This window comes from Plecotus auritus (assembly GCF_963455305.1).
Source record: "Plecotus auritus genome assembly, chromosome: 2".
NCBI classification, from domain to species: domain Eukaryota; kingdom Metazoa; phylum Chordata; class Mammalia; order Chiroptera; family Vespertilionidae; genus Plecotus; species Plecotus auritus.
In genome coordinates, this window is record NC_137771.1 from 94,101,622 (window position 1) to 95,150,308 (window position 1,048,687).

General features: G+C 42.7%; 4 protein-coding genes and 3 pseudogenes across 14 annotated transcripts; 4 read left to right on the top strand and 3 right to left on the bottom strand.

Moving 5' to 3' along the window:
- Positions 1-46,736: 46,736 nt before the first annotated feature.
- Positions 46,737-672,730, bottom strand: FARS2 (phenylalanyl-tRNA synthetase 2, mitochondrial). 7 transcript variants are annotated; one of them, XM_080657447.1, is made up of 7 exons: positions 672,446-672,730; positions 517,333-517,967; positions 479,880-480,039; positions 448,403-448,534; positions 296,989-297,149; positions 216,674-216,825; positions 46,737-46,995 (listed from the first exon to the last, which is right to left on the bottom strand). In XM_080657447.1, the coding sequence occupies exons 2-7, from the start codon at positions 517,960-517,962 to the stop codon at positions 46,857-46,859; spliced, it is 1,374 nt and encodes a 457-aa protein (XP_080513573.1). In that variant the 5' UTR covers positions 517,963-517,967; positions 672,446-672,730; the 3' UTR covers positions 46,737-46,856. The 7 variants fall into 7 exon arrangements, with proteins under 7 accessions (XP_080513573.1, XP_080513575.1, XP_080513574.1 ...); XM_080657449.1 differs by having other exon boundaries at positions 672,355-672,650; XM_080657448.1 differs by having other exon boundaries at positions 672,380-672,507.
- On the top strand, positions 604,567-605,614 carry LOC308242826 (GA-binding protein subunit beta-1-like; annotated as a pseudogene). Its single transcript has one exon. The product of its transcript is annotated as a GA-binding protein subunit beta-1-like (transcript).
- Positions 672,731-672,788: 58 nt separating the features above from the next.
- Positions 672,789-839,569, top strand: LYRM4 (LYR motif containing 4). Its single transcript, XM_080657457.1, has 3 exons — positions 672,789-673,441; positions 711,301-711,421; positions 839,254-839,569. Exons 1-3 carry the CDS (start codon positions 673,356-673,358, stop codon positions 839,320-839,322), a joined length of 276 nt encoding a protein of 91 aa, XP_080513583.1. The 5' UTR covers positions 672,789-673,355; the 3' UTR covers positions 839,323-839,569.
- Positions 839,570-860,780: 21,211 nt separating this feature from the next.
- Positions 860,781-864,958, bottom strand: PPP1R3G (protein phosphatase 1 regulatory subunit 3G). The gene has a single exon (XM_080657456.1). It carries the CDS (start codon positions 864,211-864,213, stop codon positions 863,149-863,151), a length of 1,065 nt encoding a protein of 354 aa, XP_080513582.1. The 5' UTR covers positions 864,214-864,958; the 3' UTR covers positions 860,781-863,148.
- A 123,477-nt stretch (positions 864,959-988,435) lies between these two features.
- Positions 988,436-1,001,127, top strand: RPP40 (ribonuclease P/MRP subunit p40). 2 transcript variants are annotated; one of them, XM_080657454.1, is made up of 8 exons: positions 988,436-988,621; positions 992,058-992,202; positions 993,855-993,923; positions 994,535-994,630; positions 996,437-996,562; positions 998,325-998,523; positions 998,632-998,766; positions 1,000,191-1,001,127. In XM_080657454.1, exons 1-8 carry the CDS (start codon positions 988,499-988,501, stop codon positions 1,000,387-1,000,389), a joined length of 1,092 nt encoding a protein of 363 aa, XP_080513580.1. In that variant the 5' UTR covers positions 988,436-988,498; the 3' UTR covers positions 1,000,390-1,001,127. The 2 variants fall into 2 exon arrangements, with proteins under 2 accessions (XP_080513580.1, XP_080513581.1); XM_080657455.1 differs by lacking the exon at positions 988,436-988,621 and adding an exon at positions 990,508-990,819 and having other exon boundaries at positions 1,000,191-1,000,410.
- A 3,878-nt stretch (positions 1,001,128-1,005,005) lies between these two features.
- LOC308241143 (U1 small nuclear ribonucleoprotein C-like) lies at positions 1,005,006-1,005,595 on the top strand (annotated as a pseudogene). The gene has a single exon. The product of its transcript is annotated as a U1 small nuclear ribonucleoprotein C-like (transcript).
- A 34,402-nt stretch (positions 1,005,596-1,039,997) lies between these two features.
- LOC308242827 (histone H3.3A-like) lies at positions 1,039,998-1,040,567 on the bottom strand (annotated as a pseudogene). The gene has a single exon. The product of its transcript is annotated as a histone H3.3A-like (transcript).
- Between the last annotated feature and the right edge of the window lie 8,120 nt (positions 1,040,568-1,048,687).

A 1,048,687-nucleotide genomic window follows, 5' to 3' on the forward strand; every position in this document is an offset into this window, starting at 1 on the left:
TCATTGGCCACCTCTCTTTCTGGGCTCAAACTGTTTATTAGTTTTTTAAGAAATTGCAATTAGGCATAAACAGAACACAGCGGAGGAGACAGACTGCCTGGGCCTGGGTGGGTGGGAGAGCACGTCCTGAGACAGAAGGGACAGGCCCCGGGCTTTATCTCCTCGCACAGGCCCTGGGGAGCCAGGGCTTCCCTGCCCAGGCACCTGCTTCACGTCAGGGTCAGCAGAGGGATGTCTCCATTATTTATTTTTTGTCTACAGCTTTACAATTCACGCTTCTTAATGCAGGGTTGCTGGGCCTTTAGCACACTGCAGCACTGACGCACAAGGAGTGTCTGTGAGTAGGAGCATTTCCCAGACCTGCAGGGCTGCAGAACCTGCTACTGCCAGAGCATCCAAGGCTCCCGCAGTGTGCCCACGAGCACAACGCTCCTATAAGGGACAGGTCACTCCACAATCCCCAGTGTCAGTCCTGCTCCGAGAGCCTCCTCATGCGGCTGTTATCTGCCCTCACCCCTACCTTGGGTTCTGCCTGACCAGGCTCTTGTTGGCTGGAGGGTTGTGACATACAAGGCATGAGTGCTTCCCCTGGTGACCCATGGCCCTAACTGGGGTTGGGAGCTGGGAGGTGGAGGTGAGAAGTTTAGGGCTGAGGGAGCCCTGATCTGTCTCCCATCCTCCCCATTGCACCAAAGTTTGGATCCCAGTGATCAGGAGCCTCTCCAGGCAACAATGACTGAGGCCCTTCTCAGCACCAGCTTCCGTGGGTGCTAGAGACAGACTCTGCCCTCAAGCTGGTCTCCGGAGGACCAAGAGATAGAACTAAGAAAGTCACTGCAACACAGGGTGCTGGGTACAGGAGTAGAAGTCACACCAGGCATGGTGGTGACTCAAAAGAAGAAAGCGACCTTTGCTTTGGAGAGGAAGATGAGAGGAGGCGAGGCACCAGGGAGAAAGGGAACAGGAGATGCTAAAGACAGATGTCCATGCTGGAGCTTGTCAACAAAACCCACACAGCCCAGCAGCCTCACAATTGTTTCTGTCTCAAGGAACCAGGTCTGGAATCTGAGAACCAGCTTCTCATTTTCATGGGACAAGGGCCAGACTGACCAGTGCACTGGGGTGAGTGAATGCCCAGTGCCTGTGGAGAGGGCCTGGTCTCCCTATTACAGCTCCTAAAAGCGGCCTGTGCCACAGAGGGAGCTCGGGTCAGGCAATGTCCCCATGGACAGAGGCCAGCAGGCCCTCAGCTCCCAGCAGGTTAAACACACTGTGCGGTGGCGGGCAGGGGCCCGGGGTTGGTGGTGCAGCGGGTGTCCCTACAGCTGTGGCACAGGGCTGAAGTGGAGAGAAGAGGCTGGGACAAGATGGAGCAGAAACGAGGGATAAAAGGAGGAAGAGAGAGGACAAAAGGGGGGCAGCAAGGTGCAGTGCAGTGCTCTGGGACTAAGAGCTCTGCATTCCAGCCCCAGCTCACTTCTTACTGCCAGTGTGACCTTGGGCTGGTCATCTCTGCTCTGAACCAGGTCCCTCACCTGTAAAAGGAGGTGGGAGAGGAGCCATGATTTCTAAGACCCCTTTGTCCTCAAGGGTCATAACATTCTTTTCTGGAAGGTCCCTTACCAACTGCAGTTGTCACCACTGTGAGGAGGAGTGGGCAGGTGGGTGCAGATGGGACACAGTGTGCTGTTGGGGTGAGTGGGGTGCTGGCAGCTGGGCTGACTCCAAGACAGTGCAGCATGCAGCCCCCTCCCTTCCCCTCTCCACCCGCTGCCTGCTGAACCCCCAGGACCAGCAGCTATGTAATCAGCTCCTCCATCGCCCCATAATGGCCCTGCAGCAGCATCTGCAGTCCCCACCTCTCTGCTGAGAGCAGGGTGTGGGCTGGCGGGGAGGGGGGCGTGGCGGGGAGCGGGATGAGCTCTGTGCTCTCAGTGTCATCCTAGGACAGAGGCCTTCTGCAGCCTCGGACAGGATGCAGGATGCGAGGCCTGGACACAGCCGAGCGCACTTGCTCCTCCCACACTGAATCCCACCGGGCAAGGATCCCCCTTTGCTCCTCATCTGATAGGATGCCCCCTCCTGCAGTTGTTTCAAATTGTGTTTAACTAAGACGCCCTTCTTTAAAGGCAATCTTATGTGGAATAGTAAACAACACATTATCCAATCATTGTTTCTTGAAATATGTGTGTGTGGTGTTGAGAACTGGGTACACGATAGGGCCCAAATAGCCTTGTCTCTGCCTTCCTAGAGCTTGGCTTGGCGAGTGAGGCTGACCATTAACCAGTAACTCCTTAATGAACTCTTGGGATCAATGCGACAAAGGAGAAGAATTGCAGGATGCCTTTAGGCTGCATGGTCGGGAAGGAGTTCCTGGGAAGGGATGTTCCTGCCCCCAGCTGGACCTGTCAGTGTGAGAGCGGGGACCATGCCAGGTGGAGCCCTTGGTAGCTGATGCACCCGGGAGGAACCAGCAGCCCCCGCACGCAGAGGGGACAATGAGACCTCGCCTGGCGGCAGGTGCTGACCCTCCTCATAGTGCAAGCCTAGGCAACAGTTCCACCCATGTGCCCACAAAGGCCAAATGTTTAATAAGATGTAGCAAAGACAGCTGAATGGATTGGAAAGATGTGAGTTGTGGCATACACACACATGCATATACACACACACGCATATACACACACATGCACACATGCATACACACACATATAATGGAATACTATTCAAACATAAAAAAAGGTGAAATATTGCCATTTGTAACAACATGGATGGGTTATGGGAGTGCTATACTAAGTGAAATAAGTCAGATGAAAAAGAACAAAAACCATATGACTTCACTTACATGTGGAATATAAAACAGAAAAGAAACAAACAAAACAAAAACAGATAGATTCAGAGAACAGATGAGTGGTGACCAGAGGGGTAAAAGCAGGAGGGAGGGCCATGTGGGTAAAGGAGTCAAATATATGGTGACAGATGAAAACTAGACTTTTGGTGGTGAGCAGGCTATAGTGCAGGGGTGGGCAAACTTTTTGACTCGAGGGCCACAATGGGTTCTTAAACTGGACCGGAGGGCCGGAACAAAAGCATGGATGGAGTGTTTGTGTGAACTAATATAAATTCAAAGTAAAGGAGCGGAGGGGAGAGCAAGAGAACCCTCCGCTCTTTTGGCTCCGCGGGCCGAATAGAACAGCCGAATGGGCCAGATCCAGCCCGCGGGCCGTAGTTTGCCCACGGCTGCTATAGTGTATACAGATGTCAAATACATCTGAAACTTATATAATGTTATTTTTTAAATTTAATAAATCTTTATTGTTCAGATTATTACAATTGTTCCTCTTTTTTCCCCCATAGCTCCCCTCCACCCAGTTCCCACCCCACCCTCTGCCTTTACCCGCCCCCCCCCCCCCCACGGCACTGTCCTCATCCATAGGTGTACGATTTTTGTCCAGTCTCTTCCCACACCACCACACCCCTTTCCCCCCAGAGAATTGTCAGTTCACTCCCTTTCTATGCCCCTAATTCTATTATATTCACCAGTTTATTCTGTTCATCAGATTTTTTTATTCACTTGATTTTTAGATTCACTTGTTGATAGATATGTATTTGTTGTTCATAATTTTTATCTTTACCTTTTTCTTCTTCTTCCTCTTCTTAATGAATACCTTTCAGCATTTCATATAATACTGGTTTGGTGGTGTTGAACTCCTTTAGCTTTTTTTTTTTTTATTGTGAAGCTCTTTATCTGACCTTCAATTCTAAATGATAGCTTTGCTGGGTAGAGTAATCTTGGTTGTAGGTTCTTGCTATTCATCACTTTGAATATTTCTTGCCACTCCCGTCTGGCCTGCATAGTTTCTGTTGAGAAATCAGCTGTCAATCGTATGGGTGCTCCTTGTAGGTAACTGTTTTTCTCTTGCTGTTTTTAATAGTCTCTCTTTGTCTTTTGCCCTTGGCATTTTAATTATGATGTGTCTTGGTGTGGTCCTCTTTGGATTCCTTTTGTTTGGGGTTCTCTGCACTTCCTGGACTTGTAAGTCTATTTCTTTTACCAGGTGGGGGAAGTTTTCAGTCATTATTTCTTCAAATAGGTTTTCAGTATCTTGCTCTCTCTCTTCTTCTGGCACCCCCATAATTCTGATGCTGGTACACTTGAAGTTGTCCCAGAGGCTCCTTACACTATCTTCATATTTTTGGATTCTTTTTTCTTTTTGCTTTTCCAGTTGAGTGTTTTTTGCTTCTTTGCATTTCAAATCTTTGACTTGATTCTTGTGATCCTCTTCTGCTGTTAGATCTCTGTATAATATTTTTTATTTCAGTCAGTGTATGCTTAATTTCTAGTTGTTGTTTTTTTCATATTCTCGAGGATCTCACTAAATTTATCGGCCTTTTCTAAAAAATTATTGAAAAACCTTATAACCATGGTTTTTGAACTCTATATCCAATCATTTGCTTTCCTCCATTTCTTTCATTTGTGATCTGTTTCTTTGTCACTGCATTTTGGCTGCTTCCCTGAGATGATAGAGTGGCTTTGTGTGCTAGGTGTCCCATAGAGCCCAGTGGCTCAGCCTCCCCAGTTACCTGAGGTGGACACTCTTGGTGCACCCCTTTGTGGACTGTGTGCACAGTCTTGTAGTTAAGCCTTGATTGTTGTTAGTATCACTGGGAGGAACTGACCTCCAGGCCAGTTGGCTGTGAGGATCTACGCTGGGAGAACTTCTGTGCTGGAGATACCCTTATGAGACAAGACTTTGAAAAGCCTCTGTGCTCAGCTTGGATGGGGCGGAGTCTCAGGGCAGAGCGGACAGCATTGGTTTTCCATCAGCTCTGCCCTAATAGGTCCCTGTGTCTCAGTGTCCCGTGGTAATCGCTGCGAGCACCTCTGGGAGAAAGCCGCCCTCGAGATTCCCCCGCTACCAGACAATCCAGTTTCTCCCCGAATGAGTCTGGGTCCCCAGAATCTCACCCAGAACTGGAGTTCAGTGCAGTCGGAGCTTTTGTCTCCCTCCCGATTGAGAAAGCTTGTCACGTACTCAGTTGCCCGCCTTCTCCATGTGTACGCCTTGGTACCTCTGCCTTCCGCAGTTCTTCTGAGTCTCAGTGTACTTTTTTCTTTCCTGACAGTCCAGTTTTACCCCGTATGAGTCTGGGTCCACAGAATCTTGCCCGGAACTGGAGTTCAGCGCAGTCTGGAGCTTTTGTCTCCCTCCCGCTTGAGAAAGCCAGCCGCGCACTCAGTTACCAGTCCTCTTTGTGTGCGCGTCTCAGTACCTCTGCCTCCTGCAACTCCTCTGAGTCTCAGTGTGCTTTTCTCTTTCCTTCTAGTTGTAGAATTTCCACTCATCCAGCCTTCCTGTGGTTCTGGATGATGTCCGTTTTGTCTTTTGGTTGTAGTTTTGAAATTGTTCTGCAAGGCAGCAGTTAAGGTGTTTACCTATGCCGCCATCTTGGTTTCTCCTGAAACTTATATAATGTTATTAACCAATGCTACTCAATTAGAAAAAAGAAGCAAAAGCAAAACCTTTCCTCCTTCACAGAAACTGGCAAATAAAGAATGTATGTACACATACGCACACGCTCGCAAGTGCATGTGCGCGCGCGCGCACACACACACACACACACACACGAGGAAGATGACCAACCCCATAAAAGAGCATTAACACATTTAACAAAAGAACTTACAACTAAGAAAATCAAGCTACAAGTATAATAATAAGAGACATTTTAAATCCATATATTTAATATATTCAGACATATAAAGGACGGTATCTATGTATCAAATGAGAAAAGATGGTTATGAATTAAGAGCTGGCAATTATGAAAGAATCAAGGAGAGATCTTAGAAATGACTCTGATCACAGTGTGCAGAGTGAATTGCAGGGGCAATATGCATATGACTAGGTAAGAGATGGCCATGGTTTGGTCAGGGTGGAGCAGAGAAGAGGGAGAGTAGTAGAGGGATTTAAAATAGATTTTGAATGATGTGTCTGGAGGTGTGAATGTGAGCATGGAGAAGAGGGAGGACTTGGTGGCAATGCTTTGTAAAGGGATGACGAATGTTTCCATAGGTGAGAATAGAAAGGGGGAAAAAGCTCACTTTTCTAACATTAATTAATTCACACAAGGTCACATTTTACATTATTTTAATTAACTTTTTTGAGTTCATGTTCAAAATGGGAAATAATATTCATTAAAATAGTCATGAGGACCCTGGGTAGAACAGCATGGAGTATTTAATCAGGATAGAAAATGGGAAATCTTTTTATTCTGCTCTGATGCATGGTGGGTTTCATAAATTCCTAACCTTTCTCAATCCTATCCCCTTTGCAGATGACAGGAAGAAATAGACTTGAAGGTCTTAACTCTTTCAGGAAGTCTTGCCCAAGACTTTTCACCCATTTCCCCCTGTGCAGCCCCTGGTTAGGTCCCTTTCCTGGCTAACACTCTACAAACATCTGTCTCTCAACCACTCCATTATCTTGGCATCATTTACTTTTTTATTTCCCCACTAGTGGCCCGGTGCACGAATTCATGCACATTGAAAGGAAATTAATTAGAAGAAATATTTTAATATTGCTATTCACCCTTTCTCTATAACAGAAGTGTCAACCAAATTCATGATTGACAATGACAGATCAAAACACACGCATGTGATTGGTGCCAGCAAGAGCTTTATATGTATCGCGTATGTGCTAGTCAACTTAGCCTTTTATATATATGGAATAAACTTGCTTAATTAAACTTGATTTAGCTAAACTTTTTCCAGCCCAGTGAAGCACCCCATCTTCCCTTTCAGGAAATTGTCAGCAACACAGCAGTAAATATAAACATGAAGCAGATTATTATTGTAGATCACAAAGGGAGAACAAAGGATAAAATATTTAACTGTAACAGTGTTTGACTATATTCTGTGCAGTGAGAAAACCTGAAGTCATTTTCAAGTCCACTATTTCTTACTTCTTTTCAGTCAGGTCAAGTTTCTAAGCTTTCTAAATCTCCGTTTTCTGGCTAATGAAAAAAAAAAAAAAGGATTCTACTGAGTCTCCTATCTACCTACTCCAGGACTTCTGTGAGGATCAAATGAGATGAGGCACGTGAAAACACTTCACAGACATTTGATTAAAGTGTGAAATGTTTCCACCTAGCTATAAAGCAAGTCATGGTCCTGGGCTGAAGAAACTGCAAGGAGATGTTGCTACTGACATCATTACCTGGCACCTACAGCCACTGTTTCCGGGCTAGGCTGGGCTCTGGGCCGCATTTTGCACCATGGGGTCTTGGCAGCATCAGCTACGATTTGGTGGGGTATCGCTCCGGGGTGGTGGGGCGCCTGTGTCCCACTTGGGGGAAGCTGAGTGTTGCTTTGTCAGTGCCAGGTCCACAGTGCCATTTCTTTGTAAATGGCCAGTGCGTGTCACTGCAGCTCCTGCATTGAGCATCTGCCCCCTGGTAGTCAGTGCGCATCATAGTGACTGGTTGGATGGTCAGACACTTAGCATATTAGCCTTTTATATATATAGATAATATTGTGAGCTTCTTGAGGGAAAAACCTTGTGTCATTTATTTCTCTATGTTCTAGTATGATACCTGACATACAGTAGGTACTCAGAATATGTTTATTGAATGAATGAAAGCCAAGAAAATTTTTCCTGGGTTTCATTTAAATTTAACAAAGGACATAAATGTCTATATTCCACTGTGTGAAATGAAAATTTAAAGGGCAAGTCCTTTTATAGTGGCATACATGGGCTGCAGGACCTGCTGCATGGGACAGGGTGGCTGGTGCAACACAGCGGGTGGCTGGGTCGTTCTCTAAAGTGTGGACTTAGAAGGAGTGCCAGTCCTGTGCTCCACACCTAGGAATGTAGGAGCAAAGTCTTAACACACACCCAGTGGCACCTCTACACTAACGAGGGGGCCACCAGAGGGACTTTTGTTTCATGTTTCAATAGCTCAGATTGTCTCCAAATTAAGCAAAAGCATTTTTCTTAGCTGAGCTGACATTGATTTTCCAGATACCTGCCCTATTTACTCATAAGCCCTCTGCCATTCATTTTCCTTTTCTCAATAAGCCCCTGTCAGAGGAAATTTCACCCATGAGTTCTTGTTGAGCATGTGGATATGCCCAGTTATGTAACAAGTCCAATTGGAGGACAGCAAATCCTTTCTGGCTGCCCCATTCAAGTCCTTCCTACTGTCCACCAGCCACTTGACTCACTGTCCTCTTTATTCCAACCTCCCTTAGGAATGGCCTTGCCCGTCCCCACTTGCCAAACCAGCATGAAATGAATGAGAGGAAAAAGCAACCGTCTTCTTATTTTTCAAGAGGAGACATATAGAAGGCAAGTTTGAGGCTGAATTTTACTTCCCTGTTGAAATTTGTAAGTACTTTTGTGACTTACTTCTGAGAAAACCCAATATTTTGAATTCTAAATATAAACTCACACACTATTCATACCACAAAAGGATTGTCCCATTTTCAAGAGAATTGCCCTATTTGAATTCCTGCAAATCAATTAGAGAATAAGACAGATAACCAAATTGAAAAATAAACAAGATGTTTAAACAAGCATTTCCTTTGAGTGTTTATCTAAATGGCCAATAACATAGAAAAATATGCTCAATTTTATTAGTCACGAGGCAAATTCAAATTAAAAGCATAATACTAATAGACACCCATCAGCATGGCTAAAATAAAATTAAAAAAAAAAAAACAGAAAATAGTGTTGATAAGGTTGTGGAGCAATTAGAACTCCCATACACTGCTAGTGAGAGGGGGGAATTAGTGCACCATTATAGAAATCTGTTCGACAATATTTATAAAACTGAAGTACACATAACCTCTTACTCAATTAAGTAAGATTCTACTCTCAGGTGTACACCCCAAATAAATGCATATATATCCACCAATACACATGTACTAGAAAGTATATATCTGGTTATTATACAAATATCAATTAAAAGTAGAATGGATACAAAAAATTGTAATGCGTTCACATAATGAAATATTCTACAGCAAGAGAATGAATCCACACTACATGCAACAACATGGATGACATTTACAAATACAATGTTAAGCAAAAGAAGATAGACACAAAAGAGGATACACTACAGCAATCCCTTTAAATAGGGAAAACCTGGCAAAATTAACCTATGTTCTTACAAGTCAGGATAGTGGTTATCCTACGGGGTAAGTGATGGGAGGGGAACACAGGGAGAGAGCTTCTAAAGTTTTGTTAATGTTTTACTTCTTGGTCTGGGTACTGGTTACATAGATGTACTCACTTTTCAGCATGTGTATTACACATCAATAAAAAGCTTTTTCTTAGAGTATGATTCAATTACAGATTTTCCATGCCACAGGAAACTTTTTAGAAACGTATCTGCTGTCCGGCATAACATGTACCACCTATATTCAATTAGATGGAATAATTTCCCTCCCACCCTATCTTCACTGTTGACGGATTCTGCAGGGACAGGGAATTGGGCTAGGGTTTCTGCGTGCATGGCCCTGGGTCGTGTGTTCTTGGTGTTACTCTCTACTCGCACCCGGCCCGTGCACCCAGTTGAGACCAGAGGACAGGGACCACTGTGCTTTCTCCTTCTTCTGCACGCCGCCCCGTCCTCAATGCCCCGCTCACCAGAGGGTTCTTCAGAGGACACAGGGCCGGCTGCAGAGGACTCCTCATTCCTCTGGCTCATTCCTCAAACAAGCTCTGAGGCCTGTTCTCTGAAGGAGCATCTATTATGTGCCCACAATCCCCTCTGTTCACCCCACCCACTCCCTCACCCATGCCCATTTCTCAGAGGAACTAAGAAGCACCACCCAAAAGAGCACTCCTGGGAAGAGACCAGCTGGCGCCAGGACCTAGCTGGCCTCCAGCACCACATTGTACCAAATGGTGTTTCCTACAGAAGCCCTGCGCTGTGATTATCGTTTCTCCAAGTGGTTACCTTCCTTCTGCAAGGAACAGCCTGGGCCACCTGCCATCCAGGGAAGGCTCTGATGTCCTCTCTTCCACCCAAGGCGTGGGGACAGTCTATCAGGACTCACCAGCTAGAGACTCTGGTTCTCCCAGACCTCAACGGGGCCCAGGACAGTGTCATCAGCCTCCACCTGTTCTTTCTCTGCAGGAGAGAGAGGAGGCCGCAGCACATGGTCGGCTTCAGGACGCTGCTTGCTGGTCAGTTCCTGGGGAGGCTTTGCTCTGGACGTAGACCCCGCCGGCGCTGTCAGATCACCCTGTTTACAGACAATGACTGGCCGCCCAAGTTCCCCCAGGCAGCCTGATTGCTGCTGTCCATCCCAGCCGGCTGTGCAGAACTGTCTGTATTGATCACACCAGCTTGCCACTGCAGACGCAAAGCCTCTGTGTGATACGCTGGGAAGGCACAGTGCCACCCGGTGATGTGATTACAGCTCAGCTTTGGGAAATGAGCTGTTGTTCCAAGCTCAGCCCAGCAGCATTTCTTCAACCCCCAGAGGCGCTTGCCCGGGCCTGCTGACCTCTCCCTCCCCAGTGCTCCAGGGTTGTCATGGAAATCAGTAAAGGCAGCCTTGCAGACAGTGTCCAAACTGGCATGTCTGGGGTGAGAGCAGGGACACCCATGGTCTCTGTATCCAGGGTCCCCAGACTCCAGTCTTTGGCCAGCCTCTGGTGCCCACTTCCTGTGCTTCATGCATCCCGCCCCCTTGGGAGAAAAACTCCTGCAAGACCTCATCCTCGCTTTGGCCAGGGCCCTAGAGGCCACCTGAGAGGTGCTCATTTTACCGATGAGGAAACCAGCCCAGAGAAGTTAGGTGACCTGCCTGTGGACACACAGCTGTGCAGGTGGAAGAGATATGAAGAGAGTCCAGGCCTCCTGAGTCCACGACCCCACACCTTCCCAGCTGGTTTCTTTGAAATGAAGGGACTCTGCTAAGCCCTGCGTGGTTTCAGGTTGCAGCTTCAGAGTGTCTGCAGTTCATCTCTTTCAACTGGGGATCTGAAAGGGACCCCCAGCGACTAGGACTCAAGAGGACAGCAAGACACTTGAAGAAAAGTGTTTGGGCAGCAGCAGGAACCAGTGTGGCTGAAGAGCTGCACCAGAGTCGGTGGCTGGCTGCCCTCGGGCACCAGGACGTCCAATCCAAGGTTCTTCTAGGGAGAGCAGCACACACCGGCTTCCCACGGCGTCTGACGTTCACGCCATCCCTGCTGTTCCGTCAATGCGTCACTTGAAACTGGAAATCCACCCCTCTCCTGGACATGTTGACAACTGAGGCAGGAAAGGTGGGCATCGGGCAGTGAGTAGCCACTGTGCAGCCTCTGTGGCCACTCCCACTGTTCAAAGATGTCCAGGGAAGGGTCACACACTGGCTGGACGGCTGATCCCAGCTTGCATCAGGTGTAATTCCTTCTCTCTTCCCGTCGGCCCCAAGCAAGGCCCACAGCCCTGTTCCCTTTAGCCTCCACTTTGCTCTGCTTTCTAGAGCTTCTTCCCTGTGAAGATGGTCCTCAGGGCAGAACGCAGGTTCCTCTCGCACCGCAATGTGGGGCTGGGCCGCAGCCAATGCCCGGGCCTGTGCTGAGGCTGTAGGAGGGACACAGAACCCAGGGGCAGCCGGGTGGCTTGTTCTCAGGTTCCACAGTCTCAGTGGCTCCTCAGCCATCCTTCTGCCTCTCCCTCAGGGCCCTTACCTGCCCTCTAGCTGCTTGGGGAGGGGGGAGGCCTGGGCCTCAGCTTTTTCTCCTCCCCCCGCCTCGCCCCCCGCCTTGCCCCATCCAGACTTCCCAGGCCTGAGCCCCACTTTCTCAGGACCTGATGTGAGGTGACTGGCTGGGGACCTGGGCCACTACATAAGACTGGTAATGGTGGCTGGTGATTTTCATTGCTTTCCAATAACTCCCCAAAGCGTACACCAGTGTGACCCACTCTGGCCAGGCTGCTGGCCTCTCGGGTCCTTTGTTTCCACATCTGAAGCTCCAGGTCTTTTTAAACAAGAGCCACCAGGCCTCCCATGAGTTTACTGCTATTGCTCTTTCAAAAATGTTCTTGCCTTAATACATTTGTGCTCTGAATGCAGACAAAACAGACCCGAGCCCGGCTTTGGCCCGTCCTCACTGCCGTGCGCTCTTCCTCAGTGTCCTCATCTGTGTTATGGGCACAATAACAACGTCAGCCTCATCTTTTGTGTGAAGGATCGAGGGAGATGGTGCACAGGGAGTGCCCATCCCAGCGCTGGGCCCTGTGTGACCCTCAACAAATGTGACAGATATTCACATCAGCGCCCCGTGAAGCAGAGGGCATGTTCTAGCACAAACGCCTAGAGTCAGAGGGGTGTAGGCCGTACCCAGGTAGGAACTGCAGAGGGCCGCTCCTCCACACCCCTGTTGCTAACGTGCTGTCCTGCACTCTTCCTGGTGGGTCTGGGAGGGGCAGAGTGAGGCCTTCTCATCACTCTCATAGCCCCGACTACATACAAGAATCCCAGAGTAAACTCTCCGTGTTGCACATTCTCAGAGTTCGCCCTAATGACTTAGCTTATAGGCGAAGACGTCAAGGCCCAGAGAGGTTAAGCGATATACCTGGAATCACACAGCCTATTCTCCCACCCTCCATGCCTAGATGTGCTGGCCCTTCTCATGTCTCAGGGCTTCATCTAGATTGTCCTTGGCTCACTCACTCACAGGCCCTGAAGAGGGGTTGCGGGGCTTGGCAGTCCAGAACCCTCCAGGCACAAGAAGCCCCTGCTGACCCAGCCTCCTCCTTCCTCCTCTCGAGGTGACAGGCTTCTCCTGGTCACACTTTGCCCCTTTCACACACATCTCCTGTTGTCCAGTGGCTATTCCTCTGCTCAGGACAAAACGGGCCTTTCAGTCAACAACTGCTGGGAGCCCTGGGGTAGGAAGAGGCCCCAGAGAGGGCCACGGGGAGAGCAGTGGGACCAGCTCACTTGAGTGGCACACGGGCCAGCAAGGGCCGTGCAAACCTCAGGGTGGATGAGCCCAAGCAGTCGCTCCTGCAGTGAGCCAAGTGCCCAGTTCTTGTCTTTTCTGCTTCCTGAGAGGCAAATGTTCTAACAAAGATGTGATGCTGGAATGAGGCATTCATTTCAATATCACGTAAAAGCAATCGCCTGGGAAACACCTCATTTTCCTTAAACACCGCAGAGCCGAAGCCTTGAATTCTCCTCCTCCCCACACTCCCCCTCCGAGCCAGCCCTCCCCTCCGCCAGCAGCTCACTGTACCCTGCGGATTAGCTTCACTTCCTGGCCTAAAACTATGCCCTGGGTAGCCCAGTGATTCTCTTTGGCTGATAAACAGCCTCTAGACAGCACGTGTCCAGCAGGCAACTGACTCCGAAGGCGTTGCAGCAGAGGGCATAGCTGTCAGACAGGGTCCTCCAGGAGCCCAGGGCAGGTGGCCAATCCCCTTCCAGTTTCTCCAACACTGCATTCAGGGTGCTGGTGGGGCTGGCGGCACCCGGGCAGTGCCCTCTGAGCTCTTCCCTTCATAATGGGACCGAGGCTAATGCCAGGTTAACGTGAAGACAGAGACAGGGACAAAAACAACCCTCTCAGGGCCTTCCGGGGAGGTGTAACCCGCCCGTGGGAGCCTGGCAGCCTGCTTAACTCTCCCGGTTGGGAGAGAAGTGACTGCCCCTCTTCCTCCAGCCCAAGGCCCGGCCTGCAGAACCAGAGGCTGGGGAGGCCAGTATTGGACCCCCCTCTTCCTACGCCCCCACTCCGGCTGCCCACCCCGTGCTTGTCTTCCTACTGGCTCCCCTGACTCTGCTACTGCAGGGCATCATCTCACCTAAGCTCCCTCAACAATATTCACCACATGCTCCACCCAGGGCTGTTTGCTCTCCCCCAGACATTCCAATTCTTATTATCGAAAATAACAGCTGCCTGTTACAGAGCCCCTTAGGTGTGACAGGCATCGCAGGCGCCACTCCACCCATCCTCTCTGTGGCCAGGTGTGTGGTACCCCAGCCCCAGTTCACAGAAGAGCTGAGGCCCAGAAAAGTTTCGTCGTGTACCCTAGGGTCACCCAGTCGGGCTCTGAGGACTTGAGCCCAGATCCTCTTGGGGCCTGAGTAATTGATCTCATGGCCATACTGTCCACCCAGCCTGCAAGACTCAAGGAAAGCCATGTCCAGGAGGGAGTTCCAAGCCCTGGAGGTGGCGGTGAGGAGCTCGGGCAGGGAACCGTGACCTTCTGGGTTCAGCTGCCTGCACCTGCAGCCACTTCACCCTAAATGACAAGAGACCAAGAGCCTATAGCCGCCCTAAACAACACTATGGAGGGTCCTCAAGAGCTTAAACAAGCACTGCCATATGACCCAGCAATCCCACTTCTGGGAAAGCATTCAAAGGAAACAAAATCAGTATCTCAGAGAGCTGCCTGCATCCCCACGCCCACTGCAGCATTACTCAGAACAGCCGAGACATGGAAACAACCTAAACATCTTTCGAGGGATGAATGGATGAAGAAAGAGTGGTGTACACATACAGTGGAACATTATCCAGCCTTAAAAATGAAGGAAACCTCTCCCATTACAACATGGTTGAACCTGGAGGACATTATGCTAAATGAAATAAGCCAGACACAGAACAACAAATACTGCATGATACTGTTAGACATGTGGGATCTAAAATAGTCAAACTCCTAGAAGCACAGAGTAGAATGGCGGTCGCAAAAGTTAGGGGAGGGGAGAAATGGGAAGATGGTGATCAGGGGTACAAAGTTCAGTTATGCAAGACAAATATGGTAAGTTCGGGGATCTGACACACAGCGTGGTGACTCTAAGTAAAATACTGTATTGTACTTGAAATTTGCTAAGAAGATAGTATTCTGACCACATGAAAAAGAGAGAGAGAGAGAGAGAGAGAGAGAGAGAGAGAGAGAGAAAGAGAGAGAGAGAGAGAGAGGAAAAAAAGAAAGGTAATTAACTGAAGTGATGGATTTGTTAGTTTGATTATAGTAATTATTTCACAACTAGAGGCCCGGTGCACAAAATCGTGCACGAGGGGGGGGTGTGTCCCTCAGCCCAGCCTGCACCCTCTCCAATATGGGACTCCTTAGGGATGTCAGACTGCCCCGGTGGGATTGGGCCTAAACAGGCAGTCGGATATCCCTCTCACAATGCAGGACTGCTGGCTCCCAACTGCTCACCTGCCTGCCTTCCTGATTGCCCCTAACCACTTCTGCCTGCCAGCCTGGTCAACCCCTAACCACTCCCCTACCAGCCTGATTGATGCCTAACTGCTCCCCTGCCAGCCTGTTGGCCCCTAACTGCCCTCCCCTGCAGGCCTGGTCACCCCTAACTGCCCTCCCCTGCAGGCCTGGTCCCCCCCAACTGCTCTCCCCTGCAGGCCTGGGTCCCCCCCAATTGCCCTTCCCTGCAGGCCTGGGTCCCCCCCAACTGCCCTCCCCTGCTGGCCTGATCGCCCACAACTGCCCTCCCTTGCAGGCCTGGTCACCCCGAACTGCCCTCCCCTGCTGGCCATCTTGTGGCGGCCATCTTGTGTCCACATGGGGGCAGGATCTTTGACCACATGGGGCAGCCATCTTGTGTGTTGGAGTGATGGTCAATCTGCATATTACTCTTTTATTAGATAGGATAGAGGCCTGGTGCATGGGTGGGGGCTGGCTGGTTTGCCCTGAAGGGTGTCCCGGATCAGGGTGGGGGTTCCCTTGGGGTGTGGGGCAGCCTGGGCAAGGGGCCTGTGGTGGTTTGCAGGCCGGCCACGCCCCCCGGAGACCCAACCGGAGGCCCTGGTATCTGGGGTTTATTTATCTTCTACAATTGAAACTTTGTAGCCTGGAGCAGAGCCAAGCCTTCTGCTTGCTCTGTGGTGGCAGCCATTTCTGTTGGAATTTATGTATCTTCTATAATTGAAACTTTGTAGCCTTAAGTGGAGGCCAAAGCAGGCCAGCGCTGCAGAAACTTGGCTTCCTCCATCGCCGGGGGCAACCCTAGCCTCCTGCTCTCTCCAGCTCTGTGGCTGCCGCCATTTCTGTTGGGATTTATATATCTTCTGTAATTGAAACTTTGTAGCCTGGAGTGGGGGCCTGGGCCAGCAAGGGCAGGTGGAAAGCTTGGCTTCCTCCATTGCCGGGGAAACCCAAGCCTCCCTCCTGCTCTCTGTGGCCGCAGCCATCTTGGTTGGGTTTATTTGCATATTCACTCCTGATTGGCTGGTGGGCATGACTTGTGGGTGTAGCAGAGGTACAGTCAATTTGAATATTACTCTTTTATTAGATGGGATGTACATATATGTGAATATGTCAAGTTGAATACCTTGAATATATATAATTTTTATTTGTCACTTCTACCTCAATAAAGCTGCATGTGAGAAAAAGAAAAACATTGATTTGTTGTTCCACTTATTTATGCATTCATTGGTTGATTCTTGTATGTGCCCTGACTGGGCATTGAATCCACAACTTTGGCATATTGGGACATCTCTAACCAACTGAGCTACCTGGGGAGGCCCTGATTCTCACTTTAAGAATGTGAAGCTGAGATTCAGGCTGAATCAAATGGCAAAGTCACACAGCTTTAAAAGTTTCTTCTCTGCTGCTGGACAATAAATGGGCTGTCTTCTCCCCCGCCCCGCCCCCCTGTTCTTGGAAGCCTCCTGAGTTGCTCTTCTTGGGCTTTGGGTCAGGTTTTATACAAGTGTGAACTCAGAGCCAGAATGCTGTCATCCTCCTGCTCGCACACAGTCTATCCTAGCACTGGGGTGTGACATGGTGAGAGAATGGGCCTTGGGGTCCTGGTGCAGCTGGCCATGTCTGCGGAGGGCCACAGTGAGGTCAGGACGTTGCCCAGGGCTGGGCCACGGCACACAGTGTGGCTCAAGTCAGCAGCCTGCTTCCTGACGTCACGCACACATGGAGGCAGCTGCTCGCTCCAGGCCCCCTGCCGCCTCGGGAGCCCGCAGCTGCTGGTCTGTCTGGGTTCAGGTGGAGCCTCCAGGGCCCCCAGAGCAGGACTGGCCTTTCCTTCAGGGCAGAAATTCAAAGCACGTACGGAAACCCCGCGAAGCACTCACTTTTCTCCCTGAGTTCCTGGGCTGGCTTCTGGCAGGGTGCTTGGAGGATTGACTTTTAGAGTAAAATAATGTGCCTGGCAAGAAGTGATGGCTTCCTCCCTTCATGCTGCCTGGCTCTCGAATGCCACCTCACTGGTGGAGTGGCAAGAAAGAGCGATTGAATTCGTGATCGGAGGGATCCTGGGCACCCAAGACAGCAGGAGAAACACAACGTTTGGAGAACCCCATTCTATGCCTCCCATGGCCTCCTCGGTCTTGAGTCCGATCACACAGCAGTGCCCTGCGGGCCGCCAGGCCCGGCAGCGTGGGGCCAGTGGGTGGTGTAGGAGAGCGAGCCGCGGAGGCAGAGAGACCTGGCTCCGTGTGCTCTGTGCAGTCTCTGGGAAAGTCACTCCGCCACTCTACACCTCAATTTCTTCACCTGTTCAAAGGGACAGAAGCGTCAACTTTGCATGGCTAGTGTGACAATTAAATGAGAATTATCATAGGAGCCGGAAATTATCAAACTGACGGCAGTTCTGCACCACCCATGACTGGCACTTGCTGGGCACTCAGGGTAGACTGAGCTCTGGGCTGGGCACTTCGCATTGATTGTCCCAGTTAGTCCTTCTGAAAATTGAACGAGGTTGGTATTTTCACTTCCCCCATTTTACTGATGAGAAAACTGAGACTCAAAAAGGCTAAATTGGTTACATGGAGCCACCGCACGAGGGTCCGCAGAGAGAGGCATCGAGAAGCAGGAGCCTTGGCTAACCACTGTCCTGCCCAGCTTTCCCCACCCGCTCGCTCGCTCAGATGGCGGTTGTTCTTTCAGCAGAATGCTGTGCCTGTGGTTTCAGACCCACTGGCCATTCTGATGTCCGTAGCACATTTCACTTGCACATACACTGTGAAGCGTGACAGGCATCTTTTTTCCTTTTCAAAATGAGGAAACAGAGGCAGTGCGGTCAGGTCGCACGCCGCTAGCGAGTGGCAGGAAAGCAGCATGTGAGGGCCCGCTGGGTGCCTGTGCTGCGCCTCTCTCAGCTCCTCCTGTCCCATAACCCGCCAGGGAGCCTCAGTAGATATTGGAATTGCACTGACGTTCCATGACTACCCTGTAAGCAGGTCTGAGTACTTCGCTTCTTTTCAGACAAGGAAACGGAGGCCCAGAGCATTTAGTTAGTCTCTGAAACCTGTTAATGAAGCTTCTAAGGAAGGTGTGACAACTCTGGTTCCCATCTGAGGACCCCATAGATGTGAGCTCTGTGTCCACCCCAGGTACCCCTCCCCAATGCACCCCAAACCCACAGGTCAGTCAGGGGCCATTCCTGAGATGGGCTTCACAAACGGGGCATCAATTTGGGCCATCCCTTCAGTGCTTCTGTGGGTAGCCAGTAGGACCTAAAGGTGTGTGTTCTTCACTCACCCTTGCCCATCCCCCTCCCATGTCTCAGTAGTGCCCACTGAGGGGACCAAATGCTGCGGACAGGACACTGCTGCAGACCAGGGTCTCCTGCTCTCTAGGTCTGGTAGAAGCAGCTTTCCTTTTGTAGGAGTGCACGGAGCTACCGAGAAGGTGGGTGTTGAATGGTGCCCAGAAGGATCCCGAGGACAAACAAAACAGCCGGTGAAGGTCAAGGCTGTCCGGGGGGAGCCATCCTCTCTGGCCCGGAGGGGCCCCAGCGTGGACTCTGGTCACTACCTCCCACATTAAACTTCATCTTTTTGCTCACTTCCAATATCAGTAAAATAATTTTAGGCATCCCCCCAATATGTGAGTGTTTATTGATTTACAAATTCTATAAATACTAGAGGCCCGGTGCATGAAATTTGTGCATGAGGGGGGTGGGTCCCCACAGCCCAGCCTGCACCCTCTCCAATCTGGGACCCTGAACCACTGGCTCCTAATTGCTCACCTGCCTGCCTGCCTGGTCGCCCTTAACTGCCCCCCCACCAGCCTAGTCACCCCTCACTGCCCCCACTGCCAGCCTAATTGCCCCCAACTGCAAGCTCCCTGCACCCGCCGGCCTCATCGCCCTTAAGTGGGTGTCAAAGGTCAGCCCTGAGGATGAAGTTTAAATGGGGAGGCCCTCCACGCACTGGCCTGGTTGCCTCTTACTGCCCCCACCCAGCTGGCCTGGTCGCCCATAACTGCCCCCCTATGGCCTGGTTGTCCCCAACTGCCCCCCCTGCCAGCCTGGTCTCCCCACACAGCCTGCTGTTCAGTCGTTTGGTCGTCCCTAACTAACCCCCCTGCCGGCCTGGTCATAGGCAGCCATTTGTGAGGGTGTGAGGGTCAATTTTCATATTACCTCTTTATTATATAGGATGCTACTGAGCTCATGAAAGCCTCACAAAGGAGATAAAAACGTTGACGTTTTAGGGGATTTTTGATGTTTTCTCCTGCACACCCCACAGGTCCTGGCATGGCCCTCTGGGCTGGAGGCCACTGCCTCCCACGGGTGGGGGGGTGGAGAGCTTGCTGGGGGCCTGTCCCCGGGCTCGGGCTGCAAGAGGCCACTGAGTGAGGTGACTGAGAGCATGGGCTTTGGGGTCAAACACACGTGGATTCTGAGCCCAGCTCCACCTCTGAGGAGCCCTGTGGCCTAGGAAGTGACTTGCCTTCTCTGAACATTAAGGTAGACCACCCTCCTGTGCAGAGGGGATGAGGCAATAACAGGGCACAGCAGGTGGGTGGCACGTAGAAGGGTTACCCAGCTCTCTGCCCGCCCCCCCCCCTGCCCCACTGGAGAGGCGGGCAAGTGGCCTGGGTGTCAAAGGTCAGCCCTGAGGATGAAGTCTAAATGGGGAGGCCTGGTGGTCTGGAAAGTGCCGAGTCCCTGGGCTCTGGGCCAGCTTCCCACTGGGCAGCATGCTGGCACCACTCCAGGCAGAATTCTACAAACAGAAACACACACAGAATTTTGATTTAATCCTGCTTGTGGCATCTTCCCAGATTTACTCACAAATGCTTGTAAGTCCCTTTGGCAACTTAGAAAGCAGAGTAAAACCACGAAAATAATTCTGGAGCAGTAGGAATTTGTTTTTGGCCTGGAATAGCCCCATGCATGTGACCCCGGTATTCTCCCCAGTCAAGGCAGACCCCTCCCCGCTCGCCCCCCCCTCCTCCCCCCCCCCCCACCGCCATTTAGCATGACTCACACCCCTCTCCTGAGGCCACCAAAGAGCTGGGATGGGACACCTCCTAAGCACCAAGCTGCAGGCTGAATGCGAGCTGAATGCGCTCTTCCTCTGGCACAGTGGGGCTCTCCTGGGTACTGAGTGCACAGTGGGGCTCTCCTGGGTACTGAGTGCACAGTGGGGCTCTCCTGGGTACTGAGTGCACAGTGGGGCTCTCCTGGGTACTGAGTGCACAGTGGGGCTCTCCTGGGTACTGAGTGCACAGTGGGGCTCTCCTGGGTACTGAGTGCACAGTGGGGCTCTCCTGGGTACTGAGTGCACAGTGGGGCTCTCCTGGGTACTGAGTGCACAGTGGGCCTCTCCTGGGTACTGAGTGCACAGTGGGCCTCTCCTGGGTACTGAGTGCACAGTGGGGCTCTCCTGGGTACTGAGTGCACAGTGGGGCTCTCCTGGGTACTGAGTGCACAGTGGGGCTCTCCTGGGTACTGAGTGCACAGTGGGGCTCTCCTGGGTACTGAGTGCACAGTGGGGCTCTCCTGGGTACTGAGTGCACAGTGGGGCTCTCCTGGGTACTGAGTGCACAGTGGGGCTCTCCTGGGTACTGAGTGCACAGTGGGGCTCTCCTGGGTACTGAGTGCACAGTGGGGCTCTCCTGGGTACTGAGTGCACAGTGGGCCTCTCCTGGGTACTGAGTGCACAGTGGGGCTCTCCTGGGTACTGAGTGCACAGTGGGCCTCTCCTGGGTACTGAGTGCACAGTGGGGCTCTCCTGGGTACTGAGTGCACAGTGGGGCTCTCCTGGGTACTGAGTGCACAGTGGGCTTCTCCTGGGTACTGAGTGCACAGTGGGGCTCTCCTGGGTACTGAGTGCACAGTGGGCCTCTCCTGGGTACTGAGTGCACAGTGGGGCTCTCCTGGGTACTGAGTGCACAGTGGGGCTCTCCTGGGTACTGAGTGCACAGTGGGGCTCTCCTGGGTACTGAGTGCACAGTGGGGCTCTCCTGGGTACTGAGTGCACAGTGGGGCTCTCCTGGGTACTGAGTGCACAGTGGGGCTCTCCTGGGTACTGAGTGCACAGTGGGCCTCTCCTGGGTACTGAGTGCACAGTGGGCCTCTCCTGGGTACTGAGTGCACAGTGGGGCTCTCCTGGGTACTGAGTGCACAGTGGGCCTCTCCTGGGTACTGAGTGCACAGTGGGCCTCTCCTGGGTACTGAGTGCACAGTGGGGCTCTCCTGGGTACTGAGTGCACAGTGGGGCTCTCCTGGGTACTGAGTGCACAGTGGGGCTCTCCTGGGTACTGAGTGCACAGTGGGGCTCTCCTGGGTACTGAGTGCACAGTGGGCCTCTCCTGGGTACTGAGTGCACAGTGGGGCTCTCCTGGGTACTGAGTGCACAGTGGGCCTCTCCTGGGTACTGAGTGCACAGTGGGGCTCTCCTGGGTACTGAGTGCACAGTGGGCCTCTCCTGGGTACTGAGTGCACAGTGGGGCTCTCCTGGGTACTGAGTGCACAGTGGGGCTCTCCTGGGTACTGAGTGCACAGTGGGCTTCTCCTGGGTACTGAGTGCACAGTGGGGCTCTCCTGGGTACTGAGTGCACAGTGGGCCTCTCCTGGGTACTGAGTGCACAGTGGGGCTCTCCTGGGTACTGAGTGCACAGTGGGGCTCTCCTGGGTACTGAGTGCACAGTGGGGCTCTCCTGGGTACTGAGTGCACAGTGGGGCTCTCCTGGGTACTGAGTGCACAGTGGGCCTCTCCTGGGTACTGAGTGCACAGTGGGGCTCTCCTGGGTACTGAGTGCACAGTGGGGCTCTCCTGGGTACTGAGTGCACAGTGGGCCTCTCCTGGGTACTGAGTGCACAGTGGGGCTCTCCTGGGTACTGAGTGCACAGTGGGGCTCTCCTGGGTACTGAGTGCACAGTGGGCCTCTCCTGGGTACTGAGTGCACAGTGGGGCTCTCCTGGGTACTGAGTGCACAGTGGGGCTCTCCTGGGTACTGAGTGCACAGTGGGGCTCTCCTGGGTACTGAGTGCACAGTGGGGCTCTCCTGGGTACTGAGTGCACAGTGGGGCTCTCCTGGGTACTGAGTGCACAGTGGGGCTCTCCTGGGTACTGAGTGCACAGTGGGGCTCTCCTGGGTACTGAGTGCACAGTGGGGCTCTCCTGGGTACTGAGTGCACAGTGGGGCTCTCCTGGGTACTGAGTGCACAGTGGGCCTCTCCTGGGTACTGAGTGCACAGTGGGGCTCTCCTGGGTACTGAGTGCACAGTGGGCCTCTCCTGGGTACTGAGTGCACAGTGGGGCTCTCCTGGGTACTGAGTGCACAGTGGGGCTCTCCTGGGTACTGAGTGCACAGTGGGGCTCTCTGGGCACTGAGTGCACAGTGGGGCTCTCCTGGGTACTGAGTGCACAGTGGGGCTCTTCTGGGTACTGAGTGCACAGTGGGCCTCTCCTGGGTACTGAGTGCACAGTGGGGCTCTCCTGGGTACTGAGTGCACAGTGGGGCTCTCCTGGGTACTGAGTGCACAGTGGGGCTCTCTGGGCACTGAGCCACCAGAGCCGTGCAGCCTGGAGCAGGACCAGGAAGACCGCCCTGACCAGGCCCCGAGCAGCCTGAGGCGCTCCTGTGGCCAGGGACGCGCAATCACAGGACATCTCCCCTGGAAGAGCTGCTTTCAAACAGCCTCTCAGCAGCGGAGGGAAGCGGTGTGGAGGTGGGACAAGGAGGCTGTGCTCACTCCCCTGGGACCCGAAGCTCGGATCCCCTCATGTGAGTTATGCACAAGTATTAGAGTCCATGGCCGCCGCAGCAGCCATGTTGATAGAGGGCCCAGCTGGGCTTCAAGGACATGAGTGTGTGTGTGTGTGTGTGTATGTGTGTGTGTGTGTGTGTGTGTGTATGTGTGTGTGACAGGACTGGGCCGCCTAATTACCGTGCTCCCTACCAGCTACTTAGAGCCATCGCCCTGCCTGCTCCTCAGAGTGGAAGGCCTGGTGCCCCTCACTGTCCTTACAGCGCATTTAGCACAAAGTTGCGTAATCTCACTTTCCCCAGCCCAGCCTGCTGGTCCTGCTCCAGCCACTGTGAGGACAGGATGAATTCATTTGCAAAGGACAAGCACAAACCTCCTGTGGAAAACAAATGCAATGTACCGCAGTAAAAGGGAGCAGCTTAAAAAAAAAAAGAGCGCAATCCATTGGGGACCCCGTTGCCATAGGAACTGGCGTTCCAGCTTGCCTCTGATAATTAATGGAGGGCTTTGCTATTACAGTATTCTCGAAACTTCGCTCTCCCCTGTGCTGCACTGCAGACTGCAGCATCCTCTCCCCATTCATAAATATTTCATTACCACCGGCTGCTGCGCTTCATCACCGGACGAGGCTCCGCCTCAGCCTCTCTGCCAAATTCCTGTTGTCCTGTCAGAGCGCAGCCCACTTGCCCTCTCCCCCCACAGGGGCAATCTACCTGGGCCGGGGTTCCACGCTCCCTAACGAGGAGGGTGCCTTTCCCTGCGGCTTTGATTCAGAGCCAGACACCTCGTCCTGTGCCTCGTCTTCCCTTCCTAAAGGCCAGGCTGGCTCCCCCAGCCAGGGTCCAGCTCCGGTATTCCCTTTGATGGAGTACGGGAGGCTTTTGGGTTCTGGTTCTGCAATGTGCTGGCTGAGCTTCGGTTCCATCCGTCCATCCGTCCATCCATCCGTCCATAGTGGAGAGACTGCCCGGCCTGCAGGGCTGGAGAGGGGGTGAACCACTGCAAAGCCTCAGCCCGCTGGCCAGAGGGGGTGCTCTGAGGCGGGCGCCGCTCAGTTACTGGTGCTGGTGCTCTCAGGTTTCCTGCGTTTAATCCAGATGGAATAACATCCCCATTTCTGTTTTAACTTTAAAAAAGCACTTGCTCCTCCTGACTGCCCTGGCTAAGGAGCTGCTCTGGACAGCGTGTGTGGACTCTGTGGCAAGGATGGGTCCAGGGAGGGCCCCTCACAGGACACTGGAGAGAGGCAGGACCCCCACCCTGCAGACAAGAACTGGAGAGGGTGCTGTCTGAGCGACAGGGAGGGGTCAGGAGCTGGAGGGACCAACTGGGGAGATCGAGTCCTCACTCATGCCCCAGTGACACCCCAAATGGCAAGTTGGAACCCTCCTCACGGGTTCTTATCCTACAAAGTTTGAAGAATAAAATTTTGGACTAAAAAATTTAAGCTAAAGTGAGGAAGTTTACTGGAAGCATATACAGACTCCCCCTGGAGAGGGGTCCCCAAATGGGAACCACCCTGGGGAGGGGTCTCCAAAATGAAGAACCCTCTTTTTCTCTCTAAAATGGGGGGGGGCAGTCCTCTGAGTTTCTTTGTCCACGGGTTTATAAATGCTGGAAGCTTCTTTGTCTTAACATGATACTTTCTAATTGAACCCTTCCTTGTTTATTGTCCCCCATGCTTTACTAACTGCCACTTCCCCCCTTTCCCTGCCTGGTATCCGTTTCAGAGTTCACCCAGAGCCCCTTCTTCCTCTTCCTCTTGTAACTTCCTTGCAGACAATCCAGCGGCTGGGAACCGCCTCTGCCCATCACATGTGCATTCTTCTCCCATGGACCCCCTTCCCTAACTGCCTCTTCTGGCTCTAAAACCCTTCCACCATGAAAGAGCTCAGGAAAAAAGACAGAAGATGAGGCCGAGAGGTTTAGAAATGGTGGGATTTCTGCATGAAACGGTGAACAGGAAGCAGAGAGCCAGGAGGAACTGAGCCCAAGGGGCTGGCCAACAGCAGGCAGGGAGACCTGCATGCGTCGCTGAGGTGGTCTCTGTTGTGGGGCCCGAGTGGGTCAGTCCGGGGCAAAGTGTGAATGTGGGGTGATCTCAGCCATGTGACCGCATTTCTCTGACTGCTCTGCATGCCTTCTCCAAACCCTGCCCTAGTCATAGCTGCTGCAGGGGGAGGTGCTGCCCAGTCCCAGCACCTCCTCCCCCGGGACCAGCTCTCCTCCAATTCCCTGGCGATATCAGCAGGGGCTGGGGTGAAGCCCCAGCTTGTGCCGGAAGTGACAGCCTACTGGAAGAAAACCTGGACCCTCCTTGCTGGGGGGAGAACCTTGAAGTGTGGTGAGAAAAGCTTCAGGTTTGGAGTCAAGAGACCTTCCATTTACAACTCTATGGTTTCGCTCCCTGAGAACTCAGTTTCTTCATCTCTAAGCTAGTGCGAATGCCTGCCACCGCCTGCCATCCCAGAAAGCTGTAACTTTCAGAGGGGGTTGAAACCCCTTAAAACTGCATAGCGCTTTCTGAATAGAAGGGGTAACTGTTTGCATCATCTACTACTATTCCTTTGGGGGTGGGGGGGAGGTGAAGATCAGTGTTCAATCAAACACACCTTGCAGCAGAGTCGGGACACAGGGCATTGGTTATAAAGGCCGCCTATGCCCAGCTCTCCTGTCACAGATGCAATGAATCTCTGGGGTTACATGATACGTGCCTTAATGCAAGCATGTCAAACTCCTGGCCCGCGGGCTGCATGTGTCCCACAACAAATATTTTTTGTGGCCCAGCCAATATAATGGCGTGTAAGGAACATTTTAAAAACATTTCATAACTTAATTTTTACAATATCCTGTTATACATGATTATTAATAACGAACTACAACGTTGGCTAATGACTGATTACTATAATTGTGTTGCATTCATTTCCCTTACACGCCTTACGCACAGGCGCACCATTTCTCTCCACTAATACTAGCAGTGAATATTTTAGCAGCTGATTGACACGTCATTAGTCTTGGACTGACTTGTTTGGTGTGTGCAACAGGGAATATTTTGCTTTCGGAGAACAGAAAAATCCTAGTAGGTTTATTTGCATTACGCTTATTAATTTGTGCAGTTATTCAGTGTCTGGTAAGCTAATGTTCAATAAAAAATATTAATTTTTATTAAAATGTTCTATTATTTTATGTTAATGACTAGAGGCCCAGCGCACAAAATCGTGTGGATAGGGTCCCTAGGGCCTAGCCTCCTGCAATCACGGCCATCTTTTGCCCATTCGTCAGTCCCCAGGCTGAACGCTGCCTAAGCTCTGGGCTGTCAGGCCCTTGGGATCACCAGCTCATCCCTGGCTGCTCAGGGGCTCAGGCCTGCAGGAAAGCAGGCGCCGGTGACTTCACCTCCATGTGCGTGCACCAGGCCGGCCGCCTATGGAACAGGCTGCCCGCTCAGGGCCACTCACGCAGGTGCTGCCGCCACCGCCGCCGCTGCTGCTGCTGCTGCTGCTGGGGCTTGAGGCGCTGACAGAAGCTGCAGAGCATGCCCACAACTTACCCGCCCTGGCATGAGCGGCCCCAAGCAGGCAGCATGTTCTATCAGCGGCTGGACTGGAGCACACGCATGGAGGTGAAGTAGCCAGCACCTGAGCCTCCGAGCAGTCGGGGATGAGCTGGTGATCCCAACAGCCTGACAGCCATCCCGGTCCTCCTGCCACCCACCCCGATTCCCCTGTTCACCATCGCTGATCAATCGGAGCCTGCAGGCTGGGAGCAGAGACCAAGCGGTCAGCTGTTCAGCCTGCTTGCCAGTCCCCAGTCCCACCCTGCCCTGCTCACGGGCTTGGGAGGCCGGGGGGGGGGGTGAAGGACCACCTCATGGTGACCAGTTGTTTGGTCATGATGGTGGTCACGTACACTGGCTTTTTATATATAGATTGCTCATTTATTTCAGCCCTTTGTATTCAGTATGTCTGTATTGAAAGAAACCTACGTTTCTATGAAAATTGAAACTTTTGTTTTTTTGTGGCCCACATAAACTTAAACCTTGTTTATTTGGCCCGTGTTAGCCTTTGAGTTTGACATGCTTGCCTTAGTGGCTTCCGAAACAACTAATTCTTTGATTATATATTTAAATTTCTCATCAGAGTTCCCTGGGATAGAAAGGTTTTTTTGTTTTGTTTTGTTTTCAATGCTTCTTTTTGCAGAGGTCAATTAATAGTAATGATATAATAATACTTTAAAAAACCACACACACCTGGTCCTATGGTTAGACCCACTGTCTAGAAGGCCATGGGCTGCAGGGCCGGAGGAGCTGCCACCCTCCAGAGGGAGCCCTGCCCCTTGACCGCCCCTGGTCTGCCCAGGGGACCAGCCGCCTGCTTGAGAGAAAACTGGGGCCCAGACGGTTTGGCCCTCAAGTCCAAAGGGCCGGCCTTCTGGACAGCTCCCTTTGCTTCTGCTCTCGTCCTCTTGTCTCCCCCAGAACACACCTGACAACAATGGCCTTTGTAAATAGTCTCCTCCAGCTCAGAGTTAACAGTTTCAAGAAATTCGTTACAAAAACAGCCAGCTTTGCAACCCTGGCAACGTTCTAGGGTCTTTCTTTCCTTTCCCCACTTTAACTGTTAAAATTCATCTCCGACATCACACACATGAATGAAATCAACAGTCTTATCAGATCCCAGATCTGTCAGCTGATGTCTACCAGCCGCCTGGAGCCAAACGCCTCTGAGCACATGTGAGCTGCAGAGGGACTGGGCCAGCAGCACAGGCAGCTTTGCTCTGGCACCTCGTTCCCAAACACTTGCTCATTTAGAGCAGGAAGCAGGGACGCCTCATCTCCTGTCTCAGCGCCATGGGCTTCCAGACGGTGCAGTCCTCTCCCTGCCCTGCCCTGGTCTCCTCTGCTGGCACCAGCACCAGCGTTGGCTGTGGCACCGGTGACCTAACTTGCTGCTCTTCTAACATTCTCGAGAGCCCAGGTCTCCTCGGGGCGGATGAAGTGGCCTAGCCAGTGGGTTAGTCCAGGGAGAGGGAAAAGGCAGCCATCCCCAGGGAAGGTTCACCCACCACCCTGGGCCAAGCAAGAGCTCTGAGCGCCTGGTGCCTTGGACACAGGTCCTTGGGCAGCACCCCTGGCTGGACCAGGTTGAGCTGGACTCTGGACAGAACCCAGGTGCCTCTCCAATACACGTCTGTTCCCACCATACCTGCTGGGAGGACATGGAAGACTGAAGAGAATCTAAGATTCCAGGGATAAACCCAACTTGGTTTTATTTTTATAAATTATGGGATCCGGTTTGAAACTAATACGAATGTCTGCAGTGTGAGTGACAGGTGGCCACTCTCAGAGGCAGGACAATCTTTGCAGGACCTTATGTAACTCAGGGCAGGGAAGCACAGCCAGCTCCTTCCTGACCGCTTCAGGCCCCCAGCCCAAACCTCCCAAAGGGCTCCCTCCCCCTCAGAGACATCCCCCTGCCAGCCCCTGCTGATGCTTGCTCACCTTAAGGAACAGAGAAGGAGGGCAGGCCCTCCCCTTCCAGCTGGTTCCCTTGCCAGGGGCAGGCCTGCCACTCCTCCTGCCCCTCCTGGCATCCTCTGCTCCAGCCAAATCCACCCAGTGTCCACGCTCACTCAGTCCCCCGGGCCCCCGAGGGAATGCCTGCTACACAGACAGAGGCTGCTTTGCAGGTGGCAGGTGTTAATACTGGAGCGCTCCATGTGGGAAAGACACAGGTCCCACCTTATTGCGAGATGATGGGACACTGGGTTTTGTTTATGAGGACACAGGACTAGGACTTGCAAGGAGGAACGTTGGGTAGAGTGCTCTTGGAGACTGAGGAGAGAGAGGAGCAGAGAGAGGGGTTGGGGTGGTCCCAGGACCTGCCTCTTTTCCTGTCTAGGGGAAACCTGTGATGGGCTCTACAGCAGGAGTAACACTTCTGGCTGTTTGTAGGAAACCCTAAATACTTGGGGAAAGGGAAGTCAGAGCACCTCAAGGAAGAAGCTCACAGGCTTAAAAGAAATACGCCTGCCACTTCCGCCACCCTAAGACCCAGGGCTGCTTCTCAGAGAGAACAAACCCAGAAAGGCGCGAGCGGCCTGCGTGTCTAGCTGATGGGCCCACAGGCCGCTGCACGAGGTTCCCTTGCCCTGGGCCCGGGGCAGCACTGCACGCCCTCCAGGGGCTTCTCAGCGGCAGCCTGTGTGTGTGTATGCCCAGGACCCATTAGCCCGAGCTGGAAGGGAGGAGCCCCAGGAAAAGCCGGGGGCACTTCCCGCCTGAAGGGCAGAGCTAGAGAAAATGTGGCACACTTTCTGCATCAGGTGGGGGCCCTGCCACCGTGTCTCACAGCCAGGGCTGCCGCTATGGCTGGTCCTGGCCGTGACTGCCAATGCGGAGGGCGCCTTGGGAAGCAGCAGCAGCCTGGCCTCTGGGCTCAGGACCGCAATCCCAGCAGCAGGCAGTGACCTGCCTGGGGACCAGCTCTGAGGTTCCGTGAGGCTGGGGAAGAGGTGGAGCCTCTGAGCTTCCCCTGATCAGCCAGGAGCGACGTGTCCCCAGGTCCTGAGAATCCCCCCTATGGCAAGTCTGGTGGCAATGGGGTCTTGGGGGAGACTGGACCCCGGGCTTGTAGGACCATAATCCTCGTCCTACGAGGCTCCGCGCCTCCCACTGGGCACGGCACTCATGTGGCAGGGACATACCACACCCCACAGGCTGGATATGCCTGAATGCAATGGAACTGCTGGTGGTTCTGTTTTATTAAAGACAAATGGAAACAAATTCAGTTCAGAGCAAAGATCAAACTGTGGAGTCACACAGAAAAGGAACAGGCCAGGTGCTCTGCACTGTGCTTCCTGCTGGTTCCTGGGTTAACGGCTACATTGTCTTGTACAGCATTGTTCTTTGCCTGCCTCTTTGAACTAATTATATTCAGCCATCCAGCACAGACTCAGAACTGTTAACCTGGAAAAGAGGGGCAATGGGAAGGTCGTCTTGGTAACTGGCTCTGCCTGCAGCCGGCTCGCTGCCTGGGAGGATCTGAGCGGGGTCCTGGTGCTTTGGGGGCGCAGCTCTGTGTCTCTGCCAGGCGTGGAGAAGGGCAGGGATGGTGAGCACCATCAGGGGACCTGCTACGCCCCGGGCGCAAACCCCTGCTTCTCCAGCAAGATTTCTAAATTTGCTTTTAAACAGAACTTTTTAAAATGTGCTGCGGCGACGTTGGTTAATGAGAGCCGGTAGGGCCTGAGCGTGCAGCTCTGCAGCACACCATCTATGTCTGCACTGAAGCATCCACCTCATATAAAAACTGCTGTTTGAAATTCTAACCCTGCTATTTTGGCTTCTGTAAATGCTTGCTTGCTTAAATAATAAGGAAATAAGACTACTCCCATTCCAGAGAGGCCATAACCCTTCCCCAGATGAAGTTATCAGTGCTGGCGCCAGGCCAAGCCTTTGGTCTCAAAGTCCCAGCACATAGGGCTCTTTAAGAACTTGCAAAGGGGACCGGAAAACCCCATATTTGGGAGACAAAGAAGGTAAAAACATATACTGAATAGGGAAAGTTCCTCCATGTTGGGGCCGGAATTTGAGAGACATTTTCTTCTGGGCCCGCAGGTAATAATAATAATAAATGTAACTCCATCTCTCTAAGCGTTGCTTAGTTCTTCTCCAGTTTTCTGTAACAGCACCACGTGCTCTTCAGTGTCTGTCAAACCGGCCTTTTCCCGTTTTATCCTCTGTCTCTGTTTAGATCTCCAGAAACGTTGTTTTGAAACGAGAGAGTACCCTTTGGCACAGAAACTCCCACCTGGGAGCCTAAGCAAACACACTAATCTGCGAGAGGAAAACCGCTGCTCGCCGGAAGATGTCCACGCAGCAGTTTCTGGCCGGTGAGGACCAGACAGCAGCTGACATGGGAACAGTGGGTGGAGGATTATGTAACTCGTGGTATTTACAAGAAATAGACGACTATGCAATCAACAAATCACAGGTGACCCTGGCAAGACAGGAAACACAGCTTACAGTCTCAAGTTTTACAAAAGTACATTATACATACAGTAGGTAAAGTATGCACAGGGCAAAAGGGAATGTACAGAATGATATTAGTTACCGTGTTAAGTGAGCAGCTTTAAGCATGATTTCCCACCTGCTTTCATAATTAAAAAAATAAATAGCACCCAGGAAAGTGAGTCAAGAAAGATTAAAAGCTGAGCTTTTTCAAATTTGGAAAAAGACCTCTTTCACCAGCACAGTAAAACTGCTCTTTCTACCCCCATTTTATTTTTGTCTCTTTAGGTACAACGTTTGCTTTTTATTATCTGTTGATCTCATTTAATACTCTCTCTCATGCAGTCTTTGCATCTCTAGATAACGATTATTTCTTCAGTTTACTTTGAGGTGACAATTGTATAATAGCTATAAGCCTAAGGCATTTGCACTTAGTTGTATAATTATATATATATTTAAGTATCATTTCAACAGCCATTTCAGTCAACGCTGGGGAGCATGAGCCTTTCCTTCTCTATAAGGGCCAGTCCTTTTGAAGCGTTCAGCTCCTCCAGGTGGCAAGCACCCACGTCCAAGGAAGGGGCGTGCCAGGTTGCTCCCTCTGGGGTGGGGGCTGGAGCCTGTCAGGTGGTGACTCCCTCGCTCAGGTCAGACGCCACAGCGCAGGCCTGAGAGCTCAGCAGTTGTGTAGCTTCCCACTACTGTCCACAGAGAGAGGGTCACATTTTTATATCAAACTGAGACCTCTCCTCCTGATGGGGAAAATGAGACATTTTTTTTTTGGGGGGGGGTAGCAATCTGAATCTGTGCCAGTAACCTAATGCACATTCTTGTTAGCCTATAGTCTAGTCACTGTCCCTTCTTTAATTATCTGGTCCTGCAAGACCTGTTTACCTAAGTACTACTCCCATTTTAGAGAGGCCATAAACCATGAACAATACACAACCCCCAGACGGAGTTATCAGCGCTGGCGCCAGGCCAGGCCTTTGGTCTCAAGGCCCCCATCCCAACACACGGGGCTTTTTGCAAAGCCCATGAAAGGTCCGGAAGTCCCGTCCCACATTTGGGGGACAAAGAAACCAAAGGGTGTAAAGGGAGAGCTTCCTCCAGATTGGCTTGCTCAGGATTTGGAGGAAAAAAGCAGTCTCCCCTGAGTCACTGTACCGGTACATGGGAAACACCTGAAAATAAATGGGTTTTTCCTGCACTCCTGCCTATTTTTGGTCACCTGGTAAACTCTGTGACACTCCAAGCTCCAGGTTTACATACTGAGTTATACCTCTGACCTCTCCTCCTGGTGTCTCAGCCTTGATGCAGCCAAACAGCTCTTTCCCATGGACAAGGCCCTCCTTCTGCGCCGCACGCAGTCAGGCCTGAGCCCTCTTCTCAACCAGTTCATCCTGAATCTGCCCCTCTCCCTCCCTCCTCACCACCCTAGTCCTAGTCCATGACCTGTAGCCTCCATGACTGCAACCTCCTCCAGCTGGTCTCCCACTTCCACTTCGGCCCCCCCGCCCCCCCCCCCCCCCCCCGCAGTCCCTCTACACCAGGCGGCAGGAGTGAGCTTCCCATGGGGTAAATCAGGTCAGGGCACGCTCCTGCTTAACCCATCCAAGGGTTTCTCACCCCTGTGAGCTGAAAACCAGAATCCTACTGGGCTACAAATGCATGTAAGATTGGCTCAAGCCCGTCTCCTCAGCCTCATCTCATTGTCATACATTTATTTTTCTGTTTATCTGTCTTCATGTTTCCCTTCCAATGGAATGTAGGCGCTGCGAGGGCAGGACCACCATCCTCGTTTCACTGTCATCTTCGCACACCTATGACTGTGCCTGGCATTATGCATTCACAGCCACAGTTTGTTAAATGACATAATTAACCTTGTGCTAACACTGACTTTCACATAAGCTCTCAGTAACCTGCTCCATACTACATTCACACACAAACCAAGGAGCCTGGTCTTCCTGAAGGTCCCAGGGTCTTGTCCAAACAGCTCCTGGGCCTCCACCTTGCCACAGCCAAATGAGGCTGTGCTATAACCAGGAAACACATATATTTTATGTTCGCCTGAAAGCAGCACCAAGAATCTTTAACAATGGCCCAAAGTGGGGCGAAAAGTGGGGTGGGGTCACATAACATGGACAGGGTGTGGGCCATGGGCAGATGGTCTCGCAACCAAGAGTTCTGAGAAGTTAAATCCACCCAAAGAGACATTTGAGAGATTTGATACCTTTTCAACCCATCAGCAGAGAATTCTGTTTTATCTCCATTGAAAAAGGTCACTAGGAATAGAATGAAACATAAAAAGAAGGATTTTTTTTCAGCTTGTGACTAAAAGGCTTTTAATTAGGCGATGGCTTTTTGCTGAAAATGGTGCTTTATGTGTATCTGGCCTTGGGGGTCCCCTGCATAGTCTTCTCCCACAGACCCACCAGAAGTGGGGCAGGATCCTCAGGCAACGTTACACCTTCAAAGCATGGCCTCAGTCACCTCTTTAGATTAAACAGTTTTGGAATGTGGACATGTCGGGCTTACTAAACTGATGGTAGGGGAGAGGGGACAAGGGCCAAGTGAAGTCCTTGAGTGGGTGAGAGAGGACACAGGCTTACTTGAGTGGGCATGTGGACGACTGGTCTACAAAACAGGAGTAAGGCAGGTGGGGTGCAGGAACCCGCATGCAGGGTGGGCAGGGCAGTGGGAGCATAGAGAAGCTCTCTTCTGGTTGCTCCGTGTCCAGGTGAGTAGGGGGTTGAGGTCAGCTCCCGAGCGTTAGTAGGGGGAAAGTCTGTTGGAGGTGGAAGAGGGGGGTGAGGAATGGCTGTCTAGGAGAGAGAGAGGGGTGCTGCCTGCAAAACCTAGTAGGCTGGGTCGGCAGCTCTGAGGGGCCCCTGAGGTGCGTGGTCCTGAATGGAGATGACGTCTGTTGGCAGTGGTTGGCCTTTCCCTCCAGGAACGGAGACTGTGCCTGCAGACCAGGTGGGCTGAGGCGGACACCAGGGAGGGGTTTGCCAAGCAAGCATAATGAAGACAGGGTGGGCAAGTGAGTTATAATATTTGCCAGGCACTGACTAAAATGATGAGATATGGGGTCTTTTCATCCTAAGTTTATTTTGGTGTCATGTGATTAGTTACCATGTCCATAATTGCTAATATTTTTAATTAGAAAAAAAGAGTTGGTCAGATAAGAATGAAGCAGAGCAAAGAAATGTGCATAGAAGCAACTGCAAGTCTGTCCTCCATGCCTGTCAGGTGCTCTCCCCTCTCACTCTCCTGGGGACGGGCACCACCAGAACATGGGGACTGAGGAGCCCACCCCAGAGCTTCAGGGCCTTTGAATGGGTTTCCTTGTCAGAGTGTGTCTAGTTTTCTAGGGCCTGGCTTCCTCCCTCTCTCTATACTTTTAAAAATATGTTTTTATTGATTTTAGAGAGAATGGAAGGGAGAGGAAGAGAGAGAGAAACATCGAAGTGAGAGAGAAACATTGATCAGTTGTCTTCTGCACAGGCCTTGTGTCCTGACTGGAAATGGAACCAAAAACCTTTTGGTGCATGGCAAGATGCTCAACCAACTGAGCCACATCAGCCACGGCCTGGCTTTCTCTCTTTTAAGATCAAGTACACTCTATGGTGCTCTTCATAGGTAAGATGTGTGTTAAAATACCAAGGGTAGGAAGGCTGCGTAGGCTGTCCATCTGTCATAAGTTAAACTGTGTCCCCACCAACCCAATTCTTATATTGAGTTCTAGCCCCCAGTATCTCCAAATGTGCCTGTATTTTGAGCTAGGGGCCTTTAAAGAGGTGATTAAGTTAGAATAAGGTCATGAAGATGGGTCCTAATCTAGTATGACCGGTGTTTTTATAAGGAGAGGAGACTAGGGCACAGACACACACAGAGGGAAGATCTGAGAGTCATAGAGAGAAAACGGCCATCTGCAAGCCACGGAGAGAGGCCTCAGAAAACACCAACCCTGCCAACACCTTGCTCTTAAGCTTCCAACTTCCAGAACTATGAGAAGCACATTGCTGCTCTTCAGGCCCCCGCCTGTGCACCCTGTCCTGGCAGCCCGAGAAAACCATTACGCTGTCCAAACCAGGCAGACTCTTTTTCCAGGATATTACTAAGCTGTGTCAAATATTTAAAAACTGTTTTATAAAGTACAAGCTGAAATGTTTCAGAAATATTTCCTCCTTAGCATGCTCATGCATAATCAAATTACTGGTGTGTGTATTCGTAGGCTTAAGCATATAGTATCTGGCTTATTTCATATGTGTTTCGTCCTGTCTGACTGAATTCTTTTGTTATTTATATTAGCTTCCAAAAGAAGTTCTTCATGTAAAGTTAAGGAGAAATTATTAAATCCATCAGACAAATAAGTGATTGAATCAGTGAAGCCACTTGACCTAGGTGGGTGTGGTCATGCTGGGCCAGGCTGTGCACAGTGAGAGGACACATTGTGAGGTGGGGCGCAAAGGTGGCAGTCCTGTGCGTGCATGTGCATAAGCTCTGGGCAAAATATTTCAAGAACCAACCACCTGAAGGCGCTGGATGTGTGTGGATGTGAGCAGCAGCACCTGGAAGGGCTCTGACTCTGGGAACGGGCTTTGTCTGGCTCCCGGGTTGGCCGCTGGGATGGCCGGGCTGAGGCAGAGGGGAAGTCAGAGGGTGGGGGGGCTGCCCCAATGGCTGGGAAAGGAAGGAGGAGCTAGGCAGGGAGCCCTAAAATCTGCATGTAAGTCCCCAGGTCCATGACTGACATCTGGATGCCCACACCTGGAGAGAGTCCAGGGAGGTAGTGGGTGCTGAGGGAGGAACATAAAATAAGATGCAGTAAAATTCAAAAGATTGACCTCTGACCACATGTTCTGTGACCACAATGCAATTAAAGTAGAAATCCACATCTTGGAAACCCCTGAGTAACTATAATTGACATTATTGAGACAATTAATGAACTCTGAACATGGACTGAGGATTCAGCAATAATATTGTATCAATGTAGTGTCCAGATTGCGATAACTGCACTGTGGTTATGTAAAAGATTGTCCGTCTTCTCAGGAAATAGACACTGGATTGTTTACAGGTAAAATGGAGGAGAGAGAGAGAGAGAGAGAGGAGAGGGAAGTGGAAAGGGGGAAGGAGAGGGGGAGGGGAGGGAGAGAGGGAAGAATAAGGCAAATGGGTATATGTAAAGAAGTGGTGAATCTGAGCAGAGCTATATTGGAGTTCCTTATACTATTTTTGTAACTTTTCTGTAAGTTTAAAATTACATAGAAATAAAAATACTTATAAAAACCTACCTCCGGTCCTATTTCCTTATTTGTTTGTATCAGAGATTTGAGGCAGGGCTCCCCATAGCATATACACTGAGTGGCCAGATTATTATGATCTCTGAACGCAGAATAAACTGGCCACTCCGTGTATATCCTATATAATAAAAGGCTAATATGCAAATTGTCCCCTCGACCAGGAGTTCGACCAGCAGGCAGGCCGGCCAACCGCCCATGTCCCCTCCCCCTGGCCAGGCTGGCCGGACCCCACCCATGCACGAATTCATGCAACAGGCCTCTAATACACACACACACACACACACACACACACACACACACACACTGAGTGGCCAGATTATTATGTGTTCAGAGATCATAATAATCTGGCCACTCAGTGTATGTCTCCTCCCTTGGCGGTGCGGTGAATGGCGAGGATGGAGCTGTGCGCCGAGGCAGGGGCCTGCCCCCGGCATGGAGGACACAGCCGGTCCCCACTGCAGCCTTGCTCCTGTGCGTCCTCTCTCTGTTATTTGCCTCCTAAGTGGCTGGCCCTTGTGTTAAATGGCAAAGTGAACACAGAACGCCCTAGGCAAGGATTAGTGTCCACTAGATAAACAGCCAGCTGCTGGTGTCATCTTGTCCTGAGGGTAGAAACCTCCAGGTCGGAAAGTGAGAGAGCAGTTTCCCTGCAAAGCGAACTGTGGGGTGGCTGATGGGGGGTGAAGAGAATCAAGAGGGAAGGGGAAGGGTGCCTCACACAGTTCCTCCATGATCTGCTTCTATCCTGAATCTTGCAGGAGGAAGGGCGGGAGCACCAGCATTTCCCACACACCTAGCACGTCTGGCCCTTTCTCCCTGTCCTCCTGTCTGGGAAGTAGGCATTGGCTCCCCGCACTTGTCATTATAACCCACCTCTCACCTGCCTTCCGTGTGCGGGAGAAGATCTCCTCGTGGGTCTCTGCGAGCCTGACCCCGCCCTGGCACGGAGATGCCAAGGACTCTCTTGCTCACCCTGCTCTGCCTGGGAGGGTGGGACCCGGCCTCCCAGTCAGCCTCGCCTGCTGCAGGAGACCCCGGCGCTGGGCCCGCAGGGCAAGGACCGCGTCTGCAGGGCTGTGATGGGTGGTCATGGAGGCCTCACGGGGAGGGTGTGGGTTCCAGCGCACCCAGCCACCTGTGATTACCTAGCACCATTTTTTTTTCATTTTACTGTATGTGCATTTTTATATTGTGATAAAATATACATAATATAAAACTTACCATTTTAAGATTTCATGTGTATAATCAGTGACATCAAGCACCTTCTCAGTGTTGTGCAACCATTGCCACGATCTAGTTCTAGAACTTTTCATCCCCTCAGATGGAAAGCCTGCACCCATCAAGCAACTACTCTCCACTCCTCACCCCCCCAGGCCCCGCCCCACTGATCTGCACTTGGCCTCAATGGATTTGCTTGTTCTGGACACTTCGTACGAATGACTCACACACTGTGTGGTCTTTTGTGTCCGTCTCTTTTACTCAGCATAGCGTTTGAAGGAGCATCCATATCGCAGCAGCACGTTATCCGAACTGAATCATATCCCACTGTGTATATTACCCAATTAAGTTTATCCACTCATCTGTCAGTGGGCAGTTTTGTTGTTTCTCCAACTTTTGGCTGTTGTAATAGAGCTGTGGTGAATATTTGTGCACAAGCTTTTGTTTGAGTATTTGTTTTCAATTATTCTGGGTATAGACCTGGGAGTGGAATTGCTGGGCCATCTGTGAGGAGCAGCCCCGCTGTCTTCCCCAGCATCCTTTAATACATGCTTCTCTGCTTCATGGGGGCAGGGCTTGTTTCTGTTGCTTGCAGCTAAGAACCCTAATACCTCATTCCCATGTTACTGGTGGAAAACTGGGGCTCAGGGAGGTTGAGTGGTTTGGCCAGGGCTCTGGCAGCTAGGAGATTGGTCTGGCTACAAATACTTTAACAGTTTGGTGGCAGGACCCTGGGATAGTGAGATTTTTCTTTCCGTCTCACTGCCTACATGATATGGTGCAGTGGTTCCCCAGAGGGGTCTCCAGAGGCCAAGGTCTTCATGAATTAGTGACGGGGGTCTGGGAGCTATTTTGAATATTTCACAAAGCTTAATGGAAAACTTCCATTTCCCCATAATGAAGCCACTCAGGCTCTCTAAAATGTCAAGTTTCTTTGCTTTTGGCAGGAATTAAATCAACCCAGGGTGGTAATAAGGGTTGTCTCCTGCTGATCAGAGACTCTGGCTGGCAGTTATGTATATCTTTGATTAATTTAAAAAATGGGAAAATGAATAAATTATTACTTGATAAATGCAGTTGTTTAGCAGATGAAAATCTCTTAAAACATGGGTCCTTGGGGCATGTGAGGAGTTGAGAATCACAAAGGAGTTTCTTGATGATAAAACAAATCCATGAAAACACTGGGTTAGTAGCATCCTAGGCTGGGCCCCTGGAGCGCTGGGCCGGTCTCGGTCCTGCCACTGACAGCTGGGCCTCAGCTGGGACTGCACGTGCGGGCCCCTGTCTCCGCTCTGGCACCAGCGTGCCTTCCTGTGGCATCCTGCAGTCTGACCCCTGGCGAAGGAAGGAGCAACAAAAAGCAGGAGATTTCTTTTCTTCTAGACGCCTGCATGCAGTCTGCCTCCCCAGGACCTCAGCAGGGTCAGAAACAAGAAGTCCTGCAATAGGACACCTGAAGGCAAAGGAGGCCACCCTCTCGCTCAGACCCTGTCCTGCTATGGCCTCCGTCCAGCCAGCCCACAGCCCTCTGTCCCCACTCTGTGTCAGCCCACGGGGACCGCTGCCGGTCCTCATGGCCACTGCCCACCTGCCTCCTCCTCACGGCTGTGCTGCCCTCTCCGGCACACGGCCCACCACCCTCTGAGGCCTGGGCCCAGACACGGGAGCCACAGGCCGCCCTGAGGGGCCTGGCTGTGCATGGCCTCCAAGCCTTTGGGTCAGCCATACCCTTCTTGGCATTTAGCTGGGAAAGTGACAAAGGACTCAGCATTTTGATTTCTGTGACGCCAATGCAGAAAGCCCCCGGGAGTCAGAATGTTGGTTCTGTGTGATTCTGAAGCAGCCCCTCCTCCTGTCTGGGTAGAGCCACCCCTGGGAAGAGTGCAGACCATCTCCCTAATGCATTACGGGCGGGCGTAAACCAACCAGCACCGTGAAGAGCTGGGAAATACTAGAATGAAAGGCACCTGGCATAGTAAACACACCCTGTAGGCAGGGGTGGGCAAACTTTTTGACTCGAGGGCCACAATGGGTTCTTAAACTGGACCGGAGGGCTGGAACAAAAGCATGGATGGAGTGTTTGTGTGAACTAATATAAATTCAAAGTAAAGGAGCAGAGGGGAGAGCAAGAGAACCGGATAGAACAGCCGGATCCGGCCCGCGGGCCGTAGTTTGCCCAAGGCTGCGTAGAGTCAGTCCAGAGGGCGAGCCTTTGTGTCCTGAATACCAGCGTCCTTGCCATTGACCCCCAGGCCCGCCAGTGCCCTCTCTGGCCCACGTTCTGGCAGAAAGGCCGTGAGGGTGGCCGGTGGGAAGCCATCGGAGCTCTCAGGTGAGCACTGTCCGCACAGCCCCGCAGACACCCACACCCTCACCTGGCCTGGCCTCGAAGCTTGCTCGGTCCACTTTGGCCTTCACTAGTCCTCTGGCTGGGGACAAATTCCCCTCCGCCTGCCCTTCACCACCATCCCCCCCCCCCCACCCCAGCCGTCGTTAAGGCCCCACTCAGAGACAAGGCAGCAAAATACAGGAGGAGAGATCTGGAAATGGCACCCATGGCACCGAGAGAAATGGGCTCCAGTCGGGTCGCTGCAGCCCCTGGTTGCCAAGGAGCAGAACGCTTTGGGGCCAGTCTGGGAGGCACTGCTGGGAGCCTGTAAAATAGCATTTCCCGCTCCCCGTAGTTTCTCTGGTAGAGCCCTTCGCCACCCCAGAGGCTGGAAATGCTAGAATAATAGTCCCTCTCCGGGTGTCCCTGAAGCTGGTGTGTGGGCAGGTGAACAGTCCCAGCCAACGAGACTTAAGGAAGGCTGAGGAACGTCTCCCTGCGGTAAGAAGAACTTTGTGAAGAGCCACCAATACCGCCTGCGCTCTCCTTCCTGCTGGGACGGTTGTGTGGCCATGTGCCGGCTGATGCTTTTGCAGCCACTGCAGCCGCGAGGGAAAACTCGCCGCACACCGCAGCTGGCAGAGCACAACGCCAAGGCGAGCCTGGGTGTCGGTAACAGCGCTAAGCCACGAGCAGCTGTCTGCCCGACGTCTCTAGTTCTGCGGGGTTAAATCATCAGCGCAGGTTGGGTGTTCTGCCACTTATAGTTGAAATCATTCAAACACAGCAGGTCATTGACTTCTCTGAGCCCCACCGGTTCATCTCCCAAATGGGGCTCTGGACGAATGAACTCTGAGGTTCCTCTGCATTCAGGCTCTGGGTACCTCTCGGTGCCACAGGCAATTCCCAGACCTCACAATCCTTTCTGCTGGGACTGTGGCCTCCCTGACCCACAGCTGACTTCCGTCTCCCTTTCCTGGTCTCCTTCCAGGCCAATGGGCAGCTCCCGCGCCACGCCACCTGGTCCTCTCAGGAGTCCGGGTCCCAGCCTGCAGCTGCGGCTCAGCGAGGGGAGAGGCCAAGCGCCCAAGGAGCCACATTGGAACGTGCACCTGTCTGACTCCAAGGCCTGCGCCACCTTGAGAACGTGCATGAGGCAACTCCACTAACAGCATTCTTTAGGCCCTGGAAACTCCGAGAGTTAACAAAGGATCCTGGGCTCACCAGCACACACCACTGGGAGCTGCGAGGGGCTGGCACAGAGAAGGTGGCCAACCGGGTGCCTGGCCCAGGCCAGACAGCCTGGGCATGAGGCAGGGCAGCCGGCGTGGCTGTGCCTCCCCTTTGCAGTTCTGTTGGCCTCTGTACTGGGCCAGAGAAGCTCAGGGAGCTGGTTCTTTTCGTGCGTTACAAGGCGCTGCTGCTGTGCTGGCCTGGGCCTCTGGGCATGGGGTGAGCAATGCACAGACAGGCGAGCTGGCTGGGGGTGAGCAGCTGAGCATGCTCACTTCTCTCCCTCTGGTGGGGCGGTGGCTCCATGCCCATCATCCAGGTCTGAGTCCCTCCACAGTGGCCTTCTCTCCACTGGGAGGGCTGGGCAGGGGCAGGTGGGTGGGGAGGGGAGAAAGGGAGGGGCGCTGCCTGAGGCCATGGCTTCGAGGGCAGACAAAGGAGACAGGGATCGAAGGTGCCACTTGGATTACTCCCAATTCCCTTTAACAATCAGGACTTCCTTTGCCTGGCAGACCCGGGGAAGCGATGACTGATGACTGGGGTTCAGTGAAACCCCTTCACAGACCACCCACGACCACCTGCCCACAGGGCTGGCACGCGGGCCAGGCTGGGCCCCGAAGTCAGAACTGGATTTGCTATGCGTTTCTCCGTGAGGGCAGACCCTCAGGGAGCCCAGCAGACTAGCACCCAGAGCACAGGGAGGACCTCCTCTCCCTCCTGTCCTGTGTTGTGGACAGTCGTGCCCTGTCTCTTGCGTCCTGCGGGCTGCACGTGCCAAGGTCATGGCCTGGCAGAATCTGTGGTCTGGTTGTCTCGCATGAAAGGCCCCTTAGCTGGGGAACCCGAGTCTTGCTCACGAGTCCTGGTCCTGAGGCTCACCCACTGTCTCTCAGCTCAGATGCCCTCCCAGTGTCCCCCTGAAGGGGCTGCCCCAACGTCGGGGTCCATGGAGGCTAGGGGGAGGGAGGGACTCTGGGAAAGCACACTCCACAGCTCCCTCCACCAAACACACCGCAGCCCGGCCTCCGGGCGTGGCCACTCCCTCACAGATGGCCCCCTCTGCTCAGAGGCCTAAAGAGAAGGGGGCAGCCCTTCTGTCGTGGGGTCTGTGTTAATTCCCTCAGGCTTCTGTAACAGAATACACAGGTTGAGTGGCTTAAACAGGAAGTTGACTGTCTCACAGTTCTGGAGGCTGGAAGTCCAAGATCAAGAGGTCAGCCGGGCCAGAGTAGACAAAGACGAAGACACACACACGCACAGGCCCTTGTTTGGGGGAGTGGGCTGAGGAGGCGCCCCTTTTCCCAATGGAGGCTGCTGAGGATGCGCCCGTCACCCCGTCGTCATGTGTCTCCCCTTGTGGCACGGTGGGGAGACCAAGGTGCTGAGTTCCAGCTCTGCACCCCCGACTGCTAGCCCTGGGCCTGTTACTCCTCAGGAGATGCAATGTGCTGGTCAGCTGTCGTGGAGATGCTGTGAGGCTCACAGATGCTGGAATTTTACACACGGTTTGCTCACTCTTTACTGAGCCGCTCACACTCGTCCGAGGTAGGATGGGCAGGACCATCACCTCCGCGCGTTAGAGTGAAGGAAATAAAACCTTGGGGATTCCAAATGCCTCGCCTGTGGCACAACCGGGTTTAGACTTGGACCTCAGCTCGGCCTTGGGCTTGGTCCAGGGCTCCACAGGGCTTCCTGCTCCCCTCTCCTCCTGAGAACAGTCTCTGGCTCAGGACTGGGCAGAAGAGGGACCAGAGGAGGGAGTCCTGTCTTGGAACAGGGTACTGGCTGGTGGCTTGCCTTTTTTTTTTTTTTTGCTTTTAAGGCAATGGGGCATTTCTGGGCCCAGGAGCCACCTAGAAACCTAAGAGCCAACACCACCGTGAGTTGTTGAGTCAGGACACATCTCTGGAACATGGGTCCCCTTGCAGGAGCCTAGACATTCATTCAACGTCCCTCTGTCACTCAGCAGCCGACTTGCCATCCCGAGCCGCTGTGGCTGCAAGTGGAAATCTGTTACTACGTTGAGCATCAGGCAATAAAGAAGAGCTCTGATGGCTCTGACCTAGAACCCACGCAACATGCCTTCGCGCCTTACTGTGAGGGCCTGTGGCTGCTGCTGCTCGCTGGAGGTGGGAGCCCACGCCCTTTGCCTTTGCTGCGTCCAGAATGAAATCCCTGCATTGACTGCAGTAGGCCCAGTGCCCAGGCACGGGCAGGGGAGGACTGGAGGCAACGTAAGAGTGCAGGCTGGAAGCAAAAGGACCTCCTCCAGCTCTGACTTCACAACCTACTTGAGCCTGGCGATCTCACACCTGGGGAATGGAGATCCTAATGGTACCAGCCCGGGGTTTGGAGGATTGGATGAGATGATGGATGTAAACTCCATGAAGGCTGACTTCTCACGTGGAACAGTGGCCCCCATGCTAGGTGACTGAAGAATGTGCAGCGCAGCGCCCAGCACGCCGTAAGCGTTAGCTCCACCATCCCTCCCACACTTCACTTTACTGCACTTTGCAGATACTGACTTTTCACCAACACTGATCCAGACCCTCCAGCAGCAAAAAACTGTGGTGCTCTGAAGCTCAGATGATCATTAGCCTTTTTAAGCAATAAAGTATTTTTTAAAATGTGTCTTCATTTATTTTAGAGAGAGAGGAAGGGAGAGGGAGAGAGAGAAACATCGATGTGAGACATCAATTGGTGCCTCCTGCATGCCCACAACCCCAGCATGTGACCGGACCTGGAACTCGACCAGTGACCTCTTGGTGCATGAACCCATACTCAACCACTGAGCCACACCAGCCAGGCACAACAAAGCATTTTTAAATTAAGTATGCACTTTTTTAAAGACCTATTCCATTGCTTATACTTAATAGACGACAGTATAGTTTAAACATAATTTTTATATGCAGTGGGAAACCAAATATTCCCGTGAATCACTTTATGGCGATACTGTACTAGTATTTGCTTTATTGTGACATTCACTCTATTGCGGTATTTGCCTTCCAGCGGTGGCTGCGACTGGACCTGAAATGTCTCTGAGGTCTGCCTGTCTGTGCCGTGGACGGGAGCGGGCAGACGGCTCTGCTGGTAGTTGCTAAGCACTATTTCAGGGATCATGGCCAGACTGGAGAGCTCCTGCGTGGGGACAGAGGACACAGGTGCCCGCTGAGGGGTCTGGGTGGGTAAAGCCTGCCGTGTGGGCGTTTCAAGGCTACCGTACGCTCTTTGAATTCACTCACTAGCTTCAGTGTTAAAGAGGTTGTTTTCCATGTCCTGATGCTGGACCACCACTGTCCAGGGGTGAGCTGTGCTGATGGCTTCTGGGGCTGACAAGCCAGAGGGCACAGCTCAGGGATCAGTGTATCAGGGTCCCCCTCAGCAGGGAGGGAGGCAGCAGGGGACACATGTGCGAATGGCCATGGAGCCCACGAGGCCCCTGCCCACCCCGAGGCTGCAGCTGGTCACAGAATTTATTGCTATGACATTCAGAGCAGCCAGTGCCTGCTGACCTCAGTCTGGCTGGTGTTGTGACAGCCTGGTCACAGGGGCAGTCACACCTGTGCTGGGAGGGTCCCTGATCCTCAGGGGCAGTCACACCTGTGCTGGGAGGGTCCCTGGTCCTCAGGGGCAGTCACACCTGTGCTGGGAGGGTCCCTGGTCACAGCGGCAGTCACACTTGTGCTGGGAGGGTCCCTGGTCCTCAGGGGCAGTCACACCTGTGCTGGAAGGGTCCCTGGTCCTCAGGGGCAGTCACACTTGTGCTGGGAGGGTCCCTGGTCCTCAGGGGCAGTCACACCTGTGCTGGAAGGGTCCCTGGTCCTCAGCTCCAGGATGTAGCTGCAACCGCAGCTACACCTTCTGGACCCTCACGAGTGACCAGGCTCAGTGGGCCTGGCACCGAAAGACACACTCCGGTGTCTAATGCAGTGGCTGTGACGGGACCAGCTCTGCGGTAAGGAGCTGTGTTGTCCTCAGTCAGGCATTTTGTGGCTCTGGACTCAGTGTCCTGTGTGAGGATGGGAACTGTGGCTTCTCTCCAGGACGCGACTGAGGCCTGCAGTTCACGCTCTGCCTTCCCCACCCCAACAATCCTCAGAGCAGCCATCACCTGCTGCTTCTCTGTAGGTCCTGGGTTCCCTGCCAAGTGCAGCCCCTGCAATGTCCCATTCTGTCCTCACCCCACGCTGGGCAGGCGTGGCCATTGTCCTCACCCACAGAGGAGGGGCTGAGGGACCGCAGGGGCTGCCCACCCTACTCTGCTTGAGGAGTTGGACGTCCTCGGTCTGCAAAGTGATGGATTAAATGACCTTTCCATATTTTTCTTTCTCATTACTGATTGTCCTGTGGGAATGACATGAAAAAGTCAAGAGCTGGTGTTCATTGGGCTCCCTGCTGGGCGGGCCATTTTGGGCAGGAGTGCCAGGCACAGCCGTAGAAGTACCCACAGGCACCGAGACAGGAGTCCTGAATGGGAGGCCGCCAGCGGGGGTGCTCCTGCTCAAGTCCCCTGCTTCTTTTGGCTCAGCTCCTCAGCTGTAAAATATAGCCCACAGCTGGTTCTACAGCACGGAGGAACGCTCCGGAAAGCCCACTGTGAACTCCCCGGTGTTAGCCTGCCCTGCCCGGCATCCCCGGCTGGCACAAGCATAGTGTTTGATCCTGGATGTTACCCTTGCTCATTCTGTTGGAGAATACCAACACAAGCCTACCTGGCCTTGGGACGCAGAGGTCTCCAGAGATGCAGCCACAGCTGGGTCAGGGATGGTCAGCCATGCCAGCAAAGGCTGCAGAAGAAGAGACACGAATGACCCTGGTTCCCATGCAGACCCGCCCACTCGAGAAGATGCGTCCAGGGGGCCCCAAATGCTGGGCAGCGGTTTGGATCCAGGCTTGGGTGTGGGACTCGGGGTACGGCTGCCTTAATTCCCATGACAACCCAAGGGAAAAGCCCAGGTGGAGAATACCCTAAATGACATGCAGGCCCATTCCTTCCCTTTGGAAGCAGCTGCCTGCCCCCACACCGCTGGCTGCTAATGGCCACCGCTCATCAAATATTTATCCAGCCCTCGCAGCTCCCACACAGGCCAGGGAGGGGTCCGATGATTAGAACTGCTCAGGAGTGAAGCAGGCAGACTACTAAGTGTCTGGGATGGAAAGGGAAACATCAAAGCCCACATCCTTCCGTAAAGGTCGCCCCTGGAAGCGGAGGCCTCCCATGAGAACATGAAACTTTCAGGGGGGCGAGGACGGCCCCTGCGGGCCTGCAGACCGCTGGGTGCGCTCCTGTCTTTCCTCGCTGGGGGCAGAGGCAGCAAAGCTCAGCCAGGGCCAGAGGCCTGACTCCAAGCCACGGGTTATGAAAAGCAAGTGGATATCTCGCCAGCACAGAGCTGTGACTCCCTCACTTTCAAGGGGGCCCTGGCATTTCATCAGTGCCCTGCCTGAGGCCTGGCCTTTGCGAGCAGAAAGGGGAGAGAAGGAAGAAAGGAACGGAAGCTGATTCAGAAAAGCTTCCAGCGCCCGGAGTTCCGATGTCCTGTGGCTTTGCTGTGACCTGGGGGAGCCCTTCCGCAAGACTTCCTCCTGGAGATTGCAGGCAATGGGGCCAGGGCCAAGGCACCCAGCGCATGCCACGCCTTCTGGAGGAGAAGCTCTGCCTCTGCTCCTTTCTCACCTCGCCCCAAAACAAAAGACAAATGCAGTATCAGCAGTTTCTCAAAAGCGATCCTTTATTGCCTGAAAGTCCTAAAACTGACCCTTTTATCAAAACAATATCCTTTTCTTTTCTTCAGCGAATCCGAGAGACCCGAGGGCCGCATCCCCGGTGCCGCTGCGCCATCAAAACCTGCCCTCCACGGCCAACAGCTGCACCGCGGCCTCCTGCACGGCCTGGTGGACGCGAGTCACCTCCCTCTGGGACAGCGTCCGCTCCATGTGGCGGTAGGTGATGCGGTAGCAGTGGCTGGTCTTGTGTGTCCTAGAGAATAAAAGAGAAAGGTGGTGAGTGAAGAGCACGCATGCTTGCCTCCACCGGCTCTGACCGGATCTTCCCAACCCCAGGAGAATGGAGACGAGCTGCAGGGACTCCTGCTGGCAGCTGCTTCTGTTACAGCCACTGGGAAGGACGTGGGTAGGGCATCCTTGGCCCCATTGGACCAGGTGCATCCAAAACCCCTGGGAGGAAGCTGGTTAGGAATGTGATCGTGGGCCAAGCCCTGGAAACTGTGGTTCAGTGGGTGGGAGGTGGCCCTGGGCTCGCGGGAGGGACTCTGAGAACAGACAGGGCCAGGGACCAGCGCCAGCACCCCTGCACCTTCCTCACGTCCGAGGAAATGGCCATGTTGGAAGGCCCACTGCAGTCTCTGGAGGCCCAAGACCGGCCCCAGGGCTCGGGCTGCCCGGAGAGCCGGGGCATGCCACAGTAACTGTCAGCAGCCCTGCGGGCAGTGGGAAGCACAGACAATGTGCCATATAGACCGCGTATCATCTCTGTGCCACGCAAACAACCACTCTAATCCTCTGCTTCTGCCGGGGTGGGGAGTTGATTTTCACGGAACAGCCAGTGGTTCTGGACGGGTAGACGTGGTGGCAGCAATGCCTTCTGCTTGCACCACAGCTGCTGGGCATCAGCACGGTCTCGCAGGAAGAGCTCGCCACCAGCCAGCAGAGCGCCTGTCCCAGCGGCCTCCTCCTGGCCATGCGACTGGGGGTCTGAGCTGCCCTCTTCTTCCGAGCCACGCACATTCCTCTTTCGCAGTCCCAGCTGCGGGCAAGCCAGTCCATGCCCTTCTCTCTGCAGGTGGAGCAGCCGGGCCGTTCTCTCTGGCAGGGGAGGCGTGCTGGGCCTCCAATAATGCTGGACCCTGGTGGGTTCCCTCCCTAGCTGCCACCTGGGTCTTTGCTGCCAGGGGACTCCTTCACAGGTTTGCTCTCAGGGGCTCTCCCCTCCTTCCTCTCCTGCCTGTTTTCCTGCCAGGCCCCTTGGCTGAGTGGAATATACCAGATCAATGAGGGCCGAGCCTTCCCATTTGCTGCTTTGCCTCCTCTAGTGTTTCCTGGACCGAGGAGGCCCGGCTGTCAGAGGCCCCGTGTAAGGCTGGAGGATGCTTTCCCTCAGGGCAGGGCCCTGCCGCGCCAGCTGGGCACATGGCAGGACTCCTTCACCAGCTGGGCACCCGGCAGGACTCCTCCACCAGCTGGGCCAGATCATTTCCTGCTCATCCCCTGTCGCTGGGAGCCATGCCTGACCCACACGCAGCTGCTGGGAGTTCGCAGCAGCCCAGCGCTCCTGTCCGGGCTGCTCCACGTGCTGGCCACCACACCCGTCCCAAGTCTCAGTGTCTTCTCCAATGACAGAGTCAACAGCACTTACCCAACGGCCTTTCCAAACGGGGCAGAGACCTGTCTGGACAGGGACTGCAAATTATAAAGTGCCAGACGAGTGCCAGGTGCCACTGTGGTAACTGTATTTTTTCACTGGCTCACCCTGAGCTGAAATGTTGGTAATAGGGCCACCTATGAGCTGAGATTTCCAGCCAAAGAAGAATGGGGAGCAAAGTATCTTCTTGTTTCTATGTCTTTCAAGGAAGACTCCTGAAAGGATTCTTGGGGTTCAAACAGCTTCTACAAAACCGTTGGGTGAGTTAGATGTACATGAATCATAAGCATATGGATTAATTTTATAAGTTGAGAGGATAGTATTTGGTGATAATTCAGAAGATTTGGCTGAAAATCAACCAGGTGTGCCTTTTCTGAACATCACTGAAGAGAGAAGGAGACTGCCCTTTCTTGTTTTCTAAAAGTTTCTGTGTGGGGCTTTCCTGTGGTGGGACGTGCTCCTGTCCTTTTGCTGGCTGAGAGCTGAAGGGGGCGAGCTGGCAGCTGGCCGTGAGGGGGACTCGGGACTCCCTGTGCTGAGAAGTGAGTGGTCTGCCCACGAAGACCACGGGGCCATGAGTGGAGGGACAGTGCTCATCACTGAACAAGAAGACCGATTCCTCAACAGGAGGGAAGTCCTCCGTGCCCAGCCCCACCTGTCTGGATTAGGGCTCAATTGATTCTTTTTATATCACCTGTGCAGCCTCTTTTAGGCCCAAAGCTTCTCAATCTTTCATCTGCCACGACCCCACTGTCCCTCAATAATAGTAGCGGCAGCAATATTTATGTAGCTTGTTACATACCAGGCACTGCTCTATGCCCTTTGCACATGTCGACTCATTTAAGCTTCACAACTCCATTGGGTAAATAGATTATTGTTCCTATGAGACAGATGAGGAAACCGAGGCACAGAGAGCAGAAGCAACCTGCCAAGGTCATGCAGCTGGTACGTGGCAGGGCTGGATTCCCAACGGGGCGCTCTGGTGGGGATGTGAAACGGTGCAGCCGCTGTGGGAAACCGTGTGGTGGTGCCTTGAAAACTTAAACGTAGAGTTACCATGTGACCCTGAAATTTCACTCCTGGGAACATACCCAGGAGGGCTGAAAGTAGGTGTTCAGGTAAACACCTGTACGAGAATTCTCAGCAGCACTGCTCACGACAGTAAAACGGAGGAGGCATCCCCGCCCTCCCCCGCCCCAGGGTGAGTGGCAGACATCGGATGTGCCCGCCGCAATGCCTCCCATCACTGAGCTGAGGCAGTGCTGCCCGTGCTTCAATGTGCACGAGCCTCAACACATGCCAAGTGAACCAAGCCAGACACAGCCCACCGTCACTGTGGGACCCCATTTATATGACATTCCAGACAGGGAATGCGTGCCAATGGGAAGGAAACTGGTGGTTGCCATGGGTCGGGGGAGAACTGTCTAATGGCACAGGGTTTCTTTGGGGGTGATGAAAACATTTTGGAACTAGATGGACGTGGTAATTGCACAACATTGTGAATGTACTAAATGCCACTGAATTGTGCACTTTAAACATAATTAATTTTATGGGAATTTTACCTCAATTAATAAAGCTAGAGGATTTCATTTCAGAGCCCAACTATCAACTATGACACTGGACTGCTCGACCACATTCCTCATCTGTTCCCTTTCTCAGCTCTGACCTCTTCCTCTACCTCAACCTCCCGAGGAAGTGGTAAGGTTTGCAAAGGATTGTTCTGTTCAAGGAGATGAACCGAGGCCAGGTTCCCCTCCAGCTCTGCCCTTTGGCTAACGGAGAGGGCACAAGCTGGAGAGGGGGCATCACAGGGACGCGGGGTGGGAAGTGCCTAAAGGGGGTGCGTTAATGAGGTCTTTCCTGCTACTGGGCCACTAAAGGTGGCTGGGAAGACACAGCTGCAGGGATGGAGATGCACCTGCCACAGCCCTCAGTGGCCACAACCTTTAGGACAAGAAATCTTCCCTGAAGGAGATAACAGTCTGCATGACAATCTGGGGTTTTTTAAAGGCAAATAAAAGTTGTTTTTGTTAGTTTGGTTTTTAATGTACTTCACAGCTTCTACTCATAGGCAAAGTAAATGAGAATAGTCATGCTGAGTGTGAAGGTCAAATCCTATCTAATAAAAGAGCAATATGCAAATTAACCACTACTCAGTTACACTCACAAAGCCACGCCCACCAGCCAATCAGGAGCGAGTATGCAAATTAACCCAACTAAGATGGCTGAAGCCACAGAGAGAGCAGGAGGGAGACTTGGGTTTCCCCGGTGATGGAAGAAGCCAAGCTTTCCGCACACCCTGGCCGGCCCAGGCCTCCACTCCAGGCTACAAAGTTTCAATTACAGAAGATAAATAAATCCCAACAGAAATGGCTGCCTTCAGGGAGCGAGCACAAGGCTTGGCTCCACTCCAGGCTACAAAGTTTCAATTGTAGAAGATAAATAAATCCCAGAGCCCAGGGCCTCCGGTTGGGTCACCAGGGGGCATGACCGGCCTGCAAACCATCACAGGCCCCTCGCCCAGGCCGCCCCATGCCCCAAGGGAACCCCCACCCTGATCCGGGAGACACCCTTCAGGGCAAACCAGCTGGCCCCCACCTGTGCACCAGGCCTCTATCCTATCTAATAAAAGAGTAATATGCAAATTGACCAGCACTCCAACTCACAAGATGGCTGCCCCCATGTGGTCAAAGATCCTGGCCCCTTGTGGATACAAGATGGCCACCACAAGATGGCAAGCAGGGGAGGGCAGTTGGGAGGGACCAGGCCTGCAAGGGAGAGCAGTTGTGGGCGATCAGGCCAGCAGGGGAGGGTAGTTGGGAGGGACCAGGCCAGCAAGGGAGGGCAGTTAGGGGTGACCAGGCCAGCAGAGGAGGGAAGTTGGGGGTGACCGGGCCTGCAGGGAAGGGCAGTTGGGGGGGACCCAGGCCTGCAGGGGAGGGCAGTTAGGGGCCAAGAGGCTTGCAGGGGAGCAGTTAGGCATCAATCAGGCTGGCAGGGGAGTGGTTAGGGGGTGATCAGACTGGCAGGCAGAAGCGGTTAGGGGCAATCAGGAAGGCAGGCAGGCGAGCAGTTGGGAGCCAGCAGTCCTGGATTGTGAGAGGGATGTCCGACTGCCCATTTAGGCCCAGTCCTACCAGGATCAGGCCTAAACGGGCAGTCAGTCATCCCTTGAGGGGTCCCAGATTGGAGAGGGTGCAGGCTGGGCTGAGGGACATCCCCCCCCCCGCCCCGTGCATGAATTTCGTGCACTGGGCCTCTAGTTATATATATAAAAAGCCAGCGACCGTAACGGCCATAATGACCATAACAACCAGTCACTATGATGCCCACTGTGGCCAGCGAACCGGCCTAATCAAGGGGTGGGGCTGCCGGCCAACCTCGTGGCCCCTCCCCCATGCCAGACTGCCCCTGATCGGACTCTCCCACCCTGATCAAGAAAGGGCTGCTGGCCAAACATCCCCTCCCTTGCCCCCAGCCAGCCCCACCCCTGATCAGCCCGCCCCACCACAATAGGCCCTCACCTCTCCCCCCCGGCCAGCCTACCCCTGATCGCACTCCCCCACCCCAATAGGGGGCGGGGCCAGCCAGCCAATTTCCTGCAGCTCCTCCCCCCACCTGGCCTCACCCCAGATAGGCCCCCCACCCTGATCAGGGGTAGGGCTGGCTGGCTCACTGCCCACAGCCCCTCCCCATGGCTGGCTCTGCCCCCAATCTGCCCCCCAACCCCAATAGGGGGCAGGGCCTTCTGGCCAATCACCCGCAGCCCCTTCCCCTAGCTGGCCCAGCCCTGATTGGGCCCTGATCAGGGTGGGCTGGCCAGCCAACCTCCCACCATCTCCTCCTCCTGATAGGCCCAGCCCCAATCTGCCTTGATTTGGGCTGGACTGGCCGGACTACACCTGTGCACGAATTTGTGCACTGGGCCTCTAGTTTCAGTATAATGAGTTTGAAGAGAGTCTAAACTTCTTTGTGTGTGTGTTGGAATTTCATTACTTTGAGATATTGGCTAAAACGAATTGGTCAGTAACAAAAGCTTGAATTTTTAACAGAGATTTTAGTGTCAGAATCTTAGAATGTTTGAGCTTCCAGGGCTTCAACTATCACTAGTTCACTCACAGATTCATTTAGTCATTCAGCGAACAGCAGGCTCCAGGCACCGTGCTGGGCACCCACCTGGGGCTGGGGCAGCACCCAGGGAGGACAGGTGTGGGCCTGCACGCCACACCATGACGGCTCACAGGGAAGCCAGCGTGCCCACCCAGCCTCCTGGACCCGAGGTTTGCTCCTTTAGCAAATGACTTTCCCTCAGTGCTTCCCCATAAGCATTACCTGGTGTGATTTGTCTAGCACAGTATGGGTGCTACAGAGCCTGCCAAAGGGAGTCAGCCCATGCCGCCCATTAGAGGCTCACTTACCTCCAGTGAGGAGAACACAGGGCAGGACAGCCCACGCTTGCCTGTGAGCAGCAGGGTATGAGTGATGCATGGCACTCTGCCCCGCCACCCCCACCTCTTCTGCTCCCCCTGGCCTAACATCAGTTCTCATTTGAGAGTCAGCCTGGCTCACGAAACTGGAAACATGACTCACACTCCTGAAATTTACTTCCACTTGGATCCCATTCCCTGCTCCGCCGTAATCATCAATGTCCACCGGACTCCATCATTGGGTGCATGCCCAGCTGCTCCCGTAGTGAGGGGAGCCATGGCCGAGGGGCGGCCGGGTGGGACGGAGGGTGGGCAGGGCAGCAGGCAGGCATTCTGTATTTTAGTGCCTCTCCTTCCAAAGCCCTAACCTTAGAGCCAAAGAAAAAGATGCTTAAGTGCAGCACATAGTTAAGTCTGGGTTAGCACGGGATCGCCAACATTTTAGATGTTTAAAGGGAAGCTGTCCCAGGTCTACCCTTTTTTCCCGAGCAACTAAGAGATGAACTTAACAAGTTTCAAAAGTACAGCTGCTCTCTAGTTCTCAGTGTGCCAATGAGACTTCCCGAAAGGACTCAGGGCTTTGGGAAGTGTCACTGGAGAGAAGGAACAGGGGGCAGAGTGATAGGAGGGCTGGAGTACTTCTTTCACACAACCACTTGGTTCACTCAGCAACCACACAGCTCTGAACTCGAAATAAAACCTTCCATGGGATGCAGCCCACACCCAGCTCCTGCACCATTCATGAGGGTCTGCTTTCCCATCTGTGGCAAGAGCAGTGAATTCACATTCTTGGGGGTGCACTGGCACCTCCCAGAGCAGACGGTCCATGACCAGCAGTCCCTGTAGTCATCACCTACTCATGCGGGACTCCTTGGCCGGAGAAAGTGCTCAGAGTCCTGAGGATGAGATGCCCTGACTCTCCTGTGCAGAAGCTGTCGGAAGCTCGCAGGCTATGCCCTGTGCCCGTCAAGAGGGTAAGACCTGGCATGCTTTCCCAGGCAGGGTTTCAGTCAGCCAGAGGAGCAATGTGGCAGGAAAAGGACGAGGGAGTGAACCATTTGTTCATGGCCAGCCCAGAAAATGCAGACTGGAAGGAGGCATGGTGGTGTGGAGAAGAACCCGATTTTGTAGCCAGAGACCTGGGCTCCCTCCCTGCTCTCACCCTTTGCTCCCTGTGTGATCCGGGCAGCTCACTGACTCCTGGAAGTGAGGATAGGAACATTTGCTTCCAGGGTTTGTGTTGATGCCGTGAGGGATGCCTGAAGAATGCTAATTCAGAGCCTGGCTGCCCAGAATGGGTGCTTAATAGCTACTGGCTTGTCCCATCTCCCCCCTTTACTCATGGAGCTCACTGGGGGAGGAATGACACTATTTCCTATGAGTTTCTTAAAACCTCCCTTAGTGGGCTTGGCATCTGACCTGGGCCGGGAGCAGTGTCCCTCCTGGAGAGCATGCGCACCGTGGCTGTGGCTGTGAGAGCCAGGAATGGAGTTAGGGACAGCGATGAAGTATCCTCAGCATTGGGCATGACTTACACAAGTGGTCTGGAAATTAAGCAAAATTTCCCTTCTTACCTTCCTGTATTAAAAAAATAAAAGAGGAGAGAATGAAGGTCTGACAAGACCTGAGCCAGGGTCTCTATACCCCCTTTTCCAACAAACTGCCTTGAGGTTTCCTAGGACAGAGGCACCCCTGGTGTCATGTAGGGAAATAACAGGCCAGGGAGGCAGGAGCCTGGGGTCCCAGTCCAGCCCGGCAATGTCATTTAAGCTCTCCCACAAGAGGGCTGCACTAAACAGGCTCCAAGGCTCCTTCCAGCTCTAACACCCCAGCGTCAGCCGAGAGAACAGAGATTTCTGAAGTCAATGTCCCTCGGCAGGAACGAGCCAGCCAGTCGGCCACCATTTGCAAAGCCTGCACAGGATGGAAGGGAAGAGGGCTGAGATGGAGAGGAATTTTCAGGCAGGCTAAAGCACAGATGCGAGATGCATTAGTGATGAAAGCAAGAAGAAAGTGAGTTGGCCTGCGCTCCCCAGTGGGCCGTGCTGAGTGCCCCCTTCCCCCACTTCCCAGCCATGAACCTCGGAGTTGCCTCCCCTGCTGCTGCTGTGGTTGCAGTTTCTTCCCTGAGGGATTGCTGTTTCCTGGAGTCAGTCACAAGAAACCCAGCCAGGTGGTTCCCTGACAGTCACTGCCTTGGGAAAGGCAGCCCCAGTGGCGGCCTTGGTGGAGGGAGAGCCAGCACGGGAAGGAGAAACTGGCTGGGCGCAGCTTGCATGGTCCTGCGGCCACACCGCCCCCGGCCCGGCCCAGCCCAGCCCATCCGTCTGTCACCACAACACTGGCAGCTTCAGAGCTCCTTAAAGACGCACAGTTTATAGGCAGGAGATGCTTTTTCACATCAAGCTCTTGCCAAGTCCTCAGGGAGGTTTCAAAGCCTCCCCCCTCCCCCCACCCGTTCTATTCCCATCAACCCCAGTAACATTTCCTGTATTTCGGAGTTAGCGTCTCACGCCAAGCACTGGAGAGTGGGCCAGTGTTCCCGGTCTCTACATGCACGTGCACATGACAATAACTGCTCTGGGGAGATCTTCTAATAGCATCTCCCACGGAGAGGTGCAGGGACACGGCTGGCCCAGTGCTACCGCTTCCCAGCCACAGGCCACTGGCCCAATTCCCATTCTCTCATCCCTGTTCTTATTCTAAGATATGGACGCTGAACTCACGGGATTTCTGAAGGAACTGAATGAAAAAATATATATGTAAAGTGTTTAGCACAGTTCAGGCTTATAGTGAACACCTGGTGTTGCCATTTCCATAGCCAGAGATTATAGGCTTCTGCTTTGGGCCACACAGGAAGGCCCGAATGACCTGCGACAAACCACCTGAACTTCAACTTCCTCGTCTCTAAAAAATGATTACTAATATAATACTACAACGTGGAGAAAACTTGAAGACATTATTAAACAACATAGGCCAGTCACAAAGGTTGAACATTACATAATTCCACTTATATGAGGTATTTAGAGCAAATTTATAGAGACAGAGAGTAGAATGACGGGTGCCAGGGCCAGGGGGTGGGGACGGGGAGTTGGTATTTAATGGGGACAGAGTTTCAGTTTGGGAAGATGAAAAAATTCTGGAGGTGGAAGGTGGTGATGATTGCACAACAATGTGAATGTACTTAATGCCACTGAACTGTATCTACCCTTAAAATGGTTACTATGGTGAATTTTGTTACATATTTTTTATCACAATAGAAAAAATTTGAGGATAGTTGATCCAAATAACTGAGTTGACTATTACTAGAAATGCAAATTTAGACTCACACGTATATTAAAAACAAACCAATGAAAACAGCAACAATGAACCCCAGGTCACTGGTCACTGACACACTGTTGGGGCCGGGGGTGGGGGGCGGGGGACTGGCTCCATCCTCCCAGATAGCTGTTCTCCCTGATTTCATGAACCTCGCAACTAAGCTGCCCTTCAGATCATGCAGGTCATTTTTAAGATCCCTCCTTGTAATGCTAACAGGGTTTGGCCAAATTTGAAAGTCTTTTCAGCTGTTCCATTATCTTCTCAACCATCCTCTTAACATTTCTAACAACTTGAAGCAACCAACGTCTCACGTTGCACAGATTTTCAAAGCTCTGTGCTTTCTGGTTGTGTAGAAAATTTGGAAGAGATTTTATTTTTCTCCCTGGCCTAGTGAACGAAGTCAAAGTCAACAGCACTAACTTTAGCTCCGCAGTCTCTGCAGCTTCCCCCCACGGCACGCTGACACTTGGGTGGACGAGTCAGCTTACACCAGAAGACTGTGGTAGCTGAAGTGCTACCTTTGGTCAGCAATTATTTATTCTGTGCTGAGGTAGACTTTGTGGGGTATGTAAAATAGGGACACAATTTGCTTGATCAATACATAAATATTCATGAAGTGGCTGTTCTGTGCATAGCACAGTGGCAGTGTGAGGAGAAAGAAGTCTAAAAAAATAATACAAAGAAGGATTAGGTTAGATAACCCCCTATTTGGGGGTTAAGACATTCAAGCATGAAAATATAGCTAATAGGACAAAGCTATTAACACTAAATATTAAACTGATTATAAAGATTGTAAATAACATCAGTCAGAAAAGACTTAACGGAGATGAGACTAGATCTTAAGGTATGCGTAGGATCTTAAAGTATGAAGGGCAAGGGGTGCATTTGAGCTGGCAAAATAACATAAGCGGTACTGGCGGTGGGTGCATTCATTGCATTTCCCCTCTTCCATTTCAACAAGGAGTTGCTGAGTGTATGTTCTATAAATGGTCCAATGAGAAGCTGTCCACAGGATGCATGACCTGCCAGAGAGGGTGACGTACAATGACATCAGGAAGTTGGTTCTGGGCATGGCGGGAAAAGGAAGTGACTTACTCTGCCTGGGAGAGAGCAGACAGTCTTACACACTGGTGACAACTGAACTGGGGCGGGGAGTATGAGACATAAATTTGGCACATGCATAAGTGGTAAAGGAGAAACGCCATTTCTGTAAAGGCACAGATGGAATTGTGAGCACACATGGACAGGCTGAAGGAGAGATGAGTGGTTCAGAGTGTCTGGCTGGGTGTATAGAGGATAGACTACAGAAATGGTTGGCAGGAGGCTGTGGGGTAGGGTGGGCTCACAGAGGAGGGCCTTACACACCTGGTTCTAAGAAGCCTCAACTGAAAATCCATCAGTAAGCAATCAACCACAGCAGAGTCGAGGACCAGGTCCCTGCAGAATCCTATGGCTGGTAGGACTTGGCTCTGACAGTTTCCCTGCATCTAGAAGCTAGCCCTCAGTTACTTTTACATCTCACTCCTCCCAAAATGACAGAGGGCTGATGAAACATTATGGCATCTGGTACTAACAACCACCCAACCAAGGAGCATGCTGTGTCTATCCTCTACCCATTATACATGAGTAGAATTACCCATGACTGCGTTATGTTGTATCGCGTTTATTTCTTTAGTGAGTGATGGGTGAAAAAGGCTAATTACTTTAAGAAAGACTCAGTGTCCAGTTAATTATAAATGAATTACATATTAGTGAGGAGAAATTTACATACATTTCCAATGACATCTTTATTTTGCAAATGCTGTAGTGAAGGGTCTAATTAATAGAACCATCTCTCAACAAATAGTGAGAGAGAGAGTAACAAAATAGGGGCTTGGCTGGCATGCTGAGTTTCCTCTCTCTATAATGTTCCGGGCTGGAGTATGGCAGTGATATATTGATTAAGTATTCATCATGCAAGCAACATGTTTCATGGATGCAATGAATCCAAGATAAAGGACCCTAAAGATTTTCTGGTCTATGCTTGAGTGTTTTCTATAAAGCCTATGCTGATTGCTTCTGGGGCCATTCCGGTGGAGAGGGAGTGCCATTCTCACTGAGCCCACCAGTGCTTCTGTGTTTCTACTCCTTGGTCCTGTTTCACTCCAGTCCTTCTTCCCCATGACAGCCCTTCAAACCCCTCAACTCACTGTCAGCAGCAAAGCAGCAGGAGGGCCTTTACTGGGGACTCTCAAGACCACTGGTGGTCAGAGTGGGAAAGGGCCTTTGAGGCAGAAAATGTCATGTTTAACATCACTGCCTCCAAGTTTAGATAGCCTTCTGTCTGTCTATCTGTCCATCACCCACCCATTCCATTCATTGATCTGTTCGTTCATTCAACAAATGAAGTGAACATGTACTATATGCCATGTATTCGACTAGGTGCTGAAAATCTGATGATGGAACAAAACAAAACAAAATAAAACAAAATGACCTGACTTCCTGAAACTCACATTCTAGCATAAGAGACAGGCATTAATGAAAGAATTACAAGGAATTGTAAATTGCAACTCCACTAAAAGGGTTTGAAAAGGAGGTACAAGGAGCTGTGAGGCTCCATAAAGGGTAATTAACTTAGATGGGTAGGTCAGAGAAGGTTCCCTGTGCAGGTGTCAGTGAGCTGAGATCCGCAGAGGGTAGGGTTTAGTGAGGTGAAAGGTGAGTGGGTTAATGGTGGGCAGAATTCCTGGTAGAAAGAACGGTATGGTCAAAGGCCTGTGATCTGAGCTCAAATCCTAATTTCTCCTCCTCTAAACTCTATATCTTGGTCACAATGCTTACCTTTGCTGGGTCTCGGTTTCCTCAATTATAACTTGGAGAAAATAATTCTGCATTAATGCAGGGGAAGCCTTTGTAAGCTCAATCTAGATTAGTTACTATGAGCTCCATCCCTGACCTGAGGGTCTCATGGTTTAGGTCTTTTTTTTTTTTTCTCCAAAGCAACAGAATCCCAATCTCCCACATGACACCCTTCAAATGTGTTCCCTCTGAATCATTCAGTATGTACAGTTCAAGGTAAAGCTGCTTAGCAGAGGACAGAGAAGACCCCACCCACTCGGCCTCTACTTCCTGCCCAAGGCAGTGCCCCCGCCCCCGCTCCCCCCCCCACCCGCCCACCCTCCAGCAGCTCCTCAGAATCCCCAGGCCTCCCAAGAAGGCAATTTAAAAACCACCCCATATTCTGCAATAGAGAAAAGCAAAGCTCAGAGAGGCAATGATTTGCCTGAATTTGCCTCAAAATGTACAAATGCAAGTGAAATTTGCTTCAAATATGATTGGGGCTCACTTGGAAGAACACATTTCTCTAAATAAAGAGAAATCCTGGCTCCCATAGAGCTTACGTAAAGGCAGCCAGATGCAGCAGAGAGCAGGCAGCCTCCGAGATCAGGAATGGAATCTTACCCCACAAGTCCCCTTTAGAGGGCAAGTGACTTAGGAGAAGTCCCTTAATGGCTCTGAGCCTCAGTTTCCCTATTTTACAGGGGGGGTTGTAATTGCCTTGCAGTGTTATTGAGAATTAGTAGGTTTTTAAAGCATTTTGCAATTAATATGACTATTTAAATTTATCATGCTAAAAGAGAGATTTTAATTTTTCAAATAGCCAAACAACATTTAGGGCTAAAATTGGTAAGGAAATAACCTAATTGAATAATATTCCATATATGTTAAAGGAAAGCACAGCATAAAATATAAACAAACAAGAAACAAAGAAACAGAGAGGTCCAGACAGCCTTTGAGACAAAACAGCATCACACAGCCCTCACCTCAGAAGCAGCTGGAATGACTGCACTCCCTGCTTCATAGTCAGACCAGTATTTGGGCTCAGTCCTAAGGGTCCGCTTTTGCCACCTAGAGAAGGACACGACTACTCCAGGCCACCTCTGCCCCTGAAGGGCTAACACGAGGAAACCACGCCGACAGAAACCTGCCCCAGAACCTTGTACATATATATGGAAACACTTTCTAAATTCCAAATATTGATAAAATTTTAAAAAGCTCTTGGCCCTGCCATCGCACAGTCTGTGTAAAATTGAAGACACTTTGTTAATAATGTGAGCGACAATAGGAAAATGAAGTTGTAAGTTATGCAGTTTCCAGAACGTTGCGCCCACATGCTCTCCTGGTTATGGCCCACATGGCAGACCTGAGAGGTAGACACTGTCACCTCCCACAGCGGGGACAGGCCCGGAAGATGAGGTGACTTGGGAAGACCCCAGCTAGAATGTGACCTGGCTGGGACTTCCCTCGCCTCCTTTCACTAGACTCTGCTCATCTTTGTCCTCGGTGCACTCACTTCAATTCATTAATGTCCACTGTGGTCACAATTGCTTTTAAACAGCGATATCACAGTAAACAATTATTATTTACCAATTAGATTATAGGATGCTTTTAGAAATACGACATTGACTTTATCACGAAAAGGAGAATAAATTTAGTAGTAAATATTACTTGGCAAAGGAAGTGTAGAAAGTATAAACAAAGCAAAGCAAAGATGAAAGAAGAAAAGAAAAAGTAAAAAGAATAAAGAATTATGTGTTTAATGCTAGGCCCTTAACTCTATCTCATTTTATCCTCATCATTAGTAGAGAATATTTTTAAAAAGCCAGGATGAGAAAAGAATAAGGTTGTTGAAGAGAAAGTTAGACCTGGCAAACATAGAACCCAGTCCTGCAGGTTGGGAGTGAACTAGTGGGTAAAAACTTGACTTAGGTCTGCAACTAGAGTGAGAGGAAAGCCTGATCATGTTCATGGTTTGCCCTGCCTGAGAGGGAAAGACCACAGTTGTTCAGGGAGCAGAACTTACCAAATATAACATTATAAAAGAAATTCTCAGGTGCGGCGTCATACGGGAATTCTAGGTTAATAATGGCTATGAGCCTTGGCCACTGTGTCTCAGTGGTGGAAGGGTCGTGGGTTTGATTTCTGGTCAAGGGCACATACCTGGGTTGCAGGTTCAATCCCCATCCCTGGTCGGGGTGAGTGAGGGAGGTAACCAATTGATGTGTGTCTCACACCGATGTGTCTCTCTCTCTCTCTCTCTTCGCTCTCTCTAAAAATCAATGGAAAACATATCCTTGGGTGAGAATTAACCCCCCCACCCCAAATAATAAAAATGGCTATGATTTATGGGTCATTTACGATGTCTCTGAGGTGCTGAGAGGAATCTAGATGCACATCTCACTTAATTCTTATTGCAATCCTATCATAATAGGAATTATGTCCTATATTTTGCAGGTGAGAAAGCCATAGCTCACAGAGCTTAAAAGTGACGTGCCAGATCACTCAAATAGCAAGTAACAGAGGTGTGATCCCAATTAGGTGTCCACCTGCCTCCAAAGCTATGCTTTTAAACCTGGGCTGGGGATAGTGCCTGATACTAGTGGCCTTATCACTCAACCATATCACTATTTCAAGGCAGTAGTTGGTTTCACAAGGCTGTTCCCTTGATGAAACTTGAGGGAATAGCCCTGAAATGCATTTCCATGAGAAAGCAATTTTGCCTAGGGCCGGGGTTCAAGCCCACAGCCCCTTTGGTGGTCTGGCTTTGTTACTCGGATAAATCTGTTGAACTCTCCAGTTCTCAATAAAACAGAAGTAATGGATTTTGGTCTTAACTAGTCCCTCAGTTAGGAAAAAAGTGAAGTTATGCCAGCAAAGCATTGTCAGCAACTTGGGAGAAAGTGCCAATAAAGTAAAGGTCAGAGTCAATAAACCATTTCAAATATTATTGAGTTGTACTGGTCCATTTTCAAACTCAGTGAAAAGAATCTCTTTTCGGTATTTTTCCTACTTCAAAAAAGAAACCAAGTTTACATTTCTGGTGTCTGGAGAAAACAATTAGCTTTCTGAAGTTATACCCAGTCCATTATAAATGTTTAGGCAAGATTCAGTAAGACTGCCCATTGATTAATTTCAAAGGCAAAGTGTCCAGACACTCAATCATTGGCTCGACGGGCAATGTGACACATTGTCCTGCCTTGAAGAAACTACTGGTGTGGTCCAACACCTTGAGACTCCCTTACTTCATGCTAAATTTTTAACTGGGCAAAGGAATGGCTGCAGAGTTGGGCACAGTATGTCCTTTGGACAGATTGCCAGGACAGGTGATCAAAAAGTATGTCTGTCTCTTTCCCTACCATGATCTATTCCATGTATGACCAATTAGCTCAGAATAAGAAAGTAGTGAGCTAAGAAGGTTCCAGAATGATGGCAGAATAAGATAAACTGGAGATCCTACTGCTATATACTCCCAGATATGCTGAATTACATATGTGAATATTGGCTTAAAAAAAAAAAAAAAAGGAGATACCCCAGCCAGTGTGGCTCAGTTAGTTGAGTGTTGTCCCATGCACCAAGAGGTTGCCGGTTCAATTCCAGGTCAGGGCACATGCCTGGGTTGCGGGCTCGATCCCCAGTAGGGGGTGTGTAGGAAGCAGCTGATCAATGTTTCTTTCTCATCAATATTTCTATCTTTCTCTTCCTCTCTCTGAAATAAATAACAACATGTTTCTTAAAAGTAGATAACTGAATAGAGAATATGAAAGCAAGGGGAAATGTCCAGATGAAAAAAGAAAAAAGTTGCAACAGTAAGTGCCCAGTGCTTCAGCTGCCTAGAGTAAGAAACAGCACCAGACACTGTAACTTAGAATTTAGAGTTTAACAGCCACCTGAGAATAGAAGGCTTTGGTCCACATGAAGTCAGGAGTGGCAACTGTGATTCCTGCACAAAAATGGTATCCTAAAGGGCTGCATCCTTGATGTAACAGTAGATATATATCACAGAGAGGAGAAAAAGAGTCTTATCTCTCCCTGATCCTGAGAACATTGAAAAGGAGTCTACCCTGAGGTTCAAAATCCAGATCTGTGTTGCAGGTGGATCTGGGTTCCAAATGTACAGCACCTCAGACCCTTAAGCTGAGAAATCAATGTAAAACCAGTCCTAGAGTTGTGCTAGCCCTATGTTGTCTAAAATACCTGGCAGAAAAAAATGCAGAACAGCCTTGGAGAGAAGGCTGGCCACATGGGATTACCCCACAATCAAAAAGTACATGACACATGAGGAAAGAATCCACTATATGCCAGTTATCTATATACTAGAGGCCCGGTGCACGAATTTGTGTATGAGGGGGGAACCATGAGAGGTTGGTTGGCTGGGGAGGGGGGATGGTGAGGGACTGCGGGAGGTTGGCCACCAGCCCCAAGGAAGGAGCTGCCCCTCGGCCCCCCTGGAAAAGGGGCCGCATCCACCGCCATCCACCCCTGGTTCCCTGTCCCAGACCAGGCCAGAAGGCCCCAGCGGGGTCGAGAGAGAAGGCAATGGTCGCTGGGCCAGGCATGGAACAAATGTACGCTGTATGCTGATGCTGCCCCACCACTGGCGGTTCCCTGCCTCCCTCCTCCTCCTTCCCTCACCACTGCAGCAGGTGGTTGGCCCCTGGGGAAGGGAGAGGACGGGAGTGAGACAAACCCTTGTGTTGAGAGCTGACTTTCAATAGATCACAGTGAGGGAGCTGCTCTGCTATGTATGAAACCTTGACCCAGAAACAGGTCTTTACAAATGGTTTAGCACTAGGGGCTGATGGGGGCCAGCTGGCCAAGGGGAGAGGCCACAGGAGGTTGGCTGTGGGAGCACACTGACCACCAGGGGGCAGCTCCTGCATTGAGTGCTTCCCCCCTGGTGGTCAGTGCACATCATAGCAACTGGCTGACCAGTCATTCTGGTCATTCGGTCCTAATGGTAGCTTAGGCTTTTATATCTATAAACTAGATATTAAAGGCTAATATGCTAAGTGTCCAACTGTCCGACCGGTAGCTATGACATGCAATGACCACCAGGGGGCAGATGCTCAATGCAGGAGCTGCTGAGCTGTGGTGACTTGGCAGCAGCAGTTCTCAGGTGACGTACCCTGGAACCACAGAGGAGAAAGCCCGATTCTGGGGTGGTCACCTGAGAACTACCATCTCACAATCAGGGGATGTCGGAGAGCCGGTTTTGGCTGATCCCTGCAGGCCAGGCCAAGGGACCCCACCTGCTGGAGGGACCCCGCTCACTCTACAGAGCCTTTAGAGCCAAGGCGACACCCCAGGTGTGGCCAGCTGAAAAGGGAATGCAGGAGGTTGGCTCCAGGGTGTGTCCAGCCCGTCTTGACAGTCCTGCCCCACTGGCCACCTTCTAATTAATTTCCTTTCAATATGCATGAATCTGTGCACCAGGGCACTAGTTATATATAAAAGACAAAGAATTAGTACACCAAGAATTTTGGATGCAAGAATAATCTAAAAAGTGTTTAAAATGATTAAGTATTAATTTAAAACAGTTAAAGAAATAAAAGGACCATGTGAAATAACAATATAATTAAAAAGAGCAGGTCTGAAAAAGACCTACATAAAAATGCATAGAAATAAAAATATAGTATAATTTGCAAATGAATGGAAGGGTTATACAACAGATTAGACACAGATCAATGGATAATTAGTAAACCGGAAGATAGATCTGAGGAACTGTTTAGAATGCAGTAGAGAGAAATACAGAAATGGATAACATGAGAGAGGATAAAAAATAAAGAATAGAATATGAGTACCAGGAGAAGAATATAGAAAGAAGTAAGAGAAGCACTATCTGAAAGTATAATGGCTGAAAAATTTCCATAATTAATGAAATACTCAGACTCAGGAAAGCACAAAAGTTCTAAACAAGATAAAAGAAAAAATGTCTGCACTGGACACATTGTAATTAAACTACAGAACACCTAAGACAAATAGATGACCCTGAAAACAACTAGAAAGGAAAATTAGAGATCTGTGTTTTCCGATGGTCTTAGGCGACCCTGCTAAGCAGTTGTCAACCTGTGGGTTGCGACCCACAGGTTGAGAACTGCTGCTGTAGAGCCTAAGACCACCGGAAAACACAGATATTTACATTACGATTCATAACAGTAGCAAAATTACAGTTATGAAGTAGCAACGAAAATAATTTTATGGTTGGGGGTCACCATGACATGAGGAACTGTATTACAGGGTCGCGGCATTAGAAAGGTTGAGAACAACTGCCTTAAATGAAGGACTGATGAGAGGTATATTTCAGGAAAGAAAGTGAACTCAAAAAGGATTGGATGTAGAAGCCAGCACTGATAATATGATGGTTCAGACCATAACCCAGTGAAAGCTAGACTCACTCTGCATCAGAACTATTTTTAAAGCTATGGTTTCAGATGTCCCAGTTTTCCAGAGATAGTCTCCATCTTAGATGCTATTCCCAGAATTACCCTAAATTGGAGTAAAGAGCTCAGGGGAGCTGATCTCCTGTCCTTGTTATTACCACCAGTCCCAGGCATCCCATGGAAACTGACCACTCACTGAAACACACTGTGAAGCAGGACAGCAGGAATACAGCCCGGGATCCAGGTCACACAGCCTGCTCTCAGCACATACTAGGTGCGATTTGTTTCTGGCAAGTTACTCTCTCTAAGCTTAATTTTTGACACCTTTAAGTGGGGCTAATAAAACATACTTTATAGATATATGTGCATAAGATCTTAACACAATGCCTGGCACAAAATAAATTCACAATAAAAGTTAGCAGTTACTATAATTAGGTATAAGCATTATAAGCTTTGCTAATTAATTTGTTTAATGAGCAATGCATACATTTATTTAGAATAACAAAAGGTTAAGTGTCCCCAGATTTACTTAAAAAGAAAAAATAAACAAAAGCATTAATATTAACTGAAAACTTACTGGGTGCTGGTGCTAATCACACTCTCCCTGATCTGTAAGTACTTCTAACGCATGACACCTAAACAGGGCCGCTATCAGCACCACCACCGTGGGGTCCTGGCTCAAGCTGGACTGCTGGTGTTTATTAAAACTACAGGGAAGTGGCTGGTGATTGACTGAAGATATATCCTGGTTGATTTTGTTTCTTAAATCATTCTCTGCAGGTACCTCTGGTCACAGGAAAAATCAAAATAGAGCAGAAAAGACATCTGCTATTCCCTTTTCATCAGATAAAACAAAGCCACAAAACTTACACGCATGTTAGCATGAAGAGGTGATGGGTGGCAAAAGAAAGACCTGATTACTGATGGCTTTATGCCATAGTTGATCATTTTTATAATTCAATTTAAAAAACCACACACCTCATTCACCTTAGCCTCTAGGTATAGGTATAGGCCTATTTCAGTGACAAAAACAACAGCTCACAAAACATAGACAAATGTCCAAGGAGCAAAGCTGTAGAGGGATCTACTCTTTGTTGGCAGTCATTGAGCCAAGTTCTACAGCTGCAATAGAAGTGAACATTCCGGTCCCTCAAGAAATATGCCAGAGAGGGCACCCTTTCTCTTTGTTATCAAGGAATAAGTTGATGTCCACAGCAGGGTCCCCTCTGGCCTTCTTTTTTCAGTGTTTGTGGAAGTGACTTTGATTCATAATGCTTTCACACAGCACATGTTCTCTCTCTCCCTGTCTCCCTTTCCCTCCCTCGGCCTCAATGCCCCCAAATCAGGATTGAAAGGACTTTTAGTGCTGAGTTTCTACTTTGTTTTGGGCAGTTTCATTAAACTCTCTTACATAGAAACCATCTTCTTACATAGGAACTATCTTCCTCAAAACTCTCTTACATGGTATTACTCCCATGGTAACAATAGGAAAATTGAGAGCCAGAGGGGTTGTGTGACCTGCCCACCTCACCTGGCCCACTAGTTGGGGTAGCGCCTGCAGGGACATCTCCAGGACACCCATTACCTGCCTCCTAAGATGTGGCTCTGGGTGAGAGATGCACGGCAAGGAGGAACATGTGGAGCAGGTGTCCTCAAACTACGGCCTGCGGGTCACATGCGGCTCGCCGAGGACATTTATCTGGCCCGCCAGGTGCCGCTGCCTGTCCTGCTTAGCAGCCGACTAGTCCCGGGCCCACAGTGCGCATAGGAATTTGTTCATAGTTTTTTGTTTAAACTATAGTCCGGCCCTCCAACGGTCTGAGGGACAGTGAACTGGCCCCGTTTAAAAAGTTTGAGGACCCCTGATGTGGAGTATCAGGAGGTTTGGGTTCCTGTGATGCTGGACTTCCCCTAACCACCTGGGAACTCGTGAGCAAACACCAGCCTCAGTTCCTTTATGTGGACTAGATGGTTGCTAAGATCTCTGGTCCCTCCATTCCATAAGTTTCCAAATGCTTCCAGTCAATCACAGGTAAAGACAGATGAAAAGCTGGGACCGGGGAAGCATGTTTCCAACGCACCATGCACCTGCTGTCTGTCCTATCCCATCCTGGCTGTGATAACTGCTGGGAGCAAGCAGGTCACGGGCTGGGCAAGTTGGCTGTTTGCGGGTCTGAGCGCAGACTTTACTAGAGCCGTTCTGAGTAAGTAGCTACAAAGCTGCTAATTGGATTTGGTAAGTTGCTGAGTCACTGTCGGGTAAGATCAAGTTGCTGGCACGATAATGAAGCCCATCCTGTCAGCAGCTGAGAACATGTTCTTTGTGATCAGGAAGAACAGGAGTGAGCAAAGATGTGCCCTGGATTAGCTTTCACAGTTCACGACGAGTAATTAAAATCTAACAGACCACAATTAGAAAGCACCCACCACAACCTTATTTTGCCATTTGTCTTTTAATTAAATGTGTCCCACAGTTTAGCTTTATCTCTACACAGATTTCTGAGGGGGCTGGGGAGAAACACAGAGCTCTTGGAGCCCTGATGTGTTGGTTACGACATCTCCTTGGAGAAGGATGGTAGACAGAAGATGCTCAAGTGTTTCATATAAATCACTAATCTTTCCCTCCTTGAGATCTTCATATCACCACAGAGATATTAATCGGCCCAGCCCTTCCCAAAACTACCTCAGGCACACAAGGGGTTCAGGAGCACCCTGAAAAGAGGAGACAGGGAAGAGCTGGTGGAAGGACTTCCCCGCTCCACCCACCCCCAGCATTGATAGGGTGGTAAGTGGGAGAAATGTACATTATGCCAAAAAAGAAATGTCTGATAGGGCACTCTGGCGCAAATGTGGTGGAAGTAATTTTTCAATGGAAGAAATTCAGGGAGTCCCTTTTTGTGATTCCAATGGCTTATCACAAATGAGCAGTAACTTAGTGTGGCACGCCCAAGGTCTGTGTGGAATCAGGGCCATGGAACAAGGGCAAGGGGCAGTGAGGATCCTGGGGGTGCAAACTGTCTTCTGGGCACAGCCTGGGTAGTGCTCCAGGCCTGCTCAGGCTGCCACCAGGCTCACCCCAGAGCCCTACACAGGCCAGGGAGAAGCCTTCAGTCCTGCCACATGGAGTTGAATGTGGGGAAGATATTCTACTTTAAAGATTCAGAAGGATCCATGATGGAATTAGATTTACAGACTCCGTCAGAGGATTTCTCACTGAAATGAAGTTTGGTGAGGCAGAGTTGAAGGCAGTTCACATGATGGATCATTAAGTTTGCTTTGCTCAATAGAAACAGTTGCCAGTTTCTTGCTCAGAACTGCTGCATTTTTGTTACGCACCCAGTGTCCAGAACAGCGGCACCTGATCGCAGGCTGGAAGCGGCCATTTGCCTAGTAAACTGGAGACTGAAAGCCACGTCCACAACTAGTCACGTCATTGGCTACTCCTGGCTTTTCTCCCCAGCTTGACACATCAAGGAGGGCCACCTTCTATGATTCCCTGAAATAGTTAAAAACAGGGAGGGAGGGCCCTCTATGCAGAGTCATGTTCCCAAGTACCATTTATCAGAGCAGTGAACTGGTACCTAGAATGCATGTTCCAACCCAGAGGCAACACTGTATGCGGTGTTAGGTATCCAGCCGGCCTCTCCAAATACGCCTACCTTATCGTGTTTACGAAGTTTACCTCAGCATGGAAAATAAAGCGAAAACTCTAGGTTGAGTTCTAGGTTGAGTTAATAGGGTGTCTAGCAAAGCAATATCCAAATGGTGAAGAAAGACTTAGAAATCCTATAAGAATGGGTTGACCAAGAGAGACGCTTAGAGATGAGTTGGAAAGTTGAAAGAGAGCCTCTTACTAGTCATCTTTTCAATGTCTTCCTTCCCTGACAGAAATAAGAAGTCACCAAGAAACCCCCTTAAAATGTCCTGCCACCAAATCTACAACTCCACAGCAGTCATACTTGTCCTTTTCTCCTCCCTTCCCGTCCCTCCTCCTGCCTAAGGCTGGCCCCAGCAGGGAGATGTGGGATCCTCTACTGGGACGTGTCTACCAGCGATGCATTGTCTCTCCCGTATCTGCAATCCTCCTCTCTCTGGGCCCTCCCACCACTGTTCCGACAAGCCTAAGTCTAGTCTATCTTAAAGGAACCTAAAGGGACTCTCTTTCAACTGGGCCTCATCTCTGGTTATCATTTTATCTCTTGTCTGTCCTTCACAGCCAAATGTCTGAAAATGTCTATCTCACTGCTCCATGTCCTCCTGCCCCACTGCAATCTTGTCCGAGCAAGAGGACAAGAAGGGCAGAGGTCCAGCTGGTGCTGCAGACACCACACAGGCTGGGTCTGCATCCAGGAGAGAGAAGGGCAACTGGCCACCAACTCCTGTGAGGGGACCTTACAGGCTGCTGAGAACACTCTTCTTCTTCCCTCCAGGGACCCTCTCCCGCCCAAACTTCCATTTCACTAATTTCCACTCATTCTGCAGGTTTCTGTTCGGCAGTTACTCCATCAGGAAGTTTTCCCTCCCTTTTTGCATGCTGCCCTGGCATCACTGTGCTGCTGTGTTGTGATGGTCTGTCACTCATTTGTGCCCCAACCCCGGCCCTCACTACCTCTGAGAGGCAGCGGCTATCTCTCTCCTTTCAGTATTGGATCCTGAGCACCAAGCATGATGCTCGGCCCATAGAAGGGGCTCAAGATATTTGTCAAATGATAAAAGAACACACTTCCTTGCCATTGGAGCACCTGTAGGGGGTAAGAGAGGAGTGTTGGGCCCATAGCAAAACTCACTGCACACCCACTACCCTCAGCCTAGACCACATTTATGCTGGCGTTAAGGGGGAGTCCACATCAAATGAGGGCCCCATGTACCTTCTGGCCTCCCATTAGCACAGTCACATCTTCCCAGCCTGCAACCTGCCAACAGCAGCGCCTCTATGGCCTGTTTGCTGGTAATGAAGCTTGCAGAAAACACCTTACACAAGGCCTTCACAATACTTAGTGCATAGTCTCAGGGCAAGGCGCAGTGCGGTTGGTCTCAGGGCTCTGACAGAGCCCAGCCGCCTACTTCTCACTGTCAGCTGCATTTGCCCCAACTGCAGTCAGAACAGGCCTGAGAGGGAAACCATAGCAGGAGGTAAGAGCAGAGGACTCTTGCCGGCCTCCACCCTCACCAGTCTCCCTGTGTCTGGTCCTCCCTCCTCCTCCCTTCTCCCCTTCACATCCCATGTGATCTTTTAAAAACATAAACCTGACAATGTCACACCCCTGCTTACAGTGCTTAATTAGCCTGCCACCACCCTTGGGATGAAGATGAAGATGTCCTTGCAGGCCTGGCCTGGCCCATGCCTTCACTCTTCTCACCCCTCCCCTTGCTCTTGCAGTTGGAGTCACCAGCCTTCTGTTGGGTTTCCCTTCAAGGCATGCTCACAGGCTGCCTCTGCCCCGGATGCTTCCCAGAGGAGGGATTAGTGTGAAGGAGAGATAAGGTGGGGCTTGGCACTCTTGGGGCTCCCCTTTTCCACCAGCCTCTCCTCCAGATGTATGCCCACCCACAAGGTGGGGAGTAGAGGTGATTTCAGGGAAGGTAAGTCAGGGAGCATGACTGTGCCTATAGATTGAGCCATACCCTCACATTTCACTGTATCCTATCTAATAAAAGGGTAATATGCAAATTAAAGATGGCAGCACCCAGTCCTCTCAGTCCCGGCTGAGTCCTCCAGTCCTGGGGGAAATGGGGGGGTGGCAGCCGCTGAGCGCGGACAGTGTGAGCGGCCTGGCAGAATGCTTGCTTCATTGCTGCAGCGACAAGGCAAGTGTTCTGCGCCCAGTCGCAGATGGGCCTCTGGCCAGGCCGGGGCGCGGATGGGCCTCTGGGCCGCGGAGAGCCTCTGGGCAGCAGGCGTAGAGAGGCCAGGCCCCACAGAGAGCTACTGGTGCATGAATTCGTGCCCAGGGCTACCAGTCTATAATAAGACTGTATTTTGATCTTCACCTGTCTGATTCCTGCATCTACTCCTCAATTACATCTGAACTCTGTGAAGAGGAGGATGCCACTTATTGGTTCTTCTCAAGATAGTAACAAACGCAGGCTGACCATGTAAGTTAAAAAGCACAGTCAGGATCCACAGTGTTGGCCCATAGGCGAGTTTGCATTTGTTGAAGGGGTGAATGAAAAGTATTCAGGACTGGAGGCAATAGCTGGACTAACTCATTTCTGGGTTACTGTTCCAGGCTGTCGATGACTAGCAGTGTGTCTTGGAATAAGTTACTCAACCTCTCTAAGCCTCAGTCATGTTATTAAGAGAACATGATGTGTGGCATGCAAAGCATTTAGCAACATGTCTGGCGCACAATAATAATTGAAGCTAGCTAGCTCTTTTCATTTTCAGTTTTACTCTTATTCCTGAGCCCCGCCGTGCCCAAGAAAGTTGTGCCAGACCCTGCCTGCCCTCACCGTTCTTAGAGAGGAAAAGGCTCAGGTTCTTACAGCACATTAGCCATGAGGACAGTTACTCCCAATGCTCTCAAGATTATTTTCTCTTTACGGTTTCTGCCCTTTGTTCTAAACATACCATCCTTTTCACTAGAAATGAGGCCCTGAAACATACTCATTTCTTCCTTTTGTTCAAAACGGGATGCATCATTGCCTCCCTTGGTCAACTATGAAAAAGAGGCTCCAGAATGTCAACAGTAGAAGTTTGAGGGAGAGAAGGCCAAACCTCTGGGAGGATGGATGCCTGCTATCCTAGCAGGATGAGGATGGGGAGACACAGGCAGGGTTGGGGAGCGGAGGCAGGAGAGGAAGGCAGAGAGGGGCTTTCATGAGTATTTTCTTGGGGTAGGGATGGAGATGCTTAGGGGAAGATTTTGAATAAAACTATTTGCTAAAGTCATTTCAGATAAACTCTTGGTCTTAAGAAGTGGTTCAGGGTAAAGCACAGATAGTAAAGAAAGAAATGAGCTTAGAATGCAAGAAAATGGAGGCTTTAGATAAAGGTTTTAAGGTAATCTATCTGTAAATTTGCTAACTGAAAACAAGTGTCATCTTTGGAATCTAAAATGGGATAATAACCCCACATATTTCAGTAATCAATGAGAAAAGATAATTCAGTAGCAAAGTGAAGGCTGATGGTGACTGCAGACCAACTCTGTCCTTTTGACTCTCATGTCTCATAGTAGGGCCACTGGGGGTGGCCTCTCCAGCACCCACTCCACCATCCCACACTGTGGTCCAGCCTCTGATCCTGCAGACCGCATTCTCGCTGTGTAATCCCTGCCCCCATCACAGCAGAGTTGACCTGTGTGACCAACAGAGCATGGCAGACACGACCGTGTCACTTACTTTCATACCCCATGTCTAACTCAGAAGCAGGCTCTAGCTTCAGTACATAGCCAGAATATGACCACTTCTCACCACCTCCGTCACTACCATCTAAACCACTGCCAAGTCTGGCTGGTCTTCCTGCTTCCACCATTGCCACTTAGAGTAGCCAAAATAATGCTGGTAAAACAAGTCACAGCATGTCATCTCTGCTCAGAATCTTCTAAAATCTGCCCACTTCATTCAGAGTAAAAGCCAATGTGCTTTCAATGGCCCACCAGACTGCGTGACTGGCCCCACAACTCTCATCATTCCTGCTGCTCTAACTGCTGTGGCCTCTATGGGTTGGTGCCCATGGCACCACCTGTTCCTCAAACTTGGGCCATGCTCCTGCCTTAGCATCCATCTTACTTCCCTACTTTTTCTCCCAGCATATATCACAATTTAAAATAGTCTATATGTTATTCATTTTATTATGCCTCTCCTCACTAGAATATAAGGTGTCTGTGGACAGTGCTTTCTCTTTGATTTTGTTCACTGCTGTAGTCTCTAAGCCTGACACATAGCAAGGGATTAACACATACAGGCATGCCTGAGGTTATTCTGATCACTATAATAAAGTGAGTGTCGCAATAAAGCGAGTCATATGAATTTTGTTTCCCAGTGAATATAAAAGTTATGTTTACATTATATTGTAGTCTATTAAGTGTGCAATAGCATTATGTATAAGATAGTGTACATACCCTAGTTGAAAAGTACTTTATTGCTAAAAAATGGTAACCATCATCTGAGCCTGTTGGAAAAATGGCGGCGATAGACTTGTTTGATGCATAGTTGCCACAAACCTTCGATTTATAAAAATTGCAGTATTTGCCAAGTACAATCAAGCAAAGAACAATGAAACAAGGTCTTCCTGGATTCACAGATATTAATTACTATTAAGTGATATGCAAAATTGAGGGGACAAAGATGAGTAAGACTGTGCCTGCCAGAAGGACACCTCCTCAACCAGGTATTTGGCCAGCTTCCTCCTGGAAGCCATCAGTCTAACCAGACAAATAAGGCTTCTACCCAGGGGCTGGGCCACTATTCACTAAAGCCTCAGGTCTGAGTAGGTGCTGTGTGTAAAGAACTTTGGTTTGAAAAACAAACAGCACTTTGCCACCCGACTTGGCAGGGGGACTTTGAATGTCAGGAGCTAACTGATAAGGGGCACAAGAAAGCCACTGTCTGGATTATTCAGGCTGGAGCAAAAGTAGGTTTACAGTTGTTTATATGGAAAAGAATACAGACCTTGACCAGGTAGCTCAGTTGGTTAGAGTGTTGTCTGTCCCAATTCCCCAAGGTTTTGGATTCAATCCCAGGTCAGGACACATACAAGAATCAATCAATGAATACATAAATAAGTGGAATAATAAATAGATGTTTCTCTCTCTCTCTCTCTCTCTCTCTCTCTCTCTCTCTCTCTCTCTCTCTCTCTCTCTCTCTCTCTCTCCCCTCTTCTAAAATCAATGAATAACAAGAAAGAAAATAATACAATAATTAATAAATAATAATACAAGAATAAACTTGGTGTTTTGTACACTCACAACTCTAAACCAATTTTTACTCCACCCTGTACTCAATGTGAGAATCAACACACAGCAAGCAGACAAGAACTTGCCACTGTTAAACACATGAATTAGATACCATTGGTATGGAGGACATGCACATGTGTGTGTGTGTGCATGTACATCACCTCTTCCATGGCCATCTAACAAGCCCTGTCTTTGCTCACAGGTTGGGCTCTGACTTCTAGATGAAAGCCTGCCGGGCTTTGGGCTGGTCTCAGCAGTGCAACACGATAATTATCTGCTGGCTGCCTGGGAGTGTAAGGTAGCAAATAGATTACTTTAGTAATTAAAATATGCAAGGAGTCATCAGGGCTGGAAGATACTTTTTGTCTTTTTAATTGAGGACTTTAAATAAGGGTTAAGATATGAATTGGAGAGGATCCTCCTGATTAATCTAGCTCATAATTAAAGGGCATGTGGTTGGAGGCTTGTCTCCTCATCACAGGTTTTGGGGTTCGTTACAGTGTGAGCTTTTGTCAATGTTCTCTGACTACCACACAGTGTCAAAGGGCTCACGTTGGTGTAAAAGATAGCTGCAAAGACCCACTGACATGTTTATTTTACTTGCAGCAACAGACCTTCTGTGCTTTATTCAAACAGACCTTTTTATTCTCTTGTCTTTGAGAAGAAGCAATAAAGAATCAATTACAAGAAATTTACACTAACAGAAATTGCTATTTTACCTATGTGGGACATCTGCTGAAAATAAAAAGATCATTAGACCACAGGCATACACAATGAAGTGTGTCTACTTTAGATCACCACTACAAATGTGAGTGTGCCCCTCGAAGGAAAGGCTCAACCCTCACCCATAGGGGGAAAAGGAGCAAAGGGAGGCGGTGGCTATTACTTTTTCCCAAGAACGCTGGAAACCACTCTGTAACTTTGGATTTCCAGAAAATCTCTTTAGATGCCTCCCCCCCGCCCCCCCGAGAATTTGGCACCAAAAGAGCCAGAGAGTGGAAGAGGGCTAATAATAACAGTATGGCTGCTATAGTTCCTAATTCAGAAATGGAGTTTTATTTTTTTAATGGTTCTTTTCTAGGATACCATTTTGTTGGGTATATTCATGGATGTTAATCCTATATAATAAAGAGGTAATATGCAAATTGACCGCCACTCCAACCCACAAGATGGCCACCCCAAGATGGCCAGCAGGGGAGGGCAGTTGTGGACGATCAGGCCAGCAGGGGAGGGCAGTTGGGAGGGACCAGGCCTGCAAGGGAGGGCAGTTAGGGGTGACCAGGCCAGCAGGGGAGGGCAGTTAGGGGCAACCAGGCCTGCAGGGGAGGGCAGTTGGGAGGGACCAGGCCTGCAAGGCAGGGAAGTTAGAGGCAAACAGGCCTGCAGGGGAGGGCAGTTGGGGGCAACCAGGCCAGCAGGGGAGGGCAATTAGGGGCAATCGGGCTGGCAGGAGAGCAATTAGGCGTCAATCAGGCTGGCAGGGGAGTGGTTAGGGGGTGATCATGCTGGCAGGCAGAAGCGGTTAGGGGCAATCAGGCAGGCAGGCAGGTGAGCAGGTGGGAGCCAGCAGTCCTGAATTGTGAGAGGGATCCCAGATTGGAGAGGGTGCAGGCTGGGCTGAGAGACACCCCGCACCCCTGTGCATGAATTTCATGCACCGGGCCTCTAGTTATGGCATAAATGCTGATGGAGATTACTATATCTATTTCCTTTGTCATCAACATTTAGTTACCAAATCCAAATAGGTCTGACTAGAGTATATTTCTTATGATTGTTCATTATATCATACATTTATGTTTTATGCACTTTTCTGCATGTATCCTAATATATAAAAAGCCAGGGTCAGTCATGACCGAAACAACTGGACGGAAGATTGAACAGCAGGCTTCATGGGGTGATCAGGCGGCAGGGGGGTTTAGTGAGGGATGGCCAAACGACTGAACAGCAGGCTGCATGGGGTGACCAGGCCAGCAGAAGGGGGCAGTTGGGAGTGACCAGGCTGGCAGGGGGGTCAGTAAGGGGCAATCAGGCCAGCAGGCAGAGGTGGTTAGGGGTGATCAGGCTGGCAGGGGGGACAGTTAGGGGCAATCAGTCAGGCAGGCAGGTGAGCAGTTAGGAGCCAGAGGTCCCGGATTGTGAGAGGGATGTCCCGTGAGGGGTCCCAGATTGGAGATGGTACAGGCTGGGCTGAGGGGATCCCCCTACCCCGTGCATGAATTTTATGCGCCGGGCCTCTAGTTCGGTAATAAAAAGGTAAAGCAATTTAATGTGCTGCCTACCAAGAATTTTCTGCGGCTCTGGCCTAATGATACTTTCCATGCTAAAACCACAGGACCCCCTGAGCTCTGGGGGTGGTGTGGGGTCACTGAGCACTTGCCCTAGGCTCTGGCCTTGATTCATTTTGGTTCAAAGGCAGAGAAATGGTGGGCTTCCTACTGCCCCTCAGAAAAGTGAGTGCTTTCCTGATGAAAGGCTGGATATGGCATGGAAGGGAAATCATGACAGGAGAGCACAGCTGAGGAATCAGGTAGAACTGGGTTTGCATCCCAGCCCTGCTGCTTACAGTCCTGTGACTGGGTAAGCTACTTACCCCCAACCCTGCCTTTGCTTCCTCACCTACAAACAGATACATGAATACAGTAGTATCAATCTCAGAGAATTGCTGCAAGGGGTAATTTGCGAACATACTGATTCAGTCGGGATGGTGATGGCTGTGGGTATCATAATCCCCAATTTGAATAGGCTTGAATAATTCAGCAACGTGTTGGATTTCATTGTTTTGTTCCAAGAAGGACAGGTGCGTCCTGTCTCACAGCAGGGTTGGTTCCCTAGCCTCTTTCTCAGCTCCCCTCACCTATGTATACCAGCTTCACTCCAGATTGCATGGTCAACACCGAAAGACCTCTCATTCATACAGGAAAATGTCCTCCCTGAGTCTGTTCCTAAGAATGAAGAGACACTCCCAGAAACCCAAGATGTCTCACACCTCCCCTCACAAGTCACCGGTCCCAAGTGGGTTAGCCCCTGTTCCTTTGCCAATCCCTGTGACATGGGAGGTACCACACACTGATTGGCTTAGAAATGGGGGGAGGGGAGAGAAATGCAATGACCACCATGAGCTGAGATTAGTTAGGGGACTCCCCAGAGCAGAAGTCAATGCCCCAGGCAGAAGGGCTGCCATATAATCTGTAAAGGTAGAAAGATGGTGAGGAGAAGTCTAGTGATGTTACATAAACATAAATGTTCCTAGCCTGTAACCAGCCCTCAAGGAATAGAAACCATTATTACAGTAGTTGTGTTATTAATAGACATGTATTAAATTCCTGTTCGTGAAATAAGTTTGTTTTTTACTTCCTCAAAGGAGACTGAAACAACTAACTTTAAACTCAGCGTGTGTTCAATGGGATGCTTTCTCGACCTCCATTCAGCCACTCCTCCAGCTCCTCCAGATATGGTCCCTACCAACAGTGGGTCTCTCTCATGAAGCTGCCCTGACAAGAAAGTAATTTCAGTGAAATGTGAGCCTTCAGTATCAGCATTAGAAACGTGTTTTTGTTTTAAGCCAGGCTTGTTACTGATCAAACGCTACCATAAAACTTTCATAAGGCTATTACAGAGCATGGCTCTCACCTTCTAATATTCAAGTTGTTTTGCACAGCTGAAATGAAACAACAGAACTGGGAGCATTGATTAAGTGCTTCTGTAGATCAATACAAATGCTAGCCTTTCAGCTGCTGTAAGAAAGGGAATGCATGATCTTGGCCTCATCTGCTGCCCTTAGAGCTTACGGTCAACACCCCTACATGAGGGATTGCTGCTGTGGATTTCAGTCTTAGGATTGGGTGGACAAAAGAAGGTCTCCATGGTTTCCAATGTGATGGATCAGGTTAAAAGGTTAAAGTTACCAATTTAAGTCTGTCCCATCCAGGGAATTTTAGAGATGAGAAAAGTGAAAGTTTCAAAAGGGAGTGTAAGTTGCCATTTAATAAGATATTGGAATTTCTAAAGGACTTTTCTAAAGGTTCTCAAGTGGGCTCAATTATAGCCAGGAGACTTCTCAAAGCTCAAATAACGAGATAAAGCCTAAATTGATAATGTTACTGATCTATTGGATTATATAGCTGTACTCCCAGCCCCACCCCTACACAAACACATATGCACCTGCTGACACCTCACTGGCTCTCAGGCAAAAGCATAACTTTTCTTGGAGGCACTTGTGAGCCCATTTCTAGGCAGGGCTGTGGACTTCTGTTTCTCTCCATCTGCACCCAAGAATCCTTTCAAAGATCATGGCATTTTTTTTTCTGTCTAAAGAAACCCTTATGGAATAGGAAGTTTATCTGTTTGGAATAATATTACCAGATTCCTTTTTCTTATTTTCAATACCCTCAAACATATAATTTTCCCTGTGGCCACTCCAAAAGCATGAGGCAAGTAAGGAGGGGGAAGTGGTGGTAGGGGTTGTGACAGGGCAAGCAGCAACCAGCCAATCAAACAAGCCAAAAAATGAAACACAAAACAACAGAAAGAAAATTCTGCCAAATAAAAAATAAGAGGCAATATTGTACAGGTAAAGGAAAAATCTCCAACTCATCTAAAGGCTTTCAACCAGCAGATTTCTCATTGAGGTGAATGCTTAGAAGGCACTGCGTATGATGGGAAATAATAAAATACACTTCACAAAAAATGGGCTACTAGTTTTTTGAGATTTTCATCCTTCTCCTCATCCTCACCCCTTAAACCACCAGTGGTCCGTGGGCACAGAAAGGTTGGCGACCACTGTAGGCTAACTTACTTGGTTTTTTTGTAAAACTATGTTTAGAATAATAATAATAAAAAAGAAATATGGGAAGAGCAGCAATACAGGGAGAAGGGATAAAACAAGAGTTAAGATGATAATTAAAAGCAAAGTTGTAGGAGGGTAAAAACCTGTACCAAATTTGATCTGTGGGATGTGAGGCACCAGCCGACTCCCCAGGAGCCCCCTGCATGGGGTACATGCTGGTACAAAATAATGAGACGATTTTGGAACAAGCCAACCTGGACCTTCAAGTAAACTCAGGGGAAAACCTGGCTCCAAAATGCTCATTAATCTTAAAATTGAAAAAGTCAGTCTGTCTTTCTCCAGATCAAATCTACACAGAAACTTTCTGTCTCAAGCAGACTAAAAAAGTGGTGGCCAAGGCTGAGTTCAAACGTACAGATACCTAGCAAATATCCCCGGAGGCGGTTGACCCCGGGGGCACCTATAACTAAAGAGAAGTCGCTCAGTGGAGCTGGCCAAGAAGCTGTTCAATGGGTCCAGCTGCCAGTGAGTATAAACGGATAGCCTGAAGGTGAAGAGTAGGGGCATGAGCGAATGGGCTCATCAAGGACGTCAGATGGACGGTTCAGGAATTAGTGGGCCCCAGCGGTCCCAGAGAAATGCTCCCAGCTGCTTGGCATGCTGACCTATGCATATGCTGAAGAATCACAGGAAACCAGGCAACAGAAGCAAAAGCTGTAAAGGGGGCGGGTCAAAGTCACGGCCGACCCTGCTGTGCCGCAAGTCCTCTTATCAGTGTCCATGCGTGCAGCGGCGGGCCAGTGTACAGAGACAGTTGGAAGCATGAAAGCTGAAAGTGGGAATATGGTCTTATTAGAATCTGGTTAAACTCTTCCTCTTCAAACTTAAATGAACTTTTGTCCTAAAAGTGAGGAATTGTGATGCCCGTGGGCTGTTTTACAGATGTGCATAGGGGCTGGTGTGGACAGGGAGGCAGCGCTGAGGCCCTGCTGTGGCCCCGGGATGACCTCAATGAAAGGTGGGGTGGTCAGAAGCTAGTCCACGTTATTCTGCCCAGCTTCTGCCTCAGGGAGGCTCCTGGTAAGGAGTGCAGGGCATGGAGGGCAGAGTGCACAGACATTTATTTTGCTCAAGGCACTGCCTACAGAAGACGGAGCCAGTGAATAAAATGCAGCCCAAACCCTGGAGGGCCAATCCCCAGGAGTGCTGCTCCCCACAGGTGACACTGCAGAGTTGTTTCCTGCCTTAATTTCTCAGGTCACTTGTCTGTCTGGTTAGTGGGGATAAAAGGCAGGTCTTCCAGAGAGTTTCCTTGCCCAGGTGAGGTGTGAAGATGCTGCTGTGTCTTCCTGCAGGTAAGTGGCGATATTCTGCAGCACAGCATGGGGAAATGGAGGTCCCTTGTAGCACCATGACAGTCCTGGGGTTGCTTAAACCAGTCAGCGTTGTTGCTTAAACCAAGATGAAGGTTTTGCATTTTCAAAAAAAGCAAATGATAGAAAATAAAGGAGAAAGATTTTTTAAAAAAAATTTAATGCTTTGCTTTAAACTGGAGCCACTAATTTTTTGTTTTGTTAATCCTCACCCAAGGATACTTTTTCCCATTGATTTTTAGAGAGAGTGGAAGGAAGAAAGGGAGAGAGAGAGAAACATTGATGTGAGAGAGACACATCAACTGGCTGCCTGCTGAAAGCTGCAGCTGTTTCTCCTAACCAACTTTTAATATATTGTAATGTAAAAGGTAACACTTTGGTTTTTAAGTATTGCCTCCGAGGGAGGGATCAACCTATAGGCCAAGGTCCCGATTTTGTCAATGTTGGAAATGGCTGAGTTAAAAGGTAGGATTCTTGTTGTTTTCACCCATGCAATAACTTGCAAGGATCTCTAGGGCATTATGCTGAATGAAAAAGGGCCATCTCAAAAGGTCACATACTGCATGACTCCATCTATGTAATAGTCTTAGGATGACAACATTACAGAGATGGAAAGCAGATCAGTGGTTGCTAGAGGCTCAAGGTGGGGCAAGGAGTGGGTGAGGCTGTAAAGGAGAGTGGGTCTGTATCAGATGGTGGCAGTAGTCACACAAATGTACACAGCAACACCAACACTCTCATGCACACACACCCACACAGCCAACCTACTGCTTTCGTTAACATCTTAGAAGTTGGAAATACTGATCTGGGGTTAGTTTTATGTTTCTGTTGTAGTTGCTTTTTGTGGGTGATGAGATGGGTGAGGCTATCTTCATAGTGTCTAAAATCAAGGCATGGCTGGTGTGGCTTAGTGATTGAGCATCAACCTGTGAACCAGGAGGTCATGGTTCAATTCCTGATCAGGGAACATGCCCAGGTTGTGAGCTCAATTCCCAATAGGGGGTGTACAGGAGGCAGCTGATCAATGATTCTCTCTCATCATTGATGTTTCTCTCTCTCTCTCCCTCCTCCCCTCCTCTCTGAAATCAATAAAAATACATTTAAAAATAAATAAATTGATTAATAAAATCAAGGCATTATCCTATTTAATAAAAGAGTAATATGCAAATTGACCACACCTCCGCTATACCACAAGCCACACCCACCAGCCACGCCCACCAGCCAATCAGGAGCAAATATGCAAATAAACCCAACCAAGATGGCTGCGGCCACACAGAGCAGGAGGGAGGCTTGGGTTTCCCCGGAAATGAAGGAAGCCAAGCTTTCCGCCTGCCCTTGCTGGCCTAGGCCTCCACTCCAGGCTACAAAGTTTCAATGATTGAAGATACATAAATCCCAACAGAAATGGCTGCTGCCATGGAGCAAGCAGAAGGCTTGGCTCTGCTCCAGGCTACGAAGTTTCATTTGTAGAAGATAAATAAATCCCAGATACCAGGGCCTCTGGTTGGGTCGCCGGGGGGGGCGTGGCCAGCCTGCAAACCACCACAGGCCTCTCGCCCAGGCCGCCCCATGCCCCAAGGGAACCCCCACCCTGATCCAGGACACCCTTTAGGGCAAACCAGCTGGCCCCACCCATGCACCAGACCTCTATCCTATCTAATAAAAGAGTAATATGCAGATTGACCATCACTCCAACACACAAGATGGCTGCCCCATGTGGTCAAAGATCCTGCCCCCATTAAGACACAAGATGACCACCACAAGATGGCCTGCAGGGAAGGGCAGTTGGGGGGGACCCAGGCCTGGAGGGGAGGGCAGTTAGGGGAGACCAGGCCTGCAGGGGAGGGCAGTTAGGGGCAAACAGGCTGGCAGGGGAGCAGTTAGGCATCAATCAGGCTGGCAGGGGAGTGGTTAGGGGGTGATCAGGCTGGCAGGCAGAAGCGGTTAGGGGCAATCAGGAAGGCAGGCAGGCGAGCAGTTGGGAGCCAGCAGTCTTGGATTGTGAGAGGGATGTCCGACTGCCCATTTAGGCCCGATCCCACCGGGCCTAAACGGGCAGACATCCCTTGAGGGGTCCCAGATTGGAGTGGATGCAGGCTGGGCTGAGGGACACCCCCCACCCCGTGCACGAGTTTCGTGCACCGGGCCTCTAGTCTATCTATATAATAGAGGAATATGCAAATTAACCAGGACGCTATAACATCACGACTGAACAGCAGGGACCTGAGGCTGCATGGTGCCTAGTTGGGGCGAGGGAGCTCAGGCCGTGCCCCCAGCCCCACGGGGCTTGACAGCGGACCTCAGGCTGTGCCCCCCACCTGGCAGGGCTTGACAGGGGACCTCAGGCCACGCCCGTCAACCAGCAGGGCTTGATGGGGACCTCAGACCAAGCCCCTTGCCTGGCAGGGCTTGACGGGGGACCTGAGACTGCACCCCCGACCCGGAGCCAGGCTGTGTGACCTGAGGCTGTGCCTTCCGCTCAGAATGGCTTGACGGGGGTGGGGGCTGGCCAGGTCTGGGTCTCCTGTGCTTTTGAAGCGCATGCGGGTGGTGGGCAGGGACTTGACTCTAGGTCCCACAGCGCGCCCCAGACTCTGACAGTGGGAGATTTTCATATACATTTTACTAATTTTATTTCATCTCTGACACTTCTATTATAGAGAAAGGGCAAATAGCAGTATTAAAATATTTCCTCTAATTAATTCCCTTATAATGTGCATGAATTTTGTGCACCGGGCCACTAGTAGTAGTATAAAAACCAAACTAAAGCAGTGCAGAGATAGAAACCACTCAATGCTGGTGCATTAGCATCCTGCCAGTTCCACGGAGACAAGGCTGTAATGATCACAAACAGGATATATAGGATGGAAATACGTCAGCATCATACACACAATGTCCCCCTGCCTGAGGTTTCCCAAGGCAGATGTTTAAGACTTTGCACCAAGCCCAACCACACCTGTGGCTGTGGCCAACATCCCTTCCATCAATGCACAGACTGTGTGGGTTGTTAAATATTTTGAATATAAGTCTTGGTCTTATATGACTTTATTTTATATCTTAGAGAATGAAAAAAAAAAAAAAAACCAAACAAATGCACAACTCTGATGAAAGTTTTATACTTACAGGAGTCTTGAAACTTGCAAATTTTTTTCTAAATGTAGGGTCTGTGGTGTTTTTGAATTTACTGTTGGAAAGAAATCTGTGACTAGCTTCGTGACTTGTAACTAACTCTTCTGGCTGTTACCATATGGCGTTTCCTTTAATAAAAACATTTTGCAGAAATAATGATAAAAATTACTTTAAGCTTTTATAAAAGTTAGTTGTTTCTGGCAATAAAAATACTCCTTATAATTATGTAGATAACTATGTATCTAGTAAACAGGAAACACTGCTGTCCTTTTACTTCATTTCTGAGTTAACATGATGCACTGTACTGTGTCATTCAACCTTAGGCATTTCCTCAATATTGTATTCAGCAGCTTCTCTTTAGACTACAGCAATGTATATTCAAGGACCCTGTTCTCTTTGCATATCCTTCGTGTATCTCTTTGCAAAGGACCCCATTCCTATGACTATTTGCAACAGAACAATACTTCATCTCTTCAGAGCTCTGAGTTCCACTGATGAGTTCAGCTACATGCAACAACAGAAGCTGCCCTGGCTTAAACACATTGAAAAACATCTTGAGGTGTGCAGACCCAGCAGCTGTCTGGACCCTTTCTTTCTTTTTTCTGTCCCACTGTCCTGAGCAAGCAGGCTGCTGTCTTAGTGTGACATTCCTAATGGTTGCAAGATGGCTGCTCCAAGCCTCATGTCAGCGTTGCAGACAGATAGATGGAAGAAAGGCCTTCAGGAAACCTCATCCAGAAATTTCTGCTTATTCTTTGGCCAGAACTGGGTTAAACAGTCACTTCTAAGGCAGGGATAAGAGAGTTATGGATGAGGGTTAGGTCAGCCAACCAATACCATCTGCTACCCACTCTATTGCAGAAAGGGAATAGGGGCTTGCTTGCCTTCCTATGGGATCTTACTTCTGAACTGGATTCTATTTCTTGTTTCCCCCACTATCTTTTAGATCCCTCTGAGTGGTTCTGAGTATATATAGATGAAGTTTGGTTGCTCAGTTTTACCTTTATAAGAATTAACTGTGTGATTTTCTGTTCTGTGAGCTTGAGTGTTTTGCTAAGGCATGGTACCTATGGGGTTTGATTTCATTTCCTTACATCAATTCATAGGGCAAAGTAAAAGTAGAGAATGTTAAAATCAGTGTCTGCACCCAAACTTACCTGATTTAGTGTGGAGGGAGGGTACAGCCTCATGTACTAATGGCAATCAGAGGGACAGAAAAGAGATCAAGAATGCAAATTATTCTATGCTACAGATGCTGAAGCAGTAAATTGATTTGCTATGTACTTAACCATCAGTCTTGCATAACTCTCCCCTCTGGATTGAAAAAGGAGTATTCTGTAACTATGATAGTTTTAGATTTATAAGACCTGAGCTCATGTTAGTCTATATTTAAGGTTCTGCAGCTATCTCTATAGTAGCCAGGGGTACATATAGTGTAAAAAAAAATCCCTTGAGATTAAACTGGAAATATGTTTCTTACTTTGTTTCAATGCTAACATTATCAGGTGGGCTTCTGCATTTCAACATAATCTTCAAAATACCCAGGCGACGTGTCTAGGAATAACGGTGGATTCAATCTTCTGAAAGGCTTCTGACTATACTGTGATGGTCATTTTTAGGCAACAGTGTGAGGAGGAGGAGAAGAATTATCTACCTATAGATAGACAGAGTGTACTGTGCTATAGATAGATATAGTGTTCTATTCATCCATCCTCTTTATTTGTAGAGGAATTCTCCAGGCTGTAATTATTTATCCTCATTTTGCGTCCATTTCCCTACGTATAAAGTGACATAATTGCAAGGGTTAGTATGAAGATTAAATGAGATAATGCTGGACTTGCAGCCACAACACGCAATGCAATGCACGATTTTGTGTTGTTTCCTGTGATAGCTATCCCACAAATATTGGAAGATTTTGAGGCTGGAGATAATCTCTTCACTTAAAAAACAAAACAAAACACAAAACCTTTCCTTGCTCACTACTCAACTTGTTGATTAACTTTCCTTATTTAAATACTAGAGGCCTGGTGCATGAAACTCATGCACCGGGGTGGGGGGGGTGTTCCTCAGCCCAGCCTGCACCCTCTCCAATCTGGGACCCCTCGAGGGATGTCCGACTGCCCGTTTAACCCGGTGTGATCAGGCCTAAACGGGCAGTCGGACATCCCTCTCACAATCCAAGACTGCTGGCTCCCAACTGCTCGCCTACCTGCCTTCCTGATTGCCCCTAACCGCTTCTGCCTGCCAGCCTGATCACCCCCTAACCACTCCCCTGCCAGCCTGATTGATGCCTAACTGCTCCCCTGCCAGCCTGTTTGCCCCTAACTGCCCTCCCCTGCAGGCCTGGTCTCCCCTAACTGCCCTCCCCTGCAGGCCTGGGTCCCCCCCAACTGCCCTTCCCTGCAGGCCCGGTGACCCCCAACTTCCCTCCTCTGCCGGCCTGGTCACCCTTAACTGCCCTGCCCTGCAGGCTTGATCACCCCCAACTGCCCTCCCTTGCAGGCCTGGTCCTTCCCAACTGCCCTCCCTTGCTGGCCTGATTGCCCACAACTGCCCTCCCTTGCAGGCCTGGTCCCTCCCAACTGCCCTCCCCTGCTGGCCATCTTGTGGTGGCCATCTTGTGTCCACATGGGGGCAGGATCTTTGACCACATGGGACAGCCATCTTGTGTGTTGGAGTGATGGTCAATCTGCATATTACTCTTTTATTAGATAGGATAGAGGTCTGGTGCACAGGTGGGGGCCAGTGGTTTGCCCTGAAGGGTGTCCTGGATCAGGGTGGGGTTCCCTTGGGGCATGGGGTGGCCTGGGCGAGGGGCATTTGGTGGTTTGCAGGCCAGCCACGCCTCCCGGCGACCCAACCAGAGGCCCTGGTATCTGGGATTTATTTATCTTCTACAATTGAAACTTTGTAGCCTGGAGCAGAGCCAAGCCTTCTGCTTGCTCCGTGGCAGCAGCCATTTCTGTTGGGATTTATGTATCTTCAATCATTGAAACTTTGTAGCCTTGAGTGGAGGCCTAGGCCGGCAAGGGCAGGTGGAAAGATTGGCTTCCTCCATTGCCGGGGAAACCCAAGCCTCCCTCCTGCTCCCTGTGGCTGCAGCCATCTTTGTTGGATTTGCATATTCCCTCCTGATTGGCTGGTGGGCGTGGCTTGTGGGTGTAGTGGAGGTACGGTCAATTTGCATATTACTCTTTTATTAGCTAGGACTAGAGGCCCGATGCACGAAATTCGTGCAAGAGTAGGCCTTCGCAGCTGCAGCAGCTGCCTGGATCCGTCCCGTGGCTCCATCCTGCAGCTGCAGCCCCGGCTTCATCCAGAAGGACGTCCGGTCTAATTAGTATATTATGCTCTTATTCTTATAGATTGGCATTTATGTTTTCAACATTTATACCACCCATTCATTTTCATGTGATGCTAACTGTCACTAAGATTACTGTCATTTTAGCCACCACCGGATATTTACTAACATCTCTAGCTTCTGTAAAACTAGATTGAAAAGCAAACGTGTTTTTGGTAGGTGCCTGCATGCTTTGCACCTTCAGAGCACTCATACTCACTCTGGAGTGATTCCAGAGGCTCCCACCCTGGGAGGGGCCCTCTGGAGACAGTCCGGAGCTTCTGGTGGGAAGGAGATGGAGACAGTTCCCAGGGGGGCACTGAGAACTACTTGGTGCAAGGAGATACCTTAGTGATTATTTTTCTTATCAAGCCTCATTATTGTTGGTAGAAATTATACGGACTTGGAGCTAATTATTTTTATTCCATTTTCACTTTCTTCTTTCTTCAGAAATGTTTCAAAGTCCTGTTTTACTTTATCTGCTATCAACACTGAACCAGCAACACCATGATAAGATCCAAGAGAAGTTGGTCAGGCAGGTCAGGCAGTTTCCTTGTTGGTTTAAAATTCTACGGTAATTTAGAGGCAGTTGTGAAAATATAATGACAAGATTCTTTCAGAAACAATTCCAAAAAGAAATTTATCCAGAAACACACTTCCAAAAAGAAAAAAAAAGATAATTTATACAAAGCATTTAAAGTATTATCTGGCTATATTAAGTGCTATGTAAGTGTTCATAGCTGTAGTTATCACCTTTGTTACCGTCATCATCATCATTATCACAGTCATCTCCTTGCTGTCCCTTTAAGGAGAGGGATTCTGATCTGATGGGTCCAATTCCAGGACACAGCTGAACAGATGAGACTTCACTCTGAGGTATGGCTCTTCCTGACACCCTTCTTGCTTTGATCTCTGTGTGAAGAAGGTGAGAGGCCCAAGGCCTGCTTCCAATTTCCAAGTACTTGAAGTCCTAAAGAGGGCCAGCTCCTTTTCCTGCTTTGTCTGCCTCTTCGCATATTCTTTTCTCAGGAGAACTTGTATTCAGGACCTTTAGTCTCTTGCCCTCCAGTGGTACAGCCCTGAGATATGGTCTGGGGGTGAAAGGGCTCTCTTGGACCTCTAAGACAGGCCTCCTGCTCCAGCCCAGCTTTCCAAATTCCAAGACAAATGATATCAGACTATGTCTCCCACTGCTCGTAATATTTAAATCTGCCACTGGGACTTGCTAAGAAGTGATGGCCACTGTGATTCTGATAATCCCAAATCCCTTAGTTATGATACCAGCTTAGCATTCTTGAATCCCATGATCATTTCTAATGACAGTAACATGTGATTATGACAGCTGGTGTTTCTTGTGGACTTACTATGCACTAGACATTGCTATATCAACTCACTAATTCTCACACCTCTGATGAGGAGGCTATTACAATCCCTATTCTATACATGCAAAGGAGCTCAGGAAGGTAACTGACTTCACGGGTGACTTGGCAGGAAGTAGTCTGGGACCAGCACCTCGGTCTCTGACCCACTGCTGTAGGGGCCCATCAGTGTGCAGCAAGTATGGGTGCCTGGCTTGCACCATAATATTGAGGAAAAATCAGATCTGGAGTACAGTGTGGACTCTACAGTTTTGACAAGTCCGGCCCTGGGCTACTAATCTTTATATGTTCTTGGGCAAAGGTGGTTGGTTATATTAAAGATGGGGGAATTGGTGTGATTACGAAAATTAAGGCGTGGCTGTCAGGAGGAGAGAAAAGAAAATAGATTATGACCCCACTTGGGTCTACAAAATAATTCTGATATTTTAGAAAGAGAATCAATGGTTAGGATGGAAAAAAGAAACATCTTTTTAGGGTAAAAAAAATCTGCTTTTTTAGGCCATGGTACTACAAAGGTTAAAGAAAATACTCAATGAGATTCCCTGCTAGAATTTGAAAAAATTCAGGACACACTTCCCTTAGATTGGGAAATGAACACCATGTGACTGGCAGAGCTTCAGTTTCCTGTGTTGAAAATCAAATCCCATTTTCACTTGTGGGTATTTCATTCATCTTTGCTTTTTTAATTACATAGCAGAAAGTGCTACTGTAATTTCCTCCCTGTGTAACGACAGCATTATTCATCAAAAAGCTTTTAATTCTATACAAGAACTGCTTCTCTTCAAAAATTTGCTTTCAGTCTCTTCAGAGGCACAGGGTGTGAGTTTTTGACCTCAGGGTTAACTATCTGCAAGGAAGTTAAAATCACACAAAACCTCATCCTGGGAAAGGGAGCCTGAGCAGGACCCTCCTATTAACCTGTCTTATTGTTAGTGGTGGGCAGAAAGCAAGGTGGCTCGGGCACCCCACACCCTGTCCTGTTAGATTGAGTTCCTCGAGGGGGGCGGGGGGCAGGGTTGACTCATTCCCAGCTGTATTTTCAGAGCCTAGTCCAGTATCTCCAGAACCCGAACCCTGAACCTGAACCCTGAACAACGCGGGACGTGGGCTGGGGGGTACACTCGCACTGGCACACAGAAAAAACTTGGTAAATCTTTGCAAAAGTGATTTAAAATTGAGGGGAGAGTGAATGGAGAATTGGCTTTGAAATATTCCTGATTAAAAAAACAAAAAACCAAAGTGTATGAAAAGGTCCTATTTATGCTCATTTATTTCTCTTTGGAAAGTATAGGCTATATCAGAATACTCTGTATTCCTCTATATTCGGAGTTCTGTTTCTGTCCTCAGCGTTTTTCTCCTTTCCCCTGAGGGATGGGCTTGTCATTCTCTCACAGGTGCCTGTGCCTCCTCCACTAAAGCAAGGCTCCCTGCTGTTTTTTGATTTCTGTTTGCTTTTTGTTTTTTAGGGGCACAGGTTTTCAAATATGAAATTACTCACTGTATTCTTTCATTTACCCTCAAAAACCTGTCTGTTTCCCAAGGGATTGACCTAAATCCCTCTAAAGCTGGGTTCTCAGCCTTAGCACTATTGACATCTTGGACCAGATGATTCTTTATTGTGGTGCTGGCCCGTGCTTTGTAGAATGTTTGCAGCATCCCTGGCCTCTACCCACTAGATGCCAGGAGCCCTGAACACCCACCCCCCTTCAGATTGTGGCAGTCAAAAATGTTGCCAGACATTGCCAAGGGTCACCGAGGAACAAAACTCCCCAGTTAAGAGCCACTGCTCTACAGGAGTCATGCCAGGCAGCCCACCAGTTTTAAACATGTACCCATCCATATAGCGGGATGGGTCCTTCTTAACACTCAGCTCTGTTATTTGTTCATTTACTCACCTATTTACCCATTGATTCATCCATCTATCTACCCAGCTAACCAGCCAATAAACCATTGATCCAATTCATGGAACAGTATTGTCTGTGGAGCTGGATCATTTGAACGTAAATCTGGCTGCACTGCATACTGACCGCATGGCCTTAGACTTCACTTCCCTGAGCCTCCCTCTTGTCATCTGCAGAAGAGGAGAAAACAGGGCCGCTCTCATGAGCAGGGCTGGCATTAGACTGGGCTTCCTGGAGAGGGCAGTAGGCTGCTGGACCAGGAGAAAGACTGGGAGCAGAGATTCCGAATAGAAGGGTGAGGGGGTTGGAGGAGGGGGCAGAGCCCAGGAAGGAGCCATTAGCGCTGGCTAAGATCTCCAGGAGTCAGTGTGGGGGAAGGCTGGGAGAAGGAGCATCAACGAGGAGGACGGGTCAACTGTATCATGCTCAGAAAGGTCTGGATGGTAAATATGGAGCAACAGGTGACAAACCTGTGTCACGAAGGACAGGTTATACAGGAGTTGGCCATCTTTCAGAGGCCGAGCTAGGTCTTCACTCTCTCACTATTATTGAATGGTTCGCGTTAGCAGTAATTTTGCCTCCCCTACTCATTGTGAATTAGTCATTTTATTATGTGCTTATTATGTTTTAAGAGCTTCACATGGATTCATTCAATTAATTCTATCAGCCCTATGAGGTAGTTTAAGGATGAAGAAACTGAAACACAGCAAGGTTAAGTAACTTGCTCCATGACACACAGCTCCTGAGTGCTGGAGCTGGAATATGGTCTGAGCAATCTGGCCCTGAAAGCACAGGCGCCAAGACTACACAGTCATTGTGTGAAGAAAACAGAACCCTGGGCATGTGAGTGTGACTATGCCCAGATTCTCAGGAAATTTGGCTGATCTGAGAAGGTAACAAACCTTGGGCTTTTAAGAGAATCTGGAATTTGATATGTTTTTTTAAAGGAACGAAGAAGCTGGGATATGAGACTGCACTGGTTGGACAGACCATAGGGACCACCACCCAGGGGAAGAGAGCTCTCATTTTGAGAAATATACATAGTTGGATGCATGTTGCCTTTTCTGAACAACCTTCTCTGCTCTAAAAGCATGTGCCTCCTCCTTTCTCCTCCCCCCACTTCCTTTGAGGATCCTGCTCCAGTCTGCTCATGCCTGCACTCTCTGCCAAGTCCATGCCCAGCCCCAGGGCAGGCTCTGTGGCCTGACACGGCTGGTGCCTGGCCCAGTCAATGGGCCTCACTGGGCACTGTCAGAGACTGATGGGCTCTGGGTACACCTCTCCGTTAGCATTGGCGATTCATTTCAGCCACCCTGAGAGGAAGCTGCATCAACATACACTCAAACCAAGTCCAAACACCAGCTGCACGGCCCGGCTCTTCCCGAAGCAGGAAGATTGATTCTGTCTGGGACTAAATGCCTGCTTCACTTAAGTGCCGTCTCAGTGAAGTTGTTAGAGACGGGAATAATGGTCCTCTGCGGCAGGAGTGAGCACGCAGATGCTGAGAGCCGTGGGGATTGATTGCCGGAGTCCAGGCTGGCTGCGGCATCACCACTGCCCTAAAATGTGCTGGAGACAAAGGACATTCCCCTTTGCACCACCTTTCAAAGTTAATGAAAGGAGCACTGCTGAACCCAGGCCAGGTTTTGGCGGTTTCAGGTGGGACAGTTTCGACACAGCAGGCTCGGCAACCCCAACAATGCAGGGTCCCTGGATGGAGAGCTCCGGCAGCGGCAGAAAATGAAAAATGTTACCCAAAAGCACAGCTCATGTTGGGCAAGTACCTGGATACTTCCCGAGGAAACCCAACCACAGGAGGCTCAGGACGGCCGGACATTTGCTGTCACGGAGCCTCCATTCCCTGCCTCCAGCTGGGTTCCCTGGTAGCACAGTGAGAGGCGCACACTGGGCCTTTCTTTAGGACTTAAACCAGTCCGCTGCCATTGCAGCTCTCCACACAGGCAAGGCGCTTCTCCTGCCACTCCCTGCAGGGGGCAGTCACGTGAGCATGTTCTCTGCTTTGCCAACAGCAAAACTCATTTTGAAGACAGCATTCTTTCTAGATGAGAGGAATTATTACTCCCTATACCTCACTGTCCCCTCCCATCATGCAGTCATTTCAGCTTCACTTCAAAACTAGACAAAGCAAAGAAACAATAAAGCTGTGATACTCTGAAATCCATAACCCCCCTCCACATGTCAGTGTGAAAGCTGCTGAGTCCCCTCTAAGCACATTAGCAGCCAATACAAGGCCATTCCCAGCTAACAGACTATTTTGAAATAAACCCAAATTATTGGGTAGAAGAGCAGGCCAAACATAATTCCTCTATTTAAGTTTCTCATGAAACTATCCCTGTGATTGGAAACTCCTGCTACAATTCAAAATTAACAAAGGATGCAGACAGTGTTGATGAAACATTAATGACCAATTTGCAAATGCTCTAGGATCCCCTGAGTTCACCACGGGTTCATCAATGCAGCATTCACCCTCTTACTTTATTCTTTCAATTATTTAGCATCCATTAAGCGCCCACAGTAATCTGAGCTCCAGCAACCTTTCACCCCATTCCTTCCCCTGACAGCTTCATTCACCTGGTGTCCTTCTAACTGCATAGGCCAATCGACCTTTGCCTTAGGCAGGAAGCTCATTTAGAAATCACTCTCTGTGGGCATCCCTTGCATTACATTTCCAAGTGCTGAGGACACATGACAATGACCAGGATATGACAGAAGCTCGAAGAACTTTTCCAGCATCAGAGGGAACCACCCAAGCTGTTTGCAGTGGCTTTTCCATGTGAATGGCCTGTCTTGGCTCAGGCATCAGACTTACCTAAAATCTCTCAAACAAGCAGCAGTTTGGCATCACCGTGCCCCATACCTATCAATAAGAGTCCTCACCCGGGCACATCTAAGTCCAATACAAGTAGCAGCCATCTGCAGATTGCTTTGTAGCTCCTGCCAGGTGGCCCTAGGCAGTGGCTGACTTTGGACCTCCCAGGAGGCCCCAGAGCCAGTGCACCCAGTGGACAGCTTCAAACCATACCATATTACAACTTTACACATCCACGAGGTATACATTCAAGGGGCAGACTCAGTGAGCACCAAAGCCCCACTGAAGCAAGTCCTGCTCCATAGGGGTGTCTCCTGCACAGCAGTTCTTCCACTGTAGTTGCAGCTGTTCCTCACAGTCAATTGGCCTGGAAGTCAATTCCTCTTAGTGACGCCAACAGCAATCAAGGTTCAACTACAAGAAGACGGTGCATACAGCACACACAGGGGCGCACCCAGAGTGCCCAGATCAGATGACAGGGGAGGCTAAGCCACCGGGCCATAAAGGACACCTACTATACAAGGCAACTCTACCAATTCCAGCAGACATAGAAGCTCTGCCTAATACATAGAAACAAACACAGGAAGCAGCCAAAATGTGGAGACAAAGAAACAAGTCACAAATGAAAGAACAGAAGAAATCTTCAGAAAAAGAACTAAATGAAATGGAATTAAGCAAATTACTATATACAGAGTTCAAAACAATGGTTATAAGGTTGTTCAAGGATCTTAATGAGAGCTTCAAGGGACTTAGTGAGACTTTCAAGGACCTTAGTGAGAATTTCAAAGACATGAAAAAGGATCAGTCAGAAATTAAGCATACACTAACTGAAATAAAGAATAATTTATAGGAATTCAACAGTAGAGTAGAGGATTCAGAGAATCAAATCAATGTTTTGGAATATGAGGAAGCAAAAAACACCCAATCTAAAGACCAAAAGGAGTGCTCACTTCAGCAGCACATGTACTAAAATTGGAATGATACAGAGATTAGTATGGCCCCTGTGCAAGGATGACATGCAAATTCATGAAGCGTTCCATATTTTAAAAAAAGAAAGAAAGAAGACCAAAAAGAAAAAAGATTCCAAAAATATGAAGATAGTGTAAGGAGCCCCTGGGACAATTTCAAATGTACCAATATTCACATTATGGGGGTGCAGGAAGAAAAGAGAGAGCAAGATATTGAAAACCTATTTGAAGAAATAATGGCAGAAAACTTCCCTGATGAAAGAAATAGAAGCACAGAAAGTTCCAAACAACAGGAACCCAAAGAGGTCCACACCAAGACACATTATAAAACCCAAGATTTAAAGAAAAAGAGAGACTCTTAAAAGCAGCAAGAGAATAGCCATTACTTACCTACAAGGGAGCGCCCATACGACTGTCAGGTGATTTCTCAATAGAAGCTTTGCAGGCCAGAAGAGAGTGGCAAGAAATATTCAAAGTGATGAATAGCAAGGACCTACAATCAAGATTATTCTACCTAGCAAAATTCTCATTTAGAATGGAAGGTCAGATAAAGAGCTTCAGAGAGGGAAAAAAAAGCTAAAGTAGTTTATCACCATCAAACCAGTATTACATAAAATGTTGAAAGGTATTTTTAAGGAGAGGAAGAAGCAGAAGGAAAAAAAAATAAAAAATATGAACAATAAAATGGCAATAAATACATATCTATCAACAATTGAATCTAAAAAGCAAAATAAATGAACAAAATATCTAATGAACAAAATGAACTGATGAATAAAACAGAATCAGAGGCACGGAAACATGCAACAGGCTGACGAATCTCAGAGGGAAGGAGAAAGTGGGGGTGGGAAGAGATTAACCAAAGATCTTATATGCGTACTAGAGGCCCAGTGCACGAAATTCGTGCATGGGGGGTTTGAAGGGGCCCCTCAGTGAGGCCTGCACCCTCTCGCAATCTGGGACCTTTTGGGGGATGTCAGACTGCCGGTTTAGGCCCGATCCCTGCGGGATCCCTGCAGATCAGGCCTAAACTGGCAGTTGGACATCCCTCTCACAATCTGGGACCGCTGGCTCCTAACTGCTTGCCTGCCTGCCTGACTGCCCCTAATCGCTCGCCTGCCTGCCTGATTGCCCCTAACCACTCACCTGCCTGTCTGATCCCTAACTGCTTCTTCCTGCCTGCCTGATCACCCTAACCACTCACCTGCCTGCCTGATTGCCCCTAACCACTCTGCATGCCTGTCTGATTACCCCTAACTGCTCCCTGGGGGGCAGGATCAGCCGGGGCGAGTGGCTGTGGTGTTCTGGTCTCTAGTTGTTCTGGTAGTTCCACCGTTTCAGTAGCCGGGCTTTTATTATATAGGATATGCATCACCTATGGACACAGACAATAGGGTGGTGAAGGCCTGGAGTGGGGTGGGAATCGGGTGGAGGGGGGGCAATAAGGGGAAAAAAGGGTGACATCTGTAATACTCTCAACAGTAAAGATTAAAAAAAAACAAAAAGAAAGGCTCAATAGTATTTGATGTCAATTCTTCTCAGTTGAATCTATATATTTAACACAATTCTAATTAAAATTTGAGCAGAAGTATTTGTAGAAATCTACAAGCTGAGTTTAAATTTTTATGGAAAAGCACAGGAATACCCTAAGCAATTCTGAAAAAGAACATTCCTTGATTTCAAGGTTTACTATAAAGAAATAGTAACTGAGCCAGTGTAGGATTAAAGAAAGGATACAAGTAGATAACATGAGTAGAGAGACATCCAAAATATGACATATGTGTCAGTTGATTTTTGAAACAGGTAAAAAATTCAATTCTGTTGAGAAAGGAGAGTCTGATATTCAACAGTTACTGGAACAGTTGGATATCCATAAGAAAAAAGAGTAAAAAAGGAACTTCAATCCACATCTTTCACCTACTGTAAAAATGAACTCAAACTGAATTTAAGTGTAAAATCTGAAACTATAAAACATTTAGAAGATAAACTTTGTGATTTAGGATTAGGTAAATATTTCTCAGATACAAACCAAACATACGATCCATAAAAGAAAAAGCGATACATTGGATCTTAATAAAAAGGAAACAACTCAATTTAAAAATGGATAAAAGATAAGAATAGACAATTCAACAATATAGATGGCAAATAAACACGTGAATGATATTTAGTCAATATCACTTGAAATGAGCAAAATGGAGGTTAAAAGCACAATAATTTATCACTACATCTATTACACAAGCTAAATAACAAATGAACCAGCCAACAAACAAAAATTCTGACAATACCAAGTGCTGGTGAGGATGCTGAGCAACTGAAACTATTATACATTGCTGGTGGGAATGTGAAATGGTTCAGCCATTTTACAAAACAGCCTGGCAGTTTCTTATGAAGTGAAATGTACACTTATCATATGACCTAGCAATCCCATTCTTGGGTATTTACCAAAGTAAAAGGAAAACTTGTGTTCACACAAACACCTGCATGTAAATGTTTATTTATATTTGCCTGAAACTGTAACAACCCAAATATCTGTCAAATAGGAAATGGATAAACAAACAGTAGTTCATTCACACAATGGAATATTACTCAGCAACAAAAAGGAACAAACTACTAATAAACAACAACATGGATGACTCTCAAGGGCATCATGTTAGATGAAAGAAATCAGGTTCAAAAAGTTATATATCATTTGATTCCACTTATATAACATTGTGGTGAAGACATCGGTACAGGGGCAGAAAGCATCAGTGGATGCCACAGGCTGAGAGTGGGAGGCCAGGTTGGCTAAGGAAGCACAAGGGAGAAGGGAATTTCGGGCAGATGGTGGGACTGTTATATATCATGGTTGGCAGTGATTATGTGACTGTATGCATTTGTGAAAACTTATAGAAACTGTCCACAAAAGGATGATTTTTATTGTATGTAAATATATCTTAATTTAAAATATAAAAGTTAAAGAAAATTTTAAGTTCACTGGATACTTAAGAAAGCAGACTATTTTATGTCTTGGCATTGGTCCACCTGGTAATTTTAGAAAAATGTGCTTTTTTTTAGTTACCTAAGCCCTGCTTTTTGGCAGCATTTATGGAAACTACCCAAGGAAATTCACTGAACTAGTCTCTTCTGTTTGTCCATTACACACACTGACAACTCCCCACCTGACTCTGGCTATCATCCTCCCCTCTGCAGCCCCCAAAACTGCACCCTAAGATCACCCCATTCGTATCCACAGCAGCAGCTGGTGTAGCCTCCCTGGTCAGCAGTTTGACTTGATTACCTTACCTTTGAATCCCCACTGCCCTGTGAGACCTTGGGCATCACATTCTGCCTAAGAAGCACCCATGGTCCCACCTCAAGGTCTGTGTTTACTAAGAATCCTATATAATAAAAGGTTAATATGCAAATTGTCCCCTTGACTGGGAGTTCAACCATAGGGCAGGGCCAGTCAGCCAACTGCCCATGGCCTCTCCCCCTGGCCAGCCTCACCCCAGATAGCCCCCCACCCCCACCCCGATCAGGGCAGGCTGGCCGGACCCCACCAGTATACGAATTCGTGCACCGGGCCTCTAGTATTACATAGTAAGACTTCAGAAGACACATTATTAAACACCCACTACGTGCCAAGTGCAGCATAGACACTTTACATTGGAGGCTCCTCACAGCAATCTAACAAGAAGAGTAGGTATTATATATAGTATTCCCACTTATCAATGAGGAAACTGGATTTAACTAGCCCAGGGTAATCACAAAGCTCTTAGCCTGGGGCTTCGCTCACCTTGCTGTCTGGACAGCCTCTAATGCAGTGCCTGCCAGTATTTGCTGAGTCAATGAATATGAGAATTTCAAAAAGGGACAAACATATTCTGCGTTACAAGAGACTTGAACTAGATTTGGTCTGCGCTAGTTCTGGGGAGGCAGATTTCAACCAATACAAGAAACAATGTCCCCTGACCATGAGAGCTGTTCTAAAATACTAGGGGCTGCTGTGGTTCAGGGTTGAGCCCAGAATGTCCTTGATGCCTCTAAAGTCCTTCCACTAAGGGCATTCTGGACCCAACTCACCTGGCAGAGCAGCACTCAGGTGCAGGATGAGCTGTGCTCCTGCTGAACACAGTCTAGGGAGGTTTCACGGTCCTCCCTTCTCCACTAACCCTTAGCCTCCTTCTCTCTCCCAAGTCCTCTTCTCCTTGGCTATGGAACAGTCCAGGGACTCAGAGTTGGCCTTCCAGACACATGATGGGCTCAGGCGACCCTGAGACTCACACCACGAAGGCATCCCCACACCATGCTCATGTATTTTTTCCTGATGACCACACAGGGAAGAAGTGACAGTTATGGCAACAGAGTTCCTGAATCCTTTCCTGCATGTCAACGCTGTGTTAGCTCCTTGGCCCTGGTCATATGCCAGGAGTTGGCAGCTCCTCTGCATCATGGAACCTGGGTCACTGCAGCTCTAGAAGATGGGGAGGAGGGCAGTGGTGGCTGCCACCTCAGGTCTCTAATGGCTGACAGCCTGTGCCAGCCTCTTCCTTAGGAAAAGGGCCTCAGTGGTGGAAGCTGCCTACTCTGTAAAACCCACATAAGAGATAACTGAAATCATGCGGTTTGGGGAAAAGTGTGCTGACATGTAAAACATTTGCCTGGTGTGATCCTGAGGGGCCTGCAGGGACCTGGGGCCCACTCTCCCTCCGCAGGTCCTGCCCTGCAGCTGTGCAGCAGGTGCCTGGCAGGTCACTTCCCCTGTCCTGGGGACTGTGCCAGTCACCGGCTGGGCCCGCAGACTGCCTGCTGCGGCTGCTTCTAAAATTCATTTCAAGCCACATTTTGGCCCAAAGCCCCTAAAGCTTCTTTTCAGGAAGAAAGCATAAAGCCTCCAAATTTTATTTTATTTTTTCACTGCTTGTTTAAAGAACAATCATATAAGATAAAAGTATAATCCTCGGGCAAAGAAAATTTAATTCAAACATTCTTAAGATTAGATTCAACAACCTTTCCTCACAAGCAAAAAAAACCAACAACCAAAGAAACCCTGCTTCATTCTTGGTTTCCCCCTGTTACATAAGCAAAGAAAAAAAAGGAAAGAACAGGGAGTATCTACAGGAAAGAGAATTTTTACCTGCCCTGTAAGCACGACTAAGAAACTTGTAACAACCACTTCATAGCCGTAATAACAACCCTACGAGGGGGACTCCACTCTTACCCCACATTACAGATGAAGCCACCCAGACAGGGAGGATAATGTGTCCGAGGTTGCACAGTTGGGAGTGCACGAGGCAAAGATTTGAATCCATGCAGTCTTAGCCCAGGAACAAGTTCTGAACCAGATGCTACAGTTGATGTTGGCATAGCTATGGTCAGAATGAAGTTGCCTTTTGATTTGTGAAGAAATGAAAGAGGTGGTAGGTTTGATTCTTTTCCACTCCTACTTTCTTTTTCTATTAACCCCAGGTATACACTCATGGGTCAGTCATGACCCGTGGCTCTGACACTATCACCTTTCTTTTCAGCTCAATTCCCTTCAAGTCTTCATTGACATTAAAATAAACCCCGCTCTAACCTTGGTATCTAAGGCCTAATCTGATGGGCCCTTGGCTACCTTGCTGACCTTCTCTTACCATGTACTGCTCACTCACTATGCGTAGCAACATGGCCCTCTTTCTATTCCTCGAACATTCTTGCTTTGGAGCTGAGCTAGTTGTCCCGCTCGACCTACTCTAACGTTTCAGCTTAAATGTTACCTTCTCCAGGTGGCCTTTCATGAGCACCCAACCTGAAAACCCCTGTCACACTGCCCTGCTTAGTTCTGGTTGCAGCATTCCCCCTCTACAAGACAGTCTCCTGCAGGCCAAGCTGTGAGTCTACGCAGACCACTGTGAACGTGTGGCAGCCGTGGCCCGTGGCTGGCCATGCAGCCTAGAACCTCTAAAGCCCACATTAAGTTCTTCTTTGTTCTGGAGCCTGAGAGATGTCCACGTATAAGGGCACTGGCTGTGCAGTCACATTGCCCTGCCTGGGTTTTCCAAAAAAGGGTCTCTCATCTTCAAAATCTGATGTTAGCATTTAAGTGCTTTCCTTCAGCCACAGGGGGCCTTTTTCTTCAGACAAGTAAGTAGGTGGGGGAGGGGGAGACACTCTCAGACCCTGACTATGATGTCAGTGATGTGCTCTGCACAGGCTGTAAGAGGTAGGGCTCCATGTGGGACTGGAAATGCTCCTGCCACCTTCCAGGTGACAGCTGGGAGACACTGGCTTAGAATCAAAGATTCAAAGTTAACAGGAAGATTCTAAATAAAATTTCCCTGTTCTTGCAACACACTGAACTTGAATCTAATAATCCAGAATTTAATTAAAACATTTTATTTTCAAATCCAAGAAAGGAGCCACATGGCTTAGGGCTGAGAGCCAGATTTCACAGGCTGGGCAGGAATAGGTTCAACTTTCATTAACTGTTCAGTTAGGAGAGGAGACGTGGGGCCACAAACTGGGGGAGGAAAAGACAATGTATTTTTTTGGTTCAATAAGATAAAAATGATTTTGGTTAAAAGGAAAAATGTACCTTGCATTCTGAACTGTCACCCTTGAATCTGATATTCTAAATGTGTCCCGTTATACACCCTACATTACAGCCTTTTTCACCTGGTTTACGGTTCCACAGTGGCATCATCTGAAAAGACGGAAGTCACCAAATACCTACTTGAAAAAGTGTGGCCACACTGGTAGCCTGGGGAACCTCCACAAGAGTCTGTACAAAAATGAGCACATGATACCCACTCCCTCAGTCTACTAAGTAAGCTCCTCCCCTGGGCCAGGCAGTGGGCGGCACTGAGGACCCAGCAGTAAACAAGACAGACCTGCCTGATTCCCACCCTCAGGAGGTTTGCAGTCCAGCACAAATGAGCTGAATAAATTATTATACAATTCATATACAAAACAGAATGTCCCTTAATTATTAGTACCTCCTCATTTTCATGCCTTTGCTATGAATGTCAATATATGGGAAATATAACATGGTAAAAAGAGGACTCTGCGTTCTTGGGAGGCATCTGACTACAGGGATTAGGAAAGCAAGTTCCACTGATGAAAAAGAATCTAGCTCATGTCCACCATAAAAAGCTGTTGGGGAACTGTACTATAGATATATTAAGCTGACAGCCCCCGAATCTACTGACTAATCTTAAAAGAACAAAGACAGAGATGTATGGAGTATAGAACACCACCCAGAAAGGAGATCTGCCTCCCTCCCAAAATCAAACCTAAATCTGATTAAGCCTCTAGATGCGATGACCATTGTAGGAAATACAAAGGACAGAAGAATTGTGAAATGACACCATCACAGTTCTGCAAAATTTTACAATGTGGGCAACTGCACAGGACAAACAACCCAACTTCTTCAACAGCGAGAGTTACCAAAAAAGGGGGAGAGGAAACAGAGTAAAGGGATCAAAGAGTCTTATCAACCAAATGCAAGTGTGGGCCTTGTTTGGATGTGGAATCCACCAACCACATGAAACAAACATGGAAAACAGGTGATTATGCACTGAATGCATATTTAATAATAAAATAATTCTTTTAGAAAGTGACAAGAATATTGTGGTTAGTTTTTGGAAAGTGCTTTTATTTGCATACATAAATATTTATGGATGAAATGGGATTAGCTTCAAAAGGATAGGTGAGAAATAAGTACATAAGAAGATGTTCAACATTATTAGCATTACTATTATTATTATTTAGCAATAAATAGAAATGAAGTACTAATATGCTGCAGCATGGTTGAACCTTGAAGACATTATGTTAAGCAGAAGAAGCCAGGCACCAGAGAACACATATTATATGGCTCCATGTAGATGAAATGTCCAGGACTGGCAAATATATACAAACTAGTGGCCTGGTACACGAATTTGTGCACATTGATAGGAAATTAATTAGAAGGTGGCCGGTGGGGTAGGACTGGGTGAGATGGGTCAGACACACCCTGGAGCCAACCTCTCGTGGTCCCTCCCCTGCTGGCTGCACCTGGGTGGCACTGTGGCTCAAAGGGCGTCTGTGGGATCCCTCTGGCAGGTGGAGTCCCTCAGTCTGGCCTGTGGAGATTGGCCTAAACTGGCTCTCCAACATCCCCTGAGGGGTCCTGGAGTGCAAGAGGGCACTCTGCAAAGTTGTTGTTGTACAGGGTGTGGAACGCAAATGCAAGTGTGTAGTAAACCAGACTCGGGGCTGACAGTGCCCCAGCAACCACATAACCCACGGATGAAGGTGGAATCGCACAGCCCCAGGAGGAATTGGGCTCCCTCTTCTCTGGTTTCGAGGTGCATCATCCGAGAACTGCCACTGCCAAGTCACTGCAGCTTGGCAGCTCCTGTGTTGAGTGTCTGCCCCCTGGTGGTCAGTGAGCGTCATATCAACTGGTCAGACAGTAGGTGGGACACTTAGCATATTAGCTTTTTATTTTTTTATTTTATTTTTTATTTTATTTTTTTAAATATATTTTATTGATATTTCACAGAGAGGAAGGGAGAGGGATAGAGAGCTAGAAACATCGATGAGAGAGAAACATTGATCAGCTGCCTCCTGCACACCTCCCACTGAGGATGTGCCCGCAACCCAGGTACATGCCCTTGACCGGAATCGAACCCGGGACCTTTCAGTCCGCAGGCCGACGCTCTATCCACTGAGCCAAACCGGTTTCGGCACATATTAGCTTTTTATATATATAGACTCCGAGCCCAGCGCGCGATTCAAAATCACGTGGCGCCGCCCACCTTCAGTCACCAGTCCGGCTCTGCCTCACTCTCCGGGCTGCCAATCCGGCCCTGCCTCCCTCTCTGGCCCTTGAAGCAGCTGTGGCTGGTGCTGCTGATCAGGCCCTTCCCCAGCACAGGTGCGCGGAGGCCCCTGCCGCCTCACCCTCAACGCTGTGCGTACAACCTCCTCCTGTCCGGTTGAACTGTCACGGCGTCTTAGTTAATTAGCATATTTCCCTGATATATATATATATATATGGCTCAGTGGTTGCCTAGGGCTGGGTGCGTGGGGGTGGAAAGGAGGGGAAGAAAGATGATATTAGGAGTGATAGCTAAGATATCTTGAGTTTTTTTATGGAGTAATGAAAATATTCTAAAATTGATTATGGTGAGAGAGGCACAGCTCTGTGACCATGCTAAAAGCAACTGAATTGTATATTTAAAAAGAAGAATCGGTGTTGGGAGGGGGTGGTTAAGGATACAGGTGAAATATAATAGACCATGTGTTGTAAAAGTTTTAAATGTATAGATTCTATTGTCAGACCCTCTGGTTCAAATCCTGGTTCTGCCAATTACTAGCTATATGACCTTGGGCAAGATATTTTTTTATTGATTTTAGAAAGGAAGGGAGAGGGAGAGATAGAAACATCAATGATGAGAGAGAATCATTGATTGGCTGCCTCCTGCACCCGCTCAATGGGGATCGAGCCCGTAACCTGGACATGTGCTCTTGACTGGAATCGAACCTGGGACCCTTCAGTCCGCAGCCAATGCTCTATCCACTGAGCCAAACCAGCTACGGTGATATTTAACTTCTTTGAGCCTCAGTTTCCTTAAGCGGAAAATGGGAGTAATATAGGTTTGTTCAGATTCAATGAAGTTGGTATATTTAAAGCACATGGAACAGTGTCTGGCACACATAAAATACTCAATAAAAGAAACCTCAATTATTCTCAACTTTTTTCCTCAGGAGCATCTGTTTCTTTAGCATCTGCCCCAGAAGTCACAGTAATTGTGACTTTTCCTGATGTGTTGTTGGCTTTGTCCTTTTTATTTTTATAATTATCCTTAACAAGGTATTGTCTGTCAAAGACTCCTTTTTCTATGTGAGTTACTTTGTGGTTTCGGGCTATAGATGAGGATTCAGGAGGAGAAGCAAGAGATAGAAGGAGACAAACCAGAGCACCTTGGTCAACTCTGTGCGGGCAGGCCTGCCTCCCTGCCCCCAGGGGCAGCAAGGCTGGGGCAGCAGTGGCTAAATCCCACTGATGAGCCTTTCAGACCACTTTCCATGGTGGTGCCTCTGGAATAAGAGTGGTTCAGCCCAGAGGTGGCTGCATGTCATTGCTAACATTAACAGACCTGCCAGTTTTTCCTCTGGATCCTGCCTTGGTTCAGCTCTTACACCCTAACCAGGCCTCCTAAATTAGCAAAGTGCTTTGGCTCTTTTTCAATAACAAAGGCTCTGCATGAGCCTAAATCAGTAAAACTAGGATAAATATTTTATAAATGGCATGCTGAAAGCACAACTCAGGCAAACACACACATACAATGGGATTTATATGCTCACATATGCCCACCACACAGAACTGCAGCGTTTTCTTCCATTCAAGTGCGCTTCAAAACAGATTTTAAAAATGTTGTTGTACTGTACATATCAACTGCCCAAGGCAATCAGCCAAGGAGTGACGTAAACATATGGACTAAATTTTATGGCTTTGAAAAACATGGTAGAGCAAGACAGCAATATGCTCTTCCGCTCAGCTCTCCGGGACTGCCACTCGGCGGGCAGGGGCATGCCGGGCTTCAGTCAGTTCACCCTGGGGGCCACCCCCATATTTGCAATGACCTGTTCATATATGCAAAGGTTCTTGTGAAGCAAGGTCTTAGAGCAGCGCTGTTTCGCATTCTCTCCACCTTGAAAAATGCTCCTTTGTATGCAAGACCTTCCCCATGGACACACCCGAATGGGAGACAAGAGGCGGTGCTGAGTGCCTGCGGTGTGCATGTGATGTGTCATGAATGTGAGAGATAATCATGTGTCGTGAAAAGCAAATATAAAGTAAATATAGTGATCACATTTTTTTTCCTAAGCATCGATTTTTCCAGACCTCTCCATTCCATTTATAAGGTATGTCCTACATAAGAATGAACCACAAGTAATCTTTATTTTACTGTTATACTATCTAGACTTCACAAAATTTCAACATTTGCTAAAATGCACAGTGTTCTTCCAAGTCACGGGCATGCTCTCCGGCTTCCTCTGGCTTGCTAATTGACAGAGAAATGCGTACTGAGTTACTTAGATACAACACTGACTTGATGTTAACCCCAGAGCTGCTGCCTCTGAGCACACAATGTATTCTCGCCTACAGTGTATATAACTTGCCTTCTTCCTTGTCAAAATGTGTCCATTCCCAGGGAAAGGTAAACAGAAGTGCTGGTTAACAGGTGTACTCACCAAGAGCTTGAAAACTCACTCAGTTAACAAGGGCAGAAAGTGGAAAACCATGGCTTGAAATGCCCCTCGGGGCTTACTTACTCAGAGCCTTCCCTACATCTCAACTCTACCAGAGACAGTCTCTCTCTCTCTCTCTCTCTCTCTCTCTCTCACACACACACACACACACACCCTATGGAACATAAGCAGAGGACCATAATTTTCTTCTGGGTCTCTCAATTTCATTGCCTTCAGGTCTCAGAAACCTTATTCCCCAAAAAGCGATGCAGGCTTTAACAATCTGCAAACAAATGTTTAAAATCTAGGAACCTTATATCAAAGGAAAGAACACTTTCAAATGAAAGTGCCTCAGTCACTGTAAATCAGATATACTGCAAAGGGAATTTCTTCACGCAGTCCATCATGCATAACAGAGAACCATGAAGCCACCTCCAAGCCACTTCCTGCCAGCACGCTCTCTGTCCTTCAGCCTCAGGGGGACAGCCGCATCAAGCAGCAGCCATCTGCCCGGCTCTACTCCTGCGTGTCCTGAGCATGGGGACCACGCACAGAATCTCCAGCCTCACTTTCATCTTCTGTCCCACTTCAACCCTGCACTTCCGGCTCGACCAAAGCAAATGGGCACGCAGAGACATGAAAATGTGCATCCTCATCAAAGAGCAGGAGACTCTCATTAATGAAGGGACCATGCATGACATGGAATTCCTGGCTTCAGACATGGCGATGGGGATAGTGGAACAAGAGAAGTAGAAACCGGAGAGGCAGGGGAACCAGCAAAGTACTGCGAGAGTCTGGCCAGCACATCAGCCAAGGAGGAGAGGAGCTTACAAAGAGGCCCCCTGAGAGACAAGTCCATGTCCTCCCCCCGAGGGATTCCTATGGTCTATGTGCACTGCGATCATGTAAAAATGGGAGGGGGGGGGAAGAAGAGCAGAAGAGGGGCAAATATGTTTTCAGTTTTTCAAGACAGGCCTCTATTCTCCAGGCTCAGTTAAATCAATTTTTCACTTCTTAGGCTAGGCCGGTATTTCTTGGCATCCGAGGTCCATTTTAAGGCTATTTGTCACACACGTGAACTCATATTACTTGATGATTTTTAAAAAGTTGAAGAAACAGTGGATAAAAAAAATGAAACCTTTAAAAATGAATATTACTTTTGGCCACTTTCAGCAAGAACTCTCTCAGCAAGGTGTCTGCATCGTTTAGGGATGGTGGGCACCTCCGGGGTGGTGGGGGGTGGCAGCATGACATAGCCACAGGTCCTGGGCCCCTGGTACTGTGCACATCACGGCCCTGCCACTTCGGTCCATCACTAAGCTCTCCTCACCCCCATTCCCATAAAGCACTCTGGAGACAGCAGTCAGACCCACAGGACTTCACAGGAAGTGAAGCTTGGAGCAGGGCATCTTAACTATTACCCCCAGGGTTAGTGCTACATTCCATTTTGCTAGAATACAAAGTCTAAAAGGCAATTATTGTCCTTTGGCCCAAGGGCCAGTGTTTAGGGGCTCTCAGACAGGGAGGCCTGGGGATCCATCCACAGCCACAGACCCATCCCTGGGAACAGCCCCTGCAATCAGATCTGAAGTCCATAAGCACAAAACACTTGAGGGCTGAAAGGATAAATAGGTCTGACTTGGGGGAGAAAGGCTTGAGGAATTCGTAATCTATTCTTTGTCTTTGTTTGCACAATCCCTTTGTTCATATTCTCCAGTAGCTTTTGGATATAGTTAGCAACCCTGACCTTCAATGCTTCCCAGCTTCCTTCTCACACAAGTGAAGACAAACAGGGAAAGATGCAAACTTTCCGAAATCAAGCCATTTGCACTGCAGTTCAGTTTTGTTTTGCTTTGTATGAAATTCTGTCACCCTATCCTCAAAGTTAAAAAGTGTAGTTAGTTCAGTGATGAGTTCAGGCTATTAAAAATGTAGAATATATCTCCTTGAAACCACTGAGAAACCCTCTGCTGGCATGGCCACCATCACAAGGAAATGCATCTATCCCATCCCTCATTTCAACACTCATGGGAGCAAATAAACAAAATTCCATGTATGTGGAGTCCAAGAATAGGCAACATTAACATAGGCTGACAAGTCTGAGAGTGGCCTCTGGGAGGAGGCAAAGAGTAGGACCAATTGGAAAGGCAAATGAGGGAACTTTTTGGGGTGATGTGAATGTTTTACATCTTATTTTGGATGATGGTCACATGATTCATACCATTGTTGAAACTTATAGATGTTAACAGTTGAGAATGGTGCATTTTATAGGATATAAATTATATCACAATAAAAATTATGATAAGTAAAAAAATATATTTCTGTACAAGCACCCTTCTCTTCAACAGCCTAGGCAGGGGTCCTCAAACTTTTTAAACAGGGGGCCAGTTCACTGTCCTTCAGACCGTTGAAGGGCCGGACTATAGTTTAAAAAAAAACAAACTATGAACAAATTCCTATGCGCACTGCGGGCCCGGGACGAGTCGGCTGCTAAGCAGGACAGGCAGCGGTACCCGGCGGACCGGATAAATGTCCTAGTTTGAGGACCCCTGGTAGAGCCTCAGTATAGCCTAGGGAGGTGAGGTATGCACTCTGCACTGGGCCCTGGGGAGGCAGGGCCTGACCTACCGCTGCACGCTGCAAGCCCTGCCCCACTGTGCTCTTCCTTCAGCACTGGCTTCGGGGCAGGAAGCATCTGGCTGACACGCCTCTAGGGATTGACAGTGTGTAGCCGGGCATTTGGGTGCAGTCCTTTCTTCTCATAGAAGCCCTTCCTTGTGGCCAGGTGGTGGTGTCAGTAACGATCCCAACACACTCTTGCCACCTACAGCATGTGGGAAGAATCAGCACCTAAACAGTGGCAGTCCCTTCATGGCTTGGGTTTTGGGGGTAAAAGAACAGAAAGTCTCCTGTACTCCATCCATGAGACCCTCCAGGTTAAGAGGTGTGCTGTGGCTCCAGCATCACGCAGCGGCGTGTCTGCAACACCCTCTCAGAGCGGAATTGCTCCTCACTGTGAGCACTGCCCAGACCAGGCAGCCTCTGCACTGGCACTCAGATGGCTCTTGCCAGTAGCTCATTCTGCTTTTTCTTTGATCATATTAAGTTGAAACATGGATTTTCTAATATTTAACATTTTGGACTTAAAAAGGGGCAATTTCCTGGTTTTGAAATATTTGCTTTTTGGTTTGTTTGGCCAGACTATAACCTGCACCAACTTGTGCAGCTGTGAGTGACTTTGCCACAGTTCTGGTCACCTCTCCCACTTAGATCACCGGGCTTTATGTTATAACTAGAGGCCCAGTGCATGAAATTCGTGCACGGGGGGAGGGGAGGTCCCTTCAGCCCGGCCTGCACCCTCTCCAATTGGGGACCCCTTGGGGAATGTCCAACTGCCGATTTAGGCCTGATGCCTCTCACAATCTGGACCATTGGCTCCTAACTGCTCACCTGCCTGCCTGCCTGATTGCTCCTAACCACTCTGCCTGCCTGCCTTATGCCCCTAACTGCTCCACTGCCTGCTTGATCGCCCCTAAGCGCCTCTGCCTGCCTGCCTGATTGCCCATAATGGATCCCCTGCCTGCATGATAGCCCCTAACTTCTTTGCCTGCCTGCTTGATCACCCCTAACCTCTCTGCCTGCCTGCTTGATTGCCCCTAACCACCTCTGCCTGCCGGCCTGGTCGCCCCTAACTGCCCTCCCCTGCCAGCCTGGTCGCCCCTAACTGCCTCTGCCTTGGCCCCCACCACCTTGGCTTTGTCTGGAAGGACGTTCGGAAGACGTCCATTATAATTAGCATATTACCCTTTTATTAGTATAGATGATATTAATAATAACTAACACAAAAAGCACATAAGTATACATAATTCCATATATATTGACTCATGTATTCCTCACAACAAGCCTGAGGTAAGAACTATTATTATTTTCACTTATAGAAGGAAAGATTTTACAGGATTCCATAACAATTACCAAGACTAGACTTGAATGGCTCCCTAGTGCAAATAAATTCAAAATTTTCAATATTCATTATCATAGTTCCTATTTGCATGTTGCTTTTTTGCTGCTGTGGAAAATCATGGCGCTTGCAGTGTGACCATCCAAAGTCACATTAGAAACCTGTTAACTGTTATCATTTGCATGTTGATTTGAGTTCTAAGATTTATATATTATTCTTCCTTTTTTAGTACTTCAGTGAACCAACTGAATCATGGATCCAACCACTGATGAAAGGCAAATTTAGCATCCTATCTAATAAAAGAGTAATATGCAAATTAACCACCACTCCGCTACACCCACAAGCCATGCCCACAAGCCACGCCCACCAGCCAATCAGAAGCAAATATGCAAATAAACCCAACCAAGATGGCTACCACCACAAAGAGCAGGAGGGAGGCTTGCGTTTCCCCGGCAATGGAGGAAGCCAAGCTTTCCACCTGCCCTTGCCGGCCTAGGCCTCCACGCAAGGCTACAAAGTTTCAATGATAGAAGATACATAAATCCCAATAGAAATGGCTGCCACCACAGAGCAAGCAGAAGGCTTGGCTCTGCTCCAGGCTACAAAGTTTCAATTGCAGAAGATAAATAAACCCCAGATACCAGGGCCTCCACTTGGATCGCATGGGGGCGTGGCCGGCCTGAAAACCACCACAGGCCCCTCGCCCAGGCCGTCCCACGCCCCAAGGGAACCCCCACCCTGATCCGGGACACCCTTCAGGGAAAACCAACTGGCCCCCACCCATGCACCAGACCTCTATCCTATCTAATAAAAGAGTAATATGCAGATTGACCATCACTCCAACACACAAGATGGCTGCCCCCATGTGGTCCAAGATCCTGCCTCCATGTGGACACAAGATGGCCACCACAAGATAGCCAGCAGGGGAAGGCAGTTGAGAGGGACCAGGCCTGCAGGGGAGGGCAGTTGTGGGTGATCAGGCCAGCAGGGGAGGGCAGTTGGGAGGGACCAGGCCTGCAAGGGAGGGCAGTTGGGGGCTATCAAGCCTGCAGGGGAGGGCAGTTAGGGGTGACCAAGCTGGCAGAGGAGGGAAGTTGGGAGCAACCAGGCCTGCAGGGAAAGGCAGTTGGAAGGGACCCAGGCCTGCAGGGGAGGGCAGTTAGGGGTGACCAGGCCTGCAGGGAAGGGCAGTTAGGGGAAAAGAGGCTGGCAGGGGAGCAGTTAGGCATCAATCAGGCTGGCAGGGAAGTGGTTAGGGGGTGATCAGGCTGGCAGGCAGAAGCGGTTAGGGGCAATCAGGCAGGCGAGCAGTTGGGAGCCAGCAGTCCTGGATTGTGAGAGGGACATCCCTCGAGGGGTCCCAGATTGGAGAGGGTGCAGGCTGGGCTGAGGGACACACACCACCCCCCCTGCACGAATTTCATGCACTGGGCCTCTAGTATGTTAATATTAGCATGTAAATGAGACAAAATACATTTCTGGTATTTACACCCTTTTAAGTGAATGTTGGCTAAGAAGTAACCAAGACAGTTCTTGCAGCATATGCTTAATATTTCATAACGTTTATCACCATGATTTATTAAGAAAAATATCTGACCAGTGTTAAAAGAATTTTTTTAAGCTCTGATCATCCCCACCTGACACAGGAAACAGAGAACCCAGCATTGTTTCTAAAGCCCACCAAATGGAGGTGACACAGGATTGCCAGGGAAGGAAGAGGGTGAAGGGAAGTGGGGTGCTGGATTATGGCAGATCAGGAGGCACACACCCAGAAAGCACCACAGGTTTGGAGGATTCTGAGAGAAGAGGAAGCCAATAGTGGGGGCCTGATAGCATCGTCGAGGGGTGGCAGGGTTGCTGGGACAGCTCAGGAGTGCTGTGTGGACGAAGCACCAAGAGCCGAAGCTCCCGGAGCCCGGGTGAGAGACCCCTCAGTTTCTAGCCCCCAGTGTCTGGGGCGTGGCAGTGCAGAGAAGAGGGACAACCAAAACAAATCCACCACAAATCTTAACTAACTAGGATCCAAGTGAGCAGAATATGCAAAAAAACTTCATTTTGCTATCTTATTTCACTTTCAGATGTTAGACTGAGCTCTTGTTTTTAAACAAATAAAACAAAAACGTCCTAAATATGGCTCAGGGACAGTCCAACTTTAGTCTAGAACTCCTATACCTTCTAGAGTTTTACAATAAGAATCGATCCACATGAACTCATTAAATTAGTGAATGGCCTTTCCACCAAGTTCTAGGAACATTCGTAATCACAGCCCACTAGAAAAACTTTTCAATTACCAGAGAGATTAAAGCTAAATTTTATCTACTCTACTAACGAAGGCAGAAAGTACACATATCACTATAGAAAGATAAACAATAGGAATAAAAACTAAAAGGACTTTCTGAATTCTGATCAATAAAAATATTGAACTAATCAGAACATATCCTTCCTACAACATTCCAATTAATTGAGATTGATCAAAGTAGAAACAATTATTTCTGCAGGCAATGCCCCCCTCACTAGTTTACATTTTTTTCCACATTAAAGAAAAAGGCTACTAGAAGTCTGGCTGAGTATATATTTTGCTAAGGAAACACTTTGAAGTATTTACTTTCTGGTATACCACTTTAAAAGCATAAAACACAATTTCCAAAAGAGAGAAAACTGTTCAAGTGTTTTTTTCTTGTTCATTTGCTTACTCTGAATGAAACATTTAAAAAGGATATATACCATTGGCTTTCAAAAGTCCCCAATTTTTGGATACATTTTATAAGTTATGGGAAAATTCTAATTTTGGGGGGATGTCAAGATAATTGTACAATAAAACAGAAATTAGTGAAAGGCTAGACTGGACTATAAAATAGCCAAAATGAATGTGGAAATGGGGTAAGAATACACATAGACACATACTGCTAAGCCTTTGTATTTGACAAGTCCTCCTTCTATTTTCCAGCTACATTATTATTATTTTTTAAATATATTTTTATTGATAGTCCTTCTATTTTCCAGCTACGTTATTATTATTATTTAAATATATTTTTATTGATTTCAGAGAGGAAGGGAGAGGAAGAGAGAGATAGAAACATCAATGATGAAAGAGAATCACAGATTGGCTGCCTCCTGCACACCCCCTATTGGAAATCGAGTGCACACTTGGGCATATGCCCTTGACTGGAATCAAACCTGGGACCCTTCAGTTCACAGGCCAATGCTCTATCCACTGAGCCAAACTGGCTATGGCTCCAGCTACATTATTGACTCCCAAGATGTATTTTAATATTTATTGTTAATAAAAATGAGCAATGAAGAGAACTGCACTCAACCACAATCCATGAGTAACCCATTAAAGCACAAAATAGATTACTAACAAAAAGTTAGTAGAACACACTGAGAATTTGAGAATTTCAATTAGCCTTTTATTTACTAACTAGAGGCCTGGCGCACGACATTTGTGCACTGGGGCGGGGGTGGTTCCCTCAGCCTGGCCTGTGCCCTCTCGCAGTCCAGGACCCCTTGGGGGTCCTTAGCACTGCCACGGAGGTGGGAGAGGCTACTGCCACTGCTGCTGTGCTCGCCAGCCGTGAGCCTGGCTTCTGGCTGAGTGGCGCTCCCCCTGTGGGAGCTCACTGACCACCAGGGGGCATCTCCTGCGTTGAGTGTCTGCCCCCTGGTGGTCAGTGAGTGTCATAGCAATTGGTCGTTCCGCCTTTCGGTAGATTTGCATATTAGCCTTTTATTATATAGGATATTATCTTAAAGTTGATGCAAAGTTAACTGCTCCCTACTTTTAATTTATTTTATTTAATGACTATTGGGAAGAAGCCAATAGAAATGAAAAAAAAAAAAGTGTTGGAAGCACTGTAATTGTCAGCTCCCCAAAGATGGCGAGTGCTCCTACAGCCTATGGACTTTTCATAAGAAGTGTGGTGAGCACCAACCCCATTGTGGCACAGTACAGAGGGCAAGGGTCCTCTTTATGCGCAGGGACAGCGCAGTGCATTATGACAAGAAGCAGAGTGGCCATGGTGGACAGACTAAGCCGATTTCCCACAAAAAGGCTAAAGCTACAAAGACTGTGCTGAGGCCTGAATGTGCTGAGCCCAACTGCAGGTCTAAGAGAATGCAGCCACTGAGAGGAGCAAACATTTTGAAGTGGCAGGAGATAAGAAGAGAAAGGGCCAAGTGATCCAGTTCTAAGCTTCATATTTTGTTTTATTATATGACAATAAAATCTTGAGGATAAAAAAACACAAAACAACTGTGAGAGAGAAGCTGCTATTCTGGTTTCTGGTGCCACTGGAGACCTCTCTTTCACGCCTGTCTAGAGTGGCCACTGTGTGTTAAGTCCTGGTCCCTATAGGAGTCGAGATGGAAGGCCAGGGGTGGGGGCAGGCTTCCACATTCACAGCCATATGTTATATTCATCTTGAGAGAAGACGGGTCTTCATTGGCATGCTTCCTGGAGTGACAGACTATGCAGAGAGCAGTTCTGAGGCACGTGCAGCGGCAGCCCCGAGGGAGGGTGGGTCAGGCTTCAGGCCATGGCACTAATACCCGGTCTTTGCAGAGAGAGGCGCATGCGGGGCTCCAACTCTCTAAGGGCTAGTAGGGGCAGAGCCCAGGTAATCCAGATGAATTAGAGTTGTCCCTGCCGCTCACACCGGGGCCCGCAGCAGCTGCAAACTTGTCACAGCCTGGCAGTCCATTTGTCTGTCACCAGCCAAATCCCACTGATCCTCTGAGCCCTTGTAGTAGGCTTTTCAGACTCTGAATCTTACTTAATGTTCACAGGAAAAAGCAACTGCTGTTTGCTGGGCCCATAAACGTCTTGTTGAAAATTAACACCTTGCCAAACAAAAGCATAAAGATATGAAGTCATCTGGGAAGAAAACATTGCCTTGAGCAAGATTCTATGACAGGTGTGTGGTGGCAGGCACGGTCCCCAAAAGGTGGACTCTGTTCCGTGAGCCACGTGCCGGGTAGACACAACCCCTGAACATGTCTGTGTCTGACATTCTCATTTCCTTAGAAAGGCAGCCAAAAGGTCATGGGTATTGATTTGATTGTCTCCAAAGCCATGTGTCTCTCAATATGTGTCAGCAATCACAAGTTAAGTGAGATGAAGCAGTGAACATAATGACAGCAGATTACCATGACTGTTGCTATATATTTTTTAAAAGGCCTCTATGTTTATAACCCTCAAAGTTACAAAACAAAATCAAGCACATTCTTCCCATCATCTACTATATTTTTATTGTTCAATAAAGAATAATACAAAATAAAAACATAGCATAGTAAGATATCCTTATGCTGTTGCCTGAGGTAGTCAAGTTTTAAAATATATTTTAAATGCATAATTTGGTAAATTAACGTGTTCAGGTTTCCATAACTTGTAGTCATGTAGGCATCTAAAATAATGTACATGGGCCCTGGGCAGGTGGCTCAGTTGGTTGACCGTTATCCTGTGCACCAAACGGTTGTGGGTTTGATTCCAGGTCAGGGCATATATCTAGGTTACGGGCTCCACCCCGGTCAGGGTGCATACAGAAGGCAGCCGATCGATGTTTCTCTCTCACTTTGATGTTTCTCTCTCAAAATCCATAAAAACGTATCCTCAGGAAAAAAAAAATGTAGATATGGTCCTAAGACATGTCTAGTCATTACAGGAGACACATATAACGCTCGGTGATTTCTGGTAATAGACTAAAACTGCACTTTCTCTGAAAGCATGGAGAACACTTGGAGGTGGAAGGTCAGTCTGACATCGTTAGGCAACGACGCTGGGAAAGATCGGGGTACACTGAAGGTGGCTGGGATGTCATTTGGGTTCCTGTACAACAGTGGTTCTCAAACTGCTGCACAACAGAATCACGGGGGAGCTTTACAAACCCTGGTGCACGGCCTCACTCCAGACCTGGAGACAGTGCCAGCAACTTTTAAAGCTCTCCGGGCAATGCACATGCGCTGCCGCATTGGAAAGCCAGTGCTATGGATAAGTGCGTCTCAAGTTGTAATACCATATGGACCCCCTAAAACTTGTTAGATGCAGATTCTGGCTGAGGAGGTCAAGGTGAGGCCCCGAGAGGCTGCATTTCAACAAGATCCTGATGCTGCTGCTGCTGCTGGCCTCTGGATTAGCTCATAGCAAAACTATAGACAATGGGAAAGACCACAGATTCTGTGCGAGGGGTGATGTAATCAACTATGAGCTTCCAAAGATGAATCAAGCACCTCTTATCACAAACAGATTTAAAGGCGAGGGAACATAATAGGAGGCGAGTAAGGAAGCTTCTGAGGAGATGGAGGGCGGTAGAGAAGTCTGAAAGAGTCCTGGCAGCAGGCCCACTGAGAAGGAACCCTGCCATGTTCAACGCCATCCCACAGAGGCTGATTGTTGCTATGGGTGGACTTGTAAAACGACCTAATAGGCCCTGGCCAGTGTGACTCAGGTGGGTGAGCATTGTCCCATGCACCAAAAGGTCACCGCTTGGATTCCCAGTCAGGGCACATGCCCACGTTGCGGTTCCAATCGCTGGGAGGGGGCGTGCAGGAGGCAGCTGATCCATGTTTCTCTCTCTTTAATAAAAAAGTCCTAATAGGATCGAAAGGATCATGTAAAACTATATTCTACTTCAGTATATGGTCCTTCCCAGCAGCCTGAGCAACTGCATAGCAGAACGTGAGTGTGAATGCCAGTGCTGGGCCTTCTCCTGGTGGAAAAGACTTTGTTCCGCCATCACCTCTCCTCTCCTCCAGACACCTCTGGATTACCAGTGCCTACCCAGCTGCAGTTGAAAGGATAGCTGGTGTTGAGCAGGTGCTGTGGGCCAAGCTGCACTCACCATGATCACCTGTCCTTCCCTGCAATCTGACCACCAGTAACAATTGAGAAGGCAGAGCCCAGCTCCCAGTGTAGGAATGATATGGAATGGACAGTGCCCACCAACAGGTAGATGGAATGAGAAATACTTTCTTGGGTTAAGTGGCCAAGATTTTCAGGTTATTTGTTACTGCAACGTTAGCTTAGCCAACCTCAACTGACAGATCAAGTGTCTTCACCCACTGTGGGCCAGTCCCAGAACCCAGAACTGTGGCAGAGGTGATCTGAGGTTCCTCATGGCCTGGCAAGTCTTGTGATGAATTGCCCAAATTCCATTTAGAGGAGGAATGTTGCTTTAAGACCCTGGTCCTAACGATGCACGTAACCCTCAGGACTACGGGAAAAACTCCACAAGTCCCTACATTTCAGAAGAGTTTCCTAAGTTCAGCTTCCACAGTTAAATAAGACATTTCTGAAATAAGTGTTCTTGGCCATGGTGCCTTATCTTTCTTGCCTAGTTCCCTTATGATGGCAGAGAGAATCCAACATTATTATCTGGCTTTCACCTCTGCTCTCTATTTCAATCCAGACTCCTCAAAGCCAGTTTTCCACATTCAGAGTTTTAACTAAAGAGTATGACACAAACCTATTGTTAAGAAGACTCAAATAATATTGGATGATTTTTTTAATTAAAAAAAAATAAGTGTTGCTTTTAAGTTGAGGATTTAGCTTGATATTCTTTTCAGACCTTCCATTTCACACCAGACCAAAGACAGTGCAAAAGGTGCTAATGCCACTAGCTAAACTTCACCCTGAAATTAGATATTTGAAGTGTGCAAATGAATGTAAAACAGGTTCAGTGTAAGCACAGTATTAAAAACAATGGCCTGAAAGCACTTCAAAGGCAACTTACCAATTTTAGTTGTAGCTCATGATTTTGTCTTTGTTTACTGAAACCAATACCGGTTTCCCAAGTGAATAATGAGCAATGTCCTAGGAAGACTTTTTTTTTTTTGTATTATAGCACCAGGAAGTGGAAAGAGCACTGCCCTGGGTACTGGATATTTATTTCTAAATTAAATTGATAAACAATTGAACCCAAACCTCTCAATTATAAAATGAAGTTAGACATATTTTCATCTACAGAGTTTTATGTAGTTCTGGTTTAGGATTTCCTTCAGTGGGGAATGTGACCCTATCTTGGCTGCAAATTTGAGTACTTTTCAAAGAATGCTTTCAGTTCTACTCTCAGGCTCTTAAACACCCTTCAATTCTCCACCCATCAGTCTGTTTCCTTTATTTCTCATATAACTCAATTAAAACAAAATTCAAAATTCAATATAATCAATCATCAGTTCAGCTATTAATTAGCTCTCTTTGCTTAGACATAATCTTATCATTGTTATCTGTATTTAAATGTACAACTTATTAAAATAAAGCTAAAGTAAGATTTTAATTTTTTCTTTGAGCTTATTGGTATTTTCTAAATTTGGCAATTGAATGTATCACTTTGGTAAATAGGAAAAAGATATTAAAATATATTGGAATTGAATAACATCTCAGAAAGTGTCCCTCACCCCCCACCTTCCCCCTATTTCTGCTAGGCTGAAAAATTCATCTAGCCAGAGAGACTCATTCCCAAGAGATTGTAGTTGGTTTTGCTACAATTTTTATTGCCTTTATTGTTTATTAAGTTGTTGACATCTGTTCTCTAGGGTTGAGTAAGTTCTATCTATCAATATGGGATGACCCACTTACATTGGCTGCTTCTTACAAACTGGGCCCTAAGGAATGAATGCCTTTCACACTGGATTTTAAAAAATTTTTATTAAAATTTTAAATTGCGCAGACTGAATGGGGTATGAACTGAAGAGAAGATATTCCTAATTTCAGTCCCCTGTTGCAGAGATAACCATTAACAATGTTCTTTTTATCTTTTTAGATATTTTCTAGGCACAAAAAGTCTACATGTTTATAAAACCAGAAAAATGGGTAATAATCTACAAACTGTTGTACACATTGGCTCCTTCAGTATATATCGGACACCTTTTCTTATTGGCATATGTGACTCTTTATAATGACTGCCAGTTTTCCACTGTATGAACATTCTATAATTTATGTTGTCAGTCTTTTACTGAAACAGTTTTTAGCATAACTTGAAACACTGTACACACATCTTTGAATGGCTGTATTGAGACATTTGTAGATTAAATAAAATCTGTACTTTAAATCAAGTGTGTACTTTAAGTTCTGATATAATCATGAAACTGCCTTCCTGAAGAATCATAGGGGTCTGCACATTCATAACCAATGCAGAGTGATAGTTCCTTTCATGCCATACATTTTGAGTATTAGCACTATCATCAATCTTTACAATCTGTGCCAATCCAACAGCTGAAGAAGAGAACCTGTAGCTATTAATTTGTACTTCTCTAATCAAGTGAGCACTGAACACCCTTTCCTATTTTCTATGCTTACTAGAAGCCTGTGTTTCTCACTCACTGATTGATCAAAGCTCTACGTTATACTAAAAAAACTAGTCTTTTATCATGGCATGGAAATTCTATCTACCTACTGCCCTAGTTTGTTAAATGTTCTTGATTCAATATTTTAGAACATTTTGTTGAGTAGAAGCTTTAAATTTTTATGTGGATAAATTCATCACTCTTTTCCTTTATGGCTTCTGAGTTTCCTATTAGGTTTATTTTTCCAAGAAAGGGTGAACTGCTTCTATTTAATCTCCGACCTGCTCAAAATAGTCAGAGAGGCTGGCTCCATTAGTTACATATCGTGTGACCTTCCACAAGTTGCTCATCAATTTCCCCTTCTGTAAAACTGGGATAATAAAAGCTACCTCCAAGGATTACTGTGAAGACAAATAGAATAATGTAGTTATGACTCAGTGCACAGCACGTGGGAAGTGTTCAGTAAATGGTGGCTTTGCTTCCCTTAGACTTTAGACATCATCATCACTTGACAGCTCCAGGGAGTGAGTAACAGGCCTGTGCTGAAGGCACACTTCACTAGGAGGCAGAGCCAGCCTGGGAATCACAGCACACAGCTCCAGGCCCTCCTGGCTGAGCCACTGCCACAGTGCTTAGGCTGTTTAATGCCTATGAAGCAGGGTCGTTCTCAGCACAGTTCTTAGAGCGCTTTGGGATCTAGAGATTTTTTTTATCACTTTGGGATCAGAGCTCACGAAAAAGGCCCAGGACAAATGCCAGGGGCAACTCCACAGGTACACACAGCTTTTGGGTAAGCACAGTCTTCGCCTTAACTTGGAGAGAACAAAAAGAAGTTGCTCCAGAGCAAAGAACAAAACTGACACAGAAAGTACAAGTATGAAGGCTCTGATGCATCTCACACAGTCCTCTTCTGTGAAATGAGAATTCATAAGCACCACACATGTTGGCAACCTCCTTTCCATAAGAAGAGAGACACTGCGTACATCTAACTGAAGGGGCATGCTGCATACTCACAGTGGTCTCTGATCTGATTTTATATATCATGGCTAAACAGATCAAGAAAATAAAAATACCAATTTCTTCAACGAACTCAATTGTTTTAAAAACATGTTAGTTTAAACGAGTATGAAGTCAAATCCTAATTTTTATATGAGGGAATCTACTTTTCCCAAGCATTCTAATCATAGTAATAGCACCATTATTCAAGAAAAAAGGTAGCCTCGATTTAAGTTCCATAATAAAATTGCTCAGAGTGGCACGAGCTCTTTTGGTTAAACTTTAATTTTTAAGTACCTAAAAATCATCATATGGGTTATCCATTGTTAACTTAGCACTTGGGTTTACCATTCAAGTACCAGGTCCAGCAGACACTGACCTAGTGCCTGCAAGAAAAACTCCTGTACACACATTTTCAAATGTGTTTCAGCCAGAGGTCAACTCATTCATTACCTATGGAGCCCTCCACATGGAGTGTGGCACAATCTCTTTCTCAAATATGGCAGTAATGTTATATTCCACACTATATGCTCTTCCTCTGATAGGACCTTGACAATCCTACTTGAGAGGTGTGGGCTATGTCTTCTCCCCTTGCAAACAGATGGCTTTTGTATCTGTTCAAGTCCCAGCCACCACCATGGGCACACTTGTGCGTGAAGATGCCTCACTCTAGCCCCACCATCAAGCCATTTGCATCTTCCCAGACAGGCCTCAATATCACAGAACAGAAACAAGAATGCCTGAGTACAATACAGTTAGTGCTTTATGCCACAAAGTTTTGGGAGCAGTTTGTTACACAGAAATAGATAACTAGATTTTTACTCTAGGTTTATTTGAAAACAGGCCATCTTGCAACTGCTAAGGATAAGTGGTTCCCCAAAGCACCACAAAATTTCCACAGGAACAATGTGAACAGATTAGCGACCCTGCCCATTAATATCCTGCTAAACAGCCACATGCTTCCTGCATAAAAGCCAAAGGATGGAGTCCCCATGATGCATTAGCTTGTAGATATTAGTGACGAAGGGGCAAATCTGGTGAGGGTTTTCCAAAGGGAAATAAAATATTTAGGTCACTTGCCCTTCAGATGCTGCATTTTTCTCATTCATTGGTTCCAGCTCACAATGTTTGACAGTTGTCTCTGTGGCTGTTTAAACTGAAAACCATTTATCCTAAGAACATTAAAAATGCATGCCAGCCTGGACCTGCTATATATAAAAGTAGCTAATAGAATGTTACTAGGTCCAAAGAGTATAATAACTTATTATTATTGTTAATATTTATTTTACAACACAGGTGAAATATAAATTCTCTGATATGGGATCTAACATAAAACTCTGGATGGGGAACAGAACATATAGTATTAACTTGAATCTATAAGGACCCTCATCTCTGGTGGCAAAGGGGGAGGCGGATAAAGAGCTGGAAGATGACCAGGCCTGTCACTGTGCCACTGATCTGGTCTCCAACCCGTGGTCTAAGTGTCTGGACCAACGTACATGGTATGAAAGTAAAACAGCCACACATATATCATATCTCACATGTTCACATGGCATAATCTTAATACATTAGTATATATATACATTTTAAAAAATATATTTGTATTGATTTCAGAGAGGAAGGAAGAGGGAGAGAGAGATAGAAACATCAGTGATGAGAATCACTGATTGGCTGCCTCTTGCACACCCCCCACTGGGGATTGAGCCCACAACCCGGGCATGTGCCCTGACCAGGAATTGAACTGTGACCTCCTGGTTTATAGTTTGATGCTCAAAAACTGAGCCACACCAGCCAGACTGGTATACATATATTTTCATGTCAGCATCTATTATAGATTTTCTTTCTTAGGTACCTATAAAAACAATTTAGCATTCTTCTGCCTAATGTTGGTTAGCAGTAAATAGAGTAAACTTTCTAAACATTAAGCATTAATTTTTAAGCCTGTTAGCTTCTGCGTGTTTATTTTACTTCCTCTAGGTTTTAAAAACTGTCACTATCAAAGTAAATATGAACATGACATCCCAGTGCCTAGTTTAGGGTGTGTGCAGAGTTCGTGCTTAGCCAATAATTTCCAATAGAAAAGAGGTCAAAACAGTTTGCATGGCTTGGGAAAGTATACATCAATGGCTAGTTATTATATTAAAAGCTGACATTGAGATGAATTTTAATAGAATAGAAGGTTCATGGAAGCAAAGACTGTCATCACCACCAACATCAACCCTGCATGACCTCTGTAGACATCTCCCGAGCAGCCACCATGGCCCAGTGCTGTGCGCTGTAACCAGGAGCCATGCTTCTTTTTGGGTGCTGTACTCGCAGCCCAGGTGTCATGTCACCATTTCGCATGGGAATCCTGAAGCAGTAGAAAGTGATTTAAGAGTCTACCAAGTAGCAATGTGGGAATGATATCTTAAAGTTCTTCAATCTAAATAATATTCTTTAAAAATTACAGTCTCCATTCTTCTGGATAGGTTTTTTTCACCTGAAAATATGGGAAAATGATGTCAAGGAAACTAGACTTTTGAATAGGAGGTAAGAGACCCAATATGTGCCTCTGAATGTGACCTCACTGTGGTCTTGGGTGGGACCTGCAGAGTCCAGTCAAGGCAAGGTGTGGCTGCTCCTCTCAACCTCTGTCCAGCCCCTACAGCCAAAACTCAGACACTTTACTAACTACAGGTAGACTATAAAATGCATTCTCCGGTCTGGGGAATCTGCAGTTTGAACTGCTCTCTGAATGAAGTTCTCCCTATTTTCTGCACAGCAGTCAGACAGGCTAGCTAAATGTCTCTCTGCACAGCACTCACCCATCAAGGTCCCTTGCATTTGGATTAAAGCTACCCCATTATAAAAGTGACTTGCACGATGTTACAGAGGCCTGTTTAGCTCAAGTGTTACACTTGGAGCTTGTTTGAAGGGTTGGACAGGACAGTTTGAAGCCAGCCATTGGATCTATTAACCCAAACTGGTTCAATATTTCAGTCTGGGGGAAAAAAGAGGGAGATGCGCACAAGAAACCAAGGGGGAAATCCCAGCTCCTGTGCCTGGCTCATGAATAATGAATCTTTTTGGCAAAAAGCAATTATATTTATGAGGAAAAAATCTTTCCTGAAATGGCAGAAATTATATTTCTGAAATGGCAGAAATATAATCGCAAGAAAGCAATTATATTTATGAGGAAAAAATCTTTCCTGAAATGGCAGGTGGATCTGCTCCTGCCTCTGGAGCTAGCCTGCATCCACGCACTCACGTTCTTGGAGGCGTGCTGCTTCTCACTGCCCTAAGCCTCCATGAATGCATCGTGTTTTGGATAAAGGACTGTGAGTGTTTTCAATAAATTATAAAAGGACATTGTTCTCTGGCTCCACTTAATTTTTTAAAAACGACTACAGGGACAGACTTACATATTTCCCCTAGCTGGTGAGTTGGCAATCTGAAGGCCCTTAGAAGTTTAAATTGAGTCTGAGGAGTCAAAGAAGCCTGTCTTGATAGAGTCCTTTCTCAGAAATAATAGAATTAGGCTCCTGTTAGCAAGAAAAGCACTCATGGTTTAGATTAGCTCCCTAAATTGTTCTTTCAAAATATATCCTACTTCTCCATTCATTGTATAATATGTCTCCTTTAGGTGATAGGTGTTGGGACTCTTCAAGATGGTATTTCAGAGGGCAAAATACTTTCTGCTGACTAGAACCATTAGGCTGTGCTGGGAGGGGAGAAGGCAGCTTCTTGCTGTGGCTTCTCATTTATATGCCTGGCTCAATCTAGGGTAAGGCGGATGGAAATGTCCCCTGAAAATAAAGCACAGTGTGAGCTAACCCAGGAGGGCAGTGATAATAAAAACAAACCAACCGCCTCAGCTGAAAAGAATCCTCAGAGAATGAAACGCAAATTTAATTTTCTGGATACTAAGGGATTCATCAGAATATGCCTTTGTTTCACTCTTGAAGGGGCTGTTGCTAAGCCATTGGTTTTGAGCACTGGTGCACCCTGCTTGCTTGGCTGGTGATGGGTGTGCAGCAAGTGCTGGGTGCAGGGCCGGGTGAATCGGTGGCCTTTGCTAACACTATAGAGCCAGTGCAGGAAGGGAGATCCTCTGATAGCCTGGCCTTTCACACATGCTTCAGGTCATGGCTCTAAACAGGAGTGCTCTCTCTGCAGGAGTGTAGGGAAAATGAGGACATAATTGTGTATCTGTATTCAACTTTAAATGGTTTACAAAGCTCTGAAAGGCCACCCAACAGATATTCAGGCAACTGCTACTCTGAAAGGTGAAATAATGTGCCCATGGAGGTCTCTCCACTGTCCCATGAAACCCCTTCCCTGCCCTGAAGCTATAACCATGGAATTCTGGGAATTAGTAACAGCTTCCAGAATGACTTCACACACTCAGGTCAGATATAGGTAATTTTTTTCACCGAGAAATAATAAAACCTATTCCTTCTCCCTCCCAGAAAAAGTCATCACCATTCACCTGGTGTTTCAGTCCCAAACCTAGGAACCATCCTTGTCTCCTGACTCTTCCTCATGCCCCACATCAGCGCATCCCATATATTCCTGAATCCATACCTATACCTACCCTCCTAGGGCAAGAGACCCACCTTCACCTCTGATCTGGACTGTCGAACCTCTGTTTCTCCTCCTGACCAACAGTCTACACCCTACTGAGAAGTAGGAAATCTGCTCACACTCCTTAAAACTTGTCATCATCCTTAGAAGAGTTCCCTTATTGTGGTTCACACAGCCTTACATTCCGTGCTCCCTGCCCACTTCTCTGAACACATTTTGTCACACAAACATACCAAAGTTGTTCCTGCCTCAGGGCCTTTGCATGCTCTGTTCCCTCTTCCTCCCCCAGACCTTGTATGACTGCTCCTTCACTTCCACAGCCTCTTCTTAAAATAAGCTATGGCTTTCCACTTTACTCTCTATCTCTGTACTCTATTCTCCACTGCAAGTATCACTATTTGAAATCACACTGCCAATGAACTTGTTTACTTGTTTAGTGTCTGTCTTTCCAAAGCCCAGAAACCCAGTGAGGTCCCTGTGTATTGCCCACACCTGAACAGAACCTGCACACAGCAGGGTGTGCAGGGCACAGCATCTGTTCAGTGCATGAGTGAAAGAGTGATGTGCAATGGAGGGGAGAAAAGCTAAACCTGGACCACTAAGGATTAAACAGGCTTTCTAGAGCCTGGCAGAGTATATCTACATAGATCTCGTGTAGAAAAAGATGGTGAATTAATGGTCCCTTTAGATACAGTCAACACTTCCCATAGTGACATCTTTGAAGGTGAGTTCCACCACTCCTCCCTTACATTTCTCTAGAATTTAAAATATTATACAACTACACTTAAAAATAAATAAATAGATAAAAAATGGGCTTAGCACAGAGTCTGGCATATGGTGAGTGTTCAATACACATTTGTTGCTGAATTTAAAAAGCATTTATCACCTGCCATAAATTACTTTTATTTTTCCATGCTTCTTCTATTTCCTTTCAATGTAAGTATATATTTTTACATTGTTGCAAACCAGGACTGGGGAACATCATTTGGTCTGGCCCTGCCAAGGCATTAGGGGTGATTTAATTTAAATGTTTGACCAAATATTGCAGGCTAATTTTTAAGCTGATACTTTTGTATGGCCCACAAATGATGTTATAAATATACAAATGGCCCCTGGCATAAAAAAAGGTTCCCCACCCCTGTTAAACATATATAAGTATTCATCTGTTTTGTTTTTCTTTTATAACACTTTTTGATGTTAAAGTCTAGTCTTTGTAATTTTTAATGGCTATGTAATGTCCCATCAAGGCAATGTACCATAATTTATTTACCCATTCTTCTCTTTGGGGGTATATGGGTACTAGAAACTCACAAAAATGTGCCACATAAATTGAGATAGTATGGGAGTGTGCTTTTAGCAAAACCCAAACCACATTCTGACCAGGGTGGAGTATGCATGATGGTCTGTCACCCAGCAGCCTTAATTCCAACTTCTATTCGCATTAATTTATTATAGCAAACTGCAGGTTGTTGTTAGAAAATTCAAATCACTTCATAAATTGTTTATGAAAGAAAGACTTCAACCACTGACCAAATGCAGCCAGCCTTAGGAAACTGCATCAAAGGAGGGAGGGAGGAAGCAGGGGAGGAAGTGGTTGGGGGAAATGACAGCTGCAAGGGAGCCAAAAAGACATGAATAAATGCAGTGTCAGAGTGCATTTTATTTCTTTCATCTCTTGGGAAAACAGTCAGCAGCTTGTTAGCAGATGGATCAGCCAAAGTCAGAGGGGGAGAAAGGGCTTGTATATCCTGGGGACTTTCCCATCCTGCGTTGTTAAAATGCTTGATAAGCTGCTGTAAAGGAGTGAAGTTTTCTTCTTTTTCCTCTTTATATAACTTTCCCCTCTTGTATACAAGTGAAATACTCATTCATTGAAAATAATTTGGGAGATAAGAGAAAGTATAAAGAAGAAAGTGAAAATCACCTGTAGTCCTATGATAACTATTGTTCCACTTTCCTTACGGAAACATATGTAAAAATTTATAAAATTAGAATTAGAACACATTCTTCTCCTTACTCTTTAAACCTATTATTTTATTGTGAACCCTTTTATTTCAATGTCCATAACAATTCTTTTAAATGTTTCAAATATATGCAAAATAGTTCATTGTTCAGATGAATAAAGCTTAATTTATGTGTTTCTCAGTGGGTATCATTTCAGTTATTTCCAAATTTTCACTTTTATAAATAACTAGAGGCCCGGTGCATGAAAATTCATGCACTGGAGGGGGGTCCCTCAGCCCAGCCTGCCCCCTCTCACAGTTCGGGAGCCCTCAGGGGCAGGAGGCGACCCGGCAATCAGGGGAAGGCGATGCCCCATCACACCTCTGCTGCTGCCACTGCCGGCAGCGCAAGCCTTGGCCAGCCCTGGTTACCTGAGCCTCGGGCAGCCCTGGGCGGCTGGGCAGCTGACATCTGAGGCTTGCCTGTGTCTCGGGCCGGCCCTGGGCAGTTGGGGGGCTGAGGAGACTGGGGGACTCCAGAGGCAGGCACGAGGAGCAGCTGGGCCCGCCTAGGACGGGCCTGGCCTTGCCACGCCTGCTGCCCTGATGGGGCTGAGGGGACTGGGCACTGCCATTTTGCGGTTGTGGGTGCCGCCATCTTTGAGAGTGGGGCAGTCAATTAGCATATTCCCTCCTTATTGGCTGTGGGCACTGCCATCTTTGCAATGGCATGAGGGTCAATTAGCACATTCCCTCTCTATTAGATAGGATAATGCATAAAAGTCTTTGAACTCTCTCAGATATATTTTTAAAGCATATATTTTTAAAGGAAATTATTGGGTCAGGGGTATGGCTACTTTGAGGTGGATTTATATAGACTTGGATGAGAGTGGTTATATCACTACTTTCTCAGCAGGAGATATCATTGTTTTTATATTTTAAACTGTGAATGAAAAATGAAATCACTATTTTAAATTACATTTCTTTGATTACTAGTGAGACTAAACTTTTAAAATTTGTTTTCTGGCTATAAATTTAGATGCACTGTTTAGTGAACTGTTTTCTATTGAACAGCCTGTTTTTCTATTAGAACAAGAAAATTTTTTCACTGATTGTTTGAGCCACTATAATGTTACTTTAAGCAAAAAAATCTATATACATTTTAAATACAACTTTGCAAAAGAAAAAAAAGTGCATGGAAACAAGATTATAAGGAAATACACCAAATGTTAACCACGAGTTATGGATTAAGGTGGTGGATGTAGATGTATCTGCTGAATTTTGAGAAGCATAATAAAAAGCTAACTCTAGATCACCTTCCATATAAACTGCCTGTGGTGATGATGGCAGAAAAGACAGGACAGATGTGTGAGCCAGAGTACCTGTGTGGAAAATACAGAGCTGACTGCTTACCTTTTTAAATTCCAGTTGACCACAATTTTCATGTAATGCTTTCCCTAGTACTGTGGACAAAAGGGGCCTTATGCTAACCTGACTAGCACAAGGGAAGCCTGTGTGGTGGCCTTACAAACTCAGAGATCTAAAGTAACCACATAGGACAGTCTGAAATGAAAACTTCCTAACTAAAAGTGAGTTATGGTGGTTGGTCGTCTACTAGGCTGGTATCTTTTTTGACAAAGGTCAATCTTTACCTTAACTGAGCCTATCTATCTTCTTTTTGCATCTACAACTATCCTTGGAATGTCAGACAATACCCATTTTCCAGACCTATCAGGGCACAATCTTCCATCTGTGCAGAGACCATGGGACCCCTATTGTTACCTTGTTGTCTCATATACCATCTCTATGCGCTGTAAATGGTAAATGTTAACTACTCTGTACCCACCTCTGCAAAATAAATATTTGTCTCTTCATTTTACTTTTTATTGAATCTGTGATTTCCTTGCTTTGCTTTCTCCCACCTCTCTAATCTACCACCAATGAATTTCATGTAACCCTCCTTATGTTTCCTTCTTTGTATATAAAATAAGGTGCAATGCCCTGGCTGCTGTGGCTCAGTTGGTTGGAGCACTGTTCCATACACAATAAGGGTATAGGTGTGATTCCCAGTCAGGGCACATAACTAGGTTGCAGATTTGATCCCCAGTCAGGGTGCTTATGGGCAACAGCTGTTCAGTGTTTCTCTTTCCCTCCCTCTCTCCCTCCCTCCCTCCCTCTCTCTATTTCCTCCCTCCCTGCCTCCCTGCCTCTCTTCCACTCTCTCTGCAAAGCAATGAAAAAAATATTCTCAGGTGAGGATTAACAACAACAAAAAATAATAAAACCAATAAAAAATAAAATAAGGTGCAAAACTGCCATTCTCTGGAGCATTTTCTCAATCCAGTAAGATTTTGCTTCTTGGCAATTGTTGAGAGTTTGGCTCAAATAAATTCATAAAAATTCTTACAGATTTAGATGGTTCTTATGTCAATACTAGGTCCACCTCTGTCATGGACAGAGATATCTCCTAGTCATCCTTTTCTATCTGACCCTGTGGATAAACAATGGCGGGTGATATCTAGATGAACTGGAGGACTTTGCACAACCCATGGCCACTTTTACTGTCAGAGTTACAGCCTTGTTCTCCTCATGTCTCCCCACCGGAAGGGCACCTTTACTCAAGGCCATGGACTGAAACACAACTCTGCCTGCATTTACACAATGTCCAGGCACACACAGGTGCTGTGACTCCACGGTGGTTTCTAACAAGCTCACTGAGCCTCAGTATCAGAGCTACACTGGAATGGCAGCCACTAGTTTGTTGGAATCGAATTTTCAATATGTAGCAGAAAGAAAAAAACTGCTATTAATCTATACCTGAATGCAGCTATTTTCACATTGAGTTAGAGGATAAAATTCAGCTTTGGAGAGAAAACAAGGCTTTAGTTTGCCAAAACACTATAATAAATTTTCATTTTGTAATCAATAAAAAATAAAGAAATGAAAAGTAAGGCCTTCAGGAATGAGAAGTTGAAACAGAGGAAGCTAAATTACATAGTCAAGTAAAAAGATACCATAGTAGGAGACAGTTATAAAGGAAACTAATTTGGGGTTTCCTTGGCCAAAGAGATGGCAGTTTTGGGAAGAACAGGCACCAGGAGAAGCCAGGAAATGATAGTTTTCTCTAAAATGACAGCTGCTTCTTGCAATGTAGAAACAGACAAGAGATGACCAGTAAATGACTCATTGCGGTGACAAATCCCTGATAAACTGTCACAACTGTGATGCAGAAATTCAATTTTAGTTTCCTCTCCATGTCCAATCCTTCTTAAAATAATAACATTGTATTAGTTTCAGGTGTACAACATAATGATGTATTGCATAATGATCACCACAGTAAGTCTGGTTAACATCCTCACCATACATAGTTATAGAATTTTTTTCTTGTGATGAGAAGTTTTTTTAAAAATATATTTTTTTATTGATTTCAGAGAGGAAGTGATTGGGAGAGAGATAGAAACATCAATGATGAGAGAGAATCATTGACCAGCTGCCTCTTGCATGCCCTGACTGGGGATCTAGTGTGCAATCTGGGCATGTGCCCTGACCAGGAATTGAACTGTGACCTCCTGGTTCATGGATCGATGCTCAACCACTGAGCCATGCTGATGAGACCTTTTAAGATTTACTCTCTTCGCAACTTTCAAATATGCAATACAGTATTATTAACTGTAGTCACCGTGCTATACATTACATCCCCATTATTAAAGTTGTATTTATATATTTATGTAGATGTTTTGCTTATTTACATGATAACTTTTCCTTTTGTAATTCCACATAAACAGGAGATCATATGGCATTTGTTTTTCTCTGTCAGACTTATTTCACTTAGTTTAATGCCCTGGAGGTCCATCCATGTTGTCGCAAATTATAAGATTTCCTTCTTTTTTATGGTTAAACTAGAGGCCCGGTGCATGAAATTCGTGCACTGGCGGAGGGGGGGGGATGTCCCTCAGCTGGCCTGCGCCCTCTAGCAGTCAGGGAGCCCTCAGGGGATGTCCGACTGATGGCTTAGGCCTGCTCCCTAAGCCGTCAGTTGGACATCCTTAGCACTGCTGTGAAGGTGGGAGAGGCTCCCACTACCACTGCTGCATTCGTCAGTCATGAGCCCGGCTTCTGGCTGCGCAGTGCTCGCCCTGTGGGAATGCACTGACCACCAGGGGGCAGCTCCTGCATTGAGCGTCTGCCCCCTGGTGGTCAGTGCATGTCATAACAACTGGTCATTCTGCTGTTGGGCTGAAACTGGCTGACATTCCCTGAGGGGTCCCAGATTGTGAGAGGGCACAGGCCAGGCCAAGGGACCCCACCAGTGCACGACCGGGGCTGGGAAGGGATGTGGGAGGTTCGCCAGCCAGGGAGGGACTGTGGGAGGGCTTCAGGGCATATCCGGCCTGTCTTGCTCAGTCCCGATCGGCTGGACCCAAGCAGCAAGCTAACCTACTGGTTGGAGCGTCTGCCCCCTGCTGGTCAATTCATGACATAGTCAACCAGTCGACTGTCTGCCCCCTGGTGGTAAGTGCACATCATAGCAAGCTGTTGAGTGGCCTTAGCATATCATTAGCATATTACGCTTTGATTGGCTGAACAGCCAACTGGACGCCCGGACACTTAGCATATTAGGCTTTTATTATATTGAAGCCCAGCGTGTGATTTCCCACCCATGGTTGTTACAGCATTAGGGCCACTGGGTTTTTATAATATAGATAGGCAATGAAGCCAGTCTATCCTTCCCATAACTCTGTATGGCTGCTATGAAACTCCAAGGAGGCTATGCTTGTGAACACTCTTGGCAATGGAAAAGAACCATCCCATTTCCCACTCTCTCTTTAGCCCAGTATCCTGATGGCCTTGGCCTACTATTTATTGGAGGGTCATTGTGTGGTCGACTTCATAGGTTCCTTATCTGCAGCAGGAGCTTAAATGTAGGTACTCCTCGGGCTTATGTCTCTTCCCACTCTACACTTACCCTGGGGATCTCACTTCACCCCTGTACACAGATGAGTCTCAGGTCTGTTGCCATCTCAGATCCTCTGCTGGGCTCCACCCTGTGCAGCCAGCCACATGGTGGATGTCTCCGCTAGCATGGCACACAAGCCCATCAAGCTCACCAGGTCCAGCTGGAACTCACCCCTCCCCAAATCTGTTCCTGCTATGAGGGACCACTCAGTGTGGGGACACCGCTGACCCAGTCATCCACCCAGAAACCTGAGTACCTTGCTCTTCGTCCCCTTCCTTCATCAACCACCAGCTTAAGAAAATTCTCTATCCTTAATCTCACACAGGTCTGATCACCCTCTTCATCCCACCCTGAACCTCCCCCCACTTCCCTTCTTCTCTGAAGCCTCTGGCCAGGTCTCCCTGCCTGTGCTCTTGTCCACACAACTCCCCCACCCACTGCCCACCCTTTCATCCACTTAGAGTGAGTTTTCTGCCACTCCTTTTTTTCCATTATTCCCTCCTCAGCCCCCACCCCCCCCCGCCACCTCTGCTTTGTGGGACTCAACTCCATAGCGTCCATTCACTCCCTGAGGATGGAGGCCCAGGTCCTCCTCTTGCAGGCACCACAGAGAGCACTGTGATAGACTCCTTCATCCATCGCTCCTTATGGACCTGTGGGAGGAGTTCCCTGAGATATGTGCCCGTGTAGAATTTCAGGTGTGGAGAGCGGCTACAGCCTTTGGACAGGTTCAAGCCTCAGACTAATGAGAGGGAATAGTCCTCTCATGGCAAAGCCACGTGCAGGTCCCAGCTTGGAGGACAAAGCCCTCCCAGCACAATTATAGCCAAAGGCTGTAATTGTAAGCTTGACCTTATGGTCCAAACTGGTGGTCCCAGGTGGCTGAGTGATGTGGGCTATGGGAGGTGCAGCAAGTGCTGCCAAAACAAAGCTTGATAGAGTCCAGGTGCATGTAATTAAGTAGATTCGAAACTCGTGAGAACATTGTAAACATCTTGACCAAGCCCTTACTTTGCCTTGTGGAATCTGGCTATAAAATAAAGACTCGGCTTGCAGGCTGTGGCACTGTCTCTCCATCCTAAAGCAGTGTCCCACCTAGCACCAGCTCTATTCTCTTATCTGTCTTCTTTAATCCTTCACCACCCCCCTCAGGTTCACCCCCTGGCTATGCTGAGCGCGGTGCATTCAGGGTCATGGGTATATTAAACAACGTGACTGAAGACACACAGATTCCTGTTCCGAATGGCTGCACTCATCTCTTGCCCACCAGCAGTGCCTGGGGATTCCTGTATCCCCAGGAGGAGGGAGCTTGCCAAAGCAGAAATCTTTGTGTCTCCCCTGCTTGCCTCTCGCCTCCCCATCACGCCTTCCCACTGCTCTCCTGGTGAGATCTCCCTCCTCAGCACAGCCTCCAAGGCCACCATGACCAACCCTTGCCCTCCTCTTCCCTCCCACTGGGTTTTGCTGCACCTATGTATCTGCTCTTGGGCATCGGCCCTATGTGCCTTGTTCTCCATATGCATCTACCATACAGGCATCTTTCCAAACCCCCTGGAAGGGGTCATTATCTCTGGGAAGCCCTCCCTGACACCCCAACCCCAAGCTGGTCTATATATCTCCTCTGGACCTCATAGCTCCATGCTTCCCTTCATCACAGTACTGACGTGCTGGGCTATTGGTGGCTGTATGTCTCTTAGACTTCCACTAGTGGCCTGGTGCACAAAATTTGTGCACATTAAAAGGGAATTAATTAGAGGAAATACTTTAATATTGCTATATGCCCTTTCTCTATAATAGAAGTGTCCGGCTGGCCCCACCCCCATTGGGTGACTCTAAGACCTGGCCAGCCCCACCCCCATCAAGCCCTGCCAGGTGGGAACGCAGCCTCACTTCCAGGCGGCGGGGTGGGGTGTATGGCCTCCGGTCCCCTGGCCCCAACCCGAGCCACGAAGCCTCACCCAGACCTGCTGCACCATAAGACCCGAGACCCGCCACGGGACCTATCAATGCACCTCCTGGTGACCAGTCATTTGGTCGTTATGAATGAAAATAAAGTCATGCAATTAAGTATGCACATTCATTTTCAATGCCTGATTTGTCTATGTTCTCTAAATTGCAAAATAAATAAGATCTTCAGCCAGATAACATCATAATGCCAAGTTCTTTATATAATGACACATACCATTCTCTCCACTCAGTATGCTCCATTTGAATTGATTAAATGTATGCAACTCATATGAAAGGCACTGCTGCTTGCTCTTAATAGAGGAAGCATTAGCTCATTACCTAATGCCATAAAGTGGTTTAAAGGGCATATACTGACTTGAAGAACAGAAGGAAAAATAACAAAAAAACACACAAAAAACAACGTTCAGTGCAGGATCCTCTACCTTTCCCTTAGTTTTTTTCTGCTTTTCCCGTGAACCTATTTGTGCTCTGCCTCAGAATCAACACAGAAGACAAAATCAGATGCTGTAATCTGCATTTTATAGTGCCATTTGAGTATAAAGAGGTGCTTTTCAAACTTTACTTTTTTTTTTTAATCAATGTAGCTCAAACTTGCTCCCAACGTTCCAGGAGCCAGGCCAACGTGGCTGTGCAAACACACCTTTGCTAGGTGCTGTCAGGCTTCAGGGCTGGGGCAGGGAACATGCCAGGTGTTGCTGGAAATGAGTCAGCTCTCTTCTCTACATTGCAGGAGCCTTTTCATTATAAAATGCAAAGCAGCGGCCATTTTCCATTATCCCCATCCACAGCCCTCCTCGTCCGGGGGCGTAACTGAGCCCAGTGTCAGCTGCTTCTCTGAGCGCAATACCAGCCATTTCAGGGCTAGCCGCACCTGGAAGGCAAGTGGCAGAGCTGACCAGGGGCTTTGACCAAGCCCCAACTGGGCTTGGGACATCCGGAAGCTGAAGGAGCCGGTTTAGGGTGTGTGGTGGTCCCCGGAGCGCTGTGTCTCACGGCAGTGCTTGGCTTCTCTCCACTCCTGCCGCTGGGGAGAGTTGAGGCTGGGAGTTGGTGAAACTTGCTTACCTGTCTGAATCCAGATTTGGGCAGGGAGCAGGGCACCGGGGTCACAGCAACCTTGGCAGGCGTTTTTCCCCATGCCCAGACTCCACAGCCAGGGGAGTGGGTGCGGGGGCTGCTCCCAAAGACTCTAGGCCCCGCCCCCCCAGCTCCACACCCCAGCTCCCTGTCTCCCCTTTTCACCCACAGGTGCCACAAGGCTTGGTATGCCCCAAGGCTTGGTATGCAGACGCCAGGGTTGCAGGTTCAAGACGTTCCGCCTCCTCCTGGCACTCTGAGCCATAAGCTCCGGCAGGTACCTTTCCACTTGGTCTTGGTCTTTGGTCACTGCTGAGGTTTGCGGGACTCTGTAGGCCCAGGACAGCCAGGAACTTTGCCTCTGACCGACGTTGTGCCTGCAGCCTGCCTGGGGTACTCCCACCCCGGGGAAAGTGTGGGGGTGCTGCTGGCCTGAGCGAGGGGTGGGGGGTTGGCTAGCCCCCCACCCTCAATTGGGGTGGGAGAGGCTGATCAGGAGTGGGGCTGGGGGAAGGTCTGGGTTCACTAGTGCCTCCCTCGCAGCCTTGGCACTGCCCCTCAAACTCCGCCTAAGGGCTACGGGTCCACGCCCCTCCGCCCAGGCGTTCTTCCACATGGGCAGTCATAGCCCTTTGTTCCCGGCAGGGCTGACCCGTGTCTTGGGGCCACTACAGAACCCCTCTCTCTGTGGGCGAGGCAGATCCCTGCCCACCGACCCCCTTCCCTGGCCTGAGCCCCCTCCAGTGCACCCCGCTTCGGCCGCTTTACACCCCTTGGCTGCCCGCCTCCTGGCCAGCTGCTTCGCAGAAGCCATGGAGCTCGCCCGGGAGCCACCCCTCAGGTGGAGGCCTGTCCATGAGCCCTGGCCCCGCTCTCGATGCTGCAAGTCCCCACCCACTCACGCCTGCTGCGATCAGTCGTTATGTGATGGTATAATGGACAATTTGCATACTCCTCTATTATTATATAGGATAATATTCCTGTGTGTGGATCACAATTTCTTTGTCCATTCATCTATCAAGGTACACTTAGGTTGCTTCCACATCTTGGCCATTGTAAAGAAGCTGTGAAGAAAATGGCGGAGCATATATCTTTCCATGTTAGTGTTTTTGTTCTCTTCAGATAATTACCCAGAGTATAATTGCTAGGCCATTAGGTAGTGCTAATTTTAATTTTTTTAGAAACCTCCATACTGTTTTCCATAGTGGTCATATTAATTTTACATTCCCACCAACAGTGCACAAGGGTTCTCTTCCTCCACATTCTTGCCAACAAGTTATTTCTTGTCCTCCTGATAATCCTATATAAAAGGCTAATATGCAAATTGACCAAATGGCAGAACCACCGGTTGCTATGATGCGCACTGACCACCAGGGGGCAGACATTCAACACAGGAGCTGCCCCCTGGTGGTCAGTGCACTCCCACAGGGGGCGCGCCACTCAACCAGAAGCCGGGCTCACGGCTGGCGAGCGCAGAGGCAGTGGCGGGAGTCTCTCCCGCCTCTGCGGCAGCGCTAAGCCGTCAGTTGGACATCCCATGAGGGCTCCCAGACTGTGTGAGGGCACAGGCTGGGCTGAGGGGCCCCCCGCCCTTGAATGCATGAATTTCATGCACCGGGCCTCTAGTAGCCATTATAATAGGTGTGAGGTGATATCTCATTTTGTGTGTGTGTGTGTGGTGGGGGGGGGGGGTGTTAATCCTCACTGGAGGATATTTTTTCCATTAATTTTCAGAGAGTGGAAGGGAGGGGGAGAGACAGAGAGAAGCATCAATTGGTTCCCTCTAATGTGCACCCGACTGGGGCTGGGGATTGACCCTGCAAGTGCCCTTGACCGGAATCAAACCTGCAACCCTTCAGTCTGCTGGCTGACACTCTAACCACTGAGTAACTGGCTAGGGCTCAGTGTTTTCTATTTGCATTTCCATGATAATTAAGGATGCTGAGCATCTATCTTTTCATGTACCTATTGGTCATCTGATGTGTTCTTTGGGAAAATGCCCATTCAGATCATCTGCCCATTTTAAAAATCAGATTGCTTTTTTTGTTTTGTTTTGTCTGTTTGTGCTACTGAATTGTATGCGTTCTTTGTATATTTTGGATATTAATCTTTTATCAGATATATGATTGGCAAATATTTTCTCCTATTCAGTAAGCTGTCTTTTAATTTTGTTGATGGTTTCCTTTGCTGTGCAGAAGCTTTTCTGTATGATGCAGTATTTTTCATTTTGTTGCTTTTGGTGTCAGATTAAAAAAATCATCACCAAGACTGATGGCAAGGAACTTACTACCTTGTTTTATTCTAGGGGTTCTACGGTTTCGGGTCTTATGTTCAAGTCTTTAATCTGTTTTGAGTTAATTTTTGTGTATGATGTAAAATGGTGGTCTGGTTTCATAATTTTGCCTGTGATTGTCCTGTTTTCCAAAAAATATTTATTGAAGAGACTGTCCTATCCTCATTGTATGTTCTTGGCTTCTTTGTCATAAATTAATTGACCATATATGTGTGAGTTTATTTCTGGGCTCTCAATTCTGTTCCATTGCTGTATGTGTCTTGCTTATATGCCAGTATCATACTGTTTTAATTACTATAGCTTTATAATATAGTTTGAAACCAGAAAGTGTGATGTCTCCAGCTTCAGTCTCCCCCCCCCCCCCCCCCCCCCCCGCAGCTTTACTCTTCTAATTATTGCTTTGGCTATCTGAGTTTCTTTTGTGATTCTATACAAATTTTAGGATTATTTATTTCTTTGAAAAATAAAGGGATTGCATTAAATCTGTAGATGCTTTGAGCAGTATGGACACTGTAACAATATTGATTCTTCCAATCCTGAGCAGGGAATATCTTTCCATTTATTTGTGTCTTCTTCAATTTTTTTCATTAATGTATTGTAGTCTTTAATATATAATTGTAGTCTTTAATTTATATATTAAAGACTACAATACATTAATGAAAAAAATTGAAGAAGACACAAATAAATGGAAAGATATTCCCTGCTCAGGATTGGAAGAATCAATATTGTTACAGTGTCCATACTGCTCAAAGCAATCTACAGATTTAATGCAATCCCTTTATTTTTCAAAGAAATGAAACAAAGAATCCTAAAATTTGTATAGAATCACAAAAGAAACTCAGATTATTTAATTTATTCATAGGTATTTTATTATTTTTTATGCAATTACAAATGGGATTGTTTTCTTACCTTCTATTTCTGATAGTTCATTATTGGTGTATAGAAATGCAACTGATTTTTGTGTACTAATCTGGTATCCTGCAACTTGACTGAATTTATTAATAGTTTTAACAGTTTTTGAATGGAGTCTATAGGGTTTTCCAAATAAAGTACCATGTAATCAGCAAGTGGTGATAGTTTTACTTCTTCCTTTCCAATTTGGATACCTTTTATTTATTTTTCTTGCCTAACTGCTCTGGCTAGAACTTCCAATACTATGTTGTATGGAAGTGGCAGTTGTTTGCTTCCTTGTCTTGTTCCTGACCTTAGAGGAAAGGCTTTCAGCTTTTCACTGTTGAGTATGTTAGCTGTAGGAAATGTCATCTATGATCTTAAGTTGTATTCCCTTTAAACCCATTCGGTTAGACTTTTTATTATAAATGGATACTGAATGGTTTTTTTGCATCTATTGAGATGATCATATGATTCCAATCTTTTGCAAGTGATTGCATTGTTTAGGGTATCCTAGGGCAGTGGTCGGCAAACTCATTAGTCAACAGAGCCAAATATCAACAGTACAACGATTGAAATTTCTTTTGAGAGCCAAATTTTTTAAACTTAAACTTCTAACGCCACTTCCTCAAAATAGACTTGCCTAGGCCGTGGTATTTTGTGGAAGAGCCACACTCAAGGGGCCAAAGAGCCGTGTGTGGCTCATGAGCCGCAGTTTGCCAACCACAGTCCTAGGGAATAAAATGGGGTGAGATGATCAATGTTGTGGAGAAGTCAACAACCTGTGGATTGTTGACAGGATGGTAGGGGTGATGGAGAAAGTGTCCAGAAACAAAATTTAGAACTAAAAATATTATGACATAAATACCCCCACAAAATCTGCATAAACATTCATCAAGGCATGCTGGTTAAATAGGACTTAATGTTTTTATTGCATTTTAAGAGAAAGGGTGAGAGAAAGCTCATGACCTGAGAGTATATTGGTTACAATTATATTCCAGAGCCAGTGATCACTCATTTTAAGGGCCTAGTTGTAATGTCTTACACACATAGTCTCTAAGGCTGTAGAGGATATCAGTCCTAAAAAAGAGCATAGCCTCAAGGAAACATTAGAAAGTAATAGGTTTGCTTTGTCAACTCTTGTTTCTGGCTTTCAACAGAAGGTCCATAGCAGCATGTCATCTCTTCACCAGCAAAAGTACCTGGGAGATGCTTTCCTAAGGCCTCTGGCAAGATGTAGAGCTTAGCTTATTGTTCCAACCACAAATCAATGGTTTCAGACATTCCTCTGATCCAAGGGGCACTACTTCTGGGTCAAGACAAGACTGTAGCCTCATCATTGGGTATCAGACAATGGACAAAAGCTCAAGAAAACACAGGGCAGATATCTCTGCATTCTGTCATCTGATAGAACTTTTAAAAAATCCTTGGGAAATCTAAAATTTTGAAGAACGAAGGGCTGAAAGTTGAAAATGCATTATTTATGATATTCTCTTTGTAACTAACAGATTTTAACTAGCATATATCAAGTTCTTTTCCTCCATACCACTTACATACCACTCAGCTAAGTAGCTCCTTCTTGGATATATTTAAGGATGTAGGAATGAGATGTGTTTGAAGCTCCAGAGGCCTATGAGATAGCAGAAGTAGTTCCCAAGCAGCCCTTGTGCTACAAAGAGTGGCTGGGTAAAAAATGAGGTACATCTCCTCCTCAGAAATTATCTACTTGGAAATTAAGAGGCTATCTACACTAGTAGCTTAGGGCACAGAGTTTATAACATAGATTGTAAGTAAAAGTGTATCTTTTCTGTTGTGAACTTAGAACCACTGAAGACACCAAGACCTGAAGGGTGGAACCTTGCTGGCAATTCCCCTCTTAAAGAATGGACTGCCATTGGGCTGGGAAAGCCTTCTCCTCAAGACACCGGTCTTGGGTATTCTATATCCCTCACCTGCTCTCCTCCCAAGTCTATAAAGGATGGTGACCTCCAAGAACTAAGGGAAATGTTCTTTAAAAGATGTACATCTGCTAGGTCTATAAAATATTATTTTTCCTGCTAAAAAGTAATTTACCTGAAAACATATCTCCAGAAAATTGGGTGCGGATTGGTAAGGGAAAGGGATGTCAGAGGCTAGAGAGAGGAACATTTTCAAGACTTTTATTGAAAAAAACATTTGTGACAGTTTCTCACTTTCATTCAACTGTTCTATATGTATATCGGTCAACTTCCCTCATGAAACTTCTCTTAATGAGTTCTCAATTTCTACCACTGCCACCAGAATCCTCCCATTAGCTCAGCTCAAAACCTTGAAGGCATAGACTCTGTGATACCACTCTTACTTTTCTCTAGTTCTACCTCTCTGTATTTTTCATCCATCCATATTTTTTTGGAGTTTTCAATGGCATCATTTGAATCCATACTCTTTATTGTTCCATCTGGACTAACTCACTGCCTGACAGACTGTTCCATTCAGTCACTCATTCTACACCCATTTGCTGCACATCTCCTTGTGCACATAAGTTATAATTCCCACCCTCAGAAATTTTACAATCAAGTGAATGCAACAGACATGTAGGCAAACATTTCAAATAAGTGCACGGCAAAAGTAAAAGTGTTAGAAATGTACACATACTCAATTATGTAAGCACAGGGGAAGAAACGATGACTCGGCTTTGGCAATAGTCCCGTGGGTGCATACTCCTCTCTGTCCTACTCACTGAAGCCACGCTGATTTCCCAAAGCCATGTTGCAAGGTCAGTGTCATTAAAGGAGTCATCAGCACCTGCAGGATTTCCTTTCACACAGGTGGGTTGAGTATTGAAGACAGCTGCCGTGTCTTTGTGCTATGCTCTAATTATTAGCCAGTGTTTGGAGCAGATCATTTGAATGTCCTGTCTCCAGAGAAGTCTGTGGGACAGAACTTTATTGCGTTGCCTCACTGCCAAGTTCTTAACAGATATTAAGGTGTGAGGGGCAAGGCCGAGCAAGATGGGAAGAAAGTGCTTGTTGAAAGCGAGCCAGGGGATGGAAGAAGGCTGGACACAGACATCACCTACCTACAAACCCGTCCTTTTTAAGTTTGGTTGCTTTGATTTCAGCATTTATATCAGGTCCGTATAAAAAGAAAACCAGACACATGGTTTGATAATTTGTTTTGATTCACAAATTTATATAAAAGTTTTATAACGATATAAAAATTATTCATCTTGGGTTATGCATTTCAAATGTTTTTAATTAAAAGAGTAGCAGTTCATGAAACTAACACAGAACAATCTTAGATGTGTGGGTACTTTAAATGTACATATGCCTCTGAATTTAAAATAGATTTTTAAAGAACTATTTTGGTCACTCAAAGTAAAGCAGGACAAAATAATTCTTTCCAACAGTAATAACCATCTTTTGGTTGTTCCAGGAACAACGACACTCTGTGGTTTTCTCAAATGGAATTTTTTTGTACCAGGTGAATACTGAAACATTTCAGTTGGCTCAAGTCTGTCTATATTGACTTCAGGAAGCAGCAAATACCATGGGACAATGCAAGAGGAAGGGAGGAAATCTTGTAGCCATTATCACCAAGGCAAGACATGGCATACATTCAAGATTGGCTATGGATTTTCCCTTACTAATGTATAATAAAAACAAAGACTAAGCCCCATTAAGTTTGTAAGCACTTAATAGATAATTAAGTAAGTGGCTCCATATAAAATTTTTAACTGCTTTGAGCCTTTTCTATATAAAATCCTATTTGCAATCATAGAATGTATCATTATAAGGCACATGGCACACACTCTACCTTAATGTGACATTGTGAATGTCCTGTGGCTAGCTCTGCTCTCTGCAATGGTTTTATTAGGATGTTATTAAGAATTTAATCAGACCCCCAACTAGGACAACAGAGGCATGTGCAACAAAATATATTGTTAGTCTCATGATTTAAAAATGGAAGATTACATAAGTGCATATTTCTAAATATGTATCCAGTCTCATATGTGTGACATTATTAGGAGAATGGAAGACAGAAAGAGAATCAAATAAATGAAATCATCAATAGTAGGTAAGTACAGAAACCCCCTTTTCAACTAGTGCTCCATTCAGGTAAGTTTCCTTAATTACTGAGGCTGACATCTTAAAGGACCCTTAAAAAATCTTCTTACATACTTAAAAGGAGTCTGTTAGATTAAATTTTTCTGTACCAAACTTGAGTCAGGTTGTTTTGACTGCTATTCTATTATTTTTCATATGAGCCCAACCAAATTCAATAGTAGTTATCTTTATTTTAATTTATACTTGAAATGCCTCCTTCATTCAATAAAAAAGTGAAATTTCCTTCAGGTGGGAGAAAACCAATGAATTTTATCCATAGTTTCAATGAAGAATATGCCACAATTATGACCAAGATGTTGCTCAATATGTGGAAAAGGTGATTAAGAAGACACATTCTGTGAATTGGAAAAGAAAATGAAATTTAACTTCCAGCTGGATAGGTTAACCCCGTGGTCGGCAAACTACGGCTCGCGAGCCACATGCAGCTCTTTGGCCCCTTGAGTGTGGCTCTTCCACAAAATACCACGGCTTGGGCGAGTCTATTTTGAAGAAGTGGCGTTAGAAGAAGTTTAAGTTTAAAAAATTTGGCTCTCAAAAGAAATTTCAATCGTTGTACTGTTGATATTTGGCTCTGTTGACTAATGAGTTTGCTGACCACTGGAACCCATGGAAAATATGATGAAAACAATGTATCCTCTGTAGGGTATTACAAATTAGTCCAGGCTTATTTTATTTATCTCTCAACTTATCATTCTATTTTGGTGAAGTTCTTTGTTTAATGTTTTATAAGTTACTCTTTTAAAATGAAATATGAGAAACTTGGAAATTCAAACCCAAAACAAAGATAGGCTATATAATGACTGGGTCATGTTCTTACTACACTTGCTCTTTGATTATCCTGATTTAACCAGTCTCCTAACACTATAGTTGGTACATGTGGAATGGCAGGTAACATGTTTCATGACTGAACAAAGGATTATTGTAGACAATACTATAATGGAATAAAAACACAAGCATTCAGGTGTGTATGGCTTTCCCACCCAGCCATTCTGCTAGGTTTTCACTGAAAAGGAGTATATTCTCTGTGTCCTATAATTCTTTGTCATTCCTCTCCAGAGCTTCTTGCTTTGAAGAGAGAAATGTAGACTTGGGACACATGCTAACTAAGTATTCGTGCTGACTGAGAGCACACATGCTGTTACCCAGTACCTATATGTCTGTCCATCCACCTATCTACCTACCTGCCTACCTACCAACCAACCGATTTATGTGTGTATGCAAATGTGCTACATTTTTTTACTTACTTAATATATGAACATATGCAAGTGTTCAAATACCTTTGTCACCAAGTACTTATTGACTACCTGTGTTGTGCCAGGTACTGTTTTTAAATTTATTTCCCCCCTAAAAAATGTAGATTAGAAAACACTGTTTTCTAATAGAAATTCCCCATAATAACTGGGACTTCTTAGGTAAAAAATACAGAATATTAAAAGTAGTAAAAAAAAAACTGGGCTCTGACCTCAGCCCTGCCACTGTTTCTTGGGACTCTGGGCATTTCCCTTTGACTGCACGGGTCTCTACTTTTCCATTTGTAAAATAAAGAAACTGGACCCGACAATCTTTTTAAAACCCCTTTCAGTATAAAATGCCACATTTCCAAATATGAAAATATTTTATAATGTTGGAACCTGGCAAAATAGTACTTTTCCTAGAACTTAAATGATATTGATCTCATTTAGGTTATAGGCATTCCAGTGTGAGAAGGCAAATATCTGCCTTCTAACTCCTGCTTAAGAATCAGAGCCTAGGCAAAAAGAAATTAGGCATCACAGAACTGTTGTGAAGAAAATATATTTGAGTGGCCATAAATATTTTACAAATGTAACATGACATAAAATACAATGGTTCAATCATCACTCTTTGTCTACAGGCACTAGGTAAGTGGAAGAGGAAAATGGAAACAAGACTTCCCAGCTTCTAGTCTATTGCACTGGCATGTTTCCATATCACCCAAGGGTCAACCATCAGTGTCTTCTGCAGTTCAGCCAATTAGAACTAACATCTGGCCAATAGGTTTTTCTCTTACAGGCCCATTAAACATATCCTCAACAGGAAGTTAATTTTACAAGAATATCTACAAATGGAGAAAGTTTGGGCTCTTACCTAATATTAGGTTTAGATGCAAAATAATGGTGTGAATCTATCAACATGCAGCAATTTCTCTGATTTGTGACATCTGCTTTCCTATTTCTTTTTTTTTCCCCCGAGAAGCATTCACTGACTGAAAATATTTTTAAACAGACAAAAAAAGGAGGACATATATTCAGGACAACTGGTTTCTAAGTCAGCTGGAATATAATATATACATAAATCTTTGGCTGGACCACCAAACCTTGGTAAGTCCTGCTTCAACATTTTTATTAGTATTTGGTTAACTTAAAAAATTACATGATTAATTCACATAAATGATTTAAAAATGAAAATTAACAAGTAAAAAATATTAAAGAATACCACAATCCTACCATCCAGAGATAAGCATAGTTACTATCTTGTTGTATATCCTTCTAACCTTCAGAAATGTATATATACTACATATCTATATCTATATCCATATACAGGTGCTCCTTCACTTACCCTGGGGTATGTCTGGATAAAACCATTATAACTTGAAAATACTGCAAGTCAAAAATGCATTGAATACACCTAACCTACAAAATATCATTGCTTAGGCCAGCTAGAGTCTACTAAATGCATATCTTTCACACCATCAAGTCGAATCATAACTGAAGACATATCTTGATGTCCCGAGAACTCAGAGATCATGTTGGCACAGGAGCGTGTGCACTGTATATTGATGTACCAAGCTGAGAAGCTCAGCTCTACATTTCCACAGCTGGAGTTTATCTGGAACAAGCATCACCGGCATGGCAGTGACGCAGCTTCCCTCCTTGGAAGGCCCCTGTGCTTCTGATATCTGCTCCTCACTCCCAAAGAGCTGGCAAGTCCAACTAGTACAAGTTTACATGAATTCTGCACAAATGCAGGGAACATAGAATTCTTCACTGCCAAGTAAACCATTGTAATTACATCTCCTCTCCCTTCCCCAGACACTTGTACCAGGGTGGACAGGCCCAGGTGTATGCACTAGGAAGGGCATGAAGAAATGGTGTGCTGACTGAATCCTGATTACAGAAGGAGGCCACCAGTTCATTTCTGTTCCACAAACATGACGGCCCCCTGCTCCCAAGTACGTGCCAGGCACTGTGCACAAGACAGAAGACATGGCTTTTGCCCTCAAGGTACACGCTGGTGTGCAACATACACATCTATGATGAGACTCAACATGACAAGTACAGGCTGCTGCTTTCATTGGTTATGTTTTCCCAAGGTCCTTTAAGGTAGAGACCACATCTATTCAATCGTTTGCCTCTCTTGGATGGGAAGTACAGTATGGGGCACACGGAAGGTGCTGGGTCACTTGCTGGTAGTTTATCTTGATAGTGGTTGACGAGATAAATTTCTTGCACAGTTATAGTCTCTATAGCTCTTTGGCTATGCTAATTACACATACTTTCCCCTAATAAATGGCTAGAAATTCTGTGCATCAAAGCAGGAAGGCCCAGAGGGCACATTCACTGCAGTGTCCCATCTCATCCCATTACTATTGCCACGCAAAGGCAAAATATGGTGGCAACAAACTCCAGGGGAAGAACAGAAAGGAACACATGTTGTCAGTGGCAACCAAACTTAGCTTCCAGCATAAAGCACTGTGGCCTCATTCTGAAGGTCCAGCTACAGCCTAGCCCTGGACTGCACCAAGCAGTGACACAGGTATGACTGACTGCAGGTGCTATTTTTAAGGGGGGGGGGTGTATTGGGAGGGGGAGGTATAGAAAGGCTTGATTATTTTCCCCTGAATTTAAATAGCCTAAACTAAATCTTCACTTTGATATCAGAATTCTGGAAAAATCAACTGCCCTTGAAATTAGGTAACATATACAGTTTACTTTTCATATCAAAGCTTGCCCATTAGAGTCACAAAACATTCGCATGGCCAAAATTTATTTGATCAAAATGCAAAGTTGGAGTTTTCAGAAGAGTCTTGGCCCAAGGGAAGCAACTGCGATGCAGTGGAAAGAACACTAGTTTGAGAGTCAGAACACTCAGTCTTTTTAGCTAAACCACCGTGGGACTGAGTGGCCAGGATATGACCAGGGTTAGTGAGGCTGGGCCATCTGTGCTAGATGGGGTCACAGGGGGGCATCTAGGCATGAGTGGGTGTACCTACCCTACCAGCTTTGCACTTGGGACGTGCTGAAGGAAACTGTACTGCTCCAATGAATCTGCATTAGATTCCATATACTTGTATCTTCTCACTCCTCTTCCCATGGAAGAGGCTCTACTGTTTCCTAACTTTCACACAGCTATCTATTGACTCCTGTGTCCATTCACGCATCCTTCTCAGGACTTTTTCCCAATGTCACCATCTCTTGAGCTATTAGAAGAACGCGTATATTCCCATAGTAGATACATGATATTTTTGTGGAAAAGTAGGCCAATGTTTCCTCAAATCCTCGTTTCATCTCCTGGCCTGGCTCCTGTCTTCAGGGGAGCAATCTAGCTACACTGATTCTTAACTTTTGTTCTGAGACAAAGCTGATGGCTCAGTCTCCCCCTATCAGTGCTGATGTGATCTCTCCTGTGGGTATCCTGTCAAAATCTTTGGTAAAGTGAGCCATCGAGCTCAGGAGAGCTCTCACAAAGTAAATTGTGCTGTAAAAGATTTCATTCAGTGGAAACATCTTTAAAAGGTTAAACTAACCTCTGGCCGCTTTGAAAAAGTTCTTTTCCATTTTTCCTAGAACAAACACTCCTCCAGGCTGGAAGGCCCAGGAAGAAGTAAGAGCTGTGGCCCTATGATATGAGAGGAAGGGGGCATGAAAGAAGAGAGCCCAGCCAATCAGAGAAATGGGTTTCTCTCACATGGCTCCGGATATAAGGGTTTTCTGTAACCAGGAAGAACTGAGCGGAACTCCTTTAATGCTGAGCTCTCCTCTGGCTACATCACACTAACCCAGTGCCTGACTAGCTCGTTAACCAAACACTTTGAGCAACACACTGTTCAACTCCGGCTACAGGAAGCACGAGGACAGCGTGGGAGCAGTTCTCACATCGCGTTCTGGAAGCTGGGTTGTGGAGCCTCGTTTTTTCTCCGAGGGACTCACGGACACTGAAACTGCCTCCTCCTCAGCTGCTGGCCAGGGACAGGCCCCAAATTAGTTAAATTTAACTGTAATAAACATGCGGCAAGAGAACTATATTTAACTATAGCAGCTACCTCAAGGTTTGTCTTGAGACAGAACAATTTTAGCTTATGCCACCGTAACTCCCCTAACTAAGGCAGAAAGTAATTACCTAAGAATATACCATAATTAGGTCACTTACAATCATTATTTATAACTAGAGGAATTTCGTGCAAAGGGCTCAGCCCTCACAGCCATGGTGGCTTGCCTCGGACCTCACAATCACGGTGACTTGCTTCAGCCCTCACAGCCACGGCTTCGTCTGTAAGGTCGTCCGGTCTAATTAGCATATTACGCTTTTATTATTATAGATGGTGAACATGCAAATCTTTTATATAGTCAGGCATAGACTGCAGATGCAGAATACATAGTCTAGGGTGGGCACCAGAAGGACATTAAAAATAAACATGTTTCAGGCAATTGTAAATTCAGTGAAGCCGCCTGATTTCAGTCTTCACTGAGAATTAGTAATAATTGTGAAGAGTCCCAGTTCTAACTTTGCACTGACAGTAGCACAGGGCTACTAAGAAAATGAACAATGTAAGTCAGATGATGCGCCTTTTGAGAGCATAAACTGCATGGAAACACTTGAAAACTGTGTTTATTTTTAAAAGGTGTAATGGGGCTCTGGTGCAATGCATGCTAATGAGAAATCATGTTTATCTATCCATTAGAGCAGGATCTTACTCAGTGGCATTTGGTTAGGGCAGTGGTCGGCAAACTGCGGCTCGTGAGCCATAGTTTGCCGCTCTGTTGACTAATGAGTTTGCCAACCACTGGGATAGGGGCTTAATCCCAAGGAACAACAACAGCCTATAATTATTGGAATCGAGAGTCTAGGTCAGTGGTCGGCAAACTCATTAGTCAACAGAGCAGCAAACCACAGCTCGCAAGCCGCATGTGGCTCATGAGCTGCAGTTTGCCGACCACTGGGTTAGGGGAACAGTTTGTATTTCTGTAAGTTCCTAAAGCAATAACAACTTGTCCAAAATGCCATTCCTTGGCAAATATTCTGATATAGAGGCCCGGTGCACGATATTTGTGCACAGGTGCAGTCCCTAGGCCTGGCCAGTGATGGAAGCACAAGTGTCTGGCGTGGAAAGGCAGGTCCCAGCTGACCTGTGGGCCCTGGACACCACCTGGGCCCCTGAGTACCCCCCTCTGCCTGAGTCATCGAGCCCCGCCCAGCTCCCTCAGTGCCTGGGAGGCAGGCTGCGGCCCTGCCCCCCGCTGGTTGCTGTCTGCGGAGCGATTGGCGGGGCAACTGGGCCCCGCTCGCACTTGCCTTGGCCTGGCACCGCCTGCTCACCTGCTCCACCATCCTGCCGCGGTCCCATTCTCGTCTGGGCCCATTGGGGCCATCAGTGCCTCCACTGCTTCCCACTGCCAGCGCCACATCGCCGACACCTGCCATGTTCCACGTTGCCCCCTGATGGTCAGCACACGTCATAGCGAGTGGTCAAACTCCCAGTTGAGGGGACAATTTGCATATTAGGCTTTTATTATATAGGATTCGACATTTCATATATTCTGAATAATCTCCTCATTAAAAACTTCTCATTTATCCATTCATCCCTTATGCACTTATTATGCATCAGTTGTGGGTCAAGTACCGTAAGTGTGAAGGACAATGAGACCTGGTCTCTGCTCTCTAGAAGCTAAGAGCTGGGTAGGAGATGCAGCCCTGTGAATAAGTGACTTCCTGCAGTATGACATCTGCAATGGTTAGTGAGGGGCACCGCCTGCTCAACACACATTAACTGGTCAATGTTGACTTAGGTCAGTGGTCGGCAAACTGTGGCTCACAAACCGCGGTTTGCCGCTCTGTTGACTAATGAGTTTGCCGACCACTGACCTAGACTCTTGATTCCAATAATAACAGGCTGTTGTTGTTCCTTGTGATTAAGGCCTTATCCCAGTGGTCGGCAAACTCATTAGTCAACAGAGCGGCAAGTTGCGGCTTGCGAGCCGCATGTGGCTCGCGACCCGCAGTTTGCCGACTACTGACTTAGGTGATTCCAGTGTAGAGACGTAACTCTGTGACTTGACCCATGAGTAAACTGGCTATGGCTGGCCCAGCCACTGATTGCCCTTCATACACATGTGCATTTGGGGAATAATCACCCATGTTTAGGTGTATAGATCGTTAATATGCTACATTTAATTTATATAAATGTATATATATATATACACACATTAATATATATATGTGTGTGTGTGTGTGTATATATATATATATATATATATATATATATATATATATATATTTGATCTGGAAGCTTTGAACTTTTTACATCTTGCTTCATTCTATAAAGGATTTAAAGAGGCTTACAAAAGAAAGTACACAATTCAACAATGAATATAAACTATGACTCAATACGAGGGGTAGACTGTTACTGACACCTTTCTCAAGCAGACTCACTTCTGCCCACTCCCCCCCCACCCCAAGCCCCTTTGAAGGCTGTAAGCCATGCAAGTGAGCAAAAAGAAACCAGAAGGTCGGTTTAGAATGAGGCAGACATGTGCTTCAGACAGCTCAGCTCCTCTCCTTCATCAGTTCTGGACCGAGGTGTGGGGTGCTCCTGAAGTGAACAAAATGCTATCCTGGGAGCCCCTCTGCTTGACACTTTGAGGGGCGTGTGATGAGCAGGCGTGACTTGCAAGGCAGGACTGGGAAACTTTTGAGTTGTAGCCGAAATATCATCAAACAGTATCAAAACCTCTTTCTCAACATAGAAATGGGAAATGTTAAGAACAGAATCAATGAGATCAGGGAAAAGGGCAATGTATGTAGCAAGCTGTGAAGACTTCTGCATAAACCAGTTGAGCTTCAGATTTGGTTCTGAGCCTCTGTAAAAGGGAAAACGGTGAGTTACACAATTCTTAGGATTAAATTTACCTGTACTCTTGTTTTCATCTCTTGGTAGTAAAATTTCTCACAAAAGGTTTTATAGAGGAGGCGCTGAATGATATAATAGACAAGATCCTCAATAATTTTCCTACTGTACATACAATAACGTATTTCATATGGCTGTTTCTCACAGGATCCAATGATAGATGCCAAGTACACACCACTCAAGTACCTATCGGTGAAAGCAATGGTATGGGAGGCCAGAATAACATGGTCTTCTTGGTGTTATGAAATGATCCCATTTGTCCAAATAGGATTATTCTTTCTTAGGGGGATAAGAATTAGAATTTGTTTGCTTTTTAGGTACTGTGCTAAGGACACCTTATATTTATTATTAAAATTTAACACTCCTGAAAACATTATGCAATAACTAGAGGCCCGGTGCACGAAATTCGTGCACGGGGGAGGGGGGTGTCCCTCAGCCCAGCCTGCACCCTCTCCACTGGGATCGGGCCTAAACGGGCAGTCGGACATTCCTCTCACAATTCAGGACTGCTGGCTCCCAACTGCTCACCTGCCTGCCTTCCTGATTGCCCCTAACTGCTTCTGCCTGCCAGCCTGATCACCCCCTAACCACTCCCCGGCCAGCCTGATTTATGCCTAACTGCTCTCCTGCAAGCCTGTTTTCCCCTAACTGCCCTCCCCTGCAGGCCTGGTCACCCCTAACTGCCCTCCCCTGCAGGCCTGTCCCCGCCCCCCCCACTGCTCTCCCCTGCAGGCCTGGGTCCCTCCCAACTGCCCTCCCCTGCTGGCCTGATCGCCCACAACTGCCCTCCCTTGCAGGCCTGGTCCCTCCCAACTGCCCTGCCTTGCTGGCCATCTTGTGGTGGCCATCTTGTGTCCACATGAGGGCAGGATCTTTGACCACATGGGGGCAGCCATCTTGTGTGTTGGAGTGATGGTCAATCAGCATATTACTCTTTTATTAGATAGGATAGAGGCCTGGTGCATGGGTGGGGGCCAGCTGGTTTGCCCTGAAAGGTGTCCTGGATCAGGATGGGGGTTCCCTTGGGGCATGAGGCGGCCTGGGCGAGGGGCCTGTGGTGGTTTGCAGGCTGGCCACGCCCCTTGGTGACCCAAGCAGAGGCTCTGGTATCTGGGGTTTATTTATCTTCTACAATTGAAACTTTGTAGCCTGGAGCAGAGCCAAGCCTTCTGCTTGCTCCATGGTGGCAGCCATTTTTTTTTGGATTTATGTATCTTCTATAATTGAAACTTTGTAGCCTTAAGCGGAGGCCTGGGCCAGCCAGGGTGTGGGGAAAGCTTGGTTTCCTCCATCGCCGGGGGCAACCCTAGTCTCCTGCTCTTTCCAGCTCCGTGGCTGCCACCATTTCTGTTTGGGTTTATGTATCTTCTATCATTGAAACTTTGTAGCCTTGAGTGGAGGCCTAGACCAGCAAGGGCAGGCGGAAAGCTTGGCTTCCTCCATTGCTGGGGAAACCCAAGCCTCCCTCCTGCTCTCTGTGGCCGTAGCCATCTTGGTTGGGTTTATTTGCATATTTGCTCCTGATTGGCTGGTGGGCGTGGCTGGTGGGTGTAGCGGAGTGATGGTTAATTTGCATATTACTCTTTTATTATATAGGATGTTATCATCCCCATTTTTACAAGTGAAAACACTGAAGCCCAGAAATGTTAAGTAACTTTTTCAAGGTACACAGCATAAAAGGTGAAACCAGGATTCAAACTTAGATGTCTTTTTGTTCTAGCTGTTTCTAAATAAAGAATAACAGACTGGCTCTAGCTGGGTTGGCTCAGTGGATAGAGTGTCAGCCTGCAGACTGAAGAGTCCTGGGTTCGAGTCCAGTCAAGGTCATATACCTTGGTTGCAGGTTTGATCCCTGGCCCTGGTCTGGGCATGTGCAGTAGGCAACCAATCGATGTGTCTCTCTCAACTTTTTCTCTCTCTGTCTCTTCCCCTCCCTTCTATTATTTCTAAAAATCAATGCAAAAATATCCTCGGATAGTGATTAACAAAATAAAAGAAAAAAGAATAACTGACTGATTTTTTTGCATAAATCAGCGGTAAAAACCATCTAAAAATAAATTTATTTAGTTAAGGCTTAGAAATGTTTCCCCCACTGTTTTCTCTGATTGTCTAACCAAAATGACCTTTCAACCAGCTGGTTCATTATCATGTCTGCATTTGGAAAAGTTCGAGTGTGCTGGTTCTACCAAGCTTTCTTAAAGGCAGCCCCACACTGCAGTCGGTACCTCATTATTTACACTGGTTGCTGCTCTCCAACAGGACAGCATGAAAGTAAATTAAATATTGGCTTATGTGGCTGCATGTGAAATACCTGTCACACAGAAAATAAACTCACATTGTATGCGAGTCATCACCATATATAAGTAAAATTGAACATAACTGAAGCTACTAAACCCTACATCATCTCTTAGGGGAAAAGCCAAATTTAACAACCACTTGCCTGTTTTCAGCCCTAGTATTTATGATCAGCGTGGGGACACTTCTGAAGGAGTGGAGCTGAGGAGCAGCAGAGAGAACTCTCTGGTGACGGGCAAGAAAGGAATGTGTGCTTTGAAACACTAAAGCAGGAGAAGGTGAGGAAGTGCAGCAGCTCAGGAGACTGCACAGGTATACTAGTATTTCCTCATCAGCGCCAGAAAGTGCTTCTTCAACTCTAGGAGTTGGTCACTGGCAGCCGAAACATTTTGAGAAGAGATAGCATCTGTCTTCATCAACCCACTAAAACAAAGGCGTATTTACCCACCATAAACGTAGCCAGAAAGAAACGTAAACTAAACAGGGCCAGCATCTGCATCTCTCTCTGCTGGGCCTCTATTTCCCACCTCTAAAACAGACTGGGCAGATGCCTCCCAGGGCGCATCTCACTCTGCCGTTCTATAATGCTATGGATTCGGCTGCTGGCTCCACAATGGTGCTGATTGTTTTAAGGGACTATCTTTAATGCCAAGTGATATCTCTTTTTTTTCTCCCCAGCTTTTAGTTTTGTTGGTGATGATCTTAATCACATTTTAATTATTTTGTTTCTTTATCTATTTTTGTTTCTCCAGTGTCTAGCACTACATATGCCTGGTATATGGCAAATCTGCATCGTGTACTCGGCACTGATTAATTTCTCTCTCTCCTTTCAACTGCCAAGCCTCCTGCGCTCCCAGACCCGGACAGGAGAAGACTGTACTGTTGTTACACACCAGCCTGGATGCTCTCCTGTTGTGAAGTCACTCACGGGGCACCTGGGTGGTACCTCTTTCAACTCAAAGCACATTCTGGGATCTTCAGAGTTTACTAAGCACATTAATGTGCCTTGCTCTGTATTAAAAAAAAAAAAAATTGGTGGCTCTTAGTTGTTTTTCAAGAACAACTAAATGTCTACGTTAGTTGAGGGAGTTACTGGATTCTTCTTTGTATAGCTCACCACTCCTATTAAAGGGGCTACACATAGGAGGTACCATATTTGGGAGTTAATTGAATTCAGTGAACCAATAAACACCATAGCCTTTCCAAGCACAGCACCCTAGACCTCCTGTAGCTGAAACATCCTTCCTTCCTTCTAGATTGTACATGGGGCCACATACACCTCCCCTTTTTGGGTCCCTTCAATGCCAATGCCTGTACAATTACAGCCACCTCTTTTGCAAACCCCGTGATATTTAGCACATTACCAACTCCTGCCATTCAGCAGAGTGGCACCGCCACAGAGACAAAGCAGGAAACTGTCATCTGCTACCGAGATGCCGCCCAGCAGTTGGCTGGTGACTAGCTTTTCATTTACCCACTTGAATTTTGCCAGCTTTTGTTCTGTGAAAGAATTAAAAGGGCAATGCCATATAGTTAACCCTCAAAGGAAAATAGCTAAAAGAAAGAAGAAGCACAATTTCCATTATCTTTCCAAATGGTTAAATATATTTCAGCCCCTTATGTTTCAGAAAACTGTGTAATGTATTTTTCTATATTCCAGGTCACTGGGTACCCGTTTCTGGCTCAGACATCCTAATGTGAGGGGAAAGTGAATCCAATAGAAACATAAAGCTTACAGCCTTATTATTGAGCAGATAGAGACCACACATACCCACACCTCCTCCTCCTTGACGTTCTCATGTCAAATCCCCCAGCAGTGTGAGTACTAAATTTCCAAGAAATTCTCTCTCGCTGAAGACAAGGTGCATTTTGTCCCAACCCAGTCAGCATTCTCCGTGCATTCTCCCAGCTGTGCCCCAGGGGCTCAAGCAGCATGGCGAACTGCCTGCCCCGGCCTGCCCCTGGAGAGGGCCCAGGGAGCCAGGGCCCCATGTTCACCCACTGCAGCTCCTCCATTCCTACTTGTGAGCTGAGGTTCCCATGTTCGGGCTGAAAGGGTTCCCCAGGTAAGCCATCAGCCAGCACTCTGGCCAGCGGAGTCCTTGGGACAGCAGTTTCATAATGACCACTCTGCTTCAGTTTAAACACACTCAGTGAGAGGGACTTGCTCCTTTACAAACAGCCCCTGATGTCAACTTATTATAATCTTCTCCCATTGGTCTTAGTCCTGCCCCTGAAACAAGAAGTACTCTCCCTTTTCTTCATGAATTGTCTGCTTAAAAGGATAAAAATAAAAGGAAATGCCAGCATCATCATAGATGGAGGGATACAGAAAACCAAGTGAAAAGACTGGCAGAATCAAATTGATAAAGAGAAGTGTCTTTGTGAAACCAGTCGGACAGCAGTGAAAATGACACCTCTAATCTCTCTGTACCCATAGCCCTTGAACGACCAGGGGGCAGACTCATAGGAATCTCCAGAGGTCAGTTATAAAATTCAACAAGAGTAGAGTAAGCGCATACTCTGCTGGAGGTTCCATGTTAGCACAGAAGGTACAGAGATGAGGTTCCATCCTCAACATCTCATGTTCTAACTGGAGAACAGGCAAGTCTAGAACTAAACATAATACACTGCCCTTCTATTCAGAGAACCTACAGTCATGGAATTATGGGTTACTTTGTGCTTTTGAGATAATGCATTTTATGAATTAATTATTCATTTAAAACAGAAGTGGAGGAAATCAAGGGCTCTGGATATACCAGGGAAATCACTGGGGCAAGACCAAAGGGAAACCTGCAGACTCTTTGGGTCATAAAGCCACGTTTGAGGCTTGGGAGTCAGCTTTGTGGGTGGGAAGTGCAGCTCATGGCTCCCCTAGGCTGGCTGTCTTGAGGACCAGGTCAGCCCAGAGGATGATTTCTATGTGGGGCTGGATTGAGGGGTTCATTTGGCTGTAAGCCACTCAGACAGTCTTTGATCCCCAGCCCTTTCTCTCCTCTAGTGCAGAGGAGTTCCTCTTTCCAGCACTCAATTAGCATAAGGATGAAACCCATTTCACGGGACACATAGTAAATTGACACAGGAGACATTGTTTTTCATTTCCAAAATGAAAAAGTTTTTCTTTAAAGCCCCAAGACTGCCACTTTCTTTATGCTTAGACTGCATTTCCACTGTTGCACTGTCCACAGAGGGGCGGTGCTGAGGAAGGCCTAGGAAGGCTGCAGCTGCCCGGTGGGCAGAGCCATGTACCCTGGAGATGTGTGAGTGCCTGCAGGGCATGGCACTGGGCAGCATGTCCACTGCCATCCTTTGTGCCTCTAGCAGACACACTGACACGCCCAGGAGCGACCAATAGTGCTAAATAATTTTTTCCTTGAGATCTACAGGGCAGGACCTGGTCTATATTCACTCCATGTCTGACTCTGGCTTCCCTTAGATCCCTTCAAAGACATTTTCATTGTTCTTTAGGACAGGATTTCTCCTTATCTCCCTTACCACTGGAAAAACACTTCTGAGTAGCTGGGCTGGGATGAATGACACATTTGCCAGGGAGCTAGCTCTACCCCTTCATCCGCACCAACTGTCTTTTTTTTTTTTTTTAGGTTTTCTCACATCCTTCCTCTTCACTTTCAAAGCTCTCAAGTTCTCTCCACTGTTTCTTTAGTGGATTGATTCTGATCTCTTTAGAAAACATTCTCTGAGTCATTAACAATACAAAACTCTAAAGAAAGCTGTCTGCTGGTGGCCCCAAAGCCAACCCTCTTCAATGTCAACGTCAGGGCCTTTCAGTTAAAGGTAGCATACAGTGGCTCTGAATAGTACTGTATCTTTTCAGCCAATGATGCCATCCACACAAACTTAAGAATGAAAGGTCAAGCAGCCGATTCTGCTGCTGTGTGGTTTAAAAAGGCTGAAAAAGAATGTTTTCATCTGTGCCAAGCTGGCTGAAGAGTCCCTGTATCTAAGAGCCATACAATGCCCAGGGGGAGGGGAGATTGTTATTAATGCAAAGGGAGTGAATCTTGCTTATTACATATATGGGCGATGATAAGTCAACATTCACATCATAGAAGGTATTATTGTGAATCCTATTAATTTAGACATTATGACAAATTAGACACAAAATAACCTACTTTTGAAGTTGCACGTGATGAAATCTAAGTGTTTCAAAATGAAACTGCCAAGTGGAAGCAACAGAAGATAATAGCCTTCTGAAGCACTGATATAGCACTGAAAGTAACAGAGTGTATACTAGTAAAGTACTGATTAAGTGCTAGGCACTGTTCTGAGAGCTTTGTATGAATTAACTCTTTTGACCCTTGTAATAATCCTATGAGATGAGTGGTATTAGCTCTATTTTATAGAAAAGGAAACTGGGGCACAAAGAAGATGTAACCGCCCAAGGTCACACCTGGTCGCACATGGCAGGTCCAGCACTCAGACCCAGGCAGTCTGACCACTATGCCCAATCATATGTTGCTAGCTTCTCTTGAAAGGACCTGAAACATGACTACAAAGCATCACTTTCTTGGATAATTATAATTTTAATTAATAACTGAAAGTAGAATTATGTGTCTTTATATACATTTGAATTCATCTAGAGACACTTGTCCCTGAGTTAGTTAAAATAGTAAATGCCAGACATGGGAGTGGCTCAGGAGGCAGGACCTCCCTCTAGGGCCCCATCCCCGGAGGAGTCAGGGAGGCTCCTTCTAAATACCAGGGGCAACTTGAAGCTTTACAAGCTGACGGGATGGTAACCCTTCCTTGCCGCTTGAGTGAGTTTAACAGACAGCACAGAGGTGTCACGAGAACGATGGTCATATTTCATAAATTACACTCTGCACCTCACAGGGGAGTCCCTGAAAAACTAAAGTAATAATATGCATACAGAACAGCAGTAATGACATTGCAAGCAACAGTGTTAAGAATGGGGAAAATATAACAAATGAAAAGTTCTGTAATGAAAGAGCTGACAAGAAGAAAGATGGAAAAAAAAGTTGTGAATTTAAAAACATGTTGAGGCAGAAAAACCCATGCTAAGGAGTCAATCAAAAGTACAGAGGCCTATATCCATGTCAAACATAAGCCCAAGTAGAAAATCTAAGCAAAGCAACAACATTTTTCTTCTTTTTCATTCAATGTAAAATACATTTTTGTGTAGTTGAACATACCTACTTCGCAGGAGATTAGTTCAATATAGGTTTCCCAGTGAAAAAGCGGGTTGGAACGTCAGCCCTGGGAGACACTCAGGAAGGATTTGTGCCTGAGGTCAAATCGCAGGGGACAGTCTTACCCGCAACCAACAGCACCCACCTTGCACAGCGTGGCTTCTTGGTTTTGTTCCTGGTCCCTTTACCACACCATTTCAAATGTTCTCTGCTACCTCAAACTGCCCTGACCTGAGCCCCCTCATTTATCCTGGAGAAAGTCCTCCCATCTACTCCGCAGAGCAAAGAGGAACACTCAGGTGGTGGGAACTTCAGTTGCTAAATTGAGAAGCAGGTGTTACAGCCACCAATTCTGTCTCTCCTCCTTTCTGAAGTCAACTCTGTCCACCTCCCTCAGCTTTGGGTCCCCTTTCTCTCTGGAATATTGTACCACTGGGTATGCCTCCTCTCTTTCCATCGCTTATATAGCCAACTTCTTCTCTACTGTACCCTTCTGTCAACTTGGTTTTCAGTCCTCATCCGAGGATATGCTTTTATTTATTTGAGAGAGAAAGAAAGGGAGAGGAAGAGAGAGAAACATAAATTGGTTGTTTCCCACATGCACCCCAACAGGGAATTGAACCTGTAACCTGGGAATCAAACACACAACCTATCAGTGTATGGGATGACACTCCAACCAACTGAGCCACACAGGCAAGGGCTTGGCTTTTCTTTTTTATGATACATAACTTTATCTCAAAGAGCAGTTTTAGGTTCACAGCAAAACTGGAAGGCACAGAGATTTCCCATCTAGCTCCTCTCCTCACACATGTATAGCCTCCTTCATTATCAATATCCCCTACTGGAGTGGTATGTTTGTTTTAAATGATGGACCTACACTGACATCCAAAATCCATACTTGACATTAGGGTTTGTTCTTGGTATTCTTCTATTGACTTTTAAACACACTGAAGTTTATTATATTTTCACAAAACTTCCCTTGACTGACACATCCCCTCCAACGACTGCCTTGTCTCTCTACTCCCTTGTTATCTCTACTCACTAGCTCCATTTCCTCCCCTCCCACTCAACCCACTCTAACCTTCCTTCATAAATGATGAACCTACATATCATTCAAAGTGATCATTTCTCACTAAGGTTACCAATGACCCCTGTGTAACTAAATGCAGTGGCTCACTGTTAGTCATTAACAAAATCATTAGTCTTTCGATATGTTGTAATATGTTGGCCTGAATTATTATTATCTTGATTGCTACATATCCTGTGGAACTCTACATATCCCTCACTTCCCCTGGCTCTCCAGAGTTCCATTTAACTCTCCCCTGTTCCATTCAGGGTTATTACCCGTTACCTGGCCACCGAATGACTAAGCTCCTCAAACTTACCCAAGTCCCTTGCTCCTCTCACTCCATACTTCTAGACAATCCTGTCCATTCCTCAGCTTCAAAAACATCTTAATGAAGAATACCCACACATTTATATTCCAGCCTCTATGCCTCCTGTATACTCAAGACTATTTCAAACTGTCTGTGTAACATATTTACCTCAGCCTCTCAGGTAAACCTCAAGGTAATGTGTTCAAACCTAAGTCTCAACCAGTCACATCCTTTTTATCAACTAATGGCAACACAGCCCATCCAGTTCTACAAGTCAGATACTTGGTGTCATCGCTTAGAACTTCTTATTCATTTAAGTAGCAAGTTCTAGAAATTTTAGGTTTTATTCACCTTGAAATCTGTTCACTTACCTCATTTTCTTGGCTACAACCTCAGTCCCAGACTCCTTCATCTCTGGTATAGCTACTGTAATAAATGATGGAGCCTACATGTGGCTCCACTTTTCCCAATCAGTCCATTCTCTATAGAGCAGCCAGAGTAAATCTTTCTGGAAACCAAATATAATCATGTAACATGCTTTGCTGAAAACATTTTGGGGGCTTTCTGTTGTTCTTGGATAAAGTGAGAGATCCTTATATAGTCTATAAGGCCCAACATTGTCTGGCCTCACCCACCTCTTCAGCCTCATTACCATACTGACTCTCTTATTGGGTCCACGATGCACCATGTTTCCTCTGGCCAGAGCCTTGCTTGTGCTGCTCCTGAGCTTTGGATGTTTTTCTCTCTCCCACCTCACAGTCAACCTTGACTCCAGTGTCCAGCTGTTTGGAAAACTCCATGTTGATAATACTTCTCCCAGCTGTCATTACACATGTCTGTGTGATTATTGGATTAACATCAGTTTCTCCTTCTAGTCTAAACTATCAGCTCTTTGAGAACATCAGCCATGTCTGTCTTTGCTTCCCAGCGTATCCACAGTGCAAGCACACAGCAGACATTCAGTTGACTAAGTGAGTGAATAAACTAATAAGTGAAGTAGCTGGATCATGAACCAGAGAGTGCAGGATGGTGCCTGGCATTCTCTTTCCAGAATGGGGTAACGATGGAAGGTGGCTGCCCCACTCTGAAGCACAGAGCTAGGTTTGCCGGCCCGATCTCTTCCAGAAGTGACACATTCTGGGCACATTCCCCTATCTCAGAGAAAGGAAGAAAAGAGAGAAAGAAGAGAAGATAAAAAAGCAGTATTTCTAACCTACTTTAAAATGTAAACTCCTTTGAGAAGGTACATTTTAAAGTTCACTCCATTAACTCACACATGAAATATCTGTGAAAACCTTAGCAGGAGTTAGCAGGACTGAAACTGTGTCTTCGATGTACCTTGCCATATTTATATCACAGTTCCTTTAACACATCTTTGTACTTTGTTCTTTATATGCCTGTCTCCTTCAACTATACTCTAAATTATCTGAAGGCTAGGACTACGATTTTCTTTCCCAGCATAGCTTAGGCAGTGTTGGCTTTACAATTGTGTAGATGGGCTAAAACAGTATTTACCAGAGAAGTATATCTTCATGACATGGGCACACCATTGTAGGGGGTAGAGCATGGGCTGAAAACCTAGACCAGGCGTCCTCAAACTACAGCCCGTGGGCCACATGCGGCCCGCCAAGGACATTTATCTGGCCCGCCGGGTGCTGCTGCCTGTCCTGCTTAGCAGCCGACTCGTCCCGGGCCCGCAGTGCGCATAGGAATTTGTTCATAGTTTTTTTTTTAAACTATAGTCCGGCCCTCCAACGGTCTGAGGGACAGTGAACTAGCCCCGTATTTAAAAAGTTTGAGGACCCCTGACTAAACAATTCTTTAATTACCCATTAACCTCACTCAAGCCTTTGTGCAGAGTAAATGTGAGTTCTCTTCTCAACCCCCTTAATTTAATTGCCAAATGAATCAAAATCTAGTGATAGATCTCAAACTAACTAGCAGTTAGTCCTGGCTAGAGAAGTTTTGTTGCTCTGGTTTAATAACCTCAACAGTAAAATGACATTGTAGGATTACATGATCTTCAAGATCTTTCTCTCAGCTCTAACATTTGTGAATCCATAATTAACTAGCTGCATAAGCAGAAAAAACTGGGGACAGCCAGGCCTATTATTATGCAACCAGAGGCCCTGCAGGATTGAGCCGAAACCCGCTCTTCCACATCCCCCGAGGGGTCCTGGATTGCAAGAGGGCACAGGCCAGGCCGAGGGACCCCACCAGTACATGATTCGGGCTGTGGAAGGATGCAAGAGGTTGGCCAGCTGGAGAGGGACTGTGGGAGGGCTCCAGGGCATGTCTGACCAATCTCACTCAGTCCCGATCAGCTGGACCCCAGCAGCAAGCTAACCTACCGGTCGGAGCATCTGCCCCATGGTGGTCAGTGCATGTCATAGAAACTGGTCGACTGTCTGCCCCCTGCTGATCAGTGTATGCCACAGCAAGTGGTTGAGCGGCCTTAGCATATCATTAGCATATTATGCTTTGATTGGTTGAACTGATGACTGGATGACTAGACACTTAGCATATTAGGCTTTTATTATATAGGACTAGTGCCCCAGTGCACGAAATTTGTACATGGGGGGTTCCCTCAGCCCAGCCTGCACCCTCTCTAATTGGGGACCCCTTGGGGGCAGTCGGACATCCCTCTTGGAATCTGGGACCACTGGCTCCTAACCACTCACCTGTCTGCCTGCCTGATCACCCCTAACCTCTCTGCCTGCCTGCCTGATTGCCCCTAACTGCCTCTGCCTGCCTGCCTGATGGCCCCTAACTGCCCTCCCCTGCCGGCCTGATCTTGCCCCCTAACTGCTCTCCCCGGACGGCCTGATTGCCCCTAACTGCATCTGCCTGTCCGATTGCCCCCAACTGCCCTCTCCTGCTGGTCTGGTCACCCCCAACTGCCCTCCCCTGCTGGCCTGATCTTGCCCCCAACTGCCCTCCCCTGCCGGCCTGATCTCGCCCCTAACTGCTCTCCCCTGCTGGCCTCATCACCCCTAACTGCATCTGCCTGTCCGATTGCCCCCAACTGCCCTCTCCTGCTGGCCTGGTCACCCACAATTGCCCTCCCCTGCTGGCCTGATCTTGCCCCCAACTGCCCTCCCCTGCTGGCCTGATCTCGCTCCCAACTGCCCTCCCCTGCTGGCCTGATCTCGCCCCCAACTGCCCTCCCCTGCCGGCCTGATCTCGCCCCTAACTGCTCTCCCCTGCTGGCCTCATCACCCCTAACTGTCTCTGCCTGCTTGATTGCCCCCAACTGCCCTCCTCTGCTGGCCTGATTGCCCCTAACCACCTACCGGCCTGATCTCGCCCCCAACTGCCCTCCCCTGCCAGCCTGATTGCCCCTAACTGCCTCTGCCTCGGGCCCCGCCACCATGGCTTTGTCCGGAAGGAAGTCGGACGTCCGGAACATGGCCAATCAACCCGGTCTAATTAGCATATTACCCCTTTATTAGTATAGATAGAGTATATAGGATAGGATTGCTTAAATGGGGTGGGGCAAAGCCTTTTTCAGCAGGAGGAAATGCTCAAAAATACATAATCCCTATTATTGGACTGATAGCCAGCTATATGCACTATACGGCCAAACCAGTCATTAAAAATTTGAACCACTTTCTTACACCTTACACCAAACAGCTGTTGCCCTTAAAACCCCTCCTCAGTCCCCACCTTAGGTTCTGCCTTCGCAGTGCACCCAGATTAGGTTCTGATTGGTCAGTTTCTATGCCAGTCAGCATCAAAAGCTCAGCCTCCTAGGCAGCCATTGGCTCCTTGCAGTTCACCCAGATTGGGTTCTGATTGGTCAGTTTCTATTTCAGTCAGCGTCTCTGGGCCTTTCTTGGGCCTGATCAAAGAGGCGGGGCTGATCAGCAGCTGCCCCAGGCTGCTGGCGAGTGGGATGAACTGCTGACCTCTCGGGGAGAGAGAGAGAGAGAGGCACGGCTGCTGGCGAGGCCTGGAGAGAGAGAGAGGCCAGTGTGGGGTGGCTGCTGATAAGCCCCACCTCTCTCTCTCTCCAAGAGGTCAGCAGTTCAGCCTGCTTGCCAGTCCCCGTCCACCCAAGCCTGCTGCGTGCGCAGCCTGGTGTTCGGTTGTCCCTTATGTCGTTTTGGACATTATGGACCCTGGCTTTTTATATATATAGATTGTATTAATCATAATATTTCACACGTGACTTAAAAAAATCTATATTGCTTATCATATCAGGCACTGCTAGCAAGGATCATGGTACAGGAAGAACTGTAGTCCAAAGTGGGAAATTTGCATAGGAGTCTACCAGTATATTGCAAAACATTTAAGGGAACAATTATAAAACAGGGGTGGACATCACTGCTGAGTAACTTGGCAGCTCAGGAGGCAGTCATTCAAATGAAAAGTAATCTAAGTCTGAAATTTGCTATGAGCATATATAAAATAAAATTTTTATAATCAGTGTCTACAGAAAGGATGATTAAGCAATTTGACATGAATTTAAAATTATCTAATAACTGGGTTTTATCTTGGGGGAGAAATATTTAATTTCTCCTAAAATTCATCTCCTTGAAAACTTCTGACAGAAATTCCAGTCATATATTTTGCTAGCAATGTATCTATCTCATTCTGAAAAAAATTTAGTTCTTTAATGGAAAACTGTTGGCAGTTTCCCTCCAGTTTACACAATGTAAATGCCAGCATGGCAATGACAATAAAATGCTATGCAATATATATTTCCTAAAGAAGCCCAATGTTTCCTTCCTTGAAGTATCCACATGACTTTTTTTGGTTTTAACTACTGGAGATGAAAACTATTGAAAAATGTGTTAATGTTTCCAATCTCTTTAGAGTAGTAACAATAATAAGTTAATAACAGCAATAACCACGAATGTTTATTGAGTACTTACTTGTGCCAGTCATTGCCCTAAGTGCTTTAATGTGTTAATTTGTATAATCTTCAAAATAGCTCTGAGGAAGGTGCTGTTTATTACTATTCCCCATCTCATAAATGTGGAAATTGAGGCCTAGAGAAGAATTTTTAAGGCCTATGGCAGCATGGGAAGTAACTGGGCAAGTCAAGATTTGAACCCAGGCAGCCTGTCTCCAAAGCCACACTCTTAGTATAACTGGAGTCTGCATCTTTATAGATGATTGACTATAATGTAAACTTTTATTAAAAACTCAGAGTTACAATTTCGAACACCAATTTTTGAAAATGACTCTATGTTCCCTTTCAGCATTCTCTGCTTTTAAAAACCGTTAATGCAATTCAGGCTTCATGTAGCTAAATGCACATAAATCCCAATGGAGCACTAATAAACCAAAGCCCCCCCTAAAGCCCGAACCTCATTATAAGGGCAGAAGACTCCAGAACAACTCTACCTCAGGTCCCATTTACTGGTGCAACCTTCCCACATCTCAATGGGGAAAACCTCTGGGTCGCACAGTACGTGGTCCTTAGTGGTCATATAAGAGGAGAGCAAGTATCTAAATGATTTCCCATATCTGATCTTCCATGCCATTTCCTGTTCTAAGCTTGATTGGGCAATTTGGTCAGTGCAGCAAAGTGAAAAAGATGTTTTCACTGCACCAAGTGATCTGTGCTCAGCCAGAGGGATTTAAGCTCTGAGGCCCTCCTTTAAATAAAGACTTCCAACTAAAATGATAGTTGGTAGCTGAACAATAATAAAGTGTACTTCCTTTTTAAAAATAAAATCCTCGCCAGAGGATATGTTTTTATTGATTTGAGAGAGAGAAAGAGGACAGGGGAGAGAGTGAGAGAGAGAGAGAGATACATGTGAGAGAGAAACATTGATTGGTTGCCTCCCACATGCTCCCTGACTGGGGATCTAACCTGCAACCTAGGTATGTGCCTTGACCAGGAATCGAACCTCAAACTTTTGTTATTCCAGACCTCACTCCAACCAACCAAGCCACCTGGCCAGGGCACACTTCATATCCTATATAATAAAGAGGTAATATGCAAATTGACCCTCATGCCCTCGCACAAGATGGCCGCCCCATGTGGTCAAAGATGGCCACCACAAAATGGCCAGCAGGGGAGGGTAGTTGTGGGAGATTAGGCCAGCAGGGGAGGGCAGTTAGGGGTGACCGGGCCAGCAGGGGAGGGCAGTTAGGGGTGACCAGGCCTGCAGGGGAGGGCAGTTGGGGGCGACCAGGCCTGCAGGGGAGGGCAGTTAGGGGCAAGTAGGCTGGCAGGGGAAGGCAGTTGGGGGCGACTGGGCCGGCAGGGGAGCAGTTAGGCGTTGATCAGGCTGGCAGGACAGTGGTTAGGGGGTGATCAGGCTGGCAGGCAGGCAAGCAGTTGGGAGCTAGCAGTCCCGGATTGTGCTCGGTTTAGGTAGGCCCGATCCCATAGGATTGGTCCCAGATTGGAGAGGGTGCAGGCTGGCTGAGGGACATCCCCTTCCCCAGTACATGAATTTCATGCACTGGGCCTCTAGTGTGTGTGTGTATATATATATATATATATATATATATATATTTTAAATTATATACCCCACAAAAAACAGGACTAGGGGATAACAATCGAAAAGAATTTTTAAGGCTTTTACATATTATTACATAGTATTATTATATATGTATTCATTATAAAAATATATGTAAATACACAATACATATAATCTGCATACATACATTATATGTATATATATTATATAATATGTAAAATACGTAATATTTTACTATATGTATCTGTGTAATGGTAAAGTATCTGACAAAAGGCAATCAGGATTACCAAGATGTATATAATATGGTTGGCCAGGCACAGGTTTTTTACTCTCATTGGGACACCCCACGTGCATGCTTAAAACAGTTGTATCAGAGAACAAGGTTAAAGAAAGAGGACATGTGTTAAAGAAACGTCTAGGGTTTGTTTGAAAGTATCATTTCTCTGGATAGTGGGCAAGAATTGGAATAAAAGGAAAAGTAGACTATGTGTTTAAGCTCAAGCACACTAGTCACTGAGCTTATTTCCTCTTATTTACAAACCCCTCCAACAAGCTAGGGACTGATTACAAATGTGTGGCAGATGGGAGCCTGGAGACCGGGCACCGTACGAGTGAAAGAGGGTAAAGGTTTCCACAGGGAAGGGCATTGGCCATTAGCATGAATGAGACTCCAGACTTGGCTGCAGCGACAGAAGGATACACAACGTAGCAACAGCAACAACAAAGGGACTGCCCTCTTCCTTGCCTTGCATGTTATTTGGAGACAAAAGAAGAGTTTCCAAGAAAAATAGATATTGCTTTTTTCTCTAGTGTTAATGACTCCTTAGATTATATCCAATATACCTGTAGTTCAAGTTGTTTTCAGAGTGATGACTCACAGTCACTACAAAGATAACTTACTTGTTTCTTAACTATTTTAAGTAACTCATAATTTTCTAAAATTTCTTAATTGATGAAGTTATGCATTTTGAAAAGCCAGTCCATAAATATTTAGGGACAGAGAAGGGGAAAAGAGACAACCAGCTGATTTAAAAGTTTTTGAAATTAGCATCTAGGGTAGGCAAAATTATGATCCTTCCAAAGATGTCCACATCATTATCCCTGGAACATGTGACTACATACCTTCGAAAGCAAAAAGGAACTTGCCACTGTGATTAAGTTAAGGATCTTGAGATGGGGAAATGGGCGTTATCTGGGTGGCCCAATTTGAGCACAAGAGTCCTAAGAGGGAGCCAGGTGGGTCAGAGTCAGAGAGGAGACAAGCAGCAGAGGCTGGAGACAGGAATGCGGGTGGCCTCCAGAGCTGGGAAGGGGAGGGAAGGGATTCTCCCCTGGATGCTCCAGAGCAACCAGTCCTGCTGATACCTACACTTTAGCTCAATGAACTGATTTTGACTTCTGTAAGGCAATACCTCTGTAAGTTTTAAGCCAATAACTTTGTGGTGCTACTGCATTAATAAGAAACTAATATACCTACTTTATAGTGAAAGATGGAATCCTGGGCACAAAAATGAATGGGGAAAAAAAAGAAGTATTACTCCGGTAGTAAGGAAAGAGGGCTGTCTTATACACTGGGAACTCAAGCTCTATTAGATTTGATAAAGAAAACATTTGGCTAGAAAGACACTGAGATAAAAGCATGTAATTAGAAAGAAATATGTCAAAATTGCTCAAGTGCAGTGGAGCAGAGGGCTTCCAACCTACTGAGAAGAACAGGAATTATGTAAGTACCTTCCTCACAGGCTAAACAATGGCTGGACTTCCACCCTCACAGTTTCCGGTCTTTAGTTCTCAAGACTTTTGTCTTATGAACCTTCAATTAATCTAAGGGGGAAAGGCTACTCCAACCCTAGGGGCAACTAATGTAGTCCACAGTATGATTCACAAAGGGTGTATCAGTCCGACATCTTTCTGTGAAGGACAGATATTTTAAACAGCAACTCCAGGAAAGCATTTAAAATAAGTTGTAAGAAGGCTAAGGGCCGAGCCAGCCTTATCCATCTTTCTATCCACTGCAGCCAGCCCAGTCCTTCCATGTAGTAGGTGCTCAATGAATAGCAACATATTTGAATTGGTAAAACATATTTTCTCCAATTGTTTTGGAGAGATAGGGTTTGCATGTAAAGGTCACCTGGGTTATGAACAGAAGATCATAGTAATCCAATATCTTTTGAAAAAACCTTCATAATTACCCTGTAATAGGAAGAAAAACTGTACAGTAAAAAGTGATCCTCTAATGAGAGGATCCAGATTCATAATATCCAAGGTTTTGCCAGAAGTGAAAAACATTTTAAAATCAATACAAAAACTGGGATATTAATATAGATATATATATGCATATATATAACTAGATTTACTAATTAATAGGCTTTCTCTATCTTTGAAGAAAAGAAATAAAATGCATATTGCATTGAATAAATGACGTATAGCATGGTTTATAAATATGTACATTTTGTCTCTCCTTCACACACACAAACCCCAAACTCTGCATTTCCAGATAATGGCCTCTTGCCCTAGTTTGAGGTCCCCAAACAAACCTTTAGGATGTTTTAACACCATCCTTTCCTTATCGACTGTCTGGGGTAAGCTGGTCATTACCACCAGTCAGAAAACGCACTGCATGCGGCTCCCCAGAGGCGGGGAGATGCTCTTAATGCCCATCCCATTAAACTGGAGGTTTCTCTAACCGCATCAGCCACTCCTTAGATCTGGCCATTGGCTATGCCTCAACCCAGGTGCCCAACAAGGGTCAGCGGAGCTAACAAGCAGCGATCAAAAGTCTGTCAACAAAATTCCCTACTTTTCTCTTTTCCCTACTTCGGAAATTAGTGACTGAAAAATGAAAGGGCTGAAGGGCAGCTGGGCAATTTTGAGAGAGAAAAGTGGTCAGCCAACATAGCCACATGCCAATCTTTAATTTCTGCCTGTGCCTTGAAAGTAGAAGAAAGAAGGAAAACTAACATTTGTGAGTTTCTAGGAAGATAAATGTATGCTCTAATACAGTGGTCGGCAAACTCATTAGTCAACAGAGCGGCAAACCACGACTTGCAATCAGCATGTGGCTCGCAAGCCGCAGTTTGCCGACCACTGCTCAACAGCACTGCAAGGTATTCCTTTCCAAAATTCAGTTTTTTCTCTTCTTTTTTTTATTTTTGTTTTCTTAGTCTTCCTCTCTCTCTCTCTCTCTCTCCCCCCCCCACTAGTTTTCTTACTTTTATCAAAGTTATACTTGCATGTGTTTGAAGAGCCAAGTAAATCCGAGGTATATTAGAAAAGACAGCAGCCCCCAGCCCAAAGCCTGCCAGCCAGCTCCCCAGAGGTAACCTGTTTTCAACTCTTATAGTTGATTCCTTTTGTATTTATCTCTACACTAGAGGCCCGGTGCATGGAATTTGTGCACTCGGGGGGGCGAAGGAGGGGGGTCTTCAACCCGGCCTATGCCTTCTCACAGTCTGGGAGCTCTGCGATCGAATGCCCCAAAGAGGTGTAGGCCCTGCCCACCTGGCCAGGGCTCCACGATGGATCGCTCCCACAGAGGGAGGCCCAGGCTACCCGCTGCAGTGCCACCAGCCAGGTAGCCTGGGCCTCCCTCTTTGGGGTGATCGTGGAGCCCCCTGATTGACTGATCACCCCGCCAGCCGGTGGCCTGGGCCTCCCTCTGCAGGGCGATCATGGGGCAATGGCCGGGCCCCCAACCAATCACATTGTACCCGCCTTGGTTGGCCTGGCGCCAGTGGGTGTCATAGCGTGGTCGTCCAGAAGGTCATCTGGAAGGTCGTCCAGACAGTCGTTCTGCTGTTGGGTCTTTGGTCGATTTGCATATTATGCTTTTATTATTATAGATCTTTAAAGAAGATACTTTTATAGCTACTTTGTGTGATTCTGTTTCTTAGTTTTAGGCATTACATGTTAACTCTCCATTGTAGAAGGAAAGCACTGGGCTCTCCTTTCACACCCATATCCCACCACCTTTCTTTGCATACATAGGTTCTACCATCTTCCCAAAAGCAATGTGCTGAGATTTTGTTAGCTCAGCACTCAGTGTTCACACTGTGATGTGTGAACGCATACACGATGATTACCTTTTCTTTTCTTTGCAACTTTTTTCTCCCTTGTTGTAGTAACTGTATTGACTTTTCACCTGTGTTGTTTCTGCAAATGTGTGCACATCCATGCTCTCCTGTAGGTGGGATGCATGGTATAGTGGTCACGTGTGTGCACTGCCTGGGTTTAAACCTTAGTTTGCCACTTACTGGCTTTGTAATTTTGGACAAATTATTTAAGCACTGAGCACCTCAATTCCCTCATTTGTAGAAGGAAGACAATAATAATTACCTACCGAATAGGGCTGCTATTAGGATTCAATTGTTAATGCATGCTCACTCAGAATTGTGTCTGACACACAGTGACTTCTTTTTTCACCTGAAGCTATTTCCCCTTGATTTTTAGAGAGAGTGGAAGGAAGTGGGAGAGACACACAGAGAGAAAAATTGACATGAGAGACACATCGATTGGTTACCTCCCACATGGGCCCTGACCAGGGCCAGGGATTGAGCCTACAACCAAGGTACGTGCCCTTGACTGGAATTGAACCTGAGATCCTTCAGTCCACAGACTGATGCTCTATCCACTCAGCCAAACCAGCTAGGGCCACAGTGACTTCTTAATATACAGAAGTGGTGATGACTGTTATTAGGTATCCAACTATTATATCCTGCTGAAATAACACAGAGCCTCTGATCGGCTCAGTCTCTAGAGGCTCACCCTCTGGAAGGCTGCACCACAGCTGGGGCAGGAATGGCAGTTCTCTACCATGGGGGTGGGAGGTGGGGAACTTTGCCTTTCTCCTATGTTGGATCTCCTGCTTGGGGAGCTTGTCTTGGCTTACTTCACTTTTTGGCAAACATATTCTAGCAGTCTCAAAGTATCATTCTTCTACCCTCAGGTTTGATAGACGGTATGACTGAGCATTGGATTCTAGGTTGAAAATTATTTTTGTTCAAGCCTTGGAAGGCATAGTTCTTCTGGTTTGTAGCACTACTGCAATAAATGACATCATTTTTACTTCTGATTCACATTCTGTCTTTCTCTCAGCTGTTAGGATCTTCTCTTCTGTCTCCATCACTGTCAGGCCCTGAGGGTCTTGCTGTGGTTCCAGTTTTTCCATCGCACTGGGTACTTGGTGAGTCCTTTCACTGAAGTGTATGTCCTCTAGTTCTGGGAAATTTTCCTTCATTATTTCTTTGAGGAATTTCTTTCCTCAGTTCTCTCTTTCTGAAACTCTTATTTGGATGTTGTACTTGCTGCACTGTGCTCTAAAATTTTCTTTTTCTTTTTAAGACAATTCAATTTTAGTTTTCAACCCTTCTAACTTTTACACTTTGGCTATCTCATTTCTAATTGTCAAGAATCCTTTCTGTTCTCTGAATATTCCATTTTTAATGAGTCTTTTCTTTGCCTTTGTTACTAAATATATTATCATTTCTTACTCCCCTGAGAATGTTCAAGTTCTTTTTCCATGTCCTCTCCCTTCAGAGCCTATGGTTCCTTTAAGCTGTGTTTGCTGGTTGTGCTTTTGCTGTGGTTCTACTCTGGTAAATACCTGGTGCATTTCTCGGATGTGTGCTCATGTTTCAGCATGAGCTGTCGGAGTCCTGTGTGTTTGTGCACGCACAGTGCACCTGTGCGGGGGGCGGGGGGGGGGGGAAGAGGAAGGCCTACTGAATGAGGTGCTCGCTGGAAAGTAATGTGTGGGTTCTGTTTCCTGGGGAATCCCTGATGTTAGTATATTAAGCTGTTTTCTCATAGGCTGGTAAGATGCCCATAGAGTGGCCATTCCAATCTCCTATCAGGCAACGGTGAGGTATTGATAATCCTAGCAGCTGGGATGCAGGGAGGTAAGTTGGCGAAGAAGGCAGGGTGTCTCAACATCCAGCTAGTAAACTTTCACTTCAGCCCAAACCAGGGATCTTCTGCCTTGTCCTCTCCAGAGATAAATTCCAGGCTCCTACCAAGATAAAGGCTTGTCAGTCATTGGGCTGTTGCAGGTATGCGGCATAGAACTGGCGAGAAAACCTGGGGTCTGCTTCTCAAGCACACATCCAACTGACAGTCCTATTTCAGCCCTATCTTTGCCCTCAGCCCCGAGGTAACTGGTACTACTAATTCCTGAGTCTACAGGGTATGGGGAATACTGCACTTCAGGTTGGGTTGCTGCTTGCCTGTCCCCAATGCCAACTTGGATTTCGCTTTTTGGTATCTGTTTAAAGTTGTTTCCACTTCTCTTCTTCTCAGCTTCCAAAATTATGTAGCTGATGTCTTCTCTACCATTGATTTAATTCTTGATTAATTTATGCCTCAAAAACCCCCACTTTACTATAATAGCATTTTGAGAGGTAACTGAGGTTAATGTTTATGCTCAATCTGACATCTTTAATCACAAGTCTATTAACCTTACTCCTTGGGTAAGATAACTGAGGTACCAGGAGAGGGTAAGTAATTTGTTGAAGTTCACAAAACCAGTAAGAAATAAAATCAAAACCTGAACTCAGATCTGTCTGATCCTAAAGCCCACCCTTTCCAGGGAAGCACATGCCTCCAGAGGTGGCCAGGGCCTCTTCACAGGAGCTGTCTAATAGAGATAGGCTCCACTCTGAAATCAGTACCTGGATAAATACCAAGAGACCTCGAAAATGCAGGTGACATCTTTCAGCCTCCTGCTGCTCCCACACCCCTTCCACACATTGTTCTGAATGCCTCCCCGTTATCCCCCAACCTTTCCTCTGGGCTCAAACCTCTGACTTAGTTTGAAATAATTCCCAACAGGGAAGGGAATGGTGCCAACAGTTGACTCTTGCCCAATAAAATGAATACCAACTGTTACCTTTTCCAAAGATCAAAATACTTCTGAGAAATCAAAGAAACCCCTTCTCAGAAAATGTCTGGGATCTTCTTTTCACCAAAAAGGCAATGAGAGAGATGCCACTGCTTTCACCTCATGTCAACCTCAGACCCCTGTGACAGATTTATCCTGTGGATCCACATCAGGACCAACCCATTCTGTATAGCTAGTGGATAAGAACACGGGCTCCAGAGTCACACAGGCTGGGGTTCAAATCCCAGCTTTGTCACTTCTTGTGTGAACTTGGGACAAGTTACGTAAGTTCTCTAAGCCGTGATTTTTTCATCTAAAAAATGGTAATAGTCAGAGCATTCACTTTATAGGCTTGCTATCAGTTTAAATGAGATATTGTATGACAAGCATTAAACATAACACCTAGCAGTGTACAGTTCATAAATGCTGATATTTTATTTTTCTTATTACCACATTCAAGAAATATTTATGCACAAGGAAAAAAAAACTATGTATGATGATAGATAGTAACTAGACTTATTTATGGGGATTATTTCACAATATATACAAATATTGAATAGATATAGATATAGTTACATGTCAATTATACCCCAATAAAAATGTTATAAATCCACTTAAGATATATTAAAACATCTATGTTCAGAGACTTGTGTTATACTTTGTGGAGCATACAAAAATGAACAAAAATTCAGCTCTATCTTTCAACAGTTTGTGAAAGATAGGATACTAGTAGGGCACACACCACAGGTATCCAGTGTGGTGTTATTGAAATGGATTACCCAGAATGCAGAATGCGTAGCTCCTGGCCCTGCAGTAAGCCTTGGGGGCCACTGGAAGCTGGCCTCAAGTGTTCCTAGGGTTGCTCCGAACCACTCAAATCTTCCAAGCAATGTATATTGAAGACAGAAACTTTGGTTACGAAAACGTTTTAAAAAGTGAAATGATGCAATGCACTTAAAGGATAGCAGAGATAAGCAATCTACATTTTTAAGACGATGACATAAATTGAAAAATACGTATATAGCACCCAAAGAAATGTTCGTTAAAATATATGTATAGTGTGGATGACAGATATATGCACAGAACAAACAGATGCTAACTATATATACCTTTTCACATAGGCCATAACTCAGAAAGACTCACTAATTCAAGGAGATCAGGCAACCACCACTGTAATTACAGAAATGAGCCCTCTGACAAATTGAGCCATGGTGTGTGCTTTGGTGATTTTAAAAAATATTTTGTAAAAAGACTGTTGAAGAGAATGATGAGCAGCAACTGATTAACTAGCAACCCACAGACATTATAAATATGCTAGAGGCCCAGAGTACGAAATTCGTGCACGGGGGGCGCAGGGTATCCCTCAGCACAGCCTGAACCCTCTCCAATCTGGGACCCCTCAAGGGATGTCCGACTGCCCGTTTAGGCCCGATCCCTGGGGTTGGGCCCAAATGGGCAGTTGGACATACCTCTCACAATCCAGGACTGCTGGCTCCCAACTGCTCACTTGCCTGCTTGCCTGCATGATTGCCCCTAACTGCTTCTGCCTGCCAGCCTGATCACCCCTTAACCACTCCCCTGTCAGCCTGATCGATGCCTAACTGCTTCCCTGCTGGCTCAATTGCCCCTAACTGTCCTCCCCTGCAGGCCTGGTCACCCCCAACTGCCCTCCCCTGCTGGCCTGGTCATCCCTAACTTCCCTCCTTGCCAGCCTAGTTGCCCCTAACTGCCCTCCCCTGCAGGTCTGGTTGCCCCCAACTGCCCTCCCCTGCTGGCCTGGTCACCCCCAACTGCCCTCCCCTGCTGGCCTGGTCACCCCTAACTGCCCTCCCCTGCTGGCCTGGTTGCCCCCAACTGCCCTCCTCTGCCGGCCCAGTCACCCCTAACTGCCCTCCCTTGCAGGCATGCTCTCTCCCAACTGCCCTCCCCTGCAGGCCATCTTGTGGTGGCCATCTTGTGTCCACATGGGGGTGGCCATCTTGTGTGTTGGAGTGATGGTCAATTTGCATATTACCACTTTATTATATAGGATAGGACAATGTTTCATTTATTCATTTTCCCCTTTTTATTGAATTTATTGGAGTGAACACTGGTCAACAAACTATGCAGATTTCAGGTGCACAATTTCATAACACATCACCTGTACACTGCACTGTGTGGTCACCACCCCAAGTCAGGTCTCCTCCATCACCATTTATCCTCACCTTACCTTCTTCCACCTGGCAACCAATGTTGTTGTTGTTTTTTAAAGATATATTAGGTTTTTTAAAAAATATTTTTTATTTATTTCAGAAAGGAAGGGAGGAGAGAGAGATAGAAACATCAATGATGAGAGAAAATCATTGATCAGCTGCCTCCTACATGCTCCCCTACTGGAGCTTGAGCCTGCAACCTGGCATGTGCCATGATTGGGAATCGAACCATGACTTCTTGGTTCATAGGTTGGTGCTCAACCAGTGAGCCACACCCGTTGGGCAACCAATGTTGTTTTAAATAGCAATTATTCATTCAACAATCATTGACTGAGTACCTATTAAGGGCCAGAAATTGTTTGGTCCCTGAGCATACAGCATGAGCAATACAAACAAAGTTCTTGTTTCCATGGCGGGTGTTTGCTGGTAGATACTAAACATGCTAATAAATAATATTTTTATAGAACTAAGAATGCTATAAAAATAAAAACAAGTAGTGGGCTTGGCCTTAATACTGCAAATAAAGAGAGTTGGGTAAAAAAAAAAGAAGAAATCTAGCCTTTAGGATCTGAATTCTAAAGGAGTGGGGAGAGGAAGAGGAAGAGGGAGAGGGAGAGGGAGAGGGAGAGGGAGAGGGGGGAGAGAGAGAGAGAGAGAGAGAGAGAGAGAGAGAGAGAGAGAGAGAGAGAGAGAGAAAAGATTAAAAAAGAAAGCATCAGAAAGGAGGTGAAGGAGTTCAGGTGCTTGTAAAATAGAAACCAAGGAAGGACACTAACCTAGAGGATCCAGGGTCCCAAAGACCCTCCTTTCCTTTTCCTTCCCTTCAACCTACAGTGAATGGGTCTCAATCCAGGAAGAGAGAGGCCACCTCTGGCTCCTGCTCCAGGCACACAGAGCCCTGACACCCAGGTGGAGAGAGGATACGCTGAGCCAGGACAGTTCAATGGGCCTAGGGGTTTAGAAGCTCAGGCAGCACACAGACAACATGGAGATTTGGGGATATCTCATATTTTTGCCAGTGACAGCAGGGACTAAAGGCATCACTTAGAAAGTCAGTCCTGTTTCTGAAGTTTCAATGAAGCACTGACATTAGTGAGCTGGCAAAAGAGGCTGGTGGCTTAGAGATACCAGGCTTGGCACTTAATGTGGTGAATCTACCCTGCTTCCCCATATGTGACTTTATTAAAGGGAATCTCTCTGAAATTATCCTATGTCTCTCAGATTACTTATAAACCAAACAGTATACTTGTTTACAATGAAAATCTAACTGTTGTTGAGATCAGAAGGCAGTGTGCCTGGCACTTCACACACATTAATTCATTTATTTCTCACAACAGCCTGAATGTAGTAGGAACTATAATTGCCTCCATTTTACAGACCAGGAAACGGAGGCTCAGAGAGATTAAAACAACAGCAGGTGAGTGCAGAGCTGTCAGGGGACCCAGGTAGTCTAGCTCCTGATTCCATGCTCTGATTCATTATGTTTTATACTAATTGCAGGAGCTGTAAAGAGGGAGAAGCTAGCCTGGCCAGCATGGCTCAGTGGCTGAGGATTGAACATCCAGTCGGGGCATGTGCCCAGTTGCCAGCTTGGTCCCTTGTGTGGGGTGTGCAAGGGGCAGCAGACTGGTGGTTCTCTCTCATGGTTGATGTTTCTGTCTCTCTCTCCCTTTCCCTTCCTCTCTGAAATCAATAAAAAAATATTTAAAAAAATAAAATAAAAAGATGGAGAAGCTAGAAGGTTGTTTGAACCCTTGGATGTGTGGTGGTATCATTCATTGATTATTCTGTGGAAGTTGAAGCACATGTTTGTATTTTGCCTGGGTTTAATTCTACTCATTTCACCATCTGTCCCTTCCACAGGAAACATTATGCTTTATTTTTAACCTGTTTTTGTTCTATATTATTCAAGGTGTGGTGCTTGACATGTAAGAGACAAGTCTCTCTAAATTTCTGGATGAAGAAAGCAGTGATTTGGGTGAGTTTGATATAATTTATAAATTTTCCAAGATGTTATAAAAATCACAGGCAATCAATCCATCACCAAAACCTTTTAGATCACGCTAGTCAACATTATCTTAGGTTCAGGATGTAAATGTGTTTACGCTCTATCCTAGCTTATGTTAATTCCATTTTATTTTGAGGACATGGTGGATTATGTTAAATTCCAGTTTTAATTCCAAGTATTCCTTCTCATATTTGCCTTCTGAACCAACAGTCAACAAATATATCTTCTATGTGCCCAATACTATGCTAAGGGTACTAAGATGAATAAGACATCGGTCCTCACCAGGAAGGAAGGAAAAGAGGAAGCAGGAGAAGACAGGTAGGCCTAAAGTCACCCTCCCTGCTTGGAATGGGATAAAAGTGAAGACCTCCCTCTTAAAGAGTAGCCAGCAATAGAGAACAATTGTGCCCTTACTAATTATGGGTGAGGAACACAGCAAATAAAACTAAAACTAAAATAAATCTAGATCATTGTTTTTATTCTTCTGCTCTGAAATCTCAAACTCATCAGTGGGAACAACAAGTAAAAAGACATGGAGGGTTTAGTATCTTCCATTCCAAGGTATTCTCTGATGTAAATATTTCTAAGGGCCTAAGAAAACCATCATACTTCTAATAAACAGATTGATAAGCCAAACCCTATTAGGCATTCTTTTAAAAATCCTTCCAACTTTCTACAGTGAATGAGCCACTGGAATTTCAGGCCACAAGACACAAACCACCGAAAGGCAATGCTGGAGTGGACGGGGAGAACAAAAGACTCCACTCCCTCATTTTACAGCCAGGGAGTTGGTTCACAGAGATAAATGATTGGTCCAAGGTCCACAACTACTTAGGGGCAGAGGCACTGCAGATTAGATATGCTCTTCCTTAACCTAATTCTCATTGCCTTGATATGAAGGGCAGCATTAGACATACTCTAAACACAGTGAGGGGTCATGGGAATAAAAATAACATTAAGGAAAAAAAAAAAAAAAAAAAAAGAAGGGCATTAGGCTTCCAGTCAAGATGGCAGAGTAGGCAAACACTTTGCCTCTTCCCGAAACTATACCAAATTTTCAATGCAATTACAGAGCAACCAGCATTGAGAACCACATGAAGACTAGCTGAAGAGAATTCCTGTAACTAAGGATATAAAGAAGAAGCCACATGGAGACTGGTAGAAGGGGTGGAGATATGGAACAGGTAGGTCCCCCACACAGGGTATGACAGTTAAGAAACACAAGGAATGACTTGGTTTCAAATAAAACCCTGAAGAGTGAGAGGTCCTGCCCCACACTGGGCTCCTCAGCCCAGTCTAGTGCTAGGAACAGGATTCCCCACAACATCTGATCATGAAAACCAGCGGTGGCTGCGGCTGAGTAAGGAAAAAGGCTGCGGGAGACCTAGATGCCACAGGTCTTAAAAAGCCTGCACACAGAAGCACTAGCGCTCAGTGGTCGGCAAACTCATTAGTCAACAGAGCCAAATATCAACAGTAAGACGATTGAAATTTCTTTTGAGAGCCAAATTTTTTAACTTAAACTTCTCCTAACGCCACTTCTTCAAAATAGACTTGCCCAGGCCGTGGTATTTTGTGGAAGAGCCACACTCAAGGGGCCAAAGAGCGCATGTGGCTCGTGAGCCGCAGTTTGCCGACCATGGCACTAGCTAATAAACTCACTCACGCTGAGGTCCAGCGCAGGGGCAGCTGATTGTAAGGCACCAGGGACACATATGGGGAGGGAAGGGCTGGCACATAGTACTGTTCCTTTTGAGTCCTCCCTGCACCCAGCAGGCAGGCACAGATAGGATTTCTTTAAGAATAAAAGAAAGACTCAAAAACACGAATAAGAAAATATAGGGAATATTTGAAAAATATTCTCACTAACAAAGGCAAACACATATTAAAACAGTGGATCAACCAACTATAAAGCTAGTATGAAGGTTAAAAGGGAAATGTAGGAGGATCATGTATAATTACAACAGTAAATTAAGGAATACACATACACACACACACACACACACACAAACATAAAAATGGAGGAAGTGAGTAAAAATTGTAGTGATTTCATAATGTGTTTGAACTTAAGTGATCATCAACTTAAAATACACTGCTATAAACATAGTTTGATATATAGGAAGCACATGATAACCACAAAACAAAAATCTAAAAACATTATACAATAAACAAAAAGGAAGGAATTCAAACACAACAATAAAAAGTCACCAACGTATAAGAAAAGAAAGTAAGCCCTGACTGGTGTGGCTCAGTTGGTTGAGCATCCTCCTGTGCACAGAAAGGTCGCCTGTTCGATTCCGGCAACCCAGGTTGCAGGTTTGATCCCTGGTCACCTCGGTTTGGGGTGCAGACAGGAGATAATTGATCAATGTTTCCTCTTACATGGATCTCTCTCTCTCTCTCTCCCTCTCTCTTTCTCCCCTCCTCTCCTTCTCCCTTCTTCTCTCTCTAAAATCAATAAAAACATATATTTTTAAAAAGCAAGACAATAAAAAAAACAGAAAAAACTACAAAACAATCAGAAAACAATGAATAAAATGGCAATAACTACATACATATCAATAACTGCTTTAAATGTAAATGGACTAAATGTTCTAATCAGAAGACATAGGGTGGTTGAATGAATATAAAGAAAAAAGGACCCATACACAGGTTGCTTACAAGAGACCAACTGTAGTTCAAAATACACACACAAGGCATGGAAATTAAGGAATGCAGGATGTTTCTTGCAAAAGGCAATGAAATACTTATACCAGAAAAAAGAGATTTGAAAACAAAAGACAATGGGCATTTCATAATGACAAAGGGATCAATCCAACAAGAAGACATAATTCTCGTAAACATCTATGCACTCAATTTAGGAATACCTAAATATATTAAGCAAATATGATGAATATAAAGGGAGAGATGAAAAGTAATAGAGTATCAGTAAGGGACTTGAACACCTCCTTGACATCAGTGGATAGATCAGCCAGACAGAAAATCAAGAAGAAAACAGTGGCCTTAAGTGACATATTAGATCAAATGGATTTAATAGATATTTTAACTCAAAAGCAGCAGAATATACATTTTTTTTTCAAGTGCACATGGAATTCTTTCCAGGATAAACTACCTAGTAGGCCACAAAACAAGTCTCAGTACATTCAAGAAGTCTGAAATCATATCAAGCACTTTCTCTGATCATAACGGTATGAAATGTGATAAAAGAAAACGAAAAAACACAAACACATGGATGCTAAATAACATGCTACTAAACAATTAATGGGTAAACAATGAGATGAAGGAAAAAATCAAAAGGTACGTTGAGAAAAATGAAAATAACATAATGAACCAAAACATATAGGACACTGCCACAGCAGTTCTAAGAGGGAAATTTATAGCAATACAGGCCTACCCCAAGAAAAGTTTCAATCTAAACTTATACCTAAATGAACAAGAAAAAGAAGAACAAACCCAAACTGTTTAGAAGAAAAGAAACAATAAACATCAGAGTGAAACCAAGAGCTGATTCTTTGAGAGGATAAACAAAATTGATAAACTTTTAACCAGACTCATCAAGAAAAATAGAGGACCCAAATAAATAAAATCAGAAATGAAAGAAAAGTATCAACCAACACCACAGAAATATAAATGAATATAAGGAAATACTACAAAAAATTATATGCCACCAAATTAGACAACCTGGAAGAAATGGATAAATTCCTAGAAATATAAATTCTTCCAAGGCTGAATTAGGAAGAAACAGAAAATCTGAAAAGACCAATAAGTAAGTAATGAAAAAACTCCCAACAAACAAAAGCCCTCAACCAGATGGCTTCAGAGGTGAATTTTAGCAAACATTCAAAGGAGAATTAACACATATCCTTCTCAAACTATTCAAAAAAATTAAAGAGGTGGGAAAGCTCCCAAACTCAATTTATGAGGCCAGAATTACCCTGGAACCAAAACCAGACAAACACACAACAAAAACAATTTAGGCCAATTTTCTTTAAGGACATAGATGCAAAAATCCTCAATAAAATGTTAACAAACTGAATTCAGCAATACATTAAAAAACAATCATGCACCATGATCAAGTGGGATTTATTCCCAGGGTGCAAGGCTGATTCAATATCCACAAATAAATTAATGTGATACACCACATAAACACAACAAAGGATAAATATCATATTATCCTATATAATTAAAGGCTAATATGCAAATTGTCCCCGAGGGAGTTCGACCGGCTGGGAGTTCGACCGCTTGCTATGACATGCACTGACCACCAGGGGTCAGTGTGGAATAAAGGAAGGCCCTGGTTGGCAGCCAGCAGTGGGGGAAGGAAGGCCCCGATCGGCCCTGATCCAGGGATCCTACCCCGTCATGAATTTTGTGCACTGGGCCTCTAGTCATATTAATAAATATAAGAAAAGCATTGGACCATATACAACATCCATTTATGATTAAAATTCTGAGCAAAGTGGGAATAGAGGGAACATAACAACAGTAAATTAATAAAGGTCATCTATAACAAATCCACAGCTAACATCATACGCAATGGTGAAAAGCTAAAAGCTTTTTGTTTAAGCTCAGAAACAAGACAAGAATGTCCACTTTCATCACTTTTAACTTAGAATTGGAAGCTCTAGCTACAGCCAACAAGAAAAAGAAGAAAAGGCATCCAAATTGGAAAGGAAGAAGTAAAACTATGATTATTTGAAGATGACATGATAATGTATATAGAGAGCCCTGAAAAATCCTATGAACCAGGAAGTCCTGGTTTGATTCCTGGTCAGGGCACATGCTGGGGTTTTGGGCTCAATCCCCAGTAGGGGGCATGCAGGAGACAGCCAATTGATGATTCTTTCTCATTATTGATGTTTCTATCTCTCTCTCCCTCTCCCTTCCTCTCTGAAATCAATAAAATCTATTTAAAAAACAACAACAAACAAACAAAAACCAGAAACATAGATTTATGGAATAAAAGAGAGAACCCAGAAATAAACCCACACTTACATGGTCACACTATGACAAATGAGGCAAGAATATACAATAGAGCAAAGATTATCCTATATAATAAAAGCCTAATATGCTAAGTGTCCGGTCGTCCATTCAACCAATCAAAGCATAATATGCTAATGATATGCTAAGGCTGCTCAACCACTCGCTGTGACGTGCACTGACCACCAGGGGGCGGATGCTCCAACCAGTAGGTTAGCTTGCTGCTGGGGTCCTGCTGATCGGGACTGAGCGAGATGGACTGGACATGCCCTGGAGCCCTCCCGCATCCCTCCCCGGCCCCCATTGTGCATTGGTGGGGTCCCCTGGCCTGGCCTGCACCCTCTCGCAATCCGGGACCCCTCGGAGGATGTCGGAGAGCCAGTTTCTGCCCGATCCTGCAGGCTAGGCCAAGGGACCCCACTGGTGCATGAATTTGTGCTCCAGGCTCTAGTCTCTTCAATAAATGGTATCAGGGAAACTGGGTAGATACATTCAAAAGGATAAAATTAGACCACATCTTATACTATATATAAGAATAAACTCAAAATGGATTAAAGACTTACATGTAAGACCCAAAAGCATAAAACTAGGAAAAATGACAGGTAGTACTCTTGGACATCACTCTTAGCAATGTGTTGTTTTTTTGTTTTGTTTTGATATGTCTCCTCAGATAAGGGAAACAAAATAAATAAATAGATAAATGGGACCAAATCAAACTGAAGATTTTTTTACACATCAAAGAAAACCCATCAACAAAGTGAAAAGACAACCTACAGAATGGGAGAACATATCTGCCAATGATACATCTGATAAGGGATTAATATCCAAAATATGTAAGGAACCAATACAAATTAACACCAAAAAGACAAACAATCTGATAAAAAAGAATGGGCAGAGGACCTTAATAGACATTTCTCCAAAGAGGACATACAGGTCAACAGACATTTGAAAAGATGCTCAACATCACTAATCAGCAGGAAATTGCAAATTAAAGCCAGAATATCACCTCATACCTCTCAAAATGGCTACCATCAATAAATCAACAATTAGTGTTGGTGAGGTTGTGGGGTAAAGGGAACCCTTGTGCACTGTTGGTGGGAATGCAGACTGGTGCAGTACTGAGGTTCCTCAAAAAACGAAAAATAGAACTACTATATGATCCAGCAATTCCACTTCTGGGTATTTATCCAAAACACTAATTTGAAAAGATACATGCACCCCTAAGTTCATTGCAGTGTTATTTACAATAGCCAATATATGGAAACAACCTAAGTGTCCATCAATAGATAAATGGATAAAGAAGAATGGTACATATATACAGCAAAATATTAAGCCATAAACAAGAATGAAATCTTGCCATTTGCAACACAGATTGACCTAGAATATATTATGCTAAGTGAAAGAAACATACAAAGATAAATACCGTATGATTTCACTCATATGTGGAATCTGAAAAACAAAATAAATTGGCAAACAAAACAAATAGACTCATAGATGCAGAGAACAAATTGATGGTTGCCAGATGGGAGTGGGGTGGGGAGATGGGTAAAAAAAGGGAAGGGATTAAAATGTACAAATTGCCAGTTATAACAATAGTCACCGGGATGTAAAAAAAGATTTATGACTGTGGTGCTTTGTAAAATATTGCTAAAAATAAGTGCTTCTCAAATTTGAAAAAAATGAATTACATTAAAAAGTCATAATTAAGGGCAAAAAGGAACCCCCAAGAAAACCTTACCATTCTCATCATGGGTTTCCCTACTGCTTCTTCTCTGTCCTCAGTTCCAGCTTTATATTCTACTAGAAAACTCATCTCCCTCATTTCAATCTGCCAAACCATGAAAGACTTACATTTGAAAATACCAACTGAAGCCTAAAAGCAGGATGGCCTCCTTGCATCATCCTATTCCTGCACCCCCATTAAACCCTGAGTAAAAACCAAGGAAAAATGCCTCACTCTCAATGAAGTGTGAGACAACCAATCACCACAAGGCACTAAAAATAATAGAGCTGGAAAGCTTCTTCATTGAAATGCATGGTTTATTTATCCCACTGCCTAAGGAAACATATGAGGCCTGTGCAATTAATTTTAATATTTCACATGTGTCAATTATTTGAAGTACCAGGTCAATTGGATGCAGCTGACTGAGTAGACAACACAATTGCCCAGACAGCAACACAATTCAATTGGCCCCATCCCCCAGACTCCCTGCCACGCTCCCACCCTGTGGGGCCCTCTTCTTCAACCTGAAGCTTCCACACACATCACCTTTACTTCTGCTGCAGTTCACACTGAGGAAATTTCACAAGATAGTAAAGCAGGAAAATGACTCCATGGCACTGAACAAAATGCTCTTCTGTTGTGGACTTATCCTTCCTAAATGCATCTGTAGAGCCTGGCCTGAGTGTGGGGACAGAGGGAGGAGCCTGGCACTCTTCTTCCCTGATCCCTCTGGGTCTGTTAATCTCTTTATTCTCTTCCAAGCCAATATTCAGATCAGCCACACAGCTCAATTTACTTTGTTTGTGACTCTAATTGAATAGATCTAAAATAATAACAGGCACACTGGCCCAATGCCTTGGCCAAATTCCTCTTTAGTTACAACACATTCTGGATGTTTTAATTCTCCCTGCAAGCAGCTACAGGCACTTTAGTGCATCCCCGATTTTATTTTATTTTTTTAACTTTTCAATTACGGTTGACATTAATATTATATTAGTTTCAGGTGTATAGCATAATGGTTAGATATTTACATAACTTAACAAGTGATCCCCCTAATAAGTCTATTACCCACTTAGCACCATAACATAGTTATTACATTACTAGAGTCCCAGTACATGAAATTCATGCACGGGGGAGGGGGTTAGGTGTCCCTCAGCCTGGCCTGCACCCTCTCACAATCTGGGACTGCTGGCTCCTAACCACTAGCCTGCCTGCCTGCCTGATTGTCCCTAACTGCTCGCCTGCCTGATCGCCATAAACCACTCTGCCTGCCTGCCTGATTGCTCCTAACCACTCTGCCTGCCTGCCTCATCACGCCTAACTGCTTGCCTGATTGCCCCAACTACCTCTGCCTTGGCCCCCACTGCGGTGGCTTCATCTGGAAGGACGTCCGAAATGACGTCTGGAAGGTTGTTCGGCTGTCCGTTCTAATTAGCATATTATGCTTTTATTATTATAGATTACTGACTATACAGGATGGAGCAAAGGTAGGTTTACAGTTGTGAGTACACGAAACAGTTTATTCTTGTGTTGTTATTTGTTCATTATTGTGTTGTTTTCTACACACAAATGGTATTCTCTATACCAGGGGTGGGTAAACTTTTTGACTTGAGGGCCACAATGGGTTCTTAAACTGGACCAGAGGGCCGGAACAAAAGCATGGATGGAGTGTTTGTGTGAACTAATATAAATTCAAAGTAAAGGAGCGGAGGGGAGAGCAAGAGAACCGGATAGAACAGCCGGATCCGGCCCGCGGGCCGTAGTTTGCCCAAGGCTGATCTATACTGTACTTTACATCCCCGTGACTATTTTGTAACTACTAATTTGTATTTCTTAGTCCCAGATCCCCAACACCTCTCCCACCTAGCAACCATTAGTCTGTTCTCTGCATCTATGAATTTGTTTCTGTTTTGTTTATTCTTTATTTTGTTTTTTAGGTTTCACATGGAAGTGAAATCATTTGATATTTGTCTTTCTTGTCAGGCCCTGGTTATTACACCAGAGGCAGATTACTATCATTTACTGTCTCAGAGGTTGCTAACATTTACTGATGGGAAGGGCTTATGGGATAATCTAGGAAGAATTTAAGCATCCCTGAAGGTGGGGAGGATATCTTATCCAAGTCAGTTAGTCAGTTTTTAATGCAACGCTTTTCCGTAAGGTTCTATGCTGTGCTGAAATATCACTTCTTCAGAATCATAAGATCTGAGTCAACAATGGGAGTTTGTTTAGTCTATTTTCTAAGTTACATTAAGGTGAATCCTCAATGATCCTGAGTTTGTAGCTATTCCCATTTGTAAACATATTCAAAGAACAATCAATATAATTGTTTATTCTAGTTTCTCTCAATCCTTTGCAAAGGGAGAATTAAAAAAACTGTATTATTACCTACTGGGAGTAGAAACATAGTGAGATAAGTAAGCCATTGGTACTGAGTTAAAACTGGTAGATCAAACTTTGGAGCCTGCAAGTTTTTCTCTGGGAAGAGCATCACTTCCCAAGAATGCCTTCAAGGGAATCATGTGGCTAAGCTGCTGAGTGGCTTTGATCACATGCATAGAAAGGTGGACATTCTTTCAGCTATTTGAAGACAAGCTAAAAGGAACCAATGCACATGACTGGCACCTTTCAAGGAAGGAAGGAGCAGGCTCAAGTGTGTCTAAATGGTGATCCCATTGTGGAGGGACCCTGTCTTACAAATCAGGTAACCTCTGTCTGAGCATTGCCCCACAGTAGGATGGTCCTCAGAATAAACATTTCTGCTTCTTGGCATGCAGGTGTTTTCATTGTATATTCTTAAGAGCTTGGAAACTCTTCCTCATGGGTTCATTAAATGTCTCAGCAAGCACTTTGGGTCAGGGACCTCTTCTCAGTCATCCCACCATGCACTTGACACTAGCCCAGCCTTGGGCAAACTACGGCCCGAGGGCCGGATACAGCTGTTCTATCCGGTTCTCTTGCTCTCCCCTCCGCTCCTTTACTTTGAATTTATATTAGTTCACACAAACACTCCATCCATGCTTTTGTTCCGGCCCTCCGGTCCAGTTTAAGAACCCATTGTGGCCCTCGAGTCAAAAAGTTTGCCCACCCCTGCCCTAGCCTCTTCTTACATTTTTCTTTCACTGGCAGAATTATTCCAAGTCTTTTATTCCCTTTTACAGGCTCCTGTGTCTCATCTTGGACTAATAAAGCCCAGCTAGAGACTGTGTACCAATAAGTCCATGCTGAAACTGGCTCCCAACCCTAGGGAAACCTGGTGAGAAGATGTAGGTGTAGTTGCCCAAATCTCTCTCTGCTGCCAGTGCACCTCTGAACTCAAGGTAATGCTTTAATGAGAGTCAGCTGGCCACCTTATCCTTGTATATAAGGGCAGCTCCTGCAAGTTATCTAACACCCTGATGTTGTCATCAATGCTGCCCCAAACAGCTGGGAGATGTTCACTGAGTAAGTGAATGGGCATGTCATTGTCCTCAAGGTCATTGCCAGGAGCAAGCCTCCGCACTTAACACCCCAGAGCCCTGCATTTCAGCTCCTATTTGAGATTTCGCCTTCTTGTATTTGTTTCTAGTCACAGCTCAGAGTGAAACACAGGTAAAGTAATTACTTCTCGGTGCGCTGTGGTAGCTCATTGATAGAAACCATTTTCAGAGGGAATGTTATAACATGGAGTTTAGATCAAAGCTAGATTATTATTTCCCTTACTTGTCTCACCCTCATACATCTACTCCCTCCTCCTGGAAAAAAAATTTTTCTATTTGTGAAGACAGATCATAAAGAAGTTCAGTTTTTCTTACAGCGGCACTATTTATTTCCTTAGTTATATAAATATAAAAAAAAAACAAATATTTATTTTAAAGCTACTAGTCAAGCTTCTTCCTAAAGCTCAAGCTCCAAACCCTTAATGTGATTTCATTCAATCCATCTCTCTAGGATGAGGCCATGTTCATGTCAAGATGCCAAATGTTCCCTTCAGGGACAGACCCAAGCAGAGACAGAGTGAATATAAACCTCAAGAATGCCAGGTGCTGGAGTATCAAGAGGATACAGAAGGATCTTTGAAGACATAGGTGGTACTGAGGAGGGCCTGATGCACACAGTGAGTTCACTCACAGGCACCATCTTTCTGTGCCTGCCCTGCTAGCACACTGGACTCTAAAATGGTTAGCTTCTAAGTTAGCACAATGCATTTCAAATTTGTCCGTAAGTTGTTTACAGCTGTGCAAATGACTCTCCTCTGCCCTGGAGACCAGGCATCCAAGGTCTGCAACAGAAGGTGGAGTGAGGTGCACAGGAGGCAGTTCCGGATTTATTTTTTTTGCATTTAAAAATCCTTGTCCATTCTTCTTCCCAAGTGCTAGGATAGATTCTACAAGCATGGACAAAGATGTAATATGCTATAATGTCAACTCTCAACTATTACTTTAAATGGGGAAAAATATCTTAAGATAGTATGAAAGGTTCTAACTAGAGAATATGTTTTTCAGTGTAACAATTTTACCTTGGAGTAAAACATCATTAATTAGTCCTTAATCCAAATGATCAGAATGCTTAAACAATGGACAAGTGACTTAAAAAAAAAGGACACATTGGAGATCTACAGTATCCAGAAGAGCACCATGCATGGGTTGTACACAGATTGTGTTCTATAGTAATAAATGTGTCCTCTCCAAATAATAACTTACAGGTGTCTAAAATATGTATTATATGCATGTATACTAACATGTATGTATGTGTTATAAACAATATATACATACATATTTTCACATACACATATGTATGTATGTATGTATGTAGTAGTAGTATCAGTCTGGCTAAGGGGAACTTAGTCAGTGAATATTTATTAATTGTCCAATCACTGTGGTAAGCACTGAGGAAAACAGATCAGTAAGACAAAATTCCTATTCTTGAGTGTATAGTCTAGTGGGAGAGACAGGAAAATACTAAGTGCATTAAATTGTTAGTGGCTTTTTGATGATATACATATAGGCACAGTGAGCACCAAAGCTGAACAACTCTCCTTGGAAGACAGGGCAACAGAAATGTTTCCTAAGGAAAGTGATCCTTGAGTTGCCCCATGAAGGCTGCCCGGTATGCTCTATATTGAACTCTTTGATAGCTGGTAACCCAAGTTGTTTGTGTAGAAACTCACAGATAACCAGTTTGGATAAGCAGGCATCTCATACTTAGTTCCCTGGGCTGATGTTAATCCTGAGTCTGGGAGTGTTCTGTCCTTAGCACTGCTGACATACACAATACAGCGGGCAGCTCAGAGTACAGAGATGCCTGTTAAACACAATCAGTTGGTGCCCCTCCCCTCCATGACTGTGACAGCAGGTTACTGCAAGAAGAGCACCAACGGAGATGAATGGGGTTCTGAAAATGAGGACCGTCTTCCAAAACAGCTGTTTATTCTCCTCACAGTACTCTTCCTGGTAGGAGAGAAGTTGGCTAGCCTGTGCTGGGAGCAGGGCAGTGGGGGCTTTGTCCTGAACCCTCTGCTGTGAGTTAGTGAGCTCTGCAAGCAAGCCAGGCCTCCAGTCTATTACACTGACCTGCAAAACTCCCAGATTTAATTTGGTTGTTCTGCATGATGTGAAGTAAAGTAGAGCTGCTGTGTCTACTTTACTAGTAAGTCCTGCAACAACCACTTAGTAGCTGTGTGACATTAGGCCAGCAAATTAGAGAATCTGAGTCTCATATAGTACCTCATATAGTCCTCCACTGTACCAGTACACAGTATAGTACCTCATACAGTCCTCCCACTGTACCAGTACATAGTACTGTACCTTATACAGTCCTCCCAGTATACTAGTACACCCTATAGTACCTATTAGAGAACAGGAATTCAATAACCTCTGTGTCTACTCCCCAACCCCCCCCCCCCCCACCCCATACACACACACACACACACACATTTAAGAGTCCACATGGGATTACAAAAAAAAAGAGACTTGAAAGAAGACACACACTGCTGAAAAAGTTAAACATTATCTTGAGGATACAAACCTTTAAAAACTTTGTCCAATAGTGAAATCGATATTACCAAAATGGAGCATGATTTTTTTTAAAATATTCAGAAACCCACCAGATGAGTTTAGAGTGGATTAAAGAGACAACTTACCTTAGAGTAAGTGTGTGACCCTTGGATAGTCAAAGCTTTGAAGTAAGGGGAAGAAAGCAGGTGACCCTTCAAAGACATCTGTGTTTTAGCCAGGTCCCCAGGACCCAAAGCTGCAGACAGGCAGCACAGACACCCAATGCAGGGCCCTGACCACATCTTTAATGGTGAGTGACAAACTGGCTCTGAAGGAAGACCTTCAATGGCACTGTTCTCACTGATCCATCTTTAATGATGAGTGACAGACGGGTTCTGCATTGGCACTGATCTCACTGGGCCATATGCAAATAAAGAACCAAATGTTGATTAAAGATGAGAGGGAGGTCTAATTCTCCAATTCCCAATAAAATCTGGCCTTTCCAGGCACCACAGAATTTCCCAAAGGTCATTTGTTCATGTTCCTCTACTTAAGCAAGAATCTACTTCTCATTCCTGAAAACCCCCAAAATATTCTGCATATATCTAACATGATTCCCAGATGAGCTCAAATCTTCAGGAGTTCTTTAAGTGCAGGTTATAAACATAACAACATCTCACAGGCAAATTTCAAATAATCACTGAGACCATCATGATAACTCCTATGACAGGAGATGGAATACAAAGGCATAGTGGCGGGCACTGGGGAGCCAAGCAGAAGGCTGGAGAAACACATGTTAAAATTCAACCACCGTGCTATAAAATATTTGGATGTACTCTTAAGAACTTCATCTCATTTTAGACTTACAATATTGCTTTTAAAGTAGGGTTATTATACCACTTTTTAAATGATGAACCAGTGGCTCAAAGAGGCTGACTGAATTGTCCAAATGAGAGAAAAGGTGCGGTTAGTATGCAGGTCTCTTTCAACTCTACCAATCAATTTAATTGTACATGCATCTTAGAGAAATTTCTTAATTAGGTTTATATTTTTAAAATTTTATATTTTAATTACAATTGACCTTCAATATTATTTTAGTTTCAGGTGTACAGCATAGTATAACTTAAGAAGTAATCACCCTGATAAATACAGTACCCATCTGGCACCATACTGACTATATTCCCTGTGCTGTACTTTATATCCTACCAATTTGTACTTCTTAATTCCTTCATCTTTTTCACCCACTGCCTCAACCCTTTCTCCCTACCCCACCCATCCCCAGCAACCATCAGTATGTTCTCTGTATCTATGAGTCTCCTTCTACTTTGTTCGTTTACTGGTATTTTGTTCTTTAGATTCCACATATACCCGAAATCACATGATATCATAAGCAGTAGATTTGTCTTACAGTGGACAGGCTACATAAGCTGACCACGTTATGAGTGCTGCTAGGGCAGGCCTTCAAGTGCCTGCTGCCTTCACAACCCCTGTGTAATTCTCCGTGACCAGCCTGCTTGATCCCATCAGGAGTCCTTTGATGACTGGACCAAGAATGGGTAACCTGAGCTCTGCCCCACCCACAGAGGCCCCTGCTGGTGGCAACTCTGTGGACCAATCAGATCCTCTCTCCTGAGGAAACAGGACATGCCACAAACAGAAAAGGAGTGTTGAACGTTTAGAAGCAAGTGGAGAAGGTACCATGAGGTGTTCAGGCACCATAATGGCTGAGCCCTGCACAGGGAGCACATAACAGAGGCATGGGACAAGCTTCCTGGGTGCTAGTGAGGCACCCAATTTGAGAGAGCTCAGTTCTCAGTGAGGCCCTCTCTGAGAAGACTAGGGTGGTTTTCTATCTCCCCTACCAGCTTACATATCCCCTCAGGAAGCCTCTGGTCCCTGAAGTAGCTCTTTTCAGTGAAACTCAAAAGAGAAAAGCATATTATTACTTCAGAGTCCTGTATTAGAATGACCGAATGGCACCATCTCCCTGTATATGGCACAGCAGACCCAGGCAGAAGTCACCTTCTGAAAGGGTGCTCCTTGTGTTTGCTGCCCACCTTAGACATCACAGTAGGACTGACATGAGAGCTACCCATTAAGATTCCTAGAGGAAGCTCTTGTGGGATGAATGCACGCTCCTCCTCCCCCCAACACAGTTTGTATGTTGAAGTCCCCCCAGTACCTCAGAATTTGGGTCTTATTGAAGATAGGGTTTTTACAGAGGTAAGTAAGTAAACAGGCCACATGGGTGGTCCCTAATTCAATATGATGGGTGTCCCTATAAGAGGAGAAGAATGGGGTACAACACGTACAGAGGAAAGACCAGGTGAAGAAGACAGGGAGAAGACAACCATCTGTAAGCCAAGGAGAGAGGCCTCAGGAGAAACCAAATCTGCCAATACTTTGATCTCAGACTTCCAGCCTCCAGAGCTGTGAGACAATGTAATTCTATTGTTTAAGCCCCCCAGTCTGTGGTATTTATTATGGCAGTCCTTGCAAACTAATACAGAGCTTAGGTCTCTATAAAGACACCAAGAGGCCTACAAATGATTAAAGCCATCTGCTGGAAGCAAGAGTGATTCAATAGGGACCCATCCTGGCCCAGACTGCTGGCTCTGTCGCTCAGAGGCTGGGTATCCTTGGGAGAAACGCTGTACCTCAGCTGCCTCTGGTCTTCAAGATGTAACGGCCTTGGCGAATAAACACCTAGTGTGCGCTGGAGCCAAGTGAACAGTGCCCTCAAGGAGGGTCCACTTTCATCCTCACACTGTAAATTCAGTCACCATCAGACAGAGCTAACTGGATGTGATACATGGAGCACATGACATTAACTCCTCAGTCCTCTCTAGGAACCAGGAACAGTTGAGCAGCACTGCCTGACCTGGCTTCTCCTTCTCTGACTCCTCTTCTTCCTCTTCCTCATGAGTCTGCCACTCCCTCAGAGTGTCACGGAGTGCAGGCACGGAGGCTGCGTGGACACTGACTCCCTGTGCAGGTGCCTGCAGCTCCTCTGACAGCTCTGTGGAGAGATCTGATGAAGAGGCTTTGCTTCGAATCAGTGTGTGCTACGGAATTCTCAGGATCCAGCGCCTGGCGCGGCCCTGCTCAGTCTGGTCTGTGCGGCTGTCTGCTCACACCGAGCTCTCTCAGACACATGAGCTGTCTGCAGTGCATGGCCAGGAAGAATAAATCACTGACTGAGGTAGACACTGAGGCTAACAAAGGAAGTTCCTAAGTGCCAAAGAACACGCTTAGGCACCAAAGAAAGAGGCTCTCAGGGGACAGCACAGGCCACCACTGTACTTCCTGGACGCCTGGGACAAGTAATAGAAATCTGCTCCTGCTGCCTTGATAGGTGAGGGAAACTTGTTTCAGGGGTCCTGGGTCCAAACATGCCTTCCAGACCCAGAAAAGCATAGGATGAGGGACTTGCTGCCCTCTACACTCCTTCTTGGCCTCTCATCTCTACTCCCCTCTATATGTCTGCTTGGCCCTCTTCTCTGTAGACTGCTATTCTCTGCCTCTCTGCTCAAGGCAAACTGCAATGTGAAAGGTACCTCTGTTATAGAAAGATGGAATCTCATCCCCAATTGTAAATTCTCTTCATGGGTCAACTGTTGGGTCAGCTGAGACTGAGGGTTGGGGGTGGGAGGTGGGGTGCTGTAGACAGGAAGCCTCACTGCACAAAATGGCTGCCATGGCCCCGGCTCCCTCTGTATGGGGAAACAGGTTCACAGAGCAGGAGATATCACTGGGAGCTGGGAAGCTACCCCAAAAGGTAACCACTATGCTGTCAAGCCTTAGCTGTGAGACACAGGGTTTTAGAGTCACACTCACTATCATGGGCTACACTTCCTCAGAGATTTTACTTTTAGTTTTCCTTGTAAGTGTTGCCATTTTCTTAGCTACAATCAGTGCTATGATGTCAGGCATGATTTTGAAGTTTGGAATCCTGATTGGACATCTCCATACAGAACTGTTTATTAATAAAAGAAAAACACAAGCAAACTTATTAATATTTTTTAAGTTAAAAAAGAAACACAATTGCTTTTTGTAAATTAGTGAACATACTATTTTAAAATAGACGTGTAATAGTTGATATATTTTGGAAATGATTTTACCATGAAATAGATTTTTAAAACACCAATAGATAATTAGCAAAATAGTGTCATCTCCTAAAAATGATTGCTATCCCTTGTTTTATAAATACTGACAGCAACTATTTGGTACTCCCATCATCAAACTAACTGCTTACTGAATTCCAAATCAGAACTCAAAGCACCGTCGCCTAGCACAGGATCCCTCTGGTATTCAGACTCCGGAGCAGACTCTGGGCCTGAATTCAAACCCCGAGAAACAAAGATGCAGAGCCCTTCCAGAATGGAAGCCTCATCAAACACTGTCCTGCAAATAGATGTGCTGGCTGCAAGTCCCAATTCCATCATTTCCTACCATAGAGTATCCTTCTCACTTCCTCTCCTGTGCTTTTCTACCACCACTTGATAAGTGATGTTTTAAAAACCCCAACAGAAAATGTGGACAAAGCACTTGAAAAATTAGGAGAGGAATTCAAAAAGTTAAACATAAAATTACCAAATGATTCAGCAAGTCTACTCCTAGATATATACCCCTAATAACTGAGAACAGGCACTCAAGTAAGTACTTTTATACACATGTCTGTAGTAGGATTACTCATAGTAGCCAAAAGGTGGAAACAACCCAAATGTCCATTGAGAGATAAATGGTTAAAAAAATTGTATATATGCACACAATAGAAAATTATTCAGCCATAAAAAAGAATGAAGATGTAAATTAACATAAAAAACATTATGCTAAGTGAATGAAACCAGACAAAAGTCACATATTGTATGATTCCATTTCAGATGAAATATCCAGAACAGGAAAATCTGTAGAGACAGATGATTGTTTGCCAGGTGCTTTGGGGTGGGGTTGGTGGGTGGGAAGCAGTGTGTAAGAGGTATGGGGTTTGGGGTGATAAAAATGTCTTGGAACTAGATAGCCAGATAGAGGTGGAGGTTGCACAATACTGTGAATGTACTAAATGCCAATGAATTGCTCACTTGAAAATTGTTGAACTTGTCATGTGAATTTCACCTCATTAAAAAAAAAAAAGTTTAGAGTAGCCCTTCTTTGGGGACACCATTTAAATAGAGACCAATTTTCAGTAGCCTTGAATCTCTGAATTTGAGAGACGTTGGATTCAGAGGTAAAATGCAGTAGAGCAAGTACCACCTGTGAAGAAGCTCTCTTTCCCTCTGCTATGGATTATTTGGATCCATGTTGCTACAGAATCCACCCAGGTGATATTTTAACAGGTACAATTTCTCTATTTTTATTAGGGAGTAAAATGGAGCACTGGTTTTAAAAACATAATGCCATGGCCCAATTGATAAACAGATATAAAGTTGTATAATTATTAATCCTGTTTAACATTATTTTTCGTATTTATTGATGATAAAGAACTAAAACCACCATCTAATTGAAATTATTAGCCACTCAAGGCAGCATACCAACAAATCATCATAGCTATTTTTCACAGCTGCTTAAAGTGTGTCAGAAATGATTGAATGTATTTTAATTAAACAAATTTGTAATTATGAGTACAATCACGGCCTGCCATTTTTACATTACAGCATGAGCTAGAAGAAAAAATATCCTCCTTGTACTGCCAACAGGAAACCGAAGTAAAAGTATTATTTAAAACAGTTAAACAGTATAATTACAATACATAAGTGAATACATATGGTCCTATGTTAGAGGGTCCAACTTCAGATCTCCACTTTATCCAGCCATCGGCCAAGCAAAGCTGCCTGAGGGGCAGGGCAGTACCCAAGACTTTCCATCACTAAAGGCAGGGTTCCGGGAGATGTGGAGGAGCAGGCTGGACCACTGCCTTGGGGGACCCCAGCTCAAATTGCTAAGACATCTGTTTTCTGAGAAGCACTTAAAACAGCTCTGCTTTGAAGGTTGGAGGGACCTTGAATTTTAGTTTTCTATGAACTATTAGGATTTTTCCATCTTGAATATCTATATTGATCTCCTTTACTTAAACTATGCTGAGAATAGCTTCTATTCAGAATAGTCCTCTCAAGAATTTGATCTGTTTAATATTGCCAGATATATTCCTGTATCAGACATGATATAACAATATTTGGGATTCATATTTAAATAAATTCTCTTGCAGTAGGAATCCTGAAATGAAGAAGTTCAACGCATAGGTATTCATTGATTCAAGCCATGTTTAAAAAATAACATTCTAAATATAATCACCTCTTCTCTGTTTCCTTGCAGCATGTTCCTCACACCTTCCTTTCCTGGATTTCTTTCTCTCATTTTGGGGAGGCTATTTTTGGCTTGAGAGGTGAGAGGAGGCCAGGTCTAATTTCAAGCACTGTGTGCACTTTGTATTGCATTGCACTTCTGTTCCTAGGGGTGGACTCAGCCTTTGGGGGAGTCAATTCTACACAGCATTTTCCTGTCATCCAAAACTAAAGATAATTATATGCAACTTTAAGGAGCCCCCCCACCCACACACTTATGTGCCATTTTAAGAAATGCTGTTCAAATTCCAAAATCCATTCATATCTTCAGGTCTTAGTTTGCATGCCATATCTTCCTTAAGTTAAACACGTTGAACTTAATGAGGCTTATCTTAAGTGCTGGAGCTGAACTGATCTCTAATCATCTGCTTCTCAGAGAAGGCCTAGAGATCTCAGCTGTCTTTCTTCACCTTTAACTGAACTATACAGGGAGGGAAAATAAAAACAGGTAAGAGGCAGAAAACTGAAAGTTCTCTACAGCTCTGTTCTGAGCTAAATTACCAACACACAGCTTTGAAGAGGCAGGTGTAGTTACCAGAGTTAGGACATTTTGTTCACTAATACATCAACCCTCTGTATATATCCATTAAATCAAGTATTCTCTAATTACATCTTGTGGAATAAATATAAGTGAAGGCACAACAGGAGGGAAATGTGAAGAAATGTGATTATCCGAATTATTTTCTATCACTGAACTCAATATTGAAGCCTTCCCAATGGCCAGATCTATGTGGCCTTGTTCTATGGCCTGAGTGCACGCTGTAACCTCACTTCTGCAAGACCATACCTTCCATGGTTTTAATCCTCAGCCTCTGCTTCCCTACCTCGACCTCTTGCATCACCCTTCTGAATTCCTTCCCTGAGGTTCCCTCCTCTAACTCTTCTGTTCTAAACACTTACTGAGCATCCCAGTTATGCCTGGAGCTCTGTCGAGTATACATCTTTCTCTCATGAGCATTAGGTCAACATTAGTGTGTCCTACTGTCAGAAACAGCAAGATCGCTGCACAGCTCTGCTGCTCTGAGTCCATGTATTCTTCTAAATTCTTCCCAACTACGCCAGGGCAGGTTCCTTCTTGAACCCTGCTGTACTAACTGTTGGGAACTTAGTCCAAGTTCCTCTTTATCCTCTGCTCACTAGTTACAGGTGTTGGGTCTGAGCCCCTCTGCCTGGGGCTGGACCTCCTTGGACGCCGGGTCTTAGGTGGAGAAGCCATGAAAGGTTGTGTGTGTATAAGATGAGTCTTTATTGCAGAAGCCAGTGGTCATATAGCTATCAGACAACACAGTCTTTCACAGCAGTCCATAACACAGGCAGCCATACACGGGCTGGCAAATACATATCTTCCCTTCAAAGCAGCATTAATCTCTGTACCCACAACAATTATCTAAACTCACTGTCTTACATTATAGTGGTATCTGAGCTCATTGGCTCAGCAGTTTCTCCTGTCTCTCCTGCCCAGCACACTCTAGCTGGTTAACATGGTGGCTATATCTGAGCTCTCTATGAGCTCTTAGCCTTACACCGTAGCAGTACCAGCTCTCAGCTCCATCTCTCCAGCTTCGTCTGAGCTCTCTAGCCTTAGTAACATACTTTTAATACTATTTACACTAAAGAGGCTAGTTGCCAACAATGACACCAATCATTGACTATATAGAAGGGCACAGCATACTGTGAGATCACTGTGGCTGTGCACCTACTCATGGTATATTAGCCTAGGCACAGTGGCCTTGGACATTCCGGTATACTAACAACAAGGCCTTTCGCACTCTGAGTGGCCTTGGCTGACTTGGCTACTCAACCAAGTAATCTCCACCAAAGCACTGGCCCCCCTACTTACTCCCTATCTCAGTATCAACCACTATCCTCATAGTCACACAAGTCAGGACCCTGGGACTTATATTCATTCCTCAATCTCCATGTTCTCCTCCCTCAGATGGGCTCACCTTTCCTATGGAATTTTAACTCCCCAATATCTTTTCCATCAGTCAGCTTCTTTCCACCAGGCCCTCCCATCACTGTCTCAGCTCAGACTCTCATCTCCTCTCCCTGAGACCACTCAGATGTGCTCCTATATCTCCCCCCACCACCAACCTTATCCCTGGCCAACACTTTCAAGACAGGTAATTACTTATAAACTGCAATCTCCTGAATTAGCTCACTGGCTCCCATGTGTTCTAGTGCAGTGGTCAGCAAACTGCGGCTCGCGAGCCACATGTGGCTCGCGAGCCGCAGCTTGCTGCTCTGTTGACTAATGAGTTTGCCAACCACTGACCTAGACTCTCGATTCCAATAATTACAGGCTGTTGTTGTTCCTTGTGATTAAGCCCCTATCCCAGTGGTCGGCAAACTCATTAGTCACATGTGGCTCATGAGCCGCAGTTTGCCGACCACTGTTCTAGTGGATAAGTCCATGTTTTTGTGAGGGAATACAAGGCCTTCCAACCTCTCCTGCTTCATTTCTTCCCTTTCTTCTACGCTTCCTCTCCTATCTCTATCTTTGTGCATGCGGCCCATTCTGCCTGGAATTTCCTGGCCTTTTCCATATCTAATTCCTATTTGTCTCTCAAGATTCCGCTGAATCATGACCTGGAAACGTTTCTGAGCATCGAAAGCCAGGTAAGACGCTACTCTTCTTTGAAGTCATGGCTGTGCATCTAAGACACTTTTCACATTAAATTGCAAATATCTATATGCACCAACTTATCAGTCAGTAAGCTCCTTGAAGACAAGAGCTTATTTTAAAAAATCATTTTAGCAATAGTGTGAAGGCTGGGGAAGGGGTAGAGTGGAAGGGGTCATCGGCGAAGAAAAGGAGACATCTGTAATACTTTCAACAATAATATATTTTTTAAAAAATCATTTGTATATCTCCCTACCATAAACATCACAGATAGTATAATACCTCCCCAGGGTAAGTATTCAACACACATTTACTGAGATAAATGAGTCAGAACTTGAGGTAGCACTAATGTTTAGCTACTCTAACAAAGAGAAAAACAAACATTTAAAATTTACACTGAGAAGAAACCTTCGAAGCCTGCGGGCCAAGCCTCATCTCTGAGGTGCTCCAGAGTTCACTAAAGGTCCTCACTTCAGCTTGCTACTGCTTCCTTCTTGCTCTCTCGCAGTGCCAGAAGTCTGCAACTGCATGTGTCTTTAAACTCATTTGGTCTCAAGTAATGGAAACCCACATCAAACCATCAGGGGACTTTACACTCACTACAGAATTGAGGACAGAGTGGACAGCTGAGCTGTGGGAAGGGCAGGTAGCACCAGGGCCCCAGCATGGAATGGAACCAGCCACGGCAGCATTCTTTCCAGCTCACATCTCTGTTGCTGCTTCCTTCTCTCTCTTTCTGCTCACCACATTCTCCCCACTATGGGAACCACATTCTCCCCCTATGGGAAACGTGGCCAGAGATGGCTCACAGCTCTATCACTCAGAGCTTTAAGCTCTCTTTCATTTTTTCATCCAAACATTATACAGACAAGGCCTTATTTGGTTATTTTTATTAGGTGCCTGCCCCTGGACAAATCAAGTACGCCAAGGGCACTGTCCCACTGCATCAATGTGAAAGTACCCCTCTTAACCACACATAGGAGAGAAGAAGCCACTTCTAGAAAAGGGTTCCCACAGCCCATGTCAGGGGCTCCCTACTCCTAGCAGCTTGGAAACTCCACAGTCAAGATCTGACGTTTCTGTCTTTCCCATACAGACAACTTCTTTTCTTTCATGTTGCCTTCTTTCAAAAAATTTGCTTGCTCCTCAATTTGTGGCAAACAAACACACATATAAACACATTATAATTTGACTGTTTGAATTTCTAGCCAATCCTGTGATTTCCTCTCTTCCAATCAAAAAATGGTTTCCTAGGTAACCATGAATAATTTGCATACTTCCAATACTCCAGTTTTCTGGTTCTGGGAACTCAGAATTTTAAAATATATTTTATATAGAATATAGCCAACCTTCCTAAAAGTACTTTTCTCCTTTTCTCTACCTGAACATTTGGTCCAAACTACATTATTTTTAAACCAGCAGTTTACTCAGAATCCAACTTACTTAGTGCAACTCAATTCCTGTCCCTAAAGAGCAATCCCCACCCACTCTGATTTTCTATCCTGCATGAAGTCACCATAATCAATTGTGAAGAGTTCTGCTAGCCCGACTGGAAAACGGTACCAACTGGGGTATCTTTTTGGATCACATAGAAAGGGATGCTAGCTATATCCTGAGAAAACATGACATAACATAGATTGTTTCTGAATTTTCTTTATAATTTGCTCATCAAAAAATGTTTATTGAGTACTTACTATGTTCTATATCCCAGATATAAATAGAAAGTTCAAGAGCCAGTGTTTGTCAGTAACTCACAGTGGTAGAAAAATGAATAAACACAATGCAATGCAGCAATTGCTAAAACATAAGAATGTGCTAGAAATGCTTATTCCACCATTACTACAGAATTTCAAAAATTGCATACCATGTACATTGAGGGACAGATGATCTGCCAGGAGAAATTCCTATATTTAATGAATGCTGAGATAAGCGATAAAATTCTGTGTAAATGTCTAGACCACAGCTGTCACCTCTTATACAAATATTTTAGCTGCTTAATTTTCACTACAAGTTTTCTCTTTCATCTTACTATTGCCACCTTCCTGCAGGAGGAAGTGGAGGCTAAGGAAAGCAGCCATATCTGTCAAACACAGAATCTAAAACTTTTGTGGGGTATTCTTTCTCCTTTGAGAATATTACACATATAATGAATCTTACAAAATAGTTATGACCACAAAGATTATAAGGCAACTGGCATTTTAGTAATTTTTGTCCTCAGATCTAAACTGTACTCCCATGGAAAAGATTTTCAGTCTGAATGGAGATTTAGTCAGGTCTGTACTGAAATCCCAAGCCTTTCATTGCAGGTGTTTACCTGAAGGGAAAAGCCTAGGGAGAGGATTGGGGGGAGGGGCCTTGCAAAGTAGGCAGGAGATGGGGTTCAAAGTGGAGCTGCTGGAGTTCCAGGTGAGAAGTATGAGGCTGTCGGAGGAAGGCATAGCTCTACACAAGCCTGAAAAACCATAGGGCACTAGGAGTGTCTCAACAAAGGTGCCCCAGCTGGAGCAGCACAAGGCCAGAGATGCCCAGCAAGAAACCCTGGGGACTCATGGGGTGGTGGTGGGGGGGTGTGAATTGTTGCATCCAGTGGAAGCTTGTTTGTGAACATATCTGACACACCCTTTGAGACTTCCAGCAATACATGAAGGGGGTTTTCTTGAGACTGAGATTGTGTGGGCATGCTCAGGACATCAGAATACAAGCTACCTAATTTATTTACTGACTAGCTCTCTTACTGTAACAGTGGCCCCATCAACACAAGGTTCCCTAATCACACTACATTGCCTTGAGGTATCTTTCTCTTCATGTACATCTTATGGAACATTCTACCTTGTTCTTTCTCACTGAATACCCGATTATATTTCCGTGATAACACCTTCCCTGACTCCAAATGACACTTCAATAAGCAGATCACAGTGACTCTACCACTATTAAAACAAGACAAACAAACAGATTGAAGCTCCTAAAGACCTGCTAGTCTGAATTTTATGACTTACCCGCCCACCCCCTCACCCCAGGTCTCAGATTCAGCCTCCTTCTGGACTTTAAGCCCACTCCCAACTCTAAGAGGAGCCCTGGCCAGCAGCTCGCCAGCACAGCCTCCAGGCAGCCAGGGCATGGTTCCCCTGCAATGTAAGAAAAGCAGAGTCCACATTCCTCTCTGCAAGTCGGCCTCCCTATGACTCCATCAGTAACTGAGATGCCGACCCTAAGCCTGGCTTCTCTGTAACCCCTGCCTACTCCACCACACTCCTCCACTGTGCTCAATGACGCCGGGCCTCTTCCAAATGACCCTAATAAGATACCTTAGATCGTGGGTGCTGTATGGACCATCTGTGCACACCATTCCCTCCCCCTGGAGTTGACCTCTCATCCCTGCTCCCTGCCTTTTGTACACCTTCCTGGCAGCTGCTTGAGCCTGAGTTATGAGGAAGTTAAGGAAAGTAACTAGCCCGAGGGACACAAGGGCTGCTGTGGCATGGCACTGCCCCAGCCTGTGAATTGTGAGTCGTGACCCTGGCCTCCTATGACACTGGAGCCCATGGGGATTGGCAGCAGAAAAGGGCTTGCTTCTTACTCAGGAGGCAACCAGCAAGATGAGGCCAAGTCTGCCAAGGCCATCTCTGCTATTTGAAAATATTAATTTTTGAAGAGTGACTCAAAGAGGTCTCACCTGCAGATTCCTAAGAACTCCTTACAAATCATAGGACCATCTTTAGAGATTCAACTCCAAAATCTATAATTAGGATAACTTTGGTTACCCTAGGTACAATTCTGAGGTTGTATAGTGGATTCATAAATCTTTTGCTTACTAAAACATATCATTAACTGTGATGGCTCTGGTACATTCAGGGCCAGGGATTTACGGGTGAGAAGAACAAGGCAACTGACACAGGGACAGACAATGGAGGCAGGCTCCCATTGCTGGCTCTGGACATAGAATTTGGGTTATAGCCAGTCGAAAGAAGTGACCTCATAAATTTAAAGACCTACCCGGCCAGTGTGGCTCCATAGTGGCTGAGTGTCGACCTATGCACCTGGAGGTCACGGTTCGATTCCCGGTCAGGGCATATACCCAGGTTGCAGATTTGATCCCCAGTGTAGGGCTTGCAGGAGGCAGCCAATCAATGATTCTCTCTCATCATTTTGTTTCTCTCTCTCCCTTCCTCTCTGAAATCAATAAAAATATATTTTTAAAATATAAAATAAATATAAAGACCCAAAACAATTTAGGGTCTTACTCAAAATGATGGGGTGGGATTGTCCCTCCCCATCCCATTTATGCTAGCAATTCTGCGACTTATTTTCTCCTCACAGTTTGCCTTGGGTGTGCATTTTAATTTGCTTTAATCTAATCAGCACTGTTGGGGTGAGACATGGTAACCTTGGGGACATGACTTACTCTTACCTTGCATCCTGGAAAGAGGTCATTCAATTTCCAAACCACGAACAGATACATGGGGCACCTAGGGGAGACAGTATCCAAAGACTCCCCCTGAAAACCGCTAATTGGAAGTTAAAGAAGGAAAAGTGGCTTCATGTTAATTTTCACAAAGCTGAACTGTAAGGCAGTGCTCAACACAGGTGCAACCCATTCAGCTCCTGGCCCCTCTCCCTGGCTAGCTGCTGTCAAGCAGTCTCTGCTCCTTCCTGCTCCGTGCAGAAATGCTACTCCTGGGGTCCTGCCAGGCCAACACTGAAGGTAATCCCAAGGAATCCTTCAGCAAATGGTGACAAGCTGGGGGACGAGGCGGAACAGAACTAATGGTGTTTTACTTTATCTAACACTGGTGGCAAACAGGGCTGCTACGTGGCAGTGATGAAATGTCCCCTCCATGGACTGCTTTAAAGAGAAGGCTTTGAGAGGAGGAAAGTGAAGGAAGGTAGGGAGAAACAACTATCCAGGCTAAAAATAGTTTTCTTAGAATTGCTTTCTGTGCTGGCTGAACCGCAGCAATAAAAGTTCTTACACTCATACCACCAGTTCTGCAATAAGAATGAAAAACAGGACAGAAGCCAGGAGAACTCTAAGGCAGCCTGGCCACCGCTAGCCATCTCCTCAGGACTGCATGCTGTTAATCTCAAGGGGACACGACTCTGGCAGGCCTCCAAAGATCAGCTGTGGTTGGCTTTTCATTGATGACCCATCTTTAAGTTCAGATAACTGCACTTACTTGGTTCTGTCAAAAGGAACAAGACCAGGGAGTGATTTGCAACCAGATAAGTCATCCCACCTGCCACTGTCCATAGCATTTTCCCAACACACAACCCAGCCACAGTAACTACATAGCTCTGTTGACCAGTATCTTTACTAATTTACAAATAATTTCTTTTTTTCTTGATTAAAAGTTTACTCCTTCAGTTGCAGGAAGAATATGCATCATTTCAGAATGACAGTTTCATATAAAGTCTCACTCTGCTTTCCTCTATGATCTGGCTGCCAGATCTCAGACTCCTGCTGTACCAGGTTATTCTTTATTTTACTAAACAAGATAAGTTGGTTGTGAAAGTTACTCTTTTGTTTTTACTCTAATAGCTAACAATTTTTTTTAGAACTCTGTGCAGTTTTCAAAGCATTGCAAATACACAGGCACATGGAATTTTTGCAGCTACCTTTTAAGGATGATAGTACTCTCAGAGGTAGATGAAGCTGAGGTGCAGAAAGTCCCAATACCATACATATTGGATGTGGAAAGTCAAGATTCCACCCATGGCTTCTGACTGAATTCTGAGCTCTTTCCACTAGACTAAACTGACTCTACTTCTCATCTCATAAACTACTTCCAGTCCTTAAAAAAACTCCTCTAGGAATGAAGAAGGATCCACTTACCATCTACCAAGTATCATGTATTGATGAGCCTCCTTCCGCTAATATAAACATTGTGGGAAGACAAAAGGGAGCTACTGTACCACTTCAGTTCCACCTAAGGAGTTTCCATCTAGTGGAACAGACTAGAAAAGTTTAAATGTGAATAAAGAATAAAGATATGAATGAGCCAACTATTAGGAGCAGTTACACAGAGTTCTATACATGGAGTAAAATGGGGGGCGGGGAGAAGGAAGGCAGTACTTGGATATTTGTTCTGAAAAATTGCCCAGTTAATCTTTCTGCTTGAAAATATCCAGCCTGTGGCTTCTTGCTCTGGAACGGGGCTGGGCTGTTTTATTAATGGCCCCTAACTAGATCAACAATGGTTTCTTGACCCAATAGTGGTGAAGACAGCCCAGACCCCAAGGGACCCGGGGCAAAGAGCTATACACAAAAGGGATGGTATTTGTCAGTTAGTTAGGTTGGTTCCTTACAGAATTTGTACTGGGATCGTGGACAGGACTGTCCAGAAAAGACTTTGGCCAATGCGGAAAGAGGTGGAAATGTTAATCCTATATAATAAAAGGTAAATATGCAAATTATCCCTACAGGCAGGAGTTTGACCGATGGGGAGTTAGACATGTGCTGACCACCAGGGTACAGTGAGGAACATGGCAGGCATGGGCGACGCGGCGCTGGCAGTAAGCGGCAGTGGCAGCGCTGCTGGCCCCAATGGGCTCCCAATGAGAGCGGGACCACGGTGGGATGGTGGAGCAGGTTAGCGGGCAGCGCTAGGCCAAGGCGGGTGTGAAGAAGGCAGCTGGGGGAAGGGAGGCCCCAGCTGACAGCCAGCAGCCAGCAGCCGGCAGCTGCTAGGGACCCTACCCATGCACGAATTTCGTGCACTGGGCCTCTAGTGTATCTATAAGTAGGGGAAAGGTGGAGGATACAGACATTGACCAGGAGGAGCAAGGAGAGGGACAAAGCCAGGAAACTAGGTGTACAAGGTCTCTGACCCTTAGACTTGCCTCGGTTCTAAATAGCTTCCCAGTTCTATTCAGGTGTATCCTTAAATAAATCCCTGTTTCTTAAAGTGGCCACTGTAAGTGAATCTATCCTGGCAAAAGAAAGAATCTAAAAACTCAGAGTTCTTTTTTTAAAAAAATAAATCTTTATTGTTCAGATTATTACAATTGTTCGTCTTTTTTCCCCCCATAGCTCCCCTCCACCCGGTTCCCACTCCACCCTCTGCCCTTACCCCCCACCCCCATAGTCCTCATCCATAGGTGTACGATTTTTGTCCAGTCTCTTCCCACACCCCCACACCCCGTTCCCCCGAGAATTGTCAGTCCACTCCCTTTCTATGCCCGATTCTATTATATTCACCAGTTTATTCCGTTCATCAGATTTTTTATTCACTTGATTTTTAGATTCACTTGTTGATAGATATGTATTTGTTGTTCATAATTTTTATCTTTACCTTTTTCTTCTTCCTCTTCTTAAAGAATACCTTTCAGCATTTCATATAATATTGGTTTGGTGGTGATGAACTTCTTTAGCTTTTTCTTATCTGTGAAGCTCTTTATCTGCCCTTCAATACTGAATGATAGCTTTGCTGGGTAATCTTGGTTGTAGGTTCTTGCTATTCATCACTTTGAATATTTCTTGCCACTCAAGTCTGGACTGCATAGTTTCTGTTCAGAAATCAGCTGACTATCGTATGGGTGCTCCCTTGTAGGTAACTGTTTTTCTCTTGCTGTTTTTAATATTCTCTCTTTGTCTTTTGCTCTTGGCATTTTAATTATGATGCGTCTTGGTGTGGTTCTCTTTGGATTCCTTTTGTTTGGGATTCTCTGCACTTCCTGGGCTTGTAAGTTTATTTCTTTCACCAGGTGGGGGAAGTTTTCTGTCATTATTTCTTCAAATAGGTTTTCAGTATCTTGCTCTTCCTCTTCTTCTGGCACCCCCATAATTCAGATGTTGGTACGCTTGAAGTTGTCCCAGAGGCTCCTTACACTATCTTCATATTTTTGGATTCTTTTCTCTTTTTGCTTTTCCGGTTGGGTGTTTTTTAATTCTTTGTATTTCAAATCTTTGACTTGATTCTTGCGATCCTCTAGTCCAGTGGTCGGCAAACTCATTAGTCAACAGAGTCGCAGTTTGCTGACCACTGCTCTAGTCTGCTGTTAGATCTCTGTATATATTTTTTTATTTCAGTCAGTGTATGCTTAATATCTACTTGGTCCTTTTTCATATCCTTGAGGGTCTTGCTAAATTTATTGGCCTTTTCTAGAAAATTATTGAAAAACCTTATAACCGTGGTTTTGAACTCTATATCCAGTCGTTTGCTTTCCTCCATTTCTTTCATTTGTGACCTGTTTCTTTGTCTCTGCATTTTGGCTGCTTTTGAGTTGTTAGAGTGGCTTTGTGTGCTAGGTGTCTTATAGGGCCCAGTGACTCAGCCTCCCCAGTTACCTGAGGTGGACACTCTTTGTGGGCTGTGCACACAGTCTTGTTGTAGTTAAGCCTTGATTGTTGTTGGTATCACTGGGAGGAATTGACCTCCAGGCCAATTGGCTTGAGGATCAGCTGTGTCTATGCTGAGATAACTTCTGTGCTGGAGACACCCTTATGAGATAAGACTTGCAAAAGCCTCTGTGCTCAGCTTGGATGGGGCGGACTCTCAGGGTGGAGCAGACAGCAATGGCTTCCCATCAGCCCTGTCCTAAGAGGCCCCTGGGTCTCAGTGTCCCGCGGTAATTGCTGCAAGCACCTCTGAGAAAAAGCCGCCCTCGAGTTTCGCCTGCTGCCAGACAGTCTAGTTTCTCCCCGAATGAGTCTGGGTCCCCAGAGTCTCGCCCAGAACTGGAGTTCAGAGCCGTCGGGAGCTTTTGTCTCCCTCCCGATTGAGAAAGCCCGATTAGAAAGCAAGCTGCATACTCAGTTGCCAGCCCCCTCTGTGCACGCACCTCCATACATCTGCCTTCCACAGTTCCCCTGAGTTTCGGTGTGCTTTTCTCTTTCCTGACAGTCCAGTTTCTCCCCAAATGAGTCTGGGTCCCCAGAGTCTCGCCCAGAACTGGAGTTCAGAGCCTTCGGGAGCTTTTGTCTCCCTCCTGGTTGAGAAAGCCAACTGTGTATTCAGTTGCCAGCCCTCTCAGTGCACGCGTCTCCGTACCTCTGCCTTCTGCAGCTCCTCTGAGTCTCAGTGTGCTTTTCTCTTTCCTTCTAGTTGTAGAATTTCCACTCATCCAGCCTTCCTGTGGTTCTGGATGATGTCCGTTTTGTCTTTTAGTTGTAGTTTTGAAATTGTTGTGTGAGGCAGCAGTTTAGGTGTTTACCTATGCCGCCATCTTGGTTTCTCAGAGTTCTTTTTACAGAAACTCAAGTTTCCTACTACACAGAATATACTCACATTAATTAGATTCAGGATGCAGTACACCTCATTCACAAGGTATCAGAAGGTAGACAGAAACAGAGGGTCTGTCACCCTGCCTTCTTGGTAGGGCTTCCTAGACCAATGGTCTCTTTCCTCTGGATTTATAGCCTTAGACATGTGCCTCTTATTTTAAGTCAATGGAAGTTTACTGACCATCAGTTATGTGCAAGAAATGGTGCAGGCCATTTATTAGGCTTAACTAACCTCATTGTCACCTTATGCTTTTTATTCCTAGTTCAGTTTTCCTATATTATTTGGCTTCATAAAAATTGGGATCTTGCCTCAAAATTCCTTGTGGTTCCCAAATAAACTGATGAATTAAATCCAGAGACATAGAAGCATGGAACAGACTGATGAATATCAGAGGGAAGGTAGGGGTGGGTAGGGAAAGATTAACCATATATGTATAACTCATGGACACAGACAATAGTGTGGTGAAGGCCTGGGGCAGGGGTGAGGGGTCAATGGGGGGAAAAGGAGGGAAACATGTAATACTTTCAGCAATCAAGATAAAATTTAAAAAATTCTAATGGTTCCAATTAGCCCAATATTTCCCAAAACACAGGAACTCAAGAATCAGTTGCTAAATACATTTATGGTTATGTCTCTTTGCATAAAATTCAAGGAAATATAAAAATGGTAGTGCCTGAGTGAAAGGCTACTGATTTCAGGTTAAAGAAAAAAACAAAGAAATTGCTGTATAAACAGTAAGTCTACTGACTTGTAAATTAAGGTCAGAGGCCTGTCCACTTGACCCATGAGGCTAGTTGGACCCAGGGCAGGCATCTGATCTGAGTGGAGCCTGTCCACCAAGCTGGTCAGGGATGTTTGCCCTAGGGAGAAAAGTTGAGTTGGGCCTGCTTTGTTAAGAGTTAGAATTGGGCAAGAGACTTGCAGTGGTGCTGAGAGCTGGAACCTGAAGGACATTTAGAATCAGGAGCTGGGCAGGGCATTCTGAACTCTGCATGATATGAAAGAGCAGAAGCTGTATGGTGGGAAGGTGGGGAGAGGGAGTGAGTGTGAGAAAATAAAATGCAATAGAGAAGTAGAAATTGGTAGACATACCACAGTAAGAGTGGTGGAGCCCTGGCTGGTGGCTCAGTTGGTTGGAAGATCCTTCCGTACACCAAAAGGTTGCAGGTTTGATCCCTGGTTGGAGCATGCTATGGAGGCAACAACTGATAGATGTTTCTTTCTTTCTTTCTTTCATCTCTTTCTTTCCTGTCTCCCTTCCTTCCTTCCTTCCTTCCTTCCTTCCTTCCTTCCTTCCTTCCTTCCTTCCTTCCTTCCTTCTCTTTCTTTCTTTCTTTCTTTCTTTCTTTCTTCTCTCTCTCTCTCTCTCTCTCTCTCTCTCTCTCTCTCTCTCTCTCTCTTTCTTTCTTCGCCCCCCCTCTGTTCTTCTCTCTAAAAATTAATAAAAACATATCTATCCTCACGTGAGGATTCAAAACAAAACAAAACAAAACAAAACAAAACAAAACAAAACAGAAAGAGCGATGGAGACAGAGAAAGGTCAGAGCCTGCTTTAGCTACTACTCTTTCTGAAGCTTCATTGGTTGTCAAGCTTTTCTTGTTTGATCAAATGTGTTCATTGGAACCACAGAACCCCCACTGAGACATCTCCCCTTGTGAGGGCCTTCTATCATTTCTCCCAGCTGATCATAACATAAAAATAGTGCATGATTTTGAGAAATCTTTTCAAAAAGAATATTAAACATTCTCTGCTAATTTTTTTCTCAACAGGGCAATTCTGCCTGTCAAGGGACATTTGACAATGTCTGGAGACATTTTTGATTGTCACAGAGGGTGGGATTGGGTGTGTGATACTGAAATCTAGTGAGTAGAGGCCAGAAGTGCTGCTAAATAGCTTACAATGCACAGAACACACAACAATGAATTATCTGGCCCAAAATATCAGTAGTACAGAGGTTGAAAAACCATGCACTTAGGTAAACACCTAAACTGCTGCCTCGCACAACAATATCAAAACTACAACTAAAAGACAAAACGGACACCATCCAGAACCACAGGAAAGCTGGCTGAGTGGAAATTCTACAACTAGAAGAAAAAAGGAAAGCACATTGAGACTCAGAGGAGCTGCAAAAGGCTGAGGTACGGAGACTCGCATGCGGAGAGGACGGGCGGCTGTATGCATGGGCGGCTGAGTGCGCAGCTGGCTTTCTAAAGCAGGAGGGAGAAGGAAGCTCCCAACCGCACTGAACTCCAGTCCTGGGCGAGACGCTGGGAAACCAGACTCATTCGGGAGGAATCTGGACTGTCAGGAAAAAAAGAAAGCACACTGAGACTCAGGAGCTGCGGAAGGCAGAGGTTCAGAGGCACGCGTGCGCAGAGAGAACTGACTGCTGAATGCATGGGAGGCTAAGTGTGTGGCTGGCTTTCTAAAGCGGGAGGGAGACAGAAGCTCCCGACTGCACTGAACTCCAGTTCCGGGAAAGTTTCTGGGAACCTCGACTCATTCGAGGAGAAACTGGACTGTCTGGCAGCGGGCGAAATTTGAGGGTGGCTTTCTCTCAGAGGTGCTTTCAGCGATTACCGAGGGACACTGAGACCCAGGGGCAGGGCTGATGGGAAACCAAGGCTGTCTGCTTTGCCCTGAAACTCCGCCCCATCCAAGCTGAGCACAGAGGCTTTTGCAATTTTGCAAGTCTTGTCTCATAAGAGTGTCTCCAGCACAGAAGTTTTCCCAGCGTAGACACAGCTGATTCTCACAGCCAATTGGCCTGGAGGTCAATTCCTCCCAGTGATACCAACAACAATCAAGACTTAACTACAACAAAGCTGAGCACACAGTCCACAAAGGGGTGCACCAAGAGTGTCCACCTCAGGTAACTGGGGAAGCTGAGCCACTGTGCCCTAGAGGACACCTAGCACACAAAGCCACCCTACCAACTCAGGGAAGCAGTGAAAATGCGGAGACAAAAAAAACAGAACACAAATGAAAGAAATGGAGGAAAACAAACAACTGGATATAGAGTTCAAAACCACGATTATAAGATTTTTCAAGAATTTCCTAGAAAAGGCCGATAAATTTAGCGAGACCCTCAAGGATATGAAAAAAGACCAACTAGAAATTAAACATACACTGACTGAAATAAAAAATATTATACAGAGACCTAACAGCAGACTAGAGAACCGCAAGAATCAAGTCAAAGAGTTGAAATACAAAGGAGCAAAAAACACTCAGCTGGAAAAACAAAAAGAAAAAAGAATCCAAAAAGTTGAAGATAGTGTAAGAAGCCTCTGGGACAACTTCAAGCATACCAACATCCGAATTATGGGGGTGCCAGAAGAAGAGAGCAAGACACTGAAAACCTATTTGAAAAAATAATGACAGAAAACTTCCCTCACCTGGTGAAAGAAATAGACTTACAAGTCCAGGAAGCACACAGAACCCCAAACAAAAGGAATCCAAAGAGAACCACACCAAGACACATCATAATTAAAATGCCAAGAGCAAAAGACAAAGAGAGAATCTTGAAAGCAGCAAGAGAAAAACAGTTAGTTACCTACAAGGGAGCACCCATACGACTGTCAGCTGATTTCTCAACAGAAACTATGCAGGCCAGACGGGAGTGGCAAGAAATCTTCAAAGTGATGAATAGCAAGAACCTACAACCAAGATTACTCTACCCAGCAAAGCTATCATTCAGAATTCAAGGTCAGATAAGGAACTTCACAGATAAGAAAAAGCTAAAGGAGTTCATCACCACCAAACCAGTATTATGTGAAATGCTGAAAGGTATTCTTTAAGAAGAGGAAGAAGAAGAAAAAGGTAAAGATAAAAATTATGAACAACAAATACATGTCTATCAACAAGTGAATCTAAAAATCAAGTGAATAAAAAATCTGATAAACAGAATAAACTGGTGAATATAATAGAATCAGGGGCATAGAAAGGGAGTGGAGTGACAATTCTCGGGGGAAAGGGGTGTGGGAGTGCGGGAAGAGACTGGACAAAAAGCGTACACCTATGGATGAGGACAGTGAGGGGGGAGGTAAGGGTAGAGGGTGGGGTGGGAACCGGGTGGAGGGGAGCTATGGGGGGAAAAAAGAGGAACAATTGTAATAATCTGAACAATAAAGATTTATTAAATTAAAAAAAAAGAAAAAAAAAAAGAAAAACCATGCACTAGAACCAACAGGTTAATAATACAAAGCACATGCTATCTTCAATATTCAAGGGTCAAATGTCATATGATGAATAACTATATGAATAAAGTCAAGACTGGGAAAATGTAAAAATGTTAAGAGTTGTCTTAGAGTGTTGAGATAATGGCTGAATCTCCACGCTTTTTATTTTCAAAGTTTTATGTGTTTGCATTTTTACTGGGTTCTTGACAAAGCAAAAACACATAAATATACCAAAAAAAAAGAAAGAAGGAAAGGAAAGACTGGAGGAAGGGAAGAAGGAAGGATGAGTCACCTGAACTGCCTCACCCACACCATGCCATGAAGTTAGAACCAGGCAATGTCCAAGACTCACACCCACTCAAAAGAGGGGCCAGCTACACTGAGAAGGTGCTTCTCATGGGGAAGTCCCGCTTCAAAATTCTGTTGAAAATGAAGACATATGTTCCAGTATACCCACAGGCATATTGCAGACATATTGCGGGTTCCAGATCACTGCAATAAAGTGGGTATTGTAAAAGAGCGAGTCACACAAATTTTTGGTTTCCCAATGCCTATAAAAGTTGTTTTTATACTATGCTGTAGTCTATTAAATGTGCAATAGCATTATTTCTAAAAACCCAATGAATATACCCTAATTAAAGCTACTTCATTGCTAAAAGACTATAACCATCATCTGAGCCTTCAGAGAGTCATAATCATTTTGCCAGTGGAGGGTCTTACTTCCGTGTTGTTAAAAATGCAGTATCTGCAAAGCACAATAAGGTGAAGCACAATAAGACGAGGTCTACCTGTACTTTTGGCAAATTGTATAAAATATAACTGTGAGGAAGATCAAGTAGGGAGTCCATAGTTCAGCACACTCATCTCTGGCATCTCGGCCCTAACTAGACCCTGACTAACAGTGCATGGGTTCAGGAAACGTGTCCACACTGTATGAACAGCAAGTGGCAAAGTAAGCAGCAGCCCCAGGAACAAAGTGTAAGTCTATGCTTTGGGGACATCTTCAGCCAGCCCCTGCTACAGACACCTGGGACATTTTTCACTACCACTCCTTTTTTGGGGTTAAATCAAATACTTCTTTTAAAATTCTGTAATTCTAACTTCCAGAAAACTCTGCCTTAAGGTCAAACCAAATCTGTCCTATTCAAATCCATATTACTTTATGGTCTATTTCTACCATTCAAAAGAGCAGTATTGGCTCGCTTCCCCAGATGAGGTATCAGCAGTTGAAGACAATGGTTAAGTTTCCTTTTGCTCTTCTTTGCTCCTTCTCCTACCCCAGCATAAGAAATACTTGGAGCAGTTGTGCTTTCTCAGTATGTAGCACATGCATATAGTACAATATTCCAAAGGTATGAACGCACACACAGTGACCCCAGCTCTCCTCTCCAGAGCTAAGTAATCCCTGCTCTACTTTTTGTGACATGATATTTGGAACTACAAAAACTCTTGTGCACACTAACTGGCCTATAGATTAAGTGGCAAATGTACTCTGGGAGAAGGTTCTGAATGACAAACTGAAAAAAAATGTCAGCTTCTTCTAACTTGAACAGTTATCCTCCTTTTGGGCACAAACTGTTATTTGTAATCAAGAAAAAATGGCCCATTTGTTTAACATTATAAAACTAGAGGCCTGGTGCATGAAATTCCGGATGTCCCTCAGCCCAGCCTGCACCCTCTCCAATCTAGGACCCCTTGAGGGTGGTCGGACATCCCTCTCACAATCCAGGACTGTTGGCTCCCAACTGCTTGCCTGCCTCTGCCTCATTGCCCCTAACCGCCCTCCCCTACAGGCCTGGTCCCCCCCAACTGCCCTCCCCTGCAGGCCTGGGTCCCCCCCACCAACTGTCCTCCCCTGCAGGCCTGGTCCCCCCCCAACTGCCCTCCCCTGCAGGTCTGGTCCCCCCCAACTGCCCTCCTCTGCCAGACCAGTCACCCCTAACTGCCCTCCCTACAGGCCTGGTCCCCCACAACTGCCCTCCCCTGCTGTCATGATCCCCCACAACTACCCTCTCCTGCAGGCCTGGTTGCTCCCAACTGCTCTCCCCTGCAGGCCTGCCCCCCACAACTGCCCTCCTCTACAGGCCTGGCTCCCCCCAACTGCCCTCCCCTGCAGGCCTGGTCCCTCCAAACTGCCCTCCCCTGCTGACATGGTCCCCCCCCACTGCCCTCCCTTGCAGGCCTGTGTCCCCCACAACTGCCCTCCCTTGCTGGCCTGGTCTCCCCCAACTCCCCTCCTCTGCCAGCCTGGTCACCCCCAACTGCCATCCTCTGCTGGCCTGGTCACCCCTAACTGCCCACAACTGCCCTTCCCTGCAGGCCATCTTATAGGGGCCATCTTGTGTCCACATGGGGATAGCCATTTTTGACCACATGGGGGCGGCCATCTTATGTCTTGGAGTGACGGTCAATTTGCATATTACTCTTTTATTAGATAGGATTAGGTTCAGATTCAGCAGCTGATGTCTCTCTGAAACATCCTGGGATCTGTTTTTGGCCAAACAATAACACGTATTTAGTTCAGAGTGCCTTTCCCTCAGCACTAGCAGTTCTCAGTTGGGATGTTAGGTAAAGAAAGGGTCAGAGCTCTTGGACTACCTGGTAACATTTCATTGATGTGTTTAGATAATAAATGAAATAAATCTTGAGATCAAGCTATGCATTGATGAGTACAAGGTCAGGTGACCTTCACTTGCCACTGCCTAAGGGGGAGGAGACCAGGAGGGTGCCAGGTGCTCAGGGAAGAATGACCTCCTTCGGGAGGATTTCAGAATCTGTGAGAGGGGGGGATCTTTAAAAAAATTACATGTGTCTCCCTCCCCTTTATCAGGGGTCAGCAAACTATGAGCCAAATCTTGCTGACCACCTGTTTTTATAATTAAAGCTTTATTAGAACACAGCCATGACAATTTGATTTCCTTTTCTCTATGGCTGCTTTCGAAAGAGCAGAGTTGAGTAGATGTGACAGAGATCATATGACTCACGAAGTAAAAAATATTTACTATCTGTCCTTAACAGCAAAAGTTTGTCACCTCCTGTCCTAGATACTTCCTGAGAATCATTGCACAAAGAGCCACCATGACTAAATAATGTGCTTTTCCTCAGTGTTGTAAGAGCAAAGTTTGTTTGTTCTTACTTTGGTTGTCAGGAATGAAGATTTGGAAAATAGTGGCTTAAACAAGATACTCTCTCTCATATAAAGTCCAAGGCTGAACTGACACACTAGTCATGAGACCCAGGCTGTATTCCCCACAATTTCCACTACCAAGACACACTGTGGTCCAGAATGGTTGCCAAAGTACCAGCCATTATATTCACATCCAGGTAGCAGGAAGGAAAAAGGACAGCTTCAGCCCAACTTTTAAGGAAGCCTCTGGAAATACCACTAAACATGTCACATAAACTACGGGCTAAACTGATACACCTAGTATAGACTTTTCATTGGCTGACAAACTGCTTCTGTTAAAAAAAAAAAAATCAAGATTTTTTTCTTGATTTTTCTATCTTTCCCTCTCTCTTCCACTATCCCTAAAAGTCAATGGAAAAATATTCTCAGGTGAGGATTAACAACAACAACAAAACACACACACACACACACACACACACACACACACACACACACACTAAAACAAAACAAAACAAAACAAAAAAAACAAAGGAAGGCTCTCTGGGCAGGGTAATCATTTGGCATAGCTCCAAAATGATAGGACTTAAATGTTTGCTTAATATTTATTTAAGATCAGTGACAGAAGCATTTTCTGGCTGGTTGTTTGTTTTCAAATTTCCAATCAAAAGTATTGTGTCCTCCAGAAGGAAGTAGACAAATTCTCCTTTAGCACAACCAGTTAGCATGGGCTGTGTACAGACCTGAGTTATACAGTACTCCTACACAGTCTGTGACTTTGTCTTTAATGGACTGTCTGCCTGGTCTGTTCCTGAGTTCACAGGACCCTGATACTTCCCCATGCCCCCAGCATCCTCTCCAATTAACATGCCTGTTCCATTTACCCTCATCACTACATCCCGGCAATAACATCTCATAGTGCCTTTAGATTCTGCTCATCTCCAACCAAGAAAGGCTACTCATCTCACTTTTCACACTGGTGATATAAGAGGTAGAGGTGGATCTAAGTCAGTATCAGGAAGCAAGAGCCTGAGAAGTAAGAAAGTAAGAATGAATTCTGAATCCTTGATTCCAGAAGTTATCTGTGTATTAAACAAGAATGGAAAACAATGGTGAGTCATGTGCTTTTGGCATATCAGTTGATACTTCGCAATAAGTCTTATTCCCATATATTTGCTCCTCTTCAATAGTAATATCCAGACTTTTAGTATCAACATGTTAACTCTTGGAAATTTCTTTCTCACATAAAAGTACAGGGCTGAGTGGTATCTATCATGTCAGGGGCCCAGGCTACCCTGTACATCCATTCTATTGTCTGTAAAGTTAGGAGACAGATATCATCTCCAAGCTCCAAAATATATGTAAAGACTGCCAAAAAGAGCCAAAATCAAGTAGAAGCTAAATGGGAGGAAGCAAAGAGCAGAAACACACAGAGTGCCATGTCTTTGAACACATATTCCTGAACACCAGCAAAAATACATTTCTCAGCGCTAAGGGTTATAATCTGAAGTGCAAAGTCTATACCACCAATAAGTATTGAAACTGGAGTTAGCAAAGGTGGATCTTCTGTTAGTAACTAGGGTAGACTTGGGGTGGGAGGCAGACTTACTAAAAGACTCAGAGATGGATGAGCCATATCTAAAGAGTTGGTTTCATGGAGGTAGAGACAAAGAAAGCCTACAGTTGTGAAGACATGTGGCCTGAATGACTACTAGCCCTTCCCTGTCGAGTCAACTCTTGAACCTCACCCCCCAGGCTTATGTCAGTAGCTGGTTCAGAAAATCCAACACATTCAAATATGAGTGACAAAAAGACAATCATAGGCATACAACTGACATAGCAATTACAATAGTTAAAAGAATAAGGAGAATGACAGAGAAGTCATAGAAAAATGCTGCCAACAAATCATATGAAGTTTCTAGCCAAATATATTACAATAAATTTTAAAAACCAAATGAAGCAATTTCTCTATGAAGGAAAATCACAAAGCAAAAATAACTCAGAGAAAAGATAGCAAGGAAACAGAAACTGAAATATGAGCTTGCAGAACTCAGAAAAGGGGGAAAGCAGAGTAATTGCAGATGGAAATACAATGTGTGCAAGGAAACACAGTAAGGAGCAGAGAAGACACAAGGAGGAAAGCATTCAAAATGAAGTGGAAAACTTTGAAAACACAGAGTTCTAATACATTAGAGAGAAAATGAAAGGTAGAGAAGTCAGACTTAGGACGGCCTCCTCAGGCATCATTGGAGTCCCTCAAGAACAGACCAATGGATCAATAAAAACCCTGAGAGATAATTCAGGAAAAACAGTTCTAAAACCAGAGTAGAGTTAAACTCGATTAGTGAGGGACAAATACATACATATCAGGGAGGACGGGTCAACGCCGAAATAAGTCCTGATAAAGTTATTACATTTTATCTTATGACCTGATATAGATTTTGGCTTGAGGTATATGGTTAATAAATATTCACCTAGAGATTAATAAAACACTTTTTCTCCACAAACTCTTCTTTGGGCCTTATCCTCTGTTCCTGGGATGTGATATGCTACAGAATCACTTCCAAAAGCAATATGGAAAAACTCCAAGATCTTTAAAACATCCGGTTTCATATACTTTCTTTAACAGGGCAGGAAAGATTAAAAATGCATTTCAGAGAGATTTTCAGAAAGGACTGATATGAAAGGTTTTCTGAGAAGCCATATGTTCACTATAAATTCCAGAAGATATTTTGTCTACTATGCACTGGATTTCAGCAAAATTTTATGTTTCCACATGTCACTTGTCACATAGAGAGAACAAGGATAAAATAAAAAAGTTTTTTACTTACTTTGGATGTTCAAACTTGTCTATAAGATCAACTTTTTCCACCAAATCTCCTCCAATTGTTCGTACTAAGTCATAGAAATCATTTTCTGTGTAATTCTCCGAGGGCAACCAGAATGAAATGTCATTTATCACAGCAGGATATTTGCTAAGAGGCTAACAAAATAAGAGAAGAAAAGATAGATTGAGTTGTTAGTTGGATGAGAATGTTTAAATTTTCATGGAAAGTTACACTTGGCTAATTAGAAAATGCTCATAAAACATTATTTCAGCACTTGAATTTTCAGGAACAAAATAAATTTAAAAGATAAGCCAATATTCATGAATCTTACAGATTCATATCACATTCATGTGTAACATCACCATTTATAACATTTATATCACTATCAATGTTCAATTTAGTATGAAGCAATTTGAATTTATCATATTTCAGTTTTTTTCCATTTGAATATCAGAGAAGAAAAGTTCAAATTTAATTAACAAGTGATTCATTAACTTCTTGTGACACTTTCAGGAAGCCATTTTAATGGTAAATAAGGGCTTGTCAAAATCGGTATTTCAAGTAGAAATGTCATTTTTGTTAGTATTTCTAATTATTAAAATAAAGAAATGAACTTATAAGTAGTCATTTAGGAAATTATTTTACAAATTATGCCTCTAAGGATGTAATAAACACAATGTAGCCATTTCCTTCATTTTCCCCACTTTTTCCAGTTTATTAGGGTTCATTAATTCATCATTATATTGGACTAGAGGCCCAGTGCACAGATTCGTGCACTGGTGGGATCCCTCAGCCTGGCTTGCACCCTCTTGCAATCCGGGGTCCCTCAGGGGATGTCGGACTGCCCGTTTCGGAAACCGGCAGTCTGACATCATCCGAGGGATGTAGTAGTGTGCGAAGCAGCAGGTGGCCAGGGAGGAACCTGAGCCTGGGCCAGGCACTGTGCCACTCCCACTCATCCTGGCCCTGCTGAGCCTGCCACCGCCACCGCTTGGTAGCACCGCCATAGCTGCACTCGTCAGCCGTGAGCCCAGCGTCTGGCGCCTGTCGGTCAGCTGAGCGGCGCTCCCGCTGTGGGAGCACATTGACCACCAGGTGGCAGCTCCTGTGTGAGCATCTGCCCTCTGGTGGTCAGTGCGCATCATAGCTACTGGTCAAATGGTCGACCAGTTGCTTAGGGTTTTATATATAGATAGATAGACATTTAAAATTAAATACTTTTAGAAGTTACTGCATTTGTTTATATGTCATATATATACTTTAGGTCTATAAGTTATAAAAATGTTTTATTGAATGTTTCATTACATAATTATGAAGTCCAAAGGAAATCTGATAAAGCTATAAATTTGTTAGAAGGGCAAATTTACAAACTGATTTATACCAAGCCTGATCCTATATAATAAAAGCCCAGTGACCGAACGGCGAAATGACCAGAATGACCGGTTGACCAGTCGTTATGATGCGCACTGACCACCAGGGGGCAGACGCTCAATGCAGGAGCTTCCCCCTGCTCAAGGCAGGTGGTCAGTGCACTACCACAGTGGGAGCACCGATCATTGCCTCCTCACCCCAGGCTCCTCCTCTTTGCTCCCTGCTGCCTCCTCTGGACACCTGCAGGACATGCAGCACGGCCGCTGGGCTCACAGAGCTGACCCTGGAGGCTGGGAGACGGGTTCATGGCCGCCGCAGGACTGAGGCCTACTCCGCTGCCTCTCAGTGTTCTTGCTCCTGGGCCCAGCCCTGACCCGGTCCCCTGACGAGGCGAGTGCTCCGGCTCCATGGAAGATGCTGAACCAGGGAGCAGCTGCTCAGAGGGCAGGTCCACAGCTGCTTGGCAGACCGGGATGATCCCTGCAGCCATGCCCCCCACCAGTGCACGAGTCCCGTGCACTGGGCCTCTAGTTTCATTATAAACAGTTTGTTGAATCACTGATCAGAAAATGCATTAAATTTTTAAATTGGCAAAACCTCTGAAAAACCAAATACTCACACATAAATGATTATTCAATTTGAAATAGCAATAAAGTTGTCTAATAAATGCATCAGTTTAGAATATACATTCCAATGAACATAATTAAGCTACCATCCAGGTACTCCTGACAAAATAACAGAGCTCCTGAAAAACATCCATGTTTTCTCTCCTAAAGGCAAGATGCTGTGATAAGAATCTATAGGTTAATGTAGCCACTGGAGATGATGGGAATTTGATGATTACAAAATTGCTTTTCCCTTGACAACACCTTTTTGCCACTTAATAAAGAAATTTAGAAAGATTAGTTAAAAGGCTGGGATTGCCAAGATTAGCATGAAATCTATTCTTCAACTAATCAAACTGAGGTGTCTCATTTGCTGAGCTCTGTCTGACATGAGACAAGATGAAAGAAATGGGAGCATCTGTGTCCCAACCATGGACAATAGTCAGCACACAGTCAGCCAGAATATATGCCCCCAAAATATTAAAAATACATATTACAGTTTTAAAAACCAAGGAGAAAACCCCAGGCTATTGTATTGCAAACATAGTTCAAGCTAACAGATTATAATGAGTTTAAAGTAATGATCTAACTAACAGAATCAATCACTATACTAATTAATATGTGTCAGATGTGGGGTACCTACTCTACTAGTGACTCTTGCTTTTTTGAAGGGGACAATACAATTTTGTTTTGAAAATAAGAAGATAACTACAGATCTATGGTTACTGAAATGTAGGCTTTCTGGTGCTTAACCAAAGGTAGTGTTACAAACCATCCTGTGGCTGGCTTCCCATTGCTCTTAGGTAAAGTCCTCAGTTCTTAAAAGGTTCTACTTCTTTCTATTGTTCTCCAGGTTCAGAACAGCTGGCTTATTTGGTTTCTTGAACACACTGAGCTACTTACTCCATGTACCATTTCTTGCCTTCCCTGTCTTCAGCTACAACATTCACTCCTTATCATCCCAGACCCTGTTAGTCCCTTGTTATGTCACCCCATCTCTCTTTCATAGTACTTTTCATCACTGCAATTGTTTGTGTAGTTACTTGTTTAATGTCTGCCTTCCCAGTATGATACCATTTTGAGGGTAGGATGTGTATCTGTTTCCATCTCCAAATTTCTCTATCTTCTTGCATAGTCCCTGTGACACTGTAGGTATTGAGTAAGAGTGAATTACAGAGCTGCCTTATGGGAGCCATGGTACATCACAATGAATCAAATCAGCTGTTTTTTCTTCTCTAACTGAACTAGCTAGTGAACAAATCAAGTAAATAGGGCATGGAGACTTGCCTCCATCCTTGGCCATGCTGTGACGAGGAGAGTGACCATGTGGAATGACAAAGAGGCTATAGGTGGACAGGCAAAGTGACCTGGTAGGGACTTGATATTCCATAGTCATAGAATCAGGAATTTTAAAATTGGGAGGGAACCTAATTAAAGAGGTAAATTGAGGCAAGCTCAAATGACCAGAAACTGAGTTTTTTTGGGGTATAGCAGAGGATTGTAATTCATGAAACACATGCTGTAATAAGCTCTAGGCAGGTCCACTGAAGGTCTGGGGTGGGCTGTATTTATGGGCAAGAAGTACAAAGAAGGAGAAGTCCAGCCAGTCAGCCAACTGACTTGAGGATGGGAGAGATTCTTTGTGGATTTTCATTGGTAGAAGATACTAGTAAGTGTCAGTCTCCTGAAAATCAGACATTTACCAGAAATCAGTTCTTAAGTTCTGAGGGCCTACACATGAGAGTCTCCAATTCACATTCTCAAGTTCCATTTTAGATAGAAATCCTTTCACAGACCTTAAGTAGCATTTAATATTGATTGTGTTTTCTCATTTATGTTCTTGATCTAGACAAAGGCATTCTATTTTATTATGTGTGACATGCTGTTGAGTCAGATCTGGTGACCCCATGAATGAGTGAGGGCCATCATGTCCTGTTGAGCTCCTGTAGACTCAGCCTATGGCTCCCGTGTGGAGTCCATCCATCTCATATTTGGTCTTCCTCTTTTCCCACTGCCTTCTATTTTTCCTGGCATTATTATAGTTTTATCAAATAAACATCTACTTATTAGTTCTTTTGAGATTCCTTCTATAATTGTTTATTTTTAAAGATTTGAAAAGGGGGTAAAATTACAGATATAGTAGAGACTTTCAAAGCCATAAGTGAAATCATGAACTATTTTAATAATGATAATGTGATAACTTGGATTCAATAGATAATTTTCACTTAAGGAAGAAAATTTAAACCAGGGACTCTATACCAAATTGAATTATTAGTCAAATCTTACAACAAGTGTTTGATTCAGATATTCATAGTATCTCTTCATCAAATATTTAAGGTGAAGGTAGCTGCTTTAGTACAAAAACATTTCCTGAAAACAGAAATGGAGAAAAACACAACTAATTTTATGAGGCTACTAGAAACTTTAAGCCAAAGCTGGACAAGCATAGTATAATTCAACAAAAAAATTGTAGACCAATTTCACCTTACAACCTACATAAAAAATCCTAAATGTAATTTCAGCAAACACGATTCAATAGCATATCAATATAATACTACAAAATGACCAAGTAAGGTTTTTCTAAAATAATGAGAATGATGTAAAACAAAAATAATCTACTAATTGACATACAATATAAAGGGAAAAAAATCGTGATTTTTCATAGACAGGAAGCACTTGATAAATGTAATATTTATTATAAATTTCTTTGGGCAAACTATAAATAAAGAGGCAACATCCTTAGCCTAAGAAGGTATTCAGTAAAAACCTACAGCAAACATATTTAATGTTAAATATTTTTTAAGAGCATTCCAATTAAAGTCAAGCGTAAGATAAGGATATCTACTCTCATCCTTGCTCTGTCTCATTATAAATCACAACCAAAGCAAAAAACAGGGAAAGCTATGAACTAAATTAGTCAGAATAAAATAGGCAAAATTTGTGATCTTATATTTAAATCTTTCTTACTAGCTATATGACTTGGACAAACTGCTTAAGTTCTGCTTTCAGTTTTATCTGAAAAATGGAGGTATTATTAGAATCTACCTCATATAATAATTACTTTTTCATATATAGTTATACACATAATACATAAGATTTAAAATGAGTGAAATGGAGATACATATATCACTGGCTAAAATTAAAAAAGAACATGAGTTATATTAAGATACATGAAGTATATTTATATGAAGTTAAAAAACAGGGTAACAATAATATATAGATATTAAAAAGATGTGGGAAAGTTATATATACTAGACTTCAGAACAATGATTACCTCTGAAGAAGGAGGAAAATGTATTCAAGAAGAGTATAAAAGGAATTTCAACTGTCTTTAAGATATGAGTCCAAGTTCAACTCTGATTTGTGCAACAAAAGCACCAAGTGAGTTCTGCATGCTAGAGCTGTTAGCTGGGTTGGAGTAGAGATGGGTGGTACACCCCAGCAAGTAAGGTCAGCCCAAATGATACTTTATTCCTTTCACTTAGACTGATGGTAAACATCCTTTTTATTGGAGGGTAGCAAAATATGCTATCCAAAAATATGCTTCTTTAAGATAAGGATTATTTTGAGCTAAAGACAATTGAGAAGCTGATACAAGAAAAGCTCTCAGCCCTCCCCTGATTTGCCTAAGATCAGGACATAAATTTGTAAAGATCCCAACTCCCCTCTCTACTAGGAAGGAGTTAATCATTAGAGACAACTTCAGACGCTTATCAGCCCAGAGACTGCACCAGAGGAATCTACGTGACAAAATTTACTAATTAGTTATCTTCCATTAGTTTCCTATACATTTACCTTTCCAAATTTTGCCACCCCTACAGACTTAAGCTACTTTTCTTTTGTTGTATCACCTCTCTAAAAATGTATTGTTATTTTTCTAAGTTGCTATATTTAAGCCCAAGTTCTAGCCAGATGTTTACTCATCTCTGGATATTCCTCTGTGTTACACATGTATTGCACATGTTAATAAATCTATTTTTCTCTTAATCTGTCTTTTGCTACAGAGCCACAGCTGAGACCTAGTAGAAGAAAAATGATTTTTTTTTTCCCCTTGCCCACATTATCCTTACATTTATTGCATTGGGACTACTTATAATGGTCTCAGAATAAGACCCTTATTTTATTAGGTTGGGCTAATCCTAGGAATCTACAAATGTTTTCCAGTTGCCCATCTTACTACCTCTTATTGTCCTCCCATTATTGACACTTCCAACCCAAGAACTGTTTTCTTCCCTGTTGGGGGTTGGGGCAATCATGGAGGTATGTGCTTCCCTGACCTCAGGCTCACTCCAAGCCCCAAAGCTATACTCAGTGCCCCTTTTGGGTTCATTTCTCTGTCATGTCCCCGAGAACCAGCATTGAGGCCTGCTTCATCCAGGCAGCCCAACAGCAGCACAGTGCCTGCTAATAAATATGTGGAAATCTTGTTGAAGTGACCATGTTATGAGATCTGTGTCCACATTTTCCCAGTTTTCCAGGAAAATTTGGATTTTTTTCCATGTCATCTGGGTCAGATAAATGTGATTGTCAAAGCTGTTGTTTTTATTCCTCTTTCCTTTTCTTTGAAGTAGCTTTGTTTACTAAGTTTTACTCCATGCCCCTTTACTCTCCCAGTGGTCTTTCCTTCCTTCCCTTTAAAAGGCTCACACATCCCTTCAGACCTGAGTTTCCAGACATGCAGGTAAGAAAGTTGGCATTTGAAGTGCCAGAGTCCATTTACCTAACAGTGTCTTATTTAATTGGTTTTATTCTGTTCTTTCTCCAGATTATTTAGGTAAGAGAATAACTCATGTATTTGGGGTCTTCTTAAAAAAAAAAAAAGCATTTAAGACTATAAAATTCCTCTATATACCTCTTTAGATATATCCCACAAGTTTAATCTTTCCATAAATTTTCTTTCTCTCATTCTATTGGATTGATCAATATTTTAAAATTTTACTTCTTCAGTTTATTTTCTTTTTTAAAAATATATTTTTATTGATTTCAGAGAGGAAGGGAGAGGGAAAGAGAGATAGAAACATCAATGATTAGAGAGAATCATGGATCCGCTGTCCCCTTCATGCCCTCTACTGGGGATCGAACCACAACCTCCTGGTTCTAAGGTCAATGCTCAACCACTGCGCCACACAGGCCAGGCTCCCTCTTCAGTTTAAAAAGCTGTAAGTTATATTTTTATTCTTTAACACACACACTCTCTCTCTCTCTCTCTCTCTCTCTCTCTCTCTCTCTCTCTCTCTCTCTCTCACACACACACACACACACACACACACACACACACAATCCTTTAATAAATTGTTCTAAAGCCTAAATTTATTTAGGGTCTCTATTCAGCTCTTAAATAAGACAGGAACCTTAGTTTCTTTTAACAGCTCCTCTCCCCAACTATTTAGAGTATTAACTTTTAAAAAGCACACACAAAATAATGTTATTTAAAGCAACAGTTAATATTAAGTTAAAAACTGCTTGTTTTTTAAATATATTTTTATTGATTTCAGAGAAGGGGGAGGAAGAGAGAGATAGAAATATCAATGATGACAGAGACTCAATGACCGGCTGCCTCCTGCACGCCCCCCTACTGGGGATCCAGCTTGCAATCCAGTTATGTGCCAGGATAGGGAATGGAACTGTGACCTCCAGATTCAAAGGTCAATTTTCAACCACTGAGGCATGATGACTGGGCTGTTATCCCAACTCTTTAATAAGTCTACCTCAGGGGAAAAGATAGTGTGGATTTTCTAACAAACTCTTTAAAAGACTGGAAGGAACGCAAGCATACAAATACAATCAAACAAACAAAGGATTGAAGGTTCCTAAACTCCAGGGCTTTCAGCTGTACTCCAAGCCCAGTGTGTGAGCTAGCATCCACCCCAGCTACTCCGCATCACCCCAGGAAATTCATGCTGCCTCTGTGCTGTGAGTAATCAAGTTCTTTGTCTGACCCAGGAGTCTCATGTCATTCTGCCACACCCATGAATCTGTAACAGGCTACCTTAACTTGCAAGTATGGTAAAATCTTAGACCTTTCAGTTTCTGACACAGCCTTCCTTCTTTCTCACTTTTGTTCTTGCAGATAAATATCCTTTAATAGTTTTTCTTCAGTGAAAGTATGTGGGAGGTAAACCTCTCTCAGTATTTATATGCCTGAAACCCTCACACTTAAATAATTTGGCAGGGCACCAAAACTGTAGGTTTATAGTTGTCCCCCTCAGCACTTTAAAAATATTTTTCTGCACTTATTAGTAATGATGACAAGTCTGCTGTCAGTCAGAGTTCTTTATTCCCAGGGAACCTGTCTTTTCCTCCTGACAGTTTGAAAGAGTGTTATCTTTATCCTCCAGGCTATGCACTGATTCTGATTAGGCCAAGCCTGCATTGATCCTTCTTTCTTCTGCTCAGGACCCAGTGTGCTTTCAATCTGAGGGTTCACATCTGGCTCCAATTCAGAAAAATTCTAGCCATTACTTCTCTGCCATTCCTTTCATTGTCTTCTCAAACTGCAATAATACGTACACATTGCAGAGCTTCTTGATCTATCTTTCATTTTCCTTAACTGATCTATTTTAGGTTTTTAATCTGTATGTATTTGTGCTGTATTCTGGGTGAATTCTTCAGTAACAGCTCCTTATTTACTATTATCCCTTCAACTGAGTCTAGTCTTATCTGGTTTTTTTTTTCTTCTTCATTTCAAATAAATCTATTCCTCATTTCTGATATTTCTAATTTTTAAAAATATCTACTTTCATTTCATTCTTGCCTATTTTTGCCCTTATTCAGAATTTCCTATTCTTCCTTTATAGAAAAAAAAATGTATATTTTTTATTGATTTCAGAGAGGAAGGGAGAGGGAGAGGAAGAGAGAAACATCAATGATGAGAATCATTGATCAGCTGCCTCCTGCATGACCCCTACTGGGGATCAAGCCTGAAACTCTGGTATGTACCCTTGACTGGAATCAAACCTGGGACCCTTCAGTCCGAAGGCTGATGCTCTATCCACTGAGCCAAACCAGGGAGGGCCTATTCTTCCTTTTTTTTAAAAATGGTTATTATTCCTTCATTGACATCTTTGAGGACATTAGGCATTTTTTTAAAAAAAGAATGCTTTGTGATTTTGCTTTAACCTCCAGTGAATTCAGACTCTGATTGTTGACTTGGTTGGTTGACACTCTAAGCTTAGAGTTCTTCACGTGGTCTGGAATATGTGTATGTAGGCCCACCTTGTTTGGGAAATGACTGCTAATATGTTCTCACTCATCACCCCTCCTTGGTTGGAGTCTTTTGCAGTTCCTCTACTTATATTCCTAACCCAAGAATCAGGTTGGTTAGTGTTGTCTGGGTTCCTGCCTAGTGGTGATGCTGATAATGATGCAATAGGGGTGATTTATTTCAGTTTCTGATAGAGATCATGTCTCCGTATTTGTCCTGCTCTTTTCCTGGGATCTAAGCTTCATTAGCAGCAGTGACTGTTGCCTGCCTTCTCCAGCAGGGAAGCACGCCACCACCTGCCCTGATATTCAAGTGGATGCTCTGGTCCAGCACATCACTCAGAGCCCTTCCAGTCCTGACACTCCACTGGGCAAAACCACTTATGATCCTGAGCCCACAGTGTCTGTCTTCAGTCTCACTCTCTGCTCTATGTTTATCTCTTGTCCACAGATGTAAACTTTTTTAGGGAGAGAAGGGAAAGGCATGACTCTGACTTTTTTAGGTTCTCTTTCTAGATTTTTACTAATCACTGCTGTGTTTGGAGCAGGTAAAGAACAGTTTACAAAGCCACACCAACTTGATACTCCATATTTCCTTACACATTGGTTCTTACCTTTGGGGGAGGGGACACCAACCTGTCTGAGAGTATGATGAAAAATTCAAATCCTTGTTCCAGAGAATTATTTTTACAAACAAATTTTTGCGTAGAACTTCTAGGATTCAGAAACCCATTAAGAGTCATTCAAAGAGTCAGAATAAGGACCCTCATCTTTAACCCATACTCAAAACTGTGTCATGAGTTCAAATATAGACAACTGCGATTATTGTACTAAGGGAGTTAAAAATACCCAAAACATTCTTTCCTAACATAAGATACAACCATGTATGTATGTATACTTTGTACAACCATAATGAGACATGTATATTTTATGATAATAAAACCATATGTGAAGCCATCATTGCTTGTCAGTGGTAGTTATTTGAAATGCAGTCATATTTATATCAATAAAAAAAAAAGTCTGCTGGATTGAGAAACCCCTTCCTGAAGTTCGGGGCAATGCTCAGTGGCCACCCTCATTTCAGAGTGGCCGGTGGGTTGGCTGAGGCCTTTGTTGGAAGTGAATCACAGGTCAATTTCTCCCTCTGTCCAATCTTGCTTCTGCCCCTTCCATTCCACAGGTGTTGATACTGACAGCACCCAATAATACCCTTCCAGCATGCTAACCTCCATTTCAAGTCCATTTTCTCGGAGAACTTGACCTGTGGCTCCTGGACGTCAACACAATGTCAGCAACCAGTCAACAAAACAATCTGGTGTGCCTAGGGAATAGTGAGCATTAGGAGTTTGCATGTAGAGGGAGGCAGATCTGGACTAGAACTGGGCCCTATGACCAGGTTTGTACCAGGAGTAATGGCTCCACCATGGAACTCTGGCAACTTTGCAGGCTACCCACATAGGCCCCCAGGCAAAGACTTGAACCACAGCTCACCTCCGCCTGGGCAGGAGGCCTTGTGATCCTCCTGGAGAGAAGGGAGGCCTGTGAGAACTGCTAAAAGGCCATTACTCACTTACCTCCTTAGCTCCCTGAGAGGCTGCTGTGGGAACTCTAATCAGTCAGTGTATGCTGGGTATTCAAGGCCACTCTGAGCGTGGGAATCCTAATCAGGGTGTTCAAGGCTAATCTGGTATATGCAGGTGCAAAAGCAAGGAAGCATCAATCTATGCACTGTGCAGGCGTGCCCTTCTATAACCCAAAAGACTGAGGTCATTATTTGGCAAGAAGCCTCTTTTGTCTAAGTTAGCACAAAGTATGTTACTGACCAGCCAGTGCTGGCTATTTTTACTAGTATGGATCCTGTATTTGCTACTGTGCTAGCAGAGGCTGCTTTTATACAGGACTAGACTACTTTGTCTGATGACTCCTTAGTAGCACTTGGGCTACAATAAAGACTCTCTTAATACACTGACAATTTCTTATGTCTTCTCCGTCCGATACCTGACGTCCAAGGAGGTCCAGCCCCTGGCAGAGGGCCTTGGACCCAACAGTTAGTGTAGTAGAGCAGGATGGAGGAGTGAGTACTCCCACAATTGCTACAGCGAGCAGGATCAAGGAGAAACTTATTCCAACAACTGGCACAGCGAGCAGGATTCAGGAGTATGTGCAGGTCAAGGAGAGTGTGGAGGACTTAGGAGCAAGTGCTTCCTGACAGCTGCCATGATGCAGTTTCTCATCATCCCCTAGATTCTGAAGAGGATACAGGACCTCTCAGCTACAGCTGAGAAGTGGCTCCTCAGCAAAGTTGTTCCACACCTCCATCTGTTACAGTTTAAACTGTGTTCTGTCCACCCTGTTACACACTAATATGTTGGAGTATTAACCCCAATAACTCAGAAAATAACCTTATTTGGAGAAGGTCCTCACAGAGGTAATCAAGCCAAAATGATGTCATTATGGTGGGCCCTAATCCAATATGATCAGTGGCCTTATAAAAAGGGTTAATTTGGACACGGAGACATACACACAGGGATAAAGCCAGGTGAGGATGCTTCTCCAAGACAAGGGAGGTCAAAGATTGCCAGCAAACCAGCAGAAGGTAGGAAGGATACCTCAATTCTTCCTCACACCAGATCCTTATGCAGAAGAAATCAATCCTGCAGGCACCATGATCCTGGACTTCCAGCCTCCAGGACTAAGACAATAGATTCTGTGGAAGCCCCCCAGTCTGTGGTACCTTGTTATGACAGCTCTGGGAAACCAACATAGCCCCTTTTGTTTCAGTGTTGTCCTTTTCTGGTGAGTGGGAGAAGGACCATGGAGAGCTGGCAGCTTTGGCTACTCTCCTTTCTTAGTCTGTGTGACAAACTGTCTACCTCTCAAGGGGTTTCCCTCTATCTTTACCAACCAACCATTCAGGCCTGGGCCTGGGCCTTGGCTGGTATGTTCACATGTCTGAGGTATAGTCACTTCCCTCGCAGTTCCTTCATCTATAGAATGAATACTGCCTACTTCAGCAAACTGCAGTAAAGATGATGTAACATTCATAAAGCACATAATCATTTTCTAGTCAAAACAATGACTTGAACAGTTCAATAAATACACAATTTTGACAGTTATCCATGACCCAGTTATAAATCATAAACTTGCCAAAGTGACTATGAAGAGGGGTAGGTATAGGGATGTCTAAAAAGTGAGATTTGGGTTTAACTATTATTCCATCCTAACTGGCCTCTTGCTCCAGGCTCACCCCCACCCCCAATATTTAAAGTACAAATGTTTCCACGTACCTTCTAAGGTTAAAATCCTCAAAGGCTCCCTTCTTATCCTTCCATTACAAAATCAGAATTCTTCAGCCCCGTACCTATTCATAATATTCTGAAGGAAGAAAATCTTACACTGTCAGCTGGTAACAACCTAGTGCTATAGTACTTTTACTAGGTATACAGTTAATAATGCAGATTGTGTAATCAAAGAAAACACGATTAATTTCAAGAGAAACATCAAAGGTGATTTATTCAAAGTAATGTCCATCGCTAGCTACATATTTTCCCCATCTTTCAGGTAATTTGTGGATACCGTCCCAATAGAACTTTTCTTGTTTTGAGGCAAACCATTCAGAGGCCCAATTTTCCACTTCTTTGTACGTTTTGAAGTGCTGCTCAGAAAGTGCATGTGCCATCGATCAGAATAGGTGGTAATCTGAAGGAGCAAGGTCTGGTGAATACGGCGGGTGGGTTAATACTTCTCAGGCAGATCTTTTAACGTGTCTTTAACTGGTTTTGAAGTGTGTGATGGTGCGTTATCATGAAGCAAAATTACTTTGCCATGTCTTCTGGCACATTCTGGTCATTTCATGATCAAAGCATGTTTCAAATTGATTATTTGTTGTCGGTAGCAATCAGTATTAACAGTTTCACAAGTTCATAATACACCACACCTTCCTGATCCCACCAAACACAGAGCATTGTCTTCTTTCCAAAGCGATTTGGCCTTGTAGTCGATGTTGATGGTTGACCCGGATCAGCCCATGATTTTGTGTGTTTGGGATTCTCAAAATAAATCCACTTTTCATCACCAGTCACAATTCGATGCAAAAAAAGACTTTCTTTTGTGCCGTTGAAGCAACATTTTACTGATGACTTTTCGGTTTTCCATTTGTCTTTCGTTCAGTTGATGTGGCACCCATTTTCCTTCCTTTAAAATCTTTCCCTTTGCTTGTAAATGATCGGAAATTGTTTGCTGAGTAATGTTTAATCTTTCTGCAAGTTGTTTTTGAGTTTGACATGCATCTTCATCCAATAATGCTTGTAATTGTTGGTCTCCAAACTTTTTCAGTTGACCTGGATGTTCTTTGTCTTTCACATAAAAATAATCACTTTTAAAGCGTTTAAACCAGTGTTCACAAGTATCTTGAGATGGAACATGTTCACCATCAGCTTCCCGAAGTATACGATAACTTTTTCTTCAAAATAAAGTAATGAATTAAAACTTCCTGCAAATGTTCTTTTTTGGGCACAAAATTTGATATTTTTAAGTGTAAAAATATCTGATGTTAATACCTTCAGAAAATTTGACATATGAAGTTTTGAAGCTTGCTATCAATACAACAAAATAGCATAAATATCCAATTGCATATATATCAACATATATGTAACTCCATCTATTGAAAAAATCCACATTATTAACCAGTACACCTAGTATTCCAATGAAGTTTGTTTCTAAATCAAATCTTCCTCTTAACTTAAATGCTTTTCTCTTTTTTGATATTACTGAGGCAGGATCGCAGTCTCATCCTCCACAATGCAGGTTTTCTGTACTTAGCAATTCTTAAGTCAGTCTCTATATTCCTCCTTTTAGGCAAAGTGATTTCATCCATTCATATACATATACATTATTTGAGGGGGGGTGGTCACTCTAACAGGGCAAGTGAACTTCCTCAAGGTGTTCTCCACAAAGATCTGAAATTGTCAAGGGGACTTTCAGTCAGCTTTTAACCATGGCCAAGTTTAGGAGGATTATTTTGCTTCTCCTCTGGGCACTGCTTCCCCCTGGACATGTGCTTTATCATGATTATATTATTAACACTTACCTCTCACGGGGTGCTAGCTGTGTGCCAGGGACTGTGCTAAGCACTTTCTATGCATCAGCTCATCAATGCACAGCACAATACTATAGTATGAGATGGCCACTATGACTATTCCCACGATGGCCATGAGAAAACTCTGAGTTATATAGTCCAAGGTCCAGCTGCCAGTAAGTGGCAGAGCCAGGTTCAAATGCAGGCCAGGCTGTGCTCTTAGCCTCCATGCTCTAAGGCCTCCCATTCAGAACTGAGGGCTCAGAGGAAATCAGCTTCTATTACCTTCCCAGAAGTAATCTGCTCACCTAATTGATAATTGTGTAAATAAGACCAAATCTGACTATATCCATGTGGTGCTTTCCATGACATTTCCTTTTCAAATGATTCACTTAGCTTTTAATTATCTTGATTTATAAGACCTTCAGTTGATTTAGAGCCCATGTGATTTTTTTTCTTATCTAAATTAACTTAAAAATCAGTTTTATGTATAAAAATAGTATGCTCAATCAATTTCTTTGGTCTATATTCAGATGTTTGATAGCCCTTACTTTAATTCCATCTATTCATTTTTTAATAAACCCTGCTTATCAAATGTGGCTAGCAGGTCTGGTACTTTGCAAATTCAGGCTGCTCTAACTCAGGACTCCATCCTGCCTCAATATTCCAGATTTTCTCACTTTGTTCCAATATTTAGTTTTTATTCTTACTTAATGTCACCGAGTGCCAGAAGCACATATACTGGTCAGAGGCAAACACAATTCCACTCAGGTAACTTTTGGTACTTCACTGGGAAACCGAGAGACCTAAAGTTCCAATACTCTTCTAACCCAGGGGTGGGAACCTCTCCTCTGCCAATGGCCATTTGGATATTTATAACATCATTTGTGGGCCATACAAAATTATCAACTTAAAAATTAGCCTACTGTATTTGGTCAAACATTTAATGAACTCACCCCTAACGCCTTGGCAAGGCCAGCCCAAATGATTTCTTGGGACTTCTATGGCCCCCGGCCAGATGGTCCCCACCCCTACGCTAACCTTTAAGAATGTTTCCTGTATTTGTTCTGAACTTTTGATAGAATCTCAGTCCTAGTTGAAGAGACACAGGAAACAAAGTATTTCCATAATAAAACTACATGGAACAATTATTTTAACATGTATTGGACATGTTTCTATACCATGCCCCTAAACTACCTACTTAGCTACTTAAGAGCAGAAACAGAATTTCAAATATTTTTTAATTTTGTCACACTTACTTCTAAAGCTCTGGAACTCTTTAAAACAAATCATATACCACCTTGCATTAGAAAAACACAGATGCACTCTGTAGCCAGGTGAGCAGGGTGAGCATGGAGGGTGTGAGGCCACCCTGCTCCATGGGCCTTGGGATCAAAGCAAGAGTGCAGAGTCCTGACCAATGGAATGGTCTTTAACTTAAGAAAAAAGGAAGCCTCAGAAATCCTTGTCCAAATAAAACATCATATGTGCCCCTGGTTAAAGAAGGCCTTGCAGAAAGGGTGGGGGCCTACAGTCCAGACCACTACCTTAGAGCACTGGCCGAGTATTTGACACAGAATACAAATAAATGCTAAAGCTAAAGGAATATCTTTTGGGGGTGATAAAATGTACTAAAATTGATTGTAGAGATGGTTGCACATATCTTTCAATATACTAAAGTCCCTGAATCCCACAATTTAAACGGATAAATTATACAGTATATGAATTATCTCAATAAGTTATGAAAACAATACATGAGTAAATAAACTTACTGAGAGAAGAAAGAAGGGTCTCTGGAAATGGAGCACTATTTTCTATTCAATTTACATTTCATCTTCAGAATTTATCAGACTTCATCTCTTAAATTTGCTTTTCAGATTAAATAATTTAGCCCTTCAAGAGCCAGTATTACTTCTGACTCTAGTTTTTCTTCTCAGAAGTAAAATATCTGTAGAAATTTGCCCAATCAATTAAATCTTCCATGAAATTCCTTGTCTGTCTCTCTACAGCCTTATATAATCTCTGTATTTTGAGAGATCACATATAGTTTTATGATTATAATTTTTCCCAGTTAATCATGTTTAATTGAAGACAGATATTTCCCTTCCATATGCCTAAAGTACAGGAATGGAGGCCCTAGATTTTCCATTTGATGTCACTGCCATCTCTGTGAGTCCCCCACCCCATTAGGGCTGTATGTGCTGTGAGGTAAAACTGAGGGCCAGCTAGAGAAAGCAACTTGAACTTGCCTGAATTCATACAGAGCTGGCCTTCTGGCTATTCTAGTGTTCAGAGAAAAATGATCTGAAGAACTTAAGTCATCTGGTTTCCAATGGCTTATTCAAAATTGAAATAAAGGTAAAACATTTGTACTCTTTAAAAGAGTACACCCTTGGATTTGGCTTTCTTCCTTTCTTCCTCACCCCACTGATAGAAATCCACCCTGTGTCTTGTGTCTAAAGCTTCGCTCTCCATCCCATTCGATGACAGTGTCCAGGAGAGGTGTGTTAGGCTAATTACTTCTGAGAACATTGATTGATTTGGTTTTTCTAGAAAATAGTCCAATATCAACTTTCAGTTATAGGGTAGAACTAAATGGGTAAGGAACAAAAAGCTAACTGTGCCACCTAAATTTTAAAGAAAAAATATTGTAGCTATCTGAGCAAGAAGAGGAGAGGCAGGAGGATGGGATGAAATGGGAAAGATGAAATAGGATGGGATGGGATAAAATGGAATAAGATGAAATGGATGGGATGGGATGGGATAAAATGAGATGGGATGGGATGAAATGAGATACGATGGAATGGGATGCAATGGGATGGGATGGGATGGATGGGATGGGATGGGATGAAATGGAATAGGATAGAATGGGATGAAATGAGATGGGATGGGATAAAATGGGAAGGGGTGGGATGAAATGGGAAGGGGTGGGATGGAATGAAATGGGATGGGATGAGTTGAAATGAAACGAGATGGGATGGGATGGGATGGATGAAATGGAAAGGAGTGAGATGGTATAGGATGGGAATGGGTGGGATGGGATGGGATGAAATGTGATGGGATGTGAAGGGGAAGGAAACATGAGATACAAAGTACTCATGACAGTCATCACAGTTGGGCAGTGGCTTCATGGGTATCCATTATGTTCATAACTTAAACACATTATTTTTCAAATACCAAATATTAGATACAAAGAAAATTAAAGCAAAGAGGATATCAATGTTTAGTCATTTACTTAGAAAACTTATGTAATGGTGGGAAACACTGGCTCCAGCTGGTGCATGCACATTTTAAAAATAAATTGCTTTTTCCTTATTTAAGCTAAATTCCAGCTGTTAACATTACATTGTATTTCAACTAACAAGACAATGAGTTCAACTCCCCACATTAGGGAGAAATGTGAAGTATTATTTTCTTCTGCACCAAATCCAAGTGACTTCAACCGAGTCCACAACAAAGCTCACAGAGGGCAGACGTGCTACCTTAGCTAAAGTACATGGAGCATGAATACCGGGTCTAATGGAGAAACCCCCTCTCCTGAAACTGGCAGAGCTTAGTGTAACCAGAGCACAGAACCAGACAACTAGCATCCACCAGACACCTACTGTGTGTCTTGCCATCCTGATTGCTCTGGCTATGAAGACACCATTCCTGCCATCAAAGAGCTCAGAGACTAGGGGGAAGGGACCACAAAAAGCAGCACCACCAAGTGTGGTAAGTGCACTGGAGCAGATGAAGACCCCTGTGGTGTGGGAGCAGACACAGCCCATCTTTGTAAATGTTGCTAAAAGCCTGGGGACATTAGGAGGAAAACGCACCTTCCATCCATGAGGTAAAAGTCTCAGTAAGGTAAGTTCATTGAAACAATAAAGCAGGGAGAGCCTATGAGGAAGTTTTCGGCCATCTGTCTGGTCAAAAATCAAACCTGACAGGGCGAGAACATGGTGACTGATGACTTTCTAGAGAAGACACTGCCCTATGGGACCCAACTGCCAGCCCTCTGGGCTCGTTTCCTCACCTGCCAAAGAAGGCTCTTAGCACCTCACACCCTGTTGTCTCATCAGGACTGTCCCACAGGAAGTCTGAGAGTACCTTGAAATACCTGGGCCAATGTCAAGTACATCAGAGAAATGCTGGCTTCAACCAAGTTAGGCAGGAGGAACCTGATAAAGATTATTAGTGAGGTTTGCCCTTCCTAAATTGTCAACCAAAAGGACCAGTGCAACCCCAATTTCCGATTCCACTGGTTTTCAGAGAGAAAAGTCAGAGGCACAGTAAGCACGGCCCTGCCGACTTTCAGGATGCCTCAGTGTCCTCTCCACTCAAACTACAACCCCTAACACTCACAATGACCATGGGTTTCTTGCCAGTTTAAAAGTTTAACTATTTAGAGGTGGAAAACAAGCTTTTCAGAGTTTCATTAAACCAACCTTAGGCAATGTTGCTGAGGCCATGAGCAAGCAAAATTTATTCACTCAAGAGGTAACATTCCATGTTCATTATGATTAATTTCCCTTATGCAAAGTGAATCAGAATGTTTCTGTACATCAGATCAGCCATAAAACCAACTTTTGGTATTTCTTCTTTTCTCTAAAAACTACCATTTTTGCTGCATACCAGGACATGACATGAGGTCTTTCCTTTCACTTTCTTTTAGCACCCTCACAGGGGAGTAAAGCAGACAGCATCGTCCAGATTGTGCAGAGGGGGACATGGAAGTGCAGAAGCTGTTGTGCTCGAGGATGCCCAGGCAATGAGAGAGGGGGGTCTGAGCACAGGTGCATGTGAATCCCAAGTCTCTAACTCACCCATACGTCCCTCATCCCTGGTGAAGGGCCCCTCTTCCTGCCCTGAATGTGGAGTGCCCACAATGATCTTGTGCCCTTCCTATGTCTCCTAGGGCCCCTCTACTCCTATCTGAGCTGTGGCATGTCCCTGACCTCAGTACACTCCTCTGTAGGCAGGAAAAATAGCCTTACCTCACTGACTTATTATGAAGATTAAATGGGATAATATATATTAAAAACCCTTATACATTACAAAACACTATATAAGGTAAGGTCTGATTAATTATTCCTTTCTTTTTGTTTTATGAGCTTTAAAAAAAATCATCAGATTAATAGCATAATACCAGTACCATTTAGTTAGTGCTCACCTACGCCAGGCACTATCACCTCATCCAGTTAGTGCTCACCTACGCCAGGCACCATCACTTCATGTAGTTAGTGCTCACCTATGCCAGGCACCATCACTTCATGTAGTTAGTGCTCACCTACACCAGGCACCATCACTTCATCCAGTTAGTGCTCACCTATGCCAGGCACCATCACTTCATGTAGTTAGTGCTCACCTACGCCAGGCACCATCACTTCATGTAGTTAGTGCTCACCTATGCCAGGCACTATCACCTCATTTCATCTTCAAATGAAACCTCTGAGTGAGGCCACTCAGCTGGTACAACTTGGCTCTGCCACTAACCAGTTCTTGTAACCATGGCAGCTCCCCTATCTCTCTGTTTCCCATCTGCAAAGTTAGGGACAGTGGATTGTAGTGGGGATTAAAGGCATGTGTATATGTAAAGCACAGAGTAAATGCCTGGAGTTTACCACTTTATTCTTGCTCCTGCATGGGCGAACCACCACTGCATTCAGATCCAGCTGGTTCTCCTGCCTCCTCAGGATGTGCCTTATGGTCTGGAACCTAGGAAGAATTTATGTGTCTCTTTGTGCTACCTGATAAATCATGTCTCTAGGGCAAGGACCATGTTTCCTCCTTTACATGAAGCTGGGCCCCTAGCACAGCGAGGAAATAACCAACACTTATGGAACTGAAGCAGCAAGCCTGTGGCTCCTTTTCACAATAGCTGGTTCCAACAGCCCTGACCTGGCTGTACCACCAGGGGCACTGGTTCTCGGGGCCATGCAACAGAAAAAAGGCGAGAAGGGCCATCAGGGAAAAGAAGACAAAAGTTACTGTGAAGAAGAGGTGTTTGGGAGGTAGAGCTGAGACATCAGGTCCCCCTAGGGTACATACTAGTACATAAAAATGATTTTGGCAGAGGAGATGAAGGAACTATAAACTGGATACGTGGAAATGCTCAGGGCCTTTTTAGACCTGTGTTCCAGAGAGCTGAAGGGTCAACTGTGGAGCTGGAAGAGAGGAAACAAGAGGAGGATGCTCAAGGCTCAGAGTGACCTGAGAGAAAGACCTCTGATTTCCTCTTGGGCTAATGAAGTGCTTCACCTCACATGGCAGTTACTAAGCTCCTGCCTTGTGGCTCCAAACCCACCCCCATGCTCTTTTCTGTGTAAGGCTGAGCTGGCCTCAGCAACCACATCTCTGCTCTGCCAGGGGCTCCCTGGATGGAGGCTAAAGGCAGGAGGAAGGAGAAGAACTGGCTCCTCCCTGCTGACTTTCTGCTGCTGTGAAGGCCCCAGTAACACTGCTTCTGCACCCCAGTAATTAACAGTTTGACTAGTAGCAGCAGCTGAATCCACGCTGCAGTTGTTTTGTTGTTGTTTTTAACATCTGCAGAACCAGTCTCCTTGTACCTTCTCAGGCACCCCAGCACAGCTGCTGGCCCCCTCCTCAGAATTCCCGGCCCCCAGGGTAACTCCTCTGAGCTCAGAGACACTTGCCCTTCCTCCTCTTCAGCGGCCTGGAGCTTAGCTTTGCTGCATTCCTCCACCAAGCTTTTAAGTGTCATGAATTTCAACTTCTTCCTTCGTTTCCCTCAGCCTTGGAGGCGTAGCTGCCTGCTGCAGTTGCCTATCTATGAAATCATAGTGTTTTTACTCTTCAGTTACCTCCATCAATCTTTAGATCAGTGATTTTCAACCTTTTCATCTCATGGCACACATAAACTAATTACTGAAATTCTGTGGCACACCAAAAAACACATACTACTTTCTGCTGAGCTGACAAAAAAAAATAGGTATAATTTTGATTCATTCACAACAGATATCTACTGTTGTGTTGGCTGTTGGCATTTAAAAAAAAATTCTTGTCCAGCTGGCAAGGCTCAATGGTTGAGCGTCGATCTATGAACCAGGTGGTCACGGTTTGATTCCCAGTCCGGGCACATGCTCGCGTTGCGGGCTTATTCCCTAGTGTGGAATGTGCACAAAGCAGCCGATCAATGATTCTGTTTCATCATTGATGTTTCTTTCCCTTTCTCCCTCTCCCTTCCTCTCTAAAATGAATAAAAATATATTTTAAAAAAGTCTTTTAATCCTCACCCAAGGATATTTTTTAATTGATTTTGAGAGAGAGAGGAAGGGCGAGAGAAAGAAAAAAACACTGATGTGAGAGAGAAACATCAATGTGAGAGAGAAACATTGATTGGTTGCCTCACATGTGTGCCCTGACCTGGTATCAAGCCCAAAATCTGGGCATGGGCCCTGACTGAGATTCATTGAACTGGCAACCTTTTGGTGTACAAGAAAATTCTCAACCAATTGAGCCACCCAAACAGGGTTGTTGTCATTTTTTAAATTTGACAATCTAAGAGAAAAAAGATCAGTGCTTCTGACTAAATAGTAAGGTGTCGCATGTTTTAAAAATTCTTGCAGCATACTGGTTGAAAATTGCTGCTTTACTTCAATTTCTCTTTACTTAAAAAATAAGAAAAGAAAAGAAAGAAAAAACTGGTATAGTTTCTGTCTCCTGCCTGGATCCTTATTGATATAACTAGGAAGGAAGGGAAAAGAGTTTACCAAGAGTTAGTGGTCCTTATCCCTGATACCATGCCAGAGTCTTGGCAACTACAGAAATAAAATCCAGAATAGCCAATCCACAACACAAATCTAAATAAAGCAATGAGAAAAAAGGTGTTGACAAGTTGCTCAGAGAATTACAAAGTTGCTTCATTTAGGGAAACTTCAAAGGTTCCACTCAACAAAGAAACACACTCCAGATACTGCAGACTATAGTACTTCTATCCCTGCAGAGAAGATACCAGACCCAAGATCTTTCAAATTCCTTTCCATTCCTTTATCAAATAAAACTCAGTGGTGTAAGATGAGACCTAAGACAGGTGAGGGATGTGGGGAGATGAGACCCAAGCAAGGTGAAGGGTGTGGGGAGATGAGACCCAAGCAAGGTGAGGGGTGTGGGAACCAGCATCAGGAGGGTTTCCTGCTTCTGGGTTGATGAGGGACATGACACCACAGCCAGACAAGTGGCAGTGACTCCCTTCCAGAGGTCCTTAGCCAGGGAATTAGTCACTGCATATCCAGCTACCTGCTACCTAAGGTGCTATCATCCTATATAATAAAGAGGTAATGTGCAAATTGACCCTCATACCCATCATGTCATAAGATGGCCGCCCTCATGTTGTCACAAGATGGCCACCCCATGTCATCACAAGATGGCCGCCCCACATTGTCACAAGATGGCCGGCAGGGGAGGTCAGTTGGGGGCGACCAGGCCTGTAGGCGAGGGCAGTTGGGGGTGATCGAGCTGGCAGGGGAGGGCAGTTGGGGGCGATCGGGCCAGCAGGGGAGCAGTTAGGTGTCAATCAGGCTGGCAGGGGAGTGGTTAAGGGGCTATCAGGCTGACAGGCAGAGTGGTTAGGGGCAATCAGGCAGCCAGGCAGGTGAGTGGTTAGAAGCCAGCAGTCCCAGATTTTGAGAGGGATTGGGCCTAAACCGGCAGTCAGACATCCCCCGAGGGGTCCCAGATTGGAGAAGGTGCAGGCTGGGCTGAGGGAACGCCCCCAGTGCAGGAATTTCGTACACCGGGCCTCTAGTCTCTATATATAAAACCCTAATATGCAAATAGACCAAACAACCAATCACTATGATGTGCGCTGACCACCAGGGGGCACACACAGAACATGGTGGGGATCAGCAGCAGGTAGTAGAGCACAGAACATGGCGGGATCGGCCGTGGCAGGATGGTGGAACAGGTGAGCAGGGTCACCAGACCAAGGCAAGGTGCTGGTCGCTGTCACTGGGGCGAGCCTCTGGTGGTTACTGAAAATTCTTTGCTCCCGCATGCCGCTCACACCTGCTGCCGGTGCTGGAGCCACCGCTCGCACATGCTGCTGGCGCATGGCGCTGGCCCTGATCTCTTGGCACCATCAGCGATGCAAGTGGCAGCTGCTAGCCCCAATCACCCCTCAGGGCTTCTCCACCTCCCCCTGCTTCTGAGGAGCGATTGAGGCAGCAGATGCCACTCGCACCCGCTGATGGTGCTGGCCCTGCTCACACCCACTGCTGGTGCTGGCCCCAATCGCTCCACACCATCAGCGGGTGTGAGCGGGGCGGCACCATCAGTGTGTGGGAGCAGTGGCAGTGGGAGTGGGCTGCCAGCAGAGAGGGGACCAGGGGCTGCAGCAGGAGGGGCCAGGCGGAGTCGCGGAGGATGGACTGAGACCCACCCCTGTGCCCACGACAGCCTTGCGGCCCACAGTCCCTTTCAAGGTGCACAAATTCATACACTGGGCCCCTAGTATATATATATAAAAGCCTAAGTGACCGAACAACCGGTTGACAGGTCGCTATGACACACACTGACCACCAGGGGGCAGATGCTTAATGTAGGAGCTGTACCCTGGTGGTCAGTGCACTCCTGTGGCCGGTTGGCCAACCTCCCATGGTCCCTCCCCCCGCCGGCTAGCCCCCTCATCAGTGCCGATTCAGGGTCTGGCCGGCCAACCTCCCGCGGCCCCCTCTCCCCAGCCTGCCACTCCCCCATCCCCCAATTGGCCCCAATCGCCAGCCAGGCCAAGGGACCCCACCTGTGCACAAATTCGTGGACCGGGCCTCTAGTTAATTATGTTTGATAAGTAGTACCAAGTCAGAAAATAGCCCTGTTCTCTCCGCAGCAGAGAATTTTTGCACAGTTCTATTCCCAGTGCTTCTCCTCTGCCCAGAATGTCATAAGAAGTTTAACTTGAGATTGAATGAAGTGGAATCACACATTTTTCCACAGGCTATTTTCAATGACTTCCTCCCCAAATAACCTGAGGATTACAATGGTGTGCAATGCCTTCCTGTTATCCTCACTTGACAAGTGAGATGGAGGTAGTTTGTTACTATGGAAGCTGTAGAGAACCTGAATTTGACAAACCATATAGTTTCATTTGGGCAGAGTTTTCCAAAGTTCTGAATTCCTTTTATTTAATTGTTTGTGTTTTGGAGATGGAGGTTGAAAAGGGTGGGGATAAGTGAAGAAGCCTGGCTCCTCATTTTAGTTAGAGGGCTGTATTTTTTTTTTTTTTTTGCTGCATATATTCTCTTACCCGTATCACCTGGTCCCTGAATTATGATAACTGTGCTGCTGGTCAGGAGTTCCGTGTTTGGGAAAGTGTGGCAGTGGTGAACCTTCTGAGAGAAATGGCAGAAGAGTGAGCTGTAAAACCTTGACCTTCCCTTGAGGTGATACACTTGTCACTGGCTCATTACCAGGCAGGATTCTTTCTGTGCTGTCTGCCCCTCCTGGCTTGTTCTGTGAGCTGCTAATGAACCAGAACCATGTCAGTGCTCAAGAAGGCTTTGGTTGGCTTGCCCTTCCTCAGACTGTGACAAGGAGTTAAGGCAGAGAGCAGAGATGGGAGGAGGGAAAGGGCTAGATGGAGATTTGACTGCTGAGGCAGAATAGAGAGGAGCCCACAATCGCCTAAAGAGGCTGTAAGCAGTGCTGTGAGCAGGAGCAAAGTGCCGGCTGGCATTGTGGATGGGCCCTCGAACTTTAAGAGCCCTGTGCACTGCCATGTCCACCTTTCTGGGCTTCTCCCCTGCACAACCTGGAGTGGCAGGCAAGGAGCACTGACTGGAGGTAAACAGGGAAGTGAGGGGAGACACAAAGCAGGACACGTCAGCATCAGAGACACCTACTGATTGCGGTGGTTGAAATACGGGGTCTCTGCAGGTGACTGTTGAGTACCCTCTCAACTTTGAAACAAAGGATAAATCCAATAAACAGAGAGAGTCAGTATGGCTGCTCAGGCTATTTTAGGGCTCGTTGGTTGGTGAATTTTCCACTGTTAGCTCTCACCACTATTTTCAACTGTCTTAAAAATATTACAAGTGGTAGCAGAGATTGGATCTCTTAAAGCAGGGGTCCTCAAACTACAGCCCGCGGGCCACATGCGGCCCACCGAGGACATTTATCCGGCCTGCCGGGTGCCGCTGCCTGTCCTGCTTAGCAGCCGACTCGTCCCAGGCCCGCAGTGCGCATAGGAATTTGTTCATAGTTTTTTTTTTAAACTATAGTCCGGCCCTCCAACAGTCTGAGGGACAGTGAACTGGCCCCCTGTTTAAAAAGTTTGAGGACCACTGTCTTAAAGATTTGAGTCAATCAAAGCAAAAATGGCACATTTTAGAAATGCAAGAGAAGGTATATAAAAATACTAGAGGCCCGGTGCATGAAAATTCATGCACTGGAGCGAGGTTGGAGGGGTCCCTCAGCCCAGCCTGCCCCACTCACAGTCCAGGAGCCCTCAGGGGTGGCAGGTGACCTGGTGAAAAGCGCCACCCCATCACACCTCTGCTGCTGCCACTGCCAGCAGCACAAGCCTTGGCCAGCCCTCGTTTCCGAGCCTTGGGCGGCCCTGGGTGGCTGGGAAGCCGACATCTGAGACTTGCCTGCACCTTAGGCGACAGCTAGACAGCCACCATCCGAGTCTTGCCTGTGCCTCAGGCTGGCCCTGGGTGGCTGGGGGGTGAGGGGACTGGGGGACTCCAGAGGCAGGCGCACGCCTGCTGCCCCGATGGGGCTGAGGGGACTGGGTGCCGCCATCCTGTGGCTGTGGGCGCCATCATCTTTGAGGGTGTGGCACTCAATTAGCATATTCCCTCCTTATTGGCTTTGGGCACTGCCATCTTTGAGGGCGGGCAGTCAATTAGCATATTCCCTCCTTATTGGCTATGGGAGCCGCCATCTTTGAGGGTGGGGCAGTCAATTAGCATATTCCCTCTTTATTAGATAGGATAGATGTTGCCTTGACCAGTTTGGCTCAGTGGGTAGAGTGTTGGCCTGCAAACTAAAGGGTCCCAGCTTCAATTCCTGGTCAAGGGCACATACCTAGGTTGCAGGCTCAATCCCCGGCCCTGGTCAGGGACCGTGCAGGAGGCAATCAACTGGTGGATGTGTCTCTCGCACATGGATGTTTCTCTCTCTCTGTCTTTCCCCCTCCTTTTCACTCTCTCTAAAAAAGTCAATGGAAAAATATCCTCGGGTGAGGATAAAATAAAATGAAAATATAGACGCCTACAAAACATACAGTCTGCTAATACTTTGACATCAATCAACCCATCTTTGTTAGTCCCTCTTTTTCTTCATTAATTCATTCAACAAGTATTTATTGAACACTATGTGCAAAAAACACGAAAGACACACAAGAGATACCAAGATTAGTAAAATACTCTTTTCCCCAAGAAATTTACAAGCAGATAGGGGGATTTAAATACTTCATTTAAATGTAGGCTAAGTTAGTTCCATGAATGAAGGGAGACTATCTGAGCCTGATGATTGTACAATATCATGAGTGGAAGGAAGAAGGAGGTCCTTAGGGTGAGAAAACTGTCTTCAGCAAAGATATCCTATCAACAAAATATATGAGATAATATCAGAGGTTCCTTTAAGTTCCAAATGTTAAGAAGAGGTGAGAATGGAAGAACTTGTTTATTAGTATGTTGAATGTGAAACACAATCAGGCCATCCGGCTGGATGGCCTGCCAGAGGAAGAGTGGCACTCAGGAGAGCAGCAGGCATGACTTGTGTAGATTTTTAGTTGAATTTACTGGGGTGACATTGGTTAATAAAATGATATAGGTTTCAGGGGTTCATATCTTGTGTTTTTGTGGTCTTCCCCATAGCATCTAACAGAGAGCTTGCTTAGAGAAGTTAATATAAGTTATATAGATAACCTAAGATTTCTTGTCATATTCAATCAACTCTCCAAAACATCATGACTCACTCAGTTCCTGGGGTTGCCTCCTGCCTATTGCTGTCTGACCATAGTTCTTAGTGTGACTTTTAGATAACTAAATTTCCCCCAAATTCCAAGCAATTAATTTATATTTGGTTTTAAAAAGACAAAAGGTGAGGTTTTCTTTATCTGAGTTTCAATGGCATTAACAACAGAGTGTTTCCTCATCCATTTCCACAGTTTCAATAAATAAATGTATGCATTTACTATCCTATCTAATAAAAGAGTAATATGCCAATTAACCATCACTCCACTACACAGCAAGCCATGCCCACCAGCCACGCCCACCAGCCAATCAGGAGTGAATATGCAAATAAACCCAACCAAGATGGCTACGGCCACAGAGAGCAGGAGGGAGGCTTGGGTTTCCCCGGCAGTGGAGGAAGCCAAGCTTTCTGCCTGCCCTTGCCGGCTTAGGCCTCCACTCAAGGCTACAAAGTTTCAATGATAGAAGATACATAAACCTAAACAGAAATGGCGGCAGCCACGGAGCTGGAAAGAGCAGGAGGCTAGGGATGCCCCTGGTGATGGAGGAAGCCAAGCTTTCAGCACACTCTGGCTGGCGCAGGCCTCTGCTTAAGGCTACAAAGTTTCAATTATAGAAGATACATAAATCAAAAAAAAAAAAAATGGCTGCCACCACAGAGCAAGCAGAAGGCTTGGCTCCGCTCCAGGCTACAAAGTTTCAATTGTAGAAGATAAATAAAACCCAGATACCAGGGCCTCCACTTGGGTCGCCAGGGGGCGTGGCCAGCCTGCAAACCACCACAGGCCCCTCGCCCAGGCCGCCTCACGCCCCAAGGGAACCCCCACCCTGATCCAGGACACCCTTCAGGGCAAACCAGCTGGCCCCCACCCATGCACCAGGCCTCTATCCTATCTAATAAAAGAGTAATATGCAGATTGACCATCACTCCAACACACAAGATGGTTGCCCCCATGTGGTCAAAGATCCGGCCCCCATGTGGACACAAGATGGCCACCACAAGATGGCCAGCAAGGGTGGGCAGTTGGGAGGGACCAGGCCTGCAATGGAGGACAGTTGTGGGCGATCAAGCCAGCATGGGAGGGCAGTTGGGAAGGACCAGGCCTGCAAGGGAGGGCAGTTGGGGGCGATCAAGCCTGCAAGGGGAGGGCAGTTAGGGGTGACCAAGCCGGCAGAGGAGGGAAGTTGGGGGCGACCAGGCCTGCAGGGAAAGGCAGTAGGGAGGGACCCAGGCCTGCAGGGGAGAGCAGTTGCGGGGGGACCAGGCCTGCAGGGGAGGGCAGTTGGGGGGGGACCCAGGCCTGCAGGGGAGAGCAGTTGGGGGGACAAGGCCTGCAGGGGAGGGCAGTTAGGGGTGACCAGGCCTGCAGGGGAGGGCAGTTAGGGGCAAACAGGCTGGCAGGGGAGCAGTTAGTCATTAATCAGGCTGGCAGGGGAGTGGTTAGGGGGTGATCAGGCTGGCAGGCAGAAGTGGTTAGGGGCAATCAGGAAGGCAGGCAGGCGAGCAGTTGGGAGTCAGCATCCTGGATTGTGAGAGGGATGTCCGACTGCCCGTTTAAGCTCGATCCCAGTGGGATCGGGCTTAAACGGGCAGTCGGACATCCCTGGAGGGGTCCCAGATTGGAGAGGGTGCAGGCTGGGCTGAGGGACACCCCCCTCCCCGTGCACGAATTTCATTCACCGGGCTTCTATTGAAAATATAATGTTTCACTTGCTCTCTCAGATCTACATATTTTTATGTGGCTTATCTGCATAATTTAATGATCCCAGAATAAAATTTCAAAGCTGATCTTGATGACTGGTTTCTAGTTTCTCATGGTTAATCTAATTCTCCAACAATTCCACTCTATGCCTACAATGAGCAAGGCAGCTGTTAAGAAATTTAAAGTGAATAAGACATAGAAACTCTTCAAAAGGAGCTTAAAATTTAGTGAAAGAGAAAGGTCTAGAATTGCCCACAGCATAAGACATTCTAGTCTATGTGCAAAAGTGAAGCAAAATATTTTTCCCCTCAAAAAAAATCAAGGTGCTAACCAGGCTGGTACAATTTACAAAGTTATCCTTTCACTGACTAATATAAAATCTAAAGGGGCATGTGCAACATACATAGGGTTTAGGGGTATAAGAGGAATGTGTCTGGTGTGTCAGTCCCCTCTCCTACCTAAATCCCTATCAGATTTTATGCTGGGAATATTTTCTCAGAGGTGGGGATGCAGCTAAATGAACACTGATTTGTTCAGCCTGTTCATCATCAACCAATGCACACCTCTGTACTAGGTGACACCATGATACAATCTGCAGTAAGGGCTGTTCAGGTGAATGCTGGCCATGACTGCATTACCCGTGGAGCATGGGCTCTGACTGGGAATTGAACTGTGACCTCCTGGTTCATAGGTCAAAACTCAACCATTGAGCCACACCCACTGAGCTGAGATAGTCCATTTTTAAAATGTGTTCTGCATATATCACAAAAGGCTACTTGACACCTATTTATCCACAAAATGGAGAAAAACAAAATATCTACTTCAAAATTATTTTTCCAAAAGGATAAATGTTCAGCATCTATGTTTATAAAACATGTTGCTGATTATGTGTCCAGAATCTTAACAGGATCCACTAGTGCTCCCAGAGATGGCATGTCCAGTGCTCCCAGCACTGCCAGAGTTGCCACAGCACATGGCTGCAATCCAGCCTGTCTGAAGAGGTGACCTCATTCAGCCTGAATACAAATCCAGCAGGATCAGAAAAACACCACACTGCAGAGCAAAGCTACAGGGCTTTCACGATAAAATATGCCTCTTAAATTGTTTTAGAGAAGATCACTGCCAAAGGTGAACGAGAGTTCTGAGCTCATTCCTCTGATCAGCACGTAATACACTGCAGCAGTATGAATTCTAATCCTACTGATAACAAGAGGCAGGATTCTATGTGTCAGATGCTGTCTTCATGCTTTTTGCTAGTCCTCACATCACCCCTTGGCAGAGATGAGAAGCCTGGGGCACAGAGAGGCTAAGAAACTTGCCCAGGATTATATGTAATTAATATGTAATTCTATGCTATATAGAGCAGTGTCATTTTAGTCAGTGAGCAGCAGTGTTGGGGTGGGAACCATGCAGCTGGCCCAAGCTGTTTCCACCCCCTTTAGGTTAGTAAAGACTAACCTAAAACTATCAAAAGAAACTATCAAGAAAGGCTCAATCTGATGGAGTACTAATTTCTTGAAAATGGTCCCCTGAGAAGGCACAGAGAAAGAGGCAGGTGTGATCTTAGGACACAGCCATGACTCCGATCTGTGAGGGCCTTACCAGGCTGCTGTGGGGATCTCAGTGCAAACAGCTGGGTTCCCACTAAGCACAGTAAATGGACCTACAGAACCTGGCATCTGGTGGGCATTCAGTGAATAAAGGGTGATTACTGGGCATGGAGGACTCAGAGGGAAGGGAGTCCTACAAGAAGAGAGAACTGGTAGGCAGAACCAGGGGAGCCCATTAGTTTAATTGAAAGAATGGGTTTCCTTCCTCTTAGCAATGGGAAAGGGCAGATGTCAGAGCAAAGCTAACAGGTGGGAAAAATGGCAGTGGAGGGAGAAGGCAGCACCCACCATCTCATCAGCAGAGATGCCTGCAAGCTTGCTTTTAATGCAGAGGTTCCAAAACTGACAACTCATGGGCCAAATGGTATGTTGTTTTGTATTTTTAATCTGAATAATCTGTGTATATTTAAAAATCAGAAAATTTAACATAATCTGGATTTCTAAGTTATCCCTTAACAAGTAGAAAATGTGAGAACACTGGGCTTGGACTTCCCTACGACCACTGCGGTGGCCCCTTCAGAGGCAGGCAACGCCCTATTACCCACAACCCAGACCACCTCCCCACAGCCTTTACACTGGGCCTCTTAAGTCCATTACATCCCCATGGCTACACATTTGAATTGGTGACCTGAAGTTTAGATACCAAGAAGAGAAGGTAATAAAACTGCTCTGAGGAAAAATTCAAGGCCATGCTTCACAGTAAGGGAAAAACTTATAAAGAGACCAGGCTGTGGTCTTAATCTATAATAATAAAAGCATAATATGCTAATTAGACCCGACAGCCAAACGACCTTCTGGACAAAGCCGGGGCTGCGAGGGCCAAGCCCCTTGCACAAATTTCGTGCATCGGGCCTCTAGTTGTAGAATAAAAGGCCAGAGAGGCACCAGCCATAAAGTGCTTCCAGCCTAACCTTGACCTCCACCATCTCCAAAATCAGAGTTTTACATGTCTATAAACCTGTTAACTCATAATTCACAATACCTCATTTAACAATATGTATTAAAGATATATCAGATCATTTAACAACCCTATGAGATTAACATTATTGTCCCCCTTTAAAAATGAGAATACTGCCCTGGCCAGTTTGGCTCAGTGGACAGAGCATCGGCCTGTGGACTGAAGGATCCCAGGTTTGATTTCCTGGTCAGGGCACGTGCCTGGGTTGTGGGCTCGATCCCCAGTCAGGGGCATGCAGGACACAGCTGATCAATGATTCTTTCTCATCATTGATGTTTCTATCTCTTTCTTCTTCTGCCTTCCTCTCTGAAATCAATAAAAAAGTATTTTTAAAAAATGAGAATATTGAGGCTCAGAGAATTAAGTAATTAACTCAGGGTCACATAACTGAGATTTGAACATGGGCAGTCCACCTCCAGAACTCATGAACCTGAGGCAGTATGGGGTGTTAGACCTAAAGAATGTTAATAGAGGCTCCCTTTAAAAGGGTTCCATGATCAAATAAGTTTGGGAATTGCCAGCTTCAAGTTTCCTACTCAGAACCTTTAAAACACTAGCACAGTGGTCGGCAAACTCATTAGTCAACAAAGCGGCAAACCGTGGCTCGCGAGCCGCATGTGGCTTGCGAGCCGCAGTTTGCTGACCACTGCACTAGTAGGATTTGTGAATCTCGAAGTAATGGAAACCATGTCCCCAAATTTAGTTCTGAAATCTTGTTTTTCAAGGAACACAGTATGTAATGTGTTGAAGTGTGAAGGACAGGTTCTGGAGTCACATAAAGGAACTCTCATAATTATGGTTTGAGCAATATAGATTTTCTAAAACAAGTCAAATGTTTGCAAACCTTATTTTTTAAATAATATTTTATTTATAGAAATCTATTAGCTTTTAATTTGCATTTCTCTGATGATTAGATATCACTCACACCTGTCAGATAAGCTATCATCAATAAATCAACAAACAAGTGCCAGTGAGGATGTGGAGAAAAGAGAATACTAGTTTACTGCTGGTGGGAATGCAGACTGGTGTAGCCACTGTGGAAAACAATATGGAGTTTCCTTAAAACATTAAAAATAGAACTGCTATTTGACTCAACAAACCCACTTCATGGAATATATCCTAAAAGTCCTAAAACACCAATCAGAAACACCACTCTAGGTTCATAGCAGCATTATTTAAAATAGCTAATATCTGGAAACAGCCCAAGTGCCCATCAGTAGATGAGTGGATAAAAAAGCTGTGGGACATTTACACAATGGAATACTATGCAGCTGTACAAAAAGAGGGATCTGGCATGGATGGACCTGGAAATTATTATGTTAAGTGAAATAAACCAATTAGAGAAAGACAAATATCACATGATCTCACTTATTTGTGGAATCTAATTAACAAAATGAATTGACCAACAAAATAAGACCTGAAGCATAAAGGCATGGAATAGACTGACATACCTCAATGTGGGGGTGGGCGAATGAGGAGAGAACTTATACACTTGTATGCATAGCCCATGGACGTGGACAATAGGGTGGTGATGACCTGGGGGAAGGGTAGGAGCTAGGTGTAGGGGGGATAAAGAGGGGGGAATGGGCCCTAACCAGTTTGGCTCAGTGGATAGAGCGTCGGCCTGTGGATTGAAGGGTCCCAGGTTCGATTCCAGACAAGGGCATGTACCTTGGTTGCGGGCACATCCCCAGTAGGAGGTGTGCAGGAGGCAGCTCATCGATGTTTCTCTCCCATCAATGTTTCTAACTCTCTATCCCTCTTCCTTCCTCTCAGTAACAAATCAATAAAATATATTTTTTAAAAAAAGAGGGGGGAATGGGAGGCATCTGTAATGCTGTCAACAATAAAAAATATACACTGAGTGGCCAAATTATTATGATCTCTGAACGCATAATAATCTGGCCACTCAATATATATATATATATATATATATATATATATATATATATATATACACACACACACACACACACACACACATATATATACATACATATACACACACACACACATGTGTGTGTGTGTGTGTGTGTGTGTGTGTGTGTGTGTATATATATATATATATACATACATACATATACTAGAGGCCCGGTGCACAAAATTCGTGCACGGGGCAGAGGGGTGTCCCTCAGCCCAGCCTGCACCCTCTCCAATCTGGGACCCCTCGAGGGATGTCCGACTGCTCGTTTAAGCCCGATCCCAGTGGGATCGGGTGTAAACAGACAGTCGGACATCCCTCTCACAATCCAGGACTGCTGGCTCCCAACTGCTCGCCTGCCTTCCTTCCTGATTGCCCCTAACCGCTTCTGCCTGCCAGCCTGATCACCCCCTAACCACTCCCCTGCCAGCCTATTTGCCCCTAACTGCCCTCCCCTGCAGGCCTGGTCACCCCTAACTGCCCTCCCCTGCAGGCCTGGTCCCCCCGCAACTGCTCTCCCCTGCAGGCCTGGGTCCCTCCCTACTGCCTTTCCCTGCAGGCCTGGTCGCCCCCAACTTCCCTCCTCTGCCGGCTTGGTCACCCCTAACTGCCCTCCCTTGCAGGCCTGGTCCCTCCCAACTGCCCTCCCTTGCTGGCCATCTTGTGGTAGCCATCTTGTGTCCACATGGGGGCAGCCATCTTGTGTGTTGGAGTGATGGTCAATCTGCATATTACTCTTTTATTAGATAGGATAGAGGTCTGGTGCATGGGTGGGGGCCAGCTGGTTTGCCCTGAAGGGTGTCCTGGATCAGGGTGGGGGTTCCCTTGGGGCGAGGGGCAGCCTGGGTGAGGGGCCTGTGGTGGTTTGCAGGCTAGCCACGCCCCCTGGAGACCCAAGCGGAGGCCCTGGTATCTGGGGTTTATCTATCTTCTACAATTGAAACTTTGTAGCCTGGAGTGGAGCCAAGCCTTCTGCTTGCTCTGTGGTGGCAGCCATTTTTTTGAGGATTTATGTATCTTCTGTAATTGAAACTTTGTAGCCTTAAGTGGAGGCCTGGGCCAGCCAGGGTGTGTGGAAAACTTGGCTTCCTCCATCATGGGGGGTAACCCTAGCCTCCTAATCTTTCCAGCTCCATGGCTGCCGGCATTTCTGTTTGGGTTTATGTATCTTCTATTATTGAAACTTCGTAGCCTTGAGTGGAGGCCTAGGCTGGCAAGGGCAGGTGGAAAGCTTGGCTTCCTCCATTGCCAGGGAAACCCAAGCCTCCCTCCTGCTCTCTGTGGCCAATAGCCATCTTGGTTGGGTTTATTTGCATATTCGCTCCTGATTGGCTTGTGGGCGTGGCTTGTGGGTGTAGGGGAGTGATGGTTAATTTGCATATTACTCTTTTATTAGATAGGATATATACATATTAGAGGCCTGTTGAACAATATGCATGCAAGAATAGGCCTTCCTTCCCCCGGCTTCGCTCCCGGCCACGCAGGAGCCTGCAAGTCCTCACCCCCAGCAGAGCACCGCTCCTGTAGCTCCCTCCACTGCCCTCCCCTGCCTCATAGCAGGCATCCCGCCCTCCTGGCCGCTCCATGCCTGCATATGCAAATTAACCCATCTTCGTAGGGTTAATTTGCATACTCACCCCTGATTGGCTGTGGGTGTAGCGGAGGTATGGTCAATTTACATGTTTGTCTTTTATTAGGTAAGATTAGAGGCCCGGTGCATGAATTTGTGCATGGGTGGGGTCCAGCCACCCTGGCCGGGGGAGGGACATGGGCGGTTGGCCGGCCTGCCTGTTGGTCAAACTCCTGGTTGAGGGGACAATTTGCATATTAGCCTTTTATTATATAGGATATACACTGAGTGTCCAGATTATTATAATAATAGTTATTATTATAATAATTATAATAATCTGGCCACTCAGTATATCTACACTAATAAAAGAGAAATATGCAAATTGACCATATCTGCAACAACCACCAGCCAATCAGGAGTGAGTATGAAAATTAACCCAACAAAGATGGTGGGTTAATTTGCATACACAGGCATGGAGCGGCCGGGCGGGGCGGGATGCCTGCTATGAGGGGGAGGGCAGGGGGTGGAGGGAGCTACAGGAGCGGTGCTCCGGCCAGAGCAGAGAAGACTGAAGGCTTCCACTGGAGCAAAGACTCCAGCTGGAGCAAAGATTCTGGCTGGCTGGAGTGAAGACTCTGGCTGGAGTGAAGACGGAAGGTGGCAGCCAGAGTGAAGGCCTGGGTCCCAGGTGCCAGAGGAAAACTGGTGCCAGCAGCCATGGGAAGGAAGGCCTATTGCACGAATCTTTGTGCAACAGGCCTCTAGTATGTGTGTATATATGTGTGTGTGTGTGTGTGTGTGTGTGTGTGTTTGTGTGTGTGTATACCGAGCCCATAACCCAGGCATATGCCCTGACCATGAATTGAACCATGACCTCCTGGTTCATAGGTGGACACTGAACCATTGAGCTATGCCAGCAGGACTATATATATAAATATTGTCTTCAATAAAAAAAAAAAAAGAGAAATATATTAAGCTTATGATCTCACCTTTTCGTCACTACCTAAAATCTCCTCAAGTAAAATAAATCTTGTTGTTACGATCCTATTAATCTGAAATTCTATTAACTATCACTGTAACACATCAATAAAGGAAGATAATAAAAAATAATCTTACATGTATTGGATATTTTGGCATTTGCCATTTTAAATATTCTTCAAGACTACCTTGGTAAAATAGAAATTACTGCATTCCCATTTTATCGATGAAGAAAATGAATCCCAAAGAGATTAAATGAACTGACAAAAGTCAGAGAGCTACCAAGTCAGCACCAGAATATGAACCCACTCTTTCTATAGAAACACATCCTACATTGCTGGCAGACGGTAATATGCTGATTAAACACCATTTTCAATATAGTTTTTGCATTAAGTGCATTTTGTTTTCTTATTTATCAGTCATTTTAAGAATAGTCATCTAGCTCCCATTTTGATTAACCCCATTCTTGAGCCATGGTGGTTTACAGAGACTATAACATAACAAGGCTTCTAAATAATTTGGCTTAGTCATATTATGATTACTAGGATTTTAAAACATAAAGGAATCAATCCTAAGGACCAATAACCTTTAAAAAAATATGGAAGATTTTTATTTTTATTTTACAAAAAAAGTAAGTATTTATATTCCTGACAAAACTCAGCTTACTTTTTTGTAAAATAAAAATAATACAGTTATTCCTAAAGATCTCCAGCAGCCTGTTTTGGTATAAAAAAGAACACGGGAACGAAGATATTACAATAATAAAAATAATGTATTTTTCTTCCCTCTGCTACCTCTTGTCATTTAGTTTTCATATAACCTAATTCTTATTCCGATCAGAGAAGAGGGAACTGAAAACCAGGATTTTATTAACACCATCGATATCTAGCCCCGCTCAGGTGCATGCACAAACACAGTGCTCTGGTTTCTAATTATGCATTTTTCAGATGAGCTTCCCTGGCTGCCCTCCATGCAAATGATGAATAAAGTATCTTTTGTTTTCAGAGATTTATTTCAAAGATCTCTTCATTAAATGCTATGTGGGGGCAGATACATACCTATGGAAGGTTAAAAATAATGCTGATAAAATAACCATCAAGGAAATGAGACACTGACAGAATCTAAAATGGTCTTTCTCGAAAGGACACATTTAAAACACACACACACACACACACACACACACACACACACACACACACACACACACAGGCTTGAACTACATAAAATCCTAGGCGGAAAGTAATAAGGGTTTGAGGATATAGTTAGAAAATGGATGGCTGCTTGTTTGCTTGTTTGTTTTGATGGTGGGGGTTGGGGGGAAAGGCAGATGAAGTTGCAAAAATTGCCCAATTCGTTCCAAGGGTGTGGAGAATTCTGCTATTTCTTTCTTGACAGGAAAGTAGAATTCTGATAAGGCTGGTGGCAGCAACAGCCAAAGAGGAGGGAGCTGATCCTGTCTCTGACTTCTTACCAGGACATGCAGAAACTCAGGCCTGCTGGTGCCCTCATCTGCATACTCAAGGTGAGTGGGGGGAGGGCCAGGCTAGGGAGAAGGGGACTTGGCTGTTCTAAAACAGAAATAGAGATGTCTCCTGGAAAAATCTATCTTTCTGCTTTTTCATTCCTCAACAAGTTGGATGAAAAAGCTATTTAACCCTTACGCAGCCACAATAATTTCCTCAGGAAATAAGAGCAAAGTGCCTCACTTTTAGGGACACACAAGAAAAACTATGCACCACAGGCTTCCCCAGTGAAAACAGCCACTTGTCTGCACTGAAGACAGACCAGACTGCAAAACTGTCACTAAGAGTATGAACCAGACCCTCTGCATTCCAATTTGGCTCTACTGCTGTCAGAGAATGTGGCTGTGAGCCTATTATGTGACCTTTCTTTATTTTACTTTTTGACATTCTTTTGAATCTTTATTGTTGAGAGCATTACAAATGTACCCGTTTTTTGCCCCCATTGTCCCCCTCCACCTGGTTCCTGCCTCACCCCAGGCTTCACCACCCTATTGTCTGTGTCCATAGCTAATGCACATAAGATCTTTGGTTAATCTCTTCCTGTGCCCCCTTCCATGTGGTCTGTTCTACATTTCTATGCCTCTGATTCCATTTTATTCACCGATTTATTTTGTTTAGATTTCTTGTTCATTAATTTTGATTTTTAGATTCAATTGTTAGATTCCTCTTCTCAAAGAATACTCTTCAACATTTCATGTAATAGTGGTTTGGTGGTGATGAACTACTTTAGCTGTTTCTTATCTGTGAAGCTCTTTATCTGACCTTCAGTTCTAAATAATAGCTTTGCTGGGTAGAGTAATCTTGGTTTTAGGTTCTTGCTTTTCATCACTTTGAATGTTTCTTGCCACTCCCTTCTGCCCTGCAAAGTTTCTGTTGATAAATCAGTTGATAGTCATATGGGTACTCCCTTGTAGGTAACTAACTGCTTTTCTCTTGCTGCTTTTAAGATTCTCTTTTTGTCTTTAACCCTGAGCACTGTGTCTTGGTGTGGGCCTCTTTGGGGTCCTCTTGTTTGGGACTCTCTATGCTTCCTGTACTTGTAAGTCTACTTCTCTCACCAGGTAGGGAAAATTTCCTGTCATTATTTCTTCAAATAGGTTTTCAATATTTTGCTCTCTCTCTTCTCCTTTTGACACCCCCATAATGCGAATATTGATATGCTAGAAGTTGTCACAGAGGCTCCTAACACTATCTTCTATTTTTGGATTCTTTTTTTCTTTTTGCTCTTCTGATTAGGTGTTTTTTTGCTTGCTCATATTCCAAATCATTGATGTAATTCTTAGAATCCTCTACTCTACTGTTGAATCCCTGTAAATCATACTTTATTTCAGTTAGTGTATGCTTAATTTCTGACTGGTCCTTTTTTATGTCTTTGACATTCTCACTAATTCCCTTAAAGCTCTCATTAAGATCCTTGAGTAACCTTATAACTGTGGTTTTGAACTCTGTGTCCAGTAGTTTGCTTGCTTCCATTTCTTTCATTTGTGATCAGTTTCATTGTTTTTGCATTTTGGCTGCTTCCTTATGTCTGTTTCTATATATTAGGTAGAGCTGTTATGTCTCCTGGAATTGGCAGAGTGGCTTGTGTTGTAGGTGTCCTATAGGGCCCAGTGGCTCAGACCCCCCAGTCACCTGAGCTCCGCATTCTAGGTGCACCACTGTGTGGGCTGTGTGCACAGTCTTGTTGTCGTTGAGCATTAATTGCTGTTGGCGTCACTGGGAGGAGTTGACCTCCAGGCCAAATGGCTGTGAGGACCAGCTGGGTCTACAGTGTGAGAATAAACAAGTAATTTTTTTCTGTCAAAGAAGGGAGTTTAAGCAGCTGCCATTTTGAAACCACAAAGGTCAACTCCTCCCTTTTTCCTTTAAATTAGCCAGTTGCATAAGACTTGAGACTAAACTCTGACCAGTCGAGAGTGAGGGACAGATGACGTGCATCGGGGATAAAACCCGAGCGAATGCCTGCTCGATGTGTGTGGTTGCCAGATGCTGTGTTGGCTGCACACCCTTCTGCAGAAGTAAAGATATTTGTCTGACTCCCGAGTATCCTTTGTGTTCTACCAGGACCCTGGTTTTGGGGCTTGCCCTCTTTCTAGCAACAGTGGAAGAGCTGCTGTACAGGAGACACTCCTATGGAGCAGGACTTGCTTCAGTGGAGCTTTGGTGCTTACTGGATCTGCACCTTGAGTGTGTTGCTTGTGGATGTGTAAAGTCGTAATCTGGTATGGTGTGAAGCTGTCTACCAAGTACACTGGTTCTGGGGCCTCCCAAGAGGTATAAAATCAGCCACTGCATGGGACCATCCACCAGGAGCTACAGAGCCATCTGCAGACAGGTGCTACTTGTATTAGGTTTGGAAGTGCCCAAGCAAGGCCCAGCTGTGAAGAAAGGCAGGCTGGTGCTAGTGCCAGGTCTTGGGCCTCTTATTGATATGTTTGGGGCATGCTGATGCCAGCTGCTGCTTATTTGTGAGACTTTAGGAATGGCTGAAGCCTGAGCCAGGACAGGCCATTCATATGGAAAAATTGCTGCAAACAACTTGGGTGGGGCTGCAAACTGGGTGAGGCAGGGTCTCAGGGAATCACTAGGGCAGAGTGAACAGTGTGAGTCAGGCTGATGAAAACTCAGATATGGCTGCCAATAAGTTCTGTGATGAGGGAGGTCCCAGCACAGGAACAATAACCCCTGAAAGCACCCCTTTTTGGGTGAAAGCCACTCCCGAGTTCCTGCCTTGATGTCAGACAGTCCAGTTCCTCCCCAAATGTCTCCACCCAGTACAGGAGTTCAGAGGAAGCAGATGGCATAACTCTGTGCACTGGCCCTTTCAGAGGGGCTGTCTGGTTCTCCAGCAACCTCGTCATTCATCCACAATCCCCACTGGTTTTTAGAGCCTGAAGTTATGGGGACTTCTCTTCCCAGCTCTGGAACCCTGGGCTGAGGGGCTGGTGTTGGGCTGGGACCCCTTGCTTCTCATGGGAGGCCTCTACACAGTGGAGATATCCCTCCCGATTAAAAAAAAAGAAAGCCACACGTGGGTGTCAGACCAACCCATCCCACACCTCCACCTCTCCTACCAGTCTGGGTATACTTTCTTTACTTCTCTAGTTGTAGGACTTCCATTCAGCCAGCTTTCAGGCAGTTCTAAATGATGGTTGTTCTATATTTTATTTGTAATTTTGATGTTGCTGTGGGAGCCAGTGTGTACCACCATTTACCTATACCACCATATTAGTTCTCCCTATGTGACCTTTCTGAGTCTCAGTTTCCTCATCTGTATTATGGGGATATTGACATTATCTATGTAATAGGTTTTTACATAGAGTGTTTAGAACAGTTCCTGGAAGTATGATATGAGGATCTGCTAAACAAACACACAAATAACTCTAATTGTTAATATAGAACAGAGTGAGTGAGCTCATTTCTGTTACTCACCAATTTTATTTAGTAACTAGAGGCCTGGTGCACGAATTCATGCATTGGTAGTGTCCCTCGACCTGGCCAGTGGTCAGGGCTGATCGGGACGGTGGGAGGTTGGCCAGGGGGAGGGGCTGTGAGAGGTTGGCTGGCTTGGGGTAGGGCTGCAGGAGGTTGGCTGGCAGCCTCGACCAGGGTCATCTGGGCTGGCCGGCTATGGGGAGAGACCGCGGGAGGTTGGCCAGCCAGGGAGAGAGGCCATGGGTGGTTGGCTGGCCAGCTGGTGGGTGGGGCCATGTGAGATTGGCTGTGGGAGCACACTGACCACCAGGGGGCAGCTCCTCATCTGCCCCCTGGTGGTCAGTGTGTGTTATAGTGACCAGTTGACCGTTTGCTTGGTCGTTCGGTCACTTAGGCTTTTATATATATATAGGTAATTTAAGTGGAATCCAATTTAAGTTATCGAACAGATGAAATACCTTGGAACTAGAGCTGTATTCATTCATTTTACAAATGGGGAAACTGAGGTACCAAGAGGGCATACTTAAGCATGTATAACCCTTCCACAAGTTCTGCCAAGTGCTTCTCATCTGGATGTCCCCACAGCAGGTGCTCTATAAACACTAGTGGCCTGAAGTGAATTTCCTGGAGTCTGAGACCTAACTGGGGATGTAACTGAGATAGAAATATTCTTTATTCTGATTTCATTCCTTTTAGAGTATAATTGCTAAGGAAGAACAGTGATACCTTTGGCATCCACAGCCATTTCTTTTTTACAATGACATTTTTTAAAGCATGGGAATTATGTATTGGGCTTGGGGAATATTCATTCATTGGTAAGATGTTTGTTTAAAGAGTGTCACTGGTATAACGATGAATGATTGAGGGCTGGAAAACCTCAGACAGGGCAGCACTTTTATTTTTTAGAGCTCATTAGGCCTTGGTTAAGCACTCCTTTAATATGCCTCAAACATCTCTAAGTGTGTTTCCTTGGTTACCATGCTTTGAAAAAAAACTCAAGCCAGCAAAAAGAAACTGACATATTACATTACAGAATCAGCTAGGTTAGTTACTCTTTTGGCAGCATGACATCATAATCCTCATTATTCCATGTCTCTAACTTTTAACATAAAGGGTTATCCTATGTTGCTGAAAGATAGTGCAAAAAAATTTTTTTTAACTTTGGTAAAGGTCTTTTTTTTTCAATAGATGAAATCTGATTAGAAGTTAGCCCAGTCATTGAATTTTACAACAGTATATACAAACCAACTTAAGATATATTTGGTAGCAAAGCCTCTGCCACAAATGATCAGACTGAACTATATGAAAGTGCTAATAATTGACTGTTTTGACCTGCCTCAAAAGCAATGTCAAATGGTTCAAACTGATAATTATATAACTTAGAAAAAATTTCTCAATTCTCTAAATCTCAGTTTCCTCATCTATAAAGTACTTTGTGTATGGCATTATCACAAAGATTATGGAAACTATATGGAAAAATACTTAACATAGTCACTGCAAGTACATTAGTCTTAACGAAGGTTACTCATCCATGTAGTAATAATATTGGCACCTGGTTCCAATGCTGACTTACTGAAGTAAAGCTGAGCAGGAAGTACCTTGCTGTGACCCCAGTGTAAAGTACATTGGGAAAAGAAGACACATGGCTCCTTCAGAAAAAACCACCAGCCCCAAAGTGCACAGGTAACAAACCAACCATGCCCTGCTTTTTCTCTCTCTTCAGCATTAACAGTAGCAGCAGTTTTCACAAAGCAGCTGTCAGCTGCAGGGTTCCAGAGCTCAGAGCAAATAAGCATGCCCAACAACTCGCACACACCTGGCTGGGAACTGGGGCTGTGTGATGCTGAGAAACTGCACCCTGTGGGACACTGCTCAGCAACAACACTGGCTGCTGCTTCAGCAGCACTAGCAGGCTGGACCTTTTTTTACACTGACTTTAAAAATATAAAATCCAAAAGATAACCCATATAAAGCCTTTCTGAAATCCACTTTACTTTTCTGCCACGATAGCCTACCTTTCTCTCTCTTTGTGTTTTCTTTTTCTTTCTTTTTTTTTTTTTTTTTTTTTTTTTTTTTTTTTTTTTAGTTTTAAATCCTTCTGCATCCCTTGTGTATTGGTTTTCTCTCCCCAGCTATGCTGGGCACTCTCTAAGACAGGAGTAATCCCCAGTGCTTGGCGCATACCAGACTCTCAAAAAATAGAGGATAAGTAATTAATGATGCAAATTCCATCGTGAGAATGAAATTAGCCCCTCCTCTCTGCCATTCTGCACATTTTTAGGCTGAAAACCTTCAAAACAACAACCACATACGTTTTTGGCTTCTTATAAACTCTGCCATGCTGCTGTGATTGCAAACACTTGACTTAACAATTTTATGTACACTAAGGGATAACTTTCCAGAACCAATGAATATACAACCTTCCCAATGGTTCTATTACCCTGGATATGAAACAAATGTGTGTTTTGGTAGCCTATGTTCTCCACTAATTGCACATATTAACGGATATTTAATATATCTATGAATTAACAGAGATAGAAACTAGTACTCTATTTGGAAGTGAAGAAGGCTACCAAGAACCCGAAGGTGAAATTCTTTCCCTGAGGATGGCTTTCTCAACCTTCACATCATGAATAATGGTCTCAGAAGCACAGTAATAACTTCCATGGTGATAGCACTGCCCAGCACTCTCCCTGTACACATAGTATTCCACATGTAAGGACTCACTTACCCCTGTCCTGTAAGTGGGGGAGTATTATGCCCATTTTAAAGAGTATGAAATTGAGGCTTAGAAAGATTAGGTTTCTGGCTGCAGAACCAATGGTGGACAATGCTGCTGGCCATTTGGGTATCGGTTTGGGGTGGGTAAAGCTATGGACAAGGCTGCTATGTTTCTGTCTGGTTAATTGTCTTTCTGGTTAACTGGACCACAGTATGGTGGAAACACCTTGGAGCCCTAGTTTCATCAAAAGAAAAATGGGGGTAAAACAATAAAAAAACTGTCTTAAACTTAAACTCCACCCATTCTTCCTATGGGCCCCATGTTCTCAAAGAAAAAGTAGATGAAACCAAGGGCAGGGTTTAAAAAGAAGATAAAGAAGTGTACTTGATTTCAAGTAGGCAGACAGTATTAAAAGATGCTATTTTATTTGTAAGTTGATTTTCAGGCTTATGTAAGTCTTATTTGTTGCCATGGTGATTACTACTTATTTGTATACAGAAAAGAAACAGCCATAGAGAAATGATCAGTGATGTAATAAAATACACGGTGCTGCTCACAGACTACCAGGCCTGGCACATCCCCTTAACACAGGATGTAAAGAATGTTTAAATGGGCAAAAAGAAAAAAACATTGGCTTGGGGGAGAAACTTTGTTCTTCTACTGAACCCAGAGAAAAGGTATTAAAAGCTCACTGTTTTTCCTTTTGTTGGGCAAACCCATAAAGTAAAAACTATATAAAAAAAAAAAGGAACATTTATTCTTACCTTAAAGTAGATAGAGTGACTCCTAACAGGGCAAGAGGAGAAGGTTTTATACACAAGCACTTAATTTACTCACTTAAATACATTATTTAATTCACTAACATGGATATTACAGCTACAATGGTTAACAGTTACTTAACATTTACTATATGTCAGGCATTATGCTCAAAATTTTTTAAAAATATGTATTTTATTGATTTTTTACAGAGAGGAAGAGAGAAGGATAGAGTGTTAGAAACATCGATGAGAGAGAAACATCGATCAGCTGCCTCCTGCACACTCTCTACTGGGGATGTGCCCACAACCCAGGTACATGCCCTTGACTGGAATCAAACCTGGGACCCTTCAGTCCGCAGGCGGACGCTCTATCCACTGAGCCAAACCAGTCAGGGCTATGCTCAGAATTTTATGTATATTTAAACTGATGGATCCTTACAACATTATCTTCTAGGTAGGAATTAGAATTATCCCCATTTCTCAGGTGAGAAAATAAGCCCAGAGGAATCTTACACATGATAAGTAAGTAGTAGAGTTGGGGTTTATTCAGGCAGTCTGGCTCCAGAGGTCATGTCTTACCACTATTTTGTTTATCTTTGTATCTCCCTATTAAATAACTTTTTAATTGAAAAGGTAATGAAGTCCACTTCCCCTGACTTCCCTCACCCTATGCACATGTGTTTCCCTATGGCAACTGCACAAGCAGTGACAGTCAGGCCAAGAGCTGGGAAGGAGTTTAAGCACAGTCCACCAGTCCAGAGCTCCCTCCCCAGGATGGATCCCCTGCCTGCTGAGGACCGGCCATTGCCTGAGCTGCCATGCGTGGGCTAGGGAGTAGGGGTGCTGGGGCCCTGGCTGAGAACTTGCTCTTGGAAACTAGCACCAAAGGTGCTGAGGAAGATGGTACTGCGTGGCAGAGGACCTAACCACTATTTATTATGATCCAAATAGAATGAAAGTGCTATCAGATTTCAGGAAACAGCAACTAAAGTTTTGGACTGCAAGAGGACACTTCGAAAGCTACAAAGGAAATGAATTTATTTTTTCTTCAAAAGCTACTACTAGGTATTAGCATATCCTGCTTTCTGGATCTATGCTTACTAATGGCTCCAGGGTTTTGCTTCCCTATAGATTTAGTATATAGTTTAGTGGGAAAAGTGAATGTAACTCAATCCTTCAGAAATTACTGTGAAGGGAAAAATAAATATTATAAAATCATATCAAGTTCAATGACATATTCTGGGAAAATCTTATCTTTTCCCTGCTCTGGCCATAGATTCAGTCTTCTCTACAAAGAATCCTACTTCCTTTTAGTGCAGAATGGTATTTAGAAACCAAGATCTGGGTATCAAGTGTGCTCATTGCTACTGCTGTATCACTATTTCTAGGCCCTCAAAGTGGACAGAACTACAGAGGGGAAACACACACACAAACACAAACACAAACACAAACACAAACACAAACACAAACACACACACACACACACACACACACACACATTTTATTTTCCATCTAAAAAAATCACAAGTTTATGTCACTACCTCGAATTCTAATCCAGCAATCAGGATTTATTCCTGCCTTTCCTTTTCTCATGTCTAAAACTCCTTTCTTCAATAGTGAGAAACCTGACTCCCATTATCCTCAGTATTATTTATTGCTTTGTTCAAGCTAGAATAAATAGAAGAGTATCTCAGAATTAACCATGCCATTGTATAAAAAAGACCCCACAGACTAGAGTTCAATATTTTTATAGTCTTTTGGGAAGGTAAAATTTACTTTCAGTGAAATGCACAAATCATAAATGTATATCTTCATGAGTTTTAATATATGTGTACATTCTTAGAATCCAGCCATCAAGAGAAAGAACACTTACAATCAGATAATACAAAAGTTGTCTAAGAATCATAGAGACACAGGGGGGCAGCTTGAAGGGTCTCCCACTGGCCAAATGTGGGAAAATGAGAGGCTCAAAAAGATAGTAATGGATTTCAATTCATTGAATAAAATAAATAAATAAGGGAGAAGTGAAAGTTCTTATTGTAATAGAATGTCAATTATAAATATCATTTTCATTAATAGTCACTAATATTCAGGGTATTGCCCAGTAAATAAATTACTTATTATTTACAAAGGGAAAAAGAGTAATTTTCTGGTAGAGAAATCTGGCCTAGTGATCAAAGCTCTCACCACCAATATGGGCCAGATGGTATCCCCCTTCCTCCCAATTCAGTATATTGAAAAGAAGGAAACATCACCCCTGTGGTATTCCTGTGAAAAATGCACAGAAAACTACAGACAATTCAAACTGAAGCATATTCTACTATAAAACTTGTCTGTACTTTTCAAAGAATGTCAATGTCAAGAAACATAAACAAAGGCTCAGAAATTATTCCAGATTAAAAGAGACCAAAGAGAGATAACAACTAAATGCACATACACTGAGTGGCCAGATTATTATGATCTCTGAATGCATAATAATCTGGCCACTCAGATTATTAGAGGCCCAGTGCACGAATTCGTGCATGGGTGGGGTCCGGCAAGCCTGGCCAGGGGGAGGGGACACGGACAGTTGGCCAGCCTGTCTGCTGGTTGAACTCCTGGTCGAGGGGACAATTTGCATATTAGTCTTTTATTATATAGGATATACACTGAGTGGCCAGATTATTATGCGTTCAGAGATCATAATAATCTGGCCACTCAGTGTATAAAATTGTATTGGCCATAGCTGGTTTGGCTCAGTGGATAGAGCGTCGGCCTGCAGACTGAAGGGTCCCAGGTTTGATTCCCGCCAAGGGCACATGCCTGGGTTGTGGGCTTGATCCCTAGTAGGGGGTGTGCAGGAGGCAGCCATTCAATGATTCTCTCTCATCATTGATGTTTTTATCTCTCTATCCCTCTCCCTTCCTCTCTGAAATTAATAAAGAAATATATTTTAAAAAATTGTATTGGATCCTGGACCAGGAAGCAAATAGCAATAAAGGACATTATTGGGAATGCTGACCAAATTTGAGTATGGGCTGTGAATTAAATGTTGAATCAACATGAAATTTCCTGACTTTATTAACTGTACTTTGATTATGTAAAAAATTTTTTCTTTTTCTTAGAAAATACATGTTAAAGTATGTAGGAGGAAAGAGCATGTGTGTGCTACTTGACCTCAAATATCTGGAAGGGATATAAATACAATATATATAATACTATGTATCTCATAAAAGATATTTCAGATCTATCTACACTAATAAAAGGGTAGTATGCTAATTAGACCAGATGTCTTCCGGACAACCTCCCAGACATCCTTCCAGACAAAGCCACAGCAGCTGCAAGTGCCGTGGGCCGGCAGCCATGGCAGCTGTGAGGGCCGGTCCAGAGCCATGGTCCCTTTCGCAGAGGCCACGAGAGAAGGCGCCACAGTGAAGGCAGAAGGGAGAAGGCTGGCACTGTGGGAGAAGGCAGAAGGGAGAAGGCCGGCGCTGCAGGAGAAGGGAGAAGGTGGCAGTTAGGCAGTTAGGGGGATTAGGCCAGCAGGGGAGAGCAGTTAGGCAGTTAGGGGGATCAGGCTGGCAGGGGAGAGTAGTTAGGGGGATCAGGCCAGCAGGCAGGTGAGCAGTTAGGAGCCAGTGGTTTTGGACTGCGAGAGGGTGCAGGCCGGGCTGAGGGACTACCCCTTCCCGTGCACGAATTTTGTGTACCGGGCCTCTAGTGTGTGTGTGTGTGTGTGTATTTCATACTAATTATTCACAGATTCTATATTTGGTGATTGGCCTACTCCCTAAACATGTTTGCTACCCCAAATCAATACTCTCAGCATTTCAAAGTGATTTGCAGACATGAGCAGAGTAGTGAAAAGTGTGAGTTGCCTGATGCACATTCCCAGCTGAGGTTGAACAAGGCGATGCTCTGGCCTCTTGTTTCAGCTCTCATGCTGCAAACACATGTCCTTTTTGAAGTCAATTAGAGCCACATTTTTCTTATTTTTGTGCTTTGTGCTGGTGGTTTCGATGTTTAAAATGGTCCCCAAGTATAGTGCTGAAGTGCTGTCTAGTGTTCCCAAGTTCAAAAGGCTGTGATGTGCCTTATGGAACAAATGCATGTCTTAGATAAGCTTTCGTTAGGCATAAGTTACAGTGCTGTTGGTTATGAGTTTAATTTTAATGATGCAACTATATATTAAACCAGTGTCTTAAACAGAAATATACCCAAAACAAGGTTATGCATGATTGGTTGATGAAAATATAATTAGAGACTGTTGGGAACCTAATCCTGTAGGTCTCTCAAGAACTTCAGTTTGGTATTCAGCATTCAGGGCGAGTATACAGAACATAACAACTACAGTAATGAAAATCAACTGTACACATAAACACACACACACACACACGCTTGATGTGCATAAAGGGTATTGCTTGGCCCATAGTAAACTTTCAATAAAAGTTAGCTATCATTTCCAGTGAGAGAAATGGGGAAGGCAGGGGCCTTTTGAAAAGAAGCAATGGAGCATGACTATAATCTCTGCAATAGCAGGGACTGTCTTATTCACAAACTCAATGGCTGAGTCCAGACACTGGGTCACAACAGAGTAAACAAAAGTTATGAAATCAATGAACCAATACATAATTGACTTCAGAGAGCAGAAGTCCCATTTGACTGTCAGAAGAGGGCATGAGGGAGGCAAGAGCAGGAGACAGGATAGGAATGGACAATTAGTGAACAAAAAGCTTGGATATCATGCTAAGGAGTTCAAGACCCATTCTTTATGAAATGGAGAACTATTGAAAATGTTAAAATATAAGATAGTAACATCATGATAGGTGGACCATGATGGCTGGAAATGGGAAGAACCCAGAGTCAGGGAAACCAGTTAGGCTGCTGTTCTAACAGTGGTTGCTAGAGGTTCTCACATGTAAAGCTATCTAAGCATCAATGGGAACATGTGAAGAAATAGATGTCTAGATTCTGTCCCCAAAGATTCTAACTGGGTAGATCTAGGATGGACACAGGAGTCCTGAAAAATAAATCAGAAGTGGAGAAGAAAGAAGATGAGAGATTTCATGGTGTTTTCCAGTGACAAAATGAGGTTATTTGTTCAAGACTGAGGGGGCGGGGGGCTATGGCACAAATCTAGAACTCCCATTAAAAAATCATACACTTGTAGAATCGTCAATCAGCTCTGCTTTGCTAATTTTATTTTAGGCATGTACAACATGGAAACATGTTCAAACAGTATAAAAGGGAATTTGGGCATTAACATAGGAAAGGGGCTTAACTATGTAAGCTGGCAGAAATAAAAGTACGGGCACTGAGGGTGCTGGTGAGAGAAGAGGGGAAGTTGTTGATGGTGGGCTCAGTCTAGACTTGATGGAGCAAGAAGTGAGGCCTGGGGCGGGGGTGGGGGGAATGCAGGCAGAATAATGACTGGGCAAGAAACAGAGGGTGAAGAGGCCGAAGACAGAGCTTGATGGAAATGTGGGTGTCAGAGGGGCAGAACAGAGAACTGTGCTGTGAGAGGGGACTTGTGGCAAAAGAACAGTGATTGGATGACCCAAGCAGTGAAGTAAATTTGTGAAGTTAAGCGGGAATGCTTTTTATCTGATTTATAGAATGCCAAGAAACTGTGGCATTGCTCCTAGGATGATGGAGAGAAAAACCCAGCCAGAGCCACTAGGGGATGTAGGAGGATGATCAGATGATGGCAAGTGAAGTGGGAAGAGGCTGTTAAAACTGAGGGCTCGTGATTCAAAGTCATCTCTGAATGACTTTGGGGAATCTCAATCAAGGTCTCATGGTGTCTTCTTTTCAACTGCTATTGCTTTAGAGGGCAGGATTCTCTATGCGCTACTGAGAGAATTGCTTTCGTACATGATTCAACAATCTTTTCCATTACATTACATATTATTCTTTAATAGCTAAGTAAGCATCAAAATCATTATATATATATATTTCAGAGAAGGAGGGAGGGAGAGAGAGAGATAGACAGAAACATCAATGATGAGAATCACTGACTGGCTGCTTCCTGCACTCCCCACACTGGGGATCCAGCCACTGCAACCTAGGCATGTGCCCTGACTGGGAATCAAAATGGGACCTCCTGGTTCATAGGTTGACATTCAACCACTGAGGCATTCTGGGTGCATCTAAATCATTTTTTTAAAAAATATATTTTATTGATATTTTACAGAGAGGAAGGGAGAGGGATAGAGAGCTAGAAACATTGATGAGAGAGAAACATCGATCAGCTGCCTCCTGCACACCTCCCACTGGGGATGTGCCAGCAACCAAGGTAACATGCCCTTGACCGGAATCGAACCTGGGACCCTCCAGTCCGCAGGCCGATGCTCTACCCACTGAGCCAAACCAGTCAGGGCTCTAAATCATTTTTAATGAAGGTATTACACCCTTATGTCGCAAAAGAGGCATCAATTAAGTCAGATCAAAATGAAATTGAAATGTGTTTATAGTAATGTAGTCCCACCACCCACAGTTTTACCCATCTCTATAGGCCAGTGGTTGGCAAACTGCAGTGGCTCGCGAGCCACGGTTTGCTGCTCTGTTGACTAATGAGTTTGCTGACCATTGCTATAGGCTCTTCTCTGACAATAAAACTAATTAGTCAATAAATAATGTTTGAGGCTCTACCTCATTTGTTCAGTGCCCGACTTCAATTTACTATACTAGTGGTTGCATTCTTGCCTTTAATAGATGTGGCATGCAAAAGTAGGTAAAATACATGAATAACCATTTAAGTGTACTAGGTAAAGTTAAAATGTCTTCATGAGAAATCTACAAATGAAACAGCCAATCAATCTATTTATTTCTTCTATACTAGGAAATAAAGGTGATCACAGGATGCCAAATGGTGTCAGAGTGGCAGAGTAATGGAGGTGCCTCTTCCATAAGGACATGTGCAGAAACGGCTGGGAAGCACAGTTGACTCATCAGGCTTGATCACTGTGGTTGAAACTGGAAATGCACAGCTGCAGTGACAGTGCAGCTGTCCTCCTAGGTTCTGGGGACCTGTCAGTAACCTTTCTTGTTCCACTTCTAGAATCTATTGAATATCCAGGTTCTGCCCTTCGGTTATCATGCCTAGGCTCTACCCAGAGACTTCCTTTGAGGCTGAATTAGCTCATTAACAAAGTGTGCTTTCCATTCTCTCCTTTCTCTTCTAAAAAGGTTAAATGACACAATACAATTTTCTGTGCAGCAGGCATGTAGCTAACAAGGTTATAGTTAGAAAACTGTAAGAAGGAAAAAAAAAACACCTATTATACTAGAAATCTGCAGTATCTGGGAAGAGGGCAACTGAATTACCTTTAGAAGATGCAAAGTTATGGTAATAGATGCTAAAGATGCAAACTGAAATCCATAAAAGTGAAAAAAAAAGATCTTATGGCTTTCATTATCTCACTAGAAATCAAAGGGTATAGCATAATATTCAGAATAGTCAAAGTTTTACACTGATTTTTTTTTTGAGAGAGTGGAAGGGAAGAGGGAGGAGGAAAGAGAGAGGAGGGAGAGAAGCATCGATGTCAGAGAGACACATCGACTGGTTGCCTCCTGCACTCGGCAAGACCAGGGCCAGCAATCAAACCTGCAACCCAGTTATGTGCCCTTGACCAGGAATTGAACCCTCGACCCTTTTGATCTGAGGGCTGACCCTCTAACCACTGAGTCACACTAGCCAGGGCAGCAAGACTGTTGATGTTTTAAAGAATAATGAAAGCCAACTTTCAATGTCATCCTCTCTTCTCATTTCCAACAAAATAAACACATTAGGAAGATCTTCCAAATGTACAAAATGTGGATAGTATTTACTAGAATATTTGATTCTATTTTTCCTTTCATTTTATAGTCTTCGGTCAGAAGAAAATTCTAACTAACATATAGAATCATTCTGTGAGAAAAGAGCTACAAAAACTTAAAATAACTGTGATTTCTCTCTCTCTCTCTCTTCGTCTTTTGTAATAATTTGACATTAGCCTTCAATGATGGTTGGAGTTTATGTGATGGCTCTTAGCAAGGTTCAAGAGTCTATAGCAAAAAAAAAAAAAAGTCTATAGCATCTCCAAGGAGACACATTAGCTAGCACATCGAGCTGAGCAGGCACCACAAACACCACACACTATGTCTGACCCTGCAGCCCTCTTCGAGCCCCACCCCACTTCTGTTCATGTTGTCCTATTGTCTGTAGGAAGCTTCAACCATATCATCTTTATTGGCCATCTGTCCAACACCAATCCTGGTCTGTACTCATCACTGCATCTTGCTTGGCAATGATATGCTTGTCAGAGTCTTAACCTGCCCTGGACCACCCTCTCAGAACTCAGCTCTGACTTGTCCTCTACAATAAACACCCCTGTGCCACGCCAGCACAGCCAAGGGTTCGGCGAGCCTGAGGGAGGGCCGGCGAAGGATGAAGAAAAGACAGACAAAGAGAATAAGCTGGGTCTAGGTGGATCTTCTGTGCGTGACTGAGACCACAGAACAGATCTAGACTGCAAGCTGATGCTTTATTTTATAGTCAGAGGTAAACAAGGTAATTTACAATGTTCTTGTAAGTTTCACTTGTTTTGGCAGCACTTGCTGCACCTCCCACAGCCCATTAGCTACCCAGGAAAGATCTAGGGAGCAGTCACAAGATCAAGCTTAATTATGCTAAGAGGGCTGTGCCCTCTAAGCTGGGACTTGTTTGCGGCTTTGCTAGCAGGTCAGTCTGAGTCTTAACCCTATAACCGCTCCCTACACACCCCTGTTCTAACTTTCAATTTCTGCTATCAGTTTACATTAGTTGGGCACGGCCCAACCTATAAGCATATGCTTAACTGAGGACTTGCCTATGCCAGTTAAAACAAACAAAACTACAACAGCAAAGACAACAACAAAAAGCAGAGTATGCAAAGGTGATATCAATGAACCCTAAGTTTAAATTTTTCCACTCATGTAAATTCTCCAAATCTGTTTTTCACTCCTGTTTCCCAGCCCCCAAAGCCTAGGAATTATCCTCTTTCTCAATGATCTTTACCTGAAGTGTTCAAACACCCAGTTTTCCCAGGTATGCATATGCAGCAGCAGCAAAGTTATTAACAGAGCCCCTTTAACTCTCAGAGGGAGTTGCATCCAAACTTAGATGATAAACTATATGGTCACTGTACTTCTGTTAACATCAGGCTCCAAGACCTTTCCATTTTGTCATCTGAAGTGTCTTGATCCCAAACCTTACCTTCTAGTGTTTCTAGTTCTGCTCTCTTTAGTCTCACATCATTTATTCCCCAGACACTGTGCAAGGCTTAGAGTGGACTCCTAGCCTTATGGCCCCAATCCATCTTTCATATGATCAGAACTGGGATCTGTCTAAAATGGAAATCTGATCATGACACTTATTCTCTTGCTAATTGTCTTCCAGATAATATCCAAACTCTAACCTTTATGCTCTACAATTTTCTCTTGTCCACATTTCCCACTCCATCTCAGAACACTCCCCTATAAATAACCTAAATAGAACCACAGATATGGCAGGATCACGTAATGCATTAAAAAGATCAGGCATGGCCAGCTTGGCTCAGTGATTGAGTGTCAACTTATGAACCAGGAGGTCATAGTTCAATTCCTGGTCAGGGCATATGCCCAGGTTGCAGACTCCATCTCCAGTGTGGGGCGTCAAGGAGGCAGCCAATCAATGATTCTCTCTCATCAGTGATGTTTCTACCTCTCTTTTCCTCTCTGAAATATACTAGAGGCCAGGTACACGGTGGGGGGGCGGGTCCCTCAGCCCAGCCCGCATTCTCTTCAATTCGGGACCCCTCAGGGGATGTCCGACTGCCCGTTTAGGCCCAATCCTGTGGTCTGACATCCCTCTTGCAATCCAGGACCACTGGCTCCTAACTGCTTACCTGCCTGCTTGATTGCCCCGAACCACTCTGCCTGCCGGCCTGATCGCCCCTAACTGCCTTCACCTGCCAGCCTGATTGCCCCCAACTGCCCTCCCCTGACAGCCTGATCGCCCCCAACTGCCCCCCCTGCCAGCCTTGATTGCCCCCAACTGCCCCCCCCCGGGCCAGCCTGATCTCCCCCCAACTGCCCCCCCTGCTGGCCTGATCGCCCCCCAACTGCCCTCCCCTGCCAGCTTGATCCCTGTAACTGCTCTCCCCTGATGGCCTGATTGTCCCCAACTGCTCTCCCCCGCCAACCTGATCACCCCTAACCGCCTCTGCCTCAGCCCCGCCACCATGGCTTTGTCCGGAAGGATATCCGGAAGGTTTCCTGGTCTAATTAGCATATTACTCTTTTATTAGTATAGATGTTATCCCAATAAATTTAATAAAAATTGTCTGCAAATTATGCTTACACTGGAAGTGAACCACTTATCAGTTTTATTTCAATCATCACTATTGGTGTACCCTGTAGGTGTAAAATTTGGCTTCCTCACTGTCAGCATTTCTTGGGGGCCAGACTTCAGAGACTTCATAGATAGTTCTGAGGTCTTTGGCCTTGCTCTGAAGTTACTGGTTGCCCAAGTTATCACTTGAGGTGGTGATTTTTTCTACATTGTCTTGGTCTTTTTCTGGATCATTTTTATTCTGTTCCTCATTTGGCCTGTGATAATGGCCACATATTGTTGGCTTATAGCTTTTGTAAGTTCTCTTGAAGGGGTAGGAATTTTTGGAAAGGCTCCTTTCCTTGAACTCCCTTAAAGACATCTTTTCACCCCCATGGATGTTTTTAGTACCTGGAAGGACAACAGAGTGAGCGCAGAAGGACATTGGTTTGTGGGGAAATGGCTGGGATGAAAGGGAAAAAAGTCTTCATGAGAAAAAAGAATGCGTTGAAGATGGAATCTTCCAGGCAAGATCAGGGAGTCTTGGTGATATGCCACTAAAGAAGAGGAGGAGCCCTGACTGGTTTGGCTCAGTGGATAGATCGTCAGCCTGCAGACTAAAGGGTCCTGGGTTCGATTCCGGTCAAGGGCATGTACCTTGGTTGTGGGCACATCGCCAGTAGGGGGTGTGCAGGAGGCAGCTGATCGATGTTTCTCTCTCATCGATGTTTCTAACTCTCTATCCCTCTCCCTTTCTCTATGTAAAAAAATCAATAAAATACATTTTTAAAAAAAGAAGAAGAGGAGGAGAAGTTTTGGGCTTTGGTATTGGGAGCGGGACCTCAGATACGCAGAGGACCGGCCCAAGTCCTGCCAGAGTCAAGGTGAGGACCCTGAGGAAACACTAAAGGGACTCTGGACACCACAACAGAGGAGACTCCGCCACTGTAAGCCCTGGGAGTCCCCAGGGTGGGATGACAATGACAGGAAATTTATGCATCCAGGTCTCAGAGACTCAGGGGCTTTGGTATAGACAGCAGGACCTCAGGTACGCAGAGGACCAGCCCAAGTCCTGCCAGAATCAACATTAGGATGTAGCGACCCTAGCATCACATAACAGAGGGGACCCCACAGAATCCCACCCTTGCTGTCAACCCTCGGAGTCCCCAGCATGGGATGACCACACGAAGTGTTTCCTGACTTCCACAAATGGGTCTGAGAGATCCTGGGAACATGGTATCAGGAAAAGGGCCTCTGGTCCACAGAGGGGAGGGCCCAGGTCCTGCTGGAGTCAACCGACGAGGCATCGGGCTGCCCAGGCTGGAGGCTAATGACCTCGCCGTGCCCGCCTCACCCTGCCCCACCCTGCCCACCCCCGCCTGGCATTCGGTCGAGCCTTCAGTCAGTCGTTTTGGACGTTATAGACCCAGGCTCTTTAAATATATAGATAGTATTGGGAGTCCTAATCATAGCAATCAGACAAGAAGAAGAAAGAAAAGGCATCCAAATTGGAAAGGAGAAAATAAAACTATCATTATTCGCAGATGACATGATGTTGTACAAAGAAAACCCGAAAGACTCCACCAAAAAACTATTAGATTTAATAGATGAATTCGACAAAGGAGCAGGAAACAAAATCAACGTCCAGATATCAATGGCATTTTTATTTATTTATTTATTTATTTATTTATTTATTTATATTTTATTTTATTTTTTTATTAAGGTATTATATGTGTACATATCAATGGCATTTTTATATACCAATAATGAACTCTCAAAAAGATAAACTAAAAAATCAATCCCATTTACCATTGTAATAAAAAAACTTTAAGATACCAAGGAATAAACTTAACCTAAGAGATGAAAGATCTGTACTTGGAAAACTACAAGACATTGAAAGAAGAAATAGAAGAATATACAAACAAGTGAAGAATGTACCATGTACATGGATTGGAAGAATTAACATCACTAAAATGTCCATACTACCCAAAGCAATCTATAGATTCAACACAATTCCTATTAAAATACCAACAGTATATTTCACAGAACTAGAACAAATATTCCAAAAATTTATATGAAACCAAAAGAGACCCCTAGTAGCCTCAGCAATCTTGAGAAAGAACAAAGTTGAAGGGGTCACTACACTGGATATCAAACTATACTACAAAGCTGCTATAATCAAAATAGCCTGGTACTGGCACAAGAATAGGCATATACCAGCTGTACCAGTTAATAATGAGGATTTTTTTCAATAGATGGAGTTACACATATGTTGATATATATGCGATTTTATATGTATGCTATTTTGTAGTATTGACAGCAAGCTTCAAAACATCATATGTCAAATTTTCTGAAGGTGTTAACATCATAGATATTTTTATGCTTAAAAATGTCGAATTTCATGTTAAAAAAAGAGCATATGAGGGAAGTTTTAATTCATTACTTTATTTTGAAGAAAAGTGCTGCTGAAAGTTATCGTATACTTCGGGTGAACATGCTCCATCTCAAGATACTTGTGAACACTGGTTTAAATGCTTTAAAAGTTATGATTTTAATGTGAAAGACAAAGAACGTCCAGGTCAACTGAAAAAATTTGAAGACCAACAATTACTAGCATTATTGGATGAAGATGTGTGTCAAACTCAAAAACAACTTGCAGAAAAATTAAACTTTGCTCAGCAAACAAGTTCCAATCATTTACAAGCAACGGGAAAGATTTTAAAGGAAGGAAAATGGGTGCCACATCAACTAAAGGAAAGACAAATGGAAAACCGAAAAGTCATCGTCGGTAAAATGTTGCTTCAACGACATGAAAGAAAGTCTTTTTTGCATCAAATTGTGACTGGCGATGAAAGTGGATTTATTTTGAGAATCCCAAATGCACAAAATCATGGGTTGATCCAGGACAACCATCAACATCGACTGCAAGGCCAAATCGCTTTGGAAAGAAGACAATGCTCTGCATTTGGTGGGATCAGGAAGGTGTGGTGTATTATGAGTTTTAAAACCAGGTGAAACCGTTAATACTGATTGCTACTGACAACAAATAATCAATTTGAAACATGCTTTGATCGTGCGTGAAATGACCAGAATGTGCCAAAAGACGAGGCAAAATAGTTTTGCTTCATGATAACACACCATCACACACTTCAAAACCAGTTAAAGACATGTTAAAAGATCTTGTCTGGGAAGTATTAACCCACCCTTCGTATTCACCAGACCTTGCTCCTTCAGATTACCACCTATACAGATCGATGGCACATGCACTTTCTGAGCAGCACTTCAAAACGTACAAAGAAGTGGAAAATTGGGTCTCTGAATGGTTTGTCTCAAAACAAGAAAAGTTCTATTGGGACGGTATCCACAAATTACCTGAAAGATGGGGAAGTGTGTAGCTAGTGATGGACATTACTTTGAATAAAGCTCTTTTGATGTTTCTCTTGAAATTATCGTGTTTTCTTTGATTGCAAAATCAAAGGGAACAGAACAAAGGTCCCAGAAATTGACCCCAAGCCATTATACTCAATTAATATTTGACAAAGGAAGCAATAACATACAATGGAATAAAGACAGTCTCTTCAATAAATGGTGCTGGAAAAATTAGACAGATACATGCAAAAAAAAAATGAAACTAGATCACCAACTTACACCATACACAAGAATAAACTCAAAATGGGTAATATACATAAATGTAAATCATGAAACCATAAAATCTCAGAAGAAAACATAGGCACTAAAATCTCAGACATATAACGTAGCAGAATTTTCACTGATATATCTCCTAGGACAGTGGTTGGCAAACTGCGGCTCGTGAGCCATGGTTTGCCGCTCTTTTGACTAATGAGTTTGTCGACCACTGTCCTAGGACAAGACAAACAAAGGAAAAAATAAACAAATGGGACTACCTTAAAATAAAAAGCTTCTGCATAGCAAAAGAAACCACCACTAAAATGTAAAGGGAACCTCCAGTATGAGAGAACATATTCACCAATGATACATCTGATAAGCGTTAATTTCCAAAATATATAAAGAACACATACAACTCAACAAAAGGAAGACAAGTAATTATAAAATGAGCACAGGACCTGAATGTTCTCCAAAGAGGACATACAGATGGCCAATAGACATGAAAAAATGCTCAATATCATTAATCACCAGATAAATGTAAATAAAAACTATAATGAGGTCTCACTTCTCATCTGCCAGAATGGCTTCATTAATAAATCAACAAAAACATGTTGGTTAGGATGTGGAGAATAGGGAACACTAGTACACTGCTGGTGGGAATGCAAATTGGTATAACCACTATGGAAAACAGTATGGAGTTTACTCAAAAAATCAGTCATGGGCACATGTCTGGGTTGCGGGCTTGGTCCCCAGTGTGGGGTGTGCAGGAGGTGGCCAATCAATGATTCTCTTTCATCACTGATGTTTCTATCTCTCTCTCCCTCTCTCTTCCTCTCTGAAATCAATAAAATTATATTTAAAAAAATTAAAATGGAACTGCCATTTGTCCCAGTGTTCCCACTTTGAGAGATGTATCCTAAGAATCCTGAAACATCAATCAGAAAGAATATATGCAGCCCTATATTTATAGCAGTGTTATTTACGATAGCTAAGATTTGCAAACAGCCCAAGTACCCTTAGTAGGAGTGGAATAAAAAGCTGTGGTACATTTATATAATGGATTTTACCTCTATAGAAAAGAAGGATCTCTTACCCTTTGCAACAGCATGGATGGACCTAGAGAATATTATGCTCAGTAAAATAAGCTAGTTCAGAGAAAGACAACACACAATATCACTTATATGTAGAATCTATTGAATATAATAAACCGACAAACAAAATAGGGCCAGAGGCATGGATGCCTGGAACAGACCAACAGATCTCAGAGAGTAGGGAGATGGGGAGATAGGAAGAGATTAATCAAAGAACTTACACACTGAGTGGCCAGATTATTATGATCTCTGAACGCATAATAATCTGGCCACTCACTATATATATATATATTAGAGGCCCATTGCATGATATTTGTGCAAGAATAGGCCTTCTTTCCCCTAGCTTCACTCCCAGCCACCAGGGAACCAGCAAGTCCCCACTCCCAGCCCACCCGGGAGCTGGCAAGTCCTCACTTTTGTCCAGAGCACTGCTCCTGTAGCTCCCTCCGCCATGCCTCCTCCCCCTCATGGCAGGCGTCCCGCCCCTCCTGGCCGCTCCGCGCCTACATATGCAAATTAACCCACCATCTTTGTTGGGTTAATTTGCATACTCACTCTGATTGGCTGTGGTGTAGCGGAGGTACAGCCAATTTACATGTTTGTCTATTATTAGGTAAGATATATATATATATATATATATATATATATATATATATATATATATATATATATATATATTAGAGGCCTGGTGCATTAATTCGTGCATGGGTGGGGTCCAGCCAGCCTGGCCAGGGGGAGGGGACATGGGCGGAGGGCCAGCCTGCCTGCTGGTCAAACTCCTGGTCAAGGGGACAATTTGCATATTAGCCTTTTATTATATAGGATATATACTGAGTGTCCAGATTATTATGCATTCAGAGATCATAATAATCTGGCCACTCAGTGTATATGCATAGCCTATGGACACATAGTGTTGTGAAGGCCTGATATAGAGCTGAGACTGGGTGGATGAGGGCAAAAGGGAAAAAATGGGGGACATCTGTAATACTGTCAACAATTTTTTTTTAAAAAAAGTTAAAATGAGAATTACTATACAATCCAGCAATTCTACTTCTAGGTATATATGCAAAAGAATTGGAAGCAGTGTCTCAAAAGAGGTATTTATATATTGATGTTCACAGCAGAATTATTCACAACGGCCAAAATGTGGAGCAACCAAAGTGTCTACCAACAAATGAATAGATAAACAAAAATATGTCACAGGAAGACATAATTATATGACAGAGAATGAAGTGGTGGTTGCCAAGGGCTATGGGATAGAGCAGGGGTGGGCAAACTTTTTGACTCAAGGGCCACAATGGGTTCTTAAACTGGACCGGAGGGCCGGAACAAAAGCATGGATGGAGTGTTTGTGTGAACTAATATAAATTCAAAGTAAAGGAGCGGAGGGGAGAGCAAGAGAACCCTCCGCTCTTTCGGCAACGTGGGCCGGATAGAACAGCCGAACGGCCGGATCCGGCCCGCGGGCCGTAGTTTGCCCACGGCTGGGATAGAGTGTTGAGAATTAATTATTTCATGGTTACAGAGTTTTAATTTGGGATGATGAAAAAGTTCTGGAAATAAAGGAGGGTCATAGCTGCACAATGTGAATGAACTTTTGGACACCAAACTATATACTTTAAAATCTATACATATAAAAGGTTAATATGCTAAGTTTCTGTCCAACCAGTCGCTATGATGCGCACTGACCACCCGGGGACAGACACTCAACACAGGAGCTACTGTGACATTCACTGGCCATGTAGAGAGAAACGGCACCATGGACCTGGCACCCACAAAGCAACACTCGACCTCCCCCAAATGGAATACAGGCCTCGCTACCACCCTGGAGCGACAGCCCACCAAATCGCAGCCAATGCTGCTGAGACCCCATGGTGCAAAATGTGGCCCACAGCCCAGCCCAGCCCAGCCCGGCTGTGGGTGCCAGGTAATGATGTCATATAGCAATGCCCGGCTTCCTCTCCCTACTGACGACTAGCCTCCTTGCAGTTTCTTCAGCCCAGGAACACGACTTGCTTTATAGCCAGGGGCAAACATTTCACACTTTAACCAAATGTCTGTGAAGCATTTTCCCATGCCTCATCTCATTTGATCCTCACAGAAGTCCTGGAGAAGGTAGATAGGAGATTCGGTGGAATCCTATTTTCTTTTCATTAGTGAAAAAACAGAGATTTAGAAAGTTTAGAAACTTGACCCGACTGAAAAGAAGTAAGAAATCGTGGATCTTGAAAATGTCCAGGTTTTCTCACTGCGCAGAATATAGTCAAACACTGCTGCAGTTAAATATTTTATCCTTTGTTCTCCCTGCATGATCTACAATAATAATCTGCTTTGTGTTGATATTTACTGCTGTGTTGCTGACAATTACCTGAAAGAGAAGTTGGGGTGCTTCACTGGGCTGGAAAAAGTTTAGCTACATCAGAAAGCAGGTCTACTAGTAAGTAAGCAAGTTTATCCTCCTATCTAATAAAAGAGTAATATGCAAATTGACCATTACTCCAACACACAAGATGGCTGCCCCCATGTAAACACAAGATGGCCACCACAAGATGGCCAGCAGGGGAGGGCAGTTGGTAGGGACCAGGCCTGCAAGGGAGGGCAGTTGAGGGGGACCAGGTCTGCAGGGGAGGGTAGTTGGAAGGGACCAGGCCTGCAGGGGAGGGCAGTTAGGGGTGACCAGGCCTGCAGGGGAGAGAAGTTAGGGGCAATCAGGCTGGCAAGGGAGCAGTTAGTCATCAATCAGGCTGGCAGGGGAGTGATTAGGGGGTGATCAGGCTGGCAGGCAGAAGCAGTTAAGGGCAATCAGGAAGGCAGGCAGGCGAGCAGTTGGGAGCCAGCAGTCCTGGATTGTGAGAGGGATGTCCGACTGCCTGTTTAGGCCTGATCCCGGTAGGATTGGGCCTAAACGGGCAGTCGGACATCCCTTGAGGGGTCCCAGATTGGAGAGGGTGCAGGCTGGGCTGAGGGACACACACCCCCATCCACGAATTTCGTGCACCGGGCCTCTAGTCTATACATATAAAGCTCTCACTGGCACCAATCGCACGCATGTGTTTCGATCTGTCATTGTCGACTGTGAATTTGGTTGACACTTCTATTATAGAGAAAGGGCAAATAGTGATATTAAAATATTTCTTCTAATTAATTTCCTTTCAATGTGCATGAGGTTGTGCACTGAGCCACTAGTGATTCAATAATATCAGACCAAGATGACAGCATAGGTAAATGCCTGTACTTGCCACCTCCCACAACCACATCAAAATTACAACTAAAATACCTGAACCACCTGAAAACTGGCTGAATGGAAGTCCTCCAACTAGAGAAGTAAAGAAAGTACATCCAGACTAGTAGGAGGGGTAGAGGCATGGAGCAGGTTGGTCTGACCCCGACATGTGCAGTTTTTTAGGAGGGTGAACATCTCTGCAAAGGCAGCCTGTGAGGAGAAAGGGGTCCCAGCCCCACACCAAACCCCCAGCGCAGGGTTCCAGACCTTGGAAAAGCTTTAGAATGTAAATACCAGCGGGGATTGTGGCCCAGTGACACAGAGGCTGCAGGACACCCAGGTGTTCCATTTAAAGGGCCAACACACAATCTTACTCAGACTCCCAGCACAAGGTGGCTTTTGAGGACCCAGACACATATGGGGAGGAAATGGATTGTCTGGCATTGGGACAGGAACTCAGGGGTGGCTTTATCCCAGACAGAGGTGCATGCAGGGGTCATTGTTCCTGTGCTGGGACCAACCCTGTGGCAGGGCTGACTGGCAGCCATATCTGAGTCTCAATCAGCCTGGCCCACACTGTTTACACCATGCTGGAGATTCCCTGAGACCCCACCCCATCCAATTTGCAGCCCCACCCAAGCTGTTTGCAGCAGCTTTTCCATATAAATGGCCTGTCTTGGCTCAGGCTTCAGAGTTTTCTAAAATCTCTCAAACAAGCTGAAATTGGTGACAGCATGCCCCAAACCTATCAATAAACGACCCAAGACCCAGCACTAGCACCAACTTGCCTTGCTTCACAGTTTGGCCTTGCCTGGACACCTCTAAGCCCAATACAAATAGCAAATAGTAGCCATCTGCAGATCTCTCTGTAGCTTCTGCTGGGTGGCCCTAGGCAGTGGCTGACTTTGCACCTCCTTGGAGGCCCCAGAGCCAGTGCACCTAGGAGATAGCTTCAGACCATAGCAGACTACATCTCTATACATCCACAAGTGACACACTCAAGGGGCAGACTGAGTGAGCACCAAAGGCCCAATGAAGCAAGTCCTCCTCCATAGTGGTGTTAATGCATAGCAGTTCTTCCACTATAGTTGCAGCTGGTCCTCACAGACAATTGGCTTGGAGGTCAACTCCTCCCAGTGATGCCAATAGCAATCTAGTCTCTACTACAACAAAACTGTGCATGTAGCCCACACAGGGGTGCACCTAGAATGCCTAACTCAGGTGACTGGGGAGGCTGAGACACTGGGCCCAACAGGACACCTACTATACAAAGCCACTCTACCAATTCCAGGAAACATAGCAGCTCTACCTAATACACAGAAACAAACACAGGGAAGCAGCCAAAATGTGGAGACAAAAAAATAGGTCACAAATGAAAGAAATGGAAGCAAGCAAACTACTGGACACACAGTTAAAAACAATGATTATAAGGTTGCTCAAGGATCTTAATGAGAGCTTCAAGGGATTTAATGAGAGTGTTAAGGGACTTAGTGAAACTTTCAAGAATCTTAGTGAGAATTTCAAAGAAATGTAAAAGGAGCAGTCAGAAATTGAGCATAACTGAAATAAGGAATAATTTACAGGGATTCAACAGTAGAGTAGAGGATGCCAAGAATCAAATCAACAATTTGGAACATGAGGAAGCAAAAATCACCCAATCAGAAGAGCAAGAAGAAAAAGAATCCAAAATTATGAATATAGTGTTAGGAGCCTCTGGGACAACTTCAAGCGTACCAACATTCCCATAATGGGGGTACCAGAAGGAGAAGAGAGAGAGTAAGATATTGAAAACCTATTTGAAGAAATAATGACAGAAAACTTACCCTCCCTGGTAAAAAAAAAAGTGGACTTATAAGTGCAGCAAGCAGAAAGAGTTCCAAACAAGAGGACTCCAAAGAGGCCCACACCAAGACACATCATAATCAAAATGCCAAGGGTTAGAGACAAAGAGAGAATCTTAAAAGCAGCAAGAGAAAAGTAGTTATTTACAAGGGAGCGCCCATACTACTGTCAACTGATTTCTGAACAGAAACTGATTTCTGAACAGAAACTTTGCAGGTCAGAAGGGAGTGGCAAGAAATATTCAAAGTGATGACTAGCAAGGACCTAAAATCAAGATTACTCTACTCAGCAAAGCTGTCATTTAGAACTGAGGGTCAGATAAAAAGCTTCAGAGATAAGAAAAGGTAAACCACCAAACTAGTATTATATGAAATGTTGAAGGTATTTTTTAAGAAGAGGAAGAGGAAGAAGGAGGAGAGGAGATAAAAGCTATGAACAATAAAATGGCAATAAATACATATCTATCAATAATTGAATCTAAAAATCAAAATAAACAGGAGATCAAATGAACAAAATAAATTGATGAATAAAATAGAATCAGAAGCATGGAACCATGGAACAGACTGACAAATCTCTAAGGGACGATTTGGGGTGGGGAGGGGAAGAGATTAACCAAAGATCTTAGCTATGGACACAGACAGGTGGTGAAGGCCTGGGTCAGGGCAGAAACGGTGGAGGGGGGCAAGGTGGGGAAAAAAGGGGGACATATATAGTACTCTCAACAATAAAGATTTTAAAAAATGATTCAATGGTAAATTGTTATATGTATTTTATAATTTAAGATATATGTACATACATTGTATATATTATATAACAATTTATAATATATTCAATATCTGTTTATGTGTTTCTATATATATACATATTCGAGTGGAGTCAAGGTTATTACTTTAAGAATATCAAATTGAGTCATTTGTATTAAAGTATGCTTTGTTTGTGTGGGAGAAGGGTGGGTTTCCTAATAGTTCAGAAGCCTAGGTCTATCTGTGGAAATGGGCTGTGCCAATGAATGTCAGGGCAGGGAAAAGGCTAACTGTAACAAACCAATTCATGCTATATACCTTGGTTTCTGGTGAACAAGGACTCATCCAAAAACCTAACTAATGAAGAAAATTATTGCCTAATGATCTCATTTCAACTTCCTGTCATGCTGCTGGTATGAGTTCATGCTTTCAATCACGTCTTCCTTTACAGGGAAAAGAAAGAAGCCCAGAGAAAAAGAATGAAACAGAGTCTCTTGAACCAAACTCCCACTAACCTGCTGACTACATAACCAAGAGGTGGATATTTTATTTATTTATTATTATTTTAAAATATATTTTTATTTACTTCAGAGAGGAAGAGTGAGGGCAATAGAGATAGGAATATTAATGATGAGAGAGAATCATTGATCGGCTGCTTCCTGCAAGCCCCATACTGGGGTTCAAGCCCGCAACCTGGGCATGTTCTCTGACCAGAAATCGAACTGTGATCTCCTGGTTCATACATTGATGCTCAACCACTGAACAACACCAGCCAGGCTGAGCATTTAAAAAATGACATTAAAAGACTAGTTGTCAACACAGGCACTCTTGGGACAAGAGGACATGCAAGGCTGAAAGACAAGGAAGGATGAACAGAATGTTTGTGATTTTCAAAAGGGAGAAAAATTAGTATATGTTCAAAATGGGTTGGAAGACTAGATTTCTGAAACACTGAAAAATCATAATATGCAGAAACACAACCAACAATATCATCGACCAGAACTCACGTTAAAAAAAAATTTAATATTACAAATTAACTAAGGTCTTTAAAGTAACATAATAAAGATATTCAAATTGCTAAACAAAGTAACTAACAGTCATTTTTAAAATCAAGGAATTAGGAAACAAAACCAAGAAGAAATGATATAAGAAGTTAGAGAAAAAAAATAAACAGTGATCCTAAAAACAGATGTAATAGTTATGTTAAAAAACTAAAAAAATTATTAAGTTGATAGAAAGTACTGAGAAAGTGACCAGCACAGGAGGACAAAAAGTAGTTACATGGCTGATAACTAAGAAGCTCCAATATACAAGAGCCGACCCAGAAAAAGGTGGTGGACAGAGGAGAATCATATTCATAGAGCTAACAACGCAGACTTTTCTGGAGTTGAACAAAAGTACCCTTCAAGTGGCATAAATAAAGATAAATCTCATGCCAAGATGCACCATAGTAAAACTGGAAAGTCTTTTTTTTTTTTTTTAAATATATTTTATTGATATTTCGCAGAGAGGAAGGGAGAGGGATAGAAAGCTAGAAACATCGATGAGAGAGAAACATCGATCAGCTGCCTCCTGCACACCTCCCACTGGGGATGTGCCCGCAACCAAGGTACATGCCCCTGACCGGAATCGAACCCGGGACCTTTCAGTCCGCAGGCCGACGCTCTATCCACTGAGCCAAACCGGTTTCGGCTGGAAAGTCTTAAACATTACCCAAGAGAAAAGGCATCATTATCTAGGAAGAAATAGTAATTCGGTTAACATCAGACTTCTCAAGAACAAAGGTCAGAAGTAGTATATTCAAAGTGCTTTGGGAGAATGACAGCCTTTCTAGAATTTTATATCCCACTAAATTATCATGCAAAAACGAGGACCACATAAACACATTTCATATATACAAAGAGCAAAAGAGTTTACTAATTACAATCCCTCACATAAGAAATATTCAAAGGATATACTTCATTAAGAAAAAAAGCAAACTCTAAAAGAAAGCTTAGTATAAAAAATGGTGAGCACAAAGTTTAATACAATGTTAGTAAATGTGCTTAACTATTGACTAATTAAAAAGTTTTTTTTTAAATTTACTGATTTGAGAGAGATGGGGGAAAGGGAGAAGGGGGGGAGAGAGGGAGAGAGAGAGGGGGGAGAGAGAAAGAGAGAGAGAGAGAGAGAGAGAGAGAGAGAGAGAGAGAGAGAGAGAGAGAGATTTGCTGTTCTACCCTTTCATGCATTCATTGGTTCTTGTATGTGCCCTGACCAGGGATTGAATGTGCAACCTTGGTGTATGGGGATGATGTTCTAACTAACTGAGCTACCTGGCAAGGGAAAAATAGTTTTTTTAAGTGTCAACATCTATATATATAAAAGGCTAATATGCAAAGTGTCCCCTCAGGAGATCAAGACCTTGGCCGACAGCCAGAAGGAAGGTCCTGGCCAGCCGCCGGAAGGCCCCGATCAGCGTACTCGTGCATGAATTTCATGCACCGGACCTCTAGTAATAAGAGAATATTACAAACAATTTCATGCCACTACATTTGAAAGTTAGATGAAATGGACAAATTCCTAGAAAAAAATACAATTTACACAAAATAAAACAAAATCTGTATAGCTCAATAATAGAAAAAACTGTAATCTATGGATTAAAACTTCACACATAGAAAACACCAAGCCCAGAAGAGTTCACTGGTAAATTTGACTAAAAACTTACAAAAGAAATAACTTTAATCTTCAAAATAGTATCCTAGAGCAGTGGTCGGCAAACTGCAGCTCACAAGCCGAGCCACAGTTTGCCACTCTGCTGACTAATGAGTTTGCCAACCACTGGGATAGGGGCTTAATCACAAGGAACAACAACAGCCTGTAATTATTGGAATTGAGAGTCTAGGTCAGTGGTCGGCAAACTCATTAGTCAACAGAGCCGCAGTTTGCCGACCACTGTCCTAGAGAATAGAAAAAGGAAATACTTCTAAATTAGTTTCACGAGTATAGCACAATCTTAACAACCAAAACCTGATAAGGCCAAAACTGGTTTGGCTCAGTGGATAGAGCGTCAGCCTGCGGACTGAAAGGTCCCAGGTTCGATTCCGGTCAAGGGCATGTACCTTGGTTGCGGGCACATCCTCAGTGGGAGGTGTGCAGGAGGCAGCTGATCGATGTTTCTCTCTCATCGATGTTTCTAGCTCTCTATCCCTCTCCCTTCCTCTCTGTGAAATATCAATAAAATATATTAAAAAAAAAAAAAACAACGTGATAAGAACATAAGAAACACAGTAAGTTACAGACCTATCTTATCCCTGAATACAGATTTAGAAATCCTAAATATTTGCAAACCAAACCTAGAAATATATAAAAACGACATATAAAAGGTGGTGGACAGAAGAGGAGGTTATGCAAAAAATAACCACTATGTCATACATAATGATATCACCTCAAAATATATGGAAGGGCCTAAATTTTAAGTTATTTATGATAAAAACTCTTAGCAAACTAGAAATATAAACATCCCTAATTTGATAAAAGGCTTTATAAAAAACATATAGCAAGCTCTTTAAATAAATAATTTCAAAATTTTCAAGATCAGATATTTAATTAGGTTTTAATTTTACATTATCATAGTTCATTTAGTTCAATCTCCCTAATCCTATATAATAAAAGCCTAATATGCTAAGTGTCCAGTTGTCCGGTTGTCGGTTCAACCAATCAAAGCATAATATGCTAATAATATGCTAAGGCTGCTCAACCGCTCGCTATAATGTACACTGACCACCAGGGGGCAGACAGTTACCCAGTCGCTATGATGTGCACTGACCATCAGGGGGCAGACGCTCTGACTGATAGGTTAGCTTGCTGCTGGGGTCCAGCCAATCGGGACTGAGCAAGATGGGCCCGACACGATTGTGCACCGGTGGGGTCCCTCGACCTGGCCTGAGCCCTCTCACAATCCAAGACCCTTCGGGGGATGTTGGAGAGCCGGTTTCAGCCTGATCCTGCAGGGCCAAGGGACCCCACTGGTGCAAAATTTGTGCACCGGGCCTCTAGTTAAATTTATAAGAATCAAAGAATCTTTGTGGTTAAATAACTTTTTCGAAGTCAGTATAAATAGTCTTTTGAGTTTAGATCTACAAGCACCCTGGAATTCACTTTTGAATAATTAGTAATATGGGACCATTTCATTTTTTTCCATGTGGATACTCAACTATCCCTCCTCCACTTGCACTAAAGGCTTTCCTCCTGCCTTTCTGTTCCCTAGTGCAGATGATATCTTAAGTCTAGCATAACACAGGTGTTTCTGGGATCCTTACTGCATTCTCTGGGCCTGTGTGTCTGTCTTGCATCAGTTCCACACTCTCGCAATTTTTGTAGCTTTTAAAAAGACATTAGATGAAGGAAATCTTTCCATTTAGTTATTTGCCTTTTCCTGGCCCTCTCTATTTCCATATACATTTTAGAATCTGCTCATCAACTTTCTCATAAAATCTCTCTGAATTTCTATTATTTAACTACTTTGGCTGTTTAATATACATTTGGAAGCAATCCTACAAATTATTTTTGGATATATGCAAATAACGTAAGAATGGTGAACATCAAATTGAAGTCAGTGGTCACCTCTGGGGAGGAAAGCAGGAAGGAGAATGTCATCAGAGAGGCATAACTTTGTTTCTAATGCTTTCACTCTTCAAAAGAATCTGTGGTAAAATCCTACCATAGTGAATAGAAGTAGAATTTTGCGTGGAGGGCACACAGTCCTATTTACTAGAAAATCAAGTCAAGGAATATATGCATGTTCAGAATATTTCAGCACTTTAAAAATGAATCAAGTGCTCACTTCAGCAGCACATACACTAAAATTGGAATGATACAGAGAAGATTAGCATGACCTCTGAGCAAGGATGACATGCAAATTCATGAAGCATTCCATTTTTGTAAAAAAATAAATAAATAAAAATAGTCCTCAGTTGTTTGGAGCATTAATTATCCTGTTAACCAGAAGGTTGCAGGTTCAATCTGGGAGGCAATCGATTTATTCTTCTCTCTCATATCGATGTTTCTCTCTTGCCCTTCCTTTCTCTCTAAAAATCAATAAAAACATCCTTGGGTGAGGATTTAAAAAAATGAATAAAATTAAATATAAAATAGCTACTTAGTATGCAAACATCAATTAACATGGAGTTCAAACTCTGCCAAATGGACTCTAGGAAGGCCATCTATTTATAATTCAGTATCCTTGGTAGTGAATTATAGCTTGTAATTGTAATTTATAAATCTCATAGGGATGCCCTTTAGAAAATAAATTTCTTGCCAAAACCGGTTTGGCTCAGTGGATAGAGCGTCAGCCTGTGGACTGAAGGGTCCCGGGTTCGATTCCGGTCAGGGGCATGTACCTTGGTTGCGGGCACATCCCCAGTGGGGGGTGTGCAGGAGGCAGCTGATCGATGTCTCTCTCTCATCGATGTTTCTAGTTCTCTATCCCTCTCCCTTCCTCTCTGTGAAATATCAATAAAATATATTTTAAAAAAAAAAGAAAATAAATTTCTTCCCTCTTATCGAAAGAAAATATTTGATTCATTACTTAGCCAAGTGATAGAAAGAATAATTAAGCTATCCACTATATAAATTACTGCTTACTTTAACCATTCTTCATTTTCAAGATCACAAGATTACACAGTAAAAATGCCATCATAAATGTACCATTTGAAAACCTGTGCAATAGTGTCATTGCAAAGCAATTCTCATTTCTCTATCTAAACACAGGCCAACCTTAAGTCCTAACATTTCAGATGAACCCACATCCTCCTCTTATCCTTAGTGGAAAGGAGCAGTGCACAGCTCTAACTGAAATAGTGAAGAGATTTGTTTCTCCTATAGCACATGATGAGGTCAATTAAAGACACAGAACAACTACCCTTACCTGTGTTGACTAAGAATTTAGTAACGTAAGTTATTTGGTGGCTAGGACATGAATACAAACCTTGAATTTTCCATTACATTGGCTCTAATCAACACTTGTCTTTTCTTTGATAACTTTGAGGATCTCATTCCTAGTGTGACTGACCTTGAAATTAGTATCTAAGCCCTTTTCTCTTTGGCCAATATAGTTAACTTAGTTGGAGGTGCCATGATGGCCCTGATTTCTATACTTAATCTCAAACAGAGAAAAAAATGTCCAATAGCCACATATTATCCACTAATCCCATACAGTTGTCCTATGAACATAGGCACAGTCAGTTCTAGGCAAAATAAGAGTTTTACATTTGACTAGGGATGAAAGCATTAAACTAAAAGGAGCAAACTGTAAGGGATGATTTTAAGCACTAGCCAGCAGAAGGCAAAAGATTTTAGGATAGAATACCTTTTCTAGTAGCCCCATCATCCCATTTCATAATTGACTGTCTATTCATAAAAACAGTGCAGAATTAAGAGATAGCATTTCCTAAAGGGCCTAATTGAACACATCTGGCATTGTTGGTGGTAAAATTATACAAAAACGTAAGTCATACTTATGATAAGAACTCAGTATAAATATCAGAAAACAGCAGGCTAACTTCAGCTACCTTGCAAATGAGATGTGAGGAAAGTGTGAGGACTTCCGGAAAACTTTCCCCACACTTAAAAGGGAAACAAGGGCACTTTTCTGCTTTGGACCTTATTGCATGGTCTAGTCTAGCTTGCTGCTCCTGCTGCCACCTTTCAAGCCTGAGGGGAAAATGCTCAGGATTTTAGAGCCCTCGCATTACTGAGGGCTTCCTGATATTTTGTTCTTATTTAAGCAATTCTGAGTTTGGTCTTTCTTGGTTGAAGCAAAAAAACACCTCTCTTAATATTTTGTAAGATTTACTTTCCATAGTCACACCTGGAAAAAACCCATTGACCTACTCACCATTGCTTAATCAACATGTTCTTTCTTCCTATGGCAAGTCTTTCAGAACTCGGTTTGTTTCTGATCTTTATTCTGGTGATTTCCTTTTAAATGTTTTTTTATTGATTTAAGAAAGGAAGGGAGAGAGAGATAGAAACATCAATGATGAGAATCATTGATCAGCTGCCTCCTGCACACCCCACACTGGGAATTGAGCCCACAACCTGGGCATGTGCCCTGACCAGGAATGGAACTGAAACCTCCTGGTTCATAGGTCAACCCTCAACCATTGAGCCACACTGGCCATTCTGATGATTTCCTTTTAAAACTAGTTTTCTCCTCAGTTTTTTGAAGATATAATTGAAAAATCAAAACTGTATCTATTTATGGTGTACAACATAATGGTTTGATATACATATACATTATGAAATGATTACTAAAACTGTCACTTTTAACTTTATGATCTATCAACTATCAGAATCTGGTTTAGATGATTCTGCAGTATTAATGTATCCCTCTGATTCCAGAGATAAAAATACCAAAACCTCTTCTAGTCAGATAGATGATTTCTAAGAAATACTGCACATAATTTGTCAAATTTTATAGATGTTGGCAAGATTTAAGGTTTAATGTGCTGTCTATAAATAGAAAATTCTTGTGCATTTCCATAAGGTTAACACCCAAGACAATGTATTATGGGTACTGAATGTGTGTACATATAAAGGTCACATCACACATATCCTTCTGTCTACACTACAAGAAAGCTATGGAAGTAGATGCTGAGGACCTCCTTATTTTTTTTTAAAAAGGTGCTTTAAATAAGGAAGCAATGTGTGGCAGCACTTCTCTAAAAATGTAAATGTATCACAGAACTCCTGCTTTCACAAAATATAAGGGAGTCATAAATGCAGGCCTCCAATGAGAGGCTCCAATACACACATGGGGCCACAAACCATAGGAGTCTAAACAGACTATGGGTCAATGAAATGACCTAGCATCCTGAGGCCGGAGTTATATAACACCAATGTTAGCAAAGCAAGCTGAAGAAGGAAACCGCGGGCACCAGAGACCAGGGAACACAAAGACTGTGTTCTCCTGTGCTTGGAACAGTGTCTGCACAGGACACTGTTGTAGTAGTTATGTTGATAGTAACAGCAGTGCTGGTGGTGAAAATATAAATAATAGTTAACATGGATGAAATGTTTACTGTGTAATAGGCTCTGTTATGAATGCTTTACATATAAGCACCATAATGATTCCCAATACAAACTTGTCCATTATCTTGCTCATTGCATCTCTCCTCATTTGGCAGTCAACAAAGATTACAGAGCACATATAAAAGGTTTTATGATTGTCATCTTCACACTTCTTCCTCTACCTCTTTCTATTAGTTTTTTCTGGAATGAACCCTTTCCAATAAGAGAAAAATACTTATGTGCTTTTTTTGTGTGAGATGGGAAAAATGCACATGGAAATAGTGCAAAAAATGTGAGATCCATTAATTTTATTGTAACACAATGAAGCTGATGAGATTCTCACAGCTGGATTTACTTGGGAATAGAATGAGGAAACACTGCATAATCCTGCATTAAGTCTCTATCAGACAACATTTATGATAACGAAAGCAAAACTGGATCTAGGAGCTATTCCAAGCCATGGAGATTAGCAAGTAATCACAGGTGCAAGTCCTAATTCAATTCTGAAGAAACAGGGAAAGACTTAAAGAATTAAAAAGTAAAAAATATTTAAAAAAAAGAGAAAATGTTGACCTCCACATGCATTGGTCAGTATCAGCAAAATTCTACATTCACCTATGTATAGCTCCATCAGTGTACCTCACTATCTATAATAATCCTATATAATAAAAGGCTAATATGCAAATAGACCGAACAGTGGAACTGGTCGCTATGATGCGCACTGACCACCAGGGGGCAGATGCTCAATGCAAGAGCTGCCCCCTGGTGGTCAGTGTGCTCCAACAGGGGGAGCGCTGCTCAGCCAGAAGCCGGGCTCATGGCTGGTGAGCTCAGCAGCGGTAGTGGGGAGCCTCTCCTGCCTCCACAGCAGCACTAAGGATATCTGACTTACGGTTTAGGCCCACTCCCCTAAGCCATCAGTTGGACATCCCCCAAGGGCTCCCAGACTGTGAGAGGGTGCAGGCCGGGCTGAGGGACCCCCTGCCTGCCACCCAGTGCACGAATGTCATGCACCAGGCCTCCAGTAAAAGTATAATATGCTAATTAGACCAGACAACCTTCCAGATGAAGCCACAGTGGTAGGGGATGAGGCAGAGAAGGCAGAGGAGGCAGAGGTGGCCGGGGCCGAGCCCCTTGCATGAATTTCTGCATTGGACCTCTAGTTATTTTATAATTATCTCCTGATAAATCTACATTGGAAGGAAACAACTTGAAGTCAGGAACTGTCAATTTCATGTTACTGACTCCACAGCAGTGCATCTGTCTAGGCAACAACAAAATTTACTAGTTCAATATTAGGAGCTCTCTGGAGTGGTTCCAAGTCTCAGTTTCATCATATATAAAATGGGTACCTACCCCATTGGGTTGTGATGAATGGAAACTATAATATAGACAACGCATGTAGTTCAGTGACTTGGACACAGCACTCAACAAATGGCAATTATTATAAGATACTAATAAACAAATTAATGAACAGATGTATGGTGCATTGGACTCCGTTTGCCAGAAGACATAAAGAAAGAAAATGGACAACCTTGGTCTTCAAAACGCTCAGTCCTCATATAACACAGCACTCACTGCTGCTTCGGGGTGCTACAGAAAGAGCAAGGATGAACTCTGACACAGTTTCCCCAGGGGAATCTATCCATGATTGACCTCAGAGATGACAGGGTTAATATAAGACCCTTTCATAGTTACTGCTCTGCTGATGCCTACCAAATTCTTTGTGCTTTCTGTCTCATCTTTCACCATTTCTAGTTATATTTAGTTATAATTTAAATATTAACACTTCTTTGCAAATTACTTAAAGCACATAAACACATCTGTGACTTAAGCATAATTTTTAAATGTGCATTTGAACTGTATTACTTTCTTTCCACAATTCCCTCACATTGATAAGCAGCAAAGAATGAATGAATGAGTGAACAAAAAAGAAAGAAATTATGAAAGAAAGGAAGAAGGAAGGAAGAGCTTAGGCAGTTCATAAAAACAAAAGGATAACAGTACTGCAACTCTGAAATTCATAGTAATTAAATCTAGGACAAGAAGAAAGAAAAGACTTTTGAGATTAGTGTCATAGAGATCAGATTATAGTGATATTTATGATAAACTGAAATTTATAGTGCAAAAGAGGAGAAAGTGTACTTAATCACCTGATCAGACTATTTCACCTTATCATCTCATTTTACAGATGAGGTAGCTGAGCTTTGGCACATAAGATGATTCTGTCCATTATTATGTAGATTTGCACTGTGGACCATGGACCGACATCAGTATCACCTGGGAGTTTGCTAGAAACACAGAATGTCAGGCCCCATATTAAGCATACTGAATCAGAATCTGAATTGTAACAAGATCTTCACGTGATTCATCGGTACATTAAAGTTTGACAAGCATTAATAAAGGTAGCTTGTTGCCAGGAAGTTCGTAAATTAGATAATTTAAACCGAATGACTTATTTTCTACAAATTATATGCTGATCTTTGAATTTGTTAGAAAATATAAATCCTTTGGCTCTGAATAACTGACCTATAAATTTTATACTCAGTATAAAACTTGAGGCAATGGCTCTTTGAAGCCCTGAATGAACAATACATTATGCTAATACACAGTGACCACTCAGCTACTGTTTCCTCATCTGTGAAATGGACAGAATAACAGAACCTAAACTCAGAGAGTTATTAAGAAGACTAAGTTAAGACATGTAAAGTCTTTAGAATAATGCTGAACTAAGAGCAAGGTTTAACTGAGTGTTAATCACTAACTATGATTATTATGATCTTGAATAAGGTTTGATATGATAGGTGTGCATGTCACTGCCCACCTATTCTCACCTACTCCTGTTGCAGCGAAAGGTATTTGAGATATTATCCAAGATGAAGAATAAATATAGTCTCCGCCCATAAAAGAGAGCCAATAAAAGTCCTTCACTTGAAAGAAAGATAACAACCGCCAGCCCTGCACAATATGGTTCCCAAATGGCTCCCCGAGTTTCCTGGGCAGAGAAGGCATGAGCTCACGGCTGCCGCAGACCTTTCCTCCACATTTCCTCTCCTCCCCTCTGGGGAAGTCTTGTATTATAATCATGTTAAGTACTTTTCTTAAGACACGCTAACAGTGACAAAATGAGTCTCCTATTCTCCTCACATATATAAACATGACCACTCTACACAAATAGTTACAAACTGCCAACACTTTAACACCATCTGTATCACTTATACCTAACACCAAATCTGCTCTATGATACCTGAAGGCAAGCAAGTTGCCATGATGAAAATGGAATATACAAAGGGATATGTGATAGGCCAAATAAAGGCCTCCAAAAGGCACCCATGTCCTAATCCCTGGAACCTATGAATATGTAACCTTATATTCAAAAAGAAGTTCACAAATGTAAATAAGAAAGGATCTTGAGATGTGGAGATTATCTAGAATAATCTTGGTGGGCTCCATCCAAGGGTCCTTATAAAAGGGAGATAGAAATTCAGAGAGAAGGGGAAGTGACACAGAGGGAAAGTGAAGAGAACAGGCAACACAGAGCCATGAGTGAGAAACGAGGACAGCCCTAGAAGCTGGCAAAGGCAAGGGGTGGATTCTCCCCTAGCACCTCCCAAAGGACCCAGTCCTGCTGACACCTTAATTTTAGCCATTCAGATAGATTTTGAATTTCTGAGCTCCACAACTGTAAATAGACATGTTATTCTAATCTGCTAGGTTTGTGGTAATTTGTTATATTAGTAATAGGAAACTAACCAAGAATATAATTAATAGATACTAATTATAAGTGAATAATTAGGAAATAGTTCTCTGTGATCTACAAATTACAAAGTATTTTACAGACATATACAGTCTCAGCAATCAAATACTAACTGCCCCATCAGAAGTTCTTAAGTTTATTACACAAAGGCAACAAGGTAAATTCCATAATAGTGCAGTTATGCATACACTGATTTCAACTCTGAAGGCAGAAAAGTTTTTTTTAAATGATACTTAATACAAGAGACCCATAGTCTATTCCTGGATATCTCTGTGTCCCCTTATAGAAGACAGTTGTGAATATAATAAAACTGCACTTAAGCCACTAACTTGTGGTAGCAACTGTTACTCATCTGTGCTTGCCCACCACACTGCAGAGCACACTGCTCTGTACAATGTTGGTTGGTGTCCCATCAATGTTTGATGATTAAATAAATGACTTAATAGATGAAAAATTAAATGAGAGAAACTTAGCTCCTTAGCCAGGTTTTACTTTTAATTATTTGGATGGGTTTTTATTCCAAATTTACATAGAAGGTCCTGTTTCTAGGATTAAAAATAAATAGATTACTTTAAAAAATAGGATTTTTTAAAGGCCAAACGAATAAACAAAAGAAAATAGAAACAGACACATAGATATGGAGAAGAATCTGATGGTTGCCAAAGAAGAGTGTGGGAGGGATCAGAATTTTTAAAAGGCCATTAAAAATAAAACCAAAGAATCAAATCAATGATTAACTTTTGGTTAGGATGCAAAAGTTTGCAAAAAAATTTCAGGAACAAGGAAAGAGCAATAACTTTAAAAATATTATCTGCCATAAAAGATACTGAAGAGATCTGGATACATGCTAAAGAAATTCCAGAGAAATGAGCCCTCCAAGGGTGAACAGACATTGGTGGCTGCTGTCACCATGTGGGCCTGAGTAGTCAAAAGAGCTAGCCTGCTCTTGGTAAAGAAACTTCACTGGAGAGGAGAAATTAGCCCATCTTTTATCAACCATTCCTTGGCTGGTGTGGCAGATTGGTAAATGGGGAGATGGTTAGCCCTCACTGCTAGCCAATTCACCTTCATATTTTTGCTCAGCAAGCACTGACTGGTATCGAAGAAGCTAGCAACTGGGTGGAAAGCAGAGATCTTATCTTCACATGCATAGATCCCAAACTTCTGCAGGGCCAGATCTCACCATCCAGAGAAAATCAAATGGGAAATCCAGTTCCTGCTTAGAGATAAGAAATCTAGACTAATCCCTTTAGTCGCCCTGCAGGAGAAAGTGTAAGCCTTCTGTATTCTTTTAAACACAATTTCAAAAGTAAGACCAGTGAAAAAGCAGAAAACATGTGACGCATAAGAAAAAATAAAAGAATACAAGGAGAATAATAGATAACTAAATGGTTGGAATTAATAGACAAGGACTTTAAAATAAATATTATGAAAATGCTAAAGAATTTAAGGAAAAATGTACAAAAGGGGTGCGAAGATAGAGAATTTCATGAGAGTAATCAAAATTCTTAAAGGAAAGGAAGTAGAAATTGTAGACTAATAAGTAAAATATCTGAAATTATAAATTCCTTGGTGGGGCCTAATGGTTAACTGGACACAATAGAAAAAATTAGTAAACACAAAGAGAAGTCTTACAACTATCCAAAATAAAGCACAGAGTGAAAAAAAATCCATAAAAACAAACCCTGAGCATAAGTTCTACGGCATAATTCCAAATGGTCTGACACACATGAAGTTACAGTCTAAAAAGGAAAAGAAAGAAGGAATATAATTGTTAGAAGAGAGAGTAGAGGAGAATTTTCAAGGAGGTTGAAAGACAATCCAACACTGTAAAACCTACGGAGAATAACAGACAGAAAATCACACATAAGTCGAACTGCTGAAAACCAATCTAAAAGGATACTGGCAGTAAAATGACATCTCTAAAGAGCTGAAAGGAAAAAAAAATAACATAAAAAGTGACAACCTATATCCAAGAAAAATATTCCTAAAAAATAAAGGTGAGCCCGGCGCGTGTGGCTCAGTGGTTGAGAATCAACCCATGCACCAAGAGGTCACTGGTGTGATTCCTGGTCAGGACACATGCCCAGATTGCAGGCTCTATCCCCAGCATGGGGTGTGCAGGAAGCAGCCGGTCGATGATTCTCTTTCATCATTTATGTTTCTATCTCTCTCTCTCTCCCTTCCTCTCTGAAATCAATAAAAACATATAAAATAATGATAATAATAAATTAATAGAATAAAATAAATAAACGTGAAACAAAGGTGTTTCCAGACAAACTAAACCTGAAAAAATTCATGTTGCACTGCAAGAAATATTAAAAGAAGTTCTTCAGACTTAAGGGAAATAATCACAAAGAAAAATCAAGATCAGCAGAAGGAATAATCAGTGTGGGGTAAATATCGAGGGAAATATAAACAATATAGTTTTAAACTTCGTTAAAAGATAACTGACTATATGAAGAAAATAGAGCAATATATTGTGAGATTATAATATATGGAGAAATAAAATATGACATTAATACAAAAAAACAGGAGGCATAAAAAGGAATTACACTATTGTAAAGTTGTTAACTGTTTCATGACATTGTATAATAGTTACTCATGGTAAAGTGAGATGAATTAATTATGCATATTGTAATCTAGAATAACCAATTAAAAATAATACAAAATGGTGAAACTAAATAGCAATAAGGATACTAAAATGGGATATAAAAATAAACAAACAAAAATCCCCCACAAAAACCATATTTCCAAATACAGAAATAAAGAATAGAAGAGGCAAATAGGGCGGAAAATATAAAAGGATAACAGAATTAAGTCCAAGAATATCCCATGTAATTATATTAAATGTAAGAGGTATTCAAGACTCAATTTAAATCTGAATTTTTAAAAAGACCCAACTCTTATGGTGCTTATAAAAGACACTCTTTTAATATAAAGACATAGAGTGACAGTAAAATGATGAAGAAGGTATGCATTATAAACACTAATCATAAGAAACTAATGTGTCTATATAGGATCAGAAAAACTAAACTTTACAAGTATCATCAGATATAAAGATCTATAATAAAATAATCAAGAAAGCCCAAAACTGGTTCTTTGCTTAAACTAAAAGCTTGTTAAGTCTTTTTCCACATACAATTTCTGAAGGTTTATGAACTCCTGTGGGGTGTTTATGGACTCCTATACAAAACGTATTTTCAAATTCACATTATTTTTAAATTTAATGATTCAATTTGCAAATGCATGACCCCCTCCATTCTTTCAAACATTTTTTTTTTTTTAATTTACTTGATTCTTGCAAGTCATTTTACCTGAAATTTCACCTTCTGGTTGATATCAGACACGTGGAACTGCTTCAGGAAGCGCTCATCCTCACTCCAGAAGAGGCGGATGTCAGGGATGTCATAGAGGATCATGGCCAGTCTTTCTAATCCTAGGCCAAAGGCCCAGCCAATTTTATCTTGAGCACCAGCTATGGTTATGAAACAAAATAAAACAATTGATTTAAAAATCATAAAGTGTTCACAGGCACATACTACTTCCTGGTAACTAACCAGTAACACTGTTGAGTGCCTACTAGTGGCAAGGCACTGGGGTGGGGCTGTGGGACATCCAAGGCAATGCCCAACCTTAGATTGCTCCTGCTCCCCACATTCCTTACTGCTCTCATTGAGGCAGTTTGGACTCATACTGTCTCTAATATTGATTCATTTCTGACTAGATTCTAAGCTCTTTTAAGCCCTGCTCCCTGTCTCTGGCACATGATTTTTCTGTAATCCTTGTTTGCCCTGATTCAAACATAACTATGCTCAGGTTACAAAGTCCCTAAGTGGCTTACTAGACAGGCAAATGTGTTCAAAACATGCCATCGTGGACTGTTAACATTCAGAAAATGTGTGTCAGACCTTCAAGAACTGACAATAGCAGTAAAATACAACTCTTACTCATAGAGGAGCTACCTCAAAAATATTCCGAGAGCAAGCAAGCCAAGGGGAAACACACATCTAGTACTACTCACTCCAAAGGTGAAGTGTGCTGTTCAGATATGGCAAGGCCATGAACACTAAGGCAGAGTAAGACAGGAGACTTGAGACAGGCATTGCTGTAGGAAGGTGAGAGAGCAATTTCTACTGCTGGAGAGGCTATGACAAGGGCCCATGAAAGGAACATAATTTCAACTGCACAATAAAGGATGAGCAGTATCCTAGGTAGGTGGAGATGGCCTCAATATCCCTGCCCTGTGTAAACCTCTCCCTGGAGTGTGAGTGAGACCGTGAATGAACTGGGATTTCACTCCTATGTTGAGGTTACTTTATATGAGAGTCCACCTTAGCAAACTAGGGAGATTCTCCTGCTGACTAGGAGCTGCCCTGAAGTGAGAGGGCCATGTGGCAGGACCTGAGGGAGGCCCCAAGGAACTGAGCAGGGAAATGGGAACCTCACTCCCATAGTCACAGGAAATTAATTCTCCCAACAGCCTGAATGAACTCAGAAGAGGACCCTGCGCTCCAGACGAAAACACAGCCCTGCTGACACCTTTATTTCAACCTGTTGAGACACTGAGCATGGGACCCAATTGATCTGTACCTGGACTCCTGATGCAAGGAAATTGTGGCATAACAAATGTGTGCTGTTTTAAACCACTAAGTATAAGACTTATTTATTTATTTATTTATTTATTTATTTATTTATTTATTTCCCAGCAAAAGAAAACTAATACAGATCAAAATGTGGAGAAAGAGAAAAGAAATTCCAGACTGAAGGAACCTCATGGCTAGTGAAGGTGAAGGTGAAGGTGCAGCAGAGGAAGGGTTAGGAATTGACTCTGGAAATACAGAGAGTGCAAGGTTGTAGCAGGTAAAACCATGTGGAGAGGATCAGCTTCTGGCCAGGTGCCACCACCTTACAAGGACAGACAGACATATGAAAACAGAAGTCATAGAGAAGTGTGAGCCTCATTGAATGATCTGTTTAGAAGATAAATGAATAAAAGCATTAAATGAGCTCACAAAAGAAAGATACAGAAAGAGAGACTGGCTCAGTAGTAGGAGGGAAGGTATGTGAAAGAAGAGCAAGTGGTTAGCTAATTTGCAGAGTGCCCCTGTGTGCCTGAGTAGGAATGAACATTGAAGTGAAGAGGAGGGGAGGGGATTTTTTAAAATTTTATTTTATTGTTTAAAGTATTACAAGTAGTAGTACATATGTCTCCTTTTTTTTCCCTATTGACCTCCTCCCGGCTTCCCTTATCTCCCCCTACCCCGACCCCCAGTATTTAACCACAGGAACAACGGGGTCACGGGGTCACAGGAATGTGTGCACAACTCCTGGCCTACTTCCGCTGCCTAGGAGAGCAGTTGAAGAGTGAGGCAAAACAAGTCAGAGTAATTTATATTGATGCATGAAAACCTTAAAAAAAAAAAAAAAAAAAGCTGGCAACTACATAAAGACATGAAAATTAACATAACCGTGATATACTGTTTTTTATCTACTAAAAGAATATTTTCTTTAAATGACATTGGCCAGTCCTGGATCCCATATGTCATTCATTGTGTGGTTCTAGTACCCTTGACATTTGGAAAATAACATGGTAATACATATAAAGATCTTTGAAAATGCTCATACTCTCTATTCTTATTATTTTACTCAGGAATTTATCCTAAGGAAGTAATTCAACGAAGGAAAAAGACAAATGAAGGAAGATGCTCAGAGCGGTGTTACTTGTAAGGGCAAATATATAAAAACAACCTAGGTGCCCCAAATTAGGGAATGCCTTAAAAATCATAGTACTTTTAAAGTAGTCATTTAAAAAGTCAGTTCTATGAATAAATGTTTATTAAATTTATTAAATAAGAAATTATTCAAAATTATGAGAGAATTAATATGTACTTTGATACTAATATTTAATATAGGTACAAATGAGAATGGCAATGTAAAAAAATAAAAAACAAAATTTGATGTTCAAGGGTTATAATTTTAAAACAACTTTAAAGCATTTCTTTTTATAATTGTTAGTCTTTTCAAATAAAAAGAATAATAAAGATAGGTGGCAATGTTAACATTGCTTTGTGAATTTGGCTTTTCCCTCAATTATAAAATCTTTTAGATCTTACAAAATTTTTAGGTAAAACCAATCATTTAGAGCCCACTATCTGTAACTTAATGAGTAGTATATTTCGGATATTTTATTTTATTTAATATTTAGCTATTTTTTAGTATCTTAGCTTTTTTGCTCCTTCCATCAATTACTCTAACTTGCTTTTCCATCCCTGAAAGTTTTCCTAAAACAAGAACAAGAATAACAAAGAGCCTTTGCTATTCTTTTAGGAAGTAGGTAAGAAAAAGTGCAACAATCTTATTTTCAAAATGGGCAAAGAGGGGAAAGTGCGAGGTAGAAGAGAGTATAGGGGGGACAAATGGTGATGGAAGGAAACTTGACTTTGGGCAGTGAACACATAATACAATATGCAGATGGTGTATTATACAATTGTATACCTGAAACTTATATAATTTTATTAACCAATGTCACTCCAATAAATATAATAGAAAAGAAATAAAATGTGCAAATAATATTAAGGCAGTCACAGAAAATGAAAGAAAAATCCTTAAGCAAATCAAAAGCTTAAGAAAATTGCAAGATAAAAATGCACCAAGTTATCATATTTTACTTAGCAGACTGGCAAAAATAAAAACATCTGAGAGCAAAGCCAAGTGAAAACAAGACCTCCCATACATCTAGGGCGGGTTCATTTGTGGTTTCTAACCCATTCACCTCAGGAGTATAACATATCAGCAGCTACCAAAATTAAACGTGCATGTACCAGCTTGTTACTTTAACTATTAATGTATCCTATTTATGAGAATTATGAATGTATAAGGCTATTTATTGGATTATCCTATATAATAAAAGAGTAATATGCAAATTAACCATCACTCCACTACACCCACAAGCCACGCCCACCAGCCAATCAGGAGCGAATATGCAAATAAACCCAACCAAGATGGCTACGGCCACAGAGAGCAGGAGGGAGGCTTGGGTTTTCCCGGCAATGGAGAAAGCCAAGCTTTCCACTTGCCCTTGCCCGCCTAGGCCTCCACTCAAGGCTACAAAGTTTCAATGATAGAAGATACATAAATCCAAACAGAAATGGTGGCAGCCATGAAGCTGGAAAGAGCAGGAGGCTAGGGTTGCCCCTGGTGATGGAGGAAGCCAAGCATTCCGCACACCCTGGCCGGCCCAGGCCTCTGCTTAAGGCTACAAAGTTTCAATTATAGAAGATACATAAATCCCCCCAAAAATGGCTGCCACCATGGAGCAAGCAGAAGGCTTGGCTCCACTCCAGGCTACAAAGTTTCAATTGTAGAAGATAAATAAATCCCAGATACCAGGGCCTCTACTTGGGTGGCCAGGGAGTGTGGCCGGCCTGCAAACCACCACAGGCCCCTCGCCCAGGCCGCCCCATGCCCCAAGGGAACACCCACCATGATCCAGGACACCCTTCAGGGCAAACTAGCTGGCCCCCACCCGTGCACCAGGCCTCTATCCTATCTAATAAAAGAGTAATATGCAGATTGACCATCATTCCAACACACAAGATGGCTGCCCCCATGTGGACACAAGATGGCCACCACAAGATGGCCAGCAAGGGAGGGCAGTTGGGAGGGACCAGGCCTGCAAGGGAGGGCAGTTAGGGGTGACCAAGCCGGCAGAGGAGGGAAGCTGAGGGCGACCAGGCCTGCAGGGAAAGGCAGTAGGGAGGGACCCAGGCCTTCAGAAGAGAGCAGTTGGGGTGACCAGGCCTGCAGGGGAGGGCAGTTAGGGGTGACCAGGCCTGCATGGGAGGGCAGTTGGGGAGGACCCAGGCCTGCAGGGGAGAGCAGTTGGGGAGACCAGGCCTGCAAGGGAGGGCAGTTAGGGGTGACCAGGCCTGCAGGGGAGGGCAGTTAGGGGCAAACAGGCTGGCAGGGGAGTGGTTAGGTGGTGATCAGGCAGGGAGGCAGAAGCAGTTAGGGGCAATCAGGGAGGCAGGCAGGTGAGCAGTTGGGAGCCAGCAGTCCTGGATTGTGAGAGGGATGTCCAACTGCCTGTTTAGGCCCGATCCCACCAGGATCGGGCCTAAACAGGCAGTCAGACATCCCTCGAGGGGTCCCAGATTGGAGAGGGTGCAGGCTTGGCTGAGGGACACCCCTCTGCCCCGTGCACAAATTTCGTGCACCGGGCCTCTAGTTGTTTATAATAGCAAAAGACTGTAAGCAACTCAAATGTCCACCAACAGGAAATGAAACAAATTATGCTATATCTATTCAGTGGAATCCTATATAATAAAGAGGTAATATGCAAATTGACCATCACTTCAACACACAAGATGGCTGCCCCCCATGTGGACTCAAGATGGCCAGCAGGGAGGTCAGCTGGAGGGACCAGGCCAGCAGGGGAGGACAGTTAGGGACGACCAGGCTGGCAAGGGAGGGCAGTTAGGGGTGACCAGGCCGTCAGGGGAGGGCAGTTAGGGGTGACCAGGCTGGCAGGGGAGAAAAGTTGGGGGTGACTGGGCCTGCAGGGGAGAGCAGTTGGGGGGAACCAGGCCTGCAGGGAGGGCAGTTGTGGGGAACCAGGCCTGCAGAGGAGGGCAGTTAGGGGTGACTAGGCCTGCAGAGGAGGGCAGTTAGGGGAAAACAGGCTGGCAGGGGAGCAGTTAGGCATCAATCAGGCTGGCAGGGGAGTGGTTAGGGGGTGATCAGGCTTGCAGGCAGAAGCGGTTAGGGGCAATCAGGAAAGCAGGCAGGCGAGCAGTTGGGAGCCAGCAGTCCTGGATTGTGAGAGGGATGTCCGACTGCCCATTTAGGCCCAATCCCTGTAGGCAGTCAGACATCCCTTGAGGAGTCCCAGATTGGAGAGGGTGCAGGCTGGGCTGAGGGACACCCCCCCCCTGCTCCATGCACAAATTTCATGCACCGGGCCTCTAGTTATTATTAGAATAGGCAGTGACAGGTTTCAAAAACTAAGAGCAGCAGCCTTGCTGGGTGGCTCAGTTGGTTGGAGTGTCCGTCACTGCTACACGAAAAGGTTGTGGGATCAATCCCTGTACAGGAGGCAACCAATCGATACTTTTCTCTCACATGGATATTTCTCTCTCTCTTTCTCTCTCTCTTTATCTTTCTCTAAAATCAATGGAAACATCCTTGGGTAAGGATTAAAATACAACACAAAATAAAGAAAAAACTAAAAGCAGCAACTATCTGGGTTTTTTGTTGTTTGTTTTAAATTTGGAGTTGGGTGGAGTTGGGTGTGGAGGACAATAGGGAGACTACACCATATGCCTTTTTAAATGAAGAGTGACAAGAAGTACTTCAGATAATAGAAATGTTGATGGCTAGATAAAATACAGTATGTTTTTGTTTATTTTTAAGAGGTTATAAGAAGTACAAATTATTCCTCTTTTGTCACACTGGTACCAAACTTTCAGAAAAATCATATGATTACAAAAATTGATCTGTCTTCATTACAGCCTGAATTAGTTTCTTTCTTTCTGTAAGTGCTAATACATTTCTAAGCCTGGAAAATCAGCATTATCACCTGTGGGAGTTGAAAAAAAACAACAAAAAACACCCTCAAATTCCTTAATACCCTTCTTCTTGAATCTCAGTGGGGAAAAGTGTGACTTCTGAGATTATGAGAAAAAACCACACAACTAAGATAAATGGAAACAGTATTCAGCTCTAAGTTACAGATAGATTGGGAAGCACAGGTCTTTAGTGAAGAACTTTAAAAATTCCAACACATCACAGGCTGGTAATTTTGTCACATATAAATATGCACATGGCACTGCTCCACAACAGAATTCTTCTCACATGCAGATGAGCCATTTGCAAACATAGACCATATTCTTGGGACACAAAACAAATCTCAAAATATTTTACAGGATTACAATTTACAAGAACTATCCTATGTCCAAAGTGAAAATAAATCAGAAATCAACAGTACAAAAATATCTGGAAAATCCCCTAAATAAAGTGAAATGAAACAACATACTTTTAAATAACCCATAAATCAAAGACGAAATCACAAGAAAATTATAAAATACATTGAAATGAATAAAAAACACATAATATGAGTGTAATGTATCTAAAGTTGTGATTCAAAAGAAACCTAGAGTATTAGATGCTTATATTTTTAATAAAGGTCTCAAAGATACTATCTTATGAAACTAGAAAAATATAAGAACTAAGAAAAACAAAGGGGGAAAATAGCATTAATAAAACAGAAAACAGAAAAACAATAGAGAAAATGGATAAAAACAACAACAGGTTTTTTGAAAAGATCAATTAAATGGATAAACTTCTAGCCAGACTAGTAAGAAAAACAACAACAAACAAAGAAACAGAAAAGACAAATTATCAAAGTCAGGAATAAAGACAGAGATTCTAGAGACATTAGAAGGATAATAAGGGAATATTACAAATAAACCTTATGCCAACTATATCAATAACTATCAACGACCTATATGAAATGGACAAATTTGAAACAACCTATCGAAGCTTATTACAAAGAAATAGATATCCTATATCAATCAAATATATTTAATATGTAGTTAAAAAACCTTCCTACAAAGAAAACTCGAATCCCAGATGGCTTTACTGGTGAATTCTATTACAATGTCAAAAAAGAAATAGTACTAATTCTACAAAACTCTTCTAGAAAAAAAAAATAAAATTTTATAAGGCTAGCATTACCCTTGTATCAAAACCAGATAAAGATATTACGAGAAATCTTCAAACCAATGTAAGTTATGAACATACAAGCCAAAAAAAACCCACAAAACAAACTTTAACAAAATATCAACAAATTGAATCCAGTAATACATGACAGGACACTACATCATAACTGGATTTATCCCAGGAATGCAAGGTTAGGTCACATTTGAAAACCCAACCAATAATTGATTACATAAGCAGGTTAAAAAAGAAAACACATGATCATCTCAATAGATACAGAAAAAGCAAGCGACAAAATTCAACATCCATTCATGATAGAAACTCAGCAAATGAGGAACATAGGGAACTTCTCCAATCTAACAAAAGACACAATAAAAAACCAACAGCTAGCCGAAACCGGTTTGGCTCAGTGGATAGAGCGTCGGCCTGCGGACTGAAGGGTCCCAGGTTCGACTCCGGTCAAGGGCATGTACCTTGGTTGCGGGCACATCCCCAGTGGGGGGTGTGCAGGAGGCAGCTGATCGATGTTTCTCTCTCATCGATGTTTCTGACTCTCTATCCCTCTCCCTTCCTCTCTGTAAAATATCAATAAAAAATATATATATTAAAAAAACAACAACAGCTAATATTATACTCAATGCTGAAAGACTTGCTTTGCCCTCAGGGTCAGGTTGAAGACAAGGATGTCTACTATCACTATTTATTTCTATTCCTATTTCTACTTCTATTAACCTGAATTCCAAGCCTTTGAAAAAAAAGACAAAGCAAAAACAAAAACAGATTAACAGATTGGAAAGGAAAAGGTAAAACTATATGTGTAGGTAGTATGGCTGTCTATATAAAAATTCCTAAGGAATATATTTCAAAGATAACTAATACGTGAGTTTAGGAAGATCACACTATACAAAAATCCACTGTATGCATGGGGGCCTCAGTCCCTCTGGCTGTCAGGAGAGACAGGCCCAGACCTCTTCTGAAGATAGGAAACCCACACAACCTGAGAGGATATAATGCTAAGCCAGTGAGGGGGGCCATTCCATCAAGTACATGAAATCCTAACCACCTTGTGCAAAGTTTAACAACTTGCCTTTCACTAGGAACCAGGAGCAGCTGGACTCCAGCTTCCCACCATTGTTTACAACCTTTGATCCTCACAATCATTATCAGAAAACCTGCTTGTGACAATCACTTACTATGGAGGGTTGCAATAAAGGGTATGGCATCTATTTGCTGAGCTCTATCAAATTCTACCTTTGAATACTTTGGCTTGGTCTTATCTAGAGTTGCTTCTTCTGAACTGCACCTCTGCATTGTGTTGGGTGCTCCTTGTCAAGGGTGCTTATCATGGTTGACACAGGCTTCCCTATGAGGCTTATGAAATAAACTGAAATCAGATCTAAGAATATGCCTAAGAAACTGGGAACACAAAAGGCTTATTTCTCTTGAACAACTGGATTGCTTTTCATTTTAAGGGTATCCTGAGTTACATAATTGATCATAATACACTCTTTACTTCGAGCCCTTGGAGGCTTACAGCCAACCATGCAGGTCACCTCTACAACTACACAAGTGTTCAGGGTACATTTCTCTGTGTGACTCTTGTCCCAGTTTTATTTCATCCTTATTTCCTCTTTGTCCTGATTATCTCAACAATTTATTTTATCCTCTGGTACACACTTTTATATGGCACTTCAAATTCTTTATGGAAGAAAGTGATCCATAAATAACTAGACACTTAAAGATAGTGTCAGCCGGGCAGGTCTAATTTTCAGGTCTTTGGCACTCCTCAGCTGTAATTTGTTGCTCACAAGCTGACAGGGTTTTAGGCAGTATTTCCCCACAATCCAATACTATAGAGTTCCAATAAACTCAAGTCTACAGAGGAGAAAACTGACTCTAGAGAAACATCTCAATTAAAGAGAATGTTAGGGATGGGTAGCAATGAGATATTCTTACTAATGTAGTTTTGTACCACTGGGGATTAAGCCCACAACCCAGGCATTGTGCCCTGACCGGGAATTGAACTGTGACCTCCTGGTTCATATATCAACACTCAACCACTGAGCCACACTGGCTGGGCGATAGGGCTTATATTCAGCAATGGTGTTAACAAAAGCTTCCACTTCCCTTGACCATTACTTACAATGACAGCCACATAAGAATAAAAGCCCCACAGTATCCCACTGCAACAGGGCACACCCAGACTCAGGCCAAGAAAGGCCAGCACAGCTCCATAAATTCTGATTTCTTCTCTTCCCACCATTGACTTAAGTCCTTGATCCCTTGCTTTCCCGCTACAATTCTTGAACTGTTTCCTCAGAGACTTGCCACTGGATAATTGACTTTTCAAGCTGTGTCCGAAGATTGATCTCCTGCCTGAAGAATTTCTCTTGTTGTGTATATATCCTTGGCTCCACATACTTCTGTCAATAAGTCCTTCACACAATCTAAAGGCATCTCTTCTAAAGGAACCTTTCCATGATATGGAATAGATGGTGAACCAGATTCTACAAATCATGAAAACAGTGTCCTTAATGCAGACTGAGGTAGACTGCATTCTAATCAGCTCAGACAACCACCACAAACCCTTTACACCCCTCTTAAAAAATCTCACTCTGGACTACCCCCTCCTTTCCCCTGGGTTCCAGAATTCAGTTCTCTACAGTTTAATAAGGAGACAACAGTCTCTGGTGCATACATTAATCAATAGTACATAAAGCAATTCCCAAATGGTCTTGTCCACCAAGACTCTTCCTTATAGATATCTCCAGTTTCCCTTCGGGATCTATACCCTAGGAATTGGCATCCTTCTCCTTCTTTTAAATTTATTTATTTATTTTTATTTCAGAGGCAGGGAGAGGTAGAGAGAGATAGAAACATCACTGATGAGAGAGAATTATCAATAGGCTGCCTCCTGCAGGCTCCACACTGGGGATTGAGCCTACAACCCAGGCACATGCCATGACTAGGAATCGAACTATGACCTCCTGGTTCAAAGGTCAGTGCTCAATCACTGAGCCACACCAGCTGGATGCATGATTCTGCTTCTTGAACTTTAATCTGGGTGTCATGGACAGTGTTGGTTGCCTTCTAAGCAGGCACTGGATAGCAATGTACCTATTCCAAGTGGAGGGTGCCCCTATTTCCTAATGACTGGTCTACACGAAGGCATGGTCAACGAGATGCCAGAGGAAATCTGCTAGGGTGCTCAAGGGTGAGTTTCTTCTCAGATAATAGGCCCTCTGGAACTCTCCCCATCTTCCTTTGTGCATTAGATACTGTCACGAGAATGTGATGCCCGGAGAGGTAGCAGCCAACATGTGACCAGGAGGTAACAAGCTGGCAGATGAAAGCTGATGTATTGAGAAGGGAGGAGTAGGCGAGTTTAAAGAGCCTGGACCGCTCAAAGCCAGTCCTGCAATCTATACATTAGGACTTCTTAGTTTTTTAAATGAACCAAAAAAAGTCTGTGTGACTTAAACCACTGCTATCTATGTTTTCTGCTTCTTACTGCCCTAAAATGTGATATACTAAAGAATAGGGAGAAGATATAGATCTATTTGTAAAACAGTCCCTGTTAGGAGACAAAGAGTAATTTTAATGTATAAAATATGTTTTTCTTAAAGCCTTCTCTCAGGACTCCAAACAAATAGCAAATATAAGCTTTTATGTGGGTCTCCAGTTGCCTTCACTAAAGTCTAACAATCATATATCAGTGGAAGATGTGTATACCTAGGGTCAAAGTCCTGATGGCACCAGAGCCAGAAATTAGGATCTTAATAAGATTATGAACATCCTAAAATAACCAGGCAAAGTGGATCAAGAATCATACGGGAAATTTCAGAAAAACTAAATCAAAGGATGCTAGAGAGATTCATCCCCAAAGTATAAAAAGACTAACATACCAACTAGCATTACCAATAGAGAAGTATGACTTCAACTCTTACCAGAGCAAGAAAATGACCCTAACACCACATTTCAGTTATTTCTTCGATAGGTCTAACAACGAGGGAGTACAGTCATCAGGCCTACATGAAATAATAGATGTCTCTACATGCAGCGTTAGTATTACCACCTCAGTCAGGAAGGGTAGTAACACAGCTATGCCTAGTAATTAACTTTCTTAAGGAGGAGAACTGATAAGCATATGTCTTGGCCAAGTGCACAAGAAATCAATGATGTCAACAAGCTAGAGGCATGTGATGGCCACCATAGGTCACCGATCAACAGTCAGAGTAACTCTAAACTCGCCATGGAAACAACCCTACAGGAGAAACAGCAATGTCCAGTGTTGGAGCCTTGATATCATGGGTTGAGAATTAGTGACGCTGATTTTGGTTTCACTCTTATAAGCTCTAACAGGCTCACATGCAATGCTCACTTTATCTGAACAAAAAAGGTACAATCTACAGAAGAGTGAGAACACTCTATGAGAATACAGATATTCTCTTATGTATTCATAACACAGCTATCAAATTCATGGTATTTCACATCAATGTAATACTCATATCTAATGGGTAGTTAATATTTAAATGTTGTGGATTGTTCCAATAATGCCCTTGTAGCATTTTTCCCCTTCAGTACTGGATCCAGTCTAGGGTTACATATTGCATTTAGATATAATGTCTCTTCCATCTCCGTTAATCTGGAGCAGCTCCTTAGCCTTTCTTGGTCTTGTAAGACATTGGCATTTTGCAGAATCCTGACCTATTACTTTACAGAATGCTCCTCAATTTGACAATGTCTAATATTTCTTCAATATTAGATTTAGGTTCTAGAACCCATCTGGAAAAGTGGCACCACAAAAGTGATATGGTTTCCTTTTCCCCTCCTCTAGGCATCACATCTGGAGACACATGGCACCAGGGGTTCCAAAAACAACTCTTATGTCAGTTATTTCTTGCTGCATACACCTCTCCGAAACTCAGTGGTTTAAGACAAATATTCATTTAACTCAATAAAATTGGCGCTCTGACCTTAACTGGATTTACTCATGCATGTATGGTCAGCTGGCATTCACAGGTCTGGTGTTGGCTGCCTGTTGGCTGGACACTTTGGTTCTCTCTCATCAACAAGCTAGCTCAGGCTCATGCACATGGTGGTGGTAAGAATCTAATTGCACTAAGAGGGCAACTTTCAATGTGCAAAGGTTTCAAGCTTCTGCATGCAACAAATTTACCACTATCCTTATTGGCCAAAGTGAACAAATCACATGGTGAAGTTAAATTTAACAAGTAGAGAAAAAAATTAATGGTAATGTTAGAATTGGTGGCTATTTTTAAACCTACCACCACCATGGAAAACTGATATTATTGCCCAGAGCTACTTTTCAAAAAATTTTCTCTCCTAATTATACCTTATCAGATAAATTCCTTCTCCACTGTCTACTCAGTTATTAAGAAGTCTGTCAAAAGCCACTATACTAGCTTGTCTTGCAAAGTCTACTTGACTATTCTGATAATCATTTAATTTACTCAAGAGATATTCATTGTTTGTGAAAAAACATTCAATATATGCTTCCAGATAAACAATATTACATAAAGGAAGGAGCTGGAAGATAAAATTATCAGCTCACCATGTGTTGAAGAACATTAACTCATTTAATTCTCACATCAACTCTGTTAGGTCACTGTTATTAGTTCCACTTGATAGATGACAAAACCAAAGTTGAGAGAGTTAACTAATTTGTCCATGATTACACAGCTACCCAGAAAAGCTCTGGCCACGAGCTACAGAAAATCTCATTAAGAGTTGCCTGAGCCTAGCCGGCATGGCTCAGTGGTTGAGCGTTGATCTATGAGATCACAGTTCAATTCCCAATCAGGGCACATGCCGGTTGCAGGCTTGATCCCCAGTGTTAGGCATGCAGGAAGCAGCTGATCAATGATTCTCTCTCATCACTTATGTGTTCCCCTCTACCCCTCCCCTCTCCCTCTCCCTCTCCCTCTCCCTCTCCCTCTCTCTCTCTCTTCCACTCCCTTCATCTCTGAAACCAATAAAAATATGTTTTTTTTTAAAAAAAGAATTGCCTGAGTAATAGATGTTTCATTTCCATACGAGGTTCTCAAGCTGGCCATTTCCATGTTCAGTACAACAGCTTATGGATGGCATCAAGGAGCCCTGTTTTTTCCTCTCTTTTTGCTCCACCATCCTTAGTTTAGTTTTCATCCTTATTATAGTGGCTTCATAACTGCAAATGGCCTCTCCACCCACTGCCATCACATTACAGGCAAGAGGAAGGAAGGAATGGTTCTAGTGGTTCTCATGCCTGTCCTTTCATAGGGAAACAAAAACTATCCCAAAGGCCCCTAAACTTCCCCTTACATTTTACTCCCCAGAACTGGCTGCTCCTACATGCAAGGGAAATGGGGCTGGGAATGGCATTGGGTTAGTCTAACAACTAATAAATGACAGATCTAGAATATGAGCCACATGTAGCTCTAGAGTTCATGTTCTCAAGGAATGTTCACTTTAAGGTAGGCTGAACAAGAATGATTTGGAAGAATCAGGCGAGTGTGATCTACGTGACATGTGGGGTTTAAAAAAGTAAAGATCTTCCAACAAGGGAGAAAAGTAAAAGCAAACATATGGCGGTAGAAACATGAAATGAAGTTAACCAAATTGGAATAGTACAGGGTAATTCAGACCTTTTGAAAATATAAAGGGAAGCCCTGCTCGGGTTGGTTGGAGCGTCCTCCCATTCACCAAAAAGTTTGATTCCAGGTCAGGGTACATACCCAGGTTGTGGGTTTGATCCCCAGTCAAGGCTCATAAGTCAAGGGAGCAACCAACTGACCTCTCTCTCTCTTTCTCTCCTCTCTCCCTCCCTCCCTCTCTCCCCCTTCCTCTCTCTCTAAAAATCAATAAAAACATAACCTCCGGTGAGGATTTAAAAAAAAGAAGAAGAAGAAAATATAAAGGGAATACTCATGCCTTGTTTAGCATTTACTAAGAGTTGAAAGCTAACTATATTGACTTGCATATAATCAACCAAGAAGTCATATCCCACCTCTTATATCACCCTTTGACTAGCCCCTGGAATAGTTTTTATATCTTTTATTCCTTTTACCTCCCATTTCAATCTAATATACCAGAACTCAAGAAAATTAAGCATGTTATTCAGAACATTGAAAGTAAGTTCTCATTTAGCCAAAGTTAGCCTTGCCAACAGTTTACTAGCTTTGACCACTTTTTCATTTTTGAGATAGAAATTGCTTTTTTTGATTATTTGTTGCATTTTTTTAATTGCATACAAAGCTTCAGGTAACAATGCATTCCCCAAATTTGCCCATGAAACTTTTTAAAAAATGATGGTCATAACTCAAGAATAACTTTCAACTAAATGTAGATTCTTCATACATCCATTTTCATAAGATGAGTTATGTCCATAGTAGGTATTTAAGGAAACTGTCAAATGCTGTATAGAGTTGTTAGTGTTGGGATACATTTTTATTTGCTTTAAATGTATCATTAAGTTTCCTTATTAACAAGAACTATCAAAACAGGACCACAAGCAAAACACTAACTAGAATTGAGCAGTCTTTTAGGAAAAAAGGAGCAGAAATGGAGAGAAGGTCAGTAAATTCTCTGAGCCAAAAAGATAGGAGTACTGCCTTTAGGTGACAGGGTCAACACAGCTCTTTGACAGATACCACTGGCTCTTTATTACTCTGAATCCATTTGCCATGAAACACAGACTTACAGGGCAGGCTCCAACTTGAGAAAGTCACTTGGGCCAGTCCCTCGCTCCAGAAGGGAAGGCACCCTGGCTACAGTACTTGAATAAGCAGCTTGAAGGAATTCTTTCTTCCTTTCTGCATGTGGAGAACCCCAAAACCCACTGATGCACCTTTCAAACATCTTAACCCACAGCAAAAATTCCTGAGGTATTAAGTTAGATATATTTCTTTCTTTCTTTCCGTTACAAAACCAAGGAATAATACTTGCCGCCTTGCAGCCTGAAAAAGTGTACTTTCATACCTCAGTTAGAAAAATAGCTTTCCAAAATAAACGTTAATAGTGCTCTACTAGAATTTCTTGTCACACTGTAATCATGTTTTAACCATGAAAGGAACTTAATTTAGAGTAAGTAATGCCACTGTCACTTAAATATATGAATGATAAAAGAAATGTCAGCTGTTCTAATTCCATAATTCCCAAGTAATGACAATTAATGAAATACTCTTTACTAGTGGGAGTAGTAGATAAAGTAGATAAAGGAGACAGTGAACCTTTTAAGATTTACTTTCATAACCAAATTGCATTTCTCTTCATAATTATCCAAAATATAATTAAAAGATGACATCTAAAGCAAACAAAAAATCAAACTTCATCTCACCCCAAAGGAAAAGCAGCAGAGAAGCAGCAACTCTTTACCACCACTGCGAGTGAGTGGACAGACTCCAGATAACTTCCTGTCTCCAACTTCCAGCTTCTGTGCTGCATCTGTCAATCTGGACCCATCACTCCCACTTGTCAATACTCAAAAAGCTGGATAATATGATCACTGAGGATTATTGGATGGATATTAATTGGCTTGTTTCACTGCCATAAAAACATTCTTTGACCTTCTCCAAAACAAGACAAATCAATAGGAATACCTTGTAAAGACTTCTGTTTACTTCCTCGATTTGCTCCAATAGTCTAAAATTTATTGTTACATACTTGTGGCCTTTACTATTTTAGCAACTACCTACACTGAGAGAAAAGCTATCCTTTGTTAGCCCAACCACACAATTCAGTGGCCTACATGACCTCTTGGCTGAAGTCAAGTTAATTATCAATACACTAGAGGCCCTGTGCACAAAAATTTGTGCACTCGGGGGTGGGGGGGGGGTCCCTCAGCCTGGCCTGCGCCCTCTCACAGTCCGGGAACCCTCAGGGGATGCCCCACTGATAGCGGGGAACAGGCCTAAGCCTCAGTCTGGCCTCCCTCTGCAGGAGGCAACAGGGTGGCCAATCAGGGAACAGTGCCAGCCAGCATGTCCCTGCCCCCCCCCATCACCCATCCACCACCACTGGTCGCTCCTGCTTCACCCCCCCATCACCATCCCTGCCCTCTGCCCGCTGGCATGTGCCTTGGCTGGTCTGGCACCACCTGCTTGACGGCCCCATCCTCGCCCCCCACCAACTGGTCATTCCACTGTTTGGTCGATTTGCATATTTTGCTTTTATTATATAGGATGAGAAAAAATTTCAAAGCAAAAAAAAGTTAAATAGCTTGATCCAATCTATTCCCAAATACTTAAGGACAAACTAACCAAAACTTTCTTGGCAAGCTCTTTGAACCACGTTTTCTTCCTTATTTTAAACCTTAACCCCCTAGTTCTCTGTCCCCCTCACTGGTAGGCCTACAATTTTCTTTATAGGACTTAACCTTCTAACAGAGTGTTTGCTAATAGAGGCCCCCACAAAGCCAAAGTAACCAGGGGTTAATTGGAGGCTTGGTGTCAGTGTCTACTCTAGAATTCTTCATGGCCTGAGCCTCTCAGTTGTGTGCAGCTACTCATAACAAAACCTGAAAAAGCATGGATTGCAGTCTTAAAAGGCACTGTTCATTCACTCTGTAAGGAAAGGTATACACAGTTGGTGACATTATAAAATGTCACCTAGCGTTTGCCCACTGTAGGAAAACCAAGGATATAATAATAATTCAATTGAAACAATAATAAGCCTATAATAACATAAAAAATACATTGGATGGATTTTTCTTCTATCAAGATATGATATATACCAATCCAGAAGTTTTCAGTGATAAAAAAAAAAAATGAGATACAGACAAAACAGTCACTAGAAGGCCAATCCTTCTTTAACCCAAGAAGTCAAAAGTAAGTCTGTCAGATGTCCTTCAACAAGTGAATGGTTAAACGAACTGTGGGACATCCACACAGTGGGAATGCTATCCCAGGCAATACTGATAGATGCAGCAATCTGGAAGAATCTACAGTGTATCAATCCCAGTGAAAAACATAAATTCCAAAAGGTTATATACTAAATTATTTTATTTCTATAACATTTTGAAATAACAAAATTTTAGACTTAGAAAATAGACTAATGACTGCTGGGGGTTAGGGACAACAGAGGGGTGGATACAGCTTTAAAACAATAGCATGAAGGATCGTTGTAGTGCTGAACTACAAAATAGTTCAGTGGTGAATACATGATAACATTGTATAGACACGATAAAATTGTATAGAACTAAATACAGACACAGAAAAATGAATTAAAGTAAAACTGGGTAATCTGCAAAAGATCAATGGATTGTGTCCATGTCAATAACCTGGTGTGACATGTGCTAGAGTCTGGCAAAATGTCACCATTGGGGGACCCAGGATAAAGTATACACAAGATTTCTCTGTTCTTACAACTGTATATGAATCTACAATTACGCACAAAATTTTCAATTAAAAATAAAAAAGCAACTGCATCTCTACACATTTGTGACGGGCAAATCCTGACCTCCGCGTGGTAAACCCTCCTTACAAGGTTGCCTATAGTTCTGACAAGTCAATGGATAGAGATTCTCCCCAGAACCCTGCAGACTCACCTGGCAGGGGCATGTTAGTGCACCACTCGGTAACTTCCCCTCTCATTCTTTATCCAGGCTTCCCTTTCCCATTCAACCTACCTGGGTTACATCCAATTTTTACTTCTATACCAAGATACATTAATCAGTACTTTTAAATTGGATAAGTAGTATTATTGAATCCCTGAATGAAGATAGTTCATGCCTTTTGTCCCAATGTAAATCTGAATGTTCTCCTGGCCCACCTCCTTTCTTTTTCTGAACGTGTCTAGGCTCTCAGAACTTGACAGAGAAGAGGGGACAGGCAGGGAACAAACCCACTTTCTGGGTCACGGCAGTGTCTATGTACAGAGAGTTCTTTTGTGGGGGTTCCACTGGCTGGGGAGAATGTGGAAGTGGCAGAGATAAATATCCCAGTAAGTAGAGGCTGGGTATTCCTTTCCTTCAAATTCCCTAGGAGACTGTGTTCCCAAAAGATGAGGAAACCCTGGCCCTTGTGTATTCCACAAAGGCCTGTTAATTGGCGCTGCTCAGAGGCTCCCCCCACGCCCACCGGGGATGCCTCCTGTGCTGTGGTAGTGCACTGAGATCTCAGGCCAGCTGCAGATGGCTGCTGCTGGCTGACTGGCTTGTTTCCTTCCTCAGAGGAACACAAGTTGCAACCTTTCCCTATGCAGTTAGCTTAATCACACACTATTAAGCTAAAGAATAGCCAGGGTAAGAGCACTGACTCTGGATCAGGCTACCTTAGCTGGTGACCGTGGGCGCGTTATTTAACCTATCTCTGACTCAAGTTCCCTATCTGTAAAGTGAGGACAATTAACAGTACCTACCTCATGGAGCCACTGTGAGGCTTAAGTAAGTTATTACAGGCAACGGGCTCAGAAGAGGGCCTGGAACCAAGGAAAGACTCCATGAAAGCTTGTTATGATCATTGTACAGTGCAGGGAGATACAGGAGCAATGAACATGCTCCAATTTGAACTTGTGATTTGCCACTGAACCCTCACTGTGAACAAATAGTTCATACCATATACTAATAAACCCTCTCATGTTTGCATAGGTATCATTGTTGTTTCAAAAGAAGTGAATGTGAAATAGAATGTTAAATGGAATACTTCCCATTGTCAGTAATAAAAGCTACGAAAGATAGATGCTGGATATGCTGTGAGAAAGTGAGATGAATTTTCTCACCAACCCCTCCACACTACATATATAATAATAGCTAAGAATCACTGTGTTCCTAGAGATAGAAACTTTCTGGGTTGCTGCCTTTCCCTCCCTCCTAGAGAAGACGAGGAGTGACTCCCCATCAAGGAAGTTTGCGGGGTGCGGGGGAGGGGGTGGATTTAGGAAACCATCTAGACAAGTTGGCATGTGTCTCCTTGGATTGGGGGGAGAGGGAGCTAGAGAATACCCCTCACCCAAACTTGAAAACTCTAAAGGCTGAAGACTAGATGTAAAAGGCTGTAGCAATGGAGCAGAAAAACAGGATAACAGAAGGAGAACTGTGAGTTTTCTGCAGCCTGGATGAGCACTCACCAGAAAGCAGCTGACTGTGAGTACCTTGAGAAGCACCCACCCACAGGTATTCCACAGTGGACGAGTGGACCTCAACAGAAAGAACCTATAAATATATCACTGAATACAGAAATCCTGGGGTGAGACCCAACCATCATATATGACATCACCCATTCCTGGGGCCTTCAGTCAAACATCATTAGTGAGAAAACCACAAGCCCTAGCCAGTTTGATTCAGTGGATAGAACGTAGGCCTGAAGACTGAAGGGTCCTGGGTTTGATTCTTGTCAAGGATACATGCCTGGGTTGTAAGCTTGATCCCCAGTGGGAGACATACAGGAGGCAGCCGATCAATGAGTCTCTCTCATCATTGCTGTTTCTACCTCTCTCTCCCTCTCCCTTCCTCTCTGAAATCAGTAGAAATATTAGAAGGAAGGAAGGAAGGAAGGAAGGAAGGAAGGAAGGAAGGAAGGAAGGAAGGAAGGAAGGAAGGAGGGAGGGAGGGAGGGAGGGAGGGAGGGAGGGAGGGAGGGAGGGAGGGAGGGAGGGCAGAAGGGAGGAAGGAAGGAAGGAGGGAGGGAAGGAGGGAGGGAGGGAAGGAGGGAGGGAGGGAGGGAGGGAGGGAGGGAGGGAGGGAGGAAGGGAGGAAGGGAGGGAGGAAGGAAGGAAGGACCCTCATGAGAAAAAGTTAGCATCTGGATATTGGTCACCCAGAAGTCATCAATGCCAGATTCCATCTCTACCAGTGAAAGAAATCCTTTGCTCACCCTTGCCTCACTTCCCTCCTCCCTACCTAAACCTCATTACCCCTTGCTCCCTGCTCCACTATTGCACTTCAAGCTTCCAAGACTACCCTTTTCAGAACAGAGAGACGAGAGCTTTGCCATTAGACTGGACTGTGCTTGAAAATGACCTGGAAAGCTATGGGGCTGCTTGGAATTTCACTCTGGATGAGGAGGAATGATTAAACTGAACTTAGTGAAGGCAGTGGTGTGGAAAATAAAACTGTTTTAGTAGTTTACCTCTACTGAGTCCAGCTCATCAAATGCAATGTTATGAATATGTTTTACTTTAATCTTCTTTCTCCCTCCCCTCATCCCAAATGGCCTCTTCTTTTGTGCTTCCCACAATCCCACACCCACTCTTGCCTCCTCCTTATGCCTCTGCATAACAAATAAATACTTGAAATATTTAAGTATTTTATTCCTCACCCAAGTTAAAGTAGCATATAATGCTAAACTAAGTAGAAATGATGGGGAATAGCAAAAGGCAATCAAAGAATAGATTAAATGTGATCAATTTCTCCATTCTTATTCTCTTTTCCCCCAATGTTGAATCTTGCATAAAATTCATCCGTTTAGTCAAGAAAATAGCTCACTCTTCCCAAGCATCTCCAATGCATTTTTAAACCATGGCTATGGAATAAAGGAGATAAAACAGATGGAGGGGAACTTAAAAGGACATTGGAATAGAGTTGGATAAAAATAAGATATCAGTTGGCGAAGCTAAAAACACAATTCCACGGGTCTAAGCACATGAAACTTCTATAACATAATGTGTTAATCAGACAGACCAAATTGGTAGAGTTTATCTTGGAACAATGATACAGACTGTCACTTTAATCAACAAACTTTGCCAGTTCATATCTAGGCCAGTAAGAATAATCTATGTGGGAGAAAAATGCTATGTGAAAACCAAAACCTGCTTCATTCTCAACTTCCTGGTAAGGAAGGCAAGTATGTGTCCCTACCCTCAGTGCAGAGAGACTGGGGGTCATGTGACTGTACTCTTGTTAATGGAATCTAACCAGACAGACTGAGCCCCTCCCAGACTTGACTCTTAGAGACCCTCCAGTTCTCTTTCTTCACCTGCTGCAGAAACCTTGGCAGCCACAAGTCCCAGATGTTTATTTTTAAAATGAAGAGAGAGAAGCAAACAAAATGGAAAGCCAAAAATAATTATAAAGGGAAAGAAAGAATTTCTAAGAATTCCTAAGAATATGTAAAAAAAAAAAAAAAAAAAAGCTTCTAAGAACCAGAGCTCACCTTTGATGTGATTTTATCAAGAAAGAAGTCAAAACTACCACTCTTGTTGTTAAATAAAACCTATCAAAAGAAAGCCTACCCCAATTTCCTTAGGGGTAGTAGCCAAATCCATCATTCAGTAACCAACCAAAATCAAACAGGACATCCAAAATATTGTGATTCACTAATATACATGTAGGTTGATATATTCTCATTTTCAATTTTAATAAATTTATCATATATTTTAAATCAATATTTACTCCCTTTTGGGGCTGTATTTCTCTGAGAACTTATCCCCCATGTGCTGCCTATTCTTAGGGACTCCAAGGATAATTTGAAAAATATGGCTTCATCCTTTTTCACTCATCAAACTGGCAAACATTTCAGTCTAACAATTTAATATTTTTGGACTGCGGTTCACTGAGGGTAGCAGAAAGTGAAAACACTGCAAATGGGGGAACTATGGTATTTTTGTTCCACACCTAAGCCTCTCCTAACAAACAATTTCCAAAATCATGACCCCTTTTCTTCAGCCAGTCAACATGTTAAAAGCTCTCCTTGACCTGCTTCTAGCTTATTTTACTTCTTGTCTCTGGATAAACTTCTTCAAAGCTTCTACACTCATTGTTTTCATGTTCTCAACTCTTACTCTTATTTACTCATCAGTACATAACTATACTATCTGCCTTCTACCACACCATTCCATTAATATTACTTTCACAAGCATTGACAAGAGCCCCTATCTGCCAAAATCAAAGTTGTCTCCTACAGCCAATTGTCTTAGGCTGCTATAACAAAATACCATAAATTAGGTGGTTGATAAAGAACACAACTTATTTCTCACAGTTCTGGAAGCTGGGAAGTCCAAGGTCAGGTCCCTGGCAAATTCAGTGTCTAGTGAGGGCTTGCTGCCTGCTTCAAAGACCACCACTGCCTTTTTTTAATGTATCCACACATAAAAGAGGGGCAGGAAAATTCTCTGAGGTCTCTTCTATTACAGCAATAGTGCCATTCATGAAGCAAAGACTAATCATTTCCCAAAAGCAACACCTCATAATACCATCACACTGGGTGTTAGGATTTCAACATGTGAATTTGGAGGCTATAAACATCCAGTCCATAACACAGATTTGATAGTAAATTTGCTGCTTCTGACACTGAGGATAACATCCTTCTTTTAGAACTGCTACACATTCATCCCTTGCAATAGGGGCTTTCTGAGGTTTTGCTCAGACAAGTCATAGCTCATACACCCAATGAGAATGTGCTAGCAAACTTCATGCTTATTCAAGGGTACAGCCTGGTCACCATTTATTCATAATTTTTGGAAAAATTTTGTTAGTATGCTTTTCATATGACATAGAATTCTGTGTGTTATGCACTGTAACATGTGTTATTATATCAACATTTTATAAGTAAAACTTTAGCTTAAAGTAATCATTCTTACTTTGTGCAAAAATGGTTCCTTTATAAGTTGCAAGTATTATATCAGTTCACATTAATTCAAAAATCTACACATCCAACAAAATTACAAGTGCTGATATTACAACTGCTACAAATTCTTAGATTTTAATAGGAATTAGTTTTGTTACTAATATTAACAAAGTAGAAATTAATTTTAATAGGAATTATCTTATATAATAAAAGAGTAATATGCAAATTAACCATCACTCTGCTACACCCACAAGCCACGTCCACCAGCCAATCAGGAGCGAATATGCAAATAAACCCAACCAAGATGGCTATGGCCACAGAGAACAGGAGGGAGGCTTGGGTTTCCCCGGCAATGGTGGAAACCAAGCTTTCCGCCTGCCCTTGCTGGCCTAGGCCTCCACTCAAGGCTACAAAGTTTCAATGATAGAAGATACATAAATCCAAACAGAAATGGCGGCAGCCACAGAGCTGGAAAGAGCAGGAGGGTAGGGTTGCCCCTGGCGATGGAGGAAGCCAAGCTTTCCACACACCCTGGCTGGCCCAGTCCTCCGCTTAAGGCTACAAAGTTTCAATTATAGAAGATACATCAATTCCCCAAAAAATGGCTGCCACCATGGAGCAAGCAGAAGGCTTGGCTCAGCTCCAGGCTACAAAGTTTCAATTGTAGAAGATAAATAAACCCCAGATTTCCAGGGCCTCTGCTTGGGTCACCAGGGGGTGTGGCCGGCCTGCAAACCACCACAGGCCCCTCGCCCAGGCCGCTTCACGCCCAAGGGAACCCGCATCCTGATCCGGGACACCCTTCAGGGCAAACCAGCTGGCCCCCACCCATGCACCAGGCCTCTATCCTATCTAATAAAAGAGTAATATGCAGATTGACCATAACTCCAACACACAAGATGGCCACCACAAGATGGCCAGCAAGGGAGGGCAGTTGGGAGGGATCAGGCCTGCAAGGGAGGGCAGTTGTGGGCAATCAGGCCAGCAGGAAAGGACAGTTGGGAGGGACCAGGCCTGCAAGGGACGGCAGTTGGGGGAGATCAAGCCTGCAGGGGAGGGCAGTTAGGGGTGACCAAGCCGGCAGAGGAGGGAAGTTGGGGGCGACCAGGCCTGCAGGGAAAGGCAGTTGGGAGGGACCCAGGCCTGCAGGGGAGAGCAGGTGGGGGGGACCAGGCCTGCAGGGGAGGGCAGTTGGGGGGGACCCAGGCCTGCAGGGGAGAGCAGTTGTGGGGGACCAGGCCTGCAGGGGAGGGCAGTTAGGGGTGAACAGGCCTGCAGGGGAGGGCAGTTAGGGGTGACTAGGCCGGCAGGGGAGGGCAGTTAGGGGAAAATAGGCTGGCAGGGAGCAGTTAGGCATCAATCAGGCTGGCAGGGGCGTGGTTAGGGGGTGATCAGGCTGGCAAGCAAAAGTGGTTAGGGGCAATCGAAGGCAGGCAGGCAAGCAGTTGGGAGCCAGCAGTCCTGGATTGTGAGAGGGATGTCCGACTGCCCGTTTAGGCCCGATCCCAGTTGGATCGGGCCTAAACGGGCAGTCGGACACCCCTCGAAGGGTCCCAGATTGGAGAGGGTGCAGGCTGGGCTGAGGGACACCCGCCCCCCCCCCCCCCCCGTTCACAAATTTCGTGCACCGGACCTCTAGTTAGTTATATAATTATTTTAAAAATATCAAATAATTATGAAAATATATATTTCTTGCATGATGCCAAAACAGATATTATTAACAGAAGTATACTTTTCATATTAACTATAATAAAAATTAGTTATCTTTTATAGAATCAATTATGGCCATATAGCTGATTTGTAATAATGTCATTTAATATAATGTTGATGAGAAAAAAAAATCGATTTCCAACCAGGGCCACTGTCCGTGGAGTTTGCACATTCTCCCCACCTTTGCATGGGTTCTCTCCAGGAGCTCCAACTGCCTCCCACATCCTAGAGATGTGCACATTAGGTAAAGTGGCGTGCCTACACTGCCCCAGTCTATGAATGTGGGGTGTGAAATGTATTGGGAAGGAAGGGCATCCTGTGCAGGGTGGACTTCCTTGCACCCTGAGCTGCTGGGATGGGCTCCAGCCACCTGCAACCCTGAACTGGAATAAGCAGGTAGGAAAATAATCTTTTGTTTTTATTCACCTTTCATAAATGTATGTATAGCTCACATTTATTTCAATGTTTAATATTAAAAGTGTTTGTGGTCTTTATTTAGAAGTTTGTTCATGTTTTGTGAACAGAAATATGGTGTAGGAACTTAACACTGGTTTGTATCAATTAACCTATGGCAAAATTGGTTTCATTATACGTCTTTTTGCTTATTTTAACAGAAATGGTTATATATTTCCTGTATAATGCCAACACTGGTATTACTAGTAATAGAAATGTACTTTTAATATTAATTATAATAAAAATAACTGATCTTTTATGGAATCAATTAGAGGCCTGATGCACGAAATTCATCCAAGAGTAGGCCTTCCTTCCCCCGGCTGCCAGGACGTCTGGTCTAATTAGCATATTACACTTCTATTATTATAGATTATAGCCATACTGCAGGTCTCCGAATAATGCCATTTTGTACAATTTTTATGAGAAAAAGTAATTGATTCCCAGTCGTAGTTTCCCAGAACCTAACAATGATGTTAAGTGAGGACATACTGTATACTTTTATATATTATGAAATCAACTATAAATATATCTATTCATATATTTTCCTCTGGTCCATCTTTAAATGTTGATGCTACTCAGGCAATCATTTCTGCCTCCTATACTTCTTTTCTGTATTCTCTGTAGGTAATTACATAGAGTCCCATTGTTTATCCACCACCAGATCACTCCCAAATCTATTTCTCTAGCCCTGATCTCTTTCTAGAGCTTCAGATTCATATACATAAACATCTTCTGAATGTGCCACAACAAAGCCACGTTAACACTTCTGAAACTGAACTCACTGTTATCTTCCTGCATGCATAGCCTACTTCTCCAAGACTCAAAATCTCAGTTTGTGACACAACTACTCACCAGTCACTCAAGACAGAATCCTGAGAGTCACCCTTAACTCCTTGCTCCAATACTCCAACTCCCAATCTCCACAGTTACTGCCACTGATCTTGTGCAACCCTCATATTTGATGCCCTGAATACTGCAACTGCCTTCAGGCCAGTATCCCAGCCTCCATTCCAGAGCCAGGCATACCATTATCCACTCAGTCCAGAGCTAACTAAAATGCAAGCATGACCTGTGACTCTGCTGTTTAAAGTTCTCCAGTTTTAACAGTTAAAGACATAGCTGCTCAGAATAGCACCTGGCCAGCATGGCTCAGTGGTTGAGCATTGACCCATGAACCAGGAGGTCATGGTTCAATTCCAGGTCAGGGCACATGCCCAGGATGCAGGTGCGATCCCCATTAGGGGGCTGCAGGAGGAAACCGAGCGATGATTCTCTCTCATCACTGATGTTTCTATTTCTCTCTCCCTCTCCCTTCCTCTCTGAAATCAATCCTATATAATAAAAGGGTAATATGCAAATTGACCCTAACGGTAGAATGACCAAGAACGACCGGTCGCTATGATGTGCACTGACCACCAGGGGGAAGACGCTCAACACAGGAGCTGCCCCCTGGTGGTCAGTGCACTTCCACAGGGGAAGCTCCATTCAGCCACAAGCCTGGCTAATGGTTGCGAGCCGTTAGTTGGACATGCCCTGAGGGCTCCCGGGCTGCCAGAGGGATGTCTGACTGCCAGCTTAGGCCCGCTCCCTGCGGGAGCGGGCCTAAGCTGGCAGGTGCTCATCCCCCAAGGAGTCCAGGACTGCAAGAGGGTGCAGGCCGGACTGAGGGAACCCCCCCCCCCGAGTGCACAAATTTTTGTGCACCGGGCCTCTAGTAAAAATATATTAAAGAAAAACAAGAACAACACTCAAGACTCTCCACACCCTGATTCCTGCCACCCGCTGCAGCCTCAACTTCTGCCACATCTTCCTTATGAGTTATGCCCTAGAACAGCCCCATCCAAGAGAAATAGTACATAAGCCAAATATTAATTTTAAATTTTCTAGTAGCCACATAAAAAAGGTAAAATAAATTATATTAACATATTTTACTTAACCTAATACATCTAAAATATTCACTTTGTCATATAATCAATATTTTAAAAGTATTAAAGAGATAGTTTACATTCCTATTTTGAATTAAGTCTTTGAAAGTTGGAATACATTTTACACTTAAACCTCAATTTGAATGAGCCGCATTTTGAGCTTCACTTGAACATGTGGCCATGGCTAGCATGTTAGACAGCAGAGATCCAGTACTAATAAGATGCTTGATACATCGCCCATGCTCTTTTATGCCTTTGTTCTTTTTTCCAAACTTATGCCTATTCATATTTTGAGATTCAGATCAGACAGTCCTTCTTACCTCCTCACCTGTGACAAGTACAGGCTCATATTCCATTAGCTGGTTGTATGTTCCACCATCACAACACGTCCCAACACACACTGAGCTCATCTCTCTATGTCTGTCTCCAATGCTAGAACACTAGTTCCTCCAAAGCAAAATCCTACCAGACCTACTCACGTTCATATCTCAAGCACCTTGCAAAATGTTTGTGTACCAAAGCAAACAATTGAACCTTTGTTGAATTAAAAAAAATCAGAATAGCATGTGCACCACTGAAATGAGCTGTAAGTTTAAATTCTGGGTTCCTCAGTAAACATTTCATATCCTTGGTTAACAACAACAACCAATGCAAACACACCTAATCCTGTTTTTGGTTCTGTTTCAACGCAGCGTTTACTTATAAGAACATTATACATGTGTCATAGCTTGAGTAGCATAAAGAAATTTAAATTTTGAAGTTATAAGGGATCTTAGATATGATCTAGTTATTTTACAAATGAAGAAAAAAATAGGTAAAAGTGTTTAAACGATGAATATACATTTACAAAAGTAGCTAACGCAGAACTAGCACCATAACCACATGCCTAGATCTCAGTAGGTTTCCTTTATACTACTCTGCTTGTGTGGTTTGTCAACTATTCACAATAATCAATGTGTAATTAAAACGCATTTAAAATTAGAGAAAACTTGTACAATTGAAAAATCTAGTTGTTTGCTATTATTGATGTAGTACCTTTCAAGATGGCATGGCAGACAATATACCACTTAACACATATTCTTTTGCTTCTCCTTCTGTTCATGCCACAGTTCCATAGAGCCATATAGCTAGTTCTAGCCAAAGAAACATGTGCGGAAGCGGCACATGTCACCTCTGGGGTGTAGCATACTTTTCTCCCATGACCCTAGAACCAGTATTGAGATATCACTGTTATAGGCTGGAATAGGCCTGCTATGACGAGTTGCCAAATGGAGGGGTAGGCCTCCAAAAGAACAAGAAATAAACTTTGGTCGTGCTAAGTATCTGAGATTTTCAGGTTGTTTTTCAATGGCAGAAGTTCATGCTAAATTACCCTAAATAATAACTAACAGAAACCTAAATTACACAATCTAAGGAAGTATATACCTTGAAATAGAGTACCATGGCAAATGAATTTAATAATACTAAATACAAACCTATTTTTAATATTTTCTGCTATTTTTAGTTTAAAATGACATGATAAACTATACATTAAATTGCAGATGTATCAGATATAAAATCTTGTTAAAGATGTAAATTGTCAATATAGAAAACACACAGACAAAATCAAATGCTGAATCAAGATTTTAGTACAGATTACTTTTTCTAAAACTAGCAATGTCCTCATGAAATGGCCATGCCAGCCTATGGCACTGAGCCAGGATCTAGTTTTACTTTCACACTGAGATGGCTCCATGAGGAACTCCTATTGACATTATGGAAATTCAAGAAGGTTTCTCTCATCACCCCTGAGAGCATTGCTGCATCACCTTCTTTCTAAAACTATAAGAAGTTTTTATTTACCATTGTCAGAAGTTACCTCTTATAAATTCTACTAGTTGCAATTATTTCCCTATCTATACATGAATTACAATATATCATTAATTAAAGGCCACAGATGCCATTTGGGGGAGAATTAATGGTGTACACTTTGAATCTCCTGACTTTGCATATAGGGATGTCAGTATAAGATTGCATTGGAACATCTAGAAAGAGTTAGTTAACATGAAAATTTTAGAAAAAATACTAATTTTTTTTAAAGGCAGAGCTGCTCACAGTGATAGTTATTTTGCACACTGAAAGCATGATTGCCTTGTGTTTCAGCCAAAAGAGTTTCAGCCAACTGTGGTATGAATTTCCTGAATGTCTGATTTTTAAATTCATACAGAAAAACTTTAGACATATAGAAGATATTATCATAATGCTTAGACTTTTAAATGCTGCTATGCCTTTCTAAGTAATGAATTAAACTAGATAATTCCCAATTATTATTACAGAGTAACTATGCAAGGCAAGGCTATCCACATCTCTGAGATGATCAAGATTTTGGTCATGTTAATGTTTCCCTGAAGTATATTTCCTTGCATTAAAAATGTGTACTTTGTTGGAAATAATTTTATTGTAATTCACACAACTTGTTTTAACTAAATGGTTGGCAGATTACTTGTGCTTCATTTAAGAATATGGCTGAATGTCTTTGAATTTGCAATACACAGAATTTTATAAAAATCAAAATATATCTGGGACACTCATAGATTCACTTTACCTTATATTTTCCCCTATCCCTCATTTCTATTTTTATGGGTGTTTTTTTGTTTGTTTGTTTTACTGTAGGGTGTGTTTTCCTATAAGTATCCTCTGAACTTCTGTGTAACTTGGGAGAACACACATAACCAAGTAAAGAGAGAAAGGATCACATCTGTCTTATCAATAGAGTTTTTAGAAATCTAAAATATACCTCACAGAAGCATTTCTTCTTGATTCTTGGAATTGGTAACAGTTTTTAAAGCCTTCCCCATCCTGGGGGCCTGGAGGGACCCTCACTGACACCTAAATGACAACTTAAGTAACAGCAATAGCCCTAAGGACTTAGTGTTCATTGTTTATGGCTGAGGTCTGCTGAAATAGACTGGTGCAACAAAACTACTTAATAAATAGTAGTTACTATGACAATCATTATCATTCGCATCACCCTAGTCAACCCATCGCCTCCCTAGACAGACAGAAGAGGATCCTGGAATAGAAGTTCAATAGTAAAAGCCAGAAGTGTAGAGCAGGTTGAAGCAGCACCAAAAAATAAGACAGATCATCTCAGCTCTGGATGGAATTTCAGAATCACATACAAACATATTACACAGCTCTTCCCTAGCTAACTCCCATTCATTCTTCAACCTTAGGCTAAAAATCACCTTTCAGGATGCCTTCCATGACCTTCTTGGATTAGGATAGGATGGCATTCCCCTTCCAATACTTCCACAAAACTTTGTATTAACCTTGCTGTATCAGTTATTCACTCAAAAATTGTTATTGAGCCAGGAACTACGCCAGGTAATATGAACACAACATGAACATAATTCTGCTGCTTTTCTCAAAGTTCCAATCTCAGTTAATGATCTCAACATTCAGCCAAATGCCCCAAATCTGTCTTGACTCTTTCCTCCCATCCGTTTCACATTAAACGAGGTACTAAGCCTTGAGAATTTTGACCTCTCTCCACCCAAACCACCACTGCCTACCTAGCACAGTTGTCTGTCCTCTCCCCTGGGAACTATTCCCACAACCTCCAGTCCCTATCCTTTGCAACCCAACCTACACACCTACAACTGGAGCTCCTAGAGTGAAAATCAGATTATTGTGCTCTCACGTCAAATATGTCTAGAGTTTCCCCAATGTATCTGGTGATTTCCCTTGGTTCCCATATTCTCCCACGTACCTTGAACTTCTGCAATATTAAACTATTTGCAGTTGCCTACATATGTTCTACTCTTTTATGCCTACCAATGACACCTAACATGGTTCCTAGCACTTACTACATGCTTAATACATATATATTAATTAAAAGAATGAACAAGTAAAGGTATTCATATTTGTATGCTTAACAGGACTTCTGTTTGAATTGTCATTTGTCTCCAATTCGCAGTATCTTCATCACATTGCATTCCAAATGCCTAGCACAGCATGTGCAACCTAGGAAATGCTAAGTACTGTTTTTGGAATGGACAAATAATTGATGGACAAATCATTTCTCTTAGCTTAGGACACAACGTGGAATATAAGCAAGTAGAGAGCAATGGTTTTCTCTTTCATAAGGAAAGCCTTTGCTGTTTCCTTCAGGAACATGAACTATGCAGGTCTTGAGAGGTAAAATCAGAATAACCTATGAGAGCAGCCCTGGGAGGAGACATGCCCTTCTTTTTTCTTTTTGATTTTAATTCATCAGATATTGATTGAGGTACTGTAAAGGTAGCACCACATAATGGAAACAGAATTGCCCGGGGAGTCAGAGGACCTGAAGTAAATTCTAGTACTGATTCTACCTCTAATAAGCTGTGCGACCTGGATCCTGCTGTATCAGAAGCCAGCCCACCCCATGGATCTCCTATTTATGCAAGCAATTAAAGCCCCCTTTTCTGCTTTAGTTGGGTTTCTGATGCTTGAAACTAGGAGTGCTGACTAATATCCCATATTCTTATGGTCTCTTGTGGTTGCATTACTATGTGGGTAAGCCAAAATATGCCCTAGATAAAGCATATTTAGATTATAGCAAAGCATTTGGCCTAAGTCTCTTAATATTTCCTCATAGAGGGCTCAATTGTTCACTTAGATGGACTTGAAACTTGTTGAACCAATATATGCAAAAATGTTCTGATTACCAAATATGAACCCATGGAGAGAGGTCTCTTGTGTCATGTTACAAGGCCTGAACTGCCCCTAGTCTATGTAAGGTTCCCAGCAGGCATTTAGAAGAATGAGAGGCATGCCTACCAGACTTCTAGGCCTCTCATAGCTGAAAGAAATAGTTAATATAATACGTGTATGAGTCAAATTCAATGGCCTAAAGAGGCCCAAGAGAATGAATTTAATAAGAAAGATAGAGAAAAGGCCCACTTAGGGCCACAGGCCTCTGAAATGACCCATATCTTCAGTTTTCCCCCAAATACATATGGAGATATTACCTAGCCTAGGAAATGAGACTCCTGCTTTTCTTTTTGATTTTTAATACTTGTAATTAAGTTTCTTGTATATTGAGCACTTTTATTCCATTTTGAAGATAGGGTATTCTTCTTTTCTTTTTTTAACTCCACCCACACCCCTCACCACGTAGCTCAGGGCTAAAAGGGCCACTGGTGGGGAGCAGGCAGCCCCAGTTATGCACAAGCACGTGCTCTAGTGCTGCAGTCTGACCCCACACCACACGCAGGCACAGCAGGGGCTCAACAGCAGCGCGTGGGTATTATTTCTTAATTGTAATGTTCTTAGACTTATTTGAGAAAGTTGCCCATTTGTGATTAATTAGTTTTTTTATTATTTTGTGTTTGAGTCTAAGGCCTTTGGGCATATGCACCTGAAAATTAAAATTTATTATACTAGCATAATGAAATCAAAATGATTTTATGTAGCTTCATGATTTATATTTATTTGGAAAGTTATTTTAAGTATAATTTATAGGTTATTCATCACAAGCACAACTGCTTTTGTTTTCCTCATTCTCACCTACAAGAAAATCTCAAGATTTCTTAAATCCTGCTCATGTAACACATCATTTGGCATCTATTATTCTTTCTTGTTAGTGCTTCCATTCCTCTGCTTTTCCTCTTATTGACTGGCTTTGACCAGCAAATCCAGCCAATTTGGCATGGGCACAGGAAACACATTCACCTCCTTGCCTCTTGCCCACTGTGCCTTCAAAGTGAAGGGACCTTCAGTCCTCTCTGAGCTCAGGGGAGAGTGCAAGAAATAAACTCTGGCTCCGATCCTCCTACCCTCACTAGCCCTGAGGAGAAGAGGGAATAGGAAAACTCATATTGGATTCTAGCCCCAGACACACCTATAAGAAAAGTCCTGCACAGATGGAGGGAGGGTTCAGGGAATGGGCCCAACCATTAATAAATAATAGCTCATTTTTTTTCATGTGGATATTATTTTTGTGATTTCATCTCCTCTGAAATCTCCAAAAGATCATGAGGATGGTGGCAGGACTCAAGAATGAAGCTCAGAACCTGACCTATTACTTATGTAGTCCAGCTCATTGCTTTGTTTCACCATCCACACAATCATTTACTCATTCAGCAAACACTGATCAATGTGCCAGACTCTCTACAAGGCACAGAGATGACAAAGATAAGACACAGGCTCTGCACTCAAACAGTTCAAATTCCTCCCATTCATTCTGTCAGACCCCATACACACTGCCTTGGGGAACTTCAGAAGCTTAAAGACTAGGAGGAAAAACAGGCTATGCTATGCTAATAGAAAGGCTCAGAGAAAGTGTTCTTTGAGGTCTGAACTAGTAGAAACTGCTTCAGCTCCATGGCTCTGAGAGGGTTTCATGGAAGGAAGCTGGACAAGACGGAATCATGCAGGGAAAAGGCAAAGGGACCAAGTGAGTCCACCCCAAAGTGATCACATCTGCCAGCCCTGACAACAGCAATGTTTCCCTCTTTAGATAACCACAGAAATCACTGAATTAAAAAAAAAAATGAAATGAGGCACTTTCTTTGTTTAAAAAGAAACAGGAGGGGGTGGGAAACAAACCAGCCTACCCTTTGCCTTTCCTATAAAACTATATTAGTGCTCCTTCTTGCCATCTATCTAGATAATAATTTCTGTAATCCCCAACCTGACACTGGCAGGCCTCACAAAAAGCTAATATTACAATTAACACCAGAGCTCCACATTAAATAAGAAAACAAAATTGGGAGACATAATGTATTTTGAGTAAAAGGAAAATAAACCAGAAACTGTGTGTATATATAAACATGAGGAGGAATATACATGTGTTATGTGGTGGTATATATAGATACTGTATTGTGGATAATGCTCTTCCCAGTAACCTGTTTAAAATAACAAAACAAGAAAACCAGTACACTGCAGCAGGTATCTGCATAAAGAAGCCACCCACTTCCCGAGAACAGTCCTGATGCTCTGCCTACCCTCCTTATGTCCCATTACTTCACAGCTCCAGCAGCAAGCTTGATGTATTACCCTACTGACATCTTTCCTTACTCATCATCTACTTCCTGGGAAAGCAAGTCACTTAGATGTCATAAGAACCCCTCACCAGATCCTTAAGAACCCACTTTCCATGCACCTGCACCCTTCGAGTCTGTCCCTCATTTTCTGAGCTCCATCTAAATTGTAAAAACTGCCGTAACTGGTTTGGCTCAGTGATAGAGCAACAGCCTGTGGACTGAAGGGTCCTGGGTGCAATTCTGGTCAAGGGCACATGCCAGGGTTGCAGGCTCGATCCCCAGTGGTGGGTGTGCAGGAGGCAGCCAATCAATGATTCTATCACAGCCGTGGGCAAACTACGGCCCGCGGGCCGGATCCAGCCCATTCGGCTGTTCTATCCGGCCCACGGAGCCGAAAGAGCAGAGGGTTCTCTTGCTCTCCCCTCCGCTCCTTCACCAGCAGCAGTGTTAACATGGCAACGTGGGGAAACAGGGCCGCAGCTCCTTTTTCTGAGTGGGCGGATTTATATCCGCCCATTCAGTAGAAGGAACAGCCTCTCAATCTTCCAGAGGCTCCTTGTAATGCCCACGGACGCGTCCCCCGACATCACCCTGGGAATGCGTAGACACGTTATCTGGTGATGTAGGGAGACACGCCCCTGGAGAGCACAGTATCAGAGCATTAGCTAAAAAGGAGACCAACAACACTGTTCCCACTGAAGTTGATGTTTTAAAGACCAAAAACCTTTCAGCCCAGTCTACATTGCCATCTACATCTACGTCCCGGGCATAATTTGGAAGTTGCACTAAAGAAAATGTTTAATTTACTGTTTACACAATTTGTTCTTTTCTATTTGTTTTAGTTTTAAATTATTTTATTATATTTAAGTTTAATTTCAAAGGCTTTTGTACCTTTCCTTTATTAGGCAATTTTATTTTGCCTTTGCCATCTTCAATATAAGGTATGTTATTGTGCTATGATTCCTCCATTTTTTGAAGTTTCAAATTATAATAATTAGTGTTTACATTCTTCTTTTTAAAATGTTTGAAATTAATAAAACCATTGAAATAAAAAAAAAGACCATACCCTTTTATGTAATGATGTTTACTTTGAATTTATATTAGTTCACACAAACACTCCATCCATGCTTTTGTTCCGGCCCTCCGGTCCAGTTTAAGAACCCATTGTGGCCCTCGAGTCAAAAAGTTTGCCCACCCCTGTTCTATCTCATCACTGATATTTATCTCTCTCTCCCCCTTCCTCTCTGAAATCAATAAAAATATCCTATATAATAAAAGCCTAATATGCTAAATGCCTGACTGTTCGACCGTTCGACCGTTCGACCAGTCACTATGATGTGCTCTGACCACCAGGGAGCAGACACTCCAACTGGTAGGTTAGCTTGCTGCTGGGGTCCGGCCAATTGGGACTGGGCGAGACGGCCGGACATGCCCTAGAGCAGAGGTCCTCAAACTTTTTAAACAGGGGGCCAGTTCACTGTCTCTCAGATGGTTGGAGGGCCGGACTATAGTTTAAAAAAAAAAAACTATGAACAAATTCCTATGTGCACTGCGGGCCCGGGATGAGTTGGCTGCTAAGCAGGACAGGCAGCGGCACCCGGCGGGCTGGATAAATGTCCTCGGCGGGCCTCTTGTGGCCCGCGGGCCATAGTTTGAGGACTCCTGCCCTAGAGCCCTCCTGTGGTCCCTCCCCAGCACCAATCGTGCAGCAATGGGGTCCTTCGGCCTGGCCTACACCCTATCACAATCTGGGACCCCTCAGGGGATGTCGGAGAGCCAGTTTCAACCAGATTCCCATAGGCCAGGCCGAGGGACCACACCGGTGCACAAATCCGTGCACCGGGCCTCTAGTATTTAAAATAATTAATTAATTGTAAAAAAAAACAGGGCCACATTTGTTCTGTCACAATCTGCTCATTTCACCAATATGCTTACTAAAATTTCTTTGTGAATTTTCATTAGCTACATCATGTGAGCTAGAAACCATTTACCAGACAGAGGTCCAGCTGAAATCATGGGTTATCCTGGAGTTCCATGCTAAGGAAGGCTGAAGTAAGTGGAACTGGGCAATGAATATTTGGTATCTCAGAAAGAACCTGCTCACAACAATTGGGTTGGGTGAAATGAAGTCTTGGTTCGGGACAGCCAATCTACACACAATGTCCTTTCTATTCTCTAGGGCTAAAAACTTTTTGTTTTAGCCCTGATATCAGGAATTGGAAACTGGCCCCTGGGCCAAATCTAGCCATGCCCATTCTAGCCTATGAATTGTCTGTGGATGCTTTTGCACTTCAATGGCAGAGTTCAGTAGTGACAAAGACCAGCTGGAGACAGGCCCACAAAGCTGAAAATATTTACTATCTGGCCCTTTACAGAAAACCTTGCTGATTCTTATCTTATACTAGAGGCCTGGTGCATGAAATTCATGCATGCGGGGTGTGTCCCTCAGCCCAGCCTGCACCCTCTCCAATCCGAGACTCCTCAAGGGATGTCCAACTTCCCGGGAAGTCGGACATTCCTCTCACAATCCAGGACTGCTGGCTCCCAACTGCTTGCCTGCCTGCCTTCCTGATTGCCCCTAACCGCTTCTGCCTGCCAGCCTGATCACCCCCTAACTGCTCCCCTGCCAGCCTGTTTGCCCCTAACTGTCCTCTCCTGCCAGCCTGTTTGCCCCTAACTGCCCTCCCCTGCAGGCCTGGTCAACCCTAACTGTCCTCCCTTGCAGGCCTGGTCACCCCTAACTGCTCTCCCCTTTAGGCCTGGGTCCCCCCAACTGCCCTTCCCTGCAGGCCCGGTCACCCCCAACTTCCCTCCTCTGCCAGACTGGTCACCCCCAACTGCCCTCCCCTGCTGGCCATCTTGTGGTGACCATCTTGTGTCCACATGGGGGCAGGATCTTTGACCACATGGGGGCAGCCATCTTGTGTGTTGGAGTGATGGTCAATTTGCATATTACTCTTTTATTAGATAGGATTTATCATTAAATACTGCCAATTGTTCCTCTAAAAGACTTAATTTCATAATGCCCTCTTATTTCCAATGACAGCACTGTGATTCAAGCTCTCTTTCTTCATGGTTTGGGGTACCTTCCCTCTCCTACTCATCCTGCACACTGCTGCCTGGCTGATCCTCTGACCACTTATTGAATCCTCTCAAACCCATGCCCAAGGACCTACATGCTCTTAACTGCCACCAAAGCCAATTTCCTAATTTTACCCTTCAGGGCTCAAGTCAGATGTCTGTCTCCCTTCTGTCTCAGCCGCATCCAGCACTGCTCACACTCTCTGAGCTCTCCTCCCTCCCATAGTCTCTGCTCCCATATCCTGCAGGGGATCTCAGGTCCACAGATTCCCCCCTGGGCACTCCACATTCTGTCCGCCGTTCAATTACTCACTCACATCCAGTTCATTTCTTGCTGAATATCTGCTCACCTTATAGATTCAAATGGTAACAAAAAAATAAGTTAGGATAAAGACTGTAGTAAGAGAGATGCTGCTGAAAGGAATTCACTTGGGAGATGATTCTCTCTTAGACATGATTTCCTAAATGATACCACATCTCAACATGTGGACCACCTAAACTCAAGGCAAAAAAGACTCCTGTCTCCTTGCACATGGCAGTTAGGATTTACATCACACACTTACCTGTTTTCACGGTACTTTATATTTTTGACCTTTATCTCCTCAAGCAGTTTATAAGTCCCCATTTGGATATGGAATATGTATTGCAGTGCTAGGGAATAAGGAGAGGAGAGGAACTAAACAATAACTGATTGTGAGATACGGAAGTAAATTCTTTAATAAAACCTAATGACTTCTTTACTTTCCATATCTACATATGAAAAACCAGAACTTGCTTAGCAGATAGTGTGAATTTGGGAAGAAAAAGGCAACACCTCTGGCAGGGCATAGTCTGGGCATGTCTGTCCAGCCTCAGATACCCATTTGGATGGTCAGTGCTCTAACAGACTGAATGTTTATAAATATACTGTTCTGGGAACTGCTGTACTTCCAACAAAATAACAAATCTTGCTATAAAATCCCTAAGAAAGAAAGGCTAAAAAATGTTCGCCCCGGTTTTGTCTTCCTTCTCTGTTCCCCTGCTCTGCTTGGTCTTTTCTTCACATGTCATCACCATGTGCCAGCACCGCCCTCGGAACCCGACCTGCTCTGTGATGGCAGAGATCATGGACTGCCAGGCCAGCCACTGGAAAAAAATCATGCTTTTAAAAGTAAGCTCCAATTATAACCTGAGCCTCTCTTGAAAACTATTATCATATTATCTTAAAACCATCTTGAGACCCTCCTTCCCCGCATATTCCACCCCAAGCTACCAATTTCTGACTCTTGTCTGGGACCTTTCACTTCTAATTGCTTTTCCAAACATAAATGAAAGTACTAAATATTAATAACTGGAAGAAGAGATGAAAAGGAATATGCTTCAAATTCACTTTTAGCCATTTTAAGTCAAAAGGAGCAAAATGTCAGCCTTAAAAAAAAAAAAAGCTTCTTTTTTTTATGAATTGGTACAATATAGATAGGAAATAATGCCTCAAACCCCCAATGGATTTTGAACATAAACATTTCAGTTATGTGTCCAATTTCTAAGGCAGTGTTAGCCAGCATGATCACATTAGCAGGAAAGCTAGTCAGGAAAAGCAGAGGCAAGTAACTGCTATTGTCAACCACACTGCTAATGTGTTAGGTGCCATCAAAGTTTGGCTGCCAAGTTCTGAAACCTCTGTCTTTGAAAGCCTGCGAGCACTGTATTCACAGAGAAGGTAGGTGGCAGAAAAAGGCTGGAGAGGTCAGGTGTCTGTGTGAATCAGTTTTTAGAAAGATCTGAAACTCCAAACTGCAGTGTGTATGCACTCCAATGTGTAAAGCTGGAAAAAAGTAACGCTAGGTTGAAAAATCAAAGCCACTTACAGTAGATACACATGCAAGAAAGAGGGGCAGTCTTTAAATATATTGTTAGCTTTTTAGCCTCTCCATGTGGAAAGCTCCGAATTGCCAAGGGCAACACCAAAGATTTATTGTTATAGTCAGATTTCTCCTGCTAACGTATTGTTCACAAACTTTCAGAGGAATTTTTCAAAAGCGGTTTTCACAAATGCCTAAATGACTAACCACTGCACAGAAGGCTTTGTTCACCTGTTGCCACATCTCCTAGCTAAATCTGCTCTGTCCATCCAAAAACAGATTCTTCCCAGGTCCAAAGCATTATTAGTAATGTTATTAACAAGTATTAAGAACTCTAGCTGACCATTTGGAAAAGCTAGCTGTAGAATGATACCTTAGAAATCATCAGGCAGTGGTGGGAGGTGCTAGAGACAAAAACACGACTCGGGGCTCACAGAATCGTACACAGAAAACAGCTGTTAGGACAATGGGGGATTGGCTGGATTCACTTCTCAGCCTTACCCAAGGCCCATGCTCTCTACTTGACCATCTGAGTGCTGGCTGGCATTCATTAATCTTGAGAATTTAGGTTTACTGGTAGACTTATGGTGGTGTGCCTGGCCTTGTGTTTCCATCTGAAGAGAAATTTCCAGTAGAGCAACTCTGACCTCTTACTCTACCCATTATTGAATCCTTGTTGCAGAAGTAAGTTAGCTGATTAGTCCATATTTCTGGATGGGATGGAACTAATATATTAAAAGACTTTAAACAGTAGGAATTTGCTTTTTTCCTATGCTTATACCTCAATCAGATGAAGAGACTATGCCTGTTATGCCAACCCCACGCTTCCTTTAGGTGGGCTGCAGAAGATAGAAGGAGGTGGCAGGGAGGAAATGATAGTGCGTCCTCTTAGATGGAGATGTAAAACCAGGTTGTCCAATCAGCTTAGGAGAAATGAAATTGACATTCTTTTTCATCCATGTGCTTTGGTGTCTTATTCTTAATTTGCTATAAAATCAGGAGGGTAAGAAATGACTCTTCTGATTACAACTGATAGCAATTAAACTTGAATTCACAAAAGCAAAATGTTAATCCTATATAATAAAGAGGTAATATGCAAATTAACCCTCACGCCCTCACATAAAATGGCCACCCCCGTGTGGACAAAGATGGCTGCCACAAGATAGCCGGCAGGGGAGGGCAGCTGTGGGCAATCAGGCCAGCAGGGGCAGGCAGTTAGGGGTGACCAGGCCGGCAGGGGAGGGCAGTTGGGGGTGATCCGGCTGGCAGGGGAGGGCAGTTGGGGGCAATCGGGCCAGTAGGGGAGCCATTAGGTGTTGATCAGGCTGGCAGGGGAATAGTTAGGGGCAATCAGGCAGGCAGGCAGGCGAGCAGTTCGGAGCCAGCAGTTCCCGATTGTGAGAGTGAGGTCCAACTGCCGGTTTAGGCCCGATCCCCATCTCCCGAGGGGTCCCAGATTGGAGAGGGGCTGAGCTGAGGGACACCACCCTCCCCCAGTGCACAAATTTCGTGCACCTGGCCTCTAGTTTACTATAAAAATGTTCAGGCGACTGGTGGAACTAAGGAAAGCCTCAGGAAAAACTGTACCCAGGAAATTAATATTATCCTGCCTCTCATTTTGCATCTTCTTTCTTCTTTTTCTGTCTATTGACTCTCAAGTCCAAAGTATGAAACACATGGCAACCAAATGCTATCTGGCTTCACTTATGATAGCTTCAGGCACTGAAAAGAGACTGCAAAATCAGTTGTCTTAAATCTAAAACTCCTATGCAAAATGTGTATTGCCCCAACCCTGTCAACTGTCTAGGATGGAGTGGAGCTACTCAATTCTGGAAGAGGGTATGGTAGGACCACACTGGATGGGTGAAGGAACCCCTGAGGGGACGAGTTTCTGAGAGAGCAATCCCTTTACCATCTGACCTGAACATGTGAATTCTGCCATGTCTCAAGCCTAAAAATTCACCAAAGCTGTTAATGAATAAAACATCTATATAATTTATCATTTAAACCAAGTCCATTTTAAGAGTGAAAATAGGTGTTGCAGATAATTCAACTTATCCTATCTAATAAAAGAATAATATGCAAATTAACCATCACTCCGCTACACCCACAAGCCACGCCCATCAGCCATTCAGGAGCAAATATGCAAATAAACCCAACCAAGATGGCTACGGCCACAGAGAACAGGAGGGAGGCTTCGTTTTCCCTGGCAATGGAGGAAACCAAGCTTTCCGCCTGCCCTTGCCAACCTAGGCCTCCACTCAAGGCTACAAAGTTTCAATGATAGAAGATACATAAATCCAAACAGAAATGGCGGCAGCCACAGAGCTGGAAAGAGCAGGAGGCTAGGGTTGCCCCTGGCGATGGAGGAAGCCAAGCTTTCCACACACCCTGGCTGGCCCAGTCCTCCGCTTAAGGCTACAAAGTTTCAATTATAGAAGATACATAAATCCCCCCAAAAATGGCTGCCGCCACGGAGCAAGCAGAAGGCTTGGCTCCGCTCCAGGCTACAAAGTTTCAATTGTAGAAGATAAATAAACCCCAGATTCCAGGGCCTCCGCTGGGTCACCAGAGGGCGTGGCCGGCCTGCAAACCACCACAGGCCCCTCGCCCAGGCCGCCTCATGCCCCAAGGGAACCCCCACCCTGATCCGGGACACCCTTCAGGGCAAACCAGCTGGCCCCCACCCATGCACCAGGCCTCTATCCTATCTAATAAAAGAGTAATATGCAGATTGACCATCACTCCAACACACAAGATGGCTGCCCCCATGTGGTCAACGATCCTGCCCCCATGTGGACACAAAATGGCCACCAAAAGATGGCCAGCAGGGGAGGGCAGTTGGGAGGGACCAGGCCTGCAGGGGAGGGCAGTTGTGGGCGATCAGGCCAGCAGGGGAGGGCAGTTGGGAGGGACCAGCCTGCAAGGGATGGCAGTTGGGGGCGATCAAGCCTGCAGGGGAGGGCAGTTAGGGGTGACCAAGCTGGCAGAGGAGGGAAGTGGGGGCAACCAGGCCTGCAGGAAAGGGCAGTTGGGAGGAACCCAGGCCTGCAGAGGAGAGCAGGTGGGGGGGACAAGGCCTGCAGGGGAGGGCAGTTAGGGGTGACCAGGCCTGCAGGGGAGGGCAGTTATGGGTGATCAGGCCAGTGGGGGAGGGCAGTTGGGAGGGACCAGGCCTGCAAGGGAGGGCAATTAGGGGCGATCAAGCCTGCAGGGGAGGGCAGTTAGGGGTGACCAAGCTGGCAGAGAAGGGAAGTTGGGGGCGACCAGGCCTGCAGGGAAAGGCAGTTGGGAGGGACCCAGGCCTGCAGGGGAGAGCAGTTGGGGGGGACCAGGCCTGCGGGGGAGGCATTAGGGGTGACCAAGCTGGCAGAGGAGGGCAGTTAGGGGTGACCAGGCCTGCAGGGGAGGGCAGTTAGGGGCATTTGGGCTGGCAGGGGAACTGTTAGGCATCAATCTGGCTGGCCGGGGAGTGGTTAGGGGGTGATCAGGCTGGCAGGCAGAAGTGGTTAGGGGCAATCAGTAAGGCAGGCAGGCAAGCAGTTGGGAGCCAGCAGTCCTGGATTGTGAGAGGGATGTCCGACTCTCTGGTGGGATCGGGCCTAAACGGGCAGTAGGACATCCCTCGAGGGGTCTCAGATTGGAGAGGGTGCAGGCTGGGCTGAAGGACACCCTCCTCCCCCGTGCATGAATTTCGTGCACCGGTCCTCTAGTTTTTTTAAATAATTGCTTATTGAAAAACTAGTTTTCTTATACTAATGGATATATAGAATCACTTTATTCAGAATCTATTTCCAAAAACAAAATTCTTTCTAAAAAAAGAAGTCTGTGTATATGAAAGCAAAATAGAACAATTTCTGTTAATTTTATGAGCCTTTAAAAGTAATCATATCTAATAAAAGAGTAATATGCAAATTGACCGTCACTCCAAGACACAAGATGGCCGCCCCATGTGGTCAAAGATGGCTGCCCCCATGTGGACACAAGATGGCCACCACAAGATGGCCAGCAGGGGAGGGCCGTTGTGGGCAGTTTGAGGTGACCAGGCTGGCAGAGGAGGGCAGTTGGGGGAGACCCAGGCCTTTAGGGGAGGGCAGTTAGGGATGACCAGGATGGCAGGGGAGGGCAGTTAGGGGCAATCGGGCTGGCCGGGGAGCAGTTAGGCGTCGATCAGGCTGGCAGGGGAGTGGTTAAGAGGTGATCAGGCTGGCAGGCAGAAGCGGTTAGGGGCAATCAGGCAGAGGCAGGCGAGCCACTGGGAGCCAGCAGTCCTGGATTGTGAGAGGGATGTCCGACCGCCTGTTTAAACCTAAAGGGGTCCCAGATTGGAGAGGGTGCAGGCTGGGCTGAGGGACACTCCCCCCCGCGTGCACGAATTTCGTGCACCGAGCCTCTAGTATAATCAATAATTGGTCTTGGCATATATTTACAAACTTTGTTCTGTTTCATAACTGTACATTTTTTATTTCATCTCTAGTGTTCTTCTAAAAGTATATGCTTTCAATATGACCTTGGCATTTAATATTTTTGTCAGGAAATTGCCTGCAGTCTTCTTTGAAGTTAAATTTTGTACAACTTGAGATTATTGGCACCTTCAACAGACTCTTCTGTGAAGACCACTCTAGTTTTGACTTTTGAAAACTTTGAGATCGTGTGATATGCTCAGAGCAGGTCCTACCAAATGGGGAATATTATCAATTCTATTTTTTAATGTATGCATAAATATTTCAGCCATAATACTTTCAAAGGAATTGTTACTCTGCCTCAATTCAGAGGTCTTTAACAACTATGCTAACAAGACCAGTCTCTCCATATAAATTGTCTCTATTAATGATTCTTTTGAATGTTTTGCCAAATTTAAATGATGCAATATTATAAACTATCTCAATGTCATTCCATTGTGCCACAACGTAATATTTTTCCAATTAAATACAGAAGTTACAGAAAAAAAATTTCTTTTCATAGTAAAGCTATTCTAAATCAGAATTATAGAATTTAAAAATTAAATTTTGTGGACCATTGGGCCTTCATCACATACATTTTTCAGTCCCTGCTTGTGAGAACATATTACAGTATCTTCTCACTTTCAGGCCTTGTTCTTTAATTCCAATTCTCTAAAAGCTTCAAATGCTGATGCTTTTGGTATTCAATTAATTGAATGCTTTTATTAAAGATTTTTAACTGGTTCTGGGGGGGAACATGCAGACCAATGTAAAGGAATCCTACTTTCAATAATGAATAGTTAGGAAGATACAAATTAGTTTTTCAAAGCCTGATGCATTGTTAAAATTCAGCTGATGAGAGGTAGCAAAGAAAGCAAGTATGTTCTTGCCAAATTGATGTATTTTTTGCAGCTTTGTTGCAAAAATATTATAGTGAGATATGTATGTATGCATATACATATGTGCATACATACATACATATGTATGTTTCTCACACTCAATTCCAAGAATATTTCTGCTTCACTTTTCTAAATTTAGTAATAAAAGTGTTATTTTTATTAAAACACTGTACTCCATATTGCAAAACTAAATAATTTGTCTATAAATGTTTAACTTTTGGATTGGAATTACAATTGCAAGTACAATAACATCAGATGTGTTTCCTTAGACAGAATAAACTTCTGAAAGTTTTCCTTTGATCTCATGAGTTTGATGAGAGAAAAAAAAACCTAAAAATTATTGAAATTAATTTAATTTTCTACTTATGTATCTAAGATGACACTGATATAAAATTGGTATGATCACAACTATTTGTAAAATTATCTTGCTAATGGAGCCAAGATATTAACAAGTACAATTACAGGTTTTCCTCGTAAATATCTACCACTGAAATAAAGATATCATCTAAGATAACCTAGAACCAACTACTTTACTATCAGAGCAGGTTGTATTCCCAATTTAGAACTCTAAAATATTTTTTAAAAAGTAACCACTTTTTAAAAAAATATATATTTTATTGCTTTTTTACAGAGAGGAAGGGAGAGGGATAGAGAGTTAGAAACATCAATGAGAGAGAAACATCGACCAGCTGCTTCCTGCACACCTCCTACTGGGGATGTGCCCGCAACCCAGGTACATGCCCTTGACCAGAATCGAACCTAGGACCTTTCAGTATGCAAGCCAACGCTCTATCCACAGAGCCAAACCAGTTAGGGCAAAAGTAACCACTTATCCTTTAAAATTTGTTTATTTTTAAAATATATTTTAATTATTTCAGAGAGGAAGGAAGAGGGAGAAACATCAATGATGAGAGAGAATCATTGATAGGGTGCCCCCTGCATGTCCCCCACTGGGGATCAAGCCTGCGTCCCAGGCATGTGCCCAGACCTGGAATTGAACTATGACGACCTCCTGTTTCATAGGTCGATGATCAACCATTGAGCCACACTGGCTGGGCTAAGATTTGTTTTAAATCCCATTTCTTGAAACTACAAGTAGTATCGAATTGCCTAACTCAACAAACATTTAAGCCCTAAACACCTCCAAAGATATCCCAAACCCCCTGGAGTCCCCCAGCACAGCAGCTAAAGCAGATGGGTTTGACAGAGGTTTTATCCCTCTCCAAACTGGCTGTAGAGCTGTATAATTAGCTACATGATCCCTAAATTATAGCAGTTTGGGAAAAGGGGACTGAAAACTCTTCGTCTGTTCACAATGAACTATAATGTAAAATACTTAATTGGCTTCAGATGCTCTAGCTCCTAAAATAATGAAAGGTTAATGAATTACTTATTTGGAGTAAAAGAAAATAAATTAAGGGATTACACCTTTAAAGCAGACATTTTCTAAAATTCTACTTAAAATGATACTATGAGTAATAAGATTACCCACATCTGTAGCTCTCAATCAGAATAACTTTGTGGAAATTTTAAGTAGTTTGAATGACACAACTGGCATTCACTTACAATGTTAATACCTTACTAGTCGATACAGGCTTTTTACTGAAGGTGTGAAATAATGTTTGGTAAAACATTTTGATTTCTATTATTAGAAAAAGAACACAATGTTCCTTTTAATCATTTTTCTGACATTTAATCCATGACAGTCAATCATTTAAGATACCATTTACATTGTCCTTCATCTCGCATTAAAACTTTTACTCTCAATAGGTTGGCAAAAAGGCCTTCTCTTCAGACCCCTCAAGACTCAGCTGACACCTGCCCGCCCTAGCATTGATTTCCTCCTCTACATGCACTAGGGACTCCAGGAAAAGGTATCATAAGTTCAAACATTTTTCATCTCTAACACAGATTTGGTCATTTCAAATAACATTATCTATGTATATAAAAACCTAAGTGACTGTCCAACCATTCAACCGTCTGACCGGTAGCTATAATGTGCAATGACCACCAGGGGGCACTCAACACAGGAGCTGCCAAGCTGTGGTGACTTGGCAGCTGAGGTTCTTGGGTGACGCACCCGGAACCAGAGAAGAGGGAGCCTGATTCTGGGATACATCACCCGAGAATCGCCCTCTCACAATCCAGGACCCCTCGGGGGATGTCAGAGAGCTGGTTTTAGCCTGATCCCCACAGGCCAGGCTGAGGGACCCCACCAGTGCACAAATCCGTGCACTGGGCCTCTAGTATTATAATAACCACTACATTTACTGTTATGTTATGTAGCAAGAATGATGAAACCATCCTTCTTCTTAGTAGGAATTTGGAGTTTTTAAAATCTTCACCTACCAGACTGCTTTTACCTCTTAGTACTATCCCATAAGGGAATTATTCTTAATTTCATATTTCCATTAAACACCATTCAGTCCTGATATTAGAGTTTGGGTTGAATTGTGCACCGCGCATTCATATGTTGAAGTCCTAACCCTCAAATCTGACTGTATTTGGAGGTAGGGTCTTTAAAGAGATAATTAGGTAAACTGAGGTCACTGAGTTAGACCCACATCCAGTAGGACCAGTATTCTTATATGGAAAGATTAGGACTCAGGTCCAGAGGGAAGATAGAAAGACACAGGAGAGGACTCAGAAAAAACAACCCTTGCTCTCGCCAAGGAGCTTGGTTGGTTAGAGCATAGTCCTGATACATCAAGGTTGTAGGTTTGTTCGCTGGTCAGGCCATGTACAAGAAGCAACCAATGAATGCACAAATAAGTGGAAAAACAAATGGATGTTTCTTTCTCTCACCACCACCCCCGCCCCCCGTTCTCTCTCTCTCTCTCTTAAATTAGTAAATAAAAATTTGAAAGAAAGAAGAAAAAAAAAACCAATCCTGTTAATACCTGATCTTGGAATCCAAAACTATGAGGAAATAAATCTGGTTTTTTAGCTACCCAGTCTGTGGGACTTTGTTATGGCAGCTCTAGCAAACTAATACACCCCTTATCACCTGGATGTTAAACGCATTCCCAAACTCTTCCCTCTTTGCTGAAAAAGATATTCTGAATGCTAAACATTTAATAAAATCTCACTTTTAATAATCATAGACCTACTCCTATAACTCTAACCCCCAAGTCATCATCTAAAATCATCTAAGTGACAAATGACCCACTTGAACAATATGCTCTGCTACACAGCAACCAGAAAAACATGTTCAGAAACTGAATACCAAGTAGAGTGAAATTAATAATTCCTCCTAAAAAGAAGATAAGAAGGAAAAGGAATACATAGTTTTACGTGGTATGGACAAAGTAATTGGGAAAAAAGTCAGCAGAGGAGTCAGCTGGTGGGGCAGGGGATCATAGTAATAAACCAAGTCATAGTAATTTGGGGGAGAGCGGTGTCACTGATGATTTTAATGAAATTACTTTTTTAAAATATATTTTTATTGATTTCAGAGAGGAAGAGAGAGGGAGAGAAAGTTAGAAACATCAATGAAGAAAGAAAATCACTGATTGGCTGCCTCCTGCATGCCCCCTACTGGGAATTGAGTAGCAACCCAGGCATATGTCCTTGACGGTAATCAAACCCGGGACCCTTCAGTCCATAGCCCAACGATATATCCACTGAGCCAAACCAGCCAGGACAAAATGAGGGTTTTGTTTTGTTTTGTTTTTGCACGCAGAAAGGAGTGTTAGGAACTAAACATCAGGCCAAAAGAAATGTTTTGCCAAATTTAAGAACATGCAGAAAAGGCATGATCTTGAGAGAAACACAGTCTTCATGATATATATATCATTGTGCTAAATTAAGCAAACAAATAAGGACATAGTGTCATTGGAAAAGCTAACTATTCTGGTAGCTTCTGAATGTGCCATGAGGAGTCCAAAGAATCAACTCCTTCTTTATATCTATTCTCACATGGTTCCAGTTGATATTTCAATAAACAAGAAAACTGTTTCTCTTTCTTTTCTTCTTTGCTGTATTTTTGAGGCTATTTTGCTGCCATATAGTATCTATTCAAGTACAGAGAAAGTAAAAAAGTTAAATTATAGATAAAACATGAAAATTAGAAGATACTTTAGAGGTCATCTCTGCCAACTGTTTCTCTAAAAATCTAATGCCAATTCTTGTGATTTAAAAAAGCTACTAGATGTTAAGCATGAGGTGGCTGGTTATAGATCTACAAATGTCATTTATCCATGCTAGCTCTGGCTCCTCCTCCCACAGATAAGTGGAAAGTGGTTTTAGTATTGAATACACCCTATGCCTAGCCTATCACAATATCAAGGTATAACAAGTACCTAACTTTAGAACTTGCTGATTAAAGTAAAAAAATATAAAACCTGAAGGCTTATAAGGTTCTCATTTCATTCATTCATCATTCAATCATTTATCAAACACCTATTGAGAATTTAAAATATGCCAGGCACAGGTCTATGCACTAAAGATGCAATAGCTGACAACTGCGGCACCCACGGAACAGCTGTGAGCCCCGGGACAACGCTCCCCAATTGGCGCAAACACATGGGTTCAGAGGAGCTCAACATTCCACCACGGAAAGGTCAGATTTTGCCTGGGATAAGGAGAGAGAAAACTACATAACCAGACACCCAGAGAAGAGAGACCATGGGGAGACAAAGAAACAGCCCGCATATGAAAGAAAAGCAGGCATCACCAGAAAAGGAAGTAAACGAAATGGAGGCAAGCAACCTACCAGAGAAAGAATTCAGAGAAATGGTCATAAGGTGGCTGCAAAGAATGGAAGACAAACTCAACAATATGAGCAAGAACCAAGAGGAAATGAAGAAGAACCAAGGAGAAATGAAAAATGACATCGCTGCTGTAAAGAACTCAATAGAAAGCATCAAGAGTAGACTAGAAGAAGCAGAGGACCGCATCAGTGAGGAGAAGACAAGATGGGAAAAAATACCCAAGTAGAGCAACTTCTAGAAAAAAAAAAATTAAAGGCAGGAGGAGAGCCTCAGGGAACTTTGGGACAACACGAAACAAAACAACATGCGCATAATAGGGGTTCCAGAAGGAAAGGAAGCTGAGCAAGGAATAGAAAACCTCTTTGAACAAATAATGACAGAAAATTTCCCTGATATAGGGAAGAAAAAACCCAAACAAATCCAAGAAGCTTAGAGTCCCAAGCAAAATGAACCCCAAAAGACCGACGCCAAGGCACATTATAATTAAATTGGCAAACACCAACGACAAAGTAAGAATCTTAAAAGCGGCAAGAGAGAGACAGAAAGTTACATACAAAGAAACCCCCATCAGACTAGCAACTGATTTCTCAACAAAAACTCATCAGGCCAGAAGGGAATGCAATGAAATATACAAAGTCATGCAAAGGAAGGGTCTGAATCCAAGAATACTGTACCCAGCAAGGCTGTCAATCAAAATAGAAGGTGAAATCAGGAGCTTCACAGACAAAAAAGGACTAAGGGAATTTATTACCACCAAACCAGCAATGCAAGAAATGCTAAAGGTTGTGCTGTGAAAAAAAAAAAAAGAAATAAGAAGCGAAAAAGGAACACAGGGGTAAAGAATAGGAATGGCGACAAATAAATACCTATCAATAATAACTTTAAATGTAAATAGATTAGATGCCCCAATCAAAAGACATAGGGTAACGGATTGGATAAGAAAACACGACCCATATATCTGCTGTCTACAAGAAACCCACCTCAGAAAAAAAGACGCACACAGACTGAGGGTGAAGGGATGGAAAAAGGTTTTTCAAGCAAATGGAACTGAAAAAAAAGCTGGGGTAGCAAAACTTGTATCTGAAAAATTAGATCTCAAAGTGACATAACAAGAGATAAGGAAGGCCACTTCATAATACTAAAAAGAGCAATCCAACAAGAAGAAATAACTCTGGTAAACATATATGCACCCAATAAAGGAGCACCCAAATACATAAAAAAACTCCTGGAGGATATCAAGGGAGAGATTAACAGCAATACAATCATAGTAGGAGACTTTAATACCCCACTATCACCATTGGACAAATCCTCTAAACAAAAAATCAGCAAAGAAACATCAATCCTAAATGACTCACTAGACCAGATGGAATTAATTGACATCTTCAGAACTTTTCACCCCAAAGCCACAGAATATACATTCTTCTTAAGTGCACATGGGTCATTTTCAAAGATAGACCATATGTTGGGACATAGGCAAAGTCTCTTCAAATTCAAGAAGATAGAAATCATATCAAGCATCTTCTCAGACCACAGTGGCATAAAACTGGAAATCAACTACAATAAAAACAACCCAAAGAAATCAAACACATGGAGACTAAACAGCATGCTATTAAACCTTGACTGGGTTACCAGAGAGATCAAAGAAGAAATAAAAAACATCATGACAACAAATGACAATGAAAACACTACAATCCAAAATCTATGGGACACAGCGAAAGCAGTCTTGAGAGGGAAGTTCATAGCTCTACAAGCCTACTGCAAAAAACAAGAAACAATGGTAATAAATTACCTAACCCAACAACTCAAAGAGTTAGAAAAAGAGCAACAAGAAAAGCCCAGTGTAAGCAGAAGGAAGAAAATAATAAAGATCAGGGCAGAAATAAACGACACAGTGACCAAAGAAACAATACAAAAGATCAACAAAACCAAGAGCTGGTTCTTTGAAAGGATAAACAAGATTGATGAACCTCTAGCCAGGCTCACCAAGAAGCAAAGAGAGAGGACCCAAATAAACAAAATCAGAAATGAAAGAGGTGAAATAACAACAGATCCTGCCGAAATACAAAAGATTGTTAAAAAATACTACGAACAACTCTATTCCAACAAACTGGACAACCTGGAGGAAATGGACATATTCCTAGAAAAATATAACCTTCCAAAACTCAATCAGGAAGAATCTAAACAGCTCAACATGCCAGTAACTATGGAAGAAATTGAAGCAGTCATCAAAGAGCTTTCGGCAAACGAAAGCCCGGGGCCAGATGGCTTCACAGGAGAGTTTTACCAAACATTCAAGGAAGAACTAAAACCTGTCCTCCTCAGACTATTTCAAAAAATTCAAGAGGAAGGAACACTTCCAAGTTCCTTCTATGAAGCCAGCATCACCCTAATACCAAAACCAGATAAAGACAACACAATGAAGGAGAATTACTGGCCCATATCCCTCATAAATGTAGATGCCAAAATCCTCAACAAAATTCTAGCAAATCGGATCCACCAGTACATCAGAAAGATCATACACCATGACCAAGTAGGGTTTATCCCAGGAATGCAAGGATGGTTCAATATCCGCAAATCAATAAATGTGATACATCACATAAACAAATTGAGAGATAAAAATCACATAGTCATATCAATTGATGCAGAAAAAGCATTTGACAAAATCCAACACCCTTTCTTGATAAAAACTCTCAACAAGGTGGGAATAGAAGGATCATACCTCTACATAATAAAAGCCACATATGATAAACCCACAGCTATCATCATACTCAATGGGCAAAAACTAAAACCATTTCCCCTAAGAAGAGGAACAAGACAGGGATGCCCACTCTCACCACTCCTGTTTGACATAGTACTAGAAGTATTAGCCACTGCAATTAGACAAGAAGAAGAAATAAAAGGCATCCAAATTGGAAAAGAAGAAGTAAAACTGTCCTTATTTGCAGATGACATGATATTGTACATAAAAAACCCGAAAGACTCCATCAAAAAACTAACAGACTTAATAAATGAATTCGATAATGTAGCAGGATACAAAATTAATGCCAAGAAATCTATGGCATTTCTATACACCAACAGTGAACTTACAGAAAGAGAGACTAAACAAGCAATCCCATTTTCCATCGCACCAAAAAAATTAAGATACTTAGGAATAAACCTAACCAAGGAGGTAAAAGACCTATACGCGGAAAACTATAGGACACTGAAAAAAGAGATAGAGGAAGATGTAAACAGATGGAAGAACATACCATGTCAATGGATTGGTAGAATCAACATCATTAAAATGTCCATACTACCCAAAGCAATCTTTAGATTCAATGCACTCCCCATTAAAATACCAACGGCATATTTCACAGACCTAGAAAGAACTCTCCAAAAATTCATTTGGAATAAAAAAGACCCCGAATAGCCACAGCAATCCTGAGAAAGAAGAACAAAGTAGGAGGGATCTCAATACCAGATTTCAAGCTGTATTACAAAGCCACTGTCCTCAAAATAGCCTGGTACTGGCACAAGAACAGACATATAGATCAATGGAATAGAATGGAGAATCCAGATATCGACCCAAACCAATATGCGCAATTAATATTTGACAAAGGAGGCATGAGCATACAATGGAGTCAAAACAGTCTCTTCAATAAATGGTGTTGGGAAAATTGGACAGATACATGCAAAAAAATGAAACTAGATCACCAACTTACACCATATACAAAAATAAACTCAAAATGGTTACAGGACTTAAATATAAGACGGGAAACCATAAAAATACTAGAGGAATCCACAGGCAGAAAAATCTCAGACATATGCCAAAAGAACTTTTTCACTGATACTGCCCCTAGGGCAATGGAAGCCAAAGAGAAAATAAACAAATGGGACTACATCAAAATAAAAAGCTTTTGCACAGCAAAAGAAACCATCAACAAAACAACAAGAAACCCCACTGTATGGGAGAACATATTTGCAAATGTTATCACTGATAAAGGTTTAATCTCCAACATCTACAGGCAGCTTATACAACTTAATAAAAGGAAGATAAATGATCCAATAAAAAAATGGGTAACGGACCTAAATAGAATCTTTTCGAAAGAAGACAGAAAGAAGGCCAAGAGACACATGAAAACATGCTCAAAGTCACTAATTATCCGAGAGATGCATATCAAAATGACAATTCGATACCATCTCGCACCTGTCAGAATGGCTATCATCCACAAATCAACAAACGACAAGTGTTGGCGAGGATGCGGAGAAAAAGGAACCCTCGTGCACTGCTGGTGGGAATGCAGACTGGTGCAGCCACTGTGGAGAACAGTATGGAGTTTCCTCAAAAAACTGAAAATGGAACTCCCATTTGACCCAGTAATCCCACTCCTAGGAATATATCCTAAGAAACTAGAAACACAAATCAGAAAGGATATATGCACTCCTATGTTCATAGTAGCACAATTTACAATAGCTAAGATTTGGAAACAGCCTAGGTGTCCGTCAGCAGATGACTGGATCAGAAAACTATGGTACATCTACACAATGGAATACTATGCTGCCATCAAAAAGAAGGAATTACTACCATTTGTAGGCACCTGGTTGGAATTAGAGAACATTATGCTAAGTGAAATAAGCCAGTCAATGATAGAAAAATACCACATGATCTCACTCATTTGGGTATAATGAAAAACATTATAAACTGATGAACAAAAAGATAGATACAGAGGCAGTAAAGCATCAAACAGACTGTCAAATTACAGCGGTAAGGTTAGGGAGAGGTGGGGGAAATAAGAGATCAACTGAAGGACTTATATACATGTATATAAGAGTAACCAACGGATGCAAAGCATTGGGGGTGAGGGCATGTATGGGAGTGGGGTGGGGGGCAATGGTAAGATATGTACACATATAATACCTTAATAAAAAAAAAGATGCAATAGCTAAGAGAGACATGTTCCTTGCCTTTGCAGAGCTGCAGTCTACTTTGTATAATGCGAATACAATAGTGTGAGAGTTTAAGTAAAAGTAATATCAAAGTGAAGGGCTGGTTAGCTGCTCAATTAGGGTCTAAAAATGCAGCAGTATGTTAAGAGGATCACTCTTCTAGTCCTTGTAATTCTCTTAGTTCTGTACTCTGGGCAACCAGTTAACTAAGGCTGATACAGGAGTTGTAATCTATTTACTGGTCCTGCTTAGAGTATGAGAATTTAAATAAAAATCTCTTTCAGATTCCAAACAGTTCTATATAGGTTTCTGCTCTTGATTACCTCACCTGGGAAGATAATTAATGTGGATGAGGCCAATTAAGAGTGAGAAGAACTATCACTTCAGTATTACTGGTTTGATTCTGGATAAAACTTAACAGATGATCTCTGACCCAAATAAAAGAACAAATTTGGGATAGATACCCAAAGGCCTAAGGGTTTATGTTCCATTAGAAACCCTTTACCCTGAATAGCATGCTTCCATTTTCTCTTCCTACCTCTAGATTTTTTTTTTTTCACCTTTTCATGTTTCTATTAGACTAGACCCCAGAAGCATGGACAGAACAGAGGCAGTGTTCACATTTCCAATTCACTTTTAATTATAGAAAACAGTTGGCGAAATATCCAAACCCCATGTACAATTTCTTCTGGTTCCACAGGGAGCACAAAGACTTACTGAGAGAGAAAAATAATATACTTACAGAATTATGACAATGCAGAAAAGGAAAGAAAAGATGAAACAGGAAGAAAACAATGACAAATTTACATCTTCCAGCTGGCATAAAAAACTAAAATTGTGCATTCTAATTTAAAGTGGCTACAATTTTACTGTTTCTATAGTTTAAAAAAGATTTTATTATTTGAGGGTAGAAAATGAAGGTGATGAAAGATAGGGAGGGGAAAACAAGGTTTGCCACTCCTGCCAACCTTTGTCATCCAGAATGCATAGCCTCCCACATGTAGTCATTTTAAGAAGTATGTTCCAAAGAGAAAAGCAATTACCCCTTAAATGGGCCAATATGTCCATTTGTTTGAAAGGGTCAAAAAGAAGGAAAAGATTAATCTGAACTATATGGAAGCAAATAATAGAGTTATTCTCCCTTGCTGTTTCCTCACCTAGCTTCCTTTTGACATTTTAAACCATTAGCATACCTAGAACACTTTAGCTTTAGGGCAGTGGTCGGCAAACTGTGGCTCTGTTGACTAATGAGTTTGCGGACCACTGCTTTAGGGGAAAGGGGTGGGGGAAGGCAAGAGAAAAAGAAAAATAATATATCCTCTTAGTATAGACCATAGACTATGTTTGAAATTTCATTCATCAAACATGTGAACTCGGGCAAAGGAGACACTGGAAAAGTAAAAAAAGCATAAAATGTAAAAGGTACAACAGAGGGAACACCTCAAGTCGAAAGGATGGTAGTGGAGAAAAGAGAATTAACAGGCATGAACCTAATTCATGGTTTATCCATCCACTAGGCCCGTGGTCAGCAAACTGCAGCTTGCAAGCCACATGCGGCTCTTTGACCCCTTGAGTGTGGCCCTTCCACAAAATACCATGGCCTGGGCGAATCTATTTTGAAGAAGTGGTGTTAGAAGAAGTTTAAGTTTAAAAAATTTGGCTCTCAAAAGAAATTTCAATCGTACTGTTGATATTTGGCTCTGTTGACTAATGAGTTTGCCGACCACTGCACTAGACAATCAGCCTCCCACACATCTATCTATATATATAAAAGCCTAAGAAACTGTTTGACCATTCAACTGGTAACTATGACGCACACTAACCACCAGGGGGCAGACACTCAATGCACAAGCATGAAAACATGGAACAGACTGATGAATCTCAGAGGGAAGCGGGGAGGGAGGAAGGCAGAAAGAGATTAACCAAAGATCTTACATGCATACCAGAGGCCTAAGAAACTAGGTCCCTCGGCCTGGCCTTTAGGAATTGGGCTGAACCTAGCCCAGTGCGTGGATTGGTGCACTGGTGGGGTCTCTCGGCCTGGCCTGCGGGGATCGGGCCGAATCCGTGCACTGGGCCTCCGACATCCCCCGAGGGTCCTGCATTGCGAGAGGGTACATGCCAGGCAGAGGAACCCCACCAGTGCACGAATCCATGCACCAGGCCTCCAGTATGAAATAAAGCTCTATAGGGCAAACCAAACTAGTTTGTTAATATTAGTAATAGGAAGACAGAAAGGGAGTGAGAACATGCTATCATCACAGAAATCCAGCAAGGGTGTCAATATGTGAAGGTTGATGAGAAGTCAAGTGGAGTGCCAGAAAACACCAACCAGAGTCCAGCCCTATGGCTGTGCAGCCTCAGGCAGACTTCTTGAACTCTCTGAGCCTTGTCTGTAAAATTAAGAATGATTGAACTGTTTGATCACCAGGGTTTCTTCTGTCTTTTAAAAAAGTTATGGTTCTAAAATCTAGAATTTTACTTTTTAAATGTAATCTGACACAAATAGTAGTCACTAACTACTGAAACTTTGAGTATATTTCCTAAACCTTAAACTAACCCCACAAAGACAACTTGATACCACAGAAAAAGAATAAAGAGAAACAGAAAACAGGAACAAGAGAAAAACAAGCAATACAAAGGGTATTGTAGAGCTTCCAACAATGGACCAAGATTAACTTCTGACATGAGTTGCAATAATTACTGTCTGTTCCTGGGCACCCAGACACTCTCACTGTCATTGTTACAGGCTGCACTACTGACTATCTTTAAATTCAAATGGCATTTTCATAATATAGAGGGGTATGTCAATAATGCCACAGACAAAATAAAAGCAAATAATAACAAAATATTTGTATAACACTTTCTACTTTATAAAGTAATTTATCATCATATCTCTAGTGTATAACAAAAATGTTAGTAATTTTATAGAAGTGAAAGATACTCATCCTAAGTGTTTCCTACTCTATTTCTTTTAACCCTCAAAACAACACTATGAGTAAGTAATATTGTTGACCACATCTTATAGATGAGGAAACTGAGGCAAAGATACACTGAGTGATGTATCCAAGTTTGCAGAGCTAGTTATCAATACAGCTAGAAGTCAGACCCCCAAGTCCTGGCTTGACAATTTAGTGGAAACACAGGTCACCCATGGAGAATACGACCTTGACTACTCATCTGCTCAAAAGTCATTCTAATGCAGTGTTGATCTAGCCACACACCAAAAAGTATTTATTCTATTAAAATTTTGTCATTTCATTTAAAAAAATTTGTCATTTCATTTTAAAAAGTGGTTCTTAAATGTTGTTCTGTACCAAGCACTATGCTAAAGTGGTTTGATGAAACCTACTTTCAAGAATATTAAAATATGACTAGAGAGATGAGGAACAAATGAAAAAAATTAGAATTAAAAGCAACTATCTAATCTATATATGTAAAGGCTAATATGCTAAGTGTCCGTCCAGGTAATGACGTCACGTAGCAATGCCTGGATTTCTTTCCCTAGCGACTAGCCTCCTTGGAGTTTCTTCAGCCCAGGAACAGGACTTGCTTTATAGCCAGGTGCAAACATTTTACACTGTAACCAGATGTCTGTGAAGTGTTTTCCCATACCTCATCTCATTTGATCCTCACAGAAGTCCTGAAGTTGGTAGATAGGAGACTCAGTGGAATCCTATTTTCTTTTCATTAGCCAGAAAACAGAGATTTAGAAAGCTTAGAAACTTGACCTGACTGAAAAGTAGTAAGAAATGGTGGACTTTGAAATGTCTTCAGGTTTTCTCACTGTGAAGAATATAGTCAAACACTGCTGCAGTTAAATATTTTACCCTGTTCTCCCTGCATTATCTACAATAATAATCTGCTTTGTGTTGATATTTACTGCTGTGTTGCTGACAATTAACTGCAAGAGAAGTTGGGGTGCTTCACTGGGTTAGAAAAGTTTAGCTACATCAGAAAGAAGGTCTAATTAAGCAAGTTTATTCTATATCTATAAAAGGCTAAGCACATGTGCGATACATATAAAGCTCTCGCTGGCACCAATCGCATGCATGTGTTTCAATCTGTCATTGTTGATCGTGAATTTGGTTGACACTTCTATTATAGAGAAAGGGCGAATAGCGATATTAAAATATTTCTTCTAACTAATTTCTTTTCAAGGTGCATGAATCCATGTACTGAGTCACTAGTAGTTAAATAATAAGAGAGCAATATGTGGCTCATTTCAAAATGAAAAATATACAGAATACAGGTCCATAGGAGAAAGAAAAACAAAAAGAGTAATCTATAGGTGGTTTTGTGAACCACTGAGACCACCTATAGGAAGATTAGAGACAAAAATTGAACCTATTCCACAAAGACACATTTTTAAAGTTGCAACCCTTAAAAGAGTGCGGACAGGAGAGGACAGTGGTTTGTTGAATTTAATGCAGTGCCACCTGGCTACAGTCACTAAGCAAATTATGTAAGTGAAAGATTGCATGAAGAAAAAACAAATTGGTTTGGCAATATAGAATATATCAAATTAGAATAAAGTATCTTTTTAGCCTACATTAATTTAGGCTCCAATTATATAACACCGACATTGAAATAATGAAATTACATAGCCCCAAATGCATTTAATAGTCACCGAAAAAGAAGAAGCAAATACACTAATAAAGTTAACATAAATAACTGGAGTCAATGCTAAGAAAAAAGTAACGAGTCACAAAAATAAAATAGAACAATATCAGGAGGTATAGTCCTATCTGTCTAAAATCTGTTAATCTTTTATTCCAATAGCACCTTGTCTTTCACATTAAGGATGGAAGAGCATACAGAAACTTCTGCACATTAGTTATCAAAGACACCTCTGTATTGCCTTATCCCACACAATACAGAATGTCCTTTCCTTAACCTTGTCATCTGGTAGACTACTACTAGCCCAATGTTACTCATCAGGAAGCCTTTTCTGGAATACCCAGGCAGAACTGACCTTGAGCTCCTAGAAGCTGCCTCTGTGCTTTGCACAGGCACTCTACACTGCCACACGAGGATTGCAGGAACTATGTCTGTCTCTCGAATTGGGAGCTCCTGAACTGTAGGAGTCTTGGTTTATTCATTTTCATAGATCTACTGCCTAACATTGTACCCAGAATATTGGCTTGATAAGTACTTGTTTAAGAAAAAATAAGTCATAATTCATAGAAAATATGCCAAGGGCCATTTGGCATTTACAGCATTAGTATAAATGCATAACAGAAAGTAGATTCAAAATAAATATTTGCTGATATAATTCTACTGCTGGAAGAATTTAAAACTGTGCTTAATATAAAGCTGTGAGGAAATACTTAAACAAGACTAGCAGTAAATAGTAATATTGTACTAATGTTTGCATAATACATTTTACTTTTTCAGAGTCTACCCTTTGGCTCATCTCTTGAAGCAGGAAAGTCAGGATGTACACTGTCTTATCAAATCTTTACAACCACCTAATGAGAATTCTGCTAATCTGACTAAAGACCACTGTCCTAGAATTCCCTGCTTCTTACACTTAATTTTAAGGTGTTAAAGGAATACTATTATTGTCATGATCTTGAACATACAAAAGCAGTGAGTGTTAAAGGAACTCATGAGAAAGAAGATAAGATCATGATAGAAACAAAAATTAGGGATGATTGTAAACTATGAATCAGGTAAGAAAACGATGGATATTGCGTGTGTGTATGGAATGAGACAGATGATAGGAGGAGAAATTCTAAGGATAGAGAAGGAATCATGCAACACGAAAAAAGTACTGTGATTATACAATCCTATATAATAAAGAGGTGATATGCAAATTGACCATCACTCCAACACACAGGATGGCCGCCCCCATGTGGTCAAAGATGGCTGCCCCAATGTGGACACAACATGGCCAGCAGAAGAGGGCACTTGTGGGTGATCAGGCCAGCAGGGAGGGCAGTTGGGAGGGACCAGGCCTGCAAGGGAGGACAGTTGGGGAGGATCAGGCCTGCAGGGGAGGGCAGTTAGGAGTGACTGGGCTGGGAGAGGAGGGCAGTTGGGGGCAACCAGGCCAGCGGGGGAGGGCAGTTGGGGAGGACCAGGCCTGCAGGGGAGGGCAGTTGGGGGTGACCAGGCCTGCAGGGGAGGGCAGTTAGGGGCAATCGGGCCAGCAGGGGAGGGCAGTTAGGGGCAATCGGGCCAGCAGGGGAGCAGTTACGCATCAATCAGGCTGGCAGGGGAGTGGTTAGGGGTTGATCAGGCTGGCAGGCAGAAGCAGTTAGGGGCAATCAGGCAGGCAGGCAGGCGAGCGGTTGGGAGCCAACAGTCCTGGATTGTGAGAGGGATGTCCGACTGCCCATTTAGGCCCAATCCCACTGGGGTGAGGGACACCGTCCCCCCCCCCCATGCACAAATTTTGTGCACTGGGCCTCTAGTTCTCAATAATTGGCAAGAAACAAGAGAAGTGATTAATGTTAAGGATTTTGAGTGGTGGCTAGTGAATTAGCTGCAATGGTGCATGGTTATTAACTCATTGTTACTCCAGGAAAAGACAGGGAGATTGAGAACTTATGGCCAAGTATGGTCAAAATGCTGCTATAAAATATTATTGTAAGACCTACTTAATTCTGCTCAGCAACAAACAGGCCATGTAGGTAAGGATTCTCATGTCCTGTGGAAACAATGCAACAGATTTTCAGGGGAAATGTTTTACAAAATGACAAGCCAGTTTTTAAAATGGACAAAAGTAGGAATAGACACTTCACAAAAGAAGATAATACAGATGGGAGGAGGGAATAATGGCGGCGGAATAGACAGACGTGTTCTGAGCCTTGTCCCGGAGCAGAAAGAAAGAACAGCTGAGGGTCGCACAAGGAGTGTTTGTTGGCTGGTTGGGAGACAGCTGAATTCCAGAAGGAGGTGGGGGACTGCTGAACGGGGTTCCCCTGACCTGGCAGCACCAACTGTGGCTGGGTCCCCTCCCGGAGCTGCGGGGTTGGACGCGGAGTCTGCGCCATCTTGATCCGGAAAGTGGAGCTTATCTGAAGCCTGAGAATCCACAACGGCGGCACCCCAGGAACAGCTGCGAGCCCCAGAACAACGCTCCCCAACTGGCGCAAGCACACGGGTTCAGAGGAGCTCTACACTCCACCACGGAAAGGTCAGATTTCGCCTGGGATAAGGTGAGGTCTCTGGTCCCAGCGCGAGAGAGGAACGCGCGTTTTGCGGGAGCTGGAGGACCAGGGAAGTCTGTGCCTAGAAAAATCCGTGGCTGTAGGGGCTGGCGTGATCTGTGATTGTGGAAAGGGGTCCTCAGAGCTGCTAAGAGAAGGGCACTCTAAAAAGCAACCCATTTTGATCTGAAGTGCAGGGACACCCTAAGAATTTCAGGCAGTCCAGACTTATGCGCAGCCCCTGTGTTCCCTGGGTGCCTGGGCTTACGCGGAGTCCCGGAGTACGCACAACTGGGCTTTTTCCTCTTGAAATTCTTGCTTCTGATTACTAAGCCCAATACATAGGATCACCCAGTTGGGGACACCCTGGGAGACTGCAGGGGAAGGTTGTTTTTCTGGAACCTGGGGATCGGAGCGGGGAGTGACCATCAGAGAGTCAGCTCTGAGGCAGCCCACTCCCACAGGCCGGTGACAAGTGCCACAGGGAAAGAAGGCTCTAACACTGCCTAGAGAGGCCATAGATAGACCCGGAAGTTAATCCAGAAACACTGCCACCCAGGGGCTGAATCACAAATCGACTCTTGTGTAATCAAAAATAAAGGAATACGAGAAATTAAGACACACCGACTGCTTAAAATCAGGACTGGCTTACAACACCAAAGAGCAGTGGATCGCAGGGAACTGCAATACTGTCTGGACTGAGAAACAGGCGTGCCAAACAGAAAAACAGAGGAAGTGAATGACCTTCACTACTTCACATTTTATTTTTACCTTTTATTTTTTTATTTTTTTAATTTTTTTTTTATTTTCATTTTTTGCATCTTTTAATCAAGAAACTTTTTTTTCTTTTTTCATCACTTGATTTTACCTTTTTAATGATTACATTTTTATTTTCAATCCGTATTATTACTACTGCTATTTTATCTTTTTTTTTTTTTTTTAAAGTGTCATTTTATTTTCTCTTCATTTTATTTTGGGATTAGGGTTCTACATTCTATTTATATCTTTCCTTTAGCATCGTTTTACTCTATCTCAACTCTACCTTTAGGCCATCACTCTCTTCCTAACCTCCCCCTTTTCAGTGTCCTGTTTATATTACCCTTTTACTGCTTTAGATTTTCCCTATTCTTTCTGTTTACCCCTTGTTAAAATTTCACCCTACTTACATATCTAATCTCCAATCCTCTGCTCCAAGTCCACATACACCTCTCCCTTCCCTTCTTAGCTATCCATAAACTTGTCCTTCTCTCTGTCCTTTTGTTGTTGTTTGCTTGAATGTAGATTATATCCAATTTTTATGCTTTTTTGTGAGATTGTTTTGCTTATTCTTCTTATGTTTATTTTTTTGTTTGTTTTGTGCTTCAGCTTTCCCTTGCCTCACTCCATATTAGTTGGTGTGGTAGTTTGTACTAATCCCCAGGCACTTGTTGCTGGCATTTGCTGGGATTAGTGATTGTTCTATTGGAGTTTTATCCCCAATATATATAGTCTGTTCCCGTTTCTCTCTTAGTCACTTTCTTATCTCTCTTACTTTTTTTTTTTCTTTCTCTTTACTTTCCCTTTTCCCAATTTCATTTTCTCACTCCTTTTTTCTTTTTTTCTTTCTTTCTTTCTTTCCTTTTTCCTCTTCTTCTTTCTCTCCTATCACCTAATTTGCCTTTCTCTGGTGGTCACCTTTATTGGAGGTTATTAATATCGTGAATACATTCCTGTTCAGTGCCTTGTGAGTTGTACCTGGTAGTGCTGTATTTTGTGCCTTTAAATCAACCCAGGAGAGAGAGAACTACATAACCAGACACCCAGAGAAGAGAGACCATGGGGAGACAAAGAAGCAGTCCGCATATGAAAGAAAAGCAGGCATCACCAGAAAAGGAAGTAAACGAAATGGAGGCAAGCAACCTTCCAGAAAAAGAATTCAGAGAAATGGTCATAAGGTGGCTGAAAAGAATGGAAGACAAATTCGACAATATGAGCAAGAACCAAGAGGAAATGAAGAAGAACCAAGAAGAAATGAAAAATGACATCGCTGCAGTAAAGAACTCAATAGAAAGCATCAAGAGTAGACTAGAAGAAGCAGAGGACCGCATCAGTGAGCTAGAAGACAAGATGGAAAAAAATACCCAAGAAAAGCAACTTCTAGAAAAAAAAATTAAAAGGCAGGAGGAGAGTCTAAGGGAACTTTGGGACAACACAAAACAAAACAACATCCGCATAATAGGGGTTCCAGAAGGAAAGGAAGCTGAGCAAGGAATAGAAAACCTCTTTGAAGAAATAATGACAGAAAATTTCCCAGATATAGGGAAGAAAAAACACACACAAATCCAAGAAGCTCACAGAGTCCCAAGCAAAATGAACCCCAAAAGACCGACACCAAGGCACATTATAATTAAATTGGCAAACACCAATGACAAAGTAAGAATCTTAAAAGCAGCAAGAGAGAGACAGAAAGTTACATACAAAGGAACCCCCATCAGACTAGCAACTGATTTCTCAACAGAAACTCATCAGGCCAGAAGGGAATGGAATGAAATATACAAAGTCATGCAAAGGAAGGGTCTGAATCCAAGAATACTGTACCCAGCAAGGCTGTCAATCAAAATTGAAGGTGAAATCAGGAGCTTCACAGACAAAAAAGGACTAAGGGAATTTATTACCACCAAACCAGCAATGCAAGAAATGCTAAAGGGTCTGCTGTAAAAAAAAAAAAAAGAAAGAAAGAAAGAAACAGGAAGCGAAGAAGTAACACAGGGGTAAAGAATAGGAATGGCGACAAATAAGTACCTATCAATAATAACTTTAAATGTAAATGGATTAAATGCCCCAATCAAAAGACATAGGGTAACGGATTGGATAAGAAAACACGACCCATATATCTGCTGTCTACAAGAAACCCACCTCAGAAAAAAAGACGCACACAAACTGAGGGTGAAGGGATGGAAAAAGGTTTTCCAGGCAAATGGAACTGAAAAAAAAGCTGGGGTAGCAATACTTATTTCTGACAAATTAGATCTCAAACTGAAGGACTTAACAAGAGATAAGGAAGGCCATTTCATAATACTAAAGGGAGCAATCCAACAAGAAGAAATAACTCTGGTAAACATATATGCACCCAATACAGGAGCACCCAAATACATAAAAAAACTCCTGGAGGATATCAAGGGAGAGATTGACAGCAATACAATCATAGTAGGGGACTTTAATACCCCACTATCACCATTGGACAAATCCTCTAAAGAAAACATCAGCAAAGAAACATCAATCCTAAATGACTCACTAGACCAGATGGAATTAATTGACATCTTCAGAACATTTCACCCCAAAGCCACAGAATATACATTCTTCTCAAGTGCACATGGGTCATTTTCAAAGATAGACCATATGTTGGGACATAGGCAAAGTCTCTTCAAATTCAAGAAGATAGAAATCATATCAAGCATCTTCTCAGACCACAGTGGCATAAAACTGGAAATCAACTACAATAAAAACAACCCAAAGAAATCAAACACATGGAGACTAAACAGCATGCTATTAAACCTTGACTGGGTTACCAGAGAGATCAAAGAAGAAATAAAAAACATCATGACAACAAATGACAATGAAAACACTACAATCCAAAATCTATGGGACACAGCGAAAGCAGTCCTGAGAGGGAAGTTCATAGCTCTACAAGCCTACTGCAAAAAAGAAGAAACAGGGGTCATAAATTACCTAACCCAACAACTCAAAGAGTTAGAAAAAGAGCAACAAGAAAAGCCCAGTGTAAGCAGAAGGAAGAAAATAATAAAGATCAGGGCAGAAATAAACGACACAGTGACCAAAGAAACAATACAAAAGATCAACAAAACCAAGAGCTGGTTCTTTGAAAGGATAAACAAGATTGATGAACCTCTAGCCAGGCTCACCAAGAAGCAAAGAGAGAGGACCCAAATAAACAAGATCAGAAATGAAAGAGGTGAAATAACAACAGATCCCGCCGAAATACAAAGGATTGTTAAAAAATACTACGAACAACTCTATTCCAACAAACTGGACAACCTGGAGGAAATGGACATATTCCTAGAAAAATATAACCTTCCAAAACTCAATCAGGAAGAATCTAAACAGCTCAACATGCCAGTAACTATGGAAGAAATTGAAGCAGTCATCAAAGAGCTTCCAGCAAACAAAAGCCCGGGGCCAGACGGCTTCACAGGAGAGTTCTACCAAACATTCAAGGAAGAACTAAAACCTATCCTCCTCAGACTATTCCAAAAAATTCAAGAGGAAGGAACACTTCCAAGTTCCTTCTATGAAGCCAGCATCACCCTAATACCAAAACCAGATAAAGACAACACAATGAAGGAGAATTACAGGCCAATATCCCTCATGAATGTAGATGCCAAAATCCTCAATAAAATTCTAGCAAATAGGATCCAGCAGTACATCAGAAAGATCATACACCATGACCAAGTAGGATTTATCACAGGAATGCAAGGATGGTTCAATATCCGCAAATCAATAAATGTGATACATCACATAAACAAATTGAGAGATAAAAATCACATAGTCATATCAATTGATGCAGAAAAAGCATTTGACAAAATCCAACACCCTTTCTTGATAAAAACTCTCAACAAGGTGGGAATAGAAGGATCATACCTCAACATAATAAAAGCTATATATGATAAACCCACAGCTAACATCATACTCAATGGGCAAAAACTAAAACCATTTCCCCTAAGAACAGGAACAAGACAGGGATGCCCACTCTCACCACTCCTGTTTGACATAGTACTGGAAGTATTAGCCACTGCAATTAGACAAGAAGAAGAAATAAAAGGCATCCAAATTGGAAAAGAAGAAGTAAAGCTGTCCTTATTTGCAGATGACATGATATTGTACATAAAAAACCCGAAAGACTCCATCAAAAAACTAACAGACTTAATAAATGAATTCGGCAATGTAGCAGGATACAAAATTAACACCAAGAAATCTATGGCATTTCTATACACCAACAATGAACTTACAGAAAGAGAGACTAAAAAAGCAATCCCATTTTCCATCGCACCAAAAAAATTAAGATACTTAGGAATAAACCTAACCAAGGAGGTAAAAGACCTATATGCGGAAAACTACAGGACACTGAAAAAAGAGATAGAGGAAGATGTAAACAGATGGAAGAACATACCATGTTCATGGATTGGTGGAATCAACATCATTAAAATGTCCATACTACCCAAAGCAATCTATAGATTCAATGCACTCCCCATTAAAATACCAACGGCGTATTTCACAGACCTAGAAAGAACTCTCCAAAAATTCATCTGGAATAAAAAAAGACCCCGAATAGCCACAGCAATCCTGCTCAAAGTCACTAATTATCGGAGAGATGCAAATCAAAACAACAATGCGATACCATCTCACACCTGTCAGAATGGCTATCATCAGCAAATCAACAAACGACAAGTGTTGGCGAGGATGCGGAGAAAAAGGAACCCTCGTGCACTGCTGGTGGGAATGCAGACTGGTGCAGCCACTGTGGAGAACAGTATGGAGTTTCCTCAAAACACTGAAAATGGAACTCCCATTTGAGCCAGTAATCCCACTCCTAGGAATATATCCTAAGAAACCAGAAATACCAATCAGAAAGGATATATGCACCCCTATGTTCATAGCAGCACAATTTACAATAGCTAAGATTTGGAAACAGCCTAGGTGCCCATCAGCAGATGACTGGATCAGAAAACTATGGTACATCTACACAATGGAATACTATGCTGCCACAAAAAAGAAGGAATTACTACCATTTGTAGGCACTTGGATGGAATTAGAGAACATTATGCTAAGTGAAATAAGCCAGTCAATGAAAGAAAAATACCACATGATCCCACTCATTTGGGGATAATGAAAAACATTATAAACTGATGAACAAAAAGATAGATACAGAGGCAGTAAAGCATCAAACAGACTGTCAAATTACAGGGGTAAGGTTAGGGAGAGGTGGGGGAAATAAGAGATCAACTGAAGGACTTATATGCATGTATATAAGAGTAACCAACGGATGCAAAACATTGGGGGGTGAGGGCATGTATGGGAGTGGGGTGGGGGGCAATGGTAAGATATGTACACATATAATACCTTAATAAAAATTTGAAAAGAAAAAAAAAAAAAAGAAGATAATACAGATGGCAATTAAAAACATGAACAGATGTTCAACATCACTAGTAATCAGAAAAATGAAAATTAAAAACAATGAGACATCCCTACACACCTACTAGAATCACTAAATTTAAAAGACTGACAATATCAAATGTTGCCAAAGATATAGAGAAACCAGAACTCTCATTGTACTAGTGATCTATTGCTGTCTAGCTAATTATCTCAAAAACTTAGCCGCTTAAAACAACAAACATTAATTCTCTCACACAGTTTTTGATGGCCAGTAATCTAACAGCAGCTGAGCTGCATAGCCCTGACTCTGGGTCTTCCAAGGCTGCAGTCATATGGAGGTATAATTGGGCTGGAATATCTGCTTCCAACCTCACTCACATAGCTGTCAGTAGGAGGCATTGGTTTCTAATTGGCTGTTGACCAGAAGCCTCAGTTCCTCACAAAGTGGGTCTCTGCATAGAGCTGCTTACAACATGGCAGCTGGCTTCTCCCAAAGTGAGTGATTCGAGAGAGAGTAAGCAAACAATCAAGATGAAAGCTGCATTGTATTTCATAGCCTAAGCTCGGTTGTAACAAGCCATCATTTCCACTGATCACTTAAACCAACCCTGACACAATATTGGAGGTCAGAACTTCAGAAAGTGGGGATCACTGGGATCATCTTGTAGGCTGGTACCACAGTCATAGATTGTTGGTGGGAATACAAAATGGTAAATCACATTAGAAAAGAATATAATGTACCTTATAAATTTAAACATACTGTTACCAAATGATCCTTCTTTCACTTGCAGTCTTATTTATTCAAGAGAAAGGAACAAATGTGTCCACACAAACCTGTATACATCGGTGTTCAATGCAGCATTATACATGATAGTCCCAAATTGGAAGCAATCCAAATGTTCACCAGCAGACAAATAAATTGTGATATATCCACTCTATAGATTACTACTCAGCAGCAATTATAAAGAATAAAATATTAATACGTTCAACATCAATAAATCTCAAACACTTTGTAAGTGAAAGAAAGTGCCATATCTGAGTCCACTTCTATGAAATTCTAGGAAAGGCAAACTATAATGATAGAATCTATATCGATGATTGCTTGAGGCTGGAGCAGGGAGAGAGGAAAACTGCAAAGGGCTATGAGGAAGCTTTCTAGGGTGAGGGAACTTTGTATATCTTGCCTGTGGTATTTATATGATTGTATATACTTACCAAAATTCATCAAACTGCACACTTGAAATGGATAAGTTTGATTTTATGTTAATAATGCCTTAATAAAAAATACTACCATTATGTGCATGACATTATTATATGCTTCTCAACTCCAAAGAAAACAACAGGAATCCATTAAAATGTACAAACTTTTATAATCTACTAGATGCCCGGTGCACGAAATTCATGCACGGGAGGGGGTGGGTCCCTCAGTCTGGCCTGCACCCTCTCGCAATCCAGGATCCCTTGGGTAGGGTTCCTAGGCCTGGCCAGTGATCAGGGCCTATCGGGGCTTTCCCTCCCCCAGCTTCCAGCAGCTGGCCCCGCCCCCACTGCTGCTACTGCTTGCCATCTGTGCAGTGCTCCCCCTTCCACCCCCCCCCCCGACTGGTCGCCGCCCTCTGCAGAAGACAGGTGTGGGGTGTGATCACTTGGCTGGCCTGGGCCTCCCTCTTTGGGGCGATTGATCTTGGTGCCCCCAGATCGATCACCCAGCAGAGGGAGGTCCTGCCCACCTGGCCAGGGCTCCACAATCAATCACCACAGACAAAGGCCCCACCCACCTGGCCGGGGCTCTGCGATCCATCAGCATGCAGAGGAAGGCCCTGCACACACCCCCTGCAGTGCTGCCAGCTGGGTAGCCTGAGCCTCCCAGCTGGGGCTCTGCCATCAATCACCCCCGCAAAGTGTGGCCTGGGCTTCCCTCTGCAGGGCAATGGTGGGGCGATGGCTGGGCCCCCCCGGCTAACTGCATCACAAGTGCCTTGGCTGGCCTGGCGCCAGTGCGTGTCATAGCATGGTCATCTGGAAGGTCATCCGGATGGTCGTTCTGCTGTTTGGTCGTTCAGTTAATTACCATATTACACTTTTATTATTATGGATTTTTTTCAGATATAAGTTCAGTATACATAAAATGCAAAAACATTTTATATGCCATCAATGACTAACCAAAAAATCAAATTTAAGAGACTAATGAATGACAGGCCTATCTTGAAATTAATGTAACTTACAAGAGAGAATTACTTCCTTAACCAGAAGTAATGGCATCATAAATAGCGAGAAAGAAATAGATGGAAGCCATATTACACAGGCTGAACTGATTGAATTTGTCAGCTGATTGGAGGTGAAGGCGGATCAAAAGAGATACTCAAATATGACTATTGGGAGGATTATGATACCATTAAAATATCAAATGTCTCCTTCCCAGTGGGGCATCTGTTGACTGTGCTTTTAAACTAAAATACCCTCATCTACCCCACTAATCAGAACTTCCTATCTTCCTTCCCTGCTTCATTTTTCACTATATCATTTACGATCGGATAACACTAGAGACTAATAAAATATATTTAATTTACTCATGCATTTGTTGTCTGTCTACTCCCAGCAGACCATGAGCTTCACAAAGGTTTAGTTTTATCCTGTTTTAGTCCCTGTTATTCAGTACCTAGAAGAGTACTACACAATAAGGGCTCAATAAATATTGACTAAATGGATTGAATAAAAACATTAAAAAAAATAACAAAATCAGGAAAACAAATGGGTGTGTACATATGTGTGTTTCAGGGTAGCAGGAAGAGATGATGGATTTGATTTTAGATATGGAGAGTGTAAGTAATTTAACAGCTAAAGAAGAGCAAAAGCTGTGAGAGAAGTGGGGGTAGTGATTTTCCCAAAGACAATGGCTGAAGCTCTACAAAAGCATGAAATCTCCAAGAGGCACTACAAATTCCACAACTAAACTCTTATGCTCCCTTGAGCTTGCTCTCTCTCAACAAAGGGATCTGTGGCAAACAAAAATCTCAAACATTTTCTTCACTGTGCTATACAAGTATTCATCTCTCTGAAGATAGACATATTACACACTTTATAATGATGACTGTTTATTGTCAGACTTACTACAGAGTAAATAATTATGTCAATGGAATCAATTTAAACATATGAGGTCAGCAGAATATTTAGGCAGTGCACTGGAAGACTGTAAACCTCCTAACTCTATTTATTTATTTATTTATTTATTTATTTATTTATTTATTTAATTTTATTGTTTAAGGTATTACAAATAGTAGTACATATGTCTCTCTTTCCCCCCCCCACTGACCTCCCCCCGGCCTCCCCTACCCCCTAGCACTTGCCCTCGTCCCCTCCCCCCGCCCCCAGTGTCTTGAGTCTGTTGGTTGTGCTTATATGCATGCTAACTCTTTAAGCCCCGATAGACAAGTATTTAATATACAGAAAAGCAAAGAAAAGGCTCTGCACAGGAAGTGAATCACAGCCTGACCAAATATGGCCTTTGAGTATCATCACGAAAATATGGCTGCATGTCCATTCTTGAAGCTCAAGCATTTCCACCAGTGTTGTTGCAGGGAAGATTGGATAGAGGTGTGGACAGGATTCAGAGGGAGAATTAAAGAAAGGTCAAAGCCTAACACAAAAGCTAATGATTAACTCCAGGGCATAAAAAAAAAATTTTTTTTTCCCCAGGACACAGTTGAGGCTGCTTCCTAAGAAAGTCCTAAAGAAAGTATCCTCAAGCATGATAAGCACTGCCTTGAAGAAAGAATAAGCACTGCCCTGGAGCCCGAGACAAAGCCTGCCAACATGCAATATATGGAGCCTGATTTACTCGGTCAGTATTTACTGAGGCTTACCAGGTGCCAGATGGCGCACATGCCCTTTTGAAGCTCAACTGACGTAAACCAGCAAAGGTCCTGGGGAGGCTGATGATGCTAGGACTCAGAAAAGCAGGGTCTGCGGAACACCAAAGGGACGTAGAACAATCTAGTCAAACACTCATTCTGGGTCTGAAAGTTGTGTTTTTATTAAGTTTATTGGGGTGATATTGGCTAACAACATTATGTAAGTTTCAAGTCTACAGGTTCATAATATGGCACCTGTATATTGCATTGTGCACTCACCACCCAAAGTCTACTCTCCCTCCATCACCATAAATTTGACCCCCTATACCCTCTTCATCCTTCTCCCACCCAGGCATGTAAATATTAAAGGAAATAACTGAGATATGATTTTACCTGGGTACCTAGCACAGAGTTGCTGAGTGTTTGATGCATGCTAGCAATTACAGTGCTGGTTGGACTCATTACTACCCTGACTCTGTTTTATCCAGTGGGTACTGGAGACTGATTCTCACAAACTCTGCTCCAGCATTTAGAGTCATTGACTCACTGTTTTTTAACTTACTTCATGAGCCTGTCGATCTAGATTCTAGAAACCATGGTTCCTGAAATTTGGCACTCTGCCTAATACCAGTCCTTAACTGCTCAAGTACCTTGAACCTGTTAACCTAAATAAAGAGGTAAACTGAGACAAGCTCAAAAGATGAGTTTATTTGGGAATAGCAGAGAAGCTGCAATTTATGTTAAGCAAACTGTTGAAAGCTGCAGGGGACTCTGTTGAGGGTATGGAGTAGGCTGTATTTATGGACAGGGAATGTCAAGGCGGGAGAGTTCACTGAGAGTGAATTAGAATAAAAACAAAAGGAGAGCAACCTTGAAAATTTCCAGTGCACAGGAAAGCAGTCCAGTCCAGCCACACAAGCAAAGTCAATTCAGCCCACTTTGTGAGACCCACCCGACTGAGCCATCATCTCCTGTCCTTGCCTCTAGCAAAACTTCCTAAGGCTGATATGAAACAAGCTCTGACTAAACTTCCCCATCAACCAAGAAAATTCCAGCACTACCAAATATTCTGTAAATCAGGCATTTACGGGAAATCAGCCCGTTAGTCCTGAAGTTTCATCTTCCTGGGGGCTCATGTGTAAGGTTTCCCACTTTATATCCTCTAGTTCCATTCTAGATTTAAATTCCCTCACACCACAGGCCCCATATTCTGACTCTCACTGGTCAGCAATCAGCACTTCTCCACCCAAAGCTCACAGGCAGGTATACCCCGTGCTGACCCCTGAGGCCAGGGAGGGTTGATGGGGCCCTCAGTCCGACCAGCAGCCTACTCCTGATGAAAAAGAGTCTAGTCCATCTGTGTGGTGAACAGAGGCCCAGGCACAGGAATAAGACCAATATCTCCCAGGGGAAACAAGGAAATACCTTGGTGTACAAATTGGAAAGCAAACAACCAAAATGCCTTCTCTGTCTAAGCATTGTTATTTCAGCTGAGAACTATTTTTTTTTTTATACATCTCACTTTGTAACTTCTTTGAAATAATCCTCAATAAACCTAGACATGAACAACCAACATCCAACCACCTGCATTTCTGTCAATGATGGGGACCCATGTAGGTTTCCAACAGTATTGTGTATGCAGCACGCACGCACACGTGCGTGCATATGCGCACGCGCACACACACACACACACTCACCAAATGACTGAGTATGCAAATCATACAATTCAACTGATCAACAGTTCATTTATGATTACTAAAATATAATATTACCATTATCGGCTGATAATATTAGCATGTAAAGACCATGATTTCTCTTCAGCAAGAACAGAGGCAGATGATGCTGCATGAAAAGGTGAAGGGTAGACTCAGAGTGGCCTGTCCATACATTCACATGATGTAAATATGGCTGAACAGTGCCCACAGAAAAATGAAAGAAAGGAATGCCAGGCTTAAGAAGCCCATGACCCCATAGGCTGGCCTCCTGCCATCACATTTGGTTCATTATAGCATATTAAAAAAGTCTTTGTTCAGTCACAAGTAATACACTGACATTGAAGGAGAAGATAATTAATACAGTGTTGGCTGGAACTTTTTCATATGCAAAAGTAAAACAATAATTTACTCTGAAATTCTGATTGCAAAGTATTCCCCCCTATGAGCTAACCTTTATCTCTACCCCACCACTAAGCTGAGCAAATATTTATCGTGGGGTTTTCATGAAATTACCACGGAGTGAGCACTAAACTGACTCACAATTTAAGGTGAAAATAAGTGACAGAGACTACAGAATAGAAAGCACCTGCTCTAAGAGGTAACTCTGCTCAGGATTTAGAGGGGCAGTTCTCTTTCACTGGCAACACTGAGACCAAAACGGAATGCAATCTCACACTTCCCAACTGTCCTCCAAATATAAATGTTAAAAAGTTAAGCTTTGTTAGAATGAACAGTAACAGAAATATAGGTGCCTCTATCATATTAGTAGCTAACATGTATTGCACATGGCCAGGCCCTTGCGTGGTCATGCCTTACTTTTCACTTTACAGTTTCATGAACAGGAGCTCAGAAACAACAAATAACTAGTCTCAGTCCATCAGGCTAGTTAGCGGCCAAGTTAGGACTCCACCTAACTCTAGAGCAAGCTGCCTGGTAGAACTTTACGTGTGCTACAAATACTCTGCATTTGTGCTGTCCAATTCAGTAGCCACCAGGCACATGTGGCTACTAGGCACTTGCAATATGACTAATGTAACTGATTAATGAAATGTTCGATTTTAATGAATGTAAATTTAGCTAGCCATGTGCAGCTAGTGGTGACCACACTTGACTGGGCAGAGCAGCTCTAGAGCAGTGGTTGTCCAACTATTGGCTGTAGGCCAAGTCTGGCCAGAGCTTGTTTTTATATGACCACAGATAAGTGTTTTATACTTTTAAAAGGTTTTTAGAAGAGAAGAAGCAACAGGGACAGCATATGGCCCACGAAGCCTAAAATATTTACTATCTAGCCCTTTACAGAAAAAATCCGCAGAATCCTGCCCTAGAGCTACCCGTTTAACCACCACAAACACTACCCCTGGGAATAGAGATTTCCAAACCTGTTTCCCAGTTTAAATCTTAACAGTAGGAAGAGGACATTAAAATCATGTCATATAAGCCTTTTCCTGATTTTCTTATCCTATTAATAAAAGCCTATGTGGTCGTGACGCCCTCATGCCATAAAAAGCTATCATCAGGAGGCTGCATGTGCAGTGGGCGTGCGCGGGTTGGCAGGGCTGCATGCGCACGCAGGTGGGCGGTAGCTTGACACTGCGTTTGCGGTGCAAAGGCAGGTCCTGCAGCTCTGGCCTACCTCTTTGGGACAATCCATTGAGGAGCCACGGATGGGTGGCTCCCGCACTGTGAGAGGGCACAGGCCAGGCTGGGGGACCACCCCACCCAGTGCATGAATTTTGTGCACCGGGCCTCTAGTAGTATATAAGTCTGAGTAAAGGCAAAAAATGCTGACCAAGATATGCCCTAATCAAGTTCTGTACAGTTAGAAACCAAAATAACATTGCACATTTACAAACTGCTTTTGCATTTATTATTTCATGTTTTATTTAAAACACCCCCAGGAGCAAGGATGCCCATTTTACAAAGGAGAAAACTGAGACACAATAAGGCTCAATGCTTCATCGGAGAAGTGACAAGTCCACTGATATTCCTATGAAATAAGATTTCTGTAGGAACTGATAAAAATGAAGAAAAAACAAATGGTGCATGTATGAGCACCCCATAAGTTCACCTGAGTGAAACCGAATAGCTAAGGCCATGGGTATTCTCCCCTGTGGAAGAAACAGCCTCTATTCTTGCACTAAGTTAAGTAGGAGCGGAGGAAGAGGTGGGGACAGAGCTCCTCCAGGGCTGCTCCCAGTTTCTGGAACATGAGTAGACTCTGAAGAAGAGGGTGGCTTTTTCGTAGGAGGTCCTAAAAATCAAGAAAACAGCTTCCTGGAGTCCAGACCCCCTCAAAAGTATGTGCAGCTTTGCTCTCTTCTACCTGCGCACTAAGAAGGAGACCACTCTCACAGCAACAACTGAGATCCTTTGGAAACTCACTCTGCCCTCTTCTCTCTGACATCCTTCACACCTCTCCTGTGATTCCCGGGACCTGAGGAGCCTCTGGGACTTACAGTGTATGGAAGACTATATTTTTTATCCTAGGCCACTGACTATCCCCAGATATTCCTGTAGGTTATATATGAGCCACAGGTATTTTGTATCCTTTTTGTATGCTCTATGCTTACTGCATTGTCTAGTGAGGTAGCCAATGTGGCTATTTCAATTAAAATGAATTAATATTAAAAATCTAGTTCCTCAGTTGCATTCACATGACACTCAAGCTCAATAGCTACTTGTAGTTAGTGGCTTCCATAACAGAGAGCATACAGAACATTTCTGTCATCACCAAAAATTCCATTAGACTGTGCTGCAGTCTAAAACCCCATATTCACACAATGCTAACTACTAGGCACAAATACATAAATGAGGGAGATTGTATTTTGCTTCTAACTTCTGATTGGTAATATGCCAATGACATGTAACCATGACCAAATTATTTCTATTCATTACTAATAAAATTCAGCACCATAAATTCAACTCACTCATGATTATTTCTTGTATACTTTCTTCCACAAGTTCCCCTTTGCCCATCTGACAACTGAATCATTTACTAAGGTGCTTGCCTGCAAGTTTTACTTGCCAATTTAAACTTCCAAATCTCCTTTCTCACCTGGGGTATTTTGGCCTTGACAGTTTGGATTAAACCTATTGAAATTGTATATTGCCATATCAAAGGCTTAGAAACGCATGTGTATATTTACCTTCTCTCTAGTTAGCTCTTGGCTGTTTTTGTCTTTGCCTTCCTTGACTTAGCCTCTTCTTCATCTTTTGGGCCCACTTTGTTGGCCAGTTTAACAGCATATTCTAAATCTCCTCAATACAAGCTTTAAGTAATTACTGTGAAAAACATTTCAGTAGTGAATTTATTTGGGTTGCTGTAAAAGCAGAACTGAGACAAAGACTGTTGCAGATAGGATTTTGGGGGAAGATGATCCCAGAAAGATGAGAGGATGCAGGGAGAATGATAAAACAAGGAAAGCTAAAGTAAAGGTGTGTTATAAGGTTGCTGCTGTGAGCAGTAGGATCTCAAAGCCACCACACAGAAGACTTCTAAGAACTGTCAGTCTGGGGCATCTATCCACCAACTCCCACTCCCTTAGCTGAGGACTGTTCTTCGAGAGCTCTTAGACAGGGGCCTGCAAGGTACCCAGAGCTCCAGAGACATCTCCAGGTCAGAAGGTGGAAGGTGGTCCCGGCAGCAGAGGTGAGTTAGAGCTTGCATGACTCTTCCACTGCAGCTATGGCTGAACCCAGAGCTGGGCAAAGAGGTGGTAAGACAGCGACCCGAGGCAGGCTTCTCTGCAAATGAGAACAAGCACTATTTTCCTATTGTTATTTTTTAAATGCCAACTGTGAACTCCCCTTGTGGACCCTTCATCGTCCGTTAGGACTCAGCCTGAGTGGTTTCTTCCTGGAAGCTTTTCTTGTTCTCCCCACCCCCAACTGATCTGGGGTTTTCCTCTATGCTCTCTCCCAGCACGCTGCAACACTCCTCACAACGACTTCTAAAGGTGTGTTCACTAGACTGTCTCTCTCCACTAGACTCTGTCCTTCACCTCTGGGAATCCTGCTCCAAGCATGCTGCAGGCGCACCTGGGATCAATACTGGTACCTCCTTCCCAGTGAAGGAAGAAAGAAGAGGAAGATACCAATTAGGAAGTAAAGATTCCAAATCTCTATTTCCACTAACAAAGCCCAAGATGAAGGGCCCATTCCCAACCAAATGAAATAGACATTTGTAGAGCTTCACATGCCTCATGTTACTTAATGTAATCCAGCGTCAGTCCTGGTTGGTTAAACCAGATTTCATCAAACCCAAGGCACTGCTGATTAGAAGATGCTGCATTATTATTTGTTTACCATTAAAAAAATAAAATACTGAGAAACCAAGATGGCGGCATAAGGTATACACCTATACTTGCTGCCTCTCACAACCGCGCCAAAACTACAACTAAAAGACAAAATGTCTATCACCCAGAACCACGGGAAAGCTGGCTGAGTAGAAGTTCTACAACTAGAAGGAAAGAGAAAAGAGCATTGAGACCAGGTAGCACGTGCACAGGCGCGGAAAAGCAGAGGTACGGAGGCGCGCAAATCGGGCTGGCGACTAGGTGCGCTGTTTTTTTCAATCCTAAGGGAGACACAAACTCCCTACTACTCTGAACTCCAGTTTCGGGTGAAACTCTGGGGACCCAGACTCCTACGGGGAGAAGCGGGACTGTCAGCCATTGGGTCGGAAAGTGAGGGTGGCTCTCTTGCAGAGGTGCATGCAGGAATCATTGTTTACTGTGCTGGGGCGCAGGACGCAGGGACACGGAAACACAGAGACGCAGAGAGGGCTGACTGGCAGCCATCGCTGTTTGCCACACCCTAGTGATTTCCTGAGACCCCACCCCACCCAATTTACAAACCACCCAAACTGTGCGCAGTGGCTTTTGCATATGAATGGCCTGCCCTTTTGCAGCTTAACCTAACAAACTGCAGCTGGGTCAGCTCCAAAACTTCCAAACCCCAAGCAAAGAGGAGAAATCTGCAGATCTTGCTGTAGCTCCTGCTGGGTGGCCTCAGACAGTAGCTGATCTACACCTCCTTGGAGATCCAGCAGGCAGTGTACCTAGTGGTCAGTGTGAGAAGACACCAGATTTCAACTCCTCCACATCCAGAAGTGACACACTCAAGAGGCAGACTCAGTGAGCACCAAAGCCCCACTGAAGCAAGTCCTGCCCCATAAGGGTATCTCCAGCACAGCAGTTCTTCCATTATAGACACAGTGGGTCCTCACAGCCAACTGGCTTGGAGGTCAATTCTTCCTAGTGTACCAACAGCAATCAAGGCTTAACTACAACAAGACTGTGCACTCAGCCACAAAGGAGTGCACCAAGAGTGTCCTCCTCAGGTGATTGGGGAGGCTGAACCACTGGGCCCTATAGGTCACCTACCACACAAAGCCACTCTGTCAACTCAGGGAAGCAGACAAAATGTGGAGACAAAGAAATAGGTCACAAATGAAAGAAATGGAGGAAAGCAAACGACTGGATGTAGAGTTCAAAACGACGGTTATAAAGTTTTTCAAGAATTTTTTAGAAAAGGCCAATACATTTAGTGAGACCCTCGAGGATATGAAAAAGGACCAACTAGAAATTAAGCATACACTGACTGAAATAAAGAATAATATACAGAGATCCAACAGCAAACTAGAGGATTGCAAGAATCAAGTCAAAGATTTGAAATACAAAGAAGCAAAAAACACCCAACTGGAAAAGCAAAAAGAGAAAAGAATCCAAAAATATGAAGATAGTGTATGGAGCCTCTGGGACAACTTCAAGTGTACCAACCTCCGAATTATGGGGGTGCAAGAAGAAGAGAGAGAGCAAAATATTGAAAATCTATTAGAAATAATGACAGAAAACTTTCCCTACTTGGTGAAAGAAATAGACTTACAAGTCCAAGAAGCGCAGAGAACCCCAAACAAGAGGAATCCAAAGAGGACCACACCAAGACACATCATAATTAAAATGCCAAGGGCAAAAGACAAAGAGAGAATCTTGAAAGCAGCAAGAGAAAAACAGTTAGTTACCTACAAGGGAGTACCCATACGACTGTCAGCTGATTTCTCAACAGAAACTATGCAGGGCAGAAGGGAGTGGCAAGAAATATTTAAAGTGATGAACAGCAAGAACCTACAACCAAGATTACTCTACCCAGCAAAGCTATCATTTAGAATTGAAGGTCAGATAAAGAGCTTTACAGACAAGAAAAAGCTAAAGGAATTCATCACCACCAAACCAGGATTACATGAAATGCTGAAGGGTATTCTTTAAGAAGAGGAAGAAGAAGAAAAAGGCAAAGATGAAAATTATGAACAACAAAATGACAACAAATACATGTCTATCAACAAGTGAATCTAAAAATCAAGTGAATAAAAAATCTGATGAACAGTATAAACTGGTGAATATAATAGAATCAGGGGCATAGAAAGGGAGTGGACTGACAATTCTCGGGGGAAAGGGGGTGTGAGGGGTGCAGGAAGAGACTGGACAAAAATCTTACACCTATGGATAAGGTCAATGGCAGGGGGTAAGGGCATGGGGTGGGGGTGGGGGAATCAGATGGAGGGGAGCTATGGGGGGGGGAAGAGGAACATCTGTAATAATCTGAACTATAAAGATTTATTTAAAATAAAATAAAATAAAATAAAATAAAATAATAAAATAAAATACTGCCAAAATAACTGAAGGATGATACTGATTATTAAGATAAACACTGACTTCTCAGTTATACAAAAATGTGGGGGTAGGGAGAAACTCTTTACTTACTAGAATTGTTGAAATGTAATATTTATTCATTTGCCATCTAATTCCAAAAAAAGATTTAAGTTGGCACTCCTGTGAAACAGACATTATTTTTCACATGCTACCAACTAAAAAACTGAGAATTCTAAGGAAGACAATCATGTTTCCTGGGCATTCCTCCCTCTCCATTTCATGAGGCTCACTGCTCACTGTGGAGAGACCTCCACTGAAGAAAGCCTTTGATGAACTCACTCACACCAAGAAGGAATTGACCAGGACAGTTTTCCAAAAATACCCATGGCTACCTATACTTCTTACACTTGGAACAGAGAAGCAAGAAGCCATCACTGAGGGCCGCATCTCCAAGTGGAGACATAGGCATCATGAGGCAAGCTGGGAAATTGTATTTGGAACAGGGGGGTGTTTTCCACAGAGCCTGCCTTTCCAGCCTGCCTATGCATCCCTGTCAGAAGACGTAGTAGCATAGACACTCCAAATCCCTAGAGAAAGATGATTCCATAAACTGAAATAACTGCTGAGAAATTTAAAAGAAACTTCTTGCAAAGCTGTGGATGGCTAAAGCAGTCAATATATAAGACTGTGATTCTGAAAAGCAATGGAATGGGTGGTAGGAGATTATGTCATAGTTTTTGAAGAGTCAACTTAATGGGGACAGATCTGAGGCTACAGATAACAAATGATTAGTCACCTTCCCCATTCCCCAAGCCTAAGAACAAGGAACTGAGGGGACCCAGAAGAGAAAGAAGGAAAAGAAACTGTGGTAGTAATTAGAACTCTCACTGTGTGTCCAATTGACAGCTTGCAATGTGCGCCATGCCTTTATTCTCCCTTCATGACGCCACAGGCAGCCTTAACTAGCTAATAAACAGGGGACAGTGGCTGAAGGCTCTGTGATGCTTCAGCATTTCCCCTCCCCCATGTGGACTCTCCCCTTCTCCCCAGCCTATTAGCAAATAAGCCTGGCACAGTGTCCACATTACCATGTGGTGTGCCCGGGCAGGAACACATGGAGGGCTCCCCTGGGCTCTGGAGACAGGTGGTACCCGCTCTAAACAGAGACGATGAAAAGATGCTCATGCCAGAATAGTTTTCCTTCCAGAGGGAAGAGAAGGGAATTGAAAGGGAGGTGTAAGACATGCATAAAGGGCAACTACCTTTTCCTGCTGCCAGTGAGCACTATGCTGCAGGCTCACTGCAAAAGAGAATTTTTAAAAAACTGCTTTCGTTTTTAATTTTGCAAAGTGAATTCAACCAAGAGACTAGCATGTGCATGCACACACACAATGTTGTTTTCATCTGTAAAGTCCTCTATAGGGCCTGCAGAAACCTGCTTTGCAGAATAAAAGGCGTGGGGCATATTGCAAGCTGTCAATTGGGCACAGTTAAACCTGGGTATAGTAATAAAGAAATAAATATAGTAGACATACAGAAAAATACACAGGATGTTTGTATAATGTTAACTAATAACTATAAATCAGCATGTTAATACCAATGAGGTCAACGGATCATTGAACAACCCCACTGTAATGCTTGACTTTGCTCAGAGGCCTTCCTGCTTGCCCCTGAAAGAAAACCGCTGTTCTGGTGTTTGCCAAACTCTGCTCTTAAGTTTTCCTTCTCCCTTGAGCTTGTTGCATTTGGCTCCTTGTGATGTGTTAGAATACAGCAGCCCCCTCATCTGCGGGGGATAACGTTCCGAGACCCCCAATGGGTGGGTGCCTTATATTGTAGACAGTTCCGAACCGGATATATACTATGCTGTTCTATGCATATACATACCTATGGTACAGTTTAATTTATACTTTAGACACAGTGAGACATTCACAATAGCTAAAATGGGATAATTATAACAGAACACTAATAAAAGCCATGTGCAAGTTTTCTCTCTAAAAAATAAAAATAAAGAAGACACCTTTGTTTTGGCAGCTTTGTTTTAAGCAATGGTGGTAACAGACGCTTTCCTATCAGGAGGATTTGGTGGCACAGAGCCAGGAAGGAGGCAGCAAAGGGAAGGGCTTTCTCTGGATTTTTAACAATTTCCCAAGATGGTTTTAAAATAGCCATTTCTCTGTATCACATAGTTTCCTCTCAAAGTTACATATGTCACCTTGCAATTAAATATTTTCACTTAACTCATTCAAAAAGATATCTCATTTAATAATCTGTGAAGTCTAATGTATCTCGGGTAAGGGAGGGATTACCAGATAAAATCATCCACATGTCGTTTGCTCAACTTAATACTTCCCCTGAACCACACACTGTGCTTCCATCACATCATCTACATTTTTCAGCTGCCTTATCATAAGTTAACTCATACTGAATTTGTGACAAATTACATCCTCCACTTCTCCCCACCCTGAAGTTGTGTAATTAATTTTTAAAATCTAATTTAAAAGCTTTATATTTATCTTTACTATTTTTCACCCTGTTATTTCTGGCACATTATTTCAGATTATCAAGGTTTTCTTGACTCCAGATCAAGTCACTAAACACATTAACTGTCCCTCCCAGACTTATGTCAACTGCCAGTTTGATAAATGTGTTTTCATCAAAGTCATTGATAAAATATGTGGGTAGGACAAGTCTGAAGGCAGAGCTCTACATAGCTCCATTATGAATATTCTTGCAGGTTAAAATTAAAACCATAATCCACACTCTGGAAAGATCTGTCCAAATAAATACAAATCTATGTAAATGCATTATACTGTCCATCCCACATTTCTCCATAGTACTTAACAAGGGACTCTGGGGATATTTTATCAAATGCCTTGTGATATCCAGATACACAATATACTATGTGGTCTCTATCTGCTGTAAGGTAAATTTAGGTACTAAGCTCAGTACCTAAGGAGGGAAGAGCGAGGGGAGACAGGGAGAAGATTTCAGCCAAGTCCGGGCAGCACTATGGCCCTGACAACTTAGTCCCAGCTGCCCAGACATCCCCTAGTGCAGTGGTCAGCAAACTGCGGCTCGCGAGCCACATGCAGCTCTTTGGCCCCTTGAGTGTGGCTCTTCCACAAAATACCACGGCCTGGGTGAGTCTATTTTGAAGAAGTGGTGTTAGAAGAAGTTTTAGTTTAAAAATTTGGCTCTCAAAAGAAATTTCAATCGTTGTACTGTTGATATTTGGCTCTGTTGACTAATGAGTTTGCCGACCACTGCGGTAGTGCCAAGGAAGTAGTTAATAACCATAACCTCCTTTGTACCCAGAACTTCCTCTTCTACCTGAGGGAATGATAATCTAACAGCTTCTATACTCCATGTATCAAAGGTTTATGTATAGTTGGGTTAAAAACCTAAGATTTCACCCTGGTCACGTGGCTCAGTTGGGTGGAGCATCATTCTGTACACCAAAAGGTTGTGGGTCCAATTCCTGGTCAAGACACATACTTAGGTTGTGGGTTTGATCACTGGTCAGGGCACATACAGGAGGCAACTGATCCATGTTTCTCTCTCCCCCCTCTCTCTTTCCCTTCCTCTCTCAAAAAAAAGTCAATACAAAATATCCTTGGATGAGTATTTAAATTATTTTTTTAAAAAACCTAAGATTTCATCATTAGAAATAGAACAAATTAAATGCAAAATCTGAAATTAATTTTTAAAAACTCTGCCTCAAAAAGGGACAGCATAAAACAGGAGCCCTTGGCAATGTCTTTTGCACCATGTGCTTCAGATGCTATACTGGAAGCAGCACTAAGCTGGGTCTCAGAAGACATGTCCCTGGAGCTGCCAGTAGATGCTCTGTGTTCCTGGTCCTGTCATTTGAATTCCAGAATTTTAATCACTTTATCTGTGAACCAGAGGCCCGGTGCACAAATTTGTGCACAGGTGGGGTCCCTCAGCCTGGCCAGTGATTGGGGACAATCTGAGCCATCTCGCCCAGTCCCAATGGGGGCCAATGGGGGCCAGCCGGGCAGGGAGAGACCGAGGGAGAGCTCCAGGGTGTGTCCAGCCCTCTTGACCAGTCCCAATCGGCCGGACCCCAGCAGCAAGTTAACCTACCTACCGGTCGGAGCGTCTGCCCCCTGGAGGTCAACCAATCGGTCAGACACTTAGCATATTACACTTTTATTATATAGGATAGAGGGAGTTAGCTGCCCTAGGCACCTCCCAGCTACAGGCCCCCTTCAATTCTACACAAACCATTATTTCCCCTTATTCATCGTAGGCCCTTTAGGTTTAGGAGCTAAGGCCTAAGATGTGTGTCTTGTGTTGGTGTGTGCTTGCTTACCACAATGGAGAGATGGAGGAGCCACATACAGAGACTTAAGAGAATAAGCTACTGGTCTCTAATTCTCTCAATCATCCTTCCCTTCTGTTCCTCAGGAGCAGAGAGCTACCTAGAGCACGGTGCATCAAGGCTGGCTGAGACCACCTCAGATGGGTATACACAGGTGTGGCTGTGTACGTTTTGGTTTAGCTGCTTCAGCATTGTCAATTAGCCTCTGAAACTAAGCTGTAAGGTAGACAATACTATTAGTTCTAGCCAGAATGCTTTTTAAAACTATTCTGAAATTTTACATATACTATATCACCTGAACTGGGTCATTGTACAGGGCTTTGGCTGTTGTTTTATTATGCATAGATTAAAGCTATAACTTTTATAAACATATTATGCAAAAGGAGAAGTTGGGAATCAGAAAGGAATAAAATTTAGAAGATAAACAATTACACATTAGGAATGGTTTTATCTTGCTGCGAGACACAGCTAGATGAGTATCTAGAGACCTTTGTGTGTCTGGGTTTTCAAGAAGAGAATGCCCAGTGGTAACTCATGAGAACACAGAGGACAGTAGAACTCAATCCCTGGTACAGACTCCTAAAATGTTCTATGTTATGCTGCCCCTCTCATTGTGGTATCTATTGAATTAATAGAATGAGTAGACTATAACCAGCCAGCAAAAAAGAGCAGGCAAACCTAACACATTTTGTAGGCAACATTCTAAACATAGTAGCCCCAATAAGGACTTCTGAACAAAGGAGTTACAAGTGGAAAGATCTGCATACAGAGAGGCAAACATACCCCAGAAACCCAAACTTCTTTAACGTGGGTACAAGGCTTATCCAAATAGGTCCAGGAAAAGCAGACTCACAGGTTAAGTATGACAGAATCCTCGAAAGCCACCATTTTACTATATGACAATATTAAGTACTTTTATATATTAAAATAAATATGAATATATGATAGTATCAATAATTTGTATATTTTATAGTCAAGGAAAGTCCATAAACTTCTAAAATATTTGCATATGCAAAGAATATTTGGGACTGGGTCTTACCATGATCCTGAGCACCCTGACCAGGACTAAGAATGTGGACAGCCTGAGCACTGCCTCATGGCCACCAACAATAAATGATCAACCACCTGGCCATTCACAGTCACTCAGAATAGGTCATGAGACAGCTAAACTAGCACCATTTAGGGGGTTAGATGGGAAAGTACCCCAGGGGAACTAACTTACTTATCACCAAAACCAACCATTTCAGTGGTGATGGTTATTGTTTTTTACTTGCAAGTTTGTAGTCCTCAGCAACATGAGAGAACTATGCAGTCTGAACACTTTGGCCTTGCCTAGGCTTCCGGGTGTTTATTCTACCTGGCACTGGCAGCACAGACTGGGATTAAGAGATGAACAGGTCCAGCCAGGGGCAAGGAAACAAGGCTCAAGTTCTACTCCTGCTTCAGTTATTAATTATTAGAACAGTTAACTCTCTATCCCTAGGCTTCTTGCTTCATAAAATGGAAATGATATTCCCTGCATATCCCCAAAACAGGCCTGGATCAGAGAGCAAGAAAATAATTTGTAAAAGCACCTACAAGTGAAAGGTATATTATCATCTAGAAAATTATTTCTGTATCTAACATCCTAGAATTTTATTTACAACAGGAAAAAGCTACCAGTGGACAGACATGTTAAATAGTATCTGCTCACAGAACAGGCTAATGAAATTATCTGAAGCCTCTGTTGCTGCCACAACAACCTGTATTCATGCAATAGATTCCACACATATTTTTTTCATGTTTTTCTTTTTACTTATTTTTTTCCTTTCCCTTTCTCCCAATCTTTAATGTGGTATATTGACAAATAAAAATTGTATATATTTAAGGTGTAAAACATAATGCTTTGATACACATATACATTGTGAAATGATCACCACAATTAAGCTAATTAACATTTATCACCTCACGTAGCTACAATTTTCTGTGTATGTGTGTGTGTGTGTGTGTGTGTGTGTGTGTGTGTGTGTGTGTGTGGTGAGAAGCCTTAAGATTTACCCTCTTAGCAAATTTCAAGTATACAGTACAGTACCTTACCTATAGTCACCATGCTGTGCGTTAGATCCCCTGAACTTACTCATCTTGCATAACTGAACTTTGTTCCCCTTGACCACCATCTTCCCATTTCCCCCTCCATTCAGCCCTTGGCAATTACTATTATACTCTATGCTTCCATGAGTCTGATTATTTTAAATTCTACATATAAGTGAAGACAGGAAGAATTTGTCTTTCTGTGTCTGGCCTATTTCACTTACCATGATGTCCCCAAGGTTCATTCATGTTGTCCCAAATGTCAGGATTAATTTCTTTTTAAGGCTGGATATTATTCCATTGCGTATAAACATACCACATTTTCTTTATCAATTCATTTGCCAATGGACATTTAAATTGTTTCCATATTTGAGCTATTGTGAGTGCAAGGAACTTCTCTGAGACACTGATTTCATTTCCTTCGGATATACACCCAGAAGTGAGATTGATAGAGCATAAGGCAGTTCTATTTTTAATTTTTTTAGGAACCTCCATATTGTTTTCCATAATTGCTGAACCAATTCACATTCCCACAAACCATGTATAACGGTTTCCTTTTCTCTGCAGCCTCACCAACACTTTTTTTTCTTTAATAATAGCCATCTCTAACATGTATGAAGTGAGATCTAATTGCGGTTTTCATTTGCATTTCCATGATAATTAGTGATGTTGAGCTTTTCATGTATCTGATGACCAATATGTGTCTTCTTTTGAGAAATATCTATTCCTCAAGGTCCTTTGCCCATTTTTAAAACTGGATTTTTTTTCCTTGCCATTGAATTATATGAGCTCCTTATATATTTGGGACATTAACCCCTTATTAGGTATATGATATGCAAATATTTTCTCCAAATATTACCTTAAAAACTCTATTGGTTATTTTCTTTGCTGTGCAGAAGCTTTTTATTTTGATGTAGCTCCATTTGTCTATTTTTCCTTTTATTGCCTGTTCTTTTGGTATCATATCCAAAAAATCACTGCCAAAACCAATGTCACAGAGCTTTCCCCCTGTGTTTTCTTCTAAAAGTTTTACAGTTTCAGGTCTTATAGTTAAGTCTTTAATCCATTTTGCATGATTTTGGTATATTGCAAGAGAAGGGACCACACATGAGGGAAGGAGAGAGTAGCCGATAAAGTCAGAGCAATAGACAGTAGCCATACAAGCAGGGACTCAAAGGCCTTGGACTGGAGCTGCCATTCTGCCTGCAGCTTCACAGGTAGCTTTTAGAGTGCAGTCAGGAGTAGGAGCTGGTCTGCAACACTATGCTTCACAAAATGTTCTCTCATCCTCTTTTATTATGACTCAGTTCACTAACTGTAAAAGGAAGCACAAACTCCTTAGCTAAGCATTTAAAGTCCTCCATGATCTGGCTCCAACAACTACTTCCACACCACACATTCAAATCAAATTCTATTCCTTTGTTATGTCCTAACTAGTACTATCCACACTCTTGTACATAATTAGAATATTCTCTTCAAGCCCACACATCCAACTCAACCTTTTTTGAGAACTAAGGAACCTAGTCTTTTGACCATTGGCTATTAATGAATCTCTTCAAAGACCAAGTCAAATGCCACAAAACCTTCCTAAACCCAGAGAGAAGTGATTTCTACTATCTGCGAACAGTCATGTCACTTTATCTAGTTTTCCTCTTGTGGCACTTGCCAATTTCTACCTTACACGTGGTTCTTTTGGTATATATTTTATCTTTACATTTTCAACATAAAATGTACTATCTTCTACCTTCATCTCCACTGTACCAAGCACAATGCCCAGCATATGTCACTTGTTCAGTAAATAATAAATAAATGAATTGATGAATTAACAAACAAACAAATGCTGGCTGGTCCTGGTTATTAAAGCTCCGGTAGAAATAAATACAGGTAGACAGCAGAATGTGCCATTAGAGGATACAGAAATGAGATGGTGGCTCAAGAAGTATGCACCAGCTAGGTATTGAAAATATCAGGAGGAACACTTTGTAAAGTATATGATTGTCTAACCACTATGTGGTACACCTGACACTAACACAGAATAATACTGAATGTAAACTGTAACTGAAAAAATAAAATGAAAAAAGGAAGCATGAAATTATTTTAGTTTGGAATGAAAGATACTTTATGAATAAAGTGTCTTCCTAATTTCATACTAATTTCTGACAGAATTGAAGGCTTGATTATTGGAAGGCTGACATGGCAAGCACAAATTTGACAACAGGGGGATCCTGAGGTTCCCAAATCATCTTTAGCTAGACTTGGTTTCTTGGTTGGTGCTCTAAAAAGTGGTGATATCAGCAATTAGGGATGCAAGTTTCTAGGGGTATCTGCAAATATTTTTGTGCTGTGCCACCAAAGCAGTAAGAAATTTACTTGTGCTGAGTACTTTCATTTACTACTGTGTTAAAAGACACTGATGCCTACATCGCAAACAGATCCTCTATCTTTACATGCCTGGGTAGATCGGGTTAAAATGCAAGCAACAAAGATAATCTACTTTAGTCTGCAAATTAAAAATAAAATTAAAAAAACATGGAGTCTTCTAACAAAAATCATTGCAAACCAAAGCAACAAAATAATCCTAAGGAACACTGAGGGACGAAAAACCACCTAGGTATATAAAATTCAGTGTTCTCTAAAGCGTTAGATGCCCTCTCATGAATTAGGAGTGGGGTGTTCTTAACTCTCACATGCATGCAAGGTATATGAGTCACAGCATGAAGCTTTGTTTATACTGGTTGGTGTTACCACCTCCTTGGCATTATTTAAATGCAGCATTTTGTACACAAATATGAATAACATCGAAAATAACATCTGAAACAAAAATAAAATAAGAATAGTACATACTGGGCAAACATAATCCCATATATAAACATATCTATGGACTGCAAGCATTACTCTTGTATGCTTTAAACATACATTTGCAGACAGTTCATCCAAATATTAACACTATTTTTTCTTGTGAACAAAATTTTGTATGTAACATATACTGTTATTTGTGCTCCTCTTACTTGACAAAGTTATGTGTGTATGTGTGTGTGTGTGTGTGTTTATACGTGTATTCTTATTTTTTCTGCCCAAATAAACTAGCAGATTGATATCACAAGGCTTCTTTTTTTCTCAGGCAGAATATTGAGCAAACAAATATTTATTCAGGGTTACTCAGCTGTAATACATAAGGGGATTCATAACATGCTATGCCTGGTGCCTGCTTAGCTTTTACGAGATAATTGCACCTTGGTCCACCTAGAACATTGCATTAAATCGAGAGACCTGATTTTAAATTTAAAATTATGGAATGGACAGAATTTAATCAGTCATGCCTCCATAAAATTAAGGGAGACATAAATAAATGGGCAATAGAAAGGTGCAATAAAACAAGGATTAATCAAATTGTGATTAATTCAGGATCAGATTAAGACCTATCGTACCAGCTGTATCAGATCCATTCTTCAGTGTTATTCTCTTCTGCTCCTTTTTGTTATCCCTTTCTTCTTCCTTCTCATTCCCCTTTGCTCTCACCCCTAGGGCACCTTCCTTGGTGGATAAACCCGCAGGAGAGTTAATTGTCACACACATAGATTTAATCACATTGTCCATCACATTTGGGGGCCCTGCATTAAGCGATCCATGACTAATTGTTGTGGTAATTTTTCAATCATTAACAGCAGCGCATATGCTGCAGACAAATCCCAAGGTGCCTACTAAACCCCAGTGACAAGCGACACACAGGCACCAGAAGGGCCAGCACACGCCTTGCCCGGCCCCCATCCCCAATCCGATTAGTCATGCACCATCATGAATATACATTCACTCCAAGGTTGTTAGGCTGAGATGGGGCTTGAATATGCTTTATAACATAGCCTTGTTTTCAATCTATTCTTTGAAAAACGAAGAGGAAGAGGAAAGAAAAGGAAATTAAAACTCCATGTGGGACATCTAGCTGAGGGGCTATTCTAAATTCCACTTGTTTCTCATTCATTTTCAGGCAGGCTTCTGAGCTGAGGCAAGTGCCCTTTCTTTGAGTTTCAGCAGTATTAGCGATCTCCATGGCAACCACCAGTGCTCATCTGCTGCACCACACTGCAGCTTCCCTAGGCTCAATTCTCAAGTCGCCCTGGTGTCAGACAGGGCACGCCATGTGCACTGGTGGGACAAGACCTTGCCTTGGGGAATCCTCCAGTTGATTGAAGCCCTCCTCTAATCACCACATAATATGAGCAAACAAGATCACACAAAATATGATCTGCCTGCACAGATGCCAGGAATGCTATTTATTTTTCATTTTCCGTTTTTAGGGGTCTTTGTTGGTTAAAAGCAAAGAGCCACTAGATTAACTATCTTACAAAAAGGATTATTTTAAAATAGATTGTACAATGTTGTGGCTATGTGATTTATTTAAAGCATACATCTCATACCTTGCATTAAAGGCATTTCTCAAGAGGTTATTAAAACTTGGTTCTTCCTAAATGAAGAAACATTTGGGATATTGGTCAGAGTAAGGAAAGGCAAAAGGATTCTTGGGTTATTACTGAAATTGCCTCTTATAACCAGTTTCTCCAAGATTAAAATAATATCTACTTATTTTAGGCACTTAGCACTGGATCACTAAACAAGGTCTGGGCAAGACCTAATTAATACGTGCAATTCATTTTTAGCTCTTCTAATGAAAGATTCTTGTGCAGGCTCCGTTCTTATGAAATGAAGGGCCGAGCGCCCTCTACTGCTGCTTCTAGGTCAGTCTCTCAGTGTCTGAAATCCCATCACGTTGTTCATCTATTGTTAACAAATAGTCTTATACTCTGGCTTAGAAGGCTTTTACCATAAGTAAGAGCAAGAAGAAAGGTGCAAGAAAAGAGGAAGAGAAAACAGGTAACAAGAGGCTGGCTGTTATAATGGAATATCTTTGCACCAAGACCATTCAAAGGTACCTAAGATTATTGATAAGAGTGAGAAAGGTCTCAGAAATTCAGAGTGCTCAATTTTGTATCATGAACAAACATTAAAAGGATAAAAAACAGAGTCTCTTACTTTCTGCTCACATTCTTCTAGGACAGTGGTCAGCAAACTGCGGCTCTTGAGCCACATGCGGCTCGAGAGCTGCGGTTTGCCGCTCTGTTGACTAATGAGTTTGCCGACCACTGGGATAGGGGCTTAATCACAAGGAACAACAGCCTGTAATTATTGGAATCGAGAGTCTAGGTCAGTGGTAGGCAAACTCATTTAGTCAATAGAGCGGCAAACCGCGGCTCACGAGCCGCAGTTTGCTGACCACTGTTCTAGGACAAAGAGGGGAAGGCAGTCATTCACATTACTGATAGTAATTAAACCAGAATTCAAATCCAGGCCATCTAAATTCTAAACCCATCAAGCTATGTTAACCAGTAAGAACACTAAGTACAATTAAATTCTGAGGAGACTGAACTCAAAAAAGCTGATCATGGAATCTAGGTCTTGAATATTATGAAAACTCTATCTTATAAATTTCTTCCTTAAGCCCAAACCTTATACTTTTATAAACCATATTTATCATATATCACCTTTAAATTTTTCATGGGACATCATCAGTTTACCCTTGAATGCCCAAATTCCAGAGTTGGCAGATGGTCTGTGAGTTGTTGCAGTGGCAATTAACAGAGAGCTCCTGGTTCTGACATACTGGAGTAGGGAAAAGGTGTTTTCTCAGGCCTGAGCAGTTGTTTAGAGAGAAAGACAAGAATGTATCAATGGCAGGATTAGCCACTGGTCACCTAGGCCAGTGGTTGGCAAACTGCGGCTCGCAAGCCACATGCGGCTCTTTGGCCCTTGAGTTTTTAGCAAAAGCCAGCTTAGGAGTACCCTAATTAAGTTAATAACAATGTACCTACTTATATAGTTTAAGTTTTAAAAATTTGGCTCTCAAAAGAAATTTCAATCGTTATACTGTTGATATTTGGCTGTGTTGACTAATGAGTTTGCCGACCACTGACCTAGGCCACTGAATCTTTTCAGCTGATGCCAGGAGGCTGAAGTGAGCATGGAGCTGAGAGAGATGGGTTTTGCTGTGAACTGGGGCAGACAGAGGGAGTTCTGATGGAGCACAGCTCTGCACAGGAAGGAACCTCAGTGGGCTGATGGGCAGCGATGGTGCAGGTGGGAAAACAATATAGCTGAAAGGCAGGCAAGCTGACCATGGGGGCTGCCACTGAGTGCCCCCAAGACACAGTCAGAGTGGAAGTAGCAATGAATAAAGAGAGGTTTCTGTCAAGACCTCTTGTGTGTAAGGGATTCACATCTGCCTCTGGTTCTTTTCAAGGACCCAAATCCCATGAGACTTGAAATAATTAGAATCCAACAAACTGAGATTGTCAGGAAGACATATTTTCATATTTTCTCTGTCACACATATCTGGATATGGGGGTTATGGGACGCCAAGTCAAATACAAATCTACACTTGCATCTACAGATACCAATTCCAGACACAGAAATCCTTAACTTGCATTATTCAGAAAGTCATATGAAATACACAAGTATGTCTCCCACACACTATCCTATAAAGACAAACCAAATCATCTTTTCTTCGTATCTCACTATCATTTTCCAACCAGTTGGTATAAGAACAGAAACTGATTCTTATGGAAAGTGTGAAATAATTTACTAATTGTTAGGAAATAAAATAGTTTGTGAATTATGCAGGGAATCTGTAACCTATTTCATAGACATAGTAAAAGATGGGAAAGATCAACACTGGTATTAAAAATGAAATGAAATTTTATGAATGAAATGGCCCCCTTTGAAACAGATTTAAAGCTTTCTAGTCAAACCGTATTTTAGAAAATGAGTATCCTTTCTATAATATTATGAATTATCCTTAAGTACCTATCTCTTTAAATATGAAACATTTTATGAAGACATAAAAGGGAATGCAGTTATTATTATAAGATACATTACAAGACACAAATTCTCCTTTCATTGTATGGCTAAATTGTTTTCTAATGTAAATGGGGGAGGGGTATCTAATTGGCATGTTCTGAAATACTAAGATAACTTTGGTACTACAGATATGCAATATTCACAGCTTAAGAATAATATTTCAGCCGAAACTGGTTTGGCTCAGTGGATAGAGCGTCGGCCTGTGGACTGAAGGGTCTGGGGTTCAATTCTGGCCAAGGGCATGTACCTTGGTTGCGGGCACATCCCCAGTGGGAGGTGTGCAGGAGGCAGCTGATCGATGTTTCTCTCTCATCAATGTTTCTAGCTCTCTATCCCTCTCCCTTCCTCTCTGTAAAATATCAATAAAATATATTTTTTTAAAAAAGAATAATATTTCACAATGCACTACAGGATGGGAAACACCACTTAGAAAATGATTGACTTTGATGTTGCTGTCACTAAGGGTTCCACGACACTGCAGTTCTTAAAAGAGTTTATCTTGATATGTGTAACATATCACCAGAAACCTTGGGTTGAGAATATCACAGATTTCTATGGAAGATGGAGTCCAGGGCCCTCCAAGCAGTGACAGTTGGTGACTATAGATTTTTACTACTGACCTCAGACTCTCAGTAAGGAAATGAATGATAAACATTATACCAGTATGTAATCTATTTAATAGAATTCTGAAGTAAACCACATTATTAAGGAAACAAATATTCTGGAAAAAAAATGGCTTATCATTCCCTCCTGATAACTTTAAGGCAATGAATACTTATAACCATCAAAGGGCATAACTAAAATCATACAACTGTAAAATGGTAAAGGCATAAGGAATCAAATAATCTCTTAGTGCAACTCCACTTATTTTACTGATGAGGAAACAGAAAAGAAATATACTAATAATAACAATACTACTACTACTGATATTATCATTTTCAAATTAACATTTATTAAAAGGTGTGCCAAAAATTATTGTTTTCAATATATAATCTTCTTTAATCATTTTAAGAACCCTAAGAGATGAACATTAGTATTATCATTCCCACTTTACCAAATAAAAAAACTGAGGCACATCCTCGCTGGTTTGACTCATGGTTAGAGCATAGGCTCGAGGACTGAAGGGTCCCCAGGTTTGATTCCCATAAAGGGCACGTTGCAGGCTCAATCCCCAGCCCTGGATGGAGCATGTATGGGAGGCAGCCAGTCCATGTGTCTCTCTCACATCAATGTTTCTCTCTCTGTCTATCCTCCTCCCTTCCAATCTCTCTAAAAATTGATAGAAAAATAACCTTGGGTGAGGATTAACAAAAACAAACAAACTGAGGCACAATTAGGTTATATAATGTGTCTAAGTTTATCCAGATGGCAAGGGCAGAGCAAAAATTAGGACTTAGCAATTTGCCATACCTCTGCTCTTAAGCCTATGAAATCACAAGAAACCACAACTTTCCAAATAAATTGACCAAGTTCTTAGAGTAAAATTCATGGAGTTGAACTATAATAAGACTAACTGTATATTTCAAGACAGCCCCTGGAAAAATGCTCATATTTTCAAGACCTTCTCTATGTCAGAAACAGGGGTGGGGAACCTCTGGCCCATGAGCTGTATAAGGTCCGCAAAATCATTTGGTCTGGTCCTGCCAGGACTCAGAATTCTGGTCCAGACAGGACTCAGAATTCAATAAATCTAGGAGCTTTTTTCATAGCAATATACATTTATATTAAGTGCATTATATTAAAGGAATGATGCTCTAAATAACCAAATGGCCCTTGGCAGAAAAAAGATTTCCCACCCCTGTGTGTTAGAGGAATTTAAAGGATGAAGACACTGCCTTCTGAATGAGGAGCTGAGATGAAAAGCATCCAAGGATGTGAGCATCCAAAGAAAGATGCAGACAGCAATGCAAAGTAAGGACAGAAGCTCCAAACTGAGCACACTCTAAAAAACGAACAGAAATGTATAGGTAAGTACATCCATAGAGACAAAAATTAGATTAGCAATTGCCAACAGCCAGGGGGTAAGATAATGGAGAGTGGTTGCTAATAATGGGCACCAGGTTTCTTTTTGGGGTGATGACATGTTCTGGAATAAGATAGTGGTGATCAATGTACAACTCTGTAAATATACTAAAAATCACTACACTGTATACTTTAAAAGGGTGAACTTTAGATACGTGTATTATGTCTAAAGAAACTGTTATTAAAAAGTGAAAAAACAAATAAACAAAAATGGAGAGAATCTTTGGAAGACACTGCCCTTGAAACACCTGGGCCTCAACAGCCACCATAATTATAAAACAACTCATCTGTGGGCAATTTGGTGGTGTGTGCCGTAGGCAGGGTGGAAAAAAAAGTGAAACTCATCTTTATTTGATAGCTACTATCTTATACAATGAAGATACACTTTTTTCTTCTGGTATTCTATCTCATTGAAAGAGCCCAAAATACCACATGAATATTCACAGCCTCCAAAATAAAAGTACATGGTAAGTCTCACTCTCATTACCTTCTGATGAGAACACGCAGCCATGAGGTGGTTAAGTGATTTGCTAGATGCCTCGATAGGGGAAAGAGGAAGCTACTAGAAAAAATTAGATTGCTCAACTACACTATATGGCATGTGGGGGGGAAATAAGACTGTCAACATCAGAAACCTATGTTTAGAGAACTTGGCAAATGTAGAGGACCTAGCAAAGGAGACTATAGATCACTAAAGAATATTTTATTAACATTTCAGACCTACTGTATCTTATTTCAGGATCTAAAAATTCCTCATAAATAAGTATTATTAGTTCTCAAGCAGTAAGAATGGTTTCAAGGGCTCTCAGGTATTCCCATGAAAAACTACTTAGGCAGTGATTATGGAGAATTTCTCAGAATTGGAACAGCCCTGAATGAAGGCTTCTGAAGCTTCAATAGTAAATCTTCAACTGCAGTAATATGTTTTTACTGAAAGCTTAAAATATCCATTTAAGGATTAGTTAATAATACGTGACCATCTGGGGGAAAGAATCATTATTAAATTCAAAAACCTTAAGCTACACACAGAAACATCTCATTTAATTTAAACAAACTAATTTTTTAAAATGTACACTTTAACAACCAATAAATTAGTGAGTGACTATTCAATTTATAAAAGAATTCACGAGAGAAACCAAGATGGCGGCATAGGTAAGCACCTAAACTGCTGCCTCGCACAACAATTTCAAAACTACAACTAAAAGACAGAATGGACACCATCCAGAACCACAGGAAAGCTGGCTGAGTGAAAATTCTACAACTAGAAGGAAAGAGAAAAGCTCACAGAGAATTGGAGGTACGGCAAAGGGTCTTTGTGCGCGCAGAGAGGAAGGGCGGCTGAGAGCCTGGGTGACTTTCTCTAGCGGAAGGGGGAAGGAAGCCCCCGACCACACTGAACCCCAGTTCTGACTGCACTGAACCCCAGTTCCAGGCGAGCCCCTGGGGACACACGCTCTTACGGTGGGAGTCTGGACTCTCGCGCGGAGACTCGGGAGCCGGTGAAGTCGGAGGACTGAAAGCGCGCACGCGCCAGTGCGCACAAAGGCTGCAGAGGTTGCCAGAGGCTTTCCCTAGTGGAAGGGAGTCAGAGGCTCCTGAATGCACTGAGCCCCAGTTCTGACTGCAGTGAACCCCAGTTCCAGGCGAGCCCCTGGGGACCCACGCTCTTGTGGGGGGAGTCTGAACTCTCGGGCGGAGACTCCGGAGCCAGGGAAGGCGGAGGACAGAAAGCGCGCACACGCCAGTGCGCACAATGGCTGTGGAGGTTGCCACAGGCTTTCCCTAGTGGAAGGGAGTCGGAGGTTCCTGACTGCACTGAACCCCAGTTCCAGGCGAACCCTTGGGGACCCACGCTCTTGTGGGGGGAGTCTGGACTCTCGGGCAGAGACTCAGGAGCCAGGGAAGGTGGAGGTCTGAAGGCGCGCACGTGCGCGCAAGGGTAAGGCTGACAGGAAGCCAAGACTGAGGCTCCACCCCATCCAAGCTGAGCACAGAGGCTATTGCAATTTGGCAAGTCTAATCCTATAAGGCTGTCTCCAGCACCGAACTTCTCCTAGCATAGACACAGCTGATCCTTACAGCCAACTGGCCTGGAGGTCAATTCTTCCCAGTGATACCAACAACAATCAAGACTTAATTACAACAAGGCTGTACACACAGTCCACAAAGGGGTGCACCAAGAGTGTCCACCTCAGGTTAACTGGGGAGGCAGACCCACTGGGCCATATTGGAAACCTAGCACACAAATCTACCCTACCAACTCAGGGAAGCAGTGAAAATGCGGCGTCAAAGAATCAGATCACAAACGAAAGAAATGGAGGAAAACAAACGACTGGATATAGAATTCAAAACCACGGTTATAAGGCTTTTTAAGAATATCCTAGAAAAGGCCGATAAATATAACGAGACCCTCGAAGATATGAAAAAGGACCAAATAGAAATTAAACATACACTGACTGAAATAAAAAATATTATACAGAGACCCAAAAACAGACAAGAGGAACACAAAAATCAAGTCAAAGAATTGAAATACAAAGAAGCAAAAAACACTCAACCGAAAAAGCAAAAAGCAAAAAAAAAATCCAAAAAGTTGAAGATAGTGTAAGAAGACTCTGGGACAACTTCAAGCGTACCAACATCAGAATTATGGGGGTGCCAGAAGAAGAGAGAGAGCAAGATACTGAAAACCTATTTGAAGAAATAATGACCAAAAACTTCCCCTACCTGGTGAAAGAAATAGACTTACAAGTCCAGGAAGTGCACAGAACCCCAAACAAAAGGAATCCAAAGAGGACCACACCAAGACACATCATAATTAAAATGCCAAGAGCAAAAGACAAAGAGAGAATATTAAAAGCAGCAAGAGAAAAACAGTTACTTACCTACAAGGGAGCACCCATACGACTGTCAGCTGATTTCTCAACAGAAACTATGCAGGCCAGACGGGAGTGGCAAGAAATTTTCAATGTGATGAATAGCAAGAACCTACAACCAAGATTACTCTACCCAGCAAAGCTATCATTCAGAATTGAAGGGAAGATAAAGAGCTTCACAGATAAGAAAAAGCTAAAGGAGTTCATCACCACCAAACCAGTATTATATGAAATGCTGAAAGGTATTCTTAAAGAAGAGGAAGAAGAAAAAAGTAAAGAGAAAAATTATGAACAACAAATACATATCTATCAACTAGCGAACCTAAAAATCAAGTGAATTAAAAACCTGAGGAGCAGAATAATCTGGTGAATATAATAGAATCAGGGGCATAGAAAGGGAGTGGACTGATAATTCTCAGGGGGAAAGGGGTATGGGGGGGTTCTTGAAGTGACTGGACAAAAATCATACACCTATGGATGAGGACAGTGGGGGGGGAGGTAAGGGCAGAAGGTGGGGTGGGAACTGGGTGGAGGGGAGCTATGGGGGGAAAAAGGAGAAATAATTGTAATAATCTGAATAAAGATTTATTTTAAAATAAATAAATAAAAATAAAAAAAAAAGAATTCACTACCAGTATCCTGTTTTCCTTCTATAAAACTTTTACTTTTATTCAACTTTTCAGGGACATATCTGTTGCATGCTTTGAGGAATATGTGCTCCTTACCATTCCTGCCAAGAAGGTCACTGGCCTTGTTAGTGGAGAAAAAAGCTATTTCAGCATACGACTGAGGTGTCCATGTCTCCATGGGCAGCATGAAACCCAGAGAGGAGCCAGTGGGAGACATTCCTAAACCTGGTGCTTCTCAGAGGGTGGCTAACAACTCCCTATGCAGGATCACCTGGTTGCTGCTTCAGGCTACTGATCCCGGACACCCAACACACAGCCTGAATGTGAATCTCGGAGGGATTTGCACTTGTATCAAGCTTCCCAGATTTGAGACAAGTCACCTTGCCACACCTGCTGCACTGATCCAAAAATGAAATAAGCAACACCTCTGAAGAGGTATATAATATACCATCTCAACTTCTTCCACCAAACATGTGTAGATTATGTTTTCAGAGTTAAGGCTGGGGGTACAGAGTTGACTAAGACACAGTTTTTACCTTTAAAGAGCTCAAAATCTAGTGGAGGAAATAGGAAAGAAACTCAGAAATCACAGAAGTATGGAAATAACACTGGAAATGTACACAGAGCTCTACTTTTGTTCATCAGTTTATGTTGTCCATTATATTCCACAAAAGAGTGAGATCATGTGATATTTATCTTTCTCCGACTGGCTTATTTCGCTTAACATAATGCTCTCCAGGTCAATCCATGCTGTTGTAAATGGTAAGCATTCCTTCTTTTTTACAGCAGTGTAGTATTCCATAGTGTAGGTGTACCACAGTTTTTGAAACCATTCATTTGCTGATGGGCACTTAGGCTGTTTCCAAATCTTAGCTATTGTAAATTGTGCTGCTATGAACATAGGGCAGGGGTGGGCAAACTTTTTGACTCGAGGGCCACAATGGGTTCTTAAACTGGACCGGAGGGCCGGGACAAAAGCATGGATGGAGTGTTTGTGTGAACTAATATAAATTCAAAGTAAAGGAGCGGAGGGGAGAGCAAGAGAACCCTCCACTCTTTTGGCTCCGCGGGCCGAATAGAACAGCCGAATGGGCCAGATCCAGCCCGCGGGCCGTAGTTTGCCCACGGCTGCTATAGTGTATACAGATGTCAAATACATCTGAAACTTATATAATGTTATTTTTTAAATTTAATAAATCTTTATTGTTCAGATTATTACAATTGTTCCTCTTTTTTCACCCATAGCTCCCCTCCACCCAGTTCCCACCCCACCCTCTGCCTTTACCCCCCCCCCCACCACGGCACTGTCCTCATCCATAGGTGTACGATTTTTGTCCAGTCTCTTCCCACACCACCACACCCCTTTCCCCCCAGAGAATTGTCAGTTCACTCCCTTTCTATGCCCCTAATTCTATTATATTCACCAGTTTATTCTGTTCATCAGATTTTTTTATTCACTTGATTTTTAGATTCACTTGTTGATATGTATTTGTTGTTCATAATTTTTATCTTTACCTTTTTCTTCTTCTTCCTCTTCTTAATGAATACCTTTCAGCATTTCATATAATACTGGTTTGGTGGTGTTGAACTCCTTTAGCTTTTTTTTTTTTATCTGTGAAGCTCTTTATCTGACCTTCAATTCTAAATGATAGCTTTGCTGGGTAGAGTAATCTTGGTTGTAGGTTCTTGCTATTCATCACTTTGAATATTTCTTGCCACTCCCGTCTGGCATGCATAGTTTCTGTTGAGAAATCAGCTGTCAATCGTATGGGTGCTCCCTTGTAGGTAACTGTTTTTCTCTTGCTGTTTTTAATAGCCTCTCTTTGTCTTTTGCCCTTGGCATTTTAATTATGATGTGTCTTGGTGTGGTCCTCTTTGGATTCCTTTTGTTTGGGGTTCTCTGCACTTCCTGGACTTGTAAGTCTATTTCTTTTACCAGGTGGGGGAAGTTTTCGGTCATTATTTCTTCAAATAGGTTTTCAGTATCTTGCTCTCTCTCTTCTTCTGGCACCCCCATAATTCTGATGCTGGTACACTTGAATTTGTCCCAGAGGTTCCTTACACTATCTTCATATTTTTGGATTCTTTTTTCTTTTTGCTTTTCCAGTTGAGTGTTTTTTGCTTCTTTGCATTTCAAATCTTTGACTTGATTCTTGTGATCCTCTTCTGCTGTTAGATCTCTGTATAATATTTTTTATTTCAGTCAGTGTATGCTTAATTTCTAGTTGTTTTTTTCATATTCTCGAGGATCTCACTAAATTTATCGGCCTTTTCTAGAAAATTATTGAAAAACCTTATAACCATGGTTTTTGAACTCTATATCCAATCATTTGCTTTCCTCCATTTCTTTCATTTGTGATCTGTTTCTTTGTCACTGCATTTTGGCTGCTTCCCTGAGATGATAGAGTGGCTTTGTGTGCTAGGTGTCCCATAGAGCCCAGTGGCTCAGCCTCCCCAGTTACCTGAGGTGGACACTCTTGGTGCACCCCTTTGTGGACTGTGTGCACAGTCTTGTAGTTAAGCCTTGATTGTTGTTAGTATCACTGGGAGGAACTGACCTCCAGGCCAGTTGGCTGTGAGGATCAGCTGTGTCTACGCTTGGAGAACTTCTGTGCTGGAGATACCCTTATGAGACAAGACTTTGAAAAGCCTCTGTGCTCAGCTTGGATGGGGCGGAGTCTCAGGGCGGAGCGGACAGCATTGGTTTCCCATCAGCTCTGCCCTAATAGGTCCCTGTGTCTCAGTGTCCCGTGGTAATCGCTGTGAGCACCTCTGGGAGAAAGCCGCCCTCGAGATTCCCCCGCTACCAGACAATCCAGTTTCTCCCCGAATGAGTCTGGGTCCCCAGAATCTCACCCAGAACTGGAGTTCAGTGCAGTCGGAGCTTTTGTCTCCCTCCCGATTGAGAAAGCTTGTCACGTACTCAGTTGCCCGCCTTCTCCATGTGCACACCTTGGTACCTCTGCCTTCCGCAGTTCCTCTGAGTCTCAGTGTACTTTATTCTTTCCTGACAGTCCAGTTTTACCCCGTATGAGTCTGGGTCCACAGAGTCTTGCCCGGAACTGGAGTTCAGTGCAGTCTGGAGCTTTTGTCTCCCTCCCGCTTGAGAAAGCCAGCCGCGCACTCAGTTACCAGTCCTCCTCGTGTGCGCATCTCAGTACCTCTGCCTCCTGCAACTCCTCTGAGTCTCAGTGTGCTTTTCTCTTTCCTTCTAGTTGTAGAATTTCCACTCATCCAGCCTTCCTGGGGTTCTGGATGATGTCCGTTTTGTCTTTTGGTTGTAGTTTTGAAATTGTTCTGCAAGGCAGCAGTTAAGGTGTTTACCTATGCCACCATCTTGGTTTCTCCTGAAACTTATATAATGTTATTAACCAATGCTACTCAATTAGAAAAAAGAAGCAAAAGCAAAACCTTTCCTCCTTCACAGAAACTGGCAAATAAAGAATGTATGTACACATACGCACACGCTCGCAAGTGCATGTGCGCGCGCGCACACACACACACACACACACACACACGAGGAAGATGACCAACCCCATAAAAGAGCATTAACACATTTAACAAAAGAACTTACAACTAAGAAAATCAAGCTACAAGTATAATAATAAGAGACATTTTAAATCCATATATTTAATATATTCAGACATATAAAGGACAGTATCTATGTATCAAATGAGAAAATATGGTTATGAATTAAGAGCTGGCAATCATGAAAGAATCAAGGAGAGATCTTAGAAATGACTCTGATCACAGTGTGCAGAGTGAATTGCAGGGGCAATATGCATATGACTAGGTAAGAGATGACCATGGTTTGGTCAGGGTGGAGCAGAGAAGAGGGAGAGTAGTAGAGGGATTTAAAATAGATTTTGAATGATGTGTCTGGAGGTGTGAATGTGAGCATGGAGAAGAGGGAGGACTTGGTGGCAATGCTTTGTAAAGGGATGACGAATGTTTCCATAGGTGAGAATAGAAAGGGGGAAAAAGCTCACTTTTCTAACATTAATTAATTCACACAAGGTCACATTTTACATTATTTTAATTAACTTTTATTGAGTTCATGTTCAAAATGGGAAATAATATTCATTAAAATAGTCATGAGGACCCTGGGTAGAACAGCATGGAGTATTTAATCAGGATAGAAAATGGGAAATCTTTTTATTCTGCTCTGATGCATGGTGGGTTTCATAAATTCCTAACCTTTCTCAATCCTATCCCCTTTGCAGATGACAGGAAGAAATAGACTTGAAGGTCTTAACTCTTTCAGGAAGTCTTGTCCAAGACTTTTCACCCATTTCCCCCTGTGCAGCCCCTGGTTAGGTCCCTTTCCTGGCTAACACTCTACAAACATCTGTCTCTCAACCACTCCATTATCTTGGCATCATTTACTTTTTTATTTCCCCACTAGTGGCCCGGTGCACGAATTCATGCACATTGAAAGGAAATTAATTAGAAGAAATATTTTAATATTGCTATTCACCCTTTCTCTATAACAGAAGTGTCAACCAAATTCATGATTGACAATGACAGATCAAAACATACGCATGTGATTGGTGCCAGCAAGAGCTTTATATGTATCGCGTATGTGCTAGTCAACTTAGCCTTTTATATATATGGAATAAACTTGCTTAATTAAACTTGATTTAGCTAAACTTTTTCCAGCCCAGTGAAGCACCCCATCTTCCCTTTCAGGAAATTGTCAGCAACACAGCAGTAAATATAAACATGAAGCAGATTATTATTGTAGATCACAAAGGGAGAACAAATGATAAAATATTTAACTGCAGCAGTGTTTGACTATATTCTGTGCAGTGAGAAAACCTGAAGTCATTTTCAAGTCCACTATTTCTTACTTCTTTTCAGTCGGGTCAATTTTCTAAGCTTTCTAAATCTCTGTTTTCTGGCTAATGAAAAAAAAAATAGGATTCTACTGAGTCTCCTATCTACCTACTCCAGGACTTCTGTGAGGATCAAATGAGATGAGGTTCTTAAACTGGACCGGAGGGCCGGAACAAAAGCATGGATGGAGTGTTTGTGTGAACTAATATAAATTCAAAGTAAAGGAATGGAGGGGAGAGCAAAAGAACCCTCCGCTCTTTCGGCTCCGCAGGCCGGACAGAACAGCCGAACGGGCCGGATCCGGCCCACGGGCCGTAGTTTGCCCACGACTGACATAGGGGTACATATGTCCTTTTTGATGGGTGTTTCTGATTTCTTGGGATATATACCTAGAAGTGGGATTACTGGGTCAAATGGAAGTTCCATTTTTAATTTTATGAGAAAACGCCATACTGTTTTCCAAAGTGGCTGCACCAGTCTGCATTCCCACCAGCAGTGAAGGAGGGTTCCTTTTTCTCCGCATCCTCACCAGCAATTGTCATATGTTGATTTGTTAATTCATTCTGACAGGTGTGAGATGGTATCTCATTGTTGTTTTGATTTGCATCTCTTGGATGATTAGTGACTTTGAGCATGTTTTCATATGTCTCATGGGCTTCTGTATGTCTTCTTTCGAAAAGTGTCTATTATTTAGGTCCGCTGCCCATTTTTTCATTGGATTGTTTATCTTCCTTTTGTTAAGTTGTATGAGTCCCCGTATAAATTTTGGAGGTTAAACCCTTATCTGAAATAGCATTGGCAAATATGTTCACCCATGCAGTGGGGTCTCTTGTTGTTTTGTTTGTGGTTTCTCTTGCTGTGCAGAAGCTTTTTATTTTGATGTAGTCCCCTTTGTTTATTTTCTCCTCAGTTTCCAGTGTCCTAGGAGCTGTATCAGTAAAGATATTGCTATGACATATGTCTGCTATTTTGCTGCCTATGGATTCTTTTAAGAGTTTTATAGTTTCCCATCTTATGTTTAAGTCCTTTATCCATTTTGAGTTTATTTTTGTGTATGGTGTAAGTTGGTGGTCTAGTTTCATTTTTTTGCATGTATCTGTCTAATTTGAGAGACACTTGGGGTTATAGTTGTCTTGTCAGAAAATATTCCAAAAACCTATGCCTTTCAAGAGGGCTATATTTAATATACTACCAGGAAAAGAAAATCTACTCACTAAATTAAAATTCCTCATCCTCTAGTAACTCATTTCAGTCCTTACCAACCTCCATAGGCTAGAGCTCTCCTGATATGTAACCTAAAGCCCTCATGATGTAGTTTGAGTGATTTCTTTATTTGTACCTTCAAAGACTCTAGAAAAGACACATCATCTTTATAAAAAGACTACAGGCCCAGTGCACGAAATTCATACATGAGGGCAGGGTGTCCCTCAGCCCGGCCTGCACCCTCTCCAATCCGGGACCCCTTGGGGGATGTCCTACTGCTGGTTCTAAACCGGCAGTCAGAGATCCCTCTCAGAATCCAGGACCACTGGCTCCTAACCACTCACCTGCCTGCCTGCCTAATGCCCCTAACTGCCCTCCCCTGTCAGCCTGGTCGCCCCCAATGGCCCTCCCCTGCCGACCTGGTCACTCCTAACTGCCCTCCCCTGCTGGCCTGATCTCGCCCCCAACTGCCCACCCCTGTCGGCCTGATCTCGCCCCCAACTGCCCTCCCCTGCCGGCCTGATCACCCCCAACAGCCCTCCCCTGCTGATCTGGTTGCCCCCAACTGCCCTTCCCTGCGGGCCTGATCGCCCCTAACTGCCTCTGCCTTGGCCCCCACCACCATAGCTTTGTCTGGAAGGAAGTCAGCCGTCCGGAAGATGGCCGGTCGACCAGGTCGAATTAGCATATTAGCCTTTTATTAGTATAGATAGATTATATAGGATAGGATTGCTTAAATGGAGGGGGGGAGATGCTCTTGGCAGACAAAAATACATAACCGCTATATGACTGATAGCCAGCCATATGCACTATACTTCCAAACTGGTTATTAAAAAAATTGAACCACTTTTGTACACCTTACACCAAATAGCTGTTGCCCTTAAAACCCCTCCTCAGCCCCCACCTTAGGTTCTGCCTTCACAGTTCACCCAGATTAGGTTCTGACTGGTCAGTTTCTATGCCAGTCAGCATCAAAAGCTCCACCTCCTAGACAGCCATTAGCTCATTGCAGTTCACCCAGATTTGGTTCCGATTGGTCGGTTTCTATGCCAGGCAGCGTCAAAAGCTCTGCCTCCTAGGCAGCCATTGGCTCCTCTGGGAAATCCAGAACAGCCCTGCCTTCACATTGGCACCAGCCCTTCAGTCACACCCCCAGTGTTCTACCGGGTGTATCTCTGGCCGCTCTGAGAAGCGGCACCTCAGGTCTGTGCTGGTGGCAATTTTGAATTCTCATCCCTGACCTAACCTTCTTACAGTGCGAGCTCCGTGAAGGCAAGCATTTGTCTTATTCATTCTTAATTCACTCATAGACTTTAACTGTGTCTATGCATGTATGCTAGCACCGCATGGTGACCAGTCGAATGGTCGTTTCGGTTGTCACGATCATTGGAGATATATATATATATATATATGGCCATTTTGTTCTTTTCAGTTTGTTTGGGATAAATAATTCAAACTCAGTAAAATTACTAACCACTCTGAAACAAAGTTGTGTTTTTTGTTTTGTTTTTTGTGTGTTATTTGTTTAATTTACAACTAAGGTATTTTTCTCTGGTTTGGGATTGCTGTGCATTTAGAAAACTTCTGAATTATAAAAAGCTAAGGGGTGATGGTACTGCTGCTGATTTCACAGTTAACTGAAAATACTACATACTACCCCAGTATTTTAAGATCTTATAAATTGAAAAGGAAAATAGATATCTAAAGGTTAAGAAAAAGTTGAGCAGTAGTAATAAATGTTTTCATCAATGACAATGAAATAAAGTGTGTCTGGGGGGTTCGAAGTAGAGAAAGGAAAAGTGACAAAGCAATCTGATAGGTGCAGCAAAGACTGATGCACCTTTCTACCCCAATGTATTTCCCATAATGAAAAAGATCTGGGATAAGCTGAAAAACCACCCAGGACTCCCAATGATCCCACCTAGACTGCCCTGCAGGACTTGAAGACATGGGCCTGAGAAATGGTCAAGGTCATAACTGTCCATCTGTGGGAGTGAGGGACATGCACATGGGGTAGAACCAGCTGCTGCCAACCCAGCTGCTCTGCTGAGTCAGAGCCCACTTCTCAAGCTCAGAAGGGTGGCAGCATAAGAAACTATTTCTATCTCATCCCACATGGAACGTTTACCCTTTATTTATTTTTTTGAGATATGTTTTTATTTATTTCAGAGAGGAAGGGAGAGGGAGATGGGGATAGAAAGAATCATTGATTGGCTAGCTCCTTCATACCTCCTACTGGGGATCGATCCCGCAACCTCGGCCTGGGCCCTGCCCGGGAATCAAACCTTAACCTCCTGGTTCATGAGTCCATGCTCAACCACTGAGCCACACCATCCAGGCGGAACACTTATCCTTTAAAAGGGCTAACTTTTGTTTGCGTTTCTAGGAACCAGCACATAGCAGGTGCTCAATAAAGTTGCTGAATAAGTTAATACATTGATTAATAAATTAAGGGATGAACAAATGAACAGCAACCACAAAAATTAGACTCCAGAAGACTTGTACAGCCTGGTTTACTATCACATGCCTTCACAGACAGGTGGAGAACAGCCACCAGATGTGGGTGCTTAAGGTCAGAGACTGAATCTCAGACCATTTCTCAGTGTTGGGCATGAGTTCCCTCCACATTACAAAACCTCTTTTACCTCAGGTGACTGCATTACCTTCTTAAACCTTCATTAAATACTTTTCTATTCCCTTGTTTTAACAAGGCCTTTCCAAATCTGATATCATTATGAGGACAGGGAAGAGTAAGAAAGTAATGGAAACCAAAAGAAAAATGAAAGGAATTTAGGGTCGAAATGTGCTAGTAAGGGGTTTTGCCACGAAGAATCAGTAAAGCAGTTTTTGTGCACAGAAACAACAGAAAAATGGCACACATGATATGCCTTAATCCAGCACTTTCTTATTAAAAAAAAAAAAAATCTGCTCATAAGTAGCACATACCTAAACAACCATACTTCGTAAATGCTATTTATGTATTTATGCCACAGGCTCAAGAAATGAATCTACAAATAACCTGTATTATTAAAGTTTTATCACATCCATTATTGTTATAAATTTTCCTATATTTTCAGCAGAGACATAACAACATAACTGTGCTCTTTTATTTTTCCTTAGAAAAACAAGCAACAAAATAAATCCTCTACAGTCAAGAAAGAAATTCCTCTGTTAGTTTTCTTACAGATGACAGGAAAATCAGCTCAACATAATGGATGTAAGTGGTCCCATGCCAAGATATATAAAGTGAAGTTTCAGAACATAGGGACAAAAAGAAAAGAGGTTCCTAGAAAGTCCCCAAATCTACAATACATTTTAGAACCAATGAACAAGTTTGGCAAGGTAAAACAATATAAGATCAATATATAAAAACCAATCACATTTTTATTTACAAACCATGAATAATCAGAAAATGAAACTTAAAAAGCAATTTCATTCACAATATTATCAAGAATAATAAAATACATAAATTTCATAAAATAAGTATAACACTGTACACTCAATACTATAAAGAACATTGCTGAGAGAAATTAAAGATGATCAAAGCAGAGGTCCACAATTGAGGGCCCATCATCCAGGCTCCTGTTTTGGTAAATAAAATGCTACTGGAATACAGTATTGGCTCACTGCCCACAGTACTTCTCACTACAGTGGTAGAGGCAAATATGACAGAGATTGTGTAGGCCAGTGGTCAGCAAACCGTGGCTAGCGAGCCACATGCGGCTCATGAGCTGCAGTTTGCCGCTCTGTTGAATAATGAGTTTGCCGACCACCAGTGTAGTAGGCCATAAGAATAAAATATTTATTATCAGGACCTTTAAGAAAAAGTGTGACAATCTCTGGCCTAAATAAATGGAGAGACATTCCATGTTAACACCATACTGTTAAAATTATAATTATCCTCAAAATGATCCTCAGATTAAATTTAATTCCTATCAAAATCCCAACAGGCTTTCTTTGTAAAAATGACAAGCTGCTTCTAAAATTTATATTGCAACACCAAGGACTAGCATAGCCAAAAGAATTTTGAATAAAATAATAGTTTGAGAATTCACAGTACCTATTTTAAATATGCTATAAAGCTACAATAATCAAGACTGTGTGGTGCTGTATATATATTTTCAACAGATACCAAGGCAATAATAAGAAAAAAATAGTCTTCCCAAAAAAAAGTTCTGGCACTAAAAGACATCCACATTCAAAGAGATGAATTTAAAATATTTCCTTACATCATACACAAAATTTAAATAAAAATGAATCATAGACCTAAATGCAAGAAATAAACAATAAACTTCTAGGAAAAACTAAGAGATCTTCATGGCTTGGATTAATCAAAGAGTTTTTAGGTACAACACCAAAAGCATAATCCACAAAAAAAAAAAAAAAAAAAAAAATTGATAAGTTGGATTTCATCAAAATTAAAAACTATTTCACATAAAAGGCACACACTAGGAGAAAATATACGCAAATTATCTATATGATAAAGATCATATATTTAGACTGTATAAAGAATTTTACTACTAAATAATAAGACAAACAACCCAAATAAAAAATGGGCAAAACATGTGAATAAACATTTCACCAGAGAAGAAATACAAATGGCTAAAAAGCACATTAAAAGATAATTATTGATGTGAAAAATATAAATGAAAACTATACTGAGATATATCTACACACACATTTAAATAATTATCAACCAGACATACCTGGCTGGGTGACATAGTTGGTTGGGATGTCATCCCCTGCACCAAAAGGATGCAGGTTCAATTCCCCGTCAGAGCACATACCTATGTTTTGGGCTAGATCCCAGGTCTAGGCGCATAGAGAAGGCAACCGATTCATCTCTCTCTTTTCTCTCTCTCTCTTCCTCTCTCTGAAAAACATGTCCTGGGGAGGGTTTTTTTTAAAAAAACAGACAATACAAAATATTGGTGAGGATGTAGAAAAACTAAAATCCTCATATATTGCTGGTGGAGATATAAAATGGTATAGTCACTTTGGAAAACAGTTTGGCAGTTTCTTGAAAAGTTAATCATAACTTTACATACAACCCAGCAATTCTACTCCTGGGTATTTACGAAAGCGAAATGATACAACCCAGCAATTCTACTCCTGGGTATCTACGAAAGCGAAATGAAATCATGTGTCCACACAAAAACTTCTATGTTAAAGTTCATAGCAACATTATTCATAATAGCCCCAAACTGAAAATAATATAAATGCCTGTCAACTGGTGAATGAATAAACAAAATGTATACAATACTATTCAGCAATAGCAAGGAACAAACTACTGTGACACACTTATAGTATGAACTGCAAAACATTGTGTTGAGTGAGAGAAGCCACATGCAAAGGACTACATATTGTATGATTCCACTTATATAAGATGTCTAGAAAAGACAAACCAATAGAAACAGAAAGTAGAACAGTGGTTGCCTGGGGCTGTGGGGGTAGGATTGGTAACTGCCTGCAAATGGGCAAGATATAACTTTTGGGGTTAATGGAAATGTTCTGTAGCAATGGATGTTTGTGAAAGTAAAATTTTCTACACAATGCTTGAATTGCATATTTATGGTGGATAATTTTGTTATGCAAATTATTCCTCAATAACACTTTTAAAAATGTTAAGTCTCGGGAGAAAAAATGGTCACAAATAAATGATCAGTAATTAAAATGTCTTCAAATTCCAAACAGCAACACTGGGATCTATAGGACAGTGTTCATTCTAAAAGAATAAGGTTTTCACAAAAATGTTATACCCTGAATAAATTACTACACAAATGGGAAGAAAGAGTAAATGACTTTCAGATATGTAAGGACTCAAGGAACTTGCTTCCAATGTATCCTTTCTCAGACAGGCACTGGAGGATCAAATTCACCAAAACAAGACAGTAAACACACAACCAAAGCCCAGTGTGGTATGCATGGTGGAATGCAATCAGCATTCATATCCGCTTCTATATACCTTTCTGTATGGTAGGGGCTGTAAAACTAAACCACTATACTTCTTGGCCTTCCTTGCAACTGGGTTCTTTGAGTAAACTGGGTTTCTCCAACCAGATACATGGCAGTAAGGATTGGAATATGGAAGTGAAGGCCATCCTTCTGCAACTCTGGCTTCCTCTGCTGGTCAGCATGGCAGGGGTCTGCTGGGTTTTCCTGTAGGTGTTCAGTGTCTAGCTGTCATCAGCTTCACCAGTATCAAGAGACAGTGGCTTTAACAGGTTCTGATTCTTACACTACAGCTCCAGCAGAAGGTTCTTGAAGTGAGCAGTCCCAGTGGTGGCCTCCTGACTCCTTCCACCCTAATGTGGCAGACGGTGCAACACCTTTGACAGGTCAGGGAACCTGTGAGGTTCTGGGCATTCCTAGAGGCCCAGCCTCAAGTCCATTCCTCCAGTACTTCCAATAATTTAGAAAGCACCTGATCTGTATTTTAAATTCCTTTCTGTCGAAAATAGCTACTGTAGGCATTATCTCCACCCACTCACCCCTAAATAATATAATACACAGGAAGACATAGGAAGCAGTAAATCCCATACAAAAGAGAGGTAAAGGGCATTTCCAAGAATACAGCAAAGAGATAGCAAGGTGACAGCTGAGCACCGAGTGTAAAAATGAATCTCCTCAGAAGGCTCTGAGAGAGACATCTCAAAAAGATGAAATAGAAGAAAACCAGATACAGTAGGTCCTCGGGTTACATCAGAGATCCGTTCCTACGGCGCGATGGAATGCGATTTTCACCATTAAGTAGGAACCCACCTACATAAGCACCTACGTCACTCACATGGAGCACATACACAGCAGTAATGAAGTGAAACAGAAAAAATTTAAAAGAAAGGTAACAATTCCTGACCTTTACTTGTGATAAATAAATAATAAAAAACATAAAGCACATATGTACATACGTCGAAATGATGGACCTTTTTTTTTTAATAAATAAACTAGTAGCCCATCGCGCGATATCACGCGCAGTAGGCCACCCAGGGCTTCCAAGTGAGCCGGCGGGAACTGCAGCACTCCGCTAGGAGCTGCGCTGCTTCCACGGGAGCCAGGAGGGACCTGCGCTGCTTCCGCAGGAGGCGGGCCCGCCTTCTCCTCTCTGGGCCTGTGCTTGGCCGCAGAGGCTGCGGGCCGGCCCCCCTGTCCCTGTCCGTGCCCGTGTCCACTCTGGCTCCGGGGGACTGGCCTGAGCCGGGCGCAGCGATGAAGCAAGCATTCCACCAGGCCTCTCACTCTGCCCACTCTTAGCAGCCACCCCTCTCCCCTGCCGGGACTGGGGGACTCCGGTGGGGCTGAGAGGACTGGGCACCGCCATCTTGTGGCTATGGGCGCTGCCATCTTTGTGATGGAGTGATGGTTAATTTGCACATTACCCTTTTATTAGATAGGATGGGAGATGGCGATGTAACCACGTAACGACGTACTTCGAGTCTGATATAATCCAAGGACTACCTTATGTGTATATATATTATGAGTAGATTCTGACAATTTGAAGAATACGGTTTTGAATTAGTAAAAAGTAAGCAAACAAAACAGACTAAATATAAATTTGTGTAAGAGAGAAAAGATAATCATAATTTACTAAATATTTCACCTGTGGATAGCATTTAGTTAGCCACAATAACCTAATGTAGACTACAGACTTACCTCAAATTATGCTCTAATTATAGATAAGTTTGCGAGATGAGCAAGGCACCTATTTTAGTGTTGGGGTAAAGAAGAAATGGAGAAATCCTCCTGTTTCATGTTGCATAGCTAAAAGAGAACGTTTTCAGTGGAAAGAAACAAGAAGAAGCAATATGAGCATGTTACTTAGAGAGACAGAGTAATGGCCAGATCAGCTCTAAGTGTTGAAATTGGTTGCCTCCAGGGAGAAGGAAGTGGGAATGTGGGAGAGAGAAGGAGTCGAGGACGGGCACATGGGGGGCTGCTGGGGCTTGTAGAACTATTTGACTCCTTAAACTATGAGGTGAATAAACTTCAATGAAAAGAAAAAATATCTTCAAAAGAAAGAGCAAGGTAAGAAGAAAAGGAAGTGGCCTGGGTTCTCCCTAGCACTCGGAGGCTGAGGCACTCTGGGTAGGGATGGGGCCCCGCTGCTCTGGGCACACCAGGACGGGCAGCATTCTAGGTGCGAATGGGGCCCCGCTGCTCTGGGCACACCAGGACGGGCAGCATTCTAGGTGCGAATGGGGCCCCGCTGCTCTGGGCACACCAGGACGGGCAGCATTCTGGGTGCGGATGGGGCCCCGATGCTCTGGGCACACCAGGACAGGCAGCATTCTGGGTGCGGATGGGGCCCCGCTGCTCTGGGCACACCAGCATGGGCAGCACTCTGTCTGGGAAGCTGGCCAGGTCACCGTGAGCCAAGAGCTCAAAAGAAGAGAAAAACACAAAGAAATTTGTAGCTAAAGTGAGAGAAGATCAGATACTCAAGCAAAATTTCAGTATACTGGGGGTCAAATAAAAAAATTATGTATTGGTTTTCAGAGATCAATAAAATACCTGAAGTAAGTCTGAGGTAACTACTAACAACTGTCTCTACCTCGAACAGTTGCAAAATTGCACTAAAGGTTAAATAAATTGTCTGAGTTCAAATTTATTTCTGAAGTATGCAGGAGTCATGAGTTCAGAAACGTGTAAAACTAATTTGTTTTTCTTGGAAGTAGTGTGGGTATAAGAAACAGATCCACTGACTGCTCAGCCAATCTTCTCTCTCTCCTTGCTGTCTACATGGACAACAGTTCACCGTTCTGTTAAACATATTATGTGTGGTGAGTCAATGCAAAAGGTTACAAAGCAACACGACCAGCTGAAAGGTTCCATTTAGTCAAATTAATATTGTTCATTCTTTAATTTTTAGCTTAAGGCATCTGGGAGAACACAAGAAGAATGAAAACCACTACCAGCACCTCTGTTAAAAGTTATTTTCAGGGTACAGCTGTACCATTTATACAGGCACAGCCCTTCTCACCACAACAAATAAATTTGCACTTGCCTGACTGAAATTTCATTCTTACTGCAATCAAATTGCTACCAGCATGTTGTGAACACTATAAATCTTCCCATGTTGATTCGTGAAATGAAAAATATCAAGGGAAATAAATAATCCTTTACTCCCTGCCAGTCTTAGGAATAAGAAACAACAGACATCTTGACTAGGTACAAGAAATAATAAAACTGTCCTCACTTAGCAGGCTTCTGCTAGCCTCAGTATTACCTACATGTACTGTGTGGGTTATGAAACTGTCCAGGGCTGATGGGTCTAATCACTATATGAAAAACTAGATCCTGACTTTTTGCTGTTAATAATTCATTATTATCAGCAGTTATTTGGAACAGAGGGGAAATCCAGATCATGTCTAGCTCTTTCCATCTGTGAATCCATGTGCCAATTAGACTACAAAGGGCCTGGTTCTGGCTGGCCAAGGAGCTGGAAAGTTCTCCGCCTCCCGGTGAACAGTGCTCCATGGCCCTGGGTGGGAAGGCCCGCTTTGCCAGCCAGGCTTCTGGCATTCCTAGCCATGGCAGGGCCTCAGGTGTTTTAGGCACAGCACAGCCAATTCTTGCCCAAACCCCTTTCCCACCAAGCCAAGGCTGCATTTCCAGCCGTGGACAGCCATCACTCTAAATGATTACAAAGGACTAAACCTAGACAGACCCGAGGAGCAGAAGGCAGAATCGGGCCAACTGAAGCCAAAGGGAAGGAAGCCAGAGGCATTGGCAGCAGGAGCAGACGCACAAGCTGTGCCCTGGAGCTGATCGTGGCCTGCACAGAAGAGTGATGGGCAAAGGACCCACAATAGCCACAGGGAAGCCTCGCCAGAGTGATCCATGTCCCATCTCCACCTTAAATCTGGGACATTGCTCACCAAAGCAAATCCCTTCAATGTCAGGAGGCTTTTCAGCAAACAACACATAATTGGTATAACAGATCTGAGTGTGAAAAGTAGGAAACACTTCTAAATTAAGGGAGAAATTTGGAGCTTTTCAAAATTATAATACTCTTTTACTTCTCAAGTTCTGATCTCTCAGCTATATCCCTCAATTTTTAGGCCTGGCTGAGATAACTAATGGGTTATTTTTTTCTTTGACTCAGTTTCCCCCAGAGAAACAGGAATGAAAGCCATATGCTTATTTCCACCTCTCAAATTCAACTATCCAAGAATTAAATTCTGTATATTTCAAGTCATTAAGTATTCATTGAGCCAGGATCCAGGTACTTCAGAGGATTAAAAAATAAATAAATAAAACTGTTTAAACAAAGGCCTTGCTCTCGGGTCTAGAAAGTAAAATAAATAAATAGATAGATAGATAGATAGATAGATAGATAGATAGATACTCAATTAATCATACCAAAAAGTAAACCATGATAAATATCACAAAAGAACATGTCAACAGTCTGCTCAACAATTTCTGTGGATTTGATCTGTGCTGGGCATTGTGTTAGGCATGGAAGATAAGACCAATAAATGATAAAGATCAGCTAGCTCTTCTCAAGGTGTGGACAAAGTAGCTGGGCTTGGTGTGTGTGAAAGTATGTCAGGGGGAGTTCAGGGAGGGAAAAATAGTGCCTGATCCTAGTAGACAGTGTCCAGTGGGAGGACTCAAGCAGGACTCCTCCATTCCATAGCAGGCCTGACCATGTGGCGACACTGGACAGCACAGATGGTGAGACAGTACTGTGAGGTGTGCAGTTTTGCACAGTGGCCTAGAGATGAGAAAGCATGCACCTTGAGTGCTGGGGGACACTAAGTGGCCAAGACCCACTACCAGGGGCACTTGTAGGGGAAGGTGAAGAGGGTGGTCTGAAGCCTCGCTGGGACAGCAGTTATTTTACTATGTCTTGCAGATAGTACAGGCTCATCGAGTATTTGGAGTGTCAGAATTGGACACTAAATCAAATAGCTGGAAAGGCTCTCACCAAGGTGTATATGGGAGACTATTCCAGAACTGACCACTGCCAGTCCAGCCAGTAAAATCCTGGCCAGAACAAAGATTGTTTCCCAAAAATCCCTCAGATACTGTCTGATGGGCCCCTCCCCTATGCCCAGACATGCTGGTTCCTGGAACAGGCCATTGCCCTGCTCAAGGCAAGCAAAGCATCTTCCCCTTATGGGGGTGGGAGGAGTGGGAGGTGACACCCCAGTACTCCTATCCATCCTGTCCCATCCTATATAACTCCTTATCACCTGCCACACAGCACAGAGGACACCCATGTCATCATGCCACCACCCAAGATGTGCCTTGTATGGAAGTTCCCTTAATAGACTCTTAATTTAATGATGGAGTTGTCAGCCTTTTTTGGTCTCTGGGCCCTGGGAAATTTTCTGTAATACAAGACCTCAGGCTCATTTTCCTCCTGGTTGTGAGTAGTGCATTATCAGGAAATGGGGGTAGATAAGGACAGGGATGAGGAATATTCTGTCCTCCCTGCTGACCCCGCAGGTATTATGAGAAATGTCCTCTCTTCACTGACCACATTCTCTAGCCACACCCTTTAATCCCACAGAACTGTAACACACTGATACTGAGCAAACACTGAATCCTCCAAATGCCTCCAGAACACAAGCTTCAACAGGGCAAGAGGCTCATTTGTTTACGTTCTGCTGTATCCCGAGCACTCAGGAAAGGTGTTGGCACATGGTAGGTGTGCAGTAAGTATTTGTTAAATGAACAAACAAAATGATGCATTGTAGCAAGTATAAACGGGGACTATAAGCAATCTTAAATATCATATTTAATATGTTCCTTTTATAGATGAGGAAACAAAGGCTGGGGAATGTCAAAGGATTCCCCTCAGCTCACACAGTCCAGCCAGAGAGTTGAATCAGTTAGTTGTAAAACCACAACTATTATCCAGGTCACCAGGTGCTGATTATAATTCTCTTTCCACTGCCCCACATTACCCCTGTTGTTTGCATTTTCAGTACCCTATAATTAAGAGCGATGAAATTAGAAATCAGCAATTTATAGATCTCAAAGAACTTTATTTTGTAAATGTTGAGAACCTCCAAGGCACAGAATATTAAGATAATAAAAAGCAATTGGGAACAGAATGGGGGAAACATCCTGATTTCAGGTAAATGAAATGAAAGCAACACTTCTATGCTTTTACAACACTGCAGCTTAGAATTTCTGAGGTTACCGCCATTACTCTGCTTGGAAATTGCTCAGTAAACCACATCAGACATCACTTGACTAACTCTCCCACAAACAGGCCTTCTCCACTGGCTCCCTGGATACTGACACATATCCAAGCTTAAAAAATCTTCCTTGGTGCCAAAAGTGTATGTATTTGAAAGGCAACAAATAGAGGCTTGTGTCAGCTTTGAAGTGGCTTTTTGGAATCTACTACAAAGATTTAAAATAAAAAAGATGCTTGGTAACTATCTGCAAGATTAACAAATGAGCAATAACCAAGAATGAAGATCAGAGAATGGAAGCTCACAATGACACTGTTGTTCGAAAATAAGTATTTGTGATCATCAGCTCTGCACCAGGCACTGCTAGCTGTCGGGAGTCAGCTGTGAACGGCCAACAGAGTCCTTGTCTTCATGGCACTTACAGTCTTGGGAAGGGGCTAGAATCAGAGCTACTGAATAAAGATACAGTTGCCATCAATTCATTGCAATGGTGATGCTTGCCATGGAGGAGGTGTGCAGGTGCTAAATAGAGGTTCTCTTCCCAACCAAGGAAGTCCCAGTAGAAGGAAGGGTATGAGCAAGGCCTGAGGGAGAACTGAAAGGTCTATATGAAAGGAATAACCAAGTGCCTGGGGGACAGGGGCTTGGTGCTGCTAGAGAGGTGGGCAGGACCAGAGCTAGAAAGGGCACTACTTAGAAGAGTATATAAAGTAAGGGTTTTGGACTTTGCCCTCAGAGCACTGAGAATCCAAAGATTATAAAGAGATTATAATGACAAAGGCTTGACTGTTAAAAGCTTATCCCTTGAAAAATAAGTGTTTATATTTTCAGAACAGTACAAACCATTTGAAAAGGATATAAATTAGGAAATAAGGATTGTCAGTTCAGCATTTAGGAATGACAGCAGAAAGGCATGGACATGGCTCCATGGAATGAAGGACATATTTAGTAACCTGAAACAGACTCATAAAACTACAAGCATGCTTCTTTGGAAAAAAAAAAGAAGAAAAGAAAGAAACATGATGTTTCTAAAGACTACTAAAATTCAAATATTCAGAATTTGTTAGAAGAATCAAATGTTAAGTCCATTTCCAATTTAGTGTATAAACTCAATAATAAAAGATATTGAGGCTTTCATTTGAAAAAATCATTCCCCCTTCTCAACCCTCACTTGGCCATTAGTCTCTACATCTGAATTCACAGACATCATCTAATGTCTCATTAGGCATATAGCAGTGGATCAGGTACTGCTTTGCTCACTCTCCTGGATGGTTATCTCATTCAACTCTTGCATTTAACACACTTTCCATGTGTTTATACCTAGACTGCTCATTAAGACTGTGAGGTCCTTAAGAAATCCCTGGCCCTGGCTGGGTAGCTCAGTTGGTTAGAGATGTCCCAATACGCCAAGGTTGCGGGTTCGATCCCCGGTCAGTGCACATACAAGCAGCAAACAGTGAATGCATAAAGAAGTGGAACAACAAATCTCTCTCTCTCTCTCTTTCTCTCCCTCTCTCTCTTTCTCTCTCTCTCTCTCTCTCTCTCCCTCCCTCCCTCCCTCCCTCCCTCCCTCTCCCTCTCCATTTCTCTCTGTGTGTCTCTGTCTCTCTCTTTCCTCTCCAAAAGCAATAAATAAAATTTTTTTAAAAAAGAAATTTCTACATAACTTTTGTGCCATAAAGCACCTGGCAACATGGTATACACACAGGGTCTTGCAAATACTGACTCATCAAGGAAGTAATCAGTAAAAGACAGAAAATGGGGTTTGGAAATAATCTGTGGATTCGGTTATAGAGATCTTTCGCAATTAACTTCATTACATGTTAAACATGTAATGTTTAGCAGCAAATCAAACCCTATCACACTAGTAAGAAAAGACTAAGGAATGTAAAAAAGAATATTATGAAATTCAATTGTTTTATAGACACTCTGCTGCACAGATGAAGGAGGATTTTCTCTCAGCTTTCTCTGAAAAACATGGGCATGTTTTCACCTTGCAGGTACTGTAGACAGTATTAATCAATTATGTTTCCCTCTTTCCTTTAACCATTAGGCATTTAGAGCCATATCTATGTCTCCTTATAGCAACTGAGATAAATGTATATTTCTTTGTTGCAACCTCAACCCAGCTTTATTATTTTCTGATTTTATTTTTCCTTTACCTTTTGCCCAACCATTTTTGTTTTAGACAAATATATCTATATCTATAGATGTCACCATCTCATAGCCTTTGTAGAACTGTGTTTATTAAACTAAATAAATGTAAATAGTTAAGCAAGTGATGCTTAATGCTCCATGATTTACTCTGCTGTGCAAATTCAGTGATAAGAGTTTTTCAAACCAAAGCAATTAACCCCTGTCTCCAAAAAAACCTCTAGAGTGAGATAATCAGGTGCATTTCAGGTGCCCTGTCTTTGCTTTTCTGCTTCTCTTGGCTTTTCATAACACCCATTTTATCTGTGCCTCGCCGCCAGCTCTACTTCTTCAGGTCTCCAGAATCCATTTCCTCCTTTGAATGTCTCCTGCCACAGACATAACTCACTCTTGCAACATGACTCTCCTAGGCTATTGCATGATGCTCCTGGCCAATCTCACTTCCTCCCATCTCTGTCCCATCCAATCTATCTTTCAGTACAAAGTAGAGGTTTTGTGCCAAAATGCATTCATCCACCGTGCATTCGATAAATATCTACTGAGTACCTATTAAAGATGAGGCGTATGTGAAGCACTGTGACAAATAAGTAGAGAAACTTGATCTCCTCTCTCCAATGGCTCATGAATAGTGGGAGGCAGAGCAATATACAAACTAGAGTATACTCTGACAAGCGAGTGCTATGACTGCCCAGTGTCCTGTCAGGAAACACTAAACAGAGCATATATGGCACATTCCAGAGCTCCTCAGAGCATGGAGTACCTACAGACAAGAGTGGGAAAGAAAGCTGGAGGGGTGGGGGAACGCCAGGTCAGAAAGGGCCTGACATGGCACATTGATCTAAACATATGATTTATGTTTAGAACTTCTAGTGGTTCCCCATTCCCAACTCTTAACACAGCCTTCTGTGCTTCCTGATCTAGGCCCCAATCTACCTTTACAATTCATTCTCAACTCCTAGTCCTGTGCCACACCCAACTACACCTTGCTCCTCAAAGAATCCAAACAACTAGGCACTCAGCCAAATTCAAAGATTTCCCCTGGCAACAGTACACCCCACTCCATCTCTGCCTATGGAAAACCCTACTTAGAATTTCTTCAATAATTTTTAATATTGGCACCACTAACAAGTATAAATTAAGTATAGCTCTTATCTCAAAGAGTGTTGTGGGAAAAAAGGTAAGTTGAGTAACAATCATAGAGATTCCATATAGATTCTATTATATAGTGGATTCTAAGATAAAATATTAATCATGTAGAGCTTTAACTTTACTTCTCTTAATTCTAAGACAACTCTAGCAGGAATAGTAGCTTATATTAGCTCTATACCACCGAGAAAGATGTTGCCCATAACCCAAATTCCAGGTCAGGGCCGTAATAATGAAAAATCCCAACTAGCCATATCTCCACGGATTATAAAGGTAAGCAGTGAGCTCAAAATAAATTCTTATGACAGTTCAAGAACCATCTTATTGACTTACTTGAGAATTAAATACTAAGCACATTTCCTGAAGACAGGAATAATTGAATTTTCATGAAACGTAATGCCACGTTTGTTCATTCTGTGCAAACATATACAGATTGCGAGTGAGGCTAGATTAATTTCTTCAAAGCACAATAGATTTCCATAAACATAATGAAATATGTCTGTAGTAATAAAGTCTTGGAAGTCAACAGTGAATACTTTTCCATTTATTTCTCTCTACCTGAAGTGGCAGAATAAAAATCAGATAAAAATACAGGACTTTTACATGTAAATTAATCCAAAAGTAATTTTTTCAGGAAATATACAAAAAGCTTAGGATGTAAGCAAACTCTGTAAGCATATTTAGGAATCAGCAGTGGCCTAGGAAGCCCTGAAGCGTTTACAGCTCCTCCAATCATACCTAAAATACTATGTTACTGTCAGTGGAGCAGAATTTTCCCCAAATCCTTCCTAAAGGGAAGTTGTGGCAAACAAGGCAGACAGAGGAGAGAACTTCAATTACTTTCATGAAAAATCACTAAATGTTATTCAGAAAAGCACAGAAATAATGAGAGGTGGCCTGAGCACGTAGGATAGATGGGAGACGCTGGATGCAAGGAGATCAGTTAAGAAAGGACACTGCAGAATTCTGCCCCAATGTGCTTTCTCTTGCTCTTGACCTTTGAGCATGATGATCCTCTTGCCTGGAACAGGAGCCAGCTTACCTCAGTCTGCAGGCCAAATCAGACCCCCACTCCCTCGGTTTGTACACAGCCTGCAGGCTAAGAATGAATTTTACATGTTTAAAAGGCTGAGAAATATCAAAAGAATACTGTTTCATGACACATGAAATTTTCCATAAATAAAGTTTTATTGGAACACAACCACACTCATTTATTTACTTATGTCTATGGATGTTCTCACACTACCATGGCAGAGCTGAATCACTTCCACAGAGACCAGATGGCCGGCCAAATCTAAAACATTTACCATCTGGTCCCTTACAAAACAAGTTTGCTGCTCCTGTCCTAGAACATGCTTCCTCTTCCCCAGTCCCTTTCACCACTAACTCTCATTCATTTTCATGTCTCAGATTAGGAGGCCTTTTGAAAAACTTCCCCCAAGTCACAATAGATGCCACCTCTTATTGTTCCCATTGCACAATGTACTCCCCCCGTCAGAGCAGGCACCATACTATATTGTAACTGTATGTTTACTTGCCCACATTCTACATCGGACTGTAAGGTCCATGAGGGCAGGGACCATCTCTAGCTTTATATTTCTATCACTACTTGGCAGCATCAGGTGTTCAATAAATATTGAATGAATGGATGAAGAATAAATTAAAACCTGAACCACGTGAAAATTCTCCCTTTATGCCAATGAACTCTAGTAAATTCAATAGATAAAGGAGCCCCAGAGAACATTTATTTTCTAAAACCTTATATTCCTTGGCCTTCCTCTTCTTTCTCAATGATTATTTTCTTACATTATCTTAATTTTTTGACTTTTAACAGCATTGATGATAATTAAATCTCTTATGAAGCTCTCTTACACTTTCTAATATTTTATGTTCAACAATCTCCTATATATTTCTAACTCGATGTCTTACAGGCACTTCAGACTTAAGAGGTCCAAATCTTGGATGCAACCTCCATACCTTTCTCCCTCTCCAGCTTGTAAAATGGTAGCATGACTCACTACAGCAAAACTTAGCATTAGTCTCAACATCTCCCTTTTGCTCACCCTCATTCCCATCCAAACGACATATAAATACAGCTGTTTCACCCCAGAAATATCTTGGGAATCTACCTTCTGTTCTCCATTTCTACTGTCACTACTGAAATGCAGACCAACCTTGTCTCATCTAGATTAAGTTTCGATCTAGTCTTCCTATCACCAATTCTTCACTGTTCTAGAATTCTCTTAAAAAAAAAAACAAAAAACAACTAAATCTGACCATATTATTTCCCTACCTAAAAATCTCTATTGGAAAAAAAGATGAACAAAAGATAGGAGGATTTTTTTATAGAAAATAAAAACGTCTCCACCACAAGAAAAGAAAATACAAATAAAAGAAATAAAAACAAAATTTATAAAAATAATATATAATAATATAATAAGTAAATAATAAATAATAACAAAAGAAAATAAAAATATAAAAGAAATACCAATTAAAATGACCTTTAGGTACGGTTTTCATGTCAGATTAGCAAACACCCAAGCACATGATCACACATATTGGCAGTGCATAAGGAAACAAGCACTCTCACACACCACAGGTAGGAATGAAAACAGGTAGGTCATGGTTATCTATCATGTCTACCTGATAGGCATGTCTGTAAAAATTATAAACATATATACTTTCTAGCAATTCCACTCCAAGAAACAAATCCTATAGAAATACTTGCATATAAAATGTGACATGTGTACACAGCTATTCACTGAAATGCAGTTTTTAATAGCAAAAGACTGTAAACAACAGACAATTTCCATCAATTCAGCATTGGCTAAATACATTATGGCTCATACACAGAATGGAAAACCAGAAATCTGTGAATATGAATGAGAATGCTTTCCAACATACAAAGAGCACTAAAACGTGTTGCAAGTAAAAATAAAGAAGATCTAAAATAATATAGTATAGTATACTACATTTTTTAAGAAAGAAGAAAAAGAATCACTTTGGATTTGCATTTTAAAAATTAAAAGTTCAGAGACCTAGCCGTTTTGGCTCAGTGTATAGAGTGTCAGCCTGTGGACTGAAGAATTTAGGGTTCAAGTCTGGTCAAAGGCAAGTACCTCGGTTGCAGGCTTCATCCTTGGCCCTGGTCAGGGCACCTGCAGGAGGTAACTAATGTGTCTCTCTCACATCAATGTTTCTCTCTGTGTGTCTCTACCCGTCCCTTCCACTCTCTCTAAAAATCAATGGAAAAATATTCTTGGGTGAGCATAAATAAATAATAAATATTGAAAGCATACAAAAACAGAAGCAAAAGCAGAAGAAGAGAGAATACACACAGATACCCACCCCCCTCAAGTGAATGAGTTAACTAGAAAATAAATTTACATGGGAAATGAACAGGCTGCTTTATTCTACTCTGTCAATCCTTCACCCTCCCAAAGAAATCCCTACTAGCTGCAATGATCACAGTATCAAGCCCAGGCTCCTTCACTTTGCAAACAATGACCATCACACTCTAGGGCCCTTCTGGATTCATTGCTCTCCCCTCCCCCCCACCACACACACATATACAACCCCAATTACATCAAAATTATCCGTCCTCAAACATTCCAGATCTTTAGAAATGTGTATCTTGAACATGCGTCCCCTCTGCATAAAAGGCCCTATACCTTCTCTTGTCTTGGCAAAGTCCTAAGCATTCTTCAAGATCAAGGTAAAGTAGCACATCCTCAGGGTAACTTATCTGGGACAACTTCCCTGCCTCCCAGAGACAGCATGGGTTGCTGAACCAACCTGTCACCTGGTGTGATAACATGTTTCTGAGCTATGTGTGTGACTATATCCCTCATTAGATCATTAGCTCCACAAAGGCAAAAGCTTGGCCATATTCATCTTCACTTGCCCAACATCTAACTTTCCAACAAATGCTACCTGCCTTCATCACCCTTTCCTCAATAAACATTTGATGAATATTTTGACCCTCCTGTATAACAAGCACCTTCACCTAACAAACTGCACTTGTCTCAATAAGGTCCTTAAGCAGACAGCATTATTAGTCAGGAATTGTTTAGTACCCCTCAAAACACAGCTGCATTTTTTTCTCTATCACACATACCTAAAACTGCTCCATTAAAAAAACCCTCTAATTCCACATATGCAAAATAAGTATGTAGATTAAATCAATGGTTCTTAACTTTTTTAAGTCACAGAACTCTTTGAGAATTTAAGCCACAGAACTCTCTGAGAAACCACAATTACTCTCTGGGTCCTGTCATTTCCCTCCCCCCACCCTCCAAATGTCCCTACACAAATAGATGCAAAGTTGACATGTGATTTCAGGGATAATGACATCAGAGATTATTTCCAACTTTAAAGTTGGAAGAATGTAAGGATTAAAGTGAGGGGAGAGAGGATCTAACACTTTTTTATCACTTACTATGCACCAGACACCATGCTAAGCACATTATATGCACTAATTCATTTACTCTTCATCCCAAGCCAAAAAGGTGTATATTATTATTCTCACTTTATAGACTAGGTACTGAGATTCAAAAGATGTTAGGTGATAAGTATATTTGTCATTGAAGGTTCATCTTTCTGGCCTAAAGCTCCTGATATTTTCTGTAGAGGCATGTATATCTACCCTATGGTGGTCAAGGAAACCAGCCAGCAGGAGCTAGTAAGTAAGCAAGTCCTATGAGACACTGTCCTTTTCTGTTCCTTAGCTCTTCCATATGCCTACTATTCCAGGCAACTCTGACAAAGAATGTAAGTGCAACTAGTGAGGAGCTCCAATGCCCAGCCCCCGCCATGGCTAGCAGAGAACCAGCCATGGACAAGAAAGAATGGCTTCAATTAAATAAATCAACTAAAAAGTCCACATCCAAAGAAAGGGAATTATACAAAGACCATTTCAGGTCTGCTTAATTAGAGGCATATGCCTCTGGGCCCACAACCAATGTAGAAGACTCAGCCAGCTACTCTGAAAGGCAGACATAGTTGGACTCAGAACCCAGAGAAAACCTGTCAAAGGAGAACCAGAGCAATGGTCTAGATAAAGCAAGAGCCATCTTCACCACATACACTTCATCCTGGAACAAATCCAGGTTTTGTAGGGTTCGAAGCCTATACAATTAAGAAAAGCTCTTTTTTAAAACAGGAAAAAAAGTTACTTCTTTTACTTTGAAGATATTTGCTTCCTCTATCTTAAAAATGCCTCCATGCTGTAACTGGTTTGGCTCAGTGGATAGAGCATTGGCCTGAGGACTGAAGGGCCCTGGGTTTAAATCCAGTCAAGGGCATATGTCAGGCTTGTGAGCTCGGTCCCCAGTAGAGAGCGTGCAGGAGGTAGCCAATTAATGATTCTCTCTCATCATTGATGTTTCTGTCTCTCTCTTCCTCTCTCTCTGAAATCAATAAAAATGTATTTTTTTAAAAATGCCTCCATAATGAAAAAGAAGTTATGCTAGTTACTTATGGTTCAGGCAACTGAAGGTAGAGAAGGTGTGGGGGGGATAAAATTCATCTCTCATTCTCTGGAGAACATACAGTGGTGAAGTATAGCCAAAGGTTCTATGTCATTATGTCTGGGAAAGCTGCAACCAGAACTATCTGTTATATCTATGATCTCTTCATCACACTAAGAATGTGGGCCCTGAGCACAGAAAGCCTGGCTTACTCCCTAAGTTCATTCCAATCTGTAGCCCTCTCTCCCTCCTGCCACTGCTTCAGCTCTCACTCTCTTTAATTAGTCTGCACTGTACACCTGGCCTCCCTGCCTGTGAACTGGCATGTCAACTCACTCTCACCAGTAATGCCAGTCTCTAAAACACAAATCTGATCACATCTCTCTCCTACTTAAAATCTTCCAATTATGTACTACTACCAGAAGGATGAGATTTAAAGTCTTTTATTTTGCCTTCCAAGCCCTTCCAGAACTGACCAATACCGAGGAGGTTTCCATTTTTTTCTACTGGATTCACAGGCCAACTGGTTTGTCTGCTACTACACACTAATGTCTTTCCAGAACAAGCCGTGTTATTTTACACTCTGTGTCTCTTTGCACAAGCTACTCTCTGCCTGAAAAAGATTTCCTCTTCAACCTACCCCCATCACATAACCTACTCAATCTTTTTTGCTCAGTTCAAGCATTATAACCTCAGCGAAGACTTGCCCAGTCTCTCAAGGAACCATTTACTCTTTCGACTGTTATCATACTACTATGGACATAGTAGATGAGCTGTCAGTCTCTCCCACTGGACTATAAGTCCCTCAAAGGCAGAAATGGCCTTCGTATCTGCAGCACCTAGCATGGTGCCTGCCACATAATCTATACCAATAAAAGGTTAATATATTAATTAGACAGGGTCGACTGGCCATCTTCCAGACATCCGACTTCCTTACAAACAAAACTATGGTGGTGAGGGCCGAGGCAGAGGCAGTTAGGGGTGAGATCAGGCTGGCAGGGGATTAGGGGTGATCAGGCCGGCAGGGGAGAGCAGTTGGGGCCACCAAGCTGGCAGGAGGAGGAAGTTGGGGGCGAGATCAGGCCAGCAATGGAGGGCAATTGGGGGTGAGATCAGGCCAGCAGGGGAGGGCAGTTGGGGGCGAGATCAGGCCGGCAGGGGAGGGCAGTTGGGGGCATTAGGCAGGTAGGCAGGTGAGTGGTTAGGAGCCAGTGGTCCTGGATTGTGAGAGGGATGTCCGACTGCCGGTTTAGGCCCGATCCCACAGGATTTCATGCACAAATTTCGTGCACCAGGCCTCTAGTTTATATATATATATATATAAAGACTAAGTGACCAAATGACCGAACGACCGGTCGTCTGGTTACTATGACGCACACTGACCACCAGGGGGCAGACGCTCAATGCAGGAACTGCCCCCTGGTGGTCAGTGTGCTCCCACAGCCAACCTCCCATGGCCAGCCAACCTCCCACAGTCCCCCCGGCCAGCTGGGTGGTCAGTGCACTCCCACAGCCAACCTCCCATGGCCAGCCAACCTCCCACGGTCCCCCCGGCCAGCTGGGTGGTCAGTGCACTCCCACAGCCAACCTCCCGTGGCTGGCCAACCTCCTGTGGTCCCTCCCTCTGGCCAGCTTATGGTGGTCAGTGCGCTCCCACAGCCAACCTCCTGTGGCCAGCCCCAATCGGGACTGGGCGAGATGGCCCCTGATCAGTGGCCAGGCCGAGGGACCCCACCTATGCACAAATTCATGCACCGGGCCTCTAGTACTTAATAAGTATTTGTTGAAGGAATGGACAAAGAGAATTAAGGCTGATTCTAATTAATGGAAGTACAGAATAATGGATTTTGAGAGCTTTTCCTTCCTAATGCCTTCAAAGCCCACAAACCCTCAATTTCCAGAGCTCTAATGACAAATAATCCATAATGCTAAGTGAATGTTCTAAATTCTATATATTAATATCAGCTGCTTCCCTTCATATTGAAGGCACTCTTCAAGGTATAATTTAAAAAGAATATCTTACTATACTTGGTCATTACTTTCCCAAAATACACATCCATTAGCCTCCTAGTTTACTGTCAACCCAGCAGCCAATGAACAAGCATTTCCCTAACTGTCCTTCTTGGGACACACTCCACAAAAATAATTTTTTTCATAGAAAGATTCTATGGTCAAATAAGTTAGGAAAATGCTGCTCACTCTATCCCTTGCACAGAGTTAGTTCTTCCTAGCTCAGAGATGCTTTCCAGTAAAGAGAGCTATAGAACTTTTTCAGCTAATTACTATTTTCCACACTTTGTTGGATATCAAAATCTTGACCACTTGACCAACTCCTCCTGAATTATGTCAATTAAAAAACATAATTTGAACATCTGGCATAAATTTTGCCTAATGACATTACTTCATTTTATCCATGGATGTAACAAAATGTCCATTCCATGAAGACATTGCTTCCAGCCTAACATACAGAAATGGATCTTGAAAAAAAATGACACAAGAAAAATAATTTAACAGGTTGTGTTTATCCCCACAGTACCATAAATAATTCCTAAACTTCTAAATTGCATTTTTGCAAGGGAGAAAATAAAATTGAGCCAGAGGAGCACTTCACTACCTGCCTGCAAAGCTACAATGATCCCATGAAGCACTAGTTTCATAAATAGTTTAAATAAAATTAAATTATATGTGCATCTTTCCTTATTCCTTTTTTAAGTCTCTGAGAGTTTCTTTAAGGAGAAAAAAACCTGATTAACCAACCATATACACAAAAGTCCTGCTGCTATGTAATTTTCTATGTGGTGCTATATACCAGAATTTCCCCTGTGGGCTTTACTAATATTAAAAACCTCTGGTTTAGGAGGCTGAATCATGGCATCTGAGAGCTAAGAGGATATTTGGAGATTATATCACTTAGGCCTCTTATTTTACAGATGAAAAAACTGAGACCCCCGGGACTTGCCCAAGATCTATCTCCAGGCAGATCTTCACTCCTAGGCCTTTATGCTTCCCACAACATCTTCCTATTAACTTAGGAGTTGCAGCTGAGAGCAGAGGCCAAAGGCCAGCCTGGGAAACTAGGGTGGTTTCCCTCCTCATTTTACTGTTTCAATGTGCCTGGAGAGAAAATAGTAAACATCAGTATGAGGAAGGGGGGCTTCACCCACACACGTATCCATCACTCATTTTATAATATGCATAATGAGTGTCTAAGATGTGATAGGCATTATTCCAGGAACTGGAAAAACGACAGTGAATGATCAAAACCAGAAAAATCCCTGCTCTCGTGACACTTACATTCTTGTGATTCTAGAGGTTTCTACCTGAGGCTGATTAAAATCAGACACCTAGCACTAAAACTTTAAAAAGGTTATACTGAGAATGCACATGTACATGCATGCACACACAACATCCCATGTCTGTAGCATTTCAAAAATACAATGGGGACGACCTTCTAGATAAATCCCACCCCGAATCCCTGTCTGGTTTAGGGAACAACCCACTATGCAAACTAAAATATTGGGAATCTATTTCAAAGACAAAGGAAAATCGTTTGGGCAAAAATAAAAAGGATCCCAAATCAATTATATAGAAAAGATTCCTTTATTAATTTTTGGTTGAGAATATGTTTGTATATTTTCAGAAAACAACTCCAAGACCATGTGGATTCCTGCAACAGAGAGGAATTGACAGGTCTGCTCCAACTACGAAGACAAGAGGAGAAACAGTCCAGAGATGGGAGATGCTGACGACGTCTTGCCACGCTAGCAATCAGCAGCTGTGCGACGCAGCAGGTTGCCTAGGACCAAACCAGAGAGGGTCGGACCTGCATTGCCACCATGTGCCCACCATCCAGATATCATTGCTGACATGTACACATAAGGAACTGTTTGACATTGAAACGGGGACTCAGAACTGTTGGACATTGAAATTGGGATTCAAACATTTTTTGTTATTATATGTTTATTTCTAGTCTGCAGAGGCAAGATTTTTTAAAGGAAAGAAATGGGGGATAAAATAGATACAGAGGCAAAGAAGCATTGAACAGACTGTCAAACTACAGCGGGAAGGCAGGGGAGGTTGGGGGGGGGGGGGGCGCTGTAAGAGATCAACCGAAGGACTTGTACACATGCATATAAGCATAACTAATGGATTCAAGACACTGGGGGCAGGGGGACAGGTAAAGGCATGCACTGGGGGGAAGGGGAGGCCGGGAGTAGGTCAATGGGGGAAAAAAAAGGAGACATATGTACTACTATTTGTAATACTTCAAACAATTAAAAAATAAAAAATAAATGGGGGGAAAAAAAGACTTCTCTAGGGAGGGAGAAAATTTGAAAAAGTCAAGCTCTTTCCCTATCACCTTCTCACTAAGCTAGAAAGTGAGGTGGTGAAGAAAAGCTCAAAAGAAAATGAATTCTGAGTAATGGTACTGGATGAGAGAACTGTAAGCAAACTGTGAACCCTGGATAAGCTGAGAAAGAATATACAAGATAGCCATAATCAGACAGCTACTATATATGGACAAACCACTACAAAGTCCCAGGGACATACAGCAGCCATGCGTCTGTGGGGCTGGAGGTCAGCTGGTCCAGACTGGGCTGGGCTTCAGGCTTGGGGGTTGGAGTACACTCCACCACCTGCTTCTTACTGTTCTAGAACCAGCAAGCTATGCATCTCATAACAAAGGTGGAAACAAAAGAGTACAAAACCACTGCCAAGTACATTTCAAGTCTCTGTATCACTTCTGCTAATACCATTTTAGCCAAAGAAGTCAGGCTGCCAAGCTAAAAAATAATGCAGAAGAGAAGTATACTCCTCCACCAGTGGAAAGTGCTTCAAAGTAACAGTCAAAGCACATGGCCACAGGCTTGGGGGGCAGGGGTGAGGGGAACTGGGAACAATAATGGAGTCTGATGAAGGAAATTACCATTTGCAACAATCCAAATTTACCAAATTTCAATTTTCTTCCTAATCCGAAACTCTTATCTGGAAACTCTCAACCTACTCTCAGCTTCAAAGTGTCAAAAGCTAGTAGTTGGTTTGTGTTATTAGGGTTGCTGTTTCATGAATGGGGGATAAAATCGGAAAAAGAAAAACAGTTGAAAAAAATGGAAAATTCAGTTCACACTGATGAGAGAAGGACTAAGGAATTAAATGACAATTGCCTTATATTTGTCAAATATACAAGACCTCAAACATTGAAAATAATACACAGAAGAGAATATCTGCTTTCCAGAAGTCTCCTCTGTAGAGAAATCATGACACAGACACTATGCAACACATTATAATAGCTGCTAAAACATCAGAAACGTATACACATAGCACAACTTGAATCAAGCTATCAAAACCTTTATTTTTATTGCAATAACAGAAATACTGAGCAGGATTAGAAAGAACTGAAAATATAACAGGAAACAAATCAAGTTCTGTGCCAAAAGTATAACTGGAGCCCCCAAGCAAGTCCCAAGCTACATTTCCCAGTCAAACAAGTGACACAACATACCTTCCCAATCCAGAGAACCTGTCACAGAGGGTGGGGCCAAATCTGACAGAAGATTGGGAGACAGAGGGTAGATATTTGAAAGTCATTAAATATATACAATCCCCATGCTGAAAATAGGAATGATACAGCAATAACATCAGAGACTTAAATTATCAGAATCAAGCTTGACAAGCAGAAGGGTTATTGTTACGAACTGTCAACTTACACCCACCCACATTCCCTGACGAAGTGACGTTTTTGGAGAATGATGTTATATACAGAAACCTAAAGCTACACAAATAATAAATATAAATATAGTATATATTCTATTTATAAAAGAGTGACTTAGAAAAAAAGAAAAACCACAAGCCAGGAAAATACAGCTGCAATACATGAAAATAACAAATAATTAGTACACCCCCTATCCCCGTGGTCGTCAAACTGCGGCTCGCGAGCCACATGCGGCTCTTTGGCCCCTTGAGTGTGGCTCTTCCAAAAAATACCACGGCGTGGGCGAGTCTATTTTGAAGAAGTGGTGTTAGAAGAAGTTTAAGTTTAAAAAATTTGGCTCTCAAAAGAAATTTCAATCGTTGTACTGTTGATATTTGGCTCTGTTGACTAATGAGTTTGCCGACCACTGCCCTATTCCCATCATGGTTTCAATTACCCACAGTCAACCATGGTCCAAAAAGATTAAACAAAAAATTCCAGAAATTAAAAATTCGTAAGTTTTAAAATGAGCATTGCTCTAAGTAGTGTGATGAAATCTCTCGCCGCACGGCTGCATCCTGCCTGGGATGTGAATCATCCCTTTGTTCAGCAGTCCCTGCCCCTTTAGTCACTTAGTAGCATCTCCGATATCAGATTGACTGTCAAGGTACTGCAGTGCTTGTGTTCAAGTCACCCTTACTTTACTTCATAATGGCCTAAAAGTACAAGAGAAGTCATTCAGGCAATTCAGATATGCCAAAGAGAAGCCATAAAAGGCTTCCTTAAAGTGCAAAGGTGAAAATTCTTGACTTAATATGGAACTGTATCATCTCACATCATCATCAGAAGGATGAGTACAGTAAAATAAAATATTTTGAGAGACCACATTCACATAACTTTTATACAATATACTGTTATAGTGTTCTATTTTATGATTAGTTATTATTATTAGTTTCTTACTGTGTTTAATATATAGTTAAATTTCATTAGGTATGTATGTATAGGGAAAAACATAGTATACATAGGGTTCAGCACTTTCCGTGGTTTCAGGCATCTACTGGGGGTTTTGAAAGGTATCCCCTCTGTATAAGTGGAGACTACTATATTCAAAATAAATGAGTTCCTACAAATCAGATAAAAAAAGATAAACAGAAAAATAAAGCCCCCTCAAAATAAGCAAAAAAATAAACTGTGTCAAATAAATATATAAAAATATAATCAACCTTAATAGTGATAGGTAAAAGAAAATAAAACCATAGTGAGAACTATTTAAAACTCATCAGATTAACAAAATAAGCTGAACAGAGTCAAGTGATGAAGAGGATGTAGAGCACCAAAAACTTTCATACAGGCTCCAAACAGTATAAATTGACCCAACTGCTTTGGAAATCAATCTAGTGAAATCCAGTAAGTCTAAAGATGCTCATAAGTACTGACTTAGCAATTTCACTGCTAAAATAAATATGCCTTGAAGAAACTCTTACACCTATACATAATAGCAAAAAAAAAAAAAAAAAAAGGCGGGAATAATCAAATGTCCATTAAAGAACGGATGAATAAACTAGCATATTCATCCAATATAATTAAACAGTGAAAAATAAATGAACTAAAACTCGAAAGATGAACTTGACAATACTGCATGAAAAACTAAAATCACAAAAGGATGTACAGCATGATTCCACCAGTTAAAGTTTAAAACCTGATGGAAGTTAACTTATTTACAAAATACATATGTAAACTATAGTAAAAATCAAGGTAATAATATAAAATTCAGACTAGTGAATGCTCACAGGATAGAGGGAAAGATGGGATACACAGGGGACTTCACTGCATAATGTTCTGTCTCTTTAGCTGGGTGGTAGGTACTGGATTGATAGCTATAATACCCAAATAAACTGAAAACAGGGACTCAAACAAGATAGATATATAAATAGATAAGTGGATAAAGAATAAGGATTAAGTATTTATTTCAATGAAAAAAATTTTTTTAATTTGAGCATGTTAATGACAAAGAATAAAAAATGGATAGAACAACAAAGTTGGAGGACTCACACTTCCAAATTTCAAAACTTACTACAAAGCTACAGGAACCAAAACAGTGTGGTACTAAGCATGAGGATAGAAAGATAGAACAATGGAATAGAATTAAATGTCCAGAAGGAAACCCATACATTTATGGTCAACTGATTTTCAACAGGGGTGCCAAGATCTTTCAATGGGGAAGAAAGAGTTTCTTCAACAAATGGTGCTGGGACAACTGGATGATCACGTGCAAGAGAATGAAATTTGACCTGTACCTCATACTACCTACAAAAATCACCACATACAAAAATTGCCATAAAATGGATCAAAGGTCTAAATATAAGAGCTAAAACCACAAAACTCCTAGAAGAAAACATAGGGATATATCTTCTCGACCTCAGATTTGGCAATGAATTCTTAGATATGACACTAAAGCAGGTGCAAAAGAAACAAAATAACAGATAAATTAGACTACATAGAAATTAAAAACTTTTGTGCTTCAAAGGACACTATAAAGAAAATGAAAAGAAAACCTATGGAACGGGAGAAAATATTTACAAATCACAGATGTGATAAGGGCCTGGTACCCAGAATACATAAAAAACTGTTTCAACTTAACAATAAAAAGACAAACAATCCAATTTAAAAAATGGGCAAAGGACTTGAATAGACACTTTACCAAAGAAAATACAGAAATGGCTAACAAGTATATGAAAAGATGTTTAACATTGTAAGTCACTAGGGAAACGAAAATTAAAACCACAATGAGATACCACTACACACCTACTAAACAAAACAATACAGTACAAAGCAAACAGAAAATAACCAATGCTGGCAGGGATATGGAGAAACTGGACCCTCATATACTGCTATTGTGGAAGTAAGTTTGGTACTTCCTAAAATAGTTAAACATAGTATTGTCATATGACTCAGCAATTCCACACCTAAATATATAACCAAGTGAACTGAAAACAGGGACCCAAACAAGTACATGTATATACATATTCACAGCAATACTACTTACAATAGCCAAAACATGGAAATAGACAAATGTCCATAAATATATGAATGAATAAATAAATTGTGGTATATGCATACAATCCTATATAATAAAAGCCTAATATACTAAGTGTCCAGTGGTCCATTCAACCAATCAAAGCGTAATATGCTAATGATATGCTAAGGCCGCTCAACATTTGCTATGACATGCACTGACCACCAGGGGGCAGACGCTCCAGCAGGTAGGTTAGCTTGCTGCTGGCATCCAGCCGATCGGGACTGAGCAAGACAGGCCAGACACACCCTGGAGCCCTCCTGAGGTCTCTTCCTGGCTGACCAACCTTCCGTGTCCCTCCCCAATTGTGCACCAGTGGGGTCCCTTGGCCTGGCCTGCACCCTCTCACAATCCGGGACCCCTCGGGTTATGTCGGAGAGCCGGTTTAGGCCCGATCCTGCAGGCCAGGCCAAGGGGCCCCATTGGTGCATGAATTCATGCACCGGGCCTCTGGTGGAATAATAACATTTACCCATGAAGAGGACTGAAGTACTGATATATGCTATAATGTACTAGTGGATATACTTCCAAAACATTATGCCAAGTAAAAGAAGTCAGAAACAAAAGGTCATATACCGTAAGACTCCATTTATATGAAATCATAATAAATTCATAGAGACAAAATACTGAATGTGGTTGCCCAAGGGCTGAGGGAAAGAGAGTGAAAAGAAGCCACTTAAAGAGAAAGATGTCTTCCTCTGGAGTAATGGAAATTGCAGAAAACTAGATAGAAATCATGATTGCAAAACATCATAAATGTACTAGAATGCCACTGAACTGTTTGTTCACTTTAAAATGGTTAATTTTATTTTATGTGAATATAAATATGTAAACAAATTTTTTAAAAAATGCATAGAAGAGAAAATGAGGACACAGGATGCAATCAGAATGAAGGGGCTGTAAGCATAAAGTCCAGAGCCAATGTTACCTAGCCTTGACAATGAGGAGAAACTGTATGAAAATACAGGGAAATCCTATGATGAAGAAGAAGAAAATTGACAGTTCATTTACAATGGCTTAGATGATGTTCTCAGTAAACTAGAAAGAGCAGGTGTTAAGAACATAAAGATGAGAATAAAGTTATGAGGTAGGACAATAAACAGAAAACGTAGTTTATATACTAGCACCCTTTCAAGTGCCATTAGAAAACAGACAAAGTCAAAAACTTCTGGAAACCTGTTCAACTACACTAGCAACCAGAGATTTTAACAATGATGATATAGGTATACATTTGGTAATATGAAAGACACTCATGTCAAAATTCTCGTAAAAAGGCATATTACAAAAAAATTCAAAGGGTAATTCTATTTTTATAAAATATATATTTTATAGATATATTATTAGGTATATCTAATAAATATACATATGCATATTTTAAAAGTTTTTTGTTGGTGACAAGAGAATTGCTTTTCCTTACTTTATTTTCTTAATCTTTCAATGATTATAGTTTGCTTTTATATCATGGAATCTTGCCATCTTATCCATTTTGAAAAGGGTAAATGGACAAAAGGTAAGTAAATATTTGAACACACAACTCTATTCTGACAGCTTGAAAATATGTCATGAGGAGGAACTACAAGGCAAAACCTATCATGGTGCTGATACATATTTGTTTGCTTTTCTGAAAGAGCACTAAAAGGGCCAAAAGTGACTTAAAAGAAGAGAAGAAAGTTAAGAGGATAAAGGAAAGGAAGGGAGAAAGAAAAAGGGAAAGAGAGAGGAAGGAAGGGAAGGAGCAGAGTTGCCAGGTCTTAGATAGTCTCAACTGATAGTTTTACCTCAAAAATTCACTATGCTTAATACTGATTAATAAAGTCAATGGATTAAATAAACAGTAGAGCTCATAGACCTACACTTTTCTGGTACCACACAGTTATGTCAGGCAATCATCCTCTCACCTGGAGTGTCTCCACACTGCAGCCTAGAGTTTGGTTCCACTATAGGGACATAATCCCACTTATTCCTGACTCACTACAACTCAAATCCCTGGACAAGTACACAGAAAAAAACTAATACAGCACTCTGAAAAGTAAACAAACACATTTTGATAAGAAAGTGAAAACCTGGAGAAGTAACCTACACAGGATGAATTGCATAGGACTTCCTGTTTATTTTCCCACCTGCTTTTGCCCCCCAAATGGGCCCCAGTTGCAGAGCTGCATCTCATCAGCAGCAGCTAAGAGTCAATGAGAAACCTGTTTTTCTGTAAAGAACTTCTGCAAGAGAGAACCCAAAAAAGAGATGCCCTAATTCTACCTGCAAAGTATCAACCTGAGCTACACATGCAGAGCAAAGGCTCAAACCAGCATAGCAACAGGTGAGGAAACTGAACTGACATTTGTAACATTCACACAAGTTTCAGACTAACTCCTGAAATGCACATGTGCAGGACAGACACAAATCAGCACAGCAAAAAGATACACTGAGATCTAAATCACTACCCACTTCCTAGGAAGCAAGTCAGATCCTAAGGCCTAAACTTTACTACGTTGACCATCTACTAAAAGAAAATATTAAGTCACCACAGGATTATAACAGAGTGTATACCAAGCATGTCAAACTCGTGGCCCTCAGGCCGCATACGGCCCACAATGAATATTTTTGCGGCCCAGCCAACATAACAGTATATAAGAAACATTTTAATAAAAATTTCGTAACTTCATTTTTATAATGTCTTGTTATACATAATCTCTCTCTATAAAAGCCTAATATGCAAATTGTCCCCAGGGGAGTTCAACAGAGAGATCAATCACTCGCTATGATGTGCGCTGACCACCAAGGGGCTGCACAGAATGAAGGAAGGCCCCGGCCCACAGCCAGCAGCCCGGGAAGGGAGGCGCAGGCCAGCAGCCGGGAGGCCCAAATCGGCCCTGATCACCGGCCAGGCCTAGAAACCCTACCCATGCAAGAATTTCATGCAACGGACCTCTAGTTATTAATAATGAACTACAGCGTTCCCTAATGACTGATTACTATAATTGTGTTGCATTCATTTCCCTTCCATGCCTTATGCACAGGTGCACAATTTCCCTCCACTAATACTAGCAGCGAATATTTTAGCAGCTGATTGCACATCATTAGTCTTGTACTGACTTGTTTGGTGTGCGCAACAGGAAATATTTCGTTTTCAGAGAACAAGAAAAAATAGGTTTATTTGTGTTATGCTTATTAAATTGCGCAGTTACTCAGTGTCTGGTAAGTTAATGTTCAAGAAAAAATATTAATTTTTATTAAAATGTCCTATTATTTTATGTTCAAGATTACTCATTTATTTCAGCCCTTTTTATTCAGCATGTCTCTATCAGAATAAACCTACGTTTCTATGAAAATTGAAGCTTTTGTTTTTTTGTGGCCCACATACACTTAAATCTTGCTTATTTGGCCCATGTTAGCCTTCGAGTTTGACGTGCTTGGTGTACACGATTTACCACTGACAATTTCCAGCATACAATCCAAAACTGTTTAACAAAGAACAAGGACAATGTGACCAATTCTTCATAGCAGTCCATCTTGAGATGACCTGGATGTAGGAACTATCAGAGAGTTTTAAAAAAAAATTTAACATGTTTTTACTGATTTCAGAAGAGGAAAGGAGAGAAACATTGATGATAAGAATCACTGATTGGATGCCTTCTGCATACCCTCTACTGGGGATCAAGCCAGCAACCCAGGCATGTGCCCTGACCATGAATTGAATCCTGACCTCCTGGTTCATGGGATCAGCTGGACCCCAGCAGCAATCTAACCTACCAGTTGGAGCGTCTGCCCCCTGGTGGTCAGTGCACATCATGGTGACTGGTCAAACGATCAAACAAACGGTCAGACACTTAGCATATTAGGCTTTTATTATATAGGATGAACAACAGAGACAAAAGATAGAAAGAAGTAAGTCAAGTCTTGGGATTTTCTGGGATAAAATAAAAAAAATCTAACATGGTTGTAATTTGAGTTCCAGAAGCAGATGAGGAAGAAATTGAAACAGAAAAGTTATCTAAAGAAGAAATTATCAAAAACTTACCAAAACTGGTGAAAGACATAAATTAGAGATTCAAGTTCAGTGAACCTAATAACCTCAAAGAAAACGACACTTAAACTCATGAAAACCACACTGCTAAAAACAAAGATAATAAAATAAACATAGAAAGAGGCTAGAGAAAGATAACACATTACATGCAGGAGAACAAGAAATGAAATGATTAGGAGTTTCTCTACAGAAACCATAAAGGCAGAAGAAAATGCAACAACAATATCTTTAAATTGTTGAGAAAAAAGATCTATCAATCCAGAATTCTATATTCGATAAAAATATCCTTCATAATAAAAGGTAAATAAAGATGTTCTCCGACAAAGGAGCACTAAGAAACTCATCCTGCCCAGCTGGCGTACCTCAATGATTGAGCATCAACCTATGAATCAGGAGGTCATGGTTTGATTCCCGGTCAGGACACATGCCTGGTTTTCGGGCTCCATCACTTGTGTGGGGTGTCTGCAAGAGGCAGCCGATCGATGATCTCTCCCATCATTGAAATTTCTATCTCTTTCTCCCTTTCCCTTCCTCTCTGAAATCAATAAAAATATATTTAAAAAGAAATAAAAGAAACTCATCCCCAGCAGACATGTTTTATAAGAAATGCTAAGGGAAGTTTTCCATACTGAAAGGCAAAATCACTAGAAGGAAACATGGATCTTCAGGAATGAAGAAAGAACAAGAGAAATGGTAACCAGGTAAATATAAAATAATACAGTTTTTCTCTTAAGTTATTTAAAATGCATATTTAAAGCAAAAAGTTTTAACAGCAAATGGTGCAGTTTTCAATGTATACATTCAAAATACATGTAACTTAAACAACATAAGGTAAATGAGGAGGGGGTAGGTAAGGCTAGAATGTGTATATTAATGTAAATTAAACAGACCTAAAGAAAGTATGGAGGGAGAGAAACCAAGATGGCGGCATAGGTAAGCACCTAAACTGCTGCCTCGCACAACAATTTCAAAACTACAACTAAAAGACAGAACGGACACCATCCAGAACCACAGGAAAGCTGACTGAGTGAAAATTCTACAACTAGAAGGAAAGAGAAAAGCTCACAGAGAATTAGAGGTACTGCAAAGGGTCTTTGTGAGCGCAGAGGGAAGGGCGGCTGAGAGCCTGGCTGACTTTCTCTGGCGGAAGGGGGAAGGAAGCCCCTGACCGCACTGAACCCCAGTTCTGACTGCACTGAACCCTAGTCCCGGGTGAAACCCCGTGGATCCAGGCTCATACAGGGGGAGTCTGGACTGTCAGGTAGAGAGAAAGGCACCCGGAGACTCGGAGATCCGGGGGAGACCCGGGGGAGCCCCGGCAAACAGGGTTCTGGAGGCGCGCGCACCAGTGTGCACAAAGGCTGCGGAGGTTGCCACAGGTTTTCCCTAGCAGAAGGGAGTCCGAAGCTCCTGACTGCACTGAACCCCAATTCTGACTGCACTGAACCCCAGTTCCAGGCGAGCCCCTGGGACCTGCGCTCTTATGGAGGGGAATCTGGACTCTCGGGCAGAGACTCGGGAGCCGGGGAAGGCAGAGATCTGCAGGCGCGCGCATGCCAGTGCGCACAAAGGCTGCGGAGGTTGCCACAGGCTTTCCCTAGTGGAAGGGAGTCAGAAGCTCCTGACTGCACTGAGCTCCAGTTCTGACTGCACTGAACCCCAGTTCCAGGCGAGCCCATGGGGACCCACGCTCTTGTGGGGGGAATCTGGACTCTCGGGCAGAGACTCGGGAGGCGGGGAAGGCAGAGGTCTGCAGGCGCACACGCGTGCAAGGGCAAGGCTGACTGGAAGCCAAGACTGTATGCTCCGCCCTGAGACTCCACCCCATCCAAGCTGAGCACAGAGGCTATTGCAATTTGGCAAGTCTAATCCTATAAGGCTGTCTCCAGCACTGAACTTCTCCCAGCGTAGACACAGCTGATCCTTACAGCCAACTGGACTGGAGGTCAATTCCTCCCAGTGATACCAACAACAATCAAGACTTAACTACAACAAGGATGTACACACAGTCCACAAAGGGGTGAACCAAGAGTGTCCACCTCAGGTTAACTGGGGAGGCCGACCCACTGGGCCATATAGGAAACCTAGCACACAAATCTACCCTACCAACTCAGGGAAGCAATGAAAATGCAGCGTCAAAGAAACAGATCACAAACGAAAGAAATGGAGGAAAACAAACGACTGGATATAGAATTCAAAACCACAGTTATAAGGCTTTTCAAGAATATCCTAGAAAAGGCCGATAAATACAACGAGACCCTCGAAGATATGAAAAAGGACCAAGTAGAAATTAAACATACACTGACTGAAATAAAAAATATTATACAGAGACCCAAAAACAGACTAGAAGAACACAAGAATCAAGTCAAAGAATTGAAATACAAAGAAGCAAAAAACACTCAACCGAAAAAGCAAAAAGCAAAAAAAAAAAAAATCCAAAAAGTTGAAGATAGTGTAAGAAGACTCTGGGACAACTTCAAGCGTACCAACATCAGAATTATGGGGGTGCCAGAAGAAGAGAGAGAGCAAGATACTGAAAACCTATTGGAAGAAATAATGACCGAAAACTTCCCCTACCTGGTGAAAGAAATAGACTTACAAGTCCAGGAAGCGCACAGAACCCCAAACAAAAGGAATCCAAAGAGGACCACACCAAGACACATCATAATTAAAATGCCAAGAGCAAAAGACAAAGAGAGAATATTAAAAGCAGCAAGAGAAAAACAGTTAGTTACCTACAAGGGAGCACCCATACAACTGTCAGCTGATTTCTCAACAGAAACTATGCAGGCCAGACGGGAGTGGCAAGAAATCTTCAAAGTGATGAATAGCAAGAACCTACAACCAAGATTACTCTACCCAGCAAAGCTATCATTCAGAATTGAAGAGCAGATAAAGAGCTTCACAGATAAGAAAAAGCTAAAGGAGTTCATCACTGCCAAACCAGTATTATATGAAATGCTGAAAGGTATTCTTAAAGAAGAGGAAGAAGAAAAAAGTAAAGATAAAAATTATGAACAACAAATACATATCTATCAACAAGTGAACCTAAAAATCAAGTGAATTAAAAACCTGAGGAACAGAATAATCTGGTGAATATAATAGAATCAGGGGCATAGAAAGGGAGTGGACTGATAATTCTCAGGGGGAAAGGGGTATGGGGGGGTTCAGGAAGAGACTGGACAAAAATCATACACCCATGGATGAGGACAGTGGTGGGGAGGTAAGGGCAGAAGATGGGGTGGAGGGGAGCTATGGGGGGCAAAAGGAGAAACAATTGTAATAATCTGAATAAAGATTTATTTTAAAAAAAAAGAAAGTATGGATATTTCACAATTATAAAAGAGGCAATTCCTGCAAAATACACAAGTTATAATCATAGTAAAAATTTTGTCATTCTTTTTTGAGAAACTGATAGAATACCAAGGTCAAAAATATCAGTAGACATAGAAGAGCTCAACATAATTCAATTACATTGATCTATTTGACATTTACAGACCATTCTACCCTTAGGTTTTCTCCTCAAGAGAACTGGAAACGTATGACCACACAAAGACTTTTGTACAAATATTCACAACAGCTTTATTTGTAATAGTACAAAACTGGGAACAACCTAAATATCCATGAATAAGTGAATGGATAAAAACATTTTTATATATTTATACAATGAAACAATACTCAAAACAAAGAGGAAAGAATTGATACATATAATATTGACAGATACATATAACAACATTAACATATCTCAAAATTAGTATGCTGAGGGAAAGAAATTAAGTATAAATAATATATACTGTATGATTCATTTATATAAAATTAAAAAATCCAAAGTAATCTATAACGACATAGTTAGATCAGTGGTTGCCTGGAGACAGGGATAGAAGGAGGAAAGATTAGAAAAAGAATACATTGGTTTGTAATGAAAATGTTTATTATCTTGATTATGATGATGGTTTTATAGGTATATACATGTCAAAAATGAATCAAGTTGTACACTTTAAGTATGTATAGTTCATTATACTTTAACTAGAGGCCCGGTGCACTGATTCATGCATGGGTGGGGTCCCCTGGCCTGGCCAGCGATTGGGGCCATTGGAGGGAGGGACCACAGGAAGTTGGCTGGCCACAGGAGGTTGGCTGTGAGCGTGCACTGACCACCAGGAGGCAGCTCCTGCATTGAGTGTCTGCCCCCCGATGGTCAGTGCATTGTCATAGTAACCGGTCGACTGGTCGTTCGGTTGCTTAGGCTTTTATATATATATAGATAAGATTGTACCCCAAAATTAAGGAAAATATTCTACCTATCCTAAACACAGAGTTTTTGAGGCATGGTCTTAGTGCAGGTTATTCACAAGAATTATCCAAAGTATTTGTTTAAAATGCACATCATGGTCCCCCACCCCAGATCTATAGAATCTGACACTCTATGAACATACATTTTACATAAGCTCCTCAGGTGATTACTAGGCACATATCTGACAACCACTGTTTAAGATCCAGTTCAAATGCCACCATCTCTATGATGCCTCCCCTGATTTTAGTAAAAGGTAGAGTTCCCTCTTCACATCCCCCAAAGCCCCATCTCAAGAAAGGCACTTATGCTACCATGCTCCAATTATAGTCTTACCTTCCCTACTACACTTGAAATTTTACAGCGAGAAATCACATGTATGGATTTGTGTGCCTTCTTTGTCTAGCACAGCTCCTCACACACAAAAGATGCTAAGTACAGGAATGGCATGTCTGCTTGTATATAACACAATGCTGGTACCGTCTTGTTCCATGCCATCTGTAAGTTCCCCAACTTAGATCAATAATACTGAATGAAATAAATGTATCTAGAGGCTGTAGAGACTGTCCACCAAAAAGAAGAATAGACTGGAAATAGTTTTACACTTATATAGGAAAGGAAGCATTAGATTTGCCAACTAGATATCACCAAAAAAAGATAAAGTACATAAACCTTTGCAAACAGCACATTATTCTCGGATATCCATATCAACCATATTTTATCCTGAATGTAGCCAGGACAAGAGCTTGGTACTTCTCTAATCCCTCACTCATCCCCCTTCTGCTCCCTGTATCTCTACTTACAAATACCTGTCATCATTTATTTTTGTCTGTGTATACTATGCTGTTGTCAAAGGCAAAAACAATACTTATTTGCTTTTCTATAGCCTTAGAAAGAATTCAAAACATATGTGACAAGCAAATGAACAAAACAACAACAACAAAAAGACTGTTTAAAACTTGAAACTGTTCATGTACATATTTAGTTTTATACAAAAGAGGCAATTTTTAAATTTTATTGAAGAGATAAAGAAGGTGTTTCCATTTTTTAAAAGTTATTTTCCACTATAGAGCCTTTTATTCCCCTGGCCTATGCACAATCCTCTAAATTTCACAGGGGCTCAATAAATGGTATATTCCTTCCTGGCACAATCATGACCCATGGTCACCCTGGTGATAGTTTTAGATAGTCATGCTCCCCATATTATCTGAAAGACATTAGCAGCCTGAGTCAAGCCATGGGGAAATAAGTGTACAGTATTTGGGGATATGATACCTTACTGTTCTCAAAAAATCTCTTCAAGGAAAAAAGAACAATCACATTATGACAACAATCACCACCAACCTCACAACTACTAAATCTAAGGGTCTGAAAGCAATGGTAAAGTCACTATAACTTAAAGAATTAAAGTAGAATTATGTAAACTATCTGGAAAAGCCTTATCTTAATCTGTACACAAAAGCACATATATGCCATGGTCAACTTAAATGTGCAATGAAGTGTTTTCATTGACTGTTCAAATAGCAACTTAATTTCATGCTATTAATTAAATGCTCTCTACCACAGATTACATACATGGTGGCATTGCCCTTCCTTAGGGGTAAAAAATAACTACAGAACAAATACTTTGTTTGCTGTTGTTTGTTCCATTTGATTGCAGTTCTTTATTCTATGTGAGGATAATTTATTTGAAAGTAATTTCTAGCCACTTCAAAATCATGAAACTTACTATACAGGAAGCACAACACCGTAGTTAACTGTTGTCAGAAAGACCTGGGCAAGTAACATCACCACATCCAGCTATTTGATTCTGATCACCTTTCTCAGGTTCTGTAAAATCCCCAGCTCTACCTCAGAGCCTTGTTACCAAGATAAAGTAGTTAGTGAGATGTTAAGTAGTGAGATGTTAAGTAGTTAGTGAGATGCAGGCACACAGTAAACTGGGCTACACTGATGTCTGCTATAACATGGCTGCTTCCGTTTCTTTGGTCTGTAGTTATTTCATTTACCTGCACCTCTTTAAGAACTTTAAAGAAGGAGCATTTGCCCAACCAGTGTGACCCATGAACTGTGGTCATTGGTTAGATTCTGGGTCAGGGCCTATGCCTGGGTTGTGGGCTTGATCCCCAGAAGAAGGCGTGCAGGAGGCAGCTAGTCAATGATTCTCTCTCATCATTGATGTTTCTCTCTCTCCCTCTCTTCCTCTCTGAAATCAATAAAAATATATTTAAAAAATAAAGAAATTAAAAGGCAGGTAATTGGAGGGGAGAGGACGTAAGGGAAGAAAATGTAGGAGAATTAGAGGGATGAATTGTACATAGTCTTTCTCTATATCATAGAAACTCAAATAACAAAAAAATAAGCTGCAATTACAAATGTCTGTGGTTAGTGACTGTCAGACAGTTTAAAAATGTAACTATATATGTCAAAACACATTCGAATCTGAGAACACAGAGCAGAACTTTGTCATAATAACTTCAAGTTCAAATAGCAAAGCCTACACAGAATTTCTTTGCTAAAACTGTCTCTTCCTTTCCATTAGTCTCTCTCTCTCTCACACACAAGATATGTGATTTAAATTATATGTGGCCCTGGCTGGTTTGGCTCAGTGAGTAGAGTGTTGGCCTACGAACTGAAAGGTCCCAGGTTCAATTTCAGTCAAGGGCACATGCCTAGGTTGCGGGCTCGATCCCCAGTGGTGGACTTGCAGGAGGTAGCCAATCCACCATGATTCTCTCTCATCATAGATATTTCTCTCTCTCCCTCTTCCTTCCTCTTTGGAATCAATAAAAATATATTTAAAATAAATAAAATAAGTTATATGTGTACAATTTCCTAGTAACTTAAAACACATCCTACCACCACTGTAAATCTCTCAAACATATTTACATCTTAGGTATCGTGTTCTTTTTTTTCCATTTTGCCATTTCCTTCAAGAATACCTGATGTGCTGATCTAATTGTAGAACAGCAGTCTCATTAATGTGCAATAGTGATTTGGAAACCTGTTTCAGATAACTATTTTCAGCAAATTACTGTGTGAATAAACCTCATAAAAACCCACCAAGGATATTGGAAAATGTTCAAGGAAGCACAATTCCAAGTGACAACTAATAGGCAAGCTGCTCATCCTGATTTACTTTCTTAGTTCTGGCCCCTGACACCGAGCACTCCTGGGAGAAGCATACATAGGATTCCTTCAAGTCATTGTCTATAAACAAAATAGTCACATTAATTTTTGCTTTTACTTCCCTTGTCTTTGAGGTCAAATTCATAAAGTTCTAAACCAAAGTCTGTAAATTTAGTACTTATGTTTTCTTCCATGTAATTTATTATCTCAGATCTTATATTTAGGTCTTTGATCCAATATATTTTGACAAGATTGCTCTAGTTCACTAGCTATTAGGTAAATGCAAATCAAAACTATAATGGGATTCCCACCTCAGACCTGTTAGAATAGCTAACATCAATAAGACAAGTAATAACAAGTGTTAGAGAGTTTGTAGAGATAAAGGAACCCTCATTCACTGCTGGTGGGAATGTAAGCTGGTATAGCCACTATAGAAAATAGTATGGAGGTTTCTCAAAAAATTAAGAATAGAGTTATATGACCTAGCAACCCCTCTTCTGGTTGTAGTACCCAAATTTTTAAAAAACATTTATCCCTAAAGATATGGGGGTGGGCAAAGTAGGTTTACAGTTGTTTGTATAGAAAAATATAATACAAGAATCCGATATAATAAAGAGCTAATATGCAAATGGTCATCACGCCATAATGGCTCAGATACTCAACACTGGGGAGAGAGAAATGGGGACCAGCCAGGCTGCCGACCTGGGAGGGGACAAGCCGCACACCTCACATTCCCAGGAGCCAGCAGCTGTGCCTGCACCTGTGGGCCGGGAGAGGGACAAGCCGCATGCCCCATGGTCCCTGCCGGTTCTGGATGCCAGCGGCTGCGCCTACGGCCCAGGAGAGGGACAAGCTGCCCGTCCCATGGTCCCAGGCACCAGCGCCTGCAGCTGCAGCCCGGGCGAATCTGCCCATCCACAGTCCCCTGTGGCTGCGGCTGGCCTGGGTCCTGGGTGCTTGCGGCTGGCCGGAGGAGGGAATCCTGGGTCCCAGGTGTGGGGTGAGGCAGAGGCAGTTAGGGGCGATCAGGCCAGCAGGGGAGCAGTTAGGGGCAATCAGGCAGGCAGACAGAGGTGGTTAGGGACCATTTAGGCAGGCAGAGGTGATTAGGGGCAATCAGGCAGGTGGGCAAAGGGGTTAGGAGCCAGCGGTCCTAGATTGCGAGAGGCAGTCGGACATCCCCTGAGGGGTCCCGGATTGGAGAGGATACAGGATGGGCTGAGGGACTCCCCGCCCCCCCCCCAGGGCACAATTTTCATGCACCGGGCCTCTAGTAAATAATAAGACAAGAATAAACTCTGTGTTTTGCCCATTTACAACTATAAACCTATTTTTACCAACCCCTGTATACATACCCCCTATGATAATTGCAGCATTATTCACAGTGCCCTAGACATGAACATAACCAAATGTTCTCCCATTGATAACTGGATAAAGAAGATGTGGTACAATGTACAATGTAATATTACTCAGCCATAAGAAAAGATCAAAAACTATTTGTGACAACATGGATGGATCTTGAGAATATCATGCTAAGTGAAATAAGTTAGATGGAAAAAATAAAAAAACCATATAATATAATTCACATGTGAAATATAAAACTGAAAACAGCAAATGAACAAACAAGACAAAAAAACAAATAAAAAGTCATAGACACAGACAACAGCATGGTTGAGGGGAAGGGGGATGAGGGAACAGTAGTAAAAGGTAAAGGGGGTCAAATATATGGTGACAGAAGGAGATTTTACTTGGGGTGGTAAACACACAACCAATATACAGATGATGTATTATGGAATTGTATACTTATTAACCAATGTCACCCCAATGAATTTAATTTAAAATAAAAATCCTATCTAATAAAAGAGTAATATGCAAACTAACATTAACCATCACTCTGCTACACCCACCAGCCACGCCCACCAGCCAATCAGAGCAAATATGCAAATAAACCCAACCAAGATGGCTACGGCCACAGAGAGCAGGAGGGAGGCTTGGGTTTCCCCGGCAGTGAGGAAGCCAAGCTTTCCACCTGCCCTTGCCGGCCTAGGCCTCCACTCAAGGCTACAAAGTTTCAGTGATAGAAGATACATAAATCCAAACAGAAATGGTGGCAGCCACGGAGCTGGAAAGAGCAGGAGGCTAGGGTTGCCCCCGGTGATGGAGGAAGCCAAGCTTTCCGCACACCCTGGCCGGCCCAGGCCTCGATTAAGCCTACAAAGTTTCAATTATAGAAGATACATAAATCCTAATAGAATGGCTGCCGCCATGGAGCAAGCAGAAGGCTTGGCTCCGCTCCAGGCTACAAAGTTTCAATTGTAGAAGATAAATAAAACCCAGATACCAGGGCCTCCGCTTGGGTCGCCAGGGGGAGTGGCCGGCCTGAAAACCACCACAGGACCCTGGCCCAGGCCACCCCACGCCCCAAGGGAACCCCACCCTGATCCGGGACACCCTTCAGGGCAAACCAGCTGGCCCCCACCCGTGCATCAGGCCTCTATCCTATCTAATAAAAGTAATATGCAGATTGACCATCACTCCAACACACAAGATGGCTGCCCCCATGTGGTCAACGATCCTGCCCCCATGTGGACACAAGATGGCCAGCAGGGGTGGGCAGTTGGGAGGGACCAGGCCTGCAAGGGAGGGCAGTTGTGGGCAATCAGGCCAGCAGGGGAGGGCAGTTGGGAGGGACCAGGCCTGCAAGGGAGGGCAGTTGGGGGCGATCAAGCCTGCAGGGGAGGGTAGTTAGGGGTGACCAAGCCGGCAGAGGAGGGAAGTTGGGGGCAACCAGGCCTGCAGGGAAAGGCAGTTGGGAGGGACCCAGGTCGGCAGGGGAGAGCAGTTGGGGGTGGACCAGGCCTGCAGGGGAGGGCAGTTAGGGGTGACCAGGCCTGCAGGGGAGGGCAGTTAGGGGCAATCAGGCTGGCAGGGGAGCAGTTAGGCATCAATCAGGCTGGCAGGGGAGTGGTTAGGGGGTGATCAGGCTGGCAGGCAAAAGCTGTTAGGGGCAATCAGGAAGGCAGGCAGGCAGCTAAGCAGTTGGGAGCCAGCAGTCCTGGATTGTGAGAGGGATATCCAACTGCCCGTTTAGGCCCGATCCCACCGGGATATCGGACATCCCTCGAGGGGTCCCAGATTGGAGAGGGTGCAGGCTGGGCTGAGGGACACACACGCCCATGAACGAATTTCGTGCACCGGGCCTCTAGTGAGAAATAAAAATAAAAATACCATAGAAGTATTTGAAGTTAGCTCCTACTTAAGAAAAGATTAAATCTTACATAGTTCCTCTTAATATTTTGTTTTCTATTAAGATGCTTATTCATCTATAGAGCTGAGTTTTCTGTTTCTTAGTACTCTTAATTTTCCTGTTCCCTCATAAATCAATCACTCAATCTAGAATCAGAGATCCTGAGATAACTAAGATCAGAGGTAATCTAGTTCCAGTTGGTTATAAATCATTTCTGTAATATGTAGGACAGCCTCTGTTTAAATATTTCCTCTTATGGGATATCTCTGTTGATAAATAGCTCTAAGCATTTGAAAATTTTTTTAAATTATCAATTTTTACTGAATGTTTACTAGCTGCCAGACCCTGTATTAAACACATTACATGTATCACCTCCATTAATTCTCATAATAAAACCTTAAGAAAAGAGTCACTGTGCCCATTTTAACACATTGTGGATGGATCATAAGAATTCTCACTTCATATTACACAGTGTTTTTCAAAGTATCATACTTTAAAAAGGTAATAGCTTGTAAGAAAGTGTAATAAATAAATTCAAAATGCAATGGGTATTTAATTTTAAAGCGTGCCTTTAACATTTACGTAAAATGTTTTTTGTACTCGTTCAATAGAAACTTATCTGGGTAAAGCTAGCAGTAAAACTACTGGGCCACAATGTGTTAATATGAGAACATCAAGACTCTCAGGGGTTAGGTAACTTGCCTGAAGGCACACAGCTGTCAACTGACAGAACCCAAACTCAGGCCTCAAACTTTTACCCTCAGGCTTCAAAAATTTTAAGCTCATTCCTCAAAACTTTTATGCACAGGCCCTAATTTGTGATCTCTGTGCTCCCTCTTCTCTAATAGAGATCTACAAGTATTTGAAAAGTATCCAAGAAGCATTTGGCAGAGTGCAGGGCTTCCCCCAATGCCTTCCTTGGCAGAATGGACAGGAATCTGTGAGCTGACTGAGTCCAGGCCCTGCAGATGGAGGTTACCTAAGAATAAGAAGGGAAGGCCAGGTTTCTGGTCTCCCAGCCCAAATAATACAAATTCCTGAACTTCACTGCCACCTCATCTCTTCCATGTCACTCCGCCCTTATTCTCTAACCCCACGATGTTATCTATGGTCTATCCACATTTCTTAGTCACCAAGGGCTGCTCTTCTCCATTCTGCTATAGGAAGCCCTGTGACCAACCCTGAACCCAGAGTCACTGGCCTCCCAACACCACAGACCAAATGTCCTTCTACAGAAGCTGAGTGGGGATTAAGGGGGCTATAGGGGTCGAGTGCACTTTGCAATATGCATCACTTCCACTCCAGGTACTGCTTATGCGATGAGCCCCTGCTCAAATCTCAACTGAGTTTCCAGAAAGGATTTATACTCTGAAAAAATATGTTTTAAATTAAATTCAAATGGTGACTTTTTAAATATTTTGTGATACAAAGATGCTTCTAAACCATTTTAATTACTGGTTGTTGATAAATGACTTATCACTCTGAAACATGCTCATATTTTTTAGATCCAGGTACTCAAGTATTGTTCCATAATATAAAAATCCTTATCTATATCTATTTTTAGATGACTTCAAACCTGCTTCTAATGACACTTCTTATGAAAGAAAGCTTTAGATTGGCAAAGATGAATAGGTGACAGTAACTCTACCAAGTATAAAAATGATTATTAGTATATATTTAGATTAAAGGAATGTGTTTGCAAGATTTCCAATAAATTAATTAAATTGTTTCTTTATTATGTTTGTGTCTTGGTTGACTGAGGTTTGGGGTTTTGTTTTGTTTTTATTTAAGTATGGAAGACATTAAAAAACTCACAGCTCGCCCCACCTGGTTTGGCTCAGTGGATAGAGCAACAGCCTGCAGACCAAAGGGTCCTGGGTTCAATTCCAGTCAAGGGCACATGCCTGGGTTGTGGGCTCGAGCCCCAGTAGAGGGCATGCAGGAGGCAGCAATCAATGATTCTTTCTCATCACTGATGTTTCTCTCTCTCTCTCCCTCTCCCTTCCTCTCTAAAACAAATAAAAATTAAAAACTCACAACTCTAAAATTAAGTTTAGAAATAATCATTTTTATTAAGCAACTAGAGGCCCAGTGCACAAAATTCATGCATGGGGGGGGGGTGTCCCTCAACCCGGCCTGCACCCTCTCCAATTTGGGAGGGCATGACACCACCTAGACTTTTATTATATAGGACGGTCCTGTAGAGAAGGGCTGGAAAGATCTATCTCAAGTACCTATATATAGAATTTAATCAGAGATCCCGTCTTCTGCCTCTTAACTATTTTTATAATGTGTTTTATTGTATTTATCATATATCTGTTGAATTTAGGCATTATTCTAAATGCAATATGAACAATAAAGGATAATACATTGGCTTTGTTCTTAAATAGTTTGGAACACTAAAGGCACTTATATATGACATGCATCAAACATTGGCAGGACAATTAAAAAGTAACATACCAACAAATAAAAAATGAAGTACAAATTGAACAGCAAAGTGCTGACAAGAAAGATCTCCAAAAAAAGTAACCATTACAAAATTAAGTGTGAGAGATTAAGTTCTTCCAGAGTTGAATGTCAGAAATAAGTCTGGAGGGCACTATGAGGAAGATGGTAAGCCTATCCCTACAGGAATACATAAATGACTGTGTAAATAAGGTTAAAGAAGAGGAAAGTGGTTTTTAAGAGAGCCTGTAAATAAAATGTTGCATTCTTTTCTACCTGAATTTACCAGTTGCTGTTCCATCACTCCACAGCCAAGAACTTCTAGCCATTCCCCATGGAAGTTGATCTCCATCTCAAAGGAAGGGTGAGTAAAAGGAAAGTAGCAGTCTACCCATCTAATGTCCAGACCTGCAAAGATGCCAAATAAAAACAGTGTTAAAAGGCAATCTGCCCATTCTTGGGATCAGATTTATACTTTGGCTAATGACACCAATTTCTACATTCTGAGTAAAACAAATAGCAAACAAATTAATTTGCAATATGTTAGGGGGATGCAATAAAGCTTAAAACTTGTAAAAAAAACTGGGTATGTCTTTTCCAATATGAACAACACTTTGTGCAGTTCCAGGACTCTCTAAATCCAAATCAATCTCCTGTCAAATCCCTGCAAGTACCAGGCAGATGAAAAAATTTGGTCAAGATCATGGGAAAGCAGGTAATTCTACTAGTTTCTATAAATGTAAATGGCATCTTTTCAGAGTTAAAGAAAAAATATTTTACTATATTGCCCTTCAAACCTGCATATCAACAATATGGCCAATTTAGAATAAACCAATTCACTTTCATTTCCATAATTTTTAAATTAAAGTTTATGAGCTAATAAAAGTTAAAATAAGATCAGCTGAATTTAAGCAAAATATTTAAAAAGTCAAAACTTTTTTCTACAGATGATTGCTAAACATACTTCTAAAGAAACAAAGTACATGCTAAATGGCAGAATGAATTTCTCAATAAGCAATCGTAAATGTGGTGCTTATAACAATGATATTATTATCTAACAAAGGAAAAGACTAATGAATTCAAAGCGAAGCCTGCAAAGCACAGAGATTACTAAAAGCAGAGAAATCAAATGAGAAGATGCCCGATGTGAGAAACAAACACAAAAGTGGGCAAATCACCTATGGTCTCCTTTCACTCTGGGTAATGATCTTTCTCTTCTTTGAGGCAACACTCCTGATTGTGTTTCTCCATGGTAACATGCCCCTCTGCGAATCCTATATAATAAAGAGTTAATATGCAAATTGACCCTCATGCCCTTGCACAAGATGGCCACCCCCATGTGGTCAAAGATGGCCGCCACAAGATGGCTGGCACAGGAGGGCAGTTGGGGGTGACTGGGCCTTCAGGGCAGGGCAGTTAGGGGTGACCGGGCCGGCAGGGGAGGGCAGTTAGGGGTGACCGGGCCAGCAGGGGAGGGCAGTTAGGGGTGACCAGGTCAGTAGGAGAGGGGAGTTAGGGGTGACCAGGCCAGCAGGGGAGGGCAGTTGGGAGCAAGCGGCCCGGCAAGGGAGGGCAGTTGGGGGTGACCAGGAGGGCAGTTAGGGGCAACCGGGCCAGCAGGGGAGGGCAGTTGGGGGTGACCAGGAGGGCAGTTAGGGGCAACCGGGCCGGCAGGGGAGGGCAGTTGGGGGTGACCAGGAGGGCAGTTAGGGGCAACTGGGCCAGCAGGGGAGGGCAGTTGGGAGCAAGTGGGCTGGCAGGGGAGTGCAGTTGGGGGTGATCAGGAGGGCAGTTAGGGGCGACCAGGCCAATAGGAGAGGGCAGTTAGGGGTGACCAGGATGTTAGGGGAGGGCAGTTGGGGGCCACCAGGCCGGCAGGGGAGCAGTTAGGGATCAATCAGGCTGGCAGGGGAGTGGTTAGGGGGTGATCAGGCTGGCATGCAGGTGAGCGGTTAGGAGCCAACAGTCCAGGATTGTGAGAGGGATGTCCAAATGCCGGTTTTCAGGACTAAACCAGCAGTCAGACATCCCCCAAGGAGTCCCAGAATGGAGAGGGTGCAGGCTGGGCTGAGTGATACCCCCCGACCCAGTGCACAAATTTCGTGCACCGGGCCTCTAGTTTGAAATACTGTCTTTTCTCATCCAAGAATATTTGCATTTAAAACCTAGTGGGAATCAGAATGTGAAATAAAAATAATAACAAAAACTGCTTCCATTTATTGAGCATTTACTATGCCTCTATCATCTCATTTCATAGATAGGGAGAAAAACTATTAGAAAGGTCAGTGTCTTGCCCAAAGGTACACAGCTAGTAAATGACTAAGCTAAACCCAGGCCTGCCTGACTCCAAAACTCCTACTCTTAACAATTAAAACATTTCCTGGCCCATCAAAAAAGATATCTCAAGAATGGCAAATCAGGTGAGAAGGGAATTATGAGACAAGGGGATCTTTCCTATGCCCCGAATAGAAGAAGGTAGCTTTTCCTTTCATTGTTCTGTTTTAGATGTATTTATTTTCTAGTTCCCTGCTATCTGAGGCAAGTGAATAACTGACTTCTGTTTAGAATAGTAATACAGTATTTCCCCCTTTATTATACATGTGGTATAATAGACAAATATTAAACTGCACATATTGTGTATAATTTGACAAATGTTGACATATGTAAACATCCATGAAATTGTCACCACAATAAATACAATTAACATATCCACCACCCCCAAAAGTTTCCTCATGTCCTTTTGTAATTCTATCTGCCCATCGGCCCTACCTGTCTTTTCTCCTCACCCTCACTTTCCCCAGCAACCATTGATCTCTTTTCTGTCACTATATAGATGAGAAAAGTGGAATTAGATAGAATATACTCTTTAGCTGGCTTTGTTCACCCAATATAATTATTTTACGATTCACCTATGTTGCTGTACATATCAATAGTTCATTTCTTTTCATTACTAAGTGGATTTTACCAACATTTTTTCTAACTGGGAAAAAAAAGCTGGTCCTGGTGCAAGCCATTGGGAAAATGTCTACAAATCCCCTGAGTAGTCCAGACTTTTCTATATAGAAGCTCCTATATGCAGACCAACTGTTTATTCCCAATTGAATTTGGGGAAGAAGGTGTTTGTACACCTGTGTGATTGTCCATCTTTGGGAAAAATAATCCTCTACCAATATTCTTTTTTTTCTCTCAAAGATTTCCTTTTTTCAACATACTTCTTTTTTTTATATGTTTTTTATTAATTTCGGAGAGAGAAGAAGGGAGAAGGAGAGAGAGAGAAACATCAATGGGAGAGAAACATCAATCAGCTGTCCTCTGCACACTCCATACTGGGGAACAAGCCCATAATCCAGGCTTGTGCCCTGACCAGAAATTGAACCAGTGACCTCTTGGTGTCTGGGTCGATGTTCAACCACTGAGCCACACTGGCTGGGCCCAATATTCTTATTAAAAAGCTCCAGAGACAATTCTGCTGGCAAACAGAAATGTGTAATGTATTGGGTTATGTAACTCAGAAGGCCTGTCAGGAAAAACAATTTTTGTCATTCTTTTTGGAACTCTTGGTAGATAAGCACAAATCACCTTCTGAAAACAATTTAAAAAACAAACAAATGAATTTTGGGTACATGGCTTTGTATACTTAGCTAAATTTTACCAAAAGAAAGAAGAGTACTAAGGGTTAACATGATGATTTCATCATCATATAATTAAATGTCACCTAAGTACCTGAGGTCAACACAAATAAATTTTATTTATATACCCTTATTTTATTCCTTTGGACAGTCTAAATAAATAGCATAGTTTTTAGAGCTTTGTATCACACCTATAAAATCTTAAGTTTCCCTTAGTCAGAGAAAAAAAATTTAAGACATTAATAAGCCCTCAAAATACTCACAAGTGTTGATTAAAGTGATGCTATTATCACTGTTTATTAAGAACAAACTAAATCCCTACTGCATGAAGTCTATGGGGAACTGAGCCTCCCTAGAGACAGGACCCATCTGAGCTGTTGATACTGATGGAGTAATCAAAGTACAAGGTTGAAGTGAAAAGTGGCGTGATGATCTCGTCCCTTCTCTAGAAACCTTCTATTACTGAAGGGCTTTTGCTTTACCTTTTCTAAAATTAGATAAAATTACAGCTTTGGGGTAAAAAATTTTAATGTTGAATAAATTCTTTTCTTTTAATTTATTGTAGTTTGTTTTATTTTATTTTTCCCATTATCATTTATCCCTTCTATGCTCTCTTCCACCTCCACCCACCCACCTCTACTGAATAAATTCTTAAGATAAATTTTCCACATGTTGGTTGTATCTTCTTTGGGTTAAGACCTTAGCCACTGCCCAGCTGGAGTAACTCAGTGGTTGAACATCAATCTATTAACCAAGAGGTCAGATTTCTAGTCCAGTCAGGGCACATGCCCGGGGTTGCGGGCTCAATCCCCAGGAGGGGGGCATGATAATTTCATCATTGATGTTTCCATCTCTCTCTCTCTCCTTTCCTCACTGAAATTAATAAAAAAATATTTTAAAAAATACCTTAGTCAACATAGCCCTCAGTTTCTTCTTGTGGCTTTCTTAGTAGCAATGAAAGGTTAATTGTTCCACACACTGAAAAATACACCAGGCAAGGCAGGAAAAGGCAAAGAAGTTAGCCAACATTTTTCAGAATCCACAAAAATGATTAATATTAATGATTGTGGAGTAGAACTCATTGATCATATCACAAAAAGTGAGAAAGAAAACACAGATTGTCAAAAACTTTGTCTAATAAACCTGGAATGTTTTTAATCCATTTTACTTCCTCAGATCCTTCACTAAAAGTTTCCTTTTTAAATCTATATGACCCTGCAAAGAACATCAAATTCACAGACCAATCATTTTATTTGTTCTACTACTTTAAAGACATCTTCAGTTCTTCAATTCTGTTTCCTTCACATAAACAGGTAAAAGCCAAAATCTATGAAATCACATTTTTCAAGAAGCCTACGAATCCACTTCAAACATAAATGGTTATTATTTCAAAGTAACTTATATTAATGTGCAATTTTTTTCCAGAGCCCATATTCTTTTATACATTCTAACAATTTCAGTTACATTGACACATTAACAGTAATTTATTTTAAATCACTGGTCATGAATATTTTTATATTATCCCAGAAATATTTTCATCTTGTCTTATCCCTCGAACCTCAAAATTACACTAAGAATTATTATATCGAGTTAAAAAGCATCTTGACATGCATCTTGTATTAAAAGATGTGATTCTGAATAATCAGCTCAAAACCCTATTGAGTATGGTTTATTTCACATGTCAAGTATTAGGAGTCAATGAAAAAAATCCACTAAAAACTATGTATTTTTTACGAACATGTCCAAATAATATAGTTCATTATGCATTAGACTAACCTCTTATTGAGGTGATAAAGGAAAATTAAATGCACATGTATTATATATGTGTGTGTGTGTGTGTGTGTGTGTGTGTATAATGAAAAATAAGGCCAAAGTGCTTGCTTTCTTTCATTTTTTTTTGTTTGTTTGGACATAATAATTTATTAAACCATATTCACAAATGAAGCTCAGAGCTTTTTAAAAATTGCCTTAGAACTCTGTGAGATTACATCCAAGAGCCTCAAACCTAGTAGAAGAAAGAGCACCTTAGAATTGAAGTCTCAGATTTCTACCTTTTTGCCTGTAAAACCTATCTGATCCCCTGAGGCCTCAAACCCCCACTGGGTACAATGACAGCTATTCCACCCAGTAGTTTTGTGTAAAGGACCCGCAGAGCTCAGAGGCAGAGATCCTCGTTGGAGTTTTAGGTACTGTTTCTTTTTCTCCTGAATGAGGATGCTAAGTTTGTTCAAGAATGAGGAAAACCCACAAGAAGCATTTCCTCAGTTAGGACCTCAGAAATGATTAGTAAAAATTTCTTCAGGATAGTAATGTGAGCCCAAATGGAAGAGGTGCAGCAGGAACTCTAATTCTCTCAAATTTGGCAGGACGCTACCTGCCTTTACCTGCCACAGAAAGCCAGGGGCCAGGAAAGGCAGCACTGCATCTTGTCAGCTCTGTGCACCAGCCTCTCGACTTCTTGATTCTTGGCAAGACCAAGCAAGGGTATGTCTGAGTGCAGGGGTATGTCTGAGTGTGTGTATGGGGCTGGGTGGGGGGGGGGGTGGAGGAGGGGAGCGGCACTTCCCACTACTCCCTGACTCCTATGCAACGTTGCCATGCATAAGCTCTCCGACATATTGTAAATATTAAATAGATGTCATTCCATCTTACCTCCATAGGTCTCATATAAACATAATACAACATTTCATTTGCATGACTCACTGATTCATTAGATTCTTCCTCTGTTTCCTATGTCCCTTATATTTAAAGACGGAATTTTGCTGTCAGAACCACCTCCGAAAGGTGTCAGAAGCTAAATTGTGAAAGGTTAATGGTCCAAACTAGAGCATATACCAGTAATTTTAGATATCTTACCAAGGCTATTCTCCACTGAAGCAGAAAAAAATTTAAATTGACTATAGAAATATACATTCATTTTTCAACAGGTTTTCCCTTCAGTGGTATCAGAGAGATAGTAGAATGTAACCCTGGTGTCAGTACTGCTGCTTCTACTTTCTGCCAAGGATACATGTCCTGTATGATAACAGACATCAGTGAGAAGTCTCACATGCCTGTCTCTGTCCCATTCTTCTTCTTCTGGACCTTTAAGGGTAAACTTATCGAGTTTCCTTTTTATTATCAGATGTAAGCAAATAGCAAATGCCAACATGTATCTCTGGTTTTCCATCCTTTCTTAGATAAAAGACAGCATCCTCTGCACATTATTCTGCACCATGCTTTTTTTCACTTAATAACAAGTTCTGGAGACCTCTCCAGCTGAATATATGCAGCATCTACTCATTCATGTTTGGATTGTTGCATGGTGTTTCATCAAGTGACCACGCCATGTTTACATTAGAAGTCACTTACTTATATTTGGACTATACCCAAGTATTTTGCTATGAAAAATGATGCTGCAACAAACTAGCCTGTTGGGTCAAAGAGTAAATGCTTTTATAATTTTAATAAATATTGCTAAATTGTCCTCAATAGGAACTGTAGAATTTTGCACTCCCATCATCAAGCGGGCCAAGGCCACACAACTAATTAGTGAGAAAGCCAAACTAGGTCCCATGTGAAAATTCAGGGCTCTGCTGATAAAAGACCACCCAGCTTGACCACCCAGTTCTCTGGTAGCTAATGCAATAACAGAGCACCCACAGAAAAGATCCCCATATTCCTGCCGTCTTCCTCACTCTTGCTATCTGCTTGCATCTCCTGTCTCTCCCCTAGCTCAGGAAATGGGTATCTTCTGAACTGACTGACAGCACAGTTGGCAGTGATGAGGAAGAGGAAGCACATATAGTCCTGAAGCATCCATGTGGGACATTGCACATTGATTCCATTTCCCAAGTCCACCTCACAAGCAACACAAAGTCATTCAAAACTAACAATTCTTTCCCCATCTAGGGCCTCACAAACCTGCCAATGTCACCACTGTGACTCTTGAGTGTGTCATATATAGGATTGTGTGTCCACGTAGCCACATACTTTGAGTCCAGTACTACAGACTGCTTCATGGAGTAAATTAATTCCAATTACAAAGTTAATGCTAAACACCACATTTCCCTCTCATAGAGAAAAAGAAGGAAATAGAATATTCTGGTGTGGGACCTCAACCGCACAAGTAGAAGATGTTAGCACTATTTCAGCCACAGACTCCCTTGCTAAGACGTATACAAAGTGATCAGGGCAATATAAAAGGCTAGCAATTCTCTCACAATTGGTGACGGTGTAACTGATGCCATAGTTATTAGTCCTCCAGTGTGTTGAAATGTTATTTCAGGCTGTTGCCCTGGGACTCCCACTAATAAGAATCCTTTTGATTAAGATTTGGATCTTAAGGAAGATGGCTGCCGACAGGAAGGCAGACTGCAAGAAAATGCATGAGTGAGAGAACTAAAGGAGAGTGTGTGGTCTCACGGGGAGTGTTTATGTGTGAGTTGAGGGAAAGCTATACTCCAAGGGACTGTTGGGGATTGCCAGACGGGGTTCCCTGACCGGGCAGCCTCCACTGCAGTTGAAATCCCTCCCAGAGCAACCGTCTCTGATGAGGAGACCGCGCCATCTTGAAGGGGACAGAGGATGCTATTGGAATCATAAAAATCCCAGGAATCTACAACAAGAACTCCCAGAGAACAGCTGCGAACCCAGGAAAACCAGTCCCCAAAGAGCGCGAACATGCGGATTCAAAGGAGCTCTGCACCCTCTCACAAATAGGTCAGATTTCGCCTAGGATAAGGAGAGAGAGAACTACATAACTAGTCACCTGAAGAAGAGACATCATGGGGAGACAAAAAAACAGCCCGCATATAAAAGAAAATGAGGCATCACCAGAAAAGGAGGTAAACGAAATGGAGACAAGCACTCTGTCAGAGAAAGAATTCAGAGAAATGGTCATAAGGTGGCTTGAAAGAATGGAAGACAAATTCAACAATATGAGTAAGAACCAAGAGGAGAGAGAAACCAAGATGGCAGCATAGGTAAGCACCTAAACTGCTGCCTCGCACAACAATTTCAAAACTACAACTAAAAGACAGAACGGACACCATCCAGAACCACAGGAAAGCTGGCTGAGTGAAAATTCTACAACTAGAAGGAAAGAGAAAAGCTCACAGAGAATTGGAGGTACAGCAAAGGGTCTTTGTGCGCGCAGAGAGGAAGGGCAGCTAAGAGCCTGGCTGACTTTCTCTGGCGGAAGGGGGAAGGAAGCCCCCGACCGCACTGAACCCCAGTTCTGACTGCACTGAACCCATTCCGGGCGAGCCCCTGGGACCCACGCTCTTACGGTGGGAGTCTGGACTCTCGGGCGGAGACTCGGGAGCTGGGGAAGGCAGAAGTCTGAAGGTGCGCGCGTGCCAGTGCGCACAAAGGCTGCGGAGGTTGCCACAGGCTTTCCCTAGTGGAAGGGAGTCGGAGGCTCCTGACTGCACTGAGCCCCAGTTCTGACTGCACTGGACCCCAGTTCCAGGCGAGCCCCTGGGGACCCACGCTCTTGTGGGGGGAATCTGGACTCTCGGGCGGAGACTCGGGAGCCGAGGAAGGCAGAGGTCTGCAGGCGCACACGCGCGCAAGGGCAAGGCTGACTGGAAGCCAAGACTGAGACTCCACCCCATGCAAGCTGAGCACAGAGGCTATTGCAATTTGGCAAGTCTAATCCTATAAGGCTGTCTCCAGCACTGAACTTCTGCCATCATAGACACAGCTGATCCTTACAGCCAACTGGCCTGGAGGTCAATTCTTCCCAGTGATACCAACAACAATCAAGACTTAACTACAACAAGGCTGTACACACAGTCCACAAAGGGGTGAAACCTCAGGTGTCCACCTCAGGTTAACTGGGGAGGCAGACCCACTGGGCCATATTGGAAACCTAGCACACAAATCTACCCTACCAACTCAGGGAAGCAATGAAAATGCGGCGTCAAATAAACAGATCACAAACGAAAGAAATGGAGGAAAACAAACGACTGGATATAGAATTCAAAACCACGGTTATAAGGCTTTTCAAGAATATTCTAGAAAAGGCCGATAAATATAACGAGACCCTCGAAGATATGAAAAAAAAAAACAACTAGAAATTAAACATACACTGACTGAAATAAAAAATATTATACAGAGACCCAAAAACAGACTAGAGGAACACAAAAATCAAGTCAAAGAATTGAAATACAAAGAAGCAAAAAACACTCAACCGAAAAAGCTAAAAGCAAAAAAAAAAAAATCCAAAAAGTTGAAGATAGTGTAAGACGACTGACTCTGGGACAACTTCAAGCGTACCAACATCAGAATTATGGGGGTGCCAGAAGAAGAGAGAGAGCAAGATACTGAAAACCTATTTGAAGAAATAATGACCAAAAACTTCCCCCACCTGGTGAAAGAAATAGACATACAAGTCCAGGAAGCGGAAAGAACCCCAAACAAAAGGAATCCAAAGAGGACCATACCAAGACACATCATAATTAAAATGCCAAGAGCAAAAGACAAAGAGAGAATATTAAAAGCAGCAAGAGAAAAACAGTTAGTTACCTACAAGGGAGCACCCATACGACTGTCAGCTGATTTCTCAACAGAAACTATGCAGGCCAGACGGGAGTGGCAAGAAATTTTCAATGTGATGAATAGCAAGAACCTACAACCAAGATTACTCTACCCAACAAAGCTATCATTCAAAATTGAAGGTCAGATGAAGAGCTTCACAGATAATAAAAAAGCTAAAGGAGTTCATCACCACCAAACCAGTATTATGTGAAATGCTGAAAGGTATTCTTAAAGAAGAGGAAGAAGAAAAAAGTAAAGATAAAAATTATGAACAACAAAAACATATCTATCAACAAGTGAACCTAAAAATCAAGTGAATTAAAAACCTGAGGAACAGAATAATCTGGTGAATATAATAGAATCAGGGGCATAGAAAGGGAATGGACTGATAATTCTCAGGGGGAAAGGGGTATGGGGGGTTCATGAAGAGACTGGAAAAAAATCATACACCTATGGATGGGGACAGTGGGGGGGAGGTAAGGGCAGAAGGTGGGGTGGCAACCGGGTGGAAGGGAGCTATGAGGGGAAAAAGGAAAAAAAATTGTAATAATCTGAATAAAGATTTATTAAAATAAAAAAATAAATAAATAAAAAAGAACCAAGAGGAAATGACGAAGAACCAAGAAATGAAAACTAACATCACTGCTGTAAAGAACTCAATAGAAAGCATCAACAGTAGACTAAAAGAAGCAGAGGACCGCACAGTGAGTTAGAAGGCAAAGAAGGAAAAAATACACAAGTACAGCAGCTTCTACAAAAAAAAATTAAAAGGCAGGAGGAGAGCCTAAGGGAACTTTGGGACAACAGGAAACAAAACAACACCTGCATAATAGGGGTGCCAGAAGGAGAGGATACTGAGAAAGGAATAGAAAACCTGTTTGAAGAAATAATGATAGAAAACTTCCCTGATATAGGGAAGAAAAAACACACACAAATCCAAGAAGCTCACAGAGTCCCAAGCAAAATGAACCCCAAAAGACCGATGCCAAGGCACATTATAATTAAACTGGCAAACACCAATGACAAAGTAAGAATCTTAAAAGCGGCAAAAGAGAGACAGAAAGTTACCTACAAAGGATCCCCCATCAGACTAGCAACTGATTTCTCAACAGAAACACACCAGGCCAGAAGGGAATGGAATGAAATATCATGCAAAGGAAGGGTCTGAATCCAAGAATACTGTACCCAGCAAGGCTATCAATCAAAATTGAGGGTGAAATCAAGAGCTTCACAGATAAAAAAGGACTAAGGGAGTTTATTACCACCAAGCCAGCAATGCAAGAAATGCTAAAAGGTCTGCTGTAAAAAGAAGAAATAGGAAGGGGAGAAGGAACACAGGGGTAAAGAATAAAAATGGTGACAAACAAGTACATATCAATAATAACATTAAATGCAAATGGATTAAATGCCCCAATCAAAAGACATAGGATAACTGAGTAGATAAGAAAACATGACCCATGTATCTGCTGTCTATAGGAAACCCACCTCAGAAAAAAAGACACACAGAGACAGATGGTGAAGGGATGGAAAAAGGATTTACACGCTAATGGAAATGAAAAAAAACAAAGCTGGGGTAGCAATACTTATATCTGACAACTTAGATCTCAAAGGGAAGGACATAAAAAGAGATAAGGAAGGCCACTTCATAATACTAAAGGGAGCAATCCAGCAAGAAGAAATAACTCTGGTAAACATATATGCACCCAATACATGAGCACCCAAATATATAAAAAAAACTCCTGGAGGATATCAAGGGAGAGATTGAGAGCAATACAATCATAGTAGGGGACTTTAATACCCCACTATCACCACTGGACAAATCCTCTAAACAAAAACTCAGCAAAGAAACATCAATCCTAAATGACTCACTAGATCAGATGGAATTAATTGACATCTTCAGAACATTTTACCCCAAAAGCCACAGAATATACATTCTTCTGAAGTGCATATGGTTCATTTTCAAAGATAGACCATATATTGGGTCACAGGCAAAGTCTCTTCAAATTCAAGAAGATAGAAATCATATCAAGCATCCTCTCAGATCACAATGGCATAAAACTGGAAATCAACTACAATAAAAACAATCCAAAAAAATCAAACACATGGAGACTAAACAGCATGCTATTAAACAACGACTGGGTTACCAGAGAGATCAAGGAATAAATAAAAAACATCATGGCAACAAACGACAATGAAAATACAACAATCCAAAATCTATGGGACACAAGGAAATCAGTCTTGAGAGGGAAGTTCATAGCCCTACAAGCCTACTGCAAAAAAACAAGAAACAATGGTAATAAATTATCTAACTCTACAACTCAAAAGAGTTAGAGAGCAACAAGAAAAGCCCAGTGTAAGCAGAAGGAAGGAAATAATAAAGATCAGGGCAGAAATAAACAACATAGAGAAGAAAAAAAAACCAACAATACAAAAGATCAACAAAACCAAGAGCTGGTTCTTTGAAAGGCTAAACATGATTGATGAACCTCTAGCCAGGCTCACCAAGAAGCAAAGAGAGAGGACCCAAATAAACAAAATCAGAAATGAAAGAGGAGAAATAACAACAGACCCCACAGAAATACAAAGGATTGTTAAAAAAAAATACTATGAACAACTCTATTCCAAAAAATTGGACCTGGAGGAAATGGACATATTCCTAGAAAAATACAACCTTCCAAAACTCAAACAGGAAGAATCTAAACATCTCAATAGGCCAATAACTATGGAAGAAATTGAAGCAGTCATCAAAAAGCTTTCAGTAAATAAAAGCCCACCACACGGCTTCACAGGGGAGTTTTGCCAAACATTCAAGGAAGAACTAAAACCTATCCTCCTCAGACTATTCTAAAAAATTCAAGAGGGAGAACACTTCCAAGCTCATTCTATGAAGCCAGAATCACCCTAATACCAAAACCAGATAAAGATAACACAATGAAAGAGAATTACAGGCCAATATCCCTCATGAACATAGATGCCAAAATCCTCAACAAAATTCTAGCAAATGGGATCCAGCACTACATCAGAAAGATCATACACCATGACCAAGTAGGATTCATCCCAGGGATGCAAGGATGATACAATATCCACAAATCAATAAACGTGATACATCACATAAACAAATTGAGAGATAAAAATCACATAGTCATATCAATTGATGCAGAAAAAGCATTTGACAAAATCCAACACCGTTTCTTGATAAAAACTCTTAGCTAGGTGGGAATAGAAGAATCATACCTCGACATAATAAAAGCCATATATGACAAACCCTCAGCCAACATACGAAATGGGCAAAAACTAAAACCATTTCCCTAAGAACAGGAACAAGTCAGGGATGCCCACTCTCACCACTCCTGTTCGACATAGTACTGGAAGTATTAGCCATTGCGATTAGACAAGAAGAAGAAATACAAGGCATCCAAATTGGAAAAGAAGAAGTAAAGCTGTCCTTATTCGCAGATGACATGATACTGTACATAGAAAGCCCTAAAGACTCCATCAAAAAATTATTAGACTTAATAAATGAATTCAGCAATGTAGCAGGATACAAAATTAACGCCAAGAAATCTATGGCATTTCTATACACCAATAATGAACTTACAGAAAGAGAGACTAAAAAAGCAATCCCATTTACCATCGCATCAAAAAAATTAAGATGCTTAGGAATAAACTTAACTAAGGAGGTAAAAGACCTATACGCTGAAAACTACAGGACACCGAAAAAAGAGACAGAGGAAGACATAAACAGATGGAAGAACATACCATGTTCATGGATTGGCAGAATCAATATCATTAAAATGTCCCTACTACCCAAAGCAATTGATAGATTCAATGCACTCCCCATTAAAATACCAACGGCATATTTCACAGACCTAGAAAGAACTCTCCAAAAAACTCATCTGGAATAAAACAAGACCCTGAATAGTTGCAGCAATCCTGAGAAAGAAGAACAAAGTAGGTGGGATATCAATAACAGATTTCAAGCTGTATTACAAAGCCTGTTCTCAGAACAGCCGGTACTGGGACAAGAACAGAGATATAGACCAATGGAATAAAATAGAGAACCCAGAAATCGACCAAAACCACTATGCTCAATTAATATTTGACAAAGGAGGCATGAACATACAATGGAGTCAAGACAGTCTCTTCAATAAATGGTGTTGGGAAAATTGGATCTATACATGCAAAAAAATGAAACTAGACCACCAACTTATGCCATACACAAAAATAAACTCAAAATGGATAAAGGACTTAAACATAAGACAGGAAACCATAAAAATACTAGAGGAATCCACAGGCAGCATATTACAGAAATCTCTGAAACATGCCGAAGCAATTTCTTCACTGATACTGCTCCTAGGGCAATGGAAACTAGAGAGAAAATAAACAAATGAGACTACATCAAAATAAAAGCTTTTGCACAGCAAATGAAACCTTCAACAAAGCAACAAGAAAGCCCGCTGTATGGGAGAACATATTTGCCAATGTTATCACCGATAACGGTTTAATCTCCAACATTTACAGGGAACTTACACAACTTAATAAAAGGAAGATAAATGATCCAATAAAAAAATGGGCAATGGACCTAAATAGATACTTTTCGAAAGAAGACAGAAGGAAGGCCAAGAGACATATGAATACATGCTCAAAGTCACTAATTATCCGTGAGATGCAAATCAAAACAACAATGAGGTATCACCTCACACCTGTCAGAATGGCTATCATCAACAAATTAACAAAGGACAAGTGCTGGCAAGGATGCGGAGAAAAAGGAACACTCGTGCACTGCTGGTGGGAATGCAGACTGGTGCAGCCACTGTGGAGAACAGTATGGAGTTTCCTCAAAAAACTGAAAATGGAACTCCCATTTGACCCAGTGATCCCACTTCTAGGAATATATCCCAAGAAACTAGAAACGCCAATCAGAAAGAATATATGCACCCCTATGTTCATAGCAGCACAATTCACCATAGCTAAGATTTGGAAACAGCCTAAATGCCCATCCGCAGATGAGTGGATTAGAAAACTATAGTACATCTACACAATGGAATACTACACTGCTATAAAAAAGGAGGAATTCTTAACATTTGCAGCAGCATGGATGGAACTAGAAAGCATTATGCTAAGTGAAATAAGCCAGGCAATGAAATAAAAATACCACATGATGTCACTCCTTTATGGAAAATAAAGAACATTATATATCTTTTTGATGAAGAAAAAGGGAGTGTTGGGAAGGTGGGTAAAGAGATCAACCGAAGGACTTGTATGCATGCATATAAGCACAACCAATGGACACAAGACACTGGGGGTGGGGGTGGGATGAGACCATGTGACAGGGTAAGGGGAGGCTAGGGGAAGGTTAATGGGGGGGAAAAGGAGATATATGTACTACTATTGTAATACTTTAAACAATAAAATAAAATTAAAAAAAAAAGATTTGGATTTTAAGATATTATCATTTCTCCACCTCACAATGGGTTTAAAAATGGAGTGTAGCAGAATTTATTAGTCCCTCATTATAAATCTTCGTATGGAGCCCAAGGCATTAAGTGATCTCTCCCTGGCTCCATAGCGAGTTGAAAGGGACAACCTAACAGCAATATGACCTGGGTGTGAGCCATGGCTACAAACCCTCTGGTCCTCAATCTTCCTCTCCAACCCATTCACAAAGGATGGTTACACAGACAAGACTTGTAGACAGGAGGCTCACACTCCACCCCACAAATCTGGTCACAGAGACTTGGGTAGGTTAAGCATAATTATGGGAACAACAATCATACATGTAGAATCAAATCCCAGCTCCTCCACATTTAGCCAGGTGACTTCAGGCAAGTGTTTTAACCTCTCACAGCCTCGAGTTTAAAATAAAAATAATACTTGTCTCACCAAGTTTTGGGGACAATTCAGTAAAGAAAGGTGTGTAAAAACCTAGCACAGTACCTGACACCTAAAAAATACTCACAAGGTGATTTTTGAATTGAATGTCATCGAAAATCAGGTAGTAATATAAAATATACTTCATCTTTTTATAAAAATATGAAGGAAAATAAACTTTCTAAATTGGATTCCTAAGGCCATCACCATTTGTTGTTAATTTACTATGGGACTGTGCTAAAATACTTTACACGCCTTCTTTAGTTTAATCCTTAACCTGATGGAAGGCTGACATAAAACACTGCACAACAATTATCATTGGTCCCATCTACACTAATAAAAGAGAAACATGCAAATTAACCATCACTCCGCTACGGCCACAAGCCACGCCCATCAGCCAACCAGGAGCAAGTATGCAAATTAACCCAACCAAGATGTAGGCCGGCCACAGAGCTGGAGCAAGCAGGAGGCTTGGCTTGCCGCCCTGGCCGGCCCTGGTCTCCGCTCAAGGCTACAAAGTTTCAATTATAGAAGATAAATAAATCCTAGATACTTGCTTCCAGCCGGCCCTGGCCTCCGCTCAAGGAGGCACTGAAAAAAAAAAAGAAAAAGAAAAAAAGGAGGGGCTGGGACCTTGGGTCGCCGGGGGGCGGGGAGGGGGGGCGGTGATCAGGCCAGGATGGGACGGCAGAGGTCGTTGTGGGTAAGCAGACCAGCAGGGGGTCCAGTTGGGGGTGATCAGGCTGGCGGGGTGGCATTTGGGAGCGAGCAGGCTGGCGGCGGGGGGGCAGTTGGGAGTGAGCAGGCTGGCATGCAGAGTGGTTAGGGGCAATCAGGCAGGCAGGCAGGCAGGCAGGCAGGTGAGGGGCAATCAGGCAGGCAGGCAGGTGAGCGGCTAGAGCCAGCATTCCCAGATTGTGAGGGGGATGTCTGACTGCCGGTTTAGGCCCGATCCCTGTAAACCAGCAGTAGGACATCCTTCGAGGGGTCCCACATTGGAGAGGGTGCAGGCTGGGCTAAGGAAGACCCCCACACACACACTGCATGAATTTCGTGCACTGGGCCACTAGTCTTATAAATAATGGAACCGTGGCTAAAACAATTTATGTATCTTATCTAAGTTAACATAGCTATAAATGCCAAGATTAGAATTCAAAAGCAGATATGTCAGAAAACAAAGCCCTATGTTGCCCTTGCCAGAACAATGAAAAACTACACTAATTCAGTTTCCCATGCAAAGAGCCCTTAAGAGTCCAAGATGGCACCATCAGTTTCCCAGTTCTTCTAACACATAACAATGACAGATACGAGAGAGAAAGAGAGAGAGAGAAAGAAAGAGAGAGAGAGAGAGACAAAAAGGCAAAGCCTAAGTCCAAAGATTTAAGAGAAATAACTCAACAAGCCAAAAACAAACTAGAAACACAAAAATAGACCCAAACATATATGTTCAATTGATTTTAGAGAAAGGAACAAAGGCAATTATGTGGAGAAAGGACAGTCATTTCAAGAAGTGGTGCTGGAACAACTAGATATCTATTTGCAAAAAAACCTTCCATCCATACCTCATGCCATATATAAAATTTTTCAAAATGATCACAAACCTAAATATAAAACTGAAAACTATAACACTTCTAGAATAAATCAGTAGAAAAATATCACCTCAGAAATCACATCAAAAACATAATGCATAACAAAAAAATGGCTGAAAAGAAAAGGAAATAAACAAAAAAATGTTTATTATATTTCATCAAAGTTAAGAATTTCTGACCTTTGAGAAAACCTGTTAAGAGAATAAAAAGGAAGGGTACTGAATGGAAGAAAATATTTGCAATATTGGAAAACTGACTTTTTAAATGGTCAAAAGATTTGGGCACTTCACCTAAGAGAACATATATGGATGACAAATAAGCACATGATGCTCAGCATCATTAGTTTTTAAGGAAATGTAAATTAAAATCACAGTCAGATACCACTACACAACTATTAGAATTACTACAATTAAAATGACCAGGGGAGGATCCAAGATGGCAGCATAGGTAAACACCTAAACTGCTGCCTCGCACAACAATTTCAAAACTACAACTAAAAGACAGAACGTCTATCACCCAGAACCACAGGAAAGCTGGCTGAGTGGAAGTTCTACAACTAGAAGGAAAGAGCAAACAGCATTGAGGGGTGCACAAGTGCTGAAAAGCTGAGGTACGGAGACGCGAAACGGGCTGGCGACGGGTGACTGGGAGCCCTGCTGTTTTCAACCTGAAGGGAGATAAGCTCCCGATTACTCTGAACTCCAGTTTCTGGGGAGACGTGGGGGACCCAAACTCCTATGGGGAGAAGCTGGACTGTCTGCCGTGGGGTCGGAAAGTGAGAGAGGCTTGCTTGCAGGGCTGAGGGCAGGAATAATTGTTTTCTGTGCTGGGGCCCGGGACACGGGACAGGGTCAAAGACGCAGAGCCGGCTTACTGGCAGCCATCGCTGTTTGCCACGCCCTAGCCTAGTCACACCCTGAGACCCCGCCCTGCACAATCTACAAACCCACCCAAGCTCCAAGCAGTGGCTTTAGCATATGAATGACCTGCCTTATTGCAGCTTAACCTAGCAAACTTGCAGCCCAGGTCAAACAGCTCCAAAACCTCCAAACCCCAAGCAAAGAGGAGAAAACTGTAGTTCTTGCTGTAGCGCCTGCTGGGTGGCCTCAGACAGTAGCTGACCTGCACCCCATTGGAGATCCAGAAGCCAGTGTACCTAGTGGTCAGTGTGAGACACCTGATTTCAACTCCTCACATCCATAAGTGACACATTCAAGAGGCAGACTCAGTGAGCACCAAAGCCCCACTGAAACAAGTCCTGCACCATAAGCGTGTATCCAGTGCAGCAGTTCTTCCATTATAGACACAGCGGTTCCTCACAGCCAATTGGCCTGGAGGTCAATTCCTCCCAGTGTACCAACAGCAATCAAGGCTTAACTACACCAAGACTTTGCACTCAGCCCACAAAGGGATGTACCACCTCAGGTGATTGGGGAGGCTGAGCTACTGGCCCCTATAGGTCACCTACCACACAAATCCACTCCATCAACACAAGGAAGCAGCAAAATGCGGAGACAAAGAAACATGTCACGAATGAGAGAAATGGAGGAAAGCAAACTACTGGACGACATAGAGTTCAGAACCACATTTATAAGGTTACTCAAGAATCTTCTAAAAACCGCTGAGGAACTTAGTGAGACCTTTAAGGATCTTAATGAGAATGCCAAAAAAATGGAAAAGGACCAGTCAGAAATTAAGCACACACTGTCTGAAATAAAGAATATACAGAAACTCAACTGTAGATCAACGTACCCCAATAATCAAACCAAAGATCTGAAATATGAGGAAACAAAAAACACCCAACCAGAAAAACAAGAAGAAAAAAGAATCCAAAAATATGAAGATAGTGTAAGGAGCCTCTGGGACAACTTTAAGCGTACCAACGTCCGAATTTTTGGGGTGCCAGAAGAAGAGAGAGAGCAAAATATTGAAAACCTATTAGAAGAAATAATGACAGAAAACTTTCCCTACCTGGTGAAAGAAACAGATTTACAAGTTCAGGAAGCACACAGAACCCCATACAAGAGGAATCCAAAGAGGACCACACCAAGACACATCATAATTAAAATGCCAAGGGCAAAAGACAAAGAGAGAATCTTGAAAGCAGCAAGAGAAAAACGGTTAGTTACCTACAAGGGAGCACCCATATGACTGTCAGCTGATTTCTCGGCAGAAACTATGCAGGCCAGAAGGGAGTGGCAAGAAATATTCAAAGTGATGAACAGCAAGAACCTACAACCAAGATTACTCTACCCAGCAAAGCTATCATTCAGAGTTGAAGGTCAGATAAAGAGCTTCACAGACAAGAAAAAGCTAAAGGAGTTCATCACCACCAAACCAGGATTACATGAAATGCTGAAGGGTGTTCTTTAAGAAGAGGAAGAAGAAGAAAAAGGTAAAGATAAAAATTATGAACAACAAAATGACATCAAATACATACCTACCAACAAGTGAATCTAAAAATCAAGTGAATAAAAAATCTGAAGAACAGAATGGACTGGTGAATATAATAGAATCAGGGACATAGAAAGGGAGTTGACTGACAAGTCTCAGGGGGGAGGGGGTGTGAGGGGTGCAGGAAGAGATTGGACAAAAAGCTTACACCTATGGATGAAGACAGTGGTGTGGGGTAAGGGCATGGGGTGGGGTGGGGAATCAGGTGGAGGGGAGCTATGGGGGAAAAAAAGAGGAACATCTGTAATAATCTAATAATAAAGATTTATTTTTAAAAAAATAAATAAAAAATAAAATGACCAACCGTACCATATTGGCAAAGATGGCAAGCGATTTCTACTCTCACACAATGCTAGTAGGAATATACAATGGTTCAATCTCAAAATAATTATGCTGAGTGAAAAAAAAAAAAAAAGCCAGGTGAAAGAGAATCTATTATGTAGGATTCCACTTACATATACCTAGAAAATATAGACTAATTTATAGTAACAGAAAGCAGATCACTGCTTTATTCGTTTAATAGAAAGACATAACAAATGGGCAAAAGGAAACTTTGAGGGTAATATACATGTTTATTACCTTGATTGTGATGATTTCACAGGTGCATAAATGTCAAAAGTTAAATTGTATGGTTTTAAATGTTTAGTTTATTGAAAGATAATTGTAATTCAATAAAGCTTTAAAAAAATAAATAAAAAATAAGTACTTTTCTCAATTTGTTGTATTTTATAATTAGGAAGTCATTTGTGGCCTCAACAGCAATAGTTAAAATCAACTTGACCAGAACAGGTCATAACATATGGCTGAAAAGAAAAAGAAAGTAAGCAAGCTTCCAGAGAAGGAAAGAAGGTTCAGCGATGGCTTTTGTTCGTTTGCTTTATTTGGAGATGAGTCTAAAATATATTCTAAACTGATAATTAAGGAAATGAGGTTCTGGAGAAAATAATGGAATGAGAATCAAGAAGAATGGGATCTGGAGGCCAAGCAAGCACAAAGTTGACACCCAGTCACCTAAATTTTCATAATGAAATTAGATGAGCTTACCCTCTGACAGAGACTAGGAAAGATGAGACTATTCATGATCTGGAATAACTGAGAGAGAGATGTGTACAGTGAACTGACCAAAGATTTTTAAAAAAATGTCCCTACCAAGCTAGACCTGGCTCAGGTGGCAGATCATGATTACAAAATCTGAACAGACAAGAAAAGCAGAAAGAGTAGATTTGGGTATCAATTCAAGGTTAGGTCTTTAGCATAGAGCAAGTCAAGCATTCAAAGCACTTAAAGTGATTGATAACAGAGTTTAGATAACCTTGCTTTGATTAGCCTTTGACAGGGCTAGGGCTAGAAGTGAGGCCAAATGACAAGTGACAGGAATGAAGAAATTGAGCTTTCAGTGAACCTAAGGAGTAGAAAAGGAACTTTCCCTCTAATATAAATCTGAATGTTTTCCAGGTTACCTGAAAAACTAATACAAGTAGAAACAGTATGCAAAGGTGTAGTTCCTGGCGCATTAATTGCCTTGATAAATTAGCCCTAAAATTATAAGTACTTTTTTTCACTGTACCTTAAGGCTCATAACTTGGTTTCATTTAACATAAAACCTCCAACAATTTCAACTTCTCATTTCTCTAGTAGGAAATCTATCTGCTATCCCTTTCCCCCTTTCCCAGCTTTTTAAGTATATTCCAGTTCAATTCAACCATTGCTGTCTCAAGCTATCTCCCAAGAGGTTTCCTTATACCAATTCTTTAGACCAGACAGTTCAACTCTAGTATATCTTTTCTCCATTCAGCAAACATTAAAGAAAAGTAAGGTTATGTCTCTCATCATCTGATTCCTAAGATGATGTCCTATTTCCACTGAGCCTCTGTACAATGCAAGACACTTGCAGAGAACTTGAGTGTGTCAGCCACTTTGTACATAAAAGTGGAGCCTGCCTGAACTATATCCAAGCCACAGTGAGCAGAGGCAACTCAGCATTGCCTGAACACAACTGCTTAGCTACTTCACTTTCTAGGAGTACTCTGAGAACAACAAACCTCTCCAAAACAGAAAACATCAGACACCTCAAAAAACCTAATTTAAAAGTTCTGAAGTAACATGCTTAATTTTTTTTTATTTTTCAATTTTAGGAACAAAGTAGAACTAACAACTATAAGCCTAATTATTATTCTCAATCATTTTCACCTTGTTTATGTTTTTTTATAATGTTTTTTTCTTTTTCAATGACAGTTGACATACAATATTATATTCATTTCAGGTGTACAACACAGTAATTAGAAATTTATATAACTTACGATCACTTCATTTATACTAACAGGGATTTGTGTCTAGAGGAAAATATGAAATGATATGGCAGAACTCCTAATCAGAACAACATTCACAGTACAAAGCCCAGAAATGTTTTGGTTGAATGGGACCATACATAGGTCCTTGTGGAGGTTGGGTTGACAGGCAGGTTATTTTGGGAATCAACACCTATGGAAGAAAGAAGGTGGCAGCAGGTTGGGGCAGAGGAGAAGACCATGAACTGCAATCAGGCCCAAAAAACTTTAAGAGCTGAGGAGTTGAAACAGTTCATCGGAATTGCCCTAAGGTGGGGTAGTAGAGTGTAAGGCCAATATGCTGGGCCTTTATATTCCTGCCACAACCAGTCTTTGGATGTGGGTAGCCCTAGAAAGGGCATGCCCTTTTGCAACAAGGCTGCCCAAAGCTGAGGCAATCCCCGAAGGAGCAGACAGTTGGAGGCCACCTGCAGGCTGCATTCCCATCCTTGGAGGGGACACTGGGAGATGCAAGTCAATGACCACCAAAAGCTTTTTTTGCTTTTGGGAAGAGACACAACTTGCTCATGGTGACACATCTAGTCAACAGCAGATGATCACAATCCATTTCTCCTTCAAACTATTCATCTAAACTATGCTATGAGGCAAATGCTTTATAAAAGGGAATTACAATGATTAGTAAAGAGACTGTGCCAAAGAAGGGTTGTATAAAGCTAAACTAAAATGTCAGGAATCTTAAACCCCTACCTTAGATGCTGTGAAAGAAATGATCTGCCAAGTCCTATATAATAAAAGGCTAAGATGCAAATCGACCCAACAGAGGAATGACCGGTAGCTATGACACACACTGACGACCAGGGGGCAGATGCTCAAAGCAGGAGCTGCCCCCTGGTGGTCAGTGCGCTCCCACAGGGGGAGCGCTGCTCAACCAGAAGCCAGGCTCATGGCTGGCAAGCACAGAAGATGTTGCAGAAGCCTCTCCCAACCTCCACAGCAGCGCTAAGGATGTCTGACTGCCATCTTAGGCCCCCGGTGAACAGGCCTAAGCCGTTAGTCAGACATCCCCTGAGAGCTCCCACTGAGAAAGGGCACAGGCTGACCTGAGGGACCACCCCCAAGTGCACGATTTTAGTGCACCAGGCCTCTAGTCTATCTAATAAAAGTCTAAGCAACCTTTATAGTGGAATGCCCAGAACGACCAGTCGCTATGATGTGTACTGACCACCAGGGGGCAGATGTTCAATGCAGGAGCTGCCCCCTGGTGGTTAGTGCGCTCCCACGGGGGGAAGCGGCCACTCAGCCAGAAGCTGGGTTCACGGCTGGCAAGCGCAGCGGCGGTGGCAAGAGCCTCTCCCGCGTCCACAGCAGCACTAAGGAGCAGCAAGCTGAGCAGTAAGGAGTGAACAGGCAGGCCATAAGGAGCAAGGGATCCCAGATTGCAAGAGGGATGTCTGACTGCCAGCTTAGATACCCCCCAGGTGGATTGGGCCTAAGCCAGCAGTCGGACATCCCCCAAGGGGTCCCGGACTGAGAGAGAGCACACGCTGGGCTGAGGGACTCCCCACAAGAGCATGAATTTCATCATCGGGCCTCTAGTATGGTATAAAATATAGGAGAAACAATTTAGAAATGTTAGAAATAACAGCAGATTCCACAAGTATAAAGGTTATTTTATTTCTAATTCTAAACTGATAACTTCTCTTGTAACAGCCTTAGGATGCTGGTGCAATTGAAATGTTAGCAGAAAATAATAAACTGCTTTGGAGAGTAAAATCAAAACAAAAAAAAAAAACTGAAACAGCTGTAATAACAACAAACTGCCACAAGGAAATAATGTGTTCCAACTTTTAATTTTGCTTTCCAAGAACAAAGAAATAAGGCATTCATAATTTTTTAAAGTGAAAAACTGAGACAAATTTATAAAAGTAAATATAAAAAGACTTGCTGAATAAATTTGAGGCCTGCCGAGGCAGTTCCTATTCATTAATTAAAGAAAGATTGAATTTGAGCTTTTAAATGATCTTTGGTACCCAAAATGTAACTGAATATGATGTAGCAAATAGGACTTTACCACAAACAAGTGATAGGGAGTCAGAGAAAGGGGAGAGTGAGAAAGCAATACCACCTAGGAAGAGGTCCAATTTTTTAACATCATAGCTTTTGTAGGCTTCACAGTCTCAGAAGTACTATTTAAATTATTTCTTTCTATCCTTTCAAAAGAGCTAACCTCTAACGTGAGCTCGGAAGTCAGACTGCCCAGGCTAAAACTGCCTGAAATACTTCCAAGCTGTCTGATCTTCACCTGGCACTGTCTTTCTCTGTGTCTGGGTTCGTTCATCTATAAAATGGAGATTATAACAATACCTACATCATAGGCACAGGTCAAAACAAAAAAAAATCCTGTAAGAGTGTTTAGCACAGTGTTTAGCGCTGTTAATTATTAGCCCTATTATTGTCATCATCATTATTATTGTTATTATTCATCTAAATGGCATGGGCAGTATTTGTGCCTAGACAGTTCCACCAAGACATTTTTCAAAAACTAGCACTCCTGCACCACCAATATAAAAAACTGAAATGACCCACTGAAATGCCTTAAGTAAGAACAAGGCACTTCTCTTCAGAGCGCAGAAGACACAGCCCAAGCGTCTAGAGGGAGCTAACGTTCAGTGTGAACACTATGAGAGCACACAGCACCTATTTTCTATAATATATACCCATCACCTTTATCTTATAAAGTCTAATATGCTAAGTGTCAGGTCGTCCGTTAAACCAATCAAAGTGTAATATGTTAATGATATGCTAAGGCCACTCAAACACTCGCTATGACGTACACTGACAACCAGGGGGCAGACAGTTGACCAGTCGACCAGTCACTATGTCGTGCACTGACCACCAGGGGGTAAACGCTCTGACCAGTAGGTTAGCTTCCTGCTGGGGTTCAGCAGATCAGGACTACGCGAGAAAGGCCGGACACGCCCTGGAGCCCTCCCAAACTGGCCAACCTCCCACATCTCTCCCTGGCCCCGATAGTGCACTGGTGGGGTCCCTCAGCCTGGCCTGCACCCTCTCGCAATCTGGGACCCTTCAGAGCATGTCGGAGAGCCAGTTTCGGCCCAATATCGCAGACCAGGCTAAGGGACCCCACTGGTGCACGAATTTGTGCACTGGGCCTCTAGTAGTTCATAAAATGAACTTCAGTTGCCTTCCCACCTTCTTAGTATCTGCTCTGAGAAGCATCTTAGCAGATGTTACAAACATGCATATACATGGGACAAGCTCACCCACGCCTGCTGACAACTGCTCCATCAGAAATATACTCAGCAAAGAATGCACAGGGGCTAGGCAAAGATGTGCGGCTAATGCATCTTTAAGGATTCCCAGGGTGTTTGGCTACTGTGTGTATGGGGTTCAAAATGATCTCATAGCTAGAAAGAATAAATAAAAGGCCTTATTAACAGGTAGACTTTAGTGCATATGAACAACATGTCTCTATTCTCCAAACATGAGATTTTTTATTTAAATGCCATTCCACAAAAAAGGGAAATTTGGAGATTTATAAAATAGCAACTCTGATCTGTAATGAAATCTGAAACCTAAAAGTCTAGTATTTTAAAAATAAAGCAAACATATGAAGTAGGGACACCATAACTTCATTGCCATTTCAAGTTAAGATTGTTAATTCTTGACCATAGGCATGATGGATATCACAGTCAGAAAAATCATATACTATAGAAATGGTTTTTTATAAGGAAAACTGCTATCTGGAAACTGTCATCTCAATGCACAGTTTTGGAAGCTATTCAAATACAAATATTAAAAATAATAACACAGAAAAGTCCAGGACCATATTCAGAGAAACATATATCCTCCAAGCGCCTGGTAATGTTTTAAAATCTTTACTGAGTCTAGCATATTATATACTTTTTTAATATAGTTGCTGGTGCTCATAGAGAATGTAAGGGCCAGCATCAAAACCAACTGGATGGCTATGCCATAATCTGATATAAAGCTACATTTCATTACACAAAATTAAGAGAAATCAGCCATAACTACTGTCTTTGACTGTATTACTATTCCTTCATATGCTCGCTGCTTTGATTGCTTGTCATAATTTTCCTTCCCTTCCTTATTCCTTCATTTATTTCATATTAACACATTTATTTAATATTTTCTTTGTAAAAGGCATCTTTGAAAGTTAGAAAACTGAGGTCTAAATCACTAAATGACTAGTTCAAGATTTCAGAGTAAATGGATGAAGGAGAACTTTAATTTTTCTAATTCCACACTACTGTTTCTCAGTGGTCATGAGATTTATCTGTTAACCATTTTCTGCCTTTCTCCTCTTCCTTTCCTCATTCCTCCAGGATCTACAACTTCAGGCTTGTTCTCATTGACTAGTGTCAGCTCTGGAGCACATGCCGAGCACTGGAAGAGGCCTCTCTGTTGTGTGCTCCTACCACACACTATTTCCCTGAGACAAGGTTCATGACTCCTTGAAACTTACTCAATATTGTAATGCCTTCAACGTAGTGGAAATCCAGTCATGCTTCCCGCTCAGAAAAGTAAAAGCCCACCCCCAAAGAGAGCTCAGATGACCCCAAAAAGGCATCTACTCCAGGACTCAGCATGAACTACAGGAAAGGGTCCTAGTGGGAGGACCTCTGAGCTGACACTAGAGGATAAGTCAGAATTGGCCAGGTGATGGAGCTGATGGTGCTAAATGGAGGTGTGGTGGGAGGTGATGGTGGTGGAGGGGGAAGGGGTGAGTCTGTGAAAAATAACAAAGAAAGAGAAGAAACAAAAATACTAGTTATTATTGAAGCAAGTTACTTGTCTATCTAACTATGAGGCATTTTCTAAACCTTATAAACAGCAAATCATTTTATGACAGAAATGTCCATAGCAAGACATAAATAAGGAGAGCTCTAACAAGTCCCTCCATAGATTGACAATGAAAACATTCAAATAAGCCTGAATCTCTCCGTAAAGCTACTAGTCATTAAATTAAACACTTTCTCCCCTAAAATACTAGAAATCCTTTCTACCAAAACCTGCTTCAAAATTGGCCTAAACAATATTAGTATAATCTATCTCCCTGCACTCCAGTGTTAACTAGATGATACTACTAAAAATATAATTCTTTCCTTTTATCATGAAAGTAAAGAGAAACTGGCTATAATAAAATTTTCACATCAGTAATCTCTATCTGAAACCTATTTCACCATTACAACATTTGAATATGAAATATTTCAAACCAAGAGACAGAAATAGAAAAGAGCAAATACCCATGCACCCATTATTCAGTTTCATCAATCATAACATTTTTCATATTTAATTTACCTTTTTTATTTTAATAAATTTCTATGAACACACTTGAAGCCTGGTTTGTATTTCTTTCCTAATACCATTCCTCCATCTCCTAGAAAAAAACACCCACTAGCATGCAGCTGATAATACTTTTTAAAAATGTGTATATATTAAAAATACATAGGGTTAGTGATTTCTTAAATATTACATGAACTATGCATTTGAGAATATGAAAGTCTAGATATTCTAACAAGTCTTGCTAAAACAGGGCATCAGAAACTTAGTAAATTATAATTAGAATTCTTTTAAATACACATTTGAGTTCACAGGTAAGTAGGGAAACCTGAAGGTGTGAAAAAACAGAGGTGAATCAAGAGTGAGTACCCGAGTTCCAGCTGGGGTTGGTAGCTGAGACTCTTACACAGGACCAGGACTTTGTACTACATCTGTTTTTCTAGATCTTTGTCAATATTTACAAATGTTAGATTTTTAAAAATATTTCTATATATGAAAAATGGCAAAGGATAGCTAATGGTGGATTTCATTTGCATTCCCCTGATTACTAATAAGGGTGAGCATCTTTTTTAGGTATTCATTAGTCCTTTAGCTACATCATTTGTCACCTTCATGTTCACCCATGTCTCTCTTAAGTTGATTTTCACTTGTTTATTTGGAGTTGTTTAAATATGCTGAATACTTACTTGACATATCACTACACTCGCACTAAAATGGTTAAATTTAAAATGACTATGTCAAGTGTTGTTACAGAAGTAAAGCAACTGGAACCTACACACACAAGTAGAAAAAATGTAAAATTGGACAACCACTTCAGACAACAGTTAAGTGGCATTACAGAAAGTTAAAATACACCTACCCTATGATCTATCAATTCAACTGCTAGATATTTACTGAAGAGAAATGAAAACGTAAATGCATACAAAGAAGATTTTTTTTTAAATATATATATTTTATTGATTTTTACAGAGAGGAAGGGAGAGGGATAGAGAGTTAGAAACATCAATGAGAGAGAAACATCGATCAGCTGCCTCCTGCACACCCCCCACTGGGGATGTGCCCGCAACCAAGGTACGTGCCCTTGACCGGAATCGAACCTGGGACCCTTCAGTCCGCAGGCCGATGCTCTATCCACTGAGCCAAACCGGTTTCGGCTATACAAAGAAGATTTACTTGTAATAGCAAAAGACTAGAGATAACCTAATTTTTTATCAATGGGTGGATGAATAACCAAACTATGGAATGGAATGCTTAGCAATAAAAAGGAATAAGCCATTGACATACGCTGAAATATGGATGGTCTCCAAATAATTATGCTAAAATGAGCCACCCCCCCAAAAAAAATGTACACATTAAAGAATTCTATTTATATACTGTATATCTAACAGGTACAAACTAATCAATAGTGACAGAAAGTAGTTCTCTAGCTGCCTGGGGTGAGGAGATGTAGGGAAGGGCATGGGGCAAGAAGAAACTTCTGGGGGTGATGAACATGTTTATTATCTTAATTTCACAAGTGCATGCCTATGTCAAAACTAATAAAATTGTGTAAATACATTCAGTTTATTGTATGTCAAGTTTAGCAGACTGTAAACTTTAAATACGTTTAGTTAATTTTTTGTCATTTATACCTCATAAAGCTGTTCTTATAAAAATCTCACAAGAATAAGAGCTTGCTTAGCTTCTGTCGTCTAAACATTTTTAAATTGTAGGTCACAATTAAGAAAAACCTCATAACTTAATCTTTGTAGCTTTCTGAAAACAAACAAAATATTATTTCAAGGAAGCCAGAAATAATTGGAAGGGGGTACATTACAAACAAATATTTTCTTAGAGCCTGGCCAGTAAGGCTCAGTGGTTGAGCATCAACCTATGAACAGGAGGTCACGGTTCGATTCCAGGTCAGGGGACATGCCCGGGTTACGGGCTCAATCCCCAGTAGGTAGCATTTAGGAGGCAGACGGGTCAATTATTCTCTCTCATCATTGGTGTTTCTATCTCTCTCTCTCTCTCTCTCTCTCTCTCTCTCTCTCTCTCTCCCTTCTTCTCTGAAATCAAGAAAAAATATATTTTAAAAAACTTTCTTAGAGAAATAATCAAGAGCAAGTAATTAAATAAAACTGAGTCCAACTCTTAAAAATACTATTCTTCCTCTATGAAATTTAGTCTTCATATTTTTGCTGTTGACAGTAGTGATCAATATATAAATATGTAAAATTTTCCAATAGTTAAGAACAGTGGTTAAGAATGGTTAGGAATCTTGGTTAAAATCTTTCCTCACATGGATGGACCTAGAAGGTATTATGCTAAGTGAAATAAGTCAGTCAGAGAAAGACAAATACTATATGATGTCACTTATATGTAAAATCTAAAGAACAGGATAAACAAATAAAATTGAAACATTTTTATTTCAATTTTTATTTAAACAACTTTACTTCAATACTGATGATAGCCTGAGGAGAGGGGGTTTGGGGGACTGGGTGAAAAAGGTGAAGGAATTAAGAAGTACAAATCAGAGTCACAGAAATGTAGGGTACAGCATAGGAAATGTAGTCAATAATATTAACATATAAAAACCCTGGGTCCATCACGACCGGAGGCTCGACCAACTGGAAGTCAGTCCTGCAGTCAGTGCTGGGTTGCCGTGGCGACGGCGACCCAGCACTGACTGCTGAGGGGGCTGCGAATCAGGCCCGGAGAGAGGCCTGAAGAGAGAAGCAAAGTCTGATCCGTAGCCTGTGTGGCAGCTGTTGATCAGCACTTGCCTCGCTCTTTCTCTCTAGATGGTCCAGCAGCCGCGCCTCCATTTCTCTCCAGGCCTCCACCAGGGCTGCTGCTAAGCCCCACCTTTCTTATCAGGCCCCATTCATAGGCCCAGACACAATGACTGGCATAGAAACCGACCAATCAGAACCAAATCTGGGTGAAGTGTGAGGAGCCAATGGCTGCCTAGAAGGCGGAGCTTTTGACACTGACTGACAAAGAAACTGACCAATCAGAAGAAAATCTGGGTGAACTGTGAGGAGCCAATGGCTGCCTAAAAGGTGGAGCTTTTGACGTTGACTGGCATAGAAACCGACCAATCAGAACCAAATTGGCCAGCAGAGGAGGGCAGTTGGGGGCGAGATCAGGCTGGCAGGGGAGGGCAGTTAGGGGTGATCAGGCAGGCAGAGGCAGTTAGGGGCAATCAGGCTGGCAGGGAAGGGCAGTTGGGGGGTGAGATCAGGCCAGCAGGGGAGGGCAGTTAGGGGTGATCAGGCAGGCAGAAGCAGTTGGAGACAAGACCAGGCCGGTAGGGGAGAGAAGTTGGGGTTAAGATCAGGCCAGCAGGGGAGGCAGATAGGGGCAATCAGGCAGGCAGGCAGAGGCAGTTAGGGGTGATCAGGCAGGCAGGCAGAAAGGTTAGGGGCGATCAGGCAGACAGACAGAGGGGTTAGGGGCGATCAGGCAGGCAGGCAGCTTGTGGTCCCAGATTGCGAGAGGGATGTCTGATTGGAAAGGGTGCAGGCTGGGCTGAGGGAACGCGCCCCCTCCGTGCACAAATTTTGTGCACCAGGCCACTAGTATGTAATAATTATGTATGGTGGGTACTAGACTTAACAAGGTGATTACTTTGTAGGTTATATAGAAGTATAACCACTATCCTGTATACCTGAAATTAATATAATACTGAATGTTAACTATAACTAAAGAATGTTTAATAAATAAATGAGAAAAGAAAAAAGAGAATATTGCCCCATCATCCAAGTCTGACCTAATGACAATATAGTTATACAAGAATACTAATCTGACTATACACTTTCTCACTATTGATGAAAGACCTGATTTTAATCCATTCTCATTCTTATCACAGCATACCATCATTTTTTCTTTCTCTAGTTAATTCTATTTTCATATACTCCTGCTCCTCACAGGAATGAACCAGGAAATCCATAAGTTCTACCTCACAATAGACCTGAACGATTAAGCCACAACTTAGACCAAAAAAGTCTAGATACAGCTATATTAATGAATTAAGAATGATGGTAATTACTGAATATGTAAGCCCCAAAGTCAAAGGCATTTGAATACTTACCATCTCCAAAAAGATGTGTCACAAGTCTCGTAAGTGTTTGCTTAAGGTCAAACTCTACAAGCTTCATGGCCTCCATGGTATGTGTCTCTTGTTTATGGGCAGAACGAGAACTTTGTTCAAAGAGCTGCAGGCTTTCTCCATCCTTTATACCAGCAAATAACTATAAACATAAGGAATAATATAAGTAAATAAAAATAGTATACTGGTAAAGCTATATAAAACAACATAATGTGGGAATAAAATCCATTGTCTTATAGCCAATGAACATACTCAAATTAACATTCATTTAGTACCGACTTTGAATAAAAACACTGTGCTATAGTGTTTAGGGAATTAAAAGATACTGTTCTGATCTTTGCTGATCTCTCATTTTACTTTTGTGTTAACTTATAATCATTTCCTCACAAGAGACATTATCCTCAATGTTAGTGGAAATACCAGTAAATCAGGCTTTCAGACTCTAAAATTATATCCCCAACCATGGCACACTGTCCTTAAAATGTGTGCTGAGACTAGGTAGAAAGTATAGTCTAAGAATTAAATCCTATAAAATCCACAAAGGCGGGAAGTATGCTGGACTTTGCTAACCCCGTATCTCCAGAGCCCAGGACCGGGCTTGAAGCATATTTCTGACACTTACTATCCAGGTAAACTCCAGCAAGTGACAGGGTAGCTAAGCCTCAGATAATGCTTTGTAAAGTAGGAATAATAACACTAACTTAAGACACTTTATAATAATTAAATAAAATAATGCATGAAAAGTATAGAGTACCTGGCACACTGTAATGGCTAAATAAATTTTCCTCATTATCATCACAATCATATTTATTAACCACAGCTACTATCCTATATAATAAAGAGGTAATATGCAAATGGTCATTACACCATGACGCATAACAACTGATCACCAGGAGGGCGGGGCAGCAAGCTAAAAGTCCAGGAGAGCTACAGGAGGGTGGGACAGCAAGCTAAATGCAGCCAGCTGAAGCAAGTGGCAGTGAGCTACTCGCGAACAGATTCATGCACAGCACCACTAGTTATTCATAAACTGCTTTACCAATAAACTAGTATTCCAGTATTTAACAACAAAGAAGATCTTTACCTGCTAGGAGACTGACTCAAGGAGAACAGAGCAAATGAATCTACTGTTCTTTCTACCTAATGTCTCATGAAATAAAATTTTAATAAAGTAATAAATTAACTGTGGTTTCTAATAATATTAACAAGACCTCTTGATAGATCTACTAAAAATGTCAAAAATTCTTAAAAGCATTGAAGAAGTAACACAATAGAAAGCACAAAGGCAGAGAGAAATACTGAGAAGAGTGCTACCCAATGTACCAACTGAAAAACTGAATATTGGTTGTGATAGCTACCACAGCAAGTGAGGCCAAAGTAAAAGTCCACAGTGTCTGACCAAGTTGGGTGTCAGTTAAATAGCCCTAAAGGACTTATTCTCATGATAAGGATGAAAATTAAACCAGTTCTTGTATAGACTTGTAGTCAAGTGTCACATTACCTGGGTACATAGAGAGAACCTCAGGCTAGGAAAATGAACTAAGGCAATTGCAAAGTAGCAGTTCTCCAGCAAAATCAAACACATCGTAATTCTGGGAGTCTACTTTTGCACAACAGGCTTCAATTATTCATTATAGCCAATACTAGAGGCCCGGTACACAACATTCATGCACTCGGGGCAGGGGTGGGGGGTTCCCCCTCAGCCTGACCTGAGCCATCTCGCAGTCCGGGAGCCCTCAGGAAATGTCTGACTGATGGCTTAGGCCCGCTCGGCCTAAGCCAGCAAACATCCTTAGCACTGCCACAGAGGCAGGAGACCTCCACTGCACTCGCCAGACGTAAGTCAGGCTCAGGGCTTCTGGCTGAGAAGGACTCCCCCTATGGGAGCACACTGACCACCAGGGAGCAACTTCTGCATTGAGCATCTGCTCCCTGGTGATCAGTGCGCGTCATAGCAACCTGCAGTTCCACAGTTAGGTCGATTTCCATATTAGCCTTCTATTATACAGGATAGTTTTAGTAGATCAATCAGAAGCACTGGCATGTCTGTGCAAGAACAGAAAACATAGCAAAAATATTAGGAGAAGACATGGTTGAAGAAACAAATCCAAAATACACCCATGTTTCCCAAAGAGCAGCACACATTCTATTAAGATTTAGGGAGGCATAGAAATAAATACTTTAACAATTCTGTGTTAATTTAATTGTGTACTAGAAAAATATATCAAACACATAATTAACAGATAGTATAACTTAAAACAATGCTAAGTAAAAGTAGTCAGTCCACTTTAAGATTGTTTGGAAAAAAACTATGAAGATCTAATAGAATATGCAAAATATAGGTACTATATATCTGAAAAAAATACCTATAACATACACTAAAGACTAAAGTTTAGAAAACTGTGAAAGAAGGAAAAGCATTAATTCATTAGGCCATCTGCACAATATAACACAGAAGAATAAGACCATGAAAACAAGTCAACTATGTCTAAAGGAAATATAAATTAAAACTGGAAGGAACTTTAGAGATCAACTAAGCCAACCCCAAATAAGGAAATGAAATCCAGAGAGGTGAAAATCGAGAGAGGCTAAAATCACTTAGCCATTTAGTTCACCAAGCAGGGACTAAAAACATCCCATCTTTGATCCCAGGGAGATTTAAGAGGCTGCCTCTCACTTAAATTTATGTTTGAGAGGCATCCACTGTTGATTAAATTAAATTAGATATCCATTAATTGGATACAATAGCCTGTGTCATTTGTTTTTCTACTAGGATTTCTTCTGTTTCTCTGACATTTTCTCAAGTGTCCTTGCACAAACCCAAATGACCCAGAACACAAATTCCACTCCTACTGCAACTGCTTACAGAAGGCAGGGAAAGTAGTTCACAAATACAAAAAAGCAGGTGCAAGAAATTAATTCTAATAAGGCTTAAAAATAAAAGTGAACTGCAAAAGGCAATTAAAATTAAAATTTAGAATGCCAAAAGAATTTTTCAAAACAGCCCGGATTTTAAACAAATATCTTAAAAGCAAATAAAAAGCACATGGTCAGAAGAATAATATACATCTATATAAAATCCTATGAGTGGCCAAGTGTAAATGGGGCTTGGATGACAGCAAAATTTCAAGGAGTTTCTTAGGACTTTTCAAAGCAGTCATTTTTCTATTTGGCCACTTTAAAATATCCATTGATCATTGGTTTAATCTATACAACCTGCTTTACATATGAATGCTAAATACTTACCACCCTGTCTCTGATTTCCTATGGCAGATGAAATGACACTATAACAAACTGTGCTGCTGTTGCTGCTTGCATACCAGGGCTAACAGTTATTGATCATTTACCATACTTTCTATCTTATTGGGTACTTACCTTGCTTACTACATGATTTTATTTAATTGTCACAATTCTTATTATTTTCCCATTTCTCAAATTAGAAACCTGGGGTTTAAGGAAGTTAAAACTTAACACAACTACAAAGTAAGTTGTAGAGTCTGAATTTAACCCCAAATCTGACTCACAACTGCATCTTCAAGGCTTCACGGTTATTTCCAGGACAACATACAGATTATCATCTCTTTGGCTTCAGTGTAGAAAGCACCTACAGAGTCAGATGGATGGGATTAAGAACTGAACATAAAACATGAAGAGAGAGGCGTTGCAGTGGTTTCACACACTGAGACTGCTTTGGGCACCCTATATACTGGTATTTTGAGAAGCTTACAGTGAACATGCTCCACCTCAAGATACTTGTGAATGCTGGTTTAAATGCTTTAAAAGTGATGATTTTGATGTAAAAGACAAAGAACATTCAGGTCAACCGAAAAAGTTTGAAGATCAACAATTACAGGCATTATTGGATGAAGATGCATGTCAAACTCAAAAACAACTTGCAGAAAGATTAAACCTTGCTCAGTAAACAATTTCCAATCGTTTAAAAGCAATGGGAAAGATTTTAAAGGAAGGAAAATGGGTGCCACATCAATTGAACGAAAGACAAATGGAAAACCGAAAAGTCATCAGTAAAATGTTGCTTCAACGGCATGAAAGGCTTTCTTGCATCGAATTATGACTGGCGATGAAAAGTGGATTTATTTTGAGAATCCCAAAAGCACAAAATCATGGATTGATCCAGGTCAACCATCAACATCGATTGCAAGGCCAAATCGCTTCGGAAAGAAGACAATGCTCTGCATTTGGTGGGATCAGGAAGGTGTGGTATATTATGAGCTTCTAAAACCAGGCGAAACTGTTAATACTGATGGCTACCGACACAAATAATCAATTTGAACCATGCTTTGATCATGAAACAACCAGAATGTGCCAGAAGACATGGCAAAGTAATTTTGCTTCATGATGACACACCATCACACACTTCAAAACCAGTCAAACACACCTTAAAAGATCTTGCCTGGGAAGTATTAATCCACCCATCGTATTCAGCAGACCTTGCTCCTTCAGATTAGCACTTGTTCCTATCGATGGCACATGCACTTTCCGAGCAACACTTCAAAACATTCAAAAAAGTGGAAAATTGGGTCTCTGAATGGTTTGCCTCAAAACAAGAAAAGTTCTATTGGGACAGTATCCACAAATCACCTGAAAGATGGGGGAAATGTATAGCTAGCGATGGACATTACTTTGAATAAAGCACTTTTGATGTTTCTCTTGAAATTATCGTGTTTTCTTTGATTATAAAATCCGCCATTATTAACTGGTACACCTAGTAACATAGTGATGGTTTATCCTAATTAAATTTTTATTGTGCAAGGTAAATAAACCCTTCAAAAATGATAATTAAGGTTTGCTTTTAGAATGCATTAACAGGTGCAACTGCATCAATGTGAACAGTCATTTGAGGGTTGCTTTGAAACCAAATGTGAGTTACAACAATGTACTGCATCATTAACAGGAAGGCATTGTATGGTAGAGGCCATATCAAGTCTAGGGAGGCTGATATTTCTGTGATGTTTATTATAACACCAACAATCGATACAGGGTAGCTCAGTCCTTCCCTCCTTAACTAGAGAAAAAGAGAACCAAAGGACAGCAATACTAGAAATGTGGAAAAGAAATACTTGAAAGTTGAACAAGTAAATACTCTTCATACAGATGAGAAAGGAAAGAAACATTGCTCAAACCCAAAAGTGCTTCAGAAGAAACCCTCCAGAGGGAAAAGACATGAGTTTTTGATATTGTTGCTCATTTTATAAAGCTCTAAAAGGTGACATGGCACAGAAAATAATAAAGACAAAACTTTAATTAAAGCAGTCCCTGTGGTGGCTGGGGGCTCATAAAAGGCAAGGTCCTTTAAGGGTACCGAACAGGAATATTTTAAGTATGTGAGATGCACAGGTGCACAAATTCATTGCATTTTAACTTAATCTTTGCTGATGAAATAATTCCACCTTCCAGCCTGAGATACTTGAGGCTAGGCAACAGGTTTGAGGGCTAGCCTAACCTCACAGTGTGAGAAAAATAATTATGCTTGCTTTCTAAATAACCTAAAAAAATAAAGAAAGAAAGAACTGGAACAAGAAATTGTGGCAGCAGCTTCAAGACAACATTTAAAAAGGTAAATCAGAAACAGATATAATGTTTGAAGATTACAAACATTTCTACATTATAACATCAAAACAAATATAAGGTCACTTCAACAGCATTTGAAATTTTAACTAGTTCGTAAGCCAATCAGCCATACTATATCACCAATTCAGTTAATTTTAGGTTCATAAGTCAATCTTTGCCTGAGGTAATAGAGCAGAAGTCTAAAGCCTATGGGGCAGCCCTTAACAGCATACTGGCTCTGAACAATATGCAATGCAAGTACAAGTAAGGTGAGTATTGAAGAGATAATAGAAGATAATGTTAATGGAAAAATACTGCTGGGTGATACAGCCAAACAAAATAGTTTAAATAGACAGGATGAGTACAAGAAAGAAATGGAGTCATAACTATGATTCAGATAGTGCACACCAGCATTTTAATAAAGAACAAGGGTGGGGGGAGTGAAAGGAGCAGGAGCAGGGGGGAAAGAAAGAGGAAGGGAAAAAGAGGAGGAGGAAGTGGAGAGGAGGAGGGAGGGAAGAGAATGGGGAAGAAAAGGAGGAGTTTTAAAACCTCAATAATAGTACTTAACATTTTGAGGTTGATGTGCTTTATCTTAGAATGAAGCTATGTCTACAATCTTAAAACATTTCTGAAAAATTATATTTTTAAATGTTTAATTTAGCTGTATAACTCCATTAGAAAGAATCTGACTCAAGAGATTACCAGTTTAATTAGATGGTTTTTAAACAATAGTCTCTGAGTAAAAAGTAAAGATAATTCCTTGGCAGTTGGGGTGTGTCACAATTAATAGAGCTGGGAAGTTAAAAGCTAAAGGTGCCCATAGAATACAAGTTGTTAAAAGAGTTTCTTTTTGAAGGATTTTGAAATATCCTGGGGCTGAAAAGTGCCTGCCAGACAATAAAAAAAAGGGACTTGGAGAGAAGAGATAGGCTCATTTAAAACTTTTCAGAATGATTTCACTGCAGATTACATGATATCGATGCTCTCTCTTCATTCTTACTTGCAAAATTATCAGCAAATTCCATATCACTCATAATGACTTTGTTATGAATGGACTCTTACAGCAAATAAAAGAGGTTCCTCGCTCTGTGTTCTGCTGGGTGGGAAGTAAAAACAGAGTGTGCTAGTGAACACTAACGTGATGTTCAGCAGAAGAGACCTTTTATAGCTCAAAAATGATGGGCCAGTATAAAACCAGTGCCATCTAGAGAGGGTGTATGATCTTAGCACCCAAATACCACTCTTTTCATTATTTATTACTCATGAATCCGTTTTTAAAAGATTTTTTTCTAACAAACTGTATTTACTAGATAACACCTTTTTTAAAGACACATATAACTGACAGCAGGATTATACTCACATGATAAAATTCAAGTTGGGTATTTATTTTTCTTTGTATCCTATTTGCCCCTCAGATTTCTCAGAGACAAGACAATCACAAAGACAGTAAGAGAGATTGTTCAAATTATTGATTCAACTCATGTTTCTGAATTATCAATAGGCAAGTGCTCCTCTCACTGCCAAAGATAACTGAAAAGGCCACAGCAAGAAGGTTTGAAAATACAGACAAAAATAAATATACAAAAAATGTGTTCACTAATTAATATACATACTATTGTAAGGTGCCAATAATAGGGGAAACTGAGTGTAGGAAACACAAATACTCTTTGTACTGTCTTTGTAATTTTTCTGCAAACCTAGAACTATTCTAAAATAAAAATATTATTAAAAAATTGAATATAGGGACCATATACTCCTCTGATTGAGATCAGCATGCTAAAGAGAAACAAATACCCAAACAGCAACATTTCAAAATCTTACTGTGAAAGACAGGTTTTTTTAAACCTACTTAGGAGCAATAGGAAAGGATTCTGTATAACAGGTGTGACCTCAAGAGTAAGGAACATCATCACAGTGCCTTGAACACAGCAGATGCTTTGCTCATTTCTTTTTAATTACTTAATTAATTTAGAACTGCCTCTTTAAGCATGTGCTGAGTTAAGAACTAAATCTCAGAGAAGGAAATGTTAGTTTTTCTCTCCAATTAACTTCAGAGAATACTCTCATCGTTTATCTCCTGAAAATGTCTGTCCCACCTACTTTCACCAGGGAGGACATAAAATTGGTTTTGCCTTCTTCCTGAGAAAAGAGAAGTCATCAGATAAGAGAGCCCCCAACCTCTAGCCTTCTATTCCCATTCATAAATGCATTTGTCTCTGTAGTCATGCTTCAAACCTTCCTGCCCACCTTAAATGTGAGCGCCGGGAGGGGGGTGGGGGAGGAAGAGGGGCTATATGCCTTTCTCTGGTCAGTCTCTGGGCATTGCTAACCCCTCTCCCAAAGACTTGATTACACCCAATCTCATCACTTTGTCTCCTCAAAATTCTTAGAAATCATCCCATGTCTCCTATACCTTTAATCTCTCTTCTGGCTGTTTTTCCTCAGTAAACATGTAAACATATTCAATTTTCCTGTTAAACAATCCACAAACAAAACTCCCACTAATCCCAATTCATGCTACAGACTACCCTCTCTCCTCTTCACAGTTAAGTTGGTCATTCTTCACAGTGTCGCCCTCCTTGCTTTCTTGTCACTAAATGTTTGTATCTCATATGCCTTATTTTCAGCTTTGTACTCTTCTAACTCTGCTTACTCTCCCCTAAATGGAAGCAGCTAAACTCCTGGCTGCAACCACCACCTGTATGCTGATGGTTCAGAATCTCCATCTCCATCCTAGACGACTGTGCAAGGGCCCAGAAACATATATACACCTGCCTTCTGGTCATCTCCATTTGCAAATCCTCCAGCTAAACAGATCACAAACTCAACTAGCTCTCATGACCCTCATCCCAAAGCAATTCTCCTCCTGAGATCCCTAACCTTGGAAATGGCACCAAGAAAGCAAACCAAAATCAAATGCTTTCCTTTTCTCACCCTTCACTACATGCAGCCACCAAAGCCAGAAGATTCCACCTCCTTAATACTGTCAAATCCACCTTTTTCATATCTGTCATCCCACCATTTTTTTTGCCTTGGTTTCTTGGATCATTATAAATAATCTTGTAATTAGTCTCACCATTTTCATTCTTTCCCTACACTGCTCCATGCCATGGGCTATTCTGCAAAATCCTTTTTCTAAAATGCCAATCTAACTGCATCACTCTTATGCTTAAAAATTATTAAAGACTTTTCATTCTTTTTAAACTAAAGCTAAAATTCCATAAGGTCACCTAGAAGGCATTTCATGAAGCAGTTTATATCTCTCTCTCTCTAACTTCAGTTCCTATCTCTTCCCCCTGCTCCAGCAAGTCCACAGTACGTGGTCCAGGAATTTATCCCACTCTTTTTTATCTTCATGCCTTCAAATCTGCTACTTCCACTACCTGGAACACAGCACCCCTTCACTACCTGGATCATTTCAAATTTCTCTTTAAGATCCTTGGGTAAGGCCCACGTGGAATGGCTCAGTGGTTGAGCGTTGACCGATGAAGTAGGAGGTAACAGTTCAATTCCTGGTCAAGGCACATGCCTTGGTTGCAGGCTCAATCCCCAGTGTGGGGTGTGCAGAAGGCAGCTGATCAATAATTCTTTCTCATCATTGATGTTTCCATCTCTCTCTCCCTCTCCCTTCCTTTCTGAAATCAATTTAAAAATTTTTTAATTAAAAAGATCCTTTGATAAGTCTTCTATTATTATCCCCAGGGATAAAGATTTCCTTTTTCTGCAAACAAAAGCAATAGCACTTAGGAACTTATTTTACAGCTAGAGGCCCAGTGCACAAATTCGTGAACGGGTGGGGTACCTCTGAGTGGACTGCAGGGATTGGGCCAAAACCTACAGTCCAACGCCACCTACAGCTCCTACCTGCCGCTCCCGCTCATCCCGGCCCCACTGTGCCTGCCACAGGCTCTTGCCCAATCAGTCCCGATCGGGAGAAGCTCACGCTGCCATAGCAGGGCTTGCCAGCCATGAGCCCTGCGTCTGGCACTATCCCAAAGGAAGTGGCCTGCGGGATCAAACTGAAACCAGCTCTCCAAGATCCCCCAAAGGGTCCCGGATTGTGAGAGGGCGTAGGCCAGGCTGAGGGACCACACCAGTGCACAATCGGGCCAGGGAGGGACTGCGGGAGGGCTCCAGGGCATGCCCAGCCCACCTCACTCAGTCCCGATTGGCTGGACCCCAGCAGCAAGCTAATCTACTGGTCAGAGCATCTGCCCCTGGTGGTCAGTGCACGTCATAGTGACTGGTTGACCAGTTGACTGTCTGCCCCCTGGTGGTCAGTGCACGTCATAGTGAGCGGTTGAGCAGCCTTAGCATATCATTAGCATATTACACTTTGATAGGTTGTTATGCTGTTCGGTCTATTTGCATATTACCCTTTTATTATATAGGATAATCCCGTTTAAGATGAGATTTCTAAGAACACATGATATCTAAACACATAGGCAATCTATATCCAATTCACCTCAACCAAAACTTGTCACTAAGCAGATCACATCTGAGCCCCAGGGACAAGCCAGTCACTTGGAGAGTGACAGATAAAGCCTGTAACTCTGATGAATACAGCCCTCATATATTTGCAGACCCACTGTTTATTAATTCTTGGTTCACAGATGAGAAATAAGTAAGAATCACTTATAAAAATAAGCACGTTCACATATCTTACCACAGAAATCCCCAAGCCTTCATTTCCCCTGAATGCAGCAAGCAAATTCAATTACATTATTAAAATCCAACTAAAGCATTTCAGCAAATATTAAGTATTCAAATCACATTGGAGGAAGAATCGGATGTCTAAGTGAGATGAATAGACAGACGTATTAAAGAGATAGCAAGTGGATTTCAGCTGCTAATTTCCACAGCTTTTAATTTCTTTAAACAACTGGCCCTAAGTGAGATCTTCTACTGTTCATCATTTGAGAAGACTTGCGTTTGAAAGGGCCCAGTTAAATACAACTCTGTCCTCAGGTCTCTGTGGGATGTCCATTCCTATTTTAGCTAATTGATATTGAATCAGTTTTGTCATTCCCTGGATTTTTGTAACACACCACCTGCCAATTAATCAGGTTACAGAGATTAGCACAGGGGAGGGAATGCATCGAAGTTCTGCACTGCAAAAGCAGACTTTATTGTCCCCTGCTGTTTGTCTTATTTCCGCTCCTCACAAGAAGCTTTGTGCCACTGAAATAATGGGAAGATCTGAAACAGTCTATGTTCCTTGGTGAAAGATGTTACCAAAAAAAACAAAAAAAAAAAAAAACATTGGTGGTAGAAAGGCAACTTCTTCCAGGCTGGCAAGGATGCTACAGAAGAGAAGAGCCTCAAGTTTGAAATGGACAAACTCCAAAGGTTTCAGAAGCTTTCCCAGGGAACCACTCCCTACCCCCTCCAAGCCACCCCTCCCCCGCCAAACCCTTCCCCACCCTGCACTAGACCTTCATTTGCAAACTGGAACAGATCCTGCTGGACAGCATGGTCTTTCCAAATCTCCCCTCATGAAGCCTCCAGGACAGAAACTTTCAAGATGAATATCTCATAGAGGCTACTGAGTTCCTTGCTTAGTGACAAAAACCTATGTTCTCAAGAAGCCAGGTTCAGGAATACACTCAGAATAGCTTGTTGGTGCCCATGTGACTCCTCACGGCTGTTTTCCTGGCAGGCCCAGCTGCACTCAGCTGCAAAGGTAGAGTATCAGTGATTTCTGCCTCCTCCCATGCCCCAAAGATCTGTGGATCCCCAAAATTTGGTCAGTTGGTTTGCCTGCTTTTTTAACTCTAACATATTATAACATGTATATTTTTAGCACTTTTCTTCTACTGGGGTTCTCCTAGTGGTACTAATGGAAGAAGGAAACAGACTAATACCCTGCCAACGTCTAGCCTTTAGAGAAAAGATCAGAAACTTCCATCCATCAAAGCAAGGAAGTTACATGAAGCTGTGCACAAACTACATGAAAGATTCAACATCTGGATGAGTTCAGGCAAAAAGCAACAATAAAAAATGCCTTGTCCTGATGTGAACTGGTTCTCATGACAACCACCATTTAAAGGAGAAAACTTCATCCATTCTCTGTCAACTTTAAAACTGCGATCTCTTGTCGTCCTCTTCCTGGGCCATGAAGACAGATAAAGCAGAGAGAAAGGGATTGCATTTTTTTTCTTCAGGTACTTAAACAGCTCATTCATGGTGCCAGTGGATGAAATGTAACAGGACTGAGACCCATCTAAATGCTATCAAGTACTCTAAAGGAGGATGATAGAAGATGTACTAATCAACAGAAGAGACAGAAGTGGCTTTAAAAAAAAAAGTAGTACAGACCTAAAAAGTAAGATCCACAATATATCTGATTCATATTCATGATGCACAGATAGATCTATACCACAAAGGAATTAGGACACCTATTTTCAAGATAAATATAAGGGTATGGGTAGGAGAGCTAACCTTTGCTGAGCATCTCCCACTCACAAGGCATCATGCTAGGTTCTTTAACCACAACTCACGAGTTGTCCTTGTATTAATTAAGGAAATTGAGGGTCAAAGTGGTCAAATAATTTCTCTAAGGTCCTTAGAGAGTGAAATTCAGAGCCAAGGTTTCACTCCCTCCTCAACAGCTTAGAAGATGGTGTTATTAGCAGAATAAGAAGCTACCAAAAACATGTTCCATACATGATGCCAAGGCCCACAGATAGACTCAAGAGCCATCAACCAAAAGTTCAAGTCTGTTGTTCGATCCTGTAGGGCAAGAAATGCATAATTCCTTACTTTAACACTTTTATGTCCAAATAAAGGTTTCCTAGTAATTGACTAAATGGTTCACTAGGAATTTCTAAAATGTGGCATCCACTGAACAAAATTAAGGAGTTATTAGAATTGAAGGGGGGCTCTCAGTGTTCCGCTACAAAGTCTGGCTGCTCATGAACAGGGTAATGGTTAATTTTATGCGTCCACTTGACTGGGCCATAGGGTGCCCAGACACTTGGTTAAACATTACTTCTGAGTGTGTCTGTGAGAGGTCCTGGATGAGATTAACATTTGATTGAACTCCCCAATCTGAGTGGGCCTCTCCCAACCTTTTGAAGGCCTGAATAGAATAAAAGACTGAGTAAGAAGACTTTTTCCCTCTGCCTTTTATTTGTTATTTTATGCTTTCTTTTATACGTTATATTTATTTTTATATTTGTTTTTATTTTTTATTTCCCTCAAGCTGACACATCAGTCTTCTGCTCGGACTTGGATTCCTACTGGAAGTCCACACTGGCTCTCCTGCTTCTCAGGCCTTTGGACTCGAACTGAAACTATACCATTGGCTTGGCTCTCCTTGGTCTGGACCTCTCAGCCTTCATAATCACGTGAGCCACTTCCTTATAATAAATTTCTTTACATAAATCATATATATGTGTACACACACACACACACACACACACAATTTGTTCTGTTTCTAAAGAATCCTAACTAATACAAACGGACAACACAAATAAGCTCGTATAACCCTCATATACAATTTAAAAGTTGGAATTTCCACAATTCACAAGAAGAAAACTACCAGTAGATCTTCTGTGGTATCCTAGGTTGGTCATTTCAAATGCTAGTAGAGCCTTTTAGCAATAAACCAATGTCAGTTGTATCATTATGAATGAATTTTTGTGGATCACTTGATAAACACTATAGTATATACTGATACATGATAGAATCAATATTTAACAACTAGATTTTAAAATTGTATTTAATAAAAAAAGGAGACATATGTACTACTATTTGTAATACTTCAAACAATAAAAAAATAAAGTGTATATATTATACTTTGGTAAAAAAAATAAAATAAAATAAAATTGTATTTAAGACACTATATTTCAAATAAGAATCTCTTATACCACTATTCCCAAAGCAGTTAGTTACATATTCTAAATGGTCCTATTACAAATTCCCTGAGAAATAACACATCATTGGTATCACAAGTTCTTTCTGTACTAAATAGATGAAAGAGTTGGGGCAACTTAACTGAAGAGTCATTGACCTTATCTAAGAGTCCACATCCTAAAAATATTAAGAAATACCACCCTGGAGAAGGTAACCCAAATTCCCTTTGTAAAAAGTCTCTCACAGTTCTGATGGTGAGGAAGTTATTCTTTCCATTTGTCTAATGCAATGGTCGGCAAACCATGGCTCGCGAGCTGCGGTTTGCCGCTCTGTTGACTAATGAGTTTGCCGACCACTGGACTAGACTAAATCTTACCGTGTAGTTGGAAGCTGTGAGGATTAGGCAATTGTGGCATATTGTGTGCAAAGAGGTAAAGGGTAGTATATGACAGTGGTGGGCAAACTCATTAGTCAACAGAGCGGCAAAACGCGGCTCACGAGCCGCATGTGACTCGCGAGTCGCGTTTTGCCGACCACTGGTCTAATGTAAATCCTTCTGTTTTGGTTTAAGCCTGGGTCATAAACCTTTAACAATACATAAAACAAATTATCTAAACCCCCAACACAAAACAGGCCTCCAAGAGTCACCTTTCAATGTATGTGTGGTAAGATCTGCTCCCCACAAGATCCATGCTACCCAACTCTGTACCTGAGTCCCATCTCCAAGTAGTTCTGTGCCTTATGATATTTCTAAACATAGAATAACTATTTCCATTTCTGAAATCTGGAATGGTCACTACTCAGAAATGTTCCCTGCCTCAGGACAGAGGCTCTCAGGCAGAAACTGTTCCCTTGACTTCCCCAAACACATTCAACTCACCCTCCTGTTCTTAGACAGCCTCTGACTCTTAATCCCAACCCTTAAATCACCCCAGTAGCTGACATCTGGTAATTTCAAGTTAGGCAGCATTCGCTGCCTTCTTATAGCCAACTTAACCCTAAATTATGCTGCTCTTTATGTAACTCACAACCAACATAACCCCAGTTTAGCTCCCAATGTGATTCAAGAGAAAATTGCTAAGAGAATAAAGAATACATTTTCCAGTTTACTACAGACTGAGACTAGGAATTACCAACATGGAAACTAAACTCTGCCCTTGACAATGACTTCTAATTTTGTAATCTAATACAAAAGAGCATATAATATTCCTTAAACCAGTGGTCGGCAAACTCATTAGTCAACAGAGCGGCAAACCGCAGCTCTCGAGCCGCATGTGGCTCGCGAGCTGCAGTTTGCTGACCACGGTCTTAAACTATTCAAAATGCTATGTGTGTGGTGGAGCGGGCGGGGGTCTCAGCAGATTCTCAAATGGTAAAAGAAAAAGGTTAGAAATCATTGCTATGATGAATGCTATCAATCACATACAACATTACTATATAATCAATCACATACAACATTACTATATAGCTGAAAAATATCATTGTGTTTAGATGACATATTAGTTTAAGAAAACTGTACCTTACCTTTCAAATTCATTCATATTCACAAATTTATAATTTCACAGAGAACTCCCCAGGATGAATCAGGAGGATGACATTAAACAGTAAGTCAAGGACAAAGCCTCAGAAAGCAGATAGCTAAGGTGCCTGTTAAAGGCCACACTATCAGTCAAATAGCAGGAGTGTTATCTTTTACATCTAAGAGTAAACTCAGGCATCTACACATACAGATTGCTAGCTGGTTTTGAGGCTTGCTAGGAAAGAAAACCCTGATTAGTACCACACGTGACCCTACCAAGCTGAAAATGTGAATTATCCCACTCAATCCATACAAATAGCTTTCAGTAAAGAAATGTGGTCTTTAGCAAGACGGGAAGTCTACTGCGAAGCAGCATGTCACTATGAAAATATTTGCTACTTTCACACTTCAGCTAGTACAAAAAATATTGCTACTATAATTATGTAGATTCAGTAAAACCTACTGATACCCTTTTGGCCTCCAACTGCAAATGTTGAATATAAATGGGAATAATTTTCCTGAGATCTTGGAGGGATGCAATTAGAGAATATCCATCTGTTTTTCTCTGGATGCTGTATTGGTTCAGGAGCACAAGCTTTTACCCTTCAAAATATCCTCTACCTTTATACATGCACTAACAGCCAATAACTGAAGAGCATCTGCACTGTCAAAATATACTTAGGACAGTGAAACAAGGAAAGACATAGAAAAAGCAGGAGAGCCTAGGCTGGGCTGCTTTGGCTCACTGGGAAGTCAAAGAAAAGGGGGAGTTGGAGACAGGTTCAGGGGGTTAGTCCAGGGCAAGCTGCCACTGCTCATTGCTCCCCTCTTTGCGAATCTCTTAGGGTCCCTTGGCGTTTAGGAGATAGTGCCCATGGGGGAAGGAGAGGAGGGAAGGAAGGGCAAGGGCATGCTCTCTGGAGGCAAAGCGCACTGGGACCTTCATTTTCAGGAGTTTTAAAGGCTGGGAGTTTAGGGGAGGTCTTAGGGGCAGAACAATAGAATATTCATCAGCTTTATGCTGATGTACCAAAATGAGATTTATTCTCTTAATTTGTATGTCCTTGGGTGTGGTTGGTAAATGGCACTAATTGGATTTCTGTTCTCTCTCTCCCTGAGTAGGGTGATTTGAGCTATTTACTCTCTGGTTGAGGAGAATTGCAAACCATTTATTCTTAAGTATCCTTGGTTTAGGGAAGATAGGATTTACTAGGGCAGTGGTCGGCAAACTCATTAGTCAACAAAGCAGCAAACGGTGGCACGAGAGCCGCAGCTTGCTGACTACTGTATAAGGTGGCTGCAAACTGCTGTTTAACTGTCTTAATTTCCCTATTCTGCTTGTCCTGGAATTTTCCTAGCTTCTTACCATGTTATAACATGCACTACCTAACTTATATTCAGAATTTTTAAATTAGAATCAAGAAAAAATGTTTTTGTCTTCCTAAATGTGACTTTCCCTAGCAACCTTTTTATTGGGTTAATAACAACCTATCTCCCTAAAAACTTATATATATTCAGAACAGGGAACAAGTTGATTGTGCCAGTTGCCAATGCACTGTCTCTGAGTCACAAATCAATTCTTCATTGACTGCTCTGTAAAAACTGGGTTGGGCCCTTTATTTTTCTTTCACCCTCTAGTACAATGTTAAGCTCTGTCAGGAGAGGTCACTGGAGAGACATTACAAAGGGATTCTTGCTGGCTGGATCCCAAGTGCCCTGAAATGTAAGCAGCAGCACTCAGCTCCCCAGGTGCTCCCATGGTAGCCAGTTGCTTCCCCCAAGTACTCTCCTTAGGCACTTACATAGCAGAGTGCTTCCTGTTAAGACACCTCCCCCAAAACAGCTTTACTTAAAATCTAGAGAGCAGATTTCCAGCAAATGCCTGAGTGTGGATACCCAGCAATTCCACCAGCATTGACACCACGACCACCGAGCCAGGGCTCACCGCAGAGTTCTCTTTACTTCTTACTAACCCATCCCTTATTACCCCAATTCTTTGTTTTGTACTTAATAATTTTTTTTAATATATTTTATTGATTTTTTACAGAGAGGAAGGAAGAGTGATAGATAGTCAGAAGCATCGATGAGAGAGAAACATCGATCAGCTGCCTCTTGCACACCTCCTACTGGGGATGTGCCCGCAACCAAGTTATATGCCCTTGACCGGAATCGAACCTGGGACCCTCCAGTCCGCAAGCTGACGCTCTATCCACTGAGCCAAACCGGTTTTGGCTGTACTTAATAATTCTTGATTGAGTTTCTGTCTTATAATCCAGCCCTGACTGATACATCTGCTTCTCTGGAAGGCTGGAGCATGAAAAATAGTTGGGAATGCCCATCCAGAAAAGCTGATAAGTGGAACTGTCATGCAGTTTACTACATTAGCTGCCATCTTTTACAGAGTGTAAGTTGGAAGACTAGGACAAGGGAGACACCAAATGCCACATCTACCAAGTGCTACTCTGTACAGGACCCTGGGTTAGAGACAGGAGGCACAAAGAAGGTCGAGTGAAACCCTTAAGGAACTGACTAACCAGTTGGAGATACCATACTAGACAAACACAAGCCAACAATTCAAGGTAGTAAGTGCAGAAAGTTCAATGAGGGTTATGGGCAATAATGTTATAGGTCGGTGACAAGTTCTCATGTTAAGAGGCTATTAGTTCTAACGTGTCATAAGCAAGAACTAATTAACTGCAAAAGCCCTGTGACACAGGAAACAGAGTCTGGCCTCTCTTTAAATGGTTCTCCAACCCTCTTTGTCCTCCAATAATAGGGTATTACTCAAATCCAATATATTGCAGACTCCTGGCTGTGATCAGTTGCCTTTCAATTCACTGTCAAGAGATATACTTAAGTAAACATTTAGGTAGAGAAAACGAATTTTAAAATTAAAGCCATTTCAATTCAAGTGTGTCTTTAACAGGGGGAGTCTTTCATAAAAGATTTTAAAGAAGAGATTAGGAAAACATGGTGACTATAATCTATCAAGGCCAAATAAAAATTTCTTCAACAAAGCCTCTCTGCATGAGGCTATTAAGGAAACCCAATAACCACATGGTGGAGAATAAAACCCTGTCATTTACTGAAAGACAGAAAAGTGATTCGGGACAGAAAGCAGGAATAAAGAGGCTACCCTTGGCAAAACTGAGAGAGTAACAGTGGGGAAGCTTGGAAAAGAAGTCTAAGAACAGGGGGGTTCTAATGAACCATCTGGAAAGTGGGAGAGAATATCAAATATCATTAGAAAATGATAAATGAGAGTGGTTTCTTTAATAAGGATGAATCACAAAGGATTTTGAAAGGGTTGTTCAAAATGAAGGATATCCACACCACAAGGATTGAGTCATTATAGGCAAGAAGCACAACCCCTTAAACTACCCTCCTGCAGGATGAATAGTGAATGACAGTGATTTTTTTTTAAAGGGGGCCAAGGATGGGATAAAATATAAACTTGACACAAACATCTTGATGAAGTAGTATTTTGGTAATGTGTTATGGTCAACATTATATCAAAAGCTTACTCCTCTGTACACCTTCACTCATCTTTTCTATAAAAACATTCTCCTTTGTTTCTGAGCAAAGAAAGAAAGGCTCATCATGAATAATCTTAAATTCAGGAGGAAGAAGTGCTTGCATATTTGTGAATGTAAGAGAAAGAATTGGATACCCTGGCCCAGAGGAAGTCATTAAAGGGGAATGAAGACATTAGAGAAACAAACACTGCAGCCAGCAGGAACGAATAAACTATAGAAAGGCTGACTCTTACACAGTCCTTCACTGCATTCGGAGAAACTGTGCACAGAGCTCAGCTGGTGAAACAGAACAAGGCATTGCCAGGGACAAAAGAAAACATAGCTTCTTTGAGTAATGGTCTAGGTCAGTGGTCGGCAAACTGCAGCTCGTGAGCCGCGGTTTGCTGCTCTGTTGACTAATGAGTTTGCCAACCACAAGGAACAACAACAGCCTGTAATTATTGGAATCATAGGTCTAGGTCAGTGGTCGGCAAACTCATTAGTCAACAGAGCAGCAAACCGCGGCTCGCAAGCCGCAGTTTGCCGACCACTGGTCTAGGTACATACTTTTAATTAATATATTTAAATCACATTAAATAAATACATGATTTATATGGGCTTCCGGCTGGTAGGTCTGTCAAACATGAAATCTGCTATTCTTTATAAAACAAATGTCTCAAAAAATGTTTTCTAATTTTAGTTTTGAAGCTATAGAACGATGGTTCTCAAAATTTATCTCAAAAATCCTTCTATGCTCCAAAAAATCATAACATTTTGCATCATTTGCAAACAATGATGATTGCAGATACCACTCACCCTCCTTTTACTTCTCAGGTAATCACTGTCATGATTTTGGTGTTTATTATTACCATGTAATTTTTTTCAAAACTACCTACATATTTATCTAACAAAAAAATACTGTTTGTGTGATTGTGGCAGGGGGGGCGGGTGTATTTGTGTGTATGGAGAGAAAGAAAACTGGAAAAAGTAAAACAAAGACAGAGAGACATGAGCAAGTACACAGTGAGAGGACATGTTGTTTGGCATATTTTGAAAATCTATAAAAAGATATCGTTTTAATATCAATTTATTTTTCTTTCAATGTTGTATTAAAACCTCATGCATGTTGACATAGATATTCTAGGTCATTTATGTTGGGTGCTATAAAGTATTCAATGTACAGGTGTACACTGTTCTTTTTAAATTTTTTTTTGAAGAATACCAGATGATAGAATATATGATTTTTTTAAAAACTGGAAATCACCAAATACCTATACAAAGTGATGGCAACTAATACACTCCACTAGAAGGGTATAGATTTACAGTTCTTCTAGATACTTGGTATTGTCAGGATTATTAATTTTTGCTAATCTAATGAGTCTGGAATAATATCTGCTCATTTTAATTTGCATTTTCTTGTTCACTGATCAAGCGGTCCTTATTTATTGGCTGATCATGTGTCTCTTCCATCAATAGGCTGTTAATGCCTTTTGCCCATTTTTCTTTCTTTAAAAAAATTATACAATAAATCATTCATAAAAAGTATACAAATATATCATAGTTCAAGAATAATAAAAGCACGTACATGTGTGCTCAGTACCCATATCCATTTTCAGAAAAGAGTACCATGCCAAAAACTCTGCAGGCCCTTCATGCTTAATCACAACAGCCATACTGCTTCTCAGGAAGGTAACTAAACTGAATTTTAAATTATTCCCTTGCTTTCCCTAAGTTTTCCACATATGCATGAACCCCTAAATAATATATTGGTTATTTTTCCCATTTTTTAAACTTTATATAAATGCAATCATACAGTGCAAGTTCTGTAACTTTCTTTGCCTAATAGTATTTTCTGTATGTATTCATGTTGATGTATATAATTGAGGCTTACTCATTTTCACAGATACGGCACTCACATAACATTGTGTAAATATACCACAATTTATTTATCTGTTCTACACTTGGTAGAAACATGAGTTGTTTCAGATTCTGGCTAACACTAATAGTGCTGGAAACATTCTCACCTATCTGCTGAAATAAGCACTTAAGAATGTATCTAAAGAATATATACATATATGGAAATGGAATTTCAGTTGTAGGTTTTTATACTCCCGAAGAGCATTCCCATGGCTCCACATATTGGTCAACACTTGGTATTGTCGGACTTTTTCCCCTATTGGATTCTTTTTTTCATACTGAGACATGTTTATTTGATCAACCCTAATCTTCTTAGTTATATGCAAAGTACATACCTCCATGCAGCCTGTTGCTTGTCTTTTAACCTAATAAATGAAGTCTTTTATTAGGCAGAACTACCTTAGGGTAGTCATCCTTTTTTCTCATTAAGGATTTTTTTCCATTAAGGATTTTTCTTGTTAAAGATATTCTATTGTACCCCAAAATTGATAATGATAATCTATTTCTTTTCTTCTTTAACTTATAAAGACTTCCTTTTCACAAATGAATTGTGAATATATCCAAAACTGAATTTTGCATTTGGTGTTAGATACCAATTTTTTCCATATAGACAATTGTCTCAGCAATTCATGTAGATTCCTTACCTCTCCATTTATTTAACATCATTTCCATTTTATAATAGTACTAGTGGCCTGGTGCATGAAATTCGTGCACAGGTGGGGTGTCTGACTACATGAACTATTTTGATTTTGTATTCCACATGGTTCATGTACCATATTTGATTTTACAATTTGAAAAAGTCAAGGACATTGGTCTTCATCCGGAATTTCTGCCTTAACTATACAGTCAATGTCATCTTCTGTTCATAATTTGGATTCACTATCTGATATCACTAACATGTGAGCGTGAAGCAGTCTGCAGTTCTGAATTTCAATGACATGGATTTTAGCTATTACTTTCCCAAATAAATGGAATTTACATATATCGTTTAAAAGAATATTTAGCTAGCCAAAACCGGTTTGGCTCAGTGGATAGAGCGTCAGCCTGCGAACTGAAAGGTCCCAGGTTCGATTCCGGTCAACGGCACGTAACTTGGTTGCGGGCACATCCCCAATAGGAGGTGTGCAGGAGGCAGCTGATCGATGTTTCTCTCTCATCGATGTTTCTGACTCTCTATCCCTCTTCCTTCCTCTCTGCAAAAAATCAATAAAATATATTTAAAAAAAAAAAAGAATATTTAGCTTAATATTAAAAACTCTGGCTGTTTTCAACTTTTTTCCAGCGTTGTAAATTGTTTGTAATATCTGCCCATTTCGGGTTGCATGTCATGGATATGAATAAATCGGGCTTGCCATACTTTGTTACAATTGCCAAAGCATCCTGATATCGCTGCTGCATATTTCTGGGACTACCCTCAAAAGATGATAGAAGTATTACCATTTTACCAATCGGCACATTGTCATTTTCAGATCTAGATGTGAGATAATCCATCAAACCACTCTATTTTTCAACTCTCAACTTAGATCAGTTTGCTTTAATGAAATTTATCCGATTGGCCTCCATTTGTTAATATGAATCCACAATAAACTGTTGAGTTAATTTTCCGGCATTTAAAATAGGATTGAACGTGTCCCACACAGAGAGATGAAATCCATAATACTGTATTTGCGTGACTTGTGTCCTTACATTTTGTCTAGTACCATTGTCAATTACACTGCAGTCTCTGAGTCTTAATGCAGTATCTGTTCCCCAGCCTTTTTCACCATGTGGAAAAAGAATAGGATATGTCATCGCATCCAAGTAGGAAACAGGATACTGATTTGTTTCATTTTAGTGGCATTCGGATTATTGGGATCTGGTTTACAGTGAATGAGCAAGTCCCTTTCAAAGGAGATTCTCCATCTTCATTCCTGAATATGACGGCAACCTCAGTTACACGGAGAGAATTATATCTACCTGGATCACTGTTATAATTGTATTTAATCACGATTGTTACTTCCATGGGAGCAATACCTTTCGCTGCTGCTTCAGATTGGGCTTCCTTTTCTATCTCATGTAGCATCTTGTACAATTTTGTTAATTTGCTTATTTCATGCATGAAGTTGTTGATGTTGATTATGAGTCTTTCTGAGCAGCCCACAGAAAGATTGCTAATATTTTACTTGTCGCTTCGGGCGTATCTAAAATATAGAGTTGAGCAAACTTACAAGAAACACCATCCAAAGGATGTAAAGTTCCAGTACGGTGATAAACTTGTCCGTGTATTCTAAAACAGTATGGCCCATATCCTGATGGCGATGCAATATTTGCACCCATTGAAGCAAAAGCAAAAGAACTATTTTTTTTTTCAACATTTACATTTTTTTTATTAAGGTATTATATGTGTACATATCTTACCATTGCCCCCCCACCCCACTCCCATACATTCCCTCATCCCCCAATGTTTTGCATCCGTTGGTTACTCTTATATGCATGCATATAAGTCCTTCAGTTGATCTCTTATTTACCCCACCTCTCCCTAACCTTACCGCTGTAATTTGACAGTCTGTTTGATGATTTACTGCCTCTGTATCTATCTTTTTGTTCATCAGTTTATAATGTTTTTCATTATCCCCAAATGAGTGAGATCATGTGGTATTTTTCTTTTATTGACTGGCTTATTTCACTTAGCATAATGTTCTCTAATTCCATCCAGGTGCCTACAAATGGTAGTAATTCCTTCTTTTTGATGGCAGCATAGTATTCCATTGTGTAGATGTACCATAGTTTTCTGATCCAGTCATCTGCTGACGGACACCTAGGCTGTTTCCAAATCTTAGCTATTGTAAATTGTGCTACTATGAACATAGGAGTGCATATATCCTTTCTGATTCGTGTTTCTAGTTTCTTAGGATATATTCCTAGGAGTGGGATTACTGGGTCAAATGGGAGTTCCATTTTCAGTTTTTTGAGGAAACTCCATACTGTTCTCCACAGTGGCTGCACCATTCTGCATTCCCACCAGCAGTGCACGAGGGTTCCTTTTTCTCCGCATCCTCGCCAACACTTGTCGCTTGTTGATTTGTGGATGATAGCCATTCTGACAGGTGCGAGATGGTATCGAATTGTCGTTTTGATATGCATCTCTCGGATAATTAGTGACTTTGAGCATGTTTTCATGTGTCTCTTGGCCTTCCTTCTGTCTTCTTTTGAAAAGATTCTATTTAGGTCCGTTGCCCATTTTTTTATTGGATCATTTATCTTCCTTTTATTAAGTTGTATAAGCTGCCTGTAGATGTTGGAGATTAAACCTTCATCAGTGATAACATTTGCAAATATGTTCTCCCATGCAGTGGGGTTTCTTGTTTTGTTGATGGTTTCTTTTGCTGTGAAAAAGCTTTTTATTTTGATGTAGTCCCATTTGTTTATTTTCTTTTTAGCTTCCATTGCCCTAGGGGCAGTATCAGTGAAAAAGTTCTTTTGGCATATGTCTGAGATTTTGCTGCCTGTGGATTCCTCTAGTATTTTTATGGTTTCCCCTCTTATATTTAAGTCCTGTATCCATTTTCAGTTTATTTTTGTGTATGGTGTAAGTTGGTGATCTAGTTTCATTTTTTTGCATGTATCTGTCCAATTTTCCCAACACCATTTATTGAAGAGACTGTCTTGACTCCACTGTATGCTCATGCCTCCTTTGTCAAATATTAATTGCGCATATTGGTTTGGGTTGATATCTGGATTCTCTATTCTATTCCATTGATCTATATGTCTGTTCTTGTGCCACTACGAGGCTGTTTTGAGGACAGTGGCTTTGTAATACAGATTGAAATCTGGTATTGAGATCCCTCCTACTTTATTCTTCTTTCTCAGGATTGCTGTGGCTATTCGGGGTCTTTTTTTATTCCAGATGAATTTTTGGAGAGTTCTTTCTAGGTCTGTGAAATATGCCGTTGGTATTTAATGGGGAGTGCATTGAATCTATAGATTGCTTTCGGTAGTATGGACATTTTAATGATGTTGATTCTACCAATCCATGAACATGGTATGTTCTTCCACCTGTTTACATCTTCCTCTATCTCTTTTTTCAGTGTCCTGTAGTTTTCCGCGTATAGGTCTTTTACCTCCTTGGTTAGGTTTATTCCTAAGTATCTTAATTTTTTTGATGCGATGGAAAATGGGATTGCTTTTTTAGTCTCTATTTCTGTAAGTTCACTGTTGGTGTATAGAAATGCCATAGATTTCTTGGCGTTAATTTTGTATCCTGCTACATTGTCAAATTCATTTAAGTCTAATAATTTTTTGATGGAGTCTTTAGGGTTTTCTATGTACAGTATCATGTCATCTGCAAATAAGGACAGCTTTACTTCTTCTTTTCCAATTTGGATACCTTTTATTTCTTCTTGTTGTCTAATTGCAATGGCTAGTACTTCCAGTACTATGTCGAACAGGAGTGGTGAGAGTGGGCATCCCTGACTTGTTCCTGTTCTTAGGGGAAATGAGTTTAGGCTCTCCTCCTGCTTTTTAATTTTTTTTTCTCTAGAATCTGCTCTACTTGCGTATTTTTTCCTACCTTTTCTTCTAGCTCACTGATGCGGTCCTTTTCTTCTTCTACTCTACTCTTGATGCTTTCTATTTAGTTCTTTACAGCAGAGATGTCATTTTTCATTTCTTCTTGGTTCTTCTTCATTTCCTCTTGGTTCTTGCTCATATTGTCGAATTTGTCTTCCATTCTTTTCAGCCACCTTATGACCATTTCTCTGAATTCCTTCTCTGGAAGGTTGCTTGCCTCCATTTCGTTTACTTCCTTTTCTGGTGATGCCTGCTATTCTTTCATATGCGGGCTGTTTCTTTGTCACCCCATGGTCTCTCTTCTCTGGGTGTCTGGTTATGTAGTTCTCTCTCTCCTGCGTTGATTTAAAGGCACAAAATACAGCACTACCAGGTATAACACACAAGGCACAGAACAGAAATGTATTCACGATATTAATAACCTCCTATAAAGGTGACCACCAGAGAAAGGCAAATTAGGGGATAGTAGAGAACGAAGAAGAGGAAAAAGAAAGAAAGAAGAAAAAAAAAGGAGTGTCAAAATGAAATTGGGAAAAGGGAAAAAAGAAAAAAAGTAAGAGAGACAAGAAAGAGACTAAGAAAGAAAAGGGAACAGACTATACATATTGGGGATAAAACTCCAACAGAACAATCACTAATCCCAGCAAATGCCAGCAACAAGTACCTGGGGATTAATACAAACTACAACACCAACTAATATCAAGCGAGGCAAGGGAAAACAGAAGCAAAAAACAAACAAAAAATAAACAAAAGAAGAATAAGCAAAACAATCTCACAAAAAAGCATAAAAATTCAATATAATCTACATTCAAGCGAACAACAACAAAAGGACAGAGAGAAAAACAATTTTTTGTATAGTTAAGACAGCTAAGAGAGAGGTGTGTATGGACTTGGAGCAGGGGATTGGAGGTTAGATATGTAAGTAGGGTGAAATTTTAACAAGGGGTAAACAGAAAGAATAGGGAAAATCTAAAGCAGGAAAGGGGTAAGATAAACAGGACACCGAAAAGGGGAAGGTTAGGAAGAGAGTGATGGCATAAAGGTAGAGTTGAGATAGAGTAAAACGATGCTAAAGGAAAGATGAAAATAGAATGTAGAACACTAATCCCAAAGTAAAATGAAGAGAAAATAAAATTACACTTAAAAAAAAAAGATAAAATAGCAGTAGTAATAGTACAGATTGAAAATAAAAATGTAATAATTAAAAAGGTAAAATCAAGTGAGGAAAAAAGAAAAAAAATTAGTTTCTTGAGTAAAAGATGCAAAAAATGAAAATAAAAAAATAAAATGTGGAGTAGTGAAGGTCATTCACTTCCTCTGTTGTTCTGTTTGGCACGCCTGTTTCTCAGTCCGGACAGTATTGCAGTTCCCTGCGTTCCACTGCTCTTCAGTGTTGTAAGCCAGTCCTGATTTTAAGCAGGCGGTGTGTCTTAATTTCTCGTATTCCTTTATTTTTGATTACACAAGTGTCAATTTGTGATTCAGCCCCTGGGTGGCAGTGTTTCTGGATTGACTTCCGGGTCTATCTATGGCCTCTCTAGGCAGTGTTAGAGCCTCCTTTCCCTGTGGCACTCACTACCGGTTTGTGGGAGTGGGCTGCCTCAGAGCTGGCACTCCGATGGTCACTCCCCGCTACGATCCCCAGGTTCCAGAAAAACAACTTTCCCCTGCAGTCTCCCAGGGTGTCCCCAACTGGGTGATCCTATGTATTAGGCTTAGTAATCAGAAGCAAGGATTTGAAGAGGAAAAAGCCCAAGTGTGCGAACTCCAGGGCTGCACGCAAATCTAGGCAGCCGGCACACCCCTGAAATTCTTAGGCTGTCCCTGCACGTCAGATCAAAATGGGTTGCTTTTTAGAGTGCCCTTCTCTTAGCAGCTCTGAGGACCCCATTCCACATTCACGGATCACGCCAGCCCCAACAGCCACGGATTTTTCTAGGCACAGACTTCCCTGGTCTTCCAGCTCCCGCAAAACGCGCGTTCCTCTCTCCCGCCGCCTGGACCAGAGACCTCACCTTATCCCAGGCAAAATCTGACCTTTCCGTGGTGGAGTGTAGAGCTCCTCTGAACCCGTGTGTTTGCGCCAATTGGGGAGCGGTGTTCTGGGGCTTGCAGCTGTTCCGTGGGTGCCACAGTTGTGGATTCTCAGGCTTCCGATAAGCTCCACTTTCCAGTTCAAGATGGCGCAGACTCCGCGTCCAAGCCCGCAGCTCCGGGAGGGGACCCAGCCGCAGTGGGGGCTGCCAGGTCAGGGGAACCCCGTCTAGCAGTCCCCCACCTTCTTCTGGAGTTCAGCTGTCCCCCAACTTGCCAACAAACAGTCCTTGTGCGACCCTCAGCTGTTTTTTCTTTCTGCTCCGGGACAAGGCTCGGAACACGTCTGTCTATTCCGCCGCCATTTTTCCCTCTCCCAGCTTTTTTCTTTATATGGGTTGTTTGGGGCTCCGCAAAAGAACTATTTATGGAACGAATATTTTCCATGAAATTTTTACTGTCAGAATCTTCGTTTGTCATTAATCTTTTTAAATATTCCAGGTATTCTGGAAAATGTGTATCATTTGGACAAACTTTACCTTTGCTACAACATCCGGCTGCAGCACACAAAGTAGCTGCCGGGCCTCCCACCCCCCTACGGGGCCATTGGAACTGCAGCGGCAGGCGCACAGAGCAGCCAGCCCCACCCCTGCTGTATGTGCCGCCATCTTGTGACAGCGTTACCACACAAGGGTTAATTTGTATATTACCTCTTTATTATATAGGATAATAAATTCCCAAATATGAGTAGAGCTTTCAGGGTTCTCTACTTGACTAACCTTGTGCTAATACTAAATAATCTTAATAACAAGAGCATTATATTCTTGATGCCTGTGAAGAAATGTCCCTTGCACTGGGGTGCTCTTTAAAATTGTTCTGGCTATCCATGAACTTATCCTTCCTATGAATTTGCAGATCAGACCTTCAACTTCTCCAAATTACCCAGTGGACATTTTTATTAAATTTGCACTTGAATTTAAATTTATAGATTGACTTTAGGCAAACTGCCATATTCAGTACAGCTCTCCTTTTTTTCTTCATTTATGCCTTTTAACAATATCTAACAATTTTATATACAAATATATTGAACATCTGCAACAATTAGACATCAAAGTTTTAGTTGATACTATGAATTAAATCTTTATTCTATTATATTTTCTAATGAGTTATCACTTGTGGTTAAGAAACATATATATTGTCTTTAATCCCAACAACTTATTAGTTCAAATAATTGACCTGGATATTCTATTCAGTTTTCTAGGTAGACCATATCATCTACACATGAAGCACCTTCATTTCATGTTTTCCAATGCTTATAATTTCTATTTCTCTTAGGTTTACTGCATAAACTAGAACTGCCCACACAATGATGAATAGACACAGTGATGGAAAATAATGCTGAAATGTTGCTAATTTTGATAGAACTGTTTATAATGTTTCACCACAAATTATGATTTTTGCTGTGAACATTTGACAAAATAATTTATAATGTTAAGGAAGTTCCCTTCTATTCCCAGTTTGCTAAAAGATTTGTCATGAGCCATTAATGTAATCAAATGCTTTTTTAATGTCAAAAAACATTAAATGGCATCAAATTACTCTTCTACATCTATTGAGTAGATCACATGCTTTATCTCCCTGTATCAGTTAGTATCTATATATATAAAAGCCTAAGCAACAGAACGACCAATCGACCGGTCCACTGGTCGCTATGACGCACACTGACCACCAGGGGGAAGGTGCTCCCACAGCCAACCTCCCGCAGCCAGCCGGCCCCGATCGACCCCACCAACCTCCCATGGCCCCTCACCGCGGCCAGCAGGCCCTGATCGGCCCCAAGCCCCAACTGGGGCAAGGGACAATCAGCCCCAATCGCCTACCAGGCTGTGGGACCCCACCCATGCACAAATTTGTGCACTGGGCCTCTAGTGGTATAATATAATACAGCTATAATAACAACACGGTAGGGCACAATACACCAAATGAATTAAATTTTTGCAAATATTTCATTTAATAATTATATATCTGTAACATTTAAAAGAATCTATGTTCACAAAGATGAAGCTTCTAAAATGTTTTTTACCTACTTTGCATATTAACATGTCTAACCTCATAAGATGAGCTTGACTAGTCTCTCTTTCTATTCTCTGAAACAGACTGTTACAAGTCTTTTGGATTTGTTCAAAACTCAAATGTAAAATCAGTTCATACTGATGGAAGAGAGGCTATTAATTCTAGATTTAATTGGTTTCAGTTTTCTATTGAATGCATTGTATGCTTTTATGCTTAATACTAGAGGCCCAGTGCACAAATTCATGCACGGGTGGGGTCCGGCCAGCTGCATTGATTGGGACCGATCGGGCCAGGCCGTTCAGAGGGAGGGGACGCGGGAGGTTGGCCGGCCAGCCCTGTCCCCGGTCGGGGTGATGAATTCCTTTAACTTTTTCTTGTCTGTGAAACTCTTTATCTGGCCTTCAATTCTAAATGAGCTTTGCTGGGTAGAGAAGGGCGTGGCAAGAAATATTCAAAGTGATGAAGAGCAAGGGCCTGCAGCCAGGTTGACCTTCCTTTTGAAAGGACGAGGCTGCTCCGTGAGCTGAGGGTTCGGTCTCTGTGAAACCTAGGTCAGTCTTTGCATCAGGTGAGTATCGCTGAAGCCTATTTGAGAGTCACCAAGGCTGGGAGCGTGATCTCAGAACAGTTAAAAACACATTCGTGAAAGGATGTTATGGGTTCTCTCTCGTCAATAAGCCCACGTGTATCTTTGCTACACCAACAGGGTTGCTTTAACACTGAATCCTCTATCCCCAAGCCCACCTGCCTCCAGAAGTTGGTGGGAGGTTAAAAGTGGCTGCGTAGATGAGACCAGTGCCAGGTGACCTGGCAGGTGTCAGCAGCTCCACCATCTGAGCCTAGGGGGGGAAGGAAGATGGGCTCTGACATAACCACCATGCACAGGATTTGACGTCATCAGCAGCGGTTTCAGAGCTTGTTGCTATTTTGTTTTATTTTTTATCTCCTTTTCCCTTTAAACTTCACCAGGTTGCCTGCATTCAAGAGAGGAGCAGCCTTGCAGCCTCCTCGCCGGAGAGCATGCCTTGAATCTGGGTTCACACACAGCGAGACAGAGTCCTGTTTAGAAACATGTGTGGGTCTTGCATTATTTGTGCTATTACCGATAAAGAGGGTTTTAGATTCTGGCACATGTTTCCTGCTTATCCATGAGGGCAGGAGGCCGAGTGCATCCACAGGCACAGCCACAGTTCTTACACTCACTCACAGGCCTCCATCCAAGGGCGGCAATGCAGGCGCTTCACACAGGGAGGGTCGGGCAGCAAATGCAGAACATGGCCATCTGTGGCCCAGCTTTTCCCAGAGCTTCTGGCTCAGTCCCTATCTTCCTGCTCTGGGTCTGTAGTGCCTTCCTCTTGAGGCGGATTCAGGCGTCTGCAGGACATGATGTTTATCACACGCTGTTTCTCCGTGTGGGTGGTCAGCACAGGGGTTCCTGAATCAGGCTTCCTTCGGAATTATGGTGGGGGGGGGGGGGTACAGCATCAAGGTGTGAACACAACCCATGTGGACTCCTCACTGAGCGCCTTCTGTATATCTTCTGTATACCTTCTGTATACCTGTCTCCCCTCAGAAGGGTTGCCTACAGCTCAGTCACATGCTCCCTGTATCTGCGACCAGCAGGTCGGGGGGCCCAATCGGGGATGGGGCCAGTCAGGGGTAGGGGCTTCAGGAGTTTGCGGGGGCGCCAATTGGGGCCTGGATCAGGCTGGTTGGCTGTCTCAGTGCGAGTCATAGCCACTGGTCTTTCCAGTCTTTCTGGTGATTCCGCTATAATGGTCACTGGGCTTTTATATATATAGATTTCCTTTCTCCTGGTTTTTGTTTTTTTTAATCTTTATAGTTATCCTAAGAAACCATGGATCATTTCATGGCTGTTTGATACCTTCTTACATTCCTAGGCCCAGTTCCTATTCATTATACTTTTTTTATTTTTTTAATTGACTAGCTAATCCCAATGTTTTCCTTCAATCCTTTTCTTTGGCCCTTTATTAGGAAATTTTCAAACAGATACAAAAATAGAAAGGATAATGATTCCTCATGTACCCAACAATTAATAATTCATGACCAACCTCATCCCCAAATGCCTATTCCATATTATTTTGAATATTATTTTGAAAACTCCAGACATCTGAATATAACATTCACAGGTAGTTCAATATGTATCTCTAAAATAAAGTGACTTTATAAAAATATAATACCATTATCAGACCTTTAAAAATGAAAATAAAAAAAGAACTACTTAGATTCAAATATTCAGTTAGTGTTCAATTTCCAATGGTCTCAATTTTTTTTTCTTTAAAGATGTCTTTTTTGGTGTGATCCACACAGAATGATTCTGTCCATACTTTGATTTATTTATTTTTTTACAATTTATTTGAAGCAATGGAATCATTTATCTTGTAGAGCAGTGCTTCTCAAACTATGATGAAGGGACAGTTTTAGATTTCCAGTCTGTCTTGAACTGATACAGGTCCTACTGCACATAGTAGTACTACTAAACAGACTGAGCACATGCAACTTATCAGGAGCCTTAAGAATACCTGAACCAGTTCATATGCTATTCAACAAAAGAAGCCCACTAAAAATGTGCTTAAGTATGTTGGCTTAAACATTTCTAAACACTAAACATTGATTACACATTTTTAAGTGCTTACTTTTGATTCTCTATTTATTTCATTGTGCTGATCACTTCTTGGTTAGCAGTGCTATAAAATTTCCCACAGGCTGGATTTTGCTTATTACATTTCCATGATGTAGTTTAATATGTTTCTTTGTCCTCTATATTTCCTATAAATTTCGTAGTTAGATCTAAATTTTGATCAGATTGAATTCTAAATTTCCTGGCAAGACTTTACAATTAGCATTCTATTTTTCTATCTGGAGATGTCAATCTGGCTGCCCCACTTTTTGTGAGTTAATGGTCATCAGTGAACACTTTATTACTAGTACTTAATGTCAAAGCCTCTGGTAAATTTGGCTGTCCAAAGTTTGTTCCCTGCCCTAACCAGTTTGGCTCAGTGGATAGAGCGTCAGCCGGCAGAATGAAGGGTCCCAGATTCAATTCCGGTTAAGGGCATGTACCTAGATTGCAGGCACATCCTCAGTAGGGGGTGTGCAGGAGGCAGCTGATTGATGTTTCTCTCTCATCGATGTTTCTAACTCTCTATCCCTCTCCCTTCCTCTCTGTAAAAAATCAATAAAATATATATTTTTTTTAAAAGTTTGTTCCCTGAGAAACTCTAAGGAAGCTCTCCTCTTCCCAGGCCCACTGCTTTCCTCTACTACCTCAGTTTCTGACACAATGCAGATCTTCTAGCTTTCAGTTGTGAGTTCCTACCCATTTGGGAAGACCTTATGGAGCCCTGGTCAGGTGGCTCAGTTGGTTGGAGCATCGTCGTGTATACAGAAAGGTCACAGGTTCAATTCCCAGTCAGGACACATACCCAGGCTGCATATTCGATCTCTGATCTGGATGTGTGCAAGAGGCAACTGATTGATGTTTATCTCTCATATCAATGTTTCTCTCTCTCTCTCCCAGCCTCTCTCTCTAATATACCTTTAGGAAGGGAGGGAGGGAGGGAAGGAGGGAGGGAAGAAGGGAAAGAGGGAGGGAGGGAGGGAGGGAGGGAGGGAGGGAAAGGAGGGAGGGAGGGAGGGAGGAGGGAAGGGAGGGAAAGAGGGAGGGAGGGAGGGAGGGAGGAGGGGAGGGAGGGAGGGAGGGAGGGAGGGAGGGAGGGAGGGAGGGAGGAAGGAAGGAAGGAAGGAAGGAAGGAAGGAAGGAAGGAAGGAAGGAAGGAAGGAAGGAAAAGAAAAGATCCTAGGGAGACCTTGTCACCCAGTTGTCTTATAGATTTTGCCTGTGGTTTGGGGTTGCTATACCAGAGGCTATATCTGTTTTGTAAGATTTGGGATTATTAAAAATTTTACAGCCCACCTCCCCTGTACTTTTTTAAAACAATGCTGCTTGCTTTTAGCACCTTAAATTGAACACTTAATTCATTACCTTCCAGAGTTTTTAAAAAATTTAGATAAATATATTTAAAACTAAATATACTGCAAATACATTTTTAACTATATCCTATCCATTTTGCTTTATTAATGTTAACTGTAATCATATTATTTAAATGGGATCTACCAAATTTCTATGTAATAAAGTTTTCTACCTAATAAGGTTAGGTCAGACTTAGAACCAACACTTTCATTACGGCCAGTAATTAAAAAACCACCACCCCTCTCTCCCCCACACCATTCTTGGATCTGAAGCACTACTTAGGTCATAAGCAGGTCCCACTCACAAAGCAGTTCCATAAAAAGCAACAGAATAGAGTAGAATGGGCAATGAACTGAGTTAAGTTTTAGCTCTGCAACCAATGGGTTGGGTAACCTTGGGTAAGTCATTGAATTTTCCAGAATTTCAGATTCCTCATAGTTGAAGTGGAAATAATCTATCTCACAAGGTTTTTATTAAGAAGATTAAATGAAACCATGAACATGGAAGTACTTTATTAAAGTATAACTTGGATACTAACATATATATGTGTATTTTTTTAAACTGTAAGACACAATACACAGTAGCATCAGGTTACCTTAGCCATGCCTACTACCGACTAAGTTGGACTGGACCCAAAACAAATGTGGCACAAGATAAGAATTAACTTTCTACTACTCTTCCTATTTTCTACCTTCTAAAGCAGCCTTGATTTTTCCTCCATTAAAATGCTAGGATATGTCCTGCAGCTTCCACTGCCACTTGAATGCCTGCAGGCTTACAAATCAGAGCACTCCCCTTTTTTATTTCTCTAACTAGAGGCCTGATGCAAGAAGATTCATGCAAGAATGGGCCTTCCTTCCCTGGCTGCCGGCACCGCCTTCGCTCTGGCCAGAGCTGCCTTTCTGCTTTCCCACGCTGCCCAGAGGCCCGGAGCTGCTGGGGCGGTGCGGAACACCTGCGTCCGGTCCCTGGCCACTTGCCGCCTGCATACGCAAATTAACCTGCCATCTTTGTTGGGTTAATTTGCATACTCACTCCTGATTGGCTGGTGAGCATCGTGAAGGTACGGTCAATTTGCATCTTTCTTTTATTAGTGTAGATGAGGTAGGCTGGGCTAAGTACCTGCCCATGGCTATGACTTAGACATCATATTACTGGCATCACATCTGCTCTAGCACATTAATTATAGGTGACGTTCTAGCACAGCCGTGGGCAAACTACGGCCCGCGGGCCGAATCCGGCCCGTTCGGCTGTTCTGTCCGGCCCGCGGAGCCGAAAGAGCGGAGGGTTCTCTTGCTCTCCCCTCCGCTCCTTTACTTTGAATTTATATTAGTTCACACAAACACTCCATCCATGCTTTTGTTCCGGCCCTCCGGTCCAGTTTAAGAACCCATTGTGGCTGTCGAGTCAAAAAGTTTGCCCACCCCTGTTCTAGCACTTGGTCATGTTTCCCAGATTTTGATCTGTCTTTGTTAATTTCCTTTTCATTTCATAATAAATCTATATCCTTATTAATAGTTATTATTCCTAACTTAGAAAGCAGCAATTCTAAGCAGTAAGAATGTTAATCTAAGGTGCTCTGAGACCAAGTTTGGATAGCCTTTTTGTATACTAGTAAAAGTAACCTGTTGTCATATTAGTAGAGATTCTCATGAAATTGCACATCCTGAAGCAAACAGCTGTGTCCTACAACATGATGCTTAATACAACAGAGCAATGGTCACTATTAGCCTACGGGTCTTATATTAATTCCTTTTCATATCCAACAACCCATTTAGCTTGTGTGGGCAAGAGGGAATTTTATGAAAATAATTATTCCTCTTGTTTCAATGAAAGTGTTTGAAAGAAGTGCTAAAGTAGTAATAAAAATATTTCCTGTGTCTCATTTAATTCCATTTATTTCTTAAAAAAAACAGAGATGGTTTAAAAATCCTATATAATAAAAGAGTAATAGGCAAATTAACCATCACTCCACCACGCCCACCAGCCACGCCCACACGCCAATCAGGCGAATATGCAAATAAACCCAACCAAGATGGCTACGGCCACAGAGAGCAGGAGAGAGGCTTGGGTTTCCCCGGCAATAGAGGAAGCCAAGCTTTCTGCCTGCCCTTGCCGGCCTAAGCCTCCACTCAAGGCTACAAAGTTTCAATGATAAAAGATATAGAAACCCAAACAGAAATGGCGGCAGCCATGGAGCTGGAAAGAGCAGGAGGCTAGGGTTGCCCCTAGTGATGGAGGAAGCCAAGCTTTCCGCACACCCTGGCCAGCCCAGGCCTCCGCTTAAGACTACAAAGTTTCAATTATAGAAGATACATAAATTCCCCAAAAAATGGCTGCCGATAGGAGCAAGCAGAAGGCTTGGCTCTGCTCCAGACTACAAAGTTTCAATTGTAGAAGATAAATAAACCCCAGATACCAGGGCTTCCCCTTGGGTCGCCAGGGGGTGTGGCCAGCCTGCAAACCACCACGGGCCCCTCACCCAGGCTGCCTCACGCCCCAAGGGAACCCCACCCTGATCCGGGACACCCTTCAGGGCAAACCAGCTGGCCCCCACCCATGCACCAGGCCTCTATCCTATCTAATAAGAGTAATATGCAGATTGACCATCACTCCAACACACAAGATGGCTGCCCCCATGTGGTCAAAGATCCTGCCCCCATGTGGATACAAGATGACCACCACAAGATGGCCAGCAGGGGAGTGCAGTTGGGAGGGACCAGGCCTGCAAGGGAGGGCAGTTGGGGGCGATCAGGCCTGCAGGGAAAGGCAGTTGGGAGAGACCCAGGCCTACAGGGGAGAGCAGTTGAGGGGGACCACGCCTGCAGGGGAGGGCAGTTAGGGGCGACCAGGCCTGCAGGGGAGGGCAGTTGGGGGGGACCCAGGCCTGGAGGGGAGAGCAGTTAGGGGGGACCAGGCCTGCAGGGGAGGGCAGTTGGGGGGGACCCAGGCCTGCAGGGGAGAGCAGTTAGGGGGGACCAGGCCTGCAGGGGAGGGCAGTGAGGGGTGACCAGGCCTGCAGGGGAGGGCAGTTAGGGGTGACCAGGCCTGCAGGGGAGGGCAGTTGGGGGGGACCCAGGCCTGCAGGGGAGAGCAGTTAGGGGGGACCAGGCCTGCAGGAGAGGGCAGTTAGGGGTGACTAGGCTGCAGGGGAGGGCAGTTAGGGGAAAACAGGCTGGCAGGGGAGCAGTTAGGCATCAATCAGGCTGGCAGGGGAGTGGCTAGTTGGTGATCAGGCTGGCAGGCAGAAGCGGTTAGGGGCAATCAGGAAGGCAGGCAGGCGAGCAGTTGGGAGCCAGCAGTCCTGGATTGTGAGAGGATGTCCGACTGCCCGTTTAAGCCCGATCCCACCGGGCTTCTAATATATGAATTTCGTGCACCGGGCCTCTAGTATATGAATAAAAGACAAGTAGTATTGCAGATTTCTAGGAAATAGACTCAAGCTTTTAGGGATTTTCATAATTTGCACACAAAAAAAGGAGAAAAAAGAAAGGAAGACATATACAATAAACACAATACATTAAGATATGAGCTAATAGCTGAAATAAGGTGGTTCTTTTGAGAATGATCAGAATATCAGATTTTCTGCTGGTTTGGCTGAGTGGTTTGGCTGAGTGGATAGAGCACTGGCCTACCAACTGAAGAGTCCCGGGTTTGATTCCAGTCAAGGGCATATGCCCAGATTGCGGGCTCAATCCCCAATAGGGGGCATGCAGGAGGCAGCTGATCAATGATTCTCATCATTGATGTTTCTATCTCTCTTTTCCCCTCTCCCTTCCTGTCTGAAATCAATAAAAACATATTAAAAGAAAAAAAAAAGAATATCAGATTTTCTCATCAAAACAGCTCAATGCATCCAAACATATACTTCAAGAGTAGCAACAATTAAGACATCTCACAAAGAAAACAATGTAAAACGTCCACAATTGTAAAGCGGGGAGGTTAAGGAAAGAGCATGGGAACAAGAACAGTTTACAATCTAAACCAATAAATAGCCAGTCCCCTCTAAGGTAGGATAAGAAATGCATTAATCCCTAACAGTGTGAACACACAGTTAACTTCTACTAACTGAGAAGTAGCATAAACTTACCACAGGTTTCAGTGCTGCATGTTTACCCACCTTGAATTGAGGGTAAATTTAAGCCACTGACTACTCATTCTTTAGAAAACTCAGAGAAAAGCAGATCAGTATTGAAAGGAAAAGGACAGACAAGAGAAAACAAAAGCCTACCAATATCTGTAATTACACAACAAATCAGTCAAAAAAATATCGCTATACAAAGGATGTCATCAAGGTTGGGTGATTCACAATTGCAAAGAACCGTTCTGGTTTCATTGAGATAAACTGCAGTGACCTCAACAAGACTATCCATGCCTTCAACCATGAAAACTCCCAAGACTCACCTGGTGCTTGGAGAAGAGCCGGACGGCCTCCAACTGGTGGAAAACGGGGTAGTGCTGGGAGTCGATCTGGTCACGCCTGTAAACATCACCCACCACCAGGAAGGCATCCAGCCCAGCATGCAGCAGGTCCCACTGGTGTGCAGAGGTGTGCGCTCGGAGCATGTGAGTCCGATTCAGGTAATAGTTGTCTCCCTTCTTCCTGCTAGGGTGATCAGCTGGGATGAGCAGGCTATCAAAGTTCTGCCAGGTCGTGACCACCGGAGAAAAGTTGTCATAGACTGAGAACAGTGGAGTCCCAAAGCGGCCCACATATTGCTTGTAGAAGTGCTCCTTCACTCTCTCCTTGATCAGCCAAAGAGGGTGATGCTGCTGGTTGTGCAGATTTCTGCCAACTCTGGAGAGGACTTTCTGGGAGAGATTGCTGTAGTCATCTTGAGGGTAGGACTGACCCAACAGTTCCACCACACTACCTGGAGCTCCTCGGGCAGCAGACTCTGAAGTAGCAGGCCTGGAGCCCAAGGCTGGATGCCGGTGACCTCTGGAGACACTACTTGCCGTCCTCACCAGGTAGACACGCACGTGGGCAACTCTTCTGAGAGCTGAACAGACCATTGTGGAAACTTCTTTCATGGATTCTGGAAAGCGCACAGATATAAAGCACAAGTTAAGATTCACTCTGAGGAAAGTAAACGTGTCTTTCATGTCTCCCATAAGCTCCGCCACTGTCTAACCGACATCTTGGTTTCCTGCACCACCTCCTCCATGCAGACTGAAGATCCAGTTAAGAAAATCTCCCAACAGAGGCTTATTATTGACTGCTCTAAATCACAAGAATCTTGAACATCACTTGTAGATCCCTAATCTCTAAATGTCCATCTCTTGCCATTTAGATCCTTGGGATGAAGAAAATTTCTATTATCACGTCATGTCATGTTCTGAACCACTTGGGCTGAATTCAGACTTTAAATGTGACAAATTTCTTTTATTTTGACTATAATCTAGAACCAATAAACTTCAGAGGGATCATCTAAAAGACAGAACTTAGTTGAACCCTAGAAGGGTCTCACACTAAAGCACATGATTATATATACACCACTGAAGTATAGCAGAGAGATAACAGCCATCCTGCATATTTCTGCCTTTCTCCCTCATAACTACAAAGTTCTACTTACCTGTGACAGAGCATGACTTCTAGATTTTTTCAATATATTACAAAATGATATTAAAAACATTTTTGACATTTCAAATAAAATACACCAGTGTAGGTGGTGGTTATTTTTACTTAATTTTTTTAAAATAAAAATGAAAGACAATGAAAATCACACCAAATGATAGACTATACCGATGTACAGCTGAAATTATTTTTATAAACGCAAATCGTTCTTATTGTCACATCTGGTCATGTCATTTAAATAATACCATTGCAGATCCCATCAATTACATTTTTGTTTTGTAAATGAGCAAGTTTCAAATATGCACCCATAATAAGCCAGAAGCAGGAATAAACTTACTTGAGAAGGGATTCAGAAGACAGGGTATTGACCAGATCTTTTTTCTAAAAAAATGCCTAGGTTAGTAAGAGCACCGAATTTCGTAGGTGAAAGTCACCCAGCAGTCATCTAATGTAGGCCATTCATGTCACAGAGGAAGTGACAAGACCCAGCTACAGCTGACCAAACCCCAAGGTACTCAGAGAGAAAAGACAACATGAAAGGATTCTGAACCACTTAACAGAGCTTTCTATCCCCAGTGGTACAGAAGCAAGTTTTAAATTGACTCAGGAATCTCAGTTATAAAAATCTTTAGATGTGCTATCCCTATGTGCATAAAAAATTTACCATAGACTTAAATCACCCGAATCCATCTTCTACATTTTGGAATTTTTACCTATTGGGCTACTTTAAAGCATGTAACTATGTGGTTATTTTATATCAAGGGCCTTACAATCATACCAAGAAACTACATAACTTCTGGATATTAAGCTGCATTAGGAGAGATTTATGGTGCTCGAAGTGACCATAAAAAGCATATCTAGTATGGACCCAGGCAGCAGAGTTCACCCAATTCAAAAATGTAACTGAGAATATCTAGCTCCAAGTAATATTAGAAGCTGTTCATAGCATCTTTGTCTGACACTGCTGTCACGTGAGGAGGTTTCAAAGAAATCCAGGAACTCTCTCTGGATTTATTCATTTATGTAACTACTTTATCAGGATTGTTTCAAAAAGTGTTTTTGGCTCAGCTTCAATGGAAATGTCTTCCTATCTCTAGTGCTCAGTGGCTTGTCAATGCAGAAGATAGGAATTTAAAATATGCATGTGCCATGCCTTATACATCTTAGCACAGTCAGACTGTTAAGTTGTTAGCTACCCAGTTCAGCACCCTTGGCGAGCACAAGAAAGTATTTCTTCCAAAAGCAAATGCTGTTACACAAAGTTCATTAATCTTCTGGAAAAGGTGCTTTTGATGTACTTATTCATACATTACTGACTTCCCCTTCCTTCTCAGTTCCTACCTCCTCACACATCCAAACCTACTTCTAGGTTCTGCTCCTATAGATGGGTCCCAATCCTAAGTTCTTTCTTTCTACCTCTCCACTGTTGAAGAAAGTTTCATTTTCTTGTCCTCGTTTTCAGACATTTTATCTACCCACTCAGCCTTTGCATATATTCCTCCACTGTCATTTCTCCCCACCCAAAACAATTGTTTTTTTTTAATATTATCACTAGAGGCCTGGTGCACGAATTCGTGCATCAGTGGGGTCCCTCAGCCTGGCCTGTGGAATTGGGCCGAAACTGGCTCTCCGACATCCCCCGAGGGATCCCAGATTGCTAGAGGGCACAGGCCAGGCCGAGGGACCTCACTGATGCACGATTGGGGTGGGGAGAGATGTGGGAGGTTGGCCAGCCGGGGAGGGACTGTGGGAGTGCTCTAGGGTGTGCTCTAGGGTGTGTCCAGCCCCTAGCTCAGTCCCAATCAGCCGGACCCCAGCAGCAAGCTAATTTACAGGTTGAAGTGTCTGCCCCCTGGTGGTCAGTGCACGTCATAGAGAGTGGTTGAGTGGCCTTAGCATATCATTAGCATATTATGCTTTGATTGGTTGAATGGCCGACTGGACAACTGAACATTTGGCATATTAGGCTTTTATTATATAGGATCTTTTACAGAGAGAGAATAATGACTGATAGCTTTCCCACTTCCATCTGAAAAGTAAATTCTTTTCTTTTTGCCTTTGTCAAGTTTCTGTATAAGAACTAGTTTATCTGGAAAATACAGGAGACCCAAAAAGACAATACCAGCACCAACAGCTATCTTCTACTGGTACAATAGTCTTCCATGCCATTCTTTCAACAGCTCTGTTAAGTAAGTATTATTCTTACCATTTGACAAAAAAATCAAATAGATCTTGTAACTTGAAAAAACTCATACACCTACCAATGGACAAAGTTCAAAACTCTGGGCAATTCAAGTACTTCTCAATGAAAACAGGTCCACAGACCCAAGGCTGTTAAATTCAAATTACACCTTTTAAATGATCTATCCTAACTTTCCTTATCTGAGCAATGTATTTTATACATCAATGTACTTTAAATACATAAATGAATAATCAAATAAAACACATTAGCTTAGATGATAGAAATTAAATATCATTTAACTCAGGGCCCGAAGGCCAAACCTGCCCATGTCCTGTTTTTGTAAATAAAATTTTGTTGGAACCTATCCATGCCCATTTGTTTACATATTGTCTGTGAGGGCTTTTCCACTACGGAGTCAGAGCTGAATAGTTGCCACAAACTGTATGGCCCACAGGCCTAAAATACTTATGATCTTGTCTTTTACAGAAAAGGTTTGCTGAGCCCTGTTTTACCTTTATACTTACCATTTTTGTGTGTGTGTGTCTAATGAGAGTGCCTGAAATCTACTTAGTAAATATCCTGCATTAATGCAGTATTATCAAGTGTAATCCTCTAAAAAGTTCTTCCACACTATTAAGCATATCTTCCAAGTCACAAACATATGTAGTAGATTATAGAGCCACTAAAAGTTACAATAGTACAAATGTGAATACTAAATGTGCTAACACTGGTAGAGAAGAGACAGTGAGACAAATAGTGAGAAGAATTGATACAACAGATGGGCAAAAATTACACTTAGCAGAAATGTCCATGTAGATGTGATTCAAAGCCAGCCAGTTAGGCACTGTGTATTACCCTTGAACACATTAATTGACCTTTCTGGCCCTTAAGTTTCTCCTGTATAAAATACAGATAGTAGTACCTACCTCATAGTACAAGGATTAAACTTGATCCTGTTCTTAATGCATTTAACTTATTGCCCAATTGAGGGACTAAATTTTAATTGTTCTTAATTTTACTTAATTTTAATTTAAATTGCTACATGTGTCTAGGCACTACCATATTAGACAGGGAAGATCTAGACCTTCATATAAGAAAAATGGGAATACTATACCCAAAACAATCAAAACTAATTCCTGATATTATATCTACCATAATGACTAGAACTAGTAAAATAAATAAGTAAATGTTTGTTGTGAGAATACATTTTCTAAATGTTTAAAAAGTCTTTCCTTTAGCTCTCCCTCCGTCTTGTTTGTAAAGGAGAAACAAAGCAGTGAATAGACTCTACTAGTCTGGTAATTTCTCTTAAGTGCAATTAGCTTACTTGAAAGGGCCATGGTAAGCAAACATGACCCACATACAGACACAACCATAGAAAAGATCAGGCACACTCCATTAACCTCCAGATACAGTACTTAAAGACAGTTTCTACCAAAAAATTTAAACTTGACTCAGTCAACAAACAGTTTACACATTTTACTTGTAATGATGAGGAAATAGCCAACTTCCATTAACTTCTATCTGTACTAATAATAGAGGAATATGAAAATTGTCCGGGATGCCATCACAGTAACAATAATGACCGAACAGCAGGCTACATGGGGCGACCAAGCCAGCAGGGGGGTTAGTGAGGGATGAACAAACGACTGAACACCAGGCTGCATGGGGCAACCAGGCCAGCATGGGGGTTATTGAGGGATGAACAAACGACTGAACAGCAGGCTGTGTGGGGTGACAAGCCAGTGTGTGTGGGGGGGGGGGCAGTTGGGAGTGACCAGGCCAGTGGGGAAGGGGGGTAGTAAGGGGCGACCAGGCCAGCAGGGGACGGGGGCAGTAAGGGGCAACCAGGCCGGCAGGGAGGAGGCAGTTGGGGGAGACCAGGCCAGCAGGGGGGCAGTTAGGGGCGATCAGGCCAGCAGGCAGAGGTGGTTAGGGGTGATCAAGCTGGAACTGGGGGCAGTTAGGGGTGATCAGGCAGGTAGGCAGGCAGATGAGCAGTTAGGAGCCAGCAGTCCTGGATTGTGAGAGAGATGTCCGACTGCCCGTCTAAGCCCCAATCCCCGGGATTGGGGCCTAAACTGGCAATCGGACATCCCCTGAGGGGGTCCCGGATTGGAGAGGGTGCAGGCTGGGCTGAGGGGACACCCCTCCCCATGCGTGAATTTCATGCACTGGGGCCTCTAGTATATATATATAAAACCCTAATATGCAAATAGACCAAACAGCAAGACAACTGAACTGGTCGCTATGACATACACTGACCACCAGGGGCACATGAAGAACATGATGGGTGTTAGCAGCAGGCAGCAGAGCGTGGAACATGGTGGGCGTCAGCTGTAGCAGGATGGTGGAGCAAGTGAGCGGGGGTGGCAGACCAAGGCGGGGCACTGGTTGCTGTCATCACAACGAGCCTCTGGTGGTTAATGAAAATTCTTTGCTCCCGCGTGCTGCTGTCCTGCCCAGTGCTCATACCTGCCGCAGGCACCGGCCCCACTTTCACCCACTGCCAGCACTCAGCACTGGCCCCGATTGCCCTCAGGGCTTTTCTACCTTCCCCTGCTCCTGAGGAGCGATCAGGGCCAGCAGCCGCCTCTCGCACCCACTGCTGGCGCCAGCCCCGCTCACATCCGCTGCTGGCACCAGCTCCAATTGCTCCGTGCCATCAGCATGTGGGAGTGGCGGCAGTGGGAGCGGGGCTTCCAGCAGACAGAGGACCAGGGCTCATGGCAGGAGGGGCCGGGTGGGGTTGCCAGACCCTCCTCTGTGCCCAATGCAGCCTCGCAGCCCACAGTTCCTTTCAAGGTGCACGAATTCGTGCACTGAACCCCTAGTTTATTCATAAAAGGGCAAGGTAAGAGATAGTTCCTTATATTACTGATGGGAGTGTTACTGGTGCAACCTTTCTAGAAAGCAATTCAGCACTATCAAATGACGTAAAACTGTTCATACCTTTTGACAGGGTAATTACCCTTCTAGGAATTTATCACAAGGAAATTATGTAAAAGAAGAAAGACGTTAGCTGAAACCGGTTTGGCTCAGTGGATAGAGCGTCGGCCTGCGGACTGAGGGGTCCCAGGTTCGATTCCGGTCAAGGGCACGTACCTTGGTTGCGGGCACATCCCCAGTAGGAGGTGTGCAGGAGGCAGCTGATCGATGTTTCTCTCTCATCGATGTTTCTAACTCTCTATCCCTCTCCCTTCCTCTCTGTAAAATACCAACAAAATATATTTTTTAAAAAAAGAAGTTAAACACAGGAAGTTTCATTACAGTATGACTTATAATAGAAAAAAATCACAAATAACATAAACATTCCTAACAAAGGAATGATTAAGTAAATTATAGAACCATAAAAAAGTATGCACTCATCAAGTATGATTGCAAAGAGTTTTAATGCTATAGCTGTACACTTAGAAAGTGATAAATAGTATATAAAATTAGTATGTATGATATGATTTTAACCATGTAAGTATATATCTGCCTATAAATACATGCATACTATATTTAGAAACCCTGGGAAGAACTATGTAAGATTTAATAGCTATTATCCCTGGTCCTTATTTTCTATTTTATACCTTTAACATATCTAAAGATAGGTATCTATTACATTTTAAATTAAACTTTTATTTTAAAATAATTGAGTTATTGTTATAAGAAAAAGTTACTTAAAAAATTATGTGCCCAGTTGAGCTGTAGTCAATTTTATGGCCTGCATTAAACACACTTATAATTACATCAAGAATAAATGCCAATATAAATATACATTGCTGTAGATAGCTTAATTAATTGTATTCAGTGACAAGCTAAATAATTATCCTATACTAGAGGCCCAGTGCATGAAATTCATGCACTCGGGGCGGGAGGGGGGGGGTGTCCCCCAGCCTGGCCTGCGCCCTCTCACAGTGCAGGAGCCCTGCAATCGATCACCCCAAAGAGGTAAGCCCCACCCACCCATCCGGGGATCCTCAATGGATTGCCCCAAAGAGGTAGACCAGAGCCGGCGGTCCTGTGGCAGGACGCCCAGGCCTGGCCACGCAGAGCAGCTGCCAAGCCCCACCTCCGTGCTGCACATGCAGCGTCAGGTCCCTGGACACCCGCACGCGCCCGCTGCACGCGCAGCCTCCTGATGATGGATTGTGGGATTGTGATGGCTTGAGGGCATCAAGGCGTGAGGGCATGACAACCACCAATGCTATTATTAGTATAGATAATAAAACCCTAATATGCAAATTGACCAAATGGCAGAACGACCAGTCGCTATGATGAGCACTGACCACCAGGGGGCAGATACTCAATGCACCGACCAGGGGCAGTTCCTGTGTTGAGCATCTGCCCTCCAAGAGGGAGGTGACTGGCAGCAGCGATCGGGGGGCGGGTGCCAGCGGGGTACCCTGATCGCCCCCCCCAACGCCAGTCGCCCCACAGATGGCCCTAATCACCAGCCAGGCCTAGGGACCCTACCCTATATATTGGGAACAGTCTCTTAGATTTAAAAATTAAAACCTGGCAAGGCTACTCTAACACTGAAAAAACAGGATGATGCAGCAATGGCATGCATGGACTCTGGCTTGCACATTTTGTGGTCAGCCCTAATTCTGACACTTACAACTGTGTGACAAAGCCAATTGCTTGACTTCTCTCTGCTTCAGTTTTTCCACCCATAAGATGGGGAAAATGGTACTATTGCCTCAGAAGGATCATGTTATGTACTACTTTTTATAATCACGGCAAAAAAATGTAGCTGCCCATGTAACAGCAATATACCTTTCACCTGTATGGAAAGTATGGTCACTGGTGCATGTAGCGTCCCAGATTGTGAGAGGGATATCTGACTGCCAGTTTAGGCCCGACATCCCCCAAGGGGTCCCAGATTGCAAGAGGACACAGGCTGGGCCGAGGGACCCCCTGCCCCAGCATGCATGAATTTCATGTACCTGGCCTCTAGTTTTATATAACAATGCAGGTGGAATACTTGGCATATAAAAAAATATCTTTGCCTTTCCAATTTTATTGCCCTAGCTATAAATCAACTATCCTAAGTATAATGCCAGTCACTCAATGGTATTTTCCCAAAATAGTCACATTTTCTAGGAAACTGATAATTATCAGAACCTATACAAATAAATGCTTTTCAATTATACCCATTAATGAAGTTTTTAATACATGTAAAAGTTAAAATTTTACACTGTACTTTAATTAAATTTTTTCCTTATTTCTAAGGAAATAAAACTTAGTTCAAATTAAGTTGAACAAAGCTAAAACCTATGCTACATATGCAACTCATTGTAGGCGGATGCCACAGGATCTCAGAAAAGTAAGGTGATATTGCTATACATCATGGTAATCATCAGCTTTACTCTGGACACCTAATGATGGGCCTGAAATGTTTTTCTCAAATCTTGGCAGCACTAATACCTGGCTTGCTCCTGCCTACTATCTCTTTAACATGGGTTTTTATCTAAGTAGGTTCTCCTCAATTGAGCCACCGCTTGCTTATTGTTATTACTATACGCTCAATGTTCAAGGTCAGGAGTTAACTGTTGACACATTTTTCACTACCATGCTTTTATGGGAATTTTTCACCAGCTCTGATGTGTGTTTTCTAACACCACCAAGCAATTATCAGCAGACACCAGATAGGTGACCTACAATTTAATTCAATTCTGTGCTATCTACCTAAGGATAGCTTTGGAATCCACAAGTTAAGGGCTCAGCCCATTAGACTGTCCTCTCTTCCCCCTTCAGATGCCAATCACAAGTCCAGGTGATGACTGCCTATAAATCAGAGGTCCCCCCTCCTTGGCTCAATTAATTTGCTAAAGTGGCCCACACAACTCAGGAAAACATTTTACTTACTATATTACTAGTTTATTACAAAAAGATACAACTCAAGAAAAACTAGATAAAAGAGATGCTGAAGACAAGGTATTTGGGAGGGTATGGAACTTCCATACCCTCTCTGGGCACACCACTCTCCCAGCACCTCCAGGTGTTCACCAACCCTGAAGCTCTCTGAACCATGTTCTGTTAGATTTTTATGGAAGCTTAATTACCAAGGCATGATATATTAAATCATTGGCCATTAGTGACTGAGTTCGCTTTCTAGTCCCTCTATCCTTCCCTATTGGTCTGGTTGGTTCCCCTGGCAAGCAGTCCTCATCCTCAGATTATCTAGGGGGTTGGCCAAAAATCACCTCATTAACATAAACTCAGGTGTGGTAGAAAAGGGCTTGTTAATATAAATAATAAGACATCTATTTCACCTTCTGCCTCTGCAGTTTTTTCAGGAACTGGAAACAAAACTAAATATTATAACAAAAAATGTTCCTATAAGTTACAATTACAAGAGTTACAATTACAATTAGAAATTACAAGTTGTTTTAGGAGCTTGTGCTAGAAACAATGGACAAAAAAACAATATATATATATATATATTTTTTTATATATATTTTTATTGATTTCAGAGAGGAAGGAAGAGGGAAAGAGAGATAGAAACACCCATGATGAGAGAGAATCATGGATCAGCTGCCTCCTGCAAGTCCCCCACTGGGGATTGAGCCCAAAACCCAGGCATGTGCCCTTGACCGGAATCGAACCTGAGACCTTTCAGTTTGCAGGCCGACACACTATCCACTGAGCAAACCAGCTAGGGCCCAAATGTATTTTTTATAATATAAATCACATTATCACATGTGTTCATAATGTCACCACCACCACCATCATCATCATCACTTCCCTTCTTGTGTTTGTCTGAATTTAATACCATTTCAGCAAATTTGCCTCAATCAAGGAATGTACATTATCCATTTCAAACATTTATTAAACTTAATTACTACTACAGCTGATCAGCTTCTGCTATAAGAAGTGTTCCATAATCTTTTCATTAGTAACATGAAATCCTTTCCATGGCTTCTTTGCAGGTTCACTTTTGATCATTACTGTAGTCCCAAGTCAGTGCCAAGCATTCGCTGGTGTCGATTAATCAACCTCATTTCAATCAACAGCAACTGCACAAATAGGTGGTTTTTTTTCTGAGTGCTGACTCCCCAGCCTTCTCCGCAAAAAAAGCCAAACGTGATTCTACAATTTGAAAAAGCACTCAGACAGGAGAAGAGAGAGACAGCAACAGAGAGACAGAGAGACAGAGAGACAGAGAGATATGCAGGTACTTGAGGTAGGAAGCAGAGTCAAGAGGAACTGTTCCCCAAACTTACAGGTAAAATCCAGAGTGACTGAGCAGATACAAAATACTGAGCAATGATAGTGTCTGCTGACAGGAGAGTTACTTAACCTCTCTGCATTTGGGTTCCCCCATCCTTAAAATGGGAAATATGATAGCTCCTACCTCATAAGGGAAATGTGAGGATTAATGACAATGTATCTGTAGTACTTAAGAGAGTCAAAAATGTTTATCTTTAATCTTTATCTAATATTTTTATTTTTTTATTTTTTGTCCAACTGTTCTTAAGGTAGTTTTGCCCTTAATCAGTATCTTTGCAAATCTCTCTAGGGCTTTCTCATTTTTCCTAATGCCGTTTCTTTTTTTTTTCTCACTCATCCCCCTCTCCCTTTGGAAAACTATTAGTTTGTTCTCTATATCTATGGGTCTGTTTCTGTTTTGTTTATTCATTTGTTTTGTTGTTGTTTTTAGATTCCACATGTAACTGAGTCACAAGTTTTTTGTCTTTCTCTGTCTGACTTACTTCACTTAGCATAATACCCACTAGGTCCATGCATGTCGCCACATATGGCAAGATTTCATTCTTTTTATTACTGAGTAATATATATATATCACATCTTCTTTATCCATCTTGGCTACTAAAAGTAATACTGTAATGAACACAGGGGTGCACATATCTTTTTGAATTCGTGTTTTTGTTTTCTTTGAATAAATACCCAGAAATGGAATTGCTGGGTCATATATAAATAGCATTTTTAAGGCTGAGTTCTTTCAGAAGGTTTTGGAACCTGAGGCATCTATTAACTAAAGCAAACATGCAGTTTTGTTCTAATTTTTAATATGTGTACACTTGTTCTTCAGGAGGCATAAAATTCCTTGACCACCAGGCTTTATTATAGATGTCAAATTGTTGGATAGGCAAATGTCTAAAACATTCATTTTCACAAGGAATAGAAAACAACAACATTCCACTTTTCTTCCAGTCTAGTTTATCATTGGCAAATTGTATTGAAGGTAAAAAGAACTGATCAGAAAATATTTCTGATTACCTCTGCTTTGTTATATAAACAATAATGCCTAACTAAACTGTATGTACCTTGCAAACCTTGAACTAAGTCCCCCCTGCCCCATTTTCTGACAACTTGATCTAAAATGTGCCTGCAACACTGACATATCCAAGAAGAGTCAGCCCATAGTTAGCATCCTTAACACCAGTTGGTGCTTTCTCATTGGTCATCCTTAATGTTTCTAGAAACCTAGTCCTGGTATAATGAATGCTATTTCATCTACAGTGCAAATCTATTCTAGACTGAAGTTTCAATGAATATTATCTTAGCAAATTCATCAATATGATTTTCAAATTAGTTTCCAATGAACAAATCTTTTCACTGAAGGCTTTTAGATACTTAACACCATGAAGCTTCTCAAATTTCTGCAACCAATCTCTAAATATTTATACTTGCCTTTGACAGTTTTTTATGTTATGTTCTAAGTTATTTTATAACCAATAAATCACACTTTGAATTTTTCACTGTCTAATCCTATTAATGAGGTCAACATCTGCACTTTTTTTGGCGATATAATACTTTCCTTTCTGTCACTAATTCTTGGTCATCACTGTCCGTGTAAAAATTCCACAACTTCCCTTTCTGTTTAGTTAGGTGGTATATGGTGGGGCTTCCTCATATATAAAACTAGAGGCCCAATACATGAAAATTCGTGCAAGAGTAGGCCTTCCTTCCCCCGGCTGCCGGCACTGGCTTCCCTCCAGCACCGGGGACCCGGGCTTCCCTCCTCCCACCGCCAGCAGGCACCCGGGACCACGGCTGGCTTCACCCGGGCCACCCGCAGGAACTTGGGACCATGGCTGGCTTCGCCTGGGCCCCAGCTTTGTCAGGAAGGACTTCCGGAATGAGGTCCGGAAGATGTCTGGTCTAATTAGCATATTATCCTTTTATTAGTATAGATACTTCACAGATATGCCACAATCAGATTTACAATAAATTTACTATATGTGCTATTGACAATAATAGACGCTTCCAGTTCTTTTGACAGTGCTGGGGCCCAGGACAGGCCAACCCAAAATATCCCACAGTGGTATAATGATTACTTTAAGTAAAGTTACTTGACAAAGAGCTGGAGCCAGAGGGCACACAGACCCTCCCTTGTCTCCTTGAATGCAGGAAATAAGTCTCCTCTGTGGAAGGTGGCCCCTTACTCCAAGGGGGAGAGGCACTCTATTAGCTCAAGTTAAGAAATACAGGATCAAAAGAGCCTATATAAACAAACTTTGTTTCCTCTTTGCTAATTTACTACCCGAGCCCAAACTTTGTTTGGATTCCTCACTAATGAATTCCCAAGCCTTGCTTCGATTCCTTATTAATGAACACTTTTTTTCTTGTCCTGTCAATTCTTCTCAGATTTATTATTTCTTTGTTTAAAGGGTATAAAAAGTTGGCTAGTTCATCATTTCAGAGAGCATCGTTTATGAGTCTCCTGTGCACATGCATTAAATAGTTTTTTCTCTTGTTAATTTGGTCTTATGTCCATTTTATTATTTCTCCAACTCTAAAAACTTAAGAAAGGTATCCCTAATAATAATTATCTACAGGGCTGTCTCTCTTTTATTTCTAACATTTACGAAGTGCAATTAAATTCAATTACACACATAAAGCAACAAAATATCAGGAATCAACAAAGATTACCATGACAAGTACCATCACTGAAATAATTCACTCAGAAAATCTGCTCAGTTTATACCAACAAATGAGTTTTCTCACTACATTGTAGAGAGCTTCTGGGAAGGCACATGGACATTTCTTTAATTATTGTCAGTTGAATCCAGTGGCGATGGCAAAGCCAAATCCTGGAAACATGCTCTGCCAAAAGGCAAGAGTGTTGTCAGCTTGACCTTCAGCCCAGGCGCTAGGGGGTGGGTTTTGTTATTTAAAACCAGCCAAGCACCAGGAATGAATACGACTCCAGCCCATCCAAGAATGCACATAATCTCCTTTGTCTTGACTTTTAGTAAAACTTTGATTTTTGCTATATAAAATAAACACACTGCATTGGCTCTGAGTCCCTATCCCTGTCAGAGGACAGCGATCCCACCCAGCCCAGGCTTTTTCCTTCTATCTCTATGTCTGTCTCTTTCTTTCGCCCCTACTCAGGAACCGGACCACTCTATAGCCATGCTGGATGCGAAAAAGAGAGAAATATTTACACTACATGTACAAAAAAAAAAAAAAAATTCATTTTTCACAGCTTATTCAGACTTTGTTGTTTTTTTAATTTAATAAATCTTTATTGTTCAGATTATTACTATTGTCCCTCTTTTTCCCCCCAAAGCTCCCATCCAGTTCCCACCCCACACTCTGCCCTTACCTCCCCCACACTGTCCTCATCCATAGGTGTACGATTTTTATCCAGTCTCTTCCCGCACCCCCCACACCTCTTTGCCCCCAAGAAATGTCAGTGCACTGCCTTTCTATGCCCCTGATTCTATTATATTCACCAGTTTATTCTGTTTGTCAAATTTTTTATTCACTTGATTTTTAGATTCACTCCTTGATAGATATATATTTGTTGTTCATAATTTTTATCTTTACCTTTTTCTTCTTCTTCCTCTTCTTAAGGAGTACCTTTCAGCATTTCATATAATACTGGTTTGATGTTTATGAACTCCTTCAGCTTTTTCTTATCTGTGAAGCTCTTTATCTGACCTTCAATTCTGAATGATAGCTTTGCTGGCTAGAGTAATCTTGGTTGTAGGTTCTTGCTACTCATCACTTTGAATATTTCTTGCCACTCCTGTCTGGCTGCATAGTTTCTGTTGAGAAATCAGCTGACAATCGTATGGGTGCTCCCTTATAGGTAATTAACTGTTTTTCTCTTGCTGCTTTTAATATGCTTTGTCTTTTGCTCTTGGCATTTTAATTATGATGTGTCTTGGTGTGGTCCTCTTTGGATTCCTTTTGTTTGAGGTTCTGTGCACTTCCTGGACTTGTAAGTCTATTTCTTTCACCAGGTGGGGGAAGTTTACCATCATTATTTCTTCAAATAGGTTTTCAGTATCTTGCTCTCTCTTCCTCTGGCACCCCCATAATTCTGATGTTGGTACGCCTGAAGTTGTCCCAGAGGCTCCTTACACTATCTTCATATTTTTGGATTCTTTTTCCTTTTTGCTTTTCTGGTTGAGTGTTTTTTGCTTCTTTGTATTTCAACTCTTTGACTTGATTCTTGCGGTCCTCCAGTCTGCTGTTAGGTCTCTGTATACTATTTTTTATTTCAGTCAGTGTATGTTTAATTTCTAGTTGGTCCTTTTTCATATCCTTGAGGGTCTCGCTAAATTTATCGGCCTTTTCTAAGAAATTCTTGAAAAACCTTATAACCATGGTTTTGAACTCTATATCCAGTCGTTTGCTTTCCTCCATTTCTTTCATTTGTGATCTGTTTCTTTGTCTCCGCATTTTTGCTACTTCCCTGAGTTGGTAGAGTAGCTTTGTGTGGTAGGTGTCATATAGGGCCCAGTGGCTCTGCCTCCCCAGTCACCTGAGGTGGACACTCTTGGTGCACCCCTTTGTGGACTTTATGTACAGCCTTGTTGTAGTTAAGTCTTGACTGTTGTTGGTATCACTGGGAGGAATTGAACTACAGGCCATTTGGCTGTGAGGATCAGCTGTGTCTACACCGGGAGAACTTCTGTGCTGGAGACACCTTTATGAGACAAGACTTGCAAAATTGCAAAAGCCTCTGTGCTCAGCTTGGATGGGGCAGAGTCTCAGGGCGGAGCGGACAATCTTAGCTTCCTGTCAGCCCTGCCCTATGAGGCCCCTGAGTCTCAGTGTCCCTCGGTAATTGCTGCAAGCACCTCTGAGAGAAAGCTGCCCTCGAGTTTCACCCGCTATCAGACAGTCCAGTTTCTCCCCCAATGAATCTGGATTCCTAGATTCTCTCCTGGAACTGGAGTTCAGCGCAGTCAGGAGTTTCCATCTTCCTCCCGCCAGCAGCACACTTAGCAGTCAGTCCTCTCTCTGTGCACTTACGCACGTGCCTCCAGACCTCTGCCTTTCGCGGTTCCCCTGAGTTTCCATGCGCTCCTCTCTTTTCCCAACAGTACAGACTCCCCCCGCCTGTATGAGTCTGGGACCCCAGCATCTCTCCCAGAACTGCGGTTCAGTGCAGTCAGAACTGGGGTTCAGTGCAGTCGGGAGCTTCCGTCTCACTCCCACTAGAGAAAGCTAGCCAGGCACTCAGCCGCCCATCCTCTCTGTGTGCATCTACATACCTCAGCCTTTTGCAGCTCCTCTGAGTCTCCATGTGCCCCTCTCTTTCCTTCTAGTTGTAGAATTTCCACTCAGCCAGCTTTCCTGTGGTTCTGGATGATGTCCATTCTGTCTTTTAGCTGTAGTTTTGAAATTGTTGTGCGAAGCAGCAGTTTAGGTATTCACCTATGCCAACATCTTGGTTTCTCTCCAAGACTTTGGAATTGCAAACAAGAGACTGTGGGCCCTGATTTCACTTGGTCCTAAGTCTATCATTTCACCTCAGCTGGTGCCCAATCTGGCCTCTTCCCTCAGCTTTTCTACCTTTATCTCCATTTCATACTATGCATTAAAGGAGGCCCCTTTAAAATACAGACGTGACCATGTCAGTGAGGAGATAGACAGGGACAGAGACCATGGGGGACAGGTGTGGGGGTTAGGGGGGGGGATGAGGGTGGGGGAGGAAATAAAACTAAGAGGAGTTACTGAGACACCTCAACTGGGTAGGGAAGGAAAGCCACTCATGGGAGACATGAGGCAACTCACAGATAACCAATCACAAGATAATCTAAGGCAAAATTATTTGAAAGGAGCAATCAGAAACTAACAAGCATATAGAGGCAGTCTTCGGGTTAGGTTGAACTCGTGGCTACTTAGCCATCTCCCATTTACAGTATTAAAAAAAAAAAAGTTCTGTCATTTTGACATATGTACATATGTGCTTTATGTTTTTTATTATTTATTTACCACAAGTGAAGGTCAGGAATTGTTATCTTTCTTTTAAATTTTTTTTACTGTTTCACTTCATTACTGCTGTGTAGGTGGTGCTCCATGTGAGTGACGTAGGTGCTTATGTAGGTGGGTTCTGACTTACGGCGAAAATCGCATTAGGTCATGCTGTAGGAATAGATCTCCGATGTAACCCAAGGTCTGCCTGTATACAAAAAGCAAGTGCTTCCTTTTTCTCTCCCCTCCCCCTCCTGTACAGAGCACAGTGGAAACCTGGAGGGTGCACATCACCTGCTGCCCACGTGGCTTATAGCCATGTGGGCCTCCACACATGGACTAATGGACTTTAATTAACTTGGATGCTGAACTACTCCTGATTGTAACATGAAAAAAAAGCTATGGACACTAGACTGCTCCTGAACCACAAATGCACCTTTTCCAGCATTGGTTTTTCTCAATAAACTTGGAGTCCATTAATCGTTTTTTTGTCCACGACTTCAGTCTTCAATTTTCAGGAAACAACAAACTTTAAACTCCCACATTTGGGTTTCATCAGTTTTCTACTCGAAAACCTTTAACAGTCCACTATATTAAGCCTAAGCTACTTCACAACCCAATCACAAACTACCTTTCCTGCCCCTCTTCGCTTCTATCCCAGGATACACACCTTGTTTCAGTTCTCTGGCACCTAGTATATGTTGGGGAATAATCCCAGGAGTTTGAGTCCCTCCATAAGTAGCATTTTCTTTAATTTGGATATGTCAATATAGGTATGTTAACAGGGGTATTAGAATTTTAATTACATGACAAAACAGTAATGGGATTCAATAAAGTGGTTTCAACTTTCCTACATCATAGGTGACATTAAACAGAAAAGAAATGCAATATAATATACTGGAGAAATAAAACATATCATGTTGTGTTAGAAGAAACTGTTCTGAATTTAGGAAAATTTATATCAGTAATTTATACATTTTAGGAAAACTGAAAAGATTAGGCTACAGAATATTGTTGTTTTTTTTCTTAATTGATTAAGGTATTACATATGTGTCCTTATTCCTCCATTGCCCCCCTGCCGCGCCCCGCCCCAGCCGACTCATACCCTCAACCCCCTGCTGTCAGTGTTCATTGTTTAGGCTTATATGTATGCATGCAAGTCCTTTGGTTGATCTCTCCCTCTTACCCCACCATTCCCTACCTTCCCTCAGGTTTGATGGTCTGTTCGATGCTTCTATGTCTCTATATCTATTTTGTTCATCAGTTTATAGTGTTCATTATATTCCATAAATGAGTGAAATCACGTGATATTTATCTTTCTCTGACTGGCTCATTTCGCTTAGCATAATGCTCTCCAGTTCCATCCATGCTGTTGCAAATGGTAAGAACTCCTTCTTTTTTACCGCAGCGTAGTATTCCATTGTGTAGATGTACCACGGTTTTTTAATCTACTCATCTGTTGATGGGCACTTAGGATGTTTACAAATCGTAGCTATGGTAAATTGTGCCACTATGAACATACGGGTGCATATATCCCTTCTGATTGGTATTTCTAGTTTCTAGGGATATATTCCTAGAAGTGAGATCACTGGGTCAAATGGAAGTTCTATTTTTAGTTTTTTGAGGAAACTCCATACTGTTCTCCACAGTGGCTGCACCAGTCTGCATTCCCAGCAGCAGTGCATGAAGGTTCCTTTTTCTCCGCATCCTGGCCAGCACTTGTCATTTGTTGATTTGTTGATGATAGCCATTGTGACAGGTGTGAGATGGTACCACATTGTCATTTTGATTTGCATCCCTCAGATGATTAGTGACTTTGAGCATGTTTTCATATGCCTTTTGGCCTTCCTTCTGTCTTCTTTCAAAAAATATCTATTTTGATCGGTTACCCATTTTTTGATTGGGTTGCTTATCTTCCTTTTGTTAAGTTGTATGAGTTCCCTGTAAATGTTGGAGATGAAACCCTTATCGGTGATAACATTGGCAAATATGTTCTCCCATGAAGTGGGCTTTCTTGTTGTTTTGTTGATGGTTTCTTTTGCTGTGCAAAAGCTTTTTATTTTGATGTAGTTTGATTTATTTCCTCTTTATTTTCCATTGCTCTAGGAGTGCTATCGGTGAAGAAATTGCTTCAGCATATGTCTGAGATTTTGCTGCCTGTCGATTCCTCTAGTATTTTTATGGTTTCCTGTCTTATGTTTAAGTCCTTTATCCATTTTGAGTTTATTTTTGTGTGTTGTAAGTTGGTGGTCTAGTTTCATTTTTTTACATGTCTCTGTCCAATTTTCCCAACACCATTGATTGATAAGATTGTCTTTTCTCCATCATATGTTCATGCCTCCTCTGTCAAATATCAATTGAGCATAGTGGTTTGGGTCTCTATTCTATTCCATTGATCTCTATGTCTGTTCCTGTGCGAGTACCAGGCTATTTTGAGAACAGTGGCTTTGTAATACAGCTTGATATCTGGTATTGAGATCCCACCTACTTTGTTCTTCTTTCTCAAGATTGCTACAACTATTTGGGGTCTTTTTTTATTCCAGATTAATTTTTTGACAGTTCGTTCTAGGCCTGTGAAATATGCCGTTGTTATTTTAATGGGGAGTGCACTGAATCTATAGATTGCTTTAGGTAGTATGGACATTTTAATGATGTTGATTCTACCAATCCATGAACATGGTATGTCCTTCCATCTGTTTATGCCTTCCTCTATCTCTTTTTTCAGTGCCCTGTAGTTTTCTGCATATAGGTCTTTTACCTCCTTATTTAAGTTTATTCCTAGGTATCTTAATTTTTTTGGTGCGATGGTAAATGGGATTGCTTTTTTAGTCTCTCTTTCTGTGTTCACTATTGGTGTATAGAAATGCCACAGATTTCTTGGCTTTAATTTTGTATCCTGCTACATTGCCGAATTCACTTACTAAGTCTAATAATTTTTTGATTGAGTCTTTAGGGCTTTCTATGTACAGGATCATGTCATCTGCGAATAAAAAAGGGTTTTACTTCTCCTTTTCAAATTTGGATGCTTTTTATTTCTTCTTCTTGTCTGATCACAATGGCTACTACTTTCAGTTCTATGTCAAACAGGAGTGGTGAGAGTGGGCATCCCTGTCTGGTTCCTGTTCTTAGGGGAAATGGTTTTAGTTTTTGCCCATTGAGTATGATGTTGGCTGTGGGTTTGTCATATATGGCTTTTATTATGTTGAGGTATGATCCTTCCATTCCCACCTTGCTGAGAGTTTTTATCAAGGGTGCTAGATTTTGTCAAATGCTTTTTCTGCATCAATTGATATGACTATGTGATTTTTATCTCTCAATTTGTTTATGTGATGTATCACGTTTATTGATTTGCGGATATTGTACCATCCTTGCATCCCTGGGATAAATCATGGTGTATGATCTTTCTCATGTACTATTGGATCCGATTTGCTAGAATTTTGTTGAGGATTTTGGCATCTATGTTCATGAGGGATATTGGCCTGTAATTCTCTTTCATTGTGTTGTCTTTATCTGGTTTTGGTATTAGGGTGATGCTGGCTTCATAGAATGAGCTTGAAAGTGTTCCTTCCTCTTGAATTTTTTGGAATAGTCTGAGGAGGATAGGTTTTAGTTCTTCCTTGAATGTTTGGTAAAACTCCCCTGTGAAGCCGTGTGGCCCTCGGCTTTTGTTTCCTGGAAGATTTTTGATGACTGCTTCAATTTCTTTCATAGTTATTGGCCTATTGAGATATTTAGATTCTTCCTGATTGAGTTTTGGAAGGTTGTATTTTTCTAGGAATATGTCCATTTCCTCCAGGTTGTCTAGTTTGTTGGAATAGAGTTGTTCATAGTATTTTTTAACAATCCTTTGTATTTCTGTGGGGTCTGTTGTTATTTCTCCTCTTTCATTTCTGATTGTATTTGGTTCCTCTCTTTTTGCTTCTTGTTGAGTCTGGCTAGAGGTTCATCAATATTGTTTATCCTTTCAAACAACCAGCTGTTGGTTTCATTGATCTTTTGTATTGTTTTATTGTTGTTGTTGTTTTGTTGTGTTTTTTTTTGAGTCTCTATGTCATTTATTTCTGCTCTGATCTTTATTATAAACTTCCTTCTGCTCACTCTGGGCTTTTCTTGTTGCTCTCTTTCTAATTCTTTAAGTTGTAGAGCTAGATGATTTACTACCATTTTTTCTTGTTTTTTGAGGTAGGTCTGTAGACCTATAAACTTCCCTCGGGACTGCTTTCATTGTGTCCCATAGATTTTGGATTGTTGTGTTTTTATTGTCATTAGTTTCCAGGATGTTTTTAATTTCTTCTTTGATCTCTTTGGTTAGCCAATCATTGTTTAATAGCATGCTATTCAGCTTCCACGTGTTTGAATTTTCTGGATTGTTTTTATTGTTGTTTATTTCTAATATTATGCCATTGTGGTCTGAGAAGATGCTTGATACGATTTCAATCTTCTTGAATTTGGGAAGACTTTGCTTGTGACCCAATATGTGGTCTATTTTTTAAAACATCCCATGTGTACTTGAGAAGAATGTATATTCCGTGGCTTTGGAGTGAAATGTTGTGAAGATGTCAATTAAGTCCATCTGATCTAGTAAGTCATTTAGCATTGCTGTTTCTTTGCTGATTTTTTTGTCTAAAGGATTTATCCAGTGATGTCAGTGGTGTATTAAAGTCCCCTACTATGATTGTATTGTTGTCCATCGCTCTCTTGGTATCTTCCAGGAGTTTTTTATGTATTTGGGAGCTCCTGCATTGGATGTATACATGTTTATCAGGGTTCTATCCTCTTTCTGTATCGATCCATTTAGTATTAGGAAGTAGCCTTCCTTATCTCCTGTTATGGCCATCACTTTGAGGTCTATTTTGTCAGATATAATTATTGCTACCGCAGCTTTTTTTTTCATTTCCATTTGCCTGAATGATATTTTTCCATCCCTTCACTTTCAGTCTGTGTGAGTCATTGTTCTGAGGTGGGTCTCTTGTAGACAGCATATATATGGGTCATGTTTTTTTTATCCATTCAGCCACTCTATGTCATTTAATTGGATCATTTAGTCCATTTATGTTTAAAGTTATTATTGATAGGTACTTGTTTAGGCTACAGAATATTTGCCTTACCTAAATCAAAGGAGAGAGAGAAGCCAAGAACACAGTTGAAACTTGGTCAAATAGGGCAAATGTCTTATAAATTAAAATGCACAAGCCCAGTTCCTGGTCCTGGTGACCCCAGCCAGAGTTCTTTCTAATTGCTAGGAAGATTATAATGGAAAAATCCACATGCAAATGAAGTTAGTCCTATGAGAGAAGGCCACACATTACCTAGCTAGCTATGCCTTGGAGAATAATGGGGAGGAAGGGATGCTGAGAGGGGTTTTGTGCAACACAAGAAGAATAAAATTTCTAAGAGTTCAGCTTCTATATGCAGAAGAACAGAAGATACAGTTTCTACATCTGGAACTAGCTGGAAAACTTATTTCCTGCTGTCTTGTTTAAAATCAATTTAAATAAACTAGATGTTTAAAATAGAAATATTCACACTTCCATGCCAAATGAACCTAGTAGTAATTATCTATGGACATGTATCTCTCTCCCAATAGAAAATAACTAACATAGGATCAAATGGACACTGTATTATGAAATCATTAACTTCCAATACCATGAAATGCCTGGGAGAACATTTTAACACGGTTGTACTAAGAGCATCCTATACTCTGAGTTTTGTCCACTGTGGACCAAAAAAGGCCACATGCTAACCTGACAAGGTCAGAGAAGCCCATGGCGCCTTATTAACTCAGAGACCTAAAGTAAACACATAGGATGATCTGAAATTCAAACTTTTTAACTAAAAACAGTTTATAGCAGGTAGTCATGTCAGAATCTTCCCTGACAAAAGTCAATCTTTACCTTAACTAAGCCTATCTATTGACTTTTGCATCTAAGATAACATACCTTTGAACTGTCAGAATAACTTCCATTTTCCAGACCTTTTAGGGCACAACTAATGATGCACTAGAACAGAGACTACAAATCCTCTCATTGTTATTTCATGTGTTAATTGTTGACTATTAACTATTCTGTACCAACCTATGTAAAAAATGTAACATTTTACTTTTTGTCCAATCCCAGAGGACCCTTCCTCCAACCCCTATTCTCCCCTCCCACCCCACTTCCACTAATTTGCTTTCTCCTACCTCCCTAATCTATCACCAATGAATTTCATGTAATCCACTTAAGTCTTCTCTTTTGATTGTAATGTATAAAATAAGGTGCAAAACTGCCATTCTCCTGGACTTTATCTCAATCCTTTGAGATTTTGCTTCCTAGCAATTGTGGACAGTTTAGCACAAATTAACTCAAAAAAATCCTCTAGGTTTGAATGTTTCTAATGTTGATACCACTTAAACACAAATTATTCTTCTTCACAGCAGCTGTATACCTAACTCCTAGAAGTAATTGTAGACTCTGATAACAACAACCTTGTTTTTCTACCTTAAGTACTTTAGCAGAGAATAAAGTGAATAAATTATTTTCTCTAAGGATTCATTAAGATGTGTTTTTCTGATTGATTCTGGAGCATGTAAGTAACAAAAAGAAACTCCCCAAGGCAGGAACCTGCAGCTCCAGCACACAAGAGGGTCTGTAGCTCAGAAATACCAGCAGCTCCTGACCATTCACAAAATTTCTTTGAATGTAAATAAATTAATGTAAGCAATGTTTATCTCAAATGACTATTTATCCATCACTGATTTCAACAACATATTTTAAGGCATGGCTTAAAGTCACCAGCAAGAAATTGGCACTGAGCTTCTGCCTGGGACACATGGGTTCCACAAGTTGGCAAAGGCCCAGTTGTAATATTAATGAGTACACCATTTGTCAAGACAATTATGCAAGAACTTGGCAGCTGCACATAGAGGGCAAGTCCAATGAAAGACAGTGCCGAAGTACACAGATCAGAAAGCCGGAGAAATCCCTTAACATGTCAATCTTCTTTTGTAATAGTTATCTTTTGGGTAGATAATATCTTTTATTTAAATTAAGTTAAGGGGGGAAAAGGAGCAGGGAAAACAACTCTAAACACAATCATTATTTGAATATAGAATGCCATGTTCCCATTCAGAACAGATGTCTTTTCATCACTATAATTCAGTTGAGAAATGACTATTATAACTAGTCTTTGCTAAGAAATGCCATATTTTTAAGAATGAAAAATTCAAAAATTTCCTGTCATATAAGAAGCTTCTTAATTGTCAAGAATAGAGGAGTACTCAAGAGAAATGTATCTTGTGATGGACACAAAAATAAATGGAAAACTACAACTTGAAAAAAAAAATTTTTTAAAGACACAAGTCATTATACCCAGTTCCAAGAGAATCAGTTTTGCTGTCATATGCCAAAAGGTTAAAATCTGTAATTAAACAAATGCATGACGGAATGACTGCAGACCAAAGAACTCCAAAATTCATTTGAAGATTGATTAATAAGTGTCTAAAGATATCATCGTATTGGAACTTAGGTGGACTGGACTCCCAACCACACTTTCACACTGTCACTTAATATATCATCAGTTAAAATTAAGTTCATGTTACCAAAATCCTTTAGTATCAATGAATCTTTCCTAAATATGCCAGGGGGGGAAAATTCCTTTCAATGCATGTATAAGTAAATCACACATACACACACTCAATAAAAATAACAAATTCATCCTTTATACTTTTTACCATCACCTCAAAGTCAAGAGAAACATCAACACTGCTAAACTCAACTTAGGTCAACCTACTAGTCATCATCTATTTTTGTTTTTAATAGAAGGTATTTATTATAGTTCTCTATATTTCATATTTGGAGAATGACATAATTAATTATCCCCTAAATTCCGCATTTAAATTAACTGTATAATAACCTTATTAATATATATGTGCATAAGTCTTAAAATAAAAAATATTCAGCTAATGAAAAAAATAAAGTTTTCACCCAGTAATAATTTAGTAAGCTAGGTGACTATGGCAAGTAAAATTAAAAATTGTTTTAAATCAAATCATTAAACTGCATATTAAAAACTATTTTAGATAATTAGAAATATTACTTTATACAGAAGAAACAGCCTCCAGGTTATAAATTCTTTTTCTCCTCAATAAACTTATTTTATCTAAGATTCTTCAAATAAAATCACTCTATATTAAGTCCTTGATTCTCGGCTACAGTGGAGGAAAAAGTAAATGACAGCACACAGAGACTTAGCCAGTCCTTAGTTTGCACAATTATTAATTAGAGCCTAAAAGCCTTAAAAATGTTCCTACCTACAAATAGTGATGTGACATCACCGCCTCTCTGAAGCCTTTTCTTTATTCTTATTTTTATTGTTTCTTTCATTTAATCCTCATGAAAACACTGTGAAAGACAAACTAATTGCCCAAAATCATGCCTACTGCCTGAAAGTACTGAATGACAGTATCAGGATTCAAGCCTGGCTCTTGCCTGGTCCCAATTTGCCCCTGTTATTTCCTTTACTTGCCTGTCCTGATAAAAGCCTACATTGGTTTTTCAATAGATATAGTCCTAATACATTCCTTGGGAATTTTTCAAAATTGACATGATTCATCATTCTGAGATATTTTATCCCTATAAAACTATTTCTTATTTCCCATACTCTCTTCAGACAGAATTGACCCACCTCTTCTTTCTTCCCAGCTGTTTCCTATGCATGCACATTTAACTCGTGCACACAAAATGCTCACTGCACTCACCACTTAGCATGCTAATCCAATGGTAGGCAAATTGCGTTCGTGAGCCACATGCGGCTCATGATCCGCAGTTTGCCACTCTGTTGACTAATGAGTTTGCCGACAATCTATTTTCTAGATCTTAAGCTACTGGAGGACAGAAACAATGACTTTGTCCTTAAAAGGAATGTCGTTCCTATTCAAAAGGAGTAAAACCTCATTACAAACATCTATGTTATATATTTCTACACTAGTGCATGAAATTCGTGCACATTTAAAGGGGGACCCAGAGTCAAGTCCCCGCCCACCCACATGCACCTCAAAATCACATGAGACCCAGACCTGCCGCCCCCCCTCCCCCATTGGGCTAGATCCAGACCCGGCCAGTCCCACCCTTGTCAAGCCCCACCGGGCAGGGGGCTAGCCTCAGGTCCCCTGGCCCGGTGCCAGGATGGGGGGCATGGCCTGAGGTCCCCCAGATGGGGTGGGGGGCATGCCTTGAGTTCCCCCGTCAAGCCCTGCCAGGTGGGGGACATGGCCTGAGAGCCCCTGTCAAGCCCCACTGGGAGGGGGGCATGGCCTGAGGTCCCCCATCAAACACCGCCAGGCAGGGGGGCTCAGCCTCAGGTCCCCTGGCCCGGCACCGGGAGGGGGGTGCAGCCTCAGGTCCCCTGTCAAGCCCCACTGGCAGGGGGGCGCAGCTTCAGGTCCCCTGTCAAGCCCCAGTGGGCAGGGGGCGTGGCCTGAGTTGCCCCAACCCAGCACTGGGGGTGTACCTTGAGGACCCCGTCAAGCCCCACTGGATGGGGAACACAGCCTGAGGTCCCTTGTCAAGCCCCACCAGGCAGGGGGGCACAGGCTCAGGTCCCCTGGCCTGGTGCTGGGGCAGGGGGTGCGACCTGAAGTCCCCTGTCAAGCCCCACCTGGTGGGGGGTGCGGTCTGAGGTCCCCCGGCCTGGTGCCAAGGCAGGAGGCACGGCCTGAGGTCCCCCAGCCTGATGCCAGGGCAGGGGGGGGCACGGCCTGAGGTCCGCTGTCAAGCCCCATGGGGGCGAGGGAGGGCGTAGCCTCAGGTCCCTGCTAATTGCTCATTAAGGCTCCTTAAAAGAACTTGGCCTCAGCTTTGGGTGCAGCCATCTTTGTGGCGGAGTGATGGTCAATTAGCATATTCCTTCTTTAAGAGATAGGATTACTGTTTCACTAAGAAAAGATGCCATTAACTAACTCACAGTGACATTTCCACTGCTCAAGCCTCTGCCCACAGCAGATCTAATGATAAAGTTGCTAGTATAGCACTGAAGTTCATTTAGCAAGTCACAAGGCTGGAAGTCAAACAATACTCTTTAATTCTCAATTCAGAGAAGGTTGGTATGTGCATGCTAAATCATATTCTTAACATATTGGCCTGATGTCAGAAGAGCAAAATTTAGGCCCACATACAAGGGTTCCATTAACTCCCATCAGCCCAAATCAGTCCCAATCGTATTAAAATTCACCTTTAAAAAAAAAAATAGCTCTGCATTTCTCTATAAGCTTTATAAATTCTAAGGATTAGCCTGTAAGTGAAAGCATTTCATTGAAAATATATAGGAAATGAAAATAATAACATGTATAGTCAATTCTAATTATTCATGGTAGTTATGATTTATAACATCTGAGAACACTGAATTAGTGATACTAAACCACTGCTCCTAGGGGAAATATTGAATTAGTATTCCTGAGCCTATGGTCACATTTTTTTCAACTAATCAACATATAACCTTACTTTATGTGTGTTTCTATTTAAAGACACTATTTAATATATACTGCTGATCCATTAACATTGAACTGAACTCACAGCCAACAGCACCATGACTCATGCCTGAATGAAGCTTATCTAAACCAGGTATTTTCTCCATGAGGCACATCACAGCTTTCTTGCACTTAGGAACACTAGACAGCATTTCCACACTACACTTGGGAGCCATTTTAAACAGCAAAATCACCAAAAAAAAGCACAAAATGCAGAAAACATAGCACTAAATAGAAAAAAAAAGATACCTGTTTACAGTATGAGAACTGAAACAAGAAGGCAACCTCAGGTCAGACCCTCAGGTGTAGAGAGAACCAAAATCTTTGATGCTCTGTGCATGTCCTCAAATGACCTTGAAAGCCCCATAAATATTTATTTTGAGATTACAAATAAATTTTTGCAATTAAGCAAATTCACAAATACAGAGTCCATAAGCATTAAATAAGGATTACTTGCATGTCAAGAAACTGGTAACAGCGATGCCTCCCTGGAAGGAAACTGAATGGCTAGGTGACAAGAGATGGGAGAAAAACTTATTTTTTCACCACATAAATTTTAAATCTTTTATTATGGTGTGTGTGTGTGTGTGTGTGTGTGTGTGTGTGTGTGTGTGATTGAAAATGTCATGACTTTGCTCAGAGAAAATAGCATTATACATATTAACAATCTAAAAAAAGTAATATTAAACTTTTGGTTAAAATAGTAAAAAGACAAAAGAAATAAAATTACAACTAAAGAATGAAAGTAGAAACAAATACATTCAAAACTGAAAAATCACAACTATTTGGAGTTTACATTGACAAAGCTGATCACTGACTCATAAAAGGGAACGGCACAGAGAATTATTTAAAAGCAAAAAAATCCCATTGGGACCTTAAGCTCTCAATTCCCACCAAAGTTCTCATTTTGAATCAGGAACATTAAACTTAATATTTTAAACAATACTTAGAATCATTCTGTACATTAGTTTTCAGTGTGTGGTCTCAGGCCCAGCAACATCAACATCAATAGAGTAGCTGTTAGAAATAGATTCTCAGGCCCAACCCTAGACCCAAGAAATAGGGACTCTGGGCCGGGGCAGCACTCTGTGCCTTAAGGAGCTTTGAGAGGGAGAAGGACAGAGAGATTGCAACATCAATGAGAGAGGAACATCATCCACTGGCTGCCTCCTACAGGCTCCACACTGGGGACCAAGCGCCCAACCTAGGCATACGCCCTGACTGGGAATCAAACTGATGCCCTCTTGGTTCCTAAGTTAATGCTCAACCACTTAGCCACACCAGCCATGCTGTTTCCATTTCTCTGGAATAAATGCACAAGAATACAATTGCTAGGTTACATGCTAAGTTTTATAAAAAACTGCCAAACTGTTTTCTGGTGTTGCTGTATCTTTTACTTTCCACCAACAATGTATGAGTAACCTAGCTTCTCTACATCCTCACCAGCATTTGGGGTTGTCACTATATTTTATTTTAGCCACTCTGATAGGTGTGTAGTGATATCTCATTGTGGTTTAAATTTGCATTTTCCTAATAAGAAATAATGGTAAACATGTCTATGAGTTTCTTTGTCATCTTTGACGAAATGACCATTCATGTTTTTTGTCCATTTTCTAACTGAACTACTTTTTGTTTGTTTAACTGTTGACATTAAGGGTTCTGTATATATTCTAATTGCTGGTTCTTAATCAAATATGTACTTTGCAAATATTTTCTCCTAGCTTTGTTGCTTATCTTTTCATCTTCCTAACAGAGTCTTTAGCAGAGCAAAAGTCTATCATTTGATGAGGTCCAATTGATCAATATTTTCTCTTATGGATCATGCTTAAAGTGTCAAGTGTAAAAACTATTTCCCAAGCTCTGGATTCCAAAACTTTTCTTTTTTTTTTCCTTTAAGTATTTATAATTTTACATTTTACATTTAAGTCCATGATCCGTTTTCAATTAACTTTTATATAAGGTATAAGGGTTAGACCAGGGGTGGGCAAACTTTTTGACTCGAGGGCCACAATGGGTTCTTAAACTGGACCGGAGGGCCGGAACAAAAGCATGGATGGAGTGTTTGTGTGAACTAATATAAATTCAAAGTAAAGGAGCGGAGGGGAGAGCAAGAGAACCCTCCGCTCTTTCGGCTCCGCGGGCCGGACAGAACAGCCGAATGGGCTGGATCCGGCCCGCGGGCCGTAGTTTGCCCATGGCTGGATTAGACCAAAATTTATTGTTTTGCCAGTGGATGTTGAATTGCTATAGCACCAATTTTTTAAAAGGCTAGCCTTCCTCCACTGAATTTCATTTTCTGGATTCTCTAGTACATGTCTATCTCTCCACCAATATCACACAGCCTTAGTTCACTGCAGCTATAGGAGGCTTTAATATCAGGTAGAGTGATTTCACAGACTATTCTTTTCCAAGATTATTTTAAGTACTAGAGGCCCAGTGAATGAAAATTCATGCACTGAACGGGGGTCCCTCAGCCCAGCCTGCCCCCTCTCACAGTCCGGGAGCCCTCAGGGGCGATCAGGGGAAGGCGATGCCCCATCACACCTCTGCTGCTGCCATGGCTGGCAGCACAAGCCTCAGCCAGCCCTGGTTACCTGAGCCTCCGGCAGCCGCCATCTGAGGCTTGCCTGTGCCTCAGGCCAGCCCCGGATGGCTGGGGGGCTGAAGGGACTGGGGAACTCCAGAGGCAGCTGCACGCCTGCCGCCCCAGCAGGGCTGAGGAGACTGGGCACCGCCATCTTGTGGCTATGGGCACCACCATCTTTGAGGGCGTGGCAATAAATTAGCATATTCTCACCTTATTGGCTGTGGGCACTGCCATCTTTGAGGGCGTGGCAGTCAATTAACATATTCCCGAGTGGGGGGAGTTGGGGGAGTAAAGGGAGGATGAGGACACATATGTAATACCTTAATCAATAAAGAAATTTTTAAAAAATAGTATATTCCCTCCTTATTGGCTGTGGGCACCACCATCTTTGAGGGCGGGGCAGTCAATTAGCATATTCCCTCCTTATTGGCTGTGGGCACTTCCATCTTTGCAACAACATGAGGGTCAATTAGCATATTCCTTCTTTATTAGATAGGATTCTAGTACATGTGCCTTTCCATATAAAATTTTATTTTTCTTGTTTCTCTTTTTTTAATTAAGGTATTATATGTGTACATATCTTACTATTGCCGCCCCCCACCCCACTCCCATACATGCCCTCACCCCCCAATGTTTTGCATCGTTGGTTACTCCTATATGCATGCATACAAGTCCTTCAGTTGATCTCTTATTTCCCCCACCTCTCCCTAACCTTACCACTGTAATTAGACAGTCTGTTTTATGCTTTACTGCCTCTGTAACTATCTTTTTGTTCATCAGTTTATAATGTTTTCCATTATCCCCAAATGAGTGAGATCATGTGGTATTTTTCTTTCATTGACTGGCTTATTTCACTTAGCATAATGTTCTCTAATTCCATCCAGGTACCTACAAATGGTAGTAATTCCTTCTTTTTTATGGCAGCATAGTATTCCATTGTGTAGATGTACCATACTTTTCTGATCCAGTGATCTGCTGATGGGCACCTAGGCTGTTTCCAAATCTTAGCTATTGTAAATTGTGCTGCTATGAACATAGGGAGGCATATATCCTTTCTGATAGGTGTTTCTAGTTTCTTAGGATATATTCCTAGCAGTGGGATTACTGGGTCAAATGGGAGTTCCATTTTCAGTTTTTTGAGGAAACTCCATACTGTTCTCCACAGTGGCTGCACCAGTCTGCATTCCCACCAGCAGTGCACGAGGGTTCCTTTTTCTCGTACATGTGCCTTTCCATATAAATTTTAGAAGAAGCTTGTGTGTATATATATGTATTTAAAAAACAGCCTTGCTGGTTCAAAGGTTACAGTAGAAAAGAAGGAAAAAAGAAAAAGGAATTACTTTACCATGGAGAAAACCAGAAAACACTACCTCACCCAGGTAATCAAAGTCAACATTTACAGTAATAAGCTATGTTGGTAATATGTAGCCACTAGAGACCCGGTGCACAAAATTCATGCACGGGGGGGGGGGGGTGTGTGTCCCTCAGCCCAGCCTGCACCCTCTCCAATCTGGGACCCCTCGAGGGCTGTCCAACTGCCCGTTTAAGCCTGATCCCCACTGGGGATCTCCATATCACAATCCAGGACTGCTGGCTCCCAACTGCTTGCCTGCCTGCCTGCCTGATTGCCCCTAACCGATTCTGCCTGCCAGCCTGATCACCCCCTAACCACTCCCCTGCTAGCCTGATTGACACCTAACTGCTCTCCTGCCGGCCTGGTCACCCCTAACTGCCCTGCCCTGCTGGCCTGGTCACCCCCAACTGCCCTCCTCTGCCAGCCTGGTCACCCCTAACTGCTCTCCTCTGCTGGCCTGATTGCACACAACTGCCCTCCCCTGCAGGCCATCTTGTGGTGGCCATCTTATGTCCACATAGGGGCAGCCATCTTGTGTGATGGAGTGACAGTCAATTTGCATATTACTCTTTTTTTAGATAGGATGATACAACGTGATGAAAATGACCCTTTATCACTGTGGTTGTTCTCCAGAAAAACAAATCACCCTAGACTAGTCATAAGAAAAACACTACACAAGTCCCAGTTGAGAGACATTGTACGAAATACTTTATAGGTACTCTTCAGAACTATCAAGGTCATCAAACAAAAGCAAAGTCAACCTGTTACAGTCCAGCACAAAAAGGCTAAATGTAACAGAAAATCTTGAATAGGATTCTAGAACAGAAAAAGGGCATTGTGTAAAAATAATTAATAAGGATATCTAAATTAGTTAATAATGTATCAATATTGGTTCATCAATTATAACAAACAGACCATACTTACTGTAAGATGTTAATCACAGGAGGAACTATTATCCTCTCAATTTTGTGTATCTAAAACTTTCATATATATCCTCAATTTTGCAGACCTCAATTTAATAAACTAATTTTCCAGTCTGCATATCACATGTAAAAATTAACACCCTGTTAATTTTAAAATGCTTTTAAACAAGATTTGCTATAATTAAATTATTTTTTGTTATTAATTCACTGCTATTTTTAAGAAATTTTAATGAATAGGACATATATTGAAAAAAAACTCTAATCATCTCAACACATAAATATTACATACTAGAGGCCGGTGCATGAATTTGTTACATGGGTGCGGCCCAACTAGCCTGCCCCGATGAGGGCCATCGGGGCCGGGCCAGTGGGGAGGAGGGTATGCAGGAGGTTGGCCAGCCCCAGCCCCAATCCAGGTGAGGGGGCCCAATCGGGGGTAAGGCCAGCTGGCAGGAGGGGCCATCGGCAGTTGACCAGCTGGCCCCACCCCCAATCGGGGTGGAGGGACTGATTGGGGGCCAGGACGTCTGGGGGAGGGGCCGCAGGAGGTTTGGGGGGGGCCAATCAGGGCCCTGAACAGGCCAGTTGGCCGCCGCAGTGCCCGTCATAGCAACCAGGCATTCCGGTCATTCTGTCGTTCCGGTCACTTGGCTTTTATGTATAAAGATATACAACTATAGTCTACATATTTAAATCCAAGAGTCACCACACATAAATAATGTTCAGAGAATGATTAGCACATGGTCACAACACAACCTGTGTAGTAATTGATTCTGTTGTCTGTCGAGTGACTTACTGCAGCAGTTTTATAGAGTGCTGGCCAATGTTCCCACGTGTGCTAAGCCACACTCCAGCCATGTGCATTTGTTTACTTTTGGTGACTGGTGAGTGCACGCATTTACTAGACCTATTCAGTATAAATTTCAAATTATTGGAATACATAGAGAAAACTTTTCTGTGAAATTAAATTTTTCATACATACTTCATTATAATTACACAAACGTGTCTACACAAGTAAAAACAGGTAAACTAAGTAATTTGTCAATTTTTTAACATACACGTTCAGAAAACCTACTTTATTATATAATGGACTTTTGGCTTTAACAGACACTCCCTCCCCCAAATTAGTCTGTTATATCAAGATTTTACTGTACATATATATCTCTAAAAAGACAAGTGATCGAAGATTTAAATTTAATAAGATTAATAATTTTTACTACTTCATCAAAGATGTTTTTAAGTGAAAACAAAAATCTTGCTGCGATTTTCATTGCATTAAACATATACATCAACTTAGAAATCAACTCACTATGTTGATTTCTACAATCTGTGAGCACAGTACGTCTCTCCATTTACTTAGGTCTTCTTTGATTTCATTCATCAGCATGTTATACTCTTCAGCATACAAATCCTATACATATTTTATTAAATACTAGAGGCCCGGTGCATGAAATTCTTGCACTGGTAGGGTTCCTAGGCCTGGATGGCAATCAGGGCCTATCGAGGCCTCCCAGCTACAGGCCGGGACCTTCTTTCGTTCTGCACCACCCCCTGGTGGTCATAGCACATCATAGCGAGCGATCAAACTCCTGGTCTCCGGGTTGAACTCCCGAGGGGACAATTTGCATATTAGCCTTTTATATACATAGATATTCCTAAGTATTTCATTATCTTGAGAATGACTGTAACTAGTTTTGTTTTTGTGATTTTGGTTCCCAGATGCTCATTATCAGTATACAGAAATGCAATAAAATTTTATTTGTTAACATTATACCTTGTAACCTTGCAGAATTCACTTATTAGTTTAGGAATATATTTAGTTTGGGGTATGTTCCTTGGGATTTTCTGTGTAAACAATCATATCATTTACAAATAGAGATACTTTATTTCTTCCTGTCCAACCTGAGTGCCTTTGATTTCTTTTTCTTGCCATATTTCAATAGCTTGAACTTCCAATACAATGTTGAATAACAGTGTTAAAAACAGATATCCTTGCCTTCTTCCAAAAATTATAAAGCATTCAGTTTCTTGGCATTAAACATGATGTTAACTAGAGAATTTTTATAGATGCCCATTATCAAGTTGATAAAGTTACCCTCTATTCCTAGTTTAGTGAGAATTCTTTATCTTGAATAAGTATTAGATTTGGTCAAATGCTTTTGCTATATCAATTGATATGACCACATGATTTTCATTGGTCTACTTACACGGTGGTGGATTACAATGACTGGTTCTGAAATCCTGAATTAAGATGAATTTTAAAGGATAAATAGGACTTGATAGCCATAAATATAAAACCACTTGTGTTTATTTGCTTAATGTCTATTTATCTTTAGAAGACTACCAGCTCCATTGCGGTATGGATTGTTTATTTTGTTCACAACTATATACCCAATACCAAGCCTACCACCTAGCACACAATAAGCACTCAATGAATATTCATGGAAAAAATTAATACACACTAGAACTCACAAGTACACTGCCATGACCAGTCACCAGGGTAACAGAAGCAGAGATTATGTGGAGGAGTGGCCAAAAGGCAGAGCCCTTACCTCATAGGATATACATAAATTAATTCAAGATTCATCAAAGACCTAAACATGAAGCTTTTAGAAGAAAACATATGATAATATTTTCCTAACTTGGAGTGGACAAAGAATTCCTAAAATTCAATAATAAAAAGAGAAACATCCCAGTTAAAAAGCAAACAAAGATTTCAACTAATACTTCAGAGAAGATATACAAATGGCTGATACTAGTAAGCAAATAAAAAGGTTCTTGACATCATTAGTCATCAGGGGAATACAAATAAAGCTTACTGAAATACCACTACTATTTATTATTATTATTATTATTATTATTATTATTATTATTATTATTCCAGTGGAATAACTAAAATTTTAAAAATTGACAACACCAAATGTTGACAAAGATGTGGAACAATCAGAACTCTCAAACATTTATTGGTGACAGTGTAAAATGGTATAACCGCTTCAGAAAAAAAGTCTGGCAGTGTTTTATAAAACTAAACATACACCTACTCTATGATCCAGCAATTCCAATTCTAGCTGTTTAACCAAGAGAAAATATCTACAAAAAGACTTGTATGAGAGCATTCATTGTAACTTTATTCATAACAGTTTCAAACCAGGAACAGCCCAAATGTCCCTCAATAAAGAATGGGTAAACAAATAGTGATATATTCATACAAGGGAATACCATGACATACACACACTACTATATGCACAATAACATAGATAAAACTTTAAAACATTATGAGGAGTGAAAGAGGGCAGTCACAAAAGCATATATAATGTATGATTCCCTTAACCTAAGGTAATATAACAAATAAACTAAGCTATGGTGGGGAGAAAAATTAAAGCAATGCCTTTCTCTGGAAGGTGGGAGTGAAGACTGATCTTCAAAAGGGGCATGAAAGAACTCCTTGAGATATTAGTAGTGCTTCTTGATAGGGAGTTTGAATTACACAGGTGTATACCTTTGTCAAAATTCAATGAATGGTATACTTAAAATTGTGTATTTCACTGTATGCATTTCTGTGCATTTCACTGAACGCAAATTTTACCTATTAAGAAGGCTTGTATTAATTATATGCATTTAGGGAAAGTCTGAAACCTAGTTTGACATTTACCCCTCCAAAAAAATTTTAGATTGGGGAAGGAATAGAGGGAAAAGCATAGTAACATGTTAATTATAAGAATCCAGGTGGTAGTTATCTGGAAGTTCATTGTAAAGTTCAAATTGTATTGTATATTTGAAAATCTTGATAATAAAAAAAAAGTGGGAGAAAAGTAAGAATGGGATTGAATCAAGAGTACAAGGTACACAAAGGATATGGATGTTATCCAAATTTTTAGTTTTTCAAAACCTTTATCTCTATGGAAGTGGCTCAGAAAATGCTCAGGAAGTAAAAATTAGTTAAGAAAATGGGGCACAGGCCTTAATAATACCACAGCAGTTCTATTTTTATCAACTGGCATTCTACACACCAATACAAACAGAAAACCATTGCTGGAGATGATAATAAATTTTATCCACGCAAGTATCATGAAATCAATGAATAACAAAATACTCCTATCTTTTTTAAAAATGGTTGCGTAAAATATGCATAGTGGCGCATCATACGTATCCTCAGAAAAACAGACCACATGAGAGGACACTAAAGATCAATATCTTGACTTTCCAGATGAGAAACTTGGGTCCAGCTAAGAAAGAGATTTTTCAGGTGACAAGGCAGCCCGGGAGTCAGCATGAGGTGGGCTGGGCCAGGCTTGTCAGGCACCACCAGTACGCTGCACTCTTCCTCCCGCCATGATCCCCAGCACCCCTTAAGAGTCATTAATGCGACTTTCTAGTTATTTTGGTGACAATGTACAGTATTGGAAAAAGGTCTGTGCTTCACATGACAAAATGTTCCAAAAGCATAAAGTGCATTTTCTTTATAGCTGCCTATGAAAGAGTATAGACCTATTTTCTGATTTTGACATTTATTTGAAATTCAGATTCTACTGTAGAACCTAATATGAGCTGTGGAGCTAATTAATATAAATGTGAAAATCTCAGGGTGAAGTGGGAGAATGGAGGAAAAGAAACATTCTTAAAGTTCAAGCCACTTGCCTATGCCACGTACTGGCATTGAATTGTCCGCTATTGTCAAACACAAAATTCAAACACTAAGCTGAAATTAGTCTCTTCTATAAATTTCTATTCTGAATAAAAAGCAGGTGGACCTCTTTCGCACATCTGTGTCTAAGAAGCTGTGGGTAAACACTATGTAAAGGAGCCCTGGAGTTGATCTTTTGATATAGTCAAGATGCCTCTCTTAATTGACCTTGCGCAAGGTGACACTGTCAAACATACTCTGGTAGGCTACTAGTTTTACAATCTAGTCCTGGATCTTTCTAATCTCTTTTAAATATCAAAATAGCACCTTGCCTTTAAGATTTTTCAACTTTGTAACAGAGCAAAAAGGGAACTTCTCTTAAAGTTGCTTATCTTTTTACTAACACCACTTGCAAAAGGTCTGGTGGAAGACCAATTAATAATAAATAATAATAATACTAATAATAATTGAGTTATTAGCTGAACACTTCACCTATATTATCTTATTTAGTCATTATCACAGTTCAAGGCTGATACTGTCTTATAGAAAAGGAAAAGGAAAAAAATGGTAGTGGTAAAAATCAGAAAGCCAGATCTAACTCCAAAGCCCAGTTTTTCCACTGAATTGGATGGATAAGTTATCCATTATAATGGACTAGTGGCCCGGTGCACGAAATTCGTGCACATTAAAAGGGGATTAATTAGAAGAAATAATTTAATATTGCTATTTGCCCTTTAACTATAATAGAAGTGTCAGAGATGAAAGAAAATTAGTAAAATGTATATGAAAACCTTCCTCCTGTCAGAGTCTGGGCGCACCACAGGACCCAGAGTCAAGTCCCCGCCCACCCACATGTGCCTCAAAATCGTGTGAGAACCAGACCCGGCCAGCAACCCCCCATTGGGCTAGATCCAGACCCAGCCAGTCCCACCCTTGTCAAGCCCTGCCAGGCAGGGGGCGTGGCCTGAGGTCCCCCAGACCGGGACGAGGGTCATGCATGGAGGTCCCCCGTCAAGCCCCACTGGGCGGGGGGCATGGCCTGAGGTCCCCCATCAAGCACCGCCAGGCGGGGGGGGCGCAGCCTCAGGTCCCCCGGCCCAGCACCTGGAGGGGGGTGCAGCCTCAGGTACCCCATCAAGCCCCACTAGCAGGGGGGAGCAGCCTCAGGTCCCCCGTCAAGCCCCGCTGGGCGGGGGACGCAGGCTGAGTTCCCCAGACACAGCACTGGGGGTGCACCTTGAGGTCCCCTGTCAAGCCCTGCCAGGTGGGGGGCGCGGCCTGAGGTCCCCTGTCAAGCTCTGCTGGGTGGAGGGCACGGTCTGAGGTCCCCCGGCCTGGCGCTGGGGCGGGGGGAGCAGCCTGAGGTCCCCTAGCCCAGCACCAGGACGGGAAGTGCACCTTGAGGTCCCCCTGCAAGCCCCACTGGGTGGGGAGCATGACCTGAGGTCCCCTGTCAAGCCCCCGCTGGGAGGGGGGCGCGGCCTCAGGTCCCTGTCAAGTCCCTCTGGGGGGGGCGTGGCCTGAGGTCCCCCAGCCTAACACCAGGGCGGGGGGTGTGGCCTGAGGGACCCTGTCAAGCCCTGCCAGGTGGGGGGTGTGGCCAGAGGTCCCCTGTCAAGCCCTGAAGGGCGTAGCCTCAGTTCCCTGCTGATTGCTCGTTAAGGCTCCTTATTGGCCTCAGCTGTGGGTGCAGCCCTCTTTGTGATGAAGTGATAGTCAATTAGCATATTCCCTCTTTATTAGATAGGATAACTTTCAGTTACCCAGATCCAGATCACTCACTCTCATTGTACTGCTTCCAGTGAGTTGAGCAAAGTGTATCATTTGGTGCTACATGCACTTTAAAACAGATAGGTACTTCCAGGAGATACACTGCCTGTGTCCTCTAGCTCTGACAATACACAGTATCCTCCCAAACCACTGGCTCAACTGCCAATACTTGGCCTTGAGTCCAGCAGAATAGGGAAGTAGAGTGTATTCAAGAGGACACCACAGGTTACTCAAGTCAGGGGAAGGAGGCCAGGCAACTACTCTGAACATATAAAGGAGATTTGCTCTCAATCTGAGGGTCCTCCTTTCAAGTCTGTTTAATCTGTTAAAAATCCTTGTTATTTCTTCTCTGGGCCTATGATGTCTCCTATGCCCCGTTATAGTCTCAATCTCCATGTCTCACTCCTTTGCAGGTATGGGAGCAAAAAGTCCCCATAGGAAAACAGGTCCTTGCCCACAACAACAGCCAGTCTCTCTACAGGAAGCAGCTTATATGGGCCTTTCTGAATCATTATTTTAGACTTAGATAAATTTGACCTGGAGGCCACCTGCTTTGAAGTCACCAGAGGAAACACAGTGGCTTCCACGATGTTTGGTGAACTGAAATTTAGTCGCCCTTTTAGGTGACCATATACCTAGAAACAAACAGTGAAATCTCTGGAAAGGAGGCATGGAAGGGGAGAGCAGGCACAATGATCACAGCAAAGAAGGTGAGGGCATTTCAGAGGAGAATAAGGCTTATTCATGCATTAGGACCACATTTAAGTTTATCTGAGCTAACAAACTATTTCTTAAGTCTCTGAAAGCAGGGGTGGGGAACATCCAGCCCACGGGCCATATAAGGCACAAGAAATCATTCTTTCTGGCCCTGCCAAGGCATTAGGGGTGACTTAATTAAATGTTTGACTAAATATAGCAGGCTAATTTTTAAGTTGATAGTTTTGTACGGCCCACAAATGATGTTATTAATATCCAAATGGGCCTTGGGGGAAAAAAAAAGGTTCCCACCCTGTCTTAAAGGGACTAGGCAGGTGAATTTTATTTTGAAACTCTTAAGGGGTAACCGTGACACCACAGTCTTCAGAGGGGAGGAATGAGACTGTAGGGTAGACAAGAGACAAAGACCCTCCCCTCCCGAGGAACAATCCCCAGATGGGGTCCATTATCACTGCTCCCTAACAGAGCTCCTTCCTTCCCTCTGTCAGTGACGCTGCCTCTCTGCCTTCTTCAAATACAGCTTGTATACACCTGGAACTAGGTGATAATGGATAAAAGTTCCATGTCACCATAAGATAAACATGGCTCACCTGTCAACACTGCAAATTTGATTGAATAATTTCTTTTCTCCTGGGGGGATACATTAGTTTTTAAAATATTTTCTTAATATTAAGTGATTCACAGTTATTTTATATTCAAAATCAAATAGGGATAAAAAGGTAAATAGCCTTGGCCTGTGTGGCGCAGTGGACAGAGCATCAGCCCACACAGAAAGATCCCCGATCAAGGGCACCTTCCTGAGTTGCAGGTTTGATCCCTGGCCCCACTCAGGGTACCTGTGAGAGGCAACCAATCAATGTGTCTCTTTCACATTGATGTTTCTCTCTCTCTCTCTCTCTCTCTCTCTCTCTCGCTCTCTCGCTCTCTCGCTCTCTCGCTCTCTCGCTCTCACTCTCACTCTCGCTCTCTCCCCCCCCCTTACTCTCTCCCTTCTTCCTTTCCTCCATTTCACTCTCTGTAAAGCAATGGAAGAAATATCCTGAGGTGTGAATTAACAACAGAAAGGGTAAACAATGAAAAGTAAACTTCCACAGCCTCTGTACTTCCTATGCTATGTTATACAATCAATGTTTGTAAGTACACACACACATATCCCTCTCCGACAAACAAAATTTTTATACAAATATTAGCATACCATTCTGCAACTTATTCTTATCAGTTAAAAATTTACATTGATGGTATACAATTAAAGTCCAGTAATGCACATAAATCTACCTTATTCTTTTAAATGGTACAGAGTATTCCAACAAATAAAAGCTCCACAATATATCAGGCCATTGCCCTATTGATGAATATTTTAAAATTTTTCAGTATTTTATTAAAATAAATAAATCTATAAAGAATAACCTTGCACACATGTTTGCATTTTTAGGATAAACTCCTAAAAGTTGAGTTGAAATGTCAAACAGTTTAATGCATTTTAATAGTAGAAAATATAATGCCAAAAGGATCTCCCAAGCAGGAGTGCACTAGTACTCCACCACCGAGTCCCACCAACAGTGCAAAAGAGTCACGCTGCCTGAACTCTGTAATGCCATGCATGCTCAAGCCATTTTACTTCTCTACCAGCAGAGAGCTTTACTAAAATAAAGTTACACTAAATAATTTATAAGGTGATTTTTTAAAGTCCTACTTTGTGCAAAATACTGTTGTTCATCACCAGCCATGACATCAAAGAATTTAACAGTATGACGCTGAAATACCTTTGTATTCACAATACAGTTGTATAGAAATACATTTATACAATAAAATATGATTAACAGGACAGCCATAATGTCCCACAAAGATAAGGAGGAGCAGCAAATGTGGAAAAAATGCCCTGGCTGGTCTTGCTCAGTGGATAGAGTGTTAGCCTGCGGACTGAAGGGTCCTGGGTTTGATTCCCACCAAGGCATATGTCCAGGATGCGGGCTATCAACCAGTAAGAGACCAACCAGTAGGGGGCATGCAGGAGGCAGCCAATCAATGATTCCCTTTCATCATTGATGTTTCTATCTCTCCCTTCCTCTCTGAAATCAATAAAAATATATTTTTTAAAAAATATGAGAATGCATTCATGGAAGAGATGAGGATCCACCTGGATATTCAATGATGAGTCAAGTCTGGAGAGGCAGAGGGAATGGGAAAGATACAACAGATGGTGTACATACAAACAAGATGAGCAAAGCCTGAGTTCAAGGTCAAAACTCAGACACTTGTGTGGTGTGTTGTTGGTCTAACACCTGGCTAGTACTGCTGGTGGGAATGCAGACTGGTGCGGCCACTGTGGAGAACAGTATGGACTTTCCTCAAAAAATTAAAAATGAAACTCCCATTTGACCCAGTAATCCCCACTTCTAGGAATATATCCCAAGAAATCAAAAACACCAATCAGAAAGGACATACGCACTCCTATGTTCATAGCAGCACAATTTACAATAGCTAAGATTTGTAAACAGCCCAAGTGCCCATCAGCAGATGAGTGGATTAAAAACTGTGGTACAGCCGAAACCGGTTTGGCTCAGTGGATAGAGCGTCGGCCTGCGGACTGAAGGGTCCCAGGTTCGATTCCGGTCAAGGGCATGTACCTTGGTTGCGGGCACATCCCCGGTAGGGGGTGTGCAGGAGGCAGCTGATAGATGTTTCTCTCTCATCGATGTTTCTAACTCTCTATCCTTCTCCCTTCCTCTTTGTGAAATATCAATAAAATATATATTTAAAAAAAAAAAAACTGTGGTACATTTACACGATGGAATACTACACTGCTGTAAAAAAGAAAGAAGTCTTACCATTCACAACAGCATGGATGGACCTGGAGAGCATTATGCTAAGCGAAATAAGCCAGTCGGAGAAGATAAATATAACATGATCTCACTCATTTGTGGAATATAAAGAATAACATAAACAGATGAACAAAAATAGATCCAGAGACACAGAAGCATCGAACAGACCCTCAAACTTCAGAGGGAAGGTGAGGGGCGGGGCGGGGGGGGGGGGGAACGCGTAAGAGACCAACCAAAGGACTTGTATCCATACATATGATCATGACCAATAGACACAGACAATAGGGGGATGCGGGCATGTGCTGGGGGCTGGGAGCAGGCAGGGAAAGGTGAATAGGGGGAAAAGGAGACATGTAAAACTTTCAACAATAAAGAAAAAAAAATGTAGCCAGTCAGGTCTTTTCTTAGACATTTTCTAGATTCAATATAGGATTCCCTTGAAAATACCTACTTAATATCATTGTGGTGCTCAAAATAAGTAAATCAAACAACACTACAACCTCACCATTATGTTTTATAATCTTGCTGTTAACAGCAATTCAGTCACTTCAATCCAGAGATAGCAGCATACTCCAGCAAAAACAAGAAGTTTGTTGTTGGTTTTTTGTGGCGGGGGAAAGTCCTGGGTTCAAATTCTAACCCTGTCTTAACTAGCAAGTCATTTCATCTCTTGAAACCAGTTTCTTCATTTGTAAAAATCAAAATCGTTATAAATGCTATACCAAAGAAGTGATATTGATTTCGTGTGTGTGTGTGTGTGTGTGTGTGTATGCACACACATACCCATATATACAAATTTCTTTTTTCCCCTTTCACTCATATTTCAGATAAAATCAAAATGTACAGTATCACTTAGATATTAATGGCTCCCAAGCACACCTTTTCATTTTCTCTAATTTCACTAACATAATTCCATCAAAGTAGTAACTTGGTGATGAAAAATGCCTAGACAATCCAAAAAGCAGAATGGGTCCGGCCTGCATGGCTCAGTGGTTGAGTGTAGACCTATGAACCCACAGGTCATGGTTTGATTCCTGGTCAGTGCACATGCCAGGGTTGCCAGCTTGATCCTCAGTAAGGAGTGTGCAGGAGGCAGCCAATCAATGATTCTCTCTCATCGTTGTTGTTTCTCTCTCTCCCTCTCCCTTCCTCTCAGAAATCAATAAAAATATATTTGCTCTAGCCCAGTGGTCAGCAAACTGCGGCTCGCAAGCCAAGGTTTGCCACTCTGTTGACTAATGAGTTTGCCAACCACTGCCTTAGGGAAAAACACTTAAAAAAACATTTTAATAATGTACTAAAGTCTTTAACCTGAAGTCAAAACTTCTGGGTAAGGGTAATGCCTTAGCAGTGGTCGGCAAACTGATTAGTCGACAGAGCGGCAAACCACTGTTCTAGCCAATTTGGCTCAGTGGATAGAGTGTGGGCCTGCAGACTGAGTTCGATACTGGTCAAGGGCACATGCCCAGATTGCAAGCTTGATCCCCAGTGGGGGGCGTGCAGGAGGCAACCCATCAATGATTCTCTCTTATCATTGATGTTTCTATCTCTCTCTCCCTCTTCTTTACTCTCTGAAATCAATAAAAATATATACTTTTTTTAAAGCAGAATGGTACATTTTAGAAGTTACCAATACAAAAATGAAGTATTTTGGATTAAATTCAAGAAATCATATAAGAAACAATATTAGTATAAAATTCTTGATTTTGCCTATAAACCTAAGAGCTGGGTCAACTAATTTTTTATTCATTTTGCTAGGTAAAAGCAAATTGGTAATACTGTTCTCTATATTCCTTAAGTACTGAACCACGATGTTTTTAATATAGCTCATACCTTATCTCGATTGTAATCATCTTCCCAAATATGAGCATTTCCCCTACTTGCATTTCACACATTATCACTAGCTGCTATGGCACAATATTATAGGTGACATACTGACAAATGGTGTGGAAACCACATAATATCGCCCTTGTTTGCTTCATTTACACCCTGACTCTAAAACACCTATACCCAATATAACACGGTGTGTACTTCAGGTGCATTAAAAGTAGGGTTCTCTGAGAAAGCATAGTTTCAATAAAGCAACTTGTGTTAATTTGAGTAGCTCAGCTACTTTCAGTATATCATCAGTCATCAAAACCAGCCAGAAACTGCTAGAGTATAATCTTCCAAACTTCACATAAATAAATCTATAAGTTTCTTAACATTCCATACTTTAAATTAGCCTTTCTACGGCTCTGTTCATTTCTTTTTCATAACCATACTAGAGGCCCGGTGCACGAATTCGTGCAGGGGTGGGGGTCCCTCAGCCTGGCTGGAGATCGGGGCCAATCAGGGCCACTGGCCAGGAGGGCCTGCAGGAGGTTGGCTGTGGGAGCACACTGACCACCAGGGGGCAGCTCCTGCATTGAGCGTCTGCCCCCTGGTGGTCAGTGCATGTCATAGCTACCAGCTGGTCGTCTGGTCATCTGGTCTTAATGGTCGCTTAGGCTTTTATAGATAAAGACTAGAGACCCGGTGCATGAAAATTCGTGCACTCAGTGGGTCCCTCAGCCCAGCCTGCACCCTCTCACAATCCAGGACCCCTCGGGTAGGGTTCCTAGGCCTGGCCTGAGATCAGGGCCTATCGGGGCTTTCCTTCCCCAGGCTACAGGCAGTTGGCCCCACCCCCGCCGCTGCCACTGCTTGCCATCTGTGCAGTGTTGCCTCCCCTCCCCTGCCACTGGTGGCCTCCCTCTGCAGGCGACAGGCTGCGGTGCAATGGCTTGGCTGGCCTGGGCCTCCCTTTTTCTTTGCTGGGGGGCGGGGCCAGCCCTGTGAGGGGCCATCTGCCTACCTGATCACCCAAACCACTGGTCTGCCTACCTGATCACCCCTAACCCCTCTGCCTGCCTGCCTGATTGCCCCTTACTGCTTGCTTGGGGGTGGGACCAGCACTGACTTCCAGTTGTCAGCCTCTGGTCATTACTGGTCGTTACAACCCAGGGTTTTTATATATTAGGATACTTATTCCTATTAATTCTTGGCACTTTGTGTTGGTATGAAAACAATGCCAAACTAACTAATATGCTAGTAATGTAATGTATTTATGCAGTGCTTTTAATTAAGTCATTTTGGAATCTCCTTAGCAGTCCAATGAAGATGATGTATTATCTTCCTTTAGGGGAGAACAGTTTAATTAATTAATTAATTAATTAATTATTTTGCATTTCTGGTACTCAACCCAATGCTTGCTACATAGTTAAGCACTCAGTGTCTGTAACAGATTACCACAGTGACACAGTCCTGAATCCCAGCTCCAGTATTTTCCAAATCTTACCTGAAGCCTGAGCAAATCATGTTACCTCTCAGGACTTCAATTTCATGTCTGAAAAATGGGGATAAAGAATATCTATTTCACAAAGTTTCTGTGAAAACTAAATGAAATAATGTAGCATTTAAAGTCATTAGCAAAGTAATTGGTACATAAGGGCTGAAGAAACTGTAGATGATTTTCACTAAACCATGATACATCCTCATACAAGTTCTCTCTGAGATCATAAGTTACATAGGTAATGTTGGACAATGGGTTCAGGGTAATGCCTCCTTTAAGACCAGTGACTATAATGGAGTGGCACTAAACCCCAATAAGAAGCAAGTGTTCTCTGAAATATGCCTTGACCATTGGGAATGTTACCTATGCCTCTTTTCCGGTCCAATTCTGACACACTTTCATTAGACTTGACCCTACTATGACCCCCTAACAATTAAAGTGAGTCCTAGGCCAACTAATCCTCAGTTCATCCTTATATATGACTTTTTTTGTATCTAGCCTTTGATATTCCTTTACCAGGTCTAATATTCCAAAGAGAAATAGAGATTAACGTCAGTAACCTTAAACTTCCGGTCAGATAAAAGGAAATCCCAGGTACCAGGAGAACACTATTTGTTGAGCCCTTCTCTGTGGCCAGAAATAATAAGAAATATAACATGTATAACATGGAATGCTGGACACAGGGAAGCGGGACATTTAAGTGCTCCAGGAAGATATGAAACATGTCTCTGGTTAATATCTCATAATCTATAATAATAAAAGGGTAATATACTAATTAGACCAAATGTCTTCTGGACGTCCTTCCTGACAAAGCTGGGCTGGTGGGAAGCCAGCCCGGGTCCCGGGTGCTGGAGCAAAGCCGGTGCTGGCAGCAGGGGAAGGAAGGCCTGCACGAATTTTTGTAAATCGGGCCTCTGGTTAGTATATAAATACAAAGCACTTTAAAACTACAAATCATTAGTCTAGTATACCACCTTGAAAAAGGTGACATTAAAATGAATACCATGATTAATTCAACCAAGCAAAATAACAGGGAAAATTAAATCTTTTATCCAAAGATGACCTAAGAATAAACCTGAACATTTCACAGTATTTAAGAAATAACAGTCTAAAGTATTTGGAATAAGATAATCAATCAACAAGTATTGGCTTAATGTCTCCTATAATACTAACATTATTATAATCTTCTAAAAGTTACAAAGTTTCTTCAAATACTTGCATGCTCTTACTACCCAAATCTAAATACCCCATCTGAATAGAATGAATCACAATAATCCAAATGAACATGAAATTCCTTTGATGACACATTTCTGAATTTTCTTCTAATCCATAATATCCCTGTATTGGTTGTAATTATACCTACATAATAAAATAGCCATTAAAAATATTCGTAAATGGGGTTCGGAGACCATTCAGATTGATGAATACATCCAGGTGTTGGGAGGATGGCATGCCCTAAGAGGCTTAGCTTTCCCACCCTACAACCTCTCCATACATGTCTTCCATTCAGTTGTTCCTGAGCAGTATCCCTCATAACCCACCAATAAAATAAGAGTAAGTAAAGTACTTTCCAGAGTTCTGGGAGCCAATCTAACAAATTATTCAACCTAAGGAGGGGCTTATGGGTACTGAAGATTTATGGTTGGTTGGTGAGAAGTAAAGGTGGCAACCATGGACAATGACTAGACTCTGGAGTTGGGAGGAGAATGGTGTGAATGAGCCCTTTACCTGTAGGGTCTAAGCTAAATCTGGATTGTTAGTGCAGAAATGAATCTAATTATAGGATAACACAGTCGTTTCAGAGAGTTGAAGAATTGGTTAGTAAGTATTTATTTAGCATAAAAAATGTTATGAGTAAAAAGACTCATAAGCACCTCAATCATGCCAGGACAATAATTATAGTCAAGTAAGAGACATTGATGATGGCCAGTCAGGCTGAAATCTCCAAGTACAACATCCCTCAGGGATGGGCCTGTCAGGTGTCCTTGCTAATGTGTGTCAGTAGCCGAATGGCTTCCAGGAGTGCACAAGAACCAGGATTTAATGAAAATCAACATTACCTCCTCCTTTGTGATCTGGTTTCAGAAACGTCTCTGTGGGAGACTCTGAGGAAACTTTGTTCATTAAAAGTCCGAGACTTAGAGTTAGAACAATCAGAAGTCTCATTTACTCCAACCCGTGAATCTACACTGTCCACAAGCCAAGCCCAACAGAGGCAGCCACATACTGTGTATCACTGTAGCTGCGGACAGGGTGCAAGGAGGCCAGGAACATGCAGACCAAGTGGCCAGCTTTAAATAGCATTGGAACAGGAGCCAACAAGCTTCATTTTTTTAAAATTTTACTTCATTTTTATTTCTATTTTTCTTCCATTTTTCCCTTCATACTTCATAATTCTCTCTTTCCTTTTCTAATTCTATTTTCTTCCCATTTTTTTGCTTTACCTTTTTTCTGGTTTTCTTTTACTAATCTTTTTTTCCTCTTTCTTTTTTCTTCCTTTTCTTCTTTCCTTTCATATACTGTCTCCACGTATTCTTTTTTTCTTTTGACTATTATTATGCCTTTTTTTCCTTTTCTTACTCTTTTTCTTGATATTGTTTGGTGTTTTGTTGTTGTCTGTTTTTTATTTTGCTTTATTTTGTCTTGTTTTGTTGTGTCAGTGCCTGTACAACAACTAGCATGACATGGTCAGAACTGAGCCTCACAGCCAGCCAGAAGATTGATCCCACACATGAATATAACCAACAGCAATAAATACCCATGAATAACAGGAGGGTCCACATAATCCACATAAGGGACATTACTAGATCTTCAGTTCAACAGATCAAGGAGATTGTATCACTGGGTCCCACAGGACACTTACTATGTAAGTAAGACCATCCCATGGAGATTGAAATGCATAATAGTTTTATCTAAAACATAGAAACAAACATAAAAAGGGAGCTAAAATGGGAAGGCAAAGAAACAATCCCTAATGGAATAAAAAGGAGGAATCGGTGAGGGAAATAAGAGATCAACCGAAGGACTTACATGCATGCATATAAGAATAACCAACGGAGGCAAAACATTGAGGGGTGAGGGCATGTATGGGAGTGGGGGGGGGGGGGGAGCAATGGTAAGATATGTACACATATAATACCTTAATAAAAAATATATATATAAAAAAAAGAAAAAAAAAAGGAGGAATCCCCAGAAAGAGAGAGATAAAATAGAGGCAAGCAATTTATCAGATATAGATTTCAAAATAATGATTATAAGGATACTCAAGAAACTTATGAGAATTACAAGTAACTTAGTGGGTGGAAACTACAACAGCATAAAAAAGAAATAGAAACCATGAACAAGAAACAGTAGGAAATGAAGAATATCATATCTGACATCAAGAATATACTGAGAGGAATTAAAAGTAGATTGGATGAAGCAGTGGACCAAATCACGGACTTGGAAAACAAGGTAGAAAAAACATGCAATTGGAGCAGCAAAAAGAAAAAGACTTAGAAAGCAGGAGGATAATTTAAGGCAGTGGTCGGCAAACTGCGGCTCGTAAGCGGCTCTTTGGCCCCTTAAGTGTGGCTCTTCCACAAAATACCACGGCCTGGGCGAGTCTATTTTGAAGAAGTGGCATTAGAAGAAGTTTAAGTTTAAAAAATTTGGCTCTCAAAAGAAATTTCAATCGTTGTACTGTTGATATTTGGCTCTGTTGACTAATGAGTTTGCCGAACACTGATTTAAGGGAACTTTGGGACAACATGAAACATAACAACACCCACATCATATGGATACCAGAAGGAAAAGAAAGTAAGCAAGAGTTAGAGAACCTGTTAAAGAAAGGATATACGGAATCTATGCACCCCTATGTTCATAGCAGTGCAATTTACAATAGGTGAGATCTAGAAACAGCCCAAGTGCCCATCAGCAGATGAGTGGCTAAAAAAACTATGGTACATTTACACCCTAGAATACTATGCAGCAGTAAAAAAGAAGAATCTCTCACCCTTTGCAACAGCAAGGAGGGACCTGGAAAGGGACCTGGCAAAATAAGCCAGTCAGAGAAAGACAAGTATCACATGATCTCAGTCATATGTGGAATCTAATGAACAAAATAAACTGATGAACAAAATGGGTACAGAGACATAGAAACATAGAACAGACTGTCAAATCTCAGCAGGAAGGAGGAGGTGGGTGACTGGGCGGGAAGAGATCAACCAAAGAACTTGTTATGCATATAAGCATAACCCATGGATACAGACAATAGGGTGGTGAAGCCCTGGGACAGGGGCAGTGGTAGGCTAGAAGGGCTCAATGGGGGAAAAAGAGGAACATAATACTTTCAAAAATAAAGACTGTTCTTTTAAAGAAGAAAAAAATATATGCACCCCTATGTTCATAGCAGCATTATTTACAATAGCTAATATCGGGAAATAACTCGTGTTCATTAGTAGATAAGTGGGGAAAAAAGTTGTGATACATTTACACAATGGAATACTATGCAGCTGTAAAAAAAAAAAAAAAAGGATCTCTCACCCTTTGTGACAGCATGAATGGACAGGGAGATAATTATGCTAAGTGAAATAAGCCAGTCAGAGAAAGACAAATATCACATGATCTCACTTATATGTGGAATCTAATGAACAAAATAAACTGACGAGCAAAATAGATCCAGAGGCATGGATGCATGGGACAGACAGATGTTAGAGGGGAGTACTGTGGGGAGAAATGGGGAGAAATTAACCAAAGAACATATACGCATATATTCAAAGCCTGTGGACAAAAACAATAGTGTGGTGAAGGCCTGGGCTGGGTTAGCAGTTGGGTGGAAGGGGGCAAAGGGAGAGAGGAGTAAGGGACATCTTTAATACTGCCAAAAAAGCCGACACCGATTTGGCTCAGTGGATAGAGCGTCGGCCTGTGGACTGAAGGGTCCCGGGTTCGATTCCGGTCAAGGGCATGTACCTTGGTTGTGGGCACATCCCCAGTGGGAGGTGTGCAGGAGGCAGCTGATCGATGTTTCTCTCTCATCGATGTTTCTAGCTCTCTATCCCTCTCCCTTCCTCTCTGTAAAATATCAATAAAATATATTTAAAAAAAAAATACTGCCAAAAAAAAATCATGCATGTAAAAATATATCATAAGGCCTAAAAAATTAAATAAATGCATGTTACATTTTAATATATAACTTTCACATTGCAGGCATTGTCCAGGACAAAAAGAACAAGAAAAAGAGAAAGAGAGACACTGGTGAGTTCATTCTACATTTCACTTACATTCATAATTTTGAACAATCATTCTAATGTTGAAAGAAATTGATAAGGTAAAGCACATGACTAATTTTGGAAATCAGTATATTACAGAAACTTAAAAATATTGTACCAGATAGTCTACTTCAAGTAACAAAAGAATTAATTCTTTCAACTTGTTTATGAGTTGGTTGGCAGCCACACATGTTTATAGAAACAACTAGAGGCCCGGTGCATGAAATTCATGAATGGGGGTGTGTGTCCCTCAGCCCAGCCTGCACCCTCTCCAATCTGGGACCCCTCAAGGGATGTCTGACAGCCCGATTAGGTCTGATCCTGCTGGCTCTCACAATCCAGGACTGTTGGCTCCCAACCGCTCGCCTGATTGCCCCTAACCGCTCTGCCTGCCAGCCTGATGACCCCCTAACCACTCCCCTGCCAGCCTGATTGACACCTAACTGCTACACTGCCAGCCTGGTAACCCCTAACAACCCTCCCCTGCTGACCTGATTGCCCCTAACTGTCCTCCCCTGCCGGCCTGGTTGCCTTCAACTGCCCTCCTCTGCTGGCCCAGTCACCCCTAACTGCCCTCCCTTGCCAGCCTGGTCACCCCCAACTTCCCTCCCCTGCAGGCCTGGTCACCCCCGACTGCCCTCCCCTATTGCCCCGGTCAACCCTAACTGCCCTCCCCTGCAGGCCTGGGTCCCCCCCAACTGTCCTCCCCTGCAGGCCTTATCGCCCCCAACTGCACTCCTTTGCAGTCCTGGTCCCTCCCAACTGCCCTCCCCTACTGGCCTGATCGCCCACAACTGTCCTCCCCTGCTGGCCATCTTGTGGTGGCCATCTTGTGTCCACATGGGGGTGGCCATCTTGTGTGTTGGAGTAACAGTCAATTTGCATATTAATCTTTTATTAAGTAGGATGTTCACTAGAGTGCTTGCAACTATACACTGAGTGGCCAGATTATTATGACCACCTGATGTTTGCAGGCAAATTAGCCATACACTGCATCGTATGGGATATGGAAGCCGAAGGCCTGATCAAACACCTTTGCTATGTGCAGTTACCAAAATAAAACGTCTCTAATTCACACAGGAACACAAGGATTGGACAGTCGAGCACTGGAAAAAAAGTCATGCGGTCCAATGAATCATGCTTCCAATTGCATCATGCAGATGGCAAAGAATTTGGCGGGAACAGCATGAAAGCATGCACCCCACATGCATTAGTACAACCCTTCAAGCTGGTGGGGGCAGTGTTATGGTTTGGGGCATGTTTTCCTGGCATGATTTGGGCCCTTTAATTCATGTGGGACAAGTCTGAATAGCACAACATACCTAAGTATCATTGCTGATCAAGTTCATCCTATCATGCTGATGGCGTATCCTAATGGAAATGGTTCTTCCAATAAGACAATGCACCATGCCATGGTGCTCGTATTGTGGAGTGGTTTCAAGAACATGAGGGAGACTTTACCTTGCTTAGGTGGCCCCCACAATCACCAGATCTCAATCCAATTGAACATTTGTGGGACGAAGTTAAAAGAGCCATCAGGCAGCTGGTTCCACAACCATCAAATCTCACAGAACTGGACAGCGATATTCATCAGGTATGGTGTCAAATTCCTCGCATCACCTTTCAACATCTCGTGGAGTCAATGCCAAGAAGAATCGCTGCAGTATTGAAGGCAAAAGGTGGCCCAACTAAGTACTGATGGGGCGGTCATAATAATCTGGCCACTCAGTGTATACAAACCCTATATTCTACCCACCCTAGAAACTACCAACACCAGAATCTACCCACCACATAAAACAGGACCATTGTGGAAAGGTATGTTCTGACCTTGCAGCTGGGAAGGTACCACCAAAAACTGTCCAACTGTTCAGACAGCATACTCCCTCAGATCAAGGTCAAGAGTGGCTAATTTCACCATGGCTGCCTCCACAGCAAAAGTTGGCTGGTGAAGGTTCATAAGATAACTAGAGGCCCGGTGCACAAATCTGTGCACCAGTGGGGTCCCTCGACCTGGCCTGCAGGATCAGGCCGAAACTGGCTCTCTGACATCCCCTGAGGGGTCCTGGATTGTGAGAGGGTGCAGGCCAGGCTGAGGACCCCACCGGTGTACAAACAGGGCCAGGGAGTGGCGCAGGAGGTTGGCCAGCCAGGAGGGACTGTGGGAGGGCTCCAGGATGTATCCAGCCGGTATTACTCAGTCCCAATCAGCCAGACCTCAGCAGCAAACTAACCTACCAGTCGGAGCATCTGCCCCCTGGTGGTCAGTACAAGTCATAGCAAGCAGTTGAGCGGCCTTAGCATATATTAGCACATTACACTTTGATTGGTTGATAGGCCGACCAGACAACCGGACATTTAGCATATTAGGCTTTTATTATATAGGATATCTGGGAGTAGTAGTGGGAAGAAGAGCTCTTTAGCACATAACTAGGTTCATGTGCAGTAAGTAAACTACCCTATTGTTGACATTCAGGTTCACAGAATTACAAAACAGAATTCTAGGCCTTGGAGCTGCAGAGGAAAAGGTGTTCACAGGCAGAATGGTTCAGAAGTCGTTCTTACTACAAAGGATTCCTAACAACTATAGGTCATATATCAAAAGTCAAAAGAAATAAAATAGAAGCTATCAAGACACCTAAAGCACACCATCATCAGTTACACTTCAAAATCACAAAACTAACTCTAATCAAAAGAGGTAGATATAGTATATTTCACAGATGGGACTGGCTTAGGAAATTGAGGCAGACATTCCCCATGATCCTATAGGAACTCAGGAAGAGAGCCCAGACAGACCTGAATCTTAAGCTGTTAATTTTTTACAACATGACATCGTTCTTGCACAGACTGACACAACGATCCTAATGTAAAAGGAAGGGAAGGGGGTGTCCTACATTCATATCAGTCATGCTCAAAACTAATGGAACAGCAGGACTGCTCTTCAAGACTACACCATTCTTCTCTAGGTCATGTTCTCAATAGCTATGCCCACAGTGAATTCGGGTAGAGGATGAGAGGAAGGGAGATTGCTAAAATTAAAATATTTTCCTACATAATTTATTAAAAACCTGATAGGTAGTCTTTTCCTAATTTCTTTTCTTACATTTTGGGGGGAGGAAGGCCCTTAATACTGGCCTATACTGGAATTTAATATAAATAGATGTTGGATTGAACATTAATATAAAAGGTAAACATTTAGATATTTTCAAATCTATTAAGTTCAGTATTGTAAGGAAATCTGCACAGAGTAACATGAATTTCAAGGACTCTTCTACTATTCAAGAAAAGATCTCTTCTATTGCCTGCCTGATCTCTGAAGAGGGTAAAATTTCCTAAAATGCTACTAAAAGTTAGCTGTATAAACCAGGAGTCAGTATGTTATTTCAATAAAACTCAGGATAATATCATTGCTCAGTGGGACTCATGAAATGGGAACCAATACAAGGTGAGGGACAGTGCAGGTTTAGCTGCCCACCTCTCCTCACCCCAGAATTCCTTCTCAAGTGAGGAGGGTTGTGGCCTCTTCACTCCCAGGATAAAGGGTAAGAAAGGAGAAAAGGAGGGAAAGGCCAACTGGGATCTGCAGCATGCAGCGATTCAGGCTGTCAACTGCAGACCCTCAGGGGCAGTCTTTGCAGTCCACAATAGAACTTTTCTGTGTGTAATGTGCAACTACTCCCTTCATATACTCGGTAGATTTCAAATTAAATGATAGAAAAAAAAATGTGCATTAGCATGGTGTCTACTAAATAAAAGACAGTGAAGAAATCTTAGTTTCTTTCCCTTCATTGTTTTATTTTTGTTTTGTTTTGTTTGAGGGAGGGGGCGTAGATGGGGAGAGTTACATCAGCTGACTCTTAGGCACAATTTCCCTAGATAGTGTTGAGATATCACTCTGGCATAAGGAATCAGGACAAAGAAACAGTTGCATTTGTGAGCAGCCTAAACTGACTGACCATTAATTATCATGATTATGTTTTTACAAATCTACTCAGTATTTCATCTACTCAAATGCCCTTAATACAATAGTGGTTAGCTGTACTAATGAGTTGAATTCGGATAAGAGAATTTGTAGTAAACAGAGGTGGATATGCAAATTAATGCCAAGGGTCTATCAATACTTCAGTGATACCAAACACTGCCCCTCAGGAAAAAACAATCCACAGCACAATAACTGTATTGTATGCTCCCACACACTGAGCATCTGCTGACACCTGCACATGGAGACACATTAATGATTACAGAGCATTGTGGCTGTGAGTGAGGGCATAACTGGGGGATCCCATGTGGCAGGTATGGTCCAGGCCCAGGTGTTTAATGAAAGTGGAGTGACAAGGCTGTTGTCCTAGAACTTAAAGCTTTAACAAAGGTGGTAGAGGAGTGAAAAAAAGGAGGAAACTGGTTGTTTCCTCAGCAACACCAGGCCCAGTCAAACTCTCTTCCCTGCTGGGCCACTCAGTCCCTGCTGGTCCTCAATAAAGGACTCCAGGAGGATCTCAACTCTGTCATCTGAGCCTGGGGACAGCAGCCAAATAGGTGAGGCTTCATCTGCAGCGTTGCCAGGACAGGCCTGTGCATGATGTTAATATGTGATTAAAGAAAATAAAGTGCTCCTTCTGACATGTCAAGGCCTCTGCTCTTCAATCCATGATCATTCAACCCAGAAAAAAAATGGCCTTTCAATCCTCAGCACAGTAACCTGGGCTTTCCTGGGGCTAACCATAAGCCCTGAAATGAGTGAGTTACACATCAGGGGACAAGGGCAGAGTAAGCTCTCCACTGGTGGTCACATCAAATAAATAATGCTGTACTGAAAAATCCTGGAACCCCCATCCATTGGAGTTACTCCAGTTATGGAAGGATGAGACTGAAGATAACTGTCACAGCAAAAAAAAAGGGGGGTGTATGAGAAATCTAAATTGTAAAAATATACAGGCTAACAGCCATACAAAAAGGTTGTACTTGTGAATGTTTCTAGACAATTCCTCCTTGACATTGATTAATGTGGGGTTTTGTCAATTCTGCTAATTAATGCTTTAAAAATGTATGCTTTTTATTCATTTCTATTACTTTTTGTGATATTTAAAATATTTTCATATTTTTATTAAACCTTTGTACTTTTTCCTTTAAACTGGTAATTCTTGATTTTACCATTGTATTGATGATTGTTTTGTAACTAAGTCACCCATCACATATATTGCATATACCAAAATTATTTGGTCATTTGCATTTCATCCTTAATTATGGTGCTTAATAAGAAAAATAATCACTGAAATAAATTTAACACTAAGCAAAAATTGTGATATAAATAAGTGAAAGGATATACCATGTTCATGGATTGGTAAAATCAACATCATTAAAATGTCCACACTACCCAAGGTAATCTATAGATTCAATGCAATCCCTATTAAAATACCAATAGCATATTTCACAGATCTAGAACAAATACTCCAAAAATTGATGTGGAATAAAAAATTTTAAAAAAGACCCTGAATAGCTGCAGTAATGTTGAGAAAGAAAAACAAAGTTGGAAGAATCACAATACCAGATTTCAAGTTATACTACAAAGCCACCGTAAACAAAACAGCCTAGTACTGACACAAGAAAAGGCCTATAGATCAATGGAATAGAACACAGAACCCATAAATCGACCCAAGCCATTACGCTCAATTAATATTTGACAAAGGAGGCAAGAGCATACAGTGGAGTCAAGACAGTCTTCAATAAATAGTGTTGGGAAAATTGGACAGATACATGCAAAAAAATGAAACTAGACAACCAACTTACACCATACACAAAAAATAAACTCAAAATGGATAAAAAACTTAAATTTAAATGTAACTCTTGAAACCATAAAAATCCTAGAAGACACCATATGCAGCAAAATCTCAGACATCTCTCATAGCAATATGTTTATGGATACAGCTCCTAGGGCAAAGCAAACTAAGGAGAAAATAAACAAATGGGACTACATCAAAATAAAAAGCTTCTGCACAGCAAAAGAAATCAAAACCAAAACGAAAAGGGAGCCAACTGTATGAGAGAACATATTTGGCAATGATACATCTGAATAAAGGGTTAATATCCAAAATATATAAGGAACTCATACAACTTAACAAAAGGAAGACAAACAACCAAATTAAAAAATGGGCAAAGGACCTAAATATATACTTCTCCAAAATTGACATACAGACAGCCAAAAGACAAATGAAAAAATGCTCAAAGTCACTAATCATCAGAGAGATGCATATTAAAATGACAAAAAGGTATCACACCTCACACCTGTGAGAATGTCTACCATCAACAAATCAACAAATGACAAGTACTGGCAAGGTTGTGGAGAAAAGGGAACCCTAGTATACTGCTGCTGGGAATGCAGACTGGTGCAGCCATTATGGAGTTTCCTCAAAAAAATTAAATATAGCCAAAACCAGTTTGGCTCAGTGGATAGAGCGTCGGCCTGCGGACTGAAGGGTCCCGGGTTTGATTCCGGTCAAGGGCATGTACCTTGGTTGCGGGCACATCCTCAGTGGGAGGTGTGCAGGAGGCAGCTGATCGATGTTTCTCTCTCATCGATGTTTCTAGCTCTCTATCCCTCTCCCTTCCTCTCTGTGAAATATCAATAAAATATATTTTAAAAAAATTAAATATAGAACTGCCATTTGACCCAATGATCATCCCACTTCAAGGAATATATCCTAAGAAACCCAAAACACCAATCAGAAAGAAAGTATGGAAAAAAAAAAAAAAATGACGGCGGAATAGACAGACATGTCCCAAGCCTTGTCCTGGAGCAGATAGAAAGAACAGCTAAGGGTCACACGGGGAGTGTCTGTTGGTCAGTTAAGGGACAGCTATACTCCAGGAGAAAGTGGAGGACTGCTGGACGGGCCTCCCCTGACCGGGCAGCCCCCACTGCTGCTGGGTTCCCTCCCAGAGCCACCAGCTCAGAAGCGGAGACCGCACCATCTTGAAGGCGAAAATGGATGTTATCGGAAGCCTGAAAATCTACAACTGTGGCACCCACCAAACAGCTGCAACCCCAGAACACTGGTCCCCAATTGGCGCAAACACACAGATTCAGAGGAGCTCTACACTTCACCACGGAAAGGTCAGATTTAGCCTGGGATAAGGTGAGGTCTATGGTCCCAGCAGGACAGAGAAACGCGTACACTGCAGGAGCTGGAGGACCAGGGGAAGTCTGTGCCTAGAAAAATTTGTGGCTGTTTGGGCTGGCGTGATCAATGAATGTGGAAGGGGGTCCTCAGAGCTGCTATAACAGAGGGGATCTCTAAAAATAAACCCATTGTAATCTGATGCAGAAGGACAGCCTAAAAATTTTAAAAGTGTGCCGGCTGCTTGGACACAGGGGGGAAGGAAGGACTGCACAGACTAGTGGGCAGCCCCGGAGTTCGCACACTTGCACTTTCTCCTCTTTAAATCCTTGCTTCTGATTGCTGAGCCCAGTGCATGGGATCACCCAGTTGGGGACACCCTAGGAGACTGCAGGAGAAAGTTGTTTTTCTGGAACCTGGGGATCGGAGCGGGGAGTGACCGTCAGAGAACCAGCTCTGGGTCAGCCCACTCCCACAAACCGGTATTGAGTGCCACAGGGAAAGCAGGATCTAAGCACAGGCTAGAGAGGACCTATAGACCCAGAGGTCAATCCAGAAACACTGCCACCCAGGGGTTGAATCACAAATTGACTCTTGTGTAATCACAAATAAAGGAATACAAAAAGTAAGACACACTACCTACTTAAAAATCAGGACTGGCTTACAACACTGAGTAGCAGTGGAACGCAGGGAACAACAATACTGTCCTGACTGGGAAACAGGCGTGCCAAACAGAACAATAGAGGAAGTGAATGACCTTCACTACTGAACATTTTATTTGTATTTTTTTATTTTTTATTTTTTTATTTTTTTTCATCTTTTACTTAAGAAACTAATTTTTTTCTTTTTTCCTCACTTGATTTTACCTTTTTAATTATTACATTTTTATTTTCAATTAGTATTATTACTACTACTATTTTACCATTTTTTTAAAGTGTCATTTTATTTCCTCTTTATTTGACTTTGAGATTAGTGTTTTACATTCTATTTTGATCTTTCCTTTAGCATCATTCTACTCTATATCAACTCTACCTTTATACCATCACTCTGTTCCTAACTTTTCCGCTTTTGTTGTCCTGCTTCTCTTACCCTTCTCCTGCTTTAGATTCTCCCTATTCTTTCTTTTTACCCCGTTAAAATTTCACCCTACTTATATATCTAATTTCCAATCCCCTGCTCCAAGTTCATACACACCTCTCTCTTCTCTGTCTTCACTATCCAAAAAATTGTTTTTCTCTCTGTCCTTTTGTTGTTGTTTGCTTGAATGTTGATTGTCGATTTTTTATGCTTGTTTGTGAGATTGTTTTGCTTATTATTTTTTTGTTTTGTTTTTTTGTTTGCTTTGCTTTTGTATCTTTTCTGCTTCTGTTTTCCGTCGCCTTGCTTGATATTAGTTGTTGTTTGTAGTTTGTATTCATCTCCAGGTACTTGTTGCTGGCATTTGCTGGGATTAGTGACTGTTCTACTGGAGTTTTCTCCCCATATATATAGTTTGTTCCTCTTTTCTTCCTTATTCTCTTTCTTTTCACTCTTACTTTCCTTTCCCCAATTACATTTTAGCACCCCGTTTTTTTCTTTTCTTTTTTTTATTATTTTTTTTTCTCTTCTTCTTTCTCTCCTATCCCCTAATTTGCCTTTCTCTGCCAGTCAACTTTATTTGGGGTTATTACTATCGTGAATACATTTCTGTTCAGTGCCTTGTGTTGTACCTGGTTGTGTTGTATTTTGTGCCTTTAAATCAATGCAGGAGAGAGAGAACTACATAACCAGACACCTGGAGAAGAGACCATGGGGAGACAAAGAAACAGCCCGCATATGAAAGAAAAGCAGGCATCACCAGAAAAGGAAGTAAACAAAATGGAGACAAGCAACCTGTCAGAGAAAGAATTCAGAGAAATGGTCATGAGGTGGCTGAAAAGAATAAAAGACAAATTCGACAATATGAGTAAGAACCAAGAGGAAATGAGGAAGAACCAAGAAGAAATGAAAAATGACATCGCTGCTGTAAAGAACTAAATAGAAAGCATCAAGAGTAGACTAGAAGAAGAAGAGGACCGCATCAGTGAGCTAGAAGAAAAGGTAGGAAAAAATACGCAAGTAGAGCAGATTCTAGAGAAAAAATAAATAAAAAGCAGGAGGAGAGCCTAAGGGAACTTTGGGACAACATGAAACAAAACAACATCCACATAATAGGGGTGCCAGAAGGAGAGGAAACTGAGAAAGGAATAGAAAACCTCTTTGAAGGAATAATGACAGAAAACTTCCCTGATATAGGAAAGAAAAAAAAACACACAAATCCAAGAAGCTCACAGAGTCCCAAGCAAAATGAACCCCAAAAGACCGACACCAAGGCACATTATAATTAAATTGGCAAACACCAACGACAAAGTAAGAATTTTAAAAGCAGCCAGAGAGAGACAGAAAGTTACATACAAAGGAACCCCCATCAGACTAGCAACTTATTTCTCAACAGAAACTCATCAGGCCAGAAGGGAATGGAATGAAATATACAAAGTCATGCAAAGGAAGGGTCTGAATCCCAGAATACTGTACCCAGCAAGGCTATCAATCAAAATTAAAGGTGTAATAAGGAGTTTCACAGACAAAAAAGGACTAAGGGAGTTTATTACCACCAAACCAGCGATGCAAGAAATGTTAAAAGGTCTGCTGGTAAAAAAAAGAAATAGGAAGCGAAGAAGGAACACAGGGGTAAAGAATAAAAATGGCAAAAAATAAGTACTTATCAATAATAACTTTAAATATAAATGGATTAAAAGCCCCAATCAAAAGACATAGGGTAGCTGAATGGATAAGAAAACACGATCCATATATCTGCTGTCTACAAGAAACCCACCTCAGAAAAACAGATGCACACAGACTGAGGGTGAAGGAATGGAAAAAGGTTTTTCAGGCGAATGGAAATGAAAAAAAAAAAGCTGGGGTAGCAATACTTATATCTGACAAATTAGATCTCAAAGTGAAAGACATAATAAGAGATAAGAAAGGCCACTTCATAATACTAAAGGGAGCAATCCAACAAGAAGAAACAACTCTGGTAAACATATACTCACCCAATACAGGAGCACCCAAAAACATAAAAAAACTCCTGGAGGATATCAAAGGAGAGATTGACAGCAATACAATCATAGTAGGAGACTTTAATACCCCACTATCACCATTAAACAAATCCTCTAAACAAAAAATCAGCAAAGAAACATCAATCCTAAATGACTCACTAGACCAGATGGAATTAATTGACATCTTCAGAACATTTCACCCCAAAGACACAGAATATACATTCTTCTCAAGTGCACGTTTATTGATTTCTATCAAGAAGATAGAAATCATATCAAGCATCTTCTCAGATCACAGTGGCATAAAACTGGAAATCAACTACAATAAAAACAATCCAAAAAAATCAAACACATGGAGACTAAACAGCATGCTATTAAACAATGACTGGGTTACCAGAGAGATCAAGGAAGAAATAAAAACATCATGGCAACAAATGATAATGAAAACACAACAATCCAAAATCTATGGGACACAGCGAAAGCAGTCTTGAGAGGGAAGTTCATAGCTCTACAAGCCCACTGCAAAAAAACAAGAAACAATGGTAATAAATTACCTAACTCTACAACTCAAAGAGTTAGAAAGAGAGCAACAAGAAAAGCCCAGTGTAAGCAGAAGGAAGGAAATAAAAATCAGAGCGGAGATAAACGACATTGAGTCCAAAAAAAAAATACAAAAGATCAACAAAACCAAGAGCTGGTTCTTTGAAAGGATAAACAAGATTGATGAACCTCTAGCCAGGCTCACCAAGAAGCAAAGAGGACCCAAATAAACAAAATCAGAAATGAAAGAGGTGAAATAACAACAGACCCCACCAAAATACAAAGGATTGTTAAAAAAATACTATGAACAACTCTATTCCAACAAACTGCATAACCTGGAAGAAATGGACATATTCCTAGAAAAATATAACCTTCCAAAACTCAATCAAGAAGAATCTAAACATCTCAATAGGCCAATAACTATGGAAGAAATTGAAGCAGTCATCAAAAAGCTTCCAACAAACAAAAGCCCGGGACCAGATGCCTTCACAGGGGAGTTTTACCAAACATTCAAAGAAGAACTAAAACCTATCCTCCTCAAACTATTCCAAAAAATTCAAGAGGAAGGAACACTTCCAAGCTCATTCTATAAAGCCGGCATCACCCTAATACCAAAACCAGATAAAGACAACACAATGAAAGAGAATTACAGGCCAATATCCCTCATGAACATAGATGCCAAAATCCTCAACAAAATTCTCGCAAATTGGATCCAGCACTACATCAGAAAGATCATACACCATGACCAAGTAGGGTTTATCCCAGGAATGCAAGGGTGGAACAATATCCACAAAACAATAAACGTGATACATCACATAAACAAATTGAGAGATAAAAATCACATAGTCATATCAATTGATGCAGAAAAAGCATTTGACAAAATCCAACACCCTTTCTTGATAAAAACTCTCAACAAGGTGGGAATAGAAGGATCATACCTCAACATAATAAAAGCTATATATGATAAACCCACAGCTAACATCATACTCAATGGGCAAAAACTAAAACCATTTCTCCTAAGAACAGGAACAAGATAGGGATGCCCACTCTCACCACTCCTATTCAACATAGTACTGGAAGTATTAGCCATTGCAATTAGACAAGAAGAAGAAATATAAGGCATCCAAATTGGGAAAGAAGAAGTAAAGCTGTCCTTATTTGCAGATCACATGATATTGTACATAAAAAACCCGAAAGACTCCATCAAAAAAGTAATAGACTTAATAAATGAATTTGGCAATGTAGCAGTATACAAAATTAATGCAAAGAAATCTATGGCATTTCTATACATGAATAGTGAACTTACAGAAAGAGAGACTAAAAAAGCAATCCCATTTACTATCGCACCAAAAAAATTAAGATGCCTAGGAATAAACTTAACTAAGGAGGTAAAAGACCTATACGCGGGAAACTACATGACATTGAAAAAAGAGATAGAGGAAGACGTAAACAGATGGAAGAACATACCATGTTCATGGATTGGGAGAATCAACATCATTAAAATGTCTATACTACCCAAAGCAATCTATAGATTCAATGCACTCCCCATTAAAATATCAATAGCATATCTCACAGACCTAGAAAGAACTCTCCAAAAATTCATCTGGAATAAAAAAAGATCCCAAATAGACACAGCAATCCTGAGAAAGAAGAACAAAGTAGGTGGGATCTCAATACCAGATTTCAAGCTGTATTACAAAGCCACTGTTCTCAAAACTGCCTGGTACTGGCACAAGAACAGATATCTAGATCAATGGAATAGAATAGAGAACCCAGAAATCGACCCAAATTACCATGCTCAATTAATATTTGACAAAAGAGGCATGAACATACAATGGAGTCAAGACGGTCTCTTCAATAAATGGTGTTGGGAAAATTGGACAGATTCATGCAAAAAAATGAAAGTAGACCACCAACTTACACCATACACAAAAATAAACTCAAAATGGATCAAGGACTTAAACATATGACAAGAAACCATAAAAATAATAGAGGAATCCACAGCCAGAAAAATCTCTGACATATGCCGAAGCAATTTCTTCACTGATACTGCTCCTAGGGCAATGGAAACTAAAGAGAAAATAAACAAATGGGACTACATCAAAATAAAAAGCTTTTGCACAGCAAAGGAGACCATCAATAAACAACAAGAAAGCCCACTGCATGGGAGAACATATTTGCCTATGATATCAACGATAAGGGTTTAATCTCCAACATTTACAGGGAACTCATGCAGCTTAACAAAAGAAGATAAACAACCCAATCAAAAAATGGGCAACTGATCTAAATAGGCACTTTTCAAAAGAAGACAGAAGGCAGGCCAAGAGACATATGAAAACATGCTCAAAGTCACTAATCATCAGAGAGATGCAAATCAAAACAACAATGCGGTACCATCTCACACCTGTCACAATGGCCATCATCAACAAATTAACAAATGACAAGTGCTGGTGAGGATGCGGAGAAAAAGGAACCCTCATGCACTGCTGGTGGAAATGCAGACTGGTGCAGCCACTGTGGAGAACAGTATGGAGTTTCCTCAAAAAACTAAAAATGGAACTCCCATTTGACCCAGTGATCCCACTTCTAGGAATATATCCCAAGAAACTAGAAACACGAATCAGAAAGAATATATGCACCCCTATGTTCATAGCAGCACAATTCACCATAGCTAAGATTTGGAAACAGCCTAAGTGCCCATCAGCAGATGAGTGGATTAAAAAACTGTGGTACATCTACACAATGGAATACTACGTTGCGGTAAAAAAGAAGGAGTTCTTACCATTTGCAACAACATGGATGGAGATGGAGAGCATTATGCTAAGTGAAATAAGCCAGGCAGAGAAAGATAAATATCACATGATCTCACTCATTTGTGGAATATAATGAACAACATAAACTGATGAACAAAAATAGATACAGAGACAGAGAAACCTCAGTCAGAACATCAAGCCTCAGGGATGGTAGGGGAGGGTGGAGGTAAGGGGGAGAGATCAACCAAAGGACTTATATGCATGTATATAAGCCTAATCAATGGACACAAACAGGGGGTTGGGGGCATGAATGGGAGTTGGGAGGTAATGGGGGAATAAGGACACATATGTAATACCTTAATCAATAAAGAAATTTTTAAAAAAAGAAAGAAAGAAGGTATGCACTCCTATATTCATAGCAGCACAATTTACAATAGCTAAGATCTGCAAGCAGCCCAAGTGCCCATCAGCAGATGAGTGGGTAAAAAGCTGTAGAACATTTATACCATGGAATACTATGCAGCAGTAAAAAAAGAAGAATATCTTACCCTTTGAGACAGCATGGAGGGACCTGGAGAGTATCAGACTAAGAGAAATAAGTTTGTCAGATAAAGACAAGTATAACATGATCTCACTCATAATGTAGAATCTAAGTAACAAAATAAACTGATGAACAGAGTGGATCCAGAGACATGGAAGAATGGAACAGAGTGTAGAATCTGGGAGGGAAGGTGGGTGGGTGGTAAGTAATCAACCAAGAACTTTGTATGCATATATGCACGGCCCATGGCCACAGACAATGGGGCAGTGAGGGACTGGGGCAGGGGAGGGAGGGTGGGGGGAGTTGGTGGCAGGCTGGAGGGAGTTAATGGGGAAGAAAGGGGACATGTGTAATACTTTCAACAATAAAGAATTTAAAATACATATATATGTATATCTATATAAATTTAAAAAAAAATGTGGCACCTTCCTGGATAATAGGTAATTTCTTTAATGGCTAGACTGAAAATATATGCAAAATATTTCTGATACTTTTAAGAACCTGTTGCTTGAGCGATAGGAAGATTGCACAGCCTACTAGAAATGCTTGTGGCTCCTGCACTTCAGCTGCTGAGTGATCCTGATATCCCTAAATCTTGGAGGCTGGACTCAGCTAATACCAGCCCCTGCATAGGGAAGCAGACAAAGCAGTGTGGATCATGCCAGTCCCTGCCTGCCCTGCTGCTAGCTGGCAGAAGGGGCTGCATTTAGCATTCTCGTTAGGTGCACTTTGCATCAGAGAGCAAATAATTACTATTGCATCACTCTGATAATTTCCTTAGCTGCAATATTCAAGCTGTAAATTGCCTTAAGTGCTATGGTACATAGTATTCAGCAATTCCTCTTCCCTTTTTAAAAAATATATATATTTTATTGATTTTTAGAGAGTGAGGAAGGAAGGGAAAGGGAGAGAGAAAGAGAAACACTGATTGGCTGCCCCGTTGCATGCCCCCTACCAGGGATGGAGCCCACAACAAAGGCTTGTGCCCTGACTAGGAATCAGAACCAGCAACCTCTAGGTGCACAAGACAATGCCCAACAACCTGAGCCACACCGGCCAGGGCAGCAATTCCTCTAACCCTTTGAAAAGAAGGAAAAAAAACACACCCCAGATTTTAAAACATCTACAAAAGTGCCAGCTTACAAAGAAATATCCAAAAAGGTTAATTACCATGTATCTATGGAGTAACCAAGCAACATAGAAACATTCTTTTTTTTAACATAAAAGGACTAACCAAAATTAAAAGGAGCACTTTTGAAAGTGAAAGCCATATTTGATAAAATCTCAGATTTCTTGAGATCTGCACCTGTGAGCTACATAGGAAGTACAAGGACCCAGATGTTTGCCAGTGCTTGCTAACAAACTCCTTCCTGCTGCAAGATGGCATGTCTCTCAACATAACAACCTAAGGAGGTAGGAAAGTGACAAAGGAAATATGTGATCTGTTCTCCATGGAAAGCCTGTCTGTCTCTCCTTCAACTCAACACAGTACTCTTAGTGCACATCTTTCTAGAAAAGGGATTATATCTCAGGGGCTGCAAGCCAAACCCAGAAAGGCAGAAAGGCTAGATTTCATCATTTCATCAGTGTCAGGACAAACAGCTACAATTTTTCAAACACTGTTTGTATAGAGTTTATTATATATACCAGTTTAGGGTCCCTGAATGTGTACTCTTCATATTTTGGTAAATGGAAATTCATTTCACAAAAAAGGTTCAAATGCTCCTCAGCAACATGTTCAAAACACAAGGAGCAGAAGAACTGAAAAAGAGACGGGAAGACAGTTCAGGGGTGGGAGGACCCATAGTTTCATATAATAGCAGAAAGGAGCTGTAACAAACACTTGGGTAAAAAAATGGCAGTCTCTTCCTTGTAATTATTCCTGAAAAAAGCAGTGATTGGCAGGTAATGAAAGAAAAAATGGAAACAATTATAAATTAATTGGTGAAGAGAATAAACCCCCAAAGTAAATGCCAACCAGTTTCAAGCAGGAAAAATGTACATGCATTATCCTCACGCTTTTCTGAATAATTTCACAGCCCTGTACAATAGGAGCTGCTGTCACTGCAGAACCAGGCTGAGCCGGGAAAGTCCTTGGTGAGATCAGCTTCCTGCCAGCTATTCCCTAAGGCCCAGCAGTAATGAGACTTTCACCAACCTGGCCATTCTGCTCTGTCCTCCCAGGCGGCTGGCAGGAAACCCTGGTTAAGATTATATATGTCAGCTGCTTTTCATCCTAGATATTCATAACATAACAGAAACTCATAATGAAAAGTCTATAAGAAAAGCATAACTCGCTACTTGTGTAATCTTGGGTGTAAAGAAAGCTGTAGGAAATCTTTGAACATCTCTTAAATGATGAGGGAAAAATAACCCTGTCTTCATAAGTCCAAGACTTGTCTTCACTGTACAAAGCAGGTTAAGTTCAAGATGTCATGAAAGATAGGCTGTATGCAACATTATTCTGTACGTTAAAACTATATCGGTTTAAATGACCCACTGGGTCTTTAAAATACGCAATCCTATATAATAAAAGGCTAATGTGCAAACTGAACCCACAACCGGGAGTTCGACCAGGGGGCCCAGGCGGCCGCCCAACCACCCGCAGTCCCTCCCCCCAGCCAGACCCCACCCATGCATGAATTCATACACCAGGCCTCTAGTAGAATATAAAAAGAAAGAAAAACTTTCTCAAGAGAAAAAAAAACAGATTAGACAGAAAACTAAACTTTTCACATTTTATGACAAATTACATGCCGTATTCTATCCTTATGGTTGTATCATCAGTATCCCCATAATAAATACTTTTAATTTTTCCCTTGAAAATGTACAGGTGCTTTAAATAACAAACAGTGGGGGATAAAGAGGACATATATAATACTTTAAAAAATAATAATTTTTTTAAATACAAATTAGTAGGTACAGAATAGTCATGGGGATGTACCAGTAAAGTACAGCATAGGAAACATAGTCAATAATCTACAAATATAAAACCTTAATATGCAAATAGACTAAACAGCAGAACAACCGAGTTGAAGTACAATATATGACGTGTGGTGACCACCAGGGGGCGCACAAAGAACATGGTGGGCGTCAGCAGCAGGCAGCAGAGTGCGGAACATGGCGGGTGATGGCCGCAGCAGGATGGTGGAGCAGGTGAGTGGGAGTGCCAGACCAAGGCAGGGCGCTGGTCACCGCCATCGGGGCAAGCCTCTGATGGTTACTGAAAATTATTTGCTCCCGTGCACCACAGTCCTGTCCGGTGGTTGCACTTACTGCCGGCGCTGGCCCCGTTCTCACCCACTACTGACGCCAGAACCACCACTCGCACCCAATGCCATCAGTGGGTGCAAGCGGCAGCTGCTGGCCCGATCGCCCCTCAGGGCTTTTCCACTTCTCCCTGCTCCTGAGGGGCGATCGGGGCAGCAGTCACTGCTTGCACCACTGACTACACCAGCCCCGCTCACACCCGCCACTGGCACCGGTCGCAATCGCTCCATGCAGTCAGCGGGTGTGAGTGGGGCTGGCGTCAGCAGCACATGGGAGCAGCAGGAGCGGGGCTGCCGGCAGAGAGGGGAATGGGGGCCACAGCGCGAGGGGCCGGGCGGGGCATGGAGGATGGGCCAAGACCCGCCCCTGTGCCCACAGCAGCCTTGTTGCCCACAGTTGCTTTCAAGGTGCACAAATTCATGCACTGGGCCCCTAGTCTATATATATATAAAAGCCAAGCGACGGGAACAATGAAACTGAAACGACCGGTCACTATGACACACACTGCAGCCCCCCCATCGGCCCCCCAAACCTCCCGCAACCCCCCCCGATTTGTCCCCCCCATCAGGGGCAGGGCTGGCTGACCTCCCACAGCCCCTGCCCCCACCCCGGCTGGCCCACCCCTGATCGGGCCCCAATCAGGGGAGGGGCCAGTGACCAACCTCCCACGACCCTTCCCCTGCCAGCCCGGCCCAAAATGGCCCCCATCAGGGCAGGCCGGCCAGACCCCACCCATGCACGTATTCTTACACGGGGCCTCTAGTAATATAATAACTATGTATGGTGTTAGATGGTATGAGATTAATTGAGATGATCACTTTGTAAGTTACATAAATGTCCAATCACTGGGTTATGCACCTGAAACTATATTGTACCTCAACTCTAATTGAAAAATAAAAAACAGTATTATTTAAAAAATTTAATGACACTGTAGTGGCTCCCAAAAGAAAAGTTGAAGTAAAACAATAAATTTTGGTAGGTTTTAGAGAAAATGGGACCCATCACTTATAAAATAGTAGAAATAATCCACAACAATCCAGATTAATAACACAGAAGCTTAGTCAGATGAAGAGGAATACAGATAAAAAAATCAAACTCCCATCATTACCTCTGGAAGCATTTCTAAAACTTTCTTTGGACACAAGTTTTTCTCTTCAAAATATCAGACAAAACAAACAACAACAGAGGAAGACAAATCCTGTTTGGGCAGACACTGAGAGCGGTTCAGTGCCATAAGTCACGTCTTCAGCAGCCCCACGGGATGAGGGCTGTCACCAGGACCACCCTGGTCCCACTCAGCAAGAAGAATCCTCAGTGACATTTATCTTACTTCTTGCTCCATCAAATGCAAAATGAAAAAGAGGAAAAATAAATAATGACCAGAGAAAGAACATGTTAAGGCTTTAGTTCCTCAATTAAGCACACAGAGCACCCACCTGAGTGGTTACAAAATGTTATATGACAAAAAAACAACTTTACTTGCCACCTGGCAAATCCAGTGTTATTTAAAAAGAGCATGCTCTATCCTTCACAATCTCATCCCTGGGTGTAACTATTGTTCAGTGTGCTATATAATCAATTTTCATATCATAGGCAAACATGCATTTGTTCTTTTAGGTTATATGCTATACTTTTATAGCCCCATTTTTAAATACCCAAAGTTAATGCAATCATTTTACAAAGCTTTGAAACAATTTTGAAGACTATATTACATTAAATAAAAAGAACACATTATAATTTATTTCACCACTTTCCCATTGAACATTTCCATGTAGATTTATATTTTTCTACATGATTATTTGATGATTTGTCTTGCTTACCAGATTGCAAACCCTATCTTTGTTTCTGGTTATTATTCTCATTCCATAGAGGTACCAAAACCATACCAGATAAACTACAGCTTCTTGTGAATGAATGAGGAAACTATCCTTTGATTCTTGGCTCAAATCATCCTCATCCACAGAATATTTGTAACTCCCTTGCAGGCAAAAGAGAAAAAAAATCTGTTTTTTGAGCACTGGTATATGTCAACCACTGTGCTAGTCATATTCAAGAAGAAAGTCTATGCCCAAAAAGGGTTGCATCTCAACCTAAAGTGCATGCCAAAAAACTACCATGAAATTTTCAATTAAGGGACCTTCCAGAACTCTCCAGTGACCTCACCAAGCAGTCTGACTCTGGAAAAAGCTCTGGTCCCACTCTAAATGTCATCTGTGTCCCCTATGCCTGGGGATGGTCTGAGAGGACATAAATCTACAGCACACTGCAGCTAAGGGGATCTGCCACGGTGGGTGGTACCTGGGCAGGGAGATGTAAGCCAATAGCTCAGGAGTGGTGCACTAAAGTGAGTTCCAAGTAGCTTTGATTTTATCAAAGAAGGGGGTTAGCAGAACTTTGTGACATCTGCAAAAACAGGAAAAAATATAAAGGTAAAATCCATGCATGATAAGTCATTAGCCCATTCTGGAGAAAGGAAGTAGAAAGTAGGATTCTGATACTTTCTTGCTTTGTGAATAAATATATTGTACTATCCTTAAAGGTACCTTCTCAAAAAAGACATCATTGTGCCACTACCACCCCCTCAAATTGCAAGCCAGAAACAGAGGCACGGATTATCACTCATTCAAATCAAAAAAGGCCACTTTCCCATTGAACATTTAGGTCACTTTCCACATAGAATTACATTTTTCTACATGATTATTTGATGATTTATCTTGCTTACCAGATTGCAAACCCTGTCTTTGTTTTTGGTTACTATTCTCATTCCATTTCTTCAACCTTAAACTACACTTTTAAAACTACCAGGATTTTTATTTCACATAGGAAAAACACAAAAACCACAAGACTTCAATACCAATGGTTATTTAAAAATATTGCCCTGGCCAGTATGGCTCAGTTGGTTGGAGCATCATCTCCTGCACTGAAGGGTCAGGGGTTCGGTTCCCAGTCAAGGGCACATACCCAGGTTGCAGGTTTGATCTCCGGTCAGGACACGTATGGGAGGCAACCAATCAATGTTTCTCTCTCATACAAATGCCTGCCCCTGTCTCTCTCTCTCTCTCTCTCTCTCTCTCTCTCTCTCTCTCTCTCTCTTCTCCCCTCCTCTCTCTAAATCCAATAAAAAACATGTCCTCCTCAGGGGAAAATTTAAATAAATAAATAAGCAAACAAAGAAACTGTAAGACATTTACTTTCCTGAGATGCCATGAGAAGGAGAATTAAAGTATCCCAGCCAACAGCCAGCACCAAGACACCAGACAGGTGAGACAAGCCAACTTCTAGCCCAGGTTAGCTGCCATCTGAAATCAGCTACATGAATAACAGCCTACATGTGTATAACAGAAGGAGTGCCCAATCAACCCACAGAGTGATGAGAAGTAACAAATTACTTTCCTTCACATCACATATTTTTTGAGTAGCTCTATTTTTTGTACCATAATTCAAACCTCTTTTTAAAAGATGATAACTAGGGTTCTTTTCAGTCTTTTTTAAAAAATATTTGTATTTATTTTTAAATATTTTTATTGATTTTCAGAGAGGAAGGGAGAGGGGAAGTGAAATAGAAACATCAATAATAACAGAGAATAACTGATCGACTGCCTCCTGCATGCCTTCTACTGGGGATTGAGCCTGCAACTTGGGCATGTGCCCTTGACTAATATCGAACCTGGGAACCCTCAGTCCCCAGGCCCACGCTCTAAATATACTTTTATTGATTTCAGAGAGTAAGGGAGAAGAAAAAAGAGAAAATCAATGATAAGAGAGAATCATTAATTGGCTGCCTCCGGCACGCCCCCTACTGGGGATCAAGGTGGCAACCCCAGCATGTGCACTGACCAGGAATAGAACCATGACCTCCTGGTTCATAGGTCACTGCTCAATCACTGAGCCACACCAGTGTGGCCATAATTCACATCTTTAAGCATCAGAGCAAGTACCTAATTACACTGTATTAATGATTTCAGGAAAATGCTACAGAACTTCCTATAGCACATCTCTAATGACTTCTAAGGATTAGTCATTGTGTGTGAAGGATTTAAGAGGGCAAGAGAGAAGAGGGAAAGGTGGTAGCTGGAGGTTCCGACATCAACCAGATTTATTTTAGAGACAGGATGACTTTCAAAAGTTAAGCTATTTATATGACAGATTCCTATATGGATGAAAAATTATTCAGAAGTATACACTAAACACAGATGACATCTACCTAAGGGGGATGCAGTAGATATAAAAAAAGCTTAGTATAAAATTTTGCTCTCTATGCAATGCTCACACCTCACCAACCTTGCACTGTCCTAATTTTGTCTCCTGTAAGACACAGAGGCCAGGGATCCCTTATAAGAGGGAAATATAAATACATATAAGAACATGGAACCTCAACACTCAATTTCTACTCACACTGTTTCCTTCCTTCTGCTCATGTCCAAGTCCCACCTTAAAGGTGACTTCTATAAATGTCAAGAACACATCAAGCCCAATGCATAATCCTAATGATCTGTTAAGACCTTTTTTATACAGGATTTTAAAAGAACATAAACACCATGAAAAATACAAATCATATAACTTATTGAAATTAACACTAATGTCAGGAGAATAATGGGGCAATGGTCATTTTGTAAAAGAAACTATTTTCCTCCCTTTGGGACCCAAGAGTAGGTCAGATCCTCTATGAAAGACCAGCGCTCATCCATAACTCTGACATTTCCTATACAGATGAAGTTGCAAGAGACCAAAATCAATTTCCCAAACTCTCCAATCCTTATCAAGAATTTTTACTTTCTCTCAACCAATATTCCATCTACAAAAAAATGGCTCTTGACTTTAATATCCATGTCTGTCTGTATAATGCCTTAAAAGAGCAGAAGAATGCAAAGACATGCAAGAAGGAAGGAGAAAATGCTTTCTAGCCATAGCATAAAGCTGGCATTTTGGAGAGCTAAGGGCTTACAACACCCAGTACAGAACAGAGGAGCAGTGGTTTAAACTGAAGGTCAGTCAACTGGTCAACTGCTTTCACTATCCATTTGCGGATCTTCCCACCATTAATGTACCAGCAGCTGCCTTCCTCCAGCCTATCTCTAGCTATGCTGACTTCTGGGAGAACAGCATGTCGTCAGGGAGAATAATACTCATTAAGACCAGCCAGGTAGCATCCAAGCCACTTGGGAGCTGACATGGTATTTCCCAGCGTGTACTCTGAACACTAGTTTCTCAAGATGTACAGGTGGAAAGCTTCCCAAACCTTCTGGAAAGCAGTGGACTTTACCCTCTCTAAAGATTCACAATGGATATCTGTATTTTCTGACCCAACTGACTTTGGGGCCTATTTATCACAACACATGGCATTTATTAATATCCAAGCATCTTGTGTTCTGAAGCACAACTTCTAGAAAGCACTGAGTTTGTACATGTGAAGTCATCTCAATTAGTGTCTATGTTCTAGGCAACCCAGGAAAGTGGGTAAAGCATGCAGGCTCATTTCCCGCTTAGGGCACATACAAAATCAATGAATGCATAAATGAATGGAACAACAAATCTCTCTCTCTCTCTCTCTCTCTCTCTCTCTCTCTCTCTCTACCTCCCTCCCTCCCTCCCCCCACCTTCTCTCTCAAATCAAGCAATAAAATAAATTTTTTTTAAATCAAAAGGAGCTCTACAAAGTGGTACACTCTGAAAAGTGATACATTACATGGTTGGTTGTCTCATCTCTTATATGACTTAATTATCCATTTAAGAGACACAGTATAACCAACGTCAAAAAGATACCAAAAAACAGGGTATCAGAGGCCACAGTCCTGAGCTAGGGAGGTCGCAGAACACTGGGCTTGAGAGCACAGCTTAGGACACAAGCTCCGCCATATCACCAGGTCTATGATGTCAACAAGCTACTTAAACTTCTCTCAGCATTCATTTCCCAACATGCTAAATAGGCATTTTGGCTAAAATAAATTATAATGATAGAGATTGTCTCTAGACAATAATAAATGCTATTGTTATTTGTTGGTGTATTAATCATTGTTATACTATCCGCTCAAGGAAATAACAGTCTTATATCCTCTAAAACAAATATATATTTGAATTATTTAAATTATTAACCACATTCCACAATCCATCATTAAAAGTAACTCAGAAAACAAGATATTAAATGCTTACCTATTAAAATGTTTTTATTTATTTGTATCAAATCATCTCCCCTCCCCATGAACACAGAAGAGTGAGAAGAGGAGTGGGGGCTAAGGGAGGGGGATTGTGGGGAGGGCAAAGGCGGGGGGTAGCCAAGAAGGGGGCTCCAGGAAAACAGTCCAGTCTCTGAAGTTCCATCAGGTGCAGGTGAAGCGGTGACCTCTCCTCTTATTTCCCAGGGGCTCACGACAAACCCATAAACTGAAGCTTCAGTTATTCTGTTCATATGCTTTTGAATGTGATGAAGGTGTTAGAGAGCTTCTTAATTTAAACCCCCTGGAAAGACCCCATAGCAGACTGTACTCCATCTTCCACTGAACAAAGTCCTCTGAGCTGGCCAGGCCACGCACATACAACTGATGGAAGTTAGATCTACCTGAGGCTTCACCACCATTGCCAGTATTGTGGGTACATGGTAGAGGGCTGTGCTTGGGTGGTAATGTTTGTATCCAGGCCAGATAAGGGATTTATAGTAACTCTGCTGTTCTGCTGGGCTTCCACCCTAACTCCTGGTCCTCATTCCACTGAGAACCAAGTAAAGGTGGAAATGGCAATACTCCACAAGTTGGGTTGACAGAGACCCTGTCTCTCAAGATGGGAAAGGACTGCAATTGTTGGTGGGATTAGTTGTAGGTAGGGAATTCATGGTGACAGTGTAGCCCTCCAGCTGGGGCGCTTGCAACCCTCAAGCCAATATGTGGTCATTACTTTGTCAAGCATAGCCCATTAATGAGTCATCATGGCTCTCTTCTCACTTATAGTCCACACATAGCATTGACTCTCAGTCTACTGAGGGTCTTGATAGTCAGGGAGTGGCTATATGTCAGGTTTCAGTTTCTTTTCAGGGTCCATGTTTATCCATGGGTCCTTCATGATTTCTTCTAAAATGCACTTCTCACTTGGGTTGAGGATCGGGACTTTCTTAAGCAGGTTTTCATTCTCTATGGATATGAGGAAAGAAACATTGTTTATTCTGAATTCGTCTCCCTCAAAAGGCAGAGATCAGGTAACCATCATAAAAAAGGGAACTCCAAGGCCCCATAAATCCACCAAGGGTCCAACGTAATTATGGCTCTGGAAGAGTCCCAGGGTATAGTAAGTCGGGTTCTGCAACAGGAGGTATTCCATTTACTGACAATGGTGAAATCATTCCTGAAGCCAAAATCTGCAACACTGACATTAAGGTCAACATCAAAGAGTTCTCTGGCTTTGGGTCTCTGTGGACAATACCCTCTGGTGGCAGTACTACACAGCAGATACTATCTGGTGGAATTTGTCACAAGCCTCTTTCTCATTCATGTAGCCATTGTCCTGGAGGTCTCTCTTCCACTAGCATACACTATGATCAGATAGAGTGTTTCCTGGGTCTAGATCACCTCAAATAGTTTCACAATATAAGGGTAATTCAAGGTCTACATGCTTTGGACTTCAAGGAATAGTCCCTGGAAGCTGGAAAAGCTATACTGCTCTTGTTAATTACCTTCACAGTGACCTCTGTCCCAGTCATAATGTACCCAGCCATCACTTGGTGAAGCTGCCCTGGTCAATAGTCTTGAGGAGCCAGAAATTGTCAATATGGGTCTCCTCCTCAGTAGAGATGGCCATAGGCCCAAGCAGCACAGTGACCTGCTAACTACACTAATAATACTAATTTTTAAAATTATATGATAAAAAGATAAAGAAGAAAATTTTGAAAAATAAATAGGAAAAGGGAAAAAAATGGGTCTCAGAATAAAATTGACAAAAAATTACTCAAAAATAAAAAAATGAGGCCCTGACCGGTTTGGCTCAGTGGATAGAGCGTCGGCCTGTGGACTGAAGGGTCCCAGGTTCGATTCCAGTCAAGGGCATGTACCTTGGTTGCGGGCACATCCCCGGTAGGAGGTGTGCAGGAGGCAGCTGATCAATGTTTCTCTCTCATTGATGTTTCTAACTCTCTATCTCTCTCCCTTCCTCTCTGTAAAAAATCAATAAAATATATTTTTTAAAAAATAAAATAAAATAAAAAATGAGAAAAACAGAATAAGAAAATGATAGAATAAAGAAAAATATTAAAATAAATAAAAAAGAATGAAAACAAAACAAAGTAAACGAATAAAATAAAAAGAGAAGATTTAAATTAGTAAAAAATAAGAAAAAACAGTAAAGGAAAAAATAACAAACAAGGAAGACAAAAAGCCAACTGTGGTCAAAGTCCCTTAAGTCACCGAAAATCAAGCTTCCTCAATAATAGGACCAAACACTAGGGATTCAGCCAGGGATTCAGACTTAGACATTACTGTGTGTCTAAGTCTGATGGTACCACAGGAACTCCCAATGGTCTACTTCCTAAAGTACACTTTAGGACTGACTTACTGTCCCTTCAGTTCTTCAGTCTGTTTTTTTCCTGAAGTTCTCAAGCTGGGCCTCCTCTTCTAGCTCCAGAACATCGACAAAGCACCACTGGCCAGCAGCCCCCAAATGGGCCGGCACTTTGTTTAGCACCTGGGGTTAATTTCCATCAGTTTGAGCTGTATCTTCATGAACCACAGAAGAAACCACAACCCACAGATGAGGAGAAACCTCTTCATTTCCTTATATGGATCCAAGTTCCTGACCTATATCATTTCCCTTCTCCCTGAAGAACTTCTTTTTAAACATTTCTTGCCAGGCTGGTCTACTGGTGACAAGTTCCTCAATTTTTGTTAGTCTGAGAAAGTCTTTATTTCTCCTTCACTTTTGAAGGATAATTTTGCTAAATACGAAATTCTAGGTTGACTGTTTTTGTTGTTGTTGCTTTTCCTTGCTTATGTGGTTTCTTAAAAAAAAAAAATCTGATTTTTCTATTCTTGTGCCTTTAAAAGTAAGTGTTTATTTCCTCTGGCTTTCTTCAAGTTGTTCTCTTTCTCTTTGCTTTTCTACAGGTTTAATTTCATATATCTATGTGTAGATGTTTTGGAATTTGCCTACATAGTGTTCTCTGAGCTACCTGGATTTGTTCTTTGATGTTGTCACATCAAACTTCTCAGCCATTATTACTTCAAACATTTCTTCTTTCCCTTTCTCTGTTTCTTCTCCTTTTAGTATTCCCATTTACCTGTATATTACATCTTTTGTAATTGTGTTACAGTTCTTATTTTGTTCTAGTTTCGTCATTCTTTTTTCCCTTCACTTTTCAGTTTGGGAAGTTTCTAATGACCTATCTGCCAGCTCACAAACTGTTTCCTTGGCCCAGTTCAGATTACTGATAAGCCAAAAAGCATTCTTCACTTCTGTTACAGTGTTTTTTTATTTTTAGCATTAAACTTTTTATTTTTTTCCAGAGTTTTCATCCCTCTGCTTGAACCAAACTATTTTTATATTTTGTCCACCTTTGACATTAGAGCCCTTAGCATATTAGCCATATTTATTTTAAATGCCTGGTCTGATAATTCAAAAATCTCTACCATATCTGACTCTGGTTCGGATGCTTCATTTGTCACTTCAAATTGTGTGTTTTGCCTTTTAGCATGCCTTATAATTTTTGTTGTTGAAAGCCAGACATGATGTATTGTGTAAATAAGCCTTTAGTGTGAGGTTTTATGTTCATTTGGCTAGGAATTAGGCTGTGTTTGCTGTTTGCTGTGGATATCAGAAGCTACAACTTCCTCTAGTATCCTTGTTTATGCCTTCCCTATTGCCTTTGGCTTTCCTTTTAATAGGGTCTGAGCCTTGCAGTTCTTTTAGCTGTACTCCCTTGTCATTATCTAGGAGCCTGACTGATGTGGTGGTAAGGTGTTAGGGGAGGGGAAGACCTCTACTGTGCTATGATTAGGTCTCGGTGTTTTAGTGAGCCTGGGCCACTGGCCTGTGACTCTCACAAGTGTTGGCTTTCTTTTCCTCCCTTAGGTGATACCAGAAGTCTAAAGGGAGTTGAATTATGTATTTCTCATCCCAAATCAGTTAGATTCTGATGAACCACAAGTCTGTTAAGCTTTGGTAAATTAATTTAAGGGCAGGCTTTTATTAAGGAAAAGAATGTTTTGGATACATTTTGAAATGGTTACTTTCCCCCTCCCACTGCCAGAAAAAAGGAGAGGATTTTTCTGAGTCTCTGGTGGGACTCCAAAAAAGTAAGATTCATGAAAGCATAGAGCCTCTCCATGCCCTCCAATACTGGGTCCTGGGAGTTTTTAACTCTCAAGCTTGTGCACACCAAGTCTTCAGCAACTTACCTATTACAATTTAACTGTTCCTACCAGTCCTGGTGGTATGTGTTGGGGCAGGGAAAGGGGGGTTCTGCTCCTGGACTTTTGCTTCTGGTAAACTGTGATTCTTGGAATCACTTCTCTCTCCATTTCAAGGTATAGCATTTTACCTTGTGACCTCAGTTCTCATGCATCTAGGAAGAATTGTTGATTATCAGTTTGTTGAGCTTATTTTCTTATTGTGAAGACAAGAGTGTAAACTTCCAAGCTCTTTACATGATGTCCTGTTAAATTTTTTTAAAATTAATGTATTGTTTTGATGGTTTTACAATCTTATTCATAATATTCAAACCTTCAAAAATCTATGTTTATTTAAACTGTTTTGCTTATAGCATGCTGAGAGTACTATTTACACACAGGGAAAATACACTCAGCACAGACAAGTGTTTGGAGAAGTAGCTAATCCATTCTATAGTGCCATTCACCCTAGATGAATCTTGAGCTATACTTCTGATATTTAAAAATCTATCTAGCTATTTTGATTACAACCATCTTTTCTTATAATTTCTAAAATCAGATGTCAGCCAACATGAATATGGCTCCATTAGTCAGGTAAGACTGCCAATTAAACATCTGGATAGCAACCAGCATCCCTCTCCATAATGAGTCACTAACAAGAAGACAGAGTGAACACCAGCAGTATATGCTGTTTTTCTTTTTCTCCACAACTCATTTGTTGATGCCATGCAAGTTGGCAAGAGGGAAACTACATCATTTAAATAAAGCAGTCTCCTTTGCCGTCTTTTATCATGGTCATTTAACCCTGAACATGCACTTATAACCAGCTTAGCACAAATGTATTAGGTATTCTGATACCCTCTGTTACCCTCTTCTCCAAAAATCAATCTACACTTTAGAAATAAAGCAAATTCTTTTCAAAATAATATACTGTCAACAGTAGATATTGATGCTTTGGGAAATACATGCTTAATTGCTGGTATATTATTCTTTCTTTGAAAGATAAGGAAGAGATAATACTTCCCTGCAAATACTTAATGTTAAGTAAGGTCTAACTATTTTTCAGATTATGAGTTGGTGTGTTTTTTTTTTAAATTGTATTTTAATAATTTCTCTTTGCTCCTTTATCTCACCATCAAATGAACTTCCAATCTACCTCTATGATTTTGGGCTTCAAAACTTACTCATTTACCTAAATAAAATAGAGTGAATTTCATTACATACTAGAACCATATTCATATCAAGAGACCAAAATATTACTAGGGCTTGATTTCATTTTGCAGGCGCAGCATGCAAGGAAACAGATGGGACAACTTCTACAAAACCTACAGTAATGGGGAATGGTCAGACAGCACATATGTATAAGAAGATTCTACTTGTCTTACTAGCATTATCTGAGAGGTCTTAATCATTACTAATGCTTGTCCAAGATTACATAATATACCCAGATAGACTGTTCCTTATTCCAAAAATATTATTCCTGAAAGCCAAGTCATTTAAATAAACATAGAAACCTTTTATTACATCTTTTCACAAAGCCAAGAATTAATTAGTAAAATCATCATCCAATCACCTTCATCCCAAATTTACCTGCTTTTCATTTAAAATTGTTATATATTGGATTTTCTTAAAATAGAGCACAACTTAACTTTTATTACATAGATTGTATTTCTTTCTCAAAAAAACTCCAGATTGCTATATAAAATTTGCCTCACAAAGTCTCCAAAGAAATTTCAGATAAAAGTAATATAAATTATCAATTCAATTATATGAAAAAGTAATGAAAACTATATTTCCCCAACTAGCCATCCTTCTTGACAAAAGGGAGCTGAATCTCTTTAGAAGCCACCAGGACTTCCATGGAGCACAAGTGTGGGGAGAATCCCTGTTCAGTAGATCTCTTATGCAAATGAAATATATAAGACTACTGGCCCGATGCACGAAATTCATGCACGGGGGGGGGGGGGGGGGGTTCCCTCAGCCCAGCCTGCACCCTCTCCAATCGGGGACCGCTGGCTTCTAACCACTCACCTGCCTGCCTGATCTCGCCCCCAAATGCCTCTGTCTGCCTGATCACCCTTAACTGCCCTCCCCTGCCGACCCGATCTTGCCCCCAACTGACCTCCCCTGCTGGCCTGATCTCGCCCCCAAGTGCCATCCCCTGCCGGCCTGGTTGCCCCCAACTGTCCTCCACTGCTGGCTTGATCTCGCCCCCAGCAGCCTTCCCTGCCGGCCTGATCTTTCCCCCAACTGCCCTCCCCTGCTGGCCTAATCACCCATAACTGCCTCTGCCTTGGACCCCACCACCATGGCTTTGTCCTGAAGGAAGCCGGATGTCCAGAAGATGGCCAGTTAACCCGGTATAATTAGCATATTACCCTTTTATTAGTAAGGATAGATTATATAGGATAGGATTGCTTAAATGGGGGGGGGAGCCTTTTTCAGCAGGAGGAGATGCTCTTGGCGGACAAAAACACATAATCCCTATATCTGGACTGATAGCCAGCCATATGAACTATACTGCCAAACCGGTCATTAAAAAATTGAACTGCTTTCTTACACCTTACAGCAAACAGATGTTGCCCTTAAAAACCCCTCCTCAGCCCCCACCTTAGGTTCTGCCTTTGTAGTTTATCTAGATTAGATTGATTTTGGTCGGTTTCTATGCCAGTCAGTGTCAAAAGCTCCACCTCCTAGGCAGCCATTGGCTCCTCACATTTCACCCAGATTTGGTTCTGATTGGTCGGTTTCTATGCCAGTCAGTGTCAAAAGCTCCGCCTCCTAGGCAGCCATTGGCTCCTGGCACTTCACCAGATTTGGTTCTGATTGGTTGGTTTCTATGAAAGTCAGTGTCTCCGGGCCTATCTCTGGGCCTGATCAAAGAGGTGGGGCTGATCAGGGAGGCCCAGAGAGAAACAGAGGTGGCTGCTGGTGAAGCCTGGAGAGAAAGAGAGAGGCAACAGCTGATCAACAGCTGCCACTGAGGCTGTAGATCAGACCCTGTCTCTCTCTCTGCAGGCCTCTCTCTGGGCCTAATCTGCAGCCCCCTTGGCAGTCAGTGCTGGGTTGCTGTCCAGCATCAGCTGCAGTCAGTGCTGGGTCGCCACGGCAACCCAGCACTGACTTCCAGTGTTAGGTCGAGCCTTTGGTCGTTAACAAAACCTGGCTCTTTATATATATAGATTATTAATCCTTAGAGAAAAAACAGCCAATCAAACCGAGGAAGAACAAGATACAAACTCTACCTGAGGAAAAATAAGACTACAGCCAGTTCACCAAATGAGATCAATGCTTACAAAGTGCTGATGGACTTCCCCAACTATTTTTTGGAAGGAGAAACCATCAGAGCTGGTGATCCCTGCTGAAAAACAGAAACAATCCATCTTTCCCCCATGTGATCCCTGCTCTCCCTGCTCCCACTCACCCAGGCCAACTTGTCACTCTCCTCCACCTCGCTACATCCTTTACAAGTTCTTTTAAATCCATCCCGTCAGTATCACAGTGATCCAGGTGGTGGGAACTGCACCAGATTATCTGACCAGTGGGGTCTGACCAGACCTGGGTCTCGCAACCTTGGTACTTGAGTTCTGGCTAAGAAAAATATTCAGAGCCAAGACTCAAACTCATGAGAAGATTTATCAAGCAAGCAAAAAGAAAGCACACTTGAAGAGAGAGTACACTGAAGAGAAATTTGGAGCTGGTGGCTCAAAGAGCTGCCCTGGAGAATGGTCTAGGGCTCCTGTTAACACCTTGAAGAGGGCAGAAAGTATAACTACTTTCTTCTTCAAACTGACCTATTGGGGTCTGCCAGTTGTCTTCTCTCCTTGTATGGACATAAGATGGGGCTTTCCTCCAGCCCCCTTGGTCTCCTCTAAGGGTGGGGGGGGCCTACCACATGGTTTAACCACATGCCAGGGGAAAAATGGTCAGAAGAATCTGACATGTGACTGGAGGCATTCTAGGATGCAGAGGGGGTCTTGCTAGTAAAGTTCTGATTAAAAATACTTACCTCTAATACTTGCTCTACCAGTTCTTTCCATTGCTAGGTGTCTGGACATTCTGCACTGGTGACCTTCTGTAATTGGCCAATAGTCCTTGCCCTGCTCATGTCTAACTGCCTACCAAACATCTACCTCTTTTCATTACCAACTCCTTCCTTCCATCAGGCTACCTTTATCTATGGAGGCCCCTTAACTGGTTTTACTGCCTCCAATCTTAGCCTCCCAATCCATTTTCTCCTAAACAACCAGCAAGATCTTCAAAATTTACAAGTCTAATAAAGTCACTCTACTGTTAAAAATCCTTCAGTGGCTCCCCAATACCAAAAATGTTTCTATTGATAAAATCCATATGCCTCAGCATAATTATAAGGTCTTCATAAATTTATTGGAGGTTCCCAAATTTTGTTACACCTTGAAGTCTGAGAAGCTTTATAATTCCCAATGCCCTGGCACACTCATACTAGTTAGTCACAAAAAGCAAACTATAGTACTACCAATAATTAAGGAAGTAACTGGGTAACGAGAACTAGCTGATGGCAGTCTCTCTTTTTAGCACAGCTAAAAATGTCAAATCCTGCTCACACTGCTCAGCAAACAGGCAACCTGAGACCTGGATGAAGGACTTCGTGGCATATTTCAGCCAAAGGATTTGTTTAGCATTATAGTTCCCAGACAAGAGGAGGATGAACTCCCAACATGGGATTTAGGTGACCTTTTAATAAACCATTATCCTAATATATAAAAACCCTGGGTCGTAATGACCCATTACAACTGAAGCTCGATGAACCAGAAGTCAGTCCTGTAGTCAGCGCTGGGTTGCTGTGGCAGGCTTGGTGCCCCAGCACTGACTGCTGAGGGGGCTGCAAATCAGGGCCAGAGAGAGGCCTAAAGAGAGAAGCAGGGACTGATCCGTTGCCTCTGCGGCAGCTTTTGATCAGCACTTGGCTCTCTCTTTCTCTCCCAGTCTGGCCAGGAACCACACCTCCATTTCTCTCCAGGCCTCCACCAGGGCTGCTGATCTGCCCTGCCTTTCTGATCAGGTCCCGTTGATAGGCCCAGAGATGCTGACTGGCATAGAAACCGACCAATCAGAACCAAATCTGGGTGAAGTGTGAGGAGGCAATGGCTGCCTAGGAGGCAGAGCTTTTGATGCTGACTGGCATAGAAACCGACCAATCAGAACCAAATTGGCTGGCAGAGGAGAGCAGTTGGGGGCAAGATCAGGCCGGCAGAGGAGGGCCGTTGGGGTGAGATCAGGCCAGCAGGGGAGGGCAGTTGGGGGAAAGATCAGGCCGACAGGGGAGGGCCATTGGGGACAAGATCAGGCCGGCAGGGGAAGGCAGTTGGGGGCAACCAGGCCAGCAAGGGGAGGGAAGTTAGGGACGAGATCAGGCCCGCAAGGGAGGGCCGTTGGGGGAGAGATCAGGCCGACAAGGGAGGGCAGTTGAGGGCGAGATCAGGCAGGTAGAGGCATTTGGGGGCAAGATCAGGCCAGCAGGGGAGAGCAGTTGGGGGCGAGATCAGGCTAGCAGGGGAGGGCAGTTAGGGGCGATCAGGCAGGCAGGCAGAGAGGTTAGGGGCAATCAGGCAGGCAGGCAGGTAAGCAGTTAGGAGCGAGTGGTCCCAGATTGAGAGAGAGTTGTCCAACTGCCAATTTAGGCCCGATTCCTGTGGACATCCCCCAAGGGGTCCCTGATTGGAGAGGGTGCAGGCTGTGCTGAGAGAACCACCCGCCTCCGTGCACGAATTTCGTGCACAGGGCCGCTAGTCCATATAAATAATGCTGAGGATTGTTTTAGGGGTTGTTAGTTTGTATTTTGCTAATAAATCTGCTTTGCACTCTCAATACCTTACATACACACACACACACAAACACACACGCACACAAAACTTTACCACCCAGAATCCCCAAATCTGGGTTAGAGGCCATGCCTATGGCACTCTCTGGCAACTTGTACTTCCCCTAATATGCCAATGAATACAAGGTCTGCCTACTGACCTAATGGTAGCCCCCTTTAAACACCAAGTTCTCTGGCAGCAGGGACATGTCCTCCTTGGTGACCACACATCCCCAACAGAAAGCACCAGGCAGAAGCTCCTTAAAAAGGGCTGTATCTTCGTTTTGCAACACTGTTCTCCAACACTTATAGCACTTGCACATGTTAGGCACTCAAATTTTTATTTGAGTCCAGGTTGGACCCTTTAAAACTGATAAATCAATAGTTGGCACTGTGGTATAAGAGACGGTTCTTTAAGAAATAACAGCCTAGCCCTAGAAGAAAAAGCCTCACACTTTATAGCACATCTTGGGAATAACCCTACTTTTCAAAACCCTCTTCAATGAGCACATTCCAGCAGCTACAGAAATGAGCTAAATCTTTAAGTTTTGATATTCCCTTGGTTCTTCCTGCTGTCTTACTCAAATATTCTGTATCACTGTTAATGTATTTCTAGGCTGACAATATTGTCCTCAAATGTCAAGCAGTAAGTCCACGGATAATAAAGACAATTCCCAGTCTATTTCTTCTGAAACACACACAAAAACTACATAAAAGTAAGCTGTGAAACTTATTATAGATTAATAGTAAGCAAAGCCCAGAAGAAATTCCTACTGAAATTTTTATACTTTAATTTCTGGGGGGAAATGAGTGCTATGAATGAAACTGAATTAAAGGAGCATTCCGAAGGATTACAGCTTCATTCATAATCTAAATTGCTTCCAAAAGATGGTCCCAAGTTATTTGCTTGTTTATAATTATCCACAAGTTTCAGACATTGCACACATCTAAAAAGCTCAATAAAAGTCAAAGAGCTTTATGTACCTAAATTGGGGATTGTGGATAAATATATGTGTACTGCATAAACCCACAAATATTCAGAAGATCCTATGATGTATGGAAAGTTATTTAAACTAACTTTTACCCCAAAACAAATCTACAGTAGGTAAATTCTTGAGGAGGAGCAGAGTTTGCCACCACAAACTATCCATCTTTAGGATACTGATTATTTAAAGCTGGTTATTTTTAAGAAAGAAAAATCAGGAAGAACCGTTAATCTTCCTCTAACTACTTAAAAGAATTTAGAGAACCTGCTCCAGAAATGGAGCTATCATAGTTAACTAAATTTTAATGCGAACTAAGTGTGGCAGACAGAGTAGCAAGAAGTCTACCTGCAAAATCTCTACTCTGTGCATATGGTTCATAACGAGAATTTTATTAGGATCATGATTATGGCAAATACACACTCAAATCATACCATAGCTAACATTCTTCTTTTGAAGTTAAAAAACAAACAAACACACGTTTGTATTCAAACTTGGAGATAACACAAAGCTGTAACTTTGTATGGAAATGAATCTTGATCCCGCACTATCTCTTTGCACTCAGTACAAATGTCTAGGCTTTCATTGTGCTGGACTCTAGTCTGATCATTGCATCAAGGTCACAATCTCTAAACATTTCTATGTATCTACAAGAGAGGGAAAATGTGGGCATATATTAAAAAAAAACAACAACACTCCAAATATACATCTGTTGAGGGCATGGGGGATGGGAGCAGCAAAACAAGAGCCTCCAATTCTCCCAACAAAGTGTAGTGGAAGAACACTAGGTCAGTAACCTAGAGACCCAGATCTGAGTTCCCAATCATCAGCCACTACCTGTGTAACCTTAGAAAAGACAATCTTAATGGGCTCAGTTTCTTCATTTGTCAAAAAAAGAATATCCCATCAGATGATATGAGAGGCAATATATATGAGTCAAGGGTCTTTTCTGGCATTACCTCTTCTAAATTTCTCAGGTGAAATTTCCTCTTTTTTTACCCATGTGAAGCCTGCTTCAGGTTTTACACATGAGCACAAGAATTGTGGGATCCTATTATTTACCCACAGGGCTTTGATAGAACTCCTGAGACCAGGAGGATAAAGTATGACTTTTCCCCATTCATTCATTCATTCATTCAGAAGACACAAAACCACCATTTACATAACATACAAAACAATGTGCCAAACACTTTAGGAGACAGGTACAAAAATTATTTTTAAATAAATAATTAATAAATAAAATAAAATAAAAGGTACAATCCCTACTTTAAAGTACTTGGTATATTTATAATCCAATGGGCTATATAAAGAATTGATGAAAATTGCAATGGCAAAGATCTAGAATTGCTAATTAATCAGTACTGTTCCCCTTCTCAACACAAGCACTCCAGTCATCAGGTAAGATTATTTTTGCTGCGGAGAATAGGCATGCTCCTGAGCAGATGCCCATGTTTTTTTCCAGTGCCCCCACCCTCCCTGTCCTATCAACCTCCTTCACCATTCCTCTCCAAAACATTAGGTATTCCTGAGAAGTAGAAAGTCACTAAGAACTTGGTCACAATGGCTGAATGCTCTCATAAATTCACCTTTGCCACTTTTTTAAAATTTCAAATTCCAGGGAAATAGAAAATATATAGAACTTATTTTATTCCATTTCTATCACACTGCTATATGAAACACTGAAATCGGATGACTATTATATTGGCATTAGATACCTAGTATATTCCTATTAGCAAGAATAATGCAGAGTATCACTGAGGTTTAAATCAATACACATATGAACAAGCCAATTTTGCAAACACACACACACACCCCTTCTCGACCCCTCTTACTGCGTAAATGAGAGCATTATAAATTGGTTTCACTCCTCTGGAAAGCAATCTAGCAATATGTTTAAGAAGCCATAAAATTTTTCATACTCTTTGACCTATTAATGCCACACCTGGGACTCTATCATAAGAAACTAATTCAATATATGGAAATAGCTACATGCACAAAGATATGCCACACAATATTATTTGTAACTGTGAAAAATTGGTAGCAATGTACATATCAACAACAGAGGTAAATAATAGTAAAGCATCACAACAGAATGTTATGCAACCATTAAAATGGTAATGATGGGGGATGCTGGGGGGAAGACTCACTCACACATGATGTGTCCCTCCGTGCACGAGGGGGACTTTTCGGTGGGGATTTAGGGCGCCAACCAGACGCCAGATGCAGCATTTTCAGAAAATAGCGCCCTGTGCAGCTGAAGCGCTGTGTGTGTGTAGCGGGGCTGTGTCTGCTCGGCCGGAATGGAGTGCCTCCGGTCCGCACCCCCCGCCCCCTCCACTCCCCCTCCACTCCCAAAGCTTTTCCAGATGTCAATGGTAGATTTGGCAAAGAAGCTTTTAGAAGGGGCACGAGCAGGTCAAGATGATGAAGTTCGTATTTTGATGGCCAATGGAGCTCCTTTTACTACAGACTGGCTGGGAACTTCTCCACTTCACCTGGCAGCACAGTACGGGCATTATTCCACCACAGAAGTACTATGTCGAGCTGGTGTAAGTAGGGATGCCAGAACCAAAGTGGACCGAATGCCCTTACATATGGCAGCTTATGAGGGCAATGCCAGCATAGTAGAGGTTTTGATTGAGCATGGTGCTGATGTCAATGCAAAGGACATGTTAAAGATGACAGCTCTACGTTGGGCCACAGAACACAACCATCAAGATGTGGTGGAGCTTTTAATCAAATATGGTGCTGATGTACACACGCAGAGTCATTTTTTGTAAAACTGCATTTGATATTTCAGTAGACAATGGGAATGAAGATTTAGTAGAGATATTACAGATTGCTATGCAGAATCAAATCAACACAAACCCAGAGAGTCCCGACACTGTGACTATACATGCTGCAAAACCACAGTTTATCATTGGACTTGGAGGGGTGGTGAACCTAACAGATGAAACAGGTATGTTTGCTGTTCAGTTTGGAAACTCCTCCACATCAGTATTAGCTACATTAGCTGCCTTAGCTGAAGCATCTGCTCCCTTGTCCAATTCTTCAGAAACTCCAGTAGTGGCTACGGAGGAAGTAGTTACTGCAGAATCAGTGGATGGTGCAATTCAGCAAGTAGTTAGTTCAGGGGGACAACGGGTCATCACAATAGTAACGGATGGAATCCAGCTTGGAAATTTGTACTCCACTCCAACAAGTGGAATAAGCCAGCCCATCATTGTGACCATGCCAGATGGACAGCAAGTATTAACAGTACCAGCAACAGACATTGCTGAAGAAACGGTTATAAGTGAAGAACCACCAGCGAAGAGATAATGTATCGAAATAACTGAAAACCGGATGGAATCTGCCGAAATAGTAGTAAGGAGTCTTTTACCCGGTGTATTTTGCTGCAGTCATCCAAAATAAATTCAATTTGCTTTTTTTTTTTTGTCTTTTATATTTATTACTCACAGTGTTGTTTTGATACAGAAAGCATATAGTATTTCAATTTCTGCTTTATTCATATAGCAAGCCCTCAATAAATAAATATTGAATGAATGAATAAAATAAAATAAAATGGTAATGATAGAGATTATGTAGCAATAAGGGAAAATACAAATATAAAACAACAGGTACAACTATGTAAAAATCATTGGAGAAAAGTTTAAAACCTGATAATCTTTGTTTTAGGATAATGAATGGGGGTGTTTTTCTCTTCCTATTTCTTATCTTTTTGTAATAAAGTTTTGATACTTCTATAACTAAAAAATAACCTTTTTTAAAAAAAATGGAATGCAAGCCTTTGATCATAAGGATCAAGAGGACAGCACAGCCTGCCGCCTGACCCAGGGAGGATTGCATAGGGGTGCTGGGACCTTGTGCTCAGAACAGCTTCATGAAGAGCCCCCTGGAGGTGCCGCATACTTGTCAATGTCAATGATTGCCAAAAAATCAGCAGTGCCCATCTGCTAACCCCAGTCAATCACCTCCTTTACGAGCATCCTGAGGCAGAGAATTCTCCCGGCTCACCACACATGCTGTCAGCTTAGTTATCTGTTTAAGAGATTTATATAGGGTCACATGGGGCTATAAGATAACTTATTTAAAATAAATGAGCTCAGATTTTCTCAATGTAGCAATGAGAAATGTCTGTGGCAAGAAATGCAATACTCAAAGATCTGAGAAAGAAAGCAGAAACCACCTTTTCACTTCTGGTGAAGACAGGAGTGTGTCTGGTGTTGCTACACACATTTGTGTCTAAGAAACAGGAGGCAAAGTAAGAGGAGGGCTGGCCTCTTCTGGGCTGACTCTGGGATGAAGGATGCAAATCAAGAAGAGTGTTCAATCCTAACAAACATTAATCATCAGATGGAAACTGATTTAAACTTGGGCTACTTAACCCTACATGCTGTATCTGCTCTGTGGCCAACCTGGAAAATACTCAAAACTTTTCCACATAAATTAATGGTAATTGCTTCTTTCCTTTACACCATTTTGGCATATGAAAGGTTTCATGGAACACCCTACTTTCAGATAACAGGATCACGGTGGAAACCTGTACAACAAACAAGGACAAAGTTTTTAAATTTTTACACCTAAACACTCATTTTAAAAACAAAATCAAAGCAAGAATATTTGTTTCCCTAAACTCCAAATCCCATCTCTAAACTATGATGAACTTTACACCAAATAATCTTAAAGCCACAGTACAACACAGGGAGGACAATGCCAGACCCATCACTGTCTTTTTAAACAAATTCCCAGGGCCCAGGAGAGGCTAAGACAAATCATTACTCTAAACCAAAGAATCATCACATTGACTATGGTTTACTCAAAGATACAGCCAGATTTCCTGAAGCAATGATATGGCCAAGTGTTTAAATGCTTAAGAGGGCAAGTGCTAGAGGTGGTGAGGGTATAAACAAGAAGCCTTCAGGAACTACATAAATGGCATCTCAAACATCATCAGTCTCCAGTCTATTAAATGAAACTACCATTAGAAATCAGAGAGTGACCTGGAGTTTTCATTGACACCTAAGAGCAAATAGTTGTCTTTCCTCTATATCTCTAAATTCAAGGCTCTACAAAGTAAATGAGCTCTGTCCTCTACAGCAACCAGCACTAAATTACATGAGTATTTAGGCATACTCCATAAGGATATGAAAATAATTTTATACCACAAATAAACAAAATAGAAGATATTCCCTTGGTATTTGAGGAATATATTCCAACAATCCCACTAATAAGGACATGCTGAGAACAGATATTTCTGTATCTTTGTAACGGCAAAAGTTTCAAGAGCCCAAAGAACAAGGTACTCAAGAGAATTTGGAGCAATGATCCTATACCTTGGATGTACACTGAAATCTACCTGGGGAACTTGAAAAAAGATACTTTGCAGATCAGAGTTCATCTTAGCATAATTGTGGGCCCTTGATACTCTAGGATCAGGAGTCTTTGTCTACAACTAACATCCAGCTATGATAGTGTGCTATATGAGCCATTCACCTCAACACTGGGAAAGGAGCTAGGGCGTCTGAACACCAGGAACCCGCTCTTAAAATGCAGCTTAGAAGAGGTCACTGACCCATACGGCCTGCTCAGATGAGTGGGTTCAAGGAGGACCCTCAATCTGTATTTTCAGCCGCACCTCCCTGGAAAAATGTAAGAAGCGCTAGAGACAAGTTGCAACATGAACTGACACATGGGCCCAGCCGAACCAGCATTGCCTAGAGATAGCACTATTTTCAGAATGCCACAAAGCCACCTGATGCCCACTCTTCGAGAGAAAATACATACCCTTTTAGCAAAATACAAACAGGGATTAAAGGAATAGGTACATTTCCTACCTATTGCTCCTCTGTTGATAAAGCTGGTAAATTCACTTCATTGAATTTTTTTTAAAAGTCCTCAGTGTTTACCATTGAAAACCCTCAATTTAAATCCAGCTATAGATAGTTTTGCTTGCTTTTATTTCAAATTTTGGCATGGGGTAGGTAGCCAATGTATTATAAACTCCACGAGAATCAATTTGGATTTATTCAAAACATTTAAAAGCAAAAATTTATCCAAGAAATTTAAATTTCAAAAAAATCAAATAAATTGCATGCATTTTAAATACATTTTAAGCAACAGAAGAGTTTAAAACATAAATTCAGAAAAGCAAGAAAAACTAATATCTTTCTACAAAATATGGCATTTTTTTTTAAGAGCACTTTTAACAAACAAACAAACAAAAAACAGATTTTTGTGAGCGAGGGAATAATGGCGGCAGAATAGACAGACGTGTCCCGAGCCTTGTCCCGGAGCAAAAAGAAAGAACAGCTGAGGGTCGCACAAGGAGTGTTTGTTGGCTGGTTGGGAGACAGCTGAATTCCAGAAGGAGGTGGGGGACTGCTAAACGGGGTTCCCCTGACCTGGCAGCACCAACTGCGGCTGGGTCCCCTCCCGGAGCTGCGGGCTTGGACGCGGAGTCTGCGCCATCTTGATCCGGAAAGTGGAGCGTATCGGAAGCCTGAGAATCCACAACTGCGGCACCCAAGGAACGACTGCGAGCCCCAAAACAACGCTCCCCAATTGGCGCAAACACACGGGTTCAGAGGAGCTCTACACTCCACCATGGAAAGGTCAGATTTCGCCTGGGATAAGGTGAGGTCTCTGGTCCCAGCGCGAGAGAGGAACGCGCGTTTTGCGGGAGCTGGAGGACCAGGGAAGTCTGTGCCTAGAAAAATCTTTGGCTGTAGGGGCTGGCGTGATCTGTGATTGTGGAAAGGGGTCCTCAGAGCTGCTAAGAGAAGGGCACTCTAAAAAGCAACCCATTTTGATCTGACGTGCAGGGACACCCTAAGAATTTCAGGCAGTCCAGACTTAGGCGCAGCCCCTGCGTTCCCTGGGTGCCTGGGCTTACGCGGAGTCCCGGAGTACGCACAACTGGGCTTTTTCCTCTTGAAATCCTTGCTTCTGATTACTAAGCCCAATACATAGGATCACCCAGTTGGGGACACCCTGGGAGACTGCAGGGGAAAGTTGTTTTTCTGGAACCTGGGGATCGGAGCAGGGAGTGACCATCAGAGAGTCAGCTCTGAGGCAGCCCACTCCCACAAACCGGTAGTGAGTGCCACAAGGAAAGAAGGTTCTAACACTGCCTAGAGAGGCCATAGATAGACCCGGAAGTCAATCCAGAAACACTGCCACCCAGGGGCTGAATCACAAATTGACTCTTGTGTAATCAAAAATAAAGGAATACGAGAAATTAAGACACACCGCCTGCTTAAAATCAGGACTGGCTTACAACACTGAAGAGAAGTGGATCGCAGGGAACTGCAATACTGTCTGGGCTGAGAAACAGGCGTGCCAAACAGAAAAACAGAGGAAGCGAATGACCTTCACTACTTCACATTTTATTTTTACCTTTTATTTTTTTATTTTTTTTATTTTTTTATTTTCATCTTTTGCATCTTTTAACCAAGAAACTTTTTTTCTTTTTCATCACTTGATTTTACCTTTTTAATTATTACATTTTTATTTTCAATCCGTATTATTACAACTGCTATTTTATCTTTTTTTTTTTTTAAGTGTCATTTTATTTTCTCTTCATTTTATTTTGGGATTAGGGTTCTACATTCTATTTTTATCTTTCTTTAGCATCGTTTTACTCTATCTCAACTCTACCTTTAGGCCATCACTCTCTTCCTAACCTCCCCCTTTTCAGTGTCCTGTTTATCTTACCCTTTTACTGATTTAGATTTTCCCTATTCTTTCTGTTTACCCCTTGTTAAAATTTCACCCTACTTACATATCTAATCTCCAATCCCCTGCTCCAAGTCCACATACACCTCTCCCTTCGCTGTCTGAGCTATCCATAAACTTGTCCATCTCTCTGTCCTTTTGTTGTTGTTTGCTTGAATGTAGATTATATCAAATTTTTATGCTTTTTTGTGAGATTGTTTTGCTTATTCTTCTTTTGTTTATTTTTTTTTGTTTCTTTTGTGCTTCAGCTTTCCCTTGCCTCACTCCATATTAGTTGGTGTTGTAGTTTGTACTAATCCCCAGGCACTTGTTGCTGGCATTTGCTGGGATTAGTGATTGTTCTATTGGAGTTTTATCCCCAATATATATAGTCTGTTCCCCTTTCTCTCTTAGTTACTTTCTTGTCTCTCTTACTTTTTTTTTTCTTTACTTTCCCTTTTCCCAATTTCATTTTCACACTCCTTTTTTCTTTTTTTCTTTCTTTCTTTCTTTTTTCCTCTTCTTCTTTCACTCCTATCACCTAATTTGCCTTTCTCTGGTGGTCACCTTTATTGGAGGTTATTAATATCGTGAATACATTCCTGTTCAGTGCCTTGTGAGTTGTACCTGGTAGTGCTGTATTTTGTGCCATTAAATCAACCAAAGAGAGAGAGAACTACATAACCAGACACCCAGAGAAGAGAGACCATGGGGAGACAAAGAAGCAGCCCGCATATGAAAGAAAAGCAGGCATCACCAGAAAAGGAAGTAAACGAAATGGAGGCAAGCAACCTTCCAGAAAAAGAATTCAGAGAAATGGTCATAAGGTGGCTGAAAAGAATGGAAGACAAATTCGACAATATGAGCAAGCACCAAGAGGAAATGAAGAAGAACCAAGAAGAAATGAAAAATGACATCGCTGCTGTAAAGAACTCAAAAGAAAGCATCAAGAGTAGACTAGAAGAAGCAGAGGACCGCATCAGTGAGCTAGAAGACAAGATGGAAAAAAATACCCAAGTAGAACAACTTCTAGAAAAAAAAATTAAAAGGCAGGAGGAGAGTCTAAGGGAACTTTGGGACAACACGAAACAAAACAACATGCGCATAATAGGAGATCCAGAAGGAAAGGAAGCTGAGCAAGGAATAGAAAACCTCTTTGAAGAAATAATAACAGAAAATTTCCCTGATATAGGGAAGAAAAAACCCACACAAATCCAAGAAGCTCACAGAGTCCCAAGCAAAATGAACCCCAAAAGACCAACGCCAAGGCACATTATAATTAAATTGACAAACACCAACGACAAAGTAAGAATCTTAAAAGCAGCAAGAGAGAGACAGAAAGTTACATACAAAGGATACCCATCAGACTAGCAACTGATTTCTCAACAGAAACTCACCAGGCCAGAAGGGAATGGAATGAAATGTACAAAGTCATGCAAAGGAAGGGTCTGAATCCAAGAATACTGTACCCAGCAAGGCTATCAATCAAAATTGAAGGTGAAATCAGGAGCTTCACAGACAAAAAAGGACTAAGGGAATTTATTACCACCAAACCAGCAATGCAAAAAATGCTAAAGGGTCTGCTGTAAAATAAAAAAAAAAGAAAGAAAGAAACAGGAAGCGAAGAAGTAACACAGGGGTAAAGAATAGGAATGGCGACAAATAAGTACCTATCAATAATAACTTTAAATGTAAATGGATTAAATGCCCCAATCAAAAGACATAGGGTAACGGATTGGATAAGAAAACACGACCCATATATCTGCTGTCTACAAGAAACCCACCTCAGAAAAAAAGACGCACACAGACTGAGGGTGAAGGGATGGAAAAAGGTTTTCCAGGCAAATGGAAATGAAAAAAAAGATGGGGTAGCAATACTTATATCTGACAAATTAGACCTCAAACTGAAGTACATAACAAGAGATAAGGAAGGCCATTTCATAATACTAAAGGGAGCAATCCAACAAGAAGAAATAACTCTGGTAAACATATATGCACCCAATACAGGAGCACCCAAATATATAAAAAAATTCCTGGAGGATATCAAGGGAGAGATTGACAGCAATACAATCATAGTAGGAGACTTTAATACCCCACTATCACCATTGGACAAATCCTCTAAACAAAACATCAGCAAAGAAACATCAATCCTAAATGACTCACTAGACCAGATGGAATTAATTGACATCTTCAGAACATTTCACCCCAAAGCCACAGAATATACATTCTTCTCAAGTGCACATGGGTCATTTTCAAAGACAGACCATATGTTGGGACATAGGCAAAGTCTCTTCAAATTCAAGAAGATAGAAATCATATCAAGCATCTTCTCAGACCACAGTGGCATAAAACTGGAAATCAACTACAATAAAAACAACCCAAAGAAATCAAACACATGGAGACTAAACAGCATGCTATTAAACCATGACTGGGTTACCAGAGAGATCAAGGAAGAAATAAAAAACATCATGACAACAAATGACAATGAAAACACTACAATCCAAAATCTATGGGACACAGCGAAAGCAATCTTGAGAGGGAAGTTCATAGCTCTACAAGCCTACTGCAAAAAACAAGAAACAGGGGTAATAAATTACCTAACCCAACAACTCAAAGAGTTAGAAAAAGAGCAACAAGAAAAGCCCAGTGTAAGCAGAAGGAAGGAAATAATAAAGATCAGAGCACAGATAAACGACATAGAGACCAAAGAAACAATACAAAAGATCAACAAAACCAAGAGCTGGTTCTTTGAAAGGATAAACAAGATTGATGAACCTCTAGCCAGGCTCACCAAGAAGCAAAGAGAGAGGACCCAAATAAACAAGATCAGAAATGAAAGAGGTGAAATAACAACAGATCCCGCCGAAATACAAAGGATTGTTAAAAAATACTACGAACAACTCTATTCCAACAAACTGGACAACCTGGAGGAAATGGACATATTCCTAGAAAAATATAACCTTCCAAAACTCAATCAGGAAGAATCTAAACAGCTCAACATGCCAGTAACTATGGAAGAAATTGAAGCAGTCATCAAAGAGCTTCCGGCAAACAAAAGCCCGGGGCCAGACGGCTTCACAGGAGAGTTCTACCAAACATTCAAAGAAGAACTAAAACCTATCCTCCTCAGACTATTCCAAAAAATTCAAGAGGAAGGAACACTTCCAAGCTCCTTCTATGAAGCCAGCATCACCCTAATACCAAAACCAGATAAAGACAACACAATGAAGGAGAATTACATGCCAATATCCCTCATGAATGTAGATGCCAAAATCCTCAACAAAATTCTAGCAAATAGGATCCAGCAGTACATCAGAAAGATGATACACCATGACCAAGTAGGGTTTATCCCAGGAATGCAAGGATGGTTCAATATCCGCAAATCAATAAATGTGATACATCACATAAACAAATTGAGAGATAAAAATCACATAGTCATATCAATTGATGCAGAAAAAGCATTTGACAAAATCCAACACCCTTTCTTGATAAAAACTCTCAACAAGGTGGGAATAGAAGGATCATACCTCAACATAATAAAAGCTATATATGATAAACCCACAGCTAACATCATACTCAATGGGCAAAAACTAAAACCATTTCCCCTAAGAACAGGAACAAGACAGGGATGCCCCCTCTCACCACTCCTGTTTGACATAGTACTGGAAGTATTAGCCACTGCAATTAGACAAGAAGAAGAAATAAAAGGCATCCAAATTGGAAAAGAAGAAGTAAAGCTGTCCTTATTTGCAGATGACATGATATTGTACATAAAAAACCCGAAAGACTCCATCAAAAAACTAACAGACTTAATAAATGAATTCGGCAATGTAGCAGGCTACAAAATTAACACCAAGAAATCTATGGCATTTCTATACACCAACAGTGAACTTACAGAAAGAGAGACTAAAAAAGCAATCCCATTTTCCATCGCACCAAAAAAATTAAGATACTTAGGAATAAACCAAACCAAGGAGGTAAAAGACCTATACGCGGAAAACTACAGGACACTGAAAAAAGAGATAGAGGAAGATGTAAACAGATGGAAGAACATACCATGTTCATGGATTGGTAGAATCAACATCATCAAAATGTCCATACTACCCAAAACAATCTATAGATTCAATGCACTCCCCATTAAAATACCAACGGCGTATTTCACAGACCTAGAAAGAACTCTCCAAAAATTCATCTGGAATAAAAAAAGACCCCGAATAGCCACAGCAATCCTGAGAAAGAAGAATAAAGTAGGAGGGATCTCAATACCAGATTTCAAGCTGTATTACAAAGCCACTGTTCTCAAAACAGCCTGGTACTGGCACAAGAACAGACATATAGATCAATGGAACAGAATAGAGAATCCAGATATCGACCCAAACCAATATGCGCATTTAATATTTGACAAAGGAGGCATGAGCATACAATGGAGTCAAGACAGTCTCTTTAATAAATGGTGTTGGGAAAATTGGACAGATACATGCAAAAAAATGAAACTAGATCACCAACTTACACCATACACAAAAATAAACTCAAAATGGATACAGGATTTAAATATAAGACGGGAAACCATAAAAATACTGGAGGAATCCACAGGCAGCAAAATCTCAGACATATGCCAAAAGAACTTTTTCACTGATACTGCCCCTAGGGCAATGGAAGCCAAAGAGAAAATAAACAAATGGGACTACATCAAAATAAAAAGCTTTTGCACAGCAAAAGAAACCATCAACAAAACAACAAGAAACCCCACTGTATGGGAGAACATATTTGCAAATGTTATCACTGATGAAGGTTTAATCTCCAACATCTACAGGCAGCTTATACAACTTAATAAAAGGAAGATAAATGATCCAATAAAAAAATGGGCAACGGACCTAAATAGAAGCTTTTCGAAAGAAGACAGAAGGAAGGCCAAGAGACACATGAAAACATGCTCAAAGTCACTAATTATCCGAGAGATGCAAATCAAAACGACAATGCAATACCATCTCACACCTGTCAGAATGGCTATCATCAACAAATTAACAAACGACAAGTGTTGGCGAGGATGCGGAGAAAAAGGAACCCTCGTGCACTGCTGGTGGGAATGCAGACTGGTGCAGCCACTGTGGAGAACAGTATGGAGTTTCCTCAAAAAACTGAAAATGGAACTCCCATTTGACCCAGTAATCCCACTCCTGGGAATATATCCTAAGAAACTAGAAACACCAATCAGAAAGGATATATGCACCCCTATGTTCATAGCAGCACAATTTACCATAGCTAAGATTTGGAAACAGCCTAAGTGCCCGTCAGCAGATGACTGGATCAGAAAACTATGGTACATCTACACAATGGAATACTATGCTGCCACAAAAAAGAAGGAATTACTACCATTTGTAGGCACCTGGATGGAATTAGAGAACATTATGCTAAGTGAAATAAGCCAGTCAATGAAAGAAAAATACCACATGATCTCACTCATTTGGGGATAATGAAAAACATTTATAAACTGATGAACAAAAAGATAGATACAGAGGCAGTAAAGCATCAAACAGACTGTCAAATTACAGCAGTAACGTTAGGGAGAGGTGGGGGAAATAAGAGATCAACTGAAGGACTTATATGCATGTATATAAGAGTAACCAACGGATGCAAAACATTGGGGGGTGAGGCATGTATGGGAGTGGGGTGGGGGGGGGCAATGGTAAGATATGTACACATATAATACCTTAATAAAAAAAAAAATTAAAAAACAGACAAACAAACAAACAAAAAACAGAAAGGAAGACCAACCATTAAATCTAAGAGTGCTTGACTACATGAACTCTGAAGGCAGGCTGCCTGGACTTGAATCCAAGTTCCAACACTGTATTAGGCATAGTGCTCTTAATTGTGTCCATGTGCCTCATCTTAACACCTGTATATCAAAGGTTCTAGAGTCAGGCTGTAGGGTTCAAATTCCTATCTGCACATGTTAGTTATGTGAGCTCATTTAACTACTCTACCTTTTTCCCTTCTCTGTAACATTGAAATAAGAATAGTAACTACCTTCTACCTGGAGAAATTGGAATCCTGGTACACTGCTGATAGAAATGTAAAATGGTACAGCCACTGGAGAAAACAATATGGCAGTTGCTAAAAATATTAAACATAGAATTACCATATAATCTAGCATTTCCACTTCTGGGTATATACCCAAAAGAATTGATATCAGGAACTCAAGCATATTTATACAGCATATTGTAAGGATGTACTACACATGAAAGTGCATAGCAACATAAGTATTCCCAATTGCCAAAAGGGAAACACAACCAATGTCCATTGACATATAATGAATAAAATGTGGTATATGCATACAATAGAATATTATTCATTCTTAAAAAGGACGGAAATTCTGACACGTACTACAACACAGATGAATCTTAAGGACATTATTTGTAGTGAAATAAGCCAGTCTCAGAAGGATAAACACTGCATGATTCCACTCACATGAGGTACTTAAAGTAATTAAATTCATACAGACACAAAGTAGAATGGTGGTTGCAAGGGCTGGAGGAGGAAGGAATGGGGAGTTAGTGTTTAATGAACACAGAGTTTTAGGGGGGAAATTAAAAAAATTTTAAATGAATGGTAGTGATACTTTACACAACAAAGTGAATATACTTAATGCCACTGAATTACACACACAAATATGGTTAAGAAAGTAACTTTTATGTCTTGTACACTTTACAATAAAATAAATAAATAAATAATAAATAAATAAGAGTAGTCCCTACCTCCTAGAGTTGTTGTAAGGATTAAGTAGCTCTTATATGTTTAGAGAGTACCCAGCACAGAGTAACCTCCCCAAAACATTAGCTAGTATCTTATTTTCCTGCCTTTGTAGTTCCTTCTAGTCCTGGGCTTTCTTCTAATATAAATGCTCCTTCATTGGGACAGAAATTCACTGCAATTGCGTAAAGGTAAAGAAACTACCTAATTTTTGCAGAGTCTTCACACATTAAGCTGAAATTACCACATTTTTTGTAACACTGATTTTATTGCCTTTATTTACTAAATGGTTTCTTAATAATTTTGACTCAAAAATGGGTTCACAGGCTAATCTATCATATAGGTCTGAAGGAAGTCCCCCCCTGCTCATTCATAAATACTCTTTCACTTTTTATCACAACTAAGACTATTTTACTTCTTTGCTTGATCATTTTTTAAAATCCTTTTATAAAAATTTCCAAGCATACCCTAAAGTACAGAGCTTAACTAGCTTGGATGCACCCAACTTGATAACCAACATGAACCTTTCTGACTCTACCTAGTACTCTACCTTCCATCCACACAAAAAATTAGAATAAAAACACCGTAAGAGCTACCATTAAAGTAATAATGTCCATCTCTACAATCATCACCATCATCACTATTTTTCTTTTACTTTTAGAAGTTCTTTTTTAACATCTTCTTAACTTCCTTCCAATTTTTCCTTTGAAAGTACAAATAATTTCTATATCTACCATGCCAACATTATTGTAAGGATATAATATACTGGTACATGGAAGTGCATGTCTGACATGTATTAGGTTCCTGAGAAATACTAATTCCCCAGAGACTACCACCTCACCTTACTCTCCAAGACAACAGACACCCCGCCCACACACATACACACACATAACCTTCTCCATCTTTGTCCCTTACCGTCCTAAACACTGGTCCTTACTTCTTTCCTGTCCCTTCTGTCTCCTAACAGGGGATCCCGAACACAAATGCCTGATCATAAATCCAATCACCTAGAAGACCCCACATAAAAGAACAAATATAAAAAGTAGATAAATTGATAACTGTTTTCAATTCTTAAGGTACCAATCCCTATATTAAAAATCAAATATATACTCAACCTACTGCCTGTATATTATGTTATTTAACGGAAAAATCAGGCTACTACATTGCAAAATGTCACAAACAAATTCCTATGTAGGTCATTCCTGTGTGCGCACGTGCACATTTATATGTTAAATATTAAGTACTTTTTGATAATCTGGTAAGTTTTATATGCTGATGAGATTCACTTCTTTGCAATATTTATCGCCACTGGCAAACCTACCACCTCTAATTTGTTTTAAAAGGAATTCTAATCACCCAATCAATCATACTCATGACCTTCAGCCTTCACAGTAACTTCACTGTGGTCAAAATTGGTTCTAAAAATTCATGTTGCAATTGTTCTGTTGTCCTCAAGCTCCAAAACGCTAATGGCAAGAATATAATTTGCGCAAACCCTCTAGTAGAAGGAAAAAACAACACAGTAAGTTTCTAATTCATCTTCTACCAAGATTCTTTAAATAAAAGTGAATATCTATGATATTATTAAGTAACAGATTCTCCTCCACTAAGGTTTAAAGACTTAAAAATCATCAAAGTTTTGCCCAGCTGGTGTGGATCAGTGGTTGAGCATCGACATATGAACCAGGAGGTCGTGGTTCAATTCCTGGTCAGGGCACATGCCTGTGGTTGCGGGCTTGATCCCCAAAAAAGAGGCATGCAAGAGGCAGCGGATGGATGAGTCTCTCTAATCGCTGATGTTTCTATCTCTTTCCCTTTCCCTTCTTCTCTGAAATCAATACAAATATATATATATATTAATCATCAAAGTTTTTCTTCGCCACAAAATGGCATGGTTCACTCTGGCTTTAAATAACTTGTCATTCTTTGTGTAGTGATATAGAATGACCAAATAATAACCCTTCCAATTCATACCTCAACCCCTCCTAGCACACACTTAATCTTAACTGCACTGGCATCCTACTTCAATGTAAAAGAGAGCTGTCTTCTTGCCTAAACCAACGATTTATGACTCATTCACTTTAGAATACAAAACTGCTCAAATTTATCCTACTAAAACAAAAAGCACCCCCTCTCTTGAGGACCCCATGCAGCCACAGCGCCCTCTGTATTGCCTCATCTCTACATTTCTCAAGAAGTCACTGAGGCTTAAACATTAAACACTTTTCGTCTTCATTTTCTTATCCTTTCACTACTCTAACCAATGAATTCTAGGTTCTGCTATACCACTCCCCTGGAACTATTTTCAATGGTGTCACAAAAGGCCTCCCATTTATTCAATCCACTGGCCACTTTTCAGCGCTTATCTTACTTAGACTCTGTGTAGCGTTGGATACTGTTGGTCACATTCTCTTCAAAACTGTCTTCCTCCATTATGTCCTCTCTTCTGACCTTCCTCACACCTCTCTGAATATTCCTACTTAGCCTCCTTCAAGACTCACATCCTCCAACATCCCTGATGGGTCAGTGACCCCAGAGTTCCATCCTTGGCTCTGTACTCTTCTCCTTTTACTACATACCCTTGCTTGGTCCCATCTACTTGTGAATGTAATTAACTTCAATTACCAGTTATATGCCATGGTCTTTCTAATCTCTGTATTTCCAATTACAGTCTCCGCTTGGGTGAACCTCAGGCACATTAAACTCAACATATCTAAAATCTAATACTACCTCACATATTCACTACACAGGTGGATGCTACCACTACCTAATTACTCAATCCAGAAAACTGGAAGGCATCCTTTACTATTCCCTCTTTTAGTCTTCAAATTCAATCAGTTTCCAGGCCCTATTGCTTCTAAATCCCAAATCTCTAGGATTTGTGCCTCCCTTTCCATCTCCTCCACTGCTGCTACTTCAGGCTTGATCGTTTCTCACCTAGAGTTCCACAATACAACACTAATGCAGTTCTCTTTCTCCAATGAACACATCTGGCTCTGACTAGCTCTCCAGGCTACTGTCAAAATGACCTAAAATTCAAGTTTTATAATGTCATTTTCTGCTTAAAACTCATCTAAAATCTTGTATTTTTGTAATTTATTTCCTGAATATTTAACCTACCTCATGATTCCCCATCAGCACCTCCCTAAAAACATCAGCCCTGCAGAAGCACATGTCCATGCAAACATAGCTCCCTCAGTCCAAGAAAATGCTCACTCTCTTTGCTTGGTTAACTCCTACTCATCCTGACGATCCCCCTGAGAAAACCTTCTCTGGCTCAACTTGTCCATATTAAATAACTCTCCATTCTGTTCCCACAGCACTGTGTTTATTAAAGCACTGATCACAGCACCTGTTCACTTATCTAGCACTAATCATCCAAGTTAGTTTTTTGTTACATTTGTTGACTTATGGGTCTCTCCCACTAGAATATGCACTATTTGGAAGCAAGAAATGTATCTTATTAAGACTTTACATGTACAATAACCACATATTTGCAAAATTGACAAATGATATTCATAAGAAAGGCTTGTTAAAAAATATATTCAATATGTAATTCTAAGAATAAAAATGATAGACAAATCATTAAATATCAGTACCAGAGATAAGAAATGTTATGTTTCATACTGGAGACCTCAGATTTTATTTTCTTACAAATTATAAAAATCAAAGGGTCAACAGTGTAGAACCTTCCATTTAAACAGCCAAATCTTGATCTGTTTGGGCCTGATAAACTCCACTGGCCTTTCCCTGGTAACTCCCTGAGACCCCGCCCCACCACAAAGGTGTGCAAGCACCCAGTGGGTGGCAGCTGATTTGGTATACCCTGGGACATTTGCTGAATGGCCTCAGACCCAGCACTGGCACTGAGTTTGAACCTGTATTGATCTACTGAACACCACTCGCCCCTAACTAGTGACTCAACTGAGAACCTACATCATGCAAATGGAGTATTGCCTGGGGCTCTTTCAATGCCAGCCTAACAGCCAGCAGGCAAAGGCAAGTGGAGGTAGATTTTGGTGTTCCTTAGGACTTTTGCTGACCTGCCCCCAGACCCGGTGCTGGTAAAAGCAAACCTTAGTGCACAGTTTGATCCTTCTTGTGCATACCCATGCCCAGAAGAGGCAGCCCAAACTGTGGATCACTTTGTAGCTCTAAACAGGTTGCCCAGGGCCAGTCACAGGCAGCGTGTGACATTGGCCTGCACCAGAGTACGTCCCAAGAGGGCTCAGAACCAACACCCAATGATATGTTTATTAATTTTAGAGAGAAAAATATCAGTGTGAGAGAGAAACATTGATTGGTTGCCTCCCGTACGCACCCCAACCAAGGATTGAACCCACAAGCTGGGTATGTGCCCTGACCAGAATCGAATCCATAACCTTATGTGTATAGGCCAACACTCCAACCAATTGAGCCACCCAGCCAGGTCTGTTCTTGTACATTTAAATGTAAGTAGAATACCTACATCTATTAGTAAAAGTTATTATAATGTAAGGGAAAAGCAATATTATTATATATGGACCTCATTTAGATAATTTTAAAGTGTACAACTTTAAAATACTAGTTTCAGTTTCTGTGGAAGAGATCAAACATATTAGAGTCTTGTTTAAGTCTGTAATAACAGTCCATGAATCCATCTGAACTCCTCCTACAGGTAGCTCAAAGAATTATATATGAGTTATCACAGCCCCACGACTACATTCCACAGATCTAATGAACAGAAATGTTCCTAAGGACTAGAACTACAGCTGTGTTTTTTGTATGCTTTTTTGGGGGGGTTGGGGGTTCTACCAATAAGCTTAAACTCTGGTGATCTCCTCCATCAGTTTTATCCCATTTCGTTTATGTTTCCCTTCCCCACATATACCAGATAAAGTGGTTTGAGGCCTTCAGCACCCACTATTTTACAGGCCACTTATCTCAGAAAATTTTCCCTAATGTCCATTGAAGATCTGATTGCAAAATTATGTGTTCCTTCTAGGGAAGCCCTCATATGCCCATTCTGTGGCTGCCTTCTAAGCATCTATGCCAACGGTAAGTCTCTCATGGGGCTGCATCTCCTGTTCCATTCCTTAGTCTTCCGAATACAGTGATGTTCTCACAGCAACAAACAGCAAGTCATTTGGTGAAGATAACACTTCCCTTCAAATTCCCAAAATTCCCAATATTCATTAAATGACTAAAAAGCCATTTTGAATCCATAAGTTTAGATGTGCTTATTTTTGCATAGTTTGCCCAGTGTTAACAATGATATTATACTGATAAGTTAGGAGGTATTAAAAATCTATACTAATAAAAGGGTAATATGCTAATTAGACTGAACATCTTCCAGACGACCTTCCGGATGTCCTTCTGGACAAAGCCATGGTGGCGGGGTGTTGGAAGCTGCCCATTGCCTTCACTAGCAGAAAGAGGGGGACAAGGAACCGGAAGGCTGGTCAACCTTGAGGCTCTGTCAAGGGTCAGAGCCATGCACCCACTGTCTAGTTGAGACAATGGTAGCTGAAGCAACTTCCACCTTTTAGTCTTATGTAAATCCTTGCTGATGGGCTATCATAGAGCTATTACTGGAATTGCCTGCCTAAGGGCTATGAGTGTATCCCAGACCTGAATAAAAAGGATGGCAAGGCCAGAGCAAAGCGTAGTCCTCTCTTGGGTTTCTGCCTGGCCCCCAATTCCCAAATTAATATTTTCTTGTCTAGTCTCTTTCATTTGTGTGCGGCCTCCTCCAGAGCCCAAACCCTGAACCTGAACCCTGAACCACGCGGTACGTGGGGGATCATACTCGCAGTGGGGCTCAGGCAGAGGCGGTTAGAGGCAATCAGGCAAGCAGGGGAGAGCAGTTAGGAGGATCAAGCCGACAGGGGAGAGCAGTTAGGGGGATCCAGCCAGCAAGGGAGAGCAGTTAGGTGGATCAGGCCAGCAGGGGAGAGCAGTTAGGGGGATCAGGCCGGCAGGCAGGTGAGTGGTTAAAAGCCAGCAGTCCCGAGGGGTCCCAAACTCGAGAGGGTGCAGGCCAGGCTGAGGAACCCCCCTCCCTCCCAAGAACGAATTTCGTGCACTGAGCCTCTAGTATTAAATAACTGTTCCTAATTTGTTTTGCCTTTATCAGTGGAGACTGCTAAGAAGTTTGGAATACCAAGCACATGACAACACATATTCAAGGAATCAATTTTATCTCCTGTCACTTAAAAGTAATTTTCTAGAGTTATTGGTTTCTTTTAATGAGAGAGATGATCTTTCTCAGGGTGAGCATGTAAAGTTAGTGATGGCCAGGAGCAGTGACTAAATTGGATGGTTTCAAATCCTTAACAAGAAGTGTCTACCACTTCCCAATATAAGGCAATTATGCATTTAGTTACATCAAGGTCCTTCTAAAAGAGGTGATCCCTGTAGACACATAGAAATTGGTATTATATATTGGTTTGAACAATGACTATGGAATTTTAAGGAATGAAAACATTCATCATCAAACTCATAAACAGAAAAGAGAAGAGTGGTTATCAGGGCCAGAGGGAGTGAAGAATGGAGAGTTATTCCTCAATGGGTACCGAGTTTGAGATAAGAAAAAAGTCCTGAGAATGGAGAGCGATGATGGTAGTACAACAATGTAAATGTACTAATACCACTAAAGTATACACTTAAAAATGGTTAAAATGGTAAATTTTATATTTTATCAATTTTAAAAATCCATCATGAAACATAACTTTTAAACATTTTCTAGACAATGTTCTAGAAACAGATTTTAATGAATTTTGCAGCTGTCTCATTAAACCTGAAATACCAAGCAAAGCATTTAACTGACACACAAATCTATTCCAACTAGTGGCCCGGTGCACAAAATTCATGCACGGGGTGGGGATGGTTCCCTCAGCCCAGCCTGCACCCTCTCCAATCGGGGACCCTTGGGGGATGTCCGACTGCCGCTTGAACACCCCTCTCGCAATCTGGGACCACCAGCTCCTAACTGCTCACCTGCCTGCCTGCCTGATCGCCCCTAACTGCCTCTGCCTGCCTGCCTGATCACTCCTAACCCCTCTGCCTGCCTGCCTGATCGCCCATAACTGCCTCTGCCTGCTTGCCTGATTGCCCCTAACTGCCCTCCTCTGCCGGCCTGATCTCGCCCCTAACTACTCTCCCCTGCCAACCTAATATCACCCCCAACTGCCCTCCTCTGCCGACCTGATCTTGCCACCAAGTGCCCTCCCCTGCTGGCCTGATCTTGCCACCAACAGCCCTCCCTTGCCGGCCTGATCTCGCCCCCAACTGCCCTCCCCTGCCAGCCTGGTCGCCCTAACTGCCTCTGCCTCAGCTCCCACCACCATGGTTTTGTCTGGAAGGAAGTCAGACGTCCAGAAGATGGCCGGTTGACCCGGTCTAATTAGCATATTACCCTTTTATTAGTATAGATAGATTATATAGGATAGGATTGCTTAAATGGGGGGAAAAAGCCTTTTTCAGCAGGAGGAGATGCTTTTGGCAGACAAAAATACATAATCCCTATATCTGGACTGATAGCCAGCCAAATGCACTATACTGCCAAACCGATCATTAAAAAATTGAACCACTTTCTTACACCTTACAGCAAACAGTTGTTGCCCTTAAAACCCCTCCTCAGCCCCCTCCTTAGGTTCTGCCTTTGCAGTTCACCCAAATTAGGTTCTGATTGGTCGATTTCTATGCCAGTCAGTGTCAAAAGCTCCACCTCCTAGGCAGCCATTGGCTCCTCACACTTCACCCAGATTTGGTTCTGATTGGTCCGTTTCTATGCCAGTCAGGGTCTCCGGGCCTATCTCCGGGACTGATCAGAGAGGCGGGGCTGATCAGTAGCTGCCCCAGGCTGCTGGCAAGCAGGCTGAACTGCTGATCTCTCAGAGAGAGAAAGAGAGGCTCGGCTGCTGGCGAGGCCCACCTCTCTCTCTCACAGAGAGGTCAGTAGTTCAGCCTGCTCACCAGTCCCTGCCCACCCAAGCCTGCTGCGCACGCAGCCTGGTGTTCGGTCATCCCTTCAGTCGTTTGGGATGTTACAGGCCCTGCCTCTTTATACAGGAATTTAGGCAACAATCTATATATTTTTATAGGCAGTTCTTATCCCTCTAAGTTACCTGCCTTTTTGTCATTTCATTTCTTGAAGCACCAATTTCTGTTTGGGCAGGTACAGAAAGAGCAATTAATTTTGTGACTACTTAGCAGGGGAAAATGGGCTTACATGAGGTTCTGAATTGCTATAAATTTTAGTTAGCTGTGTTTTTCCATGCCACTATTAACATGGGTAATGGACACATTTTCATCACAAGTCAAGCAGTTTCCATTTGAAGGCAGTTTGTCATTATTCCTGCCCAAGACAACATGTCACACAGACTTCCAGCAGCAACATACAGCTGCTGGTCTGTCAGCAAACTGGACAGATAATCCTTTTCCCAGAACATGCAGTGGGCACCACTGCCCCAGCTACTTCCCCAGACAGGTTACAGGTGAGGGACTGAAAACATTCCAGCCTTCAAAAGACAGGACGAGGGGAATCTCCAAACACAGCAACTCCCTCCATTCCTCTGTACTCAGGAACTCTGAACGCCTTTGCCCAGCAACGTATCCCATTTATATATACCTTGGCATTCTACTGTCTTTTCATCTTCTTCACATAGCCTTTTCCACACCAGCTGCTTTCTAATAGCAGATTTCTGGCTATGTTCATTACAGCTCAGTTTCCCTTTCTAGGAGCTACACAAAGCAACTGAAGGATGCACCCCAAAACCCCTAAATAGAGCTGAGACAGGAGGGCCGTGAGTTAGTGTTGGGCCATTTGTCCTCTGGTGTACACACAGCCTCCTAAGGGTGGCTGGAAGACATCATCTATCTTCCTCTCCTTAGTGGGAGCCAAACCATGTAATTTCCATCCTGCTCCATCTCTTTCAAAGAGAGCAAAATAGAACCTCTGCTGCTGGAAAGAGCTGAAATGTTTGGTAATGAAAAAAGGCTGCATTCCCATACCAAGTTAATTAAGAGTCAAATGTGAAAATTATGCTTCTCACATCAGGTTTTGGTTGTTTAGTCTTAATGAAAAAAAATAAAAGCCCAGTGAGGTTGAGTAGTTGTGGAAGGTAATGTTAAGAAATGTATTTCAAATCCACATGTCATAATAACCACTGGGTAGAGACATTTCTGCCCAAACATACTAAATTAAACTTCTTTCAAATCAAGTATGCCATTAACACTATCACTTTTAGTGAATGACCTTATAAAAATGCTTCATTTTACTACATTTTGAAGAAAGCATAAGCCTCTGGTATTAGAATACTATGTGAATTTAACAAAACAAAAATAAAAAAAGGAAAAAAAATTAAAGCCTATGTTCCTTCAGACCTAGTTCATTGATGGCAATAATACCAAGCCCTCCCTGCACACCCTCTTTTTTCCAGAAAATGAACGCAGAGTATCTTAGCTCAAGCAGCTATAAGAAAAATACCATAGAGTTGGTGGCTTATAAATAACAAACATTTATCTTCCATATTCTAGAGGCTGGAAATTCCAAAATCAAAGTGCTGTCAGATTCGGTGCCAGGTGAGAACCCACTTCCTGCTTCACAGACAGCATCTTCACACTGTGTCCTCACAGGGTGAAGGGGGAGGAGAAAGCTTCCTGGTTCACAGACAGCAGTATTTACACAGTGTCCTCACATGGTGAAAGGGAGGAGAAAGCTTCCTGGTTCATAGACTGCAGTTTTCAAACTGTTTCCTCACATGGTGAAAGGGAGGAGAAAGCTCCCGGTGTCCCTTTTATGAGCACACTAATCCCATTCACGAGGGCCCCATCCTCATAACCTAATTACTTCCCTATACCATCACATTGGAGGTTAGGATCTAAACATGTGAATTTCCCAGGGAGGAAGATTGGGGGCCACAAACATTCAATTTATGACACGGAGTAATGAGAATATGTTCTTAATCTTCACACTGTCCCTAGGGCTAAAGGGAGCATAGATTATTTAGGTTCCGTTTTGGCTGAAGAGAATTAAGTAGAAAAGGTAATCTGATCACAGATCACAGAGGCTGGGGTGGAGCCCTGATGAACTCTGACCTTCTGGTGCTGTGTTCAGTACTTCACTTGTTTTAGGATCATACTATAAGAGTTGAAAAATATCAACAATCAATGGCTTTATTTGAAGTTATAATTTAGATTAATTATTGATAAAGTATAACTTTAAGAAGAAAATATTTTAAAAGAATAAGCTTTTAGGCCAAATAGAGCAGGTTATAAGATACCAACTCACAATTACCCACTCTATTCAATACTTTCCTCATTTATTATGTGGAGATATCTACAATGAGCTAGGCAGATGAATATATCTTAAAATGAGAGGTCTAAGAGTGAAAATGACAATGTAATGTTGGGATTATATTGAAAAAAATATTTGAATAATGCTGAGCAAGGAAAAACACCAATATTCTTCCACATTTTGAATAAATTACAATACACAAAGAGTCAATAAAAACAGAAGTCCATAAATATCTTTGTTGTTATAAATGAAAAAATAGTATTTACAACACACACACACACAATTTGGAATCAGCATCTAATTTCTTTTCCTCAAAAAAGTAACTGAAAAGTACAGTCATTCTAAAACCTCTAGGTCAATTCATTCTTAAAAGCTAACTATTTTGCAATCCTAAGCTGCCACTTTATTTAATGTTTTAGTTTAAGCCTTTCAAAGAGTCAAATATCTGCAAGTGATAGGTACCATTTAATGTGACAAAGATATTGGGAACCAGCCCCTGCCTACAAATGCAAAAAGCTTTAAGTAACATTGAACTAAACCCAGTACCTGTGCATTTATCCTTATCTGCAATCACCATTTCATCAATGAATATGGAAAAGTAAAGTTAATTACAGAGTAGATTTTGTATGAATTAGGCTTAAATTTCTCCTTATCACACAGTATTAAGGTTGACTCAGGAGCTTACTGCGCCTGCATTTGAAAAGCACATGCAGATTTTATTTGAAGGTATAATAATAATGTATATTTGTTCCTATACTGCCTGATTTATAGAGACAGGATAGATAGGCAGAGATCTTTCCGGGTTAGCCCAATCCCATGGCGAGTGCCTGGACAAACAAACACCTCCTGCTCCAGATTTAAGTCTTTTCTGCTCCACCAGCCAGTCACTCCATTACATTTGACCTGCGTGCCCCACTTCAAATCTCCTAAAAACAGCCTGTTTGGTTTTTTGTGAGTCTTTGTTTTAAAATTTGTACACATGGGCCTATGCTTATTTGGGGGAATAAAGTCACTCTGATCTAGAGAGCAGCTTGAATTCTGGAACACTACTTTAAAAGAAATGAAACTGATTTGCAAATATTTGTTGTGCATTTAGAAGAGTGCTGGGAACAGAAAAGAGTAAGGAAAAGTCTTTGCCCTCAAAAGATTTCAGAAGGCCAGCCTTCCAAGATCCCAAAATTACCTAAAGGCAATTACTGTGCCTTTATCAGTCACACATCTTTTTTTTATATTTTCTTTTATTTATTTCAGGGAGGAAGGAAGAGGAAGAGAGAGATAGAACCATCGATGATGAGTGAGAATCACTTGATTGGCTGCCTCCTGCACGCCCCATAACTCAGGCATGTGCCCTGACCAGTAATCGTACCAAGTCAGTCACAGATCTTGGAGGCAGCAATAGTGCCAGTGGTTCTCAATCATGAATATTAGAATTACCTGAGAAGCTATTAAAAATACTTGTGTCTTTTCGGAGAAACCAAGATGGCGGCATAGGTAAACACCTAAACTGCTGCCTCGCACAACAATTTCAAAACTACAACTAAAAGACAGAACGGACACCATCCAGAACCACAGGAAAGCAGGCTGAGTGAAAATTCTACAACTAGAAGGAAAGAAAAGCTCACAGAGAATTGGAGGTACGGCAAAGGGGCTTTGTGCGCGCAGAGAGGAAGGGCGGCTGAGAGCCTGGCTGACTTCCTCTGGCGGAAGAGGGAAGGAAGCCTCCGACAGCACTGAACCCCAGTTCCAGGCAATCCCCTGGGGACCCACGCTCTTGTGGGGAGAGTCTGGACTCTCGGGCGGAGACTCGGGAGCCGGGGAAGGCGGAGGACTGAAAGTGCGCACACGCGCGCACGCCGGTGCGCACAAAGGCTGCGGGGGTTGCCACAGGCTTTCCCTAGTGGAGGGGAGTCAGAGGATTCTGACTGCACTGAGCCCCAGTTCTGACTGCAGTGAACCCCAGTTCCAGGCGAGCCCCTGGGGACCCACGCTCTTGTGGGGGGAGTCTGGACTCTCGGGCGGAGACTCGGGAGCCGGGGAAGGCGGAGGACTGAAAGCGCGCTCGCGCCGGTACGCACAAGGGCTGCGGAGGTTGCCGCGGGCTTTCCCTGGTGGAGGGGAGTCAGAGGCTCCTGACGGCACTGTGCCCCAGTTCTGACTGCAGTGAACCCCGGTTCCAGGCGAGCCCCTGGGGACCCACGTTCTTGTGGGGGGAGTCTGGACTCTCAGGCGGAGACTCGAGCTGGGGAAGGCGGAGGACTGAAAGCGCACATGCGCGCAGGGGCAGGGCTGACAGAAAGCCAAGACTGAGACTCCACCCCATCCAAGCTGAGCACAGAGGCTACTGCAATTTGGCAAGTCTAATCCTATAGGGCTGTCTCCAGCACCGAACTTCTCCCAGCATAGACACAGCTGATCCTTACAGCCAACTGGCCTGGAGGTCAATTCTTCCCAGTGATACCAACAACAATAAAGATTTAATTACAACAAGGCTGTACACACAGTCCACAAAGGGGTGCACCAAGAGTGTCCACCTCAGGTTAACTGGGGAAGCAGACCCACTGGGCCATATTGGAAACCTAGCACAAATATCTACCTTACCAACTCAGGGAATCAGTGAAAATGCGGGGTCAAAGAATCAGACCACAAACGAAAGAAATGGAGGAAAACAAACGACTGGATATAGAATTCAAAACCACCATTATAAGACTTTTTAAGAATATCCTAGAAAAGGCCGATAAATATAACGAGACCCTCGAAGATATGAAAAAGGACCAACTAGAAATTAAACATACACTGACTGAAATAAAAAATATTATACAGAGACCCAGAAACAGAATAGAGGAACACAAGAATCAAGTCAAAGAATTGAAATACAAAGAAGCAAAAAACACTCAACCGAAAAAGCAAAAAGCAAAAAAAAAAATCCAAAAAGTTGAAGATAATGTAAGAAGACTCTGGGACAACTTCAAGCGTACCAACATCAGAATTATGGGGGTGCCAGAAGAAGAGAGAGAGCAAGATACTGAAAACCTATTTGAAGAAATAATGACCGAAAACTTCCCCCACCTGGTGAAAGAAATAGACTTACAAGTCCAGGAAGCGCACAGAACCCCAAACAAAAGGAATCCAAAGAGGACCACACCAAGACACATCATAATTAAAATGCCAAGAGCAAAAGACAAAGAGAGAATATTAAAAGCAGCAAGAGAAAAACAGTTAATTACCTACAAGGGAGCACCCATACGACTGTCAGCTGACTTCTCAACAGAAACTATGCAGGCCAGACGGGAGTGGCAAGAAATTTTCAATGTGATGAATAGCAAGAACCTACAACCAAGATTACTCTACCCAGCAAAGCTATCATTCAGAATTGAAGGGCAGATAAAGAGTTTCACAGACAAGAAAAAGCTAAAGGAGTTCATCACCACCAAACCAGTATTATATGAAATGCTGAAAGGTATTCTTAAAGAAGAGGAAGAAGAAAAAAGTAAAGAGAAAAATTATGAACAACAAATACATATCTATCAACTAGCGAACCTAAAAATCAAGTGAATTAAAAACCTGAGGAGCAGAATAATCTGGTGAATATAATAGAATCAGGGGCATAGAAAGGGAGTGGACTGATAATTCTCAGGGGGAAAGGGGTATGGGGGGTTCATGAAGAGAATGGACAAAAATCATACACCTATGGATGAGGACAGTGTGGGGGAGGTAAGGGCAGAAGGTGGGGTGGGAAAGGGGTGGAGGGGAGCTATGGGGGGAAAAAGGAGAAATAATTGTAATAATCTGAATAAAGATTTATTAAAAAAAAAAAAAATAAAATAAAATAAAAAAATACTTGTGTCAAGGTACCACCATCAGAAAATTGTATTTGATTGCTGGGAAAGAGCCCTGGCATCAGTAGTTGCATAAGCTCCCAGTGATTCTAATGTGCAGCCATAATCAAAACCTACTGCTCTGGACAGTGCAAGAATTCCTACCACTGCTAAGGTTAAGAGTTCTCAAACTGGTTCTAAAACTGTCAAGGGCTGTTCAAATTAGCCTTGGATTTCATAAATAGCTGGCATTCTACCCATACATTTCTTTTCTTTATGTTCCAAAATATTATTTATATCATCTGGACTTCAACTAACACGTAACCCTGAGGAGGCTATAAGAACCTTTAGATAACCATTTTTTAAATTATTTAGATTGCCCCATAAAATCACTTTTACTACAAATACTTCTTCATATGAAAATCTCATTTGTACTTAATAACTGAATTATTCAAAATGTTACTTAATAAAAACATGATTTTGCAAAAATTAGAAAAATTAAATACTGACCATTTTCAAGACTCCTGAAATTATCCTCATACCTTCCATGAAAGTTTTGCTAATACAAGCTCTGATAAGATAAATTCAGGCCTTTGTATATGCAAAACTAGGTTTTGTTTTATAGATTTGCTGTTAGGGTTTGAAATAGTAAGGCACATATGTCACAAAAGACTGGTTAAATAGGTTAGCAAGAAGTCTTGGTGTAATGTTAAATGTCACATATTTCACGATTATAGGTAGGATCAATTTAAAACCTGCTTAAGGGAGGAAAAGTTCAAGTACAGGACTTATTTTCCCTTAAGTGAAGGTTCTCCATCGTAAAAGGGGCTTACCAAGGGAAACTATGAACACATCTAGCACACAATCATCTGAGTTGTTCCTGGAGGATCTGGATATTCGGATATGAGGTGACAATTATTCTTCCTCATGGTATTTACATCATTATACTAAAGTCAGGGCCTCCCCACAGCAATGCTGATAATAGCGCACACCTGATGAACAAGCACAGTAAACATGAATCGATAACTTCTGCTATTTCAGTCAGCTATCTAATTTGGGCCTGATGACAATGGTCCTCTATCCTGGTGGCACATTTGAAACTGACAGAGTAGGCAGTTAGGCATGAGCAGAGAAGGAACGATAGGCCCAGTATGAAATGTCACCAGGACAAAAAGGCCTGGGTGCCTAGCAATAGCCAAAACTAGAGAAAGCAACTATTATAGGCTAGGACCTTATCCCTAGGGTAACCTTCCCTCCCTTAGCATGAAGCTAGTAATTTAAACTTCCTTAGAGGAGGAACAAGGGGGACAGAGAATAGCCTCAGATGACTCCCATACAAACCCTGAACACCCTCCCTTAAGCATTAAGCCCTCAGGATAATGAAGTTCTGACCCCATCAAATAATGTTAGGATCAAAGCCTAGGATCTGTTGACCACAGAAATAGAGTTTTGGTCACAACAGAGATAACATCTAGGCCTCAGCTGTGTTTCAGTTTCAGGCCCAGAAAAGTAGGAAATGCAGACAAAATGATAGCAGATTGACATCAGGACCAGATGCAATGACTAATGACCCCCTACCCCAGTGCCAAACAATTAATAGAGACATGACCCTGAAAGGACACACCTGGAAAGCTGATGAATGTTCTATTGAGATCCTCCCCTGAGGCAAGGGACCCAGTGTGCGCGCACGCTCGCTCGCTCTCTCTCTCTCTCTTCCTCTCTAGAGCACACCCACACCTTCCTTCTCAAGCACATACCTTCGTTTTCTTTCTCCTAAGATCCAAGGGCCCTTCTTTTGCTTATGTAACTTGTTTCCCGAGTCCATGCAGCCCAGCTGGTTCACTTCTTCTGTGACTTTCTAAATAAACTTCTTGTATTAGGGTCTTTGGCTCTGAATTCTTTTTTAGGTGAATTGAAGAACCGAGGTCTAACACCACCACTAACAAAACCCTTGAGACTTTTTAACGATATTATTGCTGGGCCCCATGCCCAGAGTTTATGATTGACTTGATATGAGTGAAACTAGAATATTGGTGTGTGTGTTTTTAAGGTTCTTAGGTATGTCCTAGCTGGTGTGACTCAGTTGATTGGTGCATCATCCTGTACACCAACAGGTCATGGGTTCGATTCCTAGTCAGGGCACAAACCCAGGTTGCAGGTTTGATCCCCAGTTAGGGTACACATGGAGGCAACTGATTAGTGTTTCTCTCTCACATCCATGTTTCTCTCTCTCTAAAAAAAATATATGTATAGCCTGGCCAGCATGGCTCAGTGCTTGAGTATTGACCGATGAACGAGGAGGTCACGGTTCGATTCCCAGTCAGGGCATATGCCCAGGTTGCAGGCTTGATCCCCAGTGTGGGGAATGCAGGAAGAAGCTGATCTATGATTCTCTCTCATCACTGATGTTTCTATCTCTCTCTCCCTTTCCCTTCCTCTCTGAAATCATTAAAAAATATATAAATATGTATGTGTATATATAAAATAAAGGTTCTTAGTTGTGATGAAGGGACCTGTTCCTGAATAAGATGAAGCTAATGCTGTTAGGAAGGAGCCTAGGGAGTACGCCCACCATAGGGACTTCAGAATATTTTTTTGTTTCAAGAAAAATGTTCCTAAAGCCAACAGAAACACTGGGGCCAAGTCTGCTTTATGACCCCAGCTGGCTCTGCCCCCTCCACCCAATCACCATGGACACTTGACTAGGGAGATACCTACATTCCACGTTCCACATTGCAAGCTGTGAAAGAGAGTAGATCAGGCTCCAACCAGTTCTAACCCGGTGGAGAAGGGAGAGTGAAGGAATCCTGGAGCATCTCCCTGTGCTGACCTGGCTCAGGAGCCCACCTGGAAGCCCACCCAAGATGGTGATGGGGATCTGGCAGTGTGAGGAGCAGGACTGCCAGTGGCCAAGAGGATGAGCATAGGGTAATAGAAATAAACCTGGGAAGCCTGGTGACCTGAGAGCCCTGTAGCTGGGCTCCTGCAGCAGGAAAAGGCCATGCAGTTCACTTTCAGTACCCACAAAGAGGAAACCAAAGCCACCAAGACCACCAGTGCTGTACCATCCAGGACTGCAGTGCTGCTGAGGCCCAGAGCGCCATCCAGGACTGAAATGATGCTTAAAGGCCACCTGGCCAGCACACAGGTGATCTGGGACTCAGAGGGGTCCTGATGTTGGAGACCCGGGCTGAGCGCAGACTCCAGGAACCAGGAATACTTGCCACAAAGGAAGACTCCAGGATTCCCCCTGTATTGTATTTTCATTTTCTAAGTAATTTTTTGAAGCCAGAGAAGCCAACAAAGTCAGCAATGGGGCTTATAGAAAAGACAGTGGAAATGATGAAGCTGAATCAACAAATAAACTCAAATCCAGTAAAAAGTGGTAGAAAACCAGGCTGTTACTTAGTGAACAGTTATCTGTTCAGGCTGAGACTAACTTTATGCTGGCAAATATGACCAATAAAACTAACTAGTAAAGAAGGTAAATTGAAAACCAGTGAAACAACTATGTACAAAAAGTAGTGAGATCCTATAAACGAGACAAGAATTAGTCTCCCAATATGTGAAACAAACTTCAGAGCTTAAAACAACACAGCTCTTGGCAAAGGAAAAGCTAGAATCTGACTTGAAGCAGCAGTTAGAGGGAGTGAGGAGACATTTTACTGGTCAAGGAGAAACAGTACAGAGAATTGCACTTTACATGATGCTAAATAAAGCCCAAGTTGAGACAGCTACAAAGGCCCATGCTTGTTACCTACAGAAAAAAAGCATTACTGGACAAGCAACTGAATAAGCCAGCCAGGAGCATGTCCCGAAAGAGGGGAGCTAAAAAGGAAGGCCCAGGCCTTGTAGGTGGCAGCAGAGAGGCATGCTTCTGAGCTGCACCACCTCCAGAGAACCAGGAGTTACATAAAGAGTTAGTGCAGCAATCTTAGCAGTGCCAAGAGGAAAAGACCCCTGCCCCAAAGCTAGTTAAAAAGTCAGAAGCAGCAGCTGCAGCAGGAACAGTTGTCTATGGAGTGCTTATTCCCAGAGAGGCAAGGACTTCAACAGGTTGCTCCAAAGAACATCTTCCCTAGCAACTGAATCAATCCATAGTAATCTCTAAACTATCACTGATTCAATAAGGACTGGAGCAAGTATTCTTAGGTGCTGCATAAACCTGGTTCAGAAGGCTTTGGGATCTCATTGCTACTGTAAAATATCCATCATGACATGTTAATGTGAAGGATAAGGTACTTTTTTCCAGACAAACTACAAAATATTTGTGTAACTAGCTTCTCCTAATTAGGTGTTTTTTTTTAATTCGCTCATTAGTAAACAAGGTGTCCCTCAATCCTCCAGATAACCTAACACCATTTGCCAAACACTCATACATGAAACTAGGTTGAGAAAACCAACTTGGGGAAGTGAGAGGAAAACAATTGTATGATTTATTTCATCTAGCTGAGTCAGATTTCTTTATAGAAAAAGCATCCTTAAGGATAGCATCTCAGATTGACTTTATATACCAGTAGTGCTTTCTGGTCTGTAAATGACCAGTATCAGTTTATCCTCATTTCTTTTGGCCAACTCAAAACACAAAGGCAAATTGTTTTTCTTTTCTTTTTTTTTTTCTTTTTTTGAAAGTTTGTACCAGTGGCCAGGTAGCTTCTTCTATAGAATGTTCATGAGTACGAAGGTACTCTAATAACAGCAAGATCAATAAACGCTAGGTAGAATGACCTTCTGTCTGATGTAGTCCTCACAATTACAGCTTTCAGTAAATTGAGAAGGGAAGACAGCGGGGACATATACTACGTCAACTCTTTTGAAAATGTTTTCTATGAAGTAATACCTCTAGAATCAATGAGGTGGCTAAACGCCTCTGCATGTTTTAGAAAAATGTATCAAAAGAAAGTTTTTAAATATCTGGACAACTTTTTTAAAGAGTCTTGTGCCATCTATTTCCTTAGCAACATCCTAAATTCTAAGATGTCAACATTACTTAAATATAGTATTTTAGTTTTAGGTCCCATATTATATTTTTGAACTATATGTGCACTGAATAGTACATGAAATGCCTTTTGTAATTAATATGTGCCATATATTTATGCCTATTTAATAGAGCTGGGAATAGTATTTTAAATTAGTATAGGCTTTTAGAGTAGATTTTTTTTTATGTGTGGTGTTTTGTTTTGTTTTGCTTTTAAGACATATTTTGTTGTGTGTTTTTTTTTGCGTGTTTTTTTAAATATATTTTATTGATTTTTTACAGATAGGAAGGGAGAGAGATAGAGAGTTAGAAACATCGATGAGAGAGAAACATCGATCAGATGCCTCCTGCACACTCCCCACTGGGGATGTGCCTGCAACCAAGGTACATGCCCTTGACTGGAATCGAACCTGGGACCCTTGAGTCTGCAGGCCAACGTTCTATCCACTGAGCCAAACCGATCAGGGTTTAAGACATATTTTGATGGTTAGACCGGTGATTTATTTGAATGCTGACTTCTAGTACAGGAATATAACCCCATATCTTTACATTGCTTTTCTGTGAAAAAATATAATCAACTGTATGTCTTCCAGAAATTGTAATAAAAAACTTGAAAATCATTTTCTTGAATTTTATTTTATTGTTATGTAAGTGAATTCCTTTAAATTGCATTATAAAAAGGACTCTCCCTCAATGTGCTTTTAACTTGTAGCTTTAAATTTTTTTCTGTTAAATATGTAGTTTCTTTATTAAACAAGCATTTTCTTATTAAAAATTAAAGCCTATGTGGATTAAAAAATAAACATATAAGTAAATAAAAAGGTTCTCAGGTGTGTGATTCAAGGCCAGAGTAAAGAACCAGTGGGCTAATGTGATCCTAGAACAAATAAAGGGAAACAAGTCCAGACAAAGACAGGTATAATCTTTGAGCTTGCTTACACAACTCAAATCCTGGTCTCTCCCCTAGACATGAAGGGAAGATGGCTTGTGAAAGAGGGAGGAGCTTGAGCTCACAATCAGACAAGAGTTCAAATATCAGCTCCATTAACTAGCTGTGTATCCTTGGCCCATTTGTGAAAGTTCTTTCAGCCTGTTTCCCCAGATTAAACATGGCACTAATTATATCTCATCAGGGTTTTACCAAGACTAATATGAATGAGATGTAAAACAACTGGTACAGTTTTGGTTTCAACCCATTTGTCAGCAGAGTCCGGGTTTATTGGGCACCTACACTGGGGGTTCCAGATACCAGCCACAAGATGAGCAACTTGGGGTCTTAAGAGGGGAAATGATCAGTTACCCAAGACACAAGGCTAATTAAGTAGCAGAGCTTGGATTAGAACTCAAATTTACCACCTCTGAAATTTCTGATAGTATTGTTAAAATGAGTGTGCGGAAGCAAAACGCCAGTGACTTTTGAAAGCACATCATTGGATGATCAGTTGTGGTAAAACTAAATTCTGATATGGATTATCAAAAGGTCCTGGCTTGCCTTCATGGCTACTTGAATACAGCCTTGGAGCTTATAAAAAAATATATCAATGGACAACTGAAGAATACGTAAGTGGACATATTTACCTGAGAAAAATGCAACTTGTTGTATGTACACAAGTACACAGAAAAGAAGGATATGAAGACATAAAGAATATAATACTTTTTATACTTCATTATATTTTTATAAAATTTTTTGGTTCTTTTGTGGTATAATTTGTCCTGTTTCAAAATTGTTGGTGATTTTTCACTGACACATAAGATAAATTAATGTGTAAATTGTTAATTTAATGATAAAGAATTCTTTCATATGTAAGTTTCAGTCATTTTCTTGTACTTCTATGTCAGTATGTAGAATGCAAAAATAATTTCTTTAAAAAAGAAAATATAATTCTCCCCACACTATTTTTAACTTAAGTTTCAAGCAATGCCATTTGATTTGATTGATTTACTTATCCAACTGACTAAAATGATGCATATGATGATCATTAAAACATTTTAGAGATGTTGTTCTTTCATATATATAAAACAAGTAATACAGCAGGTATTAAAAAGTGAGAGTTGGGTCAACTTCTGAGCAATCCAAATGAGCCACAATAAAGAATAGAAGTATACTAGCTCATCTTTTCACACATGAGACACATTCAATAAATTAGTTTTCAAACTTTCACAACTATAAATACAATCTCCGTATTTTTCTTAATACAAAAGATCTCTCATGGCCAACTGGTGAAGATGATCATAACTTACTTATTGAATAAAATTGCCAGTTAATACCTAATTCTAAAAAAGATAGAATCAATGAATCTGAATGTCAGGACAAACAACAGTTCAAGAGCCTAAACCAGGGGTGGGCAAACTTTTTGACTCAAGGGCCACAATGGGTTCTTAAACTGGACCAGAGGGCCGGAACAAAAGCATGGATGGAGTGTTTGTGTGAACTAATATAAATTCAAAGAAAAGGAGCGGAGGGGAGAGCAAGAGAACCGGATAGAACAGCTGGATCCGGCCCGCGGGCTGTAGTTTGCCCACAGCTGGCCCTAAACCCTACTTCTAGAGAATGAAATACTTAGCCCAGAGACAAAGAAGGAATCCAAATCCTAGAACAAACATATCCCTATGGCTTTAGAGTCCGATGGCCTAAAGTTTAAATTCTAGCTTCAACATTTCAATAAATCACACACTCTTTATGCTTTAATTTATTCATCTCTTAGATGAGAATAGTGCCATCTTTCTCAAAGTTCTCATAAAAACTGAAAATGGGAATATAGGTAAAGTACATAGCACAAAATAGTTTTATTTCCCTTGCTCTCCCTATATTTTGATTTCTGGTCATGAAGTTTCTAATCAATTATGCCTCTGAAATATTTCCTCTTCATAAATCAAATAACTCTCAAACTCAGAGAACAAAAATTCACAGACAACCCACCCAATGAAAAGACACTAAAGAGAGTGACATCAGCAGCATTGGCCATGTGAGCTGACCTCCAGGTCTCTCCCCTGTGCAATTACAAGTTGGACAGCTATAATTCAACAAAGGAAATCCAGGCTTAACACACAAACACATCTGAGAGATCCACACATTGAGACACCTAAATGTGGACACATCAGAGCAAGTGGGGTAGGCAGGATGGAGTAAAGACAGAGACAAAGGCCACAAACAGTCCATCTCTTGCCTAGGTCCCAGCAGATGCAACAGCAGTGAAGGGCTCCAGGGAAACTACACTGAACAAAGTGAAAGGGCAGAAACAGCAACTGAGCCTTGTGGCTGGCATATATTGAGGATGGGCCCAGGGTCAGAGATAAGAGACAGAGAAGCATTGCAAAGGGTCATAGTATTCAATAGCCCACCAGCATCAGACAAATGATTCTGCAGATGTGGGAACCTACCCACCCAATCCCTCCTGTGGCCAGTCGGCAGTAAAAATAATCACTCGGCCAATAGTAAAAGAACTGGGAAAAAAAAACACCAAAATAACTTTCTAGCCTAAATGGCCTGTACCCATTATGGCTAACTCCACAGGAGAGAATGGAACCCCAAACACATGAGCCCACTTCCCCTATCTCCTAGCCCACCCCTCCCCCACCTATCATAGAGGAGCCTGGTAAAAGAAGCTGAGTCAACTCCAATAGAGTGGCTCTGCAGACAGTTTCTAGCTACAGAAAGGTGGTATAAGGAACACAGTGGCCACAAAAACCATATCCTGCAACAATCCAAAGGAGTGGTGCCCCAAGACAAAAGCCAGCAGGTCATAAAGGGGACACCCACCTCCTCAGGGAATATGGGATGCTTTCCATGGCCAAGACTACATGCCCCACAGAGATCCCAGAAGCCCCAGAAGTGTAGGTAGGAGAAAAATAAAAACTTGCGTTTCAGCACCACCTACTGGAAAACAAAAGAAAGACTTCTATTATCAATCTGCTAAACAGTGATGAGCCAAATACTTCATTATGACAAATACCCAGGCAGAAAAATAATTCATCAAGCACAATACATAACTAAAGTAACATGGGAATTCAGAAAAAAAATTTAAAAATCTCCAGAGAACAAACTTAAAGACATGGATGACTGTTATTTAAATGACAGAGAATTGAAGATTGCAGTTCTTAAAACAAACAAAAAACTAAACAAGGAGAGAAACCAAGATGGTGGCATAGGTAAATACCTAAACTGCTGCCTCGTACAACAATTTCAAAACTACAACTGAAAGATAAAATGGACTTCATCCAGAACCACAGGAAGGCTGGCTGAGCGGAAATTCTACAACTAGAAGGAAAGAGAAAAGCACACTGAGACTCAGAGGAGCTGCAGAAGGCAGAGGTACGGAGGCGCGCGCGCAGAAAGGGCTGGCAACTGAGTATGTGGCTGGCTTTCTCAATCGGTAGAGAGACAAAAGCTCCCGACTGCTCTGAACTCCAGTTTCGGGCGAGGCCCAGATTCATTCAGGGAGAAACTGGACTGTCCGGCAGTGGGCAAAACTCGAGGGCGGCTTTCTCTCAGAGGTGCTTGCAGTGATTACCATGGGACACTGAGACACAGGGGCCTCTTAGAGCAGGGCTGACGGGAAGCCATTGCTGTCTGCTCCGCCCTAAGACTCCGCCCCATCCAAGCTGAGCACAGAGGCTTTTGCAAGTCTTGTCTCATAAGGTTGTCTCCAGCACAGAAGTCTCCCAGTGTAGACACAGCTGATCCTCACAGCCAATTGGCTTGGATGTCAATTCCTCCCAGTGATACCAACAACAATCAAGGCTTAACTACAACAAGACTGTGCACACAGTCCACAAAGGGGTGCACCAAGAGTGTCCACTTTAGGTAACAGGGGAGGCTGAGTCACTGGGCCCTATAGGACACCTAGCACACAAAGCCACTCTATCAACTCAGGGAAGCAACCAAAATGCAGAGACAAAGAAAAAGGTCACAAATGAAAGAAATGGAGGAAAGCAAACGACTGGATGTAGAGTTCAAAACAACGGTTATAGGGTTTTTCAAGAATTTTCTAGAAAAGGCCGATAAATTTAGTGAGACCCTTGAGGATATGAAAAAGGACCAACTAGAAATTAAGCATACATTGATGAAATAAAAAATAATATACAGAGATCCAACAGCAGACTAGAGGATCACAAGAATCAAGTCAAAGAATTGAAATACAAAGAAGCAAAAAACACCCAACTGGAAAAGCAAGAAGAGAAAAGAATCCAAAAATATGAAGAAAGTGTAAGGAGCCTCTGGGACAACTTCAAGCGTACCAACATCTGAATTTTGGGGGTGCCAGAAGAAGAGAGAGAGCAAGATACTGAAAACCTTTTTGAAGAAATAATGGCCGAAAACTTCCCCCACCTGGTGAAAGAAATAGACTTACAAGTCCAGGAAGTGCACAGAACCCCAAACAAAAGAAATCCAAAGAGGACCACACCAAGACACATCATAATTAAAATGCCAAGAGCAAAAGACAAAGAGAGAATATTAAAAACAGCAAGAGAAAAACAGTTAGTTACCTACAAGGGAGCACCCATACAATTGTCAGCTGAATTCTCAACAGAAACTATGTAGGCCAGACAGGAGTGGCAAGAAATATTCAAAGTGATGAATAGCAAGAACCTACAACCAAGATTACTCTACCCAGCAAAGCTATCATTCAGAATTGAAGGTCAGATAAAGAGCTTCACAGATAAGAAAAAGCTAAAGGAGTCCATCACTGTCAAACCAGTATTATATGAAATGCTAAAAGGTATTCTTTAAGAAGAGGAAGAAGAAGAAAAAGGTAAAGATAAAAACTATGAACAATAAATACATATCTATCAACAAGTGAATCTAAAAATCAAGTGAATAAAAAATCTGATGAACAGAAAAAAAAACTAAACAAGATACAAGAAAACTCAGAAAAGCAACTCAATGAGCTCAGAAATAAAATCAACAAATAAAACAAATATTTCAGAAAAATATTAAAACTGTAAAAAAGAACCAAACAGAAATTTTGGAGCTAGAGACTCATTAAATGAGATGAAGAATCAACTAGAGAACTTAGGAAACAGAGCAGACCAGATGGCAGAAAGATTCAGTGATATCAAAGATAGAAATCTACAAAAAAGTACAGAGAGAATTGAGAGTGTAATGAAAAAAAAAAAAGGTAAGAACTATCTGCCTACTTTGGAAAGAGCATTATAAAAATAATGGGTATCACAGAAAGAGAAGAGCAAGAGAATGGAACAGAGTACCTATTCAAACAAATTTTAAATAATAAAAGGCTAATATGCAAATGGACCGAATGGAGGAATGACTGGTCGCTATGACACGCACTGACCACCAGGGGGCAGATACTCAATGCAGGAGCCGGGCTAATGACTGGGGAGAGCAGCGGCGGAGGAGAAGGTCTCCCATCTCCGCGGGAGCGTGAAGGATGTCTGGGGAGTGGGCTTAAGCCGTCAGTCAGACATCCTCCAAGGGCTCCCGGACTGTGAGAAGGGGGAAGGCCAGGCGGAGGGACTCCCGCCCCGCCCTGAGTACATGAATCTTGAGCACCAGAACTCTAGTAATAAATGAGAAATTCCTAAAACTATGGAAAAATCTAAATCCTCAAATCCAATCTGTATATATATAAGTCTAAGCGACTGAACAACTAGTCAACTAGTCACTATGACACACACTGACCACCAGGGGGGAGACACTCAATGCAAGAGCTGCTCCTTGGTGGTCAGTGTGCTCCCACAGCCAAACTCCCGCGGCCAGATAACCTCCTGCAGTCCCTCCCCCTGACGCTGGCCGGCCCCAATAGGGCTGGCTGACTAACCTCTAATGGTCCCTCCCCCCGGCCGGCCAACCTCCCATGGTCCCAACCCCTGGATGGCCATCCTCCCATGGTCCCACTCCCTAGCCAGCCGGCCGAATGACCCCAATCGGGGCCGCTGGACAACCTCCCACGGCCCCTCCCTAGCCCCAATGGTGCACAGGTGGGGTCCCTCAGCCAAGCCAGCGCCCTCTCGCAATCCAGGACCCCTCGGGGGATGTCAGAGAGCCCGTTTCAGCCCGATCCCATAGGCCAGGCCGAGGGACCCCATTGCTGCATGAATTCGTGCACCAGGCCTCTAGTAAAACTATATTTAAAAAAAAGAGAGAGAGACAATAGCTACAGCAATATGTAAATGAACACAGCATTAAAAGGAATAATTTGTGACAACAAAAACATAAAAGGGGAGGGGGAAGGACTGAACTTGCACAGGTGAATAGAGGTAAAATACATTCAAAAGAAAAAGAACTGCACATATGAAAACTTCTTTTGTATATACCTAATGGCAAACACAAAAAAGTAATCTAGAATGAGACACATAACATTCAAAAATAGAAAGTGGAGGGGGGAAAAATCAAACTAAGTTAGTAGTTAGAAACACAAGGGAAAAGAAACAAGGGAGACACAAAGCTACTAAAAAAAAAAAGAATGGCTATAGGAAATCCCCATCTATATATATATAAAATCCCAGTGACCGGAACAGTGGAACAAAACGACCAGTGGCTATGATGCACACTGTGGCAGCCAACCAGCCTGATCGGGGCCCTAATCAGGCCCCCCACCCCTGGCCGGCCCAGCCCCTGATGGGCCCCCAACACCCCAATTGGGGGCAGGGCCGGCCGGCCAACCGCCACGGCCCCTTCCCCTGTCTGGCCCTGCCCCCAATCAGCCCCCTCCACCCCCATTGGGGGCAGAGCCAGCTGGCCAACCGCCGTGGTCCCTCCCCCCTGCCATCTCGGCCCGATGGAGCCCCATCGGGGTGGGCCAGCGGGACCCCACCTGTGCATGAATTCGTGCACCAGGCCTCTACTGTATAAATAATCACCTTAAATGTAAGTGGACTAACTCATCAATTAAAAGGCCGGAGTAGAAGGATGAGTAAAAAATCAAAACCCAAGTACATGTCGCCTATAGGAGACACATCTCAGCTGCAAAGACATAGATTCAAAGTGTAGAGATGGAAAAGTGATACTCCAAGCAAATGACATCTAAGGAAAAACAGGGGTAGCTGTACTTATATCAGACAAAATAGATTTCAAAGTAAAAAAAGGTAACAGGAGACAAACATGGACATTTTGTAATGATAAAGAGGAAAATACATCAAGAAGATGTAACACAACCCAGGTGGTATGGCTCAGCAGTTGAGCATTGACTCAGGAACCAAGAGTTTGCTGGTTCAATTCCTGGTCAGGGCACATGCCCAGGTTGCAGGCTTGATCCCCAGCAGGGGGCGTGCAGGAGGCAGCCAATCGATGACATTCCTCTCTCATGGATGTTTCCATCTTTCTATCCCTCTCCCTTCCTCTTTCTCTAAAAAATCAATAAAAAGATATTTTTTTAAAAAGATATAACACAAAATATATGAACCCAACCTGAAAGAACCAAAATATATAAAGCAATTACTAACAGAACTAAAGGAAGAAACTGACAAAAATACAATTATAGCAGGGAACCTAAATATCCCACTGCCAGCAATAGATAGAGCATACAAACAGAAATCAGTTTTTTAAAAAAAATATCAGCTTTAACTGACATTAGACCAAAGGGACTTGACCAATATTTATAGAGCTTTTCATCCCAGAACACCATAATATACATTCTCTTTAGTGCACATGGAACATTCTCAAGGATAGATCATATGTTGGGGGAAAAGCAGACACAACTAATTTAAGAAGATTGAAACGACCTGGCAAGGTGGCTCAGTTAGTTGGAGCATCTGTCCCATACACCAAAAAGCTGTAGGCAGGATTCCCAATCAGGGCACATACCTAGGTTTCAGGTTTCATCCCCAGGGAGGGCTCAGAGGGGAGACAACCAATCAATGTTTCTCTCTCACATGGGTGTCCCTCTCTTTCTAAAATCCATAAACATATCCTTGGGAGAGGATTAAAAACAAAAATACTAAAACCATACCAAGCATATTCTCCAACCACAATGCTTTGGAATTGAAAATCAACTGCAAAGAGAAAGCTAGAAAAATCACAAACAAGCTAAGTAGTGACTGGGTCAAAGTAGATTAAAGAAGAAATAAGAGATAAAAAAATAGATAAAAACAAATAAGAGTCACAATACGACATCAAAGTTTGGAGGGATATACAGCAAAAACCATAATAAAAGGGAAGTTTATAGCATTATGGTCTACATAAAATAAAATAAAAAACCTCAAATAAACAACATAGCATTTCAAGTTAAAAAACTAGAAAAAGATAAAGCCCAAAGTCAACTGATGGAAGAAAATAATAAAAATCAGAGTAGAAAAACAAAATAGAGAACAAAAAGCAATTATAAAATTAATGCCACAAAAAAGCTAGTTCTTTGGAAAAATAAAATTGGCAAAGCTCTGTCTATACTCACTAAGGTAAAAAAAGAGAAAAGACCCAAATAAAATCAGAAATGAAAAGAAGTTACAATAGACACCATACAAACACAAAGGACTATACAAGAATACTATGAAAGGCTTTATGCCGTCAAATTAGATAGTCTAGAAAAAATGGACAAGTTCTTAGAAATATATAACTTTCCTAGACAGAATCATGAAGAATTGGAAAATATAAATAGACTAATTGACAGCAAGGAAATTGAAACAGTCATCAAAAACCGCCCAAAGAGTAAAAGTCCAGGACCAAATGGCTTTACTAGTAAATTCTACCAAACATTCTGAAAGATTTAATACTTATCTTTTTCAAACTCTTCCAAAAAATTAAAATCACGATACTTCCTAATGCATTTTATGAAGCCAACATTTACTGATACCAAAACCTGGTAAAGACAATATAAAAAAAGAAAATTACAAACCCATATCACTAATGAATACATGCAAACTCCTAAACTAAATTATAGCAAATTAAATACTTCAAAAAGATAATATAACAAGATCAAGTGGGGTTTATTTTAGGAGCACATGGATGGTTCAACATAAGCAAATCAATCAGTGTGACACACCAAAATAATAACAATAAAATAAAGGATAAAAATCATAGGATCATATCAATACATTCAAAAAAAGCATTTGACAAGATACAATATCCATTTATGATTACAACACTCAATACAATGGGGTATAGAAGGAAACTACTTCAACGTAAAGGCCTTAAATGATATAGTTCTCAGCTAATATCACACTCAACGGTGAAAAACTGAAAGCTTTTCTTTCCTCTAAGATCAGGAACAAGACAAGGATGCCCATTCTCACCACCGTTTTCAACATAGTACTGAAAGTCCTAGTCAGAGCAATCAGGCAAGAAAAAGAAATAAAAGGCATCCAAATTGGAAAGGAAAAAGCAAAACTGTCACTTTTTACAGAAGACAGGATTCTTTACATAGATAACCCTAAAGACACTACATATGTCTGCAATGTTTCTTCCTTATACTGTAAATTGATTCTACTAATAAAAGCACCTCAACAAAGCAGAGAAAGAAAATAATTAGAACTAAAAACTATACTAGTCTGAAGCAGACCAATTAGAATAACACAAAATCTAGGCTGAGTAAGGAAGAAAGTAAAGATATAATGAGAGGGATATAGCACAATAAAAAGGTGTATAGCTCAGTGGATTCTAAGTCCTGGTAGGGTCCCAAAGAACTCTGGAGTAGCAGTATTAAAGGGAAAGCTGAAAGGTAGGTATAGCAAAGTAAGAGAAATGCTTAAAATTGAGAGCATGAAGGAGGATTTTTTCAGTTAATAAAAGTGTTTAACTCCAAGTCTCAGCTGGCCATGTACTATTTCTTTATGTTTCCTCATTCTATACGATTGTTTTAAGTGTTAAATAAAGAAACACACAAAGCTACTCGCCCTAAATCTAGCACAAAATAAGTACCCAAAGAGTAGTCCCTTCAGTGCACATAGGAGCTAATGAGCTTAGAACCAGGATCGAAGGAAACAATTGAGCTATCAGAACAGACCCACATGCATTTTAAAATTCACATCACTTAGCCTCAAATAAAAGAATCCTGCAGCATGAAAGAAATCCAATTTTTAGGGGAAAGAAATAAAAAAATCAAGGGACATTAGTAAATCATGAAACTACAACACTAGTAGGATGTTCCATCCAATTGTTGACCAGTCACTTGGCAAATATTTATTGAATTCTATGTAGAACACAAACAATCTAATAATTATGTCAGCATCTACTTGCTAATAATTTACTGTTCATCACATAGACAAAATTAGAGGTAGATTAACGGTAAAATAGATGGACTTGACTGACTGATTGTATTTACAAAGAGGGTGGAGCCAAGGATGACCTGACCCATGAGAAAGAATGTCTACTGAGTCCTAAGAGTACATGCTTCTGCCACATGCAGGCGGAATTCATACCGAATGTGTTCTGCAGCCACAGAAGACATGGAAACATAATGGATAAAATGGCCAAAATATCATGGCACTATTATGACCAAACCAGGAGTTCCCAGCCTATTTTAGTATGAGAATAAATTATAACTTTGAAAAATTATCAAATCTCTACAAAATCAGATATTTAGTTTTAATGTCTGCAATATAATTAAAAATTACTTAAAAGCATTAGTGATTCACAGCAGCTTTTTATCACTGCACATTTTTCCAATTCTACCTGCATATGTTCGAAAAATAGGACAAGCCTATGACAGAAACATAGGAATTCATAAATCTTTTCTTTCTGTGGCTTCTACAGTTGTCTAGCACACAGACTGGAAACCACTGTTCTAACTGATTGTGCTGACAGGACCATGAATCCTTGAAAATTTTTATTCCTCATCCTTAAATTGCAGAACCTGCACTATAGCAGTTCTGGGGGGCGGGGGAGAGGGAGGGAAACTGGTAGTGCAGTTGAAAAATGTTTGGAGAGATTCTAGCAAAATATAAAGCCAAAGCACAAGTTTTACCAAATTACTGATTAAGTAGTAAATATTTATTGAATACATTTTTATGCATAGTTATGTTCATTCATTCTAATCATATTTAAGCATTTACACACTAATTATATTTTTTCAAACACAGAACAAAATAGAATGCAAAGTAACCTAACCCTTGGACAATTAGGGCTTGAAAATGAATGCTTACCCAGGGGTAAAACAGAGTACGTAGGACAATGCTAATTATTGAAAATAAGAATTCAAGGTAAATTATTTAATTTCTCAAGGCTACCTTCAGGCTTCATACCACCAAATCAAATGTGGCATTTTATAACCTGGAAAATACAAACATTTTGGAAACAAACAGTTCTCACTTCAAGTATCTAATCTGCCACGTGAACTGGGGCCACTTATTTAAATTCTCTAATCCTCGGGATTTTGTTTTGTTTTCTTTTTTGTAAAATTTAGGTAAAGATGCCTACTTCATTCAATTAGTATGAGAATCAAGTAAACAGGTATATTAGATGTCTTTGCAATGCCTAGTAATGGATTAGGAAATATTTGGAAGGCAAGAGAACTCTGCATTGTCTGTGACCCTTAAGAAAATCTGGACCACATAACACTGATATGTGATTTTTTTTTTTTCCTTCTCAAGGGGGCAGACTGAGTTAATAGATTATTACTGTCTTAACCCAGGTAAGCAGGGCTACAGCCCCTTCCCAAGGACAGGCTGCAGAGCTGCCACAGGGAAGACTAACCGAAAAGTCTGCAAATCTCCTCTCTAAAAGGCCTGATTGCTTTATGTTCCTGTTAGCATTCAGAAGCTTTCTTTTAGAAGCCCAAATAATACAAAATAAGATTGTGATTAAATATAACCATGAGTCCACAGTTTATTAAATGAATATAAAAGAACCGTTCCTTTCCTCCCACACCTTAAAAACAGCCAACTAGTTATACACAGAGATTCAACCGTAAAGTACGAAAAACCCTTTTGTTGTACCTTAACCCTAACCCACACCCACACCCCCAATCTGCTATTGCAGATGAATCCATAGCAGATTGGGGATCCAGACTATTAAAGAATCCAACCTCTGGACAGAGGGCTGCAAGGATACAAGGATCCTTTAGGGCAGTGGTCGGCAAACTGCGGCTCATGAGCCACATGCGGCTCGCGAGCCTTGGTTTGCCACTCTGTTGACTAACGAGTTTGCCGACAACTGCTTTAGGGAATAAAAGGGAAGTCCAGTCTGATGAGCCCCAGACTCTTGGTTCTTACAATATCTATCTCTTTATAAACAAAACAATCTATGGCCTTGTCATGAGAGGAAGGCCTTCCTAATTTCTGCCAAGATCTTAAAACACAAGGGTATACAGATTAACACTGCCATCTCAAACTACTGTACCAAAGAGGATGACCATATATTTTGGTTTCCCCAAGACAGTTCAGGTATGCCTATTGTCCCAGAAAATTTTTTAACAACACTCACAGTGAACTCAAAGGGTCCTGAGTTAGGAAATAAATTATATGATCACCCAAATGTTAAATGACTTACTTAAAATGATATACAAAAGCTATAAGACAGCTGTGAAATGTAACCAAATTGACAACATCCAAGTCAACTTTTCTCCCTTACTATCCCATCTAATCCTATCTAATAAAGAGGGAATATGCTAATTGACCATCACTTCGTCACAAAGTCACAAAGATGGCTGCACCCACAGCTGAGGCCAAGTTCCCATAAGGAGCTTTAACGAGCAATCAGCAGGGACCTGAGGCTACGCCCTCCCCCACCCCCATGGGGCTTGACAGGGGACCTCATGTCATGTCCCCCCACCCGGCAGGGCTTGATGGGGGACCTCAAGGTGCACTTCCCGTCCTGGTGCTGGGCTAGCGGACCTCAGGCTGCTCCCCCCACCCCAGCACCAGGCCGGGGAACCTCAGGCCGCACCCTCTGCCCCAGCACTGGGCCAGGGGACCTGAGGCTGTGCCCCCCTGCCTGGCAGGGCTTGACAGGGGACCTCAAGGTGCACCCCCAGTGCTGGGTTGGGGGAACTCAGGCCGCGCCCCCTCCCAGCGGGGCTTGACGGGGGACCTGAGGCTGCATTCCAGTGCCGGTGGGGCTTGAAGGAGGACCTGAGGCTGTGCCCCCCGCGCCTGGCGTGGCTTGACGGGGGACCTCAGGCCATGCCCCCACCCAGCGGGGCTTGACAGGGGATCTCAGGCCATGTCCCCGACTTGGTGAAGCTTGATGGGGGACCTCAAGGCGCGCCCCCTGCTCCAGTCTGGGCTGGGGGAACTCAGGCCATACCCCCTGTCCTGGAGCCGGGCCAGGGGACCTGAGGCTACGTCCCCTGCCTGGTGGGGCTTTACAAGGGTGGGACTGGCCGGGTCTGGATCTAGGCCTATGAGGGGTGGGGAGGGTGGCCGGGTCTGGGTCTCACGCAATTTTGAGGCGCATGTGGATGGGGGGGACTTGACTCTGGGTCCCGTGGTGCACCCCAGACTCTGACGGGAGGAAGGTTTTCATATACATTTTACTAGTTTTCTTTCATCTCTGACACTTCTATTAAAGAGAAAGGGCAAATAGCAATATTGAATTATTTCCTCTAATTAATCCCCTTTTAATGTGCATTAATTTCATGCACCGGTCCACTAGTCACATATATACAGCATTTACAGTCATTTCAAAGATGCACAATACATCTCCTTAAAAACAGTAAAACTATTATCAACAATCTAGGATTATAAACTGTTGAAACTAAAAAAATTTATTTAAGAGCATCCCCACTAAAAGTCAATAACTTGTGTCTATAATTCATATGGACTCTCCTGAGATTACTCTTTTAGAAAGAAAACAAAGATTCTAAATGCAATCCTAGCTAATAAAAGAGTAATATGCAAATTGACCATCACTCCAACACACAAGATGGCTGCCTCTATGTGGTCAAATATCCTGCCCCCATGTGGACACAAGATGGCCACCACAAGATGGCCAGCAGGGGAGGGCAGTTGGGAGGAACCAGGCCTGCAAGGGAGGGCAGTTGGGGGCGATCAAGCCTGCTTGGGAGGGCAGTTAAGGGTGACCCGGCTGGCAGAGGAGGGAAGTTGGGGGTGACCGAGTCTGCAGGGAAGGGCAGTTGGGAGGGACCCAGGCCTGCAGGGGGAGAGCAGTTGGGGGGTACCAGGCCCGCAGGGGAGGGCAGTTAGTGGTGACCAGGCCTGCAGGGAAAGGCAGTTAGGGGCAAACAGGCTGGCAGGGGAGCAGTTAGGCATCAATCAGGCTGGCAGGGGAGTGGTTAGGGGGTGATCAGGCTGGCAGGCAGAAGCAGTTAGGGGCAATCAGGAAGGCAAGCAGGCGAGCAGTTGGGAGCCAGCAGTCCTTGATTGTGAGAGGGATGTCCAACTGCCCGTTTAGGCCCGATCCTGGTGGGCAGTCGGACATCCCTCGAGGGGTCCCAGATTGGAGAGGGTGCAGGCTGGGCTGGGCTGAGGGACACCCGCCCCCCCCCCCCCCCGTTCACAAATTTCGTGCACCGGACCTCTAGTTTTAAATAACATGCTTGGTAGCCAAGGATAATAACCTGCTAAAAAGAGAATCATTTCCATGCTTTCAGGGTTATCCAAAACAAAATAAAATGTTCACTACCAGAGGCTCTCCATGTCAAATTAGAAAAATAGCACCAATAAAGCTTATTTTAATGTAATGCAAAATTCTAGAATAAATCCTAACACAAGAGAAAATGTATCCAAAATACTTATCACTTTTCTCAAGAAATTGCCAAGATACTTGCTCAGTCAGTATGCTAAGGACTACACTCAGTACTCATATTAGAAAATCTATACCTAAACCATGACCAGCAGGGAACAATATCATCTGAACAAATGAAACAAACTCTGATGTGGCTGAACATCTCATGTTATCTAAAACTGGTGGTCATGGTGGGACAGGAATATGAAAGATGCAGAACTCTAAGATTTCACTTTTACTTCTTTCACTCAGTTATCCAAGAAATGTTTACTGAGCACCTAGTAGGTACTATATCTACAGTGATGAACAAAACAGACATGGTCCCTGCCCTTTACTGCTGAGAGAAATCAATATGAAACCAATAATTACAATTACACAGATATATAAATTTAAATTACAAAAAGTTAAGGTAAAGAATAAAATGCTATCAGAAAAAAATAACAAAATAAGTAAGGTGCAATTTAAACTGCAGCTATGAAACACCTTGCTTGAAGATAGGACATTAAAGCTGAATAGTGACTACAGAAATGAAGAGTATGGGATATTGCTTATACCAGAGAGAGACCCTCATGTACAAAAGTCCTAAAGTGGAAAAAGGATTACCTGTGTGTATACATAACAGATTTCTATAAAGAAAATACATGAAAATATCCCTATACCACATTGTAAAAGAACTGCCATGCTGGTGAGGGTTTGTACTAAGAAAAAATGGTTTCTTTAATTTAGAAGACAAAGAATTAAATAAATAAGTAAAAAAGAACCTCCAGCCCAGCCTGTGTGGCTCAGTTGACAGGGGTGGGCAAACTTTTTGACTCGAGGGCCACAATGGGTTCTTAAACTGGACCGGAGGGCCGGAACAAAAGCATGGATGGAGTGTTTGTGTGAACTAATATAAATTCAAAGTAAAGGAGCGGAGGGGAGAGCAAGAGAACCCTCCGCTCTTTTGGCTCCGCGGGCCAGATAGAACAGCCAAACGGGCCGGATCCGGCCCGCGGGCCGTAGTTTGCCCACGGCTGGTTTAGCATCAACCTGTGCACCAAAAGGTTGCCAGTTCGATTCTGGTCAGGGGCCATACCTAGGTTCATTCTCCAGTCAGGGCAGGTACGGCAGGCAACCAATCTCAATCTCTCTCTCTCTCTCTCTCTCTCTCTCTCTCTCTCTCTCTCTCTCTCAGCATTTATTCCGGTGACAAAAAAAAAAAAAAAAAAAAATTATCCAAAAGTAAGTGACATTGGATACACTTTATAAAAAACTCAATTGTCAATCTTATTGTTGTTGCCCACAAGTAAGGGAACCATTATTCTCCAACCTATAAAGCTTTCTAACTTTATCGGAGAACAGATTTTCTTAAATGAATTTGAACAGACCTTCCACAGAAATGTGAGGAAATCCTCCAAGAGGATTCTATCAAACACACACAATCAGACAACCTTAAAAAAGGCACTAAATCGATTCACTCAGAATCACTGAGGTCCAGCTGAGGAGGAGGACTTTTAACAGGAGGGGATAGGTGGAGAGAGGGGCTAGCACAGCACTCCCCTTCCCCCCAGGCAGTGGGCCAAGAGAGAAGAGGAATCTCTCAGCTGTGGGGAGAGAGAAATTTACTCTGAGAAGATGGAGGCCCAGACCCCAGGCTGGGCTCCCCAAGCTGAAGCACCAGAGCCAAGAACAGCAGCCCATGTAACATCCAGCTGTGAAAGGCAGCAGGACTTCTGGCTGGCAATCAAAGATAAAGCCACAGGCAGAGTAAATGCTCCCAAGAACATGCACAGACATGCTCCCAAGAACAAACTGGAATTAAAACTAAAATACAGAAAAACTTCCTGAATAGTCAACAGAAAACTCACAGGAGGTCTGAAAGTAGAGACTATGTAGAGACTGGTAGGAGTAGGAGGGGCGGAGGTGCAAAAGGGCTAGCTGGGCATGCACAGAAGCAACTGAAGTCCCGAAGCGATATCTCAGCAGTGGGGGGTTGCCAGAGAATTCTGGGGGTATAAACCCCAAGCCAAGGCTCCAAGCAGAGAGCACCAACACTGAGAAGGGTACCTACATAACTATTGGCTATGAAAAGCAGAGGAGTGCTAACTGCCAGGGAGTGAAAGCTGAAAATTCAGGCACCCTCTTAGAGGGCAAATGCACAAAATTCCCTGTGGAGCCACCCACATTGTGCTCCGGCAGAGGTAGGATGAAGTGAACTGTAGCTGTGAGAGAAGCCAGGACTGGAGACTCGGGGGATAGAACTCAGAAGGTAGACACCCCAAGTTTCCTAGACTGAGTCATTCTCTCACGCAGCTGAGGACATCAATGAAACCAAGAGCTGGTTCTTTGAAAGGATATACAAAATTGATAAACCGTTAGCCAGACTCATCAAGAAACAAAGAGAGAGGACACAAATGAATAAAATCAGAAACGAAAATGGAAAACTAACCACTGATACCACAAAAATACAAAGGATTATAATAAAATACTATGAACAACTATAGGCCAACAAGATGGACAATGTGGATAAAATAGACAAATTCCTAGAAAAATATAACCTCCTAAAACTGAATCAGGAGGAATCAGAAAACTGGAATAGGCCAATAAAAGTGATGAAATAGAAGCAGTAATCAAAAAACTCCCACCAAACAAAAGCCCAGGTCTAGACAGCTTCACAGGGGAGTTTAACCAAAGATTCAAAGATCTAACAACTATAATCCTCAAATTGTTTCAGAAAATCCAAGAGTAAAGAACATTTCCAAACTCTTTTTATGAGGCCAGCATTATCTTAATTTCAAAACCAGATAAAGATACCACAAAGAAAGAAAATTACAGGCCAATATCTCTGATACACATAGATGCTAAAATCCTCAACAAAATATTAGCAAATTGCATCCAGCAATATATTAAAAAGATCATACACCATGATCAAGTGGGTTTTATTCCAGAGATGCAAGGCTGGTACAATATTCACAAATCAATGAATGTGATACATCACATAAACAAATTGAAAGACAAAAAAAACACTTGATCATATCCATTGACACAGAGAAACCATTCAACAAAATGCAACACCCATTTCTGATAAAACCTCTCATCAAAGTGGGAATGAGGGGAGAATATCTCAATATGATAAAGGCTATATGACAAACCTACAGCCAATATCATACTCAATGGGCAAAAACTAAAACCATTTCCCCTAAGATCAGGAACATGACAGGGATGCCCACTTTTACCGCTCCTGTTTGACATAATAATGAAAGTGCTAGCCATAGCAACCAGACAAGAAGAAATAAAAGGCATCGAAATTGGAAAAGAAGAAGTAAAACTGTCATTCGCGCATGACATGATACTGTACATAAAAACCCTGGAGTCCATCAAAAAACTACTAGAGTTAATAAATGAATTTGGCAATGTACCAGGATGTAATATTAACACCCAGAAATCTATGGCTTTTTTATACACCAAACAGAGGCCCGGTGCACGAAATTTGTGAACTCAGAGTGGGGGAGGGTCCCTCAGCCCAGATTGAGCGAGGGCGCAGGCCAGGCCAAGGAACCTCACTGGTGCAGGATCAGGGCCGAAGAGGGACGTAGGAGGTTGGTCAGCCAGAGAGGGACCACAGGAGGGCTTAAGGGTGTGACTGGCCCATCTCGCTCAGTACTGATCAGCCAGACCCCAGCAGCAAGCTAACCTACCAGTCAGTGCATCTGTGCCCTGGCGGTCAGTGCACATCATAGCAACTGGTCGACCTGTCGACTGTCTACCCCCTGGTGGTCAGTACACGTCTTGGCAAGTGGTTGAGTGGTCTTAGCATATCATTAGCATATTATGCTTTGATTGGTTGAATGACTGACCAGACGACTGGACAAATAGCATATTAGGCTATTATTATATAGGATAATGAACTCACAGAAAAAGAAACTAAAATAATCCCATTTACCAATGCACCAAAAAAATTAAGATACCTAGGAATAAACTTAACTAAGGAGGTAAAAGACCTATACTGAAAAAAACTACAGGGCATTAAAAAAAGGGAAAGAGGAAGACATAAAAAAAAAAAATGGGAGAATATACCGTGTTCGTGGATTGATAGAATCAACATCATTAAAATGTCCATACTACCCAAAGCAATCTATAGATTCAATGCAATCCCCATTAAGATACCAATGGCATATTTCACAGACCTAGAACAAACTCTCCAAAAATTCATAAGGAATAAAAAAAGACCCTAAATAGCCGCAGCAATCCTGAGAAAGAAGAACAATGTTGGAGGAATCACAATACCAGATATCAAGCTATATTACAAAGCCACTGTTCTCAAAACTGCCTGGTACTGGCACAAGAACAGACATAGAGACCAATGGAACCAAAGAGAGTACCCAGAAATCAATCCAAGCCATTATGCTCAATTAACATTTGACAAAGGAGGCAAGAGCATACAATGCAGAAAAGACAGTCTCTTCAATAACTGGTGTTGGGAAAATTGGACAGATACATGCAAAAAAAAATGAAACTAGACCACCAACTTATACCATACACAAAAATAAACTCAAAATGAGTAAAAGACTTAAACGTAAGACAGGAAACCATAAAAATCTTAGAAGAATCCATAGGCAGCAAAATAGCACACATATGTCGCAGCAATATCTTTACCAATACAGCTCCTAGGGTAATGGAAACTGATGAGAAAATAAACAAATGGGACTACATCAAAATAAAAAGCTTCTGCACAGCAAAAGAAACCATCAACAAAACAAGAAAGCCCACTGCATGGGAGAACATATTTGCCAATGTTATCTCCGATAAGGGTTTAATCTCCAAAATTTACAGGGAACTCAAACAATTTAACATAAGAAGATAAACAATCCAATCAAAAAATGGGCAAAAGACCTAAAGAGACACTTTTCGAAACTGGACATACAGAAGACCAAGAGACATATGAAAACATGCTCAAAATCACTAATCATCCCAGAGATGCAAATCAAAATGACAATGAGGTACCATTTCACACCTGTCAGAATGGCTATCATCAACAAATCAACAAACAACAAGTGCTGGCAAGGATGTGGAGAAAAAGGAACCCTCGTGCACTCTTGGTGGGAATGGATACTGGTGCAGCCACTGTGGAAAACAGTATGGAGTTTCCTCAAAAAATTAAAAATAGAACTCCCATTTGACCCAGTAATCCCACTTCTAGGAATATATCCCAAGAAATCAGAAAAAACAATCAGAAAGGATATATACACCCCTATGTTCATAGCAGCACAATTTACAATAGCTAAGATTTGGAAACAGCCTAAGTGCCCATCAGCCCAGGATTAAAAAACTGTGGTACATCTGCACAATGGAATATTGTGCTGCTATAAAAAAGAAGGAACGAGAAAAAAAAAAGAAAAAAAAAGAAGGAACGCTTACCATTTGCAACAGCATGTTTGGACCTGGAGGGCATTATGCTAAGCAAAATAAGCCAGTCGGAGAAAGATAAATATCACATGACCTCACTCATTTCTGGAAAATAATGAACAACATAAACTGATGAACAAAAATAGAGCCAGATTAAAAAAAACGTTTTAGAATACAATAGAAGTAATCCTGTTATTTGCAGATTTTTAATATTTCCTACAACTTTTGTGATATTATACTATGTTAGTATAGTTTGGGTAATATCTTTAACATCTTTTTTTCCTGAAATATTAATGTTTATTGCAGGTAAATGGCTAATTACTTTGTATCTACAAACTGGTAATAGATTTATTTTGTATATTATAAAAAATAAATAATAGGTTAAAAAAAAGTCACAGGTTTTGTTTTGTTTTGTGTTTTAAAACCCAGAACATAGGGTTTTCCCTTGCAACTACTTACCTGAGTCTTTGGTGAAGGGTGGGCAGGAGAGGCTGGGTGGGAAGCATTGAGGGAAACTTGGAAAGCAGGTGATGGGAGACCTGCAATCGGTTGTACCCCACCAAACCAAAGTAGCCATTTTTCCTGAGAAGTGCAGGCCCTCACAGAAGCCACAGTTTGGGAAAAGACAAATACCTCACCTTAGCGAATACACCTCACCCCATCCTCAGGAACCCTGTTTGTCACTTCCTGCATCTCTACACATGCAGAGGAGACAGAAGCAGAGGCCAAGCCTATGGGTTAAAACAGTAGCAGGGAGCATCAGTGACTGGACTGGGTGTGGGGCTATGTGCTCCACTGTCCCAGGAACCAGACTGATGATCCCTGTCACATTGGAGCTGATAGAAACTCCCAGTTTCAAGCAGATCCCTCTGGACTGCTTACAAGGATCTCTGCCCAGCCTAGGTCCCAGGTTCGATTCCAGTCAAGGGCATGTACCTTGGTTGCGGGCACATTCCCAGTGGGAGGTGTGCAGGAGGCAGCTGATCGATGTTTCTCTCTCATCGATGTTTCTAACTCTCTATCCCTCTCCCTTCCTCTCTGTAAAAAATCAATAAAATATATTTTAAAAAAAAAAATCTTAAGACCAAGAACTGGCCAGCATGTGAAGGCAGGAAAGGGCAGAGCCTGGGAAACCCTGTAAACTTAATTGGCCCATCCCTGGGCTCCATGCTGCTAACAAACCAGCCTTAGAGTGCTGCTTGGCATCTCCTGCATACAGCCAAGGCCTGTGGAGGCAGATACAAACTATGGATCCTTTGAAACTTCTAACAGCTTTCTGAGTGCCAAATGTGGACAGATTCTGACAGTGGCTAAGACCAAAGTATCTCTTGCCAGTTTACAGAATTGGCAGGAAAAACATTCAGCTTCTGTCAACAGAAGAGAAGAATCCTAAGGGAGCTCCCAGGAGGGACTAAGCTATGGTGAGACAAACACAAATTCATTTTTTGTTGTTGCATTTTCTTCATTTTTCTTTTTTATTGTTCTATTATTTTTGTCTTTTTTCTTTCATATCTCTAGCTTTTCTCTTTTCATTTCTTACTCTATTTTATATGTCCTTCTATATTCTAGTCTTTTGGCTCCTATTTATTGTCTTTCTACTTTCTTTTTCCCTTTTCATATTTATTTCTTCTTTTCTACCATTTTCATTCCCCTATTCTTTGTTGTTAATCCTTTTTTGTTATTGTTAATTGAGGATATTTCTTCCATTGATTTTTTTCAAAAGAGTGGAAGGGAGAGGGAGAGAAACATCAATGTGAGAGAGACACATTGATTGGCTGCCTCCCACATGTGCCCCAGCCAGGGCCAGGGATCAAGCTTGCATACTAGGTACATGCCCATGACCTGAATCAAACCCGGGACACTTCAGTCTGCAGGCCAACGCTCTGAGCCAAACCAGCTAGGGCTCTTCCCCTATCCTTTATTGTTATTTTCTCTCTTTCCCCTCTGCCCTTTCATATTCCTTTTTCTTCCCACTTTTTTCCCTTCTTGTATTTTTTTTATTTTATTATTCTTGTTCTCTTTTCTTTTGTGGTTGCTTTTGTTGTTATTGTGGAGGTTTCTGTATGTTTGTGGAGGTTTTTTTGTTCTATTAGAACCTGAACAACAGCTTGTACAATGTGGTGGGGGGTGAGCCTCACAGTCACCCATCCTGAAAAGAGATCCCACCAAGAAATGGAACAACAATCAAGACCCAATAACACCAGGAGAGTCCAAATAACCCACATTCCTAAAGCATCCAGCTCAGGAGATTAAAAGGACTGCACCACTGGGAAATGAAACACTTACTACATAAGGCCACCCCCACGAAGACTTGAAGGCACAGCAGGTTGATCTAATACATAAAAATAAATATAAAGAAACAGCAAAAATGGGGAGACAAAGAAACAACACCCAAATGAAAGAAAAGGAGGAAACTCCAGAAAAAGAACTAAATAAAATGGAGGCAAGCAATTTATCAGATACAAAATTTAAAACAATAAGGATGTTCAAGGAACTAAGTAAGAATTACTAGAAACATAGTGAGAACTACAACAGCATAAAATAAATAGGAACCATGAATATGAACCAGTTGGAAAAAAAGAATAATGTATATGACATCAAGAATACACTGGAAGGGACTGGCTGGTGTGGCTCAGATGGTTAACTGTTGTTCCATGCACCAGAGGTCGCTGGTTCACTAACTAGTCAGGGCACAAGCCTGAGTGGTGGTCTCAATACCCAATAGGGAACATGCAGAAGGTAGCCAACTGATGTTTCTATCTCTCTCTCCCTCTCCATTCCTGTCTCTAAAATCAGCAAAAATATTAAAAAGAGAAAAAGAATACAATGGAAGGAATCAAAAGTAGACTGAATAAAGCAGAGGAGTGAATCAGTGAATTGGAAGACAAGGTCCAAAAAATATATAACACCCAATTAGAGTAGCACAAAAAAGAAAATTACAAAAGCAAGAGAATAGCCCTAACCGGTTTGGCTCAGTGGATAGAGCGTCAGCCTGTGGACTCCAGGGTCCCAAGTTCGATTCTGGTCAAGGGCATGTACCTTGGTTGCTGGCACATCCCCAGTAGGGGGTGTGCAGGAGGCAGCTGATAGATGTTTCTAATTCTCTATCCCTCTCCCTTCCTCTCTAAAAAAAGTCAATAAAATATATTTTAAAAAAAGCAAAAACAAAACAAAAAAAAACAAAAGCAAGAAAATAGTTGCAGGGAACTTTGGGACAAAATGAGACATGACAATATCCACACAGAGGGGTTATTGAAGGAGAAGAAACTGAGTAAGGAATAAAGAAGCTATTTAAAGAAATGACAGAAAACTTCGCTAACCTGGTGAAGCAAAAACAAGATCAGGAAGCACAGATTAATTCCAATCAAGGTGAGCCCAAAGAGACCAACTCCAAGACACATGGTAATTAAAATGACGAATGTTAAAAACAAAGAAAGAACTTTAAAGGCAGTGAGAGAGAGACTGAAAGTTACTGTCAGCTGAGCCCAACCAGTGCGGCTTAGTAGTTGAGCATCGACCTATGAAGCAGGAGGTCACAGGTTGGATTCCAGTCAGGGCACATGCCTGGGTTGCAGGCTCCATCCCCAGTGTGGAGTGTGCAGGAGGCAGCCAATCAATGATTCTCTAAAATCAGTGATGTTTCTATTTTTCTCTCCTTCTCCCTTTCTCTCTGAAATCAATAATAATATATTTTTTTTTTTTAAAAAAAAAAACCTGTTCACTGATTACTTAAAAGAAACACTTCAAGCTAGAAGAGCTTGGAATGAAGTATTCAAAGTGATGAAAAGCAAGGAACTGAACTAAAGACTACTCTATCCAGCAAGGCTATCATTTAATATTGAAGGCAAAATAAAGAGTATCCCAGACCAAAAAAAAAAAAGAGGCAAAAGAAGTACGTTACCACCAAACCAGCATTGCAATAAATGTTAAAGGGACTGCTTTAAAAAGAAGAAAAAGAGAGAAAGGAACATAGGTATAAAGATGGAAAAGGGCAATAAATAATTACCTATCAGTAATGACCTTGAATGTAAATGACTAAATGATGCAATCAAAAGACATAAGGAAGTAGGACTGGTGTGGCTCAGTGGTTGAGTGTCAACCTATGAAGCAGGAGGTCATGGTTCGATTCCCGGTCAGGCCATATTCTGGGGTTGCGGGATCAATCCCCAGTGTGAGGCGTGCAAAAGGCAGCCAATCAATGGATCTCTCTCATCATTGATGTTTTGATCTCTCTCTCACTCTCCCTTCTCTCTGAAATAAATAAAAATACATTTTTTTAAAAAAACATAAGGTAGCTGAATAGATAACTTGACCCATATATAAGAGACTCACCTCAGAACATAAGATTCACACGGACTGAAAGTGCAGGGATGGAAAATAATATACGAGGTAAATGGAAATGAAAATGAAAAGCTGGAGTAGCACAACTCACACCTCACAAAATAAACTTCAAAACAAAGGCCATAACAAGAGACTAGAAAGGACACTACCTAATAATAAAGGAATCGTTCCAACAAGAGGATATAAACATGGTAAATATATATACACCCAATATAGGAGCAACTAAAAATCTTTTTAAAAATCTTGGAAGATTTGCCCTAACCGGTTTGGCTTGGTGGATAGAGCGTTGGCCTGTGGACTGAAGGGTCCCAGGTTCGATTCTGGTCAAGGTCATGTACCTTGGTTGCGGGCACATCCCCAGTGGGGGGTGTGCAGGAGGCAGCTGATCAATGTTTCTCTCTCATCGATGTTTCTCTCTATCCCTCTCCCTTCCTCTCTGTAAAAAATCAATAAAATATATTTTTTTAAAAATCTTGGAAGACTTTAAGGGAACGATCAACAGCAATACAGTCATAGTAGGGGATTTTTAAACGTGACTGACATCACTGGATAGATCTTCCAGAAAAAAACATCAACAAGGAAATAGCAACCTTAAACAACACACTATATCATATGGATTTAATTGATATTTACAGAACATTTCTTCCCAAAATGGCAGAATACACATTCTTCTCAACTGAACATGGAACATTCATAAAGACAGACCACAAGTAAGGACACAAAATAAGTCTTAACAAATTCAAAAAGACTGATATCATATCAAGCATCTTCTTGGATCTCAATGGCATGAAAATAGAAATCAAGAAAATAAAAAGACTTAAAAACATTCAAACACGGGGAGACTAAAAAGCTTGTTATTAAACAATGAATAGATTATCAATTAGATCAAGACAGAAATCAAAAACTTCCTGGACACAAATGAAAATGAACACACAACAACCCAAAATCTATGGGACACAGTGAAGCAGTCTTGAGAGGGAAGTTCATAGCATTAAAGGCCTATGTCAAGAGCTTGAATAAACAATCTAACCCTACAACTAAAAGAATTAGAAAGAGAACAACAAGAAAAGCCCAGAGTAAATAGAAGGAAGGAAATAATAAAGATCAGAGCAGAAATAAATGACATATAGACTTAACAAACAATATAAAAGATCAATGAAACCAAGACCTGGTTCTTTGAAAAGATAGATAAGACTGATGAGCCTTTAGCCATGCTTATCAAGAAACAAAGAAAGAGTACACAACTAAATAAAATCAGAAATGAAAGAGGCGAATTAACAACTGACATCACAGAAATACAAAGGATTATAAGAAAATACTCTGAACATCTATATGCCAACAAACTGACCAACATGCGCAAAATGGACAAATTCCTAGAAACATACAATCTGCCAAACTTAATCAGAAAGAATAAAAAAACCTGAGTAGGCCAATAACAAATAATGAAATTTAAGTAGTAATCAAATACTTCCAGCAAACAAATGCCCTGGACCAATGACTTCACAGGTGAATTTTACCAAATATTCAAATAAGAATTAACACCTATCCTCCTCAAACTATTCCAAAAAATTCAAGAGGAGGTTAGATTCCCAAACTCTTTTTATGAGGCCAGCATTATCCTAATTCCAAAACCAGATAACAACACTACAAAGAAAGAAAATTATAGGACAATAACCTTGATGAACATATATGCTAAAATCCTCAATAAAATATTATCAAATCAGATCTGGCAAGACATTAAAAAGATCATTCACCAAGACTAAGTGGCATTTATTATGGAGATGCAAATACAGTTCAACAGCCACAAGTCAACAAACATGATACACCACATAAACAAAATGAAGGATAAAAATCACAATCATATCAATAGACAGAAAAAGCATTTGACAAAATCAGGCACCCATTTATGATAAATACTCTCAGCAAAGTGGGACTAGAGCAGCCGTGGGCAAACTACGGCCCGCGGGCCGGATCCGGCCCGTTTGGCTGTTCTATCCGGCCCGCGGAGCCAAAAGAGCGGAGGGTTCTCTTGCTCTCCCCTCCGCTCCTTTACTTTGAATTTATATTAGTTCACACAAACACTCCATCCATGCTTTTGTTCCGGCCCTGTGGTCCAGTTTAAGAACCCATTGTGGCCCTCGAGTCAAAAAGTTTGCCCACCCCTGGACTAGAGGGTTCATACCTCAACATAATAAAGGTCATATATAACAAACCTACATCCAACATCATACTCAAGGGGCAAAAACTAAAAAGTATTTCCCTTAAGAACAGGAACAAAACAGGAAGGTCCACTTTCACCACTCATATTCAACATAGTACTAGAAGTCCCAGCCACAGTGTTCAGACCAGAAGAAAAAATAAAAGGCATCCAAATTGGAAAGGAGGGAGTAAAGCTGTCATTATTCACAGATGACATTATATTGTACAAAGAAAACCCTAAAGACTCCACCAAAAAAATGGCTAGATTTAATAAGTAAATTCAGCAAAACAGCAAGGTACAAAATTAACATCCAGAAATCAATGGCATCTTTATACACCAATAATGAAACCTCAGAAAAAGAAACTGACAAAACAATCCCATTGACAGTTGCAACAACAACAAAAATAAGATACCTGTGAATAAATTTAAGGAGATAAAAGACCTGTACTCTGAAAACTAAAGGACACTGAAAAAGGAAACAGAGGAAGATACAAGCATATACCGTGTTCATGGACTGGAAGAATTAACATCATTAAAATGACTATACTACGATAAAGATTCAGTGCAATCCCAATTACAATACGAACAGCATATTTCACAGATCTAGAACAATATTCCAAAAATTTATATGGGACCAAAAAAGGCCCCAACTAGCCACAGCAATCTTGAGAAAGAATAACAAATTTGGCAGGACCACAATACCAGATTATCAAACTATACTACTACAAAGCCATTGTAATCAAAACAGCCTGGTACTGACACAAGAATAGACCAGTAGACCAATAGAACAGAGGCCCCAGAAATTGACCCAGGCCAATATGGTCAATTAATATTTGACAAAGTAGGCAAGAGCATACAATGGTGTAAAGATAGTATCTTCTGTAAATGGTGTTAGGAAAATTGGACAGGTACATGCAAAAAATATGAAACTAGACCACCAACTTACACCATACACAAGAATAAATTCAAAATAGATAAAAGCCTTAAGTGTAAGTTGTGAAACCATAAAAATCCTAGAAGAAAGCATAGGCAGTAAAAGCTCAGACATTTCATATAGCAGTATTTTCTAGAATACATTGCCTAGGGCAAGAGAAACAAAGGGAAAAAAATAAACAAATGGGACTATATCAAACTAAAATGCTCTGCACAGCAAAAGAAAACATCAAGAAAAGAAAAAAGGAACCTATTGTATGGGAAAACATATTCTCCAATGATACATCTGAAAAGGGCTTAATTTCCAATATATAGAAAGAACTCGTACAACTCAACTCAACACCAGGAAGATAAGCAATCCAATTTAAAAAATGGGCAAAGGGCCTGAATAGACATTTCTCCCAAGAGGAAATACAAATGACCAAAAGACATGTGAAAAAATGCTCAATGTCACTAGCCACCAGAGAAATGCAAAGTAAAACCATAATGAGGTACCACCTCACACCTGCCAGAATGACTACCATCAATAAAACAACAAACAAGTACTGTTGAGGATGTGGAGAAAAAGGAGCCCTAGTATACTGTTGGTGGGAATGCAGATTGGTGCAGCCACTATGTAAAATAGTGTGGAGTTTCCTCTAAAAATCGAACTGCTGTTTGACCCAGTGATCCCACTTCTGGGACTATATCCTAAGAATCCAAAAACACCAAACAGAAAGAATATATGCACCCTCTGTTCATAGCAGCATTATTAACAAGATGTAAGATGTAGAAACAGTTCAAGTGTCCATCAGAAGGTAAGTGGATAAAAAAGCTGTGGTACATTTACACAATGGAATACTTTGCAACAGTCAAAAAGAAGGAAATCTTGCCCGGCCAGCGTGACACAGTGGTTGAGCATCGACCTATAAACCAGGAGGTCACAGTTCGATTCCCGGTCAGAGCACTTGCCCAGTTTCCAGGCTCAATCCCCAGTGGGCGATGTGCAGGAGGCAGCAGATTTGATTCTCCCTCAATCCCCAGTGGGGGATGTACAGGAGGCAGCAGATTTGATTCTCTCTCATCGTGATGTTTCTAATCTCTCTCCCTCTCTTCCTTTCTCTGAAATTAATAAAAAAAATTTTAAAAAATAAAGAAGGAAATCTTATTTTTTGCAATAGCATGGATGGACCTGGAGACTATTATGCTAAGCAAAGTAAGTCTGTTAGAGAAAGACAAATATCACATGGTCTCACTTATATGTGGAATCTAATGAACAAAATAAACTGATGAACAAAATAGGTCCAGAGATATGAATGCATGGAAAAGAATAACAGAACTAAAGGAATTGGGGGGTTGGGGGGGCCGGGGGGAGGGAGAACAGACAGGAAGAGATTAACCAAAGAACATATATGCATATATGCATAACCCATGGACACAGACAATGCTATCGGGAAGGCCGGGGAGGGGTGGAGGTTGGGTAGAGGACAGAAATGGAGAAAATGGGGGACATCTATAATACTGTCAACAGTTTTTTAAAAGGCACTGAGTCTTTTCAAAGAGATGTTAACAGAAAAAAATGTAAATTTATCTTAAAAGACTAAGAAGCTAGCATAAAAATCAACATTTGAGATTCTCTGAATATTTATAATAGTTCCTATACAAACCAGTTAGCTTTAAATAAATGATAACCCAACTAAATTAAAATTGAAATGTGACTAAAATTTACCTGCTAGTACAGTGGTTGGCAAACTGCGGCTCACGAGCCACATGCGGCTCGCGAGCCGCAGTTTGCCGCTCTGTTGACGAATGAGTTTGTCGACCACTGTGCTAGTCAATAAAAATTAATAAACTAGATTCCTGAAGCTGGCACTGAAGACCTTCTGTGTAAGTGTAGCATAGCTAAACAGATCACCTTCTGGGCCAATGTCCATCCCCACTGCTTCCTAGCTGTATAACTCTGGCTAAATAACATAATCTCTCAGTTTCCTGTCCCTTAAATGAAGATAACAGCTTTCCCATCAGGTCTCCAAAGGATTAAGTGAGGCCATATAAGGACTCAGCTGGTTGTCTACTACCTGTATCTCCCAAATTCACCCTCATGTACTCTCCTGCTCTAGCTAAGGTCCTCCATGTTCCCTAGGCCAAGATTATTTTTTCCCTAGATCTCACTTAGGCCCTCTCTCCTTTACCCTTTCCTAGGGTAAACCTTCCTGCAGTAGCCATCTTACCAACACACCCCCACATCCAAATCCTACAATTCCCTTGAAGGGTCAGTTCAAGCCTAATCTCAAGGCCACTATCAACAATACCTCTTCCATAAAGCCCCCGAATTCCCACAGATCAATGTTACTCTATCCTGGCTTTATTTAATGCCCTGGAGCAGTGGTTCTCAACCTTTCTAATGCCGCGACCCTTTAATACAGTTCCTCATGTTGTGGTGACCCCAACCATAAAATTATTTTCGTTGTTACTTCATAACTGTAATTTTGCTACTGTTATGAATCATAATGTAAATATCTGTGTTTTCCGAAGGTCTTAGGCTCTACAGCAGCAGTTCTCAACCTGTGGGTTGCGACCCACAGGTTGAGAACCGCCAGCAGGGTCGCCTAAGACCATCTTAGAAAGGTTGAGAACCACTGCCCTGGAGACTTAAATAAATGTTCCTGAAGCCTGAATCTCAGCCATGCTTTGTTGGTCTGAGGTGTGGCCCAGGAATCAGCCATAGAAGTGACCTATTCAAGCTCTCCACCAGTATTTCCCTTGCAGAACTTTGTACTTTCTATCCCACATTTTAATTACATACAAACTTTATTTAAACTATAAACTCTTGGAAAACAGGAGGAGTATTTGATTTATATCCTAAGAATCCACACCAGTCTGGTCAACTATCTGCTGAATGTGGAGGTAAAGAAACAGAATTTCAGTACTCCTTGAATATATGAATCAAAAACATGGTTTGAAACAAAAGCCTACCAAGACCTGAAAAACTAATCTATATTTCAGTATTAAATTCTACTTGGCTTATGTGAATTAGCCAATGTATAAGAAATGACACATCCCCAAAACAGAGGAAACATCTATATATATACACTAAGCCAAGTGACCAGACCAGAACTATCAGAGATTGAAACCAGAATGACCAGTTGCTATGACGCACATTGCGGCCGACCAACTGACCTGATCAGGGGCGGGGCCGGCTGGCCAACCTCCCTTGTCCCCTCCCCCAAGCCATGCATGAATTCGTTCACCCAGCCTCTAGTTATTAAAACATGTACAGGGCTAATCATGTCTGTGGTCTCCCCAAGTCCAAATGCTTAAAGTTCCCTGAATAGATCATGCTCCCTTATGCCCCCATGTTTTGAATGTACACTATAATCTTTAATGTACATTATTCATGTGGGTCTTAATACTCACTGTAAAAATACCTTCCATGATGGAAATCCTCCCCTTAAGTCAAAGTCCTAGTTCAGTGATCGGCAAACTGCAGCTCACGAGCCACATGTGGCTCTTTGGCCCCTTGAATTTTTAGCAAAGGCTAGCTTAGGAGTAACCTAATTAAGTTAATAACAATGTACCTACCTAGATAGTTTAAGTTTAAAAAATTTGGCTCTCAAAAAAAATTTCAATCGTTGTACTGTTGATATTTGGCTCTGTTGACTAATGAGTTTGCCGACCACTGTCCTAGATTAATGTCCCTTTTCTATACTCCCCTAAAAGATGGCCAGCAGGGGAGGGCAGTTGGGAGGGACCAGGCCTGTAAGGGAGGGCAGTTGTGGGCAATCAGGCAAGCAGGGGAGGGCAGTTGGGAGGGACCAGGCCTGCAAGGGAGGGCAGTTGGGGGCGATCAAGCCTGCAGGGGAGGGCAGTTAGGGGTGACCAGGCCAGCAGAGGGAAGTTGGGGGTGACCAGGCCTGCAGGGAAGGGCAGTTGTGGGGGGGGGGGGAACCCAGGCCTGCAGGGGAGAGCAGTTGGGGGGAACCAGGCCTGCAGGGGAGAGCCATTGGGGGGAACCAGGCCTACAGAGGAGGGCAGTTAGGGGTGACCAGGGCTGCAGGGGAGGGCAGTTAGGGGTGACCAGGCTGGCAGGGGAGCAGTTAGGTATCAATCAGGCTGGCAGGGGAGTGGTTAGGGGGTAATCAGGCTGGCAGGCAGAAGCAGTTAGGGGCAATCAGGAAGGCAGGCAGGCAAGCAGTTGGGAGCCAGCAGTCCTTGATTGTGAGAGGGATGTCCAACTGCCCGTTAGGATAGGATCGGGCCTAAACGGGCAGTCGGACATCCCTCGAGGGGTCCCAGATTGGAGAGGGTGCAGGCTGGGCTAAGGGACTCCCTCCCCCCCCCCCATGCACGAATTTCGTGCACCGGGCCTCTAGTGAAGATGTATAAAAGGAGAGATTTGGCTTTGGAATGTGGTTATTTTTATTAGTCTTTCAAGGCAATGGTATATAACATCTGGTAAATTATTTCAAATAAAATAAAAGTATTTTTGTGAGGACTTAGCTTACAATCAACTGGGAAGCTATCACATTCCTAACCTTGTACCAAGAGGTGATCAGGCTATCCAAACACAGTAAACTTTATATATATTTTTTTGGAAAGTTTTATTTGAATACAACAAAATTAAAGTAATTTATATACATTAATTGTGCATGCTAAGAATTAAATTACTTGGTAATTGCATATAAAAAATTGTATATAATAATAATTATTCCAACATCATTTTCTAGGTGAAAGCAAAATATAATAAAACTAGAGGCACAGTGCACGAAAATTCGTGCACTCGGTGGGGGGGGAGGGGGTCTCTCAGCCCACCTGTGCCCTCTCACAGTCCAGGAGCCCTCAGGTCCTTAACGCCCACCTGCTTGCTGCTCCTTAGCACTGCCTCTGAGGCAGGAGAGGTTTCTGCCACCGCCGCTGCGCTCCCCCTGTGGGAGCGCACTGACCACCAGGGGGCAGCTCCTGCATTGAGCATCTGCCCCCTAGTGGTCAGTGCGCATCATAGTGACCAGTCGTTCTGCCATTCAGTAGATTTGCATATTAGCCTTTTATTATATAGGATGATGTAATCCCCACTGTTTTCAAAGAAGGCAAAATAATTTTCAAGTTTTTTCTTCAAACTTTGATAGCTTTCTATTTTTAACTTGCAATGACAGTGCAGTTTTCCCAGGTGTTGCATAGTATTTGATATCATCTGCATTCAACATTGTATCATATTAAGAGAAAACTGCTCTGGATCTTATGCTATAATATAGTAATTTGCAATTCCCTTAGTCTTAAATTCTTTAAGTAATGCCAACATATAAACTCAAAATATTAAAAGCCCTTTCAATAAAACGTAAGGAAAGACTTGCCCAATAATGTGATCTACCTGCAAGTGTGACTTAAGTTCAGCTATCCTGTAAAAAAACCTTATTTTGACATTCACTGATATATGAGACCCTTAAAAATTCAAATAGTAAGCTTAAAGGGATTTCAATAAAAGTATTTTCTCTTCCATGCTTTTTTTTTTAAATACCACTGCATTCTAACGAGTAATATAAAAAGTGTATGTGGTAAGGTCAGAGAAGTGTTTCTTGTCCTTAAAGTTCCTGAAAATACAAGGATTTATTGACATAAACTAAGTGTCATTTTGTTACAGGATTCCAGGGCAAGAGGAATAGGGAAACTGAGACAGGAAAGTTAAAACAAGGCCAAACAGTGTGGGCAATTTGCAGACAGCTTGTAACTAACAAGCCATTATCTTCCCCAACTAAGGACACTTGAGAGCAAATGGTTAAAAACCTCCCTAAGGAGAAAATGCAGAGAGGAAAGGGCGGGGGGGGGGGGGGGGGGGGGGGGGGGGGGGGGGGGCGTTTTACTCCCTAAGCCAGTGGTTGGCAAACTTATTAGTCAACAGAGCAGCAAACCGCAGCTCGCGAGCCACGGCAGTTTGCCGACCCCTGCCCTAAGCAGAGAAGTCAGCAGTCTCAAAGCTTAGCAAGATGAAGTTGCCAGGTGCTTCTCATGAATTCTGGGGAGGCCAGGGTAAAGTAAAAAGCAACCTTGAGAATTAATATGTACCAAGATATTCAGCAGAGGAATTTTGAGACCTATAGACAGGAGGGTATATACTAGGTGTACCAGTTAATGCGGATTTTTTTCAATAGATGGAGTTACACATATGTTGATATATATGCGATTTAATATGTATGCTATTTTGTATTGACAGCAAGCTTCAAAACTTCATATGTCAAATTTGCTGAAGGTGTTAACATCATATTTTTATGTTTAAAAATGTCGAATTTCGTGCCAAAAAAAGAGCATTTGCAGGAAGTTTTAATTCATTACTTTATTTTGAAGAAAAAGTTATCATATACTTCGGGAAGCTTATGGTGAACATGCTCCATCTCAAATACTTGTGAACGCTGGTTTAAACTCTTTAGAAGTGATAATTTCGATGTGAAAGACAAAGAACGTCCAGGTCAACTGAAAAAGTTTGAAGACCAACAATTACAAGTATTGGATGAAGATGCGTGTCAAACTCAAAAACAACTTGCAGAAATATTAAACGTTGCTCAGCAAACAATTTCTGATCATTTACAAGCAATGGGAAAGATTTTAAAGGAAGGAAAATGGGTGCCACATCAATTGAACAAAAGACAAATGGAAAACCAAAAAGTCATCAGTAAAATGTTACTTCAAGGGCACAAAAGAAAGTCTCTTTTGCATCAAATTGTGACTGGCGATGAAAAATAGATTTATTTTGAGAATCCCAAATGCACAAAATCATAGGTTGATCCAGGTCAACCATCAACATCAACTGCAAGGCCAAATCGCTTGGGAAAGAAGACAATGCTCTGCATTTGGTGGGATCAGGAAGGTGTGGTGTATTATGAGCTTCTAAAACCAGGTGAAACTGTTAATACTGATTGCTACTGACAACAAATAATCAATTTGAACCACACTTTGATCATGAAATGACCAGAATGGGCCAGAAGACTTAGCAAAATAATTTTGCTTCATGATGACGCACCATCACACACTTCAAAACCAGTTAAAGACATGTTAAAAAACCTTGCTTGGGAAGTATTAACCCACCCGCCATATTCACCAGACCTTGCTCCTTCAGATTACCACTTGTTCCAATCCATGGCACATGCACTTTCTGAGCAGCACTTCAAAACATACAAAGAAGTGGAAAATCGGGTCTCTGAATGGTTTGCCTCAAAACAAAAGAAGTTCTATTGGGACGGTATCCACAAATTACCTAAAAGATGGGGGAAATGTGTAGCTAGCGATGGATATTACTTTGAATAAGCACTTTTGATGTTTCTCTTGAAATTATCGTGTTTTCTTTGATTACAAAATCCGCCATTATTAACCGGTACACCTAGTATAACACCTCTGACCCCCATCCAACTTGCTCTTCAGATTAGCTGAGAGCCCCTCTGCGCTCCATAAGCCAGATGTATAGATTTGCTTGCTTTGCTTTTTTAATAAAGGTGCATGCTTTAATTGGCTTTTCAGAATGCAGTCCAGGTCTCTGTATAAATTATTTATATGAGAAGACAAAGATGGAGGCTGGGACCAGCCCTCTCCCACTAACTCGGGGCTGCCCAGTAACACCTCTCTGGTGTCAGTGAGAGGTGCCACTAACAATTTCAAAACCAAATAAACTTAAAGAGATGAAAGAAAACCGTAATTCAGTGTTTGGATTAAGATGGATGTTAATGCAAACTTTTTTTTACGTATACAGGGGTAGTCCTTACTGTGTTTGGGGCCAGAAAACTGTGCTTCTTAACGTTTATTACATAACAGAAGTTTCCAAACACAAGTGCTTTGCAAACACAGTGACAAGAACTAGATCACGCTTCCCTGCGCCAAGTCCACCTTCAGGGACTAGAACGACCAACTTCACCAACCACTGTAACATGGTAGTTCAGAAAAGTTGGCGTCTTCAGTAAAAGAGAAACTTGCTCAGCAACAGAGTGCTTGGATCACTCAAGTTCCTTACCAAATTAATCACCCACGCCTACAGCCCAACCAACCCAACCTTTGTACACATTTATTAGATGACAAAACTCTACAGGACTCACGACTCAGAAGCAAAACCCGAAGAGTTCAACCCATACCCCGTAAAGGGGGGAAATCAATGGTCAAGTAACTCCCTGCCACACTGCCCACGTAGCACCCCACGCTGCAGCGAGACCGGCACTCACCCACCGCTCGCCGGGAGACACGGACCTGGGTGTTTATAATCTGGAGCGCGGTGGGCCCGCTTACTTTCCTGAGGAAAGCTCTCACACCCACCTCAGAGCTCCCACAGGAGGACGCTGGGCGCTGCCATTTTGACAAAAAGGCGGGCCTTGCCCAGGGGGCCCTTTAGTCGGTAGCCCTGAGCGAAGCCGGAGCGCCAGGGAATCCCTGACCTGTCGACTGCGCACCGCCACGCCATAGTTCCGGCCTGCAGCTAGTTGCCCATACTCGGAGCTCACGGAGAGAGCGCAACAGGACCAAAGGCCTGGAAATCCCGCAAGGCCTTTCAGGCAGGTTCTGAGGGCAGCCCCAGCGGGAGGGGCGGGGCACCCGCAGCGTGGGGCAGGGCGTCCGCGCCGGAGGCGGAGCGTCCGTAAGGCACGCGCTCGGTTACCCAGGCAACGCGGCCTGACGTCAGGCGTAGGTGCAACTGGGCACTTCACAGCAAAACTCTTTATCCCCTTCATGACCCCCCGCAGTTCGAGAAGGCTTTCTTTGACCCTCTGCACGCCCTCAGTACTCGAGCCCCCGACCTCCGTCCCGAGGAGCGTGGCTCGATGCACAAGCGGCCCCCCAGGTTCCACCCCAAGCCCTAGCTCTGTCGCCTCGGCGGCCCCGTCTGCTCCCCCGGCCCTTCAGCCCGCTCCCAGCGTTGCTACAAGCCGGAGCCTTATGGGGGGGCGGGAGGGGGGAGGCCGAGAAGGAACGCCTTCCCCGAGGGCGTCTCCCTCTTAGCTGCCCGAAGCCCGCCTGCGCCCGCCTCCGAAGTTCCGAGAGGCGCCGGGCTCGGCCGCTGCGGCCCGAGGCGGCGGCGCTGCTCGTCCAGGCTGAGGCCCGGCCCGCTGGCCTAACTAAACCACACTGCATTTGAGGTCGTGCGTGGTTTTCCATAGGCTGAAATTTTGTGATTCGGTTAAACTCGGGACCTCCGCGAAGAGGACCCACTTATTTTTTTCTTTCCAAAATGGCAGCCTCCAGCCGAGCACGAGTGTTAAATCTGTACCGAGCGATGCTGAGAGAGAGCAAGCAATTCAGCGCCTACAATTACAGGTGACCCGACGGGCGGCGGGGGCCGGGAGGTCCGGGTGGGCTGCGCGAGGAGCCCCTGTCCCTCACCGGCATATGGGAACCGTGCCAACGAGGGCACACCTGCTGCGAGCGGGCCCTCTGGAACCTCGCGGGGACTTGCCCTTCATTGTGTCTGGGAAGATAGACCTTGTGACGTTTGCCTCTGAGCCGGATCCGTGGTTCGTGCTCAAGGAGCATTAGTGGTGTGTTCCTGCAGTGGGAAGGTTGGATGTGAAAGCTGCAAGTGCTTGCTTTAGTTAGGACCAGTTTGTTGCATACATAGAACTTCCCACAGAATTGGAAGAGTTGACAGAAGTGACCTGTCAGCAGCACATGTGCACAAGCTGAAGCCTCACCCTACCCACTTCCTATGTCTTAATTAGCTTTTTTAATTGCAAAAATCAAATCCGTTCTTTTTGGCCTAATTCAGTGGTCGACAAACTGCGGCTCGGTTGACTAATGAGTTTGCCGACCACTGGGATAGGGGCTTAATCACAAGGAACAACAGCCTGTAATTATTGGAATCGAGAGTCTAGGTCAGTGGTCGGCAAACTTATTAGTCAACAGAGCGGCAAACCACGGCTCCCGTGAGCCACAGTTTGCCGACCACTGGCCTAATTGGTGGCAACAGGGGTGGGAGGAGACACAAGTAGCAATCTACCTATCTATATATATAAAAGGCTAATGTGCTAAGTGTCCCTCCGCCTGTCCCACCGGTGGCTATGACGTGCACTGACCACCATGGGGCAATTGCTCAACACAGGAGCTGTTGTGAGGTGACCTGGCCATTTACAGAGAAATGGCACCGTGGACCTGGAGCCCACAAAGCAACACTCGGCCTCCCCCAAGTGGGACACAGGCCCCGCCACCACCCCAGAGCAACAGCCCACTCTGTAAATGGCCGAGACCCCATGGCACAAAATGTGCGCCACAGCCCAGCCCTGAAACAGAAATGGTGGCTGGGGCACCAAGTAATGATGTCAAGTAGCAATGCCTGTCTTCCTCTCCATAGCGACTAGCCTCCTTGGAGTTTCTTCAGCCCAGGAACACCATTTGCTTTAAAGCCAGGTGGAAACATTTTACACTATAAACAAATGTCTGTGAAGCATTTTCCCATGCCTCATCTCATTTGGTCCTCACAGAAGTCCTGGAGTAGGTAGATAGGAGACTCAGTAGAATCCTATTTTCTTTTCATTAGCCGGAAAATGGACATTTAGAAAGCTTAGAACCTTGACCCAACTGAAAAGAAGTAAGAAATGGTGGACCTTGAAAATGACTTCAGGTTTTCTCACTGCACAGAATATAGTCAAACACTGCTGCAGTTAAATATTTTACCCTTTGTTCTCCCTGCATGATCTACAATAATAATCTGCTTCATGTTGATATTTACTGCTGTATTGCTGACAACTACCTGAAAGAGAAGTTGGGTTGCTTCACTGGACTGGAAAAAGTTTAGCTAAATCAGAAAGCAGGTCTAATTAAGCAAGCTTATCTATATATAAAACTCTCGCTGGCGCCAATCACACACGTGTGTTTCCATCTGTCATTGTCTATCATGAATTTGGTTGACACACGTGTGTTTCCATCTGTCATTGTCTATCATGAATTTGGTTGACACTTCTATTAAAATATTTCTTGTAATTAATTTCCTTTCAATGTGCACGAATTCATGCACTGGGCCACTAGTAAAGGAATAAAGGTCTCACAAAAACTTCAGGAGCTGAAATGTTTATCATGGCCTCTCCAGATGGAAATCCAGCTTTTAGGATATTAGCAGAAACAGGAGAGTGAGACTTTAAACTTTTACATCCTTAATGTAGTGCACAACTTTTTTCTTATCTGCCCCATTCTCCTATTTGCTCTTGAGTCCCTTATCCTTACTCTTCACTTTCTATACCTTTTTTGAACTTCGAAGCTTCAGCGCTCTAATCTGCTTCCTTGTAACTTCTGACCCACCACTGCTATGTGTATTTTACAGATTTTTCTCTCTGAATGCTATTAGATTTGGTGTCTTCTAGTAACTACCAGATCCTCTTTGCATTTGAAATTAATTCCCAAAGCAAGAATCTGATAAGACCAGTTCATTTAATTACACCATGTCTTATTCTTGGTGATTGGCCAGCCTGTGGATTGGGTTCCTAAGAGCAAAGCCTATCCCAAGAACAGATCTGGTTAGGTAGTCCCCCCACCACACACACACACCCCTTCTGTTTCAGCTGGCAGGCCCTATGATTGGTAGATCAGAACAACTTGGGCTAGCCAAAGGAACACTAAACCTCTCAAGCATTAACTAATTTTTAGATACCTCCATGGAAAGGGAACTCAGCCTATAAATTTGCGAACAGTATCTAAGTCACACTGGTGAGGTTATATCTACCTGGTCAAGTAGTTAAAAAGAAGCATTTTGTCCCTGGCTGGTGCGCTCAGTGATTAGAGTGAAGGGTCTCAGTTTCACTTACCGGTCAAGGGAAAGTACCTGGGTTGCACATTCTATGCCCAGTCGCATGCATGCAGGAGGCAACCAATCGATATGTCTCTCTCTTTCACCCCTCTCTCTCTCTCTCTCTTTCTATCTATTTCTCTCCCCCTCTCTCTTTTCACCTCACTCCTTCTCCCCCCCCCCCCACCCCCCAGCCTTTCCATTATTTCTAAAAATCATTGGAAAAAAGATCCCGGGGTAAGGATTAACAAAACAAAAAAAGAACAAAACCATAAGACGACACTGATCAAAGGCATGAAGTAGCATAGTATGCTCAGATCATGACAAAGAGCAGAATACCGCTAAAGAGTAAAGTGTGATTCAGGAGGTGACAGAAGATGAGACTCTGGTTGGAAAGGGTCATGTATTTAACGGCCAAAGGGCCATGCTAAGGAACCTGCACTTTATTCTTAGTTAACAACAGTCAATAAAAAGCTTTAAGCCATAAAGTGGCATGGACAAATTTGTACTTTTGGTAAATTACTTCGGCAGCAATATAGAAGATAATTTTTATGAGGGCTAGATACAAGGATACCAAATGAGAGTTGGTTATGATAGTACTGAGGAAAGATTAGGGCCCTAATGAGGGCAGGAATAGTGAAAGATAGAGAAAAAAAAAGACATTTTTGATTAATTAGAAAGTAAAATTCTTAGGACACCAATGATTAGATTGAGGAATAAAGAAGAGAATCCAAGCAGAATCTAGAATGATGTCCAGGCAACCAGTTACAGTGAGGCACAGAGAGGTTAATTGTAAAAGTTGTGCCATTGCCCTAGCCCAGTGGTCGGCAAACTGCGGCTCTATTGACTAATGAGTTTGCCGACCACTGGACTAGACTAAATGTTACCATGGAGTTGGAAGCTGTGAGGATTAGGCAATTGTGGCATATTGTGTGCAAAGAGGTAAAGGGTAGCATATGACAGTGGTCGGCAAACTATTAGTCAACAGAGCGGCATAGCGCGGCTCGCGAGCCGCATGTGGCTCGCAAGCGGCAGTTTGCCGACCACTGCCCTAGCCGGTTTTGCTCAGTGGATAGAGCATCGGCCTACAGACCAAAGGGTCCCGGGTTCAATTCCAGTCAAGGGCACGTACCTTGGTTGAGGTTCCTCCGTGGCCCACGCTCTGGTCAGAGCTCGTGCAGGAGGCAACCAATCGATGTGTTTCTCTCTGTCTTTCCCTCTCTCTTCCATTCTCCCTAAAAATCAATGGAAAAATATCCTCTGGTGAGGTTAACAAAAAAAAACAAAAAAAAGTTTTGCCATTAACTGACATAAGAAATACAGAAATATCTGCTCTTGTGGAGGGAAGACTTTTGGGGCATCTTGAGTGAATGTTACCTGGGATGCCCAGCAGAGGAGGTTATTCACAGGAATCTGAAGCTCAGGGCAGCAATCAGGACTGGAGTTGTCATCACCACTGACTTGCTATGTGACCCTGGATGAATCACTCCACTTCTCTGTTTTGCAGATTCTTAATCTATAAAATGGAGGTGTTAATTTATTTGTCTCATAAAGTGGTAAGACTTTAATGATTTAACTCATGTCATATGTTTAGAATTGTGCCTGGCACATAAGTGGAATTTTATAGCATAAGTAGAATTAAATTTATTATTATGTGTTATTTCCAGGAAGAGTATTTAGGGCAGTGGTTCTCAACCAGGGCAATTTTATTTGACAGTGTCTAGAGACATTTTTGGTTATTACAACTTAGGTAAGAGGATACTTCTGTCATCTAGTAGTTAGTACTTAGGGATGCTCCTAAGCACAGGATAATCCTCATAACACAGAATTATCTGATCCAAAATGTCTATCATGCCAAGATTGAGAAATCCTATTTTATGGTGAGAATATTAGTGGGCTTAGGATGCTTTTCTAGAGAACATCGGATTATAAGGTGTTGTCAAAAGAAGAACGTCTAATGGAGACCAAGAAGACATAGTCTAAGAAAATGGTCTTCAAACTTTTTGATCTCTGATGTCAGCCCTCAGTTCTTGAGTTCAGCAAAGAATCCAGAGCCAATAACTCTAGTACTAGATGAAGTTTATTTAACATGCACAATGAAAGTATACTCGAAGAATGTGTTCCAAGCAGTGCAAAACCATTTTAGTATTTCAAGCAGACAGCAGGTATACCTTTTAGCTAGATCAGCCCCAAAGGAAAAGAAACTAAAGACTGGAGGCCATTTGGGAGGTAGTAGCATTAGTTTAGTTGAGTCAAAAGATGGTGAAAGCCTGATTGGAGCAATGGTGATAGTAATGTAGAGATATATTGAGAAGCAGAATTGCTGGTCTTAGTGATTGGTTGAATATGTTGGATTAGAGAGAATGACTCAAACTTAAGTTAGGAGAATATAATTGGAAGGAAAAAAAATTGTTCCTAATGAAACATCACATATCATACAGTACCAACTTGGTAATAAAGACATTTTCTGTGAGTACTTTGTGTGCAGTGATGTAGCGTCAGGAGAGCATCTGAACATTTCAGGTGCGATTTTGTGCACTCTTGACTTTAGGTGTTAAGTTATTCTGCAGCACTCTTTATATGCTTATTTCACTTTTCTTACTCCAGTTATGTATCTTTCATATATCAATGTTATTAATTTGCTAGTTAATGTTCATCAGGGTTCATTGATTGTATCTGTTCTCAGAGTAATTATTTGTTTTATTTAATAGACTAGAGGCCCGGTGCATGAAAATTCATGCACTGGAGGGGGGTCCCTCAGCCTACCCTGCCCCCTCTCACAGTCCAGGAGCCCTCAGGGGCAGGAGGTGACCCAGCATTCAAGGGAAGGCGACCCCCCATCACACCTCTGCTGCTGACACTGCCGGCAGCACAAGCCTCGGCCGGCCCTGGTTACCTGAGCCTTGGGCGGCCCTGGGCAGCTGGGCAGCCGCCATATGAGGCTTGCTTGCGCCTCAGGCTGGCCCTGCCCGGCTGGGGGTCTGAGGGGACTGGCAGACTTTGGAGGCAGGCACACAGAGCAGCCAGGCCCACCTGGGGGCAGGCCCAACCTTGCTGCGCGCCTGCCGCCCCAGCGGGGCTGAGGGGACTGGGCACCACCATCTTGTGGCTGTGGGCACCACCATCTTTAAGGGCATGGTAGTAATTAGCATATTCCCTCCTTATTGGCTGTGGGTGCCACCATCTTTTGTGATGGTGTGATGGTCAATTAGCATATTCCCTCCTTACTGGCTGTGGGTGCTGCCCTCTTTGCGATGCTGTGAGGGTCAGTTAGCATATTCCCTCTTTATTAGCTAGGATGGCTGGTACCCTCATTAGTTGTCATTAATACATCTGTTAGCCTTATTTTTATTTACTTACTTTATTTGTCTAGGGTAATTTTTTTTCCTTTATTGATTTTAGAGAAAAAAATATATCGATGTGAGAGAGAAACATCAATTGGTTGCCCTCCATACGTTCCCCATCCGGGGATAGGACCCACAACCCATGGGTGTGCCCTGACCAGGAATGGAACCCAAAACCCTTTGGTGTGCAGGACAACACTCCAACCAACAGAGCCACACCAACCAGGGGTTCTGGGTAATTTTTAAAGTGTTTTTAGTACTCCTCCTTTGGCGTAGTTTATTTAAAATTATCATTTGATCAGTTACTTATAATTATGGATATTACTCTTTAGCATGATTATTTAGATTATTTAATGCCTTCACACATTTCTTCTTGCCTGTCTGCATTTTGAGAATAAATACAATATTTTTCTGTATATAATTATCCCTCCCCTGATCTGATCCCTAAGAGTGATGTTTTAACCAGAAATCATTTCCGTAGGCAGAAGCATCTCTTATCTAAAACCCCCTTGCCCTGGCCAGGTGACTCGTTTGGAGCTTTGTCCTATACACCAAAAGATTGCAGGTCCGAATACCAGTCAGGGCACATACCTAAGTTTCGAGTTTGGTACCCTTTGGAGGAGCATATGGGAATCAACTGATCAATGTTTCTCTCTCACATTGATGTTTCTCTTTCTCTAAAATCAATTTAAAAGAAAAAACATATCCTTGCGTGAGGATTAAAAAATAATAATAATAAAATAAAATCCCCTTTGCCCTTTAGTAAGCACAAAGCAAAATTAATTGAGAAAATTCTTCCTTGTAGCCAGACTGGAGTCAGAAAAAGCCATTGGTCCTCTTCCCTGGTTCAAATGTCTCTTATTTATTCGTTCGACAAATCTTTATTGAGCACTCACAATGTACTAAACATTAGCATTCTGCTTCTTTTCTTCCCAGACTAAGGATGAAAACATTTCAGTACCATGGAGACTACTAAACTTGTGGAGACATTGAAATAAGCACAGCTTTGTCTGTTTTAGCCTGAAGCTTGAAACTCTAAAGCAGGGGTCCTCAAACTTTTTAAACAGGGGGCCAGTTCACTGTCCCTCAGACGGTTGGAGGGCCAGACTATAGTTTTTTTAAAAAAACTATGAACAAATTCCTATGCGCACTGAGGGCCCGAGACGAGTCGGCTGCTAAGTAGGACAGGCAGCGGCACCCGGCGGGCCGGATAAATGTCCTCAGCGGGCCGCATGTGGCCTGCGGGCCGTAGTTTGAGGACTGAGGACGCCTGCAAAGGAATTCCATGGTGGGCGTGTAACTAAATTAGAGCAGACTCAGATCAGGAAGCCTTCTGGAAGGGACATTGCTCACAGGCTCTGCCCACTCCTGCACCTAGGATCCTGACTCCAATGTTCAGTCTTAGCACCTGGTTTAGGCAGCTTTCCTTCCTGATATCTGAAAGACTTTTCACTTGAGACTGTAGTAGTATACCTAAAGTATATATCATATTTCCCAGGTTTCTGTGGTTGGTCCTTTTTTTTCTCTTTATACTTCCCTGTAATTTTATCACAATCCATAGTTTCAATTGCTCACCTCTATGGGGACTCTTAAGCCTGTTTTCAGTCCAAGCCCCTGATCCAAGCACCAGACACATTACTCACTTGCTTCCTGTAAGTCCACCTCAGAGAACGAATAGGCAACTCACACCACATCTCACCTGCCACAACTAAGCTGGCAACTGGGCATTTGTCCTAGGTGCCTTTCTCCCTTTACCTCACTCCCTGTTCTTTCACACACTCTGCCTGGATACCTCTCAGGCCCCTCCACACTTCTTCATCCCCACTGCGTTAGCCCTACCCATTTTTACCCCTCACCCATTTGGCTGTTTCCCTGTCCTGCTCTCAGTCCCCTCTGTACTGTATTGTCCTCACCATGAGGTTTCTAAAATGCAGGTAGCTGACTTACTGAATTGGGCACCATCCTAAGTGTAATGTGGGAAGGAACTATAATTTAAAGACCTTGTATGGAGCAGAGCCAAGATTTAAACCCAAAACTTTGACTTCAAAATGTGTGTGCTCTCACCCACCCCCTCCACTCCCCTTGCTTAAAATGCATCAGAGGCTCTATAAGGCTTTTAGAATTAAATTCCTTCTTAGCTTTCATGTGACTCTTCATGTTCTGCCTCCTCTCTTCTGATCTACTTTTCATTTTGGCCAAATCAAACTTCTCCCATTTTCCCATGGCACTACATGGTTTTAGGCCTTTATGTAATCACATGTTGATTCCTGTGTCTAAAACACACTTTCCTCCCTTTATACAGCAAATTTCTAATCATCCTTCAAAACTTAGCTAATAGACCAATTCTTTATTTTTTAATTTCTTTATTGATTAAAGTATTACATATGTGTCCTTATTCCCCCATTACCCCCCACCTTCCATTCATGCCCCCACCACCCTGTTGTCTGGGTCCATTGATTAGGTTTATATGCATGCATATAAGTCCTTTGGTTGATCTCCCCCTTACCCTTACCGTCCCCTACCTTCCCTGAGGTTTGACGTTCTGACTGATGTTTCTCTGTCTCTGTATCTATTTTTGTTCATCAGTTTATGTTGTTCATTATATTCCACAAATGAGTGAGATCATGTGATATTTATCTTTCTCTGCCTGGCTTATTTCACTTAGCATAATGCTCTCCATCTCCATCCATGTTGTTGTAAATGGTAAGAACTCCTTTTTTACCGCAGCATAGTATTCCATTGTGTAGATGTACCACAGTTTTTTAATCCACTCATCTGCTGATGGGCACTTAGGCTGTTTCCAAATCTTAGCTATGGTGAATTGTGCTGCTATGAACATAGGGGTGCATATATCCTTTCTGATTCGTGTTTCTAGTTTCTTGGGATATATTCCTAGAAGTGGGATCACTGGGTCAAACGGGAGTTCCATTTTTAGTTTTTTGAGGAAACTCCATACTGTTCTCCACAGTGGCTGCACCAGTCTGCATTTCCACCAGCAGTGCACGAGGGTTTCTTTTTTCTCCGCATCCTCGCCAGCACTTGTCATTTGTTGATAATAGCCATTCTGACAGGTGTGAGATGGTACCACATTGTTGTTTTGATTTGCATCTCTCTGATGATTAGTGACTTTGAGCATGTTTTCATATGTCTCTTGGCCTGCCTTCTGTCTTCTTTCAAAAAGTGTCTTTTTAAAATCAGTTGCCCATTTTTTGATTGGGTTATCTTCTTTTTGTTAAGCTGCATGAGTTCCCTGTAAATGTTGGAGATTAAACCCTTATCGTTGATATCATAGGCAAATATGTTCTCCCATGCAGTGGGCTTTCTTGTTGTTTTATTGATGGTGTCCTTTGCTGTGCATATGTGTCCTTATTCCCCCATTACCCCCCACCTCTGATTCATGCCCCTACCCCCTTGTTGTCTGTGTCCCATTTTGATTTTGATATAGTCCCATTTGTTTATTTTCTCTTTAGTTTCCATTGCCCTAGGAGCAGTATCAGTGAAGAAATTGCTTTGGCATATGTCAGAGATTTTTCTGCCTATGGATTCCTCTAGTATTTTTATGGTTTCCCGTCGTATGTTTAAGTCCTTGATCCATTTTGAGTTTATTTTTGTGTGTGGTGTAAGTTGGTGTTCTAGTTTCATTTTTTTGCAGGTATCTGTCCAATTTTCCCAACACCATTTATTGAAGATTCTGTCTTGACTCCATTGTATGTTCATGCCTCAGTTGTCAAATATTAATTGAGTATAGTGATTTGGGTCGATTTCTGGGTTCTCTGTTCTATTCCATTGATCTATATGTCTATTCTTGTGCCAATACCAGGCAGTTTGAGAACAGTGGTTTTGTAATACAGCTTGAAATCTGGTATTGAGATCCCACCTACATTGTTCTTCTTTCTCAGGATTGCTGTAGCTATTCTGGGTTGTTTTTTTTTATTCCAGATGAATTTTTGGAAAGTTAATAGACCAACTCTTGATAAATTCTCTGAAACCTCCCAACCCCATGCTACTCCCTTATTTAAAAAATAAATTTAAGAAAGATAAAGGAAAAATCTTTAATTGCTTCTCATTGCTCCCAGGATAAAATCCAAAATCCTTCCCATGGCCTGCATTTCCCTGTACGGTCAGTTTCCCTGCCTCTATCCTTAAATACTTTGCTCACATATACCCATGTTGTCCCTCTGTTTTGAAGTTCTTCCTTCTCCATTCCTATAGGTCACTCCTCTTTGCTCCTTCACCTAGGGCCCACAGAGGCACTCCCCAGCCCTGTGAGTCCCCACAGCCCTGTGGACTTCTCCATCATGTCACTATACCAGTTGTAACTTTGCATGTACTTTGTGGTTACCTGAGTAATGTCTCCCACTAGTCTGACTGCAGGCTCCAAGAGGTCAAGAATGGTGTGTGTTTTTGCACACCATGATCACCCCAGCATCCAGACCAGGCACTAGGGGGTGCACCAGCATGTGAATATATGAATTGTATTTATCATAGCCCCTCCCTTGTTTTCCAGAAGCCTTGTGTAACATCCTGTCATTTAAATTCTCCCATCACTGTTGCCCCCTTTTAAGTAGACTGTCATACCCAGTCAGTAGGCACCAAATTTGAATCAACTTTGTTTCCTCGGTGATAACACTGTAAAAGCATAAGAAATGCTACAAGAGTGAATGCTGTATTTATGGGTAACTGCTTATTAACAAACATGAGTGAAAAGGTTTTGGTAGACCACCAGGGGTGACCGTGTTTAGGGCCCACAGAGTCACATAATTTTTCTTCCTTCCTCTTCACAAATCTCTTTTACTGAGAATTTTCAAGGGTCAAAAGAACCAGTGTATAAGATAATATAGAGGAAAGTAAGCCTCTTTCTTTTCATTCATTAAAAATAACCAAAATGTTGCCGAAACCGGTTTGGCTCAGTGGATAGAGCGTCGGCCTGCGGACTGAAGGGTCCCGGGTTCGATTCTGGTCAAGGGCACATACCTTGGTTGCGGGCACATCCTCAGTGGGAGGTGTGCAGGAGGCAGCTGATCGATGTTTCTCTCTCATCGATGTTTCTAGCTCTCTATCCCTCTCCCTTCCTCTCTGTGAAATATCAATAAAATATATTTTTAAAAAAATAAAAAAATAACCAAAATGCAAAAACTACTTGCGTCATAACTGGTACTAGTAACATGTATAGTCATCTACTGGAAATAATGTTATTTCCTTAGTAATTAACTTTAATCCACAGTCACTTGAAAAACTTCACAATTTCAGGCATATAATTACCACAGGGGATTGTTTCCTTGCATCTTTCTAACCCTAGGGAATAAGAGGGAATGTAGTGTTTATTTTTACTATATCCTCCATTTTTTCTTCTTTAAGAATGGAGGAAAGAGTTATTATCTTTCAGCGCAGCCTGCTTTCATTTTGCAGTTCCTTGGTATTTTCATCTGCCAGCCTGAAGCCAAAATATTTTTTGTTTTGTTAATCCTCACCTGAGGATATTTTTCTTTTTATATATGTATATTTTATTGATATTTTACAGAGAGGAAGGGAGAGGGATAGAGAGTTAGAAACATCGATGAGAGAGAAACATCGATCAGCTGCCTCCTGCACACCTCCTACTGGGGATGTGCCTGCAACCAAGGTATGTGCCCTTGACCGGAATCGAACCTGGGACCTTTCAGTCCGCAGGCCGACATTCTATCCACTGAGCCAAACCGGTTCCGGCAACCTGAGGATATTTTTCCACTGATTTTTGAGAGAGAGAGACAGAGACAGACGGGAATATTAGTTGGTTGCCTCCCACACACACCTCGACAAGGGCCAGGGATTGATCCTGCATCCCAGGTTCTCTGCTTATTATCACTCATTCTTGTTAATATGCAGGGAACCAAACCCACAACCCTCAGGTGTGGAGCCAATGCTCTAACCCAGGGGTGGGCAAACTTTTTGACTCGAGGGCCACAATGGGTTCTTAAACTGGACCGGAGGGCCGGAACAAAAGCATGGATGGAGTGTTTGTGTGAACTAATATAAATTCAAAGTAAAGGAGCGGAGGGGAGAGCAAGAGAACCGGATAGAACAGCCGGATCCGGCCCGCGGGCTATAGTTTGCCCACGGCTGCTCTAACCAGTTAGTAGCACCATCCAAGGCCTGAAGAAAAATTTGTTTAGATATTGGAACCTAAGAAAAGAGAAGCTGATTGATTTCTTTTCTGTTCCCTAAGTCTTTGACATGTAAAAGAGAATGGGAACTGTGGACAGCAGGATTAGAAACCAGCATTCTGTGCAGCCACACAGATCTCTGGTCCTGAATGTCTGCCTCATTGATGGAGCAGTGTGGATGAAAGCAAGCTCAAGGAAAAGGTGGAACACCTGGTCCAGTGTGGAGAGAGCAGATTGACAAACTTAGCAGAATTTTCCCTTGAAGGATTTGCTGTTCCCCACCAAGAACTTTAGAGTAGAAATCCTGACATATTCATATATTGGTTTTTTATACTCCCTGCCCTGTGGCTTCAAAGTGCAGGTCAGAATTTGGACTCAGTAATTTGAACTTCCAGATCATTAATTTTATTTTCCTGAAAGTCCTTCCTTTCCCTTGCCTGCTCATGTTCAGTACCACTACTGAGGTTATACAGAATTGGCTGTGGAGAGGTGGAAGCCCCTGAATTCTTTCCCCAGGATATCTTGGCTCCCAGCTAATATCTTCTTTTATGTTTCATAAGTAAATATTTTGTATTGTATATGTTTTTCCTAAAGCTATATCATCTCAAAGGGTGCAATTTTATAAATTGAAAATAAATTATCTTGGGTACATGCCATACAAAATATTAGCAGAGGGGTGGGAGCAAGGTTAATGAAAAATAATATACCTGCAAATTAATAGTAAGGGGAGAGAAAGGAAAGATGAGAAGCAGGATTTTATTTGAGGGAAAGAAAATAAATAATCAAGAAGATGAACAGAAAGCCTGGGAAAGGTCATGTGTCCTTTGGAGAGGTTTTCAGCATTAAAATTCAGGTCAGGCTAGCTTTGGCAGAGCTGAGTTGACTACCTAAAGGTGATCTTTCCAAGGAAGGTCTGCGGTGGTGTGATAATTTGGCCCAAGGCTACTTTATGGCCCCATTTACCCTCATGAAGGAAACATCCCTGGACCATAGGCCCCAGATTCTTCCTGATCAGTCAGAATTTGAGCTACAGACATGTGACCTCCCCACTGTGGTCATTGCTTCTCTCCCATGCTCTCTGCTCATTCTCTTCTGCCCCATGTCTGCATGCTCTTCCTTGCGGTGTCACTAGAATGACAGCTGAGGGCCTGTGCAAAAGGAACATCATAGGACAGGAAACTAGATTCAATAGGAAGACATCATTACCCTGTAACCCTACACACCAGTATGACTTGTGTTGTTTGGGATGTGGCTGATCCCCTGACAGCCTCATGGTGGGTAGGAGTGGTCTACACACCCTCTCCACTGTCAGCTTCTACTTACTCCTCAGTCTACTGCAGTCTGGCTTGCCAAAATCTTTGTTACTGTTTTGTTTGTCATTTGCCATGTCTTCAGCTTTTGGCAAATCATCTTTCTTTCCTCCCCGACATGTAGGACACCACTGTCTCCTGTTCTCCTCCCCTCTTGCTGACACTCCTCTGCCTCTTCCTTCAGTCTGAGAGGCCCCGTATTTTACATCTTCACGTGCTCTTCCTATTTGCACTCATCTGTAGTGGCTTCAACCCTGTGTGCTCTGATGATTCGCCTCTCGGTCTGTCCTTTCCCCTAGCCTGCAAACCCTTCTTTCCAAGGTTCTTCATTTTCTGGGTATGCTACCAAATTGAGTGTGTCTGACCTAAAACTCTGCATCCCTCCCTACCCAGTTCCAGCAAACATGGCCCTCTTGCATTTTCTTTTTCTCCTTTACCCATAGTCGTTTGTTCTTCTTGCCCAGCTGATTCTCTCTCACAAGTTTATTTCTCTGACCAGGAGAAACTGTGTGTCTCCATAGTGATGGCCTTTGTTAGCTATCATCAATTTTTGTCTAGATTTTATAACAGCCTTCTACTGACCTCTCTGCCTCTAAGTCTTAGTTCTACCAAACATCAGTCTTGTTGCCACTAGAATGATTTTCCTAAATCTGATTGTGCCACTTTCTGAAGTCAGGCATTTAAAAGTAGCATAAAGGGTTAACAGAAGCAGAATTTTTCCTTCAGAAGCTAAAAGTTGTGGAGAAAATTTGACTAGGTAGAATTGAAAAGAATAAATGTTGAATAAGAGCCTAGTAAATATAAACCATAGTGTATATATATAAAATTTGTTAAATTTGCTTGTATTTTGGGGTATTCAAATTGATTATTTTTCTGCTGGTAAAAATAATGAGAATTGACCTTGAGTCAAAATTTGCATTTGCTTCCTATCATGTAGATAGGAAAGTAAACAGGATCATAAAATTAACATTTTATTGTTCTTCAAAGATCTGTATTCACTTTGCTACTCTAACTGAATTAAATTACTGTTAGTTATTTGTTTATATAAGGAGAAGGAAAAATAGCAAGTCAACTTGACTGAGTAAAATATGGATTATTTACAAGGCTCTTGAATTTTCTCTTATTTAAATGCCTATGAATTTAGTAAATATCTTGTGCCTGTATGAGTTTGGGTCATCAATAATGTCTTTTTACACACAAATTCTCTAATAAGAAAAAAATACTTTTTAACATGAATATAGAATTACCCTTCAGAACTTGTATTGAATGACAGTAACTTCTCTTTAAACACTATTATTTATTGAACTGGCCTGGGAACCTTACCATAACTTCTCTTTAAACACTATTATTTATTGAGCTGGCCTGGGAACCTTACCATCTTGTTACAAATTTTTAATTACTGATTAAGAAATTTTGGAACTCCATGCTTTCTCAAATAAACTGAAAACAAGCATTTATTTTTATTCATAACTTATTTTAATACTAGAGGCCCGGTGCACGAAATTCGTGCACGGGGGGGTGTGTCCCTCAGCCCAGCCTGCACCCTCTCCAATCTGGGACCCCTTGAGGGATGTCCAACTGCCTGTTTAGGCCTGTGGAATCAGGCCTAAACGGGCAGTCGGACATCCCTCTCACAATCCAGGACTGCTGGCTCCCAATTGCTTGCCTGCCTGCCTTCCTGATTGCCCCTAACCACTTCTGCCTACCAGCCTGATCACCCCCTATCCACTCCCCTGCCAGCCTGATTGATGTCTAACTGCTCCCCTGCCAGCCTGTTTGCCCCCAACTTCCCTCCTCTGCTGGCCTGGTCACCCCTAACTGCCCTCCCCTGCAGGCTTCATCGCCCCCAATTGCCCTCCCTTGCAGGCCTGGTCCCTCCCAACTGCCCTACCCTGCTGGCTATCTTGTGGTGGCCATCTTGTGTCCACATGGGGGCAGCCATCTTGTGTGTTGGAGTGATGGTCAATCTGCATATTACTCTTTTATTAGATAGGAGGATATTTTTATCGAGTGAATCAGGATTTACATGAGAAAAATCAGGAAAATTAGGATAGGAAAACCAAAATGAGACCTGGAATGAGGTGAGCAAGCAAACTGAGTGCTTAGAAGACAGGACATTTGGCAAACAGAACAGCCTTAGATCTGGCTCTAAGCTTCCCAGTAGCCTATGCAAAGAGAGGACATGACTAGTTATATGGTCACAGTGTACATAATATAAAAACAGGCAGTTGCTTGAAAGGGCAACACCTCAGCATAAATACAACCACTTTCAAAGGGCAGTTTCTTCTGGTATCTCACAATCTTTTTTTTTAATATATTTTATTGATTTTTTTACAGAGAGGAAAGGAGAGGGATAGAGAGTTAAAAATATCAATGAGAGAGAAACATCAATCAGCTGCCTCCTGCACACCTCCCACTGGGGATGTGCCACAACCAAGGTACATGCCCTTGACCGGAATCAAACCTGGGACCCTTCAGTCCGCAGGCCGACGCTCTATCCATTAGGCCAAACTGGTTAGGGCACACAATCTTGTCTAATTATGACAATAACAAGCCCAGAGTGAATAAAGCAGTTCTATAAGAGACTTGTATTATCTCATTTCGGGTCCCTGGTGCAACCACAGACAGGGTTTAGAGTATGCAGAGGAATGGATAGAAGGCTTGCCTTTTAGTCAATCTTCCATAAATAATACCTATTTCACTCAGAGTTTTGATACATTTTGAACAGTAGAGGATGTAAAGTTATATTCCCAGACAAGATCTAGAATGGGTAGAAAGCGAAAGCTTTACCTTTACCTGGCGGGGTTTACAATGGAATGAACTAGCACCCTCCAATTCTGTCTCAAGAGTTTTTTAAGGGGCTGTTATGACATACCATCTGTTCTAAACAAAATAACTTTCAGATAAGACATTGAAATAAATTGTTTTTGAAATGAACAGCTATGAAACTAAATTAGTTTATTCTATAGGGTTAGTTTGAACTGTGAGCCACTTGTATGCCAAAAATTAAGGCTTTAGTTTCAGAAAATTTTATCCTAAAATAATATTTAAAATAATATTTTGAGCTCAAAGCCATCATCTATTAAGACCTCTTCTTGTTTGTTAAAACCTCAATATCTGCATACAGGAAAAATGGCTTTCCCTCTATGCTTGTGGGGAGAGAGAAAATTTGACCATACTTTCGTTCTTTTCAAGTAGTCATAATTTTGTTGACATAGTTGCCCGCAGAAAGGTAAAGTTTAGCATTTACATAGTGATAACATTTTTTCTTTTTTGAAGCCTATATATTACACGTACTAGTAATCTCAAAAGTAGTGAGAACATTTTATATTGTCAGTATTTTTCAGTGGCAGGCAGTTAGTAAACACATTTTTTTTCTGATGAAACTACTTTATAAATACTAATACAACAGATTATTTTTCTGTAAAATATTCACCTCTACATACTTAATGTTTGTTCCAGGAGTAGAATTGTGATGATCAATTGTGTGTTCAAATATCTTGAATGCCTAACATAGCAAACATTGAAATATAATATGCTAATTACTGTGAAAAACAAAAATATAAACATGTAGTTAGTATACAGTTATTAGCATATGTGTAAATTAGTTCCAGAACTATCTAATGATTTGCTACAATGATTATTAAATGAATAGTGAAGAAAAGATATAAACATATAGTTAGTAAATGAAAAATCAAAATATCTGAAATTTCTTGTAAGTTTAAAAAAATTAATTTCTGATACTAGACCTATCAGGGGATCTCTTTGTAAATTATATAAATGTCTAATCACTATGCTGTCTACCTGAAATTAGTATAGCATTGACTATCATCTCTAATTGAAAAAATAATAAGTTAATGACTATCATTTTAGTCTGTTGATGTATATAATTCTTCTGGCTAAATGTAATTGAATTTTTATTTCTGTTGGAATAAAAATCTTACATTTACCATTGGGTCATAGGTTTTATGGGAGTTGTTTCCTAATTTAATAAAAATTTTCAATTCACCAGTAGTCACAGAGTACAAAATGTAGTATGGCCTGTGGGGAAGTAAAGATAAACAGGTTTCAGCTCCCTGTCTTGGAAAGAGGAAGAACCTAGAAGGCCTGTATGTGAATTCTAGTGTACAAGAAAGTGCAAAGGGGGAATGCCAGAAACAGTGCCGCGGGAGCCTGAAGTACGAAGACGGCTTGGGACGGGGCCATTGTGAATTGGTGGGGCACAGGAGTTGGATATGTTCATTAGTGAGAACTAAATTTTGCTTGTGAGATATAATACTGGAAGCACAACCTTACTGTACTGTAAAGGGTGTTATTGAGAGTGGGCAGAGATTCAGAATGAACTTAGGTGCCTAACATTTTTCTTCTCACATTTCAGGGTTTCTTCACTGCAAATATTCTTTGTAAATCTTCCCAAGAGAATACTAGCATTTTCATATAACTCATATGGTAAATGCTGGTCCACATGTCAAATCAGATTTTCAACTACTTTAGGCTCTGAAAGCACAGCTAGGCATTTGGAAGGCCCCTCACACATCTGCCAAGTTGTGCATTTTCTGCCAGCCATTATTGATCATATACATGAGACCTCCTTATTTCTAGGAAACACACGTTTACAGAAGAATGCAGTAAGGAGAGCTTCCTGACTAGACCTCAGTATATGGAACATGGGCTGAGAGAATAGGGCTTCTCTTTCTGTGTTAAGTCATTTTGGTAAATACAGTTTATCTCACTTGTGTACCTTTCAATGCAAAGTGGACAATTTAACATTTCAGTAGGTTGTTAAAGAAGATGGAAGCCTTTTAACTTAGTCTGCCCTAGTTATAATGATTACTAAATACCTACTGTGAATGTGCCATTTGTTTATTCTGGACAGGGCTTATTGGATCATGGAATTGCAAACAATGCTACGGCCAAATACCTTCTTGTTCGGAGCATATATGTATATTGAAAAGTTGCCTTGGATTTAGGCCGAGTAATAAAAGTTTCAGGAAACTCAATATGAAAGGGTGTTGCAGATTTCTGATCCCTGAAGTTTTTTGTGCTAAAATATAAGTGGTGGTGGTGAGTAAAGCCTTTGGTAATTTACCAGTTAGCCCTGGTAGCTACACAGTTATCGTCATTGTCCAAAGAGCAGCAGTTGCTAGGACCTTGGACCTAAGCAATTAGAATATCAAATTTCAAAAGAAAAAATGTACTGAGATATAGTGAAGAGTTTTATTAGCAAGGCAGTACATTCCACTTCTGTACCCTGGTTCCTGCCAATTAAATGGCACTACGTTGCCTGTCTTTCCCATGTCTTCTAACAAAGACATGCTCTTAAGTGTGCAGAAATGTCCCCACCTTTGAGAAATATCTGTATCCCAAGAGAATTTCCTGGAGCTAGGCTGCCCAGTGAAGCAGACAGTTTTGGCACAGGAGCCCATGTAGTGACCACAGACATGGAAGGTAACAGGGACAGCCCATGGCCAGGTTCCTTCCGCTACAGTGTGCCCAAAAGGGAGAAGTGTAGTGTGCCCACAGGTGAAGATTCCCGCTGCTAGTCTCATGGCAGAATGAGGAGAGTTACGTTTATATTTATCATCAGAGTTTATTTTAAGATTTCATTTTTTATTGATCCTACGAAATATATTTTGTTGTTGTTTTGGCAGATATGTGCAAAGTGTTGTTCTAACATTAGTCAGTCAGGATTAGTATGGAAAAGTGTATGATAAACAGTAGCAGAATATGTAAATGCAAAAGTTTGCTCAGCCCTAGCTGGTTTGGCTCACTGGATAGAGCGTTGGCCTGTGGACTGAAGGGTCCCGGGTTTGATTCTGGTCAAGGGCACATGCCCGGGTTGTGGGCACAATCCCCAGTAGGGGGTGTGCAGGAGGCAGCCAATCAATTATACTTTCTCATCATTGATGTTTCTATTTCTATCTCTCTCCCTTCCTCTCTGAAATCAATGAAAATAATTTTTAAAAAAAGTTTGCTCAATTTTCTTCAGCCTTGAAGTCTTCAAGTTCTTTAATATAAAATCTTAACTCCCAAACACCTAGATGATTCACAGAGATGATATAGGAATAAATTTTGTAATGATGGAAATATTTTTACCTACTTGGAAGAATGACACAATAACAAGTTGTGTGTATTATAAATGGCCAAAGAACTAAACATTGTTTTAAGACAATACAGCACTGAGATCAAAATAACTAATTTATTATAGTGCCTGATATTCCTTGCCTCTTGCTGCTTATGACAGCCCAGGAGATACAGAGGTTAATTGCATTTTTAAATTCATAGAATTTTAGACTTGACAAGACTTTAGAGAGGCCTCTTCTGTATGAAAGGTAAAATTAAAGCTCTTCAAAGAGGTAAAGGGCTACAGATTTTGTCAGTAAATCCAGGGCTGTAATTAATATGTTCATTTGCATAAATTTACTTATAGAGTTCAGAATCCAGTAACTCCAAGTTGGCAAAATAAAGTTAGCTTATGGGCTTCCTTGTCCTGGATTCAATCCAGTATTCAGGGATTGAGTGAACAAAGATCCTGCTTGTCCTTTGCTGTCCTTTCAATTTCAGGATACTCTGGAAGTTCAGCAAGATTTTGACTAGATTTTGCAACCACCAATTCCAGGCCCTTTGGCCTTTTTTATTTAACTCCTCTGTTTTCTGCTCTTTTGATGGATGAGTGAGGTTACTGTATACATGAAACATTTTCATGTAGATTTTTCCCCCTCTTAAATAACCTAGCAGATATTCTGCTATTCACACATTTGGATAAGGTGAGGGAAAATTGCTCTTTTTGTTGTGGGCGGGGGGAGATTATGTGAATTATCCTTTAAAAAATCTTGTTCACAAGCTAGGTGACTTATCTCTGTCCCCTGTCTTCTTTCCTGAGTTGTTCATTTATTCTTACTGGTTACTAATGGCAGGAGGAAATGATAAAACAAAAGGCATTTTATTTGACTCCTTTTTAGCAGCACTAATATAAAATTTTAATGAAGAAATTTGAGTTTAATGACCAAGAGGAATTTCCATTGTTTGTGCTTTGTTTTCTCCCATAAAGTGGAAAATACAGAATTAATTGAATGTCCTACCATAGATAACTCTACATAAATTTTGATTCATTTAAAGGTCATGTTTTACATTGGCTAGTTCACACTATAATTTTAAAATACAATTTAAAAAATTATATTCTCTAACCAAAATTTTAACCCTTATTACATGATAAAAGCTTGAACTTGCTTTTTTGATACGAGGTCAAGCTCATTTCTGATAGCTTGGCAGGGGAAAGAAGTCAGAAAATTCCATCCCTGCACACAGAGTCTTTATGTCACAGTGATACTTCTTTTTTTTAAGTTTTTGGTGTGTTTTTTTAATATATTTTTATTGATTTCAGAGAAAAAGAGGGAGAGAGAAACATCAATGATGAGACTGAATCACTGATCTGCTGCCTCCTGAATGCTCCCCACTGGGGATCAAGTTCGCAACCCAGTCAAGTACCCTTGACTGTAATCAAACCTGGGACCCTTCAGTCCGCAGGCCAACGCTTTATCTACTGAGCCAGCCCGGCTAGGGCTTCACAGTGATATTTTTAATAGAAATAAACCAATCCATAAGAAAAGGCTATATAAACGTAAGGACAATTAATACTTTAGTATGATTTTGTTTTCTTCCTCACAAGAGTAGTTTGCAGGACTACAAATGAAGGATATGTTCATCTTTTAGTCCAGGAATATATGAGGAGAGGACTGTGGATCTTAGCCACGGCCACCAACTCTGAGGTTCCAGCTTGCAGTGTGCTGCACTGTCTAAAGAGGCATGTCTAAACCCAGACAAAAGAGCAGCCAGGATCTCACCACTGCTTGATCTGTATGCCTCATTTGAAAAGATCTAGACGTTTTATACGTGGCCTTTCTTTGATAAATTGGTTTACACTTTGAAAAATCTTGTTTGCAACAAAATGTCTACGGCTATGAGGATAGATCCAAGTGGTAATTAGAAGTTTAATTTTGTTGAATTATAGGTTAAGGATCTTAAATGTTTTTAAGCACCAAAAAGGAATCCTGGACAGAAATGCTCCTGAATTTTTCCCCTAGGGCCTAAGGGGAGCATCCACTACAGGATGCTTATGCCTTGCTTTCTGTTATTTTATTAGTTGTGTTTTTCTTTTTACAAGACTATTACTTTTTAAAAATCCCTATAGAACTTTACCAAAAATCTGTAGTTATATAAAACTAGAGGCCTGGTACACGAAATTCATGCACAGGGCGGGGAGGGTGTCCCTCAGCCCAGCCCAGCCTGCACCCTCTCCAATCTGGGACCCCTCGAGGGATGTCCACCAGGATCGGGCCTAAACGGGCAGTTGGACATCCCTCTCACAATCAAGGACTGCTGGCTCCCAACTGCTCGCCTGCTTGCCTTCCTGATTGCCCCTAACTGCTTCTGCCTGCCAGCCTGATCACCCCCTAACCACTCCCCTGCCAGCCTGATTGATGCCTAACTGCTCCCCTGCCAGCCTGTTTGCCCCTAACTGCCTTTCCCTGCAGGCCTGGTCACCACTAACTGCCCTCCCCTGCGGGCCTGGTACCCCCCAACTGCTCTCCCCCTGCAGGCCTGGGTCCCTCCCAACTGCCCTTCCCTGCAGACTCGGTCACCCCCAACTTCCCTCCTCTGCCAGCCGGGTCACCCTTAACTGCCCTCCCAAGCAGGCTTGATCGCCCCCAACTGCCCTCCCTTGCAGGCCTGGTTCCTCCCAACTGCCCTCCCCTGCTGGCCATCTTGTGGTGGCCATCTTGTGTCCACATGGGGGCAGGATATTTGACCACATAGAGGCAGCCATCTTGTGTGTTGGAGTGATGGTCAATTTGCATATTACTCTTTTATTAGCTAGGATTGCATTTAGAATCTTTGTTTTCTTTCTAAAAGAGTAATCTCAGGAGAGTCCATATGAATTATAGACACAAGTTATTGACTTTTAGTGGGGATGCTCTTAAATAAATTTTTTTAGTTTCAACAGTTTATAATCCTAGATTGTTGATAATAGTTTTACTGATGTCCGACTGCCCATTTGGGATCGGGCCTAAACGGGCAGTGGACATCCCTCTCACAATCCAGGACTGCTGGCTCCCAACTGCTGGCCTGCCTGCCTTCCTGATTGCCCCTAACCGCTTCTGCTTGCCAGCCTGATCACCCCCTAACCACTTTCCTGCCAGCCTGATTGATGCCTAACTGCTCCCCTGCCAGCCCGATTGCCCCTAGCTGCCCTCCTTGGCCGGCCTGGTCACCCCTAACTGCTGTCCCCTGCCATCCTGGTCACCCCTAACTGCCCTCCCCTGCCAACCTGGTCACCCCAACTGCCCTCCCCTTCAGGCCTGGTTCCCCCCTGCCCTCCCCTACCAACCCGGTCACCCCTAACTGCCCTCCCCTACCAGCCTCATCGCCCCTAACTGCTCTCCCCTGCAGGCCTGGGTGCCCCCCCCCCAATTGCCTTCCCCTGCAGGCCTGGGTCCCCCCCACCTGCCCTCCCCTGCCGACCTGGTCACCCCAACTGCCCTCCCCTGCAGGCCTGGTCCGTCCCAACTGCCCTCCCCTACCGACCCAGTCACCCCTAACTGCCCTCCCCTACCAGCCTCATCGCCCCTAAATGCTCTCCCCTGCTGGTCTGGTCCCCTCCCCCCCAATTGCCTTCCCCTGCAGGCCTGGGTCCCCCCCAACTGCCCTCCCCTGCAGGCCTGGTCATCCCTAACTGCCCTCCCCTGCAGGCCTGGTCCCCCTCCCAACTTCTCTCCCCTGCAGGCCTGGGTCCCCCCACAACTGCCCTCCCCTGCAGGCTTGATCGCCCCCAACTGCCCTCCCTTGCAAGCCTGGCCCCTCCCAACTGCCCTCCCCTGCTGGCCATCTTGTGTCCACATGGGGGCAGGATCTTTGACCACATGGGGGCAGCCATCTTGTGTGTTGGAGTAATAATCAATTTGCATATCACTCTTTTATTAGGTAGGATAAAGGCCTGGTGCACGGGTGGGGGCCGGTTGGATTGCCCTGAAGGGTGTCCCGGATCAGGGTGGGGGTTCCCTTGGGACGTAGGGCAGCCTGGGTGAGGGGCCTGTGGTGGTTTGCAGGCCAACCACACCCCCTGGCGACCCAAGCATAGGCCAGGGCAGGCTGGAAGCAGGCATCTGGGATTTATTTACCTTCTATAATTGAAACTTTGTAGCCTTGAGCAGAGGCCAGGGCAGGCCAGGGCGGGTGGGAAGCTTGGCTTCCTCCATTGCCGGGGGCACCCCAAGCCTCTGGCTGGCTCCAGCTCCGTGGTGGCTGCCATCTTAGTTGGGTTAATTTGCATACTTGCTCTGATTGGCTGGTGGGCATAGCGGAGTGATGGTCAATTTCCATGTTTCTCTTTTATTAGTGTAGATTGTTTTTTAGGTACTAGTGTTTTAAATATACTTTTTCTTGTTTGTATATAACTTTCATATGTATTATTTTAATAGACATAGTCCATTAATTTACCATCATTTCTTTGACTGCTCATTATTAGACATTTAGATTAGGATTTGAATCCCACAAAAGGGGCTGAGTGGAGGAATAGCCTGAGTTCTGAGAACTGGGACTTTCAGAAGTTCCTTACCACGGGGGAAGAAGTTCTTAGCACCACCTCCTTTGAGCCCTGGAAAGTTTTTTCTGTTTTTCTCTTTGCCCTTATGTTACACTCATCTGTCAACACTATAAGTGTGGATTTACTCAGACATCTGCTTTCCCATAATTACACCTAATCAAACACAGCTGGAGAAAAATCAGCCAGTTTGGCAAATTGGCATTACCACCCTGATGTTACCAAACTCAACTGGCTCTTCTCATTGCTAGTCAAGTTCTGGAGTCTGCTCATGCTCTCAGTTTCTGAAATGTTTGCTTTAAAACCCCTCTTCCAGTCCAAACATCCAGTCCTCCTCACTCTTTGTTTTCCTCATAATTTTGTTTTCTGGGATATATATATATATATATATATATATATATATATATATATATATATGTTTCCAAAAATTGTTTTTTTTTTCTTAATACATTAAATACATTGTAATCAGTAAAAATATACTGATGATGTCCTTGCTAGTTACTAATGACATCCTAACTGCTAAATTCATTGGGGCTCTTCTCAGCCTTTGTGTTAACCTTCCTAGGACTTGTACAATCTTATCCACTCTACCTGTGAAGTTTGCCTCTGGTCTCCTGTCTTTTCTGCCTCTGCTCTGAACCTCTGCCTGATCTTAAATATTGGTATTATTTCTCCAGAGCTCTTCCCAAAGCTAGCTTCTCTTTTCATTTTACTGCTTTCCTTAGAACAAACTCATCTATCCCCATGATTCTGCCTCACTCTTCCTTGTCCATGATTCTTAAGTTTATTGCCAGCCTGCACCTTCTCACCTGAGATTCACAACCATAATCTGGTAGCCCACTGGACCTACCTATGTTGTTATCTATTGTTGCCTCAGAATAATCTGTCTAAAAATAAACTTTTCAAACCTATTGTTTTTATCTACTAAAAAGTTCTTGAGCCTTTTCTTCTTTCCCATGACACTGCTTTAGTTTAATTCCCTATTATATATCTCACCTGGCTTTATGTATTTACCTAAGTACTAGAGGCCTGATGCACAAAGATTTGTGCAAGTATAGGCCTTCCTTCCCCTGGCTGCCAGCACCCGGGACCCAGGCCTTGGCTCTGGCCGCCGCCTTCCACCTTCGCAAGCTGCTCAGAGGACAAGAGAGGCCAGGGCAGAGTGGAACGCCTGTGTCGTCACCATAGCGATGACGCAAGCAGCCCAGCCCGGCCACCACCATCTTTGTTGTGGCAATTTGCATATTACCTCCTTATTGGCTGTAGGTGCCGCCATCTTTGTCACGAGTGACAGTCAATTTGCATATTCTGTCTTTATTCGATAGGATATTTTTCCTTAATCTCTTCTCACACAAATTGAATCTTTTCTATTGCTGATTTTTCTTTATTGTGGTTTATTACTGATTTTATTAGGTTACTAGGAACTTAAATAGTATTAAGAAATAATTATTATTGTAATAATTTCAAAAGCACAAACTCCAGTAATCAAAAGGAATTTTTAACATGCCATTTTATTGCCTTGCAGTTTTTCTAAACCCGTATGTTCCATAATTGAGATCATACTGAATATAAAGTTATATCCTTCATTTGAAAAGACTTACCATTAGAGGATAAAATTTTGATTCATATTTAACACCTTTAACTAAAATAAATTCCAGAAAGATCAAAGAGTTAAAAGATAAACCATAAAAGTTCTCCAAAATTCAGGGGTGAATGTTTTTGTGATCTCACAGTACAGAAGTCTTATGTATGTATGATACTAGTATATAACCCAGAAGCTGTAACATAAAAATTGATACACTTAACTGCATAAGCCCTGTACATTTCTACATAACAAACATACACAAATACCATACACAAAGGGCAAATGACAAACCAGAGAGAGTATTGCAACTCCTCACAAAGGACTAATTTCTTGAACACCATCTTCTTAGGTCTTCCAAATAAGTCAAAAGGACAAATTACTGAATTAAGAAAAGGTAAAGGATACAAACAGAAATACAAATGACTTTAAACTTGTGAAAAGGTGGTCAGTAGCATTCTTAATAAGAAAAATGAAATTAAAAGTTAAATGAGAACGCTTGTTTGCTGCTTCCATAAGAAACAATGACTCAGCTGGCTGAACACCCCTATGTTCATAGCAGCACAATTTACAATAGCTAAGATTTGGAAACATCCTAAGTGCCCATCAGCAGATGAGTGGATTAGAAAACTATGGTACATCTACACAATGGAATATTACGCTGCTATAAAGAAGAAGGAATTCTTACCATTTGCAGCAGCATGGATGGAACTGGAGAGCATTATGCTAAGTGAAATAATCCAGTCAGTGAAAGAAAAATACCACATGATCTCACTCATTTATGGATAATAAAGGACATTATAACCTGATGAACAAAAAGATAGATACAGAGGTAGAGAAGCATTGAACAGACTATCAAATTACAGCGGGAAGGCTGGTGGGTGGAGGGAGGTAAGAGATCAACCGAAGGACTTGTATGCATGCATATAAGCATAACCAATGGACGCAAGACACTGGAGGGGTGGGGTGAGGGCATGTGCCAGGGGGTAGGGGAGGCCAGGGGAAGGTCAATGGGGAAAAAAAAGGAGACATATGTACTACTATTTGTAATACTTTAAACAATAATTTTAAAAAAGTAAACCTGAAAAAAAAAGTTAAATGACATACCGTTTTTCACCTGTTAGATTAGCAAAGATCAGAAAGTTTGATGACACATTGTATCGGAAAAGGTGTTGGGAAACACCTATATTCTACCAATTCCATTTCTAAGAATTGATCCCACAGACACATTTGCGTTGATGCTTCAACAAACAAGGATATTGATTATAGCATTGTTTGCAATAGGAGGATTGGAAAAAAACTAAGTATTAATGAAGCACTGGCTAAATGATTTACCCTTCATCCAACAATGGAATACTATATAACCATTTATGAGTCAGTTGCATTTATATTGATATGAAATAATAACTAAGATATATTTTAATTGAAAAATTAAATGTACACAGTATGTTTAGAATACTACTAAAATATACATATAGAAGTTTTAATATAAATCTAATATCCACATGAGAAACTGCTAACTGATTGTATCTAGAGAAAAGAATTAAATAACAGGAATGAGTTGTCTGAGGGACAGGAATAGGAGGAAGACTGCTGTTTCTCCTTACACTGTAGCTTTGGCTTTTGAACCTGTGATTTTAAGTGTTTTCAAACATCTATTTTGGAAGGTACATACTGTTATAATTTACATAATAACCTCTCCATTTATGTTGTTTCTATTTTTAATACAAGTAATTCTAAAATTACTATCTTCTGTATGTATTTCTGTACATATTTGAGATTATTTCTGTAGGATCACCAAAAGTAGAATTGCTGGATAAAAGATTATGAATGTTATTTCCCATTATTATGCCATTTTTCCAAAATAAGTACCAGTTCATACTCACACCAACAGGATGTACAATGTCCTTTGCTTTTTTTTTTTTTTTAAATATATTTTATTGATTTTTTTACAGAGAGGAAGGAAGAGGGATAGAGAGCCAGAAACATCGATGAGAGAGAAACATCGATCATCTGCCTCCTGCACACCTCCCACTGGGGATGTGCCCGCAACCAAGTCACGTGCCCTTGACCGGAATCAAACCTGGGACCCCCCAGTCCGCAGGCTGACGCTCTATCCACTGAGCCAAACCGGTTTTGGCATGTCCTTTGCTTTTAAAAGAAAATTCTAATTTGGTGGACAGAAAAATTATACTTCGTTTAAACTTGCATTTCTTTGATTATGACAGAGGCTAAACATTCATATATCCATCTATTTCTCTAAATTTAGTTGCTTTTTTTTAATAACTTTATGTTCACTTGTGAGTTATTGCTTCATGCCTCTTACCCATATATTGACTCTGGTATTAAGGTTTTTCTACTAGATTTATATATGCTATTTATATGCTAAGGATATTAATCTTTTGCCATATTTGCTACTAACTGGGATAGGTCTTATTTTTTTAAGAAGTACCCTTTTTTAAATATGTTTTTCTTGATTTTTAGAAATAGAGGAAGGGAGAGGGATAGAGAAATAGAAACATCGATGAGAGAGAAACATGGATCAGGTGCCTCCTGCATGTGTCCTCTATTGGGGATGGAGCCTGCAATCTGGGCACATGCCCTGACCAGGAATTGAACCAGTGATTTCTTGGTTGATAGGTCAATACTCAACTATTGAGCCACACTGGCTGGGTTGGATTGGTCTTTAAAGATGAATATGAATTAGCCAAGAAATCAAGCTGGAGAAGGACACTCTATTATGGAGAGGGAGGCCTAAAGAAAAGAGAACTGGGAAAATTATTAGTCTTCCATTTGACTGAAGTTGGTGGTTCATGTATTAGTGGTACCTGATGGCGTGGGATTGATAAAGAGGAGTACACCGTCCATGCTAATGCATTTGACACTTATCCTGAAGATAATGGAAAACCATTAGGGAATTTTAAACAGGAAAGATGTAATAGGTTTTATTTACAGCTGTCCAAAAACTGAGAAGCTTTGGTTTCCAAAGTGGGTTTTCTGATGGTAACTTTACCTCCTAACTCAGTGGTCTGCAAACTGCGGCTCGCGAGCCACATGCGGCTCTTTGGCCCCTTGAGTGTAGCTCTTCCACAAAATACCACGGCCTCAGTGAGTCTGTTTTGAAGAAGTGGCGTTAGAAGAAGTTTAAGTTTAAGAAATTTGGCTCTCAAAAGAAATTTCAATCATTGTACTGTTGATATTTGGCTCTGTTGACTAATGAGTTTGCCGACCACTGTCCTAACTAATCAACCCTTCTTACTAGTCACTGTCCTCCTCTTTAAAATAATTAAACTCAATTATTTCCCTCCTTTTTAAAACAATTAAACTCAATTATTTCACTTACTCTTACTGCTTATATCAATAGCACTTTCCCTCATAAAGCTCTCAGCCACGTCTTTTCTTAAGATATACTTGGCTCTTGAACTATTTGTAGAAACACTTGAAGCAGTGTTGAGAGATAAGATTATCTTTTTAGGCTTTATGGTGCCAGAGACAGTTTTTAAAATGCCTTTTTAAATAACAACTTGGCTTATACCAAGTGCTTATCAAAGATTGGATAGAGTTTATCAACTTCTGGAGGAAACAAAGCTTGGAGTTGAAAATCACAGCCTCTGTGGTCACCTGGGTTCAGAACCTAGCTCTACACTTACAGAATCTTAACCTAAATATTTTAAATATCTCGATGATAGTTTGTGAGGATTAAATGGTACCTAGGTTACAGGTTTGATCCCCAGTCAGGGTGTATACAGGAGGCAACTGGTCAGTGTTTCTCTCTCATATCCATGTTTCCCTCCCTCTCTTTCTTCTCTACCCTCTATCTCTCCCTCCTTCCCTCATCCTCTCTGTCTAAAATCAATAAGCATATCCTTGGGTGAAGATTTTTTAAAAAATAAATAAAGAGCCCAGCCAGTGTTTCTCAGTGGTTTCCCACGAATATTTGATTCCCAGTCAGGGCACATGGCCGGGTTGTGGGCTCAACCCCCAGTAGAGGACATGCAAAAGGCAGCCGATCAGTGATTCTCTCTCATCATTAATGTTTCTATCTCTCCCCTTCTCCCTCTCCTGTCCTCTCTAAAATCAATAAAAACATATTTTTTAAAAAGATAAGAGCTATTATATTATCCCAAAAAAGAAGTCTCCTTAGCCCCTTTGTGTCCATTTTGAATGACTTATATTTCCTCTTTCATCTCTAAATACATAGACTTCACCCCCACTGGTCCCTGTGGCCAATAACCTTGTTGATTTCCACTGTATGTCTAGCACTTGGTGTAGTGCTGACATAATAGGCATTCAATACTTACTTTTTCAGTGAATTCTCATGGCAAATTTTGTAATCATTACCTTTCAGAGGTTATTTCAGTCTTAGTGCTACAAATCCTTTTCATTCATTCTTTTTTTTCAGTTTCTTATACTTTGTTGTGTTATTCTTATGATTATTGGTATTTTTCTTGAAGGTATTTTTTGTATTGCCTATGGCAGGGGTCCTCAAACTTTTTAAACAGGAGGCCAGTTCACTGTCCCTCAGACCGTTGGAGGGCCAGACTATAGTTTAAAAAAAAACTATAAACAAATTCCTATGCACACTGCACATATCTTATTTTGATGTAAAAAAAAACAAAACGGGAACAAATACAATATTTAAAATGAAGAACAAGTAAAGTTAAATCAACAAAGTTACCAGTATTTCAATGGCAACTATGGGCCTGCTTTTGGCTAATGAGATGGTCAATGTCCGGTTCCATATTTGTCACTGCTAGTCGTAACAAGTGATGCAGGTGTGCATCAGTTAGTCTAGATCTGGTTGGAGATTTCAGATGTTTCATTCTGGAAGAAGTCTATTAGTAAAATACATTATATATATGCATATATATATATATATATATATATATATATCGCTACAAAAAACAATATACCAGCAATAACTTTGCCCACACAGAGAATATAGACTGCACTGCCATCAATGCAGTCTGATAAGTGCCCATCAATGCACTCTGGTCAGTGTCCATCAATGCAGCCTTGCCAGTCCACATCATTTCAGCCTCACCAGTGCCCATATTGATGGAATGCCGCTTTTACCTCAGGCTCACACTGGTGCAGTGCGGGAATGGCACGATTACAGATCCGTTCCTCCACCACCTTTCCAGTTCACACTACCCTGTGCGAACCGCACTGCGATCTGTGAACTCGCACAGGAATCTGATCGCATGGGTGAGAAGACCGATGCAATCAGATTCCACTGCAGGAAAAAAGAAGGCACATATGCCTTTTTTCTTCCGAATCTAATGCGAGTTCAGCCATACAAGCATATGGCTGAACTCGCACTGCTCAGAGATCACAACAGTGTGAACCGGGGCTTACACAGCACACAACATACAACATCATACACAACTGAATAGCAATCAAAATATAAATGCACTTACTGTCAATTAAATTGGGTTTCCTACTCCTCGGCTGTCTGCAGAGCCGGATTAAGTTCCCATGGGGCCCTAGGTAGATTACCAGTTTGGGGCCCCCATGCGATAACACTGAGCACTGACCATTTGCATTAACACTGACCGCTGACCATTTGCATTAACACTGAGCACTTACAATTATCACTACCACTGAGCACTGACTATTTGCATTACCTCTGAGCGCTGACCATTTGCATTACCTCTGAGCACTGACAATTTGCATTAGCACTGAGCGCTGACTATTTGCGTTATCACTGTGATGCAACCCCCATACAAACCACCCCCAACCAACTAACCAACTTCTAAAAAAAAAGGCTCTCCTAACTTAAAAAAAAAGGTGCCCCCTATCTGCAAAAAAAACGTCCTAACTTCAGAAAAAAAAGGCCCCCCTTAACTGCAAAAAAAGGCCCTACTAACTGCTAAATAAAAAATAATAAAAAAAATAGACCTCCTAACTTCAAAAAAAAAATGAATCCTAACTTGTTCTTACCTCGGTCCTCAGGCAGCAGCAGGCTCTGCACAGGCAAGCTCGTGACTCCTCCGATCATACCCGAGACTGAGAGGAGGAGTCGAGAGACAGAGAGAAGGAGGGGAGTCGGAGAGTGCGGCGCACATTCCACACATGCACACTGTGGGCCCGGGACAAGTTGGCTGCTAAGCAGGACAGGCAGCGGTGGCAAAAACACCCAGCGGGCCGGATAAATGCCCTCGGCGGGCCGCATGTGGCCTGTGGGCCGTAGTTTGAGGACCCCTGGCCTATGGCATTTGATAAGTTCATGTATCAGTAAATATTTATATAGCACCATCTCTGAACTAGGCACTTTAGATCCAGTAGTAAACAAGAAAGATAAAAGTTTGTACTGTCTGGGGCTTATATTCTAGTGGGAACACTCATAAGAAGGAAGATTTCTGCTCTCTTCCTCACTCTGTTATCTACACACAGTACTTTTCTCTCTATTGGTGTTACTATCCATTTTATTATACACCACACACACACCATAATCCCAAGGCTGTGGTAGGAGAGATAAGAGCCTGAACCAAGATGCAGACTTAGGATTTGCAGAAGTAGAAGGTTGAATCAGTAAGGTTTTGTGATTGAATGAATATAAAGGAAAGGAAGGAATTTAGGATGAATCCCCAAATGTCTGAGTTGGACAGTGATTGTATTGAAGACACTCCTACCTAAGAAGGGAATACTGGCCATTGGGGGCAAGGGGAAAGAAAGATGGTGCTCAGTGGGAGAATCTGTAGTGGTTATAGTGATTGGGTCATATGTATGTGGAAGTCAGAAAGGCATGGGTATGAAAAAGATTTGGTATCCAATGTCATATAGTATAGATAGTTGGGCACAAATGCAATTACTGGAGGAGATTTTATTAAAAAGAAAAGAGGTACATTACAGAGCCTTAGAGAATACAATGTATAAGAGGCAGCAGAATAAGATTAGCCTACAAAGAGGATTAGGAAGAAGTAGCTAGTAGATCTAAAGAACAAGAGGAGAAACCAACTAGCTATGGAACTCTCCTTTCAGTGAAGCAAATATAGATACCTCAGTAAAAGACTGCAAACACTATCATCTAATTCAGTGGTCGGCAAACTCGTTAGTCAACAGAGCCAAATATCAACAGTACAACGATTGAAATTTCTTTTGAGAGCCAAATTTTTTAAACTTAAACTTCTTCTAACGCCACTTCAAAATAGACTCACCCAGGCCGTGGTATTTTGTGGAAGAGCCACACTCAAGGGGCCAAAGAGCCGCATGTGGCTCGCGAGCCCCAGTTTGCCGACCACAGATCTAATTCATAAAAATTACTGACTTTCAAAGGTATTTTATTAAAAGTTAAATTACCTAAAATCGGTGGCTTATTTATGCACCGAGTGCCCTCTAGATATTAAGGCTTGATTAATACCTAGAGAGAGCTGATCTCAAGAAGTGAGCAGACAATAGCACCATGGAAACATACAACATGTTTGCATTAAGTAGCATGGCCCCAAAGATGTGTAAAAGTGAACAGATGATCGGGAAGCAGCAGTAGGATCCAAGAACACGTTGGTACTGCCATCTCAGCTCTGTGGAATCTAAAGGCACGGCAGAATTAAGCAATTTCCTCTTCATGGCTGTGAAGGAAACTGTCTTCAGGGGCAAGGCACATGTGAGTTAAGGCAAGTAGATGGAGGATATCACCTTTCAAGCAACTGAAGGAGTTTGCCCTAAAGAGACTAGTAGAAAGGGCTGAGTTCTGTTGCTGGGACATTTGACTTTGGGATTGGGGTAGAAGGAAAAAGTGCAGATATTTTTACAGGCTAGATAGAGAGACCAGCATTGGGGCAGTGATAAAGGATGACAGAAATAAGGGATATACATCAACTGATTTTTTGATGGGAAAGCTAAAGTGAGCTTCCACAGATAGGTAGACTGTGATTATTATTGCCTGCATTTGGCTGACAGTAGTTCTGGGAGAAAGTGAAGTAGGACCTCAGATACTGCAGAGCTTTCATTACTACCTGCTGTATTGCTCTGCGGCTGGAAAATTGAAATGGTGAAAGCATCTCATAAAGGAGTTTTATCCTTGCAATGTTAAAAGTATAGCCAGTAGGAGAACCTGTGGACACTTGGAGCTTTGGTGGCAGACAGATGGGCAAAGGCTGGGGTGGAGAAGAAAAGCCAAATGGGAACCTGCACAAAGAAGTACTAAGAAACTGCAAAGCTCAGGAGGATAGAGGAAGAGCGATGGCTTCTGAGAAACATAGCCTTACTGTGTCTGTGGATGCCGTCTCACAGTTGGTAGCTATTGCTGTTCTGTTACCTTTATGTGTTCATATTTCATGCCTTATACCAGACAGCATCTGACTCACATTAAGAACCTAATGCAAGAGACTATGTAGCAGCTGACTGCCTTTTTCTTTGAAATGTTCTTACTTGCTGATAAGTATAGTCAAGAGTGTGTTCAAGGATTAATGGTTTACTTTAGTAGCAGTGAAAACATTGCAAATGATAAAAATCAGGGCAGGGGCAAGATTGAAATAATTGATGGTTGGCCCTCTCCTACAAAATTTGAAAATTCAGCCAGATTACCTTCACAAAATAATGATCATTTGAAATGAGAATTTATACAACTGAAAATTTGTTCATTCAGTATTGGTTTTATCATTATGAACCAATGCAGTGTCTACTCTTAGGGCAAAGAAAACACCTTAGGTTTTAGATGCTGGGGAAGGAGGAAGAGCCAGAAACAGAGTCAACTATTACATCTTTCATGTCAAAGGTGCATCCAAAATTTGAACAACTTTTGGTTTCTGTAGACACATTTAATTTGAATATCTAGATTCATTCCTTTAGGTATGAATCTAGATGTTGTCTAGATTAGAGGTCTCTGGAAATCTCTGTTGGAAATTTGGGGAGACAACAAGACTACACAGCAAAATATTTAGAACACTGGACCTTGAGCTCAATATAAATTGTTGAGAGTTGTTAAGTTATTTTTTTAAACCCAGTCCTTGGTTTACTTTAAATTTGTGTTTTTCTTATGAATGACCCTAAAGATATTTTCATATTTATAAGCCTTTGATGATTATTTCCCGAGAGTTGTCATTTTATATATCCTTTGCTCACTTTTCTTTTAGGTTATTGATAGTTTTCTTATTTCTTAGAGTTCTTCAAATGTTAAAAGAACTACACATTTGTGATATGATTTTCAAAAATATATATTTCCCACTTCTTGTGTTTATTATTTGTTTATAATGTGGGTGTATTTTTGTGTTTGTTTATAATGTGGTTGTGTTTTTGTTTTCAAATACAGTTGACATTCAATATTACTTTCAAGTATACAGCATAGTGGTTAGACATTTATGTGCCTTACAAAGTGATGCCCAATTAGCCTATTACCCACTGGCACATACATAATTATTACAATATTGACTGTATTCCCTATGCTATTCTCTACATCCCCATGACTATTTTAGAATTGCTAGTTTGTACTTCTTAATCCCTTCTCCCTTTTACCCAGTCCCCTCAAGCCCCTCCCATCTGGCATCCATCAGTCTGTTCTCTGTATAAGTTTGTTTTGATTGTTCGTTTATTTTGTATTTTAGAGCACACATATAAGTGATATCATGTGGTATTTGTCTTTCTCTGTCTGCCTTATTTCACTTAGTATAATACCCATCTTTGTTGCTGCAAATGGTAAGGTTCCATTCTTTTTCTAGCTGAGTAATATTCCATTGTCTATATGTACCACATCTTTATCAAATCATCTATTGATGGACACTTAGTTGCATCCATATCTTGGCTGTTATATATGAAATGTCCTTTGTCTCTCACTATAGCCTTCATTTTAAAGTCTATTTTGTCTGATATAAGTATTGCTACCCCAGCTTTTTGTTTGGTTTCATTTGCATAAAATATCTTTTCCATCATTTACTTTCAGTCTGTGTGTGTCTTTGCATCTAAAGTGGGTCTCTTATAAACAGCGTATTAGTCTTGTTTTTTTCTGCATTCAGCCATTCTCTGTCTTCTGATTAGAGCATTTAATCCAGTTCCATTTAAAGTAATTATTGATAGGTATGTAGTTACTGCCATTTTGTTATTCATATTTTTTATCTGTTTTTCTTCTTTTTAAAGAGGTCCCTGTAACATTTTTTGTAATATTGGTTTGGTGGTGATAAACTCTATCTTAAGCTATTTTCTAATTTCCTTAAATTTTGGAAGAACTTAGGTCTTTATAGTGTAAGCCATACTGCCTTTTTTTCTAGCTATTCTTGGCTAGCCACTAGTTTTTAGAAAAAATGAAGTTAGTAATGACCACTATTGTCCATTTTATTTTTCCAAATAGCCCATGAAGCATCCTGAATGAAGAATCAAAACAATAGATTATTCCCTGCGGTTAATCTCAATTATAAAATCAATCTGCATATTAAACAGATATTAGGTTTAAATTATTTTGTCCCCTCTCTGCTCCCATCACCACCAAAAAAGGAATTATTCTGGAGGAGGTGTGTGTGGGTGTGAGGAAGAATGATATTGTATCATATAAATAACCATTATGCTGTGTAAGAAAGTACACAAGAAATTGGTTTTAGCTTACCTACCTACCATCTAAAATCTTATTAGATTAGAAGCTATACATGACAAAAATTTATATGTAATATAAGTCTATTAGTAAAGTCCTCCCATATAAGTGAATGTTATAAAGTGTCTGCTAGTATGGGGATCCCATTTCCAGTCATTGTCACTTTCAGAGAGAAAGAAAAAAAAACTCCTCTACGAATTCTCTTAGTTTGTTCAGGTAGGATTAAGATGAAAGTCTTTGGCAGTGGCTTATATCCTAAAAATGCAAGTTCCTAAACTGTCTTTCTTCTTTATGATTCTTAATATTGCAAGAGTTTAGTTTACTCTTGCTTTTAAATGCAAATAGACCTGATATGTGAATTATTAATTAAAAGTTTCTTTTTAATTTAGAAAAGTTTATCTAAAACAAATTAGTCCTCTTTAAAATAAGGTTCCCCAGTAAATTGTATCCATCTCTCAACATCCCAGCTCCCAAGGAAATTATATTTTCCTTCTCATTTTTTTGCCTCTATTTCCATTCTTCTGTTTCTAAATGTTACTAATAGTTTCCCATGGATTCTTTTTTGAAATATATTTGTATTAATTTCAGAGAGGAAGGGAGAGGGAGAGGGAGATAAAAACATCAATGATGAGAGAGAATCATTGTTCGGCTGCCTCCTGCATGCCCCACACTGGGGATTGAACCTACAACCCAGGCATGTGCCCTGATAGGGAACTCCTGGTTCAGAGGTCAACACTCAACCACTAAGCCATGCCAGCTGGGCTTCGCATGGATTCTTTAGCTGGTGTTCAAAGTTAAGAACAATCTGAGATGCTACAAAGACTACAGAAAATTGTGTCTGATATGTTTCACATGGGCTGCTTCTCCTTAGCCTTGTCTTTAATCTGGTACCGATGGGTGGGACCAGGGGTGAAGGCCATGGCCCTCTGAGTGTGAGAGTATACTAGGTTAAGGACTCTTGACTTAGCAGCAATGGCTAATTAACCAGGCCCATCTACCCGCTATGCACACACCCTGGTATTACAGTGATGCAAGGAGAGGCAGATACTAATTACAGTAAGCAATATCAAGAAGAAAGAGGAAGAAAGTTTTCATTTATTGAGTCTTTTTCTTGTACCAGGTTCTCTTTCAGATTCAGACACTCATTATAAAGCTTACTCTCTCCTCCCCTAGCACCTCTTTGAGGTAGGCAGGATTGTACCTGTCTGACAGAAAACATCGGTTATGTTAAGAAGGTTGGCCAGTTTCACACAAGCAGGGAGCTAGAGCAAGAATTTAAACCTAAACCTGTCTGATTTGAAAGCCTTTTTCTTGAACTGCTGTCCCATATTGCATGTAATTTATATGAGGGGAGGAGAGTGTTAGGCGTGTGGATGTATGTGCATATGTGTGTAATCTGCACTCTGGACTGAGGTAAGATCCTGATGTGGATGTTAAGTTACACAAGAGTAAGAAACAGCCAAAACATGGGACATTAATGGAGAACTGCCCCAAATCTGACTTAGATCACTGCCTTGGTGCATTCATATGTGGTGCACTATTTCCCCCTCGTAGTTCTTGCTTTGTCTCGGTACATTAAAGGTTTAATTATGCATGTATATGGAGGGTAGCCACATGCGAATAACTCTATAAGGAATCAGCAATCTAAGGAGCATTTCAGTAGCAGTTTGCCATTTATATGTGACTTGTTTGGGGTAGATTTATATCCCTAAATATGTTTGCTTAGTCATCCCAGAATAGTAATGGATGGACCTGTCCCCAGAGCAAACAATGAAGTGATTTATCCATAGAAGAATATCATACAGTTAATTCCTAAGGAAGAGCTTTTAAATTCATTTAAAAGCATAGCTTCAGAGATACTGACACCTTTCTTCCCCTCCCCACCCCCAAATTTATTTAGAACTTATGCTATCAGGAAGATAAGAGATGCCTTCAGAGAAAATAAGAATGTGAAAGATCCTGTAGAAATTCAGACTCTAGTGAATAAAGCCAAGAGAGACCTGGAAATTATTCATCGACAGGTAAGAAAGTTCAATGATGTACTATTTTTCATTAAGAGTTGAAAGCTTTGACACATCCCCTTGAATGCATGTCACTATTTTTGGTGTTTATGATTTACACAGAATCATGAGACTGTTCCTTTTACTCATATAAACATAGAAAGATGACCTATTATATTATTGAATTCAAGGAGAACATAAAGGAAAATATCAGCTTTCCAGAGTTTCCAGGGAATGCATCCTTTGGGAAGCTGAGTTCTCACATTTAACTAAAGGTTGATGCTTTAAGTATGGGAAACTTCCAAAAAATGTTCTTTTTGTAAGATATATTACACATTTATACATGGACATATGTCAAAGAGTATAAATGTATTCTATTTTTCTTAGTATTTTAAAATCATAGTTCAAGATATAATTTTCTTGAAGATATGGTCACTGGTGAGGAAACGAATTTTGTTGCCACATGGAAGGTGTATCTGCAGGTGGAAATGGTGTGAACAGCTGCTTTGGGATTGACCCCATAAAGGACCCTGGAAGGTGCTTTGGTTTTCATCAGTAGAAGTGCCAGGGATCACCTTGATTTGTGCTTGCCTTTCTCTTTCTCTTGAGGTAGAGTGGAGCAGCTGCTACAACATGGTCTCTGGGTAGTGCGATATATCCATCTTTGTGCCAAATTCATTGGAAAGCTAAAGACTAAAGTAGCCTACTATCAGTTGGCTTTCTCACTCTCTAAAAAAAGTATACTTTTCACTATTTTCCTTGAATTTAGCAGTAATCACATGATAAGCTTCATTTTGGCTTCTATTTGTTTTACTCTCTTACTTGCAGTAAATTTGTTTGTAAAGTGTGGAAGGGAAGCCCATTGCCATTTTCCTAATATCTGTTTGAGTTTTCGAAAGAATTTCTTTAGCAACATGAGGAGATGCCAGCTTGACTGACGTTATATAATATCATAATATACTAACGTGTATTCTTCATGCTTGACTCTAAACAGAATTTTAAAAAAAAAAAGAAGCAGTATTAAAAACTGTAGTTTTCATTTTATATCAAAACTAGAGGCCTGGTGCACAAATTTGCACACCCCTGGGGTCCCTCAGCCTGGCCTGCGGGATCGGCCGAAACCAGCTCTCCGACATCCCCCAAGGGGTCCCGGATTGTGAGAGGGCACAGGCCAGGCGGAGAGACCCCACCGGTCCACTATCGGGGCCAGGGAGGGATGCAGGAGGTTGGCCAGCTGGGGAGGGACGTTGGGAGGGGTCCAGGGCATGTCCAGCCCATCTCGCTCAGTCCCAGTCAGCCAGACCCCAGCAGCAAGCTAACCTACCGGTCAGAGTGTCTGCCCCCCTGGTGGTCAGTGCACATCATAGTGAGGGGTTGAGCAGCCTTAGCCTATCATTAGCATATTACCCTTTGATTGGTTGAACGTACTATCGGACACTTAGCATATTAAGCTTTTATTATATAAGATTAGAAGTCTTGTTCTATTGCCTATATAATGAAACAGTCTGTTCCAGAATAACATTTCAGGTTCTGGTGACCCTCCTTGAATTCTGTAGTTATTTAGCAATAGAATAACTTTGCCACATTCAGACAAGCCTAGGAAATTATCTTTTGACTAAGGTAAATGGGTGGAAAAAACAAGACTTGTGGTGGTAAATAACTTGTATGCTTAGGATAGTTATACAAAGAAACTGATCTGCACATTTGCATATACTTTGAGAATAGCAGATTAATGAGTTGCATTTTGAAAACTAGAACAGTGGCACTTTCCAGGAATCAGTGGTTGAAATTTATGGAACCTTTAACATTGGAACTTATCCTTATTTTGCATAAACTCAGAAAGATTTAATTCTTTGGCACTTTCCCATGTAAAAGTTGGCAAGCATCACCAAAACAGGCTGGTTTCTTCTTCTAGTGTAACTTTGCTCAGAGTAGAAAATGTTTAGAAAAGGTTACCTGTAAGTAATCTGCTCCACCATTTCAGCTGTGTCTTCATTTTGAAATGCTAAAACTACCCTCTAAAAAAAAAAAGACTAGGTTGGCTGTCATCAGACATCCCCAGTGAATCCACTTAGAGGCCTAGTGCCCAACCCAGGACTGCCAGTGCCCAGAGCTTCCATAGTAACTAGTAGATCAGCTAGTAACTAGGTGATTGATCATGTGATCCCTAAAGGCCCTGCTTAGAGAGGCCCTGACAAGTGAAAGCATTCTCATCCTATCAGAGAACTAGTTTGCCAATTATATGTCAACAACTGGGAGGTTTCTGTTCACTTCCCTTTCACATCAAGACTGTTCCTGAATTCAAGAATAACATTTACCATAGTTGGCTTATGAGCTGTAGTGGACTGGAGCCACCTCACTCTAAGCTGGTGAACTTGACCTTGGGGAAAATGCCTAAAATAAAGTAGCATCTGTATTTCCTTCTCACGGGCCACTGTAATAGCCTTCTAACTTGCTCCAATTGCCCTTGTCCCCAAATGTTCTATTCTTTGCACACTGCCAGAATGATCCTTATAAGGAAAATCAGAGCAGGTTACACACTGGTCACAATGCTCCAGGGGCTTCGTTGCACCCTGACAGTGAAGTATGATGTCCTTATGAAGTCCTCAAAGGCCCTCCATTGCTCTTGTCTCCTCGAACTATGTCAGTACCTTCTTCATATCTCTTGTACAACTCCAGTGTGTTCCCATCTCAGAACCTTTGCACCTACTGCCTCTCCCCATTCCTTCCAATACCTTGATTCCTTTTCCCTCAGACTTTTGCTCAGACTCCACTTATCACAGAATCTAAAATAGCCTCCTTCCCTCCGTCACTCTATCACCTTACCCTGCTTTAGTTTTCATTACAGCATGTATCAAACCAAAAATAACATTACTGTTGTCTTGTTTGTTTTCTCCTTTCCTGTGCAGACAGGGATCTCACCTGTCATGGTCACTGCTATCTGGTATGTAAGAGCATGGGCTCTGGAGCAAGCCTGACTGTGTTCAAATCCTTACTCAACCTACTATGACCTTGAACCAGATATCTAACTTCTCTGCACCTTATGTAAAGTACAGATGACAACAGGCCCAACTTCATGGGTTATAGTGAGGATCAAATAAGTTAACATATGTGAAACCCTTAGAAAGATGCTAGCACATAGTAAATACTATTATTATCCAGAGTATCTAGAATAGCCCCCCATAAAGTTGGCTCTTACTATTTATTTGTGGACTAAATGAATATATGAAGAGTTTGGCCCCTGAGATTATACTGTGCAGTCAAGGAGTCTGTGCCACCAAATTGTGGTATCTTGCTGGCTGCCCCAAACCTCTCTTCAGAGAGAATGAACCTTGAAAGGAATGCAGGAATCTAATGAGGATCTTGAGACATTACCCTCATGAGCTGTACTGTCTTCATATCAAGTCCCTCTTTCACTTGAGTACTTGGGCCCAAAGACCATCAGGATGCACATCAACCTCAGCATCATTTTTCCACAGATGAGAAAGCTTACTGCCGCCTTTCCAGCTGCCAGATGTGCACATCTGTAAGGCAGTACTCAAACTGAAATCCTTCATCAGACTGTCTCCTCTCTCAACACTGTACCCTACTTCCTTGCTTTCTACTCAGTCTTTCAAGTGGATCTTTTTTCTAACTTTTCAGTCACTCAATCAGCTGTGATGCTGATGATACAGCTGTAAGCATGGTAAGATTTTGCAGTTCTTAAAAAAGTCTCTGTGCATAGATTTCTTCTTTCTGGAGGGTAGAAAAACCAAGGTGCAATAAAGCTAGATGCTTTGTCCCTGGCTAATGACCAGATCTGTGTTCAGGTCTTCCAGTTCCTTAGAGCAAACTCAGATGTTCAAGGACATGAGCACCTGAGTCAGTAGAAACTAATGGATAAAGATAATCTTAAGTCATCCCCCAATTTTGTTTCTAAGATATTTAAGGACCACATCAACCTAGCTCCGCCTCTCATCAGAGTCATTCTTTCTTTATATCCTTAATGCACAGAAATAGTTAATCTTCATTGTGGCAACCCTGAAGGATTCGAGAGAGCATCCGCATTTCTTATTAGCCTTTCACAATGCACCTAAGGATTACTCTGATTTGAAGAAGTACTAGTAAAATGGCAGATTGTTTTTCCTCCATTATTAGTAAGGCAGGCACCTTTTGCTCCTTCTTTATCATTATTGTCTGCTAAATAGAAGTCTGACATACACATGTTCTTTGACACTTTTGGACCAACTCCCTGAAAATTATAATTCAGTCTGGCAATCTCTAATTTCTTTCCAGCTATCTGCATTATCTTACATCTTATAACTAATAAAGACATTCTTCCACCTTTCTATAAACTCCCATTATCCTATCTAATAAAGAGGGAATATGCTAATTAACCATCACTCTGTCACAAAGATGGCTGCACCCACAGCTGAGGCCAAGTTCCCTTAAGGAGCCTTAACGGGCAATCAGCAGCGACCTGAGGCTATGCCCCCCTCCCAGCCCCCGTGGGGCTTGACAGGGGACCTCAGGCCGCACCCTGTTCCCCCCCCCCCCCCCGGCGTCAGGCTGGGGAACCTCAGGCCGCACCCACTGCCCCAGTGCCAGGACAGGGGACCTGAGGCGTGGGACCTCAAGGTGCGCTTCCCATCCTGGTGCTGAGCTAGGGGACCTCAGGCTGCTCCCCCTGCCCCAGCGCCAGGCCGGGGGACCTCAGGCCATGCCCCCCACCAGGTGGGGCTTGACAGGGGACTTCAGGCCGCGCCCCCCACCCCCCACCCCAGCACCGGGCCAGGGGACCTGAGGCTGTGCCCTCCTGCGTGGCTGGGCTTGACAGGGGACCTCAGGCCATGTCCCCCACCCAGCGGGGCTTGACGGGGGACCTCAAGGTGCACCCCCAGTGCTGGGTCGGGGGAACTCAGTCCGCGCGCCCGCCCATCAGGGCTTGACAGGGGACCTGAGGTTGTGCCCCCCTCCCGGTGCTGGGCCGGTGGACCTGAGGCTGCACCCCCCAACCTGGCGGGGCTTGACGGGGGACCTCAGGCCATGCCCCCTACCCAGCGGGGCTTGACAGGGGATCTCAGGCCATGTACCCCACCTGGCAGGACTTGATGGAAGACCTCAAGGCATGCCCCCCGTCCTGGTCTGGGCTGGGGGACCTCAGGCCACGCTCCCCGTCCTGGCGCCAGGCCAGGGAACCTGAGGCTATGGCCCCTGCCCAGCAGGGCTTGACAAGGGTGGGACTGGCCAGGTATGGATCTAGCCCAATGCGGTGGGGGGCGGCCAGGTCTGGGTCTCACGCGATTTTGAGGTGCATGTGGGTGGGCGGGGACTTGACTCTGGGTCCCGTAGTGTGCCCCAGACTCTGACAGGAAGAAGGTTTTCATATACATTTTACTAATTTTCTTTCATCTCTGACACTTCTATTATAGAGAAAGGGAAAATAGCAATATTAAATTATTTCCTCTAATCCCCTTTTAATGTGCACGAATTTTGTGCACCCGGTCACTAGTTTTCATATAAAATCATTCTATAAAGACAGATTGACCCTTAGCAGCTTGTATGAGTTCTTCCTTCTGCTGAAAGCAACTTCTGGACTAGACTCCACTAAACTGAGCTTTCCTGTCTGCTCCCAAGTCTAAGACAGAGTGCATAAATCTCTCTTGCTTCTGACTGCCTTATTATTTTTTTAATATGTAGATTGATGCTTTGACCTAATTTTGGTTTATCTATATAGGTGTAGGGGAAAGTACTACTGGGATATACTTTTAAACTATATATATCTGTTCTATTAAATGAGTGAATAATAGATGGGATCTAGGATGGAGACAAGGAGTTTGTCTCCAAAGTGTCAAAGTGAGAAAGAACTTCTACAGGGTTCATAATCCCAGCCCAACTTTTCCTCCAAAAAGCTCATAAGGTCAATTCATAATTATATGGAGTAGAGTGGGTGCTTGATAAATATTTAGGAAAAGAAATTGTGGGCACAGAATTGCAGTATATACATTATATTTGATTTATTGAGAAGATTGTGTTTAATGTAGCAAAGAAGCCAGTCAGGGAGCAGGAAGAAGTCAAATTAGAAAGAAACTAGTATTGACATTAGGGCTTGAGGAAAGCTTTTTTAAAAATATATTTTATTGATTTTTTTTTACAGAGAGGAAGGGAGAGGGATAGAGAGTTAGAAACATCAATGAGAGAGAAACATCGATGAGCTGCCTCCTGCACACCCCCTGCTGGGGATGTGCCTGCAACCAAGGTACATGCCCTTGACCGGAATTGAACCTGGGACCCTTCAGTCCACAGGCCGACTCTCTATCCACTGAGCCAAACCAGTTAGGGTTTGAGGAAAGCATTTTATTCTTTCTTTTTCCTATTACTTAAGACATTATTGCTTTTCAACTGCTATTTAATTTTCTTTGAAAGAAGATGTTCTGCTGAGATATAGGTGCTAGTACTGGTGATATGTCACCTACCGGAAAGGTTGGGGAACAAGAGAAGTTTTTGGAATTCATGATGGTCAAAATATAGGGTGGGGCAAAAGTAGAAGCACCTAGTTTATCCTCTCACTGTACAATTGCATACTATAGCAACAATATATTTTTCCATCCAAATACTTAAGTGACAAATAAGGCTACTTCCAGTTCTAAATTTCTATAGTTCAATATCTGTCCCCTTCTTCTTTACTTGCAGAAACTTACTGATACACTTTAGAGTAATTTACTCTATGCTCAGTTTTCCTTGGCCATTTTTCACCAAGATCTTAACTCTGTAGTTTAGGCTACATGTGAGAAAAGTTGTAGCCAACTATGTACATGGTGGGTGAAAGTAGGCTTACAGTTGTTCATATGAAAAATAAAACAATAATTAATAATAACCCAGAAGTAAACTCTGTGTTTCACATACTCAACTGTAAACCTACTTTTTCAGTCTGTTCAATATGTAGTTCCTCTGCAGCTATAAAAAGGCTTCTTTTTTTTAAATTTTTTTTAATATATTTTATTGATTTTTTGCAGAGAGGAAGGGAGTGGGATAGAGAGTTAGAAACATCGATGAGAGAGAAACATCGATCAGCTGCCTCCTGCACACCTCCTACTGGGAATGTGCCCGCAACCAAGGTACATGCCCTTGACTGGAATCGAACCTGGGACCTTTCAGTCCATAGGCCGACGCTCTATCCACTGAGCCAAACCGGTTAGGGCAAGGCTTCTTTTTATAAGAATTTAAACTAATTGTCTCCCTCTCTGCTTTTTTTAGAAATTCCAGTAAATCTTTAAGTCTGGGGCAATAATATGCCCACCCATAGGTGGCATTCTTGTAGAAGAATGGGCTTGAGGAAAGCTTTTTTGCCTCTTGGTTGAAGATTTCCCATTATATTTACTTGGTTCCTCCAAGGTTGACATGCACAAAACAAGATTCCATTTCCTTACTAGACAAAGCCTTGCTCACCTCTGCATTTTTTCATATCTAATAATAGGTCTTTTGCATATTTCCATGTTCAGAAGAGCTCAACTAATACTAATACTAATCATAAAAAGTTTTTGCACAAATTTTATTTGGGAATTTTTATTAGCCTCCCATCTAGTCTGCTATAGCTGTTCACTCTTAAATTCCTTGAACTTTTTTTTGTTGCTGAAGCATCTAAAGCGGAAGTAGATAATAACAACTCTGGAGCAGAAAGTACACTGATCTCAGCTCTGATAGTAATCTATTGTGTGATATTGGGCAAGTTGTTTATTTGCCTTATTTACCACATCTGTAAAGAGATGATTTTATTGATGAAGGTGGTGGTGATGATGTGTGCTTGTTGTCAGTGTTCATTGTACCCTCTCTATGTGCTGACACTATGTGCTAAGCACTTTGAATGTGTTCTCTCAGTTTCTCCTAACAACAGCCTTCCAAGACCATACTATTATCCTTGGGTTAGAAGAGGAAAGTCAGACTTGGCATGTTGTAGTACTTTCCCTGAAGACACACAAATAGAAGAATGGTGAGCCCACATCTATTCTTATATTTTAGCCAGTTCTTAGAATAGGGATCAGACTGTGAGGGGTCTTATTTTGACAAAAGGTAAATGAGACTTTGGATGTGAGAGAAGACAAGATTTGTACTTTTTCTAATTGCTCATTTAGAACTCTTATTAAAAGCTAACAGCTTACTGTCTGTAGTGTTATGAATAGTTTATCCCAGGGGCTGATCTTATTTATCATTTCTGAAAAAACACTTTCACTCTCCCTGCCTTCAAAAGAAAAAATACAAACCACAGTCTGAAAATGTTAAAGTTCAACCACCTTATTTAAGAAGTGTTTGCTCAGAATTTCCCCACAGATCTGAAGGTTGCAGCTACAATTGTGCTTTTCTTGACAAGCTATCACTGAAGTGCCCTTCAGTGGAAACCTTTTGATGGCTTACTGCTTGGCTCATCCTTTCAAGCAATCAAAGTTAATTCAAGTCATGCTTGTACTGAAGATCTTCTCCCAAGATGACAAAGGAACAATGTCACATCTTCTAAGAAGGGTAATACAAGGGGCACACCCTGTTCATGTTAATTTGTGTTTTCTGTACCACATCCTCTGAGATGCAAGAAGATACTGACACTCCCTCCAAGTCCAGTGTGTGTGTATATGAGAATATGTACTCATTTTCTGAGCATTTGATATCTGTAGTTGGATTTTTTTCAAATTTGATGGGTTTCATTTGTATATGTGTGTGTGTGTATATATATATATGTGTGTGTGAAGGATAGTTTTATTTGTGCCTTTTGAAAGATTTCTTTTAATTATACCTGTATCATCCTAAAAAAAAAAACTAAAAACAACTTGTTTTATTCAAAGACATAATAATAGTTGGTAAGAGAAGAGGTTTTGAGCAAGATACACCTAAATTTAAATTATAACACAAGGATGATAGCTCCCTTAGTCATGATATTTAATCTCTCTTAAAACATTATCATTTAATTTTTCTGCTAAAGACAAAGGAATACCATGTTAAAGTTAGTTTTGTACTCGCTATATTTTTGAAATATCAAAGCCAAATGATATGTCAGAAATTTTAACTCTTCCTTTATCTGATAATTAAGGCTGTCATTTTATGGATTGGTCAGTTATAAATAAGCAAGAAAAACTAAAAATTCTCTAAGATGTGCCACTGTAATAATCTTAGTTTTATTTAATAATGCTAGTACACTATTAAATCAGTATTTTAAATATTTTCCTTTTCTTAAAACATTTCCACTTCATACAATACCTCTTTTCTCCCCACTCATCTCATCTCCTTAATGTAGTGAAAAAAAGACTTACCCCAAGTCGCATGGATTCCTCTTCAAAGTCTATCACAAATTAGTGATTGCACCATCAAAAATTCCATGAACTTTTAAGGCTCATCTATAAAAAGTACACAATTGGGTGTATTAGTTCCAAGATCTCTAATAGCACAAGAATTTTTTTATGAATTTGCTGTACTTAACAAACCTAAATGGCTTGTTGAAATTGGACTGGGGGTTTCATCAGGTTATTCCTGAATTTTACTAATAAGTTAGTGTATTCCAGAATTGCCTACGCGGGGGTAGATTTGCCATCAGAGCCCAATAAATACTCATCACTGAATGCTGGCTGGCCTACGAGCCAGCCGAGGCAGGTTCTGCTCCCAACCACCTCCTTGGCAGCTGGCAGGCAGTCCTCATATGCAGACCTCCTTCTGTAGGTAAGGGGAAGGTCATGCCATGGCTCTCTAAGATCCCTTTCATGCCTGACAGTCTCTGATTCTGAAAATGATCATTAGGTTCCAGAACATACCTGTGAAGGGATTAAGAACTAAAAGGGTGAGTTATGTCACTGACCTTCTCTATTTACTAAATTGACTTTAAAAAGAAAGCATGATTCCCCAGATCTCACAGATACCATGTTTTGATAAGCGTGGGAGAGTAACCAGGTTACATAATGCTGAGTTATGTAATGTTTATTCTTCATAGTCAGCCTCAGCAAGGGAACAATTCGAGAAAATACTTTGGGATACTTCATAAAGCTTTTAACACTCAGTGATGACAGAAATGTTACATGGGTCAAGGTGAGGAACAGCAGTTGCTCTTTCATACAGGTGACAGGTTGTAGAAAACTTATTGACAAATGAGGTTTTCTTCACTAGGACTCAACAAACCTGAGAAAGAGTGGGATGGGGAAGGGGAGACTGTAAAAAGAGAAAAAGAAATTTTTCTCTAGCTTTGAACTGGGTTCTGTCTTAGTGCCAAACTTAGTGTTTTGCTTTTTTTTCATAACTCTCAGCTATTATTTAAAGTTTGCAGCTAACTTTACAGCTGTACTAGAGGCCCGGTGCATGAAAATTCGTGCACTTGCGGTGGGGGGGGGGTTCCCTCAGCCTGGCCTGCCCCCTCTCACAGTCTGGGAGCCCTCAGGGGATGTCCTACTGACAGCTTAGGCCGTCCCCCATGAACTGCAGTCTGGCCTCCCTCTGCGGGAGGCGACCAGCAGGATCAGGGGAAGGCGCCGCCCCCATCACCCTGCTGCTGCTGCCAAAGCCAGCCACTGGGGCTACTGACCCTCAGCCCTCGCTGCTTAGCACTAGCCCCGCCCCCCGCCCACTTGTGTGTGTGTGGGGGGGGCGATCTGGGGCCAGGCTGGCTGGGGGAGGGGCTGTGGGATGTTGAGGCACCAAGGTTGCACCCCTTCAGCCTCTGCGGAGGTTCCGGGACCACAGGCCATTCCGCCTCTCCCAGCACCGCCTCTGCAGAAGAAGGGGCTATGACTGGCACTGCCCCACCTCTCCCAGCACCTGCCTCTGTGGACAAAGGGTCTGCGCGGCATGGGTGGAACCAGCCCAGGCCCACCAGTGCCACCCCGCCTCTCCCAGCACCTGCCTCTGTGGGTGGAGGGGCCATGCGGCGTGGGTGGGACTGGTCCAGGCCCACCACACCACTGGCCCTTGGCACTCGCAGCTGCTGCAGCTTTGTCCGGAAGGACATCTGGTCTAACTAGCATATTACCCTTTTATTAGTATAGATTTTTCATAATATTAAAGTATTTTTCTTATTGGAAATTTTTTTTAAACTAAGCTCATTTTCTCCTACAAGACATTGACCACTCTTTTCTTCTACTCTAGGCAGTTTAGCGAGCCATTAGGAACAAGCTTATTCCTGTCTGTTTCTGTACCGTGCAGAACCTGTTGCATAGACATCATACTTTATGCCCTGCCTTCGCAGCATTTCTGTTGCTTCATGAATGGAAGCACCTGAGTCTCACTTAAGGTGGATATGAGGATCCTTGAGGGCTGGGCCTTTGGTGGCCACTGGACCAGCACAGCATCTATACCCAGCTCCTGAGGGAAGGCTTTCAATGCCCTTCCTCCCCCTTCCTTGCCTGGTGAAATGTTGTTGCCTTCTGGGCCACCAAACAATAAAATGTGACTATAGATTTATTACATGGCTTTGCAATGATGTATTAGTAAGTTATCTCTGCCCCTAACGCTCTCACCTTCCAGAGGGACAGAGTTTCTTGTTCACCATAGTATTTCCAGTGCCTCAGAGATGTAGTAAACACAGCATTAATGCTTAATAAAGGCAAGGTGGTTTGGTAGGAAGACACAGAAAGAAAAGTTTTAAACTCCGAAACACTGGTTCTAGCCCATGCTCTATGTCTGACTCATGGTATGATCTCCAGTGAGTCGTCTTTGGTTTTTTTGGTCGTTTTATTAAAAATATGTTTTTATTGATTTCAGACAGAGGAAAGGAGAGGGAGAGAAAGATAGAAACATCAATGATGAGAGAGAATCATTAATTGGCTGCCTTCTACACTCCCCACGCTGGGGATCTAGCCCACAACCTGGGCATGTGACTGGGAATCTAACTGTAACCTTCTGGTTCATGGATTAATGCTCAACTACTGAGCCACACCAGCTGGGCCAGTGAGTCGTTTTTTAAAGAACTTTAAATTTTATTTTTCATATACAGTTTACATTCAACATTAATTTCAGGTGTACAGCATAGTGGGTACACAATCATATATATTACAAAATGGTCCCCTCTGTATTTCAAGTACTTACCTAGCAATATACATAGTTATTACAATATTACTGACGTATTCCCTATGCTTTAATTTACATCCCTGTGACCTTTTTTTTTTTTTTAGAGGAATGCACTTTTTTAAAGCTATGTTTTTATTGATTTGAGAGAGAGAGAAAGGGAGGTAGAGAGAGAAAGAAAAACATTGATGAGAGAATCATTAGTTGGCTGCCTCCTCAACACCCCCTACTGGGGATCAAGCCCACAACCCAGGTATGTGTTCTAACTGGGAACCAACCAGTGACCTCTTGGTGCATGGGACAATCCTCAACCAATTGAGCCACACTGGCCAGGGCCCTGTGACTATTTTGTGACTACCAATGTATAGTTCTTAATCCCTTCAACTTTATCACTCAATCCCTCAATCCCCCTCCCCTCTGGCAACCATCAGTCTGATCTCTGTATCTATGGGTTTGTTTCTATTTCATTCATTTATTTTGCTCTTTGGATTCCACATATAAGTGAAATCATATGCTACTTATCTTTCTTTGTCTGAATTATTTCACTTAGTATAATACCTCTAGGTCCATCTATGCTATCAAAAATGGTAACGTTTTCATTCTTATTTATGGCCAAGTTATACTCCATTGTACATAGGTACCCCCTCTTCTTTATCCATTCATCTATGATGGACACTTAGGTAGCTTTCATATCTTGGCTATTGTAAATAATGCTACAGTTACCATAGGGGTGCATATATTTTTTCAAATTAGTGTTTTGGGTTTTTCCAGATATATATCCAGAAATGGAATTGCTAGGTCATAGGCAGTTCAATTTTTAACCTTTTGAGAACTTCATTCCAGTTTTCATCATGGTTGCTCCAAACTGAATTCCCAACAGTGCAGGAAGGTTCCCTTTCCTCCACATTCACACCAACACTTGTTTGTTAATGTATTGATGATACAAATTCTGACAGGTATGAGGTGATATCTCATTGTGGTTTTAATACGCATCTCTGATGATTAGTGACATTGACCATCTTTTTCTATATCTATTGGCTACCTGTTTGTCCTCTTTGGATAAGTGTCTATTCAGGTCCTCTGCCCATTTTTAAATTTCATTCTTTTTTTTGGTGTTGAGTTTTATCCATTCTGCATAGATTTGTATGTTAACCCCTTATGGGATATATTAGTGGCACATAGCTTTTTATGTTCAGTAGGTTGTCTTTTTGTCTTGTTGATGGTTTCCTTTGCTATGCTAAAAGCTTTTTAGTTTGATGTAGTCACATTTGTTTATTTTTTCTTTTGTTTTCTTTCTCTGAGGAAATATATCAGAAAAAAACATATAGCTAAAGGAAATACCAAAGATTTTACTGTCTATGTTTTCTTCTAGCAGTTTTATAATTTGGAGTCTTACATTTAAGTCTTTAAGTCTTTAATCCATTTTGAATTTATTCTTCTATGTGATGTAAGAAAATCTGGTTTCAATACACACACACACACACACACACACACACACACACACACACTAGAGGCCCGGTGCACAAATTCGTGTATAGGTGGTGTCCCTCTGGGTGGCCTGCAGGGATCGGGCTGAAACTTGCAGTCCAACGCAGCCTGCAAGCTCCTACCTGCTGCTCCCGCTCATCCCAGCCCCACTGTGCCTGCCGCAGGCTCTCGCCCAATCAGTCGCAATCAATCAGGAGAGACTTGTGTTCCCACAGCAGCACTTGCCAGCCATGAGCCCTGTGGGGTCCCGGATTGCAAGAGGGTGCAGGCCAGGCTGAGGAACCCCACCGGTGCATGATCGGGCCAGGGAGAGAACACGGGAGGGCTCCAGGGTATGTCCGGCCCATCTTGCTCAGTCCCGATTGGCCAGATACCAGCAGCAAGCTAACCTACTGGTCGGAGCATCTGCCTCCTGGTGGTCAGTGCACGTCATAGCAACTGGTCAACCAGTTGACTGTCTGCCCCCTGGTGGTCAGTGCACATCATAGCGAGAGTTTGAGCAGCCTTAGCATATCATTAGCATATTATGCTTTGATTGGTTGTTCGGTTCTGCCGTTCGGTCTATTTGCATATCACCCTTTTATTATATAGGATGTTCAATATTCCCACACCATTTGTTGAATAGACTCTTTACTTCATTGTATGTTCTTTGTCAATATATTAATTGACCATATGCTCATGGGTTTATTTCTGGTCTCTCTAGTCTGTTTCATTGACCTATGTGTTTGTTTTTACGCCAGTACCATGTTGTTTTGATTATCAGGTAGCATGATACCTCCAACTTTGTTTCTCTTTCTTTAGATTGCTGTGACTATCAGGGTCTTCGTATTTCCATGTACATTTTTGGAGCATTTGTTCTAGCTCTATGAAAAATGCCATTGGTGTTTTGATAGGAATTGTGTTGAATCTAGATTGCTTTTGGTAGTATGGATATTTTAATGATTTATTTTACTATAAGCACAATATAAGTTTATTTCTCTTTTTTTCTTAAGATTTATTTTATTTTACGTAAATTTATTTTTTAAATAAATCTTTATTGTTGAAAGTATCACATATGTCCCTTCCCCCCCCCCATTGCCCTCCCCATCCTCCTTCCCCCCAAGCCTTCATCACCCTACCATCTGTGTCCATGAGTTATGGACATACATTCATTGGTTGATCTCTCCCCCTCTTCCCTCCCTGCATTCCCTCTGATGTTTGATAGTCTGATCGATGTCTCCATGTCTCTGGGTCTATTTTTGTTCATTAGTTTATGTTGTTCATTAGATTCCACTTAGGAGTGAGATCACATGATATTTATCTTTCTCTGACTGGCTTTCTGGTTCCATCCATGCTGTTGAAAATGGCAAGAATTCCTTCTTTTTTATAGCAGCATAGTATTCCATTGTGTAGATGTAACATAGTTTTCTTGCCTCCACTTCGTTTACTTCCTTTTCTGATGATGCTTGCTTTTCTTTCATATGCGGGCTGTTTGTCTCCCCATGGTCTCTCTTCTCCGGATGTCTGGTTATGTAGTTCTCTCTCTCCTGCGATGATTTAAAGGCACAAAATACAACACAACCAGGTACAATACACAAGGCACTGAACAGAAATGTATTCACAATATTAATAACCTCCAATAAAGGTGACCACCAGAGAAAGGCAAATTAGGGGATAGGAGAGAAAGAAGAAGAGGAAAAAGAAAGAAAGGAAGAAAACAAGAGTGTCAAAATGAAATTGGGAAAAGGAAAAAAAAAGGAAGAGAGACAAGAAAGAGACTAAGAGAGAAAGGGGAACAAACTATATATACGGGGAGAAAACTCCAATGAACAACCACTAATCCCAGCAAATGCCAGCAACAAGTACCTGGGGATTAATACAAACTACAACACCAACTAATATCAAGCGAGGCAATGGAAAACAGAAGCAAAAAACAAACAAAAACAAAGCAAACAAAAAAACAAACAAAAAAAAAGAATGAGCAAAACAATCTCCCAAAAAAGCATAAAAATTTGATATAATCAACATTCAAGCAAACAACAACAAAAAGACAAGAGAGAAAGACAATTTTTTGGATAGTTAAGACAGCGAAGAGAGAGGTGTGTATGGACTTGGAGCAGGGGATTGGAGATTAGATATATAAGTAGGGTGAAATTTTATCAGGGGGTAAACAGAAAGAATAGGGAAAATCTAAAGCAGGAAAGGGGTAAGATAAACAGGACACCAAAAGGGGAAAGGTTAGGCAGAGAGTAATGGCAAAAGGTAGAGTAGAGATAGAGTAAAACGATGCTAAAGGAAAGATGAACATAGAATGTAGAACACTAATCCCAAAGTAAAATAAAGAGAAAATAAAATGATATTTTTTTAAAAAAAAGGTGAAATAGTAGTAGTAATGATAGTGATTGAAAATAAAAATGTAATAATTAAAAAGGTAAAATCAGGTGAGGAAAAAAGAAAAAACATTAGTTTCTTGAGTAAAAGATGCAAAAAATGAAAATAAATAAAAATAAAAAATAAACTGTGCAGTAGTGAATGTCATTCACTTCCTCTATTGTTCTCTTTGGCACGCCTGTTTCTCAGTCTGGACAGTATTGCAGTTCCCTGCGTTCCACTGCTCCTCAGTGTTGTAAGCCAGTCCTGATTTTTAAGCAGGCGGTGTGTCTTAATTTCTCATATTCCTTTATTTTTGATTACACGAGTCAATTTGTGATTCAGCCCCTAGGTGGCAGTGTTTCTGGATTGACTTCCGGATCTCTTTGGCCTCTCTAGCCTGTATTTACATTCTTCTTTCCCTGTGGCACTCAATACCAGTTTGTGGAAATGGGTTGCCTCAGAGCTGGCTCTCCGATGGTCACTCCCTGCTCCGATCCCCAGGTTCCAGAAAAACAACTTCCTCCTGCAGTCTCCCAGGGTGTCCCCAACTGGGTGATCCTATGTATTGGGCTTAGTAATCAGAAGCAAGGATTTGAAGAAAAAAAAGCCCAAGTGTGCAAACAATGGGTCTGTGCGCAAGTCTAAGCAGCCGGCACACCCCTGAAATTCTTAGGCTGTCCCTGCACGTCAGATCAAAATGGGTTGCTTTTTAGAGATCCCTTCTGTTAGCAGCTCTGAGGACCCCCTTCCACATTCACGGATCATGCTAGCCCCAACAGCCACGGATTTTTCTAGGCACAGACTTCCCTGGTCCTCCAGCTCCCACAAAACGCGCGTTCCTCTCTCCCACCGGGACCAGAGACCTCACCTTATCCCAGGCGAAATCTGACCTTTCCGTGGTGGAGTGTAGAGCTCCTCTGAATCTGCGTGTTTGCACCAATTCGGGAGCGATGTTCTGGGGCTCACAGCTGTTCGGTGGGTGCCGCAGTTGTGGATTTTCAGGCTTCCGATAAGCTCCATTTTCCCTTTCAAGGTGGCACAGACTCCACGTCCGAGCCTGTAGCTCCGGGAGGGGACCCAGCCGCAGTGGGGGCTGCCCGGTCAGGGGAACCCTGTCTAGCAGTCCCCCACCTTCTCCTGGAGTTTAGCCGTCCCTTAACTTGCCAACAAACACTCCTCGTGCGACCCTCAGCTGTTCTTTCTTTCTGCTCCGGGCCAAGGCTCAGAACACGTCTGTCTATTCCGCCACCATTTTTTCCCCTCGTAACATAGTTTTCTAATCCACTCATCTGCTGATGGGCATTTAGGCTGTTTCCAAATCTTAGCTATGGTAAATTGTGCTGCTATGAACATAGGGGTGCATATATCCTTTCTGATTGGTGTTTCTAGTTTCTTGGGATATATTCCTAGAAGTGGGATTAATGGATCAAATGGGAGTTCCATTATAAATTTTTGAGGAAACTCCAAACTGTTTCCACAGAAGCTGCGCCAGTCTGCATTCCCACCAGCAGTGTATGAGGGTTCCCTTTTCTCCACATCCTCTCCAACATTTTTCCTTTGTTGATTTGTTGATGATAGCCATTCTAATAGGTGTGACGTGGTATCGCATTATTGTTTTGATTTGCATCACTCAGATGATTAGTGACTTTGAGCTTTTTTCATATGTCTCTTGGTCTTTTGTATGTCCATTTGGGAGAACTGTCTATTTAGCTCCTTTGCCCATTTTTTAATTGGGTTGTTTGTCTTCCTTTTGTTAAGTTGTGTGAGTTCCTTGTAAATTTTGAAAGTTAATCTCTTATCGGATGTATCATTGGCAAAGAAACAGCAATCCTAAATGACTCACTAGATCAGATGGAACTAATTGCCATCTTCAGAACATTTCACCCCAAAGCTACAGAATATACATTCTTCTCAAGTGTACATGGGACATTTTCAAAGATAGACCACACGTTAGGACATAGGCTAAGTCTCTACACATTCAAGAAGATTGAAATCATATCAAGCATCTTCTCAGATCACAATGGCATGAAATTAGAAATCAGCTACAATAAAAACCATCGTAAACAATCAAACATATGGAGGCTAAATAGCATGCTATTAAACAACAAATGGGTTACCAAAGAGATCAAAGAAGAAATAAAAAGCATCCTGTAAACAAATGACAATGAAAGCACAACCCAAAATCTCTGGGACACAATAAAAGCAGTACTGAGAGGGAAGTTCATTGCACTACAGGCCTACCTCAAAAAAACAAGAAAAACTGGTAATAAATTATCTAACTCTACAACTTAAATAACTAGAAAGAAAACAACAAGAAAAGCCCAGAGTAAGTAGAAGGAAGGAAATGATAAAGCTCAGAGCAGAAATAAATGACAGAGACCAAAAAAATATATACCATATATATACATATATATATATACACACACACACACACACACACACACACAAAAGATAAATAAAACCAAGAGCTGGTTCTTTGAAAGGATAAACAAGATTGATGAACCTCTTGCCAGACTCATCAAAAAAACAAAGAGAGAGGACCCAAATAAACAAAATCAGAAACGAAAGAGGTGAAGTAACAACTGACCGCACAGAGATACAAGGGATCATACAAAAATACTATGAACAACTCTACTCCAACAAACTGGCAACCTAGATGAAACAGACATATTCCTAGAAAAATACAACCTTCCAAAACTCAACCAGCAAATCAGAAAACCTGAATAGACTGATAACTACTGATGAAATTGAAGCAGTAATTTAAAAAAAACTCTCACCAAACAAAAGCCCTGGTCCAGAAGGCTTCATGGGAGTTTTACCAAACATTCAAAGAAGAATTAACACCTATCCTCCTCAAACTATTTCAAAAAATTCAGAAAGAAGGAACACTTCCAAGCTCTTTCTATGAGGCCAGCATTTCCCTAATTCCAAAGCCAGATAAAGACACTACAAAGAAAGAGAACTGCAGGCCAGTATCCCTGATGAACATAGATGCTAAAATCCTAGCAAATTGGAGCTAACAATGCATTTAAATGATTTTAATTCTTTCTATCCATGAGCACAATGTGTACCTCCATCATATTAGTATTTTCTTCAGTTTCTTTCTTCAGTGTCTTATAATTTTCATAGTACAGGTCTTTACCTCCTTGGTTGAATTTATTCCTAGGTGGTTGTTTTTTCGATCCAATTGTAAATAGGATTATTTTCTTAGTTTCTTATTCTAATAGTTAATTATTTATATATAAAACCCTAATATGCAAATAGACCGAATGGTGGAACAACCGAACAACTGGTCGCTATGACATGCACTGACCACCGGGGGGCACGCGCGGAACATGGTGGGCATTTGGCAGCAGGCGACAGAGCATGGAAAATGGCAGGCATCAGCCGCGGCAAGATCGTTGAACAGGTGAGCAGGACAGCCAGACCAAGGCAGGGCACCAGTCGCTGTCAGGGGTGAGCCTCTGGTGGTTACTGAAAATTCTTTGCTCCTCTGCACCACGGTCCCGCCTGGCACTCGCACCTGCTGCTGGTGCCAGCCCACTCACACCCGCTGCCGGGGCCGGCAACTACCGCTGGCACCCGCTGCTTGCCCCTCGGGGCTTCTCCATCTCCCCCTGCTCCTGAGAGGCGATCGGGGCAGCAGTCGCTGCTCGCATCTGCTGATAGCACTGGCCCAACTCACACCCGCTGCTGGCACTAGTCCCAATCACTCTACACCATCAGTAGGTGCAAGGGGGGCCAGCGCCGTCAGCACATGGGAGCTGTGGCGACAGGAGCGGGGCTGTGGGCAGACAGAGGACCGGGGGCCACGGTTGGAGGGCCCGGGCAGGGGCGCAGAAGATGGGCCGAGACCCACCCCTGTGCCCACCGCAGCCTCATGGCCCACAGTTCCTTTCAAGGTGCATGAATTCATGCACTGAGCTCCTAGTTGATGTATAAAAATGTAACATAGTTCTGAAGATTTCTTTGTATCCTGCTACTTTATTGAATTCATTTACCAGTTCTAGTAGTTATTCAATGGATTTTGGGGGGTTCTCTTTATACAGTACCATGTCACCTGAGAATAATGACAGTTTTACATCTTTCTTTCCAATTTGGATGCCTTTTATTTCTTTTTCTAGTCTGATTGCTGTGGCTAGAACTTCAGTACTGTGTTGAATAAGAGTGTAAAAGTGGACATCCCTGTCTTGTTCCAGATCTAAGGGAAATGGTATTAGCTGTGGTGAGTCACTATATGGCTTTTATTATGTTGAAGTATGTTTCCTCTATTTTCACTTTGCTGAGAGGTTTTATCACAAACTAGAGGCCTGGCATATGAAATTCGGGCATGGGTACGGTCCCTTGGCCTGGCCTCAATCAGGGCCATCTTCCCCAGCTGCCCACAGCTGGCCCCACCCCTCGTCGCCAACTACCTTCGGTTCCCTGTTCGCCATTGGGTGATCGGTGCCTGACAGCAGGGGGAAGGGACCAAGAGTTTGGCTGTTCCCGTCCACTCACCAGCCCTGCCCCCGCAGCAGGTGGCCATCAGGCGATTGGAGCCTGCCGGCCAGGGAAAGGGACCAAGAGGTGGTCAGTGTACCTCATAGTGACTGGTCCAGCATTCATTCTGGTCATTCTGCCCTTAGGGTCAATTTGCACATTACCCTTTTATTATATAGGATAGAGGCCTGGTGCATGGGTGGGGGCTGGCTGGCCTTCCCTGAAGGTGGCCCCAGATTGGGGTGGAGGTCCCCGCTGGGACGGGACTGACCTGAGCAAGGAGCCAGTGGTTTGCAAGCTGGCCACGCCCCCGATTGGGGTGGGGGCTCCCCAGTGGAGGGGCAGGCCAGCCTGGGCAAGGGGCTGAGGGTGGTTGCAGGCCTGCCACACCCCCAATCGGGGTGGAGTTCCCTGCTGGGAGGTGGGGCCCCTGTTGGGGGGGGGACCCTGCTGGGGGGGCGGGGCCGGCCTGGGCGAGGGGCCTGGGGTGGTTTGCAGGCCAGCCATGCCGCTGATCGGGGTGGAGGTCCCCGCTGGGCGGCGGGGCCAACCTGGGCAAGGGGCTGAGGGCAGTTTGCAGGCTGGCCAGACCTCCAATCAGGGTGGGGGTCTCTGCTGAGGGGAGGGGCGGCCTGGGCAAGGGGCCACGTGCAGTTTGCAGGCCGGCCATGCCCCCGGCTTTGTCAGGAAGGAGGTCCGGAAGACGTCCAGTTAAATTAGTATATTACCCTTTTATTAGCATAGATGGGTGCTAGATTTTTATCAAACGTTTTTTCTGCATCTGTTGATATGATCATATGATTTTTTCCCTTCCTTTTGTTTATGTGATATATCATGTTAATTGATTTGGAAATATTGTACCAACCTTACATCCCAGGAATGCATCCCACATGATTGTAATGTAATGTATTGCTGAATTCAGTTTGCTGATATTTTGTTGAGGCCTTTTGCATTTATGTTCATCAAGAATGTTGGCCTATAATTTTCGTTTCTCATCTGGTTTTGGAATTAGGATGATGCTGGCATCCTAATTGAACTTGGGAGTCTTCCCGCCTCTTGAATTTTTTGGACTAGTTTGAAAAATATAGGTGTTAGTTCTTATTTGAATGTTTGGTAAAATTCACTTGTGAAACTATCCACTCCAGGACTTTAATTTGAAATGAGTTTTTAAAATACTGCTTTGATTTCATTGGTTGTAATCAGTCTGTTCAAGTTTTTCTTTCATCTTGATTCAGTCTTGCAACATTGCATGTTTTTGGAATTTTGTCCATTTTGTTCAGATTGTCCAATTTGCTGGCATATAGTAGTTCATAATATTTCCTTACAGTCCTTTGAATTTCTTTGCTGTCAGGTATTCTCTTTTATTTCAGATTGTATTTATTTGGGTCCTTTCTCCTTTTTCTTGATGAGTTTGTTTAAAGGCTTATCAGTCTTGTTTATCTTTTTACAAAGAACCAGCTCTTGGTTTCACTGTTCTTTTGTATTGTTGGGGCTTTTTAAGACTCTATTTTGTTTATTTTCACTCTGAATTTTATTTCCTTTCATCTACTCACATTGGACTTTGTTGTTCTTTTTCTAGTTCCTTTAGGTGTAAGGTTAGATTGTTTATTTGAGACTTTTCTTGTTTTTTGAGATAGGCCTCCAATGCTATGAATTTCCCTCTTAGTACTGCTTTCACTGGGTTGTTGTGTTCCCATTTTCATTTGTTTCAGGGTATCTTTTGGTTCCTTTCTTTTTTTTTAATATATTTTTATTGATTTCAGAGAGGAAGGGAGAGGGGAGAGAGAGATAGAAACATCAATGATTAGAGAGAATCATTGATTGGCTGCCTTCTGCTCCTGGTGATCGAGCTGGCAACCCTGGGCATGTGCCCTTGGCCAGAATCGAACCTGGGACCCTTCAGTCCACAGGTTGACGCTCTATCCACTGAGCCAAACCAGCTAGGGCTGGTTTCTTTCTTGATTTCATTGTTAACACATTCATTGTTTGGTAACATGTTATTTATCCTCCATATGTTTGTGTGTTTTTCAGTGTTTTTTTTTTGTATGGGTTTTTGTTTTCTTTTGTAATTAATTTCTAGTTTCATGCTGCTGTGGTTGGAAAAGATTTATTGAGGCTTGTTTTACATTCTAGCATGTGGTCTATCCTAGAAAATGTTTACATGCACTTAAAAAGAATGTATAGTCTGCTACTTTAGGAAGAAATGCTCTGAAAATATTAATTAAATCCATCTGACTTAGTGTATCATTTAAGACTGTTACTTCCTTCTCTCTCTGGAAGATTTATCCATTGATATCAATGGGGTGTTAAAAGTCCCCTAGAATGACTGTATTACTGTCAGTCTCTCCCTTAATGTACATCACTATTTTCTTTATATGTTTAGGTGCTCCTCTGTTGGGTGCATAAATGTTTACCAGGGTTATATCCTCCTGTTGGATTGATCCCTTTATGATTATGTAATGTCTTCTTCGGCTTTTACTATACCTTCTGTTCTATCTATTTTGTCTGATGTAAGTATTGCTACCCCAGCTTCCTTTTGTTTCCATTTTCATTAAGTATTGTTTTTTCATTCCTTTATTTCAGACTATGTGTGTCCATCATTCTGAAGTGGGTCTCTTGTAGGCTGCATATATATATAGATAGATATAGATATAGATATAGATGTCTTGTTTTCTTATCCATTCTGCTACCCTGTGTCTCTTCATTGCAGCATTTAATCCATTTACAAAGTGGTTATCAATGGATACATCATTATTGCCATTTTATTTTTAAAATATATTTTTATTGATTTCATAGCGGAAGAGAGGTATAGAGAGATTAAAAAACAAAAAAAACATCAATGAGGAGAGATAATCACTGATTGGCTGCCTCCTGCACACCCCACACTGAGGATCAAGCCTGCAACCCAGGCATGTGCCCTCACAGGGAATCTAATTCTGACCTCCTGGTTCATAGGTCGATGTGAGCCCTCCTGATACAGTTGAGTCTTGATTGCTGTGGTTCATCTATGGGTGGGATTGACCCTCAGGCAGGTTGACTGTTCGGGTTGACCCCAACAGCAGTTTACAAGCTACTGTGTGAGGGAGGGACTCAGCACAGGGACAATGGCAGCTGTTCTCTAGTCCTCTCCTCAAAGCCACACAACCCGATCTCTCCCCCTGTGACACCAGTGCACTCTGAGCCACGGTGCCTCCTCCAAAGCCCAGGGTGAGTGGCTGTAAATAATATTTTGTGTGCTGGCCCTTTAAGAGGGCACCTGTGTCTCTAGCAGACTCCTGTCTCTCCCTGGCGGACAGCATCCCCACTGACTTTCACAGCCAGATATTATATGGACTCCTCCTGGCATTGGTGCCCTGGGCTGGTGAGCCCAATGTGGGGTTGAGACCCTTAGGCTCCTCAAAGGAGAACCTTTGCAGCTGAGATACCCTCCAGATTCTCAGCTGCTGCACATGGGTCCAGGCCCAGTCCTTTTCACATTTCTTCCCTTCCTGCCAGTCTCATTGTGGCTTCTTTGGTAAATCCTTGGTTGTAAGACTTCTGTTCAGCTAGTCTTCAGTTGATTATTCAGGTTGATTGTTATATAATTTAATTGCAATTCCAATTAGATTCTGGGAGGTGAGTGTAACTTCCACCTAATCTGCTGCCATCTTGAATCCCTTTAATTGAATTTTAATAAAATGAATTTTATAGCCCTAGCCAGTTTTCCTCAGTGGTTAGAGTATCAGCCTTCAGACTGAAGGGTCGTAGGTTCGATTCCAGTCAAGGGCACATACCTCGGTTACAGGCTTAATCCCAGGTCCCATTTGAGGCCCGTGCGGGTGGCAGCCAGTCGATGTGTTTCTCTCACATTGATGTTTCTCTCTCTCTCTGTCTCTCCCACTCCTTTCCATTCTTTTTAAAAAATAATCAATGAAAAAAATATCCTCAGGTGAGAATTTTAAAAAAATGAATTTTATAAAAATTTGATTTAGATAGACCTTTGTATCCTTGGAAACCCCTTTCAACTGAGAGCCAATGAGTGTTCAAAGTCAAGGAGTGAATCCACGGAAGGCACCTGTAGCCCTATGACTCCTAAACCCCTTGCCTGGGTCCTTCAGTGCACACAGAGAGAAGTGAGGTACAGTGACCCTGAGCCCTCAGAGGATATGAAAGGCAGAGTATTCCCTGCAGAGATTATCAGACATTAGCTACAAAGGTGAGCCAGGAGGCAGAGCTGAGCAGAAGGTGAAAAAAAATTATTAAGTCTGACCAGTGAAATGACTCACTCAAAGAAAGGGAATACTCATAGCTGATGGTCATTGTCAGGGATCTAAAGTTTTTGCCCCAGTGGGGAAGACTATGTATGCTTGTCCATGTACTCATGCACACAGGACCCTTTTGACATACTATATCCAAGGTTTACCAGATTGTTTATATCCCTTCCTTGACAGTAAGACTAGTACATTCCATGTCATATCCCCATATTTACTCATTTACTCACCTCAGATACTTTAAATCATACATGAATGAAGTTTTCCATTATCTAAGCACTTTGTAATCTTTGGAGAGAAAAAGTAACCAACCTCAAAGCAACTGCAATATATTTCCCCCAAAAAATTGAATTTTTAATCTTAATGTTAAAATTGTTTGTGCTGTTGTGTTGTAGTACACTTGGAGTTTAGTTCAATTCAACTTTCTATTTTAAATTGTACCATATTACTGAGGTACCAATGCTACCTGGTTTTTAATGGGATCTTCAGGAACAGGACTTTTCACCTCATGTTGGTGGTTCTCAACCCTGACTGCACATTAAGAATCAGATGGGGTGCTTTTATAAATCCCAAGACCAGGTCACTCCAGACCAGTGGAATTAGAGTTCCTGGGTGTGACTCAGGCATCAATATTTTTAAAGCTCCCCAGGTGATTACAGTGTGCAACTAAGACTGAGAACAAGTAGTGTATACTGAACTAGTAAGTGGGCACCCCACATGTCACCCTGAACAAAGTACATGTTCTTCAAAAGCTGGTCCTGTGGGCAAGGTGTCTTTGATTTCTGTGTTTGTTTATCTCTGGATCTCTCTTAATTAAACCTCTGTTCTAGGGATAATTTTGATTCTATTGTACTTTCACAGAGATTCAGACCCTAAGTTCTCTTATACATTAAACAATGAAACTCTTATTACAACTGAAGATCTCATTTGCTCACATCAAGAAAGATATGGTATATATGTGTGATCCTGCTCGTTGTGGTTAGGACTGATATTACAAGACAGTATTCTTAATAGCCAAGTAGAATAGTAAGGTTTAGTGTCAAAAGAATGGCAGACATCTCCTCAAGGGTGCAGTTCTCCTCTCAGGGAGAAGTGCTTTAACATTCTTTTGGGGTCATTTTTTCGCTTACCTGAAGGTTTGCTATTCATATAAATTGTATCCTGCACTTCTGGTTATCACATAAACTTTGGCAAAAAGAGTATTTGCAGTGCCCTGTATCTTCATAGCAGACATTTTCCCAAGTCAGATTCCAAGTATAGTAAAATTATTCAAGAAATCATGCACCTTCTTACCTTTCACAAGGAATATATGGGAAGAAAAGAAGATTAACATAGCTGTATACCAGGAAAAATACTTGTAAAATGTATTTAGCCCTTCAAGAGAGTTGATAGGAGTATGCTCTCTTCTTTGGTCTCTTTTCCTGCACTGGTTGTCCTTGACTTCTACTCTCAGATCACCTTGGGAGCATCTAGGAGACCAAGGCAACAGCTTTTGAGAGCCGGCCCAATGACATATGCTCATGCACTGTGCCTGATGTTCTAGCACTCAAAGGAACTGGATATTAGGGTGTAAATTGAGCCAGGCCAGTGCATCACATTTTTCTCAGGTACTTGTCTAGAAATCTCCTAGTCTGATTTTTCTCAACTCCAGAACCACTCAAGGTTCAGTCTTCGATAAAACTCTCTGAGACAGTTTCATTCTAGCAGTTCAATCTTTTCTTCCCTAGTGAAGGTCAGTACTGTGTAGATGTTACTAGATCATGTGTTCCTCAACATGCTAGAACATTCAGTGTATGCCTTTTTAATTTAACAGCTTTATTGAGATATAATTCACATACCACAAAACTCACCCAGTAAAAGTATATAATTCAGTGGCTTTTAGTATATTCACAAAGTTCTGCAACCACAATCATTTTAGAACTTTATCACCAAAACCAGAAGCACCATACCCATTAGCAGAGACTCCACTCACCCCCAGTCTACTATCCCCTAGACCTGATAACCACCAAACTGTTTTTTGTCTCTGCGGACTTACCTATTCTGGACATTTCATATAAATAGAACTTATATTTGTGACTAGCATTTTTTACTTAACACTAGAGGCCCAGTGCATGAAATTCGTGTATGGGGGCGGGAGGGCCTCAGCCAAGCCTGCGCCCTTTCACATTCCGGGATCCCTCAGGGGATGTCCGACTACATTTTTAAAAAATCACCCTGTACTTAATTTTCTTACTAACTCCTCCTTTGAAACTCCCCTCATTCTCACATTCTGTTTCTTCTTTTTATTTAACTATTTTCCTGGCCTCACCCCATTTTAGCATCTTTCTCTTTCCTGCTTTCTTTCCCTCCCTCCCTTTGAACCTCCCACGGCCCCTCTCCCTCCCCCCTTCTCTCCCTTCATTCCCCATGTCTGTCTCCTTCTTACTCCTCCCACCCTCCCCCGCATTCGCCTTTCCCTTGTGAATCTGAACCCTGCCTCCCTTCCTCCTTCCCTGTTATGACCCCCTTCCCCCCCTCCCCCATCATGTTCACTGGTTTCTCTTTTAAACCTTCCCCTTTCCTCTCTGGGACTTGCTTCCAGCCCCGCCTGAGCGTACTTTGATATTAAAGCTACCGTTTGGGCGGGGGGGGGGGGGGGGGTGTTAACCCCCAGCCCAGGGCCCAGCCCCGGCCAGGCCTTCACCGCCCCCTCTTCCCCAGCCTCCCTGCCACCATCCTTCTCCCATTCCCTGCCCGGGATGCCCCAACTTCTAGTCAACAAAGTACACTTAACGCACCACCAACCTAACCCTGACCAGTGTCTTTGGGGTCCAGCCCTCGGGGACGAAAAAGGTACCCTCCTTAGTGTCTGACTCTGCCCCAGCTGAGCTGCACTTACCCTCCCAGCACAGGGCGCCCAGCCCAGCAGGGTGGCTGAGGCCCATGCGGCCTGGGCGCTGCTGCCACGAAGCAGGCTCGGACTGTCCACCCCTCCATTCTGGGACCTGCGGGCACCTCCCCGCCAACAGCCTGCGCCAGGGGCCACCGCCCTCATCCCACATCTGGGCCTGCTCCGCTCCCCACAGTCACCACGCCCTCTCACGTGCAGCCCCACATTTCCTTCCCTTTTCCATTCCTGCTTCTTTTTCTTGTTCTCTTTCTGTAGTTCTATTTCTCCTCTTGGCCTGTCTGCATGCAGGTCTGCCTTCCTCTCCCTCTCCTTTCTTATCTCCTCCTATTGTATCCTATCCTACCTACCCCAGGCCTCGCAGCTGCCTGAGCAGAGGTCGGGGACACAGCCTGCTGATCAGTCGTTGCGTGACGGCATCCCGACCAATTTGCATATTATCCTATTATTAGATAATGTTTGCAAGGCTCATCCATGTTGTAGCACATATTGGCATTTTTTTCTTTTTTAAAAAATTGATTTTAGAGAGAAAGGAGGAGAAAGAGAGAGAAATATCCATGTGAGATCCAAACGCCGATCTGCTGTCTGCTACCAGGGATCAAACCCACAACCAGAGTATGTATCCTGACCAGAAATTGAACTGGCGACCTTTCAGTGCATGGGACAATGCTCAATCAACTGAGCCACACCAGCCATGTCACCTTATTCTTTTAAATGACAAAAACATTCAATTATATGAATATGCCATATTATATTTATCCATTCATTAATTGATGAACATTTGGGTTGTTTCCACTTTTTAGCTATTATGACTGATGCTATGAACATTCACATACAAATTTTTGTGTGGACATAAGTTTTCATTTCTCTTAACCATATACCTAGGAGTGTAATTGCTGGGTCATATGGTAACTCTATACTTAACTTTTCCAGGAACTGCCAGACTACTTTCCAAAGTGGTTGTTCTATTGTACATTACCATCAGTAGTATATAAGTGTTCTAATTTTGCCACATTTTTGCACACACTTGTTGTTTTGACTATAGCAGTGGTCAGCAAACTCATTAGTCAATAGAGCAGCAAACCGTGGCTTGCAAGCTGCATGTGGCTCACGAGCTGCGGTTTGCCAACCACTGGACTATAGCTACCCCAGTAGATGGGAAGTGGTATAGTATATACCTTTTCTACATCAAAACAACCAGATTTATATTGGAAAGCAAATTTTGACCTAATTGCTCTTGAGGAAGGAAGGATAAGGTTGTTGTTGTTGTTTTTTCATCTTTTTATTTATCTATTTTGTCCACATGAACTTCAGGCCACTCTTTCTCTGTAGAATGAGAACCTATTTACAGTAAGCTGTTGCTGATCATGCAATGCTTATAAGAGATGGGTATGGTTTGGCAGTGTGACTTGAGTAGCCAAAGGTTGATTCAGAGGATCTGAAGCAATGGCTGAGAATCTCTTTCTTTCATTGTTCTGTGTGGCTCTCCCTAGATAGGCATTGAGTGAGAAGGAGCTACCCAGATGGACAAGGGTAATAATGTGCTTTGCCTTTCACAGTGCCTAAAGTTCTTTCACACAGTAGGTATTAATTGACTTTTTTGAAACTCTAGCTTCTTCCTTGCAAAATTTTGACTACTGTTTCAAAAGCACATACTTCATCATCCTACTTTTTTATGTTCTTATTCTTCTCTACAGAGCTGATATAGTTTACTCCTTGAAAAGCCATCTTTGGTTCTCTGTTTTCACGCAAACTGTTGGCCTCTTTATCCAGTAGATATTTGCACTTGGGTGTTTCACCAACACTTGAAACCCATCATGACCAAAACTTAGTTATCTTTCCTCCCTTTTAAACTAATTTTCCTTCACAAATTCTCAATGCCTCCATTCTTTTAGTAATCCAGGCTCAAATCCACACTGCCAAATATACATAGAGAATGGAGCCTTGATTGTTTATACCATTCATTTAAAATATACCTAAGATTCTTTTCAGATCCTCCTTTTAAAATCAGGCACCTGGGAATATTAAAATATATTCTTTTTTTTAAAGGTGATTTTTTTTTAATTTTTCAATTAGAGTTGACATACAGTATTATATTAGTTTCAAGTATACACCCCAATGATTAGACATTAACTTACTAAATGAACATCCCAATAAATATCATATGCATATGACACCATATATTATTAGAATATTATTGACTATACTAGAGGCCTGGTGCACAAAATTTGTGCACTTGGGGCGGGTCCCTCAGCCTGGCCTGCTCCCTCTCGCAGTCCGTGAGCCCTGAGGGACTGTCCGACTGACGACTTAGTGGGCCTACGCCATCAATTGACATCCTTAGCATTGCCACGAAGGCAGGAGAGGCTCCCACCACTGCTGTGCTCGCCAGCCATGAGCCTGGCTTCTGGCTGAGCGGCACTCCCCCATGGGAGCACACTGACCACCAGGGGGCAGCTCCTGCATTGAGTGTCTGCCCCCTGGTGGTCAGCACGCATCATAGTGACCAGTCATTCCACCATTCGGTCATTTGCATATTAGCCATTTATTATGTAGGATCCGCTGTAGATGAGGCCCCCTAGAACCATAAGAAATGCAAAAATTCACTGTTAACTCATTTTCGAATTGCCCCCACTTAAAATCAAATTGCCCCTGCTGTGGGGCGTGTGCTGCACCTTGGGAGCCACTGGGCTTGACACTTTTCCTCTCTGAGCTTCATTTCTGAATACATACGCATATACCATGGGAATTGTAATCTCTTCTCTGCCTACCTCACTGGGTTGTCATGAGGAGGTTCTGAGCTAATAAACCTAGAAATGTTTCTTCAAGTAAGTAATGTCTAAACGGGAAGGGATTGTTATTCTTAACCTCACGGGTACCCTTGCAGGTAGCAGGTGCTGATTAGGGGAGGAGGGCATTATTGTTTCCTGGGACTGTAGCTATGGAAGCTTTGCAGGGGGTTCCGCAAGCCTCGGAAGGGAGGGCTCTGGCCAGCAGTCCTATAGCGGTGGTCATCCCTGGAGGCACTGAGGGGGGCAGGGCATTAGGGGGGCTCTAGGGGGGTGGCAAGGCCGAAGGGGGAGTAATTGTTAAACCTTCCCACTTGGCGCCATTCTTTAAATTGCACATGGCTGTTTCGCAGCTGCACCTGCTCAGGGCGGGGCTCTAATCTCCTGGAGCGGGGTGGGGCTGGGCCAGGGCGGAGCTAGGTGAGCTAGGAGGGTGGGTTTAGCCAAGCCCCCAGCGAGGTTCTGTGCACTTCCTCTGCGGAGATGCTGCTGCTGCTGTTGGGGGGAAGGGTCTGACCCTGGGGGGCCGCTCAGGCCTGCCTCCAACAAGGTCTGGAGTTGTAGGGAGGAGAGCCGTGCCCAGCCTCAGCTGAGAGGGCCCAACAGCAGCGGACCGTGGGCCCTGGGTGCCTCAAGGGCACTGATAGGTGGTCACCAGCATACTGTTGTTGTGGGCGCCCCTGGCAGGGGTGGCGGGGGAAGAGATTGGGAGTTGGAGGTGCGGGCTGCAGCTACCCCCCAGGCTGGGTCTTCTCCCCATCCGGTCAGCCTCCCAGTCCCCCCGGGGGTGCGGGATCTGGGGTAGGGTGTCCATGCAGGGGGATTGGAAGAGCTCCCCGTGGCCGTTTCCTCTTCCTTCTTTGCAGTCCGGGCTCCTGTCAGGCACTCTCCTCAGACCCCTGGGAACTTGGCTCCAGCCGCCCACCCTCTGCTGCACGGGCAGCAGCCTGCTGGTCTGTCAATATGCAAATTGGTCATTACTAGGACACCGTAATGGACAATTAGCATATTACCTCTTTATATGTATAGATTCCCTATTCTGTACTTTACACATCCATGATTATTCTGTTACTATCAATTTGTATTTCTTAATCCCTTTACCCAACCCCTCTCCCATCTGGCAATCATCAAAATATTCTCTGTATCCCTGAGTCTATTTCTGTTATGCTTGTTTGTTTACTTTGTTTGTTAGATTCAGTTGCTGGTAGGTATATATTTATTGCCATTTTATTGTTCATATTTTTTATCTTTTTTTTTTTTTCTTCTTTTTAAAGAATACCCTTTAACATTTCATACTAGAGGCCCGGTGCATGGATTTATACACATTGAAAGAAAATTAATTAGAAGGTGGCCGGCGAGGTGGGACTGGGCGAGACAGGCCAGACACGCCCTGGAGCCAACCTCCCGTGATCCCTCCCTGGCTGGCCGCACCTGGGGCAGTGAGCGGGGTCCCTCCAGCAGGTGGGGTCCCTCAGCCTGGCCTGCGAGGACCGGGCCAAAACCGGCTCTTCGACATCCCCCAAGGGGTCCTGCAGTGCAAGAGGGCATTCTGCAAAGTTGCTGTCGCTCAGCAGCTCCTGCTTTGAGCGTCTGCCCCATGGTGGTCAGTGCACATCATACCTACCATCCAGTCAGCCAGTTGCTTAGCCTTTTATACATATAGATAATACTGGGTTAGTGATGATGAATTCCTTTAGCTTTCCTTATCTTGGAAGCTCGGTTTATGTCCTTCAATTGTATGTGATAGCTTTGCTAAGTACGGTAATCTTGGTTGTAAGTTCTTTCTTTTCATTACTTTGAATAGTTCATCTCAGTCCCTTCTTACCTGCAAAGTTTCTGTTAAGAGCTGATAGTCTCATGAGCTCTCCCTTGTAGGTAATTAACTGCTTGTCTCTTGCTGTTTTTAAGATTCTCTCTGTCTTTCACATTTTGCATTTTAATTATTATGTGTTTAATTATTCTATTATTATGTGGGCCTCTTTGAGTTCATCTTGTTTGGATCTCTCTGCACTTCCTGGACTTGTATGTCTATTTCCTTCACCAGGTTAGTGAAGTTTTCCATCATTTTATTCTAAGGTTTTCAATTTCTTGCTCTCTTCTCCTTCGGGCACCCCCATGATGCACATGTTGGTATGCTTGAAGTTGTCCCAGAAATTCCTTACACTATCCTCATTTTTTTATTCTTTTTGCTGTTCGGCTTGAGTGCTTTTGCTTCCTTATATTCCCAATCACTGTTTTGATACTCTGCTTCATCTACTATACTGTTGATTTTCTGTTAATTATTCTTCATTTCAATTAGTGTATCTTTCATTTCTGACTGGTTCTTTTTTATGGTTTTCATGTTCTTTTTTATGCTGTTGAAATTCTAAGTTTATCTACTCTTCCCCTAAGTTCATTGAGCATCTTTATAACCAGTGTTTTGAACTTTGTATCCAGTAGATTACTTGTCTTCATTTTGTTTAGGTTTGTTTGTTTGTTTGTTTGTTTGGAGTTTTATTCTGTTCTTTTATTTGGAATGTGTTTCTTTTTCTTTTTTATATATATATTTTTAATTGATTTTTTACAGAGAGGAAGGGAGAGGAACAGAGAGTTAGAAACATCAATGAGAGAGAAACATCTATCACATGCCTCCTGCACACCTCCTACTGGGGATGTGCCCGCAATCAAGGTACATGCCGGTGACCGGAATCGAACCTGGGACCTTTCAGTCCACAGGCCGACGCTCTATCCACTGAGCCAAACCAGTTAGGGCAGGAATGTGTTTCTTTTGGCAGCCTCACTGTGTTTGTTTTTATACCTTCCAGGCTTGATAGAGTGGCCTAATGTAGTAGGTCCAGTGGCACAGCTTCCCCATTCACCTGAGCTGTGTGCTCCAGGTGTGCACCACCCATATGGGCTGTGTACACCATCCTGTTGTAGTAGAACCTTGATTGCTATTGACATGTCAATAAGAGGGATTTACCACAAGACCCATTAGCTGCAAGGACTGGCTGCAACCACAGTGGAGGATCAGCTTTGCAAGGGCCCACCCCACATAGCAAAACTTACTTGAGCAAACTTTGGTGCCCATAGAGTCCACCCCTTGAGTGTGTCACCTTTGGAGGTGGTTGGGTGATGCTTCAACATGGTCTAAAACCATCCATGCGGTGTGCTGCTTCTGGGGCCTTCCAGGAGGTGCATGCCAAGGTCAGCTACAGCAGTGTTCTGCCTGGGGCCACCCAGCTTGAGCTACAGAATGTTCTGCAGATGGCTGCTACTTGTGCTGGGATTGGAGGTGCCTACGAGAGGCTAAATTGTGAACCATGACCAGCTGTTGCTAGTGCTTGGTCTAGGGCCGTGGTCGGCAAACTGCAGCTCTCAAGCCACATGCGGCTCTTTGGCCCCTTGAGTGTGGCTCTTCCACAAAATACCACAGCCTGGGCGAGTCTATTTTGAATAAGTGGCGTTAGAAGAAGTTTAAGTTTAAAATATTTGGCTCTCAAAAGAAATTTCAATCGTTGTACTGTTGATATTTGGCTCTGTTGACTAATGAGTTTGCAAACCACTGGTCTAGGGCCACTTAGTGAGAGGTACAGGGCTTGCTGAAGCCAGATGCTGCTTGTTTGAGAGATTTTTAGGAAAGTCTGAAGCATAAGCCAAAACAGGCCATTCATATGGAAAGCCACTGGAAACAGCCTCCATGGGCCTGCAAGTTGGTGGGGTTTCAGGGAATCACTAGGGCAGGGCGAATTGTATGAGCAAAGTTGATGGAGTCTCAGATATGGCACTTGCCTCTGGCTCTGTGTGGGGAGAGTTCATCAAAGGAACAATGGCTTCTGCCAGTACTTTTGTCTTGGAGAAAGCTGCCCCTCCAGCTCTCACCCTGATGCCAGACACTTCAGTTTCTCCCCATATGTACTTGGTGCCTTTTGAGCTACTGTCCCAACACTGGAGCTCAGGGGAAGTCTGAATAAGTGTGTGCACGACACCTTTAAGAGGAACTGCCCTCTATCCCCCTCAGCCACAATCTCCACTAGTTTTAACAGCTAGAGTTATGGGTACTTCTTTTCCCAACCCTGGAACCCTGGATTGGGGACTCTTGTATGGGGCTGAGACTTCTTGCTCTTCAGGGGCAATCTCTGCAGTCGAGATATCCCTCCCAATTTTTATCCCGCCAGCCTATTCTGTGTCTCTGCTCCTCCTACCAGTTTCAGTATAGCTTCTTTATGTCCTTAGTTGTAGGACTTGATTCAGCTAGATTTCAGGTGACTCTAAATGATGGTTGTTCTGGAGTTTAGTTGTACTTTTGATGTAGTTATGGTACGATAAGAGTACTCCATTTTAAAAATATATTCTAAGATACTAACCTAAAAGATGCCATTTTCCTTAGGTTCTGGCTTCATACACTCTTCACTTATATAATCGGGTCCAACTAACTCAGACACTTGGGCCACCCTTTAGTCAAGTCAATGTTTTTTGACACCTCTTGAATATTTTCCTTATTTATCTTATCATAAGTTACTAGTAAGCATTCTTTTTTTGTTCTGTAGGAATTTACTTGAGGTTCTGTTAGATATTCCTGTTGAGTAGATGCTCATCTGTTTAAATAATCTTACTTTAATGTGAAAGCACCCTTTGTTTCCTAGCAGCCTGATTTCCCTGGGTCTTTATACAGGTTAGATGTGTATTGATGAGCATTACTCTCTAACTGCCTGTGTCAAAGCACTGTGGGAGGCTCATCAATCTTGTGTTTTTTTAATTGACATCAATAATGTGTTTGCATTTATCAATATTTCCTAATTGCTAAGTTGTTACACAGGAACTTCTATAATAAATCATGCCCAAAGGTATCTTCAGATATTAGGGCTTAAGGTTTCCATCAATATTTCAATGTATTATAAATTGTTATGAGGATTTTTCTTTTATGAGAAAGGGGGAAATGTGTAGCAAGAGATAGAGTTGAGTCAGTGTCACCATATAATATTAAGTTAAAGTGTCCTATGATTCCAATGAACATAGAAGAAAACTATTTCCCAAGCCAGCACAACACATTCCCATAACGTTCAACATCACCAGCCAAATGAATGCTAATGTGTCTCCCCTGAGAGTGATGTGCTGTGCCAAGGCTCTTTCTGAGAAGAAATTTGGATGGAAGGACAGGAAGGACTCCTATGAAGAAGGAACTGCTATCACCTCAATTTTTAGAAGAGGCAATTGAGGCTTTATGAGCTGAGTTACTTGCCCAGAGTCAAACAGTGACTTTGCAAGGCTGGGACCCAACCCAGGGCTATTGAAATCCATGGCTAGATTCTACCTTTCAGAGACAAACTTTACCAAACCCAAACAAGATGGAGATGCAGGATTTGAAGAACTAAATGCACATCATTTGTTAAGCAGTTGAAGACTTTAGAACATTTGGCTTTTCTAAAAAATTGTTAACAGTATTACAGATGTCCCCTGTTCTTCCCCTTTTATCCCCCTCCACCCGGCACCCGCCCCACCCCAGGCCTTCACTGCACTATTGTCTGTGTCCATGAGGGGCAATCAGGCTAGCGGGAGGGGGGGGGGAGGATGGGCCGTTGGGGGCAACCAGGGCGGCAGGGGGGGCAGTTGGAGGCAACCAGACCGGCAGAGGGGGAAGTTAGGGGCGACGAGGCCTACATGGGGGGGCAGTAAGGGGCGACCAGGCTGGCGGGGTGGGGGCAGTTAGGGGCAACGAGGCTGGCAGCGGGGGGGGGGCAGCTGGGGGGGGCAGTTGGGGGCGACAGGGCCAGCAGGGGGGCAGTTAGGGGTGATCAGGCTGACCAGGGAGCAGTTAGGGGCGATCAGGCAGGCAGGCAGGTGAGCAGTTAGGAGCCAGTGGTCCTGGTTGTGAGAGGGATGTCTGGCCTAAACCGGCAGTCAGACATCCCCCGAGGGGTCCTGGATTGGAGAGGGTGCAGGCTGGGCTGAGGGGACCCCCCCCTCCCATGCACGAATTTTATGCACCGGGCCTCTAGTATAAATTTATGTTTATACCCTACAGTAATCTATAAAGTATGCAATAGCATTATGTGTAAAAAAATGTATACAGCTTAACTTAAAAATACATTATTGATTAAAACAAATGCTCATCATCATCTGAGCTTTCAGTGAGTCATAATCATTTTATTGGTGGTCGGTCTTGCCTTGACTTGAAAATGCAATAGCTGCGAAGCACAGGGAAGTGAAGCATAAAGTTTGCCTGTAGTGAGACTGTGGAGCTTTTCCAGTATTTGTGGGGTTTGTTTTATTATTGTTATTGTTATTTTGTGGGGTTTTCTCCTTTTTATTTGTTTTTTTTTTTTAATATTTATTGTTGAGAGTATTACAGATATCCTCTTTTTTCCCACATTGCACACCTTCACCCAGTTCCCATCCCTCCCCAGGCCTTCATCACCCTATTGCCTGTGTCCATAGGTAATGCATATAAGATCTTTGGTTAATCTCTTCCTACCTACCACTCCCCTTCCCTCTAAGATTGGTCCGTCTGTTCCATGTTTCCATGCCTCTGGTTCTATTTCATTCATCAGTTTATTTTATTAGATTGCTTGTTTGTTTATTTTCATTTTTATATACAATTATTGATGTATTTACTGCCATTTTATTGTTCATATTTTTATCTCTTCTCTGTCATGGTTGTCTCCTCCTCCTCCTCCTCCTCCTCCTCCTCCTCCCTCTTCCTCTTCCTCTTCTTAAAGAATACCCTTCAACATTTCACATAATACTGGTTTGGTGGTGATGAATTCCTTTAGCTTTTTCTTCTCTGTGAAGCTCTTTGTTGACCTTCAATTCTAAATAATAGCTTTGCTGGTTAGAGTAATATTGGTTGTAGGTCCTTGCTATTTATCACTTTGAATAATTCTTGCCACTCCCTTCTTGTCTGCAAAGTTTCTGTGGAGAAATCAGCTAACAATCATATGGGAGCTTTCTTGTAAGCAACTAACTGCTTTTCTCTACTGCTTTTAATATTCTCTCTTTGTCTTTAACCTATGGCATTTTAATTATGATGTGTCTTGGTGTGGTCCTCTTTTGGTTTCTCTTGTTTAGGACTCTTCCTGGACTTGTAAGTCTATTTCTTTCACCAGATAGGGGAAGTTTCCTGTCATTATTTCTTCAAATAGATTTTCAATAGCTTGCTTTCCATCTTCTCCTTCTGGCACCTCCATAATGCGAATGTTGGTATGCTTGCAATTGTCCCAGAGGCTCCTTATACTATCTTCATGGTTTTTTATTCTTTTTACTTTTTTCTCTTCTGATTGGGTGTTTTTTGCTTCCTCATATTCCAAAAATGAAATCAGAACTGATTCCTGGAAAATCCTATGAAAAAAATAAAGTGAAGAATAGTGTAATCCCTCTGTCTGAAAAATTTTTAAAATATGTTTTTATTTTCAGAGAGAGGAAGGGAAATGGAGAAAGAGATAGAAATATCAATGATGAGAGAGAATCATGGATCGGCTGCCTCCTGCACGGCCCCGACTGGGGATCGAGCCCGAAACCTGGGCATGTGCCCTGACCCGGAATCAAACCATGACCTCCTCATTCATAGGTCAACGCTCAACCACTGAGCCATTCCAGCCAGTCCTTTTGTGTGAAATTTTAAATAAATTACAAAGTAGAAGACTGAACTCAGTTCTGGTTCTGCCATGAAATCTCTGAAGGAACTTAGAAATAACTATGGAAATTCTCTTTGCTTTGGCTGAAGTGAAGATACCAATATCAGTCTGCTTTTCTAGCCAAGGTAAAACATTTTTTGGGTCAGGTCAGCTTTTATTGTTTAAAAAATTATTGAACAACAGTACTCTAATGAAAATGCCTAGATTTGGGGACAATGGTGATTACATTCATAGATTAGATGAAGTATGTATTTATTTTTTAGACAGGTAGTTTAGCCATCTTTGTGGGTTTTTTCTTTTTTGTGCTTTTTGACTATTATTGCTAAGCATTGCACATAAATTTAAAATCTTTTTAAGGAAAATTGTCACCATCTAACAGAATTGAGTTATAAATAGCACTTTGCTTTGTCTAAGGTGCCATATGGAGTAATGTAGAGCTTCATGGTCTCTGATGCCTAGGATTTTACAATCAACATAAATTCCTGTCAAAATGTAGGGGCTGGTGGGCCTGTTGTACCTCAGACAGTTATGCTGGAGAGGGAGAAACTTTCAAGTGCGAAGATCTGCTTTCAAATCCTAGGTTGTGATTTTAGGCTAACCACTTAATTTCTCTGAAACTCAGTAAAAATGGGTCTGTTGTGAAATTGAGATAGGATATAATGTTTTATAAGAAGTAAGAATCAAGTAATAATTATATGTAATAGGGCACTGGAAAACTGCAATCTGAGTTCTATTGATAATAGATCACATTTATTGAGCACTTACTTTGGTTGTACCAAGCTCTATGCTACATGATTTACATGCACTTTCTAGTTTAATCTTCTAACCAGTATTATAAATGAGGAAACTAAAGGTTACTCTGATAAGTAAGGGAGCCAGGCTTCACACTCAGGACAGAGCCCAAGCTCTGAAACACTACTGGGTATGATTATCTCACGTTAAAGGAGGAACAGATACACACAACCAATAATGCCTTGTGATTTACAAGTTGGGTAACTTGATTTTTTTTCATTTACATTTATTTACTTATAGTTTCTTAATCAAAATACTACATTCTTCAGATAAAAAAATTTTAAAGGCAAAAACAATGTTGTTCGCACCCTTCTTTCCTGACTACAAATCTCACTTCCCACATTAAGATTCTCGTGTATCCTTCCAGAAATTTCCTCTCCATTTAGAGATTGTGTATGTGTGTGTACTTTTTTTTGTTTATCACAGATGACATTGCAGTATAAAATACCCTTTTATAGCTTCTTTTTTCCCCACCTAACACAATCTATGGTGTTACAAAACATATAACATTTTTCTTTTTAATGCCTAAATAGTAATCCACGTGTCCCTTAATGGTGGACATTTTCATTGATCTCAACTTCTTGTCATTATGAGCAGTGTGTAGTAGACATCCTGCTACCTCTGTCTTTATGTAGGATAAAGGCCTAGAAGTAGAAGAGCTGAGTCAAGGGTATGGGCATTGAAAATGTAGACCAGTGTTGCACATTGACCAGCAGTTTACCATCCCAGCAATCCTGTCTTCACCTTTACTCTTCAGCCCTGACAATGTCAAATGTTTTCATCTCTTACCAATCCAATTGGTAAAATGTGGTATCTCTTTAGTTATGGATTGAGTTAAAGAAAGTTTATGTATATTAGCCATGTTTGTTTCTTTTCTATATTTATTTACTGTCTCATTGTTTCATTGTCTTATTTATCACAAGCACATTTTCCCCCATTTGTCATTTATTTTTGGCCTTGTTTACTATATTTTTTCATATGGAAGATTTTAATTTTTATGTAATTACATTTTACTTTATTGCCTTTGAATTTTACATCATGTTAAATTCCCACTCCAAGATTACAAAAATGCTCTTTTATTTTCTTCTGATACTTTCGAAAATACTTTTAGGTTTAATTTTTTATCCATTTAGAATTTATTTTGGTATAAGAATGGAGGCAAGCACTCAGCTTAACTTTTTCTAAAATGATAGCCTCTTGCTCCAATACCATTCAATAAGTAGACATTTTCATCTTAATCAAACTTACCAGAGCAGAATAGCTTCAATTTCTACATTTCACCTCATAAAGAAGCCACCATCATTCCTACCAAAGTTACTGGTTCTGCTTTACTCTCATTTACCTCAGTTTCCTCCCGTGGAACCCTGCTAAGTCTGCTTCTTCCGTCTGCTCTCCTAAACCCTTTCCCTCTCCCTCTCCACTGGCTCCACTGCACTCCTTAAAGCACAGTCCCGTCTCTCACAGCCGCAAATACTTTGGCTTCTTCGCTTCAAGGTCCAGTTCCTGCCCAGCTCGTTTCTCTTTCACTTCTGCACGGTTGCTTACACACATGAGCTCTACTTCCAGGATCTCCACTTCCATGTGAACTGAAATGGCTCTTGAAAAGGTAACCAGACTCCTGATCGCCACAAGCAACATGTATGTCCTTGTCCAATTAGACATCTCAGCAGCATCTGAGTGCTCTGACTGACCCACTCCTGGAGATCCTCTGAGCCGTTGGAATCTCACTCCTCACTCCTCAGTCCTGTTCCTTTGCTGGCCCTCTTCCTCTGTCCCTTTAAAGCAGGCATCCTCAAACTACGGCCTGCGGGCCACATGCGGCCCGCCGAGGACATTTATCCGGCCCGCCGGGTGCCGCTGCCTGTCCTGCTTAGCAGCCAGCTCGTCCCGGGCCCGCAGTGCGCATAGGAATTTGTTCATAGGTTTTTTTTTAAACTATAGTCTGGCCCTCCAACGGTCTGAGGGACAGCGAACTGGCCCCCTGTTTAAAAAGTTTGAGGACCCCTGCTTTAAAGCATAGGCATGTCTCCAAGTCCATCAGCAGCCACTCTCCTTGAGATTACATCCACCACCATGGCACATCTGTCCCCTTAAGGACAGCTCTCAAGTCTGTCTCAGATCCTTGCATCTCACCTAAGCGCAGATATGGAAACCAGATAAACCTCTGTTCAGATCTCAGCCCTGGGACTTACTAGCCGTGTGATCCTAAGGAAGCTACTTACTGTCTGTCAGCCACTGAGTAGCCCGTTTCTCCTATTGGGCCCTGGGTTTCTCATGAACAGAAACTAGATCGTACCGTTTTGTATTATATTTTAGATATTAGATTTTACCTTATTGAGGCCTGTGTTGTGTCAGGTATTGTACTGTAGGCTTTATGTAGCTCATCTCTGACAAAGTAGGTGTGTGTTTGTATTCACTTTTCATTTCAAACCAGAGATACTTGAAGCCAAAACTCATCTCTCCCTAATATCTGTTGGTATGTCTCCAAAAGCTTAGACTGTTTCAGAAAGGCAGGCTGTGTCCTGGGAAAATCCCCTTTGCAGCCATTTTAAATGCCTGCTCTTTCCCTCCACCCTGCCATGCTGGCTCAGTCAGCTTTCCATCCCTGCTGCCCTGAGCACAAGGCAGTCATGCATTCATTGCTTAGTCACCTGTACACACAGCTTCCTCGTTCCTTCACTCCTTCACTCATTCATTAAACAAATATTTATCCTTTGTGCCACACTTTCACCCAGGCATTAGGAATTCAGTGGTGTTAAGACAGACACAGGAGGTGAGGAGGAAGGGACAATTTGAGGTAAGGCTTCCAGAAGCACTAGCCAAGGAGCAAGTAGGAGTTAGTAATGTGAAGGCAAGGGCACTAGTGACCAGAGATAAGGGCTTGTAGAGATAAGTTGCAGAGATAAGCAGGAACTAGACACCTCTGGGACCTTGCAACCCATACTTGAGTTTTATCCTGAGGGAAGGACCAAGGTTTAATGGGAGGTACCACTTGCCTTACTTTCAACTCCCTGTTTTTCTGCTGATTTCTGCACAGACCATCTGTTTATTTATTGCCCTCTGGAAGTGCCTTAAGGGCAAAGATTGTTTCTTTAACACTGGAACCTAGAGTGGTCCCTGACCCACAGAAGGTGCTCAGCAGGGTTTGATGGGTGGGTAAATGAATGAATGTTAGAATCCAGGGTATATGATCAAAGGAAAGTCCTTTTCCTTTAAAAAAAAAAAATACCCTGTGAACTCAAGAGTTATTTATATCTTGTTTATTTTCGTTGGAGAACCAGATCCATTTTCTAAACACCAGATGGCTTAAATTAGTTTATTAAAATGTTAATAAGGTTGATCTTTATAACATATAAGCAATTCCTTTTTGCGTTTATAGGATTTTAACAGCAACTCTACAGAGTAATATCAAGCCTTAATAGAAGTGTGAATACCAGGTTGTTTAATCCCTATTGCCTTTTAAAGAGGAAAAAGAAAAGTATAACTTTATTCTTTAAAAGAGACAGTGCCTACAATGTGGACATTTAAGAAAATATATATGCAAAATCATTTGTCTTCAATGCAGGCAAGTCTCAAGATAAGAAAATTGACTATTTATCCTTAATCCCTTCCATAAAAATTTTTGATACACAAGAAGAGAAAATATGACCTTGATTCTTATTCTTATTTTAAAATATGTTTTACTGATTTTAGAGAGAGAGGAGGAAGGGATAGAGAGAGAAGGAAACAGCGCTGATGTGAGAGAGCAACATCTATTGGCTGCCTCCTACACACCTCCTACTGCGGATGGAGCCCAAAACCCAGGCGTGTGCCCTGATCGGAATTGAACCTGTGACCTTTTGGTGCATGGGATAACTCTCAGTCAATGAGCTACACGGGCCAGGATTGATTCTTACTATTATTAACAACTCAAATAAGATCCAATTGTCAGATTCTTTTTTTCCTGCCTTTTTTGTGTATTTCTAGTTACATAGCCAAAAGATGAGAAATGACCACTTCTATACCACATATTTGATTTAGTGGATCTGAACGGGGGAGAGATGAGTGTGGGAGTAGAGAGAAATGAGGTTTGATGTGAAACTCAGAATAGGAGATTGCATAGGCTGAGTAGAATTACTCAGTAGTAGGCTTATTTTCCAAAAATTTTTTAACAACTGGAATCTCTTACAATTATGTTGGTACATGATCCCTTTGGATGGAAAACCTTTGCTACACAAAATAATAGTTCCAAATATAATAATAACAATAATAATAATTATAGCAGCTACTATTTATTGTGTTTCTTATATGCCAGACACCATATAACCTGCTTTCACTGAGTAAGATTAACAAGGAATGATGCCAGCCACTCAAAGCTGCAGAATCCCTCAGTAATGTACTTAGATTACTGCCCTAACAGTTGATGGAAGATGCCATATAGGGTGGAAAACACTGGGGGCCTTTCCTTTATACATCATGGGAAAGGGCAGAAATTCCAAAGCAGCATGTATTTTCTCTCTTTCCTGGAGGCATTACCCATCGCTCTGGATTAGCCAACAAGAGATACCATTCCCAAATGCCTTTCTAAATAAAGGCCCATTAGCTGTAGGTAACATTTCTCACATGGAGACTAAACTAGGGGAGGAAAGGCAGAAAGGAAGAGAAGCCTTTTAGTAATGAAATAATGTGTGTGCCAGGTATTTGTACTGAGGATCTAAGATTTATGATGACAAGCAAATGTGGCCACACTAGTTACTGTACTTTATTTTACCACACTGGTTAAAGGCAGAATCTAAACAGTGGTTCTTGAATAGGTCATATCTCAGAACTACTTGTTTAAAATACATATGCTCAAGTGGGTAGTTCTGAGGATCTGGACTTCATAGACGAAGCCATGGCTCTGAGCTCCTAAACAAAGACACATATGGCATACCTCTAAGGTATCTATTGTCTTTTAATATCCAGGGGGCCTATGGTCATGGATAAGTTTATTCTCAAAATGGATCTTTGCTAGTCCGTCCCGTGTGGCTCAGCAGTTGAACGTCCACCCATGAACTAAGAGGTGGCTGGTTTGATTCCCAGTCAGGGCATATGCCTGGGTTGCAGGCTTGATCCCCAATAGGGGGCATGCAGCTTACAGAGTGCAGGAGGAAACTCATTGATGTTTCTCTCTCATCTATGTCTGTCTCTCTATTCCGTTCCTCTCTCTAAAATCAATAAAAATATATTAAAAATGGACCTTTGCTAAACATTTAAGCATTGAATGAGAGCTAAACAATATTTTCTTAACCAATTTAAAAACCAATCACTAGGAAACCAAGATGGCGGCATAGGTAAACACCTGAACTTGCTGCCTCGCACAAAAACTTCAAAACTACAACTAAAAGACAAAATGGACATCATCCAGAACCACAGGAAGGCTGGCTAAGTGGAAATTCTACAACTAGAAGGGAAGAGAAAAGCACACTGAGACTCAGAGGAGGTGTGGAAGTAAAGTCCAGAGGTAATAATCTGAACAATAAAGATTTATTTTAAAAAATAAAAAAACCAATGACTAAGTGGGGAACCTTATTTCCACCAGGGGCCACTTGGGTATTTATAATATTTGAGGGCCATACAAAATTATCAACTTAAAAATTTACCTGGTATATTTTATTAACTCATCCCTAATGCCTTTGCAGGGCCAGACCAAATAATTTCTCATGCCTTATACGGCCCATGGGCCAGACGTTACCCACCCCTGCCTTAAAGAGTAGCTAAAAATTGCAAAAGTAGTCATCACAAAACCAATGACTACACATATACTTCAGCCTAAAATAACAACACTCTTGGTTTAATTCAGGTATTCATTACGTCTACACAGCATCCTAGGGTTTCAGAAATGTCACATTAATTAATACCTGACTCCGTTTTAATAGCAAAGAACAAGAATACCTTAGTTTATCAGGATCTGTAGTAGATACTAGCTGATTCCTGGTCAACACCCTGGTCCTCAATCTGAGCTGCCATTTTATGGGTAAAGTTCATATCTTATATTAGTGTGACTTTGTGTGTGTGTGTGTGTGTGTGTGTGTGTGTGTGTGTGTGTGTGTGTGTGTGTTGCTTTGATCAGTGAGAATGACATTAGCAGTAAGGAGTAAAGAAGACCCATATGATAAAAGGAAATGTTCTCTCTTGAACATACCAAGTCTAAGATACCAGCCTTAAAACTTCTAGGAACATCCAGCAAACATATGAAAATGCAGACCTAGAGCTTAAAAGCCAATTAGAATAGGATATTCAGGTTTGGAAGTCATCTGATGAAAGGTGAAGAAACCTTGAGTCTGGACTGTGTTGCCTAGAAGGAGCAGGCAGAGAGTAGAGCCCAAGAGCATTCGAGGGAGTTTGGAGGCATGATGTTGGCCATAGCCATTACTTATGTAGTGGCTCAGCAGGAAGCCTTCTTTGGGAGAGGCAGTCAGGGAGCCATTTGTAATTCTGAGAGCAGCTTCAGTTGGGAGAGAACAGAATCCGCAGAGCAAGCTAGTGGTCCAGAGGCAGAGGCACTAAATGTTGAAGAGAAGTTCGGTAGCAAAGAGCAGGAGAGACGGGGAGGAGAATAGAATAGATAAAAAGACATGTAGGATAATTCTGAGGCAAAAAGGGAAAAATTGAAGCTCACATTTTCTTTTTCCTACGTTGTCATTCATCTTTCAATCTGGTTTGTGTTTTGGGCTGGTAAAAACTTATAATTATGTAATCAAATATATCAACAATTTCTTTTATACCTTTGTATGGTTTTTTTTTACATGAAAATTCACTCATTTTACATGGTTCCAATCCTTTTTAAAAATGTAAAGAGCAAAACTCTCTGTATAAACTTTGGGTTGTAAGATTGATGTGTGTTGCTTGAGAAGAGAAAAATGAAAAGGATTTGTTATAGTAGATGTGGAGAAAGTGAGGGGGGTACATTAAGATTGGGAATGAAACCCTAGCCAGTTTGGCTCAGTGCTTACTTAGAGTGTTGGCCTGCAGACTAAAAAGTCTCAGGTTCGATTCCAGACAAGGGCACGTACCTCGGTTGCAGGCTTAATCCCCAGTCCAGGTTGGGGCACATGCCGGAGGCAACCAGTCAATGTGTCTCACTCATTGATGTTTCCCTCTCTCTCTGTGTCTCTCCCCCTTCCTTCTATTCTCTAAAAATTCAATGGAAAAAATACCCTCTGGTGAGGATTAACAAAACAAAACAAAAAGAATGGGAATGAAAATAAGGGCAACAGAGATGGCAAAATTAAAGTTGAATCAGCAAATAGCCAGTCCTGTTTTGCAACATTCAGGAGCCAGATAGATTGGCAAGGAGAATGCAGCAATAGAAGTCTGGTGAGGCAGTGTTACCCAGGCAAGCATCACTGGAATGACAAGTCACCAGGCCCATGCTGAGAGGGACCAGTCAACTGGAGGACTCGTTAAGGAGGAAGAGCTAGCTTGGGGATGACAGAAAAGCAGAAGGTTGGGAGATTGAATGAAGGTCTGGGGCTTGGGTGTATTAGTGAGATTCAAGCCGCAACTTAAAGGTAGGGACATTAGTAGGCAATGAGAATCATCTGATTTGAGGATATGTATAAGCCAAGATGTTTGCAAGGTTAGTAGCATGGATGCTGAAAGGCCTAAAAATGCTGGCAGAGGAATGAGTGGACAGGAAAACGGAGCTAAGGAGCAAAGTCATCAAAGGAAGGAAATCAGTAGATAACAGCTACAAGTTTAGCAGCAGGGTCAGACCACATTGTACATCTATGCTGCCACACATGGTAGCCCCAGAGAAGGTGGAGTAAGCAGTTGCTATACTAGTAAATTTCAAAAGAATCCAGAGGTTTTATAGGGGCCTCTACAAATTATAGGCTCTTCAGATTTTCTCAGTAATCATCTTCTGGAAGGTGCTGGTTTCCTCAGATTAGCCCAGTAAGCAAATCTACTGGTATTTATGTAGCTGAATTATTGTTTATGGTTTTGTGTTGAGACTTAGCCTGCTTGTTTCTACCTGAGAAACTGTGATGTGTGGCTATAAGTAAAGGAAATTGATTAGCCTGTGTGGCTGGCATAATGAGACTCCATCTGACATAAGTCACATTCCTGTGATTAAGCACAGTGAGAAATGTATGGTAAGCCACAGCCAAAAGTATATTATAAGCATCATAAGGAATGAGATTGTAAAATGCAGCTTGTATGGCTATTCCCCCAAAGAAATTAAACATAAAATTACCATACGATCAGCAATTCCACTTTTGAGTATATACCCAAAAGAATTGAGAGCAGAGTCTCAAAGAAATATTTGTATACCCATGATTGTACCAGCATTATTCACAATAGCTAAAAGGTGGAAATATTCAAAATGTCAGTTGATAAATGGATAAACAAATGTGATACATGTGTATAATGAAATGTTATTCAGCCTTCTAAAGGAATGATGTTCTGACACATGCTATAACATGGACGAACCTTGAAGACATTATACTAATGAAATAAGCCAGCCATGAAAGAACAAATATCATATAATTCTACTAATATGAGGTATCTAGAATAGTCAAATGATAGACACACAAAGTAGAATGGAGAGTTTTTGTTTATGGATTCAGAGTTTCAGTTTGGTAGAATGGAAAGAATTCTGGAGATGGATGGTTATGCGTGTATTTAATGCTACAGAACTGTAACTTAAAAACATTTTAAATGATAAATTTTATGTATAACTAACAATTTTATTTTTAAATATAAATAAATGTTTTAAATGATCAGTTTTGTTATATATGTTTTTGTTCTGCCACAATAAAGAAAAACTATTTAGACTCTGACGGAATTATTGAGGGGTGTTTGCTCCTTTTCTAAAATAGTTTTCACAATTGTGCATTTAATTCTCAGTGATGAGGAAAATTAATAAGAACATGATGTAGTAATTTTCTGGTCTTACAAGGGCATGTAACTGTGAACACAGGTGTGTACACGCATGCAAACACATGCTTTATTCATATATGAAATAGCAAATTTGAACTGCCAGTAAACCTCTTCCTTAAAAGGAACTCACTTTATTTTAACCATTTGTAGCAGGGAAGAATAATCAGAGAAAACTATTTCGACCCCACCCATTTTATTTATTTTTTCTATTTCTCTCTGGCTTACAAAAGGTCATATGTGTAATGTTTTTCAAAGTCATGATGCTCCCTATAAATTTAAGGCTGTCTTTCAGCCTCCCCCCTGGGATCAAGGTGTAATGTTCCTCCAGACCGGTGGAGCAGGATCGGGAGCTTCATCTTTTTCCCTATTTAGAAGAAGAAAAAAAAAAAAAAAAAACTTTGAAAAGGAAATCTTCATTTGGAATACCACATTTAATCTCTTTTATAATATTTTCTCTTTTTCCTGCTCTGTATTTTATTTTTTTTTAATTTAATAAATCTTTATTGTTCAGATTATTACAGTTGTTTCTCCTTTTTCCCCCCATAGCTCCCCTCCACCCGGTTCCCACCCCACCCTCTGCCCTTACACCCCCACTGTCCTCATCCATAGGTGTACGATTTTTGTCCAGTCTCTTCCCGCACTCCCCACACCCCTTTCCCCCTGAGAATTGTCAGTCCACTCCCTTTCTATGCCCCTGATTCTTTATATTCACCAGTTTATTCTGTTCCTCAGATTTTTAATTCACTTGATTTTTAGGTTCACTTGTTGATAGATATGTATTTGTTGTTCATAATTTTTAGCTTTACTTTTTTCTTCTTCCTCTTCTTAAAAATACCTTTCAGCATTTCATATAATACTGGTTTGGTGGTGATGAACTCCTTTAGCTTTTTCTTATCTGTGAAGCTCTTTATCTGACCTTCGATTCTGAATGATAGCTTTGCTGGGTAGAGTAGTCTTGGTTGTAGGTTCTTGCTGTTCATCACTTCGAATATTTCTTGCCACTCCTGTCTGGCCTGCATAGTTTCTGTTGAGAAATCAGCTGACAATCGTATGGGTACTCCCTTGTAGGTAATTAACTGTTTTTCTCTTGCTGCTTTTAATATTCTCTCTTTGTCTTTTGCTCTTGGCATTTTAATTATGATGTGTCTTGGTGTGGTCCTCTTTGGATTCCTTTTGTTTGGGGTTCTGTGTGCTTCCTGGACTTGTAAGTCTATTTCTTTCACCAGGTGGGGGAAGTTTTCTGTCATTATTTCTTCCAATAGGTTTTCAGTATCTTGCTCTCTCTCTTCTTCTGGCACCCCTATAATTCTGATGTTGGTACCCTTGAAGTTGTCCCAGAGGCTTCTTACACTATCTTCAACTTTTTGGATTCTTTTTTCTTTTTTTTGCTTTTCCGGTTGAGTGTTTTTTGCTTTGTATTTCAAATCTTTGACTTGATTCTTGCGTTCCTCTAGTCTGCTGTTGGGTCTCTTTATAATATGTTTTATTTCAGTCAGTGTATGTTTAATTTCTAGTTGGTCCTTTTTCATATCTTCGAGGGTCTCGTTATATTTATCGGCCTTTTCTAGGATATTCTTGAAGAGCCTTATAACCGTGGTTTTGAATTCTATATCCAGTCGTTTGTTTTCCTCCATTTCTTTTGTTTGTGATCTGTTTCTTTGTCTCCCCATTTTTCACTGCTTTGCTGAGTTGGTAGAGTAGCTTTGTGTGCTAGGTTTCCTATATGGCCCAGTGGGTCGGCCTCCCCAGTTAACCTGAGGTGGACACTCTTGGTGCACCCCTTTATGGACTGTGTGTACAGCCTTGTTGTAGTTAAGTCTTGATTGTTGTTGGTATCACTGGGAGGAATTGACCTGCAGGCCAGTTGGCTGTGAGGATCAGCTGTGTCTACACTGGGAGATTTTCGGTGCTGGAGACAGCCTTATAGGATTAGCCTTGCCAGATTGCAAAAGCCTCTGTGCTCAGCCTGGAAGGGGTGGAGTCTCAGGGCGGGGCAGACAGTCTTGGCTTCCCGTCAGCCCTGCCCTTGTGTGAGTCTCCAGACCTCTGCCTTCCGCAGTTCCCGAGTTTCCGCCTTACAGTCCAGATTTCCCCGGTAAGAGCGTGGGTCCCAGGGGCTCGCCCGGAACTGGGGTTCAGTGCAGTCAGGAGCTTCCAACTCCCTCCGCTAGGGATAGCCTGTGATAACCTCCACAGTCAGTCTTTGTGCACACTCGCGCCTCCAGACCCCTGCCGCCGCGGCTCCCCTGAGTCTCCGTGTGCCTTTCTCTCTACCTGACAGTCCAAACTCCCCGTGTATGAGCCTGGGTCCACAGGGTTTCGCCCGGAACTGAAGTTCACTGCAGTCGGAACTGGGGTTCAGTGCAGTCGGGGGCTTCTTTCCCCCTCCCGCCAGAGAAAGCCAGCCAGGCACTCCACCGCCCTTCCTCTCTGCACGCGCGTGTCTCCGTGCCTCAGCTCTTTGCCGCTCCTTCTCCGTGAGATTTCCTCTTTCCTTCTAGTTGTAGAATTTCCACTCAGCCAGCTTTCCTGTGGTTCTGGCTGGTGTCTGTTCTATCTTTTAGTTGTAGTTTTGAAATTGTTGTGCGGGGCAGCAGTTTAGGTGCTTACCTATGCTGCCATCTTGGTTTCTCCCCTGCTCTGTATTTTAGACTTCCCCTTATAACCTGAATCAGAGCTTCATCCTCAGCTAACCCTCTGAATAAGGCCGCAGTACAATCACATCATGTTTGTACAGCTTAGGGATAGTATTTTCCTCCTTTGGCTGTAAAATAAGCATGATAGGCTAGCTCAGTGGTCGGCAAACTGAGGCTCGCGAGCCACATGCGGAAACTGACCTAGACTCTCGATTCCAATAATTACAGGCTGTTGTTCCTTGTGATTAAGCCCCTATCCCAGTGGTTGGCAAACTCATTAGTCAACAGAGCGGCAAACCGCGGCTCGCGAGCCTCATGTGGCTTGCGAGCCACAGTTTGCCAACCACTGGGCTAGCTGATCTAGGGCTTCTCTCTATCACCAAAAATTACCTAATTCCCTAGCCTGGCCTGGGCTCACCTTAGTCCCCTCTGTAACCTCTTTGCTCCTCTGTTAGTCTTGGCCATATTGCCTGGATGACAGTAATGTGTTTTTATTTTATGTTTCGCTCAGCATTCCAAGGAGAGATGAAGATGAGGGAAGTAGTTGTTGATCTAAATGTCAGCTAAATCTTCACTTGGTTAAAGTGTTACCCTTGACAAGCCATGACTCATACAAATGAAACTGCCAGAGATTAATAGCGGTGTCAGCAGGTCTCATAAATTCTTAAATGACCTCATGTTTTGAGATGTTTGGAGTAAGTGTTGGGGTGGGTGGGTGTGTGCGTGTGTGTGTGTTTTGTGAGGAAGAGGGAGATACCTGACAGTCCCTGCTTTCAGAAACATGGAGCCCATCTGGACACAAGGACAAGCTTCCATGTGAATCTGTATACACATGTCCTGACTGAGTATGTGCTGGTGCCTGTGTTTTCAATGGGATTACATAAACTTTATCAATAGAAGCCTACAGAGCAGGGTACAGAAACACAGGTGTTTAGAAAGTCAACGATGAACACTTGACTCCAGCAGAAAGTTATAATAGAATTAGCTGAGCATAAATAATGTTAGCAGCCACTTTGGTGCTATTAGACGTTGGAGTGAATTACTAATAGATTGTCTTTCTAATAGTTAAAAAATGGTGCTCTGTGTCAGTTACGAACTAAATGTTTGTGCCCCTCCAAAAGTCATATATGGAAACCCTAAGTCCTGGTGTGATAATGTTAGAAGATGGGGTCTTTGGAAGATAATTAGGGTGGGTAAGATCATGAGGGTGGAGCCCTTGTTGAATGGGATTAGTGCCTTTATAAGAGTCCCGAGAGAGTATGCTTCCTCTCTCTGCTAAATGTAGCGTGCAGCTCGATTTGAAGTGCTCAGTATTCATTTCTCTGTTCCTGTCATTTTACAGGAACTACATAAAAGTCTCTTTTGCACATGATCATTAAAAAAAAAAAAACACTTTTTTTTAATTTTCAACTTCTTTTGACTTTACTGTCAATATTGGGGTTTAAATTTGTTTAGATTTTTCTTCTTGTTCTTGAAGTGATTGGTATTAAAGCTAAAAGTGATTTCCTTAATTTTTTTTCTTTCGGAAGTTATCAGAGAAGAGAATTACTTTTAGCCATTAGGAAGATAGTTTGATTCATAAATGATATGTATGCTTTACTATAGATGTTACACATCAGTTTTTAAAAAGAAGAAATGTTAAATCTATCAGATTTGCAGTGCTTTATTTGGATTAAAAGTTAGCATTAAATAAATTAAATATTTAGTAAAGAATACTGGGTGTAGAGGGGAGGCCAAGTGTCAGCATTGAATCGCATTAATGGTATCACCTCGGGCCTAGGTCATCTACTTTTAGCTAATTCACAGTGATGCTTTCCTCAACATAGCTTACTTCCAACCTTACATTGGGCATTACTTTCCTCTTAGTTGATCCATGTTGTCTTTTAACACTGTCCTCATTACCACATTTCTCCTGAATTCCATAGGCCAGTGATTTTAAACCTGTGTGCCACAAGGATTTTTAAAACATGCAATACCTGAGTATTTATTTGGAGCAGTGACCTCTTTTCCTTTGTCAAATTTAAAAATGACCACATCCAACACAACAATTCTGATGTGAATGAATCAAATTATACCTATTTTTTGTCAGATTGGCAAAAAATAGAATATACTTTTTGGTGTGCTGCAGAATTTTAGTAGTTTATATGTGCTATGAGGTGAGAAAGGTTGAAAATCATTGCCATATAGGCGTTAGGGAAGGGATTATTACACCCTGCACATAATTACTGCCACAGGAAGGTGTGAGCCAGGAAAAAGAACAAGGTTGCTCTTTCTAGTTCTGCCTGTACTGGTGCTTTGCTTCAGGCTGCAATGTGGAGAAACAAGGAGGATGTGGAACAGGAAGCCAAAATGGGAAGGCTAAATATTTTTCAGTCTATTTTACAACATCACAGATTGCCAAAATATGAAGTCTATCCATATTTAAATGTCCATTTAAGAAACATTGATGTAAATGATTTAGTATCTCTTAAACGCACACATACACACACACACACACACACACACACACACTTCCGCAGAAAACAAAGAGTTTAGTTTTAGAAGCTTTTTTATTTTTTTCAGAAGAGTTATGCTTTGAAATCCTAAACAATGATTTTTAAGAAGCATATGAGAATTTCTGCATCTGGGTCTTAATTTTTAAATAATTCACCTTAAGAGCCTGCCTGTTTACTGCCCTAAACTTCCTTTTCAGAATTGGCCTAAGTTCTGGTTTCCAATACGCATAAGAAAATTGAGTAGCATCATGGCTTCTTTTTTTATACTTGACTGAATCACTTGTAACTGTTTTCAAAAAGTAAATCTACCCTCAAAGGATGAAACTTTGCCAACACAGACAATCTACAAATAAACGTATGAGTTACATTCAATAAGTATTGAGTACCTACTATGTTGCCAAGTGTTATGTAGGACACCAGGGGTATAAAATGAATAGACAATTTGAGTTCTTATTGTTAAGCTGCTGACAATCTTAGGGTAAGACAGACATTCTCACAAACAATTAAATACATACTGAAAAGTGATGGCATATATGGGTATGGCAGGAGCCCAGGAAGAGGAGTGAGTGGCTTTCCGGAATGTTTTGAACAAAGACGTGTCATCCCTTGAATGCATTATCTCCAAAATGACAGTCTTGATGGAGTATGAGATCTAGTATATTTCTTGAAAACTATCTTCATTTCCTAATAATCATTTTTCATCTCTCTATAAGTGCATTTGACCTGACTTGTTTGCAATAATAGGAAAAGTCACTGCTACGGTATGATAACTTATTCTGTAGCCCCTCAAACAGTTTGAAAAAGATAGTAAGTTAGAGCATATTACAACTTCAGTTGAATTTTATATTTTTGCTAGTCATTGAAATAACCTGCTTCCATAAGGACATATGTGACAGCTATGGCTAAAAAGATGAAAGAAAGATTTAAATATTCCTCAAGCCAGGGCAGTAGGAAAGAAACATGCCCTACCAAGCCAACAAGGGAGTTTGGGTCTAGAGCCAAATTAAACAAGCATCCTTCACTGGGATGATAATTGTGTTGGCAGAGAAACTTGTATGTCACTGAATTATGCCCTCAGAAAGGCAGTCAGTGCTTTAAAAAATAAATCGTCCTGAAGAACAGGGGTAGTGTTTTCTGGTCAGGTGATTTAGTTCAAAGCAAGGACATGATTATTCCTATCACCATAATGGAACCTCTTTCTGAGATCCTTATGCATACATCAACAATGCAATTTAAGGAAAGGCTTAAGAAGATATAGTAAGTAGCAGAGAAATTTCTAAATCATCTGTGATTTTTGGAAACCAAGATGGCAGCATAGGTAAACACCTAAACTGCTGCCTCGCACAACAATATCCAAACTACAACTAAAAGACAAAACGGACACCATCCAGAACCATAGGAAAGCTGGCTGAGTGGAAATTCTACAACTAGAAGAAAAGAGGAAAGCACATTGAGACTCAGAGGAGCTGCAAAAGGCTGAGGTATGGAGACTCGCACGCGGAGAGGACGGGCGACTGTGTGCACGGGCGGCTGAGTGCGCAGCTGGCTTTCTAAAGCGGGAGGGAGAAGGAAGCTCCCGACTGCACTGAATTCCAATCCCGGGCGAGACACTGGGAAACCAGACTCATTCGGGGGGAATCTGGACTGTCAAGAAAAGAGAAAGCACACTGAGACTCGGGAGCTGCGGAAGGCGCACGCGCGCAGAGAGGACTGACTGCTGAATGCACAAGAGGCTGAGTGCGCGGCTGACTTTCTAAAGCGGGAGGGAGACAGAAGCTCCCAACTGCGCTGAATTCCAGTTCTGGACAAGTTTCTGGGAACGCCGACTCATTTGGGGAGAAACTGGACTGTCTGGCAGCGGGCGGAACTCAAGGGCGGCTTTCTCTCAGAGGTGCTTGCAGCGATTACCGAGGGACACTGAGACCCAGGGGCCTCGTAGGGCAGGGCTGACAGGAAACCAAGGCTGTCTGCTCTGCCCTGAAACTCCGCCCCATCCAAGCTGAGCACAGAGGCTTTTGCAGTTTTGCAAGTCTTGTCTCATAAGAGTGTCTCCAGCACAGAAGTTCTCCCAGCGTAGACACAGCTGAACCTCACAGCCAGTTGGCCTAGAGGTCAATTCCTCCCAGTGATACCAACAACAATCAAGACTTAACTACAACAAGGCTGAGCACACAGTCCACAAAGGAGTGCACCAAGAGTGTCCACCTCAGGTAACTGGGGAAGCTGAGCCACTGTGCCCTAGAGGACACCTACCACACAAAGCTACTCCACCAACTCAGGGAAGCAGCCAAAATGCGGAAACAAACAGATCACAAATGAAAGAAATGGAGGAAAACAAACGACTGGATATAGAGTTCAAAACAACGGTTATAAGGTTTTTCAAGAATTTCCTAGAAAAGGCTGATAAATTTAGCGAGACCCTCGAGGATATGAAAAAGGACCAACTAGAAATTAAACATACACTGACTGAAATAAAACATATTATACAGAGACCTAACAGCAGACTGGAGGACCGCAAGAATCAAGTCAAAGAGTTGAAATACAAAGAAGCAGAAAACACTGAGCCAGAAAAGCAAAACGAAAAAAGAATCCAAAAATTTGAAGATAGTGTAAGGAGCCTCTGGGACAACCTCAAGCGTACCAACATCCGGATTGTGGGGGTGCCAGAAGAAGAGAGATAGCAAGATACTGAAAAACTTTTTGAAGAAATAATGACCGAAAACTTCCCCCACCTGGTGAAAGAAATAGACTTACAAGTCCAGGAAGTGCAGAGAACCCCAAACAAAAGGAATCCAAAGAGGACCACACCAAGACACATCATAATTAAAATGCCAAGAGCAAAAGACAAAGAGAGAATATTAAAAGCAGCAAGAGAGAAACAGTTAATTACCCACAAGGGAGCATCCATACGATTGTCAGCTGATTTCTCAATAGAAACTATGCAGGCCAGACAGGAGTGGCAAGAAATATTCAAAGTGATGAGTAGCAAGAACCTACAACCAAGACTACTCTACCCAGCAAAGCTATCATTCAGAATTGAAGGGCAGATAAAGAGCTTCACAGATAAGAATAAGCTTTCATCACCGCCAAACCAGTATTATATGAAATGCTGAAAGGCATTCTTTAAGAAGAGGAAGGAGAAGAAAAAGGTAAAGATAAAAATTATGAACAACAAATACATGTCTATCAACAAGTGAATCTAAAAATCAAGTGAATAAAAAATCTGATGAACTGAATAAACTGGTGAATATAATAGACTCAGGGGCATAGAAAGGGAGTGGACTGACAATTCTCGAGGGGAAGGGGGTCTGGGGGGTGTGGGAAGAGACTGGACAAAAATCGTACACCTATGGATGAGGACAGTGCTGGGGAGGTAAGGGCAGAGGGTGGGGTGGGAACCGGGTGGAGGGGAACTATGGGGGGGAAAAAGAGGAACAATTGTAATAATCTGAACAATAAAGATTTATTAAACTAAAAAATAAAATCATTTGTGATTTTTGCTGCTGAAACAAACATTTCAGTAGTGGTTACACCTGTGAAGAGCACAGCTCTCTTAAACACACAAAGAAATGGGAGAGCTGATAGTTCTTCAATTATTGATGATGCAATTGTAGTATCACTTCCACATTTTTCCTTCATATTGCCATTCTCACGTTTTACACACATTTAAGACATTTACACAGTCAAGGATATTTGAGATATTTTCAAAGAGCCAACAACCTTAAGCAGAATGAGTGCTTGGGAACTATGTCATTTAGATCATTAAAGAAGCATATTCCTGTGTACAACAGGAATTCCTGTGTGATTGATTATGTGATGGGCAATTTGGGAAAACACCAGGTTTCAGGTTTCTCTGCCTCCATGCCAACATAGATAAAATTCCGTTCTCTCACTTTTGGAAATCTGACTCATATTCACCAAAACTTTAAATCACTGTGAAATATGTAATCAGCTGATATTATTCTCATTTTCAGTAAGATGGAAACTTCATTTTCAAAGGCAAATCTGTCAGGTCATAACATTAGCAAACTTCTTTTGGTGCTTTAGCCCTCAGGTACAGTACAGCCAATGATTATTTATAAACCACAGTATTTATCAGAGTGAAAGCTATGAAAACCTCCTTCCCATTGGCTCCTGAGAAGTTGAGGAACAGACTGCAGACAGTTGAATAGTCAGTATGAAAACTTGGAATAAGGCTTAGAACCAAACAGAGGCTAACAGTAACATTTGTAGCACACAAAAAAAAAACCCATTTCAGATATTTTCTTAGTATTACTTGGGCCCTGTTCCAAATATCTATCTCTACCACCAAAACTCAACAGTGTAAAACAACCACCATCTTTATTATACTCACAGATGGATCAGGAATTCAAATGGTGTGCAGTAGGAATGCCTTACCTCTGATCCATGATGTTAGCCTCAATTGGGAGCACTACAGTGCTGGGGAATGACTGAATTGGCTGGGAGTTGGAATCGCCTGAAGTCTTCATCACACAGGTCTAGAGCCTAGGCTGGCACCAGCCATGACTGTTGAACAGAACATCTCCATGTGGCTCGGGCTTCCTGTCATCATAGCAGCCTCAGACTTCTTACACCATGATCAGAACTACAGAGGAATATGTTCCAGAGGATAAGACACCACTGCATGACCTTTTGTGACCTACCCTGAAAATCACATAGCATCACTTCTGCCATATTCTATCATTCAAAGCAGTCACAGGCTCAGATTCCAGGGATGGGGACATAGGATTCCCCCCACACCCAGTTCTCAATTGTAGGAGTGTCACAAAATTTGTGGCCATATTTTAAAACAACCACACCATAGGGTATATAGTCAATAATATTATAATAACTGTGGATGGTGTCAGATAGGTACTAGACTTGGGGGGAGGTTATCACTTCATAAGTTATATAAATATCTAATCACTATGTGGCACACCTGAAATTAATATAATATTGTATGTCAACTGTAATTGAAAAAAATTTTTTTAAATCACAGGTCTTTTCTCCTTAGTATTGCAACAGCCCTTTGTCCTATAATCCTCAGAAAAAAATGTAATTATCTTACTATATTCAAATTATATTCTCTTAAATTTTTCCCCCAACAGTCATTCAAGAAGGGCCCATTACTTCTTTTTTAAAAAAAATACATATTTTTATTGATTTCATAGAAGGAGAGAGAGAGATAAACATCCATGATGAGAGAGAATCATTGATTGGTTTCCTCCTGCACACCCACCACGGGGGATAGAGCCTGCAACTCGGGCATGTACCCTGAATGGGAATCAATCCGTGACCTCCTGATTCATAGGTGACGCTCAACCACTAAGCCACATGGGCCGGGCCCATTAGTACTTCTTAAATCACTAGGTGAGGCAGAAAAGAGAAGGTGAATAAGCATATAAAATATTCAAGTGGAAAAAGCTGTGGCTTACTGGAAAGCTTTTGTACATTTTAAGGGACAGCTGTTAGTTCCAGCTGAAAGCAGGAATGAAGTCTTTGTATTTCCAGAAATTCCTTCCTGGTAGCATCTAATTTTTGACCTCTGGATCCTCCCGGGGTCGGGTTTATGCTATTATGTATGCACTGGCTCAGAACCCCTCTCCAGAAATCCAAACCTCATACAGATCACACATTTACATATAGCCACAGGAATCTCCACAGGCGTCTGGAATGCCTCTTTGTGAAATACTGCTTACTGCAATATTTTCAAAGCCTTTAGCTGCGAATCTAGGTTCTCAATAAGTGGAAGGCATTCTTCCTCCATTTGTAATTAACACATGAATGGCAGAATTTTAGTGCATTAATTATGTGCATGGTGTCTCCAAGTCCAATTGGCTAAGAAGCAGAGGATTAGTAATTAGCTAATTAAAAATTGAAGGATTGGCTTGTATTTTATATTCTCAACTCATCTCGATTTTTTTAAGAATTTAAACTTTCCTAAGCACAATACCTATTTAAAAGAGAGGGAGGAAAATATACATTTATATTTTCACCTCAGTTTAATATTTGGGACCTTATGATTACCAACTATAACTATAAAGATAGAATAAAAATTATAGGAAAATACAAAGACCAAGAAAGGATTTAAGAAATCTAAAATTTTATTTGTCTTCTTACCCTCCTTAAACTAATCATTAACTAAGTTTATAAGTAACCCCCTTCTGAAAGGAAGTGTCCCAATGACACCAAACAGGAAGAAACACAGTGAATGATCGTCAGTTTAATTTTTGTAACTTGAATCTTAGTGAAAATTTCCCTGTGCAATATATGTTCCTTGGGTTCTATTCACTATCCCCTCTGGGCAAAGCCTTGAGTGGGAAGAGATAGATACATATATTCCTCATTTTAACCACAACCATTGATTTTAAAAGTGACACTCTCCTTGATACTATCACTGATGCCCTGGAGGGATGAAATTTGTGGCTTTTCTCTTAATGGAAGTGAAATTTTCATGATTTTAAATATTCTATAGAGCTTTCATTGCCCTGTACAGATGCATTATAAGAACACAGGCAGCAGCTAGTGGGAGATTATTCCTCCTTCACCCTAACGAACAACAACAAAAAAGAATCAGCAGCCAGAAATATTTCCAAAGAATCTACTGTGGAAAACATTGGGTCTAACAGTAGAGAACTGAAGACAGGAGGCAGCTTTCTCCAGTTTGCGTTTTGAGTCACAGTTTTCACTGTTAAGGAGCTCAGGGCCAGAGGTGATGTTAATGGTCACCGAGACCCTCCTCCTTGGACCCTGGGGTACCCCAGGCCTTGGAATAGGTCCTTCAATCTTCAGTTTCCTGTATCACTTCACGGGTCTTACTCCACAGCAGCCAGTGCTGCCAGGAATCTGCCCGTTTTCTCCAGAATAGCTTCCTATTGAAAGCAGGTTACTATATTTTGAAAGGTGGTTCATTACTATAAGATATACTTTTTTGTCAAAGTAATTTCTTTCTTTGTATATATATTTAAACATGAGCCATACACTCAGAAAAATTGACCGTAGAAAGTGACTAGGACATAACAGACACTCAGTGAACAGTCAATTTGTAAATTTAAAAAAGCTTAAAATATGACATGATGAATTATTAATCACTCTTGTATTCATTAATTGCTCTCTTTAATAACAATTTAGTGGAATTTCAAAGGTGTTAATATAATTATTATTAATTTAATAGGAAAGGATTACCATTTTAAACATTACAGTTACTCTTTAAAGTATGGCATCTTTATTGCTGCTAGTTGTTCTTGTTCTAGGGCTGATTCAGACCTCATGCTTCACTAGCCCTACACATCTTGGGTGCATACCTGAAAGTACTACTACCCAGATTAGAACCCTGGCTCAGCTCAAGGAGTAGCTTTTGAGAAACTTGCAGACAGAAGGTTCCAGTTTCTTAAGCAATGTACATAGCATAGCTCCATATACAGTGTGTGTGACAGGCTTGATATGTTTAATTGCTGTGTTTGGTATTAACAAATGTGTAGTGGCACAAAGCACAAGAAATTTCATTCCATCTCTGGCTAATTCATATTGAGGGAAAGAAGGACAGATGGTTGAAAACAGCCATAAAATATTATAGTACATGTCAGCAAAAATCATTAGACAGCAGTTAAAGAGATATTATTAATGGATCATATTCACTTGGGGAGTCGTGTTTCTAGAATGCATATTAAAGCAAAGATACTTCTGGTATTTTTAATGTAATCAGGGCCAAAAGACAAACATGTCTTTCTATGTAATGAGAAAATAGATTTATTGACTGGAAAGAACCTGCTATGCTGCCTGGCTCTGCATCATTGGGGAAGTTACTGTTTTTATCTTCTAACACCAAGGAGTAAAATACAACTATTGGGTACGAGCCCTGTAGGTCACTGAAAGAATACATTATTGTTTTATTGATATATTCTGGGGAGATGGGAAAAGGGTAAAATTATTATTTCTGAAAATCATCTAAAGCCAATATTTAAAAACCCGTGGACAACTAACCAATTTGTGAACTATGAATGAATAACTTTAATTTCTTAAGTGTTTCAACATGTCCTTTTAGAATTAATACAAACATCAGCATTTTAACTTTGTGAGCATGAGAATGAATTTGGTGTTTGTTTATGTCTGTGTGACAAACAGCATGCCTGTAAGATGATAGAGAACCCTTTAGGACAGAGACTGTAACTTATGGTGGACCCCCTTCCACAGAGCGGAGCTTTTAGTTCTGTAGGTCCTGAATGTCGGGATCAATTTCTCCTTAGGGCCTCTGCCATCGCAAAACAAAATCAGGACCTGCTGAGTGAATTTAGCATTGAAGCAAAAGGAATAGAGGTGTTCGTGAAACTGGGATCATTGTTCTTAGATAGTCCAGGGCTTCCTCTCACTCAGTGTTCGGAAATGCTCTAAAGAAGTTGTTTTTGCGGGCTTTCTGAAAATGGCTGCTCTTCCAATGGTATTTCCCACACAGGAGCAGCCCGTGTGTCGGCATGCTTTCACAGCATGTCAGAGTGGTTGGGTTTGCAGCACGTTTTCACTTGTTAACTCTTAGATCCGCTGCCAACCTCTGGCTTCCATGTAGGCCAGAATCACATAGTGTGTCTCTAGAGCCCATTTTAGACATGGGCGTGAATTCCTTTATGCAGCCTGCAATGTTCATTATGTGTGGACTCAGGAGCACCTTTTCTGAAATACACGACCTGGAGCTAATTCAGATGCATGGTTGTGTGGTATCACTGCAGGTTATGGACTCTTCTAGTAGAGTGGTGATTTACAGGGTGCTGTACCAGAAACTGATGGCCTCTGAGTAGATTTCCCCCATTCATAACTCTTCTCTATCCTTCCACCTAAAAATAATAAAGTAAACAATTTAAACATGCTGTATAAATCTGCCATGTCTGACAAGCAGGGGTATATCTCAGCACCTTCCATAACAGTGGCCTGAAATCGTCAGTTTGCTCTGAGTTTCCAGCACAGAAAGAGGTGCTTTGCCATCACTTGGCACTCAAAAGGTTTATATGGTTGGTTAACAAGCATCAGCTGTTTATTCTTATATTATGGCTATAGAAAGTTTTAGGTTTATTCCTAATTTAAAAAATAAGTCTTGGCTCTCTTTTAGCATTCATTGTCACCCTCCCTACCCACCTCATCCCCACCCCCCCACCACCACCACCACCACCACCAATCATCCATTTTTGACATGGGTATATCTTTCTCGGGAAAGAGGTACAAACTTTGAACTGGAATAAACCTTCCAAGTGCTAGATGTCAAATTGCTTTAGTGATTCATACTTGTAAACCTAGGAACTGAAGGAATGGAGGACTCTTACGAAGCACTGTTTTAGTGTTTTGCCTGATAAGGAGAAGGGGTAGTAGCTAGAGATGGATATAGTGCTGGTGAATGATTAGGGATTTTGTTGGCATTGGAAGGGTTGGTTCAAGGTAAGTATTGCTTTTTTATTATTATTACATGTGTAATCCATAGTTATAGTAATATTTGAAAAAGAAAAATTGTTCATAATTCTTCTATTATGAAATACTATTATTTTCATATATATCCTTCCAGAATGTTACTTCTACAAATAGATACCTATAAATGTGTGTCTTTCATTAATTGGAATCCTGCTAATCCTTTTATAATTTTATGTTCTCCTAGTTAAAATTAATATTTTTCAAAAATATGCATGCCTTATCATTTTTAAGTGGACACAGAGGGCCACTGAATGCATCACCATAATGTTTTGCCAGCCCCTGTTGTTGGACTTTAGATCCCTTCCAGTGTTTGCTACTTTAAACAGTGCTCTGATGAACATCTTTGTAGTGTATCTTTATTCATTTATCTAGTTGTTCATTTAGGATAGATTACTGGAAATAAACTTGGTAGGTTAAAATTTATACCTAACAGAAGTAGATGTCCAACTGGGAAGGGGAGTGGTGGGTATTTGTTTTTAGTATTCAGCTACTGTATTACCCCATGCTATGAGATTAGATGAAATCTTGTTCTTCATATGGCCATATTTAAAAGTAATAAAGTGAGAAATGCTGTTTTATACCTAATTACTTTTGGAGTGACAGACCCTTTGGGAACCTGGCCAGTTTTGCTCAATGGTTAGAGCATTGGCCTGCAGACCAAAGGGTCTTGGATTCAATTCCCAGGCAAGGGCATGTATCTCAGTTGCAGGCTCAGTCCCAGGCCCCAGTCGGGGTGCATGTAGGAGGCAACCAATTGATGTAACTCTCACATCAATGTTTCTCTCTCTCGCTCGCTCCCCCCTCCTCTCCCACCCCTCCACTCTCTAAAACAAAACAAAAAAATACAATGGAAAAAATATCCTCAAGTGGGGATTTAAAGAAAAAAAGAAGACAAAAAGAAAAATGCATGTATGTACTAGAGTCCTGGTGCACGAGATTCGTGTACTCGGGGGATCCCTCAGCCTGGCCTGAGCCCTCTCGCAGTCTGGGAGCCCTCATGGGGATGTCCAACTGACAGGAGCGGGCCTAAGCTGGTAGTTGGACATCCTTAGTGCTGCCACGGAGGTGGGAGAGGCTCCCGCCACCGCCACTGCACTTGCCAGCTGTGAGCCCGGCTTCTGGGCTTCTAGCTGACCTGTGCTCCCCCTGTGGGAACGCACTGACTACCAGGGGGCAGCTCCTGCGTTGAGCATCTGCCCCCTGGTGGTCAGGCACGTCATAGCAACCGGTTATTCTGCTGTTAGGTCGATTTGCATATTACCCTTTTATTATATAGGACAGCCTTGGGCAAACTACGGCCCGCGGGCCGGATCCAGCTGTTCTATCCGGTTCTCTTGCTCTCCCCTCCGCTCCTTTACTTTGAATTTATATTAGTTCACACAAACACTCCATCCATGCTTTTGTTCCAGCCCTCCGGTCCAGTTTAAGAACCCATTGTGGCCCTGGAGTCAAAAAGTTTGCCCACCCCTGATATAGGATGTTCAGGGGTCATCAACTCATAAACCTAATCAGTGACTTCCAGTAAGGCTTTGTTTTACAGCTACTTTCTAGTTTTTTGGTTTTGTTTTTAATTATTATCACTTTCAGACCAATTGAGAATAAAATTAATTTATTGTTTCTGTACAGGTCTAGTAAATATTTTTATATTCCTTCATATATAGGGTATTGACTGCTATAATATAATATTGAAACTGAGAATAAAAACAAACTTCCAAAAAGATACACTGCCAGTACTACTCTAGGCTTAAATTTGGCAGTGAATTACCAAAGATTTATTTGAGCCATTTGGGTGAGACCACATTTTAAATATATAGGATATGATGTTCACATACTTCACTTTACCCCATCTGTTCATACATTTTTCCTGCTTGCAAGATTTATCTAATTGAATATCCTGCTGTCCCATTTGTTATGACTAAAGCCAGACTCATAATTTTTCTCTCACACCATACTCCACCTCCTTGTATCTAAACATCTGTTAATTGTACCACTCTTCTCCCTGTCACTAGTTGTTGAAACTTTAGATTCAACTTGAGTCCTCCCTTGCCTAATCATTACATTGGTTCATTAGTCTTTGAGCACTTCCTTACTTTCTGACAGTATCTTCTTTCTAATATGATAGAAAAGACAATTATCTATTATTTTCTATCCATAGCTACACTGAGTGGCCAGGTTATTATGATCTCTGAACGCATAATAATCTGGCCACTCATTGTATATCCTATATAATAAAAGGCTAATATGCAAATTGTCGCCTCGACCAGGAGTTCGGCCAGCAGGCAGGCCGGCCAACCGCCCATGTCCCCTCCCCCTGGCCAGGCTGGCCGGACCCCACCCATACACGAATTTATGCACCAGGCCTCTAATACACACACACACACACACACACACACACACACACACACACACACACTGAGTGGCCAGATTATTATGCGTTCAGAGATCATAATAATCTGGCCACTCAGTGTATATTTTACCAAGAGAACCAACTATTTTTAAAAAAACGAACAAAAAATATAATATCTCTCACTCATAGCCAAAAATAAAATGTAACATATTTTTCCAGAAACTGATTTCTGGATCAGAGCCAAGCTACTAATAACCCAAATACAGAGGTGCTTCCTCTCAGTGAAGAGCAGGCCATTAGGAAATACCTTACTCAGCATTGTGTGTGTGTGAAGAGGCTCTTCCAAGAGAGCAGGAAAAGGAAGGTGAATAGTACTTATAATTCAGAATGTAAAAACATTAGTAGATGGGTGTTTTATAGTTCACATTGTGTGCCCAGCACCATGCTAACTGCTATCTACACTAATAAAAGAGAAACATGCTAATTGACCATACCCACCAGCCAATCAGGAGTGAGTATACAAATTAACCCAACAAAGATGGTGGGTTAATTTGCATACACAGGCGCCAAGCAGCTGGGGGCAGGGCGGGACACCTGCATCATCACCATGGCGACAACGCAGGCATTCCACCCCACACCAGGCGCTCAGGGCCTCTGGGCAGTGTGAGAAGGCAGAAAGGCAGCTCTGGCCAGAGCAAAGGCGGTACCAGCAGCCAGGGTAAAGAAGGCCCATTCTTGCATGAATCTTCATGCATTGGGCCTCTAGTTATAGATATAAAAGGAGATAGTGTTAAAAAGGAGATAAAACTAGTTGAAAAACAGAAACAAGCTAATACATAACAGTGCGCTTATTGTTACAGGAATTAACAGGGAAGGGAATTCACCTGTAAAGGAGCTCAAAGCAAAGATGAAGTTTGAATTAACGGCTATGTTTCTGTGTATTTGAGTAGACATAGAACAAGACTTTTTTTTTTTTATGTTAAGCCCTTCTATGTATATATTATTCTTACAATTAAAAGGCAAAATTAATATTTTCTCATTAAAATGTTTGAATTGATGGGAAAGGGGGTTATTTGCCTACTGCATAAAACTCTTCAAGCCCTGATGTGGGTCAGGTTGGGTAGAGAGTAGCTTTAGAATTGACTTTTCAGATGAAGGTGGACTGCCAGAGGTGGTGACAAAAGTAGACATGCTTTAGAAAGGTTAACTTAGTGGAGGAATAATTTGCACACATACCAAAGACTTCTGGCCTTTACGTAGGAGTCACTCTATGGTTTTTAAAATCAAGCCTAATTACTTCTAGTCTATGTAAAATACACTTCGATGTATATTTGTTAAAACAGAATCATTGGGATATATCATTGAGTAAGTTAAGGCATACCTGTATATATGTATGGACTTTGAAGCATTTGTTTAGATCTACCATTTCTGAAATTACACTCATCAAAAACTAGCTTCTGTGGCTTCACCCCAATCATTTCTTTAAAAATTACCACAAAGGTTCCAAAAATTACCACCAGTGATCCTATACCTACTTAAGGCAACATCTTGAAGTTATCACTTCCCTGGGGTAAACAGTACTTCTTGTCAAATTTTAATAGTGTAGCATTTGGAGACAGGATGTCAAAGTAAGATGATTTTTGAGGGTTAATCAGTTTTGTACTTATATACCAAGCTGCTTTCAACCATGGATTCCACTGCTTCCTGAGACTGCACTGTCATTTATGCACAGGTAAGAATGGAGAAGGACCTGTAAGAGGCATGGCCCTTTCCCTTCTCCCCTATAAGGCTATGTTTCCAGCCGCAGAGTTTTATTGGATTTGGTTTGCATGGTTTTTTGTTTTTTGAGGGTTTTTTGCCTCCCTACAATATAATAAACTATATCCAAGAAAAACTATCACTCTCAAACTAAATTCAACTTTTATTCACTCAAGTACAAATGGTCCCAGTTTTCAATAATTTATTCATCCAAGTGAGCTTTTTAAAATGATTATTTTGTTCCTCCTCATTCTAAGCCTCTTATTTGTCACTTTCCTTCTCTGTCCAAAAGTAAGCATATAAAACTTAGACCAAGATTTTGCTTTACCTGAACTTAAGTCTCACATAGTGGGGGTGATGGTAGCAGACATCCCAGTATGGGTTATTTATGGGGTAAAAGAACTTGTTTTTCTCCCTTCTACTCTCAGACAGATATCCTGGAACAAATAGTGTCAAATAGGAAATGGCTTAGGTACAACAACATTCTCTACTCCACTTTTTACTCCCCGCCCCCAAAATCAACAGAGGCAGTAAAACATCTTTTAAGAAATAAAGAATAACTGCATGATATATACATCTTAAAAACTGGACCAGAAAATTACAACATGGCTTTGTAAAGCAACTGTCACTCTTTCAGCTCCACACTGTTTACATTATCATTTGATGATATTGGGTAACTCCTGTGCTTTTTGAACGCACAGTGCAATATACAGATCATGTATCATAGAAATGTACACTTGAAACTGATATTATCTTATTAACCAGTGTCACCCCAATAAATTTAATAAAAATTAAAATAAATGAAACTTTTAAATTTTTAATATGGTTAAAATACATTTTTCCACAGATGGTTTTGAACACTATCATAAATCTCTGTGTGGTGATGGGTACTGTACTGTATTCCTTAAAAAGTCTATTTTTTAAATGTATTACCAAAGCTGAGATAAATACAAGCAAAAAAGCTGAGATAAATACAAGCAAAACAAAATATTCTTCAGATAGCTCTTTCTTGGCACTTGCTATTGTAGTAAATGAGAATTTATTTTTTTCCAGGATTTTTGTTATTGTTCATTGAAATTTGAATTGTAATTCTATTGTAATTTTATAATTTAAAAAAAAAAAACACACTAAAATTGTCCATCTATCATTTTAGTTTACTGGTTTTGTTGAACAATCTGAGCTGTTTCCATAATTCCTAGTTTCATTTTAAATTTTCATTTAGTGGATTAGAAATGTGGGGTTCAATCACAGTAACATATTTTTTAGAAATAGACCAAAAGGAAATAAGCTAGCATTTGTTACAAGTTTGGGAGAAATTTTGTTGTGTCACATCTAAAAATGAGTTTCCTGCCGAAGCCGGTTTGGCTCAGTGGATGGAGCGTCGGCCTGCAGACTGAAGGGTCCCAGGTTCGATTCTGGTCAAGGGCATGTACCTTGGTTGCGGGCACATCCCCAGTCGGGGGTGTGCAGGAGGCAGCTGATCAATGTTTCTCTCTCATCGATGTTTCTAACTCTCTATCCCTCTCCCTTCCTCTCTGTAAGAAATCAATAAAATATATTTAAAAAATAAAAAAATAAAAAAAATAAAAATAAATAAATAAATAAAAATGAGTTTCCTGCAATTCTGTAATTGCATCCACTGAGTAGTTTAGTGTTAACATAAAACTATAGAAAAACAAATTATAACTGGATGTTAGCATAAGTAATCTGCAAGAAGATACCTAAAGAGTCCCTTAAAGATGTTCTTTATTCTTCATGATATTACATTTCTTTGAATAATAAACACAGACATACAAACGTACAACTTGTGTCCATGCTAAAGCTATTGCTAAATCATTATAACAGGTAGGAGTAATAAGTGATGATAATGAGAAATTAAGACAAACTCATTGAAACTGGAAGTGTCTCATACCTTTTATTTTTCCACTTTCTCACCAATAAAAAAGTAAAGAAAATATGTCTAATTAGATGTTTGCAAAGAATTCAACATGCTCAGTTGAAAGATATAATACCCAGTAGTACTGCATTTAGACTTGTAAATTAATTCCCAATTTTGAAAGCCTCTGTTGCGTATACAATTCCCCTTCTTTATATTTTAGTATTTTTTAAATTCCCTTTAGACTATTGGTCATATAAATGCTCTGGGTGGGAAGAAGGGCAAACTGGGAGTGGGGGTTGATCAAAAGTGAATCCATTTTTCAGGATTATTAAGTAATTATTTTAAATTCTTTTTTTAAAGTTAGCAACTTCAAGTATAACAATTGAAAGTGGAATAAGTGTTTATTTTCTATTAATAAAAATGAATTTTGATGAAAAAAAAGTGAATCAGTTTTTAAATGAAAAATCCAATTATGTATTCCTTTAAAACTACTTTTAAAAAACATATATATATATATACATATATATATATATATATATATACACACACACACAGTGCTCTATCATAAGAATATAGCTGAATGTATTCTTATAAAGAGAAGAACCCAGGTCAATCAAGAGAACATTATTAGCACTCCTGAAGCCGTCCGTGCTTCTTGCAATCACTATACTCCACCAGGGATTACCACTGTCCTGAATTCTCACATTGATTGGTGTTCCTAATTTTGAACTTTCTATAAATGGAATCTGCCTCAATATTGTTTGAGATTTGTCCACATAATTGCATGCAGTGTGGGTTCGATATTTTTTCATTGTGTGAAATACCATAAAATTTATTTATCCTTTCTACTACTGATGGACATTTAGATAGTTTTCAGTTTGGTGCTATTTTGTACTGTGCCAATATGATATAGATATTTCATGTTTGTAGATAGAATACCCAATTTATACAGTTCATGTACTCCATATTAATGTGTAGATATAATGCAATCCCACTCAAATTATTAGCTTTTTTTTTTTTTTTTTTTTTTTTTCAGAAACTGAGAAACTCATTAAAATATTCACATGGACATACAAAGGACCAAGAATAGCCAAGGCATTCTTAAAGAAAAAGATGCCTGAATACTTTCACTACCACATACAAAACCTAGTCCAGGCTGCCTGTCACTACTTGAGCTAGTTAAGTAGAGAGAGGATTAAATCATATATGAGTGTTTATTCCAATAATGCTGGCAGTGTAGGAGAGCAGCAGGTTTATCCACAAAAATCTGCTCTACTGCCCAGCTGGTGACCCAGGAACCAAGAGGTCACAGGTTTGATTCCAGGTCAGGGCATATGCCCAGGTTGTGGGCTCAATTCCCTTTAGGGGGTGTGCAGGAGGCAGCTGATGGATGATGTTCCTCTCTCATAGAGGTTTCTATCTCTCTATCCCTCTCCCTTCCTCTCTCTCTAAAAAATAAAAATTTATATATTTTTTAAATCTTCTCTACCACTCCCCATAAGCCAGCTGCTTATATTGGGTAAAAGGGCAAAGATTGCATGGGAAAGTAAGAATTACAGGCATGGGCCCTAACCGGTTTGGCTCAGTGGATAGAGCGTCGCCTTGCGGACTCAAGGGTCCCAGGTTCGATTCTGGTCAAGGGCATGTACCTTGGTTGCGGGTACATCCCCAGTGGGGGCTGTGCAGGAGGCAGCTGATCGATGTTTCTCTCATCGATGTTTCTGGCTCTCTGTCCCTCTCTCTTCCTCTCTGTAAAAAATCAATAAAATATATTTTTTAAAAAAGAATTACAGGCATGGGAAAGTAGGTATGGTATAATGGTTAAATGCGGGCTTGGGGTTGCAGAGGATGGGTGCCTCTGGGACTGCATTATTTCAGCCATGAGGTTGTAAATCTCTCCATAATGATAGGCAGTTCCCAGGAAAGGAGGATAGACTGCATTCTGATATTAGCTCCCATGTCCCAGGGCATACAGCCCTCAGCCAGGTTAGAATATGCTTTCTCTAATCAGAACAGAACAATCATAGTTAGCAGAGCATGATTAATAATTTTTATAATTATAGCTAATCACTGTAATTATAGCTAATCTCCAATATTCTATTTCTGCCCCTAACACTCTGGCAGTTAAGATAGTGTGGCTGCCCTAGCCAGTTTTGCTCAGTGGTTAGAGTATCAGCCTGCTGATTAAAGGGTCCCAGGTTCGATTCTGGTCAAGGGCACATGCCCAAGTTGTAGGCTCGATCCCCACTAAGAGGCCATAAAATAAAATAAATATATTTTTTAAAATATATATATATATATATTATTGATTTTTTAAAATATATATATATTTTTTTATTGATTTCAGAGAGGGAGAGAGAATTAGAAACATCAATGATGAAAGAGAATCATTGATCTGCTGCTCCCTGCACACCCCTTACTAGGGATTGAGCCCATGACCTGGGTATGTGACCTCAACCGGAATCAAACCTGGGACCCTTCAATCCGAAGGCTGATTGATGCTCTATCCACTGAGTCAAACCAGCTAGGGCAAATTATATATATATATATTTATATTTTTTAAAATATATTTTATTGATTTTTTTACGGAGAGGAAGGGAGAGGGATAGAGAGTTGGAAACATCGATGAGAGAGAAACATCGATCAGCTGCCTCCTGCACACCTCCTACTGGGGATGTGCCCACAACCAAGGTACATGCCCTTGACTGGAATCGAACCTGGGACCTTTCAGTCCACAGGCCGATGCTCTATCCACTGAGCCAAACCAGTTAGGGCCAAAATATATTTTTTAAAAGACAAAAGATAGTGTGGCATTAGTGCAAGGCTAGGCTCAATGATCAATGAACAGAATAGAGTTTAGAAAGGGACTCACTTCTGTACAGTCACCTGTTTTAAGGCAAAGGTGACTCTGCAGTGCACTGGGAGGGATAGCCTTTTCAGTGAATGATGTTCAGTCAGTTGCTATTTGGAGGGGAAAGTATCTGGACCCATTCCACATTTCATACATAAAAATGGATTATAAATATAAGTGAGAAATATTTTTTAAATTAGAGCTTTAGAGGAAAACATCTTCATTACTTTGGAGTAAGAAAATATTTCTTAAACAGGACACACAATGTGAATCATAAAAGAAAAAATTTATTTTTATATATATATATATATATATATATATATATATATGTATATATAAAAGCCTAAGTGACCGAACGACCATTTGACTGATTGCTATGATGTGCACCGGACCACAATGCAGGAGCTGCCCCCTGGTGGTCAGTGCGCTCCCACAGTGGGAGCGCTGCTCAGCTAACTTACCGGCATTAGACACTGGGCTCAAGGCTGGGAGTGCAGCTGCAGCGGCAGGCGCAACGGAGGGATGAGCAGCAGGCGCAACGGAGGGATGAGCGGGAGAAGCGCCTGGATGAGCGGGAGAAGTGCCTGGGCTGGGACTCCTCCCTGGCCGCCTGCCTCTATGCACACTACTACATCCCTCACAGGATGTTGGACTGTGAGAGGGCACAGGCCAGGCTGAGGGACCCCACTGGTGCATGAATCCATGCACTGGGCCTCTAATTTAATGTAATATTAACACTATATTAAAATAGTGATGTCAGGAGCACCATTATTAAGAAAATGAAAAGGCAGAAGGGTAGAAAATATCTAAAAAAAAAGATTCACATTCAGAATATATAAAGAACTACTGAAACCAACTTTTGAAAATGGGTAAAAAAATTTGAACACTCACTTCACAAAAGAGAATATTCAAATGGCCAGATAATATTTGTAATTGACATATTTAACTAGTACTTCTTTACTACTGACATTCCAAAATAGTATTCTTATGAAACAGCAATGGACTTTGCTACTGCATTAAAACACAATAGCCTTTAAATATTACTGTTTTAGGCTCATGATGTTTTGATGCCATGGACATATAAACATGCAGAATCTAAGGGATGCGACAGCAGGCAACACCAGATGGTTTCACACATACTTATAACCCTAAAAATATTAGTTTTTTCCATTATCATGAAATTTGAGCAAACAGATGTCCCCTGCTGCCTGCTCAAGCTGCCACTCCCCACATTTTCTCCCCCACTCCCCTCCTATCTCCCCCCATCTCTCTCTCTCTCTCTCTCTCTCTCTCTCTCTCTCTCACACACACACACACACACACACACACACACACAACCGTTGAGCTGTGGTTATCTCACCCGTGTTCCAGAGCCACATCAGGCTCACTATTTTTGGTCACTAATATCATCTTCAGGGAAATAATGGAAGGACATACGGTGGCAGGGGTAGTTGAAGTATGGAGGCATGTTGTATGTGCTCTGCTTGGGAATTTTTTTTAAGCTGAAGATTTAATGGTATGGCTTTTAGGTAAATAAAATGGGTGTTAACTTGACACAAGACCAAATTAAAATTATTCGCTCTAATACATACTCATTAATTAGAATCTTCTGAAGAGCTCTAAAAACTTGCTGATCCCTGGTGTCCAGGGTGCAGCCTGGACCCTGAGGTTTAAAAGCTACCTGGGTAACTCTGATGTGCAGGCATTGTTGAGACTCCTGCTGGCCCTTGAGTCGGGGCACAGTGAAAATGGAAATGCCTTGATTGCCCTGAATGCTAGATGGCATAATTTATGTTTTGGCTTGATTGGGAGGCGGGTACTTGTTCCTTTCCAGGGATTAGGAGCCCTGAAAAGGACTAGCAGGAAATGGTGAAACAGTCCTTTGAAGCATATGCTCACAGATTTTCTAAACAGAAGGATTTCCCTCCCTTTCTAATTACCCGGTGAGCACCTCACTGAAGATAAAGTGCTAGCTCAGCAGAGACTGCTATTGCAAACAAGGAAGGCCTAGATTGTTAGCACATGTGGCTGGCCTCCCTCTTTCCTTCTCATCAGCCCCACTACACTGATTGAGATTTCATGAATGTAATTCAAGTACGTCAACACTGTGAAAGCACAAGCTCTGACAGCTTCTTCCAATGAGAAGCATGGTGGTCGAGGCTGTTTAAATTTTTACTTTTCAACTGCTATTTTGAACACAGATATACTCTAATGAAAATAGGTCACTAAATTTTACATAATTTATACAGCCTTTTGTACCTGCTATTTTCCAGTGATTAAGATTTATTTACCTTCCTCTTCAGTAACCAAAAATAATTGATGTACTATATTGTAAGATTTTTATTATGCTTCTTTAATTAATTTTATAAGTTATTCCAAATGCTGACCACTAAGGTTATTTTTTACTCATCTAATCTATTTAAGGTTGTGATATGTTGGGGGGAGGGGATATTCACAACAACAGTTTGAAGATAATCCAATAGGAAAGTCCAAATAAAAGCAAATAAAGGGAAACTTTTAAAAGTAAATTCTAATTTATCACTTAGCTATTTTTTTCCATTTCTTATATTTCTTCTGTTTTTTTTTACCCATTTCTTCTACTATCCAAAAAGCAAACAGGAAATAAACTTTCAACGCACTACCCCTTACCTTATTCTTATTCATTCAGTAGGTCAGAATATTGCTTTTTAATAAAAAGATCTAAATTTATATACCATTAACTATAATTTGGAATATTTTGGTTACTCCATAATTTAGCAATTTTTTCCAATTTTAGACATATTGTAAATATTATTCTATGCACATTTTCAGTAGATTGTACAGGACCAGTAGCATTATATTCTGTATTTTCTAATGGGAAAAGGAGAGCTGAAGTCCAAAGAGGTTAGATCAAGCATGTCAAAGTCAAAGGCTAACACGGGCCAAATAAACGAGGCATGCAGGCCTCGAGTTTGGGTTAGACTGTGACTTTCTATATCATAAATACAGCATACAACCCTTACTGGAATTATAGTCTTCTGAGCTAAATCATTTGCTCCCTATTTTTTTTTTAGAGCATTTTCATCTCTTTAAATTAATGGGCCAGTTGATGGGAGGCGGAGGAAGGAAAGGGAAAAGGGGAGGAAAGTATGTACCAGGCAGCGACTGCCACCATGAGTCGGACACCAAGCAGGATGCCATTTTATACCTCAATGTATTGGAGAACCACACCCATATGAAGTCAGCATTCTGGCCTCCATTTTTCTACTGAGGAAATAGAGATTCAAAGTGGCTATTAACCAGTCCAAGAGGGTGGAACCCAGCTCTATCGGAAGCTGAAATTCCTACACTGTGCTACTTCTTCAGGAGTGTGGAATTCTGTTGGGAAGGAGGGAAAATTACACATGCACATGGACACACACCTGAAATTAAAGTACCATTGTGAGTTTCAAAAATAGCAGTTATAAGCTAAAGGAGTCCAGATAAATAAAAGATCATTTCTGGATGGGGGTTCAGCAAAACTTCATTGAAAAGTTAGGCCATAAAAGCTGAACTTTAAAAAGATAGGAGATTTCAGGAAAAATTTTTAAAAAAGAAGAAAAACACTCCAGGAAAAGATGATGGCTTAGAACAAGCATGTCAAACTCATGGCCAGCGGGCCGCAGGCTGCGAGTTTGACATGCTTGGCTTAGAATGAGAAAGCCATAGAGGAGGGGTAATGAGGATGTGGAGAAATAGGTGAGCAGCAGACTCCAAAATCTTGCACATGTGCACAATAAGCATGTCCCTGTGGATGAATGCCCAATGTCAAATATTAAGGTAAATACTCTTCAGGGTAAAGGAAGTATCAAGCTTCACAGCAGGTATGATTGAGGTGGATGTAAAGATGGATCTGAATTTTAAGGAAAACTCGAGCAAAATGTGAGTATGGGAAGACCTAAGACCTAAGACCTAAGGTATGTTCACCTGTTGACAGCTGAAGGCCACTCACATATGTAAAAATACATACATATATATATATGCACGAGTAATATATATATTAGAGGCCTGATGCATGAAATTCGTGCAAGAGTAGGCCTTCCTTTCCCCGGCTGTCGGCACCAGCTTCCCTCTGGCACCCAGGACCCAGGCTTCCCTTGCAGCCCTGGCTTTGTCCGGAAGGTCATCTAGAAGGACGTTCAGAAGGACATCCAGACTAATTAGCATATTATGCTTTTATTATTATAGATATAAAACTTTGGGAGGAATGAGGACTATTCTTTCTTCCTTTGTTTTTTTCCTTCTCTCTGATTCTTTCCCACTAGTAAACAATGATGTATGCTTTGTGTTGTTGCCACCCGTGCTGGCCCTCTTTTCAAAGACCTCTGTTCTGTCTTCATCAGCCCTCACGATGGCAATAGGGCTGCCGACTGCTGAAGCTGCCTGCCTGCCTTCCTGGTGTGGTGCACTCATTGCAGTCTGCCCATAGGCCTGATTTAAATCCAACTCATGTTACCCTGCTTCAGCTCAGGCACTGCTAAAATTGAGAGATACATTCAATTTTAAAAACAAACTAAATCTGTCTTCTAAAGAAAAGTAGTAACAGTCTCCTCTGGCATTTCTTTAAATGGATTAATATGTTGATCTTGGGGAAATGGGGAGTCATCCTTCATGTTTTCATTATTAAAGCAGGTAAAAGGAAAACCTAACCTCATTGCTAAATGCCACCTCTGGGACTTTTGCCGTGTGGTTTCTATTTTAAAGTAACCTGTAGGATTTCTTCTTTAGTTAAAATGTAAAATTTCAAATTTTCATATATTTTTTTAACTTTAGACACTGTTTAGTTGCTTCCTATTTGCAGAGCTCATACCAAGAACATTCTATAATGTGAACTGGCTGTGAATACCTAATTGTGTGAGAAATCCTTGCAGGGTATCTATCGTCACATATTAAAGAAATTGTACCTGGAGCCTGGTAATAAAGTACCAATTCTCACAGTGATGCATCAGAGTCCTTAGCAGATGCCTAAGTTCTTATTCACTTAAATGTTTGCTTTTAAATATAAATATCAGTCATAAAATAAGATGTAGGCATTAAGTGGTAACTTTTGCCATATTGAGTTATTGTTGATGCTTTAGGGGGAAATATTTTCCCATATTGCAGGCTTTCACAAACGCTCTATTCATAAATGAGCTAAAAACCATATGAATTTAAGAGAAGGAAAGAATGCTTTTCTGTTTTTTATGGGTCACACACTTTGAACTTGTAGTTCTGTGCTGTTTATCTGACTTCAAAAGGGAAAGTTCTAGAAGGTTGACCTAGCATCACTTTACTCTTACAGGCAAAATTCAAAATGCTGGAAGGATGTTTTTTATTTTTCTTTCAAACAGATGGAATTAGGTTGGAGTGGGAGGTTAGGGGGAAGCCTTGTGATATTACTGTGACATTTGCTGTGATTCAAAACCCTTAAAGGTCTGCAAGCAGCTGCAGAGCTGCTTCTGGGAAGTCACACTCAGGATGTCTGTCCCTCAGGGGGCATGAATGTCTTCTGTTTGCAAGAAAGAGGTAATAAGAGGTTCAGGAGTTCAGGTTACACAGAAACATGTCTGGGATGGAGTTTATTCTTTTTTAAAAAAAATAACTCTTTATTCAGATTATTACAATTGTTCCTCTTTTTTTCCCCAAAAGCTCCCCTCCACCCGGTTCCCACCCCACCCTCTGCCCTTACACCCCCACTGTCCTCATCCATAGGTGTACGATTTTTGACCAGTCTCTTCCCGCACTCCCCACACCCCTTTCCCCCCGAGAATTGTCAGTCCACTCCCTTTCTATACCCCTGATTCTTTATATTCACCAGTTTATTCTGTTCATCAGATTTTTTTATTCACTTGATTTTTAGATTCACTTGTTGATAGATATGTATTTGTTGTTCATAATTTTTCCCTTTACCTTTTTCTTGTTCTTCCACTTCTTAAAGAATACCTTTCAGCATTTTATATAATACTGGTTTGGCGGTGATGAACTCCTTTAGCTTTTTCTTATCTGTGAAGCTCTTTATCTGACCTTCGATTCTGAATGATAGCTTTGCTGGGTAGAGTAATCTTGGTTGTAGGTTCTTGCTATTCATCACTTTGAATATTTCTTGCCACTCCCTTCTGGCCTGCATGGTTTCTGTTGAGAAATCAGCTGACAATCGTATGGGTACTCCCTTGTAGGTAACTAACTGTTTTTCTCTTGCTGCTTTTAATATTCTCTCTTTGTCTTTTGCTCTTGGCATTTTAATTATGATGTGTCTTGGTGTGGTCCTCTTTGGATTCATTTTGTTTGGGGTTCTCTGTGCTTCCTGGACTTTTAAGTCTATTTCTTTCACTAGGTAGGGAAGGTTTTCTGTCATTATTTCTTCAAATAGGTTTTCAATGTCTTGCTTCTTCTGGCACCCCAATAATTTGGATGTTGGTACGCTTGAATTTGTCCCAGAGGCTCCTTACACTATCTTCATATTTTTGGATTCTTTTTGCTTTTTGCTTTTCCAGTTAAGTGTTTTTTGCTTCTTTGTATTTCAACTCTTTGACTTGATTCTTGTAATCCTCTAGTCTGCTGTTGGATCTCTGTATATTATTTTTTATTTCAGTCAGTGTATGCTTAATTTCTAGTTGGTCCTTTCTCATATCCTCGAGGGTGTCACTAAATTTATCAGTCTTTTCTAGAAAATTCTTGAAAAGCCTTATAACCGTGGTTTTAAACTCTATATCCAGTCATTTGCTTTCCTCCATTTCTGTCATTTATGACCTGTTTCTTTGTCTCCACATTTTGGTTGCTTCCCTGAGTTGATAGAGTGGCTTTGTGTGCTAGGTGTCCTATAGGGCTCAGTGGCTCAGCCTCCCCAGTTACCTGAGGTGGACACTCTTGGTGCATCCCTTTGTGGGCTGTGTGCACAGTCTTGTTGTAGTTAAGCCCTGATTGTTGTTGGTATCACTGGGAGGAATTGACCTCCAGGCCAATTTGCTGAGAATCAGCTGTGTCTACGATGGGAACACTTCTGTGCTGGAGACACCCTTATGGGGCAAGACTTGCTTCAGTGGGGTTTTGGTGCTCACTGAGTCTGCCCCTTGAGTGTGTCCCTTATGGATCTGAGGAGTTGCAATCTGGATGGTCCCACTCTGACCACTAGGAGATCCAAGGAGGTGCAAATGTAGCCTCTGCCTGAGGCCACCCAGGTGGAGCTACAGAGAGATCTGCAGATTCCTCTTCTTTGTTTGGGGTTTGGAGGTGCCCAGATGAGGCCCAGCTGTGAAGCACTACAAGCTGCTATGAGGCCTTGGGCCTTCTTTGGCAGCTCTGGGGCTCTTTGACCCAGCTGCAGTTTGTTAGGTAATTTTAGGTTGCTAAGGGCCAGGCCATTCATATCCAAAAGCCTCTGCGCACAGCTTGGTTGGGGCGGGGTCTCAGGGAATCAACAGGGAGGAGCAAACAGCTATGGCTGATCCTCAGCCCTGTCCTAAGAGGCCCCTGGGTCTCAGTGTCCCTCTGTAATCGCTGCAAGCACCTTTGAGAGAAAGCCGCCCTTGAGTTCCGCCCGATGTCAGACAGTCCAGTTTCTCCCCAAATGAATCTGGGTCCCCAGAGTCTCGCCCAGAACTGGAGCTCAGAGCAGTCAGGAGCTTGTGTCTCCCGATTGAAAAAGACAGCCGTGTCCTCAGTTGCCAGCCCTTTCCACGTGTGCGCCTCCGTATCTCTGGACTTTACTTCCACACCTCCTCTGAGTCTCAGTGTGCTTTTCTCTTCCCTTCTAGTTGTAGAATTTCCACTTAGCCAGCCTTCCTGTGGTTCTGGATGATGTCAGTTTTGTCTTTTAGTTGTAGTTTTGAAGTGGTTGTGCCAGGCAGCAGTTTCAGGTGTTTACTATGCCGCCATCTTCGTTTTCCTGGGATGGAGTTTATTCTAACAACACATGGAGAAATGAGGCAGATCAGCAAAGATCTCCAGCAGTCCACCCGTCCTGCCTCACCAAGACTGGAAGTCCTTCGGGATGTGGTGGCAGCTCCTGACATTCACTTTTGCTGCCCATCTTTGCTTGTTCCCCCTGCTCATTCTTTCTGCTACCATTGGGCTGACTCACCCACTATTTCGAATAACTGCTTCCATTCCCTCGGATTGGAACATCTCTGCCCCCATGGGCAGAGTTCCTGCACTTGGACCTGGCCATTAGCAGGCACCTATGGTCAGCGGCCTGGGTCTGGTGTGCCACCCTGCAGAGAAGGGCCATAACCCTTGGCTTTTGGACAACTACCTTTCATTCTGAGTTTAAGCTGCATCACTGGGGCATAGTCTTCCTCTCCGAGCTAGCAGTGGGGCTTTGTTTTCTTGGATTTGATAAGGGCTTTTCAGACTTTACCTTTGCCTCCTGTTTTTGGTAAATACTTGAAAAAGTAGGTAATACAGTCTTATTGAAGAATTCACTATAAAATTCACTAAGAATTTACCATGAATGATCTGGATTCTAAATCTACATACCCTGGAGAGCTTGGTGTGAAATAAGACCATCTGATTTGTCCAGCCTGCCTCCAAAGATATCTCAAGTCTTTTCTCTCTGCACTTTTTCTTAGCCATAGAAGTCAACTGATGTTTACTTCACAGGAGTGTGTGTGATACATTGGAATATTCACAGTCTGAGAGCCATAGCATATCAAATATTTTTGTCATGTTTTGCTCATTGCTTTAAACTTTCCTAAGTGCTCTTCCGTACATTATCATTTTAACCGTCAAAGTAGCTATGAGAGGCTATCATCTATCTTTTGCTGCTAAGAAAATAGGCTTAACACTACACAACAAGGAAGTGGCAGAACCAGTATTAGATACCCAGTTTTCTAGTAGCTTCCATGACATCTTGATATCAAAGTGTATGATCATTAAATATGTGTGCATGGCTACCCCCCAAAACACACATGCAACAGCTGTTAAGACTCAGTTACTGAAAATTGGTAAAATTACCAGCATCAATAACTTCCATTCTGTATATGTGGTCTTGGCAGCTGAGACATCTGCAGCCTAGTAAAGATGGAGTCTGAGAGTCTATCCTGTGTTTCTATGATATTAGCAATCAATGTAATAGCCGGCAGTGTAGGGGATTCAGTGATTCTATAGAAAAAAGAAGTAATACTTCCTTCCATATCACTCTTCATCCATCCATTCAACCAACCATCCTATTACCATGATATTGTTTGTAAGAAGCCCTAGGCCTGGGGTGAAGGGACCTGAATTCTGATGCCCTCATCTGACATTAAGTATATAATTGGGTTAAGTCACTGTACACTTGTGAATCTGACATTTTTAATCTGTCATCCTCTTCCTCACCTCCCTTCCCACTCACACATGGGCTTAGGGACTGGAGAGGGGGGTGTCCCTAATATTTTAAAAATCACCAAGTTTGCAGACATTATATGGAATTCCATCTGCTGTTTAATTCCACTGAATCACATATTTTATGTCAAGCAAATATTTTATGAACTTGTAAGATTGAATGTATGGAATGAAATCAGTATTTCTAATAATTACTTGATGCGAATGCGAGGGTTCAGTAGAAAGTCATTTAAGATTCCAGACTGATATTGATTAAAATTAATGGCTTAATGATTTAGAATACCTTATTTATAAGGTTTTGTTTGTTTGTTTGTTTATTCTATAACTCAGGTAAAATGTGTAGCCCTAGCATTTATAATAAAGTTGGCAGTTACTGGCTATAGTAATTTAGAACCAGAGCATTCTGTATATCCCTAAATAGGTGCTCTCAGGTTTTATTGCTGCAATTTAGCATGTTTATGTGGGGTGTTCTACTAAGGGATAAGCTCTCTGTTTTCTCTTTGAAATTATTAGAAGCTTCCTTTCATATATTTCTGTATTCACAAACTATATGATCAATTCATTCAAGTGTTCATGAATGGCTCTAGAAATATCATTCATTCTTTATTTTTGTTGAGTACTATATAACAGTGGTTCCCGACTCTGTATATTTTTAAGACCACAGAAACAATTTTGGTAAACATCCCTATTGAAAATCACAGGTTTACCAAGAGCAGCACCGTTTTATGTCACTCATTGTGAGGAAGGGAACACAAGTATTATTAATGATCCCCTCTTTTACAGAGAAGGAACAGGAGGTTCTCGGGTTAAATGAGTTGCCCAAGGTCACACCTGGCGTTAACATTTCATCTACTTATTTTCTCAATGCTAGCTTCTCCACCAAAGTTCTCCATCAACGCACTGTGCTGTGACCTGGAACCATAGTCATGTTTCAGATGATCAAAGATTTAACAGAAACAAATCTGAAAAACAGTATGTGTAACAATCATGGGACCAGAGAGAAGCAGTTAGGCAAACATTCTCCTCACTTAAGGAACAGATAGATCTTAAGTATCCTATTAAGGACATACCACATATAGTTGTCACGTATATGATCTGGAGATAAATAAAATACTAAATACTCTTATTATATAATCAGCTCTTTATACCTTTCTCCACCCACTAGTAAGTTTATCATTATAAGGTAGTTGGCCCAGCCACATTATCTTAACTGTCTGGCCTGAAAAGTCTCCAGCCATTAATGGAGTACATTGAAAGAGGAGGGCTCTCTCCAGGACACAGTTAATATCTCATTACCTAGGAACAGTTCCCTTAGCTTGTTAGTTTTAACTGGATTATGAGATTAGTTAGTCATCAAGTCACTGAGGCTTAGGAAACAGGACCTTTTGAAGGATGGGACTGTGGGGGAAAGAATGCAGACAAGAGGTGAATAGCCCGGGGAGGGACAGGCAGCATGACAGCACAAGCCAGAGGAAGGACTCCTCCTTCACTCCTTCATTTACTTCCGCCAACCATGCCTTCTGAATGGGCATTTTTACCAAAGAAGATATAGTGGGACATACTTTTTTAGGTTAGAAAAATGAAGGATTATTAAAAGCCAGTTCTGGGTCCTTGTTTAATCTTGTATGTTACACCAATCACTAAAATACTACAGATGTGTTGTCAGATTATAAATTGCTTATTTCCTGTGGACGTATCCCCAAGTGGTATAAGTTATATAGGCAATAATATTTTCCTAAGAAATGCTTTTGGCCTCACATACCTGCCAGCAGTGTGTCATTGATCTTTTTCTTTTTTAATCTTTATTGCTGAAAGTATTACAGATGTCCCCTTTTTCCCCCCTTAAGCCCACTCTACCCTGCACCTGCCAACCCCTATACTCCCACGCCTTCAACACACTATTGTCTGTATCCATGGGTTATGCATATAAGTTCTTTAATCACTTCCTACACCCCTCTCTCCCCACCTTCCTTCTGAGACTCGTCAGTCTCTTCCATACTTCCATGTCTCTGGATTTATCCATTTATTTTGTTCATTGGATTCCACATATAATTGAGATCATGTGATACTTGCCTTCCTCTGCCTGGCTTATTTCACTTAGCATAATACTTTCCAGGTCCCTTCAAAGGGTTAGAAATCTTTCTTTTTTACTGCTGCATAGTATTCCATGGTATCAGTGTACCACAGCTTTTTTATTCACTCACCTACTGATAGGCACTTGGGCTGTTTCCATATCTTAGCTATTGTAAATAGCGCTGCCATGACAATAGGGGTGCATATATTCTTTCTGATTGGTGTTTTGGAATTCTTAGGATATATTCCTATAACTTGGATCACTGGGTCAATGAGCAGCTCCATTTTTAATCTTCATACATATATACATATATATATATATATATATATATATATATATATATATATATGTATGTATGTATATATATATATATGTTTGTTTTTTCATTGATTTCAGAGAGGAAGGAAAAGGGAGAGAGAGATAGAAACATCAGTGATGAGAATCATTGATCGGCTGCCTCCTGCACTCCCCCCACTGGGGATTGAGCCCACAACCCAGGCATGTGACTTTGACCGGAATGGAACCTGGGACCCTTCAGTCCACAGACCGATGCTCTAATCAACAAGCCAAACCAGCCAGGGCCATTTTTAATCTTTTGAGAAAATCCATACTGTTTTCCATAGTGACTGCACCAGTCTTCATTCCCACCAGCAATGTTAGGGTTCCCTTTTCTCCACATCCTCACCAGCCCTTACCATTTGTAAGCACTTACCATTTTTTTTTTATGGTAACCATTCTAACAGGTTTCAGATGATACCTCATTGTCCTTTTAATTTGCATCCCTCTGATGATTAGTGATAAGTTTTATGAGGTTTTTTTTTTTATTGTCTAAGGTTTTGCATATGTCTCTTTTTTCCCCCATTGATCCCCACCCCTGCCCCCAGACATTCCCACCCCGGGAAAGCCCCCACTGCCCCAGTGTCTGTGTCCATTGGTTATGCTAATATGCATGAATACAAGCCCTTTGGTTGTTCTCTAACCTCCACCCACCCCCCGCCGCCATTTGTCTCTGGCCTATTCTTGTTCATCAAATTATGTTGATCCCACATATGAGTGAGATCATGTGATATTTATCTTTCTCCGCCTGGCTTATTTCGCTTAGCATAATGCTCTCCAGTTCCGTCCATGCTGTTGCAAATGGTAAAAGTTCCTTCTTTTTTATAGCAGTGTAGTATTCCATTGTGTAGATCTACCACAGTTTTTTAATCCACTCATCTGTTGATGGGCACTTAGGTTGTTTCCAAATCTTAGCTATTGTAAATTGTGCTGCTATGAACATAGGGGTGCATATATCCTTTCTGATTGGTGTTTCTGGTTTCTTGGGATATAGTCCTAGAAGTGGGATTACTGGGTCAAATGGGAGTTCCATTTTTAACTGTATGAGTTATTCATATATTTTGAAAATTAACCCCTTATCCTATGTATCATTGGTAAATATGTTCTCCCTTACAGAGGGCTCTCTTTTTATTTTGTTGGTGGTTTCCTTTGCTGTGCAAAAGCTTTTTATTTTGATATAGTCTCATTTCTTTATTTTCTCCTTAGTTTCCTTTGCCCTAGGAGATGTGTTAGCAAACATATTGCTACGAGAGGTGTCTGAGATTTTGCTGCCTATGGTTTCTTCTAGGATTTTTATGGTTTCAAGATTTATATTTAAGTCCTTTATATGTTTTTTAGTTTATTCGTGTGTATGGTAGAAGTTGGTGTTCTAGTTTCATTTTTTTTGCATGTATCTATCCAATTTTACCATTTATTGAAGAGACTGTCTTAACTCCATTGTACACTCTTGCCTCTTTTGTCAAACATTAACTGAGCATAATGGCTTGGGTCCATTTCTGGATTCTCTGTTGTGTTCCATTGGTTTATATGCCTGTTCTTGTGCCAGTACCAGACTGTTTAAGTACAGTGGCTTTGTAGTGTAACTTGATATCTGGTATTGTGATCCCTCCAACTTTGTTCTTCTTTCTCAAGATTACTGAAGCTATTGGGGGACTTTTTTGACTCCATATAAATTTTTGGAATATTTGTTTTAGGTCTGTGAAATAAGCCATCGGTATTTTGATAGGGATTACATTGAATCTATAGATTGCTTTGGGTAGTATGGCCATTTTAATGATGTTGATTCTACCAATCCATGAACATGGTATATTCTTCCACTTGCATATATCTTCCTCTATCTCTTTATTCAATGTCTGTAGTTTTCAAAGTACAGGTCTTTTACCTCCTTGGTTAAGTTTATTCCTAAGTATCTAAATTTTTTTTGTTGCAATGGTAAATGGGGTTGTGTGTTTGGTTTCCCTTTCTGAGAGTTCATTATTGGTGTATAAAAATACCATAGATTTCTGGATATGAATTTTATATTCTGCTACGTTGCTGAATTCCTATATTAAATCTAGTAGTTATTTGATGGAGTCTTTAGGGTTTTCTCTATACAGTATCATGTCATCTGCAAATAATGACAGTTTTAGTTCCTCCTTTCCAATTTGGATGCCTTTTATTTCTTCTTCTTGTCTGATTGCTACAGCTAGCACTTCTAGTACTATGTTGAACAGGAGTGGTGAAAGTGGGCATCCCTGTATTGTTCCTGTTCTTATGGGAAATGGTTTTAGCTTTTGTCCATTGATTATGATGTTGGCTGTATGTTTGTCATATAAGGCTTTTATTATGTTGAGGTATGATCCCTCTATTCCCACTTTGTTGAGAGTTTTTAATCAAAAAAATGTGTTCGATTTCATCATGCTTTTTCTGCTCTATTTATATGATCATGTGGTTTTTATCTCTCAGTTTATTTATGTGATGTATCACATTTATTGATTTGCAGATATTGTGCCAGCCTTGCATCCCTGGAATAAATCCCAATTGGTGATGGTGTATGATCTTTCTCATGTATTGCTGGATCTGATTTGCTACATTTTTGTTGAGGATTTTAACATCTATGTTCATCAGAGATATTGGCCTATAATTAATTCTCTTTCTTTGTAGTGTCTTTATCTGGTTTTTGGGATTAGGGTAATAGTGGCCTCATAGAAATATTTTGGAAATGTTCTTTCCTCTTTGATTTTTTGGAATAGTTTGGGGAGTATAGGTGTTGGTTCTTCTTTGAATGTTTGGTAAATCTCCCCTGTGAAGCCGTTCAGACCAGGGTTTTTGTTTGCTGTGAGTTTTTTATTACTGCCTCAATTTTATCAGTTAATAATGGCCTATTCAGGTTTTCTGATTATTCTTAGGAATTTGTCCATTGCGTCCAGGTTGTCCAGTTTGTTTGCATATAGTTCTTTATAGTATTTTCTTAAAATCCTTTGTATTTCCGTGGTGTCAGTTATTAATTCACCTCTTTTGTTTCTGATTTTATTTATTTGGGTCCTCTCTGTTTCTTTGTTGTTGTTTTTTATATATTTGTATTGATCTTTAGAGAGAGAGTGAGAGAGATGGAGAGATAGAAACATCGATGGGATAGGCTGCCTCCTGCATGCCCCCTACAGGGGTTCAAGACCACAACCCAGGCATGTGCCCTGACCAGGAATCAAACCAGTATCATAATTTTAATTATGATGTGTCTTGGCATGGACCTCTTTGGATTCTTCTTGCTTGGGACTCTCTATGCCTCCTGATCTTGTGTTGCTTTTTCCTTCACCAGGTTTGGGGAGTTTTCTGCCAATATTTCTTCAAACAGGTTCTCTACCCCTTCTTCACTTTCTTTCACTTCTGTTACTCCTATGATACAGATAATGTTACATTTTATGTTGTCCCACAGTTTCCTTAAACTGTCTTCCAGTTTTTTAATTGTTTTTTCCTTTCTGATTCTCTGAGTGATTTTTTTCTAAGCTGTCTTCTACTTTGCTTCCAGTATATTCTTTATTTCTGCTATGTCGATCTTCATTTCCAACTGGTTGTTTTTAATAGTTTCTATATCTTTTCTCATGCTTTTGAGCATCTTTATAATCATCACTTCGAATTCTAGATCTGATAAATTGCTTATCTCCATTTCATTTAGTTCTTCTTCTGGAGAATTCTCTTATTCTTTCATTTGGGGCTTATTTCTTTGTCTCCTCATTTTGACTTCCTTTTTGCATTTGTTTCTATGTATGTTTCTATGTATTAGGTAGATCTTCGACTCCCAGTCTTGGTATGGTGACCTTATGTAGAAATGACCTGTGGGACCCAGTAGCACAGTCTCCCTGATCACCAGACCTGGATACTCCAATAATGTCCCTCATGCATGTGTGTGAGCCCTCCTGTTGCAATTGTGTCTTGATTGCTTTTGGCTCATTTGTGTGTGGGCTCAACCCTCAGGCTGGCTGACAGTGAGGCTCAAACCCCAATACAGTATGCAGGCTGCTATGCAGTTGCTTATCACACAAAGCAGAATTCTCCTCTGTAGGATTTGGAGCTTACCAATATTTCCCTGTGGATATACTGCTTGTGGAACTTATTGGACCCTGCTCTGTTGTCTGAAGGTGGCCACTGGGTTTACTGGTTTGGGGCCTCTACGGAGCATCTCTGGTACAGTGTCTTATCTGTTTGTGACTGATCCTGAATACCCTGTTTAGAGCTTTCGGCAATCCACAGCTGTGGCTCCCTCTGTGGGAATGGATGCATGTGGGAAGGACCAAGTAGTACACCAAGGTCTGCTTTTCCTTTTCCAGAGCCCAGAGGCAGGTCAGGCCAAGACTGGAAGCACCCAGAGATCTGCTTCTGCCTGCAGGCCGGTAATTAGACTCAATCACTTAATGAGCCTCAGATTGTAGAGCTCAGTGGGTGTATACTCCACAGTGTGGGAGGAGAAGGTTTCCAAGGTGTGGGGCATTTTCTTGCACCCAGGCAAAAGCTGCATTGATTGTAAAGCTCTGTCTGAGAGAGGTGGTTTCTGCTGCCTGGGAGAATGACACAGCAAAAGGATCCTGAATGTTGTCCTTGATGCTCTCTCCCAATAAACCACTTACCACAGAATCTTCTCACACAGCTCTAGTCCACCCTGCCTTCCCACTTTAAGTGGGAAGGTAAATGGCTGTGAACGAAATTTAGTGTGTTGGCCCTTGAAGCGTTTGTGTAACTAGCTGTCTGTCCCTGCCAGACAGAACTCCAGGTGCCAGATGTTAGGTAGGCACCTTTCCACAGTTCTGGTGCTCTGGGCTGAGGAGCTGGTTTGGGTTTAGAAATGAGACTTCTCAGGGGAACCCCCCTCTCAGCTGAGATATCCCTCTGTAACTTCAGCTACTGCCTATAGGAGCTCAGCCAGCCATCTCACACCTCTGCACTTCCTACCAGTCTCGTTGAGGTCTCCTCTTTACATCCTTGGTTTTAAGGGTTCTCTCCAGCTAGTCTTCAGTTGGTTATTCAGGATGATTTTTCTATGTTGTAGTTGTAATTCTAGGTTGGCCCATCTTCTCCCCCATTATCTTTTTTTCTGCAGTTGATCATCGAATCAACATGGTGGAGTGGGAAAAGCACAGACCCAAGAGTCTGCCACTGTTTATTTGCAAGCTAATCATAGGCAAGTCATTGAATGTCTGTTTGTTATAAAATTTAGAATGAAATTGTGAGTGATTTATTTCTAAGGTCTTTCCAGTTCTCACTCAGTGATTCCAGTTGCCAATAATACTGTAACCATACTTCCATGTATTTATTAAGTATGTATCATCTGTATGTAGCAGGCTATGCTAATGCTATGGGAGCGCAGTAGTGAGTCCCACAGGAACTGCCCTCCTGGCACCTACCATCAAGCCAGGGAGACAAAACAGCAACACAGATAATTCTCCAAGAAAGCGAAGATGAAGAATATCAGTTGAGCCCTAGCCAAGTTGGCTCAGTGGAGAGTGTCGGTCTGCAGACTGTACCTCAGTTGCAGGCTCCTGGCCCTGGTTAGGGGCATGTGGGAGGCAATCAATCAATGTGTCTCACATCAGTGTTTCACTCTGTCTCTCCCTCTCCCTTCCACTCTCCCTAAAAATCAATGGAAACAATGTCCTCTAGTGAGGATTTTAAAATATATATATTAGTTGACAAGGCCATAGAAAAACACACTCACATTTTTTCAGCCTCTGTGTACCCCAGGTACTCCACTCAATACTTTATGTTCATTTAATTTAATTATCACAGTAATCCTGTGAGGTAAATAGTATCATCCTAATCATCATCTTTCCTAATAATAGAGAAACATGTAAATTGACCGTACCTCTGCTACGCCCACAGCCAATCACTGTGAGTATGCAAATTAACACAATAAAGATGGAAGTTAATTTGCATACATACCTGGGTCCCGCGAACCTCCTCAGCACCCAGGTCACTCCCAGCCGGCCATCCTGTGGAGGCTTTAGGCTTGGGGGACGGGGGTACCCGCTTCCCAAGCCTAAAGCCTGGGGCAGAGGCTGTAGGCTTGGGAAGGGGCCGAGCCTGGGATCAGAGGGACGGGGGGTGCCCGCTTCCCAAGCCTAAAGCCTGGGGCAGAGGCTGTAGGCTTGGGAAGGGGCCGAGCCTGGGATCAGAGGGATGGGGGGTGCCCGCTTCCCAAGCCTAAAGCCTGGGGCAGAGGCTATAAGCTTGGGAAGGGGCTGAGCCCGGGATCGGAGGGGCAGAGGCTGTAGGCTTGGGAAGGGGCCGAGCCTGGGATTGGAGGGACGGGGGGTGCCCGCTTCCCAAGCCTACAGCCTGGGGTGGAGGCTGTAGGCTTGGGAAGGGGGCGAGCCTGAAATCAGAGGGAAGGGGGAAAAAATCAATGGAAACATATCCTCAGGTGAGGATAAAAAGAAAAATAAAGAAAGAAATGTCATATCTTATGAAAGGCACATCTTGAAAATGCCTAAAGAAAGTTGTCATTTTTTCATGGTGAAGGGACTGGAGTCCATGTTGATGAAAATACCTTGGTGGCTGCCATGACTGGCAGTGGCTGCAGTAGCGGGGTGATGGGGCTGGCGCTTTCCCCAGATCAGCCCAGTCGCCTCCCACAAAGGGAAGCCAGACTGCTCCAACAGGGAGTGGGCCTAAGCCATCAGTAGGACATCCCCTGAGGGCTCCCAGTATGTGAGAGGGGGCAGGCTGGGCTGAGGGACCCCTCCCCAGTGCACGAATTTCGTGCACCGGGCCCCTAGTATATAATAAAAGCCTAATATGCTGTGTCCGATCGACCAGTCGGCCGTTCAACCAATCAAAGTGTAATATGCTAATGATATGCTGAGGCCACTCAAACCACTCACTCTGACATGCACTGACCACCAGGGGGCAGACGCTCTGACCAGTAGGTTAGCTTGCTGCTGGGGTCCAGCCAATCGGGACTGAGCAAGATGGGCTAGACATGCCCTGGAGCTCTCCCACAGTCCCTCCCTGGCTGGCCAACCTCCCGTGTCTCTCCCCGGCCCCAATTGTGCACCAGTGGGGTCCCTGGGCCTGGCCTGTGCCCTCTCGCAATCCAGGACCCCTCAGGGGATGTCGGAGAGCCGGTTTCAGCCCGATCCCACAGGGGGAGCACTACTCAGCCAGAAGCCGGACTCATGGCTGGCAAGCGCAGTGGTGGTGGCGGGAGCCTCTCCCATCTCTGAGACAGCGCTAAGGATGTCTGGCTGGGCTGAGGGGACCCTCTCTCCAAGTGCATGAATTTCATGCACCAGTCCTCTAGTCCTATATAATATGCAAATTATCCCCTTGGGAGTTCCACCAACCGGGAGTTCGACTGCTCACTATGCCGTGTGCTGATCACCAGGGGGCGATGTGGAACAAAGGAATGCGCTGGCAGCCGGGGGAAGGAAGGCCCCGATCAGCCCTGATCACCAGCCAGGCCTGGGGACCCTACCCATGCACCAATTTCATGCACTGGCCTCTAGTTTATAGATAAGGGATCAAAGGTTCAGAGAATAAGTAATCTTCCCCTATTTGTGCTGCTAATATATTGGACCAGGATTTAGAAATAAACCTTTCTGATTTCAAAGCCCATGCTTTTTCTGTTAGATCATGTTGCCTCCTAATAAAATATTAGGATACTTGATATCAAGAGATGATATATGCTGTTTGGGGCAGGATAAGCACATTTTGTTACATTAGACATTTGCTCAAAGTCTTAAAAATGGGTGGAATTAGCATGTGTGAGCTGGGAGAGTATAGCCAGCAAGTATGCTGGAGGGAGAAAGCAGTGGGCAGGGAAGGGCCACAAAATATGCCCTTTGAACAGAACCTGTGAGGTCGTGGTGGTATACTGGGTTAAAAAGGTAGATGGGTCAGGCAAAGATTCAAGAGTTGTTGGAAAGGTATTTTGGATCTACTCAAGATTTGGGTAGGAAGTTAAATAAAGACAGATCACATGTGGCCATGTCTTGTGAATATTCATGTGAACAGGGTTGAGAGAAGAGTCTGTTGGACTGGTTGCAGAGCTACTGCAGGAATGTATTAATGAGCCTGAGGTGCACATGATTTCTTCAGCTGTAGTTCTAGAATTTTAAAAAAGCTGTCAGAACCTGAACAGGTAGAAGCCGTGCTCTTGTAAGGGAAGCCTGGAAGCTGGGACCTAAGGTGAACTAATAAGTGTTTGGTACTCTGCTGTTTACAAAGCATGTGTACATTTGATACCTCATATACTTTTTGCTGTGGCTGGAGGAGACCACAGAGAAAGAATAGTTATGCTAACAATTTTTATATGCTTGCTGTGTTCTAGGCACTGTGCTCAGGGTTTTACAGACCTCAGTTGTCCCATTCCTATGAGGTGGGTATCATCATCTCCACTTCATCTACATAGGAAGGAGCTGAAGCAAAGTTAAATAACTTAACCAACTAGTAAATAGCAAGGCTAGAGCTGGAACCCAGGTCTGATAGCCTTTGTTCAGGTCCCTAGTCTTGGTTAAAGTGAGAAGGCAAAATCAGACTTCAAAAAAGAAAGAATAACAAGGAATGCAGAAATGGTTGATTTCTATGTTTTTTCTTTTGTCATTAGTTTGCTTGCCATGTACTAGTTTACCACCATTAATAGTCACCTGCCTCCCACAGAGCTTGCATTTGAGCTTTTACTGATGTGCTAGGATTTTCCATACTCACAATATAACAGATGGGCTGTGGCACATTACTTGCCTCTCAATACCCTATATTGCTGTAGCCTGAAAAAAGAGTGAATGTCTAAAAGTCAGCAATGATTAATAGAGGCCAGAGGCATGCTGCTATATTCACCTGCATCTGTTTTTGACGGTTAACATTGCTCTTGTCTACATTGATCCTACATCTCCTTAGCATTATTTTATATATATATATATATATATATATATATTTCATTGATTTTTTTTTTTTTTTTAGAGAGGGGAAAGGAAAGGGATAGAGAGATAGAAACACCAATGAGAGAGAAACATCAATCATCTGCCTCCTCCATGCCCCCCACTGGGGACTGAGCCCACAACCCAGGCATGTACCCTGACCTGGAATTAAACTGTGACCTCCTGGTTCATAGATCAACACTCAACCACTGAGCCACACTGGCTGGGCCTTAGCATTATTTTTCAGTGATAATATTTTATTGGTAGGAAATCATTGATGGGAATGACAAACTTAGTGCAGTGAATGCACACATAATGATTTTAAATGGAATTATGTGTCTGATTTTTACACATTTAAATATTTATATTTAATTTTAGGGGAACATTGGCTCCAAACTTTTCATTAACTCATAGTTTTATTATTCTAGTCATAGCTCCAAGGGGAAGGCTTATTTGAAACTGACTACTCACCCAACTTACTTTAATGTATAGTAAGTCCTATGATAAGCCAATCCTCACAGCATTGAAACTTCAGGGCTACATTTTTTTTCACAAGATGTACCTAGATTTTTAGATTATTTTTTCCACCAACCTTAGTGTATCTCAAAATCCTGGGTTCCAGGACTGACCAGCAGACCCTGAGTGACAGATGAATGATTACTCTGACACACATTTCTGTGAAATACAGGACTAAGGGACTGCCTGGCAAGAGGCACCAGACTGCCCCGTTCGCCTGCCTCCTTAGGCTTTTATTGTAACAACAGCTTGAACTAAAATTAACCTCTAGATACAGTCAGTAGGTAAGTATCCTTGAGAAAGCACATGCTTCTACAAGGTCTGGTTTAAAGACTAAACATAGAGATTCCAGCAAAACACCCAGGGGCTCGGACTTGTTTAGAAAAGTCAAGGCCTCGCTGCCGCCTTCTGCAAGTTCTCCCTAGAATCCCCCGACCTTTTGGAGAATCCTCCTTACAGACTTTCCAACAAGTCCCATGCTTCCCCACACCTGGGTATTTAATGCCCAAATAGATCAGGTAAATTGGCTGCTGAGGGTTACTTTGAAGTTTCTGGTTCCCTCCTCCCTGCCCCCACAAAGAACACTGGAGAATGTCTGGAGAACATAAAACCAGCAATTTGAACTATTGACTTTGAAACCTAACATCTAAGAAAGGTGTGTTATTCTCTGTGACCTTGGATAAACCACCTAATGTCTCCCTGGTCTCTGTGTCAGCATCTGAGATAGTAAGCCAGACACCAGTTGTTGATATCTGTGTCCTCAGCACCTGGGAGAATTAATGAGCTGGTGGTGGTAAAATCGGGCTTGGAGTGAAGGACCTCTTCTAGGAAGGCTTACTGTTGTAGTGCTTCCTTCTTAGCATCCTTTTCCCACATAGCATGCTTTCTTTCAGATCCTCATTTTACATATACCTGCAGTATTATTTAATATCACCACATTGGTGCCTATTTATCTTTTTGAAAACCTGAATATATCACAGATTAATAGTTTCACTGAGTTATTTTTTTTTATTACCACAAATTTTATTACCTGGTAGACAAAATATATACACAATATAATGTTAAAAAAAAAAACTAGAATTGCTGTAAATATGTAATAGAGTTTTTTTTATTTTTTAATAAATCTTTATTCAGATTATTACAATTATTTCTCCTTTTTCCCCCCATATCTCCCCTCCACCCATTTCACACCCCACCTTCTGCCCTTACCTCCCCCCCACTGTCCTCATCCATAGGTGTATGATTTTTGTCCAGTCTCTTCATGAACCCTCCATACCCCTTTCCCCCTGAGAATTATCAGTCCACTCCCTTTCTATGCCCCTGATTCTATTATATTCACCAGATTATTCTGTCCCTCAGGTTTTTAATTCACTTGATTTTTAGGTTTACTTGTTGATAGATATGTATTTGTTGTTCATAATTTTTATCTTTACTTTTTTCTTCTTCCTCTTCTTTAAGAATACCTTTCAGCATTTCATATAATATTGGTTTGGTGGTGATGAACTCCTTTAGCTTTTTCTTGTCTGTGAAACTCTTTATCTGCCCTTCAATTCTGAATGATAGCTTTGCTGGGTAGAGTAATCTTGGTTGTAGGTTCTTGCTATTCATCACATTGAAAATTTCTTGCCACTCCCGTCTGGCCTGCATAGTTTCTGTTGAAAAGTCAGCTGACAGTTGTATGGGTGCTCCCTTGTAGGTAACTAACTGTTTTTCTCTTGCTGCTTTTAATATTCTCTCTTTGTCTTTTGCTCTTGGCATTTTAATTATGATGTGTCTTGGTGTGGTCCTCTTTGGATTCCTTTTGTTTGGGGTTCTGTGCGCTTCCTGGACTTGTAAGTCTATTTCTTTCACCAGGTGGGGGAAGTTTTCGGTCATTATTTCTTCAAATAGGTTTTCAGTATCTTGCTCTCTCTCTTCTTCTGGCACCCCCATAATTCTGATGTTGGTACGCTTGAAGTTGTCCCAGAGTCTTCTTACATTATCTTCAACTTTTTGGATTTTTTTTTTTGCTTTTTGCTTTTTCAGTTGAGTGTTTTTTGCTTCTTTGTAATTCAATTCTTTGACTTGATTTTTGTGTTCCTCTTGTCTGTTTTTGGGTCTCTGTATAATATTTTTTATTTCAGTCAGTGTATGTTTAATTTCTATTTGGTCCTTTTTCATATCTTCGAGGGTCTCGTTATATTTATCGGCCTTTTCTAGGATATTCTTAAAAAGCCTTATAACCGTGGTTTTGAATTCTATATCCAGTCGTTTGTTTTCCTCCATTTCTTTCGTTTGTGATCTGATTCTTTGAGGCCGCATTTTCACTGCTTCCCTGAGTTGGTAAGGTAGATTTGTGTGCTTAGGTTTCCAATATGGCCCAGTGGGTCTGCCTCCCCAGTTAACCTGAGGTGGACACTCTTGGTGCACCCCTTTGTGGACTGTGTGTACAGCCTTGTTGTAATTAAGTCTTGATTGTTGTTGGTATCACTGGGAAGAATTGACCTCCAGGCCAGTTGGCTGTAAGGATCAGCTGTGTCTATGCTGGGAGAAGTTCAGTGCTGGAGACAGCCTTATAGGATTAGACTTGCCAAATTGCAATAGCCTCTGTGCTCAGCTTGGATGGGGTGGAGTCTCAGTCTTGGCTTCCCGTCAGCCTTGCCCTTGCGCGCACGTGCGTGCCTTCAGACCTCTGCCTTCCCGGCTCCCGAGTCTCTGCCCGAGAGTCCAGACTCCCCCCACAAGAGCGTGGGTCCCCAGGGGCTCGCCTGGAACTGGGGTTCACTGCAGTCAGAACTGGGGCTCAGTGCATTCAGGAGCCTCTGACTCCCTTCCCCTAGGGAAAGCCTGTGGCAACCTCCGCAGCCTTTGTGCGCACTGGCGCGCGCGCACTTTCAGTCCTCCGCCTTCCCCGGCTCCCGAGTTTCCGCCCAAGAGTCCACACTCCCCCCACAAGAGCGTGGGTCCCCAGGGGCTCGCCTGGAACTGGGGTTCACTGCAGTCAGAACTGGGGCTCAGTGCATTCAGGAGCCTCTGACTCCCTTCCCCTAGGGAAAGCCTGTGGCAACCTCCGCAGCCTTTGTGCGCACTGGCGCGCGCGCACTTTCAGTCCTCCGCCTTCCCCGGCTCCCGAGTCTCCGCCCAAGAGTCCACACTCCCCCCACAAGAGCGTGGGTCCCCAGGGGCTTGCCTGGAACTGGGGTTCACTGCAGTCAGAACTGGGGCTCAGTGCATTCAGGAGCCTCTGACTCCCTTCCACTAGGGAAAGCCTGTGGCAACCTCCGCAGCCTTTGTGCGCACTGGCGCGCACGCACTTTCAGTCCTCCGCCTTCCCTGGCTCCTGAGTCTCCGCCCGAGAGACCAGACTCCCCCTGTAAGAGCGTGGGTCCCCAGGGGCTCGCCCGGAACTGGGGTTCAGTGCAGTCAGAACTGGGGTTCAGTGCGGTCGGGGGCTTCCTTCCCCCTTCCGCCAGAGAAAGTCAGCCAGGCTCTCAGCCGCCCTTCCTCTCTGCACGCACAAAGACCCTTTGCCATACCTCCAATTCTCTGTGAGCTTTTCTCTTTCCTTCTAGTTGTAGAATTTTCACTCAGCCAGCTTTCCTGTAGTTCTGGATGGTGTCCGTTCTGTCTTTTAGTTGTAGTTTTGAAATTGTTGTGCGAGGCAGCAGTTTAGGTGTTTACCTATGCCGCCATCTTGGTTTTCTCTTCACTGAGTTATTAATAAGCACTCAGGACTGTATATCCAACAGAGAGCTAAATTGGCTAAATATTACTCACCAAGCATTTATATGAAATATGGTATCATCCTACAACCCTAAAGTGTAATAATTAATATGAAATTTCAGTTAAAAGTGCAGTTTTGTATCTCAAACAAGTATCGTGTCAAAAATGAAATTTTGTTTTAGGAGCTATTCTAGATAATTAAGAAATGAAACCTGAGTTCTGAAAAAAAAAATCTAAAACACACTTTTAGTTTTATACTTGGAAGTACATTATAAATGAGATGGTACATATATACTTAATAGGTTAATCAGCAGCTGTTTCATTATATATCTCCCATGTAAATGGAAATGATTTCAAATAAGAGGCTGTCATTTTCAGTAATTACTGCTGACATAGTTTTGGGAGAGTTGATTTCTTGGCTGCGTTAAAGTGTATGTGTGTATTTCCTCACTAGGTAAAGGCTTTACCTGTTCGGTAATTTTTAAGTTTTTCATTAACAATAATCTTTTCCTTAGCTAGTTTCATCTTTTATTTAGAGAGAGGGGGGAAAGGAGAGAGAGAAACATCAATGTATGAGAGAAACATCAATCAGTTGCCTCCCATACATTGAACCCACAACCTAGGTATGTGCCCTGACTGGGAATCCAACTGGCAACCTTCCTGTGCACAAGACGATGCTCCAACTAATTGAGCCACCTAACAAGGGTAGTTTTCTCATTTTTTAATCTATGTTTTGTGCTTGAGAACATTTAAAAGTCGCAGTGACTTGTTCAAGGCCACAGTTCAAGGCTTTTGCTTCTTCTTTGTGTTTTCAATAAATGCCGGCTCAGCATAGTATAAGACATGAAGAAATGAACGATAGTGGCCCCTATTCTGAGGAGCACATGGCCTATTAAAACAGACATTAAACAGATTAGCACACAGATGAATATATCACAAGAAGCAGAATTAAGTGCTGTTGAGGAGGACTGCCTGAGAAGATGACCAGGGATGCCAGTCAAAGAAATCTCTGAGCAAGTGACATTTAATCTGGGACCTGGCGATGAGTAGAGGTGTATTAAGAGGAGGAGGGGGAAGGGCAGATATTGTGGGGGGAGGCAGGCTATGCAGAGACCTTGAGTACTGAAGAGTTTAGCACATTCCAGGCCGTATACGAAGGCAGAGATTGTTTTCTGTGTTTAGTCCAAGTGTCATTGAAAAGCCCCTCATCCCTGTCTTCGCTTCTAGCCACTGTCCACATGCAAAGAAAGTCTCTACAACCTCAGCTGCCAACTAATTTACCAAAGACAGACAGTCATCACTTATCAGTGCAGCTCTTTAAAGAGATCTGGAGCTTCCTGGGCCTCCAGGAGAATTTGGTTTAATAAGGGAGATGAGAGAGAGGGGCATAACTTATCCCCCAGTTCATTGTTGCCTAAATTTACTTGCTAGCACAGAGAAGTTACACACTGGGGAATGTTGAACAAGCCTTACTTTGCATTGAAGTATCTTATGAATGTGAATTTTTTATCTCTGTTTCCTCTCTCCCTTCAAACAAAGATTAAAAGCAATCTACTTATAAAACTGTCAAATGAGCATATATAAAATTTGGTTAAGCAAATCCAAGGACTTTTTTGCTTAACCTGGGCAGTATATTTTGTAGATGCTGATAACCCACAATTTAAACCATATTTTTTTTTATTTTCTTTTTTACTGTTGGCTGTTGCCAAGCTGGCCACTGGATTAAACAACCCTGGAATTGTTATATTAAGTAGTCCTAACACATTCTCATGTTGGGGGTTTGCAGGGAGAGAGAGACCATTTCTTCGTTCATTTCTTCATGCCTTTCACTGTAGTGACCAGCCGAGATGGTCTTTTTTGTAAGAGTGTGGAAACCTTTTCCAAAAGGCTCGAGCCATCCTCCCTTCTAGTCACATTGACTAGAGTTTGTTAGATGATTGTGCCCAAACTGTCTAGTAGGCAGGTAGATTCAGACCTTCACAATTGGCTTAGATTAGCAATTTTCAACCTTTTCCCTCATGGTACACACAAAGTTACTAAAATTCTGCAGCATACCAAAAAAATATATTTTTTGCTGATCTAACAAAAAAATAGATATAATTTTAATTCATTCACACCAGACGGCTATTGTTGTATTGCCTGTTGTCATTTTTTAATTTGACAATCTAAGGGAAAAGAGGTCACTGTCCCTGGCAAATAGTCAGGTATTGCATGTTTTAAAAATTGTTGCGGCACGCCGAAACCGGTTTGGCTCAGTGGATAGAGCGTCGGCCTGCGGACTGCAGGGTCCCAGGTTCGATTCCGGTCAAGGGCATGTACCTGGGTTGCGGGCACATCCCCAGTAGGGGGCGTGCAGGAGGCAGCTGATCGATGTCTCTCTCATCGATGTTTCTAACTTTCTATCCCTCTCTCTTCCTCTCTGTAAAAAATCAATAAAATATATTTTAAAAAAAAAATTCTTGCGGCACACCAGTAGAAAATCATGGCTTAGATTCATGAAGATTGACACCATGGGGCTAGAGAGTGACCGGCCTCCCCGGAGGCTTACAGGAGGCTAACCACTTGGGGCTTTGCTGTGAAGGAAGGAGACAAAGAAGGGGCATCCGGGAATGGGCAACCAACATTCTCAGCCACAGCTGGTTTAGGGTGGAGCCTGGGAACTTGCCTCTAACAAATACTCCAGGTATTGCCTGGTGGTACTGGTGAAGTGAGCAGTTGGGTTTGAATCCTGACTTTCTCTTTACCAGCTCTGTGACCTTAGATAAATTTATTATGTTTAACTTTTCTGCATTTTCTCAATGATAAAAAAAAAAATGAGGCTAAATATACCTACCTCGCTGGCTGGTGTGGCTCAGTGGGTGAGCGTCAACCCATGAACTAAGAGGTCACTGGTTTGATTCCTGGTCAAGGCACATGCCTGGGTTGCTGGCTTGATCCCCAGTAGTGGGTGTGCAGGAGGCAGTGATCCATGTTTCTCTCTCACTGATGTTTTTATCTCTCTACTCTTCCCTTCCTCTACTTAAAATCAATAAAGACCTATTAAAAAATAAAACTAGACTTAAAAAATAAGACGCCTGCCCTGACCAGTTTGGCTCAGTGGATAGAGCGTCAGCCTGCAGACTGAATGGTCCCTGGTTCGATTCCAGTCAAGGGCATGTACCTTGGTTGCGGGCACATCCCCAGTGGGGGGTGTGTAGGAGGCAGCTGATCGATGTTTCTCTCTCATCGATGTTTCTAACTCTCTATTCCTCTCTGTAAAAAATCAATAAAATATATTTTAAAAAAAATAAGACATTACCTCAGAGATAACATGAGATGTAAGATAATACACAGGCCTTGTTCTTCAATCCCAATAATATCTAATCTCCATAAGGACAGGGTGTTAATAAGGGCCCCTCAGCACTCTGCACAATTCATTTACCTCACAGTTTACTAGGGCTGACAGGGAAACTGCTCCTAAACTGCGTATAAACTACGGGCTAGCAGTATATGGTGAATGAGACACCTGTACTGGAGCAGCCCACAGTGTAAGGAGGCAGGCAGGTGCGCATACACCCTGTGCAGTGAGAGCAGATTCGAATATGTTAAGCAGTGAAGTGATAGTATCAAAAGATATAGAAGGATTACAGTAATGAAAAGAATTCATTGTAGAGTGTTGATAATGGAGCCATATGTCCAGGTAGAATATCTAATCCAAGCAAGAGAAGATTTGTGAGCTGAGGGAAGAGAATGGGAAAGAATGGATGAACTCTGGAGAGAATTTAAAGATTGAGTATGCTGGTTTGGAGAATCAAAAGATAAGTCTGATCCAGAAATACAGATTTAACAGTCATTCCTGTCACAGCGTTAGTGATGAAGCTGTGGGTTTAAGTGAGAGCACATTTAGTGAGTGATATTAAAGACATATTGGTAGTCTCCCTGGTGTTTTATGCCATTCACATCAGTGTGCATGAGGAATGAAGAAATGAAATGTTGATTTTTTTTCCACGTGGCAGCCATCTCTTCTGTGATTTTTCTATTTTCTCATAATGATTAGGGTCATGTTGCTTTTCCTTTAGATGAAACTTTCTTTTTCTTTGTGGACGGAGGGCTGTAGCTGTTGCAGAGAAAGACCACGCCCATGACCCTTACCATCGCAATGATGAAAAGCCTTGACATTGCTGTCAGACTCTGTAGGGTGTGTGTGTGGGGGGGGGGGGGGGTTAGTTCTGGCTCCTTTTTGGTCCTGGCTCCATTGTGTATCAGTCATGTAAAATTAAGCATGTTTCTTAATCTTCATAAACCTCATTTTCTTCTCCGACAAAATGAAAATAATATTATTTCCACTTATTATAACTGCATTTCCTTTCCTTTGTTCAAATAGAGAGACAACAAGGGAAGCAAATAGAAGGAGCAGGAGAAGCTTACATCTCAAGTAATATGACATGTTAGTGACTAAAGCTAGAATACCAACATATTGTGTACTCGAAATGATAGGTTGGCATTTACCACAGGGAATGCCTATCTCACAGTACTTTCTGTAGAAACTGTGTTTCTAAAGAAACTTCGTGATTGAACACATTCTCGATGAGAGCTATTCCCTCATCTAAAGGCCACCACATTGACCCGGATCACACCTTGGGTTTATGCTAGCAGTGTGGCTCCTACCTTCTTACTATGTCAATGCATCACAGTGTGTCAGACTTCAGAAGCCTCAGAAGTCATCAGTACAGCCTTGGCTGAGGAACCTTGTGGGAAGGAGCTGCAGAGGCTTAGCCAGAAATGGCCTGGCAGCCTTGGGAGCAAGCATTGCACACTGGCTGCTTCCAAATTGTTCTAGTTCTGTGTTTAGGATGCTGAAGAGATTTCCCTGCTGGGGTCTCTGGAAAGGACCGGGGGTGGGGTGGGCGGGGGGAACATGATTAAAAGCCCTGTATGAGAATTTCCTTTTTAATATACTTGGCATATTTCTTACAAACAAGCCATTCACTTTCCTTGTCCAAGCCAAGGCTAGCCCGCTCTCACCGAAGCTGTCAGCTCAGTGGTGCTGAGCAAAGCAGAATGAGATGGAGGAAATGCAGGGAGCGGCAGTGGGAGCTCAGGGGAGCTCTGGACAGCTTTGCTGTGAAGAATCCAGCTTACAGGCATGTGCTTTTACTCATATATACATGGTAAGCCATTTCGATGATGTGGTCACATCAGCTCTCTCTCACCCTCTCTAAGCATTTCTTTTCCTGGGGTATGAAGCAGCTATTTGAGGCGGAAAGCAATTTGATGGCAGGGGCTCCTTTGAGCTTTGGGAATTGGGGCTCAGAAGCTCAGCTGGTAGTGGAAAACACACTGCGAATGTTTTATTCAGTAATGCATCTATAACACTGAACAGAATCCAAATGCATAAATCACTTATATACAATATCTGTTCAAAGCTGCCTTCCAGCGTTTCAGAACTCTGGCTGCCAGAATTGCTCACAAAGTCCTCTATTGCCATCTGCTGGTGGAATGTTTTATTATGTTTTATTAAATCCTACTCTACCGTATTTTTATTTCCCTTCTGCCTCTCCATAGTCTTTTGTGACTCAGGTTTTTCTAGAGTAAAACTTGCCGCCATCAAAAGTGAAATGCCCTGTGTTTTTGAGGATTGCCAAGGAGAACTATAATACTCTTTTAAATTCTGTCTTGACAGGATAGGCAGAGGTGACAAAGCCAGTTTCTTCATCTTGGCTCTTAACCAGATCTGTGCGCATATCTAGGCCCTCTGAGACCAGGCCTCAGGCCAGCCTGCATCTCAAGGCCAAGGACACAATACTCAGTTGGCCTTTGGAATGGGTCCTGTTATCACAGCTGTCTACCTCTCAATGTTGTATATCACAGTCACCCATATATTATAGCAAAGAAGTGGGAATTATTAGTATTATCAGTAAAATCAGCCCATCACTCACCATGAGCTCACCTGATTTACAGTAGAGAAACCTTACCCTGGAGGTTACCATGAGTCACTGGAGCCATGTGGTAAATTTGGTCACCTATATGAGACATAGTTGAATAATTGTTGGGTAACTTTTTGACATCAGTTTAAAATGGCAAAGGAGTGCCAACAGGCACCAGGCTTTACTCCAAACTAAAGATATTCCGTATGGCCATATGTCTTGGAGCACTAACAAATGTCACCTTCACAGGCGAGTTGTCGGCATCACCCATGAGCCGTTCTGAACTTGAAGGGCTATTATTGTGGTCTCACCACCTCTGAAACAATACGTGTGTCATCTCGGCTTCTTGAAGTTTCATGAAAGGCTGAATAGAGAATATCTAAAGTGTAATCACCTGGCTTTTTAGAGACAGAGGAATGCTGATGGAACATGGGCCACTGCGTGTGTGATGCAGCCACAATACAGATGTTCTGTGAAACATCTGCAGCAGGCAGGCAGGCTGAAAGCCATTGCTGGAGATGACAGTGCTCTTCTTAGGCAAAAGCATTCCAAAAATGAAATTCAGAGCAGAGTTGCTAAAGCATATTGGGCTCCCTAAATCTGGGCATGGTTGTAAGCCCCAAAAAGATGTTGTCATTTTATCTCCTAATACAAAGGTTAAGCATGGGGGGAGGGGGATCATGTTTCACATTTAGAGGAAAAATTAAAAAGCAGAGACATTTCTCTTTAATCATAACATACCAAAGGGAATGTGGAATGGTAGAAGAGTAGAAATGAAAACCAAGAAATTTAGCAAGGACTATAAACCCAAGAATTTCACATATTATTTATTTACTAGAGGCCCGGTGCCCTAGATTCGTGCACTGCGGGTGGCCCTTCAGCCCGGCCTGCGCCCCCTTGCAGTCTGGGACCCCTTAAGGGATGTCCACCTGCCGGGGATCTGCCCTAAGCCAGCAGTCAGACATCCTTCTTGCAGTCTGGGGCTCTTGCAGTCCGGGACCCCTCACTCCTTACCACCCGCCTGCAGGAGAGGCTCCTGCCACACCGCTACCTGAGCCCGGCTTCTGGCTGAGCGGCGCTCCCTCTGTGGGAGCACACTGACCACCAGGGGGCAGCTCCTGCATTGAGCTTCTGCCCCCTGGTGGTCAGTTCATGTCATAGCGACCGGTCATTCCATTGTTCAGTCAATTTGCATATTAGGGTTTTATTATATAGGATTGCTGCACAATTACCTCCAAAATAGCAACTTAAAACAACCATCTTTATTATTACCACTCCCAGCTTCTGGAGGTCAGGAATTCAGGCTGGGCGTGTCTCATGGAGAGTGCTCCCAGGGACAAGGCCTCAGCCTGAAGAATCAAAGCTGGACCAGGAATCACCTCACTCACCCACTTGTCTGGCAGTTGTGCTGGCTGTCAGCTGGGGCCTGGCTGGGGTTGTCAGCAGCACATGCACACATGGCCTTGCCTGGGCCTCCTCGGCACATGGTGGCTGGATTACAAGGGTAAGAGTCCCAAAAGAGAGCCAGGCAGAAGTCATATTGCCTTTCTGGCTTAGCCAGAGAAGCCTTGCCATGTCACTTCACTGTCCAGCTATATAGGCCAAGGTAGTTACAGAACCTGCCCAGGTTTGAGGAGGGGGAACTTAAATTCCTCCTCTCAGTGGAGAAGTGTCAAGTCATGCTGTAAGTCGAGCATGTGTGGTGGCAGTGCTGTCTTTGGGAAATACCACCTGCCATGCCTATCTCATTGTGTGTAACCCCATCCCCACACATGTACTCCAACAGCGTATAGCATGTTGTAGGCTCTCAGCGACCATTAGAGGGGTTTGTGATAGATGAATGGGTGGGGCTACTTCTTATTCTGTCTTCAACTTGCAGTTGGGCCTGATCTTAGTCTTTGGGTCAGTTTCCTCTCCAGGGAAACAGAAAGACTGAGCTCTAAATCAGTGATTATTCAAGTGTGTTTTTAATATCTTGATACACATGCTTCAGTGGCAGTGGGTTTGCTGAAGTAGTAATTCTGAATGAGGAGGTGATGGTAAAAGTTTTGAAAAGCCCCCCTAAAAAATTATAGTTTTCCTGTCCACTTAGAGAATTCTGAGTTAAACAATCTCTAAAATTCCTTCCAGCTCTGATCTCTGAGCATTGAGACCTTGGACACATTCCTTGGGCCCTTTGGGTTCTAGTTTCCTACTCTAAAATGAAAGGCCTATTAAATTATCTGTTAAACTTTTTTCAGCTTCCAAATGTTTGGTTTTACTCTTCATTTGGACATGATGAGGTTCCTTTGTACACACTAGTTCTGCTTGGTTATATGGATGCGTGAGACTACACAGAAGTCCTGTGTTTACAAGTCCCTGCCCAGTTCATGGTTGTGGAGATGTTTTCCTGTCTGTGGGATGATAAAATCACACAGTGGCTTTTGTGGTAGGAGCCTTGGAAATCATCAACTCTTCATTTTACAGAGAGAAACCAAGTGATTTGCCCAAGGTCAGAGGGTATATTGGTCAGGGTTCTCCAGAGGAACAACCAATTGGATATAAAAGGATTTATTATGTGGAATTGGCTCACTAATTATGGAGGCTGAGCAGTCCCACATCCTACAAGCTGCAGACCCTAGAAAGCCAGTGGTGCAATTCAGTCTGAGTCCAAAGGCCTGAGAAGCAGGGCAGCTGATGATACAGATTCCATCCATGGACAGGAGAAGAGACGAGGTGTCCCAGCAATTAGGGGAAAAGCAGCGAATACTTCCTTCCTCCTCCTGTTGTTCTATTCAGGCCCTCAGCACTGTGGAGTGCCAGCTAATACCCAGAAATACTATCACAGACACACTCAGATACTGTTTTTAATCTGGGCATCTCTTGGCCCACTCAAACTGACACATAAAAGTAACCACCACAAAAGGCAGGTTAGTAGCAATTCAGGCATCACCTAAGGCAGTGTGTTTTACTCTTTGTGTGATAGCATTCTTTTAATAGAAAAAATGTGAAGGAGGACCTTAGATCTCAACACCACCCCATCTGTGCCGTCTCCATTCAGGGAAGGGCCTGTACCCTAGACATTGCCATCTTCTTTTTAATTCCACAAATGGGACAAATGTTCAGTTATCCTTAAACATGTAGATTTTTCAGACATGAAAACTCTAGATTAAAAAACAAAGACCAAACCATTTATAACCAAAGGTAATCATGATTACTCGTGAAGATTTTTGGTATGATATCTACAGAGAGCAACAGTGCTTGAATCATATAGAACTAGATGTTTTAAATACAAGTCAACAGGCTTTTTAATCTACTAGTTTAATTAGGAGGTGGCAGGTGGCCTATGGAAAACTGAGCTGCTACATCACGGCATGGGAAAAAGGAAAGGCTCCAAATTTTGGGTTAAATTTGCATTACTCTTTTTTATCTTTAATTGCTTACCATCTTAGCCATTTTTAAGTATACGTGTTAATTTTTTGCAGGATCTTACTGAGTGAATAAAAACATAAGAAATGGCAAGCAAGGAAATGTTAGGCCTCACATGTGCAAATCAAGGTAACTTTTCTAAGCCCAATTCCATGCTCCATAAAGGTCCTCAGACACAAATTGAAAATACCTGTAAAACACCATGAAATACTTTAGCTTTGGAAAATACTCAGAGCACATCATGGGTTGTCTAAACCTACATGTTAGTCTCCTTCAGTGCTAAAGCCCTATGTGGTTCGGATGTACTCATACATTGAATTCCCCTTCCTCTAAACATTTTTTAAGTTTTCTCAACTTTTAGCTAAGCTTTGTTTTTTTAAAATGTATCTGGTGTAATATTAAACACAATTTTGTCAAAAGTGTCAATAACCATTTAAGTACTACTTGTCTACTTGTTTTAAAGCTAAGCACTTACTTTTACATAATACTCCTCAGTCTCCTAACTCCAGTTTATATTTTTGTAAGTACAGCTGAAACGTCATGAATTGAACTTGCTATTCTGTTGCCTAACTTTGAAGCGTATTATTGATCAGAGTTCTAGTTATGATACGTTAGCCGTGTTTATAGAGCCGTGGTGATGAGACGGTGTGAACTCTGACCTGGTTTCTCCTTGGGTGTTGGGCTAGCAGCATAGAAGAGTTACCACTCTCAACTCACGAGCCCCTGTCACTCACAACAGGTAACTTGCCCTCTCCTCTGTGTTCCCATCCCTACAGCAGAGATTTTTAACACCCATTTCCTAAGAATGTCCATAAGGATGACACTCAGTCACATGGTCAGGGTGGGGCAAAAGTAGGTTTACAGTTGTGATTATGCAAAGCATAGCTTATTCTTGTATTATCATTTATTAATTATTGTAGTATTCACCATATGAACAACTGTAAACTTCCTTTTGCCCCACCCTGTATACAGTGCCCATAGTAAGTGTCTGAAAGTTAGTAGACACTCAGTGAACATTAATGTTTGTCTTTGGGGATTAAACGGTCAGACTTTACCTGTAACAATCAACTTTGAAGTCCTTCTCTGGTTATCAGAATGCTATTTCTTTTAGACTTTAAAGTATAGGGTGTTCCCAAAAAATGCATACATATTTTAACAGCTGATAACTCATTTAATTTTGAAAATAATCTGTATGTTAATAAACACTGACTTTATCATTCAGAGTATATATACCAGCTGATACCTCAATTTTGAAAATTAACTATCTAATAATAGGGTAATATGCAAATTGGTCAGGACACCGTCACATAACGACCAATCAGCAGGCTGCGTGCGCAGCAGGAGTGGGTGGGCAGGGACTTGCAGCATTGGTGGACGGGGACTTGCGCCACCCAGGGATGTCCCTGCCCCCAGCAAATAGCAATATTAAAATATTTCCTCTAATTAATTCCCTTTTAATGTGCACGAATTTTGTGCACCAGGCCACTAGTCCTATATAATAAAAGCCTAATGTGCTAAGTGTCCGGTCATCTGGTCATCCGTTCAACCAATCAAAGCATAATATGCTAATGATATGCTAAGGCCACTCAACTGCTCACTATGATGTGTACTGACCACCAGGGGGCAGACAGTCAACCAGTCACTATGAAGTGCACTGACCACCAGGGGGCAGACACTCCAACTGGTAGGTTAGCTTGCTGCTGGGGTCCGACCAATCGGAACTGAGCAAGACAGGCCAGATATGCCCTGGAACCCTCCTGCAGTCCCTCCCCAGCTGGCCAACCTCCTGCATCTCTCCCTGGCCCCAATCATGCACCAGTGGGGTCCCTTGGCCTGGCCTGTGCCCTCTTGCAATTCGGGACCCCTCAGGGGATGTCAGAGAGCCGGTTTCAGCCTGATCCCGCAGGCCAGGCTGAGGGACCCCACTGGTGCACAAATTAGTGCACCTGGCCTCTAAAATATTAATAAACACTGACTTTATAATGGTTCAAAGTGTGTATACATTTTGGGGGGACACCCTGTATTAACAAACATCTCTAGCACTTCAATTAAAAAGCTCAAAGAGCCCAGCCCATGTGGCTCAGTGGATTGAGCATCATCCCATGCACCAAGAGGTTGCCAGTTTGATTCTGGGTCGCACATGCCCAGGTTGCAGGCTCAAACACCAGTAGGGAGCATTCAGGAGGCAGCTAATTTATGTTTCTCTCATTAATGTTTCTCTCTCTCTCTCTCTCTCTCTCTCTCTCTCTCTTTCTCTCTCTCTCTCTCTCTCTCTGCCTCTCTTCCTCCCTCCCTCTCCGTCTTCCCCTCTCTCTGAAACCAATAAAAACACACCTAAAAAAAAAATCCCAAAGAACTTTTCCTTTCTATTAACAGTTAACTTTCTGTTACTTTTCACTCCTTTACCCCCAGGCTTGAGTCCAGGGTCATGTGTGTCACCTGGTTTGCTTCTATTGCATCTTGGAGTTTCCTTGGGTTTTGAGTGGGGTTCTTTGTGCAATCAATATACAGATATCAATATAGAAGCTTTTTGTGACGTAGTCTGCATATCACTCAAAAAGACACTCATTATTCTTATTAGCTACTAATTCAAACTTCTCTAATTGAGGAAAACTAATATGTTTTCTGTATATAAAATTTTGGCAGGATTTTTTTTCTTTCAGCATCTTGAAATTTATTTCCATAATACCATCTCAGGAGCCTTGTAGTCTCCTTTGGAATCCTTTTTCAATTCCTGGAAGGTAGCATAATTGTTTTTCTCTTCGTAACTTATGGAGCCATTACTATACCAAATAAGTTTTGATCAAAGGTAAAATTAAGTCTGTACACTACAAATGTGTAACACAGTTGGGAGAGGTCAGATATTGGACAGAAGACATGACTTTTTCTGCAGTCAATGTGAACACAGAGCTTCTTGTGTAATTTGATGCCAGAAGGAGAAAAGAAGTTGGGATTTGCAGGAGGAATGTTCCACATCCTCCCTCTAAAATATATTCTGATGACATAATTTGGTTGGTTGTCCCTAGGCAACTTACACGGACAAGCGTATCAACTTTTACTTCAGTTTGTGACTAGAGTGGAGATATCTAGAAAAGAGCAGGAATTCTGTCTCTTTTGAGAATAAGACAAACAAGTGAATAATTTTAATTCTACAAATAGAGTAACAAAACATTAGATGCAGAATATTAAAATGACCATCATCCACGAAAAAATGATTTTAAATACAGTTGAACATACAGAGGAAAATCACCAGCCAGGTAGCAAAGCCCATATGTAAAAGGGCCCTGGAGTTCATGGAAAAAGGAACTCAAAAAAGATGCTCAGTATGAATACAATGAGATTATGAACACAATGAGATTATAAACTACACACTAGACCAGCTTTTTCAGTGCTCACTGAGTGGTGCCAACCCCAGGAGTTTGGTTTCTGCTGCTCTGGTACTCTCCTGACAGATCCTGGAAGCAACAGTGCTATATTGGGCTTAAAAAGAAGCAATATGATCTAACAGTTCCACCCAAGAGAAATGAAAACACATGTCCACACCAAAAGGGATATAAGAACGTTCACAGCAGTACTTACTGCAATAGCCAGAAAGTAGAAACAGCTGCGTTCTAATCAACTGAACCGACCATCCGACTGGTAGCTGTGATGTGCAGTGACCACCAGGGGGCAGATGCTCCAGCCGGTAGCTGTGACGTGCACCGACCACGGGGTGCAGACGCTCAATGCAGGAGCTGCCATGCTGCGGTGACTTGACACCCCAGAACCAGAGAAGAGGGAGCCCAATTCCGTGGTGCATCACCAAGAACCATCCTCTCGCAATCCGGGACCCCACCTGCCAGAGGGACCCCACTCACTTCACAGACACCCTTCAAGCCACAACAGCACCCCAGGTGTGGCCGGCCAGGGAGAGACCGCGGGAGGTTGGTTCCAGGGTGTGTCCGGCCCGTCTCGCCCAGTCCTGCCCCACCAACCACCTTCTAATTAATTTCCTTTCAATGTCATGAATCCATGCACCGGGGCACTAGTTTAGCCGTAAAAAAGGTGTGAATTGCTGATACATGCTAGAATGTGGATGACCCTTGAAAACATTATACTAAGTGAAAGGAGCCAGACAAAAGGACATATATTGTATTTTATTTTTATGAAATGACCCAAATGGGCAAATCCATAGAGACAGCAAGGAGATCATAGTTTGTAGGGGCTGGGAAGGATGGGAGGTTGGCGGGTAGGAGACAACTAGGAGGTATAGAGTTTCTTTTGGGCATAATGAAAATGAAATGTTTGGAGATAATGAAAACTTGTTATGAGGATAGATGGACAACTGTGATATACTAAAAAGCATTAACTCATACACTTTTAATGGATAGATTTTATGGTATGTGAATTATCCTATATAATAAAGAGGTAATATGCAAATTGACCCTCACGCCCTCAATTCACAAGATGGCCACCCCATGTCATCACAAGATGGCCACCCCCACATTGTCACAAGATGGGCAACAGGGGAGGGCAGTTGGGGGCAACCAGGCCTGCAGGGGAGGGCAGTTGGGGGTGACCAGATCCACAGGGGAGGGCTGTTGGGGGTGACCGGGCCTGCAGGGGAGGGCAGCTGGGGGTGATCGGGCTGGCAGGTAGCAGTTAGGTGTCAATCATGTCGGCAGGGGAGCAGTCAGGGCAATCAGGCAGCCAGGCAGGCGAGTGGTTAGGAGCCAGCAGTCCCACATTGTGAGAGGGATCCCAGATTGGAAAGGGTGCAGGCTGGTCTGAGGGAAATTCGTGCACCCCCCAGTGCACGAATTTCATCCCATATAATAAAACCTCTAGTCCTATATAATAAAACCCTAATATGTAAATTGACCGAATGACCGGTCGCTATGATGCACACTGACCACCAGGGGGCAGACACTCAGTGCAGGAGCTGCCCCCTGATGGTCAGTGCACTCCCACAGGGCCGGGCTGAGGGACCGGGCACTGGGCCTCCAGTGTCTCCATAAAGCTGTTAGGGAAAAGAGTCACCAGGAAGAGACAGAGTTCTTTCTATGCATGGCTCTCTACACAAAGAAATATAGAAAGTCTAACCAATATTCCTACAGGTGTCATTACCTCAGAGCAGGTTAGCATGTCATCACAAGAGGTTGTGATTAGAACTTATAGGACTCACCTTAATGTAAGTACCACTTTTCTAGCCAACACTCAGGAGTTTTTAAATGGAAGGAAGTAATCTGATTAACAGAAGCCATTCATGGAATGCTATGTGCCAAGCATTGTTCTAAAACATTGTCAACAGTGATTTATATAGGAGTAGTATTTCATGCTATAGGCAAAGAAATAGAGGCTGCAAGATTAGGTAATATACCCAAGGTTTTAGAGCTAGTGCTTGGCAGAACAAGTATGTACACCAGGTTTATCCTAGGACAAGCCCAGGATCTTAGCTTATATTATCTCGCCTTCCCACATCTTGGTAATGGTTGCACAACTATGTGAATGTACTTATTACCCTGAACTGTACACTTAAAATTTGCTAAAATGGCAAATTTTTGTGTATTTTTTACCACAATAAAAAGATTATTGGGTTTGTTTCAAATTCTAGAGCTGGAAAACTTTTTTGAATGGTTTCAGCAGGTAAACCTGAAAGAAAATCCTTGTCTTTGAAGGCTGCATGGGGCGACCAGGCCAGCAGGGGGGTTAGTGAGGGACGACCAAATGACTGAGCAGCAGGCTGCGTGGGGCGACTGTGTCAGCAGGGGGGGACAGTTGGGGGTGACCAGGCCAGCGGGGGGGGGGGGGCAGTGAGGGGCAACCAGGCCGGCAGAAGGGTGCAGTGAGGGGCGACCAGGCTGGTGGGGGGGGGGGGCAGTTTGGGGTGACCAGGCCGACGGGGATGGGGAGGCAGTAAGAGGCGACCAGGCCTGCCGGGGAGGAAGTTAGGGGTGACCAGGCCGGCGGGGGGAATTGGGGGTGACCGGACCAGCAGGGGGGGCAGTTAGGGGCCATCAGGCAGGCAGGCAGGTGAGCAGTTAGGAGCCAGTGGTCCCGGATTGTGAGAGGGATGTCCGATTGCTGATTTAGGCCTGATCTGGCAGTCGAACATCCCCTGAGGGGTCCCGGATTGGAGGGGGTGCAGGCTGGGCTGAGGGGACCCCAACCCCATGCACAAATTTCATGCACTGGGCCTCTAGTACAAGAATAAACTATTTTGAGAACTCACAAATGTAAACCTACTTTACCCACCCTATACATTAGGTCTTCAGAACTCATTCACCTTATAAGTCAGTTTGTACCTTATGATCAACATCCCTCCCCACCCCCACGATTCTACTCTCCCTTACTATGAGCTAAACTTTTTTTTTTTTTTTTAACTCTACATGTAAGTGAGATCATGCAGCATTTGTTTTTTATGTGTCTGGCTTATTTCACTTAGCATAATGTCTTCCAGGTTCATCCATATTTTCACAAATGGCAGGATTTCCTTCTTCTTAATGTCTGACCAATATTTCATTTTGTGTACATAGCATTTTATCATTCATCTGTTGACAAACACTTAGGTTGTTTTTATATCTTGACTATTATGAATAATGCTACAGTGAACCTGGAAGTACATATATCGCTTCAAGATAGTGTTTTCGTGAGATTCCTGGGTCATATGGCAGTTCTATTTTTAATTTTTTGAGGAACCTCCCTATTGTTTTCCATAATGGCTATACCAATTTGTTTTTAACTTTTTATTATGGAAAAATATGAAGATATACAAAAGTAGACATAATTAGCATAATGAGTTTCATGTATTCATCACCCACCTTTTATAATTATGTACTCACAACTAATGGCATTTTATCTAAATGCCTTCCCATGTTGAGAAAATTTATCTTTTATATGAAATTATTTCAGTACTAGAGACCCGATGCACGAAATTCGTGCACGTGGTTGGGGGCGGGGGGTCCCTCAGCCCAGCCTGCACCCTCTCCAATCTGGGACATCCCTCTCACAATCCCGGACTGCTGGCTCCCAACTGCTCACCTGCCTGCCTTCCTGATTGCCCCTAACTGCTTCTGCCTGCCAACCTGATCACCCCTAACTGCCCTCCCCTGCTGGCCTGGTCCCCCAAAACTGCCCTCCCCTACAGGCCTGGGTCCCCCAAAACTGCCCTCCCCTGCAGGCCTGGTCACCCCTAACTGCCCTCCCCTGCTGGCCTGGTCCCCCCCCCAACTCCCCTCCCCTGCAGGCCTGGGGGCCCCCAACTGCTCTCCCCTGCAGGCCTTCCCCCCCCCACCCAACTGCCCTTCCCTGCAGGCCCAGTCGCCCCCAACTTCTCTGCTGGCCTGGACACCCCTAACTGCCCTCCCCTGCAGTCTTGATCGCCCCCAACTGCCCTCCCTTGCAGGCCTGGGTCCCTCCCAACTGCCCTTACCTGCAGGCCTGGTCACCCCCAACTTCCCCTCTCCTGAAGGCCTGGTCCCCCCCAACTGCCCTCCCCTGCAGACCTGGTCACCCCTAACTGCCCCTCCCTGCAGGCTTGATTGCCCCCAACTGCCCTCCCTTGCAGGCGTGGTCCCTCCCAACTGCCCTCCCCTGCTGGCCTGATCGCCCCCAACTGCCCTCCCCTGCTGGCCATCTTGTGGCGGCCATCTTTGATGACATGGGGGCAGCCATCTTGAGTGTTGGAGTGACGGTCAATTTGCATATTACTCTTTTATTAGATAGGATATATTTGAAAAGGTAGGTTCTTTTTAAAAACATAACTATAACATTGTCACACTTAACAAAATAATATTTTTTAACATCATCAAATATACAGTGTTTAAACTTCAAATTATAACACAAATATACATTTTTTAACTTTGTGTGTCTGTGTGTTTGAATTAGAATCCAAATAAATCCTGAATGATATAGCTCTTAAATTTCCTTTGATCTATAGGTTCGCCCATAAATTTTTTTCTCACTGTTTTTCCTTGTAATTCGTTTGCTGAAGAAATAAGTTCTTATGTCTGTATTTTGCTGATTTCATCTTTGTTTTGTCACTTGTATAAAAATTTATAGTTGGATCTCAACCAACCAGGTTCTTAACCTTGGCCGGATGTTAGACAAACCTAAGGAGCTTTAAAAAATCCTTACGTGCCCTGGCCATTGTGGCTCAGTTGGAGTATCACCTCATGTTCAGAAAGGTCACTGGTTTCATTCCCAGTCAGGGCACAAACCCAGGTTGGGGGTTCGACCCCTGATTCAGGGTATGTATGGGAGGCAACCAATCGATGTTTCTCTCTCTCTAAATTTTTAAAAACATATTAAAAAATAAAAATCCTGATGTGTGGAAACAGTTTGGCAGTTCCTAAACAAATTAAATGTAAAATTACCTTATGACCCAACAATTCCACTCCAAAAGAACTGAAAGAGGTGTCCTAACAAAAACTTGCACACAAAAGTACATAGCGCCCTAACCAGTTTGGCTCAGTGGATAGAGCGTTGGCCTGCGGACTGAAAGGTCCCAGGTTCGATTCCAGTCAAGGGCATGTACATTGGTTGCGGGCACATCCCCAGTACGAGGTGTGCAGGAGGCAGCTGATCGATGTTTCTCTCTCATTGATGTTTCTAACTCTCTATCCCTCTCCCTTCCTCTCTGTAAAAATTCAATAAAATATATTTAAAAAAAAAAAAGTACATAGCAGCAATATTCACAATAACCCAAAGGTAGAAATAACCCAAATGCCCTTCAGCTGAAGAGTGGATAAACAAAATATGGAATATCCATGCAATAGAATTCGGCCTTAAAATTAATGAAGTACTGATACATGCCACAACCTGGATAAGCCTAAAGCATTATGCTAAGTGAAAGAAGTTTGACACAAAGGCCATATATTGTATGGTTCCATTTATATGCAATACCTCAAAAAAGAAAATCCCTAGAGACAGAAAGCAGATTAGTGGTTACCAGGGGCTAGAGAGATAAGCCCTGAGTGACTGCCTGATGGGCATGATGTTTCCTTCTAGGGCGATGAAAAATTTTTAGAACTTGATAGTGGTTGTACAACATTGTGAACGTCATTGCTGCCACTGGATTGAACACTTTAAAGTGGTTTAAATAGTAAGTTTTGTTATGTATTTTACATTTTTTCAACAATTCTGACATAACCCACAACCTAGACCAAGTAAATCATAATCTCATAGGAATGGTTTAAGCATCAGAATACTCAAAGCTCTCCAAGAGATGCTAGTGTACAGTCAACGATGTGTTTCAAGCCTTCTTCATAGGTGGTTGTAGTGTGATATATTTAATATATTTTTATTGATTTCAGAGAGGAAGGGAGAGGGAGAAAGAGAGATAGAAACATCAATGATGAGAGAGAATCATTGGTCGGCTGCCTCCTGCATGCCCCCATTGGGGATCAAGCCCGCAACCTGGGCGTGTGCCCTGATGGGGACTCGAACCGTGACTCCTGGTTCATAGATCGATGCTCAACCACTGAGCCACGCCAGCCGGGCATGGTATGATATATTTAAATTTGTGCCTGTCTATTCACTTGTTCTAATGAATAGGTATGTCTTCAGCTTCTATCAAATAGCAGATGCTGTCAGAAATCGGCTGCCTAGAGTTATGCAAAATATTGTCTTCTTATAGAAAATAAAATTTTGGAAACGCTGAGAAGAAAAAGATCATCTTGCACTTGAACTGTGTGTTGTTTTTTTTAATATGAGAGAAAAGGGCCTCTGTTTCTGCCATCTAGATGTATCCAACGATAAAGAAGCCCATGAAATGGTAGCTTCACGTGAGTGGCCCTCAGGCTCCCCAGCACATGTGCGTGTGCGTGCACCCTGCCAAAGCAGGCTCGGGTTCTCTCCTGGCCACTTTTCCAGAAAACCTAGGGGCAAGAGGCCAAGTAACTTCTACTGAGTCCTCAGAAAAGGAAGTGAACTTTCTCTCGTGTTTCTAATCCGGTGATGACTTGTGCTGCCATCAGTCCTATGGAATCTCAACAGTGCTTGCCCCCTACCTCAGGAAGGAAGTTGCCACTTCCTCAGCAAGATTCACTTCCCATGAGCTCGGATCAGGCCTCAGCTGAGGCTGGCTCTGGCTTTGGCAGAGTTGCAAATAGGTTAAATGTAGAGGGGATTTCTAGTTCTCCTTTGCTTCTGCCAACTTCCTTTTCTGGCAAAATCTGAATAAACAAAAACACTGGGCAGGTGGCTTGTTGCTCCCCATGGCGCTCACTAAGCTAAGTTCTTTATGTGATCCAAGAGGCGGATGGCTTGTGATTTTCTTTGCTCAGCATTACGCAGTTAATACCCTGAACTTCCATTTCTGAAAAGATGTGCGCCTGAAGCAGAACTACAAATTAAACTTGGACATCACATCTCCGTCTTCCTCAGCCTTTGTAGCCCAGCCTAAGTGACCGCAGGATCTGCTGTTGGAATGGCATGGGTTTCAATTTAAGATGTTAATTAGAAGGAGCAGCAAACACTTTCTCAGAGGAAGTGTGCTGTGGTAAAAAGGTACATTTTACTCTGACCTAAATTCCCTTCACCAACCACTTTCTAGGTTCATCTCCAACCCAGGAGCTGGCCTTGTTGCCTTGCTTTCATGCCCTGACCTTTGATGTACTTGTTTAACTCTAATAAAGTAATAAAGCTTGGGTGCAGGTACATACATATTTTTTTAAGGGCTATAAGTTTTGGAGCCAGAAGACTTAGAGTGGATTATGTCAGCTCCATAATTCATTTACCAGTTGTGAAATGCAGACAGGTTACTAAATTTCTCTGATTCTGTTTATTCATCCATAAGATGGGTGTAAGTATTAAGTATTACATAGAGTACTTGTAAAAGTTAAGTGAGAAACTAAATAAAGAATCTACGCCTGGCACATGTCCAGTAAATGTTACTTTCCGAAATACGTATTGCTAACTAGTAAAGCAAGTGATCCTCAAACTTAATCCCAGAGGGGCAGAAATAGGGCGCAAAAATGCCTTCTCTCTTCACTGGGGTCCTAAAAGCCACAGAGTTGGGTATAACCATGGAAACTTTCTTGGGATTGAACTAGGTTAAAAGTTAGAATCTGCTGATGAATCTTGATCTGTAGATTAGGAGTCCATGACTGGATGAAGATAAAGGTATAAATCAGGGATAAAGTTTTGAGGCCAAGGCATAATAATGATTGCCTCTCAATTATGATTTATATCCTGCTTTTTTCCCCCACTCAACAATTATCTTCTAGGTAATTAAGTATTTTCTACAATGTAATTTTTAATGATTACATAGTAAGAATATGCTCTAAATAAAAGCTATGGGTAATTAATTCTATGGCAGCTAATTCAAAAATCTTTTTTTTTTTAATTAAATTAGCCTGGCTGGTATGGCTCAGTTGTTGAGCATCAACCTATGAAACAGGAGGTCATGGTTCGATTCCCGGTCAGGGCACATGCCCTAGTTGCAGGCTCGACCCCCAGTAGAGGATATACATGCAGCAGGCAGCAGATCAATGATTCTCTCTCATCATTAATGTTTCTATATCTCTCTCCCTCTCCCTTCGTCACTGAAATCAATAAGATTTTTTTAAGTAAATTAACATGATAAATGGAAAACTTTTTAGTATTTTCTTTGGCCAAATCCTTGACAAATTTTTTTTTCACCTTGCTCATACCTTTATTTTAATACCTAGTGCATTATTTGTGTAAATAATGTACTTTCAGTATCTCCATTGAAGGTATGTAAATTATTTTGCTCTTCTGTATAATTTTTTTAAATAAATCTTTATTCAGATTTTTACAATTATTTCTCCTTTTCCCCCAATAGCTCCCCTCCACCCAGTTCCCACCCCACCTTCTGCCCTTACCTCCCCGCCAATGTCCTCATCCATAGGTGTATGATTTTTGTCCAGTCACTTCATGAATTCCCCCATACCCCTTTCCCCCTGAGAATTATCAGTCCACTCCCTTTCTATGCCCCTGATTCTATTATATTCACCAGATTATTCTGTCCCTCAGGTTTTTAATTCACTTGATTTTTAGGTTCACTTGTTGATAGATATGTATTTGTTGTTCATAATTTTTATCTTTACTTTTTTCTTCTTCCTCTTCTTTAAGAATACCTTTCAGCATTTCATATAATACTGGTTTGGTGGTGATGAACTCCTTCAGCTTTTTCTTATCTGTGAAGCTCTTTATCTGCCCTTCAATTCTGAATGATAGCTTTGCTGGGTAGAGTAATCTTGGTTGTAGGTTCTTGCTATTCATCACATTGAAAATTTCTTGCCACTCCCGTCTGGCCTGCATAGTTTCTGTTGAGAAATCAGCTGACAGTCCTATGGGTGCTCCCTTGTAGGTAATTAACTGTTTTTCTCTTGCTGCTTTTAATATTCTCTCTTTGTCTTTTGCTCTTGGCATTTTAATTATGATGTGTCTTGGTGTGGTCCTCTTTGGATTCCTTTTGTTTGGGGTTCTGTGCGCTTCCTGGACTTGTAAGTCTATTTCTTTCACCAGGTGGGGGAAGTTTTCGGTCATTATTTCTTCAAATAGGTTTTCAGTATCTTGCTCTCTCTCTTCTTCTGGCACCCCCATAATTCTGATGTTGGTACGCTTGAAGTTGTCCCAGAGTCGTCTTACACTATCTTCAACTTTTTGGATTTTTTTTTTTTTTGCTTTTTCTTTTTCGGTTGAGTGTTTTTTGCTTCTTTGTATTTCAATTCTTTGACTTGATTTTTGTGTTCCTCTTGTCTGTTTTTGGGTCTCTGTATAATATTTTTTATTTCAGTCAGTGTATGTTTAATTTCTATTTGGTCCTTTTTCATATCTTCGAGGGTCTCGTTATATTTATCGGCCTTTTCTAGGATATTCTTAAAAAGCCTTATAACCGTGGTTTTGAATTCTATATCCAGTCGTTTGTTTTCCTCCATTTCTTTCATTTGTGATCTGATTCTTTGAGGCCGCATTTTCACTGCTTCCCTGAGTTGGTAAGGTAGATTTGTGTGCTAGGTTTCCAATATGGCCCAGTGGGTCTGCCTCCCCAGTTAACCTGAGGTGGACACTCTTGGTGCACCCCTTTGTGGACTGTGTGTACAGCCTTGTTGTAATTAAGTCTTGATTGTTGTTGGTATCACTGGGAAGAATTGACCTCCAGGCCAGTTGGCTGTAAGGATCAGCTGTGTCTATGCTGGGAGAAGTTCAGTGCTGGAGACAGCCTTATAGGATTAGACTTGCCAAATTGCAATAGCCTCTGTGCTCAGCTTGGATGGGGTAGAGTCTCAGTCTTGGCTTCCCGTCAGCCTTTCCCTTGCGCGCACGTGCGCACCTTCAGACCTCCGCCTTCCCTGGCTCCTGAGTCTCTGCCCAAGAGTCCAGACTTCCCCCACAAGAGCGTGGGTCCCCAGGGGCTCGCCTGGAACTGGGGTCCAGTGCAGTCAGAACTGGGGCCCAGTGCAGTCAGGAACCTCTGACTCCCTTCCACTAGGGAAAGCCTGTGGCAACCTCCGCAGCCTTTGTGCGCACTGGCACGTGCGCGCTTTCAGTCCTCCGCCTTCCCCGGCTCCTGAGTCTCCCCCTGAGAGTCCAGACTCCCCCCCGTAAGAGCGTGGGTCCCCAGGGGCTCGCCCGGAACTGGGGTTCAGTGCAGTCAGAACTGGGGTTCAGTGCAGTCGGGGGCTTCCTTCCCCCTTCCGCCAGAGAAAGTCAGCCAGGCTCTCAGCCGCCCTTCCTCTCTGCGTGCACAAAGACCCTTTGCCGTACCTCCAATTCTCTGTGAGCTTTTCTCTTTCCTTCTAGTTGTAGAATTTTCACTCAGCCAGCTTTCCTGTGGTTCTGGATGGTGTCCGTTCTGTCTTTTAGTTGTAGTTTTGAAATTGTTGTGCGAGGCAGCAGTTTAGGTGCTTACCTATGCCACCATCTTGGTTTCTCTGTCTTGACGAATTTTTTTAATGCTTATTGTTTGTAAATATTTTATGGGCAAGTTATTTTATATTTCCTTTAAGATACTTCTGCGTGTAATTAGTTTATTGTATTGTGAAAATCCTCCATGTCTTTACCTTTTTAAATGTACTGGCTTTATTCAGTTTTGAAACAGAAGTATCAAAGTTCCCCACTATAATTTTATTTTTAGCAATTTCTCCTTTCATTTCAAATAGTTCAGGCTTTATATACTGCTTACAAGTTTATGACTGCCGTATCTTTTTTGTAAATGTTGCTCATTATTCAATTTAGTGCTGTTAGACTCAACTCTGCCTTGTCTATTGTTAATATAAACTGGTATTTTTCCCCAAAATGTGCCTATCGTATCTTAATTTATCTCTTGATTTTCAGTCTTTATCACTTTTGTTAAAGTTTTGTTTTGTTATGTGCCTCAGTTTGTCTGTTCACATTTCATAGAATGGCTGATAGACTTGGTTTTATTGCTTCCATGTCGTTCTATTATTTATTATAGTTTACTTTCTCTTCTCTCATTCTTTATTTTTGGGGGGGGGTTTTATCACATAGCTCTTCATTCCTTTTTTCCCCCTTTTATTAGTTTGGGAACTCTACTTTTCTGTGCCTTTGATGATTGTCTTCTCTAGCCTGGTGCTTATCATTAGAAGCATACTTTGTTTTACTATTATTTGAAAAAGAATGCCTGTTTTTCTCATCAAAACATTATATTTCCCTCCATGTATAAATATATGGCCGACATTAGCTGTTCGGCAGCCCCCAGTAATAGCTTTTCTGGTAACTAATGATAGCCATGCGGGTCTGGCCTGCTGCTGTGGTTTTGGTGACCTGCGGTCCTGAGCTCCAGTGCAGAAGCTTGACAGTTGGTGGCACATCTGGCACTTTGCCTAGGTTCTTGTTCTCACCATCCCAGAGAAGTGCCAGGTGTCATTCTGACGTAATGTTTGGGTCCTGAGTTCTGCCCAGTTCCAAGAAGGGCTTGGTGACTGAGTGCAGTGTTGCTGACATCCAGTGCGATAGGCTGGTGTGTCTGGATGCCCGCCTCTCAGAGCCTTAGTTATATAATGCTTCACAACCAACCCCGGGACTCACAGCCAGCTCTGCGCCCAGCCCTCGGGACGGGAAGGGAGAATGTGTAAGTGCCATGGGAAGACAGCCAGCACCTGTCTCCTGTTGTATAACCGTCCGCCTTCCCTGAACAGTGGACTGGACCAGCAGGTAGAGATCACTCACCATGCCCAGCACCTCTAAAGATCAGGTAGCAGAGGGTAGGAAGACGTGATCCCTGGCCTTCATCAATAGTGAGGCATCTGCCCTGACCGGTTTGGTTCAGTGGATAGAGCGTCGGCCTGCGGACTGAAAGGTCCCGGCTTCGATTCTGGTCAAGGGCATGTACCTGGGTTGCAGGCACATCCCCAGTGGGAGGTGTGCAGGAGTCAACTGATCGATGTTTCTCTCTCATCAATGTTTCTAACTATCCTCTCCCTTTCTTCTCTGTAAGAAATCAATAAAATATATTTAAAAAAAATAGTGAGGCATCTTAGAGGGACATTATAAGGTTAAAAGGCACTTCCCTCCCCCACTCTGGTCTTGTAGCTGCACCCAAAGTGCACATGTTGGGTAAATATCTACCTTAGTTGTTTTGTTTTAATATTCACCCACTGCAAAAGAAAAAATACTGATAATAATTGTAAAATAATAATGATGAAGGTTCAGCCTGAACCTCTTGGATTAAGTGCTCTTTCTCACTGAGGGTGCAGTCAGGAGCAAGGGAGTGATGACAGCATGGCCCACCCTCACCTCCCTGATAAGAACTCCTGGGGTCTGGACAGCTGGCCCTGGGGTCCTGGGCCAGTGCTTGTTCGGAACCACCGCCTACATGTGTATCGCTTCACAAAGGAAGTCTACTTGTGAAATGGGAACCCTTGCCGGCTGCCCATAACTTCAGGCTCCTTTGAAGCCACAGTTCTCTGAGACCCATTAAAATGGTTTGATTTCCTTTACTCCAATGGCCTGGAATATGAAAGAAAGAGGCCATCACGTGGTGGGTTTTATTTTTTTTTAATTGAACATCTTTTCATGCAGAAAACAACGGAATGGCCTAGAAATCTGACAACAGTGGATAATCGTTAGGGCAACCATATAATTTATCCTTCAAACCAGGACCCTTGAGAATGAGAGAAGACTTTGTTAGTAATGATGCTGGGACAAGAATGGACAGCAATATGTGGTGCATACACATGCATCTGCCTCCTCTGTTCTCTGCTAGCAAGGATGAAACACATTGATTAACTTCAGGTGGGATTTGGGGAAGAGGTAGGAGTTTCTCATCACTCTGCCCTAATGTCACAGAGGAATGAAAGGTCAGCTCCTCACCAGCACCCCCATGTTGGGAACATCCAGTGTCTCACACTCAAGGCTTGCAGAGTTGAGCAAAGATGGGGTGTGTGCGGGGAGAGGAAGCTGCCATCCCTGCCATCCCTGGGTTCTCTGGCCTTCTTCCTCTCCCCGCACATTTAGTTGTTGATGGAATTTTCAGAGATCTGGTTTGCACACTAGGCATTCTTATGGCATAAAATAATGTCAAAATTAAAAGTAGTAATATTCTATGTAAGCATTTTTTAAATCAACTTAGGCTACTGGATTCAAGGAAGAAAAAATGCATGCACATCGAGAGCTACTTTTAGAGGAAGATCTTATTCATAAGTTTAGGTTTTATAAAATCTCTTATTGCTAAACGGCAGGGGGGAGTGTATATAATTTCATGTGTCCCTATTTCAGTTTGCTTCTTCAAAAATTATTAGGGACATAAAGTATGATAAAACGGGTCTACTTGGAAAATGTTTGTCCTAGTGAGTGACCTGACTGTGGCAAGGCTGTGACGGCGACTCCACCCTGGGCTCTCACCAGAGAGAAGTGCGGTGTAGATTGCAGACGGCATGGAAAGCTGTCGACGTGGTTATAGGTCAGAAAAGAAGTGTGCTTACCTCCCATGCATCAGGCAGAACGCGTGGCCTGACAGGTCACCAAAAGCTGAAATTCTACCATCAAAGATTCATTATATTGGTGGCTCACAGGATTAGTGGGTCTTCAAAGCCCCTATCAAATGTAGTTGTCTTAGGAAAGTTTAACACCTTAAAAGCCAGCCTCTTCATGCCCAGCCAGTGTGGCTCAGTGGTTGAGTGTCCACCTAAGAACCAGGAGGTCATGGTTTGATTCCCAGTCAGGGCACATGCCCAGGTTGTGGGCTCAATCCCCAGTATGGGGTGCGTAGGAGGCAGCCGATCAATGATTCTCTCTCAACATTGATGTTTCTATCTGTCTCTCCCTGTCCCTTCCTCTCTGAAATCAATAAAAACACATTAAAAACAAAAAACAAAAAAAATCTGCCTCTTTAGCCGGCTATAAGGAGGCACTCAAAGGCAGGATAAATAAAGTGCATCTTATGGAAGGACCAGGGTTACTCAACAGCGTGTGGTAGCATTTCCACACTGAAGTGAGCGTAAGTACATTATGGAGCAGGACACGTCAGCTACACTGAGATCCACAGGAGACCTTACAGGTGCTCCAGGTCCTGAAGCCTCTTCAAGCTGAGCCTCATGCCCCTGTGTGTTAACTGCTTCTGTACCTGGAGGTCTGGTTTCTAACTCTCCTATTCCGTTCATTTCTCTTCTCTTGAGCTAGTGCCACACTGTTTTAATGGTATCTCAAAAATGTTTTAATACTTTCCTTTTCAAAGTGGCTTCGTATTCATTCAAATAAACATTAAAGTCATTTTCTCAATAAGTCCCGCTGGGATTTTTATTATCATGTGTTAAACATAAATTAATTTGTCAAACGATTAACATTTTTTATGATTTAGTCTCTCCATGAACATTGCATTTTCTGATTTCATTGAAACTTTTTTTTTTAATTCTTCCTTACGTGAGGATGTTTTTTTCTATTGATTTTTAGAGAGAGTGAAAAGGAGAGGGAGAGGCAGAGAAAAAGAAACATCGATGTGAGAGAGACACATTGGTTGTCTCCCGCACGTGCCCTAACTGGGGCCGGGGATCAAGCCTGCAGCTGAGGTACGTGCCCTTGACCAGAATCGAACCCATGACCCTTCAGTCCGAGAACCGACACTCTAAACATTAAGCCAAACTGGCCAGGGCCATTCAAACTTATTTTATATTTCTAAGTTTTATCTTCTTTTTTCTAAATATCATACACATTTCTCATTAAGGTTATGTCTAGGTGTGTTTTTGTTGTGATGTCTTGTCTCATATTTTCAGTGTGATCCACTGAGACAGTGGTCTCTTATTTGTGAAATGGAAGGGCAAGTCCATCTGAGCAATTATACTCTTTCCAAATATGGAGAGTAAACACGAAAGATGGAGTTTGCATGTAAAAGCCTGTAGATTGATGAGGATAATAGTATCTTCCTATAAAGTTGTTGTGAGATTAAAAGAATTAAATGCTTTTAATTAATTGATTTAATTAAATGTTTAGAACAGTGTCTGGCATACAATTAAGGGTTACTGTTACTTTCATCATCATTATCATTATTTTGTAGTAGTAATAGTCTATATATATATAAAAGCCTAAGCGACCGAACGACCAGTTTACTGACCACCAGGGGGCAGACGCTCAATTCAGGAGCTGCCCCCTGGTGGTCAGTATGCTCCCACAGCTGGAGCACCGCTCAGCCAGAAGCCTGGCTCACGGCTGGCGAGCACAGCTGCAGCGGCGGGAGCCTCTCCCACCTCTGAGGCAGCACTACCGAGCAGCAGTGGCACAGCAGGGCTGGGATGAGTGGGAGCAACGTGGCACTCGGCCCGGCTCAGGCTCCTCCCTGGCCACCTGCCGCTTCGCGCACTGCTACATCCCCCAAGGGGTCCCAGATTGCTAGAGGGTGCAGGCCAGGCTGAGGGACCTCACCTGTGCATGAATCCGTGCACTGGGCCTCTAGTATAATCATAACAATGCCAGATTTGGCACTGCCCCCATCAGATGAGGAATCATCCCTGCTGGGTGGTTTTCCCATCCTCAGAAAGGGAAGAGAGTAGGGACACTCTACCCCCTAGCGCTTCCCAAGCAAAGCCAGGTGTCAACATCTCCCCCATAACTTTCAACATATAGGGCACCTCCTCACACAAGACTGTGCTGGGCCCTTCCTGGACAGAAAGCTGTGCCCTCAGAGCAGAGCCTCAGAAAGAACAGACTCAAGTTCAGATCAGGAAGCTCAAGTTCAAAACCAGGTAATGGTCTCAGACATCCCTCACACCCTTTCTCCATAGTGTGGGTGGGTTTAATAGTTACAGAATCATAGACTCTTACAGCAGAGGGTGATAAGCCTTGGAGATCCTGTGATATTCAGCCTGACAGTAGATGGGCCATGCACATAAGTAACATTTAACGAGCCCTTACTACATGCCTGGTACTATTCTTATGTAATAGTCCCAACAGCATGAAGATATTTAATGTATTTAGACCCTAGGAAGTATGTGGGACAATTGTTACGTTTTCTTCAAGTCTAGTATCTCATTTGATTCTCATAACAACCCAATGAAATAGGCAGGAAGTAGCAGAGGCCCCACTTCACAGTCCTCCTGCCCCAGCCCCTGGCAATTGAGCCCAGCTCCTAAGTCTAAATCAGATTGAGGTGTGTTGCTCAGGAGGCAGCACAGTGCTTCCGATGGTAAGCAGTGAAGACCTGAAACATTGTAGGAAATATTATCTTTTTGGACCCTCCTCCTTCCCCCAGCAGGTTGTTTGTCTAATGAGTCTCAGAGCTTATAAGTGTTTCTAGGCCATCCAGTCATCCATCTACTTGCAGTTGGGTAATCTGTGTATTTTCCTTGGACTCTAATGCTAGCTCCTAAAGCTTATAGAAATGTGATCAGCTTTAATGACTAGTTTATGCATGGTAATACTCTGATTCAAGCCAATTTGGGATTCTGGGGGGACTATAAATTGAAGCTGCTAATTGCACTTCCTCACTGCCATTGACCAACCAGTTCCTTTCACCTGCAGCTCAGAAGTGACATGCTCTGTCATTAGCACTGTGGCATCCATCCCCAGCTGGCCCCCTGATGTGTGCTGGCACATTTTATAGCCCAAATAAATGCGACAGAACTGTTACACAAACGTTTATGCCTCATTATGCCTCATCTTTTTCATCCTCATAGAGGTAACATTTTGATATTTCCTCCCCTTTGTGAACTGAATATTTTTCCCTTGCCTATTCTGTAATTGCTCAGGTTAATCCCTTGTAACCTTGGATTATAACTTTCAACCTTCTGTTGGGCCTACTTTAAATCTTTTGATTTTGCTTACAATGGGTGAACATTTTTGTTACAGTAAATGGTCCTGTCGCTATGTTTATTGCCTTGCCTTTATCGTTTCCATGTTTCCACTAGGAGCTCACCACCAAGGACTCATGATCACGTATGACCTAGGATCTAGAACTAGGTGTCTGGCACAGTCCTAAACTATGCTGTGGGGCAGCTCAGTCTCTCCTACTGCCCGTCATCACTGATACCCATGCAGAGGAACTGAGACAGGCACACAGATGGTGACAGTACAAGGCCAAACTAGTGTCGAATGGGTGATGTATAGTAAGTGTTTTTAGGAGACAGAGAGGGGACCCAGAGAAGCTTCAACCACTGGCCCAAAGGGTGGGTGGGCTTTTGGCCAGTGGATACTGAGTGGGTCTTTCCTGGGACAGTAGCTCCTCGTGGAGCAAAGACACTGAAGATACAAGACCATGTCAGTCAGTGAGAAGTTCGTGCACAGAGGGCGGGCGGCCACCAGAGGACCAACTATACTATCAGACCACAGGGCTGGGGGAGGTGAAAAGATATTAATCTGTATGCCCTCTTAACATCATTAACATTAATTATCCTCCCACCCACCCACACCGGCCATAAAAGTGTCCTATCTGAATGGAACTTTAAAAAATCTAATTCAGACTTCTGCCAAACTAGACTATAAATTTGAAGGGTTGTTTTTATTTAAAGTTCCTTAAAAGTTGAGCTTGGATCACCCCTCATCTTCATTCTGCAACTTTCTTTGGAGCCTTTCATGTTGAACTGATTGGGACGAGGTCACCATATCACAGCTGCATTTCCTGCAAGAGAGCACCTATCCCCCAAAGGCTCCATCCTTTTAGACTGTTGAACTTTGAGAAACAAGTACTATGTTAAAACCATGTTAGTGGGGCCCTAGTTTGGCTCAGTGGATAGAGCGTGGGCCCATGGACTGAAGGGGTCCTGGGTTTGATTCCGGTCAAGGGCATGTACCTCTGTTGCAGGCTCAATCCTCGGCCCTGGTCGGGACATGTGTGGGAGACAACCAATCGATGTGTCTCTCACATCTATGTTCCTTTCTCTCTGCCTCTCTCCCTCCCTTCCACTCTTTCTAAAAATCAATTAAAAAATCTTCAAAGTTAAGTAGTAAAAGCAAGTTATGATTTCAAATTAAAATATTGTGTGTTTGTATACATACGCACACATGCACACACACACACATTTTAAAAGAGAGATGGATATTGAGCAGGCCCAGATTGCATGTGTGGTTACCTCAAATTTTAATCAGTATGCTATTGTACCCCTTCAGCAGAGAGTGTGTGATTACTACAGCTGTGTCACAGTGACATGGGTTTGGGTACTACAGATGAGCAGCATTTTGGAAAAGGCACTGTTCAGCTTCAAATCTTTGTTCCTCTGTGGATAGACTTCTCTGAGCCTTCCTTCCTCACCAAAAAATGCGGTAGTGATTCTTATCATATCTACACCAGTCGTTCTTGATCTTACTATTGATGAGTCCCCATTTTGTATGTCACCCAAATAATTCTCTGGACCGCTCCACTCTATACTCTGTCACCTCCTTAGTTCAAGCCAAATTGTCTCTCACCTGCACTCTTGCTGGGCTCTTGCCTTCACACTGAGATAAAGTGATTTTGAACCACAAATCTAAGTCCATCTTCCGTTTTAACATTTGAAATTTTTCCTCAAAATAAGTCGGCATCCATGATCTGGCCCTAGCCTACCTTTTACTCTCTCCTCTACCTCACCCCATCCACACTCACTGCCGGTGATGTCTTTGACATTCTCCATAAGCCCAAATGCATCAGGTGCCCTCACACCAGCTGCTCTGTGGGGGCCACTCCCTCTATCTGGAATGTGCTTCTTGCCCCTCCTCTGGCTCCCACTGTACTCCTGAGCCCTTACTTAGGATCCATCTCCTCAGAGAAGTCTTCCTAACTCCCTTAGGCTGAGTCCCAGCTCCTACATTCCTCTAGTCCTGCGTGCTGCCCTCTGCCGGCACCCACAAGCTCATAGGGCAGCTATCTCCGTCCTTGTCTGCCTCTGCTCCTAAATGCAGAGCTTCTGAGGGAGGAATCACGTCTTCACACATTAACTGAAGTGCAGTGTCTGGTATGGTAGGTGTTCATTGCCTATCTACCCAAAGACCAGGGGCTGTGGCTGCCCTCCCAGGCCTCCTAGAGGGTTTGATGGCTCTTTCACCCAACACGTGTTTATTTGTTGGCTGTTGTAGGCAAACAGCCTTTCACTTATAAGAAAGAACCCTGCCCTGTCTCTCTGCACTGCACAGCCATGAGCTCGCCAGTACATCCAGCTTGGCTCCAGCGTGCAGGGAATGCACAGAGGCAAATCTGGCAACTGCCCTTTGCCTCACAGTGTGGTGTTCAGCAGAGAAGGGCCCTGTGATGGCAGACATTTGCGTTTAAATGTTAGAAATACTCTTTCTGACCCTTCACAGCTAATGGAGTCCCATGGTTCCTGATCTGTCTGTTCTTTGCCTTCAGGTCCACATTGGCCAACTGTATTCGACTGACAAGCTTATCATTGAGAATCAGGAGAAGCCCAAGACCTAAAGACCAGCACCATCAGCAACCACGGACCACCTCCAGTACCCACTCTGCGCTTGGGATTGGGATCCCAATGGACCACGAGTGGCTTCTTGCATCAGCTTCAAATAATAACCTCTTGCTCAACCTGCCCTGTAGAAACTGATACAGTAAATTGAATGAGGTTTCCATTCTCCTGCAGCCTTAGTGGCAAGGGTGGCTGTCTCTCCTTGGTTCAATGTTAGAATGAAGAGCCGGTGCTCACTCAGAATAATGCTGTGTTATTGTGTCTCCTCTCTACCCCTCCCCCCACCCCCCAGTAGCTCATCACCACTTATACAGAGCATCTCCAGACTTTGTTTCTTAGTCCTCAACAATAAACAGGATTGTCTCCCTAAGCCTGCTACCCAGATACACTCATCCTGATTAATGCACTTGCATTTCCTGCAGCTGCAGGTCCTGCACAGGGCGGTGGGGGTGCCAGGAGGGAGGCTCCAACCCTCAGCTGAGTCCTCCCTTTCTGGAAGCAAGCCCAGGCACCAGGAGAGATTTGGGGGACAACAGGGAGGAGGGCAGGGCCTGGGGGCAGAAGGTGCACCCTGCAGTTGATCCTTAGGCCCAACGCAACCACAAGGATGGCAGGCAGGTGGATACACACCTAGAGACACGGCACTCCACCCCTGGCAGCTCAGAGGTCTGAGGATCAGCACTGCCTGGGAGCAGAAGCTCAAGCCACATCCCAAACCTTTTGAATCAGAATGGTCAGTCTAACACTGGAGGTAACTGCAGGGCCTTTGAAGTTCAAGGAGTGCTGCTGTCAGCACTGCTTCCAAAGCTGGCCCCCAGCTCACCTGCTGAGTCTGAACCTCCCGGAGATTTGGAGCATTTTGAAATTTCTGAGTGCTTCCCTCCCCTTGGATTCTGACTTAGTAAAAGGTGAAACAATAACTTACATGTACATTTTTTTAAGCTCTCCTAGTGTTTTTAATGTTTAGCCACCTCGGGAAACTCTGCTCTTTATGTTACAAGTTTAAAAAAATTGTTTGGCTTTATCCTTGCAAGTACATCAGTTCAAAACATGGGTAGAGGTATTAAATAACGCACTTGACTTGTGGAGATTTTATGAGGGACCAGGCCCTGAGTGATTTTTTTGTTTCATTTTGTAAACAGAGCTAAGTGAATTCATTATTTATGTGTCTAGGTTTGGGACAGGCTCATATAAATATTTACAGGTTCTACAATAGCTGTGACAGTGTCACCAACATGCCACAGAACTGCCCCTCCAGCCCCCCATCATTTTAATTCACATGAATCAAGCACAAGCAGTGTGCGGCCCCATCCTCATACTCGTGGTAAAGATCATGCCTGCCCATCTCACCCATGGATTGTAGATGTTGTAATAGTGCATTCAAAATAGAAGAAACGTAGTCATTGTATTTGGCATTACAACTTGTGACTTCAGAATGCTTTTGCCCATGGATAAAGTCTCAAGGCTGCAGTGTGAGAATAAATAGTCAGCAGACGCCCAATGTCGGGAGTGCGCCCAGTGTCGGGAGTGCGGGAAGTCTTCTCTCCCTTCCCACTGATCGCAGTGGATTAGAGGATTAGTCTCCCAGCCCCGCATGTGTGGCTCTGGGTCACTTTCCACTCTGCGTTAGTACAGTTCATGGCCATTCAACAACAACTGCATCCAACAACTGTGCTAGCTAACAGATATCACCTCTGATTTATACTGAAATTAAAACAGCTGCTACTTAGAAACCCGAGTCCACATATGAATCTCTTCTCTGCAAGCCTCACATTTCTAACAGGCTAACAACTCCATAGGAGACTTCACCACATTTTAGTCACAGAGCCAGTAGACCCAGCAAACTTGACTTGTTCTGCAGGCCTTTAACAGAAGGTTAATTTATTTAACACGTCTAAGGGCCGGCTGAAGTTGCCTCATGTCAGCCAGACATGAACTTAAAGTTGTTGAACCTGGCAGAAGGAAGCTATAGGCAGTGCCTCCTCCTGGGTGAACACTTAAAACAAAATAAGTAATAAAAATAAAAAAAGAAGGAGGAGGAAATAAAGTCAACAGGGCTTGGATGTGAATTGTGAAGGGAACCTAGGTGAGGGGCCTGGGTAACAGCAGATATCAGGCCACCAGCTAAGACAACAGGAGGAGGCACTGCCTATAGCTTCCTCCTGTCAGGTTCAACAACTTCAAGTTCAAGCGTCGACAAATTTATCTGTTACTTCCAAAGGTTGAAAATATAATTTCTTTTTATTCACTTTTTTTAAATCTACTGGAATAAATCAATCTTAAAAGTCCTTAGTGTAGCTCAGTGGTTGAGCATCATCCCATACAGCAGGAGGTTGCTGGTTCAATTCAGGTTGTCGCTCGATCCGTAGTGGGGGTTGTGGGGCGCTGCTGGAAGCAACCAATGGATATGGCACTCTCACATTGATGTTTCTCTCTCCCTCTAAAAATAAATAAACTATCCTTTTAAAAAAGAGAGAGATTTTACCCATCCTTCTGTAGAACAGTATCCCCCTCTATAGGTGAAGCATATAGATATATATCATCACTGGGGACAGGGACAGTAGGGGGAGTTTTTGTATATTGAGCAAAAGATGACATGAAACTTAAAAAGCTGAGGAAGGTTGGTTTACAAACTTTAAGAATATGGTTCTAAGAATGAAACTAAAATGTACAGTAAAATACTATATCAACAAGGTTACAGAAAGTTCACAACTTATACAATGAGCTGCTTGCTAGAAAGCATTCAAACAGCAGAAGGTGAATGCATTTTCTCACAAAGGATAACATTTTCTTTGACTCGGGAATTCTTCTGGATCTACCCACAATCATGGATAAGAAATTCCTTGATGAATATGCTCTGAACCCAGATGACCAAATCTTGGCTGAAGACAACTGTATGGACTGTTGGAAGGACATTTTAAAAGTTCCAACTGTTACACTGTGCCAATGGCTTCATGACAGCAGCCGTTGTGTGATTCAGAAGCCCCAGCAAGCAGCCACATTGTCTGGACCATTAGAGTGGATGTGCTGAAGTCACGCAGCCTAAGGCAGTGAGGCCCAAGAGGATGCTCATCATACAAGCAAACGGGACAGCCAACAGGAACTTGGCTCTGTGCATATCAGGTGGGCAGATGCCTTGTCACTAATCTAGGCTAGCATTTGCCAGTTGTCACAAAAAGATCTGGACAAAAGCTGGGACTGGGTAGAGAAAGGATGATTTATGTACAATACAGCAGGCTTTCTCTCTGGTAGTTCGACCAGAAGCTCTGTGGACAGGGGCTCACCTTGCCTCTGAGAACATCAGGGTCTTCACTTTTCGATCTTTCTGTGGCCCTTATACTACAAGGAACCATTTATGATCATTGCTTTGCATGTTGGGCTCTATTTAGGGAGTAAGATAGATGCCTTTGCTTTTGCCCAACAGCGAAGTTTTAAGTCTAAAGACCCTAAAGAGAGAACCCAGAAGGAGAACTCTGAGGTGAATCGACTGTTCCTTACCTGGGGGACCACTGACACCACAATGGTGACAGCAAAAGAAGTCGGCTCCTTGTTTGGAAATTAGACCACAAACAATGGATACTTATAGAGCGAGAACTGCACTTGACCTCAGACTGGGCATACCTGCCGGTCAGTGTGACCAGGCCAGTTGGAAGCACTCTGGCTGCACCTTCCAGAGAAGCCCCTCCCAGATTTCAGCTGGCTGAGCAGAAGCAAGGAGAACAGCTTCCTGTAAGTGATCTGCACCCTTTTCCTGCTGACATGATGAGCATCCTCAGGATGATCAGGGGTACTTTATTTACTCGGTTTGAGAGTATCACTTAAATGTCTGTCAGTTAAACGTTAAAACATTTCAGTAGAACTTCCTTACTAAGTAAATTTATGTGACTTCATCTGTCTTGAATACAGAGACAGTTTAATAACAATATAATTGGTTCTAGGTTTTTAAAGGATTATTTCATTTAGGTGCAATATATGATCTACATAGCACATATAGGGTATATGACAAAGGACTGCTATATTATGTAATGCTGCGTGTCTTGTGAAGGTTTGCCAAATACACTCTTCCACTCATGCTTCAAACATGCAACACACAGAATTATTAATCTGCCAAGTCTTAGCATGTGCTTTCACTGTACAACCATAACCTTGCAGTTCCTTATCTATATATAAAAAAGCCTAAGCGATCGTTATGACCAAACAACCAAACGACCAATCGCTATGACGTGCACTGACCACCAGGGGGCAGACACTCAATGCAGGAGCTGCCCCCTGGTGGTCAGTGCGCTCCCACAGCCAACCTCCTGTGGCCGGCCAACCTCCTGCGGCCCCTTCCCCCGGCCAGCCCATCCCCCCAATTGACCTGATCGGGGGAGTCGGACAGCCAACCTCGCGGCACCCCTCAACCCAGCCAGTTGGCCCCGATCAGCCCTGATTGCTGGCCAGGCCGAGGGACCCCACCTGTGCATAAATTCATGCACCAGGCCTCTCGTGGAACTATAAACAGAAGCTTGTTCAAAGGGGGGAATCAAGATGTTGCTAACTCATTACAAAAAATAATGAGCTTTTTATTTTTTAAGTTGGACGACGGGAATATGGAATGAGGGTGGTGGAAGCAAACCAGCACAGGACAGCCTAAGACCTGGGGATGCCATCACATACGAAGGGATCCATCTCCAGCCTGACCATTAATTGACTGTGATGTTGTCTAAGTCCCTCAACTTGGACCATGGCTCCTCTGGGACAAGTCCCAGGATCCCTACTGACCTTTCTAGCTCTAAAAGCCTGAAATTCCAGTTAAAACCGAAGGGAGGAAGCCATTCTTTAGCCCCTCTGAATGTTAGTTTGGGGACCAACTAGCAGGAAATCTTGGGTGTTGTCTTGTGTGGAGGTTCGGTGCTGTTTCAGGCAGCCCAGAGCTTTCAGCCCAGCCCAAGGTGCATGAGAGCCCACATCTGGGATTAAATGGCAGCTCAGCGAGCTGGGCCCTGTGCAAAGGCACAGGGAGCCCCCAGGGGCCCTTGGCCCTTTGGAGTCTTCACCAGCCTCTAGTCCAGTGTCTAACCCAACAAGTGTGCTTCTAATTTTTTCTGAACCAAAAACTTTTTCTTCCTGGCTCTGCTGGCTTCTGAGATTCCTAAAGCAGAATTTGACTCAGCTGAAAAAGAAAGAGAATATCTATCTTGCTTACCCAACAATAACTATCAATAACTTTTCCCTTGCAAGTCTTCAAAGACAGACACATGGTTTAAATTAATTTAAAAAAAAAAAAGTTATGAGTGTACTCAGAGAGGAGTGAGCAGCCTGGGGTGGAGGCCAATTGTGGGGTCCCAGCTAAACACATGTGAAACAACCGAAATGACCAGTGCTGAACTGGCCACGTGCCTGAGGACAGTGTGGTCTAAGTGAACCACCAAGGTCCTTGGGTTTGACTGAGCCTGGAGGGGAGTGAAGTGTTGGGGTAGAAGATGGACAGCTCAGCTATGGGAGGGCTGAGAGAGGCAGGTACACGGTGCTTGTGCACTGAAACGGTGCAAATCCTGCTTCCTGTCAAACTGACAGGTCCATTGGCAGCCAGAGAGCTACAGACAGCCCAGAAAGCCTTCACCTTCCAGCTCTGCCTCCCTGACGGTGAGATCCTGGGCAAGTAGCTTCTCTAAACTCATCTATCACATACCTACCTTACACGGTAGCTGTAAGGATTGTACATGCATAATGCACATAAATATCTTCTACGATGTTTTATAGAGAGTAAGCAAGCAGTAGCCACTGGCTACCTTAGCATTCATTTAGAAATGGTGTCAGATACCTTAGGGATGTACAAATGCACCAGATGTGGGTTCTTTCCTGAGTTACAGTACATTTAGCACTGTATTTAAGACATGTATATAAACAGATTTGCAAAGTCTGAGTGAGAAGTTACCTATCAGAGGCACAGATAAAGTAGAGCTAGAAGGGGGAGTAGAGGTAACTAACATACAAAAGAAGGAGAAATTCTTATGCCTGAGCCACAAATTCTGAGTTTTATTTAGTGTGGAAGGGGGCTGTTAAGAGATAGGAGCACGCAGCAGCTGAACTGCGTAGTGATACACAGAATGCCCATGAGCAGAGAGCCAGCCAGGAATCTGTGGTGGTAACTTACATGCAAGAGAATTAAGGCCTGGCTGAGGACAGTAGCCATGTGAATTAAATGGAAGACTGAATCCAAAAGTTATTTCCAAAGGACAGACTTGATGAGAGAGATTGGATACACCAAATAAAGAACAGCAGTGAAGCAAAGATAACTGGAATACTTTGATGCTGAAAGACTGGCAGAATGGTGTTGCTCTCACTGAAATAAGATGTAGGGCAGCAATACATCCCCCTTAATGCAAATACATATCTACATACACTGCATTCCGTGTGTGTGTTTGTGTGTGTGTGTGTGTGTGTGTGTGTGTGTGTGTGTGTGTGATCTGCAGTAGAGGCACTGGGATATCTGCCTATCTCATGAGAGCCCTTTTCACTCCCTCAGGCCTTGGGAGCTCTTGATTGCCACTTTGCATCATAATCCCACACACACCACCCCCCCCCACCACTTCCAGCCACAGCTAATGGAACAGGGATGGACACCTGACCAAAGTGAATCAAGTATGTATTTTTCTCTTAGACACTTAAAACTCGGAGTGAGACTTCTAATTTCTTTCTTTCTTTTTTTTTTTTAATATATATTTTCATTGATTTTAGAGAGGAAGGGAAAGGGAGAGTCAGAAACATCAACGATAAGAGAGAATCATTGATCGGCTGCCTCCTGCACGCCCTGCAACCCGGGCATGTGCCCTGACTGGGAATCAAACCAGTGACCTCCTGGTTCATTGTTGATGCTCAACCACTGAGCACCACCGGCCAGGAGAGACTTCTAGTTATATCTGGGCTGTTTGCTGGAACTCAAGTGACATGGACTTGGGAAGTTCACAGCAGCCACCTCCCATCTACCATGTAGATGGAGCAGAGGAGAAACCCAGTCTGCAGGGAGAGAAACGTGCAGGAGAACAGAGCCGACAGAGACCCTCCAAGTCCAGGTGGCTTCACACTTCCTGGCTTCCAGGCCCTGGAGAGACCCAGTTGCCTTTAGATTACACATGATGGCCCAGCATCCATCAAACCAATTCTCCTGTTTGCTCAAGCTGACTTGACTTAGTTTCTGTAACTTACAGTGTGAAACATTGAACAATATTGTATTTTATGGAAATATGAGCCCACTGTAAGAAGTTAGTTCACAGGTAGAGAAGCCAAGATGGTGGCATAGGTAAACACCTAAACTGCTGCCTCGCACAACAATATCAAAACTACAACTAAAAGACAAAATGGACACCATCCAGAACCACAGGAAAGCTGGCTGAGTGGAAATTCTACAACTAGAAGAAAAGATGAAAGCACATTGAGACTCAGAGGAGCTACAAAAGGCTGAGGTACGGAGACTCGCACGCGGAGAGGATGGGCGGCTGTGTGCACGGGGCGGCTGAGTGCGCAGCTGGCTTTCTAAAGCAGGAGGGAGAAGGAAACTCCTGACTGCACTGAACTCCAGTCCCCAGTAAGACGCTGGGAAACCAGACTCATTCGGGGGGGGATCTGGACTGTCAGGAAAAGAGAAAGCAGACTGAGACTCAGGAGCTGCGGAAGGCAGAGGTCTGGAGGCACGCGCACAGAGAGGACTGACTGCTGAATGCACAGGAGGCTGAGTACGCAGCTGGCTTTCTAAAGCGGGAGGGAGACAGAAGCTCCCGGCTGCATTAAACTCCAGTTCTGGGCAAGTTTCTGGGAACCCCGACTCATTCGGGGAGAAACTGGACTATCTGGCAGCGGGCGAAACTCGAGGGTGGCTTTTTCTCAGAGGTGCTTGCAGCGATTACCAAGGGACACTGAGACCCAGGGGCCTCGTAGGGCAGGGCTTACAGGAAACCAAGGCTGTCTGCTTCGTCCTAAAACTCCGCCCCATCCAAGCTGAGCACAGAGGCTTTTGCAATTTTGCCAGTCTTGTCTCATAAGAGTGTCTCCAGCACAGAAGTTCTCCCAGCATAGACACAGCTGATCCTCACAGCCAATTGGCCTGGAGGTCAATTCCTCCCAGTGATACCAACAACAATCAAGACTTAACTACAACAAGGCTGAGCACACAGTACACAAAGGGGTGCACCAAGAGTGTCCACCTCAGGTAACTGGGGAGGCTGAGCCACTGTGCCCTAGAGGACACCTACCACACAAAGCTACTCTACCAATTCAGGGAAGCAGCAAAAATGCGGAGACAAAGAAACAGATCACAAATGAAAGAAATGGAGGAAAACATATGACTGGATATAGAGTTCAAAACAATGGTTATAAGGTTTTTCAAGAACTTCCTAGAAAAGGCCAATAAATTTAGCGAGACCCTCAAGGATATGAAAAAGGACCAACTAGAAATTAAACATACACTGACTGAAATAAAAAATATACAGAGACCTAACAGCAGACTGGAGGACCGCAAGAATCAAGTCAAAGAGTTGAAATACAAAGAAGCAAAAAATACTCAGCCAGAAAAGCAAAAAGAAAAAAGAATCCAAAAATTTGAAGATAGTGTAAGGAGCCTCTGGGACAACCTCAAGCGTACCAACATCAGAATTATGGGGGTGCCAGAAGAAGAGAGAGAGCAAGATACTGAAAACCTATTTGAAGAAATAATGACCGAAAACTTCCCCCACCTGGTGAAAGAAATAGACTTACAAGTCCAGGAAGTGCACAGAACCCCAACCAAAAGGAATCCAAAGAGGACCACACCAAGACACATCATAATTAAAATGCCAAGAGCAAAAGACAAAGAGAGAATATTAAAAGCAGAAAGAGAAAAACAGTTAATTACCTACAAGGGAGCACCCATATGATTGTCAGCTGATTTCTCAACAAAAACTATGCAGGCCAGATGGGAGTGGCAAGAAATATTCAAAGTGATGATAGCAAGAACCTACAACCAAGATTACTCTACCCAGCAAAGCTATCATTCAGAATTGAAGGGCAGATAAAGAGCTTCACAGATAAGAAAAAGCTAAAGGAGTTCATCACCACCAAACCAGTATTATATGAAATGCTGAAAGGTATTCTTTAAAAAGAGGAAAAAGAAAAAGGCAAAGATAAAAATTAAGAACAACAAATACATGTCTATCAACAAGTGAACCTAAAAATCAAGTGAATAAAAAATCTGATGAACAGAATAAACTGGTGAATATAATAGAATAGAATCAGGGGCATAGAAAGGAAGTGGACTGACAATTCTTGGGGGGATAGGGGTGTAGGAGGTGCGGGAAGAGACTGGAGGACAGTGCGGGGGGGAGGTAAGGGCAGAGGGTGGGGTGGGAACTGGGTGGAGGGGAGCTATGGGGGGAGAAAAGAGGAACAATTGTAATAAACTGAACAATAAAGATTTATTAAATTAAAAAAAAAGAAGTTAGTTCACATTTTTTATAGGTAAGTTCCCCACTGAAAAGGGGACCTAGTCCCAGTGTCAGTCCCTCAGAAGTAGGAGCTGGAATTTTGATGACAGGACCTAGGTAGAAGAGGGAGGTTGAGCTCTTGCCAGATACTGAGAGGTCCAGATGTCTTGCACCCTCATGAGAGACCAGGAGGAACCCAAGCAAAATCTCCTTTCTTTCCTGTGGATGAACTCAAGATATGCTATCTTCTCTGTGTTTGCACTTATTGTAGCAATTGTGGTTCAGAGCAATGGATCTGGGTCTGGCTGTTCTGGGTTCAAATCCAAGCTCAGTCTATTTTTCACTGGGCTCTTTACTCATCCCCCCTGAGACTCAATTTCTTCAGCTATAAAATAGGAGTATTACCTATCTCACAGAGTTGTGTTGGAATCTCTAAGGGAAGCCAATAAATAGCACCCAACCTCTTCCCAACCCAAGTTTTGTACCACTTAATAAATGAGAAAAATGAGGGACAGTAGAGTCATGCCATTTTTATAGTTGCTGTAGGCTACTCACAACACTGCCAAGTGTGAGTCAAATGGGTTAAGTAAGTCCATACTCCCAGGGAGATCCTTTACACCAGAGAAGTGTGAGTCTGCAGAGTGTACACGGCGCCAAGGTTGTGGCCTCCCACTGGTGTGAAAGGAGACCCACCCTCTAAACCAATGGCCGCCCCACCCCCGGTCCCTGTGGGCAGCAGTGAGGAGTAGGGCAAGTTGCCACAGGGTCGGGGAAATCCCTCTCAGCAACCAGGAGGGGTGACGCGGTGTCTCCCTTCCCCTGCTCCCAAGTGATCATTACTCGAATTGAATAAAATAATCCAGGCAAGTGGCATCCCATGCTATGGGTATCTAACGAAATAAAAGTCAGCCATTCTCCTCAGCAACAGAGGGACATAATTGACACATTAGGACACAGAGGTTCTGCCCACCACTGCACTCAGGGTGCCTGTCTCTGGGAGATGGGAGATGGCATGTGTGGATCTGTAATTCCCTAGGTCCATCCACCTGCCTCAGCGGGAGGTGAGGATCTCCAGGTGCTGGCCATGACTGCTGAATGCGTAGGTTTCAGTTTTGTCTATTACGTACAACAATGCTATAAACATTCTCATACGTGTCTCTTGGTGTCCATAAGTACAAGCTTCTGTGCAAATGCAGAATTTCTGATCAGATGGTTATGTGTAGTCAGCTTTAGTAGAAACTGCGCAACAGGTTTTCAATGTGACAATCCCACCCCTTGGATGTCATTAGGCATACTTGTGTGAGCACAGGACTAAGGTGAAGGGAGAGATAGACCAGGCTCCTGAGAAGCAGCTCTCCACTGTGGGAGGCTGCAGCCTTTGTCCAAAGACACCTCTCCACCCTCTGCCACGAGGGAGGCCCATCCAAGGAAATCAGGCAGAGCCACATGGCCCTGCCCTACCAGGGATTGTCTGAGGACCAGCCTCAAGGCTCTGAATGACAGATTTATTAAGGAAAATGGCATTTCCTTACATGTGTGGGTGGTGGAAGTGTGAGTGCAGAGAATGTGCCTATACGGGTAGATTTGGAGTTGTCCACATAAAGGTTCATCTGTCCCAAATGCAAGCTCCATGAGAGCCAAGCCCCCTGCACATCTTTTTTTTTTTTAATATATTTTATTGATTTTTTACAGAGAGGAAGGGAGAGGGATAGAGAGTTAGAAACATCGATGAGAGAGAAACATCGATCAGCTGCCTCCTGCACACCCCCTACTGGGGATGTGCCCGCAACCAAGGTACATGCCCTTGACCGGAATCGAACCTGGGACCTTTCAGTCCGCAGGCCGACGCTCTGTCCACTGAGCCAAACCGGTTTCGGCCCCCCTGCACATCTTAATCCCCACGTATCCCAATGCCATGGCTGTGCCTGCCACATAGAAAGGGCTCCATCGACACTTGCTGATCAAATGAATAGATTTCTGCTGCGCTGACTGAGGGAACGCTGGCCACTGCAGCGAGTATAAAGAGAGTGGGACAAGCTTTATAAGAGAACAAGGAGGTAAAGGGCTTTTGGAGGACAGGATAGCAGACAGGAGAAGGTAAGTCAGGAGAGGGCGGTCACAGAAGCCATAAGGTCGACAAGCATGGATGTTCAATGATACCGAACAGTAGTCAACAAACAGGAGGCCCCCCAAAAGCTTCTTAAGGTAGAGTGGGTAATCTCTGCAGAAGCTATTCAAGGAAATGCAACAGATATAAGTCACATGAGCATATGCACGTTGTATACATGATGTCATAACAACATGCATACATTACACATGTCCCATCATAGGAAAAACAGGAAATAAGCAGCATGTTTGCTGTCCAGGTCACAAGAACAGTTTGTCTGGTTAGAACATAGGGGGCCAGTGCAATGTTTTCCCCAAATTGGAAAATTTATTTATTCTTCTTACATTCTGATGAAGTCAGATACCATTTATCCTCAGAACAGAATCAGTAGAAATAGCTGGCAGAGGCCAAAGAGAAAGAGAGAACTAAAGATGCTGGGCACTTCACAAATAAATTCCCTTTGTGCTTACAACAATCTAGTTAGCAAGCGCTACTGCCCCCATTTCAAATGTGAAAGCACATGCTCGCTAGGGAAAGGGATTTGCTTGGAAGCGCACAGCCAGCCAGGGCGGAGAGATGCCAGGGCAGGTCCGGCTCACCTGGAGCCTCTGGGGGTTCCCGCATCGTGCCCCCGGCCTGGCAGCGAATGTGCTTCTGCACTAGCGTAGCACCTGACAACGCTTTGTTTTTTTCTTTCAATTTTTAAACTACGTTTTTATTGATTTTAGAGAAAGGGGAAAGGAGAAGGAGAGAGAAACATCAGTTGGCTGCCTCCTGCATGTCCCCTACTGGGTATTGAGCCTGAAACCTGAACATGTGCCCTGACCAGGAATGGAACCCGTGACCTTTTGGTGCATGGGACAACACTCAACCACTGAGCCACATCAACCAGGGCAAAATATTTTATTGATTGGTTTTGGGGAGGGAGAGAGAGAGAGAGAGAGAGAGAGAGAGAGATGGATTTGTTGTTCCACTTATTTTTACGTATTCATTGGTTAATTCTTGTATGTACCCTGACTGGGGATCACAACCTTGGTGTATCAGGATGACACTCTAACCAACTGACCTACCTGGCCAGGGCCCAACAATGCTTTATACACTTTTCAACAGTAGGTTTTCTTTTTTTAATGTTTAATTCCGTTTTGTTATTATTACAACTTTTTATTTTGAAATGGTTTGAAACTCACAAGAAATTGCAGAAAAAGCATAGAGAATTTCCATGTATCCTTCACACAGCCTTTCCCAATGATGATATCTCTCCATAACCTTAGTAAATTGTCAAAACCAGGACATCCATGTTGGTACAATACTATTAACTCAGGGGTTTTCAACCCCTGCACTGAGGTTTTAGACAGACAGTTCTTTTCTCCGGGGGCTGTCCTGTGTATTGTAGAATCTTAGTAGCTAGCACTCCTGGCCTCCACCCACTGGTGTGACCACCGAAAATGTTTCCAGTCTTTAAAGTACCAAATTGCTTTACAGATTTTTATTCAAATTAGAACAGCATTTTTTTTGTTCAATGCATACAAAAAAATAACCATACAATGGAGCAGCAAAGTAAAAAAAAAAAAAGTCCTCAGAATTGAAAAGACAGTTTCAAACCACAAAGACATAGCTCTCCTTTTTTAAAATTAAGGAGAAACATGAGACTGGGTTTTCTACAGTACTTCTCGGATTAAATAAACACTTCCAAAGATCACATTCATAGAAATGTGTTACTCATCCCAAACTTCCCACTGGCCATTTTTCTCAAGCACATCTTAAAACAAATGTTAATTAAGTTATTTTCTCACTTTATTAGAAATAACTGTGTAAATGTATTTGCATGAAATATGCTATCCAAAATAGTGACCCGCTCTTGCTGCTGCTGCATGGCTAATAAAGGAACCTTTGGCCCCGTCTGCTTCCAGCTAAGGGGGCAGACACAGTGCCAGCAAAGCTGAGGGTCATCTCCACTCTAGCTCTAACAACCACCCCACACACAGGGCTCTGGGCCTCATCTACTTCCTTTGGCAAGTCAGAGCCCTCCAAAGGCAGTGTCCCTGGAAAGCTCAGGGATTCAGGACACACCTGGTTAGGCTCTGTTGCATGTTCAGACCCTGGAGAAATGACTTGGACATTGCAGTGACATTACAGTGGCAGTGGACCTTAACATCACTGGGCTGTGGGTTAACAAAAACTCCATCTCATTAAGATGGGTCTCTCTCCCTACAATCCCAAACCCCTGCTGTCACATAATGGATCATTTATCACATGTGTCCACCATTGCCTCTTACACCTGTGCCTATAGAGAATGTTGCTAAATCATTTTAGAAACCCCTGGCTATAACAAATTTTTTTTGGATAGTGAAGATACCATGTGTAAGAGCTTCTGAACCTACTGGATGTGGCAGAGCCAAAAGCAAAGAATTAAAAGTTATGCCTTCAACCTCACAGCGGCCATTAGCATGCTTCTGCCCAGGCCAGAGTCTGCAGGGGTTGGAGGAGGACATGTCTCGAGAAGTTGGCATTTCATTCAGGGCAATGCCATTACAACCCATCTGGAAGATGTTGCTTGCTCGCCCAGGTGGGTGTGGCTCAGCGGTTGAGTGTCGACCTAGGAACCAAGAGGTCACTGGTTCAATTCCTGTCAAGGGCACATGCCTAGGTTGCAGGCTCGATCCCCAATGTGGGGTGTGCAGGAGTCAGCCAATCAATGATTCTCTCTCATCATTGATGTTTCTATTTCTCCCTCTCCCTTCCTCTCTGAAATCAATAAAAATATATTTAATTTTTTTAAAAAAGATGTTGCTTGCTCTGCCAAAAAAAGGTAGTCTTTCAGGACATGTTGCACCAATACATAAGTTCATTTTTAATGACTTTCTGGTAAACAGCAAAGTCCAAAATAACTCAGGATCTAGTAACAGAAGCAACCTCTAGTTCAGATTTCGGCGGGTAGTGGGCAAAGGTGGGGACTCACAGACCTTCCTAAATATGTACTAAGTTATTTATTTTTTCTTTTTGCAAAAGAACACATTATGTATTTCATTGTTAAGCACTTGTCTATATTTAATATCCATTAATATCTGCAATTATCCATTTAATATCAATTTATAGATGTCCCAGAGACCTCCAAACTCAATCATATTCATAAACTCACAGTTCTAATGCAAATGAATAGACCTCACTAATCTTGTAGTCTGCAGTAGTTGTGACATGGGAAACACACAGGCTTTGGGGTTTTCTGGCTGAAAAACAAAGTGCCTGAAGTCTGTGCATAAGAACATGATTGCCCCTTAACCAAACTGAAAGAAACACACAAATGGAATGTTCTCGATGGTCTAAAATGGTTCTGAATAGAAACTCACATTTCTTTTTAAATAGTGTAAAAAATAGGAAAAAACCTAGTTCTGTCTGAGAAATACTAACCTCTTTCACCTACATAGGGTGAAAAGATGCCACTTCAGCTGCATCACAACAGCCTCATGACAACAAGGGCTCTTTACCCAAAGATATCAAGGCCTAAGGTGCTGAACCCACAGATCCTCTAGAGAGCAGGATGCAGCAGCCCCTTTACAGAACTAGTTTCCCATGGCCATAACTTCTCTTTGGCTGGAGTGGATGCTTCCTCAACACAACACAACTGCAGCTATTTGCAGAAAAGCCTTCTGCGGGATGTGCTCATGAATTTAAATCTACCTGCTTTCAATCTTTATTCAACTCCGATTTTCAGACCAAATTTTCCATTCAGGATACATTAGGATGCTGTTGACTCTCCTTGAGAAATGACTTCAGAGAACCGGTTTCAAAGACCTGAACAATGCCAACAATATGAGTGGGATGAGTAAATATAACCATGGAGAAATTATACTGGTCTCATTTCTTCAAATATCTGTAAGTTACTCTAAAGTATCTTTGCTTTCCAAAAATGTTTATAGCTTTCCCAGTTGAAGTGGCTCTGTACTCCTGACTTACATAGATTTCTATTCGTCTGTTAGATTCTCTAGGCAAAGCCCTTGATATTTGCCATCTCAAAAAAATCTGCTTTCAGCTGAAATATGACTCTTTTCTTTCCTTGCCAAAATTTATCTGCTTGTCTGCTCACAGTTGGCCAAGATCAGAGAACTAAACTCCACAAAATGAAAATGCAGTGTCTACCAAAAAGATTCAAAGAAGTTTAAAATCCTAATGAGCCCAAAGTTATTGTATTTAGCAGTCCAAAAATCAGCCCTTGGAGAACTAAAGGACCATTTAGAGCTATAGTGTGATGTTTCCCCAGTCAGCTAAAGCAAGTCGGTAGAGGAATGAGAAAGCATTGCAGGTCACCTAGATGTGTCTGTTCTGTAGTCCTGAAGAGAAACCTGGGTCAGCCTCTCCCAGCAGGCTTCCAGGAATAGGCCAGCTTATCTACCGGATGGCCAGGACTGCTCTGTAGGAGGAAAGGTGAATCACTGGGCAGAGCCCAGGTTGTCAGGCTCTACCCTGCTCCCATTCCCTTGCCCCTGTGACTACAAAGAGCAGATCCCTGAGCCCTGGAGATTGTCTGAGCCCTGGAGATTGTCTGAGCCCTGGAGATTGTCTGAGCCCTGGAGATTGTCCAGGCCCTGGCAGCATGGTGATTGGCCGGGCAAAGGCTGGACTGCAGAAAGCTCACTTCTGCAGGTGAGCTTTCAAGGTTGCTTGTTAAGTTATCACACGTCACTTTTAAACTACAAACCCTTGTCCCATTGAGTGAACCAAAAATGCACATTTGATTATTTTCCATGCTGCCACAAGAAAGCAAAACGTCCCATTTCCCCCCAGAGGCTGTTCCTGAACACCAGACAAAGCACATGTAACACAGATCACAACACCCCAGTGGCCCCAAGCCACATGCTCCTAAGAAACACACAGCTGAGCCAGGGAATTGTTACAAACACCCCGACACCCTAGAAAGGGTGCTATCGGACAGCCCGCTGAGTCAGAGGGAGAGGGCTGTCTCCAACCTCGATTCTTGTCTTCTCATATAAATTATTGTAAATAAGAGACCTTGATTGTATTGTGATCAAGCCAATTTATTAAAGCATGCACATTTGCCGAAACCGGTTTGGCTCAGTGGATAGAGCGTCGGCCTGTAGACTGAAAGGTCCCGGGTTCGATTCTGGTCAAGGGCATGTACATTGGTTGCGGGCACATCCCCAGTGGGGGGTGTGCAGGAGGCAGCTGATCGATGTTTCTCTCTCATTGATGTTTCTAGCTCTCTATCCCTCTCCCTTCCTCTCTGTGAAATATCAATAAAATATATTTAAAAAAAAAAAAAAGCATGCACATTTAGTAAAGGCAATCAAATCAATCATCCAGCATAACGCATGCAGAGGGGCTCTCAGCTAATCTGAAGAGCAGTTGGGTGGGGGTTCAAGACATTATATACCCTCCTGTCTATAGGTTTCAAAATTCCTCTGCTGAAAATCTTGATACAGATTAATTTTCAAGGTCCCTTTTAAAAAAAAAAAAAATTCTCACCTGAGGCTATTTTTCCATTGATTTTTAGAGAGAGTACTAGGGATGGGGAGAGATAGAGAGAAACATTGAGACACATCAATTGGTTACCTCTGCATGCACCCTGACCAGGGCCAGGGATCAAGCCTGCAACCGAGGTATGAGGTACGAGGTACCTGCCCTTCAGTCTGCGGGCCGGCACTCTATCCACTGAGCCAACCCGACTGGGACTCATGGTCCCTTTTTACTTTGCCGTGGCCTTCCCAGAACTCATGAGAAGCACCTGGCACTTTATCTTGCCAAGCCTTGAGACTGCTGACTTTTCTGCTTAGGGAGTAAATTGCACTTTTTTCCTTTCCCCTTCCCCCCTCCTTTTCCACATTCTCTCCTCAGGGAAGCTTTTAAGCATTTGCTCTCAAGTGTCCTAGGTTTGGGAAGATAATGGCTGGTTAGCTACAAATTGCCCACATGGTTTGGTCTTGTTTTAACATTCTTGTCTGTTTCCTTATTCCTCTTGCCCTGGAATTTTCCTAGCTTTTCACTGCCCTGTAACAGAATGAAAAACAAAAAACAAAAAAAAACTTAGTATAGTAAGGAAACTTGTGAAATGATGTACAAAGAGCCCAACACTAAAACTCCAAAAATGAATGAGCAGCAGTGTCTGCTTTGCTGTGCGCTGATATCTTGTGGGAAGCTCTCACCTGGTCAGGGCAGGTGGAAGGGCAGAGCAGGTGAGAGTGTGGTCAGGGGAAAGCCCACTGCCCAGCTGACAGGGGAGAGTCCCCCTGCCCTCCCGCCAAGGTTCATGGATCCTGCCCCACTCCCAGGTGCTGCAGGAAGGCTGCCTGGGCTGTGGCTCTGCTGCCCATGGACAGAGATGTCTCGGTGTCCCCAGAGCTCGGTGGGCTCCCAGGATCCTGCACCCACTCCCTAGATAGGATCCTGGCCTCCCTAGTTAGGTCTTGGAACCAGCTAGCCACCTTGATTCACAAACCTTGGGGTTCTGAGGAGAAACTTTGTTCCGTTTATCACCCAACCGAAGAGGGTTCCTGCACTTGCCGTGCAGCAGAGCCAAACACTGAACATTGAGCTTTGCAGTGGAGAAATTAATATTGGTGTTGGTGTTAGGTCTGAATGGATACCCCCTCCCCTGGGAACTGACCTTTAGGCCACTTCACAATGGACATTCCACTTGCTTAGACCACATTCCACCTGCTAAGACCATTATCTCTCCCCTCCGGAGTTTCCCAGAATCCGCACCTGCACAGAGAATTCTCCATTCAGAAAAAAGCCCCCCTAGAGTCCTTTAAAAACCTCTGACTCCCCCGTCTTTGGGAGTTGGCACCATTTTGGGGCTCAACCCATCTGGATCCAGATGACCTAATAAATTCATAATTCTTCACCCCTTTTAGCCTCGTGCATTCCTCCTTCGGCGACCCTAACAAGTGGCAGGGCACCAAGCCAAGAGAACAGGGAGCTAGTACTCAAAATCTAAACTTCACGATGGTTTTTAATCAAGGCTTTTTAAAGGCAGAAACTGGGGGTTGGGGGTTAGGGTCGAGGGTGAAGCTGATTAGCTAGTTCTTGTGTAAGCCTCAGCGTTTCCCTTAGTCTGATTAGTTCAGGTCCTGACATCACCTTGTCTGGTGCTTTCCTCACAGTGATCAGGTGATCTAACCGGGTTGGAGAACCAAGATTTGGCAAAACATCTCATGATTACATGTTAGTAATATTATCTGAAAAGCAAGAGGCTGACACTAAATGTCTTGTTATTGTTATTATTTAAGCTATCAATTTTATTGTTTAAGCTATCCTTGTTTTGTGCTTAAATAGCTACATTTTTCTATTATATCCAACGAAGTGTACTTTTAAACATCTCTCCTGGAACTTGCTGCACAGGCAGGCTTTCAGAACACGGCTAACATATTTTCTTCATCTTTGACTATAAGCTATGTGATAACCAAAGCAATTGGAAGCCTATACCTACATCTCTGGACTCTATGATCTAATACCTCAACATGTTTACTGTTAACCATCTGTATCACACAGACTGCCACGTCCCCAGCCGCTGCTTCAGGAACTCTTCAGATAGGGACACACATTTCATTTACCAGCAACATCCCCAGACCCAGTGACCCATGGGCCCACTTACCACAAGAAGAAACTAAAATCTCTCTTGTGGAGGCCACAGTAATTAAATGAGCTGAGAACTTGGGTTTTGATCACTAGAGCTAGGCAAAACATTTAAGCTATTATATTTTTAAGCAGAATAACCCTCCTTTATTCAAGTTGAGGTAAATATTACTGCAAAGAAAGAAAAGAAAAAAACAGGAATTCCCCTTATTGTGGGAATTTTGCAATTTGCTTTTGGAATGAGTATGTGTGTTTTCATTCCATTCACAAAAAATACACTCTTAAATATTTCCTTACTCTGGTCAATATTGACACTTCCTTTAAAACTAACTTAAAAAAAATAAAGCCTACTTTAAAGTCATTACCTTTCTTTACAAAATGTTTGCTATCAGTCTGTAAAACAAAGTTGGCACTTTATAAAATAGACATTTAGATGGTTACCAGTTCCAGTACTTTGAAGGTCTAAGGTCTATAACCATGTGCAGAAAGACTGGGTGTTCAAAATATTTTACACAATTCTGAACCTTAAAAAAGCTGTTCTACAAGATTTGGGGGAGAGCAAAGCTAGATTCCCTTTCCTAACAGCCACATTTGGTATTTGTTATATTATGAAACAAGTACTTTTAAAATTAATGGTTTGGATTCCAAATTATACTTTTGAAAATCAATAGTTATTTATGAGAATAGGAAAGTTGCTGTACATCCCTCTTAAAAACTCATTTCTTATGTGTTTTATTCTAGATTTACTTTTATTGTTATATTGGGATCCTAATTTAATTTTAAGTAAAATTTAAAAATAATAAAAAATAATGCATCATTACCATATAAACCAGCATTTCAATCTGAGTTATAGGCCATATACATTATCAATATTTTTCAACTAAAATGTATTCATAAACACATAAAAAAAATATAAAATGTATCTAGGTGTTGTTATTATGCTATAAAGCACTATTCAAAAAGAAATGTTAGTCCTAGCTGGTTTGGCTCAGTGGATGGAGTGTCTGCTCTCGGACTGAAGAGTGTCAGGTTCAACATGGCCCATACCTCAGTTGCAGGTTCCCCGGCCCTGGTCGGGGTGTGTGCAGGAGGCAACCAAATGATGTGCCTCTCTCACATAGATGTTTCTCTCTGTCTCTCCCTCTCCCTTCCACTCTCTCTAACAATCAATGGAAAAATATCCTCAGGTGAGGATTAACAACAAAAAAGGAAGTAAGAAATAAAGAAAGAAATGATATACCAGACCCAATACTAAATATTGCATGAAAAGAGGACTACTTTGGTAGTTAATAACAAAAAATAAGGTAATTCTAATAATTGCTTATTTTAATTGTTATAAAGCTTTTATAAGTATATGTGAATTAAGAATTCATCATTTCATCTATGTGACCATTTTTTTAAAAATATATTTTATTGACTTTTTTACAGAGAGGAAGGGAGAGGGATAGAGAGTCAGAAACATTGATGAGAGAGAGACATCGATCAGCTGCCTCCTGCACACCCCCTACTGGGGATGTGCCCGCAACCAAGGTACATGCCCTTGACCGGAATCGAACCTGGGACCCTTCAGTCCGCAGACCAATGCTCTATCCACTGAGCCAAACCGGTTAGGGCTCTATGTGACCATTTTTAATCTGATTTACTCCAATTATAAATTTTAGTTCATTAACTTCTGGTGGCTTTTCACAAGTACTTTACTATTTAAAATTTTTTCTATGATCAATTACTTTGACAAACACTGCTACAGTCAAAAGGGATGTCTTGAAACCAGAGTTCAAACTAAATATTTCTAGATCTCAAGACATCCATTTTGAGGCACAAAAATATGTGGCAGTTTTTGTAGCTTGATGTTAATTCAGATGGGTACTACATTTCAGGTGCACTGATTTATTATTTCTTAGATGTGTCAAAAAATAATAAATGGAGCCACTTAAAAATGGAGCCAAAACTGTCATGCCAGAGAAACTGCTTGCATGTATTATACCTCAAACCTCTGAAATATTAAAACAGGGCAAATAACCTTTGGACTGGGCCTAAAGCAACATTGTCCCCAAAAAACTGTTTGCAAAGAAAAGAGTAATTATGACTACTAGACTGAAAATTAAAAACATTGTTCAAAATTAGCATCCCTATGTTATGTAATCTGTACCAATAGAAATGCTTCCTCCTATTAATGTAATTGTTCCCCTTTCCCTTTTCATAAGTATTCTTGCCTTTGTCTCCTAACTGGAACAGTATTTGGGCTTTTGCCTGAATCAATGCATCCCAAATGGCTATTCTTTGATTGCAAATAAATGCTTATGGCCACTCACTTGGAAAAGCACCTTATTATTATTAGCTTAACAGATGAAAGAAGGCAACAGGTTGATTCCCCTCCCCAGTACAGTAATAATTGTACATTGGTATTGCAGTGTTTATGTTAACCAGGAGTTATGTAAACAGTTCAACCTTTACCCAAAAGAGGTATATTTCATGTGGCAAATTTTAATAAAAGTTTAACTTCTTTATTAGGTATAACTATCAACATATAATGTTTGAAAAATACTGCCTCTGGCCCGGCTGGTGTGGCTCAGTGGTTGAGCGTTGACCTATGAGCCAGGAGCTCACAGCTCGATTCCTGATCAGGATACATACCAGGGGTTGTAGGCTTGATCCCCAGTAGGGGGTGTGTAGGATGCAGCCGATCCATCAATCGTTATTGTTGCTATTTCTCTATCCCTCTCCCTTCCTCTCTCTCTAAAAATCAATTTAAAAACACACACACATATATTTTAAAAAAAGATACATTTTAAAAATACTGCTTCTCTAGAGTAGGGCTTGGCAAACTTTCTATAAAGGTAGATAGTAAATATTTTAGAATTTGCCATATGGTTTCTGTTGCATCTCCTCAACCCTGCCCTTGCAGCAGAAAAGCAATTATGGATGCATGTAAGTGAATGTTCATGGCTGTGTTCCAATAAAATCTTGTTTATGGACACTGAAATTTGAATCTCATATAATTTTCATGTCTCACTAAATAGTATTCTTTTGAATTTTTCAACTGTTTAAAAATATAAAAATCATTCTTAGCTCTCAGGCCCTACTAGAACAGGCACCAGGCTGAATTTGGCCACAGGATGAATATGCCTACCCTTATTCAGTAGTGAAACCACCCTTCACTCCTCAAAGATTACCATTACAAAACAGATCTATTATGCTAGTCCTGTGCAGGAATATATGAAAACTAGGGAAAAACAAATTGCTAAAGGATGACCAAGATGTGAAAGAACCAAGTCCTCATTCAGTATGCCCCCTCGGCCCCGCCCTGCTCATGCATGGCCACCTCATCTTGACATCTAACAGCCATCAGTGGCCAGACCCTGTGCCCACAGTCCTGCCCTGTGCAGGGCACCCATCTAGTTCTGAACAGCATTTTTTTTGCTGGGCATGTTTCGTCATCTATCAAGTCACCACTACCTGCTGTGGCTCCAAGTGGGACAGAAAGCCACGTTTTCACCCCCCAGTTCTGCACTTGGAATCCAGCTTCCCTGTCTGCTGCTGGCCCAAAGGATGCTAGCAGCGGGTATGTGCTCTGCCTCCACAAAAGAGGTTGGGAACAAGGGGCCAGCTCCCGCGGCTCACAGCCAAGGTCCACTAGATGACTACTCCACCAACTTCTTATTTTGGCGGGGGACAGAAAAATGTTTCAATGTATGAAACACCCATTGATAAGGGTTAATCACAAGAAAGTGCAGGAGAGAAGATCGGGAAATCGTCACATAATAGGCAGCTCTTTAGAATTTAAACCAAGCTTATTAGACCATGCTTATATTTTTCTGTGATCAAATTCCTGCCACAACACATTTGGAATAACATTTTTTGGGGGCCCAGTATAGGAAATTTGGGCTTTTACAGCAGACAGGAGGGATGGAAGAAAGGAAATTAAGAATTACCTTTGCTTAACTACTGTTAGCTGAAGAAGCTAGCCTGTCAGTCAAGACCTCTCAAATCCCCAGGAGCTGAGATATAAAGTGCAGCGTAAAAGGGTGTGCAAGAGGCCTTTACTTTTTTAAAGGTCATTTCTACAAAGGCACAAATAAATAACGGCAAGTCTGGGCCAACTTCTCCGGTTAAGAGAAAAGGACAGCCAAGGCCCCACCCGGTTTTCTCTGAGAAACGCCCCAACCCCCCACTCCCGGCTCCATCGTGCACCCACAGTTCCAATGCCTTCCTTAGGGACTATGTGGCGGGATGCTTCGTCCTTTCCCTGAGATTGAGGGGTCTCCAACAAGCCGCAAAGGCTAAAACACGAAGTCTACAGTTAAAAACACATCCAAAGGTCTTACAGCCTTGCTCAGTTGTCAGGAGCCTTTTCTTGGCGAAAACTACTGGTCACTTTCCATTCTGACGCTGGTGTAGAATTCGAGAGATCGGCTAGGAAGGCCTGAGCGATGGGAAAACCGGCCGGCAGGTTGGGTGCTTTGTTCCGGCTCACCGTTCGCTGCCCGGCCCCCAACCCCTTTGCTGGGCCACAGGATCTGTCTGGGGGCGACTTCACCACTGAGTGGCTCCCTCCTTTCCCTCCGCACCCCCCACACTCCAGGTGGACGACGTTCAGCAAAGTGTCCGGTCAAGTCACCCTGCGCGGCTCCAGTCCCACAGTCCCTCCAGGGGTTCTGGCGCCGCGGGGCCGAGGGCCGGCGGGCGGGTCAGGGAGAGTGCGAGGGGCGCGCGTAGCGCAGCGTGTAGTTGGCCCCCGCGTTGTTGTCCCAGTACTCGCCTTGGTCGCAGCGGTAGCAGACTGCGAAGTGGACGGCGATGTCCGTCGCGTTTATGTCCTCCCCCTCCTTTGGCTGCAGACCCGGGGGCAGACACAGAGAGAAGTGGAAGCGCTCGGCGCTCTGCTCCTCCTCGGCGCCCCCGGGCCCAGGTTCCCCGGACGGCGTCTCCTGCCGCTGTAGCTCCACGGGCTCAGGCTGCAATTCTGCAGGCACGTCCAGGAAGGAGCGCCATTCAGTGAAAGTGTAGCGCACGGCCACGGCCCTCGGCCCGGGGCAGCCCAGTACCCGTCCCGAGCCTGTCACCTCCGCGTCCCCAGGCGCCGAGCAGTGCACGCGCTCCAGGCACACACGCTGCCGCCGTAGGCGCTCGGCCGCCGCGCCTGGCCCGGGAAGCTCGAAGAGAGGACGGAGCCGTGGAGGCGGCGCCCCGAGGGGCGCGCCGGCCGCCGCCAGCAGGCCCGGGAGCTGCTGTAGGTCCTCGGCGCTCATGGGGAAGCTGCGGAGGCGGGAGAGCACGGCCGGCGGCACCCGGGGCTCCTCGGCCTCGCTGAAGTGCTTAATGCTGGCCAGGCTCAGCCCCAGCGTGTCCGCGAACTGCACTCGCTTCTTGCACTTGGCGCAGCATCCACCCGGGTTGTGCGGCGTGTCCTCGGCCCTCTCGCCGCCCTCCGCGCCCAGCCCCAGGCCAAACTGTTGGCGCTGCTGTAGGAGCTTGGTCGCCTGCAAGATCGGGTCGGCGGGCAGCGAGAAGGACCGCGCGCGGCGGCGGCGGCTGCACGCCAGCAGCTCCTCCTGCTCTCGGAGAACAACCTCCTTCTCGGAGGACAAGGGATCGGCGTCGGAGCTCCCCGACTCTGCTACGCTGCCGCCGTCCCTGCCACCCTCCAGGCGGAGGACCCCGGCGGCGGGCAGCTCCTGGGCTGGTGGGGGTTCTCCAGAGGGCGCGGGCCCCTGCGCCTCCAAAGTTAGCAGCTGCGCCCCCTGGGGCTCCATGAAGCAGCCGGTCCTCGGGACCTATTTGGATTGCGAACCCCCGACTCGAGACTCTTCTGGAGACTTAACACCTTGGGTCGTTGACAGTGTGCGCCCACCCCGGGCTCAGAGAAAAACGCAGTTCCACGTGGGAGCCTCGGGGTTTTAGCGGCGGCCACCTGGGCGGAGTGGGAGGGGGATGCGGCCAGGGGCCGGCTCCCGGCCTGGCCGTCCCGGGATTGAACTTGCCGGTGACTGGGGAGGGCCTGGGGAGGGCCTGGGGCGGGGAGGCGCGGCCGCAGAACACCTGGAGGCTGGCGGCGCGGGGCCAGGGCTCGCGGGCGGGGTTTCCGAATACTCTGGTGGCAAGTGGGAGGCGGCTTTCTGAAGTCAGGGGCCCCGTTTCAGCTCCCTCCCACCCCAGCGGTGCCACCCACGGCGGCCCTGCCTCAGGAACTCCTGGATGAACTCGCGCTCAGCTTTCGTGCACACTGGCGTGAGCAGCCTCCCTCCAGCCCGTGGTTAGCCCACAGGTCCTGACTAGTATGCCCTCGGAGGGTCGCAGAGTGCGCTCCTGCCGGCTGTCCCTCGGCCCAGGGAGTCCGCGGGGCAGGGGCGCAATGAAGGACCACTCGCCCGCGAGGAATCTGGGAGGTGGCCGGTCGCGGGCCGAGAGCGTGGGGTACCTCCCTCTTGTCCTCTTCCTTCCTTCCCAAAACTCGGGGCTCCCCGGGCTCCAATCCCAGTCGGAAGCCTGAACCACGCTCGCCTCTCCGCGCTTCCGAAAGCCGCGCACAGTGGGCCGGGGCCGAGCCTGGGGCGGGGACGCGCGGAGGCGGGGGCCGGGCAGCGAACCGAGAGCTGCCGGAGGCCATTCGCGCGGGGCCCGGGAGCACGTCCCGCCCCTCCCCCTCGTCCCGCCGGCCGCTGCTTCCAACTCCGCGCGCACCGCCCCCACCGCGGCCGGACTCCGACGCCACAGTCCCCCGCACCCGGTCCTCGCCCGCGGGAGCAGGCCTGCCGCGCTGAGGCCGCGAGGTCACCTCCCTGCCGCTCCAAAGCCGTGAGACCCTCCTCCCGCCCCCTTTCGAAGAAATGCAGAACCTGGGAAATGGGGACTTACTTCAGAAGTGTTTTTTTGTTGTTTTTGCTTTTAAGAATAACTTTATTTTTATCTAAGTCAGTGGTTCTCAAATTTTAGTCGGCACCAGCCTCACAGGGAGCGCCGGGGCCCACGCAGAGTTCTGATTCGGTGGATCTGACGTGGTGTCCCACAGTATTTAACAAGGGCAGGCTGGGGCCGCTGGGCTCTGGAGACCGCATTTGGGAACTAGTAACACCCATGTGAGCCGAGTGCAGTTACTTTTGTTTAAAACGTTGGAGATTCTAGAAACATAGATCCACTATTTCACACAAAAACAAAAGGCAAAGCCGTCCTACCCAGGTCATTTAATGCAGGCATAATAACTAAAATACCTTATGATCTGGCAGAATTTAAAGCGGCCAGGGCTGTAGGGATTTTGGGCATTTGGGTGTGGGGGCAGGTAAAAGAGATGGTGAGGGTGAAGGTGAGGATCATATAAGTAGCTAATATTGATTGAGCATCAGAGGGTTAACTGCTGAGGACTGCGCTCTTATTCCCAGAACAACCATGTGAAGTCGGAATCATATTATCCCTGCTCTGCATGTGGGACCTTAAGGTATAGAAAGACTTTTTCATTGCCCAGGTCTTAGAGTCAGTTTGTGGTGGGATTTGAATCCAGGTAATTTAGAGGGAAGATGTATCCCATGGCTACTAAGCCAGGGCTGGGGGTGATATTCATGAGGAGGGGTCTCTACTGCTCACTTGCTGGGGTCTTGAAGATCCTCCCCTGCCCAGCGTGGAAAGCCATGATTGCATCTCAACTAGGGGCTTACAAAAAGTACCAGATACACATGGCCTGTCTTCTGGGACAACTCCAAGATTTGAGAAAGAAAACATTGTTTTTACATTTAAGTAAACATTGGTATGTTATGGAGTTAAATACAGAATTTGTAAACTATTTTAAAGGTAAAATGGGACCTCCAAGAGATTTTGAGGTTGTGCTGACTCTCTGGGCTGCAGCCCTTATCAGGGTATCTGCTCATTCCAGGGCAGGGACAAGAGGGACGTGAGGCATGTAGGGAGTGGATTTTAAGGGTGGTGCAGTGCCCTGGTCCCAGCCCTGTCCTATTTTCTCTCTTTGATGAAAATATTAGAAGTACTCACCTTCATGGATCTCTCAATATGCAGTGCTGGAGGAGACCACCATTAAACAAAAAGTTACACAAGCAAATATGGACTCAGCCACTCTGGGAGATGCTAGAAGGCAGGACCTGACCTGGTGGGGAAGGCCAGGGAAGCCTCTGTGAGGGAGGTGAGTGGGAGTGAGCAGCTTAGGACTGCAAGCAAGAACATTTTAGCCCGAATGCTGGCCCTGTGTGGGAGGCAATGTGGAAGAGTGGGAATGGAGAAGGCCTGTGTGGCCCAAGAGCCCAGAGCAAGGAGAAGCTGGCAGAGCTGGGGATAGGGTATGAAGGGGCCACTCAGGGCCTTGAACAATGAGAAGCCATCAAAGGATTTTGAATCACTGGTGTGATTAACCAGATTTGAGGTTTGAAAGATCATTCAGAAGCAGGATGAAGAGCAGATTTCGGGAGACAGAGAAAATGTGGGAGAAGCTGTCAGGAGACTGTTACAGTGAAGAAGGGTGGTCATGCCTTGGTCGAGAGAGGTGGTGATGGTGGGGTGGAAAGATTTGAGAGCTATTTAGGAGTGAAAACCAACATTACATGCTCATGGACCAACATAGGGATAGGCTAGGGGGAGAGAGGTGCCTTTTAGGATTTGGACATGAGCAGTTGGGTGGAGACAGTAGAGGTCACTGAGGCGAGGACCACTAGAAGAGAAACAGAGGGGAGTGCAAGATCATGAATTCTGTTATGGGTAGGTCGAACTTAATAGGTTCTCAGGTTCTTTCTGAGCAGTTTGTCAACAACAACTTAGTGTCCAACAATTCAAATCTGACTCTAACTACCTGTAGTTAAGGGGCTACAAGTATGCCCCAACTTCCGATGCTAGCTGCAAAGGCATGCCCAGGCCACCATACTTTGGCTCAGCCAACTACAAATTTGGGGGTTCCCACAGTCCTACACTCAGGTTTGATAATCTACCAGAATGGCTCACAGAACTCAGATGAAAGGGGTCAGAATAATGCTACGCAAAATATGTCATTTTGGCATAAGAATTATGTATTTTGAGCTGAAGGCAATTAAGAAACAACAAAGAAGAAACACTCTGTCCTCCCACTTTTTGCCTATAAACCTGGCATAAATTTCCCTTAGTAAAGGTAACATAAGTTCCCATTTCTATATGTGTCTCTATCTCTTTCTTTTTTAAAAAAAGATATAACTGACATATAACATTATATTAGTTTCAGGTGTACAACATAATAATTCAATATTTGTATATATTGTGAAATGATCACCACAATTAATTTAATTAACATTCATCACCATACATAGCTAAAATTGCTTTTGTTGTGATGAGAACTTCTAAGATCTCTCTTAGTGGCTTTTTTTTTTAAAAAAATCAGGAGAGAGAGCTTTCTTTTTTAAAAAATACGTTTTTATTGATTTTAAAGAGTATGGAAGAGTCCAGCCAGCGTTGCTCAGTGGTGAACGTCGACCCAAGACCCAGGAAGTCACGGTTCGATTCCCAGTCAGGGCACATGCCCGGGTTGCAGGCTCGATTACAAGTGTGGGGTGTGCAGGAGGCAGCTGATCAATGATTCTTTCTCATCACTGATGTTTCTATCTCTCTCTCCCTCTCCCTTTCTCTCTGGAATCAATAAAAATATATTTTTAAAAAATAAATAAATAAAATAAAGAGTAAGGGAGATGCAGAGAGAGAGAGTGAAACATCGATTTGCTACCTTCTGCACACTCCCTACTGGGGATAGAGCCCTCAACCCGGCATGTGCCCTGACTGGAAATCGAACTGATCATGTCTTGGTTCCTGGGCCACACCATTGAACCATACCAGCCAGGCTACAATATAGTATTATTAACTTTAGTCATCATCTGTGTATTATACCCATGATTATTTATGTTATAACTGAGAATTTGTTCCTTTTGACCCCCTTCACCCATTTTACCCATTCCTTCCACCAGATCTGGCAGCCACCAATCTGTTCTCTATATCCTTGAGTTTGGATTTGTTGCGTTTGTTTGTTTAGAGTCTTTATATAAGGGAGATCATATGATGTTTATCTCTCTCTGTCTGAGTTAATGCACTTAACATAATGCCCTCAAGGTCCTTCCATATTGTCCATACAAGATTTTTTTATGGCTGAGTAATATTTCATTGTACATATGTACCATATATTTTTCATCAATTCATCTATTGATGGACACTGAGGTTACTTCAACATCTTGGCTATTGTAAACAATGCTGTAATGAACATATTGACCCATATATGTCTTTTTGAACTAGTGTTTTGGGTTTCTTTGAATAAATACCCAGAAATGGAATTGCTAGGTCCTTTGTCTCTTGTTATAGTCTTTGTTTTAAAGTCTGTTTGTCTGATATAAGTATTGCTGTCCCAGCATTTTTAAAATTTCCATTTTCAGGAAATACCTTTTTCCATCCTTTACTTTCAGTCTATGTGTGTCTTTTGATCTGAAGTGAGTCTCTTATAGGCAGCATATTCATTCAGCCACCCTATGTCTTTTCAGGTGGAATCGCTGAGTCATATGGTAGTTCTATTTTTAATTTTTTGAGGAACCTTCATACTGTTTCGATAGTGGTTGCACCAATTTTTATTCCCACTAGCAGCGCACAGGGGTTCCCTTTCTTCCACTACTTTTTTTTTGGTAATAGCCATTCTAACATGTATGCAGCAATATCTCACTGTAGTTTTGATTTGCATTTCCCTGATAACAAGTGATGTTTAACACATTTTCGTGTACCTGTTGCCATCTGTATATCTTCTTTGGGAAAATGTCCATTTAGATCCTCTACCCAATTTTTAATCGAATTGTTTGGTGTTTTGTTTTGAGTCATATTGAGTCATATGAGTTCTGTACTTATTTTGGATGGTAACCCCTTATCAAGTATATATTTGCAAATATATGCTCTCATTCAGTAGTTTACAATTTCATTTTATTGGTGGTTTTTTGGTTTTGTTTTGTTTTACTTTGTTTTTGCTATCCAGAAGCTTTTTAGTTTGATGTAGTCTTATTTGTTGCTTTTTGGTTTTGTTGCCTTTGCTCTCGATGTCAAATCCAGAAAATCATTGCCAAAGACAGATGTCAGGAGCTTACTGCCTACATTTTCTTTTAGGAGTCTTATAATTTCAGTTCTTAGGTTCAAATCTTTAATCTACTTTGAATTAATTTTTGTGTATGGTGTAAGATAGTGGCCCAGTTTCATTCTTTTGCATGTGATTGTCTAGTTTTCCAAACATTGTTTTTTGAAGAGACTGTCCTTTCTCTATTGTATATTCTTGGCTCCTTCGTTATAAATTAATTTACCATACATGAGTGGGTTTATTTCTGGCCTCTCTATTCTGTTTCATTGATTTATGTGCGTGTTTTTATGTCAACAAAAGTGATGAGACCACTTTTATTCAGCATAGTATTGGAAGTCTTAACCACAGCAATCAAATAAGAAAAAGAAATAAAAGGCATCCAAATTGGAAAGGAAGAAGTAAAACTGTCAGTTTTTGCAAATGACATGATACTGTATATAAAGAACCTTAAAAGTTTCACCAAAAAACTACTAGGACTGATAAATTAATTAATTACAGTATCAGGATGCAAAGTAAATATTCAGAAGTCAGTTGCATTTTTATACATCAATAACAAACTATCAGAAAAAGAAATTTAAAAAAGAATCCTATTTATAATCACATCAAAAATAATAAAATAGCTAGGGATAAATTTAACCAAGGAGATAAAAGACCTATACTCAGAATATTATAAGACACCGATGAAGATAAAAATAAATGGAAGCACATACCGTGCTCATGGATAGGAAGACTTTAACATGACTAAAATAGCCATACTACCCAAAGCAATTATAGATTCAATGCAACCCCTATCAAAATATCATTGGCGTTTTCCACAGAACTAGAAAATGTAATCCTAAAATTTATAAGGAAACCACAAAAGATCCCAAATAGCCACAGCAATCTTGAGAAAGAACCAAGTTGGAGGTGTCATGCTACCTAATTTCAAACTATACTATAAGGCTATAGTAATCAAAAAGAGCTCTAAAAATAGATGCATAAATCAATAGGACAGAATAGAGAGCCCAGAAATGAACCCAGGCCTATATGGTCAATTAATAGCTGAGGAAGTAGGCAAGAACAAAGACACTCTATTCAATAAATGTTTTGGTGAAAATTGGACAGATATATGCAAAAAAATGAAGTGAATACTTTTTTACATCATATACAACAATAAACTAAAAATGGATTAAAGACTTAAATGTAAGACTCAAAGCCATAAAACTAGAAGAAAACATAGGCAGTAAACCTTTTGACATTACTCTTAGCAATGTTTTTTTCTTTTTTTTTTCCTGATCTCCTTAGGCAAGGGAAACAACAACAAAATAAACAATTGGAACTACATTAAACTATAAATGTTTTGCACAGCAATAGAAACCATTAACTGCCTCAGCCTTTTCTCAGCAGCAAGGGTTCAGGAATCTGGAGAAGGGCTGCGCATAAATGAATAGAGACTAGAACAGAAATATAAATTTGGAAGGCATTTTGGGGGAGCCAGACAAAAACTTAGCTCTAGCAGGGGTGGGCAAACTTTTTGACTGGAGGGCCACAATGGGTTCTTAAACTGGACCGGAGGGCCGGAACAAAAGCATGGATGGAGTGTTTGTGTGAACTAATATAAATTCAAAGTAAAGGAGCAGAGGGGAGAGCAAGAGAACCGGATAGAACAGCCGGATCCGGCCTGCGGGCCGTAGTTTGCCCACGGCTGCTAGTGACTAAGCTCCCCAAATCTCCGGACCTCAGCTTTTTATTAACACATTTTGCCCTTTAGAAAAGCAGATATACACATCAAAGGTAAGGTTTGGTAAACAATAAAGGATTATCAGGTTAGGGCAGTGGTCGGCAAACTCATTAGTCAACAGAGCCAAATATCAACAGTACAACGACTGAAATTTCTTTTGAGAGCCAAATTTTTTAAACTTAAACTTCTTCTAATGCCTCTTCTTCAAAATAGACTCGTCCAGGCTGTAGTATTTTGTGGAAACCCACACTCAAGGGGCCAAAGAGCCGCATGTGGCTCAAGAGCCGCAGTTTGCTGACCACTGGGTTAGGGGAATTGCCCTCAGCTGTTTGGCAGCAGGTAATAATATGCAGATCTTCACCCTGCTGAAGATGTCTATCAGCCTTCTGATAAACTTCTCACATTTATTATGCTAACTATTGTTAGTCTTTGCCTTCAGCAATTAACAAAATGAAAAGACAACCTACTGAATGGAAGAAGATACTTGCCAATGATACATCCAATGATGAGTTAATATCTAAAATTTGTAAAGAACTCATACAATGCATCATCAAAAAAACAAGCCAATTTAAGAATTGAATAGACATTTCTCAAAAGAAGGAATACAGATTGCCAATAGACAAATGAAAACATATTCAATGAAACTAATCATCAGAGAAATTCAAATTAAAACCACAATGAGATATCACCTCACACCTGTCAGATTGGCTATCATCAATAAATCAACAAACAGTAAGTGTTGGCAAGGATGTGGGGGAAAGATAATTCTTGTGCATTGTTGGTGGTAATACAATTTGGTGCAGGCACTAGGGAAAACAGTATGGAAGTTCCTCAAAAAATTAAAAATGGAACTTCCTTATGATCCAGTGATTCCAATTCTGGGTATACATTCAAAGAAAACCAAAACACTAACTCAAAAAGATATATGCACCCATCTGTGTATTGCAGCATTATTTATAATGTTACAGAAGAACAAAGCAATACTTAGAGAGATGGAGTTACATTTATTACGCGCGGGTCCAGAGGAGAATGTCTCTCAAATTCTGGGCCCCAACATGCAGGAATTTTCCCTATTTATATGTTTTTACCTTCTTTGTCTCCCAAATATGGGGTGTTTCCGGCCCCTTTTGCAAGTTCTTAAAGAGCCCGTATGTGCTGGGGCCTCAAGACCTCAACCAGAGGCCTGGCCTGGCACCAGCACTGATAACCTTGTCTGGGGAAAGTTTAATGGCCTCTCTGAAGTGGGAGTAGTCTTAGCAAGCAAGAATTTACAGAAGCCAAATAGCAGAGCTAAAATTTCAAACAGCAGTATTTATATAAGATGGATGCTTCAATAATAGCCAATATATGGAAGCCACTCAAATGCCCATCAATAGACAAGTGGATGAAAAAGCAGTGGTACATACACAGTGGTGCAAAAGCAGGTTTACAGTCGTATGTGAAACACAGAGTTTATTCTTGCATTATTATTTATTGTATTAGCTTTCTCACAAACAACTGTAAACTTATTTTGCCTCACTGTGTATATACAATGGAATTTTACTCAGCTGTAAAAAAAGAACAAGCCCTGGCCAGTGTGGCTCAGTTGATTGGAGCATTGTCCCTTATACCAAAAGGTGGTGGGTTTGATTCCCAGTCAGGTTACATATCCAAGTTGCAGGTTGGATCCCAAGTCGGGGTATGTGCAGGAGGCAGCCAGTCTATGTTTTTCTCTCATATCAATGTTTATCTCTTTTTCTCTCTCTCTTCATCCCTTCCTCTCTCTAAGATCAATAAAAAATAATAAAATCATATATAATAACAGGCTAATATGCAAATCAACTGAATGGCAGAATGAGTGGTCGCTATGATGCACACTGACCACCAGGGGGCAGATACCCAACGCAGGAGCTTCCCCCTGGTGGTCAGTGTGCTCTCACGGGGAGCACCGCTCAGCCAGAAGCCAGGCTCACGGCTGGCTGGCGAGTGCAGCAGCCGTGGCAGCGGAGCAGCGAGCCAAGCAGCCAGCTGAGTGGTAAGGAGCGAGCAGGTAGAAGAACAGTTAGGAGCAAGCGGTCCGGATTGCAAGAGGGCACAGGCCAGGCTGAGAGACCCCTTCCCACCCCCCAGTTCACGAATGTCGTGCACTGGGCTTCTAGTTTATGATAAAAACTCAGAGCAAAGTGGGGAATGGAGGGGTCATACCTGAACATAATAAAGACCATATATGAAAAACCTACAGCCAACATCATACTCAATGGGCAAAAACTAAAAGTGTTTCCTTTCAGATAAGGAACAAGACAGGGATGTCCGCTTCCTCTAGTCTTATTCCACACAGTGCTGGAAGTCCTAGCCACAGCAATCAGAAAAGAAGAAATAAAAGGAGGAAGTTAAACTGTCGTTATTCTCAGATGACATGATATTATACATAGAAGGCCCTAAAGTCCCCACCAAAAGATCTGCTAGATTTAATAAATGAATATGGCAAAGTATCCGGATACAAATTTAACGTCCAGAAATTGATGGCATTTTCATACACCAATACTGATCTCTCAGAAAGAGAAACTAAAAAAAAAAAAAAATCCCATTTACCATTGTAACAACAACAAAAATAAGATCCTGGGGTCTGGTGCCTGGGCTGGAAAGACCCAGATTGCTGGGGCTGGAACCTCTGGTGCTCCTTAGGCATCTCTCTGTGTGGTCGCCAGCAGAGGGACTTCGGGGCAGTCAGACTTGCAACCTGTTTGTTTAATGGCCTGATCTCATAAGTTTCAGTGTCTCTTCAATTACACTCTGTTCCTAAGCCATAGGAATAGAATGAGTCACTAAAGCCAATGTATTCAAAAGGACATTAGATTCAACCTTTTGATGGAAGAATGAAATTGCAGGTGTGTTTTAAAACCAATGTGCTATGTAGAACAGAATTAGAAAGACCCAAGAAAGCTCAATTAGTTTAAAGCTCAAATGTTTCAGATGTGTAAGCTGAGGCTCAACGAGGAAAATTGAGTTACTCAAACTTTTCATTCAAGGCAACAATTGAGCTGGAAAAAGGAAAAACACATTCTCTTAGTTCTTAATCTTTGACACTGTGCCTCAAGATTAAGACCATTTTTTCTGTACATAATATTATTCCTTAATCACTATTGATTTTTTTTGTTGTTGGTTAAACGGGCTAGTAAATAATATTATTTATATAGCGTGAAACCATGAAGGGGATGGGAACATGCTGCCCCAGATATGGTACTTTGGCATTGTTTTAGTCCATTTGGGCTGCTACAACAAAAAAGCATAGACTGGGTGGCTTATAAACAGCCAACAATTATTTTTCAGAGTTCCAGAGCCTGGGAAGTCCAGATGAAGGCTCCAGCAGATTAGGTGTCTGGTAAGAACTGCTTCCTAGACAGTGGCCTTCTCGCTGTGTCCCCACATTTTGGAAGGGGCAAAGGTGCTCTCTGGGTCTCTTTTCTAAGGGCACTTACCCAGTTCATGAGGGCTCCATTTTCAGGAGCTGATCACCTCCCAAAGCCCACCTGCTAATACCGTCACATTGGGGTTATATTGCAACATAGACATTTTCAAGGGACACAAACATTGCCATAACAGGCACATTGATTATTTTGAGTTGAGGGCAATTGAGGAACATCAAATGCAGGAAGGGCTCTCTGGCCTCCTCTTTTCTACCTAAAAGCAGGGCATATATTTCCTGTGAACAAAATGTTCTCCCAGCCCTGGCAGGTAGTTCAGTTAGTTAGAGCCTTGCCCTAATACACCAAGGTTCAGTGTTTGATCCCCAGTCATGGCACATACAAGAATCAACCAATTAATGCATAAATAAGTGGAACAACAAAGTTATGTCTCTCTTTCTCTCTCTCTCTTTCTCTCTCTCTCCCTCTCAAATCAATCAATAATTTTTTTTTAAACTGTCCTCCCCCTACCAGGAAGAGGAGAACATTTCTTATCACCTGAGACAAGAGTCAACACTGAGATGACTCTGTACAAGCAAACCTACTAAAATAACCCCTATCTTCCCTTACTTTTCCCCATATATTTCTTATGCACTTTCCCACAATTTACTACCCTTAGCCCAGATCCATTTTTCTTTTGTCTTGTTACATCCCCACAACTTATCTTCCTTTGTTGAAATGTATATGAGCTCTCAGGCCAATCTATTTCTTTGGGTCTTCATTGCTTACATATGAAGGCCTTTATTACCTTCAATATTAACCTGAAATAAAATTAAATTTTTTCCTGTTACTCTGTCTTTTGCAATTTTAATTCTCAGGTCCAGTTACAGAACATAAGAGGATAGAGGAAAACCCTTTCCTTCTCAACACCATATATAAATTGTAAAATATTTTAAAAGAGCAGAAGCATTTTAGAAACATTTCTCCTACCTCTTCTTTAGTTTTCGAAAGAGCTTGGCTTGCTTAAACTAAAGTCACAGTGATTTTTCAGCAACGGAAACTTCCAAGAAAATGCCTTATAACTTAGAGTGGATCGAACTCTATAGCATCTTTGGCCCCATGTATCAACTGAAATATGGTAACGGAAGAAATTTTCAATGAATTTGAAAAAACATGACCCTGCTTGCCTGCTTCATTTTGCTTTCATATGTGTGCCTTCTAATAGTATCAAGGAACTTTAAGAGGTCTTATACAACTGACTTGCTAAAGTGGAGAAAACAAAGCCAGGAAAGATTAAAGAGATTTGCTTACCCAAAGCTATTCAGCCACCTCGAACCAAAAGGACATCTAGTACAGCTGATACTTACCGATCACTATGTGCTACAAACCACTCTCAGCACTTACATTTACATCATCACGCAGCCCAACGGGACAGCTGTTACTATTAAACCCAGTATCAGGTCTTGGATGCCTAGAGAGGGTAAAGAAATTGCTCTAGTTACCCAGGTAGTAAACTACTGAGCCAGGATTTGCACTTACATGTGTCTGGCACGTGCCACAGTCTGCGCCCCACTGCAGCCCTCTCTGGAATTCCACTTAAGACCAACCATGTTGCTTTTTTTTTTTTTTAAAGCCACCAAGGCAGAAAGGGTCTTTCCACCTTCCTATAACCAAGGGAATAAAGAGCTAATAAGAAAGCCTTAAGAACACTTTTTTTTATTCTTAATTTTTTTTATTTTAATGTCTTTTGCTTATGTTTCTGATGATTGGGATTTTAACATGATTTGCATAATATTTTCTCAGTGTAACGTGCAAAGTTCCTAGACCTGATTGGACTAGGACCCAACCAAAATCCTGAAATTAACACAGCCATTGAAACCTTCCATTTTAAAGAGAACACTAGGGGAAAAAAATAGAGCACTAGAATCTAGTTGACTTCCTATCTATTAACATTTAGTACATTAACTTTTTATTTTCACATAGATTTTGTGCCACTTTTAAGTCATTTCGCTTATATTTAGTGATTTTTTTTTTCTGTCTTGGTTTTGCATGACTGTAAATATCCACATGATAACAAACATAAACGAATGTGTAAAGACGTAAGTTCTTGATATATTTGACACAATTCTTATCCAAGAACAGGAAGAAATGTTAGACATGCAGGATGGATAATGACCTACTGTTTCGGCGTGTCCCTTGAGAGCCTCTAGCAGCTTCTGGGAGGGAGGCCCATCATTTGCCTTCCAGACCTTCTTGTCCACAGGACAGAACTGAAGGGTTAGGGAAATGGCCATCTTTGAAGGGGAGAAGGAAGGGAACCCACGTCTTGCATTCTCACCATCTGACAGCAACTTTGTCTCCTTGTAGGATCCTTAATGGCAGCCTGTGACATAGTGGCCCAAATTCTCCCTTCTTCCTTTTTTTTTTTTTTTTTAAATAAATCTTTATTGTTCAGATTATTACAGATGTTCCTCTTTTTTCCCCCCATAGCTCTCCTCCACCCGATTCCCACCCCCCACCCCATGCCCTTACCCCCCGCCACTGTCCTCATCCATAGGTGTAAGATTTTTACTAGTCTCTTCCCGCACCCCTCATATTCCCTTCCCCCCGAGAATTGTCAGTCCACTCCCTTTCTATGCTCCTGAGTCTATTATATTCACCAGTTTATTCTGTTCATCAGATTTTTTATTCACTTGATTTTTAGATAAACTTGTTGATAGACATGTATTTGTTGTTCTTAATTTTTATCTTTACCTTTTTCTTCTTCTTCCTCTTCTTAAAGAATACCTTTCATCATTTCATATAATACTGGTTTGGTGGTGATGAACTCCTTTAGCTTTTTCTTATCTGTAAAGCTCTTTATCGGACCTTCAATTCTGAATGATAGCTTTGCTGGGTAGAGTAATCTTGGTTGTAGGTTCTTGCTATTCATCACTTTGAATATTTCTTGCCACTCCCTTCTGGCCTGAATAGTTTCTGTTGAGAAATCAGCTGACAGTCGTATGGGTGCTCCCTTGTAGGTAACTAACTGTTTTTCTCTTGCTGCTTTCAAGATTCTCTCTTTGTCTTTTGCCCTTGGCATTTTAATTATGATGTGTCTTGGTGTGGTCCTCTTTGGATTCCTCTTGTTTGGGGTTCTCTGTGTTTCCTGGACTTGTAAGTCTATTTCCTTCACCAGGTAGGGAAAGTTTTCTGCTCTCTCTCTTCTTCTGGCACCCCCATAATTTGGATGTTGGTATGCTTGAATTTGTCCCAGAGGCTCCTTACACTATCTTCATATTTTTGGATTCTTTTTTTTGTTTGTTTTTCTGGGGTGTTTTTTCCTTCCTCAAATTTCAAATCTCTGGTTTCATTCTTGGGGTCCTCTATCTACTGTTGGATTTCTGACCAATCTTTTTATTCTTTATTCCAGACAGTGTATGCTTAATTTCTGACTGGTCCTTTTCCATTTTTTTTTTTTTTTTTGCATTCTCATTAAGATCCTTGAAGGTCTCACTAAGTTCCTCAGAGGTCTCACTAAGTTTCTTGGAGGTTTCTAGAAGATTCTTGGGTAACCTTATAACTGTGGTTTTGAACTCTATATTCAGTAGTTTGCTTTCCTCCATTTCTTTCATATGTGACATGTTTCTTTGTCTCCGCATTTTGGCTGCTTCCCTGTATTGATGGAGTGGCTTTGTGTGGTAGGTGACCTATAGGGCCTAGTGGCTCAGCCTTCCCAATCACCTGAGGTGGACACCCTTGGTGCACCCCTTTGTGGGCTGAGTGCACAGTCTTGTTGTAGTTAAGCCTTGATTGCTGTTGGTACACTGGGAGGAATTGACCTTAAGGCCAATTGCCTATGATGACCCTCTGTGTCTATAATGGAAAAACTGCTGTGCTGGAGACACCCTTATGGGGCAGGACTTGCTTCAGTGGGGCTTTGGTGCTCACTGAGTCTGCCTCTTGAGTGTGTCACTTATGTATGTGAGGAGTTGAAATCTGGTATCATCTCACACTGACCACTAGGTACACTGGCTCCTGGATCTCCAAGGAAGTGCAAGTCAGCTACTGTCTGAGGCCACCCAGCAGGCACTATAGTGAGATCTGCAGATTTCTCCTCTTTGTTTGGGGTTTGGAAGTTTTGGAGCTGTGTGACCCAGCTGCAGTTTGTTAGGTTAAGCTGCAAAAGGGCAGGCCATTCATATGCAAAAGCCACTGCGCATAGCTTGTGTAGGTTTGTAAATTGGGTGGGGTGGGGTCTCAGGGAATCACCAGGGTGTAGCAAACAGCAATGGCTGCCAGTCAGCCGTCTCTGTGTCCCCGCATCCCGCGCCCCAGTGCAGTAAACAATGATTCCTGCGAGCACCACTGCGAGAAAGCCAACCTCACTTTCCGACCTGATGCTAGACAATCCAGCTTCTCCCCGTAGGAGTCTGGTCCCCAGAGTCTCACTGGAAACTGGAGTTCAGAGCAGTCGGAGCTTGTAACTCCCTCCTGATTGAAAAAAAAAAAAAAAACCAGCACACTCAGTCGCCAGCCTGATTTGTGCGCCTCTGTACCTCTGCTTTTCCACGCCTCTGCAGGTCCTACCTGGTCTCAATGCGCCTTTTTTTTTTCCTTCTAGTTGTAGAACTTCTACTCAGCCAGCTTTCCCGTGGTTCTGGGTGATAGTCATTTTGTCTCGTAGTTGTAGTTTTGGTGTGGTGTGAGAGGCAGCACGTACAGGTGTGTATACCTTATGTCGCCATCTTGGTTTTTCCTCCCTTCTTCCTTTCTGACAGATATCCCACCTTCCCACTCAGGGGAAGCCCACTCCCCTCTTCTCCAGATCAGTATGTGATCTAAAAGGAACACCCCATGACTGGTTCAGGAATGACCAACTGACCCAGTCAGTAGGTGAGCAGGACGTCTAAGAGGAAGCTTCCGAGAAAAGATCCCCCCCCCCCCCCCCAAGAGAGAGCAAGAGAAAATGCTGTCTCTATTATTCCCTTAGATACCACTGTAGCATCCACAGCACTTGCAGCTACATTGCTATCATCAGAGGTGAGGGATTATGCAGCATGGGAAATGGAAGGCTCTTGGTATAACTGTGTGCTACTAAGTTGATGTTTCCCAGTGCAATTGCTATTGGCATTTGAGTAGAATAATTCTTTGTTGTGACCGTCTGCTGCAAACATTCTAACATCTTTTTAAAAAAATATATTTTATTGATTTTTTACAGAGAGGAAGGGAGAGGGATAGAGAGTTAGAAACATTGATGAGAGAGAAACATTAATCAGCTGCCTCCTGCACATCCCCTACTGGGGATGTGCCCGCAACCAAGGTACATGCCCTTAACCGGAATCAAACCTGGGACCCTTGAGTCCACAGGTCGATGCTCTATCCAATGAGCCAAACTGGTTAGGGCATCTAACATCTTGAACATCTGTGAGCCCGATCCTCAAAATGCCGCTAGCAGCTCCAGTAATTTTGACAACCAAAAAAATCTGTACCCCTGTTTGCAAACACCCTTGTTTGGGTGATGGTTTGACTCCTCCCCCATTGAGAACCACGACACTGGGAAATTTAAAAAAATACAAACTTGTGGTTTAGGTCAAAGAGTGTGCCCAAGGTGGCAGAGCCAGCATTTGGCTCAAGGTCTGACTCCACAGCTTGACTATTTCCTCCCTGCCTGCTTTTCTTCCAGTCACATGGCAGGTACTCTGAACTTTATAATTCTGAATTTTCTCCTTTTCATCAACTTCCTCTGAAAGAAAAAACCTGATTGGCTTGTTCAGTGGGAAACAAACAAACAAATAATAAAAAAAGGGCAGAATATTTATGTGAAAAAGATTAATATATATAAAACATAACTGCTTGTTGACACGTGATACATTTCTGGAACTATCCTGTAAACAAGGATCTGGGCAGTGGAACTAAAGGGACTGGGGATCTGAGGTCGGAAGGAAACTTACTTTTCATCGTGGATTATTTGTACTGTTTGAATTCTTTATTTTGTGCAAATATATTTTAATTTTATAAAATAGTAAAATTTTAAAAGCAATTGTAGGTAAAATTTATGTTATATATGTTTCACCATAATCTAAAAAAGCAATGGAAGGATTCAACATCTAGAAAACTGGATTCATTACAACACTTGACTCTTCCCTCTCATTGGCTACCTTTGGCTGCTTGATCTTATTTCTGTGCCCATTCTTCCTTTTGTAGTAGTGGCTTTGGGGTCCATTCTTTATTTTTCATAGCACAGTTGTCACCTAGCATGACCCTCCTCCAGGCCATTGGCATAGCCCTGGTGGAGGAATTTTACCTGATCCCTGCTTTGACACGAACTATGTACATCTACCAACTATGGTCCAACTCCTTGACATAATTTGACTTGAGCTACTTTTCCATGCCCCTCTCCTCTATCCAGGAAGTCATTTCCTGAAGAGCTCCCCTCGGAGCCTCTTGGGCAGATGTGAGCTATGAGAGCAGGGCCCCAGGCACTCTGCTCCAAACCTAGCTGAGAAACTGCATTTTTCTGTTTAACGCATATTGTTTGAGCAAAGAACCCCACAGCAAAACAACATCACTATCATCTTCACCATGATCACCAATGTAAATGTAAGAAAGATCCAAACCTATAGAGAATTTTTATAAGAGTTTATTTGAGCCAAACTAACATACTGGGGAGCAAGATCTCAAATGCTCTGGAGAATGATAGTTTTGCAGGGGTTTTTACACATTTAAAATTCAGGGGGAATGTAAGGAAGACTACATGAAGGGGGCAGAAAGCAAGGATAGTTGACAAGATTACATGCTCCCTTGGGGGTGGTTACACCTACCTCTAAAGAGTCTGAAAAAGAGAATTACTCTGGCATTTCAAAGGTGTATTGGTTTAGATGCACAAGAAAAATGGTCAGGGTTTGTTTAAGACAAAGATAAACCTTTTTATAAGCCTGGGGGTTGACTACCCACCATGACCTGCCCAGTTAGGTATTTATGATTTACTACAGCATCACTTTTGCTTCCACAAGTCTCCCTTTTGGTCATAAATCAGTCAGAAGAATGCACTGATGACCAGCCCTTCAGTCGGATAGTGTGGTTTCACAGCACTGGGAAGGCTCATTCCTAGGACTTCTTGGTATCAACACTGTCTTGTTGAAATAATGGACCACTGGGGATGGAACAATAGCGTAATTATGGCATGTGAGTTGAGGCCAAATTTTCCCAAGAGAGAAAGGCAAGTAAATGGAAGGCAGTCAGGGCTTATGGCCTTCATTGAGAATAAATACTCTGGATCATTTCTATCCTGTGAGCTATCATGATCTGAGTTTTGCCATCAGTCTAATGTTTTTTTTTTGTTTTTTTTTTTTTTTGTATTTTGCATCTAGTATAACATTTATATAAGTCATAAAAAGAGTATTAACAGTATCTTATACATGTTCAGTAATCATAAGCAGTTGGACTATATAGAAAAACCTAAAGAACAAATATAATTTATTATAATGAATATCGTTAGCTGACAGGTAAAGAAAATTAAATAGTTTCTGAATTCACTATCTATCTGTAAGGATACAGGCCTGGCAACCTCTTGGGTAGCTGTCTACTTCTGTTGTCAGTAGCTACTCACCCTTGAGGAGTCTTTGAAGGAGTTGTAGGTGGAAGTGAGTGTCAGAGACAGGGGTGGATGTCCATTCATGGTTAGGCACCTAAGGTGCCTTTCAATGAGGTTGGAGAATGTCTTTTATTTTATGTATCTTCCAATAAACAAAATATCTTGGTGCCAATCAATGACCTTTAAGTTTTTGCCTCCTGGGAGCTCACTGTGAAAGGAAGCAATATCAACTTGGCATTTTCTTGAAGTGACTTGATCAAACCTTGACAATAGTGTACACAAGCATGTCAAACTCGCAGGCCCACTGGCCGCAAGTTTGACATGCTTGCTTCTCCTTACAATATTGTTAGCTCCTAAGTTCCTTCATCTAATTTAAGTTCAGCCTTAAAGCACTATGATGCATGAAGGAAGGCAAAAACTGAAAAATGGGGTTTGCCAGGGAGCATTGAAGAACCAAGTGGCCATCCTGGGTTGCCCATAGTCCTAACATTCATTTAATTTACAACCATTGTTTACCCATATAATCTACGCTAGGAGGTTTTTTTTTTATCATTTTTAAAATAATGCTTCCCATTCAATTTAACATAAAAGCAAATCTGTGAGGTGTTCTAGGGGCTCTTCTGGAACACTGCAAAGTTATCCCTAAGTTTACTGAGATTTTTAACCCTTAAAATCTCAATTTCGAAGGAAAACTAAGAAGTAAGCAATTGGCATTCTTTAGTTTGGCAGATTTGTAAAGAAATTCTATAACCTCTAGAAACATAGGCTCTTTTACTGTCAAATACATTTCATAATTTTAGAAACATATGCATCCTCAACAACAACAACAAAAACAGAACAAATCCAAATTTATCTTTTCATTTCTTTGTAATAAGAAGCCAAATGTAGGTAAATTATGTTCAGCAATTAATGATAATTTTTTTTGTAAACCTAGGTAAAATAAAGACATGCCTGTCTTACTTAAACCAACAAATTTAAACTAGCTTTTATTAACTTAGGATTAATTTTAGAGCATGTGATCATGAAAAGGTTTTGAGTTAGTTTCTAATTTCTGAGAATTTTTAGAATACTCAATCTTTATAAGGGCTTGTCTTTAAATAAATTAATTTTAACTTATTTAATTAATTTTAACAGTACCATCTAGAGGTAGAAAATTATCTCACATTTACAATACACACACACACACACACACACACACACACACACCTTTTAGCCATGAGAAAAACTCACTAGCTTATAAAAAAAAATAGTTGAATTCAAATTTTATTTTGGCAGTTGGGATAAGAAGACAAAATTTGTAGTTGTCTCTGACAAGTTCCAAAAGACCTCCCCCTTTTAAAATAAGGTCAGCTGTTGCTTTTTGTTTGTTTGTTTGTTTTAAATATGGAATGCTTCAAAAGTTGCATGCCATCCTTGCTCAGGGGCCATGCTGATCTCCGTATCGTTCCAATTTTAGTATAAGTGCTGCTTATACAGGTCAGCTGTTTTTAATACCTCAAAGAATTGGGTTGCTGCCTAAACTACATCATAGGTCAGTGGTTGGCAAACTCATTAGTCAACAGAGCGGCAAACCATGGCTCGTGAGCCGCAGTTTGCCGACCACTGTCATAGGTGATCCATTTATCTAAAATTTTTGAAGCTTCAAGAGACCAATTAAGTATGCTTTGCTTTTATTCTGCCTAAATGTATAGCTAACTTTATCTAATTGTGCATGAGAAAGATTAATTTAGAAGTATCAAAGCTTCCTCCTCTTAGCCATCTTCCTGCAGAAGCATCAATGGATGGCTGACTGTCATGGGGCTTGTTAGCCTCGGAGGCATGACTTCCCATGTTAAGTTTAGTTTTCCTTTGCGATCTATAGAGTCTGAACAAACTTCTAGGAAAAAAACAGCCTTTACATGCATGTCTCTGGATGAGCCACATGCTGTGAATCTCCCTAGCCTAGAGGACCACTTCATGCCCTAGAGGAAATTTTTCCTCAGGCAGCTCCACACAGATGCTTAAACACCTAAGAATACCCGAGCAGGGGCCAGCAAGACCTTACCGGACACCACTGGAACCCCAATGTCTTCAAAGGCACAGGCCCCTTTCCTAGGCAAACGCACTTCTGGGAGCCCTGCCCTTCACAAAGAACTCCTTTAGTTTGCATTACCACACTGACGCCTCTCAGTACCTATCTCTGGGACTCTCAGCACCCAATCCACCATTCTGGATTTGGGGACCTGCAGCAACTATCATCGTTCCATTGGCTATTCAGGTTGGGAAAGCAAGTGTCCTTTCTCTTTTGAAGCTAAAAGAGTCCAGTCTCTTGTTTAACGAGCAAAGATTTTGTTCAAACTCTCAGTATGCAATCTAATAACCCAAAATTAAAAGCAACCATCCATTCTTCTTTTCCTTTCCCTCTCTCGCTCTCTCCCTTCTTCCCTCTCTTCCATTCTCACTGAAAAGCAATGGAAAACATATCCTCAGGTGAAGATTAAAAAAATAAAAAGACCTGGGAGAGAGAATACCTGGGTTTAAACCCCAGGCTACTATTTCTGCAAATTACATGACCTCTCTGGGCTGCAGTTTCTTCATCTGTTAAATGGGATAAGTCAGTGCCACCGAAAGAGGAAAAATTCTTGCACACAGCCCAGCATGTGTGCATATACAGTCATTGTTTTTCTATTATTACCTACTAGAGGCCTGGTGCACGAAATTCATGCATGGAGGGGTCCCCTCAATGCAGCCTAAACCCTCTCCAATCCAGGACCCCTCGGGGGATGTCCGACTGCCGGTTTCCACCCAATCCCTTGGATCGGATGGAAACCGGCAGTTGGACATCCCTCTCACAATCCGGGTCCGCTGGCTCCTAGCTGCTCACCTGCCTGCCAGCCTGATCACCCCTAACCGCCTCTGCCTGCCAGCCTGATAGCCCCTAACTGCCCTCTCTGCCCACCCCCCCGCCGGCCTGGTCACCCCTCACTGCCCCCCCTACTGGCCTGGTCACCTCAGGCAGCCTGTTGTTCAGTCGTTTGGTCATTGCTCGCTAACCCCTCTGCCAGCCTGGTCGTCCCATGCAGCCTGCTGTTTGATTGTTACTGTGAGGGGGTCGTGACCAATTTGCATATTGCCCTTTTATTACCGTGTTTTCCCGAAAATAAGACAGTGTCTTATATTAATTTTTGCCCCCAAAGACACGCTAGGTCTTATTTTCAGGAGATGTCTTATTTTTCTATGAAGAAGAATACGGTACACATTTATTGTTAAATGAAAATAAAGGAAATTTATTACCTGTATACGGTACGGTAGTACGGTAGTTGTCAACACAAACCAGACAAACTGTGAATCCTACAGTATCAAGAATTTACTCATTTATTCAATGACAATCATGTCATCATCTTCTGGAACATCATCATAACAATCCAATTCCTGAATTTCCTGGTGAATTTCTTGTGACTCCATTTCTTTCAGAATCAGTGGACCAAATCTCTCATGTTTAGCAATAGCGCTGTCTTTAAATGAGTACTTCTTGTCAAGGTAGCCTGCTCGCAGTGCATTTGCAATGCAACTGTCAGTGATTTTCTCCCATGAATTCTTCACCCAAGTCACAACTTCTTGCAGTTTAGGTTTCACAAAGTTTCCACGCTGATTTCTCTCCATTCTATTTTCAATGTAGTCATTAATTTCCATGCGCAAATTGTCTTTGAATGGCTTGTTTATTGCAATATCAAGAGTCTGGAGATAGGCTGTCATTCCTGCGGGAATCATTATCTGATCTATTTTTCTTTCGTGAAGAAATGTCTTCATGTCTTTAGCGCGGTGAGTGCTGGCTGCATCCCAGACTAGCAGACCTCTTTGGCTCCCTCGCATAACAAGCGGCAGCATTAAATCGACCCACTTCCTTATAACTGCTTGTGTGGCCCAGGCTTTTTCAGTTTCAAGAATAAAAACGCCCAAAACACGTTCAATCTTTTCCTTCTTGCCCTTAGAAATGATTAAAGGTGGGATTTTAGTGCCATCCAGACAAATTGCCAAAATACAGGAAACATGTGCACTTTTGTAAGCAGTGGAGGGAATGTACACTATGGAGGCACCCCGCTGTTCAATTGTTGTTTGAGATGATTGGCCCATAAACACTGCAGTTTCATCCATAGCAATCATGTTGGAAAGATTGTACTTAGAGAAGTCAGCATCATCAATAAAGGACTTGAATGCAAGTGCTCGCTTAATAACTTGAGTATCTTCCAACCTAAACAATGTTGTAGATCTTCTTAAAGACAGTTCACTTCGCTGAAGGAAATTATCCAGCCAGTGTTGTGATGCTTTGAAGTCTTCGGGGGCTATGTCAAACTGTGGTGCCATTGCAAGGGCAAATTCTTGAATCTGAGCCCTATTCACAACCAAAGCCTTTGCTCTCCTGTCAACAACCCATTCACAGATCAGGTCTTCCAGCTTGGAAAATAATGGTTGCCGACCTGATCCACACTTGCGCTTTTTAGCATTTCCCTTGTCCACTTGTTCAATGAGGTTACCATACTCTGCTCGCCATTTCGGACCAATCGGATACTCAACATCTTCTCTTTGCAGAAAGCAGTAAGATTTTGGCCCCAAGAGTCTTCCACGATTCCTTTCTTGTACTCCACGGAGTAGCTTTTTCTTTTTGCGCTCATTTCTAGGGGTGAAAAAAAAGGAATTGGGGTATCAAGGTGGGGGGAGGGGGATCACTCAAAATGACACAGGGGGGATCAGAGGGGGGAATCAAAATAGCACAGGAGAATCAGAGGGGGGATTACCATTTTAGTAACCCCTTTTGATCCTCCTGTGTCATTTTGATTGCCCCCCTCTGATCCTCCTGTGTCATTTTAAGTGATCCCCCTCCCCCCACCCCTGTGCCACTGAACACCTTCACCAGACATCCCCCCTACCCCTTTATCAGACATTTACCCCCTGGGGCCTGCCTGGGGACTGTCACTGGGCTTGCTGGGGCCTGGATCTGGGCTGGAGCAGGGTCTGCCACTGACTGAGAACCTTCAGTCATCATGACGGCGGCCGCGAGCATCAGGTAGTGTCACCAGAGACAGACCAGCACTCACCACCTTTGCCGCGTCCCGTCCGCTCTAATCCTCCTGTTCTTCTACACGCATCTGCGAAAGTCTCCTCCTCTCTCCCGCCCCGCGCTGACCGCTCACTCCGACCTCCACTCCGCCTCCACACAGCAGTGACGTCAGGACTCTGCGTAATGTCACTGGTTGCTAGACGCCAGTCGGGGCAGCCCTAGCGACCAGTTGACGGTAAATTAATTTTCATTCTGAGACAGAGCCTGGGGGCCTTATTTTCGGGGATGCCTTATATTTCACTCAGAAGGAAACCCGTAGGTAGGTCTTATTTTCGGAGGATGTCTTATTTTCGGGGAAACACGGTAGTATAGATTAGCATAGTGCTTTCATTCATTAATCCAACACATATTTATTGTGTGTGTACTATGTGTCAGACGCTCTTCTAGATGTTGGGGACATAGCAGTTGACAAAACAGACACAAATCCCTGCCTCAGGGAGCTGGCATTCTAGTGTCTGGAAGTGGGAGACAAACATAAAAAAAAACCCACCCAAACACATAAAATATAAACATACCTGATAATGATACATGCCATGGGAAATATAAAGCTTTGCACATAATAAGTACTCAGATGTTTTGATTGAGTCGTTTGGTCTCCCCAGCTTCCCTTTGTCACCACTTTCTCTCTGTTCCAAGATTCCCTTTTCAATGCGGTTAAATAATGTCTGTAGCGCCTGAACTCTCAATATGGGTTGTGGACCCGGGTGTGTGTGTGATTGCAAAGGGCAGCAGCGTGGAAGAACCAAGGCCAGTGGTCACGGGACATGTGTACCTATGACATGGGAAACACCACAGTGTTTTGACGTGAGTTTTCTTCCGGATGATCACACTGCTGTACTCTAAAGTTTGCACTCACTCGCGATCAATATCTCCGCCCTGTGAAGTTCAGGACAGTAAACACCTCTTGGGTGCCACACGGGGTGGGGTTGGAGGCACTGACTGGCAGTGCTGTGACCCCTGTGTGCGCGCCTGCAGCCGAGCCTCCTGTCCTAGACCTTTCCGGCAGCTGCTGCAGGAAACTTGCACCTTGTTTATCTTTTCTCTGCTCCCTCCTGGACACTTTGACGTGGCACCTCAAAACCACTAGAGCCTCAACTTGGAGCTCACAAAGACAACACTAGTGTTACGCAAACATCTGTTTGTAAATAATCTGAAGACCAACCTCCCGGGGTCAAATGTATGAGACCAAGCCTTGCATAAATCAGAATATGGGGAACTACGGTGTGTTTTTTTTAAGGAGAAAAAACTTAGAACATAGCCAGCACTGTGATAAATCTAGGGTGTTTTTGTGAGATGTTAAATATGTGGGAGTTGATTTATTACTGCAATATTCCCACGTTCAAGCATATTTATTAATTTACACAAATTTTAAACTCTCAAACTATATATTCATATTTAATAATTTTAGTATTCCATTATTAGGAGGGCTAAAACTCCTCAACACAGATAGTTTGCTACAAACTGGCATGGGATTTGTTTTAATACTGCTTACTTTGTGAGTATCAGTTAACCTTAATTTTATTAAAATTTAAAATTTTTCCTTTTTCCAAATATAAAAATTTCCAAAAGAACCATAAAACAAATCCATGAGTTGCTCTATAGGGTAGTCACTTCCCAAATAGTCCCCAGTGATTGGTCTCCTGCTATTCCTGCTCTTCCCATAACCTGTGTAACCAATAGAAGATTGTGACCATGACTGTGGGACTGCTGAGGCGAGGTGATGGAAGACAGGAAGGGTTCCCTTTCTCTCTCCTGGACCACTTGCTTTGGGGAAGCCAGTCCCCATGTTGAGAGAACACTCAAGCAGCTGTGGAGCAACCAGCACCAGATTAGCCTCCTTGAAGTGGATCTAAGCCTTCAGATGACTGTGGGCTTCTCCACTCCAGCCTCATGAGAAACCCAGTCAGAACCACCCAACTAAGCCACTCCCAAGTTCCTAGCACTCAGAAGCTGCATAAAATATTAAATGTTTCTTATTGTTTTATGCTACTAAATTTGAGTAATTGGAATGTGGTAAACTTGGAGGAGATGGAGTAATAAGAAGGAAATGAATACTGTATGTTTCAATTATATAATTAAAAATAATTTCCCCCAATCAATACATGGCTTTTATTGCATCTTTAAAATATCACAAATAAATGTGAGAAATCTTCCAACATCTTGCTGCTTCTGTAACTGGTCAGCTTAAATCTTTTTCATTAGCCTATTGAACTGTTCCTTTTTCAGAAGCATAGATACCACCCAAACATGTTCTGATATCCTTGTTTTCAATTGTTGTGACTTGATGAATAAAAGCAGCTGAATTTGATACAAGTTCAATGTTGTTTTCTTCTAAGAATTAACTCATACTGAACAAACAATGCCTAACCTAATCTGAACCCTACAGATGTATTTTCGCCCAAGAAATTTCAGATTACAACAAGAGAACTGTTCTCCTGAATGATGACATTGATGGGGAAGTGAGCACACACTCATCTTGTAAGGGAAGCCCAGTGTAACTCCTTGATCATGTTATATACGTGACTGCAGATGGTGCGAAGGTAGCCAGTTCCTTTCTTTTTCCCCACCATTTATCAACCCGGAGCCTCTCCTCCCCACCCCCCGCCGCCCCCGGCACCCCCCAGGAGACTGAGATCTACACTAATGACTGAAGTCCCTTTACAGGGTACATCTGGGGCCCTTCGTAATAACTGTGGGTCCCTTCAGAATGATTTTGACATTTGCTGGGATGTCAATAGTCTGACTGTTGAGAATGGTCCTCATCCTCACAGTAAATGTGGCAAAGAGCTAATTAAAACGAAACTTAAAGGCAAAAGTTGAAATCAACCAAGATGTCCTTCAGTAGGTGAATGGATAGATAAATTGTGGTATGTCCACACAATGGAATATTAACTCAGCAATGAAAAAAATGAGCTATCAATCCACAAAAAAGGAATGGAGGAACCTTAAATGCGTATTGCTAAGTGAAAAAAGCCAATTTGAAAAGGCTACATACTGTATGATTCCAACTATATGACATTCTTGAAAAGGTAAAACTATGCAGACAGTAAAAAGGATTAGGAGGAGGGATGAGTAGGAAGAGCACAGAGAATTTTTAGAATAGTGAAACTTTTCTGTATGATGCTATGATGTCAAAGTTCATAGAACGTATAACACAGAGAATGAAACCTAATTTAAACTATGGCCTTTAGTTAAAAATAATGAGTCAATGTTGGCTTGTCAGTTGTAACCAATGTGTCACATTAATGCAATAAGTTGCCCTGACTGGTTTGGCTAAGTGGATAGAGCATTGGCCTGCAGACTGAAGGGTCCCAGGTTCAATTCCAGTCAAGGGCATGTACCTTGGTTGTGGGCACATCCCCAGTTGGGGGTGTGCAGGAGGCGGCTGATCGATGTTTCTCTCTCATTGATGTTTCTAACTCTCTATCCTTCTCCCTTCCTCTCTGTAAAAACATCAATAAAATATATTTTTTAAAAAAGAAGTTAATAACTGGGGAAACAGGGTGGGGAGAGGAGGCAGGAAACTCTACTTTCCAATAAATTTTTCTGTAATCCTAAAACAGCTCTAAAAAATAAAGTCTATAAATTATTTTAAATCAGGCTGGCAGGGGAGGGCAGTTGGGGTGATCAGGCTGGCAGGCAGAGTGGTTAGGGGCAATCAGGCAGCCAGGCAGGTGAGTGGTTAGGAGCCAGCAGTCCCAGATTGTGAGAGGGATCAGGCTTAAACTGGCAGTTGGACATCCCCCAAGGGGTTCCAGATTAGAGAGGGTGCAGGCTGAGCTGAGGTCACCCCCTCCTCGGTGCACAAATTTCGTACACCAGGCCTCTAGTCTTACCTAATAATAGACAAACATGTAAACTGACCATACCTCCGCTACGCCCACAGCCAATCAGTGAGTATGCAAATTTGAAGGCCAAAGATGGTGGCCCCCCAGCTGCTCCAGGTGCAGAGTGGCCAGGCGGGGCAGGACGCCTGCTATGAGAGGGAGGGCGGGGGGGTGAAGGGATCTACAGGAGCAGAGTGCTGCAGCGAAGACAAGACTACAGACTCCGGAGTCTGCAGCGAAGACTAAGATGGCAGACTCCAGCTGGAGTATGCAGCAAAGACAAAGAAGGCAGACTCTGGCCAGAGCGAAGGTCTGGGTCCCGGGTGCCAGAGGAAAACCGGTGCTGGAAGCCAAGGGAAGGAAGGCCTATTGCATGAATCTCTTCCTGCAATGGGCCTCTAGTATATAATAATATTATATGCAATAAACATTAATATTTTAAGAATAAAAGGATATTAAGTATAATAATATTACCCAAACTGTACTAACATAGTATATCACAAAAGTTGTAGGAATATTAAAAATCTACAAACAACAGGATTACTTTTATTATATTCTAGAATATTTTCCCCCCTCTGGCTCTATTTTTGTTCATCAGTTTATGTTGTCCATATATTCCACAAATGAATGAGATCATATGATATTTATCTTTCTCTGACTGGCTTATTTTGCTTAGCATGATGCTTTTAAAGTCTATTTTGTCAGATATGAGTATTGCTACTCCAGCTTTTTTTTCTTTTCCATTTGCATGGAAATTTTTTTTCCATCCCTTCACTTTTCATCCTGTGTGTGTCTTTTGATTTGAGGTGGGTCTCTTGTAGACAGCATATAGTTGGGTCATGTTTTTGTATCCATTCAGCTACCCTACACCTTTTGATTGGAGCATTTAAACCATTTACACTTAGGGTTATTATTGATAGGTACTTATTTATAGCCATTTTAATTCTGTTTCTCTCTCTGTTTCTTCTTCTCAGCAATCCCTTACAGCAATCCCTTTAGCATTTCTTGTAATGCTGACTTGGTGGTGAGGAACTCCTTTAGTCTTTTTTTGTCTGGGAAGCTCTTTATTTGACTCTATTTTGAATGATAGCCTTGCTGGATATAGTAATCTTGGTCTCAGATCCTTGTTTTCCATTACCTTGAGAACTTCATGCCATTCCCTTCTGGCCTGTAGAGCTTCTGATGAGAAATCAGGTGTCAGCCTTATGAGAACTGCTTTGTAGGAAACAGTTTTCTTTTCTCTTGCTGCCTTTAAGATTCTCTCTTTGTCTTTAATTTTTGGCATTATAATTATGATGTGTCAGGGTGTGGACCTGTTTGGGTTCTTCTTGTTTGGGGTTCTCTGTGCCTCCTGAACTTGTATGACTTTTTCCTTTACCAGGTTAGGGAAGTTTTCTACCATTATTTCTTCAAACACCTTCTCTATTCCTTTCTCCCTTTCTGCCTCTTCGGGCACATCTACTATTCTAATATTGTTATTTTTCACATTGCCCCACAGCTCCCTTAAGCTGTCCTTCTGTTTTTTAATTGTTTTTTATTTTTGGTTCTCTAACTGAGTGATATTTTCAACTCTGTCTTCTAATTCACTGATTCAATCCTCAGCTTCCCCTAATCTGATGTGTATTCCTTCCAATGTGTTCTTTATTTGTGTTATGTCATTCTTTATCTCATACTGTTCTTTTTTCAGAGTTACTACTAGTATATCTTTATTCGTGCTGTTGAGCATTTTTAACATCAATTCTCTGAACTCTGTTTCAGATAAATTTCTCATCTCTGCTTCATTTATCTCTTCTTCTGGAGAATTTGCTAGTTCTTTCATTTGGGGGTTATTTCTTTGTTTCCTCATTTTGGTTGTCTGTTTGGGTTTGTGACTATGTTTTAGGTAGATCCTCTACACCTCTCAATCTCTAGTGCAGGACAGTGTTAAAGGCTGTTTCTGACTAATTGGATCAGGCAAAGACTCAAAGCCTCCAGGGACCGCCTCTACCTATAGACTGATAGGATTCCCTGACTTGAATTGCCCCCAGGCAATTGTCCTCAAGTGTGGTGAGAGTTTTTTCAACAGGGTGGGGCAGTTGCTTCTTCCTGAGAGGCTATCTGTTACTTTTAATCTCTTAAATGGCCTCAGGGCAAGGTGTTTTCCAGGAAAGGCAAATGTCTATGTGGGAAAGATGTCCTCCAGCTGTGTGAGGGAATGACTCAGCCAGGAAACTTGGGGTGTCTGCCTTCTGAGCTCTATCCCCCGAGACCCCAGTCCTGCGTTCTGCTCTCATAGCTCCGGTCCACTTCATCCTGCCTCTGCCAGAGCACAAGGTGGGTGGCTTCACAGGGAATTATGTGTGTTGGCCCTTTAAGAGGGTGTCCAAACTTTCAGCTGTCACTCCCTGGTAGACAGCACCTAACTTCTTTTCCCAGCTAGATGTTATATGGGTACTATCTTCAGTTTGGTGCTCTCTGCTGGGGGGCCCAGCTTTGGGATTAGATCCCAGAGTTCTCAGTGGCTCCCTCCCCACCCCCCAGCACAGCTGAGATATCTCTCCGGGACTCAGTTGCCATATGTGGGTGGCTGGCCAGCCCTTTCGGGCCTCCACCCCTCCTACCAGTCTCTATGCGGTCTCCACCTTTGGTCCTTGGGTATCAGGGTTCTCTCCTGTGAGTTTTTCCATTAATTGTTCAGGAAGCCTTTCCATATTTCAGTTGTAATTCCAGCTTGTTCCTGGGAGCATGTTCATGCAGCATCCTCCTGCTCTGCCGCCATTTTTAATCATCTCCTCCACTTTCATCATATGCTTTTATTACTTTTCCAATTTAAAAAGTTAATAACAATTTAAGAAAAATAAGCAGGAATTTTTTACCTTAAAGATATGGCAAGGAAATTAAAGTGGAGAGATAAAATGGAAAACAAACAACAGACATAAACATTTTTTTATATACTTGAAGAGTGTGGAGATACACTGTGAAACCAAATATGACATTGATAAAACAGAAGAAAAAAAAAAACACAGGGAACTATGAAAGGAGGGGAAAAAGATAACAGATAGAGGCTGACAGAGCTGAGTGCCCTGTGGAGGCTGTAGGTTGGACATTGGGTGCCCACTGAGTCCCCACCAAGGATGCCTGACATTAAGTGACACAGTCCAGGTGAGACCCAGAAGTAAAAGAGCAATGAGGGTGGGGAGTGTAGGCTGGGGTAGGACCAGTGTGAGGCAGATGTGGGAACTCCTCCAGGCCAACTCTGGAAGCCAGGCTGCGGTTTGGAGATCAATGGCTCCGTATGGGGTGTAAATTAAAGACTGTGTTCCCATGGAGAGAGTGAGCTTGGACAGGTTGTTGAGGGTGTGGGTCTGGATAGAGAGTTGGCAGCATTCTGAGGGCATCCTCTGTCACACTGTGTGAGACCTGCTTTTGTTCGTTGTTATTAAAAGGTTACTAAATTTATTTTTTTGATATTTGTTGTGTTTTTATTTTATTTTTTATTGTTTAAAGTATTACATATAGTAGTACATATATCTCCTTTTTCTCCCCCATTGACCTTCCCCCAGCCTCCCCTACCCTCTGTCGCATGCCCTCATCCCAGCCCCCCAGTGTCTTGTGTCCATTGGTTGTGCTTATATGCATGCATACAAGTCCTTTGATCTCTTTCCCCCATCCCCAACACTCTCGAGCCTTCCTGCTGTAATTTGACAGTCTGTTTGGTGCTTTACTGCCTCTGTATCTTTTTGTTCATCAGGTTATAATGTTCTTTATTTTCCATAAATGAGTGAGATCATGTGGTATTTTTCTTTCATTGCCTTATTTCTCTTAACATAATGCTCTCCAGGTCCATCCATGCTGCTGCAAATGGTAAGAATTCCTTCTTTTTTATAGTAGCATAGTATTCCATTGTGTAGATGTACCATAGTTTTCTAATCCACTCATCTGCTGATGGGCATTTAGGCTGTTTCCAAATCTTAGCTATTAGCTAAGATTTGTGCTGCTATGAACATAGGGTGCATATATCCTTTCTAGATTGCTCTTTCTAGTTTCTTGGGATATATTCCTAGAAGTGGGATCACTGGGTCAAATGGGAGTTCAATTTTTGTTTTTTTGAGGAAACTCCATACTGTTCTCCACAGTGACTGCACCAATCTGCATTCCCACCAGCAGTGCACGAGGATTCCTTTTTCTCCACATCCTTGCCAGCACTTGTCATTTGTTGATTTGTTGATGATTGCCATTCTGACAGGTGTGAGATGGTACCACATTGTCATTTTGATTTGCACCTCTCGGATAATTAGTGACTTTGAGCATGTTTTCATATGTCTCTTGACCTTCCTTCTGTCTTCTTTCAAAAAGATTCTATTTAGGTCCGTTGCCCATTTTTTATTGGATCATTTATCTTCCTTTTATTAAGTTGTATAAGTTCCCTGTAGATGTTGGAGATTAAACCTTTATCAGTGATAACATTTGCAAATATGTTCTCCCATACAGTGGGTTTTCTTGTTGTTTTGTTGATGGTTTCTTTTGCTGTGCAAAAGCTTTTTATTTTGATGTAGTCCCATTTGTTTATTTTCTCTTTAGTTTCCATTGCCCTAGGAGCGGTATCGGTGAAGAAATTGCTTCAGCATATGTCTGAAATTTGTCTGCCTGTGGATTCCTCTAGTATTTTTATGGTTTCCCGTCTTATGTTTAAGTCCTTTATCCATTATGAGTTTATTTTTGTGTATGGTGTAAGTTGGTGATCTAGTTTCATTTTTTTGCATGTGTCTGTCCAATTTTCCCAACACCATTTATTGAAGTGACTATCTTGACTCCATTGTACGTTCATTCCTCCTTTGTCAAATATTAATTGAGCATAGTGATTTGGGTCGATATCTGGATTCTCTATTCTATTCCATTGGTCTATATGTCTGTTCTTGTGCCAGTACCAGGCTGTTTTGAGAACAGTGGCCTTGCAATACAGCTTGAAATCTGGTATTGAGATCCCACCTACTTTATTCTTCTTTCTCAGGATTTCTGTGGCTATTCGGGGTCTTTTTTTATTCCAGATAAATTTTTAGAGAGTTCTTTCTAGGTCTGTGAAATATGCCATTGTTATTTAAATGGGGAGTGCATTGAATCTATAGATTGCTTTGGGTAATATGGACATTTTAATGATGTTGGTTCTACCAATCCATGAACATGGTATGATCTTCCATCTGTTAATGTCTTCCTCTATCTCTTTTTTCAGTGTCCTGTAGTTTTCCAAGTACAGGTCTTTTACCTCCTTAGTTAAGTTTATTCCTAGGTATCTTGATGTTTTTGGTGCGATGGTAAATGGGATTGCTTTTTTAGTCTCTCTTTCTGTAAGTTCACTGTTGGTGTATAGAAATGCCATAGATTTATTGGCGTTAATTTTGTATCCTGCTACATTGCCGAATTCATTTATTAAGTCTGTTAGTTTTTTGATGGAGTCTTTCGGGTTTTTTATGTACAATATCATGTCATCTGCGAATAAGGACAGCTTTACTTCTTCTTTTCCAATTTGGATGCCTTTTATTTCTTCTTCTTGTCTAATTGCAATGGGTAATACTTCCACTACTATGTCGAACAGGAGTGGTGAGAGTGGGCATCCCTGTCTTGTTCCTGTTCTTAGGGGAAATGGTTTTAGTTTTTGCCCATTGAGTATGATGTTGGCTGTGGGTTTATCATATATAGCTTTTATTATGTTGAGGTATGATCCTTCTATTCCCACCTTGCTGAGTGTTTTTATCAAGAAAGGGTTTTGGATTTTGTCAAATGCTTTTTCTGCATCAATTGATATGACTATGTGATTTTTATCTCTCAGTTTGTTTATGTGATGTATCACGTTTATTGATTTGCGGATATTGTACCATCCTTGCATCCCTGAGATAAACCCTACTTGGTCATGGTGTATGATCTTTCTGATGTACTGCTGGATCCAATTTGCTAGAATTTTGTTGAGGATTTTGGCATCTATGTTCATGAGGGATATTGGCCTGTAATTCTCTTTCATTGTGTTGTCTTTATCTGGTTTTGGTATTAGGATGATGCTGGCTTCATAGAATGAGCTTGGAAGAGTTCCTTCCTCTTGAATTTTTTGGCATAATCTGAGGAGGACAGGTTTTAGTTCTGTTTTGAATGTTTGTTAAAACTCCCCTGTGAAGTTGTCTGGACCCAGGCTTTTGTTTGCTGGAAGCTTTTTGATGACTGCTTCAATTTCTTCCATAGTTATTGGCCTGTTGAGATGTTTAGATTCTTCTGATTGATTTTTGGAAGGTTGTATTTTTCTAGGAATATGTCCATTTCCTCCAGGTTGTCTAGTTCTTGGAATATAGTTGTTCATGGGATTTTTTTAACAATCCTTTGTATTTTGGTGGGGTCTGTTGTTATTTCTCCTGTTTCATTTCTGATTTTGTTTATTTGGGTCCTCTATATTTGCTTCTTGGTGAGCCTGGCTAGAGGTTCATCAATCTTGTTTATCCTTTCAAAGAACAAGCTCTTGGTTTTGTTGATCTTTTGTATTGTGTGTGTGTGTGTGTGTTTTTTGGTTTTTTTTTGGTCTCTATGTCGTTTATCTCCGCTCTGATCTTTATTATTTCCTTCCTTCTGCTTACCCTGGGTTTTTCTTGTTGCTCTCTTTCTAACTCTTTGAGTTGTAGGTTTAGGTAATTTATTACCATTGTTTCTTGTTTTTTTGCAGTAGGCTTGTAAAGCTATGAACTTCCCTCTCAAGACTAGTTTCGCTGTCTACCATAGATTTTGGATTTTTGTGTTTTCATTTGTCGTTTGTTGCCATGATGTTTTTTATTTCTTCTTTGATTTCTCTGGTAACCCAGTCATTGTTTAATAGCATGCTATTTAGTCTCCATGTGTTTGATTTTTTTTGGATTGTTTTTATTGTAGCTGATTTCCAGTGCTATGCCACTGTGATCTGAGAAGATGCTTGATATGATTTCTATCTTCTTGAATTTGAAGAGACTTTGCCTATGTCCCAACATATGGTCTATCTTTGAAAATGACCCATGAGCACTTGAGAAGAATGTATATTCTGTGGCTTTGGGGTGAAATATTCTGAAGATGTCAATTAATTCCATTTGGTTTAGTGAGTCATTTAGGATTGATGTTTCTTTGCTGATTTTTTTTAAATTAATAAATCTTTATTCAGATTATTACAATTGTTTCTCCTTTTTCACCCCATAGCTCCCCTCCACCCGGTTCCCACCCCACCTTCTGCCCTTACCTCCCCCCCCACTGTCCTCATCCATAGGTGTATGATTTTTGTCCAGACTCTTCCTGAACCCCCCATACCCCTTTCCCCATGAGAATTATCATTCCACTCCCTTTCTATGCCCCTGATTCTATTATATTCACCAGATTATTCTGCTCCTCAGGTTTTTAATTCACTTGATTTTTAGGTTCACTTGTTGATAGATATGTATTTGTTGTTCATAATTTTTATCTTTACTTTTTTCTTCTTCCTCTTCTTTAAGAATACCTTTCAGCATTTCATATAATACTGGTTTGGTGGTGATGAACTCCATTAGCTTTTTCTTATCTGTGAAGCTCTTTATCTGCCCTTCAATTCTGAATGATAGCTTTGCTGGGTAGAGTAATCTTGGTTGTAGGTTCTTGCTATTCATCACATTGAAAATTTCTTGCCACTCCCGTCTGGCCTGCATAGTATGGGTGCTCCCTTGTAGGTAACTAACTGTTTTTCTCTTGCTGCTTTTAATATTCTCTCTTTGTCTTTTGCTCTTGGCATTTTACTTATGATGTGTCTTGGTGTGGTCCTCTTTGGATTCCTTTTGTTTGGGGTTCTGTGGGCTTCCTGGACTTGTAAGTCTATTTCTTTCACCAGGTGGGGGAAGTTTTCGGTCATTATTTCTTCCAATAGGTTTTCAGTATCTTGCTCTCTCTCTTCTTCTCGCACCCCCATAATTCTGATGTTGGTACGCTTGAAGTTGTCCCAGAGGCTTCTTACACTATCTTCAATTTTTTGGATTTTTTTCTTTTCTTTTTGCTTTTTCGGTTGAGTGTTTTTTGCTTCTTTGTATTTCAATTCTTTGACTTGATTCTTGTATTCCTCTAGTCTGTTTTTGGGTCTCTGTATAGTATTTTTTATTTCAGTCAGTGTATGTTTAATTTCTAGTTGGTCCTTTTTCATATCTTCGAGGGTCTCGTTATATTTATCGGCCTTTTCTAGGATATTCTTGAAAAGCCTTATAACCGTGGTTTTGAATTCTATATCCAGTCGTTTATTTTCCTCCATTTCTTTCGTTTGTGATCTGTTTCTTTGATGCCGCATTTTCACTGCTTCCCTGAGTTTGTAGGGTAGATTTGTGTGCTAGGTTTTCTATATGGCCCAGTGGGTCGGCCTCCCCAGTAACCTGTGGTGGACACTCTTGGTGCACCCCTTTGTGGACTGTGTGTACAGCCTTGTTGTAATTAAGTTTTGATTGTTGGTATCACTGGGAGGAATTGACCTCCAGTCCAGTTGGCTGTAAGGATCAGCTATGTCTATGCTGGGAGAAGTTTGGTGCTGGAGACAGCCTTATAGGATTAGACTTGCCAAATTGCAATAGCCTCTGTGCTCAGCTTAGATGGGGTGGAGTCTCAGGGCGGAGCAGACAGTCTTGGCTTCCCGTCAGCCTTGCCCTTGCGCGCACGCGCGCACCTTCAGTCCTCTGACTTCCCCGGCTCCCGAGTCTCCGCCTGAGAGTCTAGACTCCTCCCACAAGAGCGTGGGTCCCCAGGGGCTCGCCTGGAACTGGGGTTCAGTGCAGTCAGAACTGGGGCTCAGTGCAGTCAGGAGCCTCTGACTCCCTTCCACTAGGGAAAGCCTGTGGCAACCTCCGCAGCCTTTGTGCGCACTAGAGCGCGCGCCTTCAGATTTCCGCCTTCCCCAGCTCCTGAGTCTCCGCCCGAGAGTCCAGACTCCCCCCGTAAGAGTGTGGGTCCCCAGAGGCTCGCCCGGAACTGGGGTTCAGTGCGGTTGGGGGCTTTCTTCCCCCTTCTGCCAGAGAAAGTCAGCCAGGCTCTCCGCCGCCCTTCCTCTCTGCGTGCACAAAGACCCTTTGCCGTACCTCCAATTCTCTGTGAGCTTTTCTGTATCCTTCTAGTTGTAGAATTTTCACTCGGCCAGCTTTCCTGTGGTTCTGGATGGTGTCCGTTCTGTCTTTTTTTTTTTTTTTTTTTAATATATTTTATTGCCGAAACCGGTTTGGCTCAGTGGATAGAGCGTCGGCCTGCGGACTGAAGGGTCCCGGGTTCGATTCCGGTCAAGGGCATGTACCTTGGTTGCGGGCACATCCCCAGTGGGGAGTGTGCAGGAGGCAGCTGATCGATGTTTCTCTCTCATCGATGTTTCTAGCTCTCTATCCCTCTCTCTTCCTCTCTGTAAAATATCAATAAAATATATAAAAAAATATATATTTTATTGATTTTTTACAGAGAGGAAGGAAGAGTGATAGATAGTCAGAAACATCAATGAGAGAGAAACATTGATCAGCTGCCTCTTGCACACCTCCTACTGGGGATGTGCCCGCAACCAAGTTACATGCCCTTGACCGGAATCGAACCTGGGACCTTTCAGTCCGCAGGCTGACGCTGTATACACTGAGCCAAACCGGTTTTGGCTCGTTCTGTCTTTTAGTTGTAGTTTTGAAATTGTTGTGCGAGGCAGCAGTTTAGGTGCTTACCTATGCCGCCATCTTGGTTTCTCTCTTCTTTGCTGATTTTTTGTTTAGAGGATTTGTCCAATGGTGATAGTGGGGTATTAAAGTCTCCTACTATGATTGTATTGCTATCAATCTCTCCCTTGATATCTTCCAGGAGGTTTTTTTTTTTAATTTAATAAATCTTTATTGTTCAGATTGTTACAATTGTTCCTCTTTTTTCCCCCATAGCTCCCCTCCACCAGGTCCCCACCCCACCCTCTGCCTTTACCCTGCCCCCCCCACTGTCCTCATCCATAGGTGTACGATTTTTGTCCAGTCTCTTCCCGCACCCCACACACCCCTTTCCCCCCAAGAATTGTCAGTCCACTTCCTTTCTACGCCCCTGAGTCTATTATATTCACCAGTTTATTCTGTTCATCAGATTATTTTATTTACTTGATTTTTAGATTCATTTGTTGATAGATATGTATTTGTTGTTCTTAATTTTTACCTTTACCGTTTTCTTCTTCTTCCTCTTCTTAAAGAATACCTTTCAGCATTTCATATAATACTGGTTTGGTGGTGATGAACTCCTTTAGCTTTTTCTTATCTGTAAAGCTCTTTATCGGACCTTCAATTCTGAATGATAGCTTTGCTGGGTAGAGTAATCTTGGTTGTAGGTTCTTGCTATTCATCACTTTGAATATTTCTTGCCACTCCCTTCTGGCCTGAATAGTTTCTGTTGAGAAATCAGCTGACAGTCGTATGGGTACTCCCTTGTAGGTAACTAACTGTTTTTCTCTTGCTGCTTTCAAGATTCTCTCTTTGTGTTTTGCCCTTGGCATTTTAATTATGATTTGTCTTGGTGTGGTCCTCTTTGGATTCCTCTTGTTTGGGGTTCTCTGCACTTCCTGGACTTGTAAGTCTATTTCTTTCACCAGGTGGGGGAAGTTTTCGGTCATTATTTCTTCCAATAGGTTTTCAGTATCTTGCTCTCTCTCTTCTTCTGGCACCCCCACAATTCAGATATTGGTATGCTTGAGGTTGTCCCAGAGGCTCCTTACACTATCTTCATATTTTTGGATTCGTTTTGCTTTTTGCTTTTCCGGTTGAGTGTTTTTTGCTTCTTTGTATTTCAAATCTTTACTTGATTCTTGCGATCCTCTAGTCTGCTGTTAGATCTCTGTATAATATGTTTTATTTCAGTCAGTGTATGCTTAATTTCTAGTTGGTCCTTTTTCATATCCTTGAGGGTCTCGCTAAATTTATCGGCCTTTTCTAGAAAATTTTTGAAAAACCTTATAACTGTGGTTTTGAACTCTATTTCCAGTCATTTGCTTTCCTCCATTTCTTTTATTTGTGACCTGTTTCTTTGTCTCTGCATTTTGGCTGCTTCCCTGATTTGATAGAGTGGCTTTGTGTGCCAGGTGTCCTATGGGGCCAAGTGGCTCAGCCTCCCCAGTTACCTGAGGTGGATATTCTTGGTGCACCCCTTCATGGGCTGTGTGCACAGTCTTGTTGTAGTTAAGCCTTGATTGTTGTTGGTATCACTGGGAGGAATTGACCTCCAGGCCAATTGGCTGTGAGGATCAGCTGTGTCTACGCTGGAAGAACTGCTGTGCTGGAGACACCCTTATGAAACAAGACTTGCAAAAGCCTCTGTGCTCAGCTTGGATGGGGTGGAGTCTCAAGGCGGAGCAGACAGCATTGGTTTCCCGTCAGCCCTGCCCTAATAGGCCCCTGTGTCTCAGTGTCCCGTGGTAATTGCTGCAAGCACCTTTGAGAGAAAGCCGCCCTTGAGTTCCACGCGCTGCCAGACAGTCCAGTTTCTCCCCAAATAAGTCTGGGTCCCAGAGTCTTGCCCAGAAATGGTGTTCAGTGCAGTCGGGAGCTTTTGTCTACCTCCTGCTTGAGAAAGTCACCCACGCACTCAGTTGCCAGTTCTCTCCACACGTGCATCTTAGTACCTCTGCCTCCTTCAGCTCCTCTGAGTCTCAGTGTGCTTTTCTGTTTCCTTCCAGTTGTAGAATTTCCATTCAGCCAGCCTTCCTGTGGTTCTGGATGATGTCTGTTTTGTCTTTTAGTTGTAGTTTTGAAATTGTTGTGCGAGGCAATAGTTTAGATGTTTACCTATGCTGCCATCTTGGTTTCTCCCTTCCAGGAGGTTTTTTTTTTAAATATATTTGGGTGCTCCTGTGTTGGGTTACGTATATGTCTACCAGAGTTATTTCTTCTTGTTGGATTGCTCCCTTTAGTATTATGAAGTGGCCTTCCTTATCTCTTGTTATGTCCTTCACTTTGAGATCTAATTTGTCATATATAAGTATTGCTACCCCCGCTTTTTTTTTTCATTTCCATTCACCTGAAAAACCTTTTTCCATCCCTTCACCCTCAGTCTGTGTGCATCTTTTTTTCTGAGGTGGGTTTCTTGTAGACAGCAGATATATGGGTCATGTTTTCTTATCCAATCTGTTACCCTATGTGTTTTGATTGGGGCATTTAATCCATTTACATTTAAAGTTATTATTGATAGGTACTTGTTTGTCACCATTTTTATTCTTTACCCCTGTGTTCCTTCTTCACTTCCTATTTCTTTCTTTCTTTTCTTTTCTTTCTTTTTTTTTTTTTTACAGCAGACCCTTTAGCATTTTTTGCATTGCTGGTTTGGTGGTAATAAACTCCCTTAGTCCTTTTTTGTCTGTGAAGCTCCTGATTTCACCCTCAATTTTGATTGATAGCCTTGCTGGGTACAGTATTCTTGGATTCAGACCCTTCCTTTGCATGACTTTGTATATTTCATTCCATTCCCTTCTGACCTGATGTGTTTCTGTTGAGAAATCAGTTGCTAGTCTGATGGGGGTTCCTTTGTAGGTAACTTTCTGTCTCTCTCTGGCCGCTTTTAAGATTCTTACTTTGTTGTTGGTGTTTGACAATTGAATTATAATGTGCCTTGGTGTCATTCTTTTGGGGTTCATATTGCTTGGGACTCTGTGAGCTTCTTGGATTTGTGTGGGTTTTTTCTTCCCTATATCAGGGAAGTTTTCTGTCATTATTTCTTCAAACAGGTTTTCTATTTCTTGCTCAGTTTCCTCTCCTTCTGAATCCCCTATTATGTGGATTTTGTTTTGTTTCCTGTTATCCCAAAGTTCCCTTAGGCTCTCCTCCTGCTTTTTAATTTTTTTTCTAGAAGCTGCTCTACTTGGGTATTTTTTCCTATCTTGTCTTCTAGCTCTCAGATGCAGTCCTCTGCTTCTTCTAGTCTACTCTTGATGCTTTCTATTGAGTTCTTTACAGCAGCGATGTCATTTTTCATTTCTTCTTGATTCTTCTTCATTTCCTCTTGGTTCTTACACATATTGTCAAATTTGTCTTCCATTCTTTTCATCCACCTTATGACCATTTGTCTGACAGGTTGCTTGCCTCCATTTCATTTACTTCCTGTTCTGGTGATGCCTGCTTTTCTTTCATATGTGGGCTGTTTCTTTGTCTCCCCATGTTCCCTGTTCTCTGTGTGTCTAGTTATGTAGTTCTCTCTCTCTTGCATTGATTTAAAGGCACAAAATACAACACAACAAGGGACAACACACAAGGCACTGAACACAAATGTATTCACGATATTAATAACTCCAAATAAAGGTGACCACCAGAGAAAGGCAAATTAGAGGATAAGTAAGAAAGAAGAAGAGAAAAAAAAGGAGTGCAAAAATGAAATTGGGAAAAGGAGGAAAAAAATAAAAGGGAAAAGAGTGAGAATAAGAAAGAAGAGGGGAAAAACTATATATATGGGGTGAAAACTCCAATAGAACAGCCACTAATCCCAACACATGCCAGCAACAAATACCTGGAGATGAATGCAAACTATAAACAACAACTAATATCAAGTGAGCTGAGGGAAAACAGAAGCAAAAAAACAAAAAAAAAACAAAACAAAAAAAACAAAAAGAAAATGCAAAACAATCCCCAAAACAAGCATAAAAATATCGATATAATCAACAATCAAGCAAACAACAACAAAAGGACAGAGAGAAAAAAAATTTGGATAGTGAAGAAAGATAAGAGAGAGGTGTGTATGGACTTGGAGCAGGGGATTGAAAATTAGATATATAAGTAGGGTGAAATTTTAACAGGGGGTAAAAAGAAGGAATAGGGAAAATCTGAAGGAGGAATTGGGTAAGAGAAACAGGACAACAAAAGGGGAAAAGTGAGGAAGAGAGTGTTGGCATAAAGGTAAAGTTGAGATAGAGTAAAATGATGCTAAAGGAAAGATGAAAATAGAATGTAGAACACTAATCCCAAAGTAAAATAAAAAGAAAATAAAATGACACTTTAAAAAAAAAAAAAGGAAAATTGTAGTAGTAATAATACTGATTGAAAATAAAAATGTAATAATTAGAAAGGTATAATCAAGTGAGGGAAAAAAAATAGTTTAAGTAAAAGATGAAAAAAATAAAAATGTGCAGTAGTGAAGGTCATTCACTTCCTCTACTGTTCTGTTTGGCATGCCTGTTTCCTAGTCAGGACAGTATTGAAGTTCCCTGAGTTCCACTGCTCCTCAGTGTTGTAAGCCAGTCCTGATTTTTAAGCAGGCAGTTTATTTGTGTTTACACAAGAGTCAATTTGTGATTCAACCCCTGGGTGGCAGTGTTTCTGGATTGACCTCCGGGTCTATAGGTCCTCTCTAGCTAGTGTTTAGATTTGTTTTCCCTGTGGCACTTAATACCAGTCTGGGGGAGTGGGTTGCCCCAGAGCTGGTTCTCTGATGGTTATTTCCTGCTCTGATCCCCAGGTTCCAGAAAAACAACTTTTCCTTGCAGTCTTTTAGAGTGTCTCCAATTAGGTGAGCCTATGTATTGGGCTTATTAATCAGAAGCAAGGATTCAAAGAGGAAAAAAAATAAAAGAGCCAGAGTTAAGTGTGCGAACTCCGGGGCTGCACACAAGTCTGTGCAGTCTTTTTTTCCCCTTGGGTCTAAGCAGCCAGCAAACTTTTAAAATTTTTAGACTGTCCTTTTGCGTCCAGATCAAAATGGGTTGCTTTTTAGAGTTCCCTTCTGTTAGCAGCTCTGCGGACCCCCTTCCACATTCACGAATCACGCCAGCCCCAACAACCATGGATTTTTCTAGGCGCAGACTTCCCCAGGTCTCCAGCTCCTGCGTGTGCATTTCTCTCTCCTGCAGGGACCACAGACCTCACCTTCTCCCAGGCGAAATCTGACCTTTCCGTGGTGGAGTGTAGAGCTCCTCCGAATCCGCATGCTTGTGCCACTTGGGAAAGGGTGTTCTCGGGTTGGCAGCTGTTCAGTGGGTGCCATAGTTGTAGATTCCCCGGGCTTTTCAGGCTCACGATAACATCCACTTTTTCTTCAAGATGATGCAGTCTCCGCGTCTGAGCCGGTCGCTCCGGGAGGGAACCCAGCAGCAGTGGGGGCTGCCCGGTCAGGGGATCCCCGTCCGACAGTCCCCCACAGTGTCCTGGAGTATAGCTGTCCCTCAACTCACCAACAGATACTCCCCATGTGACCACACACTGTCCCTTTGTTTTCTCACTCACACACTATCTTGCAGTCTGCCTTCCCGTCGGCAGCCATCTTCGATCTCTATGGAAACATTTTTAATATTTATAATATCATATTTGTTATGCTGCTATTTCTCAAACCAGTGTTCTGTTTTGGAAATATTTGAGATACATGATTTTAAAAGGTTCCAAGGTCAAATTGGTTAGGAAAACACTGTATATGAACCCATTTTTAATAGTGACTCCATGTGACAAAGAGCAGTGGCCGCCATGGTCTCCTTGAGTCCCAGCCCACTTCTCTCTCCAGGCACAGAGGCCCATTTGGACCTTCATGTGGGTGGAAACCTTATTAAGAAGGAGACACTGGATCTTGGGTAATTGGAACAAGAGATGTACTGTATTTCGAACCTAAGGTAGATAAGTGAGTCACATAATAACTGAATGAAGAAAAGTGAGGGTATTGTCCAAAGTGGAGAACTTTAAGCTCTAAAGTTAGGGTCCCTTTGGGTCTTCCACACTGGCCTCTCTGGTTCTTAGGTATGGATGGAGGGTGAAGAGGAAAGGAGAGGGAGGGAAAGAGATTTAGAAAGCCTTGAGCTCCCCCTTTAGGTTAAAGTACACACCATGCTTTAGCAATTGTTACTGGGTAGGACAGCAGTGCCCACTGATAGCAGAGACTAGGGAAGGGGCCGGGAGTTCATCTTGTCCAAACCATTTTCATAACAATATTAAGACATTATTTGCCTTTTCACTTTGTGGACATTTGCACAACCCTTGAGTACATGGCTTTTAATATTCTGTGTCACACAACAGGAAGTATGCCTACAGCACTTCTATTACCAAAGCATGATGCTGCCTTGAGGAAAAGCATTTGGGTGGTTGTTGAGTTGTGAGTTAAATTCACTGCTTCTTCCAGGAAACATCATTTTTAGAAGAATGACTGATAAACTATGAACATTCATATTTGGGCATTTAGTAGGCATTTTCTTACAAATCATTGAAGTGAGTCTTTGACTTAAAGTAAAACAATGAAAAGAATGTGTTATTAATGTTCAAATCTAAATTTTGAAGGGAATATTGTAATTTAAGAATGCTTGATACCTTGAGATCAGCAGGGAAACAAACGTTTTTTATAATGGATAATAAGAGTGATGAACTCATTTTCTGAACAACCAATCATGATGTCACAAAATCAAGTGTGGGTAAGAGTTCCATGCCAAGTGCAAGATAAACCAACTGTAATGTAACAGAGTCTGAAAAGTTCGCTGACAAGTTTTCAGATTCCACATTGTAACTAACTACCTGAAAGAAACTAAATCCAGCTGAGTTTCTGTGTAGAATTTTTTAAAAAATGTCTACAGTCATCTGAAAAGGCTGTTAAGAATGCTTCTCCCTTTTCCAACTGTATATCTATGTGAGGCTGGATTTTCTTCATAACCTTCAGCACATGTCACAACTGATTGAATGTAGAAGTAGATATGAGAATCAGCTGTTCTTTAAGCTAGTCATTAAAAAGATGTGCAAAAAAAAAAAAAAAGCAAAAAAAAACAAAACAAAAAACAAAACAAAAAAAAGATGTGCAAATTATGTAAATCAATGCTACCTTTCTGACTAATTCTCTTTTGCTTTGGAAAATATAGGGCTTTTCCATAAAAGGTTTTTAAAATGTTAACATGTAATTGTTTTTTAAAAATTAATAATTGAATTAATAAATAAATATTTTAGATTTTCTGTTTTAATTTCTATTATGCTAAATATCAATAGATATAAACCATATCAACAAAAGCTCCTTGGGGGTGGGTGGTCTTCAAAACAATAATAGTTGTTAAAACAAAGAGGTCCCAGGACCAAAAACTTTTAAGAATTACTGGTCAGGGAGTTATACCAGTAGGTCCATCTGGCAGGATGCACATGGGTTTCTATTATTCCAGGGTCACCTTTTAGCAGATCTTCTTGGCTCTGCCCCTCTAGCCCTCTGAACTGAAGCCACACAATCTGAAATGCTGAGTAGGTTCTGGCATGGTGGCCAGAGACCTACTCAGCTCAGGAGCCTTTCTACCCAATCAGAAGATTTCTGCCTGAGTGAGGTGGGGGAGAGGGAAGGAATATATTCAGTCCTGAGATGGCAGTTAGGCACATGAAAACCTTTTAATTGTACCAAGGGGATTTGGGAGGGTGGAGATAGCGCAGGGGTCAGGTAGCCTTTGAGCCAAATCTTGGCTTGGCAATGCAACATACACAGACCTGAAACAGTCTTAGGCACACTGACTTTATCGTGGTAAGAGCATGTCAGTTCTTGTCTTCTTTCCATCTCTCTCTCTCTTCCCATTACCAATACAATTCCTACAACTCCTTGGCGTGCCTTAAATAAGGCTATTATCAGAAGTGTCTTTAGGAATACTCTGCATGATTTGAGGCTGAGAGTAAAGGCTTAGTATTTGGTGATGTTGGCACAAACCTCCTATGAAAATATCATAGACCCTGAAGTAGGACAGAACTCAATTGGAATTTTGGCTTTCCCATCTCTTAGTCTGTTTCCCCATCTGGAGGGTGGACATAGTAACACCAACGTCTCAGAGTTGTTGAAACGATTAATCACAAACATATGTGGAAGCACAGTGTTGGGACAGAGCATTGATGCAATGTGCATTTCTGTCCTGGTTTCCCTCTCCTCCCTCTACCCCTGCAGAGACACTCAGACTAGGACCATAGTCCTGAACAAATGCCTTCCAAGAGGGCAGAGCCATTGTGGCTTTAGTTCCTGGGTGAAGGACACCGGTTAACTAGACTCGAAAACACACTATGTGGTATGTGTAGATAGCCGTTTTAATGATTTTCTGTTAGTGGCAAGTCAGTGAGTGCACAGGCATTGCTACTAAAATTTGAGGGAGGAAAACCAGCTCTGGATAAAGCATATTCTGATAGCAGGGCCACTTATCTGTCTTTACCCACATTGGGTTCTAGTTTTGGGGGGTTGTTTTGTTTTTGCTTTTGTACTATAGTGGGCAGAAGGACTCACTGATATAGAGTCCTACTCTTGGGACTTCATGAAGACAACAAAGGGATTCATTGAAAACGGCTGAAATCCCTTCAAACAGGACAGGAGCTACTAGTACATGCAGTAAATGTCTGTACAGTTAACCTGGAAACAATACTAAGAAATTATAAGTAATTTCCCAGGTATTCTGATTTCAATGTCCAGTTTCTTAATGTGTGTTGCTTTATTATGTCAGAGCATTTAATACTATTTGTAGTAGGCTTCCTTCTCTGCTTAGATGAATGCTCCAAGTTTAAGAGCAGAGTCCTTGCCCATAGTATTCTAGAAATCTGTTGCTTCTATATCTGCCAAAGGTCTCTTCCTACTTATTCCCCAGCGAGTGTCCTCTCTCTTCTTTTTCTGTCTGTCTTCTTGCTCCTTCTCTCTCTTCCCTCCCCCTCCTCCTTCTCCTTCCCTCTCTCATCATGCCTCTCCTTTGCATTATTGGCCCTGAGGCTGAAGTCAGAGTCTTTACCGTGTAGTGAGCTATTCTTATGGCCTTAGTTCTGTGCTGTGTGGAACTGTTAGTGAGCTGGGGTGAAGGAAAGGGTTTATCTGGCTCACTCTTTGGTAGGGGAAAAGAACTTCCTGATTTGGGGAAGATGCTGAAAATGGAAACAGGGTCAGAAACAGGGTCATCATGTCATTTCCTGTTTAATACCATTAAAAGACCCAGTTCCGTCCTCTGCAGAGGCTCCAAGGGGATGATTGCCTAACCATGTCATATTCAAAACAGCGAGTATATGTAAGCACCAAAGGAAGTAGAAATATCGTGCTTCTGAATAGTACACATAATTATGGCCCTTCAAGATCAAGAGGCAGTAGCTGGTAGTATGGTCTCTTCAGAAATGACAAAAAAAGAGAGGAATAAAAAAAACATTGCTTTTTACTAAAAGGAAACAGCTAGGGAAAAAATACAAATATGTGTGTATACCCTCCTCCCCAGAAGTGAGGTGAACAGGAGTGAGGACAGAGAGAGGAGGTGTGAAGAGTCTTCTTGGAGAACACAGGATACCTTTTCTTTCTTTTTTATTTAAATATATGTATTTTTAAAAATTGTGATAAAATACATACAGCATAATATTTAACATTTTTACTATTTGAATGTATAGTCCAGTAACCTAAGTACATTCCCATTGTTGTGCAGTCATCACCAACATCCATCTCCAGAATATTTTTCATCTTGCAAAACTGAACATCCTAAACTTATAACACTATAATTTGAATTTATACCAGCTTAATTCCAATAACATACAAAAATTATCTCCTGTAAAGCCCCTACCACTTCCTGTCAATTATATCACTAAATCTCATCTTTATGCATATGTGACCAAAACATAAATTAATAAATTTATTTTTACACATGAGTCTCTTAAATCATGTAGAAAACAAAAAGTGGAATTATAAACCAAGTTACAGTAATATTACTTTGTAATTGTCCATATATTTACATTTACCTTTTCCAGATATCTTTATTTCTTCAAATGGCTTTGAGTTGCTGTCTACTATCTTACATTTCAATGTGAGGACTCCTTTAGTATTTATTGCAGAACAGGTCTAATGGTAGGAAAATCCCTCAGCTCTTATTTGTCTGAAAATTCTTAATTTCTCCTTCATTTTTGATTGACAGTTTTGTTGGATATAGAATTCTTGGCTGACAGCTCTTTTTCCTTCAGTGCCTTGAATATATCAACCTACTGCTGTCTGGACTCCAAAGATTCTAATAAAAAGTCTGTTAGTGCCCTAACTGGTTTGGCTCTGAATAGAGCAACAGCGTGTGGATCAAAGTGTCCCAGGTTCAATTCCGGTCAAGGGCACATGCCCGGGTTGTGGGCTTGATCCCCAGTAGGAGACATGCAGGAGGCAGCTGGCCCATGTTTCTCTCTCATCATGGATGTTTCTCTCTCTCTCCCTCTCCCTTTCTCTCTGAAATCAATAAAAATAGTTTTTAGAAAGTCTGTTAGTGATCTTATTGGACTCAGGGGTCCTCAAACTTTTTAAACAGGGGGCCAGTTCACTGTCCCTCAGACCGTTGGAGGGCCAGACTATAGTTTAAAAGAAAACTATGAACAAATTCCTATGCACACTGTGGGCCCGGGACGAGTCGGCTGCTAAGCAGGACAGGCAGCGGCACCTGGCGGGACGGATAAATGTCCTCAGTGGGCCGCATGTGGCCCGCGGGCCGTAGTTTGAGGACCCCTGTTTGGTGATCCTTTGCATGTGATGAGTTATTCTTTCTTGCTGTTTTCAAGATTCTATCTTTATATTTGGCATATGATGTGTCTTGGTGTAGATCTCTAAGTTTTTCTAGCTTGGAGTTCATTGAGCTTCTTGGAAGTTTATTATTATGTCTTTTATCAAATTTGGGGAGTTATCAACCATTATTTATTCAAGTAATCTCTCTGCCCCTTCCTCCCTCTTCCTCTCTCTCCTCCTTCTGGGACTCCCTCAATGTATGTATTGGTCTGCTTAATTGTGTCCCATAGGTCTCTTAGGCTCTGTTCACTTTTCTTCAATACTTTTTATTTTTATCCCTCAGACTCAAGAGTTTTATTTTTCCTATCTTTAAGTTCACTGATTCTTTCTTCTACCTGCTCAAATCTAATTTTGAATCCCATTCATGAATTTTTTATTTCAGTTATTATAATTTTCAGCTCCAGAATTTCTTTTCAGTTCCTTTTTATTTTCTATCTCTTTATTGCTATTTCCATTTTGTTCATACATCATTTTGTTGACTGTATGTACATCTTCTTTTAGGTTTTTGAACATCTTCAAGAGAGTTGCTTTACATTCTTTGTTAAGTAAGTGTGCTACCTGGTCTTTCTCAGCAATCATTTCTATTGATTTGTTTTTTCCTTTGAGTGTACCATATTTCCCTTTTTTAATATGCCTTGTAATTTTTATTGTTGTTAAAAGCTAGACATTTGAATCTCATAATGTGTTAACTTTGGAACTCAGATTTTTCCCTTTTGCTGTTTTTTTTTTATTACTATTATTGATTTTTTGCAGAGAGGAAGGGAGAGGGAGAGTTTGAAACATCGATCAGCTGCCTCCTGCACACCCCCTCCTGGGAATATACCGGCAACTAAGGTACATGCCCTTGACCGGAATGGAACCTGGGACCTTTCAGTTGGCAGGCCAACACTCCATCCACTGAGCCAAACCTGTTAGGGCTGGTTTTTGTTTTAAAATTATTATTGTAGAGTGGGCTCGTCCTGGTCCCCACCTAGTCTCTGGGGCAGCGCGGGAGCCCGAGGAAGAGGATGAGGACTAGAACGACTGGGCGAAGGAGGAGGAGGAGGACGAGGACGAGCAGGAGGAGGATAAGGAGGATGAGGAGGACCAGGATGAAGAAGAGGTCGACCAACAAAATGGGCCCTGCTGCCCCAGCGGCCTCTGGACAGAATGGACGGTGCCAGTGGCAGTGGTGGTCCGCGGGGACTCAGAGCTGAGAGGACCTGCTGCTCGGTGTCAGTTATTTCTAAACACCGGTGATGCCCCCGTCCCGGTGAGAGTGGAACAAGGGCACTTTGGGAGCGCTCAGAATATAACTCTTGACATGCCAGAATAGTCCATGAAACTGAAACAAAGCCGCTCACTGGCAACACGAAGACAAATTGTAATGTTTGAATAGAAAAAACTTTTCTTCACACGAACTGAACCCTTGTGCATTGTTAATGTGCCGCATAAGAAGCAACAGCAACTGGCATGAAATGGACCGATGGACATCCATTCCTTCAGGAGGCAGAAGTGGCTCGTACAGGAGCTTCTTGTGTCCTGTCTCATGTTCTAATTTTCTCTTTCAGTAACTCCTAAAATTATTCAAGACCAACCCTTTCCTCTGAGTTTGACATTTGGTTTCCAAAGCATATTTTATCAGATTTCAAAACGTTAATATAATTTTCAAAAACTGGAACAACTGTTCTGTTTTGACTGTTTAAGCTTATCAAGAACCCCTATTCATTATATTTTTCCTATGTTAGTGGTGTCTGAAACTTCAACAGTTAACTACTATTTCTCCTAAACTTAATTTTTAAAGGCACCTACCACATCCATTTCCAAGTGAGGGGGGAAAATGATTCAGGTTTTTCTATTACATTTTCTCCCTAGGGGTGCAGAAATTTACATTAAAGTTGTTTGCATGCATCTAAGAAGATTGTTTTCCACTCTTTAAGACTAAACTGTGTGGCCCATCTAGTTTGTATTTGTAAAAGGAAGATTGACCTGTGCAGTGAACATGCCCGTTAATATCGTCCTAAGAAATGTTGGGACCATAGCTCAAGAATCAGATTTGCATTTTCTTGGTAATATCTTTAGGGTAAATTTCTAGTTAGAATTGTTGTCCATGTCTGTTGTAATTCACAGCATTTTCAGGTTACTGTATATGAAGTTTAATGAGCTGCACTTACTAGTTCTTAGTTCTTGTACAAGAGTTGACAGTATAAGAGTTGACTAGCAATTGGATAAACATGGAGGTTGAACTATCTTGTTGTTTGGGATTGAAGTATAGTGGATGAATATGAATGACTTTCATTTTATGTGTACCATAAGTAACTTGTGGATGTTCTTTTTTACTTTTTAAGTGATGGGGAAAGAACAACTTTCACATGGCTCTTGCTAATGTGAATTTTCTGAGAATAAGTTTCAGAAAGGACACTAGTAAGTGCTCAAATCCATGATTTATTTTTTAATGCTGAATTTTGGTAGGCCAGTACGCAATGCAAGAAAAGTCTATGTTTCAGTGATTATTAAATTTTTCTGTGATCCTAAGCCTATTACAACAATTTTAGTAACTTATGAGTTTGTATATTGTAAGTAGTTATTGTGCTTTGTTATGAAAAAAATCTCATCATGTTGTTCAAGGACTAATCTGCCTCATACCTAATGTCATTTTTCTGAAAACAAAGTGTTTTAAGTGCTAAGGTATTGTGTTTGAAATGGGATGTTGATCCAACAATTAACTTCTGGGTTGAATCTGGGTCCCTATTTAAAATAAAATTTAAAAAAATATTATTGTAGAGCATCTCTGTGCTGGAGATGAACCTGAGCGGTAAACTTAAGGTCTTCTCGCGTGTTTTCGGATCCTGCACCTTTCCCTGGGTACGTACTGTGACTTTCTAGATTCCTCTGTATATATGGTTGTTTTAGAATGTTCTAGTCCTTAATTGGCTCCCAAAAGGAGGAAAAGGAAAATATGAAAGGGAAAAAACAGGAATAAAAAACAAGTGTCAGCTTTTAAAATCACCTGGAATTTGCTTCAGCTGGAAGAGTCAGGGTTTGTAAAATTGACAATAAAGATTGTAACAGTGTTGACCATCTCTGCCTGCACCTCTGTGACCAGAAGTAGCAATCTGCAATCCTAACACAGATCCCTGTTATTTAGAGGATTGGGGGTTTTTCTGCCCATCTGGCTCCTGCAAGTGTGTTCAAGCTGCTCCCAGAACTAGTACTTGGCTGCCTGCCCCAGGGCTGGGGGGTGGGGAATGCTACTATCCCGAGAGCTCAAAATGACCAAACTCAACCACAATTTACCACTCACTCAGACCTCCTAAATGTTGCAAGCCTTCAATAGAGTTCAGAGTTCCAACATTGCACTGTTGCTTGTGAGGAGATATGGATTCCTATGGTTTCTCTTTGCCCCTCTCCCTCTCCCTCTCCCTCTCCCTCTCCCTCTCCCTCTCCCTCTCCCTCTCCCTCTCCCTCTCCCTCTCCCTCTCCCTCTCCCTCCCCCTTCCCTTCTCCCCCTTCCCTCTCCCTCTCCCTCTCCCTCTCCCTCCCCCTTCCCTTCTCCCCCTTCCCTCACCTCTCCCTTTCCCCTCACCCTCCATCACCCCCTCCCTCCCTGGTCCCCCTCCTTCTCTCTTCTTTCTTCTTTTTATTTTGTTAATCCTCAACAGAGGATACTTTTTCCCCAATGCTTTTCAGAGAAAGAGGAAAGGAGAGAGGGAGGGACGGACGGAGGGAGCAAGAGAGAAACATTGATGTGAGCTCTCACATTGACTGGTTGCCTCCCGCACAGTCCCTGACCTGGGGTGGGGAGCAAACCTGCAACCCAGGTACATGCCCTTGACCAGGAATAGAACCCGAGACTGCTCAGTGTACAGGCCAATACTCCAACCACTGAGCAACACCAGCCAGGGCTCAGAGTGCTCCTTAATGCAGGATTTGGATGTCCATGGGTGAAAGGCCAATAGCTCCAAATTCTGAAAGACTTTACTTTTGGAAGAGACTTATTTAAAGAGACCAAGTATTATTATAATGAGCTATTATTATTCCATGTTACAGATGAAGAAACTGAGGGTAAGAACCACCAATAACTTGCCTATTGAGGTTCTATGACTCTTAAATGTCAGGTCCTATGAATTATAAAGTCTGATCGCAGCTCTTGTTTTTTGTTGACAGGGGATGGTTTCGTGGGGATGGTAGAGTGTAAGGAAATCTCAGTCACAGCATATCATATACATTAGCCAACCTAGGTGGGGAGCTTGTGTTCTTGGGGGTTGGGTCCTTCAAGGGCAAGCCCTTCACTTTCCAGTGCCTCCCAAGTCACATTCTCAGTTTGGGCAATGGTTGGGGCTCCATCTTATCTCTGGAGAGGAAGATGCAGGTTCTCACTCCAACAACACAACTGTCCTTGGGTTGGTAAAGGCTAGCGATGGGGTCTTGCTAAGTGCTGCTGTTTTTTTCAAGAGGTTCCAAAAATATCTTAATAGGTGGTTTTTGAAATAAGTAGATTGCTTCCCAAAAAGCACCTTGAAAAAGCAACCATAGTTTAGATAAATAAGTTCTGAATTATGTTTCTTAAAAATAAGATAGTTAGCAAAGTTTATGAACCAAATGAATAGTAGTTTCTGTCTGATCATGCTTGCAACATACAATTATTGCTCTTTATGTGATTGAAATATACATACATAAAACCTACTCCTAAACACTTTCAAAGCAAATATTTCTTTTTATGTTTAAATACATTTAAATTGGTGTTTTGTTTTACTAAAACATTAACAGTGGTTTATTGATACTCTTTTGTAGTCCTTTTCAATTTTTTTAAAATAGTATTTTCAATTACAATTTACATCCAATATTATTTTGTATGGGTTTCAAGTGTATAGCGTAGTGGTTAGACAATCATATACTTTACAAAGTGTTCCCCCTGATATTTCCAGTACCCAAGTGGCACCATACATAGTTATTACAATATTATTGACTATATTTCCTATGCTGTACTTTACATCCTGTGACTATTTTGTGACTACCAATCTTTACTTCTCAATCCCTTCACCTTTTTCACCCACATCCCCAACTACCCTCCCCTCTGGCATCCATCAGTCTGTTCTCTGTATTCATGAGTCTGTTTCTGTCTTTTTTGCTTGTTTATATTGTTTTTTAGATTCCACATACAAGTGAAATCTTGTAGTAATTATTGTTTTTATCTGTCTGACATATTTCACTTAGCATAATACCTTCTAGGTCAGCCGTGGGCAAACTATGGCCCCCGGGCCGGATCCGGCCCATTCGGCTGTTCTATCCGGCTCGTGGAGCCGAAAGAGCGGAGGGTTCTCTTGCTCTCCCCTCCGCTCCTTCACCAGCAGCAGTGTTAACATGGCAACGTCGGGAAACACGGCCGCAGCTCCTTCTTCTGAGTGGGCGGATTTATATCCACCCATTCAGTAGAAGGAACAACCTCTCAATCTTCCAGAGGCTCCTTGTAATGCCCGCGGATGCGTCTCCCGACATCACCCTGGGAATGCGTAGACATGTTATCGTGGTGGTGTAGGGAGACACAACCCTGGAGAGCACAGTATCAGAGCCTTTCTGAGGTAAGATTAAGAGCTCTACTCAAACACAATTTTTTCCTGTTCCCACATTCTGTACATCACAATGACTTGTTAATAAAACAACAAAGACTTTCAGCTTTTAAGGCTTGTATCCACTGCAGTTTTTTTTCCCACTGTGGATGCGCGCAGCAGGGAAAAAGACACACAGAGGACATGTCACACTAGCCATGCTGCGGCTGCATTTTTTTGCTGATACGGATGCGGTATCAGTAACACTACTGTGGCCACTAACCGCATGTGTTAGCGGCAAAACAAATGCATTTTGCGCTGCATTTGCTTCTCCCCCTTGCGCCTGTAAAAATGCGTGCTACAGGGCATTTGTGTTAACATGCACCACTGCACATTAGCATCAACGCAAACATGATGGAAACCTGTGTACCCTGCATTAACCCTAGCTGCGCTGCATTGCAGTACTGCACCACACTGCAACGGCAGCACGGCTAGTGTGAACAAACCCTAATTCAGTGGGTTGAATAAAAAGATTGTATAGAAATGTGATGAACTAAAGATTTTATTACAAAATCGCTTAATTTCAGGGTTTCAGAAGTAATTGGACAAATGAAAAACTGAAAATCAAATGTTCATATCTAATACTTGGATGAAACCCTTTCCTGGTAATGACAGCCTGAAGTCTTGTACTTATGGACATCACCAGATGCTGGGTTTTCTCCTTTGTAATGCTCTGCCAGGCTGTCACAGTAGGGGTATATATATAAATATCCTGCCATTTCCAGCTTTTAATAAGAAAAACTGTTGCAATGGGCATTTAAAAGTGGCACTTGGTTGTTTTATAGAGTCCAGTGGATGCAATCTGACATTGATAATGGGCTCTTTCACACTATGTGCACTGCGGCTGTTTTTTGCCAGTAGTGGAAGTGCTAGTGGTAACTACTGGTTACCCATGTTTTGCACTGCCCTAGCACCTCCCATACAAGTGTGTCTGGAAGACACAGCAATGTGCAGCTATGTGTGTTACCATAAACAAAGGGCCTGTGTGAAAGATACACAGGTTTCCTATGGAGGAAAGGGGTTGTTCTCTATGGTCAGGGTGTGCCTCTGTCCCATGTCTGAACTTTTTCAGATGATTTTGTTATATATATATATTTTTAGAAGACCAAAAATGTTATAGTAGAGCAAATTTAATCACTTGTTTTTATACTTTACTGTCTTATTTTAGTAAAGAATTTAATAAGAGAACGGTACTGTTGGTTTTAGCCCAATATTAAACATGAGTGGACCAAAGAAAAGGAAAGTGGACAGTGAATGCCGAGTATTTAAGAGGGAGTGGACAACAAAATATTTTTTCACCGAAGTCTGATCAATGCTGGTATGTCTGATATGCCAGGAAACACTTGCAGTCTTCAAAGAGTACAATCTCAGCCATCACTTTGCCACAAAGCATGGCAACTATGCTAGCAAGCAGTCACCTCAAGAACGGGAGGCTACTGCACAGAGGTTGATGGCTAAATTACAGGCTCAGCAAAATGTCTTTCACAGACAAACTGCAATTCAAGAGACAACTACCAAAGCAAGTTTTATGCTATCATTCAAATTAGCAAAAGCTAGCAAACCTCTCTCTGAAGGCGAGTTTTTGAAAGAATGTATGATAGAGACAGCAGGTCTCTTGTGTCCAGAGAGCAAAGGCAAGTTTGAAAAACTCAGCTTATCGCGCAGGACAGTGACTCGTTGAGTGGAACTGATTGATGAAGACTTGGCCAGCAAGTTAAATAGTAAGGCAGAGTTCTTTAAGTTTTATTCACTAGCATTGGATGAAAGTAATGACGTAAAGGACACTGCTCAGCTCTTAATTTTTATCCGAGGGATTAGTGACAATTTTGAAATTACGGAGGAGTTTTTAGCCATGGAGCCACTGAAAGGAAAAACACGGGGAGAGGACTTGTATGACCGGGTGTCTACTGTCATCGAGAAAATGAAGCTACCATGGAGTAAACTTGCTAATGTCACGACAGATGGATCTCCAAATTTAACTGGAAAAAATGTTGGACTGCTAAAAAAGAATTCAGGATAAAGTGAAAGAGGAGAACCCTAACCAATATGTTATTTTTCTTCACTGTATTATTCACCAGGAATCATTGTGCAAGTCTATATTACAACTTAATCATGTTGTTAATCCAGTCATAAAGCTTGTTAATTTCATTCAAGCAAAGGGACTTCAGCACCGTCAGTTTATTAAGTTTCTGGAGGAAACTGATGCGGATCACCACGACTTACTTTACCACTCTTGTGTCCGCTGGTTGAGTTTGGGCAAAGTTTTCCAATGAGTGTGGGAGCTCAAAGAAGAGATTGGTGCATTTTTTAAATTAAAGGGGAAGTCTGATGAATTTACTGAGCTGAGTGACAAGAATTGGCTGTGTGACTTTGCATTTGCTGTAGATATATTTTCACATTTGAATGAGCTAAATGTGAAGCTACAGGGAAAAGATCAGTATGTACATGACATGTACACTAATGTGAAAGCCTTTAAATTGAAGCTGATTTTCTTTTCCAGACAAATTTCAGACAAAGTCTTCACTCATTTTGCCACACTAGCCACATAGAAGGAGACCATCCAAAACGTGAAGAAATACAGCAAATCACTGGATGACCTGCATGCAGAATTCTGTCGTTGGTTTTCTGATGTTGAAAAAATTGACCAGTCACTTCAACTGGTGGCCTGTCCTTTGTCACAAAACCCTGAAACAGCACCAGAAGAGGTGCAACTGGAACTCATCGATCTTCAGTCTGACTTTGTCCTAAAGGAGAAATTCAGCTCTCTTGAACTAAGAGACTTTTATGCTTCACTTAATGAAGCCACTTTTCCAAACATCCGGAGGATGGCACAGAAGATACTGGTGCTGTTTGGGTCAACCTATGTTTGTGAGCAGACATTTAGCGTCATGAACATCAACAAAGCCCCTCACAGATCCAGCTTAACTGACGAACACCTCAGATCTATCCTGAGAATAGCCACAACAAAACTAACTCCAGACTTTGATGCATTAGCTAAAAAAGGAGACCAACAAAACTGTTCCCACTGAAGTTGATGTTTTAAAGACCAAAAACCTTTCAACCCAGTCTACATTGCTATCTACATCTACGTCCCGGGCATAATTTGGAAGTTGCACTAAAGAAAATGTTTAATTTACTGTTTACACATTTTGTTCTTTTCTATTTGTTTTAGTTTTAAATTATTTTATTATATTTAAGTTTAATTTGAAAGGCTTTTGTACCTTTCCTTTGTTAGGCAATTTTATTTTGCCTTTGCCATCTTCAATATAAGGTATGTTATTGTGCTATGATTCCTCCATTTTTTGAAGTTTCAAATTATAATAATTAGTGTTTACATTCTTCTTGTTAAAATGTTTGAAATGAATAAAACTATTGAAATAAAAAAAAGACCGTACCCTTTTATGTAATGATGTTTACTTTGAATTTATATTAGTTCACACAAACACTCCATCCATGCTTTTGTTCCGGCCCTCCGGTCCAGTTTAAGAACCCATTGTGGCCCTCGAGTCAAAAAGTTTGCCCACCCCTGTTCTAGGTCCATCCATGCTGTCACAAATGATAAGATTTAATGCTTTTTATAGCTGAGTAATATTCCATTATATATATTTGTACCACAGTTTTTTTTAATCCACTCATCTATTGATGGGCACTTGGGTTGCCTCTATAGTTTGGCTATCCTAATATATAAAAACCCAGGGTCCGTAACAACTGATGGAAGGCTTGACTGATCACTGGAAGTCAGTGCTGCTGCCGGCGAGGGTGCAGAGACCCAGCACTGACTGCCAAGGGGGCTGTGGATCAGGCCTGGAGAGAGGCCTGAAGAGAGAGGCAGGGTCTGATCCGTGGCAGCTGTTGATCAGCCGTTGCCTCTCTTTCACTCCAGGCTTCACCAGCAGCCACACCTCTGTTTCTCTCTGGGCCTCTGTGGGGGCTGCTGATCAGCCCCGCCTCTCTGATCAGGCTCGGAGACGCTGACTGGCATAGAAACTGACCAATCAGAACCAAATTGGCAGGCAAGGGAGGGCAGTTGGGGGCAACCAGGCCAGCAGGGAGGGTAGTTGGGGGTGAGATCAGACCGGCAGGGGAGGGTCATTGGGGGTGAGATCAGATCGAAAGGGGAAGGCAGTTAGGGGCGATCAGGCAGGCAGAGGCAGTTAGGGGTGATCAGGCTGTCAGGGGAGGGCAGTTGGGGGCGAGATCAGGCCAGCAAGGGAGGACCATTGGGGGCAAGATCAGGCCAGCAGGGGAGGGCAGTTGGGGGCAACCAGGCTGTCAGGGGAGGGCAGTTGGGGGCGAGATAAGACCAGCAAGGGAGGACCATTGGGGGCAAGATCAGGCCAGCAGGGGAGGGCAGTTGGGGGCAACCAGGCTGGCAGGGGAGGGTAGTTGGGGGTGAGATCAGGCCGGCAGGGAAGGGCAGTTAGGGGTGATTAGGCAGGCAGAGGCAGTTGGGGGCAAGATGAGGCCAACAAGGGAGAGCAGTTAGGGGTGAGATCAGACCAGCAGGGGAGGGCAGTTAGGGGCAATCAGGCAGGCAGGCAGGTGAGTGGTTAGGAGCCAGCGGTCCCAGATTGTGAGAGGGATGTCCAACTGCCTAAACCGGCAGTTGAACATCCCCCAAGGGGTCCCCGATTGGAGAGGGTGCAGGCTGGGCCAGTAGTTGTAAATAATGCTTCAATGAACATAAGTGTGTATGTATTCTCTCTTGCTGTTTTTAGGATTGTCTCTTTGTCTTTAACCTTTGGCATTTTAATTATGATGTGTCTTGGTGTGGATGGCTTTGGGTTTATATTGTTTGGAACTCTCTGTGCTTTCTGGGCTTGTATGTCTATTTCCTTTGCCAGGTTAGGGAAGTTTTCTGTCATTATTTCTTCAAATAGGTTTTCAATTCCTTGCTCTCTCTCTTCTCTTTCTGGTACCCCTATGATGTGAATGTTTATACACTTGATATTGTCCCAAAGGCCACTTAAACTGTCCTCATTAAAATTTTTTTAAAATATTTTTATTGATTTCAGAGAGGAAGGGAGACAGGGAAAGAGATAGAAACATCAATAATGAGAGAGAATCATTGATCGGCTGCCTTCTGCACATCCCCTACTGGGGATCAAGCCTGCAACCTGGGCATGTGCACTTGACTGGAATCAAACCAGGGTTCCTTCAGTCTGCAGGCTGATGCTCTATCCACTGAGCCAAAACAGCTAGGGCTGACTGGTTCTTTTTTATGTGTTTTATCTCTTTGCTGAAGTTCTCACTGAGATCTTTGATCATCCTTATAATCAGTGTACTGAACTCTGCATCTGCTAGATTACTTAACTTCACTTTAGTTTTTGTTGTGTGTTTTTTTTTTTTTAGAGTTTTATTTTGTTCTTTCATGTGGGACATGTTTCTTTGTTTCCTCATTTTGGCTGCCTCCCTGTATTTGTTTCCATATATTAGAAACAACTTCTGGTTTTGGTAGAATGGCCTTATGTAGTAGGTGTCCTGTGGGGCCCAGTGGCATAGTCTCCCAGGTCACTTAACTGGGTGTTCCAGATATGTCCTTTGTGGGTTGTGTGTGCCCTTCTGTTGTAGTTGAGCCTTGATTGTTTCTGGCACATCAATGGGAGGGATTGACATTCAGGATGATTGGTTGAAAGGACTGGCCGTGACTATCATGGACATATTACTGTGCAGGTGCTGACCCTACAGAGCAGGATTTGCTTTAGTGGAGCTCTGGGGCCTCCTGAGTCTTCTCTTTGGGTGTGTTATTTGTAGATGTAGTTAATGGTGCTCTGGTGTGGTCTAAAGATGGCCACTTGGTATGTTGGTTCTGGGACCTCCTGAGAGGGCTTCTGGTGCAGGACAAGATCAGCCACTGTTTTTGCCCTGCCTAGGACCACTTGATAAGAGCTACAAATTGATCTGCAGATAATTGTCACTTGTACTGGGCTTTGAGGTGTCGGAGACAGGCTATGCTGAGAACTGAGGCCAGCTGCCATGAGTGGGGGCTGTTTAGTAAGAGGTATGGGGACCACTGAGTCCAGATGCTGCTTGTTTGAGGTTTGTGAACCTTTGAGAAATTTTAGGAAAGTTCACAGTATGAACCAAGAGAAGCCACTTTAATGGAAAAACCACTGGAAGTGACCTGGGTGAGCCTGCAAGGGGGGTGGGCGGGATCTCATGGGATTACCAGGGCAAGGCAAATGGTGTTAGGTAGATAGATTAAGACTCATATATTGTGACTGCCTGCACATATAGGTTGGGTTGTAGGAGTTCAACAAAGGAACAATGGCTTCTGCCAGCCCTTCTGTCTCGGAGAAAGCTGCCCCTCCAGGCCTCACCTGAAGCCAGACAATACAGGTTCTGCCCGTAGGTCTTTGGTGCCTTTCAAGGTGCTGCCCCAGTGCTGGATTTCGGAACAAGTGAGTCTAGTTTGTCATGAGCAAGTCCATGCATGGGCCCTTTTATTATATTATTTTATATTTTATTTTACCGTGTTTCCCCGAAAATAAGACAGTGTCTTATATTAATTTTTGCCCCCAAAGACACGCTAGGTCTTATTTTCAGGGGATGTCTTATTTTTCCATGAAGAAGAATACGGTACACATTTATTGTTAAATGAAAATAAAGAAAATTTATTACCTGTATACGGTACGGTAGTACGGTAGTTGTCAACACAAACCAGACAAACTGTGAATCCTACAGTATCAAGAATTTACTCATTTATTCAATGACAATCATGTCATCATCTTCTGGAACATCATCATAACAATCCAATTCCTGAATTTCCTGGTGAATTTCTTGTGACTCCATTTCTTTCAGAATCAGTGGACAAAATCTCTCATGTTTAGCAATAGCACTGTCTTTAAATGAGTACTTCTTGTCAAGGTAGCCTGCTCGCAGTGCATTTGCAATGCAACTGCCAGTGATTTTCTCCCATGAATTCTTCACCCAAGTCACAACTTCTTGCAGTTTAGGTTTCACAAAGTTTCCACGCTGATTTCTCTCCATTCTATTTTCAATGTAGTCATTAATTTCCATGCGCAAATTGTCTTTGAATGGCTTGTTTATTGCAATATCAAGAGTCTGGAGATAGGCTGTCATTCCTGCGGGAATCATTATCTGATCTATTTTTCTTTCATGAAGAAATGTCTTCATGTCTTTAGCGCGGTGAGTGCTGGCTGCATCCCAGACTAGCAGACCTCTTTGGCTCCCTCGCATAACAAGCGGCAGCATTAAATCGACCCACTTCCTTATAACTGCTTGTGTGGCCCAGGCTTTTTCAGTTTCAAGAATAAAAACACCCAAAACACGTTCAATCTTTTCCTTCTTGCCCTTAGAAATGATTAAAGGTGGGATTGTAGTGCCCTCCAGACGAATTGCCAAAATACAGGAAACATGTGCACTTTCGTAAGCAGTGGAGGGAATGTACGCTAAGGAGGCACCCCGCTGTTCAATTGTTGTTTGAGATGATTGGCACATAAACACTGCAGTTTCATCCATAGCAATCATGTTGGAAAGATTGTATTTAGAGAAGTCAGCATCATCAATAAAGGACTTGAATGCAAGTGCTCGCTTAATAACTTGAGTATCTTCCAACCTAAACAATGTTGTAGATCTTCTTAAAGACAGTTCACTTTGCTGAAGGAAATTATCCAGCCAGTGTTGTGATGCTTTGAAGTCTTCGGGGGCTATGTCAAACTGTGGTGCCACTGCAAGGGCAAATTCTTGAATCTGAGCCCTATTCACAACCAAAGCCTTTGCTCTCCTGTCAACAACCCATTCACAGATCAGGTCTTCCAGCTCGGAAAATAATGGTTGCCGACCTGATCCACACTTGCGCTTTTTAGCATTTCCCTTGTCCACTTGTTCAATGAGGTTACCATACTCTGCTCGCCATTTTCGGACCAATCGGATACTCAACATCTTCTCTTTGCAGAAAGCAGTAAGATTTTGGCCCCAAGAGTCTTCCACGATTCCTTTCTTGTACTCCACGGAGTAGCTTTTTCTTTTTGCGCTCATTTCTAGGGGAGAAAAAAAAGGAATTGGGGTATCAAGGTGGGGGGAGGGGGATCACTCAAAATGACACAGGAGGGATCAGAGGGGGGGATCAAAATGGCACAGGAGAATCAGAGGGGGGATTACCATTTTAGTAACCCCTTTTGATCCTCCTGTGTCATTTTGATTGCCCCCCTCTGATCCTCCTGTGTCATTTTAAGTGATCCCCCTCCCCCCACCCCTGTGCCACTGAACACCTTCACCAGACATCCCCCCTACCCCTTTATCAGACATTTACCCCCTGGGGCCTGCCTGGGGACTGTCACTGGGCTAGCTGGGGCCTGGATCTGGGCTGGAGCAGGGTCTGCCACTGACTGAGAACCTTCAGTCATCATGACGGCGGCCGCAAGCATCAGGTAGTGTCACCAGAGACAGACCAGCACTCACCACCTTTGCCGCGTCCCGTCCGCTCTAATCCTCCTGTTCTCTACACGCATCTGCGAAAGTCTCCTCCTCTCTCCCACCACGCGCTCACCACTCACTTCGACCTCCGCTCCGCCTCCACACAGCAGTGACGTCAGGACTCCGCGTAACGTCACTGGTTGCTAGACGCCAGTCAGGGCGGCCCTAGCGACCAGTTTACAGTAAATTAATTTTCATTCTGAGACAGAGCCTGGGGGCCTTATTTTCGGGGGGATGCCTTATATTTCACTCAGAAGGAAACCTGTGAGTAGGTCTTATTTTCGGAGCATGTCTTATTTTCGGGAAACGTGGTATTTTATTATTTTATTTTATTTTATTTTATTTTATTTTATTTTATTTTATTTTATTTTATTTTATTTTATTTTATTTTATTGTGTTAATCCTCATCCGAGGATATATTTCCATTGATTTTTAGAGAGTGGAAGGAAACGGGAGAGACACAAATAGAGAAACATCAATGTAAGAGAGACATCAATTTGTTGCCTCCCACACATGCCCCAACCAGGGCTGGGGATTGAGCCTGCAACCTAGGTACGTGACCTTGACCAGAATCAAACCTGGGACCCTTCAGTCTGTGAGCAAACGCTTGATCCACTGAACCAAACCAGCTAGGGCTTGCATGCGCCCTTTAAAAGGCATGCCTGGGACTCTAGCAGTCTTCCATTTCAGTCAGTTATAATCTCTTCTGGTTGGCATAGTCAAAAGTTATGGGGACTTCTCTACCCAGCATCAAAACTCTGGGCTGGGGAGCCCAGTGTGGAACTAGGACCCCCTCCCTCCGCAGAGGGACTTCTGCAGCTGAGATATTTCTCCCAATTTTTAACCACCACACTGTGGGTGTGGGACCAACCCCTTCTGGGTCTTCACCCCTCCTACCAGTCTTGTTGTGGCTTCTTCTGTGTATCCTTAGATATAGGACTTCTGCTCTGCTAGACTTCAACCATGGTTATTCTGTAATTTAGTTCTAATTTTGATGTAGTCAGGCGAAGAGGGGAGTACATTGTTTACCTACTCCACCATCTTGACCAGAAACCTCTGAGATTTTTACTTTCATACGTTCTCTTATCACTAGTTACTACCTTTTTATTATAAGATCAGTTTAATAGTAATGAGTTCTTTTAACTTTAGCTTGTCTGGAAAGCTATCTCCTTCGATTCTGAATGATAATCTTGCCAAATATTCTTGGTTGAAAGCTTTTTTCCTTTCAGCCCTTTAACTATATTATGCTTCTCCCTCTGGTCTGCAAAGTTCCAGCTGAAAAATCAGCTGATAGTCTTATGCAGGTTCCCTGCATAACTAGTTTTGTTTTTCTCTTGCTGCCTTTAAGATATTCTCTTTATCTTTAACTTTTGATGTTTTAATTATAATGTGTCTTGGTGTGGATCTGTTTATGTTCATCTTATCTGAAAACCTCTGTGCTTTCTGGAGCTGGATGTCTATTTCATTCCCCAGGTTTGGGGAGTTTCTTTAGATAGATTTCTGGAGTCCCTATAATGCAAATGTTATCCCACTTGATGTTGTCTCTTAGGTCCTTTAATTTATCTTCACTTTTAAAAAATCTTTTTATTTTGCTGCTCTATTTGGGTGATTTCTACTGCCCTTTCAGGTCACTGATCTATTTGCTACTTCATCTAGTCCAGTGGTCGGCAAACTCATTAGTCAACAGAGCAGCAAACTGCAGTTCGCGAGTCGCGTGTGGCTCGTGAGCTGCAGTTTGCCGACCACTGATCTAGTCTGCTGTTGAACCCCGCTAGTATGTTGTTCAGTTCAGCTAATGTATTCTTCAGCTTTAAAACTTATGTTTCATAGTTTCTTATATTGTCTATCTCTTTGTTGAAGTTCTCATTATTTTCATTCATTCTTCTTTTTCTGAGTTAAGTATCTTTATGACCATTATTTTGAACTTTTTATCAGACAGATTACTGAGGGACTAGGATGTGTTCTTTTATTTGGAACGCATCCACTGACATCTTTACATAGCAATATACAACCAGCATGTTAAGTTCTCTACAGTTTTCCTGCAAGCTTTATTTAGTAATTCTGATGCTTTTGCTCCCAGAAACCAGTAGGTATATTAATTAGAATAGATTAGAATAGCCAGGATTACATGTTCTAACAGTTAAATTAAATTTCTTTGTGAATCCATCAGGCTCCTAGAACATACCACTAAAATAGTGCAAGGATGATAATCATTGAAGGAGAGAAATACATTGTCTGTGTGAGTGCATGGGGTTCAACTTTAGGAATTATTTGCTGACTTAATGCATTAGGACTTTTGCTTTGGAGGTGGAAACTTTCGCTTCCTGGTTGCCCGTAAGAGAGGAAAAAGCATGTTGCAGAGTAGCAACCGTTTATCAATTGGATTCATAATTATGTGTCAATAAAAAGGAAAGACTGCTTTGTATTTGTAGTATTCAGATTGGGCAGGCTGTGAAAGTGTTCCCTCCACTAGGACAATATTAGAGCCAAGTTTGGAAAATCGGAAGTAATTGGGTCAGGTCAGTGTAGGAGAGTTAAGAGCCAAAAATCAGTAATCAATCTTGGATTTGATCACAAACAAGACAGGCTAAATTCTTACTTGAGGGGTGAGAGCCTGGTGGAATTCAACCCATAAGCAGCACACTTCGAACCACTACATCACATTCCTAGAAAATTTGCTCAGACTCTGAGATATACAAAGAATAACAAATTAACATGGAAAATTCTGCCTCAAAGGCTGGAAACTCCCAGACCCCAGCCCTCCTTAACACTCCTGGTAGGAAGCCTTTTATTTACAAGTGCTTTACAGAAATGGAAAGATTTAACTAGAAATTATATCAACTTAAAATGGCCAAAATGCAGGGTTTTTGCACGCAAAAATTAGAAAAATGCTGGCTTTAAAATTAAACTGAATGGATGAATGGGAAAAATATCTTGATTTGGAAATTAAAAACTTCTAGGAGAAGCACAGATAAATTCTTATTTTTAAAAAAAGAAATTAATAATAAATCTTAGAGACTGTCTCTGAACTAAAGAAGGCTTCTGAAGCTAATAAATGACTATACCCCACTCCTCCCCCTTCCATAGATCCTCTACTACATCCTTTGTTCTCGGAGCTTCCTTGGACTTACCCTTCCCTTCCCATTTTCCTTCCTTTTCTATCTCCTCCATTACCACTCCCTACTGATCTAAGGGAAACTGAAAATAAAAATTCTAACAGCTCCCTTTGGAGAAAAGCTGGTCTCAGCCAAAAAGGAAACAGCAATTGGTCCCAATTTTCTCTAGGACTCTGATGGATTCACAAAGAAATTTAACTGTTAGAACATGTAATCCTGGCTATTCTAACCTATTCCAATTAAAATATACCCACTGGTTTCTGGGAGCAAAAGCGACAGAATTACTAAATAAAGTTCGAGGGAAAACTGTAGAGAAGTTTGTCCACCTTAAGGATTATAAGAAACTGAAATGGGATTTAGAAGAAAACAAAACAAACAAACAAACAAAACAGAAACAAGCAAAAGGCTGCTCCAAGGACTATGAGAAAGCACTTCCCCTTGTTATTTATAGCTTAGTGCAGTGGTCGGCAAACTCATTAGTCACAGAGCCAAATATCAACAGTACAACGATTGAAATTTCTTTTGAGAGCCAAATTTTTTAAACTTAAACTTCTTGTAACACCACTTCTTCAAAATAGACTTGCCCAGGCCGTGGTATATTGTGGAAGAGCCACACTCAAGGGGCCAAAGAGCCGCCTGTGGCTCGCGAGCCGCAGTTTGCCGACCACGGGTTTAGGAGAAATTAAAATTACCATAAAAAGGGGGAAGGTATGTTGTCGCAGATGCAAAAGTTAATAGGCTCAGTTAAGGTAAAGACTGACTTTTGTCAGGGAAGATTCTGGCCTAGGACATGATTACCTGCCATAAACTGCTTTTAGTTAGAAGTTTTCATTTCAGACCATCCTTTGTGTTACTTTAGGTCTCTGAGTTTGTAAGGCCGCCACGCAGCCTTGTCAGGTTTAGCAGGTGGCCCCTTTTCACCCATACTGGCTATCACTCCTAAGGACAGTGGGTGCTCTAATTTCCTCTCCCTTCCCAAGGGCAGACCTTCCTATTCAGATATCAAACCCAGAGGTAAGTAGGGCTTCCCTGCCCTGCCCCCACGGAGGAAACAGCTACACAATGCCAAACAAATCGGAGGCAAAGTAAACAGTGGACAGAAGTCGTTGGTCTGGATTGCAAAATGACCAAAAGGGTCGGTTTGGCTCACTTTCTCTGTTTTATTCCATTGGTTTTCACCCAATTGTCTTAACTTCTCAGCCAGAGCGATTTGGGCTTCTTTGTTTTGAATAGCAGTATTGTCCCACCAGATGTAACTTACTTCTGGCAAATGGGAGGCTAACGGACCAATCAGGACAGGAGGCCTTGTGCAGGGGACAGTGCAAATGAAAAGGAAAATGTGCTACTTGTATAAATAGTTAAGCCAGCGGGAAAACTCACCCTGGCACCTCTGATGGAAAACTTCTGTTGTAAGAGACACCCCAGCCCCCTGCAGCAGTTTAGAATCAAAAGAGTAGCTGCTTGCTCCTTTTTATTTTTAACTCTGAGGGGATCAATTAGAGCCTTCAGATCTCACCGGCAAGGACCTAGTCTGAGCCTGCTGACTCAGGAGAACCAGACAGCACTCCCTCCTGGGACAGCAGCACTTCTTAATTGGTTTGAAAAATTGCAGCTGGATCCCAACAGCTGCTGCTCTCAGGCTGGGTCAGGAGCAGGAGGGGTTGGAAAGGAGGGTGACCGCTTAGCCTCTCCCTTCCAACTCCACCCCACCGGGTACTTTCATTCATCACTTTTCTTTTCCTTCCCCCTTAAGTTTGTGCCTGCCCCTCCCCACTCGCCATCCTCCCCCACCCCTCCCCGCAAACACACACACACACACACACATACACACACACACACACACACACACAAAACCCCCACTTTCTTTACAGCCTGGTGGCATGACATAACCTCTTCTTATTCTTCCTGGCGACATTTCTAGAGGCAGCAGTTCCCCCTGAGGCTGTGCGTCTGGCAAGTCATTAGTGAGCGCTTCCTCTTCCTGTTCTGGTCCCCACAGGCCCCAACAGGCTGCCCTCTTCCATTTTTACCTTTGATGTGAAGCTTGCCTGGTGTTTCCTCTCTAGCATTTGTCTCTGATCCCTAACTGCTCCCTTTCCCACTCCAGGGCTCCTGATACGCTGACTGCACTGCCGGCTCTCCAGACGTGTGTGTGTGTGTGTGTGTGTGTGTGCGCGCTGCAGGGCCGCTGCCTGGTGTTTCCTCTCTAGCATTTGTCTCTGATCCCTAACTGCTCCCTTTCCCACTCCAGGGCTCCTGATACGCTGACTGCACTGCCGGCTCTCCAGACGTGTGTGTGTGTGTGTGTGTGTGTGTGTGTGTGTGTGTGTGTGTGTGTGTGCTGCAGGGCCGCTGGGACACTCGTGGGGTGGAAGCGGCTTCCTGGCTTCCGGCTCAGGGAAGTAAGAGCTCCGCTTGCTTTAGCCTTGGTTTCATCGTCTGTAAACGAAGAGGGTTGGGTTAAAACAAATTTTTTTCAAATGTTTCTGTTTTTAGTAGATAAAAATTTTATTTAGATGAAAAGTAGCAGGGAAGACATCCTACCCACTGGGCTCATGCCCTCCACCCCCCATCCCACCTGACACCTCTCTCCAGACCACAGCTCAGAGGGCACCACACTGGATGCTGCCCAGGCCCCTGCACTGTAACCGTCCGGTGTCTTGTAACTAGCAGCTTTTAAGATGGGCCTTAGGGGCGGAAAGGGAATCTGCGGCTGGGCAGCTTGTCCCTCCAGGCTGTGTCCTGGACATGGCGGGGGGACCGAAAGAAGCGAACGCCATTACCACCAATGGCAACTGCTTGTACATTGTGGCCCTTATAGCCTCACTTTACCTAAAAGCAAGTTGGGGGAAACAAACGGGTGTTTCCAATCATCCCTGGCCCACCTGGGAGATGAGTCTAAAGAGATGGTTTGAGCCTAAAGCATCGGCCTGCGGACTGAAAGGTCCCGGGTTCGATTCCAGTCAAGGGCACATGCCCTGGTTGCGGGCTCCGTCCCTGGTGCAGGAGGCAGCCGAGCAGTGATTCTCTCTCAATCACTGATGTTTCTATCTCTCTCTCCCTCTCCATTCCTCTCCCTGAAATCAATAAAAATGTATTTAAAAATTATATATGGCCCTAGCCAGTTTGGCTTGGTGGATAGAGCATCGACCTGCAGACTGAAGGGTCCTGGGTTCAATTCCGGTCAAGGGCACATGCCCAGTTTGCAGGCTCCATCCCCAGTAGGGGGCGTGCAGGAGGCAGCCAATCAATGATTCTCTTTCATCATTTATGTTTCTATCTCTCTCTCCCTCTCTCTTCCTCTCTGAAATCAATAAAAATATTTTTAAAAAATTGTATATGCTATAAATAGCAAGAAACTATAATAACTGCTGGCTTTTTTCCTAGTTAATAAAGAAAACCAAATGGTGAAATTGGCCTGAAGATAATCCATTTTATTTATTCATAATTTACTTCTGCTTCAGGACTCCAGGAATATACAGTGACACCCCCCGCACTGGGACCGAGCATCCGCAGGCCGATGCTCCATCTACTGAGCCAAACTGGCCAGGGCTATAGCATATACAATTTTACCTGAGTTGGGCAGAGCCCAAATGACATTAAACAATTAAGTGAAAAAAGATCAATCATAAATTTTTTTATTATATTGAGTAATCAAAACAATCTTACATAAAAGATATATTTTGTATCTTTGTTCATTGATAATTGTGGCTTTCTTTTCCTACTGGAAAAGAATATATATATATACATATTTATATGCATATATTTTCAAATGGGCTATAATTTGCAATTCCAACTGTAAAATGTTATTATTTATAAATATAGTAAGAGGGGAGAAACCAAGATGGTGGCATAGGTAAACATCTAAACTGCTGCCTCGCACAACAATTTCAAAACTACAACTAAAAGACAAAACGGACATCATCCAGAACCACAGGAAGGCTGGCTAAGTGGAAATTCTACAACTAGAGGAAAGAGAAAAGGACACTGAGACTCAGAGGAACTGCAGAAGGCAGAGGTACCGAGGTGCGCGCATGGAGAGGGCGGGCAATTGAGTACGCAGCTGGCTTTCTCAAGCGGGAGAGAGACAAAAGCTCCCAACTGCACTGAACTCCAGTTCCGGGTGAGACTCTGGGGACCCAGAGCATTCAGGGAGAAACTGGACTGTCTGGCAGCGGGCGGAACTCGAGGGCAGCTTTCTCTCAGAGGTGCTTACAGCGATTACCACGGGACACTGAGACTCAGGGGCCTATTAGGACAGGGCTGACAGGAAACTAATGCTGTCGGCTCCACCCTGTGACTCCGCCCCATCCAAGCTGAGCACAGAGGCTTTTGCAAGTCTTGTCTCATAAGGGTGTCTCTAGTACAGAAGTTCTCCCAGCGTAGACACAGCTGATCCTCACAGCCAATTGGCCTGGGGGTCAATTCCTCCCAGTGATACCAACAACAATCAAGGCTTAACTACAACAAGACTGTGCACACAGCTCACAAAGGGGTTCACCAAGAGTGTCCACCTCAGGTAACTGGGGAGGCTGAGCCACTGGGCCCTATAGGACACCTAGCACACCAAGTCACTCTATCAACTCAGGGAAGCAACCAAAATGCAGAGACAAAGAAACAGGTCACAAACGAAAGAAATGGAGGAAAGCAAATGACTGGATATAGAGTTCAAAACGACGGTTATAAGGTTTTTCAAGAATTTTCTAGAAAAAGCCGATAAATTTAGTGAGACCCTTGAGGATATGAAAAAGGACCAACTAGAAATTAAGCATACACTGACTGAAATAAAACATATTATACAGAGATCTAACAGCAGACTAGAGGATCGCAAGAATCAAGTCAAAGATTTTAAATACAAAGAAGCAAAAAACACCCAACCAGAAAAACAAAAAGCAAAACGAATCCAAAAATATGAAGATCGTGTAAGGAGCCTCTGGGACAACTTCAAGTGTACCAACATCCGAATTATGGGGGTGCCAGAAGAAGAGAGAGAGCAAGATACTGAAAACCTATTTGAAGAAATAATGGCCGAAAACTTCCCCCACCTGGTGAAAGAAATAGACTTACAAGTCCAGGAAGTGCAGAGAACCCCAAACAAGAGGAATCCAAAGAGGACCACACCAAGACACATCATAATTAAAATGCCAAGGGCAAAAGACAAAGAGAATATTAAAAGCAGTAAGAGAGAAACAGTTAATTACCTACAAGGGAGCACCCATATGATTGTCAGCTGATTTCTCAACAGAAACTATGCAGGCCAGATGGGAGTGGCAAGAAATATTCAAAGTGATGAATAGCAAGAACCTACAACCAAGATTACTCTACCCAGCAAAGCTATCATTCAGAATTGAAGGTCAGATAAAGAGCTTCACAGATAAGAAAAAGCTAAAGGAGTTCATCACCACCAAACCAGTATTATATGAAATGCTGAAAGGTATTCTTTAAGATGAGGAAGAAGAAGGAAAAGGTAAAGATAAAAATTATGAACAACAAATACATATCTATCAACAAGTGAATCTAAAAATCAAGTGAATAAAAAATCTGATGAACAGAATAAACTGGTGAATATAATAGAATAGAATGAGGGGCATAGAAAGGGAGTGGACTGACAATTCTCTGGGGTAAAGGGGTGTGGGGGTGCAGGAAGAGACTGGACAAAAAATCTTACATCTATGGATGAGGACAGTGGCAGGGGGGTAAGGGTAGAGATTGGGTGGGAACTGGGTGGAGGGGAGCTATGGGGAGAAAAAGAGGAACAATTGTAATAATCTGAACAATAAAGATTTATTAAATTAAAAAATAAATATAGTTAGACATTATTTATCAAATATTTAATATTTTAATTCAAGAATTTTCTATGCACTAATAAACCATGAGCAGTCTTGCAAGATATTATTCCTGTTTTATAGTAAGGGAAACAAAGAATGAGGCAGGCATAGTGGTTTTCTCAAAGCTATAAGAAGTATCAAGTTCCAAATATTTAAATGTTTCTATCCCTTAGGTCTTTGTATACAAAATAACTTTAAAGATAATTACTTTTTAATTTAAACAGCTAAACTTTTTATTTGCTCTGTGTTTTAAAATTAAGTTTTATTGAGATATAATTTACATATATTAAAATTAAAATAAGTGTTTTGATGAGTGTTAAAAAAGATTCAACTGAGTAAATTTAACAATCTTATGGCTTTGTTCAATTCATGAACTGGGCAGCAGCCAATGTAGCAGATAGAAAGGAGCTCTGAGGAGCTGAACAAAACGAGAGCCATTTACAGGCAGAAGGGAGCAGGAATAAGGACGTAACACAGGCAGAAAACCTGTTCATTGTTGAGGGTTACCTTCCTTCAGGGGATGGCAGGGTCTGTCAGGCAGATTACCTGAACTAGTGCTGGTCAGGAGATTCCTGATGGACTGGTTTAAGATTCCATTTCTAGAAGAGTCAAAACTGTCATTAAGTCTCAGATTGGTGATGTGAAGCTTAGCATAAGCTTAAAAGAAACACTTTTTAAAGAAAATATATTGATTTCAGAGAGGAAGGGAGAGGGAGAGAGAGAGAATCATTGATCGGCTGACTCCTGCATGCCCCCTACTGGGGATCAAGCCCACAACCAGGGCATTTGCCCTGACTGGGAATCGAACCTGGGACCCTTCAGTCTGCAGGCCTATGCTCTATCCACTGAGCCAAACCAGCCAGGGCAACAATTTTTAATTTAGAATATTTGTTAGAGAAATGTATTTTATTACTCCTTAGGAATTAGGGCAGCTCACTATGAAGTCACAGTATGGCCTCGGTAACTTGTTCACCTCTTTGAATCTCAATAAAAATAGGTAAGGAGACTAGATTAAAAGATCTCGTGGGTCCCTTCCAGCTCCAAAGTTCTATGACTTTCAGTTTATGCTTTCAGAACACTAACTAAGTGGCTGCCTCGGGAACTCTCCTCGCCTGCCTCCTTGTCCCACACTCTCCTGGTTCTCCTCCTCCTGTTCTTTCTTGACCTCCTTCCCAGCCTCTTCTCAAAGGTCAGAATTCCTCAGGCTTGTCTCTGGACCTCTGCTGCTGGCACTACCCACTCATCACGGCTGCAGCAGCTGCCTGCCCACTAACAATATCCACATCTGTGTGTCTGCACCCCACTGCTCCCGGCCTTCTGGGGACACATTATATGGCTACTGAGTACTGTACATGGATGTCCGCAGGCACATCCAATGTACCATGTCCAACAGGATTCTCTCTCGAACCCAAATGCTGCTTCTTTTCCTATTTGCCTCATGTAAGTGAAAAGCAGCACTTATTTAAATCTCAAAGTAACTTTGAGAGGTGTTATTTTCCCATTCTACAGAATCTATACACTAGAGATGAAAAGTGGAAGCTTAAAGGAGGAAGGAATGTGTCTAAGTTGTACAGCTAGTGAGCAATGAGTTTGTACTTAACCTCAAGTGTCTCTGACTCCAAGGCTAGAGCTCCCCCACACTGCCCTTCGAGGTTTGGCCAAGCCAGAAACCTGGGCGTTGAATCAATTCCTCCCTCACCACTCATGCCCCACCCAGCACCGGGACGTGACTCCAAAGGTGCCCAGATCAGCTCCTCAAATACCTGCCCTGGCTTACTTCTTTCACCCTCACCCTCTCCTGCAAGGTCTGGTCTTCTTCTCTTCAAACCATGCTTCACATTTAGTAAAAGTGCTTTTTCTACAACACAGATCCTGTCATCATGTCACTCTCCTGTTAAAAACCCTCCAGTGGCAATGCACGGCTACCGAGCCAAGAGCCAGCTTTTCCACATAGCAACAGCCCTCTATCTGCTTCTCTAGCATTGCAGTCCATCTTCATTATTTGCAGGTTCTGTATTGGCCCGTGTGTGTACTCTCTAAAATGTCTCTATAACCCCAAATCAATATTCTTGGTGCTTCTGCAGTCATTGTAGACATATGCAGAGAGGTGGGAACTGTGACTCACCCAATGCACACCTTTCCCTGCTGAGGTTGAACAAGGTGATGCTTGCTTTTCGTTTCAGCTCCTTCTCTAAACAAGTGTCCTCTTCATGGCCTCCTTAGCAACACATTTTCCACACTTTTGTGCTTTTTGTTGATGATTTCGCTGTTTAAAATGGCCTTGAAACAGCGCTGAAGTGCTGTCTGGTGTTCCTAAGTGCAAGAAGGCTGTGATATGACTTGTGGAGAAAATACCTGTTAGATGGGCTTCATTCAGGCATGAGCTACAGTGATGTCAGCTGTGAGTTCAATGTTAATGAATCAACAATACAGCACATCTGGAAAAAGGAAGAGGAAATCCACAAATCTGTAGATGAAGTGACTCCAGAAAGTGCTAGAGTAACATCTGCAGTAGTCCTCCTTATCCAAGGTTTCACTTCCTGCTGTTCTGCCAATTCTGAAAATGTTAAATGAAAACTTTAAGAAATAAATCATTCAATAAACAGTTCATATGTTTTAAAACATGTGCTGTTCTGGCCCTGGCCATTCTGGCTCAGTTTGGGCATTGTCCAATGCACTGAGAGTAGGCTGGTTCAATTCCCGGTCAGGGTGCATGCCCGGGTTGCAGGCTTGATCCCCAGTAGGGGGTGTCCCGGAGGCAACCCATCGATATTTCTCTCTTCAGTGTTTCTCTCTCTCTCTCCCTCTCCCTTCATATCTCTCTCTAAAAAAAACAAAAAAAAACCCCACATACTGTTCTGAGAAGTGTGATGAAATCACATGGCGTCTTATCTATCCCTCCTAAGATGTGAATCATCTCTTTGTCCAGTTCATCCATGCTGTACACACTCCCTGCCTGTTAGTCACTTAGCAGCCATCTTGGTTGTCAGAGTGACTGTCCCATTATCACAGTGTTTGTGTTCAAGTGGCCCTTATTTTACTTAATAATGGCCCCAAAGTGCAAGAGACACGATGTTGCCAATTAGGATATGCCAGAAAGAAGCTATAAAGTGCTTCCTTTAGGTGAAAAGGTGAAAGTTCTCAATGTAAGGAGGAAAGAAAAAAGTCATATGCTGAGGTTGCTAAGATCTGCATTAAGAACTAATATTCTACCTGTGAAATTGTAAAGAAGAAAAAATTCACACTACTTTTTCTGTTGCACCTCAGACTGCAAAAGCTATGGCCACATTGTGTGATAAGTGCTTAATTAACATGAAGAAGGCATTACATTTGCAGGTGGGAACCTTGAACAGAAAATGTGTTCTGATTGACAGCAACAAGTTGCCCCAGAAAGCATTGAGCCTATAATGAAGGTTTTATCAAGGGATCCCCTGAAATGAGAGACCATCTACACTAATAAAAGAGAAATATACAAATTGATCATACCTCTGCGACACCCACCAGCCAATCAGGAATGAGTATGCAAATTAACCCAACAAAGATTGTGGGTTGATTTGCATACACAGGCACGGAACGGCTGGGGGCGGGGCGGCCGCTTGCACGCATGTCGGCATCAAGCAGCCTGCATCCCGGGGAGAGGCATCCTCGGGAGCCAGGCTGCTCTGAGCCTGTAGGCCTGCACGTAGGCCCTGAGTGGCTGGGATCCTGGAATGACCCCCCGGCCACTCTGGGCCTACACGCGAAGGTGCAGAGCAGCCAGGGGTGGGGTAGGAACATCCCCCACAGCGAGCGAGTGAGCAGACAGCAGGGCCCTGCTTGCCCCTGGCCCCGGTGGCTAAAGGCAAGCAGACCCCCACAGAGAGCAGACACCAGGGCCTGCAGTGGTGTCAAGCAGGCAGGTCTGCAGAGAGCAGAGAACCATGGGGAGCAGGCCTAAGCCGTCAGTAGGACATCTACTGGGGCTCCCAGATTAGAGAGGGTGCAGGTCAGGCTGAGGGGCCCCCCAACCCCCGTGCACAAATTTCGTGCACTGTGCCCCTAGGGTTCACATAACTTTCAATGCATTATATTATTATAATTGTTCTTTTATTACTAACTATTGGTCTCAATCTCTAACTGTGCTCAATTTATAAATTAAAAGTTATAGCTATTCGTGTACAGGAAAAACAGTAAAAATAAGTTTTGGTACAACCTGCTCTAGACATCCACTGAGTATCTTGGAACAATGTGCATAATGCATGATGAAGCTATGGAAAAGATAGAAAAGCAGCTAAATTTGTGGATTCATGAGATGACAACTAATTTAGTAAAGCATAATGAGCAGTGTTTTGAGGAGAGCCAAAGAAACTTATGGCCAGGAAAATGTTAAACTCTTCTCAGCCAGTGCTGACCGACTCACACATTTCAAAAGGTGATATTGCGTGGAAGGCATTAAACTTGAAGGTGAGGCAGGCTCTGCAGACCAGGAGCCTGTGGAAGATCTTGTAAAATACCTGGTAAGTATTGTACAGGAAAAGGGTTATGTGTAAGTACAGGTGTGCAATGCTGTTGAGATTGGCTTCTTCTTCTTCTTCTTTTTTTTTTTTAAATATATTTTATTGATTTTTTACAGAGAGGAAGGGAGAGCGATAGAGAGTTAGAAACATTGATGAGAGAGAAACATCAATCAGCTGCCTCCTGCACACCCCTTACTGGGGATGTGCCCGCAACCAAGGTACGTGCCCTTGACCGGAATCGAACCTGGGACCTTTCAGTCTGCAAGCCGACGCTCTATCCACTGAGCCAAACCGGTTTCGGCGAGATTGGCTTCTTTTACAGGTAGATTGAGATTGGTTGGCAAATGAACCTATATGATAAAATGGAGTTTTGGCTCTACATACATCTATGTATGGGGCAGTAAAAGACAACACTTCAAGATATTTCTCACATTGCACTTTTATTTTAGTTTTTAAATTAGCATACAGTACTATGCCATAGTTGATTCTGTGTTTCTATGTTCTGGTACTTAGCACAGAGTCTGGCTCATAGATAGGAACAATAAACATGCACAGAAAAACAAAAGCACATAGGCCCTGCCCAGTAGCTCAGTTTAGAGCATTGTCCCGATACGCCAAGGTTGCAGGTTTGATCCCTGGTCAGGGCACATTCAAGAATCAACCAATAAATACATAAATAAGTCGAACAACATATGGATGTTTCTCTCTCTCTCCCTTATTCTCTCTCTCAAACCAATAAAAAACTTTTTAAAAAAGCATAAAGGGTAAAATAAATAAATAATAAAATAAAATAAATAAAAATAAAAAGCATAAAGTGTAATGATATCTATTTATTCTACATAACTGAAATTCCCTATGTCATAAATTTTAAATAAATGGATACAATATTTTTAAATTAACATATTAAATTAATAGCTTGTTCTCTGAAATATTTTAAATAATTCTTCTGCCTATTCTCTCTTTCTCACTTGATAATCCTCACCCCAGGATATTTTGTCCATTGCTTTCACAATAGGACACTGGTTTAGAGAGTGAAAGAGAGGGAGAGAGGAATAGAGAAAGAAACATCGATGTGAGATGGGGCCAGGGATGGAACCTGCAACCCAGGTATGTTCCTTTGATAGGAAAAACATAGTATAAATAACCCAAGACCCTTCAGTGTGTGGGCTAATGCTCCAACCACTGGCCAGGGCCCCTTATCTCTCTCTTATTTTAAAATATATTTTTATTGATTTCAGAGAGAAAGGGATAGGGAGAGAGAGCTAGAAACATCAATGATGAGAGAGAATTATTGATCAACTGCCTCCTGTATACCCTCTACTGGGGATTGAATAGGTCTATACTCAACCACTGAGCCACACCAGCTGGGCGGGTCCTTTCTCTTTTTAATTTGAGCTATACAGTAGGTCCTTGGGTTACTTTGGAGATCTGTTCCTACAGTGCGACGTAATGCGATTTTCACCATAAGTCGGGACCCACCTACATCAGCATCTACATCACTCACATGGAGCACATACACAGCAATAATGCAGTGAAACAGTAAAAAAAATTTAAAAGAAAGATAACAATTCCTGCCCTAACTGGTTTGGCTCAGTGGATAGAGCATCGGCCTGCGGAATGAAAGGTCCTAGTGTTGTGGGGCGACCCGCAAGAGACGACCACCAGAGACTGAGATCAAAATTTATGAGCCTTTATTAAGCTGGCCAGCGACTACAGTTGCAGCACTTCACCGCGGTAAAGGCCGAACTGCAGTGCAGTCCACAGGTGTTACAGCAAATTTATACTCGGGAACCACAAGAGGGAGTTAGGATAGTTACAATGACAACCCAAAGGTTACAAAAGCCATTTCAGCTGTTTCCAAGAAACTCAGGGCACAGGTGCAATGCCTGGGCACGCTTGGCCGGAGCATGAACCACTGCCTCCCTTCAAACTCCAACTGACCCATTGTTCGGTGACCTGCTCCCTCTCCCTTTGTATCCTGCCCCCAGGCAACGGAGGAGCTGTGCAATGTTTGCAGCCCAGAACATTCCCTACTGGTCTTTACAGTGAATCAAATCGTTGATTCAGATTCCTCCCCTTCTTCCCCGGGGATTTGCTGGTAATGGGTGTGGAGGACCATGAGCTTTACAGCCTGTATTCTACTTTGGATGAAGTTTATTAAGCATTTGGCAAAGCACGGGCCAAACAGCAAAATGAGGAGCAGGAGGACCAGAGGTCCGGCTATGGCTGACAAGAGGGTAGTTAGCCATGGTGACCAAGTGAACAGGTTTTCATACCAATTTCCTTCGGCCCTTCTCCTTTCTTCCCGATCTAAGAGGCATTTCCTAAGCTGGCTTAGACTCCCTGATGACGCCGGAGTGGTTTGTGTAAAAACAACAGGTCTCTCCTAGTGCTAAGCATAAGCCTCCTTGTTTTAGGAACAATAAATCTAATCCCCTCCGGTTCTGCAGGACTACCTCAGCTAGGGAGCTTAAGGAGTCTTCTAGCTGTCCTACTGATTTTTCAAGGGTGCTAAGGTCCTGATCGACCTGTTGTCCCAGCTCTTTGTAGTTCTGATGTCCTGTTATTAGAGCGGCAGTTCCAACGGCGGTAGATCCAGCCAGGCCTAGCCCCACTAGGAGGGGGACCAGGACAGGTGCCCTCTTATAACTTCTAGGTTCTAATCTTAAGTGTTCCCTGCCTCCTTCCCCAGAGTAATAGTATACTTGTGGTAGGATATGAGTAAGAATACATATGCCAGGATCTGTTGGTGAAAGCAAAGAAGCGGGGAAGGCACAAGGTACTATCCCATTGCTGCACGCCCACCAAGTTCCCTCTGGTGCTACAAAATACCTATTTAAGGACTCATCATACTCTTGAGGCAATTCTATTACCTGAGTGCATGGGGAAGAGTATGGAGAGGACCCTAAGGGGTAGTTCACTGGGGCTATGCATGTTCCAGCCCCCTGTAGGTCCTCCAGAGTGAGGCGGGATTGATGTCCCCATACACAGAGGCCTTCTGGCAGACTTTGGACAGAATAATTACGGATCTCAGATACATTCTGCCCAAAGGAAATATTTGCCCCGATACCCACATAATATGGGGGTTCGGGATTTAGGCACAGCCAGCAGTCTTTGGTTATGTTGGGGGAGGTCTTATTGAGGAAGCGGAACATGGCCTCCAGTGTTCTTAACAGGCCTCGATGGGACGTCTCTGGTACGAGCCTAGGTTCTCCTGGTGCCTCGGTTGGTCCTGTAGCTGGTTTTGGCATCTCCGTGTTGTTCCATCTGGGGGTTCTCGTCACCACGTGGGCCGGTGTCACCTTAGGGGGTCTTGGAGGTTCGGGTTGGAGAATGGGATGTAAAGGACCTACAGGGTTTCGGGTCCGGGGTAGAGTCCGTCTTTGGACGGAAAAAAGTGCTCCAGGGTCTCAGCTAGAGACATATAGCCGGATACCCCAGGTCTTACCTCCCTCCCAATAGTCTGCCCTCCAGTTTAAGGGTTGGATTATAATCGGGTTACAGTTCCCAATCGTGCAATTAGCGGTGGGGGCCCCTGGCCTTACTACCCGGGTGAGCCGGAGTATCGGGTCAACTGTCTTCCATAGGGCTAATGTCTCACATCCCCACGAGGCACAAAAATAGTCCTCTTCACCTCCACACCCGGTGGGTCCTTCTCAAGGACATATATAATGTTGGGTTCTCCAAAGTCCCCTCTCAAGGTCTAGCGTCCCGCACCCATAGGTTTTTGTAGCAACATACCCGGTATTTCCTCTAGATATCCCCGTACCCCTTACTGTAGGGGGGCGATTCCATCCTTCTCCAAATATCTTACATAGGTCAGCCCCAATTTTGGGGACTCCAGAGGTGGTTACCCTACCGATGGTTTTTCCATCTAGGGTGCGGGTGACTTCCCACGTATAAACTGGAGCTTGGTGGGGGTTTCCATTTGCTTGGGTATTCCCTGCACAGGCAAGGAGGCATAAAAGAAGGGTACTTATGTGGGATCCCGCATTAGTCTGACCTTGAGGGGGTTCTCGGTGCGCCTTACTGTCCATCTTTCAGCAGTCTCGTCAGCTTTCTTGACCTGAGTCCGATGGATCCAACGCTTCTTTCCCCCAACCTTAACGGCAGTTGGGGTGCTCAGGATGACCTGGAATGGCCCTTCCCACTGTGGCTCAAGAGTACCTGGGTCATGCCTCTTCACCCAGACTAGGTCACCAGGAGCACACACAAGTGGGCTATCCAGGTCCGGTGGGTGGGCTTCCTGGTGTGCTGCCCTGACAATTTGCCTTGCAGCCGCTGTACTGCTCTGGAGCACCTGCAAAGACCTGAGGAGATTTCTATTAGATAACACAGCTAGCTCTTCCTCCCTCAGCCGCGGGAGAAGAGGTGGCGGACGGCCAAACATGATTTCAAAAGGAGTCAGCCCTTTTACATATGGGGTGCAGCGAGCCCTGAGTAGGGCAAAGGGGAGGAGACTTACCCAGTTCTCGCCAGTCTCTAATTTTAGTTTAGTTAGGGTTTCCTTAAGTGTCCGATTCATTCTCTCTACCTGTCCAGAACTCTGAGGTCTATAAACACAATGTAATTTCCATGTGACCTTAAGGGCCTTAACTAAAGATTGGGTTATTTTAGTGATGAACGCTGGGCCATTGTCGGACCCCATGAATAAAGGCAGGCCAAACTGGGGGAGAATTTCAGAGAGGAGTTTCTTAACTACTACCTGTGCTGTTTCAGCCCTGGTCGGGTATGCCTCTGGCCAACCGGAGAAAGTGTCCACAAATACTAGGAGATATCGGTATCCTCCCAATCCACTGGGCAATTCAGTAAAGTCGACTTCCCAGTGTTCACCAGGGCTTGAACCTCGAAACCGGGTTCCTGGCAGAGCGGTTATCGGAGGTCCTGGGTTCACTTGTGCGCAGATCTGGCATCTCTTGGCTATGTCCCGGGCCATTTTATGCAACCCAGGGATATAGTATTCTCTTCCTAGAAGCTCAGCTAACTTGGTTCCTCCCAGATGTGTGCTCCTGTGCGTTTGGGAGGCGATAGTCCATCCAAGGGCTTCTGGGACTAATGGTCTCCCATCTGGTAACTGTAGCCACCCATTGGTGGCTTCCTTCGCCTGTAACCTCCTGGCTGTATCCTCTTCCTCAGGGGTGTACCTGGGGTTGGGCTCCAGATTCTGAGTAGGTATGGCTGCCAGTACTTCTAGGGGCCCTGCTGGTCTTTTTGCAGTCTCTTTAGCCGTTTTGTCGGCAAATTGGTTCCCCTTCGTCACAGGGGAATTGTCCTTTTGATGCCCTTTGCAGTGGATGACTGCAACTTCTTTAGGGCCCCAAATGGCTGAAAGAAGGTTCAGTATCTCTGGAGCATTTTTAATATCCTTCCCCCCTGAGGTAAGGAGGCCCCTCTCCTGATATAAGGCTCCATGTACATGCACTGTGGCAAAGGCATATCTACTGTCCGTGTAAATATTGATTCTCTTGTCCTTTCCCCAGCGTAAGGCCTGGGTGAGGGCTATGAGTTATGCCTTCTGTGCTGAAGTCCCATGCCCTAGGGATTGTGCCCATATGACTCTTTCTTGTGTAACTACAGCTGCCCCGGCATACCTGACACCGTCCTCCACAAAGCTGCTCCCATTAGTGAACAGGGTCTCCTCAGGGTTGGAGATGGGCTGGTCTGTCAGGTCGGCCCTCAAGGAGGTTAGGGTAGTCAGGGTCTCTTCACAGTCGTGGAGGGGAGTTTCAGCTCCCTCATCGAGGAGGAGAGTGGCCGGGTTTAGGGGTGTAGTCTTCAAGAAGCTTACCCTCGGGGGGTCAAGCAGGAGCACCTGGTACTGGGTAATACGAGCATTTGATAACCAGCGCTCAGGTGGGCTGTGCAGTAGGGTTTCTACTGCGTGGGGTGCAACCACTTGTAAATCTTGGTCAAAAGTCAGTTTAGAGGCTTCTTTAACCAGTATGGCCGTGGCTGCTATAGCCTTCAGACAGCCCGGCCATCCTGCGGCCACTGGGTCCAACCTCTTAGACAAGTAGGCAACTGGCCTCTTCCAGGGCCCCAGAGTTTGTGTTAGTACCCCTTTGGCAACCCCCTGAGATTCTGCCACATAAAGCTGGAAGGGCTTGGTGAGGTCAGGCAGTGCCAGGGCCGGAGCACTCGCAAGGGCCTGCTTTAACTTTTGGAACACCTTTTCCTCTACATCCATCCAGGGGAGGCTTGGGTTTTTACCCCCTGTAGCTGAATATAGGGGCTTGGCTATTTCAGCAAAACCCAGGATCCAAAGTCTGCAGTACCCTACGGCTCCCAGGAATTCCCGTACCTGCCGCTTCGTCTTTGGGGTGGGTATTGAGAGGATGGCCTGAACTCTACTATTTGAGAGGGTCCGCTTACCTTCTTCGATGTTGTATCCTAGGTACGTTACCTTGGTTGAGCAGAGCTGGGCCTTCTTGGCCGATACACGGTACCCAAGTTGATCCAGCGTCACCAGCAGGTCCCGAGTTGCCTGTTGACATTTCTCCCGGTTCCCAGTAGCAAGTAGGAGGTCATCAACATACTGGAGTAGGGTGATGCCCGGGTGACTATGACGGTACTCCTTTAAGTCCTGGTTAAGAGCCTCATCAAACAAGGTAGGGGAGTTCTTGAATCCCTGGGGAAGCCTTGTCCAGGTTAACTGTCCTGATTCCCCCTCTTCTGGATCTGTCCATTCAAAAGCAAAGATTGGCTGGCTCTGCAGCGCCAATGGGAGGGAGAAAAAGGCATCCTTTAAGTCTAAGACTGTATAATATCGGTGCTCAGGCTGGAGCAGGCTCAGGAGGGTGTACGGGTTGGGCACCGTTGGGTGGATAGTCTCTACTCTTTTATTAACTTCTCATAAGTCCTGGACTGGCCTAAAGTCCTCTGTCCCAGGCTTCTGGACGGGGAGTAAAGGGGTGTTCCATGCCGACTGGCAGGGAATCAGGATCCCAGCCTCCCTCAATCTTAGGATGTGCTTTGCTATCCCTATTTTTGCCTTCTGGCTCATAGGGTACTGCCACACTCTAACTGGGGTGGCTGTACTGGTTAGTTGGATCACTATCGGGGGGTCTGTGAGCTGCTAATCCAGGTGGGTTCCCTTCCGCCCAGACCCCCGGTATTTCCTCTCGGAGCCTCCTGAGGTAAGGATCCTGCGGAGGGGCCTCTGAAGGTCCTTCATGCAGCCTGTATTCCTCTTCTAGGGGACAAGTGAGGAGGAGGGTCGTTTTTTCCTGTTCTGCGGGTGCCCGAAGAAGCACCCGAGGCTCCCCTCCTTCAAAGGAAATTGTGGCCTGGAGTTTGCTGAGCAGATCCCTCCCTAAGAGGGGATAGGGACATTCAGGCATAACAAGGAAGGAATGGGTAACAGTCTTTTTCCCGAGGTTAGCAATCCGGGCTTGTGTCCAGGGGTAAGACTTTACTCGTCCTGTGGCCCCCTGGATGGGAGTTCTGTCCTTAGAAACTGGCCTCGCCGGGTGTTGCAGGACAGAGAAGGTGGCTCCGGTGTCTATCAAAAAATTTACTGGCTTGCCCCCCACATTTAGCGTTACCCGGGGCTCCTGGGGGCTCACGGAGCCCTGACACCTTCAGTCCACTTCTTCCACTAACACAGGGACTGCCTTATTCCCTGGCCGCTCAGGACACTCCCGTTTCCAGTGTCCTTCTTTCTTATAGTAGGCACACTGGTTTTTCCCCAGCCGGGTCTTTTGGTTCTGTCCTCTCTTCTCCCATTCTTTTCTTCCTGTCCCTCTTTGCTGTCCCCTCACTTCATTCATGGCTAGAAGGACCTTTGCCATTCTGGTATTTAGGTTAGCAGTCTGATCTTCTCGGTTGTTAAAGACCTTCTGGGCAACCTCGACCAGTTCTGAAAGTGACTTCCCCTCAAAGCCTTCTAACTTCTGTAATTTTTTTCTAATATCTGGGGCCGACTGGGACACAAACGCTATATTGATAGCCCGCCAATTCTCTGGGGCATCAGGGTCTATTGGGGTGTACACCCGATATGCCTCACAGAGCCTCTCGAGGAAGGCGGTGGGGCTCTCGTTTGGTCCCTGGACTGTTTCTGTTACCTTGGAAAGGTTGGTGAGCTTCCGAGCTGCCACTCGGATGCCCCTCAGGAGAGTCTGGCGATACCTGTCGAGAGCCTCCCTTCCCCGATCAGTGTTGTGATCCCATTGTGGCCTTCCGGATGGAAAAACAGCCTCGATCCTCCCTGGGTCTGTGGTGGGTTGGCCATCTGGCTCAAGGACTAACTTCCTCCCTTCCCCTCTCACTCTCTCTCTCTCTTCTGAGGTGAAAAGGGTCTGAAGTAGCTGCTGGCAGTCGTCCCAGGTCGGCTGGTGGGTGAAAAAGACCGACTCTAGGAGTGAAATCAAACCTTGGGGATTCTGGGAGAACGACGGGTTTTAGTTCTTCCAGTTGTATAGGTCACTGGTTGAAAATGGGACATAGACCATAAAAGGCTGACCATCAGGTCCTAAATCAGGGGGACTCGCCTGGCGTAGAGGGAACATAGGAGCAGGGCCACCGAGACCTGTCTCTCTTTCTCTTCTGCTGGTCATGTCCGGTGGGCCATAAGGGGTCCCGGTCTGGGTGTGGGGCAGACTGAAAGGGTTGTTTGCAGACAGAGTCTGAGTGGGAAGCCAATTGTCTGGCCCCCCCAGGGGCCATGGACTTGGGTCCGGATCTTTTCTCTCTCCGGGTGGAAGCGCCTGCGGGAGCGCAGGGTAGAGGGGTGCCGCCGGGGTCGGGTTCCCAGGGGCTCCTCCTGTCTGTATAGGAGGCATTTGTGAGGGTATTGGGGCCTCTTGTGAGGCCGAGGGGCCCACCTCCGGGTGGGGCTCCGGAGGGGGAACATAAGGGGGAAGCCGGCGGTCAAGAACCCTGTCCTCCAGATCATTTGGTAGGACCTTAGGGTCTACCTTCTTGTCTCCTTTTGGGGGACGAGCCAATAAAACGGTCTGTCTCTGTCCCAATTTCCCTTCTTGGCCCTGGCAATTTTTCAACCACCGGGGCTTTTCACTGAGAATGTCAATCCAAATTTGAATATAAGGGATTTGGTCAGGGTGGCCTGGACGGCCATAAACAATATGATGAACCTTATAAGCCGTTCCTAAGTCACAGGTCCTGGTGGACGGCCACCCAACCCCAAATGTGGGCCATTCTAATTCACACAATTTCTGCAAATCAAAACCATTAACTGACGTCCCGTAGTCCTCTCCACGCCGTTTGAAGTCCTGAAAATTCTTAAGAAAACATTGTAAGGGGGTAGACGTAGACGACTGGCCCTGACCCATTTTGACAAAGACAAGGACAACAAAGACAAGACAAACCAGACACGTGCACCCTAAGGTCACACGTAACAAGGACCCCAGACGCCGTCGCGCCCGGGTGTCCGGACTCGGAGGCTCCGCTGCGTCCAGCCCTCCTGCAATCCACCAGGGGAACGTTCCACAAACAGAAACCAGGTGCTTACCTCCCCACTGGAGGTCCGGGTGGCTCTCACTTTCGGATTGCGAATTTTGGAGGAGACACTCCGCCTCCCTGGAACCCGGGACGGAGACTGGAGTGTCCTCACCTGGGGCGTCCACCGGCAACGTGGCCGGAGTGTATCTCGCTGGGGCCTCCAAATGTTGTGGGGCGACCCGCAAGAGACGACCACCAGAGACTGAGATCAAAATTTATGAGCCTTTATTAAGCTGGCCAGCGACTACAGTTGCAGCACTTCACCGCGGTAAAGGCCAAACTGCAGTGCAGTCCACAGGTGTTACAGCAAATTTATACACGGGAACCACAAGAGGGAGTTAGGATAGTTACAATGACAACCCAAAGGTTACAAAAGCCATTTCAGCTGTTTCCAAGAAACTCAGGGCACAGGTGCAATGCCTGGGCACGCTTGGCCGGAGCATGAACCACTGCCTCCCTTCAAACTCCAACTGACCCATTGTTCGGTGACCTGCTCCCTCTCCCTCTGTATCCTGACCCCAGGCAACGGAGGAGCTGTGCAATGTTTGCAGCCCAGAACACTAGTTTCGATTCCAGTCAAGGGCATGTACCGTGGCTGCGGGCAGATCCCCAGTAGGAGGTGTGCAGGAGGCGGCTGATCGATGTTTCTCTCTCATCAATGCTTCTGACTCTCTGTCCCTCTCCCTTCCTCTCTGTAAAATACCAACAAAATATAATTATATTAAAAAAAAAAGATAACAATTCCTGACCTTTCCTTGTGGTAAATCCTATATAATAAAGAGGTAATATGCCGAAACCGGTTTGGCTCAGTGGATTGAGTGTCAGCCTGCGGACTGAAGGGTCCCGGGTTCGATTCCAGTCAAGGGCATGTACCTTGGTTGCAGGCACATCCCCAGTGGGGGGTGTGCAGGAGGCAGCTGATCGATGTTTCTCTCTCATCGATGTTTCTAGCTCTCTATCCCTCTCCCTTCCTCTCTGTAAAATATCAATAAAATATATTTAAAAAAAATAAAAGAGGTAATATACAAGTTGACCATCACTCCAACACACAAGATGGCCGCCCCTATGTGGTCAAAGATGGCCGCTTTCATGTGGACACAAGATGGCCTGCAGAGGAGGGCAGTTGTGGGCGATCAGGCCAGCAGGGTAGGGCAGTTGGGGGGGACCAGGCCTGCAGGGAAGGGCAGTTAGGGGCGACCAGGCTGGCAAGGGAGGGCAGTTAGGGGTGACCAGGCCAGCAGGGGAGGGCAGTTGGTGGTGACCAGGCCTGCAGGGGAGGACAATTAGGGGCGACTGGGATGGCAAGGGAGGGCAGTCAGGGGTGACCAGGCTGGCAGGGGAGGGCAGTTAGGGACAATCAGGCCAGCAGGGGAGCAGTTAGGCGTCGATCAGGCTGGCAGGGGAGTGGTTAGGGGGTGATCAGGCTGGCAGGCAGAAGCGGTTAGGGGCAATCAGGCAGGCAGGCAGGCAAGCGGTTGGGAGCCAGCAGTCCTGGATTGTGAGGCGGATGTCCCAGATTGGAGAGGGTGCAGGCTGGGCTGAGGGACACCCCCGCCCCCCCCCCCCATGCATGAGGGCCTCTAGTAAATAATAGAAAGCATAAAGCACATATGTATATACGTCAAAATGGACAGAACTTTTTTTTTATAAATAAATGGGAGATGGCAACATAACCATGAAATGATATATGTCGAATTCGACGTAACCTGAAGACTGCCTGTATATAATAAAATTTTATGAGCAAAATGGAGTAATTAGAAACTTGGAACAAGTGGTATTAGGAATTTTTGCTGTGCTCAACCCTATATAATAAAAGGCTAATATACAAATTGTCCCCTTGACTAGGAGTTTGACTGGAGGTTCAACAGGGAGTTTGACCAGGGGGCAGGCCAGCTGGCCAATTGCCCTTGGCCCCTCCTCCTGGCCAGCTGGGTCCATTTGGCCCCAATCGGAGTGGGCTGGCCAGACCCCACCCATGTACAAATTCATGCACTGGGCCTCAAGTATAATTATAGAATTTTAGAGCCAAAGATATCTTAATTTACATATATGTTAATTAGTCTCTTTCAGGTTATCTAAGAAGATAGAAAGGATAAAAACAGAATCAGCTCTCCCTATGCTGTGTGGGGCCTAAAAGGAAGGCCATTCATTTATAGACAGCTCTGGGTCCAGCCTTCTGATAGCAGCTCTGTGACTCAACAACCAGCTGTCTCCTCAATTGGGTCTTTGTCACTCCTGCACCTGGGACTGCTGCTAAGGAAACTTCGTCCTCCTATCACTCTTCTCTCTGTCCACCTCATGCTTCTGTCTAGACTGGCAAGTGCTGACAGTCTCTTTGGGTCTCAAATTCAAGTCCCCACAGAGCAAAGATCCTCCCAAAAGTGACTCCCCTTCCTGCTGGGCAGAGGTCTCACATCAGTTCACCTCCTAAGACAGAGGTCACCATATAAATTAGTTGCCCTTGGAGGCAGCACCTCCTTCTTGGGCTTGGAATGTGAGAAAGCACCGCCACTTCTCAGAAGGACCTGTGGGTGTGGGATACACTCACCACACACCACTCCAAGTTTCTCTCAGAGTTAACAGAGACAGATGCTAAAGCGTGGAAAGAGATGGATCATCCCGAGGAGGGTCTCTGAAGCACATCTTCTCCCTCCTTTTGAGATTTGCCTATTTGGCTTGTTTCTTTTGACCTGCTCTAAAGGTTTGAGTTAAGCCTGCAAAGATTAACAGAATCATTTAATTTATGAAATGTCTACACATATTGCCATTGTCTTTTATCACAATTACTTATGGTTGAAAATTCAGGATGTCTGATATCCCTGGAACACTGAATAAGTGGACCTACAACGTTGTTTATTTTCCTTAATCTAAGAAAATGAGATGCCACTTTAAAAGTACTTATGTAATACTGCAAGGGAAACTGGAATGAAGCTCACCAGAAGTTGCTGTCATTTCGAAGCTATTAATGTTGTATTTTTTTTAGAAGTTTGAAGCAAGGCAATGGGAAAAGCAGTGTTTATTCGATTGGTGCTTATTGATTACCCAGTCATTGTACTAAGCCCTGGAAATAGAGCAGTGAACACCACAGACATGTTCCCTGCTCTCACGGAACTTAAATAGTATGTATTCAGGCCCTGGCCAGGTAGCTCAGTTGGTTAGAGTGTCCTCTGGATATGCCAAGGTTAAGAGTTCCATCCTGGTCAGGGCACATACAAGAATCAACCAATGAATGCATAAATAAGTCAAACAACAAATGTCTCTCTCTCTCAAATCACTAAATAAATTAAAAAGTATGTATTCAATCAATCTGTTTTTTCATTTTTTTTAGAACAGTGAAGAGTAGGAAAAGGGTGGAGTGAGGGTCAAAAGTAATTCCTAGAGTCGTGTACCCAAATTTTCTAATTCAAGTATGAATGAGAAACTAAGCAACCACATTAGCACTTTGAACATTGAAAGAGGCATTAAATTCGAACTTTAAGCAACATGTGAGAATAATGCCATGATTATATTTTTAATAATTAATATCTGTTGTCCATTAAGTTTTCTTCTTTTCCTTCTCCTCCATTCTTATATCCCCTGACTAAAAGGGAAAAACCCTCAACAAATAATTAGCGGTAGATATCTTAATTATTACATTGATATTAGACTTTCATAAAACTAGTGACATATGATGAGACTCCAGGCCCTACAGCCCTGAGTATTACTAGTTTTCATCACCAAAGACTCATTATTGCCTCAGCCAGCTTCCTCCTGAGTTCCTCAGCCCCAGGCCAGTGTGAAAATGCCTGGTCTACTCCCAGCTCTAATTAACTTTTTCTGCAGCAGATTCATCACTGCTCACAAAGCTATTCCTTTAAGAATTCCATTAAAACCCCCAAAGCCCATGAATGGGGTGCTCTTTCCTATTGTTCTTCTCAGCACCAGAGAGGGCAGTCTGCTGGCAGGGGTCTTAGTAGTAGATTTCTAGAAATCACATCAAATATAACTTGACATCTTTTATTCATCCCTGGAGCTGGCTATGGTCTAGATTCCTAGGGTGGGGGAACCCTGCTACCCAGAGCATCAAACCCTAGATCAGGGCCAACAGAGGACAGCCTCATCATTTCCCAAGCCAAAGGACACTGAGTGCAAAAGTGGAACCTTGGCATGTGCCTAAACAATTTATTTAAAACTTTATTTAAAACAGGAGGTGAATTTACCCCTTTGAGCTATTGCCTAACTCCACTTCTATATTTGGCAGTTTGTGTACTCTGCTTCTGCAACCAAAGTGTCTCCCTATTCTTGACCCCCTGACCATTTTTCTATATAATTAGTAGATATGCCCTCTTTCACTCCCATCTAACTTCTCCCAGTGTAGACGATACTGCAATCCACAATAGTGATGGTAAAAATCCCAGGAACTTAACCACAGAGCAGTTTCACAGGGAGAAAGACACAGACATCTGACACTTGCACACACTGGGCAATGGGCCAGCAGTCAGATTCACCTGGAAGCCACTCTTATGTTGGACACTGACTGATTCGTAGGTAGAGTGTCGTGTCTGGGCAGCTTCAGGCCTACTTGGGCAGAAGGGTTGTTGGAATCAGTCTCAGGATAACATATCCTATATAATAAAGAGGTAATATGCAAATTGACCATCACTCCAACACACAAGATGGCCACACCCATGTGGTCAAAGATGGCCGCCCCCATGTGGACACAGATGGCCACCACAAGATGGCTGGCAGGGGAGGGCAGTTGGGAGGGACCAGGCTTTCAAGGGAGGGCAGTTAGGGGTGACTGGGTCAGTAGGGGAGGGCAGTTAGAGGCAACCAGGCCATCAGGGGAGGACAGTTAGGGGTGACCAGGCCAGCAGGGGAGGGTAATTAGGGGCAACCAGGCCTGCAAAAGAGGGCAGTTAAAGGAGACCAGGCCAGCAGGGGAGGGCAGTTAAAGGAGACCAGGCCAGCAGGGGAGGGCAGTTAGGGGCAACCAGGCCTGCAGGGGAGGGCAGTTAGGGGCAACCAGGCCAGCAGGGGAGGGCAGTTAGAGGCAACCAGGCCTGCAGGGGAGGGCAGTTAGGGGCAACCAGGCCTGCAGGGGAGGGCAGTTAGGGGCGACCAGGCCAGCAGGGGAGGGCAGTTGGGGGCGACCAGGCCTGCAGGGGAGGCAGTTGGGGGCAACCAGGCTGGCAGGGGAGGGTAGTTGGGGGCAATCAAACTGGCAGGGGAGCAGTTAGGCATTGATCAGGCTGGCAGGGTAGTGGTTAGGGGGTGATCAGACTGGCAGGCAGGCAAGTGGTTGGGAGCCAGCAGTCCCGGATTGTGAGGAAGATGTCTGACTGCTGGTTTAGGCTCCAGGCCTAAACCGGCAGTTGGACATCCCCTGAGGGATCCCAGATTGGAGAGGGTGCAGGCTGGGCTGAGGGACAACCCTCCCGCCCCCGCAGTACACGAATTTTGTACACCAGGCCTCTAGTTTATTATAAAAGAAATTAAAATGTTTATCATACTAGTACATTTTGTAAGACTCAAATAGATTGCCCTAAACATATATTTTACTTTTATTGTGGTTCTCAAGCCTCATATTTTTTTATATATTTTATTAATTTTTTTACAAAGAGGAAGGGTGAGGGATAGAGAGTTAGAAACATCGATGAGAGAGAAACATCGACCAGCTGCCTCCTACACACCCCCAATTGGGGATGTGCCTGCAACCAAGGTACATGCCCTTGACCGGAATCGAACCTGGGACCCTTCAGTCTGCTGGCTGACGCTCTATCCACTGAGCCAAACCAGTTAGGGTGATCTTCATATTTTAAAAAAATAGTGTCATGGGAAGTAATATGTAGCATGGTGACCAAGAGAGTAAGTCTTAAAAGTTTTCATTAAAAGAAAAAAAGAATTGTAACCATGTATGGAGACAATATTAACTAGACTTACAGTGTGATTACTTTGCAATATATCCAAATATTGAATCATTATGCTGCACACCTGATACTAATATAATGTTATGTATCAATTATACCTCAATAAAAACAATGTCCATTATTATTAAAGTTTGGTAAGTAATTCTACAGCTTGCTGATACATGAAAGAAAAATCATTGGACAACTTAAAGCCCTCATTCAGTAGCTCTTTTAAGTAAACCAGATGTTGAAAAAGAAACAACAGTCTTAAAGTGCAGTCACTTGCCCCAAGGACAACAAACCAAAACTTAATTGCAGTTTGAGCCCCTCCCAGTAGTGTGACCTTATATCAATCAGTCTGAAAATTCCTGATGCACACTAGTGAGGTAATTTTTTCCTTCAAGAAATGTGCCCTGGCCTAAAATACCACCTCCCCCTTTTTTTCTAATATGTTTCTTGTCCCACCCAGTTTCTGCCCATAAAAACCTTCCACTTTGTACAATTTCTTGGAGCACCTCTCTGTTTACTAGATGAGATGCTGCCAAATTCATGAACTGTGAACGCCACATCCATTTGCGGCTAGGGTTCAAGGTCTGGAGAAGGGGCTGCGCACAAATGAATACACTAGACAAAAAATACGAATTTAGAAGGCATGTGGGAGCCAGGCGGAGACCTTACTCTCTAGCGGAGAGGCTCTCTGAACCCCAGGACCCATTAGCTTTTATTTACTAGAATGCACATTTGCCCTTTAGCAAAGCAAACAGGCATAGCAATGGTAAAATATGGTAAACAATAAAAGGTTTATCAGGTTTAGGGGATTGCCTTCAGCCATTTGGCCAGCAGCAGGGTAATATAATGCTGATTTTCAGCCCTGCTGAATATCAAAGTCCATTAGCCTTCTAGGGACTTCTCGCATTTATATATTAACTACTGTTGGTCTTTGCCTCCAGCAATGAACTGTTCAATAAAGCCAACGAGGTCTTGACATTTATTTGGTTGAATTTTTGTCATTAACCGATTTGGTGTCAGTGGTGGGACCAAAGGAGACTTCTGACAGCTTTGGGGATGAAAAACATAGGCGTGGTGCCCAAGAACCCGCTGAGTTCTCCGTCTTTCTTTCTGTTTCTGAGGTCACAGTAAGATGCCCTTAGTTCTGAACTCCACTGTGCATTGAGCTCCCAATCTAACTGGCATTTCAGTCCAGGGCTTAGCAGGCAGGTGGTTCCATATGGAACACAACTCTGAAGCCCTTGGTTCCGTCTGCAGTTTCTATTGACTTGGAATTCTGCCCAGATTTCCCATTGGCAACTTCTGGTAATAGCTGACGTTCACCATGTGTTTGGAATCAGTACACAGTGCCCATTCTTTGGGGTCTGTTGGTTTCATTCTTTACCGACTCACCAGATTCCATGTAGGGCATCATTGGTGGTTACTGGTCAGAGCTGGAGTGCGTCCAACTTAAACACTGGACCAGATCTGAGTTAAAACTGGGTGGTTCGAATGTGAGCTGGCCAGGGTCAGGTGGGAGGCCTCAGGTGAACACATTTTGTATTAATAAAGGTTAATTGTTAATGGGATCTTGGAGGTAAAAACAAAACAAAAAAAAGTATAGGCATTTGAGAAACCCAAAGGCCTAGCAAAAATAAATGGGACCCTTTATATCTAGAGTTGAGCAAGCCACCTTCCACACACCTGTTTATTTTATGTTTAAGAACAATCTAGTCTCAGAAGCTGCAGATATCTAGAAAGATGGCTAAATTTTACTAAAATTAACCTAGAATTACAGTGGCCATTATGGGGAATGTTCTAAATAAATAAGATCATTTAAGAAGTACACTAAAAGCATGGGCTTTTAAGTGGGACAAACAGAATGGGATTTTAACTGATATGCAGAATCTTACAAAAGTCTCAAAATTCCAGAGTAGCGTCATTAAAAGACTCATTACAAAAGGCTAATGAAAAGTGGAAGGCAGAAAAAGTACCTAAAGATGATAGGATGAAAGTGACTCTACACTGCACTCCCATTGAGGCCCTCATCAGAATGATGGTCACTGGTCCAAAGACTGTGACACTAGAAAAGAGACTGCCCTCAAAGGTCCTATGCAAATTCTTTTTGCATGCCTTCATATCTGCCTCCAAATGGGCCCCTCCCACAGTAATTACCTTAAACAGGTATGGGAAAACCATAATTAATATTAATGGGTCCTCAGAAACAGGAAGAAAGACAGAGAACCCACAGGGTTCATGGGTACCACATCTGTGTTTTTCATCCCTAATGATTTCAGAAGTCTTCTTTGATTCCACCACTGACACCAAATCTGTTAATGATAACAGTTAATGTTAATGCCAAATTCTAGTTGATATTGGAGTTATACTGTCTACTTTAAGCCCCACCCTCACAGGATAAATACCTTGGAGTAAAGAAAAGGTTTCTGTCGTGGGAGTATCTAATAAAGCTCAGAGAGAATTTTATCTCAACCACTACAAATGGCTCTGGGACCTTTTACTGAAAAACATCATGAATTGCTACGTGATACAGCTCCAGTCAATCCAGAGATCTCCTTTCTCAATTAAAGAGCTAAACTATTTTTGCCTCTAATGGAGATCTCATCTTAGTATTTCCTGACCAGCCTAAACTTGATCTTTTATATTCCTTACTGTATATCCTTTACATAGAACAGGAAGAATTCCAACAAAAGTCCCCTATTTTAATCCAGGTGCCTGAAAAGCTGTAGGCTACTTTTAATACTGACACTGGAAGAATAAAAAGTACAGAACCTATAAAGATTCCGATATAACTAAATCTCTCCCTAAATTACCTCAATATCCGTCCACACCTGAGGCCATGTGAGGCCTCACACCCATAATAGAAGACCTATTTGCCCAGTGCTAACCCCCTGTATTAGTACCTGCAACATGCAGATGTTGCCAATTTGGAAATCTAGTGGATGAGGATGGTAACATGTCCAGGATTTGAGAGCTCTTAATAAAATGGTTGTTTCAAACCCAAACACTCTTTGTCACAAGTTCCACCAGACTCAAAATGGCTCACTGTTGTAAACTTGTTCAGCCTTTTCAGCATCCTTATAGACCCCAAACAGCCAATATCTACTTGGTCCATGCCCTTACCCAAGCGTGCTAGTGATCAAAAGGGCGAAGTGTTAACATTTATACTAATAGTTGGTATGCCTTTGGGGGGCTATCCATGATTTGGGGGTACTATGAAAACAAAGGGTTTTTCTTACATTCTCTGGGACCCCAACCAAAATGGGCAATAACGAAATAGTCTTCTTACTGCTCTTACCCTCTGAAATATCTGTCATCAAAACTGAGGCTCTCCCTGGAAGGCCTAAATGTGAGTATCAGGAAAACGCCTGAGCTGACTTTCACACAAACGCAGCAGCATCAGGATCTGTAAAGATGGTGGCACATGTGGATGAAGTCCATCTGCTTCGGCAGAAAATAGCCCCTCAGTGCCAGACTTTGCCTTCCTGATGTCCTCGCAACATGGCAACAGTCTGCCTCTGAATCAGAAAAATTAAGATGAGCTGCAAATTAAATAAATAGCTGGGGCTATGGAAAACCCAATGCTGTAACTTGGTTCTTCTAGGCTCCCTGGAAAAACCCTTATTTCTGATTTTTTATTCCTTCACCCACCATAGTGCACTCAAGATGATTAAAATTATAAATAGACAAAATTTATAACACAGTCTACCAGCAACATCTGACCTGCCAGCACCAGATCCTGGAAAAACTATTTTTGCCCCCAGGGGCCTCAAACTTCCTCTCTCTGGGCCCTTTTAACACCTGCAGCTGGACTTCATTCAACTGCTACTTAGCATGGGTTATCAATAAGTTCTTGTTGTTGTATATATGTTTTCTGAATGGGTTGAAGCCTTCGCCTGCCGCAGGCTAATGCCCTCACAATGGCAAAGTAACTGTTAGAAAACATGCTTCCCACTTGGGGTATCTCCACAATCTCCAGTGATCGAGGCACTCACTTCACTGGGCAAATTATGCTTAATTAAAACCTTGCAAATTTCTTAGAATTATCACTGTCCCTATCACTCTCAACCATCAGGCAACATCGACTGAAGGAATATGATCCTTAATCTTAAAATTTCTAAACTTGCTGAAACCCTGGGCTCCCTGGCCAAGGCGTGGCCTTTGGTCTTGCCAGCTGTTTGCAGCATCTCCTTTGGGAAACATAAACTTCCTGCATTGGAGAGAGTCACTGGCTGACCAAAGACTGAAATAATCCTTTCTTTTCTTTTGGTAATAACTTTCCTATCCCACCCAGTTTCTGCCCATAAAAACTTTCCACTTTGTACACCTTCTCAGATCACCTCACTGTTTACTAGATGGGAGGCTGCCTAATTCATGAACTGTTCAATAAAGCCAATGAAATCTTAAGATTTACTTGGTTAAATTTTTGCTCATTAACACAGGTGAAGTAAGGCTTACAGGTTCTTAAAAGAATCTGTGACTCTTGGTAAGGAAACATGTTCTCTGGCTTTCCTTATTGCAATTTTGGGCACAGAAATTCCACAACTTGGTCATAAAAATGAAGGTAATCTATAAGATGCAGAATACACTTATCTTCATTTTTTATAGCTTATCATCTAGAATAAGACATTTAAAAATATTTTTGAGAACTTTTTTGGCTTTTGGCTTAGAGGAGGCCAAGGGGCAACTTTCTTTGGTTGTCCAGAATCTGGTTTCATCCAACACCAGCCACCTCTACCTGCCGCCTCCACTATGCTGCGGAAGTTGGATTCCAGAGAGATCAAAATCGTACACCTGAGATGCACTAGTGGGGAAGTTGGTGCTACATCTGCTCTGGGTCTGTCTCTAAAAAATGGCTGGTGATGACATTGCCAAAGCAGCCAGTGATTGGAAGGGTCTGAGGATTACAGTGGAACTGACCATTCAGAACAGACAGGCCTTCTAACTCTGCCCTGATCATCAAAGCCCTCAAAGAACTACCAGAAGACAGAAAGAAGCAAAAACACAGTTAGCACAGTGGAAATACCATTTTTATGAGATTGCCAACATTGCTCAACAGATATGGCACCGATCTTTAGCTAGAGAACTCTCTGGAACTATGAAAGAGGCTGGGACTGCCCAATCTGTGGGCTGCAATGTTGATGACATCACTCTCATGACATCATAGATGACATCAACAGTGGTGCCATGGAATGCCCGGCTAGTTAAGAACTACAACAAAAAATATTTATTTTATTATTGTTTTTAATACTGACCCAAGGATATGTTTTTTGTTTGTTTGTTTGTTGCCTGAGACCTGTTTTTATTGATTCCTGGGAGAATGACCTAAACCAGTGGTCGGCAAACTCATTAGTCACAGAGCCAAATATCAATAGTACAACAATTGAAATTTCTTTTGAGAGCCAAATTTTTCAAACTTAAACTTCTTCTAACGCCACTTCTTCAAAATAGACTCGCCCAGGCCGTGGTATTTTGTGGAAGAGCCACACTCAAGGGGCCAAAGAGCCACATGTGGCTCACGAGCTGCAGTTTGCCGACCACGGACCTAAACAGATTCAATTTCCTGAAGGTAAGACAGGGTTGGGACCTCAGTTTGGGCCCAGGTTCCCTGCCACAAGGCTGTTGTTTCATTACTCAGCAATGTTATCTACTTAAGTAGATACGAAACAATAGCTAGAAAGTTATAGGACTAAGTTTTTGTTTTTACTAGAGGCCTGGTGCATGAAATTCGTGCATGGGGGGGGTGGGGCAGGGAGTGTGTGTCCCTCAGCCCAGCCTGCACCCTCTCCAATCTGGGACCCCTCAAGGGATGTCCGACTGTTCCATGCCCTTACCCAAGCATGCTAGTGATCAAAAGGGCAGTCGGACATCCCTCTCACAATCCAGGACTGCTGGATCCCAACTGCTTGCCTGCCTGCCTGCCTACTTGCCCCTAACCGCTTCTGCCTGCCAGCCTGATCACCCCCTAACCACTCCCCTGCCCTCCCCTACAGGCCTGGTCCCCCCCAACTGCCCTCCCCTGCAGCCCTGGTTCCCCCCAATTGCCCTCCTCTGCAGGCCTGGTCACTCCCTCCTACCCTCCCCTGCAGGCATGGTCCCCCCCAACTGCCCTCCCCTGAAGGCTTGGTAACTCCCAACTGCCCTCCCCTGTAGATCTGGTCCCCTCCAACTGCCCTCCCCTGCAGGCCTGGTCCTCCCCAACTGCCCTCCTGTGCAGGCCTGGGTCCCCCCCAACTGCCCTTCCCTGCCAGCCTGGTCGCTCCCAAGTGCCCTCCTCTGCCAACCTAGTCACCCATAACTTCCCTCCTCTGCAGGCCTGATCACCCCCAATTTCCCTCCCCTGCAGGCCTGGTCCCCCCACAACTGCCCTCCCCTGAAGGCCTGATTGCCCACAACTGCCCTCCCCTGCTGGCCATCTTGTGTCCACATGGGGCAGCCACCTTTGACCACATGGGAACGGCCATCTTGTGTGTTGGAGTGATGGTCAATTTGCATATTACCTCTTTATTATATAGGATTGATTTTAAAGAGATAGCAGAAGGGAGAGAGAAAGAGGGAAAAAACATTGCTGAGTAATGAAAAAATAGCTGGAAAGTTTTAGGACCAAGTTTATGTTTTTATTGACTTTAAAAAGAGAGCAGAAGGGAGGGGGAAGCACATTGATGTACAAGAGAAACATAGATTAGTGCCTCCCAGTGTCTCCCTTGTGCACCCCAACTGGGGCGCAAACCTGCCACATAGGTATGTGTCCTGACAGGAAATCAAACCCGCAATCTTTTGGTGTATGGGATGATGCTCCAACCAAATGAGCCACCTAGTCAGGGAGAAAAATATTTAAAGATCATTTGAAAACCTCCCTAATACATTTTTTTACTAACCTGGACTCATAGAGAACATCCATGGACCCCTGGGAGTTTGAGAACCCTGCCCTAGTTTGCTTCTGTGGAAACAATCAAGAGCTCCATTTGTCCCTCCTAGGATTTGGAGATTCCCATAAAATGCTCGATTGACCTGCCAATGTTGATAGGATAGTTATGCTAACAAATGACCAGTTATAAACACTAATTTAAAGGACTTTCTTCTTTCAGGACATGTTTAACATGTTAAAAATTATATAAAACACTGCTCCTGCTTTCTGTTAGACACCCTCCTCTCATCACTTAAAAAACATTGTAATTATAATAGAAAAACTCAGAAACAGATAAAAGGACCAGTGTGAAAATAAATAAAATTTAATTAAAAATAATACTAAATTAATTAAAATCCCAGCAGTGTTTTAAAAATGGAAATTGATTATCTGATTCTAAATTTTATATGAGATGCAAAGGGCCAAGGAAAGCCAAGGCATTGCTAAAGAAGAACTAAATTAGAGAAACTACTCCATGGATACAGAATTAATATGATGCTATGGAAATTAAGGTGGTAATATTAAAACAAGAATAAAAACAGCCCATATGGTGTGGCTCAGTGGCTGAACATCAACTTATGAACCAGGAGGTCATGGTTTGATTCCTGGTCAGGGCACATGCCCAGGTTGTGGGCTCAATCCCCAGCAGGGGCATGCAGGAGGCAGCCGATCCATGATTCTCTCTCATCATTGATGTTTCTATCTCTCTCTCCCTCCCCTTTCTTCTCTTTGAAATCAATATATATATTTTAAAATAATTTAGAAAAAGGCCAAATGGAAAAGATCAGAGCCCCCCAAATGGCCAACACATATGTGGACATGTGATCTATGACAAAGGAAGTACTGTAGATTAGTGATAAAACATACATTAAAACAAATGAATGATGCTAGATCATTTAGATAACCATGTGTAAACAAGCAGATCTTGAAACCTATCTTATACCATCCACAAAAATTAATCCCAGAAAGAATGTAGCTTTAAAAATGACTGTTAAAAAATAAACTTTCAAAAGTTAGAGTAAGATTTTGAGGAGGGCAAGATTTCTTACACAGATTGTTGTGGAGCAAAAGTGAGTGAATGACCACTGGAGTCCAGACCAAATTAAAATTTAGAGAGCCTTTAATAGCCAGCCGGCGACTGCTCTCTCTCCACGCAGCGAGTCCAGAGAGCAGCCCTGACCCTTTGTGCGGGACCACTTTTAAGAACATTAACCACATCCTGTTTTTGCAGAACAAGTAACCCAAGACAAAACAGTTTTTCCTAAGCAACGTCAGGATCATGCCATTGACGACCATGTTATTCATAGGGTCATCCTGTTCTTCAGAAAGCTCACAGTGATCTATGAAAGAAGGCCTACGTGCTGGGAAGGGGCCATGAAACCGTATCTCAAGGCCTGGCCTGGTGTCAGCACTGACAACTCTATCTGGGGCATAGTCCACGGTCTCTCTGGAATGGGCAAAAATTCCCACTCTCCAACAAGATCACAAAAGCAGCATGGATACTGGGAGAGACTGGTAAACTGGATGGCATTCAAATTAAGAATTTGGTTTATAAAAAGATATTCTTAAGAGAGTGAAGAGGCAGATCCCCTAAGCTGCTGTGGACTTATGTCCTTGCAGACTGTCCCAGGCATAGGGGACACAGATGTCATTTGGAGCGGGACCTGAGCTTTTTCCAGCGTCAGACTTCTTGGGGAGGCCACTGATGAATTCTGGGGGGTCCCTTGATTGAAAATTTCATGGTGGGTGTTTTTGGCATGTACTTTAGGTTGAGGTGCAACCCTTTTTTGGCATAGACTTTCTTTTCAAATATAACTGAGCACATAACAGTGCTCAACAAATAGCATTTTTTTCTCTTTTCCCTGCAAGAGAGTTACAAAAATAGAACTATGGGGAAATTTTAGAAGAGCTGAGATGAATCAGGAATATTCTGTGGATGAGGCTGATTTGAGCCAAGAATTGACGGACTGGTTCCTCATTCATTCACCAAATGCTGTAGTCTACCTGGTATGGTTCCGGTACTGTTACAGAGTGAGACTGGGACCAAAACCAAACAGGGTTTGCAAACACAAGGGCCAGACAGATGTTCATCAAATAATCATGTAAATAAATATAAATTTACATGGAAAGTGACCTAAATGTCCAATGGGGATGTGGTGAAATAATTGTGTTCTTTCTTTTTTTAAAAATCAATGTGTCTCGCCGAAACCGGTTTGGCTCAGTGGATAGAGCATCGGCCTGCGGACTGAGGGGTCCCGGGTTCGATTCCGGTCGGGGGCATGTACCTTGGTTGCGGGCACATCCCCAGTGGGGGTGTGCAGGAGGCAGCTGATCGATGTTTCTCTCTCATCGATGTTTCTGGCTCTCTATCCCTCTCTCTTCCTCTCTGTGAAATATCAATAAAATATATTAAAAAAAAATCAATGTGTCTCTGTCAATGGATATTTTTTCCATTGATTCTAGAGAGAGTGGAACGGAGGGGAGTGGAAAGGAGAGGAGAGGAGAGGAGAGGAGAGGAGAGGAGAGGAGAGGAGAGGAGAGGAGAGGAGAGGAGAGGAGAGGAGAGAGAGAGAGAGAGAGAGAGAGAGAGAGAGAGAGAGAGAGAGAGGTGTGACAGAGACACATTGATTGGTTGCCTTCTACACACACCCTGACCCAAGATGGGACCTGCAACCCAGGTATGTGCCCTTGACAGGCAATTAAACTCAAGACCCTCTGGTGCATAAGCCAATGCTCTAACTACTTAGCAACACCAGCCAGGGCAAATACTAGTATATGTGTTCTTTTGATTTAATATAGTCATTGAAATTGTTTCAAAGAGTTGTAAAGTAATTGTACTAACACTGGGTATTTAAAAGGGGACCATAAAATTATGATCTATGGCTCAGTGGTTGAGCATCAAACTATGAACCAGGACGGGAGGTCACAGTTCTATTCCAGGTTAGGGCACATACCCAGGTTGCAAGCTTGATCCCCAGTGTGGGGTGTGCAGGAGGCAGCCAATCAATGATTCTCCCAATGATTGATGTTTCTATTTCTTTCTCCCTCTTCCTTCCTCTCTGAAATCAATAAAAACATATTTTTAAAATTAAAAAAATAAAAACAAATGCATGTTTGCCTATGAATTGGAAAGTTGGTTAAACATAATCTCCTTGGTAATGAGACTGTGAAGTATAGAATATGTTCGCATTAAATAGCACTGGTTTTGCCAGGCAGCAAATTGATTTGTTTTCCATTGTTAAATTTGCAGCTAGATGCTCTGCATACTTTAAATAAGGGACTTAGGCTTTACTGAATTATTATTCAGTAGTTTAATTTTGGTTTTGATGGAGGAGAGAAGTAAGCTAAATGTCACCAAGGATTCCTGCTGAGTGTGACCAGGGTGGTCCTGGTGACAGCCCTCTTCCCATGGGGCTCCTGGAGATGTGATTATGGCACTGAGCTCCTCTCAGTGTCGGCCAAAGCAGGATTCATCTTCCTCTCTTGCTGTGTGTTTTGATTGGTTTGTTTTTTGTCTGGTATTTCTGAAGACAAAAACTTGTGTCCAAATGGAAAGTTTCAGAAATGCTTCCAGTGATAATGATGGGAGTTTGGTTTTCATGTCTGTATTCCTCTTCATCTGACTAAGCCCCTGTTATTAATCAAAACCTGGATTGTTCTAGAGTAGTTCTGTCTTTCACAATGATAGCTTCTATCTGCTACAATCCCTACCCCAAATCATTTTGTTTGAAAGGTTTTCCTTGGAAGACACTGAAAACAATAATTCAATTTTTCTGAATTTGTGTTTTTTTATACAGCTGGGTATTTTCAAGCTGAAAATTAAAAGTATTTATTGAGGAACTGAGGGATATTACATAAGAATAGAATAGCGCATATAATCTATACTAATAAAAGAGTAATGTGCTAATTAAACTGGGAGACCTTCCAGATGTCCTTCCAGACAAAGCTGGGGGCTTAGCCAGCCTGCAAACCACCTCCAAACAGCCCTCAGCACCCTTGCCCAGGCCAGCCACTCCCCCCCATCAGGGACCCTCATCTTGATGGAAGCATGGCCAGCATGCAAACAGCTCTCAGCCCCTCGCCCAGGCCAGCCACGCCCCCCAGTGGGGACCCCCACCCCAATGGGGGCGTGGCTGGCCTGCAAACCACCCAGGCCCCTCGCCCAGGCCAGCCCCATTCCCCAAGGAGACCCTCATCATGATCCGGGACCCACTTCAGTGCAGACCAGATGGCACCCACCCATGCACCAGGCCTCTATTTATACTAATAAAAGGGTAATATTCTAATTAGACCAGGAGACCTTCTGGATGTCCTGTGACCTTCCGGACATCCTTCCGGACAAAGCCATGGTGGCAGGGCCGAGGCAGAGGTGGTTAGGGGCTATTAGGCCAGGAGGGGAGGGCAGTTGGGGATGATCAGGCTGGTGGGGGGGGGGGCATTTGGGGGGCAAGCAGGCCAGCAGGGGGGGGCAGTGGGGGGCAAACAGGCCAGCAGGGGGGGGCAGTTGGGGGCAAGCAGGCCGACAGGGGGGGCAGTTGGGGGCGATCAGGCTGGCAGGGGGCAGTTGGTGGCGATCAGGCCAGCGAAGGGGGGGAGGTCAGTTGGGGCAATCAGGCAGGCAGGCAGGTGAGTGGTTAGGAGCCAGCAGTCCCGGATTGCGAGGAGTAGAATTACACAGGGATCAGGCCTAAACTGGCAGTTGGACATCCCCCGAGGGGTCCCAGATTGGAGAGGGTGCAGGCCGGGCTGAGGGACAGCCCCCCTGTGCACCAATTTTGTGCACCGGGCCTCCAGTCCTATATAATAAAGACTAATATGCAAATTGTCCCCTTGACTGGGAGTTCAACTAAGAGCTTGACCAGGGGGCGGAGCCAGCCAGCCAACTGCCTGCAGCCCCTCCCCCTGGCCGGCACCGCCCCCGATTGCCCCCCCCCCACCCATGCATGAATTTGTGCATCGGGCCTCTAGTTTGTTATAAACTATGAAAATTCTAGTTTTTATTCTGATCTGTGATATTTACCCCCTTTCAAAAAAAGGTTTTCTCTATTTTATATTTTATTTTAAATACCCACTGAGTTATTTAAGCTGACATAGTTTTAGACTGGCCGGTAGTTGAGCACTGACATTTGAACCAGGAGGTCACAGTTTGATTCCTGGTCAAGGCACATGCCCGGTTTGTGGGCTTGATTCTTGGTGGGGGGCTTGCAGGAGGCATCCTATCAATGATCCTCTCTCATCATGGATGTTTCTATCTCTCCCCTTCCTCTCTGAAATCAATATATGTATGACTTATGAGCTGACATATTTCTAATGGATAGGATAATGTTGCATCATTCCATCTTGGACATACCCTACTTTGCACAATAGAGGCAATAAGGCTTGGCCTTATGAATACAAGGTCATTTTTAATCATGATTTAAAGAAAGACCTCTTACTGGTTTCTTAACAGCCAAAATCACACGTTAGAGATTTATGCTTACAAGTCGTAAAGACTTTTCCTCATGAGTTTCTGTTATTTTATGAATATCTAGGATTGAAAGCAGCTGTCATCCAGAATCTTAACCAGGGTTTCCTGCCAGCCACCTGGGAGGACAGAGCAGAATGGCCAGGTTGGTGAAAGTCTCATTACTGCTGGGCCTTAGGGAATAGCTGGCAGGAAGCTGGTCTCACCAAAGACTTTCCCGGCTGAGCCTGGTTCTGCAGTGACAGCAGCTATTGTACATGCATGGCTGTGAAATTATTCAGAAAAGCATGAGGATAATGCATGTACATTTTTCCTGCTTGAAACTGGTTGGCATTTACTTCTGAAACTTATATGACATTCTAGAAAAGGCAAAATTGTCCTAATATATAAAAAGCCAGGGCTGTCATGACCGAAACAACTGGATGGATGACCAAACACAGGCTGTGTGGGGCGACCAGGCCAGCAGGGGTGTTAGTGAGGGACGACCAAACAGCAGGTTGCATGGGGTGACCAGGCCAGCAGGGGGAGCAGTTGAGGGTGACCAGGCTGGCATGGGGGGCGGGGCAGTTGGAGGCAACCAGGCTCGAAGGGGGGGCAGTTAGGGGAGATCAGGCAGGCAGGTAGGTGAGCAGTTAGTAGCCAGCGGTCCCGGATTGTGAGAGGGATGTCCGACTGCCGGTTTAGGCCCAATTCCTCAGATCAGACATCTCCTGAGGGGTCCTGGATTGGAGAGGGTGCAGGCTGTGCTGAGGGGACCCCCCTGCCACCCCTGTGCACAAATTTCATGCACTGGGCCTCTAGTAGGGATATAAAATGATCAGTGGTTACCAAAGAATGAGGTCAGGGAGGGAATTGATTACAAAGCAGCAGCATGAAATAATATTTGGAGTGTGAAACAGTTCCATGTGTTACTATGGAAGTGGAGACCTAACTCTATACAGTTGTCAAAATCAGAAGGAGTAATTCTACTCTATGCAAATTTTTAAAAAATAACCAGGATGTTGGGGGGACTCAGATGGAATGCAGTTAGTAGTTAGTGAATGTAACTGTATTACAAACATATGACCATATGGAAGGGGGTGCAGATGAAAGCTCCTGACCTTCATAGCTTTGGAAAACAGTGTCATGACAGGATACTGTAAGACTAAAGAACTGTACACAGACACTGTACTCTAGTTGGTACTGTTGTTTCTCACAAGGACATGAGTTAGCAATTCTGAAATTACTTTACATGTTAGCAAATACACTGTAGACAATTAGAGCCCTGTTTTTTACTGTTGGGAAAAAAGTTATAAGCAAACAAAGGGAGAATACTAGAATGAACTCTGTAGCATGAACCTGTGTCTATTTTAACATACTTATCTAGGTAGATAGATAGATAGATAGATAGACAGACAGACAGACAGATAGATAGATAGATAGATAGATAGATAGATAGAGTATACCTGAGTTTGTACTCATACATACATTTCCAAACTCTGTCTACTGAGAAGGCCTACCAGCAGTGACACTCCAATAGCAGTGAGCACACCTCGCACCCAGATCTTGGTTTCTAAATATCATCTATACTAATAAAAACCTAGGTGGCCCTTGCGCCCTCTCATGATGCCCTCACATCATCACAAGATGGCCACCCCCACAGTGTAACAAGATGGCTGCCCCATGTCATCACAAGATGGCTGCCCCGACAGTGTCACAAGATGGCCACCCCCACGTCATCACAAGATGGCTGGCACAAGATGGCCACCACAAGATGGCCAGCCGGGGGGGGAGGGCAGTTGAGGGTGAACAGGCCAGCAGAGGAGGACAGTTGGGGGCAACTAGGCCTGCAGGGCAGGGCAGTTAGGGGTGACCAGGCTGGCAGGGGAGGGCAGTTGGAGGTGACCAGGCCTGCAGGGGAGGGCAGTTAGGGGCAATCAGGCAGGCAGGTAGGTGAGCAGTTAGTAGCCAGTGGTCCCGGAGTGACCAGGCCTGTAGGGGAGGGAAGTTGGGGGCAACCAGGCAGGCAGGGGAGGGCAGTTGGGGGCAATCAGGATGGCAGGGGAGAGGTTAGGGGGCGATCAGGCAGGCAGGCAAGCGAGTGGTTAGGAGCCAGCAGTCCTGGATTGTGAGAGGGATGTCCGAGATTAGAGAGGATGCAGGCTGGGCTGAGGGACACCCCACCCCCCGTGCATGAATTTCATGTACCAGGCCTCTAGTTATCCAAAAAAAGGAACCAGGGTTTCTTGGAGAAATGGTTAACTCTAGGCCTGGGGTGGAAAATGCATGATTATCCTAGACTATCTTGTAGTACCCAGAAGTTAAAAAGCACTTAAAAAAAAAAAGATGGAACATGTCAAAGGAGTCAACCTAATGGCCCAAGCTAGAATAATGTGAGCAGCAATATAAATAATGATAGCATTGGATTATTACCCAAATAATAAGATCATTACTAGAACACCACAATATTAATTACTGTAGACAAGATTCAGTCATGAATGCAAAAATTGTGAGTAAAACATAAAGGAGAAACAGTATATTTGCACAACTTCAAATATCTCCCTCCAAATATTTATTAATAACGTTTTTCTCATAATTTTTAAAGGACTTATGAGTATTTAAGACAAAATGATAACATTGTATTATGGGATTTATAACATGTGTAGATGTAAAATGTATAACAGTAGCACAAAGGATAGAAGGCGGTAAATGAAACTTCTCTGTAGCAAGGTTTTATATTTTACATTTATTAAAACAGTACACTATTAACTCTAAATAAATTGTGATATGTTAAAGGTGCTTATTTTAACCCCTGGAGCAACCACTGAAATAATGTGGAGGTGTCACTTAAATGTTAATAAAGGAATTAAATAGAATACAAAAAAGTATTTGTGCTCTGACCGGTGGCTGAGTTGGATGGAGTATCATCCTATACACCAAAAATTTCTAGGGCATATACCTAGGTTGCAGTTTTGATCCCTGGTCAAGGAGTTAACAAATAGATGTTTCTCTCTCACATCAATCTTTCTCTCTCTCTCTCTCTCTCTCTCTCTCTCTCTCTCTCTCTCTCTCTCTCTCCCCCTAAATCAATAAAAACATATCCTTGCATGAAGATTTTTAAAGTATATGTAAAAAAAGTTCACAGACCTTTTAGTTGTGGTACCCCAAGTCAGAAAATAACTCAAATGTTCATCAATTAAAAAATGGATGAACAAATTGTTCTTTGTTTACTTACTACAACAGAATAGAACTCAGTAATACCAAGGAACAAAGTACACACATCATAGATGAATGTTGGACAGGCTGGAGTGAGACAAGCTGGACATAATACATCATTGTATGATTACAGGCAAAATAAGCCTATGGTGGAAAAACTCAGAACAGTGGTTGCCCATAGGGGAGGAAAAAATTGCCTGGAAGGAACATGAGGGATTTTTCTGGGGCTGATGGAAATACTCTGTTCTTAAAAGGGGCAAAGGCTATGCAGGTGTATATATTTATCAAAACTCTACAGTTAATATCTGCCTTTCAATGTATATACATCTTGCCACATGAAAAAATATCTGAGAAAATAAAGTGAGGAGTAGGTCATAGGCCGAGCTATAGATGAGACAAAAATGGCAGATAATTAGTAGTTGTTGAAGTTGGGTCTATTATACCATTTTGTTAATTTGAATATGCTTAAATATTTTTTTTGATGTTATGAGTTTTTTATTTAATTTTTTTTTAATTTTTTTTATTAAGGTATTATATGTGTACATATCTTACCATTGCCCCCCCACCTCACTCCCATACATGCCCTCACCCCCCAATGTTTTGCATCCGTTGGTTACTCTTATATGCATGCATACAAGTCCTTCAGTTGATCTCTTATTCCCCCACCTCTCCCTAACCTTCCCGCTGTAATTTGACAGTCTGTTTGATGCTTTACTGCCTCTGTATCTATCTTTTTGTTCATCAGTTTATACTGTTTTTCATTATCCCCAAATGAGTGAGATCATGTGGTATTTTTCTTTCATTGACTGGCTTATTTCACTCAGCATAATGTTCTCTAATTCCATCCAGGTGCCTACAAATGGTAATAATTCCTTCTTTTTTATGGCAGCATAGTATTCCATTGTGTAGATGTACCATAGTTTTCTGATCCAGTCATCTGCCGACGGGCACCTAGGCTGTTTCCAAATCTTAGCTATTGCAAATTGTGCTGCTATGAACATAGGGGTGCATATATCCTTTCTGATTTGTGTTTCTAGTTTCTTAGGATATATTCCTAGGAGTGGGATTACTGGGTCAAATGGGAGTTCCATTTTCAGTTTTTTGAGGAAACTCCATACTGTTCTCCACAGTGGCTGCACCAGTCTGCATTCCCACCAGCAGTGCACGAGGGTTCCTTTTTCTCCGCATCCTCACCAACACTTGTCGTTTGTTGATTTGTTGATGATAGCCATTCTGACAGGTGTGAGATGGTATCGCATTGTCATTTTGATTTGCATCTCTCGGATAATTAGTGTCTTTGAGCATGTTTTCATGTGTCTCTTGGCCTTCCTTCTGTCTTCTTTTGAAAAGATTCTATTTAGGTCCGTTGCCCATTTTTTTATTGGATCATTTATCTTCCTTTTATTAAGTTGTATAAGCTGCCTGTAGATGTTGGAGATTAAACCTTTATCAGTGATAACATTTGCAAATACGTTCTCCCATACAGTGGGATTTCTTGTTGTTTTGTTGATGGTCTCTTTTGCTGTGAAAAAGCTTTTTATTTTGATGTAGTCCCATTTGTTTATTTTCTCTTTGGCTTCCATTGCCCTAGGGGCAGTATTAGTGAGGAAGTTCTTTCGGCATATGTCTGAGATTTTGCTACCTGTGGATTCCTCTGGTATTTTTATGGTTTCCCGTCTTATATTTAAGTCCTGTATCCATTTTGAGTTTATTTTTGTGTATGGTGTAAGTTGGTGATCTAGTTTCATTTTTTTGCATGTATCTGTCCAATTTTCCCAACATCATTTATTGAAGAGACTGTCTTGACTCCATTGTATGTTCATTCCTCCTTTGTCAAATATTAATTGTGCATAGTGGTTTGGGTCGATATCTGGATTCTCTATTCTATTCCACTGATCTATATGTCTGTTCTTGTGCCAGTACCAGGCTGTTTTGAGGACAGTGGCTTTGTAATACAGCTTGAAATCTGGTATTGAGATCCCACCTACTTTATTCTTCTTTCTCAGGATTGCTGTGGCTATTCGGGGTCTTTTTTTTATTCCAGATGAACTTTTGGAGAGTTCTTTCTAGGTCTGTCAAATATGCCCTTGGTATTTTAATGGGGAGTGCACTGAATCTATAGATTGCTTTGGGTAGTATGGACATTTTAATGATGTTGGTTCTACCAATCCATGAACATGGTATGATCTTCCATCTGTTAATGTCTTCCTCTATCTCTTTTTTCAGTGTCCTGTAGTTTTCCGCATATAGGTCTTTTACCTCCTTGGTTAGGTTTATTCCTAAGTATCTTAATTTTTTTGGTGCGATGGTAAATGGGATTGCTTTTTTAGTCTCTCTTTCTGTAAGTTCACTATTGGTGTATAGAAATGCCATAGATTTCTTGGTGTTAATTTTGTATCCTGCTACATTGCCGAATTCATTTATTAAATCTGTTAGTTTTTTGATGGAGTCTTTCGGGTTTTTTATGTACAATATCATGTCATCTGCAAATAAGGACAGCTTTACTTCTTCTTTTCCAATTTGGATGCCTTTTATTTCTTCTTCTTGTCTAATTGCAATGGCTAATACTACCAGTACTATGTTGAACAGGAGTGGTGAGAGTGGGCATCCCTGTCTTGTTCCTGTTCTTAGGGGAAATGGTTTTAGTTTTTGCCCATTGAGTATGATGTTAGCTGTGGGTTTATCATATATAGCTTTTATGATGTTGAGGTATGATCCTTCTATTCCCACCTTGTTGAGAGTTTTTATCAAGAAAGGGTGTTGGATTTTGTCAAATGCTTTTTCTGCATCAATTGATATGACTATGTGATTTTTATCTCTCAATTTGTTTATGTGATGTATCACATTTATTGATTTGCGGATATTGTACCATCCTTGCATCCCTGGGATAAACCCTACTTGGTCATGGTGTATGATCTTTCTGATGTAGTGCTGGATCCGATTTGCTAGAATTTTGTTGAGGATTTTGGCATCTATGCTCATGAGGGATATTGGCCTGTAATTCTCCTTCATTGTGTTGTCTTTATCTGGTTTTGGTATTAGGGTGATGCTGGCTTCACAGAAGGAGCTTGGAAGTGTTCCTTCCTCTTGAATTTTTTGGAATAGTCTGAGGAGGATAGGTTTTAGTTCTTCCTTGAATGTTTGGTAAAACTCTCCTGTGAAGCCGTCTGGCCCCGGGCTTTTGTTTGCCGGAAGCTTTTTGATGACTGCTTCAATTTCTTCCATAGTTACTGGCATATTGAGCTGTTTAGATTCTTCCTGATTGAGTTTTGGAAGGTTATATTTTTCTAGGAATATGTCCATTTCCTCCATGTTGTCCAGTTTTTTGGAATAGAGTTGTTCGTAGTATTTTTTAACAATCCTTTGTATTTCAGCGGGATCTGTTGTTATTTCACCTTTCATTTCTGATTTTGTTTATTTGGTTCCTCTATCTTTGCTTCTTGGTGAGCCTGGCTAGAGGTTCATCAATCTTGTTTATCCTTTCAAAGAACCAGCTCTTGGTTTTGTTGATCTTTTGTATTGTTTCTTTGGTCTCTAGGTCGTTTATCTCCGCTCTGATCTTTATTATTTCCTTCCTTCTGCTTACACTGGGCTTTTCTTGTTGCTCTTTTTCTAACTCTTTGAGTTGTTGGGTTAGGTAATTTATTACCATTGTTTCTTGTTTTTTGCAGTAGGCTTGTAGAGCTATGAACTTCCCTCTCAAGACTGCTTTCGCTGTGTCCCATAGATTTTGGATTGTAGTGTTTTCATTGTCATTTGTTGCCATGATGTTTTTTATTTCTTCCTTGATCTCTCTGGTAACCCAATCATTGTTTAATAGCATGCTGTTTAGTCTCCATGTGTTTGATTTCTTTGGGTTGTTTTTATTGTAGTTGATTTCCAGTTTTATGCCACTGTGGTCTGAGAAGATGCTTGATATGATTTCTATCTTCTTGAATTTGAAGAGACTTTGCCTATGTCCCAACATATGGTCTATCTTTGAAAATGACCCATGAGCACTTGAGAAGAATGTATATTCTGTGGCTTTGGGGTGAAATATTCTGAAGATGTCAATTAATTCCATCTGGTCTAGTGAGTCATTTAGGATTGATGTTTCTTTGCTGATTTTTTGTTTAGAGGATTTGTCCAATGGTGATAGTGGGGTATTAAAGTCTCCTACTATGATTGTATTGCTGTCAATGTCTCCCTTAATATCATCCAGGAGTTTTTTTATGTATTTGGGTGCTCCTGTATTGGGTGCATATATGTTTACCAGAGTTATTTCTTCTTGTTGGATTGCTCCCTTTAGTATTCTGAAGTGGCCTTCCTTATCTCTTGTTATGTCCTTCAGTTTGAGATCTAATTTGTCAGAAATAAGTATTGCTACCCCAGCTTTTTTTTTTCAGTTCCATTTGCCTGGAAAACCTTTTTCCATCCCTTCACCCTCAGTCTGTGTGCGTCTTTTTTTTTGAGGTAGGTTTCTTGTAGACAGCAGATATATGGGTCTTGTTTTCTTATCCAATCCGTTACCCTATGTCTTTTGATTGGGGCATTTAATCCATTTACATTTAAAGTTATTATTGATAGGTACTTATTTGTCGCCATTTTTATTCTTTACCCCTGTGTTCATTCTTTGCTTCCTATTTCTTTTTTTTTCTTTTTTTTTTTTTTTTTTTTTACAGCAGACCCTTTAGCATTTCTTGCATTGCTGGTTTGGTGGTAATAAATTCCCTTAGTCCTTTTTTGTCTGTGAAGCTCCTGATTTCACCTTCAATTTTGATTGACAGCCTTGCTGGGTACAGTATTCTTGGATTCAGACCCTTCCTTTGCATGACTTTGTATATTTCATTCCATTCCCTTCTGGCCTGATGAGTTTCTGTTGAGAAATCAGTTGCTAGTCTGATGGGGGTTCCTTTGTATGTATCTTTCTGTCTCTCTCTTGCCACTTTTAAGATTCTTACTTTGTCGTTGGTGTTTGCCAATTTAATTATGATGTGCCTTGGCATCGGTCTTTTGGGGTTCATTTTGCTTGGGACTCTGTGAGCTTCTTGGATTTGTGTGGGTTTTTTCTTCCCTATATCAGGGAAATTTTCTGTCATTATTTCTTCAAACAGGTTTTCTATACCTTGCTCAGCTTCCTTTCCTTCTGGAACCCCTATTATGCGGATGTTGTTTTGTTTCTTGTTGTCCCAAAGTTCCCTTAGGCTCTCCTCCTGCCTTTTAATTTTTTTTTTCTAGAAGTTGCTCTACTTGGGTATTTTTTCCTACCTTGTCTTCTAGCTCTCGGATGCAGTCCTCTGCTTCTTCTAGTCTACTCTTGATGCTTTCTATTGAGTTCTTTACAGCAGCGATGTCATTTTTCATTTCTTCTTGGTTCTTCTTGATTTCTTCTTGGTTCTTGCTCATATTGTCGAATTTGTCTTCCATTCTTTTCAGCCACCTTATGACCATTTCTCTGAATTCTTTCTCTGGAAGGTTGCTTGCCTCCATTTCGTTTACTTCCTTTTCTGGTGATGCCTGCTTTTCTTTCATATGCGGGCTGCTTCTTTGTCTCCCCATGGTCTCTCTTCTCTGGATGTCTGGTTATGTAGTTCTCTCTCTCCTTATCCCAGGCGAAATCTGACCTTTCCGTGGTGGAGTGTAGAGCTCCTCTGAATCCGCGTGTTTGCGCCAACTGGGGACTGGTGTTCTGGGGCTCGCAGCTGTTCCGTGGGTACCACAGTTGTGGATTCTCAGGCTCTATGCTTAAATATTTTTGTAATAAAATCTATACTAATGATAGAGTGTAGAGGGCCCCCTGGGAATGCACATAGATAACCTTTAAATTAATGTCAGCTGAGTCCAAGATGATTGGCATGGTCCTCCCCCGGAAACAGCCTCCCAAAATGTCGGAGACTGTTATCAGTACTGATTTCTTATCTTTATCCATGTGCTGGGAATAAGGAATGAGTAGGACCTTGACTTACCCAGGTCTTGATATGCTAAAACCCGTCCTTGAGGAATGAATAGGACCTGGGCACACCCAAAACTCCTTTGACCTTAAACCCCCCTTTTGGAAACTAATAAATGTACTGTGTTGTCTGTGGTGGGTGTGACTGTCCCTCCATCAGAGTGACAGCCTCCCACCCGGATACCAGCTTGTCTCTATTTCTGTGTCTGGTCTCATTTTTTCTTTAATTTCTTAATCCCCAGCTCCTCCACTCAGGAACCTGTCATTTTCCGTGCGGGTCGCGGAAAACAGAGAAACAGCCCCCCACAATAGAGGAATATGCAAATTGGCTGGGACACCATAACATAACAACTGAACAGCAGGGACCTGAGGCTGCATGGTGCCTGGCTGGGGCGGGGGACCTCAGGCCGTGTCCCCGGCCCAGCAGGGCTTGACAGGGGACCTCAGGCCACAGCCCCTGCTCAGCGGGGCTTGATGGGGGACCTGAGGCTGTGCCCTCCACCTGGAGGGGCTTAACAGGGGTGGAGCCAGCCGGGTCTGGGTCTCACCCAGTAGGGATGGGGCTGGGCAGGTCTGGGTCTCCTGCTTTTTCGAAGCGCTTGCGGGTGGTGGGCGGGGAGTTGACTCTAGGTCCCGCAACATGCCCCAGACTCTGACAGGAGGGAGATTTTCATATACATTTTACTAATTTTCTTTCATCTCTGACAATTCTATTATAGAGAAATGACAAATAGCAATATTAAAATATTTCCTCTAATTAATTCCCTTTTAATATGTATGAATTTCATGCACCAGGCCACTAGTGTTTTTATAAAAAGACAAAATTGCTTTACATTTTTAGCCATGAAGATATTGGTTACCTTTGGGAAGAGGGAGCCAGAAGTGATTGTCAGGTGCCTGAGCAAAGCTGGTTCTAGCTATTGGTTACACAAGTGTATTCACTCTGTAATAATTTATCAAGCTTTGGAGGAGAATAATGGCGGCGGAATAGACAGACGTGTTCCGAGCCTTGTCCCGGAGCAGAAAGAAAGAACAGCTGAGGGTCGCGCAAGGAGTGTTTGTTGGCTGGTTGGGAGACAGCTGAATTCCAGAAGGAGGTGGGGGACTGCTGAACGGGGTTCCCCTGACCTGGCAGCAAGAACTGCGGCTGGGTCCCCTCCCGGAGCTGCGGGCTTGGACGCGGAGTCTGCGCCATCTTGATCCGGAAAGTGGAGCTTATCTGAAGCCTGAGAATCCACAACTGCGGCACCCCAGGAACAGCTGCGAGCCCCAGAACAACGCTCCCCAACTGGCGCAACCACACGGGTTCAGAGAAGCTCTACACTCCACCACGGAAAGGTCAGATTTCGCCTGGGATAAGGTGAGGTCTCTGGTCCCGGCGGGAGAGAGGAACGCGCGTTTTGCGGGAGCTGGAGGACCAGGGAAGTCTGTGCCTAGAAAAATCCGTGGCTGTAGGGCTGGCGTGATCTGTGACTGTGGAAAGGGGTCCTCAGAGCTGCTAAGAGAAGGGCACTCTAAAAAGCAACCCATTTTGATCTGAAGTGCAGGGACACCCTAAGAATTTCAGGCAGTCCAGACTTACACGCAGCCCGTGCGCTCCCTGGGTGCCTGGGCTTACTCGCAGTCCCGGAGTTCGCACACTTAGGCTTTTTCCTCTTCAAATCCCTGCTTCTGATTACTAAGCCCAATACATAGGATCACCCAGTTGGGGACACCCTGGGAGACTGCAGGGGAAGGTTGTTTTTCTGGAACCTGGGGATCGGAGCGGGGAGTGACCATCAGAGAGTCAGCTCTGAGGCAGACCACTCCCACAGGCCCCAGTGCCACAGGGAAAGAAGGCTCTAACACTGCCTAGAGAGGCCATAGATAGACCCGGAAGTCAATCCAGAAACACTGCCACCCAGGGGCTGAATCACAAATTGACTCTTGTGTAATCAAAAATAAAGGAATACGAGAAATTAAGACACACCGCCTGCTTAAAATCAGGACTGGCTTACAACACCGAAGAGCAGTGGATCGCAGGGAACTGCAATACTGTCTGGACTGAGAAACAGGTGTGCCAAACAGAAAAACAGAGGAAGTGAATGACCTTCACTACTCCACATTTTATTTTTACCTTTTATTTTTTTTATTTTTTTATTTTTTTTTAATTTTCATTTTTTGCATCTTTTAATCAAGAAACTTTTTTTTCTTTTTTCATCACTTGATTTTGCCTTTTTAATGATTACATTTTTATTTTCAATCCGTATTATTACTACTGCTATTTTATCTTTTTTTTTTTATTTTTTTAAAGTGTCATTTTATTTTCTCTTCATTTTATTTTGGGATTAGGGTTCTACATTCTATTTTTTATCTTTCCTTTAGCATCGTTTTACTCTATCTCAACTCTACCTTTAGGCCATCACTCTCTTGCTAACCTCCCCCTTTTCAGTGTCCTGTTTGTCTTACCCTTTTACTGCTTTAGATTTTCCCTATTCTTTCTGTTTACCCCTTGTTAAAATTTCACCCTACTTACATATCTAATCTCCAATCCCCTGCTCCAAGTCCACATACACCTCTCCCTTCGCTGTCTGAGTTATCCATAAACTTGTCCTTATCTCTGTCCTTTTGTTGTTGTTTGCTTGAATGTAGATTATACCCAATTTTTATGCTTTTTTTGTGAGATTGTTTTGCTTATTCTTCTTTTGTTTATTCTTTTGTTTGTTTTGTGCTTCAGCTTAACCTTGCCTCACTCCATATTAGTTGGTGTTGTAGTTTGTACTAATCCCCAGGCACTTGTTGCTGGCATTTGCTGGGATTAGTGATTGTTCTATTGGAGTTTTATCCCCAATATATATAGTCTGTTCCCCTTTCTCTCTTAGTCAATTTCTTGTCTCTTACTTTTTTTTTTTTCTCTTTACTTTCCCTTTTCCCAATTTCATTTTCACACTCCTTTTTTCTTTTTTTCTTTCTTTCTTTCTTTTTTCCTCTTCTTCTTTCTCTCCTATCACCTAATTTGCCTTTCTCTGGTGGTCACCTTTATTGGAGGTTATTAATATCGTGAATACATTCCTGTTCAGTGCCTTGTGAGTTGTACCTGGTAGTGCTGTATTTTGTGCCTTTAAATCAACCCAGGAGAGAGAGAACTACATAACCAGACACCCAGAGAAGAGAGACCATGGGGAGACAAAGAAGCAGCCCGCATATGAAAGAAAAGCAGGCATCACCAGAAAAGGAAGTAAACGAAATGGAGGCAAGCAGCCTTCCAGAAAAAGAATTCAGAGAAATGGTCATAAGGTGGCTGAAAAGAATGGAAGACAAATTCGACAATATGAGCAAGAACCAAGAGGAAATGAAGAAGAACCAAGAAGAAATGAAAAATGACATCGCTGCTGTAAAGAACTCAATAGAAAGCATCAAGAGTAGACTAGAAGAAGCAGAGGACCGCATCAGTGAGCTAGAAGACAAGATGGAAAAAAATACCCAAGAAAAGCAACTTCTAGAAAAAAAAATTAAAAGGCAGGAGGAGAGTCTAAGGGAACTTTGGGACAACACGAAACAAAACAACATCCGCATAATAGGGGTTCCAGAAGGAAAGGAAGCTGAGCAAGGAATAGAAAACCTCTTTGAAGAAATAATGACAGAAAATTTCCCAGATATAGGGAAGAAAAAACCCACACAAATCCAAGAAGCTCACAGAGTCCCAAGCAAAATGAACCCCAAAAGACCGACGCCAAGGCACATTATAATTAAATTGGCAAACACCAACGACAAAGTAAGAATCTTAAAAGCAGCAAGAGAGAGACAGAAAGTTACATACAAAGGAACCCCCATCAGACTAGCAACTGATTTCTCAACAGAAACTCATCAGGCCAGAAGGGAATGGAATGAAATATACAAAGTCATGCAAAGGAAGGGGCTGAATCCAAGAATACTGTACCCAGCAAGGCTGTCAATCAAAATTGAAGGTGAAATCAGGAGCTTCACAGACAAAAAAGGACTAAGGGAATTTATTACCACCAAACCAGCAATGCAAGAAATGCTAAAGGGTCTACTGTAAAAAAAAAAAAAAAAAAAAAAAAAAAAAAAAAAAAAGAAAGAAAGAAAGAAAGAAACAGGAAGCGAAGAAGTAACACAGGGGTAAAGAATAGGAATGGCGACAAATAAGTACCTATCAATAATAACTTTAAATGTAAATGGATTAAATGCCCCAATCAAAAGACATAGGGTAACGGATTGGATAAGAAAACACGACCCATATATCTGCTGTCTACAAGAAACCCACCTCAGAAAAAAAGACGCACACAGACTGAGGGTGAAGGGATGGAAAAAGGTTTTCCAGGCAAATGGAACTGAAAAAAAAAGCTGGGGTAGCAATACTTATTTCTGACAAATTAGATCTCAAACTGAAGGACATAACAAGAGATAAGGAAGGCCATTTCATAATACTAAAGGGAGCAATCCAACAAGAAGAAATAACTCTGGTAAACATATATGCACCCAATACAGGAGCACCCAAATACATAAAAAAACTCCTGGAGGATATCAAGGGAGACATTGACAGCAATACAATCATAGTAGGAGACTTTAATACCCCACTATCACCATTGGACAAATCCTCTAAACAAAACATCAGCAAAGAAACATCAATCCTAAATGACTCACTAGACCAGATGGAATTAATTGACATCTTCAGAACATTTCACCCCAAAGCCACAGAATATACATTCTTCTCAAGCGCACATGGGTCATTTTCAAAGATAGACCATATGTTGGGACATAGGCAAAGTCTCTTCAAATTCAAGAAGATAGAAATCATATCAAGCATCTTCTCAGACCACAGTGGCATAAAACTGGAAATCAACTACAATAAAAACAACCCAAAGAAATCAAACACATGGAGACTAAACAGCATGCTATTAAACCATGACTGGGTTACCAGAGAGATCAAAGAAGAAATAAAAAACATCATGACAACAAATGACAATGAAAACACTACAATCCAAAATCTATGGGACACAGCGAAAGCAGTCTTGAGAGGGAAGTTCATAGCTCTACAAGCCTACTGCAAAAAACAAGAAACAGGAGTAATAAATTACCTAACCCAACAACTCAAAGAGTTAGAAAAAGAGCAACAAGAAAAGCCCAGTGTAAGCAGAAGGAAGGAAATAATAAAGATCAGAGCACAGATAAACGACATAGAGACCAAAGAAACAATACAAAAGATCAACAAAACCAAGAGCTGGTTCTTTGAAAGGATAAACAAGATTGATGAACCTCTAGCCAGGCTCACCAAGAAGCAAAGGGAGAGGACCCAAATAAACAAGATCAGAAATGAAAGAGGTGAAATAACAACAGATCCCGCCGAAATACAAAGGATTGTTAAAAAATACTACGAACAACTCTATTCCAACAAACTGGACAACCTGGAGGAAATGGACATATTCCTAGAAAAATATAACCTTCCAAAACTCAATCAGGAAGAATCTAAACAGCTCAACATGCCAGTAACTATGGAAGAAATTGAAGCAGTCATCAAAGAGCTTCCGGCAAACAAAAGCCCGGGGCCAGATGGCTTCACAGGAGAGTTCTACCAAACATTCAAGGAAGAACTAAAACCTATCCTCCTCAGACTATTCCAAAAAATTCAAGAGGAAGGAACACTTCCAAGCTCCTTCTATGAAGCCAGCATCACCCTAATACCAAAACCAGATAAAGACAACACAATGAAAGAGAATTACAGGCCAATATCCCTCATGAATGTAGATGCCAAAATCCTCAACAAAATTCTAGCAAATAGGATCCAGCAGTACATCAGAAAGATCATACACCATGACCAAGTAGGGTTTATCCCAGGAATGCAAGGATGGTTCAATATCCGCAAATCAATAAATGTGATACATCACATAAACAAATTGAGAGATAAAAATCACATAGTCATATCAATTGATGCAGAAAAAGCATTTGACAAAATCCAACACCCTTTCTTGATAAAAACTCTCAACAAGGTGGGAATAGAAGGATCATACCTCAACATCATAAAAGCTATATATGATAAACCCACAGCTAACATCATACTCAATGGGCAAAAACTAAAACCATTTCCCCTAAGAACAGGAACAAGACAGGGATGCCCACTCTCACCACTCCTGTTTGACATAGTACTGGAAGTATTAGCCACTGCAATTAGACAAGAAGAAGAAATAAAAGGCATCCAAATTGGAAAAGAAGAAGTAAAGCTGTCCTTATTTGCAGATGACATGATATTGTACATAAAAAACCCGAAAGACTCCATCAAAAAACTAACAGACTTAATAAATGAATTCGGCAATGTAGCAGGATACAAAATTAACACCAAGAAATCTATGGCATTTCTATACACCAACAATGAACTTACAGAAAGAGAGACTAAAAAAGCAATCCCATTTTCCATCGCACCAAAAAAATTAAGATACTTAGGAATAAACCTAACCAAGGAGGTAAAAGACCTATATGCGGAAAACTACAGGACACTGAAAAAAGAGATAGAGGAAGATGTAAACAGATGGAAGAACATACCATGTTCATGGATTGGTAGAATCAACATCATTAAAATGTCCATACTACCCAAAGCAATCTATAGATTCAATGCACTCCCCATTAAAATACCAACGGCGTATTTCACAGACCTAGAAAGAACTCTCCAAAAATTCATCTGGAATAAAAAAAGACCCCGAATAGCCACAGCAATCCTGAGAAAGAAGAATAAAGTAGGTGGGATCTCAATACCAGATTTCAAGCTGTATTACAAAGCCACTGTCATCAAAACAGCCTGGTACTGGCACAAGAACAGACATATAGATCAATGGAACAGAATAGAGAATCCAGATATCGACCCAAACCAATATGCGCACTTAATATTTGACAAAGGAGGCATGAGCATACAATGGAGTCAAGACAGTCTCTTTAATAAATGGTGTTGGGAAAATTGGACAGATACATGCAAAAAAATGAAACTAGATCACCAACTTACACCATACACAAAAATAAACTCAAAATGGGTACAGGACTTAAATATAAGACGGGAAACCATAAAAATACTAGAGGAATCCACAGGCAGCAAAATCTCAGACATTTGCCAAAAGAACTTTTTCAGTGATACTGCCCCTAGGGCAATGGAAGCCAAACAGAAAATAAACAAATGGGACTACATCAAAATAAAAAGCTTTTGCACAGCAAAAGAAACCATCAACAAAACAACAAGAAACCCCACTGTATGGGAGAACATATTTGCAAATGGTATCACTGATAAAGGTTTAATTTCCAACATCTACAGGCAGCTTATACAACTTAATAAAAGGAAGATAAATGATCCAATAAAAAAATGGGCAACGGACCTAAATAGAAGCTTTTCGAAAGAAGACAGAAGGAAGGCCAAGAGACACATGAAAACATGCTCAAAGTCACTAATTATCCGAGAGATGCAAATCAAAACAACAATGCGATACCATCTCACACCTGTCAGAATGGCTATCATCAACAAATCAACAAACGACAAGTGTTGGCGAGGATGCGGAGAAAAAGGAACCCTCGTGCACTGCTGGTGGGAATGCAGACTGGTGCAGCCACTGTGGAGAACAGTATGGAGTTTCCTCAAAAAACTGAAAATGGAACTCCCATTTGACCCAGTAATCCCACTCCTAGGAATATATCCTAAGAAACCAGAAACACCAATCAGAAAGGATATATGCACCCCTATGTTCATAGCAGCACAATTTACAATAGCTAAGATTTGGAAACAGCCTAGGTGCCCATCAGCGGATGACTGGATCAGAAAACTATGGTACATCTACACAATGGAATACTACGCTGCCGTAAAAAAGAAGGAATTACTACCATTTGTAGGCACTTGGATGGAATTAGAGAACATTATGCTAAGTGAAATAAGCCAGTCAATGAAAGAAAAATACCACATGATCCCACTCATTTGGGGATAATGAAAAACATTATAAACTGATGAACAAAAAGATAGTTACAGAGGCAGTAAAGCATCAAACAGACTGTCAAATTACAGTGGTAAGGTTAGGGAGAGGTGGGGGAAATAAGAGATCAACTGAAGGACTTATATGCATGTATATAAGAGTAACCAACGGATGCAAAACATTGGGGGGTGAGGGCATGTATGGGAGTGGGGTGGGGGTGGGGGGCAATGGTAAGATATGTACACATATAATACCTTAATAAAAATTTGAAAAAAATAAAAATAAAAATAAAGTGGATGAACTAACAAAAAAAATAAAAAAAATAAAAAAAATTTATCAAGCTTTACATAAATTGTTTCTGCATATATTTCATTATGCACATTACACATAAATACATATTTAAGTATTACTATTTACATGAATATCCTAACTCAATATCTCAGAATAACAGCAGCAAGTTGTTTTGCTTTGAAGTGGAACATGTCACTCATGGCATCATCATAAACTTGGATTTTAATATTCCAAAGTATTTATTAGTATCCTAACCCTTGGGTGACCCATAGGATCTTTCAATTTTTGCCTCAAAAAAGCTCATATACCATTTGAGCTTAATTGACTCAAGTAGTGATCGGGACTGGCGCCGGGCACCAGCAGTGGGTGCAAGCAGCGGCTCTGGTGCCAGCTGTGTGTGCAAGTGGGGCTAGCGCTGCCAGTGGGTGCAAGCAGTGGCTCCAATGCCAGCAGCGGGTGCAAGCAGGGTCAATGCTGGCAGCTGGTGCGAGTGCCAGGCGGGATCGTGGCACATGTGAGCAAAAAATTTTCAGTAACCACCAGAGGCTCACCCTGATGACTGCAACTGGCGCCCCGCCTTGATCTGGCCCCCCTGCTCACCTGCTCCACCATCCCGTCGCGGCTGATGCCTGCCATGTTACGCACACGCCCCCTGGTGATCAGCACACATCATAGCGACTGGTTGTTTGGTTGTTCAGTTGTTCCGCCGTTTGGTCTATTTGCATATTAGCCTTTTATTATATAGGATACTAATCATGCTCTGTTAACCATGATTGTTTTGTTCTGATTAAAGAAAGCATATTCTGACTTGGCTGAGAGTTGTATGCTCTGGGACCTGGGAGTTAACCTCGAAATGCTGTGGTTCGTTCTCCTAATCAAAGAACTGCCCATCATCATGGAATGATTAATAACCTTGTTGCCTAAACAGTGGAGTCCTGGAGATGCCCGCCCTTTGCAACCCCAGCCTACATTGCCTGTAATTATTCCCATTTTTATTCCTTTTGCCTACTTCCCCATATAATCTTTGTTCTTCTACCCAATATAAGCAGCTGGCTTAGGGGGCAAAGGGGTAGGGGGACAGGACAGATTTTTGTTATGGTCACTGGGCTCTTATTACTAGTATATATGACCTGCTGCTCTCCCATGCTGCCAGCAATATTGGAAAATAAAAACGCTCATATACCATCCAACCCTGTCTCTGCTTAATTGGCTCAAGTAGTGACAGGCAGCCCAGATCCATTAGCTGTCCAGTTTCAAAAGGAGATGAACAAATACGATATTGCTGCCTTTAGGAAGGCCACCGCTACTTAATTGTGAAGTGAGCAAAAAGCAATGTTTTAAGCATAGTATATCTGAATATAATATTTGTAAATTAGTCTAGGTGCCATATTGTGATTTAGGAAATGGGTAGAATTTTTCTTTTTCTTTTTTGATTTTGAGAGTACAGCGGGTCCTTGGGTTACATTGGAGATCCGTTCCTATGGCACAATGTAATGCGATTTTCGCCATAAGTTGGAACCCACCTACATAAGCACCTACATCACTCACATGGAGCACATGCACAGCAGTAATGAAGTGAAACAGTAAAAAAATTTAAAAGAAAGATAATAATTCTTGATCTTTACCTGTGGTAAATAATAAAAAACATAAAGCACATTTGTACATACATTGAAATGACAGAACTTTTTTTTTTTATAAATAAATGGGAGATGGTGATGTAACCACAAAACAACGTATGTCGAGTCTGATGTAACCCGAAGATTGCCTGTATGTTTATGAAAGCTGGGGTCAGTGAAACAAGGAAGGCCTTAAAATAGAAGAAGCAACAGGGGAGATCTTGGTAGGGATGCTTTGGCTCTCTAGAGACGTTATAAGAAAGAAGTGAGCCAAGGTGGGCTGCTGCTGCCTCCAAAGCGGGCCTTGGAGATAGGTTCAGGGGGTTAGCCCGGGATGAGCTGCTGCCACCCATTGCTCCGTTGGTTGCAAGTCTCATGGGGACCCTTAGAACTTAGGGAGAAAAGGCATGCTTGAGAAGGGGGGAAGAAAGGCATGGGGGTGCTCCAGAGGGAGACTGCCTAGACTTTTTCAATGGACTCACTATGCCTTATAATTTTTCCCATTTAAAATAATGAGAAATAGATTTTCCTTAGCATTTTCTCAGAGTCAGTTTGACATTTTGGGCACAAGTTTGTGACATTAACCACCAGGTGACTTTCCAGCTTCGTCTTAGTTTTAAATTTTTTTTTTTCAAATTTTTATTAAGGTATTATATGTGTACATATCTTACCATTGCCCCCCACCCCCACCCCACTCCCATACATGCCCTCACCCCCCAATGTTTTGCATCCGTTGGTTAATCTTATATACATGCATATAAGTCCTTCAGTTGATCTCTTATTTCCCCCACCTCTCCCTAACCTTACCACTGTAATTTGACAGTCTGTTTGATGCTTTACTGCCTCTGTAACTATCTTTTTGTTCATCAGTTTATAATGTTTTTCATTATCCCCAAATGAGTGGGATCATGTGGTATTTTTCTTTCATTGACTGGCTTATTTCACTTAGCATAATGTTCTCTAATTCCATCCAAGTGCCTACAAATGGTAGTAATTCCTTCTTTTTTACGGCAGCATAGTATTCCATTGTGTAGATGTACCATAGTTTTCTGATCCAGTCATCTGCTGATGGGCACCTAGGCTGTTTCCAAATCTTAGCTATTGTAAATTGTGCTGCTATGAACATAGGGGTGCATATATCCTTTCTGATTGGTGAAGTTTTAAATTTTTTATACTGTGGATGAAAAGGGCCACATGCTAACCTGACTAGCTCAGGGAAGGTCTGCGTGGCCGCCTTGCAAACTCAGCGACCTAAAGCAAACCACAAAGGATGGTCTGAAATTAAAACCTTTTAACTAAAAGCAATTTATGGTGGATAGTCATGTCCTAGGCCAGCATCTTCCCTGACAAAGGTCAATCTTTAATAAAGCCGAGCCTGTCCATTGTCTTTTTGCATCTATAAGAATATATCTTTACAATGTCAAAGTAATTTTCCTTTTTCCAGAGCCCTCAAAGCACAGGCACTGGTCTGTGGAGACCAGAAATCCCCTCATTGTTATTGAGTTAACTGGAGGCCCGGCCTAGTGGGTACAGTCCACCTTCCCCAGCTACCAGCAGCCGGCCCTGCCCCCCGCCACCACCCGCCCTGGCTCCCCATTCCCCATCCAGAGATGGGAGCCTGATGGTGCGGGGAGGGACCGAGAGATGGGCCATTCCTGCCCGCTCACCAGCCCCACCCCCGCCACCTGTTGCCCTCTGTGTGTGGGGTGACTGGTGAGGTGGGGGCCTTGGCCTGGCGCTGCCCGCATCCCCCACCACCCACCCTGGGTCCCTGTTCGCCATCAGCGATTGGAGCCTGCTGGCCAAGGAAAGGGACCGAGAGGTGGTCAGTGCACCTCATTGTGACTGGTCGAGTGATCGTTCTGGTCATTCTGCCATTATGGTCGCTGGGCTTTTATTACTAGTATTTAGGACTAGTGGCCTGGTGCATGAAATTCATGCACGGGGAGGGTGTCAAATAAACTCAGTTTGGATCAAATAAACTCACAAAAATTCTTCACAGGTTTGAAAGTTTTTTACATTGACAATACTAACCTTGTAAATTACTTGACTTTGGTTCTTCCAAATTTTATAGTAAAATTAATGTTCCAGAAAGTTGTACCTCGGGTATTCTGCTGTTTTGCGTCCTCTCTGCACAGAATGGGGGCTGTGCATAATGCAGTCTAAGAAGCGTGTACTTACATAATAATTGGGAGTTGATCAGAAAAATTAAAAAGAAAAATGAATTATCACTGTAACTTCCAACAGCAAAAAATTATTAGGAGGTTCCAAAGGATATTTTAAAGGGATCTTAAAGGTGGTCCCAAAGGCGTCTTATTGTAGGGCTGAAAATAGAAAATGTGTATTTCCTTCCTAAAGAAACTTCCTTAATATTTTGGGGAGAACCAAGAGGGAGGGGGAGCGCTCAGAGGGAGGATGTATGGGAAGAGACAGCAGTTGGGAGAAATGGAGGGCACAGGGAGAAAGGTGGCTTTGAAAAGGCAAGTTCCAGGTTCCCAAGTACCAGGAATTTCCATTTTAGGCAGCGAATTTACAGTGCCAGGTGTCCGTTATTAAGCTTCTGCCTGGGTTCCAAAGAGCCTAGATTGGTGCGCACCGCTACAACCAACCGTACCTGCGAGCCGGACTCCACTAGCGAGGCGGACAAGGATGAAGGGGCGTGGCGAGAAGGGGGCGTGGCGAGAAGGGGGCGTGGCGAGAAGGGGGCGGGACGAGGAGGAGGGGCGGGCACGCCAAGCTTCTGGAAGGCGTGCGTAAGGGAGATCATGGCTACCCTGCGTAGGCTGCGTCAGGTACCCCGGCACTTGCTGGTCTGCGAGAAATCCAACTTCGGTGACGACAAGTCGCGCCACAGGCATCTTGTGGAGACGCACTATCACAATTACAGGGTGAGTCCGGCCGCCTGGGCCGCGGCGCTCGGGAAGTTTGGGAGATCCCGCGCTGTGGTGTCGTGGGTCCCCTCGCGGGGTGCGCTGGGAAGTGTAGTCTCTTAACCGCTTTGAGCCAGTGGTTTGCGAAGCTATAGGACTACAATTCCCAGGATGCGCCGGGCGTGAGGTGGTGTGCTCTTGCCCTGTTCCAAACGCCACTGGCAGGTCCCTTCCGCGGCCCAGGTGCCTTGCATTCCGGGAGGGACTCCCAGCCCGCGACTAGGGAGAAGTGCAGCCGCAGGGAACTTACTTTTGCCCCAAATTGAAGCCAGACTCTCGCCTCCCCATCACCTAATTCCTTCTCCCACAGAGCATCGTGCGGAGTCCAGCCCCAGGAAACTACTTGCTTTTCTATACTGTGTATGGAAACTTTCTACTTTGCCTGCCTGCTGCCCTCTGTTTTCCAGGCAAACTGTGCTATTTCTGCCGCCTTGGGGACATATTCGCTGTGGTGGCCCTGCTAGCAAGCGCAACTTAAGAGTTGTGTGGAGTTGGTAACATTGGCTGTTGTTTCTTGAATGTCACCCTCGCCCTGGCCGCTGTGCTAAGTGGTTAGATTCCTGCTCAAGGGCATGATCCCGTCCTGGCAACCAATCGGTGTCTCTCACATTGTTGCTTCGCTCTCGCTCTCGCTCTCGCTCTCTTTCCCTCCCTCCCTCCATCTCTCTCCCTCCCTTCCTCTCTCTCTCTCCATTCAATTCGCTCTAAAAATCAATGGAAAGAATATCCTGGAGGGAGTATTAGCGAAAACAAACAAAAGTCACCCTCATGGGGTGCGTTCTTCACAGATGTGGAAAGTTGAGGCCTTAATGAGGTTAATCATGGGTTTATTCAGGATTTGCAGAGTAGGGGAGAACAGCCCAAATTCCTGGTCAAGTGTTTAGTATCACTGGGAGGAATTGACCTCCAGGCCAGTTGGCTGTGAGGATCAGCTGTCCCTACGCTGGGAGAAGTTTGGTGCTGGAGACAGCCTTATAGGATTAGACTTGCCAAATTGCAATAGCCTCTGTGCTCAGCTTGGATGGGGTGGAGTCGCAGAGCAGACAGTCTTGGCTTCCCGTCAGCCTTGCCTTTGCGCGCATGCCTCCAGACCTCTGCCTTCCCCGGATCCCAAGCCTCCGCCCGAGAGTCCAGATTCCCCCCACAAGAGCATGGGTCCCCAGGGGCTCGCCTGGAACTGGGGTTCAGTGCATTCCGGAGCCTCCGACTCCCTTCTGCTAGGGAAAGCCTGTGGCAACCTCCGCAGTCTTTGTGCACACTGGTGCGCGCGCCTCCAGACCCCTGCCCGCCGGGGCTCCCCCGGGTCTCCCCCGGGTCTCTGAGTCTCCGGGTGCCTTTCTCTCTACCTGACAGTCCAGACTCCCCCTGTATGAGCCTGAGTCCATGGGATTTCGCCCGGGACTGGGGTTCAGTGCAGTCAGAACTGGGGTTCAGTGCGGTCGGGGGCTTCCTTCCCCCTTCCGCCAGAGAAAGTCAGCCAGGCTCTCAGCCGCCCTTCCTCTCTGCGCGCACAAAGACCCTTTGCCGTACCTCCAATTCTCTGTGAGCTTTTCTCTTTCCTTCTAGTTGTAGAATTTTCACTCAGCCAGCTTTCCTGTGGTTCTGGATGGTGTCCATTCTGTCTTTTAGTTGTAGTTTTGAAATTGTTGTGCGAGGCAGCAGTTTAGGTGCTTACCTATGCCGCCATCTTGGTTTCTCCGAAACTTTGTAGCCTTAAGTGGAGGCCTGGGCTGGCCAGGGTGTGTGCAAAGCTTGGCTTCCTCCATCGCCACAGGCAACCCTAGCCTCCTGCTCTTTCCAGCTCCATGGCTGCCGCCATTTCTGTTTGGATTTATGTATCTTCTATCATTGAAACTTTGTAGCCTTGAGTGGAGGCCTAGGCCGGCAAGGGCAGGGGGAAAGCTTGGCTTCCTCCATTGCTGGGGAAACCTAAGCCTCCCGGTCAAGTGTTTAGTAGGCCGTTTTTACCAGCCTATTTAAGTGACTAGGCCTCCAAAAAGATCAGCCTTAGATGATAATGGTTTAAGCCTTTAGCCCTTTAAGTTAACCAACCTAGTCTTCACTCAGGCTGGACGGGCCAGTTTCTCAGACACCAGTGGCGATCCTGATCCTGGGGAACAGACTGGCGTTCAGGCTTTGGGAGAGCGATTTTCAAGGTGTGGAGCACTTGGGCAACATGTAAAACCGTTAAGTTTAGAATCTCTGCTTTGGATGGGAAGCTCACCACTGCCAGTAGTCAGGGTGTGTACCTTAACTCACCAGGTCTGATCTGTAGAATTTTTCTGTCTATAAAATAGAATGGTCCGGGAACACTTCTGCTTCCATGTGACCTGTTAATAATTGATTCTGAAGGGATAAATTCCTTATGCCCTAAGAGACAGTTCCTTTGATTCAAGCCTGGTACTAGATAAACAGATCTAGGGATATTCAATTGTCCTATATTTCCCTAAAATTTTATTAGAGTAGTAAAAGGAACAGGACAAAATATATTGCTTATTTATAAAAGATACAATATTAACAAGACCTTGCTGCTAAAGCAAGGGTGGGGAACCTTTTTCTGCCAAGAGTCTTGGATATTTATAACATTATTCGCAGGCCATACAAAATTATCAACTAAAAAGTAGCCTGCTATATTTGGTCAAACATTTAATTAACTCACCCTTAATGCCTTGGCAGGGCCAGACCAAATGATTTCTCGGGCCTATACAGCCTGCAGGGCAGAGTTCCCCACCCCTGCATTAAAGTCTTTTTGCTCATTCTCTTTCCGGTACTGTATCTTTGAATACAGAAATGAAAATCTTGAATTGTCAGATTTTTTTCCCCTGAGATTGACAAGTTAATTTATAAGAGTTTTGGCCCAGCTGGCATGGCTCAGTGATTGAGCATCGACCTATGAACCAGAAGGTCACAGTTTGATTCCCGGTCAGGGCACATGCCCGGGTTGCGGGTTCGATCCCCAGTAGGGGGCGTGCAGGAGGCAGCCTATCAATGATTCTCTCATCATTGATGTTTCTATGTCTCCAACCTCTCCTTTCCACTCTGAAATCAATAAAAAAATATTTTTTAAAAAAGTTTTGTAGAGCCGAAACCGGTTTGGCTCAGTGGATAGAGCGTCGGCCTGCGGACTGAGGGGTCCCGGGTTCGATTCCGGTCAAGGGCATGTACCTTGGTTGCGGGCACATCCCCAGTGGGAGGTGTGCAGGAGGCAGCTGATCGATGTTTCTCTCTCATCGATGTTTCTGGCTCTCTATCCCTCTCCCTTCCTCTCTGTGAAATATCAATAAAATATATTTAAAAAAAAATGTTTTGTAGAAATAACAGTCTTCATGATATAGAAACCTGGGTGTTGATCTACATGAAAATAAGACCTGTTTATATTTACACTTTCCAATAGGTTTCGTTTCTGATTCCTGAATGTGGGATACTATCAAAAGAACTGAAAAGCCTGGTCATGGAAACTGGAGCCTATTACTTTGTGAAGAATTTACCTCTTCATGAGTTAATTACACAAGAATTCATCAATACCTTTGTAAAGAAAGGTAAGAAAAACTGTAGTGACTATGAACATGGCAAGATGAAGAAGTACAGTTAGATCTCACAATACAAGGGTTTGTGTTTTTAGTACAGCCTATGGAGATGGTCTATGATCAAGTGCATGCATCACTCTCCCCATCTCTCAGTATTCTCATCTTCTTTCTCATGCTCTTGTTAGGTGGTGGTTTCTGATGACACTTGTCCACAAGTGTTGCATGGGGATATTGTAACAAAAGGATATCCCTCATCTTAAAACAAGGATTAATGAAGAGGAAAGTCTTTTATAGGTGTGTGGCTGCAAAGAACACTGCTCCCAGTAGTTCCTACAACAGCTGTCTCAAGGTTGGCTTCCTGAGGCAACCACAGCTGTTCACAGAGCCTGATACTTGTGGTTTGATGTCTTCTGTTTAGATTTTATGACTCTCACCCTCCTCTGCTCACCTCATTCCCATTCATATCTGCTGGGTTGATTGGTTTATTCCTGTTATTTTCTAGTATCCACTTGTTTGAAATTGTATTTCAGAAAGTCTTTAGGGATACCACCCTCACTCCATAAGTTGCTGCACTGAGAAGTAAGCCACTTACTTATCTGGTTGTAGGACTCGTGTGTGTCCTCTCCAGTGGAGCTGTGAAGGATCTTGGTTACCTGGAACTCGCTCATTCTGATGTTGCTGGGGCTGCTTATGAAGCTGGACGTCTTGTCTTTGCTTTCATCGACATTATTCCTTTAATCTGTTTTGAAGCTTAATCCTACTTTGTTAATAGTGTGGACATAGCAGTGGTAGGCTGTGAAGACCCACATCCCGCGTGGTTCAGGGTTTGGGCTCTGGAGAAGGGCCGCATGCAAATGACAGAGATGAGACAAGAAATAATAATTTGGAAATTGGGGGGTTCAGGCGGGAGCCCAACATAAGAGGAAGGACTCCTTTTGTGCTAGGCCTTGCCATTCTTTTATTCAGTTTGGGATACACCTATAGCCCTTAGGCAGGCAATTCCAGTAACAGACAGACTGTCTTATCAGTAAGGATTTACATGACTGTCTGGTAGGGAAGTTGCTTCAGCTACCATTGTCTCGACTAAACAGCTGGTGCATAGCTCTGACCTTTGCCAGGGCTCAAGGTTCCAGGCTCCTTGTCTACACCTCTCTGCTAGTGAAGACAATGGGCAGCTTCCAACAGTAGGCACTGTTAACACATCTTATCCAATTTAAATCCTTGCAACAACTCTATGAAATAGGCCTATGATCCCCATTTTACAGGTGAGGAAATTGAGCTGGGAGAGATTGAGTTGCTTTCTTAACTTTATACAAGTTCATGGCACATTTGCATCTCAGCCTGGAACCCTGCCTTGTGGGTGTGTACACTTACCTAACAGTCCACTTTGTGCTTCTCTGCCAGTATCCCCAAAGACTCACGCCCCACCCTCAGTCCATCTTCTGCTCGATAGCATTCAGCTTGCACAAACAGGTCTTGGGCAGGGGGTTAAACTAACTGTGCTTGGCCTTTCATGTCCTCCAGGTCAGCGATGACAGGTTTTAGGTGTATTACGTGAGCTGGAGCAGTAATCTCAAAAATTTATTATCATGTAAAAATAATCTGCTAACTTTTTGCAGCAGTGATTTTTTTTCTTAATTTCTCCTCTGGGCTTTCTCTTACAGGTTCATGCTATGCACTATCACACAATACAAATATTGATGAAGACAATACTGTTGCCCTGCTGCCAAATGGTAACAACACTCATCTTTTCTTGGTTAATTAAAAAGGAAATGCATACTGTAAAAAAAAGTCAAATCATACAGATGTATAGAAAGTGAAAGTCCCTGTTTCATCCCCCTTCTTCCAAACTCACTCCCCTTCTTAGAAGGAACTTGTTAACAGGTTGTGTTCATTCTTCTAGACATTTCCCATGAATTTATAAACACACGTAAAGGTGCTTCTTTTTAACATAAATTACATTATAGTATATTATTTCTCAATTTGCCTTTTTCCCAAGCTGTATATAATAGACATCTTTCCATACCAGTGCATATAGTTCTAACGCACTATTTTTAATGTCTCGAAGGTGTTCCAAAAAAGAAGTATATAATGACTTGTTCATTCCTTCTTCAGTAGAAATTTAGATAAATTTTTAGTTTCACTATTATTAATAATATCCTTGTATATGTAACATTTAAACAGTATCCTTGTATTATAAATAAGATGTCTGTATGTATAAATAATATCCTTGTATTATAAATAAAATCCTTGTATGCAATTTATTGCACTGATATCACCTTGCTTTATTTTAGTCGTAAGTCATGTTTTGACATTGCTTTTATGGGAATTATTTGATTTATAGGGAAATTAATTTTATCACTGGATAAAGACACTTATGAAGAAACTGGACTTCAAGGTCGTCCATCTCATTATTCTGGCAGAAAAATAATGAAATTTAGTAAGTATTATGCTTGCTCCATCAGTTTCTAGCAAGGTAGTAATCTTTTCGTGGCAATTTAAATTTAAATGTTTGAATCACCTCTATTCTCTTTGTTCAGAAAAAGTATGGATTTTTCTTGTCTTTTTTTTTTTTTTTAAATATATTTTATTGATATTTTATAGAGAGGAAGGGAGAGGGATAGAGAGCTAGAAACATCGATGAGAGAGAAACATTGATCAGCTGCCTCCTGCACACCTCCCACTGGGGATGTGCCCACAACCAAGGTACATGCCCTTGACCGGAATCAAACCCGGGACCCCTCAGTCCGCAGGCCGATGCTCTATCCACTGAGCCAAACCAGTTTTGGCTTTTTCTTGTCTTTAAAGCCTCTGACTCAAAAGGCTCTCAGTTGGACCACAGGGAGGATAAGATAATGCTACTTCTCTTCAGCTGTAGGCAGCATCTTATAAAGATCATAGAATTAGAATGGTCCTTTAAGTATTTATGTTTTGGCTCAAAAATTTAAAATAATAAAGGTAAGAGTCAACGTCTTGTTATTTTTTTTTAAATATATTTTATTGATTTTTTTACAGAGAGGAAGGGGAGGGATAGAGAGTTAGAAACATCGATGAGAGAGAAACATCGATCAGCTGCCTCCTGCATACCCCCTACTGATCATGTGCCCACAACCAAGGTATATGCCCTCGACCAAAATCGAACCTGGGACCCTTGAGTCCGCAGGCCGACGCTCTATCCACTGAACCAAACCGGTTAGGGCTACAACTTGTTCTTAATAAAGAACTTCCTTTGTGGCTCAGTTGGTTGAGGTCACTGGTTCAGTTCCCAGTCAGGTCACAGATGGGATCCCCAGTAGGGGCATGTAGGAGGCAGCTGGTCAGTGTTTCTCTCATTCATCGCTATTTCCTTCTCTCCCTCTTCCTCTATCTCTAAAATCAATAAAAACATATCTCAAAAGTACAAAAGAAGCATTTCCTTTGATTTGCCCAGGTCTTTGTGGTTACTGGTAGGAATGTACTTATGAGTGAAGAGTTGTCATTCTGCTGGCAGTGTCCAGCTTGAGCCTCAGTAGCAAAAGTTGCCACATCCATAAGTAGATTAGAGTTGACTCTGCCCTGGCTTTCACTTAGGAAAAGTATGAATTAAAAACATCTGTTGCGCCCTAACCGGTTTGGCTCAGTGGATAGAGCGTCGGCCTGCGGATTCAAGGGTCCCAGGTTCGATTCCGGTCAAGGGCATGTACCTTGGTTGCGGGAGGTGTGCAGGAGGCAGCTGATCGATGTACCCAGTGGGAGGTGTGCAGGAGGCAGCTGATCGATGTTTCTCTCCCATCGATGTTTCTGACTCTCTATCCCTCCCCTTCCTCTCTGTAAAAAAATCAATAAAATATATTAAAAAACAAACAAACAAAACATCTGTTGCCCAGCTGTTTGGCTCAGTGGGTGAGTGTCAACCTATGAACCAGGAGATCACAGTTCGATTCCTGGTCAGGGCACATGCCCCGGTTGTGGGCTTGATCCCCAGTGGGGGGTGTGCAGGAGGCAGCCAATCGATGATTCTCCCTCTCCTTTTTCTCTCTGAAATCAATAAAAACATTTTAAAAAATCTGTTATTAGCTCTTAATGCTAGAAATGCCCATTAAAGGCAGAGTTTTGGTTTGGTAAAACAAAGAGAGGGCAAGAAGAACATAATTTTTATTACCCATATAGTTTCCTAAAACTCTGGATTTTTTAATATAATACTTTTTCCACAGTATAAGCTATTTACATATGAATGAAATATTTCTTTCTCTTTCCGTTTTTTAAGTCATTTCCATTGATTTGATGGACTTATCCTTTAACCTGGATTCTAAGAAGTATGAAAGAATATCTTGGTCCTTCAAAGAAAAGAAGCCACTGAAATTTGATTTTCTTTTGACTTGGCATCATACAGGTATGAAGAATCAACTGTGAAATAATACAGTGATTTTGAAATCTAATTGTAATGAGAGGGGAGTAATGAAGAATGGCGATTCATAACTGTGGTCAGGGATATTATGTACACCTACGTGTGAACATCATTAAGGAATCTGCCTTGGCCCCTCTCACATCCGCAGAAATCTGTAGTTCAGGATAACCTAAGCGTGGAGCCAGCTGCCTCCCTCTCCTTGCTTAGATGTAGACCCTGAGATCTGTTTGTTTGTTTTATTTTTGTTTGTTTGTTTGTTTATTTTTAGACCCAGAGATCTTGAAAGTGACTGCTGAGCAGCTAACCTTTATCTCTTTCTCTCCTTCCTTTCTCCAGCTTATCTCAAACAGCTTAATGTTTTAGATGTAATGTTTTAAAATAATACAACTATAGTTATATACACAAACTGCCTATTCATCATTGCACAGTAATAGTCAGGCATGCCATTAGAGGTTGGATTAAATTTGTTGCAGTTTTTAATTGATTAGAACAATAAATTTAATTCAAAATTTGATGGTCACAAAAATGTTAATCTACTTAAAATTGCTGTGCCTTCCTCCTTTTAGAAGTGTGTTTTTGGCACATCATACGAATATAATGAATCAGAGCATCACAATTCTGATGGTGTAGTGCTCTCTTTTGGAGAATAGGGAAGCACAGAGGTCCATTTTAGAAATATGTCCGTCTCTCTGCCCCTCGTGGGAAGTGTCTGGCTGCTGGGTGTTTGTCTTGCATGAATCCTGGCTCTGTAATACTTCAGTGCTCCTCCTCTTACTTATGGTAGAGATACAAGAGGGCAGAGAGATGGACTGACATTTCAGTCACATGAAGTCTTAATTGAGGACCATCTATGCATTGGGTTCTGGATGGCTCTGTGTCCTAAGATTCCCAATTATTTTAAGGGATTGTCAGGAACTATCTGTGATTTTATCCTACTTACAAGCTAAGAAGTTAGCCTGCACAGTCTCATAGATGCTGGCAGAAGTCATGGGTCAGAGACAAATGACTTAATGACTCACAGCAACATCAGTGCCCAGAGTATTAGCATTTGCACAGTCTACCAAGCTCCAGGTCCTCCAGGGAGGTACACAGGGGGCCTGGTGGTGCTGGCCATACATGTTGCAGGAAGGGAGACTGGAGCTTATCTAACGAACTCAAAACTTTCATACTGGGCAGTAAGCCTGCAGACCTTTGCCCTGGAAGGAGGGAAGGAGATAATATTTTCATTAAACTGATCAGCCAACAAGCCTGCCATTTGCTCCAGAGGGAAGCACCATTTCTTCTTCCAAGGATGTTGGAAAATCCTTGAAGATACACTGGATTACTGGATTCAAAGACAACCTTGAATGCGTTTCTATCATCATTCAGTTCCTCTTTCTTTTATAGAGATTGTGCAAATATGTTTCTTTTTCTGTAGAATTCATTAATTTTATTTGTACAAAAGTTATGCTTTTGGTCTTATTTAAGTTGAAATTTTCTTATAGCAAATGATGAAACTAGTATGGGTTGAATCTGAAAGTATATGCTTTTCTGGGAAAAGTGTAAAAGAAGATGAATGTTTATAGAACTTTGGCACATGGAGCTAAAAGCAACTTAAATTATTTTAATTTGAATAAAGCTTTGCACAACTTCCTTCCATTTACTTAAACCTACCTGCTTCCCATAACTCTCAGGTGGGAGGACTAGTTTTGGGGATTCATGGAGCCTGTTTACAATATTCAAAAGGCCTTATATGGTTTGTTTTAAGGTGTGGAAGAATCAGCGATGATGTCATACTTTTCCAATTACGGAATTCAGGAGCATCAGCCAAAAGTAGCAGTGAGCACGATGACAGATCTGCAGTGCCCAGTGCTGCAGAGCAGCAACCTCCGGGGAGAGCCAGGGGCAGCCTGCAGCCCTGGCGAGCTCCTCGATTGGCTGGGCGCCGTCTTCAGTAATGCCAAACTGTGCGTAAGAGGGCTCCTGGGCCTCTAAGGGCTCTGGCTTCAACAGGGTCTTAATATGTTGAAAGTGATCATATGTTGGACATGAATGTGTTTTCTCTTTTGTGACAGAAATAATGAGCCTAATAATTTCATATCAACCTATTGCTGTCCTCAGCCAAGCACAGTGATGGCAAAAGCTTGTTTGTGTACAATCACCGGTTTCATACTTCCAGAGAAGATATGTCTCCTGTTGGAACAGCTGTGGTATGAACACTTCTTGCCTTTTTCATCTTGCTTGTCTGTGCCAACGTGACATTTTAGGAGCAGTGCTACTGTTCCAAATTTCATCGTCCTGTCATACACATTTCCCTTTTTTTCCTCGTTTGGGCTCACAGTGCAGTAATGTTACCATCTTTAATGACGTAATTATTCTTGGTGATGGGAAATTCTATTGCCACATACTTGTCCATATGGAAAGACAAATAACAGAGCGGGATACTTCTTGAAGACAAACTGCTCATTTTTCTAGTTCTGCGGCCCTGGATCACTTTGGTGCAGTTGAAGTTTTAATGTCATTAAGAAAATACCAATACTCTCTGAAAGACATAATCTGCTTTAAATATTGGAGTTCTGCAAAATGTCTAATTTTTAAAGGGGGTGCAAAAAAGGAGTTGACTATCTCTGAATCCAAATCATGTCTAAGATCATTTCCAGCCCTAACATCCTATGAGTCACTGGGCATCAGTAATATGCCAAGGACTGTATAAAGTAGTAGTAGTTTTTTTCATTTGGGGAGGGATTATATAAATAAGTGCTACATTGTATCTATTGTCAGGAAACTCAACTCCTATATTGAAAAGTCTATAAAGTAAGCATAACGTGTCAGGCTTCACTTTGAAAATGTCTAAGGTTGAGGTCTTGATGGTTTTCCTTTTTAAACCCAGCATTCTTTTTCACATGTATTAGTTTAGTACAGTAGGTCCTCGGGTTACGTCAGAGATCCCTTCCTACGGCACGACGTAACTCGATTTCCGCTGTAAGTTGGAACCCACCTACATAAGCACCCACGGCACTCACATGGAGCACATACACAGCAGTAATGAAGTGAAACAGTAAAAAAAATTTAAAAGAAAGGTAACAATTCCTGACCTTCACTTGTGGTAAATAAATAATAAAAAACATAAAGCACATATGTATATATGTCGAAATGACGGAACTTTTTTTTTTAATAAATAAATGGGAGATGGTGACGTAACCACGAAATGACTTATTTTGAGTCCGACGTAACCCAAAGACTGTCTGTACTTAGATTTTCTTCAATAGGAAGGCTTAAATTTTAGAATCCGATAAATTATTTTGCAGGATTTCAGGTAACAGAGACTGAAAGCAGCACTATTATAGGGAGGGAAACTATTATAAATTTTGGGGTTTTTTGTCCTTTGAATCTTACGTGATCTTCCACAATGGAGGTAGGAAAAGCTGAAGTTTGTTTTGTGCATTGTATATTGGTTAACCTTTATTGAGTTCATAATATAGCATCAAGAATTTAATTTGCATCTCCTGATTTTTATAAATAAAAATTAAGGTCTAAGCTTCATTGGAACATCAGAAGTATCACTCTGAATAAGAAAAAAAAGTGAACATTCCTCATTCTTCCTGTTTGTTAAGAATTAATCTTTCTTTTACAGTCGCTACTTTGACGAACCCAAGTTAGCTCCGTGGGTTACGTTGTCGGTTCAAGGCTTCGCAGACAGCCCTGTTTCATGGAGAGAAAATGAACATGGTTTTCAAAAAGGAGGAGAACATTTATACAACTTTGTGATTTTTAATAATCAGGACTATTGGCTTCAGATGGCTGTTGGGGCAAATGATGACTGTCCACCATAAAAATACAAAATTTATAATCATGTTTGTCTATGTTTAATTTTTTCAGATTTCTTAGTGGTAAAATGATTGTGTGTTCACTCAAGGATATATGATGATGACATATCTTAAATAAGCATCTGTTAGCATCCAGCTCTGGGTGTGGGGCCCATCCTGTGACTGTACCGGGGGTCAGTCATCCAGTGAATAATAGCTCAGTTCATTTCTCCCTGTCAGTATAAGCACAGGGGTACGAGCTACTACAAGGGAGAGGGAGCCAGGGACCAGGGGTTATGGGGTCATCGAGTAAGATGTGTGCTCTTACTCAGGTACATGATTGCAACTTTTTCATATAATAGTAAAAAGATATCCTCATATCATACCAGAGCCAGTCCCTGCTTCAAGGGTTGTTCATATATTACCTCATTTAGTCCTCACATCAGTCCTACAAGGAAATAGGCACAGAGTGTAAATAAGCTACGGAGGTCACACTGCTTGTGTATCAGTCAGACTTGATCTCATGCCTGCTGCTTCCGAGTGAGGTGTTCTCTCTCTCCTGTATCTGGATCAGGATAGATATTTGAATACTGTATATTAACAAATTGAAAGAATTATTTTTTTCCAGCTGTATGGCTGATAAAGACCAGCTGAAAACAACTAAAACTTCTGGAATACCAAAAACTGTTATTTAAAGTGTATCACTGAGCTGCAAATACTAGTAAATGGTTCTCAGAGACTAAATAAATAAAAAATATTTAATGGAAATAGAAACCCAAGGATGTAATTCGGGTACTGATGCCACTTATCACACTTAGGATACTTGCTAAATATTAAGTGAAACTTTGCTTTTCACGGCCTGGGGTGGGGGCAGGGCAGTAGAATAGCAGTCAAAGCTGGGGGCCTGTCCAGGGTGGGAGTGTAGTGGGAGATCCCATAGAGTTGACACTAAAACTGGTTCTCAACCTTCCTAATGCCACGACCCACACGTTGAGAACCGCTAGCAGGGTCACCTAAGACCATTGGAAAACACAGATATTTACATTACGATTCATAACAGTAGCAAAATTACAGTTATGAAGTAGCAACAAAAATAATTTTATGGTTGGGGGTCACCACAACATGAGGAACTGTATTAAAGGGTCGTGGCATTAGAAAAGTTGAGAACCACTGCTCTAAAAGGATAGCTTAGTGAGGATGAGCCATGAATGAACCTGTCTGCCTCCCCCAGATAGCAAGGAAGATCATCCCTGAGAAGAGATACTTAACCCCAAGCAGCCCTTAGCTGATTTATGCACACAGCCTGGGTAGTCTAAAAACATCTCAGGCTAGAAATTTGTTTGTTTGTTTTTCCACTATTGAGATCCCACCAACTGCACAATCTGTTCCTAACATTAAGCTCCTTCCCTTGCAATTCGGTCTTTCTTAAGTGGTCCAATAAATGCTTTCTTTTCTTTAAAAAAATATTTTTATTGGTATTTAGAGAGAGAGGGAAAGAGAAAGAGAAACATTGAGTGAGAGCAAAACATCAATTGGGTGCCTATTGCACGTCCCCTCCTGGGAATAGAACCAGCAACCTTTTGGTGCACAGGATAACGCCCAACCACCTGAGCCACACCAGTTAGGGCATGATGCTTTCTTCCATCATCTGGAAGCAGCCTTGTGGTGTCAGTGAATTTAAGATTAATCTCCATGGCCCAGTGTTTGGTCTGCATCTCAAGCTGGAAATTTAAATTGATGTCAAGTTTGAGTGCCGTCCAGGTGACTGGCAGAGGAACTCGGATAGTTACAAGGGTTATAAGTTCATGACCAAAAATCACAAACAGGTAAAATAGACAAACAGAAGTGATGGACAGAAGCAGGCCTACAAAGGCTTAAAATATTAGGTTTACCAAATAATATAAAGTATGTTGTATATTGTATATTTAAATAAGGGGGATCAAAGAGCATGAGGAAAAATAACCAAGCAGATGGGGAAACGTATCAAATGGAATCTGGGGATGAAAAAATGTAATGGAAAGTTTAATGCACTGGCTTAATAGTACACTAAACACTGAAAAGAAAGGAATAGATACGGGAAATAAGGATGTTTCAGACTTGCAAAAGCAGAAAGACTTTATCACCAGAAGACTAGGCATTACAAGAAAAGATAGGATGTTCTTCAGACAGAAGGAAAATGGTATCACATGGGAATCTAGATCTACACAAAGGGATGAAGATCGCTGGAAATAGTAACCATATGGGCAAATGTATGATTTATTATTATTCGAACCTCTTCAAGAGATCGTTGTTTAAGTAATCATAATATATTGTGGACTTTTATGATACGTGTAAAAGTAAAATGGATGACAATGATAGTTTAAAGACCAGAAGGGAATAAGTATACTATAAGCATACTATTGCAAGTTTCTTGTACTTCACATGAAATTATATGCTATCACTTGCATGTAGACTGAAAAATTTAAGATGTATATATACTATAAACCTTAAAGTAACCACTAAAATAAAACATAATTGTAGCTAACAGATAAAATGGAATAGTAAAAATATTTGATTAATCCAAAAAAATGGCAGAAAAAAGAGTTAAAAGAATTGAAACTGATGGGATGAGTAGAAGACAAAAAGTAAAATGACTGGCAGAAGCAAAACATTGTCTTCAGATATTCACATTATTACATATTAAGCACATTAAATATACACTGAGTGGCCAGATTATTATGATCTCTGAACATATAATAATACAGCCATTCAGTGTATATCCTATATAATAAAAGGCTAATATGCAAATTGTCCCCTCGACCAGGAGTTTGACCAGCAGGCAGGCCGGCCAACTGCCCATGTCCCCTCCCCCTGGCCAGGCTGGCCAGACCCCACCCATGCACGAATTCATGCACTGGACCTCTAACATATATATATACTGGCCAGATTATTATGCGTTCAGAGATCATAATAATCTGGTCACTCAGTGTAGTCTAAACACCCCGATTAAAAGGCAGAGATTGTCAGATTGGATTAAAAAGAAAAGACTGAACTATATTCTGCCTTCATGAAATGTACTTTTAAATATACAAATAACTTAAAAGTAAAAGAATGGAAAAGAATATACCATGCTAACAGTAGTTAAAAAAACAAAAAAAGCTGGATTGGCTATATTAATATCAAAATATATTTCAGAACAAAGAATATTAACGTTTAAAAAGTTATTCTATACTGATGTTGCCAATTAATGAATATAAAGTGACATAATCCTAAATGTTTTTGCACCTAATAACAAAGCTTCAAAACACTGGGAGCAAAAATTAATAGAGCTGTGCCCAGCTGGCGTGGCTCAGTGGTTGAGCATCAAACTGTGAACCAGGAGGTCAAGGTTTGATTACTGGTCAGGGCACATGCCTGGGTTGTGGGCTCGATCCCCAGTGTGAAGCATGCAGGACGCAGCCAGTCAATGATTCTCTCTCATCATTGATGTTTCTATCTCTTTCTGCCTCTCCCTTCCTCTCTGAAATCAATAAAAACATATTAAAAAAACAAATAAAAAAATAGAGCTGCAAGGACAAAGATAAACACACAATTATCAGGTATTTTAATACCTCTTTATATAATAAGTTGGCAGAAAATGAGCAAAAATATATTAAACTTGAATGACAGTACCAACCCATTTGACCTGATATTTATAGAGCATTCCATACCACCAGAGCAGAATGTAAGTTTTTTCTCAAGTGCACATGGAACATTTATGAAGAGAGACAATGTTATGGCCCATTAAAGAGCTGAAATTTAAAAGTATTCATCATACACAATATGCTTTGGGTCACAATGGAATTAAACTAGAAATCAATAATAGAAAGATCCTTAAAAATCCCCAAATTTTTGGAAACTAACTTTCACAAGTCATAGAACAAATTTAAAGGGAAATTAGAAAGTAATTTAGCCATCACTAATCATCAAGGCAATGTAAATCAAAACCACAATGAGATACCACCTCACACCAGTCAGAGTGGCTATTACCAGAAAGTCAACAAATATGTTGGTGAGGATGCAGAGAAAAGGGAACCCTGTGCATTGTTGGTATAACTGCAAATTGGTGTAGCCACTATGGAAAACAGTATGGATGTTCCTCAAAAAATTAAAAATCTATTTACCAACCTGCTGGTGTGGCTCAGTAATTGACTGTCAACCTATGAACCAGGAGGTCATGGTTCCATTCCCGGGGCGTGCAAGAGGCAGTCGATCAATGATTCTCTCTCATCATTGATATTTCTATCTCTCTCTCCCTCTTCCTTCCTCTCTGAAATCAATTTAAAATTTTTATTTTTTTAAAAATCAACAACAAAAATGAAATTGACCCGTTCCTTGAAAATGCAAATTGCCAGAGCTCACTCAAGAAGAAATAGGAAAGGCCTTCCTATAACAAAAATCCATATCCAGATGGCTTCAGTGGTGAGTTTTACCAAACATTTAAGAAATAATACCAGTTCTGCACAAACTCTTGCAAAAACTCAAAGGGGAAGGAATACTTTCCAACTCATTCTGTGAAGTCAACATTACTCTGCCGCCAAAATTACCCTGGTACCCTGGCCAGACAAACATATTACAAGAAAATAAAACTACAGAATGGAGTGGCTGACAGCCTGCAGAACAACATGCCCAAGTTTTATTGTGACTACTGAGACACTTACCCATGACTCTCCATCTGTGAGAAAGACACTGCAGTGGTAGGAAACACAAAGGGGATGTGAAAGACTACTGCCAGAAATGAATGGGAGAGCAGGCTCAGAGTCTGGTTAACAAAACCACTGCAGCCTTTCAGCAAGGAAACATACCTCCTACTCCATTCTCCACTCTTCCTCCAGCAGGGGCAATGATCCCACCTCCCCCCAGTCTTCCAAGTCTGCCTCACCCTGGTATGATGCCAACACCCCATATGGGGGCTCTTCCATGATGCCAATGATGGATCCTCCTCCTCCTGGGATGACGCCAGTGGGACCTGGTTCTCAGCATGGGCCTCCTGCTCACCTTTCCTACAACTCTGAGCAAACACTGAGTGCTCCTGGAATGAGGCCCCGGTGGGAGGGCAGAGGCCAATGAAGCCTAGACCCCAATGATGAGATCTCCCGCCGGTCCCATGATGGTGCCCATGTGGCCATTCAACCTGACAGATATGGAGAGAGGGAGCCTCTTTCCATCAGATTGTATTACTTGTCCTACTTCACAGGAGATGGTGGTGCTGTGACTCTGGGTTTTTCTCAGAGCAAGACCAGGAAGACTTGCTCCCTCTTCCTATCAAAGAGAGAATAGTTTTGGGGGGGAGTAAGAACTGCACACTGAAAACAATAGAATATTGCTCTCATAAAGACATACATAAATAAAGATAAATATGTTATTAGAAGACTCGATATTGTTAAGAAATAATACTTTCAAAATACAGACTTAATGTAGATTCACCTAATCCCAATCAAAACCCCAGCGGGCTGTGTGTGTGTGTGAATTGACACACTGATTTTTAAATCTTTGTAGACCTGCACAGGACCTATAATAGCCTCGAGGGCTGTTTAGAACTTAACAGAATATGACCAAGAGCTTCCAGCTGCTCCGTTCTTTCTCCCTGAACATGACGTGCATCACCAGCCCAAAGCAGGACGCCAGGAGGTGCTCTGTGTCAGTATGTTCCTCTGTAATCTGTCAGGTGCACGCCAGCTGAGAGGGGCTGCTGTAACAAGGAACTTCATTTAGGAGTGTCAGTTGAAGTTGGAAACTTATTGTCATTAATTCTTTGGATTAATTTGGGGTTGACTAGTTTTTTCAAACTACCCATATCTGCCAGTTGTTACCATGTTTCATTATTTCCCACATAAAATTAAAATAAAAATCTGATATAAAAGAGGGTTTTTAAAAGACTGAGTTGAAGAATTTATATGAATAGGGAAACTGACCTGAAACTCTTCAAAGAACAAGTGTCAAGAGGTTCCAGAACATAGAAAACAAAACAAAATAAAAAAAAACCCAGAAACTACAAACTACCAAGGCAGTTTTCCTAAGTTTGGAGCAGAGGAAATAGTAACATGGCAAAGGACAAAAAAGTCTATGCCTGTAGCATCCTTTTTAAGGAGCTAAGACTGTGTTCAAATTCTTTCTTGTAATTTGCTTGGACTTTAGTACCAGAAGGACCTCAGCAAACATATTCTTCAGAATCCAGATTAGGGGAAATTTGCACCTAAAGTCTTATCCTTTGGATACAAAGTTACTGCTGTATTTGTCTTAATAGATATATCAAATAAAATTATTCACAGGAAGTTAAGTGTGACCCACCCATTTCTGAAGAAATGACCAGAGGTTAAAGATGATTATTTTCATCTCTTAAAATTAAAGAAATATTTGTTTTCCTAATTCCCGAAGTTGGGGTCTTCTTTCCTCCTTCTGGTGCATTGCCTTTAACCCCATGTGACAATTTCACTACAAAACTCTCTAGATTCTCCAGACAGACAGACATATATGTGTATTTGATCCTCGAACAACTCAGGGGCTAGGAGTGCTGACCCCCAGAACTGTTAAAAATCTGTGTATAATTATAGTCAGCCCTCCAAATACAAGGATTCCCAACCATGGAGTTGACCCTTTCAGCAAGGAACAACTTAGGTTTGAATTGCACGGGTCAATGAAAAAAAATCTGCGTAAAAGTGGACCAGTGTAGTTCAATCTTGTGTTATTCAAGGGTCAACTTTATATACATAATAAATATATTTATATATTATATTTATATAAAAATAAATGCATGTTAATAGATAATGTAGTATGTGTAAATATATATTTATATTTAATAAATATATTTATTACTAGAGGCCCTGTGCATGAAATTCATGCATGGGGAGGGTGCCCCCAGCCTGCAACCTCTCGAAATCCAGGATGGCTGGCTCCTAACCGCTCACCTGCCTGCCTACCTAATCCCGCCTAACCTCTATCCCCTGCCGGCCTGATTGCCCCTAACAGTTCTGCCTGCCTTCCTGATCGCCCCTAATTGCCTCTGCCTCGGTCCCTGCCACCATGGCTTTTTCCGGAAGACGTCCAGTCTATCCGGTCTAATTAACATATTACCTTTTTATTAGTATAGATGTCTATTATAAATCTTTATTATAGTAGATTGGCTCATGCAATTATGGAGGCTGAGAAGTCCATGAGATCTGTCACCTGCAAGCTGGGACCCAGGGGAGCTGGTGGTGTAGTTCAGTCCAAGTCCGAAGACCTGAGGACTGGAAAAGTCACTGTTATAAGTCCCAGTCCAAGGGCAGAAGACCAATCTCTTAGCTCAACAGTCAGGCAGAGGAAGTGCAGATTCTCCCTCCTCAGCCTTTTTGTTCTATTCATGCCCCAGTGGATTGGATGAGGCCCAGCCATGTTGAGAAAGGCAATCTGATTTACTGAGTCCACCAATTCAAATGCTAAACCCATCCAGAAATCTCCTAGACACACCCAGAAATAATGTTTAACCAAATATCTGGATACCCCACAATCCAGTCATGTTGTCACTACAATTAACCCATCACACTCCTCATGAGTTACTTTAGTCTGTAATGTTTATTGAGCATCTGGTTTATACTCAATAGTTATTAGTGGGGCTGTGAGAACAGAACAAATTGATGACACAACTTCTCCTTTTTAGGAAAAGACATTTCAGAAGGACCTTGACCCCATTAGCTTTTGGCTCAAGCTGACACAGAGACTAATACAGGCTTGAACGTGCTGGAGGGGGTAGAGCCTCAGGTCAGCGAGGATCCTTTGCCTGAGGAGAAAAGCCACTGAAGAACTTTCTGCTCTTGGAGCTGCTGCTGTCTCTCGCCCCTCTCCCTCCTCCCCTGGGCCCCAACTCACCAGTTTGGGAAGCCATTGCTCAACAGAACACCAACTCTCTTTGGCTAGAAATTGACAGAAGCCATTTTCCTTTAATGAATAATGGAAAACTTTTCTTAAGAGGCTGCATGACAACTCACCCTTGAACAACATAGGTTTGAACTTCATGGGTTCATTTATATGCAGATTTTTTTCAATAAATATACTGGAAAATTTTTTGGAGATTTGCAACAATTTCAGAAAATGTGCAGATGAACCATGTAGCCTAGAAATATATAAAAAAAATAAGAAAAAGTTATGTCATGAATGCATAAGTACTAGTTTTATTTTGCCATTTACTACCATAAAATATACACAGATCTGTCAAAAATTTTAATTTATTAAAATTTATGCACACAAGCATAGAATGCACATGGTGTGATTCACAATCAAGAAAAATGTAAACAAAAGTAAAGATGCAGCCGAAACTGGTTTGGCTCAGTGGATGGAGCGTCGGCCTGCGGACTGAGGGGTCCCGGGTTCGGTTCCGGTCAAGGGCATGTACCTTGGTTGCGGGCACATCCCCAGTGGGGGGTGTGCGGGAGGCAGCTGATCGATGTCTCTCTCTCATCGATGTTTCTAGCTCTCTATCCCTCTCCCTTCCTCTCTGTGAAAAATCAGTAAAATATATATTTAAAAAAAAAAAAAGTAAAGATGCAGTATTATATCATCACTGTGTAAAATTAACTGGAGTGCATGCTGTACTGCTGCAATAATTATATAGCTTCCTCCTGCTGCTGCTGCAGTGAGCTCAAGTGCTGTGAGTATCTGCCTAGCAGGGCGTGCGATGCTCACCGTCTCCAAGTGAGCAGTTCATCTCTCCAGGACATGTTGGGTTGCAGTAAAGTGATCTCTCGTAGTTCTTGTGTCTTTTCACCATGTTCAATACAATTCTGTGAACGTTGAATGACACCATGGAACCCATACAAAGTGTTGCTAGTGATGCTGGAAGTGCTCCCAAGTAGCAGAGAGCCTGGACGGCATGGCTCAGTGGTTGAGCATCGACCTATGAACCAGGAGGTCGGGGTTCAATTCCCGGTCGGGGCACATGCCTGGGTTTCAAGCCAATCCCCAGTGTGGGGCATGCAGGAGACAGCTGATCAATATTTCTCTCTCAATATTGATGTTTCTATCTCTCTCTCCCTCTCCCTTCCTCTCTGAAATCAATAAAAATATAATTTTAAAAAAGAAGCAGAGAAAAGTCATGACATTATAAGAAAAAGTTGAATTGCTTGATATGTATTGTAGATCAAGGTCTGCAGCTGCAATTGCCCACCATTTCAAGATAAATATATCCAGCATAGGAACCACTGTTAAAAGACAAAAGGGAGAAAACCCAAGATGGCAGCATAAGGTATACACCTGTATGTGCTGCCTCTCACAACCACACCAAAACTACAACTAAAAGATAAAACGTCTATCACCCAGAACCACGGGAAAGCTGGCTGAGTAGAAGTTCTACAACTGGAAGGAAAGAAAAAAGAGCATTGAGACTGAGTAGGGTGTGCACAGGTGCGGAAAAGCAGAGGTACGGAGGTGCACAAATCAGGCTGGCGACTGGGTGCGCTGTTTTTTTCAATCCGAAGGGAGACACAAGCTCCTGACTGCTCTGAACTCCAGTTTCTGGCGAGACTCTGGGGACCCAGACTCCTATGGCGAGAAGCTGGACTGTCTGCCATCGGGTCGGAAAGTGAGGGTGGCTTTCTCTCAGAGGTGCGCACAGGAATCATTGTTTACTGCACTGGGGCGCGGGGCGCGGGGCGCGGGGACGCGGAAACGCAGAGATGCAAAGAGGGCTGACTGGCAGCCATCACTGGTTGCCACGCCCTAGTGATTCCCTGAGACCCAGCCCCACCCAATTTACAAACCCACCCAAACTGTGCGCAGCGGCTTTTGCATATGAATGGCCTGCCCTTTTGCAGCTCAACCTAACAAACTGCAGCTGGGTCACACAGCTCCAAAACTTCCAAACCCCAAGCAAAGAGGAGAAATCTGCAGATCTTGCCATAGCTCCTCCTGGGGGCATCAGACAGTAGCTGACCTGCACCTCCTTGGAGATCCAGGAGCCAGTGTACCTAGTGGTCAGTGTGAGATGATACCAGATTTCAACTCCTCACATCCATAAGTGACACACTCAAGAGGCAGACTCAGTGAGCACCAAAGCCCCACTGAAGCAAGTCCTGCCCCATAAGGGTGTCTCCAGCACAGCAGTTCTTCCATTATAGACACAGCCGGTCCTCACAGCCAATTGGCCTGGAGGTCAATTCCTCCCAGTGTACCAACAGCAATCAAGGCTTAACTTCAACAAGACTTTGCACTCAGCCCACAAAGGGGTGCACCAAGAGTGTCCACCTCAGGTGATTGGGGAGGCTGAGCCACTGGACCCTATAGGTCACCTACCACACAAGCTACTCCATCAACACAGGGAAGCAGCCAAAATGCGGAGACAAAGAAACATGTCACGAATGAAAGAAATGGAGGAAGCAAACTACTGGACATAGAGTTCAAAACCACAGTTATAAGGTTACTCAAGAATCTTCTAGAAACCTCCGAGGAACTTAGTGAGACCTTTAAGGATCTTAATGAGAATGCCAAAAAAATGGAAAAGGAGCAGTCAGATATTAAGCATACACCTTCTGAAATAAAGAATATACAGGAATTCAACAGTAGACCAAAGGACCCCAAGAATCAAACCAAAGATGTGAAATTTGAGGAAGCAAAAAACACCCAACTGGAAAAACAAAAAGAAAAAAGAATCCAAAAACATGAAGATAGTGTAAGGAGCCTCTGGGACAAATTCAGGCATACCAACATCCTAATTATGGGGTTGCCAGAAGAAGAGAGAGAGCAAAATATTGAAAACCTATTAGAAGACATAATAACAGAAAACTTCCCCCACCTGGTGAAAGAAATAGACTTACAAGTCCAGGAAGCACAGAGAACCCCAAACAAGAGGAATCCAAAGAGGACCACACCAAGACACATCATAATTAAAATGCCAAGGGCAAAACACAAAGAGAGAATCTTGAAAGCAGCAAGAGAAAAACAGTTAGTTACCTACAAGGGAGTACCCATAGGACTGTCAGCTGATTTCTCAACAGAAACTATGCAGGCCAGAAGGGAGTGGCAAGAAATATTCAAAGTGATGAACAGCAAGAACCTACAACCATGATTACTTTACCCACCAAAGCTATCATTAGAATTGAAGGTCAGATATAGAGCTTCACAGACAAGAAAAAGCTTTTTTTGGTGGAGTTCATCACCACCAAACCAGGATTTATATGAAATGCTGAAGGGTATTCTTTAAGAAGAGGAAGAAGAAGAAAAAGGTAAAGATAAAAATTATGAATAACAAAGTGACAACAAATACATATCTATCAACAAGTGAATCTAAAAATCAAGTGAATAAAAAATCTGATGAACAGAATAAACTGGTGAATATAATAGAATCAGAGGCATAGAAAGGGAGTGGACTGATAATTCTCGGGGGGGTGGGGGGAACTGGGGTGTGAGGGGTGCGGGAAGAGATTGGACAAAAAAAAGCTTACACCTATGGATGAGGACAGTGGTGGGGGATAAGGGCCTGGGGTGGGGGGTGGGGGGAATCGGGTGGAGGGGAGCTATGGGGGGAAAAAGAGGAACATCTGTAATAATCTGAACAATAAAGATTTATTTTATTTAAAGATTTACACTTTTGAAATAAGTGTAGTAAAATAAAGGTGGCTGTAAAAAAAAGGACATATTTTGTATGTTATATGTATTATCTAGTGTATTCTTACAATAAAGAAAGCTAGAGAACAGGAAATGTTATTAAGAAAATTATAACAGCCCAGCCGGCATGGCTCAGTGGTTGAGCATTGACCTAGGAATCAGGAGGTCACATTTCGATTCCCAGTCAGGGCACATGCCCAAGTTTGGGCTCTAATGTCTGTGTGGAGCATGTAGGACGCAGCTGATCAATATTCTCTCATCATTGATGTTTCTATCTCTCTCTCCCTCTCCCTTCTTCTCTGAAATCAATAAAAATATTTTTTTAAATTATAACAAAGAGAAAATTCATTTACAGTACTATACTGTATTTATAGATACTGTAAGTTTACATTGTCTGTTTACAAGACAAATCCTGTCTGTCAGTACCTTCATCAATGTTGTCTTATATGATACAAAACACTGAGAAGATGCTATGTGTATCACTAACACTAGACATCAAAAATAAAAGATCATGTGAAAAAGAAATACATACTTATTGTAGGTATAACAACGTATGCATGGATAACAAAGAATCAGCATCTACTTTCAGGTAGTCTAGCCTATGCACAAATGAATTATTATAAAAAATTTTATGACATACAGTATACAGTCATATTTATAATACAGTATTGGAAATGTTACATTTTTTTAAAAAAAAAACTGCTTACCAATTATGAGAAGGAGCAGAGGGTGAAGGAGGGGGAGAAGGAGAGCATTCTGTATGGTAATGTAATTCTTTGATTGCAAAGTTATAAAACAGTAAGAAAACCAACATAGTATTAATTTTATATTAAGTATCACTCACCTTATGCCTATGTAAAGAGAGGCTATCCACTTCTATACAAGCCTTGCACATAATGTTCTACACGATGAATACTCTACATCATGATGATGATGATGACACAAAAACATCTCATACAGTTCTTGCTGTACACTCATTACATTTTCACTTGAAAACACTCACACATACACAACATATATGTATTAACTGTACAGCAATGATTGTTTACTATTCATTAAGTGAAAATGTATCATCATAAGAGTCTTCATCCTTGTTGTCTTCATAGTGCATAGGCTGAGGAGGAAGAAAAGGAGGAGGAGGAGGAGGAGAAGGAGGGGTTGGACCTGCTGTCTCCAGGGTGCAGAGGTACAAGGGGTGGAGGAAGGGGAAGGGGAAGTAGGAGATGCAGACCCACTCAGTGTAACTAAATACATTGTTATTTCTGTCTGACTTTTTTTGCTTTTTTATTTCTCCAAAAATGTTTCTATATGGTACCAATCTTTCTTTCATCATTTGCTTTGGTTTCAGTACCCATATCCAAGAAGGGTTCATGTCATAAAAGAAGTAAAAAGCAAACCCTTCACCTTCCCACCTTTTTTGTCATATCCACAATCTCTCATGAGTGTCTTGATTGTCTCTGTTGTAAATGCTGTGAAGTCATGCACAACATCTGGCAGTTTTCTCCCTCAGGAATTTATTGTTTTGGGCTTGATGGCTTACACAAATTTTTCTATAACAACTAGAGGCCCAGTGCATGAAATCGTGTGCAGGTAGGGTCCCTAGGCCTAGCCTGTGATCAGGGCCATCTTCCGCCCACTTGCCAGTACCACCCTGCCACCGCTCACCCTGGTTCCCCGTGGTTACCTGTTCACCATCCAGCGATCGGAGCCTGTGGGCCAGGGAGAGGGACCGAGAGGTGGTCAATGACTCATTCTGGTCGTTATGCCGTTATGGTCACTGGCCTTTTATTACACCATTGGTGTAATCCTTCTAGACTTTCTTGATGTTCTCTCTATTGGGGTTCTCTTTCATGGCCCTGACAATCATTTCCATAGAGTACTGTAAAGCCTTAAAGGTCCTTATGACCCTGGATCTAAGGGTTGAATTAGAGACGTGGTGTTGGGGGCAAATATACTGCTTTTGCACCTTCGGTGTAGAACTTATGGGGTTCTGGGTGATCAGGGGCATTGTTCAATATCAAAACAACTGGCAAGGTACTTCCTGACTTTAGGGACAAAACATCAATGGAACCGAAAAAGTGTTCTGGTTCTTCAGGCCTTCTTGTTGTAATATAACCAAAAGACTAGCAGCTGGTGTTTATCTTTTCTCTCCAAGGCTCAAGGGTTAGCAGCTTTATAGGTAAGGCTGGTCCTGATCATAAACACAACTACATTTGCACAAAACAGTAGACTTAGCCTATCTCTTCCTGCCTTAAATCCTGGTGCTTGCTTCTCTTTCTTACTAATAAATGTCTTTTGTGGCATCTTTTTGCAGAATAAGGCACTTTTGTCCACATTAAAAACATGTTCAGGTAGATATCCTTTCCACTGAATGATTTTCTTAACAGCATCTAGGAACTTATCTCCTGCCTATTGGTCGGCAGAGGCTATTTCTCCTGTTATCTTCACACCTTTAAGTCAAACCTCCTGCTAAAATGATCAAACCATCCTTGGTTGGCATTAAATTCTCTGGCTTTAGATCCTTCATCTTCTTTCTGTTTCAAGTTGTCATATAATGACTTCACAGGTTCTGGAATCATATTAGAGCCTATAGGTGGGCCCTTCTTACAGCAATCCTGCACCCAATACAATAAAAGCTGCATTTTCAATACAAGATTAAAAAATACTTTAAACCCTCACCAGGTAGCTCAGTTGGTTGGAGCATCATCCCAATATGCCAAGGTTGTGGGTTTGATTCCCAGTCAGGGTACATACAAGAATGAACAAATGAATGCATAAATAAGTGGAACAACAAATCAATGTTTCTCTCTCTCCCCCACCCTCTCTCAAATCAAACAACGAAAACTTTTTTTAAAAAAGACTAGATGTTAAAAAATATTTTTATAGCCGTTAAATATATATATAGATGTTATAGATATTAAATATACACCGAGTGGCCAGATTATAATGACCACCCCATCAGTACTTCATTGGGCCACCTTTTGCCTTCAATACTGCGACGATTCTTCTTGGTATTGGCTCCACGAGATGTTGAAAGGTGATGCGAGGAATCTGACACCATGCCTGATGAATAGCACTGTCCAGTTCTGTGAGATTTGATGGTTGTGGAACCAGCTGCCTGATGGCTCTTTTAACTTCGTCCCACAAATGCTCAATTGGATTGAGATCTGGTGATTGTGGGGGCCACCTAAGCAAGGTAAAGTCTCCCTCATGTTCTTGAAACCACTCCTGCACAATACAAGCACCGTGGCATGATGCATTGTCTTGATGGAAGAAGCCATCTCCATTGGGATACACCATCAACATGATAGGATGAACTTGATCAGCAATGATACTTAGGTATGTTGTGCTATTCAGACGTTGTTCCACATGAATTAAAAGGCCCAAATCAAGCCAGGAAAACATGCCCCAAACCATAACACTGCCCCCACCAACTTGAAGGGTTGTACTCATGCATGTGGGGTGCATGCTTTCATGCTGTTTCTGCCAAATTCTCACTTTGCCATCTGCATGATGCAACTGGAAATGTGATTCATCGGACCACATGACTTTTTTCCAATGCTCGACTGTCCAATCCTTGTGTTCATGTGCTAATTGGAGACGTTTTATCTTGGTAACTGCAGACAGCAAAGGTGTTCGAACAGGCCTTCGGCTTCCATATCCCATACGATGCAGTGTACGGCTAATTTGCCTACAAACGTCAGGTGGTCATAATAATCTGGCCTCTCAGTATCTATCTATCTATCTATCTATCTATCTATCTATCTATCTATATATATATGTATATATATATATGTATGTATATATACAAAGAGTGCAAGGTTTTCACACCTGCTGGTGTAGCTGCAGTGACAGCTGCATGAATTTCCTTTTGTCTTTTTTTAAAAATAAATCTTTATTGTTCAGATTATTACAGATGTTCCTCTTTTTCCCCCCATAGCTCCCCTCCACCCGATTCCCCCCACCCCCCACCCCAGGCCCTTATCCCCCACCACTGTCCTCATCCATAGGTGTAAGCTTTTTTTTGTCCAATCTCTTCCCGCACCCCTCACACCCCAGTTCCCCCCACCCCCCCGAGAATTATCAGTCCACTCCCTTTCTATGCCTCTGATTCTATTATATTCACCAGTTTATTCTGTTCATCAGATTTTTTATTCACTTGATTTTTAGATTCACTTGTTGATAGATATGTATTTGTTGTCACTTTGTTATTCATAATTTTTATCTTTACCTTTTTCTTCTTCTTCCTCTTCTTAAAGAATACCCTTCAGCATTTCATATAAATCCTGGTTTGGTGGTGATGAACTCCACCAAAAAAAGCTTTTTCTTGTCTGTGAAGCTCTATATCTGACCTTCAATTCTAATGATAGCTTTGGTGGGTAAAGTAATCATGGTTGTAGGTTCTTGCTGTTCATCACTTTGAATATTTCTTGCCACTCCCTTCTGGCCTGCATAGTTTCTGTTGAGAAATCAGCTGACAGTCCTATGGGTACTCCCTTGTAGGTAACTAACTGTTTTTCTCTTGCTGCTTTCAAGATTCTCTCTTTGTGTTTTGCCCTTGGCATTTTAATTATGATGTGTCTTGGTGTGGTCCTCTTTGGATTCCTCTTGTTTGGGGTTCTCTGTGCTTCCTGGACTTGTAAGTCTATTTCTTTCACCAGGTGGGGGAAGTTTTCTGTTATTATGTCTTCTAATAGGTTTTCAATATTTTGCTCTCTCTCTTCTTCTGGCAACCCCATAATTAGGATGTTGGTATGCCTGAATTTGTCCCAGAGGCTCCTTACACTATCTTCATGTTTTTGGATTCTTTTTTCTTTTTGTTTTTCCAGTTGGGTGTTTTTTGCTTCCTCAAATTTCACATCTTTGGTTTGATTCTTGGGGTCCTTTGGTCTACTGTTGAATTCCTGTATATTCTTTATTTCAGAAGGTGTATGCTTAATATCTGACTGCTCCTTTTCCATTTTTTTGGCATTCTCATTAAGATCCTTAAAGGTCTCACTAAGTTCCTCGGAGGTTTCTAGAAGATTCTTGAGTAACCTTATAACTGTGGTTTTGAACTCTATGTCCAGTAGTTTGCTTCCTCCATTTCTTTCATTCGTGACATGTTTCTTTGTCTCCGCATTTTGGCTGCTTCCCTGTGTTGATGGAGTAGCTTGTGTGGTAGGTGACCTATAGGGTCCAGTGGCTCAGCCTCCCCAATCACCTGAGGTGGACACTCTTGGTGCACCCCTTTGTGGGCTGAGTGCAAAGTCTTGTTGAAGTTAAGCCTTGATTGCTGTTGGTACACTGGGAGGAATTGACCTCCAGGCCAATTGGCTGTGAGGACCGGCTGTGTCTATAATGGAAGAACTGCTGTGCTGGAGACACCCTTATGGGGCAGGACTTGCTTCAGTGGGGCTTTGGTGCTCACTGAGTCTGCCTCTTGAGTGTGTCACTTATGGATGTGAGGAGTTGAAATCTGGTATCATCTCACACTGACCACTAGGTACACTGGCTCCTGGATCTCCAAGGAGGTGCAGGTCAGCTACTGTCTGATGCCCCCAGGAGGAGCTATGGCAAGATCTGCAGATTTCTCCTCTTTGCTTGGGGTTTGGAAGTTTTGGAGCTGTGTGACCCAGCTGCAGTTTGTTAGGTTGAGCTGCAAAAGGGCAGGCCATTCATATGCAAAAGCCGCTGCGCACAGTTTGGGTGGGTTTGTAAATTGGGTGGGGCTGGGTCTCAGGGAATCACTAGGGCGTGGCAACCAGTGATGGCTGCCAGTCAGCCCTCTTTGCATCTCTGCGTTTCCGCGTCCCCGCGCCCCGCGCCCCGCGCCCCAGTGCAGTAAACAATGATTCCTGTGCGCACCTCTGAGAGAAAGCCACCCTCACTTTCCGACCCGATGGCAGACAGTCCAGCTTCTCGCCATAGGAGTCTGGGTCCCCAGAGTCTCGCCAGAAACTGGAGTTCAGAGCAGTCAGGAGCTTGTGTCTCCCTTCGGATTGAAAAAAACAGCGCACCCAGTCGCCAGCCTGATTTGTGCACCTCCGTACCTCTGCTTTTCCGCACCTGTGCACACCCTACTCAGTCTCAATGCTCTTTTTTCTTTCCTTCCAGTTGTAGAACTTCTACTCAGCCAGCTTTCCCGTGGTTCTGGGTGATAGACGTTTTGTCTTTTAGTTGTAGTTTTGGTGTGGTTGTGAGATGCAGCACGTACAGGTGTTTACTTTATGCCGCCATCTTGGTTTCACAAAATATGTCTTAATCATCTATTTATGTTATTAGGAAAGCTTCCAGTGAACAGTATGCTAATAGTAGTTAAGTTTGAGGGAGTCAAAAGTTACAGGTGAAATCCAACTGTAGAGGGGTTGGTGCCTCTAACAGCCCCCTACCCCATGTTGCTTAGGAGTCAAGTGTACTTTATAGAAATAATCATTTCTGATCTGTAGCCCTGTGCTTCTTTTATGGACTAGCAGTTCATGCATTGCTCTTAAAGAATGGGTGTGTTTACTTTGGGACACGGAAGACTTGTGGAAAAAGATGGTTGGACTTGGAATAGGACTGATTTTTTTCTGTATCTGTTAATATTCATAATAGGGGGGATGAGAGTTGGAGGTGGATGCAGCCAGCTGTGTGTAAAGGAGCCCCTGAAATTCCTCAGTCACTTGAGCACGGTGAGTGGGAAAGCCCCAGGGAGAGAGGTGGGACTGGGAGGAAATTCAGGAAGGACCTCAGTCTATCACTCTGTCAGCACCTGTGAGCTCTTTCTGAGGAAAAAACAGGCCCAGAGAAAATATATAATCCTGCAGACTTTCTTACCCTCAACAAATGAGGTAAATTGGAGCCCTTCCCCCCCCCTTTTTTTTTAATATTTGAAGAGCTCACATCTGGCCCTTATTTCAAACCATTGGCAGCCTCAAGGCAGTGCATTCAGTAAAATCTTAGTGACTTTCTTGGCTTTTGGGCCACACTGTCTGATGCATCCTGTGGGGGAGAGCCTCGGCTAAGGTTTGGAGGGCTTGAGGATGTCGGGCGACTCTCAGTCCAGCAGCAGCCAGAATGTGCAGTGTCTCCCTTAGGTCTCCAACATGGATGGCCCTAGAGTGTATTAGGCTAAGTAAAATAAGTCAGACAGAGAAAGGTAAATGTTGTATGATTTCATTTATATGTAAAATCTTTAAAAAGTAAATAAACAAAACAGAAACAGACCCATAGATATAGAGAATAAGCTGATGGTTGCCAAAGGGGAGGTGGTTGTAGGGAGTGAAAAAAGGAAATCATGACACAGACACAACAGAGGGATGTCCATGTGAAGACATAGGGAGAAGGTGGTCATCTACAAGTGAAAGAGAGGCCTCAGAGGAAACCAACCCTGCCGATACCTTGATCTTGGACTTCCAGTATCTAGGACTTTAAGAGAATATATTTCTGTTGTCTAAGCACCCAGTCTGTGGTAATTGTTATGGCAGGTCCAGCAGACTAATACAGCAGTGAAGGGCCTTGGGCTCAGGGCCAGGACAGCTGTAGGAGATCAGCCAAGTGGGGAGGATGCCCAATGCTCACCATGTGAGTGTTAGTTTTAGGAAAGAGACAGAGGTCGTTTTCTAAATGTTCCTACCACATAGTGCATTCACTCTCAGTCAAAAGGCTGGGAGGTGATTTCAAAACCTCATCGCAGACCTGGTAGGCCGTAGATTTCTGAGAGGGAGACTCTGGGAACTGCAGTTCTGGGGACAGGAGATCGAAAGATAGAGCAGTGAGCAGCAGCCCTTCAGATTTACTTAAAAATAATTTTTAGCCATAACTGGTTTGGCTCAGTGGATAAAGCGACGGCCTGCGGACTGAAAGGTCCCAGGTTCGATTCCCGTTAAGGGCATGTACCTTGGTTGCGGACACATCCCCAGTAGGAGGTGTGCAGGAGGCAGCTGATCGATGTTTCTCTCTCATCGATGTTTCTAACTCGCTATCCCTTTTCCTTCCTCTCTGTAAAAAAATCAATAAAATATATTTTTAAAAAAATAATAATAATTTTTGAATTGTGGAAAAGACACATAACATAAAATTTATCATCTTAACTATTTTTTTAAAAAAATATATTTTTTAAAAATATATTTTTATTGATTTCAGAGAGGAAGGGAGAGGGAGAGATAGAAACATCAATGATGAGAGAGAATCATTGATTGACTGCCTCCTCCATGCCCGCTCCTGGGTATTGAGCCCACAACCTGACATGTGCCCCCACTGGGAATTGAACCATGACCTCATGGTTGATGTTCAACCACTGAGCCAAATCCTGGGCTGCGTTACTCTTTTGATTCTCCCAATGACCCATGACCCCATGAGACAGAGACACGAATCTTTTCCCTTTTCAGCAGGTCTTTACATCAAATGTCTCTTTAGCTTTTATTCCTGTGGCAGGGGTCAGTGATGCTTCCTCACTGGGACGGGTTGCAGGTGCACATCAGTGCTGCATTCGTGACTCTGGGACGTTGCTCTGAGAAGCCAGACTCAGTGTCTGACGTCTGTGCCAAGGCAGAACCTTGCCTATGGACGTGAGTTGAGAGTTAACATGCACACCACACATGAGGCTCCTGTGGCAGAAGGTAAGGAAAGGGGGCCCTGGCTTTGTGTATTCCTGGCGATATATGAAGCAGAGGATGAGTAGTCCTAGGAAAGCTCAACTCCTGCTGGACTGCACACTAGGTGGGAAGATAGAGGGAGAAAGGAGTATGTTTAGGGTCAGAGCTCCTGGATTAGGGCCCCTCAAGGGGCCGGAGGCCGAGCTCAACTCCAGAGGGGTGCTCCAGCCCTCAGCCGGGCAAGAGAGGAGCAGCCTGGATGGTGGGAGCGAGAGGAGCACCTGGCTCCCTCCTGGATCCCCTCTGCCTTTTCCAAGTGTTGCAACTGGGCTTTGGCCATTGGGTTCCTTGGATCCCTTGGAGGGAAGTTACCAAATTCCCGCACCTCTGGAAATGTCCTTCCAGCTGCCCCTTGTGTTCACGGTGTCAGCAATAACTGGCCAGGAGGGAGACTCATGGTCCAGGCTAAGATCTCAGAACAAGTTGGGGGACAACGCATTTCTCAAGTCTGCATATATAAAGAGGAGGAGAAAAGGGAGCCATTTGAAATACCTAGGATTATCTGAGGGAAATGTCTATCTTCACCAAGTTGGATCTTTCACAGTACTTTGGGATGTCATAACACCTTCTTGCTTTTTCACTTAGCTCAGGAAGCTGAAAAGAGACAAAAGTGAATGAATTTGTCTTATTTCATTTTTCCTAAAAGATAGCAGACAGCCTGTTTCCTCTTGGCATAAACCCAAAGCCTCTGTGATTAAACAATAGACAACCACGTGGAGCCAGCAGGCAAATGAAACATGTGGGCTTGTAGCCAAGAGGGTTAGCCAAGGGGACCTGCTTCCCTTCTCTAGTGACCTCCCCGCTTGCCAGTGCAGCCACCCTCCTGTCTCGGGCACAGCCAGGAAGAAAAAAATGCATATTTAAAGAAGCCAGAATTTTATGTAAAAAAAAAAAAAAAAAAAAAAAAAAAAAAGTCTACAGGACCTCTGGAATGGTCCTGCCAGAAAGGGAACGCATCCATTTAAATATTTGATTTGCATCCAAAATTCATTCCATCAAAGACCTGGCACCCAGAGCAGTCTGCTGGCCCATTTGAGAAATAGCGCAGACAGTTCTGGTGTGTGTGCCTGAAAAGCAGTCTCAGCTCCCTGGGACCCAGAGCCAAATGCCGTAACTGGCTCCCAATATCAGGCATCAGATTTACCCCAGTCTCAGGCTAATGCCCAGTGGAACTGCTTCATGCTGGCTTTGGGGCCTGAACTTCCTCAGTCTCAGCCAAATAGGGCCTGAGGCTGAGAGAGGGATGGGCTGGGGTCCAGCCACTAGACCCAAGCTTCCCATCACTTTCGACTGCTTCCTTTAGATTCTCGAGCAGCAGATTTTCTAGTGTTCCTGCCAAAACCCAAGACAGCCCATGAATAATCAGCTGCAATTTGCAAAGCCATTCCATTTGCAACTGCTATTTTCAATAGGAATTTTTTGGAATTTCAGTGGCCAGTCAACATTAAGTTTGTTCTTTTCATCTTCAGGCTTGCAAGGAACTTGGACCTCTGTGGGGAGGACGTGGGAGGGATCTGGGTCAGCTTCCCCAGATTGGATCCCAGATACAAAGGTGCAGCAGGGGAAGCCATTCTCAGCCTCTTGGAGGAAAGGGCCTATTGTGTATCTGACAGCAGTGGAGTGCCCCAAATTGTAGCACCCCCCACACTGCCTTAGTCACAAGTTACCATTTGTGAAAAAGCAAAGCACAGAAAATGCAAATAATACTAACAAATCTCCTCCCTTCCCCCATTCCTGGCACTAAATAGGTGACCACTAAATGGCATTTGAACTGAATTATTTGTCAAAAAGAATGTTTCACAGACATACAAACTCTGTTTCTTTTCTTTTTTAAAAATTATTATTTTCTTTTTATTTCAAGAAAAAATTTAAGTATAATAATGTTACATGCAATAAACATTAAATTTCAAGATAAACGATTTTAAGTATAATATTACATGCAACAAAAATTAATATTTCAAGAAAAAAAATTTAAATATAATATTACCAAAACTGTACTAACATAGTATAATATCACAAAAGTTGTAGGAAATATTAAAAATCTACAAATAATAGGATTACTTATATTATATTCTAAAATATTTTTCTCTCTCTGGCTCTATTTTGGATCATCAGTTTATGTTGTTCATTATATTCCACAAATGAGTAATATCATGTGATATTTATCTTTCTCTGACTGGCTTATTTTGCTCAGCATATTGCTCTACAGGTCCATCCATGCTATTGCAAATGATAAGAGTTCCTTCTTTTTTACCGCAGTGTAGTATTCCATTGTGTAGATGTACCACAGTTTTTTAATCCACTCTTCTGCTGATGGGCACTTAGGCTGTTTCCAAATCTTAGCTATTGTAAATTGTGCTGCTATCAACATAGGAGTGCATATATCCTTTCTGATTTCTTGGGGTATATTCCTAGAAGTGGGATTACTAGGTCAAATGGGAGCTCCATTTTTAATTTTTTAGGAAACTCCATGCTGTCTTCCATAGTGGCAACACCAGTCTGCATTCCCACCAGCAGTGCAAGAGGGTTCCTTTTTCTCCACATCCTTGCCAGCACTTGTTTGTTGATTTGTTGATGATAGCCATTCTGACAGATGTGAGATGGTACCTCATTGTTGTTTTGATTTGCAGCTCTCAGATGATTAGTGACTTTGAGCATGTTTACATATGTCTCTTGGCCTTCTTTAGGTCCTCTTTCAAAAAGTGTCTATTGAGGTCCTTTGCCCATTTTTTGATTGGATTGTTTATCTTCCTTTTGTTAAGTTGTATAAGTTTCCTGTAAATGTTGGAGATTAAACCCTAATCGGAGATAACATTGGCAAATATGTTCTCCTATACAATGGGCTTTCTTGTTGTTTTGTTGATGGTTTCTTTTGCTGTGCAGAAGCTTTTTATTTTGATGTAGTCCCATTTGTTTATTCTCTCCTTAGTTTCTATTGCCTTAGGAGCTGTATTGGTAAAGATATTATTAAGACACTAGAGGCCTGGTGCACGAAATTCGTGCATGGGGGGGTGGTGGTCCCTCAGCCCAGCCTGCACCCTCTCCAATCTGAGACCCCTTGAGGGATCCCGGTAGGATCGGGCCTAAACAGGCAGTCAGACATCCTTCTCACAATCCAGGACTGCTGGCTCGCCTGCCTGCCTTCCTGATTGCCCCTAACTGCTTCTGCCTGCCAGCCTGATCACCCCCTAACCACCCCTCTGCCAGCCTGATTGTTTCCTAACTGCTCCCCTGCCAGCCTGATTGCCCCTAACTGCCCTCCCCTGCTGGCCTGGTCACCCCTAACTGCCCTCCCCTGCCAGCCTGGTCACCCCTTCCTGCCCTCCCCTGCCAGCCTTATTGCTCCTAACTGCCCTCCCCTGCAGGCCTGGTCCCCCCAACTGCCCTCCCCTGCAGGCTTGATCGCTCCCAACTGCCCTCCCTTGCAGGCCTGGTCCCTCCCAACTGCCCTCCCCTGCTGGTCTGATTGCCCACAACTGCCCTCCCTTGCAGGCCTGGTCCCTCCCATTGCCCTCCCCTGCTGGCCATCTTGTGGCAGCCATCTTTGACCACATGGGGGCAGCCATCTTGTGTGTTGGAGTGACAGTCAATTTGCATATTACTCTTTTATTAGATAGGATATGTCTGATATTTTGCTGCCTATGGATTCTTTTAAGATTTTTATGGTTTCCCATCTTACATTTAAGTCCTTTATCCATTTTGAGTTTATTTTTGTGTATGGTATAAGTTGGTGGTCTAGTTTCACTTTTTTGCATGTATCTGTCCAATTTTCCCAACACCATTTATTGAACAGACTGTCTTGACTCCATTGTATGCTCTTGCCTCCTTTGTCAAATATTAATTGAGCATTCTGGTTTGGGTCTATTTCTGGGTCCTCTGTTCTGTTCCATTGATCTATATGTCTGTTCTTGTGCCAGTACCAGGCTATTTTGAGAGCAGTGGCTTTGTAATATAGCTTGATATCTGGTATTGTGACCCCTCCAGCCTTGTTCTTCTTTTTCAGGATTGCTGCAGCTATTTGGGGTCTTTTTTTTATTTCAGATGAATTTTTGGAGAGTTCTTTCTAGGTCTGTGAAATATGCCATTGGTATTTTAATGGGGAGTGCATTGAATCTATAGATTACTTTGGGTAGTATGGACATTTTAATGTTGTTGATTCTACCAATCCATGAACACAGTACGGTCTTCCATCTGTTTATGTCTTCCTCTATCTCTTTTTTCAACATCCTGTAGTTTTCCGAGTACAGGTCTTTTATTTCCTTAGTTAAATTTATTAACTAGGTGTCCTAATTTTTTTTCCTAATGGTAAATGGGATTGTTTTTTTGTTGTTGTTGTTTCTCTTTCTGTGAGTTCATTATTGGTGTATAAAAAAGCCATAGATTTCTGGGTGTTAAATTTGTATCTGCTACATTGCCGAATTCATTTATTAAGTCTAGTAGTTTTTTGTTGGAGTCTTTGGGGTTTTTGTTGTACAATATCATGTCATCTGCGAATAATGACAGTTTTGCTTCTTTTTTTCCAAATTAGATGCCTTTTATTTCTTCTTCTTGTCTGATTGCTATGGCTAGCACTTCCAGTACTATGTCAAACAGGAGTGGTGAAAGTGGGCATCCTTGTCTTGTTCCTTTTCTTAGGGGTAATGGTTTTAGTTTTTGCCCATTGAGTATGATGTTGGCTGTAGGTTTGTCATATAAGGTTTTTATTATGTTGATGTATGATCCTTCTATTCCCACCTTGCTGAGAGTTTTTATCAAGAAAGGGTGTTGGATTTTGTCAAATGCTTTTTCTGCATCTATCAATATGATCACCTGATTTTTGTCTTTCAATTTGTTTATGTGATGTATCATGTTTATTGATTTGCAAATATTGTACCAGCCTTGCATCCCTGGAATAAATCCCACTTGATTGTGGTGTATGATCTTTTTAAAATATTCCTGGATGCAATTTGCTAATACTTCGTTGAGTATTTTAGCATCTATGTTCATCAGGGATACTGTCCTATAATTCTCTTTCTTTGTAGTGTCTTTATCTGGTTTTGAAATTGGGATAATGCTGGCCTCATAAAAAGAGTTTGGAAGTGTTCCTTCCTCTTGGATTTTCTGAAATAGTTTAAGGAATATAGATGTTAGTTCTTCTTTGAATGTTTGGTAAAACTCCCCTGTGAAGCTATCCGGATCTGAGCGTTTTTTTGGTGGGAGTTTTTTGATTACTGCTTCTATTTCATCAGTTGTTATTGGCCTATTCAGGTTTTTTTATTCTTCCAGATTTAGTTTTGGGAGATTGTATATTTCTAGGAATTTGTCTATTTCATCCACATTGCCCAGCTTGTTTTCATACAGTTGTTCATAGTATGTTCTTACAATCCTTTGTATTTCTATGGTGTCAGGGATTACTCCTCCACTTTTGTTTTTGATTTTATTTATTTGGGTAATTTCTCTTTGTTTCTTGATGAGTCTGGCTAATGGTTTATCAATTTTGTTTATCCTTTCAAAGAACCAGCTCTTGGTTTCATTGATTTTTTGTATTGTTTTTTTAGTCTCTATGTTATTTATTTCTGTTCTAATCTTTACTATTTCCTTCCTTCTACTTACTCTAAACTTTTCTTGTTGTTCTTTTTCTAGTTGTTTAAGTTGTAGGGTTAAATAGTTTATTACTGATATTACTGATTTTTTGTTTTGTTTTTTGAGGTATGCTTGCAGTGCTATGAACTTCCCTCTCAAGACTGCTTTTGCTGAGCCCCAGAGATTTGGGATTGTTGTGTGTTCATTTTCATTTGTTTCCTGGAAGTATTTTATTTCTTTCTTGATCTCATTGGTAACCTATTCATTGTTTAATAACATGTTATTTAGCCTCCATGTGTTTGAATGTTTTGGGAAGATTTTACTGTAGTTGATTTCTAATTTCATTCCACTGTGATCTGAGAAGATGCTTGATATGATTTCAATCTTCTTGAACTTGTAGAGACTTGTTTTGTGCCCTAACATGTGGTCTATCTTTGTGAATGATCCATGTGCACTTGAGAAGAATGTATATTCTGCTGCATTGGGGTGAAATGTTCTATAAATGTCAATTAAATCTATCTGACCCAGTGTGTCCTTTAGACTCTCTGTTTCCTTGTTAAGTTTTTGTCTGGAAGACCTATCCAGTGCAGTCAGAGTGGTATTAAAGTCCCCTGCTATGACTGCATTGTTATCGATTGCTCTGTTAAGGTCCTCTAGGTGCTCCTATTGAGAGAAGAAACAAGTTATCTTTTTTGTCAAAGAACAGTTTAGACCAGCCATGGGCAAACTACGGCCTGCGGGCTGGATCTGGCCCGTTCGGCTATTCTATCCGGCCCACGGAGCCGAAAGAGTGGAGGGTTCTCTTGATCTCCCCTCCGCTCCTTTACTTTGAATTCATATTAGTTCACACAAACACTCCATCCATGCTTTTGTTCCGGCCCTCCGGTCCAGTTTAAGAACCCATTGTGGCCCTCGAGTCAAAAAGTTTGCCCACCCCTGGTTTAAACAGTCACCATTTTGGACTGTGTGACTTGGCTGCCACCATGTTGGACTGTGTGACTTGGCAGGCCGTATGGTTTGCAGCTCCCCTGGGGGCCGCCATCTTAAAACAGCAAAGACCAACCCCTCCCTTTGAATTAGCCAATCACAAAAGACTGTGTGCCTGAGCTCCAATCAAGAGCAAGGGACATGTCATGTACGTCAGGGATTATAAATCTGAGCAGACTGCCTGCTCGGTGTGCATGTGCTTCCAGACCATGTGTGTGCACCCTTCTGCATAGAAGTAAAGATGTTTGCCTTGCTGCCTGGCTCCCAAGTATGTTTTGTGTTCTACCAGGACCCTGGAATTTAGGGGCTCACCTTATTTGTAACAATTTGAGGATGCGTCCGGGATACCATTTGTTGTCACAGGGAAATTGGACCCCTCTTCTGAGGAGGTGCACCCTACTGCCAAGTTGCGGTGGCTTTGGTGAGGAGGGACAGCCATTACCCCAGGCCGATTATGAGCTTGGGATGGAGAGTCAGCCAGCAAAGCAGAAAGGGCCCAAGGAAGACTCGTGGCAATCAGGTAATCTCATGCATGAGCCAAGGTGGGAAATTGGACTAAGTACTACTTTGGTGATTAGGTATTCTCAGAGGTCGGGCATATGTGCCTGGTGTTTCCTGGACATAAAGCGAGTGTGGAGTTCTGATCTGCAGGTCCATTCTCCTGCAAGAGAAGCGGTCAGAGAGGGACAAAGCAGATCTTGGGGAGTACGAGAAACTTCCAACATGGAGGGTTGATTACATAGTCACAAGGTACCTGCTGAGGATGGGAACCAGAAATTCTAGGCCTAGGGAATACATTCCCCCAAAATAGTCCATTGGCAGAATGCTGAGGTTCTGGGGAGGCAAGTTCCTGAACCAGGGACAGAGACATTACTCTTGGTATAAACTTTTAGTGTTGCGCATGCCTGTATGAGAGTGTTTGTTGAAGTTTTATGTCTCTTTTTTTTTGTTTAATTTGTTTAAAGATGGGGCAATTCTCGCTTTGGGGAAGCCCAGTTGTGTGTGGTGGGCTGGAACATGTGACAGAGATTGCAGGAACGTCCCAGCAGCTGCCAAGAATCCTTATTCTTGGGGATTCATCCTGCTCTCCCTGGCAGGACATTGGCCCGCCAGAAACTCTTAGCTAGTAAGATTTCTATCTTTATGTCTGTAAGGTAGGGACTTTAATTTGCTCTTCCCTGATTTATGCTTTTGCTGTGCTGGGTTAAAATTTAAGATTCTAAGATTAATTTAAAAGTGTAAAATTTGTAAAGGTTGTAACCCAGGGAAGTTTAAAACACAGGCCAGCCAGTTCCAAGACTGCTTGTGGTTAACAAACCATTATCTTCCCCACATGAGGCAAAGTGGGAGGGGAAAGGAAGAAAAAAAAGCCTGAGGTTTCCAAGTGGCAGAATGGGAGGCAGTACTTGCCGAACTTGGCAGGGTGGAGAAATTTGCAAAACCCAGCCCAGCATCATGTCCATTAAACATACAGTTGTCAGCATTGGTATTAACTGGGATGGGACCAGAATGGGTCCGGAAAGGGACCGGGACTGAAGCAGGTGGCCCGCGCCTGCTTGTGACGTCACAAACCCATGCAGGCCAACCGAGGTGGAACTAAGGCTGACCTGGGGGCATGGCAGCAAGAGGATGGGCGGTTCTTGAATAGGGATAGACCATATTCTGAGGGTTGTCTTGGAGGCATACAACTCCCAGCCAGATTAGCGTGTCCTTTCTTTGAACAGAAAGGGCAATCATAGTTAACAGCATAATTAAAATAAAATGGTACTTTCACATTGAGTTATCCCTATTACAAAATTAGTCAAGAAAATGCTTTAGGTAATAATTGGCTTTAAAAATCTCAAAGTTGTTAAGATATAATAAATAGATGTAACTAAAATTAAGAATTTAGATAAAGCTTTTCAGTAATAATTATAAATATGTTAATAATGAAAGTCCAGTCACTCAAGAGGAGACTGACTGTGTTCTCTATTAGAGGAAGGGGTCATTCCTCTTTCTCCCTGTAAAGATAAAGAAGCCTAAAAGAGAACAAGGACAGTGATTCCCTTGTCCTGCCTTCCCCTCCCTATGCGACCCAGGGATGATCTGAGGGAACAGCCAAGATGGTGATTCACAATCCCAGCCTCCTCCTTGGGAGAAGAGCTATCTTGATAAGGCTCCAACTGCCATGAGGTACTGCACCATCAGAAACCTGCTTTTCTAGGCTGCGAAAGAAGTTGGAGCAATAAAGAAGAGTTAAAACCTCTGCTGGAAGACCCACTGACTAGCTAGACTAAAATAAGGGGGAGTGATTTGAAAGTTGGCTATGGCTATCTGGGAAAGGGAGCACCTGGATGGCCCTGGTGTGCTTCCAAGCACCTACATGCCTGGGGACAGCTTGCTTTCTCCTCCCCCTGCCTTTTCTCTAGCCTCATATGCCTATACATAATTTTCCAAAAGTCTTAATTAACTTAAAGGCTTTGGAGCATTGCTGGGTTAAATGATAAACATTTAAATATATTTTTAAAAAAACTGAAACATTAATGGCTAGACACATTTTAATTTGCCTGCTCTTAGTTTTTATCCCAGAAGGTCTGTTGTACTTTGTTGAAGGTATATTTTCTTGAAAGTAAAAGTGCATTTAAAGTATGTTCATAAGTGTTAATCTAAGAAATGCTGGCTGTTTACTTTTTGGTAATCATTGAAAAAATAAGGTTTCTAAGAATGAAGAATTCTAATACATTTTAAAGAAAAAGAAAGAAATAAAAGGTCTGTACAAGTTGCTGATGGTATGACAGAAATAAAGAATATTAGAGTAGAAATACTTAATGGAAGGACTAAGGCATGGTTATGCATTTTGAAGGCTGGAAATTGTAAAAATGCTTTTGAAATAAAAATGTCCATGACAGTTTTAAGAAGTTAATAAAAAGAAATGCTAAAAGGAAATTGATTAAATGATACAAGCCAGTAAGCCAGGACAAGCAGAACAGGGAAACTGAGATATTTAAACAGCAGTTTGCAACCATCTACAAAACTCTGTCTTCCCTAAACCAAGGACACTTAAGAGTTAATGATTTGCATTTTGCCCCCCTAAACAGAGGGTAATAGCTTATGCCAAAGTACTCAGGAAGACTGATGGGAGAAATCCAATTAGTGTCATTTGTTGTCCACACCCAAGGACAAATGAAGTTAGGAAATAAGCCTTATTTTGGTCAGTTCTTTTCTAGTAAAATAATTGTTATATTAATCAGGTGTTTAATAAAAAGACCATCTTTTAATGATAGGAACTGAAGTTTACTGGCTTATGTTCTTGTCTAATACACTTTAATATATAATCTTTTGGTAAAATCAAGTTTGACAACCTTCCTAGGGTTTGAATTTTGAGAAAAGTTTTTTGTTTTTTTTGGTTTGTTTTTTTTACTTTGGGTTGGCTGTAGGTGATTCCAATAGGCCCTGGAATGCCTCAAGATCTTCCTACAATGAAAACTAGGGACCAAATTCTTAAGAACTATGCACTGGGTATCTCTTCTACTTTAATCTCTCTCAGGTTAGAAGGCCTCCTAACCCAAAGCCCTCTCAAGTTTCTGGTTCATCGCCATCGACTGGAAGACTACATTTGTTCTAATCAAGATTTGGAAGGGAAGCAAGTTGGAGCCCTCCTAGGAAGGACCTTACCTGTCTTGCTTACCACAGAGACTGCTGTTCAGACTACAGAGCGAGGTTGGATCCATCACACATGGGTTAAGGGCGGACATACCTCAACTTGAACAGCCATACCAGGAAATATCCCCTTGAAATTGACACTAAAAACTGTGAGCTGTCTTAATAACTATCATGTATTGGGCTCTATTTGCTTTAGGACTCTGGCAAATTGCAGGGGCTTAGAATGTGGACTGGAGAAAGGTGTACAGTCTGGATCATGCTTACCCAGTTAAGTTATTGATTATAGATAACTTGAATGACTTGGATATTTCAGCCTTTAGGTCAAAAGATTGGCTAAGACTAGATTTAGGAGATGGCACAGGACAAGATCCCCTAGCCACTGCCACTACCATGCAAATAGAAGTAGGATATATGGGAACGAATGCCTGGGTGGAATGGATTAAATATTCTGTATGCACCCTAAATAAAAATGATTGTTATGCTTACACAGCAGGAAGGCTAGAGGCCCATGTGGTCCCATTCCCATTTGGATGGACCTCAGACAGTAACGGGATGGAATGTGTGCTTGCCTTGTACCAGGAGGAAACTGCCTGGGGGAATGCTTCCTGTAACTCTCACCCTGTTGTTCCCATTCAACAAAGGTAAAGAGCTAGGACCCCCCACCCCTCAAAAATGGTCCGGCCCCGTCCTCCAATGTAAACTATACCTCCTGCCTCTCAAGGAAGGAAACAGTGCTCGGAGTTTATGAGAAATTTATCCGGATGTGTAAGTGCCGGGTATCCTCAGAAGCCAATCGTGCTGCATTGTTGGTACCCTGTGCTGATGTCTGGTGGTGTCATGGGGGACCCTTACTTGTGGCCTTGCCCAGAAAATGGAGTGGCACTTGTGCTCTGATACAATTGGCTATCCCTTTCACATTGGCATATCATAAACCTTTTTCAGTGGACAGGAAGACTAGGAAGAGGAGAGAGAGTCCAGGGGGCTCCTTTGATCCCCATATACACACAGCTCCCATTGGGGTTCCAGGAGGAGTGCCAAGGAATTTAAGGCTAGAAATCAGATTGTAGGAATTGAATCTGTCTTGTGCTGGTGGCCCACTGTGAACAAGAATGTGGTGGATTAATTATATTTTCTAGAACCATCAAAGGCTTGTTAACTACACTTGAGATGCAGTTAAAGGGATAGTGAAGAGCTAGATGCCAGCAGCAGGGTGACCTGGGAGAATAGGCTGGCCTTGAATCTGATTCTGGCTGAAGGAGGAGGAGGATGTGTAATGTTGGGGCCAGTGCTGTACATCCCTGACAACACAGCAGATGGACCGTCACTGAGGCCCTAAGGCATTGGCAGTTTTAGTGACAAGTGAGCTGGAGCCTGGGATCGAGGGTCCTTTCTCTGATGCACTAGAAAGATGGTGTCCATATTCACCCCTTTGATTAGGAGCTACAGTGATGGGATGTTACATCATCCCATGTATGGGGGGGTCTTATCCAAGGGTTAATTGAAACCGCATTGACCAAACAGCAAATTAGTCTTCTCCTAGACACTGCAGAGCAGGAAAGTCAATAAGTGTCAGCCAAGTTTGAAGAAAAGAGTTTAAATAAAGAAAAGGGGGGAATTGTGAGAAGAAACAAGTCATCTTTTCTGTCAAAGTTTAGACAGCCACCATTTTGAACTGCATGATTTGGCAACCGCCATGTTGGCCGCATGGCTTGCAGCTCCCCTGGGGGCCGCCATCTTAAAACAGCAAAGGCCAACCCCTCCCTTTGAATTAGCCAATCACAAAAGACTATGTGCCTGAGCTCCAATCAAGAGCAAGGGACAGGTCACGTATGTCAGGGATTATAAAGCCGAGCAGACCACCTGCTCAGTGTGCGTGTGCTTCCAGACCATGTGTGCGCACCCTTCTGTGTAGAAGTAAAGATGCCTTGCTGCCTGGCTCCCAAGTATGTTTTGTGTTCTACCAGGACCCCTGAATTTAGGGGCTTGCCTTATTTCTAACACTATATTGGTTGCATATATGTCTACCAGGGTTATATCCTCTTGTTGGATTGATCCCGTTAGTATTATGTAATGGCCTTTGTTGTCTCTTGTGATGGCCTTCATTTTAAAGTCTATTTTGTTGGATATGAGTATTGCTACTCCAGCTTTTATTTTATTTTCCATTTGCATGGAAAATATTTTCCATTCTTTTACTCTCATCCTGTGTGTGTCTTTTGTTTTGAGGTGGGTCTCTTATAGACAGCATATAGTTGGGTCATGTTTTTGTATCCAATCTGCTACCCTATGCCTTTTGATTGGAGCATTTAGTCCATTTACATTTAGGGTTATTACTGATAGGTACCTACTTATTGCCCTTATATTTCTGTATGGCTAGGTTTCTCTCTCTCTTTCTTCTCATTACATCAATCCCTTTAGCATTTCTTGTAATGCTGGCTTGGTGGTGATGAATTCCTTTAGCCTTTTTTTTTGGTCTGGGAAGCTCTTTATTTGACTGTCTATTTTGAATGATAGCCTTGCTGGATATAATAATCTTGGTCTCAGATCCTTGCTTTCCATTACCTTAAGAACTTCATGCAAATCCCTTCTGGCCTGTAGAGTTTCTAATGAAAAATCAGGTGTCAGCCTTATGGGAACTCCTTTGTAGGTAACAGTTTTCTTTTCTCTTGCTGCCTTTAAGTTTCTCTCTTTGTCTTTAATTTTTGGCATTTTAATTATGATGTGTCTGGGTGTGGGCCTGTTTGGGTTCTTCTTGTTTGGGGTTCTCTGTGCCTCCTGAACTTGTGTGACTTTTTCCTTTACCAGGTTAGGGAAGTTTTCTGCTATTATTTCTTCAAACACCTTCTCTATGCCTTTCTCCCTTTCTGCCTCTTCTGGCACACCTGCTATTCTAATATTATTATGTTTCTAATATTATTATGTTTCATGTTGTCTCATGGCCCCCTTAAGCTGTTCTCCTGTTTTTAATTTTTTTTTCTTTTTGATTTTCTGATTGAGTGATATTTTCAACTCTGTCTTCTAATTCACTGATTTAATCCTCAGCTTCCCCTAATCTGCTGTATTCCTTCCAATGCGTTCTTTATTTGTGTTATGTCATCCTTTATCTCAGACTGTGTTTTTTTTCATAGTTACTAACTAGTATATCATTTTTTGTGCTGTTGAGCATCTTTACCATCAATTCTCTGAACTCTGTTTCAAATAAATTTCTTATCTCTGCTCCATTTACCTGTTCTTCTGGAGAATTCTCTGGTTCTTTCACTTGTTGTTTCTTTGTCTCCTAATTTTGGCTGTCTGTTTGGGTTTGCAACTATGTATTACCCCTCTATACCTCTCAATCTCTAGTGCAGGACAGTGTTAAAGGCTGTTTCTGACTAATTAAATCAGGCAGAGACTCAAAGCCACCAGAGACTGCCTCTGCCTACAGACTGATAGGATTCTGACTTGAATTACCCCTCAGGCAATCATCCTCAGGTGTGGTGAGAGCTTTTTTTTAAACAGGGTGGGGCAGTTGCTACTGCCTGGAGGCTAATTGTTACTTTTAATCTCTTAAGTGGCCTTAAGGAAAGGTGTTTTTCAATAGTGTATGTCAACTGTCTTCCCCCCAGGGAAGGTAGATGTCTACTAGTATGTGGGAAAGATGACCTCCTCTGGGTGAGGGAATGACTCAGCCCAGGAAACTTGGAGTGTCTGCCTTCTGAGTTCTATCCCCTGAGTCCCCAGTCCTAGCTTCTGCCCTTAAAGCTCCAGTCCATGTCACCCTCCATCTGCCAGAGCACAAGGTGGATGGCTCCACAGGGAACTTTCTTTGTTGGCCCTTTAAGAGGGTGCCTGAATATTCAGCTGTCACTTGCTGGCAGACAGTGCCCTTCTGATTTGTGGGTACCCTCCTCTGTTTTGGTGTTCTCTGCTGGAAGGCCCAGCTTGAGGATTAGATCCCAGAGTTCTCAGTGGCAACCCCCCACAGATGAGATATCTCTCTGGGACTCAGTTGCTGTCTTTAGGTGCCCAGACAGCCCTTTCATGCCTCTGCCCCTCCTACCAGTCTCTATGTGGTCTCCACTTTAGGTCCTCAGGTGTCAGGGTTCTCTCCTGCGAGTTTTCCATTGAGTATTCAAGAAGATTTTCCTGTATTTTAGTTGTAATACCAGTTTGTTCCTGGATGCATTTCCATGTAGCATCCACTTACTCTGCCACCATTTTTAATCTCCTCCTTTTATTTTCATGCTCTGGAAAGACCAAGCTTAAATTTGATTCCAGTTAATTTCTTGCCTGATGCTTTTTTGTGCCCTGGCAGGTATAGCTCAGTGGTTAGAGTGTTGACTGAGCACCAAAGCGTTCCAGGTTTGATTCCTGGTCAAGGACATGTACCTGGGTTCCAGGTTCAATCCCTTACCCTAGTTGGGGCAAGTGCAATGTGTCTCTTTCACATCTATGTTTCTCTCTCTCTCTCTCTCTCTCTCTCTCTCTCTCTCTCTCTCTCTCTCTCTCTCTTCCCTTCCCCTCTTTCCACTCTCTCTAAAAACCAATGGAAAAAAATATCCTCAGGTGAGGATGAATAAAAAATAATAAAATTAAATAAAAACAACATTTTGCTAGTCAAATGCACTAGAAATACTGTCTGCAATATTTAAATATCCATGTCAAAGAGGAAAACAAACCCTATAGAAACCTTTTTAAAATTATATTATTTACTTATTTAAATTGTGCTAAAATACACATAAGATAAAATTTATCATCCTAATCATTTTTAAGTGTACATTCAGTGTCATTAAGTACATTCATACTGTTGTGCAACCATCGCCACCTCCATCTTCCCAAACTGAAACTCTGTACCTGTTAAACACTTACTCCCTATTTCCCCTTGCTCCCAGGCCTTGCCAACCTCCATTCTACTTTTGTCTCTTTGATTTTACTGCTCTAGAAATCTCATATAAGTGAAAAGAAATTGAGGCTAAGGAGAGAATAAACTTTTCATTCAAAAAATCAAAACTTCTGTTCTGTTAAGGCACAGTAACGAAGTCCAGAGCTCCCTCCAGGCAATCAGCTTTTATTTTGATCATCTGGGTGAGTCGCCATTCCTGAGGGGGTGGGAATCAAGATAAATCAGTTTGAAAATTTCTGAGCAAGTTTCGTGCCCTTGCCTCAAGGGATTTAAGTCAATGTGCTTGTTATGAGCTGACCTGGCCCTGAGGTGGGCCTGTGTCTGGTAGTTGGAGTGATCCCCCACTCCACACACAGTGACCTTTCACTCTCTCCCTCCTTCTGTTAGTTTCCTTTCAGTCTTTACCATTTTCAAGTCCCTTCCTGAGCTTTGACCTGGGTTCTCCAACCAGCTCCTGCCCACTATCAGCCCCCAGGTTGCCCCATTTCCTGCCTTTCACTCCTTCTGGTCTCTGCAACCTGACTTCCCCTTGGCTTCCAATGCTCTTGTTAAACTTATCAATTGCTTCCTGGTTTAGTAGTAACAAACTCCTTTAGCTTTTTCTTGTTTGGGAAACTCTTTATTTCTCCTTCAATTTTAAATGATAGCCTTGCTGGGTACAGCAGTCTTGGTTGTAGGTCTTTTCTTTCATCACTTTGAATATTTCATGCCAATCTCAATAGCTTCCTAACTGCCTAGTCAATAGGCCTCTTGTGGGCTGAATTGTGTAATTCTTGCCACCCTCCCACCCAGTGTTTCAATTCATGTGTTGAAGTCCTAATCACCAGTACCTCAGAACATGACTATATTTGGAGACATAGCATTTAAAGAGGTGATTAAGATAAAATGTGGTCATTGGAGTGGGTCCTAATATGACTGATGTCCTTATAAGAAGAAGAGATTAGGACACAGCACATACAGAGGAAAGACTATATAAGGACGCAGGGTGGTCATCTAAAAGTCAAGGAGAGAGGTCTCAGAAGGAACTAGTCCTGCAAAACCTGAATTTTGGACTTCAGCCTCCAGAGCTATCCTAATATATAAAAACCCAGGGTCCATAACATCCAAAACAACCGAAGGCTCGACCCATCGAGAGTCAGTCCTGTAGTCAGTGCTGGGTTGCTGGAGCAACCCAGCACTGACTGCTGCTGGTGCAGGCATGGTGACCCAGCACTGACTGCCAAGGGGGCTGCAGATCAGGCCCGGAGAGAGGCCTGAAGAGAGAGGCAGGGTCTGACCCGCAGCCTCCGTGGCAGCTGTTGATCAGCCATTGCCTCTCTCTTTCTCTCTGGGCTTTGCTAGCAGCCGCGCCTCTGTTTCCCTCTGGGCCTCCATCAGGGCTGCTGATCAGCCCCGCCTCTCTGATCAGGCCTGGAGATAGGCCTGGAGATGCTGACTGGCATAGAAACTGACCAATCAGAACCAAATCTGGGTGAACTGTGAGGATCCAATGGCTGCCTAGGAGGTGGAGCTTTTTACACTGACTGGCATAGAAACCGACCAATTGGCCAGCAGGGGAGGGCAATGGGGGGCGAGATCAGGCCTGCAGGGTGGGCAGTTGGGGGCAAGATCAGGCCAGAGGGGAGGGCAGTTAGGGGTGATCAGGCAGGCAGAGGGGTTAGGGAGAATTAGGCAGGAAGGCAGAGGCAGTTAGGGGCGATCAGGCAGGCAGGCAGATGAGCAGTTAAGAGCCAGTGGTCCCAGATTGTGAAAGGGATGTCTGACTGCCGGTTTCACTATGGGATTGGGCCTAAATCAGCAGTTGAACATCCCCCAAGGGGTCCCCGATTGGAGATGGTGCAGGCTGGGCTGGGGGAACCCCCCTCCATGTGTGAATTTCATGCACCGGGCCACTAGTCCTGTATAATAAAAGCCTAATATGCTAAGTGTCTGGTCGTCTAGTTGGCAATTCAACCAATCAAAGCATAATATGCTAATGATATGGTAAGGCCGCTCAACTGCTTGCTATTACATGCACTGACCACCAGGGGGAAGATGCTCCGACCAGTAGGTTAGCTTGCTGCTGGGGTCTGGCTGATCAGGACTGAGCTAGACAGTCTGGACATGCCCTGGAGCCCTCCTGCAGTCCCTTCCCGGCTGGCCAATCTCTCATGTCCCTCCCTGGCCCCAATCGTGCACTAGTGGGGTCCCTCAGCCTGACCTGTGCCCTCTCGCAATCTGGGACCCCTTGGGAGATGTCAGAGAGCCAGATTCGGCCTGACGGCAGAAGGACCAGTTACTATAACACACACTGACCACCAGGGGGCAGAAGCTCAACTCAGGAGCTGCCCCCGGTGGTCAGTGTGCTCCCACAGGGGGAGCGTTGCTCAGCCAGAATCTGGGCTCACGGCTGGCAAGCACAGCGGCAGTGGCAGGATCCTCTCCCACCCCCACAGCAGTGCTACAGATGTCCAACTGAAGGCTTAGAGAGTGGGCCTAAGCCATCAGTTGGACATCCCCCGAGGGCTCCTGGACTGCAAGAGGGTGCAGGCCGGGCTGAGGGTCCCCCCCCCCCAAGTGCAAGAATTTCATGCACTGGGCCTCTAGTGAGAATATAAATGTCTGTTGTTTAAGCTGCCCAGTCTGTGGTCCTTGTTATGGCAGCCCCAGATAAGTAATACAAGGTCCTTTATGGTCCTTATCTTATTTGTCATTCCCTGGGCATCACACTCTGCTGGTCCCTGATAGTCCCATTGTTCCTCCTGAAGCCCCAACATGGCTCCTCTTCCTCTGTGTGCCCAGAGGTGCTGGTGCTCTCAGGTGACCACCTCCTCCCTTCCACATGCATTCCCCGGATCTCTCTCACATTGCCCTGACACCACCTACGCACTCACACATCTCCAGTCTTCCTGAGCCTCAGATGGGTGCAGCTAAATGCTTGCTGGACATTTGCTATAGACTTTTCTATAGGCAACTCAAACTCAACCCATTCAAAACAGAATGCATGACCACATCTGATTTTCCTCCTGTGCCCTCCATTTCCAGTGGCATCCTTTCCTTATTTGCAAACTAGAAAGCCAGAAGTCATTACTGACTTCTCTTTCCTTCCACCTCAAACAATCAGACATCAAATTCCACTGATTTTACTTAAAGTACATATCTATTTAAATCCATGATGTCATTCCCTGTCACTTACAGGATGAAAGTATAGCTTTTTGCTTGAGTATACAAGGATCTCCAGTCCCCAGCTCCAGGTCCCTCCCTCTCCCCCAGCTTCACCTCGAGTGAGCACTGGAGGCTGCTTGCACTCATCTTTCTGTCTCATGGTTCTGGGATTTCCTCAGCTATTCTGACTGCTGTTTCCCTTTCTGCCACATCTTCTCAAACTATCCATTCTTTAGGGTCTCCTGGATTCCCAGTCTGGGTTTAGATGCTTTCATTGCATCCTGGGTGCCCTCATCATCATGAATCATGTACTGAGCAGCTACTCTGTGTTGGGCACCTGGCTAACTGCGTTATGTGTTTTATCTCATTTCATCCTTACAGCCCTGTGGGAAGGATACTATCTCTATCTCTAGTTCACAGACAAGGAAACTGGGGCACAGAGAGATTAAGCAACTTATCCAGGGTCATAGTCTATAGCATCATTTATAGCATTTATATCATTGCCATGGATTGTCATATAGCTTCCTGCCCTTGGAAATAGGAGCTGCCTCTAATACTAGTGTATTTTTTTTTATTTGCAAAGCATTTTACTAATATGAAAACAAGTGCAGTCTAGTTAAAACACCAACTGGACCCTAAATTACACACACCTTAATGACAAGACTCCCCACATGTGAATGTAAAACATTTAATTTAAAAATGTTGACACTACAATATATAAAATAGCTATTATAACTGCACATAGTGTATTCTATAGCTGCCAGGTTTACTTTTTTTTTTTTTTTTTTTTTTTTTTTTTTTTTAGGAAACTGTAAGTTATTACACTGTGGTTAAGACTTGTATCTTCACCCTTGAAAAAGCCCACATTCTATCACAGTGATGCATGGTCAGACTTAGCCCCAATTGTTAAACACTTGGATCAAGTCATAACCAGTTTTATTGCAAAAGGACCCTGTACACATTTATCAATTCTAGTACCTTAATAACTACCCAACAAGTCATTAACATACAGAAACATGCATCATGAGAAGCAAGAAATATCACCCATCCCTTCTGCATATTAGCAACTTGTCACTCCGGAGCAACAGTGCTCACATCACTGAGGTCTGTGAACAGTCACTTTTCACATTCATCCTGAGTGAAAGATGGAATGATTTAAGTACAAATGCAACATATTATAAACAATTTCTTACAAAAAAAGTCACAAATTAATCCAAAGTATTTTACAGAATTTACTACAAAACACCGTAAAAACTGCCTTCCTTTAAGCTCTCTCTCCCCGTATCCGGCGAGCCAACTGGAGGTCTTTGGGCATGATGGTGACTCTCTTAGCGTGGATGGCACACAGATTAGTATCTTCAAATAACCCCACCAGGTACGCTTCCCTAGCCTCCTGCAGCGCGCCGATGGCTGCACTTTGGAACCTCCGGTCCGTTTTGAAATCCTGGGCGATCTCCCTCACCAACCTCTGGAAAGGCAGCTTGCGGATCAGAAGCTCGGTCGATTTCTGGTAACGACGGATTTCTCAAAGCGCAAGGTCCCGGGCCTGTAGCGATGGGGCTTCTTCACCCCGCCGGTAGAGGGGGCGCTTTTCCTGGCAGCTTTAGTGGCCACCTGTTTGCGGGGCGCTTCCCCACCCGTGGATTTGTGAGCAGTCTGCTTGGTTCGGGCCATTTTCTTTCACTCAGCGCCGAAATTTTAGGCCGCTTCTTAGTCCGTGATGCTGCTCCTGCTGCCCAAGGGAGAGCCGCAGTCCAGGAGCTAAGTGCACGGACCACCCCAACGAATAACCAAACCGCTTTGCTGATACTTATGTATTTTTAATCCCTAAGGCTTAGCATAGCTTTTGATAAGTAGTGTAGCTATGTAAAATTGAACAGAATAGAACAGACCATCTTACCAGGACAACTCTCCCACCAAAGGCAAGATGCCTCAGCCTTTTCCTGCCCTTGCCCTGACCCAGGCCAGGGCTGACTATAGGGGCAGACTCAGTATGATGGTCTAAATGGGATCAGCTCTGGCTCTACCTTCTCTACTAAGTTTCAAATCTCTTTAACTGAATGAAGACCTTTAGCCCATCGGTAAAAGTAAAGATTCAAAAGAAAATATAGCCCTTTTCATCTTTTTCTGCTTTGCATTTCCCAGTTTTACCTATTGTTCAACTTGTTGATTTGGAGGCTAACCCTTCCCCTTTATCCATTCATTCTGAAATCCATAGTGCTCTTTTTTTTCATAGTCATGGGAATGCACGCATCTTTGAGAGGTGCACATATAATAGTTATTACATGGAAACTAGTCTACTAAAAGCTTTGCTGCTTTTTATTACTTTACTAGAGGCCCATTGCACGATATTTGTGCAAGAATAGGCCTTCCTTCCCCTGGCTTCGCTCCCAGCCGTCCGGGAGCTGGCAAGTCCTCACTTCCAGCCGGAGCACCGCTCCTGTCGCTCCCTCCACAACCACCCCTCCCCCTCATAGCAGGCGTCCTGCCCCTTCCGGCTGCTTCATGCCTGTATATGCAAATTAACCCGCCATCTTTGTTGGGTTAACTTGCATACTCACTCCTGATTGGCTGTGGGCATAATGGAGGTATGGTCAGTTTACATGTTTGTCTATTATTAGGTAAGATATGGGACCTGAAGAGCAAATGAGGATGATAATTAGAAGAGTTTGTTTTAAATAAATTATAGCACTTTTAATAAGTAGGAGATTTTAAAAATAAACTTTTTTAAAAATAGAAATGTAATGTTGCGGGAAGCCACCGCTTGCCAATACTGTCAGTGCACCAAGGAACGCGGAAGGCCGATGGACCTTGGGGGTTAGCAGGGCTGACAATAAGCACCTCATCTGTTGAGATAGTGGTGGCTCAAGGCAATTCCCTAACCTGATAATCCTTTTACTGTTTACCAAACTTTACCTTTGATAATGCCTGTATGCATTGCTAAAGGGCAAATGTATATTCAAGTAAATAAATAGCGGACCAGGCCAGAAGTTGGTGTGCCTCTTCAAGAAAGAGGCTCCACCTGATCCCCAATGCCTTCTATATTTCTTGTATAGCATTCTCATTTGTGCCTTGGCCCCTCCTTCAGATTCTGAACCCTAGCTGCGAAGGTTGCGGCATAATGTATGTACAGAAAAGCAACCAATCCTAAGAGTACAGCTTGATGAATTATCACAATATGAACACATCTGGTTCACCAGACCCCAGATCAAGAGGTACAATATTACCAGAGGCACCCTCCCCCAAGCAGCCACTCCAAGCACAAAGGTAATCACTAACTTCTAATGCCATAGGCCAGCTTTGCCTGGTTTTGAACTTCATAAAAATGGAATCACACAGAACATATTCTTTGCACCTGGCTCTTTTGCACTACACTCTGTTAGTGAGATTTGCCAACTATGCAGAGCAGTTGTTAATTCATTTTTATTACTATAAGAATTTCTTCTATAAATATATTATAACATATTTATCCATTCTCCTGTTGATGGATGTTTGGGACTACAATGAACAGTGCTGCTATAAACACTCTAGTACACATCATAGGTGACAATATGTATGCACATCTGTTGGGTCTATGCCTAAGGAGTGGAATTTCTGTTAACAGTGCTCAGCTTTAGAGGACACTGCTAAAGAGTTTCCAAAGTGACTGCGCTAGTTTACATCCCCACCAGCAATGGATGAGTGTTTCAGCTACTCTATATTCTCCTCAGCACTTGCCATTAACAGCCTTTTTAATTTCAGCCATTCTGGTTGGCGTGTATGGGTTTCTCACTGTGGTTTAAATTTGTCTGATGGCTTATGAGGTTGAGGATTTTTAAATCCTAATTCCTTCCCCACCTTTCCTGTTCTTTGGTAACATTTCAGGGTTTCATACCCACTCAAAGACTATAGATAGCTATAACCTCAAAGCTTCTTCCTGTAGCAGCTATGGGGCCTTAGTCAAGTCACAACCTCTGTGAGCCTCACTCTCCACATCTGTACAATGGGAAGAATAATAATAAAGCATACCTCCTTGGGTGCTGTGAGGCTCAAAGGAGATCAAATGTTCAAAGCATTTAGACAGGGTACAGGTTATCCCTTAATAAAGGGCTAGTACTACTGTTATTGTTGTTGTTATGGTCATTATTATTGAGGAACATGGTTAGGGCGGGTATATGCTTTTTGGCCATTTGGATATCCTTCCTTTCATTCTTATTTGGTGAAATGCCTGCTTATCTTTAATTAATTAATTAGACTATTGTGGTAACATACATAATATAAACTTTACCTTTTTTAAGTGTACAGTTCATGGCATTAGTATATTCAAATTGTCCTGTTACCACTGCCATCATCTAGTTCCAGCTGATCATCTCTCATGTCTTTTTCTTTCAATTGGGATATCTGCCTTTTTCATATTAATTTGTAGGAATTTTTTTACATATTCTGGACATGAGTCCTTTGTTATATATATTACAAATATATTTCTCCATCTGTGACTTATCTTTTCATTCTCTTATTGATGAAAAAATCTTAATTTTATAATTAGAAAGCTTCTACACAGTAATAGAAATGATCAACAAAATGAAAAGGCAACCTGCAAAGTGGGAGAATATATTTGTAAATCATGCATCTGATAAAGGGTTAATATAAAAGATATATAAGGAACTCATACAATTTTATAGAATAGTAATAATAACAGAATTAAAAAATGAGAAGGGCCTGAATAGACATTTTCCTTTTTTTAATATATATATTTTTTATTGATTTCAGAGAGGAAGGGAGAGAGATAGAGAGACAGAAACATCAATGATGAGAGAGAATCATTGATTGGCTTCCTCCTGCACACCTCCCACTGGGGGGGATTGAGCCACAACCCGGGCATGTGCCCTTGGCTGGAATCGAACCTGGGACCCTTTATTTCACAGGCTGATGCTCTATCCACTGAGCCAAACCGGCTAGGGTACATTTTTCCAAAGAAGATCTTCAAATGGCCAACAGGTACATAAAAAGTTTCTCAATATTACTAATAACCAGGAAATGCAAATCAAAACCACAGTGAGCCTGGCTGGAGTGGCTCATTTGGTTGAGCATTGTCCTATGCCATCAGAGATTGCTGGATTGATTCCCTATCAGGGAACATGCCTGGGTTTCAGGTTTAGTCCCCAGTTAGGGTGTGTACAGAGGGAAATTGATGTTTCTCTCTCATAAAGATGTTTCTTTTTCTCTCCCTTCCTCTCTCTAAGCATGTTCTCTGGTAAGGATTAAAAACCAAAAAAAATCACAGTGAGATATCACCTCACACCTGTTAGAATGGCTACTATAAAAAAACCCACAAAAAACCCAGAGATAACAAGTCTGGTGAGGATGTGGAGAAAAGGGAACTCTTGTACATTGACAGTGGGAATATAAATTGGTGCAGACAGTTTGGAAAACCGTCCAGAGGTTCTTCAAAAAATTAAAATTAGAACTACCATATTATCCAGCAATTCCACTTCTGGGTATATATCTGAAGGAAACAAAATCACTATGTTGAAAAGATATATGCATTCCTATGTTCATTGCAGCATTATTACAACTAGAGGCCCAGTGCATGAAATTCATGCACGGGGGTGGGGGGGTTGTCCCTCAGTCTGGCCTGCACCCTCTCACAATCTGGGACTGCGGGCTCCTAACTGCTCGCCTGCCTGCCTGCCTGCCTGATCGCCCCTAACTGCCTCTGCCTGATGGCCTGATCACCCCAACTGCCCTCCCCCGCTGGCCTGATCGCCCCCAACTGCCCTCCCCCACCGACCTGATCACCCCCAACAGCTTGCTCCCCTGCTGGCCTGATTGCCCTTAACTGCCTCTGCCTTGGCCCCCGCCACTGTGGCTTTTTCTGGAAGGAAGTTGGATGTCTGGAAGATGTCCGGCTGACCTGGTCTAATTAGCATATTGCCCTTTTATTAGTATAGATAGCCAAGACATGGAAACAGCCCAACTGCCTAATTACAGATGAATAGATAAAGAAGATAACAAACTCATAGAAACAGAGAACAGATTATGGTTACCAGAGGCAAGGGAGGGGAGGAATGAATGAATGTGGTCAAAAAGTACAAACTGCCAGTTATAAAACAAGTAAGTTCTGGGGATGTTATGTACAGCATAGTGATTATATTAACAATACTGTATTATATATATTTGAAAGTCACTAAGAGAGTAGATCTTAAAGTTCTCATCACAAGAAAAATAATTTGTAACTGTTAGGTGATAAGTGTTAACTAAACTTACTATGATGGTTATTTTGCAATATATATGTCAAATCATTATGTTGTACACCTTGTATTTTTTAAAAATATATTTTTATTGATTTCAGAGAGGAAGGGAGAGGGAGAGAGAGATAGAAACATCAATGATGAGAGAGAATCATGGATCGGCTGCCTCCTGCACGCCCCCTGCTGGGGACCGAGCCTGCAACTCTGGCATGTGCCCTTGACCCAAATCAAACCTGGGACCCTTCAGTCTGCAGGCCGACACTCTATCCACTGAGCCAAACCAGCCAGGGCTGTCCACCTTGTATTTATACAATATTACATGTCAATTGTATCTCAATAAAACTGGGGGGAAATGAAATTCTTAATTTTATTATTATCCAATGTATTGATCTTTTCCTTTTGGGTTAGTCTTTTTTGTGTCCTGTTGAAGAAATCTTGACCTGTCTCCCAAGGAGCTTTTAATCTATAAATGCCCACTAAGCCCTACTTTTCTGATCCCTATTTTGTGGCAGAAATGAACTAAGTACTTTCATGGATGTTAATGCCTATTTTGTGGGAAAACACTATCTTCATCATCATTTGCCTAAACTAAGACATGGTATGCATGATGGACAATTTCCATGGCTACCCAACGTCTGAACATCCTTCATGCATTAAAAAAGTTTGGGTCTGAATGTGGCAGTTGGGTGCCAGGTAGCCCCCCAACCCAGCCCCGCCTGCCTCGCATAGGTGCAGGACTCATGTGAAGAAGGTGTGATATCCTTGGGCAGATCCAAGTCAGAGACACAGTCCTGCAAGCAGACTGAGGACAGAGAAGCATTCATTTATAATAACACTAGAGGCCCAGGGCACGGATTTGTGCACCAGTGGGGTACCTTGGCCTGGCCTGCGAGGATCGGGCTGAAACTAGCAGTCTGATACCCCCTGAGGGGTCCCAGAATGCAAGAGGGCCCCCTGGTGGTCAGTGTGCATCATAGCTACCAGTTGGCCAGTCAAACGGTTGGCCAATTGCTTAGGCTTTTATATATATAGATAGGTTCCTACCCTGGTGGGTAGCTCAGCTGGTTAGAGCATTGTCCTGATACGCCAAGGTTGTGGGTTCGATCTCCGACATACAAGAGTCAACCAATGAATGCATAAATAAGCGGAACAACAAATCAATGTTTCTCTCTCTCTCTCTCTCTCTCTCTCTCTCTCTCTCTCTTTCTCTCTCTCTAAAATAAGTAAATAAATTAAAAAAATAGCATGGGCTCCAGAGGCTTCATGGCTGGGAAAGGAGCCAGTGGGGAAAGGCCCAGTATGCCAAGGTGCAGAGCAGGAAGGGGAAGCTGCAAGAAAGGAGAGAGAAGGAGCACTCCTTTTGTCTAGCTGCTGCGCGGTATAGAGGTGAGAGGTGAGGTTGCAGCTGAGTGCTTCACATGTCTTCTGACTGGCTTTTGTTGTTTTAGTGCCAGCCCTGGCCCAGAGTCCACACTGTAAGGAGCCTGCCAGGGAAGATAGTAAGGATTGCTGCCAAGCTGGTGAAGGCTCTTTGGGATGTCCTGCAGGCAGGGTCTCTGGGCACGTGAGCAAAGCTGGGGCTATGCTGAGGGCCAAACTCCCAGGAAGTGGCCCCATACCAGCCTTTCAGCTGCTTCTGCTTTCTGGGAATTGAGAATTTTAAACACTCAATGAAAGCTCCAATCTACAAAAAGAAAGAATTTGCCTGCTGGACTTAACCAACATTATAAATTACTAGAGGCCCAGTGCATGAAATTCTTGCACTGGTAGGGTCCCTAGCGGCTGCCGGTTGCTGGTTGCCAGCTGGGGCCTCCCTTCCCCTTCCCGTGGCCATCTGCTGCCGCCGCTGGCCAGGATAGGGCGGTAAGGGGGAGCGGCTGTGGGCAGTTGGCCGGCCAGGCCCTCCCCCTGGTTGAACTCCCAGTAGAAGGGATAATTTGCATATTAGGCTTTTATTATATAGGATTGTTGATCTACTTATTTGTGACAAAAAGCAGATCAGCAGTTAGCTGGGGAGAGATGGGAGGGCAGGAGGGAGGCTTACTGAGAGGCACATGGAAACTTTGGGGTGATGGAGATGTTCACTGTCTTGATGATGATGGTGCCACAGATGTATACATATTTCAAAACGTATCAAGTTGTACATTTTAAATATGTGCAGGATCAGGTTACACGTTTTAAAATTTTTTATCTTTATTATTGAAAATATTACAGATGTCTCCTTTTTTTCCTCATTGACCCTCCTCAATCCCCCACCCCCATCCCCAGGCCTATGTTGTGTCCCTGGGCTGCACATTTAAGTGTATAAGTTCTTTGGTTTATCTCTTCTTGTTTCTCCCCCCTCCCTGAGGTATGTCAGTGTGTTCCAGGCCTCCATGCCTCAGGACTTATTTTGTTGGTCAATTCATTTTGTTCATTAGATTCCTCATATGAGTGAGATCATGTGATACTTGTCTTTCTCTGACTGGCTTATTTCACTTAGCATGATACTCTCTAGGTCCCTCCATGCTGTCTCAAAGGGTCAGAGATCTTTTTTTTTTACCACTTTCACTGTTCTAGGGTTCTGTGAAGGTCCAAGCTGAGGAAAGGACTAGCCAGAAGTACAGGGTAGGAAACATTTAATTCCGCATCTATCTCATCCCCATGACTATTAAACACACAGACAGTCACTGGAGCTTGTGACTTGAACTTCAAAATTTGTAGGGCCCGTGACAAGAGTCCTTCTTCTTTTAAAAATAATATGTTTTTATTCATGTCAGAGAGAATCATTGATCAGCTGCCTCCTGCACATCCCACACCAGGGATTGAGCCTAAAACCTGGGCATACGCCCTGACCGGGAATAGAACTGTGACCTCCTGGTTCATAGGTTGACGCTCAACCACTGAGCCCCGCCAGCGGGGCCCTCTTTTCCTTTTTGCAATGGGATGCTCTTGCCTCCTCCTTCCTGGGAAAATGGAAATTGATAAGAGGAGTGTGAAAACTGTAAGGGAATGAAGCACAGGAGAGAGCCCCACGGCAGAGCTGAGGACTGGTGTTCTGGCAGTCTCCCACCCTTATAGAACAAGATTTATATGTAATTTCTCTCCAAGCTGTGTTTATGTAACAGTTTCTCACTCCAGGAGGCTTTAGAGCTCTCTAATAACAAAGGAAAAAAGTCAGTGGAAACTATCATACCTAACAGATGGTTACTAAGAAAAATTTTCACCAAAATGTAAAAATCAACAGATTATTTTTCCTTTTACACGAAAGAGGTCCAGGAAGAGGTGCTTCTGCGGAGGGTTGCTGAGGTGTTGACCTGCTTTCTGTAGGAGGTGCCTCCTCCAAGAGCCCCGAGGTGGCCCGGTCCATTTCAGCTGCTCTCCTGGACCCTCTGGGGATCAATAGTTTCTGTCAGGCAGCTGGTGAGGGATCAGAAGCTGGGACACAGGTCCCCACGCCAGGACCAACACCTCATTAGCACAGCACTGGGCCCCAAAGCAAAATATGGGAAAGTCCTCCCCCGAAACACCCAGCAATGGACCATGGGGGCTGGCTTTGCTGAGTGAGCAGGAAGAGGCAGGAAGAGACCAAGTGCATGCAAGGTGGAAGTCACAGGATTTCACAGCTGATTTCAGAAATGACGGCCCATTACTTTGCTATATTCTGTTTGTTAAAAAGAAGTCACTTG

Coding starts and splice junctions, on each gene's coding strand:
- FARS2 (XM_080657447.1), bottom strand. CDS start 517,962: ATGAAAGAAGTTTCCACAATGGTCTGTTCAGCTCTCAGAAGAGTTGCC. Junction 448,535..479,879: donor GACACATCTTTTTGGAGATG/GTAAGTATTCAA, acceptor GCATCTTTGCAG/GTCTGGACATTAGATGGGTA. Junction 46,996..216,673: donor GACAAGTTTGAACATCCAAA/GTAAGTAAAAAA, acceptor TTTATTCTCTAG/GACACACAAGACCAGCCACT.
- LYRM4 (XM_080657457.1), top strand. CDS start 673,356: ATGGCAGCCTCCAGCCGAGCACGAGTGTTAAATCTGTACCGAGCGATG. Junction 673,442..711,300: donor TTCAGCGCCTACAATTACAG/GTGACCCGACGG, acceptor AAATTTATTTAG/AACTTATGCTATCAGGAAGA. Junction 711,422..839,253: donor TGGAAATTATTCATCGACAG/GTAAGAAAGTTC, acceptor CTTTGCCTTCAG/GTCCACATTGGCCAACTGTA.
- PPP1R3G (XM_080657456.1), bottom strand. CDS start 864,213: ATGGAGCCCCAGGGGGCGCAGCTGCTAACTTTGGAGGCGCAGGGGCCC.
- RPP40 (XM_080657454.1), top strand. CDS start 988,499: ATGGCTACCCTGCGTAGGCTGCGTCAGGTACCCCGGCACTTGCTGGTC. Junction 993,924..994,534: donor TGTTGCCCTGCTGCCAAATG/GTAACAACACTC, acceptor TTTGATTTATAG/GGAAATTAATTTTATCACTG. Junction 998,767..1,000,190: donor CTCCTGTTGGAACAGCTGTG/GTATGAACACTT, acceptor TTTCTTTTACAG/TCGCTACTTTGACGAACCCA.